The sequence below is a fragment of the Felis catus genome, chromosome A2 (genome assembly GCF_018350175.1).
Source record: "Felis catus isolate Fca126 chromosome A2, F.catus_Fca126_mat1.0, whole genome shotgun sequence".
NCBI classification, from domain to species: domain Eukaryota; kingdom Metazoa; phylum Chordata; class Mammalia; order Carnivora; family Felidae; genus Felis; species Felis catus.
The window spans coordinates 18,136,253-19,213,442 of record NC_058369.1 but is presented as its reverse complement, the minus strand read 5'-3'; the positions used below and the strand labels follow the sequence as shown (position 1 = coordinate 19,213,442).

Genomic DNA, 1,077,190 nt, shown 5'->3' with positions numbered 1-1,077,190 from the left:
CCTGGAGCTTAAGCGAGACGGGCTAGCTGGATGAAGGAGGCGTGTCTTCTCTCTTGTTAAAGTTATTGAACCCAATAAACTTGTTTCAGGATCTACGGAGCCCCGGAGCCTCTCTAAACTTCGGCTTTCTCTGTCTTATGGCGAGTTTGGCCCCTTCTCTCTCGAGTTGCAGTTTAAAAAATGTCTACTGCCACCTCTACACCTTTGCCCAAGCTATCTCCCTCAGCCAGGGTGCCTCCTCTTGTCACACAAGGCTTTATCCATCCTTCTCTGATCTAGGAGGCCTTCTCCTGCATGTAGGCATCCTGGACTTCAGCCTGGGACATGGCAACCAGACCGAGAGACAGGGAGAGAGAGAGAGGCAGCGGGCAAGAAGGAGAGGTCCACCTGACTTATGGAAAGATAAGTGGCCCTGACCCTATGACCTGTCCCTACTGGACAGTGGCTGCAACCCTATGGCTGGGCAAAGGTGGAGTGGAGGCAGCATTGTTTCTAGCAGAACATTGCAGTCTTTCTAATACTGTTCAAGAAGAGCCCACAGCCCTGACCTCCAATGGACTATCAGTGAAAGAGTCTGCCAAGGGTTACCCACGAAGATTCTTGTGTGGCCCCAATGCTGTGAGTCGAGGAGGCCCCGCCCAAAGACAAGGTCCACAAAGCCAGGAAGGGAGCTGGCCACCCACAGACCCCCTGTTCAGCATAGACTCCTTCCTTACCACCCTGCCACACATCTTGTTTCAGCTCCAAATCCTCAGCTGTCTGCTCTCCGTGGACTGTCTGTGGATCCCTATCTGAATGGCTCCCTTGTTGAGGAGCAATCATTGGACTATAGGTCTTCCAATGGTTCTCCGAGGATCCTCTCCTGCCTAGAGCCAAAGCTCAGGCAGGCTCTGCCACAAACATGCAGCAAACATGGTGAAAACATATAATGGCCATCCAGGAACACAGACACTCAGAGATATGCACTATTCATTAAGTCATAGGACCAACCTCCAACATGTCTCAAATCCATAGAACCCACTATAAAATGGGTGCACACAGTCAAAAACACAGCCTGTCCACACATAGGCTACAAACCCAGCTCCAAGGCAGGCCTCTTTCCCCCATCAGCCCCGCCCCACATTTGAGAGCTGATCCTACCTCCTTGGGCCTCCCCAGCTGGCTCCTAGCAACAGCCAACAGCTCTTGCAGTTGCTGAGCAACGGGGAGAACCTGTCAGCCCCTTGGAGGCCAGGCTCACCAGAGGTGGGCAGACACAGACCCCAATCGATGGAGGCAGGGCAGGACAGGGCCACAGGGAGGCATGTCCTCCTCCAGCCTCAGGCCAGGCTGTGTCGTCCTTGCACACTTCCACCTGATAGTCACTCCCTCTAATTATTCGTTCTTCCTAAAGTGTCCAGCAACCCTATTCCACCCCTCCCAGCTTCCCCCTCTCCATCTCCATGGGGGCCCCAAGGGTAGGGCTAGGCCTCTGCTTGCCACTCCATTCACATGCCTCCCTTCCATTCCTGGGGCTCTGAATCCTATTCTGTCATCTCCAGCCCAGCTTCTCCCCTAATCACCAGCCCCATGTCCATCACTGCTCTGAAACCTCCCCTAGACACTTTAGGCACCTCCAGTCCCCCCTGCTCCTGGTCTCTCCACTTTGTGGTCTCTCACCAGCCAGAGCAAGCCCCCCCCCCACCCCTCCACCCTGTCAGTTTCTTCCCCTCCTCAACCCCCACCTCACATGTGTCTCTGTTCTCTGTCTCTTCTCATGGGCCTCCAGCCTCCTCCCTGGCTCTCATCTTTCTTCTACAATCCATCCTCTACATGGCAGCCAAGGGATCCTGCTGAAAGAAATCACATCACTCTCTTGCTCATAAACCTTCTGTGGCTTCACAGTGCCCTGAGGATAAAACCCAGACATTCTGGTTTGGATTGCGTAGGAAGTAGACGTGGTAGAGGGACAACTGACAGCAAGAACTCTGAGGAGCAGTCTACAAACTTACTAGCTGCATGTTACTTTGGAGAAATACCAGAAACTCCCTGTTTCTCCGTTTTCTTATCAGTAAATGAGCCTAACAGTAACATCAACCCACTGCAGTGGCTAAGGTCAGGACTAAGGGAGGAAATGAAAGTAAAATGTAAAATGTTTCCATGTGAGTGGCACATGGAAAACTCTAAGTAGGGATGAGTCCTATGATAGTAATCTCTGCAAGGCCCTGTCCCCACCCAAGGTCCACCTGATCTCCCCCCACTTAACATATCCACACTCAAGCCATCTGACTGACCTTGTTCACTCCATCCTCTTGCTCCTCTCCTTGATCCCTCTCCACTCATTCCTCCTCCCTATCTCTCATTCCACGGCTGTGAGTTGGGCCTCTAGGACTCCACTGTCCTGGAGCTTTCCCCACCCCAGGCCCAGATCCCACTGTCTTGGTGGTGAGTCTCTTCCATCTGGGTCTCTGTTTCCAGGCCCAGAATAATCCTTGAGGGTACAGGTAAATATCTGTCAAATGAAATGAATGAATCACACAAACTCTCCCCCAACCTTTCCAGGGGTTCTCCCCCTTCCCCCCTCCCCCCACCTCCTGGAACTGGGAAAGCTGTAAACAACTAATCCTGCTGCCACTATAACAGTATTTGCCATTATTGTATGTGCAGAGAAGGCAGGAACTAATTGTGCCTGGGAAGGAGGCTTCTTAGTGGAAGTGATGTGGGGAGTGGCAGAGGGAGGAGAGAGCTGAGGAAGAATGTGGCAGGAACAGGGAATCTGGAGGTGAAACTGTGAGACCAGGTTTGGGGAGGGGCCAGGGAGAAAATCAAGGGTCAGAGCTGGAGAAACCCCATTGCTTTACAGCTGAGGCAACTGAGAATCAGAAGGGGCTGGGACCCATCCATGGTCATCCAGAGACAACACGGACAGCTTGCTTCCCTCCCGTTTGGGAACCCAGGAGTCCTTTTGAGAGATGTCATTTTGGGAGCAGAGGATAGCTGCCTAGCCAGGGCCTCATGGGCCCCAAAGGAGGCAGGACTTGTCTCTGTGCACACTGGTCCAGCACCACCTGGACTAGACCATAAAGACAGTGAAATGACAGCCAGCAGAACTGAGGACAGCACTCTGGCCAGAATGGAGAAGTGGCAGCTGCCGGCTCACTCAACTCCCTTGCTCACTCTGACAGCTAGAATAGTCCTGGGGCTCACCACACTCCACAGAGCAGGTGCAGCTTGTACTGAGTTCCTACCATGCACCAGGCTGAGCAGGGTGAGGAATGGAGACCCCCTCAGTGGGCCATGACACCCCAGCCCACAGGCTCCAGGAAGGGGAAGCTATGAGTACTTCCTCAAAGACAGTTTCGGGGTGGGTGTGTCTGCCCTCATTCAGAGTCCAGGAACAGGCAGGACCCTACAGGGATACCCAAAGTCCAGGGTCCTGACCACCCCACTTCCATAGCTCCCAGGTGGCAGTCCCCAGCAACTCTGATCACCAAATCACAGGCCTTGCAGATAGGGCTTCAGCAGCTTCTGCTTGTAGATCTCAGTGGCCAGAGCTGGCTCCCTCCCTGCAGCCCTGAGCCAGGCTCCACCTCTTGGGTACATCCCCTGCACTTCCCCCTTCCTGCTTCTTAGCCCAGAAGCAGTTTTGAGATTGGAGTCAGGTACCCTTCCCTCTCTGCCCCTTCCTTTCAAACCTCTCTTCCCAGGCTTCTCTTCCCTCCAGAGAAACAGTTCCAAGCCTGGGAGGTCTTGGAGTCCAGGGTCCCCCTTCCTGGTCATCTGCCTCCTTCAAAGATAATTGGCTTTGGCATGAAGAACTCAGGCCAGAAGTTTCTGGATGGGGTAGGGGGCTCCACCTAACATGGGGACAGGAGGGTCTGAGAAGATGAGTCATCTACTCACCCATTGTCTACTGTGCCACTGTGCTGAGAACCCTAGGGAGAGAGAGGCAGCTGGGACCCTGCCCTTCAGGAGCACATGCCAAACAAGTAAACAGGGAAACAAAAACAGTTTCAGAGGAAATCAACAGGGTGACAAGAGAGCCACTGGGAGTGTACACAGGAGTAACAGTCTGAGAAGAAGATCTTCAAATGATAAGAGACCAACAGTGTGATAAGCCAAGAGAGTAATAGGTGGAGGTAACAGCAAGTGCAAAGACCCTGGGGTAGAAAGACACAGGGTGTTCCTAGAACAGAAAGGAGGTCAGCTTGGCCAGAATAGCAAGAGCAAGAGGTACATATTGTGATGTGAGAGAAGACTGCCATGGGGCTTCACTGAGTAGGGCAGTCAAGGAGTTCCCAAGTCCCTAAGAGATGCTGAGGTAAGGGTACATCTGAGCCTGCAGCAGGCATCAGCATCTCTAGGCCAGTGACCCATGCCTGGCCTTGCAAATACAACTGGTCCTGGCACTCAAGCTGCTACTGAGTAGGGGAGAACTGTCCAGGGAGCCCTTGGGGCTTGGTGGCCAAGTCTGAGCTCAGCCCCCCTCCTTCCCCTTGAAGAGCTCATGGTCCAACTCGCTACTGTGTCTGCCACATACACAGCCTCTAAAGGCCAGCTCCCCAAGAAACCCAGGGTCCTCAGAGGGCCTGGGAAATGATAATCAGCCTATCCCCAGGAGCCACTCTTCTGTTCACCTTGTTGCAGCCCTCCGTGTCATGCTGTCCAAAGGCTGGGGCTGGTAGCCTCTCCCGCGACTTGTTAGGGCCTTCATTAGCAATGCTTCCTGGAATTTAATTTAATGAAGGAGCAAAAACAGCCTAATGAAGGTGATGCAAAAGCAAGCAGCCCATGAGGTGCCTCCAAGGCCCAGCCACCTGGGCTCAGGGGCTTCCTGCTGATGGTAACTGGGAGTAGAGGGGCAAGAGAAAGGGGACTTGTCCTGGGAGGGATGCTGGCCACTGAGTCCTGGGAGTAGGGGACATTGCTCTGCCACACTGCATGGAGCAGATGCTACTACTGAAGCTAACTACGCAGAGGAATGAGCCTGGCTGGGGCCTGCTTCAGGCTGCTGGAAGAAAGTTTTTAGGACGCTATCAGCCAGAGCAAAGGTTCTAGGCCACCATGGGATGTCAGATGTCCAGGCTGTGGGCTAGCACCAGGGGGTGGCAGCAGGCGCCAGATCATCAAGGCCGAGTTTAGATTTTATTCCAAATTTAATTGTGATGGAAACAACTAACGTTTTGTTTTAACAGCTAGGGTTTTTGTTTTTTTTTTTAATTAATTAATTTATTTTGAGAGAGAGATCACGTGAGCAGGGCAGGAGCAGAGAAAGAGGGAGAGAGAGGCAATCTCCCCACTGTCAGTGTAGAGCTTGATGTGGGGCTCAAACTCACAAACCATGAGATCACACCCTGAGCCTAAGTTAAATGCTTAACCGACTGAGCCACCCAGGCACCCCACAACTAGCGGGTTTTTAAGGGAGGGTGACATGACCTGCTATTTTAAAGTTCCCTTTGGCAGTTATGAGGAGTAATACCCCTGTGGAGAAGGGAGAAGGTAGGGAGACAGAGGGGGACCACTCACTATATGGTGCAGAAGGTTAAGGTGATGGAGGAAAGCTTAAGGAGACACGGTTGTCCCTTGTCGCCTAGAAGGTAGCTCCGGGGACATGGAGTGGGGTGTATGTATACCTGGGCTGAACTGTTTCTTCTAGCAAGTTTGGGCTGGTTGGTCCCCTTTCAGCCTTCTCCACAGACTTGGCCTCTCCTCCAAATAGACATTTAAAGAATATTAGTTTAAAAGATTCTTCGCGCCTCACACCTGCTTTCCCACCTTTGTAGGGGAAAGCACTCCCCACTTTCCCTGCTGGAGTTCCCTTCGCATCTCCCCACGGCTCGAAGCACTCTACGCCCTGCCCCCAGGGCTCGCGCAGCGCTAAGGCTCCCCAGGAGCCCCAGGACTGTATTTCACGACGGAAAAGGCCCAGAGCTCAGGCACAGGGCAGAGAGCTGCGAGGGTGCAGCCTCGCAGACCAGCGCCTGTCCCGCCCCCCGCGGCCTCCGGCCACCGTCCGCCACCCCGCGCAGCGCAGCCCCCTCACACCTCCCCATTTCTTAACCCAGCTCCTCAAGTTCTCGGGCCCACGCCCCGCCCTGGCGCCCTCCGCCCTCCAGGCCGGGCTGAAGCCGGAAGCGGCTTCTGAGCTCGCGCCCCGCCTCTTCCGGGTCCTCTCTAGGCGGGAGTGCTGGACTTCTGTGGCCGCCGGAGGCCCGGCAAGGTTTCGCGGGGCAGCGGCGCCCTCTGGCGTGCCTCAGGCGCAGCGCGGGAGCCGAGGCCGACCCAGCACTTCCTCCGCCTCCGCGCAGCCTTTGCCTCTCCTGCCGCTGCTGTCTTCCGGCTGCCACTCGAGGTTATATCCCCACCAGGCTTGCTTTCTCGCCTTGTTTAGTCTCCGACCCTGGCCCCGGCCTCCGCCCATCTGCCTGCCACTTGGGGCGCCCGTGGCCCTCACCTGATCCCCGCCTGCCTGGCCTTCCTAGCCATAGAGGAAGACCGTTCTCTCGGACCATCCCCAGGACGTGCCCTAACAGCCGCCTTCCACTCCCTCTGGTCGTGGCACCTTCCCACCCTCTGTTCCAAGATGCTCTCCCGCCTCCCCAAATTCACAGCGGAGATCAGGCGCCAATTTGGGGGACCATCCCGGGCAGCCACTTCCTGGCTTCCTCGGGGTCGGATGGCCCCGTGTCTTTCCCTCGTGCCCAGCCTGGGGACGGTTGTGTTTGACCCCAGGGTGGACTTGGTCAGGATAAGGAGAGGGGTTCGGGCATGTGGGGAGGGGGTCTCAGAAGGCTAGGTCAAGAGTGGCTCTAGGAGTTCAGCCCCTTCCTTCCTTCCAGATCAGGCAACCCTGTAGAGGTCCCTGCCTGGCCTTCTGAGGACCTGCCCACGTGTGGGACTGGCAGCTCCTCGCTCACCTACCCAGGATGCCAAACGTTGAGGTCCTGGCCCCTTTTTGACCACCTTTCCCTTCACGTCCCGCCTGGAGCCTTCCTGCCTGCCTTCCTCCCACACACCAGGCTGGAGGACTTTTTGGACTGCCTTGGAGCCTCAGGGCCTGGCTGCACTGCCATAGCTGACCATTCCAGCCACCCAGCCCCACAAGGTGTCTGGCGGGTCACAGCACAGCCCAGACTCCCGCCATTGGCCACCAGGGGACAGCAGAGGCCGCCTTCTGCAGAACTCGGGTTGGGGGTGGGGGTATGGGGGATCAAGTCGCAGTCTAATACTGTCCAGGTCCTGCTGTGCGTGGCAGGGCAGGTTTACAGCCTTATGTGGTTTTGAAAGCAGTTTTATTCTTTCAGATTTTTTCCAGGGCTGCACTTTCTAAGTAACTTCCAGTCAATTATTCCTGTTCCAAGTTGTTTGAAAATCAGTTGCAGGATGACTTTAAACTGAGATCAAGGCAGACATCTGGATGAGTCCTCTGGGTCCCTCCATGTGCTCCTTCATGTCCCTGGCTACCAGGGCTTGGCCAGGCCAGGCAGTGTCCACCCTGTATACCCTGATGCCAACTGTCCAACCTCCAGCTACTGTCTTCTAGCCCACTATCTCTAGAGCCCTGGCCTTCACCAACCTGCCACCCATGGTCCAATCTCTCCTCCTCAGTACCTTCTTCTCAGTCTTCCTAAAAGCCTCTGTTGGTCCTGCTCCCCTCACTTCACACAGATCTTACCAGTCTGTAGTCTTACCAGTCCTGGGGCGCCTGGGTGGTTCAATCTAAGTGCCCAGCTTCAGCTCAGGTCACGATCTCAGGGTCATGAGTTGGAGCCCCACATCAGGCTTGCTGCTGTCAGCCTGTCAGCAGAGATCCCGCTTTGGATCCTTTGTTCCCCTCTCCCCGCCCCTCCCCCACTCATTCTCCCTCTCTCTCTCTCTCTCTCTCTCTCTCTCTCTCTCTCTCTCTCTCTCAAAAACAAAACAAAAACATTATAGTTTTACCAGTCCTACCTCTTCCTCCTCTACCCACTCCAGTCAGGCTTGCCCTTCCCTCCACAAAACAGCCGTGACCCACACATTGCCGAACCCAGCTAAAGCTCCATGCTCACCTCCTTGAGCATTTGACTCCCTTCTGGCTCCCACATGCCCTCTTCCCCCTTTGTTTCCTCCTGGCTCCCCTGCTTAGCTCTTTCTCTGATTCCACCTTGGCTCTCCTATCTCCTAATAGGAGCGCTCCAGGGCTCCATCCTGACTGCTGCCCTTCGCTCTTCACTCACCACCCTCATCTCATCCAGGCCCCTGACCTTAACTACTGTCCACTGGCTTTGCCTCCCAGACTCTGGTCCAGTTCTGGCCACTCTACTGAACTTGAGTCACATACCCAGTGGCCGACTTGGCATCCCCACTTTGATATCTAGTCGATTTTTAAGACTTTTCATGGGCAAAACTGATCTCCCTCCCAAGAACTGCCTCCTTCAGTGGATGCAGTGGCAGTTTGGACCCTAGACAGCCTTGGAGTCACCCCAGACTTGTTTCTGCCCCACTCCACCCCCACGTCCAAATAATCAGGGAACTTTGCTGCCTTTACCTCCAGCACATGTCCAGCATCTCACCCCAACTGTGCCACTACCTGGGCTGAGCTACCTGACATGTCTGTCTGAAATTGCAATAGCCTGTGTGTCATTGTCACCCTTGGCTCCCCATCCCACACCCCAGAGTCTAAGCTCCATGTAGCAGCTGGAATAATCCAGAGTTGCTGTTGAATCAGATCCTGCCCCCTTCTCTGTTCAAGAATTGGCGTTGGGTCTCACCTTTCCCAGAGAAAAAATCCAAAGCCCTTATGGTGGCTGGCAAGGCCCCACATCTTCCCCCCTCAAAAGCCCCCACTTGTCCCTCCTTCCCTCTACTGCCTCACTCAACAGCAGCCACAACGACTTCCTGGTTGCTCCTCTCACAGGTATGTTCTGCTTCTGAACTTTGCACCAGCTGATCCCTCTGGCTGGAATGTTCCCTGCAGGCATCCACATGACTTCCTCCCTCTCCAAATCTCTGATAAAGCATATTTTTTCTCAGTGAAGGCCACCTTGACCCACCTCCAGACCCCCTGTTCTCTATTGCTCCTACCTTGCCATTTTAGTACCTATGGTATGACCATCTTCTAACAAATAATGTAACTTACTAATTATGTTTCATGTTTCTGGTCTGAATTCAGTCCCACACCTAGAATGTAAGCTCAAGGAAGGCAAGGGCCTTCACTTTGTTTACTGCTGTGTGTACAGGTGCTGGAAGGATGCCTAGCACGTGGGAAATCTTGATAAATATTTGTTGGACGAGTGAATTCCTCTTCCATCAATAGGTGAATGTACACATGTGCACACAGGTGAGGAGGGTGTGGGCAGGGGGAAGCTGCTGGTCAGAAGAGACCAAGGCTGACTCTGGCCCCTTTTCCTGGCCTATATCATCTTGTCTTGCTGTTACAAGTGGTCATAAGAAAAGCAGTGAGAATAAATATAGAAGACCTTTGTGCTGGAGTTTCTGGCTGCTTTCACTTGTTCATTTCCAAAGAGAGCAAATTTTAAAAAGCAAGAAAGAAGGAAAAAAAAGACCTAGGAAATTCTTCAAAACATACAAAAATGACTATGACCAAGGGCCTGCAGACCCATCCTTATGGAGGCTGAGTGACTGGACCTTGACAGCCAGGAACAAGAGATATTCATTTTCAAACAGTCATGTGGACACTTGGTATAGTCTAGTGGCCACATTGCCTGCCCCTTCCCCCCTAGAGAATGCTGCTCATGGTCCATGTTAGAGGAGACCTTGCTGAGCAGGCAGAGAAGACCTCTTGGGGGCCAGAGTCCTTCCTCCACCCCGTGTGTGTGTGTGCGTGTGCGTGTGTGTGTGTGTGTGTGTGTGTGTGTGTGTGTGAAGCAGGTGGACCTACTGTCAACACATCCTCTTGGTCTGAGAGGTCTAAAGCCAGGCCTGGGGTTTTTAGGGAATCCAGGCAGTCTTGCTGCTGCTCTGACCTGCAGCCTTCTTTGGACAGAGTATGAGAAAAGACCCCCAAGGTCTCTCAGCAGGATGAACCCTGTCCTCCACTGCCTCCCACTCTCTAGGAGCCAAAGGCTCCATGCAGGCCTATGACCTAATCTGATGAGGAGGAAGCCAGAGACCCCCAGAGGGCAGCCCCTCACATCAGGACACTCTGGGCTGCAGCCACCTCTCGGCCAGCGTCCGGCTCTTTTCTGGGGCTGCAGGGCTCCTGGGTAAGTCCCCAGGCTGGAGTCAGGCGCCTGGGGCTGAAGGGAACTAGACTCAGGAAGCCCCCCTCTGATCAGTTGGCACAGCCATGGGCCTACCAGCCACCAGCTTGAGGAAATTCTTTCTTGAGGGGTTTCCCAAGCTGGCAGCTGCCTTGCCAGTTCAAACTGGATTTTTCCTGTTGCCCTTTCCCTGGCGGCCTAGCCGGGTGCAGGGTCTCTCCTAATGAGGGTTTGGTGCCAAGGCCCAGGCGGCTCCGTCTTGCTGGGTACCAGCTGGTTGAGGCCTGCCCCAGGAAATGAGCAGCTTCCTAGTTTCATCGGGGCCAGGGCACTTGGGACTACCCTGCATCTTTAGGCCAGTCCTGCCCTGCCTTGGACCCCCTACTCAAAACTCAGGGCTCCAAACACGGGAACTCATTAACCCACCTTTATTCACGGTGGGTTTTACCATTAATAGAAGATCAGCCTGACAACTCACAGAATTCCTGGATTTTTGTCCTCAGACTCAAGGCATTAGCGGAGGATTGACATGGCAGCCAGGGAGGGCAGGGGGCCCTTCAGCAGGGTTTCTGCAGGGCTCAGCTGCCCCCTTGCTCAGACCCTCCCTGGAGCTACTGGGGATGCACCTCACGTTGCCTCCTTCCGGAGCCTCTCTCTGTCCCATTTCCTGGGGCCTCATTAATTCCTCCCCACCTCACCCCGTGAGAAAGCAGGTCTGTGCTGAGCCTGGCCCGGGTCCAGAGCTGGGCCTGAGCATGCCACTGGCTGGTTTGGAAGGGGCCCTATCCCCACCCTCATCCCAGGGAAGGGGGCAGGAGAGGCTCCCGTGTCCATCCATGTCCCGACTTCTACCCACTTGCCAGGAGCTCAGGGACCATGGGGAACAAGAATACACAACATAGCTGGTATTATGTATAATATTTATAAAAGGGAGCTGACAGCTTCTCCACTCCTACCCCGGATCAGCCCCTGGGGTCTTTGGCTCCCAGGGGCAGAGACGCTCTGGGCCCCAGCCTCTTTCTTCTCCCAGAAATGGAATGTGAGCTACGGCCCAGACTTGGGGTGGGGGGAGTCCCAGCCTCCCCAGGACTGGTGAAGGAGCAGGTCCCTGGGGGTGCCCACACCAGCCTCACATTTAAAAGAACTTGATGGCTTCCGGTATGGGGGGTGGTCTGCTTCTGGTGGTGGGGATGGGAGAAGGAGACGAGAGTATCCAAGCGCTTGAGTCCAAGTGACTGAAAGGGGCCTCCGGGACAGAAGTGGAGGAAGGCAAGTGCATTGAGGGAGATGAGGCCCCAGAGTGCAGACCAAGGTCCAGCAGCAAGGTGGGGAGATGGCTGCAGGCTTGGGCTCCAACTCTATGTGCCCTACAGACTGTGTAGGCAGCTGTTGGACCTCAGTGTTTGCATCTGTGCAAGGAGGGCAGGGGCCTGAGTGGGATCTGAGGCAACAGGAAGGGAGAAAGGGCACAGCCCCACCCTGCTCCCAACTCCGGAAGCCCCTGTAGCCCGGGAGCCCAGCAAGGTAGTGGTCCAAGGGCCTTGGTCCCGGCTGTAACAAAAACCTTCCACAGAGAAGACGTGAGGCAGGGGACAAATGCCATAGTGTTAACCACATCTTTCTTCTCCCCGCTGACTGGCCACTGGATGGGAGCAGGGGCTGAAGACTCTGGGCAGGGGTACTTGGACGAGTAGACAGAACAGGCCGGGGGTCTTCCTAGTGGCTTCCTCCATGCCGGCCGGTCCCTGACACCCAATCAATGATGATGAAGCTCAAGCTCATGGTCATCAGCAAGAGGCCAAGCACAGCGAAACAAAGGGCCTATGGGGTCAGGGAGTCAAGAGTCAGGTGTGAGGTCAGGGCAGCTCCCTGAGCCCCACACCAGCCCACCAACCTCCAGGATCCTCGCACCAAGATTTTGGGGGTAGACTTTGCAGGTTCCTTCTCGGTGGGTATGATGCGAAAGTAGAAGATGGCGGGGAAGATGAAGATGAGGCATGGGGCAGATGTGGCACCTGCAAAGAATGAGATATATCCAGCTATTGGCTAAGGTCCAGGGGTGAACCCTTCAGTGAGATCAGAGATTCCTTGCTGGGGAAGTCTCATCTTGAGACTCTACTTGAGAGCTCTGCCTGATTCCGGAGAGCCCATCAGTCCCCCTGCCCCCCATTCTCTGTCCAACTGGATAGAAAGCTAGTGCTGTTGGCAGTAGAAGAATCTGTCAGTGAATGAAGCTCGCAAAGAGGAAAGGTAAGCCAAAAGATAAAGACAAAGCCTCGAAGATATCGGGCTCCTAGATATAGCTATTCCTGAAGGCTTTTCCATTATTTAAGCCAATACTTTCCTCTTTGCTTAACTCATTTTGAGTCAGATTTTGGCCACAGAGAACCTATAGTCATGTCTATGCTATCCATGACAATCAGCCCCCAGGTCTGTGTTTTGGTCCCTGCAGAGTTGGGCTGAGGAGTCAGTCTTGTGAGTTGGGCCACTCCAAAGACGTCTCAGAATTGTCTGATTTTCTACCTTAGAGCCCCAACTGGGATGAGACAGTGGACAGAGCACTGAACCTATAGTTCCATGATCCTAGAGCTAAATCAAGGCCCCCCACTTACCAGCCGTATGGCTCTGCTACTCCCTTAATCACTATGGACTTCAGTTTCCTCATATGTGAAATGGGGACAAGACCCAATGAGACCCTTTGTGGAGGTCCCTGGCATCCGGGCTCCACCCCATCCCTCAGCAAGGGGGAACAGATTCTGGTTTTGAGCCCTCAGAAGGGATTAGAATAGCCTTCAGGACAAAAATCTCAGACAGGAAGCCAAGCTGTGCACATGGCCAGCAGCTGTCACTAAAGGTAGGGTATGATCTCAGGAATCTGCCAGGATTTAGATAGGAAATTCTCTGGCCAATGCCCTGCCTCTATACACAGCTGGGCCAGACCCTCACCAATGACCCCGAAGATGCCCAGGATGTTGGGAGCGAAGATAACCAGCAAGTTGATACAAGTGAGCAGGCCGATGGCAATGAGTATGTGCCGCAGCCAGCTGAACTCCTGGTTCTTAAACAGCATCTGCTGGATGGCACGGCGCACCTGGGGGATGGGGGTGGGAAGAGTCACCAGTCTGTCAGCTCCGTAAGTCCCACCCTGCGTCGGTCCACCTGCCCACCGGCTCACCGGAAACAGAACGATGGGCACTGTGAGTGTGACTGCCGTCAGCACGGCCACACGCACACAGAGGATCAGCACGTCAAATGGGTCCACCTTGCTGTAGGTGTGCAGTAGCTCCGACTCCACCCCGTCTGCGGCAGGCAGGGAGGATGATCAGCAGGTGGCCCAGGGAGGGGGATGGGCTCTGAGCCTGGGTTGACCCTGACACTGTGGGAAGTGGCAACAGACTCACCTCCACAGCTGTAGGGCACAGTTAGGCATCACGCACCTAGTTAGCACCTCCAGTATGCAGGGTGCCATGGCCACTGGCCAGCCCCTTGCCCCCCAGCCTGGCCTCTGCCTCTGCCCCCACGGTCCAGCCATACCGTAGAAGGTGAGGTAGCCGAAGAGGGCAGCCAGGAAGTACATGACATACATGACGGCGATGGACAGGTTGGAGATGTGCTGCATCTTCCTCTTGGAGGGGCTTTGGGGAAGCAGGGGAGGGGATGGGTGCCAAGCTGGGCCACACCGGAGATCCCCGTATGCCCTGGGGCCTCTCTGGCACCACACCCTCACCATTTGGCAGCTGAGGACGTCTCCTCCTTGCCCCCAGTCGCCCCTCATGGAAGCCATGGAGATCTTTGATAAAGTGACTTGGCTCCTGTCACTCCCCACCCCGCCCTGCCCCCACCCTATCAGGACCACATTCCTTCTCCCCAAACCAGTTTAAGGCAGCCACCCCCCTTGCAACCATAGACACCTACTCCTTGAGCTCCGTATAGATGGGCAGCACCTCGGGATGGCAGACGAAGGCGAAGGCCATGATAGGGATGGTATATGCTGTCTAGATAGACATGGTGACTGCGTCAGGGCAGCCCTTCACTCTCACCCGGCCCATAGCCCCTGCCCCGGCCTGTTGGAACCTGTGAGTTGAGTGTGAAGTAACTCGGGGTGCAGAAGGCTGCGGCCTCTGTTTCAGCCTGCAGCTGCGCCTCCTCCTTGGTGACCTCCATGAGGCTGACGTTGCCCGTGATGTTGGCGAGGTTGAGGGGCAGAGGGCAGGGCACATGGAACTTTTTGTAGATGACCTGAGTTGCAGGGAAGATGGGGGTATCAGGGCCAGACAAGGCTTGCCTGGGAGTCACTATGAAAACACGTCTAGATCAGGACAGAAGGAGCTGCCTTCTGAACCCAGGCTTCCCAGAAAGACCTGCCCCCTGCCCCTGACAGAGGAGCCCCCCAAGAGACTTGTCCCCTCGCTCCACCAGCACGGAAAGTGACTCACTGCAATTAGGAAGAACACCATGCAGCTGAGAGAGAAGCCGCTGGAGTAACCCAGGTAGCCTGCAACGTGGGGGAAGGGCTGTGAGACTGGGGTCCCTTCCCAGGCATTTCTCCAACATTCCCCTCCAAGGCCCTAGCCCTGCCACACTCACCAAGCTGCCGCATCAGTGCCAGGGGCAGAATGACGATGACAGAAACAAGGATCACCAGGTAGTTCCCATTCATGTACCAGTCCCTGCAGGAATAGGAGTGGGGAGCCAACATCAGAGTCCACTCAGCCTTGGGTGAGGCCACCTGCCTCCACACCTAATCGGGGCCACCTGAAAAATACTTGTTCATAGCTCGGAGTCTGCAAAATGGACATTCTCTCAGCACCGGCCTAGGCGAGGGGAGAACTAAGGAGCTCAGCTCCTGCTTGGCAGCCGTTAGGGCTATAGTCACTGCTGCTGTTTTTCTCAAGACACACAGGTCTGGGTCCAGCTTCCCCAGGGGGTGGCCCCAAGGGGCCCAGGGAGGTGGGTGGGACGAAAGACCCTGGCTCTGGGGAGGTGGAGCATTTTCCATGGGGGTGTCAGGGACTTTCCAACATCCTGTACCCCTTGTGGTCCCTCCTGGCATCTGCATCCTGCACCATCCTGCACCCCCCACCACCAATGGCGCAGAGAACTCAAGGGACAAGGAAGGAGACCCTCCTTCCCAGGGAAGCCCAAAGGCCAACTCCTTGGGAAAGGCACCCAGGATCCAGGGGGAAGAATCCTGGCTGTTTCCCTCCTCCCAGAGCTGCTCTCAACTTCAAACCCCCTCTGCTTGCCTGGGCTGTGTGGCCAAGGGCAGGGCATGGCTGTCTTCTCTGTCCCCACCCACAAAACATGGTTGATTCCATCAGTGCTGGCTAAACTGATGAGAGCAACTGGGACACCACGGGCTTAATTTCTTGGTTGGGCAGGGGGGGGGGGGGAGGCGGGGAGGGGGGAGGGGGCGGCAGGTGCTAAAGCCCAAGCCCTGGTCAGGAATAGCAGGTGCTTAGAGCTAAGCCCGAAGCTCTCAGGTCCTCCTTTTCTCATAGGCTGTGTCCTGGCCCAGGTGGGGCCCAGGTTCCTCAGCCTCACCCCACCTCTCACCTCATCTGGCCCTCCTAGGGGGTTCCCCTAGGTGCTAAAGGAGTGTAGACTGAATGTTAGCTCTGTTGGCAGCTCTCTGCCCCTCCACCAGTCACTTGCAGGCACTGTCTCATCTCTCCCACTAGCCCAGCCTGGGTTCCCAGGGCCAGTGGTGCATGTGGAGGGGTAGACCAAGGCCTTCCTCCTACCCTCACCCAGCCCCGCCCCACCCTGGGGCTCACGAAGTTTGCTCCTCCAGGTTCAGGAAGGTCTGTATGACAAGGGGCAGCTCGGACTTGATGATGTACAGGTAGCTGGACATGGCTGTGGGGAGAGAGGTGGGCAGGTGCTGGGGTCAGCCAAACCAACCAGTCTTCAGCCCGCCCACCTGCCCACCACCTGTCTGGGTCTGCCTGCCAGGCTCACCTCCAATATTCTGCAGTGTGATGGCCAGGGCCGCTGCCAGCTTTCCTGGGGTCCCAAAGGCACGGTAGCCTAGCTGCTCATAGGCACGGATACCTGTGGGGACAGGAGTCAAAATAGTCAGGAGTGCTCTCCCCAGCCCAGCCCTCCCCTGCTCCAGGCTGGGTTGGGGGCTCACCCACGATCCCTGAGGACTTGAGTAGCAGGTGGATGGAGTAGCTGGAGAGCAGGGCGACGGCTGTCAACAGGAACCTGGGGAAGACGGGCGAAAAGGAGCCACTGAGGGCTTCACTGGCTGGCAGGGGTGGTGAGCTCTGGGAGGCCTGGGTGTGTGGGTCTGTGACCCAGGTGTCTGGAGCCCCCAACAGGTGTGGATGCAAGCTCAACTGGCCCCGGCAGGGGCGAACACCACTCAGTTTGACCCAGGGTAAGCCATGACCTAGAAGGGGCCCTCTGAGCACTACCTCCTTGAGTTCTTGGAACAAACATGCTTTCCATTTAGACTGCAGGGCAGAGCTCCCAAGTAAGGACACGTGTGTCCACACAAGGCCTGGCCATGGGGCTTCGTTCATCACATGTAAACGGTGGTAGAAGTATAGATTCAGGTCTGTTAGGCTTGCCTGTGTCATAATCTCAGCGGGTTTACCAGGAAATGAGGGATATTTGTCTGGCCATGGCTGGTTTTTTTAGCCATGGTTTGGGTTGAGCCCACCCACGGCCTGGGTCCTGGGAGGTCATGGTTGGTGGACTGTTTAGAGCTCCTGTCTTTAGAGGGTTCACTGAAGGCACTCACAGGAAAAGGACGATGCCCGTGTTGGCCATGGCATAGGCGAGTCCCAGGATGCCACTGCCCATGATGGCGTTGCTGAGGTTGAACACTGACATCCCAAATGAAGTCTTCCCCACAAACTGCAGGCACCAGAGTGAGATGGGGGCGGGGGGGAGAGACAGCGACGCATGGAGGGTATCCCAACATTCCCCCTCACTGTCCCTTAACCTCCCGTCGCTGCCCCAGAGCTCTTTGCTACTGCGTGAAATCTCCCAAGCCCCCCACCCCACTGTGCCCTCCGGCTCACGTCTGTGAAGTGTGGCTCCTTGCTGGGGTTTTTCTGTAGGAAGCCCTCGCCCTCAACACAGCTCCGTCTGGGGCCTTCGACCCTGTAGGCACAGGCCAGAGCAGTCAGCTCAGCTCCGGCCCTTGCTCTGCACCCTGCCCTGCCCTGACCACGACTGGGTCCCTCTGCTCACCTCTGGTTGACAGCCGTGGGGGTGGTGACTGGGAGCAGCCCCTCTGAGTGTTTGCCGTTGGGCACCAGCTCCACCATTTCCGTCTGCAGAGGTGCCTCCATGGTCAGGGTCTGCCACCCGGAGCACTGACTCTCACACCAACACAAGTCAAAGGTCTGCAGAGCAATGGTCCCTCTGGTTATCCCTTCTCCCAGGACCCATGGCCCAGCCTCCCATGGGGAGTCTACAGCCTATCACACCTCCCAGAAGCTCACTCAGGATTTATGTGCACATGCAGCTGTGCTTGCTGCCTCCCCGGGACCTGCTTTTGGGGGAGTAGAGCTCAGATACCTGAGTTCTCCAAGACATCCTGATGGGACACCTTGGCCAGTACGTAGCACTCCCCCCACCACTCACATACCAGTCAAGGCAAGCCCTTGGGACCTCAGTTTCTCCATCTGTGAAGTGAGGATCAGCTGGATGACCTGAGTTCAGAGTCCAGTGGTGTCTGGACCCCAGGATGCTGAGTCCCAGGAATCCAGACCCCGCGCTGGTGGTGGGCCCTGGATTGACACCCCCTCCCTGACATTAACACCAGGAGACGGTTTCCTGTGCCGGCCCTGTGTGCCAGGGGCCTCCTAGCCAACCTAGAATGGCACTGCCCGACGGCTGGAGGCCTTGGGAGAGGGTGAGGGCTGTGGGCCCTGTTCCCAGCCGCCCGGCGGGCACTGCTGGCAGCCAGAACAAAGGGCCTTCTGTGGTCTGAGAGCTGGCGCTGGGAACGGCAGGCGCAAAGGCTACCCCCCCGGAGCCAGGAGGCCTGAGGCGGTGCTGGGTGGCTGGACACCTGGGCCCTGCCCGCCTGGCTGCAAAGGGCCCTCAGGGGGCCATCCAGGAAATGAGCGTCCCAGGGCCGAATTCTCTGAGCCACACAGGCCTCACTTTCCACACAGCCATGACCTCAGGGCCATGTTCTCCTTCAAGCCTCTCTTCCCCTGCTAGGGGAATACCCCTATCCCTTAGGTGACCACCCTCCAGTAGTGGACCATTGGAGCAGATTCTCCATTTCCTAGAACCCCAGGCCAGGAACTCAGGGTCTTAGGCAGCTGTAGAGGAGTCTAGGTCACTGGATCAGTCCTCCCTTCCCTGCCCTCAGGGCATGGTTCTGCTGGGCCTCTAAGGAGCCAGCTCCCCCCCCCCCGGCCCCCCACTCATCACTGGGGCTGGAAGCCACCTACCCCATGCCCAGAAGGTACCTGGCACAGTGCCCCAGGATCTATAAGAACATCCTGAAGGCCAGAGAGGCCAGAAGGAAAGCTAAGACTCTAGTCGAGACCAGGGAGGGGGCAGCACTGCCATGCAGGTCAGCCACAGCCTAGCCTGTTTTTTGTTTTGTTTTTTTAAGATTTTAATTTTAAGTAATCACTACACTCAACATGGGGCTCAAACATACAACTCTGAGATCAAGAGTGATCTGCTCTACTGACTGAGCCAGCCAGGTGTCCCTATCGGAGCCTAGGCTTGGTGCCATGACAAGCCCTCTGCTTGGGAATCCTGAATCCCGCCCTGAACCCCCCATCCCCACTCCGGATCCTGATGGTCTCAGGTCTACTTAGAACCCAGAACACCAGTGTTCTTAGCACTTGGGGCTTTGTGTGGGGACAGAAGGCTGGGTTCAGGCCTCAGGCCCCAGTGTCCTAGAGGCAGCAGCCACACAGAACTGACTAGAGGACCAGCCCACCATTGCCCCAGGCAGCCCCAGGCCAGAGTTCAGATCCCAGGAACCTCGGTCCTGGAGACTCCACACTTGGAACCCTCGGGCCCCCTCGGCCTGCCTCTCTTTCTTCTGATGCTGGCATCTGAACCCATCTCACCTCCAGTCCTGTCCATTCAGGTCCATGACAATGTGAACATCTCTCGTGCCCTCTTCCCCTGGATGAGTCTCTGCCCTAAGCCTCACTATCAGCACCTCTCCAAGGATCCCAGCTGGATGTGGAGATGCCAGCACCTCATCTCCAGAGTCACTCCAGAGTGCCCCCTGGCTCTCAGCTAGGGTTGCCCTTTTCGGGCCTCCCACCCTGGGCAGGCTGGGACAGGCCCTCAGAGTGTGCTGAGTTGGCAGCTTGGACAAAGCACCCTTCTCTGCCTTAATATCCTTCCCTAGCAGCCAGCACTACCTCCAGGGAGACCACAGCCCATGGCATGGTCATGGCCAAAGTGCCCGAGTTCCTGTCTCCAGGTTCCCCATCCCCCCAGCAGGACCTACGCCTAGACCTTCACAGCCTGTCTGATACTCACAACCAGTCACTGCTGGATCTTGGGCTGGTTTGAGGTCCCAGAGAGGACATGGAATATCCTTCCCTAAATGGCTTCTGGTCTGGAAGGGACAAAATCCCCAAACATAGCCCCCACCTTATAGTTCCTGCAACAACTAAATATGAGCCACATAGTGCTGGGACTCCAAAAAGGGGGGAGAGAGGCATCAAGGAAGGCTTCCTGGCAGAGGAGGTGATGGAGCCATTTCTGAAATTCCAGGAGTCCCAAAAGTGTGGAATAGCAAAGAATGCCTTAAGCAGAGGGCACAGCATGGGCAAAGGCTCTAAGGTGTGGTATGAGGCAGAATGAAGGTTCCATGGCTATAGACAAACCTGACAAAGCCTTGAAGGCCAGGTCAATGAGTCTGTACTTCAGTGTAGGGCAGGGCTAAGGGCTAAGCAGCCAGAGTGGAGTGCTAGCCTGGCATGTGGACTCTCAGCCATTCCCTGAGGCTGGCAGCCCATTTCTGACAGCTCCCATCCCTCAGGCCTACCACCTCCCAGGCTCCTTTGTATCAGGGAGTCAGGGTGGACTCAGGGAAATCTGCCAGCAGAATCTGACCCACTGTTGAGAAAGTCCACAGTGGACATTCGGAGTCTGAGTCCTGGCCTGGCCCTGCCTTACTGTGTGACCACGGGTAGAGTATTCCCCACTCAGGACCTCGTGTCCTCCTGCCCTGCAGAGGTCCCCAGAAGTTTGGCAAAGCTGGGGACAGAGTGAGGATCCTCTCCAAGGCCTTTGTCCCAGACCATGCCATGGGCTTCCAGAGAGGGGTCAGGCTCTAGTGTGGGGCTGTCACTGCGACCTTGGGCAGATCATCAGAATAGCATCGGTCATGGGTGCAGAATGGACTTGGGCAGGAAATCGATGGCCTGGGCCACTGCCCTGGGCCCTGTTTGCTCTGCTGGGAGATAAGGGCTAGGAGAGGCCAGGAGCCACAGGGATAGTGCAGTAGGTAACGCTCGCCCACGCGGGCATCACAGGGTGAGAACTTGTCAGGCACACCTTGGCAGGTGTTGAGTTTGGCTAATTAAAGATTTCGAGGCCCAGGAATCCAGGCCACCACAGGCCCAGTGCTTGCATCAGCTGCTGTAGGACACATACCTCTCTGTCCCAGGATTGAGGTCCTTGGAACCACCAGGGACTTGAGCCCTGCTTTCCTCCCTAATGCTCAGGGACATAAATGGGTCTGCAGTGGCAGGCTGGCTACAGGGAGGCATCCACACTGTTCTTCCCTCAGTCCTTCCTGGCCGTCTGTGCTGATCGAGGCACAGACCCCATAGAACTTGTTGCCATGGTCCCCAGGCTTCTGGTGCATGGGAAGTCCTAGCCTCAGCCCAGATCTCAGGGGAGAGGCAGCTGGTCTGGCCTGAGGGTCTGTTGTGGTTATCCCTGGAGGCTCAGGGATGAAGGCTGCTCTCAGTTCCAGCTCAGCCATCCTTAGTCCCCTCCTGGCTGAGACAAGGTGCCCCTCCTATCTTGGCACTCCCTGCCCACCTTCTTCTCCAGGCTTCAGAAGGAGAACATCATCTTAGGACAAGCTGTCAGTCAACAAGGAAACTAGATTCAATGGACATGTCTGAATTGTATGTTCTCAAGGCACAGCCCCAGGGATTGGTGAGGAGATGATTGCTGAGGTCAGGGGGCTAGGGCTAGGGCATATGGAAGGGTGTTCTGAACAGGGGAGAATACTACAGCCCTGTGCACCCCCAGCCCTTCCTCCAGACGCACAACTCCAGATTTTGACCTCGGTAGATCCAGTACCCCTTCCACTGCTCCTTCATCGTCAACAACACTGGGCAAATGGCCACTGCAAGGTCAACACCTGGCTGGTACTGAGGGGGGTGGTATGGAGGAGAGGGCACATCCAAGGAAAGGAAGATGGCCCAGAACATTGATGTGTTGGCAACACCGATCCCTCATAGTTTAGCTCCTTGGCCCTGGTGTGTGGGGTCTGTGCTTCTGTGTTCTGGGCATCCGGAAGTGTCTAGGAGGATCTGAGGGGCCCAGCTGGGGCCGGAAGTTGGACTTTCCTGTGACAGGGTACATTTGCTAGACACCCAACAGATGCCTGGAGTTGGACCTTGCCCCAGACCCCTAGGCCTCCCCTCCCACCCAGCCCAGGACCCTCCTTGCTCCCCCAGTGGAGGCTGCAGCTGGAACCTCTTGGTCAAGACTGGGCCGGAGCCAGCAGCAGCCCCCTCCCCCCATTGCCAGCCCGCTGAGAGGGACGTGCAGCTGGAGGCCCAGCCAAGGCAAAGGACAGGACATCACGTGCCTGTGGCCCCCCAGGGGCAGGGGAGACCCCGAGCCAGCCAGCCCATCCTCCTCCCTGCTGACCCGGAATCCCCTGGAGGCGGCCAAATATTTGGACAGCCGGACTTCTGGCCCCAAGGAAAGCTGGAGCAGGGGCCTGGGGCAGCTCAGGACTCATTGGAGACCCCAGTGGAAGGGGGGAGGGGCTAAAGGCAAGGTTGGCCTGGAGGAGAGGCACCATTCAATGTCAGGCAGAAGCAGAGCGGCAGAGGGAGGGAAGAGAGGGGCAAGGAAAGAGGAAGGGCAGAAAACACATACATGCAGTGCATGAATACGGATCTGGACAGAAAAAGAGAGAGGCACAGGGAGACAGAGAAATGCAGATGGATATAAAGGTACACCAACAGGAAAATACACACAGAGGAAGGTGGATACACATTCAGACAGGGAGACAGAGAGAGACAGACAACCAGAGAGCTGAGAGACAGCGATGGCCAACCAGCCAGAGACAGCTAAATGGAAAAAGAGACAGAGAGACAGGGAGACAGCCAACGAAAGACAGAGAGGACCCCAGAAGGAGTGAGAGGGAAGAGGGAGACAGAGGCCCAGGCGAGTGGGCTGCAGGCCCAGTGGGCACTTCAGGGATGGCCAGGCAGAACCCTGGAGGACCCCACAAGAAGGCTGCCCAGCATCTGCAGGTTCCTACAAGAGCAGGTTATGCCTCCATTAGCTAGGTGCAGGGACATCCAGACAGCGGGTCTGAGCCCACTAGGGCTGCAGGTCCAGGCCCAGCTGGAAAGCTCACCACTCCCCAGTCCAGCACTGTCTACCCACACAATGGAAAAGATACACAGAGGTGATGGTGACCCCCATTCTCAGCAGTCATGCACGTGTGCAGACGTGCCGGCTGAGAGGCTGTGTACAGGACGTGGCCCGCAGAGCGGAAATTCAAAACCAAGCCACCCCAGGCCGCTGACCGGAAAGCCCCTCCTGCCCCAGCAGCTGGTCCTTCCCTTTGGCCCCCAGAAGCCCCGCCTGGTCTTCTAGAGTCCTCCCCACCCCACCACCGCATCTGTCTTCTTATCCAGAGTCAAAGGCCAGCCCTCCACTCACCAGACTGAATGTTTGCAGGGCACATAGTAGGTGCTCAGCAAATGTTGTGAAAGGAATAGAATGGGTTCAAGGCCCTTGGCAAGCCCCCAACCCATCTCAACCCAGCTCCAAGTGGCCCCTGGACCCTGGTCATGTCTGAACTAGATCATGTGCCTGCAGAACTCCTATCTTACTACAGCATAGTATACACATCCCACACAGGCTTTCTGTGCACACAGATACCAAACTGTACCTCCCTTGCAGCCAACCACTCCCCTAAAACATGCTTTCCCCTTAGAATGAGTGCCTGTTTGTTCCGCACCCAGCCTGGACTTTCAGGGTACACTTAGTTTAGCTCAAAAACCTTCCCCGACACTACCCAGAGACCTGTTCTGCCTCATTTTCTCTATTTGCCCAAGGTTCCATGGCTACTTGCTAGGGCAGCAGGCACCAGGACAGGAGCAACTGATTCTCATGGTCTGGCCACCTCGAGCCCTGGACTGGGTGTGTGTGGTGAGGTTGTGATGAGGGCCAAAAGAACCAGTACTGAAGAAAGAGTGGTTTGAGAAGCCAGTGAGGACATGGCCTCTATGAGCGCAGGCAGAGTGAGGTTCTGAGACATATACCCCTCCCCTCCCCAGAGAACCAGTCCCCTGTCCCCAACCCCAAAGGGTCAGAGACTCTCATGGAATGATTCCAGTCATTCCAGCCTTCTTGGAGATGTGCCACGCCTGGCCTCACCCACCCTGATTCCTCCTACATCTAGTGCTTCCTGCAGGAAGACTTCCATGGTTGTGCAGAACTTCCCCATCTCAAAATGGAACTGTCCCCAGATCTCTTCAGCTTTCTAGGCTCCAGACTGAAAAGCTCTGAGGAGTTTTCTTCCTTTCTTGAAGGAACTGAACTCCCATGCAACTGTTTACTGAAGAGGAAGGGGTGGAAGGTCCAAAGGCCTCTTCCAGAACAGTGGCCCAAGGAAGTCATGGAAGAAAGGACAGGACTGGGCGACTGAAGGAAGGATGGGCCTGGGTCGAGGAGTCCCCCCGGGTGCAAGGTGCAAGGACCTTTGACTTAGTCCCCTTCAGACTTGTCCTAGAGCTTACACCTGAGCTCAGCGCTCAGGTCACCCTGGGGGGAGAGGGAGGATTCCCACAGGCCCCGCCCCTGGCCTCCCCCTCCCCGGGTGTAAACAAACGCACGCATTCGCTGTGGCCAATCGAAGGGGCCAATGGAACGGGGGCGGGCTCCTGCAAACCCGGTTTTGGTCCTTTCCCTCCGCCCGCGTGCGCGGCGCCAGCTCTTATACCCCCACCGGGGAATGAGGCAGCAAGGAGAGCACACAGAGCCCCGCCCTCAGGCCAGGGAGCCACACGCGCCCTGTTCCTGCCGTGCCCGCTGGCCCGGCTGCAAATGGCACGGACTCTGGGACCAACATGTGCCCCACGGCCCCTCAGGCAGCCTGGCCCGATCTGCCCTCAAGCCCCTGCCCAACGCAGCCGGGATAAATATACCCAGACACCCGGTGTGCCAGCCGGGCAGATTTGCCTGTCAGGCGCCCGTCGGGGCAGCGCTCCAGAGCCCGCTCCCGGGCCCTTTTAGGCCCCCCTCCGGGACCCTCTCTAGCTAGTCCCCGTGGGCCCTGCCTCGGGAAGCCTATCGCTCACCGCCCGAGCCCCCAACAAGGCGTCCTGTGGCCCCAGCCCCGAGTGCTGCTGACCTCCTGCTGTCCCTCCTGGCCCTGCCGACAGGCCCTGAGGCGGCGAAATGCCTTTCCCAGGATACCGGTTCAAGCTCAGAACTGACCCCTGAGTGGCGAGTCCCCGGACTGAGCCCAGAGCGCGCGGGGTTCTGGCTCGCGGGAGGCTGGGGTGTCTGCCCGGGACGGGACGGGTAACAGGCGCTGCCCAGAGCCCAGCTACGGACGGGAGGGTGCACAGTAGAGCTCTGCCCGCCCGGTGCCCTGGACTGGGGGTCGGCGCCCCCAGCGGTACCTGGCCCGGCGGGTGGGGACGCACGGTGCTCCGCTCAGGCTGGCGCTGTCCGCTCTGCTCCCGGCTGAGCACAGCGACGGGGGATGAAGGGCGCCCGGCCCCGCCCCTGGCCCGCCCCCGGCCCGCCAATCCCAGGCGGCGGGCAGGAGGAGGGGCTGGCCTGGGGAGAGGCGGGGGCCCCGGCCCGCCAGGAGCAAAGGGGCAGCCCGAACGCTAAAGAGCCCCTAGGTAGGAGAGCAGCGGCTCCTGGAGGGGCTCAGTTGAGTCCTGTGGGCGAACGCTTCAATCTAGAGCAGATTCTCTCTGAGGTCTCCGAGTGTTCCCTTAACCCTTGAAATGCTCTCCTCTCACCTTCCGGAGGCCAGAAGCGAACAGAGCAGTGCTTAACCTCGGTGAAGGGTGCTTTCAGTGGGGAACTTTCAGACATCAGTCAGACACAAAATGTCTTTTCTGCTTGCCTCACTCTTCCAAGCAGAGACGGGATGAGGGGTGAGGACGGGGGCTTTTCCTGCATCGATTCTTCTATCTTCATCCCAGATATTCAGAAGAGATTGAGACTGGAACAGACAGGGGTAGGGTCAGTGAGGACAGGAGGGGAGCAACGCTGGGCTTGTGCTTCGCCTTGTTGGGCTCTCCCTTGGCCATGCCTCCCATTTCCGTATTTCTAAGGAATAATTGACAGCTATGTCTGCCCGTGGGAAGTAGGGCCTGGGACTCAGTGCCCTGGGAGGAGGGGTTTTAGGGCGTGCTGTTATTGGCTAGGGGCTCCTATCCCACCCCTGCCTGCTTCCCACCCAAGACCTTGGTGCTCAGGGTGGTAGGTGTTAAGGGCCCCCAGGCCTACCCAGCAGGGAGCTGGGAGAGGCCTGACCTTGGGGGTGAGCTGGGGGGGGGGTTCCCAGAACAGCTGTGTCCCTTGCTTCTCAGCCACTGGCTCTGATCCGATTAATCCCATGGCCTCTGCTGTTCTTAGCCAAGCTGGACGTCTCTGTGTCATGTCTGCCCCCCTCCTGGTAGGGGGGAATGCCCTCAGGGGACAGGCCTAACTTCTCCCCTGTCCTGGGCTGGGAGTCAGGCAGGACTCCTGGATTCTCTTCCTACTGACTCACAGCACCATCACAGCCAAGCCCTAGCCTATCTCAGTTTCCCTCTGTGTTACAGGGAAATGGCTGTGGCCTGAGGGGAGTGAATGAAGGGGAAGATGTGAGTTAAGGGCAGGGGATTCAGCTTTGGCTGGGAGTGCCAGGGAGCTGGGAGGACTAAAGGGAAAGGCACCGGGATGGTGGCAATCCCTCAGAGCATCCAAGCCCCTGCACTTCTGATGACTGAAAAATAAGAAGGCACTGGTTTTCCCTCCCGATCTGGGGCTGGTGTAATTCCTAGATGAGAGCTCACCTTGTCATGAGGGACCCTAAGTCTCTCATCCTCCAAAGGGGCTTGAGGACTGCCCATTGGACAGTCAGTAGGAGAGGTACTGACCAGGGTCTGCCTCCCCCACCTTCTGGCCACATACATCCTGGATGCTCACAGAAGTCATTTGCAAAGGGCTGAGTGCTCCCATTGGTAGTTCCTGAGGGGCCAGGCCTGGCATCAAGGTCACCCAGCATGTGGGTGTTGGGGTCCTCTATCCTGACTGGAGGGAGCAGGGGCCGGCTGGGCTGAGCTGCTGTGGGTGGCCCGAAGGCAGCATGATGTGGGGTCCCTGGACCAGACTAGTTGTGGCCAGGAGGGGGGAGGGGCTGCCTGTTTGTTGATGCTAGGTCTGGGCCCCAGCCAGGGCAAACACAGCCCTGAGGCCTTTCCCGCCACCTGCCGAGTCTCCCAGCCCAGCCTGTGGTGACAGGACAGCTGGAAGCCAGGATGGGACTCTGAGAGCTGCCGGGGTGCCTTCTTCCAGAGATTGGAGGGAATGTCCATCCGTGAAGTACAGTGTGTGTGTGGGGGGGCAGCCACCTGGAGTGGAGGGTCGAGGGGAGCTTTAGCTCAGCTTTCAGCCCAGCCCCCACATCTACTCCCCCATCTCCAGAAACTGAGACACAGGCCCAAGAGACTGCCAGACACATGAAACAGAACTTAGGGTCCCAGGATGGCTCAGACTCTCCTTCCAGGGTACTGGCAGCCCTTTGCTCTCCTCCTCCCTCTTCAATCATGTCCTCTCGGCCTCCAGCCAGGTTGCCTCCTATCACCATGTCACCACTTCCCCTGACGCATCATTCACACGGTGCCCCAAGAGCCCTCTCCAAGAATGAGGCCTGTATTCACCTCCAACCCAGTCCTCCCCAGAGCCCAGCATCTGTACCCACTGACTCCTCAGATACTGTGCAGAGTCCTCCCTCACACACCCAGCTGGCCTCCCTGACATCCTCCCAAAGTGATCCTTGTCCCAGTTGCCACGCCCCCCCACCCCCCCACCCCCAAAGCACCTGGCTGGCCACATGTGTTCCTGTTGTTCTGAGAACACACCAGCCTTCCCTTCCCTGGCCCTCTGCCCTCCTAGTTCCTGACCCTGTCCCTCCTTCTCAGCAGTCTCTTACTTCTCCTTCAACACCCAAATAGAAGATGGCCTCTGAGGGGCACCTGGGTGGCTCAATTGGTTAAGTGTCCGACTTCGACTCAGGTCATAATCTCAAGGTTCGTGAGTTCGAGCCCCGCGTCGGGCTCTGTGCTGACAGCTCAGAGCCTGGAGCCTGCTTCGGATTCTGTGTCTCCCTCTCTCTCCCTCCTCCACTTGAGCTCTCTCTTTCTCTCTTTCTCAAAAGTAAATGGATAAACATTAAAAAGAAGGAGGAGGAGAAGGCCTCTGAATACCCTGGCCAGCTCTTTCTGTACTTAATGTCGCCACTCTTGCCATCCTATCACACAGCCTCAATGTCTCTAAGTGCCCTCTCTGGGTTGTCTAGACAGGAAAGCTCCAGCCAGGTTGGAGGGCATGAATCAGGAAAAGTCTGATGGAGAAGCAACCCGTGGGCTTGGCTCTGCCAAGGGGAAGGGCACATGCCAGGGTGGGGAAGAGAAAGGGCATCTGGATGGAGGAAAGAGCCTGGCTACAGAGAAATGCAAGTATGATTGTGGGATTAGCACCGATGGGTGGAGGGTTGTGTACAGGGGCAGGACACTTGGCCTGGAGTCATGTGGGGGGCTTCAAGGCCTCATAGGAGAGGATGGTTCTCACCTCCACAACCCAGGATTGAGGGCCCACACCCATAGCTCCTCACTATGCCCTGCCCAGTTTGGTGTCTGGGAGGCTCCTCTTTGGGCACAAGCAGGGGTTTAGTTGGTGTAATACAGGGTGTGGAATTATAGAGGGACCCACAGGCAGACAGTCCTGTCTAGCCCTCCCCCGGCTTGGGTCCTCAGAGCCGATGACCTCTTGGCTGAGGCCCGCTCCCACAGTCCTGCCGTGCCCTCTCCCTCTCCCTTGAGATCTGGCCCCCAGCTTCTCTGGCCACTGAAGCGGCTTAATGAGCCCAGGTCACATGGGCTATGCTACTGCTTGTGGGGAGGGCCCAAGCCCCCGTGGCCACCCGACCAGGCCCTGACGTCAGCGGCATTAACCGTGCACTAGGCTTGTCTAATCTCTGGTCAGTGGACGGGCCAGGTTAGTCCCGCCAGAGCCAGAGTTGAAGACCGTGAAGGCCCTCAGGGGCACCTTGAGGTTGCAGGTCAGGCAGGGATGGTGATGACTGAAGGAGCCCAGGGTAAATGACCCCTACCTACAAGACTAGGGAGTGGCCACTGTGCTGGCTTTGGGCCAGCTCTGATCCTCTGCCCTCAACTGTGAATCAGGCATGGGCTCCCATTGATCCTACTCTGTAAGGTGTAATTACACTGGTGTGGTGAGTGGGGCCGAGGAGGCTTTGAGCTGAGAGACTCAGCTCCCCCTCCCCCAGCATACTTGTGGCCATGGGCAGGGCAACGTGAGGCCAGGCAGTGTCCCCAGTCCATGGGATCCAGGAATGCCAGTCCTGAATCCCAGACCCTGGGGTCAGAGTTACATGTGGAGGGGACCCCCTAGAAGGTGGGGTCCAGCCCCTGCCTGGTGTTCGGGCTTTTCTCTGCCCCTTGCCCAAGAAGGCTGGGAGCTCGTTGTTTTTCTTCCAAGACAAGGTGACTATGTGGAAGACCCCATTAGCCCACCTCTCCTGACAGCTTCCTCCCTCCCAAGCCTACCACTTCCACTTCCAGCTCCTCAAAGCCTCCTGTCTTCTGCCTTGCTTCTCCCCACTAAATCCCGGGGTTACTCCCCTGCCCCACCTCACTCCAGTCAACTGCTCAATCAAAGTGTCCTTAGTGCAAATGAGCAGCCAGGGTTCATCCAGGCCTAAGACCACCCAGTGAGGGCCATAAACCACTGGCCCAAGCCCCATCCTCCTCTCAAACCTCCAAACAGCACCAGCGTGGCTGAACTCCTTAATCCATCCAGTGTCCCCCACCACCACCACCCTGTGCTCAGGCCTAGGCACCCTTACTTCCCCTGTCCCCAGCTCACTTCCGGATCACAGCATCCTCCACCTGGACATTGAAGATGCTGCCCACATCTTCTGCCCAGCCCCAGGTATGTCTGCCTCCTGGACATCTCCTCCCCCAGGTGGCCACAGGTCTGGAAAACTCAGTCCATTCAACACTCCTGCAGTCCCACCAGCTTGCTGGGGGCATCACATGCACTTGGTCAAATAGCACAGATCCAGACCATTGTGGCTGAGCCCCATCTGCAGATCCTGGCCCCATGGAGTGATGAGGACATGTCTCTTCCTCACAGATCCTCCAGCCCCACTGCTGTCCTCCCCATGTCCTCTCATACTGGCCTCCAGGAAAAATGTGTGTCCCTACATACCTGCTTTCCCGAAAAATTTTAATGATTATTTTTTCCAGAAATAGAGTTGTAAAATATTATTGATGATTTATTTCCATTAAATCCAGGAAAATAAGATTATAAATTGTCTTAGATATAGATAAAATAGTTAAGCTTAAAATAATGTGGAGTTTTAATGTACCTACTTTCAATTTTTTTCAACTATTTTAATGTTCCATAAAAATTTTACCATTAAAAACACACAAAAACATACATAGGAGTGGACATTTTCCTTTTGCTTCAGGTTCCAATATGGCTCGGCAGAGGTCTCTTGAGTCTTGTCTTTATTTAAAATTTTGATGTTTTGTTTATCATGAGGGTTTTTTTTTTTTTTGCAGTGATTTTGAATTTAAAACGTATTGCATCAAAATATTACTTATCTTGATCACTGAACTTTTTGGCACCACCTTAAATTTTGCACCCAAAGGTGAGTACCTCTTTTGCCTCACCCCAATCCCAGCCCTGCTATTATGTCCTAGCTTCAAGGGCTTCCAAGACCCATCATCTTCTGGAGGAAGCCTAGGCCCTCAGGCTGGCACTTGGCACCTGCCTATTGTCTCCCCACCCCGTGTCCCCTTTGCCTATTCCTGCCCTATTGAACTATGGCCCCCAAGCCCCTCTTTCTGGGCCTTATACACCCTACTCTCCCTGCCAGAATAAGCTTCTACCCCAGAACTTCTTGATCCAAGATTGTTCCTGTGAACAGTTCCCAGGGCTCCTTTTTCCTTCAGCCCCTCTCAAGAGGCACAGGTTAGTCCCATGCCCCCAAGAGTGCTCCTGCCACGTCCGGCCAGGTGCTTCTCCCTGGAAGGGATGATCTTCCCATTCATGTCCAGCCCAACACTGGACACTTAGTAAGTGCCCGTAACTCATGATAATTAATGCTCTTCCCTTCCCCACAAGAAAGGACAGCTGGGGCCTGATGCAAAGGTTTATTGCTGAGTCTGTGCATCTATCTGAGGGGAGTGTGGATCGTGCTCTGGCCTTGCGAGACAGAAACCCCCCATCCCCCACTGCAGCATAGGTCCTGGCCCACAGGCATCAGCAAGGACTCGAGGCTTGATGAGGAAGTAGGGGGCAGGGATATAGGGACTTGGGCCTTTGTCCCTAACAAAATTCAGGCATGGCCCTCAGTTTTTCCTGCCAGCAAATGGACCCTGAATGGAAAGGGTGAGAGGGACAAGAGGGTTACCTGGGTTTACTTATGACCCCACCTGAGGTAGACCCCTCTTGGGCCCAACCTGGGCCTCAGTCATGTCCCAGCCTGGGGCTGATCGATAGGAGCCGGACTCTGCCCCCAGCCACCCCTCAGGACAGTTTGACCATTGGCCACAGCTGGTGTCAACAGTACCCTCCCTCAAAACACCGTCCCCTTGGCCGGCTGGCCTGGAGTACTGTGGGCGGGGTGGTGGTGAGGTAGGACATGGATCTGGTGTCCAAGGACAAGGACAAAGGGGGCAGAGCCTGTGGGTGGAGGGTCTAGGGGGTACTCTGAGCCTGCTGTATGGGGAAGGGTACAGCTTGAGTCTCTTCCTGGCGCCCATGGTCTCCCAGGCCTGCCTCCACTCATTAATTCATCTATGCAGGAGCTGCACAGGCCAGACTGACTTGGACTTTGGACTCCTGAAGCTACTGAGAGGGACAGTCACTGGCCACCGGGTAGAGACAGGTGTCAGATTTGTCACATGGAGGTGGTAAGGCTGGAATGGGCTGATGGTCAGCAGCAGGCCTGCTTGGAGGAGGGATCCCTGCCTGCCCCCCCTGCTCTTCAGGAAACTGGGAGGGAGGGCTGTTTGCCGAGCCCAGACCCACCAGGTGAGTCATGGGCCCCCTGCGGAGAGACCTGTAAGAGATTGGTCAGTTGGGCATGCTGAGTCACTGTGAGCTCTAGCTGCCCCAAGTCCTGCCTGCTCCTAGCTGGGGCTGGCTGGGATGGGTCCTGGAGGCCAGCGCAGCCAGGCCGTGAAGGGCAGCAGTCGGGTTGGGGGTACCTGGCTCTGGGAGACCTGGGAACCACGGGGGAGGGCTGGGGCCTCAAGGCTGGTGGGGCTCGGGGCTTTGGATCTGTGGCGTGGCTGGTGGGGCCTCACGCTGGGGCCCAGGAGTCCTGGGGGGCTGAGAGGCTCTTGTGTGCTAGGGCTACGAGGTGGCTAGGGCTACCGGGTGTCAGGGACACACGTGAGTTCAAGCACCTGTGAACAGAAAAAGGATGCCAGTCAACATCCCAGAGCTCCAAAATAATTGGTCTTAGGCTGAGAGGCACTGTGGAGGTGGGCTTGTAAGCAGTGACCCCTGGGGGATTGGGGTCGGGTCAAAAGAGATTAGGTGGGTGGGACTTATGCACCAGGGGCACGGGCTGTGGGCAGTGGGGTGGAACCTGAGGGGCCTGGATGGGGCCTGGGAATTGGGGGCCAGAAGCAGGCAGTGGAATGGGTCTGGAGAGATGGGGCAGGACCTGATGGCCTGCAGTGGGACCTGTTGTAGTGAGGTGGGGTGAGGAGCTGGGGAGGCCATGTAATAAGGTATTGAGACCAAGGGGCAAGACAGGGGAGCATCCCAGACCGCCAGGAACCCACCTCAAAAGAGGCCGCAATCTTTGAGGTTCTCCTTGATGATGATATCGGTGACAGCATCGAAGACAAACTTGACGTTCTGTGTGTCGGTAGCGCAAGTCATGTGGGAATAGATCTCCTTCACGTCGCGTCGCATGTTGAGCTCCAGGAACTGCACCTTGATGTAGTTGCCCGCGTCCTCGTACGTGTTGGGCCCTGGAAGGGAAGAGGAATGTGCTCACTCCATGTCCGCAGTCCTTCCTGCGACGGCAGAAGCTCAGGCCCACATCATGGGGTTGGGGCGCCGCCTGGCGGCCAGGCGAGGGGGTGCGGCTCTCACCGTCGTAATCAGGGAAGCAGATGCTGAGATGCGCCTTTTTTATCTTCTCTGAGAAAACGTCTTTCTTGTTGAGGAAGAGCACAATGGACGTGGTAGCGAAATAGCGGTGGTTGCAGATGCTGTTGAACAGGTGCAGGCTCTCGTGCATGCGGTTCTGAGGAGGGCAGAAGCTGTCGGGCACCGGTAGTGGGGCACGGGCAGCTGCCCTGCGCGGCCGCGGCCCACAGGCTCCGGGCCACCCGGAGCCATCCAGCTCAGACAGCTCCAAGTCACCTCCCCTCCACTACCCCCCTCAGCGGGGCTGCTAGCTGTCTTGAGTCCTCACTCAGACTGTTCTGGAACGAATGTCCCCTCTCAGACGCTCCCCGCTCCTGCAGCGCCGTCTCTGGCTTTCTGTCTCAGGCCTTGCTTGGCACTCACCACTTCGTCGTCCTCCACCAGCACCATGTCGTAGGCGCTCAGTGCCGCGATGAAGATGATACAGGTTACACCCTCGAAGCAATGGATCCACTTCTTGCGCTCAGAGCGCTGCCCGCCCACATCGAACATCCTATGGGACAATTGGGACCTGAACCCGTGCGCATCGAGCCCCCTGAACGCGCCCACAGGTATCCCCTGGCCTCCTAATGCTGACTGGGCGGCATTCGGATGGGACTGGCATGTGGAGGGCCCGAGCCTTTCTGCGGGCAGGGTATCATAGAAGGAACAAGGGCTCTCGTAGGGATGGGGTCTCCGGGACCTGTCGGGGCCTCGGGGAGCTGCACTCGGGGCCAGACCCCTAGAGCGAGAGCAAGGGTGAGGGCTCGCCGGGTCGTACCGGAAGTGGAGGTCCTTGAAGGAGAACTGAGTCTCAATGATACCCGTGGTCTTGACACGCGAGCGCAGCACGTCCTGCTCAGTGGGCACGTAGCCCGGGGTTACCAGGCGCTCCAGGTCGGAGAGGTAGCTGCGGGAGACCGCGGAGTGTGGGTGGGTTGGGTGAAGGGGTGTGGTAGGGCCCTGCCCGCACCCCCAGAGCCCCGCCTGCGCTCTCACTAGCCCGCCGAGTCGTTGAGCTGGTACTCAGAGGCGCGTTCAAAACAGGCCTGGATACCCGAGTCCTTCCACAGCCGCTGGATGATGTCTGACATCTCCTTGGGCATCGTGCCCTCCTCGATGGTGTCCGCCATGTGCATCAGCTTCCGGGCGTCGTCCTGAGGGCAGGGTGGAAGTAGTTGGAGATGACTGTGGACTTGAGCCCAGTCTTGAGCCCCCGGTGGACTTGAGCCCAGTCTTGAGCCCCCGGACGCCCCGCTCAGCCAGTCTCCCTGCACACCTGGCGCGCAGAGTCTCCATACTGGATGTTGAGCGTGGTCATGGCACGCACGATGGCGAGGATGGACTGCAGTGTGTTGCCGTAGATGATGGCAATGAACTCGAGGCACTCTTCCAGAGAGTACCCATCCTGGTGGATAATCCTATGGCCAGGGCAAGCCAAGTCAGGGCCAGGTGGACTGGTGGGAAAGGACAGGCCCCGTGGACACGCCCACCCCCAGAGGCCTCAGAAAGGGCAAAGGCACTCACTTCATCTGCTTGACAATGGTGCTCTTCCCGGACTCACCGGCACCTGGAAGGGAAGCCCCGCCTCAGAGCTGCACTGGCCACACCTCCCCACATCACTCCCCTGGCAACCAAGGGCAGAAGGTGGGACCAGGCATACTCAAGGCACCAGTCCAACCCCCCCCCCCCCCAGTTCTACCTGTTTCTCCCCCACCCCCCAAAGTAAGGTCCTGACACCTTTGAGGAAAAACATTTGTAAATGTCAGGAGTGACAGACGGGGGCAAAGACCTCAGTTGTGCGTTGAAACCTCCAAGACCCCTGGTATTCACTTTCTTGAGGAGTCTGAGACCAAAATAAAGAAAACCTGGAGCGCCACTTTTTGGAGAGTTCTGGTACTGTATGCAGGGGATTATTTGAGCCAGGTCAACCCCTGCTTTTCACCCGATGTGGGGAGGGGAGTGTCTCAGAGGCTCAGAGAGAATTAGCGCCTTTGAGTGGGGGAGAAGACAGAGCTGACAGCCCCTCTGAGCCTGCTCTCGCCAGGGCTTTGGGCACAGTTAATGAGATTTCTGGCTTAGCCTTTATGTCTTCCCTAGGGTGCTCTGGCCTGGTCCCTTTGCCCACATCCAGCTGCCTGACAGGACCCTGGAGAGCCTGGGTGGAATGTACACTGCCTTTTCAAAGCAGCTCCTTCTTCCACATGTGAGGAGGTAGTGGCCTGGAGGCACCGCATCCCCCCACCTCTCCTCACTATCCATGAAACCATGGACATGATTTTATCTATTCTTCACTGGGCCTTAGTACGTCTGCACCCTCTTTAGGTCTGCCAACAACAAAGCTCTGGAATCTGAGGACCATTGTCTGTGGACTTGGGCAGTCCTAGGGGATGCCCACTCCCAGGTGGACTGGTTACTGTCTTCCCAAGGGAGCAGCCCTATTTCGGCGCTCCCAAGAAAGCCCCTGGTTTCTGATGCCTGCCTAACAGGACTTCTCCAGAGGGGAGGGAGCTGAGGGAGGGCCCTCTGGAGAGGGGTTCCAAGGGATACCCAGCCTTGGGGAGTTGGGGTATCACCTATTAGACCCAGCCTTGCCTGGCCAGGGCTCCCATTCTGTTTCCTGACCTGTCTCAAGGTCATTCTGCTTCCCAAGTCACCCCTATTTCACAGAAGGGCTATCTGCTGACCCCCCAGGCCTCTGACCTGGTGGCAGTGGCCCCACCTGGGCCCACACCCGTACCCAGAAGCAGCAGTTTCACGGTTCGAGCATCCTTCTCGGCATCTTCTTTTAGCTTCTTTTCCAGCTCCCTTGAGTGCTTCTCCTCGGCGCTGGCCCCAGCCCCCATGGTCCCGGCAGCAGGTGAACAGGGTGGTTAGTTGGTTCCTCTAGATGGAGGGGATCCCCAGAGCCAGGCTCAGGCCAGCCTCAGGCCTCCTCAGACACCCTTCTGGCCCCAAGACTGGCAATCAACTGGCCCCCCCACAGACCTGTGCAGGCCCTGGTGGGGCTGCTTAGTGGGATTTAGGGGCCAGGGGTTCCCAAGAGCCAATGAGAGACAAGGACAGGTGAATCCAGCTCAGCCCCCAGCCCTTCTAATCAGGATGGCATGGCCCCAATCTCTCAACTGCTGACTCTGCACCCCTCTCTTCCTGCCCCAACCCTCTAAGAGAGATCCTGGGGACAGTCCAGCCCGTGAGCCAGAGCAGGGAGTTGTGTTCCATAGGGTGCAAGCTTAGAAGGGGGAGAATAGGACCTTGAGTCCCTAGGGTGGGGACAGTTGGGGTGGGGCTGGCAACAGGGAGTAGAGGGAGAAGCAAGCATGGAGCACCTGCCCCTGCCCAGCCCTGGACTCAGTGCTGCTCCTTATTTTGTAAGCTCACATGGTCCCCGGTGAATGGGTACCTACATCATCAGCCCCATTTTACTGATGACGAAGTAGAGGCTCAGACGGTCACATAGAAGGAAGTGGTTGAGAAGGGCTGGGTGACTCCAGACCAGGGTTCCATGCTCTGCAGAGAGTCAAGAAGGAAAGCAGGGAATTGCATTTGCCTGGTACTGACGGCTGGATCTCACCTGGGCAGGGCCTCTACATAACTCCATGATTCCAACAGACTTGGGGTGGGGGCGTACATGTCCACCGTGTGTGCCTGGGTGTGTGTGCGGCTATCCTTTGCTGGCATCAACCAAAGCAATGACATGACACATTTGTCCGTATGTATACTTGTGTGTACACGTGCCTGTTTGTGCCATTGAGTACATGTCTGCCTACGCATGCCTTTGTACGTGTGTGCATGTGTGTAGACATGGTTTTATTTGTGTTTCCTTATGTGCACATGTGCTTCTATGTGTACTTTGCTGTGCTTACGTGGATTAACATGTGCATTTGTGTATTTGTGTATGGATGTATGGATGCTTTTACATGAGCAGTGCATGCATTAGCATGCACATGCCTATTTTTGCCTGTGCTTATGTAAGCACGTGCCTGTGCACATGTGCATTTCTACATGTGTATGTGTGCATACTTGCATGTGCCTGTGCCTATGTGTACATGTGTATTTGACTGCAACAAGATCCCTGACTTGTAGAGATGGCCGGGCTCTTCCAGAGAATGTTTTGCAGGCCTATTGTCACATGTCTGCTATTCCCAGAGCAGGTCTGGTGCTCCCAGGGGCAAGGAGGAGTGGAACTCATCTCCCATCCTTCTCCTGATCTGTTCCTTGTGTGTGTTCTAGGATTTGCCTAAGGGCATCTGTAGGGCATGCCTGCCTCAGCTTAGGGGGCCTAGATTCTGTATTCAGGTTCAGATGGCACAAGAAGTACTGCTAGGTGGAAGAGGTTCAACTGAGCCTAACGTGTTGAGTTCCCAGGCTCTGGAGATTTCCCACCTCCTATATAAAGACCCAAACCGGGGCGCCTGGGTGGCGCAGTCGGTTAAGCGTCCGACTTCAGCCAGGTCACGATCTCGCGGTCCGTGAGTTTGAGCCCCGCGTCAGGCTCTGGGCTGATGGCTCGGAGCCTGGAGCCTGTTTCCAATTCTGTGTCTCCCTCTCTCTCTGCCCCTCCCCTGTTCATGCTCTGTCTCTCTCTGTCCCAAAAATAAATTAAAAAAAAAAAAAAAAAAAAAAAAAGACCCAAACCCTGGGCTCTCAAGGCTCCCTCCAGAGACCCTGAGCCTCCTGGCTGGACTCCTCTGGGACACCTAGCTGCCTTTCAGTACTCAACTCTGCTGCAGACCCAAGAGACCACGAGGGGGTGCCAGGGCCTCAGATCCTGAGTGTTAGAGACTGTCCCTAAACATGTGGGAAATGGATACTGGCTCCTACCAGAGGCTGATGGCTTCACATCTACTCTATGGGGTGGGTGGGTGGGGTCTGTCCAGGAACAACCGATTATCTGTGCCACTTTCAGCTTCCAGCTTCTACCCATCTCCTACCCGCCACATTGTAAGTGGGCTCTGGCAGGGATTTGGGGCAGTGCAGGAGCCCAGGTTTGTTGAACCAGCACAAATCTGGTTTCTGCCTATTGGGTTTATTTAAAGTGGGGCCATTCGCTGCCTCCCAGTCCCCACCTGACTCCCCTTGCCTGCCAGGTATGCCTGTAAGCCCTGCTGGACCCATGGGCCTTCCCAGCTCTTAGCTTCCCCTGCCAGGTCTTGACTCATTCAATTTGGCCCAGGGCCCCTGGCCCCACTTCCTCCTCTCCAGAGGCACCCCACCTGTCCTGGTCTTCACCACCTCTGGACATTTGCTCATGCCAGGCCCTCTGCTGAGAGCTGGCTGGAAGGAAGCAGGAAGGATGGGAATTTTGTCAATTCTCAGGGCAGGGGCAGCCAGACTGTGAGGGCTGTGGCTTTGTCTTGCCAATTCTTAGCCCTTAGAGCCTGGCACAAAGCCCACCTCAAAGGCAGGTAAGAAAGCAGTGTTGAACAAACGGTCAAACCTGTGAACAAACGAATGGAAGCTGAGCTTGCAAGAGAGGTGTGGGAATGATGGTCAGACCACATAAAGGGGGGCAGGAAGGACAGGATCTGGGCATGGGCTGAACCCCCATCCTCCCTCCCCCGCCAAGGAGAAAAGCCAAAGTCCAGTCCCAGAGCCAGTGTTTATTAGCAAGATGGAACGCAAAGGCGGCTGTGGCCTGGGCAGCCGAGGGCCACCAGGAGCCCCTACCCACCTACCCCGAAGCCCCCCAGAGCTATTTACACCCATCATCTGAAGTGGTGGGCAGAAGGGAGCCCTGGGGAGCCCCTGAAGGCCCCAGGCCTCCACCATAGCCCCCTCTCCCCTTGACCCTACCTGAACCTGCCCCTCTGCTATTCTCCCAGCCCCCAAGTCACAGTGGCCCAGAAAAAGGGAAGAGGAGGTAGAGTGGTCAGGCAGGGAGGGAAGGAGGGGCTGGAAGCGCACCCCACCCAGGCAGGGCTCCTCTGCTCCTGTCCCCAATAAATAGAGAATAAATACCCGGGAAGGGGCTGGCCTTGACTGAGTGCTCCCTCCCAGGCAGGGGCCGGCCTCCTGTGTCGGCCCCTTCTTCCCTTCTCTGAGTGCATCTGAGCCCCCCACCCCCGCTCCCAGTCTCCAAAGCAGTCCTCGAATCCACGTCTATGCCAGTGGCACAGGCTGATAGCACACACTGGCAAAGGTGTGCAGTCTGTTCCCTGTCCGGGTAGAGCTTGCTCCCTCCTTGTGTCCTGTAGATCCCGGCGATGGCTGTTGAGCATGTAGACTCCCAGCTGAGTCTGGGGACTGTGTGGTCCTGGCCTGGCCCTGCCAACTGGCTGGGCCTGGTTAAGTGGGCTCTGTTTCCTGCCGTCTGTGACCAGCATGGGTCTAAGTTTTGGACGGTGCTGCCGCTGAGGCAGGCTATATACAACCCACCAATAAATACTGTCTTTGCAGGGGCAGGGTGTGTATAGAATATAGATATTTTATATATATATATATATATCTTTTATATTAAAAGGGACAAGGCCTAGGCTGGCCCATTTCAGGGCTCAGACAGCTGGCCTCATGTGTCTGGAGGGTGGTGACGGCGGTTCCGGGGCTTTTTCTGGTCCTGGGGTTCAGGAGGCCTGGGTGCCCCTGGGGCCTCCCTGGGGCTTGGGGGCACATGGCGCCAGTAGCCCTGGCAGTACTGGTGGATGAGGCCCACTTCCGGCTGGGCCAGCAGTTGGGCCAGCTCCTGGTAAGGGGGTGTGGGGGGGCCGGCGCCTGGCAGTGGTGGGGCGCTCACAGCTGGCGGTGGGAAGAGGGCAGCATGGACGGCATCCCGACCCAGGACGTGCAGCTGTACCCGTGTGACGACATGCTTGAAGTTGTTCTCGGTGGCAGTGCAGGAGTAGAGGCCACGGTCACTGAGCTGCAGGGCGCGAAGCAGCAAGCCCTGCTCTGTGCGCAGGAAGCGGTCCTCCGCACGAATCTGCAGGGGCAGGGAGTGGGGGCTCAGGGGTTGTGTGACCACTCGGCTGCCTAGCCAGCTCCCAGAGCAGACCCCTTCTGTGCCCATTCCATGGAGGGGCTCTCATGTGGAATTTCCATATACCAAGAAAATGCCACAGTAGTTTTCCACATAACATCTGAATAGGCATCCACACACATTTCCATTTCAGGATCATAAGGGGATTTCTGTACAACAAGAGAATTTTGGAGCAATCACAAAGAATTTCTTTCTAATGGGAACTGGCGTATCCATATAGAATTTCCACGTAAGGAGAGATGCATGGAAGGCATTTCCATAAAATGAGGGCTACCCCACAGAATTCCCATATACTAGAGTTCAACCACATGACATTTCCATATAATGAGGTATACCTCCAATGGAGCACACACATGGAATTTTCATGTAAATAGGCATTAAGCGGTTTCCATATAATGCGGAAATCCCACAGTTTCCATATAACTAGATTCACCTGAATGATTCCCACATAGGGAAGGGAACTTGGAAGGGCTTTCTTAGAATGGGGGCTGCTCTGGGTCAGCTCCTATATCACATTTCACCCACAGGGACTTTCTACTGCACAGGGGACTCCCACATCCGCGGTGGGGGCTGTGGGGTACAAGAAATCACCTCACGGCGCCGGTCACTGGGATCTCGCTGGAAGAGCCACTTAACTGTGGCCTGGGGCGAGCGAGGCTGGCATTCGAGGAAGGCTGCACTCCCAGCCACACCGTACTGCACGGACTCCACAGTATTCTTGTTGGCTGTGGAACAAGGGGGCGCTGCATGAAAGCAGCATTGCCTCTGGGCAGACTGTAGGGTGGCCAGAGGCAGGTGCCAAGGGGCATATACAGGGACATCCACCCTGTATAAAGGCAGGGCTGCACTATCGGGCACCCACTTCTTGAGGGAGTGGCTAGGGACATCCCATCTCTAAAATCCCAAGCCCCCTTACGCCCATGGACCACGTGAGAATCCTTCCCTGGGAGCAGCTCCATGGGCCTCACAGGGTTCCACACTGTGAGGAGTGCCCAGTGGTGAGTCACAGCACACTCACCGTTGGAGTTGAACCCGCGACACTGCCTGATGGGGTTCCCATGCCGGACATCCTGCCGGCGGCTCCGCCTAGATGAGGATAGCGCCTCAGCAAGTATTCTCAAGCAAGTTTGCCACCCCCCCCCAGGCCCCTGTACCCCCAAGACTCCAGGCAGGAATCCCATCCATAAACTCCCCTAGGGTAATATATCCACCACCAAACCCCCAGGACAGGGCCCTGGGTCCGGTGGCTAAAATTCCAAGGGCCTGGGGGTCCACACCTCTTGGAAGACGCTGTGTAGCGGGAACAGGCCTGGCCATCCCAGGCACAGTAGGGGTCCCGGGCGAGGCAGCAGTCGGCACAGGCAGCCCCATATGCCTGGCAGCGGTGCAGGCTCAGGTGTGTGACACCCACAGCTGAGGCCACGTACAGTTGTTGCTGAGAGCAGGGGTAGGGGCTTGTCAGTTGCCTTCCCACAGCCAGCCCCCATCACGTTCCATGCCTCAGTTTCCCCATCCCTATGCCAAGGGCAGGACCCCAAGGGAGAACAGGCTCTGTCCCTACCCCCAGCCCACCTCACCAAAACTCACCCTTTTGGAAGAGATGGTCATGGTCTTAACAGGTGCTGGGTCCTGAAAAAAGATAGGGATTAGTTTGGGGCCCTGGGGATGCCCTCCTTGCCCTGACCTAGAGGTCTGAAGTCTGAAGTCAGAAGCTGATACCAAGGAGGGCCAGGGTGAGACGAACAGTTCTGGGTGTCATACCCACCTTGAAGACCTCCACCTCCTCCAGCATTAGCTCCTCCATCTCCTGGTCATCCTTGGGCAACACGATGACCTTCTGCACTGTCCCGCGGTCTGGAACGGGCCGGGCAGGGCCTCAGTGGGGCTGAGGACACTGGGGAAGGGGTACCAGCCTCAGCCCCTTCCCCCACCAGGGCCCCAACCCCCCAAGGGCAGTGGAGCAGGAGCTCTGTGCCAAGGTTGAAGAAGTTCCCCTGGATGTCAGGGGCCCAAGATAATGGGGGAGGGGGTCACGGCCAGGGTCTGCCCCTCCCACCCCAGACCCTCAATTTGGGCACTACTGAGCATAGGATGCTGGAGGCATTTCCGTGTTGAGGGACTGGAACTGTGATGGGCACACCTGCGCATGTGCACACGAGAGCATGTATGTCAGTATCTGGACCCACATATCCTAGAGGTGTCTGCCACCTGTCCCCTCTTTCCTGACCATTCACGGGTCCCCAGATGCCCAGTTTCCCTGCTCTCCCAGCCCCTGGGGGGTTGGGGATGGTGATGGGGTTTCTTTTCTCAGTTATCTAGGCTCCAAAGGATGAAGGTAGCAGAGTTGACCTTGGCAAGCTTGTGGCAACCCCTAGCAGGGTAGGTCCCAGCCCCATAGATCAGCACCCTCCACCCACCGGGCCCAGCGTGGGAGGGACCGGGAGCAGCAGTGGGTACCTGTGCCCAGGAAAAGCACCTCATAGCGCCCATCGGCTGCATCCACCTGGTCCACGGCGACAGTGGTGAGCCGATAGGGAGCGCCTGTGCGGACGACCAGGGGCCGCCGCTGCAGAGGGTACACAGCCTGGTACATGAGCGGGTGGCTGCGCATGAAGTTGATCACTTCATCAGGGTAGTCCTTGGTGGACTTCATGGATGGTGTGAAGGTTCCGCCAGGGCACTGCAGGCAGGTGATGAGCGTCAGGCCCGGGTGGGGCTTGCTGGAGCCCTTAACTTCAGGAGAGGCCTCTCCTTTGTCTGTCCCCATCACATCCACCTGCTCTGCTCCTCAGAGCTCCCATCCAGGATTTTCCCCCTCACCCAGCCCCTCTGCAGATCCTGCTCTAGCAGAGGTCCCAAGGTCCCACACAACCAAATTCCACAGCCACCTCCCTGGCCTCATGCACCAGGACCTTGTGGCATTAGGCAGAGCTGACCACTCCTTTTCCACATCCTCACTCCCCACCCTGTTGTCTCCTTCCTCCAATCTGCCCCTCACCCCAACCCACCCCTCCTCAAGGGACTACAGCTCCCAGTTCCTTTAACACCCTACGCATGCTCTGCCCTTCGTTGGTACTTTTCCCTCGGCCTGCCCTGCACCCCTGCTCAACTCCAGCCCATCCTTCTGGCCTCCCAAGTTCACCATTGGGGGAAGCCTTCCCTGGCCTCTGCTCAGACCAGCTCCCCCATCCCAGCCCTGCCCCCACAGAGCCACAACAGATCATGCGGTTCTCCTGCTTAGACTCCTGCAGAGGCCCACATCACACCAAGATTAAGTGAGTCACCTCCCACCGCCTCAGAGGCCCTGCAGGCTGGACCTTGCCCACCCTCATCTCCCTGGCTACAATTAGCCACCTACGCCAACTCCAGCCTGCCCTCCAGCTTTGTCTTGGCTCCCAAACAGCACCCCCTCCAAGCAGCCTGCCACACCCGGCTGTCATCTTTGTTTCAGGGTCCTGGCTGGGTTCTTCACAGCCTGACACTGTGTAAGTGGTATTTCGTTTCATTTTATTTATTTTTTTAAGTAAGCTCTATGCCCAACATGAGGCTCAAACTCATGACCTCAAAATTAAGAGTCGCATGCTCTACTAACTGAGCCAGCCAGGCGCCTGTTTTGTTTTGTTTTAAATGTCAGCTTTATTTGAATGGATACATGGTAGATTGATTTGTTTGTATGCTCTGCCTCTCCCACCTGGCCAGGAGCTCCATGATTGTGGGGCCCATGTCTACAAAGGGGCTAACCCAAAGCAGGCCTCATAGAAAAGGGAAAGGTGGAATGACTGGGGTCCTCACCGTGCCAGGCCGTGGGTAGGGCATCTTCCCTGAGAATGGCATCCACTGGTAGTTGGGGCCCTCTTTGTGGGCAAAGGGCCCGTTGAAGACCATGCGGATATCAGCCATGGAGTAGACACACACAGCAGAGCCTCGGAACACGGAGCTGCGGGCAGGGCAGGCGGCTGCTGTGGGCAGGGCAGACCCTCGGCCCAGGGCCCCTTCCCAGCCTGCCCCCACCCCACAGCCTGCCACCAGGCAGGGGTCCTCCACAAGTCATATAATCCCCCAGTCCAGCCACACCCTGCCACAGCCAGCCCCGGCCCCAGCCTCACCCCGAGGAGGTAAAGACAGCATAAATGACCGGGTTCCTCACATCCTGTGTCTGCTGGACAAACACATCCTCTGCAGGCAGAGGGAGAAGACACTGGGAGGGTGCATTAGCCAGGAGTCCCAGGGCCTTGCCCACTCCTGCCCAGGGGGCCCACCAAAGGTGCCCTGACCACCCATCCAGCCCCCACCCCTCCCACAGCAGCCACAGGACCCAGCCTGCCCGCTGGTTACTCACGGAGCTCATCGAAGTGAGTCTCAATGCCATCCTCGCCGGGTACAGAGCACACCAGTCGTGCCTTCAGGAACGTGCTCCACTTATTGACCAGGCAGCAATGGCCACCGTCATCATTCTGGGGACAGACAGGGAGCAGGGTCAGATCAGCTCTCACCCCCTGCTGGAGTAGGGCTGCTGGAGCTGGCACTGGGTTGGGAGGCGGGGAGATGGGGCCCTGCCAGCGCATACCAGGCAGATGCGCCCAATGCGGGCATACACGGCGGGGCTCTGTGGCGCCTCTGCCGATCGCTCGCGGAAGAAGAAGTAGAGCTTGTCATCGTTGCGCTCGGCGCTGTCAGGGATGAGCTCAGCGTGGATGAATGAAGGGTCTGTAGGTAGGCAGTGGTCAGCTGGGCAAGTGCTCCTCCAACAAGGCCTCTTTCCCCAACAGAATCCCAGGACAAGTACAGGAATAGCCCCCGCTCTTCCCCATCCCAGGCAGTCACAGGGCCAGATCCCCCATGAGTGCCTCTTGAAGATCTTGCCCCATCCTAGATGTGCTGCCCACCCAGGGTCTTGTAAGCTGCCCTCACCATTCAGCCACCGAGAGTTGTACTGATCTGTGCGCATGGCCGTCTGCTTTCCCAGCGTGCGGAAGATGGCTGCATCGGTGCCCATGAAGTCGATGTACACACCAGCATAGAGCTCCTCATCTGTGGGCGGGCAGGTGGGTCAGTTAGGGGATCCCTTTGTTAGGACCAGGGTACAGCGCAAATGACCTTCAGAGCACGGTCCGATCTTCCCCTCAGGCTCCCCTGGGCATGACTGTCTCATCAGCGGGGTCCTGGTAAATGTTTAACAACTGGCTCTGAGGATTGCCTGGGTGGCTCAGTCAATTGAGTGGCTGGGCAATTAAGCATCCAACTTCGGCTCAGGTAATGATCTCACTGTGAGTTCGAGCCCCGCTTCAGGCTCACTGCTGTCAGCGCAGAGCTGGCTTCAGGTCCACTGTCCCCCTCTCTCTCAAAAAAAATAAATAAATAAACATACATACATTTATTTATTTATTTAAAAAATGTTTATTTATTTTTGAGAGAGAGAGAGAGAGAGAGAGAGAGAGAGAGAGAGAGTACGAGCTGGGAAGTGGCAGAGAAAGGGAGACAGAGGATCCAAAGCAGGTTCTGCACTGATAGCAGGGAGCCCAACGTGGGTCTTGAACTCAAGAACCATGAGATCATGACTTGAGCCAAAGTTGGACGCTTAACCAGCTGAGCCACCCAAGCGCCTCCAAAATAAATAAACATTAAAAAAAACACAAAAAACCTGGCTCTGCGAGGGTTGGGATTAGCAGCAATTAGCTCTGATTAGTAGTGAGAGCCAATTTCTGTAGTGTAAATACTCCCACCATGGCTGATTTCAAGCTACTAACTTGGGGTCACTGACAGTGGAGCCGGGGAGAGCTGCCAACACTATGATATAGTATTTCTACCCCACAAATACAACAGATGCAAATAACCTCAAGAACAAAGATAATGATAAAATGTAGTAAAATAATTTGGAAGTAATGAGTTTTGAGTATTTTTACCTTTGTTTCAAGGTAATTTATTTGTAAATTATATAATTTAATTTTTAGTAATAACTGTGTTTAATAAGAGCTGGCTCACAAAATACCTGAAAATTTGCAGATTTAGTAACCATGCTGGCTCTAGACTTGCCCAGGGCAGGCCCTGCCTTCCCCCATCAGACTCCCTGGTCAGGGCTCTGCCATCAGGCCGACCTTTTCACTCACCAAGATGGGGAGGACAATGTCTCCCACCCCCACCCCAAGACCCTTCCCAAGCTTGGAGGTGGCACAGTGCTCAGCAGTTGCTCTGAGAGGCAGACTGGGTCGGGCAGCCAGAAAACAGGCAGAGTACAGGGACCAGGGGCCTGGTGGGCTCACCCAACCTGGCGGTAGGGGCAGCAGCTACTCATGAGGTCCCAGGCAGGACCCCTCCTCAGAGAACACTCTCCCAACTCTCCTGGGCCAGACCTGACACAAACCTGCCCCCCCCCCCCCCCCCCCCGCTGGTCAGAGGGCCACGACTCTCCATCCGCGCTTCCTTGTGGGGCTCTCCCAGCCTCCCAGACAAACCAAGAATGTATAGGGAACCACTCCCCTCATACCTCTCCCAGTACAGACCGAGCTTCTCTTCTCTCTTAGGTGGCCTGTGGCTGGGAGGGGTCTGGCCTTTGCATGGACACTATTTTAGGGTAGGATCTGGCCCCCCTTGTGCCCCCTTCTGGGGGTACCCACTCTGGAGAGAGGCTCACACCACTAGTCTCTACCCCTCAGCTCACACTGGGGTCTGGTCTATAACCCTCCCCCTGACAGGTGGGGCCCCATGGGAGGGTTCAGGGATGGCATGGTCATGGTCTCTGCCCTGAGGTAAGTGTTGGTGCCATGACCCCCATTCCAGAGGCAGAGGCCACGCACTTAGGCTGTAGAACCAGGGTGGGGTGGAGGCACTCACTGATGAGGGCTGAGGCCGTGTCCAGCTTGGGGTCGTACGGACACTTGCCCTTCCCTGACTCGAGTCTCTCGGGCTCCAGGTAGAAGATGTAATCCTGCAGGGCAGAGGGGAGCTCAGCATGGTCCAAGCTGGTCCCACAGCTGGGGAGGGCAAGGGTCATCAGGCTCCCAGGGTGAGAGCAGGCCCCGAGGGACACCCTGAAGCCACCCCTTCACTCCCCAGATATCCTTGTGTTTTAACTGTCCAGCCAGATCTCCCAGGGCAGGGCCACGCTGCACGTTCCAAGGGAGCTACTTCCTGGTCTCAGATAAGACCTGGGAATCAGGGGCTGAAGCCCCTCCATGCCAACTGGTTCAGGATGACTCTGGTCAGGGCCCCCTTGGGCTTGACCTGAGCTGTGGCTGCCTGTCCTCGGCCAAGATGAGGCTGACCGCCTGACCAGGGCAGGAGGTACTGACCAAAGGCCTTTGGTCCTGACCTTTGTTGCCAGGTCTCACCAGGCCAGAAGGCTTTGAGGGTACCGTGTCACCAGGCTTTATGTCCTACCTGTGGTCCTCAGGACAGAATAATAGGCCATAGCCTTTCCTCTGCCCCTCAACAGAGCCCCCAGTTCCCCATGTCTCCACAGTGGGCAAGGAGTTGAGGGGTCCAGCCCAGACCACATGGGATTCACAAAGCCCCCCATGGCTCCCAGCCCAGCCCTGAAGATGCTAGGAGAAAGGCTGTTGAAGGCACTGGGACCAGGATGAGCTCGTGGGACGAAGGGAGGGAAAAGAGAGAGGCACAGAGGCAGGAAGGAGGTGGCAGCAGGTGGCAGGGATGGTGATGGGAAGGTGTACACAGGCCCGCTTCCAGTTACACTCTGCACACATGACTTTCTGCACGCATGGGGCTGCACACACAGCTTGGCACACATCACTGTCAGCACACGGAACCCACCGCTCACACCCTGGGCACACGTGCAGTCTGAACGGCCCCACTTTTCAGCACTCCCCGTCACAGACACACCTGCTCAAGTGACCACTTGCTCTATCATTCACTGGCAGCCCCTGCCCCCCTGCCCGCCCCTGCCCAGCCCCAGGCCCCCCAGCCCAGTCCTGAGTTGTGACTAGTGGACAGACAGTTCTGTCCCTTCCACCCCAAGGGAGCAGAGTCCCAAGCATGGGAGTATGTGGGACACCTGTGTCAACCCACGACCCACGGAGGCATGGGGCATGGACACCTGAGAGTAATATGGCAGACTGCATACACGTGGCATGTTCTGACTCTGGATGCTACCTAAGGTGTGAGTTTGAGAATGCACAACACGTGCCCAAGCGTATGTTGGCAGATGCTCATGTACGTCTACACACATATGTTGAGGGCTGAGGCATTGCTGTCCTCAGGCTGTCTTCCCTACCTGGTCCTTCATGATCTCTTGCCTGTAGGGGCTCACTGAGGCTGACATGAATCCAGCTGGGAATGCCTTCAGAGCCTGAGGGCACTGCCAGGGAAGGAGTGGGATGGGGTTCCCAGAGTACAGGGAAGACCCTGGGGAGACTGGCCTGGGGTGCAGGTTCCTGGCTGGAAGGCCAGGCCCAGGGTGAGTTCAGTTCAGAGGCAGTGCTGCCCGGCAAGGGCCTGGAGGGATGAGTCCCACCTGGCGTGGGGCTGTGGGCGTCGGGCGGAGGGCACCATCCGTGGCTCTGCTGCCTCGGCCTTTGACCACCTGCATCTGGGTCCAGGGCGTGGCCTGAGAAGATGAGGAACAGGGGTTAGAGCCAGGGGTGGCAGGGGCTGGGGGAGCGGGCCCGGGCTGCCAGCCTCTCACACCACACGTGCCAGGAACACACGCGAGCACCCGGACCCCCAGAGTACACATATGTGCCTGTGCGTGCACACATACACACAGCTTGTCGAGCACCTGCACACACGTGTCCCTAAGTCCAATCACTCTCACAATTGTCCTACAAGGTCACACCAGCTTACATACATGCCCACATGGAAATGGAAAAAGGCAGAAGCGGGCAGGGTGGGGCAGAGCTGGGGAAGGGGCAGCTCTCCCCCGGGCCGTGTGGCAGAAGCTGACCCAGGTGTCCAGCCTCCTGATGCCGAGGCCCTGCCAGGCCCTCTGGCTTGGCTGCAGGGGCACGGTCCACAGGCACAGCCAGGAGAACTGTTGCACGTATGGAGCGAGCGCTTACTATATGCCAGGCACAGTGCTAAGAGCCTTGGGAGCGTTAGCTCACTGCCTCCTCCTCACACCGATCTGTGAGAAAGGCAGCTATTAGCCCCATCTTCAGGTGAGGAAACCGAGGCTCTGAGAAGTGAAAGAAGTCACTCACCCAAGGTCACAGGGCTGGAAAGTAGTAGGGCTGGGGCTCAAGCTCATCCTCCCATCAGAACCCTGGCACATGGCCACTAATGGGGCAGCACAGGGCCAGGGTGGGCACGGCTTACCTGGGCACGGCGGCCACGGTTTACATAGGTGCACATGGGGTTGTAGGCGCCGGTCCCACACACATACAGGTGTGTTCGGTTCCAGGGCTGGATGAGCCTGACGAAGTTCCCGCACTCACCCTGGGGCCAGAGGGAAAGCCAAGGAGGTGCCCAGATGCCTTCCTGGCCCCACTACCTCCCTGAGGTCACCTGCCCCCACGCCCCCCCATGCCACCTGTAGACCTCTCTGCACTCACATTGCCATCCTTGCCTGAGAGCACGCACTCCTCAATGCGCTGTGGGGAAGCCGCCCAGTGGATCTGCCAGAGACAGGGATCAGAGGGTGCAGCCCTGGGGCCCCATGTTCCTCATCCCCCCAACCTGGCACCGGGGCTGGCCCTTACAATGAGGGGCTCGCGGTTGATGTCATGGAGGTCCAGGGACAGCACATAGTCTTTGCTGCCCACGTACATGCGGTCATGGTCCTCGTCTTTGAGCAGGATTCGGTAGTCGGTTGTGTTGAGCAGGAAGTTGAAGAAGTGGGCAGTGCCTGTGGCCTTAAGTTCTGTGGGTGGAGGTCAGGGCAGCAGTTAGGATCCTTGGGGACCAGCCAGACATGTCCCCTTTGATGGGGGGGGGACCCCTACCACACAATCGTCTTAAACCCCTAGCTTCCCCTCTAGAGCTTACGGAGCTCCCTCTCTAGTCCCTGAGATGCTGAGAGGAGAAAGTGGGACAGGTGGGCAGGCCAGCGAAAGAGCCACACCCAGAGCTAAAGCCCTGACTCATGGGCAGTCCCAGCCAGTCTCTGGGTCCCAATGAAAGCCAGTGGGCGTGGACCAGGGCACGTGATAGCATCAAAGAGTCTTTGCTCAGCTGGGGGTTAATGCTCCCACACTCAGGGTGGGGCCTGCTTTCCACAGGGGCCTAAAAGGGTTAACGAGCTGGGGGCGTTGGGGGTGGGGGGCAGGTGCATCCAGGACAGCCTGCAGACTCTGGCACAGATTGGGATGCCCTGTCCTCACCCCAGCTGCCCACCAGACAGAAGGCCAAGCTGACACACACCATGGTCCCCACCTTGTCTGAAGCTGGTTAGCCAGGACACTGAAAAGCCCTGCTGGAGCTATACTGTCCAACAGAACTTGGGCTTCCCCCAGATCCCACTGGGCTGCTGCAGGTGGAATTTTCAGGCCACTTTGAACCAGCCAGGAATAGTCTTTCCTGGGAAAGAAGCCCTCCCCCTAGCACTAGTGTCCCAAGCCTGGGGGCAGGGTCCCGTTGAGTCCTTCATTTCTCTTCTGCATGAGTCTGGCAGCCGTGGCCCTCCCATCCCCAGACTGCTGGGGGAAAGTCCTCATTTCTAGGGATGAAGGACAGGAAGGAACTTGGCCAGTGACAGGCCAATGACAAACACAGGACTCTAGAAAACTTGGGAACCTTCCTCTGGGATGGGGAGAGCCAAGGGGTCTTCTTGTCAAGCCCCTCCTCCACCCACTCCCAGCTATTTTTAGCTCAGCAGGAGAGGAAAGATTATAGTGAAGGTGACGAATATTCACCAGCACAGGAGGCTTGAGATGGCGGCACACAGAAAGAGCACATGCATGTGTGCACGTGGCCCAGGCACGCACGTGTGCACACACATGTCCTGCACCAGATGAGGCACTCATGAAGGCGATCATACATATACTATCTTCTCACATCACAGCTGGTAACCCATTTCCTAGGTGAGGCAATCAAGGGGGAGTTCTGGAAAGGGAGAACAGCTGAGATCCGAGGCCCTAGATGCCATCTGAAGATGGGACCAGCAGGTGGCCTCATCCCATCAGTCAAAGTCGACCTTGACTCAGGCAGCTGTCTCTGACTGGCTGGCTGACCATGACCCTTGCTGTGTGCTAGGACCCTGAAGTGGAGCTGGAGGGGCTGTGCCTGAGAGCAGCTTCAGACGGGAGCTCCAGGATGTGCTGAGATGGGCGTGGGAAGTGGGCTGGGAGCCAGGGGACTCCCACAGCAGACCCAGAATTACATCTGAGGGACTGGGGGGGGGGGGCAAGCAAAGGCCTTGCCCTGCCCGGCTCTATGTGGCAATGAGAGAATACAGGTGATGACCTTGGCCAACCGCTGGGACGCAGGGACGCCAAGGGATCAAAGGGCCGATCCCTGCCTGGCTACGGCTTCACCCGCCTGTCCGGCGGTGCCTCTGAAGTCCTAGGCAGGGCAGCCTGGGCACCTGTCCTGCACCTGTTGTTGGGCCACTTGGAGTCCCCTGCCTGGCCACCCAGCCATAGTGACAACAGGAAAGTAAACACTCCCCCACCCCCAGGGCCAGGAAGCAGCCAGAGAGGAAGTGGGGCTGCCAGCGGAGCCCCCCCAGGCTGGGACAGCCCGCCAGGGGTTATTTATACCCTGGCTGGGGGCACGGTCTTTGTTGTACCCTTACCCGTTCTACTGGGTTAGGGGGCATTTGGGGGGCAATGGAGGAGAGGGAGGCAGGGGTTCAAGTGTGTACCTACTTTTCCCTACCTAGGGTAGAGTAAGCTCCAAATACCTAGCCCCAGGGACATCTACCCTCCATCCCTGCCCAGTCTTGGGTCTCTGTAATTTGGAACCCCCTTCTGTGATCCAGTACCCAAGCCCCAAGTCCAAGTAACCCTCCACAACTCAGAGCCCCAGCACTCCAGGCTCCATCCCCTTCTGTGAAAAAGGCAGGGGAGAGACCATTCATTCAGCAGACCTACATGGGGAGCAGGAGACTCCCTGTGATCTGACATCCTTCCTCCTAAACCTGCAGTCCCTGCTCCCTAACCCCTGGGTGGAGGTGGGGCTGGAGGGAGCCTCCCATTTACTCATCAAGCACCTATTATGTGCAAAACCCTGAGCTGACAACATCTGATTTACAGATGAGCACAGCAAGGGACAGAGAAGAGAAGTGACAGGACCAAGCGCATAGGGATAGGATTCCCACCCAGGTCCATGGTCCTTGGGGCTAAAGGAGATGCAGGCCCAGGCAAAGCCAGTCCTGGTGGTGAGCACTACCCACTGGGAGGGCAAGGCCTGAAGGTAACTCTCCCTCCGTCAACAGAGCATGTGACTCAGGACCCCAGGGACCCCTCCCAGTGGCCATGGGATATGACGTCAATGGCTCTGTTGTCACAGGACATGATGTTTTGGTCACTGTGGAAACTTTGAGGGGGAGCCCCCATGAGGCCATGTGGGGTGGGAAAGAGGTGGGACCAAAGGTCAGGAATCTTTGACTTTGGCGTGGGCTTCATGACCCCAGTCAAGGCACTCTGTCCTCATTTTCCTATCTAGACCATCTCTTGAGCCCTCCTAATACTGACACTCAAGGTGATCCCTGAAGGTAAGGGTCTTGCTTCGAATTCCGGGAAATGCTGACAGCAGAGTATTTCTTGGGACTTCCCCCCCACCATCTTTCATGGGGTGTCTCTGCCTTGGTGGGGACAGGAGAATGGGATGTGGTCCCAAGTTCTTTCCCCATGCAAGCTGGCTCCCAGATGTCACCATCTCTTGGAGGACATCCCGGCTATACCATTTCCTAGTGCTGGGTGAGGAGCAGAGAAGGCCATGGGGCAGGAAGGGGCTTCCTGTTGACTCAGCCCCAGCCTTCCCCTAACTCTAGCCTGTCTCCACCCCACCCCCAACTCAGGAGCAGAGTTAAACCCTGAATCATCCATCTAAACCCAGCTTACAGAAAGGAAAACTGAGGTGGAGAAGGATGACTTTTCCAGGTCCCCGGAGTAAACTGGGTATAGGGCTGTGGACATAGCAGTCCATGGCTGCAGTGCTCATCTCACTCATGTCAGATTGTAGGAAAGAATTAAAACAAAAGTCCCCATGACAGCCCTGTACCCCAACTCCAGATGGGAAGACTGAGGCCCAGAGGAGAGTGGTGCTCACCTCAAGACATAGGGTGAGAAGTGAAACTAGTATCCTGTCCCCCTTCTCTAACCTGCCATAGGGCAAAGGAGCTGGAGGCCTTCATTCTTCCAAGAAGCCTGGGACAGAGCAGGAAGTGGGCCAGTAGTCCTGGGTTTCCTGCTCTGACACCTGTAGCATCAGCAGGGCTAGATCCTCCTGGCCCCCAGCCCCACTAAGGAGCAGAGACTTGGGCCAAGGGGAACTGGGGGTCCAAGGGGGCATCTGTTGTGGGGGTCGGTGTTGACCTGGCCTTGCCATGTCCTCAGGCCTGTCCTCCCCTCTGCTCCACTTATCCCAGGCCCAGCTCTGATAGCAGGAGTGTCACCTCTCCCCCATCTCCATGGCACTACTGAGGGAGGGCTGGGGCACAATCAAAGGTTCTGTGGATGTCAGAACTCAAGTCTGGATAAGCTTTGACCTTGGGGAGAGAGTATGGTGTGCCCAGATAATGCCTCCTGGGAAGGGCACCCCACCCCCATACCCTCACCCAGGCTGGGCACAGGTCGGGTGGGGCGACATCCGGGAAGGCTTTTCCCGTCATTGGGAAGGAAGAGCCTTTTCTGGCATCAGACACCTCATTTCCGCAGTCGTTCCCAGCCTCTAGAACTTCCCCATGGCCATTAGACACTCAAGGTCCTGGCCCAGAATGGCCTGGCAAACGTCCAGAGGCAGGAACATTCTTAGTCCATAGGGGTTTAGCCTTGGGGGTCTCTGTTTCCTCCCTGCTGGAAGCAGCCGATGCCTCACTTTAAAGGATGTGGTGGGTGTGGACAGCACTAAGGAGGTGTGTCTGCAGCCCTCACCCGAAGACCCCAAGTGGGCGGCCCTGACCCCTGCTGCCGACCCCTGCTGCCCGTCTCTAGGACACGGGCTCTGTTGTCAGTGAGGCAGGGGCTGCTGTAAAAAGGGGGTCCTGGAGTGGAGGTGGTACCCCGCCCCCTTGGTTACAGCCTCACAAAGCAGCAGGTCCTGACTGACAGTGTCACCTCCCCTGGCTGTGCTTGAGTACTGGGGGTGATAGAGGGTTCCTGAAGCCCAGCCCTGACCTCTGACCTCATGTGGGCCAGAGCAGCCCTAATCCCTGAGCTAAAGAAAAATGAGGTTGGGGGTGAGAGGTGGGGGTGCTGGCCAGGGTCTCTGTCAGTGCTTTATCCTCCTGCCCTTCCAAGGAACGAAACTGAGGTGGACGAGATGTCAGCACTGGCGGCAGGAGTGGCAGGGCCTAGACAGTCCCTACTGGATGCCCCAGGGGGCTCTAGGGAGGGGTGGCCCCTAGCCCCTTATGACCCCCCCAAAGCTGTGAGGGGCCCCAGAGGAAGGCCTGGGGGCTGGGCTGGCCCCCTGGCTCCCAGCCTAATCCTCTTTTAATGAGCGGCCAGCCGGAAGGCCTCAGTCCCTGGCCGCAGCCTTACAACCCTGGGAGCCCCAGCCAGACTGAGCTGGGGGCAGGGCAGCCCCTGAAGCCTTTCCATGCACCTTCCCTCCTCCTCACTACCCCCCCGCCCCCCCCCCCCCCCCCCCCCCCCCCGCTTAGCACACCCACCTCATTAATACCCCAAAGCCAAAACCTAAACACTGGCCAGGCCAACTCAGGGCCCCAGCATCTGCAGGGATATATACCAGGATGACATCTGTCTTGTGCTCCCATGGACTCTCTTGGGCATTTACCATTAGTTCAGGGTCAGGTCCCACATGGAGCTGGACAGGGGAGACTGTCACAGCTGATCCAGGGGATTGCTGTCTCAGTCCCTTTTCTATCCGGGGAATGTTCTGAATGGGAATCCCTAGAAACCAGACCCAGGGTTTAAGCTGCCTCTTCCCTGGGGGGTAGGTTCCAGTTCCTCTGGCCCCAAACCCCTTAATATCTGTCCCCTCCAACCCAATCCTGAGCCAGGCTTTCCATATTGGACACCCAGAGGCCTCCCCAGGAGCCATCCACACTCGCCCCCCCTTCCCCCCAGGCAGGTGAGCCAGGTCGGTGCCAACAAAACCAATTACAGCCGCTCTCACCCAATTAGCAACTAATTATGGCCTTGTAGTCCATTCAACATAATTAACATGTAAATGACTCGGTGTGTTTATATTCAATAACTGCTCTGATTGAATTTAATTTAAAAGTCTGAACTAGGGACCCAGTTACCGTATTTCACCATTTAGAGCAGCCACTTCCTGGGAATGTCGGCTCCTCCAGGGGAAAGGGACACAAGACCAGGGTGGAGGGCAGAGGGACAGGTGCTGTGACACTGGCCCAGTCCTGGTGAGGGTAGGGATGGCTGCAGTCCCTATACTCTGAAATGCTACCCCAGGGGTGTGGGAAGGTGGTGAAGTCTGAAGAGCCCCAGTGGGACCCTCAAGTTGGGAAATCCTCTGGAACTAGGGGGCCCCTCTTAAGGGCTACTGTAAACATCCCAGCTCTTCAGTAAACACCAAGCCAGAGCCAAGCTGGAGCCACTCAGCTGGGCTAAAGCTCCACTGTAGGCTTCCCTCCCATTTTGGGGGCTGGGGGCTGGGGGCTGAGGGCTGGAGCCTGGGGCCAGCAGGCTCAGCCATGCTATTCCCACGCCCGTTCCGCCCCAGTGCCCGCCTACTCCGCCCAGGAGAGGACAGGCTGGGGGCACAGCTCAACCTGACCCAGGAAAAGCCAGGAGGGAAGACGCAGCAGGGTCATACCCTGGCACACACGCTGGCTGGAAACCCAGGGTTCTACACCTCTCTCCCACGAGGATGTCCAATAACTTTCGACTGTTTTGTCCCAGCAGGTAGGGAGCTCTCTAGCCTAGGTGCTCCAGTGATCCCTGCCCACCCCCATGGCACCTGATCATCTGGGTCTGGGCTGGTGACGGAGCCAGGAGGACCCTTAACAGCATGTGCAGATGCCTACGAGGACACCTTCGGGCATTTACCAGCCAGGCAGAGCTCAGAGCTCTACCCTGTTTGGAAAGGACACAGTGCAGGGGCAAAGCTGGCCTGCAGGGACCAGGCAGCCCCTGTGCACGGGGTAGGAGACAGCAGCCTGGGCCAGGCAAGCAGCTCACACAGGAATGTGCCCCAAGAAGCATGAAGGGGGTTGGGAAGACAGTTGGCCCTGTGGGGAGGGGTCGCACTGATCCATTTCTCAGGTGGGGAGAGTGGATCGGGCCTCCAGCTCCACTGGCCTCAGGGGCCCACCCCGCCTCCCACATTCCAGACCTAGCCCGGAAACCCCCCACTCCTTCCCCCCCTCCCCCGCCACCTCCTCCCTGTGACTGCAAAAGACAACAAACTCTCCATGGCTCATTTACTCCGATAAATCAACCAGACGGACAGGCCAGGATGGGACTGACAGGCTAGTGGGTGTCAAGACCCTCCCCCTGCCCTGCACCCAGCCCCCACCTCTGTTGCCCTCCTTGGACTCCTGGGTTCCCTACAAGCCCTTCATGTCACCCACCCAGAGAGTCCCAGGATGTCCGGACAGTCTCAGTCTCCTTCCCAACATTCAGATGGGGAAACTGAGGCATTGAACAGACAGATGTGTACTTAGGGTCAGCCTTAGGGGATGCAATAGGACAGAATTGGGAGACCAAACAGGACTCAGCTGGTCACCAGTCCAGGAAGGCAGTGAGTTCTCCACACAAGCCTGGTGCTGGGACAGGAGGGTGTTAAACAAAACAAACGACAGCGACAGCGATAGCACAGGCCGCCCTGGGCAGAGGCCCCCTGGGTGTTGCAGGAGCCCACAGGGCCCCTGAGTTCTAGTTGTTCCTCAGCCAGTTGTAGCGTCTGACCCAAAGGGACCCACCATGCTGGCCGACCGGCAAGTCCACAGGCAGTGGACGCTGCCCTTGGAGGGAAATGAGAGCATCAGCACCAAGCCCTAAGTGGAAAGAAACATGGCTCTTGGCTGGGTGCAGAGACCTCAGAGGAAAGAGCACGTCCGGGTAGGAAGCCAAGGAGGGGGTCAGGGTGGGGATGGGAGGGGTGGAGGCAAGGGGGGGGACGGGGGGAGGGAGGAAGGAAGGAAGAAGAGTGGGGGAAGGGGGATCTGGAGCTGAGGCCTCACACCCCAAAGACTTCCTGGTCCCTGGAGGGGCCTGTTGCTTTGGGGCTGTCCCTGCCCTACAGAGATGCAGCAGATACCCGTACTTGCCAGCAGCCCCGGTGAGAACGCCACAAGTCAGCCTAGCTGAGGCCTCCCTCCCCCACAGGCAGGCCTCCTGGATCCTAGGCCAGCAGCCACCACCCAGGCCCATTCGCTGCTGGGTCAGGACCAGTGGTCAGGGTCTGGAACCCAGGAGGCCTCCACCCTCCCTGAGACTGCTAAACAGCCTGGGGTATGTTGAGGGGGGAGAGCCGTAGTGGGGGAGGGGTGGAGCGGTGGCTGGGTGGGAAGTGGTGGCTACAGGCCTGCCAAGCTCAGGCACCCACGTGAGCTGAGCTTTGGATTCAGACCGGAGCCTTCTGGCATCCAGGCCTCTGGCAAAGGCCCTCTTGCTATTTCTAAGAAAAATGCAGCAGGAATCTTCTCTGCTTCTCCAAAACTCCAAGGGCTCCCTTGAGACGGGGCTCAAATTCCCAGGACAGTACCAGGCCAGGCCAGGCAACCACGCTCTCAGCCCAGTGGTACAGATGCCCAAGTGAGCAAGGGGTCCAGTCACCCCTAACACAAGCTGTAGGAGCCATAACAGTGCTCAGAGAGGGGTCACTGTGGCTGCTCATGGGTCCCAAACAGAGTGGGGAGCTCATCTCAGTGTGGGGAGCTCCCTCCAAGGCATGCCCTACCCAGTGCACCTCTCTCATTGGATTTTCCTCACCATATGTATTTGGTGCCTTTGCCATGAGGAACAAAGAGCTTAAAAACCACAAGGAACAAGTACAAACACTATGTCAAAGCAGCAAGAGCAGGACTCCATCCAGTATCTTGCCCTTCCCCCACACCTCACCTCTGCTTCCTGCTCTTCCCTCCCACAGTCTCCCTGACCCTGTTGAGATGCAGCCTCCTCCGGGAAGCCTGACCAGATGCCCATGATAGTGGCATCCTATTTCTGCCTGACCCCACTCCCAGAACAGGGCTCAGGGTACCTTCTGCAGTCCTTTCCAAACACTGTCACCTTCACTGAAGGTTAGAAATCTCGAGGGAGAGGTGAAGTAGTGCAGAACTCCTTGGGCCTCCCCCAGGACCAGCCCTCACCCCTCTGCCACCCTCAGCATAGCTCCTAGTTAGGAAGTCCCGAGACTTCCTTCACAGGAGCCATAACTGCATTCACAAAGTTAATCCTCCCACGTGAGGCCTCCCAGTGAGGCCAAAACCATTCTTATCCCCACTTTACAGACAATGCAGCAGGGACACAGAGAGGCTCACTACTCAAGATCTATCCACGGCCAGGATGCAAGCAAAGCAGCCTAAGCCTTCAGGATGCTGCCTGCACTGAGCCACTGTGGTCCCCACCTTACACAGGGGGAGCCACGTCCTGGAGAGGCTAAGCCACCTGCCGGAGGTCACACAGCTGACAAAGGTAGAAGGCAGGCTTGTCTGCCTTCAGGGACAGCCCTCTCAACCACCACCACCTTCAAATTCTACCAAATTTAAGTCCCATGGAAGGAGCTGGAGGTCTCCCAGGGGTCAGGGGCCAAGTACCCATGGCTCTGAAGACAACCTCTGGGCCCCCCGCCACCCCTGGAGGGGTCACAGGGTTGGAGGTGCATACATACGGTGCAGACAACCAGGAGCCCACTCTAAGGCCACTGCCTCCAAAGCCACAGAGTGAAAGATACCTTTATGGGCCAGAATGAGATTTTTATCTTGGCGGTTTCTCTTTAAATTCTTTACGATTACGAAGCAGCGGGGGCTGCCAAGGAACATGATTTACTCCTTGAGCATGCACCAGCTCCTCACTCAGTGCCAAGGGAAGCTGGAGCCAGAGAGGGAGGGGCGGGCGTCATGCCAGGGAACCAGAGACAAGGCCTGTGCTGCTGAGGCCCAGCTAGTGACGGTCCCGTTTGAGGCTTGGCTGGACCTGGAAGGACCACAGCTGAAGGCCCCCAGCCCTGAACTGGCTGACTCAGGCTGGGCCTGAGACAGGTTCTCAGCAAGTACCAGGACCTGCTCCATTGTCTCCACGCGCCAATTGCTGGCCAGCTGAGGGGCAGCCAGCCTCCAGGACCTCCCAACTCCCGAAGTGGCCACTTCCAAGTCCCCTCTCAGGAGTAAGGCAGTTCCCATTTCCTGGAAAACTGAGATCCTAAATGCAGGAATCTGGGCTCAAGTTCACGCTTTGGGTCTTCCTACCTCCCTCCTCCTGGCTCATCTGGAATACCGGCCCCTCCCCAGTTTGCTAGCTCCAAATCCCACTGTAGCTATCAGAAACACCTGACCTCTACCCAGTTCCCTGGTGCCACCTCTGGCCTCTCCCCAACACCTCCTCTTCTGTGTTCTGAATCTCCTAGCCTCCTTTGGCTGGCCAGGGAGCCCCTGGGGAGGCAAGGGCACATCCCCCACTCCTCACTGTGCAGTCAGGCCTGGGGGTGGGGCAATGCTCCATCAGGGCTAAAGGCACTTCCACCTGAACCCATATTCACCCACTCTTCATCCCCCCCTTGGGTGAAGTAAACGGGCTATGACCTCTCCTAACCTCCAATCTCATCATTTCCTAACAAGGAGACCTGGCCACTCTGGTTCTCTGATGCCACATGCAGATGACGTAAGTAGTGGCACTATTCTGGGCCATTAGCCCCAGAGGCTCAGAGGCTGGGCTGGGGTGGGTGCATAGGCAGTGACCAGCACCTACCCACTCACCCTCCACCTACAGAGTGTCGTTCCCCACAGAGCAAGCCAGTTATGCCTGGAATTAGAGAAGATCCAAACTCCAGGGCTACTCTGAACACAGGAGCCCTTTCCTCTCCTGGACCCTTGTTTTCCTTCTCCAAAAGGAGACAGCTTCCTAGGGGACTCTGATCAGTAGTGGACTGGGATGACGGAGGGCTGGATTTACAGGAAATAAGCAAACCCAAGTGCTGTTGCTTCTGTAAGCAGAGGGTATGAGAAGCCTGCCCAGTGCAACCTCAACCCTCTCCTTAGGAAATGAGGCTGGGAAGGCTAAGGCCAGCACTGCAGGATCCTGGAGCCCTGTCCCTAGCTCATGGAAGAGGGCTATACCTGCTTCCCCCAATCCACCCTTCACTCTCTCGGTCCTGAGACAAGCTCAGACATCAGACAGAGCCAGGCTCTGCTGTTGCTGAGTGACAGGAAACCTCACAGAAAACCCATGGAGACCCCTCTCAGGCCTTGGAGACACCACCACATGGTTATCATCATGGGTACCTACTGTTACTTCTATTATTTTCATCTTTCCTGACTCTTCTGCTCTATCTCCCTACTCCTGCCTTGGTTTCCCCAGTAGCCCAGCCACCTCATGTCATCACAGGAAGGACCCTTTTCCTCCACCAAACACCTCTTGGCCCCCGTGTCCTGGCCAAAGCCAGCCCAGGCAGTAGGCAGCTGCATATTGTGGGGGTGGCTTCCTGGGATAAAGTAAACATTCCCCAAGCTGAACAAAGGACCTGGCAGGGCACTCACACCTCCCTGCTGCAGAGGGAGGTGGTGCCCCCTGGCTTGGGTCATCTCAGGATGGGGGAAGGGAAAGCTTTTTCTCCTAGGCTTGGCCAGGGACTCTGGGGTTAAGGGGACTCCAGACAAGGATGGGTGGAGGAAAGGGTCCTGCTGTCCAGGCTCTCTGGTCCCAAGCATCCATGAGCTCTCAGAGGACACCTCATCTCTCCTGGAAATCTTCCCCACTTGACCCCTCACTTCTGCCTGACCTTGGCTGTGTTGCTAATGGAAGCTCAGGAGATGGGCCATAGGAGCCCCCCCTACCTGGACTCTAACTGAACCTTGGGCCCCTTCTCCCTTACACTTTCTCAGCTTTTGGCCTGGCTGGGGTGCCCAGGCAAATGCACAGGCAGCAAGCACAAGCCTGGTCCAGTTCCTGCCTTTGTTCCTTTAGCTGCCCTGGGCAGTGTGGCCCCTCGTGCCAGCACCTCCGGCTCAGGAGGGTCTGGCCCAACCAGGCCGGAACTAGCACCTCCCAACTGCAGCAAGACCAAGGGCGGGGGTCGGGGGGTGGGGGGAGGGCCTAGGTTGAGTCCCTGGGGCCTGGTATGCCAACTGCTATATCCAGGCAAGGCACAGAAGGAGAAACTGAGGCACAGAGCCAAAGTGACCACCAGCGCTTCTGAGAGCAACCCTCTCTATGAACCTCAGGTATGCCTGGGAGAAGAAGCCCTCACCCACCCCCCCACCCCTTTTCTAGTCCCTGGCCTGGCTGTGAGATCCCAGTTTCTATGGCCGATGGTATCCATTCTCTGTAAATGCTTAGTGAGGACCTACTCTTCACCAAGGGCCACTTTGTGTACATGACTGTGCTGAGACGGTCCAGCATGGGGGGTGGATACATAGGGCCTGGTGCACAGTAAGCGCTGGCTTCCCAGGTGGCACTGACCAACTGGATGTCCATTATCTTTTCAGCCACTCTGATTGAGACTTGTTCACTGTAGACCCCTTGGTACTCAGCATGGGGGCCTGGCACAGAGTAGGGACTCAAGTATCTGCTAAATTAAGTGATTTCTAAGCATACAACTAGGACATGAGGTAAGTGGGGAATGGGGAAAGTCATCCAGGGCCGGGAAGCCTGTGTGCGTGAGGGCACAGAGACCTGGGATAGGGTGGCCCCAGGCACCCTATGGCCCCACCCCAGGCTGCCACAGCAGTCAGCACCATAGGCTGGCTGCCAGCAAGCTGGGCTTTTAGTCACTGCGGGTGTCGGCTTCAGAGCTAATTGAGAAGGAATCGACCTGACCAATGTGGGCGTCAGCAACGCCAGGACACCAGGGTTCTATTTCTGGCCTCGCCTCTGCCTCCTGCCCGACCTTGGCCCTGCCCTTGCCTGAGCCTCGGTTTCTCTCTCTGGAAAACAGGAACAAAAGTCTTTGGCCCTTTGTCTCTGGAGGTCTAAGAAGGTTTAAAAGGAGCATATAGAGGAACTCCCTAAGTCTTATCTCTCTTGCTTCCCCTCATAGGTCTCCAGGGTGATGACAAAAATACTACCCAGGGTGTATGTCTGGGTTCTAGGGTCCCAGAGGTATGAAGACAAGCCCCCACCCCCCTTGCCCTGGTGGGGGGAGGGGATGCTCTGCTCCCCCTGCCGGCACCCTGGGCTGGGAAGGGAGTGAGGGGGGGGCCAGGCCCCTTCAAGATTTATTAATCTGCTCTAAGGAAATCCACCAGGGAAGCATGGAGGTAACGGCAGAATAAATCTCTCCCCTTCCCAGGCCTGGGGGCAAGGGGTCCTCTTACAACCAAAAGCATCACCCTCAGCCCATTCCACAGGCCCCACACTGGACTTCTTCCAGGTGCATCTTCAGAAATGCACTCCTCATTCCCCCCATCGACTCACATGGTGGGATAAGGACAAGGGAGGGGCTCTGATGGGGACATGGGGACGTGGGAACATGGTGAGGTGGAGGCTGGATCTCGGCCAAACCTGAGGAAGGAAAAGTCAGCCCAGCCTTTCACCCCAATATGTGTGCCCGGAAATCTGGCCAGCCAGGGCTGAGTGGGCCCCACCCAGGGCAGCCCACTGGACACAGTGACCTTGGGCCAGAGGAGAACTCAGCAGTGACCCCAGATCCCCCAGATCCCAGCATGGCTGCCACCCCTTTTCCCAGGCGGAGGGGAGAATCTTCTGATCACACAGACCTTTGAGGAAGTGGCTCGTGAGTGAGCCATTTGGACACCCTGAGTGTGTGCCATGTGTATTCACTGCCAGTGGGTGAGGTACAAAGGCAATGAAGCTGGGGAACCTCTCACTCTGCAGACCCCAACCCATCATTAAAACCTTCCAGTGACTTCCAAAGCAACGTGTTCATTGGGGATCTCAGGAGCTCAGACCTGTCTCTTATCATGTGTTCTCCTTGAACTCGCCAGGTAGCCTGCCCTCCCCTCACAGCCAACAGCACCCTCCCTGATTCCTGGGAACCTCTCCCATCTAGAGATCCACACCCCAGCAGAGTAGGTCCTGCCTCTGCAGCTTCCTGAGGCCTCAGTGTCCGCCTGACTATCTGCCCTTCCACCCCAGGGACCATCCAGGGCAGGACCAGACACAGAGCTGTGGCAAGGAAGGGCTTCCACAAGTTTGGAGGAAGTGGCATCTCTCTCTCCCCAATTATCTATCACACAGAGGAAGGCACTCTGCAGACCCTAGGCCACCCAGCCTGAGACCCCACATTCTGCCTCCAGAAGGGGCCCAGACTCGAGAGACTTCTCTGAAATGTCTACGTGGCCCGTTCTCCAGCCTTTCCTGGCAAGTTACCATTGTCCTTCCCCTCCCCACCCACACAACCAGGGTGACCCATGTGGCTGCACAATATGTCTTTTTTGCCTTGTCTTCCCTGTCTCCTCAGCATCGGGCCAAGCTCTGTGGACAGAGGATGAGGATGCCAGGGCAAGGCAGCCTCTTACCTTTGAATGAGAGCCGGACCCGGGGCGTGGCTGGGAGGTGGTCCTGGGTGGGGGTGGCTGGCCAGGCCCCAGTCAGTAGGGAAGCCCAAAGGAGAAGACCAGCAACAGGCATTGTGGGAGGGGCCTAGGGCCCAGGAAGCAGGCTCGGCTGTCTGGACACCTGGGAAGGGGGAACCAAGATCAAAATGTATAAGGCAGATAGGGGCATCCTCCCCTACCAACTCTCCTTGCTCACACCCTCAGCCTGGGACCATGAAAGCCCCAGTGTGCAAACTTGAGATACTTTTTTGTACCTGCCTTTGTCTGGGAAGGTGTAGCCAATGGGCCTGAAGACCAAACAACCAGGTGCAGCCTGGGGTCACCAGAGCTAACAGGGGCCACTGGAGACTCAAACAATGCCCCCCGCCCCAGCATCCTGAATTCCATTCACAGGGTCCTGCTGAAACAGGCAATCTTACAGTCCCCTCCAGTTCCCAGCAGGCTCTCTCTTTTGTGCCCACCCCCAACCAAATGGGCTGCTCCTTCCCTCGCCCACCTCAAGGATTGGAGGAAGAGATGGATCCAGTCCTGCCTGCTCCAGCCAAACCTATCCTCCCAGTACAGGGAAATTGAACCTGATTACTGGGGTAGAGGCACGGGAGAGAGTGGAGGATAAGTGAGACACACACAGACAGCCCAAAGTGGGAGAGACAGCAGCTAGAAAAGGGGAGGCAAAATCTGAAATCACAGCAGGAGGGATCCAGGTAAGATGTACAGAAGGACTTGCTGCCAGGTGAGTTCCAGCTCTGCCTCTAGAGAGCAAAGAAAGTGGAGCTGGGATGGCCAACAGGCCTGGGGCGGGGTCTGAGCCAACCTCGGTGTCCTCAGAACCCCCATATCCCAGCAGGTCCAAGTTTTGATACTATGTTTTTCAAATATTGTCTCCCCAGGCAGGCTGGCTGTTGGGTAAACGCAGCCCAGCACCAGTTGTCAGAACATATTGCTCCCTCCCGGCAAAACCCAGCGCCAATTCCCAACCCCCCCTACCCAGATACACTGGGGGTGGGGGCACCAAGAATGACAGTGTGAGCCCCATCCTCCAGGTCTGCCCTGTCTATTCTCTTTTCCCATGGGAGGCAAGACCCTAGGCCCATTTCTAGGACCCTGGAGTAGGGTGACAGGTATTGTGGCCTGTTAATCCCCTGCACTGGCTGCCATATGCTGAGGCAAGGCCCAGGATCCACATCTGTCAGGCTCCACTCAACAGACCCTGAGGCCTCCCTAGACCCACCTCCCCCGGAGCCCCGGAGCCCTTGCCTCTCCTACCAGGGCAAACCACTGGTGGTTCTTCAGACAGGAAGTGCAGCTTCAGGCCTCCTGGCCCATTCCCCAGGTGGTGCCCTCTGTGGGAACACCCTCTCCAGAGTGCCTGACACACCTCTCAAGTTGCTTCAAGATCCCCCACCCATCACAGAAGCTCCCTCCTGGGGAGACTGGCTGGGGGAGGGGAGAACAGAACCAGCCCCTCCCCCAGTCTGTTGGGGCACAAAGCTGGTGCTGACTGAATAGCAGGCTCTGGTGAGAGGGGGCAGGTAGGAGAAAGGGCTGTACAGCCACCATCACCTTCCGATACACCTGGGAGGCCCCCACTAACAGTTGTGGATATACACACGTCCACACTTGCATGCCCACACATGTCCTCACAAGCATGTGTTTGCTCAAGAACTTGACCTGCTAGTGGGGTGGGGCTCAAGGAAGCTGGGGAACACTGTCCTGGCTTGGGGAGGGCAAGATACAGTCTGGGTCCCTCAGAAACCTTTGATCCTATGTATCAGGGGGCTCAGGTTAACTCACATCCCCCACCCCCACCCCAATAACCTCATTTCTTCTGCATCCGTTGTGGTGGTAACAAGGGCAGGGTCACCAAGGACAGCATTAGAGCCCCCAAGGTATCCAGGACGGTGGAGGGGTTTGCCCCACTGGGCCCCTACAGGGACCTCTCACAATGCCCTGGCCCTTTAAAGGAGTGAATGGGGGATGATCAAGTCTGCTGGGGCTTCAGACCCAAGTCCAGGCTCCCTCTTTGGCCGCATGAGGGATGGAAAAGAGAAGAGAAGAGGGAAGGAAGAAGAGGAAGACAGGGACAGAGAGAAGGAAGGGGAGGGCACTTCCACAGCTGCTTCCCCTCTGCCAGCCCCTAGATGTATTCCACTTAGCCTCGGCCTCAGAGAAGCCCCCAGTCAGGCGAACCAGGTGGGTGGACAGAGAAGGAACAGCCACCGCCACCTGGGAGCCCACCAGGAGGAGAGCAGAGAAAGAAGGAAAGAAGCCTGGCGGGAGGGAGCAAGGGAGGGAGGCAGGCGGGAGGGAGGAGGAGAGAGGGAGGAGAGAGGGAGGGACGGAGGAGAGACGTTCGAACAAAGAACCGAGGAGCTGGGGCTGGCAAGGGGTGCAGAGAAGGGGCGGCCAGACAAGGGGGTCTGGAGGCACTTGGGGGTAGTGCAGGGGGCTAGGTGGTCGAACCGTCTGGCCTGATCCAGACCTCTCAGGCTTAGAGTGAGGTGGGGGGTGGGGGGCAGTGAGCAGCTTGCCTCAGAGAAGGGAGGTTAGCTCCTCAGAGCTGAGAACTGCCTGGATGGAAGGGAGGCAGGAGCAGGGGCTGCGGGGGAACACGGGATGGAATTATTAACAGCACCCCAGCCCTAAGATATCCCCTCTACCCCCAAGCAGGCCACAGATCCTTTCTGGCTCCTTGGCTTCCCCCTCCCCCAACACCCATGGACCAGGAAGCAGAGCTACACCACCACAGCTGGGATTGAAACCCCCCTTTCATGGTCAGGGGTTTCCCAGTCAAGGTCACCTGGGCTCAGTTTCATCCTCCCCCTCAAGGTATGCCTGACAGAGCATGGGGGGCACTGAGGCTAGGCTGCTGGCCTTCTCTCCCCCAACCCTAGCACTTCCGGGCTTGGCTCCTTCAGAACTGAGGGGCAGCAGCAGGGGTAGGCTTGCCTGGTGCCCTTGCCTTCCAGCACACCTTACCCTATGGGTTTAGGCACACTTCCTGTGCAGCCTCAGAAAAGGCCCCAGCTCTATCCGACTCCCTGGGCTGGGATGAGCCTCCCAACCCCTGAATACAGTTTCCCCGGTCTCTGCAACTAGGACAGGGGCTTCTGGGAAACAACCTGGGTGAATTCAGGAGAACTGTAACCCACAACCTGGCCCAGCTCCAGGGTGGACACACCAGTGCCTTCAGGTAATCCCCCTCCCCGAGGTGTTCATGGGCTGGTGTTCTCAACACAGTTATCTCAAGAACTGTAAGTTATTTAAGCAGCCAGCCCCTCAGCCTTAGCTCCAGCTGACCCATCCTGCCAGCCCTGCCTCACTCCTGGGCTACCTTGACACTCTCTGGTCCCACTTGCTCTAGGTGAGCCCACCAAGCTCCTAGTGTCCCCTGCCCATTTCACCACTGGGGCCCCAGCCTGCCCAAAGGGGAGGGCTTAACAGGCTCTCCTACCTCACCTACAGCCCACAACCAGGTCCCTAATTCAAGCAAGATTCCCTGCTGGAAAAGCAAACCCAAGCTGGCAGCTGGGGGTCAAGGGGCTAGCACAGGGTTCGGAGAAAAGCTTCAGGGCTGGAGGTCCTCCTGCCTTGCTGATCTGGGGGACCCTCCACGTGGGGTCTGCCAGTACAGCGCTTCCCTTACAGCAGATGATCTGGATCAGGACACTGAGGCAGAACAGGCACACCTAAGGGGAAGAACGCTGCCTGAGGCGTTAGTGGGAAAGAGCTGACCCAGGAGAAGGGGTATCCGCTCCAGGAACGTGGGGGGGTGCTTGGGAGCACCCACCCACTCAGAATCTTATGATTAAAAAGTTGCTTTGCACACTGGTGACCCCGCAGGACACACCAACCATACATCTCTATGTCGCACCGATGATAAGGGAACAGGCAGCCCGGACAGGTACGGCGCCCACTCCAGTCCTATCTCCCCTGCATCCTCGGGAAGCCCGCAGCCTCTCCGATCCCCGCGCCCCGGACACTTCCGCAGAGTTGCAATGCCCCAGGTCCCAGAGGGATCGCGGGGTGGCCCGACACCCTGCCCGCTCCCTCCCGGTTCCCGCCGCACTCACCTCCTCCGCGGCGGCGGGGCCTGGGCTCCCGGGCGGCGGGGGCGGCGGCAGAGCGGCTCCCGGTTGGGCCGGCCGGCGCTAGCGGCCCCCCGGGGCCATGGCCCTGCCCGCGCCCTCTCGCCGCTGTGCCTGAGCCGGGGTCGACGCCGCGGCCCGGGTTTTAACGGGTTCTGTGGGCTTCGGGCGCGTCAGCAGCCGAGGCCCCGGGCCCCAGCCCGGGCCATGGGAAGGCTCAGGGGCGCTCGGGGCCGCCTCCCCCCGGGTGGGCTGCGGGCGCCCCCTGGCCGGCGCGCCGAGGGCGCATTCCCCGGCGCGGGGCGCGGGCGACGGCGCGCGCTAGGCTTAGGGGAGCTGCGCTTGGCTCGGCCCGGTGGTGCTCGCCTGCTTGCTGAACTGGGGCCGGGCGGCCGCGCTGGGCTGCGCCGCTCCTCGCGACGCGCCCTGGCCCTGTGCTGCACTCGGGGCTCGCCGGACCGCGGCCGTTCGCTCGCTCGCTCGCTCGCTCTGGTCTCGCGGCCGCCGGCGGGACGGGGCGCTCGGAGCCGCGCGGGGAGCGCCGGCAATTGGCCGCCCGTGGGCGACATTTGCATAGCGCGGCCCCGCCCCGCCCGCCCCGCCCGGCCCCACCCCCGGGGCGGGACCCGCCCGGCCGCCGCCCCGCCCCCGCTCCACCTGTCCGCGGGCTGGGCCCGGGGCTCCCGGGCTGTGGGGCAGCCCGCGCCAGGGGAGACTAATCTGCACCCCGCGCCCCCGCCCTGGCTTCGCGGGCGGCGCCCCCGCCCCGCCCTGGCTTTGTCTCTCCGTGGATACACCGTGCACACCGCGTCTGGTGTTTACTCGGGCACTCAACTCCCTGGCGGGAAGGGCGGGCGCGCCTGGGAGCAAGGAGCCTGTGCTCACCTGCTCACCCCCTGCCGTGTCACTCCTTCCCACTTGCTGCGGGCCGCGCCTGGCCCCGCGCGTGAGTCCCGCAGCTTAGGACCCAGGACTGCCCCAGCCGCTCAGCAGGTGGCGGTGCAGCCCCTGGGACGACTGGCATCGCTGGACCTGCTCGCTGCCTCCAGCCCAGGCCAGGTCAGCAACCCAGCCTCACGGCTCTGTCCACTCACTCAAGGGCTCCCTGTGATTCCCCAACGTCCAGCCCTATTTCAAGCCAGCAGCCCGATGCATCCATCCCTTATAGTTCCATACTCCTAGAGAAGCCAGATAGGCTGGGTGGGCCTCCTCTTCTAAAAGGGACATTTGCTTTCAAATGGCCTCGTGATGACCCCAGGACCCAGCAACTGAGCCAGAGGCCTACCCTGATCCCAGGAAGGGACCAGACACCCAACCCAACCCCCAAGGCCATGGCCTCACCAGCCAGGACCACAGTCTGAGCCCTACCCCATGCACTTTGCTGAGGTCCCAAGGGGCATGGGCCCTCTTTGTCCTCTCCTCCCTTCTTTCCCTTCTCCCTCTTCTATTCCCTCCTCTTCCTCTTCTCTCCTCTCTCCTTTTCTCCCTCTTCCCTCTCCTGTTCTTTCTCTTGCCCCCCCTCCTTTCCCTTCCCCTCTCTCCTGTCTCTGCCTTCCCCTCCTCTTCACCCTCTTCCCTTTCCCCTATTTTTCCTTCTTTTCTTCCTCTTTTCTCTTCCCCTCCTTCTTCTTCCTCCCCTTCTCCCTCTTCCTCCTCCCCCCTTCTCTTCCTGGCTAATAAGACCCCTTGGAGAAGGCATCTCTCTCTCTGATCTACTGACTGGTTGACTGTGAATGTAGAGTGGAGTGGGATGATAAGAACCCAAGTGAGGGTCTCCTGTCCCCAATTTGGAGTGCTGGCTCACATATTTCAGGCAGAGACCATTTGAAGCAAGGAAACACCAGCCTGGAGTTATGGTGGCTGCAGTGACAGTGTCTGCACCCCTACTGTCTGTTACGTCTCATTTAAAATACTGTGATAATTGTCCCTCCTCACCCCTACTCCTCTGTACCAGGGTCATCCCAAGGCCACCACCACTCTGCACCACCATCACTGTGGTTTCCAACACCATCCCTTACACACTCCCCCACCCCCATGCCCAGCTTCCCTGGTGTTCTCATAGCCTGGCCATCGCTGTCACCACCCCCAGCATCAGCATCATTATGGTCACTAAAGCAGAACTGTTAGGACTTGCCAAAGATTCCAGGGTGCTGGGTTGGGAAGAAAAGAAACTCAATCGACTTGTCCATGGAGCTCCACTTAGACCCACAGAATGGACATAGTACATGGAGTCCTTCTGAGGGGGGGGGCACACAAGGAGAGGGAAGAGACCTATAGCTGAGCCCACCTCACACAATGGAATGCCAGTTCTCTCCTAACAATCTGAGAAGGCTGAGTAATAGATATAAATAAAAGCAATCATTGCAGCAGTGAATCCACACAGCACCCCTGCCTGGTTCCATGCTGGGTTGGCCATCTTGTGTCATGATATATATTATTATACATATAAAATATGCATTATTGGAAGGAATACAGTAGACCCTCCTACAATTTACCTTCAATTTAGGGGTCTAAAGATGCCTTGAGCCCAGCCCCAGATGCCACATTGGGAGGCCCTGCACGCTGCCAGCAGAGTTTATGATTATTTACCCCCAGGCACTTCACAATCCCTCTGAGAAGCAGGTTCTGCCATCAGTCCATCCCCATTGTAGAGATGAGGAAGAGGACCCTGGGAGAAGCAGGATAAGGTGTGTAACCACTATGCTGTGGTGTCAGAAAAAGGTGGCCTTTTCAGGAGTTATTGGAAGGCTCCAAGACGGAAGGACCAGGCCCCGGGGCCCACATGGAGCCAAGGGCCTGCAGCCCAGACAGGCGCTCGGGGGCTGGCAATAAGTGCTGGAGCCCGGCGCAACACTAACGGAGCTTAATAAATCTTTATTGAATGAATAAGAGAGCAAATCCCTGCAACACCAGATCCAAGAGTGAACAGGAGCCAAGAGCCAAGAGACCGGGAGCCAACTCCTGGTCCTACCACCTAGCTCCTCTAGACTAGCTGCCCCCACCAAACACTTTCCCTGCCACTCACAGTCCTTCTGTCTTCCTCTCCAAAAGCTACTCAGCTTCTAGCTCTACCTGAGAGCCACCTTGGATGCTCTGTGGGGTCACCTGAAGTGAGACAGCCAGGCCAGGCTGACTTCCCCCTGCTGGGCCTCCCTCCCTCTTCTGTGGGACACTCAGATCTCAGGTATGCTTCTTCTCCAGCTCCCCCATGGCCCATCCTCGTGTATGGATACACGAGGTAAGGGCAGACATAGAGACATAGAGACCCCTCTAGGGTCCCCCTCCCGGAGTAGCCCCCTCTCCCTTTCAAATGGGCTCTGAGTACCTACAAGATAGACCCTTGGGGTGACATCCTGAATGTGTAGCCTTGGGCTCATGGCTCAGTCTCCCAGGGCTTCTGAGATGCTACAGAGCCCACCAACAGGGGTTACAACTGGGAAGGAACTGGCCCCCTTTGTCCCAGTCCCCACCCGGGGTGATGGTGCTGGCAGCAGGCAGGAGCACTTTGGAGTTTTTCCCCCAAACACTCCCAGCTTTTCAACCTGGCCCAGCCTTTGTTTCTGCTCACACTCATGCCTGTTTCTTTTCCTTCTGGCTCTTCCAGACTGTGCTGTGGGGGACTGAAAGGCAGCCGTGGGCCTCCTGCTGCCTGTCCATCCTCTATCTGTCTATCCTGTCTGCCTTTGTCCAATCTACCTCAAGTGGGGTGAGAGAAGCCTGCTATACTGGGTAACCTTGAGAGATTTTCTGCCCTTCCAGCCTCAGCATCCGGAAGGGGAGATGTGAGAGGCCTGGGCCTCAGGGACCCACCATGCCCCCTGGATGAAGGTGGCAACTAACCCAGCACCCCCTCCTCTGGCCCAGTCTCAGGGGAACCTGTTTCCCGGGCCTAGCAGGCTGAGCAAGCCCTGGCCCGCCCAGCCCCAGCGTTGCTGGCTCAGGTTTCCCCACTTTCTGGTTTTCTCATCTCTCCTGCCCCAGGCGCAGCCTGATCTCTGGCCCAGCCCTCACCGCCTCCCGGAACTGGATCTCAGAGACAGGGAGTGTTGGAAAGGGGGCCCCCAGGAGGGGGGTGCAGGGCGTTGCTTAGGCAGCACTGGGAGGGGGGCAGTGAGGAGTCCCTGCAGCCCAGGCTCAGGATGGGGTTCAGCTCAGCCTCCTCCTGCCCAGCCGATCTCAGGGGCTGGCTCAGAGCCCATCAAAACCTGGAACAACCCACCTCCCTGGCTGCTTCCCAAAGCCTCCTCTAGGCTTTTTCTGCTGCTGTCCCCTCTACCAGGAATGTTCTTCCCAGATTTCAGCACCACTGTCGACTGAGTTTCCTCTAGACCAGAGCCCTTGGCCACCTCCTTCACCCTCAAACACTGTCCCCTTCTGCACAAGGTGCCAGCCTACTTTCTGGAGGCTGCCTCATCCTCCCCTGCCCTGCAGGCAGAAGCTCTACACTATCGCATCTCTAGTTCTTTGCACATGCTGTTCCCCTATACCTGGCATTGCTTTCTTATTTCCTTCTAGAGCCATCAGGCCTCCCAGGAAGTCAATCCCCATGGCTGAGTCAGGAATTTCCTTGGGCCTCTGTGGGTCCTGCATCCCCAGTCAGCCCCTAGGAGATGCTGCCTGGGACCCAGGTCTCTCTGAGTTCAGAGTGAACAAGAGAGGGGGACACAGGGCTCCAAGATCCCCATATGTTACTTTACTACCTTCATCCAGTGTATGTATTTGTGTGTGTGTGTGTGTGTGTGTGTGTGTGTGTGTGTGTGGTGAGGGAGGTGGGGGTTGGGTGGGCCCAGGCTCGGCTGGCTGCCAAGTGACCCATGACCATCGGTCAGCCTGAGCGTATCCTGTTTAGACAGAAGCCAGACAGTCATCCCTCACCCACTCTCGGGCCTGCCCAGCCCCTGCCGGAGAGTCCAGGTCTTGGGCCTAGAGCTCAATCCTTATCTGGCTCCAGAGAGGCCTCCTCTCTAAGAATTGCGTTGGGAATTCAGTGTTTCCTCTGCCCTCATAGCAGAGGCCTTTACTGAGAGTGCTGAACGCTGAGTCAGTAACTGTCGGGTAGCCCCAGCCACTGGGTGGGGGTGGGGGGAGTGGAGCCTGGCTTAAGAGATAGGGTCTGTGTGGAAAAGACCTTGGATCTGGAGTCCACCTGTGAGCACCCACCAACCACTCCTTGGCTTCGCCCAACTCGTTTGGGGCAGCGCCATCTTTCCAGCTACACAGGCCAAGAAGCCATAGAACCAGCCTGGGCTCCCTGTCACATCCACATTCAAACCATCGGCAAATACTTGCAACATCATCTTAAAATATCAGATGAACGCTGCCCACCTTCTCCCTGGTCACCAGCTCTGCAGCCATTGCCTATGCAGCCACCACCTCCATGGCCAAACTTGTCCCTTTCCTGACAAGTACACGTGTCTCCTTCCTGGGCTCCTGTCTTCTGCTCTTGACTCCTACAATCTAGTCAACCAGGATCCACAGAGACTCTGTCAAAATGGAAGCCGGGTCAGGTCTCTCTTTTGCCTAAAGCTCTCAAAGGCTCCTACTTTGTCGCGAGTCAAAGCCATGTCCTTACAGTGGCCAGCCCCCTCAGCCCCTTCCCGACTTCTGACTCCTGTTCCCCTGCTCTTGGCCACAGTCTCTTCATGCCTCCTCTCACACCACTCCAGACTCAGGGCTCCAACAGTGACTTTTCCCTATGCCTGGGTGCCCTGCCAACAGACTTTCATGGCTTACCTCCTTCAGGTCTCTGCTCAGGTAATAGCTGACCACCACCACCCCTGAATGGGAAAGAGCTGAGCCCAGGGCCCTCTGATCAGAGACTGGGAGCTGCTTTTTACCCTCATCTGGGGCTGTCTTCTCACACTCACCTGGAGCTGAGGATGGGGCAGGGATGGGTGCCCATTTGCTGTTTCCTCCTTTACTGAAGAGCTGAGCTGGGAAGAGAATATCTCAGGCAGCAGCAGCAGGGACTCAGGGTAGACTCTGCCTTGACTTAAAAGTCAGTGAAGCTCCAGCTGTGAGACTCCAGAGGGTCAGGTATAGCCCCTTAGGCTGAGCTATGCCTCAGAGCTAGGGGGGACCCGGGCAGCCCCCGACAAAGATGATGGAGATGGGCTCTGATCTGTGGGGTTTCTGGCTGCCTCTCAGGCTCACATCTGCTGCACACATCCCATCCATGTGTCTGTGTGGCCACAGTCCTGGGGGAGGGAGGCCCAAGGAGGGTCCTGCAGCAAGGCCTGCAAGCTGGGATCTGGACTTACTTAGTTCCAAATGACTGGGGAATGTCCCTTCCGTGACAGTCACCGTGTGGCCTCCCCTAGTCCCTCATTCTCTGCAGGGAAGTGGGGCCCAGATGAAGGCAGCCCCCCCACCTCGAAGGGGGAGGGGTTGGTGGGCAGACACTGGGCACCCTGCCGTCCTGGCCTTCTTCCCTAAGCCTGGCTCCAAGTTTTCCCTGAGGAAGGGCTGCGATGTGAGGTCACTGTCCGGACCCTCAGACCAGAGATCTAAGGACAGAACACCAGGAAATGGAGGACCTTGACCAGCACTGTTCTGCACGGCAAGGCGTTGGGATTGGCCAAGAAGTTTACTACTTGTGGACTATTTCCCTTTCACAGCACATGGCCTCTGTGCCTTGGAGGAGGGTCGGGCAGCAGGGCTAATGTAAGTGGAGGGGAGCCTGGTCTTCCCTGGTCAGCCCAGTGCTTGCTAAGTACTCCATCCACAACGATGAGTTTCTCTGCTCTCTGTGTGTGGTTGGCAGGGTGACAAAGCTGAGCTCATGCTCCCTACCCCAGGATAGGGTGCTTTCCTGTCCCGTGAGGGTTTGATTTCCAAACATAATTAGAGTGGACACCTTGGCTATACCTGACCTCTGGACCTGCACCTAAAAACTGGGGGCTCCACCTGTGCTACCCGCGGAGTCTTAGGAAGGATCAGGCCCCTGACTCACCTTGGCCAGAACATCATTGTGTACCCATTTAATAGAAGAGAATACTGAGACTTTGAGGAGCAGGGGGCGGGGGCAAGCTTGTCTGGGGACTCCAGACTAACGCCCCCTTGAATGTTGAGGTGCAGTCTCAGATTGAGGAAAGAGTAGGACTGGCCTGAGGGTTATGAGGCATGGCATTTTAAAGGATTTAAAATTTTAAAGGATTCCTTTGGCTCCTGGGAAGCCAAAAAAAAAGCAAGCTGAGGGCATCTTGGAGGGAGGGCAGGAGCCTGGCTGGATCACTGGGCGTGCTGCTGGCTGTCCTCAAACTCAGCCAGAGTTCCCTCATCTTTCCCTTGGAGCTCATCCATAGGGTATGACCTGGGATTTTGAGGTGGGGAGAGAGGCCTCCTTCCCTGCCTGTATACTCTCCACGTGTGGCCCGGCTGGCCAGCCTCCCTGCACCCCTCTCCCGAGACAGTGGTTGAAGTTTTAACTCGAGGACAAGTTTCTGCAAAGCTCCTGTTTGCTGCCAGAAGGAAGGAGCAGGCACCAGCCTAGTTGGAGAGGTAAAGGGGGTGATATATGGAGGAAGGGAGGGAGCAGGGCCTGTGCGGGGAGAGATCAGAAATCCACACTCCACCCTCTGCCCTGCCTGTCTCTAGCTCCTCCAGACTAGCTTCAGGGACCTTGTTCTTGCCTCCTGATGCATTCTTGCGTCCACAGCCTATCTGAGGACCTATTGTGTGCCCCTCTACCTCAGTCATGGCCCCAGGGCTCAGAGAGAAGAGTCTCTGGGGCTTAAGCCATATCCCCAGTCAGCCTAGCCCTGACAGGCTCTGACTCCTGAGGATGTTGGTCAGGAGCACAGAGGGACACTGCCTTCCCAAAAGGAGGCAGTTGCCCTCCCCCTCCCTACCGATTTCTGGGTACCTTGCAATCCCTGAGAGGAAACTGAGGCCCACAGCATGCCCAAGCCCTTGTCCTCTCCTGAAGTGCCCCCATTCCTGTCTTCTAGCCTAAGGTACCCCAACTTCTTCCACCAACTCCTCACTGTGGTCTTCCCACACCACCCTCAGCCACAGGCTGCCTTCTCACTCTTCCCTCTGTGCATCCAACTCCTGCCTATAGGGGAGAGGAGGCACCTAGAGAGCTGGGTGGCTGGAGCCAAAAGGAAACTCCAAGTCTTTTCTGCTAGCTCCTTCTGCCTCAGGGCACTTATTCTGGGGGCAGAGCCAGGCATGTGGGGAGGGCTGATCTATGGCTCCCAGACCTAGCCTGCATCTGATTCCCCTGAGGGCCGAGTTCCACAGACCATCCGTCTTCACTTCCCTCCCTGAACTGAGGGCCATCTCAGGTATCCCTCTACCCTCTCTGCAGCTGCCACAACACTTGAGTACCCCCCAAAATTGGTCTCTCCCAGCCAAGAACATCTGTACCCCAGCCTGAGAGGGGTCTTGTCGCTTGGGGTGGCCCAAAGATGGGATCTGAGGCAACAACCCAAAACCCTGGGTCAACACAGAGCCTCAGGAAGCCCCTGTGTTCCAGTCAGGAGTCTGGTTGGGCCCAGGCTAGGCTATGAGGGGCCCTATTCCCCGGGCTGGGTCAAGCAAGGTTGGCCGGGGCCCATTCTCTGGATAACACTGGTGTTTCTTTTTCTTTTTTAAGTTTATTTATTTATTTTGAGAGAGAGAAAGAGAGTACAAGAGTGTGCATGTGAGTAGGGGAGGAGCAGAGAGAGGCGGAGAGAGACAATCCCAAGCAGGATCCACACTGTCAGCCCAGAGCCCAACACAGGGCTCAATCCCATGAACTGTGAGATCATGACCTGAGCGGAAATCAAGAGTCGCTTAACCAACTAAGCCACCCAGGCGCCCCAACACCAGTGTTTCTTCCCGCTATTTTAGTCACCCAGAGAGGGGACCCAGTCCTGGATTCTTGGCTTACTCAGATGTCAAGTTCTGCAGCCTTGTGGACACAAGGTGGTCCAGGCTAGGTCCCCATCGTCCTGGGATCTTCAGTTGGGGAAGGGGCCCGGAAGAGGAGATAAGGGCTGAGCTGGTGGGGGCACAAGGCACGACAGTCCCCCAACGAGATTTGGGAGAAATTCTGATTGCTGGGGTACCTGGCTGGCTCAGTTGGTAGAGCATGCAACTCTGGGTCATGAGTTTGAGCCCCACATTGGGGGTATAGTTTACTTAAAAATAAATAAATAAGAAATTCTGATTGCTGAATGCTCCTGAGTACCATCCCCTCCTCATCTGCTCCCCTGGACCCAGTGTTTTCTCACGATGGGGTTTGTTGTGGGGGGCTCCCAGCTCTCCTGGGAAGTACCAGTGCCTACTCCCTCTGTCACTTGTTAACCAAGGGCACTGCCTCCCATCCTGTAGGTCTTGGGTTCTAGAGAACACATCTGTACCCTCATATTCTCCCCACAGGGCTCCAGGATGGTGTCTTTATACCTTCCCATGTCAGGAACCCCTCACCCTCTACTAGGCCAGATCTCAGGCAAAGGCATCACTTGACAAATGGGAGAGAATGAGGGCCCTGAAAGGGTCCCACGGAAATTCTGAGGCAGAACCAGCAGGGCCCAGTTTGCCTGTTGGTTAGAGGTGTCTCCTTCTTGGTGCCTGGAAGCCAGGTCCCCACGGGCCATACTGTTCCTCAGGTCACTGCAGGGTTCCTGGAGGGTCATCAGCTCATCACACATAGTACCATGTTGCTCCCGAGCCCTTGTCCAGGCTACATTCCCACGAGGAATGTCTTTTCTGTCTCCCTGAGGAGGCTCTCCTAGTCCTTCTGGCCTGGTTCAAATTCTGTCTCCCCAAAGAAGCCTCCCCTGTTTGCCCAGCTAGTCTGTCTTCTGAGCTTCTAGGAGAGAGCCTCTCACTCTGCTTGTGTCTCGGTCAAATGTTATTCATTCATTCATTCATTCATTCTGCAGACATCATGTGTGCCCAAGCCTGTGCCAAGTACTAGGCCACAGAGGCTGACATCTCTACACATCTCATCCTCGTTCTGGGACATGAACTCCAGAGGGTCTGGTGGAGTCTTCACTGGCCTAAAGGTGCAGGGCTAGTTCTGAGAAGATGGCCAAATGGGCCAGATTGCCACTGAGTTCCTGCTCACTGGGTAAGGAAGCCACCAAATTCCCATCCCCTACTGCTAGTTCTCTACTCTGGTGTGACCTGAAATTTCAACAAAAGTGTCTCCAAGGCTTGTAGCCTAGGCTTATAGGCCTGGGACTGAGGGGTGGGGGCCACCTTGGGAAACCTTAAAGCACACTGTTGGGGGGGCTCAAGTCCCTGCAGGGCCCAGGCCTCACCCAGACCCTACATCTTGGAAAGGCCCCATAAGGTCTGGGAGATGGACTCCAGGAGGTAAAGGAGTCCTTGTCCTGTCATCTAGACAAGCTTGGGTCCCACAGAAGCATGGAAACCAGGGTGCAGCCTGGGCTGTGGCAGAAGCCGTGCGGCTCCGGCCTTGCTGTCTGTGCAGCCCTGAGAGCTTCTGTGGAGGTGGGAACGTGGACAGATGCAGTCAGGGCCACTGAGCTCTGATTTCACCGTGCCTCCTCCTACCTACTCAAACATTAGGGCAGCGAGACTGCGATGCGATATGTATGCATACACATGCATGCATGGGAAGGTGCCCACTGGCCCCACCAAGGACCCCTTGAGTCCGAGCCTGGCTGCATGCATGCGGCTCTGACCTACCCATGTGCATTTAGCCACCCATTCTCTGAGACCAAGTTTCCTCATCTGGGACATGAGAGCAAGTCCCTCCCCCTACCACCCTCTCAACCCCGCCTGGGTGCTGCTACCAACAGCAGATTGCTGGGAGCGATATCTAATATGTAGGACACACTCTGCTCGTGTCATCTTTGTTATGACTCATCGTCTCTCCCCAGTGGATGACAGAGAGACCCAGGCGCCATCACTGGGAGCACGAGGGCTCACCTGAACTGCTCTGCGTGGGAGACAGTGGGTAGGTGTTTGCTCTCTCAGCCAGCATAAGGGTCTGCTCAGGATGGGGCACCTTGACCCCGTATCCTGCCGCTGCCCCTGCTTGTCAGACACCCAGAACCCACTGGAGCCTTCACCACAAAGATGGCCTCGCTGTCCTCCCTGGAAGAGGACCTACATGCAGGTTGCCGTGGGAATGCAGTGCTGGCAGAGCAGCCGCCTGGAACTCGTGGACCACGCACCTGCCTTCTCCTTAAACAGGCCTGCTCCACCTCAGCCATGACCCCAGCGTCCAGCCCACAATTCCTCCAAACATTTAAAAACTAGAAGTTGGCATGGTGATGAAGCCCCAGGTCAGCGGGGGTCTCCTGGTGGATACGTGTAGGGTACCCAGAGGGTTGGAGGGTGACTCAAGGAAGGCTGTGTAGAGGAGGTGACGCTGCCACCGACCTTCAAAGGACCCGTTAGAAATCTCCCAGCTTGAAGGATGAGAGAACAACATGGGCAAGAGCCTGGAGGTGTGACCTGCCAGACTGCGTCCTAGAGGCCAGATTGTGGAGCTGTCTGGAGTGGGACTCACACACTGTCAGAATCTACTAGAGATGGGCGTGGGGCAGGGGTGGGGGCAGGGGGAGGAGCAGTGGCCTAGGAGCTCTATTTTGACCAATGCTTACAAGAGCCAGGAGGGCCTGGGGCTGAGATCAACAAAGATGCAGAGGAAGGGGAGATGTGGGCCCTGGCATAGTCCTTGGGGAGGTCTCAGCCAGATGAAAAGTGGTGAGTGAAAGCTGGTCCCAGGGAACCGGCAGGCTAGTCAGAAGGGGAAGCAGGGGAGCAAGGAGCTAAGGCAACCCTACACAAGGGGCTGGGGCAGGGGGCTCCTGGAGACGCCCAGCCTGTGGGGCCTTCGCTGGCTCTGAGCACAGTCTATTGGCAGATTATGAGTTATCTTCCCCAAAGGGACAGGACACCTCCTCTGGAGAACATACTGCTGTCATGAGGGTTGGGGGGTTGGGAGGGCCTCGAGGCTTCCAGAAGGGCACAAGACCACAGGATGTGTCCCTCACACGCCTCTACCCTCCCCAGCATCCTGGTGTCCTCTCCACCACCGGGCTGCCATTCAAGCACACCTGCAATGGAGGCTGGGGTGAGGCCCATCTGCTTCCAAGGAGCCATGGGCTACTCCTCAGAGACCCTATTCCAGCGCCCTTGTTCACAAATGGTGAAACTGAGGCCCAGAAGAAGAGGGCCTTGCCCAGCTTCAGCCCTCCGTTGTCTCTATGGGCCTTCCTCCCAGGCCCCCATAAATAAGAAATCCCAGCACAAACTGCAGGGTGGCTTAGAGGTGCCTCTGGCAGTCTTAGCCCTGCCTTCCGGAGCCCTGAAACCTGCTCCATACTCCCTCCTTGGCTCCCCAAAGGCCCTTAGAGCTTCCCCATGTGGGGCACTGCACCTGGAGGATGCCAGCTGCCTGCTTTTCCCTGAGAGACCCTCTACCCATCCCCTTGCCTGCTTCCTGTGGGCTGAGGAAGGGTCCTGTGCTACCCACCCCCCACCCCCGCCCCCAGCCCTGCCTGGGGACTCCCTGTCTGATGGCTTGTGGCTCCTCCAAGGGCTTCTCCAGGAGGCAGATCTGCTGAACCAGGTCAGGGGAAATGGAGAGGATGGGGAGAAGAGACCAAATGGGGTTGCAGGGCAGGGGCGCTCAGAAGATGCCCAGCTTGGGTCTCTCCCGGGCGTTGTCTTTCTGGGTGTCAGGCAGGCCTCTTGGCTGCCCTGCCCCCACCAGGTGTGGGGCTTCCGGCTGCTGAGAGGCCCCTTTGTGCCTTATCTTCTCTGCCTTGGTGGTGGCTGTATCCAGATAAGCATCCTATTGGGGACTGAAATTCCAGACTGGCTGCCCACTCCCCCACCTGGGGGTCTGGGACCTGCCAGCTGCACTTTCCACAGGACACAACCAGAGTGTACAATCCACTTAGAATTCCTCCCAGCTGCACATTTTCCCCGGGACACCCCTCCCATCTGCACACTTGGACCTGCACCCCCACCACCGCGTTGGCCAAGCAGATAGGTGCCTCACGAACAGAGCGCGCGCGCGCGCACACACACCCGACCCTCCCCATTTTGATGACGGCAGGCCACTTTGAGGCCCCTCCCCTCCCCCCATTTCCACCCCACCTAGCTGGGGGTGGGGTGGTTTACAAAAAGGCCTCTGACCTATCAGTGGGAGCCTGAAGCTGAAGAGCTGACCTCTGTGTGATCCCAAAGACCCCCCAGGCAACCCCCAGACACACACATCCCCAGGCTTCCTGGACCACCCCTCTCAGGGACTCTGTCTCCATCTCCTAGCCCGGCTCAGCCTCCTTCTTCCCCATCTCCCCCCTCCCCCCTCATTAAGCCTCCTAAACCCGCCAGCTCCCTGAAGCAGGAAATTGCATTCTGCCAAGATTAAATGGACTTGAACGCCCTGCCTCTGCCCGCGAGGGAGGGGAGCTGAAAGGAGCCAAGTTTGCTGAGGGTGGGGGCCTGGGACACCGAATCCCAGGTTGGGGAGGAGGGAACAGAAGGGCGGGGTATTTCAGGATGGGGTGGGGGCTTCCTGAAGGGTGGAGGGGAGAGAGGACAGAGACTGTGGGGAGGCAGGGGGCAGGGGTGATGGCCTCCCCTTCTCGCTGCTGCGGTGGAAATGAGACGCAGTGAGGGAAGCCAATCTGTGGGGGTAGGGGCATTCTGATTAGGTAGGGGGGAGGGGGAAGGAATAGAAAGTGGGGAGAGGGGAGGGGAAGGGGCGGGAGGAACGGTGATTGGGAGGTGAGAGGGGACGCCTGTCAGGTTGAGAGCCAACCTACAGGAAATGGGAAATGAACTTTGGGGGGATGCACTTACTGCTTTTTTAGAGTCCCCAGAGGAAGGGGCTGGCACACCTCATACTCCCCATTGGCTCAAGGTCTCATCACAAGGGTATAGTATGGCCATTGGGAACTCCTGTGGGCCCTTGGGTCCTTGCAGAGCCCAGGACCCACAGCCCCACCCCTGCACTATCTGGAAGTCCCCATCAGGAGACAGAGAGCACGACAGTCCCTCTGGGGAGAAAGATGCATTAAGGGTCGATACAAACCACCCCCCTACCCCCACCCTTACCCCGCCCCCAGCCCCAGCCCCAGGCAGCAGGCAAAGTGGAGGCTGAAGCCTTCTGAGGTGTGCCCGACAGGGTTCGCCCAGATCCTGTGTCCATAGCAGCCCCACACCCCACAGTTGGGGGGATTATCATCTGCTGAGCTCTGCGAACCAGAGAGTCTGCTCTTTCTCCACAGGCCAGTGCCAGATGTGAGGGGGATGGGGAGTGGTCATAGCAGTTCCTCCTTTCCCCAGGTGAGCAGGGACAGGGACAGCTAGGCTGAGTGTGGGCCTCAGAGGGACAATTCCTGCCCAGGGGCCCAGCTCTGAGTCCAGGTCAATCCTCCAGGGCCTGGTAAAGCCACATGGACTGGAGGAACAGGAAGAACAGTTAGTCCAAATTGGTCAGGGATCATCCCTGGAAGCACCCACCCCAGAGTCATGACTATGGGGCAACAATGCTTCCCAAGCACCCACTATGTGTCAGCTTGTCCTTGGCCTTGGGGCAGTGGTAGGGGCTGGGAAGGACAGCCCAGCTCTACTGGCCCAGTGGCCAGGAGTGGAGGGTTATGGGAGGAGTTCTCCAGGAGGGAAGCAGAGGCCACTCCTTTGCCAGGAAGAGAAGACAGGTTGTCTGGGGAGGGTCTGGGAGAGCTCAGCCTGGCAGGATATGGGCAAGCAGTGGGCAGCCATGGGGCTGAGGAGTTGGAGGTCCATGTGGCCATGGTCAGGCAAGCTTGGGGCAATGGACAGCGGTGGGAATTCATGTGAGCTCCAGAGCTGGGCTGGGTGGGCTGCCTGCCTCCCACCACCACCCCGCAACCTGCTTCCAGCGCTGTTTGTTCATATGTTGATGCCCATTTCAGGTGACTTGAGCTGGACAGATGGTTTCCCAGGAAGAAGGCTAGCTCTGTTTTGGAGGCTGATGGAAATCGGCTTCACCCGTCCAGATGTGGTAAACCGGACCCCTGTGTCTGTGGGAGGGGGGCAGATATATGCCTGGCTAGTGCATCAGGGGTCACCCTGGCAGGCCCTGGGGGAGGCAGACCCATCTCTGGGGAATGAGGTGCCGGCTACAATAGCTGTGCTGTGCCTCCTGGGAAGGAGCACAGCTGATTCCAGACAAAGCCAAGGTTGCAAGTATCCCCACAGTGTGCTCCCCAGTGTTCCAGGCCTGAATGTTCCCTGGTCACTTCCGGGTTGGGTTATCAGTCTCCAGTCTGATCGATCAGTGGAGCTGGCTGCCAGGAGATCCGAGTTGGCCTGTCCTTCAGGTAACTGACAGGCAGTGACTTGTCCTAGCTCCATGTCTCCCAGGCTCTCCATGTGGACAAGAGGTGCTCTCTGCACTCCCTTCTGACCTCCCCTCTCATATCCCTCCCCTGAGACCTATCTGAGGGAAGGCCTGTCAAGACAGCTCCAGCCATGAAGGGTTCTGCCTGGGTCCTGACATACCTCCCGCCTTGGGCTCTAGACTGGAGAGAGACACTGGGCCTGGCCAGCTCAGTTCAGATACTTCTCCTCCAAGAAGATACCCTAGTCCCTCTTCCTTGGCATCCCATGTCTCCTGTGGCCCTCATCACAGGCTGAACCACTCTGCTTTGTCCTCCTTACCCATGAGACTTTGAACTCTGGGAGGATGGAGACCACATTTGTCTCAGTCACACAGGGTCCCCAGTTCCTGGCAGCATTGGGTAACAGCTCAGTCAACTGACTGACTGACCACAGGGTACAGTACATTTCTAAGACTTTAAGGCAAAATCATTTACTGCCTCGGGTCACCTGGGTGGCTCAGTCAGTTATGGGTCCAACTCTTGGTTTTGGCTCAGGTCATGATCTCAGGCTGATAGCACAGAGCCTGCCTGGGATTCTCTTTCTCCCTCTCTCTCTCCCCCTCCTGTGCTCTCAAAATAAATAAACTTAAAAAAAATTTTTTTAAACCATTCATTGCCTTGAGTATGGAATAGCCTGTGTGCCCCTCTCTTTCTCAGCCCTAGTGGTGGGCGGACATTAGCCAGATATGGTTTCTGCCTGCCCAGAGCTCAGAATCTTCCTAAAAGAAGTCAGGCATGGGATTAAGGAAGTAAGTGCCATGCCCCTGGGCCCCAGAGAAGCCAAGGATGGGTTGTCACAGCATCAGAAGAGGATGGTCTGTTGGGGTCAGGGGTCAAGGGTGCTTCCTGAAGGGACTCCATGGAGAGTACTGTCATCAGGTAGGTGGGTGGGAGGTCTTCTTTTTTTTCTAAATAATTTTTTTCTTATGTTTATTTTTGTGAGAGAGAGAGAGTGTGCAAACAGGTGGTGGAGCAGAGAGGGAGACACAATCTGAAGCAGGCTCCAGGCTCTGAGCTGTCAGCACAGAGCCCGATGCGGGGCTTGAACTCACAAACCGCAAGATCATGACCTGAGTTGAAGTTGGACACTCAACCAACTGAGTCACCCAGGTGCCCCGGGCGGGAGGGCTTCTTAAGCTTCCAATCTCCAGTCTGCTTACCCAGCTGTGGGGATGAGCCTCAATGATACCCAGTGCCCCCCGTACTCCAGGCTCTAATCTGCTCCCTGCCTTGTGGCTGAGTCGCCTACACAGCTGACAAGTCAATTTGTTTCCTCTACTCCTTAGCAACCACCCTTACACCCACCCCTACAGACCGTCAGACACCTTAGCTCCATGCAGGGGAACTGGACTCTTCATTGCCCTACCAGGAGGCCTGTTTAACCACCCTTTCCTGTTGACCAGGCCTGTCCACCCTTGTCCTGGGCTGAGAGCCCTGCTCTGGCGATCAAGTGTTCCCATCCCAGTGGCCCTGCCCCACGACGTTGTGCCCTGGGTTAGGAGGTATTGTCCCTTCCCCCACCATTTGGCTTCCAGGTCAATGCGACTCATGAGCTGTGGGACTTCAGACAAGTCTCCTGCTCTCTCTGGACCTTTGGGGTCTCCCAGCTCTAGAGCAGGATGCCTACCCTTTGGCTGGCAGGTGGCTGGCAAGAGAATGAGGGCATGCCTTCCGGGTTCGGGCTGGCATATCACACAGGCTATAAACAGTCGCTGGCATTTCCCCAACTTCTCTTTTAAATGCCCTCTGGGGAGGCAGGCTTCTGGGCCCTGATTCCTGGTCCTGGACCCCCAGGGATCCCCTCTCCACTGAGGCAGAACAACTTGGTGTTTCTTGATGTTCATGTATCAGGCTGGTCCAGGGATACCAGCAGCGCAATAGGAGGCCTGTTCACTGCATGACGTGTGCACACAGGGTGTGAGAGACAGGGTGCTGGCTCTGGCCCTAGAGGAGAGAAGGTGCCAGGAGTCTCCATGGTGCCCAGAATCTAGGCTCTCAGGTGTCCCAGAATGAGGTGGTCTATGTTCCCATCCTGCTGACACTAGTCCTGCCCCTGCAGAAGGCTTGCATCAGCTTTGCATTGCCCTGCTGGCCCGCCTCTATCCTGCACCCTCCTCTGACTCCAGATGGGACCCCAGTGATATACAAGCCCACCAGAGCCAGCAGACCCTCCTGGAGGGTCTACCCAGCTGGAAAGTGCCCAGATGCCAAGCCCCCATCAGTGAGGCCTGCCAGCCAGCCACCTGCTGCCCACATGAGAAACCTCTGGCAGCCCTGCTCCCCAGTAGTTCAGCCTCGGGGTCTTAAGTGTGGAGGCCCTGATGGAGCTGAAGTATGGTTCAGAGCCACAGATTGCTATGGGGAGAGAAGAGGTCTGTCCTTCCCTGGGTTTCATAACCCTGGGAAGGGTCGTGCCAGTAGAGAAGAGGTGACTGGGAGATAAACAGGGATACTCACAGGTGCCTACCAGCTGAGCACGGGGAAGGCTCAGAGGACAGGGTGTGCCCACCTAGGACATCCCTGGTCTCACCTAGGGCTTGGTCTGGTCTCCCTCTTTCCCAGACTGGCCTGGGGCTTCCCTGGTCTGGGAGCCTAGGAGTAGTAGGGATTAAAGAAACTTTGGGCAGATGGGTGGGGGGTGGCCATAACCCCTTCCCAGAAGTCTCTGGTTTAACCTCTCCCTCGCCCCCCCCAGCCCTCCCACCAGCTGGCAGAACAGAAAAGAGATAACCATACCTGCCATGGAGAACTCTGTGACTTTGTCTGGGCCAATGGAGCCTACAGGGCTGGTGGGAATAATAACTCATGAAAAGTTTCAAATACAGACTTTATTATCCTGCACATGAGGGGCCACAGACCCAGGTGTTCAGTACTTGAGGACTCTGTGAGCATCTTATGGGTCCTTGGTGGGAAGGGCATCAGGAGCCCCTCCCTCAAGTGGAGTGGACTCAGGCTGGGACGGCTATTTTTTTTTTTTTTTTAAATAATCTCTATGTTCAACGTGGGGCTCAAACTCACAACCCTGAGAACAAGAATCACAAGCTCTACAGACTGAGCCAGGCAGGTGCCCCTGGAACTGCTATTTAATAAAGGAAATTGCTGAGTGGGGCGCCTGGGTGGCTCAGTTAAGCGTCAGACTCTTAGTTTTGATCAAGTCATGATCTCACGATTCGTGAGTTCAAGTGCCACATCGAGCTCAGTGCTGACAGCATGGGGCCTGCTTGGGATTCTCTCTTTCCCTCTCTCTTTGCCCATCCCCTGCTCGGTTGCTCTCTCTCAAAATAAATAAATAAACTTAAAAAAACTAAAAAAAAAAAAAAAAAAAAGGAGTTTGGTGAGGGCAATCCTTACCCGAACAAACCTTCTTGTCTCTGGGAGTTTCCTGCCTTGAGTGAGGGAGGAGCAGGAGTGGGCAGGGCCTCAGACAGCCTGGGCCTCAATCTGGGGGTTCTTTGTAGGCCCCTGAGGTCAGTTTGCCCATTTGTGCCCCCAGGAGGGCTGCTGCTATGGGATCTTGGCCCTTGAGCCCTAGGGACTGGGAAACCAGAAGTGACTTCCCTTCTGCCTTAGCACCAACCTGATGGCCCTGGAAGTCCCTGGCTTTGAGAACCAAGCCCCAGGCTGATGGAGTTATGGTGTCACTTTGCATCAATCCTCGGGGGGGGGGAGTCTCCCCCAAACTGACTGATGGGGTGGAAGAACAGGCTTACGGAGAGAACAGGGGAGGTGGGGGTACCCCTGTTGCAGGGCTCTCCCCAACTTCTTCCTCCTTGAAAACTCTTCTTTTGGGGGGCCCACCTGTGGGAGCACAAGCCTGCTGCAGACACAAGTCAAGGTGTGAAAGAGTTACATGAAGATGAGGCAAGGTCACACAGTGCATGGGACTTGGAGCCCTATTATCCCTTAGACCCAGTCTACTCTGCTCAGTCCATCCTGGAGCCCAGTAGGGCTTCTCTTTTCCCAGCCAGTAGGCAGGTGGAGATAGGAAGCGGATGTTGGGCCTCATGGATTTACAGTGACCAGACTAATGAAGCAGGTGCCTAGAGAGAGAGGACACTAGTAGGGAGGGGGAGAGGCAGGTACTGGACAGTATCTGCATCCCCTTCGCTCCATCCTTCTCAGATGTCCTCTGCGCAAATCCGGCCCAGGGTTCCACTAAGCTAAGCTCCTTAGCACCAGGATACAGTATAAACAACATCTGCCCCTATTGTCCTGGGGTCTGGGCCCTGGTGCCTTGAGATTCTCAGATGAGCCTTAGGGACACAGGTCCAGGAGGGTCTCTGCTGACTCTCCCTGCTCCTGCATAGGCACATGGCCACACAGGCTGCATCCTCACCCAGGCTTTCCAGGTGAGCTGGCCTTTGCCCGTCCAATCATGCAAAACCCTGTTCTTCTCACCACAGACCTGGGCCTGGAGAGGGAAGGCGGAAGAGGCTGCCCTGTTCTCCGGGGTCCAGTCTGGGTGGGGTAGTCAGGGAGGAATGGGGCCTGAGTCTTCCCACCAGCCCCTCTAACCCTCCACCTCTGGCTGGTGGCTGTGTCCCCTCCCCCCCCCCCCCCCGCAACCTTCTAAGATTCAGAGAAGAAAAAAGAAGAATGAGGTGTCTGAGGATGAGGATTGAGGGGTGGAAATTACCTCAACTGAATTTTAAAAACCCCTGGCTGGTTGCCATGGTAACAGAAAGGTGCATCCCATTGTCATGGCAACAGGCAAACACCAAGGTCTGCTGCTGGGATTGGGGATTTGGGATGTGGCCGGAGGGGGTAGGCAAAGGAGGCTGGGCCTGAGTTAGAGCAGTTGGGGGTGATATCCAGCCTGGGATCACCCCCCACCCCTACCCCATTCCAGGGGCCAGAAAGCTAGTCATGGGATCAGAGAACAGATTGTTGGGAGAAATCTCCTAGCCCCCACCACCCACCCCCTATCTCACATGGCTCCAGCCTAGGAGCCCCCGGTGGGACCCCGAGCCTGCTTAACTGGGCACCAAACTGGGCAGGGCCTGGGGCTTGGAGATCATCCAAGTCAGCCCCTAACCTCAGGAAATGGAAGTCTGAGAGTCACCATTATAGTTACTGGTCCTGAGAAAGAGAAGCACACAGACAGGAATCAGCTCTGTGAGGCCTGAAGGACAACTGTGTGATACCCGGAGGACAGTTACACACACCTGGAATATGACCGCACATAGCTGGATGATGGCTCCTCAAGGTGGTAGTCCTGTCCTCCAGGAGCCTACAGCCTCTGGGCCTCTAGACTTATCACTGGGACCCTGGTTGAGTGTGAAGATCCAGGGTGGGACAGAAAGACTTCTGTTCAGTCACCACCGAGGACACTGTCAGGAGGCCCAGGAGAGCCTGGCAGCCAGAAGCCCAGTCGGTCATATGCAACAGGTCCTGGTAAAGACTCAGGACTGACTTGTGCAGCCACTGGGCCCCCTAACTGACCCTCTCACACTCACAGGCTCCATGCAAGGGGCTGGACATTCAGGCTCACGGCCCCCCTGGCCTGATATCCTACCATCAGAGTCAGTCTCTGGGGATCCCAGTGACGCCATAAGATGCATGTTAGACACACCTGGGAGCATCTCGGCTTTTCCATTAATGCATTAGTGTAGCCAAGAGATTATGTGAGCCGCCTGTGGCCTTGGAGATGTGGCTCTGTGAGCAGGTGTGTCTGTGTGTGTCTGTGTGTGTGCACATGCGAGGGACAGTCAGCAAAGGAGGTGGGGGGTATCTACCTTTCCAGCCTGCTAGCCTCAAGCAGGCTTGTCACAATCTAGATTTCCAGACCCTTCCTCAAGAGCATGGCCTGGGCACAAGAGTTCAGAGTCACTGGAGCACCAGGGAGGCTGTGGCACCCCTGGGACTCCCTGGGGTGGGTGGAGAATGGAGGAGAAAGCAGCCCTCAGGCAGGTAAGAGATGCCTCCTGACTCTGGAGAAGTAGGAAAGAACCCAGGGCACTCTGAGGCCTCCTGCCCTCCCTCAAGGCTGCCTTGGCCTGCTCTTCTGGGTGGCTGCTCAGCACTGGTGAAAAGGAAGCATTCTTTCACCAGCTCTGCCAGGGCAAGGGCAAGTTAGTGCTTCAGACAGGGGCCCCAATCCAATTGCCCCTCTCACAGGTAGGAGGGCTGAGCCAGAGGGGCCTCCATGGAGCCCTGGGAGGGGAGATCCAGCCCAGGGCAGCGCCCACAGGATCCTGCCTTCCCACTAGCGCAAGTTACTCTAGGTTAACAAATTTCGAGGTATGGCAATAGCAATCCCGCTAAACACAAAAAACCATCCTGGTGAAGTCCCCGTGCACCCCAACTTGGCCAGGCTGTGGGGAGGAAGCTCATTCATCACAGGGGGCAAAGGTAGCTCTGACGCTTAGCTGGAGTGATGGCTGGGAGGGTAGGGGCACCGACCCTGATGGGGGGGGGGTGCCCCCAGGCCACGCCTCTCACTCACACACATGGGCACACACCAGGACTGATGTAACAGTGGAGCTGGCCCAGGGAGACTCAGGACCTCTGACTTCCTGGCACTTGCCCCAAAGTGGCTGAGCCCTCTTCAGAGCAGGGACCCTCAACTGCCTCCAGGCCAAGACTGCATCAGTCTCCATCCCCACCCTCACCCTGGGTCATGCGAAATAGGGCACAGTTGCCACTGCCCCAGGCATCTCAGGCCATGTGCAAGAGGCCAGTCCAGGATCTGAGGACCCCAGCCTGGGCCAGTCCACCTCGGCCTCTGCCTCACAGCAAAAGAAGCCTGGCCTTTCTCCCAGCGGGCTCGGCCCATGGCAGCTAGGCTCTCAGCACCAGTGAGCCAGAAGGACAAAGATCTAGGGCCCACTAGGCAGCACCTAGAGACTGAGAGGTGTGGGGACTGCTATCTCGGGTCCCCCACCCCTTCATCACCAGGGCTTAGCTCAGCTTGGCAGAACTGAGTGGGTGGCCTTGTGGAACTGCACCCTGTGGGCACATTTAGAATCTATGGGTGACCCCGCTCCCTGAGTCAGAGTCTCACTGGATTCACCATTATTGACGTTCCCTTATTATTATTATTATTATTTATTTTTTGAGAGAGAGAGAGAACCAGCTGAGGAGGGCCAGAGAGAGAGACAGAGGATCCAAGAACCCAATGTGGGGCTCAAACTCATGAACAGTGAGATAATGACCTGAACCAAAGTTGGATGCTTAACTGACTGAGCCACCCAGGTGCCCCTGAAGTTTCCTTTTTTTTTTTTTTTTTTTTTTTTTAAGGGGTGCCTGGTTGGCTCAGTCTGTTGAGCATCTGACTTCAGTTCAGGTCATGATCTTAAGGTTTGTGAGTTTGAGCCCTGTGCTGACAGCTCAGAGCCTGGAGCCTGCTTTGGATTCTGTGTCTCCCTCCCTCTGTGCCCCTCTGCCACTCACTCTCTGTCTCTCTCTCAAAAATAAATAAACATTAAAAAAATTATTTAGAGAGAGAGTGCGCACGTGAAGGAAGGGCAGAGAGGGACGAAGAGAGAATTCCAAGCAGGTTCCGCACTGTGGATGTGGGGCTCCGACCCATGAAACGTGAGATCATGACCTGAGTTGAAATCAAGAATCAGACGCCCAACCAAGCCTCCCAGGTGTCCCTGATGTTTCTTTTTTAATTTCAGGGCTGCTGAATTTCAGGCTGAGCTAAGGACTGACCCTAAATGTGGATTCAACCCAGCCCTGGGTACAGTGCTGGACAGGGAACCATCCTGTCCACTCCAGATCAGGAATTCAATGTGTCTCAAGAATGTACCCATGCCCTCATACAAGACCTGCCAGGGCTGGGGGGACTGTCCTTGGCCAGTATGGCACCTTGGAAGAAACTTCCTCACTCACCTCTGAATTCTGAGCAAGGTCTTATCCCAGCCCCCTCACTGGTATAGAGTCTGGGAGCCTATCCTTCAGACCTGCCCCTACCCAGAACCTGGAGACCCAGCTCTGCCCCGAGAAACTCAAGTTTTGACCCTGCCTCCCCTCTCTAGTTCCCAGGACAATGGTTTGGGCTGGGACCTGGCAGATCCTGCTTATCTTGTCATAAATATTTATCAGGCTCTAGGGGCCAGAGCCTGCAGCTGGCTTGGAGGGGGAGGTGGGGGGGCAGATGCTTCAGAAGGATCTCAAAGCCCTTTCCTAATGAGGGTGCCATGAGGGGAGTGTGCCACCTGGGCCTTGGAATCCTTGGGGAGGGGAGGACAGATGGACAGCGGGACAGAGTCAGGGGGAGTCTGGGGGGACTTGGGCATGCTCCAGCAACCAGACCTCCTCATGCACCCCAGGAATGTGGGGGAGGAGTCAGAAGAGGCCAAGACCAGGGGAGACCTGGCAGCCTCCTCCCTAGACTGTAGTCTGAGTGTTCTTGAGAACTGTACTCCCCGCCCCCCACGCCGCCACATCAGCCCCCTGACTGTGCTCTTGCTCTCTGAATTCTCCCCACAATCCTCCAGATCCGTGCTTCTGAACCACATCCTTTGAAGTGATGCTCCCACCATCATCCTCCCAGATTCGTGCTCCTACACATTCTCACACCTGCAGAACTGTGCTCCCTGAATACTGTCCATCCGCATGGAGCTGTGCCCCATACAGACCTCTCCCCCACCATCTCTCCTGACCCCACACCTGCCTCCTGGAACTCAGTTTTCCCAGAAGTGTGACCCCAAAAGGCTACTCCCGCCTCTCCATCCTCCAGAGCTGTGTTCTCCACACATTTGGGAGCCCCCCATGTCCCCATTATGTGCCCCTCTCCTTGCCAAGTGGGACTCTGGCCACAGGGGCTCTGGTGAGCAGAGCGGACTCCCCATCCTAGGGGTGGAGCCCGCACTCAGTCCCCGATAGCCTGATAGCCTGTGTGCTGCGCAGCCACCCCCCTGCCTCCCTCATTGGCATGCTAGTGGGACCCACAGGTGGAATCAAAGCCCTCTGCTCGGAGCTGGAGCCGAGCTGCACAGCAGGGAGCTGGGAGCCTTTGTCTCCCCAGCCCTGGGGGTGTAGGGAGCCAGGGGCAGAGAGGGCATATTTTGGGGCCCGGAGTCTTCTCCTCGCTGCTGCAGGCAGACACAGCTGCAGATAAGGGGGGCAGACTGAACCAGTGAGCACCCCCAGTAGATAATGAGGGGCTGTGGGGGAAGGGACAGCCTCAGGCGCAGCCTGGGGGGGGAAGGCTGCCTCCCAAAGCCCAGAGCGCTCATTAGTGGAAGCCTGGGAGGGGAGGCAGCTAAGTGGGTCAGTCTCCCTCCCCCAGCCTGCCTGACAGGTGTGGGTGGGAGGGAGGATTGCCAGCCTATTGTCCCCCGTTGAAGCCGGTCCCACTCTGAATTCCCCCCCTTCCTGAGTCCCCACCCTTCCAATCCGCTCCCCCTTGGAGCCCCCATTCCCTCTCTGAGACCCCCTCTGTGGCCTCCTCCCCTTCCAGAAACCCCTCCTGAGCCCCTACCCACCCCCCCCACAACCACCCCCTCCCCCAGGTGCTGGCCCCTCAGCCAGCCTCCCCAAGGCATCCTCCAGACTGAGCCACACCTGGGAGAAATTGAAATCTTAGACTCTTCCCCTACCCCCGCCAGTGAAACAGACATCCCTGTCCTGGCCACGAAAGGCAGTAAAACACAGCTCCACTGGGGACGGCTGAGGGCTGTGCCAGAACAAGCATCCAGATTTGGGGGCGGGAGCCGGGCAGGGCGCGTTGTGGGCTCCAGGCCAGGGCTTCTCTGTGCCCCCAACCTCACAAGCAACCGTTCCTGGGTGCCCACTCTGAGTTCTCCAACTCCCCTTTGCCCCCCACCCCCAGTTGGGAAGATATCTAGCTCAGGACCAAGAAGCGGAGAAGGGATGGGGGGCAACAAAGAGGTGAAGTCTCCCTGCAGGGTGGGAAGGTTCAAAGAGAAGGGGTCTTGTTGCATGGGTCCAGGCTCCCAACTCAGGAAGAGAGCCAGATGAGGGCAGGATGGGCTTTGGAAATGTCAGCCGCTCACCTTCTCAGCCTCCTTGTCCCTCCAGTCTCTTTGGCTGGACCCCTCCCTGATCAAAGACCCCGTTTCCTGTCAAGGCCACCTTCCTCGGGCTCTGAGAAACCTCTGGACCTGCCCAGCTGTCCCAGGGCCAAGGGTAGAATACATAAGGTGCTCTGCCACCCTTGATGTTGTGGGGATGCATTTCTGGGAGGAACTGAGTGACTATCCCAGTTCCCCCAAGCCCCACCCCAGCCTGAGGCCAGAGGGTCACTGCAGCCTCATGCATCTCCGTCTGGCTGCACAAGAGTTAATCTCAGGGTGCACCCCCCCCCCCTCCACCACGTGTGCACAAATTCCAGGAACGCTTTCCATTAAGGACGCTTGCTCGGAGCAGATTTCATTTACATTAATAAGAACCAGAAAAATCTGGGTTGGGGGGGCGACAGCGGCGTGTGGTAGCTGCTCACGTTTTGCATCGGAGTCTGGTAGAGCCTGAGGGGCTCAAGCTGGGGGCTCCTAGAGGAGAGGCCTCACCATGCTAGTGCTGGGGTGCCTAGTCCAAGGGGAGAAGGCAGTCTATCCAGTCCTTCGAGATCCTTGTCTGAGGGAGGAGGCAGGGCCCAGTGGATTCTGGGGACCCAAAGCCTGAAGGGGTGCTGGTGGGGAGTAGCAGAGCCAACCTGGTTCTAGGGTCTCCCTGTCTGAGAGGATAGCAGAGCCCAGTCTTCGGTGGGATAGGACACCAAATCATGGGAATGACTAGGGGCATGACTAGGGGCAGGAGCCCTGGGTTTCCACGAGCTGTTAATGAACTCTATTAGCCAGGGTTTGCTGCTGCCCATCTCTGAGCCCCAGTTAACCAGTTTGTTTGAGAAGGCTGCTTCCTCCCCTTCCCACTAGGTGTGGCTGCAGGTATTAGGAGGGAAGGTTCTGAGCTTTGAGCCAATCTATTTCAGGAGCACTATGCCACCTTCATCAGCCTCTCCTTCCACTTCAGCTCTACCTCTCAACCTTAGAGCTGAGCAGTGGACTCTGCTAAGTGAACTCAAGAGCCTGTTCAGGGTGAAAACCCCCAAATCCTCCCACCTGGGGAGGAGGGAGCCAGAGTGAGTGCATTCATGCACAAGGGTGTGCCTGTGCTCTGACAGCCTGCTCCCACCTGGCTGCCACCCCAGGCATCCTTCCTTCAGGGGTAGGCAGTTTGATTTCCACCCCCTTGGACCAGAACAGGCTGTAAGGGTGTGCAGGGATGAGTTTCCCGACTGGACCTGGCCTGCCCACGTACGGGTGGTCAGGGAGAGAGGTACGTGTGAGCTTGTATGAAGGTACGCTTCATACACGTGTGTGGGGGGTGTTGGGGTCTGCAGGCATCTGAGTGTCCTACCCCACACGCATCATAGAGGCTTGCTGCTGAACGCCTGCTGCTGCTGGATGACTGTCTGGGCCTGTGTGAGCATGTGCATACGCACTCTTGCTGAATGCTTGTGAGTACAGAGGCTGACTCTTGGCCCAAGGAGTCGAGCAGAAAGAAAAAGAGGAAGCCCCCCACCCTGGTGCCCCCAGGATTTGGGCCCAGCCCTGCCTTGCTCTAGGCTCCACAGATGGGCATCCTGGGGCGCTCTGTACTGAACACAACCCTTGCACAGCAGGCTGGGCTCCCACATCTGCACCACCCCCATCAGGGCCTGAGCTGAGGGATTATGGGGGGACACTTAATTACATCCATGAATCATTCTCAAATAGCTCCTGTCCAGCCGGACTCAGGGGTGGTGCTGCCTGCTTGGAGCTGGGAGCCAGCCTGGGTGCGCCAGGCTCTCGGGGGCCTTTCAGTCTGGCAAGAAAGTGGGGGTCTGGGCCAGGCCTCCAGGCCCCTCCTCTCTGCCTGCTGTGGCCTCACCTCCCCCATGCAGCATGTAGAATTCACCACTGCTGCTCAGCTGTCTTATCTGGGCGGCTGAGACCAGGGCGTGGAGCGGAACTGACTCCCCCAGACCCAGCCACCCCTACCCCACGTTATCTTGCCCCCGCAGGTTCCTCCCGCCCTTTGCAACAGCGCAGACCTTTCCTGCTCCTCTTCCCAGCATCCTCTAGGCCTTGCTTTGTCTGCAGTTGTCTTTTTTTCTCTGTGTCTCTCTGTCTTCTCTCTCCCCAGGGTGTTGTGGTGGTGGTGGGGGAGTCCCAAGGCCCAGCTCCTCTGATAATCCTGCCCAAACCTGAGCCTGACCGTGTCTGCAGCCAAGGACCCATCTTTGCTAAGTTCCTTCTGCCCTGGGGCTGGGGCACCTAGCTTGTAACTCAGGCTCAGCACTTGCCAGTTTGGTAACCTCCAGCAGCTGTTCTGCTTTGAGCCTGTTTTTTCTTTAAACCAGATGAAAGCAGTGCAGGGGACTAAGCGAGATGGGAGAGCCCTACCCTTGATTTGTGCCTCCTGCTAGAAAGCTCCCCTCCCATTCATCTTTGGGAGGCTGGGTGAGGGTGCGTGGGTACCCCCTGCCTTCAGCCAAGATCCCTGGGCAAGCTTGCCCCAATTTCCCCTGGCTGTGGATCTGTTTTGGGCTCTGCCAAGAGAGTATTTCTGAGTCAATAATCAGGCTGATGGGTAAAGGGAGTGTGAGAGGCAGAAATGCATTTTATCGACCGCAGAAATTATTTACCTGGGTTGGAAAGAATTGCTGAGACTGAAGCACTCATTGTGCATGGGACCAGCCTGGCCCGTTTCCCACGTCTGGGCAACAATTCTAACTGGTGGGAACAGGGGGGTAGGGGGACCTTCAAGAACCTGCAGGGTCTGAAAACTTGTTGCCTGCCTAGCTCCACACAGTTTCAAGGCCAGAGTTCTAGTCAGGTCTTCCCTGAATCTCAAAGACCTGGAAGAGGCCCTGGATCCTCTGACACCTCAGAACTTGGGGAGAACCCCCCCCAAACCAGCCTGGAACGATAGATGATGGAGTGCTGCCACCTGGTGGCCGTCAGCAGCAAAGTGCCCTTCTCCAGGGCCTTCTCCCCCTCACACCCCACCTGTCCCTGAGAACTCATCCCTCGGCATCAGGTTGGTAAGTGGCTGGGCTCTGGGTGCCCTTGAGACGCCCCGGGCAGACTGTGCATGCCTGGGGAGCTTAGCTCAGGCCTGGCTGCTCATCTGGGCTTTGAAACTTGTTTGATGCATGGCCATGACAGCTGCTCCTGGATGGTCCTCAAAGCCTGAATATTGTAGCAGTTGTCCCAGCCAAGGGCAGGCTAGACTTGGGATCCCTGGAGGATCCCTCCAGTTCAGTAAGAGACCCTGCCAAATTTGGAATTTGGGTTTCCCTGATTAGGATATTTGCACTGCCCTCCCAGCACCCCATCAGGAACGGGGAGGGGCAGCAACTCTGTGGGCAGGGCAGCGCAGCACAAAGATCTCTTGGCTTGGGGTTGGAGCAGACCATGATGGGCTGATGCGGGTGTGTGTGTGTGTGTGGGGGGGGGATACCTAGGCCCTTGGGGTTTCAGTCTCAGGTCCTTGGGGATGAAAGCCATTCAGTCCCCAGGAGCTCTCAAATTTGGCCGTGCATGAGACCAGAGCCAAAGGTATGTACGGCCTGTCAAACTTCAAGAAATGGGCTCATGGGTTCAGAAGCAAGGTGAAGGCTGTCATCACCTGGATGGGTATGCCTGTATGGCAGGCTAGAAGTGGGAGAGGGGGGGCCTCCACCTTCTTTGAGGGGCTGCCTCCAGCTGTTAAGGACACAGATTTCACTTTTGTGGGAAAGTCCACACAAAGCTGAAAGATGCCATGGTCCAGAGCAGTCTTTGTGGGAACCCAGAGCAGCTGAAAATGGTACCCGCACCAAGTAGTATGCAGTAGTATGGGACAGTGCCCTTCTTGATGTGGGGCAGCCAATATGGGCTCAAGATGGCTTACCCAGGATAGAGGCTTCCATTCAAACTTTGAGGAGTTGGTGTGTGTAATTAAGAGCTTCTCTATCTCAGGATGTGTGTGTTCACCTGGAAGAACCTTCCAGGCTGGCTGTCAGGATGTGCCTAACTAGGTTGCTTGTGACTGCTTCCCAGGTGCAAAGAGCAGCAGCAGCAGCACGTCCATGACGCATGAGGGCTCTGGAGGTGGGGCTGGTCTCCGCTCCCCAAGGCTGACCCTGGAAGGCAGGAATCTGTAGGCTGGACCCATTTTTGTGAGGTTCCCAAGCGCTACCCTGAAGCCCAAGTGTGCGGCTTCTGTATTTGCCTCAATTTCTTCCAAAGCATCCCTGGGGAGGCTAGGCTGAGGGCCCATATACCTTCAAGTGCCACCTGAGCACTTTTCATCCTTTTACAAGGGCCAGACCTGCCTGAAAAGAAAACGTGACCGCCCACAAAAGCAATGGTACTCTAGCTTTGCGAAGTCCTCCCCCAACAACATGCGAAACATGGAGCCCGTGTGCTCAGTTCAGCCAGCCTGGCAGCGTGGATCCCCCATCACCACATCAGGTCCTGGAGCAGCCTCTCAGACAGAGGCATGCTTCCTGCCCTCATCAGGCGCGGTCTTTGCTGGGCAAGATGACAAGGATGGGATGACCCATTCAGATAGTGGTAAACCCTGCAACACACTGAACACAGATCCCCAGCACCTGACGTGAGGACAGAAGGCAAGTGGAGTGCAGTAGGGGGCGGGGGACAGGGCCTCCTCCTCAGCCCCTGTACCCCAGTAGAGCAGTAACAGCCCAATGCTGCATGCTGGAATACAATCTGTGGCAACTGGGGAAACACAAGTGCTCATACTCACTTTGGTCTTTAGAAACTGCAAGTGGAAAAGCTGACTCAGATATGACTGAGTTTCCATGAAGAATTTTAAAGCATGTTAGCAAACTCCTGAACTTAAGAATCTGAGCAAGGTTGGGGAAAGGAAAACAGCATAAAATACTATTTATAAATAACTTTTAACACACTTACCTCACCAACAGGCTTGACTGGCTTAGACACGCTCTGCACACCTGGTCACCCAAGAATAAAGAGACGCAGACACTCATTTTTCAAGGTATTTCTTTTGTAAAGGAGCCAGATTTGGCAACTAGACTGAAAATCTTCCAAAATTCTGTACAAATGTGTAATATACAAATATACACAAGGCTTTTGCCAAGAAAAGACAGCACAACAAATGACAGAGGCGGCTTTGGTGTCACATACCACCTAGGGCATCTCAACACCCCCTAGCAATGAGAGGGGCTGACGGACCACGACATGGGCTACACATGTAAAACACACTACATTACACTATGTACACTGAAGTATAAAAGACTCACTGTCCCCTTGGCCAGCTCACAAGCCCTCTGGCAGGAAGGAAGGCCATTCACCAGACAGCCCATATAAGGGGAACTCCTTTAAGTGGGAGAACCTTGTAGAATGGAGTGGTTCGCCCTAAAAACTATTAACAGCACAAGGCATGCCCTTAAAGAGACAGGCGCTAAGAGTGAATTCAGGAGATGGACCACTCCTTGTGCTCCGAGGAGCTCATCATCTTTCTTGCCCTCCCTCTCTCTCTGAACCTCACTCCATCTCCGTGAACCGAGCAAACATGGCCTTCCGGACAGCATCTTTGTAGGAATCCGCACCCGACAGTCCGTATGCACTGCCTTTGGCTCCTAGGCCAGCTCCTTTTAGCCGGACTTGAGCCTAGGGGAACAGAATTTCTGTCAGCAGAGGGCAGGTAGGGTGTGGACCGCTTCAACCCCTGCTCATCCAGCAGACTCCCAACTGAAAAGGACCACCCACCAGGGGACAGAAGAGAGGAAGTTTTGGAGACCTGGAGTAGGGTTAAGGACTGAAGGAATAAAATGTGCTAAGGAAGACAGGCAGATGGAGACACATCCCCCAACCCTGTCTCCCAGTGCCTGCTCAGCAGGCTTCTGTACCTATTAAGGGCCCCAAAATACTCCACTAAAGCCTAGGAAGGTCTGGTAATCATGGGCAGATTGTAGCAGGACAGCCCGATGGCAGAACTGGCTTGCACAAGATAAACATGGCCTGTAGGAGTCTGACCTAAGCTGGGCTGCCAGGTTAGAGAAGGAACAGTCCCTGGTGGCGCTCTTGTCTAGAAGGCCAGTGGGTGGGGGACTCCTGACCCTGAGATTACATCTCAATCTGAGCTTTGAGCAACTAAAAAAATTTCTTATCATGGATAAAAATCCTACTAAATTGTAACTTGTTTTATACATAACCAAGATCACCTACATGGTGATTAAGAAATTAAAGCACAGTGTACCTTGAAAAAAACCTAATCTAAGCTATCTGGATGAATTAGTGTTCAGTAAGGGGCTGTTTCTAACAGGACATAGGAATATACAGTTCTCAAGATAGCTTTTACCCAAGAAAACCAAAGACCAGAAAAATCAAGTAGGGTACCACACCCATTCCTCTCAAATGACATCTTAAAAGAAGAGTGACATAAAGGAGGGCGGCCGGGAACCAGACTCCATTGGGCTTGCCAGAGGAGATGGCCCTTTATGGTAAAGGTAAAGCTGGCCCCTGGGTCCCAGGCTGTCTGGGTGCTTTGACCTCATCTCATCACCAAAATAAACCTGCAAACCACAGAAGCCCAATCTCACTGCTTACCTCGATGGGAGCTGTGATGCCTTGACACTTTCTTCCCAAACCTGAACCTTCCCGCCAACCCATGGCTTGCAGCATCTTGTTGCCAATGTTACTGTGGTCAATGCCATCTTTGGTGGGCTGCTCGTAATTCCTGCCAGTGGCAAACACACAGTTACTTAACACAGCCACAGCCCCTGCTAATGAAGTGGAAAAGGTACACAACACATACACAGTGCCAGCATCAAATTGCTTCTTGCGCTTGGGCTCTGGAGGTTCTGGAATGCCGTATTTCTCCCGTCTTTCTGCGGCTCGATCTCGGTATTTCATCTACGTGCGAGAAAAAACGCTGTTAAAGACATTCAGACTTGAAGCTGCAACAACCTAATGCACCTAGACTTTGTGATTACCACCCTCAGACACTTCCTTAGTCTGGAGTTTGGCCTTTTTGAGTGGTCTGAAACACTTCACACCTTTGTTTTTTTCCCCTTACTGCACTTAATACCGAAAATGGTACATTTGGGGACCCCTGGGTGGCTCAGTTGGTTGAGCGTCTGATTCTTCATTTTGGCTCATGTCATGATCTCACGGGTTCATGGGATCAAGCCTGGCGTCGTGCTCTGTGCTGACGGCGTGGAGCCATGGAGACTGCTTGGGATTCTCTCTCTCTCTGCTCGTGTACACACACCCTCTCTCAAAAAAATGAATAAACTTAAAAAAAAACGTATTGAAAAAATGGTCGGTTTGTAGGGATTAACTGTGTGTGGAACCTGGGGCCCACCTACATCTCCAACAAGAAATTTTATTTAATTAGCCGTCACCTGTCAAGCTCTTCAACAGACCTGCTAGGCCGTGGGTACAGCCTCCCAGGGTCCTAGAGGCAGAGCAGGGCAAAGATGCCATTCCTCTTACCACTTGGGACAGGCCCATCTCCAGGGACAGATGGCACCACAAACAGTGGAAAATAACAGAAAAGCAAAAGCCCTAATTACAGATAGTCGAACTACAAAATTATCACGTGGTGAAAAATTTCAAGTAACTTGCCCAGTGGCTGATTTCTAACCAACGGCCCTCAATTTCTTTTTCTTTTTTTTTTTTTTTAACTATTATTTATTTTTGAGACGGAGAGAGACAGAGCATGAACAGGGGAGGCGCAGAGAGAGAGGGAGACACAGAATCTGAAACAGGCTCCAGGCTCTGAGCTGTCAGCACAGAGCCCGATGTGGGGCTCGAACTCACAGACTGTGAGATCATGACCTGAGCTGAAGTCAGACGCTTAACCGACCAAGCCACCCAGGCGCCCCCCTCAATTTCTTTTTAAAGCCTGGCTGGCCCTCAACTTGCCTCATGAATCATTAAATGCCTGTCCATTATTGGCCTCACCTGCTTTTGCTGCCTTCACCCCAAACCCAGTCCTGCCCACTACTTCCTTCTGTATCACTGCGTCTGTCTTATGCCCTGATATCCTCTGGGCCTAATTTGAAGCCTCCCTCGTTGCAGGCCGGAAGAGATCACCTTCTCTTTACTAAAATCCAGTATACTTCACCAGTAAGTATTTGGCATTCACAAGTTGTGAGCAACCCTGAGGATGTGCTTCTGTCCATCCTCATAAAGAGAGGGTGCAGAGTGCTCACAAAGCACCTATAACCTGACATGAGCCACAATGGCCGGGTGACATGTGGTATAACAAATCCTACCTTGCCCCTGGGACCTGGAATTAAGTGCTACAAATAAATGCTAAAAGCAAATACAAGATACTCCTTCTAGTGGCACAGTGACCCTCAATCACCTCTCTCTCCCTTAGCTCCAAGGCTTCCAGCTCCTGCTCACTCAGTCTGGATCGTCGGTAGATATCCATGTTTTGCTGTACAAGAGATTTGACAGACGTAGTAAGAATTCGGACCATCCTAATTTGAAATAACATTATCAACACCTATTTAGTCTAAGAGTCAAAGCCCAATCGACACACTACAGCATGAAAACCAGAGCCTGGTGTATATGGAGCTGCCATGCTCTTTGCCACTCTATGATGTAGAACAGACTACCATCAGAACAGTCTTCTGAAAGGCATTCACTCAACATCAGGGCACCCATATTGCCTCATTGCCTCCCCTCCCTGCCTCTTATCAGCTCAGAGAATCATGGCCACCTTGTGAAGGTCTGAGAGCTGCTGGTGCCTGACCAGGGCGTCTCTGTTAGGGAACTGGCGCCGGCAAAGCAGGCAGGCCATCTTCTTCCAGTCGGCCAGCTTTTCTTCCTCACTCTCAAGTCTCTCTACGAGCTCCTCTTCATTGTCACTGTCACCACTGTAGGCAGCAACCAGACCCCTCTGGGGACAAAAGGGTGGGTCATTGGAAATGTACAGCAGGAAGCAGTGATGACTATGTATCTGGATAAAGCAACGTGTAATCCAAGATGTGTGAGAACTCCCAATGCCCCATGCCATACTTCAACAGTGAAATTGCATTTATCCGGCTGTACAGAACAGTCAGGTCCTCAAGTGCTGGGCCTGACAGCCTGCTGGCACCAAACTCCTGGGGCCCAGGAAAAGTTCCTGGATGGTTGTTTTCAAACTACTCATTATAGATGAAAACCCCAAATACGACAGATCAGGATAATGGCCCACCCAGACCTATCAAGTAAAACACTATCTATCTATCAAGTAAAACACTTTTTATTGTCTTAATTTTCTCTTTCCAAACTGTTAAAACCCTCTATTTACAAATGCAATAAAACTCAACTGAGCTTAGGAATTCAAATTCAGGCTTCATTCAATGCTCCATCTCACTGGCTTTCACCCAGAAAATAAAGCTCTAGACATGGATTCTATGTGCAGAAGCTTTTCAATACCCACCAACAGTGACCACATCCAGTTTTAAGTAGGAATCACATTAGCCAAGATGAAGCTGAGAATCACAGGAAGACACAAACCACAAAAATGGCCTTAAAACACTGGTGGTCCTTCCTTACTTTGAGGGGATTCTCCTCGTCTCCATTTCGCACCAATTCTGGAATGAGCTGCTGCCTTTCAGCTAAGGCTCCCTGGGAAACAGAGAAACAAGTCATAAGCCTCAAGTTTTACTTAAGTTCCCATGAAGAAGTATGGTCATTCCTGCTACTGTTACCTTTTTCTCAAAAAGAGCAAAGCCAGCATCTGCTGCAGCAGACTCTCTCCTCTCTTCTTCCCTCAAGGAATTAACAGGTTGAAAACTGTTTTTAAAATTTTCTTTCTGCTTGTTTAAACTCTTAGCCCAGCGTTCCATGTCTTTAGCGATCTAATGACAAATAACCATGAAAAAAAACCATTTAGATATGTGAGTTTAGACAACAGTCAGCCCCTGTGCCACAGTAAGAAGCCATTAAGGATCTCACCTCAATCACGTGCTCTGGAACAAAACCCCCTTTGCCCTTACTTCTACCTACAAATATCTTCATGACACACTATTGCATACAATCAAAACGATTGCATACAATCAAAATCATTAACGATTGAAAGCCTGTGCAGTGTTCCAAAATATACTTCCTTCTAAGTATGTATATGGGCAACTGACAAACAACTAAAAAATTAAAAATGCTTTATGAACTTAATGTAAATTAAACGTGTGGCCCAGCTTTTGAGAATCCAAATAAAGCTGACAGAGAGGCCACAACTCAAAAAGAAAAGAAAAGAAAAGAAAAGAAAAGAAAAGAAAAGAAAAGAAAAGAAAAGAAAAGAAAAGAAAAGAAAAAAGAAAAAGAAACTAAGCCCAATACCCCAGAAAGACCTCGAAGTCCCCTGGCTGGGTCATTATTTCACCTGCTGGGCTGTTTTGCTCTTGGGTTTCTCCTTCTTCTCCTTCCCTTCTTTTGCAGGAGGTAGGCCTGTCTGCTGGTGGGAGGTGGACTCCGCAGCTGGCACGTACGTCTCTTTCTCTCCATCCCAGTAAAGGTACTGCTGGGTCAAGGAATTGTAGTAGTACTAGAAACAAAGCACAATTAATGCAGACTTTCTGCTTTGTCAAACCATTAAAGGATCATTTTGTCAAAAAGGCACACAAAATTGTTTTGTCAAAAAAAATTCAACATATAAACATAAAACATGTTGCAGAGCAGTAGTATCTCCTGCTCAGAGAGAAGCTGCTGTATGTGTTGGTGTGGTGAGGATGATGAACTGGCCAGTGAAGAGGTACAGAACTTCTTAGACAAAAGTAGAATATGGTTTCTCAACAGTGTAATACCATTAATCTAATCCGTGGGCCTGGAGGGCACCCGAAGAGCAATGTGTCTCACTCCTTTCCATAGACTGTTTATACAAACCAGGAGGCCAGAACAAGTGGTTCAGCAGGAGGTTTTTTTTTTTCAAGATTTTATTTTTTAAGTAATCTCTATACCCAACGTGAGGCTCAAACTCACAACCCTGAGATCAAGAGTCGCATGCTCTGGCGAATGAGCCAGCCAGACTCCCCTTGTTCAGAAGGAGTTTTTAAATCACAAATCCTCTGTGACAACCAGTTAACAGCTCATTACTGGGTCCAACCATCAAAACCCTTTGGAAACCCAGGTAACCAAACACAGGGTTGTAAAAAGCCAGTTTGGGAGCCTGGAAGACCAGATCTGATGTATGTTGGATGAACTGCAATGGGAGATAGGTAGCACCTCTCTCCACTTCTTTCTTCCTTAGTCATTCGCTCTACTCACTCAGCAGGGACCCAGGAGAGACATCTGTCATGTCTCTTCTAGGGAAGGTGGTATGGGTCAGACGCAGAAGTCACAACAAAAACATGGCCACTAAGAAGAACTGCTTGGATAATGGTCAGACTTCACCTCTTCACCAAGCAAGAGGAGCGGAAGAACCACGCAAGGCTTGGCTTGCTCAGGTGGGTCCCTCATTGCTTCACACCTCTTTCTCAGAAACCACAAGCTCTCAATACCAAGTACCTGTTAAAAGCACTTATTTTCCTATTCTATATATACAGCTTCTGGTCATAAGTAATTGTTTATTTATGGAGTGTTAGTGTTGCCTTCCCTCTTCAAAATAATCTACCACTACTAAAAATAAAACATCACCCACAGATCTGCTAATTTCTACCCTCAAGAAAACATCAGGATGTTAAGTAAAAGAGGCTGGACACCAAGAGGTCACATGTCATCTGACTTCATTTATATGAAATGCTTGGAAGAGACAAATTTGTAGAGACAGAAAGAAAATAGTGGTCACTGGGGTAAGGAGGGACAAAGGAGTGATTGTTAATGGGTACACAGTTTCTTTTTGGGGCAATGAAAGTATTTTGGATTACCAAAATAAATACACAAACACACAAACAAATAAACTTTAAGGGGTGCCTGGCTCAGTCAGTAGCAGCATGCAACTCTTCATCTCAAGGTCATGAGTTTGAGCCCTATGTTGGGTACAGAGATTACTAAAAATAAATTTAAAAAATGTTTTGGAGTTAGTGGTGATGGTAGCACAACATTGCCAGTATATTCAAATTACACATTCTAAATGGTTAAAATGGGTAAATTTTAAGGGTATTTGGCTAGCTCAGTCAGTAGAGCATGAGACTCTTGATTTCATGGGTTGTGAATTCGAGCCCCATGCTGGGTTTATGCAAAAATAAATTTTTTTGAAAAAAATTATGTTTTAATGCTTATTTATTTTTGAGAGACAGAGCACAAGCGGGGGAGGGGCAGAGAGGGAGGGAGACACAGAATCCCAAGCAGGCTCCAGGCTCCAAGCTGTCAGCACAGAGCCTTATGTGGGGCTCAAACTCACAAACTGCGAGATCATGACCTGAGCCAAAGTCGGATGCTTACCGACTGAGCCACCCAGGCGCCCCTATGCAAAAATAAAATCTTAAAAAAAAAAAAGTGAATTTTATGTCATGTGAATTTCATCTCAGTTTTAAAAAATACATAGGAAGAGAAACCACAATTTGAAACTTCAATCTAGGTCTTTACATAATGACTAACAACCACCTATAATAACTTGACAACCTAATCCACAGTAGTACTAGAAGTCTGACTAGTGATTACTGAAGGGGATGGGTACTAACTGACAAGGGGCATAAGGGAACCTTCAGCATGCCAGGAATGTTTTCTCCTCTCAGTGCTGATATATATTGATGTGTATACATATGAACATTCAAATAAAAGTACACTTCAGCTCTGTATATTTTTCTTCTATTGTTTGAAGTTTATTTATTTTTGAGAGAGAGGGAGGGAGAGAGAGAGGGACAGAGAGAGTGAGTGCACATGAATGGGGGAGGGGCAGAGAGAGGGAGAGGATCCCAAGAAGGCTGGGGCTTGAACTCACGAACTGTGAAATCATGAGCTGAAATCAAGAATTGGATGCTTAACTGAGCCACCCAGGTGACCCTCGTGTATTTTTCTGTATGTACGTTGTACCTGAAAACATCTTTTTTTAACCTTTAAAAATTAAAATCCCAAAATAGAAATTACATCTTGGTGGTTCTGAAGAACTTAAAACTAATCTGGGTCACTTGCTCCTTTGCAGAAGGTATTTCATTTCATGCCTCATAGACAGACTAAGTGAAACAAAGATATTTCTAGTGACGCTGGGGAGGAAAACTGCATTTACCTGCGAGTTGGGGTCATAGTACAGCCCTGTTGTCGGATCATAATAATATCCCGAAGATTCATCATACTGGTAAGTGGATGTGTCAGGCACTGCTGCAAAAACAAAATCCAGCACACGGTCATTCCAGATAAAGAAACTGGCTTTACTTCAAATTCTAAGCCACGGAGATGCAGCAGGCCTTAATGGTCGTCTTCTCTCATATCCCCAAGTGTCCCTCTGACACCCACAAAGGGAGAGGAACTCTTACTAGACACAGACAACAACTAGGACCTTCCAACTGTTAACAGCCCCATGAGGTTTGGCTTACCATATTTGGTACCAGGAACTACACCAGTGGGGGAAGCGGCTGGGGCCTGTGTACTTGTGCTAGTGCTAGGCTGTGCTTCCTCAGTCTGGAAAGAACAGCAGCTTCAATATAATTTCAACTGTAAAGCCTCTTAAGAGAACTAAATCACTGCAATCATCCATCCAGGAGGAAGGGCTCCCCTGACAGACACATTGTAGCAATGATCTAAGGCAATCCTTCAGCAAAACACATGCTGACAACTTTCTTCCTAAAGGTCAAGTCGAAGCATGCAGAATGTATAAATACCCCTTGTTTGGAATCTTATGTTTTAAATACACACTCCAAATTATTTCATTATCTAATACTACCAAACAGAGAGAAGTAAGGTCGGAATGTCTGTGTATTATTCAATCCTGGCTCATACAGCAGGAAAGGATAATACGTGTACAACAAAATAAAGTTTCCCCAACAGTCACCAGTTCTGTATTTAGGATGACAGGATTACCGGAGAGCCAGGCGGATTGGAGGTCTGATTATACAGCTGGGGACTCTGGGACACTACAGCCGCTGAGGTGGTGGTCACTGCTGTGCCTGATGATAAATGATGCATGCAGGGTTAGAAAGGGCCAAGGCAATGAACTCAAAGCCAAATATCTTTATCTGTAATACCCAAACTAGCCTTCTGTCGTGAGGTCAGTTACTTATTTATCATCATTATTATTATATACCTTTTTGGAGAGATAAAGACAGAGAATGAGTGGGGGAGGGGCAAAGAGCGAGGGAGACACAGAATCCAAAGCAGTCTCCTGGCTCTGAGCTGTTAGCACACAGCCTGATGTGGGGCTTGAACCCATGAACCACAAGATTATGCCCTGAGCCAAAGTCGGATGCTTAAGTGACCGAGACACCCAGGTGCCCCTATTTTGTAATTTTTAGAGAGAACAAGTGAGAATGTATGTGCACATATGAGCGGGGGTGGGGACAATGGCAGAAAGAATCAAGCAGATTCCACGCTCAGTGCAGAGCCTGATGTAGAGCTTTATCTCATGACTGTGGGATCATGACCTGAACCAAAATGAAGAGTCTGACGGTCAACCAACTGAGCCTCAGGTGCCCTGATGTATCAGTTCTTAATTCCTACTAAGCATCCTGGAACCTATGACATTTTCATTTTTATAATCCTACTAGAATGTCACAAAGTTAAATATTCTGTATGACAACTAAAAAAAAGGAAGAGGAATCCATATCTGGGGTTGAGAAAAGATTTAACCATATGACTTTTAGAATTCTACAACAAAAAGTAAAGCAAGGCCTTCTTATAATGACCCTTGCGATTGATTTCTGGTCACCAGAATCTAGGGCCACACCCTTCCTGCTCATTTGAACCTATGTGGGCACCCATGATTCCAAACAACACAGAGAGGGGAGATACAAAGCTGAATTCCAAGAACGAATACTCATCACAACATGGGTTTCACACTCTCAGCGACTCAAGTACTTCTAATCTTCCCCAGAACCTTACGCACATGGAGACAGCACTGAATGTACACCCCCCCCCACCCCCACCTTGCAGGGAAATGGACTCCTGGCTTGGGGTCTAGTTAAAACATCTAATTATTATTTTTTTACATTTATTTGTTTTGAGAGAGAGAGAGAGAGAGAGAGAGAGAGAGCGCGCGCGCGCACGCGGGTGAGCAAGTACACACAGGGGAGGGGCAAAGAGAGAGAATCCCAAGTAGGATCTGTGCTAACAGCACAGAGCCCATTGCAGGACTCAATCTAACGACCGGAAAATCAAGAGTCAGACGCTTAAGCAACTGAGCCCTCCAAGCGCCAAGGACATCTAGTTCTATCTCCTCAACCACAGCTACTTAAACAAAAGGTAAAACAGATGAAGTTTACTACCTGATGCAGATGACGCATCAGATTCCAATCCTCCAGTTTGTTGTTGATAAAACTGTTGGTAATCCTGTGAGTACTGAAGAAAAGTGCACTGTTAAAAGCTGCTGTTCTCAGACATGCTCTGGAGAGAAGGTGGATGTTGGTCAAATCTACCTACCTGAGCGTATTGGGCATAGCCATCTTGGCCTGGCTGCAGGTAACTGTAGTCAACACTGCCTCCTTCACCACTCTGAGACTACAGCATGTCAAAAGAAGAGGACACACAGGTGAGTTTAGTAGACACCAAGGAAAGAAGCCAGGAAGTACTCCCTAAAACTGTCCTTAGAGAGCTTCTAAGACTACTTCTGTGAATTTGGGCACCAACACACTACTTTGACAAAAAATATCTATCTTACCTGGGTGGATGACCACTGAGCTGCAGCAATGGCTGTACTAGCCACAGAGAAGGCGCTGACCCGGTTACCATCTGGGAGGACCAAGTCTCTGAAACCACAAAAATCCAAGCATGTGATTCTATCTCAGTATGCTTCCTATCCATGCTCCCATACTGTCAAGGAAACATCAATTCACTCTAGCCCTTGTCAGGAACTCTCAAATGCTAGCAAGGCCTCATTTCAGAGCAGAAAGGGGTCTCCATGGGCCAATTCCTCAGTGGGCAAATGTCTCTGTAGTGTCACCATTTTACTCTGTATCCTGCCATCTAGTAAGGTATCTGCTGGATGAGTAATGACCCTTCAAATGGGACATTTATATCTCTAGACTAAAGCTTTCTCTATACGAAGCTTCTGGAAGGAAAAGATTAATTCCAGATGGGTTTGCACCACCTTGAAGCTGTTTGCATAGCACATATTCTCAACCCATCTGCCATGTCTGCCTCTGTCCTGCTTTGTAGTTTTCCAGCAACTGGTTCCTCAGGACAGGAAAGAATATGTTTTAAGAAAGACAGCTGACTCCCTCCTGACCTTGGCAACCAGGGAGGATTGTGTCTCAGGGAGGAGAACATGGGCTTAGGGTACAGTCAGCAAAGCATCCCTGGGCAAGTGTGCAAGTACAGCAGTTTGAAATAAGGACAATGAAGTTACTCACTTTCTGGCACTTTTCGCAAAATCAACCCCAATAGTTTTGCCGTCAATTTTCAAAGGAGGATGGAGACTCTGTAATATCTGAAGAAGCTGAGAGGCATCCTGAAGAAGGTCAAGAAAGACGATTTTGTCCTATAATTTAAAATCTCTCCCTACCACCTACCCCATTCAAAGAAATACAGCTTTCTATTAAAAAAGAACAGTAATTCATAATTGTTTGTACACACGAAACCTCAAGGAAAAAATACAGCCCTCTTTCCTCCAGCACATGAAGGCATTCCATATTATTAAAGGAGTAAATGTTAAATCAATCTAAAACAAAGCAAGAAGGAAAAATTAAAGTGTGGCTCAAAACTTCAGTTCTGCCAATCATTCACAGGTATACGCATTATTTTTACCACTTATCAAAGTAACTGATCCTCTAATTTAGCACTACAATAACTATCATTACGTAGTCTTGAACTTTGGGTTCCAGGAGCCTTACAGAGAGTACTACTTTTAGATGAACCACATTTGTCTCTTAAAGCCCAGTTTATTTAATGATTATTCTAGAGAGAACATGAACAGAGGAGAGAGGCAGAGGGAGAGACAATCTTGAGCAGGCTCCATGCTCAGTGTCGGCTGCCTAACTGACTGAGCCACCCAGGTGCTCCAAGCCCAGTTTCTTTTAAAAGAGAAGATTCAGTGAGCTCACCATTGCAGAGGACAGCTGCACAAATGCGAAGCCTCTGTTCTGCTGGGTCTGTTTATCTTTTATGAGGCGAATGTTATTGACAGCTAAGGATGCATAGGGAGACAGCGCTGTCATGATGGAATCCACCACAGTGTGCGGGGCTATGTTTCGAAGTATGATTGCTGGAGGTGAAAGAGACAAATAACATGTATGTGCATTACCACCACCAATGCTTTTGAAGGCAGGCTCAAGTACAAACACATAAATCCATTTGGGAGGTTCCTAGTATATCTTGCACTTTGACATGGAGAAGATTCTAAAAACCAATCTTTCATGGGTTAAACTAAAGCTAATGTTGGTCATTAAAAAAGTGTAAGAGCACAAAAACTCCCAACTGAGGTCAAGTAATACCATAAAGGCCAAGAATATACTGGAACTTACTATCACAGTAGTAATCCACAGACTGAACAGATTCTGTGGTTCCAGGGGGCACTTCCTGTTCAGAGTCTACAAGAAGGGGAGGAGACAGGGGGAGTCAGTTACTGAAGACAAACAAATAATAAACCAGTATTTTTTTTTAGTAAAGAAATACATTCAAACCCCGAAGTTTTAATTGTAAGCAAACGTAGTAGCCATTTTTTCCTTTTTAAACCATCTGTGGCTATAATAAAACATCATTAATTTTGACACGATACATGTGGAATGCAGAAACTGGGCCGGAGAGGACTGACATTACCTCGGTACTACAGAAAAACAGACTCAAAATGCAAACCAGGTGAGCAGACTTAATTTTGGAAAATAAAGGAACTCTCTGCACACACAGTCATCAGAAGCATCTCCCTAACACAAGGTAAGCAAAGTTTACAGAAGATACATGACTTCCTGAAATGCTTTACAATCTATACCACAGACAACCTAATTAGTCAGGTTTTTGGTTTGTTTTTTTAAGTTTATTTTTGAGAAATAGTGTGCATGCAGGGGTGCGCTATCATCATGGAGCCTAACTTGGGGCTCAAACCCATGAACTATGAGATCATGACCTGAGCCCAAACCAAGAGTTGGACACTCAATCAACTAAGCCACCCAGGTGCCCCCTAATTAGTCAGGTTTTCAATGCATATTCCAAATAGCTGAGTTTGGGCTTACCAAACTTGTCTGCTCCACACCGGAAGCATTTCAGTCTTTTCCTGAAATTGTTAAGGCAGCACTGGAAGAAAAAAAGTTTTCTCTGTAATTATTTCTCACAGTAGGCCAGGCTTACTAGTGATGAGGTGGGTTAGGGGCTACAGGGCCATGGACAAGTCCCAGTAAGCAAATAAAAAAGCAGAGAGTGATAACATGTAACCAAGACAAAAGGGCATTCACCTAAAAATTTTAAATGTAAAATGTTTCAGTATGTGAATTCTAACAAGAAAAACAAATCTTGACATAGTTTGAAGTGGAATTCCCTTTTTATCAAGTTGAGGGAAAGTTTAAGTTCACCCAAAACCCTACAGCAAACAGTGGCAAAATTTGTTCTTCAATCAGAAGAGCACTCACTATATGGACCACTCTATACACACAAGCAAGATGTGAATGGAATACTGTCAAGCCCCCTTCTGGAAACAGCAGACGTGAAGAACAATGAATCGGAATACTCTCAGAATGGCAAGCTCAAATGGTGCAATGCTGACAGGACTACAATATCTCTGCTTTTAAATTTCTTTTTAGTATTATTATTTTTTCTTTAAGTATGCTGTATGCCCAATGTGGGGCTTGAACTTACGACTCTGAGATCAGGAGGTGCATGCTCTATCGAATGAGCCAGCCAGGTGCCCTGACAGAACCATAACGGATCTTACATAACTTGAGCAGAGTCAGAAGGATTTTGTTAATGTAATTAAGGACTATGCCACAAGTTGAGAGCTCTAGAAATCAAGAAACAGTAAAGTGGAACAAACCTAAAATCCTAATTGAAACACTGAGCTTAGAACCTGGATCTCCCCCAACCCCCCAAATATTTATTTACTTATTCTGAAGTCAGAGCAAGCGAGCATGAGTGAAGAAGAGGCAGAGAGAGAATCCCAACCAGGCTCCACGCTGTCAGCACAGAGGCTGATGCAGGGCTCGAACCCATGAACTGTGAGATCATGACCTGGGCTGAAATCAAGAGTCAGACGCTCAACCAACTGAGCCACCGAGGCAACCCCAAACCTGGATCTTTTTTTTTTTCAACGTTTATTTTTGAAAGAGAGAGACAGACAGTGTGAGCAGGGGAGGGGAAGAGAGAGAGAAGACACAGAATCTGAGCTGTCAGTAGGAGCCCAATTGGGTCTCAAACTTGTGAACCTTGAGATTATGATCTGAGCTGAAGCCGGAGGCTTAACCAACGGACCCACCCAGGTGTCCAAGAACCTGGATCTTAAAAAAATCTCTAATGTTCTAGGGATTCTAGTACCTGAACAGGAGGATGAAAAGAAAGTCATGAACCAGGAAAATCACCCTATGATAAAAGCTGGTGATTGTATACTTTCTAGCTTCCTTGTTCAGACAGAGAGAAAACAAAACTTGAAGGAGTTTGGTCTATCTGGGAAGAACACATGCTTACCTTGTTACAAAGCCAATCTTCAAACTTAGGTCTGGGATTGCTATAATGCATCGCAATGTGCTTTCCTTGAATCACTAGCTTTTTCTGTAAAAAAAGAAGTAACTAGTTATTCCCATTGTGAGGAACATGTGTCCATTTTCCCAGGGCAGAGCACACTTCGGAAAAATCAGTGCTCTGGAATTAAATGGACAACATACGGGGAGGACCAACCACCGCCACCTATACTCTGCCCATCCAATCCTTCAGATAGGCAGTAAGAGAATGGGATGCGGAGTAAAGGTAAACGGAGTCAGGGAGTGCTGAGAAAGCTGCCAAACTCTAACCGCTGACATGCACCAGGCCGTGTCTCCAGCAGAGACAGAAGTCCTAACATTCAGCATTGCCAGGCTGCCCGAGAGTGACAGTCTATTTCAAAAAGCAGAAGACACAACTCTCCCAGTTCTGAGATTGCCTACTTTAGCCTCAGCATGGTGTCCTTGGGCTTCGCTTCACTTTTCCCCCAGTCCCCCGTCCTTATGTAAAGTAAAAGCCTTTCTATTTTCCCTTTCCCCAAACTCCTGCTTCAGCATGTGTCTGTCCTCTGGGGGACGAGGGGAGGGGAGCTCATTTTCAAAGGGAATCTGGTTACAACTTTTTCTTAGGAGGACCTATCCTGAATGCCATCCACTCTAAAGCAGCTAAATGAGATTTCTTCCTGCCAACTGAAACCATGTCACGTCCTAAGTGATGGATGTGTTTTTCACTGAAATACATGGTACTCTCTTCAGGATGAGTAACCAGGAGGCCAATGAAGTTTCTTCAGGGGGGTCGGAAGAGTTTATAAATGCATACACCACCTTACCCTTCAGGTCAACCATGTGACTAAAAGGGAATCAACTTTGAAGGTCAAAACTCCAAGCTCAGTCTAGCCAAGAGTATGTATATCCAGCACCTGCCCCCAAAGAGCCTTCATTTAACAGGAGCATCTTTTCTTCTTCTTCTTCTTTTTTTTTTATTGGGGGGGGGGGGCAGGAGGGGGGAGGGAATGGGATGTTCTGACAATATCAGAACAGAATTAGTAGGAGGTTAGATATCCAAATTTTTAAAAGGAGTCTAACCCCTCTAAATATACATACTGTTGAGCAATTTGGTTCTTGCAAATCCTGGAAGAGTTAAGACATGCTGTGAATGTTGTCTCTGCATTATCTAAAGGCAAGACTGCATGTCTGGCCAAGAAGGAAAAAGCTGAAGGGCCATCCACTCACTGTGTTGTACAGAAACAAAAATGAAGCTGGGAGATATGTCAACAGATCATCCCAGTAGGAGGGGTGTGTGCTGGGGGAGACTCCAAACTATCACTGAGTCCCTAATCCTATTAGCCTTTTATTTCTGGAGTGAATTTGAACTGTAATGAAATATTACACAGTAACTTAGCTTTGTATACATTAAAATTGTGGAGATCTTTTTAAATGTCTTGTGGGTTTTAATTTCTTTGGAGTTTTAAACTCCCAGGCAAGTCATTCTGATACTTCCACTGCATCAAAAGATGCTGTCACATCAAGAAAGCAGACTCACATGAAGCTTGTGTTTATATTCTATATTTACTAGTATGATGTCCATGGTATGAAATGAATGAAGCTTCACTTTTAAGATCAGGCTGTCACCTCTGGGTTAAGAAAATGAGAGGCTTAAAAATCTAACAAATCAATCAAAATGATACCCTCATTAGTGAGTCTTGTTATATTACTAAAGAATGTAACTCTTATTTATGGGTGACAAATAAAATGCTGCAGAAAAGCAACATAATGAGTTAAGCAAACTTCTCAGAACGCATTTGGTTAAGGCATTCAACACTGTGCTATGGAGTTCTGGCAAAAAATGTTACTGAAGTGCCAAGTACTGAACGTTTTCTTGACAAACTGTAGAACACTTCAGTTAATGCTACATCAAAGAACCATCAATGATTTGCTTTCAACGGACTTTAAAAGGCATTCTCAGGGAGATTAGAACGTTAATGCCAGTTTAACTAGATTAGACAGCAGCAGGACACTAGCTCCCAGGCTAATCTCATCAGACTTATTGTTCATAAATTCCACGGAGGTCCTTAAATAGTCCTGAAGACCCATACGAACAGTTATGCCTCCAGGAGGCTTATGGTCTCCAAGTAGAAATAAGGAATCACTTACAAAATGCCAGTAGCAGACTTCTACTATATTCTCTTTACTGTCCAATCGAGAGTTGGGTACTTTAAGATTACTCTCAATGGACATAATGAATAGGAACATAATCAGTAGGGGAAAAGGGAACATTAAGATGTTTTGGTAATCACCAGACAGGTATTCAGTGATTAACAAAGTCCTGCCAGGCAGCCATGTTTAAAGGCAGAGCACATTCTGCAATGCAGTCCTTGCTGCTGTTATTTATTCTAATAATATCAATTTTAATATATACAAAGCTTTTCTTTAAAAAAAAAAATCACTCCTTTGGAACAAACCACTCCTTCAACCTTTTTTTTTTTTAAATTGTACAGACTTGTTCCATTTTCATGAATATCTAGACTTGGTGAGTGAAGCAACCTGATTGGCTTCCATCCAGCTGGTAGCATCTTGCAAGTGATAAAACTCCACGAAGGCGAAACCACGGCTTACACCTAGAGACAGCATTCAGATATAGACGGGATACTCGTGTTAGTCAGTTCCTTTATAACAGGTGAATCTCTCTCCCACTGCTTCAACACTGCGTGACAAAGCCAATTGGGAAGCAGCTTTACAAATGTGACTTGACTTGGGGATCTTCTTGATACTTTGCCATGGCAAGGAACCAAGCCGCCTGAACTAAGTGCCACTCGATTTGATTCCACGCTTAAAAAGTAACCATGCAACCGACTACAAACAGTCAAACAAGGAGTTTATAAATCACTACTTACCGAAGGAAAAAAAAAAGCCCCTAAAAACAAAGTTTTTAAAAAGGTCCTCAGGTGCTCTCTAATATCGTTTTCAAAGAGTCACATTCCTTAGCCATGGCAAACCTTTCATTCTGAATTCATGTGCTTGAAGACTGGGGGAATCAGGATGGTCTTTGGGGGCTGAGGTGGGAATGGGGAAGAGAGCCAGAACCGCCGGAACTAAGCAAGCTCTCACCTGTTTTCCTCTTCATCAGCCTCACATCCGCAGGCTGAGGGCCTTCAAAGGACTCCATCATTTCCCGAATCTGCAGAGTTTTACACGTTTATAGTTAAAGCTTCAGCCACAAACTATTCCACATCAAAGAAAATTCAAGGACCAAGAACTGCATCAACTGCTTTAATCAGCCAAGTTTTTAACTTCTATCACCAAAATGCAATTATTCTAAACATGGAAAAAAGGGAACGCTTCTCACAGAAATGAAATGCATTAGAACAGCCTCAAATGCATTCTTTTTTTTTTTTTTTTCCTCAAACGCATTCTTTATATGCTGCCTGGGGATTTCCCTGAGGTACAAGTATTTATGTTATAAACAGCCTTGCCCACGGCATGCTGTCCTGCAAGCTTCTCTCCTCTAGTCTCACTTTGCTGTCCTTTGTTTAAAGGACCAGAAAGAAAATGAAATTTAGAAGAGGCAAAGAATGTGCTATTGTCCTCTGAAGTATATGATCAAGAATCAATAGCCAAAAACACAAGGAACTCTCTCAAACATTTTTTGCACAATACGAAAGAAATAATTTTCTTATATTTACATTAGTGGTGAAAACTAACAAAGCTCATAACATTCCTAGGCTCCTAATAGGTCAAGCAATAACTGGGCCTAGAAAAATGAATTTGGGCTAGAAGGTTTGTTACTGATGTCAGACCAAGCCCTTACTACAAAAGGCAATGAAATACCCTAATCTCTTTATCAATCATGCCAGGTAGCAATACTCCTAGGAAAAAAAAAACAGGGCCAAATTTGTGAGACAAAGTCTCCAACTTTCCATAATTACGTGCAAAGGCTATGGGATTATACACTATCGATCCTCATTATTTGTGCATTCTGTGTTTGCAAATTTGCCCATTCACTGAAATTTGTTAACTCCAAATCAATACTTTTGGCACTTCCAAGTCATCTGTGGACATATGCAGGAGAAGGAAAGGTTTGAGTCACTTGATGCACCTGTCCCAGGCCAGGGTGATGTTTTGCCTGGTTTCAGCTTTCATAATGTAAGCAAGTATCTTTTTCACTATCTATTTAGTGCCAAGTGTATCACATTTTTGTACCTTTGGTTGATTTCACTATCCATATATCTACCTAGTTGTTTTGTTTTGAAGTAACCTCTGTACCCAACATGAGGCTTGAACTCACAACCCCTGATATTAAGAGTCACATGTTCTACCAACTGAGCCAGCCAGGCGCTCTGGTGATTTCACTATCTAAAATGGTGCTCCAGGGGCACCTGGGTGACTCAGTCAGTTGAGCATCAACCCTTAATTTTGGGTCAGGTCATGATCTTAGGGTCATGGGACCAAGCGCTGTGTTGGGCTCTGAGCTGACAGTGAAGCCTGCTTAAAATTCTCCCTCTCTCTCTCTGCCATCTCCCCACTTGTGCTTTAAAATAAAACAATAAAAAAATTTAAAATAAAGAATAAAATGGCTCTCCAAATGTAGTGCTGGAGTTTCTGTCTAGTGTTCCTGAATGCAAGAAGGCTATGATGTCCCTTACAGAAAAAATATGTATGTAAGACAAGCTTCATTCAGGCACAAGTTATAGTGTGGCTAGATGTGAGTTCAAGGTTTATGAATCAACAATATATATTAAATAAGGTATCTCTAAACCAAAATGCACCTAAAACAAGGTTATGTATTGATCTGTTGATGAAAATGTTGTGACCAGAGGCTCACAGGAACCTAACTTTGTATCTTCTCTAGGAGTGATAGTTCAGTATTCAGTATTCTATTTGCAATGACTTTATAAACCGACCATAACCACCCCAAAGAAAGAGAATTGACTATGTCTATTTTTTCCACAGAGTAGAAGTTCTACACAGAGCCAGACCCCACCATGTGACTCAGGTCCATGCTTAGTAATAACTAACTGGTCATCAGAATAACTAAAGATAGTTACCACAAAAGCAGTGGTAACAGTAACATATAGTAACATAGTAACTAAAGATAGTTATTGTAAGAGTTCATGTCAGTCAGTGGGAGGGAGGGCTAAACAAAAAAAGATAAACAATAATGAAAATGATAAACTGAAGTCCAGGCGATTAAATACTATAATTTTAAAATGTTTTAAAACCTCAACAAATGAATCTGCTAAGATATACTACATAATTTGGGGGCCTGAGAAATTCTACTTTGAAAACCAGCCTTCTTATGGTAGGCGATTCTATTTCCCTGAAGAAGCCTGAAATACAAAAGCATTACAATCTTGTTTCACTGCCAGCAGGGAGGTTCCCCAAGTCAGCTAGAGCACTGCTTCTCCATGCTACTCACTTCCCCTGCAGACTCCCAGGATCACAGGTCAGCAGACTACTCAAGGGAACAACCTGCTTAACAAGCAAACTTTCCTAAATGGACTCCTCCTGCATTTCCTGCATCTTATTCTACATGCCCACCGTTGCCCCTACCTGTGCTCATCTCTGCCTTCCCTGTCTACCCACTACCATTCTTTCCTCCAACATTCTAACTTGCATAGCTTTTGCTACTAGGAAAAGCCCTTAGTACCTTTTTTTTTTTTTTAAATTTTATTAGAGAGAGAGAGAGAGACTGTGCGTGCACAAGCGGGCAAGAGGAACAGAGGAAGAAAGAATCTCAACTTTTATTTATTTTTGGGACAGAGAGAGACAGAGCATGAATGGGGGAGGGGCAGAGAGAGAGGGAGACACAGAATCGGAAACAGGCTCCAGGCTCCGAGCCATCAGCCCAGAGCCCGACGCGGGGCTCGAACTCACGGACTGCGAGATCGTGACCTGGCTGAAGTCGGACGCTTAACCGACTGCGCCACCCAGGCGCCCCAAAGGAAGAAAGAATCTCAAGCAGGCTCCATGCTGAGCATGAAATCATGACCTGAGCTGAAATCAAGAGTCAGAAGCTCTAGTGTTTACACCAACTGAGCTACCCAGGTGTCCCAGTAACTTTATACTTAGCTGGGCTTTTAAAGATTCCAGAGCCTGGCCTCAACAGCACCTTCCCACATCCCTCACCCCTGCCAAAAGCCTTTAACATCAGCCAAATCAACCTGGTTCAATGCCTTGACTAAATTCAGAATCTATTTCCAGGTGTGCTTATGTTACCCTACTGCCTAGAAGTGCAGTCTACACCTTTCCCCCAGTTCTCCACCAAACCCAAACATTTCTTTCTATCCCTCAAGAATCAGTTCAACTAAGATCTCCCTGGAACCCTTCTTTACCCTCCACTAATAAAACCTCCCTTAAACCCCCAGAGACATTAAGAAAAAAGGGGGGGGGCACCTGGATGGCTCAGATCTGGTGGCTCAGATCTGTCCGACTTCAGATCAGGTCATGATCTCACGGTTCATGGGTTCGAGCCCCACCTTGGGCTCAGTGCTGACAGACTGGAGCCTGGAGCCTGCTTCGGATTCTGTCTCCCTCTCTGGCTCGCACTCTGTCTTTGTCTCTTTCTCAAAAATTAACAAACATTAAAAAAAAAAACAATTCTACTCCAGGGACACCTGGGTGGCTCAGTTGGTTAAGAGTCTGACTCTTGGTTTCAGCTCATGTCATGATCTCAGGGTTAGGAGTTCCAGCCCCGAGTCAGGCTCCAAGCTGACAGTACAGAGTCTGCTTGGGATTCTCTCTCTCCTCTCTTTGCCCCTCCTCTGCTTATGCCTGCTCTCGCTCTCAAAATAAGTAAGTAAACTTTAAGTAATAATAACCTCTACTCCCAACATGGGGCTTGAACTCACAACCCCAAGTTCAGTAGTAGCATGCCCTACCAAGTGAGCCAGCCAGCCAGGCAGCCCTTTTTCTTTCTTTCTTTTTCCCCCCACCAGGACATTCTGCAGAACCTCTTTCAACAGGACCTCTTCTAACACCAGTCTGCCTAGTAGATCAGGGAAGGCTTCACATAATGGAGACTTCAAGCAGAAAAAGGCACACTGGTAGAACAATGAACATATTTGAAGTGGCCTGCAGGGGAGGCAGGTGGTGGATGTGGCTAGAAGGAATGGGTGAGGGCCAGAGATGCCAGTGAAAATCAGATAGCGCCCAGTATACCAAGGCCCTTGTTGGCCAGTTCTAGGAGTGGGGAGCCAAGTAATGGCCTTCCTTTTCAACAGGGTTCTTAGGTCTCAAATGGATAGTATAATTTTCATCAAATCAAAGGTGGCCAGATCATGAAGAAAATGTTTTTGCTGATACATCCTGAGTAAGTAACCAATTCAATAAAAATAAAAATAAAAAACTACCTTCTAAGGGCTACTGAAGGAATAAGACCTCCTCTACGTTGAGCTTCAAAGTCTAAATATAAATGGTAATTAACTTCTGAACCAAGTTGAAAGAACTCCATCTTAAAGACAGAAATATACTTCACTAGCTGAGATGTTAGTTTGAGATAAAACAATAGCACAAAAAATGGCAGAAGTTCCAAATTGGTTGTGCCTACTGGACTGCTCATTATAACTGCTGTCTCCCCTTACATCGCTCTCTGTGATGGTGATGGGAAGCCCGCGCAGCATGATGGTCTTGCTCTCCCTCTCATCACTGATGTCATGCCTGTAGTCATGCTCGCCATAGTCACCATCTGAATGGTAGCCATCTTCGGATCGGTCACTGTTCCTTCTTTCGCGTTCTCTCTGATTTATAATAAATAAAATTACAATTAAAATCACACTGGGTTTATATTCTTTGATCCAGGCCCTAGGAATTTATCTTTAGGAACAACAGAGAGGATACTGGAACTCTATGATGATGTTCACTGTAGTGTTTCTAAAACAAACACAAAAAACAAAACAAACAAAAAAAACAACAAAAAAAGAAGGGCCATAACCATTAGTTCAGGAAGAACGGTTTAACAACTCACTGTACAGTACACTAACACACAGTGAAATACTACATGACCTGTCACAATATGAAGATTGTATGCATGAAAAAAAAGCCCTGCATAATTATATGGGCAACACAATTACTTCTAAACAAAGCTCTATTTACATATAGAAATGAGAAAAAACTATGGTGACTGAAACTACAACTTTCAGAAGTAGCATCTGAGGCACAGTATTGGTATATTATTACGCTCCAATTGCCTCATCTTTAAAATGGGAAGACATGTACCGTAAGTTGTAATGAGACCTACACGAGTTCATGTAAGTCAAGTGCTCAAAAGAGTGCCTGGTGCACGGTGAGCCCTATGTAAATCCTGGCCAGTAATTTCTATCACCAGAGGCTCAGCTGTCTTTGAGGGTTAGAGTTATCTCAACAGATTTCAGAATAATAGAATTTGAATATAATACTCAACAGAGAGTTCTACACTTGGTATACTTATTTCATTTCCAGAATCTTAAAGGCTTTGTGCATACAATTCATAATCTAACTATTTCACACCAATTACTGACCACTCACCTCTGGGCTATCATAGTCTCGGTAGTCGTCGTATCTGTCGCCCCTCCGATCATCACTAGATCTTTTGTAATCTGAGTCCCTCCGCCTGCTTCTGGATTCACGCTCATCCCGGTCATCCCTGTCTATGATGGAACCGTACCTTCCACTACGCTCTGTTCTACTCACTCTGCCAGGGAAAATAATTTTCATTTACTCTAAAGTAAATCACATTTTATACCTTTAGAAAACATGGTAGAAAACACATACCCCTATAGCTCAGTTTATAAGATACGAAAATAGTTTAAAGTATCCCTCAAAATGTGATCACCAAATTCTAGTTTATAAAGACAACTACTAGGAAAAACATCTAAATTCCTTAAAGGAAAAAATAACTTTCAGGAGATAATGCTAAATCTGAAAATATGGGTATCAAATGTCTGGGTTTAATATTTTTTTACAAAGGTCAGGTTGTCCAAGTTTATCCTGCATATTCCCAAGCCTGTAGTCTACACACATATCACCCCTTCCATCCCTGATTCAGATCTTAGTGATCAAAAATAGGAAGAAAGCAATTTTTAGCATTTCACCCAATTTCAAAGGAGAGAGTGTTCTGACTCATCCACTCTCCAGGGTATCACACTACTGGGAAATGGACCAACAACCTGGATGAATTAAATTAGTTTTTGTTTTTTGTTTTTTTTTCCTTATCAGGCAGTTAACCAAGTTCATTTGTTACTAACTAGCACCAGCAGAGAACATCATTTCCTAGAACATCTGGTTTATTTTTGGTTACTTGGCAGCGTTAGGTCTCACAGGAAAATCTAATAACAAGAGGCTTAATCCCATTTGACCAAAGATCTAGTTTTTTCATAAACTGTTTATCAGGTTCATAAAACCGTGTAAGGATAAGACAAAGGAAAGGCTTAGAAGTGCCTCATTTAGAGAATACAAATTTACTAAAAAGAAACCAACAGAACAAGTAATCTAGGACTACTTCATGATGTGAACTATAGGGACTGGAAACCCTAAAAGGGTAAATGTTAGTTTAGTAAGTTATTTGGAATCACAGACTGCTAACACAGCATTAGAACAATGACATCATGTGACAAGAACTTTTCCTGAGTCTCTTTGGGCTGTTAATTTGATTTGATCTACCACTGGGACCAGCCTGAATACTGAGGAGGAATGAATAAGTAAAAGTCGAGTATTCAAATCAAATGGTCTGGGTGGGAGAATCCCCAGATGACAGAGCAGCCAAATGCTGTCATCTTAATTTTCTACTAATTCTTTAGCAATTTTTCAATTCATTTATTTTTCATGTAGTCCATAGTCCAGAGCTTCCATAAATCTGGATCATCTTGCTATGGAGTGGACAGTAACAAGAACTGGCATTCACTGATTGCTTGCTACAGCCGGGTACTATGTAAAGTGGCAGACTGTATGATCTCTCCTGGCTTTTGCACAGGCTGTTTTCCACACTGGGAACTCTCAGTGAACCACTCCACCCTGCCCTCCTTTATTCTTACTTATCCTCAGGCTTCACCTTAAAGATTACTTTCTCCAGGAAGCTTTCCTAGATGTCTCCAGGAAAACACATGCTTCCTATGTGTTCTAGCAGCACCCTCGACTTCTTTTATATAGCAGAGTTCACACAGTACTTCAATTCTTTCACTAAGCCACCTGCTTGTGAGAGCAAGGCTCATGAAGGGGCTAACAGCAATGCCTGGCACAAGATAGTCCCTTACATTTGTTTGATAAACAATCAACTTTTAACAAGTAGTTCAGTTTCCCAATGAAATGTTGTGAACAAAGACAGGTAGGCTAGTAACTTACCGTTTGTCTGAACCCATTGTCCTACTGAAGATGTAGCACTCTGCTCCAAAAGGTTCAAATTTTGTTTTTTTCTAGGAAATAAGAGAGACTGATCACTGAAAATTTGAGAGATCACTTAAGGCCATCATTCCATAAGCTAGGACACTGCTGAGGTTGGAATTTCATCAAATTATTAACAGTGATTATACAAGGTGGCGGCGGGGAGGTAGGAGAGGAGGGAGGTGGGAATCAACTGTCAATATTAAAATCACACTAAGGTTTTACTGAAATGAGCACAGCAGGAAGATGAGGCATACTTTAAAATATTAGATTTTCTATTTGATAACAAACTCATAAAAGAATACAGGAAAAAAACTCCTTCCCTTCCCCTACTTTAGGATTACAAAGCAAAAAAGGCAGAGATGCAATCAGCTCCCTGTGTTCTAATCAAAGCAACTCCAACGGGGTAGTTGACCTTTTCAAAACATTAATCAAAGTGTCTTTATTAATACAAGCAGCAACATGAAATTCAGTATTTTCTGATGAAAAGTTGAAACATTTTAGAAGCCAGAATGCCGTGCTGATTGAAATCTACTCCATTTATAACGTAACGGCTGATCCAAAGCTATTTCATATTTCAGTAAGACAAGAGCAAACCTCGACTCGACTTAATTCCTCAGCAACAATAACCACCACAAGCCCTTGAGGCGACCAACTAGGCCCCGCAGCGCCCTGGTGGTAATAAAACATCACACAGCTAGACCGCGTTCGATGCGTGCGAGGTCTGAGAAACTAGTTACAGCCGTCCCTGGCGCCTGTTCCGGAGCAGGCGCTCAACGAACATTTGCTGAATTAATAAATGGAAGAGAACCACCTGGGAGAAATAAGGTCCTGAGCAGAATCTCAGATGCCGCCCCTTGTGTCTCGGGCAGCGCCTGGACCCACCTCCGTGGGGTGTTGCAGCCGAGATGGCGGCGCCACTGCCTGCGCGACCCACTCCGGCGTCCGGCTTTCCCTTTCTGCCTGCACATGCCCCTCCCGAACCCCAAGAGGCTCCCAGCCCGCAGATCAGCCTTCACCGAACCTCCTCCTGGATAGGCGGATTCAACTGCAGCTGCGGGGCGATGGCGGCTAAAAACTGCCGGACACCCCCGAGAAGTACCCGAAGGACAGGCGATGGCTCCACATTCAGCTGGGTTGGGGAGTTGGAAATGCGTTCCGGCAGGGGTACAGTCAAGCGCCCGAAAAAAAGTGGGCCTCAGGTTGGGCGGGAGGACGCCCTCCGAGAGCTGACAGCGCAGGCGGCGAGCAGGGGCGCGGCCCTCCAATGCTTCGGGTAGCTACTCTAGAGATGCGGCTGGGACTGATCGGCCGCCGCCCGCGGCTGTCAGGGAAGCTGCACGAGGCTTGCCTCAAAAGCATGAACTGCTGGTCTTTACGGGTGGCTGCCGCACTTACCCCCAGGAGAGACCGAAGTGGCAGAAGTAGCGGTTTTGTGCCCCAGAATCTCCAACAGGGTACGGCTGCCTCACAAAATGGCGCCTCGGCCGACGGCCGTCTCCTACCCACAGTACCTCGCGCCTGTCCCCTCCCCCGCACCACCAGCCTCTTGAGGTGGCGTCCAATCCGCGACGGTGTCTGACTGCGCGTAGACTGCTGGGAAGTGTGGTCGCTAAGGCATCCTGTCACTCACGCCCTGTGTTAATTTCCTGCGCATTTCGTTGTTGTTGTTGTTGTTTTTCAAAACCAAGGGCGGAGTTGCCAATCTGCCATTTGCAGACCCAGATTAGAACTCTTACCTTTATTGGTAATTCTTTGCCTTTGTTACAAAGGCCTTAAAAGAGTACAGTTTGTGTTCACTGACACGATGTAAAACGTCACGTGTAACCCAGTTTTAAGAGAACTAAGGTTAGTTGACCGACTATTGCATTATTGGACTCTAGATTGTTTGGGCTAAGTGCTTTAGAAATACCTATTTTCATTTTTATAATCTATGAGATGGTTATTAAACCCAGTTTGCAGGTGAGGAAAATGAGGTTTGTGGAAGTTAAAAGAATTCTTTAAAAAATTTTTTTTTCTTTAGAAGTAATCTCTATATCCAACACATGGGGCTGAACTCACAACCCTGAGGTCAAGAGTCATATGCTCTTCTGACTGAGCCAGCCAGGCACTCTGAAATTAAGAGAATTCTTGAAGGCAGATCTTCAGAGTGTCATTTGATTGATATTCTCCAATCCAAGGCACAGGCTCCTGAAAGTCATTTTCCAGGGTTAATTTAAGTTAGTAGTTGGGATGTCTAATGGCATCTCAAAATTACAGTCAAAACTCACCATCATCCCCTTCACAGCCCTTCTCAACTTATAAATGGCAACTCCTTACTTCCAGTTACTCAGGACAAAAACCCTGGAGTCAGTCATCTATGTCTTTTCTCCCTTGCACCCAATCTATTAGTAAATCCTGTTGACTATCTTCAAAATGTAAATTTAGCATCTGACCACTTCTAGACTGCTTCAACTGCTGTTCACCTAGTCAAAGCCATCATCAGTAACCTTGTCTGAGAGAGTAGGTTACACAGAGTTAATAGTAGTGGAACTGGGATTTGAATTAATAAGCTTGATTTCAGAGTCCATGCCCTCAGCTACCAAAGCTCCAGAAGGTCAGGGACTTGTGTCTGTTTAGTTCATTCACTACTGTACCTATCCCCAGTGTCTCTACTGATACCTGGTACATGGTATGTACACAATAGATATTTGTTGAGTGAACAAATAAATCCACTACCAAAGCCAAATGTGTAATATTTGGGGTGGAATAAGGCAAGGGTTCTTGGGTAATTAAAAGAGGTATTTTGGCCTGGGACTGGTCAGAAAGACGGTGGTGTTCCAGTGCCATTTAGTTAGCATAATTTGCCCTTTGGCATTATTTATAGAGATATTTTAGTGGAACTGTTTTTTTCAGGTCACATATACACACATGAAAAATTAGGGGCACCTGGCTGACTCAGTCAGTGGAGAATGTGATTCTTAATTTCTGGTTTGTAGGTTTGAGTTCCACATTGGGTGTGGAGATTACTTTTAAAAAAGTATTAAAAGTTAGACCATGACAAGGCAGATATCGGTTATAGAAAACTGCACCCATGTTCTTTGGATAAGAGATCTTCAAAGAGTAAGTAAAAGGATGTTGGTGAGTAGATTCCAAGCCAGAAGCTTCAAATATACTGTAAAATCTTTTTCGTGGGAAAGCATCTAGGAAACATGTTCTTTTTTTATTTTTATTTTTTAACGTTTATTTATTTTTGAGAGAGAGAGAGACAGAGCATGAACGGGGGAGGGTCAGAGAGAGGGAGACACAGAATCTGAAAACAGGCTCCATCTAGGCGCTGAGCTGTCAGCACAGAGCCCGACGCGGGGCTCGAACTCACGGACCGCGAGATCATGACCTGAGCTGAAATCAGCCGCTTAACCGACTGAGCCACCCAGGCGCCCCGGAAACATGTTCTTTAAACATGTTTTAACTATGGGTTATCTGGAAACTCTGGGTAATCAAAAAACCTAACAACAGATGGAAAGGTAGAAATTTCTGATTTTGGAACAATGGGTAACATAGCTTTCTTCTTCCTCTCTCCTCTTTATCTATCTATCTATCTATCTATCTATCTATCTATCTATCTATCTATCTATCTATCTATCTATCTGTCTGTCTGTCTTGGTTCAGGCTGCTATAAATACCACAGACTGGGTAGCTTATAAACAACAAAAAATTATTTTTCAACAGTTCTGGAGGCTGGGAAGTCAAAGCAGGGGCCAGCATGGTCAAATGAAGGTCCTTTTCTGGGTCGCAGACTTCTTGTTGTATCCTCACATGGTAGAAGGTACTAGGAAGCTCTGTGGGATCTCTTTTACAAGAGCACTAATCCCATATATAATGACTCCATCTTCATGAACTTAATCATTTTGCAAAGTCCTCACCTACTAATACCATTACCTTTGGGGGTTAGGATTTCAATGTATGAATTTGGTGAGGGGAGGGGACACATGCAGATCATCACAGTATCCACACACACACACACACACACACACCTTTTCACACGTATGTACGTATTTATATATAGTGTCAAAGTCACAGGGGAAGAGTAGATGTATGTAAAACTTCCATCACCAGATAAAAGTAAAAGTATGTGACCACGGGACTCAAATATGTGTTCAATGAAATTTAAAAGTTAAACATAGGGGCACTTGGGTGGCTCAGTAGGTTAAGTGCCTGATTTTTGATCTCAGCTCAGGTCTCTATCTCAGGGTTGTGGGTTCAAGCCCTGCATTAGGCTCCACGCTGGGTGTGGAGCCTGCTTAAAAAAAAGAAGATATAAAAGTTAAACATAGAGAAAGGTAAACCCCAAAATGGATGATGTAGATGCCAAGATTCCAGAACCTGCTAGACTTAATGGCCACTAGCACTTGACTGCCTCGTTCCCAAAGCAGTTCAACAAGCACTTCTGAGTATCCCTGAGGTGCTTGCTGGATTGGGCTCATTACCTGCCATAAAAGCTGTATGGCTGTTCATAAATGGCACATAATCATCCTTAAACTTGAAGAAGTTGCCTAGAAAAAAAAGATGCCCTCCATCCAGAAGGAAGTGCCACCCTCCCAAATTCTCTGGTAGCTGATCTTTTTTGTGGACACTGCCCATTTGAGCTCCAGAGCAGTGCCCCCAACGGCCTGTCTGGCAGCTGATGTGGGTCTGGAAAAGTTTAACAAGATCCCAGCTAATAAAGAAACAAAGACAATAGTTATTGTTTAAGATTTTATTCTTAAATAATCTCCATACCCAACATGGGGCTCAAACCCACAACCTGAGATCAAGTTGCATGCTCCAAATGAGCCAGCCAGGCACCCGTTTCTTGTTTTAAATAAAGCCACATATGTTCAATATAGAGCAAAGTCCTTTAAGACTGCTTTTCCTAATGTTCTGAAGTAAAAAACAAAACAAAACAAAACAACAGTTCTCAGGGTACTTGGGTGGCTCAGTCAGCTGAGCGTCTGACTCCTGGTTTCTGCTCAGGTCATGATCTTACAGTTTGTGGGATTGAGCCCTGTGTCAGGCTCTGCGCTGACAACATGGGGCCTGCTTGGGATTCTCTCTCTCTGCTCCTCCTCTGTTCAAACACATGCACACTCCCTCCCTCTCTCAAAATAAATTAAGTAAATATGAAAAACAAAGTTACCTTAATGAAATAATGATCTTATCTTTTTTTCCTTAATTCTCCACAACTTGGCAAAAGAAAAAAACTAGTTAACATATTTTGATCTCAGGCTACTCCAGAATAAGTAGACTTATGTGAGAACTCTTGCCTAGACCAAGAAACTGATTTCTTTTGTCAAGAGATGGGCTTTGATAAACTGACAGAGATATGCAATCAAAACTGGATTCAACTAGTATTATTCATGAGGCATTATTCTCTCATCTATTGGGTGCCTACTGTTGTTAGACCCTAGGAATAGAGTAGTAAAGAAAATTACCCAAGATCTTGCCCTTATGTAGCTGGCATCCTGATCAAAGGCTCAGGGAACTGCCCAGAGACATTGTAGGGTGACAGACACACCTTTCACACCCATTACTACTTTTGAACAATACCCAAAGTACTGCCTTAAAAATATATGGAATACTTTACACCTTATTTCCAATAGCAGTATTTCCCTTAAAGTGGCAAAATAAAGCTAGAAAACAAAACCAGGAGAAGTCTGAGGTCTGAGCTTAAACACTTTCTTCAGGGAAGATGCTATCAATAGCTTGCTGTACTCATTCTCTCATCATGTCAGTAATCGCTCAGTGTCAATCTTCCTCAGTACACTGATTCCCACGGGCACAAAGACCAACACTGACCTTGCTATAAGCCCCAGTGACAAGCAGAGTAGGCTATTAAAACATTCTTAGGGGCACCTGGGTGGCTCAGTCAGGTGAGCGTCCTATTTTGGCTCAGGTCATGATCTCATGGTTTATGAGTTTGAATCCTGCATCGGGCTCTGTGCTGACGGCTCAGAGCCTCGAGGCTGCTTTGGATTCTGTCTCCCCCTCTCTCTGCCCCTCCCATGCTCATGCTCTGTCTCTTAATAATAAACGTTAAAAAAAAAAAAAAAAAAAAAAAAAAAGAGGTGTCCAAAGATACCTCTTTGGAGAGTTTTAGCCATGGAGGGAAAGAAAATCTGGGATAGCGGTTGGAGGGTAGTGACAATTCTTTTTCCTGGCTGTTATTTTCCAGCCTCCACATCCTTTTGTCTGTTCAAAAACCAGTCTGGGATCTTATACTGGTGTGGATTCTGCATAATGGTGATTACACATTTCACTGATCTTCAGTGAGCTCTCCAACCCTCTTGGTGAGATCGATGTCTGCTTTCCTCAACACCACATGAGAATATCATGAGCCCCACACCCTTAACTGCAGGGATGGCAAAGGCTATTTTCTGCCACCCATCGATATTGGTGTTGAGTACTCACAAAATGTGCTGGAACTTCTCAGGGATCACTAGAGACACGGTGGTGGCTCCAACGGCACCATGTAGGCCTCCCGTAGAAGAGTTTTTTTTTTTTTTTTTTTTTTAAAGTTTATTTATTTATTTTCAGAGAGAGAGTGAGCAGGGGAGGGGTAGAGAGAAAGGGAGAGAATCTCCTAGCATACAGCCAGATGTAGGGCTTGATCTCAAGAACTATGAGATCGTTACCTGAACTGAAATCAAGAGACAGAGGTTTAATTGACTGAGCCACCCAGGCGTCCCAGTGATAATTCTTACTATGCCAACTCATTGTGGTCATCGTACCTGTGATGCACTGAGCACCCAGCAGGTCCCCAGAAAAAGAACTGTCACACTGCCCCTATCCCAAAAATAGGGAAGTCAGAAGAGGACTTAATGAGGTGCTATTTCCACTAAATAGATACACAAAGTAACTTTAAAAACCTGACAGTACTCACACAAGTTAAAGTTCAAAGGTCACAGCAATGCCTCCACTCACACTGACAGCAGGCCGTGTCCCAGGGCTCATGGTAGTACTTGCTGCCATTTAAATGTCACCTCAAATGGGCTGCACCAAGGCACACTCTCTCTCCTACCATAAGCCCCACCCCCACCCATCTATGGGAGAAAAATGTAACAACCAAAAAAATCACATTGAAAAAAAGTTTATTTAAAAAAGTTCTAGCAGCAAGAACAGTAACAAAACAAAAGGAGACGGACAAACAAAACAAGAAGGAGGTTGTGTCCTATGGGACTTGCCTCTCCTCCATTCTTTAATCTAGTTCTTTATACCGAGCAAACATGACTCTTCGCACAGCGTCTCGGTAAGTCTCGTTGGACTGTCTCTTGCTGGTTCTTCCTGGAGCCCCTACACTGGGCCCCCTCATCCGGCCTTCAGTCTGTAACACAAAGACAAACAATGAAGTGAGCTCTATGAATTAATTAGCCTCAGGGCTGGCCTTTGATCACAAGCATTTCTGGACCAGTAAAGAACAGGATATAGGAGAATTTTTTAGAATGTTTAATTAATTAAAAAAAACAGAAACAAAAACACCCAAGATGAATAAGGAGGGCAGTGGAGCTATGGCCTCAGGATACAGGATTCAATACCAGACATAGGGGAAACCAGTCTCCTATCTCCTATAGCTGGTGTTTCAGAGGGGAACCAAACCAACACAAAATGGGCAATGTTCCCTCCTATCACCTTTTCTCTCTTCTCTTTCTGAAATATGAGGGGCAAAGCCCTTCATGGGAACAGAACTAACTTCATGCTCCTTAAATTGTAGCCATTTTAACTCCTCTGATGACAATGCCTCTCAGAGATGCTTCTGTACTTTTTATTATGGGTTCCCTGGTTCTTTTCACCACACGATCTGTCAGTCTCAAACTGCCTGATTCCCATACTTTCCATCTTACTCCATGTAAGAGTAAGATGAGCCCCATTCCCACTCCCAACCAAACTACAAAGGGCCCAGAATGCCTAGTTAGAATCCAGTAATCAAGACTGATGGGCTCCTTCAGCTCTTGTGTCCTTCACCAGCAGTGGAGAAAGCCTAGCTAAAAGGCAAAGACAGCTCCAAGCCAAAGTGAGAGAAAGTATATTCCAGGTTCACACCACCCCCAACAAGATGGAAACCATTTCACCTCCTCTGCTGAAGCCAATCCAGGATGGCCATATCCAAGGCCTGCCCCCTTCCTCCAGCCAGTGGTCTGTTGGACACAGCCTCCTTTGTTGCTACTGTCAATACCTTCTTTACCAACAGGTTTACGATCACTGTAAAAGCAGCAGAAATACTTAAGACACCAACACTTTCAAAGTGACCATTTGTGAGCTTAATAGAAACCTCTGTCCTCTTGATTCAGATTTGCTTCCTCTTAAGTATTTTAAACAATATTTTTGTGCCTACTGTCTATGCAACAGGGTTTGTCCTGGGGATGTACAGAGATGACCAAGACCTGACCCTGTTCATGGGGAAGGATATGAGGATAATATGTCCACAGATGCTTATAACACATTGAAGAGCTCAGCCATGGATGTGGCACCAGGAGATATCTCCTATGGAAACAGCAGAGAAAACACAAACTCTGAAGGTGTATCACCAAAAACGATGAATTTCAACAAGAAGGCACATCTGAATGGACCAAAAGCATGAGAGGAAAGGAGGCCACAAGTAAGAAGTGAAAGAATACAATTTGTCCAGGAGAGGAGAAGTAGCCTTGAACGTCACGCTCAATCATGACTCTGGACTGCATCCTTCAGGTAAAAACAAAAAACAAAACAAAACAAAACAACACAACACCTGAACTCTAGGCCTCCCTCTAAGCAAGGTATACCTTCACAAAAAAAGTGTGTTTTAGAGATTTCTGTTCATAAAGATGGTTTTGGTGGCAGGGTAGAGAGTACACTGAGGATTGAAGAACAGAGATTGAGAGTAAGGAGTCTAGTTTGGAGGTGAGCTAGAAAGGGGGACAAAGCTTAATTAGGGATGTGGCCAGTAACAACATAGGGGATAAAGGAGTAAGACTGGGTCAGACCAGGTAGACCAGGATGCAGTGACGTTACTACTCCGAAAAAGGAACACAGCAGGTTTAGCAGGGCTGGAGTATGATATATGATACAATACTGAGTAATTGTTTAATGTGAAGACCCTAAGAGGTCTCTAAAAGAACATGCCCAGGAGGTAAATACAAAGGGTAATTTTGCACCCAGAAACCTGAATGGCCTTGGGATGGAGTCACAGGACCTGTTAGCCTGTTAGTGATGGCTGAGGTTTTGGGTACCTCAGACAGTCCAGGTCAAGAGGGTGGAGCAGCAAGAATAAAAGTATTGAGGGCAGAGTCCTGGAGAAGATCTGGAATTTCCCAGAAAACCAAGAGAAGCAGGAGAGAAGACTAAGAAGGAAGAGAACCTGTAGAATGTGGTATGATTGGTGCCAGAATACAAAAGGGTGTCCTCCTGCACCCAGCCCAACTAACTCAGAGCTAAGGTGCTCTTCCTTCTCCTAATGGACCCCTTTACCATTTCCTTAGTCCAGTATATTTCAAATTGTGGAGAATAACCTAATAGGGGGTTACATTGATTAAGTGGTCCTTCCTTAGCATTTCCTAAGAACGCAAACAGAAAAAACTAGAATAAAAATATCAGAGTTTTATTACATAAAGAAATATTTTTTAAATAAAGTTTATTTAAAATTTATTTTGAGGGGGGGGGGGAGGGTCGGTCAGGGAGGGAGGGAGAAAGAGAATCCCAAGCAGGCTCCACAGTGTCAGCATGGAGCCTGACGCGGGGGCTCGAATTCATGAACCATGAGACCATGACCTGAGCCAAAATCAAGAGTAGGCCACTTGACTGAGCCACCCAGGTGCCCCTAGGAAGTATTTTCCATGAAGATTTCTTTTTCAGGTACTTACACACACATGATTATTGGGCCATGATTAAATAAATCTCTTACTGTGGGTGGTCAGCAAATAAGTGGAATGCCAGAGCCCCAGACCACATCAACTCTTCTCTGGGGCCTTTCTCCATCAGTGATCTTCCCCATTCCCATGTTCATAACCTACCCTGGCTATTAGCTCTTTCACCTACCAACACATATACCTGTTCAAGTCTCACCAGAACAATGCCCTGCTTAAAATCATTTCATAACCTCCCACAGCCCTAAGGCAAAGTCTTAGCATGGTGTTCAAGGAGTATGAACTTCATGAACTGGCCTCTGTCTACTGAGCCAGCCTCATCTCCTGTCACTCAGCCATATATCCCCAGTGTCCAGTTCCATCAAGCTACTTTCTTTTTTTTTTTTTTTTTAATTTTTAAAATGTTTATTTACTTTTGAGAGGTGGAGAGACAGAGCAGGAGTGGAGGTGGGGAGCAGAGAGAGAGGGAGATAAAGAATCCGAAGAGGCTCCAGGCTCTGAGCTGTCAGCACAGAGCCCGATGCATGGCTCGAACCCACAAACTGCGAGATCATGACCTGAGCTGAAGTTGGCCACTTAACCAACTAAGGCACTCAGGCGCCCCTCCGTCAAGCTACTTTCATCCACAGTGTATGCAGTTTCCTCCAACTGAAATGCCCGTTCCTTCTCCACTGGATTTCTATGTCTGCTGTACAAGACACAGCATCACCTAAACCTTCCTTGTCCTATGTTCAGTTGGTCAAGGATAATATATGTCTTGTCCACCTGTGTATTCCTGGTGCTTAGTGCAGTACCTGTACACAATGGGTTATCAACAAATTCTACATAACTCTGGGCTCACGACTCAGGACTATCTGACTAGAAACAAGCACATGAATCTAGAGATCATGTACATTTATCAGCAGCCGACTATCCATTCAGTGCCTATGTGTGAGAATGGAGGTTCCCTAGAGAAAAAGCCCGAGACAGTGACATTCTTATCAGGTCCATAGGAGGCATAGCATTACTGATGAGGAGAGAAAGAGTTACCAGCCATGGCCACTCCAGCCCTGGCTTCAAGCAGCTAAGCAGCCAGGCATCTTCCATGCAAACATACATATTTCCCGAGTAAAGCCAGGTGGTCAGAGGCTGGAGTGAACCTTATGCTCAAGGAGTTCAGACAGAACCTGCTCCCACTAACCTCAGTTACCCCTAAAAGAAAAAGAGCAGCACAGCTGGAGAAAGATGGTTTCACCATTAGGCCTTGTGGCCTAGGCTGAGTGAAAAGTTCCCGGCTTACCTGTCAGTTTCCCTGGAGTATTTAATTCGCTTCCTTTCTGGAGAGTCAAAAGATTGGAGCTTTTCCCTGCGATCATTTCCTCTTTCTTTAAATCTTCCCTGTTGGTAAGCAGAATAAAAGATCTGAGATTTCCATCTAAGGGGGTTGGGTAGTGGGGAAGCTTCACTTTACTCCTGATATTCCTTCTTTTTTAAAAAATTTTTTTTTTAATGTTTATTTATTTTTGAGACAGAGAGAGACAGAGCATGAACGGAGGAGGGACAGAGAGAGGGAGACACAGAATCTGAAACAGGATCCAGGCTCTGAGCTGTCAGCACAGAGCCCGACGTGGGGCTCGAACCCACGGAACGTGAGATCATGACCTGAGCCGAAGTCGGCCGCTTAACTGACTGAGCCACCCAGGCGCCCCTCCTGATATTCCTTCTAATGTGAAGGGAGTTCAACTGGTAACTCCTGGAATCTCTTGCTACTTCAAATACTCTTCTTGAGAAGCAGTGGCTTCTCCAACTGGTAAATTTGAGAAGAAATGAGCTACTGTGCTTGACTCACAGCTGTGTTTTCCTCTTCTGAGGAGGAGGTACTCTCCAGTAGAACTCCAAAGGAGGATTCCTAATGGTCACATAAGACCTGGCTCAGTCAGTGAAGCCTGCGGCTGTGTAGGTGAGTCTGCCTAATTATGTGATCTAGGCAGCAAGTCCATTTAGCTCTAAACTAAACTACTTCCTCCAACCTAGCCTCTAATAGTAAAAGATGTCATTTCAGCAGCCCTATCCAACACTTCTTCATTGATTTTAAAAGCTGTGCAGGAAAGAAATGCTATTTATTTGACCTATCTGGAGACCCTAAACTAACACCACTTTTAAAAAATAGATTAAGATATAATTTATAAACAATGAACTGCACCCATTTTAATGTAGTTTGAGGAGTTTTTTTTTTTTTTTTTAGTATTTATTTTTGGGGGGGGGAGAGAGAGAGACTGAGAGAGAGAGACAGAGCGTGAGTGGGGGAGGGGCAGAGAGAGAGGGAGACAGAATCTGAAACAGGCTCCAGGCTCAGAGCTGTTAGCACAGAGCCTGATGCGGGGCTCAAGCCCACAGATCACGACATCATGACCTGAGCCAAAACGAAGAGCTGACATTCAAGCGACTGAGCCACTCCCAGTTTGAGGAGTTCTGATAAATGTATATACCATCTTTTAGGGCCTCTTCATTCTGTGTCTTCAGCACAGCCTACAAATTCCACACCAGAAAGTATAAAGGGTTGGGGTCAAGGGAGTAACAGGTCACCAAAGCTTACCTCCTGTTCCCTCCTTTCTAGATAGGCTAGTTCCTGCTCAGACTGTTTTATCTTCCGATGGATTTCCAGGTTTTGCTGAGAAGAGAAAAAGTTCTAGGAGTACAGGTCTAGAAAAAGTGGCCCTAGAAAGTGTTTCTAGGCCTTTCCCAATAGCTGCTTTAGGACTGTGGCTCCTTTCACTGACCAACTCTCCTGAATGATCAGTCTACCCTGCAAGCAACAATTCTTAGCTAGACTGGCTTTAGGCTCACCAATGAGACCCCAAGTTCAACTGCTGGCTTGTCACACAGATTAGTTATGTGGTGTGGCACAAGAGACCTTATTCTACTACTCTCCAAAACATAGAAAACACAAATCTGGGTTATATGGTAAAAATTATGACAGAGGGGAATCTGAGCACACCAGTAAAGAAAATGAAATGCCAACAAATGCTCTGCCTAATACCACCTGCCCCCCACCACCATTCTCAGGCACTATTCACTTTTTCAAACCCTCAGAGAAATATGAAAAGGAGAACCCAAGCTCCTAAAAGAACAAACAGACTGCTCTGAGAGTCCTGTATTCCTTGAGGGTCCCCCAGGTCTTAAGCATGACTCTACTACACAATATCCTCAGGCACATATAAGAAACTTGAGGTGTCCAGAGCATCTCTTGTATGGACAGGGGATTCTTTGCACTGGATCACTGCAAGGAAAGGAAAAAGTACTACAGTCCACTTTCCATGGTCCCAGGGTCAGTTCACCAGACTTCTGGCTCCTCTTTCCTAACATTAGACATTTAATATCATTTTCATTAGACAGCTTAAATTTATTTTTATTTAAAAAAAAATTATTTATCCTTTTATTTTTTAAAAAATTATGCCCAATATGGCTTGGACTCACGACCCCAAGATCAAAAGTCACATGCTCTACCCAACTGAGCCAGCCAAGAACCCCCAGAGAGCTGGAATTTAAATGTGTCAGTCTCATGACTCAGAATTCTAGAAGGGCAAAGGGACTTGGGAAGTAATCTGTTGCAGGGAGTGTCAGGAGCCTCTCACCCCCATAGAAACTCTGCAGAGCCTCCACTGAGGCAGCTGGGAGAAGAGGTGTGCCTATTACCAAAAGCAAAGTTTCTCAGCTTTTAGCTACATAAGACTTTGGGTTTTATACTAAGGGAAAGTTGAAATCCAATCTCCTCACTGGCTCTAGCAAATCTGCTAGAGAAGGAGTGTGAAATAAATCACCCTATACTGAAAACACGGATCTGCCTATGGGCTTTCTTTGTCCAGAATTTGGCTCCTTGGTCAGTACATCTAAATGGGAAGACTGCAGGGGAGGGCCAGTGTATGTCAGTTTAGCACCCCAACAACAGATGTCGTGCCATGATTTATAGGTGTTTTACCACATGAAGAGGTGGCAGAATGTGACCCACCTTTGGGGAAAATTGCACAATATCAGAGCTAGACAGAACCAGGTGAAGGCACCAAGTATCACAGAAGAGAAGGGGCTTATCTGAGGTCCAATTGTTAGCTTAATGGAAGAGCTAAGATGAGAAACTCAGCCAGTTAGTTTCCTACTCCACGACCCCCTCTCCTCCTGTCTTCAGTGCAGCCTCCGTGTTTGGTGTCCCAGTCCCAGCCATGCTGCTTGCCTTGGGTCTACAAAGTGAGGTTTTGGAAGGTGAGCACAGCCTTAATGCAGAGCAACTCGTAACAAAAGGTGGAGGAACAATTCATTTTGAAATTGGGCTGTGATGCTCATTGATAGTAAGAGTCCAAAGTCTGAAAGGTCAGAGTCCCTTCCCCATACCTTGTGCAGGTCTGAGAGCTGCTGGTGTTTGATCAGAACTTCTTTGTTGGGAAACTGCCTTCTGCAGAGCAGACAAGCCAGTTTATTCCAGTCAGTGAGTTTGTCTTCTTCGTTCTCCTTCTTGGTCAGTTCCTCCCTTTGTGGGGGCTGTGCTGTGCGGGGCTGTGGAGGAGGCGTCTGTTCCTCCTCCTCTTCCTCCTCATAGTCACTGTCTCCTCCATATTCACCCAGGAGGCCAATGAGTGGGTTTATCACCTTAGGCTGGAAAGAGAAGGCCAGAGATTAAGACTAACTTCAATCTATATTGTGGGGCCTGTTTTCTGAATATTCCAATATGGGTATATCTCATTTCTTCTGAATATTCTGTCTGAATAATGAACAGTGGGCTCAAAATAGGCCCACTGACCGCACTGCTCCTTCCCAGATGGAAGGCAACATGGTTTAAGCTTGACTTTTCTCCTTGATCACTGAGATAAAACCAGAAAGGTTCTGTTAGAGGTGACTCTAGCAACAAACAGTGAAGAGAAAGAAGGGAAAGGGGAACTGACATAAACATGGAAGTTACGAGTTACAAAGAGGAAGAGATAGCAACAACCCCCAAGTCACTGTAACCCATGCAGAAAAGGAAAGATAAACTTTATTAAGGCTATAGTAAGGCTATAGCAAAAGGGATTTAGGAGGAGGATTAAAAAAGTAAATGAAGGATAAGCTCTCAGGTAGACAGCTCCTGAGTGACTCAAAGGCAAAGGCAAAGGCAAAGGCATGGATAGGACTGATGCTACAATGAACTGTACTAGTAATACGGTGCAGGCAAAGAATATTTACCAGTAGTTTATAGGAACTATGAAATAATGATGCATGGTCAGTGGCCTATGATCAATCAAAATAAAAATAAAGCATGGCCACTATTGTTATATATTTACATTTAACCAGAATCATCTGCAATTGGAGGAGACCATCACTTTAATGCATCTAAAAAAATGGGTACCAAGTTTAGAACTGTTTACTTTGGCCAGGCAGGCAAACTGTCAAAATGACCATGCATGCATTCCCCATCTGCGATTCTTATGCAGCACCAAAAAGGCAGGAAAAAATGGAGCCAGGGAAATGGGTTTCCTGGGTCATTTAGAAAAGAAGAATTAACAAGACCAAGATTATAACTTAAAAAGGGCCAGGTCCTCCCTTGGTCTGGTGGGAATGGCACAGGGTACAGATAACTGCCTCTGATTCTCCAGTTATATCCCTATTAGCAGATAGGAACATTTATCTCATGCTCATATTCAAGAAAAGTCCTTGTTTGTGAGACAGAGAGAACAAAAGGACCAACACCAAAGTGAGGCATCAGCCTCTAAACTTCCTTTCTCATATGGAACCAGCCCCAGCCTCTCAGCCCAGAGCCTTGGCTTAGTCTTACTGGTGGAGGACTCTCTTCTTTCTTCACAGTGGGAGGCAGGGGCTTCTTAAAGACGTCCTCTGGGGGGGCTGTCCCCTCACTGGCATTTTCCTGAAACTGATCAAACCCATGATAATTCTTATGATACTCATAAAAGCTGGTTAAGAGTTAACCCTGTTGAAATTAGTCAGATTTTCCAAACCTCCTAATTTGTGAAGTATCTGTAATGTTGCTATAATGCTTTCAAAATAAAAAAGCCTTTAAAAACATAACATTCAGTGTATATGGAGTGGTCACTATATGTCAGGAACCAGATGAGGCATTTTTATGCACTGTCATCCTTAGCCTTTACTACAACCCTCCAGGATAGGCATTAATATCCTCATTTTACAAATGATTGGGAATACTGTTAGAAAGAATAAGTGGCAAAGCAGAAGTCTAGGTTCTCAGAAACACACACATACTTTCTCTCTCTGCCTGTATCTCTAGATAAACAACCAGCAGTATTAGAAGGGGAAAAAAAAAGGTAAGTTATGAATTAAACCACAAGCAAATTCATCATTTTCACTAATGCTTAACTGGTGCCAGGGCAAATCAATAGAATTCTTTTGAAACTAATCTGGCTCTATGTTAGGAGACACAAAAATGTTCAACATCTTCCATTTTGAAAATTTATCCTAAGGAAGTAATTTAGAAGGAGAAATAAAATACTAACTAAATGATGCATATTACAACAGAATAAGACTAAAAAGAAGAGACAAATTATGCAGGAACGATGAAGAAAATGATGGTACAGTTTTACTGTGAGTTTTTTTACCATACAGGCATTAAAATAATAAAGAGTATTATAGAACCAGGGAAAAGCTACTTACGATCAAATATAAACTGAGCAGAGAACACAAACTGATAGCCTTACCACAATTACACCTACAGAAACATCAAGCACTGAAGAGGGGGAACAGGAGAGTGAAACTGTGCGGAGCCCAGGTGTTAGGATTTGAACTCAGCCACTTTGTTCTACCAGCCATGATTTTTATGATTGTGAAAGAGTTACCCACTGCCTATAAAAAGACAAGCGGATTACTGGCATTTTTTTGGTCACTTGTCTCTTCAACCCCAGATTTCCTCTAGGACTCCTTTATTTGAATCTGTAATTATCTGGTAAAGAGCAGATTCAAAAGCCCTCTTACCCTTGTCACTCCTCGGTCTTTTTTCTCCTTGCCATCTCTTTTAGATGCTTCCTTCTTGCTACTTGACTTTCCTTGAATGGTGGATTTCTTTTCCTTGATCTCCTCTTCTTCAGGTGACCCAGGGTCCTGGGGCACATAGACTTCTTGCTGCGATACGGTTACAAACTGTTAAGTCTGCAGAATGTCTCACTTTCTCAGTTAATTCTAGGTCTAAGGAGCAAGTTTCCTTCTAGGGGAAAGAATGGCTCTCTTCCTCACAAGCCTAAGAAGAGACCACATCAAACAATCTAGAAACTCTCTCCAGGGGCCAGGAAACATCCAGACCACTCACTGTCCATTTTTCCAAGAGCAGCACTGTTCTTACCTATAATGCCACAAAGCATTGCTTTTCCATATAGGCAACAGTTAACAGAAAGGTCACCATCTTTAAATCCTGAATGAACACAACTCAATAAACACAACATGATATAACAGGTGGACTCTAAAAGACACTCGACTAGACATGAGGTACAGACAATATAACAGAGCAGCTGCCAGGAATGGAGAAATAGTGAAACTTCTATAAATTTCAATATTGTCACTTTTCATTTAATGAGCAACCAGAAAATCCAGGGAATAAAATCTTCACAGTAACAAATTACAGATACTTTTCTCCAAAGAATCAGTGACCAAGTAAACCAACCAAAAACTCACCTGAGTGTTGGGGTCATAATAAGTGCCTGCCAAAGGGTCATAATAGTAGCCAGTAGCAGAATCATATATGTAGCAGTCAGATGATGCTAGTGGGAACAAAACCAAGCCAATGTTAGTTAGTCCTTGCCCAGTGAAGCCGTTGCTGGGAACTTACCAAGAACAACCCAAGAATGGGGTTGGCCAACCCAAACAGGTGCAGAACCCACAGATGGTGCTCTCTCTGAAGGAGCACCCCAGTCAACAGTATCTCTTGCTAACTTTGTGACTACAAAGATTTCAGTTAATGAGTAGTCAAGCCAAAAAGACCAAAAGAAATAAAACAAGTCACTTACACTGTTGTCCTTGTCGATTTGTATCTGAAGACCAGTCTGAATTTCTGCCTGCTCCTCTCCTATCTCGGAAATACTTTTTACCCTATCACAGAAAGGCAAGTTAAAATTATGGAACTTCTGATAGCTCTCAGAGTACTCCCCAACTGCTGACACCTACCTGATAGTAGTGCATGTGGTCAGAATGGTCCCCAGAATCATTTCTGTAACAAATAATACAACAGGTCTTGAGTCTGCTACCAAAAAAATCCCTGAGGACTGCCTACAGATTTGCCAAGAAACGTTCTTTCCCCCATTTTGCAGGGAGAGCTACCAACCCAGACAGCAAGCAGGCCTGGCAGTATGGAGGCTCCTACAAAGCCACTGCTGAAGCAAAAGAGCAAAGGAAGTGAGGGTGCTAGAGCAAGATCTGCTCCATCCCTGTAAGCCTGCCTCTCCAACGCAGCCACTTCCCAGTTACCGCTCCTGGGGCAAGATAAATATAGGAGTAAAGAGGAATTACGTTTCCTAGTACTGTGGGAGTATATGAACAGGGCCAGGGAAGTGGGGCGTCAGGACATCATTTTCTTAGGATTCCAAGGGGCAAGGATATATCAAGATTTTTCTGCACATCCAAGACAGTATCATCATTTGAGACCCAAAGATACCAGGAAGTGAAGAGGAAAGGGACTAAAGTATCTAGTAGTGCTATTTAAGGGGGAGAAAAAAAAAATCTAGAGTCAGAATAAGGCAAGCTTCAGAAAAAGAAAACACGCATACGTATCTGAAGCAACCCATATCAGAAGATACCATGTCTTACTATCTCTGCCTTTTATCAGTTTCCTCCCAAAAACCTGAGTAGGGGAATCACAAAGGAGGCCCACTCCTCTGCCTTACCTTCGTTTTCCAGTGGCCAAGTTTACAGCTACCATCTTCCCATCGATACTAAATGGCGGATCAAGGTTCTGTAAGATCTTCACTACACGAAGAGCTTCCTGGGGAACCAAAGATACATTTCAGCACAGGGAGAGAGGAAAGGCCATGTCCTTTGAAAGAGAACTGAACATGGATTTTCCTTCTCAAAAGAAAAATGTACTGAACATTATGTTCTGGTCATAACTGTAATAGTAAGAGCACACTGGCAAAAACAGGCAAGTCTTGATGAAGTGTTGATCAGAATAGTGGTCACAGTAGACACCAGTTTCTCTGGTATTGATATCAGAAATTCAAATTCAAATTCTCTTCTGCAATTGTCATTGCATCAGATCCAGTTTACAAAGTCCCTTATGATTTCTGACCATGAAATCTAAGAAATACCAATGATTTTCATTACTACCTTCACAATATTAGATAGAAAGCCCAACAACTAAAAATTCAAGCCACAAGAATCTATTAAAGCAACATTTTGAGGAAAAGAGCGAACTGTCCTATTACCATCAAATATAAGACCATCTATGGCTAAGCAAAACAAATTTCAGAAACAAGAAAATTCACTAAATCTTGAAAGGTTCAGCACATAGGTAATATAAGAACGTAGTTACTTGTGAGGAATCTATCTATCTATCTATCTATCCATCCATCCATCCATCCAGAGTGCGCCAGTGGGCGCACGTGAACAGGGAAGGGGCAGAGAGCGAGAGAGAGACTCCCAAGCAGGCTTTGTGCTGATGCAGGGCTTGAACTTACAATTCTGGGAGATCATGACCTGAGCCAAAATCAAGAGTCAGATGCTTAACTGACTGAGCCACCCAGGCACCCCAGTTCTCATGTTATTTTAATTGGACATTGTAAATGCCATAAAACAAAACCAGATTTGGAAAAACACTCAAGAATTCTAACTTTAAAAGGATAGTCCCTTCATCTGAGTGAGCATTAAACCCAAAGGAAAGAACAAGGGGGGTTGTGATGCCAGATAGCACATGAGTATTCCAACGATAAGGAAGCCCCTCAAATATCCTTAAGGATTCTATAGCCAGCTGTCCCTTGGCTATTCCAAAGCAGAGGAAACTTACCGCATGGGAGTCAAGGTCAATAAAGCCGTAAGTGTGGCCCATGGGGCCAGTTCTGTTCTTGATGATACGGACATTGGCAGTAGTAAGGCGGACGTAGGGCTCTAGCACTTCCACTATGACCTCAGGTGGAGTAGACCGATAGATGCGTTTTAGCATGATTGCTGAACGAACCATGCACAAATGGGAAAGGAGCAAAGAAAGAGAAAGGTTAATTTTCAAAGCCCTCAAAGCCTGATTGTCTTTTTAAAAAAATGTTTGTTTCATTTCATTTTTTGAGAGAGAGAGAGCATGAGCAGAAGAGGGACAGAGAGAGAGAGAGAGAGACACCCACACACACAGAATCCGAAGCAGGTTCCAGGTTCTGAGCTGTCAGCACAGAGCCTGATGCAGGGCTCAAACCCATGAACTTGATCACGACTGAGCCGAAGTTGGACACTTAACTGATTGAGCCATCCAGGTGCCCCTAAAAATGTTGGTTTCTGAGAGACAGAGCGCGCATGTGCATGCATGCACACACACGTGAGCAGGGGAGGGGCAGAGAGAAAGGGGGACAAAGGATCTGAAGTGGGCTCCGTCCTGACAGCAGAAAGCCAGATGCGAGGCTCTGACTCCTGAACTGTGAGATCACGACCTGAGCTGAGGTCGAAAGCTTTAATTGACTGAGCCACCCAGGTGCCCTTGATTGTTCTTTTTATACTACAGATGCCATTCTGCTCTAGCAAGGCTGATTCTATAAAACAACGTTGGTCATATACTTCAAACATTTCTTCACCAATACTCAGAAATTTGAATAGCAACTTGCTATTTGGAGGATATAGATTCCTTTGACTGGTATGGCAAGGCCTGCAGAAAGCAAGAGCCTCCACCATAAGATGAGCAGTTTTAATAGGGTGTGGGAAAGAGCTGGTCCCCAACCACAAAACAGACCATCTAAATTCCAACTGAGGTAGTCAAAATCTAGTACACCCCCTGACAAACCACTTACTTTTGCTCTCCCCATCCTGGCGTGTCTCCCCAGACCATGGCTCCTTCTCTCGGTCTCTTCGGAAGGTAAGCCCTTCCCTTCGAGAAGGAGGCAGGTATCTTTCTGCTTCTCTCTTTTGATGTCCCAAGCGTGGTTCTTGTCCTTCTTCCCGCTTTTTAGGTTCAGATTCTTTATCACCTGACCTTGGAGACTGGTTGGGTTGTTTTTCTGATGCTGCTGGTATGGATGTTTTCTGAGGCTGAGGATAGGTTACTAATTCTTGCTTGGTCTCTGTCACTAGAGGAACAGAAACAGAAAGAGAATCTCCAGCAGGTTTCATCCAAAAAACACTACTGCTGTGATTCCTCCTTACCTGCCACCAAATACTCATATTGGAATGCTTTTAACAGTCTTAGAAATACCTATAAAAAAGCCCTCTAACAGATTTTAAACAAGGCTAATGAGTCCGCATATGTTATACTTCAAAGAAACCACTCAATTATTGAAAAAATTTCATCTTATGAGTTCTCTATTACTTTCCAAACATTTAAATATAAGAAATCCTTCATGAGACTCCAGGCCTGAATACTAAAACCAATGATAAGAATACATTTGGCAACAAAATTACCAAAGATATGATTATTGCCAGAAGTTTGGTAGAAACATATTTTCCAAATGTTTATGTCTAGGAGCCTTGCTTCTTCCAGTGTTATGATACTATGACAGCTGCTTCAAATTCTCCAAGACCATGGGTGGGCCCCCTCTTCTCTAGGAAGTTAACAGACCTACCTAAATATGGCTCATTCACATGCAAATAATTATAATGAGCAAATGTCCTTCAAAATATAACTGATTCACTTCAAATCTCTTTCTATAGCAGGACAATTAGTCCAATTAACTAGGAGCATAGTTTTGCAATTAATTCAGTCTTGGAGGGTTCACAGAAAGTCATGTGGCTCAAAAAAAGACATTCTATAGGAGCAATATAGACTGCTTAATAGCAGTGACAGGCAATTAGCGAATACCTGCTTTACATGTTTCCATGTTAAAGTCGTCTCAGCCCTCTTGGTGGTATGGTACCCAAGGATTTTTATAAACCGTCCTTTCATTTGTTAGAATATATGGAGAAAGAAATCTTTCTTGAGGGAAAAAACACAATTTTGCCTAATCTGAAGTAATACAAGTTTAAAAATCTCAGTTATTTACTCACCTTCTCAGAGATTGGTTTGGTCTCTACAGCATGTAGGGCCTTCCTTAAAAGATTTTCAGAACAGCTGATTCACAGTCCTTACTAGGGAGCAAACTCTCCACTACAGCTCAAAATCCCAGCTAAGAAACTCTTTGAGGCATTTAAGTTCTAAACTTGGAACCAACAGGTCCTTCAGAAGGCTACCTGGATCCATACACTGAACTGTATTTTATGGTCACGCCCTAGCTCTCCTGAAGGGGTAATATCAGAAACAGGCACATAACAGTCACCACTCTAGGACTGTTGTTACAGATGCCCTTGACAGACTCCTGGAGGTTGTCTAACTAAAGGTTCTCTGCAGAGATTTACTTTAAAGTTCAGGGACTGAGAAGCTATTAGGTTTATCCTTCTATAAAAACAACCTATACTCTCAATCCTATTTTCTCTTGTTCATATTTTTACTGTTATCTTAACAAATATTTTTGTTGAAGATTCTGAAATGTTTAGGTAGAGTGTAAATAAGAACAGCATTTCGATAAAAATGATTCGCAATAACTTCAAAGCAGTGGGGGTAAGGGTCACATGGACTAATGCTGCATGGACTCTTTCTCAACTTAACATCCTTAACTGTACTCTAAACAGCACTACTACTGATCTCTAGTCAGCTGCTCACTTAGCCCCCTCAGTGTGAGGATCCTGCAAACCCAGCTCTTTCCCCTGGCAGAACTCTGACATCCAGTACCATTCAGAAACAGGTCACATGAGGGCAGAGATCACAATGCACTTTGAAGAGCTTTACAGATCAACTTGTATTTAGGGATGACCACTCTTTAAAGTCAAAGAGAACATGAAGTTTGTTTTGCTCAGTACACAAAACAGAAGCTACCACCACCACCTCTGCCACCACTCACCTTCCCTTGGGCACTTGCAGAGTGAACATGAAGATCGGTACCCAGCTACGCTGGCCTTACACTGCATGGGAAAGGGAAAGACTTTAAATTTGACCCAAGGCATTTTTAAAAATCTTATGTATATTGAACACAACAGTACCTGCCAAACATGAAAGAAATAAACCATATCCCAGGTCACCATAAAGCCTAACAAATCTGATGTCCCCCCCATTCACCAGAGCAGGCAGACAGAATCTGGCGAGCTGCTGTTTGAGAGCTGCGTTCCAACAGGGCACCTAGCTCTGGAGCAGTCCCAAATGCTTTTGCCCAGAACAAAGACTTCTATAGGAAATAAATTTAACTAAGAAAATTGGACGGTTAGGGACGCCTGGGTGGCTCAGTCGGTTAAGCATCCGACTCTTGGTTTCGGCTCAGGTCCTGATCTCACACAGTTCATGAGTTCGAGCACCGCATCAGGCTCTGTGCTGACAGCATGGAACCTGCTTGGGATTTCTCTATCCCTCTCTGTCTCTGCCCATCCTCAGCTTCCTCTCTGTCAAAAAACTAAATAAATAAACATTAAGACAATTTTTAAAAATTAAAAAAACAAAAGAAAAGAAAACTGGTTGTTAAGTGGTTTATAGGATACTACTGCCTCAAAGCCATTGCCATTCACAGTCTGCATCCAACATTTCATTCTGAACTGCTTATGACAGCCCCAACCAGGCTTGGCTGGAACTGAGAATTCATTTATCAATTCCCCTTAGTCAAACACTGATTTTAAAAAGGGGCAACAAAACAGGAGGAACGTACTGAAGCAATGTGAATGTAGTTCTTCTTGTCTGAACCTATGAATAAAAAGTTAAGCACATTGCCCAACCCCAAAGACCCTGAACTTTTGCCAATGAGCTTCTAAGTAGTATGAGGACAGAGAGTTGACTGGCAGGAAACCAAAGAGCAGGAACCATGAAGAAAATGCTGCTATTTGAGCAGGGCCTTGTGGGGCAAGTAAGGAATGCCAGATGGAGGAGAGAACAATAATCACAGAAGCAGAAACTAGTGAGTAAACAGCACACACCAGGTACCAGGCCTGTTTCACACATCGTCACTTAAATGATTTGGACAACTATTATCTCCTCATTTTGTAGAAGATGAAACAGGCTTGGAGAGGGTAAGTAACTCGAGTAAAGTCATTATAATTGATTATTTTGTTGTTCCCGTCTCTGTGTCAGAGCCCCTGTCTACTGTCAAGTGACTGTGGTACCTCTCTGCAACATGACTGCCCTCCCCTCTCTATTGTCACCTTTGGCCAACAGTGTGAGTGGGCCTGGCAGAAGCTCTAAGAGTCATCGCTTTGTGAGAACGAGCCTCTCATTCTCTCCCTCAGCCACGGGGAGAGCAATACCACATTGAGACTGTTCCATCCACCTGCATCCCAGAAAGAGAGGCTGTGGAGAACTGAAATAATGACCCATAGCTCCAAACATGTAATTCAAAGTAAGAATATGTGGGGCGCCTGGGTGGCTCAGTCAGTTAAGCGTCTGACTTCAGCTGAGATCATGATCTCGCAGTTGATGAGTTCGAGCCCCACATTGGGCTCTGTGCGGACAGCTCAGAGCCTGGAGCCTGTTTCAGATTCTGTGTCTCTGTCTCTGCCTCTCTCCTGTTCACGCTCAGTCTCTCTCAAAAATAAAACAAACATTAAAAAAATTTAAAAAAGAATATGTATATCAATTTAAGTCACTAGGATTTGGAGGCTGCTTGTTATTACAGAAGAGATGTCAGTGGTAGGTCAGAAGCCTAACCTTGGTTTTTGTCCACCTTCCCACCCACCCCCCCAGTCACCTTGGTTTTTTTTAAGTACCATAACCTTCACCTGTTTCACATGTCCAGTAATTTCCAGTATATGTGGGAGTGCAACCATCACTACAGTCTAACTTTAGAATGTCTTCATTGGCCCCATACTCACCAGTCCCATGGAATAGTACAATATAATGTCTTTTGTGTCTGGCATAGTGTTTCCAAAGTTCATCCATGTTGTAACATGTTTCAGTACTTCATTCAATTGCCAAATAGCATTCCACTATATGGCTGTACCACACGTTGTCTGTCTATCCATTCATCAGTTATGGACATTCAGTTGTTTCCACTCCTGGGCCATTATAAATCATACTGCTATAAATATTGTTTTTATTTTTTTTAATTTTTTTTTTAACGTTTTATTTTTAAAACTTTTTTTTTTTCAACGTTTTTTATTTATTTTTGGGACAGAGAGAGACACAGCATGAACGGGGGAGGGGCAGAGAGAGAGGGAGACACAGAATCGGAAACAGGCTCCAGGCTCTGAGCCATCAGCCCAGAGCCTGATGCGGGGCTCGAACCCACGGACCGCGAGATGGTGACCTGGCTGAAGTCGGATGCTTAACCGACTGCGCCACCCAGGCGCCCCTAACGTTTTATTTTTGAGACAGAGAGAGACAGAGCATGAACGGGGGAGGGGCAGAGAGAGAGGGAGACACAGAATCGGAAGCAGGCTCCAGGCTCTGAGCCATCAGCCCAGAGCCCGACGCAGGGCTCGAACTCACGGACCGTGAGATCGTGACCTGAGCTGAAGCCGGACGCTTAACTGACTGAACCACCCAGGCGCCCCTAAATATTGTTTTTAAAGTTGGTGCACTCCACATAAAGACAAAGGTCACATATGCAGGGTTGATCCCTCAACCATTCCAAAACAGCACAGAAATTACAAAGTACTCCTGAAACAGCTAAGCAAGTGGCTTGTCATCTTAGGGGACAATGTAACCAAGCCACTCTGCTCTTTCAAGCAATAGTTTTGGCAACAGCTATACAATTTTGACATCAGATATCAACATCTGTTTTCTGCTAGTTAACAGAAAATAGAGTTCAAAATTGCCCCTTTAATGCTAGCTTCCTCCAACTCTGATTATAAAAGAAATAATACTTGTGCATTATAGCTGATTAAGAAAGTATAAAAGAGGGAGGAATCACCCATAATATCAAAATGTAGAGGTAATCACTATTAAAATGTTAAATGTTATCAATATCCTAATGGTCTTTTTTTTTTTTTTTTTTTTTGCAGAAATGGAAAAGTTTTTCTTTAAATTTATGTGGAATTACAAAAGATCCTGAATAGCCAAAACAATTTTACTTAATTTTTTTAATGTTTATTTATTTGAGACAGAGAGAGGGAGAGAGAGTGAGAAAAATCATGAGTGGGAGAGGGGCAGAGAGAGGAGATAGAGAATTCCAGCAGGTGCCGCACTGTCAGCGCAGAGCCCGACACAGGGCTCAAATTCACAAACTGTGAGATCATGACCTGAGCTGAAATTAAGAGTTGGCTGCTTAACTGAGCCACCCAGGTGCCCCTAGCCAAAACAATTTTAAGAAAGAACAAAGATCGGGTGCCTGGGTGGCTCAACTGGTTAAGCGTCCAGCTTTGGCCCCGGTCATGATCTCATGGCTCATGAGTTCAAGTGCTACATCGGGCTCTCTGTCAGAGTAGGGTCTGCTTCAGATCCTCTGTCCACCCCGCCTGCTCTGCCCCTTCCCTGCTCATGTGCTTTCTCTAACTCTAAAAAAAAAAAAAAAAAGAAAAAAAGGAACAAAGCTGAAGGACATACTTATCAATTCCAAAATTTACTACAGAACTACAATAATCAAAACAGCATGGTACTAGCATAAGGAAAAAAATATAGATCAAAAGAATAAAATTGAGTGTCGATAGAAATCAACCTATAGACCCCTGTCGATTGATTTCCAATAAGAGTGCAAGACCACTCAATAGGTAAAGAATTGTGATTAAATAAATGCTGCTGGGACGACTGGATACCCACATGCCAAAGAATGAAGCTGCACAGCATGAACAAAAATTAACTCAAAACAGATGAAACATCTAAATATAAAAGCCAAAACTATAAAATTCTCAGAAGAAAACAGGGGTAAATCTTCATCACCTTGGATTTGACAATGGTTTCATGATACCAAAAGACAAACAACAAAAGAAAAAACAGCTGAACTAGACTTTATCACAATTTTTATGCAAAAAACACTATAAGAAAGTGAAAGACAGGGGCGTCTGGGTGGCTCAGTCAGTTGAGCATCCAACTCTTAACTTCAGCTTCCCAGGACACCCATGATCAAGCCACGCATCAGGCTCTGTGCTGAGTGTGGAGCCTGCTTAAGATTCTCTCTCTCCCTCTGTCCCTCTCCCTTGCTCCTGCTTGTCTGCACTCTCTCTCATGAATAAATAAATAAAAAAATAATAAATAATAAAAAAATAAAAAAAATAAAATAGAAAGTCAAAGACAACACACAGGATGGGAGAACATATTTGCAAATCACATATCTGATAAGGGTTTTATATCCAAAATATATAAATAACTTTCACAACTTAATTACAAAAAGACAACTCATTAAAAATGGGCAAAGGACTTGAATAAACATTTCTCCAAAGAATATATATAAGTGGCAATAAGCACATAAAAAAGATGCTCAACATCATTAGTCACAGGGAAATGCAAGTTAAAATCATGAGATATTATTTCACACCCACCAGGATGGCTATTTATCAAATAAGGGTTGGGGTGCCTGGCAGGCTCAGTTGGTAGAGTGTCTGACTCTTGATCTTGGGGTTGTGATTTAGAGCCCCACTTTGGGTGTAGAAATTACTTAAAAATCTTTTTTTAAAAGGGGGTTAAAATTTACAAATGTTGGCAAGAACTGTGCAGAAATTGGAACTCTCATTTATTGAGGGTGGGCATGTAAAATGGTGCAGATGCCGTCTATAGAAAACAGTTTGTTGATTCCTCAAAGAGTTAAAACATAAAAGTAACATATGACCTGACAATTCCTGGGTATATACCCAAAAGAACTGAAAATGTGTGTTCAAGCAAAAACCTGTACATGAATGAATATTCACAGCAGTCTTATTCACAATAGACAAGATGTGGAAACAACCCAAATGTCCATAAACTGATGAATGGATAAACAAAATGTGGTATAGCCAGATAATAATTATTCGGCCTAGAAATGAATGAGGTACTGATCCACAGCGTGGATAAACCTTGACAACATGCTGAGTTTGAAGGCAGACACAAAAGACCACATATTATATGATTCCACTTAGATGAAATATCTGGAATAGGCAAATCCACAGAGCTAGAAAGTAGATTAGTGGTTTCCTAGGAAGTGAGGAAAAAGAGAATGAGGAGTGACTGCTAATAGATACAGGGTTTCTTTCTGAGGTTATGGAAAAAGTTCTAGAACTAGATAGTATTGACGGTTGTACGACACTGTGAATGTACTTAATGCCACCGAATTATATGTTTTAAAATGGTTAAAATGATAAATTTAATGTGTATTTTATCACAATTTTTAAAAAAGTTAAATGTTTTCATAAAATGACACCATAAAGTAGTACATCATGAAATATGATACTTTGGTCGATGACAACCACAGCTATTCAAATTATATTTCACTGAGATTAACAAAATGTCAAACTAAAGTTTTTACTGAATTTTACCAAGTTCTATAATGAACTTTTTAATGAATCCTGGTTCAGGAACTTTGTAACTTTTTTAAAAAGTTTATTCATTTTGAGAAAGAGAGAGAGAAAGAGAGAGTGCACATGCACATGAGAGCAGGAGAGAGAGAGAATCCCAAGCCGGCTCTGCACTGTTAGCACAGAGCCTGATGTAGGGCTCCAACTCACAAACCGTGAGATTGTGATCTGAGCCAAAATCAAGAGTTGGCTGCTTAACTGACTGAGGCACCCAGACACCCTGAAACTTTGTAAATTTTTCACAATTATTTTTGAAACTAAGCAGCAATGAAAAATGACAAATTTTATTTTCATGCTCATTTACAATCTGGCTAGACTTCTAAGAAGAGTATGGCCTAAAATCTTTAAATCTGCCTTTTGAGAAGAATATTAGAGTTTAACAGAGGTATGATGCCACAGTACCTAAAGTTCCATATCCTTGGAAACCTTTTAATATCCAAAAAATATATAACTCCCACAGAACCAGCCTTTCAAAACACTAATTCCCCTGTAACCACCCCCAGAAAGGGTAACCAAGGAGAGGTTTAAGTCAAGGCACTGCTTTCAGTTCATCATCAATAGAAAAGCATGGCATATGTCCCTTGAGAAGGTGCCTCCAACAGGCCAATAGACCCAGAACCCTCTATGGCCACAGACAGCAGCCTGGGAAGCAGGAATGGTGGCTGACCTTGCTCTGACCCTCAGTTCATCTGAACTAAGGAAGAAGAGCTCAGTGCTCAGCAATGCATACTACCAGATAGCACTCCTGGAGACACGGAGGAGCTATGATGCTGGATCTTTACTTCTAAGGAACAGAATTCCAGGCACTTACCCGTTTGCAGTACCAAAAGTCCGGGCCTGATATATACTCAAGGATGACCTCTTTGTCATGGATCATTAGAGTTCCCTGTGAAGACAAAGACAGAAGCCATCAACGTCAACCCTCAGAGAAACAGACAGGAAGGCACAGACTGCCTTTCCAGTCCCCAAGCTGAAACATTTTACAAAGAGTGGCCTATTCATCAACAAAAGGAAATGGCTGTTTTAAGCCACAGACTTGGGGCAGTGTGGCAGAGCAAGCTTAAGCTTAAGCTTAAGGAAAGGGCGTGGCAGAAGGTGATATCAGTCTTCGGCCTTGGCTCCTGTGGGTCAGGGTGCTGTCCTTGGGCAGGATAGGCCCAGTCTACTTCTCCAGAGGTCACGTAGTGCACTTTCACATGAGTCCCAGCAAGTCTCCCCCACCTGGCTTGGCGCTAGCACACTATCAAGAAGCAAACTCTTCCTTCTGTAGCACAGAGGCACAGGAGCCCTCTCAATTGTCTTCTTTTCCATGGCTAACTCAAAAATCTCCTTGGGAGAGGTAGGTAGGGCTCTTAACTTTGGTGCCTGAAAACTTTCTTTGGAACACTGGCCGCATGGCAAAAGCACCAGGAAAAGAGGCACAACCCCAATGACAGGCAGAAAGGAGAAAGGTGAAAGCTTCACGGCAGGTCACATCCTTATGGCAGGAACCTGAATGGCTGGTGGTGGCAGCAGAGGTGTTGGCGGCAGTGGTGGCAGCAGCATCACTCTGGCTTGGAGCCTATGGAGTGAGCTAGCCATGAGATCTGAGGAGCAACCATTGGCAAATAAGCACTCTGGGGAAGTCTGGCACAGGAACAGGTGGGGAAAGGGGATCAGTAAGCCTGCAGTTAACAGAGTTCCTTTGCCTCTGCATTTTAGAAAAGTCACAAATTCTATTTCATATTAAGAAAAAGTTAAGTTTTAATAAACACTAGCCAGCAGACACGTGTTAGAGTAGAGGAAAAAAATCTCTGCCTACTGACAAGAGACCCTCACCCACACTGGTAAGTGAACTAACCGAGAATGCGACTCTGGAACTAGCCCCTGCGCTGTGTTCATTCTCCGCCCTCTAGGGTCCTCTGTGTCTCCTCAGACAGGGCTCTGAGTTCTACAAGGCATTTCTTTGCAAATGGACCTCAGTTTCTTGCTTGAATCCATACATCTGTCAAATAATGCTTTACCTCTCTGCTTTTCACACCAAAAGAGTCAAGAGAAATACATAGAATAAAATTATTGTCTTGTCAAAACCAAAGGAAATCTGCCCACCTACCTAGGTCCTAGAATCTGGTCTCTGAGAAATTGTTTCTTGGCTCGTTCTCAAGGTTAGAGGATGATGGCAATAAAAATTTGCTAACGTTTATTAGGCACTTACTCAGAGCCAGGAACTGTTAAGTATGTTATTTTATTTAATCCCCTAAATGATCCCATAAAATAACATTATCTCCACTTCACAGATGAGGAAACATGCTCAGAGTCAAGGTCATCCAGATGGTGAAAGGTAGAGCCAGATTCACATGTGGGGCTGTAGATAAGGGACCTCCTGCAGCATTCATCAACTCTTGTTCTGTATTAGGCACAAGCAATCTGCTCTCAGAAACCAATCCAGGAAAGAGCAAAACTCTGCAGGCACAGAGGGTCAGGGAACTATCACTCTGCCAAGCTCTACCCATACAGGAGGTTGGTCAAGATGGTACCCTTCCACCCAGAGGCAGTGTATCACATCATTTAAGAATATGGACTCTGGATCAGGTTCCCTAAATCTGAATCCTGCCTCTACCTCATGACCTTTAACAAGGACCTTAATTTCCATGTTCTTTTGTTTCCTCATTTGTAAAGTAGGGATAACAGTACCTATTTCATAAGGTGGTTATGAAGATTAAGTAAATTAATACATGTAAAGAGCTTAGAATGGAATACAGTGAGGGCTCAATAAATGTATTTCAACTCCTAAGTGCTAAAAAAGGACTAGAATCAGCAGGTGAGACTAGACAAGGTCAAAATGCCACTCGCTTCACCTCATTTGCTTGACAGGTTAATATAATATTTCACAACCCATTTCAATCTACTAAAAGACTAAAGCTTTCACAGGAAATGGTCACCACACATCAGAACCTATATCTTCATGATAGCACTTAATGTTAGTTGTCAATTGCTGGGCCAGATCTTAGTGTCCAGGCTAAATCCTGCTGGCCTTTTATTATCGTACCAAGTGCAGTACTTGGTATAGAAAAGGAACTTAAGCACTTGGGGAATGAACAAAAGACTAAATGGATCCAACCATCCCTGGAAGACTGAAGTGCTTAGCACACAGTGGCTCCGGAGGGAGGTACTGCTGTCGTAGTGTGCATCTGTACACCCAGTCCACAAAATGCGTGGGTTGCCATTCGAAGAGTGAACGGTGCTGCAGAACAAGGCACTACTGTGAATACAGTCAATTGCAAATTTTGATTTTACCACTTGAGGCATCAGTAGATTCAGGAATTTCTAAGGCAAAGAGCCTTTATACTTCCAGGGTAACAAACTTGTGACTCCAGGAATCACGGATGACTTTCCGTCCAGGGTAGGAAACTCCTCCTGCCAGGAGCACTATTAGCATATCAACTTTAGGAAGACTGCCTTCACCTCATGTGTTACAAAGGCAATGATTCCCAATTCCTCAGAGTCCTCTACAGCTAGGACGACTCTTTCTTTTCAACCTGTACACGGCAAGACATAAAGCTGCCAGAGGAGACCACTGCTAAAGAATATGAAATGGTTTTAACATCACTATTGAAGAACAGCCAATTGTTTTAATAAGAATAAACAGACACAGAAATCATGTGAATGAGAACAATCAGGTTTATCTAGGATTGATTCCCCAGCTGCTATCACACTTAGTCTGCCCAAATATACCAAGCACAGGTGTGATATACACTATACCCCTCCCTATCCTGTGGCCAGGCCCTTTCTTCAGACTGCGTATAAATCTGCCAGTGTCTCCTAAGGAAGCAAACTGTGGGGAGTTGAGTTAGTAAAAATTTAGATAAATATTAATAAGTAAAAAATAATAAGTCATTAAAAATGATTTCATCACTTTTTGGTTGTCTACTTTTGTCTATCATCTACCATCTTCACACATTAGGGCTTTTATTCATCATTTGAATTACTGAGTTTTAATTATTAAGCTACTAAGGCAAAGGTACCATGAAGACCACGAGTCTAACTAACCACGTCTGGCTCCCAAAGAAGAGGAAATGTCAAATTTTACATTTGAAAGTAAAACCAAAGACACCTCCTTTCTCAGTAGTGTTAGACTGGGCTTAAATTAGATTAAAACCTGCTAAAATTCTCTAAGACCAAAGCCCTCACTTGACAAAGTCATCTAGAGATGTTCTTAACTATATAATCTCAAGGGGTTTTAACGTGAAGCTGCAGGAAGCTAGAGACAACTGCACTCCTGGAGAGTAAAGCAAGTCCTTATTCTCCACCTCGGGGACACTAGACAAGAGCACACTCTGGGTCTGAGGGCTGCTGAACTCAACACAATCATTTCCATTTCCTTTTTCAGCTGCTGCTCCCAGAGACTTCATTCATAACTTCATTTTGTGACTGTCAACCTGTGGAAAGGACTTGGGTCAGAGAATTAAATAAGAATCTACCACATGGTTCACCTGGCTTATAACCAAGCCCCAAGAATTCTTAAGGTACTGGGGAGGTACAAGAGCACATGGGAAGGGGAAGAACATTTCTGGCCAGCAGCTCAGCATGTGTGTTAAAGATCTCCAACACAAGTGCAGTCCCAGTCACACTGTACTGACAGCATGGCAGCTGTGCGGGAGAACTGGTATCCCGTTAAAGTGTGGAGTGAGACAGGATCAAAAGGCAGGGAGAAAGTATGTGAGCCTTGTGTACAACTCACACTGAAACATCAGCAATCCCTCCTCGTAGATTTGTGCTTCTTCCAAACACAGGATGAGAAAATCAGGTTACTGGTGGCTGAGAACTGGTACTGTTTATCAGAGATAGTAATCTTTATTCACAAGGCAATTACAGTTTACAAAGGCATTCTTCATAAATGTCACCTTGCTCAATCCTCACAAGTAGGGCATATATAGAATTTATTTCCACATGGGAAAGAATGGCTGGGATACATGGAACAGCTTGCCCAAGGTTACAGAGCTAGTTAGCAACACATATAGAACCAAAAGTCGGGTTTTCTTTTTGCCACACTGTTTTTCTTTGTTTTCAAGCTTCCAGGGAGTCAGCCATCTTATAATAGTTGACACATGAAAGGTGGCTTCTGATGAAAAGATGCATAAAGTCTAAAGAAATTTGCAGGCAATGGCCCCGTAGGGACTTTTTAGAGAGACTGTCGTAAAGACCCTGCTTCCTGACTGTGTTGCCAACCCCCCCCCCCCAAATGGCCTGCTCAAGTGGTCTTTACGTTCTTAAAGCACTACAATTACTTTAGGCACAAGCCTAAGACAAAGACAGTTGGTAGTAAGTAGCTGCTACCAGCAGTTTCAACCACCTAGCAATCAAATGGTCCCACAGAAAGAATACAGCAAGAGGAACAAAACGGTTTAAAAACAGATGTATGTCATTCCCCTTAGTATAAAAGTGTAGTTTTTATAGAAATCTTTTGCAAAGCAGACAGGATCAATTTTTCTAGTGCAAGGATATGCTCTAGTTCAAACATTTTATAAAACTTAGTATTTCCAAAGGCCAAAACCAAAATGAGACAGAAGGAGGAAAGGGAGGAAGGAGGTAAGTAGAGGTAGAAATTCAAAGAAGAAATGCTCTGTGACAACTCTGTAGGAGTTCTGTCCAGTGATCTCCATACCCTCTGTTAGACTGGCTTTTCAAAGAACAGGGTCTAAGTGCCCCACTGAGCAGCCAGGAGATGAGGCCCTGATGGATCTCCACTGGAAACAGAATCCCACTTCAGGGTCCAATTTAAAGTTGAGGGACAAGATTGGGGTGCCTGGCTGGCACAGTAAGTAGGGCATGTGACTCTTGATCTCAGGGGCGTTAGTCTGAAGCCCACATTGTGTGCAGAGATTATTTAAACAAAAATAAAATCTTTAAAAATTAAAAGTTTTTCTAAAAAGTTGAGGGGCAAGAAGACATTGCAGTCTCAGCTGCTACTTCATCTTGATATCTTTTCTTGTCTAGATGTAAGCACAATTGTTTTTTCTAAAACGCTTCCTAAAATATACATTTCATTACCAGACCAGTTTATCATTTCCTAAGAGGACACAACCAGCATCTTGCTAAAACCTTATTTGTGCTCTCTGAAGCAATATGGCTGGCCTGTGTTTCACTCAGCCCAATCCACCAGGCTCAGCAAAGTCAGGGTCTCAAGATGAACTCTGTACCAGGAATACAATACACTCTCGACCAGGCCCTGACATAGAGCAACTTGATTATTGCAAAAGTATCTGGTGCTAAAAACATATTCCACCCCCTTCATCACCATTCCCTGATAGTCTTTGGTGCATTTTTTTTTTAAATAAAGAGAAAGAGAGAGAGCATGGGTGGGGAACAGGGGCATGGGGCGGGGGGAGAGGGAGACAGAGAAAGAGAGAGAGAGAGGGAAGGGGGGGAGAGAGAGAGAGAGAGAGAGAGAGAGAGAGAGAGAGAGGGAAGGGGGGGGAGAGAGAGGGGGAGAGAGAGAGAGAGAGAGAGAGAGAGAGAGAGAGAGAGAGAGAGAGAATATGAATTTCAAGCAGGCTCCATGCTCCACAAGGAGCCCAACACGGGGCTCGATCCCATGACCCTTGGATCATGACCCGAGCCGAAATCAAGAATCAGGCTGGGCCACCCAGGCACCCCCCAGTCTTTGGTGTATTTTTAAGATCCCAGTTCTTCTAGAAAATGCCTCTTGTAATTATGAAAGAAAACCAGTAATCTACAGTCTTGGAGGTAATTCAACAACTTAGCTCCTCAGAAGACTTAAGGAAGACTTGCTTACCAAGGGATCCACAAAACTCTCCTATCCTAAGAGTCATCTGGGTCAAAAACAAAGATGCAAAATAAAAACAAATACATGAGTAAGCAAATAAGTAAATAATCAAAACAGCCAAAAGTCTTTTCTTTCCTTGGGAGAAGGTGAGGCTCCTGGCAGAGGCTGAGACCAGGTAGATGGATGGGGCACTCAGCAAACTCCTTCACCACAAACATATTGCTCTAAAGAAATTATTACTAGATCCAGCAACTGGTACTTACAATAACTGAATAATTGTGAACCACTAAACTGCAAACATTTTTGAAAATTTCATTTTGTTAGAATTGTGTATGTTTTAAAGTAATTATTTCATTCAAGGTTGATAAGGACCTTAGTCTAGTTAAACAATTTCCCTGGTTAATCAATAACTTATTTCCAAAAAATTCTTAATGGAAGTAGAAGATCACATTGGAACAGATCTTATTGATAATCCTCAGAATTCCCTTCAGAATTCAGGTTTCTATAACCTCCACTTTTTTTTCTCACTTGGTTTCAATTGCATTGTGATGAAATCAAAGTACTCAAAAGCAGAACAGATACAGAAACAAGATACAGATTGTTCCTTCCTAACGATTTTCTCAATTAACCCTAAAAAAATTGTGAGGTATGCAGAGCAGAGGTTTTAGTCCCAAATAAAAGAGGGGCTCTCTGCCTACTGCAGTTAGGGACATTTTCTCCCCACACTGCTGAATAACAGAACACTATATATATAAACACTCTTTCATATCCTGAGATGACTATTGCTCTAGCTCCCCCTGCTCATGTCTCTGCAAAAAGTGGACCCTAAATTAAACATATAGTTATGCTTCAATGTCTAGGGCTCTAAATCAAGTCACTGTAGGGGAAGTAAAAGGGAGTTTCTAAAATCATTGTGGTAAATGTAAAGTTTCTTATTTTGTTTATTGAGTAACATAATCAAAACATTTCTCATTTCTTTTTCTGTATGCAGAGCTCATGCTGGGAGGTGGGAGGAAAAGCCAAGAGAGGCCCACAAGTCTTAAGACACTGCAGATCACACCCTGAGGTGACCACGAAGGCTACAGTGTTCCCCAGGTATCCCCCAAAGAGCCAGCAGCTCTTCTTCCGGCCTCCCATTGAAAACATTATTTCTACTGCTACCTCCCACCCAAGAACCTTAGCTTCTTGAAGACTGTCTCTATTAGTCTCTTTGCTTTCAGTGTCCTTGCTCAGACATTTCAGAAAGCCCTGCTGACATGCTTTCTGCAGAAACAATGTCCTGAAAAGATGAATAAAATACAGTGCCAGACTTGTGAATACACAATGTTCAATTGCCACCTTAGTTCGGTAAACACCCACCATTCTTTTTTTCTTAGGCAAAAAGCTACAGATCCAAGGTACAGAATCAGGCTGGCTCAGCTGGAATAATATGCGACTCCTGATCTTGGGGCTGTGAGTTTGAGCCAGACCCATGTTGGGTATAGAGATTACTAAAGAAAACAACAACAACAACAAACAAACAAACAAACAATAAAAAAAAAAAAAAGGGGCGCCTGGGTGGCGCAGTCGGTTAAGTGTCTGACTTCAGCCAGGTCACGATCTCGCGGTCCGGGAGTTCGAGCCCCGCGTCGGGCTCTGGGCTGATGGCTCAGAGCCTGGAGCCTGTTTCTGATTCTGTGTCTCCCTCTCTCTCTGCCCCTCCCCCGTTCATGCTCTGTCTCTCTCTGTCCCCAAAATAAAAAAATAAACGTTGAAAAAAAAAAAAAAGCGCTACAGACCCAATGCCACTCTTGACAGCTGCTATAAGACTAAGAATGGAAGCTCTGAGTCAGAAAAGGTCCAACGGGACAAATGATTAAGTGCCTAATCCTTTTCGGTCTATTATCAAACTTCACTTCAGTTCGTAATAAAAACGAGGGGTGGCTTTTCACATGTAAGGCAAGCTCAAGTCAAATTAGACCACTGAGTTTGGGGCGCCTGGGTGGCTCAGTCGGTTAAGCGTCTGACTTCGGCTCAGGTCACGATCTCACAGCTTGTGAGTTCGAGCCCCGCATCGGGCTGTGCTGGCAGCTCAGAGCCTGGAGCCTGCTTCAGATTTTATGTCTCCCTCTCTCTCTGGCCCTCCCCCGTTCATGCTCTGTCTCTCTCTGTCTCAAAAATAAATAAACATAAAAAAAAAAAAAAACAAAAAAAACCAAGTTAGACCACTGAGGAAGCAACATTTACTGAGCTATATAATAGCTGCTACTGCAGCAGGTACACACTGAGAATGAGGGAATGATCTCTGCACAGGGCAGAAATCTCAGGTAATCTATGAATTTGAGAGAACACAAACCCAAGAAGTCGCTAACAATGTCTCAGCTAGAGTTGCTGCCAAGTGCTACAAAGGCAGAGCCCTCAGCAATCAAGAAACTCTCTGTGATCAGACTTGTATGCTCTGAGAATCTAATACAGCCTTAACCCTTGAATACCTTTAAACACCCTCAGAGCTAAGATATACTATCCAGTGTATTAAAAGGCATCATGGGGAGCTTGGGTGGCTCAGTCAGTTAAGCGTCCAACTCTGTACTGATAGTTCAGAGCCTGAAGCCTTCTTCAGATTCTGTGTCTCCCTCTCTCTCTGCCCCTCTCCCACTCATGCACTCTCTCTCAAGAATAAATAAACATTAAAAAAATAAATAAATAAAAGGCATCCTTTATACCTGTTTAAAGGAGATCAAAATTGGGGCGCCTGGGTGGCTCAGTAGGTTGGGCTTCTGACTCTTGGTTTTGGCTCAGGTCATGATCTCATGGGTGTGGGAAAGAACCTCACATCGGCTCTGAGTTGAATATGAAGCCTGCTTGGGATTCTCTCTCTTCCTCTCTTTCTGGCCCTCTCACGCTTACATGCTCTCTCTCTCTCAAAATAAACATTTAAAAATAAATAAAGGTTGTCAAAATTAACCAAGTGATCATATAATTGAAAATTTCTCTTTTTTATAAGAAAAACTGGGAAGAGGGGCCCCTGGGTGGTTCAGCTGGTTAAGTGTCTGACTCTTGATTTCAACTCAGGTCAGTTGTGAGACTGAGCCCCATGTCAGACTCTGCACTGAACATGGAGCCTGCTTGCGATTCTCTCTCAATCTCTCCGTCCCTCCCCTGCTTGCATGCATGCTTTCTCTCTCAACTTTATTTTTTATTTTTTATTTTTTTTTATTTTTTTATTTTTGGGACAGAGCGAGATAGAGCATGAATGGGGGAGGGGCAGAGAGAGAGGGAGACACAGAATCGGAAACAGGCTCCATGCTCTGAGCCATCAGCCCAGAGCCCGACGCAGGGCTTGAACCCACGGACCGTGAGATCGTGACCTGGCTGAAGTCGGACACTTAACCGACTGCGCCACTCAGGCGCCCCACATGCTTTCTCTCTCAAAAGAAATAAACGTTAAAACAAAAAAAAGCGGGGGGGTGGAGGGGGGCGGCGCCTGGGCAGCTCAGTCAGTTAAGCGTCTGACTTCAGCTCAGGTCATGATCTCACAGTTCATGAGTTCGAGCCCCATATCGGCTCTGTGCTGACAGCTCAGAGCCTGGAGACTGCTTTGGATTCTGTGTCTCCCTCTCTCTGCCCTTCCCCTGCTCGTGCACTCTCTCTCTCAAAAATAAACATTAAAAAAGAAAAAAAGAAAAAATAAATAAAAACTGGGAAAGAAATATTTAAAAAGGGCCATCCTTGAGCAGTGTTAGGAGGCCTCTTTAGTCAGGAACCTACTTTAATGTCTTTGTAGGTGGGGAATTATTATTTTTTTTAAATTATTTTTTTAACGTTTATTTATTTTTTGAGACAGAGACAGAGCATAAACAGGTGAGGGGCAGAGAGAGAGGGAAACACAGAATCGGAAGCAGGCTCCAGGCTCCGAGCCATCAGCCCAGAGCCTGACGCAGGGCTCGAAATCACGGACCGCGAGATCATGACCTGAGCTGAAGTCGGACGCTTAACCGACTGAGCCACCCAGGTGCCCCGGGAATTATTATTGTTTTGGGTGGGGTGTATTCTTGTCACGATGAAGCCTTTACCTAGATTAGCCATTCAGCTGAGTTGAAGTTTATTTGAATTAAAGACTGAAATGTTTTAAATAGGTCTCAGTAAAAGATCTTCTTTAGGAAAAGAAAAAAAAAAACAAAAAACGGAAGCATCTTGAGGTTTCTATTACACACAATAGCCTGCACACCTAGATTTTCTTTTTTTTTTTTTTTTTTCCAACGTTTATTTATTTTTTTTGGGACAGAGAGAGACAGAGCATGAACGGGGGAGGGGCAGAGAGAGAGGGAGACACAGAATCGGAAACAGGCTCCAGGCTCTGAGCCATCAGCCCAGAGCCTGACGCGGGGCTCGAACTCACAGACCGCGAGATCGTGACCTGGCTGAAGTCGGACGCTTAACCGACTGCGCCACCCAGGCGCCCCTAGATTTTCTAAGATAGTTCCAACTTCATGTTCTGGCCTGTTGAAAAGTGATGTGTTAAGCAATACAAACCAATCTGAGGTTCAAGAAGATGGTCAACATTATAACATGTGGCTGGCTCCTCTCCAAAAGACTTCAACTCAATGTACTGAGATTATTTCTTCTTGTGGGAAGACTTCTAGAGGTTTGTAGATTTAAAAAATGCCTTTATCCTTTCCCTACCACCTCCTCATCCCCAAAAAACATTAACCAGAATAGGATATGTATTCTTAATCCACAAAAATATTTTCTCACAGCTGACTAGGCATGGTGGTGACTAGACTAGTTCAGTAGTGAACAAAACCTAATGATGCTCTCGTGGAGATTATGTTTTAAAGCACAAAGACAATAAACAAATGGGAAACCATATCTCTATTTGAAATTCTTAGAGGAAAATTACAGAATGGAAAGAGTTCTTCGACACTGTTGGAAGTGAAGACAGACAGAAGGAAATGAGAAAGTTTATGCTCAGAGGTCAACTGTGCTGATGGTTCACCAGGTATAAGTGCACTGTGAGCAGCACATATAATAGGCAAAGTTGGATGTGACCCAGAGAGGACTACACTTAAGAAAAGTAAAAAAGCCCAGAAATAAGTTAAGATCAACATATACTCTTCTTCTTGCTAAGAAAGGCCTGGCAGAAATGCTGGTGCTTTCAGAGGCATTCTGCTTCTATCCTCTTTAATCCTGTATATTTATAATAAATCTAAGACTCAGAAGAACTCATGTAGAAAAACTACATCCAAAGCTGCCAAGGTAAAACATGGTTTTTATCACACTGCAACTTTTCTAGCTTCTGGATCTATCGATCTTACATTCAAACTTTTTTTTCCCCAATATATGAAGTTTATTGTCAAATTGGTTTCCATACAACACCTGTGCTCATCCCAAAAGGTGCCCTCAATACCCATCACCCACCCTCCCCTCCCTCCCACCCCTCAAACTCTTTTTTTTTTTAATTCAAACTTTAGACATTGATTCCAACAATGGTCTATTCCGTAGCATATGCTATAGCTACTAGCTATCAGTCTATGTGGGTTTTTAAAAAAAATTTTAAAGATTATTTATTTAGTTTGAGAGAGAGAGAGAGCGTGAGCTTGAGCAGGGAAGGGGTAGAGATGGAGAGAGAGAATCCCAAGCAGGCTCTGCACTGTCAGCACAGAGCCCAATGTGGGGCTTGAACTCGCAAACGGTGAGATCATGACCTGAACCAAAACCAAGAGTCAGACACTTAACTGACTGAGCACATAGACTAGGTGCCCCAAGTCTACATGTTTTTTAAAGAGTACAAGAACAGAGTGGCGCCTGGGTGGCTTAGTTGGTTAAGTGTGTGGCTCAGGTCATGATCTCACGGTTTGTTGAGTTCCAGCCCCGTGTTGGGCTCTGTGCTAACAGCTCGGTACCTGGAGTCTGCTTTGGATTCTGTCTCCCTCTCGCTCTGTCTCCCTCTCAAAGATGAATAAACATTAAAAAAAAAAAAAAAAAAAAAAAAAGAATACAAGAACAGAAATGTACATTTTAAATTAAATTTATTAAATATATTTTATTATTTAATATATTTTTTATTATTATAAGGATAATTAAGGTTTGGAGAAACAAAATTCTATAACCTGGAAGAATTTGGAATTTGGTTCTTACTCTGGATAATTAAGAGACTTCAAGGAGTCTCCCAATGCCTATTTGCTTCCTTTTCCTTGGAAGCAAACCCTTGATTTTCAACTGAGCACATGGTTACCTGAAATAAAGAAGTCTCCCAGAGCTCCCTTCAGTTAAGTGTGGCCATGACTAAATTCTAATCACCTGGACATAAATAATAGTGTGTGCAAAGTCCAGGCAGTATTCTTAAAGGGGGGGGGGGGGGCATGTCCACTTTCATTCCTGCTTCTTTCCTATTGGTTGGCAAGTCAAAGTGGTGGCTAGCACTCAAGCAGCCATCTTGAAGCCATCACTTTGGCTTAACAAATCTATGAACAAGATATAAAACAGTCTTCAGAGTTAAAGAATTTCTTCTTGTTCTCAAAAGTGCTCAGTGCAATAAGTATTGTAATAAGTACTTAGTAGATACCTTCTTCTTGCTTATAAGAGTTTCTCATACAGACCGAGGTGCAAAAAAACAATTATTAAGTGATTTTGCACTTTCTTCGGTAGTTTTCAATTAATTTCTATGGCATGTAGATATTTAATAAAAAACTATACTAAAAAGAAAAAAACCATCTTAAAGTGGTCATATGTTGAGGATAATAGGGCTACATGACTGAAGGAGTCTGGGTCTCTGAGGACCATGAAACCACAGAAGAAAGCCTGGATAGCTTAGACTTTATTTACATTAGAAAGAAAGAAACTCATTTAAGCCAATCTAATCCTAATTGGTACAGATGCTTTTAGAAATTACTGGTGATAGGGTGACAGGGTGCCTGGGTGGCTCAGTTGGTTGAGCATCTGACTCTTGATTTTGGCTCCATCATGATCCCAGGGTTGTGGGATCGAGCCCTGCGTCAGGCTCCATATTGAGCATGGTGCCTACTCAAGACTCATGTTCCCTCCCTTCCTCCCTCTCTCTCTCCCCCACTCCACCCCGTGTCCCCCTCCAGCACTTGTGCGCACATGTGCACGCACACGCACACACACACACACACACACACACACACACGGGATAAAAATTTAAAAAATAAAGAAATTACCTGGGATAGACAGAGGTAGGTATTTTGCTCAAAAAACATAAGATTATGAAATAAAGAGAAAGCTGTAGAATAAACTAGTTACGTAGTGGAACAAAACGTGGCAATGGAAAAACCTCACGATTTTTCTGCTACGCTTCAGTCTTATAAGGTTCTGATGTCACCTCACGCCCAATGTATCTAAAACACTCATCTTCATCCCTGTCTCCCAAATGCCTTCCTTTTCCACATGCTTTATTTCTGTTTAAGGTACTACCATTCTTCTAACCTGAGTGGCCCTTTGAATCTGCCCTCTTTTTGCCTTTCTGTCCAATACTCAGTGTTAACAGACATTAGAGATTCTTTGTGCAAAAGGCCTTTCAAACCTAACTTTTCCCTTACATAGCTGCTGTCAGCCCTTAGTGCAAACCATCACCTCTTCACATTTCAACTGCTGCCCTAGATCCTATGGCCTTCTCTGCAGTTTCTCCTGTCTAGTCAAGACCATATACTACCCAAGAAGAGTTTCCCTATAGCGTAATCTTGATTTTGTTGCATTTTTGTGGCTCTCCCATGTCTTCAAATTAAAGATTAAATGCAAGGCTCTTGATAACCTACCTTGCACTTTCTAAGTTGTTTCTTTCACTACTCCCCAGAGTATAAGGACAAGAATCAGACAGGAGATTGGAAGCTGTAACAAACAAGATGTGGCTACCTCTGGCAAAAACAGAAACAGCATATTACTATCTGCTATCAAAGATTATAGGGCAGAAAGCTAATAGAAGTACCAGAATCTGGCAAGTCAAGAGGCTGCTCATGTTGGAAGGACAAGAGCCTTCTACATTATGCAGGAACTAAAAAGATTGCTAAGAGCTTATAAAGAAGGAATATGGAGTCAGAAACTATTGAAAATTTATTAATCCAGTTAACAAATATTTATTTAACACATCATATGTTGCCAGGTATAGCTCCAAACCATTTGGGTAGTGAAGGAAAAAGAAGGTGAAAAAAAGAAAAGAAACGGTCCCTGCCCTCACGAACCTTTCAATCTAGAGATGTCCAATTATATCTGGTGGCATTTGCTTTATTGTACATAGATCTTTGCCAGTCATTATCTGGGTACTTTGTCTGGTTTAGCGGTTTACTTCTTTATTCCATATTTCTCAGGGGTCTGGTACTATCTTTAAAATACCTAAGCAAATCCCTGACAATGGAGAGCCTCTTCATTTAAGCACTTAGAAGAGCCACAGAAGCATTCTTCTAGGCAAGGTGGCCAATATAATGTTCCCTGATCTTAAAGAGATCTCCTGACCCTGGAACCTTGATAAGAACAAACAGAAATATGTCTCTGAGTTGGCGCTCCTCCAGATTGTAGGGAGCCAAACATATCCTGTATTGGTGTAGATTCACATTACCCAAGAATCAAGTCAAAGAAAAAAGAGACCTTTACCCTATAACTTTAAAATAAATATCTCAGGAGCTAGACAACATAAGCATTATTAGATACATACGCAGAAACAATAAATGTGCAATTTAATAGTTGCAGGAGAATCTATAAGGAATGGAAAGAAGAAAATTAGCTCTTAAAGTGTCAACTGCAAATCCTGGATATGCTCAAAACCTAAATAACAAAGACAGACCCACATCCAGGGCAGCAAGTACCCTGAGACATCCAGTAAAAAACAAACAAACAAACAAACAAACAAACAAAACAGCCCAAAGGAGAATTCAAAATGACAATATGAATGTACAAAATAAAAATGAAACCTGGCCACTGGAACTGTGAGTGTTCCATGTTTTCAATACTACACCACTCTAATACAGGATCTAATGAGCTATTCATTTGGAGAAAGCTCCTGAAAAAAACAAACAAAAGCTTTAGCATTTCTAGTCCTAGATACATATACAAGAGACTTGAAAAACCCATGCCCAGACAAAAGCGTGTACATGAATGTTCATAGTAGCATTTTATATATGTGTGTGTGTGTGTGTGTGTGTGTGTGTGTGTGTGTGTGTGTGTGTGTGTATCCCAAAGTGGAAATAACCTAATGTCCATCAATGAATTAACAGATAAAGAAAATGTGTTACATCCATACAATGGAATATACTCAACCATAAAAAGAGATGAGGTACTAATTCATACAGCAAAATGGATGAACTTTGAAAACATGATGCTAAGTGAAAGAAGACAGTCAAAAAAGTGTATGATCCCACCTATATGAAACATCTTGAGTAGGCAAATGTATAGAACAGAAAGTAGACTCATGGACATTTAGATCATGGGTAGGGGAGAGTGGAAAGAAAAGGAAAGTGACTGATAATGGGTACAGGGTTTCTTTTTGAAATAAATAAAAATGTTCAGAAATTACATAGTGGTTACGGTTGCATAACCTTGTGAATGTACTAAAAACTCCTAAGTAGTATACTTTAAAAGGGCTAATTTTATAGTATGTAGATTAAACCTCAATTAAAAAACAAACAAAAAAAGCTTTCAGGGCCACAAGACTATTGCCAGAACAAAGCCATTCAGTTATTTCGTTCCTCCCTCTCTGCCATACCCTGGCCCACTTAACCTGCCCCCACCCCACAGCCTCTCAGGGAGCATCTGCCTCCAGCTAGCCTCCTCTAACCATGCACATCACTGACACACGCATCCTCCTTACTGTGCCCCTATTTCTGCCCAAAGCTCTGGTTCCTAATAACCACATAACTGAAAATTAGAGAAAACTAGAAAGGAACACTTATTTTCCAACAGACGGCCAAAAAGCAATCTGACTAACCTTGAATGAACGAACTTTCAGGGATATGAATGAAATAGACAAACATCCACTTACACTTAATTTCTTAACTTAGTTTTATACATTTAAATTATAAAATATAGTCATAATTATGACTATACCCCCAATACCTACACAATGGCAGACATATAAACATAGTGGGGGATCAATAGCTACTGAATGATTATATCTAGGCAGCAATCAATGGAAGTTTATTACTATTATTTTTAATGTTTACTTATTATTTTGAGAGAGGGAGATAGAGTGCAAGCAGGGGACGGGCAGAGAGAGAGGGAGACACAGAATCTGAAGCAGGCTCCAGGCTCTGAGCTGTCAGCACAGAACCCGATGCAGTGCTCGAACCTACGAACCATGAGATCATGACCTGAGCTTAAGTCGGACACTTAACTGACTGAGATACCCAGGTGCCCCAATCAATGAAAATTTAAACTACCGGGTTATGGATTGGAGATAACACACAAAATCTAGCAAGTCTACTCACGGGTTTATATTAAGAGAAATGAGTATACCTATTCACCAAGAGAATTAATTTTGAAATAATAACGCCTCCAACCTTACATGTCCTTTAACAGAAGTAATGAATAAACTGTAATATACTTTCTCCCTCTCTCTCTTTTTTTTTAAGTAGGCTTCATGCCCAGCAAAGAGCCCAACATGGGGCTTGAACTAATGATCCTAAGATCAAGACCTGAGATGAGATCAAGAGATGGATGCTTAAATGACTGAGCCACCCAGGGGTCCTGTGATATACTCTTACACTGTAATACTGTATAACAAAAATGAACCCAGCTATACAGAAGATGAATTTAAAAATAATACTAAACAAAAAAGTCAGGTAGAAGAATAGGTCCTGTGTGATTCCATATACATAAGGCTCAAAACCAAGTAAAAGGACTCTTCAGTATTATAACTTACAACGGCGACTACCTCTGGTAGGGGTAGAAAGGAAAACAGCCAGGAGAGGCAGGAGGGACTTCTACATATAACACAACATTTTGTTTATTAACCTGGGCGGTAGTAACAGATGTTATGGATAGAATGTTTGTGAACCACCCTCCCCCATCGTTTCAATTTATATACTGAAGTCCTAACCCCCTATCTGATGGTATCTGGAAGTGGCACCTTTGGGAGGTAATTGGGTCATGAAGGTGGAGTCTTCATGAATGGAATTATTACTCTAAGAGATAAGAGACAGAGATCATCTTTCTCTACCATGTGAGGATACACCAAGAAGACATCCATCTGCAAGCCAGGAAGAGGGCCTTCACAGGGAAATGAATTGGCTGGCACCTTGATCTTGGACTTTCCAGCCTCGAGAACAACGAAAAACAAATTTCTACTGTATAAACCACCACGTCTATGGTTATTTTGTAACAGCAGCCCAAACTGAAACAATAGGTATATACAATTTGTGATTATTCACTGAACAGTAATGCTTATGATCTATGTTCTTTTCTGTATGTATGTAATACAGAAAGAGAGAGAGACAAAGAAAGAAAAGGAATAATGATTTCAAGACATTGGCCTTTCCATGTGTACCCTTCTATTTTATTCAAGCTCCTTATATGCTGCAGTTCCCTCACTGATAGTGCCATTTTAGGTCATCTAGCAATTTCCTAGAGCACATCATTTTTAAATTATTTATTTATTTTTGAGAGAGAGAGAGAGAGAGAGAGAGAGAGAGAGAGAGAGAGAGAGAGAATGAATGAATATGAGTAAATCTTAAGCAGGCTCCATGCCTAGTGCAGAACTCGAAACAGGGTTTGATCTCATAACCGTGAGATCATGACCTGAGCTGAAATCAGAAGTCAGACACTTAACCCACTGAGCCACTTAGGTGCCACTAGAGCACATCATTTTAATTGCCATCGAACATGCTTAAGGTGTACCACTTGGAATCTGAGAATAATGTCATTGTAAGAAAGTTTATCCTAAGCCACAGTACCTTTTGGCATAAAATTATGATAGCAATAGTCAATTCTTTTGTTGGCCCTGTAAGTAAATTTGAATACTTCATTTTTTTTTCAAAAAATTTTTTGGTGTTTATTTATTTTTGAGATCAAACGCGAGCAAGGGAAGGGCAGAGAGAGAGAGAGAGAGAGAGAGAGAGAGAGAGAAAGAAAGAATCTGAAGCAGGATCCAGGCTCTGAGCTGTCAGCACAGAGCCCGACGTCGGGCTCGAACTCACAAGCTGTGAGATCATGACCTGAGCCGAAATCAGATGCCCAACCAACTAAGCCACCCAGGCACCCCCTGAATACTTCTTTTATTAAAAATGTTATCCAAGGGGCGCCTGGGTGCCTAAGCCGGCTAAGTGTCTGACTTCAGCTCAGGTCATGATCTTGTGGTTCTTGAGTTTGAGCCCCACATATGGCTTTCTGCTGTCAGCATACAGCCTGCTTCAGATATGCTGCTCCCTCTTTCTCTGCCTCTCCCCCACTCACATTCTCTCTCAAAACAAATAAACTTAAAAAAAAAGTTATCCAACATTCTGTGTGATTATAACCTCAGAATCATCACTGAAATTTTAAAATTTCTTTACTTCTTTAAAACATCAGAATCTAAAATTAGAATGGGCTTAAGTGGGTGATTAATATATCGTCCTCAAATAATACTTTGTGACTCGAAAGAATTGGGAAGACTCCAGAACAGCAAAGACTTTGTAAGATCTTAAAAAAAAAAAAAAAAAAAATCTTTTCTGAGGGGTAAGTTCTTAGGTAACCCTATCTCATATTCAGGTAATATACTAATTTTCAGCATTTCAAAAAAGTCTAGCAGATGTTCCCTACGTATTTACCTTAAGACTAGACACAGTAACTAAGATGTTCTGCCTTTTCTCTTTTAGCTGAATATGTATCAAGAACCAACAACTTATAAAAGAAATACAAATAACTAGTAATCAAATGTAAAAATGTTCTATCTCACTAACAACCTAAGACAGGAAAATCAAATCATTCCCTTTGCTACACTGGCAACATTCTTTTTTTTACTTTTTTTAAAAGTTTACTTATTTACCCGCGTCGGGCTCTGGGCTGATGGCTCAGAGCCTGGAGCCTGTTTCCGATTCTGTGTCTCCCTCTCCCTCTGCCCCTCCCCCATTCATGCTCTGTCTCTCTCTGTCCCAAAAATAAATAAATGTTGAAAAAAAAAAATTAAAAGGGGCGCCTGGGTGGCGCAGTCGGTTAAGCGTCCGACTTCAGCCAGGTCACGATCTCGCGGTCCGTGAGTTCGAGCCCCGCGTCAGGCTCTGGGCTGATGGCTCAGAGCCTGGAGCCTGTTTCTGATTCTGTGTCTCCCTCTCCCTCTGCCCCTCCCCCATTCATGCTCTGTCTCTCTCTGTCCCAAAAATAAATAAATGTTGAAAAAAAAAAAAAAGTTTACTTATTTGAGAGAAACAGAGAGAAAGAGAGGGAGGGATGGAGGGATGGAGGGAAGGAGGGAGGGAGAGAGGGGGGGGGGAGAGAGAGAGAGAGAGAGAGAGAGAGAGAGAGAGAGAGGGAGGGAGGGAGGGAGGGAGGGAGGGAGGGAGGGAGGGTGTACGTGCAGGGGAGGGGCAGATATAGAGGGAGAGAGAGAATCCCAAGCAGGCTCCATGCTGTCAATGCAGAGCCTGATGCAGGGCTCAAACTCACAAACTGTGAGATCATGACCTGAGCTGAAACCAAGAGCTGGACACTTAACTGACTGAGCTACCCAGGTACCCCAACACTGGCAACATTTTTAAAAGATATGAAATGTTCTTTTTTTAATTTGTTGTCAAATTGGTTTCCATATAACACCCAGGGCTCATCCCAACAGGTGCCCTCCTCAATACCCATCACCCACTTTCCCTTCTCCCCCACCCCCCATCAACCCTCAGTTTGTTCTCAGTATTTTTTTTTTAAGATTTTTATTAACGTTTATTCATTTTTGAGAGACAGAGAGAGACAGAGCATGAGCAGGGGAGGGGCAGAGAGGGAGACACAGAATCTGAAACGGGCTCCAGGCTCTGAGCTGTCAGCACAGAGCCCGACACGGGGCTCGAACTCACAAACTGCGAGATCATGACCTGAGCCGAAGTCAGACGCTCAACTGACTGAGCCACCCGGGCGCCCCTGTTCTCAGTTATTTAAGAGTCTCTTATGGTTTGCCTCCTTCCCTCTCTGTTAACTTTTTTCTCTGCTCCCCCCGTACCCTCCCCCATGGTCTTCTGTTAAGTTTCTCAGGATCCACATATGAGTGAAAACATATGGTATCTGTCTTTCTCTGCCTGACTTATTTCACTTAGCATAATACCCTCCAGTTCCATACGCGTTGCTGCAAATGGCCAGATATGAAATGTTTCTAACACACACACACACACAAAATCAGAGAATACAATAACAAATACCCATGTACCACTAAGCAGTATAAATACTGTTATTAATGCCTGGCACTGGTTGGGATGCAGGGAGGACAGGTACAATCAAACATTGCTGATAGAAGAATAAATCAGGAAACTTCTAGATGGCAGTCTGACTACATTGAACAAGTCATAAAACATGTTTACCGCTTAATCTGACAAGTTTACCTAGAGGAAATTCACTTAAGTAATGAAGGATGTGTGACTATTTAGCTATGGGGGTATTCATGACAGGATTATTTAATAAAAAGAAAGTCCTCAAAATGTCAAATGAAGAACTAGTTAAATCATGGTGATCTAAACCATGGAGCATTATATCACCAACAAAAATGATGTGATAAAAATGTATTTAATGACAAGGAAATATGTTCACAATACTTGAAATAAAAAGATTATAAATCATATGCACAAGACTATCCTACTTTGTAAATATAGTGATCACAGATGATATGTGCACAGAAAAATCGGGAAAGGCAAACATCAAAATAACGGCAGTAGTCTAATCAGTATTTACAGGTCATCTAATAAGAGAAGGTACACATTCTTCTCAAGCTCATATGGAACATTCTGGGCCCTAAAGCACACCTTAACAAATTTAAAATAGAAAATTATACAATGTATGCTCTCAGACCACAAAAGAATTAAAATAAAAATCAATAACAAACACAGGTATAAATCTCCCAATACTTGGAGATTAAACAACACATTTCTAAGTAACACAGGGGGAAAGAGGTAATCTCTCAAGAATTTTTTTTTTTAAACTAACTGAAATTGTAAACACAACCAAATTTGTGGGATGCAGTGAAAGTTGTGCTTAGAGGGAAATGTAAAGCACTGAATGCACATAATAGAAAAAAGGGAATATCTAAAATGAATAACCTAAGCTTCCACTTCAGGAAACTAGATAAAGAAAAACAAATTAAATCCAAAGTAAGCAGAAGAAAAGAAATGATAAAAATTAGAGCAGAGGGGCACCTGGCTGGATATGTAGGAAGAGCATGTGACTCTTGATCTCAGGGTTAAGTTCAAGCCCCACACTGGGTATAGAGATCACTTAAATAAAACTTTTAACGTTTATTTATTTTTGAGACAGAGAGAGACAAAGCGTGAATGGGGGAGGTCCAGAGAGAGAGGGAGACACAGAATCTGAAGCAGGCTCCAGGCTCTGAGCTGTCAGCACAGAGCCCGATGCGGGGCTGGAACTCAAAGAGCGGGAGGTCATGACCTGAGCCAAAGTCAGTCGCTCAACCAACTGAGCCACCCAGGTGCCCCAGTTAAATAAAACTTTAAAAATGAAATAGGGGCCATCACTGCTGACTTCCTGAACATTAAAATAATAAAGGAATGTTATGAATAATTGTATGCCCAACAAAATTGATAACCTAGATGAAAAAGTAATTCTCAAAAAAAAACCCAATCTGCCAAAACTCATACAAAAAGGAAAAGACAGGCAGCTCAGTAGGTTAAGCATCTGACTCTTGATTCGGCTCAGATCATGATCTCACGGTTGGTGGGTTCGAGCACCCTGTCAGGCTCCGCACTGACTACGCAGAACCTGGGACTCTCTCTTGCCTCTCCCCACTCATGCTCATGCACACGCACTCCTGCTCAAAATAAGTAAGTAAATAAATAAATAAATAAACATTAAAAGAAAAGAAAAAAAGGAAAAGACAATCTGGATAGACCTATATCTATTAAAGAAATTGGTTAATTAATAATCTTCCAAAATTGAAAGCACCAAGCCCAGATGGGTTCACTGATGAAGCCAACCAAACATTTAAGAAAGAAATTACACTAACTTTCTACAATCTCTTCCAGAAGATAGAAGTAGAAAGAATACTTGCTAACTCATTCTATGTAGCAGGCAACACCCATTACCAAAATCAGACAAAGACACTACAAGAAAAGAACCACGGATCAATTATCTCCATGATAATGCAAAATCCTCAACAGAGTAACATCAAATCAAAACAAACTACGCATAAAAAGAATTATACTGGGGCACCTGGGTGGCTCAGTCAGTTAAGTGTCTCTCTCTCTTTTTTTTTTTTTAAGTTTATTTTTGAGAGAGAGAGAGAGAGAGAGAGAGAGAGAGAGAGAGAGAGAGGGAGGGAGGGAGAGAACGCACACAAGCAGGGAGCAGGCTCCAAGCTCCAAGCTGTCAGCACAGAGCCAGACACCGGGCTCAAACCCACAAACCTCGGGATCATGACCTGAGCCGAAGTCAGATGCTTAACTGACTGAGCCAGCTAGATGCCCCAAGCGACCAACTCTTGATTTGGGTTCAAGTCATGATCTCACAGTTTGTGAGATCCAGCCCTGCGTGGAGCTCTGAGCTGACAGTGCAGAGCCTGCGTGGGATTCTCTCTCTGCCCATCTCCCGCTACACACACACTCTCATTCACTGTCTCAAAATAAATCAATAAACATGAAAAAAAAAATTATGCACCGTAACCAATTGGGCTTTATTCCAGGTATGCAGGCCAGGTTCAACTTTCAAAAACCATTTATGTACTCCATGACATCAACAGGCTAAAGAAGAAAAAAAATCACATAGTCCTATCATTAGATGCAGAAAAAACACTGGACAAAATCCAACACATGTTTATGATAAAAACTCTCAGCAAAGTAGGAATAAATGGAACCTCTTCAACTTGATAAAGAACACTGAGAAAAAGAATAACAGCAGGACAGAGTTTATTGGAAATGTTAACTCTTTTCTTGTGTTCTCCACTTTTTCTACAGAGCGAATAACAACATACTCAAGAGTCGATGAGGTGGTGAAGAACTAACCTAGGTAACTCTGGAACACAGAATTTTGATTACATACTCACAGGCTGATAACAAAAAGAACTGTCCTGAAGTACTGTACTCTAGTTTTTCACAGGGGTATGAACAAACAATTCTGAAACTATTTTATGTATACTCTAGGACTGAGCAAATAAGTAAATACATTGCAGATAATGAGACCTAAGATTTTCACTGTTAGGGAAAGGAATTATAATTCAGATTGGGGTAAAGCTGGAGAACTGTGATACTGAACCGGAATTGGAATTATCGTTATGAAATCAGAGTTTTATAAGGGAGAAGGGATGGTTCTTTTTTTTTTTTTTTTTTTTAAATTTTTTTTTTTCAACGTTTATTTATTTTTGGGACAGAGAGAGACAGAGCATGAATGGGGGAGGGGCAGAGAGAGAGGGAGACACAGAATCGGAAACAGGCTCCAGGCTCTGAGCCATCAGCCCAGAGCCTGACGCGGGGCTCGAACTCACGGACCGTGAGATCGTGACCTGGCTGAAGTCGGACGCTTAACCGACTGCGCCACCCAGGCGCCCCGGGATGGTTCTTTCTCATAAAAGAATTCTAAGAAATACGTAAAGAATGACAGAAATAGAGAATTACCATTACACAAACCCCACAGTAGTAACTGTTACAAGAATCATCAGTGAATGCTATAATTAAGTGAAAAGGGTATACTGAGAAGCAGAACATTTATATAATCTCAAAGTATGCCCTATAAGACACTTACTAATTAGTTAATTATTAAGTTAATTATACCTAAAATAGCAACTTTATAGTAGAGAAACACCACCTTACCCAAATGGTCTAAGTTAACATCAGTAGTAATGGAAAGACCCCACATCACCTGTGGTTTTCTTTTTTAAGTTTATTTATTTTGAGAGAGAGAGAGAGCAAGTAGAGTAGGGGCAGAGAGAGGGAGAGAGAGAGAATCTCAAGCCAAGATTCTCAGCGCAGAGCCCAATGCAGGGCTTGAACTCACAAATGATGAGATCATGACCTGAGCCAAAGTCAGACACTTAACCGACTAAGCCACCCAGGTGCCCCAACACCTGTGGTATTCTTGCTAAAAATGTATTAACTTGAATTTCATAAGAAAATAGACAAATCCAAACTGAGAGATGTCCTACAATGTAACTCTTCAGAATTGTTAAGGTCATGAAAGACAAAGACTGAGAAAATGTCACAGAGAAAAAAAGGAAAGGATAACATGTAATCCTGGATTGCATACTAAACCAGAAAAAAGACAGCGGAACAACTGGCAAAATCCGACAAAATTCTGCAGATAATATTATACCTATGTTAACTTCCTGGTTGTGATGACTGTACTATGAAATGTAGGAGTAAAGAGTATCTGGTATTCCTTTTTTTTTTTCCTTTTTAAAATATATGTATTTATTCATTTACTTATTTGTTTATTGTCTGGAATTATTCCAAAATGGAAGTTCTAAAAAATTAAAAACTTTTTAAAACTGTTTATTTTTGAGAGAGAGAGAGAGAGAGAGAGAGAGAGCGTGCACGAGTGGGGAAGGGTCATAGAAAGGGGGACAGAGGATCTGAAGCAGGCTCTGTGTTGACAGCGGGCACCCAGATGCCCACCAAAATTAAAAACTTTGAAATAGCCTCATCCCACTAGAACCTAAGGAGACGTGCCCATTTTATTCATTATTAAATATATACCACCTAGCCTAGGACCTTGCGTATGGTGGGTGCTCAAAATTCACCACGTTAACAAAAGTCATCATGAGTTGCTTCTGATATTTCCAATGTGATTCCAGACAGATCAGTCAGTATTACCCAGCAAAGCAGGTGCCGTTTACAGCAAAGTGCTATCATATTAAGATAAAATATATGCATCTTTTATTTTGAGTTTAGTCTGTATAACTAGTTCAGTACACTGGCCCCAGTTATATGGCTCTGTGAAAGCTTCTTCTAATTAAAAAAAAAAAAACAAAAACAAAATTTTTTTAATGTTTATTTACTTTTGAGAGAGAGAGAGCATGAGCAGGGGAGGGGCAGAGAGAGAGGGAGACACAGAATCCGAATCAGGCTCCAGGCTCTGAGTTGTCAGCACAGAGCCCAACATGGGGCTTGAACTCATGAACTCTGAGATCATGACCTGAGCCGAAGTTGGATACTTAACCGACCGAGCCACCCAGGTGCCCCCAACAGGTCTTACTCTAAAGTTCCTCTCCCAAGGGCACAAGCTAGGCTTGGGAATGCAAGTCTGGAGGGAGAACAGGAGCAGTGTCTGCATTCTTGCTACATTTCTAACCCCGCCAATCACTCCCCACTCTGTTAGGATCAGGAGGAAGGCAAGGAGAAAGGATCAGGAGGAAGGCAAGGAGAAAGACTCATTAAGAGACAATCCATGGCAAGATGGATCGTTTTCTCTTTGGCTAACCACAATTCCTATCCCTTTAAATCGGGGTTACTCAACCTCAGCACTATTGTTGACAGTTGGAGGCAGATTAAGTCATATGGGAGCTGTCCTGTGCGTTTTAGGATATTTAGCAGCATTCCCGGCCTCTACCCTATAGATGTCAGTAGCAACAACAAAAATGTCTCCAGAATTGCCAACTGTCCAATGGTTGGGGAGGGGTGGAAAGGGAGTCAACACTGTTTCCCCCACCATTCCCCCACTGTTAAGAACCACTGTCTTGCAAAAACATTATCAAGCCAGTGCAGGTAACTTTGTGTCCCCTTTTCCCTGGCTGCTATTGCCTCTTGGTTTAATGCTGATTAGCATGTAGTCTCTCTTTGAGTATCAGGCATCCAAATGCCAGCTCTTACATGGGGGAAACACATTTGTTGGTTTACTGAAAAGCTCCACAAAAACCTCATGAGAGTACAAAGCATAAAGCAAGTCTTTGCATTGTTTTTGTAACATTTCAATGAGTCTGAAATCATTAAAAAAAATGAACCTCAAACAGTGATCTTATTGGAGATGTTCTAACACTAGGCTATGATGATAGAGGCACACTGGGTGAACTTACTAAAAATTATTGAATTGTACACTTAAAATGAGTGAATTCTATGGTATCTAAATTATCACAGTAATTCTTTTTCTAAAAAACAAAAACAAAAAAAGACCCCTGTAATTCCCCTCGTACTAGAGATCAAAGATGACAATCACAATATCAGTGCTGCTGGAAAGAAACCTCTAAGAAAGATATACAGGAAAGGAACCTATTCCAGCTGCGATCTGGTCCTCTGCCCCCAACCCTCACCCTCACTTTGAGCTCTGGTTAAAAATTCCAGGAAAATAGTAAAGATCCACATTGGTACCTACTAATCATCCGGTTACAGGAATACCACCTCTAAAAAGTAGCCCAAGGATTTTCTAAATGACATTTTTAAAAAATGCATATTTATCTTTGAGAGAGAGAGAGAGACAGACAGACAGACAGCAAGTGCGAGGGAGGAGCTGAGAGAGAGGGAGACACAGAATCCAAAGCAGGTTCCAGGCTCTGAGCTGTCTGCACAGAGCCCAACATGGGGCTCAGACCCACAAACCGTGAGATCGTGACCTGAGTCAAAGTCAAATGCTTAACCAAGTGACCCACCCAGGTGCCTCCTAAATGGCATTTTTATTTCAAATCTACTTCAAACAGTCCTTTCATGAATTTCTAACTGTATGCATACTAAAGCAGAAAGCCCACTCAACTCTACTGAACAACTACTGTGCACAAGCCATGTGGCCACTTCAAATGGGGTTTGTTATCAATTCCAACCGTCAGCTTTCAGATTTTCAGCCTAAGTGTTCTTCTGTGGTAAGCTGATACCATTAGCAAAGAAATTCTTTTACATTTTAAGAATGAAATTCTAAGTCTCTAGCTTTCACACAAAATTATATACACTCTTCTTTTTTGGTAAATGAATCTAATCTGTATTTTATTTTTAGAGCTGCACTCATTCCCATTGGACTGGGACCCTGAACTAATTCCCATGCTAAGTTTAAATACTTTTTTTTTTAATTGAGAGACAGTTCACATACCATAAAATTCACTCTTTTAAAAAAAATGTTTAATGTTTACTTATTTATTTTTGAGAGAGACAGAGAGTGAGTGGGGGAGGGGCAAAAAGAGAGGGAGACACTGAATCTGATGCAGAATCCAGGCTCTGAGCCTTCAGCAGAGTCCAATGTGGGGCTTGATCATGACCTGAGCCAAAGCTGGATGCTTAACCAACTAAGCCACCTGGGCACCCCAAATTCACTCTTTTATTGTGCTTTATACAATGCAATGGGTTTCGTATATCCACAAGGTTGGTCAACAATTACTACTAATTCTAGAACATTTCATCACCCTATTACCCATTAGCAGTCACTCACCATTCCTTTGTTTTTTTAAATGCTTATTTTTGAGAGAGAGAGAGAAAGCATGAGCAGGGGAGAGGCAGAGAGAGAAGGAGACAAAGGATCCAAAGTGGGCACCATGCTGACAGTGGAGAGGCTGATGTGGGGCTCAAACTCACAAACCGTGAGATCATGACCTGAGCTAAAGTCTGATACTTAACTAAGCCACCCAGGCATCCCAACTCACTATTCCCTCTTGAGAGCACTTCCCCCTAAGTGGCTGGTAAAACCAATCATCTACTTTCTGTGATAAGCTTCTTCCTCTATTGATTTTCCTTCGAAAATAGCATTTATGCAGATTAAACACAAATTTCACATAGTCATAGAATTTGGAAAAATACACATCATTAGTATACAATGTTAGCATTGCTAATCTCACATTGTGAGATTAAAAATTATTTATCTAGATAAGCTTATCCATGATTATCAGTCATACCATCAATGTTCTCAATAAGAAATACGTATTATATAGAATATATATTTATCTCATATGTAAATAAGTTAGAAGGTGGAATGACAGCATCCGAACACTTGGCCTAGGGAGAATGAGACACAAAGACTCTTTGTAACCTTCAGGTTCATCAAGATGGACAAGATGCCTACTAACATTGAATGTTACCTGTAGCCTAAGAGAATTCTGTAATGGGAGAACTAGCAGTAATGCTAGCTAGCCTCAGAAACAAGGCTCCCCACCCATGGGAGTGGTGGTGTGGCCATGGTCCTCTTCCCTCACATACCTGGACACCTGTGCAATCATCCCGCAGATGCTTTCAGTCTATGCATCCTAGTCTCAACCACCATCAGAACTGGTTGCCAAAGATCTAGGTGCCACCCAAAGCAGCAATACCACTTCTCAGGCATCCCTGAGTCCCAAGAGGTGGATAAGTAGCCAAGGAAAAGGAGGACAACCAAGCAGGGTCTAGTGTTATAGAATCACTCTCTTCAGTACCTCTTCTGGTAGTAAGCACGCACCACACACTGGCCACTATACCAAGCACTTCACACGCAATTAATCTCACAACTGCTCTGAGGTGGGTACTGTGATTATCCCTCCATCTTACAGATGAGACACTAAGATTATGAAGTTACAAATGAACTAGGAAGTGACAAAGCTGGAATTCTAAATCTCTCAGTGCTCCTAACCCTATACTCTCTGGAGGTATACAAAATCATAAACCAAAGTTATAATCAAGATCACAAACTGAACTGTGCTTTTGTATAACCCCTGAGCTAGTTATTTAGAATATAAATATTGTTTTTTTTTTCAATAACTGTAATCAAGTTCCAAAGGCCACAAGGCTGAAAATCAGCACTTTGCACAACCCCGTTTTTATAAAAAGTACAAACATTAACTAAAAATATCAGCTGAAAGAGATGACAAGATCAAAGAACAAAGTTGAAATCTATAGGTACATTCCCAATTTAGAACAAATTAAGAACTAAATTACCTCAAGAAATGAACAGAAATTACCACAGAAATGAGCCATGATATATATATTTATGACAAAAATTATTATAAACCTCATCACAGGAGACACACTGAAAGTTCCCCCTTAACACTGCCAAAAGATTCAGGAAAATTAAACTGAATCCACTTCAAAACACCCTTTACAATTATTGTAGAAAGTCTGAGATATGGCAAAGCCAGGGGCTGGTCATCAGAGCTTAGGGTTTTAAAGCCACAGGCTGGATTTCTAGGGTGGTCTAACTATACTCTATGTCCCTCATATGGTGCATCTCTGGCTCTTTCTCTTGAGAGAATTTAAGATTTGAAGGCTAATGCAGCAGAAGCTCCTCAAAAGACCTGGAGGCAGTCCCGATAATCGGTCCCAGTCAACAGGCTAAATGGGAAGTACTGTTGATGTAAAAATAATTCTCCTGCGCACTGCCACCAAATCCCTTTTTAGCTAGCTACTCCACAAAGCCCAGATGGACTGAGGCTACTGTAACTTAAGACTTTCTTGTTCCACTCAGATGTGAAGTTGCTGTGATAATAAATACACACTCAATATTCACTGTGTGCCAGGCCCAGTTCTAATCATGCATTAACTCATTTAATTCCTAGAAGTGTGAGAGGACACGGAGACACAGGGACATTAAGCTACTTGTCCAAATCAAATCACACAGAAGGTGACGGAGCTGGGATGCAACCCTAGGCAGTCAGTCGGGCCTTCATGTATGTGACTACTAGGATATACTGTCTCATGCCAGCCAAGACTCAATTACTAGATAGGTAATTCTTCTAAATACCCTGACAGCAAGAATCTTCAGTAACTAATGATTTACACTCATTTTAGAGTGCATTTTCTTTTCTGTTTCCCACCAATAACCTCTGCTGAGGGCAATCAGGAGAAGGCAATGAAATTGATATTTCTAGGAAGATGGCATGATTCAACCACAAGTTATAAAGCTGAGCTCTGGCTGGGGTGCCACATTCTCTTCAGTGAAGTAGATTTGGGGAGTGGGTTTAGACAACACCACAATCTTGCAGGAATTTATAAGATTATACTTTTTTGTTATTTGGAATGCACACAACTTCAATACCGGAGTATTTCATACAATATTGCTATCGACTTGAATAAAATTCCAACAAATGGTGTTTTCACCCATTTTTCCCCATCGGCCCCACAGTCTTCCTATCCCCCTAAACAAGCTTTCCCCATTGATCTCATTTTAATCATAAAGACAGATACCATTTAAGATTTGGCTTCCTTCACATTACCTTCAGGAACACCTTGGACATCCTGGTATCTTCTAAAACCCAAATTCTCTTAACTTTGTTGACACAAAAAACAGTATCTCATAAACCTTCACGTATTCTATAGCCTCCATCCACCCCCCCCACCCATGCCAGTCTGAAGGAATTTTCATGTTAGGTGATAATGGCATCTTTTCTGTGCATTTTATAAAGTCAGGCTAATTCTGTCATACAGCCATGTCATCTTCAGCTAAAGAAGGCCAATGATGCTACAAAAGTTGAGTAAAAATTCCAGAGAAATGAATTCTTCCAAAGCTATCTTTTATAAGGGCATTTTAGTAAACATTTGGCTGAATGGGAACAGGCAACAAACACCACACCTACTAACTGAAGAAAATGAAATGCTAATTCCTTTAGACCAACTGACAACAGTTTGAAAGAGCTAGTATACTCACAACTGGGTTAACTGATGAAAAGGTTCGATATGCTAACACATGCTCTTACACCTTTCCTTAAGTCCCAGTGAAATGGCACACACAGCAAGAGGAGGTAATATTCACCCTCAACCTGCAGGGACTTGGACAACAGAGAAAGCCCAGGGTAAGTGACACTGCTAGAAATAACTTTCCCAGTAGGGGTGGAATAAAAAACCCTGCCTCACAGTGTTTCGGGCTTTCTACATCTCCTAGACAGAGAGAGGTGAAGGTATGAGCTGACAGACCTCTGCTGGAAATTACTTCCCCAGACAGCTGCTGGCTAAATGATGCCCTGAGGAGTCCTCTTGACCACAATGCTCAGTACTGCTGCAGAGTGTCCTACTGTCTGATGCCTCCACGAAGGCGCTGGGAAAGGGCTAGTGGGGCCTTGGTTATCATCCTGCTTCTCTAAGGCACACTTACTCCACAATATTTGACAAAGCAAGCTGGCAGAAGCCTCCTTTACTCCCTTACCCTAGACTTGCAAGTATCAGTCACTGATAAATAAAAGACATTTCACATCAAGAATCAGGATAAAAAGAATTATAAAACAATAAGAAAAACCAAAAAATACCAACCCAAAACATTTGACAGAAACCTCTTCGGAAGCATATACACAGATTCTACTTAGAGGTGCCCAGCAGATGGTGACTCAGAATCTGTACCAATTTTATCTAAAGTAAAACCTGGAGGGTAGGAGAATGAATGAATAGACAGAGACATTCATCTTCCATAAACACTTGGTTTATCCACTCTGAGGACTTCTCTCACATACTTATGTCTCTCATAAGATTTTGTACTGTGTTACTGGGAGTTTGAACCACATCCATTTTCTTAAAGAATATCCAGATATTTAAGAAATAAATTTATTTTCCTAGAATTATGATTGAAAATTACTTGACACGAAGAAGGGAGAGGGAGTAGGAGGAGGAGATGATCATCTAATTTCAAATGCTTATTAGGTACCAGATTCTATGCTAAGTGTTCTGTATACATTATTCACCAAATGTAATGTCACTCCTCAAGAAGCTTCCCTGACTACCCCTTCTAAAATTGCCCCCATCATGCATTCTTTAATACCCTGCTCTGTTATCTTTACAGCACTCAGGACTATCATATTATTTTAAATTTGTCTAGTTGCTTATGCTCTGTCTTCAAACACTAAGACAGAGGTTATATAATCTATCTTGTTTACTGCAGCATCTCCAGCGTTGAGAAAAGTGCCTGGCACACAGCAGGCATTCATGAATGTATGATCTCACTGAGTCCACACCAGAGCCCCATGAGGTACTGGTTACAGAGGGAACTGAGGCTGAGGGAGGTAAAGAAACTTGCCAGAGACAACCCACCTAAGAAGTAACATCTGAATGCAGAACCTATACTCCTCTTTGCTGTGCTATACTATATAGGTACAAAAAAATCCCCTGGAGATCCGACTCTTAAAAATCTTTCTATCAGGGGCGCCTGGGTAGCTCAGTTCGTTAAGCATCCAACTTCAGCTCAGGTCACGATCTCGTGGTTCATGGGTTTGAGCCCCATGTCGGGCTCTGTGCTGACAGCTCAGGGCCTGGAGCCTGCTTCGGATCCTGTGTCTCCCTCTCTCTCTGCCCCTCCCCCACTCATGCTGTCTGCCTCTCTCTCAAAAGTAAACAAACATTAAAAAATTAAAAAAAAAATATTTCCACCAAAATGACCTGCATATACCCTGAGTTGTGCTAAAGATCATTAGGAGGATGCTGAGTGGATCGTGAAACCTATGCAGTTCAGCGAGAGGATTCTGTTGTGTGGCGGTGCTAAGCAGGATGCCCTCTGTCCCATGACTAGGGGAAGAATAAAAAGCTAGGAAAGGAAGTTGACTGAATAAGGATATGGTGCTACTTTATTAAGGAGTAACTCCAGTGAATATTAAAAACGAGATCACACAAAAAATTGGTATTTGAGAGAATACCCTATGGGATCTATGAATACCAAAATGCCTGTCACCTTTCTTAGTCTGTTACAAGTTCCTGGAAGATAGAGGCTGTCTCTTATTTGTACTGCGGCAGAGAGTACCTCATGATACCATATGCATAAAGATGGCTGTCAAAACATCCTATTTCACCCCAAAAGAATTTTGGCACTCCTCTTCCTTTGTTCTGGTATCTCATTCACTAGGCAAGGGTTGGTCATCAGGGATCTAATCTAGGAGCCCTAAGCATGTTCACAGAATGTGTGGGGAGGCTGGGAGTAGAGATGTCTAAAGGCCGCTCTCCCTCCATACTGCTTGTGTAAATGCACATTTTGCCAGATATGGCTCCAAAAGAAACCCTGCCTCAGGATAAACCCTGTTTTTAAAGAAGGCTGTCTTAATTCTATTTGACATTTCTCTTCAAGGGGCTAGAAATTTCAGACAGGATTTTTTGTTGGGATAGAGGGAAAAGGCAATTAAGACACAATATTGTTATTTTTTAAGATCAAAGATTAAATAACTCTGATAAAAAGTAACACTCTTCTAGGAAACACATACAGTTGGGAGAATGGTACAAAAGAATAGCATCTGCCACGGCTCCCCCGTTTATGTTTCCACCACTCAGTATTATTTAACACAGTGGCAAAGGACTTAATGATTAGTCACTGAGAACAAGATGTTCATAAACTAAATGAGTGTTCTCAAATTAGGACAGACAATTAGAATGGACTTGACCATAAGCAGAAAGATTGGGATCTTCATTCTCTCAAAATATCATTAGGTAGCACAGTTTCTAACATATAATTAGCATCTATTAAATGACTGGCTTATTGATGGGCAATGAACAAATCAGTCAACAAGAACTCTGTCAAGGGGATACGGTCCTAATCCGGTCATTTTCTGAGGATCTAACAGTATTTATACTACTAACAATAGGTATGGATACATGAAGTTTCCCCTAATTAGTGCTTGTTCCCAAAGGGTTACAGCATGTCATCTCCATACCCATAAGGGGAGAACATGGCCAAAGAAGGGAAAACGTTAAGTGTCATGAGCCATGATGAATGGAACAAAGCTGATGAAAGGCCATCAAGCTATAAGAGAAGAAGAGTTCTCATGCACTACTACTCTTCTCTGGCAGAGCCTTAAGATCTTGGGCATACAGCCGTGATTCACACTGTTAAGTACAGGCAGTGGGTACATAAAAATAAAACAGTATCATTAAGCTTCTTTCTCCCAGACAGAGGAACTAAGACACCACAAAGAAAATAACTTTCTCCAAGGGAACACCATGACAAGAAGGACTCTATCCATTTCATAATTCCTTCCAAAACTATTAAAGATCCAGATTACAGCTCTAGGTGGCAAGCTGCCTACATCTAGATATTTCAAACATAAGGTAAGTCCAGATTCAGATTCACCAGCTCAGTCTATATGCAGCCAAGAACTTGAGTATGAAACTCCAATTTGTAAAGAACCATGATGAATGCAATACACAGGAATAATCTACTCCTCTCTCCTCCCCGATGGCCCTCTTGAGAAAGCAGCACATGCAGGCAGGACCTGAGTGTCCCAGGAGTTGCCATCAGTGGTCTTCACCCTAGGTCTGGGTGTAAGTACTGACCTAGAATTCCTGTGCCAGGCAAATCCTTGAGATGACACACAGTCAAGGATTATTCTTTGCATTAGGTTCTCCATATCAGTCACACTCCAAAGGGAGGCACTCCAGACCTGTCATTTTTGCCCATCTACTGTCTTTGGCATCTAGTCCAACTGCAACTAGGCTCCAGTTTTTAAAATATACTTGTGCCCATTAACTCTTCTAAAGAAACCTTCCCAGACTCTTCTAGAGTTTCTCCTTACAACCATTTTCTAGTTGGAATGTGGTATGCTCCAAATACAGATTTCTGGTACCTTTCCAAAGTTCAATCATGTGAAACCCTCCCTCCCCATATAGAAAAAATATATCCTTCCAGCATCATTTGACCGAAGTATAAAGCAACCTGGTTGGCCTCCATGCATCCGATGGCATCTTCCAAGAGTGAAAACTCCACGCAGACATAGCCATAGTCGTAACCTGGGGACAGCATTTAAATACAGACGGGAGTGGTGTTAGTGCCTTGCAAACACAAAAGACACACTTAAATCCCCTGTTTCTGAACCCCTTAATACAAGCCCTCCCAACTAGCCCCTCCCACCCCTATACTAGGCAAAGCTGCTATTCCAAACAGAAAAAAGTACTGAAAGAAAATCTGGATGTTTCTGGACTTTGAGAGTCATTCCACAGTGGCTTTTTCTATTAACCAAGAAGATCCTTTGTGCTCTTTAGCACTGATGGTCTGGTGAAGGTGCCCCAGAATTAGGTAATCCCACAGTTAAGTTCAAGTGGGCACCCAAAACATATTAATCACAGGGTGAATCTTCTGGAAAAACAAAGTCAAGAAGAACAGGGAAGTATCTGGAAAAAAAAAAAAATGTATCCCAAGAGAGGAAGGAGAAGCAATTATCCCAAAGCTATGCTAATAGTCACCACTTTTCAAGCAGAAACCACCTTCAAAGACAGAAGTGCTGACAGACTGAGGCAACTATTCTGTTTGGATACCACAGGAGGCTTCTGGTTGGCAGGGGACAGACCATTTCAGGTCTCCTCTTTTTTTCTTTGTTTCAACTCAAGTCATAAACCAGCTTAAATCTTTATGAAAGGAAGAAGGTGTAAAAGCATAAATAAATTCAAATAGCTGGGTCCAAAATTGTGCTTGTGCACAAAGATTGGCGGTGGGGTAGGCTGAGGGAGAGACAGCAGTTGTTAGCAATCAGTACATGTTCAAGAACTGTATGAACCATTAGAGTTACAGAATACCCTTCACCTTTCTCCTAAGTAAGTGTCATTTGCAACTCTCATGACCCATGAGACTGGGAGCTCATGGGATTTACAGGCTGCCAAGCTCTAATACTAACCCATCCTATAATTTCCCAGATACTGGCACCACATGACTACAAAACACACTTGGCAATGCAATGCTCCACAAGGGCTTCCATGCTTCCTCCACTGCCTCTCAGGATAAAGGCACTCATGTTTAGAAGCAACGCTGTGCAAATGAACAGCAAGAAAAAGATGTGACTTGTTCAGATGAGAAAAAAACTCAGGGAAAGAGAAAGAGAAACAACACAAACCCAGGCCAATTTTGAGCAGTAAGTATATATAATAGGAAACTAAGTATCATTACATTAAGGTATCAAAGACCAAAAAGTAAAAAAATCAAAATCAAAACAGACAAAAATTAGAGCAACAGAAAATGTAACTTAAAAAAAAAAAAAAGACCAAACTTGGTGACATGGGTTGGATTCTTTGTCACTTGGATTGAATGGCCTGTGTTTTATTATGATAAGAATAAAACTGACTTCAGACTTGTTAAATACTCCAAGTTCATTATGAAATATGACAATGGTATAGGCTGATTCTTGCTTAGAATTTTAGGAGTTAACCAGGAAGGAAAAAACAAATCTATTAGAAATCTCAGCATCACTTTAGGCTGAGAGAGATTTTCTATTTGATTTCACAGCTTTGACCAACACTAACCCCTGCAACCTCTACCTAAATTTACCAAAAATCAGCCTCCTGTGATTAGTAACTATTTGAAAAAATGAAACTACTCTAAAGAAATGGTATATATATTTACATATGCCCTGTTAACAATGGAAATTGTTTTGTTACTTAATTCCTTTTGAGTGGATTTTCTTGATCAAACTTGGTGAACATCTACAGAAAACACTGGAAATTTTGTAAAGGGCTCTGATTGTTCCTGGGAAACACTGGAGAGTAACAGAAGCAACTAAGGTCCCTTTTATCACCAAATATCTACTGCAAACATTGAAATGCATATCCACAATCAGAAGGGGGTACCCAAGGAATAAGCAGATATATTCTCAAGTGTGGGGATCACCTCTACAAAGCATATCAAAGTTCAGATGTGTGGAAAGCAACTCTCTCTATAGCTGCCAAAATGGACAACACAGCGAACTAACACCAAATGGGAAAGCCTTGAGCTTCTTTTCTGTACTTAAAGAAGTAACTATTGTGGCCCAGAAGGGCACACCACAGAATCTACAGACAGAGAAAGAAAGAAGATTCATGACAACCTTCATACTTTGCTAAAGGACACACAAGACTTTGATACTACACTCACTGGAAAGGGAAAAGATATGTCTGCAAGCAACATTATGAGCATCTTTATACATCAACACTGTAATACTTTATGTTTACAATGTGCTTCAGATTTAATATTAGAATCACAAGCCCAACATTCCATTTCTTTGCCTGAAACTTTAGCTATTACACAGTAACAAAAACTTAAAGTTTAATTATAATGCCTAAAACAAAAAAAAAAAAAGTACCTAATCTTGATCCTAAGCATTTTTTGTGTCTCACAGCTGTATAAGGATTTTTCAGAAACTGCCAAAATGGACAATACTAATACTTACGTAGCACTTGTTGGTGCAAGGCTGCACTCGAAACACTTTACATACACTAATTTAATCCTCACAAGACTACCCTATGAGGTAAGTACTATTAAGTTCATGGGGTTATAGGCATAGGGAAATAGGCAAAGAAATAAGTAATTTGCTTAAAATCACCTCAATGGTAAGTAGCAATATGGGCTCAGAGCCAGGCAGTACAAATTCAAATCGATGCTGTTAACTGCTACACTGAATAGCCTCTCACCTTTTAATAAAATCCAAGAGTGATACAGATAATCTGAATTCTGAATTTTACAGAGCCCAATCACAGAAAGGGTACAGACAGATAAGACCGTGTCTATCGTTAAGAAATACTGAGATCTGGGGGCGCCTGGGTGGCTCAGTCGGTTAAGCGTCCGACTTCAGCTCAGGTCACGATCTCGCAGTCCGTGGGTTCAAGCCCCGCGTCGGGCTCTGGGCTGATGGCTCAGAGCCTGGAGCCTGCTTCCGATTCTGTGTCTCCCTCTCTCTCTGCCCCTCCCCCGTTCATGCTCTGTCTCAAAAATAAATAAACGTTAAAAAAAAAAAAAGAAAGAAAGAAAAAAAGAAATACTGAGATCTGGGTGCTTGAGTGGCTCAGTCAGTTAAGCATCTGACTTCAGCTCAAGTCATGATCTCATTTTGTGAGTTCAAGCCCCCTATCAGGCTCCATGCTGTCAGTGTGGAGCCTGCTTGGGATTCTCTCCTTCTCTCCCCCTCCCTCCCTCCCTCTCTCCCATTCTCTCTCTCTCTCCCTCCCTCCCTCTCTAAAATAAAATAAAATTTGGGTGCTTGGGTGGCTCAGTCAATTAAGTGTCCAACTCTTGATTTCAGCTCAGGTCATGATCTCTCAGTTTATGAATTCGAGTCCCACATCAGGCTCAGCACTGACAGTGTGGAGCCTGCTTGGGATTCTCTCTGTCTCTCTGTCTCTGTCTCTCTCTCGAAAATAAATAAATAAATAAACTTAAAATAACATAAAATGAAATAAAGAAATACTGAAATCAGCATACCAGTTATCCTTACTCTAAAATACCTATAGCAAAACCTTTTGAGTGGGCCTGAGTATGCAAGTTAGAAAGCATTCGCACTCATGGACTGCTATACTGGCTACCAAAAGTCTTCTGCAAAGACAAAAACCTGAAACTCTTGTAATGATGGTTACAAAAATTACAATACAGTAAGACACTTGATATAGGAAACTTAATATAACATATTTTAAAGGTTTCAAAAATGAGGACAGTTATATAAAACGTGTATAGGAAAAAGAACCAGAATTAAACACAATGAAGTTGCATCTAACTCCTAGGTTAGACATAAAGTCCGCATATGAGATGAAAACCATGCATTGTCAAAATCATACTCGAACACCCCAACGTGAAGAACAACATACCATCTCTCAATATAGGTTAAGTCCAACACTGCCAGTTTTTCCTCCAGCGTTGCAACAGATCGCTTTTCTTTTGGTTGACACCAGATGAAGAGGCTGGCTTGCATTTAAGGGCCATAATGTATGAAAAACATATCACTTTAAATAACAGAATCACAGCTAGCACAGTGAATGCTCACACTTAGAGAAACTTGGATACAGAGACCAACTGAAGCCACGACCGAGTCACATCCCACCTCTCATGCTCACTTCATGAGAGGGAAGATGGGGTTGTAGAGAGGGGTTGAGCAAGCACAGGTGAAATTTGAAAATGATGTAATGCAACACAACTGTACATGAACATGATTACAATGGTTGTATTGTTATAGTGGGATAATTGGGGATTTTTTTATAATTCACAGAAAAAGTTCTAGTAGACCTGTTCCACCACAGACCTAAACATTCTGAAAACAACCAACAAACTTTGCATTCAGAATTGCTAGGAACCATTTGGAATCATTAAGATGATAAACTCAGTGTTAACAGTCCCACAAAAAGATTCTTACCTAAAGTGTAAAAAATTCTTTTATTACGTTTTTCTTCTACCACCACATGCTGGAAGAAGCCTGGTGGCCTGATGGGTCTTTGCACTTATTTATAGGACTATTAAAAAGTGTATTTTACTCCATTTTCTATTCCAAATGTGTAGATTTCTAAAAGAAATATGAGTGCTCCTTACAGGTTTGGTTTTTTAGTTTAGTTTTGTTTTTTGGGCAGCTGAGGAGGATGAGAACAGGGAAAGAGAAGGAAATTTATAAAGGCAACATTAAAATTTCAATTCTTGGGGCACCTGGGTGGGTTAGTTGGTTAAGCATCCGACTTCAGCTCAGATCATGATCTCATGGTTTGTGGGTTCGAGCCCTGCATTGGGCTCTGTACTGGCAGCTCAGAGCCTGAAGTCTGCTTCAGATTCTGTGTCTTCCTCTCTCTCAAAAATAAACATTAAAAAATAACTTTTTAATAAAAAAAATAAATAAAATTTCAATTCTTCTTCATATTCACTAATCACGTGGTTGTCTATTCTCCAAAAAAGTACCTGTGATAAAAACTAACCAGGTGCTTAATAAGTGCTTATTAATAAGGTGCTTAAAAAGTACAGAAAACAAAGCCCTGACAAATAATATACAGTATCTTTTAGTCTCTACTCCTAAAAAAGCTGACTCAGAGACACTGACAAAGATGGCCCTCAATTGTTCAAGTCAACTGTAATGTCTATACCAAACCATGCTTTTGTAACAATTACACAGCAATACTTATTTAAGCAAATGAGATGAGCAGCCCTACATTCAAACTAGTCTAGAAAAACTCAACTAACATAAACAATTCTGGCTCAATTCCCCATTAGGAGGACTAAGTGACTTTGATAAAGCCTGGAATATACATACCAACTATGAAATGTAAAAAGAATTTTAAAGGATTTTAAAGGACATAGGCAGCGGGGAATCATGATGAACACTGAGTACAACGTATAGAATTGTTGAATCACTATATTCTACACTTGAATCTATACTGGAATAATAATTAAAAAACAAAAAGAAGACATAGAGGGGCAAAGAGGTTTCTTTATTTTATTGGGTATCTCTGAGGAAAAGAAAACACATTTTTTTTTCTCTAAACAAGGATTATTATTTCTGTGAGAACAAAGCATTATGAATATAAAAAACACCATGACAAATCTTAATAGAGATTCAAGAGGGCTAAAGGTCCTATTTTCGTAATTCCATTTCATTGGGGCTACAGGTTTTTAGAAGTAAAATATTATCAAGTTAGAGATTTTAACAAAAACCAAAACAGAACTGATCCAGGTATTTGAATTCCTATCAATGGGAATAATATACCAAAAGAGGCCGGTGTGCAAGATTTCTAAGAGGTACTTTGCCCTGCTAAACCCTCAGGTGAATATGCACCTGCAGCTTGCATTATAAAAATTAGGAAAATATCTGATTTATATGTCAACCTATCATGTGGGAAGAATAGAATTGGACCCAGGAGGGGCCCCTGGGTGGCTTGGTAGGTTAAGCGTCTAACTCTGGATTTTGGCTCAGGTCACGATCTCCTGTTCCTGAGATCAAGCCCCGCCTCAGGTTCTGTGCTGAGCAAGGAGGCTGCTTGGGATTCTCTCCACCCCCCCCCCCCCCCGCCGTCTCTGTCCCTCCCCCAATCATGTTCTTTCAAAATAAACAAACATTAAAAAAAAAAAAAAAAAAAAAAAAAAGAACTGGACCTATGAAATTCATTACATTGACATCTTATAAGCACTTTCAATCCTCTCCCCCTCAACTATGCACATAAGGGTTGCTGGTTTCTAACAGAAAAAGATGAAACAAGGAAGATACCCACTCATGATTACTTGCTAAATTTTTTAAAACTGCATATGGTTCTATTTTATTTAGTGCTCCATCCGTGCCAACTGATTATAAAAGAAAAAAAAATGGGGGTGGGTTTCATTTTCAAGTAGTTTTCAAAGTTCAAAATTAATCTTAGGGTCACTTCATCCTTATGATGGTTCTCTGGCCCCGGGATACCATTTGTTAGGAAATTCTCACCCTTATTTAATTCATTTCAATTCCAATGACATTAATAATGCTATGTAAGCATGGAGGAAGAGGAGGGTCCTTGCCCTCAGAGAGTCTGGTCTAAAGGAAGACTTATAAAACAGACAGGCATAGACTACCTCAAGATGCTATATAAGTCAGAAAAGGAAACAATTATTATTTTTTATTGAGACAGAATTACATAACATTGTGTTGGTTTTAGGTACACAACATAATGGTTCAATATATGTGTATACTGCAAAATGATTACTACAATAAGTTTATAATTAATACCCATCACCACATACAGTTACCAATTTTTTTTTCTTGAGAACTTTTAAGATCTATTCTCTTAGCAACTTTCAAATATACAAAACAGTACTGTTAACTACAGTCATCATGATATACATTACATCCTCAGGACTTACTTATCTGGGCACAATTTTTTTTTTTTAACTTTATTTATTTACGTAATCTCTACACTCAATATGGGGCTAAAACTCAAAATCCCAAGATCAAGAGTCACATGCTCTTCCAACTGAGCCAGCCAGGAGCCCCTGGGAACAATTATTCTTTACAAAGCCAATGATCTAGTTCAATTTTTGTTCACTTGAAAACAAACAATCTACAGAGCGAACAGCTGGAGTAAAAGAGGAACCTCTGCAGATCTACTTTTTTCCCCAGCCAGTAACACTCTATCCTGGCAGGAAAGATCGTGTAAGTGTGGCTAAAGGATCACTGAAGAGAGGAGCAGCACCACTGAATGCTGTAGCAAACTGCCCATGTAGAGATAATCCCAGAACAAGAGAAGTCCCAGATTAGGGGTGACGTCTTTTCATTCCTACATCCCCAACACTAGCATAATACCTGGTACATGGTGCTGCTCAGTCAACACCACATCAATTGTAATGAGTATCTTCACTGGAGCAAGACACAAGAAAAGTAACTTCTACAGTGTGTATATATGCAGAAGCTAACTCACCACAAGCTCCCAGTCAAGCCACTTCTCTCTGGGCTTGGGTTATCCATACACCAAGTTGCAATGATGGTAACTTCTTTGCAGAGTGGTTTCAGGAGTGCATTTCAGTACCCCTGTGCTTCTATTACAAAGCATTAGGGGGACGCCGGGGTGGCTCAGTTGGTTAAGTGTCTGACCTCAGCTCAGGTCATGAGCTCACAGTTCATGGGTTTGAGCCCCACATGGGGCTCTGTGCTGACAGCTCAGAGCCTGGAGCCTGCTTCAAATTCTGTCTCCCTCTCTGCCCCTTCCCTGCTCGCACTCGGTGTGTCTCTCTCTCTCTCTCTCTCTCTCTCTCTCTCTCTCTCTCTCTCAAAAATAAACAAACATTAAAAAAATTAAAAAAGAAAAATAAAGAACAAAGCATTATTAGAGACTAAAGATCAAACAGTACCTGTGTTGCTGTTCCTCATATGTGCCCCAATATTAACATTTTAGCACTGATTTCTAGTTGATGCTAAGAATATACCTGCTTCTCCCACAGATCACAAAGCTGTTTTCATTTCAAGTGGGAGGAAAATATGTCCCAATCAGCTTTTTTCCCATTGCCTTGGCCCTAGTGCCAAATTAGAGGACAACTCAACACTGTTCTAATGGGCTCTGGGAAGTTCCACAAAGATAATGGCTTCTGAGCTAGAAGTTGCTCAAATTAACAGATCACACGGGCCCAGCCTCTCACCTATTCCAGAAGTAAAATAGCATCCAGAGAAGGGTCAAACAACTGGCATTCTGTGAGACTCACATTTTGACCAGATCATAAGCCTAGGTCACCTATGCCTTATAACAGAAAACTGATGCCCAACTAAATTTACTGGATACCAGCCAGATCCACCTTTGAGAGCCCCATCTGTGGTAATATAGAAAGATATTGGGTCTCTGTTCCAGTTTCCTGGCATGGAGTTTCTAAAACCCTTGGAATTTTCTGAGTAATAGGGTGATATGATGTCTTTTGTTCTAATGAGGTGACTCTTGGCAGGCTCCTAGACAGCATCAGGATGGGGCCTGGTGATCAAACTGTCCAAGCTTTGATTACAAGCTTGGAACCTTTGGGGGCGCCTGGGTGGTTCAGTTGGTTGAGTGTCCAACTTTGGTGCAGGTCATGACCTTGCAGTTTGTGGGTTCAAGCCCTGCATCAGGCTCACTGCTGTCAGCGGGGAGCCTGCTGCAGATCCTCTGTTCCCCCTCTCTTTCTGCCCCTCCCCCCACCCACACTCTCTCAAAAATAAATAAACAAATAAATAAATAAAAGCAAGCTTAGAACTTTTGGCCTCACCACTCCCACCCCTCAATTTGTAGGGAGGGGAAAGGAGCTGGAATTTAAGCTAATCACCAGCAGGTCAAAGATTTAAACAATGCCTGCATAATGGAACCTCCATAAAAACCCCTCAATGGTAAGATCTGGAAAGTTTCCAGGTAAGTGAAAGCATCCACATGCATCTGTGTACAATTGTCTCTACTTTTTGTCTGATCACTTCCTGTAACATCCATGCAGAGTCCTATTTTATTTTACCTCCTCTGAAAATTAGGGAAGGTTGTTAACAATTATTTACTGACCTCTCTGACCAATAATTACCTCCAAACATTCATTTAGGTGTTATTCTTTTTTATATATTTTTTAACGTTTTTATTTATTTTTGAAGGAGAGAGAGAGAGAGAGACAGAGCATGAGCAGGGGAGGAGCAGAGAGAGGGAGACACAGAATCCGAAGCAGGCTCCAGGCTCCGAGCTGTCAGTACAGAGCCCAATGTGGGGATCAAACTCACGAACCACGAGATCATGACCTGAGCCGAAGTTGAACGCTTAACTGACTGAGCCACCCAGGCACCCCTAGGTGTTACTCTTTTTTAAAGCCTATTGCCTCTAAAAGTCCTATGTTTGCCATCCTCTAACAACTTTAGGATTAAAATAACTGAACATTTTTTCATCAAGTTACCCAGAGTAGTAAACTTCAAACTTAAAGCCAAAAGAACCCATGATGCATGAGAACTCCCAGATTCCTTTGATTGATTATCCCAGATCCCTTAATTGATTTACAAGATTCTGTGGCCTAGTCAGAAGAGGAATACAGAACACTCATCCCATATACCCATTTTCCACAGAAACTGAAGTCTCTAAAGTCAAAGATTACAATACTCATGACGGCCAGCATATCCTCTGCACCACAACATGCTATAGGTATTACTTGGATAAATAAATCAATAAACAATAACACTGAACACTGTCCAGTATTTTCAAAGGTAGAGCCATATACTAACCAGAATGGCACAGAGGCGCCTGGCTGGCTCATTCAGTAGTGTGTGACTCTTGATTAAAAAGGGGGTGGCTCTCTGCTGGGTGTCTGACTCTTGATTTCAGCTCAGATCAAGCCCTGCATCAGCATCTGCACAGAGTGTGGAGCCTGCTTAAGATTCTCTCTCTCTCCCTCTGCCCCTCCCCTGCTTGCACTCACTCTTGGTAGGTAACACCAAAGAATGAATCATAAGCTTTTCTAGGTTATAGGGTGTTGTTTTATTTAAAAAAAAAAATTTTTTTTTTAAGTTTATTTATTTTTGAGACAGAGAGAGACAGAGCATGAACGGGGGAGGGTTAGAGAGAGAGGGAGACACAGAATCGGAAGCAGGCTCCAGGCTCTGAGCCATCAGCCCAGAGCCCAACGCGGGGCTCGAACTCACGGACCGTGAGATCGTGACCTGAGCTGAAGTCGGACGCTGAACCGACTGAGCCACCCAGGCACCCCAATTTTTAAATGATTAAAAAAAGAGAGGGAGATGAAAATATAACATTTTCTTTTTTTTCAACTTTTTTTTTTTTTTTTTTTTGGGACAGAGAGAGACAGAGCATGAACGGGGGAGGGGCAGAGAGAGAGGGAGACACAGAATCGGAAACAGGCTCCAGGCTCCGAGCCATCAGCCCAGAGCCCGACGCGGGGCTCGAACTCACGGACCGCGAGATCGTGACCTGGCTGAAGTCGGACGCTTAACCAACTGCGCCACCCAGGCGCCCCTATAACAACATTTTCTAAGCACAGCATAATGAACTGAACTGAGACTAGGAACAATTAATTATGAACTCTACAAGTACCAGTCAGTAGGCCATTAACATCTGTGCTGAAACTTGGTAAATATTCTATATACTCATGAAAATGCTTTTAAGAAATCAATCTTTATATGACTTGTCAACTGATTTTTAAGAAGGTTTAGCTTCTAAAACTGAGATGTAATTCATACCATAAAATACAACCTTTTAAAGTATACAATTCAGGGGCTCCCTGGACAGCTTAATTGGTGGAGCATGCAACTCTTGGTCTCGAGGCTGTGGGTTCAAGCCCCGCATTGGCTGTCGAGATTACTTAAAAATAAAATCTTAAAGGGGCACCTGGGTGGCTCAGTCGGTTGAGTATCCGACTTCGGCTCGGGTCATGATCTCACAGTCCGTGGGTTCGAGCCCCACTTTGGGCTCTGTGCTGGCAGCTCGGAGACTGGAGCCTGCTTCAGATTCTGTGTCTCCTCCTCTCTGCCCCTCCCATGCTCATGCTCTGTTTCTGTCTCTCAATAATAAATAAATGTTAAAATTTTTAAAATAGTAAAAATAAAACAAGGGTGCCTGGGTAGCTCAGTCAGTTAAGCATCTGACTTCAGCTCAGGTCATGATCTCATAGTTCCTGAATTTAAGCCCCACCTCCGGCTCTTCGCTGACAGTGTGGAGTCTGCTTGGGATTCTCTCTCTGCCTCTCCCCCACTGGCACACTCTGCCTGAAAATAAATAAACTTAAAATAAAGTGTACAATTCAGTGGTATGTATATTCAGAAAGTAGTGCCACTATGTAATTCCAAGAAAGCTTACGTGTAAATTAGAAGTGAAAAAATAAGAAACATGGAAGCAGGTAAATACTGCTTTAATTTACATTCTGAGGGTAGAGAATTTAAGCTAGGAAAGGTGAACACAGAAGAGATGTTCTTGTGCAAGGGGAAAGTTAAAGGAAGAAGCCAATATATATATTTTTAATTTTATATGCACAGAGCCTGACACAGGGCTCGAACTCCAGAACCGCAAGATCACGACCTGAGCCAAAGTCGGATGCTCAACAGATTAAGCCACCCAGGTGCCCCACCAATGTACTTTTATACCCTGTAAACAGTTTGTATGGATGGCCTCTATCTTCTGCCTATTGAAGGTAACTGTATAAATGACTTTTCCTACCTGGACTGAAGCTGGGAGTCAACCAGGCTGCTGCGCTATTCAGGCTGATTAATGACCCTTTTATTCTTGCTACTCCAGCAGAAGAAACTCTTCCATGAGTTTCTACTAACCAACCAAAGGCACAGGAAGTGCTATCTCTCATATGACAGGTAACCCCCTCAAATGAGGGTAAGGGTCACAAACCACCCACGCTCTCTAACAGAACCTTCCATTCAGTCTTTAGGGCAGGAAACTTAAAAAAATGAAGGCAGGGCAACCTGGGTGGCTCAGTCAATTGAGTGTCCAACTCTCGATTTCAGCTCAGGTCATGATCCCAGGGTCAAGGAATTGAGCCCCACGTGTCTCCATGCTGAGCGTGGAGCCTGGTTAAGATTCTCTCTCTGAGGGCACCTGGGTGGCTCAGTTGATTAAGCATCTGTCTCTTGGTTTTGGCTCAAGTCATGATCTCACGGTTCATGAGTTCAAGCCTCACATCGAGCTCTGCACTGACAGCACAGAGTCTGCTTAGGATTCTCTCTCTTCCTCTCTCTCTCTGCCCCTCCCCTGTTCGCGCTGTCTCTCAAAATAAATTTAAAAAACTCAACAAAAAAAAAGAAATCCTCTCTCTCCTCCTCTCACACATTCTCTCTCCCTCAAATAAAAATAAGGCAAATCCCAGGTAATTCCAAACAAGACTAAAATTAATTCTAGTTGCATTCACCTCTCCCCACACTTACCTGACCCCTCCAGCATCACATGGGATTCTCCTCTAGGTGTGTTGTCTGCACTTGGCCACAGGGTCTATCGACTACCTCCACAAGACTCATCCAGCCCTAAAAGGTGTCCCTTGGCTTCCTAGGCATTCCTGTTTTTAAAGATCTGCCACCTTTGCCTAAGGCTTCTCAGTAAACATCTTTCCCAAATGTGGAACCAAACCTAATTAAGATTCCTGGTTGAAAACAACACCTTCTTCAGTTTCACAAATTGACAAGTAAATGTGATATTTTCCAATTAGCCTATGGTATTTCCTTAAAAACTAAAACTATTTACTTGTCTATTCTATAAATGCCAAAAATAATGTAAAAAAATGTTCATTTGCACTTTCCAACTCACTTTTTCTAAATGATGTTAAGCTATTGCGTCTTTAGGTACCCCATTTGAATTACCATAAACTATACATGTTTTGTATCAGTGTCAATTCATTTCATAATGGACTTCTGCCCCTGAAGTGACAGATTGTCTCTGGGTTTTTCTTTTCTTAAAACTTCTATTTTATCAACATGGTCATAATGGGGTGCCTGGGTGGCGCAGTCGGTTAAGCGTCCGACTTCAGCCAGGTCACGATCTCGCGGTCCGTGAGTTCGAGCCCAGCGTCGGGCTCTGGGCTGATGGCTCGGAGCCTGGAGCCTGTTTCCGATTCTGTGTCTCCCTCTCTCTCTGCCCCTCCCCCGTTCATGCTCTGTCTCTCTCTGTCGCAAAAATAAATAAACGTTGAAAAAAAAATTAAAAAAAAAAAAAAAACTCAAACCATTTTAGGGGCGCCTGGGTGGCTCAGTCAGTTAAGCGTCCGACTTCAGTTTAGGTTTAGGTTGTGATCTCACAGATCTTGAAATCGAGCCCTGCATCGGGCTTTATGCTGACAGCTCAGAGCCTGGAGCCTGCTTAGATTCTGTGTCTCCCTCTCTCTCCACCCCAGCCCTGCTTGCGCTCTGTCTCTCTCTTGTCTCTCAAAAATGAATAAATGTTAAAAAAAAAAAAAAAAGAACAAAAACCCTCAAACCGTTTCAATTGTGCAAAATGAAAGGACAGGATATGAGCCTGTTACAGAAATTGGACCCATTCATTATATGAATGAACACTGAAAGATTCAAAGCAAGATACTCCTTCTTCCTAACACCACTTCCATCAGCCTTCTATCTTTGCTATACTGATTAATAAAACAGTACTACAATAATTCTATTGTGCCTGGCTGGCTCAGTCAGAAGAGCGTGTGACTCTTGGTCTCAGGGTCATGAATTCGAGCCCCACATTGGGTGTAGAGATTACATAAATAAATAAATAACAATTTTTAAATAATAATTCTGTAACACTTCAGTGAATTGAAGAATTCACTTCTATGAAGAAATGAATTACTTTCTATGTCTCAAACATAGAAACATTGGGAAACATAATCCAAAAACTATGTCATCTGTTGCTTAAATAATACAAATTCCTTTGGAAAAAGTATCACAGCAAGTTTGTATATAATATAGTATGTAGTAAGTCCATCTAAAAACCAAGAGCAATTCTCTCTATATTCATAGGTCACAGAAACACTTTGAGAATGAGAACATCTACAACCATTCCAAGATCTCTGGAGGAGATATGCTACATAAACAGAAAGTACAATTAAGGTCATAAAACAGCATCAACCCTACTCTAGCTCCCACCCCAGCTCAGTACAGCAGAACTGGCATGAGGCAGACAAGGCAAGTGTTTGCCATAGGCTCCAAAAGCACAAAAGCATTAGTCTTTTTGACTTAAAGAAAGTGTACCTGCTTACTAAGTCTCTTTTAAATAGTGCCAAAAAGTTCTAGAATAAAGAATATAAACATAGTCAATCTAATGCAGTGGTTCTCACAATTCAGGGCACATCAAAATCAAGTGGAACACCTGTTAAAGCAGAGATAGCTGGGCCTCACCCCCAGTTTATCATCTGGCAGGTCTAAAGTGAGGCCTGAGAATTTGTATTTCAACAAGGTCTGAAGTAGTGCTGACACTGCTGGTCCAGCACCCACTCGGAGAACCACTGCTCTATTGTTCACAGAAGCTGTTCGCTGTAGTCTTTATCTTGCAAGATTTCTAATCATTTAACAATAAAATATATCAGTTGCATGTCGGTTTTTAAAATTTTTTAACGTTTTATTTTTGAGAGAGACAGAATATGAGTGAGGGGAGGGGTAGAGAGAGAGGAAGACAAAGAATCCAAAGCAGGCTCCAGGATCTGAGCTGTCAGCACAGAGCCTGACAGGGGGCTCAAAATCTCGAACTGTGAGATCATGACCTGAGCCGAAGTAGGATGCTTAATTGACTAAGCCACCCAAGGCACCCCAGTTGCATATCAGTTTTTCAACTTTTTACTGAAAATAATTTCCAAGTTACAAAAAAGTTGCAAGAATAATAGCACAAACACATGCATACACCTGTTACCCAAACTCAGCTACTGACATATCCTGTTGTGTCTATTTAATCATTATTCTCTTCCTCCCTTCTCCATATGCATATTTTTCCCTAAACCACATGAGAGAAAAAAGTATACACCATGGTCCTTCACTCCTAAAAACTTCAGCGAGTTATTTCTTAATAAGGATATTCTCTTATTACTCTTATTTAAATTCTCTTAGATACAGTAGTTAACCAATTTCGGTGAATTTAACATTGATACACTACCACAACCTATATACAGAACAGTTCCATTGTGCCCCAAAATTGCCATGTTTCTACTTTCCAAATCCTCCCCCAACACCCTGGCAACCACGATTTTCTATTCCTATCATTTTGCTTTTATCCAGAATGTCACAGAAATAGAATCATATTGTATACAGTCTTTTTAAAAATTAGATCAAATACATATAACATAATATTTACCATTTAACCATTTTAAAGTATGCGATTCAGTGGTATTAAGTACATTCACGTTATATAACCATCCCCACTATCTATTTTCAGAACATTTTTATCACCCCAAAAGGAAACCTTATACCCATTAAGCAGTCACTCTCCATTTCCCCTCCTCCAGCCCTTGGTAACAACTAAATTACCCACTCTGCTTTCTTTTTCTACAGATATGTCTATTTTGGATATAAATGGGATCATATCAGGGGTGCCTGGGTGGCTCAGTCGGTTAGGCCTCCGGCTCTTGATTTAGACTCAGGCCATGATCTCACGGTTTGTGGGATTGAGCTCCACATCATGTTCTGCACTGACAGTGCCAAGCTTGCTTGGCATGCTCTCTCTCCCTCTCTCTGGCCCTTCCCCGCTCCTGTGTGCTCTCTCTCAAAATAAATAAACACTTTAAAAAACGGGATCATGTGATAGTATGTGCTCTTTTGTGCCCAGCTTCTTTCACTCAGCACAATATTTTCAAGATTCATCCAAGTTATAGCATGTATCAGTATTTCATTCCTTTTTATGCAGCATGTAGCCTTTGGAATCCGATTTCTTTTACTTAGTATAATACCTGAAATTCATCCATTTTTAATGTTGAATAGTATTCCATTGTATGTACATACCAAAGTTTATTCATCCAGTCACCAAAACACATGTCACTCCTGATACTTTTTCCAGGAGTGTAATGTTACTCAAGGTAATTTACAACTAATGGGGTTATAACATATTTACAAATGGCAAAAAACCTCAGATATACACAACATTATGTAGGTTCACAATTCGTATCTGCAATTCTAAAAGCCCAAAATCTCTTAAATATCAAGGTTTTTGGTAAATTTTCAGGTCATGTGAAGTCATTTGGAAACAAATCCTGACCAGAACTATACTGAGTCCTTTACTGTCTTTAGTCAGTCCCCTTAGTGAGAATATTCATATATTTTGAAGTATTAGTATGCTTGATATACATCCCACTGGGGGATAGAATTCATATATGATCTACGTACCACATTATCTTTCTATATTCAGAAAAAGTTATAATTTTGACTTTTGATCCCACAGATTTTGGATAAAACTTGTAGCCCTGTACTTACACAGCTCTAAATGAAACAAAAGTTAAATTGATAATTACTAAAGTCAGTGAGCAGGCATTAATCTTTTTTTCTGTTACAGACTGCCCCCCCGCCCCCGCCCCATTACACCAGTGAAAAGGACCAACTCTACCCTACAGTCCCCTTATGAGCAATGTCCATCCCACAAGATCATTGCAGGTTATCACACAACCTAAAAAAACTAACTGCCATTCATAAAAGTCACCTTTTCTGCTAAAATACACATACAGTCTTTTAACAAGCAACTGTTAAAGTTCTTAAAACATCTGATTGCTCCAAGGCATATTCTTCAGCAGATATAAGACTGCATTGCTATGGAACCTAAATGACCCTTTACTGTTGATCACCTGAGAGGAGATCATAGCTGCTCTCTATATACTTCACAGATACTCACTCATTCCATGCATACTGAGAACGCATCAGTGCCAGACACAGTGGGCAAGTGTAACAGGAGGGAACAAGACAGACAAGGCTCCTGCTGTCATGGAACTTTCTAGTGGGAGGAATAAGACACACAAAACCACTGGAAAATAAAAGTGATAGATCCTATGACAACAAACCAGGATATGATGAAAATAACTAAGGAGTGATTTTGGAGTAGACAGTGAGGCAAGCCCCTGAGAGGTGAAACTGAAGCCATGAACTAAATCCCAGAAGACAAGTGAGGATCAGAGGGGAGAACAGTGCAAGGGCCCTGACAGAGAAAGAAGTCTGTATTTGGTCAAGCCTAGAGAAAGGCTGTGTGGCTAGAGCATAATAAGAAAGGTGGAGAGCAGTACGGGATGAGGTCAAACAGCTAAGGGCCAGCTCATGCAGGATTCTATAAGTCAGAACAAGGAGTTGCAAATTTCTTGCAAGTGAGATGGAAAACCTTTAGACGATTTCTGGCATGGTAATAACATGATCTGACAGGTATTTTCAAAATTTCATTCTACTTGCCATGAAGAAGTGGATAACATGGGACTAATAATCCAATTACCTCATTTAAAAAAAAAAAAGAACCATGTATCTACTTTTAATACATCATTACTTCATATAATAAAATGCCAAGAAGAGAGTGTATTTCCTGAAAGGTGACTTTTTTTAACCACTGTCTTAAATCATTTTACATGAGTATTAATTAATGTCTTACATCTGCCAATTATTACTCTAACAGCTACTACAGTAAGCAAATTTAAGAACTTCTATAGATCTTATACATTAATATAAGCATTACTCTGCTAACAAATCTGACAATATATAAATTCAGTCAGTACTAAAGAAATGAAGAGTTTAAATTGCTATTTAAACATCAAGACATCTCCTTTCCAAATATACCAATGCTTAACGAAAACACAATTAAGGAAACAAGACCAAAGCTGAGGTTACTGCTGTCAGTTGAAAAATAACTGCAGCCTATAAATTCTTTTAGTTCCTAAAGATAATAGTGAATGAATAAAGTGTGTATGAGACATGCGCATGCGCACACACACACAAAGACGTGAATGTGTGAATGTGTAAGAACATAACTACTCTTCTGTCTCCACAAATTCAGAATTGATGCTTTTAAAAAAAAAAAATAATTAGCTTTCTAAAAAATAATGTTTCTGAGTTTATTCTCAATTTACAGACCAACTATTTCTAGACATGACACAAATATCAAATTATTTCAAGCACAAAAATTTATTTTTATGGATAGTTTCCCTCTGCGGAACCAAACTGAAAAAGCAGCTACCTAGTTAACATGAAAAATTTATTGCATGTAAATTGTTTAGAAGTAAACTATAGGGGCGCCTGGGTGGCGCAGTCAGTTAAGCGTCCGACTTCAGCCAGGTCACGATCTCGCGGTCCGTGAGTTCGAGCCCCGCGTCAGGCTCTGGGCTGATGGCTCAGAGCCTGGAGCCTGTTTCCGATTCTGTGTCTCCCTCTCTCTCTGCCCCTCCCCCGTTCATGCTCTGTCTCTCTCTGTCCCAAAAATAAATAAACGTTGAAAAAAAAAAAAAAAAAAAAGGTAAACTATATCCTCAAAACACAGCATACTCTTTCTTGAAGAGTTCTTAAATTTGGATTACTAAAATTCTGTAAATAGATTAATGGTCTACTTTCTTCAATTGAAAATTCTGCAAAAGACATCACTTAAAGATTACTTTCATATTTAAATCATTTCATATTATGTAACCTAAAAATATCAGTCGATACCTTGAATGCCTAACATTTCACTTCCACTTTTTCTGTAATGTATTAAGATTTGAAGGAACTGACCAAACTTGGCACTCTAAGACACTAGGAGGATATTATGAAAAGTTTAATCTGCAGTTCAGACCACAGAGCAGAGGTCAAAGAGAAAGCTCTTCTGGATCTATCCATGAATTTCAACAAAACAGCTGTTGCAGGACTTCATTCTCAGAGCAAGACTGAAAATTCAAGAAACCACTAATTTGTACAATTTCTCTGGAAAGTTGTAAATGTCATGCTGAAGCAATGAAATATAAATTTTTAAATACAGTAAGTTTATTAAATCCTATGGGCTCATACATAAAAACACCACCACCATGAAGAACATAAATAGCAAGTTTAATGATTATATAAAATATATTCAGGGGTAAATGCTACAACACTCACTTTAGATCTCATAGGCACCCAGAAGAACTGGAACAATGCATCCTCATCGCCCATGTGTGGACAAACAGCCACAAAGAACCACAGCTAAGACTAAAGCTGGCTGTTATTTGAAGACATCAACAGGAGGCTTCTGGAAATCTTAACTGTGGTTTCTTAAAAAAATTTTGAGTAGCACATGATGCAGAGATCTGACAAATACCCTTCCTAACCCAAGGCCACATGCATGTCCAGAAACTCACCTGTGTTATACTCCTTCAACTGCAAGTCCTTTACAGGCGTGCCATCAGGAGTCCGAAAGGCATTAAGAATCTGCAAGAATACGGTGTTTACACTAATGACACAAATCATTATCTAACACTGAATATTTAACTTTCCCTTTTTGTTTTTATTCTATATAATTTAAAGCAATCATTACTTTATAAAGGCAAAATTAACCCATGCATACTCTAGGCACTCAAAACTGTTAATGAGTAGAACATAATTATTAAAAAATTCCTTGGGGCGCCTGGGTGGCGCAGTCGGTTAAGCGTCCGACTTCAGCCAGGTCACGATCTCGCGGTACGGGAGTTCGAGCCCCGCGTTGGGCTCTGGGCTGATGGCTCAGAGCCTGGAGCCTGTTTCTGATTCTGTGTCTCCCTCTCTCTCTGCCCCTCCCCCGTTCATGCTCTGTCTCTCTCTGTCCCAAAAATAAATAAACGTTGAAAAAAAAATTTTTTTTAATTCCTGGGGCGCCTGGGTGGCTCAGTCGGTTGGGCGGCCGACTTCAGCTCAGGTCACGATCTCGTGGTCTGTGAGTTCGAGCCCCACGTTGGGCTCTGGGCTGATGGCTCAGAGCCTGGAGCCTGCTTCCGATTCTGTGTCTCCCTCTCTCTCTGCCCCTCCCCCATTCATGCTCTGTCTCTCTCTGTCTCAAAAATAAATAAACGTTAAAAAAAAAAATTAAAAAAAAATTCCTAAAAAGGCAGAAAGAGCATAACTGTCAAGAACTTGAGCTTTGAAATCAGATTGCCTACATTTGAAGCCTCTCCTGCTCTCTTGCTGTGTAACTTTTCAGTGCCAAGTTTCTCATCTGTTAAAGAGAAGATGATGCCCTGGGCTCAAGTCAGTAGAGGGCCATGGCACTTAACTCCCTCACACCTAGTCAGTTCTTTTCCTCATCTTCAAATGGATTGTTCTCTCCCAGCAGTCAGGCTTGGCTCAAATGTCATTTTCTTAGTGATGTCTTCCCCAAATACCCGATCGAAAACAGCCCCTACCCCAGTTACGCACTACACCTTTATTTATCTTCAGAGCATTTATCACTACCTGAAATTATGGGGTTTTGTTTACTTTTTTATTATCCATGGAGGCAGTGACTTTACAATATCCACTGCTATATTATTCAGTGCCCAGCATATGCTTAATATTTGGAGGGAATGAATAAAGAGTACCTATTCATAAGGTACTGTGATAATTAAAGAACTAATGCGTGTAGACGTCACGTGATGCCTGGCGCAGAGTAAGCAGTTTGCTCTTCTTATTGTAATATTCTGACCAGATTTCCCTGTAAATTCAGCTATAATTTAGTCAGCCAGTCCTTTAACAATGACGAGTTAGGCAGCTCCCAGTTCTTACTGTTGTAAATAAACTGCCTCTTTATGTATGCGATCCAATCCTCCCTCTTAGATTATGCCCTAAAGGATGATTATCAGGTCCGAGGACAGCAATTATTTGTCAAAATTTTTTGTTTGTTTGTTTGTTTTTAACAAACCCCACCTCAGTGAGTGAATGTATAACTGCTGAAACCTAAATAAGTTCTATGGATTGTACCAAAGCCAATTTCCTGGTTTAGCTATTGTCCTGTAGTTATACAAGACGTTAACCCTGCAGGAAGGACATCCAAAACTTCCATGTACATTTCTTTGCACCTTCCTGTGAATCTATTAACTTTTCAAAATACAAAGTCAAAAAACATTTTTTTAATTGACAGAAAAAAAAAAGGAAAAAGAAGAAAGAGGCTTACCTCTTCTTTTGTGGCATTTTCAGGCACCCCGCTTAATCGAATAAGCTTGCTTGGTTTCTCCTCACTTGGGCCAGTCCTATAATCTTGATCCTTGAATCCACAATAAAAGATTATTTCAGAAATGAGTATATGTTAGTATGCAAATGAAAGTGAAGGTAAAATACAGGTTCTTAGGAGCAAAAATCAAAATGACTTGCATCATATAAGGTATGAAAAACTAATTTTCTCTATTTTTTTGAGTTCCAAAATTTAATTTCAAATCATTAGTATATAAGTGTGCTAAAACCAAGGCTCACTGAAGAGTCTTGAAATATAAAGCAGAGCATTAAGAGAAACAACACTGAACAGGACTTATAATTAAGGAAAAAAAATATACTCTCAAAAACATAATTTTCTTTTCCTGAATGAGAAAATAGAAAAAATTCTTAAACCAGATGCCATTTGTCAAAGATGTCAACTATAAACAAATTTCAGAACAAGACCAAAAGGTGTCATCTGACCATACAACTTAACAGTGCAATTCAGAGAAATACGCGTTTTCCATATTCACAAAAGCCTTAACTCCAATGTCTTCTACTCTTGAAAATATCGTGAACGATAAATTATATAGTCAATCAGCTCTAACATTCTCAAAATCCATTTGGTTAGCATGTCTTAGGATTACTGTCCAAAATAACAGTAACCTGAGTACAGATGAGCAAAGTCTATTTCAAAGATAATATTTGCATTAACCAACTGCAAACATAACTCTCTTCTCTTAGATTATATACGTTAAATTATATATTATATATACTGAAATTCAACAATTAAGTTAATTAAGTTAATTGTAAGAATATACCTGCAATATTACCATCACTTCCTTACGACTAGGAAGACTCCTAGGTATTCTGTATATCCTAAATGAGTTTAAACAAAAAAATGGACCCTACGGTGCCTAGGTGGCTCACTCGGTTGACTGTCCGACTCTTGGTTCTGGCTCAAGTCATGACCTCCAGGTTTGTGGCTTCAAGCCCTAGGTAGGGTTCTGAGCTGATGGCACGGAGCCTGCTTGGGATTCTCTCTCTCTATCCCTCTCTATGCCCCTCCTCTGCTTGCTTGCACAGATGAGCTCTCTCTTTCAAAATAAATAAATAAACTTTAAAAAAAAAAAAAAGAAAAAAAAAGAAAATGTTCCCTAAATAGCCACAAGGCCTGACTAGCAAGAATTTAGAGAACCAACTCCCAAAGACATACTTTCTAACTAAATTATCCCAATGCATTTCAATCAGCACCATAAAGCAAAATAAGAGATACATGAGCTGCTCTAGAGATGTACATTCTATTCTTGAATATACATTTTGGGTTTATTTTTTTTAAGGATTTTATTTTTAAATAATCTCTACATCCAACCTGGGCTCTAATTTACAACCCTGAGATCAAGATTCACATGCTCTACTGACTGAGCAAGCCAGGAGCCCCCCAGGACCAAGGATCCTGGACTCTACACTTCATCCAGCAGAAAAGCAATCTACTCCATTAACATACCTGAAGGTCCCGTTGGGCATCTCGGGAAGTTTTGCCCTCTGGAAAAGACTTGCTCTGGCCATAGCCAAATATTTGGCTTCCTGGCAGCCTGTGATCCACATCACGGTACTCCATGCTTCTGTAATCAGTGTCTTCCCGGCCAAGAAAGTCCAGACCACCTTCTTCTTTAAACACACCAGCATCTGAACTCTGTTGCTCACCTCCAGAAAGCTGTGACTTGTCTTGGTCTTGAAGTGGACTTTCGCTGTTCTGAAAGTCTGATGAAGACTCATGTTCAAAGGCTACATCTTGTTTTTCTCCTTCTCTTGTTTCTGAATGTTCAAATTCTCCTTTCTGAATGCCAAAAGCAGGCCTTTCTGTTGTATGGTCATGTGTGGATTCTTCTCTCTTGTTCACGTTCATACCAGAATGTTCTCTATCTTGTGTAGAGGGTTGTATGTAATCCAAAATATTTGGATCCACAGAGGGCATCTCCCTATCTTTAAACTCCATACAAGGTCCCACCTCTCTGCTCCTAAAATCCTGATCAGTCCTGGACCGGTGTCTACCTCTGAAATCTGAATGTGGCGTATCCCTGTCCCTAAAGTCTAGATCACTAGTACCTGAACCTCGGCCTCTAAAGTCCACCTGTGTTCCGTCTTTGTCCCTGAAGTCCAAATCAGATACATCTCTATTCCTAAAATCAGAACGGGACTGATCTCTGGCCCTGAAATCCAAATCCGACAAATCTCTTCCCCTAAAATCTGCATGGGATCCATCCCGGCCTCTAAAATCTAAATCATAAGTGCCCCGGCCCCTGAAGTCAGATGAAGGAGCATCCCTACCTCTGAAGTCAACAGTGTGAGCATCCCTGTCTCTGTAGTTCATGTGAGATGTCTCCCTACCTCTATAATCCATAGAAGTACCATCTCCACCCCTATAGTCCATAGGTGGTCCTTCTCTATCCCGAAAATCCCCAGAATGTATGTCCCTACCCCTGAAGTCCAACTGTGATGAATCTCTGTTCTGGAAATCAGAAGATGAAAAATCTCCCCCCCTGAAATCATGTCCAGGTCCCTCCCCTCCTCGATAGTCACCATGCGGTCCGTCTCTAGCGCCATAGCTGAAAGAATGCTCCTCTACATTTGCAAAGGGAGGCCCCGAATGCCCCTGGAAATCAAAGGGAAGTGAATCTCTGCCAGGAAAGTTGCCAGAGTGTCTCTCTTGAGCATGACTCTTAAGGGGAGGAGGAGGATAATCCCTGTTCCACCCGGGAGCAAACCTTTCTTCTTGGCTCCCACTGTAGAAACAAAGACAGTGTTATTCATATTGTCCAGAGAGTTTGAAATCTACACACCAGCATATTCTTCTCTAATCACAGCACATTCTTCTGCAAACATTTTTTTTTTGGCAGAGTTCTGTAACAAGGTCCTAGATCTGCAGAAAACAGCAATGTTTTGCTATTTTAAGACGAAGTGGCGGAGTAAACTTTTATGCTCCCATTTCAGAACACGAGGAAAGTCAACACAAGGTTTTCAACATGACTGCTGCAGAAAAAGCTTTCACCCAGTCCTGCAACAGGGAAAATCCGCAACACCAGATAAGCTAGCAATGGTGACACACTACAAAAATTTCCATTTCCTACAGCCAGGGAACTTAGAATTCCAAGATCAACATGATGATTCCTATACATCAAATAAATCAATGCACCATAAATGTATGACAGTAAATTTTAGGCAGTGTCTTTCTCATTTCAGCATACAGGGATAACATTCCAAAATATTTGATTACAGCTACAGCATGGACACTACCTAGATCAGAATGAATGCAGGTCCAAAATGAAAGAACACTGGCTGTATATCACCAGCAGGAGAACACAAGTGTATACCAGCTGAGCATCAGCCCTGGCTGTATCTAAAATCCAGTTCTACAGTGGCTCCACCTAGAAGCGCTCTCACCTGGGTCCTAATATTAATACTATCCAAGAGTATCAACAAAAGGCAGCATGAAATCATGCCACGAAGCGTTCATACATCAACCTAGCCAAGCAACAGCATCCAGAAGCTTAATGCTGAAAGGGACTTAGAGCATTAGGCCTTCAAGTATTATCTCCAAGTCCCAAAAGCTGATATTCCAGAATCTAATGCCTCATGCTATTTTTTAATAGTAATAAAATATATTTAAAAAATAAGCAAAGTAAATATTAAATTCATTCTCAGTTTACAAAACTCAAGAGATAAATGAGAACTGCTCTAGTCTTTCATTCTACCCAAATCTTCCCTAACCATCAGACCATTTTACATGCTTTGGCTTTGGTAAAAGGGAATTTAAATCTGCAATTAGATATCTGAAGGGTTATCTGCTATTTTGCAGTAAAACAAAAGTATTATATTAGGAAATCAAGTCCAAATCAGTTATCTTCTTCCAGAATATATAGGTTCTATTATATGACCCTTCTGAGCACAGACTACACCACCAGAGAAAGACTTGAAGGACACTCAGTTCAGGAGAAACAGTTACAAGGCCAAATCCTTTCTTAAAATAATAGGACTTCAACAACAGTAACCTGAACATTAGAATGATATATATTTAATGGATTTCCAGAACATGATGATTTCTATTAGCTCCCATTAACATTAATTATGTCTATGTGGTTCATCATAAGAGGAGCAAGTTTAAATGTTCTTCATAATACAGTATTGCACTAAAACTGATGCATTACCACTAACTCTAGTGTTTTATTTAAAATCATCAAATCCCAATAATTACCTTACAGTAAGCCTCAGTAGACACTTATGGGTGCTGAGGCATCTAAATCTACATGTTTTCTGACCAGAATGCATCTAACACTGTCTTTGAATACTGCCCTAAGATTATCTTACTCTCTTAAGTTGGGAAGATCAAATTCATCTAGAGTAACCTACCCCTACCGTACTTTAGGGTTCTTAGAACTGTATTTGATGCAAGATACAGTTCTATTAACGTAAAATAGCAGCGACTACAAAAGCCATTTTCAACCAAATAAGATAAAACGTAAGAAGTTAAAATGAAAGAATCATTTTCCTACAAGATTATCTTTTTTAAAATCCAGAGCATAAGTCTTCCAAAAACTTATGCTATATAAACTATGTCTCCCTTTTAGTCAAAGATCTTAAAAATAGCATGTAATAACTTATTTAAAATGAAGGTGGGGAAATATGACAATACATGCCATATTTTAAAAAAAAGTAACTAGTAAAACTGATTTCTGGTTACAGAAGGAAAAAAAATGAAGGTGGGGAAATAGAATTTTAAATAATAAATTGGTGAAAAGAAAAATGTTCTGAAAACTCTTTTTTTTTTTTAAGTTGTGCAATAGAGCTAAGGTTACCCAACATTTCTTGAGGCTTATCTAAACAATCTAAATTAGGTTAATTTGTATAAGAAACAGCCTTATTTACAAAACAGTCATCCATAAATATGGGTAGAAAAGGATAAATTACAATCTAAATATTTAAAAATGTTAAAGTATAAGCCCACTGATCTAGATTAGGGATTGGTGAAGTTTCCACAAAGAGCCAGACAGTATTGATATTAGGCTTTGCAGTCTTGATCACAACTATTCAACTTTGCCATTGTGGCATGGAAGCAATCATAGACAATTCAGAAACAAATGGCTGTGTTCCAATAAAACAAAAGTGAGCTGCAGTCTATAATTTACTGACCACTGACACACACCTTAAATTTTAAAAGGAAAAACATACCCAGCATCACCACCATTGCTTTAATTTAAAGACCGCTGAGCAGAAAGACCCCTATCATTTAGTACGTATGAAACACTAGCTTTACTAAATATCATATGGATTTAAGAAACCCAGTTCTCAACCTAAATTTTTCATTGGAATCCCAAGCTTCAGAATAGTGAGAACACTTTTTGAATTTGCATGATACATTTTGCAGATTGCCAATCCAAAAGAAAATTTACTAGTAACAGAAGTTTCAAGGGAACATCAATATTTTTTAATGTGTAATTTTAAAGGTTGGATTTCTTTGCCATACACAAAGTAAAACCATAAAAATCACATTCCTTTGGCACCTTATCGTCAGCACAATGCAAAGGTTTTAAAAATACAATCATCAGTATTTATTATATTGGCTATAAAAAAATTAACTCCCTGCAAATCTAAAATATAATCTACTACTAACTGAATGGTACTACTTTCTCAACTTCTCTTTGTACCCAGTAATCCCTAAAATTGAAATGTACCTCAGAAAATTGCATTAAGTAATTTTTTTTTTCCTGGTAACTATTTTGGTAACTGAAACACAATGTGCTGTGGGCAAAACATAGCTCTGGATTCTAGACATAAATTAGTGAAATTAATAAAATGTTTATGTACATATATAAATGTTTACGTATGTTTTTGCTAGCTTTCCTTTTTAGCCACATTATGTATTACTTTATTAAAAGAAACAGAAAAATAATGATCAGGGGATAATTTTTTAATATTTAAAAAAAGTGCTAAGGGGCACGTGGGTGGCTCATCCAATTAAGCGTCTGACTTCAACTCAAGTCACAATCTCACAGTTCATGGGTTCAAGCCCCAAGTTGGGCTCTGTGCTGACAGCTCAGAACCTGGAGCCTGCTTTGGATTCTGTGTCTCCCTCTGTCTCTGCTCTCCCCTGCCTATACTCACTCTTTCTCTCAAAAATAAATAAACATTAAAAAAAAAAGAAAAAGAAAAAGGCACTAAAACACAAAACACTTGGTAAGCTTGGTATTCAACCTCACAGTCACTTTGGAAAGGACCAGAAATTTTTTTTAAGTTTGTTTGTTTGTTTATTTATTTATTTATTTGTTTATTTAATTATTTATTCAGAGAGAAAGAGAGAGACAGAGAGAGCCAGCATGAGTGGAGGAGGGACAGAGAGAGAATCCTAGGTAGGCTCTGTTCTGTCAGCAAGGGGGCATGAACTCACAGCCCTGAGATCATGACCTGAGCTGCTCTGGTTGTTTAAAAATAACAGAAACTATTTAAAAAATTTCTAGGGGTTCCTGGGTGGCTGAGTCAGTTAAATGTCTGACTCTTGGTTTCAGCTCAGGTCATGATCTCATGGTTGTGAGATGAAGCCCCGAGTCAGGCTCTGCACTGGGCATGAATGAAGCCTGACTGAGAGCTCTCTTCTGCTCTCTCGTGTGTGTGTGTGTGTGTGTGTGTGTGTGTGCGCGCGCGCACGTGCTCTCTGTAAATAAATATACAAACAAACAAGAGCTGTTTTTGTACAAAGAAAATATTCCCCTTTATGGCAGACCAAAAAATGTCATCATTACAAAATTTCAATGTTCAAATTTCAAGACTTACCGAAAAGGTCCTGTTCTGTTAGCAGATCGAGAATCCCCCCACATCTCTATGTCAAGAGGGCCCAGTAAATAGATCCTTTTGCTACCAAACTGTGTGGTTATAGTAGTACCTGTATATAACAAACCACAAAAAACAAACACATTAGAACATGAAGTAAAGGCTAAACTAATTTCTGCCACCTGGCTTATCAGGAACAACAGCAGGGATATTTTTAGAAGTCACTTGTAAACATTTACTCATTACTTTATAACAAGAGAAATACATTAAAAATATTTTTTTAGAGCAAGAGAGAGAATGCACAAGAGTAGGGAAGAGAAAGAAGCAAAGAGAGAGAGAGAAAGAGAGAGAGAGAGAGAGAGAGAGAGAGAGAGAGAGAAAGAGAGAGAGAGAGAGAGAGAGAGAGAGAAAGAGAGAGAGAGAGAGAGAGAGAGAGAGAGAGAGAGAGAGAGAGAGAATCTCAAGCAGGCTCCACACTCAGTGCATAGTCCAATGCAGGGCTCAATCTCATGACCCTGGAATCATGACCTGAGCCAAAATCAAGAGGCAGACACTCAACCAGACTAAACCACTAAGTGCCCCAAGAAATTCACTTTTAAATATGTGTACCCTGGGGCATTACAAATTTCTCAATGTACTAAGAATGCTTTACACTTACTAAATACTTACTAATTTTTCCAGCATCCATTCACCTTCCTTTTTGGAAACAGCATCTCAACATTGACACCATTCTCAGTCTGTGGTTGAGCCCACACAATCCAGCCTGGCCAATTAGAACAGTCTACCGCCCTCATCACAGTGATTGCTCAAAATATGGCCATGTACTGGGGGTCCGGGTGGCTCAGTCGGTTAAGCATCAGATTCTTGATTTTGGCTCAGGTCATGATCTCACAGTTGTGAGATCAGCCCCAAGTCAGGGCCCACACTAGGCATGGAGCCTGCTCCCTCTCCCTATGCTCCTCCCTGCTCCTGCTCCCGCTTTCAAGCTAGCTTGCAAGCTTGCTCTCTCTCAAAAAAAAAAGGGGGGGTGGGGGCATGTACTAAGATGTACCACTATGGTATAAACATTATTTTGAATTAAAAGAAATCAAAACCTAGCAGGAAAAACTTTTTATCTCCTTCTTAACTGCCTGATTGTACAGGAAGAGAGCAATTAAGAGAGATTCCTCTTTACCAAAAAACTTATCTGCATAATAAGGCAAACTTTGTTTCTCTTCTCACCTTTCTGCTAATGGTCTTCCTCCCCTTTGTACCTTAAGACCACTACCCTTCTCCTTATTCAGTATGTCTTACAAACCTCTTGTTGCCATACTGCTTTGAGAATTTCATGTCTGTATGGATTCCTCATATGTATGACACTAAATTTAATTTTCTCCTGTTAAAAAATAAAAAAAAAAAAATTAAAATGGGCATGTAACCCAAGGCAAGCTTAGAAGCCATCTCCAGGATTTTTGCTGCAGCTACTAAAAAAGATTAAGGGACACCTGGGTGGCTGATTCAGTTAAGGCTCCAACTCTTGATCTCTGCTCAGGTCACTGACCTCGCAGTTCCTGAGTTCAGGCCCCACATTGGACTCTGTGCCAACAGCACAGAGCCTGCTAGGAATTCTCTCTCCCTCTCTCTGCCCCGCACACATGTGTGTATGCTCTCTCTCTCTCAAATAAACGTCAAATAAATACATACATACATACATACATACATACGATGCAAACTTTCATTACATTGGATTTAGCAATGGCTTTTTAAAATGACACCAAAAGCATAAGGAAAAAATTAAAAATAAAGTGGACTTCATCAAAATCCAAACTTTTACACAAAGTACACTACCAAGAGTGAAAAAACAATCCACATTTCAACAAAATGGCAGATGAGGAAGTTCCAAACCCTCATTCTTCCACAGAAACATCAAAAAACAGCAGCAAATGGCTGAACCAGCTGTGATGGAGCTTGGAAAACAGCCAAAGGTGTACAACAACCAAGAGACTGTTCAATCAAGAAAAATCTCTTCAAAATAATAGGCAACTTTTGTGGTGTTTTTACTCATCCCTATCCCACTCACCCTTGCATGGCAGTGGTTCTGGTCTTGAAAAAGTGGCAGCCCAGGGATACCTGGGAGACTCAGTCGGTTGAGCATCCGACTCTTGATTTCACCTCAGGTCATGATCTCAGCATTTTTGAGCTCCATGTCGGGCTCTGGGCTGAAAACTCAGAGCCTGCTTGGGATTCTCTCTTCCTCTCTCTCTGCCCCTCCCCCGTGCACGCTCCCTCACTCGGACCCCCTCCCTCCCTCCCTCCCTCCCTCCCTCCCTCCCTCCCTCCCTCTCTCTCTCTCTCAAAATAAATAAATAAACATTAAAAAAGAAGAAGAAGAAGAAAAAGTGGCAGCCCAGTTCCCTCCCTCAAATCAGAGGGAAACCTGATTTGCAAATTACTGAGTATATCTGTTCTAATCTATTTGGGAGATACCTGATATTAGCAAGCACTGCTAATAAAAGCTGCAAAGCCTACTCAAAGATAATGAGGAAGTTGGGGTGAAAACACTTTGAGAAATTACAACATTTCAAAGCAACAGGTATATGCGAAAATTTAGAAAACTACACACACACCCAGGCAACACACATAATGAGACAAGACCTGAAAAGACCTTTAACCTTTCACCTCAGATTGATCCCAATGCCCAGAGGAAGGCTACTAAATGTTGAAGGAGTGCCCCAGCACAGAGCCACTCTGCAAAAACACAGGTGGTTATACATTTTTCTGCTTTTCTCTTTTTTTGTTTTTGTTAGTGTGTTTTTTGTTTTTCATTTGTTTGAGCTTCTGGCATACACAGAAATCTTGGTCTAAATATTAGATGAGCATGAGCTAAAGGAACACAGACATCAGTGATCACATAGTGAGGACAAGGAATAGTCTTGGCAAAATAGTTTAGAAAAAGCCTCGAAACAGACTACCACAGCCTTCAACAATCAAAAAAAAAAAAAAAAAAATCCGTAAACCCCAACAAAAGGGGAGAATGTGATTTTCAGAGTTATCAAATTATGATGCCCAATTTTCAATAACAAGGAAAAAAATCACAAGACAAAGAAATAAGAAAATATGGCCCATTCAAAGAAACGAAATAAATCAACAGAAACTATCTCTTAATAAACCTAGACATCAGATTTACTAGACAAAGACTTTATGACAACTATGTTAATTATGCTTAAAGAACTAAAGGAAACCAGGAAAACCATGTATAAACAAAATCAGAATATTTATGAAGAGACAGAAATTTATACAGTGGAATAAAAAAATAAATTAAAAACCCTGGAGCTGTAATTACAACAAGTGCAATGAAAAGTTCACTAGAAGGGTTCAAGAGATTTGAGCAGGCAGAAAAATTAGCGAATTTGAAGACCAGCCGGTTGAAATTATAAAGTCTGAAGAACAGAAAGAAAAATTAATGAACAAAGGTGAACAAAACCCAGGGGGCCTGGAAATACCATCAAATGGACAATGATTATGGGAGTCTCAGGAGAAGAGAGAGAGAAAGGGCAGAAAGATTATTTGAAGAATGGTCAAAAAACAAAAAACAAAAAACAAAAACAACAAAAAATCCACCAAATGTTATGAAAGATATGAATATATAAATCCAGGAAGCTAAATGAAGTACAAGTAGGATAAACTCACATTAAGACACAATATGATCAAACTGTCAAAAGACAAAGAATTTTGGGGGCACCTGGGTGGCTCAGTCAGTTAAGCTTCCAACCTCGACTCAGGTCATGATCTGTTTGTGAGTTCGAGCCCTGCATCAGGCTCTGTGCTAACAGCTTAGAGCCGGGAGCCTGCTTCAGATTCTGTCTGTCTATCTGTCTGTCTGTCTGTCTCTCTCTCTCTGCCCCTCCCCAGCTTGTTCTGTCTCTCTCTCTCAAAAAATAAAGAAAAAAAACCAATAAAAATAAATTTAAAAATAATTTTAAAAAGACAAAGAATTTTCAACACAGAAGTGACAAGACCCTCAATAAGATTATCAGCCAAAAAAAAAAAAAAAAAAAAAAAAGATTATCAGCTAATTCCTCATTAGAAACCTTAGAGACCACAGAGCAGTAGACAATTTATTAAAATACTAAGGGTATAAGTGAAGAATCAGTAAATTCTACTTCTGAAACCAGTATTACACTATACGTTAACTAGAATTTAAATAAAACTTGAAAAAAATATTTAAGTAAGTAAAATACTAAGGAAACATAAACTGTCAAGAATTTTTTTTTTTCATTTTTAGAGAGAGAGAGTGCATGCGCACAAGTGGGGGAGAGGGATAGCGAGCGAGAAAGAGGAAGCGAGAGAATCTTAAGCAGGCTCCACCCACGACCCTGGGATCATGACCTGAGCTGAAATCAAGAGTTGGACACTCAACCAAGACACTCAGTCACTCTGTCAATCAAGAATTCTATATTTGAGAAAACTGTCCTCCAAGAAATGACACATTCCCAGATAAACAAAAGCTGAGGGAGTTCATTACCATTAGATGAGCCCTGCAAGACATGTTAAAAGGAGTTCTTCCAGTTGAAATTGAAAAAGAAGCTAAATAGTAATCAAAGCTATATAAAGAAATGAAGATCTCTGGTAAAGATAAATACAGGGGCAATTACAAAAGCTAGTATTATTATAACTTTGGTTTGTAACTCCACTTTTTACTTTCCACATTATTTTAAAACAATCTCTCAAAAATAAACAAACATTAAAAAAATTTTTTTTGACCCAGCAATTGCACTATTAGGTATTTATCCAAAGGATACAGGTATGCTGTTCCAAAGGGGCACATGCACCCCAATGTTTATAGCAGCACTATCAACAACAGCCAAAGTATGGAAAGAGCCCAAATGTCAATCGATGGATGAATGGATAAAGAAGATGTGGTATACATATACAATGGAGTATTACTTGGCAATCAAAAAGAATGAAATCTTGCCATTTGCAACTATGTGGATGGAACTGGAGGCTATTAATTATGCTAAGCGAAATTAGTCAGAGGAAGACAAATATACAACTTCACTCATATGAGGACTTTAAGACAGAACAGATGAACACAAGGGAAGGGAAGAAAAAATTATATAAAAACAAGGAGGGGGACAAAACATGAGACCTCTAAATATGGAGAACAAACAGAGGGTTACTGGAAGGGTTGTGGGAAGGGGGATGGGCTAAATGGTTAAGGGGCATTAAGGAATCTACTCCTGAAATCACTGTTGCACTATATGCTAACTTGGATGTAAATTAAAATAAAATAAAACTTCAAAAAAATATACAGTACAAAAATTTTTTTAAACATTTTTTTTTAATAAAAAAAAAAAGTCAAGACAATGGAAGAAGCAGCTTCTGCCAACCAGGAAGCAGCAGGTAAGTTCTCAGAATCACTAATAAAATCACTGAGGGAAAAAGAATGTCTGGTTTATAATAACCCAGATGAATGGGTCCTACTCCAGAAAGAAAAAAAAAAAAAAATGCCACAAGGGACATCTATCATTAAGAGAAGAGAGCACCAAGATATAAGGCAGGGAAATATAGGCTAACTCTACTGTTTTGAGTCAAGCTCATGAGCTGTAAAGCTGCTAACCCCTGAGCCAGTCTTCTGGTTATACAACAAGAAAGCCTGAACAAGAACACTTTTTCTGGATTGGTTCCACTGATGCTGAGTTCCTGAAGTCTGGAAGTACCTTGCTGGTAAGAACTGACTTTTAAAGTCCTTTTCATATTGGACAATGCCCTTGACCACCCAGAACCCCATGAGTTCAAAGCCAAAGGTGCCAAAGTAGTCTACCTGCCCCCAAACACATCTCTAATTCAGCTTTTAGATCAGGGAATTATAAGGACCTTTAATGTTTATTAAACATGGTACTCTATGGAAAGGACTGTCAATGCTATGAAAGAGAACCCTGACAGAATATCATGAAAGTCTGGAAGGATTACACCACTGAAGATGCCATTGTTATAGAAAAAGCCATAAAAGGAGGCACCTGGAAGGCTCAGTCAGTTAATGGTCTGACTTCAGGTCAGGTCATGATCTTGTAGTTCCTGAGTTTGAGCCCTGCATCAGGCTCTGCACTGACAGTGTGGAGCTTGTTTGGGATTCTCTCTCTTTCCCTCTCTGCCCTTCCCCAACTTACACTTTCTCTAAATAAAACAAACTTTAAAAATATAAATAAATAAATAAGCCTGTTGTATGTGTGTCTTTGTATGAAAATATAATAACTGTATGGCCAAGAGCCATATGAGATGTTCTGTGTTGTCACCCAAGTATTCATGGTGTAGAACATCATGTGCAAGACTTGTATGAAGTGGACAGTCTATCCTTACATAGGCATAATGTGAGTGACATTTAACAGAAAATTAATAATATGTTAGTTTTCTTGCTATCTTATAACATTTTTTTCAAAGAATTACATTACCATACAGTATGCCTCTCTCTCCCATAACTGGAGAAACTGCATTATCAGCCTATCATCACAGGTAAATATTTTAAAAATCTAACAGTGTTTCCAATACTGTATTATGAATATGACTGTAATACTGTATGCCACAAAAATTTTATAATGATTTGTTCATTAGTGTACAGGCTAGGCTACCATAAAGCAATCATATTGCTGCTTCCTTGGTGCCACTGCATGAATCATCAGTACCTGTAAATAAATATGAATTTCTTATATATTCTTTTTTTAAATGTTTATTTTTTGAGAGAGACAGAGCGCATATAGACAAGGGGCAGAGACAGAGAGAGACACAGAATCCAAAACAGGCTCCAGGCTCTGAGCTGTCAGCACAGAGCCCAACAGGGGGCTTGAACTCACAAACAGTGAGATCATGATCTGACCCGAAGTTGGACATTTAACCGACTGAACCAACCAGGCACCCCATTATCTTTTTGTTTTTGATATCTACTGTTAGTAATATGTATAAACATCTATACTGTTTTTATCATATAAGTTATGATAATACTGATAAGGTTACTATTGATAAAAACACAATATTGATATAGGTACTAACAATTCATTTTTGTAAACAATTAAATAGATGGTATTGATTAAAAAAACAGTACTATGTGTATTTTCTCTTCCTTGAGATTTTAATAGTATTTTCTCTCTAGCTTACCTCATCCTTAAGAATACAGTATATACTGGAGTGCCTGGGTAGTTCAGTTGGTTAAGCAGCCTGTTTCAGCTCAGGTCATGATCGTCCCACATCAGGCTCTGCAACGACCACACGGGGCCTGCTTTAGATTTGCTGTCTCCCTCTTCTCTCTGCCCCTCACCTGCTCGCACTCTCTTTCAAAAATGAACATTAAAGGGGCGCCTGGGTGGCGCAGTCGGTTAAGCGTCCGACTTCAGCCAGGTCACGATCTCGCGGTCCGGGAGTTCGAGCCCCGCGTCGGGCTCTGGGCTGATGGCTCGGAGCCTGGAGCCTGTTTCTGATTCTGTGTCTCCCTCTCTCTCTGCCCCTCCCCCGTTCATGCTCTGTCTCTCTCTGTCCCAAAAAAAAAAAAAAAAAAAAAAGAACATTAAAAAAAAAGAATACAGCAGCATATAATACATATAACATACAAAATATGTGCTGACTTTTTCAGTTGTCAGTAAGGCTTCCAGTCAACAATAGGCTATTAGTAGTTAAGTTTTGGGGATTTAAAAATTATACATGGATTTTCATCAGTGCATGGAGTTGGTGCCCCAACCCACCATGCCATTCAAGTATCAACTCTATATGCTGTGAATATGTTGTATAACTGTATAAGCTGTATATGGTTAAAGAGACTCACTTTAGATCCAAAGACACAAATAGGTTGAAAGTGAAAAGACAGAAAAGATATTCCATGCAAATAGTAACCAAATGAAAGCTGAGGTGCTAGATTAATATCTGACAAAATAGACTTTTTTTTTTTAATGTTTATTTTTGAGAGAGAATGACTGCACGCACACGCGTGTGGGGAAGGGGCAGACAAAGAGGGAGAGAGTGAGAATCTCAAGCAGGTTCTGCAGTCAGTGCAGACCCAATGTGGGACTCGAACTCATGAATCGTGAGATCATGACCTGAGCCGAAATTCAGAGTCGGATGCTTAACCAACTGAATCACCCAGGCACCCCTCAGACAAAACAGACTTTGAGTCCAAAGTTTATGAAAGACAAAGGATGACATCAGATATTAACTAAAGGTTCAAAATATACAGCAAGAAGATAAATCATAAATATTAAGCACCTAATAACAGATTCTCAAAATATATGAAGCAAAAACTGAAAATGTGAAGAGAAAAATCAACAGTTCTCTTTTTTTTTTTTTAATTTTTTTTTTCAACGTTTATTTATTTTTGGGACAGAGAGACACAGAGCATGAACGGGGGAGGGGCAGAGAGAGAGGGAGACACAGAATCAGAAACAGGCTCCCGTCTCTGAGCCATCAGCCCAGAGCCTGACGCGGGGCTCGAACTCACAGACCGCGAGATCGTGACCTGGCTGAAGTCGGACGCTCAACCGACTGCGCCACCCAGGCGCCCCAACAGTTCTCTAATAACTGGAAATTTCAAACTGCACTTTCAAGAATCGGTCAACCAGACAGAATAAAAGGAAATAGCTTAACACAATTAGAGATCTAATAGACACAAACAGAACAATCTATGCAAAAGTAGCAGAATCACATTTTCTCAAGTGCACCCGGACTAGTCTCCAGGATGGACCATTTGTTAAACCACAAATAGGTCTCAATAGATATAAAAAGATACCGGGGCACCTGGGTGGCTGTCGGTTAAACATCAGACTCTTGGTTTTGTCTCAGGTCATGCATGATCTTGCGGTTTCATGAGTTCAAGTCCCGCATCCAGCTCTGCAGAGTGCAGAGCCTGCTTGGGATTCTCTCTCCACCCCACCCCTTCCCCACTCACGCTGTCTCCGTCCCTCACGACATAAATAAATAAACTTAAAAAAAAAAGATACCATTTAAGTATCTTCTCTGACCAATGGGGATGAAGTTAAAAGTCAGTAACATAAGGAAAACTACAATTCACAAACTTAAAAAAATTTTTTTTTAAATGTTTATTCATTTTTGAAAGAGAGAGAGCACAAGCAGGGGTGGGGTGGAGAGAGAGAGGGACACAGAATCCGAAGCAGGCTCCAGGATCTGAGCTGTCAGCACAGAACCCCACGCGGCTCAAACTCACACCACGAGATCATCACCTGAGCCAAAGTCAGATGCTCAACCAACGAGCCACCCAGACACTCCCCCCCTTTTTAAATTTTTTTAATGTTTATTCATTTTGAAAGAGAGAGACAGAGTGCAAGCAGGGGTGGGGCAGAGAGAGAGAGGGGTACAATTCACAAACTTTTAAATACATATTGCCCCTGACTTTCCAGTTCCTCTTCTAGGAATGCATTCCCTAGAAACTTACAGTGTGAGGTGACATATTTACAAATGTACATATTGCAGCACTGTTTATAATAGCAAAAGATTATAAAATCTAAACGTACATCAATTGAGTATACTACACTATTAAAATACCACGCAACTCTCAAAAAATAAGGTAGCTATGCTAGTTGATCTAGGATGTTATTATACATTAAGTCTTAAAATATGTGCAAAATAACTATTTGTAACATCATATCATTTGTGCAAAACAGAAAAGAATACAGGCAAACTTTGGAGATAGTGCAGATCTGGTTCCAGGTTACTGCAATAAAGTGAATATTGCAGTAAAGTGATTGAAATGAATTTTGTGGTTTCCCAGGGCATATAAAAGTTATGTTTACACTGTACTGCCATCTATTAAGTGTGCAATAGCATTATGTCTAAAAAAAACAATGTACATACCTTAGTTAAAAATACTTTATTGCTAAAAAATGCTAACCATCATCTGAGCTTTTAGCAAACTATAATCACTGATCACCATGACAAATAATAGTGAAAAGTATGAAATACTGTATCACCAGAATATGATACAGAGACAAAATGAGCAAATACTGGTGGAAAAATGGTGCTGATAGACCTACTCCACTCAGGGTTCCCACAAACCTTCAATCTGTATAAGATGCAGTATCTGTAAAATGCAACAAAACAAGATATGCCTGTATATATAACAAAGTTTGAGGACTCAAACTTGCAGATTATAAAACTTAATACAAAGTTACACTAATCAAGACAGTGTGGCACTGGCACAAGGATGGCAGTAAGATCAGTGGGACAGAATTCAGAGTTCAGAAATAAATCCTCACATTTAGGATCAAGTATTTAATTTATTTTATTTTTTTTTTTAATTTTTTTTTCAACGTTTATTTATTTTTGGGACAGAGAGAGACAGAGCACGAACGGGGAAGGGGCAGAGAGAGAGGGAGACACAGAATCGGAAACAGGCTCCAGGCTCCGAGCCATCAGCCCAGAGCCTGACGCGGGGCTCGAACTCACGGACTGCGAGATCGTGACCTGGCTGAAGTCGGACGCTTAACCGACTGTGCCACCCAGGCGCCCCTAGGATCAAGTATTTTAGACAAGAGTGCCAAAGACCATTCAACAAAGGACAGTCTTTTTAACAAATGGTACTAAGACAACATGTCACCAAACACAAGAATGAAGTTGGACCCCTGTATCATGCCATTTATAAAAATTAACTCAATGGGGCACCTGGGTGGTTTAGTCCTTTAAGTGTCCAACTCTTGATTTCAACTCAGGTCATGATTTCATGGTTCATGGGATTGAGCCCCACCTTGGGCTCTGTGCAGACAGCACAGAGCCTGCTTGGGATTCTTTCTCTCTCTGCCCCTCCCTTCCCTGTGCTCCCCCACCTTAAAATAAATAAACATATTTAAAAAATTAACATAAAAGGGGGGCACCTGGGTGGCCCAGTTGGCTGAGCGTCCGACTTCAGTTCAGGTCATGATCTCACTGTTCATGGGTTCAAGCCTCGCATAGGGCTCTGTGCTGACAGCTCAGAGCCTGGAGCCTGCTTCGGATTGTGTCTCCCTCTCTCTCTCTGCCCCTCCCCTGCTCATACTCCCTCTCCCTCCCTCCCTCTCTCTAAAAAACAAATGAACAGTTAAAAAAAACATAAAAAAAATTAAAAAAAAAAAAAACTGGCATAAATCTTTATGACCTCAGAGTAGGCAATGGTTTCATAGATAAGACAGATATGAAAAATAACAAAAGGAAAAATAAATTGGCAATCATCAAAATTTAAAACTTTAGTGCTTTAAAAGATACCAAGAAAGTAAAAAGGCAGCTCACAGAATGGAAAAAAATGTGTGCAAATCATATACTCAATAAGGGATTTACATCTACAATATATAAATAACTTTTAAAATAAGTGTTTATTTAGAGAGACAGAGAGAGAGAGAGAGAACGCACATCAGCGGAGAAGAGGCGGAGAGAGGGACAAAGATAAGAATCCCAAGTAGGCTCCACACTGTCAGCACAGAGCCTCACACAGGGCTCGATCTCAACTGTGAGATCATGACCTGAGCAGAAATCAAGAGTCGGGTGCTTAACCCACTGAGCCATCCAGGCATCCCTATATAAATAACTTCCATAACTCAATAAGAAAAGACAACCCAATAAACAAAATGGGAGAAGGGCATGAGTAGACATTCCCCTAAAGATGACACACAAATGGTCAACAAGCATAGGAAAAATGTTCAACATTACCCATAAAGGAAATGCACATCAAAACCACAATGAGATACCACTTCACATCCACTAGAGTGGCTATGAAAAAAAGGTAAGTTGATGAGGATGTGGAAAAATTAGAATGCCCATACACTGCTGGTGGGAATAGGGCGAAAGATTTGTGAAACCATCTAGTAGTAGTTCCCTCCAAAGTTTTACTCAGGATGGATGGAGTTCTTACAGACAGGCAGTTAATTCAGCATAGCAAGTGGTTATGGGTCTTGGGCTGTAAAGATCTCAAACTGTTCTCAAACTTTAAATAGGCAAAAACTGTTGAGCTGCAGGCATGAAGCCAGGGCCACTTCCGGTAAGCAGAACTGGCAGTGGAGAGTGAACCCAATGCCAAGTCAAAGCTTTAAACGCTCAAGCTTATCAGATCCCAGCAAAAACACTGGTTGATATATGCATAAAGACAGGAGCCAAGAAAGTCAAAATCTACTAAGGAGTGATAACAAGTTACCTACCATGTCATTTAACCCTGAAAATAAATGATATTACAACATCAATTCCATACAAACTGTGGCTGGCCATGAACCATCAAGTGGGATTGAGAAGGGCCTACCACCTCAACTGCCTAGATCCCACTCCAACACATGCTACTCACCAGTCAGTAATAGGTCCCTTTGGTGAATTCTGAAGACTAGCATATGAAACCAATGCAGTTACAGATCTGGATAAGTAGTAAATAGTCAAATGAGAGTTTTGGAAGACTGAAGTGAAAAATGGTTCCATATGAATAGCGGTTGAACAGGGTCGCCTGTTCTGGAGATGGTGAGCATTATACTAAGCTTTAGGCTATACTCCTAGTGATACTCTTCCCTCAAATCCTTTAAGTTCAACTTTGCAATCACACTCCCCTAGAACCTAAAGACTGGTTTCCTGGAAGCTGTTTGGCAGAAAAGCCTCCCCAAGGTAGGTCAGCATTCTTTATGGTTGGAACTGTGATGGTAGCTGATTATTTTCAAGCTTCCTCCGCCTGTAATAAAAATATTCTTGGCAAATGCTTCCACTCTGGTCCGTCTTGCAAAGGTCCACGAATTTCACCTCTAGCAACTTAATTCCGATACCCAGGACCATCCTTTTTAATCATGACTTCAGTTCCAAAAGCCAACAAAGCAGAACCAGAAGTCCTATTCTATTAGTGTATCTGCCGAATGCAGCAGCTTGATCCTGCATCAAACACTCTAATTTTTCCAAAGTAAATGCTTTGAGTCTCAGTTAAGAACATTAAGGGGGCATCAACAGTCAACGGTTGGTCTAAGCACCTACCCAAGTAAGACCCAACCAGAGTTGTTAAACAGTAGCAACTTTAATATGCACTATGGGAGATGGAATTAGTGACTGGTGGCAGCACCCATGTCCCTCACAAATTTTCCATTTAAAGATTTAAATGTATTGGGGCACCTGAGTGGCTCAGTTGGTTGAGCGTCCGACTTCAGCTCAGGTCATGATCTCACGGTTTGTGAATTCAAGCCCCACATCGGGCTCTGGGCTGACAGCTCGGAGCCTGGAGCCTGCTTCTGATTCTGTGTCTCCCTCTCTCTGTCACTCTCCCCCTCACGCTCTCTTTCTCTCAAAAATAAATAAACATTTTTAAAAAATTATTTTTTTAAATAGGACTAAGCTTTAAAAAAAAAAAGATTTAAATGTATTAATTCCAATTATAAGGCCTCTAAAGAGTCCTCAGATTTGGAATGGGGAATTTACATGCCTGCTGCCATCCCTAGATGTGACATCTGTTTCTCAGTCTCCTTCTCCAGAACCATATCCTGATTCCCCTTTGATGGCACTTGCTTTGCCTACCATTACACTACACTTACAAGCTAATTAAAAATGGATCAGACATAAATGTAGAAACTCCACTATGAAGCTTCTAAAAGAAAACACACGAGAAAAAAAAATTTTTTTGAGAGAGAGAGAGAGAGAGAGTAAACGAACACACCCTGATGGCGAGACGGGCAGAGGAGACAGAATCTCAAGCAGGCTCCATGCCCAGCACAAAGCCCAAAGCAGGGCTCAATCTCATGACCCTGAGATCATGACTTGAGCTGAAATCAAGAGTTGGATGCTTAACCAAATGAGCCACCCAGGTGCCCCAAGATAAAATCTTTTTGAGCTTGGTATCAACAGAAAGGATCCAGAAAGCATTTATAAAAGAAAAAGATTAAAATTAAAACCTGTTCCTCAAAAGACACTGCTTAAAAATAAATAGGCAAACTAGGGAAAAGGAGTAAATATTTATAACACATATCTGACAAATGCTTACTATTATTAGTCATAAGGAAAACAGAATAAAACCACGAGATACTAGTACACACCCACCAGAACTGCTAAAATTAAAAAGACTTACAAAAGGAAATAAACAAGGATTTTCAGCTATCAGAACTCTTATACATTACTGGAAAGAATGTAAGATGGTACAACCACTTTAGAAATTGGTCTGACAAACACTACCCTATGACACAGCAATTTCACTTCTAAGTACAGTATTTACATAAGTGAAAACAAAAAACTTGTACAAAAATGTTCACAAAAGCTTTATTCATAATAGCTTAAAAATGAAGTCAACCCAAACATCCTTCAAAAGATGAAATAAACACATACAGATTGATGTTCTGAGGGTTTCCATCCCTGGGGTAGTGTACTTTATATAGTTAGATTTCAAAATAGAGAGATGCCTTTTTGGTAAACTGGAGAGAAGGATTAGTAGAAAGGGGAGGTGGAAAAGGAGAATCAGTAAGATCCTTCTTTTATAAAAGTTATTTTTACAGGGGTGCCTGGGTGGCTTCAGTTGGTTAAGCATCCAACTTCAGCTCAGGTCATGATCTCACGGTTACTGAGTTCAAGCCCCACATGGGGCTCTGCGCTGACAATGTAGAGCCTGCTTGGGGTTCTCTCCTCCCATCCCAGCTCCTCCCCTACTCACGCTTTCTCTGTCAAAATAAACTTTAAAAAACTATTTTTACAAATTGTTATACATATAAAATTTACCATTTTAACCATATTTACGTGTACAATTCAGTGGCATTATGTATCTTCACACTGTTGTGTAACCATCATCCCCATCCATCCACAGAACTTTTTTCATCTTCAAAACTGAAAATCTGTATTCGTTAAACAGTAACTCCTCATTCCCCTCTCAAACCAGCCCCTGGAAACCACCATTCTATTTTTTGTCTCTGATTCTGACTACTCTAAGTAACTCATAATATTAGTGGAACCATACAATATTTGTCCTTTCGTGAGACTGGCTTTCTTCACTTAGCATATCTTCAAGTTCAGCCACACTGCAACATCTATTAGAATTTCATTACTTATTAAGGCCAAGTAATATTGCAATGTATGTATATACCACATTTTGTTTATCCATTCATCCACTGATGGACACTTGGGTTACTTCCATCTTTTGGCTACTGTGAATAATGAACCTGGGTGTACAAATATCTCTTTGAGACCCTGCTTTCAATTATTTTCGACATATACCCAGAAGTGGAATTGCTGGATCATATGGTAATGTTTTTAATTTATGAGGAATCACCATACTGTTTTCCACACCAGTTACATCATTCTACATTCCCACCAACAGAGTACCTTCAGTCATGGACTGAACTGTGTCTCGCCCCCCCCATTCATATGCTTAACTCTCAGCTTCAGGTGGCCCAGTATGTGAAGAGAAGGCCTTTATGGACATAAGATTAAATGAGGTCTTAAGAGTGGGACCCTAATCCAATAGGTCTGATGTCAGAGGAAGAGATACTACGAATGTATGCACAGAGGAATGTTTGTGTGACAACACAGCAAGAAGGCAGCCTTCTGCAAGCCTCACCAAAACCCAACCCTGCTGGCACCTTGATCTTAGAATGGGAGAAAATACACTTCTGTTGTTTAATTCACCTCATCTGTGGTATCGTGGTATAGCAGCCCTACCAGAATAATACAAGCTTCAATTTCTCCACATCATCACCAACACTTGTTATTTTCTGTTTTGGAGGTGTTTTTGTTTTGACAATGTAGAGCCTACTTGGGATTCTAACAATCAAAATGGTTATTTTGATAATCACCATCCTAATGGGTGTGAAGTGGCATCTGTCATTTTGATTTGCATTTCCCCTAATCATTCATAATGTAGAGAGTCTTTCCATGGGCTTATTGGCCATCTATATATCCTTCTTTGGAGAAATGTCTATTCAAGTCTTTTGCTCATTTTTAAATCAGGCCGTATTTTTGTTGTTGTTGAGTTTAGAAGCTTTCTGTATACTCCAGATGTTAATTCCTTATCAGATATGTGATTTACAAATATTTTCTCCCATTCTGTGGGTTGCCTTTTGACTCTGTTGCCAGTGTTCTCTGATGAAAGGTTTTTCATTTTGATAAAGTTCAATTTGTCTACTTTTCATTTTGTTGACTATGCCTTTGGTGCCATTATCGAGGAGATTATTTCCAAATCCAACTTAAACATGTTCAAGGTGGTAATAGGTTTTTCAGCATTTTAAGGGGGTAAATTAAAAAAAAATTTTTTTTTAATGTTTATTTATTTTTGAGAGAGACAGAGGCAGAATGCGAGTGGGTTAGGGGCAGAGAGAGAGGGAGACACAGAATCCGAAGCAGGCTCCAGGCTCTGGGCTGTCAGCACAGAGCCCGACGCAGGGCTCGAACTCACAGACCGTGAGATCGTGATCTGAGCCGAAGTCAGACACGCAACTGACTGAGCCATCCAGGCACCCCAAATTTTTAAAATTTTAAGTGGTCCAAGAATAAAAGGGTTTCAAGACCACTGGCCTAGTGTATGTATTTTAGAGTCAGAATGCCTGGGTTTCGATCAAAACTCCAGTTTTCTGGTGCTCAGTCAGTTAAGCAAGCGTCCAACTTCAGCTCAGGTCATGGTCTCATGGTTCACGAGTTCAAGTCCCATGTCAGGCTCTGTCCTGACAGCTCAGAGCCTGGAGCCTGCTTCAGATTCTGTGTCTCCCTCTCTCTCTGCCCCTCCTCTGCTCATACTCTGTCTCTCTCTCTCAAAAATAAATAAACGTTAAAAAAAAAATTAAAAAAAAACCTCCAGTTTTCTAACTATTGCACCCGTGATAAGTTATTTAATTTCTATATGCTTCAAAGCTCTCCTATACAATAAGAATAATGGTACCTACCTCATATGATTACTATCAGGAGTAAATGAGATCATTGCATAAGAAGCAATCATATTCATAGCCCCATTGTTCACAATAGCCTCAAACTGGAACAGTTCAAATGTCCCTCAACAGGTGAATGGATAAACACAACGAGATACAACCATAAAAAGGAATGCAACAAAATGGATGAACCACAAAAAACAATGCAAGTGAAAGAAACCAGGCATAAAAGACTGAGAACTGTATAACTCCAATTACATGCAATTTCTAGAAAACATAAAACTACAGAGACAGAAAGCACATCAGTGGATGCTAGAACTCGCAGTTGGAGTGAAATGAAAAGTGGAGATAAACAACAAACAGGAACTAAAGATTATTTTGAGGTGTTAGAAATATTCTAATTCTGAACAGCAGTGATGACTATATCAAACTGAACACATACTGTGGAGGAATTTCATGATATGTAAACTACATCCCCAAAAAAAGAGTTTTGAAGAATTCTAAAACAATGTTTTAAATATTATTACTGCTACTATGCTCTGGTATTTAAAATCATAATAACATTGGGGCACCTGGGTGGTTGAGTCAGTTAAGTGCCTGACTCTTGATTTCAGCTCAGGTCATGATCTCAGGGTCGTGAGATCAAGCCCCATGTTGCACTGGGCTTGGAGCCTGCTTAAGATAGTCTCCCTCCCCGCCCCCGCCCCCCCCCCCCCATGCACATGCTATCTCTCTTTAAAAAACAGGTTTTTTTATAAACTAAATCATAGTAACATCAAGCTGGAAAGGACCTTCCTGAGTATGTTTATTCCTACTCCCGGAAATGAGAGAGAGAAAGATAAGCATAGCTGAGTGTTGTGTCACAGTTAAGCATTTTACATGGATACTCTCCTTTAATCACAAATCCTCTATGGGGTAAACTGTTACTATTCCCACTTTATAGACCATGAAGCTGAGACTCAAATAGGTTGAGAGACTTGCCCCCAAACAATGTAACTGATATGAGGAAAATATACAAACTCAAGATCACTTGATTCCAAAGTCAATGCTTAGAAAAAACCATCCTGGGGCATCTGGTGGCTCAGTCTAAGTGTCTGACTTCAGCTCAGGTCATGATCTTGCGGTTCATGGGTTTGAGCCCCATGTCAGGCTCTCTGCTGTCAGCGCAGAGCCCACTTCAGATGCTCTGTCCCCTTCTCTCTCTGCCTCTCCCCTACTCTCTCTCTCAAAAATAAGTAAACTTAAAAAGAAAAGAAAGAAAAAAGAAAGACCCATTCTGGAATTCATATGGAATTTCAAAGGACTCTAAATAGCCCAAACAATTTTTAAAAAGAATATACTTGGAGAACTTACACTTCCCAATTTCAAAACTTACTACAAAGTTACAGTTATCAAAACAGTGTGGTACTGTTATAAGGACAAACAGAGATCAATGAAATAGAGAACCAAAAAATAAATCCTCACGTATAGGTCAGGGTATTTTCAACAAGGGTACCAAGATTTTTCAAGGGAAAAAGACAGTCTTTTCAACAAATGGTCATAGAAAAATGAATATCCAACTGCAAAAAAATGAAGTGGGACCTTTACCTAACACCATATACCAAAATTATCTCAAAATGGATCAAAGACCTAAATGTAAGTGCTAAAACTATGAAACTCTTACAATAAAACACAGGGGAAACGCTTCATGCATTGGATTTGGCAATGATCCCTTGGCTGTAATATCAAAGGCATAGTCAACAACAAAAAAAGACAAATTGGACTTCATCAAAATGAAAAACTCCTCTGCATCAAAGAACACTATCAATAAAGTAAAAAGGCACCCCCACAGAATGGGAGAAAATATTTGCAAATCACATATCTGATAAAAGAGTAATATTCAGAATATGTATATATCAATGTTCATAGCAGCATGATTCTCAATAGCCAAAAGGTAGAAACAACAGTTGTCTACCAACAAATCAAGAGATAAACAAATGTGGTCTATACGCACCAACAGAATATTATTCATCCATAAAAAAGAATGAAGATGTTGATTATATCTCAATTAAAAAAACTGTTTTTAATTTGTAAAAAAAGAATGAAGTTTGGATACATGCTAGGACATGAATGGATTGTGAAAACACTATGGTAAGTGAAAGAAGTCAGACAAGAAAGGACAAATATTGTATGATTTCACTTATATGGGGTACCTAGAACAGGCAAAATCACAGTGACAGAATATAGATTAGAGGTCACCAAGGGTTGGAGGGAGGGGACAACGAGAGTTACTTAATGGACAGAATTTCTGTTTGGGGTAATGAACAAATTTTGGAAATAGAGAGTGGTGATGGTTGCACTACAGTGTATGTAATTAACGCACTGAATTTTACAGTTAAAAACGGTTTAAGGGAACCTGGGTCGCTCAATTGGAAGAGTGTGCGCCTCTAGATCTTGGGGTCATTAGTCCAAGTCCCATGTTGGGTGTACAGATCCCTTAAATAAATAAAATTAAAAAAAAATTGTTTTAATGTTTGTTTATTTTTGAGATTTTTGTAACTAAGTTTTTGTGTGTATACCTGATTATTATTGTTTTTTAATGTTTATTTACTTTTGAGAGAGAGAGCAGGGGAGGGGCAGAGAGAGAGAGGGAGACAGAATCCCAAGCAGGCTCCACACTGTTAGCACAGAGCCCAACACAAAGCTTGAACCCACAAACTGTGAGATCATGACCTGAGCCAAAATCAAGAGTCAGTCGCTCAATCAACTGAGACACCTAGGCGCCCCTTTTTTTAATGATTTAGATAGCAAATTTTGTTCCAACATACATAACAAAATATATTTACCGCAACTCTGTAAAAAATTAGCAATATGTTGGGGCGCCTGGGTGGCGCAGTCGGTTAAGCATCCGACTTCAGCCAGGTCACGATCTCGCGGTCCGTGAGTTCGAGCCCCGCATCGGGCTCTGGGCTGATGGCTCAGAGCCTGGAGCCTGTTTCCGATTCTGTGTCTCCCTCTCTCTCTGCCCCTCCCCCGTTCATGCTCTGTCTCTCTCTGTCCCAAAAATAAATAAACGTTGAAAAAAAAAATTAAAAAAAAAAATTAGCAATATGTAAAAAGCATTGAATTATACACTTTAAATGGTTAACTGCATGATGTATGAATTATGAATTATATCTGAACAAATCTGTTTTAAAAAAAGAAACTAACATTTAGTAACCACTTTCTGCACACGAGGCACTGTTCTAATAGCATTACATAAACCTCACAAAAACCTCATTTCACATATGAAGTCAAGTAATTCACAATTTGAAGTAAGGTAATTTATCCAATGTCACTGGGTTAGTGAAGGAGTCAGGGATTCAAACCCTATCAGATTCCAGAGCTCCTCTAGTCATTCGCTCTGCTATTCTGAGTCCCATAGTGTGATAGGAGGGTTATAAAATACGTTCAACGGATGCCCATTAACTAAGTGAATGAGATGAAGAAGGTATTGTGGGAGTGTAACAGAAAAATTAATTCTAAGCTCTTGGTATATACAGCTAAAAAAAAAAAAATCCATCAAGGAATGATTTATGATCTTTAAAATTTCAGAACTTTCTGGGGCACCTGGGAGGCTCAGTTGCTTAAGCATCTGACTTCGGCTCAGGTCATGATCTTATGATTCTGAAGTTCAAGCCCCACATGTAGCTCTGTGCTAAAGGCTCGGGATGCTCTCTCCCTCTCTCTCTGCCCCTCCCTGACCGGCGCTTTCTCTCACTCAAAATAAATAAACTTAAAAAAAATTTTTTTCCAGAACTTTCTGATAGTTTCAATCTTTTTTTTAATTAATGTTTTTTGTCTTTTTTTAAGAGAGACAGAGAGTGAGTGGGAAAGCTCAGTAGAGAAAGAGAGGGAGACACAGAATCTTAAGCAGGCTCCAGGCTCTGAGCTGTCAGCACAGGGCCCGACGGGGCCCAAACCCATGAACTGGGAGATCATGACCTGAGCTCAAGTCTTCCAGGTAACCGAATGAGCCACCCAGGCTCCCCGCTGATAGTTTCAAATCTTAATACAACCCCGAATCAGATGAGTAACAGCAGTTTATACATTTAAACATTGGCGGAAGAGTATAACCTTGCTCAAGTACCCACAATAAGAGTTCATTTAGTAACACACATTCACCTCCCCCACCCAGGCCTTGACAAGTCTCCTCTGAAAGGCTTCAAGAACCTAGGATCCTAAAGGCAACAAAAATAAACCCAAGTCTGGTAAGAGAATTCTATAAAGAAGGGTGTTACAGATGTCCAGACCTAGTACCTATCCTATAGGTTAAGTACCTAGTTAGGTGCTAATTAAATGAGACAAGGTTCAGGTCCAACTTGTCTGTTTCACCTAACATGCCATTAGTTACTGTAGACATTGCCAGTCCTACCGTCACCCCTCATCAGTTCTTCAGATCTCTCTCTACAATCCTCACAAGTTTGCTGATGTTGACATTATTAAACTATTCACACTGGTGGCATTACTCAACAGGAAGTTGAAAACTAACAAACCTAGGACACAATCCAGAGTTCAGAAAATGAGCCAGGTGACCAGGCACATCAGAGTCTACTGAACTCCTTCACTTAGATCCAGCAACTGTGACCTTCACAAGCAAACCTGAAATATGTAAAAAATACAATTACCCTTAAAGTTTATGTACCTTACAAAACAAGGCCTTTTCTATTTATTAAAAAATGCACCCCTAGAGTTGAATCCAGTAGCACATCGATAATAAAGTTAGAAGAAAAACAGAATTACAACGCCAAAAGGACTCTGAAGAGTAAATACTAGGAAACATCCCTCCTCCCACATTCTCCCAACGGGCGCAGAACCCACCAGACCACTCCCCCCCGCCACCAAGTTCTACCACCGCGCGTGCCGGGCTCGGAGATCTCTTGCCCTGCGGTTGGGCTGAGCCCACCCACCCGTGTCTGGCCAGGTCTAAAACGGGGCTACGTGCTAGGCACAAGAAGGCCTCCTTCTCGAGCGATGCCTTAGAACTGGATCAGGTTCCCGCAAAAGCAGGAAAACAGGCGGAAGAAAGGGCCCGCCTGAGGCTCCGCAGACCAGAAGCACCAAACCGTAACCACGCGCTAGCCCGGGACCCCGCAGCTAACAGCCCCGAGGCTGGACCGGTAATTCTACGGCCGCCGCCGGGCCCCGCCCCGGGCCCGCGACCGTTCCGGGGCGTTCCTCCCGAGGGCGGCGCCTCCCTCACCACACCGCCACTTGGCTCTCTTCCTCCCAAGCGAGGCCGCGGCCGCCGCGCGACACCGAAGCCACAGCTTCCAGGCCGCGAGGACCCGCGACTTCCATAGCGGCTTGGCAGGCCGGCTCCTTCCCCGCAGGGTCCGGCACGCCCTCTCTACCGCCCCAGGCCCTTACCGAGGCAGCGCGGCCTCCGCGGCCCGCTCCTCCTAATCCTCAGCCGCCGCCACCGACCCTGCGTCGCGGAGACCGGAACTTCCTCCGCGCCGGGCCGCTGCTCCACAAAGGCGCCGCGCTGCCGCTTTCAGCGCTCGGCCCGCCGGGAGATGGAGTACAGCTGCAGGTTGCGCCGACTCCACTCCCGCCGTGCCCCGCGCGTGGGGGGGGGGGGGGGGGCGGGGCTGCCTACGGGAGCGAAGCGTGAGGGCACGCCGCTCGCCGTCGTCCAATGGGAGGGCGCTCTTCCCCAGGTCTGCGGGGTCTGCAGGGGGTTGTGGTTTAGGCCCTGACTGGTCTTCGGGCGCTGTTTCTGGAGTAGAGCAAGGCGCGCATTCCCCTGTTGATTTGGCGTCCGCGAGGTTTGTTCTTCTCTGCCCCAGGGGCGTGGGTAAGGCCCTAGTCCGCCTGGTTCGAGGCCGCCGTATTTTCCGTCATTGCGAAGGCAGTAGAAGGGAAACTTCTCCGGTCGAAGCTTTCCGGGAAAGTGACTGGTGGCCCACCCAAACGCCTAACTCCTGACCCCCTCAGTCCAGGGGTTTAGCCCTTTTTGCCCAAGACCCGAGGATAGGTGCAAGAGAAGCCCTTGAATTAGAGGCTCGTCCCCTTTTCTTCTAATGGATTTCCAAGTTAGGCATTCTTCAGGTATTTCAGGCAAATACCATCTGTTAAAGGTTCAGTAGTCCTACTTATGAGGGAAATTCCACCTAGCTTCCCCAGGGCCTTTCTAGATCTCAGGCAATAAATCCAGCCAAGAGTGACTTGTGCGAGGTCTCAGAACTGGAAAGTTCTCTGCAAATCTCCCAATCTAGCAGGAAAGCTTTCAGTTTGCAGCTCATTTCCAGAATCTCCTTAACAGCTAATGTTCAAATGGCAAGCTCTAAGCTTCCAGGTGGATTGTCTACACTGTTGATATGCTTTCTGGTTACCGGCACCTGGTGTCTCTATCAGTGGACCTTTAAAAAAGGTAACCTGATTGTATAGCCCAAACCCAACATCATGGTGTCAAATCTGCCAGAAAAGCCAATAAAGCGTTCTAAAATAAAGCAATCTTTATCTGCAGTGAAAGGAGGTTGTTGGGTTAAGTAGTCTTAAAAATTACCTTTCCACTTTTCAGGCATCTTGTCCGGAAGTCATTCCTTCATTCAAGAACTGTATGAAGGGCCTGTGTGGGACAGGCACTGCATCAGGTGCTGGTGATCCAGGAACAAACAAAGCTGATAAAATTTGCTGCTCAAATGGAGATGGGTGTGGGGTAATTATTGGAGATGGACAACAAATTAAACAAGATATGCACTCTTTGTGAAATGAGTTTGGTTTCTGTAAGGAGGGAGATGGAAAGCCATTGGAAGGCTCTAAATAGAATAATATAACTTGGCATCCATGTTTAAATGATCCCTCTGGCTGCTATGTGGAAATAGGCCAAAGGTAGGAAGGGCAGAAGCAGTGCAGCTGGTTAGGAGTGTTACAGTAATGCAGCCACAGAAGGATGGTACTGGTACCTGTGTGGCCACAGTGGAAACAGGAGACATGGACTGGGATGAGGGCAGAGAGGGAAGAATGTGGGAGAAGCAGTTTTGGTAGGAAGAACAAGACCTCAGTTTGGGGTAGGTTGAGTTTTTGATGCCTCACATTCAAGTGAAACGTGGAATTGACAGTTGGATACATCAGTCTGGAATTCAGGGTCAAAGGTCAGGGTTAGAGCTACAGATCTGGGAAGTATCAGCATATTGTTGGTGTTGGTGTCTGAAGCCATAGGCTTGAATGAAATGACCAAGGGAATGAGGGAGGGAGTGTAGACAGAACAGAGTTCCAGCCCTGAGCCCTGGGGCACGCCAACACGGGTTACAAGGAAGAGGAGGAACTGCTACACGGAACTGTGGGTACTTTGACTTTACCTTCCAAACTGGACCATTGTTGGTGGGTCTCTCTTTTATCAGGTAGTACTTTATTCTCTGGAGAGGTAAGCCATATTAAGGCTAATTATTCCTGCCTTCTACCCAATTTCATTGGGTAATAATAATTGCCACTCTTTATCAAACTATAGGGCTGGCACTTTATTATCTCACTTAGTTTTCACAATAACCAGATGAGAAAACCGCTTTTATAGGTAAGGAAACCAAAGACCTGTTAAAGTAAGGACAGTAATTGCCACAGCTGGAAAGTAGAGGGTGGGGCCATTCCAACCCCAGTCTTATTCCAACGTTTTTGCTCCTGACTATTTTCCCCTTTTCCTTAAGGTGATTATTGAGGGTTTTCAGAGAAAGCATCTGGAATTTTCTTTTTTTAAACTTACAAGGGCTCATTGTATTAGTAAGGTTTTTGCCCCCACCGCCCCCCCCCCCCCGGCCTAATAACAGGAAGTATGAGCTATTTAGAAGAGCTGATCTGAGCAGCATCCTCACCTGGAATGGGGAATACAAGGCCTAGTCAGGGAGGTGTGCCCACTTTCAAGCCCCTAAATGCTCACAGGGGAGGACCCAGCAAAGAGAAAGACCATGTCCTGTATGTTGTTCCTTGTTGCCTTGGTGTCATTTGGGGCCATGGTTCCTGGCATGGAAAGTAGGGTTTGATCAAATGTTAAAATGAGAGACAGGAACCAGGAGAGACACAGATGATACAAGCCCACAGATGAAATTTTCCAGCAGAGCAAAAAAACCATCTGCCTTACCAGGACCTGCAAAGTAATAAAGGCAGGAAGGAAAACTTCAGACTTTCCAGGAAGGGACTGAGTGTTCTCATTATTAGCTCAGAGTATTTCACATTAGATATCTTGTAGGAGGGGGAAAGTGCTGAAAGGGTCATTAAGGGATTTTCCCCTAGTCACACAAGTAAGATAGCAACAGGGCAGGGAACAGATCCCAGCCTCCGGGCACAATTAGGCATTTTCACTTTAGCAGCACCTCAAGTTCTGAAATGTCCCCTAAAACTATGAAAGAAAAGAGATCTGGGGAAGAACAAGAGGTTTTATTTTACCATTGCTCCAGTCCCCACTAGTCCTTGCTGCTACTGTTATGGAGAGGACATGCTGAGTCCATGAAAATCATGCACCCAGACAAAATAGAAAGCTGAGGTTTAGAGGAGCCCCAGACCTAGAGGGTGACAGAAGGTGCAGGGTAGTGTGTGGTTTATGGCAACGCCCAAGGTTTGAAGCATTGTCCTGCAGGGCAGCAGAGCCATCGTGGGACTGGCATTTGTTATTCCAAAAGACTAAGATTTATTTCTTGGTAATTCTATAAGCAAAAAGGTGACATATTGGAAAGGATTGTCCCAATATTCAAATATAAGTCAGTAAGTGGATTAAAAAAGAGTTTGGAATGATAACCTTAAAATGTTTTACTAAGTAGCCACAATGGTTTGCTCTGTGAGTGTCCTAGGCACAAGGCTTAGCCAGAATCACATGGATGTAATCACTTGCTTGGCTAAGTAGATGCAATACAGTTGACCCCTGAACAGCGTAGGGGTTGGGGCACCAATTCCACTCCCACCCCCTACCTGTGGAGTTGAAAATCCACGTAAAACTTTGGACTCCCCCAAAACTTAACTACTTAATGGTGAGGACCATGAGAGGTCAGTCACTTTTTACTGTGATAAGCAATTTACCAGAGACTAACTGCTCACAAGGAGATGATTAGCATCGCATGGGGTTTTAAGTGGATACTAGCAACACAAGCTCACCACAAAAGCAGCAGGAGTTGGCTAACTAATTATCACAGTAGAACAGTATGTTCTATAGTAAATTGTATGCAGTTAAGATTTAATACTACATCTTTATTCTTGTTTACATTTCTGACTGCAAATGGCACCATGTACATACAGTCTGTAAGTATTTGTGTGGGAGGGAGTTAATAAATTTTGACTTTTTATAATTTGTATATTTTTATGGTAATAAATGGCAAGATGGATTAGTATGTATATATATTTTATGCATTCATGACATACCTAACTTCTTAATTTTTTTATACTTCTAGGCCACATGGTTCATTTGCAAGTTTTTTCGAATTGTCACAAATCCCCCCAAAATTTTCCAATATACTTATTGAAAAACATCTGCATATAAATGGATTTGCATATAATAAAACACCTGTTGTTCAAGGGTCAGCTGTACTTCCTAATGACAGTGGTGCTGTCTGGTGGAGCTGATGTTCTTGAAAGCAAGAGTGAGACTCTAGAAAAAAACCTGAGGTCACCCTACAGACTATTGAAGAGACTGGGTAGGTATGTTAGGAAACTTTAAATCTGTCTTCTATGAAGATCAATTCTATGGAGGACAGTTTCTAGTTAATGGGATATAGCCAGGATACTTCTGCACCAATGAGAGAATATGACATCTTCTTGGCTTTAACTCTCTTTCTTTAAATTAAATTTAAAAAATTTTAAAGTAGACTCTACACGCAATGTGGGGCTTGAACTCACAACCCTGAGATCAAGAGTCGCATGTTCTACCAGCTGAGGCAGCAAGGCACCCCATGGCTTGAACTCTTACAAGTTCACACAATTTGTTCTCACAACTCATCACAACTAATGTGATGGGATTCATGACAGCCAAACTGTATAAATGGTATTTATTCTAAGTGAGGGAGCCTGAACTCCTGAGGTAGTGAGGACTGAAAATACTGAGTGACCAGTGATGACCTGGAGAAATTCCTCTTTCCTCTTCCACTCTCCTTTCCAGGGGGAATAGATAGTGAAGGAATTGGACATTTTCTCACATTTTCTTAACCTAAAAGGGAGGAGAAGTCTTCCCTTAAATTATATGCGAGGGTCTCAGCCCTGTGCAAAGCCATCTCCAGTAAAAGGCTACAGCTTTGTCACCATTTCAGTCATAGACCACTGTTGTGGAGGTAGGCTCCAGGTAACAGCCATCTGAGACCACAAGAGAAGCTCAGGGGCAGAGCTTTCCCAATTCCAGTGTAGGGCTGAGATGGAGACAGGATACTGCATTGGGGTGCTCCAAGCAGCAGAGAGAATCAAAGGAGTGATTTCAGACTTTTTCCTTCATCCTAAAACTATTGGGGAAATTAACCAGAAAAGCTATAAAGTGATTTCTCTTCAGAGAAAACATGAGCAGTATTTTTGTTAATCTCTGATTTTACTTCCTTAAACTGATCTTTAAGAATAAAATTGTTTTGGGGTGCCTGGCTGGCTCAGTCCGGTTGAGCCTCCAACTTCAGCTCCTCATGACCTCACAGTTTGTGGGTTCAAGCCCCACATCGAGCTCTGTGCTGACAGCTCAGAGCCTGGAGCCTGCTTCAGATTGTGTCTCCCTCTTTCTCTGCTCCTCCCCCATTCATGCTCTGTTTGTGTCTCTCAAAAATAAATTTAAAGAAGTTAAAAAAAAAAAAGAATAAAATTGTTTGGGGGGGGCACCTGGGTGCCTCAGTCGGTTAAGCAACTGACTCTTGACATCGGCTCAGGTCATGATCTCACAGTTCCTGATTTCAAGGTGTGGAGCCTGCTTGGGATTCTGCCTCCCTCTCTCTCTGCCCCTCCCCAGCTTGCTCTCTCAAAATAAATAAAAATAAACTTAAAAAAAAATTGTTTGGAAAAGCTTTATGTTTTCCTGTCGTTTGTATTGTTTTGTGTCTAGGACATTACAAATGCCCATAGCAATCGTTCCTTGCCCTGGCACATCACCTGGGAAGCTTGTAAAAAGATACCAATGCCTGAGTCCCATCCCAGTTCAATTAAATCGAATTCTCTGGGAGTAATCAAAATCTCTAAGCATTAGTGATTTTTTAAATTTCCCCAGGTCATTCTATGTGCAAAGCTGAGAACTGTTTTAGAGCCTCATACTGATAATATTAAAACGTGGCTAAAAGGACGTCTTCAGCAACAATTGGTGTGCCTACATCCTTTGCAACCAGCGTAGCTAGAGTCACTAATAACATTTATCCAGTTCCCAAACTTGCACTGCCCTTCCACAATCAATAGAGGAAACAATCCCAAAGTGTCTTACTCTGCCTTGAAATAAACCTCTAGATGGCCAGGGCGGACGGGCCAGGGAGTCTGGGCCTACGGTCCACCCTGGCCTTTGGGCTCCAAGGAGGCATTTGGACCAGGCTCGACGCTGGAGAAGGTGGTTCCGGATGAGACAAATCCTGCTCCGGGTGACGCCCCGCCCTCGACTTTGCCGGGACCGGGCGCCCAGCCCCGCCTCAGAGTGCCGCAGGCAGCGGTGAGCGCCGACTACATTTCCCACAATGCACCCCGGGGCGGGTAGGGCCAGAGGCAGAGCGGCTGGAGTCAGGCCTCCGCCACGAGAGGCCGGAGAGGGCTGTCTTCCTGGGTCGGCTGCTGGGCGAGGGGCGGTGGGAGGGGCGGTGGCCTGCGCTGTGGCCATGTCTGCGTCCGCAGGGGTCCGAGGGTCTGACCTGCGCCCTCCGGCCGGACTCGGCCGGACACCCGTGCCCTCCTGGGGGTCCGGCAGAGAGCAGTGACCGGCAGTCTCTGTGCGTCCTGGGCCCCCCCGGAGAAACAGGTGAGTACGACTGCCAACCCACGTGGCCAGGGGGTACCGAGAAACTGGAGAGCTGTCATCCTTGGAGCCAGGGGCTTGAAGACTGGGGGCCCCTGCCACCTACGCTTCACTTGCGATAGGAGGATTTAGTCTCTTTGGGGTGCCTTAGCCGGTTGTCCCCCAGCTGAAGAATACAAAAGGCGAAGACCAGAACCCTTCCTTTGGCTGGGAGAGCAAAGTCCTGTAGGAGGCAGTGGCCTGGTAGGACCCGCCCCTCAAGGCACACATATTCCGCTCCCCTCTTCCCCCTCCCCCGGGCAGAATCCTTTCAAAGATCTGCAGAGGTGACTGTGGGGTGAGCGGGCAACTCCTGGAAGTGTCCTGGGGCTTTGGACTTTGCTCTCAAGGGTGCCCTGGCTCAGATAACCTGTCTGCCTGTACTGGGTGAGCCACCGTTTCTGGATTCCAGTTTGCTGGGGGAGGGTGAGCAGCCTTTGTCAGAGAGGGGAGTGGCCACCAGCAGTGACAAGTACCAGGCGATGCTCACGGAGTAGGCATCCTGCTGAACCAGCTACAGCATAGCCTCACCAGGGCCCTGTCTGCCAGAGACCCGTGCATTCTGGCACCACCCTCCCAGATAGCCCACTCCAAAAGGGTCAGGGCAGGATGGAGCACTATCCAAGCAGGAAGAGGGAACAACAGTGGTAGGAGTCAGTAGGGAGGGGCTCTTAAAGGTTCTGCCTGCTCCAGGGTGGGCACCTGAGGGAGGGAAGCACACAAGAAGGGCTGACTGAGACAACCTGTTTGGAGACATTGCTTGTAGGCACAGCAGAGCACATCTAGGGAAAGTAGCATGCCCTGGGGTCTTCTAGAGAGGCTGCCTGACAAGGGACCCTGAGGGCACATATGGGACTGGTTCCAAGAGACCTCTCTCGCTTAACTGCTTCAGGCCCAGCCTCCCAGGAGCTTCTGTCATGAAGGTTTATGGCTCCAGTGGGGGCTAGGGTGGGGTTTGCTGCCTAGTTTCCAGAGTAAGTGTCTAGAGAACTGTTTGCTTCATCAGGACTTCTGGCTGGATCCCCCGATTGGCCTTGGAGATGTTGAGATGCTACATGATGTCAGGTAGCTGGGAAACTATTGTGAAGGAAGCGTCCACTAGCCCCAGCCAGCTGACCCTGCCCTCATTCCATATAGTTACCATGCTGAGTACCACTCAGCCATACTGGGTTCAGTCACCTAAGTCCACAAGGGATCGGTGGGTAGTGGGCCCCCAGGACCTTGGGTAAGTTGCCGTAGACCGTGTTTGGGTCTTTGACCAGAGGTACAAGGCCACAGAGCAGGGGCATGTGGCAGACCAAGGATTCAACTTGGGAGAAACTTCCAGGAGCAGCAGAGAACCAATGGTCTGTTCCTGCAATGTCAGGCCCAACGAATAGCCAGTAAGCCTGGAGGAACCCCCAGCCCAAGGCACACAGACATCTCTTTGGCTGGACATCACAGGTGGGTCACTTCAGGCCAGAAGCTACCTGGCTTCATGAGGTCATAATCATGTTTGCTCAGGGTGAGCCAACTTTCAAAGGACTGATTTACATGGCAGAGACCACTTTTTGTGTGTAAGTGCAGCTACATATGGTTTGAATGCTAAGTAAAAATAATCATGATATATTAATGGCAGTAGCCATTAAGTGTGCAAGTGCTTACTGTGTGCCAGGGTAAACAAATTACATGAACATCTCATTTAATCCTTCCACAACCCAGTGAATTGGTATTATCATTATCCCCACTTTATAGATGAGAAAACTAAGACTTATGGAACCAAACCAGGTCCATCCAAGTCCCTCTGATTCTAGGACCATTGTTCTTGAACACTTGACTACTACCAAAAACAAGTCTTCTCCACAGGCAGGGGTCTCCAGAGACTGCATTATAACTGGATATTCTTTGAGGATCTTTCACCTTTTCCCTTCCAAAGTTATTTATCTGGCAAATGTTGATTAAACTCCTCCTGCATGTGGAGCTGACATACTGAAACTTGAAATGCTTCATAGAAAAATGAAGCAGGGCAAGACAGGGAAGATCAGGGATATTGTAGGAAGGCCTCTCTGATAGGTAACACTTGAGCAGCAACCGGAAGGAAGTGAGAGAGTAGGTCATGTCAATATCTAGCCCCATCAGTGGAACAGGTGAATGAGGGACAAAGTGAAAAGCAGAGAGATGTGGTCTGTGCAGAAAGTTCAGCAAGGGCAAAATTCTGAAATGCAGAAGTACTTAGGATTCACATTTATATTATCCTAAAGGAAAGCCATGAGGTCAGTGTGGCTGGGCTGAGGTGAAGGGAGCAGGGGAAAGGGAAGGAGATCAAGTCAAAGAAATAAAAGGAAGGGGTAGAGTGGGGCTTTGTGTGCTGTTCTGAGGAAATTGGCTGTCTCACTGAATGAGTGAGAACCATTATAGAGTTTTGAGCAGGGGAATTACACGGCCTGACTTCCTTTTTCAAGAGGATCTCTTTGAGTCCTGTGGGAGGGATATATTGCGCAAGGACAAAGGTAGATGTGGGGAGACTGGTTAAAAGGCTGGTGCATCACTCCCCTAGAGAGGTAATGGTGGCCTGGACCAATGTGGTAGTGGTGGTGGTGGTGGTGATGAGCAGTGGTCAGATTCTGGATATGGGCTTTTCCCATTTAACATTAGTAATCTGTTCCACAAAAGTTGGACATTATCTGGAATCACTAACTGAGTATCTGTTTCCCATTATTTCACATATCTTTTTATTATCTATCTATTTATTTATTTATTTAATTTTGAGAGAGAGACAACATGAGTGGGGAAGGGGCAAAGAAAGGGAGAGAGAGAATTCTGCCAGCACAGACCCTGACATGGGGCTCAAACACACGAAACCATGAGATCATGCATGACCTGAGCTGAAACAAAGAGTCGGACATTAACTGACTAAGCCACCCAGGTGCCCCTGTTTCCACTATTTAAAATTTTTTAAAATGTTTTTATTTTTGAGAGAGAGAGAGAGAGTGTGTGAGCAGGGGGAGGGGCAGAGAGAGAGAGGGAGACACAGAATCTGAAGCTGGCTCCAGGCTCCGACTTGTCAGCACAGAGCCTGACGCAGGGCCCAAACCCACAAACCATGAGATCATGATCTAAGCTGAAGTCGGACACCCAACCAACTGAGCCACCCAGGCGCCTCCCCCCACCATTATTTTAAATGGGAAAACGTATAATGCTTCCCTCATCGACCACAAACCCCCAATTTTCTAAAATGGTACTAAAACACAGGAAAATATATACCTAATACATGCCCAGTAGGTTATAGCGTTAGGATACAAAATGCTGAAAAACATACCCTCCTGACCACCAAAGTTTGCTGCTTTGATGCAGTATCATGGCCTCTTTCAGTACCTTCAACAGCCATGATGCAAGTAAGCCCATTTTGTTGCCACTTAGTGAGTGATATTCTATCCAACTTGGAATGTAATTTGAGGACTTAAATGTACATCACTTGTTTAAAATATAGATCAAGTTTTTGGGGCACCTGGGTGGCGCAGTCGGTTAAGCGTCCGACTTCAGCTAGGTCACGATCTCGCGGTCCGTGAGTTCGAGCCCCGCGTCGGGCTCTGGGCTGATGGCTCAGAGCCTGGAGCCTGTTTCCGATTCTGTGTCTCCCTCTCTCTCTGCCCCTCCCCCATTCATGCTCTGTCTCTCTCTGTCCCAAAAATAAATAAACGTTGAAAAAAAAAATTAAAAAAAAATATAGATCAAGTTTTGATGAAGTAAATAGCATTTTTCTATATAAACATAGGCCAAAACAATACAAGTTTGTTGTATTAGTTATTTATTGCAGTGTAACAAATTACTCCAAAACTTAGCAGCTTAAAACAACAATAAATATTTATTATCTCATGCAGTTCCTTTGGTATTTGGGAGAAATCTGGGAGCAGTTTAGCTGGATGGTCCAGGCTCAGTTTCTCTTGTGAGGTTGAAGTCATCTGAAGGCTTGACAGGGGCTAGAAGATTACTCACATGACTGGCACATTTGGTACTGGCTATTTGCATGTCTCAAAGTTTGCTGAGGTTCTCTCTGTAGACAGCTGCTCGAGTGTCCTCACAACATGACTGATGGCTCCAACTAGGGTGATCCAAGACAGCAAGGCAGAAGCCACAGTATCTTTTATGACCTAGCCTCAGAAATCACATGTTGTCATTTTCACGTTATCCTATTGGTTACATAACTGCTCAGTGTGGGAGGGGAGTACACAAAGGCATATACACTGTAAGTTGAGGATCATTGGGGACTGGCTTGAAGGCTGGCTACCACAGTTGGGTATTAAAAACCAAGAGGAATTCTATAGGGAAAATATTAACTAGAGAGACATTTTGCTGGGTATTCAGAAGTACAGGTGACAGGATTTGCTAGTGGTTCGATATATGGGGTGTGAGGAAAAGAGATGACTCCAGGATTTGCTGAAAATCATTGTCTTTCACTGAGATGGAGAAAACTCTGGGAGGAATATGTTTTTAAGAGGACAATCAGGAACTCAGTTTTGGACATATAACTTTGAGATACTGTAAGACATGAAGTAGACAGTTAAATGTGTGTGACTCTAGAAGTCAGAAGAGACATTGGGGCTAGAAATAAAAATTGGAATCACAACGTATCACTAATCACTAATGTATCAATGGAGTTGAGACTGGGGGCACCTGGGTGGCTTAGTCGGTTAAGCATCCAACTCTTGATATTGGCCCAAGTCGTAATCTCACAGTCATGAGTTTGAGCCCCACATTGGGCTCTGCACTGGTAGTGTGGAGCCTGCTTGGGATTCTCACTCTCTCTGTCTCTCTGTCTCTCTGCATCTTCTCCCCTCTAAAAATAAACATTAAAAAATTAAAAACAAAAACAAAAACATGAGACTGAATGAGATCACCAGTGGTTTGAATGAAGACAGAAAAGAGATCCAAGGGCTGAAATCTGGGTCCCCTAACTGTAAGAGGAACTGCATAAAGGACTTAGCAGGCATGGTCTATGAGGTAGGAGGAGAACCAAGAAAGGAGAGTGGTGTACCAGAAGCCAAGAAGAAAAAGTGTTTTAAGAGAGGAAATCACCAAGTGTGTATCCATTACTGCTACTGAGTGAGGTGAGGATCCTGAGGTCAACTAGCAACCTTGATGAGAGCAGTGTTGCTGGAATGATGGAGGCGCAAGTCTAGTTGGAGTGGCTTCAAGAATGAATGGGAAAGGGGCACCTTGCTGGCTCAGTCAGTAGAACATGCATCTCTTGATTTTGAAGTTGTGAGTTCGAGCTCTACATTGGGTGTAGAGCTTACCTAAAAATAAAATCTTAAAAAAAACCCAAGTGAGTGAAGTGGAGAGGCTGCGGCAGATGTATTTCTTGATTACCAGATACCCGTGAGCTCCCCACACTTCCCAGTCCCTCTGGCCATGTGACTACTTCTGGCCAATCTGGGCTTTGAAGTATTTAAGAGCTGGTACATGACCTTCCAGCCCTGTCTTCCACTGCCCAGTGATGTGGAAAAGGCATGTATTCCAGATGGCAGAGCTATGGGATGCTAGTAACCTGGATTCCTGAATCACTGCTTGGAAGGGAGCTGAATTACTACCAGATCCAAGGTAAATTTTGTGTAAGCAAAAAATAAGCCTTTATGTGTGAAGCCTCTACCATTTTGACATTCATTTGTTACACAGCATAGCCTAGCCAACTAATTATATTCCAAGTATTATTTACTGTTTTGAGGTCTGTTTTATAAAGGGCAGCAAAAAAATGGGGTGGAACCTAGAGGGGAATGTAGAGTTAAGGGGGTGGGGGGTTGTTTTAACTCTTTAATTGAAATAAGACAAACATGAAGTTCACAAATCATAAGTACAGCTCAGTGAATTATAACGAGTGAACACACCCAAAGTAAGGTGGTGTTTTTTTTAATTTTTTTTTTTTTAACATTTATTCATCTTTGAGAGAGAGAGAGACAGAGCGTGAGTGGGGGAGGAGCCGAGAGAGAGGGAGACACAGAATCCAAAGCAGGCTCCAGGCTCTGAGCTGTCAGCACAGAGCCCGATGTGGGACTCAAACTCACTGACTGTGAGATCAGGACCCGAGCCGAAGTCAGACGCTTAACCGACTGAGCCACCCAGGTGCCCCGGAAGGTGTTTTGAAAATGGAGGAAGCATCAGCATATTGGTGCTGGATGGGGGAGAAGGGGAAACCAATGATCTGGGAGAGAGAGGGACAGCTGCTGAAGCCATGTGCTTGTGCTTGTGCTTGTGCGGGTGAAAGGGACTGCAGTGGGGGCGTTTGCTCCGAGTGGAGCAAGGACAGCTCATCTTCAGTGAGAAGAAGGAAAGCAGAGCCTGGCAGGTGAGCGAGGTGGTGGTGGGAATCTTGGAAGTTCTCTTTTGCTGACTTCTGTTTCCTCGGTGAGATCATGGATCATGCTGAGTGAGCGTGGGAGAAGGAAGTGATGGAAGTTTGAGAAGAGAGGTGTGAACTTATTGACTAAGGGAGCAGGAAAGTGAGTCTCCATAGAAATATAGTAATTTGAATCAATGGTTCTGGACCTACTTCCCGGAAAGAAACACATAGCAATCCAGGTCTCCGTCCAGGGAGCCACGTCCAGAAGCCTTGGCCACAACCCTGGGACTGTCAGTAGCAGCTTTCTCTCTGCCTGGACACAGACTCATCTCTCTGGAGTCACTCCATCTTCACATAGCAGTGCAGACCCCACTCTCACTTTCAGGTTAGCTTGTGAAATAATGCTCTATGAGGTTCTCATGTGGCCTGTGTCTTCCTGCTAAAGACCTAGGCATGCCCTAGTTACTGTAGCACCCACTGCCCCAGCCTCTGTGGTGTTACAGTGCTTGTTTTGGCCTGTCTGGGATTACTCCTCTTGGTCTCGGTCTCTGTCTCTGAGCAGACCTTTCTGAACAACCTAGCTGTTGAGGGCAAGTAGCCTTTTAGTTACTCTGGCCCTCTGTCAGACAAGGTGGCCCATGCCTTGGTCCTCTGGGCTCTGACTCATGCTAGGATCCATCACTCTTGACTGTCCTAATGGATGGGATTAGTGGCCTAGAAAATCCCCAGAGGTCGATGTTCTCCCAGATGATCTTTTTTTGGTCCTACTCTAGTGGGGTGACGCTGTTGGCCAATGGTGCCCAACCTTCACTTGTTCTGTGATGCTCCAGGTTCAGTGCACGAGTGGCTACCAGGCTTCCCTGTCTGTTTTGCCCGTTGAACTTCTGCAAACGATGCATTTGAAAAAGGATTCCATAGCTTAGAACAAAGATGACCAAAAAACAAAAACAAAAAAAAAAAACAAAAAAAAGAGCTTGAAAGTCAGTTCTTTGGGTGCATACAGGAGCTGCCTGGTAGGAGCTCTGGTGGGATGAGGATAAGGAGTCTGAGAGGGTGTTCTTGGACATGGACAACCTGGGACCACACAAATGAGAGTGATGGGGATGCTCTCTCTTTGAGGTCACTCTTCATGAACATTTTGGAGCACCTACTTCATGCTAGGCTCGGGGAAGAGTCATTTGCCCAAGGTTGCGGAGCTACTGAGAAACAAGGCCTCAGTTATTTCCTATGACTCTGTCCTAGAAGGGCAGGGACAGGGTCTACTTTGCTCACACTAACACCAGTCCCTCCCAGGCCCCTGGCCTGCCCGCATGACCTCTTCATGAGTCTCTGACTAGTCTTTGCAGTCCTTCTCGCCTGTCTACCCAGATTTCTCTTCATGAAAGGATCAGTGCCTCAATGGAACCCCTCCCCTATGAATGTATTTTGCTTGCCAAATGAAGGCTCCTTCAGCCTGCCATTCAGGGGCCCTTAGGGGTGACTCCAGGTGAGCCATCCAACTTTGTTATCCTTGCCATCCACGCATCGCCACCTCCACCTGGCTCTGAGGCTGCAGAAGGACTGGGAGATGAAACTGAGTCTGTCCTGGCATTCAGATGGGCATTGAGAACTGTTATGTCTATAGTTGTACAGCTGTATAGTTGTAAGGCAAGCCCTGGTGCCAAATTCAGAAAGTACAAAAGTGTACTCAGAAAAAAGCAAGCCTGAAGACAAGCTTGTTTGCTCTTTCTTTGCAAATGCCTAAGTATTCAGAAAGAACTATTGGTCAATTCAGTTTTGAATGAGGAAGTGTTTGTGGTAGGATGTGCAGTGAAAGATACCAGGATACAGAATTGTTTCAATTGCCAGCTCCCAAAGCTTCCACCCTGTTGTGACATTGGGCAGGCATTTACTCTTTCAGCCTCAGTCCCTTTATCTGTAGAGCCAGCCTGAGACAGGAGCACCTGCCACAGAGTGTAGTGATCAGGCTTAGATAACTGTGTCCACTTATACTTCCTAGCACACTACCTTGGTGCTCAGTAAGTGTTAGCTGCTGTTATCAGTTTGTTAAAAAAAAAAAAATTCCATTTTATGTGCATTCAAAAAAAAAAAAAAAAAAACTGGAAAGAAATACACCAAAATGTGAACAGTGAAAGATCCTGAATGGTGGGGAAATGGTGACATTTTTCTTTATCCTTTTTTATTTTCCAAGTTTTCTACAATGAATAGGTACAATGAATTTTTCCTTTTCTACTTAGAAAAAGAACAACATACTTCATTTTTTACAGGGGAATACTCAGAACCCATTTCCCAGAGGTTTGAGCTAGCTGGGTCCTGGTGCTTTCCTGTACTAACTAACCACTGTTACTGTACTAGCAGTGACCCCTGCCAACAGCACCTCCCTCCTTACCCTCGATGATGTCTTTGTTTGCCCACAGGAGAGTCCAAGGGATGGCTGCTGACATGCAGAGGAAGAGGAGCAGCGAATGCCCCGATGGCACCCTGGCTCCTTCTGATGGGCAGAGTATGGAGAGAGCTGAGAGCCCCACACCAGGACTGGCTCAGGGAATGGAGCCAGGTACGGGCAGGGTGTGCAGCTCCAGGCAGCTGACAGCGAGAGCAGCCTCCAGGGCAACTGGGATTCCCACCAAGTCTTTCACTCCCACTCATTCATGCACTCGTTCAGTCACTCGTGGGCTACTTGTTAGGTGCTGGGGATACCGCAGGAAACGGGCTCGGTCTGTGTCCAGCCTTCCTCTCCACTTCATGTTGGGCTACTCACCCCTGTGCTGTCTGGCTGCCAGCATGGGTTCTCCTCCCGTTCCCTGGGTCTACATTGCGCCTTCCTGACTCCTTTTCCCTCCCTCAGCTCTCAGCTTAAACGTCACCTCTGCACGAGTTAGGCCTGCCTGCTCTGACCATGCTCTGTACAGGACAGTAGTTATTTTGTAATTTTATTTGTTTATGTATATATTGCCCATCTCTTGTCCACAAAATTGTGAGCTCTCTGAGCACAGAGTGGTTGTATCCCAAATGCCTAGTATGGTACCAAACTCATCATAGAGACTCAAAATACATCTGTTGAATTATTCTGTAAAAAAAAAAAAAAAAAAATCAGTAGAGAAAGACTGACATGTCCCCTGCCTTAGGGGAGCCATAGGCTAGTGGGGTCATTACAGTGGAGTGGGTTAGGAACTATGGCCTGAACTGGGTCAGGGAGACTTCTCACAGGGATAGAGAGTCACTGAACAAAGGTATTCCAGGCACAGGGCAAGGTGCTCGGCACACAGCAGCGAACAACCACCTTGCTGCCCCTCAGGAGGAACCCCACTGTAGTTGGGGAGAAGGATAATAACTGACAAGTGGCACAAGAGAAATCAAAGAGAGAGAGATGATAGAGTGCCCAGGCTCAGAGGTCAGGTGAGGAGGTAACTTATGTCTTTGCTGAGAGCTGAAGTGTGACAAGGAGCTGGCCATGCAAGGAGGTGGGAGTGCATTCCAGGCAGAGGGAACAGTAGGTACAGAGGCCCTGAGGTAGGTGAGGGCATGTTGAGGGTGTCCAAAGAGCAGGTGGATGAAGGTCAGTGTGACTGGAATGGGTAAGGGCTGTAAGATGAGATTGAGAGAAGCAAGTAGAAGCAAGTCATTCCCGCAGCCATGAGGGGTTTGGGTTTTATTCCCAGTGTGATGGGAGGAAACTGGTGGGCTGTAAGCCGCAGGGAGGCATAACTTGTAGTAGGCAGTAGCAGGAGGGAACAGTGGCTTGTCTCTGCAGTAAAGCTAGAGTGCCATATTACGCATCTTGCTGGTAAGGTGGTCTGCCAGTGGCTATTGCTCTAAGCACCAGTGCTTTTGGCTGGCAGGTGCTGGGCAGGAGGGTGCCATGTTCGTCCATGCCCGTTCCTATGAGGACCTGACTGAATCGGAGGATGGGGCAGCTTCTGGGGACAGCCCCAAGGAGGGTGTTGGGGGTCCTCCACCACTGCCTGCAGACATGCGACAGATCAGCCAGGACTTCAGCGAGCTGAGCACCCAACTGACAGGTGTGGCCCGAGACCTGCAGGAGGAGATGCTGCCAGGAAGCTCTGAGGACTGGCCAGAGCCTTCAGGGGCAGCTGGGCGGCCAGCCACAGAACCCCCCAGGGAGGGCACAGGCGAGGGGGATGAGGAGGAGGCTGCTGAGGCATGGCGACTGCACCAGAAGCACGTCTTTGTGCTGAGCGAGGCGGGGAAGCCTGTGTACTCCCGCTATGGGTCAGAGGAGGCACTTTCCAGCACCATGGGTGTCATGGTGGCCCTGGTGTCCTTCCTGGAGGCAGACAAGAACGCCATTCGTTCTATCCACGCAGGTGAGCCACCTGAAAAGGGGGGCAGGGAGGGCTCCCCTGACCAGGGTTAATTCATAGTCCCCGAGGGACTAGAGGGCTGGGATGTGCTGTGTGACCAAGGGCAGCCCCTCCACCTCACTGGGCTTCAATATTGTCATCTGAACACAGATAGCAACAATGACTGCCTTACGGGGTATTGTGAGGGCCAGAGGTGGCTCTGACATGGGCTTTGCCCTTGGAGAGAACTAGAAGTCCCAGGCCCTGAGCCCCGCCCAGCTCTTGACATTTAACACAAGAATGTTTTTTTTTATTGCTCACTGCATTTTGGCTGGTGCCACTCTGTGAAGCAAGTGGCAGGGACAGCCTGGAATCCTCAGGGAAAGGGAACCGTGGGCTGCTGTTTTTATCTTCATCATCCTTAAGCCCCTACTGTGTGCAGAGATCTGAGGGAGGGTGGAGAGGATGTAGAAAGCGGCAAGCTGTGTAAGAAGCTGGGGCTCCGAGGGAGCTGGGCAAGGCCAATCCCGGAGGGCTCCCCGGAGAAGCTGACATCCCCTCCCTCCACCTTCAGATGGCTACAAGGTAGTATTCGTGCGCCGGAGCCCACTGGTGTTGGTGGCAGTGGCGCGCACGCGGCAATCGGCGCAGGAACTGGCGCAGGAGCTGCTCTACATCTACTACCAGATCCTGAGCCTTCTTACCGGTGCCCAGCTGAGCCACATCTTCCAGCAGAAGCAGAACTACGACCTGCGGCGCCTGCTCTCGGGCTCGGAGCGCATCACCGACAACCTGCTGCAGCTCATGGCGCGAGACCCCAGCTTCCTCATGGGGGCAGCGCGCTGCTTGCCCCTGGCTGCGGCCGTGCGCGACGCGGTGAGTGCCAGCCTGCAGCAGGCGCGAGCGCGCAGCCTTGTCTTCTCCATCCTGCTGGCACGCAACCAGCTGGTGGCGCTCGTGCGCCGCAAGGACCAATTCCTGCACCCTATCGACCTGCACCTGCTCTTCAATCTCATAAGTTCCTCTTCATCCTTCCGTGAGGGAGAAGCCTGGACGCCTGTGTGCCTACCCAAATTTAATGCAGCCGGCTTCTTCCATGCACACATCTCTTACCTGGAGCCTGACACCGACCTCTGCTTGTTGCTCGTCTCCACCGACCGGGAGGACTTCTTTGCAGTCTCTGACTGCCGCCGCCGCTTTCAGGAGCGCCTGCGGAAGCGTGGAGCCCACCTGGCGCTGCGAGAGGCACTGCGCACGCCCTACTACAGTGTTGCCCAAGTGGGCATCCCGGACCTGCGCCACTTCCTCTATAAATCAAAGAGCTCCGGACTCTTCACCAGGTGAGGGAGGACCTTGGGAGCACAACTTGAGGGAGACAGGGGCGAGGGAGGGGAGGCGGTTGGCCCTCAGCCCTGATGCAGTCCTGGAGCTGATGACCCGTCTGTGAATGGACTGACATGTTGGGTCTGTTTTACTCTGACATCAGGGACCCAGACTCCCTATCACTCCACCCCCTATGGGCATGTACCTCTCTACTTTGTTACCCACAAAGCCTTGAAATGCCCAGTACACCCAGGGAAGGAAGCTGGAACAGAGGTCTCCTGGATCTCCTGCCCTGGAGCAGGTCTGCCTTAGGGGTCATTTTGGTCCCATCTAGGATGCAGAATTCCTCCTCCAACAGAGGGGCTGTGGCCAGATGTGGCATCTTCTGTCCTCCCATTACCCCTTCTTGGGTTCCCAGATCACTTTTCCTCCACTTCAGACCTGTCACTTTGTTTCGGACACCTAAACTCAGATTGGCCTCTCCAAGGGAAGTCACCAAAGATGCCATGAACTTGGGGGAGGGGGAAAGAACAGGGCTCCATTCTGGGTGGGCCCAGCCCTGTCCTGGGAAGTCTTCTGTGGTAGGGAGGCCATGCCCTGTCCTGGGAAAACATTTGGAGGGTAAGACACATGTCAGAGTCTCCCTGGCTAGGAAGAGTTGTTTTTAGATCTCCAGAGAAGGCAATGAAAGTTATTTCTTTGCCAACCCACTCCCCCATCTCCAGCCCTGAGATTGAGGCCCCGTACACCAGTGAAGAGGAGCAGGAGCGGCTGCTGGGCCTCTACCAATACCTGCACAGCCGGGCCCACAATGCCTCCCGCCCACTCAAGACCATCTACTACACGGGCCCCAATGAGAACCTCCTGGCCTGGGTAAGGCAGCCCTGGGATGGGCTCAGCTTCATCGGGATCCCGGGCAGGGGCCACACGAGATGTCTAACCTCGATGACTACCCTGTGCCCCCTCCTCCAGGTGACAGGTGCCTTTGAGCTCTACATGTGCTACAGCCCCCTGGGGACCAAGGCATCTGCTGTCAGTGCCATCCATAAGCTGATGCGCTGGATCCGCAAAGAAGAAGATCGCCTCTTCATCCTCACACCCCTCACCTACTGATGGGAACGTGTGTGGGTTCAGCCCTCTTAGGCACCCTGGGCAACGGAAGCTATGGGAGCCTCCACATAGGCTGGCCTCTCTTGCCCAGGCAGCAAGCAGGCAGGGACTGTGGGTTGGTGCGTGCATTAAAGTACTCTGGAGAAGACACTCATTGGGCCTTGTCACTGGTCCCTTCACTCATGCATTCTCACTCCTACAGATACTGGATCCTCCTCCTTAGTCCTTACCTGTGTTTCCCCATGTCCTGGAGCACAAGCACTCAGAATCGAACCTTGGGCTGGGTCTCTTCATTCAGCTAAAGTCTTGCCATACATAAAATGTTCTCTAGCATTCCACTGGCCTTGCCCCCCACAGCCCCACCCCAATACTCAGTCTGAGTCCCTGGTGCCTCCTAGAAGGGCACAGCCCCTCTCTCTCACTCCTAGGAGGGGCCCCCAGCTTTGTGCCCCAAAGGACCACTCATATACCCTGGGAGCTGTGGCTCTGCTTAAAGGGCTGCTGTAGCTCAGCAGTGACAAGGCTGAGTAAGAGAAGGAAAGCCAACTAGGGAGAGTCTGAGGCTTGGTACAGGTGGGTAAGATCCCTTGGTGAGGTGGTCTGGTTTTCAGCACAGAAAAATTCAGAGACCAGCCTCAGTGTATGTAGCCCTAGACCTCTGGGGAAATTGTCCCAGCTTGGTCTTCCTCATGAAGGGCTATTCACCTCGGCATCTGTGCTTTTGGCCAGTGCATTCCTCAGAACGTCCCCAGGAGTGAGCTGGAGGGCCTGCAGGAAGAGCCAGCTGACTTCTGGGGCAGGGGTGGACCCTGCCCTAGAAGGGCAGATGCTGCTAGGCACACCGGGCCCTCTTCCACCACCCTGGCATTTTCCAGCCCACAGGGGTCACTGTGGACCTCTCAGGAGGCTCAGCAGTGAAGGCCCAGACCCCTCCACTCTGTCCTGAGACCCTCTTTGGACAGAGCCCAAGGCACAGTACAGAAAGCCTCTATCTTGCTGCTGGGGGGCTTTCCCAGTTCTGCCACAGCTTAACCATCTCATTGGCTAGGAGAGCAAAAGACCTAGGAAATGTTTATGGGAGAGAAGTGTCCACTGAATGTGGTCTTCAGACTGTAGAGTAAATCACCCTTATGCAGTCTCTGAGAGCTGGGCTAAGATACTCTGCCACTAAAACCAACCCATGTTGGAAAATACATTTGGTGGGTAGCATAGGGTACACTGGAATGGTTCTACTTACTGTCCCAGGAAATGGGATAACCCCTGCCCTTGGCCCTATCCTGGATCATATTAGAATGGATATGGCAGCAAACCACCTGCCTAGACCCCAAGGCGCGTAGGGAACAGCCACAGGCTTGGCGGTGCTGCTCGCCCTGCACATGTGCCCTGGGTCTCTTTTCTGCCTGTTCCTGCTGCTGTTTCTCCCCTTGATCCTGGCCAGTGCACCAAATCACTGCCTCTGGGGTCAGGGTGATGCCAGGCCAGCAGTCCATGGCTGCTATTGGCATTCCTCTGGTCAGTGGTCAGCCCCCTAGATACTCCTGTTGGCTACTGTGATTCTTGTAGGACTCTCAGCACCTCTGCAGTTTAGCACCTATTCTGGGTAGGTGTGGAAATGGGTGGTCACAATTAGGTGAGTGTGTGTACCTAGGACAGTAGGCACCTGGAGTGTGGGCTTATCTGTCTGGGGATCAAGGAAGGAATAACAGGCCAAACAGGGAAGGTGTTCCTAGTGGAGGAACCAGCATGTGCAAAGCGAAGGACCTGGTAAAGAGCCTGGTATTACTGGTTTAAGTGAAGCTGGAGGAGTTTTCAAGGCCTAGGTTTCTTGAACTCCAGGTAAAAGTCTGGCAGTGGGGAGCCATTGAATTTGTTTTAAAGCTGCAGAGTGATATGGTCATATTGTAGTTAGAGACTGCTGCCACTCAGATGATCTCTTTGGGTTGGAGAAAAAGGCTGGCGTTAGTTCTCGTTTTTGTTTTTGTTTTGGAGTAGTGTTCAGAGGGATGTGAGAGCCAAAAAGGGAAAAGAGGGCACTCCTTCAAGGTGATAGATACTGGGGCAGTTGGGCAGGTCCTAAACCAAATATAGGCCAGGCCTTGTGAGTTCAGCTTGGAGGGAGCACTTATATTTAACACTCCAAGGCCCCACTTCCCCCACATGGTTTGCCTGCCCTGCTCCTGCAGAGTGGGCAGAGGGGGAAGGAGGAAGGGGGTGCTCCCGTGGATGCCGGTTCTCAAGGACCGGGGTTGTCCACCAGGGGACGCTGTTCTGGGGCTAGCCAACATCTTGGCCACATGGTGGCAGCAGAGAATCAACTGTTGACTGCTGCACCCCAATCCTCAAAACGAGTGGACAGGGTGATCAAGGAGGGCCCTTGAAGTCTCCTCCCAACCTACAGAAGTCTCTCCGAATGTAGTACCGGGACCCAAGAAACTGTCTCAGTGCCAGCAGAGAATGTTTCATTTCAGTTTTACCCAGCATGAGTGTCTTTAATCATGTTGACTGTGGAACACATGATTTTTTTTATGGGTATTTATTCATTTCCGGGCCAATTCTAGTTAGAGAAGGGAGTGCCATTTATGATGCCTGAGGCTCTGAATCCTCCCAGCACTGGGTGTGGCTGCCCAATCCTGTTTCCTCTCTCTCCCAGGTGCTCACTGAGCTCCAGCCCCAAGGGGGAGGGGAGTTCAGCACTAGGAATGGGGAAAGTGGGGAGTCAGGTATTCAGAGTCAGCTGTGCTAGAGTGGGTATAGCATATGATCTGTGGGACCCACAAAATGGACCAGGCATTGACTGGATCAGGAGGGCTTCCTGGAGGTGGTGCCATCTAAGCTGCAAGAGAAGGAAAGGAAAAAGGTGCTCCTGGAAGGAGGAACAAGGAATATTGTCTGGATAGGGGAGTAGAGGAGATACAGCTCCAAAAATCAGGCTGAATGAATCCTGCTGGGCTGAAAACTCCTCTCTCCCCCACCCCTCTTATGCTCCAAAGCCCTGGGACCCACAGTTCACAGGTCCCTCAGACCTCAGTGTAGGGCCACCCTATGAAGCTTCCCCTCCCTCCAGGGTTAAGGCCCACCTGGCTAAGGGGGCTGTCAGGCTGACAAGGTCCCCCAGAGCCCCCTTTAAATGTTAGGAAGAACCAGTTATCAAGGAGCAACCGCTGAAGTCCATGTACAAGAGGCAAGGTTGCCTCTCCTCCCCCCAACCCCATATGCCTCACTCAGACTGAAGAGAGAACTGTGGGCAGTCATCTAGTTAGAACTATATCCTCATTTCAGGGATGGAGAGACTCAGGCCCAGCATAGCTTACAGAGCAGGTTAGAGGTGCCCTGTCAAAGCCCATGTTTCCCCCATATCAGGGGGGCACTGCAGCACAGCCAGCAAAGGCAGCCAGCACTGTGTGTTTTGTTAGTCCCATCCTGCAGCTTCTGCCTACTGAGGCAGTGGTGGAGGGACCATAGCTAGGCTTGGGCCTCCCCATAAGCTGCCTCTCCTCTGACTCTAATGTCCAGCCAGCAGGGTAGGTCCTAACTCATAACCTCTACCGCCTTGGGCAGGCAGGGGACAATGCATCTTCCTGTGATACCATCCAGTCATTGACATCCCAGGGCAGGCCCAGAAAAGGATGGCCCCTGCCCTGAGAGGGTTTCACTACTCCCGGGGGCCCCCACCTCTCCCCTCCGGTCCTCCACACATTCTTGGTCTCTCAGGGGCCTCCAGGCCCTGTTCTGGAACCAGCGTCTGAGTGTGTTGACTGTATACTGGTGCCAAGGGCAAAAATAAGCCAGGTGGTCCTCAAACCCTCACTGGTGCTGGGGTGACTTCCGACCCCTCCTTCACTTCAGCCCAGTCGGTCGTGAGCGGCGGGAAGGGAAGGCTCAGACTTTCCTACCTCTCTCTGGGCCACTCCAGGCACACTCACCACATGCCACTGAGAAAAACGCCCCCAAGAGAAGGTGTAGGTAACAGGCTTTCGAAGGCCTGGAGAGTCGGGTGGGAGGAGGGGCTGGCTGGGCCGAGCCTTCAACGGGCCCCGCCCACAGTTCCGCCCACGCACCCTGGCCCCGCCAGCCCCGCCAGCCCCGCCTTGCGCCCTCCTGCCGACTTTGCTCAGAGTGCCTGCTTGGAGCAGCAGCTGGGGCAGGCAGGTGAGGGGGCCTCTTCGTTCACTGGCGGTGTGTATGTCCACCTGGTGCCAGGTGCTCAGACCCGAGGGCAGGGGAGGGCGCTGGACATCACGCTGGAGGTGGGTCAGCTGCCCGAGGGCTTTCAGGACCGGCTGCGGACTCAGGTCCCAACCAGGACCTTGAGTCTGCTCCCAGCCAGGCCCAGGCCTCCAAGAGTCCCTGCAGGGGCCCAGGTGGGCCTCGATGGAGCTTCTCTCGCCGCCGTCACAGCCTTCACTGTTATTGCTGCTGCTACTGCTGCCACCACTGCTGGCCAGAGAGTCCTGGCAGTGTCCGCGCACCCCCTACGCCGCCTTGCGCGATTTTGACGTCGAGTACAAGGTGCCCAGCTTCTCGGCCGGAGGTCCGGTACAGGCCATAGCGACCTACGAGGGCGGCAGGGACGGGAGTGCCGTGTTCGTGGCTACACGCAATCGCCTGCACGTGCTTGGGCCTGGCCTGCAGCCAGTAGAGAGCCTGGCCACAGGTCCTGTTGGAGACCCGGGCTGTCAGACGTGTGCGGCCTGTGGCCCGGGCCCCCACAGCCCGCAGGGAGACACAGATGCACAGGTGCTGGTGCTGGAGCCAGCTCTGCCCGCACTAGTCAGCTGTGGCTCGAGCCTGCATGGGCGCTGCTTCCTGCACGAGCTAGAGCCCCAAGGGACAGCCCTGCACCTGGCACCGCCAGCCTGCCTCTTCTCCGCCAACCACAACCAGCCCGAGGACTGCCCTGACTGTGTGGCCAGTCCTCTGGGCACCCTCGTGACCGTGGTTGAGCAGGGCCATGCCTCCTACTTCTACGTGGCATCCTCACTGGATGAGACGGTGGCCTCGAGCTTCAGCCCCCGCTCAGTGTCCATCCGGCGCCTCAAGGCCGATGCCTCAGGATTCGCACCGGGGTTTGCCGCGCTGTCCGTGCTGCCGGAGCACCTCGCTTCCTATCCTATCCAGTACGTGTACAGTTTCCGCGCCAGAGGCTTTGTCTATTTCCTGAAGGTGCAGCGGGCCAGCGTGGCAGCTGCCCCGGAAGCCTTGCACACACGCCTGGCACGGCTCAGCGCTGCTGAGCCCGAGCTGGGCGACTACCGCGAGCTCGTTCTCGACTGCCGATTCGCACCCAAACGCCGGCGCCGCGGGGCCACTGAGGGAGGACAGCCCTACCCAGTGCTGAGGGCGGCCCACACAGCTCCAGTGGGCAGCAAGCTAGCTGCTGAGCTGAGCATCGCTGAGGGCCAAGAAGTGCTATTTGGCGTCTTCGTGGCTAGCAGAGACAGCAGTCCCGGTGTGAATCCCAACTCTGTCGTCTGTGCCTTTCCCATCGACCTAGTGGACACTCTCATCGAGCATGGTGTGGAGCGCTGTTGTGAGCCTCCTGTCCCCCCTGGCATCCGGCGAGGCCTCGACTTCTTCCAGTCGCCTAGTTTTTGCCCCAACCCGGTGAGCAGAAAGAAGGGGCCCTCACCTGTGAGCAGGTGGTAGAATCCAGTAAGAGGGTCTGGGAGGGAGGGAGAAGGGCAGGAGGGAAGACGTTTTCTCTTCCACCCAGTTCCTTAGTGCTGGGGGCAGGTGGGGGTGTGGAGGGCGTGAGGGAATCAGCCAAGCACAGGCTATACTGGAGGCTCACCTACTAGCCAGACTAGTCTCTGTTTCTCCTCCATTTTGCTCTTTCACTCTCTTAGGTACTATGGCCTCTGATTTTTTTAGGTAGTTTCCTAGATTGTGTGAGAAGGAGATTGCATCACAACTGTCTGGCAGAGACACTGCCTAACTCCAGTACAATGACCCCCTCCTACCTGCCCACCGCACATACCCTCAAGGACATACACAGAGAAATAGCCCCCCACACAAGCAGATGCTAACAGATTCACACAGATACGGCTGCTCACCAACACAGTTTCTCTTTCCCTTTGGAAGCACTGTTCTGTTCCGCTTTCCAAAGAGGGTGGGGCAGGAGCTGTCAGAGGATGCCCCCACCCCATTCCAGGGAGCCTCCTGGGCCTTGGAAGTTTGGGGGCTTGTCAGAGAGCCTGCATGGCTTCGGCTTCACAGACACACTCGTCCCTGATTGTCCTCTGTGGAGTGACTGGGGGAGGACCAAGGACATGGTGGGAAGGCAACTTGGCTCTAGTAGATTCCAGGAAGCTCACCCCAGTCTTGTGCAAACAACTGTAAACATCTGGGGATGAGTAAAGGCTTAGGAGGGGCTGGTTGGAAGTGGTTCACCATGAAGGAGTCCCAGACTTTCTTTCACTATGGTTGGGGCCCTGCTCTAGTTCCCCATCTCACCCCAAGTAAGAGGTCTCCCGGCCATCGCTGAATTGGGGGCTTTTCCCAGCAGACCCTACCCAGGTTCTCTCCAGCCATGGTGTCAGGGAGCTGGAACAGAGACAAACAGGACATTCCTTAAAATGCTAAGGACAAAACCCAAACTGAGAGCCATGGAAACAGTCCTACCCTAGCTTGTAAGAGGTAAAACCAAGACAATGGAGTGAACAGCACTGGATAAGTGGTCTTTCAGTGAGCTCGCTCACAGTCACTGCTCTGAGTCTTTGGCTGCCCTGTGGCTCTGCTACTTCTGTGATGTTCCCCACTGACTCCTTTCTGGCTCTTACTAATGCCTCAGAGGTGGAAGGAGAATGTACGAACAGCGAGGAGTAGGGCATCTCCAGCCTCCCTCCCTCAGCTGAGTCCATCTGGGTTGAGGAGGCCCTACGGGGGGAGAGCCCTCGTCAGGGCCTGGGCAGCCCTGCCTGCCCTCCTCTCTTCCTTCTGGGGGAGTCTGAACCTCTCACGGACTTGGCTGGTGGTCAGTGGGTCAGAAGACATCCAGCATGAGTTGGCAGTGCTAGGTTTGAGGAGGACTGATCTCAAGATGGCCCACAGGCTGGCCAGGGAGGTGTGTGAACCAGCCTGTACAGTGTTTGTCCAGTGACTGGGCATGTAGCCTCCAGGGCAACACCCACTGTGTGCTGATTGTGGCTGGCCTCAGGAAGCCTGTGGGACTCTGAGCTGGCACCTGCCTTCCATGGGTTCAGGTGGGATTTGACTCTGGAGCAGTCACCCTCCTTTGTGGGGCACTGGACACTTGAGTCATGCTCTTAGGAGCCACAGGCTGGCTTATAGACACACCTGAAACCCAGAGCTAAGTCCTAGGACCCAGGGGCAAGCAGACAGGGGTGTGGTCCTGATCAGGGTAGGGCCTCTTTGCCACCCCTCAGCCCCACCTGTTCCTGAGTCATGCTAAAAACACCCGCTGGCTTCCGGCTAAGGTCAGGCCCCTTTCCTGCCTCAAGTGAGGACAGAGTCCCAGTTCCCACCCATCCAGGCTACAGACCTAGAGTGTGTGGAATTTCTGTGCCCAGCTCTGCACCCCCAGGGCTCCTGATCAGCACTGAGGTCTCAGGACTAGGTTAAGCACACTTGGTTTGATGGGAGCCCCAGGGCTGGCAAGGGAATGTCGCAAGCCCCAAGGCTACTGAGCCCTGCCTGTGCTTTGCACCCAGCTCCAATGCCTTGCATCATACCCTGATATGATTTCCCAGAAGCTTCCACAGTCCTGCCTTGGTGCCTTGAGGGCAGTCCCCCAAAACACCTTCCTATTAAGAACAGGTGACAGGTGTTTCCCAATCCCTGGGGCCTAGCCTTCAGGCCTTGGTTTTTCCCTTTTATATCTGAAGGGGATTCAGGTTGCAGCTGGAGGTACAGGAAGATCTTTGGAGTCTCAGGGAGAAGAACCATGTTACCAGCCCCATGCTGGCCAATTAACTTCAGAGTTCAGCCACCTTAGGCTGGAGAGAAACTGAAGCCCCCAAAGGGGACAGGGTTTGCTGAAGTACAGGGAATAACCAGCAGGGGGCAGAAGAGGACTCTGCTCAAGAGCTCAGACTTCTTGCCTGGCTCCTCTCCTGAGGGCCTATAAGGCCTTGGACAAGTGACCAAACGGTTTCTGAGCTCATTTCCTTATCTGCAAAATAGGGGTGTTGAAAGCACCCACTTTACACAGTGGTTGTGAGGCAAGAATGAGGTTGGGTCTGTGAGACTCTAAGTCATTATCAGAATGGACATGGCAGGTCAGGGCAAGGCATAGCAGACGCTGCCCTTCCAGCCTGGGCCTTCCTTCCTGGACTTACTACCTCTGAGAGCCCCATAGGTGGGAGGGGGTGGGTAAGTGGCAGACCTGGAGTCTTATCCAGCCAAGTCAGGTAAGGGATGGGGGTTTGGGCTGCTGTGGTCACTGACAGAGATCCCAAGGGGCCAATGTGTGAGGATGAGCCCTGACTCCTTACCCGACTCTCCTCAGCCTGGCCTGGAGGCCCCCAGCCCCAACACCAGCTGCCATCACTTTCCTCTGCTGGTTAGCAGCAGCCTATCACGTGTGGACCTCTTCAACGGGCTATTAGGACCAGTACAGGTCACTGCACTGCATGTGACACGCCTTGACAATGTCACAGTGGCCCACATGGGCACAACTGATGGGCGCATCCTGCAGGTAGGACCCCCATCTCCACAGCTCCTTGTTCCTGGGTCCCCTTCCCCATTTCCATTTTGCTCACAGCTAACCTATCCCAGGTGGAGCTGGCCAGATCTCTCAACTACTTGCTGTATGTGTCCAACTTCTCACTGGGCAGCAACAGGCAGCCCATACAACGAGATGTCAGTCGCCTTGGAGACCACCTGTTCTTTTCCTCCGGGGAGCAGGTAAGGTGGGACTAGGGTAGGGCCTGGGGCCAGGGCTGTGGAAACAAAGCCTCCCCATCTAATCCAGGGAGGCACTGACATACAGGTCTCACCACCCTGACCTACAATGGGACCAGGCAGTCTCTGGGTCTAGTTCTCCCTCCAGCCACCCATGAACCACCCCTCTGCCACTCCAAGGTCTTCCAGGTACCTATCCAGGGCCCTGGCTGCCACCACTTCCTCACCTGTGGGAGTTGTCTGCGGGCACAGCGTTTCATGGGTTGTGGCTGGTGTGGGGGCATGTGTGGCCGGCAGAAGGAGTGTCCTGGCTCCTGGCAACAGGATCATTGTCCACCTGAGCTTACTGAGGTATGACTTGCTTGGCAGGGCCCAGGTAAGGGTGGGACAAGCTGGGCCTGGAGTGGGGGTCAGCATGTGTTAACCATGATCCTCAGGCCTGGAATGTCCCCAATATCAACAAGGAGGGTATTCTTGTCAGAGGGGATGGCACATGCAAAGACTTAGAGGCAGAAAAGTGCCTGAGTGAGGACTACAAGTGACCTAGGAGACTTGGAGGGAGGGCAGGCAAGGGGCATAGCAGAAAACTCTGGGAAAAGCAGACAGCTGAGAGCCCGGATGCACACAGGGACTCAGGCTCTCTCCCTCTCTTCAGTTCTACCCCCAGAGTGGACCCCTAAGGGGCAGCACAAGGCTGACCCTGTGTGGCTCCAACTTCTACCTGCGCCCTGCTGATCTGGTGCCTGAGGGCACCCATCAGGTCACCGTGGGCCAAAGTCCCTGCCGACTGCTGCCCAAGGACAGCCCAAACCTCAGGTACAAGCTGGTCTCTGCGCTTCCTGTCCCTGACAGGGGTGACCAAGCAGCCCCTTCCCTGTGAGACCCTGTCTTCTGCTTACTGGGGGCAAGGAGATATCAGGCAAACTGCAGTGACTCTGGTTGCTTGGTGTCTAAGGAGACCTCTCTGTCCCTGCTTGAGCCTGCATATGCCCTACCTGTCTGTTGAGTCATGGAACTGGGCAAGGTTAGTCCCTGCCTCACCAGATCCTGCTTACCTTGGAGGAAGGCATGAGTAAAGAGATACCATCCTCAGGCTCAGAGGAGACCTGTGGTATGTAGCAGGCATACAGCCAGGCCTGTGTGACCCCTGGCTGACCTTGGGTTCCCCTGGTACCCTAGCCCAGTACCCCGGAAAGACTTTGTAGAGGAGCTTGAGTGTGAGCTGGAGCCCTTGGGCATGCAGCCAGCCGGGCCCGCCAACATCAGCCTCACTGTGACCAACATGCCACCAGGCAAGCACTTCCAAGTGGATGGCACCTCCATGCTGCAAGGCTTCTCTTTCATGGTGAGGCCACCTTGCCTTGTCTGTACCCTTGGCCAGCCAGGCAATGTGGGCAAGGAAGGGCTTGGAGTGGAAGGCCTTTTATGCCAAGCTAAGCCACCTCTATGTCTTCTTAGGAGCCAGTGCTGACAGCAGTAAAACCCCTCTTTGGCCCACGGGCAGGGGGCACCCGCCTCACCTTTGAAGGCCAAGGCCTGTCTTTAGGCACCAGTCAGATGGTGCTGGTCAATGGGACTGAGTGCCCACTGGAACAGTAAGTGCCAACATGCAAGGGGAGGGGAGGCCACAGGGCTCCCCATTCAGGGAGCCCTTACCAGGTGGGCCTTGGATCCTACCAGGGCAGAGAGAGCAGAGCTCAAATGGTCAGTGTAGGGAGCAGGTCCGGGAGGAAGGGTCTGTTGCCCCCTCCAGCCCACGGGTGGTTTGGGGATGGTGAGAGAGCCCATCACAGAGTTAACTGGCTCTAGCCAAGGCTTTGGGGAACCTTTTCTGCCCTGCCTTCTTCTTGGAAGCCTTAAAGACCCTGTCTTCAAACAGACTCATTGATAATGGGCAGGGTGGGAAAATGACCAACAGAAGAACTGAGAGGGATTGGCAGACCTTAAAGGAGGTGGGTCTGGCCATCACCTGGAGGGTGATCCTGAGACCAATCCTCCCACCCCTACCCCCACCCCGTTCTGCAGGGTCAGCGAGGGGCAGCTCTTATGTACTACGCCCCCTGGGGCTGCTATGGCCAGGGTTCCCATTCACCTGCAGGTGGGGGGCGCTGTGGTGCCAGGCTCCTGGACCTTCCACTACCTGGAAGACCCCATTGTGCTGGGCATCAGCCCCAACTGTGGCTACATGTAAGTGCCACCCCCTTGCCCACTCTGGTCTCCTAAGGAATGAGGGAGGCAGCCTCAGAGAGCACCCCAAGCCCACCACATTGCTTTCCTCCACAGTGGCTCCCATGTCACCATCCATGGCCAGCATCTGACTTCAGCGTGGCACCTAGTGCTGTCATTCCATGATGGGCTTATGGCAGTGGAAAACAGGGTGAGCTGTCACTGGCAGCTGCCAAATGGACACTAGCCAGGAGGGAGGAAGGCTGGATCAATCCTCTGAGGTCTAGCTCTACCCCGTGCTGGGCTGAGGAGACTGGGGTGGCCGTAGGTGGGATGCCTGGCTAACCACTCTCGCATGGGCCCTAGCAGTGTACAGGGCACCTCCCGGAGCAGCATCGGTGCCGCCTGCCCGAATATGTCGTCCGAAGCCCCCAGGGGTGGGTAACAGGGAACCTGAGTGCCTGGTGGGATGGAGCTGCTGGCTTCACGCAGCCCGGCTTTCGCTTCCTGCCCCCACCCCATCCACCCACCACTGACTTTGCCCCACTGAAGCCCGAGGAGCACGCTGTTAAGTTTGAGGTAAGTGTGGGGGATGGAGGGCAGGGACGGTGAAGGGTTAGGGCTGAAGCCTTGCCCAGAGGAGATGGGGGCACTGGCCAGTCCTTATGACTCTCTGCAGTATATTGGGCTGGGCGCTGTGGCTGATTGTGTGGACGTGAATGTGACCGTGGGTGGTAAGAGCTGCCAGCATGAGCTCCGGGGGGATGTGGTCATCTGCCCTCTGCCTTCCTCCCTGCAACTTGACAAGGATGGCGCCCCACTGCAGGTAGGCAGCTCAGCTGGCTCTCCACATGAGACATGGGCCAGGGCTTGCAGGCTGGGCCTGAGCTGCCACCTGCCCCCAGGTCTGTGTGGATGATGGATGTCACATCCTGGGCAGGGTGATACGGCCAGGCCCAGAGGGGGTCCCACAGAGGCTACTCCTTGGTGTCCTGCTGGCCCTGCTCCTGCTCGTGGCTGCACTGGCCGCTGCGCTGTTCTTCAACTACTGGCGGAGGAAACAACTGGGTGAGCTCTCCACTCCCCTCCTGACTTGGCCTATACCAAACCATGGCATCTCCAAGTCCTCTTTCTGCCCAGGCCTTGGAGGTCTGCCCATACCTCCTGGGGACTGAGTTTGGAGAGGCTGGCCACCAGGGGCTGTCTTTCCACAGTCCTTTCTCCAAACCTAGATGACCTGGCATCCTTGGACCGGACCACTGGAGCCATCCCCTTGCCTGCACTCCGCTCAGGTTCTGACTACAGAAATGGCCTTGGTGAGACGGGGGAGGTGCTGAAAGCTGGGGCCACACCCTCTGTTCCACAGACCCCTCACTTCCTCTCCTCCACAGCAGCCCCTGCCACTCATGGTCTGGATTCCACCACACAGAGCCACAAAGCATCCGTCTCAGACAGTGGGGACGGCTCCTGTGTCCCACTGTTGCAGACAGAGTCCATCCAGCTTGGGGACTTAGACTCTGCACTCCTGACCGAGGTCAAGGATGTGCTGATCTCACATGAGCAGGTGGTCACCCACAGGGACAGAATCATTGGCAAAGGTATGGGGGCCAAGCCAGGTGGGGCTGGGGCAGAGATGGAGTCCTGAGATGACATGGACTCAAGGGGCATTTGGGCAGGACTCTGCTCTGGCCTTTCCACCAACCTTTGTGACCTTGGGAATACCACGTAACCTCTCTGAGCCTCCATTTGCTCATCTGTGAAATAGTAATTAGTTCTGTCTTCAGTGGATTCTGGTGCAGATTAAGTAGGCATGGGAGGGGTGCAGGCTCTGTCATTATGTAGCTGCTATTTGTTTTTAATGTCACATCGGCCAGTTGGTGCTCTGAGGTTTGGTTGCCAATGAGAGGGTGTGGTGTGCACCCTGAGCATTGGGGCCCTCTCACCATCTCCCCCTCACCAGGCCACTTTGGAGTTGTCTACCATGGAGAATACACAGACAAGGACCAGAATCGAATCCATTGTGCCATAAAGTCGCTGAGTCGTAAGTAGGGAAGAGGCTAGGAAGATCCCCGTCCCTGCTGTGCTACCACCTTGCTGAGTAACCCTGAACAGGAGAACTTTCTTCTCCATTCCTCCATCTGACCCTGGCAAAGGGTCTTCCTGCCCTGAGTCTGACTCAAGCCACTCCACAGGCATCACAGAGGTGCAGGAGGTGGAGGCCTTCCTGCGCGAGGGGCTGCTCATGCGTGGTCTGCACCACCCAAATGTGCTGGCTCTCATCGGTATTGTGCTGCCCCCTGAAGGGCTGCCCCAGGTGCTGCTACCCTATATGCATCATGGAGACCTGCTTCAGTTCATCCGCTCACCCCAGCGGGTCAGTGTTCGGGTCAGGAGACTTGGGCAGCAGCTGGGGATGAGTTGCTATGCCCTTGCCTACCGACCCACCTGTGCCCCTAGAACCCCACGGTGAAGGACCTCATCAGCTTCGGCCTTCAGGTAGCCCGTGGCATGGAGTACCTGGCAGAGCAGAAGTTTGTGCACAGGGACCTGGCTGCTCGGAACTGCATGTGAGGGGCCGGAGCATTTGGGGTGAAGGAAGGGAACAGGGCACCAGGGTGCACAGCTGCCCAAAGGCATCTCAGGGAAGGGCCCACGCTCCAGCCCTTGCTGTGCAGCCCTGGGCATGTCCTCCCCTCTCTGGGCCTCAGTTCTCCTATCTGCCCAGTGCAGGCTTAGATTGGACACGGTGGCTCTGAAACCCTGTGAAGGCCTGGAGTAAATGGGTTTAGGGCCAGGTGGGGGCCAGTCCTGAGTATGATCCCCTGCTCTCAGGCTGGATGAGTCATTCACAGTCAAGGTGGCTGACTTTGGCCTGGCCCGTGGTATCCTGGACAAGGAGTACTACAGTGTTCGACAGCATCGCCATGCTCGCCTCCCTGTCAAATGGATGGCACTGGAGAGCCTGCAGACCTACAGATTCACCACCAAGTCTGATGTGGTGAGGCCCCACCTGCCCCAGAGTCCACATGGCCTCAGTGTCCTGGGAGAGCACTTGGCCTTGCCCTTTTAGGTCCAGATGATGATCTAAGCCCAGGGAATCCCTAAGCTGAGCAGCCCCCGCAGCCCATTTGCCCACCTCTTGAGCAGGTCTAAGATAGAGCCCTCTTGCCCCGGCAAGAGGGGGCTCTGAACTCATTGGCTCCTTGCAGACAATACAGGGCCTACAGGCCCAACTCTGGGCAGGGTCTGGTGATGAGAGGAGACTGAGGAAAGATGCGTATGAGATACTGAGGAGCGGGCTCTGATTGATTTCCAGCTGGAGGACTCTAGGAGATAGAGGACCTGGGGGGCCCACCTGTCCCCAAATTTGGGGTAAGAGTTGAGTCTCCTTTCTCCTTCCCACAGTGGTCATTTGGTGTGCTGCTGTGGGAGCTGCTGACACGGGGCGCCCCACCATACCCCCACATTGACCCTTTTGACCTCACTCACTTCCTGGCCCAGGGCCGACGCCTGCCCCAGCCTGAATATTGTCCTGATTCTCTGTGAGTATGTGGAGGTGGTAGTGGGAGGGAGCTGGGCCCCAGAGACAAGGAAGGGACAGGAGACAGTGTTCTTGCCTGGCTCTCGGACTGATCCTCTGGTTGACCTGGAAAGGGACCCTCTCTGGACCTCAGTTTCCTCATCTGTGGACTGGTTCCACCAGCATTTGGGGCTGAGTGCTGGGAGGAGATCATGGTTGCCATGGTAACAGTACTCCCCACTCAGAGTCTGGGTTGAGGCCAGTGATTTGATTTCTCAGCACTCCTCACCCCACCCCCGCTAAGGGGGGCCTGTTTTCCATCTTTTCCATTCATTTAACCTCAAAGAGAGGTTCCATTAGCTCCCACACTAGCCCCCACCCCCAACATCTCCCTACTGGATATAGTTTCAGATTCCCTGATCCCAAGGCATGGTGACAACTATGAAACAGTCACTGTGCCTGCCCAGTGGGTCTGTGCCGGGGTTCAGCTTCAGAAGCAGTACACGTGCCTTGTCTGTGCCCAGATCTTTGTGGTTAGAACAGGAAGAACCAGGTCACAGGTAAAGGTAGTTGATGATTCCAATCTCAGACTGTGCTCTAGAAGGGTACGAGTAACCCTTCTTCCCAGCCCCTGCCTGCCTTGGGTTTGATCTTTATTATTCATTTCACTAATGCCTCTGGTTTGAAGTAAGTGAAATCATCTTTACTACCCATCTGCCCCTGGGTCACGTTCCCTGAAACAGACTCTCACCTGGAGCTATATATACAGGGAGTTTATTGATAGACTGGGGGAACCTGAGTCCTCTGAGTGGGGAGTACTATTACCATGGCAACTGTGATCTCCTCCCAGCCCCAAATGCTGGTGGAACCAGTCCACAGATGAGGAAACTGAGGCCCAGAGAGGGTCCCTTTCCAGGTCAACCAAAGGATCAGTCAGAGCCAGGCAAGCAGAGAGCCCAGGGAAGCAGGACTGGGCAGGTGGAGAAGTTGGGCTGCCATGCAGATGCCGCAGAGGCTATAGCCCATCCTTGGGCTATAGCCCAGGGGGCTGCTTGATCTGGGGTGGCTCTTTGGAGTTTTAAGAAATATATATATATATGTATTTTTTTATTTTATATTTTTTAATTAAAAAAATCTTTTTAATGTTTATTTATTTTGGGGAGAAAGAGACAGAGCATGAGCAGGGGAGGGGCAGAGAGAGGGGACACAGAATCTGAAGCAGGCTCCAGGCTCTGAGCTGTCAGCACAGAGCCTGACGTGGGGCTTGAACTCACAAACTGCAAGATCATGACCTGAGCTGAAGTCGGTTGCTTAACCGACTGACCACCGACTGGGCACCCAGGTGCCCCTTTTAATGTTTTTTGAGAGAGAGAGAGAGAGAGAGATAGTGTGTGAGCAGGGGAGGGGCAGAGAGAAGGGAGACACAGAATCTGAAGCAGGCTCCAGGCTCTGAGCTGTCAGCACAGAGCCCAGTGTAGGGCTGGAACCCACAAACTGCGGGATTGTGACTTGAGCTGAAGTCAAACGCTTAACCAACTGAGCCATCCAGGAGCCCCAGAGTTTTACAAAATTTAGATCAAGGGGCCAGGTCCTTGTACTGGACATTAATAAGTCACTGGTCATAGTGTGAGCTTGGGGGAGGCAGTTACTTTCTGCCTGGGGTGATTCCTAGGGAGGGCTTTAGCCAAGGGTCAGCAGCACCCACTGGGAGGATGAAGGGGGGATCTGGGTGGACCATCACAGCATCCACTAGACCAGACCAAGTCTCTTTTCCACTTGAGGCCTCAGTGTCCTTATCTGTAAAGTTTGGATGATGACAGCACCACCCTCAGAGTCTGAGAATTATGAGATTATTGTGTGTAGGGCACTTAGTGTCATTTAAGGCAGAGGCAGCATTTCCAAGATGAAGAGGCATGTATTGGGGCCCACCAGGTAAACCCACAGAAACAATGGCTGGGCATCCCACATGTCCATGTCTCAGGACTTTTAATCTCCATTTCACTGGACATGGGCTTCCTTCCTAGAAGACCTAAGATGATAACTGATAGCCTGTGAGCTGCGCCTTAAGCTAAGTAAGCGCTTCACAGGCATCCTCCCACCCTATGCCGCCACAGCTCTGTGATCAGAGGAGGATCCAGAGACACAGAGAGGTTAAGAATCTTGCCCAAGATCACATTGCTCAGGTCACACCGGGGCTCAGGAGTCCAAGCTCTTAATCCCTGGGGCAATTCAACCTCTGCCACGGTGGGGAGGCAAGACTGGAACAGCAATCACAACGCTGAGAAGAGCTGCCTCTGACTGGGCAATGCTCTGCACTAGGCCCTGTTGCCTGTTCTCGTTCCTGTGTGGCCTGCCAGAGGATTAAGAGCAGGTGGGCAGCCTGGAATCTCTGGGTGGCGATGTGCCCTGCCTCTGACATGCCCCCCTCCCCACAGGTACGCAGTGATGCAGCGCTGCTGGGCTGCGGACCCTGCAGGGAGACCCACATTCTCAGCGCTGGTGGAGGAAGTGGAGCACGTGGCGGCCAGACTGCTTGGGGACCACTACGTGCAGCTGCCTGCAGCCTATGTGAACCTGGGTCCTGGTGCCTCGGATGAGGCCAACATGCACCCAGAACAGTCGCAGACCCCACCTGTGCACAGGATCGCACGTCGGCCCTGGCCTTCCTCAGAGCCACCACAGCCCACGTGACCTCTGCCCTAGGCAGGCCCCAGGGATTGGACCTGCCTAACAGCCAGGGAGTTAATCCCAAACTGTCTCTAGGCCATGCCAGGCCAGGGGCAGCCTGAGCTGGCTTCTGCCCTGTCCCTGCCCCCTTAACTTTCAGGGGTGACAGGAGGGAGCAAGGCACTTGTCCCTTCACTCCAGAGAGGGAGCAGTGAGGATGATCCTTGATGCGAGGAGTATTTACGGCATACCTGGTGTGTGCTTGACCTTCTGGGCACAGGGGACTTAACAGTGACCGCACAGACACTGGCCCTTGAATTAGTAAATGAACCAACGAATCATCAAGTGCAAATTGTGGTCAATGCTATGAAAGAAAGACAGGCTGCTTTGAGGGAATGGAGGTCAGCTTTAGAGAGAGAATAGAGGTGAAAGAAGCCTCCCCAGGAGGTGACATTTCTGCTATAACCCTGTCAGGTAGGAACTGTGCCAGAAGCAGAGGTGGGGGAAGACAGTTTTGGGCAAAGTGAGCAGCACATGCAAAGACTCTGAGGCTGGAAAGGGGTTGGATCAGTAAGAAGGCTCCAGAGAACAGGAAGGGTAGGGCAAGGTGCTAATTCAGGTTACGGGGCCCTGGGGACTTCTTGATGGAACCAAGAGGGGTGGGTTGAGTACCCAGGCATGCAGTAGTCAGAATGGCTTCTTCCACTGCCCAGCCCATGTCTGTCCCTTTCCCCAGGCCCCGGCTGCTCTCAGTGCTCCCTGCCCTGCCTGCAGCTCCCCCCCCCCCACCCCCCGCCGCCACACACTGTCAGGACATAGAGACCGGCTCCCCTACCTCAAAGCCTACCAGCATTGCCCTTATAGCCTTGAGAGAGATGAGCCAACAGCAAGGCCTCACCACACTTTTAAGGCACCAGCTTCAAGATGCTAGACTGCCCAGGCTATTTATACTCATCAAGACCACTGCACAATAGCCACTAGAGGGGCAGACTCCACTGGAGAGCGAGAACACTTTCCTCCTTGTACCACTCTTCTCCCACACCCTTGATGCTAAGGGCACAGCTTGGATGTCAGTGACTGGGCCCAGGGCATGCATCATGGTGGTTCTTCTCTCTTACACAGGACCCCTGTAACCTCCCTCCCACCAGTTGGGGGACCCCAGCTCATCCTAAGGGGAGCAAGCTCCCTCTCCTGTGAGGTGCCAACTTTTTGCCCTGTCACACATGTAACACTGGGTTTGAAGCAAGAGCTCCCTGGTAAATAGAGTGGGGGTTTCCTTGGGACTGGAGCTTCCCAACTGTTCTCTACCCATAGGAGGCCCTGCCATGGGGAGACTAAGGATCCTGAGGACATGTGGGTAAAGCTTAAAAGGGGATCTTCTGCTCAAGTGGAGGGTTCCAAAGATCAGGGGTCTATGATCTGGAGAGATGGACTCTATCTGCCTGTTTACCACTGTATCTCTGATCCCTACTCAGTCATAGAGGATGTCTTATAGCCCTGCATGTTCAGCCAGAGACCCCTGGTCCCTGTGTGTGCGTGTTGTGTGTGTGTGGTGGGGGGAATCAATTGTGTCACCCTGAGGCTACAAGAGAGATGAGTGAAATGTCCTAGAGTACCCCTGACAGCCATAGTCGCCATACTAGTTGGAAAGGGCCGTCTCCATCCCTCCAACTTGCAGTCCTCCTGCTCTGACCTCATGCTGGGGATCTGAAGGTCATCCAGAGCTCCCCGCCCTGGGTGGAGAGTGAGGAGAAGGCCCAGGGGCCTCTCTGAAGCTGGACTGAGGCTCCTTCTCCACTGAGCCCTTGAAACTCATGGACCACTGTCTCATCTGCTCATAAGAGAGGGGCTTGGAGAAGAAGGGGTCTCTGCTTGGGAGGGGAGCTTAGCAGGAGAGGACTCTCAGAGAAGGCAGATGGAGGATAGCTCCAGGTATCAGCTCTCCTGTGCAGCCAGAATGTGGGGCTTTGGACATATTTCTGAGCCAAGGGCCTCTGGGCCTCTGGGCTTCCCAGGATTCTCCAGGGAAGGGGCCTAGTTAAGCAGGTGCTTGGGCTCCTGGATCATGGCACAGCTGCACCCCCTCCCAGTGCTGCAGCCCCCAAGCTCTGAGCTCCATTCTCAGAGCCACCCGAATAGTCACAATTTCAGCTGGAGTGTCAGAAACTGGAACTGTTTCAGGGTTTCAAATTCCTGACTGGGCCACCAGGGAGAAGAAGAAGGGGGGGTTAGTTCTAGGCCCCAGATGGGCTGGGGGAACTAGAACGTTTCTGAGTGGCTTCCAAGCCAGTGAAGGCTGAGCTGCCTTTCCCCTGGGGGAGGCCTGACTAGTATCTCAGGCATGGTGGGTGGCTGGTGCAAGGGGAAGTTTACTGGTGGCCATGGTGGGCCTAGGCCCGCCACTAGGATGGGATGGGGCGAGCAGAGGCTTCTTCTGGGGCTTTGGGAGTCCAGTCTTTCCACCATGAGTTGTGGAAAGAAGGTACCAGCTCCCCTGCCTCATCTCCCCCTATCACAGCCCAGGGGGGGCTGGGGGCAACAGGTGCCAGTAAAGGCTGGAGGGAGGCTAGGATGGGAGCTGGGGCTGAGGAAGCTGCAGATGACTCACAGCCTCTTGACTGCCCATTGGTGTCACTGTTGCCTGGCACCTGGAGAGCATGCATGGGGTAGACCGACCCGCTTTGATGGGGGACCATGAGTCTAGTCTGAGATCCTCCTTATGCCTCAGTCCCAGCCTTTCAGAGAATTTTCCCAGGGACCCAAAGGCCCTCTGGGGTCACACACAAGGGCCCCAGATATTGCCCCATTCCAAACTTTGGGATCTTCCTGGGACACTGGCCTCACCAGTCACTCCCTCAATGCAGCTCATGAGGCCAGAGCTCCACCTACTTCAGAAATTAACTCCCTTTACCTGTAGAGTGGGTCGGGGGAAACATGGGCACTCCTGGGAGTGTCTGAGGCTCCAAGAGGCCCAGGCTGCATCTTACACTCACTGCCTCTGCCTGGGGAGAAGCAGTCCCAGGAATCAGTAGCTGAGCACTGAGCCTTATCTACCAGGCCCTAACGAGAAACACCTTTTACTCCATTCGGCGTTGGAAAACTCCCCTCTGTGAAGTCCCCAGGAACTGAGCGTCTCTTCACTCAGAGCCTCTGCTCTGCCCAGATGAGGGTCCTAGCCGAGAGGTGGGGCTACGCCAGCCCAGAGGAGTGGGGATGACTCTGTGAAGGGCCCCCGGTGTTCCCCATCTGGCACAGGGGCCTGCTGAGCCTCGTTCTCTCCTGCTACTCCTTTGGGGTTTGCTCTAGCTAGAGTTTCTAACCCAATGAGTGTAGATGCCAGGAGATCCTGGGCAGCTGTGACATTCACATCTGACTGAGGTGGCCTCCTGGCTGGGCTTGGGTTCTTCAGGTTTGAGGATGGTGACCTGGAGCATGAGCATGGCCTTCACAGTTGGTACTCCCCTGGTGGGAGTCCTTGGCCCAAAACTTGGCAGGTGGTGCCCAGCAGCTGGCAGAGCTTGCCTGACCCAGCTCAGAACATAGGTGTGGCACCTGGATCCCAGCCACCTCACACTGATATCCTCAGACCCCCTTAAAAATGACTGTTTCTCCTGAATCCTGCTCCCCACCCACCCAATCAGTCCGTCTCTGATAGGAACTCTCGGCTCCTGAGCCTCCCCGACAGCCTCTGCATCTTGTTCTCTATCCCCTCAGTGCCCCGAACATCTTCTGCCTCCAGTTCCAGGATATTCATGCTAGGTCTAGCAGGGATGGCAGTGCTGCCTGGAGAGGGAGGCAACACCACCACACTCTCCTCTTGTGGGATGAGGATCCCAGCACCTGCGTCTGCCCTACCATTGCTACTCATTCCCCTGCAACTTCTGCTCCTCCCATCTGGCAGCCCTGACCTTGTCAGGAAAGCAGAGGTACTTGTGGCCCTGACAGCCCAGACAGAGGGTCCTGACAGGAGGCCCTTATATTTAGCCCTCACCAGTCTCACTGTCGCTCAGTGGAAGCTCAGAGGCAAGGCCCGCGGTAGTGCCTATTTTGAACTCAGGTGGTGGGAGCTGAGGGAAGTTGCTCAGGAGAGGGAGCACCAGAGGCTCTCAATGCCGGGGGCATCCTTGCCTTTTCTCCTCTCTATTCCTTTTTAGGTTGGTTTAGCCACCTGCACACTTGTGGAATGTCTTGGACTGGGCACTTGGGATCTGGGAACATATCAGGAAAGGCAGGGGACTCAAAGCAGCCGGCAGCCAAGAGCACAGGATTCGGTCTGCTTGGAAGCCAGTGCTCGCTTTCTCATGTCACAAGTCCCACCAGTGCAGCCTGGTCCCAAAGGTCCCAAAGGAGTCAGCTTCACTCCTGGACTCTGTGCTAGTGCCAGCTCCAGCCAGGCATCGATTATGCTGACATTTCCTCCAAGCTGGGGAGCTCCCTCTTCAAAGGGGGAAAGGAATCCTTTGGGCAGCCCCAGTCACCCTTCCCACATGGCTCCTTGCCCATGGGCTCTGACCCAGCCATCTGTTCTTTAAGTTGCCCCCCACCCTCCACTGGGCCCGGGTTCTCCAAGGACGCTGAGGGAGGGCAGATCTCACCTCCCCTCTGCAGATGTGGTTGGAGGTCTCTTCTCAATAGTCACGAAGTTATGCATGCTTCTGGCAGCACTTCCTCTGCCCCCACCTATGCTGGCTCCTGGCTGGGGAGCTGCTCCCAGGGACGGTGAGGAGCTTGCCCTGGCCCCGAAGCAGTCAGGGTGTCTCTGCCGTTGCCCTCCCTCCAGGCTGGTGCGGCTGGCCATCTTTCACGCAGAGTTACGTAAGCTTGAGTCAATTGGAGCTCAAGCAGTTCATTGTGGGCTATTTTTAAACTGTAACACATTACAGCAGAGGGGTCACTGCACCGAGGCTTGCAGGGAAGGTTGTTTAAACATCTGTTATTTAAATTTCCCTGTGCCTTAGAGCTCAAAAGCCACATCCTCCCGGCACTCTTGGATCTGCATTCCACATCCCAGATTAGGAGTAGATTATCACCCCTCACCCCACCATTGGTTCCCCTAGGGCTGTTCTCTGAACCCTTGGCTGTCTCCCTTTGGGGTCAGGCATGGGGACCAGGGAGGAGGAGGGGTCGGCTCTCTCTAGGGAATGGGTGAATTCTGGCCAGGAGAGACTTCAGGGAAGCCGGAAGTTAGTGCTCATGGGTCATTCGGACAGGCCCAGAGTAGAGAGTCAGGAGAGGAAAATACAGAGAAAGCACTGTGGAGCTGTTTGTGGAGCCAGGAGACCAAGAATGCCTCCTTCCTTTGTGGGGGTCTCGGTTTCCCATCACTACCCAGAGAGGGTTGGGTCAAAACATCCTTTTAGGTCTTTTCTGAAGCCTTCCTGTACCTGGGCTGTGCTCCTATGTGGAATGCCCTCCCTTCACAGGTCTAAATGCTACCTAGCTGCACCCTCTGGGGCAGAAGGGCTGGAGTATGAGACCCTGGACAGTGGGCATAAATCTCTCAGGAAACACGCCTTGCTTTTTACTCTATTTACCAAGTGGTTGCCTCCACTGGGAGCTCTCTAAGGTTCCTTCTGATCCTAGATTTTCTGGCGATATCCAGAGTCTTCCCTGGGCACATGGAGGGGGAAGACAGGTAGACTGGAGGAGAGCAGGGCCAAGGATTTGACAGAGCTGTTTCCTGAGAGTACAAAGAAGCCAAAAATACATCTGCATTGGAGAATCAGGTCTGGGAGACCTGGCTAGTCCTGAAACCCTCCCTCTCCCCTTGGTGCCCTTTCTGCCTTCCACCCTCAAGACCTCCTAGGTGGGAGGGTTCTAGCCTGATCCACAAGAAAGAATGGTTTCTCAGAGCGTCCTGACTCCATCTCCTGAAATCTGACCCTGTCCATGGGAGTTGGGGCCTTTTCCCCAAAGTCTGCCCAGAGGGGGGTCAGGTGAGGTGTGAGAAGAGGTAATGTCAGGACCTGCCCTCCAGAGGAGACTCGTTATGGCCTTGCCCTCAGACTAGGCTCCTTTCAGTTCTTTCTTGGCCCCTCCATCCTAGAGAGCCTTCAGCCTGGGGAATGGGCTCAGCCTCGAAGAGGGGCTCTCTAGTTTGCCATGGCAACATGTTGGCCCTCCTCACTTTCCAGAATCAGAAATAGAATTGGATGCCCTTCTTCGTGGGGAGAGACTGTTTAAAAACATGTAGGGGGGAGGGGTACAGTGGCAATGTCCCTGCCTGAACCCTGGGGGCTGGGCAGAAGGGGTCCAGCCTGGGAGCCTCTCTGGCTGCCCTGCTGCCCCTCCCTTTACCTGGATGAAATGCACTGGGCTTTGACCAGCCCAGAATTCTGAGTACAAAGGACTCAGCCTGCTTCAGCAGGGTGTGTAGCTGGCCCCTCTTCAGCACTGCCAGGCTCCTGGGAGGCTACTGGCTTAGAGGTGCCATTAGGGAAAATGGTCCTCCCAGGCTTAAGCCACCTGCTAAGCTATTGGGAGGAGGAGAAGGTTCATGTGGGACACAGCTTAGGTGGGGGCTTGGGGCTGCTGCACTCAGAAGGGAGGCATGTTGACTGCTTTCCAGCAGGGTCCATGCGTACAAGTCCTAGGCGTGGTAACCAGCGGTGGTACATAGATTTCTGAAGTGGGCCAGAGCCTGGTGGTCTGGCTTCAGATTCTGGCTCTACTACTAATTAGCTAAGACCTCTGTGAATTCTTTCTCCTCTCTGTGCCTTGATTTCTTCATTCGTAAAATAGGGATGGTAGTGCCCGGCTCATCAAATTATCATGAGGCTGGGTTACATGCATTCAGCACCGCCTGGCTCGGAGGAAGAGCCCAATCGGTATCAGTCGTCGTTATTGTTGCTATAAGGGGGTGTTTGCTTCCCAGGAGGGGAAGAGCTTTCTCCTCTCTCAGGACTGCTTTCTTTGGGCCTTCCTTCATGGGCCCACATCCTTCAGCTGGCTCTGCTCCCTTCCCCAGGTTACCTCAGGAGAACAACCCCAGGTCAGTTGTTCACAAAGCTCCCAGCCCTGGAAAGGAGGATTATGCCTCACTTCTGCAGGAGAAGAGGGATGGCTCTCAGGGCCTCCCTCCATGCCTCCCCAGCCCTCCCAGGTTCAGCCCAGCTCAAGGCCTGCGCATGCGCCAGAGGCTGCTACCAGCATCTCTGTTGTTGGGGAAAAAGCAGTTTGCTCAGGGCAAGAGATGAATGAAGTTGATAGTGTTCAGCATGTATGTGCGTGTGCATGTATACACACGCAGGCCACAGACCCTTCGGCTCTGCCACCTTCCTGGGCCACAGTGTGTGGTGACACAGTAGTGTTCAGAGAAATCTGTCCCCATTCTTAACTGAAGGCAGCATCTGGGGAGAGGGGAGGGGACCTGGGGGGCCTGAACGTGGCTGAGTCAGGCTTTGCCCCATGCTGCGTCAAGAAGGTGCGGATGCAGCACAGTGCTAGCCTTAGTCCCCGGTCACATCGTTTCACACCCCACTGCCAACTGTAAGTACTATTTTTAACCTTTGTGAAAACACTGCTTCAGAGGACGAGCCTACAGCTGCATTCTCCACAAACCTGTTTCCTGGGCAGAAAGACTGAGGCCTGAAAGGACATAGCCCTGGGGACCAGACGGAAGAGGTTCAGAGCTGACAGCTGGCAGGAGGCAGGAGAACTGACGCGGCCTCAGGTCAGAACCTCCAGACTAGGCCTGTGGTTAACAGGTGGTTCCCCAAACTGCTGCCTAGGCCTGTCTTGTGTCGCAGTAGGTCACGTCTGGTGCTGGTGGTCCTGGCAGGTCCCACCCCTCCCGGCCTTATGTTTGCCCATTTAAGAAATGAAGGGTGAAAGTGCCCACCCAGTCTAATAGCTTACATTTCCTATGTGCCTACCCTATGTCCAGTCCTTTATCCAGCTTGTCCTCATTGTATATACAGCTGTGCCCACTGCATGCCCAGTCCTGCACCAACCACACCTCCACTCTGTAGCCAGCCCTGTGTCCCCTGTATCCCTACTGTGCCCCCTCTGTAATTGCCACTTGGCTGGCCTTGTGTCCACTGTGGCCTAGCCCTATGCCAAGTGCCCTGCCCCCCTCATGGCCAAGAAGAAGTTGACACAATGTGACAAGAGCTAGAACATTCTGACTTGAGGATTCTGAACAAAGGCCCCACCCCACCTCTGTGGCTCCCATAGTCACCTCTGTGGGATACTGACTGGTTCTAGGCTTCAAAGACATGTGGCTCTGGGGAGGGGGCTCTGTGAGGCACAGGCAGAGGAGAACCATCTGGAGCAGAAAGACTGCCAAGGAGCTGCTGTCCCTGGAGTGGGAGCCAGGGAACATGGGGGAGAGGAGCATGGGCCTGAGCTGGGCCCCTCACCCTCTTCTGTCTCCCAGGACTGAGTGGTAAAGGGGCTTTGATCCACCAAAGGCCCTTGAGTCACATACTTGGAACTCATCCCTGGGTCAGGCATTAAGCCTCAAGTTGACACCTGAGAAGTGAGGAGAAAGAACCAAGTCTGGCATCTGAAGTACACTAGGAATCCAGAGTCTCCCCTGCCTATCTTTCTCTGTTGGCTTTACACTGCCACTCCTAGGCCCTGCCGCAAGGGGCACTGTCCTCACTCTATGGCAGGCCTGGGTAGAGTAGTCACCTGGCTGGTAAGGGGAGAGGAGGCTGGCCTAGGGTTGGTGAACTTCACTAAGGTTCCTGAGCCTTTCTGTTTCCCAAGGTTCCCTGGGCAGGCCGCATTCCTCAGGGGGGTGGGGCCCCTGGTTTCCCACACTTTGTCACCGCCCCCCCCCCACTGGGGGCTGTGATGTGTGGGGTCGCCATGACAACGAAGTGGGGGCAGGGCACCTAGGGCATGGAGCAGGACTATGGAAGTCACCAAGGAGGTGGGGGGCCCTGATACATCCGGCCCCCAAGACCACTCCTTGGCCAGCAGCCAGCAGCCGGGGGGTGGCCTCAGAGGGTCCCAGGGACCATGGATAAACTCGGGATCTGCATACTTCAGGCAGGGGTTGTCATTGTCCACCGAGGCCATCATTGATGGGACCTGTGGCCCTGCCTCCCAGGCCCATGCCCCTGAGCCCATTCACCAGCTACACCGGGACCCTGCTGAGGTTAGCTCCCAGTATGGCTGTGAGCAGGCCTCCCAAGATACTCTGAGGCTCCCTTCTACTAGTCCGTTTCCAAGCTCCATCGTGGGAACCCAAACGCATCTCATCGTGGAGAACAGGACCCTGGCCCTACCCGTGTGCACACGCAGTGACAGCACCAGTGACATGGCCCAGGATGGATTCTGCCGCTCCCGGCTTCAGGTGCAGGTTGCAGGGCAGGGCAAGGCTCCAGCTAAAGTCCTGGTAGGCTGGGGCAAAGGCCCTTGCAGTCCTGACCAGAGAGCCCCCGTGGGCAGCAGAAAGAGCCGGTGGCTACCCTATTTCCTGTCAGGGGAGGATGGCTCAGTTGTAGCCCAAGATCCTCCTCTGGCTCCAACTCAAGGTCAGGGCCAGGGCAAGTGCCCGTGTCCAGCCCAGGCTCCTCCAACTCCATCTCAGGCAAATACTTCAGCTGTGGATACAGCCCTAATGCCAGCAGTATCTGAACCTTACACCTCCAACCCTGACCACTCGACAGATACCCTTGCCATCACCAATGGCCTGTCCCAAGACCTCCTGCTCAGGGAGTGTGGCAATCGATGGCCAGTTGTCTTGGAGTCTTCCAAAGTGGTCACACCCTGCCAGGACAAAGTGGATTTTCATTTTCGGGAGGAGACTTCTGCCCCAGCGCCCACTCCAGAGGAGTCCTCAGACCATGTCCAGGAGCTTGAGGTTGCCAGAATGCAGGTGTTACCCAACCAGCCCGAGAACCCAGCAGAGAAGCCCCTGGTCTACACCTCCAGGCCAGGCAGCCCAACACCAGGCTCAGGACTCCCAGGGCCCCCCAAGTCCCAGAGGAGTAGCCATGAGATCTGCAGCTCTCAGCCAGACCAGCAGCCTCTCAATGTTTGCAACAATACCTGCTCCAATGTGCCAGCGTCTGCCTACCAAGTATCCTGCCACGAGCAGTCCCCAGTCCAGTCTCCCAGGGAAGCCATACAGATTCCCCCTTCCAGTGCCCCTACCTGCCAGCTCCCAGATGCTGTGGAAGACCGTGTGCTGGTGTTTGATATAGCCACAGGCAACACCAGGATGGGGCTACTGTGCCATGACCCCATGGGTTCACGGGCAGTGCTCGTGGGCCTCATGCCCAGCCACCCATCCATCTATGTCCCTGAAAATGTGTTGTCCACTCGACCATTACCCGTGCCAATCCTTTCCCCTGACAACAATCGTTCCAGATTCTGGTCCACTTCACCCGTACTGTCCAGCCCTGTGCCCTCTAGCCTCTCGTCGGGAAGCTATCGAGAGGTGGCCCTGGTTCCCAAGGAGGGGAGTATCAACTTGGAGTCATGGGACTCCCCTGGTACTGAGACACCCATCAGACTGTTCACTGGGCCCATTCCACTGGGGACGCCCCTCCAATTTGGTGAGAGGATATTGAGCCATGTTCATGAGCCTGGCTGGTCTAAACCTGATGCTGAAAAAAATGAAGCTAGTCACACCATCTGGATGCTGAATACAGCCAGGATGCAGGACACTTCCATGGTCCAGCCCAAGAAACTGCAGTGGATGAACTCAGAGCTGATCCCAGAGCCTACGCCACAAGCGAAACCCCAGGTGATGTCCAGATCCCTACTCCAGGTGGATACAGGCAACCACAACCAGAAAGCGGTCCTTACTGCTCACCCTGACAACCTTAGGGCAGAAGGTGCTGGGCAGGCCTCCCTCAGTGGTCAGCCGCCACTAGCTGAGCAGTGTCCCCTGGCTGGACAGCCCCCTCCAACTGCTCAGCCTCCCTCTGCCGACCAGTGCCCCCTCACCAGGCAGACCCCCCTTTCTGGTCAGCCACTCCTGGCTGAGCAAGCCCCTTCTACCAAGCAGCTCCCCCTTCCTGGTCAGCCCCCTCTCACTGGAACCCCTCTTGCCAGGCAGCTTTCTCTCACCGGGAAGCATCCCTTTTCTCAAGAACCCCCCATTTCCAAAGAGCCCATCATCTCAGGAGGGACCCCCATCCCCAGGGAACCTGGCCAGGCCTCCACCTTGCATCAGGAAGGAGAGCCCTTGGGCTTGCCGGCCCACGTAGGGCTACTTCAGGTGCCCCTGGCCCCTAAGGAGACCCGTGTCTACGTGAGTAGAGAAAAGGTCGGTGTCGGTGCCACTCAAAGCTCCAGCACACATCAGCTCTCATCCTGGCCACCTGGCAGCTCCCCTGGGACCCAAGAGGAACAGTTTTCCCTGGTCACATTATCTACACCTGGCACTGGCTGCAAGGTCTTGCCTGTGGCTATGGTGGGCAGTGACCCCCCGGGTCCCCAGTTCAAGCTGATGGCTGAGGACATTACGCTCTCACCAGTGGTTGCACACCTTGGCCTGCTCCGTGGGGCCTGCTACGAACTGGTGCCCACCACGGATGCTCTGCCAGTGCAGTCCCCGGTGCTCTGCCGCCACTCACTGGGTCCCTACCAGGACATGGTGGCTGTGGTGATTGACACAGGCACGGGCTTCACCAAATGTGGACTGGCTGGAGAGGACCACGTCCTCAGTGTGGTGTCCTCACGTGTCCAACTGCTACAGCACCCAGCCCAGGACGAGCCTCGGTATGTGGTGCCCGAGGACCAAGAGGGCTCCTGTTCGGTGCTGAATCGAGGAGTGGTCTCGGACTGGGATGCATTGGAGGTGCTGTGGCAGCACTTGTTTTATTGCAGGCTGGGCGTGCGGCCGGAGGAGCTGGCTGTCCTCGTGGCTGACTCACCCATTTCACCGCGCACCAACCGAGAAAAGGTGGCTGAAATACTCTTTGAGCGCTTCCACGTGCCAGCCATGCAGACGGCGCATCAGGCCCTCCTGGCACTCTATGCTTACGGGCGCACCACTGGGCTGGTGCTGGGCAGTGGCCATGGTACCTCCTATGTGGCGCCTATTCTTACGGGGGATCTGGCCCCCCTCGACACCTACCGGCTGGACGTGGCTGGTGCTGACCTCACTGAATACCTGGCTCAGCTATTGCTGGCAGGTGGCCACTCACCACCCAAGGCAGGGTTGGTCAACCAGATTAAAGAGGCCTGCTGCTATGTGGCCACGGACATGACAGCTGAGATGGCCCGTGCCCAGGCTCAGGCCCGAGTGGACTTCATGCTTCCAGACAAGCAGGTCATCACACTGGGCTCTGAGCGTTTCTGCTGCCCTGAGGCCCTCTTCCAGCCCGATCTGCTAGGCCTCAACCAGCCTGGCCTCCCACAACTAGCCCTCCTTAGCATTGGCCGGCTGGATGCCAAGCAGCAGGAGCAGCTGCTGGCCAATGTGGTGCTGGAAGGTGGCACCACCCTGGTGAATGGCTTTCCTGAGCGCCTAAGTCAGGAGCTGGGCCCCCGAGCCACTGTGCTGGGCTCTCCCCACCGTGCTGTTGCTGCTTGGCTTGGAGGCTCCATCATGGCATCCCGGGACTCCTTCCAGAGTCTGTGGCTCAGCCGCCGTGAGTACGAGGAGGAAGGCCCTTGGGCCATCTACAAGTACCATCTGTGAGCATATAAAAGTTCTGGTTCTGGTTACTTCGAGCATTGTGGCATGTTTTAGACACAGAGTGGTGTGGGGAAGGACAGAGGTCCAGGCATGGAGTTAGAGATGGGGACCCTGGCACTCCCAAGGCACACCCTGCCTCTGCACAATGGAACTCCATGGGCCCTGGCAATCCTATCCTTTCCAGAGAACCTCAGAGTCCCTTGGCTGGCATTGGCTCTGGTCTAGTCTGACCTTTACTGCACCCCAAGGGCAATCATAGACAGTGGCTGCTGTGGGTTTTGCCCCGTTGCCCTGGCGACAAGTGCAATTACCCTTGATTGCCAGCTGGTTGTCATGGCAATTTCAAACATAATGTAATAACCCACACAGCCTGGAGTGAGTCATGAAGGGGGGGGACAGCCCCCTCCCCTAGCTCCAGAGGAAAAGATGGCTTGCCCTCCTCCCTCCTCCATCTTGGGCCCTCTACGGGGGGCTAAGGACAGCAACATGGACAACAGCCTAACAGTTCCAAAGATGGCTGGGGACCTGGAACATTTGTTGCTTCCAAGAGAGGGTACCTATAAAAGTCTGGGCTTCTTGGGGTAGCTGGCCTGGTGAAAAGTCTGAACTTTGCCTAAAGCTCTATGCTTCTGTGGCTAGTCAGAGTATGAGGGTATGGGAGTGCTGGCCTTTGGTGCCCTGGGGCAGGAAGTCAGGGTCATGCAGGTGTCAGATAAGTCCTGGATCTTGGGTGGGAGATACAACCTGAACTGGGCAATGAGGATCTGACTCGCTTTGTGGGCTCTGTGGATAGGTAGGCTCACACTTTATCCTGCCTCTCTGACTGTCTATCTCTGGTGAGAGCCAGAACTGTCAACCTTGGGCTCCTTTCCCCTCCTCAGCCTCCCGACCTGGGCTTCCCTGCCCACTGGCCTAGGGTACTGGCTTCTTCAGGATATCTTCATAGAGGCTACTGGACAATGTCAATGCCAACTGCCCCTCCTCTTTTCCCAAACTCTGCCCTGTCCTAAAGGGCTTTCCACCATTCCTCTGGCCAGGGGGTTGGCTAGAAGCCATGGCCCCTGACCTTGTCTAGCTCTAAATAGTAGAGGTGGGAATAAAGTTCCACGTGGGCCCAGTCCATGGCCTGGAAGAGTTGAGAGGATGGCATCCAGTTGGTATTGCTACCTCCTGCCCGGAGGGTGGCTAGAGATTGAAGCCAAAACACTGAAGCCCTACCCTGCCTGTGTCTCCCTGGCTGGGGGCTGAGGGACAAGCGTGCTCCCATCCCAGCACTGTGTTCTCATCTTTAGGTTGCTCTATCCACAAAGCGCAAAGACCCGGCTACCCGCCCCCCCCGCTGCGCCCCCCACCAAATGCCTGACAGTGAGGGGCTGTCCTGGGTGGGGAGACTGGAAATAGCCTGTGATGTAGGGTCATCACAGCCCCTGCCAGCCCTCGGGCATGGCCCAGGCTCTTCCCACATCCTGCTCCCATATCCTGATTCAGCCTCCACAGTCCTGAGGCCTGTGTCAGGCAGGGAGGGGACCGGTGGCTCCAGGGACCAGTGGCTTCACAGACTAGCAACAGTGTCCATGTACATGTGCGAGCAAGCACGCCTGGGTGCACACAGAATGCAGATACACGTGCCACTGGGCACCACTGCACACACTGTGCTATTGCCGTCTCCTTCAGCAGAAGAGCTCACGCACACATACACTCACACGTGTACACACACACCCCACCACGTGCACTCACCCACAGGCACATGGAGTGTGCACACGACCAAGAAGAGGTGGAGCACTGCCAGCAGCAGGCAGGGCTCTAGCAAACCACCTCTTCCCCTGCCTCTAAATCCCCCATTCTAGTTTCTCCTTAGCCCAGCTTCTTCATACTCAGAGAGCTATGACCTTCAGGAAAGCCAGAAAATGTATGTCACATGTGTGGGGTCAGCAAGCCATGGCTCAGCTGTACTATACAACTCAGAAAACCATTGTTTCAAGGACAGTGGGCAGACAGCAGGAAGGACCGAATACCAGGCCATTCATTCATTCTGCAGACGTGAACTGAGCATACTGAAATGAAACACAGCCTCTGCCCTGCTGATGCCTAGCCTGCCAGGAGATTCCTACACAGTGGTGGGGTTGGTGCTGTGACTGAGACCACCCAGAGCACAGAGGGCCCAGAGGTGGCATCAGCCTGGCCTGGAAGAGGTGACCCAAAGCCAGGGAAGGATGTAAAGAGCTCCTTGACACCTTTGTCTGGAGGAAGATATTGAGGGGCCTTGTTTGAGTGGTCATTTCCCAGGCTAGCCTTCCCAACTCCAGCCCCAACTTCCTCACTTGAGCAGTCACTCCTGTCAGCAGCCATGGGGGGCCATACAGGGAAGACTCACTCAAATCCAAGGGTTTGGAAATGACCTTACCCAGGATGGGGTCAGAAGGCTCACTGGGAGGTTTGGGGTGGGGTGGAACCCAGCTCCAGGCACCAAGAAGCCTGTCTGGCCTTCCGACATGGGCCTCAGGATGGTTCTCAGTGCTTGTGAGGGGGAAGGGGCAAGCATTGGGTCTATGTGCCTCCCTGACAAAGGACAAAGAAATGGCCAAGGACTTCTTTCAAATCTTCCAGGCAGTTCTTAGCCTCTTCCCATCAGAGGACAGGACTGGTGGGACCCCTTGGTGCAATAGTTCTCCTTTATCCCCACATCCCAGCCTAGGCTGCTGGTGGTGATGCTGCTCATGAAGTGTTTGAGGGTGATTAAACTGGAAAGCACAATCCATACCATGTCATAGGTGATTTTTATAGGCTGGGAAATTCAGTGCTGCACAAGGAGGGGGGCCAGCCTTGTGGGCTGGGCTAGCCACCCTGGCTGGGACTTCGGAATGAGAAAGGCTGAATTGGGGTGGGGTGGGGGAATAGGAGGTTCTGCCACCATGGTCTGGAGCCCTCACTGACCACTTGCCCACATACCCAACCATGTGCTTACTATTCTTAGCTAGAGGATGCCAATCTGTAATGCAGCTTGCCCTAGCAACTGCACACTTTGTTCTTGTAAGTAGGTTCCACCCTTTGGGTCAGGTTTTGGGAGCTAGGCAGAGTGCTGGTCCCCTGGGGACTACTACCTGCCAAGAGATTCCTGTGCAGCTCCAGGACTCTGGCTTTCCCCACACCTCCTACTCCCCACTCCCTGCCATGTGTATAAGAAGGCCCCTCTGGCCCCTGTTGCCCAGTCAGTCCCAGGGCCTAAGGGAGTCTTTGAGAGCCAGGCCGGCGCCAGGCTGGCCAGTGCTCAACAACTCTTTACCGCTGGTCGTCCGCCCCCCTTCGAGTGGGTTTCTGGCCTCAAGCTCCTCAAGGGCCCGGGCGGAGCCGGTTGAGGGAGGCCCCGCCCCCAGCCCGCCCCCGGCCCGGGGTGCGAATCCGGTGCCGGCGAGCGGCGGGAGATGCTGGAGGTTTGCGAGCCCAAGCGGCTGCAGCTGGCGCCGCGTCTGCCCCGCGTGCCCGGAGCGGATTCTGCCCGCCGCCCCCGGAACCCTCGGCGCCCCACTGAACCCGAGATCGCTTCCTCCGTGTGACCGACCGGCGCTGCAGGTGCGGGGCGGGCCGCGAGGGGGGGGGCGCCCCCTGAACGCACGTTGTGGGGGTCTTGGGGGATTGGGTCTCTGGCTCAAGATTCGGGTCGCTCAGTGCGCGGGGGCTCCGCCAGGGCTTGGGGTCTCAGTGGGGGCAGAGCACGAGGGTTCTGGAGATCCGGGGGTCAGAGAGCGGGGTTGGGCTTAAAGTTCCCCGTCACCTCTCACGGCTCGGGGGTCCCAGGGGAAGCCTCTGAGACTCAAGTCAGGCGAATCTTTCTCCCCCCGACCCCCCTCCGCCCCTCTCGCCCCCCCCCCCCCTCCGTCTTGCTGGGCTCCTAATTGTGAAAACCTTAACCCTCCAAGGTTCGTGGTGCCCCTTGGGGGTAGGGGCCGAGGGCTAAGCCGACCCTCCTGACTCCCAGAGCCGCCTTCAACCCCTCCCAACTGCCCCCGGGTCCCCTTCCTCCAGCTAGGCAGTCACTAATTTCCATGACAACGGAGAGTTCTTTATAGGCGACAACCTGAAGGGGGCTGGGCGGGGCTGCCGCGAGGTGGGGGAGGAGGCCCCAAGCCCCTGGGGGCCCGCAGCCCCCTAGCCAAGATTCAGCTTCCAAGCCTTAACGTGGGGGCCAGTCGGGGGTTCAGGGCACCGACCCAGCGCTGCGCGGTGGGGGTAGGGGACGCACATGTTTCTGCTGGGAGGTGCGGGGCTTGGTGCTCACACGTGTGCCTCCCGCATGTGTGTTGCTGTGCCAGCGGGGGCGAGTCAGCAGCGCTGGGGAAGGGGGTCAGGGTGGCGCCACGTTGGGGAGCAGGGTCCCTGGCTGGTGTGTGTGGGGGGGGGGCAGTGGACAATGAACAAATGAATTTCTGCCTTACCCAGCTTGTAGTGTCTGTCAGAGACCCTAGGCTCTCCCAGCCCCCCATAGCTGTGCCAAACTGCTTTTGTCCGCACCCCGTAGACAGAGCCTGCTCCACCAGGTTCACTTCTGGGGGGCAGGGCCCTCTATCCTTCACCAAAAGCTTAGTCTGCAGCAGTCCAGCCCCTGTCCTGCTGCCCCCCTCCAAGGCCCAGACTCTGAGCCCCCCAGGACCACCTAGAGAGACCTGATTCTCCCCCTCCCCCCACTCCACACCTCCTCAGTTGAATTTTAGCCACCTGATGGACCCCAGTTTTCTCCACTGGGAAATTGGTGTCTCTCCTCCCCTCAGTGTCAGGCTGGGCTCAGGGTGCGGCAGAGGTCTCTGCCCTTCTTTCATAGCATTTGGTGTGAACCCCCAGGTGCCAAAGGCTGCCTTCCCCATATCTGCTGCTGGCCCTCCTCTCCAGCCCATGTCCTGGCCACCATTCCTTGCCCTGGAAGAAGGCCACAGACTTCATGATCTCCATCTAGGGAAATTGAGGCAGGGGGTTGGTGCTGTGCGGTTGTTATCCTGTTTCTGGGTTGTTTAGGGTGCTGTTTCTGGCCCCCCTGACGGGATCCACTGTTGGAAAGTGGGATGGCTGCAGCAGGGAATTAGGCTGAACTGCAAGAGGGGCCCTGGGGACCCAAGGCCTGGGGAGGATGGCAGGTAAAGGGGGCGTGGCTAGTCTAGGCTGGGCTGGGCCAGTTGAGAGAAGGGGCTACAAAGGGAAGCAGCCAGGTCTCTAAGCTTCTTTCCAGCCCCCTTCTCCAGGCATGCACCCTCCACCTGATGGACCTGCCTTACCTAAGCTGCCTAATGATTGGGAGAGGGGCCATGGAATTGTTCGGAGGGGACTGCAACAGCTGGCCTCTTCCCCCAGGCGTGGTTGTGCTTCCCACACCAAGTTCAGTGCATTTCTGAGGGACACAGGAGGGTTCGGTGTCAAAGGTCCAGGCACCATGGGCAGCTCATGGCCCAGGTGTTCAGAGCATATGGCTGTGGAGGCCTTAAGGCTCTGCTGGGTGCCCATAGACCCCTTCAGAACCCCTACCCACCTTTCTTGCCTGTGTCATTGTGCCTGTGTCCTTTTTATTGTCACCCTTCCATCACTTTTTGCCATTGTCCCTCACTGTTCCTGCCCCCCCCTCTCTTTTCTAAAGTCTCTCAATTCCCCCTCCTCCCCTTCCTTGATGGGGCCAGGTGCCAGAACCCATGGGGAAGGAGTTGGGCCAAAATCTCAAGGAATTCTTAGAAAAGGGGTTGGCCAACACCTCTCCCCTTCCCCTTCCCTTTGTTTCAAAACTTCCATCACCATAGCAATCCTTTACTCTGGGGCCTTCCCCTGCATTTCCCTCCTCCACCCACAGGGCAGCAGGGCCGCCCAGTGGATTTTCCTTCAGGGGTTCAAAGACTGGGACCCCAGGTGCCTGGGAGGGTCCAGTTGGTTCTTAGCCCTGTCATGCCAAGTTCAAGGCTGAACTTTCTGGAGGCACCACTGGACTATATGCCCACTGCTGAGGCTGGAGAGGCCCCCTGTCCTTACTCCGTCATTAGACAGGAGAGTCAGCAGCAGGAACTATGGACCGTGGTTTAGCTGGAGCCTGAGGCCCAGCCACAGCGGCCCCCTGCCCATGTCCCTGAAGCAGGTGGACAGTGGGCTAGAAGATTGGCTGTGCCTTCTGACACCAGACCCTGAGGATGAAGTCTCCATTTCCCCTGGTCCTTCTAGTGAGACCTCAGCTGTGAGAGCCAGGCAAGGCTTGGGCCTAGGCATGTCCTTTGCAGCAGGAAATGCAGCCCCAGTCCCTGAGAGAGGAGAGTAGGGGAGGGGAGGGGGTACCTGAAGGCTGGTGTTCACAGCTGCCACTAAATCGGGAGGTGTTGCCCACAGTTGTTGGGAGGTAACAGGAGGCCTCTTGGGCCCCTCCTGGCCTCCCAAGATTTACTGCAAGCTCTGGAACTCTATATGGGAGAGGTCCAGGGCAGCGGGAAACTTGTTTATTGCTGTGAAAGGTGGGGCCTGAACCAGGCTGACCCCAGTGGAGGAGGGAACAAGACTCCAATGCAGGACCACAGGACCTCTGGAGCCAGACTTGCTTAAGGCTGCAGCAGGGCCCCTATGGGACCCTTTATTACCAGGGCACCAACAGGCAGAGTCTCCCTCAGGTTTGCCTGAGGCTCGATTGCCCAAGCCCAGGGGTCAGACCTGAGGAGCAGGCAGTAACTGGGAGTGCTTGGCCATCAGGCATCCTTAGAGTCAGCTGGAGGGCACTGGCAGTGCCAGGCTCCGCGCTTCCCCTGAGCTCCCTTTGGACAGCCCCCTGTGCACACCGTTTCTCTGCAGGAAATGAAAAGAGCCATGTCTAGGCAAACGGGCGTTATGGGGCTTCTGTGTCCTCCCATGTCCCAGTGTGGACCTGGGCTCTGCCCCTGTGTCAGTGGGAGAATAGTTCTCCACTGTTGGGTATTGGGTCTGGGCTGACTGGGCCATGGGGGGTGAGAAATGCAAACCCCTTTCTGCCTGGCTTGTCACCGTTCTTGAAGCTGTCCCTTGACTGTTCCCCTAGCTTCAGGACCAGGGCCTCCCTTGTTGCAAGCAGGTGCCAGGGGCTTGGTGCGCACACCAGCAACCTCCCAGGCAGCAGCAGTGGGCAGCAGATGGTGGAGAGGGTGGGGGTAGAGGGGACCCCTTTTCTCCTTTCTTCGCCCTGGGGCTAGAAAAGGGGTAGAGGCAAATGGGTACAGTTTGGTGAGGGAAGCAGTAACCGACTGAGATCAGGGCACCCACAGTAGGGAGAGAGGCCCATCTGTCCCTGCCCCATTCATGAGGTTTTAGGATCTAGATCCAGGCTGATGTGACTGTGAGCAGAGGCCTGGATTTCTGTGGTGGAGGAGACCACAAGACTAACCCTGGATCCTTGCGAGCACAAGAGAATATGTATGGCTGAAAGCTGGGCCAATATCAGGGATGGGCATATACAGAATCTCCCACACCATGCAGCAGAGCAAGGAGCTGATAGGGTGGGGGAAGTGGAGGTTGTGGAAAGTATCTCAGAGAAGGGCCATTTTGAGCCTGGAACATCAGAATCATTTTAGACAATTGGTTGCACAAACAACCTTATAATGTCAGAAATCACAACAAACCAAGAAAGAGATTAAGCACCGGTCTTGACACCTAGCTCATGTGGAGGCTGCTTCACAGGGAGGCCAAGGTGGGCAGTACCCTTGTCAGTGTCCACACTTCCTGCCATTGAATGGACACAGTTGAGCTGGTTAGTCACCTGTTGTTGGATTTTAGGTAGTTGCTGATTTTTTTTTACGTTATAAATAACTCTGCCGTGACAAATAGGATACTGATGGGAAGCTTTGGGGGAAGGGCATTCCTGCCACAGGGAACGGTGTAAGCAAAGCAACAGAGCTGGGACACAGGTCCCTCCCACCTCTCCTGGGGGGCCCACAGGCTGAGGTACCACCCTCCTGCCCAGTACATGGCTCTTGGATTCCAGCCCGGAAAGGGAATCACAGTGCGTTAGAGCCATTGAGGGACTGATGCAGGCCCCCTCCCCCAGATTGTTAGGGCACAGAGATGAGTGGCCGGCAGTGGTGGGTGGCTGTGCCTCTGCTCTCAGCTGTGAGTGTGGGATTCCAGCCACATGCTCCTCTCCGGCAGACGCAGGAGCAGGGCTGTGACCATGGTGGCAAAGACACACAGTCGGGGACAATCTTCAAAGCTTCTCTTGTTTGCCTCTGCAGTGCCTCACAAGATGGCTTAAGCCCTGGCTTAAATCACGCCAGTGAAATGCATTTGTGTTTCCTGAGCCCAAATAACCCATATGAGGGAAGGATGAAATTTGTTTCCTAATGCTGAGGACAAATTTGAGGGAAAACTTACGGGACTATGACCCCTGGGGAGGGAGTGGCCTCTGCCTGGGAGGAATCAAGCAAAAGCCAGGGCTAGCCATGGGACTTGTGTGGGTCCTGGCCTTTGACCCTGGCTGGCAGAGTCCCTGTGACCCAAGCGGCTTCCTCTGGGGATGGCCTCTTTCCTTCTCTACTACCGTGTAGTTGCAGTGAGTCCAGATAGGGGAGCATCTAGGTGCACAGCAGGTGCTAATCGGCATGGAGGGACGGTATGCACAGCCAGCAGCAGCAGGGTCGTTTGCAGCCTCCATGCAGAGCTTTTGCCATGGCCTCAGTATCACATTAACCATGTGTTATGGAGGTCCAGACAGTCACTAACTCCCCTCCTGAAGTTTACCTGTAGCAAGAGCTGCGAGTGCATTTTCCTTTGGGTGCTGGAGCCAGTCCACCCAGCACCGCAGGTGAGGATTGGGTTGGCAAGGTTGCAGACCCATGGGTGCCATGTCCCAGGTGCCCAGAGTGCCTGGAACCCACTGTAGTCAGCTGCATGTGGTCACCTTTGTGACACCCACCCCTGGCCAGGATCTTATTCCCTGGACCTGACTGCCCAGGTCTCCTGTGGGCCCTGGCAGTGAGGCCCTGGCAGGCTTGTCTAGCTTTTCTGGACCGTTTACCCCTGCATGCCTCCTGGCAAATCCTTCTCCTCTAAGGCTCAGCCCTGCTGCTGCTTCTTCCTCAAAGCCTTTCCTCACTTCCACCCAAATGGGGTCTCTCTGAGGAAACTCTCCAAGGACTGTGCCTGAATGCAACATTTATTAAATCAATAAAGGTAATCATAGTAAAAATTCTAACAGAAAATAATACAAGATATAAATCTGCCCCTTTAACGCACAATTCTTTGCCCCAAAGAGCACTCTGATTTTCTTAGCTGTCTTTCCAGAATGGAGTTTGGAGTGTACACTGGAACATAAACTTTAAAAAATTTACCCAGGGGAGCCTGGGTGGCTCAGTTGGTTAAGCGTCTAACTTTGGCTGTGGCCACGATCTCATGGTCTATGAGTTTGAGTCCTGTGTCAGGTTCTGAGCTGAGAGCTCAGAGCCTGGAGCCTGCTTCAGATTCTGTCTCTCTCTCTCTCTCTCTCTCTCTCTCTCTCTCCCTCTCTCTCTCTCTCTCTCTCTCTCTCTCTCTCTCTGCCCCTCCCCCACTCATGCTCATGCTCTCTCTCTCTCAAAAAACAAACATTTAAAAAATTGTTTTTAAATAAAAAATTTACCCAAATAGCAGCACCCTTGACCCAGCATTCTGTCCCTTGCTTTTCTACTTAACATATCTCAGAAACCATCCAACAGCAGTGCATTTCCATACTTTATTCTTTGTAATAGCTACCCAGTATTCTTTTTTTTAAATTTTTTTTAACATTTATTTATTTTCGAGAGACAGAGAGAGACAGAGCATGAGCAGGGGAGGGGCAGAGAGAGAGGGAGACACAGAATCTGAAACAGGCTCCAGGCTCCAAGCTGTCAGCACAGAGCCCGATGTGGGGCTCGAACTTGCAAACCACAAGATCATGACCTGAGCCGAAGTTGGACGCTTAACCAACTGAGCCACTCAGGCGCCCCTACCAAGTGTTCTTCAGTATGGATGGCTATAATTTCTTTTTTGATTAAAAAATTTTTTGTGTTTATTTTATTTTTGAGAGAAAGAGAGAGAGAGAGAGACAGAGAGAGACAGAGAGAGAACGAGTGGGGGAGGGGCAGAGACAGCGGGAGATACAGAATCTGAAGCAGGCTCCAGACTCTAAGCTGTCAGCACAGAGCCTGATGTGGGGCTCGAACTTGCAAACCACAAGATCATGACCTGAGCCGAAGTCTGTGTTTAACCGAAAGAGCCACCCAGGCACCCCCACAGATAGCTATAATTTTTATCAACATTTTAAAATTGTGAAATATATGGAAAATCTAGAAATGTGCCCCAAACTTGTATGTACATTTTTACAAATTATTATAAAGCAAACACCTGTGAAAACCACCACTCAGGTTCAGAAATCAGCTCTCCAGAATCTGCCCGTGTCCTACTCAATCGCAACTACTCTCTTTCTTGTGGAAGGACTCATGGTACTTATTTCCTAGCTCTTTTTGAAAACAGTTTTACCAGAATGTTTGTATCCTTAGTACAAGTTAGTTCTGCATGTTTTGAACTCTGAATCAATAGGATTATGCCGTATGTATTCTTTTGTGTCTATTTCACTCAACACTGTATTGGTGAGATTCACCATGTGGTTGGCTATAGCTATAGCTCCTTCATTTCCATTGCTGTGTAATATGAGTGTCCTGCGGCAAAAATGTATGCATTTCTGCTCAAGTCTTTGCTAACACTTGGTATCTTCAGACTTTCAGAGATGGCTATCTGCTGGGTGGGTGGTTATATTCCCCATCATCTGTGCAATAGCTAAAATTTAGAGAAATTGGTAAAAAATTTTTTTAATGTACATAATAGAAAGTGATTCCCTGATATGTCAGTTTAATATGTTTTTCGTAAGTAGGGGCTGTTGTAGTTCAGGCAGCCAAGCTGAGTGGCAGGAGCTGTGGCCAGAAAAGCAGGGGTAGGAGGCTGACCACCCTCTAGCCCTTCCTAGTGCAGTCTCTGCCCCTTGCCTTGTCCTGAGCCATGCTGGGGTCTCCCAGAGCCAGCCTCCATACTGTGGGGAGAAGCCTCCATGTTGTGGTACAGCTGAGCCAGACTCCATCCTGTCTGCAGCTCAGAGACTGGCAATGCCGTTTGGGTGTGTGACTCTGGGCGATAAGAAGAACTATAACCAGCCGTCGGAGGTGACTGACAGATATGATTTGGGACAGGTCATCAAGACGTGAGTGTGGGGTCTTGTGGTCAAGGGTGGGTGGGCAAGGGCCCGGGAAAGGAGAGCAGAGGGCAGCCCACATTGAGGCCAGGGCTGAGTGGGGTGCTTGCTGGCTACAGTGAGGAGTTCTGTGAGATCTTCCGGGCCAAGGACAAGACGACGGGCAAGCTGCACACCTGCAAGAAGTTCCAGAAGCGGGACGGCCGCAAGGTGCGGAAGGCGGCCAAGAACGAAATAGGCATCCTCAAGATGTGAGTGTGAGGCCTCGGGGTGGGGTGGCATAGGAGGTAGCAGGGAATGGTTTCAAGGGCAGGTGACCTCAAGCAGTACCAGGCTCTGGCCAGTTAGTTTGCTGTGGCCCACGGTGGCAACCAGAGCCTCTCTTAGGGGTTTACCCAGCCCTAACTGTTGGCCCCTCTCTCCGCTGCCAGGGTGAAGCATCCCAACATCCTGCAACTGGTGGATGTGTTTGTGACCCGCAAGGAGTACTTCATCTTCCTGGAGCTGTGAGTGTGGGTCTGGGGTCCCCGGATTCCTCAGTCCCCAGGGCCTTTACCTGCTCTGCCCTCTGCAACCAGGGAAAGCCCCCTTTCTGGCCCCTTGGGGTGTTGGGTCCCCGTGCCTTGCCCAGCTAGCTGCCTGGTGTAGGCAGCCTGCCCAAATACTCCTGCCCCACCCCCGATCCTGCCCACGCGGGCTCAGGGGCTGGTGTCCCTCAGGGCCACGGGGAGGGAGGTGTTTGACTGGATCCTGGACCAGGGCTACTACTCGGAGCGAGATACAAGCAATGTGGTGCGGCAGGTCCTGGAGGCCGTGGCCTACCTGCACTCACTCAAGATCGTGCACAGGAACCTCAAGGTGAGGCCAGGAGCCAGGTCTGTTGGCACCCGGCCTGGGGCTGAGGTGGGCAGCACCTTGGGGTCTTGGTCTAGCCTCTGAGGTCCTCATGGAGTCTTTCTCTGCCCACCCACATGTCATTCCTGCCCGGAGCAGCTGGAGAACCTGGTTTACTATAATCGGTTGAAGAACTCAAAGATTGTCATCAGCGACTTCCACCTGGCTAAGCTAGAGAATGGCCTCATCAAGGAGCCCTGTGGGACTCCCGAGTACCTGGGCAAGCAGGGGGTGGGGCAGGGACAGGGTGGGGGACAACCTTCAAGGAGTGGCTCTGGGTAGGGGGAAGGAAGTCTTCAACCCAGGAAGTGGGTATGAGCGGTCCCAGGCTTGGCCAGGCCTGATATTGACCACCAGATGGACACTGTGTTTGCAGCCCCAGAGGTGGTAGGCCGGCAGCGGTATGGACGCCCCGTGGACTGCTGGGCCATTGGAGTCATCATGTACATCCTGTGAGTGAATGGGTTTGTAGCCAGGCCAGGTGGGGTTCTGTGTCCATGGCCTTCTTTAGTGACCCTGCCCTTTGGCCCCCGTGTAGGCTTTCAGGGAACCCACCTTTCTATGAGGAGGTGGAGGAAGATGACTATGAGAACCACGACAAGAACCTCTTCCGCAAGATCCTAGCTGGCGACTACGAGTTTGACTCTCCATACTGGGATGACATTTCCCAGGCAGGTGAGGAGGTGCCCAGTGTGTGGGTAGTGGGAGGGTTGGTATGGGGGACCTGCTCTCAGCCTTCTCTGCTGGACTCTACTCCTACCTCCCAGCCTATTCATCACCTCTAGACAGTGATATGAGGTGCCAATGCCTCACCTCTCCTTGGCTTTGTCCCCAGCCAAAGACCTGGTCACAAGGCTGATGGAGGTGGAGCAAGACCAGCGCATCACTGCAGAAGAGGCCATCTCCCATGAGTGGTGAGCAGGGCCAATGGAGGACAGAAGGAGAGGCCAGATTTCCCTTGGCCTCTGTCCTCCTCACATCTAGTAGCCCCCATCCTTGAGGCTTTGAGTAGGGGTTGGGGGTGCCCAGAGCTCAGGCCCAGCCCAGAGGCCTGCCTGGTAACTTCTGGATCTTAAGAGAAAAGGACTGGGCAGTCTCCCTGAAGGCCTATACACCCTCAGATCCAGTTGCATCTGTACCCTTTCTAGGATTTCTGGCAATGCTGCTTCTGATAAGAACATCAAGGATGGTGTCTGCGCCCAGATTGAAAAGAACTTTGCCAGGGCTAAGTGGAAGGTAAGGCTTGGATGACTCCCTTTCTTGGATTGATCCCAAGTGCTCCTTCTGGCACACACAGTTTCTTGCCTATATCATATCCCTGCAGCCACACACAGGCGTTTCTTCAGCTATCAGGTGTGATTGTAGCCACTGTCACTACCTTAAGTGGGTGTGTTGAACAGCTGGGTCCCTGGCCCTCGGGTGGTCAGAGGCAGCCAGGGACGCCATAGAATGGTCTGTGTTTGGCCTTTGCGAAGGAACGGATCCAGCTTCTGTGAGCCCCACTCTGAGCCTCTCTCCACTGCCCTCCTTTCAGAAGGCTGTCCGAGTGACCACCCTCATGAAACGGCTCCGGGCACCAGAGCAGTCCAGCACAGCTACAGCCCAGTCTGCCCCAGCCACAGACACTGCCACCGCTGGGGCTGCAGGTGGGGCCACAGCTGCAAGTGGAGCTGCCCCAGCCCTTGGGGGCAGTGCCACCTCAGCCACAGTGGGTGATGCTGCTTTTGCTGCAAAGAGTGATAACACAGCCCCCGCAGACCGTAGTGCCACCCCAGCCACAGATGGCAGTGTCACCCCAGCCACTGATGGCAGTGTCACCCCAGCCACCGATGGGAGCATCACCCCAGCCACCGATGGGAGCATCACCCCAGCTACCGACAGGAGTGTTACTCCAGCCACCGACGGGAGAGCCACACCAGCCACAGAAGAGAGCATCATGCCCACCACTCAAAGCAGTGTCACACCGGCCACCAAGGCAGCTGCCACCCCTGAGCCGGCTTTGGCCCAGCCGGACAGCACAGCCCCCGGGGGCACAACAGGCCAGGCTCCACCCTCTAGTAAAGGGGAAGAGGCTGCTGGCTATGCCCAGGAGTCTCGGAGGGAGGAGACCAGCTGAGTGGGCAGTCTGGTGTGGGGCAGGGGATGGGCAGGAGGGTGGGAGAGTGGATGAGGGGCTTCTCACTGTACATAGAGTCATTGGCCTGATGCCCTTGCTCCCCCTGCCCCTGCCTCCCAGTGTGGGGCATGTCTGGGGGCCACGGGAGAGCAGTCTCATCTCCTGTGTGTATGTGCGTGAGTGGTGGGCAGGCCAGAGGCAGGACCGGCCCCAGCCCCTGCATGGATTCCTTGTGGCTTTTCTGTCTTTCGCTAGCTTCACCAGTTTCTGTTCCTTGCGGGATGCTGCTCTAGGGATACTCAGGAGGTCCCTGCTCCCTTCCCCTTCCCTTTTTGCCTCACAATTTCCCCAGGCAGGCCCTGCAGGTCCCATCCTTTCCCAGGCCCTAATCTTGGGTGGCCTTGCCCTGAGAGCTGGTCCTCCAGCGAGGCCCTGTCAGCGGTCTTAGGCTCCTGCACATGAAGGTATGTGCCTGTGGTATGTGGGCTGCTCTAAGAATGGACACAGGCTTGTACAGAGAATTCAAAAATCTAGGGCAGTATGCTTTAAGACAAGACTGGTCGCATGGTTGGGGGCACTGCTTGGTAGCTTTAGGGGTCCTCAGAAGTGAAAGAGAATGAGTGGGGGAGGGGGGGTAGAAGCTTCCATCTTTGTCCCTGGAAAGTTCTCACCAACACCCTTATGCTATTTCCTGCCCTCCTGGGTTCTGCAGTGGGTTGCCCTGTGCCCTGAGCTTCATGAGCCTGTAAGGGGAAGGAGGAGCAGTTGGGATGTGGCAGTGAAAACTGGAAGGCAGAGTGCAGGCCCAGCACGTCATGCACCAGCCTAGCTTGGTCCTTACCCTGAGCCAAACAGGGAGGGCTGGTATCCCCTGGCTCTTTTCTGATGGAGTCCCTTAAGTTCAGTCTACAGTCCTCTCCATTGAAGGGGGCCTGCTGCATGGCAGTGTCCCATAGTCTGATTTAGGGGGTTGCCCTTCATAGGGGCAGATTTCTGCCCTCCTAATCCAACAACAAAATAGAGAGGAACCCCCTCTACGTCTGTGACCCACTTCCCCTTCTATCATGGCTGAAACAGAGGCCCAGGTGCCTCTGAGCCATGCTGAGTTGCTTTTTCTGGGATGAGGAAGTGGAATAAGGCTTCCCCGTTTCCTGATCGAGGCTCCTGGCAGGTGCCCTTTGTCAGACCCCACCACAGCTTGGGCAGGCAGCCACACTGGTCCCGGCCTTTGCTCGGCACTCCAGTGTCAGTCCTGCCCTTCTCCCTGCATGCCTGTGGGTCTGCTCTGGTGTATGAAGGTTGGTAGGCTAACTGTGTGCCTGCTGAACCTGGCAAATAAATGTCACCCTGCCAAAGCCTCTGGCCATCCTCTCGCCGTTGCTTCCTCTGTCTTACTGGGGAGGGGCCCCTGGAAGGCAATGGGGAGGGAAGAGGCTGGGAGCAGGTTCACAGGTATTGGTCTGTGCTCAGTGCCATGAGGATTGCTTGGGCTGAGAGTGCAGATCATCCTTTACCACTGTGTGTTCCTTGATTGTGGCGGGTCCTCCAGACTCTAGAAATCCTTATGGATGGGGAGTCCTTTCCTGGGCTTGTGCCAGAGAATAACCTCTGGGCTGCTGTTCTAACAAGTCCTGTTGAACAAGAGCCCTTGTCTTGACTTAGGCATACAACTGGAGGCCACCATGGGGCAACCACCGTAGGTAGAGACCTGGCCCATGGCCAAAGTGGGCTTCCCAGAGTTGGGGAGAGGGTGCAGGGTGGGCATTGCACAAAGATTCTATGCTACCCTTTGTGTCGATTCCTCCTCCCTGTGAACAACACCTGTGCTTTCCACATAGGCTCAAAGAACTTCACTCTGGGTCTACTTCAGGTGGAAAAATAAGCTTTATATCATGGGGCTTTACAGAAGGTTTCTTCTGGGGAGAGGGTATTAACACTGCTAAAAAAGAGTTAAGCATGAGAACTCATAGGAAGAATTGTTCCAGCCTTGACTTGCCCAGGTGAATTCACCAGGGATGCTGCTCTTACTCAGGGAGGACTCCAAAGATAACTTCTCTGATGTGGAAATCAGAAAAAGGGTTTGTTAGTCACTGTTCCGTGAAGCATCTGGGCTTCTAAAATTCCAACCCTAGTACAGTTCGGAGGCATGCTGATCCTCTTGGGAGCTAAGAGCTAAAGTCAGGGTACAGGCCTTGCCACCTCCAAACTGAGGGATCATCATAACTTGCTTGAATAAAGCCAAGAGTGAGCTTAGGGTGTCCTGAGTGGTTAGACCTGTGTCCATCTTTCTAAAATCACTCAGAGCTGAGGACTGAGAGGGCGGGAACTACGGGCTTCCGGTGTACGGCTGAGCACTGCCCAGAGCCCAGGGGACTGCTCTCCATCGTCCCATTCCCCTACAGCTTCGGTCTTGTCCACACTCCCGAAATGCAGAGAAGGCTGCCCTGAGAGAATAGCGCCGTGCCCGGCGTTCCTGGCACCAGATCTGGCTTAGGAGCATAATGCCGGGTCTTCCTCCAGAAAGGGGAACGGCTGGCGGCGTGGCTGCTGCCGCTACCTGCCAAATCCTTAAGGGAACCACTAGATAGTTATCGCTGACAGACCCAGGTTCGCGCTCAGCCCCAGGATTCTCTACGGCCGTTAAGCCCTGCCCCCTATGGTTCGTCCAATCGGGACGCAGCCTTCAGGCTCCGCCTCTACGTTGCTGCCACCACTTCCGGTCCACTCCCGGAAGTCCCGCAGTGGAGCCAAATTTGAAGCCTGCGGAGAGGCGGGGACGGGGGTGGGGGCGCGGTCGCAAAGCTGGACCCGTCGAGGTTTCCTTGGCTGCCTGACCCCCTTAGGACCAATCATCATGCCTATCCGTGCGCTGTGCACCATCTGCTCCGACTTCTTCGACCACTCCCGAGATGTGGCCGCCATCCACTGCGGCCATACCTTCCACCTACAGTGGTGAGTGACTGCTGTGTCGGGGCTGGGCGCTCGGCTTAGTATGGCTACAGTACTGTAGGGTGTCGGGTCTCTGGGCGGAGCCCAAACAGGTGATTAAGACGGAACTAGATGGAGCCCCAAGGTAGATTCCCCACCTGGGCAGAGGCAGGTCAGGGCAGGCTTCCCAGAGGAGGTAACAACTGAGCTGAGTCCAGGGTAACAGAGTTGGCTCAGTGCGGATAGAGTAGAGGATTTCTTGGTCAGCTTGCAAAGTGATGTGACCTCAAAACTATTAATCTGGTCGGAGGTGAATTTTTGCTGTTTTTTTATTAAAAAAAAAAAAGATTAAAAATTTTTTAATATATTTATTTATTTTGAGAGAGAGAAAGCAAGCAGGAGAGGGGTAGTAGAGAGAGAATCCCAAGCCGACTATACGCTGTCAGCACAGAGCTGGGTGCTGGGCTTTATCTCCTGAACCGTGAGGTCATGACCTGAGCGGAAATCAAGAGTGGGACACTTCACTAACTGAGTAACCTAGGTGCCCAACTTTTGCCAAATTAATGAGCCCTTTTATTTGTTTGAGATAACCTGGTAGGCCTCTGGCTATCCTATTTGTTATGGTTTGCTTGATGGTTTGGGATGATTCTATCCAGAGTCATCTCCTTGGTCAGACACTCCAGAGTATTCATTGATGCCAGGTAACCCAAGTTAACATGGAAGGGCAAGGAGGTGCTGCCTGGTCAAGTCCTGCTGTCCCTATAGGACCGTTCTGTTGAATGTACAGCTGGTGAGGAAAGATTCCTCCAGCAGCTGTGAACTGGCTGGTTCAGAGCTCCTATTTAAAAATTGAAATATAATTGACATACTATATTATATTAGTTTCGGGTGTACAACATTTGGATCCAATAGTTGTATACATTACTTGATGCTTACCACGATAATCGTAGTAACCATCTTTCACCATACAACAGTTATTACTGAGCATATTTCCTATGTTGTACTTTTCCATGCCTTATTTATCTTATGACTGGAAATTTGTACCTCTTAATTCCCTTTATTTCACCCATCCCCCTGCCCACCTTACCTCTGGCAACCACCAGTTTGTTCCTTGTATTTAAGAGTCTGGTTTTTTGTTTGTTTTGTTTTTTAGATTCCACATAAAAGTGAAATCTCTGACTTATTTCATTTAGCATAATACCCTCTAGGTCCATCCATGTTGTCACCAATGGCAAGATCTCATTCTTTTCTATGGCTGAGTAATATTCCAGTGTGTGCGCCTGTGCACGTGTGTGTGCATGTGCACGTGTGCACAGGTATGCTATGCCTTCTTTGTGTATCTATCAGTGGACACTTGGGTTGCTTCCATACCTTGGCTAGTGTAAAACCTTCTTTTTTTTTTAATTGTGGTAAATTATACATCACATAAGATTTGCCATGTCAACTGTTTTTGACTATCGCAAAAGTTTATTTAACAAAGAATTTCAATATGAAAATGTACATGACCCAGTTTTTCTATTATAGTAAAATGGACCCTTTGGAGAGGGGACAAGTGGAAGCAGTTGATTTCTCTGGTGAACACAGCCTTTGTTTATACTCGTTCCAAGACTTCTAATATGATTATACTGTTCCCTCCTATTACCACCATTCCAGTATTGTTCTGTTGCCTGCTAGTTATCATCTGCACACATTTATCTATTACAAGATTCTTATAGGGATCAAATCCCTGCAGCATTCCTTGGACATATCTGCCACCATTTAATTTCAACGTTTATTTATTTTTGGGACAGAGAGAGATAGAGCATGAACGGGGGAGGGGCAGAGAGAGAGGGAGACACAGAATCGGAAACAGGCTCCAGGCTCTGAGCCATCAGCCCAGAGCCTGACACGGGGCTCGAACTCACGGACCGCGAGATCGTGACCTGGCTGAAGTCGGACCCTTAACCGACTGCGCCACCCAGGCGCCCCATTTCAATGATAACTTCTTGTCCATAATTCTTTTTTTAATTTGGGAGGGTGAGCTTTGCTCATGATGTTTAATTGGTAAGCTCAAAGATGCCTTCCATTTTAACCATTTTTAAGCGTACAGTTCACTGATATTAAATACATTCACAATGCTGTGTAACCATTACCACTTTCTATTTCCAGAACTTTCCCATCATTCCAAACAGAAACACTGTACCAATTAAACAACAATTCTCCATTCCCTGCTCCCCACAGCTCCTGGAAACTTCTATTTCACCCTTTGTCTCTCTCTTTTTTTTTTTTTTTTTTTTTTTTTAGTTTATTTATTTGTTTGTTTATTTATTTAGGGATAGAGAGAGCAAGTGGGGGAGGGCAGAGAGAGAGAGAGAGAGAGAGAGAGCAAGCAAGAATCCCAAGCAGGCTCTATACTGTCAGCACAGAGCCCCATGTGGGGCTCCATCTTATGAACCATGAGATCATGACCTGAATTGATATCAAGTCAGAAGCTTAACCAGCTGAGCCACCCAAGTGCCCCTTTACACTGTTTCCTTGAATTTTCCTATTCTAGGTACCTCATATAAGTGGAATCATACAATATTTGTTCTTTTGAGTTTTGCTTACTTCACCAAGCATAATGTTTTTAAGGTTAATCCATGTTGTAGCATGCATCAGAATTTCATTCCTTTTATGACCAAATAATATTCAATTATATGGAAATACCACATTTTGTTTTTCTCTTCATCTGTTAATGGACCTTGGGTTGTTTACATGTTTTGGCTAGTATGAGTAACGCTACTATGAATTAGTGTAGAAGTATCTGTTCGAGTCCCTGCTTTCATTTATTTTGGGCTAAACCCAGAGGTGGAATAGCTGGATCAAATGGTAATTCTGTGTTTAATTTTTTGAGAAACTGCTTTACTGTTTTCCACATCAACTGCACCATTTTACATTCCCACCAACAATGCGCAAGGGCCCTATTTCTCCACATCCTGGTCAACTCTTGTATTTTCTGTTTTTGTTTTGTTTTTCATAATAGTTATCCTAATGGGTGTGTTTTTTGTTTGTTTGTTTTTGTTTTGTTTTGTTTAGTGTGTGTGTTTACAGCTGTCTCTTCCCTCTTAGTATGCTTTCACTGTATTCTATAAATTTTGGTATGTTGTGTTTTCATTTTCATTCATCTCAAGGTATTTTCTGATTTCCCTGTGGTTTCTTCTTTGACCCATTGGTTGTTTAATAGTGTGTTGTTTAACTTCCACATATTTTGTGAATTTTCCATTTTTTTTCCTGTTACTTATTTTCAGTTTTGTTCCATTGTGATCAGAAAAGATACTTTGTGTAATTTCAACCTTTTAAAATTTATTAATACTTGTTTTATGACCCAACATATGGTCTATACTGGAGAAATATTTCATGTGCACTTGAGAAAAATGTGTATTCTGCTATTATTGGGTGGAGTATTTGTCTGTTGGATCTAGTTGGTTTATAGTGTTGTCTAAGTCCTCTGTTTCCTTATTGATTATCTGATTGTCCTACCCATTATTAAAGGTGTGGGGTATTGACCTCCCCAAGTTTTATTGTAGAACTGTCTATTGTTCTCTTTAATTCTGTCCAGTTTTCTTTCCTATATTTTTGGTCTTTGTTGTTAGGTTCATATATGTTTATTATTTATTTATTTATTTTTGAAAGAGAGAGAGAGACAGAGAGAATGAATATGGGAGCAGGGGAGAAGGGCAGAGGCAGGGGGAAAGAGAGATCATTTATTTTGAGAGAAGGGAGGGCAGAGAGAGTGGGAGAGAGAGAATCCCAAGCAGCCTCTGCACTGCCAGTACCGAGACCAACACGGGGCTTTGTCTCACGAACCGTGATATCATGACTGGAGCTGCAATCAAGAGTTGGAGGCTTAACGAGCTGAGCCACCCAGGTGCCCCTTTTAATTAATTAATTTATTTTTGTTTTTGTTTTTTGTAACTTAAAAAAAATTTTTTTTTAATGTTTATTCATTTTTGAGACAGAGGGAGACAGAGCGCAAGTCGGGAAGGGGCAGAGAGAGAGGGAGACGCAGAATCTGAAACAGGCTCCAGGCTCTGAGCTGTGAGCACAGAGCCCAATTCAGGGCTCGAACCCATGAACCGTGAGATCGTGACCTGTGTAACTTTTTTTGATATAAAGTCTATTTTGCCTTACAGTAACATAGCCACTTCAGCTCTCTTTTTGTTACCATTTTTACTTATCCTGCTTGGGATTCATTATATTTCTTTAACTTATGGAATGGTTTCTTCAATTTTGGAAAGTTATCAGCCATTATTATTATCTTCATGTATTGCTTCTATCCCATTATCTTTTTTTTTTTTTCATATTAGTTTCTTATTTCTGTTATAACAAATTACTACTAACTTAGTGGTTTAAAACAGCACAAATTTATTATGTTGTAGTTCCAGGGGTCAGAAGTCCAAAATGGGTTTACTGGGTTATAGTCAGTGTGGGAATATACCTTTCTTGGCTTATGGCCCTGTTCTCCCCATCTTCAAAGCCAGCAGGGTTACATCTTCAAATCTCTCTGTATGACTCTGACACTTAACTTAAGGACTCTTGTGATTACATGGGGGCACACCTGGATAATCTCCCCATCTCAAGATCCTTAATCACATCTGTAAAATTACTCTTGTCATGTATGGTAACATATTCACAGGTTTGAGAAATTAGGACATAGACTTCTTGGGGAAAAGGCATAATTCTACCTAATACTTTCTTTTTGAAGCTCCTTATCATATGTATGCTAGATCTTCTCACAATATCTTCTATATCTTTTATAATCTCTTATATATTTTTCTATCTTGAGGCTCCATGCTCAACATGGAGCTTGAACTCATGACCCTGGGATCAAGAGTTGCACACTCTACTGACTGAACCAGCTTGGCACCCCCATTTTTCCATCTTTTTAATTCTCAATGTTTTCTCTAACCTATCTTTTTGTTTTACTAACTCTTCAACTATGCCTAAACTGCCATTAAACTGATCCATTTAATTATTGATTTTGGCCACCTTTTTGTTTTAGAATTTCTTTGGTTCTTATTAAATTCTGCCATGTCACCTTTTATTTTGTAGTTCTCTACTGATATTTTCTTTGTTTCCCATTGATTGATAGATTGACTGATTGATTTTTAATTTATTTATTCTTGGGAGAGAGAGAGAGAGAGAGCATGTATAAATGGGAGAGGGGCAGAAAGAGAGGAGGAGAGGGAGAATCCCAAACAGGCTCCACACTGTCAGCGAAGAGCCCAATATGGGGCTCGAACCCATGAACTGTGAGATCATGACCTGAGCTGAAATCAATAGTCAGGCACTTAACCAACTAAGCCAGGTGCCCTGTTTTTTTCTTTTTTTTCTTTTCTTAATGTTTATTTATTTTTGAGAGACAGAGAGAGCGCAAGCAGGGGAGGGGCAGAGAGAGAGGGAAACACAGAATCTGAAGCAGGCTCCAGGCTCTGAGCTGTAAGCACAGAGCCTAACGTGGGGCTCAAACTCATGAACCATGAGATCATGCCCTGAGCCAAAGTTGGATGCTTAACTGACTGAGCCACCAAGGCACCCCCTTTTTTTTTCCTTTTTTAAAGTAAACTCTACCCCCAACATGGGGCTCTAACTCACAACCCTAAGATCAAGAATCACATGCTCTACTGACTGAGCCAGACAGGTACTCCTCTAATGATATTTTCAGTTTTGATTTTTATTTCTTTAGTATAATGTGTTATGCTGTATGTGACAATTCCCATATCTGAAGTCTTGCTGGATATGTTCTGGTTTGCACTTGTAATGCTCTTTTCCTTGTATGACTTTACTTTAAGAAAACTAAAACATTTACTTTATGTAAATGGAGTCATATGCAGTATACCTTTTTTGTATCTGGTTTGTCTTCCTCAATGTTATGTATATGTGATTCATCTGTAATATTGTTCTTAGTTGTAGACTCATTCTTTGCCATATAGTATTCCATTGCGCATGGCTAGCTTTGATTATATCTTGTACATAGCATATGAATTTTTTTTTTTTTAAGAGAGAGTGAACGAGCAGGGGAGAGGGGCAGAGAGAGAGAATCTTAAGCGGGCTCCACATTCAGCATGGAACCTGACATGGGGCTCGATCCCATGACCCTGGGATCATGACCTGAGCCGAAGTCAAGAGTCAGATGCTCAACCAACTGAGCCACCCAGACACCCCTATGAAAAATTATTTGTAGAAAAACTTTGAGGCCTGGGATGATGGTATCCCAGAAACAGAAAGACCTCTGTTTCTCCCTGTTCCCTGGTGGGAGAGTCTACTAGTAGGAGACTAATTAAAGTTTACGGCTTGAGGTTTTGTTGGACCACTCAGATAGACGATGCAAAGCTGGACAGTATTTTACTTTTAGCACTACTTGCATTTACTTCTAGTTTACCCTTACTCTGAAAGTGTAGCCCTTGGGAATCCTAGCTTAAAGTGGGTGTGTTATTAGAATCCCTATCTCTGAGGGATCCTGTGCTTTGACTGCTGCTCTTTAGTCCAAGCCTAGAATGTTGACAAAAGAGCAGCTGAGGGGTAAGGAGGGCCACACCAACAGGGCCAAAAAAAAGGACTTGTCCCAGAGTGCTTGTCCCAGTCAGGCCTTATGGGATGTGCTGTACCACCTGTGGTAACTGCCCTCCTATGTGGGCAGGCTCTGGGTCAAGAAAGAACAAGTCAGACCCTGTTGTGGTTGGGGTGGCTACCTGCTCTATGTGTCTCTACCCAAGCAAAGGCTCACCAGTCTGCTTTTCTGCTTCTCATTCCAGCCTAATTCAGTGGTTTGAGACAGCACCAAGTCGGACCTGCCCACAGTGCCGAATCCAGGTGAGGGTGGTGGGGTGAAAACACTTCAGCTGAAGATATCTTTTACTTGCCAGGAAGCAGAAATAAGGAAAGATCTCTGAAACTGAGCAATGTCTTTGACCTTTTTGGACCCTCATGGTTTGAGGCTGATCAAACCTTACTTGTGCTTTTGAGTGGCTCAGGAGGCCTGCTTATGCCTATGTAACTAGCAGGTGGACTTATTGCCTGGGCTAGTCTTCACCTAGGTAAATCTGGCCTCCTTCTCTACCTTTCCCCATTTCCTCAAAGCACTTAGAGCTGGGGTATCTTTTGAGTAGTTACCACATGGGTTTGTGGTGACATGACTTTAGTAACCACCAAAGTGGTGGCGCCAGCTTAAGGAAACTATAGGGTTACAGAGTTCATCTGATTCCAAGGGAAGTGTTATGAAAAGTTGGGCCTGAGAATAGGCCTGGCTGTACGTTAGGTTGCATGTATATCCCTGTCCTTGCACGTGACCCAGCTATATACTCATACTCTATCTTGTCCTTCCATCCAGGTTGGCAAAAGAACCATTATCAATAAGCTCTTCTTTGACCTTGCCCAAGAGGAGGAGAGTGTCTTAGATGCAGAATTCTTAAAGGTACTTGGGATTTATGTCATTCTACTGAACTCCAAGCCCCTTGAGAATTTACTTTCTGCTCCCACCCAGGGTGGGTACCTAGAGTGTCACAATGGAGTCTGGAGGGAGATTTTGTAGAGGTTTCAAGGCAGAGGGGAGGAGAGCAGAGGAGAAGTGATGATAAGACCCAGTCATTGGAGAAATACACTGTTAGGGAAGAAGGAAGCCTGTTTTCTTTAAAAAAAAAAAATATTTTTTTTTAACGTTTATTCATTTTTGCGAGACAGAGAGTGAGTGGAGAAGGGGAGAGAGTGGGAGACACAGCATCTGAAGCAAGCTCTAGGCTCTGAGCTGTCAGCACAGAGCCTGACGCAGGGCTTGAACTCACAAACTGTGAGATCATGACCTGAGCCGAAGTCAGACACTTAACCAATTAAGCCACCCAGGCGCCCCTGAAGGAAGGGAGCCTCTTGACTGTGAACCTTCCCTTTGGGATTTTAGAGTAATTCCCAACAAAGGCCAAAATATCTCTCCTGAGTTTCTCTCACCTTGCAGAGGTTCTACAGCCATCCTTCCCAGCCCACTTTGCTGCTTGGACAGATTAGAAAACTCTTCTAGTCCACACAGAGAAGATGTGTGGACCCACTATTCACAAACATGGCTGTGCCTCAAAACTGTGAGAAAGCTTGGTGTATATCCAGGTGACTGAGTCTCAGATCAGGAATAGAGGGCAGAACCTCTGGAATCAGGATGTGAGCCCACACTGCTGGGGAGAATGGGTGGATTCCCTCCTACACTTATTCCCCCAAGTCCAAGATTTAGCTTTCTTTGTGTACCAGAGGGCTAGATTGGTAGAAACCTCTCAAGAAAGTGGGATTGGGGTTCACAATGAACCTGGACTCTGAGGGTTAACTTGCTGGGCATCTGTCAGTCCTGGGTTCATTTGGCTTTGGGCCGGGGTGGGGAGGGGGGTGGATACCATGATGTCCTTGGAACCTTACTGCTTCAAGAAGGTAGAGCTTTTGTGCTTAAAGCCAACATGTTCATTGTCATGGTAACTGCTCCGGGTTTTAAGCCGCATCCTCCCTGTGATAAAGACAACAAAGGCAGCTTCGTTTCTTTCTGGCTTTCAAAGCCAGATCTAGGAGAGGGAGAGGCAATGTCTTGAGTAGTTTGGAGCAAGGGCTTGGAAGGTACCCTGCCAGGTATTAAAAAAAAAAAAAAAAAAAAACCAGGGGACTTGGGGGAGCTTTGGGTTGGTGTCTGTCCTCTGCAGCCCGTGCATGCCTTTCTCTACCCACCACTTGCACTCTAGGATGTTCTTCCCACAGTGACCAGTCCAGCTACCAAAAGCTTTTGCCCCAGAGTCCTGGGTGGGGATTTTGACACTAGGGGGCTTATCCACCCACTGGGGCTGGGCTTTAGTATTGGTCACATGTAAAATCCTGAGTCTTGTATTGACCCGGGAAAGGTGATCTGGAGGAAGATTTGCCTGGATTCCATCCAGCTACCATCCTGAACCCTTGGCCAAGCCTTTCAGTTCTGCAGAGCCTGGTTTTCCTGCTTATGCAGTAGGTACTTCTCCTGCCTATGGGGGTGTTGAGTGCTTTGAATTCCTGAATGGAGTCTGGGCTCAGTTCTGCCCCAGCCTCTCAGTGGTTCTATGGCAGTGGCTGTGTAACTTATGCACAGGCTTTGAGAGGTTCATTTGACCCTCAGAATAGTCTGGTTAGAGCCTAGCACATGTGAGGTTTCATCCAGAGATACAAAGTTGTCCCAGCTCACCTACCTTATTAGGGTTGGGAGATTCATGGTATACAGAGCCAGCTTAGAGCTTGAAGAGAAGTAGATTGTGAAGCAAGGGTGGAGGGAAGGAGTGATGACCCAAGGTCCCTGGGCATCCCAACTCTGTGTCCCTGGTGAGTGCAGCTGAAGCCTGGAGAGGGGAAGGGCCAGGCCAACACAGGGCCAAGGAAATGATGGAATCCTTTGCTGTGAGACTGATCACACAGGTCCAACTTCACTTCTCTTGCCCCTCTTCTGCCTCTCTCCCTGTCCCAGGGTCTTCTACCAGAGATTATTTTTCTCCACCTCACCTACTTTTCAGAAAAGTACAGAGATAAAGCAAGATGTATCTCTACACTGTTGGCTTAGCTTGGCTGTGACATACAGCAGGGTCTGTGCCTCCCTGGACCTACAGACCTCATTGTCCCTTCCTGGATCTCCCTGCATGCCTTTTGGGGTGCTGTGTGGAAGCCAGCTATGATGCCTTTCTATTGCTTATTGTGGCTATTGCCTTACAGAATGAACTGGATAATATCAGAGCCCAGCTTTCCCAGAAAGGTGAGTTAGTAGGAGATAGGTGACCCTGGGAAGTCCCTGACCCAGGTCCTGAAGGGAGAGATCCTTGGGAGGAAGGCCTCCAGTCTTCTGGTGAAGCTAGGGGCTCTCCCTGCTTTGTATTTCCAAGAGTTTTGCCAGGTCTTGTGATTGGCAGGAAAGGAAAGGAAAAGGAGGTGCCTAAAGCTGTCCACCTAGATTAGGTGAGCTTCTTCTTTTTGTCTGAGGCTTCCTGCCCAGGACCCAGGCCGGGAGGGAGCTACCTAATGGGACAGAGTATTTGTAGGAGAGGGTTTGGCTGGAAACCTGATTGAGTTCTGAGATGATGAATTAACTCTACCCATGGGAGTGGGGAGCAGTGAAATCTTTACTCAAGTAGTTCCAAGCAGCAGAAAGAGGGTCTCATCCCCTGAATGAAGAAACTCTGGCTCAGATTCCCTGGTTTGGTGCATGCCAGAGAGAGAAGCGGGCCACCCAATTGCTGACCTGAGACGTTTCCTTACTTGGCTCTGGGGTGGGGGGCTGGAACCTAAGGTCTAAGGTTCTTATGCTGATGGGTGAATGGGCCTTCCCCTCCCCCACCCCCCACTCCAGAGAAGGAGAAAAGGGATAGCCAGGTCATCATCGACACTCTGCGGGACACCTTGGAAGAGCGCAACGCCACTGTGGAATCTCTGCAGAAGGCTTTAGACAAGGCCGAAATGCTATGCTCCACCCTCAAGGTTGGTCCCCAGGTTCTGTGGGCACAAGTTGGTTGGAAGATATAGCCTGGTCCTGAGCTCACCACTCTGGGCTTATCTTCTGGTTCTGCCTTTGTCATTACCTTCATTTATACAGTTGTAAAATGGAGGCAAATCCCTTTTCCCCCAGGCCTCCCATATTGTGCCCATCCAGCCTATAAACAAAGAGCCATATCGGCTACACTTCTGGATTTTGTACTAGGTAGTTCGGACAGGTGAGGACTTCCCAGGGCTTCTTGGAGGGGCTGCTCAGCCAAGACCTAGGTGAGGCTGGACCTTGTTTCCAAAAGTGGTTTGTACTCCACTGATGAAGCCAGACCAAAGAACCTTCCATTAGCACTCTAGTCCTTGGCTGGGTTGCTCTCTGGAGCCAGATCAAACAGCATCCCAGGGAGGAGCAGGGGCCCTTTGAAGTCGGCTGTGCTGAGCTGACCAGGCAGATCAAAGCCTGCAGAGCAAGCAGCTCTAGACCCAGATGAATTTTGTATCAGCCTGGGTTGGTGAGCCTCTTGCTCTCTAAGGGGCATGAGGCGATTGATCTGAACCCACAATTGATATGCTGGCCTCGTAGGAAGGAGCAGTCCTTGCTGGATGCCATTTGTAAGGGAAAGGGAGCCATCTTTGTGAACAGATAGGGCCCCAGGTGTTCGTTGTCTCTGTTCCTGCTTGGTGGCTGGGCTGGATCACATGGCCTGGCCAGTGGGAGGGAAGGAGTGAATCAGTACCTAGCTGCACAGCAGGAGTCTTTGATGGCATTCCCAGGTCAGAGATGGAGTGGTTTGTGCTGAGGACAGCCTGGCCAGCTGCCTCTGTCTCGGCTCTTCTATCCTGGTAACTGTCCATGGGTCTAGATGGTGGATAGCGAGGCCTGGATCTGTGTTTCTTCACCTTCCTATACAACATGCACCATGAGCCCTTAAGTCACAGGACCTTGGCAGCCCACAATGGGCCTGTAGATGGTTGCAGTGGGCTGTGCCTGTGATAATATATCTCAGGAGGAAGCAAGCAGAGAGCTAAGGAAACCGTTGGCCTAAGGCCTCGTAGCAGAAAAAGCACAAACAGAGGGGCCCAGGCGCCTTCCTCCCTGGGGGCTGGGGACACATGGTTATCAGTATTTTGAAAAGGAGACAGTTCTCCTGATGACTTTAGCCATCGTCCCTGGGATTGTCCAAGCAACAGGTATGTATGGATGTGTGTGCTCTTCAGAAACAGATGAAGTACTTGGAGCAGCAGCAGGATGAAACCAAACAAGCACAGGAGGAGGCCCGCCGGCTCAGGACCAAGATGAAGACCATGGAGAGGTGAGCTTGGAGCTAGGGACTGCCCTCTGCCCTTGCTCCTGTGGCTCCCAGGTGGCACAACTCTCAGGACTACAGGGGGATTGGGTCACCTCTGTGGTTCAAATCTCTCCATAGGCCACATGGGGCTCAGGCCAGCTGGGTATAGGCACAGGTCTCCTTGCTTGACCTCTGCTTCCCTTGGGGGCCCTTGCCTCACTCCTCCCTGTTCTGTTGCCTGTGGCCTGACAACCTGGCAGGTTTTTTGCTCCAAAAACCTTTCTCTACGGATTCCTGACCTTGAGGAGCTGTCAGCACCCATTCTTCCCCAGCAGCATCCCTACAGCTGTGTTCAGCTCTGCTGTGGGGCCTTTCTTTGGATAGACCCGCCTGCTAGAGCATGCTGGCAGCTCAGGCTGTTACCATAGCAACAGCAGCAAAGGGAAGCAGAGCTGTACTGGGTACCTACCCATCAGCCTCCAGATTTTAAATGCCGTGGGTTGGGTGTTTTTCAGGATTGAGCTCCTACTCCAGAGCCAGCGGCCCGAGGTGGAGGAGATGATCCGAGACATGGGTGTGGGACAGTCAGCGGTGGAGCAGCTGGCTGTGTACTGCGTGTCCCTCAAGAAGTGTGTACTCTGGCCCCTCTGACCCAGCCCAGGAGCTAAGCCATGGCACCCAATCCATCTGCTCTCCATCTCTTGCAAAGCAGAGCAGGCAGAGTTAAGGGGCAAGCTCAGGAGCTATGCTGCCTCAGTTTGCACCTTGACCCCACCTCTCTCTCACAATGTGGCCAGGAGCCAGTCTCTTAGCCTCTGACCCACAGCTTCCTGAATGGAGATAGTAATAATTTGCCTCATAGGGCTATTGAAAGAATGAGTGTGAATTATAAGTGTTATTTCTTTTTATTTATTTATTTTCTTAACGTTTATTTATTTTTGAGACAGAGAGAGACAGAGCATGAATGGGGGAGGGTCAGAGAGAGAGGGAGACACAGAATCCGAAACAGGCTCCAGGCTCTGAGCGGTCAGCACAGAGCCCAACGCGGGGCTCGAACCCACGGACCGCAAGATCATGACCTGAGCCGAAGTCGGACGCCTAACCAACTGAGCCACCCAGGCGCCCCTATAAGTGTTATTTCTAAGAGGGTCGGCACCAATCTCTGAGCTATATAAACCCCATCATGATAAATGGAGCCTATTTCCCGTCAGCATTTACTGACTCTGCCTGATTTGCATCAGAAATTTGGCTCAGATTCTCTACTATCATGGAGGTGAGACTGGGGGAAAAGGACAACTTGGCTGACAGGCATGGGATCCCAGATATCTCCTGTGAGACCCAGATGGGGTAGGGAGCCTCTTTGTGAGACCTTAACGAGGGCAGGGCTTGCTGCGCATCCTCTCAAATCACCGGTGCCTGCACGACAGGCAGGGGATAGAGACTCCCCAGCTCTCCTTGCAGGACCCCCCAAAACATTACCCTGTTGCACTCAGGTGTCAGAGTAGGAATGAGAACCGGCCTAGGGGACAGCCTGGGCTTTGTGTTTGCTTGGTGCTGTGGCTCATTCTGACCAGCAGCATGTCCTATTCTGACATCTCTTTTCCTGGCCCCCTTGTAGAGAGTATGAGAATCTAAAAGAGGCACGGAAGGCCTCAGGGGAGCTGGCTGACAAACTGAAGAAGGACTTATTTTCTTCCAAAAGCAAGGTAACAGTGGGGAGCAGAAGATGAGGGGAGAGGTGGCTGTCCTTTTGTCATGCTCGTTCCTGTCTCCTGAGCAAAGCCATGGGGCTGGATGGCACAACGGACTCCATGGGGCTATTGGGTGACTCACAGAGACTGGTTACTGGGCCTTACTGGGCTCTGGCTCTGGCTCTGTGGCTGGCCCACCAAGGCCGGCAGTTCACACAGGGCTCTCCCCCAGTATGCGCACGGTTACACTCCCCTCTATTCTTCCTGGTTCCTAGGCACCTCTTAGCTGGCTGGAGAGCACAGATCTCTAAGGTGCCAGTGTCCGAGGCCTATTTTTGTACCAGGCCCAAAGTAGGAGGAACCTACTTGGAACCTGGTTCAGTCAGCACAGCTGTTTTATTTCTGGGCCCAGTGCATCGGTGGACTATTGGGCATAGAACGAAGCCCTTGTTCCTGGGCAGCTCCAGATGGACATTGACGGATTAAAGCCCTGCCCCACAAGGCCAGAGTCTCTCCTTGTGTCCTCAGACTCTTCTGGACCCTGGGCTCCTATGAGCATGCACTAGGTAGCAGCAGGTGGAGGCAGAGCACAGGGCCACCTGTTGGCTTGTCCTTTACTCCCTACACTTTCTTACAGTTGCAGACAGTCTACTCTGAGCTAGACCAGACAAGGTTGGAGCTGAGGTCAGCGCAGAAGGACTTACAGAGTGCTGACAAGGAAATCACAGTAAGTGACATCCCTGGCCAGACGGGAATGAGGAGTATTTTGTGTGTGCTCCAAAAGCCTGGGAACCTGTGCCCCAGTCAGTGGCAGTGGTTGTGGGTTCCCTTTATCTTCCTGGGTCAGAGTGGGTCAGGATATGCACTTTGACCCTGATTTGGAGCCTGGGCCTTCTCAGTAGGGGACAGACAGCACCTGTCCTGTACCTATGTCCCCAGGGTCACCAGAGGGGAGGCTTCCCCAGAGAGGGGTTCTGAGGCTGGGTATTTCTGGCCTCTTGAGCCTGATGTTGGGGTTCAGATCTTGGTCTGTTCCCAGGATGCATGTTGCTCGTGTCCTTGGCAGTCTCTCCAGTCTTGCTGCCTCAGCCTCCCTTTCACACTCTTCTCTTTCCTTTCCCAAGAGCCTGAAAAAAAAGCTAACGATGCTGCAGGAAACCCTGAACCTGCCACCAGTGGACAGTGAGACTGTCAACCGCCTGGTTTTAGAGAGGTTTGTTGACCTTCTGGGGTGGTCATAAGCTGGAAGAACTCTTTGGTAAGGGTCTTCACTACTCCTGGCTTTGGTCGGGTGGGTGGTCCATGTGGGTCTGTAGGCTGTGGGCCTCCTGCCCTGGGACACAGCCAAGATTTGGTGGGAAAACAGCTTTGAGGCAAGTTCTGGGCTCTAACGAGAGGCCAGGGTAAGCCATAGGGGACTTAGGGATGGGCAGGGAAGGGGAAGGGGAAGGAGCATGGACTGTCTTCAGGAATCCTGTTTATGGAATGCTTATTGAATGCATCTGTCCACCCCAGATTCTGAAACAAACACGAAACCAGTCACCAAAATAATTCCCCTATGGTCTCAGGAATGTGTGCATTAAAGCTTCCAGCAGAGGGAGCCAAGAGGCAGGGGGATGGGTGTCCCTGCCAGGACTGGCTGCCCATTCCTCTCTGGGTGTTTCACAGAAGCCAACTAGGTGAGAGCATCAGGGATGTCCTACCTAGTTGCCCAGCTGATGGCCCAGACAGAAAGCATGTAACCCAGCGGCCCAGCCTTGTATTTGAGCCACTTTTCAATGTCCTTTGGAAAATCATTATGCTCCTTCCCCATATCTGATGAGTTGCTGGAGTCTGCCCATTTAACCTCCGGGGTACTTCCTGATCTTACCCCTTACCACCACCCCCATGTAAGGATTGTGACCCGTCTTCCTGCTCCTCTTGTCTGCCCAGCTTATCAGCCCCTGGGTATCACATCATTCCTCCCCCACCAAACACTCCCAGACCTTCTTGCACTATGCCAACGCGCTCTTAGAGCCAGCCTGGGAGCTATAGTAGATCTTTAGGCTTCAGCCAAATAATACTGTCAAACCAAGCAGAATATCCCTTGCCTTCCCATTTCTGGGCCTTTCTGTATGTCAGCTCCTGTCCACACTGATGGGTCAGTTGCCCTGCAGAGCCTTCCCTAGCCTCCTCAGCAGGAGTAAGCTCATCCTCCTCTGCACAGGTAGTATTTATGTAGATGTTGTGTCAGGTGCCATGGGCCACAGAGGTGCTCTAGAGTCTTGCTAGAGCCTGGACCACTCAATACATACACACCCAGCTATGAGTAGACTGGGAGCCACATCTTAATCTGTGTCCCTCACCACCAACCTCCTTACATGCACCATCTTTTCCCTACACCGTAGCATCTGCACGGAGGAGTAAGTGCCAACAAGCCAGCTTCTCATTCTCATTGGACCTTTAGTTCTTCAACCTTTGCTTTCTTTCTTACCTCAGACCTTCCATGTCTCTTTATGGAGCCAGAGCTGCCTGCCCACCCCAGCTTGGGTTGGACTGAGAAATGGCTGTGGGGATGTGATGGGCACATGACTGACTGTGAAGTCCAGTGTGTGGCTGATTTTGATGAACTAGCCTGTGTGTCTGGTCCTTCCTCTGCACTCCACCCTCAGAGCCCATTGGCCATACCAGCTTGGACTCCCAGGTAGCACAAGGGCCCTGTCAGAAGCTTGACAGTTAGGGAGCTGATAGTCTCAAAGACCATCTCATGTGTTCAAACATTTAGAATTTAAGCTTTCTCAGCAGGAAGTAAAAATTCTTTTGCTAGGATATCACTCAAGGCTGCTATCTACAAGCTCCACGGTGCTCCCTACACTTCCCATTTGATGGTCCTCAGGGTGTTTCCACATGCTTGTCCTCTGTATCCAGCATCCACAGTGAGGCACGCCTCCAGGCTCCCAGAGACTTTGCATACTTGCTTTTGCTTACTTTCTTTACCAGTCCAGGCTGGAGTGAGGCCTAAACTTCCATAACAGGTTCTTACTGAGTGCATGCTGCATGTATGGCCCTCTTGGTTCTCTTGGAGCTTGTGTTCTGGTGGGATAGGCAAGCTGGGGGCTTAGATGGCTAAGCCCCAAAACCCCCTGACCACATACTATGACAGGCCAAATCCCATGGCAAGAAAAGTGGCGCTTGTGCCATTTGTATCTAGAAGCTTCAGTGAGGGGTGAGCCCTGGCTCAGGGATGAGGCACGCAGGAGCCACCAGGGCATGCAGCTCGGGCTGGCAGGGGGTTGTCGCATGGCTGCGGAGAGCAGGGTGTGATGAGGTTTATTGACCCTCTGGGGTGGTAGACAGTAGCAGAGGACTTGCTGGGGTTGGTAGATATTGGCAGAATAACAGATACTACAAAAACGTTGTCATGAGTGCTCCTGGCTGCTGCTTTATGCTGTGGATCCCAGTGGGGGAAGCAAAACAACCAGCATGGCGTTGGTTTGAGGTGCATTTGTGCAACGTTTGTTTTCACTTGCAGGCAAGAGAGGGTAGAGCGTTCAGGGACCTGGCCAGGGAAAGGAAGAGAGAGTCTAATCTTCCCACATTGCTTACCCATCCAAATCAGTGTAGGTAATTCCCTTTTCTCCAATCTGCATGCCCCATTGGGCTCCTGGCCAGTGACTAATACCCTCACAGTGCATCTCCTTGTCCTTGAGCGATGGGCGTAGGGCTTTGGGCAGCCCTGAAAAGGTTCCTTCCTAAGGGAAGGAAATAGGGATGTTCTTGGGGCTGCCCTGCCATTCCCCAGAGTTTTCTGACCACAGGAGCTAGGGAACGCCACCAGGCCTGGATGGGCTAGAAAAATCCTATTGGCTGCAATTTTCTTTTTTTCTTTCTCTCTCTTTTTTATTTTATTTTATTTTTTTATTTGTTTTAATGTTTATTTATTTTTGAGAGAGACAGAGACAGAACGTGAGTGGGTTAGGGGCAGAGAAAGAGGGAGACACAGAATCTGAAGCAGGCTCCAGGCTCCAAGCCATCAACACAGAGCCCTTTGGGGGCTCAAACTCACAGAGCTGTGAGATCATGACCTGAGCCGATGCCAGACGCTCAACCAACTGAGCCACCCAGGCGCCCCTCTCTCTCTCTTTTTTTAAAGTTTATTTATTTAGAGAGCAAGCGTGGGAGGGGCAGAGAGAGAGAAGGGGAGAGACAGAATCCCACGTAGGTTCCACACTGTCAGCACAGAGCCTGATGTCGGGTTCGAACTCATGAACTGTGAGACCATGACCTGAGCCAACACCAAGAGTCACTTAACACTTAACTGACTGAGCCACCCAGGTGTCCCAGAGTTCTATATTACTTTTTATTATTTTATTACTATTATTTTTTTTTAGAGAGAGTGCATAAGTTGGGGAGAGCAGCAGAGGGAGAGGGAGAGGGAGAGGGAGAGGGAGAGGGAGAGGGAGAGGGAGAGGGAGAGGGAGAGGGAGAGGGAGAGGGAGAGAGAGAGAGAGAGAAAGAGAGAGAGAGAGAGAGAGAGAGAGAGAGAGAGAGAGAGAGAGACTCTGAAGCAGGCTCCACGCTCAGCACAGAGCCTGACACGGGGCTTGATCCCATACCCTAGGATCATGACTTGAGCCAAAATCAAGAGTTGGATGTTCAACAAACTGAACCACACAGGTACCCCTCATATTACTTTATAAATGCAACATGTGAGCATTTCCCCATGTTACTTAGTTTACTTTCCAGAAACACTACTATAATATCTGTATCATAGTCAAGCTATGAAAGTGCCAGCTCCCTAGGAGAGTCATTTTGACCATTTCCAATATTGGGCTATATGCCATCTACATCAATCTGTGGTCACATCTCTGGCCCCTTGTACTGCATTCTGAGAGATGAGGCTGTTTGGTCAAAAGGCAGTAACCTTTTGTTTGTACACTTGGGTTTTGTGTGTGGTTTTGCTTGCTTCCTTCCATGTCTTGAAGACTTTCACTGGTCCCACTATGGTGTGAAGCACTAAGCCAAGTGGTTTTTTTTCTGTAGAGATTCAGGCTTCCTTGCAAGGTGGCCCTGGGCCATGTGTGGGCTCCAGACCCCTGGAACCAAGCCATCTCTGATGCTGCAGAGACTGTTGTCCTTCTGAACTGCCGCGGTGGTCCAGAGTAACCAGGCCATCTCTGCTTATAGCCCAGCCCCTTTGGAAATGCTGAACCTGAAGCTTCGCCGACCAGCCTTTGGTGATGATATTGACCTCAATGCCACCTTTGATGTGGACACCCCTCCAGCCCAGCCTGCCAGCATCCAGCAGGGCCGTGCCAAGAAGCTCTGCCAAGAGATAGCACAGTAAGTGGTAGTGCCTGGCCATGTCCACAGCCTGGAGGCAGGATGACCAAGAGGTCTCTGTAGGCCCTGCCATAGTTGCTCTGAGTGGCTGACAGGGCAGTGAGGGTCACCTGGGGTTGACTATTACTTTGGTTCTAGCCACCTCTTCTTCCCTTTCCCGAGTACTCACTGTGGGCAAAGCCCTTCTCGCTTCTTTCAGTCATCACTATCACCCTTCAAGCAAAGGTGTTGGGATGTGAGTTGGAGAGAACACAGGGGTCCCAGTAGGGGCAGGTCTAGGTTGATGGTGTTGGGGTATGTGTGTACTCCCCATATCTTGAATGCCTGCCCACCAGAGTCCTGAGCCAGAGACTCTGAAGTTCTTCTTCCATTGTGTGCCTCTTGGGCTCATGCTTGAGGACCATCTCAGATCATGGTGCCCAGGGCCCCATCATCTAAGGGGGTAGCCCACAAGGGCAGGCTTGAGAAGCTGTGGGGAGCTGTAGTGGGATGGGCAGGACCTGCACAAGGGACCCAGTGGGACTGGGAATGGGGAGGTTGTCTCCTTGGCCACACAGGGCAAGTATAGTCCATCAGGAAGACAAGAACTACTCCCCTACGTACATGTAGGTATATGCTACTCAGGTGAGGGGGTCAAGGGCTGAGTGGTTTCCTCCCAATCAAAACCTTTGGACGTGAGAGAAAGAAATTGAGGTGTTAGGCAGTGAAAATGGAAGAGGCCCAGGGAGAGAGCCAAAGGGAGAGCCAGCTGAGCTCTTCACCTCTCCCCACCCTCAGGGGTGGAGGTACCCGTGCTGTACAGGGCCGGGCCTGGTAGCAGTGGGAAGCAAGCCTTGGGCATGTGGGCTGTAGTCACAGGGCCTGTTAGTGCCTGCTGCACACCCTGGCTTCTTCATGTTGTCTTTTCTCTAGCTGTAAAGGGTGAAAGTGGACACCTGGGGCCTGCAGACTGCCAGGCCTTTTAGAGACATTTTTATCATCTTGAGGGCCTGCAGTGAGTGTGAGGGAATCCAGGATGCTTCCCCCCTGGATCAGCCTCCCCAGAGCCAAACTTGCAGCAAGTGGAGAATCTTCCCATGGCTTTCATGTAGCCTCACCACAGGCTATAGGGACAGGAATGAAGGGATCCAGAGTTGACAAGACTGACCCTCCCCTTGTCCTCATGGCTATGAGAAACCACAGGGTCAGCCTTTAGGTCACCCTCCTGCTACCCCCTCTGGGAAAATACCAGGAGAGGGTATTCAGCTGTTAGTGTCCCCAGGGATTGGGTGGAAACACTGTGTCTAGCTCTGGAGCTATGAGTGAAGGGCCGGGGCTTGGGGCCATAATTCATTATACCCCAGACTGTGCCTGCACAGATTACCTAAGAAGATGGCCTAGCCCTGTGTTGTGAGAGTACTTGATAGACTATCTACTGAGGTTATTGTGGAGATGGTAGCCCCTCTCTGGGCAGACAAGGCTAAGTCTGAGATCACGAGGTGCCCTCTGCCTATATCAGAACATGACTGGCTTTCCCCCTGTGGTTGGTGAATCAGCTGGGCCTCCAGCCACACATAGAACCCAGGACATAGTGAGGCATTTGAGGCCTTGGGGAGGATTGGAATTGGCTTGGCCCCGAGTGGAAGCCACAAAATTGAAAAATGGTCCAACTTCCCATTCCTCCTCCACTCTGGCAGCTGTTCACAGACCTGCACTTGGGGTGGGGCTCACTGAGGTGCCTTGCCCAGCACAGCTATTACAGCAGCAATGCCACATGGTGGTTCCCCAAGGGCCATGTGCTGAGCCTGGCTCACCAGGCCCTGTATCTTGCTCACCTGCCTCTTGTCTTTGTGTCTTGCTCTCACAGCTCTCCTGTTCAGGACATCCCCAAGAAGATGCCCAATGACCCCAAGCAGGTAAGGTTTCCCTGAAGAAGTCAGGCAGTCACCATCCAACCCTTGCCAGAACTGAGTGTAAAGCGGGACTTCTGAAAGGGCAGGGTGTTGCCAGAGGCCTCTGACTCCTGGCCTGGCGCTAAGACACTATGGAGCCACCCTGGGAACTCTATTCATTATCCTATCTGCCTCCTGGTGAAGCATCAGAGATCCTGGTCCTGCTCCACCACTCCTACCCGCCCCCTCCTTTGCTGCCATCTCTCTCGTCAAGTCTGCCTTTGGGGACTCCCCCACCCCAGGAGTCCCAGCTCTCGCTGGGCGGCCAGCGCTGTATGGGAGAGCCAGATGAGGAGCTGGCTAGTGCCTTTCCTGTCTTCATCCGGAATGCTGTCCTAGGCCAGAAACAGCCCAAGAGGGCCAAAGCAGAGCCCCGTCGCAGCACAGATGCCGTGAGTATGGCTTCCCACAAGTGGCAAATGCCAGCCCTCTGGGGGGGGGGGAGGGGGACAGTGGGGGGCCAGCTTCCTAGCTTCTTAACCTGGCCCACTCACTTCTTCCTTCCGCCTTAGGTAAGGACTGGCTTCGATGGTCTTGGAGGTCGGACAAAATTCATCCAACCTGTATCCTTGTTCTGTGGCACTGGGCTGAGCTGAGCTACCCACACCATCCCTCACCTGTACCCTCAGACCCTAGCCTGGCAGTGGCTGCAGCCTCAGGTGTGCAGAGCCTGACCTCGCTCAGTATAGCAGAGCTTCCCCCCTCCAAGTCTGAGCCTTTGCTGCCCTGCATTCAGTCTCTTCTTTAGGCCTCTTCCTTGACATCTTCTTCAGACTGACACAACTATGATCCGCCCACTGCCTGTTAAGCCCAAGCCCAAGGCTAAGCAGAGAGTCAAGACAAGGACAGTGCTCCCTCCCTCCCAGGCCAAACTGGACACCTTCTTGTGGTAGTGAGAACAGTGAGTGAGTCTGATCAGTGGCCAGATATACGCCTCCAACTTATAGGCCTGGACTGGCTCAGCAGGAGGTTTTGGGGGCACGGCCCCTCCTCCGGGACCAGCCCTGAGGGCAAGGGTAGATGAAAAGATGGGGATGAGGGTGAGGCCCAGGAACTGTGCTTTTCCTGAACTTACCCTGCCCACCCCCACCATACTGGGTCTACCGTACTGGGCCTACATGTGGTTGCCGATGTGAGACCAGCAGGACCTGCTGTCTGTTAAAGGCTCTTGTGTATAGCCAGATGTAGCCGGGCTGCTTCTGGTTCTCCAGGTCTTTTGTTGACTGTATGGACCAAAGTGCTCGAGGCTTCTCAGGCAATTTCAGCCTGCCCATGCTTCTGCCAGCTTCTGACTTGCTGCTAGGCATGGCCGGAGCCAAGCAGGGTGGGGAACGAGGGGATGGTGGTGGGAGAGGATGGGGGGAAGATTTCTATGTAAAATAAAAAAGATAGAATACTTTCTTCCTGGCTCTGGGAGTGTAAATTTGCACCAACATTTTAGAAAACCATTTTGCATAAGTTTCTAAAGTGGGACCTTCACCTCGGCTCACACTGAGAAATCCTATCCTTAGGCATGTGTCCCCTCATAGGACACAGGGAGACTCCAGCAGGAATGCTATCACTGCAGTTTTGTTCACAGCCTCTAGCCTAGGCACAGCCCAAATGCCATAGGCAGGAAAGCAAATGGGTAAACAGGTATAGCCATACAGGGGGCTCACAGCAAGCAAGACAAATAATCAGCGACCTTTGGGTCTTAACTTCAAGAGCACTTTCTCCTAGAAGACTTCCTTTCTTGACCTCTAGCTTGGGTGAGGCCTCCTAAACTTCCCTCTCTGACTACTGCATGGGAGTTCATCTGCCTCTGCAGGGCCCACCATGGGCCTGGCACAGAGAATGAGGGTGAGTGCCCTCATGCTTCAGGCTGAGCATGCCCAGCTGCCCCCAGTACATCTGGAGGAGTGAGCCTCACAGGGAGGAAGTAATGCTCTTGGTTACGGGATCTGGACCCCTTTGCTGCTGCCTTGAACCAAGGAGGTTTGGTGAGGGGAAGTGCAGCACCAAGTTAAGGGTGCAGCCAGCGGCTGACCAATAGTGCTCCTTATCAGCTGAGTGATCTTAGGCAAATTACCCAGCCTTTCTGTGTCCAACTTCTTTAAAGTAGGGACAATAGCACTAAACTCCCAGTTGTGGGAACCTAATGAGTCAGCGTTACAGGTTAGGAACTTATGACCCCTGAGGGAAATAAGTCAGACACAAAAGACAAATATTGTATGATTCCACTCAAATGAGGTATCTAGAATAGACAAATTCGTAGAGACCGAAGTAGAATATAATATAAGTTGCCAGGGGCTAGAGTGAGGAGAAAATGGTAACCATTAAGCAACTATTTCAGAACTCTGGTATCCGATCAGACAACAAGGAAAGTACTTGATGAAGGAAGAGTGGGGCTTGAACCAGCCACCATCCCCCATTCCTCAGGGTTATGGGGATAGCAGCTCCCCAAAAGCGGCTGGCTGATTTCAAGGCAGGCAGTGGATCTGATGCTGTCTCCAGGTAGTTTCAGAATTGAGTTGAATTGTCAGACTCCCAGTTAATGTTGGAGAACTGCTTGGTGGTGTGGAATAAATACACACATTGGAATTGGTGTCAGAATCCTAAAAAACATAGAGAAAACCAAGAGCTGCTTCTCTGAAAAGGCCAACAACATTGGCAAACTTTAAATTGACTAAGAGAAAAAAGACAAATTATTAAAATCAGAAATGAAAATGGGGACGTTGTTACCAATTTTACAGAAATAGAAAGGATTGTGAACAATTGTACACCAACAAATTGGATAGCCTAATTAAAATGTACAAATTTCGGGGCGCCTGGGTGGCGCAGTCGGTTAAGCGTCTGACTTCAGCCAGGTCACAATCTCGCGGTCCGTGAGTTCGAGCCCCGCGTCAGGCTCTGGGCTGATGGCTCGGAGCCTGGAACCTGTCTCTGATTCTGTGTCTCCCTCTCTCTCTGCCCCTCCCCCGTTCATGCTCTGTCTCTCTCTGTCCCAAAAATAAATAAAAAATGTTAAAAAAAAATGTACAAATTTCTAGAAACACAGAAACCAACAACACTGACTGACTCAAAGAAGAGAAAGAAAACATGAATAGACCTACAACTAGTAAGGGGATTGAATCAGTATTCAAAAAACTCCCAGGGTGCCTGGTTGGCTCAGTTGGTTGAGTGTTGAGCTCCTGATTTCGGCTCAGGTCATGATCCCAGGGTTGTAGGATGGAGCCCCACATAAGGCTCTGCACTGAGCATGGAGCTTGCTTAAGATTCTCTTCCGGGGTGCCTGGGTGGCTTAGTCGGTTAAGTGTCTGACCGGCTCAGGTCATGATCTCATGGTCTGTGAGTTCGAGCCCCGCATCAGGCTCTGTGCTGACAGCTCGGAGCCTGGAGCCTGCTTCAGATTCTGTGTCTCCCTCTCTCTCTGACCCTCCCCCATTCACTCTCTGTCTCTCTCTGTCTCAAAAATAAACATTAAAAAAAAATTTAAAAAAAGATTCTCTCCCTCTGCCCTTCTTCCACTCACACCTTCTCTCTCTCTCTCTCTCTCTCTCAAAATAAATAAGTCTTAAAAGAAAGAAAAGCCCAGGACCACATAGCTTCACTGGTGTTTCTACAAAACATTTTAAAAAAGACTGGGATGCCTGGGTGGCTCAGTGGGTTAAGTGTCCCAATTTGTGACTTCAGCTCAGGTCGTGATATAACAATTTGTGAGATAGAGCCCAGCTCCCAGCGTGGAGCCTGCACACACACACACCAAACAAACATTTAAAAAAAATAAAACTTAAAGACTCACACCAAAAGACACTATCTGCATAGTAAAAAGGCAACCACAGAAGGGAGAAAGTATTTTCAAGCCATATATCTGATGAGGGATAATATCCAGAATACGTAGAGAACTTCTAAAACTCAACAACAAAAATCCAATTCAAAAATAGACAAAAGACTTGAACATACATTTCTCCAAAGAACATATCTGAGTGGCCAATAAGCCCATTAAAAGGTGCTCAATATCAGGGCGCTTGGGTGGCTCAGTCAGTTAAGCATCCAACTCTTGATATCAGCCCAGGTCATGATCTCTCAGTTTGTGGGATCAAGCCCCACATTGGGCTCTGTGCTGTCAGCACAGAGCCTGCTTGGGCTTCTCTCTCTCCCTTTCTCTCTTCCTCTCCTCCCCCTCCCCCAAAATAAGTAAACTGTAAAAAAAGGTGTTTTTTTTTTTTTTTTTTTTTAATTAAAGATGCTCAGTACCATAAATCATTGGGGAAGTGCAAATCAAAACTACCATGAGATACCACCTCACACCCACTGGGATGGCTACTATCTAAAAAACAAAACAAGGGCTAGGGAGGATTTGGACAAATAGGAACCCTTGTGTACTGTTGGTGGGAATGTAAAATGGTACATCCACTGTGTAAAACAATATGGTGGCTCCTCAAAAAATTAAAAATAGAATTACCATATGATCCAGCAATTCCACTTCTGTGTATATATCCAAAAGAAATGGAAGCAGGATCTCAAAGAGATATTTGTACACACCCATGTTCATAACACCAATATTCACAATAGCCCAAAAATGGAAGCCACCCAATAGCCATCCATTAATGAATGGATAAGCGAAATGTATATACATGTAAGGACTGTTATGTGGCCTTAAAAAGGAAGGAAATTCTGTAATATGTTACAATATGGATGGACCTTGGAGATAGTTGCTAAGTGAAATAAACCAGTCACAAAAAGACACTCTAGCCCTAATTTCTATACCTAGTACATATGACACACTCAGTAAATGCTTACTGAGTGAAAAGAAAATTGCATACTACTTCATATTCATTATGATGGGTATGTTTTTTTTTTTTTTTAAGTTTACTTATTTTGAGAGAGAGAGAGAGGAAGAGGAAGAGAGAGAATCCCAAGCAGGCTCTGCACTGGCAGTGCAGAGCCCAACTCAGGGCTTGAATCCATGAGTAGTGAGATCATGACCTGAGTTGAAGTCGGACACTTAACCAACTAAGCCACCCAGGCAGTCCAGGTATAAGGTTTTTTTTTTTAAAGGAAAAACCAGCGTTGAGTACAATGTGGAGAAATAGGAATTTTGTACGCTGCTGGTGGAAAACAGCTGTTGGTCTCTCAAAAAAAGTAAGCATTACTGTACAACCCAGCAATTCTACTCCTAGGTATTTCCCCAAAGAATTGAAAACAAATACTCAAATACATTTTCAAGAATGATCATAGCAGCCTATTCATAATATCCTAAAGGTGGAAACAACTCAAATGTCCATCAACAGGTGACTGGATAAACGATTCATGATATATGCATATGATGGAATATTATTCAGCCATAAAAAAGGAATGTAGTACCGGAGCGCCTGGGTGGCTCAGTTGGTTGAGCATCTGACTCTTGGTTTATGGCTCAGGTCATGATCTCACGGTTTGTGGGTTCAGCACCTGTGTTGGGCTCTGTGCTGACAATGTGGAGCCTGTTTGGGATTCTCTCTCTCTCTCTCTCTCTCTCTCTCTGCCCTTCCCTGACTCGTTCTCTCTGTCTCTCTCTCAAAAATAAATAAATTAAAAAAAAAAAAAAAGGAATGAAGTACCAATACATGCTACAGTCTGGATGAACCTCAAAAATACACTAAGTGAAAGCAGATATCAAAGGTCACATTTTGTATGATTCCTTTCAGAAATATCCAGAATATGCAAATCCCTAGAGACAAAAAGAATCTAAGTGTTTGCCAGGGGATTGGGGTAGGGGATAAGTAGTGATTATTTAATGTGGTGGGGGGTGTTCTTCAGTGGGTTGTGAAAAAGTTTTGCAGGGTGCCTGGGTGGCTCAGTTGGTTAAGCGTCTGACTTCGGCTCAGATGGTGATCTCACAGTTTGTGAGTTCGAGCCCTGCGTCCAGCTCTGTGCTGACAGCTCAGAGCCTGAAGCCTGCTTAGGATTCTGTGTCTCCCTCTCTCTCTGTTCCTCCCCTGCTCTGACTCTGTCTCTCTCAAAAATAAATAAAGATTAAAAAAAATTTTTTTTTTAATAAAAAGTTTTGAAACTAGAGAGAGGTGGTGGCTGTACAACATCGTGAGTACACTAAATGCCACTTTACAATGGTTATTTTAACATTATATGAATGTTACCTCAGTTTAAAAAATGAACTTATGGGGCGCCTGGGTGGGTCAGTTGGTTGAGCGTCCTGCTTCGGCTCAGGTCATGATCTCATGGTTTATGAATTTGAGCCCTGTATCAGGCTCTGTGCTGACAGCTCGGAGCCCACTTTGGATCCTCTGTCCCCCTCTCTCTCTTCACCTTCCCCTCTCACACTCTCTCTCTTTCTCAAAAATGAATAAACATTAAAAAAAAAAAAAGAACTGATGACCACATCTGGTTTAGCTACTGTGCAGTTTTGTGGGAAACTGTGGTCTGTCGTCTGGAGAACTGGCCCCTGGTTCCTAAAGAAGGCAGAAGGACACATCGTGGGTGAGGGGTACACAGGACCTCTACGTTTTTTGCAACTTCCTTGGAGTCTATAATTATTTCAAAATAAAAATTCAAATGAAAAGTAAGGACACACGTGATCATGGCTGCCACTCTTAGGTCTGGCACTCAGAGACTGACCACCCTCTTTGAGTCCTAAGACTCATCCCTGACTGGTCACCTAGGACTGCAATCTGTCCTAGGCTGGCAGCTGTGGGCAAGGGGGAATCCTTATCCTCTGAGGAGTTGGCCCAGGGCCAAGCAGGTGGGTATTCCCAAAGATGCCAGGCTCCACCTGGGTCTGTGGTTTGGGCCCCGGGGGCAGGACAATGTAATTTCATAAGCTCCCACAGCCTCTGGGATGGGACTGGCTCTACCCTGTGTGGTGGGCAAGGTGAGTCCTCAGGACACGGGGGTTCCTGCCAGCACTCTGGGCAGGAAGCCCATTCAGGCAGCCACACTGGGGGGGATGGGGCCTGAGGTTTGGGACATCTAGAGAGCCACAGGAGACCATGGCCTCCAGCCCACATGGATCCCTCCCGTGGCTTCCTTCCTCAAGAAAGATACCTGCTCTCACAGAGGCCAAATACACCCAGGAGTTCTGTCCCACTTTGCCTGTGACTTACAGCTGCCAGAACCGTTCAGGATGGTCTGGAGGCAGGACTAGCAGGACTAAGCCGGCTCAGTCTAGTTTTACTTTCACTTTCATTTCCCCTGAAATGACGGAGGAGCCAGGAAGAAAGCTGTGACTGGTATCGTCCTTCAGTCCCGTAGACAAAGTGCCTGTGTGCACTAGCCACAGTGAGGCACTGGCCTCTGCTAGCACAGCCTCCCACGCAGCGACCGCGTCTCTAAGCGCTGCAGCCTGTTGTCCAGCCGCAGGATGGCTGCCCCGGAGACCTCCAAGTTGCTGGATAAGGAGCGATACTCACGGCAGCTGTGAGGCCCGAGGCGGGGAAGGGAATGGGGTGGCTTTCTGACTTCTGGTCGCCGATCGCCTACCTTCTTTTTCCCCATCCGCAGGTATGTGCTGGACTTGCCGGCCATGCAGAAGATTCAGGGAGCGAAGGTCCTGCTGTCAGGCCTTCAGGGCCTGGGGGCTGAGGTGGCCAAAAACCTGGTCCTGATGGGTGTGGGCAGCCTCACTCTGCATGATCCCCACCCTACCTGTTGGTCTGACCTGGCTGCCCAGGTGAGGGTCAGCTGGGGTGGTGGGGTGGGTGGCTATGCTTCCCAGACCAAGGACCCGAGACAAATCTCCGTGCTCAAGCCAGACTACTGTGTCCCTCTCTAGTTTTTCCTCTCAGAGCAGGACTTGGAAAGAAGCAGGGCTGAGGCATCTCAAGAACTTGTGGCTAAGCTTAACAGAGCTGTCCAGGTATGCATCCACACAGGTGACATCACCGAGGAGCTGCTGCTGGACTTCCAGGTACCCTCCCTGCCCCCCTCTCCGTGTGAGCCCAGTCCCTTCCTCTAGCCCTGAGCTGAGCAGCGGTTCTGGCCCTGCTGATCACGGGGTCCATCCAGGTAGTGGTGCTGACCACCTCGAAGCTGGAGGAGCAGCTGAAGTTGGGCACTTTATGCCACAAGCTCGGAGTCTGCTTTCTGGTGGCCGATACCCGGGGCCTTGTGGGGTGAGCAAGGCTCCCTGCCTGGCCTACCACATCACAGGCAGTAACTGGTCCCAGTGCTATTCCTAGCTCCAGGCTTGCTCCAGTGCCCCTCCACCCAGCCCCAGGCCTGTCCCAGCATCCCCTTCTGGTTCTGGTCCCCAGTCCCACCCCTCTGCTTCTTCCACCCCAGCCTCCAGACCCGCTCAGTAAGTCCCTCAAACTCTAGCTTCCAAGCCTCTCCCAGTATCCCTTCCCAGTGCTGGCTCTCTGAGCTTGCCCTAGTGTCTCCCACGCTTCACCACAAGCATGGCGATTAACCACTGAGCCGTCTCAGTGACCCCTGCCACCACACCACAGGCAGTTGTTCTGTGACTTTGGTGAGGACTTCACTGTGCAGGATCCTACAGAGGCAGAACCCCTGACAGCTTCTATCCAGCACATCTCCCAGGTGGGTGTTGAAGTGTGGGTGCTCACCTGCTGACCCAGGAGGGCACCCCTGAACCAAGCCTCCTCTTCTCCAGGGCTCCCCTGGAATTCTTACTCTGAAAAAAGAGGCCCACAACTTCTGCGATGGGGATTTGGTGACTTTCTCGGGCATTAAGGGCATGGTGGAGCTCAATGGCTGTGATCCCCGGCCTATCCACGTGAACGGTAAGCCAACCCTCTCCACTTCCAGGCCCAGCACCCAAGCCCCAACAGGGGGCACACACAGCCTGGCTCTGGTCCTTGGGGGTAGGTTCTCTTCCACCTTCCTCAGCATGGAGCAAGGTCAAGGACACAGATGCAAGACAGGATAGAGTATAAAGAACTACTCCGGTTCAGAGATCATACTGACGAGGCTGGATCTCCCCTAGGGGACAGAACCTTGGAGATTGGGGACACAGCAAATTTCTCCTGTTACTTGAGTGGTGGGACTGTCACTGAGGTCAAGAGGCCCAAGACTGTGAACCATGTGAGTGCAAGTGCATCTGAAGTAGGGGAGCTTCAAGGGGCCCACAGTCTTCTGAACCTGACCCTGAGCTAAGTACCTGCTACAGAAGCCCCTGGATGTAGCTCTGCTCCAGCCCCGTGTGGTGGCCCAGAGTTCCCAGGAAGCTCGCCGCGCCCGCTGCCTACATCAGGCCTTCCGTGCCCTGCACCAGTTCCAGCACCTCAATGGCCGCCTGCCCCGGCCCTGGGATCCTGTGAGTGGCCCCTCTGCTCTTCCTTGAGCCTCTGTCTTATTGGGGTCTCACCTGCCAGGAGGCAACAATGATTATCTCACAGACCCAAGTTATAATCCCAGAGGCATTTTCCCACTTACATATAGGAAATGATAACACTGTCTCTAGGCCAGAGAGAGGGTCCCTGAAAGTACCAGGCACAAAGGCTGGGGACCCCGCCACCTCCTAACCATTCAGTTCTAAGGTGAAATCTCTACCCATGTTGGTGAAGCCCTTAAGGGCATTGTCTAGGCGTTCTCTGGCGGGGCTGCACAGTCTGGCAACTGGTTTGGGCCTTCACACTTAGGCTCTGCTTCCACTTCTCTGGAAATGGGGGGTGGCTGCATGAAGGGTTTGAGTAGGGAATGGAGCTCAGGCCAGGGCTGCCGTGCCCACAGAGTTCTACCCCACAGGTTGATGCAGAGATGGTGGTGGGCCTGGCCCAGTCCCTGGAACCACTGAAGGGGACAGAAGGAGAGCCGCTGGAAGAGCCTCTGGATGAGGCTCTCGTGCAGACAGTTGCCCTGAGTAGTGCTGGTGGCTTGAGCCCCATGGCAGCCATGTTGGGTGCGGTGGCCGCCCAGGAAGTGCTGAAAGTGAGCACAGGCACAGGCAGGGTGGGACTGGGAAGGGTGTGGAGGTAAGTGTGGGTGCCAGAGAGTGCCCAGTACCAGACAGTGGCCTTGGAGGCTTCGCCAATCTGGTGAAGCCCAGCCAGGATCCTAGTGGCTCTGGAGCTGGCAGGAGTCCCTACACTAAAATGCTGGCCTCTAGGCAATCTCCAGGAAGTTCATGCCCCTGGACCAGTGGCTTTACTTTGATGCCCTCGATTGCCTTCCAGAAGACGGGGAGCCCCATCCCAAACCAGAGGACTGTGCTCCGGTAAGAACCTGGGGTAGGGGTGCAAGCTTTCTCCAAATTCAGAACTAGAGAAGGAACAGGAAGAATGATCCAGAGATCCTGACCTGGAAAAGTTAGCGTAAGACGGAGACACAGCACAGGCCAGTGGCCATCACTGACCCCTGTCTGTGTCTTCTAGAGACATTGTCGCTATGATGGGCAAATTGCAGTGTTTGGGGCTGGTTTTCAGGAGAAGCTGAGCCGCCAGCACTACCTCCTGGTGAGCTTTGTGGTCCAGTTGGGAGATGCCTGTGGGAGGGCCAGTCCAGGCCCTCTGACTAAGGCTGCTCCTGCTGGCAGGTGGGTGCTGGAGCTATCGGTTGTGAGTTGCTCAAAGGTTTTGCCCTAGTGGGCCTCGGGGCTGGCGCCAGCGGGGGAGTGACTGTTGCCGACATGGACCACATAGAGCGCTCCAATCTCAGCCGTCAGTTCCTCTTCAGGACCCAGGACATTGGTGTGAGTGCCGGCCCCTACCCACACCTAGCATCCTGGACGGTCCTCCCACAGTGCCCCCCAACACCCCCAGCATCTTCCTGCTCTCTTTTCAGAGGCCTAAGGCAGAGGTAGCTGCAGAGGCTGCTCGCCGCCTGAACTCAGACTTGCAGGTGACCCCACTCATCTACCCACTGGATCCCACTACAGAGCACATCTATGGGAACAACTTCTTCTCCCGTGTGGACGGTGTGGCTGCTGCCCTGGACAGTTTCCAGGCCCGTAAGCACTTGCCCTTGAAACTCAGCCCCTTGGTCAAGGCAGTGCCAGCCCCACTCCTGACCCTCTGCCCCTCTTGCTAGGGCGCTATGTGGCTGCTCGCTGCACCCACTATCTGAAGCCACTGCTGGAGGCGGGGACACATGGTACCTTGGGACATGCTTCAGTGTTCATGCCGTGTGTGACTGAGACCTACAGAGCCCCTGCCTCAGCTATAGCTTCTGAGAATGCTACCTACCCTGTCTGTACCCTGCGGCACTTCCCCAGCACAGTCGAGCACACCGTGCAGGTAGGACGCACCCCAGAAAGGCCTAGCCCACCCAGCTCAGTCCTCAGCTGTAGACTGATTCCCCGTGTGACACCTCATGGTTCCTCTCTCCCCCACAGTGGGCCCGGGATGAGTTTGAGGGGCTCTTCCGTCTGTCTGCTGAGACCATCAACCGCCACCAACAGTAAGGCCACCAAGAGGGGTAGACGGGAGGGGCGCCTGGGTGGCTCAGTCGGTTAAGCATCTGACTCTTGGTTTTGCTCAGGTCATGATCTCATGGATCTTGAGTTGGGGCCCCTTGTTGGGCTCTGTGCTGACAGCATAGAACCCACTTGGTATCCTCTCTCTCCCTCTTTCTCTCTCTGCCCCTCCCGTGTACTCTCTCTCTCTCAAAATAAGTAACTTAAAAAAAATAAAAAAATAAAAAAAGAGGGGTGGACGGGAGCCCTCTAGCACCAGAGGGCTACCCCTAGCTAGCCCCTAGCACCAGAATCTTCAGGGCTTTAGCCTCGAAACCCTTCCTCTGTCCGCAGGGCACCCACTTCTCTGGCAGAACCAGATGGGCTAAAGGTGCTGACCCTGCTGCAGGAGGTGCTGGGTGTCCTAAGAGAGCGTCCACAGACCTGGCAAGACTGTGTGGTGTGGGCTCTTGGCCACTGGCAACTATGCTTCCATGATGGCATCATGCAGCTCCTGAATCGTTTCCCACCTGATAAAGTGGGTAGCTAGGGATTGGGAGGCTGAGGGCTCAGGGGAACCAGACCGAGCCCAGCAGCCTCCATTTCCTTAGGTGCTTGAGGATGGAACTCTTTTCTGGTCAGGTTCCAAACAGTGTCCGCAGCCCTTGCAGTTTGATGCCAGCCAAGTAAGTGGGGTCCCTTAGGAACCCCAAGATGGGGATGTGACCCCTCAGAGCAGAAGTGGGCCCCTGTTCTTCAGAGATAAGCAGATGCTGAGGGAGATTGCTGTGTTTGTGCGCATGTGGGTGTCCACGTGTGACACAGAGGCAGACACTCAAACAGATCCATAAATGGGTGGTGACCCCTACCCCATGTACCTGTACATGCTCGCTCTACCCATGCGTCTTCCCATGCTCTTGCTCTGACTGCAGGACACACACCTCCTCTATGTGCTGGCGGCCGCTAACTTGTATGCCCAGATGCATGGACTGCCTGGCTCACGGGACCAGACTGCACTCAGGGAACTACTGAAGTTGCTGCCACTGCCCGTCCCCCAGAACCTGGTCCCCATCTTTCCTAACGACCTGGAGCTAGCTCGGGCTTCTGCTGAGTTTGGTGAGGCTCCTGACCTCTAGCCCCCTATGCTGCCATCCAAAGGTATAGCCCTGTCCTCAGCTTATGCTGCAGAAGGAAGATGGGGCCTGGGGACCCTGCAGCCAAATCACTATCTCTCAGGCCCTCTGATTTTGCTTCTCTCAAGGCTTGGGCTCATCCTCTAGCCCCTCAGTAGGCACTCTCCCTGCTACCCATACCCCTGCACCTCTATTCCCATGGCAGATTCTCAGCAACCCCCCCCCCCCACAAACCTAGTTATGTTCCCCAGGTGAGGACGGAGATAATTGGTACACGTATGCAGGCACACACACACACAAGTAGGGCTGGGGCTGCTTGAGAGGAGACTGCACTATCATTCAGGGGGTCTCCCTGAAAGTGGCAAGTTTAGTCTTAGGAGAGACCAAGAATAGGCACCAGGCTCCAGGGAGAACACAGAAGGTAGGGGCTAAGAACTTCTAACCCCTTCCTCTGACAGGCCCTGAGCAATTGAAGAAACTGCACAAAGTCCTGGAAGTCTGGAGTGGGAGCCCTCCCCTCGAGCCCCTGAAGTTTGAGAAGGTGGGAGTCCAAGTAGGGGTGAAGGGACAAGTTGGGGAAGATTGTTGGGGAAGTTCAAGAGCTAGGAAAGTAGCTTTGAAGTCCCTTGGCCTGAATCCTCCTCCCAGCAGGACCCCCAAAAGCAGATCACCTTCCCTGAGCCTCAGCTTCCTTACCTGATAAGTGGGGAGATGTAAGCATCCATCCCACAGGATTATGGGAAGACCTGTACAGTGACACGTGGTCAGCCATGGCTAGGGACTCTGGGGCAGTGTTAACATGACTGTGACTTGGGCCTCACAGGACAATGATAGCAACTTCCATGTGGACTTTGTGGCAGCGGCAGCAAGCCTGCGAGCTCAGAACTATGGGATCCCCCCTGCCAACCACGCCCAGGTAACCCTGCCCTTTGGGGCTCAGGCCTAGAGGTGGAGGTCAAACCCTAGCCCTACACCTTGGGCCCAGACCAAATCTCTTGTCCTTGGCAGAGCAAGCGAATTGTGGGCCAGATTATTCCAGCCATTGTCACCACTACAGCAGCTGTGGCTGGCTTGGTGGGCCTGGAGCTGTATAAGGTGGTGAATGGGCCACGGCCCCTCAGTGCTTTTCGCCACAGCCACCTGCATCTGGCTGAAAACCGCTTTAGCCGCTGGGTGCCTTGCGCCCCAGCCATCCAGAAGGTGAGCCCTTGACACCCCCCCCCCCCCACTCACACACACACACACACACACACACACACACACACACACACACGAGGCCTGGGTTCTCCTTGCACCTACCAAAACAGGCTCTACTCTGGCTTTGGGTTTGTACCAGAACCCAGACTCTGGGGGAGTCCTTAAGACTCCCTCCAGCCCCCTTCCTGCTGTGAAGCCAGACTGGGACCTGTCAGACACAGGAAGCAGCCGTCAGCCACCCCCACCCCCATCCCTCCACAGCCCGGGTCTGGGGGAGCTGCAGCTTTAACTCATTAGTGGAGCCAGATATCCCTCACAGCCTCCACCAGCCCTAAGGGGGAGGTGGTAGGGAGGGAGGACTAGAGCCCTAGCCCCAAACAGAGCCTAACTTCAGCTTGCATGGCATGGGGATCCTGGCCCACACTCTCCAAGCTGAGTTAAAGGCCACTGAGCTCACCAGTTGCGGGGGGGGGGGGGGGGGGGAGGGTTGTGTGCGTCTAAGTGCACAGGGGTCTGGGCATCCCTGGCCCTGAGGTTTGTGGCCATGGAGGGAGGATGCTGGCACATCTGTGTGCCAGATGGGAGTACAGGACTCTTCTTCAATGTGGGCTTGCATGGGTGTGCATGTGAGTACACATGCAGGCATTCCCAGGCTTGTGTCCATGTGTGTTCCTTCGAGTGCAGGGCTGTGGATGCCCCTGGCTGTGTGCCCAGGCTAGGCAGTAGTTAGTTGGCATTTTCTTGGGGCACAGGAGAGGGGGTGGAGAGAATACCAAGGGAGAGGGGAGAGGTCATGGGCCAGCACTGGGCTTTTGCTGGGGTCCCTCAGGGCACAGTACACAGAGCCCCTTTGTGAAGGGCTTCTAGCACATAAGCTGCCTTTGTCTGCGGTAGAGGGGGAGGGAGCAAGGGAGGATCCCCCCCAACTCACCTCTGGCCTCATCTCAGCTTGACCCCACTGTGCTTTCTGGAGGCGGGGGTCTGTCCTGGCTGCCTTGCCACCCTCAGCTCCAGTCACCAGAATCCCAAGATTTTTGAAATGGGGAAGGAAAGGGGACAGGAAGAGGAGGCCCTTGCAGACTGGGTCCCTGCTGGGGTCTCAGCCAGTGGGGCCCTAGTGGTCATTGTGCCCCTTGATACTCTGTGCCCACATAGCCCAAGGCCCTGGCAATACAGGATGAGGGGGCAGGATGTACCCCCCAGCTTCCAGCCTTGCATTTGAGGATCAAGCTGCTTTATCGGAGACTGCAGCGGCCCTGCTCCTGTTTCCTCAGGAAGCAACGCCCCCCCTACACACACACACACATACAACCAGCCTGTGTGATGGATTGCCTGTTTCCCTGTGCGGGGGCCCCATAGCCCCATTTCCTGTGCTGGCCCCAGCATAGGCGGGGAGGGTACTGAGACTCTGGGCCCAGATCCCACCTTCCAACACCCCCCCCCCACCCCCCGCCCCGGGGCTTCTGCTTCCTGCCTCTAGTCCAGCTCCTCCCCTAGGAAAGGGGCCATCAGCTGCTGGTAATGGGTAGGGGGAGGGTGTGTGTGAGAAGCTTCTCATTCCTCCCCCCACCACCCCAAGTGCCATCACCTGACATGGACCTGGACCTGTTGGGACCGCCTGAAGGTGCCTGCTGGGCAGCCAGAAAGGACCCTAAAGTCGTTGCTGGCCCATCTCCAGGTGAGCCCCATTCCTCCTCCTCGCCTTCAGTCTTGGCCCAGCCTGGTCTAGCTGGCACTTGACCTGACTCTCTCTAGGAACGGTATGGGCTGAGGGTGAAGATGCTGCTGCACGGCAAGGCCCTACTCTACTCAGCAGGATGGTCACCTGAAAAGCAGGCCCAGCACCTGGCCCTTCGGTGAGCCCGCACCTGGCTTTAGCCAGGACTTGTTCTGTCCCTGGAGGTTGGAGGTGGGAGACATGATGAAGTCTTTCCTCCTCCCAACCCCATTTGGGCCTCTCACACCCTCCTGAAGCTTTCTTTTGCCAAATGGAGCCGGCAAATGGGCTGGGGGTGGGGTGAGGGCTGAAAGCCTGAGGAGGGGCCTCCAAGCTGCCTGCTTGGCCGGCCCCATTAGCTCCTCCACACCCCCCATTAGCTCCTCCACACCCTGTTAAGCCCCCCTTTCACGGCCCACTCCCAGGGGACTCACAGCTTCCTGCCTCCTGCCCGCCCTGCCTGCTGCTCCTAAAATAGTTTCAGATGTTTCCTGTCTTAAGCTGCTCCTGCCCCTGGCTTGGGCTCCTTATGGCCCATCAGCACCCCCTGGTCCATGTCAGGTCACTCTGCCTACCACTGCTCACCTACCCAATCTCTCCCAACCTCTTTCCCCCCACCCCACACTACCAGGGTGACCAAACTGGTGCAGCAGGTGACAAGCCGGATGCTTGAGCCTGGGCAGCGGATGCTGGTGCTAGAGCTCAGCTGTGAGGGTGAGGAGGAGGACACTACCTTCCCACCCTTGCACTACGAGCTGTGACAAGGCAGCAGCCCTATCACCTGGCTCTATCGAGCCCTGCATCCTGAGCCCACAGTAGGCACTCAATAAATGCTTGTTGAAGGAGGGTGTAAGTGGAGAGGATGGATGGCAAAACATGGGGCAGTAATGCACAGGGTGGGTGATGTGGGCATGACAGGGACCCCTGCAGGGAAGGAAAAGGCTCTTTAGCTTCACCTGCCTGGGCTGCGCCTCAAAGGGCTGGGGCCACCTCCTAGAGCCTCAGGGGTATGGAACCAGGATAGACCAGAGAAAGGCCTTTATTGTCCCAGGCTGGAGGGCAGGGTCAGAGGTAGCTGACATCATTGCAGATGATGGGTTGACGGCTTCGGCAGCTCATGAGGGCTGCAAATCGTGAGACATCTGCAGGCAGTTCAGGTTCCGGGCGAGGTGGGCATGACAGTCGCTTTCCTGCCATAGCAGCCCTGCGTGCCCTGGCCAGCTGGCGCCGCAGCTGCTCAGAGAGCCCAAGCAGGAACTGAGGGGGCCGAGCACGGGCACGGGGACCACCACTATCATCCCCCTCACCTGCTGCCTCTGGTAGCTCCATCCAGTTGTGCACCAAGTCAGCAAAGCAGTTGTCGCCCAGCACTAGGGGCTGGCGACTACGACCTCTGTTCAGCAGGGCTGCAGTCCAGTCTTCAGCTTCCAAGCCCCGCCAGTGCTCCAGGCAAGCGTCTGGTGTAGACTTGGGCCGTGGTCGACGGGCAGGTGGTGCACCGGCCACAGGGGCCCTGCTAGGCAGGGGAATGCCACTGGCCGAGAGGCGCTGTCTATGGGGGGGCCATGCTGGGGGTGTTGGGTGCTGGAGTACAGGCAGCTCATCCTCTCTCCATGTGCTGCCCGACACCTCAGAGAAGCCAGAGTCCCAGTCCAGGACATGTTCCCTTGGGCTCCCCAAGGCAATACCCTTGTCTCCTGTCACCATACCTTCTTCCTCTTCCACACAGCCGACTGAGTCCTCTTCCAAGGCATCTGAGGCCCTGAGTCCATGGCTAAGCCAAACACCTGGGCCAGGTTTGGGGGATGGTGGAAGGGGGCCAGACATGGGGGGTGAGCCAGTGTCCCGGCCACACAGCTGTGGAAGAAGAGAGGGCCCAAGTTGGAAGGGTAGTGCTTGTCACCCCTGCCTACCTAGCCAAACTAGTCCCAAAGCAGAAGGCCCAGGAGGACTGGATAGGCCTGCAGGCCTGTGCAGCAAGGCCTCTAGTGGGCACAGGGCCGGCATGGGGGCGCTGGCACACGTAGCTCGTGTGACTCGCGTCAGCCGACCTGGTGGCAGTCCGGCAGGCTGCAGCACGCAGAGCTGGGCAAGTCGGTACCCGCCACCAGGGAGGGAGGCAGGGTTGTGGGCCCGCCTGCATCGGGAAGTAAGTCCTGTTCAGGGCTGGGGGTGGGGGAGCATCCCCTGTTTCCTGAGGGATTCAGCTCCCCAAAGCTCACAGCGTCTTTCAGAGAAAGAGCACTTGCCAGGTGGGGGGTAGAAGAAGTACAGGTCAGCCTGGGGTAGAAGGCATCCATAGCAGCTCTAGCACCTCTTTAGTCCCTCGCAGCCCCCTGCTCAGCCCCAAAATAAATTTCTCCCCGCCACCATCCTCAGCCGCCCCAGCAGCTTGGCCAGCTGGGCGGCTGTTACTTGATGCCCAGGGCAGCCCCCAACAGTCCGAAACCCGATGCGGGCCATCTGGGCCATCTGCGCCTCCCCGCCCCCATCCCGCCTTGGATGGGCACTCGGGACGGCCCCCTACCCGTGTGTCGTTCGGGCCGGACGGCAGCTGGGCACCCCACACGCGTCCTCACAAGCCACACCCGCTCCCAAGTCTCACCAGTTCCCAGCGGAGCTGGCTCAGGAAGCTGTCAAGCCGAGCGCTATGCATGCCCGTGCCGGAGCCCCCGCCAGGCCTGCCAGTTCCTCTTCGAACTCCAGCGGGACCGGCGCGGAACGGGCCCAGCGGGCCGGCCAGCGGCACCCTGGCCCTCTGACTGGCGCCGCGGCTCCTCGCTCTCCGTAGCTCCCGCCGCCGCCACCGCCCCAACATCTGGCAGCCGCGCCCCGCCCCTGGTGCCGCAGCCAATGGGGCCGGGGAGGGACTGAAGTGGTCCCGCCCCTCGGGCACTGACGGGTGGATGTGCCTGACGCCCACTCCCCACTCCCCGCGAGCTCTGGGGGCGAGGGGCTGGGTTGTGTCTCGAACCCGGGCGGGTCTGGCCTGGGACTTCCCCGACCACCCTGGGCGGTTCAGCTCACTCCAGGTTCGCTGCTTCACCTAGGACAAGTCACTTCCCCGCAGTAGCCTCAGCTTCCCCGTTTTTCCCGGGATAGAACTGCAGTCCCTCCCGCAGGGGGCCTCAAGAGCTCGCGGATCCGGTGGCTACGCCCACGTGAGGACAGAGCGCCCCCAGCCGTCGATCTAGCAGTGTTGTGGCCCATTCCTGGCGCGACCTACTGTATTCGGTCCTGAAACCGGCCTCGACAGACCCTGGAAGTGATGGGAGGGTCCGGCCCCAATGAGGACTCCAGGAGCTCTGGACCTTGCGGCAGCACAGAGCAGGGGCTTCAGCCAAAGCCCAGCCCGCACCCTCTCGGTCCTGCATCTGGGCCAAGCAAGGCGGGGCCGCCCTCTAGTGGGGAGGGCTCGGTTAGCCGCGATTCCTGCCGCAACATCCGCATTCCCTCTGCCCGCACCACTAGCCTACGGAGAGTGAGAGCAGGAGGGTTAGGGCGGCGCTCTCTGCCCAGAATGGTCCGAGTCCGTTCCTGGAGACCACTCCAGGATCCAAGGCTAGGTTCGAGGATACAGTCTAACTTGAGACAAGACTAATCAGTAGACAGAAAAATACCGGAAATGGGGGGGCAGACGGGCTTGTTTGGGAGAGGGGACTCAGAGGAGGCAGCATTCTGTATGTGATCTGAGTGAGCCATCATGGGAGATAAAGAAGAGGGGTATTCTAGGGGAACCTGGGTGGCTCAGTCGGCTGAGGGTCTGACTCTTGACTTTGATTCAGGTCATGATCTCACGGTTTGGCCATGGGGCTCTGCGCTGACAGCGTACTGCTGCCTGCTTGGGATTCTGTCTCCCTCTCTCTTTGCCCCTCCCCCAATTGCTCTCTATATCTCTATTAAAATAAATAAAAATACACTTAAAAAAAAGAGGGGTATTCTAGGCAGATGGATCAGCCAGTTAAAGGCCCGGACAAGAGAGGATTTTGACAGGGCTTAAGACAAAGAAGGACCAAGTGTCTAGACAGTGGTAGTTGGGGGGATGAGGAGATCAGCAAAACCAGTCTCCTAGCGGCCTTAGAAATATAGGGATTTGTTTGTGGTGCGATGGGGGAGCACTGGGACTTTTGAGCAGGGAATGGCCTGGGCTGGCTCCTGTTTAAATAATCCCATCTGCTTTAGGAGAACCACTCTGTGATCAGAGTGGAGGCTCCTGCCCTCATCCACCAAGAGAAGGGAGGGCCTGGGTCTGCGTGGGGCTGGGGCACAGAAGGGGGTGAATTTGGGGTATGTTCTGGAGTTAATATCAAGTTTTGCTGATGTATGAATATGAGTAGGGAAAGAGGAGCATCTAGCATGACTCCTAGATTTCTGGCCTGAACAACTGGTTGGATGGAATTGCTGTGAATTGATCCAGGAAAGACTGGAGAAGAACGGGTTTGGGGAGGAAAACCAAATGATTATTTGTGGACATGTGACCCTTGAGATGCCTGTTAGACATCCTATATGAGATGCCAGGTCAGCCACTGGGTGACTCTGGAATGTGGGAGAGAAATCAGCACTGAAGCCTTAGATCTGGGAGGCAAAGTGAGTGGATGGTATTTAAGGCCATTGACTTGGAGATGGGAGAAGTGAGTATAGACAGAGGAGGGCAGCAGTCAGGACTGAGTCCTGGAACACTCCTCTGGGTGGTAGTAGGAAAGCAGAACCAGCAAAGGAGCTAAGCAGGAGCAGCTGGGGAGGTGGGAGGAAACAGAGTGTGGGCACTTTAGGAGCCAAGGGAGCAAGTGTCAAATGCTACCAAGGAGATAAGATTGGAGAATGAATTGCTGAAGCTGGCAGTATGCAGGTCTCTGAGGACTCCAACAGGGCAGTTTCATGAAGGGAGAGACGAACATGATGATAGTGGGGCAGAAGCAAGTGAGAGATGAAGAACTGGAAAGAGCAAGTGTAAACAACTTTTTAAAAATTGACATATAAATTTGGGGCATCTGGGTGGCTCAGTCTGTTAAATGTCTGACTCTTGATTTTGGCCTAGGTCATGATCTCACAGGTTTATGAGTTTGAGCCCCACATCAGGCTCTGGGCTGACAGTGCAGAGCCTGCTTGAGATGTTCTCTCTCTTCTCTTTCTGCCCCTCTTCTCTCTCTCTCTCTCTTTCTCTCTCTCAGAATAAATGAACTTTAAAAAATAAAAAAATTTAAAAATTGACATATAGCATAAATATAACAATTGGACAACTCTCAAAGGTACAGCTCAATAAATTAAAAAAAAAATTTACATGTATTTATTTTCGAGAGACAGAAAGAGGCAGAGCATAAGTGGGGAGGCAGAGAGAGAATGAGACATAGAATCTGAAGCAGGCTCCAGGCTCTGAGCTGTCAGCAGAGAGCCTGATGTGGGGCTCAAACTTACAAACCGTGAGATCATGACCTGAGCTGGAGTCAGATGCTTAACTGACTGAGTCACCCAGGCACCCCTCAATAAATGTTTTTTAAAGTTTATTTATTTTTTTTGAGAGACACAGAGACAGCACAAGTGGAGGGAGGGGCAGAGAGAGAGAGAGAGAGAGAGAGAGAGAGAGAGAGAGAGAGAGAATCCCAAGCAGGCTCCATGCTGGCAACACAGAGCCTGATGCACGGCTCAAACCCACAAAGCCATGAGATCATGACCTGAGCCTAACCAAGAGTTGGACACTTAACCGGCTAAGCCACCCAGGTGCCCCCAGCTCAATAAATGTTAAAGTCTGTAGACACTTATGCATCTGTCACCTAGATCAAGGTAGAAACTGTCCCCAGCTCCTCCAAGAGGCCACTTTGTGCCCCCTCCAGTTGATATCCCCCCCCCCACATAACCACTAATTTGATTTATATCACCAAGGATTCTTTTTGCTTCTTGAATGTAGACAACTTTTAAGAGATTTTGTTGATGGCTGGGCTCAGATTTTGTAGACAGATAATGTTTTAATGGTGAGGGGAAGTGGGCAACTGGGGCTTGGACTCTGTGGGGTAGCAAATCCTGAGCCCAGTTTTCCTGGGTGCTGTGCTTGTGCTGTCTCCAAGGACTGCATGACTGAGACTTACTTCCCTGAACCTCAGTTTCCCTACCTGAAATTTGATCCTTTTCCCCTAACATTTCCTTTGGGTTGTAGTAAGAACGGAGGGATTCATCAGAAGCAGTGAAACCTGGGGTTGTCCAGATCTCTTAATGCCTGCCTGGAGTCTAGAGCTCAAGTCACCAGGGATGGGCGGAGCTAGAATCTGGGAGGCTCAGGAGTGCAGCCTGCCCAGCTGTGTTTAAGCGACTCACCTGACAACGGGGTGAGCCTGACAACGGGGTGAGCTGGTCTTCTGGAGTCTCCTCTGCTGTCTGCGTCTTGAGGCCACTATGGCACTGCTCAGGATCCTGACGCTTCTGCTTGCTCTGACTGTCTCTGGTGAGGAGCTGGTGGGTGGGGGAACCCCAGTTCTCACGCCCAACCCCCCATTCCACACTGGAGTGGAATTGTGACCCTTCTTGGATAAGCTACCATGGAGTGCAGGGGCTGGGGGAGAGCAAGGGAAAAGGGCAAAGATCTAACTCCCTGACCCTCATTTCTTATCATGGCTGCTTCCTCAACCAAGTGCTCACGTCTGTGAAATGAGCTATGCCATTGTTGGATATGGGGGACAAGGAAGAGTTTTGGCTGCTTGGCCCCTAGATGTGACCAGGCCCTGAGGGAGAAGGTCAGGACTATGCTTGTGTGTGGGGGGACCTCCAGTCTGAATTGTCTCTTCTTCACAGAACTCCACTGCCTGCCCTGGTTCATAAATGTCTCTGAGAGCCAGGGACCCGGCACGATCCTTCAGTCCTTCTCCTTCAACTGCACTTCTCACATGCCCACCCTGCAGTTGGTCCATGTGCAGCCACCCACCACCTTCTTCAACCCACCCAGCCTGACCAGGTGGCAGGGGATCTATGTGGGCATGGTAGGGTCATGGGCACAGATGGGAGCCATGGGGGAACACGGGCAGTCCCTAAATTCACAAAGCCACAGGCAGTATAGGGGGGTGGAGAGCCTACAGTCCCACATGCACTGCCTACCTGCCACAGGTGACCTTAAGCAGCTCGGCCCGGCTGGATGCTCTATCGGTGAATCACTATAAGCTGCAGCTGCGGTTCACATGCGGCAACCATGTGATGGAGGGACCACTCTCTGTGGATGTGCGGCGGGACCCTGGTCATAGTGCATGTGCTGGCCGATTTGCCAGCCCAGGTGAGGCCAGGGGCAGCAGGCAGGGGGTGGGCAGGCATGGCCTGAACAAAGCCTCCCTGACCTCTCCTCTGGCTAGCTGGAGAAATCATTCAGGTTCTGGAAACAGTCACACCTGGGGCCAGACTGTACACTCTGCTGCTGCCAGGCCTGGAAGTCCAGCGTGCCCAGGTGAGCCCAGCACATAGGTAGTGGGGAACAGAATGAGGGAGGCACATGGGGAGACCAAACTGGGCCCCTTCTTGTCCCAGCCCCTCTCTAGCCACTCCCCCCCGCCCCCCCCCCCCCCCCCCCCCCCCCGCCCAGCAGAGGAACACTTTAGTGTCAGCTAAGCCTCTGCGTGATGTATGTTCTTGGAGAGAGCCGCTGTTGGCTGCCCATCCCCAAAGACCATGGCTGTTCCTATAAGGACATCTCAGGGGCTTGTGTTCTTTCATGTTCTCTGTGTGTACTGAATTCTCCCTGAAAATTGTGTTACTTTTGTAATCCCCAAAATAAATGCAGTTTAAAAAGCAAAATAATTGGTTTAAAACCAGAGAAGATTGAGGATCGGGGCCAGGGGTGGAGGTTGGGGACCCACCCTGTATCGGGGTATGGGAGGGTTTGGTGTGGACAGGTACTTGCTAGGTTGCTGGGGGATTTTGGCAAGGATGCTGTGGGGCACTGGGGGCTGAGGCTGGGGCTTCTAGCATCTCTGTCCCGTCAGATAAATATCATCAGTGCCCAGGACCCTCCATACTTTCCTGGACCTTTCTCCATCAATGGTCAAGGTTGGCTGCTGGTGCCATCCCAGGGCCTCAAAGGCCAGGCTGAAAAGGTGAGCATGACTTGGGACCTGGGGATACCCATGGATGGGGCACACAATGGACAGAGCCACCACTTCCTGGAGGTTTGTTTGTTCTTGGCCTCCTAGATTTTGCTGCCTCGTGTTCAGACATAGCCACCTGTACATGCTGCCACATGATGGCTATTCTCCCACATTTGCCTGGTTCTGTGATGGGTTCTGGAGTTCCAGAAAGAAAAGGGAGCCCCTCATGCCTCTAATAGAATTGAGAATGTTCAAAACATTCACACAGGAAGAGAAAGTTCTGGGTAAAGTGGCTAGTACAATCTGGAGAAGGCTAGAGAAATTCCTTCGTTGTTATTATTTTTTTAAACATTAAAAGTTTTGTCGGGGTGCCTGGGTGGCTCAGTCGGTTGAGCGTCCGACTTCAGCTCAGGTCATGAGCTTGTGAGTTCGGGCCCCGCGTCGGGCTCTGTGCTGACAGCTCGGAGCCTGGAGCCTGCTTCGGATTCTGTGTGTGTGTCTCTCTCTGCCCCTAACCCACTCGCATTCTGTCTCTGTCTCTCTCAAAAATAAATAAACATTAAAAAAATTAAACATTAAAAGTTTTGTTTTTGTTTTTTGCTTTTGAAGTTTATTTATTTATTTTGAGAAAGAGTGTGAGCAGGGGCGGAGCAGAGGGAGAGGGAGCGAGAAAGAATCCCAAGAAGGCTCTGCACTGTCAGAGCAGAGCCAGATGCGGGGCTTGAACTCACGAACCAACCCGTGAGATCATGACCTGAGCTGAAATCAAGAGTCAGATGCCTAACCAACTGATCCACCCAGGAGTCCTGAGAAATTCTTTCTTTAAAATTTCCATTCCTTTTTTTAAAAAAAGTTTATTTATTTGTTTTGAGAGAAAAAGTGCAAGTGGGAAAGGAGAAGAGAGAGAGGGAGAGAGAGAATCCCAAGCAGGCTCTGCACTGTCAGCACAGAGCCCTATGCAGGGCTCAAACTCATGAGTTGTGAGATCATAACTTGAGCCAAAATCAAGAGTCCAATGCTTAATCTACTGAGCCACCCAGGTGCCCTGAGAAGTTCCTTCTTTAAAATTCCATGTTTTAGTGACTGGCTCTTAGTAACTCTAAATGATGTTTCATTGTGAATAACTCAGATATCACACTTCTTTGAGCTGTTTGCATCCTAAAGGAAATATTTATGGCCCCAAGAATGGGACTTAAAGGAGTGCCTGTAAGCATAGAGATCATGGGGTGGGAGTGGGGGCTCCTTGTGGAGGGCCCCAGGTTGGGGGGGGGGGCGGTTGCTATTTGAAGGGACGACTGGGCATAGACATACAGGTATACACACACTGTAGTTCCCTTACTGTTCTGTGTGCACTGCAGGTCTTCCAGCTTCAGATTTTGGTGACTTTTGGACAAAATCGAAGCTGCCTTGGGATGCTCAAAGTGAAAGTTTTGCCTGTTCCCTCCAGCCTGATCTCTTTCCTGTAAGGCTCCCCTACCCTGAGTACAGTGAAGGAGACATGGCCTAGCCCCAGGGAATTGGGAGTGAGGTTAAGGGGTGGGGTTGCTGGGGTGTCCCCAGCTAGCTTGGGTATGAGGGAAGCCCCGGGGGAGGGGCACGCCGGCAGGGCCAGGGGTAGCGGGAAAGGGCATAGCTAGTTTCCCCCTTTTGGTCCAGGAAGCAAGCCTCGAATATCACCATCCTGGAGGACCTGCCCCCCGGGGGTAAGGTGGTTCAGGTCCGGGCCCGGGGCTTCGACGTGCGCTACGAAATCCTCTCCCCGGTGCCCTGCCCCCTCTTCTCCATCGGACGTGGTGAGGGGCATAGTGGGGAGCGGTGCGGGATGCCTCCCAGGCTGGTCCACAGTGATCCGCACTACCTCCTCGCCCTGCTGAGAAACGGGGCTGAAACCCAGGCAGACACGGGCGCGGTGCCGTTTGGGGGCCGGGCTAGAATTAGAGGCGAGCCTTGGAGGAGGCAGCTGGGGTGGCCAGACTCAGCCCCCTCCCGCTGAGGGTGGATTAGGTGTGAGGGTGGGGACCAAACCCACCTGGGGGCGGGTCTAAACTCAGCATTCCCCGCCCCTACCCCGCCCAGCCGACGGTGTGATTCGCACCACCGCGCCTCTGGAGTTAGCGCAGGCCGCGGGCGCGGCGGTCACTAGACTGCGAGTGAAGGCCTACGAACGGCTCAGGCCGTGGGCCAGCGTGGAGCTCGAGCTCACGGTGAACGTGCGCTCGGTCAACCGCTGGCCTCCGCGCTGCCTCCCAGCGATGCTGGTGTGAGTATACAGGAACCTTACGTAAGCTATAGGGATGAGAACCATGGTTCTCCTGGTCCAGACTGACTTTTGCCCTGCCGCCGGCATTCTGCTCCCAGGACTCAAATCCCCGAGACCACGCCGGTGGGCACCGTGCTGAACACCTTCACTTGTGCTGATCCAGACTCTCCCGGCTCCATCCTCGACTACCAGCTGCAGTTCCACAGCCCTCCTGGCTCAGCTAGCCTCTGCCTTCGAGACAGGGTCCTGGAGGTGCCCAGCCCCTGCCTCCTGACCCACATGCAGGGTGCTGGGGACTGTAAGGTGGAGGGGTCGGGGGGCAAAGGTCTGTGGGAGCTGAGACCATTGCCATGAGGGAGATGGTGGTGGAGCCAATCTGCACCCACAGAGCTGGAAAGCAGAGGCTCAGGGTTGACCATGTGTGGTTGCCCTGACCTGAGGTGGCCCAGTGTGGCTCTAGACTTTTCTAGGCCTTGACTCAGCCTCACTCTGTGGCCCCTCTGGCCAGGTGAATGCCACACTGGACTGTGATGCTCGTGGGGCCTGCTTTCAGCATGCAGCCTCCATCCTGGTGCTCGATGGTGGTCAGCCCCTGATGACCAGTGAGTAACCATGCCCAGGCCTGGACATCCAGGACAGGGCTGTTCTGTACCTCTCTCCCCATCCTTAAGATAGGGTCACCTCTCCTCCCACAGAAATCAATAGGGCACAGTTGTCTCCCTAGGGTGGGACATATGTCTCCTCTCCTAGACACCTCCCCACCCAGGGAGGAATGGCTATTGTTCGTCCTCCTTCCAGACCCTCTCCCTCCTTAAACCCCCAGGGCAGGGCCATGTCTCCCCCCTTAGACCCTAGAGAATGGCTGGGCACCCCATGCCAGCTCCTTGACTGTCAAATGGCCTCCAGCTGAAGTGCCAGTACTGGTGATGGTGACTCCTGTGAACGAGTTCTCCCCAGCCTGTGTCCCACACAAGTTCCGGATCCGGGAAGATGCAGGGCCCCACACTCTGCTGGGCTCTGTGGTGGGCATGGACAAGGATTACCCACACAACAACATTGAATACTACATCTCTGGCGGGCCTACCATCTTTTCTGTGGACCGTCTCAGTGGTACTCCCACCCCAGGGCTGGGATGGAGGGTTGGAACCAGAGTTGACTCTGCAGGCTGAGGCTGTGGGCATCTCTTTTAGGGGAGGTTCATCTCCTGGGATCTTTGGACTATGAGCTGCAGACATTATACAGGCTCAATGTCCTGCTGATTGACTATGGCCAAGACCAGGACCCCACTCACCACCGCTCTGGTTCCTGTACAATTACCATTGAGGTTGAGGTAATTGAGCCCCAAGGCCTTGGGAAAAATTGGAAAGTGTTCACATCTTCCTCTAGCATTCTGCTTTTCCACCCTGTGCCTAAGTTTCCTCCGTTAGTTGGTTGAAGAGGGATGGTGCCTCATTATGGAAACCTTTGGAGCCTGTTGCCTGATACCTAGGCTCTGGAGGAGACTGAGGGGCTGGCCTGAGGATTTGGGGTGACCTGGCTATATTCCTGCAGGATGTGAACGACCATGCCCCGGAATGTCAGCCTCCATTTCAGGAACTCACCATCTACGCTCTCCTGGGCCATAGTGTGGAGGTGACCAAGGTGTCATGTTGGGTTCCTCAGGAGCCACAGCGTCTGGCCTTCTCCTACAGCATTGTGGGAGGTGAGGATCATGGGGGCCACCAGGCTGTTGGGGAAGGAGCAGGCCAAGGCCAACAACGGTCCCCTTGTTCTGCTTTCAGGGAATAGTCAGAGCCGATTCAGCCTGCAAGGAGCCACCCTGGTGTACAACAACATCTTGTTGGGGCCTCTCTGGCCAGAGCAGTTCTATACTTATGAGCTGTTGATCCGTGTGGCCGATGCAGGTCCCTCCATCCCCCACCTCAGTACCACAGCCACCGTCAGTGTGCATCTAATTCCCTGGAGCGCCAGCACAGTGGCCACCCGCACCCACAGATCCACAGTGAGAGGGGGTCCTTGGGACCTTGGGGGGTAGGACGAAAGGATCTTGAAGGGCAAGGAGATCCAGTTTCCCCAAGTGGAACTATGGGGGAAGGCATTCCAGAGGGAACCGTTGAACATAAGGAGCCTGGCAATACAGAAGAGCAACTCTGGGGTGTGGGGTAGCCCAACCCTTGGAGTGATTTGAAGGCTGGATGATCACTTTGCCAGGTCTGTGGCCCCCATTTCAGGTGCCTTCAGTGATGACACCCCTGCTTGTGACCGACACAGAGGCTTTCTGGCAGCCGGAGCCCTGGTTTGTGGTGGTGCTGACAGTGACCAGCGCCCTCTTTGTCTTGGCTCTGGGCTGGCTCCTCCTCAGGCTCTTCCAGGGGTAGGGTTCTTATTCCTGGGCTCTTGCCCCAGCCCATTAATGGACCTCATCTGTGATAGGTGCTTTCACCAAGATTTGGTGACAATGCCCAAGTTGATGAGCAGGCAAACTGCTATTAATGGGGGCTGCTCTCCCTCCAGAGGTCATCAGGTTAGAGGCAGAGAGGCACTAGGGGGAAATTGTCTCCATTGTTGGCACAGCTTGGTCTTGGAATGGAGTGGGTGTGGATGAGACCCAGTGCTCGACACTCAGAGTCTATCATGCACTGGGCATTTGCCCCTATTCCTGACCCCTATCCTCCACTTGACACTTGTTCTGCCCCTAAGGGTGAGTTTTTTATGGGCGCAGGACTGACCCAGGGGAAGGTGGGGTAACAGTGTAGGCATTGCATGTGGACATTGGCTATCTCCAGTATACGGGGGCAGATGGATGGTGCTGGTTCCTGGAGTCAGCAGGTCTGCAGCCCTCACTGCTTGGTCCCTCCTCCTGTCATTTTAGGTTGGTCCAGATGCATCAGACACCAAGCAAACCAGCCCAGGCTTTGCTACTAAACGGGTTAGTTTCCTTTGCATACCTCTATGCCTGAGAGTCCATCTCTTAAATTCAGCCTGGGGCCAAGAGCCTTATCCTGTATTCGTGCTTTTACTTTGCCCCAGCATCCAGGGAACTGAGGAGTCCATTCAGGGGTTCATGGAGGCACCGAGAATGGAGATGTCCCAGGCACCCAGCAGTGTCGACCTGAGCTTGGTACGTCAACATACCATCCTGTATAGTGGGCACTGGACTGCTCTAGAGGACTCCCCTCCCAAGCCTGCCTCCTTCCTTGTGGCTGGCTACCTCTGTGGTAGAGCCCATGCCAGCACCATCAGAATGGAGGAGGGAGGTGGGATCCTGACCCCTATGGGAGCAGACCTCCACCTGCTCCTGGGGGCAGGGCTCAACTCATTACCCCCTCTCATTCTTCCCATCAGCAGCACTTTGATGGCAGAGCACAGGACTCCCGTGAGTCCCCCTTTTCCCAAACTACTCTTCACCTGGGTCCACTTTCTATCCTTACCCCATCTCAGCGTCTCCTCCTACCACCAGGCATCCACTATCTACTCTTTCCCTGAATGGGGTCTGTTCTCACTCCAATGTTTCTCAAACATCTGTTGGGCCAGAAGGTGACTCAGACCTGGTCTGGTTCCTGCCCATGGCAGAAGCGGTGGTGAGGGGAAAGGCCCCCAGATATTACATTGTCATCAGTGATTTATGGCAGATTAATCTGGCACTGGGCTTAGGGAAGCTGGTGTTCAGTTTGGGGAAATCAAGGATGCTTCCTGTGCATTTGAGCTAGACCTCACAGGATTGCTGAGAAAGGAGGGAAGGGACAAGTTGGATCAAGCAGAAGGAGGGTCTCACCAAGGGTTCTGGAATGTCTTCCCCTACCTTTAAGGGAAGGAGGCTGTTCTGCTGAGTCCAGCAGTGCCCTCTCTCCCTCCTGACCGTTTGAACTCAGGCACAGGCAGAGATTACCTGTTCAACACGCTCACAGGAGCCCGGCGCTGGCTCTGAAGCCAAGAAGCTGCTTCACTGTTTGTGGAATTTTTTCTTCCCATGATCATGCTGCTGAGTTTTTAAGTTGATTCAATAATAAACAAAATTACAAAAGAAGAGTCCCAGCCTTGAAAACCATCTGTGGGAGAGGCTCTGGGATCTGAGCTTCCTTGTTCTCACTTGGAGAGTGCCTTGCCTTCTGGGAAGGCTCTAGGGAGTAGTAAGTTTAGTTTAGTTTTGTTTTTTTAATTTTTTAAATGTTTATTTATTTTGGAGAGAGAGACAGAGTGTGAGTGGGGGAGGAGCAGAGAGAGAGACAGACACAGAATCTGAAGCAGGCTCCAGGCTCTGAGCTGTCAGCACAGAGCACAGAGCCTGATGCAGGGCTCGAACTCACAAACGGTGAGATCATGACCTGAGCTGAAGTTGGACGCTTACCGACTGAGCCACCCAGGCACCCCAAGATTAGTTTTCTTTTAAGAAGGCATTGTATGATGCTCTGACTGATCATGATTAATGCAGAGGTAAGAGGCTGTTATCCTTGTGACAGAGGCCTCCAATCAGCCTGTTCCTTCAAAGACCACCTGCTCTAGCAGATGGGGAGGGCCCAGGAACTTCCTTTTCCCACTGAAAGGAATACATTGTTGCTGTTTGAAGCCCCCCCCCCCCCAACCTCTAGGGCTCTGCCAACTGTGTGTGGTTTTCTTGGGAAGGATCTGAACTTTTGCACTGAGGTGAGGGTTGGTGCAGATTTGAGACCCTTGTGGCATGGATGGCTATGAGGGATTGATGGTAGCCCCCTTCAGACGGGATATTCCTATTTCTTCCTGATCTCTTTCTTCTGGTGTCTTGGCCCTTATCCCTCCCTATGCTGAGCTGAGTTGTTGCACTTAGCCAGGTGGCCTGCAATAACGTGCAGGAGGGCAGGTTCTGTTGGATGCAGTGCTAGCTCATTCCCCTTGCCCAGCCTCAAATCAGGTCTCAGGTTATTGCCAGCTCTCCAAGAGGACCTGCTGTCTGGGTAGAGACTACCTTTCCTGAGGTATCCGTAAGTTCTTTCAATCTTCTTCCCCGTGTCAAGTCTGTGGACCTGAACCCTCTCAGGGCAATGGAGGACCTCCTTTCCTGAGCCAGTTATGGTGTCCCAGTCAGGGAAAAAGCCAAGTGTCTTCTGTGGGAAAAGTATGCTTCATGGTGTTCCCCCAAAAGTGAGGGTGTTAGAGCTTGCCCAGGACAACCTGAGAGCAGGCTGTTGCTGGAAGTGTTATAGGCGGACTTTTCTGAGCACTTACCCTGCTCTAAGGGCTCATTTGTTATCTTTGTTTTACAGATGGGGCAACTAAGCCTCAAAAGTCACATAACTAGCTAGTTCTGGCACTTGATGTGGGTCCAGGCTGTGTGATTTCATTTGAGTTCCTAACCCTGAAACCAAGCCCAGGGTTAGGTGCTCTGAATGGGGGGCCAGGGATAACCATTTTCCTGGGACTCCTAGCCTCTGAGATAGATCATGACAGTCCAGGGCAAAAGCTGTGTCACAGGTACTCAAAGACAAGATGCTCTAGGGGAGGAAGAGACGAGTTTCTGTTGTGTGCCAGGGCTTGTGCTGGGCACCGAACTCAAGGCAAAAGGACAAACGTGGGCAACGGGCCAGGGACTGCTTGGAGGAGCACACAGGGCTGCACCTCGCCATTGATGAGGGGCAAAGGTGGAGAAACCACTGGGAATAGGGAATTCTACTCTGATGCCAGTAGGAGGAGGTATGAGATCCGGTGCCTCCATTTCCAGAAGGGGCGTGACCTTGGCCAGGCCTCCCCCTCTGCGCCTCAGTTTCCTCACCAGTGAACCTGGACAACAACCCCTCCCTTCCAGGATGGGTGACAAAAAAATATATATATATATATAGCACACAGCAGGCACTCCCTAAGTGTGTGCGCGCGTGTATGAGAAGACGCCGTGGGCTCCCGCAAAAAGGCTACACACGCAAAAAGGCCAAGGGCGCTAGAGCCTCAGAATCGCCAGCAAAAGCTCTGCCTCCAGCGACTCCAGGAACGAGGCGCATGCGCCAAGCGATGCCGTCACAGTCACGTCCTGAGGCGATCGGCAAGGGCCGTGAGAGGCAGGCTCTGATTGACAGGCCAGCCGACCTGTCAGCGAGAAGCACTCCCTTAGGCCTAGGACGAAGATGCTGTTGACTGGGGATGGCCTCAGCCGGGGGCGGGTTCTTTGCCGTCCTGGTTACTATGACGCCCGGCCCCCGCCCCCTCGGCTGGCCGCCATCTTGTTGTTGATCCGTACCCAGTGGGCAGCGCCGGGAGCTGGACCCAGCGGCCGGTGCGGGGCCGCTACTGCGGGGCTCATCCACCTGCGCTGCCTGCCAGGGGCGGGCCGAAACCTGGAGGCCCGGGGGGCCCAGCTCCCGTGGGGAGCCGTGGGCGCCCACTGCCCGGGCTGGGCCGGTGAGTGACAGGAGCCGGGCCGAAAAACCGGCCTGACGCCGGCGGGGCTGGCGGCGGCGGGCGCGGGGTTGGAGCCGGCACGCGCGGGGCTGAGGCATCCGCCAAGCATCGCTCGAACAGTGCTCGAGCGCCCTGACCCGCCTCCCGTGGCGCCTCCCGGATACCGGCGCTGAGGCGGGTGGACAGCCTCGGGGTTGAGGTCTGAGCCCCGCGCCCGAAGGCCGGCCGGCGGGGTAGTGGGAAATTAGCTCCGCTGACCGGTACCGCTGAAACGTGTCCATTGCCAGCTGATGCTCTCTGGGGTATTCTGTTGCTGCCAAGTGAGAAATACACTTACCTCTTTCTTAGATGTGGTTCCTGCAAGTGTTTTTCAGACTGCTTGGAAACTTAGACTAGACGAACCAGGCTAAAGCCCCCGCGAACCCAGGCAGGCCAGTGTCACGGCCCTGTGATTCTGGCAGGGCTAAGGCCCTCTGCCAGGCTCCTGCCTCCTGTGCTCCTGGGAGCTCACTGTTTGCTTCTTCCTGAAGAGCCTGCTTAAATGTTCATGATGCCCGAGTTTTATTTTGGAACATAATTTCTTTGGTTTGTGACCATTTTTTGGTCTTGTGGTAAAGTCTTCTTTTTGCTCTAGAAGAAAGTGAGTATTATGGTGATGACTTGGTTGATTTTATCTCCTGAAGAGATACTCTGCCAGTGAAATCAGGAGACAAAGGAAAAGTAGTACTGTGTTAGAATCAGAAAAAGAAATGAAACTTAATTTTTGTCGTTGTGATGGTATGGAACTGCCAAATTAACTTTTAAGAGGCTAAGTGTATCTTGCCCAATGAAAACAGACTGTCAGGCCTCCTTCCTGTGAGGGTGGAAGGGTTAGAGACCTTGGGCAAGGTGTTAGATCTAGGAAGAGTTCTGAGTGCTCCAAAACACATTGCTCTTTCCATGTGGTCCCTTGACTCCTCTGCAAAGGCTCTTTGTATGTGGTCATAGCAAAAGCCTGCATGAGTGAACTAAGAAGTGAGGCAACAATACTTTGTGCATTTGTGTCAGGATCTTGTCATCTTAGAATGTTTAATTTTGAAATAAACTAGCTCCTTTTTAAAAATTTTTAATTTATTTATTTTTTTTAATTTGTGAAAGAGACTAGCTCCTTAATCAGGAGATCCTTTTTGAGAAGATGCTGAAACCAGAAGAGGCCTGTTGCTGTGGCCTTACTTGTGAGAACACAAAGACTCTTCCTTGTATTTATGTAATTCACCTGTAAATGTCAGCACTTTTAACTATCATGAGCAACAGACACACTTTGTGACGCTCTGGAGATCCTACACTGAAGTCAGAAACTGCTTCAGGCTTGGGATGAGATCTGATGTCCTAACGTGGCATTCAAGCAGTCAAGGTGCTGCTGCCCAGCGGGCCCCAGCCCACCTCTCCAGGGCTTATCCTAATCCCCATTAACCAAATGATTTGCTAGACATTCCATACATGGAATTTCCCTACACAGTTCTCTTGCCAGCTGAGTACAGTGACTTTTGCTCCTCTTTGGAATATCCTTTTTCTTCATCTCCACTTCTCTTTTCTCCAGGGTCCAGCTCAGCGAAACACTTCCCAGATGTTCCAGTCCCAGAGGGTACTCTGACCTGCAGCAGCATTATTGCCCTTATTCAAAAAACAAAATAGTATTTGCTCTTTTAAGAATATTTTGTTTGTTTCCTCTAAGACCTAACCCATTTCCTACAGAGACTGTGTTTTTGTGTCTTCTTGTACCTGCATGTAGTAGATGAGAACTAAATGTTTATGAGAGTGTGTTAAATTTGTCTGAGTTCGTAACACCCTCTGTATTTAAACAGGGAGATGGAGAGAATAGGCACGTAGAAATGAGAATTTGGTGGCCATGGATCTCTACCTCCTGTCCTGCCTGAAGTGCTTGTACCTCAGTGCTGTAGAACAGAGGCAGAACTTGCTCAAAGTGCAGAACTGAATGAAGCCTGAAAACAAAGTAATTCTGCATCTCAGAAGAGGCTGTGTGGCCCATCCCCTCCCTGGCTAAGATGCCATATTGATTCTTGGAGAAAACATGTATAGGGTGAGCATAGGGCTGGGTGCTGAGATTCTTAGACCCCCTTCTTGGGTGGGTCTTGGTCTCACAGCCACCTTGGACTACTGTAAATGTGTCTATGATTTGCTGCTTGCCCTGGTCCCAGTGCTGCCCTGAGGCTATAAGGAGCAGTGAGGAGAGAGCTGGGGAAAGTCCGCACAGTGCTCTCCATCTCTGACTTCAGACAATGGAGCAGTCAGAGATTTTGTTTGTGCTACTGGATGTGTGCTTTTGCCTTGGTTTTAAATCAGATTTTATTTTCTCCCTCTATTACAGCAGAATGTGAGCAATGGATTCTGAGTGGGACAGCCTAAGACATGTTGGTTCTCTTATGAAAAGTGATAGATCAAGGCTGTCATATTTGCTGCTATGGTTTGAAGTTGCATTTATGTAGGAGGCATTACAAATGAGTTTTGATGGGAAAACCTGTTCGAGGGCTGGATCCCTGTTAGGGACATTGTTTTGTTGCTTACAAAATCTGCTAATCTCTTCTGTAAAAGTTTCACTTGTGGGTAGAGGTTTAGATCATTTATTCCTTTCCCTTCATTTTACAGAAGATGGGCAGTCTAGGTGAGTAGGTTAGGACTGGGCTCTTTTCAAGTCTAAAATTTGATGTCCACGAATCAGCTTGAAGTCCATAAAAATCTGGGTGTGTTAGGATTAAATGAACACTTATAAATGACTTATTCTGTAATTGAAAAGTCAGGTAATGACGAGTGGTGGTGAAGATGTGGAGAAATCGGAGCCTTCATACACAGAGAATGGTATGAATGTAAAATAATGCAGCCAGGGACAAATCAGGTATTTTTTATGTTTGTGCTAGTAGATCTGTGCTTTTGCCTGGATTTGGAAAATAGTCTGGCAGTTCTTGAACTGCTTAAACATAGAGTTACCATATGACCAAGCAATCCCACTCCTAGTTATCTACCCAAGAGAAATGAGAACATAATGTCCACACAAAAACCTGTATATGAATGTTTATAGCAGTGTTGTTTATAGTAGCCAAAGAGGAAAACAACTCAACCATCTTCTCAGTTGATAATAAAAACGTGGTGTATACATACAATGGAATATTGTTTAGCAATAAAAAAGAATGCGGTGCTGTTACATGCTACAACATGGATGAACCTGGACATGTGAAATGAAGGAAGCCAGACACAAAAGATCACATATTAAATGATTCCATTTGTATGAAATATCCAGAATAGAGATCAGAAGTAGATTAGTGATTGCTTAAGGCTTGGAGGTAGATGAGAGCATAGGGGAATGATAGCTAAAGGTTATTGGGTTTCTTTTTGAGGTGATGAATATGTTTAAAAATTGTAGTGGTAGCTGCACATGCCTATGAATATACTAAAAACCATTGAATTGTACGCATTAAGTGGGTGAATTGTATGGTGTGTGATTGTTAACTCAAAGCTGCTATAAAAAACAACTTATGTAAGTAATATATATTCACTAGTTTAAAAAAAAAGATAAATATGTGAGTAACAGGAAGAAATAAAAATAAAGGAACATCCATAACTTTCACTGTTTTAGTGTATAACCAGACTTTTTTTTCCCTTTGTCTTTAATTTTTACAAAAATGAGATGATGCCATACATCCTGACTTGTACCTTTTTGCAGTCAGCAATATATTATAAACATCTGTGTTGGTAAATGATACTTTTACATCATGGGCCAGTTGGCAACAAATTGAGGGAAGCAGAATGTAAGGGACTAGGGTGAACTAGCAAGCGCAGGCTTATCTGAAGGGTCACTGTTGCTGAGTTCCAGCCAGTTGTGTACCACTTCTTGTGATTTTTTTTTAAAGAAAACAAGAAATCTGAATTTTTATGTGAAATTTCATGATTATGTATTTATTAAAAAATGTTTTATTTATTTTTGAAAGAGAGAGAGAGAGACAGAGTACGAGAGAGAAGGAGACACAGAATCTGAAGCAGGCTCCAGGCTCTGAGCTGTCAGCACACAGCCTGATGTGAGGCTCGAACTCATGAACCGTGATATCGTGATCTGAGCCAAAGTCAGATGCTTAACTGAGCCATCCAGGCATCCGCCTGATTTTTTAATTTGGCAATGAATTAAGGAAATTTGAGCCACTTTGCTAGTGAAAAAAAAATCCCTTTGCAGACCAGAAATGGCAAAAAATTTGAATTGCCTGTTGTGTACATTCCCAGCTAAAGTGGAGCAAGGTGACAGTCTGCCTTCTTGTTTCAGCTCTAACACTGTAAACAAGTGTCCTTTTAGTGGTCTGCTTAGCACCATATTTTAAAAATATTTTTGTGCTTTTTGGGAATTGTGCTGCTTAAAATGGCTCTCAAGTGTATTGCTGAAGTGCTGTTAATCTTCCTAAGCACAAGAAAAGAATATGGAGAAAATCTGTGTATTAGATAAGTTTTATTCAGAAATGAATTATAGTACTGTTGACTGAGAGTTCAGTATTAATGAGTCAGTAATATCCAGTAGTTCCCCCTTATCCATAGGGTATACTTCCAGGACGCCGGGTGGATGCCTGAAACTGAAACTGGACCTTATATGTACTATGTTTTTTCCTATACATACACACCTAGAATAAAGTTTAATTTATAAATCAGGCACAGTCAGAGACTAACAACAACAATAATAAATTAGAACAGTTGTAACAATATACTGTAATAAAAGTTGTGTGGATGGAGTCTCTCACAATGTCTTGTATTGTACTCAGCCTTGTGATGATGTGAGATGGTAAAATGCCTACATGATAAGATGAAGTGAGCTACATGATGTAGGCATCATGACATAGCTGTTAAGCTACCAGTGACCTTCTGAACATACTTTGCTTCTGGACCATTTGCTTCTGGACCTTGATTGACTCTGGGTAACTGAAACCATGGAAAGCAAAAGCATGGATAAGTGGGGGGACTACTGTATTTTAAAGTGTCTTTAAATAGATATGTACAGGTTATATATTTTATGTATGTAGCTCTGGAAGGTTATGAATTGATTGGTTGACAAACATGTGACCAGAGGCTCACAGAAACCTAACCCTATTTTTCCCCTAGGATAGGGGCTTGATATTTGCTAATTTGGTGTTAGCAGTGACTTTATAAAATGTAGCTGAGAATAATGAGAAGTCTTATGTATCAGGCTACTTTTGTTCAATGTGATATTTTAGAGTTTCATCCATTTTGTTGTGTTACTTTTTATTCCTGAGTAGTATTCCTTTTTATGGCTATACCATTTGCTGATGGGCATTTGGGTTGTTTCTAATTTGGGGCTCTTATGAATAGAGAGAGATGCGATAGATGTTTTCATACAAGTCTGTGTGTATACATACCTTTATTTCTCTTCAGTAAGTATCTGAGAGTAGAATGGCTCTGACTTACAGACTATTTATTTATTTTTGAGAGAGGGAGAGACAGAGTGTGAGTGGGGGAGGGGCAGAGAGAGGAGACACAGAATCTTGAAACAGGCTCCAGACTCTGAGCTGTCAGCACATCAGAGGAACACTGTTTCAGGAAATGTTAAGAGTCCTTTGGACTCTGGGCCCAGTTTTGTTATTCATCCCTCATAGCTTTCAGCTCCAAGCTTCATTTTCTGCTTTTGTGGGATTTCTATACCTTCCCATCATGAGACAAGAACTAATGGACGCTCCATTGAGGTGGGAAGTTGAAGTAACCAGGAACAGTTTATTGCAGGTACACACAAGCTTCTAGATGGAGAGGGTCTGTTCGCTTTAGAACTTACATCAGTGCTTATCATCCTTCTGGATTTCTTTAAGTGATGCAGGCCAGGAGGCTTCTTGGTCATTCACAGGGTTCACAGAATTCATCCTTCATCTCTCTATGGAACTTGGCCTTGGTGATTTTTGTGTTTGTAAGTGTTCAGGCCTACTTACCACAGTGGACGCTGCCTCTTTATTTTTTATTTTATTTTTATTTTATTTTTTAATGTTTTTATTTATTTTTGAGACAGAGAGAGACAGAGCATGAGCAGGGGAGGGGCAGAGAGAGAGGGAGACACAGAATCTGAAGCAGGCTCCAGGCTCTGAGCTGTCAGCACAGCCGATGCGGGGCTCGAACTCATGGAGTGTGAGATCATGACCTGAGCTGAAGTCGGATGCTCAACGACTGAGCCACCCAGGTGCCCTGACACTGCCTCTTTAGACTGTTAGTCAAGTGGGGTGTATTTTGCTACTTTAAATTTTAATTTTGATACTGTGAATTTTAATTCACATGGAACTTTTTAAAGTTTGAGTCTTCTTTGTCTATGATCTTCCATGTGTAGTGTTAGAAAACTGGTACCAACCCAGAGGTCTTAGTTAAGTGTTCTAGATTTTAATTTCTGGGAGCAGCAAGCAGTGATTTTTGTGAGGAGTATTCATCCTTTAGGTCCACCCCCCCACCACCCATTAAAAGTCATTTCCACATTTTGCCTATTCATAGCATCTGCATTGTTTTACCATTGACTTCTTGGGCCAGTGGTCAGTGGCTAGTTTCTTGGTTATCAGAGTCCTCTTAAAAAAAATTTTTTTTAGGGGCACCTGGGTGGCTCAGTCGGTTAAGAGGCCGACTTCAGCTCAGGTCATGATCTTGCGGTCCGTGAATTCGAGCCCCGCGTCAGGCTCTGTGCTGACAGCTCAGAGCCTGGAGCCTGCTTTGGATTCTGTGTCTCCCTCTCTCTCTGCCCCTCCCCCGCTCATGCTCTGTCTCTCTCTCTGTCAAAAATAAATAAACATTAAAAAAAAAATTAAAAAAAAATTTTTTAATGTTTATTTTTGAGAGAGAGAGAGAGAGAGAAAATGAGAATGAGTGGGGGAGGGGCAGAGAGAGAGAGAGAGAGAGGGAGACACAAAATCTGAAACAGGCTCCAGGCTCTGAGCTGTCAGCACAGAGCCCGACGTGGGGCTTTAACCTATGAACTGTGCCGAAGTTGGATACTTCACTGACTAAGCCACCAAGGCACCCCTTAAAGTTAGATTTATAATGCAAGTAACTATTATAGGATTTAGATGTGTTTTTTTTCCTCTTATTTATTGATAAGGAAACATTTTCTTTTTCTTTTTTTAATGTTTTTGATCCCTTTGTTTTATTTTTTAAATTATTTTTTACTTTTTAATTTAATTTTTTTTTAACTTACATCCAAATTAGTTAGCATATAGTGCAACAATGATTTCAGGAGTAGATATCTTAATGCCCCTTACCCGTTTAGCCTCTTCCCCCCTCCCACACCCCCTGTAGTAACCCTCTGTTTGTTTTCCATATTTATGAGCCTCTTATGCTTTGTCCCCCTCCCTGTTTTTATATTATTTTTGTTTCCCTTCCCTTATGTTCATCTGTTTTGTATCTTAAAGTCCTAATATGAGTGAAGTCATGTGATAGTTGTCTTTTCTCTGACTAATTTCACTTAGCATAATACCCTCCAGTTCTGTCCATGTGGTTGCAGATGGCAAGATTTCATTCTTTTTGATTGCTGAGTAATACTCCATTGTATATAAATACCACATCTTTTTTTTTTTTAAATTTTTTTAACGTTTATTTATTTTTGAGACAGAAACAGAGCATGAATGGGGGAGGGTCAGAGAGAGAGGGAGACACAGAATCTGAAACAGGCTCCAGGCTCTGAGCGGTCAACACAGAGCCTGACGTGGGGCTCGAACTCACGGACCACGAGATCATGACCTGAGCCAAAGTCGGACGCTTAACCGACTGAGCCACCCAGGCGCCCCTATAAATACCACATCTTCTTTATCCATTCATCCATTGATGGACATTTGGGCTCTTTCCATACTTTGGCTATTGTTGATAGTGCTGCTATAAACATGGGGGTGCATGTGTCCCTTCAAAACAGCACACCTGTATCCCGTGGGTAAATACCTAGTAGTGCAATTGCTGGGTCGTAGGGTAGTTCTGTTTTTAATTTTTTGAGGAACCTCCATACTGTTTTCCAGAGTGGCTGCACCAGCTTGCATTCCCAGATAAGGAAACATTTTCAGATGCTGTTCTCAGAAAGGTTTCTCCTGACCATGGACATTGATGCCGGTTGTTAGCACCCAAAGTGCTTCTGGGAGAATTTGAAACCCTTCAAGATTATGTTCCCATTCTTGAAAATATTGTGAAGTTTTCCAGGATACCGTGCTTTCTTCAGGTGGGATAGCTATGGAATCTTAGACATTTTTTAGAGTGTGGAGACTTCGGGAATTATTGTATTCAATTTCTAGGTGGTGACTACAGTTGCAGAGAATAAGTGATTTTCTTAAGTGAACGTCTGATTCTGAAACTCGGTCTCTCTTCCTCACCCCCTTCGGCCTTGCTTCCCTGCCAGCATGACAAGGAACGGAAGGAATATTGTCTCACTAGTCTGAAAGTTTTGGGGTTCCCACATCATTTTGTAAAGGCAGTAAACTTTCTAAGCAAATGAACCTTCAGGTATACTGCTGACAGTGCTAATAAGTTCATGCAACAAGTGATGCCTACCTCAGCTCTCCTAGGAAGCAGTCAAGGAGAGTGAATGCTGGTATTTTTAAGTACTTTCTAGCTGTGGAACCTTACTTTGACAAGTCAGCTGACTGACTTCTCTGTTTACTACTATCCATGTAATACTGGTTAATCACACCTACTCCCCTTACCTCATGGAGTTGATCAGATAAAGGGAAAACTTGTCAAATGGTTAATGTATGACTTACTTTAATTTCTCAAAAACTATTTGGAAATAGTTTCCTTTGGCTCCCATAGTTTTGCCCGATCCAGTCCACTCTACACTGTGGGCTGTGCAAATCTGAGTCCTTGGCCTGTTTGAAGCTGTTCAGTGACCTCCCAGTAGGAAGTGGGTCAGGTCCCAGCTCCGGAATGTAGATGAGGAACTTCCTCACCTGGTTCTTAATGGTCTCTAACTGCATCTCTTGACCCTCTAGAGTCAGATGTTTCAGGTGACTCTCTTTCCTCCCTCTGGGCCATTGCCCATGCTTTTATTCCCCCACCCCACCTCCCCATCTCGCTTCCTGTCAGACTCTAGTTATCTTTCAGATTTCAGTTTAGATGCGGTATGTTCTACAAACCCTTTCCTGACCTGCACCTTCCATCTTTGTTAATGACCACTCTTGGTGTTACATTCCTCATTGTAACATTTACCATAGTCTTAAATTTGCTAATTTGTCTCTCCTTTCTACCTGTCCTGCATCCTCACTTTCAGTTTTCTGAGGACAAGAACTGTGTTTGTCTTAGTACAATATTTGTTCTATGGGGTCTCATTCATTGTAGCCACTCAACATATACTTAATTATATACTTTAAATTTTTTTTTGCAGATTTTACTTTAATGGTCCTGGATTGATTTGGAGACTTTATAGTTGCTATTTGGTCACAAACCTGATTTAGTGGAGAGTATTTTGAAACTTATTTATAAAGATTCTGCTCAACTGGAAGATGTGTGGGTCAGGGCCAAGTAGCACACTAGATACTTTAGGCAAGCACAAGATGTGCATAGGCTGTTTTATTTATTTATTTATTTATTTATTTATTTATTTATTTATTTATTTATTTAATATTCTGCATGAAGATTAAAATGATTTCTTTAGCATAAAACAGAATGAATGCTTAGAAGTTTCTTCTGTGTTTGGGAAAATGTATTATAAAATATGTGATTGTGTTAGCTATTTTATGAGTCTCTCTAAAGAAAGTGCCTAACTTTGGCCTCAGGGAGCTGAATATTAAGCTTGAGTAACTCCCCAAAGCAGAGTGTACCAGGCAGGGCTGCTTGGACCCTTAAGCATGTTAACTTGGCTGTTTACAGTGTTGTATTACTTTTGATTGGTAAATTGTGAATAAAGCAGAGCTGTGTGGGTTTTATTTAGGTAATAAAATTTCTCACTTTTGGTCTATACTACTTAACCTTTTCAACTCCTTCAAACAACTGTCAGTGACCCTTTGGGAGACAAAAACCACACAGGAATTTGAACAGGTAAAGTTTAATATAAAGAATTGTTAACTGTAATTGAGGATTGGAGTAATGAGAATTTGGCTAGTAAAAAGTAGAGTGAACTCTAAGTCATATAGAAATAGCATATGTAGGAGCAGCCATTACCCCTAGCATTGATACAGAGCACTCAAGGAAGATCCCTTCTGAGGGCTGAGATTCGTATCATGGAGATGGGGGTGGTCATACCTAACTGGATGGCAGAGAAAGTCATTGTGGTGCCACCTTGGCAGATCATGCTAGAAGTCTACCCTCTAAGATGTTGGAGAAAGCCACTTAATGGAGAGGCGTTTTGCTGGAAGCACTCTCTCTACTTCAGTGAGGTGTCAGAGGAAGCTGCTGGCCACTGTGTGCTGCTGACCGTGATACATTCTGGGAGTCAGGCAGCCACCAGTGGCTGGGCACTGAAAGGAGCTGACTGGGTGGCAGAGGCCTGGTGAGAGGAGCATATTTTTTTGCAGACTTTCCCTAGTGTCTTTCACTGACAAAACTTAACATCTGGCAAAGGAAAAATATTTAATGAGTCCAGCTCCGTTTTTGCAGAGCGGGTGGTGATGGTTGGGTTTGGAGCCAAGAGATAATACACTGATAACTGGTAAGCTGCTATTTGTCAGAGTTATATGAACAGGTTGTTAATAATTTAATAAGTATTTTCTTGACAGAATACTGTTGTTGCTACCATCTGTTTTTAAATTTGTGTTAATGTAGGAATTAAGTGCGTAAGTGCTGTTCTGTTCTAGCCAGAGACAACTTCTGTTCTGAATTTTTTCATCATAGGTTAGTCATCCAGTTTTAAAATTTCATATAAATGGAATAATACTATATGGAATAATACTTGTGTAATAAATAATACTAAATGGAATAATACTCTCATGTAGGGCTTCTTTCACACAGTATAATGTTTTGAGAATTCCCTGCTGTTTGTATCAGTAGTTCATTCCTTTTTATTGCATTGTGCAAACATTCCGGTTTGTCTGTTCTGTTGATGGACATCTGGGCAGTTTCCATTGTTTGACTTACGAGTAAAGCTTCTATGAACATTTTCGTACAAGTGTTTTTGGGGGATATACACATATATTCATTTCTCTTGGGGAATAGAGGGGAATAGAATTGCTGGGTTACAGGTAGATGTGTGTCTAGTTTTAAAAGAAACTTTTGGGTTGTCTGGGTGGCTCGGTCAGTTAAGTGTCCGACTTCGGCTCAGGTCATGATCCCATGGTTGGGGTTCATTTTTCTTCCTATATGGATGTCTTCTTGTTCTAATACCAGCACCATTTGCTAAAAAGATGTGTATCTGTTATCTCTTGACTCCAAAACTTAGTAGTTTAAATATTTTATTTTATTTTTGGGAGGGCGCAGAGAGAGAGAGAGAGGATCTGAAGCGGACTCCGTGCTGACAGCAGAGAGCCTGATGTGGGGCTTGACCTCATTAACTCATGAGATCATGACCTGAGCCCAAGTTGGACACTTAACTGAGCCACCAGGTGCCCCAAAACTTAAGCAATTTAAAATAGCAAACATTTATTGCCTCAGTTTATGAGGATGAAAAATTTGGAGTGGCTTAGCCAGGTGGCTCTGGCTCACAGTCTCTCATGAAGTTGCAGGTTAAGATGTCTTGTGGGACTGCAGTCATCTGAAGGTTTGCCTGGAACTGGAGGATCTGTTTCTAAGATGACTTAACTTGGCTTTTGGCAGGAGGCCACAGTTCTCTGACATGTGGGCTCTCTGAGTATCCTCATGGCATTCTATGATCCTCCTCCAGAATGAATGATCCAAGACAGAGTAAAGAAGAAGCTTCTTATGACCTAGTCACAGACTGTTACTTCTGCCATATTCTGTTCCTTAGAATTGAGTCACTAAGTCCAGCCCATACTTAAGGGGTGGACAGAAGAAGGCTCTACCTTTTGGAGGAAGAACTATCAAAAAATTTGACAGTTTAAAACTATCACAACTTTCACTTTCTATTTATTTGCTTTAGCACTTATGTAAAAAATGAATTGACTATAGGTATGGACCTATTTCTGGGATCTCTGTTCTGTCAATTGATCTATTTGTTTATATGCTAATACCCACTGATAAGTCTTGAAGTCAGTAGTATATAAGTCACCCAACTTTATTCTTCTTTATAAGATTGATTTGGGTATTTAGGGTTCTTTATATTTCCATACACATTTTAGAATTAGTTTTCCAATTTCTCTAAAAAAAGCCTGCCGATATTGTGGTTGGGATTCCATTGAATTTATTGGTTCATTTGAGGAGGATTGACATCCTAACCATATCAAGTCTTCTAATCCATACACCTGGTGTAAAACTCCATTTATTGATGTCTTCTTTAATTTTTCTGGATTGTTTGGTTGTTTTCACTGCAGAGATTTCACGTATCTTATAAATTTATCCCAAGATGTTTGATGTTATTTTAATGCTATTGTAAGTGAAATGTCTTTTTTTTAGATTTTACTTACTAATTTAATTTTTTTAATGTTTATTTACTTTTTTGAGAGAGAGACAGACAAAGCGTGAGCAGGGGAAGGGCAGAGAGAGAGGGAGACACCGAATCAGAAGCAGGCTGTAGGCTCCAGGTTCCAGGCTCTGAGCTGTCAGCACAGAGCCTGACGTGGGCTCAAACTCATGAACTGCAAGATCGTGGCCTGAGCCAAAGTTGGACACTTAACCTACTGAGCCACCTAGGCACCCCTATCTATCTATCTATCTATCTATCTATCTATCTATCTATCTATTCATTTTATTTATTTATTTATTTATTTATTTATTTAAGTAATCTCTGCACCCAACATGGGGCTTGAACCCACAACCCTGAGATCAAGAGTTGCATACTTCACTGACTGAGCCAGCCAGGTGCCTGATAAATGAATTGTCTTTTAAAAAGTTATAGTAAAATGTAGAAAACAAAATTTTACTATTTTAACTATTTTTAAGTGTGCAATACAGTAGTATTAAGTACATTCACAGTGTTGTGTTACCATATCACTATTCAAGAACTTTTTCCATCATCTCAAATACAAGCTCTGTATCTATTGTACAGTGTCCTATTTTCCCCTCCCCTCAGTCCATTGTAACCTCTAATATACTTTCTATCTCTAATATACTTTCTACCTCTATGAGTTTGTCTGTTTTAGATATTTGATATAAATGGAATCATATAATTTTTGTTCTTTGATGCCTGGCTTATTTCATTTAATGTTTTCAAGGTTCATCTATGTTATAGCATGTATCAGAATTTCATTTCTTTTTATAACTAAATAATATTCCATTGTATGTATATAACACATTTTATCTGTCCATTCATCTGTTAATGGACACAAGTTGTATCTACTTTTTGGTTATTGTGAATAATGCTGCTATGAACATTAGTGTATAAATAATTGGTTTGAGTCCCTGCTTTCAGTTCTTTTGGGTAGGAGTGGAATACCTAGGAGTGGAACTGCTGCACCACATGGAAATTCTGTGTTTAATTTTTTGGGGAACTACCATCCTGTCTTCCACAGTGACTGAAACATTTTACATGCCTACCAGCAGTGCGTAAGACCAGTTTCTCCACATCTTTGCTAACTTTTTTTTTTTTAATAATAGCCATTCCAATGGGTGTGAGGTAGTATCTCATTGTGGCTTTCATGTGGATTTTTCTAATAACTAAGGATGTCGAGCATCTTTTCGTGTACATATAGGTATTTGCATATCTTCCCTGGAGAAATGTCTAACCAAGCAAGTCCTTTGACCACTTTTGAATTGGATTGTTTATTTTTTTGTCTTTAAGTTGTGGGAGTTCTCTATATTGGATATTAATCCCTTATCAGATGGTATGATTTGTAGATATGTTCTCCCATTCTGTGAGTTGTCTTTTCATTCTCTTGACAGTGTCCTTTGATGTACAAAAGTATTTAATTTTGATGATACCCAGTTTACTTTTTCTTTTCTTGCCTGTGCTTTTGTTGTTATAGCTAAGAAATCATTGTCATATCTAAGGTCATGAAATACCCCCCTCATGTTTTCTTCTAAGAGTTTTATAATTTTAGCTTGTAAGTTTAGGTCTTTGATCCATTTTGAGTTAATTTTTGTATATGATGTGAAGGAATGCTCCAATTTCACTCTTGCATATGGCCGTTCAGTTTTCCCAGTACCACTTGTTGAAAAGACAAAGTCTCCTTTGCCCATTGATAGTCTTGGCACCCTTGTTGAAAATCATTTGACTGTGGGGTACCTGGGTGGCTCAGTTGGTTGAGTGTGCAACTTTGGCTCAGGTCATGATCTGACGGTTCCTGGGTTTGAGCCCTGCATTGGGCTTTGCACTGACAGTGGAGAGCTGCCTCCTTGCTCTCTCTTTCTCCAAAATAAATAAGTATAAAAAAACCCATAAAAATATAATTAATTTGGGGTACCTGGGTGGCTCAAGCAGTTAAATATCTGACATCGGCTCAGGTCATGATCTCCTGGTTTGTGGGTTTGAGCACCCCCACGTCAGGCTCTGCTCTGACAGTGTGGAGTCTGCTTGTGATTCTCTCCTTCCCTCTCTTTCTGCCCCTCCCTGACTCACACTTTCTCTCATAAATAAATGAACTTAGAAAAGACGGGGTGCCTGAGTGGTTCAGTGGGTTAAATGTCCGACTCCTGATTTCAGCTCAGGTCATGATCTTGCAGTTTGTGAATTCAAGCCTTGAGTCGGGCTTCATGCTGATAGACACAGTGTGGTTGGGATTCTCTCTTTCCCTTTCTCTCTCTGCCTCTCCCTTGCTCATGCATGTTGTCTATCTCTCTCTCTAAATAAATATAAAAAAAAAAGAAAATCATTTGACCAATATGTGCAAGGGTTTATGTCTGGGCTTCCTGTTGTGTTCTATTAGTCTGTATGACTGTGTTTATGCTAGTACCACACTGTTTTGATTATAGTGGTTTTGCAGTAAGTTTTGAAATCAGGAAATGTGATTCCTCCAATTTTGTTCTTCAGGAATTTTGGCTATACAGGGTCCCTTGAGATTCTCTATGAATTTCTGGATAGTTTTTTTTTTTTTTTCCCCTGCAATAATTGTCATTGGTATTTTGTTAGGGATTACATTTAGGCTGCACATCTCTTTGGGTAGTATTTGTCATCTTAACAATATTAAGTCTTCCAATTTGTCAACGTGGGATGTTTTCCCATTTATTTAGATGTTTCTTTCAGAAGTGTTTTGTAGTTTTCAGAATATAAATCTTTCAATTTCTTAGTTATATTCACTCTTCAGTATTTATTCTTTTTGATACTATTGGGTTTTTTTTATTAAAAAATTTTTTTTACATTTATTTCTTTTTGATACTATTGTAAATGGATTGTTTTCTTAATATTCCTTTCAGATTGTTAGCTGCTAAAGTATAGACATGCAGCCAATTTCGGAGCACCTGGGTGGCTCAGTTGGTTGGGCATCTGACTTCAGTTCAGGTCATGATCTTGCACTCTGTGAGTTCAAGCCCCGTGTTGGGCTCTGTGCTGACAGCTCAGAGCCTGGAGCCTGCTTCAGATTCTGTGTCTCCTTCCCTCTCTGCCCCTCCCCCACTCATACTCTGTCTCTGAAAAATGAGTAAATCTTTAAAAAAAAAAAAAAGAAATCAACCAATTTCTGTGTGGTGATTTTGTATCCTACGAATTTGCTCAATATGTTTATTAGTTCTAACAGTGGTTTTGTGTGTGTTTGGGTAATTTTAGGGTTTTCTGCATATAAGATCATGTCTTCTGCAGATGGTTACCTTCTTACTAATTTGGATGCCTTTTATTTTTTTTTCTTTTCTAATTGCTCTGGCAGAAACTTCCCTTGTAGTTTCTTCAACCTATTGGTTGTTTAAGGATATGTTGTGTAATTTCCACAGATTTGTGAATTTTCCAATTTTCTTCTTATTGACGTCTAGTTTCATTTTGTTATGATTAAAGAAGATATTTTGTATAATTTCAGTCTTTTAAATTTTATTCAGACTTGTTTTCTGCCTAATTTATAATCTATCCTAGAGAATGTTTCATGTGTATTTGAAAAAAGTATGTATTTTGCTTTTGTTGGGTTGACTATATATCTGTTAGGTCTAGTTGGGTTTTAGTGTTGTTCAAATTCTGTTTCCTTATTGATGTTATGTCTGGGTGTTCTATTCATTTCTGAATGTGGGATATTGAAGTCTCCAACTATTGTACAGTGGTCTTTTTCCCACTTCTGTCAACTTCACACATTTTGTGGCTCTGTTATGTGAACATATAATTGTTATTTCTTCTTGTTGTGTTTAACCTTTCATCATGGGGTGCCTGGGTTTAACCTTTCATAATATGGGGTGCCTGGGTGGCTCAGTTGGTTAAGTGTCTGACTTCGGCTTAGGTCATGATCTCATGGTTTACGAGTTCAAGCCCTGTGTCAGGCTTTGTGCTAACAGCTCAGAGCCTGGAGCCTGCTTCGGATTCTGTGTCTTCCTCTCTCTCTCTGCCCCTCTCCTGCTCACGTTCTGTCTCTCTCTCTCTCAAAAATAAATAAAAACATTAAAAAAAATGTTTAAAAACCCAATCCATCTATATGCAGTCTATAGGAGAGTCAAATTAGATATAAAGACACAAAAAGATTGAAAGTAAAGGATGAAAAAAGATATTTCCATGTAATAGTAACCAAAGGAGAGCTGGGATGACTATCCTAATACCAGATAAAATAGACCTTAAATCATTAAGGATTACAAGACCCAAAGGACATTATACTTTTTTAGAAAAAATTTTTAGGGGCGCCTGGGTGGCTCGGTTGAGCGTCCGACTTCAGCTCATGGCATGATCTCGCGGTCCGTGAGTTCGAGCCCCACGTCGGACTCTGGGCTGATGGCTCGGAGCCTGGAGCCTGCTTCCGATTCTGTGTCTCCCTCTCTCTCTGCCCCTCCCCATTCATGCTCTGTCTCTCTCTGTCTCAAAAATAAATAAATGTTAAAAAAAAATTTAGAAAAAAAAATTTTAATGTTTAATTTTTATATGTATATATGTATATCACATACATATATGTATTTGTGTTTTTATTGTCATTAGATTACATCCTTTTATATTGTATGCCTTTAACAAAGATTTTAAAATTTTATGCATTTGTCTGTTAAATCATGTAGAAAAAAAGTTATAAACAATACCAAATGTACAATAATACTAGATTTTATATTTATCTATATAGTCATGTTAACCAGTGTTGTATATTTTTCTTATGGCTTTAAGTTATCCTTTCATTTTAGCCTGAAAGATTCCCTTTAGCGTTTCTTATAGGACAGGTCTATTGGTAATGAGCTCCTTTAGTTTATGTTATTTGGAAATATCTTAATTTCTCTTTCATTCTTTTTTCTAAATTAAAAAAAAATTTTAATGTTTATTTATTTTTGAGAGACATAGCATCGGTCTCTCAAAGGAGGAAGAGGGGCAGAGAGAAAGGGAGACACAGAATCCAAAGTAGGCTCCAGGCTTTGAGCTGTTAGCATATAAACCCAATGCAGGACTCAAACTCACAGACCACAAGATCATGACCTGAGCCAAAGTTGGATGCTTAACTGACTGAGCCACCTAGGTGCCCCTCTCTTTCATTCTTGAAGGATAGTTTTGCAGGATCTAGAATTCTTGATTGACAGTTTTTTTCTTTCAGGGCTTTAAATATATCATCCCACTGCCTTTTAGAGGATTCTGGAGAGAAATCAGCTGTTAATCTTATTGAAGATCTCTTGTACACTATGAGCTGCTTCTCTCTTGCTGCAAATATTCTCCTCTTTGGGGTTTAACAGTTTAATAGTATGTTTTTGTTTTATAATGTGTCTTGGTTAATCCTCAAAGAGGGGTTGGTTCATTAGGCTTCTTGCACATGTATATTCATGTCTTTACTCGAGTTTGGAAAGTTTTTGGGCACTATTTTCAGATTATTTTTTTCTGCCCTTCTTTTCCTCTTTTCCTCTCTTCTCTTTCTATAACCATATATTGTTAGATTTGGTGGTGTCCCACAGGTCCCTCAGACTCTTTACTTTTACTCTTTTTTTGCCTCTCTGAATAATTTCAAGTATCTTACCTTCAGGTTCACTGATACTTCTTACATATGCTCAGATCTGCTGTTGAATCCCTCTAATGAGTTTTTCATATCAATTATTTTACTTTTCTGTTTTCAGATATTGTAGAATTTGTTTTCTCCTTTTTATAATTGCTGTCTCTTTATTGATACTATATTTTGTTCACACATTTTTCTGAATTCCTTTGACCATCATTTCCTTTAGTCTGTTGAATGTATTTAAGACTGTTAATTTAACATCTTTTTGTTTTGTTTTATTTATTTATTTTGAGAGAGAAGAGAGAGCATGCTGGGGAGGGGCAGCTGGGGAGGGGAGAGAGAGAGAGAAATCCCAAGTAAGCTGTCAGCACAGAACTGGACATGGGGCTCAAACCCATGAACCGTGAGATCATGACATGAGCTGAAACCAAGAGTCAGACACTTAACTGACTGAGCCACCCAACTGCCCCTAACATCTTTTTTTATTTTTTTTTAAGTTTATTTATTTTGAGAGAGAGAGAGAGTGTGAATGTGCAAGCAGGGGAGGGGCAGAGAGAGAGGGGGGAGAGAGAATCCCAAGCAGGCTTCACAGAGTCTGTGTAGAGCTGGATATGGGGCTTGAACTCATAAACTGTGAGATCATGACCTGAGCTGAAATCAAGAGTCAGATACTTAATTGACTGAGCCACCCATGTGCTCCATTAACGTCTTTGATTAATAATAATTCTAGTGTCTTTGCTTCCTCAGGATTTTTTTTCCATCATTTTCCTTTTCCTGTGAATAGTCATTAATTTTTTGTTTCTTTGTTGCCTAATTTTTTGTTAAAACTGGACATTTGAGTATTTGGTAATTTTGCAAATCTTGATTCTCCCACTTCCCAGGAATTGCTAGTTTTTGCTCATTGAGTGCTAGAGACTTCCATTTGTGGCTTTTTCAAACTAATATTGGAAATGTGTATCTAGTTCTGTTACCTCTGCAGTTAGTGACCTGGTAAAGATTTCCTTAAATGACTAGCTCCCTAAAGGGGAAAACAGTAAAAACGAGTACTGCCTTCTTAAATGCCCCTGGAAGCCGCTTCAGCCTATGAGTGTTGAAGCAGTGGTCACTGCCTCCTTCAGCTCCTCAGTGATCAAAAGCAGTTGTCATCAATCAAATTATCTTTATTGCCCATCTGAGCCTCCAGCAAGCTGCACCCAGGAATGAGGGCTGGAGGTTGGGTAGTTGCTACCCAAAAGGCTGAAATTTACCAAAATTCACTAGCCTCTTCATCAATCTATACCTTGGAAGCTTTATGTTTTCCATCTACACTCCAGAGTTCCAAAAGTTACTTCAGTTTTTCCAAATTCAGTAGCTGTTTTGGTGGAAGGATGATGGATTCTTAGAGCTTCCTACTGTGTCATTTTCCATTAATTTACTCCCAGTAAATTATTTTTTAATTTTTGTTTTTTGTTACTGCTAGCATATAAAAATATGATTGAATTTTGTATATTGGCTTTTTGTATCCTGTGACTTTGCTAAATTTACATATTAGTTTTGGAAGTTGTTGGGGCACCAACAAATAAGATTTTCTCAATCCACAGATAACATGATTGTTTACATAGAAAATACTTAGGAATCTACAAAACAACTAACTTCTTTTTTTTTCTTTTAAAGAATTCACCTTTGTTTATTTTTTTTGAGAGAGAGAGCAAAAGTGGGGGAAGGACAGAGAGAGAGAGACAGAATTGAAAGCAGGATCCAGGCTCCAAGTTATCAGTACAGAGCCTGACGCGGGGCTCGAACTCACGAATTGTGAGATCATGACCTGAGCTGAAGTTGAATGCTTAACTGATGGAGCCACCCAGGTGCCCCTAAAATTTTTTTTTAAAGTTTATTTATTTTGAGGGACAGAGTGAGAGAGCAGGGGAGGGGCAGAGAGAGAGGGAGAGAGAGAATCCCAAGTAGGGTCTGTGCTGTCAGTGCAGAGCCCAACTTGAGGCCAGATCTCACAAATTGTGAGATCATGACCTGAGCTGAAATCAAGAGTCAGATGCTTAACCAAACCACTTAGGTGCCCATTTTGCTAAAAAAATTTTAAAGGATTTTTGTTTTTGTTCATGACAGATTTTGGTTTATAATCTTTTTTCTTTTTTTATGTATGTATGTATGTTATATTTTTGGTAAGGTTCTGTTTTAGGTTTTGTTATCAGGGATAACCTCATAAAATAAGTTGGAAGATGTGGGGTTTTTTGTTTGTTTGGGTTTTTTTTTTTGTTTTTTTGTTTTTGTTTTTTGGTTTTTTTTTTTGCTCCCTGTTTTCTGAAAGAATTTGTGCAAGATTGATGCTATTTCTTCCTTGAATGTTTGATAGAATTCATTAGTGAAACTCTGTGTCTGGAATTTTCCTTGTGGAGGATTTTTGATAAATTCAGTTTTTTTGATAGACACAAGACCATTCAGATTTTATATTTTATCTTGTGTCAGTTTTGGTAAGTTGTATTTTTCAAGGAGCTTGTCCATTTTGTCTGAGTTATTGAGTTTATTGATACACAGTTGCTCATAGTATTACCCTTTTTTTTTTTAATGCTTGTAGCATCTGTAGTGATACCCCTTTTTTCATCCCTGATAGTAGTAATTAGCATATTCTTTTTTTACTGATCAGTTTCTCTAGAGGATCCATGAATATTACTGATTTTTTCTTTTTAATTTTTTTTTGATGTTTATTTATTTTTGAGAGAGACAGAGACAGAATGCAAGTGGGTTAGGGGAAGAAAGAGAGGGAGAGACAGAATCTGAAGCAGGCTCCAGGCTCTGAACTATCAGTGCAGAGCCTGATGGGGGCCTCAAACTCACGAGCTGTGAGATCATGACCTGAGCTGAAGTCAGACGCTCAACTGACTGAGCCACCCAGGCGCCCCTGATTTTTTCTTTTAAAGATCTACTTTTGGTTTCCTTAATTCTCTCTCCCCCATCCATTCTTTTGAGTCTGCATATATTTTTATTATTTGCTTTCTTCTGCTTACTTTGGTCTTTTACTGGCTTCCTAAGGAGAACCTAAAGTCGTTAGTTTTATATTTCTAATACCTTATTTTTATTTTACTTATTTATTTTGAGAGAACAAATAGGGCAGGGACAGAGAGAGAAGGGAGAGAAAGAGAATCCCAAGCAGGCTCTGCATTGTCAGCACAGAGCCCAGTGTGGGGCTGGAACTCACGAACTGTGAGATCATGACCTGAGCTGAAATCAAGAGTCAGATGCCCCACCAACTGAGCTACCCAGGCACCCCTATATTTCTGATACCTTAAAATATTAAAAATTTTAGCATTGGTTTTAGCTGCATCAATATTGTGTGTACTTCTAAAATGTTTTCTCGTATATTACCTCACCCTAAAAAATACCCAGGACAGATAGTCTTAAGTTCTTGACAGAGAAAATAGTTGAATTGGTACATTGTCAGGTGCACAACTTGTTAATCATGAGATTGATGCTTGCTTCCAGGTTGAGTTCCATTATCTTTTTTACATAGTCCCGATTCCCAGAATCTTGAGAGCTTCACACGTTCAGGCTCTTCAGTTCCTTATGTCACTTGAAGGTCAGGAAAAGAAGCTGAGAGAGTAGACAGATTTGGAACCCAGTCTTATGGAATGATCTTTCTTTCTCTTTCTCTTTTCTTTTCTTTTCTTTCTTTCTTTTTAAAGTTTATTTATTTTGAGGGAGAGCAAGCATGAGTGGGGGAGGGTCAGAGAGAGGGAGAGACAGAATCCCAAGCAGGGCTTGAACTCACAAACTATGAGATCAAGGCCTGAACTGAAATCAAGAGGCAGATGCTTAACCGACTGCGCCACCACCTGCCCCGGAATGGTGTCTCTTTGGAGGTTTCTCTACACTTGTTTAATTTGGGAGGTTATTGTTGGGCTTGTGTGGTTGAAAGTTGGTCCCCATCTATTTGGAACTATGGGTTGTCTGTGAGGTTGATAGAAGTATTTTCTAATGTTTAAAAGTGGGGCGCCTGGGTGGCTCAGTTGGTTGAGCATCTGACTTTGGCTCAGGTCATGATCTTGCGGTCTGTGAGTTTGAGCCCCATGCCGGGCTCTGTGCTGACAGCTCAGAGCCTAGAGCCTGCTTCAGATTCTGTGTCTCCCTCTCTCTCTGCCCCTCCCCCGCTCATGCTCTGTCTCTCTCTGTCAAAAATAAATAAACATTAAAAAAAAATTAAAAGTGTTTAAAAGTAGTAATTCTAGTGTTTCACTGGAGGGTAGGAGACAGAATGTAGTCTTCCTGAAGTCCGCTTGAAACTGTCAAACTCTTGCATTTTGTGAGGCATTAAACAGGTCATTTACCTCCTCTGTTCACAGGTTTTCCCCACACTCACTTTGCATGTTGCTCATCTGCTTCTAGGTACCTGCTAATAAAGTCTTTATATACCCGATGGATGTTGAGATATGTCATTGTGTTGCCCCCAGTGGTATGTGGCTTTAAATGGAGGGCTGTCTGTCAAGTTTGTGCCCTGAAATCTCCTTGTATTATTTTCTGACTGTGTGAGTGTATAAGGAATTACACTGTTGGCCTTGAGGAAGAAATGTCTCACCAGAGGCAGGAACATAGGATACCAAGAACATAGTCTTTGGAGGAGATAACTTGAGTTGGTCTCAACCCCTGTGTGGGACATATGTAGCAGCAGATTATTCCCAAAGAGCAAACAAAGCTCAGTGGAGTTCTGTTTTGTGGTGGACACTTCATCATATCCAATAGTAGCTGAATACAGCCCATTGTCCATGTCTGAGTGATCTGGTCTTGATTGTATTTTCCAATAATCTGCAGAGTAGTGTAGCATCAAAATGTTTAAGTGTGTGATGTCACGGCCAAATGAAGAGTCCTCTGAGGTGTAGCCATATCTGATGTTTAGGTGTATGTTGCTTCTTGGTGCATCTTTTAAAATAGTTCAGAATTCAGTGATTTAAAACTCCTTTGGAGTTGTAACAGTTTTGTGGTATCATGGAGACATCACAGGAAAGACAAGAGCTATTTCATGGTTGCATAATTCCTTACTCTGGAGACTATTTACTTGGGAGACTTTTCTTGTTTGAAGCTGGTAATCATTTTTAATGGCAGTGGTTCTAAATGAGGTCCCCAAGTAATCTCAAAAGCTCAATGTTGTAACTGGAGCTTTGGGTTCATTTCTCCTAGGTGTAGGAGATTTTATTTCTACTTTTTACCTCTTTAATAGCAGGACACGTGTGAATATCCCTAGTACAAGGTAGCAGAATTGTACTTGGAGTGACTTCCAGTTACAAACCCAGTTACAGCTAATTGAAATTCTGGTGAGTGACAAATATTGTTCTTTGGTTTCTGTTCTGCAACAGAGCAGATTTTGTTCAAAAGATGTTATAGTGAAGGGAAATCCCAAGTAGAGAGGTGTCTACATCAGTTTCCCAGTCACCTCAGATCACCTCTGCCTCAGTCTTGTCAGCTTGCCCCCACTGTGTTCAGCTTCTCTTTCAATTGAGCTACAGTAGGATGGAGGTGTGAAGAAAAGGAACTAGAGTTAGCAGCCCCATCCAAAACCTTGGTTGTGAGAACAAGCATGGTACTGTCCCTCTGCATCTTTTTTTCAGTTGTGCAGAAGCTGCTCTCTTTAGCTTTGGGTCTTCAGTGAGATCAGTAGTATGTGTCTAGGAAGCTCCTCATTTCATATTTTAGCGTTTCAGACAGTCTCATTTTCAGTGTTTTGTGGGTTTGTTTGTTTGAGAATCATTTCTCCTGTTGTCCTATATATGTGCCTTCTAGGCTTCACCATGGTTAGATTCACTTGTAAATGTGCCAGGCAGAGATTTACCTGGTTTAGGTATGGCTCACCTTAACTATTTAGTCACAGCAGAGGTATTTCTGTAATTTCTTGTTAAAGAATAACCCCATACAAATTGTGAACAGACAGGGTTTCAGGTAAGAAGTATGGGGCACCTTTCTTTCTCCTTTCTTTTAGTGTTTTCTCATTTTGATTTCCCCTTTGCCACTTCGGACCTGTATTCATAAAATTCTGTCCTCAAACCTCCTTTTCCCCTCTTTTTAGCACAGTTGAGACACTTTCAAAAGGATCTTTACTAAACTTACATATCTATATATCTCAGGAAGCATGGGTTTCTAATCTTTAAAATCCAGTAAAAACAGGAAAGGGGATTCTGTCTTTGTCCTACATTAATTCTGTTCTGGCTGTTTCTTGATGGGCTGGCACATTTTAGGCCTCCTGCCAAGTTTCCTTTTCTCCTTGCTCCCTGTTTGCTCTCAGCCTGGTGTCCTCAGGAGTATGCCACTGTGTCCCTTGCTCCTGGGATAGGACCCAAAAGTCTAAAGAATCATTCATCTCTTCTCTGAGGACAAACAACAAAACAGATACCTTCAAGCCTTTTTTCTTTCTTATTTCAAATCTCCCAGATTGCTCTAGGCCCCAGGCCCCTGTACAATTTCTGGTTTCTAGGTGATATGCCAGTCCCTGGTTAGATGGGTAGGGCAGGCTCAGATTGGCAGCCCTACATACCTTCATAGCATTCCTTGTTTTCTTCCTCCTCAAAGGAGAGGTTTGTGAGCATGTGCTTAAAACAATCCCGAGGGGGTCAGGGGAAGCAGAATTGTTGTCACTCTCTCACAAATGACCTAATCTGTATCAGTGCCCACTATCATATGTAAAAGCAAGAATGGACTTGAATTTAAGAAAACAGTAGGTTCCCTTGGTTATGTGCTTTAGAGAACAGATATGCTTTCACGTTAGTTTTCTGCTTTAGTTTTTTCATCTATGAATTTGAGGGTATTTTGGTATCTTTTCCTGTCACAGTCCATATCAATTTTTTTTTAATTTCTGAAATTGGTTAGAAATTAAAGTCCAGAGCTATGTAACCCAGGCTTTGTGTGTTTGTTTCTGTTGGAGTGAGTTCTCAGTGCACTGTGTTCTTTTCAATTAAGAATGATTTTGCTATTTTTTCATCACTTGGATTGTATCAGACAGTAAAAAGTAAACCAAAGGTACAGTATTGCCATAATTTTTTTAGCATTCCTGAGTTAACAAGTTTAATTGTTTTTTAAGTTTGCTTGTTTATTTTGACAGAGAGCATGCTCACATTTGTGTGAGCAGGGGAGGGGCAGACAGAGAGAGGGAGAGAGGAAATCCCAAGCAGGCTCCCTGCTGTCAGCACAGAGCCCCAGGGCTTGATCTCACAAACATGGAATCATGACCTTAGCCAAAATCAAGAGTTAGATGATCAACCAACTGAGCCACCCAGGTGCCTCTTAATAAGTTTAATTTTATTTTTTTTAATAAAAAATTTGTTTTTTAATTAAATTTTTAATTTTTTTTAAAATTTTTAACAGAGAGAGAGAGAGGGAGCACAAGCACAAGCAGGGGAGGGTCAGAGAGAGAGGGAGACAGAATCTGAAGCAGGCTCCAGGCTCTGAGCTGTCAGTGCAGAGCCCAACGTGGGGCTCAAACCCACAAACCACAAGATCATGACCTGAGCCGAAGTCAGACACTTAACTGACTAAACCACCCAGGTGCCCCACAAGTTTAATTTTTAAAAAACTAAACATTTCGTACTATTTTTTAAGGGCATCATATTTTGTCATCATCCTTTTAGTGCTTAAGTGGATCTGTTTAAATTTAGTTGTTTTTTTTTTTAAGTTTATATTTATTCTGAGAGAGAGCACGCAAGCGGGAGAGGACTCTTAACTGACTGAGCCACTCACCGCCCCTAGGGTTTTTTGTTGTTTGTTTTTTAATTTTACTTTTTAAAGTAGGCTCCATGCCCAATGTGGGGCTTGAACTCAATGACCCCAAGACCAAGAGTTGGATTCTCTACCAACTGAGCCAGCTAAGCACCCCAAATTTTAGAAGAGGTAGTAGAAATAATTGAATTTATAAACCAGTTTTGAGGAAATCTGCAAATACACCTATGCAGTCTGAAGGCATCAAGTATGCTTCTCCTTACAAAAAGATTACATATCAAACCCAAGTGCTTAATCTGAAGTTAGAAATATATGTTGTCCATAGAATTTGAAATTCTAACCAAGCTTCTTAGAGAGCATGTCTGCTGATCTGCATCTTTGAATGTGCTGGCCCAGCTAAGGGACTTGGTGACCAGGTACTGCTGTGCTGTGGAGACAGTGTCTTACTACTTCTTAAAATAGTCCTGACCTTGTTCACCACCGTATCTGATCGCAATTTCTCTTTCTTGGCCAGGGCTTTTTATTCATTGCCACTTTCTAGGGTTGCTGTGTTGTTGATTTAAAACAGAAATGGTGCTTATATTGTGTCTCTTAATTTTTAAGTCCTTCAGTAAAGCTTTATTACTGGTCTGACATAATTTTTAAAGGTTTGTAAGTAATTTATAGTTTTGGTTGCTGTTTTGAATGGGATGTATTTAAACAGTTTTTATTTTCTGATTTGTTTTTTGTTGGTACAGGGGAACACTATTGGTTTTTTTCCTTGTAATTAACCTCTAACATACAGTAAAGTTTACAAATCCAAGTACAGAGCTCACCTCAACAGTATTCAACAGTGTCACTTCATCTTTGTGCCCCTTTTCAATTAGTATTTTCCCAGAGTAACCACTATTGTGGTCTCCATTATCATTCTGAATTTTGTGGGAGTAGAATCACACCCCACAGTCTCTTTAGAGTCTAGACTTTTCTCTTGCTACATCACACCTGTGAGATTCATCTGTGTTGTATATGGCAGTAGTTGGTTCTTTTTCACTTCTATGTAGTAATCCATCAAATGAATATTCCACAGGGGCTCCTGGGTGGCTCAGTAGGTTAAGTGTCTGACTCTTGGTTTCTGCTCAGGTCATGATCTCACAGTTCCTGAGATCAAGCCCCGCATTAGGCTCTGCGCTGACAGTGTGGAGCCTGCTTGGAGTCTCTCTCTTCTCTCTCTCTCCCCCTCTTCTGCTCGCAGGCTCACGCACTCCCTCCCCCCACCCCCACAAAATAAATAAATTTAAGAAAAAATGAATATACCACAGTTTATCCATTTTAATTTTTTAATAAAATTAAGTATCCTATTTATTTATAAACTATAATAAATCTGACAGTCATTTCACATCACTAAGTGCTTTTGCTTTAAAAAAGGAAAACAACGTGCGCCTGGGTGGCTCAGTCGGTTAAGCGTCCGGCTTCGGCTCAGGTCATGATCTCACGATTCGTGGGTTCAAGCCCCGCGTTGGGCTCTATGCTGACAGCTCAGAGCCTGGAGTCTGTTTCGGATTCTGTGTCTCCCTCTCTCTCTGATCCTCCCTCGTTCATGCTCTGTCTCTCTCTGTCTCAAAAATAAACGTTAAAAAAAATTTTTTTTAAAGAAAAACAATAATTATACAAATTTTAGCAGCATTTATTGTACTTGAAGAGTACATTTACTTGTACTCTTGTAATTTATTTTACTTGAAGAGAGATGTAATTAATTTTGAAGTTCAATTATGTGTTTAAGGAGTTAGTTTCTATACCCAGAAGGTAGACCTAACTATTGTAATTAGTATCTTTGCAGTGTACATTTATTTCCGTTTGTTACTGTCCACAAGTGGAAAAAAAAAGTCAGTCTCAGCAAGTTCTTTTTAAAAATATCCTTAGGGGCGCCTGGGTGGCTCAGTCGGTTGAGCGTCCGACTTCGGCTCAGATCATGATCTCACAGTCTGTTGGTTCAGGCCCTGTGTCGGGCCCTGTGTCGGGCTCTGTGCTGATAGCTCACAGCCTAAAGCCTGCTTCAGATTCTGTGTCTCTTTCTCTCTTTGCCTCTTCCTCGCTCATGCTCTGTCTCTCTCTTAATCTCAAAAATAAATAAACATTACAAAAATTTTAAAAATAAATAAAAGAATATCCTCCTCCCCAGGGCGCCTGGGTGGCTCAGTTGGTTAAGTGTCCAACTTCGGCTCAGGTCATGATCATGTGGTTTGTGAGTTTGAGCTCCAGATTGGGCTCTCTGCTGTCAGTGCAGAGCCTGCTTGGGATCCTCTGTCCTCCTCTCTTGCTGCCCCTCCCCTGCTTACACACGCACTCTCTCTCTCTCAAAAATGAATAAACATTAAAAGAAGAATATGATCCTTCGTATTTTATGCAGTAAAATGTGAAACCAGGGTGTCTTTTTAAAAATTTTTTTAATTTAATTTTTTTATTTTTTAAAATTTACATCCAAATTAGTTAGCATATAGTGCAACAGTGATTTCAGGAGTAGATTCCTTAGTGCCCCTTACTCATTTAGCCCATCCCCCTCCCACAACCCCTCCAGTAACCCTCTGTTTGTTCTCCATATTCAAGAGTCTTTTCTGTTTTGTCCCCCTCCCTGTTTTTATATTATTTTTGTTTCCCTTCCCTTATGTTCATCTGTTTTGTCTCTTAAAATCCTCATATGAGTGAAGTCATATGATTTTTGTCTTTCTTTAATTTCACTTAAGCATAATACCCTCCAGTTCCATCCACGTAGTTGTAAATGGCGAGATTTCATTCTTGTTGATTGCCAAGTAATAACTCCATTGTATATATATACCACATCTTCTTTATCCATTCATCCATCGATGGACATTTGGGCTCTTTCCATACTTTGGCTATTGTTGATAGTGCTGCTATAAACATGGGGATGCATGTGTCCCTTCAAAACAGCACATCTGTATCCCGTGGATAAATGCCTAGTAGTGCAATTGTTGGGTCGTAGGGTAGTTCTATTTTTAGTTTTTTGAGGAACCTCCATACTGTTTTCCAGAGTGGCTGCACCAGCTTGCATTCCCAGAAACCAAAGTGTCTTAAAGCAAATGAAGGACAAACAAACAGACTGGTGCACAGTAGCTGGTGGTACACAAACTCATAGGTAGAGCAGTGGAACCCCTTGACCTCTGGGGGAGCAGTCCATTCATAAACTGACAAAATTTTAACCATTTTATTTTTTTTCAACGTTTTTTTTTATTTTATTTTTGGGACAGAGAGAGACAGAGCATGAACGGGGGAGGGGCAGAGAGAGAGGGAGACACAGAATCGGAAACAGGCTCCGGGCTCCAAGCCATCAGCCCAGAGCCTGACACGGGGCTCGAACTCACGGACCGCGAGATCGTGACCTGGCTGAAGTCGGACGCTTAACCGACTGCGCCACCCAGGCGCCCCCAAATCCTAATGTATTTCAGTGGATAGACCTCTGAGGTCTTTATAATGTTCAGATTATTATATCTAAACTTTTTCTCCTCCTAAATGAGTTCTGTGACATTTGCAAGGAAGGGATTATCTAGTTGTTCTTTTTTTAATTTTAATTTTTAAAAGATTTTATTTTTTTTAGGCAATCTCTACACCCAGTGTGGGGCTTGAACTCACAACCCCTAGATCAGTAGTCATATGCTCCACTGAATGAGCCAGCCGGATGCCCCTAGTTGTTCTTTTTTTTTTAAACAAATATTTTTTATTAGTTTCAATCTAAAGATCATTCCATAGGTATTTACCCAAAGAATATGAAAACACTAATTCGAAGAGATACGTGCACCCCTATGTTTACTGCAGCATATTTACAACACCAAATTATGGAAGCAGCCCAAGTGTCCATTGATAAATGAAGGAATAAAGATGTGGTATATACATAAGTTTTCACTCTTGTGTGGATCCTGAGAAACTTAACAGGAACCCATGGGGGAGGGGAAGGGGAAAAAAAAAAAAAGAGGTTAGAGTGGGAGAGAGCCAAAGCATAAGAGACTCTTAAAAAATGAGAACAAACTGAGGGCTGATGGGGGGTGGGAGGGAGGGGAGGGTGGGTGATGGGTATTGAAGAGGGCATCTTCTGGGATGAGCACTGGGTGTTGTATGGAAACCAATTTGACAATAAATTTCATATATTTAAAAAAAATAAGGAAAAGAGAAAAAAATAAAGATGTATATATACACAATGGAATATTATTGAGTCATAAACAAGAATGAAATCTTGACATTTGCAACAACATGGATGGATCTGGAGAGTATAATGCTATGTGAAATAAGCCAGTCAGAGGAAGACAAATACTGTATGATTTTACTCATACGTGGAATTTAATACATAAAACGAACAAACTCAGGGCACCTGGGTGGCTCAGTCAATGTAGCATCCAACTTCAGCTCAGGTTGTGATCTCATGGTTTGGAGTTGGAGCCTTGTGTCGGGCTCTGCTGATGGCTCATAGCTGGGAACCTGCTTCAGATTCTGTGTCTCCCTCTCTCTCTGTCCCTCCCCTGCTCACACTTTCTCTATCTCTCAAAAATAAATAAACATTAAAAAATAATAAAAAATAAATAAGATGAACACCAACAAAAAGGGACAAACCAAAACACTTTTAACTGTAGAGAACAAACAGATGTTTACCAGGGGGGAAATGGGTGAAATAGGTGAAGGGGATTAAGAATATACACTTATCATGGGGCGCCTTGGTGGCTTAGTTGGTTAAGCATCTGACTTCGGCTCAAGTCATGATCTCAGGTTCATGGGTTTGAGCCCCACATTGAGCTCTGCGCTGACAGTGCAGAGCTTGCTCAGCATATTTTCTTTCTCTCCCTCCCTCTCCCTCCCTCCCCCCCCTTCCCCCCATGCCCCCCACTAGCATGCGCATGCTCTCTCTCTCTCTCAAAATAAATAAACTTAAAAAAAAAAGTTAAAAAAACACCACAGTAAACACTGAATAATGTATGGAATTGTTGAATCGCTGTATTGGACACCTGAAACTAATATAACACTGTATATTAACCACTGGAATTAACATTTTATAAATCATTCTGAGGCACCTGGGTGGCTTAGTTGATTGAGCATCCAGCTCTTGATTTCACCTTAGGTAATGATCATGGGATCAAGCCCTGTGTCAGGCTCCATGCTGAGCATGGAACCTGCTTAAAATTCTCTCTCTCCCTCTGCCCCTCTCCTGTGTTCACATGTGTGTGCGTGCGGTCTCTCTCACATGATATGATGTGATATGATATATGATATAGTCATAGTCATTCTGTTCCCATTGTCATAGCCCCCAATTTTTTTGTGCATTGTATACTTGAATGATATTAATTTCAGATCAGGTGCATAGGAAACACTGTTGTATTATAAACCAAATAGAGAACCTCCATGTGTTGCCACATGGGAAAAAGCATATCATTTATAGTTTCCCCCAGGGAAACCTTTGGAGTTGTTTACAGAACAAAAAAAACAACACATATACTGATGGGTGTTTTTTTGTTTTTGTTTTTGTTTTGTTTTTTTGTTTTTGTTTTTTGTTGGTTGTTGTTAGTTTAACCCAGGGCAATGAAACCCTGATTTGGGCTTTATGACTTTTTTTTTTTTAGTAATTTTTTTTTAATGTTTATATTTAAGGGAGAGAGCGAGGCAGTTGAGGATGGAGAGAGAGCGAGCATCCAAAGCAGGCTCCATGCTGACAGCAGAGAGCCCAGTGTGGGGCTTGAACTCACAAACTGTGAGATCATGACCTGAGTGGAAGTCGGACATTTAATTGACTGAACCACACAGGAGCCCCATGACATGTTTTTGATATTTTGCAGCTTTTATTTTTTCCTTTATTATTATTTTTTTAATGTTTATTTATTTATATTGAGAGAAAGAGCACAAGCAGGGGAGGGGCAGAGAGAGAGAGAGAGAGTGAGAGAATACCAAGCAGGCTCCGCATTGTCGGGGCAGAGCCTGACATGGAACTTGATCATGAGATCATGGCCTGAGCCAAAATTGAGTCAGATGCTTAACTGAGTGAGCCACCCAGGCGCCCCAGATACTGTGTAGCTTTTAAGGAATTTACACATTTTTCTTCATACTAGTAGTTCCTTATTTAAGTCTAGAAAAGATAGAAGCTGTTGACACTTTGAATGGCATAAACTACTTGAAATCAGATCATTGATTTTGCAGAAGATGGCCTGGAAAATCTTTGAGGATTAATTATACTCTGAAAAATAGGATTTATTGGCTCCATTGTATTTAGATGTGTTTGTGAAAAATAATGATCAATTAAGGTCCTGACGTGGCAGGAATATAAATTTCTTTTATGGTTTGCCTGTTCTAAGCTAATTTTGGTTATTTGGGTAGATTCCTTACTACTTATGAGAGAATGGATTTTGTGTTTGGCAGATTCTCTTTTAATATTTTGGTGCCAGCCCTAATAGACCAGACATAATTCAGATTGTCTGCCTTTGGGGACAGTTTAAAGATTATAAAATATTTGTTTATTTTTGACAGAGAGAGAGAGAGAGAGAGCAAGCATGAGTTGGGGAGGGGCAGAGAGAGAGAGAGAGGGAGATACAGAATCCAAAGCAGGCTCCAGGCTCCTAGCTGTCAGCACAGAACCCGACGCGGGGCTCGAACCCACAGACCTGAGAGATCATGACCTGAGCCGAAGTCAGACACTCAACCGACTGAGCCACCCAGGCGCCCCTGACAGTTTAAAGATTATAAAGCTACATTTTTCCTTTTGGAGCTTGGGAAGATTGTCCTTTGTCATCACTGAAGGGCTTGTTCTTCAGTTGTTGGAAGTTTCCTTATCAGAAGACACTTCTTTAATGTGCAAAGTGTATTACCTGGAGATCTGGGGATTTTGATGCTTTTTTTTTTTGTCCCTTCATCTAGGATGGTTTTGACTACAAGTAGCAGAAAACCCTAATGAGATTGGCTAAAAGCATAAAGGGAAATTTATTTTTGTTACATAACAAGATATCCAGTACTTTAGCGACAACATCAGTGACCCTGATTTCTATTCTTCTGTGCTGCATGCTCAACATGTTGGCCTTGTCTTTAGGCTAGTATCTTTTAGGGTCACCAGGTGTCTTGGCTTCAGTAGTCTCAGATACACATCTAGACAGAATAATATCTTGAGGAAGTGAAGGGACATCTTCTTGTTCTTTAAGAGCAAGGTAACTTTTCCCAGAGGACCCCCTGGCCAACTTCCCCTCATGTCTCGTGGTTAGAAGACAAGTTACATGCCCTTTTCCTAAATCAGCCGTCTCTTAGGATCAGAAGGAAGTACTACTGTTCAAGATTCTCCCTTAACTAGAATGCAGTTTCACATTCCCGTGAAGGTGGACTACCTGATTGGGATTCTGTTAGTAAGGAAATAGTGGAGAAAGACGTCATCATCTACAGCATTCTCATTCCATGGTTTTCACAGTGGGCCTTCGTGGACACCAGACTTCAGGAGCAACCTCTGATTGTTTTTAGTCTGAGCTGTTTCTCTTTCTAGTACTTCCAAGGCTAGAAGTAGGCAGGGCTAGCCCAGGCCCCTTCACCTGCATCAGAATATCCCACAGGGTTAGCGGTGGGCATGTCTTCAAATTAGAGATGAGGAAATTTGCAGTTAAGGGACTCGCCCACAGCTCCACACTTTGTAAGCGAGGGCTGGAGAGTTCTGGGCACTTTAGTTTTTTAGGTTCTAGGTTTATTTAAAAAGAAATGCCAAACAAAGCCATAGAAATATGGAATGTTTTACATGTTTACTTCTAAGAAAATATTTGAAACACAAAAACAGTACTATAATTTTATGTGTCTATCATGTGGAAACAAAAGATCAAAAGTCTAGATCTGACTGGAGGTTGGCCTTGTGCTTCTCTGTCCTGTGGGGGTTGCAAAGCTGGGCACGCATCTCTGAGTCCAGCTCTTCCGGGGCATTTGGCACTGTCCTTCCCTCTCCTTTCCCAGACACCCACTGACCCAGAATAGAAAGTTCGGCACCTTCCTGGGTACCCTGTCCCCCACGGGGGCAATCCCAGTGAGCAACTGAGCCAGGGTAAGAGCTGATTGACAGTGCTAAGCTGTGTCCACTGCCACCGTAGGCACCTCCAGGAGCCTCGAGAAGAGGCCCTTCAAGCTGCTTCTCCACTTAACACCACCACTGTGTGACTCCTTCTGTTTTCATTTGGTGCTTTTACTCCCTGCAGCCATCTTCCTGGAATCACTTCATTCGTTCCAACAAACCTATCTTTGAGCATTTCCTGTGTGCCAGGTACTGCTTTGGACCCTAGTTAGAGATACAAGGGAATGGTTTGGTGGTGGTGACAGACAAGTAGATGAAGGTACAGTGATGTATGGCTGAGATAGTTGGCACAGGTACCTTAGGAGCCATAGAGGTGTGCACCCAACTCCTGTTTGGGAGAATGGAGTCTGGGGAAAACTCCATGGGGTAGGGAGGAGTGGAAAGTGGATAGCTAAGCAAAAAAGTGTGTGTTTATTGAAGTGGTGCTGATCAGTTAGGGGAATGGAAAATCATTTATTTTTATTGATAGCTGTGAAATAGAGCTTGTGGGCAGCTTTGAATTCAGAAACTTTTGCAGGGGTGCCTGGGTGGTTCAGTTGGTTGAGCGCCCCACTTCGGCTCAGGTCGTGGTCTCAGGATTTGTGAGTTCGAGCTCCGCGTTGGGCTCTCTGCTGTCAGCACAGAGCCCACTTCGAATCCTCTGTTCCCCTCTCTCTCTGTACCTCCCCCGCTAGCACTCTTTCTCTCAAAAATAAACATTAAAAAAAAAAAACTGCAGTTTTGCAGCAGTTTTCTTCAGTAGACTATTATGCCCATAAGTTATGAGGTTCAGAAGAAAATATTTCATCTCTTGCAGGTAAAGCCATATTCCTGCTTTCACAAATATTTGATTTTTCTTCTTTCGTCTTGATCTTTCAGATGTAGTCTTGCCTCCTACATTCCTAATCACAAAATATATTCAGTACTAGGGAAGTTGCCCATTACTTTAACTTTCTTGAGAGAAAATTGACATTACAGGGTAGGTATTTAAGTACAAAGGGCCTTTCCTTGTCCCACTGGTTGGTGTAGAGTCAGAAAGGCAAGCTCTGTGGTGCCAGACATGGCTATAAATTGATGGCCACAGATTTAAAGTAGAAGAAATCAGAAGCCTGAATTTCTTTGGGAAAAGCAAACCCTTTTTATGATTCTATAACTCAGCAAGGGATGACTTTCCCTGGCTGCTCCTTGGCACCTTCAACAGAAAAGTTGGAAAGTGTGACCTGATTTCCCAGACAAAAACCCTTCCTTGAGTCAGTGAGAGACCCGAGACCCTTACCATTACTGGATATGGTGAGAAGTCTGAACACAATGAATTTGTGTTGCCTTCTGTTTTTTTCCCTGAACACTTATCTTTGAATGTGGAATAAGCAGGGAGAGTTGCCTTTCTGACGGCTGTTAACATACGCAGCTCTAAAATCAAATCCTATAGGGAACATGGAGGGTATATGACAGCTAGGAAGGGAAGAGAATGTGGGCTTCTGTGCATAAAAAAAATGGATGAAGGAGACCAAAGTTGTATCATTCAGAATAACTTACCACCTGTCTCTCATGCACCAGGCAGCATTGTACATGCTTGGGGGAATATATAGCAGGAAACAAAACAATCCCTTTTTTTTTTTTTTTTGTATTTTTATTTTTTATTTTTTTAAAGTAATGTCTATGACCAATGTGGGGCTCAAACTCATAACCCCGAGATCAAGTCACATGCTCAACTGACTGAGCCAGCCAGGTGCCCCCAGAATCCCATTCTTTTCATAGAGCAGATATTCTTTGAACTGTAGGAAAATTGTGCTTGCCGGGTGTTTTGATTCCCTCTTTTCCTCTCTCCTTTCTGTTAGGAAAGAAGAATAAGCTGAACAGACTCTGACTGTTGGCTTTCAGTTCGCCAGGATCTTCTGCCTAGCTGTCCTTTTGTGGCCCATGTGCTGCATCCTCTGCCCTCAGTGTGCAGCTGGCCCCCAACGCAATGTGTGTTTGTCAAACCATGGAAGTGGGGCAGTATGGCAAGAATGCAAGTCGGGCCGGAGACCGGGGAGTCCTCCTGGAGCCCTTCATCCACCAGGTGGGCGGACACAGCAGCATGATGCGCTACGACGACCACACTGTGTGCAAGCCTCTCATCTCCCGGGAGCAGCGGTTCTATGAGTCCCTCCCTCCCGAAATGAAGGAGTTCACCCCTGAATACAAAGGTCAGTCACTGGCCAGTTTGGAGAGAGCAGTAGCCTTGGGCTTTTGCAGGTTTTCAGCTTAGTTTTCCTTGTGTTGTGGGCCAGGTGATATGATTGTAGGTCTCTTTTGTCTCAAACTAAATCACTTTGTTAAGCACAATTTGAGACTGAAAGCACCAGCACAGTCTTTAGATCTTGAAAATCTGAATTCACCAATAGGTAAACCTGGAAGAATTCACAGCATTAAATACTGTTGGTGAAGAGCATGCTCTTAGCAAGGTGGTTTCCCCTGTTTGCTGGGATGCTCTAGGAGAGGGGCAGTACTTCTCTGGTTCCGGAGGAGGAAGAGTTGGATGCTTCCCAGGCCAAGGCAGTGAGACAGCTGGCAAGGAGGCTGTGTGGAGCCTTTGTCTGTGCTGGGGGAATGAATTGATGATAAGGAGTTTACAGAAGGATTGAGAAGGTCTGAAAGTCCTAACTTTTGAAGGAAAAATAGTGTTTGAAAATGTAAATTAACTTTATAGAATAGAACCCCATGAATATATACCAGAATTAAGTCACTTTATTTTAAAATTTGATTTTTGTTACTCTGTTTATACATTTTCATTGCCCACCATGGATAAGTTATATTTTTGTGTTCTACTTTTTAAAAAATTTTTGGGGCGCCTGGGTGGCGCAGTCGGTTAAGCGTCCGACTTCAGCCAGGTCACGATCTCGCGGTCCGTGAGTTCGAGCCCCGCGTCAGGCTCTGGGCTGATGGCTCGGAGCCTGGAGTCTGTTTCCGATTCTGTGTCTCCCTCTCTCTCTGCCCCTCCCCCGTTCATGCTCTGTCTCTCTTCTGTCCCAAAAATAAATAAAAAACGTTGAAAAAAAAATTAAAAAAAATTTTTTATAATGTTTATTTATTTTTGAGAGAGAGAGAGAGAGAGAGAGCATGAGCAGGGGAGGGGCAGAGAGGGAGGGAGACACAGAATCTGAAGCATCCAGGCTCTGAGCTATCAGCACAGAGCCTGATACAGGGCTTGAACTCGCAAACTGCGAGATCATGACCTGAGTTGAAGTTGGATGCTTAGCCGACTGAGCCACCCAGGTGCTCCTTGTATTCTACTTTTTAATTTCCCAAAGCTGTTATGAATTTAGTCATGTTTACATCATTATTTACTTAAGGGATCCTCAATTTATTTTATTTAAAAAATTTTTTTAATGTTTAATTTTTTGAGAGAGAGAGTGCACGTGCGTGAGTTGGGAAGCGGCAGAGAGAGTGGGAGACAAGAATCCAAAGCAGTTTCCAGGCTCCGAGCTGTCAGCACAGAGCCTGAGGCGGGGCTCAAACCCATGAACTGCAAGATCATGACATCAGCTGAAGTTGGTTCTCAACTGACTGAGCCACCCAGGCTCCCCAAGAGATCCTCAGTTTAGAAAAATCAATTCAGGGGCTCCTTGGTGGCTCAGTCGGTTGGGCGTCTGGCTTTGGCTCAGGTCGTGATTTCATTGTTCGTGGGTTTGTGCCCCACATAGGTCTCTGTGCTGACAGCTCGGAACCCAGAGCCTGCTTTGGATTCTGTGTTTCCCTCTCTGCCCATCCCAACTCACACTCTGTCTCTGTCTCTCAAAAATGATAAATAAACATAAAAAAAAAAATTTAAAAATGTTACTAATGGTTAAAAAATGATTTAAAAAAATCCATAATTTTTTTTATTGTGGCAAAATATACATAACATAAAATTTAACCATTTTTAAATGTACAATTCAGTGGCATTAAGTACATTCACAATGTTGTCTACCATTATCATTACTTCCATAACTTTCTCATCACCTCAAACAACCACTGTGTATCCATTAAATAATAACTCTCCCTTTCCACCTCACCGAACCCAGGTAACCTCTAGTCTACTTTGTCTCTTTACACATTTGCCTATTGTAGATATTTCATAGAAGTGGAATCATGTAATTTTTTGTCCTTTTGTGTCTGGTTTATTTCACTTAGCATAATGTTTCCAAGACTCACCCATGTTGTAGCATGTATCAGAACTTCATGTCCTTTTATGGCTGTATACCCATTGTGAATATATATCACATTTTGTTTATCCACTTATCTGTTGACGGACACTTGGGTTGTTCCCACTTTGGACTATTGTGGATAATGCTTTTGTTAATATTAGCTTATAAGCATCTGTTTGAGTCTCTGCTTTCATTTCTTTTGGGTACATACCTAGGAGTGGAACCTGCTGGATCATATGGTAATTCTGTTTAACTTTTTGAAGAACTGCCAAACTGTTACAGGGCCTGGCATCTAGTAGATGCTTAATAAATACTTGACTAATGGATTAGGGAAAGTTTTGCATAAGGATATAGAAGCCTAGAACTTCATATTTGGTACTACATGTGGTAACCCCTGATGACTGCCGCTGGTAATACTAAATACATAAAAATCCCTCTTGAAACTTACCAAAACACAGAATATTATTGGCATTTTTCCTTAGCTTGGTTGAATTTTAAAAACACCTGTGTTCCTGGCAATAAAGAGATATATGTGTATGTGTGGGTTAGTATTTATACGTGTATTTCTCAGATCTGTCTGCTGAAAGGGCCTAAAAACAATGATACTCCAGTAGCAATCATAGGGCCAAGATCTTGGTCCTTCTAAATACCATTCCTACAGTAAAGGGAAGCAGAACTCCCTGGAGGAATGATTGGTTTCTGAATTGGGGCAGGAAAATAAAAGATGAGCCTGGAGCATCCCCTGGTAACTAAAAGTAAAGAAATGGTCAAAAATGATGGGAGTGTATGTTACAAGCACACAAGAGCCGATATCAGGGAATCCCAGTGGCCAAATCTAGAATATGAGAAATAAAATATCCCTAACTCCATACTGATAGATAAATGGGTGAGAAGGGACATTTCTTCCTTATAGAATTGTAATTCCTTTTAATTAAAAGATATAGTGGGGCGCCTGGGTGGCGCAGTCGGTTAAGCGTCCGACTTCAGCCAGGTCACGATCTCGCGGTCCGTGAGTTCGAGCCCCGCGTCAGGCTCTGGGCTGATGGCTCGGAGCCTGGAGCCTGTTTCCGATTCTGTGTCTCCCTCTCTCTCTGCCCCTCCCCCGTTCATGCTCTGTCTCTCTCTGTCCCAAAAATAAAGAAACGTTGAAAAAAAAAATTATAAATAATTAAAAGATATAGAAGGAATGATGGAAACAGAAGTCACCATTAGACACACAACACAGTAATAATTGTCCCTGGCAAGAACCATGATTGATTCTAAAATGAGTGGGCTAACATACTATAAGAAACAGAATATTTAGAAAGTCTCAAAGTATCTCCCTATAGGATATTCATTAATTACAATAGGAAAAATAATAACTTTACAAAGGAGAAACCTGGCAGACTTCACCTTAACCAAGTGATCAAAGTTAAATCACCAGTAACAAGACCTGTACCTTCTGACATAAGAACTGAGGAGGACACAAGATCATTTCTGTTGCCTAAAATGAGTGATATCAATCTAATCATGAGAAAATATAATGCAAATCCAAATTTAGGGACATGCTACAAAATAACTGTTAGTATTCTTCAAAAGTGTCAAAGTCATGAAAGAGAAAGACAGAAACTATATCAGATTGGAGGAGACTGAGGAGGACTAAATGCAATGTGAAGTGAAATCCTGAACCAGAAAAAGAATATAAGTGGGAAAACTGCCAACATTCTGTATATTAAGTATACAGATTACTTAATATTATTATGTCAGTGTTCATTTCTTGGTTTTGGTAATTATAAATTATGATTTCACTTTTAACAATTTTTTTTAATATGCTCTTATTGATGTTCAACAACTGGCTTAAATGAAGACAGTATTGATGATTTTAGAATAAGTCAGTTTATCAACAATATGCATGAAACAGCACTGTTCTTAAAATCTAAAATCAATTACTGAAATTCACGTAAGGAGCTTGGAGGCAGTGTTAAAAGGGGCCAGGTTTTCACAGGCCCTTATCCATCTCTGCATGTTGGCTGGCACCATCATATTGCAGCCTTCCATCTGCTGGAACACAGACCACAGCACAACATCTGCTGAAGCGAGTTCATTCCCAGCAAGCCAGGGGCTCTTCCCAAGAGTAGCCTTCATGGAGTGGAACATAGTGGCGGCTTCTTCTTTCTAAAAAACGTTCATCTATTTAGTTATTTTTGAGAAAGAGGGTGTGTGCATGTGAGCAGGGGAGGAGCAGAGAGAGAGGGAGAGAGAGTCTCAAGCAGGCTCTATGCTCAGCACAGAGCCTGACATGAGGCTTGATCTCACCACTGTGAGATCATGACCTGAGCCAAAATCAAAAGTTGGATTTTGACCGACTGAGCCACCCAGGTGCCCCCATATAGTGGCTTCTTCTTTACTGCTTCCTTCTTTTAGCTGAAAAATAGCTATTATCTACCCAGGTTTTTACAAGGGTTAAATTTATAGCATTATGCTTCTGGCCAAACAAAAGAAAAAATGTGCAATGTTTCTTTCTCCTTTGATAGGACACATCATTTGGATACTGAACTGCATTTTAATCTTCAGCACATTATTCCCAATTAGAATAAACCCCAGGTGATACTCATGAGGGGCTGGTTTTTTTGGTGTGCTTGCCAAAGCACTCGATAAGACATTGGGCTCGCTGTTGACTGCTGCATGCGTGAGAACAGTGAACAGGACCCTGCAGTACAGCACAAGGGGGGTGGGGGGAGGTGGGGTTTGTGTTAATCATGATCTTTCAGTGCCCTTGTCTTTCAGTGCTCCATAATCCTTTCCAAGCATGGAATTTAAGTCCAATGCATTGGTTAGTAAAGCAGTTGGCTCATCAGCTTGGATTGCGTTGGTTACATCCAAGTCCACATCTGACATGTCAGTCATCTTGGTGTGACCATTAACCATAGCTTTTCAGTTCAGACAGACATTTTAAAATACCTTGATGGGATTCAAGAGCTTGTAGAGTTGGGTCAGAGAGTCTTCCTGCACATGGCCTGCAACCAGAGAAGGAGAGATGTGTCACTTTGTGATAGGGCTTTACCTGATACACTGGCCTCACGGGAGCATTAGAGGAAGCTGAGTATATGGGAATTCTATATTTTTGGTAACTTTCTATAATATTAAATGTATTTCAAAAAAAAAAAACCCCTGTACTGTTGGGTTTTGATATATATTAATTGGACCAGTAATATCTTCCAATTTTCTTTCGATAAATTGGGCTTCATTTGACTTAATAAGAGAGGATCAATTTTTGGTTTAATTGTATATTTGAGAAAGTATATTTATTTTACCTAGTGAAAATGCAGCCCGAGTAAAGAAAATAGATACTAATGATTTGCTATGGCTTTTAAAGACTTCTGTTCCCCAGTCTGAGAAAAGTTGGGGAAAAACTGAACCACTACTGACAGTCCTTTCCTGGGAGCCACCTGGAGGTTTGAACTTGTCCCAGTTCTGTCGGTTGTGATTTAGAAAACATTTCTCTGGAGCCAGGATTTGACTCCCTTTTAAGATTTTTTTTTTTTTTTTCCTTAGCATCAGAAGGACTCTGAGCTAACAGGGCTTATAGTTCTCTATCTCATTTTGGCATATTTATAGCAGAAGGTTTGGCCATGGATGTGTTGAGTGTGGATGAGTTGGTGGCTGAAGCTGCATATAAAGCATTTGCAACTGTTCTTAGCCACTTAGAGACAGCAATGTGTTTGATTCTGGCTTCTCTCTTGTTTTGTAGTCCTAGAATATTCCTTCAAATGTAATATTCTTCTGGTTCTGTTTTGAAAACAGTAGCAGGGTTCCAAGGTGGCTCAGTCGGTTAAGTGTCCAACTCTTGTTTTTGGCTCAGGTCATAATCTCATAGTTTGTGGGTTCCAGCCCCGTGTCAGGTTCTGCACTGACAATGTAGAGCCTGCTTGAGATATTCTCTCTCTCTCTCTCTCTCTCTCTCTCTCTCTCTCTCTCTCTCCCCCCCCCCTTTTCTCTTTCCCTTTCTCTATCTCTTTCTATCTCTCTCTCTCTCTTCCTCCTCCCCCTCCCCTGCTGGCTCTCATGCACTCGCTTTCAAAATAAATAAACTTAAAAAAAAACAATAGCAAACCATTGGATTCAAAATTGCACAATGGACTTGGATACACATTTCTCCAGAAAAAGATACACAAATGACCAACAACACATCAATGTCATTAGTCATTAAGATAATGCAAATTGGTGGCACCCAGGTGGCTCAGTCAATTAAGCATCTGACTTCAGCTCAGGTCATGATTAGTGACTTTGTGAGTTAGTGAGTTTGAGCTCTGCATCAGGCTCTGCACTGGTAGTGAAGAGCCTGCTTGGGGTTCGCTCTTTCTCCCTCTCTGCCCCTTCCCCACTTGCGTGCGCTCTCTCAAAATAAATAAAATTTTTAAAAATGCAAATCAGAACCACAAATCAGATACCATTCGTGCACACTAGGATGGCTATAATAATTAAAAACAAGAAAAAGGAAAGTAAGAGTTGGCAAGAATGTGGAGAAATAGAACACTGCCGGTAAGAATGTCAAATGGTGCAACCATTACAGAAAACAGTTTGGTAGTTCCTCAAAAAGTTAAACAGAATTACCATATGATCAGCAGTTCCACTCCTGGGTGTGTACCCAAAAGAACTAAAATCAGGGACTCAAACTGATGCTCATAAAGCTAATATTCACAGAAGTATTATTCACAATATTCACAACCCATGTGTCAGCAGTAAGTGTATCAATAAACAAATTGGGATATATATTCACAATGGAATAGTATTCAGCTTTAGAAAGAAATGAAGTTCTGATACATGCTACAACATGGATGAATCTTGGAAACATTATGCTAAGTGAAATAAGCCAGACACAAAAGGACAGAAATTACATGATTCCACCTATATAGAATATCTACAATAGGCAAGTGTGTAAAGAGACAAAGTGGATTAGAGGTTACCTGGGTTTGGGTGAGGAGGAGAGAGGGAGTTATTATTTAATGGGTATAGAATTGTTTGAAGTGATGAGAAAGTTTGGGATTTAGATAATGATAATGATAGACAACATTGTGAATGCACTTAATGCCACTGAATTGTATGTTTAAAAATGGTTAAAATGAGGGGTACCTGGGTGGCTCAGTCAGATAAGCATCCGACTTCTGCTTAGGTCATGATCTCATGGTTTGTGGGTTCGAGCCCTGCGTCGGGCTCTGTGCTGGCAGCTCAGAGCCTGTTTCCCCTCGCTCTCTGCCCTTCCCCCACTCATGTTCTGTCTCTCTCTCTCAGAAATAAAACATTTAGAAAAAATGGTTACAATGATAAATTTATGTTATGTATTTTTTTACTATAATTTCTAAAAATATATTTTTTAAAAATACCAAAACCTCCACCAAATGTAATCTTTAGTGTCTATTGAAATTAGTCTTACAATTGCCAAGAAAATTGGGGCTTATATCAGACCATTGATTTTTCATTTGCCCATCTGCATTCTACCTAGGTGTGAGTACTGATGTAAAAAATAATGTCAGGATCAAAAATATTTTCTTCTTAAACTAGTAGTAGATTGCAGGATTCGTTTAATTGGCAAGTTTCATCTACTATTTGTAGAACTTCTTCCTGCCCTGTCCACAGCATAGCCATATCTCCCCGTATCAGGTATGATGCTCTGTGTCTGCCAGTGGTCTGTCAGGGTACTCAAAAGTATGTACCTGAAGAGAATGAAAGGTTTCCAGTATAGCTTTAGATGAGCCTTCAAGACAGAAAAGAGCTAATCGTAAAAGATCAAATGATATATTTGACTATATAAAATTTAAAACTTATGTTTATTAAAATTCACCTTTAGAGAAAATGAGTAAAGATATTTACCACATATATAACTGACCAAGGATTAGTTTCCAGAATATAGATCTATATCTAAATTAATGTGAATCAGTATGGAAAAGATAGTTCAGTATGAATATGAGCAAAAATTAAAAAAATAAATGAAAACCGAAGACCAAATTAAGAAAATAAATGAAAACCAAAGACAAAAGGCTGATTCTTTGAGAACAACATCTCTAGCCAGACTGGTCAGGAAAAGGAGATGACATAAATGTCCAATATCAGAAATGATATATGTGTCTTCACTAGGATCTACTGATATTTAAAGATAAAAGAATATTTTGAGAAACTTTATCCCAATAAATTCTACAACTTAGATGAAAGAGACAATTTCTTCAAAGATACAAGCTATGAAAATTTTCATGAAGAAATGGGGACTCTGAATAGTCCTATCAAATAAATTGAAATTGGAGTTCAACACATTCTAGCAGAGAAAACTCCAGGCCCACACAGCTTCACGGTGAATTCTACCAAACATTTAAGAAATAGTAGTTCTACAGAAACTCTTCCAAAAAAATTAGAGAGTATGTCCCAACTCATTCAGCAAGACCACTATGAGAAAATAAATGCCCCTCACCAACCTAGATGTAAAAAATTTGAATACAATTTTAGTCGATTGACTAGAACAGTGTATTAAAAGGACACTGCATCATAACCAGGTAAGGTTTATCTGAGTAATACAGGGTAGGTTTAACATTCAAAGGTTAAATGGAATTCGTCATATTAATAATCTAAAAAAAGAAAAACCATCTATATCTTAGCAGATGCAGAAAAAGCATTCAACAATATCCAACATCTGTTCTTGATAAAACAACAACAGCAGCAAACTGGGAATAGAAGGACAGTTCTTTAACCTGAGGGCATCTATGAAAAACCTCTAGCCAGCATCATAATGACAAAACAGTTGCCTTGCCCCACAAGATCAGGAATAAGACAAGGATGTTCATGCTGTCCACTTCTAGTTGACATTTTCCTGGAGGTTCTGGCTAGTGTGGTTAGGCAAGATAGAAATAATAAAAAGGCGTTCCAATTGGAAAGGAAGAAGTAAAACTCTTTATTTGCAGACAACATAGAATTTTGTCTTCAGTCAGTCAAGTGTAAGAGCAGAATAAAATCCTGCAAAGGACTCAAAAGTGACCTCCTGAACGCCCTTTCTTAGAAAGCTACTTTGAAGACATCTTCCACTCTAAAGAGTAAACCAAGAGTGGGAGAAGTAGAGGACCATAGAAGGAATGACCCTCAGCCCTCACCCTGGTCAGCGTGACAGCTGTGTGGCAGGCCTGGAGGACACTTTAGGTCAGAGCACAAGGGGAGCCCAGGAGACAGAGAAGATTGGCAGACCAGAGAGCATTCAAGCTGGAACAGTTGAGGTTCTAGTGAAGACAAGAAGTTGCAAAGGTGAAAACCTGCAGGAGAGGTAGCCATCTATGAAAGCAAGCCAGGGTACAGATGCGAGGCCCATGGAAGTGTGGCATACATTTGAGCAGTATAGTGGGAAGTATGAAAAAATAATTTCAAGTTTAAGGAATTTTTTCTAAAAGGGCCTAGGGAATGAGGATGAAATGGACCAAAGAGAAGGATATTCTTAGTCTGACATTGACTTATTCATAAATGCTTCTCATTTTTGTTCAGATTATGGAGCCAATTTTGTACACTGGGAGTGTAAAGGAGACATGTAGTGACAGAAGGTTAGATGTGGAAGTTAGACAAAGGGCAGCCTGGACTTTGTTTTTTTTTTTTGTTTTTTGTTTTAATCTCCTTGGGTTAGGTTTCTAGGTATTGTGTTTTAAATCCTTTGTTAACGATTCAGAAGAAATAACGGATAACCTGTTGGGTAAAAAATGGACACGGTAAGCTGTTTTGCCTGAGTACAGCATGGAGGGTAGAAAGTTGTCAACTTAGGAATGCTGGTGGTTTGGTGAGGCAGAAGTTCTGTCTGGTGAGGTTAGAATCGCCTGATGCTTAGTGTGGGCAGAAGACTTCTTTTTGGGACTGTTTTGCTGGAAGAAGTCTTGTCTCTAGGTGACTGCCAGGCAGAGAGAAACAGAGCAAGAAAATGACACAGGGAATGGCAGTATCACAGAGCAGTTGTATAAGTAGAGGGTTAAATCATGTTAGGTGTGGGTGTCTCCAGTGAACACAGTTCTTTTGAATGGTACAGGAGTCAGTCGTTGAAAATCAGAGGGCTGCAGAGGAGAGTGGGAAATAAACAGAGATTAACCCCCGATCAGAGGTTAAGTAGCAGACTTAGAACTGGGGTGAGTGGTCAGCTGTCTTCTGGAAAGAGGTCTGTTGGTCATTGTTCCTACATTGATCTTCAGTTGGTTCATGGCAGGTGATGTGCTGTGAGATGGCAAGTGCCAGCAGTCTGTGCTGCATAGACCCAGCCTGTGTAGACATTTGTTGACTGGCTGCCTTTTTTTCAACAGGCGTGGTGTCTGTCTGTTTTGAGGGAGACAGTGATGGTTACATCAACTTGGTGGCCTACCCTTATGTGGAAAGTGAGACTGTGGAGCAGGATGACACACCAGAGCGGGAGCAACCTCGGCGCAAACACTCCCGCCGGAGCCTGCACCGGTCAGGCAGTGGCAGTGACCACAAGGAAGAGAAAGCCAGCCTGTCCCTTGAAACCTCTGAGAGGTAAGGGGGTGGTGAGCAGGGTGAAGGTGCATGACTGGTCCTGGCATTACAAACACTCAAGACCTCTCTAGAGTCCTGACACATGGGGAAGTAGGGCCCAAGCTTGGGGAAAGATGGCTGGTATTCTTTGGCTACCACCTGAGTGTGTCACATCACCCCAGTGATGCTGCCTTCTGTGTATGGATGTAGCTGGTCAAGAGAGAGTGATGGTGAAGATCTCAGCCCTTCAGAAGCAAGGACTCCCCATGCTCTGTGCTCTCCAGCTTTGTTGTGTCTCACACATAAGGTCGAAATGCCTTGGTCCACGGTGAGGTTGCACCTGCTTTCAGACCTGTAGGACTGCCCAAGCGCAGTGAGAGGCCATCCAGACCAGTGTTCTTTAAGGGTTCTGTACAAGGTTCTTTGACCTCTATGAGGTCAGCTGTTAACCCTTTCCCTGCAACTAAAATTTAGTTTATTGCATTGGAAATTATTTTTCTTGTAGATTAGGAAAATAGTGTATAAAGCATTGTCTCTCTTGATATTTTATGCAAGAAATGTGAACTCTCATAGGGTAGCTCTCATCAAAAGGACAGACAATAAAAGTGTTGATGAAGATTTAGAGAAATTGGAACCCTCTTAACTTGCTGATGGGAATGTAAAATAGTGCAGCCACTCTGGAAAAATAATTATTCTTCAGAAAGCTAACCCCATCAATGCTACTCCTAGGAATAGGAGTATTTACCAAGAGAATTGGAAAAATACATTCAGACACAAAACTTGTAAACAGATGTTTATAGTTGAATTATTCCTAACAGCCAAAAAATGAAAACAACTGTGTCCATCAGCTAATGAATGGATAAATAAATGTGGTGTATCCATATAATAGAATATTATCCAGTGATAAAAAGGAATGGAATGCTCATATGAGCCACGACAGGGATGAACTTTAAAAACTAAAGTGCTGAGTGAAAGAAGTCAGTCACAAAAAAACACATGTTATTCCATATATAGAAAATGTTCAGAATAGGCAAGTGCATGAGACAGGAAGCCAAGTTAAGGTATACCAGGGGCTGAGGGGGAGAGGAGGATAGGAAGTGACTGCTAATGGTGATAGTGTTTGTTTTGGGGGTAATGAAAGTGTCCTAAAAATTAGACAGTGGTGAAGTTTTATAACCTTATAAATATACTAAAGAAACCACTGAGTTGTTTAAAAAAAAAAAATTTTTAGTAAAACTAACGTAAGCTAAAAATAATGTGAGCTTCCTGAAACAAGGTAAAATCAAAATTCTATGACTAAATTACTTTATATTTAATTTGGGGGCACCTGTCTGGCTGAGTGGGTGGAGCATGCGACTCTTGATCTCTGGATTGTGAGTTCGAGCCCCATGTTACTAGGTATAGAGATTACTTGAAAAAAAACCCTTTTTTTAAAGTATATTTAACTTCACTTAAAAATAAGTTTCAGTGAATAAGATCTGTGCCTCAACTTAGAAGTTAGATTTGGGACTTTTCTTATATGCATGTGGCAGCACATTAGTTTATCTCTGACATCAGGTCAGTTGAGCAACACGTGCTGTGCACCCTAGTTCCTGAAGCAGTAAGAGCCCAGAGTGTTCCGGCTCTCCTTACTCCCATTGATGGAAGAGGACACACTCACATCGAGGCGCACAGAACCCCACGAGACTCTGGCTGAGTGTGTGATGTTTCCTCTCTGGGCCAGATCTGCATTTCTGGAGAGGAGAGGCCTTCACTCTGAGTAAGCAGGGTCTCCAGGAGTTAAGCTTTTTTTTTTTTTAATTTAGATTTTAGTTATTTAACATACAGTGCAATATTGGTTTCAGGAGTAGACTTCAGTGATTCATCACTTACAACACCCAGTGCTCATCATAACAGGTGCCCTCACTCATCTAGCCCATGCCCCCGCCCATCAATCTTCAGTTTGTTCTCTATCATCAAGTTTCTCTTGTGGTTAGTTTCCCTCTCTTGTCTCCCCCCTCTTCCCTTACGTTCACCTGTTTTGTTTCTTAAATTCCACATGTGAGTGAAATCATATTGTATTTGTCTTTCTCTCATTGACTTATTTTACTTAGTATAATACATTCTAGCTCTATCCATGTCATCGCAAATGGCAGGATTTCATTCTTTTTGATAGAGTAATATTCGTGTGTGTGTGTGTGTGTGTGTGTGTGTGTGTGTGTGTGTGTGTGTGTGTGTGTGTAAAATAGACTGGTCTGCAGAAGCACTTCTTCAGGGCTTCTTGTTCATTCCCCAAGGGGCTTCCTCTTCACTGATGATTGTGGGACCTAAGCTTAGTCATTCATGTGACAAGGAATGTTCCCCAAGTCCTCAAGCCCATAGCTGGCATTGAAGCCTTTCTCTCAAAAGCTCTTTAGAGTGGGCTTTCTTTGGTCCGCCAAAGGTACAGAAATTGCTTCTCGAGTCATCTGGTGAAAAGCCAATGAACACAGAATAACATCAAAGTCTACCCATGTCCAGGTTCAAGGCTCTGCTCTGAAAGTGACAGCTCTGTGTGCAGTGACCAGACCTCTGGCCCGTTCTCAGAGGCACTAAGTCACTTCTAGGAATGCAGCTTATTCTTCACCAGGGCCAGAGCTACAATACCAAGGGTAATGCCAGGAGGAATGGGTGCCCCGTGCGGGCACAGAGGACTTATTTGGGTTTACTTGGCAGATGAGTAAGCCTTATTGTTTCCTTTTTTTTTTTTTTTTTTTAATTTTTTTTTTTTCAACGTTTATTTATTTTTGGGACAGAGAGAGACAGAGCTTAAACGGGGGAGGGTCAGAGAGAGAGGGAGATACAGAATCGGAAACAGGCTCCAGGCTCTGAGCCATCAGCCCAGAGCCCGACGCGGGGCTCAAACTCAAGGACCGCGAGATCGTGACCTGGCTGAAGTCGGGCGCTTAACCGACTGCGCCACCCAGGCGCCCCGCCTTATTGTTTCTTAAAGAGGATCACAAAGAAAGCATCCATGAATGGCCTTAGCCATGCCCTCACCAGAAGAAAATGAGAGTTTTCTGACGCTGAGAGGCATTGGTGGCTCCTATACGTTCAGTTAAAGGGGAAAGGGATCTCTGCCCATGTCTCTCAGCCATTTCACCCAGTCTGTCCAATCACCCTGCAGGGGAATGTCAGCAATTTCTGGTACACACCAGCCCTAGTGGCTGGCTCAACTCTGCATGACTTACTCCATCTACAGTTAAAGGAGAGGCCAGAAGTTCTGGGGAGGACGGTGGCATTTGATATTGCTGCAGTGCTCTGCCTCTGCTCGGAGCTGCAGGCTTGCTCTGCCGTTTGCAGCGCACATGGCTTCTCCAGTGCTTGGCTTGGCTTGGCTTGGCATGGTGAAGGAACATTGCAAGTTACTTCAAAGATTTTTGTGTTGGTGGTAGTAAAGTCCTAATATTTTCAGTTGGAGTCACCTTCTCAATAAAACCCCTTTGTGGTTTGACTTATTTTAGAAATAAAATCCCCTTACTGAAATGGCTTCATGACTTCCACAGGCACAAACTTTGTCCACTGAGAAAGTTTCTTTGGGGCCTATCCTGCCTTTTTTTCTTTGATGTTTTCCTCTTTCTTCCAGGTTGATACACAAGCAGACAGACATTCATAAGCGTATAATGTCAGCATATGCTTTCTTTAGATCTTATTAAAAATTTGGTTGTAGATGTGGACAGAAATATGATAGTTACTCGTGTTCTTGACAGTGGTGTCTCGTGCTCCACCCTATATTTGTTATGTGTGTGACTGCACGTTTGTCAATTTTTGTATTTTTTTAAATTGTAAAGTACATCTAACAACGTATCATTTTCACCTTTTTTTCAGTGTATAGTTCAGTAGTATTAAGTACATTCACACTGTTGTGCAGCGATCACTACTGTCCGTTCTCAGAACTCCTTTTTATCTCTGCCAGAAGCTCCACACCTGTTAAATAACTCTCCATTCCCCTTCCCCCCAGCCCCTGGCAACTGCCTTTCTATTTTCTGTTTCTGTGAATGTGCAGTTCCCTCAGATGAGTGGAATCATACAGCATTTCTCCTTTTGTGTATGGCTTATTTCACTTTAGCAGGATGTTTCAGGGTTCATCCAGGTTATACCATGCGTCAGAATTCCATTCCTTTTATTGCTGAATGACACTCCATTGTATGGGCACACCATGTTTTGTTTATCCATTTATCCGCTGATGGACACTTGGGTTGCTTCACCTCTTATTTATTGTAATGATGCTGCAAATATTTGTGTAGTTTCTATTTGAGTTCTGTTTTCAGTTCTTTCAGGTATATACCAAAGAGTGCAATTGCTGGGTCATATATGATAATTGTACGTTTAACTTTTTGAGGAACCGCCAGACTTTTTCATAGCGGTTATACTATTTTACATGCTCTCCAGCAATATTTGAGGGTTCCAGTTTCTCCACATCCTCTACAGCACTTGTTCTGGTTTATTTTTGTGATAGCCTTCCTAATGGATCCGGAGTGGTATCTTCATCACGTAATTTGGTGCAAAGAGTTATTTTTCAGACAGTTTTCAGAGACACAAGTATAAACACTACTTATTGCTCACTTTTATGCACTCTTGCATCTGGGGTCCCTGTGTCACCCGTCACCAGGGTCTGGTGCCACCAGGGTGGCAGATTAGGTCTGATCCAGGTCTCCTTCACCCTTTGCACTGAGACCCCAGAGGGTGACTCGTCTGAGCCCCTTCAGCAATGTGTTATGTTCTTCCTTCTTAGCTCCCAGGAGGCAAAGAGTCCGAAGGTGGAGCTCCACAGCCACTCAGACGTCCCTTTCCAGATGCTGGATGGCAACAGCGGTCTGAGTTCTGAGAAGATCAGCCATAACCCCTGGAGTCTGCGCTGTCACAAGCAGCAGCTGAGCCGCATGCGCTCGGAGTCCAAGGACCGAAAGCTGTACAGTATCCTTGTTACTACTTCAGCGGTGTTCCTTGCTGCGACCGTGGGTAGCTCCTGTGTCAGGATACCTTCTAGTACCATGGCCAGGGCCCTCTCTGTTCAGGAGCCCCACTTGTTCTCATCTCCCTTTTTCATAGGCTCTTTGTCGTTCTTTTTTTTTTTTTTTTTTTTTTTTTAAGTTTATTTATTCTGAGAGAGAGAGAGCAAGCACACGTTGGGGAGGGGCAGAGATGGAGAGAGAGTCCCAAGCAGGCTCTGCACTGCCAGTGAGAGCTGGACTCGGGGCTTGAATTCACAGACCGTGAGATCACGGCCTGAGCCAAAACCAAGAGTTGGATGCCCAACTGACTGAGCCACCCAGGCACCCCTGTCATTCTTTGTTTTATTGACATGTTTTTTTCTGCCTTTTGGGGCTGGTAAGCCTGAAGCTTCAACTTGGCAGTCTAGAAGAGTGCTGTTTGGTAGAACTTTCTGAGACCATGGAAGTATCTGTATCTGTGTTTAGTATGGCAGCCACTGGCCATACTGAGTAACCAAAATGTGGCTGCTGTGCCTGAGTTACAGAATTTTATACTCACTTAAATTCAAATTGCCAGATGTGGCTAGTGGCTACCAGATTTGTCAGTGCAGGTCTAGAATCAGGGATCTGCGTTTGTGTGCACACGTGCATATGCACACATACATTTCTCCACTCCCAAAAGATAATAATTACAAAGTGGTACTTTTTTTTTTGTCCAAAGAGAAACACCATACCTGAACAGCGTATGATAGTCTTTAAGATGGTAAACGCAAAGAAATATTACAAAATGGGAATTCTGCTGGTCAGTTACTATCTGAAGCAGTAGGCAGTAAATGACTAATACTTACTGAGAAACTGAGGGGAATGTGTTGAGGCCTGTTTACTCAGTTTTCGTAACAGTCATTTGAAGGAGAAAATGTTATGATGCTAGTTTAAAGATGAGGAGATGGCTGGGCGCCTGGGTGGCTCGGTCGGTTGAGCATCCGACTTCGGCTCAGGTCATGACCTCACGGTTTGTGAGTTCGAGCCCCGCATCTGTGCTGACGGTTCAGAGCCTGGAGCCTGCTTCGAATTCTGTGTTTCCCTCTCTCTCTGCCCCTCCCCTGCTCACACTCTGTGTCTCTCTCTCTCAAAAATAAACATTAAAATTTTTTTTTTAATAAATAAAGATAAGGAGATGGAAGCCCAAGGGGGTTAAGTGTTGTGCCCAGGCCCATGAGAGGCCAAAGCAAGATTCAAGAGCCCATGCTCTCGGGCACTGTGAGATATTTCTGCAGCCCTTTTTAAGTTTTATTGTCATTTGTTTATAAGTTATTGCAGATGATGAAATTAATAGCCAAATTTAATGGTTTTCTAGTAGATCTTCTTTAAAGAATTAGGAGATGTTAATATGTGCATCATCCAGCAATGCCAAGTATGTTATCATCCAAGACTGTGGTTGCTTCATGGTCCTCCAGTATGGAACTGAGGTCCAGGCTTGGGCCCTGATGACTTTTGGCAGCCTTGTGACTAGCCTGTGTACCTTTATCCAGGGTGGTTGCAGACCACAGATTTAAATGAGGACATGGGTATAAATACCAGCCGCCCAGGACCATAGAGGCATTTTGAGCAGAAGGTCCTAAAAGTACTAAGGGACAAGCTGAAGTATATAGTCCACTGGTTTGAAGTTTAGTCAGTAAATGGCAGGATAGAAATGTATTATTTATTTACTTATTTAAAGTTTTTTTTTTTTTTAATTTATTTTGAGATAGAAGAGTGTGGGAGGGTGCAGAGGGAGAGGGAGAGAATCCCAAGCAGGCTCCGCACTGTCAGTGCACAGCCTAATGTGGGGCTTGAACTCAAGAACTGTGAGATTGTGACCTGAGCCGAAGTCGGACGCTTATCTGAGCTACCCAAGTGCCCTGACAGGGTAGAAATTTAAATCCATCTTTTCCTAAGATTCCTGTTTGGAAGTGGTAAACCTGATTTCTCATGTTTGTGATAGTGCTGTGAAGATGTCTTCCCTATTTCTTTTAGGCCTGGATGTGGTATGGCTTGAGCAGGGCCTTGGTTTACTTACGGTGCCAGGAATGCATGTGAATCTGGCAGACCTTCTTTAGTTTGTGTATGCCTACCAGACAGAGTAAAGTAGAATAAAATAAATGTGATGGTATCAGCAGATTGTCATAGATCCATACCGTGGAAAATTATTCAGCCATAAAAAAGGAATGAAATTTTGTCACATGCTACAGCATGGTTAAAACTTGAAAACATTTTGCTCTGAAACAGCCAGACACAAAAAGACAAATATGAAGTATCTAGAGTAGGCATACTCATAGAGACAGAAACTGGAATGGCAGTTCCCAGACATGGGGATGTGAAGAGGAATGGGAGTGTGTGTAGTGGGTACAATTTCTGGTTTCTGTTTGGGAACATAAAAAAGTTCCAGAGATGAAGGGTGATGGTGGTTGCACAGTAATGTGAATGTACTTAATGCCACTGAACTGTGCAGTTAAAAGTAGTTAAAATGGCACGGGGGTGGGGGGGCGGGCAGTGCCTGGGCGGCTTAGTCGGTTAGGCGTTCAACTCCGGCTCAGGTCATGATCACACAGTTTGTGAGTTCGAGCCCTGAGTCGGGCTGTCTGCAATCAGTGCAGAGCCTGCTTCAGGTCCTGTCCCCATCTCTCTCTTCCTCTCCCCAGCTACTGCACGTGTGTGCTCTCTCTCTCTCTCAAAACTAAATAAACACTTTTAAAAAATAGTTAAAACGGTAAATTTTGTTATGTGTATTTTGCCACAGTAGAAACATTTTTGAAAATAATTGATAGGCCTGTGGTGCCTGTCAATAATTTGATAGGTCACAAATTGAGAATTTGTGAGGTGAATACAGATTACATTTAAAGAGAATGCCCCCTTTTATAGAAAAACTTGGTTGTGGTTTCATGGTTGGGGCTGATGGTGAGTGTGGCTGTTACTCTCCTTGACGTGGTCCAGAGTTCCTCTTGCTTGAGAACGTGGTGCACCACTTCAAGTACCCCTGTGTTCTGGACCTGAAGATGGGCACCCGGCAGCATGGTGATGATGCATCAGCTGAGAAGGCGGCCCGGCAGATGAGGAAGTGCGAGCAGAGTACGTCAGCTACACTGGGTGTCAGGGTCTGTGGCATGCAGGTGAGTTGCCCTGGTGAGAGCCTAGCTGCTGCCGCCCACGTGTTTGGGGTTGCACATGTGCCTGCCTGCTATCCATGCCAGGTGTCCTCCGGGCCCACAGTGGTCCAGAATCTCCTCCGAGAGGGTGAGTGCCCCACAGGATGCTGAGTGCATCCTTATAGGTATGTTCCCTGAGCCCTCTCGGCCTTACCTGATGACCTTTGGGCTCCAGACACAGAGCCACTGTGAGAGCCTGTTGCCTTGACATTGGGACGATTAAGGCTGGTCAGAAGTACTTTTGACAGTACCTGCCCAGGGCACTATACGGTCATCAGACCTTTCTGGTGCTCACCCCCTCTGTCTCCTGGGCTTTCAGGTATACCAGCTGGACACAGGACACTACCTCTGCAGGAACAAGTACTATGGCCGCGGGCTCTCCATTGAAGGCTTCCGCAACGCCCTCTATCAGTACCTGCACAATGGCCTGGACCTGAGGCGTGACCTTTTTGAGCCCATCCTGAGCAAACTGCGGGGCCTGAAAGCTGTGTTGGAGCGGCAGGCATCCTACCGCTTCTATTCCAGCTCCCTGCTTGTCATCTACGATGGCAGGGAGTGCCGGGCAGAGTCCTTCCTGGACCGCCGGGCCGAGATGCGTCTCAAGCACCTGGATACTGGGCTCCCTGAGGTGGCGCCACTCTGTGGCCCTAGCACCAGCCCCAGTAGCACCAGCCCTGAGGCCGGCCCCTCCTCTCCACCCAAGGTGGATGTCCGCATGATCGACTTTGCACATAGCACGTTCAAGGGCTTCCGGGATGACCCCACCGTGCATGATGGGCCAGACCGAGGCTATGTGTTCGGCCTGGAGAACCTCATCAGCATCATGGAACAGATGCGGGACGAGAACCAGTAGGCCCCGCCCTGGGCCCCTAGAACCCCTTCCTCTCCACCCGCAGGCAGGGACCATTGCTCTGACTGAACTCGCCGTGAGGACACACAGACTTGCTTTTAAAGGGTTATATTTCTCTTTGGTGTAAACTAAAAGAAATGTTTTTAGCTGTAGCCTGGAATCCATATATATAAAGTGAAGGAGGGCACAACACACATCCTCACAGCCAGGCTTCTTTAGCTCTACAGTTCTGACTGCTGTGTCCAGGCTGACTTAGGAAGGAAGAGGTGCCCTTGGTGGATGGGCTTGGCAGCAGGGACAGGGTGCCCTTGGACGTTGGTTTCTCTGGCCTAGGTCTTTGGGGTCTGTGGCTATAGGGCCCTGCAGGTTTTAGGGTGAAGCACTGGGCTGGTGCAGGGTCCCTCTGTGCTCACTCATCCTTTGTTCCTCAGAAGGAGAGGGTTGGGTGCCCAGCTCTTGGGGACTTTCTAGTCTGGTGGTGTGGGCATCAGCCAGTGCTTTAACAGATGCCCCCAGGATACCACAGGGCCAATTGCACTTAGCTGGACCCGTCCTTCTCAGTTCTGACCTTGGCGTGAGGCTAGATTCATGAAGCTGTGCTGAAGCCAGCTTTTGACAGAGAGTAGGCCATGGGATTCCCAGGCACTCTTTGGCACTTGAGCCTGCTCCTCTTCCTGCCTGCACACCCCAGCCAGCCTTTCTCACCAAGATCCCTTGCCTGAAGAGGCTACCCCTTCCTGCCCCACTGAAGGGGTCCCTGCTGTATTTGCCAAGGAGAGTTAATGTCCCAGCAGGCTCCAGGGCCTCTGGTGGCTCTGGCCCAGACAGTATTTGCAGTTCTTGGGCTATGGGTGGGAGTCCTCTTCCTCTAGCTTGGGCAGCTGTGCTGCCTCTGGATGGGCTGCCCGTCCCAGGGCTCAAGGGCTGTGGTCCGCTCAGGGTGTCACCTTTCCCCAGGCTAAGCTCAAGGCAGCAGCCCATTGTAAGGAGCTCCAGTCGTGGGAGGGAGAGCTTTTTTTAAGCTTGTCTTCTCATAGGGACATTGTTTGGGCCCTGGGTGCAGGTGCCCAGATTCTGCTAATGAGTTTTGTCTTATCATTCCTGGGATCCATCAGTCTGTCCATTTCTCCATCTGCCAGCCCTTGTTACTTGGGATCTTTCCCCTGGGCTGTAGCCTTGTTTATTAGTAAATATTGATTTCCATCATGCTTTCCTCAGCAAAATAGTCTTTTCCATTTCTGAGGTGAGCTTTGGCCCTTGTGCCTGTTGTCAGCAGGTGCTACCTTTTTACAAAGAACTGGTAGCAGATGAATTGTATGAGGTATTTCCCTGCTGGCCCAGCACCTTGTCTGTAGGCCTGGAGTGTGGCCCTGCTCAACAGTGTGGTACAGTGAAGGCCCAAGGGGCAACCCTTCTTGTGGTTTCAGTAATTTTTGCCGCCAGCCCTTAATGGCACAGAGACCTGCCACCTCTAACATGTGGCCAGGAGGTGACACGGCACTCAGCCATTGCCATGGTTAGTGCCCTCACCTCTGGGCCTAGGGCCGCTGTCATTGTCATTTTTGGCATGGCCCTTGTTTGGGCATTAAAGGTAAGCCTGCCAGTCTGTATATGAGAAGCCTTGATAACTGGTGGACTACTTTCCTAGTCCTTAGAGATGCAGCCTCACACATTTTAAACGGGCTCCTTGATGGATCCCATCTCTCTCGGCCCTCTGATCCTGGTGCCAGTGGTGGGCAGGTTCCCATTCCTTGGGGCTGGGAGGGACAGCTTGCCTGTTTCTGGTCAATAATGACCATCTTTCTTGTACCATTCTGTGGCTTCAGCCATAGGGGTAGTAGCTCTTCATTAGTGCAGACCGTCGTTTCCTGGCAGGGCAAAGGCCAAGACAGAGTCAGGGGCTGCTTGGGACTCCCTTCAGTTGAAACTCTCCAGCCTGGGGATGTGCTGTGCCGCCTCAGTTCCTGTATTTGGGGGAGCAGATGCTGCCCCGTTCTCTTCGTAGTGAGAGAGCTATACCCACTTATCTTCAGTGTTTTCCTGGCACTAAAAAGAGCAGAAGGGTCTGGGATTTGCTGCTTCTCCTTTAGGGCAGGACCCCTCTTTTCGGCACTTTTGACACTGGGGGGACCCAGCTCTGTTACCTGGTGGGTGTTGGGCTTGTGTGTGCACACATGCTCTCTCTCTGCCTCTACTCTCTCCCTGGTCCTTGCCAGAGAGCCCTGTCCCTGCCAGGCCCTGCCTTCCCAAACCCCAACTTGGGACCAAAGTACAACGCGGGATCATGGGTTGGGGCGCTCAAGTGACCCCCCTCTATAGTGCTTACTTGGGCCAAGTCAACACCAGCCCCCTGGGCTGGGGGGGGTGGGGTGGGACCGGTGGTGCTTAACGAGGAAGGGGACCAGTGTAGCAACTTGCAGGAGACCCCACCTCTCCCTCCCCTCACATTGGGGCCTGTGCAGTGGGTGTGGGGGTTTCCCCAGGGGCCAAAGCCCTGGGCTAATTCAGTAGCCGCTGCTCACTCGCGCACATCTGGCCACGTGCACGCCCCCTAGATGCAGATTGCTTGGAACTTTAAAGCTGTTCAATTTGGTTTTGTTTGTGCTGATTTAAAAACATGTTTTAATGAGAAAAATTGGAGCACCCTGGGAAGGACGTGGTTCCTTTGCTTCTCGGGGCACCGTAAGGCCTCGTCTCTAGGAATCGTTCTTTGCTCCACTTTCCTGGAAGCTGCCTAAACCTGCCCAAGCTGCCCCAGGTCTGCACCCTCTTCCACTCTCGCCTCCGCCCACGGCTGGGCCACTGCGTCTCCTTGGGACCTTGCGTGCGGGGGAAGGGTGCTCGGGGCCCGGCGGCCCCTTTCTGTACACCTAGCGCTGCCCGCCCCGCTTGTGTCTGAGGTCGTGTATGTCAAAATAAAGCCGCTAGAAACTGAGCTGTGTCCGCGTCTTTGCAGTCCCGCGGCTCCCGGGAGGCTGGTCCAACCCCGTTGCCCCGCGTCCCTCCGCCGAGTCCCACGAGCCGCTGCGCCGGGGCGGGGCCGGAAACGGCCGCGCGGCAGCGGACCCCGGCACCCGTGGGCGAGAAAGCCTCGCCCTTGGCGCCAGTTCCGCCTTTGGATCCGCCAATGGGCAGCTGACCCGCAGACCCCGTCCCGGTCCCCATGGCAGCTCGGCGTGCTCGGGCTCTCATTGGCTACGTCTGCCAGAACGCCGCGCCCCGGCGCTCCGACGTCGGCGTCCGTGCCACGTATACGGCAGCCGATTGGCCGGCTCGGGCCAACGTCACCCCCCGCCTAGGTCCGGCCTGAGTTCCGGGCCAGCAGCTATCCGTCTGGCGTCGCTTCTTCCTGTGTGCGGTCCCGGGTAGGCGTCAGGGCGGACTGGGCGGCCAAGGCAGAGCCAGAGTGGGTCAGTCTGGCAGGTGAAGGGCTCGGGCCGCGGCGGGAGTTCGCGGCAGGGCTCGGCCGGGCGGGCCGGGCCGCGGACGCTTCGGAGTCTGGGACTCACTCTCCGGCCGCCCGCAGGCGCGATGAAGGCACTGATCTTGGTGGGCGGCTATGGGACGCGTCTGCGGCCGCTGACGCTGAGCATCCCGAAGCCACTGGTGGATTTCTGCAATAAGCCCATCTTGCTGCACCAAGTGGAGGCGCTAGCCGCGGTAAGACCCGGGGTCGGTGTCGTGGTGGGACCTGGCAGGACGAGGGACTAGGTCGTGAATGCCCGTGCCTTCTGGCTGAGACCTTCTGTCGGCCGGCGCTGTTTTGTCCAACAGGCAGGCGTAGACCACGTGATTCTGGCGGTGAGCTACATGTCTCAGGTGCTGGAGAAGGAAATGAAGGCGCAGGAGCAGAGGGTGAGGCTCGGACTCTTGACCTTTTTCTTTGCTCCCCGCGCAACCACCCATCCTGTTGGGAGGAACCTGACAGGCGGCTTATCCCTTTCAGCTGGGAATCCGAATCTCCATGTCTCACGAAGAAGAGCCTTTAGGCACAGGTCAGTAAAGACAGGAAGGTTCCTTTGGGGTTTAGGGTCTGAGAAGGGGTGAGACTCAGCGTGGATGGGGTATGCTGAGCCTGGTTCCAAAGGTTCAAACCCCTAGAAAGATGGTGACCTGCACCTCTCTCCTAGCTGGGCCCTTGGCACTGGCCCGTGACTTGCTCTCTGAGACTGCAGATCCTTTCTTCGTTCTCAACAGTGATGTGATCTGCGATTTCCCCTTCCAAGCCATGGTGCAGTTCCACCGGCACCATGGCCAGGAGGGCTCCATCCTGGTAAGGGATCAGGTCTTTCTTCTCTGACACTCCTGCCCCGATGCCCAGCCTCTTCCAGTCTGCGGCCCTTAACTATCTGCTTGTGTTGTGGGTGCAGGGCTGTGCAGTATGTGTCTTTAAGCATTTGGGCACAGCCCTGGAGATTTAGAACAGTATGCATAGCATATCAAGGCTCAGGCACACTGGATTGGGCCTGAGGTCCCCCTCTACTCAGGTGACCAAAGTGGAGGAACCCTCTAAGTATGGTGTGGTGGTATGTGAGGCTGACACAGGCCGCATTCACCGGTTCGTGGAGAAGCCGCAGGTGTTTGTGTCCAACAAGATCAACGCAGGCATGTACATTCTGAACCCTGCAGTGCTGCGGCGCATCCAGGTGTGTAGAAGCCAGCTGCTGGGTGGGCTGGGGCAGGGCAGGCCCCTACCCCCCCGACCCTGCTCACGAGTTGCCCACTCCCACAGCTGCAACCTACATCCATTGAGAAGGAGATCTTTCCTGTCATGGCCACGGAGGGGCAGCTATATGCCATGGAGCTGCAGGGTGAGGCAGGGAGGCCACAGGCTGGGGGTGGGGTGTGGCTGGGCTGAGCCCCCTGATGCATTTCCTCCCAACAGGCTTCTGGATGGACATAGGGCAGCCCAAGGATTTTCTCACTGGCATGTGCCTCTTCCTACAGTCCCTGCGACAGAAGCAGCCTGAGCAACTGTGCTCAGGCCCTGGCATTGTGGGCAATGTGCTGGTGGTAAGGCCCCTGCCCAGCCCATCATAAACGCACGTCTTCCCCCCACTCCCCACCCTCCCCACCGCCCCCCCCCCCCCGACTTCATCTCGGGAGACAAGTGATTCACTTGTATTTCCTTCATTGTCCTTAGGACCCAAGTGCCCGCATTGGCCAGAACTGCAGCATCGGCCCCAACGTGAGTCTGGGTCCTGGCGTGGTAGTGGAGGATGGTGTGTGCATCCGGCGATGCACAGTGCTGCGAGACGCCCACATCCGATCCCACTCCTGGCTCGAGTCCTGCATTGTGGGCTGGCGCTGCCGCGTGGGCCAGTGGGTAAGCCTGTGGGCTGGGCCAGATGGGGAGAGGGGCAGGGAATGTGCCTGCCTTGCTGACCAGGCCTGCCCCCTCCTTCGAGGTGCGCATGGAGAACGTGACAGTGCTGGGTGAGGACGTCATAGTTAACGACGAGCTCTACCTCAACGGGGCCAGTGTGCTGCCCCACAAGTCTATTGGCGAGTCGGTGCCGGAACCACGCATCATCATGTGAGGGGATACCATGGGGCTGGCTGAATCTCCATTTCTCTACTGGCATGGGGAGCTCTGGCTTGACACATCAAAAGGCCCTGGACTCGCCGTTATCTCAGAGGACTAGACAAGGCTGAAGCTGTTGGACACCTGCCCTCTCTTGTGGACGTAATCTGGCAGGATCCTTGCTGGGCATCCTCTACAAAGCCTACTCCCTCAAGAAGGTCCGGGCCAGGGCTGTATGGAATAATAATTTAATGTTCACTGTGGCCCTGACTGAAAGTCAAGCTCAGGCACAATTAGGACACGGCTGGGTTCCCGCCAATGAGGTTACACTCAGACAAGGAGGTTGGACATGGCGGGGATGGGGGAGGACATGGGGAATAGGGCAAGAGGAGCTCATAAATAGGGCCCAGCCTGGGTCTGAGTTCAAGGGTGGAGGCTGCTGCTGTGTGGGCTAGGCTGCCGAGGAAGTGGTACTGGTACTGGCTGCCTTCTCCCAGTCCTCTACAGACACGATGGTGGCTTTGCAGAAGAAGCAATCCTTGTTGTTCATCAGATGCTGGTTGATGCAGGCTCTACAACGGGAGGAGGAGGAGGGTCTGTGTATCCCTGCTGCTTCCCCAGCCCCCTGCACCAATGGGGCCCACTTACTTGCAGGACTTGTGGCCACAGGGCTGGAACACGGCAGAAATGGGGTGAGCATAGCAGATGGGGCAGAGATCCTCCTCGCTGGTGGGCTGCAGGGAGCAGAGTGCAGGGTGGGCTGGGGTCAGATACCCAGACAAGGGCACATGCCACACGTGTGTGGTATGCACATTTGTGCTAACGTGTGTTTGGGTGGTGTGGACGTGTGTGCAGTGACTCCCACTCACCAGGGAGGCAGCTGCTGCCTGGGCCGACGCAGAAGTCAGGTGTGCCAGCATCTGTTCCACCTGGGCCAGCTCCTCAACGCTGATGTAATCTGTGTCTGGGGGTTGGTGGCAGTTGTCAGACCCAACGTGGCCCTAGAACCCAGTGCCTCTTAAATACCACAACTTGGGAATTTGCTCTTCTGGAGACTCCTCACCTAGGCCAGTCCCGGATCCCTCTTCCCTGACCCACCCCTGGCCCACTCACAGCTCTGTAGGGAGAAGCGCTTCCGGTCAGGGGCAGGCAGGACAGTGCCAGGGGCAGGAGGCTCTGGCTGCCCCAGGAGATAGCATATAGAGCGGAGCTGGAAGCAGGGATCAGCCAGGAGCACTGACGTGGCTCTTTCTGTCCTGGGTGGGAGAGGGTGCAAGGGTAGTCAGAAGGTTGGGCCTATCTGAAAACGATACCTATTGGAGGGGTGGGGGGGACAATTCAGCCCACCTGAATTGCCTCTGTCCCACCTCATCTCCCTGCTGCTCACACTGCCACACCCCCTACCCTCCCCGCCCAGTCCTGGGTCCCAGTAAGAACCATACAGCCCTTGTACCAGTTTAAATGGTGACTAGCAGATACTGAAACTCTACCTACCCCCTAATATACACTAACTCCAAAGAAAACAAATAAATAGCACTAGCAGCTTAAAGGCGTGCCTCCCAGGTTTCCCTGCTACTATTCCCGGGAAGACAGGCACCAGGGAAAGCCATAGGCTAAGAACAGGCTGGGATATCAGAGACGGACTCGCGCCCCCTCTGGCGGCCACCCTGGAACCTAGGTCGAGGTTGGGGGGGGGTGCCCCACCCCCTCCAGCCTGGGGCCAATGGGAGGCCGAGGCCCCGCCCTCCTCCAGGAGAGTATTTAGAAGCCGATCGGGGAAGCACCCGGAGAGCTGGGGAAGCCGGAGGAGGGAGTGCTGAGTGGAGCTCGGCCCCAAGTCCCGACCTGGACCCGGGAAGCAGGGGCGGTTGGCGTGTGGGGTGGAGCCCACATCCAGCAGAAGTGGGTGAGTCCTGGAGCCGCGCCCCACACAGAACTGCCCCATTCCACCCCCGGCAGTCACCACCATGGCCTGGCTGGTGCTGCTGGGCGCACTGCTGTGCATGCCGCGCGTCGGGGTGGGCAGTCTGGGCTCAGAGGGCTTTTTGCCCTCTGCACCCCATAACTGCCCCTACAGATGTGTGTGCGCCGCTGACCTGCTGAGCTGCGCGGGCCTGGGGTTGCAGGACGTGCCGGCTGCGTTGCCTGCCGCTGCTGCAGACCTCGACCTGAGCCACAACGCGCTCCAGCGCCTCCGCCCCGGCTGGCTGGCGCCACTCTCCCGGCTGCGCGCCCTGCGCCTAGGCCACAACGAACTGGACGTGCTAGGTCACGGAGTCTTCACCAACGCCAGCGGCCTGCGGCTACTCGATTTATCATCTAACGCGCTGCGGGCGCTTGGCCGCCACGACCTCGAAGGGTTGGGGGCGCTCGAGAGGCTGCTTCTGTTCAATAACCGCTTAGCGCACTTGGATGAGCACGCCTTCCATGGCCTGGGCGCACTCAGCCGCCTCTACCTGGGCTGCAACGAACTCTCCTCCTTCTCTTTTGACCACCTGCACGGTCTGGGCACGACCCACCTACGTACTCTGGATCTCTCCTCCAACCGCCTGGGACGCATCCCAGTACCTGACCTGGCTGCACTGCCAGCCTTTCTTAAGAACGGCCTTTACCTGCACAACAATCCATTACCCTGTGACTGCCGTCTCTACCACCTGCTGCAGCGCTGGCATCAGCGGGGCCTAAGCGCTGTGAGTGACTTTGCCCGAGAGTACATGTGCCTGGCCTTCAAGGTACCCACATCCCGTGTGCGCTTCTTTGAGCACAGCCGTGTCTTTGAGAATTGCTCAGCTTCCCTGGCTCAGGGCCTAGAGCAGCCCGAAGTGCAGCTGCACGTGCAGATGGGTCGGTCCCTGAGGCTGCACTGCAACACCAGTGCCCCAGCCGTGCGCATCGCCTGGGTGTCACCACAGCACGAGCTGCTGGTGGCACCAGGATCCCGAGATGGCAGCATCGCAGTGCTGGCTGATGGCAGCTTGGCCATCAGCAATGTGCAGCCACAGCACGAGGGGGTCTTTGTGTGCCTGGCAGCCGGGCCCCGCCTGCATCACAACCAGACGCACGAGTACAACGTGAGCGTGCATTTCCCACACCCTGAGCCCGAGGCTTTCAACACAGGCTTCACCACCCTGCTGGGCTGTGCTGTGGGCCTGGTGCTCGTGCTGCTCTACCTTTTTGCGCCACCCTGCCCAGGCTGCCGCCGCTGCTACCGTCGCACCTGCCACTGCCGCCGCTGGCCCCGGGCACCCAGCCCCCTCCAGGAGCTGAGCGCACAGTCCTCAGTGCTCAGCACACCACCGGATGTGCCCAGCCGCAAGGCCAGTGTCCACAAGCATGTGGTCTTTCTGGAGCCGGGCAGGAGGGGCCTCAATGGGCGTGTGCAGCTGGCAGTAGCCGAGGACTTTGATCTCTACAATCCTGTGGGCCTGCGGCTCAAGGCTGGCTCTGAGTCTGCTAGCTCCACGGGCTCTGAGGGTCTGGTGATGACCTAGGCTGCCCTGGGCCCAGAGCCAGGCCACTTGCCACCCGCTGCTCGCCCTGCTCCCTGCTGCCGCCCTGACAACTGCCAGATGCTGGTGGGAGCGCTGGGTTTGGTCCTCCAGCCTCCTGCACGGCCTTGACCTCAACCACAGCAGCCCCACTCACTAATGGAGGGGCTGGGCTCCCCACCCTCTCTCCTGCTCTGCTCTAACACAGGGCCCAAAGGCCCTAGACCCTAGCAGGACCTACTGGTGCCCACACGTCCCACGAGGACTGGAACTGGGGCCATCTGGAAGAGCCCTTGCCTGAGAGCCCTAGGTACACCACCTCAGAGGCCAAGGCAGCTACCAAGCCGTGGTGAAGTACTGAAGCATAACCATCTTCCCCTTCCCAAGGGGACAGGAAGAGAGTGGGCCCACAGGGGAAGAGGAGAAGGGCTCCAAAGGAAGACCTAGGCCTCCACCCAGGGTGGAAGGAGGAAACATGCACCAACATCCAACCTACTTCAAGCTCCACAACTCCATGCAGTCTGCTGGGCAGGAAGGAAGCAGGTGGGGCTCCTCAAGAGACCCCCCAGAGGGCCTGGCCTGAGCATCAGCCAGAGTGGCCCTGCTCCCTCTGGTCAGGGGCAGCCACAGACCACTCTGAGAGCACAGCCTCTCCTGTGGGCTCACAAGACAGCAGTAAGGGGCAACATGGCCTGTGCCCCCAGCTTTTTAGCAGTAAAAAGCCCGAGCATGGCCAAGATGGGAGGGCCTAGCCGGAACTTGCTGTCCCTCGAGGGTAGAAGCCTCTTAAGGTCTGGCACTGATCTTGGTCTAATGGCTGAGGCAGTGCCCTGGTCTCATATGCTCTTACCACCCACCACAGGGAGGCAGGGAAGGGGGCGGGGGGCCTGGGAACCCCTCCTGCGTGGGTGCTGAGCTGGGGGCTCCTACAAGTCCTGGATCCAGTTGTTCGTGGAGTTCCTTAATAAAGGTGGTACACGCTCGTCACCGGAGCCTTCGTGAACACAAGTATCAGTGTGTGCACTCAGCCCCCCTTCCCAGCAGTGCTGTGCTGGATGCTGCAGGAGAGCACCCCGCCCATGCCTGAGGTATAACCACAAGCCAGTGGCTATGCCCATGCGGCTCGGGCACCCTGTTCTGCTGGGGTCCCCGATTCTCCTACTCAGAACTACTGCTGCTACCACCTGTTTAGGCAGTTTGTACCTCATGACCTCCCCCTGGCCTCAACGCCTGATGCTGAGGTCCATTTTAGAGATGAAGAAACGGCGGGCGGCAGGGAGACCCTGCCTGGTGCACTCCCCATCAGCCATGCCAGCTCCCATGGGGCCCTGGTGCCTAACACTTACCCCGACGCCGGGCCATGCACCAGGAGCCGCACCAGGATGCCTGTCACAGCCACCAGAATGGGATAGTGGTCCACACTCTCCAGGCCTGAAGGGAAAGGAGGGATCCAAGGATCCTGGAGAGGGATCCAGGCCTCCTGGCTAGTGCGAGCCCCCCCGTCCTCCCCACAGAAGGGCGACCTAAGGCTGAGGGTACCAAGCCTGCCTGTCCCAATGCAGAATGGACAATCAGGCGTCACAACTCCTAGCAGAGGAACCAAGGCTTGTGCTATGTTGGGTTCAGGGCACTGGGTCCTCACCAGGCAGCCGCAGGGTGACCACACGGTCAAACAGGTTCCTCTCGGCCGTCACCCGGTTCAGCACCTGGTTCAGCAGCTGTGAGGGCAGGAGCCCATTGGTGGAGTGGATGGGTGGGCTCACCACCGGGGGGTCCCCAGGGGCCCCCCTCCCTGCCCAGATGGACACACCTGTGCGAGACGCCGCAGCAGCATCTCAGAGGTAGGCCGGGCCCAGTCCAGGAATATCTCAGGCACCAGCGTGATGGTCATCTCCAAGACACGCAGCAGGCTGACCGAGAGGTCAAAGCAGGTGGCACACACCTTGAGCTGCCGGCTGTCCACAAAATTCCGCTCTAGGCGCTCGGCAGCCTGTTGGATCTGAGCCACCAGCAGGTGGGCAGTCAGTGGCCTGGCCACACTGCAGTTCATGCCTGGTCCTCTGCAACACCACAGCCCACGCGACCCACTATGACCCACCTCCTGGATCATGCCGATGAACTCAGAGAAGGCCCAGTTGAGCTGGTTGAGGACACTGTTGAGGAAGCTGGGTGCCACATCAGGACCCTCCCGCAGTAGGTCTGCCATGTGCTGCTGAAGCAGGGTGGAGGGGCAGGGCTCTGCAGGGGCATTGACACGGTGGCATCACTGGGGACTCTGGTCTGTGGTTCCTGCCTGTCTACCTCTGTCCCGACTTGTTGGGCCATTGGTGTAAGGACAAAAAGATGACTCCCTGAGGATGCTCAGGTCATGAAGGCAGGGAAGACAGGGTACAGTGCTGCTTGGGGGTTAGGGCTAAATCTGTCCCTCCTCCTGCTGGCAAGCCACAGGCTGAAGTTATTCCTGGCCCCACAGCATCCCTTTGGCCTAGAGCAGCCCCCCAGCCATAGCCTGCCCCCAAAGAAGTCCTCAGCTGCATGCCCCTCAGAGAGGGCTAGACCCAGACAGGGTGACCTAGGCCTCTCCTCATTCATTTCAAGACCAGCATCCCCAAGACCTACTGTGTCAGAGCCCTGCCGTCCTCTACTCTCCTCTGCTGCCCTTGGCCTGGCCTTGGCATATGGCCGAGGTGGTGGGTGCCAAGTCTGGGCTGACGGGGAGCGGTAACCAGAGCCCTTAAGCCACAGCCGGGCTGGACACCACCCCCCACCCCGTGCAAATCAATAGTTCCTACAGCCAGCAGGATGAGTATCTAGTCCCACTGCCACTCTAACTGCAGCTCAGTTCCACCCGCTGGTGCATCCAAGAAAACCGGCAAGGACTTGATGAGTGACTTCACACAAGGCACCCAGTCTCTGGGGACCCTTTTGTGCAAAAACCCTGCCCATAAAGGCAGAAACACATCACATAGGCCTAGGAAAACCACCAAGTGGGGTGAGTGCACAGTATGGCAGGCAGACTGCAAGGCAGAAAACCCAGGACCCAGGAGGGGCCTAGGTGAAGGTCCTCAGGCTCACAGGGCTTTGCTGGGCCATCCATGGCCCCTGGAGAGACAGTACAACCTCTGCCCCCAACCAAATTCCCCTTCCTCTTGGGAACGCCATGGGCACCCTCTGGGGCCCTGACCAAGCCCCAGTCTGTGCCCCTGCCTTGACTCAAGTACACTGAAGTGGGAGGTGGACACGGTGCCAGGACGAGGCTGGAGGTCAGGGAGCTGGTTCGGAGTCCTCACTCTGAGTAAGCTGCCAGCACCCTGAGAAGATGCTGCCCCTTTTCACCATGACCCATGCACAGCATTCAGGCCCAAAGGACACACATGGGACAGGGGAGCAAGGGGGAGGTGTCCCAGAGTGTCCTTGGACTGGGAGGAAGCAGGGAAATGGAAATGCCGGGGGCCAGAGCTGGGGCCCAACAGGAGTCCGGGAGACAGGCCAGGAGAAGCGAGAAGAGTCCAAGAAGACCAACAGCAGTGGGCCAGAGCCATCGGGTCACCCAACCTGGACACTCACTCTGGAGGCTAGGCAAGTTGGCATCCTCTGGCTTGGTTTTCAGCAGGTGCGGCAGCCGTGTATAGCGGTACCCAAAGCCACAGCCCTGTGGGTAGGGTCAGTGGGGGTCAGGGAGGCAGGGAAACCCTCCCCTTCAGCCAGCCATAGCCACTTCCCATCCAACCACACTTACCCTCCAGAGTCGCACCAGGATCCAGTTGGTCTGGGCCCAGGGCCGCTGCTCATAGGGAGCCAGGAGGCTCCTTACCATGGCAATACGCCTGCAAGGGCAAGGGGTGGTGGGCACAGGGTGAGGCCAGACATGGTGCTGTGCAGGTCAGAGTGCCCGCCTCCCTGCTCCGACCCCCACTCACTGCTCCTCAGGGATCCGCTCCACAGCCCGCAGGGAGTGTGGGTAGCACACGTAGCTAGCCAGGGCCTGCATCAGCGAGTCACGGATGTCTGTTGGGACAGGCTGTGCCTCAGCAGGTAGCTGGCATGAGCCCCGGCCCCCATGCCTCAAGCCCACCTGGCCGGCATTCTGCAAAAAACGGCCAGCCAGAAGTGCCATCCCATCCCCATATCCCCAAGCCCTTTGTAGGGCACCTCACCAGTGCCCACGATGCGTGTATCGGCAAAGTGTTTGGCAAGGATGGCAGCCAGGCGTGTCAGAGTCTCTTCATAGCCTGCAGGATGGGGCAGTAGGAGTGCTTGGCCGGGAGCAGGGGTTCCAGAGGCAGGCACGTCCCTTGGCAGGGTGAGTGGGCTTGGGCAGCGGGCTCCAGAGCTGACTTCAAGGGCCAGTCTGGGCCCAAGCTGTCATCTAGGGACTTTGGGCATGGCATTCACTGACTGTGAGAGGCCATTGCACAGACTCACTGTGGGGGAGGACGGGTCCTGCAAGAGTCCTGACTGGGCTCAAACCCATCTCCGCACACACACTTGATGGCTCAGCAGTCAAAGCCCCTTGGGCACCCATGGCTCCGCCTCTGAGGACAAAGCCTGCACCTAGGCCTGGGGCGGGGCAGGGGACAGGCCAGGGGCCTGACAGCCCACAGCCTGATCCAGACATAAACCACCAAACCCAGCCTGAAATCAGTAGTCTGCAAGAAGCCCAAGCTCCTACGTATGGCCTCCAGCAGGGTACCACCACCCTTTACTGCGATCTGCAAACACAAGCCGCTCTGCCTTTGCATGGGCTGCCACATCCCATGTGCAGTGCCAGGGTGTCTGTGTGAGGCCAACCGGCTCCCGTACCACAGCAAGAAGGAAGTGAAAGCGGAGGGGCCCCCACTCCGGCACTCCATCCTGTCTCTTTCCTTCCTAGCATCCGGGAGAAGCTGTTGGCTCTGTGGCCGCTAATACCAGGGCAGGGCTCTCCACCATGTGGGGCTTTTGCAGATGCTTGTCTAACACAGGACCAAAGAGAACAGGGGCTACCTCCCCTCTTTCCTACACGGATGTGTGCTGCTGGGCCATGTGTGCAGAACAGGGTTGCTAAGGGTTTACAATAAAGGCCCTTTTCCTGCCCCCTCCCGGCCTGAATGGTTTTGTCACCTGGGAGCTCCTCCATGCTGTGCACGGGGCCAAAGTAATTCTTGAGAGCACTGTAGCTGTTGATGGCCACGCTCAAGTAGAACTCAGGCATGAAGGCAAAGAGAGAACCTGTGCGGTCGCCATGCTCGACGGTCCGCAGGCAGACGCGTAGTAGCCAGTAGATATCTAGCATCTTCTCCTATAGGAGGCACAAGGGGTGCTGCTAGGCTGTTCGTAGAAAGGGTTGCAAGGGGCAGGGCACAGTCTGGGGCTCGGGAAAGGCCTCCTCGTTAGTGGCTCAGGCAGGGCAGTCACATGCTTGATAGGCAAGGGGGTGCACCCTGTGCCTGGAGAGGCAACACCCCAGCCTAGATCAGAATTCTGGCTTGCATTAGTAAAGGTACACAAGGTTTTAAGTGAGAAGGTGTCATGTGACCATAAGTCTGAGTTGGAGCACTGCCCAGTGCAAAAGGAGATGCAGGGACGAGTGGGGGCAGGACAGTAAAGAAGCTACATGGCCTCATCTAGGCCCAAGACAGCAGACAAAGGACTGGAAGGCCAGGAATGGGGAAGCACCGATGGGCTGTGGGGGCAAGGGACCGGCTGCACCAAACAGGGCCCACATTTCTGGGGGTGATGGAACCTCCGTGGAGGTCAGAAGTACCGGAAGAGAAGCAGGCCTGGTGTCCAGGGCAGAGGGGATGTGGCTTAGGATATGTACAGCATATGGTGCCTAAAAATGTCCCCAAAGAGGTGGTGTTGAAGAGCATGATTACATGCAACAGAGGCCATAGAAAGCAAACCTGCCAAGGGCCTTGTTCCACATGGTCTGTGCCCAGGAGGGGTCACCGAGCAGAGCAGAGCAAAGTCCCAGGCCCCAGCCCAGACCACCCAAATCTCTCAGAGTCGGAGCATCTGGACTTGACACCAGCTCTGATGTGCCTCAAACTTGAAAACCCGAGAAGACACAAGCAGGGGTCAGAGGGTGGGCCTGAGCCAGAAGGCCTGCTGGAAGCATACTGCCACAGAAGGCCAGAGAAGACCAAGTCTAAAGAGGGGATGGAACTTATGCACCCAGGGAGCCACTGCATTGCGGGGGGGGGGGGGGGGGGGGGGGAGGGATGTGTCTGCAAAGGGGGCGGGGGGCTTGGGAGGGACCGTGCAAGACTATTCCAGAGAGGTGGAGGAACCTGTGTTGGACCAAGAGTGAAGGGAAGATGAAGAAGCTGTGATACAGACAAGGAAGAGGGGAATGATTGTTGGAAGGGAGTGGTTTCTGTAAGCAGATGTAGAGTCAAGGGAGGGGCATCACGGACTGTTCTCTTTACTAATGGGAGAAAGTGAATGAGCAGGAGGCAGGAGGGTGAGCACTGAAGATGGAGAAGAAAGCAGTTCAACATAGCAAGGGCTGTGTTATGAAAAGCCCACAGAGAACATCACACTCAATGGTGAAAAACTGAAAGCGTTTTCTCTAAGATCAGGAACAAGACAAAGATGCCCACTTTTACTACTTCTATTCAACACAGTACTGGAAGTCCTAGCCAGAGCAATTAGGAAAGAAAAAGAAGTAAAAGTCATCCAAATTGGAAATAAAGGAGTAAAATTATCCCCATTCGCAAATGACGTGATCTTATACGTAGAAAACCCTCAAGAATCTAGCAAAAAATTCGACAAAGCAGGAAAGAATATCCAGTGGAAAAAAGTCTCTTCAACAAATGGGGTTAGGAAAACTGGACAGCAACATGCAGAAGAATGAACCTGGGCCACTTTCTTACACCATACACAAAAATAAAACCAAAATGACGAAAGACCTAAATGTGAGACAGGAAACCACCAAAATCCTAGAGGAGAAAGCAGGCAAAAACCTCTTTGACCTCGGCCGCAGCTACTTCTTACTAGACACATCACTGGAGGCAAAGGAAACAAAAGCAAAAATGAACTATTGGGACCTCATCAAGATAAAAAGCTTCTGCACAGTGAAGGAAACAATCAGCAAAATAAAAGGCAGCCTACCGAAGAAGATATTTGAGAAAATATTTGCAAATGACATATCAGATAAAGGGCTAGTATTCAAAATCTATAAAAAACTTATCAAACTCAACACCCAAACAACAAATAACCCACTTAAAAAATGAGCTGAAGGCATGGATAGACACTTTGCCAAAGAAGACATCCAGATGGCTAACAGACACAAGAAAAAATGCTTGTCACTTGTCATCAGGGAAATACAAATCAAAACCATGATGAGATACCACCTCACACCTGTCAGAATGGCTAAAATTAACAACATAAGATGGGGCACCTGGGTGGTTCAGTCAGTTAAGTGTCCAACTTTGGTTTGGGTCATGATCTTGAAGTTTATGAGTTTGAGTCCCACATCGGGCTTTCTGCTATCAGCACAGAGCCCACTTCAGATCCTCTGTCTCCCTCTCTCTCTCTGCCCCTCTCCCCGCTCTCTCTCTCTCTCAAAAATAAGCATTAAATTGGGGCGCCTGGGTGGCGCAGTCGGTTGAGCGTCCGACTTCAGCCAGGTCACGATCTCGCACTCCGTGAGTTCGAGCCCCGTGTCAGGCTCTGGGCTGATGGCTCAGAGCCTGGAGCCTGTTTCCGATTCTGTGTCTCCCTCTCTCTCTGCCCCTCGCCCGTTCATACTCTGTCTCTCTCTGTCCCAAAAATAAATAAACGTTGAAAAAAAAAATTAAAAAAAAAAAAAATAAGCATTAAAAACAACAACAACAACAACAACAAAAACAATACAAGAAACAACAGGTGTTGGCAAGGATGTGCAGAAAGGGGAACGTTTTTGCACTGCTGGTTCCTCAAAAAAATAGAACTACCCTACGATCTAGCAATTGCACTGGTAGGTATTTACCCAAAGGATACAAGAATACAGATTCAAAGGTTTATAGCAGCATCATCAACAATAGCCAAAGTATGGAGAGAGCCTAAATGTTCATCGATTGATGAATGGATAAAGAAGATGTGGTATATATCTACAATGGAATATAACTCAGCCATCAAAAAGAATGAAATCTTGCCATTTGCAATGATGTAGATGGAGCTAGAATGTATTATGCTAAGCGAAATAAGTCAATCAGAGCAAGACAAATACCATATGATTTTACTTATATGTTGAACTTATGAAACAAAACAGATGAACATAAGGGAAGAGAGGGAAAAAAAGGAGAAGAGAGGGAAACAAACCACAAGAGACTCATAATAATAGAGAACAAACTGAGGGTTGATGGAGGGAGGTGGATGGGGGAATGGGTTAAATAGGTGATAGGTATTAAGGAAGGCACCTGCTGTGATGAGCACTGGGTGTTGTAGGTAAGTGATGAATCACTAAAGTCTACTGCTGAAACCAATATTGTACTGTATGTTAAAAAACTAAAATTAGGGCCACCTGGGTGGCTCAGTCAGTTAAGAAACTGACTTGGGCTCAGGTCATGATCTTGCGGTTCATGGGTTCAAGCCCCGCGTCAGGCTCTGTGCTGACAGCTCAGAGCCTGAAGCCTGCTTCAGATTCTGTGTCTCCCTCTCTGCTCCTCCCCCACTCGCGCCCTATTGCTCTCTCAAAAATAAGAAACATAAAAAAAAATTCTTAATAACTAAAATTAAAAAAAAGAATCCACATACACAAAAAATCTGTTAGAATAAATGAATTCAGGAAACATGCAGGATATAAAATTCATACACAAAAGTCAGTTGTTTTTCTACACACTAGCAATGAACAATCCAAAAAGGAAATCAGAAAAATAATCCCACTTACATTAGAATCAAAAAGAATGAAATAGGTATAAATATAACCAAGAAGGTGAAAAACTTGTACACTGAAAACTATATGATGTTGCTGACAGAAATTTTAAAACACACAAATAAATGGAAAAATATTCCATGTTCAAGGACTGGAAGATTTAATATTGTTAAGATGACAATACTAACCAAAGCAAAGTATAGATTTAATGCAATCCCTATCAAAATCCCAATGGCATTTTTTGCAGAAATAGAAAAATCTATCCTAAAATTCATATGGAGTCCCAAGGGACTCAAACAGGCAAAACAACCTCGAAATAGAACAAAGTTGGAGATCTTACACTTCCTGATTTCAAAACTTATTGCAAAGCTACAATAATCAAGATAGTGTGATACTGGCATAAAGATAGTCATACAGACCAGAGAGCCCAGAAATAAACTCACATATATATGGTCAAAGGATTTTTGACAAGGATTGTCAAGACCATTCATTGAGGAAAGGACAGTCTTTTCAATAAATGGTGCTGAGAAAATTGAATTTCCATATGCAAAAGAATAAAGTTGGACCACTGCCTTATAGCTTAAACAAAAATTAACTCAAAATGGATCAAATACCCAAACTTACAAGCTAAAACTATATAACTCTTAGAAGAAAGCATGGGGAGAGGACTTCATGACCTTGGATTTAACACCGACTTTTGGGCTGTGACAACAAAAACACAGGCAAAAAAAGAAAAAATAAATTGGACTTTATCAAAATGAACTGTGCAGCAAAGGACACCATCTACAGAGTGGAAGGACAACTCACAGAAGAAGAGAAAATACCTGTAAATCATAATCTGATAAGGAGTCAATATCCAATGTATATAAATAATTCCTACAAAACAACAAAAACCAAACAATCCTATTAAAAATGGGCAAATGCACTTGAATAGACCTTTCTCCAAAGAAGATATACATGTGTCCAATAAGCACATGAAAAGATACTCAACAGGGAAATTCAAATCAAAACCACAATGATCACCAAACTCCACACCCAAAAAACAAATAATCCAGTGAAGAAATGGGCAGAAAACATGAATAGACACTTCTCTAAAGAAGACATCCAGATGGCCAACAGGCACATGAAAAGATGCTCAATGTCACTCATCAGGGAAATACAAATCAAAACCACACTCAGATACCACCTCACGCCAGTCAGAGTGGCTAAAATGAACAAATCAGGAGACTATAGATGCTGGAGAGGATGTGGAGAAACGGGAACCCTCTTGCACTGTTGGTGGGAATGCAAACTGGTGCAGCCGCTCTGGAAAACAGTGTGGAGGTTCCTCAAAAAATTAAAAATAGAACTACCCTATGACCCAGCAATAGCACTGCTAGGAATTTACCCAAGGGATAAAGGAGTGCTGATGCATAGGGGCACTTGGACCCCAATGTTTATAGCAGCACTTTCAACAATAGCCAAATTATGGAAAGAGCCTAAATGTCCATCAACTGATAAATGGATAAAGAAATTGTGGTTTATATACACAATGGAGTACTACGTGGCAATGAGAAAGAATGAAATATGGCCCTTTGTAGCAACATGGATGGAACTGGAGAATGTGACGCTAAGTGAAATAAGTCATACAGAGAAAGATACCATGTTTTCACTCTTATATGGATCATGAGAAATTTAACAGAAGACCATGAGGGAGGGGAAGGAAAAAAAAACCCAAAAGGTTATAGAGGGAGGGAGCCAAAACATAAGAGACTCTTAAAAACTGAGGGTTGATGGGGGGTGGGAGGGAGGGGAGGGTGTGTGATGGGCATTGAGGAGGGCACCTGTTGGTATGAGCACTGGGTGTTGTATGGAAACCAACTTGACAATAAATTTCATATTAAAAAATAATAAAATAAATGTATACATACACACACACACACACATATATATATATATATAAATAAATACAATGAGATACCACTTCACATCGATTAAGATGGCCACTACCAAAAAAACAAAAAACATACATAGAGTAACAAGTGGCAACAAGGATGGGAAGAAATTGGAACTCTTGTGCCCTGCTGGCAGGAATGTAAAATGGTACAGCCACTGTATGGCAGTTCCTCAAAAAATGAGAAATAGAATTACCATGTAATCCAGCAATTCTACCTCTGCGTATATACGCAAAAGAATTGAAAACAGAATCTTCAACGTTTATTTATTTTTGAGACAGAGAGAGACAGAGCATGAACGGGGGAGGGGCAGAGAGAGAGGGAGACACAGAATCGGAAACAGACTCCAGGCTCCGAGCCATCAGCCCAGAGCCCGACGCGGGGCTCAAACTCCCGGACCGTGAGATCGTGACCTGGCTGAAGTCGGACGCTTAACCGACTGCGCCACCCAGGCGCCCCGAAAACAGAATCTTAAAGAGGTATTTGTACACACCATGAACACAGCAGCACCATTCACAATAGCCAAAAAGTGGAAACCCAAACGTCCACTGATGAATGAATGGACAAAATGTGGTATATACATACAATGGAATATACGGCCTCAAAGAGGAAGGAAATCCTGATACGTGCTACAACATGGGTGAAAAGCTGTGAGAACATTATGCCCAATGAAACAAACCAGTGACAAAGCAGGATACTATATGATCCCACTTATATGAGGTCCCCAGAACAGTCAAGTAGACAAAAAGTAGAATGGTGGGTGCCAGGAACTGAGGTGAGGAAGGAATGGGGAGTTGGGGGATAAGTTTCAGTTTGGGAAGATGAAAGGGTTCTGGAGACTGGCTGCACAACAATGTGAATATCCTTAACACCACTGAACTATACATTTAAAATGACTAAGTTAATAAGCAATATATTGTATGCATTTTACCACAATTAAAAAAAAATGGCTAAGGGGCACCTGGGTGGCTCGGTTGGTCAGTTAAGCATCTGACTCTTGATTTCAGCTCAGGTCATGATCTCATAGTTCACTGAGTTCGAGCCCTGAGTAGGGCTCTGTGCTGACAGCACGGAGCCTGCTTGGGATTCTCTCTTTCCCTCTCTCTCTGCCTCTCCCCTGCTCTAGTGCACGTGTGCATGCTTTCTTTCTCTCAAAAATAACAAACTTAAAAAAAAATGGTTAAGATGGCAAATTTTGTGTGATGCATATTTTATCACAATTTAAAAGGAAGGAAAAGAAGGTATAAAGATGGCAGGGCTAGGTTCCTCACAAGATGGTGCGGCAGGGGCAGCAAGACTGCGTAGGCCAGGGGAGCCTGGGTGGCTCAGTCAGGTAAGCATCTGACTCTTGATTTCAGCTGAGGTCATGCTCTCATGGTTTGTGGGTTTGAGCCCCATGTCGGGCTCTGCACTGACAGCGCAGAGCCTGCTTGGGATTCTCTGTCTCCTTCTCTTTGCCCCTCCCCCACTAACACTTCTGTTCTCTCTCAAAAATAAACAAACATTTAAAAAAAAGATTGCATAGGCCAGCGGACAGCCATGAAATCCCAGTCAAGGGAGGAGAGGAGCCTCCTGCATGGGGCTGGAGGCAAGGTGGTCTGCAGCAAGAGAGAAAGGAGGAGTAACAGGTGGAAGCGGTCTGGGCTCGGGAGGAGCCTGAGAAAAAGCAAGTGGGGATGGCGGGTAGAGGTAGGGACACCAAGGGCCTTGATCACCCAGTTATGAGGGAAGGGCATGTCTAAGAAGGTAGACGGATGTCCTGACATGGGCGCTCACTAGCTGGGGAGAGATGCTAGGACAGGCAGGGAGTGGAAGCAAGTCTGGAGGGCTCGGGACCTGAGGGTCAAAGCATGGTCACAGAGAGAGTGCACCATCTTTCAGTTTACTGCTCAAGGCTGACAGCCTTGGGAGGGCAGACGTGGCTCAGACATGCGTCAGGACTGAGTGTCCCTAGCATCAAGATGTACCTGGCATACTCCAGGCTCCGAGCACATGTTACTGAATCAACGAATGAGTGAATGACAAAACAGAAAACCAGGCTGTGGCTTCAAAGGAAGAAAGGGAGTCAGAGAGAAGCATGTGCAGAGTGAGGGAGACTGGGGCTCCTAAGAGGACACCTCCACCCCGGGAGAGAAGGAAGGGGAAGCGAAGAAGGGGAGACAGGCACAGACAGGCCCTGTTCCTGCAAGGGAGGAATTGTGAGCTGGAGGGGACCTGGGATGCCTACAATGACATCTAATCAAGCTCACAGGGCAGGAGAGGTTCAGGGGGCATAGCATGTGGTGGAGGTAGGGAGGATAGGGAGCGGAGAGGGGGCACGTGCATGGCAGAGGCCCAGGAGGGCAGGGAGCGTTGAGAGGCCGGCACAGCCTGGCCATCTGTGACTATAGTCAGTGAGCTCGGGGAGGGCAACAGTCACTGGCCAAGCCCACACCTACTCACCTGGGAGTAGACAGTGGCATGGACCCAGGCAAGACGGCGACTCAGGTGGTCCAGCTTTTCTGAGAAAACCTTCTGACTCTTGGTCAACTCTGCAAGGATGTCCTTTCTCTGCCACCCAAGGGGAAAGACAATCAGGCCATGGCACCATACCCACACCCACCCTGCTTGCCCCAGGCAGCCTGGTAGGAACCCCACTGGTGGCTGGAGCAGGCAAAAGGTTGGGCAGACTCAGCTCTACTCTTCAAAACCCTCTTCTGCCTAGGACCCACTGGCAAGCCCGAGCAGGCCTCAGAGAAGGGTCTTGGTCGTTTGTGCAGAGCGTGGAAATGAGACACAGCTGGGGTTCCATGAGCCCCTGGCCATGTCCCCTAGCTGGGCTGGGACCATGGCCCCGGTAGCTGCTCTCGCTTGGCTGCAAAGGCAAGCCTGGGCTCTGCAGACAGCAGGGAAAGGGCCCTGCTGGGGAAGTCCAGCCCAGGCACAGGACGCCCTACTCCCCAGGCCAGGAGAGCTACAGCAGAAGGGCTGCAGGAAAGTGTGAGAGTCAGGTCCTGCTTCCTGCTGACTCTGCAAGTGGCCGAGGAAGCACTCAGGGTCGAATTCATAATTGATGAGGAGAGTGGGTGTGCGTCAGCACTTAGCGGGCAGGGGGCAGGGGCACCTTGGCGCGGGCTGCAGCTAGTGATGGGGCTCAAGCCCTGCCCTGCCCTAATGCCAGCCCTGCTCTCACTGACGTGGCATAGTCAGGTGGGTGGGGACAGGAAAACTACCGGTGTAGCCCCCAGAAGCAGCGGCAGGACAGTCCCTCTGTGGCCTGCCCTGGGAAGCCTGAGCTGGCAAGCCTCCTCTCTGCAACAGGCCTCCCTCTCGAAAACCCCCCTGCCCATCTAGTTCTTACCCGCTTGGGGCACCGCCGGAGCTTGTCCTCTGTGTCCCTCAGAGCCACTGCATACTCATTGACATCATCAGACACACCCACCATCTAGAGCATCGGACACCACAGGTCCAGCGTGACTCCTCAGGCATGTCACTCAGGTTTCTCCAGACCCAGCCTGGCTCCCAGCCCTGCCAAGCTCCCAACCTTCGGTCCCAGACAACCCCCTCCCACAAAACCAGGTCAGGCCCACACATCACTGGCAGCAATCAGTCTTGCTGTGGCACACATTCACATGCAGTCATGAGTAGATATCCGCCCCTCCCCCCCAACACACACACACAAGCATCTGAACGTGTGGGACCACAGGACATGCTCATCGGCCACCAGTGGGAGACCTTGCCCAGCTGCTGGTGAACGCTGAGATTATACATCATGACGGCGCCATCCAGGACTTCCAGCAGGGAGTTCTCCGTGAGGGGCTGCTCAGGCTCCTCCGGGGGCCGCCCCAGCAGCAGGCCCTCATTCCAGTGACTGCCCTCAACTACGGAGTGGGGGAAGGGGAGGGTCAGGGCCGTAGGCCATTCCAGCTCTCTCCCAAGCTTGTGGTGCCAGGACGGGCCTCACAGTAGGAGAAGGGAGCCCTTTCTCCCTGCCTGGGCCCAAGGAGGGACTTGCAGGGGAGAACATGGGGGCAGGGGTAGGGCAAGGGCCTGCAGCTCCAGGACTATTTCTGTAGCATCGATTTCCTGCCCTTAGAGTGCACTTCCCATGCCCTTGAGATATTGCCAGGCCACAGGACTGGGAAGGAATGGGGGTGTAGCTTGGCTTTGCCCAGGGTGGGGAACTATGGATGTGCTTGGCCCTGCCTGGCACCTACTGTCCTCACGAGTCCTCTGTTCTGCGCTCAGCGTGCGGACCTTCACTTTCTCCGAGGTGGTCAGAGGCCGCCGTGGGGTCATCAGGCTCACAGCCGCTGTGCTGAGGAAGCGGTTAGCTCGGCCCAGGGTTGGAGAACTGAGCCAGCTGGGCCGGGGCAGGGGCAGTACGCCCCCCATGGCCAGAGCCTGCATGGGGCGCTGTGTAGGAGAGAGGAGGCCAGACGCCACTCAGCTCCCCAGGACCGGGGCCCATGTAGGACTCCCTTGATTTGTGGGGTTGGGAAATGGCAGGAAGGTTCGCGCCTCCACCTACAGCAAGGAAACCTGCCTGGTGAGAAGCTCCTTGCTGCCTGGAGAAGGAGGTGACCCCGTGTGACACCCCTGCCCTTATGATAGAGGGACAGCCCAATACCAAGCCCCCTGCCTGCCCCTACCGCGGCACCTGGGCCGCAGCTGGGGCTGGCTCCTCGTCCTCGTCCAGGTCATCCATGGTGGCTGCCTGGAGCTCCAGTGGGTCGATCAGGATGTTGGCCTTGGAGGCAAGGTCATCTGCAGGGAATGGCAGGAGGGTTCTCAGGCCAGTGGGGGGCTCAGGGGTCACACGGAACCGCCCACAATGGCGAGAGAGCACCACTGGCTGAGCGGGGGGCTTTGCAGGGCCCCACATTTACCACTGCACCTTTGCCTACGCACTCCACTTATTCCACGCCAGCCTTCACTGCGCCCCAAGGCCTTTTGTCTCAGGGACCTTAACAGCAGGAGGTGTTCCCCATCACACTCCTGTCGGTCCCTCTGTTTCCAGTGACTGCACGCTCTCCAGGGTCCCCTACTTCTCTCCCCAGCACTTTCTAACCTACAAACACAAGATCCAGGGCTGTCTAGGCCACTACTTGTCTCACTTTGCACACAGGGCTCACCGTAGGCTCATCCCCTCAGCTGTCAGTGAGAGGTGGAACAGCAACACCTCTGCCTCCAGCCCAGGCTGTGGTCCTCAAACATAGCGGACTTGCCACCTCAGCCTCCTCCTACAGCCCCCTTCCTGACGGTGCCCCATCCCCACAGCCTCGGGCAGGAAGCCTGGGGTCATCTTTGACTCCTCCCCTTCACTCCTGCCCTCCCTCTATCTCCTCTCTTGGCCCACGTACTGACTCCATTATCACACGCAGATCCCTGACCTCACTCCCCTGCCTCAGGACCTTCCAAAGCTGCCCCTATCCCTGGAATGAGCCCACACCTACTTCGTGCCCCACAAGGCCCTCAGACTCTACGCGTGCGACTCTGGCCTTATTTCCCACCACTCCCCACCTGGTGGTTTCCTCACCAGCACCCCAGCAGCCTTCCGTCTCCAGGCCCTACCAGGCTGTTGTGAGCATCCCTGCCTTTGCGTGCGCTGTGCTTGTAGTGCCCTGTGCGGTGGCCACGTGTGCTCATCCTTGAAAGCCACTCAGGCAGCACTTGTGCCTGCTCGCCTCTCACCCCTGTGACCTCACCAAGATCCCGTGGTCACTCCACATATGCTCCCTAGTTCCTTATAGGACCCCTAGGCTTCCCGTGGGGCGGGTGCTCAAGGGAAGGGAGCTCAAGGAAAGGGATGGCTGGACCCAAGACCTGAGGCAGAGGGCATCTCCCTGGAGGAGCAGGTCGAGATACTCGGGCGCCCTCTGGCGGGCAGAGGGTAACCCTGCACCCAGTGCAGAGCTGGCTGAGGATTGTACGGCCCACACTCGCCCGGTCCGGCCCTGCCCACTGCCCACAAGCCTACACGTACCTTTGAGGGTCTTCCGAAGGTGTGAGAGGAGGCCTCCCAGGCGCTGCAGGTCAAAGTAGTCCACCTTGCCATTATAGAAGACCTGAGGCGGTATGTAGGCCTCTGCAAGGAGGGGTTGGGAGGCCGGGCCAGCAGTGAGCCAGATAGGAAGACACACTGAGAAGCCACCCCTCTACGCTGCTTAGCCCAGAGGAGACCCCTGCCTTTGGCCACCTACCTGCCCTGCTCAGGCACACAGCATGGCTTCCCCCCCACCCCACCCCCGACCATTTGGGGTCAGTGTCAGTGACTGCACGAGTTGGGATGAAGGGAGCACTCTGTCTGCAGTCACATTCAGAGAGGGCCCTGACCCAGCCCCATGGACATCCCCAATCCAGGGCAGGCACGGCTCCCACTGGCCCTGAGGACCCTGTCCCACACAAACACAGCCCCCAACACCTCAGGGCCTGTCCCTGGTGTCCCCTACAAAGGACTGCAGAGGGTTGGACGGACTGGGACCGAGAAGAGGAGGCCGTAGTGGGCAGGAACTTGTGGGGACAGAGTGAATGTGGGTTTGGCACTCCTACAGAGTGGAGTTCCTGCTGCCCTGTGGGAAAGCCACCCATCAGGAGAGTACTCAACTTGTTAGGAAGCCTGGGACAGCTCCACCCCCACCCTGCCGCCAGCTCCACACTCTACACTATCACCGGGACAGCGCTGCCCAGCCTCTCTGATGAGGCCTGGCCCCACTCACCCTCACTGAAGGAGGCACGAGGGTTCGAAGCCTTGTATTCATCCCAGTAGTAGCGCAGGGCAGATATCAGCCGGTGCAAGAAGCAGACCATGTACTCAGGGGGACACAGCATGGGCATATTCTGCAGGGCACAGGACATGCATTTGTGCCAGCCTAGAGCCTGCTCACTCCTCATCCAAGGCCTGCCCCAGGACCCTGGGGTGAGCACAGAGGGCGGGGCAGCAGAGGAAGAGCAAGATTAGGCAGGGATGCAGCAGGCTGAGAGATGCCGGAAGCCTGGGGTGCAGACCCTGCAACACAGCCAAGTGTCCATGGTGGGCTGGCCGAGTGGACACTTACCCCCCGGCCACTGGCATTCTCCTGTAGAAACTTTCGGAACTTCGTCAGGAAGATGTACCTAGAAGCTTCCCCCTTTGAGGGAAGGAAAAATGAGGTTGTGAGGAGCTGGCCCTGGAGTGGACTGGCTCGGTGCTGTGCCTTAGCCTGGGCCCTGCTATGGGAACCCGAGCCAGTCCCTGCCCTGTGGGTCTCAGGGCCCCAGTACCAGCACCCATCCCTACCAGGGACCCACGCGGGGGTCTGGGAGTCACTTACCCCATTATCATCTTTATTGTTCAGCAGCAGCTTCAGGATCTGGACCTGTAGTTCTTCCACCACTGGAGGTGGGGTAGGGAACACAACACTGAGCTCTCCTCAGGCAGAGCCTTGCTCTCAGGCTCCCAGGGATGGGAAGGGGCGGCAGGTTTGGATCAGGGCTCCACTCTCAGGGTTCCACAAGCTGAATCTAGACATGGTCACTACCAAGAGCCCCTGATACACACACACACACACACACACACACACACACACACACACACACACACACACAAATCGTCCTCCCCCTACTCAGTGCCCTGGGCAGGGGGCTACCTTCGATGCGCTTCTTGAGCCTTTGGCAGCCACGTTCGTAGGCACGCCTCCGTCTGTGCTCCTCAGCGGTCTCATCCTTTACATCCTTACTGTCTTTGCCCTGGGCAGGAGCAGGGGATGGAAGACAGCAGAGCTCACTCAGGACTTAACCAGGCCTGCTTCAGACAGGAAACCCCTACTCCCACGCCAGAGACCAGGCTGGGGAAGGGGCCTCACATGCTCAAGGCCAGGTGGCTCAGATACCCTGGGTGAGCCCTCCCTGTGACCCTGCCTGCCCATCTCAGTCGGCCCACCTCCCTGCTGGAGCGGTGGGGCCACCAGGTAGTGGGAATGAGCTCCTGTAGGCCAGCCTCCTCCACTCGCAGAGGGCTCTTGATGTAAAAGAAGACAACAGACCGGAGCACGTCGAAGCTGGTGGTTGTCAAGGCAGAGCTCCACTCACCAAGGGGTGTACCCTACACCCTCACGAGTTCTCCCTGGGAAGCTCTTCCGAACTCACCTGTCTCCCCATATGCCCACCATATTCTCCTACCCTTAGAGGTACCATTGCTACTATAAGCCGGTCTCCCTCGGCCATGAGCCCTGAAAAATAGCTGTGGCCATCAAGTCCACTAAAGCCTGATTCCCAGCAAATGTACTAAAAAGGTTTGTCACAGGAACACATGAGGGTGGTGGGGGGAACAGGCTGAGAGAGGGCCTGGCGGCCTCTCCGTCTCCCAGCTGTTTCTAACTCTTGGAGGCTGAAGACCCCACACAAAGACAGCTACCAGCACAGTCTTCCCCACCAGCACCCTCCCTCCTGCAGCACAGTCCTCAACAGTGTTGGGAAGCAGGAAGAGCCAAGTCCCAAAAGAAGATCTCATGGGAACCCCTGCCGTGGGACTCAGATAAAAGTTCGGTGCTGCTTTGGCTACAGCAGTCAGGCCCTGGTGGCGTCTCCACACCTCCACGTAGCCCAAGAGTCGGCAGCCGTCTGGAAATCCCTGCTCAGGCTGGCCAGCTGGCCGGGGTCCTTTGCTTTACCCTCTCTGCTCTGTAGAGAGAGTGCTGGGAAGGCTGGGTCCTGGAACAAGGACTCACATACTGCACGGCTCTGGGCCTCTGAGCCTCCCTAGGGACCCCTGGCCAGAGGCACACTGCCCTCCTTGGCCCCTAATGACCCCAGAGGACACCACATGTCTGGCCTGTCTGGCAGCAAGGAAAGGATACAGGACATTGCTAAGCAGAAACTTGCGGGACTTCTCATGCCTCAGGATGGCGATGGTGAGCCGCAGGTAGTGGATCTGTGGGGATGGGGTGCTCAGAGAGGGCGGCTAGGGCCCAGGGGGCCCAGGGGCAGGGGCAGGAGCTCCCACCTGTAGGCTCAGGTCTGGGACGATGGGTGAGAACCGGTAAAGCCGCAGCAGGGACATCATCAATTGCTTGAGGCAATCCTGTACCTCGTAGTCCTGGGGGAGAGATGCCGGGCTGCACACCTAGCTGGCAGAGGGCAGGTGCCAGGACAGCCGTCTGTGGGTCCTTTCCCAAACCCTCCCTGTACCTCCCCTATCTCGGTGGAGCCTGACATCCTGGCCTGAGGCCTGAAGTCCGAAACCTCACCTCCATGAAGAGCCACAGGAGGTCGAGGATCTGACGCACCATGGACTGGGCCTGTGCAGGGGTGCCTGCCTCCACGACGCCCCGCAGGAAGCTCATGAGCACAGCCTCTACCAGGTATACCTTGCGCTGCACCAAGGGCGGGCACTGGTGAGGTGGTGGCCTTCTGCCCCTGCCCTGGCATGGGGCCAAGGCCACAGGTATAGTCTTGGGTTCCCTCAAGCAACCCCAAGACACAGATGAGCCCTTCCAGGGTCTCAGACACAAGAAGGGCCGCCGCCCCAGGGCTCCTCTGGCATTTCACACATGCAGTTCCCTTAGCCAGTGATGTCATTACCCCTCAATCTTTTCTCTAGGACATCCCCTGATATCCTCAGCTGGAAGCATCTCCTCCTTCCCTGAGTGACATCCTTGAGGTCTAAGGGCTCTGGTCACATGGGACCCCTGCCAGGTGACGGTGCTGAGCCTCATGCGCCTCAGCTTCCCAGCCCCTAGCACCGGCACTTGTGCCACAGCCCACTTCTTCCCCTCTCAAACATCCCCTCACCAGGAGCGGTGCGAAGCGATGGAAGATGTGGGCCAGCGTGAGGAGGACGGTGGGCTGGCCCTGCAACTGCCACTCGGAGCTGTCCTTCTCCACCAGCCGGCCTTCCTATGTGGGGAAGAAAGGACAGTGGGGGTCAAAGGCTGCAGAAGGCCCTCAGCTCACCCGGCCCAGTCCCTGGCTCACCACAGGGTCCAGCTCCACGCTGAGCACTGCCCGGAAGCAGCCCAGCAACTTCTGCGCCCGCACCAGGTCAGCACGGGGTGGGTCCTGCAGGGGCCGGTAACCTGCCACTGGGTAGGTGGCACAGAGTTAAGCCAGCAATACCTGGTCTGTGGCTCAGATGCACCCATCCCTCTCCACTGAGATCCCCAAGGAGGGGCCTAGGCTCCAGGGCAGGGCTGTGGAGTCACAAGGCCTGGTCTGCGGCACAGCTCTCTGTCTCTGTGGGGTGCAACTTCTGCCGCTTCACATTCTTATCTATTCCACACAGCACGGTACCCACCTAATAAGGTTGCCATAGGAATTGTGCCTCCCGGCACCCACCTAAGCTGTACTCGCCCCTCTCCCCTCGGCAACCATGGCCCACCACCAGCCCATAGAACTCCCAGGGCAGGGAGCCCCTCATCCCTGCTTCCTCAAGAGCTTCCAGGCAGTCCACAGACTTCTTCCCAAAAGGATATCGCAAGGGACGGCTGCCAAAGTTGAAGGCCACAGACTCCTTAAAGGAAAGGCTGATGGCTGGGAAGTAGGCCATGCCCAGGCCCCTGGACAAGTTCTCAAAAGCGGTGCCCAGTGACACGCCATTCCTGGAGCAGAAGGGAAGGCCTGTGAGCCCGTGCTAAGAAGGATGTAGCCGAAACAGGCCAGTAAGTAAGGCTCTGTTGCGGCTGTCCACCCTCAGGCTATTAAAGTGGGCCTGGCCCCCTCAAAGGGACTGGGAAGCTGAGGGCAGCTCAGGGAGGTCCCAGAGGCCAGGCCTGTGGGAAGAGGCAGGAGACTCACAGGCAGAAGGACAGAGTGCCATCGTCCAGGTCGATCAGGCAGCTCACGATGTCTCCCGCTGCCCATGCCTGCCAGGGGAGGAGGCCTTACAGACATACAGAAGCCCAGCAGCTTGCCCGCTCTGCCCCCTGGCTGGGTCTCCACTACCCCTCAGGGTAGGTGGCCATAAGTACAGAGCACCTGAATCTCTGCCCTCTCCCTTTGCCCTACAGTCTCTCGTGGCTATTTGGTGGCTCCCACCCAAGCTGTGAGGATGAACATGGGGCAAGCGGGTTCCAGGGGTCTTGGCCCTCACCTTGCCATAATTCGTTGTGGTCACATTCCACTTGCGTACCCGGTTGCCATCATAAGCATAGGAGTTGTGTGTATCTCCAACCCCCTCCTAGGGAAGAAGGGTCTGTGAGGTCCAGAGCCCACCAGCCGTCAACCTTGCACCCACAGAGTTCTAGAGAAAAGGGTTGATGCTCTGAGGGAAGGAGTGATTTCCTGGCCTGGGTTGCTGTTGTCCTAGGGCGGGGTGGGACGCATTCCTCCTCCAGAGGGCAGTCGGGTTACAGTTCCAAGCAGACCTCATGTGGTCTGGTGGGTTGCCCGAGCCCTGATGAGGCCTGCAGCAGCATGTCTCCCTAGGAGGGGGCCTCTCTCACACGTACCTCCTGATTAAAGCGGCAGTTGATAGTGCACCAGCCAATCTGCATGAGTCCCTGAGAGGAGATGAGCACCTCGTAGACCCATTTCCCTGGAATAAACCAAGTCAGGCCTAGCAGATAGAAAAAGACTGCCTCCTGCCTCAGACCTGGGCCCACAGATCCCCTCCCAACAACCTGGGCCACAGCATGGTGGCCAGAGCATGGTCTCACCTTTATACACACACGTGGTTGAGCGGATAGTACCAAAGTTGCTGTGTCCAATCACCTGGGTGAAGAGTAGAGATGGTGAGCCTCCTCTCGGGCACACAGAGTGCCTCCCCAAAGAGGAATGGCCCCATCCTCAACTCGGGTTGTATTGGTGGTGCCTGCCTGTTCCAGCCAATACCGCACTGAGCCTGAACAGGGTGGGAGGGGTGGCAGCATGAGAGGAGGGGTTCATGGCTGTGATGGGAACAGCTTGGGGCTGGAGTTGCACCGAGTAGGTTTTAGGGTTGTATCAGGAGGGTTTGGGGGCTGAGGACTCAATGAGCACATCAGGAGGGGTTTGTGGCTGCAGCCCCATAAAAAAGGATAGAGAGACCAAGGCCACATCAGGAGCAGCTTGGGGCTGTCAGGAGGGGCTTGGACCTGGGGCCCCGCCTTGCCCTCACTCACCCCTAGGAGGTCATCATCCACCAGAAGAAGCCCCTCGAAGCCACCTGTGTGGTCCAGGACCACAGTGGATGGGCCAAGCCGCCCTTCAACCTGTCCTGAAAGGGAGAGGTAGGTGTGGGGTCAGGCAGGGCACAGGGTCTGACAGAATGCATAGAGGATACTGTGTTCCCCAGGGCAGCCCCCAGGGCCTCCAGGGCCCAGCCTGGCTCCCCCAATCCCATTCCAGAAGCTGCCACATACCCTGGCTCTCCTCATCCTCATTGTCTACATGTAACAGCTGGTCCAGATGCTCTGGCAGGTTCTGGAAGTTCAGGGGTTTCCTGGGGAGAGCAAGAGGCTGCGAGGGGCCCAAAAGTCCTTGAAACCAGTCAGATGACACTAAACCCTTCTCCTACTCCCTTTCCTCTGAGCTTCGGACAGTGGCTGCCTAGATTCCAGAAAAAGGCTTGTGCCTAGTCCTATATTCTTGAATGCTGGGGGGGGGGGGGGGAGGGGGGGTCAGAAGGCTGGACTACCCACTAAACTAAAAAGTACTAGTCCAATGTGGTGTACCTCAGGACTTTAAAAAAAAAAAAAAAAAGAGCCCTCCCTCAACCTTAATTCCCTCATCTGTAAAAAGGGAACACAGCTGTATGTCAGAGATGCTATGAAGATTCCAAGGCATAATGTGTGCTCCCTGCATGGCCCATAACCTACCCACCCCTAAAGAAGGATCTGTTGCTTTGCCTGGGAGAGGAAGGCTGGGAGAAGTACCAATCCCCAAGGCAGCCTATACCAATGATAGCTAGGCCAGCCCTTGATCCCAGGCCTGTGGTCCCAGCCAGGGAAGTTTATATTGAACGAGACATGTCTTGGGAGGATGAAGGGCTGAGCCCTCTGAGTTGCTAGCTGGCTCTGTCCTGTACCCACCTGTATAGGAACTAGAGCACCTGGCCTGCCTGTCTGCCATCAGCCCCAGCCAGAGGGGCTGGGGAAATCTGAGTGGCCCCCTTACATACCCAGCACACATGCTCAGAGGAGAAAGGCCTCTGTCTGATGCTGGCCAGCCCTGTCCTGAGTACAGCTGCTAAGAATAGCAGGGAATGGGGTGGCAGTAATTAGCAGGGCTCGAGTAGAACAGAGACCAGTGCCCATCTGGACGCAGCCCACAGATTGCTGGCACCTCTCTGCCACCTCTGATCCCAGCACTTTCTCCTTTCAATGGTCCAGAGGGTAGGCTCTGGAAGGGACATAGATGGGCCAAAGCACCAACTCTCTGGCAAAGTAGCTTCAACTGGCTCAGGAACCACATGTTCCCCAGTTGTGAGCTACTACTCAGCTGCCAGAGGTAGAGAGGCGTGAATCCTCTTCCCCATTCCTACTAACCCCCAAGCCAAGGTCAAGTGGCAGCCATGCAATGGGGTGCCCCACCAGTAGCTTGGAAAGTTCCAGTCAACCTCCTCTCTAAACACCCCAACAGGCCCAGGGATAAAGGCTTCTGTCATGGCAGTGCTTACCGGCCCCCACTTGGGAGGCCTGCTCTAGTTTGCCCGCTCTCAAGAGCAGCTGGGGGCAGCTCAGCCTCAGCGAGTGCCTGCAGCACTGTCCTTTGGCCAACCCAGCACTTGCCTGCCCTTTTTGGATCGCCTACGTCCCAGCCCAGGGCTCTGCATCCACACAAGCACTGACGGATGGCCCTGCCACCTGCTCTCCCTCCTGGCAGCCACAGAAGCAGTGGCAGCAGGACCATTTCTGATATCACATGAGGTAGGGATCAGATGGCCTTGGAAACAGGCCAGGAATGGGGCTGGAGTGGAGGTGGGCAGTAGCTCTCCATAAGTAGGAATTCTATGGCCACCACAGACATTTAAATGGAAGAAGCAACAGCACTGCCCTTTGTGGCTGCCCAGAGAGCAGAGATTGTGGAAGGCAGGAGAGCCCAGCTGGTAGGAGGGCTGAGAGATAGGGACACCCATGCCTCACTGCAGGAAGGCAGAATCCACGTGACCCTCTGAAGAAGTAATGTAGCAAGAGTCTTAAAAGTGACTGCAGTTCAAATGCTCCAGCCCATGATTCCAACCCCGGGCATCCTCACAGCGGCACTGTTTACAAAAGAAAAGCCCCTCTAAACCAGGGCAGTGCTAAAGGCTACAACAGACCCCTGGCCCTAAAAGATGCCCACCAAGATTAATTTGTAATACAGAAAATAAACACTCAGGAGATAATGTTTAATGACAAAGATAGAATCTAAACTTCTATACACTTTTCGAGGTGTGGGATCGATCCACTATCTCGATGGCAATAATGGTTTAACAGGTTATCTGGATAAAAACTTACTGAATTTTACCCTTTAAATACATGTAGTTCATTATATGTCAATTATTTCTCAATAAAACTTTAAAAAGAACTGAAGGTGACAGAAAACTTTAAAAAAAAGTCTATACAGCATAATCCAAACTATACACATCACAAGATAAGAAAAACAGAAAAATTATGCTCAAATGGTCAAGTTAGAACAAGACACACAGACGTTTTTTCTTCTTCTAAGTTTCTGCTCAAGTGCACTTGTAACTTTTTTAGGAACAATAATGTACTCAACTTTCAAGGAAAAGGGGCTTGGTAGGGTCTGCACTTTATAGGTTCAGGTGGCAGCTACAGAGGACTGGGGTGGGACAGATGTGCAGGCAGGTGCATGTGGGGACCAGATGCTGATTGTGGAGGAGTGAGGTGCTCTCCTGAGGACTGAATGGGCACCACTTCCCTAACCTCCACAACACCCTCAGAAAGAAGGTACTAACACGGCCAGAGGAGATGAAGATGCAGAGTCCAGAAGGCAGACTCTCTGGCCAGAGGTCTCACAGCCAGGAGCAGTAGAGGGAGAACAGAACCCAAGCCAGCCTACCCAGAGGCTCTGGGCTGGTCCTTTGGAGTCAGGGGCTACCCACATGGCCATACCTGCTGGTGGCTGCGGTGGGCGCATGCTCAGGAGAGGAAAAGATGCGGTGCAGGTAGTCATTCAGTAGTTTCTCCTGCACAATACCTGTGCCACAGGGCAGAAGAAGAGAAGGGTCACACAGTCAGTGTAAGCTCCTAGACTGGGCTGGCTCTACAGGCTCCTGGTCCTAGGCTAGCCACAGGGGTCACAAGAGCAGTCATGTTGGGTGCACTGCTCCATCGCGGCTGATGGAGAAGAGCTGGCTCACAGGTACAAGGGGTGCAGCAAGGTTTGGAGCTCACCAGACCTGGGACTTTACCGCCTTTGTCTTTTCCTTCTCCTTCCCTCAACACAAGGAGCCTCCTCCCAGACACGTCAGCCCTTACCTGTGACCCTGGATTTCTCAGCATCTGATGTCAGCCGATAGCTCTTGCGGGAGAAAGACATGCTGGACCCCTTAGATGCCATCCTTCATTTCTTGTGGGCAGCCAGCGGTCCTGGGGGCTGAGCCGGAGGCAGAGCCTATCTATTTGAGGCCAGCCAAGGGCCCCCATACCCACCTCAGTTCTGGGGCAGCAAGAAAGCTTGGGAGCAGGTGAGACCAGGTACATGCACACTCACACACAAACCAACCAGGGGCAAGAAACCAGGGGTTCCCAGCTTCCTACACAGGGCTCCACCATGTTCCAGTGCTCAGCACAGGGCCCAACGGAGAGCAGTTGCCAGATACAGGTTTGTTAAACCAAACTAAATGTCTCAACCCCAGGAAAATCAGACCAAACTGTCCAAAGTGAGGTGGCCTAGAGACAGAGACCCTGTATCCTTCTCAGTTGTAAGCCACACTAGGTCTAGCTCATTCCCAGTAGAGAGAACCCTACACCACATTCCCCAAGTGTGGTCCACCATCCAAGGGCTTGGGGCCATCTCCACCTACAAGTCCTACTGATACCTAAGGCCAGGATCTTCCCTTCTCTTTTCCAAAGGGCTTGTTCCCACTCACACACACAGCCTCTCATCCATCATCTCAGCTCCATCAGAGCACCACCCAGCTATCATTGCAGACCCTGCTGGTCTTCCCAGTGCTGTCCATCCCTTACATGTCATGGTGTTGCTGCAGCTGCAGATGCACTAAGTCGCTGGTAACTGCCTCACTGATCTACAGCTGTGCTGTCCCCAATACAGTAGCCATTAGCCATATGTGACTATTTAAATTTGAATTAAAACATAAAAATTAAGAATTCAACTTCTCAGTTATATTAAGCACATTTCAAGGATTCAGCAGCCACATATGGTTAGTGGTTACTGTACGAGACACTAAAAACAGAACATTTCCATCATCACAGAAAGTTCTGTTAGACAGCGCTGGTCTACAGCCTGGCCTTCTAGCACTGCCTTAGACTGCACTCCCTTCTCCGCAGCCCAGTTCCTTATCTCACCTCAAACAGGTCCTCCGTTCCCACCACACACCCTTGCCCATTCACAGTCTGCACCACGCCCGCCCCTCGAGAAGGTGACTGTCCCGCCTTGCCGCCTACCACGGGCCCTCCGCTGGCATCCATGACCGCTGCGCCTCTCATACCAGAGTAGGTGCAGGGCAGATTAGACCTGATCACTCATTTGATCAGCAAACCTTCCAGACATCCACTCTGGGTGTCAGGTGCTGAGGACCCAGCTGATAGGCGGACCTTGACTTTGCTCGGGGATTCCCTGCCACGTCGATCCTGTCCAGCCCCGCCGAGGAATCCGGGCTCCGGACCGAACCGACCCCATCTCGGAGCCCAAGGACGCGAAGAGCAGCGCATGTCTCCCCCAAGTCGCCCCCGCCCGGCCCCAAGCTCCGGAGAAACCTTCAGGTCAACTCCAGCCCGGAGTCTCGCATCACAGGCTGTAAGCCCTGAGCTGTGAGCACCCTCGCCGGGCCGGCCGCAGGTGCGAGGGAAGCCGCGGGGACCCGCCGGACTCGGAACCCAGCCGCCCCTCACTCACCCCCAGCCTCGGCCGCGGCGCCCCGGCTCACAACATCCGCCCAGCCTCTTGTCTACGGCGCGCCTCCAGGGCCAAACCGCGCGCCTGCCGCGCAGGCGCACCAGTCAGCGCTGGGCGTCCTCGAGGGAGCCCCCTCGCGGCCTCCAGCCGGGTAGTTCAGGGCCTCTGCGTCGCCGGACAGCCCAACCGCCTCTGACCCCCGCCTGCGCAAGAGAAGCACCTAGCCTAGCCGGGTCGGAATGCTATGTACTAACTGGAGCCCCAGGCCGCCTATCGCAACTCCTACCCATACCTGGAGGCCCAGCCCAGAGGTTGCTAGGACATTTGAAAGGCTATCTGCCAAGGTCCTCGCAACCTGTCACCCCCACTTCCATTCAGGCCAAACAGGTCGCCTCGCTTACCTTTCCTGGGATGGCACCTGTGGCAAGGCGAGGAGAGCCTCTCTGGGCCCTGCTGCCAGGGGCGTGGGCTGACCTGCCTACAGCTGGGGCAGATAAGACAGCAAAAGGGGAAGGCTGCTTTGAGGCTGGGTCAGGGAACATTTGCCACTTTACGAGGAAAAGCTGAGGCTCAGAAAAGATTAATATCACACCACCCAGGGGCTCCCCAGCCTCTGGCAGCAATATGTCCACACTAACTTCCCCTTCAGAGCAATGTGAGCTTCAGGGTGTCTCCATCCCTACCCCAGGGCACATCAAGTGTCCCCACTGAAACTTTCCAGCACCTGCCCACTACATAGGCCAGAGTAAGGGGCCTGACATTTCACCCAGGGGGCCTGAGGCCTGGCTCCACCCCCATTCCTGCCACTGGGTCTCAGGTCAGGCTCTAGCAGGCCTGGGGTGGGGGTGTGGAGGCAGAGCCACCCAATCCCGTAGGGACAGGTTTCACAACTTCCCGGATGCGGCTGTGGTGGGTCACAGTGCAGCCTCCAGCCAGGAGAATGGGGTGGTTCCCACTGCTGCTGCTTCTGACACAGTGTTCAAGGGTCCCTGGTGAGTGCCCCGCTCCCTGATCCCCAATTGCCTTCAGGAAGGAGTCAGCGCTAGCTAGGCCCAGCCTGCCATTCAAGCCAGGAGCTCACTTTCCCACTAGGCATGGAGCAATGAGTGCTCTTGGCTTCTTGTGCGGAGCTGGGCAGCCCCTGCCTATTCAGGCCTGAGTTAGAACATCTGTTGTAGCACTGAGGCAGCATTGAAACGGCACAGATGCATGCACACGTGCAGGCAATTATCCCTCATGAGCCTGATCTAACCCTCTAACCTAACATATGCCCTAGAGCTGATGAGAGCTCAGACTTGGACTCAGAATGCCTGGGTTGAGTCTTTGCAGGGTAATTTAACAGCCCTGAGCCTTAGCATTCTCATCTGGGAGATGAAATGAGCTCCATAGGGCAGGCACCACCACCCACTGCTCTCGTAAAGTGTAGGTTTTAGACCTGAGCCTAGTACTTTGCCCACTGTTGATAACTACCATGTCTGGGCCTGCTTCTCCCACCCTGTACAGGGGTGTGACCTTTGAACGTACCCACAGGGTCCATCCCAGAGGCCTTGTAGCTTTGATCCCCTGAATGAACCAAGCATGGATGTGCTGATATAAATGCATTGACATGCATGCCCATCCCCGCAGGGCAGCGCTCGCCCTTGAATGACTTCCAGGTGCTCCGGGGTACAGAGCTGCAACACCTGCTACATGCAGCGGGGCCTGGGCCTTGGCAAGAACATGTGGCAGATGCTGAGGAGTGTGCAGGGCGTTGCGGGCCCCTTCTGGACTGCAGGTGAGTGGCCACAGGACTAGATAAGACTGGGTGGCAGGGGAACCTGGGTGACTCTGTGCCTTGTCCTCCCAGGGCCTTCCACTACAATGTGAGCAGCCACGGCTGCCAACTGCTGCCATGGACCCAATACTCACCCTATACACAGCTGCAACGTTCAGGGCGCTGTGATCTCTTCCAAAAGAAAGGTAAGTGGCTGTGGAGAAGGGTGGGCCATGGATAGGGCTGCTGAGGCCTCAGGACTTACTGACAATGGGTCTCTTGCTCCCAGACTATGTGCGGACCTGCGTCATGGACAATGGGGTCAAGTACCGTGGTACGGTGGCCATCACCACTGGCGGCCTACCCTGCCAGCGCTGGAACCATAGGTTCCCCAATGACCACAAGTAAGACACCTCCCCTCTGTCCTTGCCGGCTGGCTCCTGCCCCCACGCCAACACGCATTGAATTGCTGCTCTCTGCACCAGGTACACGCCCACACTCCGGAACGGCTTGGAGGAGAACTTCTGCCGAAACCCCGACGGGGACCCAGGAGGTCCCTGGTGCTACACGACAGACCCTGCAGTGCGCTTCCAGACCTGTGGCATCAAGTCCTGCCGGGAAGGTAAGCCGCTCTGGGTCCAAACTGGAGTGAGGAACATGCCCACGCCCGTCCACGAACCCACCGGCACTGTCTCTCCAGCCGCTTGCGTTTGGTGCAATGGCGAGGAGTATCGCGGGGCAGTGGACCGCACCGAGTCGGGACGCGAGTGTCAGCGCTGGGACCTGCAGCGGCCACACGCGCACCCCTTTGAGCCCGGCAAGTACGTGTGCGCGGGCTCGGCACCTAGGGGGCCAGGCTAGGGGAGGGGCCAGGACTCCAGGGGCTGGACCAGGTAAATAGCAGGGGACAGGCAGTGCCCGAGTCCCGGGGTTTTGTTCATGCCCTGCTACCGCCCTCAGATTCCTTGACAAAGATCTGGACGACAACTATTGCCGGAATCCGGACGGCTCCGAGCGGCCCTGGTGCTATACCACCGACCCGAAGGTGGAGCGAGAGTTCTGCGACCTCCCTCGCTGCGGTAGGGCACGGGGGCGGGTCCTGGGAGGGCACCCAGGGAACGTGGGGGCGTGGCCTGACTGCGGAAAGAGGAGCGACTGGGCGTGACCCGGAGGTGGACCCACTGGAGTTGGCCTCGGCCTCAGCCCCAGCCCGGGTCTCAGCTCCCGCTCAGGCTCCGACCAGCCTTGGTCCATCCAAGGGTCGGAGGCACAGCCGCGCCACGAGGCCACGACGCTCAGTTGCTTCCGCGGGAAGGGCGAGGGCTACAGGGGCACGGCCAACACCACCGCCGCAGGCGTACCCTGCCAGCGGTGGGACGCGCAGAACCCGCATCAGCATCGTTTTGCTCCGGAGAAATACGCATGCAAGTGAGGTGCGGGCCGCCGCTGGGGGCGTGCTCCTGCGGCGGGGACGTTAGGAGAGGGGTCCTGGGCGGCGCTTGAAGAAAGACGGGGGTCGGGGGGGGGCGGGGTTCCAGCCAAAGGCTGGCTGGCCCGCGGGATGGGCCCCACCAAGAGCTGAGGGAAGCGCCCGCCCAGGGACCTTCGGGAGAACTTCTGCCGGAACCCCGACGGCTCGGAAGCGCCTTGGTGCTTTACGTCACGGCCTGGCATGCGCGTGGCCTTCTGTTACCAGATCCGGCGCTGCGCCGACGACGTGCGGCCTGAGGGTAAGGCCCAAGCGGAAACTGGAGGCCTGGAGCGGGAGGGCTGGGGCGAGAACTCGCCAATAGCCATCCCCGCCCGTCACAGACTGCTACCACGGCGTGGGGGAGCAGTACCGCGGCTTGGTCAACAGGACCCGAAAAGGTGTCCCGTGCCAGCACTGGTCCACAGAGATGCCACACATGCCGCAGTGAGTCGGCCCGCGGGCCCGGCCCCTCCCCTGCCGAACCCTAAAGCGGTACGCCGTAGCCTCTCCAACTGGAGCCCGGCAGGGTCAGGATTACCTTGCTAGGATTTTACTCCCTTGCCCACTCAGGTTCACACCCACCTCTGCCCCCCACGCGCATCTGGAGGAGAACTTTTGCCGGAACCCGGACAGGGATAGCCATGGGCCCTGGTGCTACACTACGGACCCGGGCACTCCGTTCGACTACTGTGCACTGCGACGCTGCGGTAAGTGACCCTCCCTCGGGGCCCCGCCCCCAGCCTCCACCAATGAAGGCTGGCTCCCTCAACGCAGGTGAATTGGTTCTTTCAGATGACGACCAACCACCGTCCATCCTGGAGCCCCCAGGTATGCACTTGGACCAAGTGTGGGTTGGGGTCTCTTTGGGGCCTCCATCTAGTTGGGAGTTTCCCGCGGCCCATCCTGTCCCCCAGACCAGGTGGTGTTTGAGAAGTGTGGCAAGAGGGTGACCCGCCTGGACCAACAGCGCTCCAAGCTGCGTGTGGTGGGGGGCCAGCCTGGGAACTCGCCCTGGACAGTCAGCTTGCGCAATCGGTGAGGCACACTGCCTCTCCTCAAGAGAGGAGCTGAGGATATATCCTCCGTGCTAATGCCAGGGGAATGGGAACCTGTCCCTGGCCTCAGAGGTCCTGGCTAAGAGATGGCAGGTCCAGCCTGTGTCCCAGAACTCACGGTTTTCTCCTAATCTCTACTCCTCCAGGCAGGGCCAGCATTTCTGCGGGGGTTCCCTAGTGAAGGAGCAGTGGGTACTGACGGCCCGGCAGTGCTTCTCCTCCTGGTGAGCCTCCCTTGGATTTGGGGACCCAGTCCCACCCCCCTGCCTTCCTCTTCTCCTTAGCCACCTTTCCCAGGTGAGCCTTGGGGCAGCAGGCTGCGTGTCATGACTGATCTAGCAGAGCTTCTCCCCCAGCCATATGCCTCTCATGGGCTATGAGGTGTGGTTGGGCACCTTGTTCCAGAACCCACAGCCGGGAGAGCCAGGCCTGCAGCAGGTCCCAGTGGCCAAGATGGTGTGTGGGCCCTCCGGCTCCCAGCTTGTTCTGCTCAAGCTGGAGAGGTGTGTGACAAGTCAAGAAGGTGTGAGGTGGGGCTGACCCTTGGGGGCTCACATCCTGAGTGCCCTCATTTCCCATTAAAGACCTGTGACCCTGAACCAGCGAGTGGCACTCATCTGCCTGCCCCCCGAGAGGTATGTGGTGCCACCAGGTACCAAGTGTGAGATCGCAGGCTGGGGTGAGACCAAAGGTAAGAAAAAGCACAGCACAGAGGCATGGACTACCCCAGGCCAGGAGGCCTAGCCTCAAATTCTATCCAGAGGCCCTCTCCTTCCCATTCCTCTCACTATAGGTACAGGGAATAACAAAGTCCTAAATGTGGCCTCGCTGAATGTCATCTCCAACCAGGAATGTAACATCAAGCACCGAGGACGCATACGGGAGAGTGAGATGTGCACTGAGGGACTCTTGGCCCCTGTGGGAGCCTGTGAGGTCTGTACCAGGGTCCCATTCCCAGCTCAGGGAGGGTCTGGGAAGCTGAAAATGGGCTACTTTATCCACAAGGCGGCTAGTCTCTGCCTTGGCCTAGGGCTCTCTTACCAGTTCTTCCATCTACCAGGGTGACTACGGAGGCCCACTTGCCTGCTTTACCCACGACTGCTGGGTCCTGGAGGGAATTATAATCCCCAACCGAGTGTGCGCCCGGCCCCGCTGGCCAGCCATCTTCATGCGTGTCTCTGTGTTTACGGACTGGATTCACAAGGTCATGCGGCTGGGCTAGGCCCAGCCTTCAATCCCATTTACTTTGGAGAGAGAACAAAGGTTGTTGTCAGACATAAAGCTGCCTCTCCTCTTTACACCTGTGCAGGATGCTTCTTAGCCTCTGCTAGGAAATCAGTTGCTGTATGCACGTGGTTCAAGCCCAGCATAGCTGGGTTAGGAGACCTGGTTTTTAGGACTACCTTAGCCTGTGGCCACTGTGGAAGAGCAGGGCCTCACTAGTTCCCTAGACAAATTGGTGGTAAGAGAAGGGTGGTGTAGGGCAGTTTCTAACAGAAGGAGCTGCTGCAGAGACAGCTAGCCTGGGAGTATCCCAGTTGGCCCTGACAGGCAGCAGCTGAGCCTCTCACTGTCCCCTCCCTCTCACATTGGAGGTAGGTGAGGTCCTTAAGGTTACCACACCCAGAGCCTATGGTCTCTCAACCCCCAGGGTGAGGCTGGAGTTAGGGATGGCTTGGTACAAAGTACCAGCAGGAACCAGATTCTGTGTCCTCATTTATTATGACTGTATAGCCTACATTCCTCAGCTCACCCATCCATGGAGTCCAGAGCCCAGGAATCCTCTTGCCGATCTGCCAGACCCTGGGGCTCTCCAAGAGGAAAGTGTGGCTTATGCCAACCAGCTCATGCAGGGAGGCATGGCTTCAGCTGCCCAAGTGCGTGTGCAGCCAAAGCACAGCATTCATGAAGCTGTCTGACTCCACCTCCACTTCTGAAAGTGCATGGGTGCTTTTGGGATAGAGCAGGAGCCTGTAGTGGTCGGGCAGCAATGTTTGAGATTGGACGGCTCTCCCTGCTCACCTGCCCACCAGCTGCCAGGGCTGTCCTGATGCACTCACCGAACAGGCACGTTCCGGGCCTTGAGGGCACGGTAATACTCCATGCCTTGCTTGAAGGGCACACGCCGGTCCTCCTGGCCTAGCATCAGTAGTAGCGGTGTCTTCACCTGGGGATGTGGGGAGTGGTAGTGAGCAGGGCCCCAAGGCTCTGGACAGATTGGCCGCACACTGGGCAGAAGGAGGGATGTATACCTGAGGGGTATACTTGATGGGTGACTTGTCCAGCATCTCAGCCCACACGCTGACGTCTGGCAGGCAGTCACTGCTGTAGGGGAAGCCAGCCTCCACCACGCACCTGCAAGAGACTGCGCTGATACAGCCCCAGGAGCCCTGAAGCATGTAGGGGCTCCATGGGGGTATGAGGTGAGACAGAGAAGGGCAGGGACCTGTGGAGCACACTCACCAGTCAGGGATGTCAGTGGAGCCCATCATGGAGGCAATGTTGATCACAGGGTTCCTCACTACACAGGCACTGTAGGTCTCAGGATACTGACCAATCAAGTGGCAGGAGAGGAAGCCACCGTGGGAACCACCCATAAGAGCTACTCGGTCAGCATCAAAGTGTTCCTCCCGGAGCACCTGCTCTACTGCAAACTACAGGGTGGGGCAGAGTGTGCTGCAGCCAGCTGCCCACCCAGCTGAATGGAGCACACCCTAACGGTTTACCCCCCAGCCCCTGCTACCTGGACATCCTTCACATCCTGGTGGCCCACGTTGCCGGGAAGGGAGAGGATGCTGTCCTGGCCAAAACCCGTAGAGCCACGATAATTCACTGGAAGCCAGAGAGGAACCAGACAGGGTGATTAAGGGACATTCCCAGCCCTCTGGACACTCTTTTCACCCATCTGTGAAGTAGGCTTTGAGGCCAGCTGTACCACAGACTGTCAAGGCGAAGGGGCCAAGAGATTTGAGGCTGTTGCCCAGTGACCACAGCACTTTCCATGGAAGTCCCCATGGAGCCTGAGGCTGGGCCACACCAGTTCCTGGTGATGGTTGCCAGGTCCAGGCTGCAGAGAAGCCTGGAGACTAGGGTGGTACCTATGATGCTTGTACAAACCAGACCACTCCATCACCCTCCACAGCCTTACCACCGCCACAGCGCCCTGCTCACTCACCTAAGAGTACTGCAAAACCCATTTTGCAAAGCATGGCTGGGAACAGCATCCAGGCAGTGACAAAGGATGAATGGGGTCCCCCTGCAGACATGGAGCAGAGGGTGAAAGAGCCAGCTAGGACGAGTGATGAGAGGGCAGGGGCTCCTAGACCAGGTGCCTACCATGGGGCATGACGACCATGGGCACGTGGGTCTTATCTGGAGGGTTGCTGGGCTGTAGAAGGATTGCTTCAAAGTCAAGGCCAACTGCAGGGAAAAGACAGCAGTCAGCAGAGCCAGTCCTGCTGCCCAGGGGCTTCCTGAGCTGTAGCTGCAGCTACCTGAGCTGTAGCTGTAGCTGGGGCTGACCTCTGGAAGAGTGATCTGGCCAAGGTAGCCTGCGCTGAGACACTTGGACCCCAGGAGTCACACTCCTGCCCTAGTCAAGGACCCCAATCAGCTGGAACAGCATTTTGGATGAGGGGTGGCCAGAGACCTCAAATAAGGCCTGTCTTCTTTGAGCCTTGGTTTCCCTACCGCAGAGGATTTGGCCTGGTGATGCCCAGCCCTGATACCCAGAGTAGGTGTCCAGATACCCAGATGCTATTCCCCATAACCATGCCTAAGGGGAACAGAAAATCTCTTAGAGGTAATCCCAAGAAACCCCACAATGTGAGACCGGAGGCAAGAACGGTGACCACAGAAGCCGTGTGCTGGGGAACTTGGAGAAGGTGTCCCTCTGCCATGGCCCAGCTCACCATACTGCACATTCTCTTGCTCTGGCGGTGGCTGCAGTACCCGGATGGCCCAGGAGATGTCCGGAATAGGCTCAGCCTCCTCCAGGGACACCCACAATACTGCCTGCTCCTTCCCTGCAGGAGGCAGGAACCCAACTTTCTGCCAAGGGGAAAGAGTGTGTCATAGGTGGTCTGGCTGCCTCCCTGCCCTTCTACCTCTGCCCAGGGTGGGAGGTGGGCAGCTCTCACTATGCTTGGGCCTTCTACCCACCTCCAGAGGGTACATCCTCCAGAGAGACTCCTGTTGTGAGCTGGTATATACAGAGGCACAAACACGCACACACCTCCCTTCTGAGCCTTTAGGTTCTACTGTCTCCTTGTGCTCTGCTACGTCAGAGTATTGGCCACTTTCCCAGGCACCCTGTTCTTTATAGAGCAGACCTACACCTGGTAGTTCCAATGGGTGCCAGACCTTGTGGACCATCCTGGGCCTTCGTCTTGGTCTCTCAAATGCTAACCAGCCATAGTCAGACTCAGGCCAGTTCTCTGACCTAGGGAGCTCTGCCTACTCAGAACCCTCACCTCCTGGTCTGGGGCCCACCAACACTCACCAGGCTTGGGGGCAGGCTGGGCGTGGAGAACTGTGCCACCATGAGGTCCCGGTCAATTGCCAGCAGCTTCCAGCTTCCACCAGACCCCCCTGGGGAAGGCAGATGCTACCACCTTTCCCACCCACTCCCTGCATAACCAGAGTCCCAGGCTGGTGGCTGTATTCCAAGGTGTCCCTTTTACCTTGAGAAGCAAAGGGATACCCACAAAAGGACACCATACTGCACATAGCCATGGGCGACCCTCCTGCTTAGTCCCTTGTTCATCCAGCAGATGCTAACTAAGCCCAGGGACTGCCAGATCTGGGGACACAACAGACTTCCATGGCACGTCCACCCACCACTTAATGACTACAGTCTTCAAGGCTGGCAGCTAGGCCTGGGTGGTTGGAGTGCTGCTGATTCTGGGCAGTGGGGTCCAAGGAGATTCTTAAGCAGGGAGTGTATCATGCAATACAGTTTAGGAACAATACTTTGAAAGCTTTGTGGAGGAATGACTATTGTCAGGGCAGGCATAGAACTCAAAAGACATTTTAGTGGCAGCGTCACAGGCCCACATAAGAGGAAGATGAGGGAGCCAACACAGGGTTCCTCATGGGCCTTGGGATGGCAGAGCCGCCTCTGAGGTTTTGGAGGCCAGGGAAGGATGACTCTGGCAGATCTTGGCAAGAGAAAACTTTGTAGGTTTGAGGAGCAGGGGTGTGCGGAAGCAGGGCCGGGATGTGCAGAGCAGAGTGGAGAAGGGAGGCAGTCTGTTGGCTGGGAAGGTCCTGCATGGTCAGGGTCCTTGAGAGATGCAGTAAAGGCTGCAGAACAGTCAGCAGTGCAGAGTGGCCCAGAGTGCCACTACTGCCCCATGTGGTGCTGGAGTCCCAGTCCCACCCCTGGCCTGGCTGGCTTGCTCACCAGCCCTGCTCACCAGCTGTCAGGGAGGTCACAGTGCCCATCTGGGTGTCCACAACAAACAGGTCCTGAAGCAAAGGGGAGCCCACATGTGGCACCACATCCAAGAGCCCTATGAGTCCCTCTCCCACCTCCTCTCTTAGGGACCTGTGGGCCAGGGCAGGGCTGTAAGCAATTATGGCAACAGCTCCTCAGTGCAGTAAGTAGTGGCTTGAAGGCCTGGACTCAAATCCCAGCCCCATCACAACTTGCTGCCTGACTCTGGGCAAGGCAAGGAATGCCTCCGAGCCCCTGAAGTAGCACGAGGAACAAATGATATCACACTCAAAAGTCTGGCACACTATAGGTGTCTCCACCCAATTCCTGGGAGAAAGCTTCTGTCCCATCTCTGTCAGTTCCCTGTATAGTGTTTGGGGACCCACCCTAGTGGCAGCCCCCCTGTTCTCCAGCTGGAAATGCCTGGGAGAAGGGGAATCACACATTTGCCTCAGGAGGAAAGGCCAAGGGTTCTGTCGTGGGGCACCAGGGCAGGCAGCAGCCTCCTCAAGAAAAAGTAAGTCCAGGACAGGGGCAGGCAGGGAAGGGACTCGCAAGACCTTATGGCTAGGAATTCCAGCTAGCAGTGTGCATATGCTATGCCCCAGGCCCAGGGCTCCTGGAGGTTGGTCAGAGAGTCTGCCTCTCAACACAGGGCCCCTTACCTGCCGGCTACGCTGAGCTGAGTCAAAAACCACTCTCTGGTTGTCAGCTGACCAGCATCCCAAAGGCAGAAGGCTGCAGTAGATCCCAGAGAAGTCCTCTGCAAAGATGGGAGGGCTGAGGGCTATATCTGGCAGTGGAGGTATGGGAGGTCAAGACTATGAGGCAGGCTGGGCTGCTGAGGAATTCACAAGAGGCCCCTGCAGCTGTGACAGAATGGCAGTCTTACACATGGGGATACCCTAGGTGATGAGGGGGTGCCTGAAGAGGGGGCTGGGGGTGGACACCTCTGAGGACCCAGGAGAGGCAGAGTTCAAGAGCTTCTGAGAGAAACCATAGCTGCTTGGAAGAAAAGCACTGGCTCTCCTATGAACTGCTCTTATTGGGTCCCTGATAGGGACCAAGTGCTGTAACCAAGATGACACCTTTCTGTCCATTATGGTGTTTAGCAGAGTGCCTGGCAAAGGGGGCTGAATAAATTCCATACTTCAACATCACTCATTTAACCCTCACTACAATGCTATAAAGCAGCACAGGTCCATCCCCACACAGATAATAAATGAAGCTCAAAGAGGTGAGGACACCACCCAAGGACCCATAGCTAATAAGGAACAGAGCTGGGATTCAGACCAGATCCCCACCACTGTATCCCTGCAACCCCAAAAGAAGATAAAGACAACATATCTTGTTCACTGGACCCCTGGAACTGAGCAGGTGTCCTGAACAAAGAGACTATAACCCCTCAGGTCCTTGGGATGGTTCAGGATCCCAAACAAAGCAGTGAACACTTGAGACTGTGACCAGACCCTGTTGGCCAAGAGCCACCCACCCAGAGACCCCACTGACTCAAAGGCTTGGATGGGACAAACGCTAGGGTAGGGACTAGGAGTGGAACAATGCAGTACCCTTGAGCTTGGAGCATTTCAAGTAGGACATTCCAACCTAGTGTACTTTCTGAGACCCCACTGGAACAGAGGATTTAACCAGCCACTGGAAACATAAGGTCTACCGAGGAGCTGCAGCACGGGGATGAAACCATCTAAATCCCCTGCCAGCTTGGGCCACTCTGATCTCAGCTTTGGTCCAGCTGACTTCCTTCTATCAGAACCGCTCCCTATGGTGATGGCCCCACTCCCTGTGCAGGCTGGTCATGGGGCTGGCCCGACAGGGAGGGATACTTCAGACGGAACCCTGGAAAGAAGAGCTGAGGCAGCTGGCCCTGCATGCAAATGACAGATGGAGGGAAAACAGAACTGCAGGCTTCACTGCATCCACCCAAAGACACACTCCTTACCTCCCAGCTGCCGAGGCACGACGTCCACCACCACTGAAGTCACCTTGGTATACCAGTCGTACTGCAAGAGAACACCCTGGTCAGGCCCACCAAGGGACTGGCAGCGTCCTGAGGGCCCAGAGCTCTGTACCCATCTTCTTCTCTGATAACCCTGGGTAGCCTCAGGGGAGGGGAGGACCTGAGACAAGCCCAATGTATCTCCTTTCTGGTGACCTGGACAGACATCTGGAGGGGCCTCTGACTTTCACAGGGAGCCCAGAGCTCTTCTTGGGGAAGGACTAAGACTCTAACTGCACACTTTATCCTAGCCCCTTGCAGAGCCTGGCCGATGAGAAGAAAAAGGAGGAGCATTCTCGTAGACAGAGGGTGCTCCAAGGTGGTGAGTCCTGACAGCAAAGCCCCCCCCCCACCCCCCCCAGGCCAGCATGCTTAGCCTCCAGGGACTGGCCCTGGGAAGACAGGCAGAACTCACACCATCACGGCACCCAGGACAGAAGGGGGCCCGTGAGGGGCCCATGAGGAGATGAAGCTGACCCTTCTGCTCTCATCCACCATCCCTTCCTCTTGCTGACCACTCCCCGCCCACCTCCAGCTCACCAGACATAGCTGACTACATTGATGATGGGGGACCAGAGATGGGTACTGCAGGTAGATGACGCGACACTGGTCTGGGCTCAGCCGGGGAGAGGACACAGCCAAAGAGTCATCTGAGAGAAGCTCTAGACCAGATGAAAATGTGAGCATCATGCAGGCTGGCAAGGCCAGCGTGTGTCAACAAAGCACAGGTGGGCACCAGCACTTACCACACTGACCCCCGGTGAGGTCCACGTAGTAAAGGGCTGACCTGGAACCACCAGAGAGACACTCAGCTTCAGAACCAGCCTGAGCTGTGAGGCCCCCTGTCCTGCTCTGCTTCCTCACCTGCGATTGGTGCAGAAGCGGATGCCCAGCCTGAAGGGCTCATGCCACCAACCTACAAACACCACACCTGTGTCTCCAGGGGCCCAGAATGCCTGTAAACAAAACCCCAGGGCAAGTGTGAACAAGGAGCAGTGGCTCAAGCAGGGCCCCCCAGACTCCAGGAGTGGGGTAGGCCAAGTCAGTGCTAACCTGTCCAGGGGACACACTCTCAGGGACCCCCTCAAGCACAGAGATGTTGCCGCTCTCAACATCCAGCACGCAGAGCACAGGAGTGCTTTTGGAAACCATGTTTTCTCCCCAGTCTTCGTAAAACACAAACTGATCCCCCTAAGAACACAAGACACTCAATGCCCAGCCTGTCTTGCCTGCCCCCTAGAAGTCAGCGCCCCCCCACCCCCACCTCCCCCAGTTCTGGCAGGCACAATGTGGGCAGGGAGCACGCTGAGCCCTAGGCTGCCCAGAAGGACCTTCTTGGACTGGCCATGAACATGAGCACCTTGACAGCCTGGTCTGGCTTCTTCGGCCTGGCCATTTCATCATCGCTGCCACTGATGTCCAAGGCTTTTGTCTGAAAGAAGGACTCAGCCTTGGGGCGCTTCTTCTCTGCCACATACAACAAGTGTGTCTCCGAGTGCGACCAGGACAGGCAGCCAAAGCAGTCTGGGTGCAAGGAAGGCTGATCAGGGGGAGCCCTGGGCTATGGCTGCCCCTCCTGTCCACCCTGTCTGCTCACCAGCCAGCTGTCTCACCGTCCTCATACACAAGCCCATGTTTCTCCAGCAGCGACAGGTTGAAGCTCTTGAGCTTCCGGTTCTTCTCCCAGACCTGAGGACATCTGGGCATCAGGTTACCTGTCCCCCTCCCCACAACAGAACCTCATCTGTGGGACTGAGCCCCCAGTTGCCCACGACCTGGTCTCATGCAGACTCACCTCCAGGAACTGCTTCTCCTCCCCAGGGCTCGTGCCTCCAGCCTTGCGCAGCACAGCTTTCATGGCGCCTGAAGGAGAGTCTCTGCTCAGCAGCCTGAAGAGAACACAGGTAGCAGTTCGGGATTATACAGTGATAGCCCCATCCTGCCCCCTTATTGACCACAACCTCTTAGACAAGATTCTTGACACTTTGGTCCCACATCAGCCCCTGCAGCCCTTCTAGCTCCACCATGGCAGCTGGCCTTGCCTCTCCTGCCTGGTGCAGAGGCTGTACTCTCCCCAGCCTCCCTGAAGCTCCATGGGCTCTAGTCCGGGCCCAAATGTGGTCAAAGCCTCCAGTGCTTATGAGGCCAGGTTACTGAGCTTACAAGGGGCAAGAACCTGGCTCCTGGCCTCCCTTCAGGGCCCTACCTGCACCAAGACACATGGTACACAAGGCTTTCATAAAAGGTTTGCAGATGGCTATGGTTTTGCCCACAAGCTTCTTCCCTCAAACTTACTCCCCGCGGGTCTCCACACTGTTGCCTGCAGGCCCTGAGAACACCACTGAATCCCCGTCGTGGAACACCAGGTACTGGCGGCAAAATCGGATGTTCTCCATGCGTTCCAGGTCCCTCTGTGTCCACTCTGTGAGGACAGGCATGAGACTGCTAACAAGACTGACCAGTCCCAGTACAGGCTCCTCTCAACACTGCCCCCACCCTAGGAAGGCCCAGCCCACCTCCCCAGTCTGTCTCCAGATATACTGGATGCAGGATGGACAACACTTGGCCACAACTCAGGTGTAGGCCTGAGCCGATGGCATGTCAAGAGAGAAATCACTACTGCTCCCAGTAGCCACCACCTCCACTCTAGAACTTGACAGGAGCCTGGCACGTGTAAGGGATAGGTTGAGGGGGTGAGCCTACAAGGCCCACACCATGTATCCCGGTCTGAATTCTACTCCCACACGCTCGACTCATGCAATCAAGGGCACCATGCCAGAACACACCGAGCAGCGTCCCCCATACACCTGTATGTAGGGTCCTCTGAGGGGTGCACCCTCCCACCCCTAAGTCCACGTTCTCCAAGCCCTGTCTTCTTCTACACACTCGTGTGCACTGTCAAGCATAAAGCCCTCCACATCTCCCTTCTCTCCACGAGAGCGCACGGCCCCGGAATGGGCCTGCCACTCGATTCCCCTCCATACACACACCGGTGTGCACCGTCCGATAGCGGCCCCCGTACTGCGTGGTGACATCCGGGCCCAGGCAGGCGGCGCTCAGCGCGGGTTGGCGGCTAAGACCCCGGTACAGCGCCGCCGCCTCCTCGGGCTCGTTCAGCAGCACCTGCGCAGGGGACACACCAGGGTCAGGCCCGGCTCGGGCTGCAGGGGCCACGGGCACCGCGGGCCGAGCCCTCACCTGGCGCTCCATGATACCGCTCGGCCGCTGGGGCGGGACGGGGCGGCGCGTGCTGGCGCCCGGAAGTGAGGCTCCGGGGGGCGGAGCCAGGAACGGCCCCGCCTGTTGAGCCACCGAGCATAGTGGGAGGGGCGGGTGTTCTGACGAATGGGCGAGGACCCTAAGCAGAGGGGCGGAACCTCAAGGGTGAGGACGCGAGTTCTGTGAGTCGTCTAAGCTTTGGACCCGGGAGTCCGGGAGGGTGGGGGCAGGTATCTGGAGGAAAGGAACAGGCATTTCCGGGAGGGCGAACTGGTCTGAGGCCAAATCCCAGACCTGGTACTAGGAGAGGAGGAAATGAAGTCTCTGAGTAGAGGGGCTGGCTCTAGGAAACGGAATACAGGATCGATCTGTAGGCAGTGCGGGGCCTGTGAGCAGTTACGTGTGGCTCGAGCGAGGAGGTGAGGTCTGAGTCGGGAATAGCCAGTGAGGTGAAAGAAGTTAGGTCGGACGGGGGTGGGCCCTAAGAAGGACAGGGCCTTGGGGCGGGGGGGGTGGGGGGTGGGGACGCGGATCAACAGATCTTTAAAGATAAGGGCGGGGCGGGACGGGGCAGAGCCAAATAAGGGTCGGATCCACGAAAAGGCAAAGAGGGCGTGTCCAGGAGAGGCGAGGTAGGGGCTGAAGCTGGCCCCAGCAGGCATCTTCCGCGGCCCTGGGGCTGACTGTTCCTCCTGGTCCATTACGAAGCAAACATTCACCAGCAGGTACCAGTCCCTGTTCTGGAGGGGCTCCCAGGTAGATGCGGAGAGAAGGACCGAGGTGCACTCCTGTGGCGGAGCGCGCAGAGCCCTGGGGTGCGGGTTAAAGAAGGGCGGATGCTGAGCTCTCCGGGTGTCGCCTGGGCTTATCGGCCACCAGGCTTACTCTAAGAGCTATCTGTCCTTGCAGCCCTCAACCGCCCTGCTCAGTGGCACCTTACTGGGGATCATGAGAGGGTGGGTGGATCTTACCTCCCCAGGCCTCATCCAAAACTTTTGGGTGCAGAGGGCCTGATGGGGGTCAGGCCGCACCCAGAACCAGAAAACTTCCCGTGGACAGGAGAACCTGGGCAGGTAGGCTCCCTCAGTGCAGTGGCACAGGACTGGGTGGGTTATGATGGCAGAGGAGGGCGGGAGAGACTGGGCAGCAGTCAGGCTAGTAGGGATGTCCCCTACTCCATATGCCCTGAGCCTGGGTGGTCTTCCACACCTCAGGGACCAGGCTTCCTGCACTCTGCCTTGCCTCTGAGATCCCCACTTGCCTGGACTGCAGCTTCCCCTTCCCCATCAACCACATTGGACTAGTTAAGTAAGAACAGTCCCTACTTTCTGAGGCCACTTGCACTTGTGACCACCGAGTTTGTACAAGCCTGTCAAGGCCAGAACTGAGAGGAAAGAGTGACCGCAACCACCAAGCTGAGTGGAAAGGTTGAAAACTAAGACGCTCATCACAGTGTTATTTATTATTTTAAGGAAAATCGGGACTGTGGTGCCCAGCCTTCAGGGTGTGTACTGTAGACTGGCTATAAATTCATCATGCAACTCTCTGGAGGCTGGGCATTGGAGAATAAACGTCTAAGTACCTGGGATGAACATGTAGAAATAAACAGGAGGGTAGAAAACAGAAGGTACTGCACCTTCTGGCTTCTGTTTAAAATGAAAAAGAAAAACAGGAAGTAAGGACATATGTTAACATACTAACTCTGGAGGAAGGTCAGAGGTGAGGCTGATACTCTTTTCCTTTATCTGTATCTTAAGAATTTTCTAGCAGCTCTGGGTTACTCTAGTAAGGAGGTTCACCCATGCTGTTGGGAAAGAACTAAGTTCTGGCAGCCTGCAAGAGTTGAGGGGTTGGGAGTAGACATAGCAAGGTAGATAGGTGTGGTGCTTGTTGGCAGCACCAGGGGGCAGCACCTGCTCACCTGGCTAACGAGGAACCGGGGCCAGAAAGAGGCACAGCCTGGACACACCCGCCTTGGAGGCACCATCCCTCAACACCTGCACAGTGAACTAACTGCTCCCTCCAGGTCCAAACCTGGGACCTGCCCTGAGCATGTTTGTGGAGGACCCGTTGTTTTTGGCCAGCTTGGTGTAGACTTAGCTGTGGCCTTGCCAACACTTCTACAACATACCCCTTTTACTCTTCTCCCTTTAACTGTAAACAGGACTGTCACAAGTTTGAGGCTTTGTTCCTCTGGCTAAGCCTTGCCATTTCAGAAACCATCCCAGAGACAGTCTGTAGGTTGTTTATATCAAGTCCTTTTATTCTGATACCACAGAATTACCTTGTCACAATACAGGGGGAGGGACACTGAAGTACCACGAGTTCTCACAGAGCACAGGAGGACGGCACACAATTCACAAGGTCATGTGGAGGACTCGGGTCATTGCACTTACAACTGTAAACTTGTTTGTTTCACTTTGTACAGCACTCTTCCCCCCCTCCAAGGAGAGAAGGAAAGAAAGGGAGAGAGGCAAGAAGGGAGGGAGGGAAGGAGTGAGGGGAAAGCAAAAACAAGACATGGAAGCTAGCAGAGAAAAGGCTTTGGGCAGCCACCACTCTCCAGGGCACTGCGCTTGGAGAGCAGGAGCTGATTTGATCCCAGAGGCTGAGTGGGGCAGACACGCACACACATACACATTCACACGCTTGTTCACATGCATACACACACAGTTATCTCACGATTTCCATGGCTCTCCAGCGCCACCCCAGTGCACGTGGCAGCAGGGCTGCTGGTACCCAGGGAGACAGAGATGATATCTCTGAGGAGTTTCAGTTGGTCAGGCCTGTCCCTCTGACCCTGTCGGAGTCCACGATGACAAGTATTTACAGATGGGGGGAGGGTGGCATGAGGGCAGGGGAAGGGCCATGCTGCCATGGCAAAGGATCTGCCTAGAAAACTCCACACAGGTTCCACAAGACAGGCCATAGTTACTGCCACTGCTGCCCTCTCATCATGGGCCCTGAGACCACATTCTCTTCCCAAGGACTAAGTGGGTGGGTGGGAGGGGACTGTCACTGTGAAGTGAGTGCATTAGGCCCTGGAGTGGGCAGAGACAATGCCCTTGCTCATGACACTGGGGAAGCAGGTATGGAGAAGGCCTAGACCACATCCCAGAAACTCTGCCCATTTGGAGATGGGCTCGATGCTCCCCCACTGCCAAGGTACCAAATGCTGGTCCCTCCGTCTCTGGCTGCAGTGCCTCCAGAGTCACAGCTGCATCTACACAAGGGCTGGGACACTTGTGGCCCAGAGGGGCCTGCTCCAGCCACCTTCACAAGGGGTGATGGATACAGATGTGTCCTGGGGGTACAGTGGGGAGTGGCAGATGTCAGAAATTTCAAACTCAGAAGGCTTGGTCACAAAGGAAATTTGCTGAGAAGTCAACATTGTAGAGCCTAAGACTGGGCCCGATGGAGGCTGACCTGCTGTCCTCTCCCTGCTTGCTCCCTGTTCCTGGTCCCACCCCCTGGCCTTTAGTGGGAAGGATTACTGCCTTGGTCCCCCATATGTCCAGCCACAGGCACATCCCCACACGGACTTGGCCCTGGGTAGTCAAAGGTGATGAATAGTGGCCTCCCTTAGCCCTTGCTCAGATGGGGCTCTTACAGCCCAGGCCTGATCGCTGGGATGAGGCAGGTGTCCTGGGGGATGGGCGAAGCCCAAATCCAGGAGGACCAGGGTCACAGGCCCAAAACAGAGGGCAACAGCCTCCTGCCCCATCCACAGCTGCCAGAGGTAGGCCAGGATCCCCCTCTGAAGGGCTGTGTAGACCTTATAGGAAAGTATGAGAAATGTGGACCCCTGAGAAATGCATGGTGCAAACCAGAGCAAACTGGAGGAAGGCCAGGCCTCGAGGGGTTGGACAGCCACTGCCTGCTGCACTCCCGGCTCAGTCACAGAGAAGCTGACAAGCAGTGCGATACTTGGGCTTCAGAGATGAGGGGGGGCAGGGAGTTTAGGTCCTGGAGACAGATGGAAAGAGGGTCACAAAAGAACCTTCTGTGAATTTTGCTATTGAAAAGCTTTCCAAGAAACTCAGCGTGAAGCCACTGTCTATGTGAACACCTGCTCTGGTCCAAGATGACATTGTTAGCTGTCCTTGCCACAAGTGCCAGAGACCTAGCTCTTACTGAGCACTTGCTGATCCCCTTGTCCCAGCCTAGATCTCTTGGCTCACAGACCTTGGAGCCCCCACCGAGCTACAAAGAAGAGGCACGGAGCAGGTACAGTCAGGATCTGGGGTCCCTAGGGCATAGCCAGACCCTGCCTCTGTGTCTCTGGCCAAAGACACAGCCCAGCTCTGTGCCTGAGCCATGTCCCACTGAAAGGGGTGGCCAGACGCCTCTGGCTCAGGGATGGGATAAGAGGGGGAGTGACTTACAGATGGAAATCATACAGCAAACCTTCAGAATGTTCACCCACACACTCCTGTGTGGGCTCCAGCAGCATGTCTACTCCAAAGGCTTCTTTTCACCTGCTATCCTGGTCCGAGAAACCTGCAAGGTGTGCGAGGCCCTGCTCTGCCCGCCCCGCAGCCTGCACGCTCAGGCAACAATTCCAGCAGGTCCTCACTAGCTCGTGCAGAAGTCAGCTAGAAGCACTCCTGAAGGAGAGGTTCTGAGGCAAAAAGAACTCCCAAGCAAGAGGGTGGAGCAGTTAAAATGGATGAAATCGTGCAAAAAGGCTGCGAGCTGTGCATGCTCCACTGCAGGACAGGCGGTGACTCACCTGGCAGCAGCGAGTCCTGCCACAGGTCAAACATGCCACAGACTGAGAATTTCACACACACAGTGGGAGCAGGGGGCGGGGGGGGGGGGGGGCGGTGTTTGATATGAGCTTATCTATCCAGTTTCTCAATTGCATGTTTGCAATTAACTCCTTATACATAACATGGAATTTATTAAATATTAACAGTTGTCTTTGAGGGTTTATATTTCATTGCATAGAACGTTAGAGATGAGACTGGTGGGGGTGCCCAAGAGGAAGGGAGGCCCCCAAGGTAAGGGCCTTGGGGAGGAATGCCGCCCAGTACGCCAGGTGGGTGGACGGTGCCATACTCCCCAGCACAGGGCTGTGGGCCCTGCCCTCGCATGGCAGAAGCCCTGGCCCCTCTGCTCTGAGCATGCCCACTGGTGATGGCTTAAGAAGGACTGGATTGCACAGTAAACAGAGGCGGGCTGAGGGGCCTTCCTAGACCTCGCCCTGGGGTTGTGCTCTTGGTGGCCTGCTGCCCCCTATTGCTTCTGAGTCAACATTCTCCCTGTGCTGATCAGGGGCAGAGCAGAGAGGAAACCAAACCATCGGTCACAGGTGGTGGTGGAGGGGAGAGGCAAGGAGGCGAGCAAAGAAAAAGAAGGGAGAGAAAGAGAAACAAAAGAAAACTGCTTATGAGGTATACACGTAAATCAAACTGAAATGATTAAGGCTGTTCTTGAAATCAAAAGAAATCCCCAGGTGTATGAACAAGGAGCTGGCTGCTCAAGATGATGGCGGTGTCGCTGGGATGCTCACAATGGCTGGGGAGTTTGGGGGGAGGGGGCGGGGGGGGGGCGGATGGCTTTGAGATGGTGGCAGGCGTGCTAGCATGCTGCCACCCATGGGCTGGGAGAAGCCTCAGCCAGTGCCCACGCTGCTTTTCGGTGCTATGGCCTCTTATTTCAGCGATGAGACAGTGTTAGGTCCTAATATTTGTAAAGTTCTCCCAACCCCATGCTGGCCACATGGAAGTCTGCTCCGATGTCACCCAGAGGGCAGGGTGAGGGGAGCAGGGCCCTGTGGCCACAGAGGGATCCGGGCCAGCTGGAATGTGAAGGAAACGGAGCCCGGGGCCCCCAGCCCTCAGTCAAAGCCCCTCTCCAAGGCTGTGGAAAAACTTCTGGCATCGTGGAGGGAGGGCAGTGTCCGTCAAAAAGAGGCAGCCTGTGCCCAAACTCTGTGTATAACGCATAGGAAGCCTGGCTGGCCGGGCCGCAGAAAGGCGGCTGTGGGAAGAGCAGCAGGACTGCCGAGGTGGCAGGGTGTCCGGAGAGGGCTCCTCCCTCCCAGCGAAGGCTATTCCTTGAAGGTGGCGCCCTGAGGAGAGCAGTGTCTCTGGAAAGACAATCACGGGTCCCCCGGGGCCAGTGGTCTCAACGTGTCCAGCAGATGCTTCACCCAGACAGCTGCTGTTAGAAAACATCCCGTTCTCAACGGAGGCCTGCCTGCCACGTCCCACCTCGTGTGAGTCTTTGGGCCAAGGGTTTGCCAGATTGCAGATGCTTAGAGGAGAAAAAGAGGAAGGGGGAAAGAAGGAAAGAAAGAAGGATTTTGTCAAGAGCTGTGGACAGCTGCTTTCCATCCCTGCCCTCCTCTTGGTGATCTGCCCATGTGCTGATGGACCAACTTTTCCTCACCCAGGGGGTCCCTACCCATTGAGTCCTGGGGAGATGGGTGCTTGGGCAATTTTGGGGTCACGAAGACAAGGACAGGAAGCAAGGCGTATCCAGGTGGCCAGGAAGGGACATTTCTTGACTATAACATAAGTTGCTTGAGCGTGAGGGAGATGGGATTTTGTTTAAAATGGCCCACCTCTCCCAGCCCGCTTCTGAAATGGCTATAGAAGACACCAGGAGATGGGCACTCAGAGAAGTGCTGGCCATGTGGCCCAATCATTAGCCAGATATCAGAACCTGAGGGAGATTCCTTTAACTACAAAGTTAGTGGTGTCACTGGCCCACCCAGGCTGTGTGGCAGGACGCAGAATAGAACCACGCCCGTGGTTCCTTTCGCTCCTCAGTGACACAGCCCTAGCCCTAAACCCAAGGTAGGTTCTGCCGTGAACCCAGCCCATGGGCTGCCCTTCCTTCCCTTCAGCACAATTTCTGATTTCACATCTGTTCCCGGGCAACTCCAAGGAAACATCCGGCTGGGCGGGAAAGCAGGAGGGAGCCCGCTGTAGTGGGGTGAAGGCAGGAAGAACGCTGGGGTGCTGCACTGTGGCTACTGTAATTAAAACAAATTCCAGGCTCTTTACTTTGGCCTACAAAGCCCACCCGAGCTGGCTCTCACCCCCTCAGACTTCACCCTGACCGTCTCTCCCCTTGCTGTGGCTCTGGCTCTGCCGGCCGTTTGTCTGGCCTGAAGGCCCACCTGTCCCATCCCAACATCGTCCCGCCTCAAGCCTTACCTCACACTGACTACTTTCTTTAGAGCAGACCCCCTGCCCCACAACCCTGCTTCACTGGCTTCATAACACTTACCACCTTCAGAAATTACCTTTTAACCTTTAGTGTTTTTTTTTTTAACTTATTTTTTCTCTGTCCCCCTTAAATGGACTGTCCACTTCGGAGGGCAGGGACCTGGTTTTATCTCCTGCTGTATCCCTCGCACCTGGAACAGGGCCTGGCACCTGCCTAGGACTTGACAAACATTTGTGGAATAAACGGCTAAGTGGATGAGAGACCGGACGTTTCTAGGGCCCCCACCGTTCCTCCAGAGACAGGCAGCCCTTCTGCCACTACACCCAGCTCCTTCCTACAAGCAGCCCTGGCCTGGGCTCCCTTGTGATTTGTTCGCTGACTCTCTGGCCCTGCCACACACCTGCCTGCTCACCACGAGAAGCACACAAACCTCTAAACTCAACCTGAGAGGTGGCGAAGGAAGGGGAGGGAGAAGGCCCCAGGGTTATGGAATGGTAGAAGGTGGCCCTTGGCCGTGCACAGAGCAGCGCCACTAGCCAGGCTACCCTCCCTGCCATCCTGGATGATGCGCTACCTCCTCCTCTGCCACAGAGGCTGGGCTGGGACCAGAGAGGGTTCCAGGAGAAGGCTTCTCATCCCGTGTTGGCCACTGCAGCCCAGGCAGAGCCACGGCCCCTGCGCAGAGGCCCTTCCACTCTCTCCCTGGGCTGACCTGGCTAGGGGCTGAGACTGCCTGTCCAGTGACCTCCCTCTCCTCTCTGTCCTCTTCCTGTCTGCCTCACTTCTCATTTTGCTCTTCCATCTTGCAGGTCATGAGCTCAGCCTGTGAAAGCCAACAGTGTTTTAAGTTCATGCTCATGGCTACTACGGTCTGCAGCATTGGGGACTCAGGCCTCACCAGACTGTCTGGAGCAAAGTCACCAGCACGAGGCCTCAGGGAAAGGGCTTTGGAATCAGCGCCCAGAGCACAGACCCGAAGTTGTGGGAGACGGTTGGATTTGCTGGGTCCTTCCCTGAGGTTACTGCCTGAGTCATCTCAGCCAGCTTGGTGGTCTCTGGCCCTCGGGTAGCTGCGAGGCCCATCACAGCTGAAGGAAGTCCACCAGCCTCCTCCCAGCTCACATTTGTAGGAGCTACATGGGTCTGCTCAGCCAGGCCTTGGACCTTCACCCCTTCCTCTGCCCCGCCCTACCCTGGACCTGACACTCACTGTTATACGCAGAGTCCAGAGCTGTGCCCAGGCCTCTGACTCCAGAGATTTTTCCACAGCAATGATATCATCTCCTTTCGTCTCTTCAAGAGCCTGTGGAGCATTTACAGAGAAAGGTTGAGGAGGAGCTGTATCCCAGGGGGCCCTACCTACAAACTAAAGCCAGTTCAAAGTTGTGAGAGCCCCGGGAGGGGTGGTAGGGGTGGTGGAGAAGGACAAGGGAGTGTTGGCCCTAGCTTCCCTTTCCCAGGACCCCTGTGGAGTTGGCCCCACATTAAGGCCTCTATGCATTGGGTTCCTCCTTTTCCTCTTCCTCCTCCCACACTCACAGGAGAGAATACTGCAGCTCTGGCCACATCACCACTGCTAAAGACCAGACTCCTCCTAGAGGACTCCTCAGGACCCCCCATGCAAAGGGAGGCTGGGTACAGGCAGCCCATACTTACCCTGCAGGGCATGGTCACCAGAATGAGGAGAACTTTTTGCCAAAAGCAGAGACAGCTGTGACAAAGAAAAAGAGAGGCATCAGGAAATTGGACTAGACTCCTTCCTAGCTGGGACCATTTGGCACAGTGAAGCCAAGCCCACCCCAAGGGGCAAGGACCACCCAGAGAGCCACTGGGCAGCAGCAGGTGGATGTTCAGGCTGGCCTATGTCTGGCTGACCGAGCCTGGAATCATTTCCCAGACGTAACCTCTGCCAGAGTAGGGCCCTGGAGCTGCCGCCCACCATGGACCTGGCTGCAGGCAGTGCCTACCTTCTGTCAGCTTGCCAGCCTGCTCTGCTGCCCCACCAGGGAGGATTTTGGAGAGCACACTCTCACCATCGGCGCCTGGCTGGCCGGCAGGAGCCCCTGGGGTCCCTCCAGGCCTGGCTCCGGCCTTCATGCCTAGGGGGAAAGAAACCACCATCAGGAGACAGGCTTGAGTGGGAGAGCAGCCCCGAGGGAATCTGAATACAGGCAGTTGTGAGGTTGGAGAGTGAGGGGGAGGAGAGAGAAATGAAGAGAGAGAGAGAGAGAGAGAGAGAGAGAGAGAGAGAGAGAGAGAGAGAGAACATGAAGGAAAGGGGTTGGAGCAGGCAGAAAAAGGGAAGTTGAGGAAAGCAAGGAAGGAGAAGAGGAGGATGGAAAGACAGATGGGAGGAGAGAAGGGGAAGGAAAGAGACAGTAAGAAGCTGTGGTCCTGGCCCTGTACTCAGGTTCCCTGACCAGAGCTGCCTGGGCCCAAAGTCCCCAGTGCTGGTGACCCCAACTGGCTCATTCTAACCCCAAGCTTGTTTCCTACTGCAAAGGTCTGCAGCCCCCTGGGCACCTTCGCAGGGAGCAGTGCGGGTGGCAGTGCAGGGGAGCTCAGGACGCCCATGGGTGTAGGGAGAGGGCAGACCAGGAATTCTGGGCCGTGGCCGAGGGCACCAAAATACAGGCTCACCTGCAGGTCCAGGTCCTGGTGGTGGCTGGGCCTGAGGAGGCCTCCCCTGTTGGGGTGCTTTAGCTGTCCCTTTAGAGCCATTTGCCTGCTCTGCCCGTGGCTGCAACACAGAACCCATAGCTCAGATACTGTCCGTGGATTCTGCCCTTGCCCAGCCTGGAACCAAGGGCACGTCCAAGCTGCGGCCGCAGTATACACCCTGGGTAGGATCCATGCACTGGAGCCCTACTTACCGGTCCTGCTGGCTGGGAGCCTGTGACTGTTGGGGGGCCTGGCTGAGCCTTCCCTGCTGGCTGGCTGGCAGCAGAGGCTGGGCCCCGGGTAGCTTGCTGGCCCTGTTGCTGCAGCCGAGCCTGCGCTGGGGCCTGCTGAGGGGGCTGTAGCTGCTGCTGCTGCTGCTGCTGCTGCTGCTGCTGCGTCTGTGGCTGGCGTGATGCTGTTGCCGAGGGTGTCTGCCTTGATGGTGGCGGCTGTGATTGCTGTGGCCCAGGAGCTGCCTGCCGACCTTGTGACTGCAGCTGGGGTTCTGGCTTTGGCTGTGGTGCAGTGGGCCCCGAGTGGGCCTGCCGGGAGCCCTTCTTGCTGTCAGAGGCATGATGGTATGCTGACGGAGCACGGGATGGCTGTGAATATTCAGCAGAGCTGGGGTACCCAGGCTGACCCTTCTTCTGCATGGCCGGGGCAGGGCTGGGCTGAGGGTGAGGCCGGGCCTCATGGCGGCCCAGGTCCCGAGTGTGTGGTTTGGCAGCACGCCGGCCCGGCTCCTCACCAGTGTGGCGGCCTGAGTGCCGCCCGTGGTCACTGTGGTGCCGGTGTTCCTTGGCTGAGGTGTGGCGGCTCGGGCCACCCTCATCATGTGGCCACAGGCCCTCCTCGGGGGGCTCATCGTAGTCGTGGTAGCTGTGCCTGGCAGGGCCTCGCTTCTGGGAGGAGGAGGAGACTGCATGGCCCCCGTGGTGCCTGAACCGGTCAGAGCGGGCATCCCGGGGCTTATCAAACCAGTCTGTCTCCTCCTGGCCCAGGTGATACGCTTCAGAGACCAAAAACAGAACACCATCAACCCCTGGGCTGGCCGCAGGGGGAGGCCCAGCTGAAGCCATGCAAGGAAACCAGAGAGTGGGCACCACAGCCACAAGCAATTAACACTAGGCCCCCAGCCCGTCCCCCCCACAACCAGGGCCAGGGCGCAGGTGGAGCAGCCCACTGGATGAGGCGCCAAGCCAGGCCCCCCTGGGACATCTCAGGGCCCAGGGCCCCATGGGCGGGCAGGCCCCCCGGGTGCTGAGCGGCTGCAGAAATCACCCCTGGCTGCCATTACCTTCGCTGTCGGAAACTACGCAGTGGGAGTCATCCAGGATGTAGCCCTCCTCACGCTTATATGTGTGGGCCCGAGGCCCATCCTTGACGTGCTCCTGGACGTCAGGCATGGAGTGGCTGGAGCAGAACTGTGGGCAGGTGTCCCCAGGAGGGAGGGTGCCGCCGGCAGGGCGGGGCCGCCCCAAGGGGCTGACGGGGCTCTCCTCTTCAGAGGCCTGGCTCCGCATGGGGGGCCGGGACCGGCCATGGGCCATGCTCAGGGACGAGGGCTTGGGGCCCGCTTTTTGGAGTCTCTCCATGGCTTCCCGTTCCCGTTCATATCCCTTGCCCCGGCTGCTGAAGTCATGGCCAGACAGTTTCTCCCCACTATATGCAGATGCCACCCGGGACCGGCCACTCCCTCCATACATGCGGTCATCTTCCTCCACTGGGTCCCGGCTGGACACCCCATAGTACCTCTGCTGCTCATACACATTCTTCTTGAGCCCATAGGTGATTTCATCCTGGAACTTCCTGCCCCGAGAGGCTAGGCTGCTGCTGACTGCAGGGGAGGGGTAGGAGGCCAGGTCAGACTCCACATCCTTGGCCTCTTCGATAGGTGAGAATTTGGAGATCTTTTGCTCCATGCCCTGCTTCCGGTGCTTGCTACGTTTTGAGGAGATAGCAGCTGGTGCCAGGCTCTTGGAGGGATGCTTAGGCCCCATGGGACCTGGACCATACTTCTCTGCTCGAGTTCCATGTCTGTAGTCGCTGTCACTGTAGTAGTGGGCACTGGCTGGTCGGCCATTGCTCTCCAGATTCCGGTGATGGCCACTCTTCCCACGGGGATCATAAGAGTCCTCTTCAGATTCCTCCTCCCCTCTGGTGTAGCAGCAGGGCAATGCAGTCCCCTCAAGGATGCTGGGTTCTCCCGGCTCTTTCCCTGGACGCCCGCTGCTGCTTGGCCCCAGGGGCTCTAGTCGCTGGCTATCAGGGGTAGTGGAGATACTATCCTTGGTCAGCTCACTGATGTCATCAATCATCACGTAGTTCCGAGGGACATTCTGCTCCAGGCTGGTGTAGTGGGAGTCAGAGGGGTAGGTGGAGGCTGAGCTCAGGCTCACACCACTACGGTCCCCGGCCCGGGGCAGCTCAGCAGCCTTGCCTTGATCATAGCTGCTGCTTACTGCTGGGCCACTATAGCTGGTTTCAGGTGGGGCTGAAGACATGGCCACAACTGGGCTGGCAATCACCTCATAGTTAGTGGGCACCTTCTGTTCCAAGTCGGCTAGTGACGTCTGGCGTGGCTTCTGGTGGGGGGCACGGCTGTCAGCTGGGACTGGGAAAAGAGTGCTCTGTGTGGTTGGCATGGGTGTTTGGGCTGTATAGTGGCCTGTGGGACGGAAAGCCTGCTGGCTTGGCAGGCTAGGCTCAGCTGGGTAACTGGTGCCAGGAGGAAAGGCAGGTGCTGGGTATGTGCCGGGGCCAGGGTAGGTGGGTGGTTGATGGGCTGGGAATCCGTTCTGAGTTGGCCCACCACTGCCTGCAGTGTACTGTGGGGCTGGAGGTGGGAATCGGGGCTGTTGGAAGGCAGTAGGGCCAGAGGGGGTGGCAGGAGCAGCGGCAGTGACAGGGAAGTCAGCATACTGGCCGGCAGGAGTGGCACAGCCCTGGAGCCGCAGCTGGTTGAGCTCGCTGTCTGATAAGTAGTCACGATGCTCACCGAGACCACGCAAGGGCGGGTAGTCACGGCCACCCCGGTCTTTGGCCAAAGACTCTTTACGCTGTGTGATACCCAGCTCCAGGTACTTGAGCTTGGCGTCGATCTCCTTCTCCTCCTCGTCCAGCTCCGCTTGCTTCTTGCGCAGCTTGGTGGACTCATGCTCCACCAGCCGCAGGTCCCGGTCCAGCTCCCGGAGCAGGCTGGCCTTGGTGGCAGGGACAGCGGTGGGCCCCGCCAGCCCATGCTGCAGCAGGCTGGCCGCATACAGCTGTGGGGGGGCCTGGCCAGCCAGGGGCAGGTGAGCCTCCTCTGGAGGGGGGCTGGGCAGTGTCCGCTTCACCTTGCGGACCAGGCCGTTGGGTGGCAGCGCCGACACCTGAGACAGAGGGAAGGGCGGGCAGCACTGAGACCCAAGGTGTGGGTGACTTGGTGGGGCAAAGGTAGAAGAGCCCTGGCCTGGGTTGGGGCAGAGGCTGGGCTCCATATAGTTGGTGCTCTGATTCACCAGGCAGCCTTGAGGACTGCCTCCCCGCCCACCGCCCCCTCCCCCCCGCCCCCAGTGGACATCATCACTGGCCTGTGACCGTTTTACAGGCCTTCTCTCTCCCAGCACTCCAGGCAGCAGGGGAGGGGTGGAGCAGATGCCCCTCTGTGCTGGTCTCTAGGACTAGCCTGCCTCTGAGAACTTCTAGCATACAGTGGCCCTGAGGACCCTGCCCATGTCCAGTGGGCTTGCCACCCTCTCTCTCCCACTGAGGTGAGGACAGTACAGTCTGGCTCTGGTTTCAGGTCTAGAAGCTGGTGGGGACCAGGGTAATAGAGGGCCATGGACAGGAATGGAGTGGTCCCTGGGTGCCCACCAGGATCCCCAGAGGATCATGAGAAGGGGCACAGGCTGACTGTCAGTTACTGCAGGCTCTGGGTCTTTTCCTGCCCCGTCCTACAGCTGTTTTAAGTGACATGCAGCTCAGCCGCCTGGTCCACCCTCTTCTCCCAGCTGCCCTACACCACCCTCTGCCAAACTCTCTGGACTGTGCTCTTGGCCTGGCCCCCAGCTCCCTCCACATCCCTGTTGGCCCACCACTCTCTGAGACTACCAGCTACCCTGCAGGGCCTCTCCAACCTGTCTCTGGCTGTGTTGCTTCCTGGTCCAGACTCCCTAACCCTGCCCTCTCTGCAGTTCTCCTCACCTGCCGTTCACATTACCTGAAGGTCCACATCACTGGATGGTGATGGAAGGTCTACCTTGGGCCCTTTGTCTCTAGTTCCTAGCCTTCCCAGAGTGCCCTGGGACTCTGGGCTTTTATGGACCACCCAAATCCCCAAAATACACTAGGCCCGGACATTGGGCTTCTTGCGTTTTACCTTGCCAAGAAACTACATAAAAACCTCCCACCCACACTCACCATCTGTCACAAAGAAAATGATAGTGTGTCCCAGAGCCTCAGAACAATGGGTGGGCCTTTAACAATACATTTCGCTTTTTCAACTCCTCATTCTATTGTTCATCTTTTGTTATTTTGGCTGCACACCTTGAGGGCTCATCACGGCATGGCACCATACTGCCGGCCCATGGAACTTCTGTGCCCACCCTGGCCTGGAGCCAGGGCGGCCTGCCTCTCTGGCCTGCACTCCCTGCCAGCCTAGACTCCTGATCCCACCCCCACGCTCTCTGGACTGCACACCCCAGGGCTCTCCATTACCCAAGCTCATCACCTCCACCACCCCACCTTGAGGCCTCACCCTCTCCTCTCTGCATCACGCCCAGAAAATATACCTGGTTCCTACCCCTTTCCCCAGGGCCACTGTGCAGTCTTTCCCTTCAGCCTATCTACCCTCATTCTGCCCAGGAAGCTTTCTAAAATACCCATCTTGCCTGTCTCACCTGCCCCAAACCTCCAGAAGCTCCAAGGGCCTACAAGAAAAGCCCGTGCTCTTTAGCCTGGCACTCAAAATCCTTGGCAGAAGGCCCCTGCAACTCCTATCTTCCCTTGCATGGCAGCCCACAGCAGGCCACCTCGCCCAGTCCCAGGATATCGTTGGCAACTAAAGCCACAGGCAAGGGCACATTGATGTTCCAGGGTTCCCTGCCTAGGGGAGCAGACAGGGAGCAGATTTACTGAGGGCCAGATAGTGACAGGGGACAAGATGAGACCGAGAGATGCTGCAGCCCACTGGGATGGACCTTGAATGCTAGGCCAAGGGTCTTGGACTTCCTGTGGGGCCATGGAAGCCAGGCCAGGGATGGGGAGTAGGGAGCAGCCCAGCCAGGTTTATGTTACTGATTTTCTAAGGAAACATCCACGGTAGAGGTTTGGAATGGGAGAGGCCCAGACTGGCGGGGGGACACGGTAGGGACTGGACCAGATATGGGCTGTGAAGAGGCAGTGCTGAGGAGAGGCTGAAGTTTCTAGCAGTGTCTGGATGGGTGGCTGTGGGGGCCAGTGTGTGAGTCTGTATTTGCCCAGATGTCCTTGCCAGGCTGCTGGCTCCACCAGGTGTGCATCAAGGAAGATCCAGTCCTCATCCTCAACTCCTTCCTCTGGGCCTCTGGAGCTGGAGGTGACTCCACCCCCACCCCAGGAGAAACCCCTCCCTGTGGGGCCCCCAGGCTAGACAGAGACCCCTGTCCCACCCTGGACCAGCCCCTGTGCCCATACCTGGCTACCCAGTCCCCCCTGGTGCTGGTAGAGGGAGAACCTCTCTTTGGTAGACTCCTCGGCGGTGGGGCTGAGGGGCTTAGGGTCAGACAAGGACCGCTGCAGGGTCTTCATGGGGCGAGGCAGCGTCTGCTGGCGGAGAGCGCTGTCAGCCGTGAAGTGCTTCTGGGGACTCACGTGAGCCTTGTTCAGCCTCTCACTGGAAGCAAAGGAGGTGTCCAGGAGCCGGTGTGGGGACAGGGGCGAGACCGGTGAGTAGAGGACCTGGGGGGACTTGGGAGGCTGGCGGCTCACGAGCTGTGACAGGGACTCCGGGGGCAGCTGGGCCTGGTATCCAATCTCCAGGGGATCTGGCTTCTTTTTTTCGAATCTGCCGAGGGGCCCTGGGGTGACGATCTGGATGCCAGGCAGGTAGGGGCTGATGGCAGTTGGCCCTACAAGCTGCGGCCCAACCACACCCTGGGCCTGCCCCTCGGGCTCCGTCTGGCAGGCCAGGCTCTCCCCGCGTCCAGTCTTCTCTGGCGCCGAGATGTACCTGACGATCTCCACCTTGGGGTCAGTAGCGGCTGTGATGTGGATGGCTGGAGAGACTCTGGGCAGCTGGTCAGGCTCCGTCTGCACAGAGCAGTCACTGATGGTCTGGATGCCCACGCTGCTCGTGGCCCTCGCAGCAGCGGTTGCAGGGGACGATGAGGCGGCAGCATCATGCTTGCTGTCGGAGCCGGAATCCGAGTGGCGGGAAAGCCGGGACCGGCGGCGGCGCACCGGCTGCTCCCACTCGGCACTGTCCTCGTCATCAGTCTGCACGCTGCAGTCCGCACTCCGCCGCACCCGGCGCCGCCGGCTCAGGAGGTAGCGGCCCTCCCCATCCTCCTCGTCTGTCTGCACGCTGCTGTCTGCAATCCTCCTGACCGCGCAGGGCTCGGGCCCTGACTCTGGCTCGCAGGCGTCCCGCAGGCGAGGCATAGAGTGCCGCTTCTTGAGGCCGCTGCGGCCTGCCTCCCACGGCTCCTCTGTCTGCAGTGACATATCCGAGGCAGAGCTAGGGAGGCCCCGATGCAGCCCGGGCTCCCGAGGCTGCCCAGGCCCCTCCGGCCCTGCCACGGCGATGAAGGCTGTGTGGGTCAGGGGTGGCCAGTACTGGCCATTCTGAGCCAGCTCCGTGGCAGCTGGGGGAGGCCCTCGGCCAGGTGCCTCGCAGGCCACGGGGAAGGGGGTCTTCTGCCGCTGCTTCTGTTCCTCTAGCTGCTGCTGCAGCTGCTGCTGCAGCTGCTGGATCTGCTCCAACTGCAGACGCTGCTGTGCCAGCTGCTCCCTCTGCAGGGCGAACTGGGCCTGCCGTTCCTCCTGTTGCTGCTGCAGCACATGGTGCTTAATGGTCTGCAGCTCCTGCAGCTCCCGCTGCACCAGGAGCTGCTCTTCCTCACGGTGCCGCTGCAGCTCCACCCGCTCCCGCTCCAGCTCCTCCTGCAGCCGCAGTTGCCGCAGCTTCTCCAACTCCACCCGCTCCCGCTCCAGCTGCAGCAGCTGCTCCTGCTGTTTCCGCTGTCGCTCCTCCTGCGCAGCTTCCTCCTTCTCCAGCCCTGGCCGGCTGAGGGCCCCGCTGCCGCCCCCGGGAGCAGCATCTACCTGCGGCTTCTGGCTGGCCAGAGGGGCTGGGGCTGGGGGTGGGGCTGCTACAGCCTCTTTGGCGGCAGCAGGGGTGGCTGTGGAAAGAGGCTCTTCCCGAGCTGCCCCTGTTGGCAGCTCTGGCCTTGGTGGGCCCCCAGCCCCTGGGGCCTTAGCAGCAGCAGGTTTCCCCAGGTACACAGGACCCTCAGCAGGTGGAATGCTGGAAGCAGCGGGGAATCTACTTGGTGCAGGATATCGGTACAGCCCTGTGGGCCCAAGAGGTATCCGGGGGGCAATCACGGGCATGCGTGTCAGGCTGGTGAGCGGCACGGCTGTGACCCCACCCGACACGTAAGGCCTGTACATGCCACGGCGCACCATGGGCCGCAGTACTGAGGCGGGCTGGGTGGTTATGGGCAGTGTTGCAGCAATTGGAGTGTTGATAGTCGAGTAGATCATGCCGTCGGCTGCACGCACGGTGGCTGTGGATGGCAGCAGCTGTCTGACTGCTGTTCCCTGGCCTACCGTAGGCCTGTACTGGGCCAGGTTCCCAGGACTTGGGTGGCCCTCTGGGAAGGTGGGGTTCCCAAGGAGGCCAGGTCTGAGGGGAGCCAGACCCTGGGGAGCGCTGAGCCCAGGCCCGGGCTGGGGCTGATACTGCATGAGGTCAGGGCCACCACCACCACTGCCATGCCGCCCTCCATACTGGTCCATGGAGTTGAGGGCAGCACACATGCGGCTGATCTCACGGGCGGTGGTGGCACTGTACTGGGCCAGACTGGCCTCCTGGAAGCCAGCTGCATCTCCCCGTGGGCCATACCTGTGGTCTGAGTAGATGTTTGACACTGAACTGTAGCGCCTCATGGGAAGTGGGTGAGTCAAAACGTCTGTGGGATGACGCAGGTCTGTGTACGAGCCATACTGCAAGCCCTGCCCAAGGTAGCGTCCATCCACAAAGCCCAGGCTGTAGGAATGCTTCAGCGAGCTGAGATCCACAGCTGAGTCTCGTCCAGGGCCCTGGAAGAGCTGCCCAATCCTGTGGGCATGGTAGTTGAGGCTAGCCTCTGCTAAATTGGTGTCAGACATGGAGGAGTATAGCCTGCCATGGAGGCCCTGTGGGTAGGGCCTCTGTTCCTCGTGGGGCCCAGGCCCCACTACCCCCTGTGCCCGGTAGGTGGGGGGTTCAGGAGGCTCAGGGTCCCGGGGACTGTAGAAGGGGCCGCTGCTCTGGCCAGGTAGGGCAACGTCTGACACACTCTTCTCAGGAGCGCTGGGGGTGGGGTGGAAGGTGCCTGTGCAGCTACTGCCAAAGGGGAACTTGTAGACCATGTCACAGCATGCCATCTGGCTCTCAGGCCTCATCCCAGTGAGGTCCAGGGCACCTGCAGGTTCCTCTGGGAGCAGTGTGGTCACAGTGCCTGCTGTGCCCTCTCCCATCTGCACCACCACTGTGTGTGGCTTCCTGGCACCTGGAGCAGCGTGTGACCGCAGCTCTGCAGGGGCAGCCCGGTGGGGTTCGGCACCAGGCTCTGCCACTGGGCCCGATTTGAGGCCAACACTCTGGGCACTGCCCATCTGAGTGATTAAAACGTCCCTTCTGGCCAGAGGTGCTACCTGGTTGGGCAGGTTATACCTGGCAAACTTGGTCTCCCTAGGTCTTCCACGGGGCCCGCCTCGGTATGGGGCTGTCTGGACGGCCTGCTCTACCTGCTTGACCTGGGCCAGGCACACAGGGCTACCCGCACCCTGACCAAAGTCAAGCCGGCTCTGGAAGGGGTCTCCATAGACCACAGGCTGCTTTTGCTGAGCCATGAGCACAGATGAGGCCATGGTGATGCTCACGGTGGTGGCGGTGCTGAGGAAGGCATGGGTCTGCTCCTGGGCATTGAGGTTGATGACCAAAGGCTGTACAGCAGTCGACTGCCGTCCTGGGATTGGATCCAGGGCAAGGCCGTACTTCCTCGCTTCCACGGCAAGAGAGGTCAGGTCCATGCCCTGGTCAGTAAGGATGATAGGAGTAGGCTTGACAGCTGTGCGAAGGTCTACCACGGCACTGCCTGGAGGCCTAGGGCCTGGCTCCACCCTAGACGTTCCAGGGACAGAGGAGATCCGGCACAGGGAGATGTTCTCAGCAGGGAGGGCGCCCCAGCCATAGACTGCCAAGGGCCCATCCGCGCCAGCACTGGGTGCCCGCGGGAAGCCAGGTGGCCCAGGTGGCTCTGGGGGCAGCTGGGACATACTCGGAGGTGTTGTCTGGCTATAGCTGTGGGTGGTGGGCTGGGTGTCAGTGGGCGAACACACTGGGGAGGTGGAGGCACTGGCATGTACCATCCTGGTCTGGCTGGAGGCATCTGATGCCAGAGTGATGACCATGAAAGGGGCCTCCTGAGAGGGCTGCTGCCACACCAGGCGAGGTGTGCTGGGCCGGTGTGGCGTTTGTGTGCCCTGAGCCACCATGGGTGTTGGGGTCGGGGCACCAGGGCTCCGAGGCATGTCCGAGGCAGGGGTCGGGCTTGGCGTCTGTGTAGAGAACTCGGCTGTGGCCCTTGGGCCCAGCTTGCCAGGGGAGAATGTGGGACTCTCTGAAGGAGAAGATGGAGAGAGAGGTGGGCTGGAGCCTGCGAAGTAGGAATACCCCCGGGAGGCCTTGTGGGGGCCGCTCTCGCCATCACTCACACTCAGGGGCTTGTCTCTGGCAGCCCGTCCACTGGCAGTGGCGCCACTGAGGGCCTGGGGTATCTCCTCAGTTTGGGACCCGTAGTTCGCAGTGGCTGGGCTCTGTCCATAGCTGTGGCCTACAGCAGACGGTGAAGGGCTGCGCTCAGAGCCTGCTGGGGAGGTTGGAGTCATATAACCTCGTGACAGGCTGGCTGGACAAGGAGCCACAGCTGTGGTGGCTGGGGTGCCAGGGCCCTGGGAAAAGGATATGCCTACCTCCTTGGAGGCAGAGCTGGGGGAGGCAGGAGAGCTGTGAAGCTTGAGGGGGTCCTGAGGCTCCTTTGCAAAATGCTGAGTAACACGGACATCAGGAATGACTCGGCCACCACTGCTATCTGAGGAGGTGGAGGTGGAGAAGGACACAGGGGCAGCCAGCTGGGTGGGACTGGTACCAGGGGTGAGTGGGCCGCCATTTTGCTTCATTGGGTCCATGTACGCACTGTCGGCATTCAGAAACTGCTTCTCCTTCTTCTTGTCCTCCACAAAGGCCAAGTCCCGGGAGGAGGCCTGCCGCATGCGGGCAATGCTCTGTGATGTCTGAAGGATCTCCTCATACACGGCTGTCCCCAGGCTGGCCGGTGTGCCCTCAGGGGCAGGCTGTGCAGCCCTGCCATAGTCCTGGTCGGGGGTGTCCTGGTACTCAAAGGCACCCTGGCTCCGGGTACCAGTGGGCTGAGAGGGGCCACCTGCCACCTGGCCCTGTTGCCGCTGGAGCAGCTCGGCCTTGCGCATCATCTCCTCATAGGCCTCCTCTGCGCTCTTCAGGGGCCGGCTGGAGCTGGGAGTGGTGGAGCTGCCTGAGGGCGTCTCAGTTGGCGAGTAGAGGGACATGAAGGTGGGCAGGTTGTACTCACTGCCTGACTTGTAGAGCCGGGTGGGGCCGCCATCCAGGGCTTCAGCCTCCGAGTCAAGGGAAGGGGAGGGCGAGTACTCGGAGCAGGAGGAGCGATGGAGCTCCTCCATCTCAGCTGCCTGCCTCAGCTCCTCAGTCGGGGAGGCATCCTCGATGGGGGACAGGTTGCTCGGGGGGGTCTTGGAGCGCTCGCGCCGCCGCTGGGCCCGCAGTTCTTCCTTGTCTCGCCGTGTCTTGCGGGCCGTGCTGCGGATACGCTGCTGTTCCACCTCCCGCATCTTCTCCTGCTCCCGTAGCAGCTCCTCCTCCTCCCGCAGCTCCTCCTCCTCCGAGGAGTCCTCGATGGTGGGCAGCAGGGGCCCATGTGAGCGGTGCCGAGCCTTGCGCTGCTGCTTTGCTTCTTCTAGTCGCTGCCGGCGGCTGGGGCTGCTATCACTGTCCTCCTCCAGGGAGGACAGGGAGGTGGGAGAGGTGCCCGAAGTGTAGCTGGGTGTGGAGGCAGGCAGTGTGGAGGAGTGCTCCCCACGGGAGCGGTCCTCTGGCGAGCCTGTCAGGCTCTCCATTTCCAGCTCCGGCTCCCGCTCCAGGCTGGGGTCGGGACCTTGGCCCAGGTCCAGCTCATGGCCATAGCTGCCCGTGCTATTAAGCTCAATGGTCTTGAAGCGGCGGAGCCCCCCCTGTAGGGCCCCAGTGCCATCGCTGGCCTCGGCTGGGCCTCCCTCAGAGAGCAGCTCCTCGTAGCCTGTGGTGGCGTTATGCGGCAGACGTCTCTTGGGCAGCACTGCTGGGTCTTGGCTGGGCTCAGGCCGGGGCCTGGGGCCACCCTTCTGGGTGCCATGTTTGGCCAGGCCATGCCCAGAGGGGGCAACGTCATCCTCTTCCAGGTTGTCTTCTTCGGCGCTCATCTCCAGTATCTGTCGTCGCATGAACTCCTCGTCGGTCAGTTCTGCTGCCCGGGCTGGGGGCTGGGGTGGGAGAGGGGACAGGCCACCCTCACTGCTGTCCTCCACATAGTCGTGCCTCAACTGGCTGCCAAAGTCATCTGATGACTCGGCTGTGTCCTGCTGCTCCCTCTGGCGCCCCCACTCCAGAGAGTCTTCCTCCTCCTCCAAGATATCCTCCAGTTCCTCATCGGAGTCATAGGCCTCAGGCATGATGGACAAGGAGTGGGGCCTCCGTTTCTGCTCCTCACCACTGCTCCTGGGTGGCTTGCTCTGCTCGCCCCTGGGGGCTGGGCCCTGGGCCTCCAGCGAAGGCCGCAGGCTGCTCCCCACCTTGTGAAGCTCAGAGGGGCTGGGCGGGCGAGGCCCTGTCACCCCTGCGCTGTCCAGCTGCTCTACCTCCTGCTGTACAACGCCTGTGATCTCGCTCTGGGAGCTGGAGATGCCGTCGGACGAATAGCCTGTGTCACTGAGGCTCTGTGGGCTCCGAGACAGGTCCTGAGAATAAGTCTTGCCTGCCAGCTCCTGCAGCAGGGTGAGAAGCAGACACTGACTCCCCATGGCAGACAGCTCACTGGAGAAGCCCAGCCCTCTCTGTCAATCCCAGGGCCCTGAGGAAGGGGTCCTCCACCTCCCAGGGGAGGGCCCACCACCTTCCATTTCTCTGGCCTTAAAAACCCCCAAGCAGCCCTAGATTCTCAAAGAGAAGCTTTATTAGATCTAATGGTAGCAAAATCCACCCAAACATTCAACCAAGTGCCAGACATAGGACCAGCCTACAACTCATAGGCTCCAGGCCCACTAGGGTCTCATCCAGGCATCCCTTACCACCTCTGTGGCCCCAAGGGACCTGCTCCAGGAACCAAGCCCTTCTCTAGACCATCCCACCTGAGAGCTAAGGTCCCTGGGAAGTGAATGGGACTGACCTCTGCCTCCCCACCCTTGGGGGCTTCTGGAACAGCCTTGACGACAGGCGTGGCAGGTTCAGTCCTCCGGGTCCCCGTCTTTGCTTTAGGAGTCCCAGGGGGCAGGGTAGTCTCCGGAGGTGGTTTCGGCCCAGGCTCGGCTTTAGCTGGGATTCCTGTCTTCTTTTCCTGGGCACTGCTCAGGGTCCTGCTAGGTTCAGAAGCCTTGAGGGGCTTGGCCTGGGGGCTGGCCTTGGTGGGCAGGGGACTGGCCTTGGCAGGCAGGGGGCCCGATGGCTGGCCCAGCCCCTGTGGCCCTTTCTGCTTCAGAGGGGCTGCTCCAGCTGCACGGAGAGGGGCCCCCGAGGGGGGCTGCTGTGAGGTGGGCAGCGGCAGGGGGGTCGGCTCTCCCAGGCTGCCCTCTAGTAGCCGCTTAGTTTGGCAGTTGAGACAGAGCCACTCGGTTTTCTGTAAGGAAATGGGAGGGGAGGGGGTTGATGAAAATCACAAAGACACTGAAGTACTCAAAGAGTATTTCTATGACTATTTCTGTAAGTGTAAGCAGGAGAAAGTTTTCTAAAGCATGACCCCAAAGGCACAAGGAGAAAATGACTAATAGATTTGTTGCCCCCAAATGACAGACTTCCCCATCCTTCAGACTTCAAATGATAAACCAAAAAGAAGGATCTCTTCTTTACCCTGTAGAGAGCTTTTTCACCTGGCAAGAAAAGGAGGAGACCTGCAGGGGAGGGGAGGCTACAGGTAGCACATGAGTCTGGAGAAGAGGGGGAGTTGGTGTGGAGTCCATCAGTCCAGAGCCCATGCAAACCAGGAGTAGCCTCAGACAGGGAGCGCCTCCTAGGTGCCCAGCTCCTCCCTGGCCTCCTAACCCTCAGGCCTCAGACACCATCCTCCCCACACTCTTCCCAAGTAAGGGCTGTGCTGGGAGGCCACAGGCTCCTGGGGCCAGGGGAGGCATCTGAAAGAAGCCCTGCTGGGAGGATGGGGCCAAGCAGTCCCCTCTGCTTATACCCCCCAGCCCAAGTCACCTTGTCCAAGGCCAGCAAAGACCCTCAGGTGGAAGCCTCCTCCTGCCCCCAGGGCTCTGGACTGTTCCGATGGGGACTGTGTGTGATGGCACTTAGACCAAGGGCCCTGCTTCCTCCAGATCTGGGTGGGGAACAAACACTCAACCATCAGTCCACTACTCTCAGGGTAATCCCCTCTGTCAGGTTCAGTGCTGGGGACTGGAGACACAGCCATGATTAAGACAGACACAGGGGCTGGCATGTAGCCTTCCTGGAGACCACAGCCCCAAACTGGTCATCCAAGTATGACGTGGATATCAGCGGCAAAGTTCCTAGAACACTAGAAACCAAGTCTACTTCCCCAGCTCCAGCTGTCTGCACAGGAGTGAGGTCTGAACATCCCAGGCCCTGCATCGGTGATTCCTGCAGCAGGTCAGAGGCTGACAGGGGCGTGTCTCCCAGGAACTTCCTCCAGAGTCAGGGCTCTTCCTTGGCAAGACTGGAAGCCCCACCCTGGCCCACAGAGTGAGGTGGAAAAGAGGATAACCACACACTTATGTCTGCTCTCACCCTGGAGGAGGGGGAAGAGCCTTGGTACTCTGACCCTCCTGCTGCTGGTCCTCTCAGGTGCCCAGACACTCAGATTCCTACTAGCAGCTTGGTCACTAGGATGGGCCATTAGGAGAACCACAAGACCCAGAACCACAGGATCACAGAGCCAGAAGACAGGGCAAGGAGGTAGCCTGTAGCCCTCGCCAGCCTAAAGTGGGCTGGCAGCCTCAGCACCCTTACTTCACACACTGCCCTGTGACCATGTCAGACCCTAGCACATGTGGCAGATCCTTGGATCTGTACTCCCACAGTACCCCCAGAGTGCCTGCCCTCAGCCTGGTATCCTCAGGCCACCATGGCAGATGCCATATCAATGATTCTGCCCTGGTTTCCTGCCCGCAGGGCTACATACCACATCTCTGCCCTGGGCGCCAGCAGAGGCCAGACCAGGCAGGTGGCAGGCCCTTGGTGTGTGTTAAGGATAGGCCTGATCCACAGGCTTGTTACTCAGAGCCTTGAGATTGCTGAGACTGGAGCTCTGACTCTGCCCTGAGGCCCAATCCTACACACAGCCCCTAAGCAGAGGGGCCCAGCTATGGAGGGTGACCCTTCAGAGGTCCTACATCTACTCACCCTGTTCCCTGGCCCTAGCACCACGACTAACTCCCTTTGACCTTATCTGGTCCTCTATGCATTCCTGACACAAACCCCTATGAAGCAATGGGTACTGGCTACTTGTTGGGTCTTGGGCTCACTTGGCTTAGTCACCCCTAGAGGTGCCTGGGGAGAATGCTAGGCAGGCTGAGCTCAAGCCCTGAGATGGGGCACGGAAGAGCACAGATGCTCAGCCTGAGCCCAGAGCCCACAATGCCTCTAACATCACCTAGGGACACAGTGGAAATCCCCCCACCTCAAAGAGGATTATGACATGACAAAAAGACCCTGGAGACATAAGAGGGGTGTAGGCAGAGGCCAAGAGAGTTCTGGAAATGAGAAAAGCCCCCCAGGATCAGCATGATGGGGTTAGGATCTGGGCCCAGACCAGGGGCTGGCCTATGGCAACACTGTTCTGGCTCCACTTTGGGACCCTGCACACAGCCATTCCAGCTTAGGCCTCTCGAGGTCAGATCACCTTCCCTGGCTCACCTTAAGGGCTTGACCCCTGCCTCTGGCCTGCAGACCCCACCCCAGAAGCAACAGTCCCAGTGAAGCAGTGCCAGTGAAGGGCACCTTGGAAAGATGCTCTGGATGGAGGAGGCAGACCTAATGCCAAGTGTTCAAAGCCAGCCTGTGTGGCAGCCTGCTTACCTGAGCCCAGAGGCCCAGCCCTCAGCAGAGCATGTCACCTGTGGTCACATGCTCCACAGGGTTTTGTTCCTTCCCACGCTTATTCATAGAGACAGCCAGGCTGCAGAACGGGCTGCCCAGTTGGGCCTCTTGCTCCTGGCTCTGCTATAACAGGCGGCCAGGGAGGGAGGGAAGGCAGGCAGGGGGAGGCATGTGAGGTAAGGGCTAAAAATAAACACTGGACCTGGCTGCTGGAGGCCCTTTGCCAGCTCTCTGGGAGCGGGGAGAAGGGTGCAGGGCACTGGGGCCTGTTCGGGTGGAGTCTGAGGAGACTTGGCACAGACCTAAGTTTCTGGAGAATGGGGATGGGGTAGGAGGCTGGCCATGAGGAGGTTCTATGCCTGAGGGCTGGAACACAGGTCCTGATTTCTTTATTCACTCAGTTCTTTTTTTTTTTTTTTTTTTTAATTTAAAAAAAAATTTCTTCTTAAGAGAGGGAGACAGAGCACGAGCAGGAGAGGGGCAGAGAAAGAGAGGGAGTCACAGAATCTGAAGCAATTTCCAGGCTCTGAGCTGTCAGCACAGAGTCTGATGCAGGGTTCAAACCCACCAACCATAAGATCATGATCTAAGCTGGCTTAACTGACTGAGCCACCTAGGCGCCCTTTTATTCACTCAGTTCTCATCTCTGCCCCCTGACAGCATGCCCTCCCTCACCCCACCCCCTGCTCATTCATTCCATTTTTCCCCTTGTTCGTTCATTCACTCATCCATGTTTATTCCCTCATTCATTCATTTACCTGTACACCCTTTCTTGTACTCTCCCAACCCTGCCCCCAGCCAGCCCCAGGGAGCTACTACTTTCTCTTCCCCTTTGCCTGACCCCTTGGCAAGTGGGCAGGGGATGGTCTGGGACTTAGGAATGGACAGTGGGACACTTGATGACCACTTCTGCCTTGCCTCCCTCTGTCCAGTTCCTTTCTGGGGGCAGCTAGGAATGCCCCAGGGTAAGCACCACCTAATGGTGGGAGATGGGGTCAAGGTGAAGAAGGGGAAGTGAGTTGGTGGAGTACTCCACGGGTGGATGAGCCCTGCTGCCTTCCAGGATCACTGGCTACTGTGCCTCAAGGGCCAAGGTTGCCCAGTGAGGCTGCAATGCATGTTGGGCATCCTTCTTGCACTGCCTGCCATTGTCTGAATGACCCTGCAGAACACAATCTCTGTGTATGTGGAGCTGGCCTGTGTCAGTCTGATCACGTGACACCAGCCTGACCAACAGCCCATGGCCAGCTGCTGGGCCCAACATACCCCCAGCCTCACTGCAAGACCAGGGGCAGTAGATGAGAAATTCAGAGAAAGGATGCCTGGACATAAAGGGCCCAATAGGCATGGCCAGACCCTGGACTATAGGCATGGCTGTCACTGGTGCTGCCGTTCTCCTGATGCTATGACCCTGCCCCATCCTGTCTCTGGACATCCTTAAGCTTCTCCTTTTTGGGCCTCTGCCTCCAATAAGAGGAATCCTCTCTGATATCCCCAACATATTTCTTTCTGGCTGGGCTGTGCTCTCCTCACGCTCCAGTACCAAATGTGTCCATTCCCCATGGGGCATCCTTCATGAGACCAGGGTCTTACACTGGCCACAGGATTGATTCACACTCAGATAGTTGGGGGCCAGAGGAGACTCTTTCTTCCCTGCATAGAGACTCCCTGTTAGGACATGCTGGTTCCAATCTGGCTGTGTGTTGGACCTTGCCTAAGTATCTGAAGTATGGCATCTCAACTAGTTCTCCCAGAAACCTAAGAGGGAGTGCTATCACCCCCATTCCACACGGAGGAGACAGGGCTTCCTGAGACCACTATTGCCAGAGGCAGCTGCTGGCCTCTCACTTGGTGCCCCCGATGCAACCCCTTCCCCAAATAAGCCCAGCCCAGCCCCGCATATCACAGGTGCCGGGCCCTTTCCCCAGGGAGGCCCAACTTCTCAAGGGTATGGCTGGTATTTTGGCAATTCTAATAAGATCAGAAACTGGTGGTGTTACTGTAACATTTCCAATTCCACTAATTTCTTCACAAACTCTATTTTGAACTGAAAGCCAATTAAAAATTAAGCCAGAGGGTACTATTATCCTTCAAAAGATAAATAGGTAAAAAAAATTTGGAATCAACAACTCTTAATTATGAAATGACTCACTAAATAGCACTATGGTTATTTTTTCAGAGGGAATTTCAGAGCAAAAAGGGATCTAGTTTTACTGCTTCCTTCATTGTATGCTCTGGACTCCCTGTCTAGGAAGAAGGTAAAAGGTTTTATAGCTCCAAGATGTTGAGGAAAATCCCCAACCTAGCAGCCCAGACAGTTGACTCTCATCTTAGGTGGAGTCACAGCAGGTCTAACAGGCCTGTGGGGAAGTGGCAGTGGGACTGCCCTGGTCCATCCCTCCCTCAAGTTCCCGGCCTACATGTAGACAGGGTCCCTCTGGCTCACATTGTACACAGAGACACACAGTTATCCTGAGCCTGGCGGGCTGGACTCAGTTAGCAAGGTGTGGGAGAGACAGTAGGTCTCTCACACAAAGTAGGTCATAGGGAAGCACACAATTGCACCGAATGTCAAGTAGCCATTTGCTGAGGTGAGATCAAAGACGGTCCATGGCCTGGTTACAGTGAAGAAAAGCAACGGTGGTACCGGGAACCACAGGAGGGGGGCATCATGGCTGTCTACTCACACATTCCCCAGGACCCCTCTGGGGACAGCTGCATTAATAAGCAGAGCCATAAGGAGAAAGGAGTTGGAGAAGCTGGGCTACCCTCTGATTGTTATTAGGAGCAAGAGACCCCGGGGTGGGGAGGCACTAAACACCCAGAAGTTTGCTGTCAGGCCCATGGAACCCATCAGATCCTGTGGTGACAAGGGTGGTTCTGGCCAAGGAAGTGGCAGTGGGGCAGGACATGGAGACAGCAGGACATGGAGGAGGTAGGGCATGGGGGCAATGTTGGCTATCAAGAAGTTGGCCAAGGAAGTGGCAGTGGGGCAGGACATGGAGACAGCAGGACATGGAGGGGGTAGGGCAGGGGGCAATGTTGGCTATCAAGAAGCAGAAGCTCTGGAACCCAGGAAGGTGACAACCAAATGGCTAAGGAGAGGCTTGGATCAGAATCCAGATGCTCATCCAAGAGTCAGCACGTGACTGAGACATGTTTGGGCAGAATCAGCACTTCCTCTGGCCTGGCCCAGGGGCTGCTGGAAGGAGTTGTCAGGAACATTTACACTCTTGAACTGAGACAGTTTTCCCCTTCTCTCTGTGCATGTCTTGCTGAGTGAGGAAATGTGGGCCAGGAGGTCTCTCAGGGACAAGGGTCCCCAGGCTGCACCACCTCAGTAGTCCAACAGGGCTCACAGTCCCTCAGGATCAGGGTGCCCCACTCAACTGACAGCCAGTGTGTGCCTGGTAGTCTCTGGACTGGAGCTCCTCTGACTCTCTGGTGGCCCCTTAGTGGCCCCTCCCCACCCTAGTCAGTCAGGCCAACTGTCCTCCAGTGAGCCCTTGGATCTAAGGAGATAGGTGGCAGTATGGGGCCTCGAGGGCCACATGGGCATCATGTGAGGAGGTCACTTTTCTTGCTTAGCGCTGCCTCTTTCTGCATGTTGGAAAATATGGCCTGTGACAGCCAAAGCAGTCTTCTTTACCACAGTGGGCTGCTCCAGTGGAGGCCTGACTCAAAGCAAATCAGAACAAGGTGCCAGAGACTCCCTGCCCCACCACTGACCGTGCATGGCTCTGCCTAGAATCCCCAAGGGCTCAGGTGGCTGCCTGTGTCCAGGAGGAAGGGCTTTGGCTTGATCATCTCCTGATGTGACATAGCTGGGGGTGTATCTGTCTGTTAAGATGAGCCAATCATTCATCTTGACCCTAAGGGCATTTAAGGGAATGGGACACACCAGCTATGCCCAAGGCAGCCAAGGTAGGGTTCACATGGATGGCCCTGTGGGCAGGGCAGAGTGAGTAAGGGGAGGAGCAGAAGCAGCCTCCAGGCCCAGGCTCATCCAACTCTGCCCAGGTACCTCTGTATCTTCTGAGCCTGCCAGGTGGGCTCCAAGCTTTGAGAGAACACTGGGCCTCCTATTCTTTTCTATCCAGCTCTGCACAGCGCCCAGAACCCTTCCCTGGAGCAAGGATGCAGAGAGATAGGCCCTAACCCCAGAACTCTCTCAAACTTCCCTAGGGGTAAAAAGAACATCCCTGAGCATCCCCACATGCAGCCCCAGGAAGAACTAGGCCCAGCCAAAGGAAAATATGTGGCCCAAAGACTAGCTCTGACAAGTAGACGTCAATACCCATGACCTCAGAAGAGGGGATGGAGGGAGGATACCACCTGGCTGGAGCCTGGGGCAATGGGGCATAGCCCTGGGCCTAACAGCCCTTCAACCCCCTGTGTGGGTCATAGACGGAGGGCAGGGTGGGACCTCAGGTTCTTCCCACCTGAGCAGGGGAGGTTGGCATCTTCCATCCAGGCCATGCCCAGGATAGCTGGGAATGAGGAGGCCAGTTCAGGGTGCTCTGAGCCTAGCTACCTCTAGGACTGGCCTCAGGGCACCGGTTAGCCAGTCAGAGGCAGCGGGCACCATTACCCCATCCGCTGTGCCAGTTAGTTTTCTGAGAAGAACAACAAGCCTGGGGCAGGGATAGAAAAGGGAGTACAGCCCCTCGGTACCTGTGTAGGGGCCCCACAAGTGCTGAAGGCCTGGCTCTCTGTAGCCCTTTCTGGCTCCCATGCCTCCCAGGCCCCCCATTACTCCAGGTCTTGGTCCAGCTCTCTTACCTCTACCAGGTGGGGCGTTGGGTTGAAGCCACACAGGTTGCACACCTGGAGCTTGCAGGTGGTGCAGGTGTTATAGTTGGCTGGGCCCTTGCTGCCCACGTTGAGCTCAGCTTGGCACAGTGGGCAAGTGGCCCTTTCCTTCGGCGTGGTCTTTGGCTTGGCAGTAGCCTTGGTCGCTGCCTGGTGTTCCACTCTGCCATGTTTTGGACTGGTTGTTCCCCCAGTTCTTGCCAGGGCTCCAGGCCCCGATCCAGGACCTGGTCTGGCTCCAGGCTCAGTTTTGGCTCCAGGTGCTGGCCCAGGCCCAGGTCCTGAGCCTGGGGGTCTTGGGCCAGCCTCCTTGCTGGCATCACTGAAGACAATCTTAGGTGGCCCTTTGCTGGGAGCCACTTGGCCCTGGGGCTCAGCCTCGGGCTGCACAGACATGAGGGTACTCGCCTGGGTCAGCAGTGATGCTCCAAGGCCAAAGAGCTTCCCAGTGAGGCCCTCCTGGGTCTGCTCAGCAGCACCAGGCCCAGAGGGCACTGTGGTGGCACTTTTGGCCAGGGCCTCTCCTGCAGGTGGCCTGGGATCCGCTGTGGAAGGCTTGATGGGGAGAGGAGGCTGAGGAGACGCCCTCCCCACCTCTGGAGGGGCAGCTGCTTGGGCAGACCCCGGCACTGAGGTGGCCCTGGATGTCTCAGCCTGGCGGAGGCCTGGCTGTGGTGCCCCTGGGCCCTGCGATCTCTCTTGCTCCGGCTTCCCCAGGGGCTGTTTGGCTGGGGACTGGGCAGGAGACAGGGCCGGGGAGTGCAGTTGCTGCTGGCTCTTGGAGCGAGGCGCAGTGGTCATGTCCATCCCCAGAGCCCTCTGCATCTGGCAGTTCAGACAGAGCCACTCCTTCACCTGAGGAGGAAGTATCATGGTCATCGGGGTGGTCGGGACTGACAGTGCCCATAGCTCAGGTGGCTGCAGGCCCCCCAGCAGCCAGGGCCAGCTCCAAGCATAGGCAGGAGCAGCAAGCACCACTCAGGTGTTTCTGGGCTGCCAGGAGGCAAAGCTGAAGGGGCTGATGGCACCTGCCCTGACCTCTGGGAGCTGCCAGCTGCCTGGGGCAGAACAGGGGCAGTCACACACACTCCCCACCCCCCAACCACCAATCTGCTGCCTGCCAGACTCTCCTGCTCAAGAGTCTTCCCCGCCACCCACTGGCTGTACCTCTGATCTGTGTACATTATTCCATCTCCATGCCCTGCCTCACCAATGACCCCAAAAGCCTCCAATTGGTCACTCTCTTTCCCCTGCTGCCTGTTTTGGGCCATTTCCAGACAGCAGCCAGAGTGATCTTTTAAACCAGGAAGAAAAGGATGGCCTTAGTACAGTGCCTGGTATGCAACAGATATTCAATTAAAAACTTGCAGAATGAATTAATAAGTGAAAAGTAACAGGAGGGAGAGGGAGGCATAGAAAAGAAAAGAAACCGGGGCACCTGGGTGGCCCAGTCGGTTAAATGTCCAACTTCAGCTCAGGCCATGATCTCATAGCTCATGAGTTTGAGCCCCACATCAGGCTCTGCACTGACAGCTCAGAGCCTGGAACCTACTTCGGATTCTGGGTCTCCCTCTCTCTCTGCCCCTCCCCGGCTCATGCTTGGTCTCTCTCTCTCTCTCTCTCTCTCTCTCTCTCTCTCTCTCTCTTTCAGAAATAAACGTGTTTTTTTTTTTTTTTTTTTAATTTCCTCCCTGTCCTGGAGGAGCTTAGAGTCTAGCTGAGGACACAAGATATACATGAACAATCTTGAGAGCAAAATAATGCAATGTAAGTGATGATGTAAGTAGAATGAAAAAGTTTCCTTAAGCAAGACACATTTTTTAAGAAAATGGGATAATCTGTGCCTCCAAAACAAAAAATCGTGTGCTGCTATTTATGTGATGGACATGTAGTTTCTCTCTGCATCAACCCCTTCCCTGAATAAAGTGAGCGCATGACTCAGGTTGGGCCAATCACTGGTTTCAGCAAGGGGCGCAGGGACAGGTATGTGACCTTGCAAACAGGGCTGATCAGAGCCCTTGGTAAATGAACAATAGAAGAAAGAGGGGCTTTTTTCCTTTGGGATTACTCATAGAGAAAAGTAGCCTTAGAGTGGCCAGCAGCCCTCTTTCCCCACATGCAGCGAGATGCTAAGGATAACATCAATAGACAGTCAGAAGCGGACCAAGGTAAGGAGAGAGGAGCAGATCTGAAGAGTTCATTTAATTCCCTGGATTCAGCTATACCTTAAGTCTGCCCTTGGACTTCCAGGTGCATGAGCCAATAATATTTTTCTCTCAAAAAATCTACATACAAACCAGAGCCTATCAATTACAGGCTCAAATCCCTTAGTGGATTCCCATCATGTGTGCCATGGGAACACACCAGGGCCCATAAGATCCCACAATCTACTCCAGCGCATTCCTCTCTCTGGCCTCCTTCCTTGCCATCCCCCCTTAGTGGTCTTACCCCAGAGATTCTGGGCCTCCTGTTCTGCCAAGTAGTCCCCTAAGCTCACTTCTGTAACCAGGGCCTCGGCCCTCACAATTTTCTCTGCCCCCAGACCAGCTAGCTATATAGGCCTCAGATCTCCCCATCAGGGCCCTCTCTGGCCACACAATCTAACATACGCCTCCCCCACCAGGCACTCTATATCGAATCACCCACTTCATCTTCTTCACAGTGCTTACTCTTTCCCGAAGTATCTACCAATTTGTTTCCTTGGGTGTCTCCTTTCTCCCCACCTAGCTTGTGAGTTCTGGTTGAGGTGTTCTCAGGACTGTGCACAGTGTGTAGTACAGAACAGGGCTCATTCCAGAGAGACTTCTTGTGGGATTAATCCCAACAACCTATTAACAGGGGGCGGGGGGCACAGTTCCCACAAAGCCAGAGCCATGAGACTGGAGATTTGGTGCCCCGATGAAGAGGCTCCTCCTCTCCAACCAGAGCTGAGGCTGCAGGCCAAGGCTGCTCCATCTGTGCTTGTAGCCAGAGCCTTTGAAAGCACCATGGTGGCCCAGTCACCAGGGAAAGGTCCAATCCAGTTCCTGAGGCAAAAAGCCCTTTCTGTCCACCCTTAGGAGTACCTCCAGTCCTGCTCTCTTCCTTGAGGCCACAGGGCTATGCAGCTGCTGCTTTAGCTGACTTGCCACCTGGAGAGCTTGGGTTTGGCTGTCTTGCCTAGCAGGCCAAAAGCAGCATCCAAGGAGTGGGGAACACCGCACTTTGGTGAGCACCCCCTTGCGCCCAGGACCACACAGGGCATGTTCACAGTTCACATTGTCATTTAGTTTTCACAGTAGAGAAAATCAAGGTCTGATCTAATTTAACCACATACTCTTGTGGTTACCCAGCCAGGAAGTGGTGTTGTGGGTGAGACCAGCCCTGCCAGCCCAGCCCAGCTCCTGAGCTATGGCCTGGAGTCTGGTGCCTTCTGCATTCCTGCCTCTTCCAAAGGCCACTCAACCTCATGCAGGTCAAGTCATGGGTTTAGAAGTCCCCTCTGCAAAACACTGGCAGAGCCCTCAAAGGCCAAGCCCAGTTCCAGAAACCCTAAGAACAGTGATGCCACAGCACTGGGGTGTGAAGCCATCCCCCCCAGATGGGAACTGTCAACTCACCCTACATATTTTTGAAGACCCAAGGAAGCTTTGTCTACTTTTGGACAGAGAGCCTCAGAGGAAACAATTTGGGTCTCTGGGACTCAGTCCAAAGACACTTTAGAAAGTTACTCTTGGGGCGCCTGGGTGGCGCAGTCGGTTAAGCGTCCGACTTCAGCCAGGTCACGATCTCGCGGTCTGTGAGTTCGAGCCCCGCGTCGGGCTCTGGGCTGATGGCTCAGAGCCTGGAGCCTGTTTCCGATTCTGTGTCTCCCTCTCTCTCTGCCCCTCCCCCGTTCATGCTCTGTCTCTCTCTGTCCCAAAAATAAATAAACGTTGAAAAAAAAAAATTAAAAAAAAAAAAAGAAAGTTACTCTTGGGTGGGGAGGGCTCACTTCCCATCAAAATGGGAGCTCCCAGGGGCAGGCTATTTCTGCTCACCCTCAGATGGTCCCCCGGAGGGGATTAGCCTTCTGAGGGGAGCCCCAGGCCCTGGCCCAGGGCAGCTGTCACAGACCCACTTCCTGGGGTGGGTGCCCAGTGCACACCCCAGGCTCCATTTCCACTGTGCGCTTGCACAGGTATAGCATGCCCTGAGGTGGGACTTGTGACAAGAGGAGTCTGGAATGTAAAACTCCTTATCCTGGGACTTCAGAGTGACCCTCCTTCAGGTTCTGGACAGGGTTGAATAAGGGCATGTGCTAAAACTCCTGCACTCACCACCAGAACCTTCCCTTACCCAGCCTCCGTCACCCAGGCTGTCACAGGCATTCACCTAAAATAGAACCTCTCCAAGAAACAGCTAAAACGCCCCTCAGTGACTCATCGCCCAGATGGGCACAGCTATTTCTATCCAGCCTCTTCTAGATGGCAAGGAGCCTTGACCACGCCCTCTCCCAGCCCCACCCAGACTCAGGCCCAGGCAGAAAGGCCTCCCAGGGAGGACACTGGGAGGGGAGCACTCTGAGCCCAGCAAGACTTCCCTCTGCTTCCCCCACTGATCATCAGGAGCTTGATCGGAGGGGTTCAGCCTTAGCCTCTTCCTCCCTCCTCCAAGGTCCTCATCCCTGTGTTAGGGGGATGGATGCTGTCTACTGGACAGGGAGATAGATGGCCATGCACCCAGCTCACTTGCCCACCTAGGCTGGGCATACATGGCCAGGCCTGTGGCAGACTCGTCAGCCCTGGGACCAGAGCAGTGAGAGCCTTCCTCATCTAACTGTATTCGGTGTCTGTGGCTTCTTGGCAGCCTCCAATCCAGCTGCCCACCAGAATCACAATGAATGAATGGCCTTCTACTAGTGTGACGGGAAACCTGTCCTAGAGTCATGCTGTCCAGTACCTCCATGAGCCTGACCTGGCACATGGCCAGGAGATGAGCAGGCTATCCGCCACAGAACTCACGTCCCAAGAACCAGAGGTGAGCTAAGGGGACTGCCCAGGGCTGCACTGATGTGGATGGCTCTGTCAGACACTGGCTTTTGTCAGGCTGACCTTTCTTGCCAGCAAGGAAACCCATCCTGTCATCTCAGAGGCGGGACACCTGTGCATCCCAGCCCAGTGGGGCCCGAGCAGCAGTAGGAATGGGGAGGCTCAGTGTGGTGTGCAGGCCAAGAGCTGCTTTGGAAGTGGGGGAAGCAGAAGCTACAGGAAAGTGGCTTCCCTCAGGGAGCCGCTTCCTGCCCTGCCAGGAGCCTGCTGGGGATTCAGAAAAGCAGGGCCTTATGGGTTCTGGCTCCGAAGGGACTTTCATCCCAAGAAGAGCCTTTCTCAGCTGCTCCCTTACTTGAACTTACTTGCCCCGAGCTTCTGCTTTCTGTTCTTCCACAGGCTCTCTGCCTTCACGTGTCTTCCCGACCAGCTGAATCTATGGTCTGTCACGCAGTCACTCTGCTAAATGTCTGTGCTCTCTTGATCTATGTCTGCTTCAGAACTGGATCCAGCCAGATACCTTTTTTCCCCGGGCCTACACCCAAACAGATAAATGGGCACCAGGCGGACGGGCTCCGCTGTAAGTTAACTTGCGTCTAACTTCTCCTGGACCCCCATATCTGCCCGGTTAACTAATTCACTCCATCTCCCCAGGAGGCTTTTGTCCACAATGGCTTGTTCAATTTCTCGTGTCCCTCTCCCTGCCTGTCCCCCTCCCTTGCTTTCTGGCTCAAACCGCTGCCCTGTTTCCAATGTCGTCAAGAGGAGCCACACAATAGGCTTCTTCCTCCACACTGAGGATCTAGACCTGGCTCTTTGGGGGCTCCGCTCTTTCAACCACACTCCCCCCCCCACATTCCTGTGCAGCCCTTGCCTCTCAGAACTCCAGTGCCATTGTCTCTTGCTTTTCGGAGCCCTCCTCTGTCTGCGCACCTTTCCTGTGCACACCACTGTCTTGTGTTCTCTTCTTTCCTGCTCGGTCAGGCCTCTCAAGACTTGGCCACATAGACGGCCCTCAAAAAACGCTGTGCTGAGTAAAAGAGCGAAAAAGAGCACATTCTGTGCAATTCCATTTATACGGGGCTCTAGAATAGGCAAAACTTGTTTATGGTGGATAAAAATCAGAACAACTGTTGTGTCTGGAGGAAGGGTGGGGATGGACAGGAATGGGGCCTGAAGGGACTTTCTAGGGTGATGAGGACGTCTACCTTGATAGAGGGGTTTGGCTGACACAGCTCCATGCTTTTGTCAAAGCTCACTGAATGGTACACTTGGGCTCTAAACATTACAATACATGTACATTTTACCTAACCCCACCCCCCCATACTAAACTCAAGTTAATGATATGCTTACTGAAGTAAGTGGGAAGTATGCTGATGTCAATATGCCTGTGAATTTCAAAGTTCTCTGGCCCTGACTTGTCTGCTGCATGCCAGGGTCTTAGATTTGTCAGCCTACTGAACCCCACCTAGATGCTCACAGGCACCTCCAACCTGACGTGGCCCAAATGGAAAAATTCTCCATCTCTATCCCCTAACCCTCATGTGCAACACATTTCCAAAATCTGTCTATCTAGCTTCTGAAATCCACCAGGAGTCTTTCAAGGTTCTTCACTCCCACCACCCCAGCCCCAGCCTGCTCTGAGGATCCAGCCCCACCGCATGGGCTCTTCTCCACCCAGCAGTCAGAGGAGTGGGGTGTTGTTGTTGAGAGTTTTGTGATAAAATAAATATAACATAAAAATGGCCATTTAACCATTTTAAGTGTACAATTCAATGGCATTAATTACATTTATAATGTACAACCATCACCGTTATCTATTTCTAAAGAGGTGTTTTTAAATGCACATCTGACCTTCCCACTGCCACTTTTCAAAATCTTTGGAAGCCCATCTAGAGACCCCAGCAGGATCTGCCTGCCCTTTGGGCCTGCTCACGGCACTCCAGCCACCCAGCCCTGGCTTGTTCCCATGCACTTCCCCTCAGGCCTCCCTGGGCCCCACCTGTCCCTAGGCCAACTCCAGTCTAATGTCTCCTCCTTGTAGAAGCCCCCAAGAGTCTTGGTGCAGCAGCATATCAAACACCCCAGCCTCCCTCCTGGTCCTCCACACGCCTGACCCCCAGGTGTGACTGTGTGTTTGCTTGGGCGGTTACTGGCGGAAGGGCCGCCTCTCCCTCTGGCTTGCGGGCTCCACAGGGCTGAGCAACATACTTCAGCTCTGCCTGATTCTCCAGTGTCAAGGACAGTTCCTGGCTTAACATAAGGGCTCAAAAGTATTTGCAGGGGAAGGAAAGGATGGGAAGAAGGGAAAGGGCCACCATCTGACAGTGGGTACAGGCAGACCTGCCCAAGGTGACCAGCCAGCATCTGGTTACTTCACTGAGCTCTCCTGCCTCTTCCTGCCTCTGGCTTTCTCTGTCACCTCCCTTTCCTGTCTCTCCCCTCTGTTCCTTCTCCCTGTTCCCACTTTATTTATTTCTCTTTTTTTTCTCAATTTTTACTCAATTCTCTTCTCATTCTGTTTCTTTTGCCCACACATATAGGAGCAGGTGTTTTGAGAATAAAATCTCAGGTTTCTGCTCTGAATTAATTTCACATTCATTCTTAGATAACTGTACAGCCCTCTTTGTAGCTAAAAGTTGGAGTGCCATGCCTGACAGCTCCAGCTATGAAACAGCTCCCACTCCCACACAGCTGTATCTTCTGCATGTACGCAGTGGCTCTGGCCTCTGCCCCGCAGTGGTCCCAGCAAGGAGGCCAAGAGTCCTGCCTCCTGGGAGCACGGACTGGCAGCAGGGCTGGCTGTCCAGGACCGACTGAAGCTTGGCAGGTATTTCCCTATTGACTTGAAGACTGTTTGGCTTCTGGAAGGCAAGCTGCTCAAGGACTGGATGTACTGTGGGAGAAAGGTTTCCCAAAGGGCCTGCCCCCTGGAGACCAACTTCCATTTGGCTTAGCGGTGGAGAAGGGAAGCCTGGGCATGTGTGCAGACACCACCTCCTCCTAGGCCCAGGGAGGAGGGAGACAACTTTGCCTTTCCTCAGCCCACTGCTGATCTATGTCCTCCTAACACCTGCTCCTCATTCCCTACCGGCCCAGGAGGCAGCGTGGCCATGGAGGAGCAGAGGGAAGGGGGCAAGGCTGGTGGCTGCAGCGGAGGGATCCGGTGCGGCACTCACAGCACCTCCCCCGGGCCATCTGGTGCTCCGGCCCTTGCAGGAAAGGAGTGGGATGCAGGCAGTAGAGGAAAGGCTTATGGCCATTGCTTCATCTCCCTCCCTTCTCCACACCGCCCACCATGGGTAAGTGCCTAAGCCCTTACTTAGCCCATGGGTAAGTGCTGATGGAGCAGGTTAGGGGGGAGGCCAGTGCACAGTGGATTAAACATCCTTGGGTTGGTCTCGGCAAAGTCTAGACCTTAGGACAGGCAAAGAAAGACCATGATCATTCTTCTGTAGTTTTTCAGAGGGGCTTCTGAGCAATTCCGACTAGGGCGAGGGAGATGGGAGGCAGATGAGCTCAGATGAGCTGTCTGAACCTGGAAGGCTAGAGATGGGGTAGCAGCTCTATGGCTCCCCACTGGGGCAGAGGGTGGGCCTCCCAGGGGCAGGCTGCGGCTGCACTGTAGCTGGTGCTCTGGGACGCTTCTGCCAATCAGATCTGGAAGCACAGGCATGCAGCCAGCCCTGCGTCTGCACCAGCACGTGCTCTTGTGACGCTCTTCCCTGGGTGAGGCCAGATGCACATCTGGAGGAAGTCCAGGCCAGGACGTGCTGCTGGGCTGCCCCTGGCCATCACTCGTATTCTCTAGCAGCTCACTCCCAACCCCACTGCCCACCCAAACCTCACCTCCCAGATTCCACCCAGCAGGCTCACAACCATGCCTTGTCTCCCATCCCCCCATCAGAATAGAGCCTGATTTGTGCAACAAGGGCCTCCCTCCTGCAGGAGAAAGGGGTGGCAGGCCTGAAGGGCAGGCAGTCATTGAAGAGTACAGAGGTGGGCTAATAGGCCTGAGCTGGCATGAGGCATCAGCAAAGCCACCGAGGCTGGTCCCTGGCCCTCTGCCTCCCTTTTAGAGAAATCAGACATTTGGGAAGTTAAGGTACTTTTCTCAGGACCCACATCCAGGGAGAGAAGAGAACAATCTTCCTGTCTTTTCCCTATCACTGGTACTGAATGGGCTTACATCCTAATGCCTCTGGCCTCCTGATCAGTGCTCCTCCTCACAGGGACGGTCTCTTGTGGGTGGTGAGAGATGTTCAGACCCCACAAGGAAACCCTCAGTCTTTTGCCACAATTTCAAACAGGGTAAATTATTCACCTGCCCTGAGCTCCAGGACCACAAAACTCCAGAAAGAAATGGCCTCACCACAAAGAGTGGCTGAGATGGCCTTGTTTGTTCTGAACTCTCCTCAAGAAGAGGAGGAAGAGTGAACTGTGGACAGGGAAAATGGTGCTGAGAGTCCCTGAGGGAAAACTGGAGACCTAGCCACTGATTCTGGATCCCCAGGTCTATTGCTCCAAAATGACCCTGAATAAGCCAAGACTTCCCAAGACTTCGTCTCCTTGTCTATAAACAGAGAGTGCCCTGAGCTCCTTCCCTGACTTCCATGCAGCCTCAATGTTGACATGCCCTGATGAGCTTCGGTGAGCTTCAAGGCAGAATGTGGGACCCAGGCCTCCTCAGCCCGCCACCGCAGCATCACTGCACTAAGCAGTTTCAGACACACAGCCCCACCCTGCAGACAAGGTCCCCAGTATGCCCCCCAGTGGCCAGTGATTGCAGTGCATCTGGTGCTGGAACCAGCACCACCTCTTCTTGCATCGTAGCAGGGCCCCTGCTGAGAAGAGAGGACCTGGATGTCCTGGGAAAGGTCGCTTTGCCTGAACGCCCTGCCACCTAGACACACCCTACTTCAGAACCAGTCCCTGGCCCTGCCCAGCATCTCAGGCCAGGCAGGAGCCCAGCCCACAGACACCAGGGTAATCCCAGAAACGGCCTTCTTGGCTGGCAAAACATCAAGTTAGGAGGTGTGTCAGGACAGGTATGGTGTGACCAGGGCGGATCAGCAGGTGCGTGAACAAAACCTGCAAACTGGGTTTCTCTTTCTGTGCAAAAGGACCAGGAAGGTGAATCTGCTTTTAGCAGAGTGACAATGGACAACCGCTCTGACTCGAGAATTACGTTCTGCCAGCCTCTCAGGAAAATGTGCTGAGGGCTCTTTCTCCTTGACTGGAACACCACTGAAAGCCAGCTCTGGAGAAGAAAATGTTCTGCTTGGAGACCCTGTCAGAAAAGGGCATCCACCAGGTTCCGAGAACCTGGAGAATGGACTAGGTCAGCATTTCCCAAACTGATGCCATGGAACAGCGGCCCCTAATGTTCTGAGAAAGCAAGTCGGGGAAAGGCTGCTGGCTACAGCTCTGTCTTGGAGCTCCATGGTGCCGTTCAGGGTGCTGAAGGCCTGAGAAGCCTCCCAGCAAAGAACCAATGCATTTGTCTGGCTCAGATTTGCTTGAAGCACCTGGCTGAGAGGACTGCTCTTCACCAAACAGTGTGAATCTGCAGTTAAGTCTGAGGCCCCTTCCTTCCTGGCCCTGAGCCTCGGCTTCTTCCCGGCACAACGAGGCAGATGGACTGAGTGTGGCCAAGGTCCTCCCACTCTGCTGTTTTTCCTGGCACATTAAAGGCTGGCTCCCTTCCCACGTCACCCAAGGTCCTGGGCTTGGGGGAGCCTGTTGTGTGGCAAGGGCTGGGTGCCCACCAGGAAACCAGTGCCCCATATGTGGCTCTCCCTTGACCTCTGCCCTTCAGGTCCTATAGCTCAAGTGAGCATCTCAGGGAGGCTAAAACCCAGAGGGGCAACACCACACAGGGGCCACCGCAGCGTCTCACCCCTGCCTGTCAAACCTTACTCCTGGGGGGCCAGGGCTTCTGGCTTCTGGTTTGTGCTGGCACAAACACACAGGTGAGTTTCTTTGGTGTGGACCACACTGTTCTAAGTACTGAAGAGCAAACACTTACCTAACTGATCAGCTCAGGGATGGGCCTGTTTCTAATCACAGATGTAATAATCACGAGTGTGCACGCCTCCTCAAGGAAGCCCCCACACTCCAGGAGCAACTCCAAACGTACTGAGTCATCTCCCCACAACGGCAGCTCCTTCCTTGGAATCTCACACTTACCTCTCGCAAACCACACATCCCACACCCACAGCACCTCATGTCACAAATAGACCCCGACCTGTGAACAATTATTCTCACTCATCTCCCCCACCCACGAGGTCCAAATGGCTCCTGCTGCTGATAATCCCAGAGGCGGCCATGCCTGTGCCTACCGCCCGGCCATGCTCCATCCTGCCCAAGGGCAGAGCCCTGGAGGAGGAACTAGAGACTTCTATGGGTTACCCCAGAGGAGAGGGAGGAAGCTGGCAAGCCCACTCAGTTCATTTCAGAGGCATGGCCCCAGTTCCAGTAGTACACTGGGGCACCCAGCCTCCAGGTCCCCAAAAGGAGCCTTCAGGGTTTTGGCTGAGCATCCCACAGCAACTCAAAGCATCCTGAACAAAGCCAGGATGGGGCTGTGGACCCAGGGCACAAAGGAGGCCAATCTCGTGGAAATGGCCCTTCAGTAACTGCTCAGTGAGTGTAGGACACCATCACCCATTGTGAATGCTTGGCTCCCAGCCTGGGTCTCTACCCTGAGGTTGTTTCTCTGGGGATGGCTAGCTTTTCTGCCATCTCAGGCCCAGCTAACTGGAATGAAAGTCCAGAGGAGAAGCTTCCCAGAGCCCAACTGGAAGGCTGTTTCCTGCCTCTCCTAAAACCTTGCTTCCCTCACCAGCATCCCCCTCCAGTGCCCACTGTCAGGGAAAGAGGCTGGCCTAGAGCCAGGGAAATCTGCCTCCCCTCCAGCCTGTGGCTATTTATAGCCCTCTCCAAATGAGTATCCATTGAGAAAAGTTGCCCAGAAGCCTGTCTTTGGCCCTCTCTAAGGCCATTTTTCTGGGTCAAACTCACACCAGCTACAAAAGCATCTTCTACTCTGGGACTCTGCCCAAGCTTTCAGGAGGTGCAGGAATCCCTCGGGAGATCTGCGGCCAGGCCTGTTCTCTGCTACCACATCTTGAGCCAGGAAGACACAAATGCTGGTGGCTCAGGGAAACAACCAGGAAAAGAGAGTTGGTTAAAGAGGGGAAGGGAACCGAGGGAGGCATGGGAAGGTAGGTGGGGGAAGCCGGCGCAGAAAGTGGTTACCTGGGTGAGGTGAGGGTTGGGGTTGAACCCACACTGGTTGCAGACCTTGTTGTGACACTGGGTGCAGGTGTTGAAGTTTGGCTGGCTGGGGGTCGACGTGAGGTCCGAGGTCTTACATATGGGACACAGCGTGCTGCTGGGAAGGGGGGCGATCTGGGGGACGGAGTAGGGTGATGTGGGGGTGCTGCCTCTGTCCGGTGACACAGAGGGCGACCGCCCTGATCTCTGCGTCCTGCTGTCTACCTGCAGTGTCCTGCGCGGGCCATCAGCCTCCTGGCCTGCTGGGCCCTGTGCCCTCGTCTCCCGGGGGCTCTCGCGGCCGGGAGCAGTAGCAGAAGCCTGCTTCGGGGTTGGGGAAGCTGCTCTCTGGCTACCCGGGGGCTCCTTGGGGTCCAGTCTCCTGGAAACGCTGAAATGACATTGAAAATCACTATGTTAGAGACACTTCTCAGAGAAGCAGCCTGCAGGAGGCTCTATCAAGCTCGGTGACCCTGCCGAGCCCCATTCCGCTCTCCTCTTCCTGCCCAGTGGCATCATCACAGCTACCATTTGCTGAGTGCTGATTGTGTCCCGTGCTGAGCGCTGACAAGCGTCTCCCATTTGAACCCTGAGCACCAGGTCATGTGGTAGAATCTTGAGTTCCCCTCCTACATCCTGATGAAGTACAGATTCAGATTCAGCAAGTTTAGTGTGAGGTTTGCGTTTTTAAGAATCTCTAAGGTGATACCTATACTGTGGTCTGCAGACCACACTTTAAGAACCAAGGCTCTAAACCTATATGTTAGAAACACCTGGAGTTATTTTTAAATTTCTGATTCTCAGATTATACCCCAGACAAATTACATCAGAATCTGTGGGGGCAGGGGCACCTGAGGTGCTGGGTTGAGCGTCCAATTTCGGCTCAGGTCATGATCTCGCAGTTTGTGGGTTCGAGCCCTGCATCAGCTCTGTGCTGACAGCTCAGAGCCTGGAGCCTGCTTTGGATTCTGTGTCTCCCTCTCGTTCTGCCTCTCCCCACTCACACTTTGTCTTTCTCTGTCTCTCAAAAATAAAAGATAAATAAAAAAGAATCTGTGGGGGCAGGACCCTGGTATTAGTATTTTTCCCTCCCCAGGTGATCCCAACATACAGCACAAGTTCAGAGCTATTGCCCTGGCAGGTCTATTCTGGTTTGTTCCCTTCAAAGGCTGACCCCAGACAGTTGGAGATGGGTGGGGGAGGCATCCCAATGCCTACCTAGTTAATGCCATCTCCAGCAGTGACAAAGGAACCTACTTTCTGGCAGCTCACCAGCAGGCCTAATGCTAGACCAAGTCCATCGAGATGGGTGAAGTGTTACTCTTCCGCTAGTACCAGGCTGGGTGGGGTTGCGGTCCTAGGATCCAGCCGTTGAGGAACCACTGAGGAGAAATCCAATGTACCTGACCCCCATCTCCATTCTGACCTGGCGCAGCTGCAGGGAAGCCCGCAGAGTTGAGCAGTTCAGTAAGGTAGAAAGTTAAGCTAAACTCAATTTCCTTATTTTCCTTTTCCCCATTTTCCTTTTCCAATTTGAAAGAAGATGAGCACAAAAAGCCAAAGGCAATGTTTTATATGGCTTCCCTGAAATTCTATCCTTGTTCCAGTGTGTATTCATCTGGGTGGATACTGGCACCCAGGAGACAGGACAGACTGGCTGAGCGCCACTGTGGAGGCTGGACCACAGCTGCCTGCAGGGAGGCCACCCTGGCGCCATCTGCCCTAGTGCCCTGTGTCCTCCTAGGGTCTGACTGACGGACAGGAGGGGATTCTGAGTTTGCTGCCCCTAGATGAAAGCCATCTGCTTGCAAAAAAGATTCAGGGGCCAACTGGTAGGATGTCTTAAAACAAGCCATTTCAGACGGGGGTGGGGGGGGCGGGCAGGGGGCAAGGAGCCCACCTGGGGATGCCTCCTCCAAGACTGTCTGCAATTCTGAGGAACAGTGGGGGGAGAGCCACACCTTCGGTCTAATAAAGACTCTTCCAGAAAAAAGAAACACTATTACATGTCTATCAAACATTTCTTTCATCAACCAACAACAGCATATACCCACCCATCCATCCCATCTCACAGACCTGCCACTTTCGTCTTCAATAGGATCTCCAGAACCTGAGAGTCTAGCCCCCCTGGGCCATCTTGCCACCAGCTGTGAGGCCCAGTATGTAGTGGCCACAGCATCTCTGGGCCATACTTGGAACCTAGGCTCCACGGCCTTCCAGCAGACTAATTTCTAGGCATGGTAAAGAAAGATTCCCACTTGGTTAATTTATAATTTCATTTTTTATTTGAATGATTTGGGGCTGGAATTTAAAAGCAGCACCTGACTGTATGTTAGCTATACTGGAATTAAAATTAAAAGGAAAAAAAAAAAAAAAAAGGAGCCCCTGAAAGCTAATCAGAAGCTACTGAGAGCCCTTTATACCATGTGGAAGGAGAGGCTGCAGTCCCTTTCCCAGGCTGTGTAAGGTCTGAAGTTTTTTTCTGAGGAATGTAGCCATCTCTACTGTCTGTGAGTTGCCTGGTCTGTGACAGGCAATCTTGTGTGTACACAGTTGCATTTTAATTCAATGTTGTATCACCATGTAGTCTTTCTGGGGACAAAATTTGTGTGACAGAGATCCAGATTCAAGTTAACTTTCAGCTCAGCCAGAGTGACAATGACTAAGCAAACAATGCCTTCTGTGGCCCAGCAAAGTCTGTCCGGCAAGGGCTCCCTGCACCTGGGCCTGATGCGTGTGCACGCACCAACACGGTGGCTGTAGGAGACACCTGGCAATCGAGCTGCTTGTCCGCGATCCCTTCTCTTTTCCATCCTCCTGGATGATTCCTCACCCCTTCTCCATGATCTTCAAGCCTCCAGTATGTCTCTCCCTCTCTTAACTGTCACTGACAACCTGCATGCCATCTCACCAAGAAAGTGGGAGCTACTAGAGGATAATTTGCACATCCACAGCCGCTCGACGTCTGTCCCCCAATATTTGCCAGTCTCCTGTTCCCAAAGCCCACTTCTTACCTTCACAAACCACCTCCTCTCCTTCATCAACCATTTCCCCTCTCTATTGGATGATTTCAATAACCATGCAAACATGCTTCTCCCATCCGCAAAATTAATTAATTAATTAATTAATTAATTAACTTTGACCCACTTTCCCCTTTAGCTACTGCCCCATTTCTCTGCTCCTCCCCTCCCTTCCTCTCAACCCAGTCCAACCTGGCTTTTGCACAGCCTTCTACAGAAACCGCTATGGTCATAGTCACCAACGGCCTCCACATTATCAATCCAACAATCCCTTCTCAATCTCTCATCTCACTTCAGCAGCACCACAGGATACTGCTGAGTGCTCCCTCCTTCCTGAGATAAGTTTTCCACTTGCCTTCTGGAACACCTCCTTCTCCCAGGTTTCCTCCTCCCTCCTGGCCACACCTGTTTAAACTCTCTCCCATTTTCAGAACCCCACTCCTTACACTGGAGGAACCTGGTCTTCTCTGAGTACACACGATCCTGGGTCTCAAAGCCCACCCAGACTCAAGCTTGAAATCCCACTTCCCAGTGACAACTACCAAATATGTGTCTCTGGCCCAGTCCTCTTCCCTGAACCTGTCACTGGTCTAACTGCAGACTCTGCATCTTGACTGAGATGTCATATGCATAGGCATCCCAAACCTGAAGTGTCCAAGCTGAGCTCTTATCTTCCCCTATATGTGCGTTTCCCAGCCTCCCATTGGCGCCATCTCTGACCCCTTCTTCTCCCATCCACGTCAATCATCAGTAAATCTTGTTGGCTTCAGAGTCTGGCCACTCCCACTGCCTCCTCTCTCCCCACCATCCCCTCTTTTTTTCAGTTCTGCACAAGCCAGGCTGCTTTCACTCACCCCTCTGTGGTCTTCTCTGCATGGCAGCCAGGATACTCCTCTACCTACATAAATTAGCCACTTCCCTCCTCTGTCTAAACCCTCCAACACTTCTTTTCCCTCCCAGAAGAAAATCCAAAGGCTTTACAATGGCCCCTGCAAGCCCACGAGATACAGCCCCTTTCCCCCGGGCCCCATCCCCTACTATTCTCTCCCTCCCTCCTTCTACTTCCCTTAGGCCAGGCCACTCTCCTCTGGGCATCCACACCTGCAGGCATTTGCACTCCCTCAAGTCTTTGCACTGGTGGCATCCTTTCAGGGACACTCTCCCTGATCTATTTAAAATGAAGCTTCTGGGACACCTGGCTAGTTGGAAGAGCATGTGACTTTTGCTCTCTGGGCATGAGTTCGAGCCCCACGTTGGGTGTACAGATGCTAACAAATAAATAAATAAACTTAAAAAAAATAAAATGTAGCTTCTGTCCCTCCTGCCTCTTTGTTCTCCATGGCATTGAGTACCTTCCAACTCATCATATGTATTGCTTTTGTGTATCCTCTGTGATCCCCGCATTACACCGTCAGCTCTGTGGGCGGGGCCTCTGTGTGCTACCTCCATAGCTGCATCCCGGAGCCCAGCACAGTGCCTAGCACACACTGGACACACAACTGGTGTTTCCAGAATAGATTGGCTGTAGGCACATCATGACTCAGAAAAGCAAATGTGGCCCAAAAGTGTGTTAGAGCTGAGGAAACAAGGCATGGCACGTGACTAGCATGGCACTCGGCCCTTCCCTGGATCTGAGCTCATGCTGGAGAGAGCTGCAGATATGATAGTGGAGTCCTCTCTGGTTATTGGTTGCACCCCATTCCCACCATACAGAATACTCTGCTCACCATGGTGGTGGTGATGCCAACTGAGCCTTACTGCGAGCTCCACTGTGTGCCAGGCACCTATCACATATTAACTCCTTTATGCCTCATAGCAAATCCACAGGACAGGACCCATTTTGCCCATTTTACAGACAAGGAAACTGCTACACATAGGAGTTATATAACTTGCAAAGCCATCATGACTTGTGTCAAGGCCTGCAGTCCCTGTCCTTAACCACTGTCGCACATTGTCACTCTCGGGAGCGCAGTGAGGCTGTGGACAGGTAGGCAGCACTGCACTTTGGGCTCTTTGGATTATTTTTTTCTCTTCTGAAGAGGTGGTTAAGTGGAAGCTCCCTAGGAGAAGGTCTCTGACGTTTTGCTCCCCACTGCAGCCCAGTCCTCCCACCACTCTTGGTACTGAGCAAGCCCTCAATAAACATATGCAAAGTAAATGGAAAGATGTGTAAGTGGTTCAGCGAGCTCACAGGGTGGGACTGACCTCAGGCAGCAACACGATTCAGTTGGGACCACTTCACATGGAGTTTGCCCAGCAACGCTGAGAGACTCACAGAGAAAACTAACATTCATTCATTCATTCATTCAGGCATGTAGTCATTCACAAACACCTGCTGACCCCTGGAATAGTTCCAGGCCCCGTGATAGGTATTGACGGTATGAACAAACTATGTCTCTGACAATGGAAGGTGGGTCTACAGGTGTTCATTGTATTGTATTGTATCCTTTGCATCTTATACATATTTTATAAGTACTCTTACATTCTTTAGAAATACCTATTCAATATTTAATTGAAATACATTTTTAAAAAAGTGAATCAGACAGGGATCCAGTCCTCTGGGAGCCTACAGTCTAGAGGGGAGACGGATGTGCAAACAAATCACCGCACGACATGCCTCCACACGGTCCAGGGAAGGGACAGAAGTCTGATGAGGCTTCTCCTTGAGGTGAAAGAGCAAGGTAGGCAGAGGTGAGAGCACATGAAAAGGCTCAGAGACATGACAGAGCATGCTCAGGCTGGGTGGCTGTCGGGGGCAGGCACGGCAGGTTTAAGCCAGTGCTATCCCCTGCACCTAGAACAGCTCCCAGCAATCCTGTGGTCTGAACTTCCTGAACTATGGGCAAGCTTAGAGCTAAAAAGGGAAAGGCCAGGGGAATATTAGGGCCTCTAAGGTTTTCAAACAAGAGAGTGCTCTGGCTGTGTGTCAAGGAGACAGTAGAGGCAAGGAAACAGTGAAAAATCGGCAATAGCCCAAGAGACAGTCCATGGGGTGAGAGGGAGGGAAGTTTCAGCAGAGGTATTCTGGCTTGAGGTCTGAGGAGGAATGGTCCTTTTGATTGAGACTGGGGGTCAAGGGACAGAAGCCAGTCGGTGAGCAGAGAATGGGGAATAAAATGGCAAAATCATGAAGTTGGATCTGGTTTTGTTGAGGTGGGGAGGTAGGTACAAGAGGTATCAGGAGATGGGTTGGGGCTTGGATTCAATTCAGAAAAGTCTAGATATTTCTATTGGGGAGAGTTAAGGGTTCGATTCACAGGCAAGCCTCAGAGATCACACGGGAGCAGTGGTCTAGGAAAGATTTGTGGGGAGCACCAACGTTTATGGGAGCAGAAGAGATGCCAGAAATGGAGAAGTCAGAGAAAGAACAAAAAGACACAACCTCCTCCCAGGGTTTGAGAAGCTCCCAGAGGAGGAGCATTCAACAACCTGCTGTGAAGAATCTCTGTGCCTGAAGGCTGCAACACTGGAGAAGCCACAGAAGAAAAGTCTATGCCAATGAGGGCCGCACCCTGTGACTGCCCAGGCCCTCTCCCACCCAGACCGACCGGAGAAGGGCTGGCTCCCCATCCTGCTCAACACAGGACCCACCCGTCTCTTGCAGGAGATGCAGGAGCTCCATCTGTGACACATCCCTGGATGCAAGTCTCATAGAGACCAGGATGGCTGGGGTAGCCCTGGGCCTCTTCAGGCGGCCCTCCTTAATAAAAGTCTCCACTGGGTAGAGAAGGGAGAGAGGAAGGAAAGGGGGAGGGAAACGTCCACAGGTAGGACACAGCTCAGCCCCACAGAAGACCTGGTTTCATGGATCTGGACCATCAGCAGTGAGGCTCCACGAGGCCAATGGTCCTCCCAAAAGCCCCAGGGACCGCTCTTGCTTGGTGAGGGTTGGGATAAGCACAGGTGAGCAAGGAGGGAAGAAGGACACTGCCATAAAGCAGAGGAGACACAGGAGGACAAGTAGGTGAGAAGGAGGGAGAGAGCAGAGATATGAAGGAGTGGCTGGAAGCCAAGCAGGGAAGACTAAAAATGGCTTATCCAGGGATACATATTTTTAAAAGATAGCCAAGAAAGGTAGAGGGGGTAAAAATAGCTGGATTTCTACCAGCTTTCCTCCCTTTCAGCACTAAAGGCTATTGACTGATCAGAAACAAGTCTTGAAGCTGTTTAGCAGGGCTGGAAGGACCACCCCCCTGGCCACATGGGTGCTGTTGGGGAGGGGCACAGAGCCAATTCAGTTGGCATCCCCCTCGGCACTCCTCAGTACCCCAGTAGCCTCCTGTCCCATACCATGACCACCACTGGGAGAAATGATCCAGACTGTGCTGGTCAGACCTGGGCTCGCCGCTGTCAGATATCCCAGGAAAGGCATGAAGCCAAGAAGCTCCACTGACCAAAGATGCCCCAGCCACCAGGTACATCCGTAAGGTCAGGGCCAACAGGGAGAGATGTGGCTGCCCAGGTCCACAGTGGGGAGGAGCCTAGAGCCACTGCGGCAGCTGTGCTCAGAGAGGACCTGCTCAGGCTGAAGCAGACTAACAGAAGGAGAAGCAGGGAGGCAGGGAGACTGTGCGGGCTCCAGAGGGAAAACCAGGCTGGGTTCCACATGGCAGCATTCTAGAGCATGCCCCCACCGCCTCCAGTTGAATATTTAAAAAAGAAATACTTCACACCAATAAATGACTGTCTTTGTTCACCAGGAGGGGATTGAACTTAGGGAAACTGTTTTTCTTAAGTCAGAGCCGCCGGAAGAGGTCCCACAGCTTCAAACAAGGTTTTGATAAATTCATGGCTGACCTTTCTGTAATAGGCAATTATGACTGGGCAGATGCTGTGGGAGGATCCTCTCCTTTCAGGCCCATGCCAGGAAGGGCCACTGGGCCACCCACTGGTACCTGTGGATTCAGGCAGAGAAGCAAGGGTTGCAGAATCTTGGTTTGGGTTTTTCTGTGTATTTTTTTTTTTTTAAGTAATCTCCACACCCAACATGGGGCTTGAACTCACAACCCCAACCCAGATCAAGAGTTGTATGCACTGCTGACTGAGCCAGCTAGGCGCCTCAGGGTTGCAGAATCTTGGGAAGCACGATCAGGTTGTGGGTTCTGGAGCAATTCTCTCACGAATGGATGGGAGAACACAGAAAGTTTGACTTTAGAAAAAACATTCCAGTTTCCACACACAAAAAAAGCTTCTTGACCTACCCAGTTTCCAGGCCAGTGGCCTTCTGCCTTTCTGATCATGCATCCCTATCAATAAAGTATGTTTGATATGAACATATGAATACTTATCCCCCAACATATGAATACTTATCCACCGATTACGTACACATATATTACTGATAAAACACACCTCCCCAAATGGAAAAGTTTGAAAGGATGAGATAGGATATAAATGTTTTCACAGCTTTAGTTGGCTGCCTCATCTCCCTCCCCTTCTTGGCACGTGTGCCCCAGTTTGGAGGCTCTGCTGAGGAAATTCTTTTATTTTTAATTTTTTTTTTATTTTAGAGAGAGAGAGAGAGAGAGAGCACAAGTGGGGGAGAGGGGCAGAGGGAGAGAGATAGAATACCAAGCTGGCTCCATACTCAGCACAGAACCCGACACGGGGCTCGATCCCACGACCCTGGGATCACGACCTGAGACGAAATCAAGACTTGGACGCTGAACCGACTGAGCCACCCAGGCGCCCCCCCTGCTAAGGAAATTCTTAATCTCCCAATCTTAAAAGGAGTCTGTTGGTGGCCCAGACCAGATTCTCTCCTGCCCCCAGACCTGCCCCATTGAAGGTTGACTTAGGTCAGTGTCAGGAAGGCCCCTTCCTGACCACCTATCAACCAAAAAGAATTTGCTCTGCTGAGACCAACAGCACAGAGGTGAGGGTCTCCATAACACTCAGCTACAGCACTCAGAGCCTTTCATGGGACAGGAAACCTAGACCACAGGCTCAGAGCCTCTGAGTTGCTCTCTTGAAGCCAGGGGCTGCCCTGCTGGCTGGGGAGGGAAGGTACCACCCACAGGGTTCCTGGGTGGTGGTGGTAGGGTGTCATGCTACACGCAGAGCTCCCCAAGAGGCCCACATCCTCCCCTCCTAACTTCCAGCCCCTTGAAGCTCCTGCCCCACTATGAAGGTAAGGTTCCAAGACCCAAGAGACCCCAGAGAATTAGCTCCTCTCCTACAAGTGAGGACAAAGCACCTTGCCATCCTGGTGACAGCCCCCGCAGCAAGTATATACTTGTGCACTTGGGCATACACGTACTCACACCCCTGAGCAGACAAACCCATGTGAAGATCCCCACCACCTCCACTCATCGTTTCCACTTAGGAACATCTAGCAGTTGGAACTCTTCCTGGGACCAAACAACAAGCTTCAGCTGGTGCCAGGCCAGTCCATCTGGGCCAGCAGAGAACATGTTTAAGGCAGTGAGCTGTGACTGCTTTGCTGCTGCTGAGGGAGAGTTTGGGATGATTCGCCAGGTGGGTCAGGATGGCAGAGAGGGTGACGAGAGGGACCAGTAGGAGTGCAAGCTGCTGCCACCCAGCATGGGCCAGGGGAGCTGCCAGCATGAGAGGAGAGACCACCAGCACTGGCAGCAAGGTGGGGGCCGGTCCACAACTGTGAGGAAAGCAGGCCCTGGGGACCCCATTCCCCAGCCCTGGGGCCCACATGCTCTGAGCATCTCTCAGAACAATCCCATTTGGTCTTGGTTCCCTTTAGATCCAGCCCATCTCCAGAATCCAGAACAAGGATGGGAAATAAGGGTAACTTTCCTCTAACCCTGTTAAGTGATAGTGACTGCATAGAGCACTGGGCTTGGGAAAGATCTGTGGGAAAGACTGTTGCCATCACTTAGTAAGGTCTGTCATGAACCTGGGAGTAGGGCCATAGAACTGTCATCCGTGATGTAAAACAAAACCAGACCCTTAGAGCTGCCTAAAGTGACACCCAACATCCTGGAGTGTCTCACTGAGAGCTGGGCCAGGCCCAACTCAGGACAAATCCATCCCCGCAAGAAAGAGACCAGAGAATACATGTGGTGTTTACCTATGACCCTCCCTTCAGCCCCATTTTCACCTCCATCCCATGGCTTTCCCAGAGCCACGGCAGCTGTATGTAGGCATCAGTCGGCTAGGGCAGCGAATGCCAGAAGCTTGGTGTAACTGGGAATGTCTCTTGTACCATGGTGCTTGTGGCAGGGGGCATTGTGTGGCCGATGGCTTGCCTGAGGCACATGATGGCAGACACCATCCTCCTGCTCTAAGGACTCTATTGAGGGGTTACTAGTCCTTTCATCATACCTTCATCATTTTTAAGGTGTTTCTCTCTAGAAATTTTTGTTCATTCATTCATTTAAAAAGGGCTCATAGGAACCACATTCTCTAGCTCTTCAATATCTAAAAGTATCTTTGTGGTCATTAAACTTGAACAACAGTTTGTCTGGATATAAAATTCTAGGTTTAGGGGCACCTGGATGGCTTAGTCAGTTAAGCGTCTGGCTCTTGATTTTAGCTCAGGTCATGATCTCACAGTCTTGAGATCGAGCCCCGTGTCGGGCTCCACGTTCAGTGTGGAGATTCTCTCTCTCTCTCTGCCCCTCTCCCCCACTTGTGCTCCCTCTAAAATAAAAAAGATTTAAAAAATTTAAAAATTCTAGGTTTATGCTTTCTTTCCCTGAAGACTTTGCAGGTCCAGCCCCTCTGCTTTCTAGTATCAACTCTTATTGTGGTGAGTTCTGGGCCAGCCTGATCGGCTAGCTCCCCTTATAGGTATATTAACACTTTCCTCTGCAGTGCAATAGTTTTTCGTTAGTTCAATAAGGAGAATGAACAGGAGATTCTTTTAATTCATCATATTTAACTAGAAGACATTTTACAACCAAAAACAAATACCATTTTCCTCTGGCTTTCCACTGTGCAAGTTCTAACTTTTATAAAGCATGGGCCCCTTTATAAATCGAATTTAAAACCTTAGATTTAGGGCGTGCCTGGCTGGCTCAGTCAGTAAAGCATGCATGCAACTCTAAATCTTGGGGTTGTGAGTTCAAATCCCACACTGAGTGTAATACCTAAAAATGAAATCTTTAAAAAATAAAAAAATTAAAATAAAACAAAACCTTAGATTTCATCCCTAAGAAGAAAAAAAGTGCACATTCATGAGCATTTTTGTTTGATTTCAGAAGCTCCTAGGAACCAAATTCCTCAATGACTAACCTGGCCTGGGACCAGCAGGCCCAAGCCTATCACACTGGCCTGTCACGCACATGCCCCCAGTATAAGTGCCTGAGGCCTGGGAGCTCTTGACAAGCTAGCAGCAGCTTTCCTGTGTCCATGCCCACAGGCTTTCCAGAGGCACAACTGAACACCTCCTCAGTGCCATTCAAACCCAGCTTTAGATGTGGAGCATCCTGGGCCTCCCTCCCTATACATGTGCCCCCAAGACCAGTCCCAAGGCCACCCCCCTGCAAGGCACCGTTTACTATCTGTCTTTCAGTTCAGACTGAGCCCTCTCTGAGGGCAGGGGTGCCCAGAATCTAATGTGTTTGCCAAAGGACACAGAGGTTCCACAGGCTCTTTTAATCAATTGATGAAAAATAATTTGTAATTGGGCAAGGTTTGTAGGAAATGGCCCTGCTAAGGCTTGAAACAAGCAACTTCTTTTAGGTGAATTAATCAGTCATATTTACATCATTCACAGTTTACAAAGATCTGGTTTAGCCAATTATCACAAATTCCAAGAGGAAGAGATCCAAAGGTTGGGTTTTACTACAGTACATAAAGGAGCTGGCTTCTTGAGCTAGAAATCAGTAGGAGGGAAGTGTTACTGTTTTCAGTGCCCTGATGCCTTTTTTCCCACATATTTCACAGACCTGGGTAAGAGCTCATCAACAGGAGACTCCTGACAGAACCAGGGGAGGTGGGGGCCCATGCTGGGAGCTCAAAGGGCCAGAGAAAGGAAGAGGAGACAGGGAGAGGCCAGACCAGAGTCCCCACCCAGAGCTAAGCCCCAGGTCAGCAGCTCCTTGAAGGACTCTCCTCATCACCTCCCAGGCTTTCCCAGGGACCCTACCTGGGACACCAGAAGAAAAAAGGGGACCAACCTTAGGACCCGTCCCTTTGAGCACCATAAAGACTGAGCTCAGGACCCTGACACTTGTCTGGGCAAATCACAGTACACCCCTACACCAAGCCTTACATTATGCACAGCATTTGCACTTTAAGGAACTTCCTGGCTTTTCCAGCCCTCTTCAAGAGTGCCTCCAGGCCAGTCAGACACCCCCATGGACTCCCCTACCTGGCTCAGCTTCCTGAGGGGACACATGGCCACACAGGCAAATTCTTAGTCCTTTCTCCACAGCCTTCTCAAAAGCCTCAGCCCCAGTGCTGGTCCTCTGTTCACATTTACTGACCCTGTCTTCTGGCAGTGCCATGGCTCCCAAATGTGGCCTAGGAGTTCTGATCCAGCCAAAGCCACTGAGGCTCCTGCCCCCCACCCAGCTCCAGGCTTATAGACACCTGCATTAGGACCCTGCATGGGAACAATTTTGAGATGTGAAGTGCCCCAGTTTTCTGGCTCAGAGGGAGTACTCCTAAGGCTAGGAAGCTCTAATCAGGAGTCAGAAGTCATTACATAAAGCTGAGCCAGCTTTTCCCAGCTTCTAGCTCCTGCAAATTCTACTACTACAGCCTTTTACCAAGGGGATAGTGTTGTGCTTATTAGCTCTCTTCCAAAATCTGCTGAAACCAGAAAGTTGAGATAGTTAAGAGAAAACCACAAGTCTTTGCGATTGTGGAGGCCACAGGCCCAACTCTCCCATGCCAATCCCAGTAGGGCAGAAGCCAGAAAACTCCACAAATTCCTGCCCAGTCTTCAGACCTACGGCTGAGGACTTAGCACTCAGCCTGCCCTTGGGGGTTGCCAGGACACAGCCTCAGTCCACAAAGATGGCTAAGGGCCTACTTCACACCCAGCCCTGCTCCAAGCACAGGAAGACAAGGGCCAACAATGCAGTTAGCAAGATATCCCAGCGTCTGCATCATTAATACATGAATTGGGTGAACACCTGCTGGGTACGGTGCTCTCTGCTAGACCTGGAAACACCCCAAGGTATGAGGCTTCCCAGAGCTTATTCCTCCAGACTCCTAAGGAAACCCCACCTGGCTGAGACCTCTTGATTCCTTTCTCATGGGAAGCTGGTAGTATCCAAAAACTATGTCTATTGGGTATTTTGGGAGAGAAAGAAATACCAAAGTAATGTCTGCCCACTCCATGTTAAAAAAATCTCCCTGTCCAGAAATCAGAACTGCTATTTTTTTATTTAAAAATTTATAAACTTTTTTAAATGTTTTTTTAAAATTTATTTTTGAGAAAGAGAGAGCACGAGCAGGAGAAGGACAGAGAGAGAGGGGGACAGAAGATCCAAAACGGGATCTGGGCTGAAAGCAGCAAGCCCCACGCAGGGCTTAAACTCACGAACTGCAAGATCATGACCTGAGCCAAAATCGGGACGCTCAACAGACTGAGCCACCCAGGCGCCCCTAAAAACTTTTTTTTACTAGCAATACCTTTCTTGCTTTTTATGTTTCTATACAAGAAAAAGGGAAAACTTGTCAGTGACCTAAAAAGAGAATTATGATTGGGAATTATCCATGGCCCTTAGTTTCAGCTCTGAGTTAAAACATCACAAGGGGTCCCACCCCCACTCACCTCCCAGAGCCACCCTGTTGGCACTCATCCCTCTGTCAGTTGCCCCCATAGCCCAGGGCCCTGTGCTAGCTCTTGGCCAGGGCTATTCCAACAGCTAAAGAATCCTGCCCTTGGACAAAGGGCCAGCAGCCCTGGTGTGGGGCCAGGCAGTCTTGGCACTAGATGTGACAGGTTATAACATGAGAATGAAATCCTCGGAACAATACCTTTTACAATTTCAAATTTATTACAATTAAAAGAATTCAAAGCAAGTGTAAAACTCCACATACCATACACAAAATAATTAGAACTTAAATGTGCATGTGTGTGTGTGTGTGTGTGTGTGTGTGTGTGTGTGTGTGGTGGGGTGGGTGTAGGGTCCTCAGGGGGCCCCAGAGAAAGAAATGAATGTGGACTGGCAGAATCAGAGAAAACCATGGAGGAAGACAGGGGGGAGGAAAGAGGGTTCCAGAGAAAAGTGGTCATCTGTCTTTCCTCCACACACAGTCACCATGAGGGTCCTTGGAGCCCAGCACAGAGCCTGGAACAGAGCAGGGTTCAGTAAATGTTTGTGGACTGAAAGACCAATGAACTGAGGTAAATGATTAGGGAATGGGTGGTCCTCTGTGGCCGCAGTGGCTGACACACTGGCCGTGGAGGAGGGAGGATGTGTTGCCACAATCCTGGGGCCTATAGACTTCTCCAGCTGATGATAGACAGTCCGCATGGCGGGAGACAAAGGTGTCTGAGGTCTGGGACAGAGACACAGGGCAGGCCCAGCTCAGGAGTGTTGTTCAGAAAGCCCACTTGAAAGCAGCCTGGGAGCACCTGGGTGGCTCAGTCGGTTAAGCATCAGACTTCAGCTCAGGTCATGATCTAATAGTTCATGAGTTCGAGCTCTGCATCGGGCTCTGTGCTGATAGCTCAGAGCCTGGAGCCTGCTTCAGATTCTGTGTCTCTCTGCTCCTTCCCTGCTCGCGCTTTGTCTCTCTCTCTCTCAAAAATAAACATTAAAAAATTAAAATTAAAATTAAAAAAAAGAAAGCAGCCTGGCTTTTCTGTGGCAACTACACAATCACAGCCCCAGAGCCTCACACAAGCCACCTGTGCTAAGTGCTCACTCTTCCTGTCCAGAGAGAGGAAAATGCCACCAGCCCCACGCTGCGTCGCTGGGTCACCGCACAGCAGCCCTGCAGGCCGCTCTGCCCTCAAAGCACCCCACCCTTTGCCCTCAAAGCCCCTCTGCCCTCAAAGCACTCCACCACGGGGTCTCTCCTATCTCTGCCGCTTCCTTTTCTGGCGCTGCCTTCAGGCAGGGAGTCTGGAGGCTCCTCACCTGACCATCACTTCTCCTAGCTTGTGTTCTGCTCTCTTTCTAGAAGGTCCTTTCCTTAAAACCCATTCAACCTTCAAAACCCAGCTCAAGCACTCTGTCCTCGACAGGGCCTTCCCCAGAGCTCCCAACCCCGGAAATTCGCCATGCTTTCCTGCAGATTCCTCCAGCCCCAGGCAGGACAACTCCTGTGGGCGCCTCCCTGGTCCGGTCTCCCTCTCTCCCATCCTCTCTCCCCTCCAAGGCCAAATGCCCAGACCCAGAGGGGGCCAGTGCCGAGCAAGTGTCCATCTACAGAATGCAATTCTTTACAGGGCTTGTGTGAGAAAATCAGAACGACAAAGAATGGCATCTAGAGATGGTAAGTGAGACTCAAGATTCCAGCAGGAAAAACATACCCTCCTCTAAGTAATTCCCACTGTGACATTAAAGGATATTTAAAAAGAAAGCCACCCAGTACCCTCCCAGCCTTCAACATTATTGCATCCATTGTTCTACCTGCCCTGTTAGACCTGTTGCAGACAAATGTCCACGGACTGTGGCTCATTTTCTGTTTGCACCAACTCCGCAGTCTTTACCCTGCAGTTTTGCTCACCTCTCACTTCCTATGGGTCTAACTCAGAAGTCTGCTGTCTACCTGAAGCACTTGGGCTCCTGCCTCTCCTCCCTTACATTGTGAGGATCCAGAAGGTGCTGGGGGTTCCTTTCAAGATCCCTCTTGTGGGAGACTCACCTGTCAGCCCCTCGGGGAGCTTGCCTCCCACTATTAGAGATTCCCCAGCAAGGTGAGAGGCTGGAGGACTTCCTGCAGGAGGTATCCCCCTCACCACTCCTACTTCCCATCCTCCCCTCCTGGCTCAAGGGCTGATGCTCACTCCCCCCTCACTGCTCAGCCTGTTCGGGGGGAACTAACTCTCTCAGGAGGCCCCACAGCCTAGTCTAAGGCCCAAACCCATCCAAAAAGCATTAGTCCTTTTCAGGAGGCTAGAGCCACCTTTGGCCAGGAGAGGTCCCCCCTCTGGCCAACCATCAGCAGATTCCCTCTGCTATTCTCTTCCCCTTCCTCCCCTTTCCAGGGCTCTGTGTCTGGGCAACAGAAGGTCAGGGATGCCTGTGTTCCTACCTGACACATTTTCACATGCTGAGAGCATTAAACTCAGCTGCTCGGGCTTCAACACCATCAAGATAGATGTTCTCATAGGGAAAATACCTGCCTGTGGGTCTGAGAGTGGTGATTAAGAGCTGGGAAAAAAGCACGACAAGACACCGTGTGAATGTGGCGTGTGCACATGTGCTCACATGTGTGTACAGGGCTATGCACGCTCCGGTCTGTGCGTGTGCACATGCACACTCACATGAGCACATGTGAGCACCTGTGATCACACTCTTCACGGCACATGGCGAGCCATTGTGTAATGAGTAAGACACTGTCAAGGAGGCCAGCTCCCAAGGGGAAGGCCAAATGCCCTGAGGGACTAGTCCAGCCCTGAGTCACAATGCCTAGACTGCCTGGGCCAGACTGAGCCAACAGCGGGGCCAGGGTCACCCCAGCCTGACGGAGAGCGGTGCCAGGTGCACAGTAGGCACTGAGGAAAACATTAGCCCTTCCTTCCTCCCTTCCTTCCTTCCCTGGCTTGAAGCAAGGAGAGTGGGCAGGAAGCCTGGGATTTTGATGCCAAAGTCTTTAGGGAAGTGGGAAGTAATAGAAGCCCAGCATTGCTGAGGGAGAGACAGAGGTAGAACCATATGGCCTATGGCTGACAGGACAGCAAAGACCCAGGTCTGAGGGCCAGGCTTGTGTAGCAGACCCAAAGACCCCCTAGCTAGGGGGAGCAAGCAAGTGAATGTGAACCTGGACGCCTGTTGCAGGGTGAGGGCAATGCTGTACTCAGGCATAGCCAGGCTCTCACCTGGCAGAAGGTGGAAAGAACGTCCGGGGAAGGTGCTGGGGGTCCAGGGTAGTTTGGGGTTCCAGAGAACAGGGTGGGGTATCTGGGATAGAGGATGTGGTGAATACAGGTCCAAATACAAAAGGGAGTGACAGAAGGGATTAGGGCTCCAATGGCAGCCAGAATGGCACAAGTGGGAGGCTTCGGTGAACACCAGATCCTTATCAAGAGCTACAGGGTGCCTGGCACTGGACGCACTAGAGACCCTGGTTACTAGCAGTGAGCAAGGCAGACAAGGCCGGAACTTGCCTTATGGTACAGGAGACAGGCAAAGACCAAGATAAACAGGTAGGTCTGATTTATCCAGAGTATAATAAGAACAAGGAAGTATACTAAGAAATAAGGAAGGAGAAAGACGACGCTGGTGAGTTGGGGGGGGGGGCACTTCTGGAGGAGGGACACCTGAGCAGAGTCATGCAAACATCCTGGGAGGGGCCAAGCTGAGGCCCAGGGAGGGGCATCCCAGGGGAAGAAATGTCAGGGGCTTAGGCTTTGTAGCGAGTGTGTGTTGCAGGCAGGGAGCCGCCAGCAGGCCACTAAGCCTGGAGGGAGGGGGATGCGTAGAAGTCGGGCTGGGAAGCCTGGTACATGGGAGCAGACCCTGCTTCCAGACTCCTTCCCAAGCTTTGGCATCCCGTCTCAGTGCCCATCCATGTGTCTTCTCAGGCTGCTGAGATGCAAGAATCTCTGTATTCTATTCACAATAGCCAAAAGGTGGAAGGAACCCAAATGTCCAACAGATGAAATGTCAACAGATGACAAAACAAAATGTGGCATGTACACAGAATGGAATATCATTCAGCCTTCAAAAGAAATGCAATTCTGAGGCTCTTGGGTGACTCAGTTGGTTAAGCGTCTGACTTCCACTCAGGTCATGATCTCCCGGTTTGCGGGTTCAGGGCCCCACATGGAACTCTGTGCTGACAGCTCAGAGCCTGGAGCCTGCTTTGGACTCTGTCTCCCTCTCTCTCTCTCTGCCCCTCCCTGCTCACTCTCTCTCTAAGAATAAATAAACATTAAAAAAAAAAAAAAAAGAAATGCAATTCTGACCACATGCTACCACTGGATGAACCTTGAGAACATTATGCTAACTAAGATGTCAGATATAAAAGGACAAATATTATATGACTGCCCTGATATGAGGTATCTAGGATAATCAGATTCACAGAGACAGAAAGAAGAACAGTGGTTATCAGGGGGTGGGGAGGGGTCTGGGGAACTAGTTTAATGGGCACAGTTTCTGTTTCAGAAGAGGAAAGAGTTGTGGAGACGGATGGTGGTGGTGGTTACACAACACTGAATGCACTTCATGCTGACGAATTGTACACTTACTAATGATGAAAATGGTAAAAAAAATTTAAGGCTTATTTATTTTTGAGAAAGAGAGAGACAGAGTGCTAGAAGAGGAGGGGCAGAGAGAGAGAGAGATACACACACACAGAATCCGAAGCAGGCTCCAGGCTCCAAGCTGTCAGCACAGAGCCCAACGCGGGGCTCGAACTCAACGAACTCTGAGATCATGACCTGAGCCGAAGTCAGATGCTTAACCAACTGAGTCACCCAAGAGCCTCAGAATTGCATTTCTTTTGAAGGCTGAATGATATTCCATTGTGTGTACATGCCACATGTACCGAGCCACCCAGGAGCCCGTGAAAGTGGTAAATTTTATGTGATGTATAGTTTACCTCAATAAACAAAACAAAAGGAATGAAATACTACAATGCTACAATGTGGATGAGCCTTGAAAACATTATGCTAAGAGAAAGAGGCCAGACACAAAAGGACACATATTTTATGATTTCATTTATATGAAATATCCAGAAGAAGTAAATTGGTAGAGACAGAAAGCAGACTAGTGGTTGCCTGGAGCTGACGGCCAGAAGAGATGGGGAGCAGCTGCTTAATGGGTATGGGGTGATGAATGTATTCGAGAACTAGGTAGAAGTGGTGGTTGCACAACATTGTGAATGTACTAAATGCCACTGAGTGGTACACTTTAAAATAGTTCATTTTAGGGGCGCCTGGGTGGCTCAGTCGGTTAAGCGGCCGACTTCGGCTCAGGTCATGATCTCGCGGTCCGTGAGTTCAAGCCCCACGTCGGGCTCTGTGCTGACAGCTCAGAGCCTGGAGCCTCTTTCGGATTCTGTGTCTCCCTCTCTCTTTCTGACCCTCCCTCGTTCATGCTCTGTCTCTCTCTGTCTCAAAAATAAATAAACGTTAAAAAAAATTTAAATAGTTAATTTTAGGGGCACCTGGGTAGCTCAGTTGGTTAAGTGTCTGTCTTTGGCTCAGGTCATGATCTCACGGTTCATGGGTTCAAGCCCCACGTCAGGCTCTGTGCTGACAGCTCGGAGCCTGGAGCCTGCTTCGCATTCTGTGTCTCCCTCTCTCTCTGCCTCTACCCCACTAGCACTCTGTCTGTCTGTCTCCCTCTCAAAATATAAATAAACATTAAAAAAAATAGTTAATTTTATGTTATTGGAATTTCACTACAACAAAGAAAGAGATGGGGGAGGGGAAAAAAGACTCCCTGAGGAAAATCAGAGATCACCTCTACTGGGCTGCAGAGAGCCACCTCTGGCCACATTGTCCGCAGTGAGGCAGGTCCCAGCTAACCCACCACGGAACCTGTGGGTGCCTGTTCCCTCCCTGACCCAACACTGAGAAATGCCAGAAGTCTTCACAGTCCTGCTCTCCTCCCACCATCTGTCGGGCCTTCTAGTTACCCTGGACGCTTCCACCGCACCCGATGAGTATTTACCTAGCCTTTTCCCCCAAGTTAAATCACTTCCAATTTGTTTCCCTTCTAAATGAACTTCACTTATTGGTCTTTTAATTATCTGTAGCACAGTGGCTCGAAGATCCTAAATGCTAAAAAAAATATCATGCTTCCTCTCTGGAAGTTGTGACACAAACTGAACATGGACCCAAGCTTATAAGGTCCAGGTACAAAAATACAAACGACACATGCACACATGGCAGAACTATTTGTAAGGGTAAAACTCAGGAAACAACCACAATGTCTTTGGTGTGCATTAGTTGAATAAAACTGTGCTCCAGCCACAATAACGGAATTCTCCACTGTTGTGGAAAGGAAGGTGTCTGCAGACTGCCATAGGATGATCCCTAGGATCATCGTCAGGGAAACAAAGTCAGGGGCAGAATTGTTAAGCCTAATTCTTACTGAAGGAAGGAATTCCCTAATTCCTAATGAAGGAAGCTAGAGGATCCAGGAAGGCCAGTATAGGCCTACTCGGAGGCCAGTGATTCAAACCAACTCACAGGGTCAAAGCAAGCCGGTGCTGGTTGCTGGGAAGGAAAAGCTGCTTCATGGATATACCAGGAAAGGGAAAGACCCAACCCAAAATACAGCGCTGTCTGGGTGTGGGGGATTCTACGCTAGCTGGGAGCCGGCAAGGTCAGCCAATCGCCTATTTGGGCTGAGCTGGTTCTTGAGCTTAGGCACAGAGTGACAGCAGCCACGGCTCACCAAAGACCTGCTAAAAGAATGGTCACCAGGAAATCTGTTTCCTTGGACCTTCAGAGCTACTGGCATCATTGCAGGGAATAGCTTCTGGGCCATCTCCAGCAATGCAGCAGGCCACTCAGCACTACTCACACACAGGGGTCCCCTTGGACAAGGCTCTGGTCACTTGCTAAGTCAGTAATCATGGTGTAATCTGACAGGCCCGTGTCGCCTAGAGTGGCAACCTCAACAGGCAACTCCCGTGGTACACCCCGTGTAGTACGGAAACTGAAGGAGGAAACAGGCAAAGCTGGTGGCATCTGCTCCCAGGGCCACACAGCCTCTTCAACTGGCCCCACAGGAGGAGGAGTCCACTGAGGCCCCACACTGGCCAGGCAGCACACTACCTAGAGGTAGAGAGAGTGAGTCATGGAGGCAAGAGCACTTTCTGTGACAGCTCAGAGAACAATGTCTTGGGGACCGGAGCAGAACAGGAAAGCTGCAGAGCAGCGCCCCTGCCCCTCCAGAGTCCCCGACTGGTCGTCCTGGAGGAGTCAGCAGTGGAGGGGGCGTGACTTGATGGGCACAGCCCCTCCTATAGGTGTGGAAGGCCAGGCCCCAGCTGCCCAGTGAGAGGCAAGTACGTGAGCGGCCAAGTGGGTCAGGCCAATCTGCTGATTGAGCACGAGGCTCCTCCACCCGCAGCGCTACCGCCCCTCTGCAGGGAGCTGCGTGGGATGTCAGCATCTTCTGTGCTGTGCCCCTGACTCACAGCACACCTCTTCTTTCACTCTGCACACCAGAACGATCTGTCACTGATGAAAGAGGACAGTGCACAGAAGAGAGCAAGGTGGACCAGGGTGGGGGAGGGGCAAGAAAACTGGTCATTTCTAGCACGTGACAGACCCTTCACATTCATCGTTTCAGTTACCCTCCCAAGAGCTCTGCAGAGGAGGCTCAGGTGAGGGAGCCAAGATTTAAAGAGAGGAAATCACCGGCATAAAGCTAAGCCATGGTACCTAGGTCTCTTTCCTCAAATTGTGCCCCTTCCCCCATATAGTTTCATGCTCCCATAACCCCTCCAGACCTGAAGCATTGCCACCTGTCCTCAGAGAGCCAATTCAGTCAGAATGAGTTGTCTTGCTCTCTCACCAGGGACACGGAGGAGAGCATCAGGGCTCAGCAGGCCAGGAAGCTCTGAGGAAACCATCCCTGCAGTGGATGCTCCCCTTTCTGACATCTGAGAATAAACTCAAGGGCACTCTAACGTAAGAGCTGACAGAGGTCAGTGGACAAGGGTCCTTTGGCTGCTGGCCCCTACCCCCTCTCACCCAAACACAGTGCTAATTGCTGGGATCTCAAGTTGAAAAGCTCTCAGGAAACAGGGTCCACTTCCCCATATCTTTACTTGGTCAGGCTTGTGTCTGATAGGCAGGGCCAGTCGTGGTGAGCTCACGGAACACCACGTTCTCCTGCTTCCCTTATAGCTCAGTCACACAGAACAGAACTGGAGACCACGCAAAGGCAACAGATGGAGTCCTCTCTATTTCAGCCAAATGCTGTGACTCATTTAAACAAATCCCACAGTTTTCAGAAATCTAATAACTACCTCCTATTAAAAAATAAAAGAATAAATTCTTTAGAAGAAAACCGCACTAGTGATACATTAAAAAAAAAAAAACTTGAAAAACTGTTCTGGTATCATCCCGAGACTAGACATAAACCAGGTTAGATTGAGATTCAGCTTTCCCTCAGAAGGAGACACCACGAAGGGACTTCAGAGAGGAAAATGATATCAAGGGGAATCTGCTCCAGGCACTACCACCAGACCCTTGGGCTCTGTTTGCCAGCTCTAAACTTGGCTTCATCCTTAAGCTTCTTAGCCAAGACACAAAGTCACAAGGTAGCACTGGAAGAGGTGTTACAGAAGACCAACCTCCAAGAAACCTTGCTCTTATTAAAGATCTTTCTGGGATTCTGGTCACTCACACATTTCATGAGGACTTGGAAAGAAAAGCAGAGTTGAGCCCATTGGAGACTTCATGCCTATGAGTGCAAGTAAGGACTTCCTGAACTTCTGCACAACCTTTAGGAAGAAGGTCTCATGTGGATATTTAGGCAGCTAGTAATTGCTACCTGCACTGCAGACTACCTCCTCTGTTCCTCCAATTTTTCTGGCCATATTTCCAGGCCATCCACCCTCTGGCTTCCTTTTTCTGGAGCCCAGGGCCCTTACTACCTACTTTCCTCTTGGAGAACCCACTCTGTCTGAAGCCCAGAGGGGTTTCTCTGGTATAGCATTGGTGTCTGCCATTGGTCAATGACTATATCACTATATCACAAGGGCTAAGGGAAAAATGGACTGGGGCTTCTTGTCCTGCCTTGACCCAGTCTTGAAGATGGCTCCTCATCTACTCCTTCCTCATTCCCTGTGGGCCATTCTTCTGTCTTAGACCCATGTTCAACAATCTCTGTCACTGGCTCCAAGGTGGGGCTCTGGGCTGTGACTACAGACTCCACTTAATTCTCAGGACTCCAGGTTCCCCTCCTCCATGCATGTCACATAGAGTGGCCAAAGAATTTTCCTAACAAACCTCACCAACCTTCAACAGTTCCTCCGCCACCTTTAGGCTCAAGTCCAAACCCTGCCTGCCATTCCAAACCCTCTGGTCTCTGGCCCTCACCACCCCACATAACCTGGTGTCCAGAGATCCCTCAGCCCAATCCTCCCCTCCAGCCCCTCTCCTACTACTGATAGGCAACACAGAACTGTAAGTTCTAGCTGCTGCAATAAGGCAGGTCAAAGGAATAAAGGGTATACAAACTGGAAAGGAAGAAATAAAATTGTATATATTTGCAGACGACATGATTGTCTATATAGAAAATCTCAAAGAATCTACCAAAAAAAAAAAAATCACAGAACTTGAGTTCAGGAAGGTGACTGGATACAAAATAAACACATAAAAATCAATCATATTTCTATATACTAACAATGAACATGAAGAAATCAAAAGCAAGCATGCCTGGCTGGCTCAATCGGTAGAGCCTGTGACTCTTGATCTTGGAGTCGTGAGTTCAAGCCTTATGTTGGGCACAGAGCTTACTCTAAAAAAATCAAAACTAAACACACATTACCACACATAAACACACTCCAAAGAAAATTCAATACTCAGGTATACGGTCAAAACACATATATATTGGATCTGCATGTCAAAGATTACAAAATGCCGATGAAAGAAGTCAAAGAAGACCTAAATAAATGGAAAGGCATAGTATGTTCATGAACTAGAAGACTCAACATTGACCTATAGATTTAATGCAATTCCTATTAAAATCCCAGGAAGGTTTTTATAGACATACACAAATTTATTCTAAAATTTATATGGAAAAGCACTGGCTCTAGAACGCTAAAATAAACTTGTCAAAGAAGTGCAAGGAATTAATCTACCCAATATTAAGGCTTACTATATAGCTACAGTAATCAAGAGTATGATATTGGTAGAATTATAGACACATAAATCAATAGGATAGAATAGAGGATTCAGAAATAGATCCACACAAATTTGTTCAACTGATTTTTTACAAAGTTGCATGAAACTCAATGGAAGAAGGATAGCTTTTTCCACAAATGGTGTTGGAGCAATCAGACATCCATAGACAAGAAAGAAGAAAGAAAGAAAGAAAGAAAGAAAGAAAGAAAGAAAAGAAAGAAAGAAAGAAAGAAAGGAAGAAGAGAGAGAGAGAGAGAGATGGAAGAAGGAAGGAAGGGAGGGAGAGAGGGAGAGAGAGAAAGGGAAAAGAAGGAGAACCTTGGCCTAAGCCATGAATACAAAAATTCACTCACAATGGGTAACAGACTTATATGTCAGGAAAATCTTCAGGATCTAGGCTAGGCAAAGAGTTCTCAGACTTGATACTACAAGTATGATCCATTATAGGAAAAACTGATAAAAAGTTTTGCTTTGTTAAAGGCCATGTGAAGAGAATTAAAAAGACAAGATACAGAGTGGGAGAAAGTATATGAAATCACATACACCAGTAAAGGACTAGAGTCCAGAATATATAAAGAACTCTCAAAACTCAACAGAAGAGGGGCGCCTGGGTGGCTCAGTCGGTTGGACATCTGACATCTCACAGCTCATGAGTTCAAGCCCCACATTGGGCTCTGTGCTGACAGCTCAGAGCCTGAAGCCTGTTTTGGATTCTGTGTCTCCCTGTCTCTCTGCCCCTCCCCCACTCACACTCTGTATCTCTCCCCGTCAAGAATAAATAAACATTAAAGAAAAAAAATTTTTTTTTAAACTCAACATTAGAGGGGCGTCTGGGTGGCTCAGTCGGTTAAGCGGCCAACTTTGGCTCAGGTCATGATCTCGCGGTCCGTGAGTTCGAGCCCCGCGTCGGGCTCTGTGCTGACAGCTCAGAGCCTGGAGCCTGTTTCAGATTCTGTGTCTCCCTCTCTCTGACCTTCACCTGTTCATGCTCTGTCTCTCCCTGTCTCAAAAATAAATAAAACGTTAAAAAAAAAAACTCAACAGAAGAAAACAAATTAACCAGAAAGTAGGCAAAAGAGGGGTGCCTGGGTGGCTATTTGGTTGAGCATCTGACTTCAGCTCAGGTCATGATCCTGTAGTTGGTGAGTATGAGCTCCACAATGGGTTTGTCACTGTCAGCACAGAGCCCGCTTTGGATCCTCTGTCCCCCTCTCTCTGCCTCTTCCCCTCTTGTGCTCTTAAAAATAAATAAACATTTTAAAAAAAGAAAAGAAAACGAAAATGGGCAAAAGATCTGAATAGACTATATACCAAAGGGGATATACAAACAGGAAATAAGCACATGAAAAGATGTCCAGCATTACTACCCACTAGGGAAATGCAAATTAAAACCGCAATAAATATCAGAATAACTAAAATAAAAAATAATTCTGATACCATATGCTGGCGAGGATGCAAAGAAACTAGATCATTCATACATTGTTGGTGGAAATGTAAGTGGTGCAGCCACTCTGAAAAACAGTTTGGCAGTTTATTTAAAAATTAAGCATGCAACCAAAACATGACCCAGCAATTGCACTCCTGGGCATTTATCCCACGGAAATGAAGACTTATGCTCCCATAAAAACCTGAGCATGAATGTTCATAAAAGCTTTATTTGTAATACACCAAAACTGGAGTCAGCCCAGACGTCCTTCAACAGTGAATGGTTTGCATAAGCTGTGGTATACACAGACCACGAAATACTATTCAGCAATAAAAAGGAATGAACTATGAATAGGGATAACTTGGGTAAATCTCTAAAGAATTATGCTGAGTGAAAAAAGCCAACTCCAAAAGGTTACATACTGTATGATTCTGCTTATGTAACATTTTTGAAATGTCAAATCTTTGTAAATGAGGACAGATTGGTGGACAGGGAGTAGTGATGGAGTGAAGGAAAGAGGTGGGAAGGAGGTGGGTATAGTGGTAAAGGGACAATGCTAGAGAACCTTGTAGCTGGAACTGTTCAGGATCTTGACTGTGGTATGAGGCTCAATCTACACAGGTGATAAAATGGTACACAACTTGGGGCGCCTGGGTGGCGCAGTCGATTAAGCGTCCGACTTCAGCCAGGTCACGATCTCGCGGTCCTTGAGTTCGAGCCCCGCGTCAGGCTCTGGGCTGACGGCTCAGAGCCTGGAGCCTGCTTCCGATTCTGTGTCTCCCTCTCTCTCTGCCCCTCCCCCGTTCATGCTCTGTCTCTCTCTGTCCCAAAAATAAATAAACGTTGAAAAAAAAATTAAAAAAAAAAATGGTACACAATTTAATAAGCACACACACACACACACACACACACACACACACGAGTACAAGTAAACCTAGGGGAAACTGAATAGGATTGGTGTGGATTATAGAAATGTCAATATTTTGGTTGTGATATTATATTGTAGTTCTGCAAAATGTTACCACTGGGAGAAACCAGGGAAATTGTGAAAGGGCGGTCTCTGTATTACTTCTTACCAGTGCATGTGAATCTACAATAATCTTAATTTTTAAAAAAGTCAAATAGGTCTCAAATTATTCTACTCCATTGGCTCGCCATTTTTAAAAACTGTGAACAGGAACACCTGGGTGGCTACGTTGGTTAGGAATTCAACTCTATATTTCGGCTCAGGTCATCATCTCACAGTTCACAGGAATGAGCCCTGCATCTGGCTCTGCACTGTTAGTGCATGTTAGTGCAGAGCCTGCTTGGGATTCTCTCTCTCTCTCTCTCTCTCTCTCTCTCTCTCTCTCTCTCTCTCTCCTCTCCCCCCTCAAAATAAATAAAACTTAAAAAAATAAAAATAAAAATTATGAATAGGAAATGTGTTGCCATTTCATCATTTCATAATATTACTCTACGTCTTTGGTTCTCAACCTTATCAGAGCCAACAATCTTTTTGATAACAAACAGAAATGACCTTAAAAATCTCTGGAAAAAGTGGGGCACCCAGGTGACTCAGTTGGTTAAGCGTCTGACTCTTGACTTCGGCTCAGGTCATGATTTCACAGTTCATGAGTTTGAGCCCCGTGTCAAACTGTCTGCACTGTCAGTGCAAAACCTGCTTGGGATTCTCTCTCTCTCTCTCTCTCTCTCTCTCTCTGTCTCTCTCTCCTCTCCCTCTCTCTCTCTCCCTCAATAAATAAATAAACTTAAAAAAATCTCTGGAAAAATAAATTCTTAAAGGAGGTAAAAATAAAGACATTCTCAGATAAACAAAAGCCAAAAAAATTGTCAATAGCAAATTGCTTTACAAGAAATAATAAAGGTCAATTATACTTCAAAAAAGCTGGGTTGGGGGCTGGAAAGAAATAATAAAGGAAGTTCCTCAGGCAGACAGCAAGTGACACCACACAGTAATTTGAATCTACACAAAAAAACAAAGAGTGCTGGTGCAAGTAATTATGTAGGTAAGTATAAAAGAAAGTATAATTGCATACTTCTTTTCTTTTGCTCTCTTAACTGATTAAAAGGCAATTAGATAAACTCAGTGAGTCTGTGTGTGTGTGTGTGTGTGTGTGTGTACTGTTGAGCTCATCACATATAGGAATGTAGCATGTTTGACAAAAAGAGCACAAAGCAGGTGGGTGGGAACAAAGCTGTAATGGAATAAGGAAATGACATTAGATAGTAACTTGAATCCACAGGAAAAAACGAGGAGAATCAGAAATGGTAAATAGGAAAATTTATATAACAAACCCCACAAATATATACTTGCTCTCCTTTTTTCTCTCAGCTTCTTTAAAAGATCTTATTTAAGTTATATATAACATTAATAATATTTTATAGAATAATTATTAAGATTATAACAGTGTTTGTAACACATAGATGTAATATGTGTAACAATAACAGCACACAGAAAAAGGGAGGAAGTAATGGGACTGTATATGAATAAGGTTTCTGAATTTCAGTGGAATTAAGTCAGCATAAATCTGAAGTAGATTCTGACAGACTAAGAAGAATATTGTAACCTTTTTTATTATTTTTAAGTTTATTTATTATTATTTATTTTGAGAGAGAGAGAGAGCTAGTGGGGGACAGGCAGAGAGAGAGGGAGAGAGAGAATTCCAAGCAGGCTCCATGCTGTCAGTGCAGAGCCTGACGCGAGGCTTGATCCACAGACTGTGAGATCATGACCCGATCCAAAATCAAGAGTTGGACGCTTGGATATTGTAACCTTGGAGGGACTGCTAGGCAAATAATTTTAAAATATAGACAAAATCATCACAGGAATTAAAATGTTACACTAGAGAAAGTGTCCATTTAATACAAAAGAAGGCCGTAAAGGAGAAAGAGAAGAATAAAAAAGCAAGAGACAAACAAAACAAAAAGCAAATTAGCAGATGTAAATCCAACCATATCAATAACATTATTTAAATAAAAGTTGATTAAAGAATCTAACCAAAAGACAGAGATTCTCAGACTGGATTAAAAAATCCAACTAAATCCTATATATGAGACACATTTTAGATTCAAAGGTACAAATAGTTTAAAATTTTTTAAATCTTTTATTTATTTTTGAGAGCAAGAGAGACAGAGTAAGAGCAGGGGAAGAACAGAGAGTGAAGGAGACACAGAATCCAAAGCAGGCTCCAGGCTTTGAGCTGCTAGCACAGAGCCTGACAGGGGCTCAAACCCAAGAACCATGAGATCATGACCTGAACCAAAGTCAGATGCTTAACCAACTGAACCTCCCAGGTGCCCCAGTTTGAATTTTTTTTAATGGGAAAAGATTAAAAGATTACCATGCAAACAGCAACCATAAGAGGCTATATTAATATCACACAAAACTTTAGAACAAAAAGAAGTTACTGAAGATAAAGATTGAGAAAAAGGCCAATTCATTAGAAAGATTAAGTGTATATACAATTATTATAATTATCTATTATCAATATATAATATATATAGTTACATACAATTATAAATAAATAAATATATACCTAACAATGAAGCATCAAAATACATGAAGCATAAACTGACAGAATTAAAGGGAGAAATGGAAAATTCAACAACAATAATTGAAGACTTCAATACCAATACTTATTAATAATGGACAGAACAACTTGGCAAAGGATCAACAAGAAAATACAGGACTTGAACAACACTATAAAGCAACTCGATCTAACAAACATCTATCAAACACTCCACCCAACAACAGCAGAATGTACATTCTTCTCAAGTGCACATGGAACATTCTACAGGTTAGACCATAGGCAAGGCCATAAAACAAGTCTCAATAAATCCAAAAGAACTGAAATCATACAAAGTTTGTTCTCTGAACACAACATAATTAAGCTAGAAATCAATAACAGAAAGAAATGGGGGGAATTCACAAATAAATGTAAATTAAACAACACTTTCCTACATACAGGCATACCTCATTTCATTGTACTTCACAGGTATTGCCTTTTTTTTTTTTTTTTTAACAAATGAAGATTTGTAGCAACCCTGCATTGACCAATTCTACTGGCACAATTTTTGCACAGCCTTTGCTCACATTGTGCCTCTGTGTCACATTTTGGTAACTCTTGCGCTATTTCAAACTTTTCATTATTATATTTGTTATGGTGATCTGTGACCTTTGATGTTACTATTGTAATTGTTCTGAGACACCATAAACTGTGCCCATATAGGATGGCAAACTTACTTGATAAGTGTGTGTGTTCTTTTTTTTTAACTTTATTTATTTGAGAGAGAGAGACTGCCGCGTGCACTGCACATGTGGGGGAGGGGCAGAGAAAGAGAATCCCAAGCAGGCTCCCCAGTGTTAGTGCAGAACTGGATGTGGGGGGCGGTGAGATCATGACCTGAGCAGAAGTTGAGAATAGGATCCTCAATGGACTGAGCCACCCAGGCACTCCAGATAAGTGTGTGTGTTCTGACTGCTCCTCTGTCTTTCTTCCTCTCCTATTGATAAGGATGCCAAGAAAATACAATAGAAAAAAATAGAGAAAAAAATAGTCTTTTCAATAAATGGTGCTGGGACAACTGAATATCCACATGCAAAAAATGAAGTTGGACTCCTAGCTCACACCATACTTAAAAATTAACTCAAATGGATCATTGACCTAAATGTAAGTGTTAAAACTATGAAACTCTTAGAGGAAAACATGAGTAAATCTTCGTGACTTTGGGTTGGGCAATAGTTTCTTAGATATGAAACCAAAAGCACAAACAACAAAAAAGGTAAACTGGACTGTATAAATATTTAAAACTTTTGTACTGCAAATGTATCATTTGCAAGGTAAAAAGACAAACCACAGAACAGGAGAGGACATTTGCAAATCAATTATCTGATGAGAGTCTACTATTTAGAAAAGGTAAAGAACTTTCACAACTCAACAATTAAAAGGCAACTCGATTACAAAAATAGGCATAGGATTTGAATAGATGTTTCTCTAAAGAAGATCCAGAAATAGACAATAAGCACATGAAGATATGGTCAACTCATGAGGGAAGTGCAAATCAAAACTGTGGATACCACTTCACACTCAATAGGATGGCTAAAAGAAAAAAGAAAGATAATGACAAGTATTGACAAGGATGTGGGAAAAAAAATGGAACCATCGTTCATTGTTGGTTGGAACGTAAAATGATCCAGTTGCTTTGGAAAACAGTCCAGTTCTTCATGTGAAATGCAGAGTTACCATATGACCCAACAACTTTACTCCTAGGAACCTGTCCCAATGAAATTAAAACATGTCTACAGAAAAACTTGTACTAAAATATTCACAGTAGAATTATTTATAAGAGCTAAAGCCAAAAAGTAGAAATAACCCAAAAGTACAAGAACTGAAGAATAAAATGTCATTCACCCATACAATAGAACATTACTGGGCAACAAAAAGGAATGATTTCCTGATACACTCTACATTGTGAATGAGCCTTGAAAACATGCTAAATGAAAGAAACCAGACACACACAAAAATATTACACCGTTCCATTGCATGAAATGTTCACAACAGGCAAATTGACAGAGACAGATAATAGATTAGTCATGGCCTAAGCTGGGTGGGGGTGGGGTGGGGGTGGAGAATGAGAGTGGCTGCTAATAGATTTGAGGTTTCTTTTTGGTGTGATGAAAATATTGTGAACTTGGATTGTAGTTTTGTAGATTACACAACTCTGTACTAAAACCCAGGGAATGGGGCGCCTGGGTGGCTCAGTTGGGTAAGCGGCTGACTTCGGCTCAGGTCATGGTCTCGCAGTCCGTGAGTTCGAGCCCCGCATTGGGCTCTGTGCTGACAACTCAGAGCCTGGACCCTGTTTCAGATTCTGTGTCTCCCTCTCTCTCTGACCCTCCCTCGTTCATGCTCTGTCTCTCTCTGTCTCAAAAATAAATAAACATTAAAAAAATTAAAAAAAAAATAAAGCCCAGGGAATGATACACTTTAAATGGGTGAATTTTATAGTATGTGAATTATATCTCAAAAAAAAAAAAGTTTAAAAATTACATCTGGACCTGTACTCTCAAATATGCAATAACCATTTCTAAACTGTAAGCTTGTACTTCTGTGCTAATGTATTAAGCATTCATAAAATTAAAAAATAAAAAGTGGCATAAATATATATTAAAACTTTGGTTGAAGAAATAGTTAATGATTTCAATGCCTTTTGTTCCTGGGAGTCAAAACAGTAACACCATCACCCCCAGCAGCTACCTACTGTGTCCTCAGCTCACTCTATGTGCCAGGTTCCCTCTTCACATAATCAACCTCCTACCAACCATGCAGGGTAGGTGCTCTTATCATTTCCATTTTTTTCAAATTTGAAAACTAGAGATTAAAGAAACAAAGCCACTAAAAGGAGCTAGAAGAATGGGCAGTGAGTCTAGGAACTGACCTGGGCACTTATGAGTCCCAAGCCCTGCTCTCACACCCCTAACCCTATAAAACTAAGTGCCTCCTCAGAAACACACCAAAGCCAGTCCCTAGAAAACATGACTCCTAGGCATTTGGCATTTCATAGGAGATTAAAATGTTCCTACCTAGTAGGGTAGACCTTGAGTAAAAACCCAGGGGAAAATTCTTGTGATTTGATTGGTTGGAAATTCACAATCATGTACTTAGGGCAAATTTAGAGGCAAAAGTCTTCCACAAGCAGCGGGAAGACCTGTAAAACAAAAAAGAAATTTGGGAGCAGGACATGATCAGTAGCCAACAGTGAGGATTGCCTACAATAGTACTTGGCATGTGGTATGTGTTCAGTAAATATTCACTGAATGAATGAATGACTCCAAGCACTATCCTGCCCTGAAGTGGAGGTCTGATTCAAGGTGGAGCTGGGTCGCGCTAGAAAAAAACCTTCAAATTTCAAACACCAAACCCATAGTAAGGAAGAGGACAGAGAGATGGGGTCCACCCCCTTCAGATTTGGGGTTGAGCCTCTGGAGGGGCATATAGTCAGTGTGTTCTAATATAGGGCACCATCTGGAACCAAGAGGAAAGGTAAGATGCCAACCACAGATGATTCCTCATGCTGCAAGTGGCCACGCTATGCAGTCTTCTGCTCAGATGACTGGGAATCTAAGCAATGCAATCTGAAGAAGTTATAAATAAAGAAACGTGAATTCATACCACATACAGGGGAAGAAAAAGGAATTCTGCATAGACACCTGCATACAGGAGATGGCCCTGGCCAGAAAGACCAGAACCTTCAGAGGAAACTCTCTGAAGTTCAGAGGCAGAGCCTCGGGGACAAAGCCGGTATCCTACCCTGCAGGGTGCTGCTTCAGTTCAGTTCCCCTCAAAGGTTAAGCAAGTAGGTGTCCAGCTATGACAAAGGGTCTGGTAGCTTGCCTGGAGATATGCCTGAGACACAGGAGTGGACAACAGCCTCCAAAAGGCAGTATGGATTGCTCCAATTCAAGAAGTGACAAGGTGACAAAAAGTCATGGGGGACCCAAAACTGTTGATTCTTTGAGAAGTGGGAGAGTAGGGAGAAATGTTTCCCTATGTTGTTCTGTGAAAAAAGCTGGCTGTAAAACAATGTATTATTCAATGTGATCCCATTTCTTTAAAAAAAGTATGTGTCAGTCCTTCGGCAGCCAGTAGAGAGGATGGGCGGAGAGGATGGGCGGATTCACGATGGGGTCTAAGGCGGATGGTGGAGGAGCTATGAGTGCAGCTAAGGAAGGCACAAGTGCCCCAGCCAGTGCAGTGGGTGTAGCAGATGACACCAACAGATAGGGCAGGCCAGGTGGCCCTGGGGACCCCAGTGCCCCTGGTAGCCCAAGGGATACCAGAGACCCCAGCGTCACAAGAGAAGATGCCACAATCAGTGGTACTCCCCAGATCCAGCAGGCACCCCGTGCACCAGGGCCTGAAAGAGAAGCAGTGCCCATCAGCTAGAGGTCCGGGTAACCCCACTGCTCCAATCCACCCTCATCATGCCTTTCCTATTACCCATGAAGACAGAGATTGCTGTCCAGTCTCTGACCCTAAAGGCTGAACTCCAAGGGCCAGATAAGAAGGAGTTCAATGTAAAAAGAAGGAAAGGGAAAAAGGGAAGGGGAAGGACAAAGGGAAAGAGAAGGAGAAAGAGGAAGAGGAGGAGGAGGAGGAGGAGGAGGAGGAGGAGGAGGAGGAGAAGGAGAAGGAGAAGGAGAAGAAGAAGAAGAAGAAGAAGAAGAAGAAGAAGAAGAAGAAGAAAAAGGAGTAGAAGGAGAAGGAGGAGAGGGAGAAGGATAAGAAGGAGGAGAAGCAGGAGGAAGAGAAGGAGGAGGAGGAGAAGGAAGAGGAGGAGGAGAAGGAGGAAGAAGAGGAGAAGGAGGAGGAGAGGAGGAGGAGAGGAGGAGGAAGAGAGGAGGAGGAAGAGAGGAGGAGGAGAGGAGGAGGAGGAAGAGGAAGAAGGAGAAGAAGGAGGAGGAGGAAGAGGAGGAGGAGGAGGGGGAGGAGGAGGAGGAAGAAGAGGAGGAGGAATTGTTCAACTTGAACAGCAGTGTCCTGGCTATCTGACTGCTGAAGACCCTGGCTAACTCTGAATTTCCATCCCCTCCTGTTTTGGCCAGCTTCCTCTGGTGGTGCAGACCTAGCAGAATTTTGTGCCCCCATCTTTCATTAACCCTCAGCAGGGGAAAGGGGGCTAAGCCTAACTTTGTGTCCCCTCCTAGGCAGCACACTCCTCCCCAGAGCACTGGATTTCTGGAGTAGTTGCTACTTTATTATTGTGACCTAATATTTTGACTGTAATGGCCCTGGGGCACTCAGGGTCTACAAGTTTTGTTTGATGATTAAATTTTTGTTAATACAGAAAATAAAACTGAGCTACTAAAACAAAGTTTGTGTGTAAGTACACAATAGATTCAGGGATGTACATGGAGGAAGATCTTAGAAATATGCATAGAAAAGTAATAATGCAAGGAAAGATAGGGGAAAATAGAAGTTTTATTCAATGACTGGATTGTTTAAATATTCACATCAATAATATGCTTATGTCTTGGTGTATAATTTTTAAAAATTCCACAGGTGCCTGGCTGACTCAGTCAGAAGAGTATGAGACTCTTGATCCTGGGGGTCATGGGTTCAAGCCCCATGTTGAGTGTAGAAATTACTTAATAAGTAAATAAAAACTTTTAAAAAATTCCAGAAGGGGGGCACCTAGGTGGCTCAGTCGGTTGGTTGAGCATCCGACTTGGGCTCAGGTCATGATCTCACAATCTGTGAGTTCGAGCCCTGCATCGGGCTCTGTGCTGACAGCTCGGAGCCTGGAGCCTGCTTCAGATTCTGTGTCTGCCTCTCTCTCTGACCCTCCCCTACTCATGCTGTCTCTCTCTGTCTCAAAAATAAATAAAAAACATTTTTTAAAAAATTCCAGAAGGGTCTCATCAATATATTTAAAATTGAAAAGTGCCTAAACATATTAGAAGTCAGGAGAGTAATGTAAAAAACAACAATGCCAAGAGGGGCACCTGGGTGGCTCAGTTGGTTAAGCATCCAACTTCGGCTCGGGTCCTGATCTCATGGTTCATGGGTTTGAGCCCTGCATCAAGCTCTGTGCTGACAGCTCAGAGCCTGGAGCCTGCTTCGGATTCTGTGTCTCTCCCTCGCTCTCTGCCCCTCCCCCACTCACACTCTGTCTGTCTGTATCTCTCTTTCAAAAATGAATAAACAGGGGTGCCTGGGTGGCTCGGTCGGTTGGGCAGCCGACTTCGGCTCAGGTCATGATCTCGCGGTCCGTGAGTTCGAGCCCCGCGTCGGGCTCTGTGCTGACAGCTCAGAGCCTGGAGCCTGTTTCAGATTCTGTGTCTCCCTCTCTCTGACCCTCCCCCATTCATGCTCTGTTTCTCTCTGTCTCAAAAATAAATAAACGTTAAAAAAAAAATTTTTAAAAATGAATAAACAGTAAAAATTAATAAAAAAAAAAAACAATGCCAAGAAAAGAGCATGGGAACAAAGACAAAGAACAAGACTCAATGGCAATCAGAGTCCTGCTTGGGCAAGACCACTGAGAAGCACATGGTGTAACAGGACCCAAAGAGGGGTGGGGCCCCACCTCCAAGCAATACTCCTTCCCAAAGTCACACCTAAGTGTCCATCACCATTCGTGGGGTCCCCACTATGCCCCTCCCTGCTGGGTATTCAGTGGCCCAGGGCACCTCTGTGATCTAGTCTGGGATGAGAACATAGTAAACTTTCTCCCCTGTCATGCTAAGCAACAATGCAGTTAGCACTGTGATCAGGGTGTCATGGTCATCTGAGGGAAGCCACAACATGCAGGCTTTCCTGCTCCCACTCCCTAATTCACCTCCAGTATCTCCCCCACCCCATGATTCCCCTCCCTTGGTGAATTTAGCCAGACCAATGGGGTCTTTGAGCATCCACACCCTGCTCAGCTGCTCCCACTGGCCTCATGGCCCTAGGGACTCTAGGCCTGAGGCTGGGAAGAGGCTCCATTCCCAAAGAAAAGATTTTGAGATCTTTTGTGGACACCAAAGAAAATCATCAACATTCCTGTCTTCAAAAAAATACTTTATGACAGATTAATTCCATTTTTGTATGGGTTCAGGTTTTCCCAAAAAAAGAGAACCTACAAACCCAGCGTTGTCCTATTCCAGCCAAAGGGGAGAGGAGAGCAGGGAAGTGTGGTACCGTGCACAGGACATGGCTAGGGGTGCCCATATGGAGGCTCCCACTGGAAGGTGGACAAAATGAGCTGGAGAGGGTTTAGGGAGCTGTCAGCAGGCAGCACCTGTCATGCAGAAGCCCTGGGTGGGCCCTGTGAGAGGGAGAAGAAACATGGCTCAGGACTGAGTCCTGGGAACCTCAGGTAGGCAGCGCAAGGGAGGAGACCAACAAGTAAACAAGGAAGTGCTACAGAAACCAGGAAGGGAGTTTGCAGAAGAGAAGTGTGATGAGAAGTCCACAGGGAGGTGTAGGTAGCTCAAACAGGGAAATGTCCACTGGGGGCACCTGGCTGGCTCAGTCGGAAGAGCATGCAACTCTTGATCTCCAGGTTATGAGTTCGAGCCCCACACTGGGTGCAGAGATTACTTAAATAAATAAAACTTTAAAAATTAAAAAAAAAAAGGATTGGACCATTAGCTTGTCCCTGAAGCCCCAGAAGGAATCAGGGTGTCTGGGTGTGTGTATATGTGTGTGTGTGTGTGTGTGTGTGTGTGTGTGTGTGTGTGCATGTGTGTGCATGTGTGGACAAGCAGCCATCATCTGAGGTTCTGGGCAACTCCCTACAACATGAAGGGGTTGGGGATACCAGAGAAGTTTTGGTGCTCCTTTTGGTGGCTTTGGGTGAGCCCTTCCTGCTCACCTAGACTGCGGGATCCACTCAGGCCAGCGACTGCATTTCCTCTGTGAACTCAGCATCTGCACAGACCCTGCTCCACAGCAGGACTAGGGAGTGCTTGTTGAATGAACACGCTGTACAAAAATAAACAGTGAACAAAGATGCTGGACAAAGAAACAACACTCTCAAACAATGAGTCTGCATCTTTGGGAAGGAAATCCTTCTCTGGGGATAAAGCAGGGTCTTTGGAGAAATTAATTTGTTGGGGACAACCGCTCCCCAGCGGCAGCCCACTCTATCCAGGGGCAGGGATGGTGCCAAGTAGACCGGTCTTCACATCAGATGTCCAATCTTTTCACTGGATACATGAAAGTTTCCTCATCTCAAAGTGGCCAGGGTGATCCACCAAGCAGAGGCCAGGGCTGGGAAACCCAGATCCCTCCTCCTGGTCCTGCCAGGCCTTGCTATGAGGTTCTTAGAAAGAACCTCTCTGGCCTCAGTCTTTCTATCCCCCACCAGTGTTCCTGACCCTCTATTGGCCAGAGCTACACAGAGGGGAAATCATTGCATAAGCAAAATCAATTACTACTAATTACTATCAATTACTATCTTTTCAAAAGCAATGCTTGCCTTTATCGGAACGGCTTGTTTTTTCCGGAGCTACCAGCAGCAACTAAGGGAAAGGAAGCTGGAGGAACCTAACTAGGGCCCATGTCCCCTGAAAACTTTGCCAGGAGGTTTAGCCTTGATTACTTCTGGGGTCACTGCCCCTCCATTTCACAGGCCTGGGAATCCCAGAGTAAGTGCTCATAAGGAAGTACAGGGAACAAAAGATGTTTTCCCAAAGGGCAAAGCTTCTAGTTTCTTCTTTCTTCGTGCCTCTGAAAACAGGTTCTCGGCACCACTAGGCAGACCCAGAGCAATAAGCCAGGGTCTTGGTAATTGAAAGGGGGCAGTGTCACCCCCAAGAGTCCCCACCAGGCTTTCCCACTTGAGGACAGGGAGAACATTTTCCCTTTCCTCACTCAACATTCAGGAGACGGTTGTGTGACACCTGTCCCTGGAGTCCTAGATGGATTTCCCAGGGCTCATCATGCCTGACTGAGCGCCTGGGTAGGAACAGTGCAGAAACTGTGGCCAAGGAGATGTCAAGTACCAATGAGAGCAGGAACCCTTGGGTGGACTCCACTATATACCCTGACAAAGCAGGGGAGTTAGGGGAAGGGCAGGGGACAGTGTGGCAGACCCGCCTGTCGGGAGCACCTAGAGCAAGCTGCCCTTCTTCCATAGGCTTGGCCTGCATCACAGGCCCAAAAGCATCCTGGCAGGAAACCCCTCTGCCCCTGGCAGTCAGCGCTAAGCACTATCATTTGTAAAACTGCTTTCAGTACACGAGGGAAGCAGGGCCCCTGGACCCTGGGAAAGCCCTACTCCAGTCCACTGGCTTCTGAGCCAGCTCTGTGTGTCACAGCCTGCCTCCAGAGCCCTGGGCCCAAATAAATACACATCCCAGAGTCACACTGGTGGCTCTGCCCTGGGTGCCCACTGGCAGATCACCACTCAAGACCAGCAGCCTGAGACCTGAAGCTCCCTCCCTCCTGCCCTCTTCCCAATCCCCAAAATCTACCAAGAGAACCCTGTCCCACACCACTGCCCAAAATTCCTGGAGTTTCATGAACACAAATGCGGTTTAAGAGGCAAAATGACACTCCAATTGCAAGCAGGTGTTTTCTATGGCTCTGGTGGTGTGGGCTGAAACCCCTGGGCTGAAAACCTCTGGGATGGGCCAGCCCTTTCAAGTGAACTCTCCAGTTTCAGGCCCAAATTCCGTATGTTTTAGCAGCTATATGTGAAGGTGAGAAAGATGGACCACCATGGTTCCTCTGAGCCCCCCAGGCATCCCCATATTCAATCAGCGCTCCCAGAGCGCAGGGACCAAACCCTTAATCAAGTTTAATTCAAGTATGCTCTGAGTAGGAAATAGGGATGGTAATCTACCTGTTCACCTTTATATCTTCAGGGCCGGGCAGGGACCGGGCAACCAGTTGGTAATTAATACCAGGCCTCATGTTGAGGGCTCTCATTTCCGGCATTTCATTTGATAAAAATTTGTTAAATTCAATGTACTTGACTTGCCCTCTTGTAACCCCAGTATTGCCTCAATTTTTTCCTCCTCCTTATCTCTTTCTCAGCGTACTTGTAGAAACCAGTGGCATTAATATTAATGCATTTGCACGTGAGGTGCTGCTTTATTTTCCCAGCCCAGACTTGAATATTCAGCTGCCTACCTAATATCTCATTTGGGTGTCTCTAAAACACAACTTGTCCAGGAACGAACTCCTCCTCTTAGGCCCCATCCAGTTGTCCCCAGTGTACACCACATGCTCAGGCCAGAACTCAGGGGTCTTCCTGACTCCTCTTTCTCTAACTTGTCAAACCCAGCCGTTCAGCATGCCTCTGGCTCTACATTCAGCATATATTCAGAAGTTGAGCACTTTTTAGCTCTTTCTCCCTCTCCTTACTCCCTGCCACGCCCACCCCCCCCCCCATCCTGGTCCAGTGACCATCCTCTCATACCTGAACACTGTCCAAGCCCCTCACTAGCACCCCACCTCTACCCTTCCCCCTCAGGTTTGGCATACATAGCAAAATGTGCATTTACCATCTTGTTTCAGCATCTCATAGGAAACTAACCCAGAGATACCCTGGGAAAAATACAAAATATCCCATAAGATACACCGGGAAATCATCCCACGGATACATTACTCCACAGATACACCAGTAAAAATACAAAATGACACAAACACCAGGTCCCTCAATGTGGTGCTACTTGTAAGAGCAAAGTCTGGCCACAGGCCAATATCCATACATCAGCTATGGCACACTCACGTGATACAGCACTGTGCAGATGCAAAAGCAAAAAAAAAAGCAATCAGGAAGATTTCTCCATTCTGCTACAGGGTGATCTTCAGAATATATTATGTGGAAAAAAATTTTTCAGAACTGGGTTCAGAGTTTGCTACTATATATATATATATATATATATATATATATATATATATATATAGTATATACATACACACACACACACACACACACACAGAGAGGTAAATAAGTGTGTATTTTCCTTATATTTTCAAAAGGGAACAATGGAAAAATAACTGATAAAGGTGAATTTTTATCAGAGAAGGAAGAAAACAAGGTGGAAAAGAACAAGATAGAACTAGATACATTCGGTTTCTAGGTACATTTGGTTTATTTGAAATCACATGAAAGTTTTACACAATTAAAAAAAAATTAAATTAGAAAGAAAAAATATGGTAGATGGCACTGTTGTTCTCAGCCGATTTCTGCTCTTTGCCATGTGACTTTGCAATTCTGCCCACTGAGGGTGAAGTATATTTTTCCAGAATGTGACACACTCTATTTTCCAAAAATGGCCTTCACAAGATTTCCAGTCCCACAAGCTCTTTTAGAAACTGGAAATTCCCAGTCAAGAGCTGGAGCCGATATCTCCTCCTCTCAAAATTGGATAGGACTTGAGGCGTCTGGGTGGCTCAGTCGTTTGGGCATCCGACTTCGGCTCGGGACATGATCTCACGACTCGTGGGTTCAGGCCCCACATCAGGCTCTGTGCTGACAGCTCAGAGCCTGGAGCCTTCTTTGGATTCTGAGTCTCCCTCTCTCTCTGCCCCTCCCCTGCTCACACTTTGTGTCTCTCTCTCTCAAAAATGAATAAACATCAAAAACTTTTAAAAATTGGACAGGACTTTAGAACCATCTCAATGAATAGAATGTGGCAAAAATAACAATAAATGTCTCTTGAGACTAATCATAAAAGGCAGTACATCCTCCAGTTGGTTTCCTCTCTCTCTCTCTCTCTCTTTCTCTTAGGACAACCCTGAAACCCAGAAACCATGTTGAGAGGAAACTGAAACTAGCCCATGTGGAGAAGCACTGAGGCTCCCAGCTACTAGCAAGAATCAACTGTAAGACTGTAAGTGAGGAAGACAGTTCAGATGATTCCATTCCCCCAGCCTTTGAGTCTTCTTAGCTGAAGCTCCAGACACTGTAGAGCAGAAATAAGCCATCCTATGTGCCCTGCCTGAGTTCCTGACCTATAGAGTCTACGAACGCAATAGTGGTGTTTTGATGCCACTAAGCTTTAGGGTAATTTCTTATATAGTCATAGTAACTGCAAGACTACCCCCTTAACTCTGGGCTTAAATATGAATTGCTGTGGGGGTACATGGATGGCTCAGTCAACTCTTGGTTTTGCCTCAAGTCATTATCGCATGATTCCTGGGTTCAAGCCCCACTCTATCAGTGCAGAGCCTACTTGGGATTCTCTCTCTCTCTCTTTCTCTTTCTGCCCATCCCCTGCTCATGCTCTCTCTCTCTCTCTCAAAATAAATAAAGAACACTTAAAAAGAATGAGTTGCTTTGACTAAAGTAATATTAGCAGGTGTGTCATTTTAAGCAGAGGTCTGATGTGTGTGTGTGTGTGCATGTGCGTGTGTGTGTGTGTGTGTGTGTGTGTGTGTGTGGTTAGGCATGCCCTCTTGCATGTCTGTCATCACCACAGGAAGAAAATGTGGAGCAGACCTGGACTCAACTGCAGCCCAGAGCCCAGCCTAGATCAGTGAATTCTAGCCAGCATGCAGATGTACGAGTGAGAATAAAAAAATGCTGTTTGAAGCCACTGAGTGTTGGCTGATTTACTGTGCAGTATGATCATAGCAACAGATAAGTGATCAAAAAGCAACCCTTACAAACTGAACACAAACTGGAAAAAAAGAGCTTAACTGCATATCTTCTTAATGGCATAACCTCACTGAGAAGAGTTATTTCTACTAACTCTAAAACACAGAATTTGGACTACACATCCCTGGAAAGAAATAAACTAAGGACAAACGAAACCACAAGGAAATCTTAAATTACATTCACTAGTATTGTTGTTAGTTAAAATATATATATTATTATTTTGAAACCAATATACATATATACATTACATATACATGTGTGTATGTATATGTATAATATTCTATATATATGCAATGTTTGTTTGGATCTTGATTTGAACAAAACAACCCTAAAAAGCCATTTTTGAGATACTCAAGTAAAATGGAACATGGATTCAGTATTAAGTTATATAAGAAATTATACTCAACTTTGTTGGCTGTGATAATGTCATTGGATTAAAATAAAAACAGCTCTTAACTAGAGGTACATCCTAAAGTATTTATGAGTGAAATGATATTGTATTTTGATTGAAAATACTCCAGGGGTGCCTAGATGGCTCAGTCTGTTAAGCATCCAACTTTGGCTCAGGAAATGATCTCATGGGTCCTGAGTTTGAGCCCTGTATCAGGCTCTCTGTCGTCAATGCAAGGCCTGCTTCAGATTTTCTCTCTCTGCCCCTCCCCAGCTCTCTTGTGTGCACACGTGCACTTTCTTTCTCACTCTCTCTCAAATATAAATAAAAACATTAAAAAAAGAAAAAAGAAAATACTCCAGTCTAGAAAAGGGAACACTTTTGCACTGTTGGGTAGGAATACAAATTGCTGCAGCCACCCTGGAAAATTATGGAGGTTCTTCAAAAAATCAAAAATAGAGGGGCACCTGGGTGGCTCAGTCGGTTAAGTGTCTGACTCTTGACTTCAGCTCAGGTCATGATCTCACAGTTCAAGCCCCACGTCGGGCTCTGTGCTGACAGCTTGGAGTCTGGAGCCCGCTTCAGATTCTGCGTCTCCCTCCTTCTTTGTCCCTCCCCCATTCATTCTGTCTCTCACTTTCAAAAATAAATAAATATTTAAAATTTTTTTTAATTAAAAATAGAACTACCCTACAACCCAGAAACTGCACTATTAAGTATTTACCTAAAGGATACAAAAATGTTGGGGTGCCTGGATGGCTCAGTTGGTTAATTGTCCAACTTCATCTCAGGTCATAATCTCACAGTTCATGAGTTTGAGTCCTGCATCGGGCTCTGGGCTGATAGATTCTGTGTCTCCCTCTCTCTCTGCCCCTCTCCTGTTCATGCTCTGTCTCTCTCTGTCTCTGTCCCTCAAAAATAAATAAACATTAAAAAATTTCTGTTTAATTAAAGAGGGGCATCTGGGTGCCTCAGTCAGTTAAGTAGCTGACTTTGGCTCAGGTCATGATCTCACGATTCGTGAGTTCAAGCCCTGCATCGGGCTCTGTGCTGACAGCTCGGAGGCTGGAGCCTGCTTCAGATTCTGTGTCTACCTCTCCCTCTCTGCTCCTGCCCTGCTCACGCTCTGTTTCTCTTCCTCTCTCTCAAAAATAAACTCTCTCTCAAAAAAAAATGGATAAGAAAATGCTGATTTGAAGGGGCACCTGCACCCCAATGTTTATAGCAACACTATCAACAATAGCCAAATAATGGAAAGAGCCCAAATGTCCATTGACTGATGAATGGATAAAGAAGATGTGGTATATACATACAATGGACTATTACTCAGCAATCAAAAAGAATGAAATCTTGCCATTTATAACAACATGGATGGAATTACAGTCTATTATGCTAAGTGAAATAAGTCAGAGAAAGACAAATATATGATTTCACTTGTGTGGAATTTAAGAAACAAAACAGATGAACACAGGGGAAGGGAAGGAAAAATAAGATAAAAACAGAAAGGGAGGCAAACCATAAGAAAGACTTAAACACAGAACAAACTGAGGGTTGCTGGAGGGGAGGTGGGTAGGGGGATGGGCTAAATGGGTGATGGGCATTAAGGAGGGCACTTGCTGGGATGAGCACTGGGTGTTACATGCAAGTAATGAATCACTATATTCTGTTCCTGAAACCAATATTACACTATATGTTAACTAACTTGGATTTAAATAAATGAAAAAGGAAGGAAGGAAGGGAATAAAGTGAGGGAAGGAAGGAAGAGAGGGAACAAGGGAGGGAGAGGGAGGAAGGAAGGAAGGAAGGAAGGAAGGAAGGAAGGAAGAAAGAAAGAAAGAAAGAAAGAAAGAAAGAAAGAAAGAAAGAAAGAAAAAATAATCCAGTCTAAAAAAAGAAAGCTGGAGAAATATAGATGAAACAAGATAGCAAAACACTGATCATGGTTGAAGTTGGGTGATGGGTTTACAGGAAGAGGTTCACCATACATACCATCTTTTCTCCTTTTACATGTGTTTACAATTTTCATTTGCAGAGTGTTTACTGTTCCTAAGGACATCTACCCTAAAGAGCCAAAGGCCAATGTACCCCAAAAAGAGGCCAGAATGACATGGCTGACCAGAGAAGAACAGGCCCGCAAAAGAGTTTCTTCTGCAGTACACAGAGGATTCCATGGCTAGAGTGCAAGGGGTGGTTGCCTCTCCAGTCCAACCCAGCTCTACCACTACCTTCAGCTGACACCACCTCAAACCAGAGCTGGCAAGGTTTTGGCCTGGAGGGCTTAACACTGGCCACTCAAAGTTAGATACAGGGATTTGGAAAGTGGGCTCACAGGGCCATAAAAGGGGAGAAGTTCTCCCAGCAACATTCCTAAAACAAGTACACTGTCTTAGTTATTACCCTTATTTCAGGAGACAGAGTCAGGATCCAAAGAGTCTCACTAGGTTGGAAGGGATCTCCAAGTACAGTGAAAGAAGACATAGCAGGGACCCATGCAGGCCCCCACAGATTCACACTCAGGTTGCACAAGCCCAAGATGGAGGGAACCCAGCCTTCATGCTGAGATGCCCAGCATGAGGCTGGACCAAGTGTGGGGTGTAGTGCCAGAGAGCACTCAGGAAGGTGGATGATGGTGTTCTTAGGCTGGCAAGTGAAGGCTAGTCATCCTTCAGATGGTGTCACTCAGTCCATGTGACATACTGAGCCCTGGGTCCTGTTCTCTGAACCTCCCTGTCTTCAAGATATTGAGAGCCTTGGGCAGCACATCCCAGGTCGGCAAGGGTCCCAGAGTCACATCCCAGCACAGGAGCTAGAGAAGTCAAGTATAGAGAAGAACCTCAGAGTTGAGAAGATGAGAGCATAGTGAGCTCCTCCTAAATCTGCGAGCAGATAAGCTGGCTGTGCCAGAGGGCAGGGCCAGGCCAAGAGACAGGAGGTGTAAGGAAGCCCATTTCAGACAAACCAAAAGAACTTTCCAACAATGGAGTCATCTGCCTAGAAGGGACCAGAGGCCACTGATCACTGGGTGTTCACACCAAGGCAGAGCTCCTGCCTTCAGAGAACATGGAAGCAGACATGTTGGCATCCACTAGAGGTTGGATTAGATGCTCAAAATAAAAGGAGGGCAGAGCAAACATAACACCCGCTGAAGCTAAACCATGCTCCTGAAGGAAGTGGCCTCATATGTCAGACCTTGATGTTGGTGGAGACCTGGCCTGAGCCCACAGAACCTATAGAGCTGCAGGGGAAACCGCAGAGAGCACCACGTCCATCACCTCCAAATGGAGGACTCTATACAACTGCCCACTGGAGGAGGCAAACCAGGTGCCAGTGCACCTGAGGGATATGGATGGAACAACACTCAGGAGGCAAGCGGCCATGCACGGCTGGAAGCATGGAGCCTGCATCAGGCTCCGCAGGCCCCGGTAGGAGCCTGGCTGACTTGCCGGCCAACCCAGTAGAAGGAAGAGTAGCTTTTCAAGAGTCCCTTCCTGTGCAAGGCACCAGCCAGTCCCTCTTCTGGCTCCAGGCTTGATTGTGAGGTCATCTTGTCCACCCTGAAAGATCTTTGGAGCATGGAGGAAGAGCCAACCTCTTCATTTAAATCTCTTCTAATTAACCTAAAGGCTGCATGATGTACCTATTTTCTCTCCACAGTGGGGCTGAGGAACAGCAGGAAGCATCACCCTTCCTTCTTACTCATCTAACAAAAATAAGCTGTCAGAGATGGAGGGGACCTTGGAGAACATCTAGTTAAATCTCTCCTTTTACAGATGAGAAATAGTGAGGACCTACTATATGTACGGCCAGATTGGGGCAATGTCAGGATTGATTAAAACCTGAGTTTCTGACCCCTACCCAGGAGGCTTCCAGTATTCTTCATTCCCCACCCCACCCTATGCTGTCCTTTGTTCAAATGTCCTACTTCCTGATCCTCTTCTCATCCTCAAAGCCCTCCCCATCCTCTTGCTAAATTTTCCATCTTCTCGGAGCAGGAGGCAAGGAAGTGATGCAGTTCTCCAGCTGTGCTTGGTGTATGGCATTTCAGTTTGCTAAAGTCAGCTAGCTGGCTGTTCTTCTAAATCTCTCATATTAGGCCTCTGGAGTTCCCAACAGAATAAGTTAATGTTGTGAATGTGTTTTGTAAGCTGTAAAATACCATACAAATATATGCTCTACTATTTTAGAATATGAAATAATCCAACCCCTTCTAATCATGCGCTCATTTATCTTACCTCTGTGAGACAAAGAAAAAGCAGGAGCAAACTCTAATTTAAGGAAGTTCAGGGTAAAAATCGAAACAAGTGCCTCTTTCTCTCCCACCAGATTGGAAGCTCCTTGAGGGTACAGCCCATTTCGTGCTCCTTCCTTTGTTCCTCACATTTCACCCAGGGCTAAGCATCTAGTAGGTATTCAGCGAACAGTTTCCTGAATACATGGATAAAATTTCACTGTAAGGGGGGCCTGGCTGGCTCAGTTGGTAGAACATGAGACTATTAATCTCAGGGTCGTGAGTTCAAGCCCCATGTCGGGTGTGAAGTCTCCTTTAAAATATTTTTTTCACTTTATTTTTGTTAAATTTTTAAATGTTTATTTATTTATTTTTGAGAGAGAGAGACAGAGCATGAGTGGGGGAGGGACAGAGAGAGAGGGAGACACAGAATCCAAAGCAGGCTCCAGGTTCTGAGCTGTCAGCACAGAGCCCGACATGGGGCTTGAACTCACAAACCGCGAGATTGTGACATAAGCCAAAGTCGGACACTTAACTGACTGAGCCACCCAGGCACCCCACATTTTTCACTTTAAAATCCTCCTATTACTGGTGTCCCTGGGTGGCTCAGTTGGTTAAGCGTCCAACTCTTGATTTCCACTCAGGTCATGATCTCCCGGTCATGAGATCGAGCCCTGCGTCCACCTTCTCACTGAGTGTGGAGCCTGCTTAAGAGTCTCTCTCTCCCTCCCCCTCTGCCTCTTCCCTGCTTGCACTTGCTCCCTCTCTCTCTGAAAATAAATAAATAAATAAATAAATAAATAAATAAATAAATAAATAAAATCCTCCTATTGCTAAGTAGAACTTAATTGTAGAAACTCTCACAACTACCCCCATATACAAAAAAGGCAGACAACCCATATTACCTACCTAATACATTACAAATGTGTCAAATTTACAGGTGTGACTATCAGGGAATTTCCTTACCCCCTTTTCTTCCAAAGCACCCAAATGCCTTACTGATTCTTCCAGCATCCTGGGAAAGGATAGCTCCCTCCCTGAGCCAATGGCACTGGAGAGCAACTCTGGGTCCAGGGGCAGTCCACTGGACTGGGTCCTGGAAATCACCTCTGGGTGATCCTTGTCTGAGATGCTGCTGAGGCTTTTGATCTCCTCAATGGTTGGGGCCAAGACCCAGAAGCTAACCTTTCTACTTCCCCTCAGGGAAAATTCACCTTGGGCCCTAACAGCAGCCCCACACACTTCAGGGGCAGCCAGCCTGCCCAAACAGTTCTGGATTTGATCCCAGGGTGACCTAGAGTTCTCTAGAGGCTCCTAATATGCCTCCATGTGACTTTCTTGCTAGAAAGAAGTGGGGGTACCAGGTAAGGGGTCTCTTCTAAAGCAAAGCTCTCTTAAGAAGCCTAGATGCCCATAAGAGCAAAGAACAGATGGGGAGATCAGAGCAGGGCTGTGACCAGCCTGGAGCTCAAAGTACAGCACAGATGAATCAGGGTGCATGCTTACCAATTCCATCCCACAGGAACAGACGACCAGAACCTAATGTATATGACTTATGAGCTGAGGGCATGCCACGGGGCAAGAGACACCCACCAGAGGCCCCATCTGTAGGAAGGGAACCACAGAGAGTGGGACACCAGAATTCCATCTACCCTACCACAGGTGCAACCCCAGAGGCCATGGTTCCAAGTCATTCCCCAGCTATGACCAGCTTCCACCACTACGCTGGTGACTGGAGAAGGAGAGGGTCCTCAAGGCTGGAAAGGAGCCTAAGCAAGCAATGAAATATCAATGCCAGTGTGACATACCCCTGGCACCAACTGAGAGGCCCAGGCAGGAGTCCCCACATGGCTAGACTGTTCCAGCTCACCAGGAGGGCCTCAAGTCCTAAAGTGACACTTGGCCCTTGCTGTAGGCATGCAGGTCTCAGCTACCTTTTCACCATTGTAAAAAGTAAGTCCCCAGGCAGGAAGGATGAGTAAGACTTGGACAGACGGGGCCTACAGGAGCTGAATGGCCAGGCAAGTGGAGTGAGGAACAGGTGTGTGCAAAACACTGAGCAGAATGGCCATGGTGAAGCAGACATCCAGTACGAGTAGTTATAACCGTTGTGACAGTTTTGTCAGCCTACCTCCCCAGTCAGCCCCAGCCTGCTGCACATGGGCTACAGCTTCCAGGAACAGATTTCCCCTCAAATAGCCCACAATGGAAGGGCCTGTCTCTCCCCACTTCCATCACTAATGGGAACAAAGGGCACTATTGAGACATGCAGGACCTCTGAGAAGAGAGAGGGTTTATTGAAGCCCCAAACCCTATATCCTAGCAACCTACTACTTAAATATACAGTGAGGGCTCCCCATAGCTGGGTGTAAAGGCATGACCCACAGGCTCTGAAAGCTTTGCCTTCTTAAACTCAGAACCAAACTTACTAAGAGAAAGGAGAACTTTAGAAAAAAAGAACAGAAAAGTGACCCATTGCATCATTCTTTGGCTCCCAAACTAGTCCAAGGTCTGGCTCTAGACCCTTCATGTCTAAAGACCTCAACAAACTCTTTTTTAAAAAGCTAGGGGCACCTGGGTGGCTCAGTAAGTTAAGTGTCCAACTTCAACTCAGGTCATGATCTGATGGTTTGTGGGTTCAAGCCCCACGTTGGGCTCTGTGCTGACAGCTCAGAGCCTGGAGCCTGCTTCAGATTCTGTCTCCATCTCTCTCTGCCCCTCCCCTGCTCACACTCTGTCTCTGTCTCTCAAAAACAAATAAAAAACGTTAAAAAAATTTTTTTTGAAAGCTAGAATTTCTTGATGCCTGGGAGGCTCAGTCAGTTGAACATATGACTCTTGATTTCAGCTCAGGTCATGATCCCAGGATTGAGGGACTGAGCCGTGCATCAGGCTCAGAGCTGAGCATGGAGCCTGCTTAAGATACTCTCTTCCTCTTCCTATGCCCCTCTCCCTGACTTGTGCTGTCTCTCTCTCCCTCTCTCCCTCTCTCTCCCTCTCTTTCTCAAATAAAATAAAATTAAGTAAAAATAAAATTAAAAAGCTAGAATTTCTTGGCCAAAAGAATGAAATTAGAATCTGAATGGCTTCTAGATACAATCCCAGTTTACAGTAAAAATATGGGACAGAGGAATATCTCAAATGACACCACAGAGACACAATCAGCATAACCCAGAATGTGAGAAACAGAGGACAAATGACAGTTCTCCAATCATAAACTGCAAGGGGGAAAAAAGAAAATGGCATCTACAGATTTAAAGAAACTCAAGAAATGTATCAAACAAATGCAATGTGTAGACCCTATTTAGATCACAATTCAAACAAACCAACTGGAAAAATAAATTCATAAGATAATCAGAAAACCTGAACCCTGACTGGATATTTGCTGAGATTAAGAAGGGACTGTTATTGGGCATCTGACTGGCTCAGTTGGTAAAGCATATATCTCTTGATCTGGGGGTCATGAGTTAAAGCCCCACAAAGGGTGCAGAGATTACTTTAAAAAAATTAAAATTCAGGGGCGCCTGGGTGGCTTAGTCGGTTAAGTGCCTGACTCTTGACTTTGACTTGAGTCAAGAGCTCATGATTCGTGGGTTCAGGCCCCATGTCAGGCTTTGTGCTAACAGTGCAGAGCCTGCTGGGGATTCTCTCTCTCTCTCTCTCTCTCTCTCTCTCTCTCTCAAAATAAGTAAACTTTAAAAAATTTAAAAAATATTAAAATTCAAAAAAAGAAGAAATTGTTACCCTGTTTGGATGCAATCATGGTGTTGTGGTAATGTTCACACAAAGCCCTTATTTCTTAGAAATAGACACTGAAACATAGAAGATGAAACATTAAGATGTCTGGAAATGGCCTCCATGGGGGATGGCAGGTGAAGAAGATACAAACTTGACTAGCCATGAGTTGGTGATAACTGTGGCTGGGCAACGGGAACATGAGAGTTCATTAGCTTATTCTCTCAACTTTTATGTAGATTTGAAATTTTCCATAATAAAAAGTTAAAAAGAAAACAGATGGCCTTTCTTCCCCCAATTTTTTTTTTTTTTAGCAGCAATTTATTGGTCTTACTAATGCTGGGAAAAGCTATATTTTCAAAGCTGCTCCTTTCTGCCTGGCAAAAGATGAAAAATGGTTGCCCCTTTGGGTGAAATTTTGACATCATCACCATTCAGATGTTAGGTCACTTTAGTATAATCTCCATGGCATGCCTCCATGAGAATCCAGCCCTGGGGTCAAAGGTGATCTCTAAATGACAAAGGGCCATTATTTCTAAACCTGGCAATTATATCCTTTCATTTCATCCTTACAAATTAGTCCCAGATTTTACTAGAGACTCACTGTTAGCTGATATAGTATAACAAGTCTGGTTAATCCCAGACCAGATATACTGTACCTGACAAACTTTTTATTTTTATTTTCTTATTGAGATAGAATTATGACAAACCCATTTTGAGAAAGGAATTCAGGATGTGGTTCTCAGAGTAGCCTCACTCACCTTCCAGCCCACGGGCAAGTTCTGTGTGCCAGCTGCATTTGACTAAAGATGTCTCTACAATATTTGAGCTGGAAGTGAGTGAGAGGCAACCTGGGCATTGATCATGGATTTTGACGGGTAATGAGAGAAAAGGGCCTCACCTGCCTTACCCCAGGTCTCCTCCACACTCCTGCCCTTGGCCGCATTCTCACTGTTCCAGCCAATGTAGACCACACTCCTCGTGCTGTCTCCTTCTCTCCATCTCTCATAACCCCACCATTTTTCCAGCATGCCTTAGATTTCTCCTTTGAGACTTGGCTCTGCCTCTCCACTCTTCTCACCTGACAACCCTTCTATAAACACTGTCTATTTGGCATTTCTCAGACACTGAGCTGCTCGGACACCGAGCCTTCTCAGTCTGAGCTGCTCAGACTGAGACTCCATGATTTGGCTCTTCGAGAGCTGTCTGACCAACCAGACTGTGAGGTGCTAGAGGACAGGGGAGCATCATATATCCTTCCAGACCCTCCACAAAGCCCAGAACAGTGCTTGCTCTTGATACTAGTAAATACACCTTGGCTGTATTGAGTGAAGATCAATTTGCAAATGTCAGAACATGTAAAGTCCACAGGGCTGGTATAGATTACACAGGTTGCCACTGGTTTATGTGGCTCCTTTGTGCAATTTTTTTAAAAGATGCTTTCTGGGGGCGCCTGGGTGGCTCGGTCAGTTAAGCGGCCGACTTCGGCTCAGGTCATGATCTCGCAGTCCATGAGTTCGAGTCCCGCGTCAGGCTCTGTGCTGACAGCTCAGAGCCTGGAGCCTGTTTCAGATTCTGTGTCTCCCTCTCTCTGACCCTCCCCCATTCATGCTCTGTCTCTCTCTCTCAAAAATAAATAAACGTTAAAAAAAATTTTTTTTAAATAAAAAAATAAAAGATGCTTTCTGGGGGTATTGATAAAGTTTCATCTTGAACTGGTGGTGTCATGGGTGTGTATATATATATATATATATATATATATATATATATATATTAAATCCTATCAATCTGAGCACTTCACTGTACAACAGGCATAAAAATAAGTGAATGAATGAATGAGTGATAAGTGTCTTTTTCTCTAGGAGGATGCAGCCCACACCAGGGCATACAGCTCAGAGAGTAGAGTTTGAGACAGAATTCAGCCTTCCCTGATTTGGCACTTCTTGAGAAAGGCACAAGCTATATAACTGTACATGTGACCCTGAGACCAGAAACAGAGAGCCCCTGGCCTTGAGGAACTATCCGATGCCCAAAATGCCATATCATCGAAATGGGCTAAGAGGCAGCACTGTGGGTGTGGTGGTGCTGCTACTTACAGCATTCAAGTCAGGCTCTTCCATCATAATTGGTGGAACTGTGCCCTCACAGCGCCCAAGTCAGCTCAGTATGAGGATGAAAAGACTAATTCTGGGGTAGTAAGGGGTGATAACGCAACAGGAAAGAGCCAGGAATCAACTCCCCCAGAACCTCAGTTCCATTCCCCTGTGGGGTTAGCAAAATGATTTCCCCCTTATGTGACCCTCCACCTACCTCTCTGAAGCTTTCCACCCCTCAAATTCACAAGCTTGCTTGAAACTGTGCCGCTGCTCTTTCCTGAATGCCCAAAAGCCTATGCCACGGGGCTTTTTCTTCATCAATGGGCCAATCTATTCATCAGCATCTCTGAACAGAACATGCTAAATTTGGCATCAGGTACCTGAGATGCTCTAGTGAGAAGTAGAAGCCATTCTAATGCTGAAGGAGAGACATACCATGGAGGCGCCACTCATCTCAGATTCTGTAACAAGCTGAATATCAGCTGGAGCAATATATCCTGTCTCCTAAGGGGCTTTGGTCACCTGAGCTTTGGTGACAAGTAGCCAGCTTGCCCTGAGCTTGACAGCCATAGGACCTTAGCACCACAGGCCCATGGGTGAACCTTGCCCACAGCCAGGAGCAATATTATGTGACTGCTAAATGGAGCAGGAGCCCATGGTTCCCCAGAATGCACAGATGGGGTAGAAAATGAAAGGAATTAGAGGAGTAGACACCGGCCTCCTTCCTGTCCTTCTGAGCTGCCCAGATCTTTCCAAAATCTCATATGCTTGGCTCTGCAACATCAGATAAACTATAAACAGAGCATCCTGTTTGGTTACCAGAAGAGAAACGTCAAATCCCCCATACAGAGAACTACCAATAACAAGGTGTTTTTCCATTCATCTGGAGACGCCTTCCCTTGGACAGAGAGCTCTATAGCCTGGGTGAGGCTCCCTCAAGCTAAAACTCAAACAAGCAGCTCAACACGCAGCAAAATGGACAGTATTTGCAGTGCTAAGAACTGTATGCTAACCAACTGCATTACTGTAATAGCTAATGTAAAATGGGCAAATTTCCCCTTTAAAGGGGGTGCTCACAGGCTGGCCTGTCTGTGTCAGGTTTCAGGCTATTAAGAGCCTTTCATTACGATTAGTTGTCTAAGAAATGACTTCTGAGGAAATAAACACATGAGAGGCACAGCTGGGCAGCCAAAGAATCAAAAATTATGCTCCCTCACAGTTTATGTGTTCCCACACAGAAAAGCCAAGGCAAAATTATCAGCAGACTCTCATGGAGCCAGAAGCACGGCACCCCCCACCCCCTACCCCAGGTTTTTCTACTCCCTAGTCCCATTTGGTGGAAAGATAATGCCTTCCATTTTATCCTGTTGTCTCTTTGTATCTTTCCTGAGTTTTCAGTCTACTAATCAATCTATCATATATTGGCATTCCCTTCCACTGCATTCACTACCACTTGAGTGTTTTTGTAGGACTTCAGTTGGCATACATTTTAAACAAGCTGGTTTCACAGTATTTGATCAGATATGTTCTGTTGAAAGCATTCTATGTGGGTTTCTGTTTTTCCCTGGTTTTGAGGTGGTAATGGAAATCATAAGGCAACAGGAACATATTTGGTGATAGATGATTCAATAGCATTTTTGCCTCACCCCAGAGTGTTTCACTAAACCTTGGTGAAAGCACATGACCCTGTTTGTATTTTGAGCCTAAATAAGTACTTTTTGGTGTCTGGTGGCATTTTTCCTTCCTCCAAAGGTGATTATGGTGACTAAATGCCTGAGAAAAGCGCATGACCAAGTTCATGGTTCAACTATTTCCTTATCTCTCTGTTTCTCGCAGTGACACTTATCTTCCCTGACAGCCACTCCCATTGTGCTCTTTCCTTGGCCCAACACAATGGACACATGCAGACACCAGCAGACAAGGAGGACGTTTTCCATCCCACTGCTCGCAAGTGCAGAGGGACTAGGCTGAGGTTACATAAGCCCCTCCTGAGCCCAGCGTTGGGGGGAAGCAAATTTGGGGTTCGTGACGGAGTCATGGTCTGCAGGCCCCGACTGACCCTGCGCTCACTCACCATCCTGCCTTACCAAGGCAGGGCGGATTGAAAAGGAGGGCCACTTCCCGCGACCACCAGACTCACAACAATCTGACTGGGTTCAAAGTGTGGCCGGACGTCCGAACCTCGCTGTCCAGACTATATCGAGGGGTCGCGGGCTCCGGCCCCGAACTCAAGCTGCAGCTACCCCCCCCCCCACCACCACCACCACCACTACCACTCCGGGCGCCGCGACGCGCGCTTACCTTCCGGGACCTGGGCCAGGGCCCGGGCCGGGGCCTGGGCCAGGACTTGGGCCCGGTGGTCCTGCGGTCGCCCTCGCCGCACCAGCGGCGGGGAGCTGTCCGCCGCCAGCAGGTGCTGAAGGCGGCTTCCCTGCGCCGGGGCCGGGGCCGGGGCCGGGGCCGGGGCCGGGGCCGGGGCCAGGGCCCGGGCCTCCGGGCGGCAGTGGCCCGTCGCCAGCGCCGCCCTCCAGGCTGGCCTCGTTGCCCATGGCGGGCGGGCGGGGTCGGGGTCGTGCTGGGCCCGGGCCGGCGGCTCCCGGGCGGCTGCTCACACGCTCGGCGCCGCCGCCGCCGCCATCTCCCAGCTCGGCTCGCGCCGCCGCTTGCCGCTGCGCATGCGCATGCGCGGCCCGCGCTCCCCTTCCCTGCACACGCCTCCCCCCAACCCCCCGCCTCCCGAGGGCGCGCGCGCCACCCAGCCAGGCTGCGAGGACGCGTGTCCACAAGCCGGCGGCGGGGTCGCCGGGAAACAGCCACCGCGCCAGCGCATGCGCCCTCCGAAGCCGACACAGCCAGCGTGTGCTACCTGGAGCCTAGCGGGGGTTGGCGGTAGCGTCCCACACTGAGCCAGGATGGAGGGGCACCTGCCACAAGAAGCGGCCCTGAGGGCGTCACGCCGTGCCCTGCCCTCGTGCCAGGGGCACTTCCTGTCCCGGGAAACTTGGAAGTAGAGGCTCTCCTTTGGGTAACCTCGTTTACCAGCCAGCCAGCCGGCTTCGTGGGGACAGGCCTCAGAGACGGGCCACAGAGTGTGGCCTCAGAGAATGTTTAGGAGTTAGACAAGTGAACGAGGATGTTCAGAGGTCATGGAAGGACGGAGACAGGATGGTCGGCGATGGAGCCGGATGGTGAGGGTCCCAAAGGCCAGCTGGGGGAGTGGAGACTTTATCCAGATGGCGATGGGAACTATTTGGAATTCAAGCTGAGGGCCTGGTCCCATGGGACAGGAGTCTCAGGAAGTATCTCTGGGAAAGGTGGAGGGTGTGTCAGGACTGGCCTAAAGCCAGATGGAAGGCCTCCTCGGTAGGCCCTGGGACAGTGACCTTGAGGATGGGAAAGAGGAATTGATATTTCTCAGAGGCCTTGAGCTGTGGCTCCCGAGACTGTCTAGATGAGAGGCTGCAGTCTGCTTCTGCATTAACCTGAGAGCTCACCATATTACTTTTCTGTTACCTCACTTTTACAGATTTCAGTATTTGCATGCTACTCAGGATGCTCTGCCTCATAGCTTCTCACACAAACCTTTGCTTTCCCAAGGGTGAATATTTCCTAGAAGATGCAGACTAAATTCCAAACTATTCCTGGCTCCATAAATCATGACTGTGTAGAAGAACCCATTTAATTCTCCTAATGGTGAGGAATATGTCACATGGGATATCAGCAGTTCTAACCTCACCTGGAGTAATCTGAGGATCCCAGTGAACACTGATAGCCAGGCAGATGGACAGACCTTGGCCAGACCTTCCCCATGCACTCTTAGTTGCTCTTCCCAGGCCTTAGGATGGAACTTCCATGAAGCCTGGACTCCCCAACTGCCTGACGCTGACTGCCTGGAATGATGAGGACCTCTCTGCCTGTGTTATCATGGCCCTTACTGTGTTTCCTCCTGGGTTGATTCATCTTTATGAGTGTCTGATGACTATGTGTGCACATCTAGGCTCCCCAAGAATCCTCATCTCAGCTCTGCCACCTCCCAGGTAGGACTTAGACAACTAACTTAGGCTTGCCAACCTTCCATTTCCTAGCCTGCAAAGTCATGATAATATTAGCCTCTCACACAGGGATTGTGAGGGTGAAGTGGCTGATGTAGTTAAAACACAAAGTCAAGTGATTGGCATACACATAACCAATTTTATTATTAGTTGTCTCGGTGGTGGGTGGTCCGGGATTTGGGGGTTTTATGCCATACCTTCTCTCCTGGGGAAGAACACGAACACAAGCACTATGGGCAGGCCAGTGACCTCACCTTGGCTCAACCCAGGCTCTTCTGGCTTCACGGACACCAATCAGTGTGGTTTGGGCTACTTGGAAGTGGGGGAAAGAAGGATGTTTGTTTTCTATTTTTGTAGAAGCCAAAGGAGCTATGGCTTTCCAGATTTAAATCAACATGCCCCTGGTTCCAGTGGGGGTAATTAGCCCTACTCAGCCAGCAGGCCTAGGGAGTTGCTCTCCTCAGAGTGGATTCCTAGCTGTTAGCAGACCTCTAGGGTCTCTGCTACCTTAGTGACAAAGGACACGGTACAGTGGACCCAGGAGGACCTGGAAGTGTGGGTTAGCGGTGCCCCTACCTTGCATTCAAACTCTCAGTTCCACTTCCTCTGAAAAGCATACCCAGAAACATGCCTGTTCTGTCCACATCCAGCCCTGGCATTCAGCCCAGGGACTCCTGCTGGCTGTGGGATGGTGCTGGCCTCTGGTTGTCTGGACCTCTGATTCAGTCTCCCATTTTAATTCACTGTTCAGGGGCTGTTTTCTTCCCCTTGACCTAGAGCAGGGGCTCCTCAACAGAAGGACTTTGTCTGACTTGTCCTATCCCCTGCGCTGGGCTTCAGTGGGGCCTCAGGGGCTAATGTTTGGGCTGGGTTCTCCATATAACTCTGAGCATTTCCCTCACCTGAACTTCTAAGGGGTTCACCAGCCACCAGGCTTAAAAGCACCCCAGAGGGATCTTTGGCTGTAGCACTTGTATCACCACATTTAGGTTATTGATGTAATAAGTAACAGGGAGGGTGCTAAGACTGGGTCCAGACTTTCTCCTGGTGGAGGGGTCATAGATGAGCTGTCTACACTCACCTAGGAAAATTCCCTAGGCTTAACTTTATGACTAGTGAACAAACAAATCTCTCAGTTTGTGCAAACCAGCTGTGTGGTGTGTCTGGTACCATTCCTTCCTGGATCCAGTTGCTTCCCAGCCTGGAACAGGATGCACCTAGAGGCCCTGCAGAAATTTCCCAGCCCCCTAAACTTCACTTGCCAAAGGTATCTTCTTCCCACTTCACTGTGACATGTGACACATGGCAGTAATTTTGGAGAAAGGACAGATGGGAAAACAGTCATTTCTCATGCCACCACAGAACTGATGGATGGATACACGTCTACTTTCTTCTTCAGCCTGTGCTCTCAAATGCTTGTGAAAGACTAGAGGGAAAAGGGAATCCGAAAAATCCATCCAGGTAGGGAAAGGCCCAGTCAGAGCCAGCTCACTACTGGAATTTGCGGAGATGCTTAGTCATGGGAAGGCAAATCTTGGGAGAATGAAGAGAGGCACCTGGATGCCAGCTGGGCCACAGGCAAGGCAACATGCAGATGAGCCCCAGGAAGGTAAAGAGGGGCAGAGTGCAGACTCTGGGGCTTCTCTGCTTTCCCATACACGGTCCACTTCACCCCAGGTGGCTACTTTTAGTGTGGCAACCTCCACAGGGAGGCTCAGGATCCAAAGATGAAGATGCTGCCGAGGATGAAGAAGAAGGCAAACTATCGCAGGTTTCAGATTATTCCAGAGAGGCTGGGAGAGCTGGCTCCTATCTACAGAGCCCCCTTGGCTCTGCACTCTTCTTTTTGTTGTGCTGCTGCTGCTGCTGCTGCTGCTGCTGAGGCCTGTCTCCCCTCCCAAAGAGAGGCAACTCAGGAATGTGGCTCCCTGTCCCCAGTCTTCCTCTGGGATGGAGAAACAGCACTGAAGAGGAAGGAAAGAAGCCCAAGGAAACAGAGCGTTTCTCCACTGGCTGAGGCTTGTCAGCACTACTCACTACATGAGGAATAAGGCAGCTCCCAAGCAAGCCTCAGGCTGGTATAAAGCCACAAACAAGAGACCTGCTCTTCGCCCTGCTCAGCAGCCCACCTAGGCTGGCCTGGACAAACTTGTTTGTATACTAAGGTCTCCAGCTGGCTGTGGTAGAGTAGGAAAAGGGAACAAAGCTGGAAGGTATAGAATTTGCTTGGAGTATTGTCTGCATAATTCCTTTCCTATCATAATGTGCAAATCTTTATTTGCGTTATGTGCAAAAAGCCAGTAAAAAATCATCAGAAATGTTTACCACCAGCCTAACCCCACCGCCCATGCATTGCTCCCAAGAAAGCTAATTAAGCCCCATTGCTATTAGAGTTATGTGCTTCCAAAGGCTTGTTATGACAAGAAAAAATAACGAAGACACAGTTTCTCCAAGTTATAAGCGTCCAAGTCAAAACATGCTGCTTTCCTTGCCCCTCGGCACTCCCCCAGACAGGCCTCCAGGCTGGCTTTGCCTATCTCATTAATGCGTGCATGCACTCATCCCTCAGCCAGGGCATAAACAACTCCTTGGTGCCAGGTCCAGAGAAGACTGAGACCTGGCCTCAAGGAGGTCAGTTGATAGGAGAGAGACAGGCACACAAATAATTTCCCATAAAGGATACAAAATGCTGCCTTGATCCCTACTGCAATCCTTCCCACCAGGATCCCAGTTCCCATGTAGTTCCCTTCACCTACCTCTGTTCCGTGGATAGGAAGGTGGGTGCAGGGGTGGGGAACAGGCCCAAGTGGAGAGTCATGCTTATATGTCCTCTCCTAACCAGCTCACATGTCCTCCCACAGGCAACAGAGGTTCAGACTTCACCCCAGACATGACTGACAGTGCAGGGGAATGGGCAGCTTGCTCAGCCCCTCCATCAGACTCTGTTCCACATGCCTTCGGGGAAGTCTCTTAGACAGTACCCTACCTCCTGACCCCTGTGTGTCTCTACTATGACAAACCCAAACATATTACTGAGAATCACTCTTTACCACCAGAGACTTCAGTCTTCAGGACCCAGCCACTCTCTCCACTGAGCTTCGTCGTTGTCCCGATCAGAGTAGATTGTGATAGGGCTTTTCTGCCCTGTCATCTTTAAGGAGTACCCAGGAAGCTTCCAGGAACCACCAAAAGAGTTCCTGCCTTCCAGGAAAGATGGACAGAATGGGGCGGGGTCTCTGATGGTGAAGAAAAAGCTTGGTGACAAGTTAAAAGATCCATAGTCTCTTAGGCCTCTGCTAGAGTGGGTGATTTCAATTCCATTAAGTTTAAATTCCACTTAAACTTGGTACTTTTGAGCCCTAGGACAAGGATGGCATTATTCTAGCTTCAGGATACAGCAGAAAGCAGGAATGTTGAGCCTCCTCTACCCTCACTGAGCTTGCAGTCTCCAAATCTGATCTTTATCTGGCTGCTCCTCAAACCAGGCCCTGAACCTGGAGGTCATCACTGCTGACCCTCAGTTCAGGACCACTGTCCATCCTTATAGCAGTGGGCGTGGCCAAAGAACTGTGAGGAGTGAATCACACTCGGGCATCAGGGTTGCCTGAGGAGAGTCCTCCCTGACTCCCCCAGTTTTGGGAAGCAGCAAGTATCAGTTGGGCAACAACATCTGGGTTACCTCTGCTAGTTATGTATTAATAACTCTTCCAGCTGGGAGGCCTGGCATGGCCATTGCTTTCTGTGAAGGTGGTCTTTCTGACAGCTGACAGTGTAGACTGAGGAATTCCTAGTAAGCCTAGACAGAAGACATTGGTGTTTGCCACCAAAAGAGCAGAAAGGTCATGTGTTCAGCTGAGCCTTCCCCACCCTCCCATCTTTGCTTATTCCAACCAAGCCCACCCCTATGACTTGATCTGCTCCAGGGATCTTCTTGGGGCTCACAGGGTGGCTATGTCCCTCTCCTAGGCCTGGCTGGCCCAAGGCTTCACTGAGGAGGCTGGATGTCCAGAAGTAAGCTGATAGGCTGCCTTGAGCCAGGGCAGGGCTTAAGGGGCACGATGGTTGCTGAGTCAGGTCACAATGGATGCCTCCTCAGCCTCTCATTTGCACACTAATCGCTGTATGGGACACGAGAAGGCAGAGCTGCCCAACTCCTAACCAAACGCTTGTATACCATGTGCTCTTCAAACAAGAGGAGGACTCCATCCCCCTCAGTATCCCCCAAGCCCAGCTCCTTGCCCAACCCAACCAGGCCCATGTTCCCTGAGGGTGAGTTCGTCCAGGACAAAGCTGATCCTCCCCAAGCACATCCAGAGCCAGGCTGCTGCCACCTCCCAACAGGACATCCCCACCCCTGCCTCACTACCCAGGGCCTTTCTTCACCTTTTGCGACAGAAGTGCTGAGGGAAGTAGGCAGTGAAGTGAGACGTGATCCCTGGAAAAGGGGCTGGCCTGACCTAGCTCCCAGCCATCTCCAAAAGTCCCAAACTTGGGCTCCGCCCTCTACAGACTGAGGTTGTGACACCAGGAGGAAAGAAGACTCCAACCCTAGGAACCTTGGCCAGCTGCCAACTGGATGTTCCCAGCTGTCTTAGTGTGTGCCCAGGGCTGTGGAAGCACTTTGCCTAAGGTATTCCCTGGGGCTTCAGGGTGCTCCTACTCCAGGGTCAACCCAGAGAAAGTCAATCATCTCCTGCTCCATCCCTGTCTGCTTCTTATGTCAAGTGGCAAGTGGGGGACCCCCAAACACGCAACTGAAGATGCCCTACTTCCATTCAGGACCCTCTCAGACCCCATAGTACTTTAGGTTATGCGTTCAGTAGCTCTGAGGCTGGAGGAAGGGGTGACTTGGGAAGCACCCATTGAGCGCTGAGTCCTACTGTGTGCAGGCGCCACACACAAAACCTAAGGCAAGGGAGTGCGCAAAAAAAAAGTGTACCTTTTGGTTCCTGTCTACGTACATCTGAATTCAAGGGCCATCCCGAAGCCTGGGCCCCAGATTCGCACCTCCTATTCCCTGCCAGATTCCCTTTCCGAAGGAGAGCGGCACCGGCAAAGGACAGGCTCGGGACCCCGGCTATACTCGTCCCAGTGTCTTCAGGGGCTGTGCAGTGGTGGCTGAGTGAAAAAAGACCGGTTGTACCCCCGGTCCGGCCGCTTCCTTTCTGGCCTGGGCCCTGCCCATAGCCCCGCTCTGCCGTGCCCTCCAGTAGGCTTTAGTCCACTCTGGGGCCGCCTCAGCTCGGTTCGAGGCGGGGTTCTGCCGGGTGCCCCCCGGGAGGCCTGAGTCCCTCCTACGGCCGGCCAGGCTTACCCCGGCCTCTGGCGCCACCTGGTGGGAGCCCTTGGGCACCGTCCGCCTCCTGGGCCCAGAGCGACTGGCGACGACTCCTGCGACTCTGGTGGGCTCACATGAGGGTGAGGGAGCCTGGAAGCCACAACGAAGGTTGAGGGCAGCCCTCATCACGGCCCCGAACCAACTTAGGGGCACCTAGGGGCATCGTCCTGGTCACACGGAACCTTCCAAACGGACCAACTTCGCTCCATCCCAGCTGAGACTTCAGAGTCATCTTCACCAAAGCTGGGGGCAGTAGAACTAGTGAAAGCCCCAGTGGCCAAGTCTCATGCTGCCCTCACCCCAGGCTGCTCATAGGCGGGCCCACCGCAATCCCAGCAGATGGGAACCCCGGCTTCAAACGCCTTGCCCTATCTTCTCTGGGTTTTCTATAGGGTTCCCATAAGGGAAATGGTATCCAGCACCTTCCAGTGGGGTGGGAGGGGACTTCAAATAATTATTTGCTGCCCTACAACATTAACAAAATTTTACAATCAGAAAAAAAATTAAGTGTTTGAACCAGTGTTGAACCTGCCTTGCACTAGCCACAGGACCTGGATGCTTGTCCTCTTTGGGCCTTAATCACCTTACCTCATGATGGTGATCAAGAAGGTAAGCAAAGCAGGAAAAGAGTTAAGTCATTAGTCCACTATTATTATTAAGATATAGTGATCTATAGAGAGGCGTGATCCTCACCCTCAAAAGACTGGCACTAGAGGGGGGCCTTCCATGCTTTAGAGGAGCTGGGAAGGGCCTCTCCCAGGAGCTTGTTTAGCCTGGGAACAAGTGGGGGCCAGGCTGGGGGCTGCAATAGGATGAGTCATGTGGAGTCTTCCCACCATACTAATGGGTATTCTGGGCTGCCCAGGAACTCCTAGACATCCCAATATTTCCTGCCAACAGCCTTGGGCCAGGCCTTTACATTGGGAGAGAATGCAGATCTTTCTAGCCTCACTTAGATTCTGTCCCTTCTATAGGCAGACGTGTTTGGAGTGGCTCTTTATCCTAATTCCCAGGTGTCTCAGAACCCTTTGGAGATCAGCGCTGTCCCCCACCTTACAGATAAGGAAGCCAGGCCAGAGGGATCCCAGGAACTTGCCCTTGGTCAGAGGCAGGTGGGAAGGCAGATTCCTGTGGGTCTGTCCCCTCCCCAACTGTGTCCCCTCCTTCCTGCCCCTTTCTTCCACCACCCTCTCTCCAGTTCAGAAGACCTGAGTACAGTCCCACTCCTACCAAGGAGTTAGAGAGACTTTGCGGGAGTGCTGGGGAGCAGGGGTCTTCCAGTCCAAATATCAGATATTCCCGAAGAAGAGGCCAGAGGCCCTTGTGGCTGCTCTTCTTCCTGACCCTGCTGACCTTACCATTCTCTGTTGAAACCAGGGATCCCTTTGGTTGAATTCAAAGCAGTGAGTCCACTCATAACCCAGTGGCTTCAGGTTAAACATTAAACAGAACTTCCTGAGGCCAAGAGAGCAAGGGCAGGGTTATTTCCTGGGCCCCTGCTGCTAGGACTAGGGGGTGAAGCATGTGTCCCTGAACCAGGGACAGCCTTTTCTCGCACTTACCATTGTGGTATTCCACAAGTAGTTGTTGGAACTCAGCTCCACCTACAGTGAGACTGGTCTCAGCTCCAAGTCTTGAAGATTATGAGCAGAGAAACAGCCTGGGGGCTATAGGTGGAGATAGTGAAGACCCCGGCGGGGGGGGGGGGGGGGGGGGGGACGGACGAGCAAGCCCAGAAGAGGTACCAGCTGTTCTGTGACCAATGGCCCCTGATCCTGCTACTGGACACAGCTGCTATGTCCCCTGCTTCCCACACCCTGGGCAGTGTCCCAGGACAACCCAGCCTTTTCCTGGGCACTGAGTCATGCTAAGCCTACCCAGCTGGTCTGTCCATCCCGGGCAGGACACATAGGGGCAGGCCCCCAGTATCTCTGGGCCCCACCAGGGCATAACAGTGTGGCCAGAAACCATTCTCCCCTTCTTCCCACTAAAAAGCGAAGGCCAAACCTACCTTGAAACTACCTAGGAGACTGGCCAGCCCCAAGCCCACAAGACAGTTGGGGCAAGAGCTGGCGTGGCATTGCAGGGGGCTTACTCACTCAGGGGCAAACAGCCTATGACAGGCAGGACCTTTCCCACCATCCTGCCAGATGAGGAAGCTGAAGCTCTGCTCACTCAGGCATTAGAGGGGCTAAGGAGGGCTCATGTGTTAGCAGAGCTCTGGGGCACACTCTCATCCCTCCCAGGGGCACAAAAATGGTAAGGTTATGGAGGCTATCAGGTTAGCTGCTTGAAGACCACCTCCAAGTCCTCTGAATGGGCGTGGATGGGTCCTCTCTTCCCTCTGTCAAATGGACATCAGTCCCACACCCCATTCACATCCTAGAACAATGTAGGGGCCAGGGAAATAGATGCTTGGAGGCAATGGCATTGTAATAAAGACACTGCTTTTATTTAGTTTGATATGTTTCTATACAGAATGCAGAAAACACATCTTAAAATCATATAGAAGGAAATAAAAACATGTCAGTGGTTGGTGAACACTTGAATGCGAGATTGGCTCTCTGTCTCACAGAGTCCAACGGCCGTCGCCAGCCCGGCGCTCAGGGGAGGAGGCTGCCTGCAAGGGCATTGTTGCTGTTGTTATTCTGTTCACTGCCCCATCGCCTCCAGTTGCTATGGCAACAGGCCATTCTGGGCCAGCCACATCTCTGCGTGGCAGTGCCCGATGGTGGGGTTGCTAGGAGCAACGGAGCTGTTTGGAAGGCCTTTCAAAGCCCTCACCTGGAACACTGGGAATTGTTTATTTTTTGACGAGGTCATCAAAAATAATCTCACCAGGTCAGACCCTGCTTGTGCTCCTGACTCTGGGCAGTGGGGAAGAAACTCTGGCTTGGATCAGGGCTCAGAGGCACGAGACCCAGTCACCAGAGGTCCACTGAGCCCTCATCAACAGGCTCCCCCAACTGGGGCACTGCTCACTTGAGTACCCCACCAGGGGCTGAGCAGGGGAGAGAGGCTGGGCCCTGTGGGAAAAGGTGCAAAGGGAATGCCCTTCTGAGAAGGGCAGGCTGGAGACCCCTCCTCTCTGACCGGCCCTCCCCTCCTGAGGCAGCACACACAAATCCTCTGCAAAACTGTCGATATGGCTTAGAAGTGGCTGCTCGGTTTGCAAAGGGAGCCTGGGTCCACCCACCAGCCTTCGATCACGGAAGGGAAACATTATTGCAAAAGGCATTCCTCCCTAAAAGGTACCCAAAATAACCCTTAGACATCAAGAAAAGTCATGCTCAAAATGGTTTCTTCCAAAGGAGGAGAATCAAAGCAGAGTGGGCACCCCTGAGTCATGGGACAGAGATGCAGATGGACGGACGGACGTTCTGCTAAAAAAGGCAAAAGAAGCCCAGTGTAATTCCAGAATTTAAACTGTTACGAAAAGAAGGGGAAAAAAATCAAAATGAGCAAAGCCATCAGTTCCATGGAATCAACACTAAGAGCTTGTACAAACTGCTGTAAGCATCACCGTTTTTAATCTTTTTTTTTTAATAAAACAATTTGAGGCTGTATAAAAACTTTAGTAAAAAATTAGCTTTGAGAGCCCACAGATTTTTACTATGAACTATTGCTGGCACTCCTCCCCAGCCACCAGACCTCTCCCAGCCCAAGGCCCGGAACTGGAGTGCCAGAGAAGAGGGGTGGGGTGGGACAGGGTGGGGCTGTGGACTGTTGGGACAAAGCGGCCAAGGTCAAGTGAGGAAAGAGCATCACATGACATAAAAATATTGCATCTTCACCAAAATGTCCCCCACTGAGTGTTTCAGAAGCCATGATATTCCTTTTAGGAAGGGGAAAAAAACACACAGAAGAAGGGTAAAAGAAAATAGGTTGATGTGGTCGAGTCCCTCGACCTCCCCAGCCACCCCGCCACGAGCAGCTGGCCCACCCTGGAGCACCTAGGTTGGGGGCCACGGCCACCACTGCCTCTTAGGAGTCCTCTTTCCATGGAAATGAAGACCCCTTGGTGGGGGGCCACCAGCGTGCATGGGGTAGGGGTGTGGATGTCCACGGCCAGGAGGCCCCTCCGGCTTCCAGCCCCTGGCAACAGCGGGAGAGCAAGCCCAGCACCAGGACCCTGGCCCCAGAGCCAGGGCCAGGAGGCCCCCAGTCAGGCTCCGGGGTATCAGAGCAACCAAGTTTACATAGTGTGAAAAAATAGGATTCCTTTGATAAAAAATACTGTCCCTTGGTCTTCTCTAAGTTTGAAACACCCTGGGAGCTTATTTTTAGCAAAGCAATTTCCCATACCCACCCAAAAATTATACATACAAGTTTAGGTAAACAGCAGATTAAATGTAAAAACTTAACCTTAACTTCTGAAAGTCCTTTGAATTTAATCTTTAGCTACTGTTTTCCATGTTACATCCTGCAGCTAGACACACGTGAATAGAAAAAACAGTACAGTTAGTGTTAAAGGCAAAACGCAGAGAGCCAGGAAGCTGCCCGGCACTGCCTGCGAGTTCATTCACGGCTCCGCTCCATCTACCTCTACTCCAAACAGTGCTTTCAGAGCCAGCCATCAAAACCGCAGCGAAGAATTTTCTATGAACAAACAAAAAGCTGTTAGGCAAAAAATAAAAGTAAAAATGTCCCCAAAGCCTCTCCAGCTGCTTTGGGGTTTAGGAGGACCAGAGAGGGCGGGCTTGTCCAGGCCTCGCGTGTGTCAGTGTGTGCTAGGTCAGGTGTCGGCTCCCAGTGGGCGATGGTCTGCAGGCCACCGGTCTCCACAGACAACACCGTGTTGTCTCCAGGGCCCTGCCCTACCCCTGCCTCCACCCAGGCGCTTGTGGGTTAAGGGGGCACGTAGGGAGGGGGCGACCGGTATGGGGTCATGTTCTTGGGACGAGAGCCCTTGCCCTCCATGGGGGCCGTGAAGGGTGGGGGGGGCTGGTAAGGAGGCGCATTGGGATCCTCATCCCGCAGGGGCGTGTACTCTCCCACGGTGTCCTGGTTCAGAGGAGTGGTCTCGGGCACGCTCTGGTTGGGGTACTCAGGAGGGGGGAGAGGGGCTTTCTCCTCCTGCAGGATAAGTGGCATGCTGGAGGAGGGTGGCGGCTTGGAGTCATCCAGCTCGTCCGCAAAGATGATAGGCACCCCCTTCTTGATGAAGGTGGCCTGGTCCTCGAGGGTGAGCTTGCCCTTCCGCTTCTTTCGATAGCAGATCATGGCAATGATGCCGGCAATGAGCAGGATGGCTGCAACCACCACGGCTGGAATGACCGTGTGCAGGTAAACGTCATCCTCACTGCTCTTCTCAGGGTCCCTATCCGGCACGTCTGTGGGCGGTGCCTCTGAGGGCACCCTCTTGGGTGGTGCCACAGGGATAAACTGTAGATGCCGGCAGCTGCCTGAGCCTGTCACAGCAATGCTCGTGGCCTTGAAGTCAGGCTCCAAGGCGTTGGAGAAGGCAGCCCGAGGTTTCCCGTCATCTTCAGCAATCCTCCGGCTCAGCCCCATGATCCGCTCCTTGGGGCAGGGCTCCAGGGGCAATGTGTTGTTGGTCCACTCCACCACGATGGAGCCCCGGGTGATATTCTGCAGAGTGATGGTGCTACAGTTGCGGTCCCCAAAAGCAAAGGCTAGCTTCTTCACCAGGGCGATCTTCTTGTGGATGTCATTCACCACTGGTGCTGGGTCACCCATAAGCTTGGCCTTGAACCGTGCAGGAGCCCTGTCTCCTTGAGGGCGCTTGTGGACATGGATCTCAAAAGCATCCACAGCTGATAGGCCCCCTTTGTCTGTGGCGTGCATAAAGTACTCGTGCTTGCCCACGTGGCTGCTGTCAGGCAGGCCATACATGAGCTGGCTGTTGCTGTTGAACTGTACCCAAGACTTCTCACCTACCAGCTGCTGCTCCCGAAGCTTCAGAGTCAGTTTCAGCTTATCAGTGGTGGTGTCCTCATTGTCATAGAAGGTGTCTGATGGGATCTTCACCTCAAAGTAGGTGCCAACCCAGGCATCGACCCTGTCGATATGGTTCTTGAGCTCTGGCCGCTGGTTGGGTTCTGCTCCACGGGGAACCCCACTTGTGGTGGTGCGGATGCGAGTAGGCGGGGAGGCGGTTTCCAATCTGGTTATGGGAACTTTGGTGGTGACCCGTGGCACCGGGCGGGGCGTCCGTGGCTTTTTGGTAGGCTTTCGAGTTGTGGTGGTTGAGGAGTCAGTAGAAGGCGTGGCTGGTTTTGGTGTGGATATTCGTGGCTTCTTGGTGGTAGTCGTGGGAGGGGTGGCAACTGCTGTGGGCTCCACATAGCCAGGAATGGTCATCGTTGGGCGGATCTGGCCAGGAACTGTGGTGCCAGCTTCTGACACCCGAGTGGGCTGGATGGGGCCTAAGGTTGGGGTCTGAATAATGGCACCTCGAGTCCGAATGGTGACTGTGGGCTTTCCAGGAACAGGATCTCTGACTGGAGGAGCCATGGTCTCTGTTGGAGGAGCAATGGCTGGAGATGTGGGGGTAGGCACAATCCTGGATGGTGGCTCCTGGATGGCCGTGGTTGGAGGCCCAATGGCAGTGACAGGTGTGGGTGTGGCATGGATCTGCCTCCGGATGCGTTTGGGAAGAGGGGGCTTCTTGTTGGCTATATGCCAACCCACCACAGGGTAGCCAAGCTGGGCGGACATAGTGCCCTCTCTGGCAGGGGCCTCCACACCACGAATATCAGGCACATTGTTCTGGTTCAGGGAGCAGCCCAGCTTCCAAGAGAGGAGGGCCCCATTCTCTACCACCTTTTTCGCATTTCCTGGGCCAGCCATGAAGGCTGACATGTCAAACAGTCTATTATTCACCACTGGTACCAACTTCATGTTGTGAAGCTCCACTTCTGAGAAGCTCTGCATCCTGTGCAGGAGGTCAATCCTTTGCTTTGGGGTCATCTTGGTGAGGTCAGCATCCAGAATGACCGTCAGAACAGTCACAGGCTCATCGGCAGCACAGGCAGATGACACCACCTCAGCAGGGTCTGGTGATGCCGCCCGCACAGACTGCGGCTCACAGTGGTCTTCAGGGTATACCTCAATAGAGAACACACTGGAGGTCTGGGGAACATGGCTCCCATTGGCCCCCAGCCGTGCAGTGCTCACTGAAATGTAATGTACACCCTTATCGGTGTCAAGAGGGAGGCCCTCCAGGGTGTGGCTCTGTGGGTCCCAGTGCAGCCAGGATGGCAGGGCCTCCTTCCCTGCTGTGGACACCTAAAAGAGATACCAGCATGAGTTAAGTGGTACTGTCAATGAATAACCTGACAATGATCACAACAGTTCATCATGGACCCAGCCTGAATTGTGTGACAGGCTTAAGGTAGAATTGAGAATTTCTGCTGGGGGGGGGGGGGGGGAACCAATTCCTCTCCTGGAGCTCTCATTCACCTGTCACGAAAGACTGGGGCTGCCAGATAGGCTAGCTTGGAATGCAAATGATTTGCCCAAGGCCACACTGTGGGGAGACAGCAGTGGTGGCACTCAAACACGTGTCTCATCCCTGAGAGCAGATGCCATGGAGTTCAAGAAATGTTGCAGGTTTTTACAAAAGTGATATATACCCTGCCACCTACTTACCCACTTGGCTTGCAGAATCAGGTGCAAGTGTCTCATCCCTCAGCACTCCTTTCAACCTCATCTCAGCCTTCTCCCTGCCCTCTACAGACACAACTTTGCTCAAGTCGTATGCCCTTCCTGCCCAGGGTGGAAATGCATGTGGGCCTGGGTGCAAGAGACAGCTCAATGTCTCCAGATGCCTCAACTGTACAACCACGTCAGTGGGACGTGCGTTCAAGTAGAGTGGGATGCATTTGGGTAGCAAATACAGTTAGCGGTATCTAATGTTTGGTGTTTTTTTTTTTTTTTAAAGTAGGCTTCACGCCCAGCACAGAGCCCAACGCGGGGCCCAAACTCATGACTCTGAGATCCAGACCTGAGATGAAACCAAGAGTTGGACGCTTAACCAACTGAACCACCCAGGTGCCCCTGTATATAATGCCTTAATTAACCCTGCTTTTTAAAACTCAAGAAAAATTGCAACACCCAGGATTAGGTACTGGAAACAATTATTCTGGAAGTGTTTATCAAAGATTCCAAGGAGCTCTGGCCTAAGGGAGAGTTCTATAGTCAACTTAAGTTTGGGAAATCTACAGAACCCATGTCTGACCTTGGAGAGCCCAGTCACAAAGGCAGGCCTGAGGAGCTCACCCCTTACTCCACCCAACAGCACCTCCCAGGTGCTCCTATTTTAGGGTAGAAGTCCTTTTCTAAAGGGGCATGACTGGTAATAATCAAGGTACGCAAAGGAATGCTGCCAGAGAAATTTCAACCATCAGTTGACAAAGGGAAACAAGACTTGCCTCTTGCCCAGGCCCTATCCACAATTACTCTCACCTTTAGGAAACACCTATTCCTGCCCCCAATGCCAGAAAGGTGGCACCCACTCTCTGATCTAACCAAAGGCACTCTTAGCTCCACTATACCATTCCACTAAGCTCAGAGACAACACTGGCCAACAGACATGTCTTACTGCTAGCCTTGGCACCAGGAATTGTCCTTCATGGCCATTGCTTGTCAGCAGAGGGATAATAAAATGTTTCTCTTCCCACAGCAGGAAGACCAGAGTCATGCCTGCAGGGCTCCATAGGGGCTCTGGTTCCTCAGGCTTCCTCCCGCCAAGAGTCAGGTACCTGATTGGGAAGAGACCCAGAGCTCATACCTGATCTTCCCAGCCAGGACCCAGTGTTCAGGCAGCATGTCATTCCACCAATCTTATCAGTGACCAGATACTTACCTCCCTATAAACAGATTTCCTACTTCCAGCAAAAACCCATGAGAAGACATCAGACATTATCAGAAGTTACTATTATTGGGGTTGTCCTTTACTGACTGCTGTCTGAGCCACTGAGATTCCTGAGGGTATACGAACAGCTTTTTACCCCCCCCCCACCCATGTTTATTCATTTTTGAGAGAGAGAAACAGAGTGCGAGTGGAGGAGGGGCATAGAGAGAGAGAGCAGGACACAGAATCCGAAGCAGGCTCCAGGCTCTGAGCTGTCAGCACAGAGCCCGACGCAGGGCTTGAATCCAAGAACTGTGAGAACCTGAGCCAAAGTTGGACGCTTAACTGACTGAGCCACCCAGGCGCCCCTGTGAACAGCATTTCTTTTGTGACCACTATCTAATTAATGCACCACTAAGAACCCCCCTTCCTGTCCTTCACCATCCACTGCAAACACAGTGGTAAAATATCTGAAATGGTAAAATATCTGTAAATATGGGTATCTTGAAATCCATGAAAAATGCTAAATATATTTTTCCTTTAAAATCTTTTTTAGCTACAAAAATACTTACTTCAAATGTTTTGCTTAAAAGTCTATGCTTCACTTTTTTTTCAGTTATATTAAATATGAAAACTGTCACATCCATATATAAACATATAAAGCAAAGGCTAAATGTCTCATTTTGCAAAAAACAGGAAGCAAATCTTTAAGGCCTAAATAGAGTAGTCAGGGAACCATGAGATGTTTTACAAAGGTGGGGTATGACTTATGGCCCTGAGAGGCAGACAGTAGGTGAGCCAGAGTATAGCCTGGTTTCCAGCCACTCCATTATGTTTCCTAACCCCATTCCATCCCAATGGCCACCACTGGGATGAGAGCACACCTAGCAGAGGGAGGGCCTAGAAAAGAGCTCAAGGTGAAGTCATCCAAGGAGAAGTCACCTGTAGAGAAGACCAAACAGAGCCAGGAGAGACCAGGATAGGCTCTGGAAGTGGGTACCAACTGGCTGGCCAGGCTCCTGGGACATTCCTGAGTAGCCAGGCATCTGTGCCTGTGCCCAGCCCTATGTATTCCATCAGCACAGATGAGTACATAGCCCAGTGCTTTTCCAAGTCTCTCACTAGAGATACAAGGGCACTTTATAACAGAGAAAACAGAGAAGGGCCCCACCTCCTCAAGCTTCCCAGCCTGGCTCAATTCCTATTCTGCTGACCCCAAGGGCCACAGCTCTGCTGCCAGACATTTCCTAAGGAATAAGCCCCAAGCCACTCTTCGGCCAAGGTTCCCACACAGCCACCGTTGGAATACGTATACTTATTTAAACTATGCCAACTAACATTATCACACGTTAATAACATATAATAGCCTCTCCAACCCACATTCCTGCCTTCCTTTCTGCAGATTCTGGCTCCTCAGGATCCTGGGGTGCTAGCCATGCCCCGGCCACAGGACAGGTGTCCAATGTGGATCTCTAGCCCTACAGCAGGCAGTCCCCAGGGCCTTAGGTACTCCTCATACAGGAAGGAAAGGTACCAACCTGAATGGTCTAAAATCCATGCATCTCTGAGCATCCTGGTACTGGGAATGTCAGGCCCAGGCAGCACTTTGGGTGGCAATGATTTGCTTTAATAAAGGGCCACATGAAGCAAAACAAATGAACTCCACAAGGAACCTAGCCAAGTCACAGGCAAGCTGGCATCTCTGTATTCTCAAGGCTATTTGGGGAAAGCCCCTGAACTAGGAAGTCTGAACATGCCTCAAGGTCTGGCACTGTCCACAGACCCTGAAGGATTCCACTAACAGCCCCTTGCTCCTGAGGGCACCCAGTTCAGGGAATGCTCTGTAATGCAGCACCTGCTCTACGCTGACAAAGCAGGAGGCCTTCAGCCCATGGGAATTCCACATATCCTTCCAAGCTTTCAAAACTTCCAGGCTCTACACACTTTTTCTCTTAAGGCCTAAGGGCGAAGCAGGTTATAAAAGTCACTCCTGAGAGATGCTGCCCCTATGACAAGCCAGGACTCTTCCTATAACAGCAGATGATCTGACAAGAAGCCCCATCTCCAGGAGTCCTTGGCTGAACTCCAGCTCCAGCTAGGCTGAGGCTTGACCCAACCTCAGCCTCAGTTTTCTCATCTGCAAAAAGAAGAAAATGATGCCATCATTTGCCACAATCACAGGGCCAGGCACACATTGGATTCTCTGTGGGTGCTGGTTCCCCGCACATTCCTGGGCCGAGAGAGGACCCAGTATGTATTGTGAGGCATCTGCACTGACAGGTCCAGGGTCCACTCCCAGTCTTCCTTCTGGCCTTGGACCCAGCATACACTGTGGCCATTTCTCCCTGTTCATCCCCCAGAGCAGAAGCTCAAAGCATCAAAGGGAAGTGGGGAGGCTACAGGAAGGGGAAGCCAGGATCCTTCCTACAGGGGAACAAAGCCCAGGGACCCTCAGGGACTTGCTTGCCTCTTAAGACCTATCTGTCAGGAGTGGATGAAAACCCTGAGGGGTGTGGAGTAGAGGAGAACTTGCTGCAGGGACAACCCAAAGACCAGCATCCAGCTCTTCAGTCTCAAACAGGGGTGCGCCATCCTGATACATTTGCACATGAGATTCTCACTAACCTTAGAGATACTCATAGGAAGATTTCTGCCCTAGCTGTCTCCCATCCAAGTACTAACCAGGCCCGACCCTAAATAGCTTCTGAGATCAGACGAGATTGGGCACATTCAGGATGGTATGGCCATAGACTCTGCCCTAGCCGTACCACCTACAACTAACCCTTAATGGCTGCCATACTAGGAATGGCAGACAAGAGGCAGGAATCAGAGCTCTTGTGAGCTGCTCATCAGTGCCAGCACATATGTTTGGGTGACAGGCTGGTCCAGGCCATGGAACTCCCCCAGGGTTTCAGGTCACTCAGCCAAAATACCAACACTGTCTTTGAGTTGGGGGAGGCAAGGCCTGCTGGCCTTATGAAGCAGCCACCTTGGAAAGAAGTCTTCAGGCTGTTAGTGGGAACACCCACAGGAGGCAGAAACTGCAGGAGGAAGGCTGAAGATCACAGGCTCTAGCTTACAGGCTCACATAGAAATAGCCAGAAATCTTTCAGCAACCCTCAGAAAGGACACGCTTCTGAGATGGAAGGCAAGCCCACCAGTGAGGAAAACAAGATCTCCAATAGCCATACACGGAGTTTTAGAACTCTTGATCCAGGGGCGCCTAGGTGGCTCACTCAAACATCTGACTTCAGCTCACGTCATGATCTCACAATTCGTGAGTTCGAACCTGACATCATTGTTCCGCACTGGTAGCGTGGAGCCTGCTTGAGATTCTCACTCTCCCCTCTCTCTCTGCTCTTCCCCTGCTTGCACTTTCTCTTAAAATAAATAAATAAACTTAAAAAATAATAATAAAAAAAAGAAGTATTGATCCATAAAGTGCATCCAAAAACATTAAGAATCAAAACCACAAAACTTGGGCAGACCCATACGGAGTTCCAAAGGTTACCCAGCAATGCCCACAATGAACCACCACAACTAATGACTGGGGAACTGAAAAACATGAAGGTTCTGGCCACTCTTTAGTCTACACTAATAGATGACTAGTAACTGACTCCCTGTTCAGCTCTGGGACACTGTCTCCAACTGTTTTCGCTGGTGCCCTCTCTCACACAGAACGTCAAACATCAAGTTTGATAAAGATACAGCACCTGTTCTAAACACCATGCAACACAAGTAACATCTCTCACCCCAAATTAGTATCCTTCTAAACCTGGAGAGAGAGCAAAGGGCAGAGGAACTTCCAGTACTTAATCCCTCACTCAAAAAGCAAGTTTCTAATACCAAAACCAGATAGAGCCACCACACAAAAAAAGAGAACTATATAGGCCAATATCTCTGATAAACATAGATGCAAAAATCCCCAAGAAAATACTAGCAAACTGAATCCAACAATACATTAAAAAAATTCACCACAATCACCCAGGATGCAAAGGTGGTTCAATATTCTCAAATTAATCAATGTGATATGTCACATCAATAAAAGAAAAGATAAAAACCACATGATCATTTCAACATGCAGAAAAAGCATGTGACAAAACACAACATCCATTCATGATAAAAACCCTCAACATTCTATTTTTTTAATATGAAATTTACTGCCAAATTGCTTTCCATACAACACCCCAAAAACCCTCAACATTCTTGACAGAAACCCTCAACAAAGTAGGTCTAAATGGAACATAACCTCAGCATAATACAGGTCTTAATACGAAAAACCCACAGCAAACATCATATTCAATGGAGAAAAACTGAGAGCTTTTCTCCTAAAGTCAGGAACAAGACAAGGATGCCTACTCTCACAATTTTTATTCAACATTGTACTGGAAGTCCTACCCACAGCAATCAGACAACAAAAAGAGGGGGCATCTGGGTGGCTCAGTCGGTTAAGCATCTGACTTGGGTGCAGGTCATGATCTCACAGTCTGTGGGTTTGAGCCCCACACTGAGCTCTGTGCTGATAGCTCAGAGCCTGGAGCCTACTTTGGATTCTGTCTGTCTGTCTGTCTCTCTCTCTCTCTCTGCCCCTCCCCCACTCACACTCTGTCTCTCTCAAAAATAAACATTAAAAAATGTTTTTTAATTTTTTTTTAACGTTTATTTATTTTTGAGATAGAGAGAGACAGAGCATGAACGGGGGAGGGTCAGAGAGAGGGAGACACAGAATCTGAAACAGACTCCAGGCTCTGAGCTGTCAGCACAGAGCCCAACGCAGGGCTCGAACTCACAGACCACGAGATCATGACCTGAGCTGAAGTCGGCCGCTTAACTGACTGAGCCACCCAGGCGCCCCTAAAAAATATTTTTTTAAAAAGACAACAAAAAGAAAAAAAATTTTTCACTATTTGCAGATGACACGATAACTACAGAAAACCCTGAAGACTCCACCAAAAACTACTAGAACTGATAAATGAATTCAGTAAAGTCACAGGATACAAAATCAGTGTAGAGAAATCTGTTGCATTCCTTCCTGTACACTAATAATGAAGCAGAATGAAGAGAAATTAAGAAAACACAATCCCATTTGGGCACCTGGGCAGTTTAGTCGTTTGAGCGTCTGTCTTCAGCTCAGGTCACGATCTCATGGTTTGTGAGTTCAAGTCCCATATCGGGCTGGCTGCTGTCAGTGCAGAGCCCGCTTTGGATCTTTTGTCCCCCTTTTTATCTGCCCCTCCCCCACTTGTGCTCTCTCAAAAATAAGTAAAAAAATGTTAGTAAAAAAAAAAAACAATCCTATTTACAATTGTACCCAAAATAATAAAATATCTAGGAATAAACTTAACCAGAGATCAAAGACCTGTACTCTGAAAATTATAAAACATTGATGACAGAAACTGCGGACAACACAAAGAAATGGAAAGACATTCCATGCTCACAGATTAGAAGGACAAACATCATTAAAATGTCTGTACAACCCAAAGCAATCTACTGATTTAATGCAATTCCTTTCAAAAGACCAACAGCATTTTTCATGGAACTAGAACAAACAATCCTAAAATCTGTATGGAACCACATAAGACCCTGAACACCAAAGCAACCTTGAAAAAGAAAAGCATCACAATTCCTGAGTTACATTACAAAGCTGTAGTAATCAAACAGTGTAGTACTGGCATAAAGACAGACACACAGATCAATGGAACAGAACAGAAAACCCAGAAATAAACCCAAACTATATGGTCAATTAATCTTCGACAAGAAGAAGGAATATCCAATGGGAAAAAGACAGTCTCTTCAACAAATGGTATTAGGAAAAATGGTCATCTACATACAAAAAAATGAACCTAGACCACCTTCTTATACCACACACAAAAATAAACTCAAAATGGATTAAAGACCTAAATGTGAGACCTGAAACCATAAAAATCCTAGAAGTGAGCCCAGGTAGTAATTTATGACATTAGCTGTAGCAATATTTTTCTAGATATGTCTCCTGAGGCAAGGGAAACAAAGCAAAAATAAACTATTGGAACTACATCAAAATAAAAAGCTTCTACACAGTGAAGGAAATAATAAAACTAAAAGGCAACCTACTGAATGGGAGAAGATATACACAAATGACATATCTGATAAACGGTTAGCATCTAAAATGTAAAAAGAAACTTCTACAACTCAACACCCAAAAAACAAATAATCTAATTTAAAAAAGGGCAGAAGAGATGAACACACATTTCTTCAAAGAAGACATCCAGATGGCCATCAGACAAATGCTCAACATCACTCATCATCAGGGAAATACAAATCAAAACTAAATTGAGGTATCGCCTCATACCTGTTAGAATGGCTAAAATCAAAAACACAAAAAACAAGTATTGGCGAGGATGTGGAGAAAAAGGAAATCTCGTGCACTGTTGGTGGAAATGCAAACTGGTGCAGCCACTGTGAAAAACAGTATGGAGGTTCCTCAAAAAGTTAAAAATAGGGGCACCCGGGTGGCATAGTCAGTTAAGCATCCAACTCTTGACTTCGGCTCAGGTCATGATCTCACGGTTTGTGAGTTTGAGCCCCAAACTGGGCTCTGTGCTGATGGTGCAGAGCCTGCTTGGGATTCTGTCTCTCCTTCTCTCTGCCCCTCCCCTGCTTGTGCGCTTCCCACACCCCCTGCCTCACCTCAAAATAAATAAACATTAAAAAAAAAATTTTTTTAAGTTAAAAATAAAACTACTCTACAATCCAGTAATCGCACTACTTGGTATTTACCCAAAAAAATACAAAAACACTAATTCAAAGGGATATATGCACTCCTAGGTTTATTGCAGCATTATTTACAATAGCCAAATTATGGAAGCAGCCCAAGTGTCCATCAATAGAAGAACAGATAAAGAAGAAGTGGTGTATCTATACAATGGACCATCTTGGCATTTGCAACGACATGGAGGGAGCTAACGAGTATAATGCTAAGTGAAATAAGTCAGTCAGAGAAAGACAAAGACCATATGAAATCACATATGTGGCATTTAACCAACAAAACAAAGGAAAAAAGAGAGAGGCAAACCAAGACACAAACTCTTCACTGTGGAGAACTGATGGTTACCAGAGGGGAGGTGGGTGGGGGGGTGGGTAAAACCAGTGACAGGGATTAAAGAGTAACACTTTATGATGAGCTCTGAGTAATGTATAGAAGTGTTGAATCACTATGTCATACACCTGAAACTAATACAACACTGTATGATAACTATACCGGAAGAAAAATTAAAAACTTAAACAAACAAACAAGCAAGTTTCCACCCACAGTATGTGCCAGCCAGTTAGGCACAGTTGAAAGGCAAAACTAAAGAACTAGACTCTCACTAGAGCCTAATTAATTATGACCACTCGCTTCTGAAACCAAGAAAACCTAAGCTTTATCATTCAGAACCCACAAGGTGTACGTTACCTATGTAGGAGTTGTAGGACTTACATGGCAAAGACTTCAGAAAGATGGGTAAGCAATGTTACCACAGGGTGAGGTGATTCTGGCCAGCCAAGAGGGATCTAGGGAATTATGATTGAGAAACCTGCATCTGGAAAAAATTCCCTCACATTACAAACTTTTAGGAGGGTCCTTTGGGCCCTAAGTGGTGGCACCTTCCAACCAACACTTCTAGACAGGACAGCCCCAGAAGTTCAAGCTGGGACCTTCCCTGCATCCCCCACAGATGCCAGAGGGTCTTCTCAGTGGTCCATTTCAAAGTGGTACAGACTGCTGCCCTGGGACACCCCACTCCTTAGGCCTCTAGCAGCCTTTCCTGGCAAAGTCCCTGCTTCCCTCAGACCTGGTCACTGGCTCTTGACGTTTCAACTCCCCATTCCTCAGGCTAGTTGCAAGGCTGGGCCAACCCAGAGCCATCTGTGGCTGGGTACCGTATGCAATACCTTGGAGGCACTTGCACATAAGGTGGTCAAGGCATCTTTTGGGCAGGCCTACAGTGTGGGCTCCTCTGCTTAGGGAGATAGGAAATGGTCCCTCTGATGGAGTCTGAGCCTCCAGTTAAGTTTCAGAGGCCCCCATGGTGCTGATTCACATCAGAGTGATCCTGTGTCTAGGCCATGAACTATAACAAATCTACTCTGTGGCCAAGTTCAGCCACAGTCACATGTGGACAGTCACATGGATGGGCTGCAGGGAGATGGCACAGGTCAACAGGAAGAGCCTCTGGCTTGAGGTCAAAGAGCCAAAACTTTGTCCCCACATAAGGTGAGCAACCATAGTGGAAGTGGGTGCGAGGGGCCTTTGCTTTGCTGAGTAAAGCAGAGCCATACCCATGAAAGACAATCATTGATCCTGCTGCTAGACATGCAAGCCTCAAACCAACACATGGCTCTTGCCACAAAGGCCACAGGATCACATTCTGAACACAATCTGTTCAGCTCAGCCAGTACCCTTCAGGTCTGAATTATGAAGCATTTTATTTGACGTTAACTGTTCCCATCTAGAAACAAAAATTAATCTCTTTTCCCCAAAAGTAAGGAAGAGCTTAGCATAGTTACAGCCATTAATAAAATGCTCAGAATCAGTTCCTCAATCCCAATGTTATCTATTTTTACTTTGTCATGTTCTTTCAGCCCTTGTCAGTAAACTTTTTTTTTTAAACATAGAAGTCTACATTTCAGTAAGTATTTGAGTTGATGCATCTGGGCAAATGTCATTCTTCAACCCACCCCCAAAGATGCCTTCCCTCGCCAACCCGCATTTCCCGGTGTGCTGTGTTCACAAGAGGTCCATTCAGAGCCAGGGAACACCCACTCCAGGCAGGAAGAAACTGCAGTTCATCTCATGCAGGCGGGGTTGCCACAAAGCTCTCAAGCATCCAAAGAAACGGTCCTTTCATGAGTTCCCCTTCCTGGCCAAAAAAGAGTACCCATTGTTCTCAGGGGAACAATTGGGGGCCCATGCCAGCAGCTGAGAGCACAGTCCCAGGAAGGGCTGCTCCCAGTCTGCAGACATCTTGGGCTGAGGGAAAGTCCACATTGTCTCCAGGCAAGGAGGATAAGGGGAAGCAGGAATGAAAAGCCAACCTTGCAGGCTCTACCAAAATGAGACATCTGAGGGGGCTCTGAAGGGGCAGCCAATCATTCTGAGACACAAAAGATGTCTCTCCTGACCACCCCAGAAAGGAGTGTTAAGAGCATCTCTCGGCACATCATCAGCTTTCTCAGTCTGTCCCTCGCTCACTCAAGTCAGAGGAGAGGTACCTGCAGGGAGCTGGCACCAATCCTGAGGGAGGCAAGAGTCGAGACGGGTAACTTACACTGTGGCCAGCTCGGGACAGCCAATGATCTATCCAACAAAGGCCAAGCTGGCTTCTGTGGGGCCCATTCCCACAAACCCTGATGAAGAGGGAGGGTGCTCTAGGGTTCACAGGCAGCTGTGAGAGCAAAGGACAGTCAACCTGGGGTGAGCTTTGCATACAGGTGTCCAGAGTGGTCCAAGAGAGCACATGCAAAGACCACCTGCTTTAGAGTGTCCTAAGCCCACAGGAGAGAAGAGAGCTCCAAGGCACAAGTCTCTCCAGAAGGTCATGCTGGCCACTGGGCCTGGAGGCAGCTCAGAGCCCCTTCTTGCATCATCACGTCAATGGAATCGATCTGGGAATTAAGTTGAGGTCAATAGCAGCAAATCAATTCTTGAGGCAGAGCTACAGAACAGCAGGAGAAGCAATGGGTGCAGGCCAAGCTGAAACCGGACAAGGGCTGTCTGGACATTAAAAAGTATCAGATGTGGGGCAAAGCAGAGAGTCTAGGACCTCAAGGCTACCTCCTCCAGACAGGTGGGTCCCCTCTTCTTTTACCTTTCTGCCTGGTGTGTAAAGTACAGGGAAGCCCTTGCTTTGGGAAGCTGATGTCACCTGATTAGCACGCTTGGCTAATGTGAAGCAGTACAAACCTCTGCTGTGACTCCTAGAGTTGCCACAAACTTCTGAAATAGTCAACATACCCACACAGGTTTGACACACACAGGTCAAACAAGACTTGGGCAGGCGGCCAGGGCAGCTCACTTAGAATGTGACGGACTTTTCTATCCCTTCAATAGACTATTGCTTAATCTACTGCGAACACTGAATTAGTCCACCACCAATCCCCATGCATATCCCCTGACTAGTCACAGCAAATATGACAACCACACTATCAAATCTCATCAGATTGCAGGACAGGCCCCTGTTCTGCCTTTGAGTTCTCATTAGGCAATTTGACCACATCCAAAATGGCTGGAAGACCAACCCTCACCTGAGAACCCCACATGAGGCTTGGACAAGCTTAGTCTCATAGGCTTTGACAATCCAAAGGAGATTTACAGTCACTGAAGGGAAAGGAGAGAGAGAGAGGAGACCAGAGGCCAGATCATGTGGGGCTTGATCCTAAGTGCAGCTCAGTAATGGTTGGGGGAAGGGGAGGTGTTTGCAGATTCAAGCTTTACAAAGATAAGGACATCTCTCTTGCCTCAGTGTGGAAAACAGACGAAAGGGTCAAGATCAGAGGGAGACAGCCTGGGAAGAAATAAGTGGTAGCTTGGATGGTCACCCCAAGAACACTACTTGGGACCAAGATCTGAAATATTCCTCACATACATAAGAATACTGGGCAAGTCATGGTGCCTGGGTGGCTCAGTCGGTTGAGCATCCAACTTTGGCTCAGGTCATGATCTCATGGTTCGTAAGTTCAAGCTCCAAAGCCATTCCAATTCAAATCCTCTGTCCCCCTCTCTGTCTCTATCTCAAAGATAAATAAACATAAAAAAAAAAAAAATTAAAGGGGTGCCTGGGTGGCTCAGTCGGTGAAGCATCCGACTTCAACTCAGGTCATGATTTCACAGTTTGTGAGTTTGAGCCCCACATCAGGCTCTGTACTGACAGCTCAGAGCCTGAAGCCTGTTTTGGATTCTGTGTCTCCCTCTGTCTCTGCCCCTCCCCCGCTCATTCTCTCTCTCTCCCTCTCTCTCAAAAATGAATAAACATTAAACATTTTTTAATTAAAAATAAATAAAAGCCACATTCCCAAAGAATACATTTTTTAAAATCGCTTTTGTTTTGATTTTAGAGACAGAGTGCAAGCGCGGGGGGTGGGAGGGAGGCGGGGAGAGAAAGACAGAGAGAGAGAACTTAAGCAGGATTCACGCTGAGCGCCGAGCCCAACATGGGCTGGATTCCACCATCCTGGGATCATGACCTTAGCAGAAATCAAGCATTGGATGCTCAACTGAGCCACCCCCCCCCAGGTGCCCCTACAACACACATTTATAGATCATTGTTATAATAAGAAAAAAAACCTCAACTTTTTTTTTTTTCAATGTTTATTTATTTTTGAGAGACAGAGAGAGTGTGTGAGCAGGGAAGGGGCAGAGAGAGAGGGAGACACAGAATTCAAAGCAGGCTCCAGGCTCTAAGCTGTCAGCACAGAGCCTGATGCGGGGCTCAAACCCATGAACCGTGAGATCACGACCTCGGCCAAAGTCGGACACCCAAATGACTGAGCCACCCAGGCGCCCCTCAACTCTTTTTATATAAAGATTTATCAATCTTCCGGCGCGCCTGGGTGGCGCAGTCGGTTAAGCGTCCGACTTCAGCCAGGTCACGATCTCGCGGTCTGTGAGTTCGAGCCCCGCGTCAGGCTCTGGGCTGATGGCTCAGAGCCTGGAGCCTGTTTCCGATTCTGTGTCTCCCTCTCTCTCTGCCCCTCCCCCGTTCATGCTCTGTCTCTCTCTGTCCCAAAAATAAATAAACGTTGAAAAAAAAAAATTAAAAAAAAAAAAAAAAAGATTTATCAATCTTGTTTTACATACAGGGAAATGGAAGCTCCAGAGATGAAGTCAGGCTTTCTGATCTGATTTCCCACCCCACACAGCTCTGATGGTAGAAGAATCACACATTTTCATTTGTTCTTCCACAGGCTAATCAGCTACTAAATGGTCTGCTTTCTACAAATAAATGTGCTCAGATAAAATCCTGTTTTCCCAGTAAAATCTCTTTACTCCCCTGATGAATAAGCCTGTTAAATGTCTCTCTGCCAGATACAGCAAATACCCAGCTCACTATATTGACTCAAGGCACCTCTCGTCAAAACTAATGCATGTCAAACATTCTAATGGCCACTGAACAAGGGCAACCACTGCAGGGTTTGGATATTCAAAAGCTCAAACTTGAAGTTGGGCAAGGACTGTACTTCCAAAACTGCCACTCTTCTTTTTCTAATGGTCAAACTAGCTGTGGCTTCCAGAGGCATTACAAAGATTACATGGAAATCTTCTGCAAACTAGAAAGAGCTCTGTGCAAGTAAGCCAGGATCTTCAGAAATATGACCACCTTTGAGATCACAAGGCCCACCCTGGGAACAAGCCATGAACTAAAGAGAAGGGGGCCAACAGGGAAAAGGAAAGGAGCACAAAGAAGGTACAGGTAAGGAGTGAGTCTGCCCAGATTCAAGGGAAAGGGGCACAGACTCACCTCTCAATGGAAAGAGTGGCCATAGCATTTGTGACCATTTCTAATCTAGATGCCTGGGGCTTATGGGTCAGAGAGGGGAAAGAGGATAAGGACCCACCGAAGGCTGTGTGTGCTTTGACCAATGAGTACAATGGAAGTGTTGCTATGCAAGTTACCAAGCCAGGCCTTAAAAGACTGGCAGCTTCCACTTCCTGTTTCTTGGAATACCCAATCTTGGAACCCAGTTATTGTGCTGTAAGGAAATCCAAGCAGCTCATGAAAAGGTCTACATGGAGAGGAACCTAGGACCCTAACCAACAGCCCCAGCTAAGCTCCCTGTCAACAGGCAGCACCAACTTGCCAGCCATTAATAAACCATCTTAGGAGGCACTGGGTGGCTCAGTCAGTTAAGCGACTTCGGCTCAGGTCATGATCTCATGGTTTGTGAGTTTGAGCCCTGCATCGGGCTCTCTTGCTGTCAACACAGAGCCCTCTTTGGATCCTCTGTCTCCCTCTCTCTGCCCCTCCCCAGCTCTTGCACACACACTCTCTCTCAAAAATAAGTAAGCATTTAAAAAAAAAAACAAACAAACAAAAAAAAAACACAACATCTTGGAAATGGATCCTCCAGCCCCAGATGAGCCATTCTAGCTAGTGCCATGTGAAGCAGAAATGAGGTTCCCAGATGAGTTCTGAATCCCGGAATTCCTGGCCACAAAATTGTGAGCAAAACAAACTGGTTGAGCATCCAACTCTTGCTTTCGGCTCAGGTCATGATCCCAGGGTCATGGGATCGAGTCCCACACCGGGCTCCTGACTGAACATGGAGCCTGCTTAAGATTCCCTCTCTTCTTCTCCCTCTGCCCCTCCCCAGCACATGTGCTCGCTCTCTCTCAAATAAAAATAAAAACTTTAAAAAGAAAATAGGTTCAAATCATTTAACAGTTCTTATTTCTTGGGTTTAATCCCATGGTTAAAGACAGGAGACCTCTGCCTACACACAAAGCTCTTCCATCAAATCCTAACCTGATGACCAAGAATCTTCCAAACCACAGATGTAAAGGCTTTTTAATGGTAACACCTTCAAAATGAGAGCAAGAATAAAAGTTTAGGATGCTATTCTAGGATATCTGGGAACCCTCTTATAAACATCAGTGGTTGTCCCTCTCTTAAGGTAACTGCACAGGTCCTAGAAGAACTGAGCTCAGAGTTGCTGGAGCTTAGAATGGAAAACTAAAACTAAAAAAAACAAAAAACAACTAAAATGCAGATGAGAATTCTCCCTCATTTACGTAAGTTTTATATCCAATCTCACCTTGATGAGTTCTCCATTGGAAGCAATTAAATCCATTGGAATGGTCACTCGAAATGAGCGCCCAACGACAGCCGTGCCATCAGGAATGCCCACCACTGTGGGAACAGCCTCGTGAAGGTCTGAAAGCACTGAGTGCATGGACGCCTCAAGCTGGTTCTCCCAGTCCCTGCTGGCCTCCGAAGGCCAATGGGACTGAGCCACGGCCACAGTGAGCAGAAGAAGAAAGGTCCTCCCCCAGAGGGGGAGCAGCAACGAGAGGCCCGAAGACATCCTCATCCGAGCCTGAGACTACTCAAGCCGACAGTTTCACTAAGAAAGGAGGCAAGTGATGTGGTCCCAGAGCTGGGTCCTCACCGCCCTCTGCACACCGGCTCCATCCCAGGGCCTGAAAGAGAAGAAGAGTAGACTCAGACTTTAGCAAACCCCATGGTTTCAAAGTTGTACACAGGCAGTTACTACCCTTTAAGTGTTCTTGCCAAAAATATCTACCCTGACTGGGATCAAGTCTCACCCTGTGCTGTCCAGTTCAAAGGCATCAGCAACATGTGGCCACTGAGCACTAGAAATGTGGCTGGCCCAGTAAAATACATACTGGGTTTTTAAAAGTTAGCACAGCAGCACCTGGGTGGCTCAACTGGTTGAGCGTCTCTCGATTTCGGCTCAGGTAATAATCTCCCAGTTTTGTGAGTTCGAGCCCCATGTCGTGATAGCACAGAGCCTGCTTGGGATTCTCTCTCTCCCTCTCTGCCCCTCCCCCGCTGTGTGTGTGCTCGCTCTCTCAAAATAAGTAAACTTTAAAAAATAAAGAAAATAATGAATATTAATAAATGATAAATAATAAAGAAATGTGGGAAATGAAACACATTACTGAAATAAATCCCATCTTCTTTTATTTGAGAGAGACAGGGAGTGTGCACATGCACATGTGCAAGCAGGGAAGGGGAGAGAGAAAATGGAGAGAGAGAATCCCAAGTGGGCTCCATGCTGTCAGTGCAAAGCCCCACGCGGGGCTTGATCTCACAAACCATGAGATTAAGACCTGAGTCGAAAAAAAAAAAAAAAAAAAGACCTGAGTTAATACCCAGAGTGGGACGCTTAACAAACTGAGCCACCCAGGCATCCCCCAATTGCATCTTCTTATTTAAACATATTTTTTTCAGGGCACCTGGGTGGCTCAGTCGGTTAAGTGTCCAACTTCGGCTCAGGTCATGATCTCGAGGTTCATGAGTTCAAGCTCCACAATGGGCTCTGTGCTGACAGCTCAGAGCCTGGAGCCTGCTTCAAATTCTGTGTCTCCCTCTCTCTCTGACCCTCCCCCCCGTTCATGCTCTGTCTCTCTCTGTCTCAAAAATAAATAAACATTAAAAAAAATTTTTTTAAGAAATAAATAAACATTTTTTTCATGTGGCTACCAGAACATATTAAATCACGTGAGTGGTTCACATCGTGTATACTGCTGTTGGGCAATGCTGCTCTAGACCTAACTCCCTGTTTACAGCAAACACAGGAGTCATAAAGACACAATCAGACAAGTCTAGAATGTGGACCTTCTACAAGATAACTGGCCTGGTCTGTCCAAATGCTGACACCCCTAAACACAAGGGGGCTGTTCTAGATTTAGGAACAGAAACCAGATGTAGAGTGTGTATCTTGACTGGATGTGAATTTACTTAAAACAAAAAAAAATTTTTTAACCCCAAAAAACAGAAAACACATAAGCCCAGCTTCAAAAGGAGTAATTGGGAATTGCGTCGCTGGATTGGAGACTGGATTTATTGTTAATGTTCTTAGGTGAGACAATGGTGGGGTGGTTCTATAAAAGACTGTCCTCAATTTTGAAGGATTTACAGCTGAAGTATCAAAAATCTCTGCAATTTACTTTGAAATATTTCAAGGGGAAAAAAATGCTGTGTGTGTATGTGGAGATCAAACAATGTGGCAAATGTAACAATTATTACGTCTTAAAACAATGCTTTTGAAGAGACTAAAAAAACCAAAAAACAAAAAACAAGAATTTGCACAGACAAGTTCAGCAACTGCCCACTCCTCACACCCCAAACACTAATCATAGGATTTGTTTATCAAAAACATATTTGCAAACTCCGTGCCCCTAAACAAAACTTATTTGGCCTCTTGCCCCCCACCCCCAAAAGAGAAATTAGAACCCTGCACATTGTCCCTCAAACCCCTCACCCACTTCAGTGCAGGCAGCTCAGAACATTTGCTCCAAGGCTGACAGCCACATAGATGCACTGTGGGACTTGCTGGGTGTCCTCAAGGTGACCACAGCCATAACAAGCAATTTCCCATTCTAGAAAAGAATTAAGCCCTGCGGCCCAGGGGCTACATAATGTTTTCTGACCAGGATAATACAAAGTAAAAAGTATTACTTTAAAAAAAAAAAAAAAAAAAAAAAAAGGCCACTGAAATGGGCAGTGTGTACTGTGAGGTCAATCAAATCCAAACCAATTCCAATAGTTTGGGTTTTTTGTGTTTTGTTTGTGTTGTTACTGATTTTGCCATTCCCATTCTTACTTTGTTTTTGAACTAAAATTCATGAGACAGCCAAAACCCAAGTAAAACAATTTTGAAGGCTGGGAGTCCTAACCTACCAAAGACTTATCATAAAGCTACTGTATTTAAAGCAGTATTATAGTGGCAGAGTAGAAGTGGACTCTGAAACCAGAGGAAAAGCCCAAAATCAGCTTGCAAAGGAGCTATTCAAATGACCAGTGGTCATTTATGTAGAAAACCAAATACAGTTAGGTCCTCTCTCCCTTCTCCATCGTAAATAAGATAAATCCCAGGTGGATTACATACACAAATGTAAAAAAGGAGAACTTTAAAAATTTTACAATATAGTGAAATAAATGTCAGGATAAAGAATGATTACATTTAACAAGACATTAAAAAACAAAGCATAAAAGAAAAAAACTGTACTACCACTTCTAAGAATTATGAGATAGATGTATTTTTTCCCATTTCCCACTAAACACAACAAAAAATCCTAGACAGTATATATAAAATAAACATCAGACTCTAAAAAGTTAAGAGAAGAAGGCAGACCAATGAGGGACCCCAGGACTCAAGGAAAGACACAGTGGTGAGTTCCCTGGGTTTTCTTTTTGCCTCATATATCCCAGAATTGAAGCTGAAGAGGCTGGCAACCTAGAAATGCCAACAGATGACACAAAAAACAGTCCCAACAAAAGTCTGCTCTCTTCAGCCAAAGGAGCAGGAAGGGAGTAGCCTAGCAAGACAGAAAACATTTAGACAATAAAGGCTCTATTCTGGCCAAACACCACAGAAAAAAACTGTGGCCCCACTCCCACCCGTGCCAGTAAAGGCCAAGTGGGGAGCCTAAGACTTCCACCCTCATGATGCTGTAATAAGGCTCCCTAATATTCCCACTGGGGCAGTGTCAGAGCAGGCCAAGTAAGGAGCTGGGACTTTCATCCCCACTGGCCAGTTAACAATGCACCACCCCTCCTACTCCTCTAGTCCCTAGGTTTCAATGGAAACCAAACCAAGATTTCTATGCCCATCCAAGCAATATAACAGGAGTGTCTCCCCCTACCTGCAGGGATGGTGCCAGAACTTTCACCAGTGCGCAGTGATAAAGAGGCCTAAGGAACTAGAATTCCCACCCCCACCCAGCAGTTAAAAAGGACTTTACGAGTCCTCAGGTGTCGAAAAAGGCTGAGTGGGGCAAACAAACAAAAAGCAGACTCTTAAATATAGAGAACTGATAGTTGCCAGAGGGGAAGTAAGTGGGGGAATGGGGAAAATAGATAAAGGTGATTAAGAGGTACAAACTTCCAGTTATAAAATAAATAAGTCATGGAGATAAAAAGTACAGCATAGGGAATATAGTCAATAATACTGTAATAATATATGGTGACTACACTTATTGTGGTGAGCACTGAGGAAGGTATACAATTGTTGAATCACTATACTGTATGCCTGAAACTAACAGAACACTGTATGTTAGTTAATTATACTTCAGTTAAAAAAAAAAAAAAAGGTGACTGGGTGGCTCAGTCGGTTAAGCGTCCCGACTTCGGCTCAGGTCATGATCTCACAGCTCGTGAGTTCGAGCCCCGCGTCGGGCTCCGTGCTGACAGCTCAGAGCCTGCAGCCTGCTTCAGATTCTGTGTCTCCCTCTCTCTCTGCCCCTCCCCTGCTCACATCTTTCTCAAAAATAAATAAAAAGTTAAAAAAAAAAAAAAGGTGAGTAAGGAACCTGGACTTCTACCTCTACTTTCCAGTAATGAGGCAGTACACCTCCCTTACCCTCCCCTGTCAGCAGCAGAGTAGAAGTGGACTGAGGAACTAGAGGGAAAGCCCAAAATCAGCTTGCAAAGGAGCTGTTCAAAGGCACCCGGACCAGTGGTCATTCATGTAGAAAACCAAATACAATTAGGGTCCTCTCTCCCTTCTCCATCATAAATAAGATAAATCCTAGAGTATCCGAAAAAGCCAGGTTATGAGGTGTCTAGGTGGCTCAGTCAGTTAAGTATCCACCTCTTGATTTTGGCTCAGGTCATGATCCCAGGATCATGGGATTGAGCCCCTATCAGGCTCCACACTTAGTGTGGAGCCTGCTTAAGATTCTCTCTCTACCTCTGCCCCTCACCCCACTTGTGCTCTCTCTCTCTCTCAAAAAAAAAAAAAAAAAAAAAAAAAAGAAAACAACAACAACAACAAAAGGCCAGGCAAAACAGAACTAGAGTTGCAGAACAAAATACAAAATTGTGGGGTTCCTTACTCAGGTAATGGAACTGACTCAGGTAATGATCTCATAGTTTGTGGGACCAAGTCCCATGTCGGACTCTGCGCTGGCAGTGTGGAGCCTGCTTGGAATTCTCTCTCTCCCTCTCTGTCCTTCCTCTGTGTGTGAGCGTGCGCACGCACACACACACACACCCAGCCTCTCTCAAAAATAAACAAACATTGGGGCACCTGGGTGGCTCTGTCGGTTAAGCGTCCGACTTTGGCTCAGGTCACGATCTTGCGGTCCGTGAGTTCGAGCCCCGTGTTGGGCTCTGGGCTGATGGCTCGGAGCCTGGAGCCTGCTTCCGAATCTGTGTCTCCCTCTCTCTCTGCCCCTCCCCCGTTCATGCTCTGTCTCTCTCTGTCTCAAAAATAAACAAATGTTAAAAAAAAAATTAATAAATAAATAAATATTTAATTAAAAAAAAAAAAAAGGAGGGAGCCTGAGTAGCTTAAGTGTCTGACTTTGGCTCAGGTCATGATCTCACAGTTTGTGAATTACAGCCCCGCATCAGGCTCTGTGCTGACAGCTCCGAGCCTGGAGCCTGCTTCAGATTCTGTGTCTCCCTCTCTCTCTGCCCCTCCGCCACTTGCACTCTGTCTCTTGCGCTGTCTCAAAAATAAATAAACATTAAAAAAAATTTTTTTAAAAAGAATCTTGACCTAGGGAGATTACCCTGGTGGACCTTTTTTTTTTTTTTTTTTTTAATTTACTTTCTTTTGAGAGTGAGAGTGCGACCAGGGGAGGGGCAGACAGAGAAGGGAAGAGAGGATCCAAAGGGGGCTCTGCACTGACAACAGCAAGCCCAATGTGGGGCTCAAACTCACAAACTGAGATCAGGACCTGACCCAATGTGGGACGTTCAACCAACTGAGCCACCCAGGCGCCCGCCCAGGTGGACCTTAAATCCAACCACAACTGTCATTATAAGAGAGAGGCAGAGCAAGACTATACACACCACAGAGGGAGAAGGAGATGTGAAAATTGAGGAAGAGAATATTGGAGTGATGTGGCCACAAGCCAAGGAATACCAGCAGCTACCAGAAAATAGAATAGACAAGGAATAAACTCATCTCCAGATTCCGCAGACAGAGCACAGCCCTTGCCAACTCCTTGATTTTGGACTTCTGGTCTCCAGAGTTGTGAGAAAATAAATGTATATTACCTAAGCCACTAAGGTTGTGGTAATTGTTTACAGTAGCCCTAGGAAACTAATTTAAGGTTTAATGAAATCCCTATCAAAATTCTAGAAAGAAATTTTGTAGACATAGACAAGACTATTCTCAAATTTATATGGAGAGGCAAAGGAGCTATAACAGCCAAAAATAATTTTGAAAAAGAAGAAAAAAGAATTATTCTACCTAGTATCAAAACTTAGCTAGTTACAAAAATCAAGACTGCTATTAGTGGAGGGACTAACATAAATCAACGGAACAGAATTGAGAACCCAGAAATAGATTATTTTCTTATTTATTTTTTTATTTTAGATTGAGAGAGAGAGAAAGAGAGAGAATCCCAAGCAGACTCCATGCTCAGCACAGAGGCCGATGTGGGGCTCAATCCCACCACCCTGGGATCTTGACCTGAGTTGAAATCAAGAGTTGGATGCTCAACTGAGCCACCCAGGTGCCCCTCAACTGATTTTTGACAAAGATACAAAAGCAATTCAATGGGGAAAAACAGCTTTTTCAACCAATAGCGCAATCCAGATGTCTGTCCTTCAATGGAGGAATGGTTAAACAAGCTATGGCATATCCATATCATGGAATATTGAAGAACAATAAAAAAGGAATGAGCTATTGATTGATACACTCGACAACTTGGATGAATCTCAAGGGAATACATACTATATTTTTATACATACATTACATATACATATTATATACATTTTTATAATATTTTTTTTCTCCACCACAACCCCTATAATGTTCTTGAAGTAACAAAATTACAGAAATGGAGAACAGATTAGTGATTGCAGGGGTTTAAGAGGTGCTCAGGGCATGAAGGAAATAGGTATAGCTATAAAAGGGCCAAGTGAGGGATCCTGTGGTAATGAACACATTCTGTATTCTGATGTATTAATGTCAGTATCCTGGTTGTAATGTTGTACTATAGTTTTGCAAGAGGTTACCATGGGGGGAAGCTGGGTATAAAGCATACATAGGATCTCTGTATTATTTAACAACTGCCATGTAAATCCACAATTATCTCAAAAACTTTTTTTAATCTTAAAAAAAAAAGATAAATGAGAATTTGAATTTTAGGGGTGCCTGGGTGGGTCAGTCAGTAATGTGTCTGACTCTTGGTTTCAGCTCAGGTCATGATTTCATGGTTCGTGAGTTCGAACCCCACATCAGGCTGGGCCTGGGATTTTCTTTCTCTCTCTCTGCCCCTCCCCTCTCTTTCTCTCAATAAGTAAACTTAAAAAAATTTTTTTAAAGAAAGAACCAAAAGTTAGAACATTAAAAAAAAAATTTGAATTTTAAATTTCTATACAGTAAAGGACATCATAAAGAAAGTTAGAAGGACCAACCCCAGCCTGGGAGAGAGCTTTTCCAATGCATATGATGGCTAAAGGATCTCCATCAAAATACATCAAGTGCCCTAAAACAATAAAAATTGGTTGAAGGCAAAAGAAGTAAACTCACAGAAAAAACCTAAATAGCAGTCAACATACAAAAAGATGGTTCAACCTCACTAATAATCAGGGGGGAAAAAATTAAAGCAACATGAAAAACCATTCCATGCCAATGCGAATGGGTGAAAATGTTCAAATGTTGTATCATGGAGGGGATGAAACAGAGAACACACCACACAGCTGGGCCCTTCCACTCCTAGACACACACTGAGGAATATACAGGCAGAGATACATGTATGCACACATACATACAGAGACAGAGTGAACACTGAAATGCTAGAAACAATGCCAACGTCCATCAACTGAGAAAGCATCAACAGGCACTTCACGCCATGGGAACTCAGTAGGACAATTAAAATGAACTAAAATTTAAGAAACAAAATTGATAAACCTCAAAAAATGTTTAGCAGAAAATGCCCATTGCATAAAGATGTAAATACTATTTATGCAAAATGTTTATATATAGTTTATACATTCATATGTTTGTAATAAATAAAATCATGCACATCATCTTCAGGGCCAAGTTCAGAATCATGGTCACTCTAGAAAGAGAGGGCTAAGGGAAAAGGAGGGATTTACAAGGGTCTCCAAATTGATAACTGCTTTCCTTCCTAAAATAGGACCTTACAAAAAATACAACAAAGGGACACATGGGTGGCTCAGTCAGTCAAGCACCCGACTTCGGCTCAGGTCATGATCATGATCAGTTCATGAATTTGAGCGAGCCTGCTTTGGATCCTCAGTCTCTCTCTCTGCCCCTCCCCCACTTGCGCACATTCTCTCTCTCTCAAAAATAAACATTAAAAAAATACAATAGAACATTAAGGTATAAAAAAAAAAGCTCAGTGGCAGATATACTCAGGTTATGTGTAATGTTGATCTATGTTCTCTGCTAAGGACTTGAAAACATGTGAAGGTAAAGGTCTTGGCTCTTACCATCATTTCAAACTAATAAAAATTCTAAAACAGTAGAGCAGCACTACAAGAGAGCAGCAAACAACAGAGCAAACAATAGAGCAGCACTCCTGCTCCATTTCACCTCTCTGTGTCTTCTTCACCACCTTCTCAGGACTGAAAAGCCCTGTCCTCATTCATGTGTCTGGCATATTCTGAACAGCATCCAGATTGCAGCCCCTGGGGCTACTGCCCTGTCCCAACCTCATCACTGTCCACCTCTACCTCCCGGTGTACATGTCACTCAGGTTTACATATTCCTAGTTTCTAAGACAGCACTTGTTTCCTCAAGGCTCAGAAAAACACATAGAGCTGCTCTGCAAAGGTATGAAAAAGGATTTGAAATTCACCTACCTTAGAAAATTAAGGAAGATGTTTTATCATTTGGCATGATCCCACACTCTCATCAGTGCTAGATAAATAACAGATATAACACTGTCCTCCTTCCTGTTTCCACTACCTTGTTCTATCCCAAGGCCACAGGTGACCAGGCAGCTCTCATGGGATTTCAGACCCATTCCTCAATAGGGACTTCTCCTCCCAGCCACCACTAGATGGCTGGGTCACTTTTGCCCATTATAGACTTACCAACAGGGTTAAGTGCCACATTTCTTCAAGGGAACACCAAATGACCAGGGACTTAGAAGCTGGGGCCCTGTGGGCATCGGCTCCAAAAACCACTTAACTCCCAGTGACTGCTGCAGGGTCCTCTACCAGGAAAGGTAAAGAAGGAACCACTCTTGACTCGATACCCAGGTTTACCATACTCTGGGTAGAGGTCTTCTACTCAGATCCCTATCAAGTGCCCCAAGTTAAAGGTTTGTCTTTGAACTCTTTTCTGTGTTTTTGTGTCTCCCAGTTTCTTAACAGTCTGTGCCTTCATACCCCTTTAATAGCTTAGTTTATCACTTAACTTTTAAAAATGTCTGTCTTTTGTTTCATACTATTTTATTTTTTAATGTTTATTTATTTTTCAGAGAAAGAGACAGAGTGTGAGTGGGGAAGGGGCAGACAGAGAGGGACACAGAATCCGAAGCAGGCTCCAGACTCTGAGCTGTCATCACAGAGCCCGACACGGGGCTCGATCCCACAGGCTGAGAGATCATGACCTGAGCTGAAGTCAGATGCCCAACCGACTAAGCCATCCAGGAGTGCCTGTTTTGTACTATTTTAACATGTAATTTTGGAGTTTATTGTTGCATACTGCTTCTCTTAATGGCCTTTCCTTTATTACACATTTTAATTCTTATTGAGTAAATGGCTCAGCTTGACCAATACCCTACAAGACTGTAAGATGTGGAGGGGCAGGGACACATTTGTCACAGTCACTGACCCATGCTAATCACACATAGTTCCAGATACACACCTAACGAATGAATGGGGAGGCTACAAGAATGGTTTTTTTAGCTTCTTCCTATCTCTTTAATTTACTTATTTGTCTACTTCTTAGACCCAGTTGATCTTTTACTTTCCTAATCGGATTCTCCCTTTAAAAATTCTCAGCTTATTTGAAAACAGCAACAGAACGAGACACACCCTGTCCTACCCGGAACATAAGCTCAGTCTGCTATCTGCGGACACATGATGATGTGAAGTATCTGTTTCATGGGTATGACTAAGTGCCTCTGCATTTAGCAAGCAGACGATGTCCAGGGCACAACTCCAAAGGCTGTATGTTGGTTTTCCATGCTCTAGGGAGAAAAGATCTTTTTCAAACTTGGCAAAAAGCAGCCTTGTGTCTTTCTGATGCTGGATTCCTATAAGCAAGGGTCACATCTCCCTGTGCTAGGAACTTGGCAGGCTGCATTCAAACACCCAAACTAGGACATCCCACTGGAAGGTCTTTACATAGTCTCTTACTCACACACTTGGTCATTCAGAGATGGAGGCACTCCAGAGATCCTCCTCTTCATTTTTTTCAGGGAACAAGGCCCAAAGAGAGGTAACATTCAACCATGGTCACTCACACAGAGCCTGTGGCCAAAATATGGAGAAGGTGCTCTGGAACCAGAGAAAGACTACAGACAGAATCACCCAGTCTTCCTGACACAGCCACTCATTTTAATACTGCATACATGCACTCACATTATATCCTCTAGAACACAGGAAGTGCTCAGGGAAGCCCAAGAATATGTATGTCTCAGCTGAACTCACAACCTTCTGGCTAACAGAAGCTGCCCAAGATCTCCTACCAAAAAATGGGTAGTGGGTATGGGTAACTCATTCCTCTGTACCAGTACCCAGTGCAGTGTCTGCCACTAAGTCTGAGCTCAGTGCTGCCCTTGACCCCAGTGAAATACAACTCTGTGAAGAGGGACCTTCCCAGAGCTTAGTGGAAGCCCCTGCTCTCTGAACACATGCTCAACAGTCATAACATACAGTGTGAAAAATGGGCATAGCTGCCAGGCAGTTCCATCCCTTAGTCCCAGACAATTCACCCTAGGGAGCAGAAAAACCTTAAAAGTGTTATAACCTGCAAAGCCTGGACACAGCATAGCCCTTTGGGACACTGCTATCCCAGAGCAGCCAATGAGTCTGCCCTCTCCCTCTTCTCTTGGCAAAGGCCTATCCTCCTGCCCACTAGCACCAGGGAAGAGAGCCCCATGGTACCCTAGGTACCTATCACACCCCTCCCTGGGCCAGGTGAACATTCAGCACCAAACTGCACCACAGAGCTTGTTATGGGGTAGATGAAGAATATCTGAGCAGGGGATCTCCACCAGGCTCCTGGGGCATGGGTCCCCAACAGCAAAAGGACAGGCTGAGGTAGGAAGCCCAGGGGGCCCCAGACCCTGCGACCCATTTCAGATAAGTACCCTCACTCAGAGGAACCAAATCTAGTTGGGGTTGGAGCTGGTAATCCTCTGCATCTGCCAATGGCCACACCAACACTTCCTTTCTCCAACCATGACCTTGGGGACTCTCCAGTGATGCGCAGAAATAAAAAGTCAAGTTTTCAGCAATGCCTAAGAGGTGGTATCTTTTGTATACCAAAATACATAATATCTGCCCTGGAGCCAGGTGTATTTCAAGTTTACCAAATCAATCAGCAGGAACACAACTAGGGAATCAAAAGCATTATACAGTGACAGGTGAGGACCCCAAGCTTCCAAGGACCGAGTTTAGCAGGAAAGAATCCTTCTGGCCCTTTCTGTCACTGATACTAACCCCTATCTATATATGACTAAAGCACATGCCTTGTGTGAGGGTGGGACAGGGAAGGACATACATCCATGAGGAACAAGCTCTTATGACCCTACTCTGTCCAGACAGTCTTGGTCCCTGGAAACCCGGCTTCCAATGGAAGCCCGGCTCCAGGAAAGAAGCAACTCTCTTCTGCTCAGGCTGCCTCCCCAGAGCTAATGAATGTCCCATGCACACAGGAAGCTCAGTCAGTAAATGCTTTCCACTCAGTAAACACGAGGAACAAATGCGTATGTGGCACCAACTCAATTCATAGTAAACTTAAATGTTTCCTCATATGCAGAAAAGCCCACAGAGAATGAAACTAAGATATCTTAACTAAAATTCTGAAAGAACAGCTCCTTAGTAGTTTCTGCTCTCTAAGAATGAAGGAAAAGTTGTGAGATTCAACCCATTATTAACCACACAAGATGAGTCTGATGCAGAGGCAGCCCACCCCACCACTCCCAGGAACCACCACTCTCAAATAGCTAGGTTACCTAAAAATAGTACTTAAACTCTCAAACTGCTTCTTTTCACCATAGTAATTAAAACATTTAAGGAGGGGTGCCTGGGTGCCTTAGTCGGTTGAGCATCCGACTCTTGATTTCGGCTCAGGTCATGATCCCAGGGTTGTGGGACCGAGCCCCACAATGCGCTCTGCACTGAGCATGAGGCCTGCTTAAGATTCTCTCAGGGTGCCTGGATGGCTCAGTCAGTTAAGCATGACTCAGGTCATGATCTTGTGGTTCACAGGTTTGAGCCCCACGTCAGGCTCTCTGCTGTCAGCGTGGAGCCTGCTTCAGATTTTCTGTCCCCCTCTCTCTCAGCCCCACCCCCATGGTTTCTCTCTCTCAAAATGAATAAACTTAAAAAAAAAATTCTCTCTCTCTCTCTGCCCCTATCCTCCGCTCACACGCTCTCCCAAATAAATAAATAAATAATTTAAGGAAAATGAGACTTTCTTTTTAAACCAAACTGAGATAATAAAGTTCAAATGGTTTTGAAAAAGTCAAAAGCAAAACCTAACTGAAACAACCACTTTAGGGTTCAGACACTCAGAAATTAAAATGTCAAATGTCAGTCTAACGTTAATATAAAAATTCTACAGGGTTAACTAGTTTAAAACTGCTCAAACTGAGGGGTGCCTGGGTGGCTCAGTCAGTTAAGCATCTGACTTCAGCTCAGGTCATGATCTCACGGTTAATGGGTTCGAGCTCTGCGTTGGGCTCTGTGCTGACAGCTGGGAGCCTGGAGCCTGATTTGGATTCTGTGTCTGCTTCTTCCTCTACCCCTCCCCCACTCGTGCTCTGTCTCTGTCTCTGTCTCTCTCTCTCTCTCAAAATAAACATTAAAAAAAATTTTTTTTTTTAACTGCTCTGATGGCCAACAGGATGTACTCCACACAGTGGAAAACAATAGTGTGAATTGTTTATTTGGGATCCAAATACCAAAGACGGGCAGCTTTCTCTGCTTTCAGTTAAAAATGGGCCTTTTTCACTCCTTGGCACCAGATGAAGAAGGTGTTGAACCAAGTCAGAAGATTCAAGGTGTCACCTCAAAAGCACTGACAGTTCCAGAAGCAGATGAGGACTCCTAACATGAGGCAAGTTCCTGACTGACTTGTGCACTGCGGGAATATCACTAGAGGTATGGGGGCAGCCCCAGGGAGACACCATCAAGGAGCTGGAGAACCCACCAAAGGAGTCTAGGGTTACACACACAGCAAGAGACTTAAAGTAAAAATATGTGGGAGAAAAAACTTACCATCTCTGAAAGGCAAACACTATACAATCATCTATCAGAAAAGCTGCTTCGACACTGTTCTCACTTGGAAAACTCTTGCAAATTCTCACTTATCACAGATACCAAAAGTAGAGGGAGGTACAGGAAGGGCAATGGTTTCTGCTGATGGTGGTTTGGTTTTTTCAACAAAGGCAGGAAGGAAGCAAAGGTTTAATACCTGGGTACAAACTCACTCAGGTACAAACATGTCCTAGAGGAAGAGAAGAAGGACAAGGTTCAAAAATCCAGGGCTGCAGGCCATTTTCCACCGGACTGTGGTTTTTCATCTGGGTCAATTTTTCACATCTTCTGTGACAAAACTCACTGAGAAAACCGTTCATTCTACACTCTACTGACCTCAGTATGCCACTTGCTGTTAAACATTACTCACCATTGAACTTCACACTCAACAATGGTTAAGATGGTAAATCCTGTTAGATGTTTTTTATCACAATTAAAAAATACTTTAATGGGGCACCTGGGTGGCTCGGTCAGTTAAGCATCTGACTATTGATGTCGGCTCAGGTCATGATCTCATCATTTGTGGGATCAAGCCCCGCAATGGACTGCATGCTGAAAGCACGGCAGAGCCTGCTGGAGAGTCTCTTTCTCCCTCTCTCTCTACCCCTCCCCTGCTTGCATGTGTGCGTGCATGCTCTCTCTCTCAAAATAAATAAATAAACTTAAAAAAAAAAAAAGGCTTTAATGGGTCAGATGGTAAATTTTATGTATTTTTACCACAATTATAATCTTTTTTTAAAAAAACACATTATTCAGAGTCATACTAATTAGACTTCAGAAAAAACACTTATAAGGCTTAGGTCCCGTCTTAATCATTGATGCCCAGGTAGGGCACGGAAGACAGAAAAGGGTAAACTGATGGGGTGCCTGGATGGCTCTGTCAGTTGAGCGTCCGACTGCAGCTCAGGTCATGGCCTCGCAGTTTGTGAGTTTGAGCCCCACGTCGGGCTCTGTGCTGACAGCTCAGAGCCTGAAGCCTGCTTCAGATTCTGTGTCTCCCTCTTTCTGCCCCTCCCCAACTCATGCTCTCTCTCTCAAAAATAATAAGTAAATGTTTAAAAATTTTTTTTAAAAAAAGAAAAGGGTAAACTGAGCCCCAAAACAAGGATCATCTGGCTGCAGCAGCTGGACTGGGAAGTGGACAGTAAATGTGAGAGGAGGGCAGCCAGACTCAGCAATATCCAAGTGAGAATGAATTACCACATCCGCATACCCGTGTGGCATCCAAGAACCCAATTAAAGCAAATTACAATTATCTCAAGACAGCCCAACAATAATTACACTTCAGTGCATATTTACCGACTACCTACCCTGGGCTAGGTGTGAAGCTTCATTTGCTATGCATGCAGCCTTCCCAAATTTCATAGAAAAATATTCAATTAAACTTTACATATATTACTAAGTCATAAAACACAAGAGCTAATAAAATTAAGTACTTATGTATTATAAATAGGCAAATTTACAAACACCAAGTAAGTGCTTACTGGAAACTAAAAAGTTTCCTTCTGTCTCCCCAAACTTCCCCTGGCTATCCAAACCCCTCCCCATCTCAGCACAAAGGTAGAGTGGAACTATGCTGTGAGGGCAGCTGGTCAATGTCTGTCCAGGTCAAAGCTGGATACCGAGGGCTGCCCAGAGAGCAAAAGAGTCAGAAGGGGTCCACTGCTGGGGTCTCGGCAGCATGTCCTCTGCTGCCCTCTCTCACAGCAGATGCCTAGCACCAAGCAGGCACTCTGGCAGACATCAGAGCACAGGGAAATGGTTTCCATTAAATCCCTGAAATGACTCACAAAAGCAGTCATCACCTGATTTCACACTTTTAACTTAAAAACTGAGTTTTCTGATTTTTTTCCCATTATACAAGATTACAAATAAGTGCCATAGCTCACAACTAATATGCTAATCTGACTTCATGAATTAAGTTGAGAGAAAGTATGCCTTCTGACCTCACTGGCTAATCAAATTCCAAAACAGAGGAGTGAGATGAAATACCAGAGTGGTCCCAGCCATCCCCAGCTCCCTACTCAGATCCCTCCTTACCACAGCCCTTGGCCCTGCCAACAGCCTCCTCACAATACAGGTGCCTAAGAGGGGTGTCCTTGCCCTGGTGAACGGGAGTTCTTGCACCCTTCCTGTAAGGTTGCCATAGCACCAAGTGTTTAGGCAAATACTTCAAACTTCAGTGTTTAAAGTTGTGACCTGCTTTGGCTATATTCTTGTTTTGGGCCACATTCTTAAGGCTCAACCATCAAGAATATTTCAACCATGCCAGAAACTGCCAGACCAACAAATCTTGTTTATAAAAGGACAAGACACAACTAGCACCCACTCCATTTGCTCAGGCTTTTTTGCTAGCTGGATTCCTTCCCTCCCACATACGGCTCTAATTGGCTTTTCTACCCACCTCGCCTTACAACAGCTACAAAATCTAAATCATTACAAACTTCGCTGGTAGGCTTTAGAGGTGTGCTTCTGAAGGCTATAGGAAAACGGCCAAAAGATGGCCTTGCAGACTCTTGGAACCCCTCCTCTGCAAAGCCACGGCTACTCTCCCATCAGGCAGTGAGGCAAGGACAATGCCGAGCAGGACAGGGACGCCTGACACACTGACCTCGCAATCAGGCTTGCCTAGAGGGGCACCAGCTCCCAGTAAACTGGTGAAGGCAAAACTGGGCCAGGCCTTGTGAGCACCTGCATTGCTAGTGTCTCCCAGAAGAGGATGCTTGGGTTGCTCCTCAAGGAGATTCAGAGAATCTAAATCTCCTTTCTCCTTAGACTTAGAGAAATGTGTCTAGTTCAGGCACCTCCACACCAGGTATGATGGAGAAAACCTGTTACTCCCAAGTGCTTGCCTCTTCCTCCGAGCTCCAGGTGATCCCCAGCTGGCATCTGTCACATTGAATTTATACCCAGGCTAGCACAATTAAAGAAATCCTTGAAGATGCCCTTGTCCTCACCTCCCGAGGTCTCTACCTCCTCTTTTTACAGACTCTGATCATTCCCTTAGCACAAAGGCAAAAGTGCACTTTCACTCAGTAGTCATTATTTGAAAATTAATTCCTGTATTTTAGAACCTAAGGATTAAAAATTGAAAGCAAAAAGGGATAAGGTAAGGACAAATGCCAGAGATCTCCCATCTTATCACAAAAGTGCAACTATAATTTACATATCCCCAAGGACTGGGGAGAAAGTGGCAACTACAAAGCACTTTTCAGTGGAGCCCAGAATCTCCTGATGTATGAAAGGTGCTTTCTTCTTTCAGAGTTGGGATCTCCTTAATTTCCAAACTGGGCCATTATCAGGCACAGATGGATTCCTACAGCTCTGGAAGACAGAGATCCCACCAGCCCCAGCTTAATTTTTCAGACATTTTACCTTTATTTCCCATGAATCTTCAACTGGCTTCACTTCTAAAGTGAACATATACAGGGGTGCCTGGCTGGCTCAGATGGAAAAGCATGAGATTCTCAATCTTGGGGTCGTGAGTTGGAGGCCCCATGTTGGGCACAGAAATGACTGACTGACTGACTGACTGACTGACTAAATAAATAAATAAATAGGGATGTCTGGGTGGCTCATGGCTCAGTCAGTTAAGCATCCAACTCTTGATCTCGGCTCGGGTCATGATCTCTCAGCTTGCTGAGTTCCAGCCCCGTTGGGCTCTCTCTCTCTGCCCCTCCCATGCTCACACTCTCTCTCTCCCAAAATAAATAAACTTAATAAATAAATAAATATTTATAAAGTGAGCGCACAGGCACCCTACCCTTCCCAGGCTCTATGTAGTTATCTGGACTGGGAACTGACTACTTAAAAGGACTCATTTGTAAGCAGAAAATTTACCTTCTGTCTTCTCGTTGTACACCAGGCCAATGAATCTTAAATCAAAAGTTCTGTGGTCTTAAGAATAGACCTAATTGGGGCGCCTGGGTGGCTCAGTTAGCTAAGCGTCCGACTTCAGCTCTGGTCACGATCTCGCAGTTCATGGGTTCGAGCCCCGCGTTGGGCTCTGTGCTGACGGCTCAGAGCTTGGAGCCTGTTTCAGATTCTGTGTCTTCCTCTCTCTCTGACCCACCCCGTTCATGCTCTATCTCTCTCTGTGTCAAAAATAAATAAACGTTAAAAAAAAAAAAAAAAAAAAGAATAGACCTAATTAAGAGTCAGGAACCTCCTCTTTGTATTTGTTTCATGCAGGGATCAAAAGGACACTGTCAAGGATTTCATGGCAACATAGCCCCACTACCTGGCTGGCCCTTCAAAGAGCCCTATGGGAACAGCCACTGCCCTACATACTCAGAATTTGCTTTGTCAGGAGAAAAACAAAACAAAACAAAAAACAAAAACAAAACAAACAAACAAAAAACACCTGCTTGGTCAGTAAGAGGAAAGACCAGGAAGGGTCACAGGCAAGAGAGTATGAGTAAACTAGACAGAGCTGTGATGCTATCTTCTCAGACTAAGCTGCCCTGCAGAGCTTGACTGTTTTTGGAGGGACAGGATTTGTCCCTCCACCTAGTTATCCCTTGATAAGATTTCTATATGGGGGAGTAGGAAATGCAGAGACAAAAGAGTCAAAGCAGCAACCCTCCACACCCCTGCCAACCTGTTTATCCTGAGGCAGTAAGACCAGCTGGCCTTGAGACATTTCTTACCTGGTTGAGAAAAAGACCACAAAAACCTTAGCCCGCTCTCTCTCTCTCTCTCTCGCTCGCTCGCTCTCTCTCTCTCTGTCAATCCCTCTGCAGGAACCCTCTGGATCTCGCTGACTGTTACAAACCCAAGTAAATGTCCCACCCATCAACCTGCCCTTAGAACTGGAAAGGGAGCAAAGAGAATGCCACAGGTTCCTTAGAGATGATTTTCACCCCAAGGGAGAGAGCAGCCCTCCAGTCCTCTGATAGCCTTAGATCATTAACTGCTATGTTCAACAAATGCTTACAGGAAAATCTACATTTCTTTGGGACAAAGAACTAAAAATATAGCAAATTCACCAGTTACATTGATTTATCTAGAGAGCTAGAGTTCTGTCTTTGTTTTATTGTTTTTTTATAATAAAGCTCTCACAATCCACAGACACCTTGAAAAGCCACTCAAGCTCTCTACATGCACAAAGGCTAAGACACAGGAAGTCACACAGCATGCTCTTGACACCAAAGTTTCCACCTCTCAAACTCCAGGGGTTGGTAAAGCTGCAAATCAGAGCAGCAGCTTCTGGGACGGTCCACCCTATAAAGTAAACAACTATAGGTAATTCGCAGAAGGCTAATTTAATGTCTGCAAATCCATTTTTTAGATTACTTGTAATGCATCCAGGGATCTTGGCTATCATTTGCTTTTATAGACTACTAAGTATTGAATTTGTCACTGACATGGGGCCAAGGAAGTGACAAGGTTCAACCTCCACGACTCAATGAGCACCTCACACAGGACCAGTGTGCACCTGTCTGGTACTGTTACTTCCCCGTGACGCATGCCTTGCTAGAGGACTCCACAGCACTGAGTGCAGCACCTGGGGTACCAAGGCCTGCAAATGGTCAGTGTGCAGCACTTATAAGCCTGGACACAGCAGGCTTTGGTTGAGTTTTTAGTTTTTTGTTTGTATTTTAGATTTAATTTTAAGTAATCTCTATACCCAACGTGGGGTTTGAACTCACGACCCTGAAATCAGGAGTCACACACTCCTCTGACTGAGCCAATCAGGTACCCCCCCCTCTTTTTTATAAGTAGGCTCCACACCCAATATGGAGCCCAACGCAGGGCCTGAACTCACAACTCTGAGATCAATACCTGAGCTGAGATTGAGTCGGACACTTCAACAACTGTGCCACCCAGGCACCCCTGGACACAGTAGGCTTTAAAAAAATCATTTCCAAAACATTCTTAGGAGAGTGAACATGTTCTAACTTCATCTACGCCTCAACAGGAAAGCAGTGGTCCTGCCCAACAGAACCTGTCCTCTGGGTATTGGGACAGGCAAGAGACCAGTAACTATCAGAGGTCCCAATACTCCAGAGAGTAGAACCACAGTGGGTGCAATGGAGCAACAGCAAATTTTTTGGCCAAACGGGTTTTTTTTTAACTTTTTAATAAATCTAAGTCTGTCTCAGAAACCTTGTTTTTAGGCCAATCCAGAATGAAATAACACCAACAACAATCAACAGCATGGACGGATACAATTTGGGCAAATGGCAAATTGAATAATGATACTTGGTATTTGTTTTGCTCTCTAGATGAAAGACAACTGGATAAATATCACAGAAACAATACTGTTTGCTTCTGCAGTAATTACTTTTCCTTCTCCATAAGCACCTTGCTCTAATAAGAAAATACATGATACGAATTGTAGGTTCTTGATCATTTTTATTCAACAAATTTTGACCACCTACTTAGTATCAGATACTGTCCTACCTTCCTCCATCTGCTCTTTAATTCCAACTCCATTCCATTCGTGTTTCAATCTCTCCATAAATGAAGAACAATATAAAATGTAAATGCTTGCTCTTACTTAGAAGATTAAAGTCTCAAGAAAAAGTTATATGAGCCTCTCTTTTTTCCCAATAAACACTTGTCCCACTAGACTGAGTGTCCACTGGGGGCCAGATCAGGGCCTAATTTACCTGGGTCCTGAGCTCAGACTGGTTCAGTGGGAAACAAACAGCAAGGCCTGGCCAGGGTGGAGGAAAATGTAGGTCAGCACCAATCAAGGAAAGCCAAGGCCTCAGAGTATGGCCTCTATTTCCTAGACCACTCTCAGTCCTTCCAAGAAACCGGGAAGGACAGGGACAGGAGGATCCAGGCAGACACTTGCTTTTCGCTTGGCCTTCCCTGGGAGATGGGCTCACTGTTACCATCCAATGATGTGAGTCAAGACCAAGCCTTCCAGTCAAGTTCAAAAATAGGTCAAAGACCTGAAAGAGTTTGCACTAGATCCTTACCTCCTTCCCACCTTCTGGGTCCCTCCTGCCTCACCTGTCATCTCTTCACGCTCCCCGCCACTGGCTTTGGCTAATGCCTTGTCCAAGATTCCTGGTTCATACCTGACCTCTGGTCCTCTGCTCTGGGCTCCCCTCCTCCACAAGCCAGGACACTGCATCACTGCCCAGTGCTGAGATGTCTACTGAACCTTCTGGTTCCCTCATTATCTTCAGGACTGAGCTGCAAGTCGTCTTCTCCCAAGGACTGCTCTTCTTTCACCTCCCCAGGAGTGCTTTTCCTCCTATCCAAGCATGTCCAATCTCTGCCACTCATTTAATGATGAGTACACTCCACAGCACATGCTCCTGAACACAGAGCCACAGGCGTTCTGACAGCACAAGTGTGCTCCACTTAACCTGGACCGCTTACACCCATGGCATGCCACCCAACCCTTCAATGAGACAGGTGTTCAACAAATACAAATCAATTTTACCTCAAATGTGGCATTACACCAAAGTTCATTCTTTCCCTTTGCTTTACCACTTCAAAAATAGCTGGACATTTCCAGTGTCAAGCATAAGACTTATTCAGGAAGAAGGGAGAAGACATCCCTTTTTGATGCACTGGCCACCCAAGGCCAACTGAAGCTGGCTTCCTCAGTGACCATCTTCCTCAGATGAGCTTCGGTACATCTAACAGGCAGGTTTATCAACACCTTCTCAATGCCCAGTTCCACCTCCATGAGACAGGCTAAGTTTCTTACTTCAACCAAGGATACAAGCTCTGCTAAGCTCTGGAGCAGTGGCTCTAGACCTTGGCTGCACACTAAAATCACCTGGCCAGGAGACTTAGAAAACTAATGCCTGGGTCCCACTCCAAAGATTCTGATGTCACTGACTAGGGGTATAGATTCCAACCTACTGTAAACCTTGCTCTAAAGACACAGCAGCTCTGAAATAGAACAGAGGATGTGGACTGTATGGCTTGGGGCCCAAACCACAAGATACTGAAGGAACTAGAAACTGCTGCAGCTGAGGAAGAGGACGCGGAAACGTAGGAACTTACCCTCGACCCACCACATCTGAACAATCCTGATGAGGGCAAGGACTGCAGTACTGAAATTCTCACTGGGGCCTCAGACCTACAATTCCAGAACCTCTACAAAGTTTTTCCCATATGTCCTGGCCCCCTCACAAATCAATGCTGCTCAGAGGTAGTCCTAGTACCACAGTGAACACCCAGGAGTGGTACTGGAGTTGTTCTCTCTCCAGTCTCCTTGACCCCAGTCTTCCTCTAGCTCTCAGAGGCTGCAGCAGTGTCTGGCTCCACTCTGATTCTGTGGCATGAGCCCAAGCTTTTGAACGGACCTCCAGGTGCTACCTAGGCTTGTTTTCTCATCAGTGAAATGGGGACCATGCTGTCACTGACTTGCCACGGTCAGGATGAACTGAGGGCGATACATCAGGTCTCAGCCCAGTGCCTGCACAGACGAAGCACTCTATAAAGACTGCCTCTTTTAATTACTATGGTTTACCCTGCACTCAACTCCTCAATAATGAGGAGTGTTGTGTTCTGGATGCTGCAACACCTGAAGACTGACACGTGACCCTGGATCCTCATACCGACCCTACTGAACAGCTAACGTCTCCTTTGTGATATGAAAAAAATGGAAATCCACAGACAATAAGAGGCAAAGCCAGCACCCAAGACCCAGTTCATCAGATTAAAATGCCCAAGCCACAACTGCCATCACATGGCTCTGGTATTCCAGGCAGCTCATGACAGCTGCCCATGGATCAGGTCCACCCTCACTGCCTGGCACAAAAAGAAGTACTCATAAGTGTTCGCTTAGTGGAGTTTTTCCTAGCTTCCTCTCACCCTCCACCTCCTAGACCCCCAAATGTTACTTCCTCAGAAAACCTGCCAAACTCAGCCCTCATTAAATTCTCAGATTTGATTCGCCCACATAGTCCAATGATGGCATAGGGACGACACAGGTCAAACCCATGTCTTCCCATGACACTTGTACCTGCCTGGGAGAGAATTATGTCAAAGACCACAGGAAACACAAGGTACATGTGCTCTACCACTTCAAGAGACACTGCACCATCACTTCAGAGCTCTGACAACAGTCATGGGCACTGCCTGGGGAGCTGGATTCTAGGGTCCCTGGTATCGACACCCAGGTATATCCTTCCTCTTTAGAGATCAGTTCAATGGTTCTAACAATTTCCCTACCAATTAAGTAGTAATAAATTATTTTTGAGCAGAGAGGGCCTTCTCTTGTTGCTAAAGTCCATCTTACTCTTGTTCACTTACTCCACTTATAACAAAAATCAAAAACTGGACATTCATGAAACTCTTTTATTCAACTGCAACATGATAAGTAACTGAGTATTAAATTAGTTTTAGAAGACTTTCCGTAAATAAAAAGATGTACCATGCATCTATATTTTGGTTTCAACTAAAAGGCACCAAGGCTTCTAGTGGAAAGGGTTGATATGAAGCTAGGGTAAGGAGGCTGGAACATCTTGTTGCATCAGCAAGTCAGAGAGTACTCAAACAATGATGGAGACATGTCAAAAGAACACAAGAGGGGCACCTAGGTGTCTCAGTCGGTTACGTATCCAACTTTGGCTCAGGTCACGATCTCACAGTTTGTGAGTTCTAGCCCTGCATCCAGCTCTGCTGTCAGCGCAGGGCCTGCTTGGGATTCTCTGTCCCCCACTCTCTCTCTGCCCCTCCTCTGCTCTCTCTCTCTCATACATACATACATACATACATACATACATACATACATACATACATAAATAGAACATAAGAGCCAGCCTGAAGAGACTCCCATAACCAAACCTGGGACAATCTGGACATCAAAATAAATAATGAAAAGAATCACAGTAAGTTACCCATATGAACTAATAAACCAAATAACCAATGAATAAATATATGGCGGGGGGGAGCTCTTCTAGAATAAATGACACCAATACAGAAGGAATGACCTTAGAAGCATCAATGGATCCTGAAAGTAGGAGGTCAAAGTCCAATGAAGAAGAGAATATCTACACAGTCTCAAAGTGTCCCACCATAAATTACTTATTAATGGCAAAGGGAAAAACAGCAACTTTACAGTAGAGAAAACTGCCAGGTACATCCTTAACCAGAGGTGATCATCAAAACAAGCTGTATCTCAAACCACAATGAGATACCACCTCACACTGGTCAGAATGGTTAAAATTATAAATAAATTAAAAAAAAGGGAAACCAATTTGACAATAAATTATATTTTAAAAAAAAGAATGGTTAAAATTAACAACACAGGAAACAACAGATGTTGGTAAGGATGTGGAGAAAGGGGAACTTTATTGCACTGTTGGCAGGAATGCAAACTGGCATAGCCACTCTGGAAAACAGTGTGGAGGTTCCTCAAATAATTAAAAATAGAACTACCCTCCGACCCAAAAATCACACTACCAGGAATTTATCCAAAGGATAAATACAAAAATGCTGATTCAAAGGGGCACATGCACCCCAATGTTTATAGCAGCACTATCAACAAAAGCCAAATTATGGAAAGAGCCCAGATGTCCATCAACCAATGAATGGATTAAGAAGATGTGGTATAGGGGTGCCTGAGTGGCTCAGTCGGTTGAGCGTCCGACTTCGGCTCAGGTCATAATCTCACGGCTCGTGAGTTAGAGCCCCGCATCAGGCTCTGTGCTGACAGCTCAGAGCCTAGAGCCTGCTTCATATTCTGGGTCTCCCTCTCCGCCCTCTCCTGCTCATGCTCTGTCTCTCAAAAATAAATAAACATTAAAAAAAAAATTAAGAAAAAAAAAGAAGATGCGGGATAGGGGCGCCCAAGTGGCTCAGTCCGAATTCAACTCAAGTCATGATCTCACAGTTTGTGGGTTCAAGACCCATGTCAGCCTCTGTGCTGACAGCTCCAAGCCTGGAGCCTGCTCCAAATTCTTTGTCTCCCTCTTTCTCTGCCCCTCTCCCACTCACACTGTCTCTCTCAAAAATAAACATTAAAAAAATATTTTTTTTAAAAAGAGGTTAGAGGGGCGCCTGGGTGGCTCAGTCGGTTAAGCGGCCGACTTCGGCTCAGGTCATGATTTCACGGTCCGTGAGTTCGAGCCCCGCGTCGGGCTCTGTGCTGAAAGCTCAGAGCCTGGAGCCTGTTTCAGATTCTGTGTCTCCCTCTCTCTGACCCTCCCCCATTCATGCTCTCTCTCTGTCTCAAAAATAAACGTTAAAAAATAAATAAATAAAAAATAAAAATAAAATAAATAAATAAAAAGAGGTTAGAGTGGGAGAAAGCCAAAACATAAGAGACTCTTAAAAACTGAGAACAAACTGAAGGTTGATGGGGGGTGGGTGATGGGTATTGAGGAGGGCACCTTTTGGGATGAGCACTGGGTGTTGTATGGAAACCAATTTGACAATAAATTTCATATATTGAAAAAAATTTTTTTAAAGATATATATATATATATATATATATATGCAATGGAATACTACTTGGAGATGAAAAAGAATGAAATCTTGCCATCTGCAACAATATGGATGGAACTGGAGAATATTATGCTAAGCAAAATAAGTCAGAGAAAGACAGATGTCATATGATTTCACTCATATGTGGAATTTGAGAAACTTAAAGATGAACATAGGGGAAGGGAAGAAAAATAAGATAAAAACAGAGGGAGGCAAACCATAAGAGACTCTTAAATACAGAGAACAAACTGAGGGTTGATGGGGGTAGGTTAAATGGGTGATAGATACTAAGGAGGGCACCTTTTGGGATGAGCACTGGGTGTTATATGTAAGTGATGAATCACTGGGTTCTACTCCTGAAGCCAAGACTACACTGCATGTTAACTAACTTGAGAATCTAAAAAAAAAAAAAAACAAAAAACAAAAAAACCTAGCTGCATCTCATACCTACTCATATGGGACAATCAAAGGTACTACTAAAACAACTTTGGAAATCTGAATACGGACTATAAAATAGGTACACCAATGTTAAATGTCCTAATTTTTTTTTTAATCTTTTTTAGGTTTGTTTGTTTGTTTGTTTGTTTATTTATTTATTTAGAAAGAGGCAGAGAGAGACAGAGAAAGAGAGAACAAAGCAAGTGAGGGGCAGAGAGAGAGGGAGAGATAGAATCCCAAGCAGGTTCTATGCCATCAGAGCCCAAAACAGGGCTTGAACTCACAAACCATGAGATCATGACCTGAGCCAAGATCAAGAGTTGGGTGTTTAACCAAATGAGTCATCCAGGCGCCCCTTAAATGTCCTGATTTTTTCTTAATGTCTATCTAGTTTTGAGTGAGTGAGTGAGTGAGTGAGAAAGAGAGAGAGAGAGAGAGAGAGAGAGAGAGAGAGAGAGAGAGAGAGAGCGCGCGCGCATGAGCAAGGGAGGGGCTGAGAGAGGGAGACACAGAATCAGAAGCAGGCTTCAGACTCTGAGCTGTCAGCACAGAGCCCAAACCAGGGCTCGAACTCACAAGTCAGGAGATCATGACCCAAGCTGAAGTCAGACATGTAACCGACTGAACCATTCAGGTGCCCCTTACATGTGCTGATTTTGACAGATCATCTGTAGTAAGAGAATGTCCTTATTCCTAGGAAATACATAATTAAGAATTTCGGAGTGGGGCACCTGGGTGGCTCAGTCGGTTAAGCATCCGACTTTGGCTCAGGTCATGATCTCACAGTTTATGAGTTTGAGCCCTGCATCGGACTCTGTGCTGACAGTTCAGAGCCTGAAGCCTGTTTCGGATTCTGTGCCTCCTTCTATCTCTGCTCCTCCCCAACTTGTGCTCTCTGTCCCTGTCTCTCAAAAATAAATAAATGTAAAAAAAAAATAAAATAAAAAAATAAATTTCGGAGTAAAAAAAGAATTTTGGAGTAAAGGGATGTGACATTTGCCAATCATACAAATGGTTCAGGAAAAAAAATGTATAGATAGAAAACGGAGGGAACAACAATAAAGCTAACAAGGCAAAATATAAACAAATGGCGATTCAAAGGAAAGCGTTTTTAGGTGTTCCTAATACTATTCTTGCAATTTTTCTGTAAGTCTGAAATTATACCAAAATTTGAAAGTTAGGGGTACCTGGCTGGCTCACATCCAAAGAACATACGACTCGTGATCTCAGGGTTGTGAGCTCGAGTCCCATGCTGGATGTAGAGACTTAACTAAATAAACAAACGTACATACATACGTACATACATAAATGTTACAGAAATATATCCACGTGAAATGGATAGACAATAAGTGGTAAGAAAAAGGAATGTGGTGCATGTTCCACCTCCCCTCTCAAGACCTCAGTTCTTCCCTGGCAAAGCAGCAATATTCACCAACAGTTGTGGTGCAGAAGAGATGCAGAAGTCTGCAGATGAGCTCTATAAACTGTGACAACCTATGAAACCCTAACCCCACCACTTACTTTACACCCTAGCACCCTGCCCACTAGCATTCCAGAGTCCAGGCACCAAATGCCCAGACTGCATGATTCAAAACACATATCCCACCAGGTCCCCAAGCCGTCCACGTTTGTTAAGAGGAAATAAAGGTATCTTAAAAGCATTTTCTTCCAGAAACACTACAACACAAAATAACACAAAAAAGGACTTTGTTTTAAAAGCGACTTGGATCTTGCGGTCTGTGAGTTCGAGCCCCGCGTCGGGCTCTGGGCTGATGGCTCAGAGCCTGGAGCCTGTTTCCGATTCTGTGTCTCCCTCTCTCTCTGCCCCTCCCCCGTTCATGCTCTGTCTCTCTCTGTCCCAAAAATAAATAAACGTTGAAAAAAAAAAAAATTTAAAAGTGACTTGGGTTATAATGGAAGAAAATGTCACACTGGGGCCTGCAATTACTACACTGGGTTATGTTTGCTTAAGATTAAAAATAGTTTCATCTTTCCTTCCCAGGAGCCTTCCCTCCTGGAGGAAAAAAACCCCAACCAGACCATCACCAAGTTCAGAGGTCCCAGAGCTAAACGCAAGGTCTGGGCAGGCTTAACCCAGTGTTTCTCAGTCATATTCCCTACTAACAATTCCCGATCACAATCCAGAAGATACATGGCAAGCTCACAAAGATGCCATCAGCTGTCTGGTCCTTACCTTTGGGCTTAATGCAATACAAGTAATTCCTATGGGGGTAAAACAAATTCTAATAATACAACAGGACAAAAGTGAAAAGCAGGCTTCCTTCCCAGCCTCAGGTGAGCAGGCTGGGTTTCCTCAGCAGCTATCCACAAATGACACATCTAATTTGTCTCTAAACCCATACACAAGTACATCTCTCTTTAATTCATTCTTAAAGCTCAAATGGAATCACATATTTCATAATTGTTACTTTTCAAATTTACTAGAACTGGGAGACCTCAGCCCCAGTGGCTGGACCCACCTCACACTCACCCTTGCTGCTTGTGGCACATTTAAGTGTCTAAGTATCCTGCCTCTTTTGCTCTCAAGGGTGCTCTGACTCTCATAGTTGCATTCTTCTGGGAGGAAATCTGAGCATAAAATTCTAGATGTGAAATTACTGGGTCAAAAGTTACATACATTAGAACTGACAGATATTGGCAAAATGCCTTCAATTTACATTCCCACCTAAAGATAGAAGTGACTTTTCCCTCACTTTCCCTAAAACTAAGTTATTGGCAAACTCCTTCATTAACAACATAAGAAGGAAGAGGAAGGAGAATGGGACAGGTTGAAACAGCATGAGAAAGCAATTTGTCCCTCTCGTATTCCTTGACTATTGGGCACGGTGGGTAGCAGGTGTCATAAACTCAAACTGGGAGTAGTGGTACTTCACGGTCAGCCAGTGCAACAGTATGGGAGGGTGAGCATCTAGATGACTAATGAATCAAAACATGGTGCTATGTTTTTCTAGTCAAACTTGACTACCTCAGAGGAAAATTGCTATGGAGAATTTATGGGCGAATGACTCCAAATAATAAGGTATCTGTGGTGTTCTTTGCTCCCATTGTTTCTTCCCTGGACCAGCCCTCCAGACAAGGGTACCTCCTGAGCCCACCCCAGAACAACTCCAGGGTCAGAGCAGGGAAACACAGGCATAACTGCTGAACACAAGGAGAGGAGAGGGAAGCTAGAGAGTATTTTGGGGCTCCCGAGTCTAACCTTCATACTGTAGTTTCACTGTTCTGAAAAACACTAACTTTCTCTAATCGTTACTTCCAAATCTAAGTTTGATGCCTGCTGTCCTTCAACTGAAGGGCGGGGCCTGACAGGAATGCTGGAGACCAGCTGTCCTGGAGGTAGCACCCTCCTCTCTTGGGGCCCTGGGGAAAGAGCCATCTATCCCAGGCCAATGCAGCCATCTGGGACAGGCAGTCATGCGCCTAACTACAGAAGTACTCACTACTCCACTCTCCTCTTTCTCTCAGATCTGCCTAAGTTATACATGTGGATAATTAACCCAACAGAAAGTGGTACCCAGAACCGTGACTGACATTCCAAACTCCTAAGATGACCTTCCCAACTCTCTATCATGCTAGTTCTTGGTTCGAAGGCTGCCTGGAAAAACCAACTGACCTAGGCAACTTCACCAGGATGAGGAGTAACAGGAACTGGGAGCCACACCCCACCATGAGGACCATGATACAAACCCTGGAGAAAAACACCAGGACCAGAAAGAAGGAACACGAAGCCCTTTAGCAGATGCTATGGTTACGTTATCTTCTAGAGCCAGACACCAAACTACTGAGGGATGAAATGACCGGATATCTGAGACTTGCTTCAAAATTATGTGAGGTGGGGCAAAAGTTAGAAACGTGAATATTATGCTACGCTAGTCACTAAGCTAGTCATTAAGAGTGTACTTGAAATTCCCCATAATAAAAAGATCAAAAATAAAATACAACAAGAGGCATATAAACAAAATCCCCAGTTATTAAAACATCAAATATATCCACAACTCATTCTTAGTATATACCAACAGAAGACAGGAACAAGAACATTTACATCAGTATTATTCAGGATGTCAAAAACTAGACACAGCCCAAATGTTTACCAACAGGAAAAGCAGTAAACTGTGATATATTCGTGTGAAATACTATACGACAAAAGAGAACAAAATGCTGTATAGAACCACACAGACGCCACAGACCTAATGTTTAGCAAGAAAAAAAAACAAATGACAGTACGCACACGTTCTATCATTCCACTTACATGAAGATCAAGAGCAGGAAAACTAAGCTTAAGGACAGAGGTTAGAAGAGTGGTTACTTTAGGGAAGGGGCACCTGGGTGGCTCAATCTGTTGAGCATCTCTTGATTTCGGCTCAGATCATGATCTCCTGGTTCGCGGGTTGAGCCCCGTATGGAGCTATGCCCTGACAACGTGGAGCCTGCTTGGGATTCTCTGTCTCCCTCTCTGCCCCTCCCTTGCTTGCCTGCGCTCTCTCAAAATAAATAAACCTTAAAACAAAACAAAAGAAGAGTGGTTACTTTGGGGGAGATGCTGATTGGGGAAAGGCACGATGGAACCTTCTGGAAATGTTCTAGATCTTGATCTCAGTGGCGTATACAGTACGTAAAAATGTGTTGAGTTGTACATCTATGATTTATGCATTTTGCTACATGTATAAATAATGCTTCAATTTAAAAAAAATTGGTGACATCAAAAAAAATTAAATGCTACTAGTTACCAGGTGATTCAGTGAAACAGCTTTATCTATAAAAGAATGTATTTTCAAAGACTCAAGAATGAGAAAATTCAGCTCTGGCCTAGGATAAATTGGCCAGCGCCTGCTACCTGCTGACACCTCAGGGGAAAGCAGGGTCTCCTAACTACTTTTACTGCTAGCTGATCATAGATAGCAAACACCAACAGAGCAGCCAGCACTAGGAAACATGGCTTTAACTCCTGCTTTACCACCCTAAGCAAGTAGCCATAATTATGCCCTCACCAAAACATGAATAATTCCATTTTTAAATGTAATAGTAAAGATCACTCATACAGGAGATTCGGCATTCCCCTCACTGCCATGCCTGCTGCTGGCTGCCTGACACCCACTCCCATGGGCAGCTCCTGAGCACTGCTAGGCAGCCTCTGCGGCCCTTCCTCCAGCACAGCCCACACCTCCCTGACTGGAATTCCTTACGTTCTCCTCCCAAAAGGACAAACTCTCAGAAAACTTGGGATTCAAAACAAGAAAACAAAACCTGGTCTACTTCCTTAGGCCTAAGCAATCTTAGTGGACAGAACAACACAAAAATCTGAATTTATTTGGCTTTGAAATGCAGTATAACATAAACGAAATTTTAAATGTGTGAAATAGTAACACCACAAACAAAACACGACATGTACATGCTAAGTGTCTCAGCACTAGGGAAAGGCCAGATAAACCCCAGGACGGTACATGATACCTTTCCTCAGTAGCAATTCCCACTTGAAGGGCAATGAGCTCAGTATATACAAAGGTGTAGGCCAGCCACTAGTACAGCCCTTTACCTCCAGATCCTCACAGCAAAGGTGGATCAGGCAGCTGCTGTCTCTGAGGTGAGCACAGAGTCGCCCCCGCATCAAACATAGGCTTGGGCTGCCCATCAAATTCTGAGGGAAGCTGAGTGGGGCCTGCAAACGAGAAAGCCAGGGCCAGCTGACAAGTTCCTGGGCCTGGAGCTTACGCCTAGTCTCACAATGAAACAATCTCTGGCCCTCCACACGCCCACAGCTTTAGCCACCTACCGGCACAGTTGCAGCACTGGCAGCTGGCACACTTCCCTCTTCTGAAAGGCAGGTTTCTGTACCCAGAGCTTGATACCAGCATGTGAGGCCACGACCACAGCCCACAGAGCCTTCCACTGTTCCCCCGGCCCACTGGCCCAATGGCACAGATATGAGGAAAAGACGGGATTCTGGCTGCTCTCTATGCCCTACCCAGATTTTTCCATTTCCTTACCACTGGGGCTGTGCCCCACAAGAAGAAAATCCTCTGAAACAGCTTTCAAACACAGAGAAAATTTGTAAAACACAACACTCATGGGACAGAGTATGAGGCAACCATTTAAATCATCAGGATCAACACCTTCATTTTACAGATGAGTAAACAGAGGTTTCCACAGTCCCCCAGACGGTGAGCAAATAGTATGAGATTCCCTCTCCTCAGCTCAAACAGCTCTTTTCCCATCAGAACACCATATAAACAAAGGGGGAAAGGAAGGAAGGAAAGTTGAAAATAGGGGATAAAATGATGGACAGACAGGGAAAGGCAGGAACATTGGGAGTTAGAGGGAAGGGAGGGCCTGAGAGGTGGATGTTGCTGTGAGTCCACTTTGGTGAATTAAGCCAGAGGAGACATCAGGCTCTTCCTCTTGCAACACCTGTCACATGGGTTCTGGAGAGACTGGTTTGACAAGGACTACAGAGCCAGTGAGAGGCTGGGCTGGGCCTGGCCTCTCCTCAGGCCCTCGTCCTCCCACAGAAGTGGTGCTCTGGGTACCAGCAATGAGCAATGTGGAACAAGAGGAAAGCAGCCCTCCAGCCATGCCAAAGGTCCAAACCTGAGGCTGATCGGCCTTTGGATCCAGTCATCGATTCACAGGAAGTGCAAAGAAGAGCATGGGTGGCCTGCACCCTGAGACACCATCTGCTAAATTTGGACTGTGGGAGGGGCACCTAGGTGGCTCAGTCAGTTAAGCGTCCAACTTTGGCTCAGGTCATGATCTCACAGTTCATGAGTTTGGGCCCTGCATCGGGCTCTGTGCTGACAGCTGGGAGCCAGAGGCCTGGAGCCTGCTTTGGATTCTGTGTCTCCCTCTCTCTCTGCCCTTCCTCCACTTGTGCGTGCTCTCGCTCACACTCTCTCAAAAATAAATAAACATTAAAAACAAATTAAAAAAAAAAAACTTAAACAAAAATTTGGACTGTGGGAAGACTCCACAAATTTAAGTGTCCAGGGTTTTCAGCAGATAATTGCAAGGAAAGGGGATAGAGGGGGAATCTGTAGATTAAAGAAACTTAGAAGACATACCAAGTTTTAAAAATGGTCAAAACTGGGGCACCTGGCTGGCTCAGTCAGTTGAGCATGCAACTCTTGATCTCAGGGTTGTGAGTTCAAGCCCCATGCTGGGTGTGGAGCTTACTTAAAAAAAAAGAAAAGATAAAATTAAACTAAACTACAGTGCCTAAGGATACACATGTGGAAGATAAAACCAAAAATAAATGTAAGGAAATGGATACAAAAAAACAGGTTGGGGGTCACCTTTGGAAGGTAGGAAACGGAGGGCTGTAGCAGGGATGGGACCCACCAAGAGGTCTCTGGTAGGGCCAGCAAAGCTCTATTTCTTAACCTTATAATTCACTAAGCTATATTTTTTTTTCGGGGGGGAGAGGTTGTTTTCTCTATTTTTGTTTTATTTTACACTAGTAAAGTTTAAAAAAAAGGTTAATAGAATATTTTTAGGGGCACCTGGCTGACTCAGTTGGTAGAACTCTTGATGTCGAGGTCTTGAGTTCAAGCCCCACCTTGGGTGTGGAGCCTACTTTAAGTATACGTACGTATATTATACACATACACATATGTATACATATACATAAATATACATATATATATATATATACACACATACATATATAGTTTTAATAAGGTAAAGTGATACTGCAACAGAATGAATGCAGAAACAATATAAAAATCCAGCTGTCTTCTACAAGCCAGATATTAAAGAATTTGCAAAAATGCAAAAAAAAAAATAAATAACAATAAGATGAAGTAAACAGGTGCGCCTGGGTGGCTCAGTTAAGTATCTGACTCTTGATTTGGGCTCAGGTCATGAGCTTATCATGGTCGTTAAGACTGAGCCCCATGTCAAGCTCCCAGTCAAGCCCCGTGCTGAACATGGAGCCTGCTTAAGATATTCCCTCTCTCTCTCTCCAAACAAACAAACAAACAAAAGATGAAATAATCATAAAACCAAACCAACCCTGGAAGAGTTTGAAGACTGTGTAAAGCAGAACATGTAGAAAGAAAGACAGGAAGGGTGAACACAGAGGTTAGCCCCACAGCCAACTAGGTGGGTACCTCCAATTCTGGGGTTCGGCATGAGGAACCCCCAGTGGCCACTCCCCTGGTGCTATGCTCTCCAACAGTTGTTAGTTATTAAGCTGATGTTGCAGCCACCTGTGTGGCTCCTTTATCCATCTCTCAACCAGTTCTCAGAGATAAATTGTTTATTTTTAACTGGGGAACCAAAAATCCCCACGTCTCCTCCAGGCATTACTCCTTCCACTGCCGATTTTCCTGACTCTCACAGCCTGAAGGGTTTTAACTTGCTCCCCTGGTAAAGCACACCAACGCTGCCTTTCAGATTCCGCTATTCCTCAGCTCTGGCCTAGACCAACCTCACTGCCTTAGTTTCTGTTCAGAAGCTACCTCTATCTACACCATAAATCCATCATTTTAGGGCTGGTCAAAGTCTCCCATCCCTACTCCTAGCCGACTTGACCCCACAATGGTTTCTAGATCCCACCCTTGCTGTCCCCCTGGCCTCCCATCTCCTCCAACTTGGGAATTAACAGAGCAAACTTAACAAAGTTCCTCTGCTCACTGTTATCTTCTCCCTCCCCTCTCCTTTCCAGGGTTCATCTTCTCTAATCCCCCTCCCATTTGGTCCTGCAGCTTCCTCAATTAACCCCCAAATTCCCCCCACATCCTTATCCAAATCACTACCAAACCAAGAGGGCTTCCATGGTTCACTTCGGCCAATCTCTGAAACACCATTTTGCAGGCCCTACCAGGATCACCTAAGGCATGGCATCAGCGCCAGGAACTGGCTCAATAGGTCACAGACATATCTGTGTGTGCCCAAATGTCAGTCTGGCTTTGAAAATAATCTAGAACTGCAGTTATCCAATCACTGTGTTGTAAACAGTGATTAGTTTCCACAGAAACTAATGTAACACTGTGTGTCAACTACAGTAAAAATATCACCACTACCACCACCACCACCACCACCACCACCACCACCACCACCATCATCATCATCATCATCATCATCATCATCACTAGAACTGCCTCCCAGGCTCTCCAAAGTCCTCTTCCTGATGCCTCATATCACTCTCTGAGATGGGTCTAGCCCCCCCCTCCCCCCAAGATGAATCAGAGGCATACTGACTGCCTATGCTCACTTCGGGGGTGTGACCTTCAGCCTCTCCAAAACACACTTTCTTCTAAAAAATACCAACTGAGAAGAAATAATCTTCACTTCTCCTTCCTCTTTTGCCTCAGTAGGGCAGGGCCCATACCTGTCTCACCCATCACCAGATCCATCCCCAGAGCCTAGCACAGTGCCCAGGACATGACAGGAACTAAAAAACCACCTGCAAATGAAAGAACTGAAACCCAGCACCAACAGGGCCTGCCCACTGAATGCCAGCTGACAGTCTTTTCCACAGTCCATAGGCTAGCCTGTCTTACAAGGCTGCTTAATAGTATTTAATCTTAAACACTTCCTAAATCAAATTCCTTTTGTCTTTAACTTTTTCTAATTATAAGCATAGATTCCTTAGGTGTGCTAATGCAAGTAAAACACTTACAATGAGGACCTGACACAGAATAAACACTTTAAAATATATATATACAGGGGCGTCTGGGTGGCCCAGTCGGCTGACTGTCCAACTCATGATTTCAGCTCAGGTCACGATCTCAGCGTTCGTTAGATTGAGCCCCACAAAGGGCCCTGTGCTGACAGGGCAAAGCTTGACTGGGATTCTCTCTCCCTCTCTCTCTGCCCCTCCCCTGCTCTCTCACTCTCTCAAAATAAATAAATAAACATTTAAAAAATTTTTTTTAAATATATACACAAAATACAAATATTCCAGTCACCCATAATCTCATATGAGTGTAGTTTCTGTGCCTCAGACAACCTACATGAGCAGACCAGCTTAAGAACATGGGCATTGCTGGGGCGCCTGGGTGGCGCAGTCAGTTAAGCGTCCGACTTCAGCCAGGTCACGATCTCGCGGTCCGTGAGTTCGAGCCCCGCGTCAGGCTCTGGGCTGATGGCTCAGAGCCTGGAGCCTGTTTCCGATTCTGTGTCTTCCTCTCTCTCTGCCCCTCCCCCGTTCATGCTCTGTCTCTCTCTGTCCCAAAAATAAATAAACATTGAAAAAAAAATTAAAAAAAAAAAAAAAAGAACATGGGCATTGCTATGAACACTACTGGGTGTCCTGGTTTCTCCACCTCAGACCCAAATGTGAAATAAAACTGCCAAGGTCAGTAATCCTTCCAAAATGACAAGGAGTCTGGAGTGCCTGCAGTAGAAATGGACTTGCTTCAATACTGGGGTTTCTTCTATTCTATTGAGAATCAGCTCCTATACAGTGGCCTTCTCTGGACTGCCTGTTCAGCACCGTCCAGAACTACTCCCAGGCTGGGAGCAACCCTGTGGGCTCTGCTTCCCCTCTAGCCTATCAGAGGATTTAGAGTGAGCATTTAGAGCTTTATTTTCAACTCCCCTCTGGTGGTATCATGTCATTTTCTTATCTGATAACAGCCTACAGCTCTACCCTCATGTGCCTCTAACACAAAGGTCAGAAACCAGATGCCTCCAGTATCTGGAAATCATGTGGAGACTGCCCCACTGGGAACCCAGAGGCAGCTCCCACCCAACACAGAATCATAAAACACAGTGCCTACCTACATCACTTGGAGGCTGGAACCCGATTTTTACCTTTAGGAAAATTATTCTCTGCTTAGAAGTTCGGCACTGTTGGTTGTACCCTCGCCCCATCACACCCCAAAGAATTTGTACTCAATTTGTCCCTCTAGGAGTCAAGGAAGCCCAAAACAGTTCTGGTTTCCAGGGAGATGTTGACTTTACAGAGTAAGGTTCAAACATTCCATACTAAGTTGTTCCTATTAACCAAAACAATGATAATTATAATAACACCTCAAAATTCCTGTTCTAAAGAATTCCAACCCTACAGCTTACTGAATTACATGTTCCAGGTATAGAATCTGCTGCTGCCAACATATAACCAGGAGCACTCACTCACTCACTCCTGGTCTCTTAAAATGCAAGTTGGCTGCAAAGCCAAAGTTTAATAAGTTACCCAGTCAGGAGGTCATATGGTCATGAGGAGAAAAAATAAGTACACGTCTAGTCCTTTGAAAACCAAGGGCTTTCACTCTAAGGCATGCACTGCTGCTGATAGCTTGAAAAGATATAAACAGCGTACAGAAAAAGAAACAAAGCACTTCCAGTCACTCAACTCACATGCAACAACCTTGTCAGCCTATGCTCCTACTTCACTGGTAAGATTCAAGAAAACAAACCTGGGCACAAACAACCTCTGAAGAAACTTCTTAAAAATCTAAACAATGTTGGGACGCCTGGCTCGCTCAGCCAGTGGAGTATGCAACTCTTGATCTTGGGTCATGAGTTTGAGCCCCACACTGGGTGTGGAGGTTACTTTAAAAAAAAATCTAAACAAGGCTGTCTAGTTAACAGAGAGAGACCTTGGTCCTCAAAGCATTTTCATCCTCTTACTCATCTTGACAGAGGCCAACGCCTCCAAGGACCACCCGCCCCAACAAGACACCGTAGCACTCAAAACCCCACAGATGAGTGAGCAGTCAAGGTAGAGCTGCTTCCTGGGAGGTACCAATGGGCTTGTATCTAGGTTTGTTTGATTCTATCAAATGCTAGCTACATCTAAAATCACCTATTACACTTGTAATTGTGAAACATAATAAAAAAACACCCCTGAACCCGCAACTCAACCTAAGAAACATAACCAGCCTTTGTTAAATATCAGAGTCCTAATTTACACTGGAAAGGAAAAGGATAAATGTAATATTAACAAGTAGCCATTACAGAACAGTACAGGGAACATTACTAGTCAACCTTTATTTCCTTCTCAGCAGCCTATGGGAAGGATACTCTGTCCCAGTTTTACTGAAGCAGAGAGGTCAAGGGCCTTACTTAAGCCATATTAGGATGCAAGGGTCCCAGGGGACTCAGTACATCTGGTAGGTTCCTTCCTCAGGCCCCTGTTTCTACTGCTGAGAATACTCAGTTTTCTTTGTCCAACCTCATCACACTTGTGCCAAACTCTTGCTGGTTGTGCCAAACTCTTGCTGGTCTTGCCAAAGTGCAAGGACCTTCAGTGGGTAGACCTCACCTCTTGGGAACTCATGACCCAAAACACTATGTACGAGCAGGCACTATCTGAAAGAAGAGTTCTCCATTAGAACTCAATACCATCTTATAACAAGTGCTGGTATTGACAGTGTGATCTCAGCATGGTAAGTATGTTTTATTCTTTTATTTGATAAAAACAAAACGCCACTCCCAATCCTAAAACAGAGAAAAGAAACCTATCATTCTGCCCAATCAGAAGGATAAAATAGACTAGATTTTGTCCCCCTCTAATAAAAGAAAAAAAACAAAAGGTAGGAGGAAGGCAAACACCCAGGGTAGTGCCAGTGCCAGCTGCTCCTTCCAGAGGACACTTCCACAGAAGACGAAGAAATCAGACATACTGAAGCATCATGGAAAGAATGGAATTTTTTTACTCAAATGATCTTTCCAGTACCATTCCGAATAATCTCCCTATCTGGGTTTTAAAGGAACAAAATTAGCAGCCATCCATGCAATCATACAGACTTCATGTAGAAAAGCCCTCTGCCAACTCCAGGAGGGCCTGACCAGGGCTTTTCCATCCTCCTACCATCACCAGCTCACTCACCTGATCCTTACAGAACCTGCTAATGCACAACAGCTGACCATACATCTGGCTCCCCATCTGAAACTAACACCCCTGAAAAAGAAGCAGCCTCTATCTGTCCACTCACAAAAAACAGAAGTACCTCATACTTTTTTTTCCCCAAGGACACACTGGTCTAGGGTCAAAAGAACCGCCTGATGAGGGCACCTGGGCGGCTCAGTCAGTTAAGCACCCGACTTCGGCTCAGGTCATGATCCCGCGGTTTGTGAGTTCAAGCCCTGCACTGGGCTCTATGCTGACAGCTCAGAACCTGGAGCCTGCTTCAAGCTCTGTGTTTCCCTCTCTCTCTGCTCCTCCTCCACTCATGCTCTGTCTCTCTCTTTCAAAAAATAAACATTAAAAAAATAAAAAAGAACCGCCTGATGGGTAAGGCACTTTGGTATCAGGAGAGAGTATCCACGTCCAAAACAAACCTGTTTTTTAAAAAGCTGAGTCCCTCTGGCTTCCCCTACCTGGAGAATCATACTCTAGCATTTCACATCTTGAATAAGTTCTATAGTTGATTAAAGCTAAAACAAATTTTTTCCAGCCTTACTGAGATACAATTGAAGGCTAAAATAAATTTTTAAAAATTTAAAGCCTATTTCATTCACAAATAGATTAATCCTATGCTTCCCAGAGGATTCCAAACATAAGAAAGGCCTGGAGAGAGTGCCCAGCCTCTTGTGACCAGGCACTAAGCCACCCTTGGGAGCAGCAGGCCTGCCTCTCCAAATATGGCCTCAAATCTGTTGCAAGAGTGAGCTCAGGCCTGCAAAAGGGTCCACAAGAATGTTTATCAAGACGTGACAAAATCAGAGGACAGACCTAGGAGCAAACAAAACACATGCACCATGCCTCAGAACAGTCCTGAACAGCAGGGCAGCATGTGAGGAAATGACTACTTGCTGGGCCCTCAGCACCCAGAAACCACAGCAGACCAGAGAGAAGCCACAGCAGACCTGACACTGTGCCTGCAGGCACAGCCCACAATGAGCCCCATTCTCCCTGGAAGCTCATGGCAGGAGAGAAGAGGGGAGACAAGGATATTCCTTCACCCCCTCACACAGAGGAAAAGGGCAAAGGCAGCCCGGGGCACCATAGGCACATGAGCAGCCATTTTCCTTTCCACCTTTTTGATTCAAAAAGAAACCCCTCTTTAAAAAATCAGAAGGGAAACCTGAGGTCCCATCTGATTAAGGTAGCATTAGATGGGCAAATTAGATGCCTCATACAAGAGTCCCCTCTCTCATCATCAATGCCTAACCAGAAGGAAAAAAACTCAAGGCTTTGAGGGGAGAGGGGACCCCACAGGCCCTGTCAGCTCAGGGCGGGCATTCCAAGGAAAAGAATCAACTTTTCCTGCTAAGAATTTCTTCCCGGCGCCAAAGAATCCAGTCGCTTTTTAAAGTACTTTAAAACTGGAAAAAGCACATCTTCAGACTGGCAAACACAGTATTTTAAGTCTATACTGTTGACCCTTCTGACAAAATATTGTGATCTTTTCCAGGTAAGCAGAAGCAACAGCTGGTAGCACAAATCCAGAGGAGAGAGTAAGACAGGAATCCTACTGTTATCTATTTGAGACTTTAATGAATTCTATTTTTAGATCTTTAATAAAGAGCTTCTCTTCTAGTCTCCTCCCACCAAATTTCTCTACTCAGGCAATTCAATCTTCCCAACACTGCTCAGTCTAAAAATATAAGACACTTATTCAGGCATGCTTAACATAACAGGTAGAGCAAAGTTCTCTACATTTCCTAATTTTCCACAAGATGCAGAACCCACGCCTGCTCAAGGACCACTCATCAGGCTGGTCTCCACTATTAAAAAATCCAGTAAGCTGGCACAAAAACAGACACATAGACCAATGGAATAGAATAGAAACCCCAGAACTAGACCCACAAACGTATGGCCAACTCATCTTTGACAAAGCAGGAAAGAACATCCAATGGAAAAAAGACAGCCTCTTTAACAAATGGTGCTGGGAGAACTGGACAGCAACATGCAGAAGGTTGAAACTAGACCACTTTCTCACACCATTCACAAAAATAAACTCAAAATGGATAAAGGACCTAAATGTGAGACAGGAAACCATCAAAACCTTAGAGGAGAAAGCAGGAAAAGACCTCTCTGACCTCAGCCGTAGCAATCTCTTACTCGACACATCCCCAAAGGCAAGGGAATTAAAAGCAAAAGTGAATTACTGGGACCTTATGAAGATAAAAAGCTTCTGCACAGCAAAGGAAACAACCAACAAAACTAAAAGGCAACCAACGGAATGGGAAAAGATATTCGCAAATGACATATCGGACAAAGGGCTAGTATCCAAAATCTATAAAGAGCTCACCAAACTCCACACCCGAAAAACAAATAACCCAGTGAAGAAATGGGCAGAAAACATGAATAGACACTTCTCTAAAGAAGACATCCGGATGGCCAACAGGCACATGAAAAGATGTTCAGCGTCGCTCCTTATCAGGGAAATACAAATCAAAACCACGCTCAGGTATCACCTCACGCCAGTCAGAGTGGCCAAAATGAACAAATCAGGAGACTACAGATGCTGGAGAGGATGTGGAGAAACGGGAACCCTCTTGCACTGTTGGTGGGAATGCAAATTGGTGCAGCCGCTCTGGAAAGCAGTGTGGAGGTTCCTCAGAAAATTAAAAATAAACCTACCCTATGACCCAGCAATAGCACTGCTAGGAATTTATCCAAGGGATACAGGAGTACTGATGCATAGGGCCACTTGTACCCCAATGTTCATAGCAGCACTCTCAACAATAGCCAAATTATGGAAAGAGCCTAAATGTCCATCAACTGATGAATGGATAAAGAAATTGTGGTTTATATACACAATGGAGTACTACGTGGCAATGAGAAAAAATGAAATATGGCCTTTTGTAGCAACGTGGATGGAACTGGAGAGTGTGATGCTAAGTGAAATAAGTCATACAGAGAAAGACAGATACCATATGGTTTCACTCTTATGTGGACCCTGAGAAATTAACAGGAACCCATGGGGGAGGGGAAGGAAAAAAAAAAACAGGTTAGAGTGGGAGAGAGCCAAAGCATAAGAGACTCTTAAAAACTGAGAACAAACTGAGGGTTGATGGGGGGTGGGAGGGAGGAGAGGGTGGGTGATGGGTATTGAGGAGGGCACCCTTTGGGATGAGCACTGGGTGTTGTATGGAAACCAATTTGTCAATAAATTTCATATTAAAAAAAAAAAAAAAAACAAACAAAAAAACAAAAAAAAAAAAATTAAAAAAAAAAAAAAAAAAAATCCAGTAAGCAAGGCTCCCTGAGGTCAGGGCAGTTATGATGCAAAGATAACCTACCAGCCCAAACAGGAGTATACACGTGACATTTATAGTGATGAGAGATGCGTGTTTTATGGAAGCATTCCATAGTAAAATAAGGGCCCAGAAAATGGACGGTGTCCCAGGTTCTGATTAATAGCCAAATAAAAAGGAAATGCTATTTGGAATTCCATTATTCCCTGTATAATTTTTCTTGGCAAAAATTGGCTGAAGTATCAACCCAGTCCTAGAGAACTGAGCTAATTAAGAGAGGCATTTATGACAACCAAGGCAGAACTGGTTCACTTCTGCTATAGACAGCCTTGGGAATTTTAAGTAATCCCTTATCAATCCCTAGGATGCTTGGAGGGAAATGCTCCCAGCACAGAGAGAGGTAAAATAGAAACGACCATATCATTTGCAAAAACAAACATCTCCAAGTCCACTAACCTATTTCAGTAGATACCAACTATTATTACTTTTTTAATGTTTACTTATTTATTTTGAGAGAGAGAGAGAGAGAGAGAGAGAATGAATTCCAAGCAGGAATTCAAGAAATCCAAGCCCCAATGTGGGGCTTGATCCCACAACCATGAGATCACGACCTGAGCTAATACCAAGAGTTGGGTGCTTAATCAACTGAACCACCCAGGTGCTCCTAGATACCAACTATTAGAAAGAACTCTGGGGGCACCCGACTGGCTCAATCAGTAGAGCAAGTGACCCTTGATCTCAGGTCATGAGTTCAAGCCCCACGTTAGGTGTAGGGCTTACTTAAAAAATAATAATAATACGGGGTGCCTGGGTGGCTCAATTGGTTAAACACCCGACTCTGGCTCAGATGATGATCTCACGGTTTGTGGGTTCAAGCCCTATGTTGGGCTCTATGCTGACAGTTCTGAGCCTGGAGCCTGCTTCAGACTCTGCGTGTCTGTCTGTCTGTCTCTCTCTCTCTCTCTGCCCTTCCCCCACTTGTCCTGTCTCTCTCTCTCTCTCTCCCTCTCAAAAATAAATAAACATTAAAAATGTTATTAATAATAATAAATTAAAGAAAAAAGAAATAACTCTGTAAGAGATGCTTCTTGTTTGTAGATCCCCATACTCCACATACAAAAACTCAACATCCATAAAAATGAAGAGCAAGTGTCAAGCTGGGCACTGGTCATTGTTTCCCTGAATATGACACATCCTTCCAAGTGTCTCACTTGTCCTTGAGCTCCCCTTGATGGCACCCTCCCCTATACTTAGGGTATCTGAGAGCTGGGACCGCCTCAGGAAGACTGAATCTGTGGCTACACCTACGCCAATGGCAGAGAACATTGAGCCTGGGCCTCTGCATGGCTATAAAAATCACATATCCATACAAGTCACAGAAAAGGGACCAGGGAAAACATACACCATGCTTAAAAATAAAAACGAATACAAACCAGCCTCACGTGACATTACAGATGTGCTCCTACAATACAGATGTGCTCCTACAAAACTGTAAGTCATGTCTCACTTTTTTCAAAAGCTTTATATTTAATATGGTGATAAGAAAGATTCTAGGGGTGCTTGACTAGCTAAAGTCAGTGGGGCATGCAGCTCTTGGGTTGAATTTGAGCTCCACACTGAGTGTAGAGATTATTTTTTTTTAAATAATGAAATTCTTAAAAAAAAAAAAAAAAAAAAAAGATTCCAAAAAAGCTTAATGCCCAAAAATGTTAATAGCAACATTACATATTATAATCAAAGTAAGAAACAACTAAGAACTACGAACAGGTTAGCCATTACAAATGTTGTATATCTATAACACAGCTCATGCTATAATGCTAAGAAAAAAGCAGGATAAAAATGGAGTCTATGCTCTAACCTAAACTCCGTAAAAGTGCTGCCCAAGGTCTCTGGAGGACACCCAGGTCTCAGGGAATAATGGCTGCTCCTAGGGAGAACTGGGGACTAAAGGGATGGGTAGAAGCTTTCCCTTGCATAATCCTTTTGAACTTTCTGAGTTTGTACCATGGGTTGGCATTTCCTATTTAAAGAGAGACTAGTGGGTGCCTGGCTGGCTCAGTCAGTGGAGCAAGCAACTCCTGACCCTGAGGTTCTGAGTTCAAGCCCCAGATTGGGTGTGGAGATTAATTTAAAAATAATAAATTTTTAAAAATAAAATAAAGACTGACTACAGGTGTCTGGCTGGCTCAGTTGGAAGAGCATGAGACTCTTGATCTTGGGGTTGTGGGTTCAAGCTCCACGTGTGGTGCAAAGATTAAATAAAACTTAAAAAAAAAAAAAAAAGAAAGACTAAAATTGGGGGACAAAGGATTTTTCCTTTCTTTTCATTTTCAAAATTTCTTATTTTAAATATATGTATTACTTGATACAGCTTTTTCCCCACTATGGTGTCTTAAAATCCCATAATCATTTTGCCAAGAATGCAAGTACCAATCATCTTTCTTTTGCAGCAATCTCTTTTCAAGTACCTTACCTTGCCTTCTAGTGCTAGGCTGCTTTAAAAGTCTTTTATCTTCCTGAAGAGCAGAGGCCCTGCAGGAAAAGAAGGATCCAATATTGGTGAATGCCCACAACCAAAAAAGAATTACACCAAAGGAAGTGGGGAATGCCACTCAGTCTCCTGCCCACCCCACCAATCAGTCACCTTTCTTTGTCAAAGAGTGACAAACTAAATGTTTTCTGTAGAATTAAACCAGTACCAAAAACTGTAAACAATTTCAAAGACAGAAATAATTCCAATAGGGGCACCTGGCTAGCTCAATCGGTAGAGCATGCAACTCTTGATCTGAAGGTCATGAGTTTGAGTCCCGTGTTGTGCATGGAGATCACTTAATTAAAATAATTACAATAAACAATTCCAATATCTAAAATTTAGACAGTGGTATTTTAACCTCAGGGCTATTAAATGTACCCCATGATGTGTAGGACAAAGTCAGCCATAAAAGTGATTTTTTTATATTCAGTTGATTGTTCCCACTATGAGCCTGATTTTATTTTTTAATGTTAATTTATTTTTGAGAGAGAGCACGAGCGAGGAGGAGCAGAAAGAGACACATACACACAGAATCTGAGGCAGGCTCTAGGCCCTGAGCTGTCAGCACAGAGCCCAACACAGGGCTTGAACTCACCAACTGTGAGATCATGACCTGAACCCAAGTCAGATGTTTAACCAGCTGAGCCACCCAGGCACCCCTATGAGCCTGCTTTTAAAACAGAAGTAGAGGGGCACCTGGGTGGCTCAGATGGTTAAGTGTCCAACTTCGGCTCAGGTCGTGATCTCGTGGTTCATGGGTTCATGCCCCATGTCGGGCTCTGTGCTGACAGCCGGAGCCTGAAGCCTGCTTCAGATTCTGTGCCTCCCTCTCTCTCTTCCCCTCCTCCGCTCACACTGTCTCTCTCTCTCTCTCTCTCTCTCTCTCTCTCTCAAAATAATAAACATTAAAAAAAAATTTAAAAATTTAAATTAAAATTAAAAAAAATAAATAAAACAGAAGTAGAGGCACCTGGATGGTTCAGTCAGCTAAGCATTCAACTCCTGATTTCAGCTCAGGTCATGATCTCACAATTTGTGGGTTCAAGCCCCACACTGGGCTCCACGCTGATAGTGGGTAGCCTGCTTGGGATTCTCTTTCTCCCCCTCACTCTCTGCCTCTCCCCCACTCACTCACATGTGCACATGTGCACTTTCTCTCTCAAAAATAAACTTTAGAAAAAATAAAGCCAAAGTATAAACCCAGGCACCTGGCTGGCTCAGTCCGTAGAGCATGCAGCTCTTGATCTCAGGGTACTAATTTCGAGGCCCATGTTAGGTGCAGAGACTGCTTAAATAAATAAACTTATTGATTTTTGAGAGTCAGAGAGAGACAGAGAGCAAGTGGGGGAGGAGCAGAGAGAGGGAGACACAGAATCCGAAGCAGGCTCCAGGCTATCAGCACAGAACCTGATGTGGGGCTCAGACTCACAAACTGTGAGATCATGACCCGAGCCGAAGTCAGATGTCCACCCAACTGAGCCACCCAGTCGTCCCTTTAATTTTTTTTTTTTTAATGCTTATTTATTTTTGAGAGAGAGACAGAGGGCAAGTGGGGGAAGAGCAGAGGGAAGATAAAGAATCCGAAGCAGGCTCCAGGCTCTGAGATGTCTGCACAGAGCCCGAAGCAGGGCTCGAACTCAAGAACCGCAAGATCATGACCTGAGCCAAACTTGGACGCTTAACCGACTGAGCCACCCCAGGTGCCTCCAAAATTTTTAATTAAAATAAAATATAAGTATAAATTAAATCAGCATACTGCTAAAGTTTCTTTCAGATTTAATTTACTCCAACAGAGAACACAGAACAGCTTCATCAATTTAGACATCTTCAGTTTATGATATTGTACCACTGCATCCCATCCATCTTTCCAGCCTAGACCCAGAGCAAAGTTAAGAAAATGCTTAGCTATCAAACACAAGAAATAGGAAAATAGGAAAATAGGAAACCCTATTCATTAAAGCTAAATTAAGCCCTCTGGCTGGTGTAATTTTGTAAACTACTCTAAAATCCTATTTATAGAAATTGCTATCTGAGCAGTATTACTGACTAATGATCAGAGTGAAATAGAACGGTCAAAAGGCAAAGCAGGTTATGTGACTCGTAGGAAGACTGTTTTAAATTATTATCCAGAGGCATAGACACAAAAAGACCCAGTGGGAAATAACTAGATTAATCACTTGTGTATTCAAAACCACTATCATCTTACTCCAGGCCTAGAATGTCAACACAGAAAAAGCAGAAAAAGATGGAGGCTTACGAAGCAACAGCACAGAAACACTGGCAAAGGCACAGATACACTCTTTAATGGGGAGGAGACAGAAAACTCCAGAAAAGGACAGAGAAATCCTTAACCAATACACAGGACACACTGAAGAACAACACACTACCTGAATTTATTCTCACTTGAGTTCCCTTGGAGTTCAATACTCTATAGTCCCCATTTGGGCCCCCGCAATGAAACCAGCATTTCTTACTTCTCTGAATACTCTGGAAGCCTCTAGCCTCCAAGCAGTCACACTCTGTAGTGGCTCCAATCTAAACAACACACCCAGAGGACCTGCATATTGAACCAAACTTCTCATCACTGACTTCTTATACAGGCTAGGAAAAACCTCACAAGGCCTCACTCTTATTCTTACCCATCCACTAAATGGGTCTATCACCACTTGCCATTCCACTAGGCTAGTTGTACACCTCTTATCAAGAAGGCTATGACCAAAATAAACTCAACTCAAAAAGGCAAGCAAGGTAAAGGGGGATCAACTTCACACTATCACGGGCTACCTTTAGTTTGCCCTGCGCAGGTCAAGTCTGCAAGTCAATGACAATTTTTCAATGAATCCAGCCAAAAGCCACATCATCCCTGCTATGATTCTGAGTCTCCCAAACTGTAGACATTTTAAAACACACTAGTCCCCTACCCACCAAGTGGGTCAACAAATCATGGTTTCTCCTCCCTAAGTACATCCCTTCCTCGCCATTTCTTTTGACCACCCTTTCTACCTCCAGCAATTGCACCCCCTGCAACCCCTGGATTCTGTGTCAAAACTGGAACACAAGCACTATCCCACTCAGAACTTCCAGAGATACCCTACTGACCCACCTCAGCCTTCAGGTCAGTCTTTTGCCCCACTTTTCCCCAAGGGATACTTCATTTGGCTCCAGCCTATCTACTCCTTGGTCCTTAGGCACAGCCTGGTCTTTACCTCCTCCACCTTTTTCAGCTCACCCAAGAACAGCCCCTCATCTTGCCTGCCTGCCACAGACTCAATCCTTCTCCCCTTTTGGCAGTCTAAGGGCCCCTCTTTATTCCGATTCTCGCAAGTCCTCACCAGTACTTAGCTGATGCTGCCTTACTCCTCCATCTTTCCATTGCCACCTTCTGCCCCTTCTACTCAATGGTAAATCCCTGATGGTACCAGCACCATTCAGGTCCCTAATATCTGCTGAACTGACTCATCTTGAACCTTCTTTCTCCCCCTTCATTCCCCTGCTGACCACTATTCTTGTTCAGGCCCCCTATCTCCCTACTGGAACACAGCAGTAACCAACTTGCCTCCAGTCCAGTCTCCAAACTCATACTGGAAGCTAACTTTCTCTTCTTTAATATTTAAAAACTAAATTTTGGGGGGGAGCGCCTGAGTGGCTCAGTCAGTTAGGCATCTGACTTCAGCTCAGGTCATGGTCTCACGTTCATGAGCTCGAGCCCTACATCAGGCTCTCTGCTGACAGCTCAGAGCCCGGAGCCTGCTTTGGATTCTGTGTCTCCCTCTCTTTGCCCCTCCCCTGCTTGTGCTCTCTCAAAAAAATAAAATAAAATGTTAAAAAATTTTTTTAATTAAAAAAAAAAGAATTATTGAAAAATAAAATAAATTTCTTTAATGTTTATTTTAGAGAGAGACAGAGGGGGGGAGGGCAGAGAGAGAGTCACAATCCAAAGCAGGCCCCAGACTCTGAGCTGTCAGCACAGACCCCGACGTGGGGCTCAAATCCACAAACCGTGAGATCATGACCTGAGCCAAAGTCGGATGCCCAACTGACTGAGCCACCCAGGCGCCCTGATAAAATAAATTTTTTTAAAGTAAACTTATGCCCATCGAACTCACAACCCCAAGATCAAAAGTCGCATGTTCCACTAACTGAGCCAGCCAGGCATCCCGGGGCTCATTTCATAAAACCACCACAGCTGTGCTCCAAGACCTTCAAGGATCCCTGTTCCTACATAACTCTAAATTCCTCCATGTAGCATTCTGGTTCCAACCCAACCTTCCAGAACATACAGAAAAGGTGGCCAGTCTTCTCTCTCCCACGCCTTGCCTCTGTTCCACCTCTTTTCCTTCCAGAGTTGTGATCTTCCTGCCATCAACTCCTTCACCAATCAAACCACTAACCTTTCTTGAAGGTCCAGCTCAAATGAAGTCTTCCCCTAAAGTCTGCCCTTGCCAGCCTAAGACCCAAGATCCTTGGCTTACTTCAGCATGGTGCCCAGAGCAACCAGCACAGGCCCAGGAAGGCTCAGACAAACCCTGATTTCTAAGAATGGTCCCTCACAGTATGTTCCTGGAATTCTGTGTGGAGTCCCTGACCAACTCTCCCATATCACCCTGGCATTGTGCCTACCACCAGACACCTGGGCTTGGTCTTCGCCAGAGAAGCACCCAATCAAGGCTACCATTATCAGTTTGATACAACACAAATGCAGGTGGGCATAGCCACCTGTGACTCTACCACATGACAGCTGTATGACCTTGGGAACATTCCTTCATCTGTGACTCTGTTTCGACAGTCAATATAAAGGATTCTTATAACCATTAGCAATGGTGCACACAGAACAGAACCAGAACCTTTGACTATGGCTGATATAGTTCCATCATATCGCTAACCTAGAAAGCAAGAAAGGCTGAACAATTGTGAAGTAAAGGACTGAACATACTCTCCTCTGCATCAACAAGAATGAACACACCTCTACTCTAAAATCAATACAATAAGAACAGGAAATGCAATGCCCTAAGTTCAAGGGAGAGAGAAGGTTTTTAAAACAATCAAATGCCATGCCTCTTCTTTCCCAATCTCTGTCAAAGTGGCCCCAGGGTCCACCATACCCCATCATTCTCAATGTTTAATAGACACCAGCAAACTTGCAGAAGACATAGTTAAATCTTCGGTCATGCTTAGTTTTCTGACCCACACATTCCTGAATGCAGGTTCCTTCTCCTACCTGCTCCCCCACCCCAACCCCCACCAACCCCAGCTTGGCATTCCCTCTGCTCAACCTTTTCAGCCTCTCAGCTGGCTCCTCCTCCCTCCTCATCTCTCCTCTACTGGCTGACCTCACGACCAGAGTTCCTGAACCCCTCCCCTCCTTGCACCACCTATGTAGTCACCAGCCAAGATCTTTCAAAACATGGGTCTGAACCATGCCACTCCACTAATTTAAAAGCCTTCTCAGGCTTCTGCACCCAGAGTATAAAGTCTGAACTCCTGAGCACAAGAAAGGCCTATAGCTCCCACTTGCCAAGCTGGAGAACTCACAGGTGCTATTTTAGGAGCACATGTACATGTGGTTCCCTGTGTCCAGACCTTGCTGTCCCCCAGCTAATTCCTGCTGGCCCTGCAATGCTCAGCTTAGGAATTCCCTGTCTCCTCAGGCTCTCAAAGCACCATGTGAGCACACTTAGTGGGCAGATACTATCAATCATAGGTTCCCTAATCCTCACTGTCCCTGAAACTGAGTTCCCTCAGGGCAGAGCCAGCTGCTTTTACATGTGTCCCCTGAACCTACCACAAAACCAGGCAAGTAGTGAAGCCAAATATTAGTTAAATGAATGAATGTATTTTGTCAAATCAACTTTTCAAAACAGGGAAGACTTGCTTTCTTCCTCTTTCAACCGCAGCTCATATCTGCAAGAGCTTTCATGTTCCAACCAGGTGTTTGTTGCTTATATAGTACTGCTTACTCTTCCTTTCATACAGTATCCCACAGGCTTTGAATAGGTTCACACTATGCATCATACTCTCCTCAAATCTGATTTCTCCAAGAAATGGCTCCTCTGCCCCCTTTAAACATACAGGCCATGAACTCTTATGCCTTGGCTCCACAGCAAACAAAGTCCAATTCAACTCCACACTCCAACTAGAGACTTTTATGCCTCCAAGGTTGAATCCTTTGTAAAACAGGGACATTCCAAAAGTATCGTTATCTCTGAGCACTAAGCATAGAACAACCTGATAAAGTTACAATATTCCATCTACACAAACTCCAAAACACCTGGTAGCACATCTAACTCTTTATCTGGACTTCTGTCCTATAAACACCACCCTCCCTGCACTGAATCTGGGTTCCATGCCAGGAATCGTTTCTCCTTGCTTATTTAGGGAAATAGCAGGCCTGGCTCTTAAGTTAGAACTCTAGGCTATAAACGTGCTTGCTGTCCCAGGCTCTAGCTTTCACCAAGGCAAACTTCACGATCATCATTAAAACTAATCCAGAAGTCGGTTTACAAATCTAAAAGCTTCACATGTCATAGAGAACAAAATATCCATTTTTAATCAGTACTTGAGTTTGTACGAAATTAACTTGGAATTTATAGCAGGATTCTAAGCAGAGACAGCATTTTCTCTGGAGACACTTTACAAATACACCCAAGGGTGAATCTGGTTTTCCAAACACCAAGTAAAAAGGTGAAAAGACAGGCGGCTCCCAAAGAAGCTCAAGAGTGTGTGTGGAGGCGGGGGCAGGAGGGGGGACCCCAAAGCTCTGAGCTGCTCAGGTACCAGCGGCTGCAGCGCCCTTCCCCGCCTCCTGCGGGGGGTCAATGTCCCATCCTCTGGCTTCCACCCAACTGAGCCGCGCGACCCTCTTTGGAGGGCCAGGGGGCGGCCCGAAGGCCGCACACGCCTGCAGCCAACGCGCAGGCCCCGCGTTCCCCGGAGCGCGGGCCGGGCTGAGGCCTGGCCCATCGCCGCGGCAAGCAGCCCGGGCCCGGCCGCGGAACGCCCTGAGCCTTCGCCCGAGGGACCGAGAAGAGGGGGGCGGCTCTCTCCGTGCCGCGCCGCTGCCTCACCCGCAAGGACGTCCGCGACCGTGTCCCTATCCCGGGCCAAACCGCGAGCAGCAGCAGGTGTTCCTCGGAAGGCTCGGCCGGCCACGGGGATAGGGGCCTGGGCTGCTAAGCTCAGCAGCAGTGGACCGGCAGCGCACTCACCGAGCGCCGGCGGGCGGGCCGCGGCAGGTGCTTGCTCCTCCCGGCCGCAAGACGCCGCGCCGCCGCCGCCGCTCCCCGGGGACTCGGCGCCAAGCTGCCGTCGCCGCCGCTGCCGTAGCCGATCCCGAGGAGCGCGAGCGCCGCACCGCAGCCTCCGCGCGAGCACGTACCGGGCGGTGAGAGGGCGCCGAGCGCGAGGGCGGGGCGCGCGGCCGGAACCTAGCAACCGCCTGACACGCGAGTGCCGCAGCCAATCCCGCGGCCAGCTCCGCGCGGCGCCGACCGGCAGTCCGCGCGACGCCCGCTTCTGCCTGCGTCCGCCGCCCCGCAGCGCGCCGCACCCGCGCACAGGCCCCGCCTTCATCCGCGCCGCTCCGCTCATTGGTCTGCCACGCCCCTGTCCAAGAGGACACGCCCTATCCTGGAAGCCCTGCCCCCGGCCAGTAGCGTCCGTCCCCGGGACACGCCCCGGCCCGTCCGGATTGCCCCCAGCCCTCTGGGCTGGTAGTGGGGGAGGGGCGTCCCGCCAACCTCAGGCATTGGGGCCTCTGAGACGCTCCCAACCGACCCAGGGTGGTCAGGCTCGAGAACTGCCCTGCCACAACTGACCACCTATCGTTTGGCCCTCCGATTTCCCTGGAATGCAAATCGAGAGGTATTTCTAAGCCATGAAAACAATCAAAAAGCGTCCTCTAAATTGCTAAGGATGACTACCCTGTTGCGTGGCCCTTACACGGATGGGGAAACTGAGGCGAGGGCCGGAAGGGCGGGAAGCTGGCCGCTCTCCAAAGGCCTAACCCCCAGCAGGCGAGGACGTCCGGGAAACGCTTCAGGCCTGACCCCCGTCCCCTCCCCCCGCCCTGAACTCCGGAATCCGTTGCCTCTCCTGGTGCCAGGAATAGCTCCGACCCGCTGGCGCTGGTCACTCGCTACTTGCGGCCCGCATTCTTTCAGGGGGTGAGGGAATAAGGAGCGGAGGTTACTGATGAGGTCCTCCTCCCTTCAAGGGGAGGGTCCTAAAGGTGCTCTCCCCCCAGGGCTTACCTATGGCCTCCTACCCCCAAGTCCCCAGACCTGACAGTCACTGGACCTGAATAATTACTGGATGGGTTGAGATGGGACTCATGGTGAGTTCTGCTCCGTTTCGCTACCAAACCGTGGTCAGGATATGTCCATTCCCTCCTGGGCTTGTGTCCAGGCTGGAATTCCAAGCCTACACTTTTGTCAGAGAGCACATTCTGAACACAGAACTGGCTGCTGCCTGCCGGGGGGGTCCTCCCTGCATCCAGAAAAGTCTGGGTCTCCTCTGCTTTCTCCTCCTTAAGGAGTGTCTAGGAAAAATAAATCTCAGAGAGCTGAAAGGAAAGTCTCATTTCTGAAATACACATACCTGTCTGATTTTTTTTTAAGATTTTTTAAAAATAATATTTATTTCTGAGAGAGAGAGGGAGAGCAGGGCAGGGGCAGAGAGAGAGAGAGGGAGACACAGAATCTGAAGCAGAGGGCATCTGGGTGGCTCAGTCAGTTAAGTGTCCGACTTCAGCTGAGGTCATGATCTGTGGTTTGTGAGTTCGAGCCTCACATTGAGCTCTATGCTGACAGCTCAGAGCCTGGAACCTGCTTCATTTCTCTCTCTCTCTCTCTCTCTCTCTCTCTCTCTCTCTCTCTCTCTTAAAAATAAACATTTAAAAACATTAAATAAAAATAAAAATAAAAAATAAATAAAAGAATCTGAAGCTGGCTCCAGGCTCTGAGCTGTCAGCACAGAGCCCTACCCAGGGCTGGAACCCACAAACCACAAGATCATGACCTGAGCCAAAGTTGGATGGTCAACCCACTGAGCCACCCAGGCGCCCCAAGTTTTTGTGTTTTTTTTAAGTAATCTCTGTATTCAAAGTGGGGCTCGAACTCACAACCCCAGGATCAAGAGTCTCATGTTCTATCAACTGTGCCAGCCAAGCGCCCCTGTGATTCTTTATACTTAAATGCATAAGCTCCAAACCTCATTCACATAGATTAGAAAAGGAACTAAAACCCAGGGAAAAGGCCCCAAAACCATCCTTTACATGTTAAAACTAAAAAATTAGTGGCCTCTCAAATCCAAATTTAAAATTCTGCTGCTTTGAAAAGGCTAACAATGTGGTAAGTTATTGGGTTTCTAAATAAAATACATTCTTTCGTTCACTCCTTCATTGTACCAAGTCTCCACACTCACCCCTCCCCTCCAACATACACCAGGCACTGCTTTGTAGCCCTAGGTTCTGCTGGGTATTTTAGTGCCCACTGTATAGGTATATGTTATGTTTTCCAAAGCAAAAGACAGCAGTGAGTGCTGACCTCCTGAGGCACCGCCCTCCTACCATCTGCACAGAAGCTGCTGGCCATTCTAGTCCTCACTGATCATCCATGGCTGCCAGAGTAACTCCACTTCTTCCCTTTTGGCCCTGATCTTCCTAAATGAAACACCAGGCCTTATTCTGGCCTCCAGAGTGCCAGTGCCCCATGCCTAAGCACCCCCCAGATTTCTGACCAGGGAAGGGGCCTCAACCAATTGGTGCCAGAAGGTGGATTAAGACTTTCCTAGTCCTGGAAGGATGGCGCAACAACCAGAGTGTTCCTGAAGCCCTCACAACCAAATCCTTTCCAATCTTTGCCTCTCTAAGTTTGGGGTTCAGTTAGAGGCACTGACCCTAATGCTCTCTCCCTTCCGTAGCCCTTCAGTCCTGGCACATCTCACAGGTTTTCCTCCCTCTAGCCTCTAAACTCTGGGCCTCACCACTAGCTTTCTTCATTTTCGTCTAGAGTTGGGGTGCTCCCCAACCCCCTGTTCCTTCAGGCTCTAAAAGGCAGGCGTCCTGGCTGGCCAGAGTTGACCAGCCTTTTGGGGCCTAACTAGCCCCAGCTAGAGCCCAATCAGCATCCCCTCACCCCCAAAGGCCATAAGAAAGTAAAGAGGGAAGTAGACAGCTATCTTCATGAGCCCCTAGGTTAAGTGGGGGCTGTAAAGTCAAAGCCTGTTCCTCTCTGTAGTCCTGAGAGTCTCAAAGCCTTTCCCCTCCCAGGGAAAAGTGCATAACCCACCCTAGGGCTCAGCACAAGGTCCCCAGTGACTCACTCTTGGGCGCTATTCTGGAATCCCAGGAAGGCCTAGGCCACCCTAGGTCAGGCTTGGTGCTCGCAGCCAGTTTGAGGGCATGGCCAAAAGTGAGGCCCAGAGAACATCCAAGAACAGCTGTCCAAGAAGCCCATGTGGTATGGGCTGGGGGGGGGGGGGGGGGGATTGATCAAGATGCTGAGAATGGGGCTCTTCAGACCTGACAGCTCAACTCTCCTGGCCCTTTAGCCTCCAGTGCTTCCTCCACTTAGACCCTAAGCCAGAGGCTCCAGAAAAATTATCTGATTAAGGTTTGTCTCTCCCACTGGAGTATGAGCCCTTGAGGCCAGAGACCAACCTGCTTGGCCCTACATTGCAACCATTACCTAACAGCCCGCATTTACTAGAGACTCAATTTCTGGTTGGGAAGAAAATCCGGAGATGTTGCTTTCCTCACTTCCTGTCTGGTAGTCATCACCAAGGGTCCAAACCCTGTGTAAAGCCCAAGGAAGATGTCCCAGTGTTTACCTGGGGCCAATATGATCTTACCTAAAGCCTTGATTCTAGCTCAGACAAAACCCAATAGACACCAACACGGACCAAACTTTCTTTTGGTCCTAGGATTCCAGGACTTTTATTCTGGCTTGTTGCCAAGGAACTGAAGGCTAAGGGCTGGTGCCCAGCTTCAGACTCTTCCAGAGGGAGGGAGGCTTCTGCTCCTGATACTCCCCCAGACCCAGTGAAGAGGGGCAAGGGGCAGAGCTGGCTGAGGATGGAGGCTCCTGACCCAAATGCCCAAGCAGGGCCAGCCAAGTCAGGGCAAGGGAGGGATCCCTTTTGTCTGGATTTAACAGAAGGCAGATTGTCTAGCAGCTCTGGAAGAAAGAAAGGGCTGATAAGTTCATCCGGGAGAAAGTGCCAGTAGGAGTGTTTGCCGGCCACCACCAGCCTTCCCAGGAGCCAGTTCCTCTCTTGCAGGGCCCTCCACTCCAGCACTTCCACCAGACCCTTTTATACCTGACTGGCACGGGGCCTTCCTCCAGTCATCCAGGTGGCAGCTTCCACACCTGGCCTTCCACAAATAAACATCCTATGGGGACACAAACCCCACAGCAAGAATGTGTGTTGAGTGAATGAATAAAATCGCCTCTTCCTCCTGGGTGGACACACATGTCTCCGCTACATCCCACTCCCTGCTGGCTTTGAAATAAGACAATCCTCCAAGGCTGACTTTGGGCAACAGTTCCCAAAACACTGGGCTTATGGCCTTGAACACTGGGCTAACACCAGATTAGGTCCGGTCTGGCTAGGCAGCCAGTGGAAGCAAGCAAACTGAAGGTCTTATTTGTTAATTCTCTTCAGTCACTGATCAGCTAGCCCCCAGTTGTTGGGGAAGCTACCGATAAGATAAGATACTGTTCTGGTTCAGCCAGGTTGACATTCCCTTCTCTGCTCTCAGCCATGTGTCCAGATCTGGCTCAGGGCTCTGCCACTGGCTCCCCCAGGACAGGAACACCTCTTCCACTCAGAGCTGGCCTAAGATCTGGGCCTGTTTCTCTCATCAGCCTGGGCTCCCCTTAGTGGCCCCTATTCAAGAGACATTAATGGGCTACCCAACATCACTGATTCTCATTCTGGTATTATGGCTGTTAGGTATGCCCTTGAAACACTGGAAAGTGTTGGACCCAAGTAGACAGTCTTTGCTTTAGCCTGAGTTCTGACAGAGACAGCCAGGGCCTCTGGGAGCCCCAACTGTGGTCTGGGGAATCCCCAACATTTCTGGAAAGAATGAGAAGGATTCCTGTGGCCAATTTGAGGGAAGCTAATAAAAGGATAAAGAGTGAACATTAGCTCCTCAGCCAAACTTCGCATTGTGTCCATATGAAGCATAAGTTCTTGCTGGGCCCCAGAGCTAAGTTCACTGTGTGATCTTATATAAGTCACTTGCCTTTTCTGAGCCTTTTGGTCATCCCATCATCAAGTGACCCCATGTGTGGACTTTAGACCTGCTTGCTCACTGAAAGTGACAGAAGATCCCTTTATGTGGCTGAGTCAGGGCCAAGATGAAACACCCATCCATGTGTTGTCAGTCCACAGATATTTATGGAGTCTATTGTATGCTGAGAACACAACCAGGGTTGAGAGGAACAAGCACTGCTGTTGTGGAGCCCAAACTCTAGTGTAACAGGATGAAGATTAAATTAGTAAGTAAATGAAAATATAATAATCAGGGGATGGGAATGCCAGGATGGGCCAGAGTCTGCTCTGTGGTCCAGCGCACCAGGGAAGTGAATCCTGCAGGAGGTGAATGAGGGAGCCCTAGGGTTTTCTAGGGAAGGAATAGAACAAGCCTAGGGAATGGCCATGGTAAAGGCAGAGGAAGAAGTGGCCAGGCAGGTCTGAGAACCTTGGAGGTAGCCATGGTCTGAGCAGTGAATGGAACAGTGAACAAAGGACAAAGAACAAGTGGTGGGAGGGTAGGCGCCAGAGCTGGATTTAACCAGGTTGGGCTTTGCCAGTAGTATAGGATCCCAGGAGCAAGGGACATGGAAGCTGAAGGGTGGGAGCAAGAAGGAGGGGAGCGGGGATGGTGCCCTCAGGCCTCCTGGAAGGAATGTGGCAGGGTGAGGAATGGGGGGGCAATGGCTTGGCCCCAGCCCCCAGAGCCCCGCCTGTCCCTGGAAGGTGGGGAAAGAGAGGTGAGGGAGCAGGCAGGGGTAGGGGCAGAAAAGGGGACTTGTGGGGGAGGGGCACCAGGCGCCACAGAAGTCAAGTCTGAACAAGCATTTAGAGAGAACATTTCTCACTTTCCCTGCCTCCACCTTCTCGGGGAATGCAGAGAGGTGGCACTCCTCCTTCCAGCTTCAGAGAAGGAGGAGGGGGAGGGAACAATGTCCGCTCCCTTGGGTTTGGGCAGTTCCTGGTACATGCTGCAGGTCAGAGCTTTAGAGAGACCCTGCAGAGCCCCCCTGCAGAACAGAGCCTACTACCAACTCCTGGTTGGAGGGAAGTCCATGGGCTGGGCCAAGGTGGAGGTGGGAGAGAGTAGAAGAGGGGATGAGGGTGAGCAGGAAGTGAGGAGTATAGGGGGAAGGTCCCACCACACAGGACAGGTTCCAGGGCAGTTTCCCACCCAACTCCCCTGGGATGCTGCCAGACACAGGTACAAAGAAGGCACTGGGGACTGGTAGGGTATCATCTGGCAGGCAAGGGAGGCCCTGGTCAGCTGTCCCATCCATCTCCCTCCTGCTCTCTGCTCAAGGCCAGTGACCTTCAAAGGTCCATCTCTGCTGTTGCCATTTACCCAAACTGGACTGAGGTCCTGGCTGGGGTCACCCATGAATGCGCAGGAGAGGGTCTATGTCTATCAGCAGGGATCAGTAGGCTGAACCTGACAAGGGACCCCAGAGACCAGGAAGGCCTGCAGTGGGAAGCACTGGAGGCTGGGCTCAGCATGGGCCCTTGAGGTAAGAGATACCCCAGCTTAAAGTCAGAGCTCTGGGTATGGGCATGGCTTGTTGCAAGCATGGTGATGGCTCTCTTCAGAGGCATTGACATGTCCCATATAAAGACCCATTCATGACAGGTGGAGAGTTTCCTCAGAGGTGAAAAGAAACATTCATTAAAAAAAAAAAAGAAAGAAAACATTTCATCTGTCTCCCCCATCCCATCTCCATGCCCCCAGGCACATAAGTGATTGTGGCAGCTGGTATAATATAAAGGTGAGGACTTGAGGGTAGAGGGAGGGCTGCTCTGGACAGGGATATCCTGGGCCTCAGAGCCAGGGCCCAGCAGCTGCTCATGCCATGTTGGAGGGGCCCCAAAAAGAAGGCTGGCCTCAGCTGACCCCCTACCCTCCTTCTGCCTGAAACTTCCTGGTACTCTGCTGCCTGGGACCCTTGGTAATTAGTTCAATGTCAGTGGCCCTGGTGTTGAGGTGGGCCAAAAAGGGGGCCTCTTTACTGCACCCACAAACACTGGGATCAATCCCACCCCCCAGTGAGTCCCCTCAGCTCACAGGAGGCAGATAACTTCAGGCCTCCTTGCTTTTAAGGTGCGTGGGTACTAGTGGGCAGCCCAGAGTTGAGGCCCTGAGGGCTGGGTGCACCCAGGCAGGGGCACTGGGGCCTGCCTCTGACTGGCCACTTGGGCAAACCCCTTTCCCTCTCCAGACCTTTTCCCTTTCTGATCCTTGTGAACCAAAGTTTAACAAAAGGCCCATGGTTGTTTCCTTTCCTTCCTAGAAGGGCCCAGGATATGGGTGCATATGAGGAGCTGAGGCGGGGAGGAGAGGGAAAAAGCAACCAAGGGACTAGTGTGGGCTAGGGTTCCAGAGGGGTCCTGAGGAAGGCAATGCAACCTTGGAGGATGGTCTTGGGGGAAACCTATAGAAGGGGTAGGAGAGCACTTGGCACCCTCCCTAGCTCCCGTCCCTAACCCAGCATTTCCTTCCCTGTAGATTTCCAGTCTCATCTGAATGCAAAGGAGCAAGCAGATGCTCCCTTCCCCCAATCCCATCCCCATCCCCCATCTCTTCACTGGCTGCCATTCTCCATTCCCATGGCCCAGAAACCAGGGAGCTTCTTCACCTGCTGCTGCCCTGGCTCCCTCCCTCTTCTGGGCCTGCAGCTGTTCCCTGACAGCTGGACTACTGCAAGGCAATGCCACAGTCTGAATTGCCAGGATCACCTCCTCCTCCCCTGTCTTGATAGCCCTGCAGGCCCACCCACAGCCCTGTCTTTCAGATGTCAGTGACCTCTAGTCCTAGAGATCCACCACAGCTGTGGGCCACCTGCACCTTTGCAAGAAGCAACAGCTGCCATTTCTCCCAGGCTCCTCCAGAGCCAAGATCCCCTGGCCTCCTGTCAGCCTGAGGGTGAGGCGCCAGCACCTATCCCACACGTCCCCTTTGTCTTCTTGGGCCTTGGTCTTCCCATAGAACAATGGGAGGGGGCTGCAGGGAGGAAGGGCTGTGGAACTTTGTCCTCTGCTAGAGGCTGCTTTCAGCACCACCTGTTAACCCAGTCCTCATGTTGGAGCAGCCAGAGCAAACCTCAAAACCCAAATCTACCTGTCCTACTCAGGGCTCTCTGCCTGACTTTCTGCTGCTGGAGGATAGGGACTCCTCACTACCCTCTCACCTGCCCAGCTTTTGGCCCCTCCCTGTCAAAACTTTACCCACCCCCCCCCCCACCTCTCCACCCTACATCCTCCCCATATATCCCATCTCCACTTCCATTTCTCTTAATATCTATCCCCCCCATGTTTTTTTGTTACTCCAGGTTTGTTTGTTTGTTTTTAGTAGACTCTAGACCCAATGTGGGGCTTGAACTCAAGACCCACCTTGAGATCAAGAGTCACATGCTCTATCTACTGAGCCAGTCAGGCAGGCACCCCTACCCCAGTTTATTCTTTGCACATGACTCAGGTCACGTGGAGCCTCTTTCAGTTGCTACAAACATGCCAGGCATCTGTCAGCTCCTCTCAAGCCCTCCTACATGCACCACTTCTGCCCACAGCATTCTTTTCCCACTTGGCCTACCTCATTCCTGCTCATCCCCTGTCTCAGTGTCTAGCCTGGACAAGTGTCCTTGCTCTGGATACCTGCTGAGCCCACCATATTATTATATCAGATTTAAAGTTTATCACTAGCAGGGGTGCCTGGGTGGCTCAGTCCATTAAACATCCAATTCCTGGGCTCCTGAGGGGCTCTGTCAGATAGGCATCCGACTCTTGGTTTCAGCTCAGGTCATGATCTCACAACTCACGAATTCAAGCCCACATAGGGCTCTTGATGACAGCGCAGAGCCTACTTGCCATTCTCTGTCTCCCTCTCTCTCTCTCCCTTCTGGTGCTCTCTCTCTCTGTGTCTCTCTCAAAAATAAAAATAAATAAACTTCTAAAAGCATCCAACTCCTGATCTCAACTTAGGTCTTTTTTTTTTTTTTTAGTCACTCTTTTATTTCTTTATCTTTTTTTTTAATTTTTTTTTAACGTTTATTCATATTTGAGAGACAGAGAGAGACAGAGCATGGCGGGGAAGGGGCAGAGAGGGGGAGACACAGAATCTGAAACAGGCTCTAGGCTCTGAGCTGTCAGCACAGAGCCCGACGCAGGGCTCGAACTCACAGACTTGAGATCATGACCTGAGCTGAAGTCGGATGCTCAACCGACTGAGCCACCCAGGCGCCCCTCTTTATCTTAATTTTACAGAGAGCGAGCATGTGTGAGCACTGGTCTTGATCTCAGGGTCATGAGTTTGGGCCCTGCGTTGGGCCCCACGTTGGGCCCCACATTGGGCATGAAGCCTACTTAAAAGAATAAAATTTAAAAAAAATAAAGTTTATCCCTAGCACAGACTGCACAATCTGTGTCTGTCTACTCCCTCCCTCCATCATGGGAACTTCTATCATTTGAGACACGGCCGGGCACTTAGAATGTACCTAATAAAATTGGAATGAATGGACATTTGATTAAAAATGAGGCCTCCTGGAGCTTTCTGCAGAGACCTCCCAGAGAATCCAATTGGCATTTTGGAGTCCAAAATCCAGAGCCAGTATAACTTCAGGATTCCCAGCTACCTGCAGAATAAATTTAAGCCCCACTCTATACCACCCTGGGCAATAGGGACCTGCCTCATCCCCTTTCCTCAACTCCCTGCAGAGTACCACCTGTGAGGGCCCCTCCTCCTCCACCTACCCAAGTCCTGCTTATCCTACTCAAGAACAACACCCACAAGGCTTCCCAGCATCCGACTTCTCGTTGTCTCTATGAGACCCCAAGCTCCTAGAGGGTTAAGATGGACTTTGATAATAACATCTACCATCATTGAGCTCCGTCCTGCACCCTTGGACACACAAAATCTCTCTGTACCTCCTAATAACCGTCCATGGCAGTTTTTGGCCCCAGGTTGCAAATGAGGAAACTGAGGCCCAAGATTTAAGTCACTTACCAGAGGTTACACAGTAAGTGCCCAAGCTATGGATCTGTGTTCACCTTTATAGCCTTCACTGTGCCTGGCCCAGGGATGAGGACTCCACTGATGTTTGCCGAATGAGTGAACAAATGGATACAGCTGTATCCAAACTTCAACTAGCTGGACCCATTTACCTCTGGAGCCCAGGACCCAGAGGCCTTGGACTCAGGAGATGGGCCTACAGATTTGGGAGAAACATGGCCAGGCCCCTGTCTTCCTCCCTAGTGCACATGGCCAGTGGCCCCTTGGCCTCACCTTGGTGGGGTCTTGACACTGTTGAGCTATGAGAGTAAGGGGAGTGGGGGTGGTGAAGAGGTTGGAAGAAAAGGCAAAGGCCTCCGGATCAGCTAGCCCATTTCAAAGAGCAGTGAAAGGGCCTGGGGGCACAGTGATTGGACAGAGGTATTCTCAGGGTAGCCCGATTATAAATTTCTGCAGGATTATCGGGTTATGCAGCTCTGGCATTTATTTATTTATTTATTTATTTATTTATTTACGTTTATTTATTTTTGGGACAGAGAGAGACAGAGCATGAACGGGGGAGGGGCAGAGAGAGAGGGAGACACAGAATTGGAAACAGGCTCCAGGCTCCGAGCCATCAGCCCAGAGCCTGACGCGGGGCTCGAACTCACGGACCGCGAGATCGTGACCTGGCTGAAGTCGGACGCTTAACCGACTGCGCCACCCAGGTGCCCCTGCAGCTCTGGCATTTAAACTCACTTGAGTCCTTGATTGTAAAAGGGTAAGGACCTGGGTGGAGGGCAGGGAAGTAACCAAGTCAACTCACAAAGCCCTTTACTGAGCATCTACTCTGTCCCCAGAAATGCAATAGAAGACCAAAGGCAGAAAAGTTAGAAGTCACAGGCGGGACAACTAAGAAGTGTGTATTCCCACTCCTTAGTGGGGAAAGCTGCATGCAGGAAACAAGGTGCGTGGAGGGGAGTCAAGCAACCTGCCGGGTCTGAGAAGGCCACCTGGAGCAGGGGTCACTGCAGCTGACTCTTTGGGGAAGGGAGCAGCTGAGTTTCCTGCTGGCTTGGTAAATTCCTGGGAGGGGTTCAACAGTGGCAGAGCCTGTCTAGGCCTGGCCAGATGGACAAGAATGGGGCAAAGGTGACTGCCCAAGCAGGCCCTGACCAGGCATCCTAGACTTTGCTGGAACTTGCCTGGCTCTGAGCAGAATGCTCTGGAATGGGGGTCAAGTAGGGGGAGCTCAGGGAAGGAGATAGGGGAACTAACAAGATAGGCAGCTGGGCAGCCTCCTGCTGGACCTGCATTGCCCAACACTGGAGTCATCTGTCCCAGATTCCTTTCATAATGGGATAAAATGTACCCACAGTGAGGCCTGAAGTGGGGCCTGGTAGAGACCAGTGACTTCAGTGGCAGGACAGTTGGGTCCCAGGAAAGCCAGAGAAGCATACACATTCCTTGGCTTCCTGTCCCCAGCAGCTGCAGGAAGCTGCTCCAAGCTCCCAGCTGTGCCCAGCAACCCCTAAGGACAGGAAAAAGTCTTGTATCTTGCCATCCCTCTGATTGGACACAGAGAGAGTCCTGGATGGGGTGACTGAGTACTCAACGGCAGGCCCCAAGGGAGGAGGTGGGGCTGCATGTCAACGTTTGGGGAGGCAGCTTGGGTCTTGTATGGGACAGAGCCTGTGGCAAAGGTCCCCAACCTTCCTTAATTTCATAATCTGAAAAGGCTATTAACACTTTTCCCAGACAATCACTCCCTACACACACACAATCTTGCCTATAATTTAAAAGGATTCTGGGATGCCTGGGTGGCTCTGTTGGTTGAATATCCAACTCTTGATTTAGGCTCAGGTCATGATCCCAAGGTCACGAGATCTAGCCCAGTGTGGGGCTTCACACTGGACAAGGAGCCTGCTTGGGATTTTCTCTCTGCCTCTGCCCCTCTCATCTACTAACACATTCTCTCTCTTCAAAAATATAGATAGATGATAGATAGATAGATAGATAGATAGATCGATTGATCGATCCTAATCAGGCTTGGAGCTTCTGGAGTGTGCTTAATTAAGGTCAGTGAAATTCCAGTCTGTTTCTGCCTCTGCTGGCTGTGAGTCATGGGTCATCTCCAGGCCATCTTGACTTGCACTGCCCTCTAGAGCCTGAGAAGTTGGACTAGGGGAGCTTCTAGGGGCCCATCTGCTCTGCCATCTCCTTGGAGCTATTTCAAGTCATCCTACTGGAGACTATAAAAGAAAGAACATCTTTAAACCCAGCTGAGAATCTAGACCTGCACTCACCAGAGCTGGGCTGTCCCACTCACACTAGGCTTCCTCAGCTTCCCAACAGTATCTATTATCAGCCTACCTTCCTCCCACCCAGATGAGTCTGGCAGTCAATACATGGGCCTCTGGGAGCTTTTGAGGCCTCTCAGTCACACATACACTTATCAACACACCTTCTGTTTTTCTTTTCATTTATTGGTTCTAACAGTCATTTGACACATTTACTTAGCACTTGCTACATATCAGGCCTTGGGCTAAGTGTAGCATAAGTCCAAATCATGCCCATAGTTCTGGGTCCTGCCCGAGTCTCATGCCCTCCCAACCTTTGACTGCCCACCCAGCATAGCCCTCCCAATTGGTTCATCTTGAAACTAAATCCTTCTTCCAATAATTTGGAGCTTTTTGGTAAGCTGCCCAGTGTAGCCACCTCTAAGCAGAGCCTGCCCTTGTTAATCATTTCTTGTTACCTCCTGCTGTCAACCAGCAACTTTGGATGCATAGTAGGCAGGAAGGGAGGGAAACAACTTCTGTCTGCCCTAGGATCTGGGAGACCTTTAATAAAGTGCCCTGGCTGAATCCTGGAGAGAGTATGCTGGATGTGTTTCTTGCCATTTTGTTCAGAGTACTTACCACTACTAGACATTATATGTAAACTAATTGATTTGTCTTATCTCCTCTACTAGAATAAAAACTCCATGAGAACAGAGCCTTTGTTCACTGTGGTATGTCTATTTTAAAGATTCATTAAATAAAAAAAATCATAAGGTTGAGACCAGATTGTATACACAATGTGGTATCCTTCTGCCAGAATTGAACCCTGGTATGGTGACTCACTTGCTGTGTGGCCTTGGGCAAGTCATTCACCTTCCCACTCAGCTTTCTTACCTGTAATACGAGAGTAATGACTTCTACCTTGAAGAGAAGTGGATTGAGTGAAGAATACAAGCATCAAGAGAACAGTGTCTGGCACATAGTAAATGCTAGATAAGTGCTAGTGGTTATCACTGTTAGTATTCTTTTTTTTTAACTTTTAAAAATGTATTTATTTATTTTGAGAGAGAAAGAGACCACAAATCTCAACCAACTGAGCCACCCAGGTGCCCTATTGTTACCATTCTTATCCTGCTTTGTTCATTCAGTGTTGCCAGGAACATTCCCCACCTGGATCAGAAACTTGATTGCTATTGGAGACCCACTATGCCATTGGACTGAGATGCCATTCATTCAATACAAGTTTATACCTACTTACTCTTTCTGGATCCCCAAACATTACAAGCAAAAGCAACTTGTGTATGTGAGAAAGAGAAAGTAGATGTGTGTGTGTGTGTGTGTGTGTGTGTGTGTGTGTGTGTGTACGCATGCAGGTGCACACATATACACGGCACAATCTTGGAGGAGGTTGGCTTTCAGCAGGTTCTCAAAAGGCCTAAATCAAACAGAAGTTTAGAAGGACGGGGCAGAGAGTTGGCTTGTAAGAGACTCTTTCAGGCAGCTATTTCCAGAGTTCAGGTGTGGACCATGCAATGAGAAAACTGTCATAGTCTCCTTGTTTCTGATTATTGATGAGATTCTTAATACAATAGTTACCTTGGTAATGCTAAGACATAATGTCTGGAAAAGACCTTTGGCAAGTTGACGGTCCAAAGCTCAGGTGAAGAATACCATTCTGGACATCCAGAGCCCACCTCCAGCCTATGCCACCCACACCAGCCTTGAGTACAGAAGCCTGATTCTAATGGGGTGACTCTCCATTTCCCCAGTAGGTGGCGCTGCTGTCCTATGTCTAAGGATTGCCAGGGGCGCCTGGGTGGCTCAGTTGGTTAAGCATACACTCTTGGTTTTGGCTCAGGTCATGATCTCCCACTTGTGGGTTGGAGCCCCGCATAGGGCTCTGTGTTGACTGCGTGGAGCCTGTTTGGGATGCTCTCTCGCTCCCTATCTCTGCACCTCCCCTGCTCGTTCTCTTTCTCAAAATAAAAAAATAAATAAATATTTTTTAAAAAAGAAAGTAAAAGGATGGAAAAATATACTCCATGTAAACAGTAACCAAAAGCTGGGTGGCTATATTATTGTAAGACAAAATAGACTTAAGTCAAAACAAGTTACAAGAGACAAAGTGTGTGTATATATATATGTACCTATACATATATTTGTGTGTGTATATATGTGTGTGTGTATATATGTATATATATATATTTTAAACTTATTTAAGTAATCTCTGCACCCAACATAGGGTTCAAACTCATGACCCCAAGATCGAGAGTCCTATACTCTTCTGGGGCACTTGGTTGGCTCAGTCAGTTGAGCATCCGACTTTGACTCAGGTCATGATCTCACAGTTCATGAGTTCAAGCCCCACATGGGGCTCTGTGCTAATAGCTTGGAGCTTGGAGCCTGCTTCAGATTCTGTGTCTCCCTCTCTCTCTCTGCCCCTCCCCTGCTCATGCTCTGTCTCTCTCTCGCAAAAATAAATAAATATTAAAAAATAAAAAAAAAAAAGAGTCCTACACTCTTCTCACTGAACCAGCTAGGTTCCCCAAAGAAAGAAATATATTGATAAAAGGTACAATACAGAAAGAACATACAATAATTATAAACATACATGCATCCAACAGGGCCCCAAAATACATGAAACAAAAATTGACAGAATTGAGAGGGGAAATAGATAGCTCTACAGTAATAGCTAGAAACTCAATACTTCACTTTCTTTTTTTTTTTTTTAATTTTGTGTTTTTTTTCAACGTTTATTTATTTTTGGGACAGAGAGAGACAGAGCATGAACGGGGGAGGGGCAGAGAGAGAGGGAGACACAGAATCGGAAACAGGCTCCAGGCTCTGAGCCATCAGCCCAGAGTCTGACGTGGGGCTTGAACTCACGGACCGTGAGATCGTGACCTGGCTGAAGTCGGACGCTTAACCGACTGCGCCACCCAGGCGCCCCAAACATACTCTGTGATGGTTAATTTTATGTGTCGATTACACTATATCATGAAGTATCTAGATATTTAGCCAAACATTATTCAGCTGTGGGTGTGTTTGTCAGGGTGAGGTTAACATTTGAATAGACTGAGTAAAGCATATTTCTCTCCCTAATATGGGTGGGTCTCATCCTAACAATTGAAAACCTGAAAAGAACAAAAAAAAATTAGTAAGAGGAAACTCCTCCTGCCTGATTGCTTGAGCTGAAACATTGGTATTTTCCAGCCTTTGGACCTGGACCAGGACTGAAATATCAGCTCTTCTTGGGTCTCAAGCACGCTAGCTTTTGGACAGGAACTTATACAATCAACTCTCTTGGTTCTTAGACCTTCAGACTTGAACTAGAACTTCACATTGATTCTCTTGGGTTTCCAGCTTGCCAACTGCAGATCTTGGGAAGTTCTCTGCCTCCATAATTGCATGAGCCAATTATTTTAAGTTTATTTATTTATTTTAAAGAGAGAAAGAGAAAGTGAGCAGGGGAAGGGCAGGGAGAGAGGGAGAGAGAATGCTGAGCAGGCTCCCTGCTGTTAGCACAGAGCCCAATGCAGGGCTCAGTCCCACAAACCATGAGATCCTGACCCTGAGCCAAATCAAGAGTCGGATGTAACCTACTGTGCTGCCCAGGTCCCCTCCCTTTCTTTCGAGTTTATTTTTTTAAAGAATCTTAAGCAGGCTCCATGCTGTCAGTACAAAGCTCAATGTGGGGCTGATCTTGCCAACTGTGAGATCTGGACCTAAGCTAAAATCAAGAATTGGATGCTTAACTAAGTCACTGTTAGAAATAAGTCCATTGACCAAAAGAAGGACAAAGGAAGTTCAAAGGAAGGACAGGGACTCAGAGGCTCACAGAGCACAGGGAAGCAAGTCTTTAATCAACATTCTTGCAAGAGCAGGTGTCTGATGGATATGCACATTTGGGGCAATTACAGTGGACAGTTTATCTCCTAGCATGCAAGTCCCTCCTCTGGTTCCTCATTGGCTGAGTATTACAGAGGTAATAGTCTTACCCAGAGGTCACCTATGCCCACATAAGGCAAAAAGTAGTCTGATTGGAACAAATGTACATTCCCTGAGGTGACCCAGAGACCTTCAGTCTCTGTCTCTCTGTTCTTTAGTGCATGCTCATTGCAAAGCCCATGAACATAAGCCTATGAAATGGAGGGGAAGAAGAACCAGGAAGTGAAGTGTCTAAGGGTTTGGGATTCCATTGTTGAGGGGGAGGTTTGTACATATTTCCAATAGGTTGTAAATCTATTGCTAATTAGACAGTACAGCTTTTATTTGGTATTTCTGAAAATGAATCATCTCCCTTACTTCTCATAGTCACCCAGGAGCCCCTTGCATGAACCTTCTCTCTTTCTCTGCATCTGTGTATAATAAAACATGTTCAAAAAACAACAAAAAAAAACAACAAAAACAAACAAACCAAAAAAAAAAAAAAAAAAAAAACCCCATGAGGTGCCTGGCTGGCTCAGTCAGTAGAACATGGGACTAGATCTGGGGGCTGTGAGTTCAAGCCCCATGTTGGGTGTAGAAATTACTTAAAATATTTAAAAACCAATAAACATTGTCAACATTTCTTGTTTTTAACTTTAAATTTTTATATTATTTTTAAAGTTCTAATTACAGTGTAGTTTATACCCAGTGTTATATTCTACTTTCCTGAACACAGGGAATATTATAAGTTTTATATTTACATTTTTTTCCAGGTTCACAAAATTACACAAATTGAGTATCACATGATAAATTGATATTAGCTTCCCCAGGCATGGGAACTTAACAGATGAGATACAGTTTAATATCCATTTATGTTGCTTTTCATAGAAGGTGTTTTTTAGACCTTAACTTGAAGTGTAAGATCATCAAAGAAATGCCTCCATATGTGGCCAAAATACAATTCATTCTACCTGTGAGAGTATAAGAGTTGAAATATTTTTTGATACCAGTGAAATGGGATTGAGCATCAGTTTCTCAACCTGCTATGATTTCAGTCTTGCAAAAAGCATCAATTCCACATATCTATTATGTTCAAGTTTTAATGTCCTTGTCTACTAATTCTAGCATCTGTTATTTCTGGATCTGTTTCTCTTGTTTGATTTTTCTCTTTATTATAGGTCTTTTTGTTTTCCTGCTTTACATGATAGGTAATTTATACTTTTTTATTTTTTTTTTTTTACTTTTATTTATTTGAGAGAGAGAGAACCAGCAGGGGAAGAGCGGAGAGTGAGAAGGGGACAGAGGATCCGAGGCAGTCTCCATGCTGATATCAGAGAGCCCACTGCAGGGCTCAAACTCACCAACTCAGGAACCATGAGATTGTGACCTGAACTAAAGTTGGACACTTAACTGACTGAACCACCTAGGTGCCCCATGATTGGTAATTTTTAATTGAATGCCAGACATTGCAAGTTTTACCTTTTTAGGTACTGATACTATTATATTCCTATAAATATTTGTGACCTTTGTTCTGGGATACATTTAGTCATTTTGATAACTTTGAGGCTTGATTTTAAGCTTTGTTAGCTGGAGTTTGAACAGATTTTAGTCTAGTACAGATGTTTTGTTTTTTTTTAAGTTTATTTACTTATTTTGAGAGAGAGACAGAGAGAGAAAGAGAGGCTGAGAGAGAGAGAGAGAGAGAAAGAGAGAGAGAGAGAGAGAGAGAGAGAGAGAGAGAGAGAGAGAGAGAGAGAGAGAGAATCCAAAGTAAGCCCTGCACTGTCAGCCTGGATGCAGGGCTCGAACTCATGAACCATAAGATCATGACCTGAGCCAAAATCAAGAGTCAGATGTTTGACTGACTGAGCCACCCAGGTACGCCCCCCCCCCCCCGGTTTTGTTTTGTTTTTTTAAGAGAGAGAGAGATGGAGAGAGTGTGCACGAGGAGGAGGACATATGCTTTTTGCATTACAAGACATGTGTAGAGTGCGGTGAGGGTGCAGGTCCCAGCAAGAATATAAGTCAGAGCAAAGGGAAATAAATGGCTTTTTTTAGGGGGCCCTTAATAGTTTGCCTGTCTCATTTGCTTTTTGTTTTTGTTTGTTTGGGTTTTTTACTAATGGCTGATGGGAACACAAACTGCTTCTGGCTCTGAGTAAGATTTGGTGCTGTCACCTTTTAATTCTTTGGGGTAGTTCTTTCTTTGGCTTTGGACAGTCTGCTGACATGTATGTACTGATTATTACTAAGCTGAAGCCTCAAGGGGAGCCCCCTAGAGATTTCCGGAGTTATCTCTCTGAGCACTTTTGTCCTGTCTAGCTTCTAGGCATCTTTGTCTCCCCAAACTCCCAGTTTTGTCTCTTCAACTCAGGGAGTCTGACAGACTCTATCTGAGTTCCTCCTCATTATATTTGGAAACTCTCTTCAGACAGCAAACTGGACAATCATTGAGCTTATATTGTTTGTATCTCCTCTTTCAGGAATCACTGTCCTGTGTTGCCTGATGGACAACATCTGAAAATGATTATTTCATATATTTTGTCTGGTTCTTTGGTTGGGTCATGTGGGAGTGTAAATCTTTTCCCAGTTACTCCATCTTAGCTGGAAGTATGAGTTCCTAAAATCTAACAATAATTTGTTCCTTTGGTATGTATTTATTGAGCACCAACTTTGCCCAGCATGATGCTAAGAGATGTGAGATACAAGCTGACAGACTAATTCCTGCTCTCCTACCCCACTGTAGCCCAGTGAAGGAGACAGGTTTTGGGGAATGATTACAATAAAATGTGGAGGGTCTCTGACAGTGTACAGTGATCTAACTTAGTCCAGGAGATTAAAAAAGTACTCCCTGGGGTTCCTGGGTAACTCAGTCAGTGGAGCGTCTGACTTTGGCTCAGGTCATGATCTCATGGTTTGTGAGTTGGAGCCCTGCATCAGGCTTCCTGCTGGCAAGGTGGAGCCCTCTTCAGATCCTCTGTCCCCCTTTCTCTCTACACCCCTCCCCCACGCTCTTGCCCTCTCAAAAATAAAAAAGTTAAAAAATAAAAACCTTAAAGGGGTCCCTGGGTGGCTCAGTTGGTTAAGCGCTCAACTTTGGCTCAGGTCATGATCTTGCAGTTCATGAGTTCGGGCCCTGAGTCAGGCTCTGTGCTGACAGCTCAGAGCCTGGAGCCTGCTTCAGATTCTATGTCTCCCTCTCTCTCTGCCCCTCTCCCACTCATCCTCTGTCTCTCTCAAAAATAAATAAACATTAAAAAAACTTTTAATTAAAAAAAAAAGTACTCCTTGAAAAATCAAAGTCTATACCAAGAACTTAAGGGTAGATAGGTGGTCGGTGGTAGGGTAGGAGTGATCTAAAGAGTGTTCTGTGAGCAGGCTGGCAGGAGAGAAAGGACAACATGTGACAGAAACTGGAATGAAGGGTTGGGGAAGGGGACAGGATTTCTTTTTTAAGTTTTGTTTCATTTTTTATGTTTATTTATTTTTAGAGAGAGAGAGAGCATAAGCAGCGGAGGGGCAGAGACAGGGGGAGACACAGAATCCTAAATAGGCTCCAAGCCCCAAGCTGGCAGCACAGAGCCCGATGTGGGGCTTGAAGCCACGAACCACGAAATCATGACCTGAGTGGAAGTCAGATGCTTAACTGACTGAGCCACCCAGTGCCCCGTTTTGTTTTGTTTGAGTAATCTCTACACACCCAACGTGGGGCTCAAATTTACAACCCCAAGATCAAGAGTCACGTGGGCTTCTGACTGAGCTAGCCAGGTGCTCCTAGGGTGCAAGTTTTGAATAGACTGATGGGCAAGGGCCATTTATGTCTTGGACTCATGGATTTATCAAGAGCTTTTGGATTTGACCTTGAGGCAGAGGGATTCCATGAAGATTTCACATTGAAAACATGTCTTGCTACAGTGTGGGTAATGGATTGGAGGGGCTGGAGTGGAGATGAGAGATATGAGATGAGAATTATCTTCAGTGAGGGGCCACACAGGCCTACTGTCTGCTGTCTGCTCTTGTAACTGAACTAACATGAGTTCATTCCTTGGTGAGTCATAGATAGAAACTACACTAGGTGGAGTTGTCGCACAAAGTGTTATGCCCAGAATTCGAGATCCCCAAAGACCACCAGGGAGCAGAGTCCGATGCAAAAGCAGAGACTATTGGAGCTAGCTGGAGCTCAATCCCCTACCTGCACCGACGCAGTGGTGAGATGCTGGAGACAGAGCGAGTTTCAAAAGCGCAAAGGTTTTATAGGGATCTAGGGGCAGTTGGTAGAGTAATGGTCGTGGCCTTAGCCAATTGGCTGGGGAAGGATCAGAGTCCCCTTGCGCAGGTTGCTGGGCGTGATTTGAGCGGGTGAGAGGGAAGTTACTCAAGGGGAGGAGGCGTGGTCTGAGGTTTGAGCGGGAATTTCTTTCTGCGGTTTTCCCCGGAAAGGGGGCCATGTCAGAGACATAGTCACTCAAGATGGAGGACACAGAACAAAATGGAGTTGACTGGCCTAGGTCCACTCTTTCATTAGGACATTTTATTTGCAGCAAAGGGGATCACAGGAAATAACTTCCAACTTTGACTCCCAGAGCAAGGGTGGATGGGTTCCTTTTATTTAGGGTTAGGATGAATATATATGTATGTGTGTATGTATTTAAGTAGGCTTCATGCCCAGTGCAGGGCCCAGTACAGGGCCCAGTACTCAGGACCCTGAGATCAAGACTTGAGCTGAGATGAAGAGTTGGATGCTTAACCAAGTGAGCCACCCAGGCACTGCTACTTATTTTTTAAGATTTAAAAAATCTTAAAACCCACCCCACATGGGGCTTGAACTCATAACCTTGAGATCAAGAATCAGATGCTCTAGGAGCACTTGGGTGGCTCAGTTGGTTAAGTGTCCGATTTCGGCTCAGGTCATGATCTCACGGTTCGTGGGTTTCAGCCTTGCATCAGGCTCTGTGCTGACAGCTTGGAGCCTGAAGCCTGCTACTGATTCTGTGTCTCCCTCTCTCCCTGCCACTCCCTCACTCATGCTCGGTCTCTCTCTCTCTCTCTCTCTCTCTCTCTCTCTCAAAACTAAAGGTTAAAAAAAAAAAGTCACATCCTCTACTGATTGAGCCAGCCAGGCACCTCAAAATTGGGATAGTCGTGAGACAGTCAGTTGGTCACCCTTCTACCATTTCTCAGCAGTTTCCTTTCTTCTCTTTTTAAAGTAAGTTCTACATTCAACCTGGAGCTTGAACTCATGACCTTGAGATCAAGAGTCTCATGCTCAGAGTGCCTGGGTGACTCATTGGTTGGGCATCAGACTTTTGATGTCCACTTAGGTTTTGATCTCAGGTCCCTGGGTATGGAGTGTACTTCAAAAAAAAAAAAAAAAAAAAAAAGAGTCGCATGTGATGTGGTTTGAAGTGTTGGGGTTTGGAGCCAATGGCCAAGAAAGAATTCTTAAGATATCTTCAGTGCAGGGATGCCTGGGTGGCTCAGTCAGTTAAGTATCCGACTTCAACTCAGGTCACGATCTCACGGTCCCTGAGTTCGAGCCCCCATCGGGCTCTGTGCTGACAGCTCTGAGTCTGGAGCCTGCTTCAGATTCTGTGTCTCCCTCTCTCTCTGCCCCTCCCCCACTCGAGCTCTGTCTATCTCTGTCTCTCAAAAATAATAAATAAAAATGTTAAAGAATTTTAAAAAAGATATCTTCAGTGCAAAAACATGGTTTTATTAAAGCATGGGGACAGGACCCATGGGCAGAAAGAGCTGAACTGGGGTTGGATGGGTGACTGATTACATACCTTCAAATTGGGAGGTGGGTAGGGATAGCTTAAGTCTTAAACGTATTTTAGAAGCAAGGTTTCCAGGACCTTGAGGGACGAGCTGCTGTTAAGATAAGATTATTTACTATTGTCCAGTAAAATATTAGTCATGAGATCCTTCAGATGTGTATCAATGGGCCATACATTTAGAGGATGATTGCTAACACATATCTTGGGCAGGCAGAGATAAAGGAAGTTTCCAAAGGGATTTTTATATGTTAAAGAAGACTTACAGGATCCTGGAGGTAGGCTCCAGCCAAGTTAAGGTTACTTTTTGCCTCTAGCAAAGTATTAACATTGAGGCAGTTGAGTTCTTTGAGGAAGGTCATTCTGTCTGTCTCGATGTAAGTAGCAAGGAAATTTATTCTTTTGCCTTTGTTTCCCACATCAGCATGCTCTACTGACAAAGCCAACCAGGTGCCACCCTAGGGTTAGATGAATATTTAGAAATGGGAGCCTTGGAACACACACCTGCTTCACTTGGGAGAACACATGACTCTTGGTCTCAGGGTCATGAGTTTGAGCCCCATGTTGGGTATAGAGATTACTAAAACAAATAAATAAACTAAACAAAAAAAAAAAAAGGAAGAAGAAGAAATGGAAGCCTTGTCATTGTATGTGAAAGTGGGCATAAGTTTACAAATGTGTCTTAAGGAAACATACCTGAACATATGTTGTATGTTACGTAAATGAAGCTTGGACTTCTTCTTGGGCAGGGATTTTAGCATTCTAATGAGGTAAAGGTAACTGTCAGTTACTCCATGGGTCACTCCATGGTCCATCTTTGCAGGCCTGAGTCAGGGGTTAAACTCAAACTGGTCTGGGTGGTCTGGGTTGCCAGAGTTCCTCATTCAGGCAGTCCTTATTCCTTGAGTGGTTGTTCTGGTTTCCATCCAGGATTCTATGCCCATGGGGTCTTTTGCCTGAGTTAAGAGACAAACTGGAAAGAAGAGTTTAAGGGAAAATGTGGGACAAAAGTCGGTAAGTACAAGCAGGTGAGCATTTAAGTTCTCGTTTTGGGGTCTAGCTGGTGACACTGTGACTGTGCCCTCAGAGGTGAGTCCTGAAGACCAGAGACTGTGTGTACCCTCATGATTCCCAGGGAACCTATAATCTTTTGGGAGTTGGGGAAGCCTCTGCTCCAGGATAGAGTGGTCTTCATGAAGAGGAAAGTCTCAGAAACCTGGAGAGACCCAGGCAGTGAATCATTAGTCTGAGTCAAAATGGAGACAGCAATGGTCAGTCCAAGAGACCCAAGGACACAAGTTATTTTCCCTTGACAACAGTCAGTGAGAAGCCAGGGAATGTTTTCTGTCACTGTAAGTCTGGGTGCCTAGGCTAGGAAGGCACAACTCTTCCAGGCTGTTCCTTGGGCTGGCCTCAAATTCGAGTTTTGTTTCTGTCTGATACCCTACTATGAGAGCCCTAAAGGTTACACTGGGCCTGTGTCTTTGGGTTCCTCAACGCAGAGAAGACCCAGGTCACCAAAGCTGACCATTACCTGGAGGGTTCTGACTTGTGAGGAAGAAGCCCAAAAGAAGGCCTTGTTCCATCTCTACTCTATACTGTTTTATTGGTTCAGAAAATCAGTGGACCACTTCTGGCCTCAGCTTTGTTATCAATAAAATAGGCTTAATCAATGATCTCTGAGGCACAAGTGCCTGGAAGGATGGTGATGGTGACAAACATAATGGTTAATTTTTTTTTGCTTTCTTTTTTGTTCTTTCAAAATCATGTTTCCTGAGGTATAATTTAGATACAATAAAAATGCACATATCTTGGGACGTCTGGCTGGGTCAGTTGGTAGAGCATGTGACTCCTGATCTCAGTGTTGTTAGTTTGAGCCCTATGTTGGGTGTAGAGATTACTTAAAACTAAAACCTTTTCCTTTCTTTTTCTTTCTCTTTCTTTTTCTTTCTTTCTTTCTTTCTCTTTCCTTTCTTTCCTTTTTTTTTAATTTTTTTTTCAACATTTTTTATTTATTTTTGGGACAGAGAGAGACAGAGCATGAACGGGGGAGGGCCAGAGAGAGAGGGAGACACAGAATCAGAAACAGGCTCCAGGCTCCGAGCCATCAGCCCAGAGCCCGATGCGGGGCTCAAACTCACGGACCGTGAGATCGTGACCTGGCTGAAGTCGGACGCTTAACCGACTGCACCACCCAGGCGCCCCTCCTTTTTTTTTTTTTAAAGTAGCTTCAAATCCAGCGTAGAGCCCACCATCCTGAGACCAAGACCTGAGCTGAGATCAAGAGTCAGTCACTTAACCGACTGAGACACCCAGGCGCCCCAAATATTCAGTTTAATAAATTTTGATAAGTGTCTTGATGAATATTAACTACCACCACAATCAAGTTGTAGAACCTTTCGATCACCCCCGAAGTATTCCCTTGTACTTCTTCATAGTCAATCCTTTCCCTTCACTCCCAGTCCCAGAAAAAAAAAAATCTGATTTATATTACTGTAGATTAGTTTTGCCTTTTCTAGAATTTCATGTTAAGTGGAATCATACAGTATGTACTCTTTTGGATTTGACTTTTTTTGCTTAACATAGTACATTTGAGATCTACTGGTGGTGTTATGCATATGCATGTTCATTCCTTTTTAAAAATTTTGATAAAATATACATAATATTTACCATTTTACTTATTTTAAGTGTCTAAGTCAGTGGCATTAAGTACTTTCATGGTGTTGTATAATCATCACCACTATTTCCATAATTTTTTTCGTCATCCTAAAGAGAAACTTTGTACCTATTAAGCAGTAACTCTCTATTTCCCCTTACACCCAGTTCCTGGCCACCTACTTTTACTTTCTGTCTCTGAATTCACCTATTCTAAGTAACCCATGTAAGTGGAATCATACAATCAATATTTGTCCTTCATGTCTGTTTTTTTTTTTCGCTTAGCATAATATTTTCAATGTTCACACCTAAGCATTTATCAGTTTCATTCATCTTTAAGGCTGAGTAATTCCATTATATGTACATACCATGATTTGTTTACCCATTCATATGTTGATAGATACTTGGATTTGTTCATTACTTTTTATTTTTTAGCAGTATTCTGTTTTATGGATACACTGCAGTTAGTTTATCTGTTTATATATTGGACATTTACTTCCAATTTCTGGCTATTATGAATAAATTCCTTGAGCAGTCATATCCTTTCATTTCTATTGGGTAAATACTTAGGGATACAATAGCTAGATCATACTGTAGGTACAAACTTAGTTTTTATTTTTTAATTTTTTTAAGTTATTTATTTTTGAGAGAGAGAGAGAGCGCTAACAGGGGAGGGGATCTCAAGCAGGCTTACAAACTGTGAGATTATGACCTGAGCTGAAATCAAGAGTCAGAGGCTTGGGGGGCGGAAGGAAGGAAGGAAGGAAGGAAGGAAGGAAGGGAGGGAGGGAGGGAGGAAGGAAGGAAGGAAGGAAGGAAGGAAAGTCAGATGCTTAGCCGACTGAGCCACCCAGGCACCCTGAAATTCCGTTTTTAAAGAAATGCCAAACTTTTTAAAAATGGCTGGAAATTACCAGTGGATTAAGGTTCCAGGCATTCCACATCTTGGCGTCTTTAGTTTTAGCCTATTCGGTGGGTTTGTGGGAGTTGTGATTTGCACTTCCCTGATGAATAACCATGTTAAGCATCTTTTCATTGGTTTATTGGCTATTTATATTCTTTTGTAAATTATCTGTTCAAATCCTTTGTCCATTAAAAAAAAGGGGAGGCGTTCATACCTATTTTTGAAACTAATGTCGGCCGGGCACAAAGCTCAGTAGTGCTCGTGGCTTTACGAGTTTTAAGCAACGACTGCCCGGGACAGAACCAGTAACGGCGCAAGACTCGGAGCAGTGAAGGGTCAGGACAGCTCAGATATAGAATGGCTCGGACATTTCGGGGCAGGGCCCCACGACGCCTTCTAAATGCTCGCGCCGTGATTGGCTGAAGGGACACTTCCGCAGGCACTTCCGACTCCCTGCAGGCCCAGAGCATCTGTAATTGGCTGGGCTGGCCCAGCGCGAGTCTTTCCGGGAGTTGTAGTTCTTGGGACTCGGCTGGGAACGCCGGGAAAGCCAGTGGACCAAGGCCAGGAGCGGCGGTTGGGTTTGGTCGCGGCTGTTGACACCATGTCCCGCGTGTCGGTGCCTTGCCATGTGAAAGGCACCGTGGCCCTGCAGGTGGGCGACGTGCGAACCTCCCAAGGCCGGCCTGGTGTGCTGGTCATCGATGTCACCTTCCCCAGCGTCGCGCCCTTCGAGGTGAGCAAGCCCCGTGGGCGCGACCGGGGCTCCTGGGCGGGGCTGACCCGGGAACTAGGGCGTGTCCTGGGTATTTAATCTTTCACAGAAAGCCTCTGCAGTGTTCTTGCCCTTGTGAGCCAGTTAACCATTTACTTATTCCTTCAGTTAACACATATTTACTAGAATGCAGCGTTCTGACCTGTTCTCTTCAACATCTCTGCCCCGTATCCAGGACAGGGCTGGTGTAGAAGTGCCAAGATAGTAGGGTGATGCTGGTAATATAGTTGTGAGCCAAAGAGAGGTGTTCCTGGCCACTGGGCTAGGGATCATTAGGCAATGAGTTACCTCAAAACCTGCCTCCTGCCCATTCTTACAGTCCTTGCTTGCCAGGTCAGATTCAGCTCATTCCTCATCATGATCATCCTAATGGCCCCAGGTTCCAATCTCCAGTTGCCTGTCCAGTCCACATCTACTGACAGAGTGACTAACACGACAAGACCTCAGCACAGAGGACAAAGTCCACTTTCTAGTGGCCTGAGGGCCACCTGTGTCTGCACCCTGCCTGCCTCTTGACCCCATGCACTTTGTCCTATAGTGTGTGGTCATCTTTCAAGCTGTTTCTTGCTATAAGCTAGGAAACTTCACTAAATGGACCAACTCTGTAAATCTTGATTCAGTAGACCTAGGGTGGAGCCTATTCATCTATATTAAAACAAAAACAAAATAAACAAAAAACTTATTTGGGTGATTCTGATGAGTGTCCGATGATGAGAATTCCTGGTGCCGGGCTGAATCACTGCCATTTCAGAGGTAGGCCAGGTTTTCTCACCCCTTGGTGCCCCTTTGCATATGTTACTTTTACACTGTCTATCTTTCCTGGTTCACTTGATGAACTCCTTCAGGCCTCATCTTCAGGCCATGTTTTCTGCCTTCTCTAGAGTTAGGGTTCTGACCTGGCAGCATCTTAGACTTGTGAAAAGATCTGCAGTCATGGTTTATTTGTATGACCTGCTCATTTAGACTATGAGCTCTTCTAGGGAAGTGAAATTGGCTTTGGGCCCCAGCGGATGCTTGCTGAAGTTGTTAGATTGGTAGTAGAGTACATTCCTAAGGGGAGGAGATGGTATGTTTGAGCCTCTCAGGCCCTGGGTCTGATTTGTCATGGTGGGTTGTTTGTGCTCTAGTTACAGGAGATCATGTTTAAGAATTACTACACAGCCTTTTTGAGCATTCGTGTTCGCCAGCACACCTCACCGCACACACCGGCCAAGTGGGTGACCTGCCTGCGGGACTACTGCCTCATGCCTGACCCACACAGTGAGGAGGGAGCCCAAGAATATGTATCGCTGTTCAAGCACCAGGTCAGCTGGGACTCAGCATGACTAGGGGAGTCCAGATGAGGGCTCACAGCGGGTCTGGGGATTGGGCCAGGATACCAGGAAGGAAGAGGGGAGGCGAGGTTGGCCTGGGCCTGTGCCTTAGAGGGATTACTATTCTTTCCTTCTCAAAGGTCTGGGGAGGCAGCATCTTCATTCACTGCTGGTTGGGAGGCTCTTGGGCAGTGAGCTAGGGCCTTGCTGGGTCCTTTTGTGTGTGTGTGTGTGTATGTATGTCAGATGCTGTGTGACATGGCCAGAGTACTGGAGCTGCGCCTGATTCTGCGACAGCCATCACCACTGTGGCTGTCTTTCACAGTGGAAGAACTGCAGATTTACCAGCAGGGATCAAAGGTAAGTGACCAGCTCAGAGCTGTTGGGTTGGCCCTTTCCCAAGGAGGCTCTTAGCTATGGCTAGGGATGTTGGGTGTGGGGCTGGAAGTGGATGGTAAGACTCAGAAGGAGGCCTTCATGGAAATTAGTCAGGTGGGAATGCTGGAAGTTCATGGCGAGAGTTCAAGCCATGTTCTCATATCCTCTGACCTTTGAGGTCACCTGCCTCTCTCAGAGCTTGAGACTTTAGGGTCTGGGAGATACTTTTGTTCCTTGTGTTCCTGGGGCCTCCTGCATAGCAGAAGAACTTAGGTAGTCTGAATGCCCCCTTGGACTTCTGTGGACCCCTGAACAGGGTTTTCTCAGCGTCTGAGGCTTAGGTGCCCTTCTCTCTGTTCTGAGGACCTTGGAATATGGTCCTAGGGCTCTCCCACTCTGCCTCCTTCAGAGAAGTATGCCTTTGCTTTGCAGAGCCCCTCCATGACCTTCCCCAAGTGGCTCTCCCACCCAGTGCCTTGTGAGCAGCCTGCTCCCCTCATTGAGGTAAGCCCTCATCCTGGGTAAAAACCATGTGTGAATAGGCCCTGTGTCCAGCACAGGAGGCCCCACCTGGGCCTCTTTCTGAAAAAATCTGGGACTGGACCCAGGGCCCTTGGTTCACTCTGTGCCATCTTCCTCAGGGGTGGTCCATGGGATTTGAGGCATCTCTGAGTGGGGCTGGGCTGCCTACTGCAGATCAGGCCCTAACCTTATGTGTTACCAGTTATCTGGGAATGTTACTGGTCTTAGTTTGAGGGCCCTGTAGACCAACTTGGCCTCTCTGGAGCTTTAAGGGCAGTGCTGGGGACGGACCCATGGCCACTGACCCCTCCTTCTGGAGCAGGGTCTCCCAGACCCCAGCAGGGTATCCTCCGAGGTGCAGCAGATGTGGGCGCTGACAGAGATGATCCGGGCCAGTCACACCTCCACAAGGATCGGCCGCTTTGATGTGAGTGATCGCTTCCCCCTGCTTGGCTCCTGTTGCCCTGAGCCGGTCAGATTGACGGTGTTTTGTGTTTCAGGTGGATGGCTGTTATGACCTGAACTTGCTTTCCTACACTTGAACCATGGCTCTTAGCCAAGATGTTGGCCTTCCATGCCCACCCAGACCTGGTTTAGGCCACCAGAGGCTGAAGTGCTTTCCCTGTGCATTACAAGTGTTGCCTGCATGCCCACTGTGTCTGGGCCACGTTCACAGATTCAAGATTCTTGGGGGCTAAACTGAGTTGCTTCAGCATGAGTTCTCAGCAGGGATGTACTCTGTCCTCATCTGACTGCAACCTGAAACTCCTTTTCCTACCCTGAAAACATTCCAGTTCTGTTTACTAAGAATCCCCTTCTGCCAACATGCACACTCCAGTCTTCTGCCTGCTCCTTCACCCTGAATGCAGTGCACTGGGGTGACCTACTAAAACCTGCTCTATCATTGGAAGGCTGCTGTAGCCATGGCAGTCATGTAGTTTGGAAGCTCAAGGAAAAACCGGAGCCCACGTCTTCCTTCTGCGCCCCCTAGTGGTCTTCTTTCTTATGCCCAGAAGAAGAAATTTCCTGTCCTAACTCCTGCTGTCTGCCTAGGGAGTGAAGCTGGGGATTTGGGCAGCCTGAATCCCTTGGTCCCAGAGCTGGCTCCTGGATGTGTGTTCAAATGGGCCTGCCCATCCAGCCTGGGCAGTGTCTCTGGCAAGACTGGTGTCTAATGAGTTCTGGGACCTTTTTGCCTAAAGCACACCCTGTCCCTTCTCCCAGCTTCCCCCTTCAAGAATCATGCTAAGTGTGATGAAAGACCAACCTTGGTAGGGTGTGGGTCCAGGTGGGCATTTGCACTGGTGTCTTTCAGGAGGCTGAGGTCTGCCATAACCCCAGGCCTGCTGCTGAATAAGGCAGGCTACTCTTATGAGAAAATCTACCTTTTGTTTTTTCCTGGCTTTGCTCCAGGGCACTATGCTGCAGCAGCATATGTGTTAGACCTGGAAAATTGGAAGTTTGTGTGGCTCAACAGCTTTCTGGAGTCAGGTCAGCTACCTTTTGGTGGCTACCTTCTGCTCTTAACTATTACAGTTCTTGCAGGTGTTATCTTTGCCTGTGGGGTCATTTATTTAGCCTCATTTAGCTTTTGCTAAGAGGGTAATGACCACAGTCCTGTGCTCCGGGAGTAGCAGCCTTCAGAGAGAGAGAGAGGGGGGAGACAGAGAGAGAGTGAGAGTGTGTGTGTGTGTGTGTGAGAGAGAGAGAGAGAGAGAGAAAGAGAGAGAGAGAGAGAGAAAGTATAGGAGGAGGTCCTTGAGGGGGTGGCAGGGACTGTGCTTCATTCATGGCTGTGTCTCCAGTACCCAGCACAGGGCCTAGTGTGCAGCAAGATCAATAAAGACTTGTGAAATGCATGACTGCTGGCTGCCTGTGTCCTCCCAGTGGGAGAGCTGGAGACCCTCACTAGAGGCCAGTTTACTGATGTGCTCAGCCTGCCAGGCTGGCTCCACCTTCCTGCGTGCTCCCCCCCCCCCCTTCCCCTCCCCATGTGACCTTGCACTCCGGGTGTCCTGAATGTGCAGTTCAGGCCTTCCAGCCCTTTATGGAACTTTGGCCTTTTGGAGTCTGGGCTGTCATCAAGGGGAGGTCTAGCCCCTGGCTCTGACTCCGAGCAGCTTAACTGGTTTGGACTGCCTAATCTGCCCAGAAAGATCAGCTGGAAGCACCTGGGGCTGTTTCCCTACAGATAGGAGTCTCTGCACTCTGCTCTAAAGCCCCGCCTGCCCTTAGGGCTGCCTGCCTTTTGGGCTGCCCGCCCCTTCTGATCCCCTTTATGGGAGAGAGACCTGTCCAAGCAGAGCCTGGACTACATCTCCCAGCGTGCCTGGCAGAGTGGTGGCCTCTGTGTGCCGGCTGCACCATTTGCGGGCAACAATGCAGCGGGCAGTAAGCATGGTGGCCCATCTGGGCTTGCGTCTGCAGGCGCTCCCGTCGGCCCTGGGCCGTCCACTCAGTTGTGCACAGGTGGGATAGAGGGTACTGGGGCATGGTGCCAATTTTGGAGGGGCGGGAAGGGTGGGGGTTGAGGCTGGGACCCTGGTAGCCCTGAACCCAGCCACCCGCAGGACGTGCTCCGCAGGACACCACTCTATGATTTCCACCTGGCTCATGGCGGGAAGATGGTGGCGTTTGCAGGCTGGAGTCTGCCTGTGCAGTACCGGGACAGTCACGTTGCCTCACACCTGCACACACGCCGGCACTGCTCACTCTTTGACGTGTCCCACATGCTGCAGGTGAGCCAGGGAAGCATACTGGCTGCCAGGTCAGGGCTTCCTCCCCTTCCACAGGGGTGTAGCTTTTGGCTTTGTTGGGAGGTGGATTCCAAGGGCTGCCCTTGCAGAAGTGGAGGTCTCAGGTGTTGGAGACTATAGCCCAGGAAATTAACTCAGAGGATCTCTTGATGGTCTCCTCTTTAATCTCTTCAGCCTACTCCCTCTTAGTAGCATGACTTTATGTCCTGGGTTTCCCAGGGCTGGCGCCCATTCTCATCAACTGTCCTGGGTGTTGGTTTGGAAAAGAGGGTATTTCATGATGGTGCTGGGCCCTTTCAAGTTTCCTAAACACCTCCATTGCACCCCCTCCTGTGTTGGCGGATGTGGGGGAACCAGAAGGTGGGGATCTGCCATCCACAGAACCAAAAGACTGCTCAGGCACTTAGGCTGCATTGGGCTGTACTGTGGATGGCAGGGAGGATGCCTCCTTGTCCAGTGGCTTTCCTGATTGCAGCGATTACTGTGGTCTGAGGTTTTGGATCTTTTTCCCAGACCAAGATACTTGGTTGTGACCGGGTGAAGCTGATGGAGAGTCTAGTGGTTGGAGATATTGCAGAGCTAAGGCCAAACCAGGTGGGTCCCTCTTATTTTGCTAAATGGGTGTTCTTAGTCATGAGCCAGCAAATGGGGGGAGGGGTGGAAGGACAGCAATGTTCAGATACAGCTTCTCGGGGCTTGCAGTCTTGGGGCATGGGGTCCCTGTGTCATGTCTGGACATCTAGTTATCTGCAGGGGAGGGGGGGGCTATTCCATCCTTACCACATCAGGCTGGAAGGCTAGAAACCCAGGTTTATGTCCTGTTCTGTGATTTTCCATGCTGCCAAACCCTTGAAATTCAAAGGCAGTCCATTAAACCAACAGCCTCATTATCACCAAGAGCTTGTTAGGGAATACACTGTCAGGCGCTGCTGTAGACCCGCTGAATCGGAACTTGCATTTTAACATGATCCCCAGGTGATTCATATGACCTCTCAACCTCAGACTGTCCATCCAGTGGGGAGGCTGTGAGGCCAGCCTCACAGTATTTTGGAGTATTGCTGTGGAGCTCATGGGATCATCAAGATGCACTTTGAAGTTTCCATCTTGGGGTTTGGGGAATGGACTGAGTTGTCCCAGGTCTGGGTGGGATGAAGCAGCAAGTCCTAGGTGTCATGGATTAAGTGTGAGGTGGGGCTCTCAGTACTGAGTGGGGAGGGGTACAGAAGCCCCACCAGATCAGGGAGGTCTCCCAAGGTGGGAAGGGGTGAAAACTTTCTTAGTGCATGAGGATCAAAACCCTGGGATTGGGCAGGGTCCTGGGCTCACCTAGCTTTGTTCCTCCTCCCCTTCCAGCCCTGCGCATGAGGCTTCTTGTTCAGGAATTTGTGATGGCTGAGTGGCCCTAGGGGTGGGGGGCATTGTCTGACTCCTGGATCTGGAGGCAAAGATGCTCCGTTTTGGCACTAGGGGACGCTGTCACTGTTTACCAATGAGGCTGGAGGCATCTTAGATGACTTGATCGTGACCAGCACCTCTGAGGGGTACCTGTATGTGGTGTCCAACGCTGGCTGCTGGGACAAGGACTTGGCCCTCATGCAGGTACAGCCCTTCTGTGTTCTAGGTACCCTATGTTCCTTGTTCACAGAACAGGACAGACCCAGCAGGGACAAAGGGCTCAGACAATGGCTTTTTGAGTGAGTGAACAGCAGGCCAGAGTGGGTCCTGCCTGGAGAATGCCAGGTTTCAGTGATGGGGTAGTAGGGGAGGTAAAACTGACCCTGGCTCCCAAGTGAGCATCCTCTGGTTAAGGTAAAAGCTGGAGCCTGATGTTAGCACTGGCAGACCTGGCCTTGGGTCATCCATACCACTTAGTTATGTGACTTTGTCAGATGGGAACTGGCCTATTCTGCCCAGCTCTTCAGCCAGCTGTCAGCCCACAGTAAGTGCTCAGTAAGTGGTCCCAGAAGCTGATGTGGTGTTTCTGTCTTTCCTTTCAGGGCAAGGTCAGGGAGCTTCAGAACATGGGCAGTGATGTGAGTTTGGAAGTGGTGGATAATGGCTTGCTAGCCCTGCAAGGTGAGCAGGCCAGGCTAGGGTTGGAGCTGACCTTTGCCTCCTGGCTTTTCAACTACTAAGCACAGAAGGCCTATCAGGAGGAAAGTGTGCATGGTGTGACATTTGTGTGCCATAATTCTAAGTTTGGTATTAATGTCCTCCCTCTACCTGCCATAAGGCTCCATGGGCTGTGGGCAAGAGCACCTTCTCCCACCTGCAGAATAGCACTTGCTCAGGGCTCATTCTGGTCCCTGAGTAAGGGCTGTGGTCCAGCTTTGAGAGGAAACTAGGACCTGGACAATTGGTCACGGTCTCCCTGGGCCTAGGCCCCACTGCGGCCCAGGTATTGCAGGCCGGCGTGGCAGATGACCTAAGAAAACTGCCCTTCATGACCAGTGCTGTGATGGAAGTGTTTGGCGTGTCCGGCTGCCGTGTGACCCGCTGTGGCTACACAGGAGAGGATGGTGTGGAGGTATGTGAAAAAGTAGGTGTAGGATGGTGCAGGACACAGGATTCTGGAGCCAGCTGCCCACCTGCTCTCTGGTGTTCCATGCAGATCTCGGTGCCAGCTGCAGGGGCAGTCCACCTGGCAACAGCTCTGCTGGAAAACCCAGAGGTGAAGCTGGCAGGGCTGGCGGCCCGGGACAGCCTACGCCTGGAGGCAGGCCTCTGCCTCTATGGGAGTGACATTGATGAACACACCACACCTGTGGAAGGCAGCCTCAGTTGGACATTGGGTGAGCTGGGCCAGCACTCAGAATCCTGAAGGCTACAGTGGCCAGCCTATGACTGCTCCCAAGGCTGTGTAGCCACTGTGGCTTTGCCCATTAGATCCTCAGCAGGCTGAAGTGGGCAGCATAATCTTCAAGACCTGGGGACAAGAGGTGGGTGGCTGACTGCATTGCAGGGGAGGAATGGAGCTTGGGGGGCCCTGAGCAAAGGGACCTCACTGCTGGATGGATTTTACTTGGGGTCCTTGTAACTAGGACCTCCTATGGCCAAGGGTTTTATGGACTGTGGCTTAAGCCTGGTGTCATGCTTCAGGGAAGCGCCGCCGAACTGCCATGGACTTCCCTGGAGCGTCGGTCATTCTTCCTCAGCTGAAGGGCAAAGTGCAGCGGAGACGTGTAGGGTTAATGTGCGAGGGGGCACCTATGCGGGCACACAGCCCCATCCTGAATATGGAGGGCACCATGATTGGTAGGTGGACCAGGGAAGTTGGGAGAGCCCTTTTCCCTTCCCTAGGAGGGTGGGCATTGGACTGGTAAGGTGGTGCTGACATGGCTTCTTCTCACACAGGTACTGTTACCAGTGGCTGCCCCTCTCCCTGCCTGAAGAAGAATGTGGCCATGGGTTATGTGCCCTGTGAGTATAGTCGGCCAGGTACCCCGCTGTTGGTAGAGGTGCGGCGGAAGCAGCAAATGGCTGTGGTCAGCAAGATGCCCTTTGTGACTACAAATTACTATACCCTCAAGTGAGGATGGATTGGGTCAGGGCCCTTCCCATCCAAGAGCTTGGACCTGGAGGGCATTCTACAAGGGTTAGGAAGCTAAGGCTGAATACTCTGGGGTAGGTGGCTAGGGTGGAGGATGTTTCTGATTTTCTGGTATGTGTGGGGGGCAAACCACCTATTCTCTCTCTCATGTGCCTCTCCTCTTGGAGAGGTACACTTCTTGAAAGACCCCATTTCTGGGGTGCCTGGGTGGCTCAGTTGGTTAGGCGTCCAACTTCGGCTCAGGTCACGATCTCACTGTCTGTGAGTTCGAGCCCCGCGTCGGGCTCTGTGCTGACTGCTCAGAGCCTGGAGCCTGTTTCAGATTCTGTGTCTCCCTCTCTCTCTGACCCTCCCCCATTCATGCTCTGTCTCTCTCTGTCTCAAAAATAAATACATGTTAAAAAAATAATAATAATAATAAAAGACCCATTTCCGAGCAATAGACCAGCTCATGCAATGTCAGCTTGTGCTCCCAATGACCCCATTCTTGTCTGCTGGAGGGCTATGGGAAGCACTAGTTCTGGCATCTCTCCCTTCCACTCTGCCAGGTGCTGGCTGTGGAACAGAGGCTTACATTTAGGGAGGAGGTAAAGCCTGCCCAACCTACCTCATCATGGTTTCTCACACTGCAAAGGGGTTATTATTACCTTGGGTAGTGCTGCCTCTCCCTGGGCAGGAATGATTCCTGACTCACAAAGGCTTGGCCCTGTAGGGCCATTGTGCCTGTGTAAACTTGGGAAAGCTGAGGGGACACAGACTCACTCTTCCACATTCCCAAGTTATCCCAGCCTGCTGCTTAGTAGCAAACCATGCCAGGCTCACCATCTGTTCTGAGCCCCAGGGCTGTTGTAGAGCACACTGGGCCTCCTCCTGGACCTGCCTTACCCTGGGCTGACCTTTGCCCCTGGGGCCCATTACTGGACTCCACTGATTTCTAACAAAACATTAAGCAAGCTTCCTTTCTTCTTGCTTGCCAGAGTTTCTAGCTTCATTGTCCTTTGTCCACATGATTGCTGGCGTGCCAGCCTAATGCCTCCTTGCCTGGCCTCTGAGGCAGGCTTAGAGTGGATTCTCCTTGAGAGGGCCAGGTCTATAAAAACTAGTGAGGATAGTGCCCCCTCCCTATTGGGCACCCACCACTGCTCCTCCAGAGAGCTGGTGTCATTTCTCCACCTCTGCAAGTCATTGCATTCTGGGCGCTGAGGGGCAGTAGCCCCAAGTGTTCCCTTTCCAGTTTTCCCTGTGCATGCACACCCTCGTCCTGTCTGAATAACCACACAACTGATGCACTTCCAAGTTTAATAAGCCACATCCTCAGCTGAACCTGGGGTAAAATGTGAGACCCTGATTCTATGTGTGGTGGTGTCAGTGGGTAGGCCTGAGGCTGCAAAACCATCATCCTACCAGTCAGAAGATACCTCCAAAGTAGATACACGTACACAAGTTCAGTGTAGTCCTACTTCCAGTGTGTTTCTGCTGCAAAGGTGGCCTAGCCAAAGGCTGCCAGATGGATAGAGGAAGCAGGCAGCGGGATATTGAGGTAGCTGGTGGTCCAGCAGAAACAAGTATAGAAATACAGCCTTCAGGAAGGGAGGCAGTTCTAGGGTCATGCTGCTTTCAGAAACTGGCATGTGCCTCCCACACCTTTGGAAGCTCCCCTGGCCCACTGTGTAAGTGGCAGGCCTGCCCAGCCTGTGGTTCTTCCAGGCTGTTGAGGGAGGGTTCTTGGGGGCTGAGATGGTGCTAGTGGGGACGAGCTGAGCCTGTGGCCTCTTAGGATGAAGCTCTTGTGGTTCCGGGTCAAGATGGGAAGTGATGAAGTGGCAGAGCCACTCAGCGGTAACTGCTTAGTACCTCTCTGTGAGGGGACAGGGTACAACCCCATGGGTGGGGGTGGAAGGTCACCCTTGGGGCTTAGCTTCTTTCAGGCACCCAACCTCCCAACAAGGATTGAGAAGAGTATAAATGAGTTAATATTCAGGAAAGGACAATTTCCATAGCCTGACTCATACCTGAAAAGCTCTGGATGGGCTAGGGAAGTGGGTGTTTGGTGCCTCCACGTCCAGGTAGTGCCAGCGCCCCCTGCCTTACACTTGAATGGCCAGCTAAGTAACCATAGAGTATAAGGCCATGTCTAGGCCAGTCTTTCCTGGCTCCCTGCCAACAAAGCAAAAACAAATTCAAGAGCTTAGGAGAAAACAGACTTCCCTTACAAATCCCAGAGCTGGTCAACCTCAAGTTTCTTCTCAAGGAAATTTCTATGGGGTCACATCCCAGCGGATCGGAAGGGGGACAGGAAAAAGCCAAGGCAGAAAATGGACTGTTGGCCTCCCCAACCCAGAGGCTCCTCCTGAGCTGACCCCTGAGAGAGGAGGAACATGTCTTCTCTCCTTAAGGCACCCAGATCTGGGTAGAGGCAAACTTTACTGGCCCAATGCCTGGAGCTGCTGGAGGCAAGGCCAAGAGCAGTGGAGGGCCAGGTCTTCAAGCAATGGGGTACTCCCTGCCCCCAACCCCTCCCCCCATGCAGTCTCTGGGGTCTGGGCAGCAGCAGAACCCAGTGTGGGAACCAGCAGACCCGGTGATGTCCCTGGAGATCCCTCTGCTGCCTTCCCTTATTCTCTGTGGGTTTTGAGAGGTTCATTTGCTGTCGTTTCCCTAAAAGTGATGGAAAAGAGAAAAGGATTATTCCACAGGCAGCACAACAGTCCCTGAGATTGGTTCTCTCTAGCCCTGTAGGGGCTGAGGTGGGCTCAGTAAAGCCACACTACAATCTATATCTCTGTACTAAGTTCCCACAGCCCACACTGGGTCCCTCACCTTTCCCCTGAAGCCACGTTTTTCCTCCTGGTTCCTACCTTATGGTATTCCTATCCTTCCCCAAGTTGCTCAGGACCTGGACAGTGGCAGGCCTCCTAACTGGCCTCTTGCCTTCTCTATTGGACCCCTTTTCTTGCCATAAAACAGGCAGTTATAAAGACAAATTAGATCAGGCCATAGCCTTGCTGAGTCCTTCAATAGCTTCCTGAAATTTGGCATAGGGTATTGTGGGTCCCGCCAATGCCTTCATGTTTGAGCTCCAGTGTCACAGCTTTGTCTATCCTTCCAATATGACACCCTTGTTCTTGCCCTGGGCCTTATTCTATCAATTTTCTTTGCCTGGTACACTTACTCCCTAGCCTTTGCCATTAGCTTACGTGTCTGTTTTGCGAGAAAACTCTTGACTACCCTTGCCCCCACACCGCTGCCTTTTATTATTTTTTTGTTGCCCTCCCTTTTAAATCTCTGGCTCCCCCTATAAACAGGATAAAGGATAACCCCCCTGGGTTGTCCTTGTTCTCTGGACCTAGTTGCCCTCCTCTCCCCCCACCACATCACACCCCTCATATAGAAGGAGCTCAGAAATTAGTTGAATGAATGCTCTGATTAGTGAGTAGATGTTTTACAGATGAGGAGGCTGACCTGATGTGGCCAGTAAGTGCAGTAAGGACATAGGCCCCTGCCTTTCTAACTGAAGGGCTTGCAGTAGAGTGGAACCCAACAGACTTGCCAGCTCATCTCTGAAATTGTGACAATAGCCCCACAGGCAGCATGCTGAACAGCATATTGGTGGGCTGTTCAGAAATTAGAGTCTGAGCTCCAGTTGAAGACCTTGGGGCTTGCTGTAAAGACCACTAAACTAGTGGACTTCTACCCTGAGAACTTCCTGCCCCCATCCCTGTTATCAGCACAGGCCTATCCTCTGCCTGCCAAGCATGGGGTTGCGATGGGCACAGATTTACTCACCACGAAGTGAAATGCGTGGAGCCATCAGGTGTGGATCCGTTCTGGCCGCCCAGACCTGGGGGCAGGAACACATCCAGAGCTGCAGCAGGCTGGGGGTGGGGATCTGAGCAGGTATCAGCCCAGGTCAGGTTTGAGGCCAGTGGCGGTGTTTGGTGAAGAGTCTCGTGGGGGCCCTAAAGGGACTAGCGGTATTGTCTGATTGAGGTTCAAAGGAAGTTAAAATGTGATGGGTGGACCGGGGTTTCTGGCATGAAATGGTATGTTGGCATGGATTAGGGTGCAGAGTTAAGCTGTGATGTGGTCCTTAGGGGATCAGTGGTAGTCTAGGGGGTTCTGGGGAGCCCAATGATGGAGTCCAGTGGGGGGGGGGGTGGGGAGCCTCACCTGGGCGGTGATACAGCCCTGTCACCGTGCTCCCGTAGAACCCCCACGCCAGCTGGATGCCCAGGAGACTTAACACCAACCAGAGTAGCAGCAGCTTGAAGAGGGTCACGCGCATGTCCTGCGCCTCCCACTCCCGCAGGAACTCGCTGCCCAGGGTGCCCAGCGCGCCCAACACCGTGGTCGGAAGAGCCTGCAAGGACTGCCCAGACCAAGGCTCCGCCATGACTGGCCCATACCCCACCCGGGGGACTGTCACCGTAGTTCCGACTGCGCAGGCGTCTGGTCTTCCGGGGCCAGGGCCGTTAGTGCGCACGCGTAAAACTAGGCAAGCCTAGGCTACTTCGCTTGCGCGAAGAGTTGGCAGTTTAGGGAGGAGTATTAAAACCGCGCACGCGCACCCTGCCCCACCCTGCTTACTTAAAGGATGAGTGAGTCGTGAAGCATAAAATAGCAACCAGGTCTTTTATAGCCCTGGAGTTCCCGTGATGCCCCACGCGGCTGCAGTGATTGGTTAAGCGCCTTGCCTTTAGGGCGTGGACGCGCTCCTGAGCAATCGTAGCTGAGCTGTGAGTGCGCGCGCGTGCGCGGGGCCGAGACTGGTGCTGGCTCGAGCCCGCTGGCACACGGGAACGCGCACGTCGCTCCCCGCCCTCCCGCCGCCGACCGCCCTCGCTCGCTCGAGCTCCCCGCCCGCCGCCCGCCGTCCTCCGTCGGTTCTCTCGTTAGTCTGCCTCCGTCTCCTCAGCCACCCGCCCTAGTCTCCGAGCTTGCTACTCGCGGACAGGCGTCCTTGGCGTGGAGAGGTCGGATTGCGAGTCGTCGCCTGAGGTGAGCGAGAGGGTACCCTCCTGGCGCCGCGGCGCCCGGGGCCCGCCCGCCCGGCACTCTTCCGGCCGCCAGCCCGCCCGCCGCCCCTCCGCGGCCGCGCCCCACCTGCTGCTCTCGGCTGGCTGCCCCTGGGTCCCGGCCCCTGCCTCCCGGCCGGGGCCCCGCTCCCCAAAGAAGCGGCCCCGCCCGCGCAGTCCCCGGAAGCGCGCCCCGCGGCCTCCCGCGCCCCTTCCCCCGCCCGGCCAGGCCTGGTGGAGCCCCAGCCGCCCGCCCGCGGTCCCCGGCGCTTCCTCTCTCTCACGGCTGCGCCGGGCAGGGCGGGGGCTTCGAGCCGGGCCCGGCAACCGCGCGGTGCAGCCGGCCTCTGCGAAGTGCGCGTGGCTGTCGGAGTTGAAATGGGAAAGAAACTCTTTACAACTCCATCTTGGCTTTACATTGAATATGAAACATGAATCACCGTTTTATACTGGGTGAAGTCCAGTTATGTTTTGGGTACATTTTCTTTTTAAATGTAGTACTCTCGGAGATTGTGTAAGTGAAAAGGTAGTGTTGAAATCTTATGGGTTAGGATTCTTGGGTATTGAAAGGACGTTTTCCTGTTAGACATTTTTTTCATGACTTAAACTATGTTGTATCGAAATAAAGTATTAATTTGCAATTTTGCTTAGTCTCAGTTACTACCTTGATTAGGAATCACCTAAACATATCCTTAGTTACCGATTGACTCAGTTACGAGGCATCATTATTAAATAGCACTGTTGGCAGTTAAATCGATTTGGTCAAAAGCATGTTTAGTAGTCTGCGGTGGAAAACTGGCATCCTTTTTGCCTCAGAATTGGTTCCACTTGTGTTTTTTAATGGTCCTGATTTAAAATTTTTACCAGCGTTAGTGACTTGTTTGGTTCTTTCTGTGTTTAAGATTGTCTTTTGAAGTAAATGTTTCTTGCAGGTGTGTAATCAGATTATAGTCCTCCCTGCCAGATCTGAAGGGGAAAAATACTTTAAAAAATGTCTTAAAAATGTTATATGTGGTGAGAATTTTTCAACCATTCAGTGTCAAACACCCAAATGTGTAAGGTGTGTGTACTATTGCATGATTGTCGCTTTGAACATACCGGTTTGAGCTTTGGGCACGAGTGACATTGTTTGGACTGAAGGTACAAGACTAATTCCTAATTGCGAAGGATAACTTACTAAAGGATCTCTTTTGATAAATTATCTTAAGAATAGTACCATCTACTTTTGTAGAGCACTGGTGGCCCATGGGGACGTGACAAAATAGAAGACAACTTGCTTTAAGTCAGTCTAGTCCTAGAGTTATCACCTCTGTTCTCATAAAAGTCTGTACTAGAGAGAAGAAAATAGGGACCCACTGACTTTTTCATAGATCCAGAATTTTAGACCCGAAAGGAATCTTCAGGACTTCTGTAGTCCAACCCCATTTGCAGATGAGGAAACTGAGTTCCAGAGACTTTTGTAAATATACCAATGTTATATGTCTAGTCACGTACAGGCCCAAACTATTTTGTCTGTGTGGTATTTTCCTTGTACTCCTAAACAGCTTGCTTAGAGTTAAGTAAAAATTCAGGATTTAACAACTTGTTTCCAGTGCTTTCTCCATTTATGTATTACTGATATGTTGTGAGAATCTGAAAAATTCATTAAATTTTTTTTTTTTTAATGTTTATTTTTGAGAGAGAGAGAGAGAGAGGAGAGACACAGCCTGAGAGGGGGAGGGGCAAAGAGAGGGAGACACTGAACAAGAAGCAGGCTCCAGGCTCTGAGCTGTTAGCACAGAGCCCCATGCGGGGCTCGAACTCACAAACTGCCAGATCATTACCTGAGCTGAAGTTGGACGCTCAACCGACTGAGCCACCCTGGCACCCCGAAAAATTCATTTTCTAAACAAATTTCAGTTATTTAGCCTTAAACAACACTCTCCTCCCTGCAACTGGGTGGTCCTGCAGCAGTTGATTGAAATAGATAAATGAATATACAGGGTCCCCGCTTGGCCTAGTTTTGGCTTTCGGTGTTTGGGTCTTCTTAGGGACAAGCTTCTTCCACAGGGAGGCCCAGACTCCTCTGTTCCAAATCCCACATAATTAGGTCAGGCTAAGATGTTGTCATGTGACTGAGGGCTGTTTTGACTATTGATTTGAGGTGGGATGGAGAGAAACTGCACATATCAAGTAAATAGTTCCCTGTGTATTATGTGTGTGGTAGTGGTTTTGCTGGAGTATTCTCATAGTCTTCATTCATATTAGAGTGAAAACAGGTAGATCTTGAGGTGTTTCCTCAAGGAGTTAGTGGAGTTGAAGCAGTGACCAGAGAAGTTGCTACTTAGGGTTTTCTTAGTTGTCCTAGAGCTGAGATTTATGTTAACTCAGAAGAAAGACTGATATTTCAACTTCTGAGAGAGCTAATCTGGGCATGCTGAGCTTCTATAGACAGGACTTTGGGTTTTATTGCATTATGGCTACTAGTGATAACGCTAAATGGTACATACTCACTGGATTTTAATCACATATGTTTGTAGTAGTAAAAGGTAACTAAAAGTTACTTAACCTTCCTGTACCACTTTATCCCTTTATGCCCCTGGCCAGTGGAACTTAGTTTGCCTGCACCTACACATTAACGTAACTAAATTGTAAAATTGTGTTAATGTGTCTTAACTACACTCTTGATCTTTGGGTATATGCTCACTGTTAAGTACTTGTGAGATTACTAAATTAAAATTTCCAAGATAGTTTAAAGTTCGTAATTAATGTAAAATTCCTATTTCAAGTGTTTCTATTTCAAATGACTCATTTATAGTCTGTGGTACTGCAGTGTTAAGTGAAGACTTTGTATACTCATAATTATGGTAGTCATGTGACTAAAAATCAGGTAGGCATTGAAGCTGCTCATTCTGGGTGTTGGTCTGAATTTATTGGTGGTTCTTCCAGATGATTCTGAATAACATTTTATAGTTAACAATGGTCAGAATATGAGATACACTGTTACATCTTAGCCAGTTTGCAGTTTGTCTCGAACTGAGCTTGATTTTTTTTTTTTTTTTTTTTTTTGTGAAGAGGGTGGATAAAGTAAATACGTTTAATTAGGCATGTTTATAATAGTATCTTACTATTCAAGTGAAGGTAGAAAGAAGAACATAAGCAACTGAAATGTTTGGAGTGGTGTAAAGGGAGAAGAGGAAGGTAAAATGAAAGAGAGGTGACCAGAGACCAGATCATGTTGAGGCTTTTAGGATATAGGAAGTTCTTTGGGTTTGTCCTGAGATGAGAAATCATTAGATGTTTTTTAGCAGGGGAATGATATGATTTGATATTAAATAACTAGAATCCCTCACTAAGAATAGGGGTAGATCGGAGTCCATTCTGACTTTATGTTTTAAAAGTTTAAGGGGCGTCTGGGTGGCTCAGTCAGTTAAGCTTCTGACTTTGGCTTAGGTCATGATCTCGCAGTTCATGGGTTCGAGTCCTGTGTTGGGCTCTGTGCTGACAGCTGGAGCCTGGAGCTTGCTTCAGATCCTGTGTCTCCCTCTTTCTCTCTCTGCCCCTCCCCAACTTGTCGCACGCTCTATCTCCGTCTTTTTCTCTCACTCGAAACTAAATAAATAGACATTAAAAAACGTTTAGGGGCGCCTGGGTGCCTCAGTTGGCTCAGGTCATGACCTCACGGTTTGGGGGTTCGAGCCCTGCGTTGTGCTCTGCGCTGACAGCTCAGATCCTGGAGCCTGTTTTAGATTCTGTCTCCTTCTCTCTCTGCCCCTCCCCAACTTGTGCTCTTTCTCTGTCTCTCAATAATGAATAACAGTAAAAATAAAAAAAGAAAGAAAGAAAAAGAATTAAAAAATGTTTAGGGGCGCCTGGGTGGCTCAGTTGGTTAAATGTCCAACTGCAGCTCACTCAGGTCATGATCTTGTGGTCTGTGAGTTCGAGCCCCGCATCGGGTTCTGTGCTGACAGCTTAGAGCCTGGAACCTGCTTCAGATTCTGTGTCTCCCTCTCTCTGCCCTTCCTCCACTCATGCTCTGTCTCCATCTCTCAAAAATGAATAAACATTAAAAAATTTTTTTTAAAAAAGTTTAATCTCTACACCCAGTGTGGGGCTCAAACTCAACCTGAGATCAAGAGTCATATATTCTTCCAACTGAGCCAGCCAGGTGTCCCTCTTTTCTGACTTTAAATAGTAAAGTAATATTGATCATCTCTGACAAAAATATCAGGATTTCTGAATAATTACCTTCTTTGACCTAATGACTTCATCCTGTTTTTTTTTTTTTGAAACCATTGATTTTTCTGACAGTTGCCTTTCAGCCTGTAATTTCTCTAATACCTGTATTAAGAATATGTAAGTAGATAAAACAAGTTATTTAAATAAATGTTTGTGGTAGTGTAGGTGGTAGGGTTACAGGTGTTCATTGTAAGATTCAACTTCACTCTGGTTTGAAAATTTTTATAATAAAATGTTGGAAAATTAATTTATGTAGGATTCTTTTGCTTTTTGCTTTTAAAAGGGCAGTATTTGTAAGATAAGGTTGTGTACCTTTTAAGTAAAGGAGGCTAAAACTTGTATAAATGTGATATATTTGATGATATACCAATCAAAGATTAAATTCTATACTTCTTCCCCTCTCCTGAATTCTAAATTACAGGGAACTTTGGGCAAGCCTGTTTACATCCTGTGTTTTGATTTTTTTCATTGTAAAGTGAATAGACATAATTCCTGATATTTTTATATTTTTATAGTGCCTTTCATCTGAGAAGTTCAAGGCACTTGTAAAACTTCTGGCACACAGGCCGTGGGTCTTGCAGCACATTTGTAAGGTATGTACATAGAAACCTCTTCTTTTATTTCTCTTTTCCCATGAAAGAGAGATTATTATATATTAAAGTAAATTCTGGAGAAATGTCAGTGCATTACTGTTAATGATTCTCTTCACCAATCTTGAGTTCTTTATCTTACTCCATACCTTTTCTCTCTAGTCTTATTCTCCCACCTCTCCATAAGGTACTCCTCTAACTTTTTTACTTTTAAGTGGTATTTCTTTTTTAGATGAAGATAGATTTCCTAATCTCTCTCTTAAAGGAGATGAAACTCACTGTGTTGTACACATACCTCTTTTACATCTGGACCATTCCCATCTTATTCCTTCTGTTTTTCATCTTTAAAGTTTATTTTGAGAGAGAGAGAGAGAGAGAGAGAGAGAGAGAGCGCGCGCGCGCGCACATGTGCACAGATGGTCACTCTTGCAGGGGGGATGGTGGGCAGAGAGAGAAAGGGAGAGAGGGAATCCCAAGAAGGCTCCATGCTGTCAGCACAGAGCCCGATTTGGGGCTCGATCTCACGAACTGTGAGATGATGACCTGAGCTGAAATTAAGAATCGGGTGCTTAACTGAGCCAACCAGGCGCTCCTAGTTTTCATCTTTAAGTTTTCATTTTTAATTTTTTTTAATGTTTGTTTATTTTTGAGAGAGAGAGACAGAGCATGAGTGGGGGAGGAGCAGAGAGAGAGGGAGACACAGAATCCGAAGCAGGGTCCAGGCTGTGAGCTGTCAGCACAGAGCCTGGCGTGGGGCTCAAACCCACTAACTGTGAGATCATGACCTGAGCCGAAGTCGGATGCTTACCCGACTGAGCCACCCAGGCGCCCCAAGTTTTTGTTTTTTTCAGTAGTTTAGTTATACATTTATCCACAGCTTATGTTGTGGGTATATCTATCTAATTATCAGTGGCAAATGAGTCAGGTAGAGAATGAAGATCAGAGGACAATCTTCCCTCTTACCAGAGGGGTCAGAGTGATACTGGCTTAGGTGGGAACAACGTTAACAGCTGGTATAAGATCCGTCCAGGGGTTCTTTAGATATTTAAACTAATTACAAATAAAGGAAATTGTTAGAAATAATCTTAATTTGATTGATACCATGGTATATATCCTAGTCGGTACTGTTTTGATCGCCTTTTTCTGTTCTCTTTGGGTCTGAGGGAACTCTGTATATGGAGAAGTGAGCTGTGATGGGGATGAATATTGTTTATTTTTTTCCAACTTGTTTGTTTTATTTTTTTAATTTATATTTTAGTTAATATACAGTGCAGTATTGGTTCCAGGAGTAGAATTCTGTGATTCATCACTTACACACAATACATATAATACTCACTGCTCATCATAAGTGTCCTCCTTGGTATCATATCAGCCATCACCTATTTAACCCATCTCCCACCCCCCTGCTTCCATCAACCCATAGTTCTCTGTCATTAAGAATCTCTTGTGGTTTGTTTCTCTCTCTTCTCTCCACCCTCCCCCATCCCCATATGTTCATCTGTATTGTTTCTTAAATTCCACATAAGTGAAATAATATGGTATTTGTCTTTCTCTGATTGACTTATTTCGCTTAGTGTAATACATTCTAGCTTTATCCATGTCATTGCAAGTGGCAAGATTTCATTCTTTCTGATGGCTGAGTAATATTCCATTGTGTATGTGTGTGTGCATGTGTGTGTACACACACACATATCTCTTTTATCCATGGAGGTGAATATTCTTATTTGGTGAAATGGGGTACCTGGCAGTGAAGGCATACAGTGATAGTGGTTTTGGTTGGCTTTGAACTCCTCCTTGGCATGCTAAGAAGAATGAATAAGCTAGCTTGTGGTTTTGTCATTCATTCATTGAACAAATAATTATTGAATAGCTACTACATGTCAGATGCTGTTCTGGAACACATCTGAAGAAAACAAAGAAGGTCCCTGTCCTCAGGGCACCTGGATGGCTCAGTTGGTAGAGCATACAACTCTTTTTTTTTTTTTTTTTTTTTTTTTAAGTTTATTTTGAGAGAGTGAGCACATGCATGCGCACAGGGGAGGGGCAGAGAGAGAATCCCAAGCAGCCTCCATGCAAAACTTGACATGGGACTTGATCTCATGAACCACGAGATCATGACCTGAGCCAAAATTAAGAGGCAGACACCTAACCAACTGGGCCACCCAGGCACCCGTAGAGCATACAACTCTTGAACTTGGGATAATGAGTTCAAACCCTCTTTAGGCTTAGAAGTTACTTAAATAAATTAACTCTCACATTTAAAAAAAAAAAAGTCCCTGCCCTCAAACAGTTTTTGTTTGTTTTACAGTGTCTTTATTCCTAAAAATACGAGCACGTTTGATTTGGAACTGAAAAGTGTTAATTTTGAATCATACCATCCACTTTTCTCAGTGTTACAAAGTAGAAAGCATTTCAGGTGTAAATAGTCACAAAAATATGAATAGTCCTGCTTATGGAGTTATTGTTCTAGTAGGAGAGACTGATGATAGGTAAGGAATGGACTTGTCTTTTTTAGGGAACAGCAAAAGAAAAAAAAATTGAATGGCTGGAGCCTAAAGAGCAAGTGGAAAAGTGGAAGAAATAGTCTTATAGGTAGGCAAGGGCCAGATCTTTTAGGAACTGGGAATTTAGAGTTTATTCAGAATGCATTGGAAAGCTATTAAAGGGTTCGTATAACAGGAGTAATGTTATCTGATTTATTTAGATTTCTAGCTCACGTATGGAGAATAGACTACAGGGTGGCAAAAATGGAGGTAGGGAGATCTGTTGGAGGCTGCTTAAATTCAGTGACAGATGATTGGGGCTTGAACAAGAATGACAACGGTAGTAGAGGGATTCACAGTATGTTGTAAATGAGTGATCATAGGCTTTGCTGATAAATTGGAAGATATGGCTTCCTGAATCCCTGATCTATGGTAAGATTAGCTCAGTGCAACTGCTGGGCATAAGAAGACAACTAGCCTAGCACCACTGCATATATACTGTGTTGTCCACAAGGCTTGAAATTTCTCCTTTAAGGGGTGTTTGGGTGGCTCAGACAGTTGAGTGTCCACCTCAAGATTTCAGCTCAGGTCATGATCTCGCAGTTTGTGAGATCAAGCCCCACATTGGGCTCTGTGCTGACAGTGTAGAGCCTGCTTGGGATTCTCTGTCTCCCTCTCTCTGTGCCTCTCCCCTGCTCATTCTCCCTTCTGCTGCTGCTGCTGCTATTGCTGCTGCTGCTGCATTGTCTTCTTCTCTCTTTCAAAATAAATATTTTAAAAAATGTTTAAAAGTATTTTTCCTTTTAGTAAATTGAGTAATGCATTAGGGTGGTTTGATTGATGGCCTCCCTTGTAAGAGGGGAGACTGTTTCAAAGTTGTTTTCTCAATTATGTATTTCTACATTGTATTTAAAAACAGAGGTGCCTGGGTGGCTCAGTCGGTTAAGCATCCAGCTTCATGCCTCAGCTTGGGTCATGATCTCACAGTTGGTGGGTTCGAGCCCCACGTCAAGCTACTTCAGATTCTGTGTCTCCCTCTCTTTCTGCCCTTTCCTTGCTCATATTCTATCTCTCTCAAAAATAAACATTAAAAAAAATTTTTTTTTTAAATTTTTTAATGTTTATTCACTTTTGAGAGACAAAGAGTGAGAGTGGGGGAGGGACAGAGAGAGAGGGAAACACAGGATCTGAAGCAGGCTCCAGGCTCTGAGCTGTCAGCACAGAGCCCGCCCGATGTGGGGCTTGAACTTACAAGCTATGAGATCATGACCCGAGCTGAAGTTGGATGCCCAACTGACTGAGCCACCCAGGCACCCCTAAAAAATTTTTTTTAAAACAAAAGTGAAGCTATGCTTACCAGTTTCTTCACCAAAAATGCTGATGACCCTATAATGACAAAGAAGTTTTGCTATAGAAGAACTCTGTATGTATATACCTTTAACCAGGTTATTCCTTTGAGCCTCAGGACCTGTATCTGTGAAATGAAGATTACATTTATTTTATAGGAATTTTATTTTATTTTATTTTTATTTTTATTTCTATTTTATTTTATTTTATTTTATTTTTTTTAACGTTTATTTATTTTTGAGACAGAGAGAGACAGAGCATGAACAGGGGAGGGTCAGAGAGAAGGAGACACAGAATCGGAAGCAGGCTCCAGGCTCCGAGCTGTCAGCACAGAGCCCAACGCGGGGCTCGAACTCACGGACTGCAAGATCATGACCTGAGCCGAAGTCGGCCGCTTAACCGACTGAGCCACCCAGGCGCCCCTATTTTATAGGAATTTTAGATGAAATAATATATGAAGAGCATGATGCTCAATGCATGCTAGTTTTCTCCCTTAGTAGAAATACTTGTTCTAAGTCTGATAGATTCCTTTTGTTTTTTTTTTTTAAGTTTATTTTATTTTGAGAGAGAGAATGGGGGAGGGGGGCTGAGGGATGAGAGTACTAAGTGGGGTTGGTGCTTAGTGTGGAGCCCCATGCAGGACTGTCTCATGACTGTGAGATCATGGCCTGAGCCCATATCAAGTGTTGGAAACTTAACCCACAGAGCCACCCAGGCGCCCCCCCCCCTCCTTTTTTTTAAGAGAGAGGGTAGGTCGGGGAGAGGGGCAGAGAGAGAGAGAGAGAGGGAGGGAGAGAGAGAGAGGGAATCTTAAGCATGTTCAATGTTCAGTGCAGAGCCCAATATGGGGCTTGATCCCATGACTCTGGGATCATTACCTGTGCCAAAATCAAGAGTCAGGCACTCAACCTACTGAGCCATCCAGGTGCCCCTTAAGTTTTCTTTAAAATTTTTTTTTTTTAATTTTTTTTTTAACGTTTTATTTATTTTTGAGACAGGGAGAGACAGAGCATGAACAGGGGAGGGTCAGAGAGAGGGAGACACAGAATCTGAAACAGGCTCCAGGCTCTGAGCTGTCAGCACAGAGCCCGACGCGGGGCTCGAACTCAGGGACCGAGAGATCATGACCCGAGCCGAAGTCGGCCACCCAACCGACTGAGCCACCGAGGCGCCCCTAAAATTTTTTTTTAATGCTTTTATTTATTTTTGAGAGAGAGAGAGGGACGGAGAGAGAATAAGCGGGGGAGGGGCAGAGGCAGAGGGAGAGGGAGACACAGAATCTGAAGCAGGCTCCAGGCTCTGAGCTGTCGGCACAGAGGCCAATGTAGGGCTCGAACTCACGAAATACAAGATCATGACCTGAGCCGAAGTTGAGTGCTTAACTGACTGAGCCACCCAGGCGCCCCACCCCCTAAGTTTGCCTTTTTTTTTTAATTTCTTTTTTTCAACATTTATTTATTTTTGGGACAGAGAGAGACAGAGCATGAACAGGGGAGGGGCAGAGAGACAGAGGGAGACACAGAATCGGAAACAGGCTCCAGGCTCTGAGCCATCAGCCCAGAGCCTGACACAGGGCTCAAACTCACAGACCGCGAGATCGTGACCTGGCTGAAGTCGGACGCTTAACCGACTGCGCCACCCAGACGCCCCAAGTTTGCCTTTTTTAATTAGTATTTTTTTAAATAAATTTTTTTAATAGGGATAGATGGTGGTGATGGTTGCATGACAACATGAATATATTTAATACCACTGAAATGTATACTTAAAAATGTATACATTTTTAAGTAGATGGGGGGTACCTGGGTGGCTCAGTCAGTTAAGATGGTAAGTTTTATGTTATGTGTATTTAAAACAAATTTTTTTTTAATGTTTGTTTATTTTTGAGAGAGAGAGAGAGAGAGAGAGAGACAAGAGTACTAGCAGGGGAGGGGCAGAGAGAGAGGGAGACACAATATGAAGCAGGCTCCAGGCTCTAAGCTGTCAGCCCAGAGCCTGACGCTGGGCTCGAACTCATGGACAGTGAGATCATGACCTGAGCCAAAGTCACATGCTTAACTGAACCACCTAGGCACCCCTATGTTATGTGTATTTTACTTCAATAAGAAGAGAGGGAAAAATGCACCAGGTAAAAATAAAATCATACAAAAAAGTTTATACTAAAAAATGAGGGTGCCTGGCTGCTTCATTTGGAAGAGTATGTGACTCTTGATCTTGGGGTCATGAGTTCAAGACCCACATTGAGGGTAGAGTTTACTTAAAAAAATGCATCGTCTTCCTATTCCAGAGCATAATCCTCCTCTCATTGTATTACTTCCTTTGGGCTTTAAAAATATTTTATTTGGGCTCCTATCTGGCTCAGTTGTGAAAGCATTTCACTCTTGATCTCAGGGTTGTGAGTTTGAGCCCCATGTTGGGTGTAGAGATTACTTTCAAAAAATTTAAAAATATTAGAGCAAGGGGGTTGATGAAGCATGTGTATGAAACACTGTAGAAGGGGGTAGGTAGGCATGACGAGTAAAAGCCTTTCTCCCATCTCAGCCTCCAAGGTCCTTCTTTAGAGAAGACCATATAACTGTTTTCTATATATCCTTCTAGAGATACTGTGTCTATATGTATATATTACATATTTTTCTTTTTTTAGAAACATGCATTTGCACATCACATTGTTATGCATCTTATTCTTTCCCCTTAATAGGTCTGAGTGACTATTTCGCAAGATATTTAATAGCATACGCTGTGGAAAACAGTTTGGCAGTTCCTCGAATGGTTAAATATATAGAGTTAGCATACAACCCAGCAGTTCTACTCCTAGCTCTATACGCAAAAGAATTGAAAACAAGTAGTCGAATAAATGCTTGTACATAGATGTTCATAGCATCACCATTCTTATAGCCAAAAGGTGGAAATAATTCAAATGTTCATCAGCAGATAAGTCGGTAAACAAATGTGGTTGTATACATACAATGGAATATTTTTCAACTACTTAAAAAGATGAAGTATTAATATGTGGTATAACATGGATGAACCTTGAAAGTATTATGCTAGATGAAAGAAGCCAAACACAGGCCATATATTGTATGATTTAATTTATATGAAGTATCTAGTATAGTAAACCTGTAGAGACGCAAAGCGAATTGGTGGTTGCCAGATGCTAGGAGAAGGGGAACTGGAGATGGACTGCTTAATAAGCATGGGGTTTTCTTTTGTGGTAATGAAAATGTTTTGGAACTAGATAGGCTTGGTTGTTTTGCAGCATGGCGAATATGCTAAATATCACTGAAATGTACACTTTAAAAAGGTGAACTTTATATTGTGTATTTCACCTGAATTAAAAAAAAGTTTTAAATAGATGTTTAGGCCTTACAGAGTTTTCATCTTGCTAATTGTGGAACCTTGAAAGGAATAGAGATGTTTGCGCCAGAATGCAGGGTGTCTGGCTGTGCATTATCATTGCTGAAACACCTAGGCAACTCATTGGAGTTAGTTTATTCTTCTCTTTATGGTGGTTCTCCAGACAAGCATTGTCTTGTGAGCAATATATAAGTGGAGAATTAAACTGTACAAAATCAAATTCTGATTCTGCACATCTATTTAAGGTTAACCTTGGGATATTTACATTTTGAGGTGAATGATCTGATGTTCTTACTTAGAAAGCCAGAAGGGAGTATTTCTTTCCTTTAGCCTCAAAAGAGAATTTTAGTCTGGGGTTATTCTTTTTTTTTTTTTTTTTAATTTTTTTTTTTTTTAATGTTTATTTACTTTCGAGAGATAGGGAAGAGCATGAGCAGGGGAGGGGCAGAGAGAGAGACACACACAGAATCCACAGCAGGCTCCAGGCTCTGAGCTGTCAGCACAGGGCCCGACGTGGGGCTCGACGTGGGGTTCGAACTCACCAACCGTGAGATCATGACCTGAGCCGAAGCCGGATGCTCAACCGACTGAGCCACCCAGGCGCCCCTAGTCTGGGGTTATTCTTACTTGGCCATATATTGGAGGCTTTGTGGGGTTTTCCTCTGCTTGCCTTCATTTGCCTTAGGTTTGCTGCTCTCCATCTCTAAGAGCCCTTGAACTGACATCGACCCTTAACAACTGCTTGATCAAGATGGCAAAATAACAATAGTACCAGGCTCAAGTGCATTGTGAACAAATGGACAGTTGGTTTGAGCCTTTTTGCCAGGCGTTTTCCTATATTGTTTGCAAACCAAATAAATGGCTTTATGTTTTCAATTTAATTTCCCGAGTGTTTAATGGTGTTTCCTGTGTGTCAGGGACAGTCCTGGGTGTAGGTGAACCTGGGGTCGATAGGACAGTTCTGCCCATGGCACTGAAAGAGTTTCAATATAGTGATTTTTTTCCTCTTAATGAAGTAGTATGTATTCTATTCATTTTACTTTATTTATTACTAATATTAAATGTTTAATTTTGAAAGAGAGAGCTCTAGTGGGGGAGGTGCAGAGAGAGAGGGGACAGAGGATCCAAAGCAAGCTATGTGCTGACAGCAGAGAGCCTGATGCGGGGCTCGAACTCATGAACTGTGAGATCATGACCTGAGCCAAAGTCAGATGCTCAACTTCCTGAGCCACCCAGGCGCCCCTCTCTATTCGTTTTAAATGTGTACTTTAACAAAGGACAAAAGCAGTAGAATGGAAGGTATTTGAGAAGGGAGTGCGTATGAAAAGTCTATGCTTTTCAACCTGGCTTATTGTTTGAACAGAAATTTGATTCTGATTTGGTTGTTAAATTGAGGACTGGCTGGTTAAAAAGCTGTATTTTGACCTTTATTTTCACCTTCATAATACTGATAGTTTTGCTCCAAGAGAAGGCATTGTAAGGCATCTTTAAGCTTTTATGGAATTCATGTGTGTTTAGGTACAGTATGGCTCTTGGGAAAAAATCGAGATCTTAAACCACTGAAATAGTATCATTGTATTCTAGATAAATGAAGCTTTCTTTCTTAAGCTTTACAACTTTTTTGTTTTATTTCTGCAGTGGACGTCTTTTTCCCTGTCTTACGGTATCTAGGACTTAAGCTTCTCCATGTAATGAATGAGGTCTTTCCTCCTAAGGGAGAGTTTTTGAGTTCTATCCTTGGAGTCTGTCAGCCTGCTTTAGGACTGGCCAGAATGGCATTTCTCTCCCTCTCCATTTTATGTTTCTAACCTGATTTACAGGGTTTTCTGTGTCCTAAGTCTTGTCATAGGCTACACTGCTTTCTCACTCAAGCATGCATTTTTCTAAACTGTTGTGAACTCAGCTGCTTTCCATTTAGACTTACAGAATCGTTTATAAAATAAGAGCAAATAAGTTCATAGGGAGGATGTGAGTTTTAGCATTACTGTTACAGATAATTTGTTTCTTTTTTTTTTTTATGTTGATTTTTGAGAGACAGACGAGTGTGAGTGGGGAAGGGGCAGAGAGAGAGAATCCAAAGCAGGCTCCAGGCTCTGAGCTATCAGCACAGAGCCCAATGTGAGGCTCAAACCCACGGACCACAAGATCATGACTTGAGCTGAAGTCGGATGCTCAACCGACTGAGCCATCCAGGCGCCCCAGTTTAAGTTTCTGATTGTATGAGAGGTTTCTATAATTCTGTGAGGGTGAATTCTTTTTTTTTTTTAATTTTTTTTTTTAACGTTTATTTATTTTTGAGACAGAGATAGAGCATTAACGGGGGAGGGGCAGAGAGAGGGAGACACAGAATCTGAAACAGGCTCCAGGCTCTGAGCTGTCAGCACAGAGCCTGACGCGGGGCTTGAACTCAGGGACCGTGAGATCATGACCTGAGCCGAAGTCGGATGCTTAACCCACTGAGCCACCCAGGCGCCCCGAGGGTGAATTCTTGAACTACTAGACTCCTACCCTAGGAGGTAGCCTCACCACTAGTGTACACAGCCGAGGTTGTTGTAACTGTTTTCTTTTTAAAATCTGTGTTCGCCAAATTGGTTGTATAAAGCTTCTTTGCTCCTGGAAATTTATTTTTTTCAGGTTTATTATTTGAACACTTAACTATTATGTGCTTGCACCTATGCTTGTCTGACAGTGGTTAATAAGACAGATAATGATTCTTATACTAATGGAGTTTGGGAGGAAGAAACTTTGGAGCGGTGTGATGAGTGAGGCAGAGAGAGGTTTGGTGCTGTGGGAGTATCCAAAAGGCCTGATCTAAATTGGGAGCTCAGGGAACACCCTGAGAGACTGACTTAGCCTGAAGTATGAGTTATCTAAGTGGGGAAGGGTAGGTGGGGTGCATTAAGGGCAAAAGAAAGAAGGAAGATACCCTGGGTTAATAGCCTGAGTTATAGGATATTATATTGTTTTGGCTGAGGGTGGTTGTATGCTTTGGGTTTTATAATTTCATAAGATACTGTCCTGGGATTTAATATATTTTCTTATCTATAATATGACATTTTGTACCTAGATTTCATCCAGAATATTTTTTGCACAGCTTGCATTGACACTACACCGTGCTGCAGAAACATTGACAAAACCTGGATTGGGAGGAACTTTTTAATGTTCATTAGGATCATCATTCTTCTGAGTAAAATTCACAGGATTTTTATGATTTTTAAAATTTCTTAAAAAATTTTTTTAGTTTCTAAAAGACTAGACAACTTTTGCTTTTATAATAGTCATCTGTACAATACTGATTCATAACAACTTATGTGGAGAGAGAAATAAAACACACACTGGTTCTTATCCTGGTTTTCTGTCCTGGTCAACCATGGTCCGAAAGTAATGATCCTCCCTTTTGACATATGTCAGAAAGTCAGTAGCAGCCTAATGCTACATCACAGTGCTTACATCATTCACCTCATTTCATCTCATCACATAGGCATTTTATCATCTCACATCATTACAAGAAGGGTAAGTACAATGCAATAAGGTATTTTGAGGGGAGAGACTACATTCACATAACTCATTATAGCATATTATAATTGTTGTATTTCATTATTATTTAGTCTCTTGCTGTGTGTAATTTGTAAATTAAATTTTATCATAGGTATGTATGTACAGGAAAGACGTAGTGTATGTAGGGTTCGGTACCATCTGTGGTTTCAGGCATCCACTGGGGGTCTTGGAACATATCCTTTGTGGAGAAGGGGGTACTACAGGATGTAAAATTTCAAACTAGATTATATAATTGAGGCATATGGATGTCAAAAAGGTAAGTTTCATGAACTCAACCTTAAAAACTTTTTTTAAATGTTCATTTACTTTTGAGAGATGGAGAGAGACAGAGAGTGAGTGGGGGAGGGGCAGAGAGAGAGGGAGACATAATCCGAAGCAGGCTCCAGGCTCTGAGCTGGCAGCACGGAGCCCGACGCGAGGCTCGAACTCATGAACCGTGAGATCATAAACTGAGCTGAAGTCAATGCCTAACCAGCTGAGCCACCCAGGTGCCCCTCAACTTTTTAAATTTTATTTTATTTTTGAGAGAGCAAGAGTGGGGGAGGGGCAGAGAAAGGGGAACAAAGGATTTGAAGCTGGCTCTGCGCTGACAGCTGCAAGCCCGTTGTGGGGCTGGAACTCATAAAACTGCGAGATCATGACCCCAGCCAAAGTCAGACGCTCAACTGACTCTGCCTCCTAGGTACCCCTGAACTCAGCTTCTAATCTGTTTTTAAAGTAATGTGTTTAAAGTAATGAATACAGTAAAAAGTTAAAAAATTAAGCCATGTCTAAAGTTATGCTGTATTAAATGCTTTTATTTCTTCAGTGGTTGAGGAAAGCTTACTGTAATCATCACTATTTCTTTTGTGTAATTAGTCCCTTTGTAGAATCATGAGGTAAAATTATAATTATTTGAAGTATGCTATCATTTTAAAGCTGTGATTATTTTTTCTGCATAGGAATTTATTCATTATCTTTCCAAAATATTGTAAAGATCTTGATCCAGCAGAAGCAGCATAGTTATTCAGTTGAATTATTTCTACAACTGTTTCTCAGCTGGAGAACTGTTTTGTGCCTGCTTATAATGAATGTTTGGTTAATAAATGTCTAGATAATACATGCATTATAACCAAATAGCACCATCTGAAGCACCTTTGGTAGCTCCTTATCTGCTAAAAATTGTGCACAGAGGCAGATTTACTGTGAGTCTAAGAAAATAAGTATTGTAAAATGTATAGTCCCTGAACAAGTTATTGAAATCATTCAGCTAATTTAGGTTGTAGAATTCAAATTACTGTCAGCCCTGAAGTTTAGCTTAAATGCACACCACCCCCTGCCCCCAACTTACCTAATTTAAAGGCTATTTTGTTTTAATTTCCCAAGAGAAATAGCAGGAATGGCTCAGTCCACTTCTCTGAGATAATAGCATAGTTACCAGTCATGGGAAAAATCAGACCTGAGGGCATTAGAAAAAGTGCTTAAAAAGTATTCAGAAGAGGGGCGCCTGGGTGGCTCAGTCGGTTGAGCGGCCGACTTCAGCTCGGGTCATGATCTCGCAGTCCGTGAGTTCAAGCCCCGCGTTGGGCTCTGTGCTGACAGCTCAGAGCCTGGAGCCTGTTTCGGATTCTGTGTCTCCCTCTCTCTGACCCTCCCCTGTTCATGCTCTGTCTCTCTCCGTCTCAAAAATAAATAAATGTTAAAAAAAATTAAAAAAAAAAGTATTCAGAAGAATGTGATGGCGTGTGTATATTTTAAAGCAAATTGGCATTGGGTTAGGGATGGTCATAACTTTCTTTTGGAAAGTTCTGAAGATCACAAACCTATTTGATGGTAAAACCTGAACTGAACTGATGAGAGGTTGTTTAGTTTTTATCCTCCTTACATGTTCATTTATTTTACTGAAGAACTATTAACCCATTGGGTATATTACAGAGTATTTGGCATTTGTACCATACCATCTTTCTGAAATCTGAAAAATCCTGACTTTAGAAATACCTAGTCCCAAGACTTTTGGATGAAGTATTGTGGGCCTATAATTTCAGGCAGTGAGAGATAAGTAGTAATTTATTATTTTTTTCAACAGGAAAGAAGAGGGTGGGGTCAGGTATGGATGTGATACATACTTTGAAAAACTAATTACAGCTGACTCTTGAACAGTATGGGGGGTGGGGCACTGACCCCTGTGCAGCTGAAATTTTGAGTATAACTGGACTCCCCAAATATGTAACTAACAGCCTACTGTTGACTGGAAGCCTTACTGATGACATAAAGTCGATTAACATGTGTTTTGTATGTTAAATGTGTTATATACTGTATTTTTTTGGGGGGGGGGAGTTTTATTTATTTTTAAGAGAAAGAGCACCTGTGCACATGAGTGAGCAGGGATGGGGCAGGGAGGAAGAGAGAGAGAGAGAGAGAGAGAGAGAGAATATGAGAATCTGAAGCAGGCTCCACACTGTCAGCACAGACCCCAATATAAGGCTTGAACTCAGGAACTGTGAGATCATGATCTGAGTCGAAATCAAGAGTCAAACACTTAGGCGACTGAGCCATTCAGATGCCCCTGTATACTGTATTCTTAATTGTTTTTTTTTTTCAACGTTTATTTATTTTTGGGACAGAGAGAGACAGAGCATGAACGGGGGAGGGTCAGAGAGAGAGGGAGACACAGAATCGGAAACAGGCTCCAGGCTCTGAGCCATCAGCCCAGAGCCTGACGCGGGGCTCGAACTCACGGACTGCGAGATCCTGACCTGGCTGAAGTCGGACGCTTAACCGACTGCGCCACCCAGGCGCCCCTTTATTCTTAAAGTAAGCTAGAGGGACACCTGGGTGGCTCAGTCAGTTTAAGTGTCTGACTCTTGATTTCAGCTGAGGTCATGACCTCACAGTTCGTGAGTTCAAGCCTTGCATCGGGCTCCATGCTGACAGTGTGGAGCCTGCTTGGCATTCTCTCTCTCTCTCTCTCTCTCTCTCTCTCTCTCTCTCTCTCTCTCCCCCCCCCCACTCCCCTACTTGCGCTGTCTCTGTCTCTCTCAAAATAAAGAAAGAAAAAAAAAAGATACAGTACTAAAAATCATAAGAGGGGCACCTAGCTGGCTCAGTCAGAGAAGTATGTGACTTTTGATCTTAGGGTCATGAGTTCAAGGCCCACATTGAGCATGGAGCCTACTTAATAAGAAAAATAAAAAAGAATCATAAGAGAAAATATGTTTAGTAGTCTACTGCAAATCCACATATTAAGTAGACCAGTGCAGTTCAAACCGGTGTTGTTCAAGGGTCAGCTATATTTGCTAGACTGGTAAAATTTTCGTTTTAGGAGAAACAACATTCTTTCCAGGTCAGGCCATATTACAAACTGGTCCTCAAGTTCTGGACAATTGGAATTTGGAGGGAGTTACCATTTGTCCAAAATGAGACCTAAGTAGTAATGAGAAACCTTTATTGAACACGGACCTATTTTCAGTAAGTAAGCTCTTTTGGTCTTATTTAATCTTCATACCAACCATGTTTAGAAGATTTCATTCGCCACTTGACATGTAAGGAAACTGTAATGGAGCACAAAGCTAGTAAGCGATAGAGCATTGATGAACTCTTAAGTAGCATAGCTCCTTTACCATTACTGTCAACTACCTATAACTCAGTAACTATTGCTGCCTATAACTGAAATTAATTTCTAGTAGAATCTTTTACTTTGAGGGTGTCTGGACGGCTCACTCAGTTAAGCATCTGATTCTTAATTTCAGCTCAGGTTATGATCTCATGGTTCATGAGATCGAGCCCTGTGTTGGGCTCTGTGCTGACAGTGTGGAGCCTGCTTGGGATTCTCTCTCCCTGTCTCTCTGCCCCTCCCCCACTATTCTTTCTTGCTCTCTCCCAAAATAAACTAATTAAGTTAATTTACTTAAAAAAAGAAAAAAGAAAAAAACCTTGGGGCACTGAGTGGTTCAGTCAGTTAAGCGTCTGACTCTTGATTTCAGCTCAGGTCATGATCTCACGGTTTGTGGGATCGAGCCCCACATCAGGCTCTGTGCTGACAGTGCAGAGCCTGTGTGGGATTGATTCTCCTTTCCCTCTCTCTCTCTCCCCCCCACACAGTCTCTCAAAACAAAACAAACAAACAAAAAAAACCCAAAACTTTTACTTTGGTTAATCTACATGGGACTGAACATTTCTGATTTTACTGAGTAGTCTGTATGGTAGATGCTGTTTTCTTGTTAGACATATGCAGGATGGGATTCAGATTTTGAAACCCTAGCGTAATGTTTGGTCAGGTAAGGTTGTTGGTAGTGTTTTAGGTGGGAGGGGAAGTGGGTAAGAATCACCTGGAAATCTTTGAGAACATGTGTCAGGTGGCCCCTTCCAGCATGTGTGGATGGAATAGGGATTGGAGTGTATGTGATCATATCTTCCTCCAACTATAGTGAACAGTCAAGATTATTCATGAGGTAAGATACGGTAATGGTAGTGCACAATTTCTAGGCCCTTTATCTACTGTTCGGGAAACACTTACTAGAATACTATAGAATACTATAAGGAATCCTTATAGACCTTAAAAACACTTACTAGAATACTATAGAATACTATAAGGAATCCTTATAGGCCTTAAAAACACTTGGCCTTAAAAAACAATTATTTGCTAGATTGGGAAAAGCTTCAGTTTTGAAAAAACACCACTGTATTCAGGTATCCTTGAATTTGCTCTAATTTATGGAAAAAATAGTTTGCAATCTTCCGTGTTTTAGCTGTGAATAGATTATTTTTTAATCTCCCGTAATGAGTCTCTTCAGCAGTTGAAGTTGCTGCTTTAAAATATTCCAAGAATGGCGTGCTTGGCTGGCTCAGTCAGTAGTGCATATGACTCTTGATCTCGGGGTTGAGAGTTCAAGCCCCAAGATTTCCCAAGCACCTAAGCTTTCTTGGGTGTAGAAATTACTAAAAATAATAATAATAAACTTAAAGACTCCCAGGATTGCTTACTTCAAGGCTTTTTTGCCATATAGAAGATGATAAGATAGATGTTTAGTCTTTTTCCCCCCCTCTCCTTTATGATATTTCATACATAAATGTATGGACTAGGGAGTTTTATATATAATAGTTTGCTGCTTGTAAGTCTTCTTGGAAAAGAAGCAATTTCTTCTTAAGAATGAGACTTAAGGCCAACTTAGAAAAGAAGGGAAGTGCTTAAGAGGAAGTAAATTTGAAGGCTAATGTCTAATCTTAGTAACTTGAGCTTTTGAAAGTTTCCCTTCAAAAAGTTAAAAAATTAACTCTTTCTTACACCCATGCATTTTTTAAAGTTTATTTATTGATTTATTTTTAATAATTTCTACACCCAGCACAGGGCTCAAACTCATGACCCTGAGATCAAGAGTAGCAGGCTCTTTCTTTTGACTGAGACAGCCAGGTGCCCCTATACCAGTGCATTTTTATCTACTAACTTAGAAAGGCTAGGTTTCTTTTCTTTGATTCAATCAGCAAACACTTCTCTTCATTGCCATATTTGACCCTGTTGGGCATTATGGGGAATATAGAATTGAAGATACAGTCTTTTTTATTGAAATTTACAGGTAATAGTATCCAATAGTTAAACAGCTGTTACATGCTAGGTATTGTTTGTTCTAAGCCCTTTCCTCTGTTACGCATTTAATAATTACCACTATTCTGTGAGGATAGGAACCATTATTTTTCCCATTGTACAGATGAGGAAGTAGAGACACAGAGGGCTTAAGTAACTTGCCCAAAGATTCACAGCTGTTCTGAACACTAGTACCAGGGTACAGAGCCTCCTCACTACCAGTGCAAGCAGAATACCAAGTGATGTAGGCTTACGTAATTTGGGAAGCAGCACCTAGTAGACCAAGCACTATAGGAGTTAATAGATGAAGAAGAATATGTGTTTGAGTAGTCAGGGAGGCCCCTCTGGGGGAAGTTGTAACTTTTGGCCTAAAAGGAGATAAAGAGAAGTGTTAGGAGTGGTGGGAATCAGTTGTTGGCAGTGTTAAACTGTGCTTGATCACAGATACTCTTATTTTACTTCTTTGTAGGGAAGAGAGAGTAGTGAGTCAGTCTTGGCTAGCCTAGGGAAGTTGTAAGGGGGAGAGGGGACAGTATACTTCTATAAGCCTTTAGGACGTCAGATTCCAGGATGGATCTTTGTGTATGTTGTACTACTGCTTTGGTTTTTCTTTTTTTCTTTCTTTTTTTACCTCGTGTACTGACTTGGAAAGATCTATATGTCAGTGCTGTAATCTTTTAAAAAAAATACAGGAGTGCCTGGGTGGCTCAGTTGGTTAAATATCTGACTTTTTTTTTTTTTTAATGTTTGTTTATTTTTGAGAGAGAGAGAGAGAGAGAGAGAAAGAGCAGGGGAGGGGCAGAGAGAGAGGAAGACATAGAATCCTAAGCAGGCTTCAGGCTCTGAGCTGTCAGCACAAAGCCCAAGATGGGGCTCGAACCCACGAATCATGAGATCGTGACCTGAGCCAAAGTCGGACGCTCAACCGACTGAGCCACCCAGGCACCCCAGTATCCAATTCTTGATCTCTACTCAGGATTGTGAGTTCAAGCCCTGTATTAGGTTCCACTTTGGGTGTGGAGACTACTTTGAAGCAAAACAAAAAACATAATACATTTGGTAGATTCAATACAAAATGATATATGGTTTCTAGAGGCAGCCTTTGTTGAGAGAGTCTGTGATTACACTAGTGTCCATTGTTCTTCAGTGAATATTAATTGTGCATTTCTGCCAGGCCCTGTTCTGTATGTCTATACATCCCATCATTACACAGTGTTATGACAGTATACATATTCAGCACCTTAACTCTTCTCATTTAATAATCTATCTTGGAGATCACTTGTTAACATATCTTTTTATTTTTAAAGAGTCTAGCCTTTATTTTTATTTATATATTTTTTATTTTTATCTATCTATCTATCTGTCTATCTGTAATTAGCAAGACAGAAAGAGAGAGGTCGCAAGTGAGCAAGGGACAGAGAGAAAGGGAGAGAGAATCCCACGAGGGGCAGGGGAGGAGAAAAAAGCAGGGTTCACCTGATGTGGGGGCTCATGTTTATCCGAAGTGGGGTTCGAGCTCACCTGAAGGAGGGCCCAAGCTCATCCAAAGCAGGACTCAAACTCACAAATTGTGAGATCATGACCTAAGCTGAAGTCTGATGCTTAACCAACTGAGCTACCCAGGTGCCCCAAATCCTTTTTATTTTTAATGGTTGCATAATATGCCATTGTATGATTAAGATATTTAACCAATATCTTCTTCTGTGGAGAAGGAACATCTAGATTGTTTTTAGTCTTTTGGTATTATGAGTATTGCTGAAGTGAGCATTCTTGAACACAAATGATTGTATTTATGTGTGAATATATTTGTAGAATAAATTTTTGTAAGTGGAATTGCTGGTTCAATGGATATATGCAGTTTGAATTCTGATAGATGTTGCCAGTGACCCTACAAAGAAATTGCCCCCTACAACAATGGTAATATGCTAGTTTTATGACTTAATCCATCTAATACTCAGACACTGAAATTCTTCAGCCTCACTGGGGCTTACAGTCCATTGATCTTACTTCCCCTTTATTGCTCCTCATCTTCAGTTACCACTTTTCTCCTTACTCAACTTAGAGTTCATAGTTCATTACTGTAACCACTCCCTTGTATATGTTCTCAACCCTTTTTCTCCTGTCCCATTTCATCTTATCTGGCAAAACCTCAGCCCTGTTTATTTTTATTTATTTATTTTAAAGTTTTATTTATTTTGGGTTGCCTGGGTGGCTCAGTCAGTTGAGTGTCTGACTTGGGCTCAGGTCATGATCTCCTGGTTCCTGGGTTCAGGCCATGCATTGAGCTCTGACAGCTCAGAGGCTGCAGCCTGCCTTGGATTGTGTCTCCTTCTCTCTCTGCCCCTCCCCTTCTTGTGCTCTGTCTCTCAAAAAAATAAAATGTGTGTGTGTGTTTTTTTTTAATGTTTATTTATTTTTGAGACAGAGACAGAGTGCAAGTGGGGGAGGGGCAGAGAGAGAGGGAGACACAGAATCCGAAACAGGCTCCAGGCTCTGAGCTGTCAGCACAGAGCCCGATGCGGGGCTCGAACCCACGAACCATGAGATCATGACCTGAGCCGAAGTTGGATGCTTAACCGACTGAGCCACCCAGGTGCCCCAAAAATAAAATGTGTTTTAAAAAATTAAAGTTTTATTTATTTTGAGAGAGAGAGCACACAAGCACATGCTCACGAGTTGGGGAAGGGCAGAGAGAGAGAATCCCAAGCAGGCTCTGCACTGTCAGGGCAGAGCCTGATTCAGGGCTTGAACCCATGAACCGTGAGATCATGACCTGAGCCAGAACCAAGAGCTGGACACTTAGCCAACTGAGCCACTCAGGCTCAGGGCTGAAAACCTCAGCCCTGTTTTCAGTCCATCTTTTCACTCACTCTACACCTATAACTGCATGTAGCTGGAGAAGGAAGAAAACATGCTTACTGGTCTTGCTTTGAATTCATGACCCCTAACTTGAAAGGTGGCCTGTAGCACTGCCTAGCAGTTCCACTGCAGTTCCTTAGCCCATTTCTTCTCCTATTTTTAGACAGCACCACCTCTTTAGCTCACGCTTTCTTTTTTCCTTCCCTAGCCTTACTGTCAACTAACGATCTTGCTTCTTAATTGAGAACATGGAAGCAAATACAAGGGTCTGCCACCACCTCTATTCATTTGCCTGTGGTTTGGCTGTTGTGGTCTGCTTCCTCCTCTGTTAACAGTGGAGCAGTCCTGTAGGAGTCAATATTTCATATCCAGGGTCACGCCTTCCACTTCTGTACTAGATATACTCCCCTTAATCTCAAAACATTGCTCTAGCAAGTCTCCTCTATCCTGCATCAATTCTGCATATAGTCCACTGGCCAGACCTTAATGACTTCACCTAGGTGCAACAGAGTCCAGGAAATGTAGTCTTTATTATTGGCAGCTGTATGACCAGGAAAGGGAATGATAATGAGGCAGACAGACAATGGGTAGTCTACCACACATTCCAGACCTTTTTTTCTCTTAATTGGGGGGGGAGGGGGGACGACTTTTCCTGGTAACAGTTTTATGAGGTACAATTTATATACCATACAATTCGCCCATTTAAAGTGTACAAATAGTGGGTTTTAGTATATTTACAGAATTGTATAATCAATTTTAGAGTATTTTCATCACCTCAAAAAGAAACTCCTATACTCTTCAACTGTCATTCCCCAGTCTCCCATCACAACCCCCAGCCTTAGGCAACCATTAATCTGTCTCTGTAGATTTGTCTGTTCTGGACATTTCATATAACTGGAACCATATATTTGGTCTTTTGTGACTGGCTTCTTTTACTGAACATAAAGTTTTCAAGGTTCATCCATGTTGTAACATGTATTTCCTAACTTTTTGAAAGAACATTTTATATCACCGACCTCCATGCCCTCATCTTCTCAGTCTACCACAGTCTACTACTCTTCCCCTGTGGCCAACTGAAAGGGTTTTGATTGCTGTGCCCATGCCCTTTTTGCTAGCCATATAATATGAAGCCATTCCTTGAAGTACCCTCTTCCTTTCTCTTGGTGCTGGTTGTCATAGCTTTCTGACTGCTCTCTTCAAATACAAATATCTCTGGGTTTTTTGTGCCTACCTTTTCCATGTTACTGGCAGTCTCTGTGGATTGATCACTGCCTCTCCCCATTCTATACACTTGAGGGCTATGCTGTTTTTACCTGCAGTAACAATTTACCTGGGCACTAATCTTTTTCAACTGGTTCAGGGGGGTGGGGGTAGGACAGAAATGTGTGTAGTGTTAGGAAAAGCCTGTTAGATTGTGCTCCTTCCACCTCACCTTTTCATTAGGCTTCTCTCTTCTCCAGGGCACTCTCATACTCTCATCATGGTCTTCTCATCCTTGCCCAGTCCACCTTCTAGCTATTTCAAATGCTGCTGCCAAAGCTGTCTTTGTAAATCACAGATCTGATTGTGTTTTCCAGTGGCTTTCCCTCGCTTACAGAATAGAATACAGGTTGCTGTGTATTGACATTCCAGATCCTCCAGTGTAACCATTCATCTTTCTAGCTTCATTTTCCAACAGTCTCCTCTCTGAATTCCTTTTTTTTTTCTTTAAGATTTTATTTATTTATTTATTTATTTATTTATTTATTTATTTATTTATTTATTTATTTATTTTAAGTAATCTCTACACCCAACATGGGTGCACACTCTACAGATTGAGCCAGCCAGGCAGGTGTCCCTCCTCTCTGAATTTTTTTTTTGTGTGTGTGTATTTATTTTGAGAGAGAGTGTGCAAGCAGGGGAGGAGCAGAGAGGGAGAGGGAAAATCCCTTGCTGACAGCACAGAGCCCGATGGAGCCCTGTGTGGAACTTGCACCCACAAACCATAAGATCATGACCTGAACTAAAATCAAGAGTTGGACACTTAATCAACTGAGCCACCCAGACGCCCCTCTGAATTTTTATATTTAGGGTCATTGAGGTCATTTGCTCAGGCTGTTCCTCACATTAGGAAGTATTCCTAAGCCATTACCACTCTCAACTCCTCTCAGGTTACTTGTCCTCATGCTTCAAGGTCTAGGTCAGATGTTACCTTCTCTGAAGCCTCTAGCAGAATTGCTTACTTTCTCTTTGTTCGTACAGGAGAGGAAGAACTTGTGTTACAGCACTTAATTACATTGTATTGTTTTCTCTAAGACTTTCTTTCAGATAAGGCTGCTCTCTAGCAACAGGGAATGGCCCATTAAAAACTCTAGGTTTGTGTTAGGCTGATCAGATGTAAGGAGATAAGAATTTAGACAAGGCTGGACCTGTCAAGGAAGGAGGTGATTGTCATCCTTCTGAAGTAGTGGGTGGAAGAGTGGACTGACTTGGAGGAGGCATGAGGGATGAGTGGGAGTGCCTGCCAGAATTTATCTTTAAATGACCTGATGTTTGCTGTAAATGTTTTCTAGGAAACCTATAGCATGAAATTATGGGTATATTTTCTTTGGAAGATCTTTGTAGCATGCAAGAAAATGAGGAGAACATTGAATAAGAATCCTGCGTCTGCCAAACAGCCATGGCAGAATTGTTTAGAATTACACCTTTTGTGATAATGGATATGTTCTGTGTCTGTCTTGTCCACACAATAGTCCTGTGTGGCTGTTGAGCATTTGAAATGTGTCATTGGGACAAAGGAAGTGAATTTTTAAATTTCAATTAATTAAAATATTAATTAAGAAATAGACACGTGACTAGTGGCTACTGTGTTGGGCAGTAAAACTATGATAGTACCGTCTTTGGAAGAGAGTGCAGACTTTTTTTTTTAATGTTTTTATTTATTTTTTGAGACAGAGACAGAGCATGAGCAGGGGAGGGGCAGAGAGAGAGGGAGACACAGAATCTGAAGCAGGCTCCAGGCTCTGAGCTGTCAGCACAGAGCCCGACGTGGGGCTTGAACTCACAGACTGTGAGATCATGACCTGAGCTGAAGTTGGACGCTTAACTGACTGAGCCACCCAGGTGCCCGAGAATGCAGACTTAACATTCTCTTTCTTGCGTTCAAAGTGCTTCAAACAATAATTCTTCTCCCCCTATATACTTTTCCCACTATTTTTATATTCCAGTTTATAACTTGTAGAAGTTTTTGGCTTCCTCCCTGCTTATGTATGATTCAGATATGAGGGAAGTCTTTCTTCATGGTATTGAGTAGAGCTTCACATGTACTTCCTTTGAAAGGTGGATTGAAATTGAAATTTTTTTTCTGTATATAGCAGCCACTGGTAGATTACATAGTGTTTTTTGTGCGTTGTTTTTTTTTTTTTTTTTTTTCCCATTCAGGAAACACACATAGGTAGCCTAATGATGTCCATCATTGGTGGTACACTTTTCTTTTTTTTAATGTTTATTTATTTTTGAGAGAGAGCTGGCATATGAGCAGGGAAGGGAGGGAGGGACAGAGAGAGGGAGACAGAGAATCTGAAGCAGGTGCTGTCAGCGCCAAGCCCAACTCGGGGCTCAAACCCGCAAACCATGAGATCATGACCTGACCCAAAGTTGGACACTCAACAGACTGATCCATCCATGTGCCCCTGGCATTGGTGGTATAAAGATGAATAATACTACCCATGCCCTAAATTAGCTTTCAATTTAGTAAAGAGAATCTCCGTTAAATAAGAGTGGTAAATAAATGTGAAGATATTTATGAAGGAGGTTGTGTAGGGAGGGAAAAGGAAATGGCAGAGATCAGGAAAGAAGTGACTTTTGGGGTGCCTGGCTGGCTCAATTGGAAGATCGTGCCACTCTTGATCTTAGGGTCATGAGTTTGAGCCCCCACTGGGTGTAGAGATTACTTAAAAAAAACTTAAAAAATATGATTTTTGTTATTTTGGAAGGTGAATATTTACTAGATAGACAAGAGGTGGGGAGGATTCCTAGGCAGAAGGAAGATGTGTCTAGGACCAAATATGCCTTTACTTTGTATAAAATTATATTGTGATGCAGATGATAATGGAATACAGTGAATTGGACCCTTTACCTGGAGACTTAGAGGTGACTTTCAGTTTCAGAGAACTTTGTTGGAAAACATTGCTAATGCAGTGCAGTCCTTAATAGCCAGGAGGTATCTTTGTGATCCAGGATGGCTTTGTGATCCAGGCTTAAATTTCCTTTTTTTTTTTTTTTAAGTTTATTTATTTTATTTACTTTGAGAGAGAGAGAGCATGCAAGCGAGCACACGGGCATGCAAGCAGGGGAGGGGGACACAGACTCCCAAGCCGGCTCCACACTGTCAGCACAGGGTTTGAACCCATGAACCTACGATCATGACCTGATCCGAAATTAAGAATCAGATACTTAACCTACAGAACCACCCAGGTGCCCCTGACTTAAGTTTTTGATCTTTGATCCCTGAGCTGATTTCTCTATCCCAACATCTTTCTTACTTACCTCTCAGTGAAGTTCTTATTTGTTATATTGCTTAATTGCTTAATGAAGCCAGCTTTGTAGACAGTTACAGTTTTTTTTAAGATTTTTTTAAAGTTTTTATTTTATTTTTTTTTTTGGTTCCAACATTTCACCGCATGTATTTCTTCTCATGCAGTCTAAGCTGAGAATGCCATGTAAATGGGTCACTGCAAAATGCAGCAGTTTTTCTGCAATCAAGATAAGAAACAAACCAGTATGATCTCATTTCTATTAAATTTTGAAGGTATACAGCAGTTAAGTATTTTTGATACTATGTATGAAGGTTAAAAAAACCATTTTTTTTTCCCATAAAGTACAAGAACAACCAATGTCACTATTGAGTAAAAGTAAAAACTGGGATACTTTCTTAAATTAGTCCAAAGTGGCATTTTAGGAACTTAGTTGTAGGCTGCTGCGCTGACACCATGACAAACCAAAGTGTAGGGTTGGGTCTGGTTTTGTTTCGGTTTTCTTTTCAGTATCCAGTGCCCGTGGATTAAGTTCTGGAAGTGTTCCAATTGTAAGGCAGGGATCTGTTTGGATTCCATCATGGGTATGCTTCTTGGGTTGGATGCTAGAGGGTGAGGCATGTTTTGCCAGACCCATGTCGACTACCTAGTAGTCATCAAGGTCAAAAAATTCATCATCTCTTCCTTGGTATTCCATTCCTTGGAAATCTACTCGGTACCACAGAATACCTCCAGTTCCACCAAATCCTTTCACAAAGTGGGATCCTTCTTGTGACTTATGTGTGACAATTTCCAACATAGCTCCAAATTTTTTTATAGCTGTTAGCAAACCATTCCAGCAGGGGCATGCTTTTAGTCAGCTTGTGTTCTTGTCCTGTCTCTTTTGTGAAATGAGATTTATCCTTCTCTTGTTCTGGAGTTAGATAGAGAATTTTCTCCTCTTCTGTGGCTTGGCAATAAAGAACATATCTCATTATATCCAGATTTTCATAGGCTGTTAGAATCTCCTGGGGCGCCTGGGTGGCTCAGTCGGTTGGGCGTCCGACTTCGGCTCAGGTCATGATCTCACGGTCCATGAGTTCGAGCCCCGCGTCGGGCTCTGTGCTGACAGCTCAGAGCCTGGAGCCCGTTTCAGATTCTGTGTCTCCCTCTCTCTCTGCCCCTCCCCTGTTCATGCTCTGTCTCTCTCTGTCTCAAAAATAAATAAACGTCAAAAAAAAAAAAAAAAAAAAATCTCTACAGCTCCCATTTCTAAAGCCTTTAGTGTATCTTCAATTCCAAAACAGTAGTTCCCTGTGTCCTGACTGATTCATCGAACTATCATCCTATTTTCTTCTCTTGAAGAATGAATCACACGTTGGAGAGGACTTCAGTAGATAACTCAGTAGCTTGGTTGAATCCATTTTCACCACCATAGGATATATCAACTAATTTTAAAACTTGATTGCAACCTCTGATCAAACCTATCAGATTGACTTAGTTCACTTTTAAAGTCAGCTGATCCAGCTAAAAGAAGACCAGCCACATTCACTTTGTCTGCAGAAATAAACAGCTGTACAGCAGTCTTAGCTACTTTCCGAACATAGTTAATGTCACTTTTCTATTCTTAAATGAACAAAACGCAAGGCTGACTGATCTCCTCTATCATGTTTCTTTGGGAGATCCACAGTGAATTTGTGTAGGACTTCTCTTGTGTTTCCTTGGAGTGTGCCAAAAAGTGTACCACTACCGTCTATTACAATGAAGCCAAACTTGCTGTCATCCGAAGGTAGTGCTGTAAGAGCCTCTGTATGGAATTTGTTGTCACACAAGTACAACAATGTATTAATTGGTTTGAAAAGTTCAAAGTCAATGTTGACTTTCTTTTCCTTTCCTTCTTGTGTTACAATGGTACCACAGTAAACAATGAGGCCATTTGGAGGTACTTTGTTATAAAGTTTGAGTTTTTGTTGTATGGATGTAATTAATGGCTCCCAGGACTGAAAGGCGGTTTACTCATGACTTAATGTTAGATGCAGTTCCAAACTCATCTGCTAACACTTTTGCCACTTGGGAAATCTGATCTTTGGGAGAAATGATCAATGATACCATGCTTGTGTCATTGCCGCGGGCTGCCTCGAAGCTCTTGGTGAGCTTCTTGATCTTCCAGATCTCTACATTCCTGTCAGCACACTGGGGTCGTCTGCCATTTTCTTGTCTCCTCCTCCCTAACAGCCCAGTCCTGGGTGGCAGCGGCTGCTTCTCCCCACCAGCAGCTCTGACATAGGACACTGGCTCCCTCTCTCCAGGCAGTTGCATGTGTTGGAATCTGCTCACATGGGCCTGTCTAAAGTTTATTTTGAGGTGGAGACAGAATCCCAAGCAGGCTCTGCGCTGTCAGCACAGATCTCAACAAGATGCTCAAAACCATGAACTATGAGATCATGACCTGAGCCGAAGCCAAGAGTTGGATGCTTAACCAACTGAGCTACCTAGGTGTCCTGAGTCTAAATTCTTCTACATGTGAATATATGGTTTCCCCCAGCACTGTTTAGTGAAAAGACTGTCCTTTTTCATAGAATATTTTGGTACCATGTCAAAAATCAATTGGCCATATTTGTGAAGGTTTATTTCTGGTGTCTTTATCTTATCCCATTTGTTTATTATTATTTTCTTTTTAAAATTTAATTTATTTTTTTAATTTACATCCAAGTTAGTATATAGTACAACAGTGATTTCAGGAGTAGATTCCTTAATGCTCCTTACCCGTTAGCCTGTCCCCCCGTCCCACAACCCCTCCAGTAACCCTCTGTTTGTTCTCCATATTTAAGAGTCTCTTATGTTTTGTCCCCCTCCCTGTTTTTATATTATTTTTGCTTCCCTTATGTTCACCTATTTTGTATCTTAAAGTCCTCATAGGAGTGAAGTCATATTTGTCTTTCTCTAATTCCACTTAGCAGAATACCCTCCAGTTCCATCCATGTAGTTGCACATAGCAAGATTTCATTTCTTTTTGATTGCCAAGTAATACTCCATTTTGTGTTTGTATGTATATATATATGTGTGTGTGTGTGTATGTATATGTATACATACACACCACATATTCTTCATCCACTGGACATTTGGGCTTTTTCCATACTTTGGCTATTGTCGATAGTGCTACTATAAACATGGGGGTGCATGTGTCCTTTCGAAACAGCACACTTGTACCCCTTGGATAAATACTGAGTAGTGCAATTGCTGGGTCGTAGGGTAGTTCTGGTTTCAATTTTTTGAGGAACCTCCATACTGTTTTCCAGAGTAGCTGCACCAGTTTGCATTCCCACTAGCAATGCAAAAGAGATCCTCTCTTTCCGCATCCTTGCCGACATCTGTTGTTGCCTGAGTTGTTAATGTTAGCCATTCTGACAGGTGTGAGGTGATATCTCATTGTGGTTTTGATTTGTATTTCCCCGATGATGAGTGACGTGGAGCATTTTTTCATGTGTCGGTTGGCCATCTGGATGTCTTCTTTGGAGAAGTGTCTATTCATGTCTTTTGCCCATTTCTTCACTGGATTATTTGTTTTTTGGGTGTTGAGTATGATAAGTTCTTTATAGATTTTGGATACTAACCCTTTATCTGGTATGTCATTTGCAAATATCTTCTCCCATTCTGTCGGTTGCCTTTTAGTTTTGCTGATTGTTTCCTTCGCTGTGCAGAAGCTTTTTATTTTGGTCCCAGTAGTGCATTTTTGTTTTTGTTTCCCTTGCCTCTGGAGACGTGTTGAGTAAGAAGTTGCTGCAGCCAGGGTCAGAGAGGTTTTTGCCTGCTTTCTCCTCAAGGATTTTGATGGCTTCCTGTCTTACATTTAGGTCTTTCATCCATTTTGAGTTTATTTTTGTGTGTGGTGTAAGAAAGTGTTCCAGGTTCATTTTTCTGCATGTCTCCGTCCAGTTTTCCCAGCACCGCTTGCTGACGAGACTGTCTTTATTCCATTGGATAGTCTTTCCTGCTTTGTCAAAGATTAGTTGCCCATACATTTGTGGGCCCATTTCTGGGTTCTCTATTCTGTTTAATTGGTCTGAGTGTCTGTTTTTGTGCCATTATTATTATTTTTATTTTAAATATTTATTTTGAGAGAGAGAGAGGTGTACAAGCTTGCACCGAGCAGGGGTGGGGCAGGGAGAGATTTCTAAGCAGGCTCTGTGCTGTCCTTGCAGAGCCCGGCACCACGGCTCAATCCCATGTACCATGAGATCATGACCTGAGCCGAAATCAAGAGTCAGACACCTAACTGAGCCACCCAGGGGTCCCTGTGTATTTTTAAAATTTCTAAGTAATCTCTGCATCCAGTGTGGGGCTCAAACTCATGACCCTGAGATCAAGAGTCTTATGCCCCACTGACCCAGCCAGCCAGGCGCCCTTCTGTAGATCATTTTGTACAGTACTGTTATATTAAAAGTATCAAGTCCTTGGGGTGACTGGTAGCTCAGTCAGATGAACGTCCAACTCTTGGTTTAGGCTCAGGTCATGATCCCAGTGTCTCTCTCTTTCCCTCTCCCTTGCTCATGCTCACTCTCTCTTAAAGTCAAGTCCTTAAATTCATGAACATCGGATATCTTTTCACTCAACCTTTGAATACCTTTTCCTGTGTTTATTGGCCATTTTAGAAAGCTGCTTTTTTGAAAAAGGATTACTTTGGATTAAAATTCAATCTGATTGGAGAAATAAGATTCCTATGAAACATTCTAAAATGTAGATTGAGATTTTATAATAGAAGCCAAAAGAGTAGCTCAGACAATCACTAAGAAGCAGATAAAAAGATTTCAGAGAAATTATAAGACTCAGTAAAATTTAGCTCTGGATACGTGGTGGGTAGGTACTTCATTTTACCCATACAGTAAAGCTACACATACACTAACTCAGAGGTTCTTAAAGTTGAGCATGAGTCAGAAATACCTGGAGGGCTTGTTTAAACCCAGATTAATGGACTCACTCTTAGTTCTGATTCAGTAGGTTTGTAGTCAGAGCTGAGAATTTGCATTTCTTTCAGGTTGTCAGGTGAGGTTGATAGCACTAGTCTGAGGACCACTTTCAGAACCACTAACTAGAAACCCAGGATTCTTAAGGAAATAGCAGCTAGTTGAAGTGTTATGGCTAGATACTTGCCTTAACAAGTTATTTTGTTAATTGAAAAATAATGATTTTAGGATTAAAAATATAGGGCATTAGGTCAGTCATTAGTGTCTTACAGTATTTACTTTTTGTCCAGTGAGCAGTTATTATTAATTTCCAATTCAGTTAAACTAGGAAGGCTAGAATGTTGTATACTAAATTCTAGGCTAAATGAGCACTCCAGAAAGCCTTCAGGAAGCTATTTAGACATATATGCATCTACATCATGGTCACAGAAACATGAAGAAATTACCAGACTGCTATGTGAAATGGAGACAATTGAATGTTAATGTGTGATTGTGGTTTACCTGCCCCAAGTGCAGGAAGCAGCCACTCTTAACTGCTAAAAAATGTCTGATGGACAGACCACTTCCACACTGCAACTAGATGAGCAAGGCAGGCAGGAGTGCAAATAGGCTGTAGTTACCACAGGAAATCATCAGACTTGTAAAAACAAGTGTGAAAAGGGCTGGCTACCACTTATCAGTCTTACTGTAGCGGAGTTTCCTGTAGCTACGTAAGCCACAACCCTTGCTTGACATCCATCTGTCCCCCAGTGAGAGTAAGCAGACTTAAGACACACTAGAACCAAGAGTTGCTAACTTCATAGCAATTCAAACATACTTGATGTTTGGCAATTCTTTTCTTCCTTTTTTTATGTAAATGACATTCTAAAAAGAATGGGTGCCAAAAAAAATCATAAAAGGCTAGGAAACATGAAATAAATATAACATAGGTTTAGAACCACAAGACTTAAAAAAAAAAAAAGTAATCTCTACCCCCAACATAAGACTTGAACTCATAACCCCAGTATCAAGACTTGAATGCTCTGTCTAGTGAGCCAGCAAAGTGCCCCAAAACCATAGGACTTTGGATCAAAAAATCAAAAACTCAATGAGAAATAATTGAAGAGTAATCAATCCTCCTAAGTTACATTTTTTTTTTAATTTTTAATGTTTATTTTTGAGAGAGAGAACATGAGTCAGGGAGGGGCAGAGAGAGGGAGACACAGAATCTGAAGCAGGCTCCAGGCTCTGAGCTGTCAGCACAGAGCCCAACCTGGGCTCAAACCCACAAACCACGAGATCCTGACCTGAGCCGAAGTCAGACGCTAAACCAACTGAGCCACCCAGGCAACCCCTAAGTTACATATTGACTTAATTTTTAACAATGTCACTGACGCTTACTTGGGTAGGCAAAGGAGAAAAGGACACTACGAGCTATAGGATTGCTTCTTGACATTTGAGGGTGAGGAAGGAGGGCAAGAAAGTGGAGTGTTTAGAAATAGGGACTCTGGAACAGATTGCTTATTTGTTCAGTGTCCATTTCTGCCCCTTACTGGCTAGTAATCCAGTTAAGTTGAGCAAGTTAATCTTTCTGTATTTCAGTTTCCTTATCTATGAAATGAGAATACTAGGCTCTATCTCATAGGGCAGTTACGATGATTAAATGTGTAAATAAAAAGTAAAAAAGTTTGTAATAGCATTTTTAAGTGTTTACTATTTCTGGCATTTCCCTATTATTTCCTACAAAGTGGTGAGAGACCAGGCTTCTCCACCTTTAAATATATATGGGTTTAGGCATATGTAAAGAGAAGAAGGAAGCTGGGAAGGAGAGGACTGCAAAAAACAAAAGATGACCTAAATAAATGGAAAGACATCTTGTCTTCGTGGATTTGAAGACTTAATACTGTAAAGGTGGTAATAATTCTCAAATTGATCTATAGATTCAGTGCAGTCCTTATTAAAAACCTCAGCTACCTTCTTTGCAAAAATCAATAAGCTGCTCCTAAAATTCATTTGGAAATCCAGGGGACCCAGAATAGCCAAAACAATCTAGAAAACAGAACAGTTGGAGGACTCACACCTTCTGGTTTCAAAACTTATTACAAATCAACAGTATTCAAGACATAAGAATTAAAACTATACAACGCTTAGAAAAAAGCATTAGGGGGGTGCCTGGGTGGCTCAGTCAGTTGGGCGTCCAACTTCAGCTCAGATCCTGATCTCACTGTCCATGAGTTCGAGCCCTGCGTCGGGCTCTGTGCTGACCGCTCAGACCCTGGAGCCTGTTTCAGATTCTGTGTCTCCCTCTTTCTCTGCCCCTCCCCCACTCATGCTCTGTCTCTCTCTCTGCCAAAAATAAACATTAAACAAATTTTTTTTAAAGAAAAAAGCATTAGGTTTTTCATGACCTTGGATTTGGCAGTGATTTCCTAGATATGACACAAATTACAGTAAAACTTTGGTTTGTGAGCATAATACATTCCGGAAACATGCTTTGTAATCCAAAGCACTTGTATATCAAAGCGAATTTCAAGGGGCGCCTGGGTGGCTCAGTCGGTTGAGCGTCCGACTTCAGCTCAGGTCATGATCTCACGGTTTGTGAGTTCGAGCCCCGCATCGGGCTCTGTGCTGACAGCTCAGAGCCTGGAGCCTGCTTCTGCTTCTGTGTCTCCCTCCCTCTCTGCCCCTAACCCACTCGCATTCTGTCTCTGTCTCTCTCAAAAATAAATAAACATTAAAAAAAAAAAATTTTTTTTTAAAGCGAATTTCAAGAACTATTGGCTCAGTTGTGATCACGTGACATTTGGCATCACAAACCACCCATATTGCAAGACACCACTCACTTATCAAGTTAAAATTTATTAGAAATGTTTGCTTATCTTGTGGAACACTCGCAGAACAAGTTATTCGCAATTCAAGGTTGTAGTATCAGCAGTCAAGGAAAAAATTAGATATTGGACTTTATCAAAATTAAAAACTTATGTGTCTCAAAGGACACCGTCAAGAAAGTGGAAACAAACAAAATAGTGGAAACAATCCAGTTCAAAAATGGGCAATGGATTTGAATAGATGTTTTCCCAAAGAAGATTTACAAATGGCCAATAAGCATATGAAAAGATGCTCAACATTATTAGTCATTAGGGAAATGCAGATCAAAACCATATGAAATACAAGGGGCGCCTAGGTGGCTCAGTCAGTTAAGCATCCGACTTCAGCTCAGGTCACGATCTCTCAGCCATTCGTGAGTTCATGCCCCACATTGGGCTCTGTGCTGACAGCTCAGAGCCTGGAGCCTGCTTCGGATTCTGTGTGTATCTCTCTCTCTCTCTCTGCCCCTCCCCTGCTTGTTCTCTCTCTCTCTCACTCTCTCGCTCTCTCTCAAAAACCAAATAAAACATTAAAAAAAAAAAAACCCATATAAGATACCACTTCACACCCACTTAAATGGCAATAATTAAAAAAACAAAAAAGAAAATAACAAGTGTTGACAAGGATGTGGAGTAATTGGAATCTTTGTACATTGCCAATGGGAATGTAAAATGGTACAGCTATTGTAGGAAACATTTTGGCAGTTCTTAAAAAAGCTAAACATAGAATGCCTAACAGTTCCACTCCTAGGTGTATATTTGTTCGAAGGAGTTGAAAGCAGAGACTTGAGCAGATACTTACTTGTATACCAGTGTTCATTGCAGCATTATTACAGTAGCTAAAAGGTGAAAGTAATGTCAAGTATCCATCAGCAGGTGACTGGACAAATAAAATGTGATATATCCACACAATGGAAAATTAGTGCAGCCATAAAAAGGAATGAAATTTGATACATGCTACAACATCGATGAACATTAAACATTATGCTGTGTGAAGTAAGAACAAATGACAAATATTGTGTAATTTCATTTATATGACATATGTAGAACAGGCAAATTTATAGAGACAGTAGATTAGAGTAGTTTATCAAGGGCTAAGGGGAGAGAAGAATGGGGAGTTATTGCTTAATGGTGATGTTTCTCTTTGAGGTGATGAAAAAGCTTTGAAAATAAATAGTGGCAATGATTGCACAACATTGTAAATGTAATTATTGCTAATGAATTGTTGTAAAGGAAAAAACATCTCCTGTTTGTATCTTTATTCTCAGTACGCCACTATAACATCTTCCATTTCTCGTACTTCTGGTCACCAAATATGGAGGAGGGTCCCCCACCAAACATTTCTGCAACACTGACTGATGTCTTACAGTTCAGTTCAGTTCTGACACTATCTACCTGGAGTTAGCATCAGATCCCACAGGTTAAACATTCAGTCCCACAAGACTGCCCCACAGCTCCCCACTTCAGACCTCAGTAGCAAGTCCAGGTTGTTACCTGTATTTCTCACTGACTGAATATAAATTCCATGTTACCGTGATCTCTTCCTGGAAGCCAATTTTCCAGAACAGCTCACAGAACTCAAGAAAATATTTTGTTAGATTACCAGTTTATTATAAAAGGATATAACCCAAGAACAGCCAGATGCGTAGGGCAAGATATGTGGAAAGGGGCGCGTGGAGCTTGCTTGCCTGCCCACCCAAGATGTGCCACTCTCTCAATCCCTGCACATCTCCACCAACCTGGAAGCTCTCTGAATCCTGCCCTTTGGTTTTTTGGAGGCTTTAAGTAGGCACAATTGATTAAATCATTGGCTTTTGGTGATTGCTTCAACATCCAGCCCCTCTTCTCTACCCTAGGTTGGGGGGCAGGCACTCAAAGTTGCAACTCCCTAATCACAAGGTTGGTTTTCCTGGCAACCAGCCCCCATTTTTAGGGATTTTCCAAAGTCACTTCACTGACATAAGCTCAGGTGTGGTTGAGTAGAGTTTGTTATGAATCGTGAGACACTCCTTTCACTTTGATCGATCATCCCAGAGCTGTTTCAGGAACTGGAGCTATTTGAAGACAAAAGACCAAATATAACAAAAAATCCTCCCATTGTTCATGTAATTTAGGAAATTACAAGACTTTCAGGAGCCATATGCCAGGAACAGAGACTAAGACCAAATATATATAAATCACAGTATTACAGTTGTATACTTAAAAATAGTTAAAATGGGGGGTGCCTGGGTGGCTCAGTCAGTTAAGCTTCTGACTTCAGCTCAGGTCATGATCCCATGGTTTGTGGGTTTGAGCCCCGTGTCGGGCTTTGTGTTGACAGCTCAGAGCCTGGAGCCTGTTTCAGATTCTCTCTTTCTCCCTCTCTCTCTCTCTCCCTCCCTCCCTCCCCCCCCCTCTCACCCCCCTCTTCCCCCCCCCCACCGTGTCTCCAAAAAGGAAAAAAAAAAAAAAGGTAAAAAAAATTAGTTACAATGTCCTTGGGTGGCTCAGTCGGTTAAGCATCTCACTCATTTGGCTGAGGTCGTGATCGCGTTTGTGAGACCTAGCCCCATGTTGGGCTTTGCACTGACAGCACAGAGTATGCTTGGGATTCTTCCTTTCTGTCTCTTTCTCTCTTTCTCTTTTTCTCTCTCTGACTCACTCTCTGTGTCAAAAATGAATAAGTAAAACATGAAAAAAATAGTTAAAATGGCAAATTTTGTTATATATTATCACAACTTCTAAACATTAGTAACGTAATATACCAAAACCCATTGAATTGTATAGTTTTCTCCAGCTTTATTAAGATATAATTGACATAAAACATTGTGTACATTGAAGGTGTACAAAGTGGTTTTTTTTTTTATTCATTAGCTGACACCTGCATCATTTCATATAATCACCAAATTTTTTTGTGGTGAGATCATTTAAGATTTACTCCTTAGCAACTTCCAAGTGTGTAATACAGTATTAACTGTAATCACTATGCTGTACATTTGATCCCCAGAATTGTATACTTTAAATGTGTAAATTGTATGGTATATGAATTATATTTCAGTAAAGCTATTTTTAAGAAAGATTTTGTGTGTGTGTATACACACACTTTAATAGAATAGCTTCTTTTCACATGTGTCTATTCCCATCCACCCCCACACACCCTCCACCGTGTAACCAGTTAGGTGTCCTTCCACAACGTTTGCTTACGTTTGTAGATGTGTCCTAGTTTATCTGTTTGCTGGCAGAAATATAGGCTAATAGAGTTGGAGTATGATTGACTTGTAGGCCTCTTTGGCAAGGAGTAAATCCTTTGTTGTCTGTCCCTGTTGCACAGATTACATTTCAGCAGCCTCTCTAAAAGTACATGGGCAACTGTAGACCTTAGGCCAGAATGGTTTTTCAGTTTGAAAATTAATGTGTCTTAGTAACATACTGGCCTTACATTCAGTAAATTCAAATAACTCTTAAGCTTCTTTCTCCATTGATAAAATGGGAATGAATGACAATTATATCTGCCTTTGGAAGTTCAGGATCAAATAAGTTCCTGCCAAATGTATGAGAAGGGCATTGTGATATACCAGTGTAAGGTATCATGGTCACTCATGAAGGTCCACACAGTTTGTTAGGATTTGTTGCAGTATAGCAGATTTTGAAACTTCTGACACCATTTGTATTATTAAAAAGAAGTCCAGAAGAATGGTTAGTATAGTGTTTTGGTCTTTTTTTGAAGTTGTATGTTAGGTAATAGGCAGACATGTAGTTGAGAGCCACAACCAGCATGCGATTAGCACTATGAGATATGGCAGTGAAGTTTATCTTGTGGTTGTCCTCCAAAATCCTGGGCCTCTGATAGGGCCAGTGAGGTATATGCTTTGGAAAGTGCTTCATTAGCAGTCCCAGCCAAGGAGTCACCCTGAAAAGGAGCATTGCTCCAAGTACTTATGACCATGTTGGCCAGGATTTGCACATCACACACAAAAAAAACATTCTTACCTTCTGTCCTCACTGCTGTTCAGGGGAGAAAGTTTATGTCCCAACAGCCCGTTTCCTCTTGCGGAAGGAAGATGGTGGTTTCCACAAAGGTGTCATCTTGCCATTCATTCCCAGCACTGTGTTTCTAAGCAGCAAAGCCAGTCCCATCCTGTTTGTCTGTTTGTTTATTTGTTAGAGCAATCACTCACTTGAGGGGGTAGAGGCAGAGGTAGAGGAAGAGAGAGAATCTTAACCACGCTCCATGCCCAGTGTGGACCTTAAGATCACGACCTGAGCCAAAATCAACAGTTGGTTGCTTAACTTAACCACCCAGGCACCCCAAGTCCCATCCTCTTGAGTTCTGAGTAAGAGCCAGTCTTTGATAAGTTTTGAGTCTTCGGACAAGTAAAACAAAAGGTTCCTGCTCTTTTAGTAGAGACCATTAGCAGTTATAAAAGGGTTCTTTTTGTTTTGTTTTTTATGCTTCAACCACGAGATGATTGAATGCTACTGTAGACAGCCATCTATGTGTCATTGTTGAGTTCACCCTCTTGCTGTAACTTAAAGCTCTGTGTCCAAGCATTCTGGACACAGAAGGTCTTATTGACTTCTTGTGTGTATGGTCATCAGTAACTTTGTGAGTGAGACTATACCAGGAAGACTGAGGGGCTTTCATTTTGCCTATAGAATGAAACGGTCTATTATCAAAGCCAGGAACCAGGCAAGGCAGGCTCCATATCCAAGTCAGGGTCACCTTCTTCATTTTTCACTGTTGTAGGTGACTTTGAGTTGCAGCAGCCACTGATATTGTTAACTGCCTGTGTTGCCTTTCCAGGGAATTTTCTTGGCTTTGTAAGTCAAAGGGCAGAACCAGGCCCTATATACTTGGTACACTATCCTACTATGAACAGTAACCACTAAGAGCAGTCATCTTTGCTCAGGTGCTACCTGGCTTTCTAGCAGCATTTTACAGAGATGTTTTCAGGTGGGAAGTATATATTTAAAACTGGAGGCCATTGAGGGGCACCTGGGTAGCTCAGTCAGTTAAGTGTCCAATTCTTGATTTTGGCTTAGGTCATGATCTCACAGTCCTTGAGATCAAGCCTGCATAGGGCTCTGTGCTGACAGTGCAGAGCCTGTTTGGGATTCTCTATCTCCCTCTCTGTCTTTCTCCCACTAGTTTTCTCTCTCTCTCTTTCTCTCTCTCTCTTTTTCTCTCTCTAGATAATAGTCTGCTTTTCAAGAGAATATCATTGAAATTCTCTACTTAGTATAGCATATATCCAGGTCCAAATAGTATTCTACACTGAAGTCTTTTTCAGTATTTTTGTGCTTAGCCTATGGTAGTTTGATTAGAATTCCAGGTTTCCAGGCGGGGCTGGCTGGCTCAGTGAGAAGAGCATGTGACTCTTAATCTTTGGGTCATGGGTTCCAGCCCCTCATTGGGTGCAGAGATCACTTAAATAAATAAACTTAAAAGAATTTCAGTTGTCCGATCTTTTTTTTTTTTTTAAACTTTTTAATGTTTATTTATCTTTGAGAGAGAGAGAGACATAGCATGAGCAGGGGAGGGCAGAGAGAGAGGGAGACACAGAATCTGAAGTAGGCTGTAGGCTCTGAGCTGTCAGCACAGAGCCTAACACAGGCCTCGAATCCACAAACCATAAGATCCTGACCTGAGCCTAAGTCAGATGTTTAAATGACTGACTCACCCATGTGCCCCTCAGTCAACAAATTCTTAACTGTTTGTTGTTGTTGTTTTGCTTTTTCATTCTGCTGAGTCCTATAAAAAACTATGATTGATGCAAGAAAAGTGATCAGAGAGTGCCAGTGAGTCAAGTTTTTAGGAGTACTTTTGGGATACATGCTCCTTCTTTGAGTTTTTGTTTCTCTTTATAAGCATCCCATTCAGCATGTCCTTGCCCCATTAGTTATGCAACTCCAAGTGGGAAAGGCCAAGCAAGATGTGGTACCTGTTCTGAAGGAGCTTAAACTCCAGGAATGGATATGAGTCAAGTACACAAGAAATATAACTGCTATCTCTCTCTCATAGAGTAGGATGTGATTGAATGTAAGTACCAAGAGAGGACCAAAGCCCTGCTTAGAGGCAACATTTGATTTTCGGGGGTGGAAAATGTAGGACCAGAAATAAGAAATGGGCTTTGGGGAGCGCCTGGCTGGCTTAGTTCGTAGAGCATGTGACTCTTGATCATGAGTTCAAGCCCCACAGTGGGCGTAGAGATTATTTAAAAATAAAATTAAAAAAAAAATCTTAAAAAATAAAAGGCTTTGGAACAGAAGGCAATATTAGGATGGACAGGTAAGGTGTTATTTTCTGAAGAAAGGAAGAAAAAATTCAAATAAGGCATTACTTTGAGCTGAGGTGGGGGGGTGGTTTACCAGGTCAGTTAGTGGAATTAGGTATGTGATAAAGATGAGAGAGAAGATGAAAGGAGAAAATAGGCTGCTTTAGTATTTTAAAGGACCCTCATGGTAAGGCTGAGGAGTCTTGACCTGATTTTGGCATTGAGGACCTTCTGAAGGCCCTTGAGCAAAGGCAGAGTGGGCTGAAGCCCAGACATAGGAATGGAGAATTTGCTACAGCAAGCAGGATAGAAGGGAGGTGAGACCAGTTGGAATTTTGCCTTCTTCCCAGATAGGCAGTACTGAAGACTTGAATTGGAACAATGATTATGGGAACTCAAAGTGGGTGGTGGTAGTGGTGGAAGGGAGACCCATGAAGGGGCAGAATTCCTCAGAACTTGAAAGCAGTCTTGCTGTGAGGAGCAAAGAAAAGAAAGTAAGATAATTGTTTAACCACAAGGTTTCTACAATGAGTTGAGTACCTTAGGAATGTAATTTTGTTTTCATCACCAAGACTGAGGTAACTGGAAAGAAGATTTGACAGAGATTGGGATGATGTCTGGGAGATGTTGAATTTGAGATGCCAGTGGAGCATAGAGTGGAGGTGTATCAGGAGTTTTAGAACAGGGACTGGGTCAGAGAAAGATTTGGGAATGACATTTCATAAAAGTAGTTTTTGAAGAATTGAGATCCCCGGAGAATAAAGTATAAGGAGAATGAGGGAAAAGCCCAGTCTTGGGGGAGTGATTAGGCGTGGAGGCTGTAGCTAAGGAGACAGACAACAGGGATCATATTTTGTTAGGGAGGTAAGTTACAACAAAAAATATCAAGGAGAATGCAGACTGGATTTTGTGAAGGTAGGTCATTGGTGACTTCTGAGAAAGTTTCAGGAGAAGTTTGGGCAGAAAGCAGATGGGAGGAATTTTAAGCAAGCCAGTATGAAGCTGCAGAAATGTATACCTTTTCTTTGAACAGGCCAGAGAGAGAAAGGTAACCAGAAGTAAGCATGGATGTGGGAAGATTTATTATTTTAAAATAGGGGCATTCTGCACTTTATTGTAGACTGAGAGAAGGAAGCCATTAGAGAGGGAGAGATGAAGGAGGTGTGTGATACCACAAGTGGCAATACTATATAAATTAAAAAGAGGACATGAGGTTAAGGCTGGCAGCGGGGGAGACCTTAGTAGTAGGAGTTGTTATTCACTGAGTGCCTCTGGTGATGCCAGACCCCATAAGAGATGTTTGTTGAGATACCTCACCCCCTCGGGTGCTGCCCTGGAGGCCTCAGGTGTGGCTCCTGAGAGTGAGTGAGCTGTCTGCCCTTGTGTCTTTTGAGTATGAAGCATGGGATCACATGGGATACTGCATGTAGCCCTTCTCTTGCTTTTCTTGGACACCTGTTTCTATTTGCATATGGGTGAGAAATACGTTAAAATATTGGTTGTTTTTGTTAACAGTAACTGCTTAATTTGCCAAAATTTAGTCCACAACCAAAACACAGTTTTTTGAGATTGTGGGAGAGACTGGTCTTGTAATGGCAGATAACATAAATTGGAGTAGGTATTTTCTGTGCCCTCTCAGCACCATCAGAGATCTCCTTTTGTCATTTCTTTTTCCTTTCAACTTTTGTGAGGGCGGCACAGTAACCTACATAAAGATTTTGAACCAATGAAATAAATTTACAGTCCTTTACATATTGTTACAGGTGACTTAAATAGATATGTTATAGCTGATGGTTACTGAAAAAATAAACCTTTACTCAAAGCTCTTAAGAATTATTTCTGAGACTGTATTCAGCCTAGAAAATGACACATCTGGCAGAGAGACTACAGAGAGCTCAGCGTGATTTCCTTTCAAGCTGGCAAGCCATGTACTTGAAAAAGATGCTAGATTATAGCAAAGTTAAAGGAAAGACTAGAGTAAATTTTCCTGGGTCATTTCAGGAAATAACCTGATGTTTGTACTTTTCACTTCTTGTCAACAACTTTGGTTGAATGGCCAGACTCCCAGAAATCATCTTGTAATTCTAGGCTTTCATTTTCATTTTGTCCCGTAATCACTTGTAATTTCTGTCTTCCTCAGCAGTAGGGGCTGATTGGTTTTACACTTCTCCTGGGCCACATGTTCCGTAAGGAAAAAGTTCCAGAGCCTTTTTGATTGTCCCTGGCATTTTCATTTTGTGTGTCTTTAACCACATTAGATTGAGAGAGATTATTTCTTGAGAATTAAGTGCCTTCTAGGAAGGATGTATTCAAAGCTGGCAGCCTTTTTTTGAACCAGGGATTTCCTGATGAATTTTGTGTCCTGTGAGGCTCTGGTTGTTTGACTTTGGGCACAAACCGATACAAACTAGGCCTGAAGAAATGTATAGAGTATATAAAATCATGAAGTGATTTTGAGAGCATGAGAAAAACAGAAAATGATATATGAATCCTATCATGATGTTTGCAGTCAGACTAAACATAGAGGAACAATTTTTAAGAGAGAAACCCATTAATGTTTGTGCCCTGGATTCTGAAAATGAGGTAATCTATCTCCTTTCTCATTCAAAGAAATGTTTTTTGATTTTTTTATTTTCTTCTATTTAATACTTACTACATGCCCACTAAAGTACCAAACCACATGAAGCCGCAAAGAAATGTAAGATAGGTTATTTGCTCTGAGATGATTTGCAGTCTGGTTGGAAGACAAAACACACAGGAAACAAGTATAGGACCTTGAGACAGGTCCCATATCCATTAGGAATCCAAAGCAAAAAGGGAAAGAGGGAGCTGAATGGGGTGGCCATAGTGCCAGGTTGTAGTTTAAAGTCTGGTCTCAACACAAAACTGTTTTGATTCCATGCTCCGATTGTTTGTTTTTTAAATTAAGCTCCAAGCCCAATGTGGGGCTTGAATTTATGAACCTGAGGTAAGAATCACATGTTTTGGGGGCACCTGGGTGGCTCAGTCGTTTGAGCGTCCGACTTCGGCTCAGGTCATGATCTCATGGCTTGTGAGTTTGAGCCCTGCGTCAGGCCCTGGGCTGATAGCTCGGAGCCTGGAGCCTGTTTCGGATTCTGTGTCTCCCTCTCTTTGCCCCTCCCCTGTTCACACTCTGTCTCTGTCTCTCTCAAAAATAAATAAACATTAAAAAAAAAATTTTTTTTAAAGAATCACATTTTATGCTCTGCTGACTGAGTGAACCTGGTGCCCCTGCATACTCCTGTTACTTAAAGAATGATATTGAGCACATTTCCTGTTTACCTATATGCTTAGTGTCATGCTTTCATTATTAGTATTATCCTCTATCTAATGCTTTTGTGTAAAAAAAAAAAAAAGATCCTTTAAAATCACTAGGTCATTTTATGGGTTTGATTAAAACTTTGTATTGCCTTTGTACATACTTAGCCAGGCACATATTCATTGCAGTATGTTAAGCATACCATGATGTCACAAATCAGTGATGGCAGCACTGTGAGCCCTTTCCATTATGGAATCTTCTCCTAAGGAGTTTATGCAATTTAAATTTAAAAAAGTTTTTTTTAATGTGTATTCATTTTTTGAGAGACAGAGTGTGTGTGAGCAGGGGAGGGGCAGAGAGAGGGGGATAGAGGATCTGAAGCAGGCTCTGCGCTGACAGCAGGAAGCCCGATGTGGGGCTCAAACCCACAAACTGAGATCATGACCTGAGCCGAATTCGGATGCTCAAAATGACTGAGCCACCCAGGCACCCCTGCGATTTAAATTTTAAAGCTAAATTTCTTGTTTTCTGGACTTAGAAAATGTGTTTCTCTTGTTTCCCTCATGTATCCCAGTGGGTTGTTGAATCCACTCCAGTTTGGGAAACATTCGCTTTAGACAACCTGGTTTTGTGGGTTTGTATTGTTGAGGATTAGTTTGACTACAAGTAACAAAGACCTGAAAAATACCATTTTATTTTTTTTTATTTTTTTTTTAATGTTTATTTATTTTTGAGACAGAGAGAGACAGAGCATGAACAGGGGAGGGGCAGAGAGAGGGAGACACAGAATCAGAAACAGGCTCCAGGCTCTGAGTCATCAGCCCAGAGCCCGATGCGGGGCTCGAACTCCTGGACCGTGAGATCGTGACCTGAGCTGAAGTCGGACGCTTAACCGACTGAGCCACCCAGGCGCCCCTGAAAAATACCATTTTATTTTTTATTTTATTTTTTTTTCAACTTTATTTTTTCAACGTTTATTTATTTTGGGGACAGAGAGAGACAGCATGAACGGGGAAGGGGCAGAGAGAGAGGGAGACACAGAATCGGAAACAGGCTCCAGGCTCTGAGCTATCAGCCCAGAGCCCGACGCGGGGCTCGAACTCACGGAGCGGAGCGCGAGATCGTGACCTGGCTGAAGTCGGACGCTTAACCGACTGCGCCACCCAGGCGCCCCTGAAAAATACCATTTTAAACAAGACAATTATTTTTCACAGAAAAGAAGTGTAGAAGTAGGCAGTCTGGGGCTGAGATGGTGACTCCCAAGAACAACTGGGATCCAGGCTCTTTCTACCTGTTATGCCTCCAACTCCAGAATGTGGTATTCATGTTCTTCATCCATACTTCTACATCCTCACATTCCAGGATGGCTGTTCAGAAAGCATTCCTGGTTCCAGGTTTAAGCAGCAGAAAGAAGGAAGGGGATGAAGAAGGGCATGTGACTTCACTTTAGGAAAGACTTCGTGGAAATCCCACAGGCACTGCTGATTACATCTCATGGGCTAGAACTTTGTATATGGCCATATCTAATTAAGGGAAGCTAAGAAATGTAGTCTTTTAGCTAGGCAACAAAGCACCCAGCTAGAAATTAGAATGCTGTTCTAAGAGGCAATGGTGGGAATTTGAGTGGCTGACAGTTCGTCTCTGGCAAATGGAGGGATTCTGCAGGTTGTTTTGTTTTGTTTTGTTTTGTTTTGTTTTGTAACAATAGCTTTATTAAAATACAATCCGTATATGTTACAATTCAACCATTTAAAGTATACAATTCAGTGTCATATATTCATAGTATATAGTGTATTCATGGAGACGTGCTCCATCTCCTAACAATTTGATCATCCTAAAAAGAAACCCCACCATTCCCTTAGTAATCATTTCCTTTCCTTTCTTTTCCAACTCCCTTCCTTAAGCAAACACCAGTTGACTTTGTATTTTCCTATTCTGGACATTTTATATAAAGGGAGTCATTTAATATGTGGTTCTTTGTGGCCGCCTTCTTTCACATATGTAATGTTTTCAGATTTCATCCATATTGTAGCATGTATTAGTACTTTTCTCTTTTTATTGCCTAATATTCCATTGTTTGGATATATATACTACATTTTATCTGTTCATTAGTTGTTGGATGTTTGGTTTGTTTCCACTCTTTGAATATGATGAGTATTTTCAATGCTGCTGTGAACATTTGTCCACAAGTTTTTGTATGGACATACGTTTTTGTTTTTCTCCGATGGTATGTCTAGGAATGGAATTGCTGGGTCATGTCTATTCAGATCCCTTGCCCATTTTTAAAGTGGATTCTTTGATTTTTTTTTTAATGTTTATTTATTTTTGAGACAGAGACAGAGCATGAATGGGGGAGGGTCAGAGAGAGAGGGAGACACAGAATCTGAAGCAGGCTCCAGGCTCTGAGCTGTCAGCACAGAGCCAGACGCGGGGCTTGAACTCACGGATCATGAGATCATGACCTGAGCCAAAGTCAGACGCTTAACCAACTGAGCCACCCAGGCGCCCCGGATTCTTTGATTTTTTTGTTATTGAGTTTGTAGTTCTTTATATATTCTGGATCCAAATCAACACCCTGAGCCGGACCACCCACCTAAGCTGCTCTTCTGTTTTATTGTAAGGTTCTTTATGTATTCTAGATACAAGTCCCTTATTAGATATGTTATTTGTAAACATTTGCCAGTATTCTGTGGGTTGTCCTCTCATTTTTATTTACTTATTTATTTATTTTAAAGTAGGCCCTATACCCAACGTGGGGCTTGAACTCAGGACCCTGAGATCAAGAGTCATGTGCTCACTGGGGCGCCTAGGTGGCTCAGTCAGTTAAGCGTCTGACTTCAGCTCAGGACGTGATCTTGTGGTCCATGGGTTTGAGCCCCATGTCAGGCTCTGTGCGGACAGCTCAGTCCTGCTTCAGATTCTGTGTCTCCCTCTCTCTTTCTGCCCCTCTCCCACTCACACTCTGTCTCTCTCTCTCTCTCTCTCAAAAATAAATAAACATTAAAAAAAGAGAGAGAGAGAGTCATGTGCTCAGGGCACCTGGGTGGCTCAGTGGGTTAAGCATCTGACTCTTGATTTTGGTTCAGGTCATGATCTCACAGTTTGTGAGTTTGAGCCCCATGTCAGGCTCTGTGCACCGCCCCCAGCCCCTGACTCTCTGAAATAAACTTACAAAAAAAAAGAGTCACATGCCTTACCAGCTGAGCCAGCACATGCCTTACCAACTGAGCCAGCCAGGTGCCCCATGTCTTCTTGTTTTCTTTCTGTCTTTTTAAAGTTTATTTATTTTGAAAGCGAGAGTGCACATGCATGAGCAAGGCTTGTGGGCTCGAACCCACAAACTATGAGATCATGCCCTGAGATGATGATCAAGGGCTGACCATTAAACTGACAGAGCCACCCAGGCACCCCTTGATGGTATCTCTTGAAGCACAAAAGTTGGTTGCTAATGATGAATATATTCTTTGTGTGTGTGTGTGTGTGTGTGTGTGTGTGTGTGTGTGTGTGTGTGTGTGTCTGAGAGAGAGAGAAGAGGAGAGGGAGAGGAGAGGGAGAGGAGAAGAGAGGAGAAGAGAGAGACTTAAGCAGGCTCCACACTCAGCACAGAGCCTGACTCTGGGCTTCATCCCAAGATCCCAGGATCATGACCTGAGCTGAAATCAAGAGTCAGTGGCTCAGTCAGTTGAGCATCTAACTTCGGCTCAGGTCATCATCTCACAGTTCATGAGTTTGAGCCCCGTATCAGGCTCACTGCTATTAGTGCAGAGCCTGCTTCGGATCCTCTGACTCCCTCTCTCTCTGCCCTTCTCTCAGTTGCACGCTCTCTCAAAAATAAACAAACCATCAATCGATCAATCACAGTGGCCAGGAGCTGGAAGCTACCTGGTATCTATCCATGGATCAAAGGGCAGTGTAGTATATACATACAATGGAATGTTATTCAGCCTTAAAAGGAAGTAAATTCTGACACATGATACAACATGTATGAACCTTGAAGACATTATGTTGGGTAAAATAAGCCAGTCACAAAAGGACAAATAGTGCTGATTCCACTTCCAAATGAGGTAGCATGAGACAGAAAGTAGAATGGTGGTTGTCAGGGGTGAGTAGGGAGAAAAGGGAGATAGGGAGTTAAATATTTTATGGTGTTAACTCTTACATTTGGGCTTATCCATTTTGAGTTGATTTTTGTATATGATTTGAGGTGTAGCATTTTGACTTTATTCTTTTGTATGGATCTATTCAGTTGTCTCAACACTATCTGTTGAAAATAGAGTTTTTCCTCTAAAGACTGTCTTTCCTCCATCAAATTGTTTTGGCATCCTTGTTGAAAATCACTTTGACCTTAGGGGCACTTTGGTGGTTCAGCTGGTTAAGCATCAGACTCAGGTCCTGATCTCACAGTTTGAGTTTGAGCTCTGCATCATGCTCTCTGCTATCAGCTCCAAGCCTGCTTTGATCCTCTGCCTCCCTCTCTCTTTGCCCCTCCCCCTCACTTGCACACATTCTCTCCTCTCTCTCTCTCTCTCTCTCTCTCTCTCTCTCTCTCTCTCTCTCTCTCTCTCTCTCTCAAAAATGAATAAACATTAAAAAAAAAAACACTTGACTCTAAATGTGGGGGGTTATTTCTGGACTCTCAATTGATCACAGTGTCTGTCTTTATGACAGTGCAACACTATCTTGATTACTGTATCTTTGCAGTAAGTTTTGAAATCAGGAAGTGTGACTCTTGCAACTTTGTTCTTCTTTTTCACTATTGTTTTAGCCATTCTGGGTCCATTGAATTTCTGTGTGAATTTTCCGTTCAGTTAGTCGATTTCTGCAAAGAAGCCAACTGGTATTTTGATAAGGATTGTCTTAAATCTGTAGAATAATTTGGAGGATGTTGTCATTTAACAGTATTGTCTTCCAATCTGGAAACATGAATGTCTTTTCATTTATTTAGATCTTTTTCTCAACAGTGTTTCAGAGTTTTCAGAGTATGTTTAGTACTTTTGTTAAATTTATCCCTATTCATTTTGAAGCTATTATAAGTGAAATTGTCTTAATTTCATTTTCAGTTTGTTCATTGCAAGGTTATAGAAATACAATTGATTTTTTATATGTTCATCCTGTATCCTGCCACCTTTCTGAATTTGTTCTAATAATTTAATGGATTCCTTAGGATTTTCTGTATATAAGATCATGTCATCTGCAAATTAGGATAGTATTACTTATTCATTTCCAATCTGGATGTTTTATTTCATTTTCTTGCTTAATTACTCTGGATAGAATCTCCAGTATCATGTTGGATAGAAGTGGCAAGAGTGGCCATTCTTGTCTTGTTCCTGATTTGGGGGGAAAGCTTTCAGTCTTTTTACCATTAAGTATAACCTTAGTTGTGGGGTTTTGGTATGACCTTTTGGTGTCAAGTGGAAAGGGGTACTAACATTTTGTATTTGGGTGTGCTAATAGAGGCTTGTTCCCTATGGTCAGAACAGTGTGTGTCATAGCCTGAGGCTATTAATAGCTTCTTGTTCATTTTAGATAACACCTTTGTCTCCTGTTTCAGCATGGCTGCCATCCGGAAGAAACTGGTGATTGTTGGTGATGGAGCCTGTGGCAAGACTTGCTTGCTCATCGTCTTCAGCAAGGACCAGTTCCCAGAGGTGTATGTACCCACAGTGTTTGAGAACTATGTGGCAGATATTGAAGTTGATGGAAAGCAGGTGAGTACACTTTTCTTAACAACTAGTATTGTTTTGCCTGTTAGGCTATTCATAGAGCCTGTAGAGAATTAGGCCTTTTTGTCTCTTCAGTACACAATGTAATAACGAACATGTTTGAATGAGAAATTCATTCTGTTCTGGCATCTTAGCCCAACTTTATTCATTTTTAATTGCTATCATCTAGACTTTGCTCAATTCATATGTATTTTAGATGAAAAGCCTTAGTATATGTGGTCCTCGCAGCTTTATTTATATTTGAAATTTAGTTTGTTGCCAGACAGATAATGCTAAAATGAACCTCTTTGTATGGATGGACTTTTTTTTCCTCCCAGTCTGTCAATATTTCCTTAAGTGCTGAAGAATGAGATTACTACGTCAAGAGGTCCTTATTTTGTGTCTCAAGGCGGGTGTATTGATCTGTACCAGTATGACATTTAAACAACATACTCACATTTAAAATTTTTTTTAAATGTTCATCTATTTTTGAGAGACAGAGTATGAGCAGGGGAGGGACAGAGAGGGAGATACAGAATCCGAAGCAGGCTCTCCAGGCTCCGAGCTGTCAGCACAGAGCCATATGCAGGGCTTGAACCCACAAACCATGATGCGAAATCATGACCCAAGCTGAAGTTGGACACTCAACCAACTGAGCCACCCAGGCATCCCCTCACATTTAATTTTTTTAAATGTTTTTGACTTTAACATAAATAGGCTGCTACAGTTGCTTCAACTGCCTGTCATTGGCAATGAGGACAGTGTTTCTTCATGTCTATCTTGAAAGTCCACTGGCAAGACTGGAGCAAAACTCTTCTGGAATTACAGTATATGTTTTTTGGTTTTTTTTTTTTTTAAGATTTTTTTTTAAGTTTATTTATTTATTTTGAGAGACAGGGAGAGAAAGAAAGCATGAGCAGGGGAGTGGCAGAAAGAGAAAAGATCCCAGGCAGGATCTGCACTGTCACTGGGGAGCCTGACATGGGGTTCAAACTCACAAACCATGAGATCATGATCTGAGCTGAAGTCAGATGCTGAACTGACTGAGCCAGGCACCTCAGTATATGTTTGTGGTTTGTTTTTTTGTTTTGTTTTTTAAATCTTCTTCCTTTCATTGTCAGAATAATTTCTTACACAGCTCTCTGTGCATCTTTTGAAAAGGAATGAAATTCCCACTGCAGATAGGTCAGCTGAAAAGAAAACTAGAACAAAGGGCTCTTTGCCAACAGTTTGCGGCACATTAAGCCAGCTGCTCAGAATTCTTGGGTCCCCAAAATAAAAGTGCTTGATAGCAACTCGGTAACCTCCAAGTTGGGAGAGGGTGCTACCTAGGAATGTTCATGTAAGAGTATACAGTAATAGAACCTAGGAAACCATCCAAGATTCTAGGTGATTGTGGTTCCAGGAACAGACATACCAAAGACGGAAAGGCCCATTCTGATAAGAGACAAGGTCCAACACCTGAACCATTTATCAGGAGACAGTCATGGTTGGATGTATCTGACTAAATACACATGAGGCATGGAGGGGTCAAGGTAGTGTGATCTGGCAGAGAGTGAATGAGCTGTACCATTCTGAGGGCAGGTCTATTGTGATAATAGATATATTATCACAAAGATTATATTGATAATCAATATTGATTGATATTGATATCAATATATTATAAATATACATACCAGAGGTACCTGCATGGCTCATTTGGTTGAATGTGTTATTCTTGGTTTCAGCTCAGGTCATGCATGATGCCAGGGTTGTGGAATCAAGCCCCACATCGAGCTCTGCACTAAGCATGGAGCCTGCTTGGGATTCCCTCTCTTTCCCTCTGCATGTGCACGCGCTTGCGCTCTCTCTAATAAAAGATAAATGAGAAAAATTTTTTAATAAGTAAATACACATACCCAACTAATGGTGTATGTACATGACAAGTGCAATGGGCCTAGTGGAGGTTGTGAGTGATGCATCCTAGGGCAAAGATTGAGGGTGGAAGAGATAATTAGCCATCAACTTTAAGGAAAGAATGATATGTAGAAATTCTGAAATACAGGCAGAGTGGGACTTCTGGGTGGCTCAGTCGGTTAAGACTCTGACTTTGGCTTGGGTCGTGATCTCGTGGTTCATGAGTTAGGGCCCTGCATCGGGCTCTCTGCTGTCAGTGCAGAGCCCACTTCAGATCTTCTGTCTTCCTCTCTCTCTGCCCCTCCCCTGCACTCTCTCTCTCTCTCTCTCTCTCTCTCTTTGTCTCTCAAACAGAAAATAAACATTAAAAAATTTTTAAATACAGACTGTGAAGGTTCTAGGAGAAAAAGAGTATTCCACATATTAGAGGGAGAGCTCCTTGGGCCCCAACGTGTCCCTGAGCAGAAGATATTAAAATCCCACTCTGGTTGTGGGAAATCACAGGGCTGCCTGCAGTGCTGGACAACATGGAAAGGGACCTATGTCCAGAGCCCAATCATCAGTTTGCCCTCCTATCACGTGAAGGTGTGCAGGTTCCCAAGTGCGAAAGGAGTACTCTGCTACCTTAGTGATGCTTTCATTCAAACATTTTTTGAGGAGAAAACGCACAGCCAGAGACCTTTCCTGTCCGCTCAGACCTTGCCTAACAGCATGGTGTCTTTTCTTACCCATCAACTCAAATACAGTCTTCTCTCCGTGTTTCCACATTTGAGCAGAATGAGGAGACAAAACAAGGAAGTGGTTGAGTTAGAATGTATTAGCAAAAGTTACTCAGGTCTGGTGTTTCCCTGTCTTGCCGTATACACCTGGTGGAATATTATTTACAGTTTGATTTCCCTTCTTGTTCATCTGCTTTTCTATGTAGAATGTTGTTTATAATTAAATACTGTACTTCTCACAAAGTTATTTTTGACTTCACATTTTGAATTATGTAAGTATAGTATTTTGAGAAATTTCAGCCTAAAACTACTACTACTATTACTATTATTATTATTTAAATGTTTGTTTTGCGTGTACAAGCGGGGGAGGGACACAGAGAGAGGGAGGCAAAATCCCAAGCCGGCTCTGTGCCATCAGCACGGAGCCTGACGCCGGGCTCAAACTCACAAACTGTGAGATCATGACCTGAGCCAAAACCAGGAGTTGGACATTCAACTGACTAAGCCACTCAGGTGCCCCTCAACCTGAAACAATTTAATCATACCCTCCACCTCAGGCTTGATGCTTAATAAAAGTGAACATTCTTATGTTTTATTATTTGGGATAGTTTGCCATTTGAATGTACTTTGGTAAGTACCACTTCTGAAAATGGGTAGGATTAACCTTGCACTCATGTGTTTATTTTTCTTATCACAGGTAGAGTTGGCTTTGTGGGATACAGCTGGGCAGGAAGATTATGATCGCTTGAGGCCTCTCTCCTATCCGGACACTGATGTTATACTGATGTGTTTCTCCATTGACAGCCCTGATAGTTTAGGTGAGTAGCCCTGCAGCCTGATGTTTGTCACTGCCTGTGTGCCTGGCCAGCACCTGGTTTCTCAGGTCCTTTCTGGGCATCAAGTGGTTGAAAAGCAAACGTGATCTTCATAGAAGGAATCATCAGTGGCCAGAATCCTAGAGCCTTGGGACTATACAGCCTGGGCCTGGGTGGCTTTTCAGCCTAGTTCTCCCATAGCTGCCATGTGTCTACCTTGTAAAGTAGCTGGGTTCCAAATATAAACCCATCTTTTAGACTAAGATTTGGGGAAGTTTTTGTGGGTGCCCACACCTTTTTTCAATACTTCATATTGAGCTTGTTGCCTTCTAGTATCTTCTGATTTTCTCTTTCTTAGTAGTGTTTTCAAAGCTCCATTTTAGCTCTTTTCTAAAGTGTCTTAGCTAATAAAGAGAGACTTGAACTTCACTTTTCCACTAGCTCAGTTGGTGACTTGTCTCAGTAGCTACTTTCCTTCAGAAAAAGACTGAATAACACTGACCTCACACTCTGCTAAACAAGGCACCAAGGCCTGAAACAGAACTTACTTTCAGTTTGTACTTACTTGAAGACGACAAAATATCTCTCTTGATAATGCAGTGCTCTATATCGACAGAGTAGCATGTGGGCCAAGAATATTGTCATTAACAAACAACCTTGGAGAGCCTGTTGGTGGTGTGGGCTTATGCTGACCAGTTAGGGTTATGTGACTTTTTTTTTTTTTTGTCATGGATGTACTCATTTTAATGACAATATACTGGGTCCCTCCAAGATTTTGAACCACTTGATCAAAGTTATGCATCCCAAGGAGTCAACCTGAGATTGAGCCTCTGGGCAGTATCTCCTAGGACTGAAACAGAGCAAGTACTCTCTGCCATTGGTTCGCTTTGGTCATTTTCAATAGTTGTTTTAGTTTTGGTTTTTCAAACAAATCTGGCTTCCTTTGGGGGGGGCCGTTGGAAGGCCCTAGAGGGTGGGGCAGAGCTTTAGACCACAGAAAAATAGAGCCATATGAAACCCTCCCCTCATATACACATCATGGACTTTGTCTAAGTCCTATAGGAATGAAGAGGAATGTGTGCCCTGTAGCTCATCATCCAAGGTATAGTCCTCTAGGGACAAAAACACCTTCAGAGCAGAAAGTTACTCTTCAGTCTCACTTTTTAAAGAACCTGTCTCCTGTCTCAAAGGAGGTTCTTCAGCTTTTGACCTCTGTTTACTGGCCATGACTTATTTCCTACTGGCCCTTCCCCCCAGAGGGTAGGCTCTGGGGAGGAGAGCAGATGTAGAAAGTAAAGAGGCAGAGAGATGGATCTCTGAAGTACAGACACACCTGGGGAGAGGGTTTGATGTTGGAGGATAGATACTCTGCCTTCCCTGGAAGTCACTGCAGGAGTGTGGTAGGTAGGTGGAGCTCCTTTAAAAAAAAAAAAAAACACAAAAAATAAAGTGCCTGGGTAGCTCAGTCATTAAGCTTCTGACTTTGGCTCAGATGACTGAACTAGCTTCATTTTGCCAAAGCCCTTTATTTTATTTTATTTTTTTTAACGGTTTTTATTTATTTTTGAGACAGGGAGAGACAGAGCATGAACAGGGGAGGGTCAGAGAAAGGGAGACACAGAATCTGAAACAGGCTCCAAGCTCTGAGCTGTCAGCACAGAGCCCGACGCGGGGCTCGAACTCACGGACCGTGAGATCATGACCTGAGCCGAAGTCGGCCGCTTAACCGACTGAGCCACCCAGGCGCCCCTGCCAAAGCCCTTTAAAAATTTGTTTTGGCTTGGGTGTAGGGGAGAATCCCACCAGTAGTTTGCCTAAGTAAAATGTGTTAAGGGAACACAAAAGCCTGGATCAAGGGATGCCTGGCTGACTCAGTCTGTAGACCCTGTGACTTTTGATCTTGGGGTTGTGAGTTTGATCCCCACATTGGGCATAGAGATTACTTAATTAGAAAAAAAAAAGTCTGGGGCACCTGAATGTCTCAGTCAGTTAAGCGTCCGACTTCGGTTCAGGTCATGATCTCACGGTTCATGAGTTCGAGCCCCACATCGGGCTCTGGGCTGACAGCTTAGAGCCTGGAGCCCACTTCAGATTCTGTGTCTCCCTCTGTCTGCCCCTCCGCTGCTTGCACTCTGTTTCTCGCATTGTCTCAAAAATAAATACACATTTAAAAAAATGTTTTGTTTTGTTTTTTTAAGAAAAAAAAGTCTGGATCGAGAAAATGAAAAGCTAATGTCAACCTAATGCTGGACTTGATTTATTTGATTGGATGTTAGACCATGGCGCTGCATCTAGATGTAGGATGGCAAGTTTGATCAGGAATCAGAATTTCTGTGTGAGAGTTTCAGCCCTGCTGCCAGCCAGTCCTATGATAATTTACTTTTTAGAGCCTCTGCTATCTATGACCATGCCAGATCATGACTGGCAATTGGTCTCTAGTCTGTATTCTAGTTGAGAGCTGGGGTAGCAAACTTGTAAAAGACCAAATAGTAAAAACTTAATCTTGGCCATATGTTTTCTGTTGCAACTATTCAACTCTGTTGTTGTATCACAAAAGCAACCATAGAAAATATAGCAGCCATAGAAAATATATATAGAAAATATATAAATGAATGAACTTGGCTGTATTCCAGTAAAACTTTACTTATAAAAATAGACTCCAGGGGCACCTGGATGGCTTAGTTGGTTAAACATCTGACCTTGGCTCAGGTCATGATCTCACAGTTTATGGATTCAAGTCCCTCTTTCTCTGCCCCTCCCCTGCTCATGCGCTTTCTCTCAAAAATGAATAGAATTAAAAAATTAAAAAAGACTCCAGACAAGATTTTATTTGCTGATCTCTGTTGATGATAAGAATTCGTTCTCTTTATGAAAAGCGGCAAGGTAAGACAGAAGCAATTCATTTTAATTTTAATTTATGTTTCTTGAGTTCCAGGGGTAGGGAGACCATTGGAGTAATAATTTCTCTTTTTGTTTTGTTTTGTTTAAGAGAGAGAGAAGGTGCAAGTGAGTGAGGGGCAGAGAGAAAAAGAGAGAATCCCATAAGGGGCAGAGAGAGAGAGAAGCGGGACTCACCCAGGGCTCCTGTTTTTACCTGAAGCAGGGCTCATGCTCACCTGATGTGGAACTCGAACTCATGAACTGTGAGATCATGACCTGAACCAAAGTCAGATACTTAATGACTGAGCCACCCAAGCACCCCCCTCTTTTTTATGTCTATTATTTATTTTGAGAGAGAGAGCATGAGCAGGGGAGGAGCAGAGAGAAGGAATCCCAAGCTGGATCTGCTGTGTCACACAGTCCAACGTGGGGCTTGAACCCACGAACCATGAGATCATGACCTAGGCTGAAATCAAGAGTCGATGCTCAACTAGCTGAGCCACCCTGGTGCCCCTGGAGTAATAATTTCATATATTCACCAAATATTATTGACCACCTATTTGTAGAAGAAACTTCTTCTAGATTAAGGGAGACAAAAGCAAGAACAACTGTAAACCCAGAAAACTTAATGGTAAATCTGATAGCAAGAAATTTCACAAATAACTTTCATGGAGGGGTGCCTGGGTGGCTCAGTTGGTTAGGCAGCTGACTTGAGCTCAGGTCATGATCTCCCAGTTCATGGGTTTGGGCCCCGTCGGGCCCTGTGCTGACAGCTCAGAGCCTGGAGCCTGCTTCGGATTCTGTGTCCCCCTCTCTCTCTCTACCTCTCCCCTGCTCATGCTCTGTCTCTCTCTGTCTCAAAAATAAATAAACATTAAAATTTTTTTTTAATTTTTTTTTTATTGTTTATTTATTTTTGAGACAGAGACAGAGCATGAACAGGGGAGGGTCAGAGAGAGAGGGAGACACAGAATCCGAAGCAGGCTCCAGGCTCTGATCTGTCAGCACAGAGCCCGACGCAGGGCTCGAACTCAACGGACCATGAGATCATGACCTGAGCTGAAGTTGGACATTTAACCGACTGAGCCACCCAGGCGCCCCAAAAAAATTTTTTTTTAAAAAAGGAAAAATAACATTCGTGGAGGTGGTATGGAGTGGTCCATGGTAATATTCTGTTTCAGAGGATGACCATGGGATGGATGGTCAGCAACCCAACTAAAAAGGTGACTTCTGAGAGACACCTAAATTAACTGAGGGAAGCCAATACAGATATCCAACAAAACAGCCTTCCAGGTAGAGAGAACAGCAGGTGCAAAGTCACTGAGGCAAGAAGAGGAGGGAAGGAATCCAGTGTAGCAGCAGGGGTGGCAGTGAGGGTTGTAGAGCAATGTGGTTAATGGTGTGGACCTTTCCTTTTTCCTCATGAGATTGGAGCTCTTGGAAGGTTTGAACAAGGGAGTGATGTCTCACTTACCTTTTAAAGTGATCACTGTTGGGGCACCTGGGTGGCTCAGTTGGGTAAGCGGCCGACTTCAGCTCAGGTCACAATCTCGCGGTCCGTGAGTTCGAGCCCCGCGTCGGGCTCTGGGCTGATGGCTCAGAGCCTGGAGCCTGCTTCCGATTCTGTGTCTCCCTCTCTCTCTGCCCCTCCCCCGTTCATGCTCTGTCTCTCTCTGTCTCAAAAATAAATAAACATTAAAAAAAAAAATTTTTTTTTAAAAAAAAAGAGAAACTCTTTGTTTCAGAAGAAAGCTTTGAGTATCAAGTTACAACATTAGTGATACAGTCAACTCTGTGGCTGCTATAACAAAGGAAGAAGGAAGCATTCAAGTGTCAATCCTGTGTGCTGAAGAGTGGAGCATTGAATTACAGGAGTTTCCTGACCTCCCTCATGTAGTTTCTTTACCTGATTTGGTCTTTCAGCCAGAAGACAGAGCATCTTTCTGTATTCTAAGTAACTCTTGTCTTTTTGGTAATTTGTCTTGAAGTCATGGAGCAAACAGTTTACTTCTAAAATATAGACTCAAATTATAAGCAGACATTTAAATGATTGTCATACTAAGTACTTCGTATGTGTGGACTCAGAATAATCATATGTAAGGTAGGTATTACTGTTATCCCCCTTTTATAAAATCATGCCTGACACTGAGATGCCCAAGGCAGTGGTTATGGGAGGTTGAACCCAGGCCACTCACACTCCATGATGTATGTCCAACCTTTTTAAATTAGTAGAGTATTGGCAAGAAGCTACAGCTGGTTATCACTCATTTTCAGAAGTCATTCTTGAGCCATTTGAAATACCAATAACCTACACGATAGGGGTCATACTAAAGGTCCATAAGCTAGGTGTAGAGAGAACATGTAGACCCTGGCTGGGCCAGCTGCAACCGTAGAATGGAGACCTTTTCTGTAAGATGTGGTCAGAGTTACTAGCCAGCAGTGACAGAGATGGTCCATGGATAGCTTCCCTCCTTCAGTCAGGTTGTATCATTGTGGAGCCACCCTGTGTTCTGGAACCTTTCCTCCTCCAGAGACTTTAACTGGGTCCCACTTCCACAGGAGGTGAGCTCTTCAGTGGGAACTGAGAAAAAGCTGATGATTCTGTGCCTAAGGGAAGGGGGTTGGATTTTGCTTTTACTGTGGTTTTGAAACGAGTGAGATTCCATTAAATATCCAGCATGCTTGTTAAATAGTTTCTTTGCAGTTTAGCTAGGGCTCTTGGAGATTCTTCAAGATAGAATTACTTGTATCTTGTATGTCTTTTGCTTCTTTCAGAAAACATCCCAGAAAAATGGACTCCGGAAGTCAAGCACTTCTGTCCCAATGTGCCCATCATTCTGGTTGGAAACAAGAAGGATCTTCGGAATGATGAGCACACAAGGCGGGAGCTGGCCAAGATGAAGCAGGCATGATCTGGGGCAGGGCTCTGTTTTCCTATAGCATTCTTGAACCCAAGGTTGGATGTTCAGGAGGCCCAGTAGAAATAGCCATGCTGTTTCAAAGAGGGTCCCAGAAGTCTATCGTTCTCCATCTGTCCCTCATTCACTGGGGCCCGCACAGAGGGTCCCTAAGACTCCCTACTCATATGAGATAGGAACCTCTCCTGTGGGATAGCGCTGTGCCTCCAAGGATTGCCTGCCTGAGAAGGGACCATCAGCAGTAGTCAATGCTCCAAATGCAAAAACTCTATCAGACTCTTGATTTCCCTCTCCAGTTATTACCTTGGTATATGTGAGGCCAAAGATTAAATTGGTGGCAACCAAAGGGTTCGGAAATCCTGAGGACAGGGAGTCCAGACAGAGCCCTGATGCCTTTATAAAATGATGATGGAGTTGACATCTTGGCTTCTGAGAAGCCAGGTGGCCCAATGGCAGGGCTTCCACCACGCAGGACAAGAGCCTTGAGATCTTTAGTCTAGGTTTTCCCACTGAGGTTTCTCTGTCTGAATGTCAAGGTCAGGATCTGTTTACTTCCGTGGGCATTCAGTCCTCTGTGAAGCTAACTACAGGAACCCCAGTGCTTACCCTGGATCAATAGCTTGAATAATTTTTCCCTTGATTCCCTGCTTAACCCGGCAGGACTTCTCAGGCCTCTCCCTCCTTTCTCTCAACTTCTCAGAGAAGAGCTTGTTTAATAGGGATTTTATATTAGAGCTGGGGAGGGTCACTGCATATGAGTTTCATAAGACAGAATTCAAATCTGGGTTTGGCAGCACTTATTTTTTATTTTTTTATTATCATAATTATTACTGGCAGCTTTTAAAAGAAGCCTTTAAAGCTGAATTTGAGTACTCTACACTTCATATATGTGACGCTTAACTGAAACTGCTCTTTTCTCTTTGCTTAGGAGCCGGTGAAACCAGAAGAAGGCAGAGATATGGCAAACAGGATTGGTGCTTTTGGGTACATGGAGTGTTCAGCAAAGACCAAAGATGGAGTGAGGGAGGTTTTTGAAATGGCCACGAGAGCCGCTCTGCAAGCCAGACGTGGGAAGAAAAAATCTGGGTGCCTTGTCTTGTGAAACCCTGCTGCAAGCACAGCCCTCATGCGGTTAATTTTGAAGTGCTGTTTATTAATCTTAGTGTATGATTACTGGCCTTTTTCATTTATCTATAATTTACCTAAGATTACAAATCAGAAGTCATCTTGCTACCAGTATTTAGAAGCCAACCATGATTATTAATGATGTCCAACCCACCTGACCACCGGGGTCCTTCTGACACCGCTCTTTAACAGCCCTCCTCTGCACTCCCACCTGACACACCAGGCGCTAATTCAAGGAATTTCTTAACTTCTTGCTTCTTTCTAGAAAGAGAAACAGTTGGTAACTTTTGTGAATTAGGCTGTAACTACTTTATAACTAACATGTCCTGCCTGTCATCTGTCAGCTGCAAGGTACTCTGGTGAGTCACTACTTCAGAGCTTTACTCCTTAACAGATTATATTGGCATAACTCTGTGATGGGCATCCAATTTTTTTGAAAATGTGCTCATCCAGAAAGGTCCAAGTCCATGCAGCTGTGGCAGAGTTACAGTTCCGTGGTTTCATGTTAGTTACCTTATAGTTACTGTGTAATTAGTGCCACTTAATGTATGTTACCAAAAAATAAATATATCTACCCCAGACTAGATGTAGTATTTTTTGTATAATTGGATTTCCTAATACTGATATTTGTCATCCCTGCAGAAAGTGTATTGGTTTTTTAAAAAAGAAAGTGTATTTGAAAATAAAGTCAGATGGAAAATTCATTTTTAAAATTCCCGTTTTGTCAGTTTCTCTGATAAAAGATGGCCATATCACCTGTTTTCGGCCCCACATATCCTAGTACCCCCTCCCAAGAGCTGGGCTAAAGAAATAGGAATTTGGTTTCATGCCTGAGGCATTTAGACACTTCAGAAGGTGGCATAGCCTGTCTCACCTGGACTGCAGGCTCTGGCTCTAGTTCACAGGCTCCCTTTCCTCACTGTATCCAGGTTCCCTCCCAGAGGAGCCGCCAGTTCTCTTAGGCGGCACTCAGTTTCTCACTTCTCTCCAGCTGACTAAACTTTTTTTCTGTACCAGTTAATTTTTCCAACTACTAATAGAATAAAGGCAGTTTTCTAAACTTCCTGTATCCTCGTGTTTGTGTTGCTCTCTCCAGGGCTGGGAGTGGGAGGATATACCCAGCCTAGCTGTCCTTGGAAGGTTCCTTCAGACTGTGAAATATGCTACGTTTGCCCCCCCCCCCCACCCTACCCCCTAATCTGGCACTAACCTGGCTCCTCCTAAGAAGGTGGAAACAATTATTTTGTGTCATATTCAAGTTCGTAAGTGGCTTAGTGTGGGGAATGTAGTGTATTGAGGAGAGTGAGGGGCACTCCAAGCAGTCACTCCTCTGGACAAATCTTAGGAGTGTGACATTTTTCATTTCCTGCCCATTTTCAGTGTCTAATACTTACAGGCCTGAGTCTGGGGTTAAGGTTATTAGGTATGGAGGATGGCCTGAAGTCGATTGGGTCCACTCCAGAAGGCTGGTGCTGGGCCTAAGTGACTCCTTGGGAAAACCAGTGTTAAGGGCAGTGTCACACTGGAGGTGTGGACAAGAATATGCTCCAGGCAGCCCCAGAAAGCAGGGAAATGAGTTACAGCTGGAATTTGGAGCCGGAGCCTGAGCGAGTCCCGGGCGTTGACCACTTTCCTCCAACTTGACCTTATTAGAGCCACAGCGCCTCATTGCAGAGAGAACTTACCTTGGCAGCCACTGCCAACTGCACCAACACCGCAAGTTACAACTTGCTCTGTGCGCCTGGAGACAATAGGGCACAGACTGCAAGACGCGGCACTCACTGCTGTTGCTGGCCAGTCCCCTTGGGTTCTGCCCTAACCCTTTACTAAAAGCCTTTGAGAAATAATCGGAGTTCTCTTGGACGCGAGCCCTGGGCGGGGTAACTCGCGCGAATGCCGCAGCGTCGCTTAGACTTGACCTAGCCTGCCTGGGGCTCCGCACTGCCTGGGCGGTGCCCGCATCCGGCCTGGCCGCACCCTCCCGCCCGGCTGGAGAGGGAGGAGGCCGGATGAGGCGGGGCCGAGGGTGGAGGAGCTGCCGGAAAAGTGCCTTCGCCACGTGACCCCACAGTCAGCACTGTCCCAAGCCGAAGCTCGGCACTATTGTGCACTGCACTCTTGTCCGACAGTCCGCCATGTGCGCTGCTCCGCTCGCGGCCGCCGCCCTCGCCGCAGCGGCCCCGCGCTCCGTGTATTCCTTCTCTGCACGCCCGTTGGCCGGCGGGGAGCCCATGAGCCTGGGTTCCCTGCGGGGCAAGGTGCTGCTCATCGAGAATGTGGCGTCGCTCTGAGGCACAACGGTCCGGGACTACACCCAGATGAACGAGCTGCAGCGGCGCCTCGGGCCCCGGGGCCTGGTCGTGCTCGGCTTCCCATGCAACCAGTTCGGGCATCAGGTACGCCGCGCGGGGCAGAGCGGGGTAGGCGTGCAACCCGGGCTGGGAGCACCAGCGGGCGCGCGGGCCGCACAGCCGCAGGCCCTGGCAGCAGAGAGGCGGGCCACTTGCTTTTGTCCCGTCTGGGTTTTGAGTCCGCCTAGGGATTGTAACTCACCGAGGAACTTCTGGTTTGTGGTCCGAACGTTTCCCCTCCCCTCGCGGTCCCGGGTTCTAGCTGCTCTTCCCTCACGCAGGAGAACGCTAAAAACGAAGAGATCCTGAATTCCCTGAAGTACGTCCGACCTGGCGGCGGGTTCGAGCCCAACTTCACGCTTTTTGAGAAGTGCGAGGTAAATGGCGCGCAGGCGCACCCCCTCTTCGCCTTCCTGCGCCAAGCTCTGCCTGCCCCCAGTGACGACGCCACTGCGCTCATGACCGACCCGAAGTTCATCACCTGGTCTCCAGTGTGTCGCAACGACGTCGCCTGGAACTTTGAGAAGTTCCTGGTGGGCCCAGATGGTGTTCCTGTGCGCAGGTACAGCCGCCGCTTTCCAACCATCGACATTGAGCCTGACATCGAAGCCCTGCTGTCCCAGGGGCCCAGCTGTGCCTAGGGCAACCTTCCTATCCCTGCTGCTTGGCAGCCACAGCACTGCCCTCTGGGGATTTCATCCATGATGGCGTTTCCTCGAAATTTGCATAGAGGAACGCCTGATTTCCAGAAGAATCCCCTGAGTTGGGCGCTTATCCATCCCAGCACTCCCTCCCCAAACCAAGGCTTTTCACTAATAAAGTGTTAGATATGAGCAGAACTGAGTGTATGTCCTTTGTTAGTTGGGGACACCTTCCCTAGTAATCTCATTGTCATAGGGCTGTGAGCTTAAGCCTTCACTCCTTTGGCCTTTGTTTTAGCCAAGCCTGAATTTCCTATGCTTTTATTTGCAGTGTGTGTAATCCACTCTTTCCTGTGTAGGAAGCCTGACTCCTGTCCCAGTGTTTTTCCCTCTGCCAGGATATTCAGTAGGGCCTCTCCTTGTAAGTATTTGCTAGGCATGAAATGACATTTGCAAAAAAAAAAAAACAAAAAAAAAAAACACTGGATTCACACTCACATTCAGAATTTGTGGCCTGTCTCAAGTGTCAGGCCCACCCATTTTACACAGTTGTAAGCCCATGCACTTTTACACCGTTCTTTTCCATTACTTTGTCAGATCTTTGCATATTGCAACCCAGGCTTATTTATGTCTGCTTTGATGCTGCCTTTACTGGTTGTTACCTCTCCTGTATTCAGAGTGAGAAAAGAGTGTACAACTGGCCCTTCTGACCATGTGCTGCATGGTACTTAACAGTTGGAATTGTGTCCTTGGTCAGGCTCAGGGTAGGGGCTTATCTCACAGGCCAGCTGCTGCTTCTCAGGTGTGGTTTGGGTCTAATCTCTCCCATCTGTTGGCTCTGCTTGTCAATCTTTTGAGACCGATCTGGAGCACATCCTATCACCAGTACAGGGGATTCTGTAGGGCTTGGATGCAGGCTCTCCTTGGATAGACAAAGATGCAGAAACATGTTAGCAGGGTCACCCAGTCCAGAATGTGGGCTCATCATTCAGTCCTAGGCCATGTGTTCTGTTAGCTTTCAGGAATGCAGTCCTCAGGAAGTCAGAAAGAGACAGTATAGAATTACTAAAAGCTCTGAGGTAGTACAGGGTACTTTGAGAACAGGAGAGCCAGGCCCGTTAGGGGGGATCATGCTTCCCTCCTGGAGGAAATGAGTGTGAAGCTGAAAAGGTCAAGAAGCAGTCAGCTGAGGAATGAGCTGATGTAGGGTGGACAGGCAGGGAGGACGGTGTGCAAGAGTCTGAGGTGGAAAGGTGGCATCACTGACTAAGTTGGACAACACAAGGGCAAGGAAGTTTGGGGAGGAGAGTGTTCATATTCAGACATCTTGCATGAGACATGCAGATGGAGTATCTGGAGCAGGTGGTTACAAGAGGCTTAGAAAAGCAGTATGGCTTGGAAACAAAGGTCTAGCCAAGGGGACAGTAAATAGCCATCAGAGAGTATGAGATCACCTGGGGACAGTAGCAAGAAAAAAGTCAGGCAGTGGGGGCTAGGCCTGAGGTCTGGATTCAAAACCCTGGGTCAGGTAACAGGCAAGCTGGGAGAACAAGGATGGAGTCAAGGAGCCATGAGAAGGGATATTTCATGAAGAATGGTTACTGGGGCAAGTGATTATGGATTGACTATTCCTCATCAAGTACAGTTTCAGGGGGAGAGCAGGAGCTGAAGCCAGATAACCAAGTGCCCAAGATAGGCCAGGTCCTGTTCTAGGAGCTAAACATAGAGCCCCCCTTCCCCAAGAATCACCATGTTCCATGGCCCACATCCAGAGATAACTGCTTTGGAAAGTCTGGGGACTTAGGACCTTTAAGTCCTACTCAGCTACCTGTAAGTTGGATCTGAGCACAGACTTTCTGCTCCAACTCTCCCCTTTCCTGTAAAGGGTTGGTCAGTGTGGCCCAGGCCACGTTCTCTGGTTGGCTCCTAGATGAGAACCCAGGGCTTTCTGCCCTGACTTCAACCTCTTCCCCCCAAGCTGCCTGGTGACTCACTCCTACTTGCCCACTTTTTTTTCCCTCTCAGTTTATGCCTAGGGCTGCCAAGGATGGGAATTTATGAGCTCTCAGTGTGGCTGACCCTGGCTGGCATATCCTCCTAGGACTTCAAGCTGCCTGCCTCCCATAATTGAAAATCCTTTCCAACTCTCTCCTTCAGGAAGAATCAGAATAAAGCCAGTTAACACCACCTCTTCCTCCCCAAGAAACCAGACATCTTCCCCCCAACACACAGAAACACACACTCCTACACATACACATTCCTTATCATTCGACCATGAAACCGCTACTGGCTCTGACCTACACCCACCCCACCCTGTCATGAATCAGCAGCTTAAAAGAACAAGTAAAAGTAAGCGAAGGAATCCCAGTGAGCCTTCCTGAGGTCCTAGCCTTTAGTTAAAATGGCTGCAGAACATTGATCTGGGAGCAGGCAATAGCATTTAGGCCACAGACCTTTTGAGAAGGGAATGGACCCTGCTGTTACTCAAATTCAGAAGTTTCCATTTTAGCAGTTTTCCCAGAAATATTGGTTTGGTTTGGTTTTGTTTTTAAAGCATTAAATCTGATAAGCTTATATAGATGTACATCAAGCCACCATGATGTACACCTTAAATATTTTACAATTTTATTGGTCAATTAAACCTCAGTAAAACTGAGGGGTGGGGCACCTGGGTGGCTCAGTCTTTTAAGTGTCTGACTTCGGCTCAGGTCATGAGCTCACAGTTCCTGGGTTCAAGCCCCATGTTGGGCTCTGTGCTGACAATTCAGAGCCTGGAGCCTGCTTCAGATTCTATGAGTCCTTCTCTCTTTCTGCCCCTCCCCTGTTTGTGCACACCCTCTCTCTCTAAATAAACATTAAAAAAAAAAAAAACAATAAAATTGAAAAAAAATCTGATAAAATTCAGTTAGACACTTCTTGCATTTAGCCCTTTATGAGATGACTTCCTCATTCTGTCTCAATGTAGTTCCACAAACAACATTTAATACTAGCTTAATTTATTTTTAAGGCATTTTTTAAAAAATTATTTCTTGGAGTGGGGGACAGGGGCAGAGAGAGAGAGAAGAAAGAGAATTCCAAGCAAGCTCTGCATGGGGCTTGGGGCTCTAATATCAGTACATGGGGCTCTAATTCATGAATCGCAAGATCATGACCTGAGCTGAAGTCACTTAGCCGACTGAGCCACCCAGGCACCCAAAAACTAGCTTCTTTTTAAAAATTTAAAATATGGGCACCTGGGTGGCTCAGTTAGTTAAGCGTCTGACTTTGGCTCAGGTCATGATCTCATGGCTCGTGAGTTCAAGCCCTGCATCAGGCTCTGTGCTGACAGCTCAGAGCCTGGAGCCTGCTTCAGATTCTGAGTCTCCCTCTCTCTCTGCCCCTCCCCCACTTGCACTCTGTCTCTCTCTGTCTCAAAAATAAATATTAAAGAAAAATTTTTATTAAAAATAAAAAAAATGAGTAAGTAAAACAAGTTTATTTTCAGAGAAACATTCCTGTCCCTATCAGTTCAATAAATCTCTTAAGCTTAAATTTTTGGATAATACTAAGTAAAAACACTCCCTAAAGATTTCCCTAAGAGAACCCAGCATGGACCTATAAAGAATGGACAGTGATCCCTGCCAAAGAACCCTGAACTTGGCAAATTTTTATTATATTACAATCACCAAATAGGCTAGAAGAGCAAATAGACTAGCTCCAGCTAGTCACACAAGTTACCAGATACATGCTTTGCATCAGTAACTACTGAATTGGGAGCTGGGAGCACAAATAGGAGTTCTAGCCTAAGGAGTAAGGGCTCACGGGCCCAGCCCCTACCCCTGGGAGTAATAGAGAAGCAAACTCTGAGCCCCGAGATCCTTCAGCTTTGACCTCCCCAAGAACTGAACTCCAGATCTGTCATGTGAGAAAGCAAAACTAAGATCATCAACTAGGTAGGCAGCTTGCTGATGGGTATTCTAGCTGCATTCAGAGCTAAGACTGACATAACAGTGATGTGCTAAGCAGAAGCCCAGCAGCCTTTCCATTATTCATCTCACAGACAGACACCCCATCTCCAGTGCCCCCGCCCCCAGTCCTAGTATTAGTTGCAGCCACATAGGCCAGAGTATGAGACCACAAGACACTCCCACGTCATCCAAATGCCTAAAGTCCAAGCAGTAGCCAGGAGAATGTGTAGCCCACCTTGGGTGGTGCTGAAGAGTCCTACAGGCCACCTAGCTCCACAGGGAGGCAAATGGAAGCAATCCAAGTCTCCCTGCAGAGGAAGCACCTGTTACCCCAGCCTCCTCTGTCCCCAGAATGTAACTATGCCTGTGTACATATGTGGGTGAATCTAAAGGAACCCTGGTCCCCTGAGCATCCCTTGCAGACTCATCATACGTGCCCATAGGCCAAGGGAAATGTCAGCATGACTTGGTTCCCTATCTATACTAGTTGTTTAGTTTTCCTTCCCAGCAATGTGCCTGTACCATCACCCTCCATGTTCCTGGAGCACTTTGTCACACAACACACAAAGTGTAATTGCATGTGAAAACATCTTCCCCAACCATGCTGGCTGTGAACCCCTGGAGGGTAGGGGCTGTGAGTACTTGTATGTAATAGATTATTAGTGAAATGTAAAAAATGGCTGTATCTGATATTCTTCCATTCATTTCATCCAAGAAATGCCTATTGAGAATTTGCTCTGTATAAAGGGCAAACAACACAATTAACAGCTAAATACTTGTGTATGGCTAAGACATCAATGGTAATAGAGGAGGAAGAGGCAGGCCTGACTGGCTCAGTTGGTAGGGCATCTGACTCTTGATCTCAGGGTCCTCAATTCAAGCCCCACGTTGAGTGTGGAACCTACTTTAAAAAAAAAAAAAAGAATTAGAGGAGGAAGAGAGGACACTGGCCACACCTGGGCTCAGGGTGCCATACCCTCCATGCCCAATCAGGGCTGGTCACCAATAGTGGCACAACCAGAATGGAATCCATCCAATAGCATGAGTCTTCAATGTAGGAAAGGTGATTCCTAGTTCCTCTCTGAGATTCCTTCAGGTCTTTGCCTCTGTCACCTTCCCCAGTAATATAATCCTTCTATAACAGAGGTTATAATGTCACTAATAAGGTATTTAGTTCTTCTAAAATGTATTTGTAGAATCTTTTATTGTTTCACAGTCCTCTGGACAGGTTAAATAAACACAGACAAGAAGGAAACAAAAATATTTCTCCCAGGGCACGGGGGTGGCTCAGTGGGTTAAGTGTCCGACTTTGGCTCAGGTCATTATCTCACAGTTTGTTAGTTGGAGCCCCACATCGGGCTCTGTGCTGACAGCTCAGCCTGGAGCCTGCTTCAGATTCTGTCTCCCTCTCTCTCTCTGCCCCTGCCCTGCTTGTGCTCTGTCTCTCAAAAATAAGTAAACGGTAAATATCTACATATACTAACTTAGACAACACATATGTGTATATATATATAATATATGTGTGTGTGTGTGTGTGTATACATATACTAAGTTGAACAACACATATACATACATATATGTATGTATTTCTCCCCGAAGATACCTGTAACCAAAAGCTGCCCAATTTATTTGTGAATACTGCCACACGTCTCTGTCATTGCTGGCCAAGTGTGGACCAAGTCTAAGCTGGAAGGGCCAACTGCAGTGAGGTGTAGAGCAAGCCATACTGCCAGCCAAGGCAAGAACTTTTTGATTTGGAATCAGATAAAGCTTGAAGTTCGCACACTCAGACATTACAAACTCTCAGTTGGATCATCACAGTCCAATATAAGCCTGTTTGTTCCCTCTAGCTGACTTCCTGCTTGCCTTCCTATTCTTGTAGTCCAAGCTTCCATGGCAATGGGTGGGTTCTTCAGTTCTGGGATTTGGTTATGAGGCCAAGTGAGTGCCTTACTAGGCCTAAACCTCTCCCTAGGGTAAGAGACCCAACAGAGAACACGGCTCTGGTGCCTGGGTGTCTCCTGAGCTGAATCATGCACTTCCTACCAAATCCACAGGTCACCCACAACAGCAGGAGCACATGGGCAGATGTTGATAGTTTCCAGTTCACAATTTTTAACATTTTAATTAAAGAAAAAAATGTTTTAATTTTTTAAATGTTTATTTATTTATTTTTTAAACATTTATTTATTTTTCGGACAAAGAGAGGCAGAGCATGAACGGGGGAGGGGCAGAGAGAGAGGGAGACACAGAATCGGAAACAGGCTCCAGGCTCCGAGCCATCAGCCCAGAGCCTGACGCGGGGCTCGAACTCACGGACCGCGAGATCGTGACCTGGCTGAAGTCGGACGCTTAACCGACTGCGCCACCCAGGCACCCCAAATGTTTATTTATTTTTGAGAGAGAGGCAGAAAGAGAGGGAGACATAGAATCCAAAGCAGGCTCCAGGCTCCAAGCTGTCAGCACGGAGCCCGATGTAGGGCTTGAACCCACCAACCATGAGATCATGACCTGAGCTGAAGTTGGATGCTTAACCGACTGAACCACCCAGGTGCCCCTTCAATCTTTAACATTTTAATCAAACTCACTAAAAACATTTAATAACTTTGGAGATAATGATTTTCTGACTGTGAAGTTTCACTTTATTCCTTGCATTTTAACTATTAGCATTTTATAATCTTAGTATAAGGAACCATCCATAATTAGTGTGTGGTTTTTACAGCCATTTAATAGCACTGAAGAGATCCTGCCTTAAAAAGGTTTTCCAAAGTTTTCATATTTATAATTAGGTTTTGTCCCCTTTTCTAGTGGTGCTGAGGACTTATCCTACTTCCTTAAGACTCTGACCCAGACCATAAATGGTACAGGAGAAACTGCTAAAAAAAGAAGAGAGAAGCAGACACCCTCTAGTGTAGGTTCTGATAACCCAACTTTCTTTTTCCATAAATAACAGTTGTTCCAAAAACAACATTTTTAACAATTTCAAAGAACTTTCACAGGAGGGCACTCAAGGTTGTCAGGGTTGACTCCCAGATGTAGAATTATCATGTCGTGGTAACTCTTATCTGCAGGGGATTAACTGCTATGTGGTTATTCAAGGCGGTTTTAATTCCAAATTTACTTTCCCCTCCTATCTACCCAACTGCCAAGAGGCCTGTGTTACCAGATGATACGTGAAAGCTGTCCCAGCTAGTGCAAATTGAATTCATGCTAATTTCAATTAGCCAAAACCCAACATAAAAATACTATATCTGGGGGCGCCTGGGTGGCGCAGTCGGTTAAGCGTCCGACTTCAGCCAGGTCACGATCTCGCGGTCCGTGAGTTCGAGCCCCGCGTCGGGCTCTGGGCTGATGGCTCAGAGCCTGGAGCCTGTTTCCGATTCTGTGTCTCCCTCTCTCTCTGCCCCTCCCCCGTTCATGCTCTGTCTCTCTCTGTCCCAAAAATAAATAAAAAACGTTGAAAAAAAAAATTTTTTTTAAATAAAAAAAAAATACTATATCTGTTCAAAGGACTTACCACACCTTCACCAAGCCTGTGCTCCCTCCTCGATCCCCAACACTAAACAAGGCTCATCTGTTTCTCCTCTCCTCCCTCATTGCCATCTCTACAGTGAAAGGTTCTTAACAGTTCTCTGGGCTGCTATTTCGTCTCTGCTCTGAAACCTTTTATAATATCTGTGGGCCATTTAAGGCAGAGCATGTGGCCCTTCTGGCCTCTGTTTTAGCTTTAGATTGAAGGTTCTTTCCAGCTTCATTGGTCTAATCCTCACTCTTTGATACTGCCCTGCGTGTTCCAGAAATTGACTCCTGTAGTTTCACTTCCTGTAACATGCACCATCATTTCTATGCTTAAGACCACACTCAAATGTTACACAAGCCAAAGACTGCCTTTCACAGCTCAGGGTTCTACAGTCTTTGGTTCATATCCCCCCCCCCCCCTTTTTTTATTCATACTCCTTAATGGCACTTACCACACACATTGTGACGCTGGGTCTGTGTAAGATCTGTTCTCCAGTAGATTGTATGAAGTCAGGCACTGTGTCTTATTTTGGAGGACAGAACTGCTCGACACCAGCTGCCTGGCTTCCTCGCGGGCTTACTTCCCACTCTATGAGGAGGGCTGTACTTTTTGTATGCAGGGTCGAGTGGAAAACATAGTGTTCAGGACAATGCTTCTTGTTGCAGCAAAAAACTAAGAAACAGCTTGGGCACCTAATGTGGAGAACACATCTGGACCTCTGCTTCCCCCAGTTGCTATCGCCCCTCAGCGGCTGCTTGTCTCCCTGACTAGCTCAGTGAGGAGGGCTTGGGGAATTCCGTTGTGGGCCACGATTCTGGCATCTAGATTGTTTGAGACGAGTGTTCATGACTACACCACACCTTTGAGTCCTGGTCCCAAGGCGCTGGTGCACCCGGCACTCCCCAAATCCCTTTTGGGTCTCCAGGGCAGGGACCCCGATCCCAAGTCTGGGCGGCTAAGGACTGGCCTAAGGTGTCCAGCGGAAAGCAAGAAAAGCTAGGAGCAGGCTAACAGCGCAGGCCCTGGTGGTGTGCCCGGGGTGGGGGAGGGAGTGTCTTCCGTCAGTCAGCTAGAGATGGCCGGGCAAGACAGAGAAAGGGGTGCGGAACAGGCATCCCGCGGAGCTGCCCGCAGGGCGGAAGAAAAGCTCAGCTAGTTTCCCTCCGCCCGCCTCCTCTTCCGGCCTCCTCCCGGCTCCGCCGCGCTTCAGTGGGAGTGGAGCTGCGCGTGAGAGGCGGGCCGGAGAGGCGGGCCGAAGAGGCAAAGGCCAGCGGGTAGTCGAGGCCGCGGCCCGAGGTGGGGTTAGGCCGCGCGCGCGTGTGCGTGCGTGCGTGCATGCGTGCGTGGGCGCGGTCCACAGCACGCCGTGCGCGAGGCGGATGTCCGGGCCGGCTGGGCCGGGGCCGCGGACGAGATGGCGGAAGGTGGAGGCTGCCGTGAGCGACCGGATGCGGAGACCCAGAAATCGGAGCTCGGGGCCTTGATGAGGACCACGCTCCAACGAGGGGCGCAGTGGTGAGCGCCAGGCCCGCCGTGCCGCCCTCAAGGCCAGGGGCAGGGGCTCTGGCCCTAAGGCCGGACCCCTCTTTCCCGGCTTGGGTAGGGGCCGGGCGGGGGCGATGTTAGTGACCCTTGCAGGGTGTCCTGAGCCCTGTCCCTCAGGAGAGGAAAGTAGGATCACCTCTGGGAAAGAGTAAAGGTCGTCCCGGCCCATTCAGAGCCCCAGACAGTGGACCCGGTGGGGGCGAGGGCTGCAGGATGCGGGGAAGGGGGGGGGTGCTCACGGGGACCTTCAGGATGTGAAGAGCCCTTTACCTTCGAGGAATTGCAGTGTGACCTTGAGCGAAGGCGACCACACCTCCCAGACCCTGGTTCCTTACGGTTACAGCCAGGGTAACCAGTATTTGGCACCCCCGCCTTTTGGGTTGAGAAGATCAGAAGTAGATACTTTTGTAACTTGTAAACTGCCGTGCGGGTGCCAAGGTTAGAAGCTGAACAAATGTTTGAGAGCTCCAGGTTACTTTGGTAGCAAATGTCAAAAATAATTGTGGCGGCAGCATTTCGGAGTGGGAGAGGAGGATAGATTAGAGCCTAGATAAAAAGATTAAAAGTTCAGGGTTTAGAAGAGCAAGTCTGAGACCAGAGGTTTCTTAAATTGTTTAGTAGAAGAGAAGATACTTCGACTAGTTAGATTTCTTGGTAGTCTTATCGTGTGAGAGTAAAAAGCTAGGGCTTGGCTTTGCATTGAACTTGATTGAACGAACATCCCCCTTTAAGAAACTGTGGCTGTGTTGATAATGCCGTTTACAGTAACAGAGGAATTGAGCAGGGAAGGGAAACCTTGGGATTAGGAGGAGTTCAGATAGGGCTTTACAGTGTTCTTCAGCTGGCCAAGCTGTGAAATGCAGGGCAAGCAGAGGAAATTATCCTGCATAGGGGTGATATATGAAGGACACTCAGCAGAACCAGAGGAAATTTGAGATAGACTAAGAACACGCACTAAAAGTGTTTGGAGGATGCTGTTCAAGGGGTTTGGAGGGAAAAGAGCATTGTAGAGATTTGGATATATTTATGGATCTTTGTGGCCTCTGGGAAGCTGCCTGATCTCTGAGGTTTGTTGGCTATAAAACTTAAAGGACTCACCAATATAATTGTGCTCCCCCCCCCCCCCGAGATTTCCCCCTCCTTCTTAGTTGTAAAACAGCATAGTGATACTTTTTTTTTTTTTTAAGCTTATTTATTTTGAGAGAGAGGGAAAGAGAATATGAGCAGGGGAGAGGCAGAGAGAGAGGGAGAAAGAGGATCAATCCCAAGCAGGCTCCACAGTGTCAACACATAGCTGGACTTGGGGTTTGAACTCATGAACCGTGAGATCATGATAGCCTAAACCAAGAGTCAGATGCTTAACTGACAGCCACCCACACACCCCAACAGCATAGTGATACTTTTTAAATATAACCAGAGCAACTTAATAACTAGAGACTAGAAACTATTATATGTCACACCTAGACACTGTTGTATATGCATGTATATGTATACACACACTTGTTTTAAACACATAACTTTTATAAAAAAGTTATGAATTGATTTTTTTATTACAAAGTGCCATATTTACAGTTTTAAAATAAAGCCTTTTTCTTAGAAATGTTACAAACATTAATATGGTTTTACAAACTACAACAGTGTGGGGACATGAATTAGCCTGGTTGCTTGACTTAAAATGAAGTTTTTTTGAATCTTAAAAAGGCCTGAGTCTGGGAAAAAATGTATATGCCTATATTTGATAAGAGATTAGTATCCCTTTGTCAGATTACAAAACAGAAGACAGATTTTTACTGATTGGGATATTTTTCTTTTTATGTTTTAGTCTTAATCAAATATTTATCAAGTGCCTTCTATATGCAGGGAGCTAACTCTCTGTGCCTAGATGTCTATAGATACGAAACACATACATTTTTTAAATATTTTCTTTGGTACTCACAGGAAATCTGAAGTGTGTGGTGTTATTATCGCATTTTCAGAAAGAAAATTAACTTAATGCTCTACATGTCAAACAGTGTAACCAAACTGTCTTGGGCAAGGACCTCTATAAAGATCATTATGAAATTAATGACTTGCTTATTAGCAAACAAGATTTTACTCATAGGAGGACATTATTTATTTATTTATTTGTTTGTTAAATGAGTAGTAGATATTTTTCTTTTTAATGTTTGTTTATTTTTGAGACAGTGCAAGCAGGGGAGGGGCAGAGAGAGAGGGAGATACAGAATCTGAAGCAAGCTCCAGGCTCTGAGCTTTCAGCAGAGAGCTTGAAGTACGGCTTGAACCCACGAACCGTGAGATCATGACCTGAGCCTAAGTCGGACGCTTAACCAACTGAGCCACCCAGGCACCCCAGAAGGACATCATTTAAAAAAGCCTTTTGAGGTGTGCTTCGGTGGTTCAGTCAGTTAAGCATCCAACCCTTGATTTTGTCTCAGGTCATGATCTCATGGTTTGTGAGTTTGAGCCCTGCATCAGGCTCTGTGCTAACAGTGTGGAATCAGCTTGGGAATCTCTCAATCTCTCTCTTTTCCCTGCTCCTCCCCTGCTCACTCTCTCTTTCTCGCTCAAATAAATAAGTAAATAAATAAATAAACATTTATTAAAAAAGGCCTTTTGAAGCCAATCGTTTCCTTTTATTTATTCATTAGTTATTTATAAATTATAATATAAATATAAATTATTTGTATTTATTTATTTTTAAGTAAGCTCTACACTCAACGTGGGACTTGAACTCACGACCTGGAGATCAAGAGTCACACACTCCACTGACTGAGCCAGCCAGCTGCCCCTATTCATTTTTTCAAAAATCATTTCAGTTTATGGATTTTTTTACCTTTGCCAGACCATGTCTGCCATGTGGGGCCTATTCCGGCTTTTGTTCTTAAGAGTGTGTTTTTGAGTGGGGACTGTGTATTGCTCAGGTGGGAAAACCATAAAAAAAATAAATAAATAAGAGAGCAGTTGCAGAAACTTGCAACCTCAGCTTTTCTGGTATAGTAAATTTTTGTCTGTCTCTAGGTATCTTATTGACAGCCGGTGGTTCAAGCAGTGGAAGAAGTATGTGGGCTTCGACAGCTGGGATATGTACAATGTGGGTGAACACAATCTGTTTCCTGGCCCAATAGATAACTCTGGACTCTTTTCAGGTATAGTATCCCATTGCTTTTCTTTTGTTTAAAAAAATTTTTTTTAATTCTATTTATTTTGGAGAGAGAGAGAGACAGAGTGTGAGCAGGGGAGGGGCAGAGAGAGAAAGGGAGACACAGAATCCAAAACAGGCTGCAGGTTCTGAGCTGTCAGCACAGAGCCCGATGCAGGGCTCGAACCCACAAACCGTGAGATCATGACCTGAGCCAAAGTCAGACACTTAACTGACTGAGCCACCTAGGTGCCCCCCCCCCCCCCCCACCATTGCTTTTCTAACTGAAATATTCCAGGCACGCAGTGGTCTGAGGTGGTGTTTATCAGTAACATGGACATGACTAACCTAACTTTGCTACTATGAGGGGATAGAAACAAGTATCCTTGATTTGTATCTATCAAAGAAGGCTTTGTAGACACTCAGGGAGAAGTTAAGTTACTCTTTTCCTAAACTGCTTCTAAAGAGCAGCTTCCAGTATTTTTCTTTTTGCAAATTAGTTCTGCTAGAGATGTCAGATTTTAGATTAGCATGTGGAATGGAAAGAATAGGATATCATTTTGAAATTGCATCTGGAATCTGAAATTTGGGCACCAGAATGTTCTGTGTTAACCTTTGCAGTTGAACAAACTGTAGACCTGTCTCATCCATCAAACATTCCTGTGATGGTTGTTTGTCACAGAAGTGGTGTGAGGAGAAGTGGAAGGTAGAGCTACCATCACGATCAGCTCCCAGTGGAAGAAGTGACTGAAAAAGTGATGTGTGACCTACCAGAGCTGGGCTTGTACCTGTAGATGCATTGAGATGACAGTTGGGCTTTCTCAGGCTCTTTTCTGCCTAGCTTTAGACTCAACTTGCAAGCAGGACACAGGTGATCTGTTGATTTTGCCCCAAATCAGAGCAGTAGGAAGATAGACAATACATGAAGCTTGATCCAAGTACCTAACACCAAGCTGGGTGTTTTTAAAAATGAGTAGTGCTTCGGGCTCCTGGGTGGTTTAGTTGGTTGAGTGTCTCTTTTTCGACTCAGGTCATGATCCCAGGGTTGTGGGATCAAGCCCTACATTGGGGTCCATGCTCAGCATGGAGCCTGCTTGAGATTCTCCCTCCTCTTTCTCTCTCTCTCTCTCTCTCTCTCTCTCTCTCCTCCCTCTCCCCCCCCCCCCCCTCAAAAATGCTCAGACTTGTTTTAGTGGAGGTCTAATGACATAGTGAATAATTCATGTACTTTGTTTCCTGATGTAGGTCACATATGGTGGCATCATACCATGAAGTTGCCCTAAGGGAGCACAGCAGTGTATTTGCACTTTTCTTCCCCATGCCCCGCTCTTTTTTATTTTATTTTTTCCAGTAATCTCTAACCCCAACGTGGGACTCAATCTCATGACCCTGAGATCAGGAGTCGCATACTGTACTGACTGAGGGGGAGACAGAGGATCCAAAGCGGGCTCTGCACTGACAGCAGAGAACCCAACGCAGGGCTTAAAGTAGGACGCTCAACCGACTGAGTCACCCAGGTCCCCATTCTTTTTTTTTTTTTTTTTTTTTTTGAATAGATTTTTTTTTTTAATGTTTATTTTTGAGAGAGGGAGAAACAGCACAAGAGGGGGAGGGACAGAGACACAGAATCTGAAACAGGCTCCAGGCTCTGAGCTGTCAGCACAGAGTCTGACGTGGGGCTCAAACTCATGAATGGTGAGGTCATGACCTGAGCTGAAGTTGGACGATCAACCGACTAAGTCACCCAGGCGCCCTATGAATAGGAGATTTCTTAATGCTTTTAAAAGTACTAGTGATAAGAATCCTAGGGCTAGAGGGGCTCTCTGAAGTCATTTTGCATGATTTTCAGCTAAGGGCAGGCATTTCTTCCATGGTCCCCCAATTTGATGTCATCTGGCTTTGGCTTGAAACATTTGCTGTGTGCTTAGGAAGTGAGAAGTACATTCTGTTCAGACCCTGCTTCCTTGGAACATTGACAGTACAGGAATGACCTATCTCATGATTGAGGGTCACCCCTTAGTCCCCAGGCTTTCAGTCACCTGCCAGTCCCAGTCGGGCTGCCTTTCATCTAGGGTCACAGGAGTGGCTGGACGGGGCTCTTGAAAGTGGGGAGGGATGGGGTACAACATGTCCATGTTTATGTTGTCCACAGAGCACCCCTTTTCTCATTGCCACCTCTGCCCCTACTCTCTATCAGATGGAATTATCTGTGCTTAGGCCAACCAGTGCTCTCATTTCCCCCCTCTATTTGCCACTCTGTTGAAGAAATTTGCAGACTAAACCCCCAATTCAAAACCCCTGTGTGATTTTTTAGCATGATGCCAGTTTTAGGTGAAATTTGAAATTTCCAGTTAAGTGAAATTGAAATCCCAGTTGTGTCTAAGAATGACATGTTTGGGAAAATCATCACTGAGCCTTAGATGGGAAAATGCCCTGTGGAAATGATGGGCTTGGGGATGGTGCTGCTGAAAGCTGTGTGTTCTTTTCCCACATTTAAAGGTTTCTGGCTGTTGCTAGGCACAGTATGGATGGCCAGATCTGTGTAGTGCTTAGTGTTGGAAATGAAGAAGGGATATCTCCCCAAGTAAGACAATAAGCAAATAACTTCTGTGAGTTTTTTTTTTTTTAATTTTGTTTTTTTTTTAACGTTTATTTATTTTTGAGACAGAGAGAGACAGAGCATGAACAGGGGGGGAGGGTCAGAGAGAGAGGGAGACACAGAATCCGAAGCAGGCTCCAGGCTCTGAGCCATCAGCACAGAGCCCGACGCAGGGCTTGAACTCACGGACCGTGAGATCATGACCTGAGCCGAAGTCGGCCGCCCAACCGACTGAGCCACTCAGGCGCCCCACTTCTGTGAGTTTTAATTTATAAATCAGAGAAAAGTTTGGAATTTAGGTTGTCAGTTTTGGGGGGGAAGCATTTGTCTCAAGCAGGCTGATACCAGTGGGTCATCCTTCTGAACAGAAAAGGCCTGGTTTGTCATTGTTAATAATCATGCCAGAGCTGCTGTGGAAAGTGGGTGGCTCATCACGTAGAAGTGTCCACCTTTTTTTTTTTTTTTTTTTTTTTAATGTTTATTTATTTTTGAGAGAGAGAGAGACAGCATGAGCTGGGGAGGGGCAGAGAGAGAGGAAGACACAGAATCCAAAGCAGGCTTCAGGCTCTGAGCTGTCAGCACAGAACCCGACGCGGGGCTCAAACTCACGGCTGTGAGATCATGACCTGAGCCGAAGTCAGACGCCCAACCGACTGAGCCACCCAGGTGCCCCTTAATTATAGTAAAATACACATAACATAAAACTTATCACCTTGACCATTTTTAAGTGTACAGTTCAGTAGTATTAAGCACATTTACATTGTTTTGCAGCCTATCTCCAGAACTTTTTCACCTTGGAAAACTGAAACCCCATACCTATTAAGCAGTAACTCCTAGCCCCTTTTCCTCCAAGCCCCTGGAAACCCCCATTCTACTTTCTGTATCTGAATCTGGCTACTCTAGATACCTCATTTAAGTAGCATCATTCAGTATTTGTTTTTCTGTGACTGCCTTATTTTATTTAGTATATTAGTATAGTATTCTCGGGTTCATCCTCATAGCGAGGTCAGAATTTCCTTCCCTTTTAAAAGTTGAATAATATTCTGCTATAGGTATATACCACATCATGTTTATCCATTCATCCATCTCCCCTTGGTATTCTTGTCCTCCACCGCTGTTTAATTCCTTTCCTATTTCCTTGGAGATGAAATTTCAAGGCAGAGGTGGATCAGATCTGTATTTTGCTCTAAGGAAGGGCAGAAGAGCTGATTGGATAGGGTATAAACTGGTGTTGAGGGGGTGGGTGATGACAAGCCCTGGTCACCTTGTGAATGCTGCTTATGGTTTTAGTTTTTTGTTTTTAACATCGTCTGCCTTGAGTTACGGATGAGTTGCACCATTGTGGGTACTTCTGCTTTCCCAGTTTTGTGGCTTGCGCTACCACAGGAGTGGGTGTTGAAGAGCACAGAGGCTCCCTTCTTGGGAGGGGATCAGTCTTTCCTTGATCCAGTTCCTTGGTCCTCAACTGAGGGAGTAGGTTTCAGGTCATGAACTTCCACTTCTGACTCCCAATCATGTTGCCTGCCTGTGGTAGGTGCGAGGTGGACATTTAGCATGTTGGAGTATTACATATTTTCTTCCTCCACAGGGGGTTATCTAGCTAGGTTTTGACTTGGACTATTGAAAACTAAGAATACCAAATGACTCTTGGTAAAATAAAGTTGACTTCAATGACGTGTTTGTTGCTTTCTTAGTAAATCAGGAGAAGGGTTGCCTGGGTGGCTCAGTCGGTTGAGTGTCTGACTTCAGCTCAGGTCATGAACTCGTGGTTCATGAGCTCGAGCCCCGCATCGGCTCTGTGTTGACAGGTGGAGCCTGGAGCCTGCGTCAGATACTGTCTGTCTGTCTGTCTGTCTGTCTCTCTCTCTCTCTCTCTCTCTCTGCCCCTTGCCCACTCACACTCTGTCTCTTTCTCTCTGAAAAATAAACAAACATTAAAAAATTATTAGTATTTCAGGAGAAGACGATGTATATATTTTTAGGTGTTTGTTTTATGTATTTTGAGAGTGAGAGAGAACACGTGTGCACAGTGAGCAGGAGATGGGCAGAGAAAGAGGGAAAGAGGATCCAAAGCAGGCTTTGCAATGTTAGCATGCAGCCCAGTGTGGGGCACGAACTCATGAACTGTGAGATCATGACCTGAGCCGAAATCAAGAGTCAGGCTCAACCAACTGAGCCACACCCAGGCACCCCGAGGAGAAGATGGCATTTGACCTCAGTGAAATTTCACTAAGCAGAATGTTATGTTAAATATTCATAATTAACAATTTTAATTGTGGACTCTGGAAGCACTTTGAAAATGTAAATTGGAGATTTTCTCTTTTATTCTTCCTTCTCCATTCAATTACAGGAGAAGTACACATTCCTCATAAAATGTTCTGAAAGCATGGCTAAAGACAGCTTTCAGGTCTGTTCTGTGTTATGGCCAGAGACAGAATTTTGGAATTTTGTCCTGTTATTGTAAATAATTTTCTTGTTTCTGAAAACTACGTAAGAATCCTGTAAAACAAACATTTCTGAGAGAAGAGCAGTGAGTTATGAGCTGTTTTCTTTTTTCAGATCCGGAGAGTCAGACCTTGAAAGAACATTTAATTGATGAATTGGATTATGTATTGGTCCCAACCGAGGCCTGGAATAAATTACTCAACTGGTATGGCTGTGTAGAAGGCCAGCAGCCCATTGTCAGAAAAGTGAGTACATGAATTGTCACAGCTGTTGGTCAGTGTCTGTGAGTGCTCCCTGGGGGACACTGACTAGAGTTGGTTTCCTGGGGTACTGGATGTGCCTAAGTGGTCGAGTAGAGGTGTTTGAGGCCTTGTTTCTGGTTCTCTTTAGGGAATTGTGATCGTGAGTGGTGGTGAGTGAGGCTGCTCACTTGGGGTGTTATAGTGAGTGGCCTCCAAACATCAGAGCTGCCCAATGGCTTGGGGTGTGTCCAGCAGTGCCATGAGAGCACTTTCTGGAAGGCTGTATGAGAGAAAGTTTACTTGGGGTCATAGGGACCTACGGTAATGTACCGCTTCCTGTTTATCTTAAAACTTTTCTGAAACTGCTTTTGCCTCTGTGTTTAAGAGTCTTTGGCCACATTGTTGAATGTCTCAAAAAGCAGGTGTTTATAAGCCAGAGAATAGCCTCTTGAGGGAAACAGGCTATGGGATAGACACCTGGATTCCTAACCCCTCTGGTAGATGGGACTCGTGAAAAGACCAGACACTCTGACTCCCACAGTTGTTTGCTTGTCCTACCAGAGGGAGAATCACAAGATCCCACATGCCTGCTGATAGGTAGCCATTGAGTAAATTTCTCACTGTCTGGTTTGTAGTTCCCCTTCTTAGAGTAGGAAAGAGCTGCAGTCCTGAGGCCATGCTTCTCAGGATCACTGTTCGGGGCCAGAGCTACCTTCTTTTCCAGCTAGAAACCTGGGCCCCTGAGAGGGGTTAGGGATCAAAAAGTTGGGGGCATGCCAGTGTCCTGCAGATGTCTCCTAATGCCCACAGTGTTGCCATATGGTGAGTGTTCGGCTGCCTCAGGGATTTAACTATATTCTCTAGTCCTCTCATTTGACAAACCTTGAAAAGGAGACATCATGATCCTGATTTAGAGATGAACAGTGGCTTCCCTGTTGTGCAGTGTTGTTCCATCCGGACGCTTTTCCTCATGAGTGGGAAAAAGATTTTTAAACTCCTAGGATGGATGCCAGTGGCTTTAAAAATCTGATCACTTAGGGAAACTGATAACTGTGTGAATTCTGCCTTTTACCACTGACAAAACCTATTGCTTCCAAGACTGCCCGGTGTGGAACCCCTGCTCCTTCACCTGTGCCTCTTACTTGCAGGTTGTGGAGCACGGCCTGTTTGTCAAACACTGCAAAGTGGAGGTATATTTGCTGGAACTGAAGCTCTGTGAGAACAGTGACCCCACCAATGTGCTGAGTTGCCATTTCAGCAAGGCAGACACCATTGGTGAGTAGCTGGGCTGGGGTCCCAGGTATCCATTGGGAGAGTGCAGGGCATTGTGGCTAATGGGAGGGAAGCCAGGCCCCCTTCAGAATTGTTACCCACATAGTCTCAGGTTGTAGTTACCAGTCCTGACGTGGGAGCCTGCTCTCATAGAGAGCCAAGCCTGGGAATTGTGTTCTGTAGAACACCTGGCATGGCCCCTGCCCACTTGACATACGGTGGTAAAGGTGAGGAAATGCAGATTCAGAGAGGTCAAAGTAACTTAAAAAATCTTTGTGAGAAAGTGGCAGGGCTAGTATTTGAAACCACATGGGTCTTAACTTCAGAGATAAGTTTTCTCACCTTTCTGTATTGTTGATATGCTATGTAAATGGGACCCACATCCTCAAAGAAGGAGGAGCATAGAGAAAGTTTCTAGGTATGTGAGTGCGAGAAGATGCCAGTGGAAGATGTGTGGCCTTAGGAGTCACCATGGGGCTGAGGTCAGTCAGAACTTTTGGTCCAAAGCACCCTGTGACCCTCTGAACAGGAAGGAGGATGAGCAATTGCCCGGTATGGGTACCTTTAGCCTTGCATCTGGAGAAGGCCTTGAGTGATCTTTCTGCTCGTCCCTAGCAACCATCGAGAAGGAGATGCGGAAGCTGTTCAACATCCCTGCTGAGCGTGAAACACGGCTGTGGAACAAATACATGAGCAACACTTACGAGCAGCTGAGCAAGCTAGACAACACTGTCCAGGATGCGGGGCTGTACCAGGGTCAGGTAGGAGGGCTCAGGCCATGCCCCAGCAGGCAGCTCTGCCAGATACCTGCCAGACATCTGGTTCTGAGCACATTAGCAGTGAGGTGCTTTGCATATTCCTTATATGGTTTTCCCTTTCACTCAGGTGCTAGTAATTGAGCCCCAAAATGAAGATGGCACATGGCCGAGGCAGACCTTGCAGTCAAAGTAAGTGAACTCTTTCTCCCTGGTGGGTGGGCACACAGGTGTAAGAGAGACGCTGTTTCCTAAAGCAGTTATTGTGCTAAGAAAAATTTTTGGGGAGTCAGATGAAGAAACATGCTATTTCATATCCAGAGTCTGTAATCCTGGCCTTGGGTGAACAGTGTGCTGGGCAGCTGTCTGAGGAAAGCTGTCAAGGTGTGTGAACAAGATGGTGAGCCTCTCCTTGTTGAGAATGAGAGAAGGAAGAGAAGGGGCCCAGATCTGGGAATGCTTTTCTGCCAAGAGGTGGCTTTGTTTTTGTCAAGGCCATTCATTTTCTCCACCTGTGGTGAGAGGCTTGGATGGGAAAGAAGAGGGCTCAGGCATGGGATCTTGTATGACTTAAAGGTAGTAGTTTGATCCCACCCCGCTTTTTAACCATGGGCCTGTTAGTCATTGTTGCTTACTCGGGGAATGTTGCTAAACTGGGACCCCAGGAATCTCTGTCTCAGGAGAGGTTTGTGGGTGGTGTGGAATTATGCGTGTCCTGAGAAGGGAACAGAAAGGAAACATGAGTTTTTCTTTTTTTTTTTTTTTTTTTTAGTTATTTGTTTTGGTTTTTAAATTTTTTTTTAAAATTTTTTTTTTTAACGTTTATTCATTTTTGAGACAGAGAGAGAGCATGAACGGGGGAGGGTCAGAGAGAGGGAGACACAGAATCCGAAACAGGCTGCAGGCTCCGAGCTGTCAGCATAGAGCCCGACGTGGGGCTCGAACTCACGGACCGCGAGATCGTGACCTGAGCCAAAGTCGGCCGCTCAACCGACTGAGCCACCCAGGAGCCCCATATTTATTTATTTTGAGAAAGAGAGAGACAGTACGAGTTGGGGAGGGGCAGAGAGAGAGAGAGAGAGAGAGAGAAAGAGAGAGAATGAATCCCAGACAGGCTCCACACCTTCAGCATGGAGCCTGACGCAGGGCACAAACCCACAAGATCATGACCTGAGCCGAAACCAAAAGTCGGATGCTTGGGGCACCTGGGTGGCGCAGTCGGTTAAGCGTCCGACTTCAGCCAGGTCACGATCTCATGGTCCGTGAGTTCGAGCCCCGCGTCAGGCTCTGGGCTGATGGCTCAGAGCCTGGAGCCTGTTTCCGATTCTGTGTCTCCCTCTCTCTCTGCCCCTCCCCCGTTCATGCTCTGTCTCTCTCTGTCCCAAAAATAAATAAACGTTGAAAAAAAAAATTTAAAAAAAAAAAAAAAGTCGGATGCTTAACGGACTGAGCCACCCAGGTGCCCCATGTTTTTTTATGGTAGAAGGTGGGGGGATTGTGTCTGTGGTCTGATAGTTGTGGGGACAGTGTTGGTCTTTGCTCTCTTCCTTCAGTCAGGTCTTGGACAGGGACTATTTCATACTGATGGGCTCGTAGCTCCTTTGAGAGTCATGAAAGCTACCTGCTCTCTCTTGAGAAACACTCAAGAAGACACAGCGTTTTGCCAACAATCTCAAGGGTTTTAACAGATACTCTAGCCATGGACTCCAGTTTTAGAAACCCTGGTCACCAGTTCCTGACAAATTGACAAAATAGCTGTGGTAGGCAGGATAATACCACCCTCCATGTCCACGTCCTAATCCCCTAGAACCTTTGAATATGTTAGGTTACATGGCAAAAGTGATTAAGATGTGATTAAGGGTCTTGAGATGGGGAGATTATCCTGGATTATCTGGATGGGCCCCATGTAATCACAGGATGGACGAGGGAGATGAGAGTCAGAGAAGGAGATGTGGGGACAGAGCAGAGTCCAACTGATGAAATGGGAGAAAGACTTCACTGGCCATGAGCCAGGGAATGTGGGGCAGCCTTAAGAAGTCCCTAGAGCCTCCACAAAGGAATACAGCTCTTGATTTTAGCTCAGTGAGAGTCATTTTGGATTCCTGACCTGCAAAATTGTTAAGATAATAAATTTGCATTGCGTGTACGTTTTTTTTTTTTTTAATATAAATTCAGTTTATTCATAAATTTGTGTTGTTTTAAGCCAGTAAATTTTTGGTAATTTGGACAACAGTAATTGGAAGGCTAGCCTTGGCTGCTGACTCCCTTCTTGGAACTGGAAATGCCACAGAACTGAGAGAAAATAACATTAAAAACTGTGAGGAACCCCTAGGGAGACAGAAGGTGATTGAATTCCAGTCTATGAGGTAGGGTTGACAGTTTGGAGCAGAAGAGGCTGGATATACTGGTCAAGGGAGACTGTTAGAGTTCTGCCTTTTTCTCTTCCCAGTGCTGCTTCTCCCCATCCCTTCCACACCCTGGGGTCCCAGATTCCAGTCAAGGGAGATAGCTTTTAGAAAAGAACAGTGTCTCCTTATATTTGCCTAAAGGTTAGAGTTTCTCTGCAAAGTGTGGCCAGTGGCCAGTGGGCCCAGAGTGGGATTCCTGAGGTACACTCCCTTCCCCACTCCCCTAATGGCACCAGGTACTGTTCTAGATACTGAGGATGTAGCAGTAAATAAAGTCTCCATCCTCAAGGAGAAGCAAATGACAAATAAGAAAAATCCACATGGGGAAAAATCAGGGAAGAAAATCAGCAGGTGTAGGCTTTGGGAAGAGGCAGATTTAAATAGGATGATGGGGAGGCCCCACTGAGGTGCCATTTGAACACAGTTATGAAGGAGGTGAAGGAATCAGCAGTGAGTGGAGTGCTTATTAAGAATAACATTGTGAGGCAAAGGCGCCAACAGCAGTGGAAGTTCTGAGACAGAAGCAGGCTTTGTTGAAGACCAGCAGGAGTTTGTTGTGGCTGTGGTGCCAGGAGTGATGGCAGGAGCTTTTGGGGGAAGGTGGTAGGCCCCGTTGACGGTTCTAGCTGTGCCTCTGGGGGAGGTAAGGAGCTTCTTAGAGGAGGTGTGGTAAGGGGAGAGATCTCACCTGGTGGGATCTCACCTGGTGAACAGCTCAGAGGGAGCCATAATGAGAAGCTGACCAGTATAGTTGGAATGAAAGGAAAATGGCAGATTGACAGCCTGTGCTAGTGGGAGCATCATTCATGTTCCCAGCCTCATAGGAGGATGGAGTAAGCATAAAGAATACCATCAAGGAAAGGAGGAGGTGGGTACGTGAAACAGGAACAGGGTGGCATTCTTGGGAACAAAGAATTCAGGAGATGGGTTGAGTAGCAGAATGGATATAACTGAAGCTGAATGAACAAGTTGGAAGGTCAAGTTGAAGAATTCTAGAAAGCATTAGGAGGGATGAAGAGATGAAAGCTGGGAGAAGCAAAATGCTATAGGATGAGGGTAGAGGTGGCAGTATTCGTATCTCAGAAGCAGAGAGGAAATGACTGGAGCAAGGGGAAGAAAATGTTTGAGGATAAAATGACCAAGAGTTTCTCAGAGATCACAAAAGAGGAAAGATCTGAAATTTAAAGAATGCTAAACACGACAGATGGAAGGAAGAAAGCCCACGCCTAGACACACTAGAGTAAAAGTTTAACAACGGAGATGTAGAGAAAACTCCACATCTTATTGAAAGAAAAAGTCACAAAGGAATAAGAAGCAGATTAGTATCAAACTTCTCAGTAGCACCAGTAGACCTGAGAGCTACTTTGTCAGTGTCAAAATAACTTTCTTAAAATATATATGTGTGTGTGTGTGTACACATATACGTGTATGTATATATATGAATATATTTTTTATATACAAATATGTATATAATGCTTATAATATATATTATATATATATGTATAATATATATAAAATGCTTATTTGAGAGACAGAGAGTGTGCATGGGGTAGAGGGGGAGAGAGAGAGAGAGAGAGAGAGAGAGAGAAAGAAAGAATCTCAAGCAGGCTCCACACTGTCAGTGCAGAGCCTGACACGGCTGAAACCCACAGTGAGATCATGACCCAACCAAAATTAAGTCGGACGCTTAATCTACTGAGCCACACAGGTGCCCCAAAAGTAAAATTTTAAAAGCAGAATTTTATACCCTACAAAACTATTACTTAAATGTAAAGATGAAATAATTTTTTTCTTTAGCGTAGATGACCTTGGAAGATTTTCCACACAGAGCTCCTATGTGGAAGCTACTGTTAGAACTCAGGCGCTTGCAGTAAAATCCATAACGTGTGAGAGAGAGCACATACCTGGGAAAATATTCTGTTGGCCAGAAAAGCAAGGGCTTTGTGATTTTGGAGTAAGCAAAGATTTTTGACACAAGAGAGAAGACACGGCACCACAAACCACGGAGGAGGAAATGGATAAAGGGGGTGACTTTTAAGTTAAGAACTTCTGTTCATCAAAGCGTAAAAAGGCTAGCCACAGGGTGAGAAAAGATACCTGCAATACATATGTCTGACAAATTGCTTTTATCCAGAAGTTTGAAGAAATGCCTTAAGTCAGTAAGAAAAAGACAACTCCATTAGTAGAAGGGGCAAAAAATCTTTAACAGTTACTTTATAAAAGAGGATGTCCAATGGCTTGTGAGCTTATGGAGAGGTGTCAACCTCAGCAGTCATCCAGAGATGGCAAATTAAAGCCACAACACAGTGCTTCTGCACACCCACCAGAATGGCTTAGTGAAAAAGATGGACAGTACCAAGTGATGTTGAGGTGTGGAGCACCCCAAATTGTTGGACCCTGCCGATGGGGCATATAAATTGGTGTGATTTTAGAAGACTTGGCAACCCATGCTAAATGAAGAATTCTGTGTATTTATTCTGTAACTCAACGATCCACTCCTAGGCATACTGCCAACAGAAATACATCTCATGTTCACTTAAAGATAAGTTCAAAGATGTTCACAACAGCACTGCCTATCATACTCACTGGAGTTAACCCAGATGTCCATCCACCAAAATAGAGTGGATAGGTTAATTGAGGCATAGTCACACTGGAATTCTGTAGGGCCTCGACAACATTGAGTGTCGTGACCAATGCTGAATGAGAGAAGCCAGACATAAAACAGCATACTGTATTCTCTTGATAGGAAGTTTAAGAACAGGCAAAGCTCATCTAGGGGGCTCAAGGTCATGGTAGTGGTTAGCTGTGGGAAGAATCGTAACTAAAGGGAATATGAAGAGGACACTAGAGGTTTAGTGCTGTCCTGCTTCAGAGTCAGGGTTCTGGTTATATAGATGTATTCACTTGATGAAAATTTCTTGATTTTTTACTTAGTTGGTTTATGCATTCTCTATGTAATTCTTTGCTAAAAAGTTTAATAAGAAGAAAAATTTAAGAAAGCAATCCATAGCAAAAGCAGTCCAGAAGTAAATTCTGGGTAATCCCAACATGGAAGGCAAGTGAGGAAATGGGAGGCAGTAAAAAGCAGAGAGAGATGGGAATGTCATCCGCCCTTTCTCTTGTGGAGAAATGTAGATAGTTACAAGTTTAAGTAATTGATAGGGAAAAATAAAAATAGTTATAGGTCCTAATAAGTTAATGGAGTAACTGCCAGAAATCTAAAATAGAATGTATATCTTTGAAATACACTGTGTCGATTAGGAAAGGTTTGCTGGCAGTTAAGAAAGACTAGACGATCAGTTTGTGAAGAAAGATGCTGAGGTCTTTCCTAAAAGAACTTCTGAGATGGGTAGTCCAGTGCTGGTATCATTAGAAACCCAGCCGCTCTATTGTGTTGCCCTACCGTGTGCAGCTTCTACTTCAAAGGTAGTCCCCTGTGGGTCCAGGATCCTGGAGCTGCAGTGGTTACACCTGCATTCAAGTAGCAAGGAGGAAGAAGCAGGAGGGACATAACCCTTCCTTTTAAGGAAGTTTCCCAGAAGTCACACATCTCTTTTGCATCTCTTTGGTCAATAATAAGACCATAGCTGGCTTCAAGGGAGGCTGGAAAATGCTGTTTAGCAGAGGTGCAAGGTGTCTAACTAAAAATTGGGGATCAAAAACTAAGGAAGAAGGGCAGAATAGCTTATTGGGAGGCAAAAGGGGAAAATAAATCCCTCTTTTTCTTGTCTACCAATTCCTATGGTCACCAAATGTGTGTGGGTTGCATCCAGTTCTCTGACACCAGCTGGGTGTTCTGGAATTTCACTCAATTCTGACACTATCTACCTGGAGGTAGCATCAGATCCCACAGGTTAAGGGCTCAGTCCAATCAGACTGGCCCATTTTAGATCCCAGTTCTAAGTCCAGGTTGTTACCTGTGCTTGGGCCAACTGGCTATAAATCACAGGTTCCCATGATCCCTCCTTGGGCTCAGTAGTTTGCTAGAATAGTTTACAGAACTCAGGGAAACCGTTTATTCACTAGATGACCAGTTTGTTACAAAAGGCTATAACCTGGGAACGGTGAGATGGAAGAAGAACCCGGTGGTTATAGGGAAGGGGTGAAGAGCTGCTATGCCCTGTTCAGGCATGCCATCCTTCTAGCACCTCCACATGTTCACCAACCTGGAAGCTCTCCAAAATTCCCATACTTCAGGGATTTTTGTGGAGGTCTCAGTAAGTAGGCATGATTGATTAAATGATTTGGCCATTGGTAACTGAATTCAGATTGCCAACCCTTATTGCCTCCTCAAGGGTGGGGGTGTGTGGCTGTAAGTTCCAACCCTCTAACCACATGGTTAGATCTCCTGGCAACTGGCCCCCATTCTTTGTGATTTTTCCAAAAGTGATTAACAAAAACTGAGGTATGGTTGAAAAGTGCTTGTTGGAAATAACATGACAACTCCTTTCACTTTTATCACCTTGAAACTATTTCAGGAACCAAGGACAAAAAAACACAAATATAACAAAAGATGCTTCCATTGCTCTTATCACTGAGGAAATTACAAGTGTTTTAGGGGCTGTGTACCAGGAATTTTGAACAAGATCAAAAATATATTTATTATAAATCACAGCACCCTAGGATACAACTAGGAAACTGTCACACCTAAGAAGGGAAATTGAGGGCAAAAAAAGGAAAAGAAAGAATTGAAAAGTTTGGTAATTAGAAAACATGAGATAAGGCTGAATTAAGGCCATGTAGAATAGTGATTAAAACAACTATAAATGAGTTAAACTCACTAATCAAAACTCTCAGACCAGCCATATTAAGTAATACATCATCTGTCAAGCAGACCCAGGGTTAACCTGGAGAGAATGGGAAAATACATCAAGTGAATGTGTCATTCAGGGGAAGTCATTGATTGGCCTAATCCTTTTTTTTTTTTTAACCTACCTATAGAGTCAGCTTGACATGTATTGTGGCAGGAAAACTTCCTAAATTGTTTCTGTTCAGCTCTTTATTAGAGAGGGCCACCTAATAAATTTTGAACATTTTAAGACCATTTTCTCATGCTTCAAAGATTTTCTGTAGAGCTGGCCTCCTTTCTCTCTCTTTCTCTCTCTAATTCCCTCTGACTTAACTTGCCTGAGGTTGCTAAGGCCTGATTAGCTCTCCACCATGACCCCTTTTCAAGGCTGCCTGCCCAGAACTAGAAGAGGCCAGTGTTCCTGAAGTGAAGATGTGGGCGCACACAGATGAGAGTTAACAGCATTGGTGTGGGGTGAGCCCAGCTAAGGTTGTTGTGAAGGCAGTGAGGATTCTGCCTAAGAATTCATTGTTACCTTAATGATAATACCAGGTGCTAGACTCTGGCTACTTGAGGTCACCCCTAAAGGGTGGGCTCATCCCCAGAGCAGCCCTCAGCCTGGAGAACAACTGAGAAGCATGCAGAGCATGGTCGAGCAAGGAGGGCAGGCATGGGTGTGCTACAGGGCCTCAATCATGGGTTCAGAGCAGGTTCTAGTCATGATTGGTAAGGACTGGATGTGCCTAGGAGCAGGAACTATCTCAACAGAAAGGTACTGGGAGACCAGAGGCTTGGCCAGCATCTTTGAAAGGAGCAGAGGGATCCTTATTTGGAGCTGTAGTCTCTGTTTTCAGAGTGTTTGTGGCATGGGACCCAGTGGGGTCTTGCTTCACCTAATATGTACGCTTGAGAGTCAGGTGTTTCCCACCAGTTCCCTATTTGCCAGCCTTCAGTGCCCCAGGTTGTGCTCTAAAGCTGCCTAATGACAAGTGACAAGTGCCCAGGCAGTTCCCAGATAGTCACTCTTCAGAGGTCTTGCTTTTGTCTGTCAAGGGTAGAGTTTAAGAACAACTTTGTCATGTGTAAATTTTCAAGCATATAAAAAGAAATCTGGGGCGTCTGGGTGGCTCAGTCGACTGAGCTTCTGACTTCGCCTCACTTCGGCTCAGGTCATGATCTGAGTTTTGTGAGTTCGAGCACGGTTTGTGAGTTGGAGCCCTGCATAGGGCTCTGTGCTGAAAGCTCAGAGCTTGGAGCCTGCTTTGGATTCGGTGTTTCCCTCTCTCTCTGCCCCTCCCCTGCTCACGCTCTGTCTCTCCTTCTCTCTCAAAAGTAAATAAAAATTAAAAAAAAAGAAATCTTACATATTCATCATTAGATTTTTTTTTCCAACTGAATTTATTCTGAAAATACAGCATTTTCTAGAACATTTTAAATGTCAAATTTTTTTTTGTTTTCTTTCATTTTAAGGAGAAATGTTCTGTTTAAGGAATTGACAGGTCTTAGTTATGGCTTCTGTGGATTTTTGCCCTTTTGAGTTCAAAGAAATAGCATAAGTTACCAGTGAATAGTTACTAAAAAGGGAAGTGTGACACTATATGCCTTTAGGTTCTGCACATCAGATTTTGAATTTCACCATCCTGTAGTACCTGTCAACAGAACTGAGATAACAGTATGCCATATTAGACCAACCGTGGGTAGTGACTTTCCTCCCTACATAGTAGGCTGGGAATACCTGCATCACATTGGACAGGCTTCAGATATGTGCTAAAGTTACCTGTCTGGTGGAAGAGTGTGTCCTTGGCCCTGACCGTTCTCATTTAATGAGCTACCTGAGTTCTTGGACTTCTTGGCAGCATGAGCATGAGGATGGGGCTCTGTGAAGCAAATGCTCTTCAGCATTAGAGAAGGTACATTTCTCAATGGGAAGATGAGAGGCTGGGGAGTTCTCTTTCCCTCTCCCTCACTGTGACCTCAGTGTGGAGCAGAACTCAGTTCCTGATTCCCCTTTAGGCCCCTCGATAGTTTCCTAATGTCTGCACTGTAGGTGTGGGTACTCCTTATCTCTGCTGCCATTTTTCACTTTCTTCTTGCAGAGAACCCTGGTTGAGATCAGATCTCATGAGGTTGGGCTCTTTGCTGGGGCATATTATAATCATTTTCTGTAATGATTCTCTAAAATAACCCCAAGCCTAGAAGGAAATATCACATTTGTACATACTCAAAACGATTCAGGATGATTCACTTTCTTCTACAAGTTCTTATACAGATTTTAGTAGAAAATTGACAAAACTCATACCAATTTAATATTTGGGGCATTTAGCCCCTGAATTAATTATTCTGAAAGTTGGTATAAATCTAAAATAAGATGCTGTGAAAAATATTGAAACATATTAGGCCAGCCTTTGAAACAGAGAAATTACTCACATTTGATAAATTTGAGGAAGCAAAAGCAATTTTCCTTGAATAGCGTAGTGAAACCAAATTACCATTTTCCTGTTCATATTTGTTTATATATGTGTTTATATATATATTTACATTGTAAATTTACATATGTAAATTTTATTTGCGTATGTATTTTTAGCCAGCTGTTCATTTTGGGTCAGGTATTCTTGGATATTTATCTCTTATTGCCATTTTTCTGTGTCTTTCACTGGTAACTCTTAAAGTTCAGGGAAGCTTATGATTTATAAATCAAACCAGGATGCCCTAAAGATCAACCTTGTGGTTTATCCTCCCGAGAGATTCAGTGGGTGACCATGCAGATGAATGAGACCAGGAAGGCCAATTAATCTCTTGACTCTCACTTAAATAAAATTTATCTTGAAGTAGTATGAAAGTAGGCCTTTTGTAGTTTATTTTAAATAACTGAATGTGGAGAACATTTATTTCTTAAGAAGAGACCTAAAGCATTCATTGGGGCTTGCTTTTGCAGAAAGTCAGTAGCATTGTCTCTGCTTCTCTCTCCCAGATCAAGCACTGCACCTAGCAGAAATTTTCCTACCTCTCCAACATCATCAGCAAGTCCCTATTCCTCAGTGTCTGCCTCTTCCATTGCAAATGGTGATAGCACTAACACCTCTGGGATGCACAGTTCCGGTGTCAGCAGGGGGTAAGAGCAGGCCCTTTCACTTCACTTCCCTCCCTCTGGGTCCTTTCCCAGGCTGTACCTGGAGAGCTCTCTTGCCACACTAAGCATAGTGGGATTGGGGTTCCCAATGGGGACGTGGTGCATGTGGTTTCTTGCTCTGTTTCCTACCCGCCGTAGAGTGTGCCTCCTCATTCTCACTTACATTGCTTGTTCTATGAGCTGGTGTTTTGCCCACAGCCTAAGTCACTGGTGGTCCTGGGGAGTCACTGCTTTTGTCTATGAAGGCATGGGTTGGCCATATGGCAAAAGAGCTGTGAGGGAATGGTTCTCTGCTGTGGGAGAGCCCTGCCTGTATCCCCCTCTGGATGGCTGTGATTCTTTGTGCAAGCATCTCAGGAGTGCCTGCCACACAGCAGGGATAGAGTGGAGGAGGGTGAGGTGAGACAGTGTGCATGAATACTCAGGCACAGTCAGGACTTAGTGTGGCCTGGTGGCTGGTGGCAAGTGTGAGCCCTTGATCTTGGCAACCACATGTTCTTTCCTGGAGTCACATGGCAGTTAGCCTTCTAGAGGGATACACAGTTAGCATTCGCCAAAAGCCTAAGAAAACTCAGATAGCGTTTCTCCCCTTAAGGCTGTAGCAGGTGGTAACCTGCCATTATGTCACATCAAGGGCAGGGGTGGGCGAAGGGGTGTGGCCTGAGGGCTGGCGAGGGGAGTAGAAAGAACTTGTATCATGAGGTTATTTCCAGATAAGAATTCTAGAAGCCCTGGAGGAGCCCAAAAAGGCATCCTGAGGGCATGTGTACAGCACTCGCTTTTATTGCTATTGTGGATTGTGTTTTCCAGTGGATCTGCCTTCTCTGCTTCGTATAATTGTCAGGAGTCCCCATCGTCTCACATACAGCCTGGGCTCTGCGGACTTGGAAACCTGGGGAACACTTGCTTCATGAACTCTGCTTTACAGGTAGAGGGGAACTACCATCTAAATAACACTGCTTCTTCACAGGACTGTGGCTTGGTTAAGAAAGGCATGCTAAAATGTTGGGAGGATCCTTTCCCATGGGTCCCTGCCTACCCTTTGTTAATACTTCAAGGACCCCTGTCAGGGAACCTCCCACCTGTTAGTACAGAAGGGCCCCATCAGTGTTAATGACCCCAAAATGTCTTCCTAATCAGTTCTGGGTTTGGTTTTGCATTAAAATATTTTGACCATTAGGGAATGGTCAGAAAATATTGGAGTATTTGCCTGGTTGGTTTCTGATAGAATGAGAACTCCCAGCAGCTCATGCCATCTTTTCACCAAAGATAGCTTATATCACGCCCCTGATTGTGCAGAATCCCCATATCCTCCCTTTGATACTTCATTTGTTCATTGATCAAATATTTATTGGGACAGGGGTGCCTGGGGGGCTCAGTTGGTTAAGTGTCTGACTCTTGATCTCAGCTCAGATTTTGTTCCCAGGGTCATGAGTTCAAGCTCTGCCTTGGGCTCCATGCTGGGTAAAACCTACTTAGAGAAAAAAAAATTATTTGGGCATACTATGTGACAGTACTGTGGTGGACATGGGCTAGAGTTAGGGTCCAGTTAGAAAGTTAGGAGAGCACAGTTCCCAAGACTGCTTTCACTTCTGACACCAACTGCAAGTTTGGGAGTCCCCAAGACCACCTTCAGTTTCGATAATTTGCTAGGACTCACAGACTCACTTAAAACTATTATACTCACAGTTGGGGTTTATTATAGGAAAAGTATACAAGTTAAAATTAGCCATGGAAAGGAGCAAATAGGAGTCCTGGAGGGTTGGGGCGCCTGGGTGGCTCAGTCGGCTAAGCATCCGACTTCGGCTCAGGTCATGATCTCCCAGTTCGGGAGTTCGAGCCCCGCGTCGGGCTCTGGGCCGATGGCTCGGAGCCTGGAGCCTGCTTCAAATTCTATGTCTCCCTCTCTCTCTGCTCCTCCCCTGCTCACGCTCGGTCTCTCTCTCCTTCAAAAATAAATAAAAACATTAAAAAAAAAAAAAAAAAGGAGTCCTGGAGGGTCCCCAGTGCAGAGCTTCTGTTGTTGTCTGTTGAGTCAGAATGCATAACTCTTCTAGCATTGACTTGTAACATTAAGCATGGGGTGTTGTCGAATATGTAAACTCACCTGAGCTTTGGTGTCCAGAATTTTTATCAGTACTTTATTTTCATGGCTTGATTGATTGATTGATTGATGGAGTGCCCAGGTAGACTATTGATAGGATGTGACCCAAGCCTCCCCACCCCTGCCCCACCAAGTCACATTGTTGGTCTTTCCAGAGTGGCTGGCTCCCTACCCTAAGATGACCGTATAAGTGTGGCCACCACCACCCTAAATCACAGTGTTAGATTCTATATTACGACTAACTAAAGACCTCCAGGCAAACAAAGATACTCCTGTCAGGGATAACATTCCAAGGATCAACAGAGTACTTCCCAGAAGCCAAGGGCAAAAGCCAGACTTTCTCTTTGGACAAGGCCAGATTCTTTACTATACATAGAGACTCAGTGGTGAGCAAATCAGACATGGTTTTTATACCCACAGGACTTACAATCTAACTTGGAAGTTTCTTGGAGTATAAAGGAAAAGATTAAAAAATACGTTAAAAAGTAGGTGACTCTTGGGTTTTGAAGTTGTTTTTCTCCACTGTGATGAGATGGGAAGAGCTGAGTACTAAAGAAAAGAACCTTGAGATTTGGCCTTTCATGGGTAGGTTTTCTCAACTCTTTTGTATCCTCAATTTTCCTCGACTATTGGATGAAGATAACAACGAGGAGATTTATAGCTCCACATGTAAATATCAGGAAAAAGAAGAAAGGGTAAATTCTGTAATTTAAGTTTCTATCTCCTAATGCTAGGAAAAGAACGAATGAAACCCAGAGAAAGTGGGAAGAGGGAAATAATAGAAGAACAGAAATCAGTGAAATACAAAGCTGATTAAAAGTACAACTAAATGTGATTCTTTGGGGAAAAAACAAAAAAACAAAAACTTAAATTGACAGAAATGCTCAGAGAAACTGATCAGGAATAAAAGAATAGACATGACTAAAGCTGGGAATGAAAAAGGACTATCACTACAGATCCTATAGCCATTAAAAAGATGAGACGATAGTGGAACAACTTTATGCCATTAAATTAGACAATTTAGCTGACAAATTTAAGATTTTATTTATTTATTTATTTATTTATTTATTTATTTATTTAATTTATTTTAAAACATTTATTTTCAAGAGAGGGAATGCACGTGTGTGCGTGAGTGGGGAAGGGGCAGAGAGAGAAAGGGAATCTCAAGCAGTCTCCATACTGTCAGCACAGAGCCCCATGTGGGGCTTGAACTCATGAACCTAGAGATCATGACCTGAGCCAATATCTAGACTCAGACATTTAACTGACTGAGCCACCCAGATGTCCCTTAAAGATTTTTTTAAGTAGTCTCTATACCCAACATGGGACTCGAACTCACAACCCTGAGATCAAGAGGTGTGTGCTTCACCCACTAAGCCAGCCAGGCGCCCTGACTAGGAATTTTGAAAAAAAGGAAAATTTTAGATGATCATATCTCATAACTATAGACACAAATAATGTAAATGAGGGGCGCCTAGGTGGCGCAGTCGGTTAAGCGTCCGACTTCAGCTCAGGTCACGATCTCACGGTCCCTGAGTTCGAGCCCCGTGTCGGGCTCTGGGCTGATGGCTCAGAGCCTGGAGCCTGTTTCCGATTCTGTGTCTCCCTCTCTCTCTCTGCCCCTCCCCCGTTCATGCTCTGTCTCTCTCTGTCTCAAAAATAAATAAACGTTAAAAAAAAAAATTAAAAAAAAACAATGTAAATGAAATTTTAGCAAATCAAATTCAACAATATAGATGAAAGTGGTAGAACAAGTGGGGTTTGTAACGGCAGAACTAGGTTGGTTTGACACCTGAAAAATTAATTTCTCACATAAAGGAGAAAGCCCTATGATCATCTCAATAGATGTAGAAAAAAACCTTTGATCAAACTCAATTTTTGAGTTTGAAGAGTTATAGTTAGTATGTACACATGTACAGTGATAGTGTTTTTTGTTTTTTCTACTATCTCGTTATCCTGATCTTTCCTCTGTAATGTTTCAGCTCTAGTAAAACATTTTGCCTTCAGCTTATTTATATTTTATCTTCCCATGAGACAGTGGAATGTCCTAATCAATTCTTGTGGGTTTTTTAATGTTTATTTTTGAGGGAGGGAGAGAGAGAGAGCAAGCGAGTTGAGTGGGGGAGGGGCAGAGAGAGAGGGAGACACAGAACCCAGAGCAGGCTCCAGGCTCTGAGCTGTTAGCACAGAGCCTGATGCAGGGCTCAAACTCCTGAACCATGAGATCATGACCTGAGCTGAAGTTGGATGCTTAACTGACTGAGCCACCCAGGTGCCCTTCCAAATCAATTCTAATTTAAAAAATTATCATCTTAAAATTATTATGTAAAACTTATCATCCTTCATTGAATAGAAGGTTATTCTGTGTCAGGCACTTGGGTGCACAGCTTTTACCCTTGGGTAGTTATTTCAGAGAGAGTTCTTGGGCAGTGAGTGAGCTCCCAACTATATCCTTGGGAGGTTAGCTGCAAGGCAGGCCACCAGCAAGGATTCTGGAAGGCTGTGCCTTACTATTGTGAGCCTTGCAGAGAATCTACTGAGAACTTCATTTTGTTGGAGTTGACCCTCATTGGCCCTTGAGAACTTGGTTTATCTTTATCTCTGTGTTGTCCATAAGGGGTGTGAGCTCTGATTGTGTTCTCTTTCAGTGCTTGAGCAACACCGCACCACTGACTGACTACTTTCTCAAAGATGAGTATGAGGCTGAGATCAACAGAGACAATCCTCTGGGAATGAAAGGGGAAATTGCAGAAGCCTATGCAGAGCTCATTAAACAGATGTGGTCTGGAAGGGATGCTCACGTGGCACCTCGCATGTTCAAAGTAGGTTGCTGTATATGTTTCCTTTTTTCCATTTTGGGGAGAGTGATTTAGTTTTCAAATGAGGCATTCCAGTTGCATTTTGGGGTTAAGATGGGGTCTGGGACTAAAAGCCTCACACGTTGAGAGCCGCCTTTCCTGTTGTTGAGTCATTCAGCGCACGGATACGTTAAGTGACCTCAGCCCGCACCTCTGGGCAGGGGATACTTCAGAAGTCATTTGTGCTGTATTCTGTGGTGCCAGCCTTTAAATAGGCAACATCCTAATAAGCCAGACCGTAAAATTCAGTTTAATTTCCAGCACTATCTGAAGGGTATTCCCAGGTTCTCTGAGCTGAGAACCTATACCCGCTGTGAGTTGGGCCCCCTAAGTCAGGTTGATATTCGTGGAATGTGGTTGAGAGGCAGTTCTCACTTAGATCCCTCAGCAAGGGAGATCAGGTGAACTGTAGTGGGCTCTTGGATCATCTTGGGCCTTCCCTCACCTTAAATGTTTTTTCCTGTTGAGGGGAGGGCCCTTGCTTCATATTTTTAAATCTGAGAAATCCTACTTAGCCTGCACCACCAGGGTTCAAGGAGCCTTCATGAAGCACATGGTAGAAAAAGATAGGCATGTTTTTTATGCAAAGAGGGGAGCAAAGTAGCACCTTAGCTCAATGAGAAAATTTAAATCTTAGTTTATTGAAATGGAAAACTAATTCTTTTTACCCCCATAGTCACATTAATCTCTGGGAAATACATGTAAATTACTATTCACATGCCATAAAGTCATAAAGAGATGGAATCGGGTGACAACACATTAGGCTCAAGCTCTTATAAATAAACAATTGACAGATTGTATTTAGGGATATTAGAGGTAGTATAGAGTTTCCTTGATGATGGACATTTTCTCTGCACTGTCTGTTGTGGTAGCCACTAGCCACTTGAAATGTGGGTAGTGTGAACAAGAAATTGGATTTTTTTTTCTAATTTTTTTTTTCAACGTTTTTTATTTATTTTTGGGACAGAGAGAGACAGAGCATGAACGGGGGAGGGGCAGAGAGAGAGGGAGACACAGAATCCGAAACAGGCTCCAGGCTCCGAGCCATCAGCCCAGAGCCTGATGCGGGGCTCGAACTCACGGACCGCGAGATCGTGACCTGGCTGAAGTCGGACGCTTAACCGACTGCGCCACCCAGGCGCCCCAAGAAACTGGATTTTTTAATTGTGTTTAATTTTAATTTAAATAGTCACATGTACCCAGTGGCTATGGTATTGGGCAACACAGGTGGAGAGCATTGGTTCTCCAACTACAGGATTCATCGGAACCTCTGGAAAGGCTTGTTAAAATACAGAATACTGGGGTGCCTGAGTGACTCAGTTGGTTAAGTGTTAAGCATCTGACTCTTGGTTTTGGCTCAGGTCATGAGCTCATGGCTTTGTCGGTTTGAGCCCCACGTCAGGCTCTGTGCTGGCAGTGTGGAGCCTGCGTGGGACTCTCTCTCTCTTTCTCCGCCCCTCCCCACCAGCCCCCTCCCCACTTGCACTGTCTGTGTCTCTCTCAAAATAAATAAATAAACTTAAGTAAATAAATAAAAATAAATAAAATACAGACCACTGGACCTATCCTGAGAGTTTCTCATTCTGTAGATCTGGGTTGGGCCCAAGAATGTGCATTTTTTTTTTTTTTTTTTTTTCTTTTAAAAGTTAAAACTGATTTATTTAGTTTGTTCATTTCTTATATTTATTAGTGGTCTTGACATCAACAAAATTGGAATTATTATTAGGTTCTACCAGAAAAAATAATAAATGCAATAGAAAAGAGTTGTATTTCTAGGAATTTGAATTTTGAACCAAGAGGACCAAGAAATAAACTTTCAGGGTTATTCATTTCCTTTGCTAGCACTGTCAGATGTTCAGGTACTTTAGTCTGTAATGAACATAATAAGGTATAATTATGTATACTCAAAGAGCATCTTTTGCTGAGCTCATGTCCAGTGAACCAAAAATTAAATTTCAGTGTTTAGTTATTCTTTGAGATTACAATAGTTCCGGGTTACCAAAAGGTAGTTTAAAAGTTCACTGGAAACACTTAAGTTGTTTGCTAGAATAAATTACTATTGGCAGATTTTTGATGGAAGGAGTCCTGAATCTGATGTCCTCAGTTTTTTATTATTTTTGTTTTATTTATTTTTTTTAATTTTATTTTTTTTAATTTACATCCAAATTAGTTAGCATATAGTGCAGCAGTGATTTCAGGAGTAGATTCCTTAATGCCCCTTACCTATTTAGCCCATCCCCCCTCCCACAACCCCTCCAGTAACCCTCTGTTTGTTCTCCATATTTATGAGTCTCTTCTGTTCTGTCCCCTCCCTGTTTTTATATTATTTTCGTTTCCTTTCCCTTATGTTCATCTGTTTTGTCTCTTAAAGTCCTCATATGAGTGAAGTCATATGATTTTTGTCTTTCTCTAATTTCACTTAGCATAATGCCCTCCAGTTCCATCCACGTAGTTGCAAATGGCAAGGTTTCATTCTTTTTGATTGCCAAGTAATACTCCATTGTTTGTATGTGTGTATATAGATATATGTATATACATATATCTATGTACCGCGTCTTCTTTACCCATTCATCCATCGATGGACATTTGGACTCTTTCCATACTTTGGCTATTGTTGATCGTGCTGCTATGACCATTGGGATGTATGTGTCCCTTCGAAACAGCACCCCTGTATCCCTTGGATAAATACCTAGTAGTGCAATTGCTGGGTTGTAAGGTAGTTCTATTTTTAATTTTTTGAGGAACCTCCATACTGTTTTCCAGAGTGGCTGTACCAGCTTTCATTCCTAAGGAATGTGCATTTCTGACAAGCTCCCAGGTGATGCTGGTGGTGCTAGTTGGGGACCACACTCTTGAAGATCATGGGTGTAAAGCGATACAAGGCAGACAGTTTATTTAAGGATAGGAGGGCTGTTAGGTACAGGAGGCTTCCTCTGACTGATACAGATATTTATAAAGTTCTCATGGAGACTCTGAACCAAAGAAGCAAGTAAGAGGGGGATTCGTGTCAGTATTTAGGAGGTGTGGCTGCTCAGGATGCCACTCTTCACTTTTCTTTTAGGATAGTGCCCAGGTGTCAAGTCTGCTGTTCTCCTGGCTTTTGATCTGAGCCCTCTCTCTCTGGTGAGAACTACTGGCCTCCTTTAGGCTCCTGATGAATTAATTGGGCCACTCAACCAGATGGTATTCTCCCTTACTGTCCCAGGTGACCCTGCAAAGTTTTTTGTTTTTTTTTTCAAGTTTATTTATTTTGAGAACAAAGAGGGTGGGGCACACATGCAAGTCAGGGAGGGGCAAAGAGAGAGGGAGAGAGAATCCCAAGCTGTCTCTGCACATCAGCATGGAGCTGGATGTGGGGCTTAGCCTCATGAACCAGGAGATCGGTGACCCAAGCCGAAGTTGGATGCTCAACCACCCGAGCCATCCAGGTGCCCCTGCAGAGTTATTTTTGATGAAATTTCCCATCTGACTTCACTGGTTTAAATCTTATACTTTCTGATGTGATTGCTTTTGTTGTAGACCCAAGTGGGACGTTTCGCCCCTCAGTTTTCTGGCTACCAGCAACAAGACTCTCAGGAGTTGTTAGCCTTTCTTCTAGATGGATTGCATGAAGATCTGAACCGTGTAAAGAAGAAGCCCTACCTGGAGCTGAAGGATGCCAATGGGCGACCAGATGCGGTAGGATATTGAAGATTGAGGATTTTGAGCAGTAGTATTTCATAGAAGTTGCCTCCTTCTGAAAGTTGCAAGAAAATTCTTTTGGTCTTTGAGTATTGGCGCCAGGACCCTGGTTGCCTCTTGCTATTGATGATGTGGACACAGGTTGTGGTAGAGTAATGTGCTCCAGGTCAGGAAGAGACTACCCCTAGTTACTCCTAATTCTCTGGCTTGGGCTTCTTTAATTGAGAGTCAGTTTGTTAGTATAATTTCATTGCTGAACCAGAGACTAGGGCATTCTGTAAAGTGTCTGTAGTATGGGCCGTCATTAAAATGCATACATGATCATTAAAATAGTTTGTTACTAACATTATTAGGGCACTGACTTTTTGCCTCGATTTTCTGATCTATGAAAAGGGAATTTAGTATTTAAGTTACCCTATCACATTGGGATTCATTATACGAAAACTTTAAAGTAGCATTTATATCTTGAAGGAAAAACCATGAGTTAGCTGAACTGTAGTATGAATTAAAACCTCACTGAAGGGACTTTGGCTCATTGAAAACCTTATAGGAGGCAGTCCTTGCTCTGGTCAGGTCCATTTACCCACGGTGTTCTCAGGGTTGTCTATCTCCTATCAGAGGATACACAGATACTGGTGTGTCCATCGATCCTAAGTGAAGACTGTTAAATGTGGGATTGGGCATAAAGCTGGCATGTGGCTGTATGGTACACCAAGAGCAGTCCACACCCTGGCTGGCCTGGACCAAGTTCTTTGCTATAGAGACTGCCTCATGGTCCATCTCAGATTCTGCTGTAGATCATTCTGGATGATGGGATAAATGACTCAGGTGTGTTGAGAATGTCTTCTTTATCTTTCTCCTTCTAGGTGGTGGCAAAGGAAGCCTGGGAGAATCACAGGTTGAGGAATGACTCTGTGATTGTGGACACATTCCATGGCCTCTTCAAATCTACTTTGGTTTGCCCAGAATGTGCTAAGGTTTCTGTGACCTTTGACCCATTTTGCTATCTAACTCTCCCACTGCCCCTGAAGAAAGATAGAGTTATGGAGGTCTTCCTGGTTCCTGCTGACCCTTGCTGCAGACCTACTCAGGTGAGAGAATCTGCACCCTCACAGCGCCCCTCACCGTGGGACCCAGAGCAGGGCTTCTCCCACCGACTGCTTCTGAATCCCTGTGGCACTTGCCTGAGTGTGTCCCCCTAGCCTCCATCAGACCTCTGTAATCCTGTATCATTCAGAGAAGATGGTGAAGGTGCTCTGGGCTTCTCTGTCACTTTTCCCCCATACTTCATTCATGCAGCTAAGGTAGTACGAATGATCTGCTAAGTGGTCCTTGTATCAGAACGGTGGGAAGCAGCAGCAGGGTCTTCTTGGCCAGTCAGCCAAGAGAGCCTGGCTAGAACAGAAGGCTGTGTGAATGGAGTGACGAGCGGGTCTTCGCGTCCCACCCCGCTGATGGCTCACTGAGTGACTATACTGCTTAGTCTTCTGGCTCTGGTTTCTTCACCTCTTAAAGATGACGAGACATGGCAGTCTGTATAGTTTTTAACAATTCCTTAAAGGAAGCAAACTTTAGGAATGAAACAAAGTAGTATTTAGGAGGGAAAGAGATGGGTGGGCCCCTGGGCTGCCTCCTGAATAGAGAGGCAAGTGCTGAGGCAGAAGACTTGCCTGTTGGCTCTTCTGATGACTCATGTGGGCCCTGACCTCATGTACACTGTTTCTGGGAGGTCATCTCAGGTGACCTGTGTTGCCTGCTCCTCCCAGCTCATCTCCCACCCTTTGCTGAGCGCCTTTGTCACCCCTCCCATCTATCTTTTTGCAGTACCGCGTGGTTGTGCCGCTGATGGGGGCTGTGTCTGACCTGTGCGAGGCTCTCTCCAGGCTGTCTGGCATTGCTGCAGAAAACGTAAGGCAGGGTGGTCGGTGGCACTCACTACTTCATAGTCCTTTGGAGTGTATTTTCAAACTTGTAGCCATTTTTAGGGGGTAGTTTTTATTGGCCAGCACAAATGTGATTATATCTGGATGCCTCTGGCCTCCTGTCCCTCGCTCACTGTGCACACTGTGGCTGAGACTCCCTTCAGCCACGGGAACACTGTCCTTCCTCCAGTGAGGTCACACTAGCCACGGTCAGAGGGCCAGGAGTAGGGCTCTGCTCTCAGCTTTGCTGCCCTTGCCTACATGACCTCTTCTGTAGTATGAGAAGCTGCAATTTCTTTCCTACGCTAAACTCCGTGAGTCTGGAGTGACTTTGTGATGTTCTTAATAGAAATCTTTATTTAGAAGCAGCTGCCCATTCTGGGCTTTCTGCCGAGCCTGGCCCTGTGTGGTGGTGGGGAAAGTGAAAATCCCCTCCCCATCCTCCTGTATGCTCCAAGTACCTTTGTCCCAGCCCTGGTCACTGCTCTTGCTCAGCCCCACTTCCCTCGTAGCCCTGCTGGTTTTAGGCAGTTGCATAGTTGGGGTTTGGTATGTTCAGCTATGTGCTGAGGATGGTTTGGAGACTTCTGGCCCTGGCAGACACCCCAGAGACGTCTGGATGACCACCAGTCTCTGATCAACACTCACTCCCCACCATTCCTGCCACTTGAGGTCAAATCCCATCGTAACCCTCAGGACAAATGTTAACCAGCAGGTTTTCTGCTGGTGGCAGTCATGCTGTTCTTCTCCCTTGGGCATTGGCCCCTAAACTCTGGGGCTGGTTGAGTGATGGTCTCTCTGGAGGTAACACTCCAGCAGCACATTGTTTTCATTTGCTTCTGGGGTTTTATGTAGAGGCCCTTATCCATCCTGTAATCTTTCTGTTACTGTTGATTCTTAGATGGTGGTCACAGATGTATATAATCACCGGTTCCACAAAATTTTCCAAATGGATGAAGGTTTAAACCACATCATGCCTCGGGATGACATTTTTGTGTGAGTACTCAGTGGTTTCTGCTGCAGGCTCAAAGGAAACATTCTAGAGGCTTTGCCTTGTAGGTGTCTCCAAAGCAGAAGATCTGGTAGTCCGTGCTCATGTGGATTTGCCCTGACTCCTTGTGCCAGGGGATGGGGGTTCAGGGAATTCTGACAGCCATCAATGCTAAGCACTTCATGGCACTTCAGAGCTAGATATTCCAGATAACTCTCTTTAGCATGGACATAGTCTCTTGTCACCAGTTGCTACCTATTAAGAGGGCCTATTTAGTAGTCCTATAGATGGTCCTGATGTCAGAAATGCCTTTCTCAGGAAGAGTCACAGCTGTACAAGGGGCCGCAGGAAGATGAGGGAAGGGATGTGATGTAGGCCGTGGTTCCTTGGGCAGGCGCGATCTCAGAGTGACAGGAGGGTTGACAGAAACAACGTTTTTCTGCTCTGACATTCTGTAAGCTCTGAGACTGTTTTCTCATCCATGTGGGGACGGTACAATGCCAGCTCCAGTGATCTCTTTAGCCCCTCCCAGGTCCTCTTACTTGAAGGCTGCTCCCTGTAATTTTGTGTGTGTCCCTCTCCCCGGTGGGGTGGAGTAGAATATGAGCTTGTCTGCACTCCCTGACAGTCACTTACTTGCTCAGGGAAGCTTGAATGTGGACCACACCCGTGCTGTTTCTTCCTCATTCCCTCTTGCTTGGAAACTTGCCTCTGCTGAGAAAGGTTTTCAGGATTTGTTTTGGTTTTTGTTTTGGTTGAGGATTGCAGTACACGAAGGAATCATTTCCTTCCCTTTAAGTTTTTGGGCCTGTGACTTCCAGATCACTCTAAAAGAAGTAGTTCTTGACCACACCCAAGATCCTAGTTCTGTTCACTTGCACAGGCTGCCTCCCCACTCAGCCATCTTTGCTTACTTGACAAAGTCAGCTCAGCGTCAGGCTAAGGCTGTCCATTTCTGACCCCAAGTCCTTAACAGCAAACATCTCCCCTCAATTCTAGAAACTAGTGTTTGTACACACCCAAGCTCAGAGGAACTGGGGCATTGCCCTGTGGGAAGCTTAGCAAACCACCACCAACAAAGGAATTTGCAGAGGGCTTGAGTGCCAACCATCAGGAAGCAGATTGTTTTAAAGATTAATTGGTAATTATGAAAACACACTGGTGGCACTAATATTACTTGAGTGTGTGGCGCACTCTGCCGCTGAGTCCTTGAATTCTCACCGCCACACTAGAAGGTAGACTTGTTCACTGAGTAAGCAGACTCAGAAGGGAGCACTTGGCCCCGTTATAGTGGCCAGAAGGTGACAGTGACAGACTGGGCCAGCCTCACTCCAAGACCTCATTCTTGACACTAATGCTGGACCACAGGGCCCTTACCTAGAGCACACCTTAGACATTTTTGTGAGTTTTTCTTAGAACTCCTCTCGCACATATGTCATTTAGGACTATTTGCCAGGTATCTGGGGAGGGTTGTGTGTGTGTGTGTGTGTGTGTGTATGTTTGTGTTTATAGTTTTCAAAAATTGAATCAGTAAGTTTGTGTCTCCCCCTATAGGAAGAGGGAAAGACTACAGTCGGTTGCCAGCAATTTTGGTAACATCTGTTCCAGGATAAAACATCTATAAATCTCCTCAATCCCATGTATTCACTAAGTAAGACACATTTTTCAAAATCATTGATTTATATTTAGCATTTTCTTTGGTTATCTCTAATTTTTAAAAAATTAAATATGGTTCTTTTACTTCAATGTTTTTGAACAAAGATAGCAAACAATTAGTTTTATAAATTTGCTTCCTCATTTGAAAGAAAGCATCTTTGCGTAATATTCTAGGTATACATTCTTGTACAATATTTGATTTTATAGCACTTCAAAAGTTGAGCTCCTTGGTGACAGAAGATGAACTTGGTGGCCAGGCCTCCCCCTTCCTGCGCCTTTATGTCTGCAGTGATGGTCCCGATGACAGCTGTCATCTGTGTTGAGTCCCATTCAAAGGACCACAGAGTTGAGGCCATGGTTGGGGGAAGGAGAATCACATTATCCCCGAGTCCTGGGTTGCATAGATTCACATTTTGCTGATAGTGATCCTTGGGATTCCTGACCCAGCTTCCAGAATCTTCTTGGAAATGGCTTATCCACCTTTTATGCTAAAGTATGATTTGTCCCAGTAACCACAGTCCTGGCCACCATGTAGCTGCAGCTCAGATCTCCGTTGCTCATGATGGCCTGCTGCTGAAGGTGCCCTCTTGTGTGATTGACACAGGTACGAGGTCTGCAGCACCTCCGCTGATGGCTCTGAGTGTGTCACACTTCCAGTCTACTTCAGGGAAAGGAAGTCCAGGCCGTCGAGCACTTCTTCCGGGGCAGTGCTGTATGGACAGCCACTGCTGGTTTCTGTTCCCAAGCACAAGCTAACCCTTGAGTCTTTGTACCAGGCTGTTTGTGAGCGTATCAGGTTGGTGACAGAAATGCATTTTGCTTGTTATTTAAAATCAAGACGGGCCTGGTCGTAGTGGTGACTCCCCACAAGGACAGGTGCTGTTGGGAAGGGGCACCTGGCACATCTTTTTTTTTTTTTTTTTTTTTTAAGGGATCTTACATTGTTTTTTGGGTTGTTGTTTCCTTTTTTTTTACAGCTTATGTATTTTTGAGAGAGAGCGCATGCGTGCATACACACAAGTGGGGGAGGGGCGGAGAGAGAGAGACAGAATCGGAAGCAGGCTCCAGGCTCTGAGCTATTAGCACAGAGCCCAACGTGGGCTTGCACTCATGAACCTTGAGATCATGACCTGAGCTGAAGTCAGGCACTCAACCCACTGAGCCACCCAGGTGCCCCCCATCTGGCACATCTTAAGCATCATGATACTGTCACCTAAGCCTTCTCTGGGGTTCCTAGAATCATGTCTGTCACATTTGTCAGTCACTGGGTGCAGGCAGTCTAGTGTTTTGAGGGCAGTTTGTGTCAGAATACAATTTCTGAAGTAGCTTCACGATCATTCTGAAGCTGGTAATTAATGTTCCTGGGAAATATTTTTCTAATGGTGATGCCATGTGACATTCATAGAAGATTTGAAACAAGCATTCATGGAAGACTCGGAGTCTTCGGCGACTTGGTACTTAGACATCTTATCTTTTAGGTTCCCCTCAATATCTAAAGTGTTGACAATCACATGCTTTTAAAGCCCCTTTATTTACCTGAATTGCTTTGTGAATAGGTGGGAGTATATCAGTTGTGAACTACTTCTAGCTGAATAGTGGAGAAAAACAGGTAAATGTTATAGCTAACACATCGTTCTTTTTTTCCTTTTTTTCAAGCCGCTATATAAAACAGCCTTTGCCTGATGAGTCTGGCAGCTCGCCCTTGGAGCCGGGGGCCTGCAATGGCTCCAGGGGCAGCTGTGAAGGTGAGCGCTCGCCACGCTGTGGGGCTGTGACTGACCAAATCCCTCCTGACCTCCCTCTTCTTCCAAAGGTGTTGTACACACGGGAGAGGGAGGCTCTAAGGCTGGGTGGGGGCTCTGGCTAGAGAGCAGATCTGGGAGCCCCGATGCACCACTCCGTGCTGCCAGCGCATGTTGTCCAACTTCAGCGCCTCATGGAATCTTCTTAGACATGTAGGCTGTGTTTCACCTCAGGCAGAGTGAGACTGACAGGACTCGGTGACTTGCCCAGGATCATGAGGTGTGTTGGGATTGCAGTGGGTGCTTATCCGGCACTTGACTGCCTCCATGACTTGGCTTCTGTCTGCAGAGCTATTAGGTTGGCTCTTGCCCACCACTCTGATGTGGCACTGCCTCTGGGGAGGACAGGAGTCCTGGCCAGCCAATCAGAGGGCAGAGAGTTTCTCTTGAGTGTTTCTTTTCTTTTTTTTTTTTTTTTTAATTTTTTTTTTTTTTTTAACGTTTATTTATTTTTGGGACAGAGAGAGACAGAGCATGAACGGGGGAGGGGCAGAGAGAGAGGGAGACAGAATGGGAAACAGGCTCCAGGCTCTGAGCCATCAGCCCAGAGCCTGACACGGGGCTCGAACTCACGGACCGCGAGATCGTGACCTGAGCTGAAGTCGGACGCTTAACCGACTGCGCCACCCAGGCGCCCCTCTCTTGAGTGTTTCTTTCTGCCCAGGAAGCTACAGGTAATAGCTGACTCTAGAGAGCTCCATCTGTGGCAGCAAAGAGAGCCACAGTCTACAAAGCAGTAGGATAAGGCTCATTGCAGGAAACCCAGAGCCCTCGCCATTCTCTCATGTCCAAGTGCTCACAAGCTTATCCCTGACTGAGGAGCTGTGTCTGAACTGCATTGTGGTGGTTACCCTTTTGGGGGCCTAGGCGACTTAGTGGGTTTATCACTATATAACCGCAAATGTTCTCCAAATTAGTGCCATAAATTTTCAATTACAAATCCAAATGCCCAGATTTCTCCAAGATGTGCACAGTCTTCAAAAGTGAGACTTGACATTAAAAATAATGCTCACAAGACTCTGTCCTCACCAGATACTGCACATTGTGAGTATTTTAGGTTTACTGTTTATTCTAGTCATACTCTTTTTTTTTTTGCCATTTTTTTTTATTAACTTAATTTTTAAATTTACATCCAAATTAGTTAGCATACAGTGCAACAATGATTTCAGGAGTAGATTCCTTAATTCCCCTTTCTCATTTAGCCCATCCCCCCTCCCACAACCCCTCCAGTAACCCTCTGTTTGTTCTCCATATTTAAGAGAATATGACCCCCTCCCTGTTTTTATTTTTGTTTCCCTTCCCTTATGTTCATCTGTTTTGTCTCTTAAAGTCCTCATATGAGTGAAGTCATATGATTTTTGTCTTTCTGTGACTAATTTCACTTAGCATAATACCCTCCAGTTCCATCCACGTAGTTGCAAATGGCAAGATTTCATTCTTTTTGATTGCCGAGTAATACTCCGTTGTATATACATACCACATCTTCTTTATCCATTCATCCATCGATGGACATTTGGACTCTTTCCATACTTTGGCTGTTGTTGATAGTGCTGCTATAAACATGGGGGTGCATGTGTCCTTTCGAAACAGCACACTTGTACCCCTTGGATAAATGCCTAGTAGTGCAATTGCTGGGTCGTAGAGTAGTTCTAGTTTTAATTTTTTGAGGAACCTCCATACTGTTTTCCAGAGTAGCTGCACCAGTTTGCATTCCCACCAGCAGTGCAAAAGAGATCCTCTTTCTCCGCATCCTTGCCAACATCTGTTGTTGCCTGAGTTGTTAATGTTAGCCATTCTGACAGGTGTGAGGTGGTATCTCATTGTGGTTTTGATTTGTATTTCCCTGATGATGAGTGATGTTGAGTATTCTGATTCTTGCCCAGAATATCATGTTCTTCCACTAGGGATGAACAAGAGGGTGTTTTGTGTCCAGGTCCCGCAAGCAGAGATGTCAGGGTGGTCATGACAGTCTCGAGCAGACCCTGGGAGACCCATAGGTTTTTGGTGCTCTGGCAGTTAAAGCACTGTGATTTCTAGCTCAAAGTGTGGGGGGACAAGTCACCTCCTTCCTCTGAACCTTGGTTCACGCATCTGCAGAATGGGATGATGACGTCTGCTTCACAGATTTGAGGTTACAGGTTTTTTGGTGTTTTTTTGTTTGTTTGTTTTTTGTTTTTTTTGAAGAGTGGGGATTGGCAGAGGGAGAGAGAGAATTTCAAGCAGGCTCCCTGCCCAGCATAGAGCCTGATGTGGGGCTTCATTTCACAACTGTGAGATCATGACCTGAGCCAAATCAGGAGTTGGACACTTGACCAGCTGAGCCATCCAGGTGCCCCAAGGTTACAATTTATTAGGTAATGTGGGTTAAAGTACCTGGCACATAATAGATGCACGATTAATAATAACACCATGTCAGTATTTGCTGTTGTTATATTTAGCCTAGCTTTTTAGATATTGCATTTGTCAGTCTCCTGTTCAGGGAGAATTACTGCCTTCTTTTGACTCCTTTAACTGAGTCTTGGCAAATAGACTTCAAACCCTATTTAATGTTGTGAAATACTTCTAATGTTTTTACTGCCATGGCTTCTTGTCAGGCCTATGGTGGCTGTCTCCTGATTCTCCTGATCTTGGGCAGTTGCTTTCAGTGAACTCTGTTTTCTATTCTCATCCTGTTATATACACTCACTGTATTTAATTCTGACTGCATTAGCATAAGTTTCCTGAGATTTTCCAAGGAGCTGATAGCCAGTGGTACAACCAGGGATGGAGTTCTTACAGTTTTAGGGCTCTGTTTGTTTACTGAGTGGGGTGGACGCAGGCTTTTCTGTGTCCCTGTCAGACAGGTAGCAGGTAGGGTAGGGTCTCACCTGCTGGTCTGGGAGCGGGGCAGGTTCACCTAGGTGTAAAAGGGGCAGTGCCAGTGCCTCAGGAGCCAAGTGGGCTGATTGGAAAAGGAAAGTCCATGAGGGCTGGGCTTGTGGTCTTGTGCCAGCTGGCTGTTTCGGAAGGGTGCCAGTAGGGGTGCGTGGCCCGCCCTCATCCATGGCTGTGTTGTTCTTGTGGCCTGAGTGGAAACTGCTGCGTTGTCTTGGGCCTGACTTGTCTTTCCTTATGAACACTCCCACGGCAGACTGTCTAAGAAAAAGAGGATTTTTATGTACAACATCCTGTTTTCCTCAGAGTGTCCATGTCTACTATTTCCCCAGTATGTAAACTTCATATTTTATGTTATGTTATTTTCTTATTTTTTTTTTTTAATTTTTATTTATTTTTGACAGAAAGAGAGACAGAGCATGAGCGGGGGAGGGGCAGAGAGAGAGGGAGACACAGAATCCGAAACAGGCTCCAGGCTCCGAGCTGTCAGCACAGAACCTGACGCAGGGCTTGAACTCACGAACTGTGAGATCATGACCTGAGCCGAAGTCGGATGCTCAGCCGACTGAGCCACCCAGGCGCCCCGTTATTTTCTTATTTTTAATGTTTATTTATTTTTGAGAGAGAGAGAGACAGACAGAGCGTAAGTGGGGGAGGGACAGAATCTGAAACAGGCTCCAGGCTCTGAGCTGTCAGCACAGAGCCCGACGCGGGGCTCGAACTCACGGACCGCGAGATCGTGACCTGAGCCGAAGTCAGACGCCCAACCGACCGAGCCACCCAGGCGCCCCTACAATGAATATGTTTATGGATCTTTTTATTGCAGTCCCATATACCAGTTCTCTGGAAATGCCTGGGAAATTTACTCATCAGCGTATGTCTGTAGAATGCCTATTAAAACTCTTGAGAGGCACCTGGCTGGCTCAGTAAAGAGCATGCAACTCTTGATCTTGGAGTCTGAGTTCAAGCCCCACATTAGGTGTAAATATTACTAAAAAAAAAAAAAAAAAAAAAAAAAACTTAAAAAAAATTATTGAAGCTCAGCAATCTCCGATGAATAAAGAGAAAAAAAAAAAAAAAGTGGGCAGGATCCTGTCTGCTGTGTTCACTGGGACCCACCAGCATGGCACCTGTACCTGAGAGACATTCAATCTCTGACTACTTGTTGAAGGGACAGTCAGCCTGTTTCTTGTAGAGGAACTGAAGACTTTTGCTTAATATTTGTGATCATAATATTTTTTAATTGACTTTTATTTTGAGAGTGTGTGTGGGTGTGTGAGAGTGGGGGAGAGGTAGAGAAAGAGGGGGACAGAGGATCCAAAGCGGGCTCTTTGCTGACGGGCAGACAGCCTGATGCGGGGCTCAAACTCACAAACTGAAATCATGACCTGAGTCAAAGTTGGGCGCTTAACCAACTGAGCCACCCAGGTGCCCCTTAATTGTCTTTTAAATTGTGTTTCTCAACCAAACTGTCTTCTTGGCTTCTCATTTTTTCCCTTTTCTCTCTGTGGGTCAAGTGATGAAGTTGAAAGAGTCAGAGGATGTGGGTCGAAACCCAGTAAAGTACTCACGTGTTGAGGGGCCCAAATTTAGGACAGGTGGGCTTGCTGACCACATTGTGTACCTTTGGGAGTGTCACTGAGTCTTCCTAGGCCTATGCTTCCTCATCACAGATTAGCAGTGCCCACTTTGCCTGTCTTAACCAGCTTGTGAGGGTCACACAGGAATTTTGGTACCTTGTGAAGGGCTAGGTGTAGTTTCACACAAACAGGACAAAATCTGGAAGGAAGCACTGTAGTTAAACATGAAGTAAAATTTTCAACATCAAAATGGTGGCAATTTATATACACATTGGTTTTCATTGTATGTCAGGAGAAGATGAAGAAGAAATGGAGCATCAGGACGAAGGCAGAGAGCAACTTTCAGACACAGAAGGCAGTGGGGAGGACGAGCTGGGAAATGACTGCGGGGAGACCACCCAAAAGAAGGTCAAAGGCCAGTCCTGCCCGAAAAGGCTTTTTACCTTCAGCCTCGTGAACTCCTACGGAACAGCTGATATAAATTCCCTTGCAACTGATGGAAAACTACTTAAACTCAATTGTAAGCACTTTCTTTGACTTTTCAAACTGGGCATTTGGGGGCTTAGGATCCATTTGAAAATCCCGTTTGCGCTCAGCACTCACTGCACTGGGCTTTTGCCATCTTCCTGTAACTCCAGGAACAGATGTTTGTGTGGTCCTTGGCTTAAAGTTCCTTAGTTTCAGAGACCTCACCCCTCCTGCCCTGGCCATCTTGTCAGGCTTTTCTCTTTGGCCCTTGATGACTTTGGATGGAAGTGAGCTCTCCCTTCACTGCCACCACCCTCAGGACCTTCGCTCTGGGTTGCTAACACTTCTCGTACCTCTGGTAGCATTTTGCCAGAGCCATGTCACTTAATGAGGCTGGCTAAATGCTGATTTCTTTTGTTCCATAAGACTACTCATGAAATGTGACCCATGGTCATGGGTTGTGTAGGCTGTTTGTTAGCTGGAGCCTGTAATAGGGGCTGATGTGCAGACAGAAGAGGCACCTACACGGGATGTACGGAGAGCACAAGAGGACGGTGAAGACCCCTGCCTAGAAGCATCTCCGTGTCTCCTTCATTGGCAAAGAAATGAGCACACTGTCCTTTCGCTCTTTCTTTTTTGTTACATTTCTTTAAAAAATTGGTTTCAAGAACAGCTTTACCAATGTGTTTCTGGGTCTCTGTGTCTATCTCTCTCTCTGTGTCCCTGCAGCTCCTTCCTCTCTGTGTGGCCGCCTCCTCTTGTACAAGGCCTTGCATATTCTAGCCAGCTTCTTGAATTCTAGTCTTTGACTCTCCTCTTCAATCTTTCCGTCTCCTTCCCCCTCTCTCGCAAGCTGTGGCCTGGAAAGTGCGGGCAGTGAGCTGGGCAGTGTAGGGATCATCTTTTTCCTTTTTTTAAAATTTTTTCTCTAATGTTTGTTTATTTTTGAGAGAGAGAAAGAGAGAGAGAGAGAGCAACCAGGGGAGGGGCAGAGACAGGGAGACACAGAATCCGAAGCAGGCTCCAGGCTCTGAGCTGTCAGCAAAGGGCCCAACGTGGGGCTCGAACTCCCGAACCGTGAGATCATGACCTGAGCCGAAGTCGGACGCTTAACCAACTGAGCCACCCAGGGGCCCCTAGGCATCACCTTTTTTGTTTTTCTCCCCTTGGGGATAGCACGCTTGCTCCGCCTAATATCCCTCATTTCAAAACCACTTTATTATTTTGTCAGGTTTTCTCATGGGTTAAGGTGGGAGGGTAAATCTGGTTGCTGTAACTTCATCTTGATCTATGTTCTTTCAGTATCCTTATATAGTTAGAGCCTTTGGAACTTACTGTGACATTGAGGAAATCTTTGCCAAAGGTTTTGGGGGTCCCGGGGTTCAGAGTAGGCTGGCTCAAGGCAAAGCATTGCTCTTGGCAGTGGCTGGTGATAGGTGAGCAGGTGTTGATGATGAAGCCTGAGTGTTTTCTTGTCACTCCTGTCACCTGAAGAGCCTCTCCTGTTGCTGGCTATTCAGTTATAAGTGACACGTTGGTCCTCCTCCACAGCTCGATCCACACTGGCCATCGATTGGGACAGTGAGACCCGGAGCCTTTATTATGATGAGCAAGAATCTGAGGTAGGTGACTGGGGACTCCTGGTCAGTGGTACATGCTGGCTTTTGCTCTGGCTGTGTATTCAGGTCACTCACCCCGGTTCCCCAGCAATTTGACAAATTCTACTTCAGATGGAGAATGGAAAGCACTTAAAGATTTTGTCATTATATGTTCAGAGGCTCCAGAAAGTGCATTATATTCCAGGGATGAGAGCTTGGGAGGTTGTGGCTTAATGGGGTTAGGACTCTTATTTCCCAACAGAAGTCCACACGTTGTCCCCCACAGGCCTATGAGAAGCACGTGAGCATGTTGCAGCCTCAGAAGAAGAAGAAGACCGCGGTGGCGCTGAGAGACTGCATCGAGCTCTTCACCACCATGGAGACCCTTGGGGAGCATGACCCCTGGTACGTGGCACCCCAGTCTGGGCAGGGACACCCGTGCACCCTGGACTGAGATCTGCTGGGGCCATCTGTACACAAAAAACCCTTTTGGGAGGAGATGTGTCACTTCTTATCACATGGCTGTGACGTGGCTGTCCCTATGTCACAGTCTCTCTGTGCAAATTGTGTTTTCCAGACTGAGAAAGCCATCTTCCTATTTAGGAAGGTGGCTTAGACACACACACACACACACACACACACACACACACACACACGCTCACACGCTGCACTGAAGCAGCCCGTGCTGAGTGCAAGAAAAGACATTAGGGGATTGTGGCTGTGCCTCCATGCTTGGGTGCCCAGGTGGCCCTGGCTCCCTGGCTCCCCGGCTCCCCGCTAAGTGGAGATTTCTCTTTTCTCTGCAGGTACTGTCCCAACTGTAAGAAGCATCAACAGGCCACAAAGAAGTTTGACCTGTGGTCCTTGCCGAAGATCCTGGTGGTCCACCTCAAGCGTTTCTCCTACAATAGATACTGGAGGGATAAGCTCGACACCGTTGTGGAATTCCCCGTCAGGTGGGTCCTGAGTGTTCTTAGGAAAATTAAAAAGTAGGCGAGAAACCTAGGCACTGATTGGCTAAGGGTTTTGCCACCAAAGACTTTTCTGCATTAGGATGTTTGCTTGGGTCTGGGCCCTTAGACTTTGGCTCACCCCCTCTCCCCATCCTCCCGCGTTTGGGGAAAAGATTCTCCAACAAAAGCCCTTCCCAGGTTCAGGTTGATGCTGATCATTGCTGCCACCTGACTGAACTGGTCATCTCATCCGTCATTGGTCCCAGGGAGCCTGGGCTAAGCTGGACAGCACAAATGCAGGGCCGAGTCTCGTTAACAGGGCTACAAAGTAACTGGAGCATAGTCTGCTGAGGAGAATTGGGCTGCAGGTGGGGACGCAGAGCCTCCTGTCCTGTCCTGTCCCCGGGTAGAGAGTGGGACTGGCTGTGTACTAGTGTCCTCAGGTCCCAGGATGCAGAGCATAACTGACGCAGGAAAATAAGTCAACCAAATAAGAGTTTGTCCACAAAATGCAGATTTTAGAGTGTTTCCCAGGTAGTGGGACTAGAGGTAGATAGACAATGAAGTATAGACGTGTCAGTGGGAGAACCTAGGTGGTAGCTGCATGAGTATTTGTTGTAAAGTTCGTTCAACTTTTCTTTATGTTTGAAATTTTCAAAATAAAATATTGGGGGGAAAAGTTTTCTGGGACCTGTTTTGGCATTTAGCTTAAATTTTTATGGCACCAGCTAGAATTTGGATACTGACAGCCATTTCTACATAGTTGCTGCAGCCCTCCCGTCTGTGCATAGAGCCCTTCCTCGCCTGGTCTGGGGCCAGAGTTAGCCAGGCGACTTCTCTCCAGCCTGAACATCTTGGTGCTCAGAACAAGACCCTGGGTCCCCTGCCGCTGTGGCCTGTTGTTCACTTCCTTCCTTCTGCAGTTAGTTTTTGAGTGCTTTCCTATGTTTTAGCCTGTTGCATAAAAGGGATTGCTGGGTTACTCTGACTTCTTTCTCTGAGTTTAATGTATTAAAGGCCATTTTTGTGTTTTGTGCTCAGAGCTCTGAACATGTCCGAGTTTGTGTGTGACCTGTCAGCAAGGCCTTATGTGTACGACCTCATTGCCGTGTCTAATCATTATGGAGCCATGGGGGTTGGCCACTGTAAGTACTGGCATCTGCTTCCTCCGAGATGTTGAAATGCCCTCAGCCAGTCTCTCACCAGCCTCTTCCTGTGTGCCACGCACTGCCCTAAGTACTTTATTTACACAGCACCTCACGCCTCCAGTGTCAAGGTTTCAGGTTTGGTCCAAACTGCTGCTTCTCCATTCTGTCTTTTTTTTTCTTTTTCTTTTTTTGTCTTTGTATTCTTGAATCCGATAATCCCACCTCTGGGAATCTATCCTGAGGAAAGTACTTGACATTGGGAAAAAGCTTTATGCACAAAGATATTCACCTGTTTATAACAGTGAAAAATTCGTATCAGGATTGCTGACCCACAGTTGGCACTGCTGTCCACACACTTGATGGAAGAGTGTACAGCCGTTGCAAAATAAAATTAATGATCACGGGGAAATGCCTGTGATGTGTTCAGCCTGCGTCATTGCAGGAACTAGTGCCACAATTACGTTAAAGCAAAACGAGGAAACCTTCCCTTTGCTCTACTTTATTTTCCAAAATGTCTGGAATGTGTAGGTTTACTTTTATAATGAAAAGACTTATATTTTGTTGTTTGTGGAAGGGTGTTAGTGATGTTGAAGTCAAGAGCTGGGTTTCCTCCTGTTTCTGCTGCATCTGCACCATGCCAACTGCCACTACACCCAACGTTAGGACCCTAGAGATGACACCATGGGAGATATCAGTTCCTTTTATATTCACAGCAGATTACAGAACTGCCCTAAGCCCCAGTCTTCTCCCCTGTACGGGTAAGCTTTTTCTGTTGGTCCAACAGTCTGCTTTCCTGCCCCTCCTTTTTTACTGTATAACCTCATGGCTGGGACGGCTGCTCAGTGTCCAGCCCTCATGTCTACATTCCAGGCCATCAGAAGAAGAGGAAAAGGGGCACAACCTTCCCCTTTAAGCCAGCTTCCCAGAAATCTCCCTTAACTCCTCTACGTACATCTCATTGGCTATAACTGGGCACATGGCTACATCTAGCTGTAGGAGAGGCTGGGAAATAAAAACCGCGCCTGTTTGAAAATTGGGGTTGACTGGAATGGCTATCGGTGACCTCTGATCACATCATACCCTGCAACACTTCCTGCAACTTTTTTCCTCCCCAAACTAATTTTGGTATCTGTGTTCATAAATGTCAAATGAATTTACCTTAAAAAAATGATACTTTTAAGTGCTATTTTAGTATATAAACATACCACTTGAGCAACTTTCTTAGCCTCCGTATCCTTCAGTGTTCTCATCCATAAGCTCAGGCTGGTGGTGTGTGAACCCACATTGGGTCCACAGTTGGAACTCCAGGATCGAGAACCACCATTGTTGCTGTTACGCCAAGCATGGACAGTGGGAACAGGCCCTCGGCACCTTTTCCTTATGTTCTTTGCCCCCACTTTGTGCAGGCACTCTGATAAGGAGTAGCTAAACGGCTGGCCCAAAGTCACGCGGCAGTTGGAGACTAGTAACCAGTCCTCCGTTAGAGTCTGTCATTTCATAGAGTCTGGGAATTGGTCATTGCTGCTGGGATTGCTGTTGTAAACACATCCTGCTGGGGAATAGTATAAAATCAAGACAGGAAGTGTTGGCTGTGGTAAATGCTTAGATCACCGTGAGGCATTGTTATCCAGCCACCAACTTGGACTCAGATTGATCTTTCTCTGAAACTGTGAGTCATCTTGTCCACATCCCAGCTCTGCAAACCCAGTGTCCCTCACTGGGATTACCCCAGAGGCTCTAAGAGGCCGGAAGAGGCAGTAGTAGCCATCTCCCTGAACCAAGTGGGGGAGAGCGATTTTTGCTTAAATCTTAAAAGTATCAGCTTCTTTTATGGGTCCCTTGGCTATGGTTTAACAGCCATCCTGAAGATTAATACTGGGTTTCTCTATTTTTTTGGATTAGTTTCCCCAAATTACAGGTTTAAAAAAAAATTTTTTTTTTTTTTTTACATTTATTTATTTTTGAGAGACAAAGCATGAGGCGGAGAGGGGCAAAGAGAGAGGGAGACACAGAATCTAAAGCAGGCTCCAGGCTGTGAGCTGTCAGCAAAGGGCCCGACATGGGACTCAAACTCGTGAACCATGAGATCATGACCTGAGCCGAAGTCAGATGCTTAACTGACTGAGCCACCCAGGCACCCCTATTATTATTTTTTTTAATAAAAAATTGCTTAATGTTTTAATTTTGAGAGAGAGTACAAGTAGTGTGGGGAGGGGGCGGGGTGGAGGAGAGACAGATAGACAAACAGACAGAAGCAGGCTCTAGGCTCTTGAGCTGTCCACACTCAGCCTGATGCAGGGCTTGAACCCATCATGACCTGAGCTGAAGTCAGAAGCTTAACCAACTGAGCCACCCAGATACCCTCCAAAATTACAGTTTAAAGCCTTGGTCCCTGATGACTCCGTTTTTACCCTTTCAGAGCCTTTTTGAGAAAGAATAGATTTCAAAAAAAGTAGTTGACTTTTGGTTGTTACCTATAAATTTAATTTCAGGGTCTTTGTTTTGTTTTATTCATTTTTTTTAAATACAATTTATTGTCAAGTTAGCTAACATACAGAGTATACAGTGTGCTCTCGGTTTCGGGGATAGATTCCCATGATTCATCACTTACATACAACACCCAGTGCTCATCCCAACAAGTGCCCTCCTTGATGCCCATCACCCACTTTCCCTCCCTTCCCCCCCCCCCCCACACACCCCATCAACCCTCAGTTTGTTGTTTATATTTAAGAGTCTCTTACGGCTTGCCTCTCTCTGTAACTTATTTTTTCCTTCCCTTCCCCCATGGTCTTCTGTTAAGTTTCTTAAATTCCACATATGAGTGAGAACATTGTTTCATTTTTTTAGAGTTTTATTGTTCAGTGCAATAAACTAGCCAGATTAGTTCTCTGGTGATTGCTAGAGGTATTTTCTTGTTGACTTGGCAGACACCGCATACGCGAAGAACAAACTGAACGGGAAATGGTATTATTTTGATGATAGCAATGTGTCCCTGGCCTCCGAGGATCAGATAGTGGTGAGTAGGCTCTAATACTTGGTTCCTCATCTTACCTTTATGGGTAGAGTCTCCTGGGCTGGTTGGTTATTTGGTCATCCTGATGTGACAGTGGGAGCTGGGTGTGGTGGAGAAAGAATTGACTGCCATTCCTTCTGGGACGCTTCCTAAATGAGAAGCTGGACTCTCGTCTGGGTTCTATCATAGGGCACTGGCCTTTCCCCACTCTGGGCACAGTCACCTTCATGGTTGCCTCTGTGCATGGATGCATAGGGCACAATGGCAGATGCCTGAGAGTGGGTTTTGAACAGTGAGAGAAAAGCTGGGGAGAATGGGTGGTAATTCCAACCAGTGAATGAACTTTTCCCCTCTTGTGTTTTAGACAAAAGCAGCTTACGTGCTATTTTACCAACGTCGAGATGATGAATTTTATAAGACACCTTCACTCATCAGTTTTTCTGGATCCTCTGAGGGAGGGACGAGCCCAAGCAGCTCACAGCAGGGCATGGGGGACGATGAGGCTTGCAGCATGGACACCAACTGATGCTGTCTCCGTGACTCTGCCACCCCACAGCACCAGTGTAATCCCCCAGGAGAACAGCTTTGACACTCTGGAGACTTCTAGTCTAAAAACCAGATGAGGAAATTCCCTTTTATGAGCAGAAGGAAAAAAAAAAAGACCCTGTTTGCTCAGAAGGGTTATGTCAAGAGGCTGAATTATTTTTCTTTTTATGCAGGTGGTGAGAAATTTCTTGTAAGGCCTGTGGAGCTGCAAAGTAGGGGGTGGGGGGTGCACAGTGGAGTAAGTCCTGTGAATTCCAAAGAATGGAGAGGAACAGTAATGGAGTATGGTGGCCGTGAAGACAGACATGCAGGAGGCTGCCCTGAGCTCCTGGATTTCTTATTCTGGTGCTGATTAGTGGTCACCCCAGCAGTCTGCCCGCAGTAAACCAAGCCTCAAGTTCACTTGATACTGTCCCCTTCTCCCTTGCTGTGCACTGAGATGGGTTTGTAATTCCCTCAAAATTAGCCACTGAAGCCCGTTTCTGTGTCCCTTTGAGCCATCTTGGAATTTCCATCTTTCTTCCCCCTAATGAAATGAAAAGAATTGGTGTTGGGGTCTCCTGCCCTGCAATCTCGTGTGGAACCTAGCAGTTCTGTTATGTCCCTCACCATCCTTGATGAATTGAGACCGTTGGATACGGTGTGGAGCTTTTATTAGATCTCACTTAAAAGAAGTCGGTTCACAAAACTGCTGGGTACGGTGGCCCATCCGGTTTCTCTCCATGTCAGCTGGAGAACAGGAACCTTTCCCTTCTTGCCAACTTTGGTAAGAAATGAGATCGCCCCTGCAGCGGCTTCTGGGCGGTCCTTCCCCCCCCCCCGCCCCCCTCCACACCCCGCCCCCCAACCCCAGGCCATCCCGCCCGCAGTCCTCATTGGGCTCGCTGGGTGGGGGAGGGAGGCGGGGATCCCGCTAGCTCGCTTCCCCTCTGAGCCCCATGGGTTTAAAGAACTAGGTGGTCGTCCCGGCATTCTTGTCTGACCTTTAACCTTGGAGCGGGAGCGCCGTTCTCGTGCACGCGCGGCGACCGTTGGCCGGGGTGGCGGTGTGGCGGCGTTGCTGGGTGAGGACGTGGCTGCGGACCTTCGCCCAAGGGCCGGCTGCGGGCTGCTGGCGAGGGCCGAGGGGGCCGCGGAGATGACTGGACGGGCGGCAGGGGCGGGCGGGCCGGGAGCCGGGGGAGGCGGGTCCGGGCGTCCCTGGGGCTCCCGGCAGATTGCAGGTTCCTCCCGAGAACCAAGGGCCACACCCGCCGCACGGGAGGAAGGCCCCCCTCCCCCGGCCCCCCACACCTGGAGTGTGGGTTACTGTGGCCTCTGCCCTGTGGCGTGGATCAAGCTCCAGGAGATGCGCCTTTCAGGGGTGGTTTGCAACTTCATCTGTAACGTTATACTCATGATGCTCTGTGCATTTACAATGTATTACATAATAAAGACGTGGTCGCTTTTAGGGGAAATGTCTGAAAAACTGAGAAGATGCAGAAAGGAGCTGACTGCAGCCATTGACCGAGCCTTTGAAGGTGTCAGTCATTCCCAGGAGTGCTCAGACCAGCAGAGGCTGGAGCAGGATACCGCGCCGCCGCTCTCCTTCCCCCTCCCTGTGCACCGGCTCCTCTGCAGGAGGCACCCGCTGGCAGCCTGCTCCTCCTCCCCGGCTCCTTTTGCTCCAGTCCCTTGTGCTTCTGAGACAGAGAGCCCTGCCTTTGCTCCAAACCATGCCCCAATGAATGCAAAGCCACATGCTTTATGCGCGAAAAGAAAACCTCTGACCAGTAAGGAAAACGTATTGCTGCATTCCTCCGTTTGGGCACCCGAAAGACAGTTTTGGAGAGCTGCGGGAGATGGGGAGAACTGGAGAAAAGACAGCCTAAGGTGATTCCAGTTTGCCAGTGTAAAAAGTTACAGTTAGGGGGATCGCATTTCTGAAAATGTCTGAAGTCCCTAAATCGAATTTGTAGCACTGCCTTGCCTCCCCTCTAGGACCATCAGACTAGTCCTAGAAACTGCCTTGCAGGTCCCACAGGGATAGTGAATGTTAGAGAACCTGATTTCTAAAATGCTTTATTTTTTATGCTGCAGAAACAATGTCCATACTAGGGACAGGCTGAATGGATACTTCCTGCCTTCATCCTTGTTTTTGCTCCCTTCACCCACACCCCACCCCACCCCACCGGTTTTTTAGGCCATCACTGGGTTAAGATGTCCCCTAGACCTTTTTTTCTCCCTGGTAGTTTTAAAGTTTATTTATTTAAGTAATCTCTACACCCAACGTGGGGTTTGAACTCACCACCCTGAGACCAAGAGTCACATGCTCTTCTGACTGAGCCAGTCAGGCACCCTTCTCCCTGGTAGGTTTAAACTGCCTGGTTTTAGGTACCTTGCTTTGGAGAAAGGATGACCATATGGGATGAAACTTCAGGGTCCTGCCATCTTGGCTTCCATGGAGGCAGAGAAAGAAGAAGCCATTTAGTTGATTCAATTCTACAAATGTTATATGGGCATTCATACTCATTAATGCACTATCTGTGATGCCTGTGAGTCATTAGGATGTTGTTATTAGTCAACTTCACTGATTTAGCAGTTTCCAGTTGTCCTGTATACATAGCACAGGAGCTGATTTAAGGTTGCCAGTGTATTTTTGTTTTTAAGATTATCTAACACTGAGTTCCCCACGATATTTTCTTGAAAGAGGCTCTAATCCTCCACCTTTTCTTCTTCCTCCTCCTCCTCCTCCTCCTCTTCTTCTTCTTCTTCTTCTTCTTCTTCTTCTTCTTCTTCTTTTTTTTCCTACCTGGGGGTTGCAGGAAAGATATGGAGAAAGATTTGAAGGTTGACTCAAACATGCCACTCAGCAATTCTAGCCAAGAGGTCACAAAGGATCTGCTTGATATGATCGGTGAGTACAGAGGGCAGGTCTGTCCTCTCCTCAGGATAGGTCCTCCTTGCAGGCTCCTGAGTCAGCAGGTGTCTTTAAAACAAAACAAAACAGCAAAAAACCACTGTCTTAGTTCTCATTCATCTACATGGTAGATTTGTTTTGCCAGGGCAGGCTCTATGCATAGAGCCCTCATGGAGCCGATAGCCTGATGGGTCATTTCATAAATGTCTGGTTACAGTGAAACCCTGGACAGAAGGGACAGTGGCTCCCCAGGACTTGGTGGTTGAGCTTAGATCTGGAGACAAGAACATAGGCAAAGATGGGTCAGGGTGGAGTGGGTAGATAACATAAGATTAGAAGGAAAGATCTCCAAAGCTCCCCTGTAATTCCAGTACCCAAAGAAAGCTACTGTTAACATAGTGCTATACATCCGGTCAGAGGTTTTTTTTCTACACACACATCTGTACATTGTGTGAACTGTGCATGACCTAATTTATTTATTTTGGTATGTTCTATTTCTAAATGACTGACACTGCACAGTGGACCAACAGCCCCTAATTAAGGCATGCATAGCCTTGGGGGCTGCCTGAAGCTCTTGTCTCTGGAAGGGTCTCCAGGTTGTGGGGATGAAAGGGAGGCCCGGTGGGAGGATACCCACTTTAGGCCAAAGAGCAAGACCCCTGCCAGCCCACTATGTGAGAGGACAGAGTCTCCTCCAGTAGTCCCAGGAGGGGAGCTGAAGTCACCTGCCTCGGCTCCCCATCTTTCACACCCTTGCCAGCCCCGGGAAGCATTTGGATTCCCCAAAAGACTCGCATTTTTTTCACACTATGTCTGGTCATGCCTGCAGGTCAGGGAGTTCCCTGAGATCCAAGACAAGCCTGTGCATCTCTGTGTCCTCCCACTTACACCTTCCTTGGGGACTGGCAGGTAGTTGGGCTTAATAAATGTGGAGCTGGGAGGGAGGGCATCGAGACCATCTAAAAATTAGGCACCTACTGTAGCAGCCTGCCCACCTCAGGGCGGGAATGCCAGGCTTGGCACAGTCCCTGAAGAGTGAGTGCCCATTTGTGGCTTTTAACTTGTGCCTGAAATGGCTTTGGGAGCCTCTCACTGGAATTGTAATGCTGGATGTTCTTATTTTTAAGACCATGCAAGCATCCGAGCTATTGAAGAACTGGCTGGGAAGCTAGAATTTGAAAATGCGCTGAGCCGTGTGTGTGGCCACTGCGGAGGCTCGCCCTTCAGGGAGGAGGCCTGGGCTCTGCTCTCCGATGAGAGCCCTCAGAAGGCCTCAGATGCAGAGCCTGGCAGCCTCAAGCAGGCTTTTGATGATCACAGTATCGTCGAGACTGTGCTGGACTTGGAAGAGGACTACAATTTGATGGCCTCTTTTAAATACCAAATTGAGTAAGGACGGCTTTGGTTCTTTCCAGCAGGAGGCTGTCTCTCAGGCAGTGATCAGTGTCACTGTGGGCTGGCAGAATCTGGGTTACCACACCCTCTTTAACTTCTAGTTGTGTCCCTTTTTGATCTGAAAGCCCCCCTTTTTTTTTTCTGTTGCTTTGAAATGTTTCTTACTGTTGACTTGTTTTTCACTTTTCTTGACATCTCAAATGTGTCTTTGATTGACGTTGAATACATCCGGTACCCAAGGCGGGTATGGGTTGTGGGCCTCTGCTGTGTCTCCTGGTATTATTTTCCCATGGGCCCCTGAATAAGTAAGTACTGGGGCCACAACCAGGGTGAGCTTTGAGCATCCCCTGGGACCAGCCCTCAGGCCAGCACAGCCTACACAGACTTGTGGCCCCAGGCCCTCTGCCACCCTTGCACACTTTCCACACAGGGCTGCCTGTTCTCTGCATGGGCTCCATGCTCTCCTTCTGTCTAGACCAACCTCTCATCAGTGCCCCCCAGCCCTGCCCCTGTTCAGCTTGAAGGCCTCTACAGAGACCTCATGGTTATGTTGGAGAGGCTGGTCCCCTCCCGACAGGACATTCCCATGAGGCCTCCCCACCACACTCTGCACATCAGACCTCTGGGCCCTCAGCCAAGGGCAATGGGATGAAAAGGTAAGCATAGGTCCTGCCCATGGGCCAATGCCCCACCTTCATGCATCCCACTCCAGGCTTGGAGACCCTGGAGGCCACAGAGAATCCCTGTAGCAATGACCCTGCTAGGGCAAGATGGGCAGGGAGTGAAGGAGGAGCCAGCCCACTGCTCCTCTGAGGTCAGCATAGCAGCAAAAGCCTAACAGGGCTGGCACTAGCCACACTCCTGGAAAGAAAGGACAAGGACATCATCAGAAATTATTTTGGCAGATGTCTTAAAACCATGATGTTCTTTTGGGACACATAAGCTATTGGGCAAGATTTGATGCCCAGAAACTGAGTCTCAGGGAAGTGCCTGCCTTCTGGGCTCATATGGGAAGGATGGGGATGAGGAGGCTGGCACAGGGGCTGTTGTAAGACCCAAAGCCCAAACAACCCAGAGAACCGGGAAGGAAGGCCCGTGGCCAAGGGCCCCCCTCTGACAGGCCATCTTTTAGGCTAGAGACCTCAGCATAGGGCAGGCTGCAGAGCTGGTGACACAGGTCTGGTGATTCCTGCGAGCTCTCAGGTGGAGACTGCATGCCCACCCCTTAGCAGAGCAAATGGCACCACTAGCCTCTGGCCACTTCATGAGATGGGCCTCCCCTGCCAAGGCAGCCACCACCACTGCCCCGCGGGGGGCAGAGGGCAGGACAAGGTTAACCAGAGGACATTCAGTCCCTGTAGGGAATGGCACCCTCAATAAGCACTCACCGCTTGTGGAGTTAGGGACCAGTTTCTTCTCCCTTAGCCAAAAGGACAGGAGCAAATGAAAATAATGCTCACAGCATCCTCAGCTGTACTGCTCAGGTGAAGAACGGCTGTGTGCATGGAGAGAGGTCTACTTGGGATCCAAAAAAGCCAGGGCTCAACACAGTGTAGTTCAGATATGAAGTGTTGATGTGGATTGTCTCCCATAGAGAAGGCGGAGCTTAATCCACTCTGTTTCCCATCACTACCCCTTGAGGCCAGGCTAGACTCAGTGAGTCCCTTCCAAGGAACAGAGCAGGGAAAAAGAAAAACAGATTTCTATGCAGAAGCCTGACAGCACTTAAGCACGTGATGAAGGTGACACCACCAGTGACGTCATGTGGCTGACCCTTCCACCCCCACAGGGAGCAATGAGAAGGGTGCTCCACCTCTACCGTGTTCTTACCAAAGCCCCTCATCCCCAGTCTAATCATACACTAAATGTCAGACAAACCCAGACTGGGGCACGTTCTGCAGGATGCCTGGCCAGCACTCCAGATTGTCAAGGTCATGAAGAACAAGGAAAGACTTGAAACCTGTCACAGACCAGTGAAGACACTCTGACTACAACACAGTGTGGTATCCCGGATTACATCCTGGAACAGAAAGAAGACATTAATGGAAAAACTGGGGAAGTCTAAATAAAGGCTGGAGTTCATGTATTAGTTTCTTAGCTTTGACAAATATGCCTCAGTTATGTAAGGTGTTAACATTAGGGGAAACTGGGTGAAGGGTAGATAGAAACTGTCTTTGCAACTTTCCTGTAAATCTAAAGTTATTCCAAAACTTAAAATGTATTTATTTTTTGAAAGTGCAATTGATCCCAAGTTTGTATAAATGTGTGCGAGCACAGCATATACAGGACATTGTTATGGAAGGCAAGGGGTTTTTGTCTTGTTTTTTCTTGTCCATATTTTCTAATTTTTCTGCAGTGGACATGTATGTCTTCTTAAGACCCCCAACTCCACCAGCCAGCTGAGGGTATCCCTCACCAGCTAACTGCCCACAGCTGACCTTCACAGTTCCCAGAAACTGGAGCAGAAACCGGACCCACAGTGGGAGGACTTACAGGGCCTTGGCAGGAGAGTCGCCTGATCCCCGGTACCAGAAGCTCTAGGTCTCCATTCACGCTCCCCCAGTGTCTTTGTACAGGGAGTGGTTTCTGGGAATGGGGGCCTCGCTCCAACCTGAGAAGATTGCAGAGAGAGGACTTTCTGCCTGTGGAGGAGACTGTGGTCCTTGAGAACAAGGCTCAGCATGGGTGGGGGAGACCCAGCTCTCCATGCCCCCAGACAGATACACCACTGTTTTAGCTAAACCTTTCTGTAAAACTTCAAATTTGCCAGAGGGGTAATTCACCCTGAATCCTTGGATGAGGAGCTTTTCCTCACTATAGGAACACAGCTTGTTCAGTTAAAGCAGGTGAGCCCTGAGCCTCTGGCTCTCCAGTCCCAGATTAGCAGGAGCAGCCATATGGTCATTTCCCTTGTGACATGGACTCCTGTCTCTGCATCCCTGGCTTCCTGAGTGTCCTAAGGAGACCCTCCTGCCTTTGTCATCTGCTTTACTGGGCAGATGTGTGCTTATCTGCACACAGCAGGGGTTTGGGGAATGGGTCTCTAGAGACTTAGCTAGAAGGGGAAAAGGAGTCTAGAATATTTCCTTGGGTTTGCAGGGGGCTGGGACCAACAACTTCTTGAGACAATGATAGTCCTATTTGAGAAACTAAAAATGTTTTACGTCATTTGGTTCTCTCCCCCGCAGCTCATCTTGGCAAACTAAACAATCACTGAATTGTTTCCGTGGAAACACCAAACTGTGCTTTGGATTAGCAGAATCAAAATAGAAACAAGGCAACCTCAAGAATAAATAGGAGCTTTGGAACCTACTAGTTGCAAACTGCAAATTCAAGCCACAGCACAAGGCACGTGAGAAGCTGGGCCCATCCAGCCCTGTAAGAGGTTTTCAGGTCCCCTGGCTGCGTCCCACCAGTGTCCATGCCGAAGCCACTAGAAACCAGCTCTATATGCAGCTCTATTTGTAGACTTTGTAAGGCAGGAGCTGGTTCACAGAAGCTACTAGGACCTGTGGGAGGGCAGGCAGGGCAGGCTGAGGAAGAAGGGGTAGGAGAAAGGAGAGAGATGAGCCAATGGCTGAGTGAAGGTCAGCAGGGAGCAGAGAACCACAGCTGAGGCCTGAGAGCAGAGCAACGATTATTTCAAAAGGACAATTCAAGGGCTGGAAGTGTTGACCCTGCCCTCAGCCTCATCCAGACTGCCATGTTCTCCACATTACTGGGCATGGCTGTCTAGCCACATGGGTCTAGATCAGAGTCTGAAATCTTGCCAGGTTGAGTTCTGAGAGAACTTCCGGTTAGTATGCCTCTCCCTCTCTTGAGTTCCAGCCAGCTCAGTCAGGCACTGGGGCCTGCCTTCTCATTTGCGGGTCTCCAGGTCCCCCTCCCCCTGCCTCCTGCTCCCTTCACTCGGGGAATAGGGGAGCCGAGCCACCTCCTGGCCCACCTGCCCTGGCTCCTTGGACCCTCCACTTCTAATCCCAGGAGAGAACGCAAGGGGATCAGGAGACCAGGCAGAAGGCAACAAAACCTGGGGCCCTGTGTCTCTCACCTGTGTATCCAGGAATGTGCTGATAGGACAGCGACACCATCCTCCCACTAGAGAAGTTGTGAGCTGTCAGTGATCAAAGAAATTGAGGAAGAGGATTTGCAAAAGAGGCCTAATTCAGGCCAATCTTCCTCTTACTGAATGGCTCAGCTGGGGGCTCACCTGGTACCAGGATGCTACCTCCTCTAACTAAAGCACAGGGCATTTAATATGGCAGTAGCCAGTGAATAGCGCATGCGAACCAGGGAGGCCACTGCACCTGACCGTAGATAACAATTGACAAGACTTTCATCCCAAGACTATCTGAAGCTCTGGCAATTTGCTTTCTCCCTGGAGTATGTGGGAGAATGTTAATATTTTATATTCCGTTAAAATATTTATAGAGTGGACAAAGTTTTACTTAGGAAATCTACCTGACAATGGATCCTAGCCCTAGTGGGGAAGGACTTTCTGTGCTTGGCCAACTGGAGGATGCCTGATTTGATGAAGAGTTTTGGCCTAAGGCCTAGCATGAAAATTTTTTCAAAATTGCTCATCCGTTGTAGGAAGCAACTGTTTGGAAGGCAGAAAGCCTGTTGTTTTCTGGGCATTTCGGGTGGAGAGAGGTTGCTGGTACCTGGCCTGGGAGAGAAGAGAGCATATTGCAGGAGACCCCTCATCAGGAGACCTCTGGAGCTTCTGAGACAAAACACAAAAAAGGAAAGTTGCAAAGGAATGCTAGAGAGACCTGACTTTGGGACAGGCTGCAAAGAGCTCTTCAAATGTTAAGCAAGCAATCCCTGCCCTCACTATTTGTCAAGTGTCTACTAAGGTCAGACACTCTCCTGGATGCTGAAGATATAACTGGGATGAGGCAGATGCCGATCTTGCTTCTGGGATTTCTATTCCGCCCACCAAGGCAGGCAAATCAAGTATGCACATCAATATGCCATTTCAGATGGAGCTGTAGGAGAAAATTAAAACAGGGTAAGGGAATGGGCAGTGAGTAGGGTGAGCTCCTACAGAAGAGGTCAGGAAAAGGTCTGTCTGTAGGTGACATTATTTTTTTTAAGTTTATTTATTTTGAGAGAGAATCCCAAGCAGGCTCTGCACTGATGTGGGGCTCAAACTCACAAACCATGAGATCATGACCTGAGCCGAAATCAAGTTGAGCACTTGACTGACTGAGCCCCCCAGACACCTCTCTGTAGGGGACATTTAAATTGATACTTGAGGGGTGCCTGGGTGGCTCAGGCGGTTAAGCGTCTCTTGATTTCAGCTCAGGTCATGATCTCATGGTTGGTGACTTTGAGCCCTGCATTGGGCTCTGTGCTGATGGCTTGGAGCCTGCTTGGGATTTTGTCTCCTTCTCTCTGTCCTTCGCTTGCTGTTCTCTCTCTGAAAATTTATTGATTGATACTTGAATGTCAAGACAATTAGGTGCTGTGGTTGGCTTTATTTCCATCCTCAGATGTAGCTGGAGTGATTATCAGAGGGAGGAGCCCCTAGGTGGCTATCTGGGCCCTAGGTCCATAGACCTCCCACTATAGCTGCCCCTGTGTAGCCACATCTCTATCAGCATCCAAAGAGCAAAACATCGTGTGCTCTGGGGATGTGCCTGGGCTATGTCACGCTCACCAATTCTGGCAGGAACACAGTAGTTAAAAAAAAAAAAAAAAAAAAAAAGCCTTAGGAATAAAATAAGAAACAGAATATCCTTTCCTGATGATTACCAGAGACAGGCAGTGTAATTTTAATTAACCCAGCCTTGTTGGGAGATAAATTTACTGCTCATTCTACAAAAACACCCAGCTCATGGAACACTGAGTCACTCTGATCTTTGACTTCATAACACAAAATGAAATACTTCTGAAGAAATACAGGATTTCATAACTCACAGTAGAATCAAAAGAACAGAGGGTCCTGCTTTGGCATTTCTTTCTTTCTTCTTTTTTTTTTTTTTTTTTAATGTTTATTTTTTGAGAGAGAGAGAGAGACAGAGTGTGAGCGGGGGAGGGGCAGAGAGAGAGAGGGAGACACAGAATCCAAAGCAGGCTCCAGGCTCTGTGCTGACAGCACAGAGCCCGATGCAGGGCTTGAACTCACAAGCTGTGAGATCATGACCTGAGCCAAAGTCAGCCGCTTAACTGACTGAGCCACCCAGGCGCCCCCTGCTTTGGCATTTCAAAATTGGATAGACCCTTCGATGAGAAGGCCATAGTCATAAACATTAATGGAATTCTCTTAACAGGATCTCAACTTTGAGTTAAAATGACCAAACTTTTCAGCTTAGAGTAATAAAAGATTTCCAGATACAAACCCCTCTGGTCTACAAGCCTCATGCTAACCGCTCAACAGCCACCTGTAGTCAGTTTGAGACGGGTTGGAAGGAGCCCATTGCATGGCTGGGCCCATTCCTCCCATGTATAAGCAGAGAAAACTAGTATGGAAGGCAGTAGAGACTGGCAGAGGGCAGGGTGAACAGGCATGCAGCGAGGCTCACGGGGGAGAAAAGGCCAGGGCAGTCGTAGGCAGAGTCCAAGTCTGTACTTCCTGGGCTGCTGTCATTGCCTGAGGATCCCAGCCACAGGTCACAGGAGGCCCTTGGTCTGGAAACGGGAATAAGAGCAGCTTAGGTTGCCAAAGGTGTTGCGGGCAAATTAAACTCAAACTTTTGTGGGATACGTTCCCTTGAAAATAAAGAATGAAAATAAAAATCAAGAACCACTGCTTTCTATAATGGTCCACTCAGAGGTCCCAGTGTCATTTACTGCATTGCCTTGAAAATGGGCAAATTCTGGAAGCCAATCCATCCAGTGAGGAATTTTACTTTCAAATAATAAAGGAAAAGAAAAAGGAAACTAGTCTGAATAGGGTGGTGTTTATTCAAAATCATTTGGGCGAAGTCTATGGAATAAAAAGATGGTATATGTCTTATCCATTTTATTTTCTTTTTAAAAAATGTTCATTTTTGAGAGAGAAAGAGGGTGAGAGAGAACGAGTCAGGGAGGGGCAGAAAGGGGAACTGGGGAACAGAGAATCTGAAGCTGGATCTGGGCTCAGTACTGACAGCAGAGAGCCTGATGTGGGGCTCAAACTTACGAACTGTGAGATCATGACCTGAGCCAAAGTCGGAAGCTCAGCCGATTAGGCCACACAGGCACCCTATTTGATTTTCTTAAGTTGTTGGGAGATCAGTTCAATAAACATAATGAAAAAAATATGCTTTTAAAAATTTTTATTTTTTGTTATAAAACAAATATACATATATGTATAACAAAAATTCAAAACTTCTGCAAGATATGAATAGACAGCCAACGTCTCACATAAATAAGCCTATTGCTCTCTGGAAATAATACAGGGCCCTTAGATGCTCTCATTAGCTTGAAGGGTGGTTGCAAACAGCATAGGAAAAACAGCCAGGACGAAAAATGGGATTGTGTGGCTTGTATACAGTGGTGCTCTGGGAATTTATTGGGTGCCCGTCACCTCTTTTCATTGGCAGCTTAACATTCTCTGTTTCTCTGTTCACAAGAAGACAGTGTGTCCTGTAATATGTCCACTGATCAAAACATGCAAGTGCTCTGACAGTAAAACTGGATAAAAATAATTTTAAAAATCCCGAGGCCTGGATAGGTATTGGTCAGGTGTAGGAAATACCGTGAAGACCAAAAATGTTTGGGAGTCTTGCTGCCACAGCAACAGTTCTGTGAGAGCCCTTCTGCCACTCAGTATTCCACATGGAGGCCAGTCCTCCTTTCACCCAAATCAGCACCCTCCTCCTGATACCCTACACCCAGGCTGCTGCTCCAGCTCATCACTGTCGTCTCCACGTGCTTCACTCCAATAAATAAGGATGCAATTATCCCTTATGTTTGTCATGGGCAGCACCTGGTACCCAGAACACCAGAGCTACTCCCCTGCCCTGCACCTGTCCTACACTGACCACCACCCCCCCTAGCAGGCCCTCTGAGCCTGAGGGCTCCAATCAGGCTTCAGGGACTTTCTGCTGTTAGCCAGCCCCAGTGTTCTAGAATTTGTCTTTCCAGCTGAGACCAATAAACTATCAGCTGAAGTCAGATTGTGGGCTGGTCAAAAGCCATCATCACTGCTGTCAAAACCCAGATCATAGAGCATATTCTTCTCTGGATCCTTGCACAGAGGGGACTCTGAACTTCCAAGGTTGAGGTCACTGAACCAGCTCATCTGGTGGTCCCCCAGGGAACTTTTAGAAAGCAGGCTGTTGTCTTTGGAAGAATGCCCACTGAGCTGCAAGATGTTCTCCTGTGCTGCCCTCACTGTCTTACTGGGCATGACTGTTGCTCTCAGAACAGGGATGACTGGTTTTGTGGGAGTCCTGGAGCCCCACAGATGCAGGGACTGAGCAAAGGGTTCCTGCTGCTCCAGGGGGAGCCTTTGTGGGCCAGAAACTGGAAGCTGAGGATATTTAGAATTGAAAGCACAGGTTTTGCTAGGGGTTTGTTCTTGCTTCCTGGTTAGGAGCCTGCTTCTGCAGGCTTTCCTGGGCTGCTGCTTCTTGCCTTTCCCCCCTCTTTCCATAGTTCTGCCTTTCTGTGCAGTCACCAGCCTTTGTTCACAAGGGGCACACGAAAGCACACCTTCAGCTTGACTTTTTTGGCAAGTGTTCTTAATGCTGGATTCAAAGTCCAGGGGTATAAACCTTGAGGCTCCTTGGGAAACCCAGCTCCAGTCACAAGGAACTTTGTGGCCTGGGGAACCAGAGCCATGATTCTCAAGGCTGGTTTTATTAAGAGTCCAATTCTGGCAGTTGGTCTGCACTGCCTTGTCCTTTACTCGCCTGCTTCTTTTGCCGGTTCCAGCGGCCATCAGCACAGCCTCTCCTTGGAGAGCATCACTTTTTGCTCCCTCAGTATAGATAGCAAACTCCCCAGGCTGCAGGGAGCCCATACTAAGATTCCAGACAGCAGGGATGGCCTGAGTCTGCCACGTATCTGGTTCCTCAGAGGCATATCTGTCCTGCCTGGTGAAACTGAGGCTCTGGGCCAGAGGTAGTGAGGTCTGGGAAGTGCTGTCTTTCACATGCCCAGGTACCTGAGGGACTGAAATCAATCTCTTCAGCTCTGCTAGGACGCTGGCCACATTCAGCTGGCCTAGCTGCTCACACAGCTGCTGGAAGTCCTTACTCTGCTGGGCAACTAAAACTTCAAGGTGCTTCAGGTCGGACTTCATTTCTATAAATTCTGCTTGTCTCTAGGGAAAGACAGCGAGAAAGAAAAGAGTTATGGACACTGCAACTCTGAATGCACAGTGAAATGTGCAAACCAACCAAAGGATGTGTTGGCAGAACCACAGCTTGTCTTTTGCTGGGTGCTTTACAGAGGAAGCATGGTAACACTCTGGAGTAGGGCCCCTGGGCCCCACATCATGCCGGAGAACCTTTGAGGAGGAAGTTGGCCTCTACCTTGGTCCATTACAAGAAGTCCTGTCTGGCTTCTGTTCTTGGCTGAAAAAAATTGCAACTTTAAAGGTGTCTCTCTGGGACTTAGTGACAAAACCAAAAACATACTTGAGGTCTGAAATCATTGTTGCACTATATGCTAATTTGGATGTAAATTTAAAAAAATAAAAAATAAAACAGGTTCATAAAAAAATAATTAAAAATTTTTTAAAAACACAACATACTTGAGGAAAGAGGTTGGGATCCACACTTACAGCTTCAAATCTCTTCTGTATCTCGAGGATAACCTGCTCCATGTTGCCTTTGTCATGCACAGTTCCCAACAGCAGATCACTCTGGGCCTGCACAGTCTCTTGCACTAAATACAGAAAAATGACAATTACCTCACGAAGACTATGGCATGCCTCACCCTTCCCAGACCACAGTGTGGAGAGGGAGGAGCTAGAATCTGGCATGGGGCACCTGAGCCTGCTCTGCTAGTGCCCAGAACTCTACTAGATCAGCCTTGGTGAGGAGAGAAAGCAGAGTAGGGCAGTTCCTCCACTGTCTCTTCTTCCCTCCCTCCCTGAGAACATCCTGGCCAAGGCAGACTCAATCTCAGCACCTCCTAGGGACCCTGAAACCTGCTGCCTAGATGATGGCGCCAACCTCCTCCTTGGCCCACCTTCTTGGTCCCATCATCAGAGTATTCTCTCAAGAATGTAGATATGATCATGCATCCTCTGAAACCCTTGCTGAAACTTTCAATGGCACCACACTGGCCACTGGATGAAGTCCAAATCTTTAAATTGGCCATCAAGACCCAAGCTCACTTCCTCTTACCTTCTCTATCCACCTCCACATCTCTGAGCTCTGTTTCCCAAGCAATCTCCCTCTCGCCACTGGCCTTGTGCATGCCGTTCCCTTGGCTTGGAATCTATCCTTGCTTCTACCCAGGTCAACTTTACCCATTCCCCTCAGCCACCACCTCAGTGCAACTCATTCCCATTCTTCCTTCTCTCAGGAGTCCCCTCCTTGAAAAACAGCATTTCCTGGCTGGCTTGGGGGCTCCTTCTCTCTGCTGCTGGCACCATGTGTGTGCTCTACCATCACTTATCACCCTCCACTTATGTATCCCCTCTTTACACTTGGGCTGTAATGAACTTGGTGACCTGAGTGCTAACCACTCAGGACTGATACTGATTCTTCTCTCTGGCATAAAGAGATTTGAAACACACACACACACACACACACACACACACACACACACACACACAGTCTTAATAACACATTGTGTTGCAATCAATTATTGTCATCCTCTTCTAAATGGCAGTTCATGTGAAGATGCTCTTAAATTTATTCAACAAATACTTGATGGGTATCTACTATATGCTATAAACTGTTGTAAGTTCACATACATCTTAAATGCATAGCAAGTACAATTTACAAATAATCTGGAATAATACACCAGATATTCCTTTTATCTTCTTATATATATAAAGAGTGTTTCAAGATTCTTTATTTACTTTTGAGATAGAGAGAGACAGAGCATGAGCAGGGGAGGGATAGAGAGAGAGGGCGACACAGAATCCAAAGCAGGCTCCAGGCTCTGAGCTGTCAGCACAGAGCCCTACGCGGGGCTCGAACTCACAGAGTGTGAGATCATGACCTGAGCCAAAGGTGGACGCTCAACCGACTGAGCCACCCAGGCGCCCCAAGAGTGTTTCAAGATTCTTGACAAAATGTTTTTATTTTAGATGGGTGAAAAACAATTTGGTAACAAGAGAGTACTTAACTCTTCACAATAAATGTAAGGAAAACCAAAGTAACATCTGGTGCTTGAAAAGACAGGATAATAAACCCAAATTAGATCTTACTTGAAAACTTCCCTCACTCTGATAGGTGCTTTGTTAGTTCCCCATGTTTTAATTATTCTGTCTTTTGTCTTCTCTTATCAGCCAAAGACAGGAATTTACCACATGGTATCTCATAAAGTTTAAGTGATTTACTTAAGAGTTTCTCTTTAAAATAAAACATAATTACCTTCTTAAAAGGAGTCTTACATTTCAGATTTTTTTAAAATGCGTATTTATTTTTGAGAGAGAGAGAGAGCACGCATGAGCAGGGGAAGGGCAGAGACAGAGAGAGAGGATCCAAAGCGGGCTCTGCACTGACAGCAGAGAGCCTGATGCAGGGCTCAAACCCACAAACCATGAGATCATAACTTGAGCCAAAGTTGGACACTTAACCAACTGAGCCACCCAGGCATGTGTTCACTTTCTCTCTCTCTCAAAAATAAACATTTTAAAAAAAATTTTAAAAAGCATATCAAGGGAAAACATGAGGCTCAAGAAATGTCCATTAAAGGATAGTGGGGGGGGGGGTACGATAACATAAAGAATCAAGAAGAAGAATAGCATCAAACATCTCAATAACAAAACTAAAACTAGAAGACAATGGATCCATGCCTTAGAAATTTTAACGGCAAAGAATTTCTCACTTAGGATTCTAGACCCATGTGGAGATAGAAGAGATTTTCAAACATGCAATGTATAAAAAAAGTTATCTCCCATATACTTTCTCAGAAAGCTACTAGAAGATGTGTATCACCAAATACAAGTGTAAGCCAAAGTCCAGGAAACAAAGGAATCCAAGACTGGGGATGAAAAAATAATTTGATCCTCAAAATGATGGTGAAGAGAAGTCCTAAGACTGGGACCTCAGGAGTAATCTGCCCAGTCTAGAGCTGGAAGACTGAGCTCCAGCCAGGATGTCTCTAATGAGAAAATGAAACAATTCCTGATGTGTTTGAACACATTAATTGGAGATTTACAGTTTTATCTGAAACTTATTATCAGATACTGTGCTAGGAACATGGAAACAGTCTTGAACAAAACTATCTACTCCATATATGAATTCTGCAATTTTGAAAAGGAGAAAATGACAATAAACAAATAAACATGAACATAAGTGAAAAACTGTAATAAATGCTATGATAGGGATTATAATAAAAATAAGAGGGGGAGCATCTACTTCAGATAAGATCATCAGAGATGGAGATATTTAAGGTGAAACCAGAAGGATTAAATGGAGCTAGTCCTGCAAAGATTAGGGGAAGGTTGTTCAGACAGAGAAAACAGCAAGTGCAAAGTTCTGAGGCAAGAAAGAGCCTGTTATGACAGAAATAGACAAGCCAGTGTAGTCTTGCAAAGTAACAGTAAGAAATGGTAAATTTTATGTGTATTTTACCACAAGAAAAAAAGTAAGAAATTTTTAGAAAGCAAATGTTCTACTATTTCTCAATACAAAGTTAAATTCCCTATGTCAACCAATTAGAAAAAGGCTGTTTACTTATGTTTCAAGTACTGGATTCCTGTTCCTAAACTCAATCAGTCAAATATTCTTTCAGACATCATTGCAGATATTTGTAGTAGGAAGCAAATGTAATTATCCTATCCTAGATAAATTCCTAAATAGCAATGTTTCCTAGCAACAGTAAACATCACCAACCACAAAAGCAGAGAATGAGGAAGGCAAGCAAAGTGTTCAATTCCAGATTCAGTACTCAGAAAGCATCTATCTGTGGTCCCGTTCTTTCCTTGTCCCCTAAGAAACCTATGTTTGGGATCCTCTCTTTCACAGGATTTTTTGTATTGAGCTCATTACTTCCAAAGTCTGTCTATATATATATATATATTTTTTTTCCTTTTACAAAGTTAATTTGGGGCGCCTGGGTTGCTCAGTCAGTTAAACATCCAACTCTTGATTTCAGCTCAGGTCATGATCTCAGGGTTCGTGAATTTGAGCCTTGCATCGGGTTCTGTGTGGACAGTGTGGAGCCTACTTGGGATTTTCTCTCTCCCTCTCTCTTTGTTCCTCCCCTGCTCCCTCGCTCTCTCAAAATAAATAAACTTTTTTAAAAAATTGCTTTTTTTTTTTAAGTTTATTTAAGGGGCACCTGGGTGGCACTTGACTATTTATTTATTTTTAAAGCACCTGACTCTCAATTTTGGCTTAGGTCATGATCTCATAGTTTGTGGGATCAAGTTCCACGTTGGGCTCCCTGCTGACAGCATGGAGCCTGCTTGGAATTCTCTCTCTCCCTCTCTCTCTCTGCCCCCCCCCACTTGCTCACACACACACTCTCTCTCAAAATAAACATTAAAAAAAATTGTTTAGGAAAATAACTTAGTGGCCCCTGAGTGGCTCAGTTGGTTAAGCATCCGACTTCAACTTAGGTCACGATCTCATGGTTCCTGAGTTCGAACCCGCATCAGGCTCTCCACTATCATCAAAGAGCCCATTTTGGATCCTCTGTCCCCCCACCTCTCTCTGCCCCTCCCTTGCTTATACTCTCTCTCTCTCTCTAAAAATAAACATTAAAAAAACCCCTCAAACCTGTAACAGTATAAAAAGGCATACAATGAAAAATGACCCATTCTCTTCCATGCAGACCTCAGTTCCACTTCCTAGATTTTAACATTATGAGCACTTTCTGGGATTTTGCATGGATACATTGATACATGTGTATATCCATATATAGATTACAGATTGTGTTCGTGTGTGTATATGTGTGTGTATGAGTGGTCCTTTAGAAGGGGACTCATTTCATTTCTGCTTTCGCTGTAAACATCAGATATTTTTAGCTTTTTTATAACAATGCCATTTAAAATCCAGTTCCATATTCTGGACAATAACTGTTTTCTTAGAAAATGACTTTTTTATTCATTTCTATTTTAGTGTTCTGACAAGGGCTCTACTGACATCAGATGAGATTCTGATGCTTTTGCAATGATGGCCAGTAATTTTCCTTTTACACACTCCATAGTTTTGCTTTCCCTGCTGTGCCAGTGAAAGCCTGATGAAAGTCTGGGAGCCTCCATCTATAAGAAGAGATTCCTCAGTCTCTCATTTTTGGGGGGGATACCCTTCCCAATTTTCACTGACTGGTCACACTCCTCCACAAGATGTGTCCTGGAGTAAACTGTGTACATACGAGCAGTACCTTACTGTTATTATTTAACAATGAATAGATATTTCCATTTCAACATAGTTCACAAAGATAGACCTCATTCTTCTTAATGATTATATGTGCTTTGCTTAAGAAGACACTGCTGCACTCCAAAATTATAAAAATGTTGCCCATGCTTTCTTATAGTTTTTTTTTTTTTTTTAATTTGAGAGAGAGAGAGAGCGTGCATGTGCTTGAGGTGGGGAGAAGGGCAGAGGGAGAGAGAACCGTAAGCAGACTCCATGCTCAGCACAGAGGCCGACACAGGTGTCTATCCCACAACCCTGGGATCATGACCTGAGCCGAAAACAAGAGTTGGACACTCAACCAACTGAGCCACCCAGGAGCTCCTCTTATAGCTCTTTTTATGACTTAATAATTACACTTAATATATTGATTCATATGGAATTTATTTTTATGTAGAGTTATCTATTTTCCAAAAGAGACATTTTCTGATTTTCAGTACAGCCCCTCATTTTTATTTTCCTAATGATCGTATTTTTCAATAGAACCGATACCTATTAGATTGTACTGCTCTCTACTGAGGCTAACTAAACCTAAACTAAAGTAGGATGTGAATGGCCTTGGCAATTCATTCTATTACTCTGGTTCTTGGTCCTCAGCTAAAGAACAAGAGGAGTTAGATTAGATGCCTTTGAGTGATCCTTCTGGTTGAACAGGCAGACTGTGACTAGGGAAAGATTTCATGACCTCATTCTGTGAAGGCGCCCATTACATAATAGCACAAGAGAGTACTTTCACACAACATCTTTTCTCTTTCCCTTTCCCTTACAAGCCACAGTCAGTGCATACTGAGGGCTGCAGAATGTATTGACTGGCAAATTCAGGGCTTCAGGTCAGCTGGACTGGGCCAGACCAGATGATGATAGAGGATTTGTCTGGTTCCTCTTTCAATGACTAACTTCCTGATCCTCATCACTACCTACCAAGAAAGGGAATGACTCTGGACAGACTACTTGTGCTCATTTTCAAGAATGATCTGGCTTTCTAATTAATATGATGCTACACTGTCTGTTACTGTTTTCCCTATCAATGTGGCTCCTTCTCCTAAATCTTACCCTCTAAAAAGGAACCGTCAGGGGTGAAGGATTGGGACCCCTATGCCTACTATAAGCCAGACCCAGTTCTAGTCCTCACTCTGCCTTGACCTTGTATTGGGACTTAAGCACTTCCATTTCCCGTACTGGACTAAGAATGTCACATTTTTGCTGCAACCCTCCTTTTGCATTTCACCTAGTTTTAAATGTAGAAAGCGAGAAGAGTACTCTCCTTGGACACTTCCAAATGAGTTATTCTATCATGTTACACAAAGGAAGCATTCCTGATTTGCTTCTGCTCTTTGTCTTGTTACTTCTTGTGAGGATAATAGTCCCAGGCTTCCAGAACTGATTTCCAAACAGATGCACAGTTGCCCTGTGTGGGGGATACCCAGGTTGGAAGCCAGCAGACAGTACAGTGCTTTTTTTACAGACAGATGGAGATTAATTTCTAAGCCACACAAAGGCATTAATTTTTGTAAATCATGAGCAATCCATCCCAAAGCATTTAAATAAGTTGACTTCAATTTGTTTAAAATAAAAAATAAACACACAGAGAAATGCAAACAAGTGCAGATGCAGTCATCATCTTGCCATTTAGCTGAGAAGCTGTTGGTTCTACAGAGGTGTCCACCTAAGGAGAGCTGTGTTATGGCTCTCTTCTGTTTAGTAAGAGCCAGGACCATGGTTTTATCTAAACATAAATCACTACTTGGCAGAGCATGGGACTTTACAAACCACTAACTATAACTGAAATGGAGAAAGATGCTGTGATTCACTACGGAATAGCTCTCACTGAAACCAAGACAGAAAGAAGAAGAGGCGGTGACTGGAGTATTTCTAACTCCAAAGTGAGCAGAGTCTTTATTTCTAAGTCCTAAGGGAACAATGTCTTTACAGACAGCATAACCAGCAATTCATTTGGGACTCAGGGATGCTGCTGATTCACTTCAGGCAGTGAGATGAGAAATCTGGCAGAGCTAGCCTACCCAGAGGCAGTGGGGTTACTGGGTGGAGGATTAGTGGTTCACAGAGGGCATCTAAGGACCAGGAACATCCCCATACATAGGGGTTCCTACTATCCAGTTCAGCGTGCTCCACATCTCTTCAAGACTAACCTTATGTACCCATCCTCTCATCTGAAATACTGTGAAACCTCACCACTGGCAGAAACATGGCTAGGGTCAGAAAGTTCAGTTCTCTGCTCACTAGTGCCCTCTGCTGATAACCCCAAACACGAGATACTCACATGTCTTGGCCACAGTCTCCAAACAATCTAAAATAGATTGACTTCTTGAACTGAGATGTTCCTCAGACTTTTCCACAGATGCCTGCAACTAAGAAACCCGAAATTAAGAAAAAATTCAGACTGTTGCCTTATTTTACTAACTTGGAGTATTGTCATTTAATGATTAAAAAAAGAGTTAAAATCTTGCTATTCTATTTGAATTAAGGTCAATGCAATGTAATTATTAAACTTCTTAAAACGTAAAATGTTCTAATTTCTTGACATGTAGCTATACTTACCTTGTGAATGCTTTCTCTGATATGGGAAATGAAGTTGTATAGAGTCTCACTAGAATGAGCAAGAAAAAAAAGAAAATGAATCTTTGTGAAATACTGAAAATGTACCAGAATCAATTCCATGAACATGGCAGGCTGTAAAACAGTGCTTAGTTAGAGCTGGGAGACTCAACCCTGAAAAACCTTAGTGTCCAGCCATAAAAAAATTAGAACATAGACTTTTCATGACCATTGCCAAAGCAAACCACTTTTTTCTTTTTAAAATCTACTCTAGGGGCACCTGGGTTGCTCAGTTGGTTAAGCATCTGAATCCTGATATGGGATCAGGTCATGATCTCTCGGTTGTGAGACTGAGTCCCACATCAAGTCCCACGTCAAGCCCGGTGCCAGGCTCCGAGCTGATCATGGAGCCTACTTGGGATTCTCTCTCTCCCTCTCTCTCTGCCCCTCCCCCCTCATTCTCTCTCTCTCTCTCTCTCTCTCTCTCTCTCAATAAATAAATGAACATTTAAACCTGCCAGATACCAAAAAAAGAAGAAGAAGAAAATAAAATTTACTCTATATGTATCTTTAAAAAGGTTAAATATTAGGGGCACCTGGGTGGCTCAGTAGGTTAAGCATCCAACTCTTGGTTTTTAGCTCAGGTCATGATCTCAGTTTTGTAGATTCAAGACCCACATTGGGTTCTGTGCTCTACCCCTCCCCTACTCACACTGTCTCTGTCTCCCTCAAAATACATAAAACTTAAAAAAAAATTTTTTTTTTGCTAATTTTTATTTTTAGCAACTCAAGTAATTACTACAGTAAAACAGGCCAGCTTTTGTTTTTATAGCAACAATGGCTTCAGAAGATAGTGGTTTCTTTCTGGTAGTACAAAATTCCTGGATATATCTTAGTCTAAAGACTATTATTTTGACTGTAAGAATGGGTAGAGACAATTCTGGGAGCAATAGTAATTTCTAATGAAAAAGAAACTATTACAATTATTCCTCAAATGAATATCCCACTTTTGAAAAGATTCACACATGGATTATCATGAAAAATTTTACAGATTTTGTTTCTCTAATCTACACAATATAAACGCAAACATCAATTTTTAAGTCCAAATAGAACTACTATTCGTACCAAGTCTTTTGGATACTCAACCTACTGAGTCAGCCAGGTGCCCCTAACATTTTCCTTTTAAAGTCAGTCTAATTGTTCTATAAAATTTTCATTTTATTTTATTTACTTATCTTTTTTTTTTTTTTTTTTTTGAGAGAGAGAGAGCATGAAAGCAGGGGAGAGGGGCAGAGACAGAGTGAGAGAGAATCCTAATCAGGCTCCATGCCCAGCACAAAGTCCGACACAGGGATCCTTCCCACAATGCTAGGATCATGACCTGAGCAGAAATCAAGAGTTGGACACTTAACCAACGGAGTCACCCAGGCCCCCTCACCCCCTGCATCAAATCTCTTAAAAGCAACATATAAAGTGATATGGCAATAGGAGCAATGCTTTAGAAATTTTGAAGAAAAATAATGAACCAATCTAGAATTCTAATTTGCAATCAAGTGTGAGGGGAAAGTAAAGAATTTCAGATATGCAAGGTCTCAAAAAATTACTTAGGTGCCATGCATCTGTTGTCAGGAAGTTTCTGGAATATATGCTCCACCAAATCCAAGGAGTAAACTAAGAAAGAAAAGGATCCAAGTAGCAGAGAATCCAACATTGGAGAGAAGAGGTAGGAATGCCTAGGACAATGGTGAAGGGAAGATTCAGAATGACAGCTGCACTGCAGAGCAAGTTCAGATAAGAATTAGGAAGAATGACTCTGAGAAGAAAATGACACTGAAAGAATTTCTGATGTGTTTGAATATAAAACAAAGAGCTTTTTAAATTTAATTTTATTTTTTATTAAAAAAATTTTTTAATGTTTATTTATTTTTGAGAAAGAGAGAGAGACAGAGACAGAGCATGAGTGGGAAAGAGCAGAGAAAGAGGAGACACAGAATCTGAAGCAGGCTCCACACAGCTCGACGTGGGGCTTGAACTCACGGACCATGAGATCATGACCTGAGCCAAAGTTGGACACTTAACCAACTGAGCCACCCAGGAACCCCAAACAAGGAGCTTTTTAACTAAAAGTTCTGTGTAGAATTTGGGGAAAGACAGATTCCTACATAGAAAACTCAGCAAAAAAGAAAACAAGACAATTTTTAACATTAGGAAAATATAATCATAATACATATAATTTTTCTAGGCTATCCAGATAAGGATTTAAAGATTGAGAAGTGATTTAACTGAGGGGCACCCGGGTGGCTCAGTTGGTTAAGCGTCTAACTTCAGCTCAGGTCATGATCTCACGGTCTGTGAGTTCGAGCCCCGCGTCGGGCTCTGTGCTGACAGCCTAGAGCCTGTTTCTGATTCTGTGTCTCCCTCTTTCTCTGCCCCTCCCCTGCTCACACTCTGTCTCTCTGTCTCAAAAATAAATAAACATTAACAAAATTTTTTTTAAAAAAGAAAAGTAATTTAACTGAAAATGTCCATACAACTATATCGGGATGATGGAAGAGGAGAAGTTTATGATGGAGGAGGCAGAGAAGCAACTTTTTATTCCAGGGTAGCGAGTCATTCTCTGAAGCTGAAAAATCAATAAATGATAATATAAGTTATCTAACATATGCCATAAGATATATGGAGGTTAAGTACTGTCATAGCTAAAAAGGTTGCAATTTGGTTGCAAAAAGGAAAAGGGAATTAGAAGTGGAGAAAGAGGGGTGCCTGGGTGGCTCACATCTGACTCTTGATTTGGGCTCAGGTCATGATCTCATAAGTTCGTGGGTTTGAGCTCCATGTTGGGCTCTGCACTCTCAGTGGGGAGCCTGATTGGGATTTTCTCTCTCCCTTTCTCTCTACCTCTTCCCTGCTCCCTGCTCATTCTCTCTCTCTCAAAACAAATAAATAAACTTAAAAAAAAAAAAAAAAGAAATGGATAAAGATAGGCCTGGTGTTTTTCATTATAATCCTAATTATAGTTTTAAAAAAACTATGTACATGTAATAACTTGATTGAAAAAATACATAAAATTTTAAAGATGTCTAAAGTCTAATAATGCTACCAAAATGCTGCCCATGAAAGCCTCTATTAAATATAATATGTAACAACCTCACTCCTTATTAGTACAATTGGAAACCAATGTTCCCAACATGAAACTATATTATACAAATTAAATACTGTTTGTATATAATTTTATATTGAAATGTTTTATATATATCTGATAGCTCCCATTACCTTAACTGTTTTTTAATCCTTGATTACACCTTGTCTGAATTGAAATGTCAAGTTCTGATTTATCCAAAGTCCTTAAAAGATGCTTAGTAAAGAGAGTAAAAACATTGAGTGCTTGATAATTGAAACTTTCATTAAAAGCTACTGTTCATTTGGAAGCAATTATTATTCTTTACCAAAATAAAATAAAAAAGAATGCTCAAAAATAGAGATTTCCCATCTGCCCCAATATTATGTATAAGTTCATGGAAGTCAATTGTGACCTAATCTTTTCTCTAGAAAAAGTCAATTGGGAAATTCTGTTCATCTGAGCTAAAATGCACACGCACATGCACACACACACACACGCGCACGCACACACACACACACACACACACACACACACACACAAAACCTATTTTTAAGAATGGAAGGAAGTTCTTTAGTGCCCTATGTTGAATTATTTTGCTTTGAAAATCCACTCATTTATTCAACAACTATTTATTGAGCCCTCTTTTATGACAGGTCTTTGGTTATAAGTTTTAGTGATGTGGAGTGAAACTCAACTCCCTACCTTCAAGGAGCTTACCTAGCTGTTTTTAATGCAGTTTCCAAAATCCATTCAAATTGAATGATCTTTATTTAAAAAAATGATCGAAGCTTATTGAATCAAATATGCTTATTGAGATGTTCAATAACAATGTATTTAAGTAAATTATAGTACATGCAGAGCTGACAGCAACCTCGCATGAAGACATAGCTGTATCAATTGCTTACAGTCAGCATTTGTTCTGAATGGTGAGTGTTCAAGCTGTATTTTTTAAATGTTTATTATTTTTGAGAGAAAGACCTTGAAGGGGGAGGGGCAGAAACAGAGGGGGACAGAGGATCCAAACTGGGCTCCGCAGTGACAGCAGTGAGCCCAATGGGGACTCAAACCCATAAACTGCATGGGGGACTCGAACTCACGAACTGAGAGATTATGACCTGAGCAAAGTCAGACACTCAACTGACTGAGCCATACTGACTGAATAATACTATATTCTTACAATAAAGTAAGCTAAAGAAAAGAAAATGTTAAGAAAACCATAAGAAAAAATATTTACAATACTGTAATATAAAAATTTGCATATAAGCAGATCTGCACAGTTCACACCTGTGTTGTCCAAAGGTCAACTGTATTTGTCCTTCTGTGTCTGACTTATTTAACATAACATCCTTCAGGTTCATCCATATTGTCACAAGTGACAGAACTTTCTTTTTTAAGGCTGAAGACTATTCCATTATATGTATATACCACTTTTTCTTTATCTGTTCATTCACTGATTGACATTTAGGTTACTCCCATCTCTTGCATATTGTAAATAATGCTGAAATGAATATGGCAGTGCAGATATCTCTTTGAGATACTGATATAATTCCTTTGGACATATACTTAGAAATGGGGTTGCACCAATTTACATTCCCACCATCAATATATAAGGATTCCCTTTTCTCCACATCCTTGCCAACACTTATAAACAAACAAACAAACAAACAAACAAACAAATATTTTATAATAGTCATCCTGATTGATGTAAGATGATATTTCATTGTGGTTTTGATTTGCAATTCCCTGGTGACTAGTGATGTTGAGCACCTTTTCATACACCTGTTGGCCATTGTATGTCTTCTTTACATATGTGTATATTCAGTTCCTTTGGCCATCTTTTAACTGGGCTATTTGTTTTTACACTATTGAACTGTAGGCGTTCCTTATATATTTATTAACAGTTTATCATATATATGGTTTACAAATATTTTCTACCATTCCATAGGCTGCCTTTTCATTTTGCTGATTTTTCCTTTGCTGCATAGAAATGTTTTAATTTGATGTAATCCCACTTGTCTATTTTGGGTTTTGATGATTGTGCTTCTGGTATCATATTCAACAAATCATTCAGAAAGCTAATGTCAAGAAGCTTTTTACCTATGTTTTTCTTCTAGGATTTCTACAGCCTCAAGTCTTATGTTTAAGTCTTTAATCCATTTTGAGTTGATTTTTATGCATGGTATAGGATAAAAGTCCTTTTTCATTTTTTTGCATATGGATCCAGTTTTTCCAACACCATTTGTTGAAAAGATTAATATTTCCCCATCATGTATTCTTGGCACTCTCTCATGCTGTATTAAATATTTAAAACATAACCTTTGAAAGGTCTATATGATAGAATACAGTGAAATCATTAGAAATGATTTTGTAGATGAAACAGAAACATAATCGTTAAAGATTACTGAATTTAAAAAGCAGATTGAAAAACAGTCCATAGGAAATGATACCATTTTTTATTTTTTTAAATACATAAAAATAGAGCAGAGTTATATAAAACGTTGTTAATGGTGGTTCACAGAGTAAGCTGATTCAAAAGGCTCGATTGAGAATCTGACAGACGGCAAGATCTCTGCCCAAAATTCCCACTCAGCTTAGATGTGCTCCTTTGGATAGAGTCTTTCCTGACTCCCAGTCAGAGGTGGGAGCCAATCCTCATGCCTTCAAAGCATTTGGATGCAGGCTCTACTACACCATTTACAACTTTGTATTTAGAGTAGGAAGTCCAGAGTCTTCATTTTAGGCTGGTTTGTATCTGACTCTATTTTCTGTTTAAGTAGTTCCTCAGGTTAGGGATCCTGGGGAGAAGAGCCTCTTTTTTCCTCTAGAGGTTGAAGTGCCAGGGACTTGCTTTCTTAGCCTAGGTTCTTTTCTCACATATAACTTGCAGACCAGGAGTCAGGAGAAAAAGACCGTGAGTTCTCTCTCTAGTGGCTGTGGCTCCAGTAGAAGGAAGATAGAGCTCCAGGGTAATGGTAAAAGTGTACAGGATGACATTGGCTACTACACTGGACAGGAGTGGGCAGCAGAATCTGTACTGGCACAGCAGTTCATCTTTTCATTCTCTTAACAGTGATTGTTGCAGAGCAAGCATTTTAAATTTTGCTTAAAAACAAACAAACAGAGGGGCACCTGGGTGGCTCAGTGGGTTGAGCACCTGACTTCGGCTCAGGTCATGATCTCACGGTTTGTGAATTCAAGGTTCTGTGCTGACAGCTCAGAGCCTGGAGCCTGCTTCGGATTCTGTGTCTCCCTTTCTCTCTGCCCTTCCCCCACTCCTGCTCGCTCACTCTCTCTCTCTCTCCTCTCAAATAAATGTTAAAAAATTAAAACAACAACAACGACAACAACAACAACAAACAGAGGCGCTTGGGTGGCTCAGTCAGTTGAGTGTCCGACTCTTGATTTCTGCTCAGATCATGGTCTCGTGGTTCATGGGATCAAGCGTCGCATCAGGCTCCACACTGACAGTGTGAAGCCTACTTGGGATTCTCTCTCTCCCTTTCTCTCTCTGCCCCTCCCCTGCTCACATACACATATTCTCTCAAAGTAAAATAAATAAACATTTAAAAAACAAACAAACAAAACCCCAGGAAACTCAAAGCCAGAACTTTCATACTTTGAATTCAGGTTTCCTTCCCCAATCTACCTGCTACCATTTACTTTTCATAGTCCTCAAACGCCACATGAACTGTATTTAGGGCTTTTAGGTGCATTCAGTGGGAGAGATGGGATGGAGTATGCTTACTTTGTCATACCCAGAACCACAACCCATTCAAATATTCTCTTAAAAAATTCCTTTTCCATTGAAATGAACTTATTTCTATTGCTTACAAACAATAACTCTGGTCTAATTGTATAATTTATCCAACAAATGCCTGTTTTCCTAACCAGACTAACAACTTCAAAGACAAGTTTGTAGTACTGGGCCCAGCACAGTGTTTATTTAATGAATGAATGAAAGAATCTCACTATGGTAATCAACAATTATTGAAAGAACATGGTTATTTTTATAATCTATTTGTCATTCTTAGGTGATTCATTAGTTATGAGACTAATCTGTTTTCTCAAATATTACAGGCAAAAAACAATAATCCGGGTAATGGCCATCCACTGGTGTACCCAGAGTCCTCCTTTAATGGGGAACTGATTCTTTATGCATCCAAAAAGTGGTTCTGGTGAGGATTCCCAGTCACACCTCCCTCCTTTCACCCCTATGACCTAAGCAAGCCTACCAGAAGCCTCCACTAGGATTTTTCAAATTCAAACAATGGAAAAAGAATCCCATTCTTTGTGTTGGTAGGAAGCTGGTCTTTAACAGGAAAGAACAAAGAATAGATGGACAGAGAAGCACAGAAAAGAGATTCTGATTTGATTTCATTTCCTGTCCTTCCCAGATTGGTTAAAAGAGTTAATTAATATATCCTCTGTTTTGTCAAAGCTAGTTTGAGGTGAGTTTTTATTTGTCACCAAAAGAGTTGTAACAAACGCAATCTGAAAGCTTAGGCTTCTTTTGAGATTTCTAACCCTCCATAAGCCCTTTCTATAAGTTTGGGAAAATATGTATTTTCAAAACACAATATGTAAATCCATGTCCTATAAGTTTGTAGCATCTCTTATGTTTGAATCCTGCACCGTGTCTTATCACTTTCCTGTTTCCATATTTACAGCGGTATGCTTTCTCTCATTTAAAAATTTCTCAATCCTTTTCACCACATTTTTTTTTAAGTAGGCTCCACACCCAACATAGGGTTTGAACTCATGACCTTGACATCAAGAGTTGCATGTTCTACTGACTAAGTCAGCCAGGTACCCCATTCTTACCACATTTCTGACAAGCACTTATTGACAAAAAAAGTCTAAAATCTAGAATCTTGGGTCTTATTTTTGCCAGAATTTATTAAAATTATGATTTTTTTGCCTACATAATAGTCAATATCTTAAGCTTGATTTTTTTCATGGAGATTCTTCAGAGTCCTCATAATTTGTTCTCTCTGTATAAATGTTATATATATTTTTGCTATCTTGTAAATAATTGTTAACAGAAACTCATTTCACTACAAAAAAAAAGGAAATGTTATAGGGAGAGTGAGCAAGGAAGGAAGAAAATATCGAAATAAACTTCACATTTCAAAAAACCTTTTTTAGCTGCAGAAATCTTTTTTTTTTTTAAGTAATCTCTGTTGGGGAACCTGGGTGTCTCAGTTGGTTACGTGTCTGACTTCAGCTCAGGTCATGATCTCACGGTTCATGGGTTTGAGCCCCATGTCAGGCTCTGTGCTGACAGCTCAGTGCCTGGAGCCTGCTTCAGATTCTGTGTCTCCCTCTCTCTCTGCCCCTCCTCAGCTTGGATTCTGTCTGTTTGTCTCTCTCTCTTTCCAAAAATAAACATTTAAAAAAGTAATAAATTAAAAAAAAATCTCTGGGCCCAACATGGGGCTCAAACTCACAACCCCAGGATGAAGGGTCACATGCTCTACCAAATGAGTTGGCCAGCCTGCCCCTGCTGCAGAAATCTTAATCAAATAAGATATAATCCCATGCCCAGAGGGAAAAAAATTAACACTGATCTATTTGAAGAAGAAAGTGAGTATAGCTTCTCATCTGCAGTACCCTACCATAGCCAAAAGGGGCCTCTGAGAAACTGGTAGGGTCCTAGAGCCTGAATTCCTAGGGGAAAGAAGTCTCTCAATGTCTGGAAAATGTTTATTTACCAATAGAATCAAACACTCCAAATAGAGCATTTTGCTTTTCTCACTAAAGGAAGATAGGTATTCAAGAGAAAGGATACTTAGTCTAAGAATTCTTTAAGAGGGGCTCCTGGGTGGCTTGGTCTGTTAAGCACCTGACTTTGGCTTAGGTCATGATCTCAGGGTTCATGGGTTTGAGCCCTGCGTTGGGCTCTGTGCTGACAGCTCAGAGCCTAGAGTCTGCTTCAGATTCTGTCTCCCTCTCTCTGCCCCTCCCCCACTCATGCTATCTCTCAAAAAAAAAATGTTTAAAAAATTAAAAACAAAAGAACTTTTAAAGAAATTCTGGCTCTTTCAACATAAAAATACTAGTGGTGACACTAAGTGATACATCTTCACTGTCACAGAAATAATAAAGTATATCTGTGCTTGAAAGTTAGGATTTCATGATATGTAAAGATGTTGCCCTGATAACTTAGTACCCAAAAATGAACAAGTTAATATCCTCAGTGACTTCAACTTATTTATTTACAAATTAATATAGCAGCCCTAATTTATCTCATGTATTTGCTAAGGTAAATGAGTAAATATAAAACTAACAAATAAGGGGTGCCTGAGTAGCTCAGTCGGTTAAGCATCTGACTTCAGCTCAGGTCATCTCACAGTTTATGGGTTTGAGCTCTGCATGGGACTCTGCACTGACAGCTCAGAGCCTGCAGCCTGCTTCAGATTCAGTGTCTCCCTCTCTTTCTTCCCCTCCCCTGCTCCTGCTCTGTCTCCCTCTCTCTCTCAAAAATAAATAAACATTAAAAAAAAAAAAACTTAAGTTAAGACTATATGTAAAATTTAGGGTCTATCTTAAAAAATACCAACATGTTGCGGCACCTGGCTGGCTCAGTTGGTGGAGCATGTGACTCAATCTCAAGGTTGTGGGTTACAGCCCCATGTTGGGTATAGAGATTACTTAAAAATAAAATCTTTTTAAAAAATACCAACATTTCAAAGTGAGAAAATCAGCCTGAATAGCCTGCATCAGCTTTTTAAAGAATTCATGGGCTGTGCTCACTTCAGCAGTACATATACTAAAATTGAAATGATACAGAGATTAGCATGGTCCCTGAACAAGGATGACAGGCAAATTCGTGAAGCATTCCATATTTAAAAAAAAAAAAGAAAGAAAGAAAAAGGAAAAAAAAATTCATGTGCTACATTCTTGACCCTGAAACAACTTTTTTTTAAATTTAATTTAGTTTTTAAATTTATACCCAAGTTAGCTAGTTAGCATATAGTGCAACAACGATTTCAGGAGTAGATTCCTTAATGGCCCTTACCCATTTAGCCCATCCCCCCTCCCACAACCCCTCCAGTAACCCTCTGTTTGTTCTCCATATTCAAGAGTCTCTTATGCTTTGTCCCCCTCCCTGTTTTTATATTATTTTTGTTTCCCTTCCCTTATGTTCATCTGTTTTGTATCTTAAAGTCCTCATATGAGTGAAGTCATATATTTATCTTTCTCTGACTAATTTCACTTAGCATAATACCCTCCAGTTCCATCCACATAGTTGTAAATGGCAAGATTTCATTCTTTTTGATTGCCAAGTAATACCCTATTTTGTGTGTGTGTGTGTGTGTGTGTGTGTGTGTGTGTGTGTGTGTACATCTTCTTTATCCATTCATCCATCGATGGATATTTGGGCTCTTTCCATATTTTGGCTATTGTCGATAGTGCTGCTATAAACATTGGGGTGCATGTGTCCCTTCGAAACAGCATACCTGTATCCCTTGGATAAATACCTAGTAGTGCAGTTGCTGGGTCGTAGAGTAGTTCTAGTTTTAATTTTTTGAGGAACCTCCATACTGTTTTCCAGAGTAGCTGCACCGGTTTGCATTCCCATCAGCAGTGCAAAAGAGATTCTCTTTCTCCGCATCCTTGCCAACATCTGTTGTTGCCTGAGTTGTTAATGTTAGCCATTCTGACAGGTGTGAGGTGGTATCTCATTGTGGTTTTGATTTGTATTTCCCTGATGATGAATGATGTGGAGCATTTTTTCATGTGTCGGTTGGCCATCTGGATGTCTTCTTTGGAGAAGTGTCTATTCATGTCTTTTGCCCATTTCTTCACTGGATTATTTGTTTTTTGGGTGTTGAATTTGAGAAGTTCTTTATAGATTTTGGATATTAACCCTTTCTGATACATCATTTGTAAATATCTTCTTCCATTCTGTAGGTTGCCTTTTAGTTTTGCTGATTGTTTCCTTTGTTGTGCAGAAGCTTTTTATTTTGATGAGGTCCCAGTAGTTCATTTGTGCTTTTGTTTCCCTTGCTTCCGGAGAAGTGTTAAGTAAGAAGTTGCTGCGGCCAACGTCAAAGAGATTTTGCCTGTTTTCTCCTCAAGGATTTTGATGGCTTCCTGTCTTACATTTAGGTCTTTCATCCATTTTCAGTTTATCTTTATGTATGGTTAAGAAAGTGGTCCAGGTTCATTTTTCTGCATGTCACTGTCCAGTTTTCCCAGCACCAGTTGCTGAAGAGACTGTTTTTATTCCATTGGATATTCTTTCCTCTTTGTCATTAGTTAGCCATATGTTTGTGGGTCCATTTCTGGGTTTTCTATTCTGTTCCATTGATCTGAGTGTCTGTTTTTGTGCCAAAAACAACTTTTTAAATGTTTTTTTTTAACATTTATTTATTTTTGAGACAGAGAGAGAGAGAGAGCATGAACAGGGGAGGGTCAGAGAGAGAGGGAGACACAGAATCCGAAGCAAGCTCCAGGCTCTGAGCTGTCAGCACAGAGCCCGACGTGGGGCTCGAACCCACAGACAGTGAGATCATGACCTGAGCTGAAGTCGGACGCTTAACCGATTGAGCCACCCAGGCGCCCCCAAAAACAACTTTTTAAAAAAATATATTTTTTAATGTTTATTTATTTTTGAGAGTGAGTGAGACAGACTGCAAGTGAGGGTAGGGGCAGAGAGAGAGGGAGACACAGAATCTGAAGTAGGCTCTGAGCTGTCAGCAGAACCTGACATGGGGCTTGAAGTCACAAACCACAAGATCATGATGTGAGCAGAAGTTGGATGCTGAACTGACTGAGCCACCCAGGCACCCCTTAATACATTTTTTTTGTTTATTTATTTATTTTGAGAGAGAGAGAGAGAGAGAGAGAACAAGCAGAGGAGGGGCAGAGAGAAGGAAAGACAGAATCCCAAGCAGGCTCCATGCCATCAGCCACAGAGCCTGATGCAGGACTCAAACTCACCAACAGTGAGATCATGGTCTGAGCTAAAATCAAGAGTCAGATGCTTAACTGACTATACCACCCACGGTGCCCAACCATAAAACAACTTTTATCTAATTTCCCAACTGTGATGATCTGAAAAGATAAAAGGGCAGAATTTTAGGCAGAATAAACATCATTACTTGAATATTGTATTTCTCTAAGAAGTCCTTTTCAGGGGGGCCAGAACTGTGGCAGCCATATTCAAATCTGCCATAAGTCACATTGACAACTAAGCAAATAAAGAGTAATTATTAGCTGAGCTATAAAGGCAAGAGTGCTAATATGCTAAAATAGAATTACTTGACTGTTAATATTCCATTGTCTGTTTCCTTCAGAAAAGATGAGCTGTCACATCCACTTGAAAGGTTTGCATACCTGTCACATTTGTCTTTTGCCCTTTTCTTTTTCTCCTCAAATTGTTCCAAGAGGCCCTTTGATTTTCCAACTGACAAAGGAAGAGGAAATAAGCCTCTATCATTTGTATTTCCTCCAAAGAGCTGGGGTTTTGTCTGGTATTTTGTGAAAATACTTGGTTCACTCTGTTAAATGAAAAAAAAATCATAGCATTTCATACATGCAAATATTTATAGCATTCACTATTTTCTACATAATATAGTCACATTTAAGTGTAAACAATAACATTAAAAAACAACATGGCATGTAGTATTTCCTTTTTATTCCATATTCATCAGAAAATCATATTAAAGAAACTCTTTTTATTAATAAGGTTCATGCCTTACCAGCACAGAGATATTTAAAATATCAGCTAATTGGAGTGCCTGGCTGGCTCGGTCAGTAGAGCATGTGACTCTTACTCTCGGGGGTCATGAATTCAAGCCCAATGTCAGGTGTGGAGCCTACTTTAAAAAAAAAAATAAAGGGGTGCCTGGGTGGCGCAGTCGGTTAAGCGTCCGACTTCAGCCAGGTCACGATCTCGCGCTCCGCTCCGTGAGTTCGAGCCCCACGTCGGGCTCTGGGCTGATGGCTCAGAGCCTGGAGCCTGTTTCTGATTCTGTGTCTCCCTCTCTCTCTGCCCCTCCCCCGTTCATGCTCTGTCTCTCTCTGTCCCAAAAATAAATAAACGTTGAAAAAAAAAATTTTAAAAAAATAAAAAATAAAAAATAAAAAAAATAAAAAATAAAATAAAAATAAAATATCAGCTAAGATGGCTTAAAATCAGTTGCACAGGGGTGCCTGGGTGGCTCAGTCGGTTAAGCATCCAGCTCTTGATTTCGTCTCAGGTGATGATCTCACGGTTTGTGAGTCTGAGCCCCTCATCAGGCTCTGTGCTGATAGTGTGGAGCCTGCTTGGGATTCTCTCTCTCCCTCCCCCCCTTTCTCTGCCCGTCTTCCGCTTGCTCTCTCTTTTCTCTCTCTCTCTCTCTCTCTCTCTCTCTCTCTCTCTCTCTCTCACACGCACACAAAATAAACTTTGAATAACTTAAAAAAAATCAGTTGCACAAATTTGAAGGCAATAACTGAATTATTTATGCTGTCTCTGAGATATGTTAAAGTTTTCACATTAATAGGTTTAACTCAATTACTGTTGAACTAAACTTAATAAATTTCACATGGACTGGACAGTAGGCATGCTGGCATATGGTGAGCCATTTCCTGCATTTGAGGCAACACTTACTCTGAAACATTCAGGGAGTACATATACTCCTTCATATCACTGGGTACCAATTTTTGTATCAAAATACTTATCTGAGAGCATACTCTACTATCTTAAAGCACTGACTTAATCTTATCCATGGAGTCTCTGTTTGATGCAGGTTAAGTCTGTATATAAAGTTAAATCTAGTTTTAAACCAAAATAAATAAATATGTAAAAATATTTCTGACCCACTAAAGAAGACAGGCTGGGCTCAGAAAATCGAGGACTCATGAGACTCTATTCTTGATTCTGGCCCTTATTCACTAACCAAGTCTTCAGAATCCTCATGTCCTTCTTCAAGGAAATAATGTAGCATAGTAGACTAAAATCCACAAAGCATCTAAAGTTTCTTAGGAAAAAATGTCCATATAAAATAAAATTTATGTTACTTTATTCCTATTTTTCTAAAGCTCTTCTTTCTTATGAAATTTTCACAAACAATAGTATGTCTTCGAAAATGTCATGCAGGGGCACCTGGGTGGCTTAGTTGGTTAAGCATCTGACTTTGGCTCAGGTCAAGATCTCATAGTTTGTGAATTCGAGGCCCACATCAGGCTCCGTGCTGACAGCTCAGAGCCTGCAGCTTGCTTCAGATTGTGTGTCTCTGTCTCTTTCAGTCCCTACCCCACCCACCCCTGTCTGTGTGTGTCTCTCTCTCTCTCAAAAAATAAATAAGCATTAAAAAAAAATTTTTTTAAAGAAAATATCATGCAATATTTGGCTCCCTCTAAGAGGGTCAAGGTACTGGCAATATTCTATATTGCTTTAGTAATAGAAGAAACTCCAAATTAATATTTTTTTCCATTTCAGACTACCAAATCTGATCCCAAGACTACCGGAGTACTGAATCACCAAACAAGCACAAATCCATTTAGGAGAGTAATCCTTAGAGATGTATAAATCTAAAAAACAATCCAACAGAATAAGTCTTTATAGCTTATCTCCATAATGACTATGAAATGCATGCAGAGCAACTGTGGAAATGAGACTCACATCCAGAGAATTCTGTTGTGACTGTTTTGGGTGTCTCAAGTAGACACCAGAGTCCAAGGGTGCTGACAGAGTCTCTGAACTTTCTGGACAGAACTGTGATCCAAAGAGGAACTGGGAATCACTGAGACTGGAGTGATCAGTCTGATTATTATTCCAGCTAGAGGAATTAGTGGTCCTGAAATTAAGCAAGAAAAGAAAAGTATAGCAAGTAGACAAACATCCTGAACAAATGAAATCATAATTCACAACTATTCATTTCAGAATATCCTGGGCAGAGTACTAGTTTGTTCTGATCTAATCCCCTGCACACTGCCAGTACTACCCACAAAGAAACACAAAGAAATTCTGAATGTCAGACATTTTGATTATAGCAACTTAAGAACAATCTGATGGAAATTCAAACATTAAGGACTGACACTATTACTTGTGGTACAAGAGCACTGTGGGCTATGACACCATTTTGGAGATCAAAGTTCCTGAAATCTTTAGGGATTAAAAGAACATTATCTTTCAAAAAGTTGAATCTATTGGGGCGCCTGGGTGACTCAGTCGGTTAAGTATTGGATGCTTGATTTCAGCTTGGGTTATGATCTCACAGTTTGTGAGTTCAAGCCCCATGTTGGGCTCCGTGCTGATAGTGTCAGCCTGCTTGGGATATTCTCTCTCTCTCTCCCAAAATAAATAAATAATTAAACTTTAAATAAAGTTGAATTTGTTAATCACTAAGGGAATAAAGTAACTGATGCATTAGTCTGAAGTAATAAGCTAGATTTACATATAGCCACATGGATAAGTCTCAAAAATGTAATTTTGAGCACAGAGAGTAAAAATTGAATGAATTCACGTATCATTTATATAACCTTTTAAATATACATCATAGCACACCAAACAAGTATGTAACTAAGTGTATAGAAGTGTACAGAACTCTCATTAACTCTCTTAGAGTATGCCTACAGGGAAGGAAGGGACCAGAATTAGAGGGAGAGTGGGAATCATTACAGAAAAAACACAGGACAACTTAGTTATGGACTGAATATTTGTGTCCAAATTACTATGTTGAAGTTCTAATTCCTAAGGTGATAGTATTTGGAAATGGGGTCTTTGGGAGGTAATTAGGGTTAGACATGGTCATAAGGGCAGGCCTTCATGATGAAATTAAGGTCCTTACAATAAGAGAAGCCAGAGTTTGCCCTCTCTTTTAAAAAAAAAATTTTTTTTAATGTTCATTTATTTTTGAGAGACAGAGACAGAGCACAAGCAGGGAAGGGGAACATAGAGGAGACACAGAATATGAAGAAGGCTCCAGGCTTCAAGCTGCCAGCAGAGCCTGACGTGGGGCTCAAACCCATAAACCGTGAGATCATGACCTGAGCCAAAGTTGGATGCTTAACTGACTGAGCCACCCAGGCACCCCTCTTTTTTTTTTTAATTTTATGTTTTTATTTATTTTTGAGACAGAGAGAGAGAGAGCATGAGCAGGGGAGAGGCAGAGAGAGGGGGAGACACAGAATCTGAAGCAGACTCCAGGCTCTGAGCTGTCAGCACAGAGCCCAACGTGGGGCTCGAACTCGCAGAGTGTGAGATCATGACCTGAGCTGAAGTTGGACGCTTAACTGACTGAGCCACCCATGCACCCCCTTTTTTTTTTAAGTTTATATATTTATTCTTTGAGAGAGAGAAAGAGAGAGAGCAGGGGAAGAGCAGAGAGAATCCCAATCCCACTGACAGTGCAGAGCCCAATGCAGGGTGGAACCCACAAACTGTGAGATCATGACCTGAGCTGAAACCAAGAGTTGAATGCTTGACTAACTGAGCCACTCAGACACCTCTCTCTTTCTCCTTCATGTAAGGACACAGAGAGAAGACAGTTGTCTGGAAACCAGGAAGGGAGCCCTCATAAGAAATTATCTGCCTGGCATACGGTTCTAGGACTTCCAATCTCCAGAACTGAGGAAATAAATTTCTATTGTTGAAACCATCCTGTTTAGGGTACTTTGTTATGGCAGTCCATCAGACTAATAGGCCTCATCCAGACTGAAGAATATGATCAACTCAGATTTGTGCACAGGAGGATCCATTAAAAATTGTTTTTGAGGGGCACCTGGGTGGCGCAGTCTGTAAGCGTCCAACTTCAGCCAGGTCACGATCTCGCGGTCCGTGAGTTCGAGCCCCGCGTCAGGCTCTGGGCTGACGGCTCAGAGCCTGGAGCCTGTTTCCGATTCTGTGTCTCCCTCTCTCTCTGCCTCTCCCCCGTTCATGCTCTGTCTCTCTCTGTCCCAAAAATAAATAAAAAATGTTGAAAAAAATTTTTTTTTAAAAATTGTTTTTGAAACAAGGTGGTATTCCCTTTCACACCTTTAGTGTCTTATTCTTGCTTGCTCTAAGTACTTCCAGCTGTGGACTTCCAACTTGCTTCCCATAGATATATACATTTAAACCTCACATATGGGGGTACCTGGGTGGCTCAGTCAATTGAATGGCCAACTCATGATCTTGGCTCAGATCATAATCCCACAGTTTGTAGAATCATGCCCCAAGTCCGGTTCTGTGCTGGCAGCCCAGAGCCTGCTTGGGATTCTCTCTCTCCCTCTCTCTCTCTCTGTCCCTACCCTGCTTGTGCACATTTGCATGAGCTCTCTCTTCTTGTCAAAGTAAATAAATAAACATTAAAAAAAAAGAAACATCTCAATAACAACTTGGGTTACTTAATGCTGTTGTGTAACCTAAAAAAACATGCTTTTTATTAAAATGCACAAACACAAATCATTCCTTTTAATAAAGCTAAATTAAAGTAATTACATAGCATATAAGTACATAATCCAAGCCAACATATACTAATGCAAGACAAAAAGAAACTCTAATAATTCAGCACAGGAAAGAGCAATTATTTTCACTCATAGAACCATTTTCTAAGATTAGCTAAGGTAATGGGCTGCACACATATATTATAATATGGGTTGCATAATCGTTGCTCAAAATAGCTTAAATAGCTCTCTATGACTCCCCTCTTAGGTTAAAGAGAATAATTAGCTGTGCTGGATAAAAAAAAAAACAAACTGTGAGCTTCCAGAAACCACGTAGGATTTATATCTTAAAGCCAGGATCTGGAATTTAACAAAGATTTTCTCTGTATCAACTGAAAGCATTTTTTTTCTTTTTGAGAAATAAAAAGCACAATGCTCTAGGTTTTTGCTGAATTAATAACTGTCTTCAGGAAGGTATTAGGAAGAAAAGAAACTAATAATAAAAGCATACCAAAAGCAATTAAAAATCCCTTAAATATATACTAATTCTGGGGCACATCCACCAAGTTAGCAATGGCAAGTCCACTGCATGGCTGATGGACACCAATATAAGTACCTCAGTGGAGTAGTAGAAGGGGCAGTATTTCAGTGAGCCTTGTCAACAGCTGGAGTAGCTCTTGACTCCACAGTACCTACAAATGGTACCACACAAATGAATACGTATCTAAACATTGTCTTGATTTGATCCTTGCTGTTTCAATAGAAATCACTCCAACTGAGGTCAGTTTCTAGATTGTTAGGCCATTTCTAATTCTCACAGGCCTCATACTCCAGAGGCCTAGTTCTGGACACAGAGCCACTGCTCAATTAACACAAATAGCTAAATTGACATTGCTTTTATCATCAGAACATAGGCGGAGGGGCGCCTAGGTGGCTCAGTCGGTTAAGCATCCGACTCTGGATCTCAGCTCAGGTCTTGATCTCCGGGTTGTGAGTTCAAGCCCTGCACTGGGCTCCATGATGGGTGTGAAACCTACTTTAAAAAAAAGAAAAGAGGGGCGCCTGGGTGGCGCAGTCGGTTACGCGTCCGACTTCAGCTCAGGTCACGATCTCGCGGTCCATGAGTTCGAGCCCCGCGTCGGGATCTGTGCTGACCGCTCAGAGCCTGGAGCCTGTTTCAGATTCTGTGTCTCCCTCTCTCTCTGCCCCTCCCCCGTTCATGCTCTGTCTCTCTCTGTCCCAAAAATAAATAAACGTTGAAAAAAAAAATTAAAAAAAATAAAAAATAGAAAAGAAAAAAAAGAAAAGAAAATAGGCAAAAGGAAAAAGACAAATATGGGAGAGTGCAGCAGTGAAGGGAAAAGAAGGGAAAAAAGCTGTATGAAGTCACCCTATTACTAATAAACTAATGGGAAAGGTAGCCTTTTTCAATGAAATCAATACAACTATAAGACCTTCATTAAGTATCAGAGTATATAACTTACCCAGAACCTGAGGGAATACTGAGCATCTCTTTGATATTCCAGACGTTAAAATTCATTTCTTATGGTTAGCCCTATTGAAAAGAGAGGAATATTAATTTAAAAGGTTAAGTATAACTTTCCCCCCAAAGATGACTTTACTGGTGACTGTTATATATGGATGAAGACATTTCAGCAACTATATTCCCATTCAATTGGTGAAAATTCCCATTACCTATGTGTCAGAAACAGGTATTTTGGGGGCACCTGGCTGGGTCAGTCAGTGGAATGTGTGACTCTTGATCTCAGGATTGTGAGTTTGACCCCCCACACTGAGTGTAGAGATTACTTAAAAATAAAATCTTTAGGGGGTGCCTGGGTGGCTCAGTCGATTAAGCATCTGACTTCAGATCAAGTCATGATCTCCTGGTTCATGGTTTCGGGCCCCAAGTCAGGCTTTGTGCTGACAGCTCAGAGTCTGGAGCCTGCTTCAGATCTGTCTCTCCCTGTCTCTCTTTGCCCCTCCCCCGCTCACACTCTGTCTCTATCAAAAATGAATAAACTTTATGGGGTGCCTGGATGGCTCAACTGGTTAAGCATCCAACTTCAGCTCAGGTCATGATCTCACAGTCTGTGGGTTCAAGCCCCACGTCAGGCTCTGTGCTGACAGCTCAGAGCCTGGAGCCTGCTTCAGATTCTGTGTCTCCTTCTCTCTCTGCCCCTTCCCTGCTCGTGCACTCTCTCTCTCAATCAAAAATAAACATTAAAAAAATTTTTTTTAATGAATAAACGTTAAAACATTAAAAAAAAATCTTTAGGGGCACCTGGGTGGCTCAGTTCGTTAAGCATCCAACTCCTGATTTCAGCTCAGGTCATGATCTCAGTTTGTGGGATTCAGCCCTGCATCAGGCTCTGCACTGACAGCAAGTAACCTGCTTGGGATTCTCTCTCTCCCCCTCTCCCTGCCTTTTTTTCTCTCTCTCAAAATAAAGAAACCTAAAAAAAAAAAAGTAGAGTTGGGATAACTGAATAACTACATGAAAAAAGATTAAGATTGGATCTAGTCCTTTCACCATACACTACAAAATATCCAAATGGATCAGAGATAATATAAAAATGAAATCATAAAAGAACCAGAGGGAAAGCTGATGCAACTTCAGCTCAGGTCATGATCTCACAGTCTGTGGGTTCAAGCCCTACATCAGGCTCTGTGCTGACAACTCAGAGCCTGGAGCCTGTTTCAGATTCTGTGTCTCCCTCTTTCTCTGCCCCTCCCCTGCGCGCTTGCACACACTCTCTCTCTCTCAAAAATAAATAAACATTAAAAAATTTGTTAATCATAGAGACTGTTTTCTTTTGTATAAAGGTGGTAAAATGCAAGTATAATAATGTACTCTGTTACTGAGGCTGGAAGGAAAGAGGCACTTTCAAGCACTTCTGCTGGGAAGGCCTCTGTGGAGGAGAATTTGGCACTATCTAGAACATTTAAAAATGTATTTACTGTTTAATCCAGCAATCCTACTTCTAAGGATTGGGATCTATGCCAATAATACTTTGACAGAAATAGAAAATTATATATACACATGTCTCTTCAATACAATACCATTTGTAATAGCAAGACCATAAACAACTCAATACCCATCAGTTGGTGAATAGTTGAACAAACTATGGTATATTCATACAATGGAGTTTTATGGAACTGTTAAAAGGAATATATATTCTTGTGTATATAAGATATACTTCAATATACTCTGGGAGTGACCTCCCAGAATATTGCTAAGCACAAAGAAAAAAAAAAAAGGTAAGGTGAAGAATAGTGTATGTGGTATGCAGTATTTCATCCAAAAATGTCAAGGGAACATGAATATAAATAAATATACACACATAGCAATGTGCTTATTTTTTTTAAGTAAGGAAAGAAGAAAAGCAAGGAGGAAGAGAGAGATAAGAAAAATAGATAAACTGAAAACCAACAAAAACGTTTACCTTGGAGGGCAGAGATAGGGTGGAGAGGCTAGAAATGAAAACTAGACTTCTCCAGCTGTAGCAGTTTTTACAGTTTCAACTTTAGAATAAGTACATATAATCACATAGTTACAAAACAAAATTAAATAAAAAATGGGGAAAACCAAGCAATTCCTACAAAGGAGCAAAATGGAACATACAAGTTGGTTATTGAGCCCCACAAGGAGGGTCTATTTCCTGTGCCTCTAAATATGATAATTTGATACCACATCTCTAGTGAAGTGTAGCCTAAAGACAAAATGAACAGTAAAGGAATCTGTGTATTTGTTTTCAGTAATCATAGTTAGTAAAAAATATATATATATATACATATATATATGTATAATATACATGTATATAGACATACATGTAATATACATACATATATACATGTAGCATCTATCAGAATACAGCAAATCAATAATATATTAATGTAGTCATTGGGAATAAAAATTTTCAGTGTATGAGAAAAGAGATAGAAATACAAAATAAGGTTAAGCAAAAACCCTATAATCCTAGGTCTGAAATAAATAGAAAATTATTAGTGATTCTTGATGTACAATCTTAGCACCCAGCTTTTGGTCTTGAAATACCATTCACCACTAAAAGGAACCAGTTCTGGGGCAGAAAATGTACAACTTGAGTCTGGGATATCTAGTCCCAGAGAACAAGGAAGCTATCAAAGACTACCAGGGCCAAAGATTACTGGAGAGCTAGCTTAAAGGGCTTCCTCTGTTAAATTTATAGTTTTTAAAACCTTCATCAGTCACTTTGGAAGATACGCAACCACCTTATTATTTTGAAAGCTGGTAGGGTGGACAAAAGAATCATTTCTCTTACCTTTCTAGGAAGATGCACTTCAAAGTAACCAACATATAGATGTGAGAATGTTCTTTATAGGCGTATTTCAGCTAATAAACACAGAATGAATGGTACAATTAGATTATTACCATTTTGGAGGTGCAATGAAAATAATGGATCTAGACAATGATCATAAATGGCTGTTTAAACCATGAGGTGAAAGGTAATAGGAAACTTTATAATGAATAGATCAGGCTGAAAACACCTAAATCCTTCAGTTGATCTTTTATTTACAAAGACAGAACCAGCCCTAGTATGAGCCTCTTGATGAGGTTCAACAGGAGGTGCCAAGCATTACCAAAGAAGTAAGATACTTGCCAAAAATATTGATCCCTAATCTAATTAACCTTCTAGATGTAAGGACCAGTATACAGAAAATACAGTGGTTAAATAGAACCAGTGGAATGGAATCAGCAAAATCCAGAGGGGTTAATTCTACAGTTTAAATGATCATATTCTTTTAAAGCATAAGAGGCAAGAAAAAAAAGAGATGTGGGAGACTATAAATTAGAAGAGATTTATGAGCCACACCAACCAAATACAATGTGTTTGGATACTGAATTATAAGAAAGCAATTAAGAAAATTTAAACATTGACTAGCTACTTAATGATATCAATAAATTGTTACTTTAAGTGTGGTAATGATATTGTGGTTATGATAAAAACAGAGTCCTTATCTTTTATACATACATAAATTTTAAATGAATGAAATAATCTCCAAAACTTTTGTTTTGCTTTAAAATAATAGAGATGGATTAGGGGACCTGGAAAGGGGTACAGACTGCCCCTGGGTTGATAATTGTTGAAGCTAGGTGATGGGTACATTGGCATTCATTCATCCAATGATTTCTACTTGACATGTTTGAAATTTTCCACACAAAAAATTGATGTATGAATTGGTAAATGCCTGTATTAGCTGACAACACCCAACATTGTTACCTCCAGCCCAGACCCCTCTCCTGAACTTCAGACTCCTATATTCAAGTGCTGGCCTGACATCTCTACTTGGGTGACTAGTATGCACCACAAACCAACATGTCCAAAACTAAGATTGTCATTTTTTTCCCCAAAACATTCTCCACCTACAGTCGTCCTATTCCAGTTAACAGCAACTCCATCTTTCTAGTTGCTCAAGCCAAAATCTAAGAGTCCTCTTTGACTCTCTTCTCACATCCAGTCTGTCAGCAAATACTATGATTCCTTCAAACATATGCAGAATCTGTCCACTTTAAGTTCCTTCTTCTATAGGTTTACCAGATAAAATATAGGATGCTCAAATTTGAACTTCCCAAATATTGCCCAGGACACACTTGTACTAAAAAAAATATTGTTTACCTGAAATTCAAATTTAACTTGGTGTCCTGTGTTTTTATTTGCTAAATCTGACAACTTTAGATTCAGAGTTCCTCTAACCTTAAGTCAGATCATGTTATCCCTGCTCCTACCCTACTCCAATACAAGCCAGAATTCCCATGATTATCTCTGGTGTCTGCAATCTCCCCTTAGCCCTGCTTTTTTCCCATCTACACTCCATTCCACACTTCTAATGGGGCTTCTCACTGCTGCTTTCCCTTGCTGGGAACCAGCACCACAACCAGAACCACAACCAGCTTCAGGCCCCTTTCCCATACTGTTTTCTCCACTTGGATCACTCTTCCTTCAGATTATCAGCATAATAGGCCAAACCACATCCACCACCTCCAGGGGTTCTCTCAAATTATTCAAAACTGTAGCACCTCAATAATCAATGTTTCTTCTCTGCTTTTTCTCCAAAGCATACCATTATTCTAATACACTATATATTTTTAAATTTTACCTTGTTTTGTCTGTCTCAGCATGCACATCCAAGCCTACAAGAATGTAATGTTAAGCTCTTTGAGGATAGGAATTTTTGTGTTCGGTTCACTGCTATATCCTCAGACTCTAGAAATTGTGCCTGGCACATAATAGGTGCCCAGAAAACACTTACTGTTAAATCAGTTGTTGGTTTGTTTGTTTGTTTTTTTTTTTTAATGAGAACTAAATTAGGACAATAGAGCAAAACTTTCCAAGTATCCACAAATTTAAAAATACATATGATTTGGTTTTAATTATTACATTTCAAATCCCTAGATCTGCATAGACTTATTACATATTTAAAAAAAGAGGAAGAGGGGCGCCTGGGTGGCGTAGTCGGTTAAGCGTCCGACTTCAGCCAGGTCACGATCTTGCGGTCCGTGAGTTCGAGCCCCGCGTCAGGCTCTGGGCTGACGGCTCAGAGCCTGGAGCCTGCTTCCGATTCTGTGTCTCCCTCTCTCTGCCCCTCCCCCGTTCATGCTCTGTCTCTCTCTGTCCCAAAAATAAATAAACGTTGCAAAAAAAAAATAATAATAAAATAAAATAAAATAAAAATAAAAATAAAAAAAGAGGAAGAATTGAAGTAAATCTAGGATTCCTGACTCATGTTTACTTATTTCTTTGATAGTCTGAGCTTTTTTCTTCCATCAACACTTCAGAAATTCTTCCTTCTAGAGTCTTGATTTAGCATCTAGACAATTTTACATACATCACTACAAGACCATTATTACTACATCTAGATGTACATCCTTTATCATCTTCCATTTCTGTTTATGTTGAGAAAGGAGAATAATTTATGCAGTATGTGGCTTGGGGTTTAGAATAACTATGCTCCTGGTTCCAGACCAAACTTACTCCTAAGAGATTTCTTACATGTTGAGAAAATCCCATGGTTGCACCCTTGCCTATGTCTAAGGACCACATGGGGCTTGATGTGCTCAGCCTCAGGTTTATCTGTTCTCTATGCATTTACCTCTCACCATGCTACCTATTATAGGCTTTAAATCCCCAGAGGGCAGAAATCCCATCTGCCTATACCTATCCTTGTAGATGCTAGCACACTAGTAATGAAGTAGTAGTCATTCTTAGGTAGGACACTAGGTAAATGAAAACTGAAATGCACACATTACAAACTTCCAAGGGCAGGGTTCTCTCTCCCTCTCATCTCCCAATCCTATTAGAAGAAGCATAAAAGCAGAGGAAACGTTTAAGTGCACGCAAGGGGGGCGCCTGGGTGGCGCAGTCGGTTAAGCGTCCGACTTCAGCCAGGTCACGATCTCGCGCTCCGCTCTGTGAGTTCGAGCCCCGCGTCGGGCTCTGGGCTGATGGCTCAGAGCCTGGAGCCTGTTTCCGATTCTGTGTCTCCCTCTCTCTCTGCCCCTCCCCCGTTCATGCTCTGTCTCTCTCTGTCCCAAAAATAAATAAACGTTGAAAAAAAAATAAAAAAAAAAAAATAAGTGCACGCAAGGTATACAACTGTCTCCCTAGGAAGGGCGCTGGCAAGGAGTTAGGCAAGGGAGAAACATGTGTGAAGAGAATGCCCTAAGGGGAAGTACACCACCGCCACCATCTGACCCCGGTCTTCAACACTGAGACTCCTGAGGCCACAGTGAGGTCCTCCACATGCTCTTCTGGCTCCTCCACTCGGTCACAGAAAAAAACAGTTCTCTCTCTCAGACTTTGTGCCCCTTGGGCCTCGACCAGGCCCTCCTAAACCTCATACGACCGTTCACTCTCATCTTCAGTCTCTTTTCAATTAGGAGACACGCTCTGGGCTCCCAGACTAAATCATTCAGATGTCCTTTCCAGAGGCCTCCAAGGGATACTGCATAGTTATAAGGCAAATCCCAGTTTCCCGGGTTCCTGTTCACGCTTTCTGGGCCGATTCTCTTTCTTGCATCTCCTAATCCCAGACTCGGGATGAGAGGCTGTGGACACCCGGGAATCTAACGAAAACAACTCCAAAGATGAGCACAGAAAGTCTCCTTGAAGAGCCAGAGAGGTCTTCCGTCACAGAGAAAGAATGGCTAGGAATTCCAGGACAAGGATCAAGTTGGACAACCCTGCGTCCCGAGAAACTCCTCGACGTCGCCAGAAATCTCGAACCTGTACTCAAGGCCCCCGTATGGCTCCCCGACCTCTCCACCTTCACCCCCTCCCCCTCCCTGCCCTTCCTGGCCAAACCCCTCCCGCCTCCACCTCTGAGGGACAGCTCGCGCCCCACCTGGGGCGTCTCTGATCTTACCTCAAGGCTACTTAGTCCCACTGAAGTTGCCTGAGCATGCGTGGTCCCGCCCCTAAGGCCCTATCTGACCAATGAGGATTAAGTCCTGCCTTCTGGGCCCGCCCCCTCTGCCGCATTGCGTTAAAGGTTTTAACGGGCGTGCCGGTTTTACCAGCACTTTCATTGGCCAGGCCAGGCGGTCTACCTCGCGGCGAGTACTGCTGCATGCCTTACCTGTCCCACGTGTACCTCTCAAGAGGTACCTGCGTGTCTCCACATTCACACCCAGCTGCCACCCACACCCCACCCAGCATCCCCTCAGCAAGGCAGACTGCTCAGGAGTTACCTGACACACACCCTGCTGCATGCGGAGAGGACTGTGTGCCCAGCGGCTAGGACATGGCTAGGGCCCAAGTGGTCCTAACAAGAGCTGGGTAAGGGGAGCCGCTGGGAAGAGAGGAGCTGTGGTCAAAAGGGAACACAGAACTGGGGGCCTGGCCTGTTGGGGAAAGAAAGGCAAGAAATAGTCCAAGGTACCTTGCCTGCTAGGTACTGACTGGGGCAGCCTGAGGGCAGAGTGGACAGGGGCAAAGGGTATTGAGCGGTGGGGGTCTATGTAACTCTGCCTCTAATGGTTATAGATGGCCTTTAAAGTCGTGAAATAGAGAGTTCACCAATAAAGTTGCATGGATGGAAAACATTGTGTTGATTGAGCCCCAGGACACACACTTTAGAGGCCTAGATAAGGAAAAAGCAGTAAAGGACCCAAAGTAGGTGTGGTCAGGGACAGGGGAGGGACACCAGGAGAGTGAGGTGCTGTGGAAGCCTCCAGGACCATCCTTCAAAAAGGAGGAGGAGACCAGCTATTTTGTTAGGTGGGAGAATGGAGGTTTGATTGGAAGGCTGGTTCTTGGATTCCCCAGGAAAGATTTACATGAGGATCCCCACTGGAATAAAGACAGCCAGAGGAAGGTAGCAAGCACAAAGCAGTTTATTAGGTTTATTAAGATGGGAAAGTGGGCAGGCTCAGAGATGGCAACTGTCTTTAAGATGGGTGTCTTTTCTTTTCTTTTTTTTTTTTTTCAACGTTTTTTTATTTATTTTTGGGACAGAGAGAGACAGAGCATGAACGGGGGAGGGGCAGAGAGAGAGGGAGACACAGAATCGGAAACAGGCTCCAGGCTCCGAGCCATCAGCCCAGAGCCCGACGCGGGGCTCGAACTCACGGACCGTGAGATCGTGACCTGGCTGAAGTCGGACGCTTAACCGACTGCGCCACCCAGGCGCCCCAAGATGGGTGTCTTTTCTTTTTATGTTTGCATAGTTTATGGGTCATAGCTAGGGCCAGCTCTGACTGAGAAGGGAGGACTCCTACTGGTTGGGAGGGGGAATTTTTGGCCCTACAAGGTTCTTGCTGGAATTGTCTTGGCCATCTTGCCCATGGGGTTGGGGGTGTGAAACTCACAATGTAAATATATTATAATGAACCTAGGGAGTCACTTTGGGGCAGAGGTTGAAGTGAGAGTGCACATTCTGCACCTATGGCTCTTGGTCTGTCAGCCCCTGGGTTTTAGAAGCCATAAGACTAAGATTTTAAAAGCCACAAAGTGGGGCGCCTGGGTGGCTCCGTCGGTTAAGCGTCCGACTTCGGCTCAGGTCATGATCTCGCGGTCCGTGGGTTCGAGCACCGCATCGGGCTCTGTGCTGACCGCTCAGAGCCTGGAGCCTGTTTCGGATTCTGTGTCTCCCTCTCTCTCTGCCCCTCCCCCCATTCACGCTCTGTCTCTCTCTGTCTCAAAAATAAATAAACATTAAAAAAAAAATTAAAAAAAAATAAATAAAAGCCACAAAGTTAGACTTTGTGCCCTCAGGTTTCTAATATGTCACCTATTTATCACAGTCCTTGCCTCAAGCTCACGTCTAACTAACTGCCTACTTCATCAATGTCAGATGCTCCTGATGGGTCAAGGAAAATGAAAAGTAAGAATTAATTATGGGTGACCTTGACAGAAGCAGTTTTAATCATTGTAGTAGGGGCAAAAACCTGATTATAATTAAGTGTGTGGATTCAAGGCATCTGATAAAGGACTGTTATCCAAAATATATAAAGAATCCTTTGGGGCGCCTGGGTGGCGCAGTCGGTTAAGCGTCCGACTTCAGCCAGGTCACATCTCGCGGTCCGTGAGTTCGAGCCCCGCGTCGGGCTCTGGGCTGATGGCTCGGAGCCTGGAGCTTGTTTCCGATTCTGTGTCTCCCTCTCTCTCTGCCCCTCCCCCGTTCATGCTCTGTCTCTCTCTCTCCCAAAAATAAATAAACGTTGAAAAAAAAAATTAAAAAAAAAAAAAAAGAATCCTTAAAACCCAACAATAAGAATACAACCCGATTTTAAAATGGGCTAAAAAATCTAACATAATGCACCAAAAAAAAAAAAAAAAGATATATAGATGGCAAATAAGCATATGAAAAGATGCTCAATATTATATATCACTAGGAAAGTGCACATTAAAACAATAATGAGGGGCGCCTGGTTGGCTCAGTCAGTTAAGTGACTAGACTCTTGATTTCCCAACTCTTGATTTTGGCTCAGGCCATAATCTTATGATTCATGAGTTTTAGCCCCACATCAGGCTTCATGCTGGCATTGTGGAGCCTGCGTGGGATTCTCTCTTTCTCTCTGCCCTTCCCCTGCTCGTGTTCTCTCTCTGAAAATAAATAAACTTAAAAAAAATGAGCTAGTACTACACATCTGTTAGAATGGCCAAAATCCAGAACAAACACAAAAATGCAGGTGAGGATATGGAGCAACAGGAACTCTCACCACTAATGGAAATGCTAAATAGTACAACCACCTTGGAAGATTGTCAGTTTCTTACAAAACTAAACATAGTCTTGTTATATGATCTAGCAAATCATGCTCTTTGGTATTTACCCAAAGGACTTGAAAACTTATGTCCACACAAAAACCTGCACATGGATATTTATAGCAGCTTCATTACATAATTGCAAAACAAGCAAGCAAGATATCATTTTCAGTAAGTGAATGAATAAATAAACTGTGGTACATTCAGACAATGGGATATTATTAAGCACTAAAAAGAAATGAGCTATCATGCTAGGCAAAGACATAGAGGAAACTTAAATATATCTTCCTAAGTGAATATATATCAAAAAGATTCCAACCATTTGACATTGTGGAAAGGGCAAAATTATGGAGACAGTAAAAGGATCAGTGGTTACCATGGGTTAGGGGGTTGGGAGGTGGAGCACAGAGAGTTTTTAGGACAGTGAAACTATTCTGTATGATACTATAATGGTGCATACGTGTAATTGCATTCGTGTAATTGCAGTATACATTTGTCCAAACCCGTAGAATATACAACTCCAAGAGTGAACTATGGACTTTGGGGGATAATGACATGTCTATTTAAGTTCAGCAATTACAAGCGTGCTATTCTGGTGGGAGATATTGGTAATAGGAAAGGTTATGCATGTGTGGGGCAGGAGGTATATGAGAAATCTCTTCCACTCAATTTTGCTGTGAACCTAAAATTGCTCTAAAAGTCTATTTAAAATATACATATAGGAGCGCCCAGGTGGCTCAATCGGTTAAGCGTCTGACTTCGGCTCAGGTCATGATCTCATGGTTCTTGAATTCAAGCCCCGCGTCGGGCTCTGTGCTGACAGCTTGCAGTCTGGAGTCTACTTCAGATTCTGTGTCTCCCTCTCGCTGCCCCTGCCCTGCTCATGCTGCTCTGTCTCTCTCCCAAAAGTAAATAAAAACATTAAAAATTTAAAAAATATATATATGTACATATATATATATATATATATATATATATATATATGTACATATATTAGGGGCACCTGGGTGGCTCAGTCAGTTAAGTGTCTGACTTCAGCTCAAGCCATGATCTCATCTATCCTCTATCCTGAATTTGATGCTTATCATTTCTATGCATGTTTTATACTTTTAGTTCATATGTTTGTATCCATAAACAATACATAACATTGTTTTACATGACTGAATCATTTTATAAATGGTATAATTTGTGCATATTTCTACAATTTGACTTTTTGACTCACCGTTTTTAAGACATATCTTTGTGGATTCAAGTATCTTTCTTATTGCCCTGTTGGTAAAACATCCAGACTGCTTACAGTTTTTTTCTTTCCCTATGCAGATGCTGCAATGAACATTTCTGTACCTGTGAATACATGTGAGAAGGGATCTTAAGGGTAACTATAGTAGGGTGGGCTTTCTGGCTAGTACGGCTTACACCAGTGACACCAGCTGGGTCTAAATGTTTCCTCCTGCTAAACTCTTTTTTTTGGGGGGCGCCTGGGTGGCACAGTCGGTTAAGCGTCCGACTTCAGCCAGGTCACGATCTCGCGGTCCGTGAGTTCGAGCCCCGCGTCGGGCTCTGGGCTGATGGCTCGGAGCCTGGAGCCTGTTTCCGATTCTGTGTCTCCCTCTCTCTCTGCCCCTCCCCCGTTCATGCTCTGTCTCTCTCTGTCCCAAAAATAAATAAACGTTGAAAAAAAAAAATTAAACTCTTTTTTTTTAATGTTTATTTGGGGTGTCTGGGTGGCTCAGTCGATTGGGCATCTGACTTTGGCTCAGGTCATGATCTCACGGTTCATGAGTTTGAGCCCCTCATTGGTCTCTGTGCTGACAGCTTGGAGCCTGGAGCCTGCTTCAGATTCTTTGTCTCCCTCTCTCTCTGTCCCTCCCTGCTCATGCTCTGTCTCTCTTTCCTTTAAATATAAATAAACATTAAAAAAATTAAAGAAAAAAGTTTGTTTATTGAGAGAAAGAGAGCACACACGAGCAGGGAAGGGGAGGAGAGAGAGAGAGAGAAAATCCCAAGCAGGCTTCACACTTAGCATGGATCTCAACATGGGGCTCGATCTTGACTATGAGATCCTGACCCTTAAGATCATGACCTGAGCTGAAAGCAAGAGTCAGACACTTAACCGACTGAGCCACCCAGGCACCCCTGCTTTTTATTGGTACATTTTTAGAGGCTGATTGCCTCTTCTTTTGGTTAGTGAAAGGGCTGAACTCTTCATGTTCCTGTGTTACAAATGAGAAAGAGACAATAATCTGCCGAAGAGTAGCTTGGAATGGAACCACAATGTCAAAATTTTCATGCTCCTTCTTTTGCTGCTCTATTATGCTCTCTTTCTTCACTGGGGCCCTGGTAACAGTCACCTGCCCCAGTGTTCTCAGGCATCATAGACTCCTGAGAGAAAAGTTTACAGAGCCTTATTCTGAAGCAGCACTTTTATCCTAAGAGCCATAAACCCTTTTAACATTTCTTCTGAGTCCACGGAATGCTTTCTAAATTTATGTCCCTGGCAGTATGGGTGCACAATTCTAAAATGCAAGATTCACCTCTAAAATGTTCTTTGATATTTCGTTGACTGTATTCATCACACTCCACTGTGGACTATGTTTCTATATGTAAGGACTCTCCCAGAATGTTAATGATGAGGGGCATATTTCTCTCATAAAGAAGTAAAGAAGTAAAACCAAGCAGGAAGCACAAAGGGGTAGCAGACTGGGTACTGCCTCAACAACCAGCAGCATTGTGCAGTCACAACCTCTCTTTGTCACTAAGCAACAAGAGGTTAACCTCTGAGATTCTCTTTCCTCAGGCATAGCCTCAAAAAGACAAGAGGAAAGTTTGCCTTTTCTGCTTCCTTCCTGGAAAGATGCAAAGTGCTTTAGTAGGATCCTGGGTAAGAGTGCATTTTACAATTAATCCTGGCCCTTGGCTCTAGGGTAGTACCTGAAATTTGAATGAATCATGAGAATAAATTTAGCAAGACAGGTTTCATTGAGCACACAGGCTCATGAAGGACCTTGAACTTCCCACTCCCCCTCTGCCATTCTGAGGTCACCCCTGTAGCCTACCTAGTCTTTACAATGCCATGTCCTTTTCCATGTGTCCTGGTCTGATGCTAATCAGCTGAACCTCCTAGTCTAATAGCCACCCCATTTATTCCCAGTCCTTTGCTTGGTCCTCCCACACTTCTGAAATTTGACTGTTCTCTATACTGGGAACATCTTGCAGGCAAAGACTGTTTTCTTCCATGTGTATATCCCATGCCTGGAATGCAGTAAAGGCCCAGTAAATACTATTGAATTAAACTGAATATTGAGCAAGCAGCGTCCAACAGACAGTAGAAAGATGGACAGACAAGTTGGGCAACCTGAGCCCTCAGTGGGATGAAAAGATAAAGGCCTCTTAGTCATGTATAAGAACCCACAGTAATGGCCAGAGGACAAACTTGGGAGAGCTTCTTTCTGCTCAGGGCTATGATCATGGAGGACCAACCACACCGATCCTCTCCAGGGAGCTCTCAGGACAAAGAGCTGGGCCCTGGGAGTTCCCTGGCTAGACATGCTTATTGTCCATAGGGTGTCTACCTAATGACATCAACACAGTATGGCTCCTTCTTAGACCCCTGATAAATGCTCATTTCTGTCTTTTGCCAGTCCCTGTCTCTGAAATTCTCTCCAGAAGGTATCACTGTTAGTGAAGTACTTATTTTGAAAAGTTTATCCCTTGCTTAGGTGTCCCAGTTTCAGAGGGTGCCCTTCTTGTCCCAGAACATCAGGGTATGTGGCAAACAGGTGTTCATGACTTTGTCAATGGATGCCCAAGATGGATCCATTCAGTCCCCAGAGAAAGATCGTATCACTGGACAGTGGCCTGTTCTCAAAACTTTGCTCAGTGCTTTGAATCACCTCAGCTCAGAACCTGTTTGAGCCCCTCCCCTGATGAAAAGTCTCCCTTTGTTCTTAGAAGAGAATCCATATTCTTTTTTCTCTTATTAAAAAAAAATTTGTAATGTTTATTTATTTTTGAGAAAGAGCATGCATGGGGGAGGGACAGAGAGAGAAGGAAACACAGAATCCAAAGGAGGCCCCAGGCTCTGAGCTGTCAGCACAGAACTCAATGAGGGACTTGAACCCATGAGCCACAAGATCACGACCTGGGCTGAAGTCAAATGCCTAACCGACTGAGCCACCCAGGCAACCCAAAAAATGCAGGTGGCCCGAGAATGCATATTCTTAAACCAGTGTTTCCTTGACCTTACCTCACTTGTTTGCTCACAATCCTTTAGTCATAAAGCCTCTTGTTTATTCTAACATATCTCTCTTTTTCTGACCTCCAGTCCTTTTATTCTTTCAGTTCCCATCCCATAGAATATTCTTCTGCTGTTCTTCATACAGCTGACTCCTTCTCACGTTCAGGTCCCACCCTCAATGTCATGAGGGGCTATCCCTGTTCTCTATCACTATTGATCCTAGTCATCAGGTTATTTCTTCCCCGACCCTATTTGCTGTGTCTGACTCCTCCACTAGAAGGAAGATTCACAAGGGCCAGGATCTTTCAGTCCTTTCACTGCTGTCTCCCCAGCTTATATTAGGGCCTCAAGGGAAAGATAGTGAAGAAAGATGGAAGAAAGGAAAGAAGGGAAAGAAAAAAAAAAAAAAGGTAGCCTTTCCCTGCCCACACATAGCCCTCCCAGGTGAGCCAGCACAGCTAAAGCCAACTGTTCTAATGATGGATGGCAGACGGGTGTCTCTTGTTCTCAGATTCTTTTTATTCTGTCAGTAGCTCCCAAGAGAGGCTTCTAGCCGGGAGACCCTGAGGTCTGAGACTCAGGGTAAGGGTTTGTGAAGGATTCACCCTCATACTTGCCTTGTTATAGCACAACACTGGCTTTTATGGGCACTACAGAGGCCAATTCAAGAGTGAAAGTGCTCAAGAATACCGTCTTGCAGCCAAGCCCCAGCCTCCAGCAGTGTTCCTGCGGCGATGTCAGGTACAAGGTAGCCCTGGGGGAAGCTGGGGTGGCTGGGCCAGTTTCTACTTGTCTCAGACCCCAAGAGCATCATCCCTAGACCTACCACAGCTGGACTGACATCTTATGCCAGCCTATCCCCAGGAAATGCATGAGGCCTGGCTCCTCTTCCCTGAAGTGGCAGGTCTTCCCCTTACAGACAGGGTGGAGAAGAGCTAGTACCAGGCTAGATAGTCTTGCTCAATGTTCTTTCTAGATGTAGGGAGAGTCAGGGCCCAGGTTGGGTAAGTGGCCATGGAAAGGGAGCTTCCAGAATCCATAATGTAAGCCTTGAGTTTTGCCAACAACTGCTCTCAAGCCTAGATTCTTTGATGTCATAAAAGCCCATGGTCAAACACACAGTCAGCCTTATAGTCTGGGGGCCCCAGGAGGCCTTCTCTGGTGAGGGAAGCAGCATATAAAGTGACATGTGTAGCCAACGAGGACCAGAAAGGAGTGATGGCAGAGGTGGCTGGAAAAGGTTTCCAGAGAACAGGAGAGAGATGCAGGGCCCAGACCCTCCATTGCTTCTAGGCCTGGAGACAAGGAGAGGGCACTGAGCATCAGTTGGGGGTCCCAACAGTAAAAAGCTCACTCAATGCAGGAGAACTCAGCAGAGCGTACATGCAAAGGAATAGATGTAAGAGCCTCAGATAAAGGTGGTATCACAAGTTGGTAACAACCAGCTGGTCAGTACCTTTGGACCCAAAGGGACAAGGGGAAGGTATGGCTCCTAGAACCCAGAAAGAGAGGGTGGTGTGGAGAGAACCACACTGAGAGGAGTCATGATCTTGGGTGGAGAGACACAGACAGGCAAGGGCTAGCCTGGGAGGGAGTTAAGAGAAGAAACACCTCCTCCTTTCTTCTCTCTATCTCCTCCCAGGGCTTTCCAGTGGCCAGAGGGAAGGCAGCCTGGTGAGGAATGCACTCAGATCATCCCTGTGGGCAACAGCAGTGGGAAGACCTTGGAAAGGGACCTGGAGGAGTGTCTGGAACATGCTCTGCCCACTACAGCTTCTTGCTTCCCAGCTTCTAGACAGATCCTACTTGATCTGCCATCTGAATTCTCCAGCACTTGCTTTCCCAGGCCAAGAACAGGGTCCTGGAGGCTGCCATGCTATGGAGCCTGAATCTCCTTAGGATTCTCAGTTGGAAGCACTGGCTGGCAATGCCTACTGAGTGAGCCAGGCCCAAATGCAACTCCAGACCGCTCATCTGGGTCCACCTCCCCTTGAGAGTAATGGGACCGGGGTAGTGCAGGGATAGAGGCAAACCGGGGACTTCTGGCTAGGTTTTTGTAGTAGCCCAGTGGCAGTTGTAATCCTAAAAAACTGGAACATCCTCTCAATCTGGTCCCCAGGAAAGAAGTAGGGAACATGTTTTGGGGCATATTTTAATTGAAGACTTGCTACCTAAAGCATTTACTAGCATTACCACTGGCTCCAAACAGCATGATCTATGTATCTTGGACTCAGATTGTATAAATGCCAAGTATAGTGGCTCTTTCTAGGTCTAAAGCTCTTCTAATTAGTGGGACTGCTTGGCGAAGGTGCACATTTTATTTTCCTATTAGTTGAGAGATACCAGATTTCAGCCAGCTGATTACAGCTATTGTTGAAAACCTTTCTAAGATGTGACACCACTTTTCTTTAGTTTGGAGCAGGTAGAAATTTTGTTCATGTCATTTAGACGCAAGAAATTTCTCTTTTCTTCTTTTTATCTTCTAGATGAGATTAATTTATTGGTAGCTTTCACCTACCTAACTCTTGGGACATGTAATCCTGGTTCTGTTTGTTCTTAAGATCAGACAAGAGTCCCAGGGACCCATGATTTGGAGTAGGTCTTTCATTGGCGGTGCAACCCCTGCCATGCCTCAGTCTGTTACAGGGGCTCCTCACTCAGCACCCTACTGACTGCAAAATGCCCAGCCTCCACAGGGTCCCTTAACCTTCCCATACACAAATATTGCCCCCTCCCAAGAAATCTACTTCTCCTCCAAGGCCTCTTCAGCTGGAACCCCAGCCCAAGCTGCACCTGCTCAGAGACTATAGGCTTTACTACCTCAATGGAAAAGGAGCATTACATGGTTTAGAAGCAAAGAAGCAGGTGAAATTCTCTCCAGGTACAGGAATACTCAGAACTGCCTGGGTGGAAGGAAATGACCACACTTCTCACCAGGCTCTCACTATTGTGAGAACAAAACTTAAGTCAGTGGGAGTCACTAGATTATCCTGCCACTGTAAGAATAGTGAGTTTTGCTTTTCTGGGGATGGTGTCTAGAGGCATTCAGAATGATCCAAAGTTTGGCATAACATCATAGGCCATCCTACAATACAGTCTCTAACAAAACTAAGCTGTCCTGAATCCATGGTAATAGAGTTGTGTACTTTTATACCAACAAGACTGGAAAAGCCCCCAAATCTGCGTGTGGCACATGAGCAGGCTGACTTCAAGAAGTTTGTGCTGTGAGACCTAAAGTTCTTATGAGGTTGTCTAAAACAGAAAACCATGTCAGCGGGGTGGTACTTCACATATGCTAAGTGTGTCCATGACCAGATCAAGTGTGCTTTCCTTATTGAGGAGCAGAAAAACGCTGTTAAAGTGTTGAAGGCACAAACGCAGTCAGAAAGCTCATTTTTTTAATGAAACTTTTTTGAGTAATTTTTTTAAAAATCAAAAGACAAAAATATATATATAGTGAGTTTTCATAGTCAGGGCTGCCTCCAACAACAGAGGCATCCACATTCCAGGGCTGTGTACAATTCTTCAGCTGAGGATAGAAATGCAAAAGAAATTTGGGGATCAATTGGAACTTGCTGCAGATTCCCAGGGGTTTTTTTATTGAAATTTTTATTGAAACAATTATAAATTCATAAGCTGTTATGAGAAATAATAGAAATCCTTTCTACATTTTTCCCAGTTTCCCCCAATGATAACATTTTGCAAAACTATAGTATAATATCACAACCAGGACATTTTCATTAATGCAATCCACCTATCTCAGATTTCCAGTTTTACTTATTCTCATTTCTGTGTGTATATTAAGATCTATAAAATTTTATCACCAATGTAGGTTTGTGTATCCACCACCACAGTTAAGATACTGGCCAACCTCACAAGTATCCCTGGTTCTGGCCTTTTGTGACCACACCCACCAGCCTTCTGCTCCTCCACCCTTCTTCTGTCTCTTATCGCTGGCAACCACCACTCTCTTCTCCCTAAAATTTTGTCACTTCAAAATGTTATATAGGGGCACCTGAGTGGCTCAGTTGGTCAAGTGTCCAACTCTTGGTTTCAGCTCAGGTCATGATCTTATAGTTTCGTGAATTTGAGCCCCTGCATCGGGCTCCACGGATTCTCTCTCCCTGTCTCTCTGCCCCTCCCCCACTCACGCTCTCTCTGTCTCTCTCAAAATAAATCAACCTTAAAAAAGATTATATAAATAAAATGATACAGCATGAAACCTTTGGACATTGGTTTTTCTTTCTCAGCATAATTTCCTAGAGATTCATCTAAGTTGTTCATGGTTCATTCCTCTTCACTACTGAGTAGTATTCTATGGTACGTATATACCACTTTGTGTAACGATTCACCTATTAGAGGATATCTGGGCTGATTCTAGTTTTTGACTCTTATAAAAAAAGCTGCTATGAACATTTGTGTACAGGTTTTGGGGGGAACATAAATTTTCATTTCTTTAGAATAAATGTCCAGGAATGCAATTGCTGGGTCACATGGTAGTTGTATGTTTAGTTTTTAAAAGAAACTGCTGAACTGTTTCCTAGAGTGAATGACTGTACCACTTTACATCCCCACCAGCAATGTATCAATGATCTAGTTTCTCTGCATTCTCCCCAATATTCGGTGTTGTCTCTATGTTTTATTTTAGTCATTCTGATCAATATGTCATGATATCTCATTGTGATTTTAATTTGCATTTCCCTAACGTTTAATGATGGTGAACATCTTTTCCTGTGTTATTTGCCATCTGTATATCCTCTTTGGTGAAATGTCTTCGTGTTGTTTGCCCATTTTCTAATTGGATTTTTTTTTAATTTTACTTTTTATTTTTTTAAATTTACATCCAAATTAGTTAGCATATAGTGCAACAATGATTTCAGGAGTAGATTCCTTAGTGCCCCTTACCCATTTAGCCCATCCCCCCTCCCACAACCCCTCCAGTAACCCTCTGTTTGTTCTCCATATTTATGAGTCTCTTCTGTTTTGTCCCCCTCCCTGTTTTTATATTATTTTTGTTTCCCTTCCCTTCCCTTATGTTCATCTGTTTTGTCTCTTAACATCCTCATATGAGTGAAGTCATATGATTTTTGTCTTTCTCTGACTAATTTCACTTAGCATAATACCCTCCAGTTCCATCCACGTTGTTGCAAATGGCAAGATTTCATTCTTCTTGATTGCTGAGTAATACTCCATTGTATATATATATACCACATCTTCTTTATCCATTCATCCATCGATGGACATTTGGGCTCTTTCCATACTTTGGCTATTGTTGATAGTGCTGCTATAAACATGGGGATGCATGTGTCCCTTCGAAACAGCACACCTGTATCCTGGGGATAAATACCTAGTAGTGGTTGTAGAGTAGTTCTATTTTTAGTTTTTTGAGGAAACTTCATACTGTTTTCCGGAGTGGCTGCACCAGCTTGCATTCCCATAATTGGATTGTTATTTTACTGTTGAATTGTGAGAATTCTCTATATATTCTAGATATTATTCCTTCATTGGATATTTGGTTTGCAAATATTTTCTCCCAGTCTGTAGCTTGTCTTTTCATCCTCTTTACATAAACTTTCACAGAGCAAAGCTTGAAAAAATTTTTTGATGAGGTCCAATTTGTCAATTTTTTCTTTTATTGCTCTTGCTTTTGGTGTCAAGTCTAAGAACTCTTTCCCTAGTTCTAGATTCTGAAGATTTTTTCCTATTTTTTTTTCTAAAAGGGTCCTGGGTTTTTAATCTCTGTCGTGTCAGCTTGCTTTATGAGGAATGGAAGGTAAGGCTGGCTGGCTTCCCACCTTCATGGAGTTTTCAATCTACCTGGAAAACCGGCACCAGGTGTCTAAGGCAGGATCTCCTGTAGGGGAGCTTTTTAAAGACACACACCACAGGCTCCACCCTGAAGAATCTGGTTCAGGGATCTGGGATGGATCTAGCCCCAGCCTTTACTCTAGGAACCTGCTGTCAGCCACTGCTCATACCCCAACCCAGGAAAGCCTGAACTCATCAGATTAGACACTTCATTCAAGTCTACAGCAGGAGAAGCTGAATGACTGACTAGAGACTGGGGACTCTGGGGGCAGAGACCAGGCACAAAGGCAAGGTTGATGGTCTTGGGAGAGATTTCTATTGAGGTCTGGGGGTTTGGGAGGTGGTCTTTCTCTGCCTGGGGATAGGGCATGATTCTCTGGCTCCCAGCTGGGCCAAAGCAAATGCCCCAGGGACCTCTGTCCCTGTTCATGATTTAAACAGCAAACACATATTGAGCCCAGTGCCAGGCACTATGCTCAGTTTTGGAGTTACAGATGTGAGCAAAACAGACAATAACCTTTGCCCACAATGAGCTTATGTTCTAGTCAGGAGTATTAGCTAGTAAGCAACATCATACTATGTAGTCACATAGTATTCCAGAAAGTGAAAAATGCAGAGTTGGCATGATGGCACTGCTGGTGTAGTGCTTGAAGAAGCCCTCCCAAGAAGGAAGTGAGAGGGAGTCCTATGGCCAGTTGCAGGAAGAGTCCCAGACAGAAAGCACAGGTGGTGCAAAGGCCCAAGGTGGGAATAGCTGGTGTGTTTGAGGAGCAGTAAAGATGCCAGTGCGAGTTGCAGGTAATGGAGGGATCAATATAGTGTGGGTCTCATGGACCACTGTGAAGACTTTGGCTTTTACAAACATGAGGAACTGTCATGGGTTTTCAGCAAACAAGGAAGGTGATCTGATCTATGTATCATAAGAATTATTCTGCCTATTAAGAGGACAACAGACTGGAGGGAAAAGCTTGGAAGCAGGGACACCAGGTAGAAAGCTCTTTCAATAATTCAAGCAAGAGGGGCGCCTGGGTGGCGCAGTCGGTTAAGCGTCCGACTTCAGCCAGGTCACGATCTCGCGGTCCGTGAGTTCGAGCCCCGCGTCAGGCTCTGGGCTGATGGCTCAGAGCCTGGAGCCTGGTTCCGATTCTGTGTCTCCCTCTCTCTGCCTCTCCCCCGTTCATGCTCTGTCTCTCTCTGTCCCAAAAATAAATAAACGTTGAAAAAAAAATTTTTTTTAATAATTCAAGCAAGAGAAGGAGGTGGCCCTTGGATGAGAGAAAGCAGTGAACTTGCTGAGGAATGGTCCAATCCTAGGTTCATATTGAAGGAATGATCAACAGGATTTCTTGACACACTGGATGTAGGGTATGAAAGAAAAGAATCAAGGGGACTTCAAGGTGTTTGGTAGGACCTAGCTGCCATGACCTGAGCTGGGGGAGGCTCTGAGCGGTGGAGGGGTGGGGTTGGGGAATGATCCAGAGCTCAGTCATGTGTTTGGAGATACCTGGAAGACATTTACAAGGGGCTATGAAATAGGCTGTTGGCTATTGAGTCTAGAATTCAGGAGAGAGCTCAAGCTAGAGAGAGAATTGACAGTTTTCAGGTGGTACTTACTTAGGGCGAAGAGTTTGGGTTGCTGATGAGGGATTAAATGTGGACAGAAAGGAAGCCTCTGGTCCTGGTCCTGGGCAATCTAGAGATAAAGGGTCTGACACGAACCTTGAACCACTGCCCTCCTGATGGCAGTATGTCTTAGAAGATGCCTCAGCCCCATCCTCAATCAGCAGCCCTAGAGACTTTTGCTTTGGAGGCAAATGCCAGCATGAGATGTCCTGGGAGTAAGGCGGTGCTTTAATTTGTAACTGCCCTTTCAGGATTTTGGCAAGTTTAGCAGTTTAGGGGTAGTAGCTCCTGGCAGCTTCCCTCCATTATGGGTCCTGAGATAACATCTTAAGGGCAGGTAAGCATCATTTCCCCCCATTCACCTTCTTTCTCACTGTCTTTAAAGGAGTCAGCACAGCAACACTTCTTCTCCAAGCATGACAACCGTACTTCTTTCGACAAAGTGAGTGAAGAAAGGAAGGAGAGTGGGCAGACCCTCAGCCTAGGTTGAAGTTGAGGTAGGGTGGAGGGGATAAGACACTGTGGGGAGGGAGGGCTCCTGACAATCTCTCTTGTCTGGAAAATAGCCCATTCCCCAAACAGAGGTTTGGTTTCAGCCACTGGCTTGCCTGACAATGTGCAAGTATTCTGGGGCCCACTGACTTTCTAGAGGCTTCACCCTGGAATGGAAGGCATGGCTGGGGAGCAGGCCAAAGAGGCTGGGGTATGGGCCAGGGGAGCCAGGCATCACCAAGCAGGCTTGGGTTGAGGAGGACCTAAGGAGGGAGGTGTGTGGTGCCAGGACTGTGGGCCAACGGCCCATACCGTTGAGGAGGGCCCCTACTGCCTGCTGCAGGGAATCGGAAGGCGAAAAGACCTGGAGCACCTGTGGCAGCGGCACACCTTCCTGCGCTGGGCACCCTGTGAGCTGGAGTTGAGCCAGCAGCGGCCCCTTGAATCCTCCTACCAGGCCAATTTCCGGTCAGGCCCTGGACTCAGTGACCTCCCCCAGCGCCTTGTCCACTTTGTGCAGATCCAGCCTCCCCGTACCAGCACCACCTATCAGCAGAACTTCTGCCAACCATCCCAGGGTGGCCATTGTGGCAGCAACAACGTGGGGCCAGTCACCAACACACTGCCTGACCTCCCAGGGATCCCAAGACCCAAGCTGCTGCAGCACTACCTTCATGCTGGGGTCTCTGAGTGTCTAAACTGGTCCAGAGCATTAAACAAGGATGGCTAACACAGAGGCCTATCTGTGCTTACAGCCCAAGGGGTCTTAGAAGCTGGAGAGCAGTAAGGTCCATGGCGCCTGTGTGCTGGGCAGGGGAGGATGTGCCCTGGGAACCCTGCCACTAAGTGAGAAGGGGTAAAGTCTATAGGAAGTACCATGGCCAAAGCAAGTCAGTTCTGGGAGTACCTTGCACTCAGTGTGGCTGCAGGGAAAGCAGAGTCAGTGACCCCTACTTGTATCCAGCAAAGACTGGAGGAGGAGGCAAAGGATGGCAGCTTTGATTTCTCCAGGAGGCTATTATGTCTCTAGGGGTCTGGTGTGTGGCCACATAGTTATGCCTAAGCTGGGACAGGGGGAGACTGCCCTGGCCACAGCCTATGCTGGGCTACCCCTCCCTATAGAGGTGAGCAGACGAGGAGCTGCTGGGTGACATGGACCTTGAGGTCATCCTGACCCTGGGGTGCTTTGTTGTAGTTTTCTGAGCTTTTCTTTGACTATCGTGTGAGTATCTTCTAACACCAGCACAGTTGCGGGGGGTGGGGGTGGGGTAGACAGCAGTCATCCTATGTCACCAAAAGAGAAGCTGAGGCTTAGGTGGGGCTAAGACATCAGAGGCCAGATTCAAAAGGCTACTCTGAACCCTCATCCCTGGGAGAGTTGAGACCCCTGAAGGAGGGCCAAAGGTTGCAGGGGCAACACAGGAGTCCACACCAGGGCCACACACCAGATTTTAGCAGCACTTTTACTTTCATGTCTGAACTTCCTGGGTCCTCACAACAGCCCTGTGAGGTAGGTAGGGCAGGAAGGTTTCAGAGATCCCCATTTACGGATGAGGATGCTGAGGCACAGAGAGGTGAAATGACTTGCTCAAGATCACACAGTCAACAGTGTAAAGGGCCCAAAGCCTATATTTTTCCGGTCCTCTAAAGGTTCCTGTATCCACTCCTCCATCCCCTCTGTGTCCCCTGCCCTCTCTGAACCCTCCTGGGGCCACAGAGGCCTTCAAGGCAGGCTGGCAGCTAGGATTTTTCAGGAACTGCCATTGGGGTGAGACTGGTCAACTCTAGGTAGGCACTAATCCTGTGGGACATGAGGCCAGCTCTCCCAGCCTCCCACTTCCCAGTTAGACAGAGGGCCCAGTAGTTCCAGAGCAAGTGTGGAGCTAGGCGTGGTCCATGAATGAATGGGGATAAAAGTGGGTATAAGCATATATGTCCTGCACTAAAGACAAAGCCCCCCCCACCCTTTGAGACATTCGTCTCAATTGCCTGCCCCTGTGCCTCCCTCATCCCACAGAGCCACAGTGAGCTTCTTCAGCAGCAAAAGGAGCCACAGACATTTGTCTCTGGCACTGTGCTGCTCCAGTGGACCTGTCCCATCAGGCATTCAGACCCCATCACGCAGACACAGTGCCTCCACAGCTTGGCTAGGACCCTGGGCCACACCCCCAATGACAAACAGCCGGGGCCCAGCCTGCAGACTAGAACAGGAGCAGCGGGCTGTGGGCATGGCAGGCAGGGCCTCCCAGCGCCGCCGTGCAAGGCTGAAGCCCTCCACGGAGCCCAGAGGGCATGGCTGGTTTCCTGCAGGAAAGAGACAGAAGTTGTAAATGGCACAGACTGCAAGGACTCCAGCTCTTTTGCTTGGGTTACTAGGGCCTTGCTACTCATCGCTCCCATTCATCATTCGTTCATTTCTTCGTATTTCTATTTGTCCATTCATTCAGTGGTCACTTGACCTGTTTCTGTCTCCTAAACCTCTGCTGGTACAAAGCCCTCAGTCAGGTGCTGAGGGATACCCCAAGAGTTAGGCCGTGCAGACCACACCCTGCCTGCCTCACAGATTGGGAAAGGGAAGCTCACAAAGCCCTGATCCCTGGAGTACCTGGAGAAGGGCAGGAGGGAGTGCTCATGCTTGGGGTTACTCCCGCCTGTCTTGGACTCGCCTCCTATCCCTAGCCCCACAGATACTCACCAAGGCCCCCAATGGCCATGATGTGGCCCCCAAGGGAGCCAACCACAAAGTCGGCCCTCTTATCCCTCATGCGCAGGCTGCGGGGCAGCTTGGTCCAGGACCCTGCAGGAAAGGGGAGGTCAGATCAAGTCCCCCAACACACACTGTGCCCCTCCATCCCACGGAAAGTGGGAGGCCAGCCCAGGCCAGCCACTGCTCACCATGTTCCAGGTCGAACATCTCCACAGTGTTGACAAAATGTGGGCGGGAGTAGAAATTGTGGGGCCCAGGCTGCTGCAGGCCACCCAGGCTAAAGACGTTGCCTTCTGCCATGGCACAGCCGGCAAAGGCTCGGCGGCTGGGCAGGCTTGGGTGCCGGGTCCAGGTACAGGCCTCCAGATCAAAAGCCTCAAAAGCAGTCACTGGGAGCTTTCCCTGGCGGCCCCCTGCCAATGGAATTGGAGCACCTTGGAAGGAGCCTAGGAGGCCTGGCAGGCTCCTCCTTCACCAGGTTGCTAAGCTTTTACTGCTGCCCACCTTAGCTACCCATACCCAGCTGTGTGCACAACAGAGCATGAATCACCCACCCTGAAGATCCTCAGGCATTGGGGTTTGGTTTTCCAGCCTTACTAGGGCCACCAGAGGTCAGAGCCTCCAAGCAAGCCTGGTTCACCCAAAACTTCTCTTGTTCTGCCATCCCAGACTAAGCCTGATCCCAGCCAACCTATGAAGATAGGTGCTTCTGCACTTCAAGCCCCTTTCCCACATCCTTCCCCCACCCCCACCCCCAGGCCCTTACCCAGGACATAGATCTTGTTCCCGTGCAGGAAGGTGGAAGCCCCGTAGCAGGGTGTGGGCATGGAGGGTAGTGAAAGCCAGCAGTCCCGCCTGGGCTCATACACCCGAACTTGGGCCTGGGGGGCCGTGTCAGGACCCATTCCCCCCAGAGCATACACCATACCATCTGCATAGAAAAGAGCGATTCAGAGTGCACCTCAGCCTGGCCAGGGCACTCTACCCTGACAGCTGCACTGGTCAGGTCTGGGGGTGGGTCGGGACCCACTTCTGTGTAGTATGTCTCCCAAGCAGCAGAAACCCTCCTTACTTCCCAGAGTGGGGGCTGGGAGAGCTAGGATTCCTGCTCTGGCCAGGGCCCCTCCAAGTGAAGAGCAGGAGGCAGATGATCTAATTATAATCCATCTCTGTCTCCCTGGAGATGCTATGGCAACCAAATCTGGCATCTAAGCAGGACCGGTGGTCAGACCTGGAGGCCACAAGGTGGGGACTTCCCTAGGGGAAGGAAGGTGGAGGATGATTTAAGTCGGGGAGGGGCATATGGGGATCTGCTCAGCATAGAGCTCAGACTGGGGAGGGAACTCTGGAGATCAGCTGGGGGCTGGGAGAGGAGCTTAGGCTTGTAGGATGGAGGTGCTGGCTGCAAGCCTTCTGCCAAAGAGCCCTGCCAGCACCTCTATATCCTGCCCTTTTAGAGTAGGTTCTTGCCCTGTTACACCCTCAGGGTCAGCTGGGAGCATGTCTGGGGGGCCTTGGGGAACCGGGTCAGTCAGCTGAGGGCTTCCATGGCAACCATCCCCAGGCTAGCTTGGCCTTCCCATCTCAGGCTCCCTGGTAAGTGTGTATATGGGAGGAAGGTGGGGGGAATCTAAGCACTTACTGGGCTCTGAGCCAAGGCCCTGTTCCCATCCCCCTCCCCCAGACTATTTATAACCCTGAGAGTCATTGAACTACTCCTCCTTGTGTCTTAGAGAGGAGGAATGGTCAGGGATGTGGTTGGTGCCTCCCATCATTCTGAGGGCCAGCCTGGGCTCGTTCTCCCACTTCACAGCTGGAAAAGGCAGTTAAGGCTGCTGTTAGCTCAGCTCAGAGCTAGGTAGGAGAGGGTCTTTACAAGAATCAAATCTATGTCCAGGGTACTCAGACAAAATTTACATCTTTTTTCCAATCTCTAAGAGTAAGGGACCAAGGAAAGGATGGAGGGTGTTGGAGCACCTCAGGGACCTCCTTAAGGCCACTCACCTCTCTCCACAGTTGCAACCCCCATGGCTGCCTGAGGGAGGGTGGCCCGACGCTCCCAGCGGCCCTCATCAGCCAGGAAGGCCTCCACAGCAGCTACAGGGCTCTGGCCCTCATCCACACCGCCCACCACTAGCACCTGCTTGCCCAGCACCACAGCAGCCGCACCAGCCCGGGCCGTGGGCAGGGGTGCCAGTGTGAGCCATGTATGCGAGGCCATGTCCAGTGTCTCAGCAGTGTCCAGGGGCAGTCCAGCCCGGCCACAGCCCCCCAACACTAGCAGGTGCCCATCCTGGTATGCCACTGTGCCATACACCCGGCAGGTGGGCATGGGTGGGAACACCTGCCAAGCAAAGGCCCGGCCACCTCCTGTAGCCATGGTGTTCACCTCCAGTGGTAGGCCATACTATCTGCTCAGGCTGTAGGCCTCACTGAGGGGCATGATGCGGCCTCATCTTGACTCTATCAGGACTACAGGGAGTGTCTGACCAATCCAGGGACCTTGCCTTCACCTGGAGGAGAGAGGGAAAACAAAGGGTCAGGGCCATTGACCAGTCCCTCGGGGTACAGTTGAGCAGTCTGTAGGTAAGGGCAGGACTGGCTCAGAATCACTGGTGGGAAGGCATGGGGGAGGACATACCCCTGTTGGCTAGCACACCACTGCTGAGGTGCCTCTGGGGTGGGAAAGAAGGCAGATTACCAGATACTCAGGCAAATTCCCCTCTTCCTATGGGGCATGAAGGATTCTCCTCCCACCCCCTGCCTGCACCTAACACCTCCACCCCAGCCAAATCTAGGTCTAGGTGGTAGGTAAGTAATCTAGGTCTAGGTGGTAGGTAAGTTGACTAGGATAAGACACTCCACCCTGGCCCCCTTCCCTTCCTTTCAACAATCCTCATTCTGGTGCTTTGCATGAATGGAGTCCTACTGTACCCTCCCCTTATTGGCTTCCAGTGGGTCTCCCACATGCTGCCAGGGATCAGACTCCAGGGTATACTTACAACCCTTTTGGGGGCCATTCCATAGAGATCATCCATTCCCACCAGCAAAAGGCCAAGATCAGGGCGTTTGGGGCTAGGAGAGGAGGAGATGGACGCCAGGGCCCCACATTCCCCCTTCAGGTCTACTATCAGGGGGTTGTTCGTGCCAGGTTCCCAGAGGCCAGTCTCCTTGGTGTCCAGAAGTAGGGGAGGGGGGTTGATTTGGGGATCCCATGATCATAGGACTCTAGACTCCCATAGTCCAGGGCGTTTCCAGTAGGAATGAGCAGCTGGACTTCCACAGCAGATCCCCAAGTTCCTCAGCCTTTCCTTTCCCGTGGGGGCCACGCTCCTGGGACCCTTGGCGTGATGGCCTCCTGGCCCCAAACTTCCAGCTCGCGGGAGGCGGGGGGCGGGTCCAGGCGAGCGCGCTTGGGGCTCTGCGCCCAGCGCCCCAAACTTCCCCTGAGCGCGGCTCCTGCGGGACTCACCGGCCGGGGCTCCGGCGCCGCCGGGACGCGGGGTCCGCCGTTCCGGCTCCGTGCCGGCTCTGGCTGGGGCTGAGGCCAGCCTCCGCGGGGCTCCGGCGGGGCTCCGGCTCGGCTCGGCGCGGGGCGGGGCTGGACCGGGTCCGCCCCTCGTCCCCCCTCCCGACTGGGGAAAATCTCCCCCCGCCTTAACCCTGCACCTGCCGTGGCCAGAGCAGGGCGCGTCGACCCACAGTCACACGCAAACCGGTAAACAGACAAATGGACATGTGGACGCTGGGCCTGTCCAGGATTTAGGGTCCGACCTCGGGCAGGAGGAGAAATGAAGCAGCAGTGAGCAGCACAACACGTGTGTGGTGGGGAATCGTTCTGAGTGGGACCCAGCCTGGGGAACACCCGCGGGGGAAGGGGCGGAGGGCGGGCTAGCAGAACCAGCAGGCTTGGGGGACCGGCGCCCGCCCACCGGCACTAAGCTCAAAGAGCCCAAAGACCGGCTTCGCGGCGGCGCCCCCTGGAGGACGTTTGGGGCGTGGCCTGGGCCTTTGGTGGGGTCGGTGGCTGGGTCGCACTTCCCCAGGCACACAGCAGGGCGCTGAATAGGTCCTATGGTGGACAGTGAGGCTAGCAGGGGATGGAGGAGCACACAGTGCCGGCCTCAGTGCTTGACAGGCCCTTCCACAGGCCTGGGTGGGGAAAGTTCTTCTGGGGAGGGTAGCTCTGAGTAAGGGATGAACTTCAAGAATCAGAGGCCAGGCAGGTCTCTCTCTAGGGCCTGAGGCCTGGGCTACTCTGGGGCCCAAGACATTTTGTGACTGTTCATAGCAAGTTGGTATGACAGAGGCCTATTTATTTCAGACCCAGACCCTGGCCCAGCCTATCTTCTGAGCATGCAGAGTATTGGCTAAGTCTGTGAGCTGGGAGCCCATTCGTGCAGGTTGGTGGTCACCCAGAAGAAATCCTGTGGGTTTCTGTGCTTGCTACTATCTTGTCCCTCTTTCATGGACAGTGTGTGTCTCACTTTCCCCAGAAGCACATCTGGAGGTAAAGATAGCAGTATATATAGTTAATGTGGGAGATGAGGCCAAGAAGCACCAGCAGAGGAGTGGCAAAAAGAGAAAGCAGCCAATAAAGGGTGTGTCATCAAGCAAGTTACCACTGTTGGCAACTGGGACCAAATCTTGCTGGGTTCTCTCCCAGAGCAAAGGTTGCTTGAGGAATTCATTCTCAAATCTCCATCAGTCACGGGTTGAGAGCTGCTGGGGGGGGGGGGGGGGGAGAGGCACTGAGTCCTTGGTTTGCCAGACTTCTGAAGCCTGCCCTGAGTGTGGGCAGAGCCTTCTCCATGACTAGAGAGAGAGTCCAGTTCCTTTCACAGGCTGGCAGTTGGAGTTGGAAGGACTACATGGAAATGGTGGTATCAAGGCAGGTTTCAGAACCTGACTAGGTGGCTTCCATCCTCTCACTTCACTCTGCCTTTCACTTGCTCTTCACTTAGCGCACTTGTACCTTCCTCCACGGGGTGTTCACACTGCTCTGCAGAACCCTCACATTTCCCACTATTCCCTTTCCAGGCCCTTTCCCCCTCTCCATTCCAGCAATTAAGCGCTTAAAAGCCTCCTACTTTAAGACACATCCCAGTACCCCCAAGTCCCTCCAGCCTCCTCTTCCTCCCCTCCAATCACCAGCTACCTGCTACTTCATGTCCACTGCTCCCCCCAAATTGCTCTTGTCAAAGTCTCGATGGAACACCATATAGCTAAAACTACAGGTCCCTATGGTCTTCATCTCAACTGAAATCTTGCTGACATCTTCAGAGTTTCATTCCTTGTGACCTTGGCACCTCTGCTCCTGCTTGTGCTGCTTCTCAGAGTCTTTTACAGGCTCTGGTTCCTCTTCTCCCTTGGAAGTGGCTCCTGAAGATCCAGCCCTGGCTTTTCTCTTTGTCACATTGACTCCCTCCTTGAGTGATCCCTCCCAGGCCCACCGGCCTCGCCCACAACTAGATATCCACCAGATCTCTGATCAGGTGGAAATGGGTCTAGGTCCCATCACTCAGGGCTGTAAAAGATGCCAAATGGAGAGCAAGAGCTGGATCCTGGGACAACCTTGTGGTCTCTGCCAACCTCATCCTGTCTGATCCCAGTTATGCCTACAGGGTCAGCATCCACCAAATTCCAGGTCAGGTCACACTTTTCTCTGATGAATGCTCCCAGAGTTCCATCTGGAACATACTGAGCACCAAGAGGCAGAAGGGTCAGCTTCCCCTCAGAGTGCTAGGTACCCATAACCCTGACCCCTAACCCCTACTATCCCTCCAGTTCTAATGTCTGCAAGGGATACAGCCTGGGGATGGATCTACCCTGCTAAGTCCTCCATTTTTCACTGAACTCTGGGATGGACATCACCAGAGAGGGATTCCCCCTTCCAGGACACACCTAAGTCCATGCCATCCCTGATGGCTGAGCTCTACCTCTTCATGGGACTTGTTTTTTCTTACACAGTCCTGGAACCACCTACATACAGGGGGCCAACACTGCTGACTTTGGAGAAGCTGTGGAAGACAACTGGGGTAGAAGATGAGGCTGGATTGGTCCTGAGAGTAGCAGCTATTTCTCAACCATGGATGGGGCAGAGACAGGACTCACCCACAGTTGGAGACTGGGCATACCAAGGTGGGACTTCCTGATTGTACTAGGAGATCCTGGCCCTTGGGACCCCACCATTCTCCTCTTTCTAACAGAATGAAGAGTTAGAAGCACTGACCCCAAAGGAGCAGGAGTTTGCATTTACTGTTGCACACTTTGGCTATGCTTGAAGGCACTGAGGGCCTTACCATGAGTGCTGAGGCCTTAGGAAGCTCAGAGGTGCCAGCTGAGGCCTAGGGAGGGCGGGGGTGAGTGTTTCCCTTTAGGGGTGCCTAGACCCTTCTATGTCTAAGGATCCTGGGGTCATATGAGGAGGGAGAAAAGCTATTAACCAGTCCCTAAATGAAGCATCTTGTGACTGCCCACAGGCTTCCACCTACCCTCAGCTACTAAATTTGGCACCATTGTACATGTCAGGGTCCAAGAGTTGTGGCAGTATTTCTGCCTCATAGCTCAGGCTCTAACTGAAGTACGAATGTCCCCACTATCTCATCCATGAAACCAGAGTTTCCATGCTGGCTCCCATCCTGGACTTGGGGGACCCCTGACTAAGATAGGCCTTTGGTCAGAGACTGACCTCTTAGACTCCTAGAGTTAATTTTGACCTGTGTCCTCTCATCTGGTGCTGCTTGGGCAATGGGCCCTGTAACCACCATGCCTCTGCTGGCCCCAGCAGTACAGGTAGAGAGACTGAGGTCCCAGTCTCCTAGGCAAAGGACAGGAATTCTGGGAGGCAGGACTTCCTGCCATTGACAGGGCTGGGGTTGGGCAAGGGTTCTCCCACCACACCCATGTACATGCTCTTAGGCAAGTACCCTCAGGCCCACATTGGTATGCTAGGACTCTCAGATTGTACATGCCCAGTTTTGGGCTGTGTGCACGCCAGCACCATCCTTTCACGTGGGCTTCATTGTCAGGAAGAGAGGCAGGGCTACTGCCCTCAGAGGAGATACCCCTGCAACACTCCCAGCGAGGCAGGGGACATTCCTCTTTCCCTCAAGTCAGGAGCTTGGGACTGAGGCAGGCCTTGTCCACAGCCTCTGAGAGCACCTCTGCTCCTCAGACTCCTGCACAGGACTGGATGGATTTAGAGCGGTCCCCGCAGCCACCTCCTCCAGGAAGCCTTCCTAGGTACCCACCTACCCCGTTCCCAGACTTTGGGGGAAACGGGGTCTCGGGGGGTCAAGGGTCACTAGGGCGGGCCAGGTCCCGGAAGCGGAAGCGCGGCGCGCTTCCGGTGCGCAGCGGGCGGCCATGTTGGAGCAGCGGAGGCGGCGCAGAGGCGCGTCCTGGGTCCCCGCGGCGGCGCCGGTAGGTTGGGGCCATGGGCCTAGCCGCGCCGTGGAGGGGCCGTCCGCGAGGCGACAGGGCGGATGGGCCGGGCGGTCGGCCCTTTCGGGACCCGCGCCCTCCACTAGCCCGGCCAAGATCCTCCCCCACCCCCACCCCCTGCTCAGCGACCCCACCCTGGGGCTGCGCGACCGGGTCGGGCTCGCCCCGCCCGCCCCGCGCGTTTCGCTGCCTTCAAGATCCCCGCTCCTACCCGCGGCTCAGGCCCCAGGGACGCGGACTCCCAGGCCAGTGGCCCTGATCTGCCCCCCAACCTGGTCCCCTTTGGATGAGGCCTCTCCTGTCTCCCATCTTTCATCAACTTCCCTGTCGGCCCCGGGGGCACGTGTGAAGGGAAGTCGGGGACCAGACTGCAGCCTCTGTTTCCGGAGCCTCTTGGAAAACCCAGAAGACCCCTCCCAAGAGTCTAGACCGACCTGGGCGGAAGAGCCCTCGGTTCACCCCTAATATCTGTGCCTGCGGGGAAACAGGCTCCTCCCTATTCTACAGTTCACAGCCCTGAAAACTACATCCCCTGGAAAGAAAAAAATAAAAGAAGTAAAGTCATGTGCAAGGATTGTGTTTGGAGAATGGCCTCTGGAGAGAGGAAGTGCCAGAGACACCTGAGGATCCAAGAATGTTTCCAAACAAAGAGCCCCAGGGCACTTCCTCCAGGGGATTCTGAAAACTTCCTCTGCTCCATTAGGGCGGCGGGAAGAAGCTGCACAGACGCGCCTCCTGGCCCCAGGGACCTGCCTGATCCCAGCTGATCTTTTAATGCTGTGGTACAGCTGGGATCAGGCTCCCTCTGGGAGCCCTCAGTACCAGGTTAGGCATTAGACATTAGTCATGACTGATGGCCTGTGGCTTCTTCAGAGAAGCCTGGGACAACTTGAGTGTGCCCAGACAGCTCCATCTGGGCTGCACTGAGGTCTGCAGCCCTCCAGACCCTAGTTAGGACAGCTCAGATTTCTAGTGTCCACCTTATTAGCCATCCTGTTGGAGCCTTTGGCTGTCAGACCTTGAGCTCTTGGTCTGGCTGCTTGACCCATAGGCAGCCTGGTTGCCCAGACATGTGTCATGAGTATCTGCTACTTATCTTTTTAGTTTCTGTTGAAGGAGAGTCTGACTCTTGCCTTGAGGTTAGTCTCCATGATTTGAGTTCTGGGAGTCAGGCTTCTGAGCCTGTCTGGGGACTCCAAAAGCAGAACTTCTGGTGGACAGGGAGGTTCACCCCTGAGCACCTGGATAACAGCAGCTGGAGGAACAGAGGTGGGCATTGACATTGAGTGTAGGTCTGGGCTCTTTGACTAGACTTAAAGGCTCATGTTGCCCTGCTCTCAGCTGGTTTCACAGCTAGACCGCCCAGCCCTGACCACAGACTCCAGTCACACACATTAAATGTGCCTTACTGTTTCTCATTTCTAAGACATTGTATTGGTTGTTCCCCTTTTTGCTCCATTTCCATCTGGTCCTTCCTATTCATCACTCATGTCCCACCTAGGTGTTGCCTCTCCTAGGAATCCTTCCCTGACCCACTGGAAGGCTGAGCTGGGTGTCAGTGTGCACTCCCAAGAACTTTCATGGTCTCTGTCTTGCTTTCTGTACAGGACTCCTTGAAGACGGACATTCACCTCTATTCCCAGGGTTGAGTCTAATACCAGGTTTCTGGCCTCAGAAAATAGAGAATTGAGTTAAAATGGGCCAACCAAGCCCAAATCTTCCTAGGGACCCAATAGCATGTTAGATGGCTCTGATGAGCTTCTGGACATTTATCTCAAAACTGCCTTTGACCCATGTGGATCCCTCCTGCCACCCTGATCCTCACCCTGCCACTATAGTAAGTCAGGAAACCAGGGCTTTGCCCCAAGCAGTGGCTCACTATGGCAAGAGCCCTGTGTATCCATAGTTGTTATTAAGGAGAGCACAAGCCCTGATGGACTTATTATCTACATGCCTTGTCCCTTATCCCAGTGCTCATCTTTTTTTTTTTTTTAAGTTTAGTTAATTATTTTAAGAGAGGAAACCAGCGGGGGAGGGGCAGAGAGAGGAAGACAGAAGATCGAAGCTGACTCTACGCTGACAATAGCCCAATGTAGGGCTTAAACTCATGAACCATGAGATCATGACTTGAGCCAAAGTCAGATGCTCAACTTACTGAGCCACAGGTGCCCCAATCTTTTTTTTAAATTAATTAAATGATATATTTTCTTTTTTTTTTAATTTTTTTTTTTAACGTTTACTTATTTTTGAGACAGAGAGAGACAGAGCATGAATGGGGGAGGGTCAGAGAGAGAGGGAGACACAGAATCTGAAACAGGCTCCAGGCTCTGAGCGGTCAGCACAGATCCCGATGCGGGGCTCGAACTCATGGACCGCGAGATCATGACCTGAGCCGAAGTCGGCCGCTTAACTGACTGAGCCACCCAGGTGCCCCTAATGATATATCTTCTTTAAGTAATCTCTGCACTCAACATGGGGCTTGAACTCACAACCCCGAAATCAAGAGTAACATGCTGTACCATCCCAAACGCCCTTCAGTGCCATTCTTACTGATTCTTTTCTTCTTGTCTTGGAGGTGCCAAGCGCTGATTTGCGGATACCCAGGCAGATCTGCAGTGCCTAATGCCATGAGCGTGGTGGTGCAGCATGTGGAGGAGAAAGCTGTGCACTCCTGGTCGCGGATCTCCACGGCAGGGAAGAAGGCCCTGGAGGAGGCGCTGCTTGTCTTTAACCCCATGAGTCAGGATCTCAGTGCCACAGAGGCCCAGCTTGTAGCCTTCCTGCAGGGCCTGCGGGATGATGGCTTCCAACCTACCATCCTGCGCAGCGGTGATGTCTATGGCTATAGTTCATGCACAGCTAACCCCCCAAGCCAGACGAAGCTGCAAGCTCGTGCCCCCACCCCAGCTGCCACATCACCTCCAGCCAGTGCTCCCCGAACTGCCATGCGACTGCCTGCAGGCCGGGCCACGCTGCTCCCTATGCCACTATCTGGAAGGCTGGCCAAAGCATCCACACCAGCCCTTGCCAAGCACGCTACCACCAACCTGCTGCTGAGCTCCCTGAAGCAGTCAAGTGCCAGCCGTGCCCGGGGTGCAGCAGTGGGCTTCCCTGCCCACCTCTATCCAGGTGTCTACCCTGCCATGCGGCTCTCTGTTGTCCTTGAGGCCCTGGTTCCACTAAAGACTCCCATGCCCTGCTTGGGTGCCAAGCACAAGGCACAGTCACTGCAGCTCTCACTTGCAGACTCTCCCCTGAAGCTGCGCAAAGGTCCAGGGAAGAGACCAGGGAACTCTCGGCCCAAAGCTCCCAAAAGCACAAGCAAGGGCCCCAAATGTCTGACTCATAGAGGCCCCAGGGCCAGACCCCAACAAGGCACTATGCCCCGGAAAAAGACCTGCAAAGCTACTGGGTCCCTCAGTGGCCTACAAATGAAAAGTGGCTCTGCCCTGGGCACTAAAACATCCCAGGCCAAGGCAGCTCGAACACTGGCCAAAGCTGCCCAGGCCAAGGTGGCTCGAACACAGGCCAGAGCTGCCAAGGCCCGGGCGAAAGCCAAGGCAGCACAGATGAGGGCCAAGGCCAAGGCAGCACGGATCAGGGCCAAGGCCAAAGCAGCACGAATCAAGGCCAAAGCCAAGGCTATGCGGGCCAAGGCCAAGGCAGTGCGGGCTAAGGCCAAGGCAGTGGGATCTAAGGCCAAGGTAACTAAGACTCAGTCCAGGAGCAGAGGCAGGCCAAAAGGGTCTGTTCAGACCAGGACTGCAAGAAGGGGCCAGAAAAGCCACCCTGAGACTGTGGGGCAGAAGAGGAAAAGGGCTGAGGAGGCAAAGGATCTTCCTCCCCGGAAAAGAACACGACTTGGGTCCCGATCCCCTAAGGCATGGCTAGGGCCTGGAACAGCAAAGCTGCTGAAATTCCGGGCCATCAAGGTGGACAGGCGGTCCTCAGACGATGAGGTTCGGCAGCGGGCTCAGCGGATCCTCCGTGTGAACCTGTCCCCTGTAATACAGCTCCAGCCATTGCTGCCATACTCAGCACTCTGATTCCTTCATGTAGCAATGTTTGGGGAAACTGAGCCCAGTTGTCTGTGTGACCAGTGGCACAGTGTGCAATGCCCATGGATTCTACAACCCCAAGGACTCCGGGTGCCTCTCCAGGGCCCTGAGAGCCACCATTCTCCTTTCAGAGACTGGAGGATATGGGGTGGTATGGGCGGGTGGGAGGGGTGTTCTCATGGCGCGATGCACTGTGATTTGTTACTCTTCAAGTTGTACCTCCACTGTTCCATCTATCACGTTTTATACCTTTCCACCTTCCAGTCTCCCTGCCCACCCTTCATGGTCTTTTTTGTGTTTATAGCTGCTGGTAGGCCAGCTTGAGCATATAGGAGGAGTGGCCCCAGGAACAGGGCTGCCAAAGTGGGTCCTGGTAGCCCCGGACAAGTCCTGGGTGTGAGTGAAAAGAGTAGCTCCCAGGCTTCTCTAGAGGTGCTGGCCTTTGTAGATGTGTGAGAAGCTGCCCCTGAGGGCAGGGGCAGAGCCACTCTATGCCTCCCTCAGGTCTGCACTGACCAGGTAGGCCCCCTGCAGGAGGACAGTAGGTGGCTCTGTGGGGAACTTTGCAGCCAGCAGGTTTTTAGGCCAGGGAAAGGGGGTTTTGTGGTACTACTCCCCAGGGGCCATTGTCTCCTACCCTGCTCTGGCTGAAACTTTGGGGCTTTGCCTGAGCTTGTCTAGGGCAGGGCCAGGCCTAAATTAGCTATAGTATTTCTGCCTCTCCTTGTTCCAGCCTTATCTTCCCCAGTTGATAGCAAGGGGTTGGGAGTTGAGTCAGAGGCCAGGGCTCTGGGTCGTAGAGCCACAGAGTCTGTCCACTGACTGCAGAATTTTCACCTTGGATGAGTTGGGTACTCTTTTAACTGAACCAGGAGAGTTTCCACACTGCTTCACCCCATCAGCAGTGCTTTCTGCCTGGGTCCCAAGCATTCTGTTTCCAGGTCCAGCCTTATGCCTCCCAACAGGGGCCTGTGTATTTCAGACATTTCCGCTCTTCATGCTTTGGAGAGGGGGCTGGGCGCCAAGCAAAACTAGGTCTCTGCCCATTTGCCACTCCTTTCCTGATTGCCCAGCCCAAAGGCAGTGCCTGGGGCTGGCAGGGACAGGGACACATTCCCCAGAGGCTCCTAGAGACCTACAGCCTTTCAGGGATAGAGGTGGGAGCCTCATTTGAATGAGAATTGGATCTTTTCTGTCTCTATGGGTTAGTCTGAATCCTGGCCCCACTAGTGCCAGCCATATTGGATGGCAGACCTGTAGAGAAGTTCTGTTTGCTTCTTGGTACGCCCTCCCCACCTTTATTCTGCATCTGGTGGCTGCAATTAATAGGGTGTGACCTCCATTGGCTCCCAGGCTCTGGGGACCCCCTTTGCTCCCAGCCTCACCATGGCTTCACAGCCCTGCATGCTCCTTGTCTCTGGCAATCCTGCTTTTATCTACCATGTGAGTATGGGGCCACACCCAGCTCCTCAAGGGCAGCCCGCTGTTCATCCTCTCTCTCAGGTCTGATTTCAGCTCCCATGGCCCAGGACCCCCAGCCTGGCTAGGCCTCCTCTCCAGTCTGCAGCTCCTTTCAGTTCTGCTTCTGCCACCAGCGGGTGAGAGGTTGGCTTTCCCTGAGAGCCATCCAGAGCAGGAGAAAAAATCTCCAGGCCTCTTATGGGGCAGAATGAGGTGGGGGAACCCTTAGGATCTCTGTTCAGATGCTGTCCTTCCCAGTCCAGGCTTCCAGAACAATTGAGGAGGTGTCAGACACACTTCCCCTACCTGAATGCTTAAGTGGCAGCTGCTACCCACCTACTGGCAATTTGATTGTTGGCCATGGCCAGAACTTTGTCCTCCTGTGGTCTCTGAGCCCTACTGCATTGTCAGTCACCTCCAGGTGGGGAGGAGGGTGAGGGCTCTGGAGATGGTATCTCTGGGTTTTCCTGGGCAGGTTTGGCTTTGTGGGGGTTCAGATCATTGCTGGGAGGGGGAGGCCTGTGCTGTGAAATTTGGGGCTTGGGGGCCAACCACGTACCTCTTGCAGGAATCTGAGAATTCCTTCTTTTGTGACATTTGGGATCAGGGAGGCCATGGCACTGAGAATGTGATTTGGAGTGGTCGTGGAAGAAACAAGACCTGATGGCCGGCAGAGAGAGGTGATGGTACCCGTGTGCCCATGTGTGCAGGTCTAGGGTCAGGGCTCAGCCACTCTGATTGGCCCTTGTGGTTACAGGTGTTGAGAACGTCACCATCCAGCTGGACCTAGAGAGTGCCTTCTACATTACCCACCTCATCATGACGTTCATCATGCCCCAGCCTAAAGGCTTGCTCTGTGCCTCCTGACCTCACAGCCACCAGTGATGCTTCCCTCTGGTGACCCAAGGACCCCCTCTTGTCCTCAGACATTCTGCCTGGCAACTCTGCTTCTGGAGCATTCAGCGGACCATGGCCACTCGGCATGTATGCTGATACTTTGCCTACAGCTGCTCAGGCCTCTTTCCTGGGATCCCTCCCACCCCTGGCCACAGAAACAGGGCTGGTTTGTGACCAGCATTACTCCAACATTGAGCCTTCTGCTGAGGGCAAGGTCAACCTAGAGGAAGGGAGGTTGGGCCCTGGGGTGAAGCCAGAAGCTCAGGTTTGCTTCTTCCAGGTTATTTTCAAAGTTCTGGACCCAGCCATTTTAATGGAGAACCCAAACAATCCCAGGATTCAGGGTAATCCTCTCCACAGCCAATCCTGTGTTTCTTGCATGTCAGGACAGCCAGATAATGCAGGGAGGTGAGGTCCTGCTTGGGTGTGTACACCAGTGAGGTATGGTGGGAGGCAAGCCAGCTCCGTCCCCCAGCATTATTCCCTGGCTCTATCCCATCATGGTCCTCTATTATGGACCTAATATGGCCCCCCTTTCCTGTCCCATCATTGTTCCCCATACCTATGCCCAGTGTATAGGGACTGGCAGTTTCTATCTCTGCCCCATCACAAATTCTTTGTGGGACCCCTTTGTGGTTCCCATCACTACTTTCTATGCCAGCTATCAACAATGTACCCCATTTCTGCACCTGTCGCTGTACCTTATAACTGTCCCTTTTATGAGCCTCCATCACAGCCCCTATCCTGGTCCCCCTGACTCATCACCCTGATGAGTCCTCATCCTGATTCATCACCCTGGCCTTACTTGGTGTCTGGCGTCTCTGCAGCTGCCTCTAGGTGGCACCAGGGTGTCTCTGGGTTGTGACCTCTTTCTTGTAAAACAAGTCTTGAAAGACAAGACACATAACCATAACCCAGCAGGGCAACCCAGAGTCAGGCCAGGTGAGTACTAAAGCATGACATACCCCAACCTGGCTTTTTCTCTACTCTCCACCCACCTTAACTGATTATTACCAACTACTTGCCCTGAGCCCCCATGCTAGGTTCCCAAGCAGGTCTTGCTTGCTCTTCTGATCAGGAGAGAGACACTCAGCAAAGGGAGGTATAAGAGGAAGCTTGGTTCAGTAACTGACTTAAGCTGTGGAGCAGAAAGGAGCCATGGACCCATCTGTCCCATGTGTACATTGAACAAGTGCCCATTGAGCTCCACTGTGTGCCAGACATCTGTCTTCTGAGCAGTGTTCAGTGGGGAGCAGATAAAGTGTCTTGGATCTGACATGAAAATGAGAAAAACTTGATAAATAAGCAAACTAATACCATATATGGTTTGGCTGGATGGTAAACTGATTTCTAGTTTTGATGATAGACTGGGGAATGGGATGGTTAACTGCAATGGGGAAGCAGTTTTCAACTAGTAATGCCAGGATGGGGTATCCAGGAAGAGGTGGGATTGTGCAGGTCTCACCTCAGGAGTGATGTCATGGTTGGAGCAGTGCAGAGGTAGAATTATCACCATTAGGCTGTGGTCATCCTAAGATGGTATGCCTAGAGGAGCAGGTATGGGGGAGTCCCACAGCATGAATGCTGGGAGAGGTGGCTGCAATGATGCAGAGAGAGAAGAAACCCTACCCCTATTCCATCCCAGCCATAGAGGGATAATGATCAGTGCACCTGAGGTCCCCAGTCTGTGTCTCCAGAACTCTTTCATGTGACAAATCTCCATGTGAACTCCAAATTGCACACGCTGGGTGATAGGCTGCTGGAGGAGCCTAAAGAGACACCCCTTCTACTATGTCCTTTAGGAGCTTGTGGCCAGAGGCAGCTGCCTATGCCATGGCCATGCCTCTGAGTGCAGGCCCACAGCTAAGGCCCCAGCCAACATGAAAGGCATGGTGAGCGCCATGAAAGAGGCATCCTGTGGCTGCTGGGGTGGGCAAGCTGGGGGACTGGGGCAGACTCATCTTGCTCTCCTCCCTGCCAGGTGCGTGGCCTTTGCATCTGCCATCACCACACAGTTGGTACCCACTGTGAGCATTGGTAGGACCTATGTTAGTACCACCTATGGCATGCAGCAGAGCCTGGGCACCCCCACACCTGGCAGGATACGTGCCGTGTCCTCTGTGCCTGGCCATAATTGCCTAAGTCAGCCCGCTCCATATCCATCTTCCTTGTTCTGCCCCAGAATGCAAGTGTAATGGGCATGCCCACAGTTGTCATTTTGACATAGCCCTGTATCTGGCATCTGGCAATGTGACTGGAGGTGTGTGTGATACATGTCAGCACAACACAGCTGGGTGCCACTGTGAACTCTGCCAGCCCTTCCACTGAGATCCCCAGGAGGAACCCCATTCTCTTCACTCTTGCAAACGTGAGCCTTCCAATCCCCAATCCCACCTCTGACCCTGATCCTTCAGCTCCATGGTGACCTCTGACCTAACTCTGTCCTCACTTCTGACCCATGATTCAGCCTGTGACTGTGACTCTATGGCTACTTTGGAAGGGGGTTGTGTGATGCCCACACAGAAAGACCCGCAGTCTCCTCTCTGGGCAGTGTCACTGTAGAGTTCATGTCGGGCCAGTGCTGTGACCTCTGCCGGCCTGGTCACTGTGGCTTAAGCCCCACTCAGGCAGAAGGTTGTCAGTGTGAGTTATCCTGAGAGTAGACCCAACCCTCATGTCCTTGCTCTGCCCCCAGTCACTGCTCTAATGACACATGCATGCACCTATCCCTGCAGGAATCCCAATAGCACCCTGCGAGCCCTGTGCCCTAGCCCATAGACACTAACCCTGAGGCCAGGTCCCTGGCACTCATGCCTGTGATACCTCCAGCAGTGCCTGTCACTACAAACGCTTTGTCTCTGGATGGGACTGCAGACTTTATCTGGTAAGCCTTGCCCCACCTTCTGATTTGACCGTGATTTTGGGCACTAGGCTTCTAGCAGCTGACAAGTATAAGGCTGTATAATCAGTGTGACTCTAGACTGAGCCTTGCACATGGGTTGGTTCTACTCCTTGATCTGGTTACTAAGGTCAACACCACCTCAGCTAGCTGAACCAGCATATGCCCTCAGGTGGGAGCTTTGGAAACATAAAAGGAAAAGCAATGAAGCAAGTTACAACATATTGTGCACTGGGTTTAAAGATGTTTCGCAACAAACATATTTGGAGGAAGACTCAGTCCAAGAAAGAATTCCATCCACTTCTTGCCTCTCCTTGAACATAAATCCTTTAACTTTTACTTTAGCCTCTGCAGTATCCTCATCTTACCTCTTATGAAGCTGTGCAGGAGTATACTGAGGTCTCCTCACCCCCTCTCAGCTACAGCCAGAGGAGCATTGAAGCCCTGTGCTCACTCCCCTTCCTCTTGCAACAGGCAGTCCCAGCATATGACCTCCTAGGCCCCAGATCTTCCTGTCCTTTCTCCACCTACTTGCTCTCTCTTACAGTCCGAGTTCTGGAGTCTGAGCGGTGACTCTTTGGGCTACAGGCCTTGTGACTATGCCTACAGCAATGGGTACAAGGTAGGGCCTGGGAGTTGGGATCAAGTGATAAGAGTCAGGAGTTGACTCTCCTTCCCTGCCCCCACGTTAGTTCAGGTGTTCTGCTGGGGAGGGCCTCTGCCTGTGCCACCCCCACCTCAATGGCTGCCATGAATTCCCATCTGGGCACTTCTGTGTTGCCCTTGACCAAACCACTGCTGAAGCTGAACTTGGCCAGGGCTTCCAGCCAGCTGACCCCTTGTTGCCTATGAGTGTCCAGGAGGAGCAGGGGCAAGAGAAAACCAAAGCTTAGACTTGGTTTTCAGGGGAGGGAGGGAGTGTGTGGAGACGACTGGTTTAAACAAGAGGCTGGGCTGGGTTAGGAAGGTGAGGAAGTCGAGGTGGGAGCATCAGCATGGTCAGAGGTTTGGTGTCTTAGAGCCCATATTTTCAGGGCAGTGTGGGAGAGGAGAGAGCCAGAATGTTAGAGGACACTGACACTCAACTTGTCCCCAGAGAGCCCCCTAGCCTGCTCCTCCCCACTGTACAGTCTTGGGGGCCTCTCCTAGTTGGCTCTGGCCCCAACTTTGTAGACAGCATGACCCTCCGTGTGCCCACCATCCTGATGGCAAACCTATTACAGTAGCCAATTGCCCCAGGTGAGGAGTCTGAGAAATAGGTTGGGGTCATAGGACACTAGAGCCTTAGTAGGGATGGGATCCCTGGGATCTTCGGTTAATGGGAACCTAAGTCCTGGGGGTCCAGGTCTTGGGGTGGTCTGGCCCTGTGAGTTTGTGTCTTGTATCCAGGCCCTACCTGTTTCACCTCCTGGGACCAACGTCTAGCTCTGCTCCAGCTGCAGCTAGAAACTGTGGCCCAAGAGGTGGCCCCCCTACACAAGGGGATGCCTGGCTGGGGTGCCCAGGGCTAGGGTGGACACCTACAGGCCCTGGAGGCAGTACTCCACCAGGCACAGACTCTCCTGGAATCTTCTTCACCCATTGTGGGGACTCTGGAGCAACTAACAGAGTGGATAGCTGGATTCAGGCCAGGGGTCTTGGGTCAGTAAGGGGGAGGTCTCCAGCTAGCTTCTCAGGGTTGGGGATTCAGGGGGTCTCAGGTTGGCCTGTCTTGCGTCCTGGGTCTGGGAGTCAGGTGGGTTTTCCTGAGTGAGGAATCATAAAGGAGAGTACATCTTCCTGCAGGAAGAAAGTGACTGCTTTGGCTCAGACACTGTGGGCCACAGGACAGGTTGTGGCAGAAAGAGAGCCATGAGTTACGAGGCAGTGTGAACATCTGGAAGAATTATCCTGGGAGCTAAACTGTGTCAAGGGCTTGCCTGGCCCAAGAGGGCAACAGGAGCCCAAGATGAGGCCTAGTGAGCAGGTGAATGGGCAGCAGGTGAGGGTAGGGGCTAGGCTAGGGCAGAAGGAAGGGGCCAGGTGCTTTTGCTTATGTACCTGGGGAAACCCAGAAGGCTAATTGACCCTGCCTCAACTAGTGGAGTCCTGAGCCACCCCTCTATCCATCCCTGCCATCCCCTGCAGATGCTGAGGCCCAAGCCTCCTCAGCTGCCTGCTTTCCCAAGAGGCCCTGCTTGGAGCCCAGGTTGTGACCACATTTGGAGAATGAGACAGCATCCTAGGACAGGCCCAAGAGACCAGTGGTGGACAGAGCAGCTGCTGTGGGGGATGGGCCAGCCAGGGACAGGAGCAACTATGTGGGAGCTGAAACTGATGAAGCTGGTTGACAGGATCCAGATGTTGTGTCCATAGCTTCTGAGACTCCTAGTCAAAGTTGAAGTGGTGGGTGGAGAGATGGATCCCTATAGGGGGTTTCGCCAAGGCGAGGACTTTCTTCTAGCCAAAACCTGGGTGTAGGGCAATAGGGGATATCTGGGACATACAATTCTCACTGGATCACCTAGCTTGTTTACAGGAATGCAGGGGTTGGGGACCTGGACTGGCCTATGTTCCTGATACCCTGTGGTGTTGCCTCTTGCCCTGGGACCCTGCCACTACCCAGTGGGCTCTGGTTGCTTCCCATAACTCTTCCGATAGCCTTGATATAGCTGCCACAATCCTAGGGCAGCATTAACCAACTAGTACAGAGCCATTGGGGCCATGCATGGGAGCCAAGCGGGGAGTCATAGGGGTGCAGGAGATACATTCCACATCTGACTCACCCCTACGAGCTGCAGCAAATTCAGGCCACAGCAAGCTCCACAGGAATCCAGGCCTGGGAGACATCGTGTAAGGGGGTCCTGGGGTGTGGCCACCATAGCCCCTCTACAAGCAACTGTGCAGATCCTCCAGTGTTTCCTCTTGGGTACATGTCTGCTTGTTGTGTGTCTGTTCACAGCTGAGGGGAGGGGCAGGTGGGCATCTAGAACACTGCTGTGATACTCCTTCCAGAATGAGAAATGTTCATAAGGGCTAACCAGGGGTCAGATGGGAGCACTAGTATGCTCCTAAATGTTTAACAGCTGGTTGGAGGTCAGAGGGAACTGATTTGTAGTGTTTATCAATTTGCATGGTGTGAGCAAAGCCACCATGATTTTAGTCTACCTACCACTTATCAGCTAATTCACAAAATTCCTGAAAATTTAATACTTCGCTCTTATTAGCCCCCAGCACATGTAGTCATGTCAGAGGCAGGGTCAGTGAGAGGTTAGAGTCAGGGTTTGTTGGGTCAGGAATCGAGTTCATATCCAAGATTCCTACTCCAGTTCCTACATATGAAGGTGCAGATGCTGTGAGTGTGCAGCTGGTGCATGGCATGGGCTGGCAGTGCCCCTCCCCTAAGGTGGGACAGTGAGCATTGCCCTCTTGCTGAGTCAGATCCAGAGTGCCCTCCCTGCACCAGACACCATAGGCCAGGAACTGCCCAGAGCTGAAGGTGTCCTCCATCAGGCACAGCAGACCTGGTGAAGGGCCAGGAGACTGGAGGCAGAGGTCAGAGGATGGGGAGGACAGGGATGTCCAACTGATCATCTGTCCCCTTCAGGGGTTGGGGTGGGGGACAGCTAGGGCCCAGGACCAAGCACTGGATGTTCAGCTGGCTGAGGTGGGAAGTCATACAAGGGCTGCAGAACCAGGACTGCAGTCAGCAAAACAGACACTCCGAGGCCTGGAGGCCTCATTACCCCCAGCTCCTTCACACCTCTTGTTCAGTGTCTGCTGTTTTCTCCATTCTCCCCCTGAGATGCTTGAACCACTATGATACCCTGGCATTACTAAATACACAGACCATGTGCGCACCCTACTTAGTTGCTACCCTGCTGTGACCTCCCTGTGATCTTTGACCTTTGCCCCAGGTGGCAGGGCACCTGGCCTGGATGATACTGGCAGTGGCAGTGGATGTGACCCCAGTCCTGGGGCCTCTGTCCAGTGCAGCTGTGGCTTTCAAGACCTACTTGGCCTTGTCAGCAGCAGGCTGAGAGGGCAGAAGAGCAAGCAGTACATGCCATGGGCATGGCTGGGGGCCTGGGCAAGGTGATATGGGTACACTGGGCATTGAGGTGTCAGAGGTGGGATTTAGGCTGGGACTGGGCTATACTGGGCTAAGGCAGAGTCTCAGCCCCCTTCTGCCCCCGGGAACCTTGGGCAGCAATCTGTCTGAAATAGTAGGATCTAGGTGGGGTGGGTTTTCGGTTCAAGTCCTGCTCTAGGAGTTGCAGATGGCCCAGTTAGGCGTGGTAGAGTTGCAGAAGGGCACACATAGCCTGGTGGCCACAGGGCAAGATGCAGGAGAGTGGGTACAGCAGGCACAAGCTGAGCCCAAGAGCTGCTGAAGTGGGTGCCTAACAGCTAGAGTTGGCTAAAAGGTGCATGGCTGGTCCATGGTGGAGTGGGGTATGGAGTGGGATCAGGGTCAGATGAACAGGTCAGAGTCAGAACAGGGATGGTGTAGGAGGGTCAGGGCTGGGTCCAGGTCAGGTCCAGATTCTTGTAGGGATCAGGGCTGGGGTCAAAGTTCACAACAGGGCTCAAATGTTGATTAGGGTTAGAGCTCACTTAGGGCTGGGGTCAGAGTTAAGGTCATGACAGAATTGAGGACCAGGGTCAGAGATTAGGCCAAAGGTCAGAACCTGGTTCAGATGACCTGATCCTCAAGGTTGGAGCACCACCTCGTGCAGAATGAGCAGATACTGAGCAAGCAGGTGTCATCCTTGGGGCCCTGGAACAGAGTGCAGCAAAGCTGCTTGAACACATGTGGCTATGGGCAAACACATGTGCCATCTGCTGACTGTGGTGTATGGAGCTAGTAAGACAGACTCCTGAATGATCCCAGCTAGTAACTCAGACTACCTGAATGATCCCAGTTTGACCCAAGAATCTCCTGACCTTGAGGGACCAGGGACCCCACTGAGTGCCTACTGACCTCGAGTAACCCCCATGTGACTCCATGATATCCTCCAGTGATCTGTCCTTGAGAAACCAGAGATCACGTAAAACTCACAGAGGCCATCAAGTGCCTTTGACACTGATAGGTCCTTTTCTGAGTGATCTAAAATTGAGTCACCTCTAATACCCCTAGCCCCTCAGGTTGATTACATGACCCTCAGGGTAACTGGAGACCACTACTTCAGAAAACTGGAGTAACCTCCTGAGACCCTGTAAGTCCATCAGATTGACTGCCCCCCTGCTCAGACTCTCCTTGAGAAGCCTGGTGATGCCTGTGAAGAACCTGCAGCTTTTCCCCCAGTTCCACAGCTCTGGGTACCCTCCACTTGGCCCCAGACAGAGTGGGCACAGTTGTGGCAGCTCAGAGCCACAGGGGCCTGGCCTTATAGACCTGCGGAGTCCACGGTCCGCTTGTGGTCCCAGGGGCCTGGGTGGGGCACTCGCCGGCAGCTTGCATTCCAAGCCCGGGCTCTGGCCTCCTGGCAGGCCAGAAAGTGCGGAACGGATGAATAGCCATAAGATCTGGATTCACTCCCTGCCTCTGTTGTCAGCGGCCCAGCACCCATTTTCACACCGGGAAACTGAGACACCACTTCTTGTGCATACTTGCAGTAGTGACTAAGGGAGGTGGAGCCTCCTGGAACAGTGACTTGGGCAAGGGGATGGCTTTTCTCCATCTCTCGTCCTACCTCCATCTTGTCCTGTGGCTCTGGCCAGGCCAGCCTAAAGCTTCCCACATCCCTAAAGAGGGGAGCTTGATGCCTCCGTGTGTGCTCTCTCACTTACCTGCTGATGCTGGAACCCTGGAACTGAACAGCCTAGTTGATGGTGACTTCCACAGCACTCACAATGCTGGGGAGAAAGGCTGGGTTTTGTGGGCCTTTTGAAGTCTCAGAAGATCAGACTCCTTTTCTTTGCTCATGCCATGCCCCCTACTTGGTGCGCTCCCTAACTGTGGCGGCCTAAAACCAAACCCCCTGCCCCTTGGTCTGAACCAGACCAAGGGAGCACAATAAAGATTTGCAGGTGAGCTGGACTATGTCTGGTTTCTAGAATGAGGATCATTACTGGAGAGGTGGGAGAGGAAATTCTGCACAGTGTTGCACTCCTGCCCAAGATCCGTTCCACGCTTTCTTTCTTGCCGTACTTCTCAACTTTGCTCAAAGTCGCAGGACTGTGCTAGTGGAGGGACTGCCGGAGGGAGGATTGAGTGGGGAATCTGCCAGGGACTAACGAGGGCAGGGTCTGCACGGGACCCCAAGGGAGGGGTAGGGTGGGCCTGGGCTACAGACCTCTCATCCCCCCTCATCTGGATTCCCCTCTTCTTCAGGATGGAGCGGGCCTCATGGGTATCAGGGAGGGACCTGCGGGGACTGCCTGGGCCCTGGGAGCTTCGACTGGGCCTGCTGCTGAGTGGTGAGAGGGCCTAGTGAAGGCCTGGGGTTTGTGGGATGAGATGGTGGGTCCGGGGGGAGCTAGCCCTGGGGCTGCGGGGTGGGAGCGCAGCAGAACTGGCTGACCCACTGTTCCCAGCGCTGGCCACCGCCCTGGCCCAGGCCCTGGCCCCAGATGTGCCAGGCTGTTCGAGGGGAAGCTGCTACCCCGCCACAGGTGACCTGCTAGTGGGCCGTGCTGACAGACTGACTGCCTCATCCACCTGTGGCTTGCATGGCCCCCAGCCCTACTGCATCGTTAGTCACCTTCAGGTGAGGCTGGGGGTGGCTAGGCCAGGGGAGGGGATGCTGGCACTGGCTGAAGCACTGACCCTGACCTTGACTCTGACCCAACCCAGGATGAGAAGAAGTGCTTCCTGTGTGATTCCCGGCGCCCCTTCTCTGCTAGAGACAACCCAAACAGTCATCGCATCCAGAATGTAGTTACCAGCTTTGCACCACAGCGCCGGACAGCCTGGTGGCAGTCAGAGAATGGTGAGGCCGTGGGTAGGGCATGGGGTGAGTGGGGTTGCCCACCAGTAGTCTCAAGTCCCTGACTTCCGACTCCTGCCTCAGGTGTCCCCGTGGTCACCATCCAGCTGGACTTGGAGGCTGAGTTTCATTTCACACACCTCATTATGACCTTCAAGGTGCCCGCATGTCTGGGAGCCTGCTTGAATCACCCTGCTTGGCTCCCCATTACCCCTGAACAGATTCCCAGCAACTTAGCCCAGCCTCCCTGAGATCACATGCTGTACTCTGGCTGCATGGGAGGCTCCTTCATGGCCCACACCTTCTGTTGCCTTCTGCCTCCAGGCCTTTGCACGCGCTGCCTCCCTGGGCCCCATGACCCCTGAGCCTCCCCATTAGAAGGGGCTACCCTCCCTGACTATTGCTTGGCTTCCAGCAGTCACCCCCCACCTGTCCATGAACTGCTTGAGGGCAAGCCCCAGCTGGGCAGGGCTCTTGATAGGCCTGGGCCTGAGGCCCACTGATCAGCCATGCCCCCTACCCAGACATTTCGTCCTGCTGCCATGCTGGTGGAGCGCTCAGCAGACTTTGGACGCACCTGGCATGTGTACCGATATTTTTCCTATGACTGTGGGGCTGACTTTCCAGGAGTCCCACTGGCCCCCCCACGGCACTGGGATGACGTAGTCTGTGAGTCCCGCTACTCAGAGATTGAGCCATCCACTGAAGGCGAGGTGAGGGGTGGGATCTGACTTGGGGCAGGAAGAGGGGAGATGATGGGCCTGAGGCAGGGTCCAGTGCCTCTAATGACCCCATGTTCCTCCAGGTCATCTATCGTGTGCTGGATCCTGCCATCCCTATCCCAGACCCCTACAGCCCACGGATCCAGAGTGAGTGTTCTTCCCTTTGAGCCTGGCACAGTCCCAGCGTCCGGCCGGTGACTATTTGGGGCCTCAGTAGCTATTTTGGGTGCTTCTTAGGGCAGGTGCCAAGTCCAGTTTAGCTCACATAGTAATAGACAGGAGGTCTCCCAAGGTGACCTTAGCAGCTGCAGCCCCTGAGTGGGCATGGAGTAACAAGAGCCTGCCTGGCCAGCTGGCTCCCAATTCTTTCACTCAACTTAGACCTGCTGAAGATCACTAACCTACGGGTGAACCTGACACGGCTGCATACACTGGGGGACAACCTGCTTGACCCACGACGGGAGATCCGTGAGAAATACTATTATGCCCTCTACGAGCTGGTTGTGCGTGGCAACTGCTTCTGTTACGGACACGCCTCACAGTGTGCACCCGCCCCAGGAGCACCAGTGCATGCTGAGGGCATGGTGAGGGGCTTTAACTGGTTGGAATAGGGCTGGGGGCAGGGGTGGGCATGGCTGGACAGTGCTGACCACCTGCTTGCCCACCTTCTAGGTTCATGGGGCCTGCATCTGCAAACATAACACTCGTGGCCTCAACTGTGAGCGGTGTCAAGATTTCTATCATGACCTGCCCTGGCGTCCGGCTGAAGATGGCCACAGTCATGCCTGCAGGAGTGAGTGAGATCCTGGCCCACATAGCCCCAGAACTCTGTTGTCTGGCTGTGCCATGAGTAAAACCTAGAGCTGGTTGGTCAAGCCCCTAACACCCAGACTGTATCCAAAGAGTATGCAGGCCTTCATGCCCTTAGGGATTCCCTTAACTCTCCTTCACAATCTGCTCTGGGCAGGGGGTCAGTATAATGCTGAGACCTTAAAGTACCTGAGCCCACAGCCACAAATTCTGGCCTGTGGCAAGGACCTGCTGTGTCACTGGGACCCTTACACCCCTTATCTTCAGGACATCGGCCCTCAAGTGACCTTTGTCCTGCCTTCCCCTCCCCCAAGAGTGTGAGTGCCATGGGCATGCCCACAGCTGCCACTTCGACATGGCCATATATCTGGCATCTGGCAACGTAAGTGGAGGTGTGTGTGATGGATGTCAGCACAACACAGCTGGGCGCCACTGTGAGCTCTGCCGACCCTTCTTCTACCGTGACCCAACCAAGGACCTGCGGGACCCTGCTGTGTGCCGCTGTGAGGCTGGGATTGGGCATGGGAGAGGGAAGGCTGAGTCTGGGGTAGGAACTGGGAAGCCAGACTGCTGTCCAGGTTGCAGGGGTTTGGGGGTGGGTGGGAGGGGGCGTGGGGTGAGACCAGGCTGGGAATCCAGGGTAAAGAGGCTTGGGAGATAAGTGGTGCTGGGCTAGTTGGAATAGGGTGACCCTGCACCTCTTTTTGCCCTCAGCCTGTGATTGTGACCCCATGGGTTCTCAAGATGGTGGTCGCTGTGATCCCCATGATGATCCTGCTCTGGGGCTGGTCTCGGGCCAGTGTCGCTGCAAAGAACATGTGGTGGGCTCTCGCTGCCAGCAATGCCGTGATGGCTTCTTTGGGCTCAGTGCCAGCGACCCTGCAGGCTGTCGGCGTATGTGCTTCCTGCCCTACCTCCTGTGCTAACCTTAACCCTTGACTTCTTACTTTTTACCCAATGAACACCAGCACTACCATGTTCCCCAGAGTGCTGATGGGTCTCCTTCCTCACAGGATGTCAGTGTGATGCACGGGGCACAGTGCCTGGGATCACCTCTTGTGACCCCAACAGTGGAACCTGTTTCTGCAAGCGTCTAGTGACTGGACGTGGCTGCAACCGCTGCTTGGTGCGACTGCAGGGGGCTGGGGTTCTGGGGTCCTGCACTTATTCTCAGAGCACAGGGTGAGGGGGTGGTGTCTATACTCCACTGGGGAGAGCTTAGGGTCTATTCCTAGCTGGGAGGCCAAGGGTGGGAGCCATGGTCTAGGGACCATGTTTTCTCCAAGGGGTGGTAGAGGCTGAGAGCTGTCATTGGATTCCCTGATGGGTGGTGGTGGGGGGGTCTGTTTCTGGCCCCCAGCAACTTCCTCTCCCCTAGCCTGGCCATTGGGGCCTGAGCCACGACCTGCTTGGCTGCCGTCCATGTGATTGCGACGTGGGTGGTGCCTTGGATCCCCAGTGAGTGCCGTATAAGGGGTCCGGGGAGGGGGGAGATCCTGGGCAGGGTAAGGGATCCTTCTTGAGTAAACATGGGCTTCCCAGGTGCAATGAGGCCACAGGTCAGTGCCGCTGTCGCCAGCACATGGTGGGGCGACGCTGTGAGCAGGTGCAGCCTGGCTACTTCCGGCCTTTCCTTGACCACCTAACTTGGGAGGCTGAGGACACCCGAGGACAGGTAGGGAGCAATGTTGGAGGGCAGGGCTTGTGCAGAGTTATGGGTGGTACTTTGCCTGGGGAGGGTGTCCAGCCTTGGACAGGGCCTCAGCTGAAGAGCTGGGGTTTGGGGACAGGTTGTGGTAGAAGAAATAGTACCTTACCTAGGCACCCACCCTGAGCTGCATCCCTCACAGGTGCTGGATGTGGTGGAGCGCCTGGTGACCCCTGGTGGGACTGTATCCTGGACAGGCCGGGGCTTTGTTAGACTGCAGGAAGGTCAGGCACTGGAGTTCCTGGTGACATCTGTGCCAAGAGCCATGGATTATGATCTGCTGCTGCGCTTGGAGCCCCAGGTCAGACTCTGTGAAACCTGACCCAGAGCTGAACCTCCAGGTGTGGTAGCATTTCCTTCATCATCCCGTTCCACCAGGTCCCTGAGCAATGGGCAGAGATGGAAGTGGCTGTGCAGCGCCCAGGGCCTGTGTCTGCCCATGGCCCGTGTGGGCACATGCTGCCCAAGGATGACCACATTCCAGGGACTCTGCAACCAGAAACTAGGTGAGGGCACTAATGTAGCATCTATAACAGTGGAGGGGTGCAGGCCAGCCCTAATTCTCTGAAGGGCACTTGGAAGCGCACGCTGCTCATTCATCTGTCCCTTGCTTCAAGTGCCTCCTCCTGAGAGCTGTTTGCCAGGTGCTGTTAGGCATGGCAGAGGTCAGAGGAAGGAAGTAGAATAGGCCTGCTCTCTTAGGGGTCTAAATTCCAGAGGTCTGTGGCAAGAATTAATGGGAACTCATTTAGTGTCACTATAAGGAATGCCCACAGTGGGAAGGGATGGCATCAGAGCATTCTGAGCAGGGATGTGCCTGGTCTGATTATTGTTTTATTACATTCTGGGTAATATTTGTTTCATGTATCTGTTTTGTCACCTTCTTTTTTGATGCTTTTATTATGTAAATATTCAAACATACACAGAAGTAGAGAGAGCAGCATAAAAGGGGTCATACCCATTATAGACATTTTTACTAACTGCGACTTGTGTTTAACAAAGATCCCTCTACTTTCTGAGTGGAGAACAGACTGAAAGGGACCAAAGGGGAAGCTGGAAGATCTGCTGGAGACTATTGAGTTAGCTGAGTGACAGTGGTTTGGACAGAGGTTTAGCGGTTGATGTGGTGAGATGATGAAGGTTCCAGAGGGTTCTAGTGGCAGAGATGATGGGTTAGAAGTGTAGGAAAGGGAAAGTGGAAAGATGAGTCTAGAGTTTTGAGTTTGTTCATCTGGGTGGGTGTTGGGCTCTTTACTGAGATAGAGACATAGGGAGGAGCTGTTCTGAGTTGCTTAGACATGTGAGAGAAGGCCAGTGGATGGTTGGATTTCTATGTCTGCAATTACTGAGAGGCCTCAAGTTGGAAATATAAGTTTGGGACTTGTCACTAAAGAGATAGGTCTAGATGAAATCACCAGAGAAAGGAAGGAGGACCAGAAGAAAGCTCTGGGTGTTAGAGGCCAGTAGAGAAGGAAGAGTTGGCAGTGGGGGGAAATCAGGAGTGTGGACAGGGTTCCAGAAGTGGAGAGAAGAGTGTCTCAGGAAGGAGGGTGCACTGCTCTCATCGCATGCTGCTGAATGCTGGAGCAGACGGGAACAGAGAAGAGGCTGCTGGGTTTGGCTACATGGAGGTTTATGGTGAGCTTGATACAGGCCATCTTGATGGCACGTTGGCATAAAAACTCCATTGGAGTGCGAGGCTGGAGTAGAGGCAGTGACCACAGTTCAATTTATTGGGGAGGAGAGCAAAGATAAACCAACAGCTACGGGAGACTCAGGGATTAAGAGAAGATGTTTTCAAGGGGGAATAAAAGATGTTTGTAGGCTGATGGGAATGACCTAGGAAAGGCAGAGCCAGGTTGGAGGGAATGACATAGTCTTGGTGAAGAGGAGCAGAGGTTGGAGGTCAAGGTTGGAGGAAATGTGAGGAGGCCATTGAAGAAAAATTGGCAAGTATTTGTGCCAGGGAAATGCCATGGGGTTGCAAGACTGTAGGGAGCATTTTCAGAGATTGGTCTGCACAGGTATAGGAGTCCAGTGAGGCATGCTTGTGGAAATCTGTATACCAGCCCTAGCATCTTTCTTGGCCGATGGTTGGGTTGCTGTGTGCGGGGTGAGGAGGCCTAGGACGGTGGGTACAGGGACTCTGGGTGAACCCCATACCTGTCCTTGTCTCCCCCCAGGTATATGGTATTTCCAAGACCTGTCTGCCTTGAGCCTGGCATCTCCTATAAGCTGCATCTGAAGCTGGTGCGGACAGGGGGAAGTGCCCAGCCTGAGGCCCCCTACTCTAGACCCAGCCTGCTCATTGACTCGGTGAATAGCCCTCTCTCCCCACACTGACTAGGAAAGCAAGGTCTATGGGATGGGACCTGTAGTGGTGGTGGCTGGATAGGCGGGGCCTATGACAGAAGAGGCAGGTCCATGGTGGTGCTAAGTGCTCTGGCAGTGTCAATATGGTCTTGGGTCTGGACCTCATTCTTCCTTGCTCATCTTTTCAGTTGGTGCTGCTTCCCCGTGTCCTCGTGCTGGAGATGTTTAGTGGGGGTGATGCTGCTGCCCTGGAGCGCCGTGCCACCTTTGAACACTACCGTTGTCACGAGGAGGGTCTGGTGCCCAGTAAGACCCTTCCCTCTGAGGCCTGTGTCCCCCTCCTCATCAGCCTGTCTGCCCTACTCTACAATGGTGCCTTGCGTAAGTGTCTGTGATGTGGGTCGGTGGGGCAGAGGTGTGGGGCCCCAGCCTGACTTGGCCCTATCCACCTGCCCCACAGCCTGTCAGTGTGACCCCCAGGGCTCACTGAGTTCTGAGTGTAATCCCCATGGCGGTCAGTGCCTGTGTAAACCTGCAGTGGTTGGGCGCCGCTGTGATCGCTGTGCCCCTGGTTTCTACGGCTTTGGCCCCACAGGTTGTCAAGGTACTTGCCTGCCTTTCTTTCCTCCTTTCCTTCTCTCTCCTCCCCACTACTATTCTCCCTCCTCCCTCCGACTCTGCTTCTTCCTTCCTCTAACTCTGCATTGGACCCCATGCTCTCAGCACCAGGACACTGGAAGTTCTCTTCCATTCCCTGACTTTCCCACCCTGACCCCACCTAGATTCCCTCAAATCCCCTCCCTGGCTCAGCCTCTGCCTTGCCCCCAGCCTGCCAGTGCAGCCCCGAGGGGGCACTCAGTGGCCTATGTGAAGGGACCAGTGGGCAATGCCCCTGCCGAGCTGGTGCCTTTGGGCTTCGCTGCGATCGCTGCCAGCGTGGCCAGTGGGGATTCCCTAACTGCCAGCCATGTGTCTGCAATGGGCATGCAGATGAATGCGACACCCACACAGGCACTTGCCTGGGCTGCCGTGATCACACAGGGGGTGAGCACTGTGAAAGGTGAGCCTGGAGCAGCTGGGAGTGGGTTGGTGGGTGGGAATGCTGCTCAGGGATCACATATCTCTTCCTGCCCCTCCCTGAAGGTGCATTGCTGGCTTCCACGGGGACCCACGGCTACCACATGGGGGCCAGTGCCGGCCCTGTCCCTGCCCTGAAGGCCCTGGGAGCCGGCGGCACTTTGCTACTTCTTGCCATCGGGATGGGTACTCCCAGCAGATCATGTGCCACTGTAAGGCAGGCTACACAGGTAAGTAAGGTGCAGGCATGGGATCAGGGTGGGGCAGCTGAACTGAACACTCATGCCTTTCCCAACCGTGGGCAGGGCTGCGGTGCGAAGCTTGTGCCCCTGGGCACTTTGGGGACCCATCAAGGCCAGGTGGCCAGTGCCAGCCCTGTGAGTGCAGTGGGAACATTGACCCCACGGACCCTGATGCCTGTGACCCCCGCACGGGGCAATGCCTGCGCTGCTTATACCACACGGAGGGGCCACACTGTGCCCACTGCAAGCCTGGCTTCCATGGACAGGCCACCCGACAGAGCTGTCACCGTGAGTGTGGGATTGGGATGGCTAGGGCAGGGCTCTGCTGCTCAGGCTCTCCTTGATTAATGTGTTTGACTGGCACAGGCTGCACCTGCAACTTGCTGGGCACAGATCCCCAGCAGTGCCCGTCCACTGACCGGTGCCACTGTGACCCAAGCAGTGGGCAGTGCCCATGCCTCCCCAATGTCCAGGGCCCTAGCTGTGACCGCTGTGCCCCCAACTTCTGGAACCTTACCAGTGGCCATGGATGTCAGCCCTGTGCCTGCCACCCAAGCCGAGCCAGAGGCCCTACCTGCAATGAGGTATGGGATTCTCCTGTGGATCCCTGGGTGGATGGTGCCAGCTGTCTGTCTTAACTCTCAAGGGCTTAGCCTCTGATTGAGGCTCTGACCTCTGCCCTGTTCCCACTCTAGTTCACAGGGCAGTGCCACTGCCGTGCTGGCTTTGGTGGGCGAACCTGTTCTGAGTGCCAGGAGCTCCACTGGGGAGACCCTGGTTTGCAGTGCCGCGGTGAGAGCTGGCAGGGCTAGGGTAGATGGGGGACTTCTCAGGATGTCCCACTGCCACCCTAACTTTATGGTCTGCCCTTTTCTGCAGCCTGTGATTGTGACCCTCGTGGAATAGACACACCTCAGTGTCACCGCTCCACGGGCCACTGTAGCTGCCGCCCAGGCGTGTCTGGCGTGCGCTGTGACCAGTGTGCCCGTGGCTTCTCAGGGGTCTTTCCTGCTTGCCACCCATGCCACACATGCTTCGGGGACTGGGACCGTGTGGTACAGGACTTGGCTGCCCGTACGCGGCGCCTGGAGCAGCGGGCACAGGAGCTGCAGCAGACGGGTGTGCTGGGTGCCTTTGAGAGCCGCTTCTGGCACATGCAGGAGAAGCTGGGGACTGTGCAGGGGATTGTGGGTACCCGCAACACCTCAGCTGCCTCCACTGCGCAACTTGTGGAGGCCACAGAGGAGCTACGGTGCGGATGGGCCTGAGGATATGTGGTGGGATGGGGCAGAGGCCCAGTGGCCTGAAGCTTCTCTAAACACCACTACCTACTGGCACAGGCGTGAAATTGGGGAGGCCACTGAGCACCTGACCCAGCTGGAGGCAGAACTGACTGATGTGCAGGATGAGAACTTCAATGCCAACCATGCACTGAGCAGTCTGGAGCGAGATGGGCTTGCACTTAATCTCACACTGCGGCAGCTGGACCAGCATTTGGACCTGCTCAAGCATTCAAACTTCCTGGGTGGGTTGTTGGCCAACTAGGCAGGTGGACCAGGGTTGAGTGATCTTTAGCTGACTGCCAGCCTTTGCCCAATATAGGTGCCTATGACAGCATCCGCCATGCCCACAGTCTGTCTGCAGAGGCGGAACGTCGTGCCAACACATCAGCCCTGACAGTGCCCAGTCCTGTGAGCAACTCAGCAGATACCCGGCACAGGACAGAGGTGCTAATAGGTGCCAAGAAGGAGGACTTCAACCGCAAGCACATGGCCAACCAGCAGGCACTAGGCGAGCTCTCAGCCCGTACCCAGTCCCTGAGCCTGACAGGCATCAATGAACTGGTGAGGCACAAGTGTGGGGTGGGACATGTGGGTGTGGCTGTTCCTTCTACAGGTCCCTGACTTGTTCTGTGCCTGGCAGGTGTGTGGGCCCCCAGGGGATGCACCCTGTGCAACAAGCCCTTGCGGGGGTGCTGGCTGCCTGGACGAGGATGGGCAACCCCGCTGTGGGGGCCTCAGCTGCAATGGGGCAGTAGCCATGGCGGACCTGGCACTGGGTCGGGCCCGGCACACGCAGGCAGAGCTGCAGCGGGCACTGGCAGAAGGTGGCGGCATCCTCAGCCAGGTGGCTGAGACCCGTCGGCAGGCAGGAGAGGCACAGCAGCGGGCCCAGGCAGCCCTGGACAAGGCTAATGCTTCCAGGGGACAGGTGGAGAAGGCCAACCAAGAACTTCGGGAACTTATCCAGAGTGTGAAGGACTTCCTCAGCCGTGAGCCTCCCGTGTGGCCCAGGCCATGTGGTTGTGTCACCTGTGTCTATGTTCATACTTGTGTCCCTGGGTCCATACTTGGGTCAGAGCCTGCACTGGACCTGTGCTTATGACCCCATGTCTAGCCCCTCAACCCTTGCCTATATGTGGTCCCCAAGTCCACGACCCCAAGTCTGTGCCCACTTACAGTTCCTGTCCTTGTAGTTAATCACTATGCCTAGTAGCAAACCCATATTCTGTGTGGGGTCCCTGAGTCCATACCCCAAAATTGTGTTCGATGCCAATACTGGAGAATCTGTGTCCCTAAGCCCTTGCCTGTGTCCCCATAGAGGAGGGGGCTGATCCTGATAGCATTGAGATGGTGGCCACACGAGTGCTAGAGCTCTCCATCCCAGCATCACCTGAGCAAATCCAGCACCTGGCAGGCGCAATTGCAGAGAGGGTCCAGAGCCTGGCGGATGTGGACACAATCCTGGCACGCACCGTGGGAGATGTACGTCGGGCAGAACAGCTATTGCAAGATGCACGGCGGGCAAGGTCTGACTGTGACCCTGGCCCCAATCCTTGACACCTGGTCCTGATACTTGCAGGCTCTGATTCCCTCTCTTCTTCAGGAGCCGGGCTGAGGGTGAGAAACAGAAGGCAGAAACAGTACAAGCAGCACTGGAGGAAGCCCAGAGGGCACAGGGAGCTGCTCAGGGTGCCATCCAAGGGGCGGTAGTTGACACACAGGACACTGAGCGGACACTGCATCAGGTGTGGTTTCTCTGGGACATCAGTGGGGCAAGATTATGGGCATGCACCATAGACCTGTTTAACCCTGGGTCCACCCATGACAGGTTCAGGAGAAGATGGCAGGTGCAGAGCAGGCACTGAGCTCTGCAGGCGAGCGGGCTCAGCAATTGGATGGTCTTCTGGAGGCTCTGAAATTGAAACGAGCAGGGAATAGCCTGGCAGCCTCTAGTGCGGAAGAAACAGCGGGCAGTGCCCAGGGTCGTGCCCGAGAGGCTGAGCAGGTGGGTTGAGGCAGAGCCAGCTGGTGGGGGTTGAAGTAGAGTCTGGGCCTCCACTGAGACACCCAGCTGACTTTGCCTTCTATATCCCCAGCTGCTGCAGGGCCCACTAGGCGACCAGTACCAAACAGTGAAGGCCTTGGCTGAGCGCAAGGCCCAGGGTGTGTTGGCTGCACAGGCACGGGCAGAGCAACTTCGGGATGAAGCTCGAGGCTTGTTGCAGGCTGCTCAGGACAAGCTGCAACGGCTACAAGGTGATGATTGGGGTGGGTGGGCGCCAGAGGTGTGGGACTGTGGGAGTAGGACCCTTCAGCTGAGACCTTCCCCTCCTAGAGCTGGAGGGCACCTATGAAGAGAACGAGCGGGCACTGGAAGGCAAAGCAGCCCAGCTGGATGGGCTGGAGGCCAGGATGCGTAGCGTGCTTCAAGCCATCAACTTGCAGGTTCAGATCTACAACACCTGCCAGTGACCCCTGCGCGACGCCTACTCCAGTCCCCAACCCCGCCCGTTACTGCATCTGCCTGAAACAGTTCCCAGCCCGACCAGGCCCCCAATAAACCGCTGTGATTACCCACTGTGTAGTCTGGACTCTGATTTGGGGAGGGCGGGGTCTCTGGGCGGAACCTCAGGATGGCACCAGCAGGGCTAGGGCGAGGCCAAAGCACCGGAGCCCCGCCTCCTCCGTTCGGGCCCGCCCCGGAGCTGCCCGTCGCCGCATGCCCACTCCCACCGGAAGTGCGTCACCAGCTAGGCTCTCAGCCACCCGCGGCCGTAACTAGAAGTCGAAACAAAACAAGCGGCTGAGGCGGCGGCGACGGGACGGGGGAGGGGCGCGCCGGAACCGGAACCGACCAGACGCCGGAACCGGAACCGAGAGCGGGTTGCCAGGGCCCTAAGAGGGCTGGCGGCGGCGGCCTCGCTCGGTGAGTGGGACGGGCCGCAACTCGCCTGTCTGGCAGGAGCCAGGGAGGCCGCGACGCGGGCCCCGGGCTGCCTGTTCAAGGTCATGTGCCGTGCCAGTCTCGACTCCTCGAACCCCGCGGCGTACCGGGCCCACCGATGCGGGCGGGGCCGTTACTCTACGCCCATGGTCGGCTTCCTGCCTCCAAGAGGGCTGGCGGCGAGCGAGGGTGGCTTCCTGGAGGAGGTGGTGGAGGGCGCAGGATTTGGAGGCTGGAGCTGAGTCGCAGCCCGGCCAGGGCGCTGGTCTGTAGTCTTTAACCCCGCGCAGCCGTGTAGGCCGACATGGTCTCTAGACAGACTCTTGTCTCGGTGTCGCCGCGAGAATGGGGAGGGACGGGACCTTAAGCTGGGGCCTGGTGCAAAGAGGTGGAGGGTGTCCACCCCTCGGCTCTGGATCTGTCGTCATTGAAGATCCAGCCCACCAGCCCCCCATAGAAGAACGTTCCTCTACCCCCGCCACACATACACGCTGGGGAACACAGAGTAGTCACTGTTTGCTCTGCTCCCGTCTCAGGCCAGGCTTGAAGCTGCCAGGGGTCCTGGATTCATTGTTCATCCCTACCCTTATCTCAATTTTGAGAACTTTATTTTGGATGGAAAAACCGCCCAGAATCTACTGGCGGGTTTGTGGGAAACTGGGTAGGAGGTCGCTAGCCCACTTCTCATGAGTGAGTGGATCTAGGAAGGACGGGGATGCTGTCTGTTTCAGTCTCAAACTGGATACCCAGCCAGCTTTGGCTCTGGGGCAGGATTGCTGCTGAAAGGGTAGTGTGACAGCTGGATACCCTTTTCACCCCAGCTTTTGCAGTCCCCTCTCTGCTTGGGACAGCAGCTGGAGAGAAAAATCTCTTGGGATGTAGGAAGAAAACCCAAACAGCACATGGAAATAGTTTCAGAGGAAGGTGGGAGTTGGCAGGCAGCAGGTGGAGCCCCTTAACCCCAGGACCTTGCCTGTGCAGTGGTAGCACCTGAGTTGGGCCTGTCGTTAGCCACAGAGCCTGGTCCCTTTGCTGCTTGGTTGTCTTCTTTCTGCCTTCCTCCTTCACCTCCTACTTCTCGGGTGGTGACTAAGCAGCCAGCGAGAGTGAGGAAAAGTGAGCACCCTGCTCAGAGTGCCAGCCCTGTGGGCTGGAGCCATGGCTCCTTTCCAGATTGGTGGAGGAGCCTGGTTCCAGGCCATGGCTGCCTTGACCTGGCACCTTCTCAGTGAGGCTCCCATCTTTGTGGGTCTGTATAGCAGTCAACTAGGAGTCTCTGCCAGAAGTTGTCGTTGCCACTTGTATTGTTTATTTCCTTTTCAGAATAGTCCAAGAGTGTCCAGGGCCACATTAGGTGGTGAGATATTGCTCTGTAGGGTTAGTTGTATCCTGGGTTGCTGAGCTCTGGTTGTAACCAAGGGGCAAATTGTTGGGCCTTGGTAGTGATCACTGCTTCCTTCTCATTAGGCTGTCAGTTCCTTGTTGGAGAATTTGGCCACAAAGAGTTGCCAAGATAGCTGGGCCAGGAAGAAAGCGCCGTAGCCCTGACCCAGACGCCGTTGCCGACCCCGGGGCACTCTGGCTGTCGACCAAGCGGCTCAAGATGTCTGGTGGGGCCAGCACCACGGGCCCAAGGAGAGGTCCCCCAGGACTGGAGGAGGCCACCAGTAAGAAGAAGCAGAAGGATCGAGCAAACCAGGAGAGCAAGGATGGAGATCCTAGGAGAGGTGAAAGTGGCATTCCCAGAATGTTTGTGGTCTCCTCCTCCTGCCTTTTGAGCATACAGATTGGGGGTTGGGAGATGACAGTTCTTTCTGTGTTGGTCTGATACCAAGAGAAGAACCCACAGCAGGCTGGGTAGAGCCTCAGCTTTGAGGTCTGCATACTTGGCTGAGATACTGAAGATGGTGCTTGGTGGAGTGGTGGGGTCTTGGAGGCTGCCTCCCCATCATCATTTCCCTGTTCTTTTCTTTGTTGTCAGGGTCAGTGTCCTCTCGGGAGGAGCAGGCCAAAGAGGGTGAGTAATGAATTGGCCTTTTGGATGCTAGAGTGCTATGGGTGAGGAGGGCGCACTGGGGCTATAGCCTTCATCTGGAGCAGTCCTGTTAGGGCTGGGTCTGTGGCACCTGCTTGTCCCCATTGGGAGTTTATGGAGACCCTCACAGTCTTGTTGGTACTCCTCCTACAGAGTTGTTGCTTGATTGGAGGCAGAGTGCAGATGAGGTGATTGTCAAGCTGCGTGTGGGAGCGGGTCCCCTGCGGCTGGAGGAGGTGGATGCTGCTTTCACAGACACAGACTGCGTGGTGCGGCTTCCAGGTGTGCCCATCTGCCCTGAGCCCGGCAGTGTATTTGAATCCTCTGATATTCCCCACCACAGTTCACTGCCCTTATTCTATTTCCAGGTGGTCGGCAGTGGGGTGGTGTTTTCTATGCTGAGATAGAAAGTTCTTGCACCAAAGTACAAGCCCGCAAGGGTGGCCTCCTGCAGCTGGCACTGCCCAAGAAGGTGCCTCTGCTCACATGGCCCTCTCTTCTGGTAAGTTCCACAGCAGAGTAGGGTAGGGATACCCAGTGTGGTTGACAGGGCCTGACTGCTGTATCTTTGGTAGAAGAAACCTCTAGGGACCCAGGAGGCGTTGCCAGGGCTGCGGTGTCAGGAGAATGGGCAGGAGCCATCTCCCATTGCCCTGGAGCCAGGCCCTGAGCCCCGGCGGGGTAAACAGGAGGCCCGGAACCAGAAGAGGGCCCAGGGCCGTGGTGAGGTAGGCGCAGGGGCTGGCCCCGGGGCCCAGGCAGGGCCCAGCGCCAAGAGGGCTGTGCATCTCCGCAGAGGGCCAGATGGGGAAGGGTCCAGAGATGGGCCTGGACCCCGGGGCGATGCCCCCCCCTTCTTGGCTGAGACAGCCACCCAGGTGAGAGTGGGGTACCTGTGGGAGATGGGAGGGTAGGGAGATGGACTGCAGTGGGGGGCCACCTGCCAGACCTAGGGCTGATCCTGCCCACAATCTTGCCACAAATAGGCTGAGGCGGAGGAACAGCTCCGGGTACCACCGCTGAACCCCCAGACCTGCCTTTTGGGTTCAGAGGAGAATCTAGCACTCTTGGCAGGAGAGAAGACCGTGTCCCCCAGGAATGATCCAGTCTCCCCAGCCATGGCTCGGAGCAGAGATCCTGAGAAAGGTGACCGTTCCAAAGAGGAGATGGCAGAGGCAGCAGATGCTCTAACCTTGGTGGATGGTAAAGGTGGGGCTGGGGGTGGTAAGCAGAGCCCTAGGTTGGGTTGCAAGGTTGGTGGATGGATAGGGAATAGAACAGCCACGGGCTGGAACCTGTCCTGGGCGGTGCTGAGCTGTGGTTTCAATGTAGAGCCGGAGTCCATGGTGAACCTGGCATTTGTCAAGAATGACTCATATGAGAAGGGCCCGGATTCAGTGGTGGTGCATGTGTACGTGAAAGAAATCTGCAGGGACACTTCTCGAGTGCTTTTCCGCGAGCAAGATTTCACGCTTATCTTCCAGACCAGGTGGGTGGGGTGGCAGGAGACGGGGCAGACAGTGCACTTCAGGCAGGACATTGTATCTCATGCTTTTCTTCCCACCCTTCCTCCTGCCCTGCCCCTGCTCTGCTTCTGCAGGGATGGAAACTTCCTGAGACTACACCCAGGCTGTGGGCCCCATACCATCTTCCGTTGGCAGGTGAAGCTCAGGTGGGTGGTTCCTGGCCCCAGCACTATGCCTGTCCCACCCTGGGCTCTGTCTCCCTGGCCCATTTAGCCCAATATCCACTCCACCTAAGTCCCTGAGCTCAGCCTTTCCCCACAGGAACCTGATTGAGCCTGAGCAGTGCACCTTTTGCTTCACGGCCTCTCGAATTGACATCTGCCTCCGAAAGCGGCAAAGTCAGCGCTGGGGGGGCCTGGAGGCCCCAGCTGCACGAGGTCTGCACACGAGCTCCCTTCATCGTCCAGCCCACATAACTCGGACCCTCATCCCCACCACATGCTGCTAACCACCAGCCCCCTCATTCCCCCTTTTTAAGGTGCAGTGGGTGGTGCAAAGGTTGCCGTGCCGACAGGTCCAACCCCTCTGGATTCAACCCCACCGGGAGGTGCCCCCCACCCTCTCACAGGCCAGGAGGAAGCTCGGGCTGTGGAGAAGGAAAAACCCAAGGCTCGATCTGAGGACACGGGGCTGGATGGTGTGGTGGCCCGCACCCCCATGGAGCATGTAGCCCCAAAGCCAGAGCCACACCTAGCCTCGGTGAGAATCCTGGGTGGAGAGGGCCAAGGTTAGAGGCTGGAGAACCTCAGGGCTGCTCGCTCATGCCCCTCCTTGCTTCCACAGCCCAAGCCCACATGTATGGTGCCTCCAATGCCCCACAGCCCTGTGAGCGGAGATAGTGTGGAGGAAGAAGAGGAGGAAGAGAAGAAGGTGTGTTTGCCTGGCTTCACTGGCCTTGTCAACCTAGGCAACACCTGCTTCATGAACAGTGTCATTCAGTCTCTGTCCAATACTCGGGAGCTCCGGGACTTCTTCCACGGTGAGAGCAGGGCCTGGAGCCCAGGGCTGTGGCAGAGGGGAATCTTTTCCCTGCTCACACCTGTACTTGGCTGCTGTCCCTAGACCGCTCCTTTGAGGCTGAGATCAACTACAACAACCCACTGGGGACTGGTGGGCGTCTGGCCATTGGCTTTGCTGTGTTGCTCCGGGCACTGTGGAAGGGCACCCACCATGCCTTCCAGCCTTCCAAGTTGAAGGTGATCTGTGGCCATTCCTACCCCTGGCTAGAGTGGGTGGGGAAGGCTGACCAGCTGGGTACGGGGTGGGTGCTGGGTCTCCGTGCTCACACTTGGCCCCTGCATCCAGGCCATTGTGGCAAGCAAGGCCAGCCAGTTCACAGGCTATGCGCAGCATGATGCCCAGGAGTTCATGGCTTTCTTGCTGGATGGGCTGCATGAAGACTTGAATCGCATTCAGAACAAGCCCTACACGGAAACTGTGGATTCAGATGGGCGGCCCGATGAGGTCAGTCAGGGTTGGGGGCAGAGGTGGGCATATCTCATGCACATCCCAGTCCCCAGGGCTCCTTGATCCTCACCACTCTGCTCCTCAGGTGGTGGCTGAAGAAGCATGGCAGCGGCATAAGATGAGGAATGACTCTTTCATCGTAGACCTGTTTCAGGGCCAGTATAAGTCGAAGCTGGTGTGCCCTGTGTGTGCCAAGGTGTGAAGGGCTCCCCTGGAAAGAGGCTCCTAGCTTGGTCTAGCTAGCTTGGTCAAACTGGGGTTGGAGGCATGTGCATCTTTAGATGCTGTTTGGGCAAAGAAGCTGACGGAGGCCTTCGGCTGCTTTGTGGGCTGCAGAAATCAGGCTGGGTAGGTTTCCTGACTGAGGTTAAAGGGGTGTTTGGGCGCCAAGACAGCGATAAGGTGGGGCAGGGGTATGGGTAGTATTGGGAAGATGTGGGGTCCAAGTGAGGGGCAAATTGATAAGTGGTGAGGCTGAGCAGGGCCTCGATTGCCAGAAAGACCCTTCTAGTCTGTCTGGTGTTCTCAAACCTGAGAGTTTGCTGGTTGGCTCTGAGGCCCTGAGAGCCATCCGAGTGCCTGGATTGGGCTCCCTGGGTGTGAGCATCCTGTTCCTGACTCCCTGTGCAGCCACCTAGTGCCACTCGTGCATCCGCAGGTCTCCATCACTTTTGACCCATTCCTCTACCTGCCAGTACCCTTGCCACAGAAGCAGAAGGTTCTCCCCGTCTTCTATTTTGCCCGGGAGCCGCACAGCAAACCCATCAAGGTGAGAAGTAAGCTCCTATTTCTGGGCAATCCCGAAGACCCCGGTCCACCTCCCCCAGGGTCTCTACTCTTGTCACCACAGTTTCTGGTGAGCATCAGCAAGGAGAACTCCAGTGCAAGTGAAGTGTTGGAATCCCTCTCTCAGAGTGCCCACGTGAAGCCTGAGAACCTGCGTCTAGCTGAGGTATATCTGTCTTTCCTCAAGCTCTTACACACGTGGATCTGTGTATGTACTTAGGGTGTGCAGTCACATGTGGATGGTTGTTGGCATCCGTGTACATACACACAAATGTGCGTGTGGCTGCACAGTGGTGCACTAGGGGGTGAGGCATGGGTGAAACCAGGCTTTTGGGCTGTGTAACAGAAGTCTGTAAGTTCCCAAGGTTCCCATCATCAGTGTTTACTCCCCCTTTGGGTGAGGGCCCTCAACTGCTTTTCTGTCTTCCAACAAGAAGCTGGAGCTGGAGGGCTACCTTTCCCCCCAGCTGTTGTTCTCCCTCCATCCTGCTACTCCCTCGTATTATCCAAGATGTGTGTGCTAGTCTTTCCCTAAGTTTCCTAGCTTCCAGCCTGGAAGTGCTCTTTTCTTTGGGGATAGAAGTGGGAAGGAGCCTCCTCAAATGTGACCCCTCCACTGTAACAGCCATGTTGCAGTCTCAGCAGGACCCCACTAATTGATAGCAGGGTAGAGGCCTTCAGTGTGGTGAAGTGCTGGTTTCACCAGAGTACTGGTTGGGTTGATACTTTCCCTAGTCCTGACTTTCAGGCTCTCTGAAGCACCCGACTGCTTATTTTCTTAGGCACTGAGGCTGGTATCAGCAGAGGCATATGCTGCTTTGGGGCCACAATCCCCACTCTGCTGCCTAGACCCAGGTTCAGGTCCAAGCTTTCTTGTGCCCTGGGGCAGGGCTATAGAAAGGGCTTGTCCTCATATAGGATCTGTGTGTCCTCTGTCCCCAGGTGATTAAGAATCGTTTCCACCGTGTATTCCTGCCCTCCCACTCATTGGACACTGTGTCCCCATCTGACACGCTCCTCTGCTTTGAGCTGCTATCCCCAGAGTTGGCTAAGGAGCGGGTGGTGGTGCTAGAGGTGCAGCAGGTGAGTGAGGACCAACCTGATGGCACAAGGCCCTGTGGGAGGGGGCATTCTCAACCAGGCTGGCCTTGCTGAGCCAGACAACCCACCCTAGCGCCCCCAGGTGCCCAGCATCCCCATCTCCAAGTGTGCAGCCTGCCAGCGGAAGCAGCAGTCAGAGGACGAGAAGCTGAAGCGCTGTACCCGGTGCTACCGCGTGGGCTACTGCAACCAGTGAGGACCCCCGCGGTCCCCCCCCTTTCCCTCCTCTTCACATTTCATTTGCCACCCTATCTCCTCTCCTCTCATAGAGGCACATGTTTTAAGCCCTCCACCGATCACTCTACTCTGCCAGACTCTGGGGGAGGCGGGGCTGGCATACCCAGTTCCCAAGGCCAGAGGCTAGCCCCCGGTGGAGAGTTAAAAGAGGTGGGGCTAAGGCCCTATTCTTACTTCCTCCTTCTCTCCAGGCTCTGCCAGAAAACCCACTGGCCTGACCACAAGGGTCTCTGCCGCCCTGAGAACATTGGCTACCCATTTCTGGTCAGTGTACCTGCCTCACGTCTCACTTATGCTCGTCTTGCTCAGCTGCTAGAGGGCTATGCCCGGTAAGTGTCTAGTGGTTGGATGAGGGTGTGGTAGTTGGGGGAATAGAGACGCCAGGTAGGCTTGTCAGGATTCTTACTTGCCTTGCTGCCTGTTGCCAGGTATTCTGTGAGTGTATTCCAACCACCCTTCCAGCCTGGCCGCATGGCCTTGGAATCCCAGGGCACTGGCTGTACTACGTTGCTCTCTACTAGCTCCCTGGAGGCTGGGGACAGTGAGAGGGACCCGATTCAGCCGCCTGAGCTCCAGTTGGTGACCCCCGTGGCTGAGGGGGACACAGGGGTCCCTAGGACATGGGCGGCTCCTGATCGGGGCTCTGTGCCCAGCACCAGTGGAGTTTCTTCTGAGGTGCTGGCCACTGGGCCTGTTGAAGTTGGCTCCTTGCCTGCTGGTGAGAGGATGTCTCGGCCCGAAGGTAAGAGTCTGGTGAAAGGCTCCGCAGCTGGGTAGGGGAGTTTAGTGGGAGCTTGTTTAGGTCCTGGTAGGTAGGGGAGCTCTGATTATATGTTTTTTCACAGCTGCTGTGCCTGGATATCAGCACCCAAGTGAAGCCATAAATGCCCACACCCCTCAGTTCTTCATCTATAAAATTGACGCATCTAACCGAGAGCAGCGGCTGGAGGACAAAGGTGTCTGAGGCTATGGGTGGAAGCCGTGGGTAGGCTGGGCTGGCCGTTCTCTACAGCTACATGACGCCTCTCCCTGCCCATCTCTAGGAGACACCCCCCTGGAGCTGGGTGAGGACTGCAGCCTGGCTCTAGTGTGGCGGAACAATGAGCGCCTGCAGGAATTTGTGTTGGTAGCCTCCAAAGAGCTGGAGTGTGCTGAGGATCCAGGCTCTGCTGGTGAGGCTGCCCGTGCTGGGCACTTTACTCTGGACCAGTGCCTGAACCTCTTCACTCGGCCTGAGGTGCTGGCGCCTGAGGAGGCTTGGTGAGGATGGGGTGGCAGGCAGGTGGTTGGGCAGGGTGGGGTGGAGATCTGCTGGTCTTAACCTCACCTGTGTCTGCTGTCAGGTACTGCCCACAGTGTAAACAACACAGAGAGGCCTCCAAGCAGCTGCTGCTGTGGCGCTTGCCCAACGTACTCATTGTGCAGCTCAAGCGCTTCTCCTTTCGGAGTTTCATTTGGCGTGACAAGATCAACGACCTGGTGGAGTTTCCTGTTCGGTAAGTGATGAGCCCTGGTGATGGTAGTCAGGTTATAGGGGGTACCATCCTGGGCACCTGTTGACTCTTTGACCTTTCTCTGGCTGGGACCACAGGAACCTGGACCTGAGCAAGTTTTGCATTGGTCAGAAAGAGGAACAGCTGCCTAGCTACGACCTGTACGCTGTCATCAACCACTACGGAGGCATGATTGGCGGCCACTACACTGCCTGTGCCCGCCTGCCCAATGACCGCAGCAGTCAGCGCAGCGACGTGGGTGAGGGCACATGCAGCCAGCAGGATAGGTGGTAGGCGTGGGGGTGCAGGTTATGTTCACACTCTTCCCACTTCACTGTAGGGTGGCGCTTATTTGATGACAGCACGGTGACAACAGTAGACGAGAGCCAGGTCGTGACGCGTTATGCCTATGTACTCTTCTACCGCCGGCGGAACTCTCCTGTGGAGAGGCCCCCCAGGGCAGGTCACTCTGAGCACCACTCAGACCTAGGCCCTGCAGCCGAGGCTGCTGCCAGCCAGGTGAGGCGCTGGGGAGGCTTCATAGGCTAGTGAGCCCGATTCATAGACGGGAGGGGGTGGGGCACAGCCTCCTCTCTTCCAGCCATAGGCCCCTGGAGCTTTGGGATTTGTGATCTTCTTACATCAGAGTCCTAGTTAGAGGAATCCCCATGCTGTAGTGACACTTATAAAAGGTGCATGCACAGCAGCACATTGCTGTTGGCATTCATACAGGCACCCTCTTGGCACAGGCCTACGTAGCTGCTCTGAACCTCACTGGGTAGGATGCCATAAACAGACTGTACCCGACACTCACCCAGCTTTCCTCTGCACCCTCCTCACATGCCAGCCAGCCCACAGACTCTCATTTGTCATCACTCCCTTGTTCTGATGTGCACTCAGGACAGGGCCTGTCCAGACTGGCCATGGGCTAGGGTGGCCGCCACCCTCTGAGGTGAGCGTCAGTTCCTGCTGAACCCTAGGGGTCTTCCATCCCTTATTGACATGGGATGCCATAGGTCTGGTTGGTGGGCACTGCTGCATCTCTCTTTGGACTTGTTTCCTCCTTGCTGCCCTCTTCTCCCTTGAGCCCTCACTGCTCAGATGCAGAGGAATCCCAGTAGAGGACAGTGGTCACAGTCTATCGGGACATGGGTGGGAGGGAGCCAGATTACTCAGGTTCACAGCTCTATCCTCCATGAGCTCCTCTGTGGGAACCCTGGGCTGAAAAACTGACTAGCTAACCATCCCCCTCCAATCTCCACGAGAAGCTGCATGTCAATTGGGAAGCTTTTTGAGGGAGCCAAAATGCTGTCAAGATTCGCCTGCCCTGGTGCTCTGTCTAGACAACTCTGCAAATGGCCCATTTGGCTCCCACCTGCCCACCTCCCTGCTGCTTGACTTGGGATGTGTAAGGAGTTAGTGCCAGTAGTCTTGGGTGGGAGCATCATGGCCAGGGGACACTGGGTCCCTCCCTGCCCTCCTGCCCCAGATGCTGATGGCCATTTCCACACACTGTAGGCTTCCCGGATTTGGCAGGAGCTGGAGGCCGAGGAGGAACCAGTACCTGAGGGGCCTGTGCCCCTGGGTCCCTGGGGGCCCCAAGACTGGGTGGGCCCCCCACCACGTGGCCCTACCACACCAGATGAGGGCTGCCTCCGGTACTTTGTTCTGGGTACCGTGGCAGCTTTGGTGGCCCTCGTGCTCAACGTGTTCTATCCTCTGGTATCCCAGAGTCGCTGGAGATGAGCTCGACTGCAGGCAGCAGCTGTGAGCTGGCCCACCTGCCTGCCCGTCAGGCAATGCCTGCCTCTGTGGTGGGGACCAACTCTGGGCTTGGGCCTCAGTGTGTGCGTCTGGTGGGTGAGGGTGGGGACTGTGGCTCCTGCCGGGACAGAGCATCTAGGGTGGGTATCCGTCCAGCTGTTTGTCCATTCATCCTGCTGCTCTGACCTGTGGCATGGGGCTTAGTCCTGCCCAAGCAGCTTCCTGTATTTCAAGTGTTAATAAAGCGAGACTGTTCAGGCCCGATCTCGTCTCTCTGTCTCAACGCCGCTGCTGTCTGCGCCTGCCTTGGAGCCCTCCCTTGGGTGCCGGGGCTCTGAGCCAGCACCCCCGGGATGCCAGGCAGCATACTGGGCAGCCCCCAACCCCTGTCCTCATATTCTGTTGCAGGGACTAGGCCCTGGCCAGGCCCCCGAGGTGGCCCCCACGCGGACAGCCCCTGAACGCTTCGCCCCCCCTGTGGACCGCCCAGCCCCCACCTACAGCAACATGGAGGAGGTCGATTAGCAGGTCCCTGGCTGGTGGGGGAGGTGGGGACTGGGTTTGGGGAATCTCCCACAGAGGGCCAGCTCTTTGCCGCTTCTCCTTCGCTAACCCAGAGGACACTGGCTTCATCAGTGGGGGTTGGGGGTGTGATTGAGGTGGGAACCTCACAGGTTGGGCCCTTTTGTCAGTTTGACCCTCCCAACCAGTGGACCTTGGCTTCTCCAGCCACTCCCAGTGCCGCGTGATTTGATTCTCAGTTGTACCTTCAATTCTTTCTGACTCGCACCATAAACGTTATATAATTTTATTCTAAAAATTGTAATTTTTTTTTTTTGCATTTTGGAAGTGATTGCTGCTGTTTAAATATATTTTAAAAATAAATGATAAATAAGCAGACTTAGTGACTATGATGCACCAGGTGCTGTGGCCACCTCTCCCCATCGAGAGGGGAGGTTGTGTGTGTGTGTGTGTGTGTGTGTGTGTGTGTGTACACATGTATGTATATAGGTAGGTGTATTAAAGACCCTGAAAGTGCTCTGGTCTGAGTAGAGATGGTGGGGTCCCACTGTAGCCCCTGTGGGTCATGAAGCCCCGAGTGCCATCAGCTTTTTGGGGCCTACCTGCTGCCCTTTGATCCCACCAGTTCTGGGTCTCATATGGAGGCAGCTATAGTGGACATCACTGTCAATATCTTCTACCTAAAGGATGGGTGAATACCCCATGAGGCTCCAGAAGTTGAGGTAAAAGGTGCAGGCACTGGAGTAGCCTGGAGCTGACTGCCAGACACGTCAGGGAGGACTTGTTAGGGAACAGGAAGCACTGGGAGTATTGCCTTCCTTCTTTCCTAGTATCAGGTTTTTCTTTGCTGTAGCCTGAGCACCATCTGGATCTCTTAGTGGAGAACAGAGCAGGGGAAAAATGCTGTGGTGAGAGAGACCCTGCTCCACAAGGAGGATAGGCAGAGAGACCAGAGCTCATCTTGGCTGCTTTTATATGGAGGGAGGTTGCAGGGTCCTGGCGGGCCATTTCTTCCCTGGAGTCCCTGAGACCTTGGCTCCTGGCCATTGCCCCAGGCTGTTCACCCATAGTGGGTCTGCAGTCTTGTCCTAGTTTCAGAGCCCCTGTGACCTTGTGAGAAGCTTCCTTGACTCTCTTCATGGATAATGTTGCTTCTTCCTCTGTCCAATTGCTTGGAGGTAAGGATGGGTGTCTCCAGCTGGAGGAGATGGGGACCAGAGGTACTCATGAGGCGAGTGTTAAGATAAAGCCAGAAAGAGTATAAGGCAGGCAGCGGTGGTACAGGATCCTGGCAGCCCTGTAAGTCCATCCCTGTCCCAAGCCTCTGGGGCCAGTCATACAAGAAGGTTAGCATGTGGGCCTTGCTACTACCCTTTAGCCTTGGCTGGAGTTAGGGGGGGCAGTGAGCAGAGGGAGCTCTTGGAGAAAGCTACCCCCGTGACCAGTGTTGGCTTTTCTCTATGGGAACAACAGCACAAGGGCCGTAGTGGGGTTGCTGGCTGGGGGGTGGGGCTGGGGTTGGGAGCCTGGAGAGCGGGGTGTGAGAACCTGCAGAAATGGTGGAATTGCAAGATGACTGCCATTGGCTGGCATGCTGTGGGAGGGCCTGCTAGGTATGGGGTACAACAGGATTGTGCTGGGTCTTTACTGTGTGCAGCTCCAAGTGTCTAGCCACTGGGGGTCTGCCTGTACTGGATGCACTGATCAAGGGGCTCCGTCCATCCCTGACCTGCTGCTGTTGTGTCTGCCATATAACCTTTCTGTGGCATCTGCACTGTGGCTCTACTGCCTGTGTGCTGTCAGTTTATGCCCCGGGACCCTGCTTCTTCCCATGCCACAGCTGGGCCTTGCAGACTGTTGCCTGGCTTTTCTCCTTGTGATCATCTTTTTCTTGATTTTCTTTGAAGTGGTGCCAAGGGCTCATGCAAACTAGCCAGCCCCTGGGCTGGGCCATAAAATTTCATGATTCTGTCCTAAGTCCTAGGGCTCCAGAGGACTGGCTAGCCTGCCACTGCCTCTGGTGGCATTCTCGGTAGCACTGGTGGGGCTACATCTTCATCCTGTGACATGGAGCCACAAGGTCCACAGGGTAGGCACCATGAGAGAACCAGAAAAGGGGTTAGTCCCTGACTCCATTGAGGGGGCCATCACCAGACCTGCAGAACTCAGTGATGGTGGTGATGGTGCTGTAATCCTTTGGTGGCATCAGGTACAGAGGGGACAGTGGATGTGGCAGGCACTCTTCAGCATAGGCACCTTTGTAGTGGGCTAGGCACCTGTAGCTGTAGACTCAGCATAGGGCTGGTGTGGCTGAGGCTCCCCTTCTTGTTGCCTGTCTATGGCACCACTGTACTGCATCCCCTGCTCAATCCCCTACACCTAGTTGGCCTTGCCTGGGCTGAACATCAAGCTGGTGTCATGGGGAGCCAAGACACAGGACGAGACTTAGATATTGATAGAGTGTGTGGCACTGGGAAGAACCTGGATGTGGTCATCATGTGGGACCCAGATGTAGGCCCAGAAATGAAACTTGGTCTTTAGTGGGACATAGCCACAAAGCAGGACACAGAATATGGATAGAATGCAGTCAGGATCCTGCCCAGTTCTTGAAGGTACACGAGTATTAATGACACCAAAGCCTCAAAGAGCCTGAGTTCCAATCCCAAATTTGGGGATCTCTTCACCATGCTAGCAGCTCCAGTTCCACAAAGAAAACAGACTGTTCTGTTTTAGCCCCATTCTCAGCAGGTCCTAGAAGTCCAGTGAGAGACGGTGGCGAGACCCTCCCAAGCACAATAGGTATCCTCAAGACAGTATTTCATCTGCCCCACCCTATCCCAACTTCAGTAAAATGCCTTGTCAAACACTTGCAGATGGTTTTCAAGGTCTAACTTGCTGGTGGTTTTCGTGACATTTGCATGCTTTGATAGGGGAGGGTAATTGTGACAGAAGATTTTAAAACCAAATCATTACAGAACATCTACGAGGTGCTTCCTGGCCCAAACCCCTCTCTCTCCTGACCAGGTGTGTCTAGGTGGGCGCCTGAAAAGTGCCAGACTTACAGAGCCCGCGCTTTATCTTGACTGGATTTCCCGGGCTTCATTTAGCTCAGCTGTTTCCATGACAACTCCAAAGCTGTTAAGTCAGAAATGTGATAGGGACTCGCAATTGCTCCCAACAACGTAACTAGGATGGTCCCAAGGTTCCCAGGGCTGAAGGAAAAAAATGGAAAAGCAAAGGGCCATGCCTGCTTCTACCTCCTGCTTCTGTGCTGAGCACCTTCCCTCCAGGTCGGCGGCAAATCTCCCTTAAAGTCCTATCGCCCTCTACCCCTTAACCTCCGCAAGAGACCGCGAGCGCAACGACGGAAGTGAAGCGCCCGGAAAGGCGGGTTTGGGCAGGCTCTGCCTTTTAAAGGGCGCTGAAGACCCTGGCGAGCCCGCCCCCTCCCTTCAGGAAGGCTACCATTGGCTTTCCCTGGCGGCTTCGCTCTCTTATTGGTCAGTGGGCTAATGCCAACGTGCAGATTGGCCCCAAAGTTTTCTTTCGGTTTCCGGTGTGCCAGCGATGGCGGCCCTGGACTCCCTGTCGCTCTTCACCGGCCTTGGCCTGAGCGAGCACAAGGCCCGGGAGACGCTCAAGAACACGGCTCTGAGCGCGCAGCTGCGCGAGGCGGCGACCCAGGTGCGAGTCCCTCTGTCCTTGGCCCGGGCTGCCGACTGTGCCCCAAAGCTGGGCTGGGTCCCGATCCCGATCCTGACCTACCAAACTTGTCTAACTCAGGCTTTTCTTACTGGGCGTGGGGCTTCTCTCCTGAATCTCCTCGGACTCCCAGGCGCAGCAGACTCTGGGCTCCACCATCGACAAAGCCACCGGGACCCTGCTCTATGGCTTGGCATCCCGACTCAGGGATCCCCGGCGTCTCTCTTTCCTTGTGAGCTATGTAGCCAATAAGAAGATCCACACCGAGCTCCAGCTGAGCGGTGAGACCCCTGCTTGTCCTCCCACTTCCACCTCCAACTCCTCCCTTTAGCCAAGATCGCTGTCTGCCCTTTCTGTCAAGTGCCCCAGCATTCTCTAGATGCTTCATACTGCACTCCTCTCTAAACCCAGGCCCTGGCACTGAAGGATGGAGAGGGCCACCCCTGGTGAGACTGACTGGGGAATAGTGTAGGTCTGAGGGAAAGCCTCTTAACTGTGGTCTCAGGGCTTCTCTAGGGTGGTGGTGCAAGGCTTAACCTCTGAGGAGGCAAAACTGTGATTGGGGTTTCATCGGGGTAGGTAAGGCCTTGTCTACCTACTTCTTGGAGCTGTGATGTCACTCACTGATTCTTCTTTCTCAGCTGCCCTTGAGTATGTGCGAAGTCATCCCCTGGACCCCATCAACACCCAGGACTTTGAGCAGGAATGTGGTGTGGGTGTCATGGTGACCCCAGAGCAGATTGAGGAGGCTGTGAGTCTTTCCTTAGGCATTGGGTACCTCCTTAGTGCTGATCCTGGAAAGGAGCGGCTCATCTTCTTCACCCAGGCAGACCCAGGGTGAGACTGTGGGTGCCTAGTGCATTTCAGAAGAATGCTTTTCTGAACCACATTGGTTTGGCTTTCTTGCAGGTGGAGGCCGCCATAAATCGCCACCGGCCCCAACTCTTGGAGGAACGTTATCGTTTCAACATGGGACTGCTGATGGGTGAGTAGGGCCTGTGTCAGGGAACTATATTGTTCTCTCTGGTCATGCCTTCTTTTCTGGGTGTAAGTGAGAGAGAAGAGGGAGGAATAGAGCATCTTAAAAGTGGTCTGGTTGGGGGGGGGGGTGGTGTGCCTGGGTGGCTTAGTCAGTTGAGTGTCTGACTCTTGATTCCGGCTCTGGTCATGATGTCACAGTTTGTGAGCACAGAGCCTGCTTGGGATTCTCTCTCTCCTCTCTCTCTGCCCCTCTCCCCTCTCAAATAAACAAACATTAAAAACAAAACAAAAAAACAGTGGTCTGGCTGGTCCCAGGCTCTGGTTCTTGAGGTCAACCAGGACCTTTTCAAGGAAGGAGGGTGGAAAGTGTCCTTCTTGGCCTTTCTGCAGCTCTTTGTGCCCATGTTTCTAGGAGAGGCTCGGGCTGTGCTCAAGTGGGCAGATGGCAAAATGATCAAGCACGAAGTAGACATGCAGGTGGGCAACTCCTTGAGCTGAAGCAGGCAAAGACCCTGCCATGGACAGTGCCTAAAGTCCACTGAGGGGTAATTGGGAGTGGGAGGGGAAGAGACACTGTCCATATTCTGATGGTGGATAGTAGAGCCTGGTGTGGAGGGGCAGCACCTTGGTGGGCAGTGAGAGTCTTGGGCCTCTGGATTGTGCCTAATTTGGGGTGAGTTTCTTTTCTCTGGACTTAAGTTGCCTTATATTGTAAATAGGGGTGATAAATTGCCTTGTATTGTAATAGGGGTGCCTTCATCTCAGGATGATGGCATAGAATCACAAGAGGCTGATGGCTGAGGTAGATTGTTATCTTGATGCTGAGCCCACAGTTACTCTCTGTAAATGGCAGTTTTTGTTACCTGTTTTGCTACCAGTTTTTGGACTCTCAGGGGGGACAGAGCATTTGAGGCCAGCAAAACCATGTGAGGAGCAGAAGTGGGATGGGCTAGGTAGGTTTTTCAAGGCAGTGCTTGTAGGCAGGCCAGGAAGCCCTTAGGTGGGTGGGCAGGTTCCATCAGGTGCTTCTTGAAAGAGAACACTCCTGTTTCAGTCCTGACTCTGGTTTTTGCTCAGGTCCTTCACCTTCTGGGGCCCAAGACGGAGAATGATCTAGAGAAGAAGCCCAAGGTGGGGCTGAGTATGGTCCTGGGTCCCTGGGGATGAGGTGGGGTGGGCTGAGACTTTAGGCTGGGGAAGGGAGTATGTGACTCCAGTGATCCCAAGACCAGGAGAGACCCTGACCCAATTTCTGGGCTTCTTTCAGGTGTCAAAAGCTCGGCCAGAAGAAAAAGACCGGAGGACAGCAAAGGATGTGGTAGAGAATGGTGAGAGGCTTGAGGTTCCTGTCTGATTCAGCTCCCTGACTTCTGGGCTTTCACCTGATGGGTCCTTACAGCCCAGTCTCCTCAGGCCATTAGCATACTCATCACCCTGCCTTCTGCTGCCAGACTGGAATTCCTGGTGTTTCCTTTGTTCCCATTACCCAGAGACTAGTATGAGGAGAACTGAGAAGTCTGGCTCTGTATCTCTTATCTCTTATCTCTGTGGTTAGGGAAAGAGGGGCCCGCTTGGTTCTATTCTGGTTGCAGGATGTAGGTAGTACTGAGAGGCAACTCCCTGAGCTGAATGGGATAGTTAGCTGTGTTTAGAGGATCAGAGGATTAAGTTTTCCTTGTTCTATTCTTCACAGGTGAGGCTGCTGGTCAGACCCTGTCTCTGATGGAGCAGCTCCGAGGGGAGGCACTTAAGTTCCACAAGCCTGGTGAGCAGGCAAATCAAAACCCTGGGGAGGGTGAGCAACTCTTACATCCAGAGTATGGAGCATTGGGCTGCAGCCCAGTCCTCAGGCTTATTCTGGCCCTGGCAGGTGAGAACTACAAAACCCCAGGCTATGTGACCACTCCACATACCATGGATCTACTGAAGCAGCACCTAGAGATCACTGGAGGACAGGTGTGTGGAAGCACTGCAGGAAAGTTAGTGCCATCAACACTTGCCAGAGGGCCTGGGCTGCTTTCATGCTGCCCCATCCAACCTATCACCAGAGCCTCCCTGGCAAGGGGCATCTGTTGCTTTATAGTAGTCTTGAGTTCTGGTTTAATTTCTCTGTTCTCATTTTCTTTATCTCAGGTACGTACCCGGTTCCCACCAGAACCTAATGGAATCCTGCACATAGGACATGCCAAAGCCATCAATTTCAACTTTGGCTATGCCAAGGTGAGTGTGTGGGAATCTGGCAATCAGGGTGACCACTTGCTGCTCCCTTGATTGGATACCAGAAAAGTGTCCTTGCCTTTCCTCCTGCTCCTATAATGTTCCCAGAGCAGACAGAGGCCATGGAGGAGAATCACATATGTGATAGGTAGCTAGGAATCCATTGGGCTTATTGGGAAAAAGTTCTGGGTGAGACAGTGAGTTCAGCTTTGGGGAAATGCCCAGTGCAACCCCTCAGGCTTAGAAAGAGGCTGTTTGGAGTTGATGTAGGATTCCTTGTTTAAGGTATTTCAATACAGAGGATGAATGAAACTCCTGAAGGCATTTCAATTCTGACCTGGGAGAGCTCAGTTCAACGAGTTGGATTTTGGGAGCTGATGATGTGAGAATTCACATATTCTGTGACTCTCCTAGGCCAACAATGGGATCTGTTTTCTGCGCTTTGATGACACCAATCCTGAGAAGGAGGAAGCAAAGTTCTTCACTGCCATCTGCGACATGGTGGCCTGGCTGGGTATGGGCTGGGCAAGGCCTGGGAAGAAAGACCTGGTGGTCTTTCTTGGGCTATGGCTTGCCATTGGGTATCCCTGGTTGGATGTTCACATTGTGTCTTTTTCTGCCCCAGGTTATACACCTTACAAGGTGACATATGCCTCTGACTATTTTGACCAGCTGTATGCCTGGGCTGTGGAGCTCATCCATAGGTGAGGCCAGGTCCATGATGTAGAGCCAGGCAGGCTGCCCAGGACATAGCTATCTTGGGTGCTCACACCTTTTCCCCATAGGGGCCAGGCGTATGTGTGCCACCAGACAGGAGAGGAGCTCAAAGGCCACAACTCCCTGCCCTCACCCTGGAGGGACCGTCCTATAGAGGAGTCACTGCTGCTCTTTGAGGTGGGATTTGGGGGGTGGGGGAAGCAGCTGGATCTTTGTGGGTCAGGATGCTGAGAAAGAGATGCCTCTGTGCTGAGAGGCAGCCTGAGGCCTTGCTCCTGTCAGGCAATGCGCAAGGGCAAGTTTGCAGAGGGTGAGGCCACACTGCGGATGAAGCTGGTGATGGAGGATGGCAAGATGGACCCTGTGGCCTATCGAGTCAAGTACACACCACACCATCGCACGGGGGATACCTGGTGGGTGTGAGCATGGGGTGGGGCTGTGGAGTTGTAGAGTGGGGTGGTGGGCCACGGGTAGGGCAGAGTGGGGTTGGATGGTGGGGCCCATTGCCTATGCCCTGCAGGTGCATCTATCCCACCTATGACTACACACACTGCCTCTGTGACTCCATCGAGCACATCACCCACTCACTCTGCACCAAGGAATTCCAGGCCCGGTGAGGGAGCTGGGCCCGTGGGTGGGTAGGGCCAGTGGGATTCTAGTAGCCCTTCCTGTGGTCTCTGTCTGGTGTGAGGTGGCCAGACCTGACTCTACCTTCCCACCCCAGACGCTCTTCCTACTTCTGGCTGTGCAATGCATTGGATGTGTATTGCCCTGTTCAGTGGGAGTATGGCCGTCTCAACCTTCACTATGCTATTGTGTCTAAGAGGAAGATTCTCCAGCTTGTGGCAGCTGGTGCTGTGCGGTAGGTGTAATCGTTTGCCTCATTATACGTTGGCGGTACTAGTGGCATGTACTGCCAAAGGGCTTTTCACCACCTCCTTGCCCACAGGGATTGGGACGACCCACGGCTCTTCACGCTCACAGCTTTACGTCGGCGGGGCTTCCCGCCTGAGGCCATCAACAACTTTTGTGCTCGGGTATAGCCCAGTGGGTTTGGTGGGCAGGTAGGGATTGAGGACAGCATTTGCGGTGTTGCTGACTGATGCTGATCTTTCCTGCTAGGTGGGGGTGACAGTGGCACAGACCACAATGGAACCCCATCTGCTAGAAGCCTGTGTGCGTGATGTGTTGAATGACACAGCCCCACGGGCCATGGCTGTGCTGGAACCATTACAGGTCATCATTACCAACTTTCCTGCTGCCAAGGTAGGTATGCCTCAATGTGTGCGTGCGTGTGTGCGTGTATGTGTGTTGGGGGTGGTGCACCTGGGTCTGGGCACGGGGGGGGTCTCAGTGCCTAGTGTGACTCAGACACCTATCTCCTGCTATAGTCCTTAGACATCCAGGTGCCCAACTTCCCGGCTGATGAGACCAAGGGCTTCCATCAGGTTCCCTTTGGACCCATAGTCTTCATTGAAAGGACTGACTTCAAGGAGGTAAGTGGGTGCGGAGGGTACTGTTTGCTGCTAAGCCCCGTCCTGAGGTCCCTTTATCCTCCTCTGTCAGCCCACCTACTTCTTACTTCAGATGAGTCAGTCCCTGCCAGACATAGAGATGGGGGAGAAGCCTCTTGTACCTATTTGACCCATTCAGTCTCTTGTGTCTGCATCACTTCCTACCTCTAGGAGCCAGAACCAGGCTATAAGCGCCTGGCGTGGGGCCAACCTGTGGGCCTGAGGCATACAGGCTACGTCATCGAGCTGCAGCATGTTGTCAAGGTGAGAGCTGGCTGCAGTCTTCCTACCTCAGTGCTTGCTGCAGGGAGGATCTGGGTACGTGCAGCTTCCAGTCCTTTTAGTGGTTCCCAGGTCTAATTGCAGGCCCCTTGACTTCCAGGGTCCCAGTGGCTGTGTAGAGAGCCTGGAGGTAACCTGTAGACGGGCAGATGCTGGAGAAAAGCCCAAGGCCTTTATTCACTGGGTGTCACAGCCTCTGACATGTGAAATTCGCCTCTATGAGCGACTGTGAGTGAACAGAGCTGGGGTGCGGGCAGATACAAGATGGGCATTGCCTGCTGTGGCTACCCAGCTGGAGTCTGACCTTCATTCTGGCTGCAGATTTCAGCACAAGAACCCTGAAGATCCTGCTGAAGTGCCTGGTGGATTCTTAAGTGACCTGAACCCGGTAGGCTCCTGGGGTGTAAGGTGAGGGTGGTGGGTCTCCCTGGCTGGATGGCCACCTGAGTTCCCTGCCCACAGGCATCGCTACAAGTGGTGGAGGCAGCGTTAGTGGACTACTCTGTGGCCCTGGCAAAGCCCTTTGACAAGTTCCAGTTTGAGCGGCTTGGCTACTTCTCCGTGGATCCAGACAGCTGCCAGGGACAGGTGCTTTTTACCTGCTTGCCCTTTCTACAACAATGCACTTGTGGCAGCCATTTACTGTGGCATTTACTTTGCCAACATTCCCTTAGTTAACTGAGTTGGGGTTCATGTTTTACTGATGAGGAAATGGGTTCAGAGGTCCATGCACAAAATTTTGTATGGACCCTGGCTTTCTTACTCCTCAAGGTGTAGGGGTCAGCCATAGTGGTGGTTATAATCCTTATAAAATGGAGGCCCAGAGCCATCAGTCCCCTACTCACAATCATAAAGTTATTGAGAACCTGAGTGTTCTGACCCTCAGCTCCTCAGGGACGAGGTGAGGGTAGGGTCCAGTGAGGTCTGGGCCTTCTAGTCTGGTTCTGGCTTGGTTGTCATTCTTCCCCCTCTGCCATCCAGCTTGTCTTCAACCGGACTGTCACACTGAAGGAGGACCCAGGAAAGGTGTGAGCTGTAAGGAAGCCTCATGGACCTACCTCATCCTTCTGGAAGCTAGGGGTACCCAGACTCCATGTCAATAAAGAACAGCTAAATTCCCTGGAGTCTGTGTGTTATCTGTCTGCACTTCCAATCTCTGAGGACCTTAGAGATTTGCTGGGGGTAGGGAGGAGGTGCAATGCACACTGAGCAATACGGACAGCTCTGAAACCACTGTTGCATTTCTAGCGCTCAAGGGCAGGCGCCTGGGCCTGCCTGATTTGAAATCCTCTGCATCTGGTCTGAGGCACTGGCAGGATCTGGGTGTTGTTCCACTGTTAGGAACCTTGTGCTAGAAGGATCTGGAAGGTTTGTGTCTGCCTGTGTGCCTAGGCAGATGAAAACAGACTTGGTTCTCCATCCAGTCATTCAGCAAATAATTATCGAGTATCTACTATGTGCCAGGCACAATGAGACGAGGAAGACTTCTGTGGTTTGCCTTCTAAGATGACCACCTAGTTGGGGAGACAGAGGGTGGCTAGGCACTGTGCAAGAGAGATCTCCCTGGGGACTGCAAGGCTGGAGGAAATTCCTGACCCAAATCTGTGCTTCAGACTACTCTCAAGAAGTGACTCCTTAGGGAACCCCTAAGGACCAAGATGTTTGCCAGGGCAGGAGAAACAAGTGCAAGGGCCCTGAGGCCCTTTAAAGGAAGTCTACAGGAGAATGGTTGCCCTCTGGGGCAGTGTGGGCTACAAGTGAGGCCCACGTGTGCCTGCAGCTTTAACACCCTCCACATTTTCCCTGTATACAAACACAAGCCTACCCAAGGCCTGCTTTAAGGTGGACTGGGTTGCGGAAGGCTGGATTAGGATGACAGCAGATTGAAGAGGGGGTTCCCAAATGTTAAGGACTCCTGCTGGAGAGTGACTAAGGCCTTACCAGGTAGCATTATGGTATGGGGGCGCAGGGCCTAGATCTGGGGCTATGGGCGCTACCTTAAGCAAGAGACCGGGCCCCGCCCCACGTGGGGCTGCGCAACTGAAGGAGGCCTGGGATGGCTGCTGAAGGTTGGTCCAGAGAGCAAGCTTCAAGCCCCAACCAGCCCAGGCTCCAACTCCAGGCCAATCTCCGGCCCTGGCTCCGCCCAGCACGGAGGGGCGTCCGAGGGCGGGGCGCTCCGCCCTACACTCCAGGCTCTTCTTGCGGTTTCTGGGGCCCGAGGCCAGGCCTCTAGCCTCGGCAGTAGCGTTCCCTTTAAGTTTGGCCAGGAGGCAGCCTCAACTCTCGCGGGATCCGACGCTTCAGTTATCGCGAGAGGGGCATTCGGCACCCATTGGCTGTGAGGGTTGAATGTAAGATGGCGCCCAGGGAGCTGTGAGGGGAAAATCCTGTCGATCTTGGAGCGGCGACGGCGGAACCGGGGCCCCCAGCGGTGCGGTGGGGCCGGCGGGTAGAGCGGCGGCGGCGGCGGCGACGACGACGTCGCCGGGTGAGGGCTGCAGTGGGGGCAGGGATGCGGCGAACCTGCGGGCCTGAGACAGCGGGCCCACCCCACACAACGGCGGGCGGGGGCGGGCGGGCCGCTGCTTCTGGGCCCAAGAGACCTCGGGGCGGCTCCGGAGTGGAGAATGTCCCTGGGCTCGCGCGCCCCCGCCCCTTGTGGGGTGTAAGAGAGGCAGGTCGGGGACTCGGGTGGGCGCGGCGCGCGAACGCGCACTGGTGCTCGGGCGCGCTCGGCCCTGTTTATACACGGGCGCGCGCGCGCTGTGCGGCCCTCCCGGTGCGCGTGGCCGCCGACGTGCGCGTTCCCGGTCCGGATATCTCGGCTCCTGGAGCTGCGGCCCTTGGGCAAGAGCGGCTTTCTGTGGCGCGCGCCCGCCCGCGACCCCCGGCTTCGGGGCGCGCGCCCCGCTGTTGGGTGGCGGCTGCGCCGCCGCCGCGAGGACGCGCGGGACACCTCTGCTGCGTGGAGCGGCGGCGAGCTGGCGGGCGGCTCGCAGTGTGAGGAAGGTTGTGGGTTGGGCCCTTCCTGCTCTGGTGACGTCCCCGGACCGCCATGGCCTAGGCCTGGGGAGAAACCAACCGGCTTTGCAGTCTTGCGGTTCCGCTCCTCTAAGAGGCGGGCGAGATTGCTCGTTCTTCTGGAAGAATGCAGTGACTTGAGGCCAATGTGCGGGAAAGGTGCTGCCCTGTTTCTGAAACAGAGCCCTGTAGGTTTGTGAGGGCAGCGAGCCCCTTCGAGTTACCTCACCTTGTTCTGGTGCTTTGTGCAGGAGAGGGAAGGTTAATCCTTTAAGGCCTTTCGGCGGTGCTTGCTTTCTTGTCATTGGAAAGTAATTCTTCCATAAGCGCAATTCCTACACGTCACCTCTGTGCGCTCCGGAAGGGGATCCTCTTCTGTGGACGTGAAACTACCCGAGCTCTAAATGCCACTTTAAATCCTTAAATGCAACCTTTTCTTCTGTGTAGGTGGGAGGGGCTTACTTGTACTCTGTTAGACTAAGGGAGGGCCCCGCATTCGCGCAGCCAAAAAGTTGCCCAGGACAAAATTGGAACGACCTGAGAATCTGCTTTGCCTTCTTTTGTTATTACACAGTTCCCCAACAGAAATTTCTAAAATCTGTTCATGTATTACTACAAAAGTCACTTTTGATGTAGAATTTCAATCCTTTTCAGCTTTTTGTTTTGTTTTAGTTCCAGTGCTAGGGGAGTTCTAGGTTTGTTCTAGAGAAAAATGCACTTCTTTTTTCTAAAACAAGACATCAGTTTTACAGTCTTGCCTAATGAAGTTTAAGGAAAACGGAGCTAAGGGCAAGTAAAATTAGGAAATCTGATAATGATGGGGGTAGTTCTTTTTAATATACTGTATTTTAAGAACAAAGTTAAAATTTAAAAAGAGGCTGAGGATGGAAAGAACTTCTTTGTTCTATCTTCTTCAGAATGTTACAAGTCTTAAGAACTCAGGACAAGCAGCAGAAATACATGCAACATGGTGACTGGTGAGTTAAAATCATTCATATGCTGAAAATATGTGTGCAGTCTTTTTCCTAGTAATATTGAAACATTACAAGTCCTGCCAATCATTCTGGGTGCTGTCTGACAGAAACTGCTAAGTGCTGGAAAATTGAAGATGGGGGAGAACTGCATCTTTGAATCCAGTAACAGTTTACTGCTTGAACAGTTTTCTTCTCTTGAAGTGTAAGCCAGTGCAACTTTCAGGTTTTAGCATGAGGACACACCAGCTTTTCTAAGGAACTTAAATGATTGAAATAAAAGCAGTGAAGTTTAAGATGCACTTAAAATTTAAATATACCTTTTAGGCCTGCTTGTTCCGGAACATCTTTGTTTTTAACTATTAAATTTGAGATCTGTCTTTTAAGTTGGTATTTGTAGATAATATTTTTTTGTAAGCTCATTAACTTCAATTTGCCTATTAGGAGATGTCCTACTTCCAGCCTTCTGTGATGAATAGTTTGTGTACCTCTCAGGAACCTTTTGCCTTTCCACCTCCCCTTTCCAATTTTATGTTGCGATTTCACAGAAAAGATCAAATAATGGTTCATGTTTTTTGTGGATTTGAATTGCTCCAAAAAGGTAACCAAATGTCAGGGGCTCTAGGTGTCTATCATGACAGCTTCAGAATCAAGGATCTCTTCCCTCAAGCTTGCATGGTTTTAATTTAATCAATTGTGTTTTGTCCTCCGTGTGCCATGCTTGCTTGTCTACTTTTTAAATGGCGACCCTTTATTGGCAGAGGTCTTTTATTTCTCAAGCTTAGAATGAGATGTTACACAAACACCTGTTCTTTTGTGTTACTTTGTACTTAGTTGCCCTGATTTTGTTACAGATGTTTTAAGTCTTCTCCAGGCTTTGCTTAAATGCTTCATTTGTCACACTGGATTGTGATTTCTGGTTGTGGCTGCATGAAGAAATGATAGATTAACTTCTTGCTTTGCTGAAAAGGGGAAAAGAATGAACCTTTGATGTCACACTTGAGGCTAGAGCAAAATTGTAGGTAGAGCTTGTAGGCTGTATCAGAAAGCTTTTTTTGCTTTTTGAAATATCTATCAGTAAATTCAGATGATCTGTATAAAATTTAATGAAAAGTTATAAGGTGAACCACTGTGTAACTATCACCTCTTCAAGAAATAGAACAGTGCCAGCCCCCTGCACCCTTCATGAGTCCCTTCCTGGTCATAGCTTCTCAACCACTAGAGATAATTACAATTCTGACTTCTGTGATAATCACATTCTTTATTTTTCTTTTTATTTACCACCTTCATAGCCCTCAATGTAGTTTTATTTGCTTTTGAATTTTTGTAAGTGGAATCATGCTGTATTTTATGGTTTCCTTCTAGCATTGTGAAATTCATCCATGTTGTGTGCAGCTGTAGTTCGTTTATTCCTGTTTCTTTATAGTATTCAGCTGTGTGACTATACCATAATTTATTTATCGATTCTACTATTGGTAGACATCTAGATTCCTTCCAGTTTGCAACTGTTATAAACAATGAACATTCTTGTATACAAGTACCTTTGTATATGTGTGTATCATATACCTAGGGGTAGATTGCTGAGTTATGTGGAAAGGATATTGTCAGCTTTATTAGTTAATGCAAATGGTTGTGCCAGTTTACAGCCCATTGATCTTTGGTGGGAATGTAAATTTATGTTTCTGGTTGAAAGTGTGTTGTCCAAAAATAGAACCATGGCAAAAATGCCCCTAAATCAGGGTCTCCTCTGATAAAAGTATGGAACAGGTGAATGGCCCAATGAGATAATAGCTATCACAAACCCTGTATTGGGTTAGTATCTTTAAGAATAGAGGTGTATCTCCCAACTTGCTTCTTTGAAATGACTCTTTATGTTAATTGGAACAAATGTGACTGTAATTCCTTAAAGTAGAAATTGATTTCTTTTTTAATGTGAATGTGTTCTTCAAACCAGATTTAAAAAGCTATGAGGAGCTATTGCTAGAGTAGATGCGAACGAACCATAAGAGGGGCCCGAGAACCTGACTGGGTAAACAGGAAGAGGCAGGGCTCTGAGGCAGCTCAGAGTTTCTTCTCTTAGTCCGTCTCATATTCAAGACCCACTTTGTGGAGCTGCATGGGGAGCTGGGAAGAGGTATCAGAAATTTGAGGAGACCCAAGAAAGGATGATTCTGGTGAGTACTTAGGCCTTCCCTTAGAACATAAATTGAAAAAAATTCGCGAAGAGACTTATGAAAATGTAATAGATTGTTGCTTTGGAATAACCTTTGTTCATCATATCTTCTTGTGTTCTAGTGATAAAATAATAAAAGTAATGATCACTTTGATACATTGAGGGCCTAAATCTGTGTCAGGCACTGTACTAAGCTCCTACTAGAAGGTGGTGTAGGGGAACTACTAGTGATTAATGGGTGCATACAAGTGAAAATTTCCTAGGCCTGTTGGTATGGGATTTGCATATTGTTTTGCAAAGCAGCTATTCTTAAAAGTATTCAGAAGCAAATGCTTGTTTACAGACTCCCCTACACCAATGAGGTCCCAAGTGTTTTCCTCTCTTCCCTTTTCTAATGCCCAGAAATTGGGAGTACTCAACTCTCCCTCCAGCTTCGTGTTTTTCTGAAGTATTTTAATTATTCTGTTTATTTACTGCTCCCACCAAGCCTTTGACTTGGAGCTAATTAAGAATCTTGCTTCTTTGAAAGGAGTTTCATTAAGTTTATCCATTTCTGTATTACCAAGGCTCACCCTTGTGTTTCTTGTGAGCAGCATCTTGAAGAAGTTAACAGTTTTCATTATTATGCAAACTTATGGTGCTTGATGATTTTGTTTTTTGAGAGTTTCAGATTTTGAGGGGAAAAGCACGCCATGATCAGCCAGAATTGTTGTGTGTGTTACTGTTATTGTGGTAAATCACTGTGTAAAAGTATATTTTTTTAATTTTCTTTTGGTTTAATATAAATTGTGGAAAATACAGGAGAGTATTCAACAGGAAGAAATTTAAGTCCTCTGATTCTACCACCAAGGCATAACTACTGTTAGCATTTAGATGCAGTTTTTTTGTTTTTTTTTTCTCTCATATGGGTAAATAATTCTGGTATATGTAAATAAAATTGTGTTGGTTCCTTTTTCACACATAATGTGCTTCTGTGTTGTTAAATTTAAACAAGCAAACGTTATGTTCAGGGGGCAAGGAATCTTCCAGGTATTAACATCCTTTTTTTTTTTTTTTTTTTTTAAGCTACCATGTTAAAGAAAGATCTGTAGAATTACACTAAATCCTTAGGAGACTTTATATGAAATTTGGTATATAATAACAGTGGCATAGCAAGTCAGTGGGCAAAGGAATTTCAATAATTCAATAAATGATACAGGAGGGACAAGTTGTTTTTGGAAAAAATATAGTTGACTTTTACCTATACAAAATAAATTTTAAATGGATCAAAGCATTTTATTAAAAAATTACACTGGAAATTAAAAAATTGTAGGTGAATAATGACCTGATTTTAATGGTAGGGAGGACTTTTTTGGAGCATAAAAAAAAGAAGAAACCATCACCACTATTGAAATTGTGTTTAATTTCTCTCTCTCTCTCTCTCTCTCTTTTTTTTTTTTTTAACTCACTGATTAACCTAAAATATTTAAATATATTTCTGAAGCTTTCCCTCCACCGCGCCTTGTAAGCATCACTTTTGTGTCTGGTCTAATGCTGACTAAGTGTACTTTCATTATTGGGGTGTGTCAGTCTGGTGGATAGTGCCAAGTGAGCAGGTTAAAAGGACAAGAAATGAAGCCATGTGTGTTGTAGTCTGTATGAATGGGCAGTTTGGAATGTTCTTCCAAATTGACCTTTTCTATTAAATTTTTAAGTTCTCCAGGGTTTTCCTGGATGGCTCAAGTCAGTAAATCGTGCAACTCTTGATCTCTGGGTTGTTTGTTGAGTTCAAGCCCCGCATTGGGTGTAGAGATTACTGAAAATAAAATCTTAAAAAATTTTTTTTTAAGTTCTCCATTGAATCCGTTATTGGTTAATATTTTTTAGCTACCTCTGATTTCAGTGGCTCTCAAGTGATTATGTGGATTTGTACAGAGTTGGTGAAGAACCTTCTAGGGGCTTAGTGAAAGAAAAAAGCAATGGGAATTGGGAAGCAATGGCTGCTTCTGCTTGAAGCTCCACTGACAGGCTCTAAGCTTGGAACGCTGCAGAGTGTGTTATACTTTGTAGTTTGAACTGCTTAAAATACAGAAGGTGTTTTTATCATAAATTATTTCAAATATTTTCACAAGGATACAGAATAGAATGAATACCTGTTAATGAGCTTTTATCAACAGTTTCTAAGTTTTATAGAATTTTACCTACTTCAGGCTGTTGGTGTTCTGTGTGTGTGTGTGTGTTTAGTGAAAGCTTAAAGAATGAACTTTGAGGCTTTATAGAAGATACATTTCCAAGCTTTTATTCCATTTCTGGGAGCTGACTATTCATCTATTCATCTATCTTACTTGTCGTTACTGGAATAAATTTATAGCTAGATTAGATTTTGTTATAGTGACTTTTTTTTAAGGTAGTATTCTGGAAATACGGGATTTGTTTGGAGGAGAATGGTTTTATCATCTTTGGAACCTGGATTTTTTAAACAAATATGTCCTGAGTTTAATTTGGTATGAAATGCTGTGTTCTAAAAGATTGATTAATTACAAGCTGTATTCAACTTTGCTAAATGTTTGTCGAAAATAGAGGATGTGGTATGGGGGCGCCTGGGTGGCTCAGTCTGTTGAGCATTTGACTCTTGACTTTGGCTCAGGTTATGATCCCAGGGTTATGGAATCAAGCCCCGGGTCTGGCTGAGCATGAAGCCTGCTTTGGAGTCTCTCTCCCTTGCCCCTCTCTCCCGCTCGTGCTTGCTTTCTCAAATAAAATTTTCTTTAATTAAAAAATAGAGGACATGGCACTTTAATTTCTTAATCTTAGTGGGAGGTCTAGAGATACTCTAAAATTAGTAAGTCTACATATAAATAAAGGTTTAAAGGTATGAAAGTGAACATTGGCAAAAATAACAATGAGATTGGCAGGGGTTGGTGAGAGGAGGGTGATTTAAAAGCCCTAAACTTACCTTTCCTGAAGGACAGGTCAGTGTTTCAAATTGGTAGATCAACAAAGCATACTTAGGTGTTTTGTTTTTGTTTTTTTTTCCTATACTGTTTGAATATTTTTTCCTTAGAAAATGGATGTGTTACTTTTACTGCCCCCCACCCCCCCAAAGAAACAAAAATTAAAAAACTAGTTGTAATTCTACCCTGGAAACCGAAGAAAATTTGTTTCTAGGAAAAGAGTTAGTGTAGTCCTCCTTTATATTTAATATTAGACTTCAGATAAAGCTTAAGCATCCTCATTAGTGAAACTTGAAAGAGTGAAGGAAAATAAGTCACTAGGAAGTTTCTAGGGACTGCCTTTACCAAGCAATATTTGTGTGAAGGTTTTCTGATTCTATTAACTTATTTTGCAATTTTTTTGGTTCTTAAAATTGTGTGTATTTCTTATCTCCCAGATTTGAGACAAAAAAATGTTTTGCCCCATGGTTACCCATATTTTTTTAAAAAAATTGCTTTGACACAGTAGCGATGATTCCAGTGCAGACAGTCTTCAGAATTCGGTGTCAGTATTTTATGGGAATGTAATTGTTGAAAATAAATTTGGGGAAGTGTAAATTTCAATTGACCTCTGCCATTCTTCTGTAATGGAGGTAGAAAATTGAAATATGTACCAGCATGGTACAGAATCAGTTAATTGCTATTTATATAGCTCTTCTTTGTCCCTTTTTGAGCAGAAGGGTAGATGTGATGAGGTATTTAGAGTCACATGTGAATTTTGTGATGTTATTGGGTCTATATTATGAGAGATGCCTTCTTCAGAAGGAAATTCTAGTCATGATGCTCTTATCAGAAGGGAGATTTGACACATTCTGTGCCAGTGTGGTGAGTGATTGTGGGTCACCTACACTGGAATGGCCTGCTCTGAATAGGTAACAGAAGGATGGGGTGTTTGGCCTTGGTGATATTCTTATTCACTTGTATCATGGCCATTGTTGAGAGCTTAATTTTGAAGTCTTACAGCAGACCTCCTAATTTTCAACTCCCCTGCAGCAGAGAGAAAGAAGGGAGAACTGAGCAAGGCAAGTGGTCAAGAAGAGAAGTGGGAAAGGGACAAACGAGTTGTATTTCAGGAGATTAGAGGTCTTCAACAAAGATTTTAACTTTGCAGTCACCTGGCCTGTGCTTGCTTTTCTTTGCACTCTATTGCATTTGGGGTGTCCTGAGATGGAGAGGCTCTCCTCAGAGTAGTGGGTTAAGGTTTGATTTTAGGCAGGATAAGGTATATGTGCTCTTCTTTATTTATGGAGAAATATATTTGCAATGTATTATATGCATCGTTATGAAAGATTTACTGTTGTGTCAACTATGTAGGGAAAGCACCCAAATATAACTTGTATACTATACTTAGAGTGTCCCACAGAAATGTTGCCAGTGTTAGTAACTTAATAGCAGTAAGGATCATATGTTTTCTCTGGTCTCACGCTTGTCTTGGATATATAGGCCGTTTTCCCAGGGTGTATACTGACCATTTACCAGGAGAAGGCTTAACGTTTATAATTGTAACTTACAGATGTTACAGGAACAGCTTAACATTTATAATTGTAAGTTATAGATGTTACAGGAACAAAGAGCCATAATCCTTCTTGTTCTACATTGAATTGCAAATGTAACATATACATATACACGTACATATACATATGAAGCACCTACCATGTGTCAGCCATCTGAGAGGATCAGGACACAGTCTTGTGTGCCAGGAGTTTAGAGCCAGGTGGAAGAGATAAGATGATTACCCATATGCCTTATATCTGTAACATAAGGCAGAACATCTGGGCAGTGAAAGAGAGACTGATATTTCTAGTGTTGATGCCTTTCTAGTCTTCTAGCCTTTCTTTGATGGTTCAGGGAAACAAATAACTTTTCCATTTGCGATTGATAAGAGTCCTTTCTGGCAAAAACGTTCACTTGGTTTGTGTGACACTCATATCCTGCTGCTGCTTTTGTTCTGGAGGTGGTTCTGATCCAGAGGGGAGGGAATAATATGAAATCAGCAGTGGCAGGCAACTAATAGTCCGTAGATAGATTGCATGGTTGTCCCCCAGGTAGTTGAGAATTACTATTCACCCCTGCAGATTAATTCTTAGAGTAAATACCCTGATGAAAAATTTGCAGAATTGATTTCTGAGTTTTAGGAGTGACCTAGTTATTTAAAGCACTATTCAATTTTACCCACTAATTTTAATATTAGTTAGCACTTATATAGTACTGTCTGTGTCAGGTACTTTTCTCAGAGTTTTATATTTAATCTTCATGTCAACTCTGTAAGGTAAATACTATTTTATTTATCCCCATTTTATACACAAAACCAAGGTTAACTAACTCTAGTGTTTCAAAGCTAAAGAGAGATTGAGCTGAGATTTGAACCCAGGCAAGCTAGCTCCAAAATCCATGCTTCTGACAAGTAAGCTATGCTACAAAACAATGTGAGCAATATATGGCAAACTGGGATTTTTGGTGTTTCTGGTGGGAGATGAAGTATATATCCCCTTTTTCTCAGGTCTTGCTGTAGCTAAGTGGCATACATGTTTTTACTATAGGACATAGTTGGCGGTGGAAATTGAACATGTCACTAGGAATCCCTGCTCCTGGCTTCCTTGGTCGTCCTCTCTGTGATGATCACAATAGTTTTGCATGTGACTTTTATTGTCCAGTGCTTGGCTCTGCAGAGAAGATGGCATTGGCCTAGTGCTGGGTGGAGAGTGTGTTTTCAGCCTGTTTCATCCAGTACTGTGACGCATGCCTTTGTTTTTTGTTTTCAGTGTGATAGTTTAAGAAATGTTTATAGAAGCAATTTTTAAACATGGGTAACTTAAAAAAAATAATAAGGTGGTATAATAAATTACTGTATTTTGGATTCCTGTATACAGCTGCCCTGAATATTCTACTCTGATGCAAAAGTGATTGATTGCTGTGTGCGTTTCAAAATACGAAAACAATAGCATAATTTTGACTTCTGACCATTTATTTTTATTTCTAGGAACCCTAAGGACTCTGCAATATGAATAATTCTCTGGAGAACACCATTTCCTTTGAAGAGTACATCCGAGTAAAGGCGCGGTCTGTCCCGCAGCACAGGATGAAGGAATTTCTGGACTCACTAGCCTCTAAGGGGCCAGAAGCCCTTCAGGAGTTCCAGCAGACAGCTACCACTACCATGGTGTACCAACAGGGTGGGAACTGCATTTATACAGACAGCACCGAAGTGGCTGGGTCTTTACTTGAACTTGCCTGTCCAGTCACCACCAGTGTTCAGCCACAAACTCAACAGGAACAGCAGATTCAGGTTCAACAGCCACAGCAGGTTCAGGTAAAAGGGAGATGTTGAGGTGCATCCTATTTAGTAGATTTTATTTGCCATCAGGGTTTTGGTTAGTAGGAACATCACATCTATATACAGATATCTGAGGTTATTTTCACTAAGGGAATATTCTGTGTTTTTTTGAAACATTTTATTTAACACAATGGCTTTCATATATAGTACAGACTAAAAATATTTGCAGCTACCATAAACTGAAACGATCACAGATACTTGCCATTTGCTTTGGAGAATTAAACAGTACAGAAATTAGAGGTCTTCTGGGACTTGACTCGGATGTGACATAGCTGTATGTAACTGAAGCTTCCCTTTTGTCTGTGTCACCCTGGGTAGATCAAGAACATAGGAGGGGCTTATCTTTTCTCATTACTTACAAGCATGACATTTGGAACTTATTTTAAAATGGGTGTGATCTGTTTTAGTGATCTTCCTTTAGTTGTATGGTTCCATGACTCAGGTCACTTGTAGATTTCCAGGTCTTCATTTACTGTTTATAATCCTCAGGAAATAATGCTAATTGATAATGAGCTTACAGAAAGAGGAGGAACTAATAAATTTGCCAAGATTTTAAAAGTGCCTCTTTAGGGGTTCCTCATATGAAACTAACAGTATGCTTCATTTACAAATGCTCCTTTCTTGCTATTGTCTCTTGTGGTTCTATTTCATTTTGCCCTCGATGCTTTTTCCACTAAGAATTGGAAAGGGAGTAGAATGTGACGGAGGGGCAAGAGGGTGGAGAGGTGTATCTGGTGAGATAGAAGGCGCCTTTACTCCTTAGGGATGCAGACAGGTATATTGGAAGAACATGTGTCTGGAGTTGTATTCTTGGGTTTAGATCTGGCTTGACATGATGTAAATTTTTTCAGCCCTAGGTTTTTCATCTGTTAAATAGGGATAATACTGTATAGTGAGACTGAATGAGATAATAGACCAGAAAACATCTGGCACACAGAGGAATGCAGTCATTGTTTATTCCATTCTTTGTAAGGAAGGAGGGCAGGGTACAGGAAAGGTAGATAAGAGAAGGCTGGCTTTTTGGTTTAAGAAATTATTCTGCTGTTATTTACAGCTTGGACTTCTTTTTTCATAAGATTAAATGGTTTGGGATGGGGCATCTGGCAGGTTCAGTTGGTAGAGCATGTGGAGCATGTGACTCTCGATCTTGGGATCATGAGTTCAAGCCCCACATGGATGTAGAACTTACTTTAAAAAAAAAAAAAAAAAAGGAAGGGGGTACCTGGATGGCTCAGTTGGTTTAGTGTCTAACTCGATTTCAGCTCAAGTCACAATCTCACAGTTTGTGGGATCGAGCCCCAAATCAGGCTCTGCACTGACATCATGGAGCCTGCTTGGGATTCTCCCTTGCCTTCACTTTCTCTGCCCCTCCCCGGCTCGCTCGCTCGCTCGCTCTCTCTCTCTCTCTCTCTCTCTCTCACTCACTCACTCACTCACTCTCAAAATAAGTAAACATTTAAATAAAAAAAGGAGGGGGATAAAAATGGTTTGGGATTTGAGTTTAAAGTGTTTGAGACTTTGTTTTCAAGATGGCTGATTGAAGTCACCTGTTAACTTCATTGTCGTTCTCCAAAACCCTTGTAAATAAAAGAAGTGTAAATAATAATAAATCCATGAGATAGGTTTCAATATGTTGGACTCATAAGAACACATATTTTCTTCATTCTAAGTAACTTAAAAAATACTTTCAAAAAAGTAGTGCTGGAAAAAACAAGTGCCATCAAAAAACCACTAAATCCGGGGTACCCAGGTGGCTCAGTTGGTTGAACATCCAGCTCTTTTTTTTTTTTTTTTAATATGAAATTTATTGTCAAATTGATTTCCATACAACACCCAGTGCTCATCCCAACAGGTGCCCTCCTCCCATCCAAGTAGTAACCAGGCCCGACCCTGCTTAGCTTCCGAGATCAGACGAGATTGGGCGTGTTCAGGGTGGTATGGCCGTAGACCCAACAGGTGCCCTCCTCAATGCCCATCACCCACTTTCCCCTCCCTCCCACCCCCCAGCTTCCGACTCTTGATTTCAGCTCATAATCCTAGGGTTGTGGGATCAAGCCCTGTGTCAGCATAGAGTCTGTTTAAGATTATCTCTCTCCTCCTCTGCCTGTCTCCCCCGCTTGCACAAGCGCTGGCTCTCTCTCAAAAAAAAAAAAAATCACTAAATCTGAGAAATTGCTAAGAGAGAAAGCAAACGGAATCAGGCAACAGAAGAATTAATGTAAAAGAGAACTTTTAGGGAAGGTGGAATAGTTCTCAGGGTGCTCTAAGCCAAGAAGTTAAGGATACAAAGCAAAATTCTCCCCTGGGGCAACCTCAGTCTCCCACCAGTTGGGACTTGACCAAGGGTGTAGAACACACATTTACATATGTATGTGAGGCATAATAATTTTAATAATAACTATCAATGTTCTTTTGATATATTTTTTTGTGGATTTACATTTTGGCCAACTTATTAGGCTGTCTTTTCTTGGTGTGGTTCTCTTCCCCACATAGGTTATCAGATTTTTATTATTATTATTATTATTTTAATTTTATTTTTTATTTTTTAAAATTTACATCCAAAATAGTTAGCATATAGTGAAACAATGATTTCAGGAGTAGATTACTTATGTCCCTTATCCATTTAGCCCATCCCCCCTCCCATTTAAAAAAATTTTTTTAATGTTTATTTATCTTTGAGACAGAGACAGAGTGTGCGTGGGGTAGGGGCAGAGAGAGGGAGACACAGAATCTGAAACAGGCTGCAAGCTGTCATCAGCACAGAGCCCAACGTGGGGCTCAGACTCACAAACTGTGTATGAGATCATGACTAAGCCGAAGTTGGACACCCAACCAACTGAGCCACTCAGGTGCCCCTAGGTTATCAGATTTAATTCAAGTTATTAGCGTGTGTGTCTTTTTAAAAAAGTTTCCTCCTTGAACATTTTTTGCCTTTTTCAAGTAGTCCATTTCTACCATCTAAGTTGCTGAGATAAGGATTGTGGTATATGGTATGTATGTGCAAGAGTAGTTTTTTTCCCCTCTTTAAAATTAAAAATGACCTTTGAGCCAAGCATTCTTGGACCAAAGGGTAGTTAATCCTAGCTTACCTTTCTTGAGACTGATCTTTCTTTCCTTTTCATAAGTTTTAAATTAAAAACTCTTAAGGCAGTGGCATCTGGGTGGCTCAGTCGGTTAAGCAACTGACTTAGGCTCAGGTCATGATCTCACGGTTTGAGTTCAGGCCCCGCATAGGGCTCCATGCTGACAGCTCAGAGCCTGGAGCCTGCTTCAGATTCTGTGTCTCCCTCTCTCTGTCCCTCCCCCACCTCTCCAAAATAAATAAACTGAAAAAAAATTGTTTAAAAATAATATATTTTCATTAATAACTGGTTTAAGCCAAATGGGGTTTAGTTTTTCTAAAAGTTGGCTTTGTAGATTAAATAAAATTAAATTGTAATACCTAATGTTACTTACATGAAAATTGACATTGTTATTCTAAAGCGGCCAAAATCATAAGCCAGATAATATTAATAAAAATATGAATGGGGCGCCTAGGTGGCTCGGTTGGTTAAGCATCCGACTTCGGTTCAGGTCATGATCTCACGGTCCGTGAGTTCGAGCCCCGCGTCGGGCTCTGTGCTGACCGCTCAGAGCCTGGAGCCTGTTTCAGATTCTGTGTCTCCCTCTCTCTCTGCCCCTCCCCTGTTCATGCTCTGTCTCTCTCTGTCTCAAAAATAAATAAACGTTAAAATAAAAAAAAAATATATGACTGACAATACAACTTTATATAAAATTTTGTAAAAACATTTTTTTCTGAGTGATATCAGAATCAAATATACCTTGCAGTTACAAAATTATTATACACACATTGGTTTTTTGATATCTTATAGGTCTGTACTTAGTTTAAAAGCATAATTTTTGAAACTAAAAATAGCACATGAGGCATAAGGAGGTTAAGTCCTATTTCAGTAGCTAGTATTTGCACCCAAGCTGTTTTAACTTGAGACTGTGCTTCTTTCTAGTGTTTCTAACACACAAAGAACTCTTAGAAAGTAGAAAAAAATAATTAGTAAAAAAAATGAACAAAGGATATAAGACAATTCATAGAAGAAGAATACAAGTAGTGCTAATAAGCATATCAGAAGATGTTTCTTTAACGTTTATTTTTTTTGGGAGAGAAGGAGTGTGAGCCAGGGAGGGGCAGAGAGAAGGAGACACAGAATCCAAAGCAGGCCTAGGGCTCTGAACTGTCAGCACAGAACCCGATGTGGGACCTAAACTCCTGAACCGAGAGATCATGACCTGAGCTAAAGTCAGCCACTCAACCGACTGAGCCACCCAGGTGCTCCAGGAAGTACAAATTTTAAAAGTGAAATACCAGGGGTGCCTGGGTGGCTCAGTCAGTTGAGTGTCCAACTCTTGATTTCGATGTAGGTCATGACCTTGTGGTTCATGAGATGGAGCCCTGCCTTGGGCTCTGCGCTGACAGTGCAGAGCCTGCTTGGGATTCTCTGCTCCTTCCCTGCTCATGGTCTCTCCCTCTCAAAATAAAGCAGTAAACATTTTAAATAAATAATAAATGTGAAATGCCATATTTCATTTATTAGGTAGGGTAACATTTATAAAGATTGCACCCAGGGTGGCAAGGGTATGAGAGGATAAATTAGTGTAATTTTCTTGAAAGTGATTTTGGCAATACTTACAAAATTTTTTTTTAAGTATGCATACCATTGGCTTTGCATTTGTGTTCACAGATAACATGTGTATACAAGGATATTCACTGCTGCACTGCTTATAATAGTAGTAACACTAGAAACAAGTCACTAAATAAGGGAAATGGTGAATAATGGTACAATTGTAGTGTGTCCTGTGCAGTCAGAAGAATGAGGTAGATCTTTGCCTATTGACAGGGTAAGATGTGTAACAGATTGCTGAGTGTCAAAACCGGTTTAGTATCACTGATTTTTAACATGTAGAATGTCATGGTCCTTGAATAATAGTAGTAAAGTTCAAAACAGTAACTGGGCTGGGGAGTGGGTTGCTAAGGAGGATAACTTGAATTTTTTATTTTTTGTTTTTATTTTTTAGTTTATTTTTGAGAGAGAGAATGTGCTCATGTGTACAGCTGAGGGGCAGAGAGAGAGAGAGAGAGAATCCCAAGCCGCCCTGCACTGTCCGCACATAGCCCAATGTAGGGCTCGAACCTGCGAACTGTGAGATCATTACCCGGGCTGAAATCAAGAATCAGGTGCTTAACTGACTAAGCCACCCAGATGCCCTGAGAGCTTGAATTTTTCATTAAACATGAACTGCTTTTCTAATGAAAGAAAAGTGTTGTTTGAGAATATTTTGCTTTGAACTTGTATGTACAGAGCAATAGTTCTTAACCTTTTCTTCCCTATCCCAAACATCTTAATGTCTTTTTATTTGTAAAGTCCTTTACTCTAGATGCTTGGGTACAGTAGTGAGCCGACAGAAAGCTCCCTGTATACAGGAGCATATACATTATAGCTGGAAGGAGATAGATGGTACGTAAGATAAGAAAAATCTTGTTATATAGTGATAATGCAGAGGAGTGAAAAAAAAGCAGATGGAGGTAACCAGGGTAAGCCCCAATGTGCTCTTGACATTTGAGTTAAGACCAAGGAGAGTTGGCAGATGAGCCACGTGATTATCTTAGGAAAGAGCATTCCAAATCCGAAAGCCTGAAGCCTGCTTATTTAAAAAATGGCAAAAAAGCTGGTGTAACTAGAGTGCACTGAAAGAATGGATGAGGCTAGAGAGGTGACATGTGTATGTACTGAACAGACCTGCCTTTCTCAATTCACGGGTGAAAAGGCTCTTTGCTTCATAGTACAGTTGACTCATGAACAACATGGGGTTAGGGATGTTGATCCCTTGCACAGTTGAAAATCTTATAATTTTTGACTCCCCCAAAACTTAATTGTTTACTGTGGACCCAGAAGCCTTACCGATAACCTTAGTAGTCAATTAATATGTATTTTATATGGTGTATGTATTATATACTGTATTCTTAAAACAAGCTAGAGAAAGTGTTATAAAGAAAACCATAAGGAAGAAAAAATACATTTTCAGTACTATAGTGCATTTATTGAAAAAAATCTGCATATAAGTGGACCCATGCTGTTCAAACCCAAGTTGTTCAAGGGTCAACTATATTGTGTCTCAACCTAATCCTTTTGATAATAAAAAATTATGTCAGGTGCCTGGGTGGTTCAGTCAGTTAAGTATCCAACTCTTGATTTCGGCTCAGGTCATGATCTCACAGTTGTGAGATCGAGCCTCACCGACAGGCTCCATGCTTGGCATTCTTACTTGAGATTCTCTTTCCCTCTCTGTCCCTGCTCCACTCTCTCAAAATAAACAGTAAGAAAAATTAAAAATTAAGTATATATTAATGATATTTAAAACAATTTACTGTCTTGAGAGCTCAGGCTGTTTTCTAGATTGCTTTTTTTTAAATTATGGCAAAATTAGATTGCCTTTTAAAAAACATCTGTCATCACCTCAGAGAGTTGCCTTTATCCTCTGACTTAATCTGTGCAACACATACCTTGTTGTATGTATACAAAGTAATTACATTCTTGGGGCGCCTGGGTGGCTCAGTCGGTTGAGCGGCCGACTTCGGCTCAGGTCACGATCTCACAGTCCGTGAGTTCAAGCCCCACGTCGGGCTCTGTGCTGACAGCTCAGAGCCTGGAGCCTTCTTCGGATTCTGTGTCTCCCCCTCTCTCTGAACCTCCCCCGTTCATGCTCTGTCTCTCTCTGCCTCAAAAATAAATAAACATTAAAAAAAATAATAATAAAAAAATAAAAATAAAAAATAAAAAAACAAAGTAATTACATTCTTAAAACAGTTTTAGTGAATTGGTGGGAGACAGAGGTACATGTTAATTAGAAGAGTAGCTATCTGAATAAGTCTCACTGTGTTCCCTTACTACTAACACATTCACACTTCAGACTACCAAAAGTGTGGCTTTTCCCACATTTCCCAATTCTCTGACACCAGCTGGCTGTCCTGTAATTCAGTCTGATGCTGTCTACTTGGAATTAGCATCAGGTCCCACAAGTTAAGGGATCAATTCCACAAAACATCCCCCCAGCTCAGACACCAATCACATGTCCTAGGTTACTGTACTTCTGATTGATCATCTATCAGTTGGGGTTCTCCCTACCCCTCCTTAGGTTTCATAATTTGTTAGAACAACTGGCAGAACTCAGGGAAACATGTTTCCTGGAATATTATATAATAAATGATACAATAGAGGATACAAATGAACAGAATAAAGACATAGAGGGGCCTCTGTCCCTTTGGAGTTTGGGTGTACCACCCTCCTGGCATGTGAATGTATTCATTGACACACAGTTCCCTGAACCCCCCATACTTTTGGGATTTTTATGGAGCCTACAGCACATGGGTATGATCCATTAGAAAATCAATTTCTAGCCCCTCTTCTTTACAGAGTGGAGCATGGGCTGAAATACCAAGCTCTGTTTTTATTTATTTAAAAAAGTTTTTTTGGCGGGGGCACCTGGGTGGCTCAGGTCAAGATCTCACGGTCTGTGAGTTCGAGCCCTGCATCGGGCTCTGTGCTGACAAGCTCAGAGCCTGGAGCCTGTTTCAGATTCTGTGTCTCCCTCTCTCTCTGCCCCTCCCTAGCTATTGCTCTGTCTCTCTGTCAAAAATAAACATAAAAAATAATTAAAAAAAATTTTTTTTTCTTTAATGTTTTTATTTATTTTTGAGACAGAGGGAGACACAGAATCCAAAGCAGGCTCCAGGCTCTGAGCTGTCAGCACAGCTCTGAGCTGAAGTTGGACGCTTAACCGACTGAGCCACCCAGGCGCCCCAACCAAACTTTGTTTTGTTTTTGTTTTTGTTTTTTTTTGTTTTTTTAATTTTTTTTAACGTTTTATTTATTTTTGAGAGAGAGACAGACCATGAGTGGGCGAGGGGCAGAGAGAGGGAGACACAGAATCGAAAGTAGGCTCCAGGCTTTGAGCTGTCAGCACAGAGCCCAACATGGGGCTAGAACCATGAACCGCGGTATCATGACCTGAGCTGAAGTCCACCACTTAACCAACTGAGCCACCCAGGCGCCCCTGAAGGTACCAAACTTTAATCATGGTTTGGTCTTACCAGTGACCAGCCTCCATCCAGGAGCCCTCTAAGAGTTGAATGCATGAATACATCCTTAGAATACATGATGCTCCTGGCACTTTTATTATCACTTAGGAAATTAACGAAGGTTTTAGGAGTTCCAGCCAGGAACCAGAGAGACCAAAATATGTATTTCTTATTACATAACAGTACCCTACATCTATTTAAGTTAAGGAAGTACCTTCTGAAGGCAAAAACAAGAGCTCCCATGTAAGAGCCTTGACAGTGTGTACAATACTAGAAAAGACCCCAATTTTCCTGTTCCTGGTAGATTGGCCTGAGCTAGGTGACGGGGATTCATTTGGATCTTCCCTTTCAAGAGCCCTCTTGAGTTGGGTGCTTCCTAAAGCATCCACTTGAGGTTAAATGCATGTGCCAGAGAGAAGGCCTTCTGATGGTGAATCGCAGGTGTTGGGTTTCACTTAGCACCCATAGAACTGCTTGTTTCTTCTCTGCCCTTCTCAGTTCCTACAGGGCAGGAACTGAGGCTTCATACAAGTCTGGTTGGTCAAACTGGCCTCACAAGTGAAGGATACTCTGGGGAAAGAGACCTCTCATCACTTGCTTCTTCTGGTGTTAGAAGTCAAGATCTCAAGGCTTCAGTGGCTCAAAGTGCAACTCTTCCCCGTTTGTCATTTGAACTTTTGTCCCTCTTCCTCTTTTTCTTCTTGTTGCACATTTCCTCCATGCTGGATGGTCCCTAACCCCTCATCGTAGTGTGAGCTACTGAGAATGAGGAAAGTTAATTAAGAGCCAGACTTGACTCTGAGACAGAAGAATCTGGTCTGCCTCTGCTACTTTAGATGTGTGTCATCTTAGGCAAGTGATTTAACCACATAGAGTCCATTTCCTTATCTATATCTTGAAAATAAAAAGAATTCATATTGTAGTTACTTTGAGGATTACATAAAATACTAGGTTATAAGCACATTGGCACATAGTAATCCTCGGTAAATAAATAATAGTTGCTTTTGTTTTCTTCTTCCACTTCTCATTAATGCCATTCCTACCTATGGCCCCCGTTGCCTTTTAGAGTTTTGAAAAGTATCCAAACATTTATAAATAAGATTCCCACACTGTTGGTAATATGTCATTTTTATCCCTTTTTTCTTTTAATACGTAAACTGTTACAAATGCAGTTCAAATCTCTGATAACCTTCTAAACAACCCTCTTTCCCAAGGTAAAAATACTATTTTAAAGTTTTCAACTTGATGTGATATTTTCTGTATCCATCTGGGTATTGGTTTTTAGTTACAAATATCAGACAGCATTCCCCCTCATCCCCCTCATTTATTCAGAAAAAATTGATTAAAGGATAGCTGTTAACTCAGGGAATTTACGGGAGGGCCAGAGAATGGGTCTTGGAGGCTGTGCATCCAGGAATAGGACTCAGGTCACATTGCAGGCCTGTTCTGGCAGAGACCTTCTGCCATACCCCTGGGCCCAGGTCCTTGCCCTACCACAGTCTCTCATTGGGATCTATGCCATCCTGCTCCATTTCTGCCATATTCCTCCACTCTTACCAGAAAATGGAGGTTGTGGTTCCTGCTTCCTCATGTTGTTCCCCTCTGAGTCCAAATTTCATACAGTGTGTCTAATTTGGGAAGCTTTGGTCATATGCCTGCATTCTAGCTGCAGAAGAGGATGTTGGGACAGTGATTCTGGCTTCTGCCTTGAGAGGCAGTGCTCATAATATGATGTGTTCTCCAAACATGGTTTTGCAGCCAAAAACAAGACTACCATCAGCTATTCTCTCACAGGCACTTTGTGGGCTGATTGGGATCCTGATTGGATTGGTGACCCATTTATTGCTGCCTTTTCTGCCCCTTCATATCCAGCCTTTTGCCCACAGTTAAATCTCTTCCCTACCATATTTCTAAGTTCATTTATATCATAAGAGTTTGGCAGGAGCACCTGGGTGGCCCAGTTGGTTAAGTGTCCGACTTCGGCTCGGGTCCTGATCTCACAGTTTGTGATTTCAAGCCCCGCATCAGCCTCTGTGCTGACAGCTCAGAACCTGGAGCCTGCCTCGGATTCTGTGTCTCCCTCTCTCTGCCCCTCCTGCTCATACTCTGTCTGTCTCTCTCTCCCTCTCTCTCAAAAATGAACATTAAAAATTTTAAAACATTAAAAAACATTTAAAAAAACAGAGTTTAGCAAATGTTTAATACTTGGGTAAAGACTACTAGTTTTCAGAAGAGTGTTATTTGAACAGTGAAATTCTATCAAGGTCCCTAAAGTTTTGCTAGACTAGTTGTTAAAAGGTTTGGTCCTAGATGTACGATTCCTCACCTAGTCTGGTCTTCTGCCAGCACACTGAGCACTGTCCTTAACCATCCCTCCTCAGTAAGACTCAGAACATGAAATGGAATGTGAGCCACATACGTCGTTGTAAGTTTTCTAGTAGCCTCTCTCTTTTTTTTTTTTTTTTTTTTTTTTAAGTAATCCCTACACCCAGTGTGGGGTTTGAACTCGTAACCCTGCGATCAAGAGTAGCATGGTCTTCTGACTGCCAGGCACCCCTAGTAGCCTCTTTTCTAAAGGGAATACAAGAGGTGAAATTGATTTTTTTAATCACATTTTATTTAATCTAATATAGTTTTTCAATATGTGATCAGTATAATATTACTGATAAACTGTTTTGCCCTTCTTTGATACAAATCCTTGAAATCTGGTTATGTTTTGTACTTGTAGCACCTGATTTGTAGCACATCATAGTTTGAATATCTCAAGTGATTGGCAACTACATGTAACTAATGGGTATTGGACCAGTGGAGCTTCAGAGAAATGTAAGAGAAGAATTATTCTTTCTTGTGGAAATAAAATTGTTCATGAGGGGACACCTGGGGGGCTCAGTCAGTTAAGCGACGGGCTCTGTGCTGCCAATCTGCTGACAGGGCAGAGCCTCCTTGGGTTTATCTTCCTCTCTCTCTGCCCCTTCCCTGTTTGCTCTCTCAAAAATAAGTAAACTTAAAAAAAAAAAAAAAAGTTTAAAATCGTTTATAAGGTGGAATTTGGAAATTGACCTGACACACTCACTGAGTTTATTCTCCTTTAAATATTTTTTTAATGTTTATTTTTTAGAGAGCAAGAGCATGTACATGTGAGTGGGGTAGGGGCAAAGGGGGGGGGGGGGCGGGTTGGGCAGAGGACCTGAAGTGTGCTCTGTGCTGACAGCAGAGAGCCCCAGGTGGGGCTGGAACTCATGAACTGCAAGATCATGACCTGAGCTGAAGTTCGATGCTTAACTGACTGAGCTACACAGGTGCCCCAGTTTATTCTTCTTTTTTTTTCTTTTTTAAAGTATTTATTTTGAGAGAGCAAGCATGAGTGGGGGAGGAGCAGACAGAGAGGAAGAGAGAGAGAATCCTAAATATGTTCTGTGCTGTCAGCACAGAGCCTGATGCAGGGCTTGAACTCACAAACCGTGAGATCATGACCTGACCTGAAACCAAGACATGGACACTCAACCAATTTAGCCACCCAGGACCCCGATTCTCCTTTAAATGAAATCTTGGTTTTACATTTTAGCTGGAAAGAAAACAAAAAAAAATCAAGAAATGGTATTAGATGTTTGTTTGTTTAGTTTCAGTGATTGGAAGAAAAGATTCCTAATTGAGGTAATACATGCATTACTTCATGGTTTCTCGTTGTTTCTTGATTGGAATACTTAGTCTTAATGTTGGGTTGAGCTCTGGATTACTTAGGTTCTGAACACTGAGGAAAAGGAAGATTAACCATCTACAAACTAATAACATTGACAAATGAGGTCCAATAAAATTTCTAGACTAGTGGTTATCAAACTTCAGGGTGCATTAGAATCACCTGAAAAGTTTCTTAAAATGGAAATGGCTGTTTCCCCCACCCCTCCCAACCCCTGAATTCTGCTTGAGTGTAGGACTGGAGTCAGTTCTGAGAATTTGCACTTTCCCCCCAATTTTATTGAGATGTATTTGACATATAGCACTATATAAGTTTAAGTCTACAGTTTAATGATTTGACTTAAGTATATCACGAAATAAGTTTAGTTAACATCCATCATCTGATATAGATGAAAAGATAAATTTTTTTCTTTGTGATGAGAACTCTTAGGATTTACTCTGCTAACTTTCCTCTGTATCATACAGCATTGTTAGCTACAGTCATCCATCCAATTGTTTATTATATCCCTAGCATATCTTATAACTTGGAGTTTGTACCTTTTGACCACATTCATCCTGTTCTTCCTCCTTTCCCCACTCACTGCTTTTGGTAACCACAAATCTAATCTCTTTTTTTGCCCCCATGGGTTTGTTCCTTTTTTGTTTGGATTTTGAGATTGTGTAGTATTTGCCTTTCTCTGACTTATTTCACTTAGCATAAAGCCCTAGAAAGTCCATCTATGTTGTCACAAATGGCAGAATTTCCTTTCTTATGGCTTAGTAAAATCCCATTTTTTATATATTCCATAACTTTTTCATCCATCTGTTCAGACACTTCATTCATTTTCATGTCTTTGTTTATTGTAAATAATGCTCTAAACATGGGAGTGCAGATATCTCTTTGGCATAATGTTTTCATTTCCAGAGAATTTTCATTTCTAACAAATTTCCAGGTTGATGTTGAATGTGCTGCTCTGCAGACCACATTTAGACATACTTTCTGAAAAACTTAATTGATAGTATACTCAATGAAATAAAGAATCTAAGAAAAGTCACGAAAATAAAATAAATGGTAGAACCAACTCAGAATTGAGATCTGATTGCAGTGTGGTAGCCATACAGAAGAGCCAGAAAGCAGTCTGTCCAGGTTGAAATAGAAAGTCAGAATGCTCAAGAAGAAAGTAGTAGTGGGGTACATATTATGTGGTCAAGAGCTCAGAAGTATAGTTATTTTAAGTGTCTCTTCTGATCAACTGGAAAAAAAAAAAGGCAATTAGAAACTCTGGAGAAGGTAGGGAGCCAAATGAGAAGGTTGAATAATTTAAAAAAAAATTTAGGTTTATTTTTGAGAGAGAGAGAAAGAGAGAAGGAACATGAGAGGGGGAGGGCCAGAAAGAGGGGAGGCAGAGGATCTGAAGCAGGCTCCATACTGACACCAGAGAGCCCAATGTGGGGCTTGAACTCACACACCTTGAGTTCGTGACCTGAGCAGAGGATGGATGCTTAACCAACTGAGCCACCTAGGTGCCCCAATAAGGTTGAATAATTTAAATGTGCGGGGACCTAAAACATGGTGTGATTCATGAGGGATTGAGAGGTGAGAAACAGTGGTTTTTGAAACAATAAAACCAAATTCATGCCCCTAGTAATGTCCCCCCTCTCCTATTTGATATGTAACTTTTCTAGGATATGCTAGGCTTAGAGATGATAGTTTTCCTTTTTGTACCTCTTGTGAATCATCTTAAATCTAGGCTTAAGTTTAAAAATGCCTTCTTATTATATATATATATTTTTTCTGTAGTTATCTGTAATTTTTTCGAGACAATTGATCTAAATATAATCTTGAAAATTATAGGTAAACCTGTTAAGAAACATAGAGCAACTAGTGAATCACAATACCAACTTCTGAATGTCTTCCTTAGGTTTTTTTTCTTTTTCTCCTCCTCCTTCACTTCAGTTCTGTTTCCTCTTCTTTGAGTAAAATTTCATTTTTTTTATTAAAAAAATAAAGTTATGTTTTTATATGAATAAAAATTGGAAGGGAGGTAATAAAAATAACATTTAATTCTTATTGACCTTTGATAGTTATTGAAGGTTATAAACAAAATGTATGATTTCTTACTCAATATGTTGACATTGGTAAAGAAATGTCACAAAGTGCTATACCTCTTAGCTCTTACTCCTCTAATTTTAAATTCTAGCTACTTTGTATCTAAAATGGCATCAGATTACTTGGGCTGGTTTATTCTGGAGTGAGGAGTAGATCCTCCCCCCACCCCAGTTCTGATTCCATACTATTTCCATAGTAATTGTGATAACTTGTTTCTGATTCTTTTGGAAGTTTGAATGTTGATAAATGGTTTCTTAAAAAAATCCATTAAAAGAGATACAGTAAAATTATGAAGCATATGAGCTATAATTTAGTGATAACCAGATTAAAAATTTTTCATTTTTAAGGAGGTAATAACAATTATAAAGTGTACTATGTAATTAACTCTATAGTAGTGGGGGTTTTTTTGTTTGTTTGTTTTTGAGAGAGAGGGTGCAAGTGAGTGAGAGGCAGAGAGAATCAGAAGCAGGGCTCACCCACCAAAGTGGGCTCGAGCTCACCCGATGTGAGACTCGAACTCACAAACCATGAGATCATGACTTGAGTGAAAGTCAGATGCTTAACATCTGAATCATGCAGGCGCCCTTATAGTAGTTTTTTTTGTTTTTGTTTTTTAATGTTCATTTTTGAAAGAGCACTAGCAGGGAGGGGCGGGGGGGTGGAGACACAGAATCTGAAGCAGGCTCCAGGCTCTGAGCTGTCCACACAGAGCCCAACAATAGGGCTCAAACCCACAAACTGTGAGATCATGACCTGAGCTGAAGTCAGACACTTAACCCACTGAGCCTCCCAGGCACCCCTGTAGTAGTGGTTCTTAAAGGGTGGTTCAAGATTGGTCATCCCCAGTACCCTTGCAGGACTTCTTAAAATCAAAGCTGTTTTTATTAGAATACTGAGATATTACCTGCCTTTTTCATTCTCATTTTCTTATGAATGTACAGTGGAGTTTTTTAGATGCCACATGTGATGTATACACAACAGATGGAATGCAGAAGCAAATAGAATCCAGCTGTCTTCAATTAAGTCAGCCATTAAAGCAAGTTGCAAAAAATGTAAAAAATGCAACTCTTATAAAAAAAATTTTTGGCAAATACGTGCATACTTCAAAGATACTGCAAATTCAGTTCTAGACTACTGCAATAGAGTGAATATCGCACTAAAGTGAGTCAAATGACTTGGTTTCTCAGTGCATATAGAAGTTGTTCAGACTAAACTGTAGTCTGTTAAGTATGTAACAGCATTATGTCTTAAAAAAAAGAGTATACATATCTTAATTTAAAAATACTTTATTGCTGGGGCACCTGAATGGCTCAGTCAGTTAAGCATCCAACTCTTGGTTTCGACTCAGCTCGTGATCTCATGGTCTGAGTTTGAGCCCTGCGTCGGGCTCTGTGCTGACAGCTAGGAGCCTGGAGCCTGCTTTGGATTCTGCGTCTCCCTCTCTCTCTGCCCCTCCCCTGCTCATGCTCTGTCTCTCTCTCTCTCTCTCTCTCTCTCTCTCTCTCTCTCTCTGTCAAAAATAATAAACATTTTTTAAAAAAAATTTAAGAACTATTGAATGACCACATGCATTGTCAGGGAGCAGTAATATTTTGAAAAGAACCTTTTTTTTGTGAGCAGTAGGTCTCAACACTGGGCTTAGAATTATTCAGTAAGCCACGTTAAACAGATGTGCTATCATCCAGGCTTTGTTTTTCTATGTATAGAGTACAAACAAAGTAAACTTAGCATAAATCCTAAGGGCCTTAGCCCTAGGACCTTTGGAATAATAAGTGAACTTCAGTTTCACCATAAAGTTACCCAGCTGCATAAGCCCCTAACACAATGTCAGCCTATTCTTTGAGGCTTTGAAGCCAGGCATTGATTTCTCCTCTGCAGCTATGAAAGTCCTAGATGGCATCTTCAAATATAAGACTGTTTTATCTACATTGAAAATCTGTTGTTTCGTATAGCCACTTTCATTAATTACCTTAACTAGATCTTCTATATAATTTGCTGTAGCTTCTACATCAGCTGTTTCACCTTACACTGTTACATTATGGAGACAGCTTAAACGTCTCATGAGCCAACCTCCGCTAGCTTCAGACTTTTCTTCTGCAGGTTCCTCCCCTCTCTCTCAGCCTTTGTAGAATTGAAGAGAGTTGGGGTCTTGCTCTGAATTAGTCTTTGGCTGACTTAAACTTTCTCCTTTTAGCAATAAAGTTGGTGTTCTCATCATTCATGTGCTCCCTGGAGTAACACTTAATTTCCTTCAAGAAGTTTTCCTTTGCATTCACAGCTTCACTAACTGTTTGGCACAAGAGGCCTAGCTTTTGGCCTGCCTTGGCTTTTGACATACCTTTCTCACTAAGTTTAGTCATTTCTAGCTTTTGGAAATGACTCTTATTTTCACTTAAACACTTAGAAGCTGTTGTTTTTAATTGGCCTAATTTCAATATTTTGTCTCTGGAAATAAGGAGGCCTGTTGGTGGAGCTGTTAGAACATGCACATTTATCAATTAAGTTTGCTGTGGTCTTATATGAGCAAGGTTCATTGGTCCCCAATTATAACAAGTAACTTAGTAACATCAAAGATCTCAACAGATCACTATAAAAAATATAATGATAAAAGGGGCACCTGGGTGGCTCAGTTGGTTAAGTATCCAACTCTTGATTTCAGTCTGGGTCATGAGCTCATAGTTTGAGTTCAAACCCCAGGTCAGGGCTTCGATTCTTTCCCTCTCTCTCTGCCCCTTCCCTGCTGGTGCTCTCTCTGTCTCAAATAAATAAACATTAAAAAAAAAAAAAAAACCTATATTGTGTGGGGGGAGCACAATAAACCTAGGTATGTCTTTTCATAGGCATGTGTTATTTATGTTAACAAGATTGGTTTGTGTGATATCCTAGTTTTTTTTTTTTTAGTTTTTTTTTTTAAATGAGGTTTGCCACATCAAGGGACTTTTTTTTTAAGGTTTACTTATTAATTTTTGAGAGAGAGAGTGAGCCAGAGAGAGACAGACAGAATTCCAGGCAGGCTCCGCACTGTCAGCACAGAGCCCGATGTGGCACTCAAACCCATGAACCACAAGATCATGACCTCAGCCAAAACCAAGAGCCAGATGCTTAAGCACCTAAGCCACCCAGGTGCCCTAGTTTTAATTTCTAATACAGTAGATATCAACATCTATATCCATGTAATCAAAAGCTAGTGGGGGTCCTCAATAATTTTTTAAGAGGATCCCAGTACCAAAAAAGCTTCTATAGTAATTGGTTTCATAGTTTCCTTTATGTCCTTGATGTAAAGCACTGGTTCTAAACATGAGCCTTCATCAGTCAACTGGAAAACTTGTTAAGATAGATTGCTAGGCTTGTTCCCCAGAGTTTCTGATTCAGTAGTTCTGAGGTGGGACCTGAGAATTTGTATTTCTAAAAGTGCCTGGGTACTGATGCTGTTGGCCTGGAAGCTATATTTTGAGACTCACTGGTGTAAAGAAATAATGCTTATCAGACTCTTGATTTCACGGTTGTGGGATCAAGCCCCACATTGGGCTCCATGCTGATAGCATGGAGCCTGCTTGGGATTCTAACTCTGCCTCTCCTCTGCTCACACCCTCTCTCTCAAAACAAAGTCTACAAAGAAGAAATAATGCTTATAAGGAAGGAAACCTCCTTTTTGAGCACCTACTGTATATTGGTAAATATTATTTTATGCTCATTACAACTCTAGGGAGTTAGGTGTTCTCCCCCTTTATATTACATCTAAGGGGAATCACAGCTAGGAAAGTATACCAGCAATTCAAGTTCAAGTCTGACTTCAAGGTCTATTATGCCCTTTACATAACCTCCTTGCTTATCTTTTTAATTAGTAATGGCTTTACTGAAATCTAATTCTCATATAATTCACCTATTTAAAGTATATAATTCAGGGGCGTTTGGGTGGCTCAGTCAGTTGACCTTCCGACTTTGGCTTAGGTCATGATCTCACAGTTCGTGAGTTCGAGCCCCGCGTCAGGCTCTGTGCTGACAGCTCAGAGCCTGGGGCCTGCTTCAGATTGTGTGTCCCCCTCTGTCTCCGCCCCACCCCTGCTTGTGCTCTGTCTCTCTCTGTCTTTCAAAAATGAATAAACATAAAAATAATTAATTAAAAAAAATAAAGTATATAATTCAGCAGTTTTTAAATCTACCCACAGAGTTCTGCAACCAATTTTAGAACATTTTTATCAACCCCAAAAAGAAACCCTGTACCCATTACCCCTTTATATTTTCCCCAATCCTGTGCTCTTAGATAATCATTAGTCTTTGTGACTGACTTCCCTTAACATAATTTTTTTTTAATGTTTATTTGAGAGAGAGCAGGGGAGGGGCAGAGAGAGAGGGGGGTTGGGGAATCCCAAGCAGGCTTCACACTGTCAGCACAAAGCCTTACTCGGGTCTTGATTTCATGAACCATGAGATCATGACCTGAGCCAAAATCAAGAGTCGAATGCCTAACTGAGCCACCCAGGTGCCGCTAGCATAGTGTTTTCACTAGGTTTATCTAAGTTGTACCAAAGTTTCATTCATTCCTTTTTGTTGCTAAATAATACCCTGTTCTATGGAAATACCAAATATATTTTTAATTGATCAATTTATGAACATTTGGGTTGTTTCTGCTTTTAAGCTATTAGGAATAACGCTACTATAAACATTTGTATCTACATTTTTATGTGGACATAGTTTTCATTCCTCTTAGGTATATACCTAGGAGTGGAATTGCTGGGTCCTGTGGGTTTTTCATATCTTTGTCATAGGTATGTTTAACTTTTTGAGAAACTGCTAGACTGTTTTCCAAAGCAGCTGTACCAATTTTACGCTCCTCCTGGCAGTATATGAGGATTCCAATTTTTTTACATCCCTGTCAACCCTTGTTATTGTCAGTCTTTTTTTTTTAATCAAATATTTATTTATTGAGAATAAAAACTCTATGTATTATTTTCTTTTTTTATTATTTTTTAACTTTATCTTTTATTTTTTAAAATTTACATCCAAATTAGCATATAGTGCAACAATGATTGCAGGAGTAGATGCCTTAGTGCCCCTTACCCATTTAGGCCATTCCCCCTCCCACATCCCTTCCCATAACCCTCAGTTCTCCATATTTATGAGTCTCTTCTGTTTTGTCCCCCTCCCTGTTTTTATATTATTTTTGTTTCCCTTCCCTTATGTTCATCTGTTTTGTCTCTTAAAGTCCTCATATGGGTGAAGTCATGATTTTTGTCTTTCTGTGACTAATTTCACTCAGCACAGTACCCTCCAGTTCCATCCACGTAGTTGCAAATGGCAAGATTTCATTCTTTTTGATTGCTGAGTAATACTCCATTGTATATATATACCACATCTTCTTTATCCATTCATCCATCGATGGCCATTTGGGCTCCATACTTTGGCTGTTGTTGATTGTGCTGCTATAAAAATGAGGGTGCATGTGTCCCTTCAAAACAGCACACCTGTATCCCGTGGATAAAAACCTAGTAGTGCAATTGCTGGGTCGTAGGGTAGTTCTGTTTTTAGTTTTTTGAGGAACCTCCATACTGTTTTCCAGAGTGGCTGCGCCAGCTTGCATTCCCGCCAACAATGCAAAAGAGATCCTCTTTCTCCGCATCCTCGCCAACATCTGTTGTTGCCTGAGCTGTTAATGTTAGCCATTCTGACAGGTGTAGGTGGTATCTCATTGTGGTTTTGATTTGTATTTCCCTGATGATAAATGATGTTGAGCATTTTTTCATGTGCCATTTCCATGGCCATCTGGATGTCTTCTTTGGAGAAGTGTCTATTCATGTTTTTTGCCCATTTCTTCACTGGATTATTTGTTTTTTGGGTGTTGAGTTTGAGAAGTTCTTTATAGATTTTAGATACTAACCCTTTATCTGATATGTCATTTGCAAATATCTTCTCCCATTCTGTCGGTTGCCTTTTAGTTTTGCTGATTGTTTCCTAAGCTGTGCAGAAGCTTTTTATTTTGATGAGGTCCCAGTAGTTCGGTCTTTTTTTAATTATAGCCATCTTAATGGCTTTCAAGTGGCATCTTATTGTGGTTCTGATTTGCATTTCCTTGTAACTAATGATGTTGACCAACTTTTCATTGGCTTATTGTCCATTTGCATTTCTCTGGAGAAATGTTTGTTCAGATCCTTTTTAATTTTTTTGTGTATGAAATAATTAAGAGATGCAACTTCATTGTTTTCATATGGATAGCCAGTTGTCCTAGCACCATGCTTGATTATTTTTGTGATGTGTCTCCTTCTTTAAAAAAAATTTTTTTTAACATTTTATTTATTTTTGAGACAGGGAGGGACAGAGCATGAACAGGGGAGGGTCAGAGAGAGGGGGAGACACAGAATCTGAAACAGGCTCCAGGCTCTGAGCTGTCAGCACAGAGCCCAACGCGGGGCTTGAACTCACGAACTGCGAGATCATGACCTGAGCCGAAGTCTGCCGCTTAACCGACTGAGCCACCCAGGCACCCCAATGTGTCCCCTTCTTTTATTAGATAGATAAAATCTCTCATCTGCCTTCCTTTCTACCTTCCTACCAGTGTTTAGAGTTTAGATATGTGTGTCTGAAGGAAATATCTTTTTCTTTCTTTCTTCCTTCCTTCCTTTCTTTCTTTCTTTCTTTCTTTCTTTCTTTCTTTCTTTCTTTCTTTTTTAACTACAGGCTATACAAGGCATCTTTTCATGCTGCTTTGTATGCTGAGGTAACAGCAATAAGAAATGAACTGCATTATCAGAAATCAGAAGGAGGATATAGTAACCTTCCTTAGATTAAATTGTCAGGAATCTTGTGGGTTTGTTTAATGCTTCTTTTTTGAAGATACCTTACTTAACGGGTGCCTGGTTGGCTCAGCCGCTTAAGCGTCCAACTTAGGCTCAGGTCATGATCTCGCAGTTCGTGAGTTCAAACTCTGCATCAGGCTCTATGTGGACAGCTCAGAGCCTGGAGCCTACTTCGGATTCTGTGTATCCCTCTCTCTCTGCCCCTTCACCACTTGCACTCTCTCTCTCTCTTTCTCAGAAGTAAATAAACATTAAAAAAAAAAGATATCTTAAGAAATTATTTATCAGTGCCTACATTTTAATAGCAATATTGGGAGATCTCTCCAAATTCAAGAGTTTTGTCTCTACTGTGTTTTCCGCTAGTCTGTGGTGGGAGTAGTTTTGATCCTGGGTTGAGAATTGCATGCCTGTAAAATGTACTTGTCTTGCTGACCCTTTAGAACATTGGTCCCCACCAGACTATTTTTTTAGTATATATTTTTTTGTTGTTTACTTATTTTTGAGAGCGTGCTAGTGAGGGAAGGGCAGAGAGAGAAGGAGACACAGAATCCGAAGCAGGCTCCAGGCTCTGAGCTGTCAGCAAAGACTCCAATGCAGGGCTTGAACCCATGAACCACGAGGTCATGATCTGAGCCAAAGCCCAATGCTTAACTGACTGAGCCACCCAGGTGCCCCTGTCCCCACACTTTTTATTACTCACCCCATGGATAAACTGTTTTTGATCATACATCAAAATATATTTTTATAAACTATCTACTTGTACTATACCAATCTGCAAAAACAAAGGGGTGGGGTCACACCTTAAAACAATAATTAAAACATAAGCAGAAGTTCTGATATTTTCTTCAGAGATCCAAGTTGATAGTCTTACTTGCTCTGGTAGCTAATTGTTGCTCTGAATGCTGTGTGATGCTGGAGAATTATGCACATGGTTTTGGGGGTTATGGTCTCCAAAGAAGCCTTGGGTCTTCCAAAGAAGCCCCTTCTCCTCACATTACCTAGGGCCTCTCCCTGAGATCTCTTCCTTTTGGGGCTGAATTCTTAATGTTGCCTGGTTCACTCACTGGTGAATCTTGTCGCTGCAGGTACAGGTGCAGGTACAGCAGTCTCCGCAGCAGGTCTCGGCTCAGCAGCTCTCCCCGCAGCTCACCGTTCACCAGCCTGCTGAGCAGCCCATCCAGGTCCAGGTGCAGATCCAAGGCCAAGCACCACAGCCGGCAGCCCCCTCCATCCAGACCCCGTCTCTGCAGAGCCCCAGCCCCTCGCAGCTGCAGGCAGCCCAGATCCAGGTGCAGCACGTGCAGGCGGCCCAGCAGATCCAGGCTGCAGAGATCCCAGAGGAGCACATCCCACATCAGCAGATCCAGGCTCAGCTGGTGGCCGGCCAGTCTCTTGCTGGGGGTCAGCAGATCCAAATCCAGACCGTGGGTGCCCTTTCCCCACCACCGTCTCAGCAGGGCTCACCCCGGGAAGGGGAGCGACGGGTTGGCACAGCCAGTGTCCTCCAGCCAGTGAAGAAACGCAAAGTGGACATGCCCATCACTGTGTCCTATGCCATCTCAGGGCAGCCGGTGGCTACTGTGCTGGCCATTCCACAGGGCCAGCAACAGAGTTATGTTTCTTTGAGGCCAGACTTACTGACAGTAGACAGTGCCCACCTGTATAGTGCCACTGGGACCATTACTAGCCCTACAGGAGAAACCTGGACCATCCCTGTTTACTCTGCCCAGCCCCGTGGGGATCCTCAACAGCAGAGCATTACCCACATTGCCATTCCCCAGGAAGCCTACAATGCAGTTCACGTCAGTGGCTCACCCACGGCCCTGGCAGCTGTAAAGCTGGAGGATGACAAGGAGAAGATGGTGGGCACCACGTCTGTAGTGAAAAACTCACACGAAGAGGTAGTGCAGACCCTTGCAAACTCTCTCTTTCCAGCACAGTTCATGAATGGCAACATCCACATTCCAGTGGCTGTGCAGGCTGTGGCAGGCACATACCAGAATACAGCTCAGACTGTCCACATATGGGACCCCCAGCAGCAGCCACAACAACAAACCCCCCAGGAACAGACACCACCGCCACCACCGCAGCAGCAGCAGCAGCAGCTCCAGGTTACTTGTTCAGTAAGTGAGACTTCTCTGTAGGGCAGCCTGCTCCCCTGGGGCCCAGGGCAACACAGAACTTTCCTGGTAACCTCCAGCACCTCTGGCTTATTTACTGCAACGATGTTGGTCTTGCAGTAATATATAATATTTATATTTTGGTTGAGGTTGGGGAGGGGGAATAGAAGCAGGTGAAGCTATGCAGTGAGCAGGAGTTCTGTCCTGGTAACTGGAGGTAGATGAAACGATCAATAACTGCTTTGGGGGGTAGATGCTTCAGGTGCTTCTTTATAATCTCTTAAGAGTAAAGTTCAAGGTAAAGACTAAGGGGACACACTAAGTGTTAATCTGCATTTAATAAGCTACTTTCTGCATTACAAACGAATGGATCTAGACTTTCATCCACTAGATGAAAACTAGTTTTCACTAGACTGTATGCACTAGACTGTAAACTCATCACAGCAGAGAGGCTGTGAAATTATTCCTTTTTAGTTATCATCTGTGGACACAATGTAGGTGAATTAGATGATCAAAAACACTTTCCAGAGGGCCTGTTAAAAGTGATAACCTTTGGGAGTGTCAGATGAGCCACCACTGCAATGTGATTTCCCAAAGGTATTTAACAATAGTCAAGCTTTGGTTAATTTTGTTATGGAAACTATATTGAAAAAAAATTTTAACTTTTATTTTGAAATAATTTTAGACTTACAGAAAAGTTACAATAATAGAACCCTGTTGAAATTTCAACTTTAAAATTGCTTGATTCTTTTATGTTTTCTAATTGTTACATTTTTTTAAGGATACCACAGAGGTATGGATAAATTTATTCCTTAAGACTGTTAGTAAACTTTAGGGACTCTCGTCTCATGGGACTGCTGAAGGCAGTGTGTCTCACGGACTCCTGGGAATGTATGCAAGGGAGCTGGAACAAACAGCGCCCATACTCAGAAACTCAGGCCATATGTAATTGGTTAAGCAAAGGGCTGACCAAGTGGTTTCATAGATAATATATTAACTTAGGTGAGTTTGCTAAGGACCTATTAAATATCCAGCTGTCAGGCCTAGAAGTTGAGCAAGACAGAGTCATTGCTTCAGGTAGCTTCCAGTCCAGTTTTGGAGTAAGAATGTATGATTTCTATTTTTTGAATATAAGGCAGCATAATCAAGTGTGCTGTGTGCTCGACACACAAAAATAAACTTGGTATTCAGAAACTATCCTAGGTTAAAAAGTCAGCAGAGGCATCTTTGTGGAAAAAAGTGGTATTTGATCTCTAGTTTATAGGTTCAACTGACCAGAGTGAAGCAGCATGAATACAGAACCAGGGATGGACAGAAGGGACATGGCCTAGTGCAACATGAGAGGGGAACTATGGGAGAGGAGTTGGCATGGGAGGCAAAGGATTTATCTTCCCAAAGTGAAGAGTTGAGTTTGATCTGATCTTTGGTGGGAAATTTTTCCAGAATCCTAAAAGTTGTGATAACAAGAAGAGTCAAGTACAGATGTGTAGAATTAATTGCATGTAGAAGAGACCAGCCTGGAGTATTGTGATGTAGCTCTGCACTCAGCTATTGCTCACCAGTATGGAGGACATCAGGCTCTCAGCTTTCTTGGGCCTCATGGTCCAGTTCGCAAGCCAATCCTCTTTAATTTGTACTTTGGACTTCTGGACCCTGTATCGGAAGATCTTTTCTGGAGTTCATTTTAGTAGGCCTGTATTCTTCAGGGGCAATGTTTCCTTTGGGAAAGTCTTAACAGGAATGTATATCAGGTATTACCGGAAAAGGAAAAATTGAGAAGAATACCCATCATGCAGGAAAGATGAGTTCATCCATTTATACCACAGACATCCCTCTGCCTTCCTTATTAGGCTTAGTGCTATGTGCTGGGGAACAAATATGAATAGAGAGTCTCTGCCCTTGGAGTACTCACAGCCTGTGGGGAAGATAATTGTGATGTGAGTTGAACCCTAAGGAGAGCTGATGACAAAGTGTTGTGGTCCTTCACCTGCCATACCCTTTATGTAAGTTCTCTTATCAACCCACTTTAAAACCAGATTTATGGTGAAACCGCCCTCCCTTGAGCTCATATGCACCTCCATCTATTGCCCTGTTTCTCCACTGTGCTTTATTCCCAGAGTTCTCAAAAGCATTATCTGCGCAAGCCGACTCTCCCTTCTAAAAGGTTTTCTCTTCAGTTGAGTCTGCTCTTGTTAAGGTTATTAGTGACCTCTTTTTGGCCAGATTTAAGAGGCATGTCTGTTTTTATCTCACAGCAACATATTAAACAACAGATCATACCTGTCTTCCTGGAATTCTCTTCTGGTGTGGTTTTTCCTCCTACCCCTACTGGTTCTTTTTCCTTCTCAGAAGAGTTTGCTGGTGGCTCTGTCTAAACCATACATGTAGATGTTCCTCAGAGCTCAGTACTGGCCTTCTTTTCTCCCTAAGGGATTTCTGTCCATGGCCATGGTTTTCAGCACCCTCTAGATGGCTGGTGCCATGAAGAGGATAGTCACTGACACTGTCTGCCAGGCACTATTTCAGTGTTACACATATTAACTCATTTAATTCTCACATCAACTTCATGAGGTGTGTACCACTATTTTACAGAGGACGAAACTGAGACACAGATTAAACCAGTAAGACCAGAGCCAGGATTAGTATTTAGCAGAGTTGGGCTTTAGCCCTGGAAAGACTGGCTCTGGAGCCCAGAGCCTGTGCTGCATTGACGCAGATCTTTATCTCTAGACCATGCCTTTCCCCTTAGAACCTTTCGCACACATCCAGCAGCCTGTTTTTCATTTCCTTGGATTTACTGAGGATATCTCAGCTTTTCATTAGCATCACCTCTACCACTGTCAAAACTTCTCCTCTGGGCACCTGGCTGGCTCAGTCAGTAGAGCATGCAACTCTTGATCTTGAGGTTGAGTTTGAGCCCCACATTGGGTATAGAGTTTACTTAAAGATAGACACATACATACATACATACATACATACATACATACATGTACTGTTAAAAAAAAAAAAAAAACTTTCCCTCTCAGAAAGTGGTACCATCCTCCACCCATTTGTTTAAACCAGAAACCCAAGAATCATCCTTGAGTCTCCTTTCCCTTACTCTCACAGCCAGTTTCTCAAGAAGCCACTTTGGTTCTGCCACCACACTTTTCAGAATTTCTTAAATTCTCTCCACTGTCACCATCCTAGTCCAGGCCACCAGTACCTTCGCTCTTCAATCCATTCTCCATAAATCAGCAAGAATAATTTTCTTAAAATGTAAGATTGTGTCACTTCTCAGCTTAAAACTCTCCAAGGACTCCATTATAAATAGGAAAACTCTACACCACAGTATATAAGGCCCCACTTACATCAGTAGTTTTCATCCTGGTTGGGATCACTACCACCCCTACCCACTGACATTTAGACAGATGTAGAAGTTTACTGTCAAGATGCTTGGGAATGTTACATTAGTGGGTGAAGGGCACCTGTCTAAAAACCAGAAGCAAAGTACTGCCCCACATGCCCTGGCACCCACCTACTTACCTATTCAGACTCCTACTAGATTTTGCAGCTTGGGTAGATGGTGTTGCCGTTGAACAAGGTAGGGAGGGAACTCTGAGGAGAATAGTTTTGGATGGGGAAGATGCTGAGTTCTCTCTGTAGATATTAGTTTGAGGTGGTTGGTTGTAAGATGTTCACTTGGAAACATATATAGTACCCCGTGGGTATATTAAGGGGATGTTTAGCTTGGAGGTGCATAGTTAGCAATCATTTCCACAAACATGGAAATCCAAACTGGAAAAGTGGTTAAGACTCACCAAGGAGATTGGTAGTTGAACTGGGAAGCGTGTCTACAGTGGAGTTCCTGGGTTGACAAACATTTAAGAACTTTGCACTGATACTGTTTTATCTCCTTGTTTAATTGAGCAGAGACAGGAAGGAGAGTTTTTATTTTTATTCATTGACAAGCAGATTAATGTGTCGTATATAAATTATTTTGCCTTCAGTTTGAATAATTTGACATTGCTTAGCCCTTTGGGTAGGCCCTGGCATGATGAATGGCTCAAAGGAATTTGTTTAGAATATAGACAAGTGAGTGAGACTCAAGAATCTATGCTTGGTATCTATGATGCTATCTATCCTGTCCAAAATGAGGATTGTGATTGAGGCTCATGGACATTTCTCTGCCCCTTTGTGTGCATGGCTTGGCTGTTAGACCATTGAGGATGGGATGGGATGACTTCCTTTGGAGGCAGGAAGGTAGAGTAGTGCCTCTTGTCTTCAAAAATGTCCTTAGGAAATAGAGCAGTATTATTGAGAAGGAATATGGTGGGGAGAAAACCAACCTTATATATAGCTAGAGAAGCCATATAGATCCTTCAGTGTTAATCCTCTCATCTTACAGTTGCAGGGGAGAGAACATAACTTGTTTGTTGTACTTTCCTTTTTTTTAAAAAAGGATGATTTTCACCCATGACTGGATATGAGAATCACCTGGGAGCTTTTAAAAGTACTGGTGGCAGACCCCCCCCTCAGACCAATTAAATCATAATCTGCAAGGATAAGGCCCAGTCATGGGTATTTTCTAAAAACAGCCCAGAAGTTTTTAAAGTGCACCCAAAAGTTTAATGGTCACTACTCTGGACACTTGGTATTCAAAGTGTGTTCTGCAAACCAGCTCCCTCACTTGGGAACTTGTTAGAAATGCAGAATCTCAGGTCCCACCTGAGACCTTTCAAATCAGAATCTGCACTTTAATAAAATCCTTAAGTGATTTGTTTGCACTTTATAGTTTGACAAGCTGTGCTTTGGGCCAGTAGTTCTGAGAAATGACTGAACTTTAGAATGGCCTTTTTATGTGAGAAGGTTTTTGAAAGATTAATGTGTTTAAAAAGATTCTGGGGCCTCAAGGCTTGTATGCCTTGTCAACTGGTGCAGACCAATGGAAAAGCAGTTCGAGTGCCTTTACACTGGATTGGCTTTGGCAACGCAGCACTTGTTGCTTCTGGTAGGATCATTGGCTGTGCAAAAGCAGGTAGTGTCCCGTCACTGGCTGCTGGTCTTCTTTTCAGTAGTTTTGCAGGCCTGGGTGCTTATCATCTGTCTCAGGATCCAGGGAACATTTGGGTTTTCCTAGCCACCTCTGGAACCTTAGCTGACATTATGGGAATAAGATTCTGCCACTCTGGAAGACGTCTGTGGGCTTAATTGCAGGTCATTTTGCTGATGGTTGCCAAACTTGGAATTAGTGTGTTGAATAGACCCCAGAAGTATCCCCAGAAGTAGTAGTCATGACCCAGCTTGGACTCATGAAGAACTTAAAAACTTCCACCATTTTTAGCGTATTAAGAGAAGCAAGTGCAACATTTTCACATATTGTGACATTTTACTTAAAAAACAAAACAAAACAAAAAATGACATTGAACTTTCCAGAAGAAGAAATCCTTCATTATCATTACAGCCTTAAGAAGGTGGATGGTATGTAACCCAAGAGCTTCTTATTACAGTTTAATTCTTGTGTATTGATGTTCTCTTTTCTTTCTGTATCTATTGGTAAAATCTCAAGAGGTAAAATGTTAGGTATCAATCTACTCCTGAAATCATTGTTGCACTATTGCTAACTAACTTGGATATAAATTTAAAAAATAAATACATTCTTTAAAAAAATTGGGTGCCTGGGTGGCGCAGTCGGTTAAGCGTCCGACTTCAGCCAGGTCACGATCTCGCGGTCCGTGAGTTCGAGCCCCGCGTCGGGCTCTGGGCTGATGGCTCAGAGCCTGGAGCCTGTTTCCGATTCTGTCTCCCTCCCTCTCTGCCCCTCCCCCATTCATGCTCTGTCTCTCTCTGTCCCAAAAATAAATGTTGAAAAAAAAATTTTTTTTAAATAAAAAATAAAAAAATAATAAAAAATTTTAAAATGTTAAGTATCAACATTGGGGACCCCAAAACCTCATGTCCTACTCAGAACAGTGTGAAAAAAATCTCTTAGGAGCTTTAGGGTTTCTGTTGTTTGGCTCATCTTACAGCACAGATCTTCTTTGAAATTATGTTAAATGAAATATCAATGAAAACAAAGGTTACTGTAAATTAAAAAAAAAAAAAAGATCCTGGGTGGAGCCCAGATACTGTTTTTTGTAATTCAGAGATTCAAAAGTCCAGCCAGAGCTGAGAGGCACTGCAGTAGCCTTAGCTGTCCCTGGGGTAAGGAGTAGAACTCCACAAAATTTTTTGGAAGTAGGACAAGTAGAAGAAAGTTGTTTTTTGGTTTTTTTGTTGTTTTTAATAAAAAAACAAAAACCACAGGTAACATTTTTCTAACAGTATTGTGGAAGGGCCTGATGGAAAACAATATTGACACATTTTGATGGTTTCTCTCTCATAGGCTCAGACTGTCCAGGTTGCTGAAGTTGAACCACAGTCACAGCCACAGCCTTCCCCAGAACTTCTGCTTCCAAATTCTCTGAAACCAGAAGAAGGGCTTGAAGTATGGAAAAACTGGGCCCAGACCAAGAATGCTGAGTTAGAGAAGGATGCTCAGAACAGACTGGCACCCATTGGGAGTGAGTGTTTGTGAAGGAGAGAGGAGGGTGGACTCTGTCTAAAATGCAGTGGTATGAAAGCAGCTGGAGGACAAAATGGCAGAAAAGTGGTGTCGCTTGGCTCTGGGGGTTAGGGATCACCATCTGAAATAGTATGCTAAATTCAAGACCAGCAACAAGCTGGTAATGAGCAGGATTTATGGTGTTTGCCCAAAACCAGACATTTTTGTACACATGGATTTCTGGAGTCAACCTAGCAGATCTGGGCAGAGTAAATTCTGGAAGGAGATAGGACCAGTGAGTGTGCTCAAGGGCCTTCTTCCTTAGCAATATGTTCGTATTCTTCTTCTTAAAGTGTGGATTTTGGGGGGGTTTGTTTTTGCTTTCATGTCTTGGCCCTAATAACTTCGGGGGTATGTGTGGTGGGAAGGATTGTGGGAAGGAAAGCCTTGGTGTAAACAGGGCATACAGGATTACTATCTTAGTGGGCCAATTCTGACCTTAGATACAGGTGACCATTTCCGTCTTAGCACCCTGATGATCAGTGTCTTCTCTGAGCCCTCCTTCTGGGGATCTGAGCAACCTGTGAAGAGATTACTGTTATCAAGATCCCCTCCCATTCACCTTTGGGGGTTACCTTTGGCTTGTGTTGCAGGGCGCCAACTGCTTCGATTCCAGGAAGATCTCATCTCTTCTGCTGTGGCTGAGTTGAATTATGGGCTCTGTCTAATGACAAGAGAAGCTCGAAATGGAGAAGGTGAACCCTATGATCCAGATGTGCTCTACTATATTTTCCTGTGTATTCAAAAGGTAGGAAACAACTTCGCAGGAACATGTTTGAGCATTTGGTATTTGCTGGTTACTCAAATTAGTAAAATGATGAGCAAGTGATTATAGGGAAGTTTTCTTTCAACTATATAATAAGTTTTTAAATGTGCATCTTTTAAAATTGCAAAAGACCTAACGTGTTCACTTCAAAAAAATAAAATAGACATCATATGTAATTCTGTCATCTAGAGAAATTTTTGTTAAAATGTTTGGTATATTAAAACTTTTTAATCACAAAGGATTTGTATATAACACTTTTCATTGAAAGTAAACACATGGTTTGCATAAGAGTAATTTATCCAAAATAAAATCTGGTGCTAACATTCAGGCCATTTTCTCATTGTTCCCTGCATTAACACAGAATAATTATTCGAGAGTCTAGCTAGAATATACAGCTGTAGTTGGCCTTTCAGGACATCTAACGTGAAACATAACAGGGAAACTTGTCTTAGAACTGGCAGTTTAAGAGAACAAAGGCGGATTTCTTAGTGTGTGAATGCTCTTGTGGAGAAACCCACGGTATGATGCAAGCACTTGCTGGTTGGGACCACCCTGTTGCCTGGGCCTGAGAAAAGTCTGCCCCCCAGTTTGTTCCTCTTTCTTCCCAGTCACCCAGGGCACTGAGTGGATTGCTTTACATGCTCTGTTTCATTCCATGCTCTCCCTAGTCCTAGAAGGCTGGCACAGTCCTTTCCATTTACAAAGAAACTGAGCCCCAAAAGTTGAAATATTCAGATGAGTTATTTAACTTACACTATAGCTAATAAGAGGCTGGCCCCAGAGCCTGTATTGTTTTTTTGCTACCACAAGACAGTGCCTTATCTGGGAGAAATAGTATTCACAAAGTCTGCCCCTTTGACCCTACTCTCTAGAGTGTTGTGAGAGTCATTTCACATGATTTGAAGTGTGCTGTGGAAGCGTCACATGCTGGACATTTTTGACCTGTTGTGTTGGTTTGTTAAGGAAGTAGAAACAGGTAGGGAGAGGTAGTGATACAGTGTTTATTTACCCTGAAAGTTTTACTCAGGAGACTACCAACAACTTTTATTGTTTTTCTTTTAGTATCTTTTTGAAAATGGAAGGGTTGATGACATTTTCTCCGATCTTTATTATGTTCGATTCACGGAGTGGCTACATGAAGTTCTGAAAGATGTTCAGCCCCGAGTCACTCCACTTGGTAAGAGTCTTCCTAGTCCTTGGATGTCTTTCCCACCTGGGTTTATAAAAGATCAGCTGTCTTTGTGGCTGGCTATGACAGCATGTGGGTGAGGAGGCTATAAATCCTTGGCACCAGCATGAACTTCTGTACTGCTTGGCCAGATACTGAAGGGGCACTGCACATCAGACAGAGAAACCCCTGGTCCCAGTGTGGCCAGGACATGGGGGCATGCAGAGCCTTGGGTTGTTACTCTTCTCTTTGTTTTAATTAAAATTTATTGGGGTGCCTGGGTGGCTCAGTCAGTTAAGTGTCTGATTTCGGCTCAGGTCATGATCTTATGGTTCGTGAGTTCGAGCCCTGTGGTGGGCTCGGTGCTAACAGCTCAGCCTGGAGCCTGCTTTGGATTCTGTGTCTCCCTCTCTCTCTGCCCTTCCCCTTCTCACACATGCACTCACTCTCTCAAAAATAAATAAAACATTTAAAAAAATTTTATTGATTAAAATTAGAATCATTGCAAAACTTAAGAATTACGAACTCTTTCATATAGATTGCTCATGTTACATACTGGAGATTTTTTTCCCATATGTTTGAACATATGTTCTACATATATAGAGCATAATTTTTGCTTTACTCATAAAACTCCTGAAAGAACAAGAGTCTTAGAGTAGAATGTCTGAGGTATTTGGGGTTTTATTTTTTAATAAATTTTTATCTTTTTAGAGCACTTTTAGGTTTACAGAAAAAATTAGCAGGAGGTAGAGAATTCCCATATACTCCCTCACACACTCTTCCCTCTATTATTTAATATTTTGTATTCATATGATGTATTTGCTATAATTGATGAGCCATTATTGACACACTACAGAAGTCTGTAGTTTACATTAGGGTTCACTCCTCTTGTTCTACATTCTGTGGGTTTCAACAAATGTATAATGACATGTATCTACAGTTGCAGTATCATACAGAAGTTTCAGGGCCCTAAAATCCTCTGTGCTCCACCTATTTATCCCCTCCGTCCCCAAATCTCTGCAATCACTGATCTTTTCACTGTCTCCATAGTTTTGCCTTTTCCAGAATGTCATATAGTTGGAATAATTCAGTATGTAGCTATTTCAGATTTATTTCTTTGACTTAGCAATATGCACTTAATGTTCCTGTGTGTCTTTTCATGGCTTGATAGCTCATTTATTTTTACTTCTGAATAATATACCATTGTATGGATGTACCACACAATTTGTTTATCCATTCACCTATTGAAGGACATCTTTGTTGTTTCCAGATTTTGGCAATTATGAATAAAGCTGCTCTAAACATTGTGTGCAGGTTTTTGGTGAAAGAATAGAGAGCCCAGAGGTAGAGTCGCAGAAATATAACCAACTGATCTTTAACAAAAGAGTAAAGGCAGTTTAGTGGACAAAGAATAGTCTTTTCAACAAATGGTGCTGGAACAACGGGACATCCACATACCAAAAAATGAATCTAGATGGAGACCTTACACCTTTCATAAAATTAACTGAAAATGGGTCATAGACCTAAATGTAAAACACAAAACTATAAAACTCCTAGAAGATAACATAGGAGAAAATCTAGGTGACCTTGGGTTTGGTAGTAACTTTTTGGATATACCAGAAAAAAGTATAGTCCATGAAAGAAAATAATTGATAAGTTGGACTTCGTTAAAAGTAAAGGTTTATGCTCTGTTAAAGACACTGTTAAGAGAATGAAAAGACAAGCCACAAACTGGGAGAAAATATTTGCAAAACTCATACCTGATAAAGAACTGGTATCCAAAATATACAAAGAACTCTTAACGCTCAACAATAAAAAACAACCTGAACCAAAAAAAAAGGAAAAGATCTAAACAGATTCCTCACCAAAGAAGATAACACAGGTGGTAGATAAGTATATGAAGATGCTTATCATTAGATATCATCAGGAAACTGCAAATTAAAATGAGATACCACTATACACCCATTAGAATGGCTAAAATCACAAGCAGTGGCAGGCCCAATTGCTGGATAGGGAGGACAAGAATGCTCATTCGTTGCTGGTGGGAATGCAAAATGGTACAATCCCTTTATAAGCAGTTTGGCTTTTTTTTTTCTTTTTTTTTTTTAAGTAAACATTTCCGGAGTGCCTAGGTGGCTCAGTTGGTTAAGTGTCCAACTTCAGCTCAGGTCATGATCTCACGGTTCATGGGTTCAAGCCCTGCATCAGGCTGTTATTGGGATGGAGTCTGCTTCAGATCCTCTGTCCCCCTCTTCTCTGCCCTTCCTTTGCTCTCTGTCTCTGTCTCTCTCAGAAATAAACATGAGGGGTGCCTGGGTGGCTCAGTGGGTTAAGCATCTGACCTCATCCCAGGTCATGATCTCTCTGCTCATGGCTTCAAGTCCCGCATCAGGCTCTGTGCTGACAGCTCAGAGCCTGGAACCTGCTTCGGATTCCCTGTCTCCCTCCCTTTCTGCCCCTCCCCTATACTTACTCACTCTCTCTCTCTCAAAAGTAAAAAAAAAAAAAATTTTTAAATAAACATTAAAAATATTAAAAAAAAAAGTAAACATTTTCTTATGATCTAGTAGTTGTCCTCCTTATTAGTATTTACCCAGATGAGTTGAAAAGTTTATATTCACATGAATATCTGAGTTTTAATCCTGGCTTTGCCAATTGTTTTTTATTTATTTTTATTTATTTACTTTTTGCATTAATCTAACAGGAATTTTAAAATGAAAACAAAATTGAGATAATTGACATAAAGCATTATATTAGTTTTAGGTATACAACATAATGATTTGATATGTGTAGGTCTTGCAAAATGATCTAGTTAACATCCATCACCACACAGTTACACGCTTAACCTTTAAAAAATAGGTATTTTATTTAGTTAACTTATTTATTTTATTTAGAGAGAGAGAAAGCGCATGAACTGGGTAGGGGCAGAGAGAGAGTGAAGAGAGAGAGAATCCCAATCAGGCTCCGCGCTGACAGAGCAGAGCCAGACACAGGGCTCAAACTCACAAATCATGAGATCATGACCTGAGCTGAAATTAAGTGCCAGATGCTTAACTGACTGAGCCACCCAGACACCCCTAAAAGAAAAATTCCTTTTCAAGCAAATAGTTTTTGCTTGCCTGTTATGTGCCAAGTAGCATTTCAGGTGTAGATGATATAATATTATAATGAATAAAATGGAACCTATAGTCTAATAGGGGGAAGACAGTGTATATGATTAAGTGACTTGAACCAAGCACAGGGGAATGGAAAGTTTTAAGGGCATTAGGAAAGAGTCCTTTCTGAGGGACTATCATTAGAACAGAAACCAAATAAGTGAATCACTCTACATGATGTGCAAATTTTCAAGCCAAGTGTGGCTGTGCAAACTTTGCTTTTTTTTTATTTTTTATTTTTTTATTATTTTATTTTAAAAAAAATTTTTTTTTCAACGTTTATTTTTATTTTTGGGACAGAGAGAGACAGAGCATGAACGGGGGAGGGGCAGAGAGAGAGGGAGACACAGAATCGGAAACAGGCTCCAGGCTCTGAGCCATCAGCCCAGAGCCCGACGCGGGGCTCGAACTCACGGACCGCGAGATCGTGACCTGAGCTGAAGTCGGACGCGTAACCGACTGAGCCACCCAGGCGCCCCCAAACTTTGCTTTTTAAAAATTGCACTGTGGGGCGCCTGGGTGGCTCTGTCGGTTACGCGTCCGACTTCAGCTCAGGTCACGATCTCGCGGTCCGTGAGTTCGAGCCCCGCGTCGGGCTCTGGGCTGATGGCTCAGAGCCTGGAGCCTGTTTCCGATTCTGTGTCTCCCTCTCTCTCTGCCCCTCCCCCGTTCATGCTCTGTCTCTCTCTGTCCCAAAAATAAAAATAAACGTTGAAAAAAAAATTTTTTTTTAAATAAAAATTGCATTGTGGAAATTTTAAGCATATATAAAAGTAAACTTGAGATAAATGACACTCCCTTGTACCCATTGCCCATGGCAAATCTTGTGTCATAGGTACCCCATCTGTTTTTTCCTTTCCCATATTATTTTGAAGTAACTCCTAGACATTTTATTCATAAATATTTTAGTATGTTTGACACATGATGCCTTTATTATACTGTGGGGGGGGGGGATATAATTCCATAATGTCATAAAAATCTACCCTTTGTTCAAATTTCTAATGTCTCAAAAATGTCTTGACTTTGTTTTGAGCCAAGGTGCAAATAAGATCCGCACATTGAAATTGCTGGTATGTCTTTTAATATTTAGCTTTAATCTTTAGTTTTCCCCTTGATTCCTTAATTCTTTTTTTTTTTTTTGCAATTTATTTATAGAAGAAAGTAGCCTTTTAAATTGTTAGTCTGATTACATCCCCATATTGTAGTTTAGTATAGTTTTCCGTTCCTTGTATTCACATAACTGTAAATGTTGCAGATAGTTGCAGATAAAGACTTCATTGATGGGGTTTTGAATTTTGTGTTTCCTTTTTGGAAGGAGACATCATAGATGGGCTATATACTTCCATCTGATACCCATAATATCTAGATCCATTCATTCGTTAGGAGTTGCAAACAGTGGTATTCTGATGTTACTATTTCTTCGTTATTAGCTGAAATACAGAGCACAACTTTCTCCTGATCACTCTTTCAATGCCTAGCAGTATAGATTATGGATTTTATAGTAGAGGCAGGATAAGGGCTTGTTTCTTCTCCTTTGTTTAGCAGTTTTTACAGTAATGAGTTGGTTCACTGGTTTCATCCAGTGATGACCAATTCACTTTTTAAAGAATCCTTGTGAACTGATGGATTTAAACATATTTAATATGGTTTACTCCATTGCAGGTAATCTTTTTTGATGTGCAGATTGTTCTGTCTTTGGCCATTTGGAGCCTCTTTAAATTGGCTTTTAAGTTCTTTTGACATGGCCCTACTTCCTTGATTTCTGATTTTCCAGATATTCCATGCTCATCTTGGACATTTTCTGTTTTCTGCCTCAGTATAGAATTGGTCAGTTCAGCATAGAACCTGGTTCCTTTTAGTGGTAAATGGTATTTTAAGTAGCATAGGGGTGTTCATTGCTTCTGGGTTGGTCATTGTTTCTAGGCCTTTCAGGGGGGCAGAACTAAAAAAAAAAAAAAAAAATCATTTTGATACCTGCAGTTCAGATTCAGAACTACAAGGCTTTTTATATGATGTCTCTGCATCTCCCTTCTCCCATGCCAGGAATCCTGGTTTTTAGACACTAAAGTTCAGTTTAAGTTGTGTTAGGAAGTGGGTAAAGCTAGGGAAGAGACACTACCAGTTGGCAGAGTGAAGTGAACCCAAAGAAAATAGTGCATGCTAAGGTATGTGTGGGACCACTTTTAGCTCTGGCCTTCCCCAAACAGGGCTGTCTTGTGCCACTCATCTGCTTCAGATATTTTGAGGGCAGGGAATCTTATCGTATTGCCAGTGGGCCACAAAATAGAAGAGTAGAGATAGTGCTGCCAGAAAGAGATGGGAGTGCACTAATGGACTTAGAGGACCAGCTTTCGCAAGAGTAGAGAAGAGGAATGTGTTGGGCAGAATATTTCTTTCCCTGCTCCTAGGATGTGGCATCCTCACTGTCTGCTTGGAGAATTCCTGAAACTCCTGCAGGAGAATACTGTTTTACCAGGGCCTCAGTGCCTGGCACATAAACACTGGTACATTGACTGTTGAATGAACACATGATGGGGGCTTGGTGATCAACCTAAGTGTCATCTTCTGTTCACATAGACCTGGCTGCACAGGGCTTTTGATCAAACATTGGCCTTTGCCCCTGCCCAGCCCTCAGTTTGCTTATGAACCAGTGTCTTAAAGTTAGACCTTCCCTGTGGGAGAACCCTGTAATAGTTCTGAATATCATTCTCCCCTTTATCCAGACAGGGAATGAGAATGAGCTTGCTTTTTAGAGGTGGAAAACACAAGAGGTTTAACAAGGACACACATACTGGTTCTTTGGGCCTTTGACACCTTTGAAAAAATATGATGAAAGCTCTATACCCTCTTTCTAGAGAAGTATGCATATATGCAGAGTTTGATTTATAGTTTTGAGTGTTACACTATGTTCTTTTGCCCAATTGTAATCTTGGATTAGAGGAAGAATTAACATCAGGTAAGAATCATATACGGCACTGGTTCTCAGGAACTTGTTAGAAATGCACATTATCAGGTCCCATCCCAGAAACTTGGGCTGAAACCCAGGCATCTGTGTTTCAAGCTTCCAGGTGATTCTGCCATTCCCTAGGGAGATTTTTCTGGTAAACTTGTACTCCTGTGTGGTCCTTGTGCCTCCCACTTCCCATCCTGCACCTCTGAGGGCCCTTCTCCCATCGTCTTGTTGTAGCAGTACTCTATTCCTCCTAGGCTATGTCCTGCCCAGCCACGTGACTGAGGAGATGCTGTGGGAGTGCAAGCAGCTCGGGGCTCACTCCCCTTCCACCCTGCTGACCACCCTCATGTTCTTTAACACCAAGTAAGTGTTCTAGAAGCTCCATGCTTAGCCACTGCTGGCATCTGCCCAGTGAAGAGGGTGGAAACTATCCAGGTAGACTTAGGAATTCCTTTGACACATTTGAGAGCATCTGGGCTACTGAAAGCCTTCAGCCCCATTTGGCTACATTTGTGTGGTGACCAGTGAGGCAGACAGCCTTGCCAGACCCCTGCCATCAGTCTTGATGTGGTTCCTCCACTAGACAGTGTTTTTGGGTGTGGGCCTGCCCAGATCCTGGGAGTGTGTGCATCAGCTCCTCCGAGACACTGATGGCAGAGGCTGAGTCATGGTCTCCTCCTGGCACCCCTCCCTTTGCCTTGCTTTCACTTGTGGTGCAGATACTTCCTTTTGAAGACAGTGGACCAGCATATGAAGCTGGCCTTCTCCAAGGTTTTGCGACAGACAAAGAAGAACCCCTCTAATCCTAAGGATAAAAGCACGAGTATTCGGTACCTGAAGGCACTTGGGATACACCAGACTGGCCAGAAAGGTAGGGGCTACGGAAACAGGTGCAACTTGTCCTGCCCTGTCCTTGTGCCGGGGGACTAGTGATTAGTGTGAAGGTTGGGATTTGCTGGATAAGAATTCTCCATTCCCTTCTCCCCAGCCAGAAACTTCAAACTCTTCTAGAAGCAGAGATGCCCCAGAAATGATTGCTGCTTTTTCCTTTCATACTTTCCCTTCATGCCTCACACCATTTTTCCTCCCAATAAGTCTAGTTTGGGATGGCTAGAAGCCTAAGGTTCCTAATCTGGGCCTAAGCTAAAGCAGTCTGATGCCATGTCTCTGGTGTTGGGGGTGTGTTTTGTAGTTACAGATGACATGTATGCAGAACAGACGGAAAATCCAGAGAATCCACTGAGATGTCCCATCAAGCTCTACGATTTCTACCTCTTTAAATGGTGAGGAAGCTTTATGGTGGCTGGGGGACTGTGTGTGTGTGCATGCATGCACTGTACCTGTATACAAAGGCATTCTTTAGTCATGAACTGAGAGTAAATACACACTTCCCAAAAGCTAAATATAGAAGCAACCTTACTGGTTTCCCAAAAACATGTGGAATGACCAGCATTGTAATTTTATATGGTCCCCTGTCTTGGAGAGGGGAATGAAGGTAGAGGGAGGAAAGTATAGAGAAGTGGCTTCCATCACATAGCATAGCCTAACATCTTCCTGTCCTTGACCTTTGTCACTATCAACATCAATCTAGAGGGGATTCGTTTTCTTTGCTTTTGCTGTCTTGCCCTTTGTTTGACATGTCATCTCTACAGCAATGCCAAAATGATATTTCTGTGCTATAGTTCTTAACATGTTACTTAGACTAAAACCTTCGGTGGTTTTAGTTTATTATATAAAGAAGAGTAATCTTAATGTTGCCAACAAGGCCTTTCGTATACTTCCCTTGCTCATCTCATGTCCATGTAGCTCTTGGCTCTCTAGCCATGCTGGCTTCTCTCCACTCAGGGACCTCATGCTCTCCCTACCCGCAGGCCTCAGCATAGAAATTTTCCCTGTTGATGGGGCGCCTGGGTGGCTCAGTTGGTAAAGTGTCCAACTTTGGCTCAGGTCATGATCTCGTGGTTTGTGAGTTGCAGCCCTACGTCGGGCTCTGTACTGACAGGTCAGAGCCTGGAACCTGCTTCAAATTCTGTGTCTTCCCCTCTCTCTGCCCCTCCCATGCTTATGCTCTGTGTCGGTCTCTCAATAATAAATAAACATTAAAAACATTTTTCCCTGTTGGGCAGGCCTTCCCCACCCCCTACGGGCCCCCATATTTGGCTAGTTGGCTCCTATCAATCCTCTTCTCAGCTTTATTAGGGAAGCATTTCCAGATTCCCTACCTGTTCTTTTGGGCTCTTTCCTTTGTAGCATTTATCGCTGATTGTCATTTTTTGTGTATTTATCTAATTGTTGACTATCTCTCCTCTTACCTGTAAGCTCCATAAGGTGGGAAGTCTTGGATTTTGCTCATTTCTTGAACACCAGCTCCTAGTGCAGACCTGGCACACAGTGGCCCTTTGATAAATCTTGAGTGGATGGGTGAATGTCACTGTTTAGACAGTGACATGTGCTAATAAGTACAGCAAAACATTGAAGGGGTAGAGTGTGAGCCTAAGTAAGGGTCCCAGCATCTTAGCCAAGCTGGGAAGGCAGATAGAGTCCCTTAGGTAAAATTGAGGAATTGTCAGTGGATTGGGTAGAGGCAAACAACATGAGGAAAGACTTGGAGTTGACCTTGTAAGTGGTGAAATTGGTTCCAGGTGGGATATAGTTGGACTCAAGAAGATGAACCCCACATCCTTAGGTGTCACTCAGAGATATTCACAGCTGGCAGCATGTAAGGGAGGAGTGGAAGGGAGGTAGCCTATTACTGACATTTGCAGTAGTCCCAAAGGAGGTCCTAGTGGTAATATGTGTTGGCTGCATGGAATTCAGTAGCTATGATACCATACCTCCAAGAGCTGCTGTCTTCCCAACTTTTGCAGACAGCATCTGTCCAGTAGATTCCAATGTGGGAGGGTTGAGACTATTGTGGTTTTACCCAGCTTTTACTGATATATTTTTCAGCCCCCAGAGTGTGAAAGGCCGGAATGACACCTTTTATCTGACGCCCGAGCCAGTGGTGGCCCCCAATAGCCCAATCTGGTACTCGGTCCAGCCTATCAGCAGAGAACAGATGGGACAGATGCTGACTCGGATCCTGGTGATACGAGAAATTCAGGAGGCCATTGCAGTGGCCAACGCAAGCACCATGCACTGAGATGCCTAAGCCATGGTGCAAGGGAGATGATCCAGGAAAAAAAAATGGACAGACTTTCACACTAAAGAAGAGGCCTCCATTTTTTCTTTTTTTTATTGGTGTAGTTATGAAGCCTTTCAGACTGCTTCTGTTTAAAATGTAAAAGGAAACTTTGCCTCCTGTGCGTCTCCGTAAATCTGCGGCAGATTCCTCAGCCCGTGGGGGTGCTGGGTTTCCTGAAAAGCCAGATGTCCTAGAAAGTGGCTGGCTGGCTTTTTCTTTTTTTGTCTGGGGCCTGGGAAAAGGGCTTGGACTGTTAGGAGAAATGTGGCCCATTCCCTTACTCTAGAAAGATGGAATTAGTGATGGATGGACCCTCCAGGGAATCTCCCCAGCTGGCTTCCACTCTGACTGGCAGACGTCGCTGACCACAGGGGAGCCACCGTCTTTTTCTTTCTTCATGCTCAGACATAAACTTAGCATCTTAATGGAAGGAAAATGAGGGGAACTTCAATTATGATTTATTAAAGACAATTTCTATTACACCCTCCTTTATGACAAGTGACATTTTAGATGTTAAAGTAAAAACTTTACCATGCCTCTTTTTTTTTTTTTTTTTTTTTTTTTTGGCCTAGCATTGAGGCCTTAAACCTGAGGCTCCTGTGCCTGATGGAATTCTTGTAACATACACTTGTGTATCATATAAAGATACCACTCTGTTTCTCTTATGTATTCTTAATCTAGTTGTTTATTAAGAATGACAAGCACGTCTTTTCAACATGCTAGTGAACATCGCCTCTTTATTTGGGAGGATCCTGGCGGGCCAGTAGAAGCAAAGCCTTGCCTGCTAATTGAACGGGTCAAGGTCTTGTGGGAGGGAGCAGACACGGTAACACCCAATCGCAAGGCTACAAGCCCTAGTGCGTGTTGCGCGCATGCGCTCCTTCGGTAGTCCCGCCCCGAAGTCGCGTAGGCTCCGCCTGCTCGCACTGCGTCCTGACGTCGGTGACGCGCAGGGCGCAATGACGATATCGGCGGGTTTATATTGGCGCGGCCCAGACGGCTGAGGCCTCTGCGGCGCGGTCTTCGGACACACGCGGCTTTGCCTGGTGCTGGCTATGGCCGACTACCTGATTAGCGGGGGCACGTCCTACGTGCCAGACGACGGGCTTACGGCACAGCAGCTGTTCAACTGCGGGGACGGCCTCACCTACAAGTGCGGGCCTAGCGGGCTCACCTGGGCGAGGAGAGGGGCGGCGCGCTGCGGTGGGAGGCCGGGTGGGGTTTTCCACTGAGCCCTCTGGGACTCGGGCGTGGGGACAGGTTGCGGAAAATCCCACATCATCTCCGGCTCTATTTGGTAGATCTGAAGTGGGGCGGAATGGAGGAGGCATCTTGGCAGTGCTTGGGATTTCAGACTAGAAGCTCCATTCTGTCGGCACATGGAGTTGTCAGGATGCCAGGGTCGCTGTTGACAGCTAGGTGGCAGAAAAGGTCCCCTATCTGCATCTCCACCTTGTGATTTGTCTTCCCTTAATGTGACACGGGCTAGGGCAGTGCCCTCTAGGCCCAAATGCCTTTTGATGTGATCAGTGGGGATGGAATCTTAAGCCGCCCTAAACCTGAGCCTTACTCCCGATTCATTCCCCTTCCCCATAGTGACTTTCTCATTCTCCCTGGGTACATCGACTTCACTGCAGACCAGGTGGTGAGTATCGCCAGAAACTGGGTCCTGAACATCAGGTTAGGTAAGGTACTCCTTTGCCTTGTCCTCTCAGCTACCAAACCAAATTGGGCTTGGGGGTAGATTCTGTAGAATAGTCTGATTGGCATGCATGTCATGCAGGGCACCTGATTTATGGGGATCTGGCACCACCCTGAGGCATATGAGGTGCTTTCCCACATTACTTGGCTGTATCTCCTCAGGACCTGACTTCTGCTCTGACCAAAAAGATTACTCTGAAGACCCCACTGGTTTCCTCACCCATGGACACAGTCACAGAGGCTGGCATGGCCATAGCAATGGCGGTGAGCATGACGGGATGTAGGGACAGAAGGAGGGGCCCCACATTGTTCCCCAAAGGCATATAGAGTCATGCTGCTCTTACTCTTTACTTTTTTCTTCTTTTTAAAGTTTATTTTTGAGAGAAAAAGAATGAGTGGGGAAGGGGCAGAGACAGGGGTCAGAGGATCTGAAGTGGGCTCCGTGCTGACAGCAGAGAGCCCTACGTGGTGCTCAAACCCATGAACCTGTGAGATCATGACTTGAGCTGAAGTCAAGATGCTTAACCAACTGAGCCACCCAGGAGCACCTCTTTGTCACTTTTTCACTATCTTCTGTTTATCGTGCAGCTTACAGGTGGTATTGGTTTCATCCACCACAACTGTACACCGGAGTTCCAAGCCAACGAAGTTCGGAAAGTGAAGGTCAGAAGGGCAAGCATAGTGGTCAAGAGCTCCTGGGAACTGCATTGAGGTGGAGTGGGGGGTGGGAATGGGGGATATATTCTCCTGATCTTTTCCCCACTTTGGGGTTCAATTCTTGAGAAGACTATGAGGCCCTGTGTCCTTAGTCAACAGAAGAGGACCAGGTGGACAGTACCTACAGCCCACCCGTGTTTCCTATTCCTGGGTTTGAGTTGTGATTTGGTCCTGTGGCACTGCCAGAGGGGGGAGTTGGCACAGACCCCGGGCTTCAAACTGGTAAAGGCCGTTCAGAAATATTCTTGCCATCCCTTCCAGAAATATGAGCAGGGATTCATCACAGACCCTGTGGTCCTCAGCCCCAAGGATCGAGTGCGGGATGTGTTTGAAGCCAAAGCCCGGCATGGTTTCTGTGGTATCCCGATCACTGACACAGGACGGATGGGAAGCCGCCTGGTTGGCATCATTTCCTCAAGGGACATTGATTTTCTCAAGGAGGAGGAGCACGACCGGTTTTTGGAAGAGGTAGGTGCTACTGACAAAGCAAAGCCAAGCTCTAGCAGCCAAGGCTTAAGACAAGGTTTCTGTTGCCTGAATGGCATCTCTGGGGGCCTTTGCAGTCCAGAAAAGATGAGTGCCCAGCCAGGTTTCTGATCCCTTCACGGGGTTCATGCATCTCTTCCCCACCAGAGGCTCTGAATGGGCCCGAATGTTTGCCACCCCCAAGGTGCAGGCAGTACTCAAGGATCAATTTCGACCTCCTCTTCCAATTCTCTTGTCATTGCTCTGGCATGGCATTTCTTTCTCCGCTATGCAACAGGAGGCTCTGTGTACCATGTTGTCCTTTCTACTGAATTTTCACCCCTGCCACTATATTGCTGCACAGACTGTTGGGTTCACTTGAGGAGGGTGGTTTGGGTGCAGGTGTGTGATCGTGGTGGTCTTTGGAACCTCCCTCCTGTATTAGGGCAGGGTCTGTTGGGAAGTCTGGTCTCTGGCCTTTTCTCATAGCTCCCCTCACTGCTAGATCATGACGAAGAGGGAAGACTTGGTGGTAGCTCCTGCAGGCATCACATTGAAAGAAGCAAATGAAATTTTGCAGCGCAGCAAGAAAGGTGAGTCCTAGAGGTGGAAGGGTTCTGGAACCAAAGACCAGGGTTCTGATTTATGTATTTGCCCTACCTCCAGGAAAGTTACCCATTGTAAATGAAGATGATGAACTGGTAGCCATCATTGCCCGGACAGACCTGAAGAAGAACCGGGATTACCCACTGGCCTCCAAAGATGCCAAGAAGCAGCTGCTCTGTGGAGCAGCCATTGGCACTCATGAAGATGACAAGTATCGGCTGGACTTGCTAGCCCAGGCTGGTGTGGATGTAGTGGTTTTGGTGAGTTGTCACATAGGCAGGGTAGGGTGGTAGGGGCAGCTGTAATACCAGTCTCACTGGGACTTTCTTTCTGTCCCAGGACTCTTCCCAGGGAAACTCAATCTTCCAGATCAACATGATCAAGTACATCAAAGAGAAATACCCCAGTCTCCAAGTTATTGGAGGCAATGGTGAGGCAAGACTGGGCACTGAAGGACGTGGGGCAAGAGGAGGGAAGCTAAGCTCCCACTTAGACCTTCACACAAGCTTTTCCCTGTTGTAGTGGTCACAGCTGCTCAGGCCAAGAATCTCATTGATGCTGGCGTAGATGCCCTGCGGGTGGGCATGGGCAGTGGCTCCATCTGCATCACCCAGGAAGGTAGGAAATGCTTCAGCAGGCCCTCAGAGACTCTGGCTTCAACAGGGCCCTTAGTCCCAGATGGCCTGAGCCAAGCGCTCTTGTGGGAACAATACGGAGTCCTCCAATAGGGGCAACCCCAGGGCCAGATGGGCCCCTTGGATGGGTGACATGCTGGAAGACGAGCTCGTCATTCCTCACCTGCCACTCCCTCCCACCCCACCCCTCACCTAGCCTGGCCTCCTTGCTCCTGCTCTGCACCCTCTCTAAACTCTGGTCTGTTTGTTTTATTTAGTGGCTCCCAAGATCCCTCCAGACATAAAGTCCCACAGCCCCAAATGCCCTTCTACTGTCACGGGCTGCTATAGTAAGTCCAGCCCGGCCCACTGGCCCGGCCCAGCTGCCCACTGCCCGGCTGCTTGGTTGACTGTAGCTGTAGCTCCCGGGGTTTGTGGTGCTGATGGGTGGGCAGGGCAAATTGAATGACAGACCATGGTTTTGGGGGCTGCTGGAAAACACAGCTCCCTCCTCTTCCCGGGGTGCTCATAAGGCAGGATCTCCTTCCCAGGTAGGCCCTAGTCTGCCCACATTTCCTATAGTAGGCACAGCTCAAGAACCAACAAGCCACTCTTCCTTCTACACAACCACTCCCCTGATCTTGCCCGAGCTGCCAACTAGGCAGGAAGGGGTGGGCCTCTGGGTTACTAACTGCACGGTGACCCCCTACGTCCACTTGATACCAGGTGGGTGGGGCTTTTCCCGGCTGCTGACTGCATGTGCCTGAGGCTGCCCTGGGCCATGCACACATGCACGCGCACATGCAGGATTGAGTGGAGGCCATCACAGCTATTTGTACTGTTCAAGGCAGATGGGGCAGCAGCCATCCCAGACTTGACTCTCTCGGCCAAGCTGCAGTCTTGGTGCATCTGTAGCTGAGAGCTCCTGGGTGCTGAGTTATGGCCACAGGGCCCCTTGCCTGTCCCCATTAATTCCATCCACCCATATATTCCTCTCTCAATAGTGCTGGCCTGCGGGCGGCCCCAAGCAACAGCAGTATACAAGGTGTCAGAATATGCACGGCGCTTTGGTGTTCCTGTTATTGCTGATGGAGGAATCCAAAATGTGGGCCACATCGCTAAAGCCTTGGCCCTTGGGGCCTCCACAGGTGAGGCCCAGCACCCAGGGAGTTTGTTGGGATTCTTTCCCTAATGCCACTCAGAGTCTGCCCCCAGCACTCCCATCTGTCCATAGTTATGATGGGCTCCCTCCTGGCTGCTACTACTGAGGCCCCTGGCGAGTACTTCTTCTCTGATGGAATCCGGCTAAAGAAATATCGTGGTATGGGTTCTCTTGATGCCATGGACAAGCATCTCAGCAGCCAGAACCGATATTTCAGGTGGGACAGGAAAGTCAGTTATCCTGTGCTGACAGCCTTGTACTGGCAGCTTCATCTATGCTTTGACCTTGCTTGTGTTGTCCTGCCTCTCCCCACAGTGAAGCTGACAAAATCAAGGTGGCTCAGGGGGTGTCTGGGGCTGTGCAGGACAAAGGGTCCATCCACAAATTTGTCCCCTACCTGATCGCTGGCATCCAGCACTCCTGCCAAGACATTGGTGCCAAGAGTTTGACCCAAGTCCGGTAAGCTTGGGGAGTTGAACATGGGTAGAGGGGGTGGTTGAGGGCCAGCTACCCACATCCGACATCCGTCCCTCTTCAGAGCCATGATGTATTCTGGAGAACTCAAGTTTGAGAAGAGAACATCCTCAGCTCAGGTGGAAGGTGGTGTCCACAGCCTCCATTCGTAAGTGACCAGCCCTTTTGTACCCATCTACCTTCAGAGCAAAGGTTTTTGCTGTGCCTCCTTCCTCCTGCCGCACCTCACAGCTTGTTATTCTGCTTACAGGTATGAGAAGAGGCTTTTCTGAAAAGGGATACGGCATACCCCCTTGGTTTTTCAATAAAAGTTTGAGAAAAAAAAAAACGGTGCCTGATCTTTGAGGTCAACAAGCAGGTGTGGCTGTGCAGCTGCCACTATCACAGATGCACACAAACACAACACCCTCATTTGTGGGAAAAGCCTCAGACACTGAGGTCAGGATACTCCTTGGATCTGGAAGGAGGAACTAGTTCTTGATTCAAAAAGTCCCTCCTGAGGCAGCTCACAAGATGAGTCTGGCCAGCTCTGACTCACAAGAGTGCAGTCTCACATTACGGCTACTTAGGACAGGTCATGGAACAGTCCATGGGGGCTTTGGACTGGCACTCACGGGTGCCTGGCCACATGGGACCAGGTTGAGAGCCACATATGTATTCTCTAACTTGAATCTCCAAGGGACCTTGTGGAGAAAGCACTGAGGTCCCCTCAAATCTGCATGTAAGCAAGTAGTTACATTTGCAGTTTGAAACAGGTGCTTATGCTGCCTCCTGCCTCTGAGGAGGTAAGCAGCCTAGATAAAAAGGTGATCCCTTGGTTTCTTTGCAACCCCCACCAAGAGCCCACTGAGCCAAGTAGCTCCTCACCAGCAGTAAACTAGAACAAAATGGAAGATGTGGATTAAATTATTAACTTGCTGGCAAGAAAGACAAGTGTTACAGTGCCAAAGGGGAGGGACTAGAGAAAGCGCTGGAAACCCATGTGCACTGCAAAAGTGCCGCGGCCCTCCTGGACAGGGTAGGTCAGTTCCTGGCGGTTCATTCTGCAGCTTGTGCCAAAGTTGTGAGCACAGTTCCTCCAGGTGGAGGGATAAGGGCAGCTCCTGTCACTCGGCCTTCATGACACAGGAAGTTGAAAGTGGCACAGGCATTGGGCTGCAAAGAGAAAGCCTGCATCAGCTTGGCTAGAGATAGGACTGGGCCCTGCTCAGCACTCCCAAGTGGCAGGACTTACCGTGTCCTGCACTTCCACCGCGATGCCCCGCTGCCTCATGGCTTGCAGCACCCCGGGCTGCAGTCGTTCAGTCCGGTCTCCGGTGCCCACCACAATGATCTCTAGGGAAAGATGGCCATGATTAGCTTATGGCGGGTCAGTGGGGAGGCTGGGGCGGGGTGGTTTGCTGGGGCTGGAAGCACCTCAGCCCTCCCCTTCTCCAGTACCTATTCGCGGCTCCAGCAACCAGAAGAGAGAGAAGCTTTCTTCAGTGATGTCCTGGTGAGTTCCTACCTGGGTTGGGAGGAGGCAAGTTAAGTACAAGTTCGCGCAGCTTTCCCCACAGAGCCCTTACCTGCTCCACAAAGGGGTAACGGAAAAGCCAAGTTTGCCAGGGACAGAATCAGGGGACAGGCCTGGGGCTCTGGACCTCTACTTCCTCACTGCTCACGTTCCACTGCACGACCGAGTGCGGGAGCAACGCGCAGGGCCCAAGCACACGATTTCCGTTGACCATGAAGCCGAGGCTGCTGTAGCTGTCGATATACATGGATTGCGGGGACTCGCGTTGCAGCAGAGAGATGCGCGTCCGCTGATACAGCTCATCGTCCGCCGGCGTGAGCCGATGCCCTCGCCTTGGAACCCTGCGGGTGGGGTATGCTCAGGTTCTAGGGAGCCGTTGGGGGGGGGGGGGGGAGTCGCCGGTCGTGGGGGGCGAGAGAGTCAGGGACGCTGGGTCTGGACTCACCACAGCAGCTGTGCGAGGTCACAGCGCAAGGCGGCTCGAGCTCGGCACAGGCCGCGAAGAGCGAACGAGGTAACCATGGCGGACCCGCGTGCAGGGAACCCGGCGCTAGGTCAGCGGAGTCGTGGCGAAGTTCTCCGCAGCGCGCTGACAGCGCCCTCTGCGTCCCGGAGGGCACCGCGCGAGTCGGCTGCCCCAGCGCGGGATTGTGAAGGAGCCGGCCCGGGAAAACTGTCCCAGGAGGGCCCGTCCCCTACCGCGGCTCCGGTGTCTGCACCTGCCGCCCGCCCCGCCCCAGGCCCCCACAGACCGTCCTGGGGGAGCCGGACACCTGGTGGCGTGGCCGGCCTCAGAGCGCTGCCTGGGGCCCCGCTGCCGCTTGGTCCCCGGCCTTCAGCTATTAACGCAGGCTCCCGGAGCCTGGGGCGGGGCTGCCGCGCACCTGGTCGAGTCCCTCACACCTGGCCAGGGCGTGGGGCCAGCATCCAAGCCCCTAATCCCAGGCTTTGGGGCGTCGGGTTCCGAGGGCGGAGCGGCCAGCTCAGGTTTCCCCCGCACTTCTGCGAATCACGCCCCTCCTCAACCGTCACCAGTGCGACCGTTGGCGTCGTCGCCGCGCGTCTCCCGGGGCGTGGCCACGCGTGGATTGGCTTCTCAGGAGCGCGAGGGGGCGTGGCTGATTGGTTTCGCCTTAAAATGGCTCCAAATCTGCGGCCCCAGCAAGCGGAAGGGGACGCCGTGGTAGGGCGATTGTAGCTGTTCGGGTGGGAGCCACCGGGCCGAACGGAACCAGATATTGAACTAGACAGCTGCTGGAGCATCGCCCTGTCGTCGCTCACGCTGCTCGCGGCCCGGGAATTCCCCGACCCCCCGTCTTGAACCGAATCAGAGGGCCTACTGGCGCGAGAGTCGCTGGCGCCCGCGCGGGTTTCGGGCATCTTCGCGCCCCCACCGTGTCGTGGCCTCAAGGGAATGTTGACGCGTCTGCTACCCACGGGGCCGGGCGGGAGGGAGGTTCGGCATAGCGGAGGACGGTCGCAATGGCTTCCCGGGGGTCCTATCGCCGCCATTGGGTCCCCAGCGCTCCGGGCGCTGGCATAGTCACGGGACAAAGGGCCCGGGGTGCGGGGGTGTCCCTGAGGCGGGCGCGCGGCTTTACTTCCTCTCCGGCCCCACGGGTGAGCTTCCCTCTAGGCTGATCTCGAAGCCCTTCCCACCACCATCTCCGCACTGGTGGCCTGGCTTCATGGGACCAACAGGAGTAATCTTACCCTGCGGATCTAATCCGGATCTGGACCGGTCCCAGGGGAGACCCCCACCAACCTTCCTATTGTTTGGGGGCCCAGGTGAGCGCCTCGTTCCCACTACACTCGGTTTTACCGCCCACTCGTAGGTCCGTCTCCTGGTACTGGGAATGGGGGTCCTGATCTGGCCCCAGGACAAGGGAACTACCCCCCCGCCCCGGGGTCATTCCCACCCGCCACGGCTGGACAGCGGGCAACGGAATCCCAAAAGCAGCTGTTGTCTCCAGAGCATTCCAGCTGCGCTTGGATTTCGTTCCCTGCTCTCCTGCCAGAGCAGCGTCCTGGCCTAGGTGGGGTGGGCCAGCCTCTGACCCCCATACATACTTATTGGGTCGCTCTGGTCTCCGACCCTGTCTCAAGTGCGCCCTCAGCCTGGAAGTGGTGGGCGTAGACGTCGGAGAGCAGGTTTGTGGTCATGTCTGGAACCTGGAGTGGCATTGACAAGGGAGGGCGTTTCCAGGGCCTCTGGACAGGGCTGCGATCGCGGTGAGTCCCACAGGGCCACCGCAGCTTGCTAAAGATAGCCCTTCACTTCCTGGGGAAAACCCACCCCAACCGTCTTCGTGTACCGAGAGTAGCTGTAGCCCCCAGCTCCGCCTCCAGCCCCCAACCCTGTTAGTAGCTGCCCCAGGGTCATGCGCCTGCGGAATGGAAAGCGCTTTGGAATGACACGATCACTCCCGTTGAGTGGGCACCCAAGAAGCCATCGGGAATGTCGTGTCCGCCCAGTGCTCTTTCTGCGATCCCAGCAGGGCCTTGGAGCCCTGGCCCAGAAAGGGGTCTTGCCAAACTTTTGCTGCCCCTTTCTAGGGTTCTCTCCTTTCTGAGCCCTGGGCACTCTCACTGCTTCAGAGCAGAAATCATGGTTTTCCCAGCACTGTGTGCTGTGTCAGGTTCAATCTCCATTAAAGAAAATAGAAGAAAAGGGGATTTAAGTTACATTGAAGTGAAAACATTCAGGATCCCTGGTGGACAGAGGAAAGAGCTTTGTCTCTCTAGTGGAATGGGATGCTCCAACTGGGAGCAGTCCTTTAGCTGGGGCTTCTCATGATCACATTGTTTATTTGGCTCAGAATGGCTCCTTGCCTAAACCAGGAAGCCGGAGGATCCCTGTTAAAGTACACAAGGTTAAAAGGAAAGCATTAAAGGCTGGTCATTTTGGGGGAGCCTGGGTGGCTCAGTCGGTTGGGCATCCGCCTTCGGCTCAGGTCATGAGATCTCTCTCGTCCTGAGTTCGAGCCCTGCACTGGGTTCTGTGCTGACAGCTCAGAGCCTGGAGCCTGCTTCGGATTCTGTATCTCCCTCTCTCTCTGCCCCTCCCCCACTCACTCTCTTGTCTCTGCTTCTCAAAAATGAATAAACGTTTAAAAAGCTGGTAATTCTGGAAACTATCTTGATGGATCTAATTCCTGAAAAATCAAGAGAAGCAATTCTACGAGAGTAGGCATTTATCCGATGTAAAGACGACCCAAATCGCAAAGGAGGAAATACTTCTGAATAACCCGAAACCGCAGAACACGAATTCTTTTAAAAATGAATTTTTAGGTGGTCGTGAAATGTTAGCTGGCTGTAATGTTAGCTGCCCTATCCCACTAAACTCATTTGGAGCTCCTGACGTTTGATCATGTGTCAAATGTGGGGAATGAAACGTTATCACAAATACACAGAGGTAAGACTTCGAGGGGAGAAACAGCGATCTGGGCCCCACCCAGTAGGGAGGATCCTTTCCCTGGTTGCTAATGCAGGTGGCGAAGACAGAACCCTAGGTCTAAGATGGACCCGGAGATTTCGGAACCTAGGCCAGGCAGGGCAGACCGGCCACGCAGAGGGAGAGCTGGGGCCGAAGGTCGAAAGCGGCTATCACGGTTCCCTCTGGCGCACCTGTCAGCTCAGGGGCCGCCACCGGATACGCGCCCTGGCCTGTCGGTGCTCCCGGAAGTTCGGCCTCCCGGGGTTTTGCTTCCGGTTCTGCTGTTTCCTTCCGGTCGCCATGGCGACGGGGCGCCTGGGGGTCGAAGAGACACTAGGGGCCCTCAACACGGCCCTGGGGCCTGGCGACCCCGTGTGGTTCAAGGAGACGCGCGCCCGCCACCTGCGTGCCCGAGACTTCCTGGCGCCGCGGCCCGCATTACAAGCGCGCTTCGGGGACGGACAGGTGGGCGCGAGCGGCCGAGTGGGGACATGCGGCGGGGGGCAGCGTCGCAGCCCGCTCATCGCCCTTCCTCTCGCAGGTGCCCGAGCGTGTGGTCCGTGCAGTCGCCGGCCTGCAGGGCCCCGGCGTGGCCCCGGTGCTGCGCTGCGCGCCGACCCCCGCGGGTCTGGCGCTCCAGCTGCAGCGGCCCGCCGTCTTCGAGCGCGTGCTCGGCGCCGTGGCCGCCTATGTCGCGCCCGCCGCGCCCGCCGCGCCGGGCCCGCGCGTCCTCCTCCACTGCCCGGCGCTGCGCAGCGCCCCCGGCGCGCTCCGCCTGAGCCAGCTGCGCGCCGTGCTCGTGGCCGATCATTTGGCGCGAATTCTGCGCGCTCACGGGTGAGCGCGACGCGGGGCCAAAGAGGCGGGGGTAGGGAGCTGGGACGGAAGCAGCTGCGAGTGGGAAGTAGGGGGAGCTGCGCCGGGTGATAGGGCTGAGGCGGTCGCCCTCGCTTCGCAGGGAGAGTGTGCGCCTCGTCCCCGCCGTGCGAGACCCGCACATGCCGACCTTCCTGCAGCAACTGCGCGTGGACTGGCCCGCTGCTTCGGAGAGAGCCGCCACCGAAGCCCTGAGGAACCGCGCGCTTGCAGAGCTTAGCCCTGCCCAGGAGCGGGGAGCCCTGCCCCGCGGCGTCCTGGGCACAGTGTGCCTGAAGGAGCTGGTGCAAGAACGGGGACGCGCAGCTGGCTATGACCCCAACCTGGACAAGTGTCTGGGTAGGAGCTGGAGCCTCGCAGGGCTGGAGAGAAGGTGGGGACTCTGTGCTCCTGGCTAGCCTCAACGCCCTCGTGTTCTCTGCAGTGACTGAGGATCTGCTCTCGGTGCTAGCCGAGCTGCAGGAGGCTGCGCGCTGCTGGCCAGGGGACAGCCCTCCATCCCTGGTTAGTGACTGACCCGACTCCGTAGGCTGACACTGGCCAGCCGAGTGGCCTGTGTTCGCTCGGTGACCGTCTTCCTACACACCGTAGGCTGCGGTCCCAGATGCTAACGCAGACCGCTGCATGGTTGTGCACGTGGTGAGCTGTGAGGAGGAGTTCCAGCAACAAAAGGTGGACCTGCTTTGGCGGAAGCTGGATGACCAGGCTCCGCTCACACAGGTAGGTTTAGTGGCTTCCTCCCCGCCCCCACCAACCTGAGGGCCCTTGAAAACCCTCAAGCGTCCTGTTGGCCAGTGTGTCCATGCGTGACACCTGATCCTGAGGGGAAGGTCAGGCTTGGTGAGTGGGTATTTGCCGCAGCTTGTGAGCATCCTGAGAGAAGGTGGGGTCCGGGGGCGCATCCCAGAGAACACTGAAGAGACTGGACTGTGTCCTGGGGTGGGCCTGAAAGGGGGGGGGGGGGGGGAGTCCAGGCACCAGATTTAGGCTTCTCGAAGGATTTGGTGTTGGAGGGTATCGCTGCCTAGCTGAGTGCCTGTTTTCTTCCCGACAGAAGCACCTGGTCTGTGGCCCGGTGAAAGTGGCTGGTGCACCCGGCACCCTCACTGCCCCTGAGTACTACGAGTGAGTGAGACTGGAAGGGAGGCCCCTGAGTCAGGGTAGTCGAGGTGGAGGGGAACTCCTCACCACCCCACCTGCCCCGCTCACTCTTCTCCTCACGCAGGCTCCGGCACGCCCAGGTGTGCAAGGCGTCAGCAGCGAAGCACGGCAGGGACCTGGCACAAGGTGCGTGCGCCCAGGAACCCCTAGCTGTGCTTTGCAGGAGGGGCGGCTTGTCTGCTTCCCTGCCTGTGGAGACTGACCGACTGCACTCCCTCAGACCCAGCCTGGACAGAGGTCTTCAGCGTTCTCTCCGTGGCGACCATCAAGTTTGAGATGCTCAGCACAGCCCCGCACGGTCAGGTGAGCCTGGGTGACCTACAGGATCAGGGCTTGGACAGCACGTGTGGTGGCTGCAGCTGTGTCCCCATTCCTCAGCTTCTCCTGGCCCTGGCCGACAGCAGCATTTCCACAAAGGGCACCAAGAGCGGCACCTTCGTCATGTACAACTGTGCCCGTCTTGCCACACTGTTTGAAGGGTACAGGCACAGCATGGAACGAGGTCTGTACCCCACTTTTCCACCTGTGAGCAGTCTCGATTTCTCACTGCTACAGGATGAGGTGAGTGCCCTCCCCAGGTAGTTGGGCATCCACAGGAGGTTGGGCCCTCATCTCCCAGCGCCCTTCTTCCTCCCAGGGTGAGTGGCTCCTGCTCTTCAATGGCATCCTCCCCTTCCCAGACCTGCTGAGCCAGACAGCAGCCCTGGCGTGCACAGCCCCAGGGCTGCACACCACTGCACGCACAGAGACGGTGAGGCAGAGGAGACGGGGACAGACACTGCACACTCAATGCTTTATTCTGGGTTGGGCACAAGATCAGAGACCAGCCAGTGACTCAGTCTCTGTCTCTAGATGTGCAAGTTCCTGGTACAGCTCAGCATGGATTTCAGCTCCTACTATAACCGCATACACATCCTAGGAGTAAGTGCACAGCAAAACGGGGTGGGGGGTTGCGGGGGTGCAAGGGAAGCAAAGGACGAGACCAGCAGGCCCTTTCTCTCCAACAGGCGCCTCGACCACACCTGTTTGGTCAAATGTTTGCCCGTCTCCAGCTTCTGCGGGCCGTGCGTGAAGTGCTTCACACCGGCCTAGCCACGCTGGGCCTCCCTCCGCTGGACCATATCTAAGGCCACAGAGACCCCAATATCTAGGAATGTTTACAGAGTCATCACCTGAAAAGAAGATACAGATTTTGTTAGGGACCTGAAACCAAAAATAAATTACTTCTGTTATAAAGCCTGGTCCTATTATACGCAGTAGGGCATATTTTTGGTCTGCCCAGATGGCACCCTACTCACCTCCAGCTCCTGCTCTGACGTCAGGAACCCGCGGCTGCCGCCTCCTCCCCTCAAGGCACACTGGGCATGGGCACAGACAGTCACTCCTGTTCCACTCCGTCTGCGAGCAGGCCCCATACCCAGCATGCCGGCCACCGCGGGACACTTCAATCATACCAGTTGTAAACCTCAAGCCCCTGGCCCCCAAGAGCACAGCGGTGGCCAAACTCAGGGCTCACAGGCCAGCAGTCCATGTCAGCCACATCTGGGACATGGTACACGGTACTGTTCATGAAGGTGGGCTCACCATGCCCCAGACGCCAGAAGGTCAGCCGTTGGTCGATGGAGGCTGAGACCATAAGGCTTGGGCTTAGGATCTTGAGGCCTGTCACATGGGCAGCATGTGCACAGGGGACAGAGTATTCCTCTAGCACATGCAACCGGGGCACCAGCTCAGCACCCCCAGCGGCCTCTTCCAGCTCTGGTGCCTCCACAGCCAGCACAAAGACATGGAGGGAGCCATCCTCACTGCCACTGGCCACAAGGTGGCCCTCACGTGTGGGCAAGGTGTGCAGGCTGTTGACACCACAGCTATGAGCCTGGAGGGTCAGGCAGGGGGTGCCCAGTCCTGGAGGAAGAAGATGGTTATCAGGGCCTCGCTGCCACATGGGTGAAGGCAAAGTGTGAGGTGGGGAGGGACAGCCATGGTTGTACACTGGCTACTCACGGTAGGGAAGCCCGGGGTCCGTTGGAGGCTCCAGGGCAGTGGAACCATGGTCTAGCACAGTAGTGAGATCCCAGAAGGCCAAGCTGCCATCAGTAGCTGCACTGCACAGGAACAGCCTCCTGGGAGCCAGGGGAGGGCAGCTAGGTCAGTGAGGGGGATGGAAAGCAACAGGACCCCCCACCTGGCCCGTGCAGGACCACCATGCAGCCTCTCTCACCGCCGCTGGTTGGGTGCCTCATGTGTAAAGGAATGGACCTTAAGGACACACCGCTTGTGGTGGAAGGTTTCAGCCAGGAGCTGCAACCGCCGCCCAGAGTCCTGCAAAAGAAAGAGCCTGGGGGGCGGAGAGTGGCCCAGCTCAGAACCCATTCTGGACAACCTTCCAGGCTTTGTCTCTTGGCCCTACCACCCCCCCATGCCCATTCTCACCTCACTGCTCCATCACTGCAGGCTGCAGCCACAAGGGGGCCAAGGCCAGGCCTGTCGAGCTCGCAGATAGCTAGGGACATATACCTGCCGAGACCAGACACAGGTCAGGGCAAACCTGGGAGCAGCTGTAAGGGGCTTGCCCTGCGTGACACCACCCTACACTCCCACCTAGCAGTGCACATTACCTGGTCTCTGGATCCACCTTGATCATCCGGTGCCGATTGCGCTGCCGGTCCCAGTACTCGTCTAGCCGGTGGGACGAAAGGTGCATGACGTGGCAGGCGAGGCGGCTTGGGGTGCTGGGGTCTGGGGTGACCATGATGCTGAAGCAATGCATCTCAGCCCGGCCCCCCGCAGACACCACATGAGCAGTCAGGCCTGGCCGAGGATCCTGAGGGCCACCTGGGGTACCAACGCCCCACACAGCCAGCGCACGCACCGAGGAGATGTGATTACAGACAGCTGTAAGTGCATGGGCCGAGCCAGTGGCTGTGGGGAGCGCCAGGACACAGACAGTGGTGTCCTCGCTGCATGTGATCACAATGTCAGTCAGGCCAGGCCCCTCGCTGCCGGGCTCCAAGTAGTCAGGCTGCATGAAGCTGGGCATCTCAAATTCAGGTCCCAGAGTGATGGTGCCCACACGCTTTACACAAGTGATCTCACGGCCATGCAGGCTCTCCCGGAGGATCACGTGTGGCCTAGTACAGCCACCCAGAGCCCGGTACAGCATGACATCCCCATCCTTGAGGTAGGCAAAGGCCATAGCCGCCTCGGTATCAGAGAAGGCCCAGGAGCGATGCCCTCCACCACAGTTAACGATGTGCAGCTTTTCATGGGATCGGGGACTCCACACCACAAACTCATTGGCATGGAAACCCAGGATGACCATACTCCCATCAGCCATCATACGGAGCCCAGCCACCCAGTTCATGCCTCGACAGGACTTCTGCCTTAGGACTGGCTGGAGTTGGCCACCTCGCACAAAGAGCTGGTAATAGGCGCCATCACGCCCTGTGGTATACACGTAGCCACCATGGCAGGTGACCGAGGTCACACCCTGCTTCCCGTGCAGAGAAGGGAGGGTGGACACAGGGCCCCACTCAGTTTCATCCCCACCACTGCCACTACCTGCTTCAAGTGCTCCAGTGACAGCTCCGGCCTTGCCCCCAATCCCAAGATCCTTGAGCAGAGCTGGTCTGGAGGGGAACAGCAACACAGAGCCCCGACGGTCCCCGCACACCAGGAAGTCACCAGGGGGTAAGAAGGCACTGCATGTGTGCCATCTCTGCTTGCTTGGAGGCAGTAGGTACCGGCAACGTTCCTTTACAAAGATGGCTTTGCCAGAGGGTGCGGCTGAGATTTCCAGGCAAGCCACCACACCACCAGGGCCCGATGCCAGCAACAGGAGCTCCTCATAGCCACGCAAGGCCCAGCTCAGACTATGCACCTTCCCACGGAACAGGGTCAGGTCCACAGCTGCTGTTGGAGTGTTGATGGGGACAACCTTGACACGACCCTCCCCATTGGCCATGGCACACAGTCCAAAGCCCTCAGGACCAGGGGCTGCCTCCAGGAGGCAGTAGGACTGGAAGCGTTTATCCTCCAGCAGCTGCTCCCAGCACTTGACCTCAAAGTCATAGAGGTACAGGACCCCTGTGTCAGTCACTGCCAGTAGTCGCCATGAGCCAGCCAGCGTCACAGCCTTGAGGGTACCTGGCCTGCTACGGGACTTGAAGCAGAGAGCTGAGACCCCCGAACCTGGGTACCCACGCCCTACCAAGTGCCACAGCCGGATGCCTGAGTCATCACCCCCAGTAACCACCCAGGCCTGCCTCTCATGGGCAGCTAAAGCCCTGATGCCACGACCCTGGTGGCCCCGAAAGGCCTGAAGGATCTCACCTTCGTGGCTCCATACTAAGCAGACACAGTCCTCTCCAGCACTGATAAGGTAATTCTCTAGTAGCTTGACCTGCCACACACGGGCACTGTGCCCAAAGCAGTGCCCAATATTCTGTACCCGACCCCCAGGCACCCGCAGGTCACCCACCTTCCAGATGCGGACACTTCGGTCTTCTGAAGCTGTGGCCAACAAGCCTTTACTTTCCAGGTACGACATGCTGAAGATGACACCCACATGCCCACTGACCCGTCGGTCAGGGGCCACAGGCTTATTATCTATTAAGGCAGCTGCTGGGTACCAGACAAGGAGCTGATTGGAAACAGCACCTGCCACTATGGTCAGCTCCTTCCAGGTGTCTCCGATCAGACAGGCTGAGGAGAGGGTGCACCTGTCTGTGCAGGGCACCTCCTGCAGCATGCACCCTACCACAGGGTCGTATAGCACTACTGAGTTATGGCCCAGGGCCAAGGCTATGTTCCCCTCAAGCCAACGTGCATCCCAGATCCAGTCAGACATGTTCCATAGGCCAGAGCGCCAGAGCTCCCGGAAGCGGCCCTGTCCCCAGCTAACTTTCACAACTCGGAGTCCCTTGCTCCCAAACACAGCCACCATAGCCTCCGAGTCAAGGTCTCCGTTTGGTTCTGGTCGCACCCGGAACCCATGGATAAGATAGTGGCCAAGCAGGTTCTGCACGCGCTTCATCATCCGCAGATGGCCACCAAAATCGAGGCTGTACACCAGGACATCTGGCCCCTCACCTAGACAGAGGCAGAGAGCCACATCAGAACCTCACCTCTGATAAGTCATGAAGAGACGAGGGCAGGGAAAACTCAGGCATGTAGCCTGCGAATGCATTAGAACACACGATCCTGCAGGCTTGAACCCTGGACAATCCCCGGCCTCAGCTTCAGCTGGACTTTCAATGCTGACATTCAGATACTCAGTTCAACCTGACTTCCTCAAACACAGGCTCTTCCTCGCCCCACCTAACTTCTCATCCTTCCATTGGAAGCCTGTCAGCCTTTCTCCCAAATCCTCAGCCTCATCTGCCTCTACACGCCCTCTTCCGCCCCCCCCAACCCACCCCTCCCCCAGGGCAGAGGCTGTCCCTAAAGGTGATCCTCCCACCTTGGGGCCACAGCAGAACGCCTCTGGATTTCCAGAAGCTTCTTCCTTGAAGCTCAGATGTGAGCATGTTCAACACTGATGAGAAGAACCAGGAGAGGCAGCCCCTACTTTGACAGCCAAGGTTCCCATGACCCTAAGCCACCTCCTGCCTGCCTTGCAGGCACTTCCCCACTCTACTAGTTCACCTTCAAGTTCTCTCAACCATTGCCACCCTCTACTCAGCCCCAGCCCCAAAGCAGGAAGCTCACCACTTACTCCTCTAAACTTCCCACATCTTCTCATGTTCCGAGTGCTCATTTTCTAAAGATTTTGCAAATCCTCCCCACCACAGTGACTTTGGCCCAGGATATCACCTTAACCTGAGATGACATTAACAGTTCCTCATGATATTCTTAGCTTGCAATCTCCATTTTTCGACATTCAATAGACGTGCACTGAGCATCAATTATAAACCAGACAAGGAACTAACTACATGCTGGAGTAGTGAGTAAGACAAGCACAGACCCAGACTCCTGCCCATCAGGCAGACAATAAACAGTATCACCCAAGTAAACTACATTGTTGTAACTCTGGTAAGTTCCAGGAAAGAACTATACAGGTTGCTTTAAGAATATAAAAGAGGGTTGGGGCGCCTGGGTGGCGCAGTCGGTTAAGCGTCCGACTTCAGCCAGGTCACGATCTCGCGGTCCGCGAGTTCGAGCCCCGCGTCAGGCTCTGGGCTGATGGCTCGGAGCCTGGAGCCTGTTTCCGATTCTGTGTCTCCCTCTCTCTCTGCCCCTCCCCCGTTCATGTTCTGTCTCTCTCTGTCCCAAAAATAAATAAACGTTGAAAAAAAATTTAAAAAAATAAATAAATAAAATAAAAAAAGAATATAAAAGAGGGAAATCTATTCCAGAGGATTTTCCCTCCAGAAGACATCTGGCAATATCTGGAGACACATTGGTTGTCACAACTGGGAGCTATGCTAACTGGCAACTAGGAGTAGAAGCCAGGGATGCTCCTAAACGTCCTGCAAAGCACAGACAGCACCCCCCCCCACACACACACAAAGGATCTGGGCCAAAATGTCAAAAGTGCTGATACTGAGACTCGTCTAAACAGACTGGGTGAGGGGCACCTGGGTGGCTCAGTCGGTTGAGCATCTAACTTCGGCTCAGGTCATGATCACACAGTTGGTGAGTTTGAGCCCTGCATCAGGCTCTGTGCTGACAGCTCAGAGTATGGAGCCTGCTTCAGATCCTGTGTCTCCCTCTCTCTGCTCCTCCCCTGTGCTCTCTCTCAAACATAAAATTAAAAAAATAATAATTAAAAAATAAACAGACTGGGTGTCAGGAGAGGCCACCTTGCGAACAAACATATAGACGGAGAGGAATCAATAAGCAGTGGTAACCAAAGGAAGAGCAAGCATGGGGGAGATGGGTGAACCTTTCTTGGCAGACAGAATAGCAAGTCTGATGACCCTGAGGTGAGCATGGTCGTGTGGTTGGAATAAGAAACAAAGAGCTCAAGGATAGGCTGGGAGAATGCTCCTGAGGGGGTCTAGGAGACAAAGTTGCATGGCCTCAACTGATGGCAATATACAGACAGTGGCCACATGTATGAAGTCAAAATCAACCAGACTGGCTTGGGAGCTGAGGGAGATGCTCAGACTCAGGCACCTGACTGGCTGTTGTTCCCTCTGCTGAGCTGGAGCACCCAGTAGGAATATTTCAAATTGAAGGCATCTGTGCACTTGGGCCCGGAACTCATAAGCAAAGAGGGCTGGAAATTCAGATTATAGGTGCACATGGACAGAATTTGAGAATTGCAGCAATACAAAAGTCACTCTGGACGTCACTGGAGTAGAGGAATTCACTTGAAGAGCTTTCTAACCTGCATTTCCCAGGTCATTTTCTTGCCTAAAACCCTTCATGGGGCCTCTCTCCACCACCACTATGAAGTCAGATCTAGGCTTAAAACAGCCTGGCCTCTGCTCCTTTCTCCAGCACTTGTCCCACCCCACCCCTGCTCAGCCTCACAGGAATTCCCTCTTCCTCCCGAAGTAACAAATTCTCAGCCTCAAAGCCTTTGGCATGTTTACCCTCTGCCAGAAACTCACCGCTTCCCTTCTCCTAGCTCATTGTTGTGGTTCTTTGGGTTTCTGCCTACCTATCTCTTCCTGCAGAAGCCTTAGTTAGGACTCTAACCCATCGTAGGCACCTTGAACTCCCAGAGTCCCCACCCTTCACCAGATCACAACTGGGCCATCCCTCCCCACACACACATACCCACCCCCTTAGGATAGTAAGCAGCTCACTCAAGACTTGACAGAGCCCTGCCTCAGGACCCTTAAAAAACTCAGCAGCACCACCATCAATCACTAGTGTCCTCCAGTCAGTCCTCAATGCTCCCCAAGGGTCTGCTGCCTCAGGTCTCAGGGCTTTGATGGCCTATGCTTCTTGACCTGACCTTCCCCCAAGAAGCATCAACATCGGAATTCCTGGACGCAACCATCTCGGAAGGGGCCTTAGCGTCTGCCTCCCCAAGCATTGGGTCACTCAAAAAGGTCTCATCTCTAGTTTCCCGCCACTCAATCTGGTCCTCCCCACCTTCCACGGAGAAGCCTCACACAGCCCTGAGGCCACACCCCCGCCACCGGGTCCCGCCCTCAGGACCGCCCACCTTGGGGTCGGCTCATCCCAACCCCCCCCCCCCACTCCAGGAAGGGGCCACACACCGCTCGCCCTCCATGCTCCGCCTCCGAAATCACTGCGTTTCCCTGCACTTTCCCGCAGCCCCATCGCTCTTTCCACGTCGGCTGCAGACTATGAAGGGACTCAGTAGCCACATCGGTTTTTTTTTTTTTGTCTCCAGGGCTCCTCCGGCTGGGTCTCCTGCCCGCCATCTCCTGGGCTCCCGCCCCCCTCGGTCGGGCTTCATCCCGCCGCCCGTCCTCCTCCTTGGGGGTATCCCTTTGTTCTCACGGTCCCGCCCCACGCGAGCGCACGGTTTCTTCTCCACTAGCATGCGCTTCAACCCAAACCTCACCCGCCAACAGCCGATCCCCCACGCACTCCAGACCCGTGACCGGGAGGAGTATGAGCTCGGAGGTTGCCCGCGGCCAAACGTAGTCCTCGTGAGCGTCCATGTCCGTCCTCCTGCTGCTGCGGCTGCCCTGGCCAAGAAGGGAGCTGAGCTCTCGCGAGACGAGCCTTCCTCGCACGCAGCAGAGCCGATCTACAGCGGCCTTAGCAACAGGTAGCGGAGCCCAGGGTCCCCCGCTGCCGATGTCCAATCACGACCCTTCGCCTCACGCAATCCAGCCCGTCATTGGCGAGGCCGCCCTCGCCCCTCCCCCTGGCGTGACGCTCTCCAAGCGCAGCGGCGGGCTGGTACTGGCCCAATCTACCTCCCCCTCCCCCGGCCCGACCCGCTGCTTCGGGGGCCCAGCGGCTCAAAGCCGTGTGGTTTTATTTTAGGGGGCAGCATAGGTCTGTACACAATAAATAACACGAATGTAGGAACTGTGCCCTAGTCGCGGCTGGAGGCAGGAATGGGGCAAGACATCAGCCAGGCCTTTGGCCTGCATCTGGACAGGGGAAAGGCGGGTCTCACCCCCAACCCCCCGTCTGGGGCGGCGGGCAGCCTGTGGCTGGGGGCTGGGGCCAACACTCCCCTCAGAGCTCCACACGCGCGTCGCGGTAGGCCCGATCCAGGGCCCACTCTGGCTGCGCATCAGTGCCACCTTCGCGGGCCAGGCGCGCCATCTCCTGCTGGAATAGCGCCTGCCGCGCCCTGCTGGGGTCCACATTGATCCAGTTGTTGGCGATCCACTTAGTGCCACGTGTGACCAGGCAGCCCCCATGCAGCGAGTAGTCGTCCACGTCGCCCACCCAACCTAGGAGAGGTGGATGGTGTGAGCAAGGAAGGCGACCGAAGGGACTCTAGGCTGAGCTAACCTGAGCTTGACCTTATACAGGCCAAGGGCATGACAAGGGTGGGCCCAGCTGTACACATCTTAGGTGGTAAAATCTGGCCCCAAGGTGTCCTTGGGGACTCAGCATCTCTTTCCAACTAATACCTTGACAATACTCTTTCTTGACAATACCACTGGTCTTCTGAAACCAGCTTTCTTACTTCCAGGCCTGTCCACAGCCTGGGTTGGTGACAGACCTGTGTCCCCAGCCCCAGTGAGCCGGAAGGCTGGAGCATCAGGGAATCAATCACAGGGTTCAAGATAACCTAGGAGGCTGCACAGGTGCAGGCCACTGAAGTCACTAAGGATGATCTTTGGGAGGCACTAGGGGCAGAAAACCATTTGTAGGGGTGCTAGAAACATCCCACCAAGGTGGCAGTCTGGGCTGGATAAAGGGAAGTTTCCTTCAAGGCATGCTTGGCCTGGCCACAGGCCCTCACCTTGCCCATCAGGCAGGTAGTTGTACCAGAAGACTGCTGTGCCCTGCCGGGGCTTGACCCGCAGGTTCCCCTTGTCACAGTGCCTCCGAGTGTCACGGAGATCAACGTCATCTTGAATCAGACTCTGTGGACAGCAGGATGGTAAGGTTTTCAAACTTGCCCCCACTGCCAAAAGCCAAGGCCAGGCAGCCGAAAGTGGCCAGAGGGAAACCAGATGTGCCCAGGGGTTCACTTGGGCCCCTCATCCCAGGTCTGGAAGGTTATATACTATGATTGCCCAAGAACCTGCCATCCCACCAGAGTTAACAGCCTGGTTGGCCCTTACCATTTCATCGTAGGTTCTGTTGTCTGCTACAGGGAAGACAGTCTCGCCCCCACCGGTGACGTTGTTCAAATAAAACAGCACTGTCATGTAGCTGTAAGGCAGGGGGCCCGTTGAGCAGGTCCCCAGCTGTGGGCACTCCCAGGAGCTTACCTGTGGGCAGGATAAGCTGCCCAGGTTCCCAAGGGCCAGAGGGGCAGGCTGGGATCAGTGACAACACTGCAGGTCAGTGCCAAGACCCTAGCCTGTTACTCCTCCCACAAACCATCTCTTTCTGTGTGTCACAATGTTTTGTGTGGCCAAGATCACAGGTGCACTTAGCTAAATTACGTGGCTGGCTGGGAAAGGTAGGCTAGCAGAAGCAGCGTGACCATGCAGAAGGGCTGGTGGGGAGTACAAGGGGCTGACCCAGAGCAGCCACATGAAGAGAAGAGACCCGCCTCCCTGCCTTAGCAGAGGAGCGGGACAAAGCTTCAAAGGGAGAAGCTGAGGCCTCCAGCAATGGAGGCAGAATCAAGACCCAGGGGATAGGGGTTAAAAAAAAAAAAAAAGCCAGAAATCCAGCCTTTCCCCTTACCTCAGAGTTCTGGGGAAATTTTTCAGTGTCTGTGCATACCTTAGTCTGGCCACTGAGACAAGATGGCCACCCCTTTCCTGCCACTTGGTAAACAAACTAGGGCAAGAGATGGGGTATCCTCAACCAGGATGCTCCCATGTTCTCCTGGCCCTGGGGGCATGTCCATAGGGCAGAACTGTGTTTATGTCATGGGAGTGTCTGGTCTGGGAGTTGAAGGCCACCCCAGGTGGGAGGTACTTGCCGGCAGGAGGTCTCGAATGGTACAGACTCATTGGCTACCAACTTAGTATGGGAGCAGATGGTCTCTGGGTACACAGGTCCGCTGTCCACATGGGCATGGTAGTGGCCTCCCTCGCCATACCGTACAACCTGCAGCGGCTCGCTGAGCTCCACGATCTCAGGTGACAGGCGGGTGAGGCGTAGCACCCTGGTAGGCAGTAGGAATTCAGCTGGGTAATCTCATGCAAGGCAGCACCCTGAAGGAGCTGGACCCCCAGAATGCCACAAGCTCTGGCCCTGCCCACCTCCCCTGGAAGCCCCTTAGGCCACCCTAGACTGGCCCTGTAAGAGCAGGAAGGGGTTACCCATGAACCCTTCTCCCTGGATGCCAGAGACCTCGCTGGGTGAGAAAGATGAGATTTCCACTAAGTTGCAGGGTGGGGGTGTGTGTGTGTGGGGGGGGTCACTCCCTCCAGGAAGGAGGTTCCTTATCTAAAACCCCTGGCTGCTCAGGGGCAGGGGGTCCTGTAGACGGAGATAAGAAGTCATTTTTCTAATTAGCAAAAAACAAATATTCCAATCTATCTCTAATCCCAAATGTCTATTGTTTGCCCACAATTAGGGCTAATTTGCCTTTGTTAATTGCCTTTTTAATGCGTCCCAATCCTGGTCTAATGAATAGAACTTAATCCTGAGTTGGCTAATCAAGTCTGTCCTCTAGGCCCCAGCCAAGGACTTCTGTGAGGGCCCCACATGGCTTTCTCCTGCTCCAGGGCTCACCTCTGGCGGATGGAGCGCATGACGTGGTGGGCACCTTCACCCTGGTAGAGCCACGTGTGGTGGCTGTTCCGCACCAGCTCACTGGATGCTGCCTTGTGGCTCCTCATGTACTTGTGGAAGTCTCGAAGGTCCATGTCAGCGAACTCCTGCAGGCTCAGCACTCCTGCACAGGGCACCCACCATCATGCCCCCCAAGCCCATGTGAGGAAGCCACAGTGGCAGGCTTTACCATCCTACCTACCCCTGGCCTCAGGCACTGGGGGACCATGTGTACCTGTCCCCCAACCTGGACTCTTGGGTAAGATGAACCTTCTGTCACATCAGGCCCTATAGGAAGACCTAGGGAAATTCATTTCCTCAGTTTAAACCCTGATTTGGTCCCCCAAAGGACCTAACCCCTACTAGATTGGCCACAGCAGGGTGGTCAAAGGAAGCGTGAACCATATGGCCAGGACCTGAGGCCAAGCACTGCCCTTGGCTGGCCTCCAGCGTGGCTCTAAAGCACATGGTGGCTACCCTCTGGTCCTGTAGAGGGTGAAGAAAGACAGCAGTCAGTGCTGGGTTCTGTCCAGGGCCTTCCACGCTGTAGGGTTTAAGCTGGGGGCTGGTCCCCAGGAGTTCCCTTATGACCTCAGGTCCCATCCTGAGTGGAAGATATCTATCTGGCCAGTCCTGTCTGCTGGGTTACCAGTCTACCTCAACAAAGAAAGCCAGGCCACTCTCCCAAGTAAGAACACTCTTTCCCTGTTCCTGTCCAACCCACAAAACAGGAAATCCACCCTTTGGGGGTTCTGGAAGAGTAGCTGATGTCTGCTCCATGTAATCCTGGCTAACCCAAGAAAGAAACCTTCTACTGTTTGGCCCAGATATCTCTGAGGGTGAGGAACACTTAAGGCCTGTGGGCCTGTTACCGGCTCTGTACATAGGGATGGTAGCATCATGGTGCCCCTCCAGCCACAGGTCTTGGCCAGATCCTTCACTCTGGGTTCACCAGCCACAGGGCCATTCTTCCAAGTCATGTTTCACTGTTGTATCTTCCCCATTCTGTCCAGAACTTGGGCATGTGAATGATGACTACACCTCAGAAATATCCTGAGGATTATTACCAAAGAGGGGGTGGCGCACTTGTATGACAGCTCCCCTACCCAAACCACCCCCAGAAGTTAGCATGACTCTAGGCAGGCAAGAGGAAAGCAAGCAAGATCTCAGACCAGAGAGGGTGGCTTCTGGGGAAGACCTCATGCTTGGCTGAAAAGAGGAAGATGGAGCAGGGTGAACAGCCAAGCTCAAGCTGGTCTCACTGCCCTGTTCCTGCTGTGCCCACTCTGCCCTCTGCCAGCCAAGCAAGCCCCCTCCTGTACCCCAGTCTCTGCCTGTTGAGGTCAAAATGGCCTCCAAGAATGTCCCTCTAGACTGTCATCAAGAGGAGTGGGATGACCCAGCCCAGGAGTGAGGGCAAGGCTGGATCCTCGCCTCATCATCTCTGGCTACTCTAGAAGGTGGGTATAGAGGCCACCTGGCTGTGGGGGCAGGAGGCTCACAGAGACAGAACTGTGGCGAGGTATGGGCTCACCATCACCATCAGGGTCAGCCTTGATCGCAGAGTACATCTCCTGAATGTTCTCTGGAGTCATCCACCGTCCATTTCCCAGGCGAGTCTGGGCCAGGACCTAAAGCACAAGATGGTCCCTCAGTGGAGTGGCCCCAATGATGGGGCCCCCAGAGCATAGACAGTCACCCAGTTCTTGCTGTAAAGGTTAAGGGTTCAGGTGATGGGGTATGGGTGAGGACACAGGACAGAGCCTGAGGTCCCTGAGCTGAAGGGATGGTAGGCAGAAAGGCCCACAGGCATCTGGAGAGGAGGCCAGGGAGATAGTTAAGAGGCCTGCAGGCCATAGGCATTCCTGGCCCTGTTGGGACTGTGGCCTCCATGGGGAGCACCGTCAGCTGGTTGGGTGCAGAGTGAAGGACAGCACTGTATCCCACTCAGATACCCAAGGTGAGGTGGGGAGGCCAAAGCCTGAGTGCAAACAGAACAGACACCAAGGGGAGGGCTGGCCACAGCATGACCACTAAGCTCGTCAAAGAAGCCCAGGCTCAGTGAGGCATTCTCTGTATAGGCAAGGGACCACATACCCTGCCAAGACCTCTGTCAGAAGCCTGGTGTGAGTGAGGGGCATGTAAAAGAGAGATGCAGACTTCTGGCTACCTCAGAGCTGCCACCCCTCCACCATGGGTTTTGTGGGGACCCCAGCCGTGGCAGCAAGGAATCCAGATCACAGATGGTGCACCACCCAGGAACTGTGGCAATAAATGTCATCACCCCCGGGGGGGTTCTCCTGCCATCCTCTGGGGTTCCCAGGGCAGCCAGGGGCTCTCCAGGGAAGGAGGGGGCCTCTGGAACTGAGCATGCCCAAGCTGATCTGAGGTGGCACCTGACTCTCAGGGCCAGGGCTGAGCAGGCCACCAGAAAGACAATTCAGGGCGCTCCCACCCTGTGTCTATTCCAGACCCCAGGATCCCAACCTCGCGGAGCTGCAGGCGACCGTCATGGTTCTGGTCCAACAGCCGGAAGAGGTCCAGCTGGCTGACCTGCATTGTGCCCATTGCCTCCTCGTATTCTTCAGTGGGCAGAATCTGGCTGCGCTGTAGCCCCTTCATCTGGGCCAGGTGGATGATGAGCCGACACTCTTCATCACTCAGGAAGCCAGGGATTTCTGCCAGGAGAGGAGGTGGGTGAAGCCGAGGGCTGAGCCCAGGCAGTGATGCAACCAGTACCTTCTCTGCAGAGTTTCTAGGGTACTCTCTGTCCCCTGGTGATCACCATGTCAGGACCTCACACACCCCTTTACCTCTACTCTGGACTCCGACCCCAAGATTGAGTTGTCTTGCAAAGGTTGGCCAGCATTTGGAACGTGGGGCTTCTTTCTTTGATGCTGAGAGAACACACGTCCCAGAGGAGTCTTGGAAAGCTCGCCAGAGCTAAGCTGGATAGGGACTAACCCACCTTGCAGTGGGACTGAAGGCCAGAGGGTTGACCTCCACTTCTTATTTGGTATATATTTAAAAGTGGATGATGGTGGCTGGGTTTTGCTTTCAATTTTGCTTTTCAGAATTGTTCAAATAAAAACAAAGTGTAAAACATTCAGTGCTGTAGGCCAGTCCTTGCCCTCTATTCCGCACAAGTCTTCTGCCCAGGGCTGAGATGCCCAGTGCTGGCACATCAGTGGTGGTGGTGGGGGGCACTCAGGTCTTTGACAGATGCTCTGGGAAGACATTCTGGGTGTCCTTTGCTTTGGGAACAAGTGTACACTGAATGTCATGCCTCTAAGCCCGAGTAAAAGCCAGTCAGGCCTGGCTGGATGCCACCACACCAGCCTCACAAGCAGCTTCGATGAGCTGGAAAGTGAGCCTCACACCTGGGGGTCCCACACCCCAATGTCCCCACGCACTTTTAGGAGCTACATTCCCTCATTCCTGGGAAAGAAGAGTTCCTTAGATGGGGACCAAGAGGCCACCAAGAGGTGGAGGCAGGGCCACACCATCACAGTGACCCCTCAGGACTGCAGCGTGGTCTACCACTTCTTTGGGTTACACTCCCAGCATGAAGTTCCGGTCATTGCCAAGAGGAAGGAAAATGGCTGCTCAGAGCCAGGACTAAAATGATTTTTAGTGGTTATCACAGCAGATCACATTTAGGTGGTATAGACTCTGTACCCTGTCCTAATCACATCGTCAACTCCTTAATCCCTATACTCATCCTAGAAAAAAGGGCCCCATCAGTTTGCCTTCCTATTCATGACTCACGGCAAGTACAGAGACATCAGCAACTTGCTCAGGGCCACCCAGGCTGTTGCACTCCAAAGTCCATGCTCACAACCACATTCAGCTTCCATGGGTAGGTTACCCAGATGTGATGACGCTAAAGGCAGGACAAAGGCCCCCCACTCTGGCCTGCTTGACCCCTCAGCCCAGTAAACCCAGAAAGGGTATGAGCCATCCACTGGGGGAGGCAGGGGTAGCACTGGACAATGGATGACACCAAACTGCTAGTCAACAGTCACCTCCTGATAGTTTAAACAATAAACAAGAAAAGTAAACCAGAAAAAGAAAAGAAAACACAGGCCCAGGTTTCTTCAGTTTATTAAGTGCTGGTAATCCGTAGACCCAAAGGAGATGCCACCAACCTCTACAGTCCCCTGCAGTGTGCTAATCAAATGCAAATGGCTCAGGCCAGCACACTGGGGCCTAAGCAGATGGGTCCCAGCACCTAGGAGGCTGCACAAACACTGCCTCCTGGGGTGTGCGTGCAGCCCTATAAAGCCCTCAACCTCAACTCATTGAGACCAAGGCAGACAGAGCAGGTGATGGATCAAAGGCTGTGGCTGTTTGTGGCACTGGTGGTGCTGTGGGGTGACAGTGGGGTAGGGGCTCCCTGGGTCCCCACACGGTGCATGCCTATTCCCCAAGCCATGGCGCTGTGCCATGACATTGGCTACACAGAGATGCAGCTGCCCAACTTGCTGGATCATGACACGGCAACTGAGGCTGTCCAGCAGTCAGTCAGCTGGTTGCCCCTGCTGGCCAGGGAGTGCCACCCTGATGTCCGCCTCTTCCTCTGCTCCCTTTTTGCCCCTGTGTGCCTTGACAGGTAGGGCAGGGGCTCCTAGGTGAGGGTGGGTGGGGGGCCTTTCCTCTGCCAGGGTCTGTTCACTAACCACTGCTGTATACCTATCCATGCTAGGTGCTGGTAGGGGTGGGGTGGGAAATGAAGATGAAGAATTGTTTTGTCAGGGTGTTCCTGGCACAGGGGAGCAGGTGCCTATGGGACAGAGGAGACATAGGTAAGGGACCATCCATGGTGAGCACCTCTGGACCCATGAATCCTCAAGGGCTCTTGAACATCAACAAGGTATGACAAGTGGGTAGGCTGTTTTTGGCTGGGGGGCGGGGCAGAAGCCCCTCTCCAGTGGGCGTGGAAACTCTGCCCAAGAGATCCCAGCAAGAGACGGAGCCACATCTCATCTGGGGGCCTTTTCTCCCAGAGTCCAGAGATGGCAAGGCTGATTCCTCTTCCCCAGCCTAACCTATCCCGTGAACGGCTCCCTCAGTTCCTTCTCTGCAGAGTGAGGGACCTTCCCAGAGCCTCAGGGTGACCACGCCAGTAGCAGCAAGAATGAGCTCTTTCAGAATCCAATGATCAGGCCTCCGCTCTTTGCCAACCCCAGCCTCGACCAGAAGCGGCAGTCTCCTGCAGGCCTTTCAGGACAAGAGGGAGGGCTCTGCTTTCTCCCTCCGAAATGGGGGAGTGAAGGCCCCGAGTGCAGGGTCCTTCGCATACAATCCTCTCCCCGGCAGTGGACTTCCGCCATGGCTGGAGGGGGGCGGGGTGCGCTGGAAAGCGGGATAGTGGCCCGAGCCACGCGAGCACCACGCGAGGACGGTGGGGGATGTAAGACCTAAACGCTGGGAAGAGGTTGCGGGGCTGAGGGCTGTTGCCAGGTGACCATGTGTCGTTGCCCAGCAACCGTGGAGTCACTGGCTGTACCTCTGCACTGGGACGGGACAGGAGCTCCAGCCCAGGGGCCAGGAAGTCCTGAGCGCCCGGCCACCCGATACTTCCCCTCCCCCCACCTCCGCAGGCTCATCTACCCGTGCCGCAGCCTGTGTGAGGCCCTGCAGGCCAGCTGTGCGCCCATCATGGCCTGCTACGGCTACCCCTGGCCCGCCATCCTCCATTGCGGCCGCTTCCCCGCCGGGCACAGCCTCTGCGTCGCGGCTGTCTCCGTAGGCTCCCGCCTGGGCCGCCCACGTGAGTCCCCGCGCGGCCCCCAGGCCATGTCCACGGGTAGCGCCCCACCCTTCCAAGCCGCTCCCCGCAGGGCCAGGTACACGGGTCTCTCTGGTAGGGAAGACAGGGACTGGCCACAGCAGCAGGTCTCAGAAAGGGTGAAGATCGAGGGACCCATGGGAGGGCTCCCCCAGCCCGCGCTGACGGCCCTTCCCCCACTCTCGGCTGGCGGAGCCTCACTCGGCCCCTCCCCCCCTCCCCCCAGTGCCGCGCGCCAGCTGCAGGGACTGCGAGTTGCAGGACGCCCGCTCATCCAACGAGGTTCTGGAAGCGCTCTGTGCCAGCGACTTTGGTGAGCCCATCCCTAGCGTCCAGTACTCCTTACACCCACCTTACAAGTGCCTCCATCCCAGCTCCCAGCTTGGGTAAGACAGATGAAAAGAGGGGACACTTAAATGCTATACCTGGTTAAAGCTACAAAATAAATGCCTTTAATAAGCTTGGCATTGCTAAAACAACACACCAAACAAATCTGCCTAGGAGAGTGGCCGCCAGGACTTCAGCCCTTCCCTAGGATCCTGATTAAGGGTAGAGCATCACAAGAGGGTATGGGTCACCAGGCGGTGGGGGGTGGGGGGTTATTCTTAGAAGCCCTGCACATCACCCCACTCCTCTGGTCCCATTCAGCAGTGAAGGTCAGGCTCTCCCGATGCAACGGCTCGTCCTTTGGCCTCTCAGACTGCAACCTAGACTCCGGGCTAGAGGTGCTGAAGGCAGGCCCACTGCCTGCTGTGGAACTGGCACCTATTCTGCGTCGCTGGCTGCAGCTGGATGCCACATGCATGCACAACCTCTTGCGAGGAAGGCATGCTGAGACCTACGTGCTAAGCGGGGAGGTGCAGGGCCATCGATTGCTGGTAACCACAGCCTACGCCTGGAGCCAAGGTCACAGAAATCTGCAGTTGGCGGTGTGCAGGTGGCACCATCACCAGTGCCCAGAATAGGAGTTAATGCAGGAAGAGCCTGGGACTTTGTAGCCACAGCCTCAGCAGCAACCATACAAACCATGTCCCGCCCTGGCTGGACATACATAAAACCCTCTATCTGCTGCCCTTCATGGATACTTATAGACCAGCCCCAGGAACAGCCCAAGCAGGGCATAAACCCTTCTGTGATCAACGCTAAAGGGACCCTTCCTGAGCTATAGTGCTCTGCCCAGACATGAAGGAGGCTGGCTCCCTGGCAGCTGTGTGTGCTGGATAGGCAAGACCACCTTTCTGTCCCAGGCCTGGGATGACAGCCTGGCTAATGCCCACAAGCCCCAGCAGCCCAATCTATTTCAGGGCAGGTGCAAAGCCTCAGGCTTTGCTCATTCTGGGCAGGATGCTACTTGTCAAGCCACACACAGACTGCCTCAAGCTGTAGGCCCATGCAAAAGCACAGGGGGTGGAGAGAGGTCCATGCAGAAAATTGTCTTAAGCTGCTTACAAATCTGAACTTATATGCACACAAAAAGTTCTTCCCCTATTTCTGGGCCTCCAGTGTTTGTCAAGAACACAGTGGTCTTAAGTAACTGCCTAATTGTTTTCCTGAACTGACTTGGAAATCCTATGATAAAGCAGTCATGGTTTTAAGATAAATTGTTTTGTGTACTGGTGTTAAGTTACTCATTTACCTTAAATAGTAAGAAAATGGGCTAAAGCTCTTGTTGGCCTTCTGAAAGTGCCCCCTGCTGCTCTTGAAGGGAGTGCCGAATCAGGGGGCACCTGCCAGGGTGGTGGGAAGTCACTCCAAGCAAGCAGATAGGTGCTGGTCTGGCTGAGTGCCCAGTAAATCCCTCCAGCCAGCCAATAAGGACCAGCAATAGACACGACTCTGGCCCCTGGCTACACAGCCAGCACAAATCAGGCCTCCTCTGCATGCAGCTCATCTTTAGGGGCAGAGGCATGAAAATGACAAATAAATACAGAAAATAGTGTCCAATGATGCCAAGTGCTGAGAAGAAAACCAAGCAGGCTGATGTAAGAGCATCTCAAAACCTCTTAAGACCAGTTTGAGGTCAAGGGAGGTATCTGAGGAGGGGATGTATGTGTAGAGGCCCAATGGAGCTGAAGCCATCCTCTTTGTGGGAAGAGCTAGATGTGAGCCTTCTGGTAGTGAGCATAGCACAAAGGCCCCAAGGCAGCATGAGCTTGGGGACAGCAGTGAGTGAGTGAGGGGGCAGCAGAAGATGAGGGTACCAAATGAAACTTAGAAGTGAAGTGGGAATCTTGGAGACTTTTAAGGAAGGGGGTGGTAAGATCGATCTGTTCAAACACAGAATGAGGGTGGGGTGGGATGGAAGGAGAAGTGAGCCACATGAAAGAAAGCAGTGTCCCCAGAGAGATGACAATGACTCAAAACTGGGACACCTCCCTTCGGAACGGAACAGGATGAAGTCCTCAGCTGACTACCAGTGGTCCAAATCTTTGCAAAATGCCTACCACAGTCAAGTAGGTATTACGGCACGAACTCAGGGTGGGGCCTTTGTGGCCAGGTCCTGCTTGCCCCATGTCTCTAGGGATAAAGGTGGGAAACAGGAAATGTCTCCCAAAGGGAGAGACTGGTGGTTGCATGGGGTCTTCCCCATGAAATGGTGGGGCTCCCTCCCATGCAGGTGGAGGCACCCTGGGGCAGAACCCAACCCCCTTGCCCCAGCTTACATTATGAACACCCACCCCTTGAACCCTGGCATCTTGGGTCCCTGAGGTTGAAGGTCACAGGTCTGGAGCCAAGAGCAGCAGGGCAGAGGTGACAGAACCCACAGCAGGCCCATTCTCCTTAGGCCCTCCTGCCTTTTTAGGGTGACAGTAGATGACTAAACAGACACAGAAGACAGACACTCCTCCTTGAGATGAGGCTTCATTCTTTGGGTTCATCCAACACCACGCATTCAGGAACTCCCCCTCCTCTCACACCCTTTCCCCTGTGCTTTCCCTGCCTCACAAGTGGACTTCCTGTAATCACTAATCTCTTCTTCATGTGGCTCACCTCGTTTCACCAAGGAGCAAGCCTCAGGGTAAAACCTGGGACACCGTCCACCAGCGGACTCAAAGGCAATGTACGAGTTTGGGAGAAAATGGGGGCCACAGCCCTTTGTGATTTGCGGATACACAGACCCATCGGATGGCTTAACCCGAACCAGTTGACCTTTTGTCACCTCTCTCCTGCTTCCTGCAATTTATGGGGTTTGGGTTTCTCATTCTCAGCTTTGTAAGGCTTTGACGCAACAGCTGCATGTTAGGGGGTGAGGGGTACGGTTATGGCCTCATGGCTCATCTGAATTAAGTGTCTACATGTCCCAAGAAGGCTGACGGGAGACAGTACAACCCCTTCAGACGTGTCTGTTCATGGCAGTGTAGCAGTAAAAGGGTGAGTGTTGTTCCCTTTGCCCAGATCACCTTTTCCTGACAGCCACCTGCCTTGATCCCACAGCTCCTAGAAGTCTGCAGGGAAGCCTACCTTGGCCTCCTTGGCCTCTATTAAGAGTTTCATTCAACCCCAGTTGAAATTCTGCCTTATTTGTCTGCAGTCGTGTATCACCATCTGACACGCCATATATACTTGCTTGTTTATTTACTGTCTTCTTTTTCAAATGTCAGCTTCAGATGTGTGTTGTTGTTGTTGTTGTTGTTGTTGTTGTTTTCCTCCTATTTTGTTCAATGCTGTGTTCTCAGCCTTAAAATAGTGTTTGGCATAGACTTCATCGGTTATGCAGTAGTAATAATAACAGTAACAACCTTCTAGGGTCCTTCCCAGAACAGGACCGGCATTACCTATTTCCCCTCACACAGCATGCATGTGAAATCATTCTCATAGGCCTAAGTATAATTCTCAACCAGGGCCCTCTGCCCCAGGGGTAATGGCATGTGCTCAGATGCTCTGCTTTGGTCCCCAGCCCCCTTCTTAAAGCCCTTTACCCACACCATCCCACAGCAGGCAGGAATGGCCCCAAGTCTGCGGTAAGTGTGTCACTGAGACTGAGTACCTAGGGTTGGGTGGGCAAACCTATCCTGGGCAAGGTCATGGTTCTGGGGAACCCCACCTTGTTGACACTGGTGGTCTTTGAAGGACTTCTGAATCTTCTCAGCCAGAATGTTGGCTTTAGAGTACAGGCCCTGGAGACAGGCTGCCTCGGTTCTAATCCTAGCTTCATCCCTGAACTAGCTGTATGAGCCTGACCAAGCAACCACAGCTCTCTGTGCTTCACTTTCTCACCCAGTAACCTGAGGGTGGGATCCACACTCATCTCACGGAGGGGGTGTAAGAATGAAATGAAACGATCACATGAAGCCTAGCACATAACCAGAGATCAGAAAATGTGAGCTTATGATGCTGCTTCCAAATGAGGCCACCCTGGAAGGTTTTGCCTACAACTCCATCCTAAGAACCCCAAGGTGCTGGTAGCTAAGGCTGGTGGTCCAGGGGGGCAGGTTTGGGGGCACTGACATTCACATTGGACAGAGTGCTTTTCATCAGCCCACAGGGCCCACTTTGGGAGTGAGAGTCTTCCTCAGAGGCCCTGAGATCAGCTAGGACCTGGTTATTAGTCTCTCCCACGCTCCCCCATTCTAGAATATGACAGAATTAACGATGGCAGGGAGTGTCCAAAGACAGTTTCAATGAAATGTTTAGACAATGGCCTCAGGGTCACATTGCCCAGCCCTGTGATGGAAGGATCAGCTGTAGAGTAGGGGTCAGAGAGGGGAGTGTGGAAAGGTCACCCTGTACAACCCTATTATGGAGGTGGGGGCGGGTACTGCACTTTGGGAAACCTTTGGGTGGAAAAAGAGCTACTCTGAAGCAGCCATTTTCAAAACAGAAGTCACGTGGTCAAAACAAGCCTCCAGGCACCCCCAAACCGCAGCCCCTGGCCCTTCCCAGGAGCGCCCGGCGAACTTACCAAAGAGCAGCGGCTTGAGGCTGAGTGTTCGGATGAAGTGATCCCTGTCCGCGACCAGCTGGACTTTACGTTCGTGCCCCACCTAAGGGAAAGGGGCACTGCGGGCAGCTCGGGCCCCAGGCCGCAACGCCCGAGGAAAGTACAGGCGCCCGGGGCCCCGAGCGCGACGAGCGGGGTTCGCGCGGGGCAGACGCAGGGAGCAACGTGGAGGTCGTGGGCTGGGCGGCGGCTGTCACGGGCTCGGCCGTGCAGGGCCTGGAGCGTAGCGAGGCGGGGGTCCTCACCTTGATGCCCTCCAGCCGGGTGAGGGGACCCAGGGTTGGCGCGGGCCCGGGGCCCTGGGAGCGGCGCTGGGGCCCGGGGTCGCTGCTCTCGTCGCCGTTGCTGTAGTGCACGAAGAGCAGCAGCGCCAGCACGTTGCCCAGGTACAGGTGCACGAACACCATCAGCACCAGGAAGTAGGCGCGCGAGCAGATGCCGCGGGGCTTGCACAGCGGCCGGACCGGTGCGTCCTCGCAGTCGTCCAGCCCGGCCGCGGCCCCGGGCCGCTCGCGTTCAGGCGGTGCCCACTTCGGACTCGCGGCCTCTGGCCTCGGGGCCGCCGCCGCCGCCATGGCGCCCAGGTCGCGCGCACGTCCAGAGGAGGGGCCGCGGGGATGCCCGCGCCGTGCAGCGCCGTCGCCCGGACAACCGCCGCGGAGCCCGCGCGCGGCGCGGTCTCTAGGAGACGGTGCCCTGGGATGCTGCGCCAGCCATAACAGCCCCCGCCCGCCCCCGCGCCGCCCTATTTCTCCCTGAGCCGTGCTCGGTCTCCTTTGCGCCCTGGACCCGGCCCACCTGGGAGTTTCTCTTCCTGGGCTGGATTATCGTCAGGAGGAGATAATCACTTCCCAGGGTAGAAGCCGATCGCCCCCCACTCCCAATGGAGATGCGGACAAGAGCAGCACTGTTAAAGGAAACCCCATTAGAAGTTTCTCCGTCCCCTGGTTAAGATGCGCTTCCCTCTTTCTGGAAATGTATGGTCTGCGTTTTCTCATTCCGGGGAGTAGGGTGGCAGCGAGGAGACGGTGCCAAAAGATGACTCAATAATGCGGCGGTTTGGGGGCGCCAAGGAGGCCGATGACTGCGCATGTGATGGCGTAGGATCCACAGATTTAGGCACTGATGCTCGCCAGCGTAGGAGGCCAAGAACGCCTTGGAGGTCCACTCTGTCAGTCTGGACCTCACACAGAAACATAGCAGTAAGGGCTTAAGCTGCCTGATGATGGGGTGCCTAGGTGGCTCAGTGGGTTAAGCGGCTGACTCCCGATTTCGGCTCAGGTCATGATCTCATGATTGGTGGGATTGCGTGGAGCCCTGCATTGGGCTCTGCCCTGACAGGGAGGCTGCTTGGGATTCTCCCTGCCCCTCCCCCACGCGTGCACCCTCTTTCTGTAAATAAATTAACTTAAAAAAAAAAAAAAGAAGCTGCTTGATGCCACATACACGCGTAGACTGTGGCATCTGGTCTGGAGTAGTCAGAGAGGGCTTCTGAAGAAGTCCTGACACCAGGAAGCTCAAACCCTGAACAGTAAGTAACGTGCAGCAATGCAAGCAGGTACTCAGGTGCACAGGAACATTCCTTGCCTCAAACCTGGCACAGGTGAAGAGGGAGAAAGGGACTTTTGTATAATTGAGACATCATCACCTCAGAGGAAGATTAAACTCAGATTATCACCAGGTATGGAGGTGGGAGGACATACCAGTGCCCAAGTGCCAAAGCCTAGGCATTTTCATGTTCCCTGCTCTTCTAGGACTGGGTTATTCTCAGGCAGAGATGCACATGCCCCAGAACAGAAGCCGACATGCAGACAAGAGCAACACCACTGAGGCAAGTCCCACTAGTGGCTTCTCTCTACTCTGTTAATACACCCCCTCTCCCTATTTCCTTCTAGAAAAGTGGAGTCTGCATTTTCTGGTCTCTCCAGTAGAGCGGGCCGGGGGCTTGAATGGCCACCTCTTTCTCTCAGAGATTTTACGCACAACAGAAAGTTTCACCAGTGCTCAAGCACATGGGTGCATCTCGTCCAGCCACCCTCAGGGACCATTTTGTCAATCTCCTTAGGATACTACAGAGAAACACTGCTCAACCAAAGGAGACATTCTGGACATTTCTAAGAGGGGAAGAGGGCCAGGTGGTAATGGGAACTGTTACGGCTCAAAGGCTCAGCCAAAGTTGGGATGCTGACCAAACACCACCACTGGTCGAGCATCCCGTTCCAGACGGAGTGGGAACTGACAGTTCTGTGGGTAACCAGGTAAGCCTGGACTCCCTGTGCATGGAGGTGAAGACAGAGGCAGTGAGGGCCTGGCCCTGCTCCCTGAAACGAATTCTAAAAATAAGTAAATACATACTAGAATGGTCACAAAAGAAATGTTTTTGATTCAAAAGGAAGAAAACTCTATTACCAACTTCAAAGTGTCCAGATTTCCTGCAGCTTGTCTTTACTCCAGTTAGGTCAGAAGTCTCTCAACTTCCATGTACACAGAACAATTGTAAACAAAATTCCCCCCCAATTGTATTAATCTTCTAAATTCTTTAATGTGAAAAACAACAACTGAGTCACAGTTTAATCAAGGATGTCATTATTTTCTGGTACCCATGAATGAACGTTGAGACCATTTCCTCTTTAGCCTTTTAATATCTATAATTAGATCACTTCAAAATCTTCATACTGCTCATTTTTTCTGAACCATTCTCCTATATTCCTATCTCCTGTCTCCTGTATCCAAGTGAGTTATGCCCACTGCCATGCACAGCTCCTTCTTTAACTCATCACCAGACCACAGAAGGCAAGCAAGCCTGTTGGAGCTCAGTGGAAGGGGAAGGGGGATAGGAGAGGATGCTCATTGCTTATTTCTGCTCCACCTGCTGTTGGTTGTGGGAATTTCACAACCATGATATGAGCTAACTCCTTGGCCTTTTAAAACTCATGTTCCTTTTGGCACCTAAGGGCCATAAGGTCTCCCTCCCTCCCTTCCTTCCTCCTTTCTTTTTAATGTTATTTTCTGAGAGAGTGAGTGGGGGAGGGGCAGAGAGCGATGGAAACAGAATCCAAAGCAGGCTCCAGGCTCTGAGCTGCCAGCACTAAGCCTGATGTGGGGCTCAAACCCAAGAGCTGTGAGATCACGACCTGAGCCGAAGTTGGACGCTTAACAGACTGAACAACCCAGGTGCCCCTCTTTCTTTTTTTAAGTAGGTTCCAAACCCAACGTGAGGCCTGAACTCATGATCCTGAGATAAGCGTCGCATCCTCTACCGACTGAGCCAGCCGGGTGCCCCATTTTTAAATTTATTATTTTTAAAAGGACCATAAGGTTTCTCACTGCTCAGGCTGGCTCACCTTAAGAGGGTGGATGTCCTGGGGCGCCTAGGTGTCTCAGAGGACTAAATGGGCTATGTGCTCAGTAATCCTTAAGTGTGATTATCTTGTAGGGACAGAAACTGGCCTAACAAGCCAAAGCCAATAGCTGTGTCCTCAGTACCCAAAACAGGGCAGAGACAATGCTGATTGTTGCATGAACCCTGGAGACTTACCTGGAAAATCCCTCCTCTAGCCAGAATGTGTTATCTCTTGTTCTTTTAAGATCTCTAATGGTATAGTGATCAATTCCATCCGTGTCCCCCATGTTCTGGAGGCTCTGAGCAGGTAAAACCCATGGATCTTTTGCACACCACTGTATGCCCAGTGCCGTGCATGGGGTGTGGCGCATCCGAGGCCCAGGGATGAGCAGCTGTGGCGTTCAGATTGGCAGGGTCTAGGGCCTCTCTGGCCTTGCCTGCCCTCTGCATGCTGCCCACAGCTTTGGAGCCTTCACCCCTGAGCTATCACTGAAGTTGCTGCCACTATTCCCACCACAAGCGTGGACCCACTCGATCAGAACCCAAACTCCATTTCCTGTCCTCAATCCTTGGGATTAAACTCTGTGCACTCAGGTTTCTGTCTAGGGTCCTCTCTTTGTAACACCAGAGCCCCTGTGAAGCCACAACACCCCTGCCATACTGTATAACCCTAGGCTTCCACATCTGCTTTGCAGGGACCCAGGGGGTCTTCTGGATGAGGGGCTCAGGGCCTCAGCAGCAGCTGTGGGGCATTCCCACTGGTAGTCTGCTACAATCCCAGGATCTGTGTGTGGTGGGGGGAATGGTATGACTTGCAACCCAGGGAGGGGGAGGAGAGCAAAAACTGCCAGGATATTCCACTTACCTCTGGATGCCCTCTCGCCAGCAAGCCAGAGAAGGCAGAACAGAGGCCAGTGGGTTCTTCCCAGCTCTCTAGAGGATGGAACTGATCAGCAGGAAGACCCCCATTTGGTGCTCACTGGCCAGAATCCCCTGGGATATTGGCTCAGGTTACTTACATCCTTGGAAGAAAGACCCTACACAGTTTTATAATCAGAAACTTTCAGTTTATTTTGAATAAACCACTCAACATTGAGCAGATGACATTGCCTCAATTTTTTCTTTGAAGAAAACAAAGATATATGGTAAATTCATGAAAACACTGTGCCTTCCTTTATCTTCCATCCTTTGTAGGGCAGAAAAATTCTGCCTGATCTTTCTCATTTTCCTGATGATGTTAGCAAAGGACAGCTACTGGGGACACAAAAGGAAGCTCTCCACAGGTCAAGGGCTGCAGGCTACTGTCTGGGCACAGAACCTCCTACAGCTCTAGTGGTTGGGGGCCACAGCTGGGTACAAGTGCACTACGTGGCAGCCGTGCAGTCCAAACAATGCCCAGGGATGCCCACGGTGTGACTTAAGGCGCAGAGCTGCAACACCGGTCCTGTGCCACGGTGGTGACATGGAAAGGACTTGGTAAGAGAGGTAAAGGCTCCAGACGCCAGGATCTTCCACGTGTCAATGCAGCATTGACACCCACCCCGAGGTCCTGCAAGCAGGCATGTTCCTCCTTCAGTGAGCTCCCCACTGTTCCAATTCTGGGCTCATTTGCTGCCCTCCTAGCCTGTGTTCCCACTCCACCCCACAGTTCCTCCCTGTAGGTGACAGAAAGAGACAGGACCTGACAGGAAGAGAGGGAGCCTGTAGCCAGCTGTGTACCCCATGATCCCAAGAGTCACAGCTGTCTTCTATCTTCAAGAGTGATTCAGTTTACAGCTAACATGATACCTGGGAAATTGCTGACCAAGGTGAAAATGTTTGAATATCAAAGAACTTCCAAAATAATATTCACAGATCTCCCAAGCAACTCTTCTAAGAGGTTAAGGAGGCCCTGTCGAGTATGGACAGCCTCAGAGGGGAGGCAGTGAACAAAGTCACAGAAACCCCAGGAATCACAAAAGTAACTTTTAAAAGGCCCATAGGACCAGGCTCAGGACAGGCAGGACACCACACAAACCACCTGTTCCTTTGTACTCTACTGTGCAAAAGCTGGCCTTCTCCCCTGACCAGCCCTTCTAGCATCATAGCTGAGACTACAAACCAAGGACTCTCCTGGCCTCAAGACTCCCAGACCCCAGAGATGGTGTCCTCCAACAGCTAAACCCAGGCAAGTGGGAGAGCACCCAACCCTCCAGAGCAGCCACAGAACACACTCCAGATAACATAAAAACCACGTGTGCAAACAAGGCCCCTGAGGCAGGAATACCAGTGCCCTTGGGAGGGCCATGCTGAACTCTGACCCTGAAGTTCACCAGAGAACAGTGTAGCAGGACAGTGTCAGGTTATGAATGGCCATCTGTGAACCTGGTTAGTTACACCACCAGAACACTGGCACAAAAGAAGGGACCAAGGTAAAACAAATTTGTTTGGGGGAATAATTCCCTTTAAAAGTAGATCTCTATCTTTAGGAGACAAAATGAAACAACTGTGCTGAACTCACATCCCCTGGTCTGGAGGGCCACAAGCTCACCTATGCTTTGCTGTGGGCTGGTCTCAGTAGCCAGACCCAGGTAAACCTGGAAGAAAGATGAGCTCACAGACACATAGTGCCATCAGACAATGACACCCTGTGACAAGGCCCTTTTCTGTATTATCTCCTCACTGCAAGGTGAGGCAGGTGCATCCAACCACTAAAAGGCCTCTAAGGACCAGGCAGAAGGCATGATGTGATTCTCTGCGTTCCGTGCCCATTACACAGGCCAACTCCATTCCCCACCATCTGCCACCCACGTTCTTCCCTTGGGACACCAGCTGTGGCCAGACACATGAGAATCCAAAAACAGAGACCCCTGGGGCCCTCTTACAGTAGACATTCTGAGGCAGTGGGGGCAGGCAGCAAATGTTATATTCTAAGTAAAATAGCTAGAGGGTAAAACACTCCATTGCCAATTTATTTTTAAAAAGGGTTCTGTGTAATTCTATGGTTTGCTTTTTTTTGTATAATTATACAACTTTTGAAAATTACATAAGTTGTAATGATCTAATACTATTAATAGTCATTCAGAAAAAACTTTCCCTCCCTCCCAACAACCATCCAGGGGGAATTAAAAGTCCTGAAAAGAGGCCAATTCAACATGGCCTCTACCCTGGTAAAAACAAAAAGCAAAAAGATGAGAAGAAAACAGAAGTGGACTAAGAGGTGTGCGGCCAGTGTCTCTCAGGAGTGGGGCCCTGGCTGTTGCCTGGGGTCGTGAAAGGCAGAGCCTGCAGCATGCAGTACGGCAGCCAGGAGGCCTCGCAGCCACATCTTCCTCACTCCAGCACGCCCATGTCCCACCTAGGTGTCATGGAAATCCTTCAGCAGGGTTCTCCTCCGCTGCTCTGCTATGTGCATCTGGTTCTCTAAGTCCTGCAGCAGGAAAGCAAGATGGTGCTCACACGGCCGTCCCACGCAGGGAGCAGCCAAAGCCATGTCCACCATGTCAGGGGCTATGAGGAGTCAAAGGTTCTGCCCTCCCCACCCTTCTCAGCAGCAGCTTCTGGGCCGCATGCTAACAACCCTGTCACTTTTAACACGGCAGTCCTCCCTGGCCTGCAACAGAAGGGCCAACAAGAGGGCAGCACTTACCCCTCTGTCATAGCTGTCTGCGCGCTCCACTTTCCATGACAGGTTTTCAATCTCAGCCTCCAGCTGAGCCTGCTGGTATTCAAACTGTATGGGCAGAGCAGGAGGGTCAAAAGGAGAGGGGCTGCAGCCGGGGCGGGGCCTGCAGATGGAGGGGCAGACGCAGCACCTCAGGCTCGCAAGAGCTACCGACAACCCTGATACTGTCCTCAGCGAGCAGAGTTAGTTCCTGGAGCCAGAGCCAGAACCCGATCAAAAGGCTACCCGAGGAGCACAGCCAAGTGGCAAGGCTACACTCACCCTCTACCCCAAAAGACAGGGGGAAAATTTAAGCCATTGAAAAGAATGCTCCCAACATACAGGGAAACAGATGTTGCAGAAGCAAATCACAATGGATCTTCACAGACATGGCGTTCACAGAATCTTTCAGTTTTTCAGCTCTTCAAGTCTTAAAAATACTCAAACCATCTGACTTAGTAATTGTATACCCATTGTACAATTATACACAAAATGTTCCTCAATGTCTTATTTGTAATAATGAAAGTCAGAAACAATAAATGCCCAAATGATGGTATGACAATATAACAAGTCATTTATCCTATTATTAAAACCGGTATTTACCAGCCTGGTAAATAATGACAACTGCAACAATAAGCAGTTATAACAACTGAATGCGACATATATAATTAACATTAAATAGATAAAAATAATTCTAAAAGGCTGAAAAATGCTAACAGTGGCCATTTCCTTCTGGTGGGATTATGGATGATGCAAATGTTTTTCTATGTTTTCCAACATTTAAATAAATGTGAATTACTTTATAATTGGGGGAAATAACCCATATCTAAGATACAGAATTAAAGATGTAAAAGAGTCCACTATAATTCAGAGACATGCATGCTGGAGATCCTCCCAGGCATGGGCGCTGGCCTTCCAAGTGACCACAGAGCTTTTTAGCCAATTGCCCTATAAATATAGCTGTTCAGGGGCTTTGACATATCTACCTTACTATTACACAGAATGCCAGGGCATGCAGTCTATTTAAAGATGCCTAGAGGAGAAGTGAACTTCAAAAACTGACAGCTTTTAGGGGATGAATCACTGGAATCTACTCCTGAAATCATTATTGCACTATATGCTAACTAACTTGGATATAAATAAAATGAAATAAAATGAAATGAAATAAAATAAAATAAAATAAAATAAAATAAAATAAAATAAAATAAAATAAAATAAATATATATTTAAAAAAACTGACAGTTTTGTTCTGCCCTCCCAATAGCTAGAGTCTGGTCCCCACTCTCCTGGAAAGTGCTAGTAGACAAGGGCACCTGTGAAGCTAAGAGGGCAGAGCAGAGGACTGCCTGGCCTTACCAATTTCTTCCTGGGTCCAGACTCCATGTAGTACGCGTATGGGTAAGTGTACTGCAGGGTGTATCGGCACTGCAATAGGAGAGAGAGAAGGCACCTGTGCCTGTGAACCTAACCCGCATGCATCTCAGGCAGCTCCCACAATTCTTACCCTACCATGCGAGTTAGCCTGGCCCTGGCCCTGGCCCTGTAGGTGTGGGCCCAAAAGAAATGAGGCCAAGCTCAATCACGGATTAATTGGGAGATAACATGGGAAAAGCTGAAATAAAAATGGTCACAGAAGAACCCACAGTTCCTTTTTTAAACTCTGATTTATTACCAGCAGCTGCCTCAAAGGCTCCTCCCTCGAGTCGGACATCAGAGTCCACACACACAATCTCTTAGCTCCCTCTGAGTGATGAGTGGATGAGACAAAAGAAGAAAAGAGTTTGAGTTCTCCCTAAGGAGAACTAGAAAAGGGCTTGCAGTTCCTTCCCTGGAGTAGAGGCAGTGGAATCCTCTTCTTGGAAGTGCCCCCCACTGCCTGCAGCAGGCTGGGTCCTCAGGGGACACAGCCCAAGGAAACATGGGCCCATAAGCAGAAGTGTGCAGAGCTGTACACAGCGCTGCGTTCCCTTGCCCCATACAATGTTTCCCATCCTCAGAGGTTTGGGCCTAACAGGGACAGGCGCTGGACCAGGGATCAGAAGAGTGAGGTGGTACACACCTTAGCCAAGAGCTTGGCAGCATTCTGTAGGTACTGCCAGTCGATCCATGTCCCCAGATTATTCATGACCCTCTCCTGAATCTTTTCATGAATCCGCTGGTACGTCTGTGCCTCCAGCTGCAAGCTCTTGTTGTGGTTTTCCCACTACAGGGTACAGAGAAAGGAGAAAAGAGCAGAAGTCCACACAGAAGTTCAGAATGGCTGACACCTTGGTTGGCACAGGATGGCCACAGCTTCATCTAACTTATGGGGACTGTGTGTCCTTGAGAGTGCAGGAGGAGGACTTCTTCAGTCCACACTACTAACCCTGTCTGCCTGCCAGATCACCCTACTCTCTAGGGCAATAGGGCTCCAACCCTGAAGACTAAACAAGGCTAGGTACCCATTGGTCTACTGTGCTTAGAAACCAAATGTGCCATGCTTGTGGGCTTCTGAAGAGTCTTCCTGGGAAGAACTGCCCTCTAAATCTGATTAAGATGATAGCGGATGGAAAAGACTGATGGTCCCCTCATTGTCCTTCAGCCATCATTCAAAGAGCTTGTTGGTCTTGGCTGCTCTCTGGAACCTGAAAGCCACATTTATGGAGGTATCAATCAGGTCCACTGAAGGAGCTCCATTCCCTGACTTCCGTGTGCACATACCAGTACACCAGTCACTGGGAATTCTACCTCAGAAGGCCAACTGGAAGAAGCCCAACCCTGAAGAGCAGCTGCAGAAGATGCCTACCCTCTCAAAGTAAAACAAGTACTTCTTGAGGGCCTCCCTGGCCTGGGCTTGCTGGCTCTGGTTGACAATGTCGGGGTTCTCCTTGTACCGACTGCACTCATAGTACTCGCTGCCATGGGTCTTCCAATCTCCTAGACACATCCAGCAGAAGTCTGTGAAGGATGGAGAAAGAGGCATTTACACCCACAAGGTAAGACCACATTCCTCCAAAGGCACAGGCAAAGCAGTAGGACAGACAGATCCTGTGAGGGGAGTGGGGGTGGGGTTGTCACCTGACCAGAACTTCCCAAGGGTACCGTTTTCCAGATGGAATGTGCACATCTCCTCTCTGTCACATCCCACTGTCCCTGTAGCCTTTTCTTGTTGATATGAACAGTAGCCAGAGGAACCTCTCAGTTCCATGAGCACATAAGCTTGGTGCCTTTTTAACCCAACACAGGTAGATGCTGACTGTACAAGACCACTAGTAGGCTGTGTCAATGCCACTGAGAAGCAGAAACTTGTCCAATGAGGCCCATCTGTTCATCCAGAACACATTTCCCTCCTGACTACCTCCACCCTCGTAACACCCGTCCTAAGAAGATTTTGTACATGAAGCTGGGAATAAAGGCTTTCCCCTATTCTGTCATTATTTAAAAAAGAACATTTCTATAAAACCAACAGCTACCCAATAGTTCATATTCAGAATTATAAGTCTGCTTCTACACTAAGGAAGCAAAGAGTGAAAAATAAAGATCTACTATACATCCAACAATTACCATCTCACGGAGAGGAGCCAACCAGTCTGTCACATGGCCAAAACCTGATCTATAACCTATCTCTGCCAAAGACTCCGACAGTGGGTAAACTCTGTTTTACCAGGATTCAAGTGGGCTCACTGACTTACCAAAAAGGCCTCTTATAAAAACGTGGAGGAGCTAAAGCCAAACCCAGAGGCCTAGAGGTTGTTCGCTTCCCTTCTCCTGGAAGCCCTCGCCAAATAGCAGCAAAACCATGATCTCCTTAATCAGGTAGGTTGTGCTTGCTATGGTCGTAAATATTAGGGTTGCCCGTATAGGTGGTGGAACTATATAGCAAAGCAAAGGATGGTAGTAACTCTGGGTGGTAAGGGATGGGGAGACTATGGGAAGGGACACACAGGGAACTTCTTGAGTGTGAGGAATGTGATGGGGTGTTCACTTTGTCATTTCTCTTTAAACCGTATGCATGTCTTATGCACTGTTCTAAGTAGATGATACACGTCCCTCTCACTCAAATGCACAGGGTGGGATACCACTGAGGAAATATGCCACTACCAGCGGTCTATCTTCATTCTACACTTCAATCGCTATTTCCTTCTAATGCCTTGCCATGTTCACTCTGATTACAGTGGGCTCCTGGGAAAAACAGCATGAGATGAGACCCTTACAAAGAGAAACCCTCAGGGCCCCCTGGTCAGCATCAAAGCTGCTGTGTAGACTTGTCTGGACATACTTTCTACTTGGATTTTATTTCTTTATTTGATCTTGCAGGAAGGAAAGCAAAACCAACAGGTCCTTCTATGCAAGCTACTCCTGATGGATGAAGAAGATCTGAAAGGCCAAATCAAAAGACCCTGTGGAAACTTTATAAAACCTTGAAGGAAGACTATTATGTTACTCCTTCCAACAAAACAGCTGCTCTAAAAGATATCTGTAAAGTAGCACAGATAAGCCCCGAACTTACCTGCCTTGGCAAAAATAAAAAGAACACACTGAAATCTTCTTGGGTGACTGAGGATCATGAGGTTGTCAGAGTCATCCCAACCTTCACTTCTGACTATATGTGTGAGTGAGATGGCAGCAGGATTATAAGAGGCACCAGAAAGTAATAAGTCAAAAATCAAGAGCTGCTTTATGCTGGTGATTATAAGTGACCAAGGCTGCCCTTTGTTTTGTCACTTTACTACAAAGCACTCACTAAACAAGCACTGGAGACCCATGCACAAGACTGTGCTGCTGGGCCTTGTGCACCACACCTAGGACTCACCGTGTTTACACTTGGAGCATTGCTGTCAGAGGGAAACAGAAGAGAACATGTTAAGGGCACGCTGACCAAAGGCTCCATGGCACATATGCAAAGGGTACAGGCTTCTGCTCACCATGTGATTGCAGCCTCCGTTCTTCTCAATGCAGATGTTACACTTTGGACACTGAGGAGACAGAAGGGCGCCATTAGGCTCACACACCACCAGGCTGGTTCTAAGACAAATTACACAAAGCTCTTGGCACCCGTGCCCAGCAGCTCATCGTGCGAGCCCTTCTGGGGAGGAGCATCTCACTTAAATGTGGCGGGTCGCTGAGGCTGGAACAGCAATTCAAGGAAATGAGGTCAGCACGTTTGGCTCTGAAACACTCCAAGCACTGGCTGAGCCCCACTAAGTCTTCCACCATCTGTCTCTGCCACGAGGCTGCTCAGATTAAGCACAAGCTGAGTCAGCACAATGTCTTCCTGCTTGGAAAGAATGCCAAGCAGCACAAGAGCTGCCACACCAGACCACGTCCTGTTCAGCTTGCCTGGACTTCTGCCTCAACGAGAGAGCAAGGAAACAACCTCTAAAGCTCACCTGCTCTCATATGAGAGGTGCCACAACGTAGGCAGCAATGCAGAGACCAGTCTGACGCTCTGCTCTCCCATTGCCACGAAGTAGACTATGTTTAATGTCACAGTCACAGCTGTGTTGTGAGTGCAGCAACTCAGCGCATGACTGGCATAGGGTAGGTGCCAAGTCACCCAGGGTTCAAGGGGCTGAGGGCCATGTTTTCCCATGGGAAGTTTCAGAATGAGAACTGGGCATGCCCAGGCTTGCATGAAAGCCTCGCTCTTTATTATGTGTTGCTATCAACCACCTCCTGCCCAGGGCTATTAAAGGCTGGGAGGCATTAAAGCAAAATCTGGTTTTCTTCTAATTAGTTCTTCTACTGGTCAAACTTTTCCAGGTAGGTCAGCATTTTATTAAAATAAATGCATCCAACGCATACTATGATAATCCGCTGCCAACTCTGCCAAGTCTGGGAAAGGGTCTGCAGACTTCAGCAAGGGTCCTGGGGCCCTGGGTGTTCCGCACTCAAAAAGCCAGCCAGCCTCCCAGGCGAGGACCTAGGCAGCATTAAGGAGGGCAGATCCATGACAGGTAAGATACAGTCCTTACATCTTTAGTGTGAGCACTAATGTAGTTGGCTGTTTCGGAATCATCTGCACACTTCGTGAGCCATTTCCGGATTGTGGCGCAGTCTGTGGGGGCGTGATACATCTGACGACACTTGAAACTTAAAACCAGAAAAGAAAGACATTTAAATAATTGTTAGGCCAGGGTCCTATGTTTTCAATTTTCCTTCTGTCCAAGCCAAAAGATACTGAATTAGAGCTTTTCAAAGAAGTAAAGTTACCTCTCAAGGCCTTTGGGATCTTTACTTACCCAGAATTATACTTAAAATATTGTATGAATTTCTCTTCAATCTAAGCACTTCTAAGATATACTCTCAATACACCCAAATAAAACGTTTCTGTCTTAAATTATCTTGTGTGGTGTCAACCCTCTTTGAAAGGATGTCAAATTCAGAGTTTACTCAAAGTGCACGGTAAGGTGCTCTGAGACAGATAACTTAGCTCAGATCCCAGGCAAAACCGAGATCCACTTTCCGAGAGCTCTGACTTAGCTCCCAGCCAGATGCACACAGTATGCACATCTGTCAGAATGGGTGCTGCCTGCATGATACATCTGACGATGCCTGAAACTTAAAATCAGAAGAGAAAAACACTCCAACACTCACTGGGCTACAGTTCCGTGTTTTTAATTTCCTTTTATCCAAGCCAATACTATGTTGGGTAGTGAAGGCTCTCAGGCAAACAGTCTAACAAATGCCCCAGGGGAACAAGTTCATAACAAGTGACACAAATGATGGAGAGCAACTATGCTACTGGTTCTTAACCTTTGGTAAGCCACAGACTCCCTCAACAATGTCTTGAAAGGCAAGAACACATGCACACGCACACACACACACACACACACGCTTTCCATGTAGTTTCTCTGAAGCGCTACCATGAATCTTCTAGGGAGGCATGATTAGGGACAGACATAGATATGGACCTAAATTATGGCTCTGCCATCACCTTGTACACCTCCATTTCTTCCCCAAGAACATAAGGGTAACGGTATCAATTGTACAGAGCTGTGACAATGAAGTTGACGTGATGAGAATAGTGTCTTTCCCATGGTAAGCCTTCAGTACACGTTAGCTATTCCCATATCTATCGAATGGAATAAACTCCAAGTAGATGTAAACTACTTTTATGAATTACAGTGTTTTAAAATTAACCTACGCAGGCCAACATGGAGAAAGATTCAGATGCTGAAGATTGTTGCTTTCAAATACAGGGGTTTGGGATATGGGATTATCTGTGCAGGCAAATACACCCCCACATAGACACAATCTCTGTGCCATGAGTCTTAGCAGCATAAACCACAGCATAGTCTCCAAGAATCTGTGCCACTTTTTTGTCTCTGAGCACTGTCAAACATCCCATGGGACGTGAGATGCTGGGTACATACTTGGAGCACTGCCCAAGTGGAGCCCACTTGGAGCAGAGCTGCTGTTTAGGCTCTAAGACCCTGTCTTTCCCAGTCCCACCCTCACCCACAGCAACAGCAGTGGTGCTTTGGAGGAGGACAAGGCAGGAGCCCAGGGATGCTCAGCACTCACACTCACTCTTACCAGAAGACCTCGTTGCACCGATTGCACTGTACTCGGCGAGCTCTAGGCTCCTGTACCCGAATAACCATGGGGCAGTCTGCACCAGGGCACAGCTGGAGCTGGTAATGACTCTGTGAACACACCAAGGGGAAACAATGAGGACATCCCCTAGTCACTGCTTCCAAATCAGACCTCCCTGAGAGCTCAAACACCTTCTGTTCTTCCAGCTGATGACTTCCATCAAAGGGCTATAGGAATTCAGAAAGGATGCCACAAGGAACAGCATTAGGTAGATACTGAAGACCTCTAACGTTTAGCTAAAACTAGATAGCAAATCACTAGAATGACTTAAGGCTAGATTACAAAATGGAATTCAGAATTGTGTCTGTGAGATGAAAGTGCACAGGGACCAGGTCTGGAAAGGAACACAGCCCAATCAGCTGTGCATCTGAAGGTATTCTATTAAGTGAAGTAAGACGAAGAAAGACAAATACCACATGATTTCACTTATAGGCAGAATCTAAAAAACAAAATGAACAAACACAAAACAAAAAGGGGAAGGGAGTTATGGGATGGGTAAAATGGGTGAAGGGGGTCAATTATATGGTGATGGATGGTTAACTAGACTTACCGTGGTGATCACTTTATAACATATACAAATACTGAATTATTACATCACACACCAATTTTCCCTAAAAACAAAAACTCTGAAAGGCTCGATGACCCTCACACATGTACCAAAGGCAGCAAACAACACAAAGAACAAGGCACTGCTTATCCCACAGCACGTGCATAAGAAGACCGAGATGAGTCAATCCAGTAAGCTCAGGCACAAAAGACAAAGATGAAAACTGTGCTGCATGAAAGCAGCAAGTCTCAACTGGAAGCCCAATGGAGGGGATGGACTCCAAACGCTGGAATTCTGGACAGGTTTTTAAACTGCACAAGAAGCAATACCCCTTCTCTGTGCTAAATCACACAGGGAACCAAATGCAAGAGCAACTCCTGATATCTCCATGACTCATGTTCATCCCCTGACATACAACAGCTTGTTAAGCAGCTGGGTAGAAGGTGAGCACGCCTGACCATTCTATCAGAGAAAATCAAGGTTCAGAGAGGTAAAATAATGGGTCAAAGCCTACACAGTGAGGAAGTAAGAGACGTGGGATTCACGTTATTGTCAGTCTGACTCCAGGGCGTATGTTCTTTCACTACCACTCTAGTGGTTTCTAAACTTTTAAAAAGCTGTGCAGCTGTTTCTTCAAATTACAGCATGTAGGAACGCCTGGATGGCTCAGTCAGTTAAGCGTTCAACTTCAGCTCAGGTCATGATCTCTCATGGTGATTTTGAGCCCAGCGTCAGGCTCTGTGCTGACAACTCAGAGATGGAGCCCACTACGGATTCTGTGTCTCCCTCTCTCTCTGCTCCGTCCCCCACTCATATTCTGTGTCTCTCTCAAAAATAAATAAACATTAAAAAAAAAAAAATACAGCACCTAATGGCAGCTTAGTCTACAAAGTAACAGTGATGAGAATGGATGGGAAGTAGGTCCAGGAAGACAGAGGCACAACAGGGGCTGGGCATACCTCCACATAGTCCCTAAAGAGGTAGCGCCTGTATTTGTCTCTCAATTCTTCATTGGGCAGCAATGGAAACACGAAGTCCTCTGGTGTTCGTAGTGGGCAGTCCTGAGCCATGCAAGAGACTCCTGTTGAACAAAGGCAACACGATGGACAACTGCGTCGCAGAAGACACAACAAGAATATATTTCCCCACTGAGTTCAACCAACAAATTCAGATTCCATATAGGAAACCCTTGAAGCCGCAGAATGTATTAAAAAAAAAAAAGAGAGAAAAATTAATATATTTACAATGATGCAACTAAGATTTCTCTCAAATTACATATAAATCACAAATAAATATGGGGAGCCTGGGTGGCGCAGTTGGTTAAGCGTCCGACTTCAGCCAGGTCACGATCTCGCGGTCCGTGGGTTCGAGCCCCGCGTCAGGCTCTGGGCTGATGGCTCAGAGCCTGGAGCCTGTTTCCAATTCTGTGTCTCCCTCTCTCTCTGCCCCTCCCCCGTTCATGCTCTCTCTCTCTCTCTGTCCCAAAAATAAACGTTGAAAAAAAAAAAATTAAAAAAAAAAAAAAAAAACCCAAATAAATAGCACCACTAAAAAGGCAGTATCATCTAAAAAATCCTATACAGTACTTTGGGCACCTGGCTGACTCAGTTGGTAGAGCATGCCACTCTTGACCTCGAGGACGTGAGTTAAAGCCCCGACTGGGCACAGAACTTAATTAAAAAAAAAAAAAAAAAAAAAAAATCCTAGGGGCACCTGGGTGGCTCAGTTGGTTAAGCGTCTAACTTCAGATCATGACCTCATGGTTTGGGAGTTTGAACCCACTTTGGATCCTCTGTTTCCTCTCTCTGCCCAACTCCTCCCCTGCCCCTCCACTCATGTGCAAGTGCACGCTCTCTCAAAAATAAACATTAAAAAAAAATCCTATATGGTTCTTGGCTAACAATTTCATTTTGTGATGTTTAATATTATGTGCAAGTGATTTCTACCCAACACAATGAGATTCTGCAGACACCATTAATGTGATGCTAAGTTAGATCCAATATCAAGTCATACTCTAACAAATACTCCTAGAACCAATCACCAAATCTGAATTATGTTACCTAAATAGCAGCAATCTCTGAGTGTTTCTGAGTTATGGTTGCCACTTGGGCTATCAAGATAGGGTAGGCAGCTTAAGGACAGTTCTCCCAAAAAGTAGCCTTGCACTCACACTAATGTTTACATATATGCCCAAACAATAGCCTTAATTATCTCATTTTGTTCAGGACTGAGAAAAACCTTGCGACTGTTCAACCTGTGTTTGGAAATGGAAACCAATGGCTCTGACAATAAAAACCTCAATCAGGCTCAGAAGAAAACACGCAGCTGACCTGAGTACCTAAAGGGGCAGAGTTGAAGATAAATACTTCATGCTAGCCTTTTACAAATTCTGTGGCAAACTCACCTACACCCACACCGTCCTTGACAAGTACTGAGCAGTGCTGCTCCCAGCAGCTACGGCAAAACTGGTGCTGACAGGCCAGAGAAAGTAGGTTTTCCTTCCGCACAAACTGCATACACACTGCGCAGTGGTGAGGAGGGTGGGCTGTGGGAACCTGGGGAGAGGCGGAACAGAATGAGTAAAGAGGAGCCTCTAGAGTCTGGGAGCCACAGGGGTGCCTCACACAGCTAGGTCTTTGGGAAGTGATTCTGACCCTGAAACAAGTGTTAGAGCTCAACAAATGTGTGGGCTCTACGGGTCCCAAGAGTTCTGAACAGAAAGCATAGATGAGGAAGACTTCCTAAAGGAGATGGTGCCTGAGTGTTCGCCCTGGACAATCTCTCGGATTCAGAGAGGCAGAGGAAGGCTGAATGGAAAACTTACAGTAGTTTGTAATGTCAGGCTGAAAAGCTCAGGATTTCCAAATTGCCAAGGTCCTTAGAGGTCATTCAGTTCAACTTCTGCTTTTAGAGGCTACTGGGTTCTTTTATAAACTGCCTCATCTGATGAACAGAGCTGTCCCTCAACAAGTACTACAGAGGCTCTTAGAGGCTGAGCTGAGCGTGTAAAGCTTCTAATAGTCCCACTGCAGGTTTACTTGTCAAAGACAGTGCTTCCCCCATTATTAATGCCCAAAACACAAAATATTACAGCTTTTACTAAGTCACAACTCATCCTTAACATACTGCAGAGATGTCAAGTACAATTAATTTAGAGGATGAGGAAGGCTCCTACTAGGAAAGAAACCTTCTAGGATGTGGGCAAATAACCGCAAAGCTTGAACTCCAGTATCCATGCCATGCTACACAAACTGACAGACAAAGACAATGTGGGGACCCCTGGCCCAAGCCACAAATTGATGGAAAAGTCCACTACAGGTTTACATTAGGTTCTTGGTTAGCTCACTGGGAATACAAAAAAACAATTTGAAGAAAAAGACCGTATTCTCATGTTTATCTAGTATGCTCCTAGAAATGTTCTCCCAAGAACTACCGAAGTTAAGTGGCAATTTGAGCCCCAATTCTTCCTCCTAAAGAGTGTTTCCAACATGGCCTTATTTATTTGAAAATATTTGCTAACTCCTAAATACATAGGAAATTGCCATGCACACTGTAAGATATAGTTCCTATCCTTAAAGCACACACAGTGTGGTAGGGGAGCTGAAAGGATGAGTGAGTCGATACATCACACACGCAAAGACTTCAAGGCATAACTAGAGGATTTTGGAGAGGAGAGATCGCGGGAGACAGGCTTTGTGAGAGAAAGCTCAATTTGGGTCTTTAACAAATGAGTTCCACTCCCACAGACAAAGATGGGGACAGGGTCTGAACATTCCAAGCTGGGGATAGCATGAGAAGAGTCAAAGAGGCGTGCAGTAAGCTTGGGAACACCAAAGAACCCAGCAGGAATGGAACGCAGGCTGTGTGTAAGTGTAAAGAGCAAGGTGAGGCTGGAGAGGGCCCCAGGACTGGCAATGATTTATTCTCCATCCATGAGGAAACTCTTCCAACTATAATGGAAATGGAAGATTTAGGCCCGTGTTGGAACAAAAATCTCTGGCATGCTGTACCAGAAACAAAGCAAGATGGTTCTCAATAACACCTTAAGCCACAGCAAGAGCCATGTGTGTCAGGAGAAGCCTTGCTCAAGTGGGAGACACTCACATGTTTCGAGGGACTGGGCTGAACTCGAGCCTCAACAAGCAGCTGAGCAGAATTAGACTTGTATCTGCAAAATACAAGCAGAAATAAAGGGAATCAGAAATGAAGATAAGCATTTTAACCTGTGAACAAAATCAGACGACACCAACAAGTGCTGCAGTTGCACTAAAGTGCCTTTGTCTCTAATTACTGTCTGACAGAACCAAGCTTCCTTTTCCTTTGTATAAATACTTTTCCTCTTTCAACTTTTTAGTTCTCAATTCGTATGAGAATAACCCTGCTTCAAAGATACGAAACTATAAGAAAAATACTTATGAAATACCATATCTGTTTTCAATCCCTTTCATGAAATATAAGCAAACAGCTCTGTGTCTTCAGAACAGGGAATGATATCTTAAGACATAGAAAATGCAGAAGTGCCTGGCTGGCTCAGTCAGTAAAGTATGCAACTCTTGATCTTGTTGGTTGTGGGTTCGAGCCCTACGCTGTGCGTAGAGATTACTTAAAAATAAAATCTTCAAAAAATAAAATAAAAAAAGGGCACATGGGTGTCTCAGTTGGTTTAGCAGCCAGCTCTTGATTCCAGCTTAGGTTTCATAACACGGTTTGTGGGATCGAGCCCCAATTCAGGCTCTGCACTGACAGAGTGGAGCCTGCCTGGGATTCTCCCTCTCCCTCTCTTGGCCTCTCCCCTGCTCTTTCTTTCTCTTTCTAAAAAATAAACAAACATTGGGGCGCCTGGGTGGCGCAATCGGTTAAGCGTCCGACTTCAGCCAGGTCACGATCTCACGGTCCGTGAGTTCGAGCCCCGCGTCAGGCTCTGGGCTGATGGCTCAGAGCCTGGAGCCTGTTTCGGATTCTGTGTCTCCCTCTCTCTCTGCCCCTTGCCCGTTCATGCTCTGTCTCTCTCTGTCCCAAAAATAAATAAACGTTGAAAAAAAAAATTAAAAAAAAAAAATAAATAAACAAACATAAAAAAAAAAAAAAAGGGCACAGAAAAAAGTATACAGGGTTCCTGGCGGGCTCATCAGGGAGAAGCATGTGGCTCTTGATCTTGGGGACATGAGTTTGAGCCCCACATTGGGTGTAGAGATTACTTAAATAAATAAAAACTTAATTAAAAAAAAAGCATAAAGGAAAACTCTGAAATATTATGTTACATTTAAGAACGTCAGTTCAGGGTGCCTGGGTGGCTCAGTTGGTTAAGCATCTGACTTCGGCTCAGGTCATGATCTGGTGGTTCATGAGCTTGAGCCCCACATTGAGCTCTGAGCTGACAGTGCAGAGCCTGCTTGGGATTCTCAGCTCTCTGTCCCTGTCCCCACCCCTCTCTCTCAAAATAAATAAGTAAACTTAAAAAAAAAAGGATATCAGTTCATCAGAACACACCATAAAGTGAAAAACCCGGCTATATAAATAAATAGAAGGTAACTCAATACATACATAACAGGCAAAAGACTGATATTCAGAATAAATAAAAGCAAATTTCCTACAAATCCATTTGAAAAGACAAAATAACAATAAAAAACAAAGACAGAACAAGCATTTCATAGGAAAAAAAAAGCACAAACGGCCATGAACAAGAAAAGATGCTCAACCTCCATAATAATCTGGGATACTGAAATTAAAAACAATTAGATGCCATTTATACCCACCCACCAGATTGTAAAACTTCAAGGGTGACAGTATCAGGAACATTCGTACCACTGGTGGGCATATAACATGGTACAATCACTTTGGAAACATTTTGTCATTTAGCAAAGCTAAAGAAACACACACCCTATTGCCCAGTAACTCACTTCCTACACTCAACCCTAGAAAAATTATGACACTAGTGGTCATACACACGAGTTTTCAGAGCTGCATTATTTATAACAACAAAAAACTAAAATTCACAATCACAAATGTTGACAGGATTATGGATAGGATGTCTTAAGATGCAACCTTGTTAATTTATAAAGTTTAGGAATACAGACAGCATGATTCCATGTCTGTAAAGTTCTAAAAACATCCAAAACTAAAGGATATATAATTTAAAAATAAATAAGAGGGGCGCCTGGGTGGCTCAGTCGGTTGAGCATCCGACTTCGGCTCAGGTCATGATCTCACGGTGAGTTCGAGCCCCGCGTCGGGCTCTGTGCTGACAGCTCAGAGCCTGGAGCCTGCTTTGGATTCTGTGTTTCCCTCTCTCTCTGACCCTCCCCCGTTCATGCTCTGTCTCAAAAATGAACATTAAAAAAAAAGAAAAGAAAAAAAAAGAATAAATAAGAAAATGATCAATACTGAATTCAAGATACTGGTTGCTTTGGAGAAGGAAGGGGGTGTGGCTAAGCAGGAACTGCCACCAGAAGCTTCAGAATAAAATGTCCACTTCTTATTTGAATGGACACTTAAATGTGTTTGCTTAATCATTCTTTAAAACCTATACATTATCACGTGTGCACATACATTTTTGAAAAATTAATATTTCATAATCAAAATTTAATTATTTTCTGGAATGCGGTATGAAATATATACATTTAAAAATAAAAACAGGGGCACCTGGGAGGCTCAGTCGGTTAAGCATTTGACTTTGGTCATGATCTCACCATTCCTGAGTTCGAGCACCCGCATCAGGCTCTGTGCTGACAGCTCAGAGCCTGGAGTCTGCATCAGATTCTGTGTCCTTCTCTCTACCCCTCCCCTGTTCGTGCTCTCTCTCTCAAAAATAAACATAAAAAAATAAAAATAAATAAAATTTTTTATTTATTTATTTTTTTTCAACGTTTATTCATCTTTGGGACAGAGAGAGAGAGAGAGAGCATGAACGGGGGAGGAGCAGAGAGAGAGGGAGACACAGAATCGGAAACAGGCTCCAGGCTCTGAGCCATCAGCCCAGAGCCTGACGCGGGGCTCGAACTCACGGACCGCGAGATCGTGACCTGGCTGAAGTCGGACGCTTAACCGACTGTGCCACCCAGGCGCCCCAAATAAAAAATTTTTAAGAAAAGGGGCGCCTAGGTGGCTCAGTCAGTTAAGCATCAAACTTTGGCTTGGGTCGTGATCTCATGGCTCATGAGTTCGAGCCCTATACTGGGCTCTCTGCTGTCAAGGCAGAGCCCACTTTAGATCCTCTGTCTCCCTCTCTGTCTGACCCTCCCCAACTTGTTTTCACTCTCTCTAAAATAAATGTTAAAAAAATAAAAATAAAAACAGGTGCCTGGGTGGCTTAGTCAAGTGTCCGATTCTTGATTTTGGCTCAGGTCATGATCTCATGGTTGTGGGATCAAGCTCTGTGTCAGGTTCTGTGCTATCATCATAACATAAGAGAATCCCTGCTTGGAATTCTCTCTTTCCCTTTCTGCCCCTCCCTCACTCACACACACTCTCTCTCAAGATAAATAAATTTTAAAAAGTAAAAATAAAAACAATTATCCTGTGGCAATGAAAGTGCCACACAAAACCCAGGAAAATGCGTTACCCAAAAATCAGAAATCTGAGCAGGGAACAATGTCTCATGTAAGTGTGACTTCCTTATTTCACTTAGAATGCCTCCCTTCCACTGCTTTTATTCCTACTTCTCACACTAGTAATCTTAGTATCTGCAGCCATCTTGTCCTTTCCCAAGTTAGGCTACAGAGTCTGGGCAGTGAGAGGTACCCCACTGCTGGAACCTACATGGTTCCAGAATTATGAGTAGTAGAAACAGCACTGCAGACAATGGAAGTTCACACAGAAGTCCACCTAAATGTATTCAGCTCTTAAGGATAGAGAGTGAGAGTGAGAATGCAGTGGGTGGGATCAGGAGCACACTTGCTCCTTCCTGAGTGAGCTAAGCTGCTCCAGTGGGTACAGCCATCCCAGTTATGTTTAGCCTGGAAAAGGAAAGGTATGACCTTCCTTCCTCTGAAGATAAATGGATCACACCATTCAAAAAAAGACTCACTGTGGTGTGAAAGGGCAGGAGTGGCAACCAGTGATTCTCACCAGTGGCAGTTTTGTTCTCTAGGGTTATTTGGCAGTATCTGCCGATCTTTTTGATTTCACGGACTGGGGGTGCTAATTTCAGTGTGCCAGATTATTATGAAGGTTGAGTATCTTTTCATGTTAATGGTCATTTGAGCTTTCTTTTCTGTGAAATGCTTGTTTGGTATTTTGCCCATTTTTTTAAAGTTTATTATTTTTGGGGGGGAGGGGGAGGGACGGGGGGGGGGGGGGAGACAGAGAATCCCAAGCAGGCTCTGCACTGATAGGAGCAGTGGGGCTGAATGTGGGGCTCAGGTTCAAGCTCAAGAACTGTGAGATCCTGACCTAAGCCAAAACCAAGAGTTGGACACTTAACCAACTGAGCCACCTAGGCGCCCCTTGCACATTTTTTTATTGTTATTTTGTCTTTTCAAGTGGATTCTGCCAAACCTCCTACAACTCACAGAACAGTGTCCCCATGACAAAGAGTTATCTATCCCAAAATGGCAGGAGTGCTGAGGATAAGAAACCCTAAGCTAGAAAGAAGCACATGCCTATGAAGGTGGGACACAGGGACTCGTCCCAGAGGGTGCAGGAGGAGGAGAAACCCCTCCTCCTGAGAACTTCCAGGATACCTCAAGACTTGAAGATCAGAGCCAAGAGCTCTGGTTCTGATGGTAAGCTGGCCTATCTTTTCTCAAGGTAATATTCAAAAGTATGTTGCATTCCTCACTTGATATATCCAAAAGAAACAAATGGAGATGTTGGCAAGTGTTATCTAGAAGGGCACTGATTACAAATTTAAAAAGGCATAAAAAAACTGAACTAACTTCACTGTCTACAACAGGAGTTAGGAAAAAGCATGGAACATCTATGTGATAAAATACTAAGCCAGCAATAAAACTGAGGTAGAAAAAAATATAATGCAAACATGGAAAAATATTCACCATATACAGAGAGGAAAAAAGGATATACAATATGATCCAGTGTTTTAAATATATAATATGCACATTGCAAGGATATACTCCAAAACATAATCACCACTGGGTGGGTGGGCAGAGAAAGAAGCTATGGGCAATGCCATGTCTCTTCCTCCAAACACCTTACCTGTCCAGTATCTCTGCAACTTGCCAGTGGAAATTAACTAATATAAGTTTAGCAACTGAATGAGATACCTAAAAAGAAGAAAGAAAAAAAATCAAATTACAACTATAGTTTCTTTCACAGAGCTCCAAATTTTGAGAAGTGCATACACATTCATGTCTACAGCAGGCCCAGGCTTGACTTCCAAATTCTTCCTCTTGGTTCTCTGCTTCATCTTTTAAGTTCAGACTCTTATGATCTTAGTGATTTCCCAGATCTCTTTAACTTTTCTTTGTTTTCATTAATGACCCTTCCAAGAAATCAATCTGAATTGAATCTTAAGCAAAACCTCCCTGTCTACAGTTAACAATCCAGTGTTCAATTTAAGCAAAAAAGCTGTGTTCTCTAAAGTGGTCTATGTTCCCTCAAGCTGCTGTAGGAGGCCACACATGGGAAGTGCACCTCTAGTTAGGCCCATTACTTGCAGAAAATCTCTAGGCTTGGACTTCTTGTATAACTCCAGCAAAACAACACACACCTGTATAAAATCTCCAAATTCCTGCCAACCAATGAGCCCTGATTGCAGGAAGATTTAAAAGCCTTGGGGCACCTGGGCGGCTCAGTCAGTTAAGTGTCTGGCTCTTGATTTCAGCTCAGGTCATGATCTCACTATTCATGAGATTGAGCCCCACATCAAGCTCTGTGCTTACAAGTGCAGATTCTGCTTGGGATTCTCTCTCTCTACCTCTCTCTGTTCCTCCTGCATGTGCGCACGCGCGCGCTCTCTCTCTCTCTCTCACTCTCTCAAGATAATAAACTGGGGGAAAAAAAGTCTATGGGCAGTCTTTGTGGCCCCTACCTTTTAAAGCACACTTGTTATTTCCCAAAAATAAACAAACATTGAAAAAATAATAATTTAAAAAAAAAGGGTGCCTAGGTGGCTCAGTTGGTTAAGCGTCTGCCTTCGACTTAGGTCATGATCTCGCAGTTCATGAGTTTGAGCCCCACATCGGGCTCTGTGCTGACAGCTCAGAGCCTGGAGCCTTGTTTGGATTCTGTATCTCTCTCTCTGCCCCTCCCCTGCTCAGACTCTGTCTCTCCTTCAAAATAAACAAAAAAATTTAAAAAAAAAAATGTTTTTAAAGCACACTGGTTATGGCTGTTAAAGAGTCTCAGAAGGTGCTTTGAGCTAGCAATTCTACTTCTGTAAATTTTTCTGAAGAGATCATAGAGGACAGGTGTACCACAGTGTTTTACAAGAGTAAAAAATTAAAAATAACCTAAATGTCTAATAAAAAGGAACTAGGTAAATAATATATGACATATCCATGCAATGAACTATGCAGTCATTGAAAAGAATGTTACAGAAATAAGTTTGACATAGGAAGAAGTACATATTTTAATATTAAGCTAAATAAGCCAGTAGTAAGATAGCATGTACATGTTATAGCCACAATATCCTGTTAATAGGGGAAGCAGACTAGTTACAAAAAGGAACAGCCTGAGGTTGTCAAGAGAAGGGTAGGGCCACAGAAGATGGGGTTGTGTTTGGAGGTCTAGATGAGGCTTCCCAGAGAGAGCACTGCAGAGCAGGAGGGTGCCACTAAATCAAGGAGAAACGAGAAGCACACTTGAGGCCAGGGAGCTAAGAGAACACACAGAACCTTAGTACTCTGTTCACTGGACTGAGTCTTTAAACTGGAGCTACCAAGGAACCGTAAGGTAGTACATGCTTGGTCCACAGATAAGAACTGCAGAGAGGGGAGACACAGTGACCAACTTGCAACCCCTGCTCCTAGAGCTCAAGTTACTCCTGAAAGGAGACAGATGCAACTTACTAAGCAAGGGTATATCCCAGTGCATAATCAGTATCAAAGGTTGTGCACTGAGTGAATGCCTTTCTGTCTTGCAACCCAGGAACATCTGGAGAAAACCCAGGTCTCAAGACAGCACACTTCACTAAGGATGGGGGTCCCCACTTCTCTTCCATGCACGGGAAGAGGCATCAGACTCAGGCATGTTGCTGTAGTATTTTCTTGTTGAGAACCATGGAGACTTTAGGTCTAGGATTCCTGAATTATAACTGACATTTCTCCTCACTGTAGCCATAACAAAACTATTTATCCACAGCAAACCACTATCACAAAATGAAAACAGAGACAAAACATACAGTTTAAACTTAAATAATGGTTTTGAATGTAGCTCCTGGCTACAAACTTTCTTAAAAACCTGACTGTGATACTGTTTTTGATGACCTCCTCACAGCCTTTTCTATCATCTCTTACCTAATGGAGCCCAGTCAGACCTACACCATCGTCTGTCCTGACTTCTAAATGTCTTGCCATGCTGTGGTATGAAACCATCTGGGAAAGCCAGAGAAGTCCTGGCCATGTCTAACAGCCACCTCCCCTTTCACACCATTGATGGCTTAGATGAAGCCTTTAAGCTGAGACACGGGTCAGGCTGTCTCTCATCCACAGAATCCTGAACTTTACTGGACACAGGGGGACCACTCAATGACACCAATTATTAAATGATATCATGTCTGTAATCTGTGGATTTTCAAGATGGAATCCTTCAACGTTCCTTAAGAAACAGAATGTTAGGGGCGCCTGGGTGGCGCAGTCGGTTAAGCGTCCGACTTCAGCCAAGTCACGATCTCGCAGTCCGTGAGTTCGAGCCCCGCATCAGGCTCTGGGCTGATGGCTCGGAGCCTGGAGCCTGCTTCTGATTCTGTGTCTCCCTCTCTCTCTGCCCCGCCCCCATTCATGCTCTGTCTCTCTCTGTCCCAAAAATAAATAAAAAACGTTGAAAAAAAAAAAAAAAAAGAAACAGAATGTTAACACTCTACCTCATCTGATCCCTTGATTTGAATAGCACTAACAGCAACAACAAAAAACCTCAGAATTAGCACACCAGGTACAGCCCACCTATGGAAAATCTGGCCCTCTGTTGAAACAAATTTTATTAATGACTGCAAATCCACTAATGACCAACTCAGAATATCCCAGCAGATTTGAGTTTTGGTGAGAACAGATTATGTGAAGAGAAGATACATCTAGCACTTTATGGAACTGACAGTGGAGTGATAGGAATCTATTCTTTCAGTGCCAACAGCCAAGAATACGTCAATATATACGCGATAGTAGACACACACATGTCAGCTGTATGCACCCCCCACTAGCCTTCTGCAGGAAGTGCTACTGTGATCCCTAAGTCACAGATGGGGGTGTGAAAATGGCCCATATTGTGTCCACAGTGTATCATAGAAAATCAGGGATTCTTTCCCTCAATAATCCAATATAAACCTGAAGACACCCAGAGACAATTTAAGCAAAATGCAGTGTGACTGCACCTTGCCCTATAATGGACACCAGGGAATCTATAGGGAAGTCAGGTTCCAAAAGGCTCTCTGGCAAAAACAGCACAAGGGTAGAGGAAGAGGACCTAGAATTTATGCTAAAAAAAGGAGTCTCAGCAGTGAGGCTACTTCATTCCTGATTTGGGGTCACAAGAGAGAACTGACTGCATACACACCCCAGCAGTATCTCAGAGGAAGCAACCACAGGTGATTTGGGGGCAGAAAAGGATGTGTGTTGGGGGCAGGGGCACTACTTAAGCCATTTTCCACAAAAGGGCCAGGACAAACCGTGGGGAGGATATTAAAACATTAAAGAGTACAAACAGCTAAACTCTCGCAGGAAAGAACTCCCTGAGTTTTCATGCCATTACTGTCTAATGATCAAAGACTTATTCAGAATCTATCAGAGTCAATACTTCACAACTGGGGAGTCTTCCATTCTTCTCTATTATTTTCAATCGTGGAGAACAGAATCTTCCAGCAGAATCAAGATGAACCCTTGCTACACTGTTTTGATCAAGAAATTAGCAACCTATTAGTACTATTGTCTGGACCCCTCCACTCCATAACCTTTAGGATTACCTTCCTGAAACCCTGACTGAAAAGTATTAAGACAGCTCTTACAGAGCCGTTACATCTTGCCAAGATCAGTTCCCACACTGCTTAAAACCCATCACTGCTTTCCAGTACTGACAAGACAAACCTGAAGCCCTTAGTGGAAGTCATCAGAACCACTGTGCCCTGGAGTCCAGCAACAGACCAAGTGATTCTAGCATCCCCATGCACTTTGCTAACTGTTATCTGCCAAGAATGCCCTTTTCTGTAGCAAATATTTGGAAATTAAAGAACATACTTCTGAGCAGAACTGGTGTGTCAAATAAGAAATCACAAGAGAGGGGTGCCTGGGTGGCTCAGTAGGTTGAGCATCGACTTCTGCTCAGGTCACGATCTCGTGATTTACGAGTTTGAGCCCCGCGTCGGGCTCTGTGCTGACAGCTCAGAGGCTGGAGCCTGCTTCGGATTCTGTGTCTCCCTCTCTCTCTGCCCCTCCCCTGCACATGCTCTGTCTCTCTCTGTCTCAAAAATAAATACATATTAAAAAAAAAAAATTTTTAAAGAAAGAAAAAAAAATAAATCACAAGAGAAATTAGAAAATGTTTTGAGGGGCGCCTGGGTGGCTCAGTCAGTTAAGTGTCCAACTTCAGCTCAGGTCATGATCTTACAGTTTGTGGGTTGAAGCCCTGTGTCATGCTAGGCGCTGACAGCTCCCATCTTGGAGTCTGCTTCAGATTCTGTGTCTCCCTCTATCTCTGCCCCTCTCCTGCTTGTGTGTGCTCCTCTCTCTCTCAAAAATAAACAAACACTAAAAAAAGAAAGAAAGAAAGAAAGAAAGAAAGAAAGAAAGAAAGAAAGAAAGAAAGAAAGAAAGAAAGAAAATGAAAATGTCTTGAACTGAATAATGAAAATACCACAGAATTTGGTGAGATGCAGCTAACATGATGCCAGGGAGAAATTTACAACTGTAAATGTTTATACTAGGAAAAAAAATCCTTAAGTCCCTCTTGAGAAACTAGAAAAAGATGATAAAACTTAAAGCAAGTGAAAAGAAAAAAAATAATAAAGAAAAAAAAAGACAAGAAATAAATTAAATCCAAACCAAATAATATTGAAAATTAACAGGAGTGCCTGGGTGGCTCAGTCAGTTACGCACCCGACTCTTGATTTCAGCTCAGGTCACGATCTCACAGTTTTTGAGTTCAATCAAGCCCTGTGCCAAGCTCTGTGTTGCCAGCGTGGAGGCTGCTTGGGATTTCCTCTTTCTCTCTCCCTCTCTCTGCCCCTCCCTCGCTCTCACTCTCTCAAAATAAATATTAAAAAACTTAAAAAGAAAATTAACAAACCCCATTAGTTGATTCTTCAAAAAAATCAACAAGGGGTGCCTGGGTGGCTCAATGAGTTAAACACCCAATTCTTGATTTCAGCTCAGGTCATGATCTCACAGTTCATGAGTCCAAGCCTCACTCTGACAGGGCAGAGCCTGCTTGGGATTCCTTCCCCCCCCCCCCCCCCCCCCCCCCTCACTTGCATACTCTTTCTCTCAAAATAAATAAACTTAAAAAAATAGATCAAGGGGCGCCTGGGTGGCGCAGTCGGTTAAGCGTCCGACTTCAGCCAGGTCACGATCTTGCAGTCCGTGAGTTCGAGCCCCGCGTCAGGCTCTGGGCTGATGGCTCGGAGCCTGGAGCCTGTTTCCGATTCTGTGTCTCCCTCTCTCTCTGACCCTCCCCTGTTCATGCTCTGTCTCTCTCTGTCCCAAAAATAAATTAAAAAAAAGTTGAAAAAAAAATAGATCAATAAAATTGATAAAAACTTTAGCTAGATTAAGAAAAAGAGAATACAAATGACCAATAACAGGTGAAAAAGGGATAATAAATTTAAATCTTAGGTGAAATTGACAAGATTCTTGGAAAATACTTAGCAAAACTGACACAAAGTAGAGAAGATAAACAGAATAGCTCTTATATCTACTACAGACATTGACTTTATGATCAAAAATTTTCTCACAAAACTCCCATGCCCATAAGTTTTTACTGTTGAATTCTATCAACACCAATCTTACTTTTAGAAACTCAAGGAAGTTACACTTCTTCCAATTTATTTTATGAAGCTAACATAATAACCCTGATATAAAAATCTGACAAAAATATAACAGAAAGAAAATTACAGACCAGTATCCCTTATGAACATAAACACAAAAATCAATCCAAATATTTTAGCAAATTAAATCCAGCAATATAGAAAAAGGACAATATATGATAATGAAGTGAGGTTTATCCCAGGAATGGAAAGCTGATTGAACATGTGAAAACTATTGTAATTCATTAACAAAATAAAGGTGGAAAAATGATCATTTCAGACACAGAAACCCATTTGACAAAATTCATTCAAGATACAAATATGCAGCAAATCAGGACAAAAAGTGAATTATCCGAGAGGTGAGGGAGAAAAAGTGAACTGCCTGAATCTGATATAGGGCACCTATGAAAAACATTATACTGAATGCTAAGATCAAGAAAATGGCACAGATGACCATCCTGACCATTTAACATTATACTGGAGGCCCTAGCCAGGGCAATAAGGCAAAGAGAAAAGAAAAAAAAGACATTAAATAAAGATTGGAAAAAGAAGCAAATCTGTCTCTATTCTTAGATAAAATTGATTGTTTACTCAGAATATCCTAATATGCAAAAACTACTACTAGAATAAATGAATTATGAGATAACAAAACACAAAGTCAATATACAAAAATCAAATGTATTTCTATACAGCAGCAAACAAATGAAAACTAAAATTTTAAACAGGTGAAATGTATTTTAGTAATATATTTAGACCAATATATCTGAAATATTATTTCAACAGGTAATCCACAAAAATTATTCAAGAACTATTTTATTTTACATCTTTTTTCTTTAAGTTTATTTATTTTGAGAGAGAGCTAGCGTGTGAGCATGCACGTGGGGGGGGGGGGGGGGCAGAGAAAGACAGAGACAGAATCCCAATCAGGCTCCATGTTGTCAGCACAGAGTCTAATACGGGGCTTGATCTCATGAACCATTAGATTAAGACTTGAGCTGAAATCAAGAGTTGGCCACCCAACCAACTGAGCCACCCAGGCGCCCCTTACATCCTTTTTTTATATGAATCTTCAAAGTACACTTTTATTTTATTTTTAAATGTTTTATTTATTTATTCATTTTTTAGAAAGCATGAGCCGGGGAGGGGCAGAGAGAGAGGGGGGGACAGAGGATCTGAAGTGGACTCTGCACTGAGAGCGATGAACTCGATATGGGGTTCGAATTTACAAACCGCGAGATTATGACCTGAGCCGATGTCAGACACTCAACCGAGCCACATAGGTGCCCGAAAAGTACACTTATATTTTACAATCATAGCATATACCAATTCAAAATGGTCACATTTCAAATCTCAATGGCTACATGTGTTCATAGTCACCATACTGAACAACATAGCTACAGACTGAAGACAATCAAAATTAATCAAAATCAAAGCAGGGTTTTTTCGGGGGTGGGGGGCAAGAGGCACACATTAACAGTTGATCCTAAAATCCATGGACATGGAAATGACCCAGAATATCCAAAGCAATCTTGAAAGAGAAGAGCAAAGTTGGAGGACTTATGCCATCTGACTCTAACACTTACTATAAAGCTATAGTAATCAAGGCAGGAGGGTACATACAGGCTTAAAAACAGACATAAAGATCAATACAACAGAATAAAATTCAGAAGTAAACTCAGACATTTATGGTTAATTTTAAACAAAGGTGCTAAGGAATTCAAGAGAGGAAACATTCAACAGATGGTTCTGGAATAACTGAACATCATTATGCAAAAACAAAACAGAACTTGGACACTTCATATCACACAAAAATTAACTCAAAATAGTTCACAGATTTAAATGTAAAACTAAAAACTAAAAAACTTCTACAAGAAAATCTTTGCAACCTTGGCTTAGGCAAAGATTTCTTACATAAGACAATGAAAGCACATTGATAAACTGAACTTCATCAGAATTAAACTTTTACTCTTCAAAGACATTAAGAAAATGGAAGAGATAAGCCACAGAGGGAAAATAATTACAAATCATGTATCTGATAAAGGATTTAATTCAGAATCTATAAAGAACACATGCAACTCAAGAAGACAACCTAATTTTTAAAAATGGATGAAAGATTTGAACACTTCACCCCAAAAATGTATGAACAGTAAATAAGCAAAAGAAAAGATCTTCGATATCATTAGTCATAAGGGAAATGCAAATTGAAACCACAAGATACCACTTCACACTCACTAGAATGAATATAATCCAAATGACTGTCAATACCAAGAGCTAGCAAGAATGTGGAGAAACTGGAACCCCTACAGAATGCTGGCAGCAATGTAAAATAGCAGTCACCTCAGAAAACAGTTTGGCAGTTTCTTAAAACGTTAAACACACATATTACAACCTAACAATCCCACTCCCAGATATCTATCCGAGAAAAATGAAAGCATATGTCCATTTAAAGCCCTGGACATGAATGGTCATGGCAGCATATTTCAGAATAGCTTCAAACTGGAAACAACCCAATGTCCACAACTGATGAATGAATGGATAAAAAAAATGTAATATATCCATACAACCGAAAATTCAGCAATAAAAAGGAAAGCACTACTGACATGTAATATGACATGGGTGAACCTCAAAAACATTATGCTCAGTGAAAGAAGCTGGACACAAAAGACTACATATTGTATAATTCCTTTGATACGAAATTTCTAAAAAAAAAAAAGGTAAAACCATACATACAGAAAGATGATCACTAGTTGCCTGGGGCTGTGAGCAGGGACTGACTACTAACCAACACATGGGAACTTTCCAGATGATGAAAATAATTCTATAACTCAGATTGTGGTGATGGTTACATAGTTGTATAAATTTACTAAAATTCTTCTAATGGTACACTTTACAATGGGTGAATTTAATGGAATGTAAATAATCCTTCAATAAAGCTGTATAAAAATAAAATTGGTCAATGGCTAGATATATAACAAAACAAACGTAGCAAAAGGTTAGCAACTGTATAATCTTGATCACAGGTATATGGATGTCCACTATATAATTCCTTAAACTTCTTTGTATGTTTTAATTTTTCATAATAGAAGTCAGGACGGAAAAGTTTGCCCAATTTATTTAACATAATGGCAATAACTTGCATAAACAAATGTTACAATAAACAAAAGGCTGACCTTTAAGCTACTGCATTAGTCACTCTGACCTTTCGAAAAATCCTCCTTCAGAGTTTTAACATAGTTTTGACTAAAGGTTAACTGATCATACAATGTGAATTTCAGCATAAATAGATACAACTTCCATACAGGTCTATAATGCTAGTTAACTTTATAATGCTCTCTGGCTCTCTCTCGACCTCCCAGACCAAGCTTTCTTAGTGTTCCACTAGATGCTCTGCTCCTAGTCTTTTGGCTCCTTAAATGTTGCTGTTCCACAAAGCACAACTCTCAAGCCTGTCTTTGGGTTATCACAGTCATGTCTAAAAGCCTTGGTCAGTGTGAACATAAGCCCCAAAGATAAGAACTCTTATTTTTCCTGGGAGCTGGGGAAGGGATGTGACTGATCAAGGTGGGGAAGGGAGGGCAAGTAGTGGTATAAAGTTCATCAAAGACTGAAGGGTTCCCTAGAGTCTCTGGTGGCCCAGAGAAGGCTTTTACAGAGTTAAAGATAAGGTAAGAGCAGAAGCCAAGAGCAGCCTATCTTCCCTGCCCTTTTTCCCTCTTTCCCTGTATCCTCAAACCTGACCAGTTCCTAGGGTCAGGAGCCTCTAAGGAGCTTTCCTTCTAGATTGAAAAAAACTGTGGGATTGCCCTCTGTTGTCATTTACCCTAACCACTGCTCTGCACTGCCAATCCAATCTTGCTTGGTTTTGCATTCCATTTACAATCCTCAAACCCTCAAGTGGTTTCCATATCTTTATTCCAGAAAACCCTTAGCTACATGCATGCCAGAAAGGACTTTACTGCTGGTCATCAATATATCCCAAAGGTTGCAGACAAAAACCTTCTGTCATCTTCTATAATCTATGTTTGGGACAGACGCTTAAAAGATATTTCCCTGATACAGGTCCTCAAAACATGTCCAGTAGTTACCACTTGTGCATAGATATCCAAAGGAGTAGACAGCTGCTGGGAGTCAAGTTCTCCTTTCTGTCTCTTATAAACAATATAGTAAGTGTGCTACACAATTCTATCCCTACTTCATAAGGAGGACTTGGGGGGTAGGGAGTGGGAACCAGTGGGAAATCCAGAATTTGGGCAATGATGCTAAGATTTTCTCAGAGATGTAATAAAGTGTACAAGAATGCTTTAGCCTCTGTTGCCATCAAGGAGGTCCTCACTGGTTAACAGTAGTACACAAGTCCACAACCTCTGCATTTCAGTAGATATTCTGGAGACACTTTCTTCCATGTTCTAAGGGCTTCAGAGACTAGAGAAATGAAATAGTGTAAACATCAAACTGTCAGTTAGAGTGGAGAACACCTTGATAAAACCTCTGAATCTCGTGGCCTCCAACCCACTCATTACAAGGAGACAGCAGCAGGATTTCAAGACCTTAGATAAGGCAACAGCAGCAGCAATTTGGTTATCGGCTTATACTTCAGCAATTCTGACTTGCTGCCCCACCCTGTATTTCAAATTTACTGCTGTATATTTTCTCCGTTAGGTCCCTACGCAGAAAGCTGACTGTGGCAAAATGATTTTTTATATCACAGGTCCCTGAGCCTACCTCTTCTTAATCTCCTGACCACAAAGAACTTAAAATACCAGAGCTACTGAAGGAAATGGTAAGTACATACAACATTCTAGACCCTTTCTAACACAGCCAACATCCATCTTTGGGGAAAATGTTTTAAGACTTTCAGGAAATTTAACAGTTACTACTTGACATCCCAGAGCACTTGGATCGTATATGTTTATTATTCAAAAATAATGCATATGTTAATTTTATATAAGGATCAAGGCACATAGTGAATAGCCTCTGCTCTTGACAACAGTTCTCCAAGGAAACCCACGAACATGGTCAGTTGCTTCTTCCTCTTTTTAGTCTCCTACAGTTGATTCAAGCTGTCCAGCCCTCAGGGACGAGTTAATAACACAGCTCGCAAACAGATTTTTTTCCCCCAGAAAAAAGAAATCCAGCAGCCCACCAAAACTGTCACCATCCCTTCCCACACTTACCAGTGCCATAGGGAGGATGCAGCTGATGGCAGTGAGCATCAACGGCCTGAAAAAATACAGGTGGTAGTTTCAATTTTTATTTAGAATTCTTACTTGCCAACTGCCTGAAATTTTTTAAGGCTACACGAATGGGTCTCCATGCCTCAGCCTGTGTTAAGCCACTTCGTAGTCCAATCACATTTGTTAACAAACACTAGTGGTCATTCACTAAACAGCAGAGATGAAGGAAAGGAGTGAATTGTGGGTGAGCTTCTGGGCCAGGATAGAAAGGGACATGATAAAGGAAAGCTAGCCTAAGGAGATCAAGATGGATGAATTCAGGTCTTGGAGGGTGGGGGGTGAGGCGAGAAGGTACTAAAGGAATAAGAGGAAGAAACAAGGTTAAAGCACAGAGACAAAGGAGTAGGTGAACATCGGCCTACTAGAATGGGACAAAATCAGCAGCAGTGGTGGTGGCAGCGAGGTCCCAGCTACCTTAGGCGAGGCTCACCCCTACAATCAAATTTAAGTGGGTGGGCCTTCATTCTCCCAGACTTCACATCTACATATTCTCAGCTTCTAGAAGGTCAGCTCTCTGGCACCTGATCATAACTTGGCTTCCTTTCACTTTTTCTTTACAGGTCTCCACGGAGGGAGGGCACACTAGCAACTGAGGCACCCACATTATTCATGCTTTAAAAATCTGATTAAATGTGAAGATTTCTCTCCAGTCTAATCTTAACTCAGTGCTGTCTCTGATCATTAAAATACCAAAAAACCCAACAACCTCCCCAAATAAAGTTATTTACACAAAACACAATAAAGCAAAAATATGAAAGTCATCATCCTTGACCATAAGGATACTTTTTTATTATGAAAAATTTCAAGCATCTACAAAGTGAAGAACATGATGAGACCCATGCATCCATCACCCAGCTCCAACATCAACTCATGGCCAGGTCCACTCTATCTGTACCTCATCTATCCCCCACCAGCTACATTATCATGGAGTAAACCCAGCCAGACTATCTTTTAGGGTGTGCATTTTAATAGAAAACCTCTGGGAAGTACTTAGTACAAAAGGCTGGTTGAGCCCCTACCAGAATTCTGTGTTTTCCAGGGGGTTCCATATAAGCAGGATGATCACCATTTTTACAAACCAAGGTCATATCCAGTAACCAAAGCCAAAAAAAAAAAAAAAAAAAAAAAAAAAAAAAGGCAGACGGGAGCTGACATCCAATGAATTGCACCTAGTAGGATTAAAATCCAAATCTTTTACCATGTTTCTGCAGCCAAAGCCCATCTTATCCAAAAATGATTTCAAATAATGCTCTTCCTCTTGTAGCTACTGCTACTGTGAGGAGGCAAGTAAGAGGTAATACCAAATACTATCTGGGCAGTACCATTCAGATCCCCCCTCTTCTCTACAGGATACCTCAGAGGCTAGCATATCTTACTGACAAAGCCACAAAGTCCAAGAGCATATTTCAAAGACAGAGCTACAGATTGCTGGCCTTAGCTATGCTCAAAACATATAATGCTATTTTTATAACCCTTCTGTTTATATAAAACTCCATCAAGGAGTGCCTGGGTGGCTCAGTCTGTTAAGTGTCTGACTCTTGAATTCGGCTCAGGTTATGATCCCAGGGTCGTAGGACCTGCCATGTCAGGCTCCATGCAGTGTGCAAAGCCTGCTTAAGATTCTCTTTCTGCTCCTCCCCCATGCTTGCAGCCATACATGCTCTCTCTAGAAAGAAAAAAAGAAAAGAAGAAAGGAAGAAAGAACAACTCTGCCAGAAAGGAAGCTCCTTGAGGGCAGAGATTTATAACAATTTCCTTCTCTGCCATACCCAAGCACCTGGAACAACAGCAGTGCCAGTACTAGGTCCTACATGCTAACGCTTCCTTCTGTCACCTCATACCCATTCTCCTCCAGAAGCCAGAGAGGCACCAAGAGCTTTCAAGCCTTCATGGGCTTGAAAGAGGCAGGGAAAGGCCAAATATAGCTCCTCTGAGGAAGGTTAAAAACAAACAAACAAACAAACAAACAAACAAAATGTAAGAGGTCTTCTGAGAGTTGCAGAGGGTTCTGAAAGGCAGAGAGGCTCACAGGAGGTTTGAGAAGGCAAAAATCAAACATATGGGTTAGGGAGAGGGGCAACAGGAAGGAGTTCAGATTGGAGTCTGGAGAAGCTACTTTAAGTTTTTCAAAAGACCAAGATAATCAAAGTGGAACTTTTAGTGGATATACCAGAAAATATGAAACAAAAGTAGAAAAGGATTTATTTATATCTCCTCTCTCACCACTTTAAAAAAAGAGGTGGCAGGGGCGTCTGGGTGGCGCAGTCGGTTAAGCGTCCGACTTCAGCCAGGTCACGATCTCGCGGTCCGTGAGTTCGAGCCCCGCTTCGGGCTCTGGGCTGATGGCTCAGAGCCTGGAGCCTGTTTCCGATTCTGTGTCTCCCTCTCTCTCTGCCCCTCCCCCGTTCATGCTCTGTCTCTCTCTGTCCCACAAATAATTAAACGCTGAAAAAAAAATTAAAAAAAAAAAAAAGAGGTGGCAGAAACTAAAGGCAAAGAGATCTTAAAATTATTTTATGGTATAGGTCAAACTATTTTTTCCCCATCATTCAGCATCTAAAAGTTAAAACAACAGAAGACACTCAGAAAACACTTGTTTATTGGGAATCAACAAATTCTTAACCTACCCCAATCACCAATGAACAATGAACAAAATAAATCAAATGGTTCATAAAGAGCACTTTGATGAAAAGGATCAATACCCACCACCCCATCCCTCCCTAGCCTCCCAGTCTTCCAATACAGGAGAAATCTCTACCATTTCTTCTGGTTGTCACCAACCTCGCTAAGTGTGCCCACAATTCTCTAGCAGATTTAGTTTACTTATACCACTCCCTACCTTCCCCTTCCAAACCCCAACCTTTTTATATTTATATTACTATCAGTTCTATCAGTTACCTTTGTTAACTTTAAAATATTGTTTACAGGACCCGAATTGCATTTTCTTGTTTGTGCTTCCAATGTCACTGTCCTTGGGCCAAAGAAGGATATCCATACATTAGGCACAAATACATTATTTTTATTCAGTCACCACCATTTACTTATACTTGTGCCATATATGTGTTTGCTTTATATTTGGCTTATAATTTTTTGCATGTAGTTTTTCGGCTTTGCATAGGGATTCTAGTTCCCTTGTCCCTTGTAAAGAGCCCTATGGTCTCTTTACCATATTCCAACTATCTTCCAGCTTTTTCATTTTATCTATTGCTTGAAATCTACCCATTCCTATTCTCGAATAAATTTTTCTTGGATCCCACCAAAACTGTTCAAATTTGGGCTGACTGCTTTCCAGGGTTGTTGTATAAGTAACATGAAAATTTTCATTGGACAACTAGGTTATTAGTTCAACCATTTCTTGAATTCTTTACTTTCCTCTTTTTGATTTTCATCTGCAAGTAACTGCTTCAGAAAAGGTACAAGGAAAGGAAATTTTGGGAGTCCTCGCACTTCTGAAAACAAGCTTATTTTGCAATGACAGAACTCTAGGTTCAAAACGATTTTCCCTCAGGACTTGGAAGGAAGACTGCTGTTCCACTGTCTTCTGGTTGTCACTGTTGTTGATGACATATCTAATTCCCATTTTTTTCAGAAGACCCAGTGTACCTTCACGGAAACTTTCAGGTTTTCTATCTATTCTTCTCTGAAACTTCATAGTGACAATTGTAGCAGGTGGGCCTTTATCCTTCTGGGCAAAGGGTAGACCCTTTCAATAGGCTCCTCTCTGTAGATTCTGGATATTTTCTTCTTATACTTTGAAATATCCCTTCTTTTAATTTTTCGTCCTCATTTCCCAGAAATTCTGGTAGATGATAGATCTCTGGATTGATCCTCCATGTCTCTTTTTTTTCTGCATACAATTTTTGCCTGTATTTTGGCTTTATATTGAGATTTTTCTCTTGATTTTATCTTCTGATCTACGGAATATATTTTAACTTGGCAAACCCATAATTCATCTCCACAAGCTTTTTTATTTCGACAGTTTCTTCCAGATGGCATCTCTGATTGTTTCATGGATGCCACATCTTCTTGAATATCCTGGAGAATACTAAATAGTGCACTTTTATAAACAAGCAAAATCATCTAGTGGTCTGCTTCACCTAAGGTCAATTTTCCTGTTTCTCTTCTATTTTGCATGTTTTCCTCAAATGTCTGGTGATCCTTGGTTAGCTATTCACGGTAAAAAATGAAAGGTTCCCAGAAAAAGGAATGAAGTCGTGATACATGCTACAACTTGGATGAACCTCTAAAACATCATGCTAAGTGAAAGCAACCAGACACAAAAGGTCACATATTGCATGATCCCATTTATATGACACATACAGAATAGGTCAATCCACAGAAACAAAAAGCAGATTAGTGGTTGCTGAGGGCTGGGGGGAGCAGAAAATAACTACTTAATGGATACCAAGTTTCCTTCTGGGTAAGGAAAATGTTTCAGAAGTAGAGATTATGGTTGCACACTGTGAATGTACTAAAAGTCACTGAATTTGAATTTGAATGGTTAATTTTAGGGGTACCTGGGTGGTTCAGTTAAGCATCTGACTCTTGATTTCAGCTCAGATCACATCTGAGTTTGTGAGTTCAAGCCCCACTCTGTTAGTGCGGAACCTGCTTGGGATTCTCTCTCTCCCCCTCTCTGCCCCTCCCCCACTCATGTTTTCTTAAAATTAAAATAACGTAAGATAAAATGAAATGAAATATAAAATGGTTAATTTTATATGAATATTAAATTTAAAAAGGGGGGTGGTCAGGAAAGCAAATCCTAATTCTGTGTACACAGACAGAATGTGTCAACTGACAGGCTTTTCTTTAAGGGTGCTTAATCAGAGGCAGCTAATACACAAGACTCAAGAACCTCCAAACTGACCAATAAGGTCATCCAACCTCACACTCTAAGGGCCCTATTTCTCCCCAGGTTATTCTATTTCTTAAAAATAGGCAGATTATTTTGTCCTGAAACCAAGTGGGGGCAGGGCTGACTGTCCTACACAGAAACTTTTAATTAATTAATCCCCTCATTCCCAGCTCACTTATCTCTTCCAGCCTTTGTCAGTCAAATGAGAGCCCAGTCTCTTCAAAGATCTGCTGGACAAATTGGCTCCTGTGTGCAATGTCCCCACATACCACCCCTCAACCTGTTCTGTTATGAGTTTATAACTCATAACAAATGCCTTTGTTATGCATTTTCCATAACAAAATGCCTTTACTTTCATTTTCCTGATATTTCAAAAGAGAAAACCACCCCTAAATTTACATCATGCTCTTCATAATCCTTCTCCCTTCCCCCCCAACTCTATAGGCAACCACTGATTTACTTTCCTTCACAATGAGTTTGCATTTTCTAAAACTTTATATGATCAGAATCATAAAATATTTACTCTTTTTACCCCCTGGGTTTCCCTCATGCAGCATACTTTTTTGGGATTTATCAATGATGAACCATTCACTCTTTTTATACCACAGAGAAGAAGTATGTTGTTCTATGGGAATGCCACTATTTGTTCATTCATCTGTTTGTGGATATTTGAGTTGTTTCCAGTTTTTGGCTACTGCACATAAAACTGCTACAGACATTTGAATACCAAACAAACAAAAACAAACGGAGGGGGTACAAAGGTATGTGAGGGCAGTGAGCCATCTTGCAGCAGAAGCCAATGTTAAAATACTGGCAAAAAAGATGACATAGTCTACGTCATAAAATTGAAAACTTTTAAAACATTCACATTGTGTTTATGATTGCAGATATTATTAGTCATTTTTGTAGCTACTCGTTATCAACATGGAGATAAGAACACACTTTTATCTTGATAACTAATGGCATAAGAAGTACGTTTAGACATCAAAAATATTACAGGTAACCTATCCAACTTGCCAGTATAGTTGGGTGTCTTTACCCTACTCCCACTCTAGTTATGAAATCAGTACACTCTGAACACTGGACACATCCTTTCAGCAGCCAAAGAAAGGACACAACTCTTTCCTCATCACTTCAATAACCTGAATTGTTTCACAATTTTTTTGTACTTCCACATGAATTCTCCACATCAATATAATATGTAATACCTCACTTTGTGTCTGAAGATTCTGTTTTATTACACCTGCATGAAGTTCAGGCTTTTGAATCAGAACTGACAGAACTAATTCCGAGATGCACCCCAAGCTGGGAACCATACATCTACTAGGTATATATGATCTCTGCTTAGAATTCACCTGGCTTCATGGAAGTCCTCTAACAAGCATGCCTTCTATCTACCAATGGGAGCACACAGAAGTAGAGCTTTGGGGTTAAATCCTCAACTTTTGCATTTATTGACCTGCTTAGACAGTCAGATCAACAACAAGCAACTCTCAAAGAATTTAAGCCCTGGCTTACAATTTCTAATCACCATAAGTACATAGCAAGAAATGTGCACACAGTGGTAGAGAGACAGGATATCCAACTCTGCCTGGGGATCAAGGAGGGCTTCGTGGGAGAAGGGAGTCAAGGGTAAATTCTCAGCTTCCAGCTTGGTGGATGGTGGTATCATCAATTAAGACAGAGAATCCAGGAAGCTAAGTTTGATGGCATTAAAGTTATTTCTTGTAAAAGAAGGCAAGGCTATCTACCAACTCTGGAAAATGATGGTGAGAGCCTAAAATAACGGATAAAAGAAATGAGAGTGAGTAGAGTGTGTACCAGGAAAGAAACTGCTAGTGAAAAAGAGCAACTTTCCCAGATAGAGGCCACTCTTTGTTCATGATTATAAGAACAGCTCTGTTCTCTTAAAATCTCCAAACCAACTTTTGTTCATCCTCCCTGTATTTTTCTCTATTTATGGTTGATAGCTTGTGGTTTTCACAGTAAAACCATTTCATGTGTATACAGGTTTGTGACAGTTCAAAGAAAAGGGAACAAAACATAAGCTTCAAATCTGACAATTCATGTCAATTTGAGTAATCAAGCCACAGGGCAGACACATTTTAGGAAGAGCAAGATGAAAAGCTTCCTGTATCTCACTCTGTACCTTTCTCAAATCTTTCCTACAGGTCTTCCCTCTTTTGGACAGAGAAATCTAATCATTCAAATTTTTCCTAGAGCAGTAGGGGCAAAGACAAAATTTTTAAAGCTGGCAGGGGGCTGGGGGTGGGACAAAGCACAAATAAGGAGATACCCCAATAATAAGAACCCTAAATCAACTGAGCACTTCATTAAGTAGTGCTGTCAATGCAGGCCCAAGACCAAACACTGCAGTCAAACAGAAAGGTAGGAATAACAAGCTATATTCCCCTACATTCTTTTCCTGGTCCCAATTCAAAATTCATTTTGTGTTATTTTTACTTTTCTTATCAGTGGGCTCCTGGAGAAGAGAACCAGAGGTTCTGGATGAAGGCAAAAGAATCCAAAGTACATGATCTAACTACCACACGCATACTCAGAGGCATCATCAGCAATATGTCACCCAGAACCTTCCTCAATGTGGCTTTTACCCTATGACTCAAAACACACAATCCTAAGAATATGTTCTGAGGAACCATAGCAAATATGTGAAAGTAACATTCCCATTTTTCTGCGCTTGCCCTGCCTCCACCATGACATCTGTTTGAACATTCATGTTCGAATATTCACGTGCCCGGCACTTTATGTGCATTATCTCATTTAATACTGTGAAGGAGGTATTATCATTATTTTACAGATGAGAAAACTGAAGCTTAAAGATGTTGAGGAACTTACCCAAGGTCACATTATATTAAATGGCAGAAAAGGGAACAGAGCCCAACCATCTGACCACCAGCCCAGGCTCTTGCCAAGGCCCAACAGACACAAAGGCCACATTCACAAAAATGTTCACAGCAGTATAACCAGTTCACAAGAACTGTCACACATATAAGTATTCACCTAAATGCCCATCAGGAAAAGTCTGAGCAAATTATGGCTCAATATGATGGTGTGATATTTACCCGTTAAAAGTAATTTATGAGGATGAAGTAAAAACAAGGGGAAATACTTAAAATACAGGCATACCTCATTTTATTGTCCTTCGCAGATACTGCATTTTTTACAAATTGAAGGTTTGTGGCAACCATGGGTCAGGCAAGTCTGTCGGCACCATTTTTCCAACAGTATTTGCTCACTTCGTGTCTCTGTGTCACTTTTTGGTAACTCTTGCAGTATTTTAAACTTTTTCATTATTATTATACTTGTTATGGTGATCTGTGATTACAACTTGCTGAAAACTCAGGTAATAGCATTTTTTAGCCTTAAAATACTTAATTAAGGTTTTTACATTGTTTTATAGACACAACGCTATTGCACTTTATAGTACAGTGTACACATAACTTTTATATGCGCTGGGAAACCACAAAACTCATTTGACTTGCTTTGTTGTGATGTTTGCTTTATTGCAGCAGTCTGGAACCAAACCTGCAATATCTGAGGCATGCCTGTATACAAGAAAAGAGCAGAAGAATATCATTCCAGTGCCTGGCAGATAGTAAGTGCTCAATAAATATTGGTTGAATGAATGAACTAAAAGCACAGTAATATTACACACGAATACGGACAAGGTCTGAAGGATACTAAGCACGGAAGAAAACTTTTATTATAGGTTAATGGAATTACGAAGGATATTTTTTCTTAAATACTGTAGTAACACCTCAACAAAGAAGGTTAAATATAAATAAATAAATAGTTCAGGATTAGAACACAAGTGTGGTGTTAAAATCACCCCTTGATTACACATGGTTCCTATGACAGTGTGAAAGCACAAGAAAAAGACTAGAATGAAAGCTGGCCTTGAATCTGATTAAAGGCTTCTCTTCTGGGAGACGGTGAACCTGCTGTACGTGGTGCCAGGTGCACAGTGAGGACACAAAGTCAATGACGACAATAACCTTTCTAAACTGGCAAGACAGGGACAATTGTAGCACTAGTTGTCTTAGGCAATTCTCAATGTCACTCTGGACATTTCTCATCACCCTTTTAAAATAAATTTATACATCAGTAAAACACACATCAGACTTCCACACTAAAGCATCATGAAGTATGTCAACACGCCCACTAATAACCAACTATTTGAAACACAGGAATTGAATCTAGATTCTATTGAGATGCAGGCATGCAAAGAAACCTGACATCAGGTCATAAAAATAGAAATCAGACGGCTGCTCAGCACACACTCAGTGTTACCAAGCCCAGCTTGAGGATACTTTCCCCTGAGAAGTAATAAAAAAACAATTACCATTAACTAATATGTAAATAAAAATAAAATGGTCCAAAATCCAGCTATATCAGGATATTAAAAAGTTGGTTAAGTAAAATGAAAGTCTTTGTTTAGATATACAAAAACTTGATGCCACTTAAGAGAAAGGTTAAATATAAGGTATTTTGTGTTAAGAACATCAACTGCTCATGTTACAAGTGAGAAATGCGTAGAAACCAGGTTGTTTTGAACATGAGACTATAAAGACTTCTGCACTTGGGAGTCAGAAGCCCTGAAAACCAATTATGATTCATCCACAAAAGGGAAAAATGATCCAGAAGAATCATAAGAGATTTTCCAGCCACATTTTGCTGAATATCTAACACTAGATTTTAAAGCAAATTCAAGAGTGGCAGAATAAAGATTTCTACATAACATTTTCCCAGCTCCACTGCAGTTAATACAGCAATTCATAAAGCAAGAACTGTAGTAAAAACACTCACAACCAGCCTATTTCTCCAATCCTATCCGGGGAACAAACACCAGGCTTAAGAAGTAAATAGTGCAGTCCAGCACTGAAGAAGTTTAAAAATTCTGTTCCTTTCCTCCAAATAGTAAAGACACCTCAGGCTGCATTTATGATCCTCCATGTGTTATTCTCTTTTACCTATAGTTCTTAGTCTCCCACTCTAGCACAGAAGGTAACTTTTCCACCCAATTCATTGACCCATGGAGCTTGGACTTGTGTTACCTGCACTGCCCTTCTACTCCACTTTCAAGGTTCTCCAGTCACAAGTTCAGACAGCTCATTGTTGCTCCATAGACTAGATCTAGCCCAAAGTGACCATTTCTTCTCCCTTCTTATGCAATTGGGTGGGGTCTTGAACAACATAACAACACTTGTCTCCCGCCCACACCCCTAATGTGCTACTGAGAGAAGGAGCGCACCATGCAGGAGATTCCCCTGGCCCATCACCAATGCAAGCCAGCCTAGACTGTCTGGGGTTCTCCCATGGCTGAGCTCCTTCCTGAGCAGCCAACAGCAAATGCCTCAGGATTTTCACAGAACAGTACTAACAGGATTCACTGAATGACAAAATTCCTCTTGGCTAACTAGTGCACATTTTGCAATAAAAATGTCTGTTACTACTAGAAAAGACCTCTCTCATCTATAACAATAACAATCAAATAATCTTTGTGTGAGTTTCATATAAAAATAAATACAGTGTTTTAAAAAGTTAACTGTTTTCCTTAAAGACTCATACCTACGTAACTGACTACAAATATTTGTCAAAGATTTTTCCTCTCCTACAACATAGTACCTCACCTGGCAATCATCTAATCTCTAATGACTACAGTTGACACTTGAACATGGGCTTGAACTGGGCAAAACCACTTACATGCAAATTTTTTACACTACAGTACTATAAATGTCTTTTCCCTATGATTTTCTTAGTAACATTCTCTTTTCTCTAGCTTACTTTATTGTAAGAATACAGTACACAATACATATAACATACAAAACATGTGTTAATTGACTGTTTATGTCATTGGTAAGGCTTCCAGTCAACAGTAAACTATTAGTATTAAGATTGGGGGAGTCAAAGTTATATATATATCGATTTTTGGCAGTGTGGGGGTTGGCATCCCTAATCCCTGCATTGTTCAAGGGTCAACTGTATTCTATCTGTAAGATGACAGCTCATTCTAAAAACAATGCTTCTAGTTTTGCTATTATTTGAACACCAGTAGCTGCCCCCCCCACCCCATAACAGATAAGCATTTTCTCTGTTGTCTATCCTTAGCCCTTAATCTGATTTCCTGGGAAGTTTCCTTTCTCAATTAATGATCTTACTCATGGATCTGTCTCACAACACATATAGGAAGTTACCCTGACACCAGGGGCCCTCATGACACCAAAAGCCCAGACTGGAATTTTAATATTTAAGAGAGGTCAAATCTCAAAAGGCAATAATAAAGTTACTTTTATGCTGAAGAATGGCTCATCTATTGGCAACTAACAATACACAACAAAGTAAAATAAACACAAGTATCAGTGAAAAAGTCAAGCCAGTCCTCAAACTTAGCTTTCATTCATAGACAACTGTTCATATGGCAGAGTTTTAAACCACATACGTGTCATATTTTCTACTAGTCAAACACCTAAATCAATAAAATAATTAAGTATCTCAATATGTCATGGAGTTGTGCAAACACCATGATCAATGGGGAACACCAGCAGTGATTTGGATGATCACCACTGAGCTCCACTCTCTGATACACATGCAACAGGGGAGCTAGAACAGCCAAAGCAGCAATAAACACCATTCTGTAAACGCAGCACTTAAATTATCCCCTCCTGCCTCATGATATATTATATAGAAAAATAAAATATCACAAAAATAAAAACATTAGTTTTTAGCCAGTCTGAAAAAGAAAGATTGTGTGTGATTTCCTCTTTACTCTTAATTTAGCTGTTTTTGCCTAGCCTCTTTGGTCAAATTCCCAAACTACTTAAAACACCACTAAGTCCCTTTATATGTAGCCAAACCACCAAAAGAACCCAGACCCTTGCTGCCCAGCCCCAGAAAGAAAATGGGTTATTAACATGCTCCTCAGTGAGGTCTAGGGAGGGAGGAAAAAAAAATCTATCTTCTACCGAGATCTAAATTTTCATGGGCTATTTTCTTCTTTGCCCCATTTTCTCTTTAACCCTTTCCTTGTGTTTCAACATTCTTCCATCTTTTTTTACTCCTTCATCTCTACACCAAGTACTTTTTGCTTCTTCTTTTCACGATCTTTAACTTTGTTTTCCTTAAAGACTCATACCTACGTAATCGACTACAAATATTTGTCAGAGATTTTTCCTCTCCTATAATACCTTACCTGGCAATCTAATCTCTAATGACTATAGTTGACACTTGAACAACATGGCCATAATGCCTTTTCATGACAACAGAGAAGGATGTACAGTAGAGGGACTAGGGAATCTAGCTCATACCAACAGCATCAGCTATTGTCATCAACAGTTGACAAAACCCACAGTATCCAAGAAATCACGGTATCCAAGAAATTATTCAACACCTACTATGGATGAAACACTGAGACAGGAATGATGGGGGAAGAAAAGGAATAAAGCAGTTTCTGCCCTCTAAGAAGTGACAATCTAGTTGGAGAGATCATGCAAAAATATGCAAAAAGGTTAAACAAGATAAAGCAGTCAGAAGACTGCAGTATGTGCTCTAATATACATGGGTTGTGATGTTTGGGCCCTGAGACCAAAGGAGAGTACAACCACTATGTTGTAGGAGTCTCAAGAAGGCTTGCTCAGGAAAAGTATAAGCTAGACTGAAGGACCTCTGAGGGTATAAAAAGTGAAGAAGGAAAGGGAGGGCTTTCTATGGGAGGAAGACTTTCCAGGGGGCTGACCCTGTATCAGCTTAATAAGAAGAAAGAATGTAAAATCGTAAATGTTACATGTATTTTACCACAATTTAAAAAAAAGGAGGACACGTGCCTGGGTCCCTCACCTCTCTCCAAAAGGGTAGGAAAATCAGCACAGATTGCTTGACAAACAGAATTCTTATGCATAGATGGAACGTCCTGATGAACTTAGTCAACTGATAATCTCCAGCACATAGCCACACACCTGATGATACCTTTTCTATTTAAATGCCAACACTGTGTATAACCTAACAATATGGTTAAAGAAACGAGTTGATCAGATAGAGAGGTGTGCATTGTGAGGAAGAGACCTGATGCTTCTTTTTCTACCAGGGAAATGTCCTCTGGAAACAGAGGTCCCAGCAGCTTTGCTAAAGTTATGGTGTAGAAATCCCAAATCCAGATGTTCCAATGGGTCTCCATTCTTCAGAGCTTTCTGCTGAGCACAAGAATTCTCCAATCCTTCCAAAAGTGAGTCACAAAAAAAGTTTTAGATTTCAACTTCCAACTAGCTGGTAATAAAGCCCTGACTATCTAAATCCAAGATATTAGTTAGCCTTTGCTGACTACCTGGAAAAAAAAAAAAAAATCCCTAAACTAGTAGATAAAGCAGCTTTTACAAAAATAACACAGCACATCTTAGTTACTTCCATTTAAATACCAACAAGACAATTATTTGGTTGAAATCATGCCAATGTGTCCTTGACCTTCAATTTGAGCAGAAAACAAGATCCATATAACAGTTTCTGAAGGAAGGTCAGCGAAAACAATGAAATAAGAGAAATGTCCCCACTTTCACATAATGGCCAACATTAGAGGAGAAAGAAAACATGCTGGGAAATTGTCTAAATGACATAAAGATATTCATAGCACACAGTGTTCTATGTGAGTGTACTATGTACTAGTCTAATATTACATAGCACAAAATGTGCATGGTAAGAACAATAACTGGCCTGGGGCGCAAGATTGAAAAGCATGCTAGTTTAAGTGTTAAAAATAAGATTCTTGCTGGAATAATCAACTCTTTAAATTTTCCATATAAAACCCCAAAATCAGTGAAACAAGCTAAAATTTCTTTCAACATTAGACATTAGTTTATGATACAACAGAGCTCAATTAGCACAGAGGCACTGATTATTCAGGGCATACCCTGGGTACCTCTCAAGACATTTGCCAGTCATTCATACATGGTCATGTAGAGGATGACAATCCTGAGGCTAATCATATCTTACCTCATAAAGTTTCATAAAACACACTTTCTGAAACCAGTGTTAATGTATGCAATTCCGCTTCAATGTACTTCCAGTCTATCCTGAATCTACCCCACCCTTCCTTTTTAATTCTTAGTAATTTGGGAATTTGAGGACCTTAGATACACATATATTAGAAAACAAAGTGAAGCATCAAATGTGTCCAACTAATGCAGCATACACCTAAATTTGGTTTCACTACAGGGCCATTCATTTGATCAATACAGAGGAGACATCAGTTAGCAACAGCTCATATTTAGATTTAACTGGGGGCATTATACCTGGAATTGACAATACTGCTCACCTTTAGGACAGAGGCTAAGCTGGTCATGTGCTCATTGAGGGCACCCTCGGACTCCTTGTAGGTCAAGCAGGTGAACTGGTACTCCTCAGGATCAAAGGCATCGGCTCCCTGCTGCTCAACATCGCTGGCTACTCCCACGTAATAGTCCTCTATGTCCCCAGGGTCTTCATCCTCTTCTTCTTCCTCACAATTTGGGTCATAGTCCTCTTCATTGCTGTCAGACCCCTGGCTATTCATGTCCACAGACATCTTAGCATCCAGCCAAGTTGCAGATCAGGAAAGCAGTTTTTTTCCCCTCCCCCCAAACTTTACCACTTTCTCAAATGCATTAGTGTTTTTTGTCTTCTAAGGAAGGAAAAGAAAAAAATAAGTGTTACTTTCACTATAAGTTATAACAGTAACCATTCAAAAATCAAAATGTCATAGGCTGGCCCTACCCCCCATTATGGCCTATTCCAACTCTGATCTCATACAGGAAACTTCACCATCATCTCCCTGCCCAAGCTTATCGAAGGGAAACTCTTTCCTTGAAGGGCAGAAGCAGCTAATGATGGTAACTTCACAAGAAGGGCCTCACATGGAAAATAAGGAAGGCCATCTGCTCCATGTCAAGGGGTCAAATTCCCATGGATTTATCCTTCTTGTGGGAGTCCTTAAGAAAGAGGCACTGGGAGCCTAGATGGCTCAGTCAGTTGGGCATCTGACTCTTGATTTCAGCTCAGATCATGATCTCATGGTTTGTGAGATCGAGCCCCACACTGAGCTCTGCGCTGACAGCGAGGAGCCTGCTTGGGATTCCCTCTCTCCCTCGCTCTCTCTCAAAATAAACAAACTTAAAAAAAAAAAAAAAAAAAAAAGGCACATCTCCACAGGTGAAGCAACCTAAAGGCTGAACTACCAAAGTTTAAAATCTCTTTGCTAATTACACCGCACTAAGCGGTGACACATAAAGTACACAAATGACATAGTTCCTTCCCTCTGTAATGTCTAGGAAAAAAATACCACTGTTCCACAGACATTGCTCTCAGATATCTGAAAAACAGGTGCATAGTTAGTTAAGAAAAAATAAAAGGCACAAAGCTCTTCAACATCCTCCTCTAGTCTGCAGAGTTAACTGATTTTTCAGTTTTAAAGGATTCTACTGATTCTTTCTTTCTTTTCTTTTCTTTTCTTTCCTTTCTTTCTTTCTTTCTTTCTTTCTTTCTTTCTTTCTTTCTTTCTTTCTTTCTTTCTTTCTTTCTTTCTTTCTTTCTTTCTTTCTTTCTTTCTTTCTTTCTTTCTTTTTCTTTCTTTCTTTCTTTCTTTCTTTCTTTCTTTTTAAGTAATCTCTACACCCAGTGTGGGGCATGAACTCACAACCCCGAGATCAAGAGTCGCATGCTCCACTGACTAAGCCAGTGAGGCACCCCTCTGATTCTTTTTTTTTTTTTTAATTTTTTTTTTTAACGTTTATTTATTTTTGAGACAGAGAGAGACAGAGCATGAACAGGGGAGGGGCAGAGAGAGAGGGAGACACAGAATCTGAAACGGGCTCCAGGCTCTGAGAGGTCAGCACAGAGCCCGACGCGGGGCTCGAACTCACGGACCGTGAGATCATGACCCGAGCCGAAGTCGGACACTTAACCGACTGAGCCACCCAGGCGCCCCTCTACTGATTCTTTAAAAGGGGTACTTTGAGGCAAAGAAATTGATCCAATGGTGAAGGAAAACTACAAATTGAAGGAAAACTACGCATATTCTGCCTTGACCGAATGAAGGGTAGGAAAAACCAAAATCTATTTAAGATGAAGAAAAAGAGTTCAAATGGAACAAGTTATTAAAAAAAAACCTCAGAGGTCAAAATGTTACTCAATTACAAATGAAAAGAGAATACTAGTTGAGAAAGCAAAACAATCCCAAGTCCTAACTTCACCTCAGAGAAGATTTTGGTAAAAACCCATTAACTTTTCTGCATAAGTACCGTTCCAAGTGATCATCTGCAAGAAACAGTATTAAACAGTGATTTAAATCTAAAAACTAATAGGATTTTAAAATGCAAGAGCATCTGGATTGAATGGTATGTAAATAACTTCCATAACCAAATCTGGATTAAATGCAAAAGTATATATGAAGTCTATCTGACCATAAATAAGACAAAGATAAAAATTAAAACACATGAAAATGAACGTGTACTGACTCTGTAACCAGTCTAAAGGACTACAGAGCCACCTTTTAATGATATTATAAAAATAGCAGGGAATTGAAGTTTGACATGCTAACCATAAATGCCCAGTTTTTTTTTTTTTTAATCACATTAATCAAAGGGAATTTGCAGTTTGACTTCTAACAAACTGTTTGGTATAGAATGACCTAATTACAAATAAACTATGGTACTTTTCCTTTAGAAAAAAAAAGTTAATCTTTAAATTAAAAATACCTGTAATTCTTGAAGATCTTTCAAGATGTCACCCCAAATATTCTATGTCATATAACTTCCATCTAAAATGAAAAGACACAACTCTATTTAAATTTTTTAAGTTGGCACCCTGGTTTTGCAAATTTATTATTTTTTTTAAAAGCAAAGACATTTAAAAGGATATGCAGCAAGAGACCAGAGTAACTATGAAATTATTTTCTTGTAAGTCCCACAGAAACCTGTATGTCATTATACTGAAAAGAGTTACACGGCCTTCTAAAAAAGAAAGTATTCAAAGTAAACAGCTGATAATAATTTAACCTGGAGTACTGGCGATGTAAATAGATACCCAATCCCTCTCCTCAGTTTGGAAACCCACCACCTTGCTCCTATGGCTCAGATTTCCTAAATTACTAGCACAATTTCAATCCTAAAGGTTACACAGAAGTTAGCAAACTGCAACTGGCTTAAAATGAGACTTAGTATAAAGTCACTTCCATGGTGTCTAATACAGAATATTGCCAATATTTCAGACCTCCCTTTACTCATGAAAAAGTTATTGTGAAATAAAAAGTGTCCCCAATAGGATGTCAAGTAGGCTATATTAACATCCATTTGCTGCCTCTCTTCTGACATGCTCAAAGGCCATCCGACCTTCTCAGATACAGATCTCACTATACAAAACTAAGTACTATTACGTGCTTACTCAGTAAGAAATCTTATGTCTATTTCTTTATCCTTTAGGATTTCCTAGAAAACCAGAATTTATAACTTCAAAAAAATACTTCTAACACAGGTAAATATAAACTAAATGAAAATTAAAGTCCAATGATTATGTAAAATTATTTCTAAAATAGAAAACTGGGGCACCTGGGTGGCTCAGTCGGTTAAGTGCTGACTTGGGCTCAGATCATGGTCTCATGGTTCATGAGTTTGAGCCCGGTAAGGCTCTGTGCTGACAGCTCGGGGCTTGGAGCCTGTGTCAGGTTCTGTATCTCCCTCTCTCTCTGCCCCCCCCCCACTTGTGCTCTGCCTGTCTCCAAAAATTAATAAACGTTAAAAAAAATTTTTTTAAATAGAGAACTGATTTTTTAAATATCTTTTAACCTGTATTTTTATGCAAGATACTGCTTCTTGGGCGAATAAACTCTATAAATATTGTTCCCATCTACAAAATTTCACTACCAATATTAGTTCTCATTTAATGACAGCCAATTTCAGGTTTGACTCATTCTCATTAAATCTTCACAATCCTACAAGGTGACTATCATCCACTTCTTACAAATGAGGAAGCTACAGTTCAAAAAAGTTAAGTAACTTGTCCAGATCACAACTGCTGCAACCAGTATTACCCAGAGACAATACTTCCACAAGATTCATGACCTATGAGGATTCATAAATCTCCATCACCCTCCCAGAAAACCTAATACTATCTACCTGCAGAATCACAACAAAAGGCCATGCTTTCCACTTTCTCTGGATTTCTCCCCAGGATTGGAGCTTAGAGGTTTGCCCATAGGCTTCTCACCAATTAAATACTCAAGAAGCAGGGTAAACTTTCAGACTCCCCTCCAAAAAAGAGCCATTTCATACTTAGTAGGTGTTCTAGGTTTAGATTTAAACACTAATCTTTTCAAAGTTAAATATCCCTAATTCTACTTAAAAGAGTGCTGACATTGCTCAAAGGGTCCAGAATGTCTTATTAACAGAACTGATGACAACGCTTTAACTTCCTTTAGATGTTAGCTATTATCCCTACACCCTAGACAGAGGAGTAACAGAAATTACTTCTCCTCCAGAGCCAAAGTCACGTGTTCAAAAGACGTGACACCCTCCCTGGGCTAAAGGACCCAAACTGAAGACTTCTCTCTCAGTTTAAAGTTGACAAGAACAAAACACTTTTTGGCGAGTCCGACGATGTTTACTCCAGACATAATATTTGGCTCTGAATGGTCATTTACTAAGGTTACATCTCCAAAGAAAACTACTTAGCACTTTTAAAATATGAACCAGCAACTTAGTTTCAAAACTCCACACTACACCATCCTAAGATGGTTGGCACTAGCCCCATGTGGTTATTAAAATTTAACTTAAAAATTAAATAAAACCTAAAAGTTGGGTTTTCAGTAGCACTAGCCACAAGTCAAATGCTCAACAGCCACGTGTGGCTAGGGACTATCCTACTTAGCAGCAGAAGTATAGAATATGTCCATTGTGGCAGAAAGTTCTACGGGACAGAGCAACAATCAGTACAGAGGTGAAGTCATTCGAAAACACGGCTGCCTCTCCCGCGGCTAGCACAGCAGCGTCCGGCGAGACGGCAGCTCAGCTCTTGGGCCGAATGTCGGTACCGAGGCGCCGGGACAGCCTCGAGGACACGGAGCCCACGCGCTAGTGGACCCTTCGCAGGCGGGCGTTAACTAACCGTGCGAATGGCACTGCGAAGGCTCCGAAAGATGACTGGAGTTGGAAGCCCCAGAGGCGGCGCGTTTCCCCGGCGCGCCCGGTAGGGAGGGCCCAGATGCGCCGGCGCCAGTCGGTCAGAGGCGCTGGCCTCCGACCTCTCCACCAGCTGAGAAGACGGCGGGACGAGAAAAAACTGAGAGACGCCAGGCGCCCGCCCGCCCCGGCCGTAGCCTTCAGCCGCCCCTCCGCGGGAGGCTCTGGGAGCTGAGACGGTGAACCCGAGGCCGGGGGGCACGGGGGCCTCGCGGACGGCGACGAAGGCGGAGCCCCGGCCGGGCCAGGGAGGCGCGCGGGGAGCCCACCCCCCCTCCCCGGCGCGCCGGGGTAAACAAGGCCGCGACCTGCGCCGCACACTTACCGGGAGCCGCAGCCCGCGGCCGCTGAGCCCGGGCAGGCCAGACCGGGTCTGGCCGGGCCAGACGGATCGGACACTGTAGCAGAAGCGACAGCGGAGGCGACGGGCCGACGCCGGTCAAGGCCCGCGCTCCTTCCTCCCGCGGAGCCGTCTCCGCAGCTCCGGAAGTGCTCAGTACGGTTGCGTCACTTCCGGCCCGGGGTCGACCCGCGGTCGCTGAGGTCGCGACTGGCGCTGGGTATTAGCGTCCCTTGGCTGGCGCTTCGCTACACCCCGGCACTCAGATCCCGAGTGTGAGCGGGGTACGGCCGGCCCAGAAGGCTGAGGGAGGCCTCGGGGGAGAGGGGTCGGCTTATTGGAGAGTGGTCAAGGCATCTCTTCCGGCTTTCACCAGCGCCGCCCGCCAGGATATTTAACCAGCGTTTTTCTGATGGACTCCTCGCTTCACTGTTTGTATTCGAGTGTAGCGCACAGAAGACATAATGACGTCCGTGGAGTGGATAAAGGACTGTTGTTTCCCGGCCCCTATCTGGTGGAAAGAGAACTGGGCCTTCGGGTCAGCGCGCTGGGACGGCAATTTCTGCCTACACTCTCAGGCTGCCGCCTGGTGGCCCCCGAGCCGCAGAGACCATCCGGGCTCGGCTTTTTCTTTTTACTCTTTCGCCCAGTTCTCCAGCTTCCCATTCACCGTACAAGAGTGAATAGAAATTTTGTTTCTTAAATTCCACATTGCCTTGCTGCACGGTTTCTTCAAACAGTATAGGAAGTATGTGCTATCTTGTCTCCCCGTAACTTCTAGGACCTGTTGCCAAGTATTGTGGGTAGATAGAGCCACTGAGGCTCACTCAAATTGCTGCCGGACAAGTGGAAATGCGGGTGTGAAGCGGGTGATGTTAGGGAACATCCTGGCTGTTGAACTCCTCATAATCCAAACTATTTCCACCCATACACAAATCGTGTATATACTGATATTCAAGATAACTATGCGTAACGAGTTCTTTAGTTCTTGATTTTTTTTTTCTTAGTTCTTGCATGTATCCTTGTATCTTTTTTTTTTTTTTTTTTTTTTTTTTTTTGAGAGAGAGAGAGAGAGAGAGAGAGAGAGCGAGCTTGAGCAGGGAAGGGGGTAGAGGGAGAGAAAGAATGTCATGCAGGCTCCACACTCAAGGTGGAGCCCAACGCAGGGTTCGGTTTCATGACCTTGGGATCATGATCCTAGCTGAAATCAAGAGTCGGCTGCTCAACCGACTCAGCCACCCAGGCGCCCCTCCTGTATTTCTTATACATGGTTTTCAGCTTCCAGTTTAACTCAGAGCATGTACTTAAATAAGGTGCAGCCAAGTTCTAGAAAGCCTCACCCCCCCCCCCAAAGAAACAACTACTTGAAAGCCCAAATTAATTTGGAGTGAAAACTAGTAGCAATGAGTAACAATTGTAGGATTATGAATTTTATATGCATTAGCAACATAAAAGTCTACTAAAATCCACTTATTTCATTTGTTTTGACAAAACATGCCTTTAAATTAGCAAAGAAACTAAGATATATTTTGTGCAAATGAAATCTCAGTTTCCTAGCTGGGTTCTCACTTTGGGTTACTGGTAATAAATGCTCTCCAGCAATTAAAAGGAAACAGTCTTTCTGTAGCATTATTGGATTTACAAAATAGAATCTGTTCATGTGTCAAGTACATGGGTGCACATACAATATATTGGAATCCTATGTGTTACCCTTATTTGTTCACGTGTCTTTCCCCTGCTAAAAGTGAGTTTCTTAAGGGCACAGATCCAACCTTATTTTCAATATTACTCTATTAAGTAAACATTTATTGGGCTGATGATAATATTTTTAACTAGTGGAAATTTCTTTCCAGGAAATAGAGATTTAAGAATTAAGCCAAAACATAAAAACGGGGAGGGGGACAAAACCGAAAATACGGAGAACAAACTGAGGTTTACTGGAGGGGTAGTGGGAGGGGGGAATGGGATAAATGGGTAAGGGGCACTAAGGAATCTACTCCTGAAATCATTGTTCCACTATATGCTAACTAATTTGGATGTAAATTAAAAAAAAATAAAAAAACAAGTTAATAAAAATAAACATTTTTAAAAAAGAAGCCAAAACATTTAAGGATATGCATAAAAGTATGTGCACAGATATGTGCTTTGGAATGGTGATTCAAATAGAAAATGTTTGCAGGATCCAAAATGTCCCAAAGTAAGAGTTTGTTAAATTATGGTAAGATATATACAATAAAGAAAACCATTAACTATGATGCTGTACTAAGACGTCTATTGACAAGGAAAGGTATTTTTGATATACTCTTAAGTGATAATAAGAAATGAGATGTGTACAATATTACATTTTCAAAATATATATGCATGTAAAATGTATAAAGTCTCATGATTTCTGTGGTACAGGAATCCAGACAGGCCAAGGTGAGAGTGGATTATCTCTCCTCCTCAATATCTAGGGCCTTAGCTGGAATGTTTGAAGGCTAGGAGCTGGAATCATGGGAAGAATTATTTACTCATACATCCAATGGTTTTTGGTGGCTGTCAACTGGGGGCTTAGCTGGGGCTGTTAGCCAGAACACATATACACATGACCTTTCCATGTGGTCTGGTTTCCCTGGTAACATGATAGCTAGGTTCCAAAGACAAGTGTCTTAAGAAAAATAGAGCCAGGTGGAAGCTATATTTCTTTTTATGACTTTTCCTTTGAAGTCACACAGCTTTCCTTCTACCACATATTATTGGTCTAAGCAGTTACAAATGTTCTCTGAGGTTCAAGGGAAGAAAATGAAGCCCCACCCTTGAGGGAGGAATACCAACATTGTATCACATTGTAAGAAAAGCATGTGGAATAGGATATATGTTGGTGTGGCCATCTTTGGAAAATATAATCTATCACATCACATATTACATATATATACCTTACACATGTAGCTTTCATCTTTGCCTTTATTGATTTGAGTTCTGCAACTAATATATTGATACATTAAAGTTGTGTAAAATTAATACAAAAATGTTTATAGCAATGTGAATATTCCCATTAACTCTGTTCCACTCTCTTTACCCTATCTGGGGTTATTACCACTGTCCGAATCCTTTCTGTTCATCTACCCACATATCTATATTCACAGCTATACACACACATTTACCCCCCCCCCGCCCCACACCCCGTTGGTAACAGACTTTTATAAAATTCTTCTTTTTTCACTTAGTGGAAGGTGCTATTATTATCCGCAATTCCACAAATGAGCAAACTAAGACACAGAAAGTTGTGGTAGTTGCTCAAAATTATAAAGCTAGGAAGTCGCCAAGCTGAGATTCTAAACTGGGCCATGTGGCTCCAGAGCCTACCCTCTTTCCACAGTGCTGGACCCCTTCTCAGTATTTTCTAGTATAAATGTATTACCATCTGTTTGACCATGCCCCCTTTGCAGGGCATCAGTTTCCAATTTTTCACCATTACAAATAGTACTACATTGAACACCCTCGGATGTACTTTTTGCATAGATGTAAAAAGTTTGGAGTTGTATTTCTAGAAATGGAATTGGTGTTATCAACTGGTATCTTCATCTCACATTGTGATAGATACTGCCAAATCACCTTTAAAAAATGCCTTTGAAGGGCACCTGGGTGGCTCAGTTGGTTAAGCATCTGACTTCAGCTCACATCATGATCTCACAGTTTGTGAGTTTGAGCCCCACTTCGGGCCCTGTGCTGACAGCTCAGAGCCTGGAGCCTGCTTTAGATTCTGTGTCTCCCTCTCTCTCTGCCCCTCTCACGCTCTGTCTCTGTCTCTCTGTCTCTGTCTCTGTCTCTGTCTCTCTCTTAAAAAAAAAAAAAAACTTTTCTTTAATGCCTTTGATTCTTTGAGGCCAGCTGAAGGCCAGGCACCATGTTGTCAGATAAATGGTGAGGAAAGGAGATCACAGTTGCTGTAGTTTAGGAGCTTTGGTCTAGTAAGAGATGCAGAAATTAGAGGAATAGTAAAATAAGTATGAAATTGCTGTGAAGAGTACTGCACAGGAGATTCACTACATCTTCATCCTCTGTTCCATCTACACTCATTCTCTAGCAATCTCATCTAACCTCTGCCCAAGGACCTTCAGTACACTGATAACTTACAGATTTTTCTTTCTAGCTCTACCCAATTCCCTAACCTCCACGTTCAATATATTCAAGTGTCCATTCAATATGCCCATTTGGAGGTCATATTGGCAATGTCCCAAACAAAACTCAATTTTATCCCCAAACTGGTTATTCCTCCAATGTGTCCCAGCTCAATAACGCCACTATTTCTCACTGTTTACTCAGGCCAAAAATTCACAAGCCTTCTATGACTCTTCTTTCCCTTTCAAATACTGCATTCAGTCTGTAAATGTTGTATCTCCATAGTATGTCCTGATTTGGCATTTCTGCTGCTCTAGTACAAACCATCATGTGTCCCTAGATGTGAGCAATTAACTAGTCTCCATATTTCTACCCTTTTGCTATGATATCTGTTCTCTACATTATCTAAAAAGATCTTCTTAGGGGCACTTGGGTGGCTCAGTAGGTTGACTAGATTTTGACTCAGGTCATGAAATCACAGTTTGTGAGTCCGAGCCGTACGTCCAGCTCCACAATGGAAGTGCAGAGTCTGCCTGGAATCCTTTCTCTCTCCCTCTCTCCCTGCCCCTCCTGCGCTCTCTTTGTCAAGATTAATAAATAAACTTAAAAAAATTAAAAGTTTGAGAGAGAGCAGGGGAGGGGCAAAGAGAGAAGGAGAGAGAGGGGATCCCAAGCAGGCTCCTCACTGACAGCACAGAGCCTGATGAGACAGATGCTTCACTGACTGAGCCACCCAGGAACCCTTTTTTTTCAAAAATTTCTTAGCCAAGGAGCACCTTGATGGCTCGGTCAGTTAAGCGCCCGACTCTTGGTTTCAGCTCAGGTCATGATCTCATGGTTTGTGAGTTCAAAACCCACACCAGGCTCTGAGCTGACAACAGGGAGCCTGTTTGGGATCCTCTCTCTTCCTCTCTCTCTGTCCCTCCCCTGATTACTCTGTCTCTCAAAAATAAATAAATTAATTTAAAAAAAAATGTTAAGCAGTAATCATGACCAAAAGCATGTTTACCTTTGTTCCTGTCATTAATAGGAAAGGTTCCAATATTTTACCTTTAAATATTTTTAGTTACTAGGCTCCTGTTTTTAAGTATCTTTTTTTTTTTTTTTTAAGTAGACTCCACACCCAACATGGGGCTTGCACTCAGAACCCTGATATCAAGATTGTATGCTCTACCAACTGAACCAGCCAGGTACCCCTCTTTTATTATTTTTTAAGGTAGTTACTTTTTTATCTATTGCAAGAGAATTTACTTAAGATCTTAAGTTTATAGTCTTATGTGCTTTTCCTTTTTTTTTTTAAAGTTTATTTATTTATTTTTTAGGAATCTCTATCCCCACCATGGGGCTTGTACTCATGACCCCGAGATCAATAGTTGCACATTCCTCTGATTGAGCCAGCCAGGCACCCCACTTTTTATTTTGTTTTTGGTAAGGAATGATACTGAATACTACTATTGCTGGTCGGACTTTCTGGAAACAAATGCTGAGATGGAGTTGGGAGAGCAAGGTATTTATTAGGGACCAACATATGTGAAGGGAAGGGGCAGGAAGCAGAATTAGGCAGAGGCAAAAGTTAAACTGTGTTGCAGTCCCAGCGAAGCTGCCACCTATGTAGCAGAGATCACTGGAATGAACAGTGCCTATCAGAGTATCTCATACTAGGCCAGACTGGCCAGGCATTTATATGCTTTTACATACTTGGATTTATATGCTTGCTCAATCACTGCATATGGCCTGTCTTGGGAAGTGTATTACCAGAGAGGAGGCAGTTATCTGAAGCTAAGGTATATCCTGAAGGACTGAGAGCTAGAGACTATCTGCTACTCTATGTTCCACAGGTAGGCAGCCAGGCCTTCCTTGAAGAAGGTTCTAGGTGGTACAATTCCATGTCTACCACAAATATTACATGGTTCTTACCATTTATTGAGATGATCATAGGATTACCATCCTTACTGCGTTAGTGTTATGATCACATTATGAGGTTCACAGATGAAAAAAAAAATTAACTTTTTTTTTTTAAAGCAGGCTCCATAGGGGCGCCTGGGTGGCTCAGTCGGTTAAGCGGCTGACTTCAGCTCAGGTCATGATCTCGCCGTCCGTGGGTTCGAGCCCCACGTCGGGCTCTGGGCTGACGGCTCAGAGCCTGGAGCCCGTTTCAGATTCTGTGTCTCCCTCTCTCTCTGCCCCTCCCCCGTTCATGTTCTGTCTCTCTCTGTCTCAAGAATAAACATTAAAAAAAAAAAATTTAAAGCAGTCTCCATAGCCAACATGGAGCTTGAACCCATGGCCCTGAGATCAAGTGTTCATGCTCCACCCAATGAACCAGCCAGGTGCCCCATGATTCACTGATTTTAAACCATTTTTGGTCATAATACCTAATCCATTTAAAACCTTGTGGAATTGATTTGCTAATGTTTTACTTTTAATATTTTTGTTATTCATGCATTAAGCAATAGTAGTTTCTAGTTTCCTTTTTGTGTGTGAGTGCTTTGTCTGATTTTGGCAACCGGGTTATGTTAGCCTCTAAAATATAGAAATAAGTATCCATGAGAGCAACCATATACAGAAACCTGTTGGATATGGCCCAGGTACCACCTCACATGTGAATCTGTGGAAAATCAAATAGCCATATTCTGGGTTAGGAGATTATAGGGAATGCATTGCAAAGCAGAACACTGTTTTTTTAGCCTTGCTGAAAACCGCAGGCTTGGCTTCACTTATCTAGTTAATGTATATCTAGGGGGCACTCACTTAGCTTATCTAGTTAATGTATATCTAAGGGTTAGGTCCTGCCTATACTCATAAATTCCTTAGATTATGTTATATCATGGAATATTTTATCCTGTCTTGTTTTTCTGCATGCTTTATGTTCTTACTGGCACATAGCCCACTGATATATTGCACAATGTTTCCCTAAATGTATGCTCAATAAATACGGGAGCTTGCAAGCAGCTTGGGGAGACTTCTTTTAGCTTCCCTTTCACCTCTCTTGACTTGCATAGAGTCTTAAGTAATCCTTTCTGCCATCCTCGGCTTTGCTGGACAAAGCTGAAAGCCAAATGCACATGAATCTTCTGGCATTTTTGTATCAGATTCTTATTTTTAATTTAACATCAATGATTATTAAGATAACTATAAGTTTTGCAAGTGTTTTTGCTTACCATGTTTTCTTTCTTCGATTTATTTGTCTGGCTGTTGTATTTTCTTGAGTAATTCTTTCAGAGAAGGCATGTGGGTAGGAAACTGTCCCAAGTTTTTCTTTTCTTCATTGAAACATGCTTGTTGCTTCCTCTCACTTGAGTGTTAGTTTGGCTGGGTATAAGATTCTAGGTTCGGGGCGCCTGGGTGGCACAGTCGGTTAAGCGTCCGACTTCAGCCAGGTCACGATCTCGCGGTCCGTGAGTTCGAGCCCCGCGTCGGGCTCTGGGCTGATGGCTCAGAGCCTGGAGCCTGTTTCCGATTCTGTGTCTCCCTCTCTCTCTGACCCTCCCCCATTCATGTTCTGTCTCTCTCTGTCCCAAAAATAAATAAACGTTGAAAAAAAAATTAAAAAAAAAAAGATTCTAGGTTCAAAATTATTTTACCTCAGAAGTTGGAGCTTATTTTCTGCTGCTTGCAGTCAGCGTAGTGAATGAAGAACCTATGTTTTTATTCTTATTCCTTGCTTGATAACCTCTTTTTCCCACTCTGAAAGCTTTTAAGATTCTTTTCCCTTTTGTTCTAAAATTTTATTATTCATCTTGCTTGGTATTCATTGGCCCTTTTCAGTGGAAAGATGTGAGTTTCCAACTGAGATATTTTCTTCTTTATTCTTTGGTTATATATTTCTCCCCTTACTCAGTCCTTTCCTATTGTAACTACTATTAGAGAGGTGGGAACTTCTTTTGTTTTTATGTTTTTATTTATTTTTGAGAGAGAGAGAGAGAGACAGAGAGAGAGCGAGCTCAAGCCAGCGAGGGGCAGAGAGAGGGAGACACAGAATCCAAAGCAGGATCCAGGCTCTGAGCTGTCAGCACAGAGCTGATGTAGGGCTTGAACCCACAAACCATGGCAGCATGACCTGAGCTGAAATCAAGAGTTGGACGCTTAATCAACTGAGCCACCCAGGCTCTCTGTGAGGTGGGAACTTTGGAACTTGTCTTCTGTACCGCAATTTCCCTTATTTTTCAGTTTGTCTTTTTTTCCACCTTACTTTTTAAAGAGATTTATCAGTTTGATTATCCAACTAAGTGGCCATACTTTAATTCAACTCACCTGTGAAGTATTTTTTTTTGTTTTATTTATTTATTTTGAAAGAGAGAGAGAACATGAACATGAGTGGGGGAGTGGCAGAGAGAGAGGGAAAGAGAGAGAATCTCAAGCAGGCTCCACGCTGCCAGCACAGAGCCTGACACTGGGCCCAAACTCACAAACCACGAGATCATGACCTGAGCCAAAACCAAGAGTCAGACACTTAACCGATTGAGCCATCCAGGTGCCCCTGTGAAGTATCTTTAAATTCAAGATTTCTTTTTTTTTTTTTTTTAATTTTTTTTTTCAACGTTTATTTATTTTTGGGACAGAGAGAGACAGAGCATGAACGGGGGAGGGGCAGAGAGAGAGGGAGACACAGAATCGGAAACAGGCTCCAGGCTCTGAGCCATCAGCCCAGAGCCCGACGCGGGGCTCGAACTCACGGACCGCGAGATCGTGACCTGGCTGAAGTCGGACGCTTAACCGACTGCGCCACCCAGGCGCCCCTAAATTCAAGATTTCTTGTGGGTTCTTTTTTCCTAGATGCCATTTACCTTTTTTTTTTTTTTTCAATTTTTTGTTAACGTTTATTTACTTTTGAGACAGAGAAAGACAGAGCATGAATGGGGGAGGAGGGTCAAAGAGAGAGGGAGACACAGAATCTGAAACAGGCTCCAGGCTCTGAGCTGTCAGCACAGAGCCCGACGCAGGGCTCGAACTCACAGACCGCGAGATCATGACCTGAGCCGAAGTCGGAAGCTTAGCCCACTGAGCCACCCAGGTGCCCCAATGCCATTTACCTTTAAGTGTGTTCAGTTTGAGATCCCTGTGGGCAGTATGGTTGGAGCCCGTGATAAGAAGAGAGAAGGGAGAGGTTTCAGCCCAGACTTAGAATCTGAGGCCAAGAAAAAAGAAAGAAAAGAAAAAAGGACCAAAGAAGGGACATTAGGAAAATTAGTCCATATTTGATTTCCACAGTCTAGGATAGGAAAGGGCTTCTCATCTGAGGTCCAAGGATGGCTTCAAGTTCTCATGAAATTGAAAGCAAACCTGGAGGTGCATATGTATATGTACATTTTTCTGGGGAGAGGGCACCAGAGATTCTCCACTGTGAAAATGGCTAAAAACCACTGGTTGGATACTGTCTTGCATATGGAAGCGACTTGGTATACATCTCTTGCATTTGCTTGTTATTGAGGAGGAAGGGGAAGGACACTATGTGCTGAAGGGGAAAGTGTGTGTAAAGGCCTGGAGCGAGGGTGGGAGGCAGTTAAATAACAGGTTTCTGTGGTAAACCAGGAGACACTCAGTTTGCTCAGAGGTGAAGATACAATCTAGAGAAAAACAAGGTTGGGGAAGTAAGCTACCATGAGATCATGAAAAGCTTTGAGTGCCCAGAGAATACTACTTGTATTCTATTTTATTTTTTCATGTTTATTTGTTTTGAGAGAGAGAGAGAGAGAGCATGAACTGGGGGGTTGGAGGGCAGAGAGAGAGGGAGAGGGGATCCCAAGCAGGCTTCACACCACCATGCAGAGCCCAATGCAGGGCTCAAACTCATGAACCGTGAGATCCCGACCTGAGCCGAAGTTGGACGCTCAACCTACTGGGCCACCCAGGGGCCCTTACTTGTATTTTATTCTGATGCGTTGAGGATGGGGTGCCTGGGTGGCTCAGTGAGGAGCTCAGGATGATTTTTGGCCAGAAAATAACACAGATTAAATTTCATGTAAGTTTTCTAGTTGTGGGTAAGGCTGACCAGATGAGTAGGCAGGAAGACTATTTGTTTAGTGGATTATCAGTTACTCTTTGAGGATTTAATAGGACCTGGTGGGCTCGAGTAGTGTCCATTCTGAGGTCTGTCATGGAGGTGCTCAGGTTTACCAGGAGGGCTGTTCTATATCAAACACCATCTTTCCTAGAAGCTACTCTGAGTGCAGGTTAACTCTAATTTAGCTTCTCTTCTGTAGCCAGAATGATACAAACAGTAAATGAGAGAAACAACGCCCTATTACTAAACACTGAATCTTGGACCTTCTGCTCAGTAAAACTCCTGAGATCAATCTAGTGATTAGCACAGAGTTTTGCAAACCAGAGGGGCTCAGTAAACATGTGGCTTGGATCCTCTCCTGGTTAAAATTCCCTCACGATCTGTGGGAAACAAAGACAATGATGTTCCCTGGCGAAGAAAGTCAGGAAGAAATCTCAGGTCTCAGGAGCTGACAACCTGCTTTTCACTGGAGCTCTCTCCTACCTGCCCTTTCTTATTCTAATGTCTGAGAGTCTTCTCCTCAGCCATACTGAAGCCCTCTGAGGACATAAACCCACTTCTAACTTACTCAACAACATCATCCTTTTAGGTACCTACTGTATGTCAGGCATTATGCTACCTTACTTTACAATTGGCCTATAAGCTGTCTCCTTGCTTACTTTTAAGTTTTCTTCTATCTCGAAGATTCTTTAAAATATTTTTAGCATTTATTTATTTTTGAGAGACAGAGAGAGGCAGAGCATGAACGGGGAGGGGGAGAGAGAGAGATACAGAATCTGAAGCAGGTTCCAGGCTCTGAGCTGTTTGTTAGCACAGAGCCTGACGCGGGGCTTGAACTCACGAACTGCAAGACCATGACCTGAACTGAAGTTGGACACTCAATCGACAGAGCCACCCAGGTGCCCCTGTTTTAAAAAAAAAAAAAATTCTTTTTTAACACTATCTCGAAGATTCTTAACAATGGGTGCTTCTCCAACTCAGTCAAAAAGCTTTAAATATGTTTATGCCAGGACTTAATTCCAGACATTCAGAGTCGGAGCCCTGAAGATCCCAGGGATTTAGAAGAAGCTTGCTGGGTGATGCCACATACACCAGATAACCACACCTAGCACCTTAGGGACCATGTCTTATCAGCGGCACTTTCTTTCTCTTTTATTATTATTTAAAAAAAAATTTTTTTTTCAACGTTTATTTATTTTTGAGACAGAGAGAGACAGAGCATGAACAGGGGAGGGGAGAGAGAGAGGGAGACACAGAATCTGAAACAGGCTCCAGGCTCTGAGCTGTCAGCAGCACAGAGCCTGACACAGGGCTCGAACCCATGAACCGTGAGATCATGACCTGAGCCGAAGTCGGACGCTTAACTGACCGAGCCACCCAGGCGGCCCTTATT

At 48.0% G+C, this 1,077,190-nt stretch overlaps 44 protein-coding genes, 7 long non-coding RNA genes, 2 other non-coding genes and 3 pseudogenes across 192 annotated transcripts; 33 read left to right on the top strand and 23 right to left on the bottom strand.

Moving 5' to 3' along the window:
• Positions 1-11,084: 11,084 nt before the first annotated feature.
• SLC38A3 (solute carrier family 38 member 3) lies at positions 11,085-25,137 on the bottom strand. Of its 2 annotated transcripts, none has more exons than XM_003982254.6 (16): positions 25,022-25,137; positions 17,388-17,542; positions 17,216-17,297; positions 16,933-17,048; positions 16,318-16,391; positions 16,143-16,235; positions 15,959-16,040; positions 14,769-14,851; positions 14,618-14,676; positions 14,256-14,420; positions 14,097-14,176; positions 13,716-13,816; positions 13,357-13,481; positions 13,128-13,272; positions 12,093-12,196; positions 11,085-12,002 (listed from the first exon to the last, which is right to left on the bottom strand). In XM_003982254.6, exons 2-16 carry the CDS (start codon positions 17,486-17,488, stop codon positions 11,898-11,900), a joined length of 1,515 nt encoding a protein of 504 aa, XP_003982303.1. In that variant the 5' UTR covers positions 17,489-17,542; positions 25,022-25,137; the 3' UTR covers positions 11,085-11,897. The 2 variants fall into 2 exon arrangements, with proteins under 2 accessions (XP_003982303.1, XP_019677456.1); XM_019821897.3 differs by lacking the exon at positions 25,022-25,137 and adding an exon at positions 17,788-18,503.
• Positions 25,138-30,187: 5,050 nt separating this feature from the next.
• On the bottom strand, positions 30,188-35,788 carry GNAT1 (G protein subunit alpha transducin 1). 2 transcript variants are annotated; one of them, XM_003982253.5, is made up of 9 exons: positions 35,542-35,788; positions 34,329-34,371; positions 34,081-34,222; positions 33,801-33,958; positions 33,583-33,711; positions 33,186-33,315; positions 32,766-32,919; positions 32,450-32,641; positions 30,188-32,065 (listed from the first exon to the last, which is right to left on the bottom strand). In XM_003982253.5, the coding sequence occupies exons 1-8, from the start codon at positions 35,645-35,647 to the stop codon at positions 32,451-32,453; spliced, it is 1,053 nt and encodes a 350-aa protein (XP_003982302.1). In that variant the 5' UTR covers positions 35,648-35,788; the 3' UTR covers positions 30,188-32,065; position 32,450. The 2 variants fall into 2 exon arrangements, with proteins under 2 accessions (XP_003982302.1, XP_019677444.1); XM_019821885.3 differs by lacking the exon at positions 35,542-35,788 and adding an exon at positions 35,505-35,526.
• Positions 35,789-38,384: 2,596 nt separating this feature from the next.
• Positions 38,385-67,702, bottom strand: SEMA3F (semaphorin 3F). Of its 3 annotated transcripts, none has more exons than XM_003982251.5 (19): positions 67,567-67,702; positions 63,455-63,614; positions 49,431-49,591; positions 49,284-49,346; positions 49,048-49,167; positions 48,248-48,340; positions 46,609-46,702; positions 44,689-44,808; positions 44,345-44,484; positions 44,117-44,231; positions 43,884-43,953; positions 43,570-43,714; positions 42,235-42,457; positions 41,543-41,631; positions 41,365-41,406; positions 41,055-41,212; positions 40,796-40,863; positions 40,369-40,502; positions 38,385-39,720 (listed from the first exon to the last, which is right to left on the bottom strand). In XM_003982251.5, the coding sequence occupies exons 2-19, from the start codon at positions 63,564-63,566 to the stop codon at positions 39,310-39,312; spliced, it is 2,358 nt and encodes a 785-aa protein (XP_003982300.1). In that variant the 5' UTR covers positions 63,567-63,614; positions 67,567-67,702; the 3' UTR covers positions 38,385-39,309. The 3 variants fall into 3 exon arrangements, with proteins under 3 accessions (XP_003982300.1, XP_019677432.1, XP_006928854.1); XM_019821873.3 differs by lacking the exon at positions 67,567-67,702 and adding an exon at positions 63,990-64,011; XM_006928792.4 differs by lacking the exon at positions 48,248-48,340.
• A 30,172-nt stretch (positions 67,703-97,874) lies between these two features.
• RBM5 (RNA binding motif protein 5) lies at positions 97,875-124,449 on the bottom strand. Of its 3 annotated transcripts, none has more exons than XM_003982250.5 (25): positions 124,306-124,449; positions 122,869-122,939; positions 121,057-121,222; positions 120,135-120,290; positions 115,663-115,732; positions 115,099-115,172; positions 112,544-112,627; positions 111,103-111,163; positions 110,398-110,463; positions 109,978-110,138; positions 109,288-109,385; positions 108,597-108,684; positions 108,359-108,436; positions 108,205-108,277; positions 106,805-106,890; positions 106,321-106,405; positions 106,014-106,105; positions 103,233-103,394; positions 102,562-102,711; positions 102,407-102,478; positions 101,586-101,765; positions 101,226-101,300; positions 99,669-99,766; positions 99,461-99,590; positions 97,875-98,521 (listed from the first exon to the last, which is right to left on the bottom strand). In XM_003982250.5, the coding sequence occupies exons 2-25, from the start codon at positions 122,883-122,885 to the stop codon at positions 98,396-98,398; spliced, it is 2,448 nt and encodes an 815-aa protein (XP_003982299.1). In that variant the 5' UTR covers positions 122,886-122,939; positions 124,306-124,449; the 3' UTR covers positions 97,875-98,395. The 3 variants fall into 3 exon arrangements, with proteins under 3 accessions (XP_003982299.1, XP_044906351.1, XP_019677411.1); XM_045050416.1 differs by having other exon boundaries at positions 124,302-124,390; XM_019821852.1 differs by lacking the exons at positions 121,057-121,222; positions 124,306-124,449.
• A 5,550-nt stretch (positions 124,450-129,999) lies between these two features.
• RBM6 (RNA binding motif protein 6) lies at positions 130,000-236,908 on the bottom strand. Of its 10 annotated transcripts, XM_019821830.3 has the most exons (23): positions 236,758-236,902; positions 235,884-235,989; positions 215,865-215,942; positions 214,571-214,679; positions 209,250-210,528; positions 207,726-207,815; positions 205,963-206,032; positions 186,712-186,785; positions 152,161-152,235; positions 145,790-145,850; positions 143,711-143,986; positions 142,726-142,886; positions 141,611-141,708; positions 140,895-140,937; positions 140,738-140,819; positions 140,406-140,491; positions 139,713-139,859; positions 138,544-138,639; positions 137,130-137,390; positions 135,340-135,414; positions 134,044-134,141; positions 130,995-131,124; positions 130,000-130,249 (listed from the first exon to the last, which is right to left on the bottom strand). In XM_019821830.3, the coding sequence occupies exons 3-23, from the start codon at positions 215,875-215,877 to the stop codon at positions 130,124-130,126; spliced, it is 3,450 nt and encodes a 1,149-aa protein (XP_019677389.1). In that variant the 5' UTR covers positions 215,878-215,942; positions 235,884-235,989; positions 236,758-236,902; the 3' UTR covers positions 130,000-130,123. The 10 variants fall into 10 exon arrangements, with proteins under 10 accessions (XP_019677389.1, XP_006928849.1, XP_006928848.1 ...); XM_006928787.4 differs by lacking the exon at positions 215,865-215,942; XM_006928786.4 differs by lacking the exon at positions 235,884-235,989 and having other exon boundaries at positions 236,758-236,895.
• LOC123383299 lies at positions 131,124-159,520 on the top strand. The gene is made up of 3 exons (XR_006592854.1): positions 131,124-131,610; positions 155,719-155,854; positions 159,107-159,520. It is a non-coding gene; the product is annotated as an uncharacterized LOC123383299 (long non-coding RNA).
• Positions 236,909-237,019: 111 nt separating the features above from the next.
• On the top strand, positions 237,020-238,104 carry LOC109495654. Its single transcript, XR_002151228.2, has 2 exons — positions 237,020-237,158; positions 237,914-238,104. It is a non-coding gene; the product is annotated as an uncharacterized LOC109495654 (long non-coding RNA).
• A 4,898-nt stretch (positions 238,105-243,002) lies between these two features.
• On the top strand, positions 243,003-256,520 carry MON1A (MON1 homolog A, secretory trafficking associated). 3 transcript variants are annotated; one of them, XM_019821814.3, is made up of 6 exons: positions 243,003-243,277; positions 252,047-252,186; positions 253,472-253,957; positions 254,508-255,273; positions 255,982-256,129; positions 256,229-256,520. In XM_019821814.3, exons 2-6 carry the CDS (start codon positions 252,060-252,062, stop codon positions 256,367-256,369), a joined length of 1,668 nt encoding a protein of 555 aa, XP_019677373.1. In that variant the 5' UTR covers positions 243,003-243,277; positions 252,047-252,059; the 3' UTR covers positions 256,370-256,520. The 3 variants fall into 3 exon arrangements, with proteins under 3 accessions (XP_019677373.1, XP_044906316.1, XP_044906320.1); XM_045050381.1 differs by lacking the exon at positions 243,003-243,277 and adding an exon at positions 243,324-244,756; XM_045050385.1 differs by lacking the exons at positions 243,003-243,277; positions 253,472-253,957 and adding an exon at positions 244,605-244,756.
• A 3,789-nt stretch (positions 256,521-260,309) lies between these two features.
• MST1R (macrophage stimulating 1 receptor) lies at positions 260,310-273,926 on the top strand. Of its 12 annotated transcripts, none has more exons than XM_019821775.3 (20): positions 260,311-261,970; positions 264,834-265,022; positions 265,103-265,231; positions 265,409-265,579; positions 265,884-266,044; positions 266,408-266,573; positions 266,687-266,823; positions 267,254-267,415; positions 267,512-267,605; positions 267,761-267,973; positions 268,074-268,220; positions 268,300-268,462; positions 268,627-268,686; positions 268,786-268,992; positions 269,355-269,435; positions 269,587-269,768; positions 269,852-269,961; positions 270,227-270,392; positions 270,800-270,936; positions 273,350-273,926. In XM_019821775.3, exons 1-20 carry the CDS (start codon positions 260,738-260,740, stop codon positions 273,603-273,605), a joined length of 4,164 nt encoding a protein of 1,387 aa, XP_019677334.2. In that variant the 5' UTR covers positions 260,311-260,737; the 3' UTR covers positions 273,606-273,926. The 12 variants fall into 12 exon arrangements, with proteins under 12 accessions (XP_006928840.2, XP_019677334.2, XP_019677330.2 ...); XM_019821771.3 differs by having other exon boundaries at positions 268,609-268,686; positions 268,789-268,992; XM_006928783.5 differs by having other exon boundaries at positions 268,609-268,686.
• LOC109495637 lies at positions 261,887-264,947 on the bottom strand. 3 transcript variants are annotated; one of them, XR_006592848.1, is made up of 4 exons: positions 264,820-264,947; positions 262,420-262,909; positions 262,158-262,245; positions 261,887-262,028 (listed from the first exon to the last, which is right to left on the bottom strand). It is a non-coding gene; the product is annotated as an uncharacterized LOC109495637 (long non-coding RNA). The 3 variants fall into 3 exon arrangements; XR_006592847.1 differs by having other exon boundaries at positions 262,158-262,909; XR_002739770.2 differs by having other exon boundaries at positions 261,969-262,245.
• A 7,864-nt stretch (positions 273,927-281,790) lies between the features above and the next one.
• On the top strand, positions 281,791-301,747 carry CAMKV (CaM kinase like vesicle associated). 5 transcript variants are annotated; one of them, XM_023248857.2, is made up of 11 exons: positions 286,051-286,184; positions 297,265-297,373; positions 297,484-297,615; positions 297,796-297,870; positions 298,084-298,222; positions 298,358-298,478; positions 298,635-298,710; positions 298,797-298,933; positions 299,094-299,172; positions 299,407-299,494; positions 299,793-301,747. In XM_023248857.2, the coding sequence occupies exons 2-11, from the start codon at positions 297,279-297,281 to the stop codon at positions 300,372-300,374; spliced, it is 1,524 nt and encodes a 507-aa protein (XP_023104625.1). In that variant the 5' UTR covers positions 286,051-286,184; positions 297,265-297,278; the 3' UTR covers positions 300,375-301,747. The 5 variants fall into 5 exon arrangements, 3 of the variants coding, with proteins under 3 accessions (XP_023104625.1, XP_023104627.1, XP_023104624.1); XM_023248856.2 differs by lacking the exon at positions 286,051-286,184 and adding an exon at positions 289,573-289,755; XM_023248859.2 differs by lacking the exons at positions 286,051-286,184; positions 297,484-297,615 and adding an exon at positions 289,572-289,755.
• A 1,332-nt stretch (positions 301,748-303,079) lies between these two features.
• TRAIP (TRAF interacting protein) lies at positions 303,080-325,415 on the top strand. 2 transcript variants are annotated; one of them, XR_006592827.1, is made up of 15 exons: positions 303,080-303,326; positions 310,076-310,133; positions 310,651-310,734; positions 313,017-313,056; positions 313,648-313,775; positions 315,000-315,094; positions 315,586-315,699; positions 316,689-316,776; positions 317,399-317,488; positions 317,886-317,974; positions 321,928-322,083; positions 323,930-323,978; positions 324,159-324,406; positions 324,527-324,577; positions 324,788-324,879. XR_006592827.1 is itself a non-coding variant. In XM_003982241.6 (15 exons), exons 1-15 carry the CDS (start codon positions 303,229-303,231, stop codon positions 324,905-324,907), a joined length of 1,410 nt encoding a protein of 469 aa, XP_003982290.4. In that variant the 5' UTR covers positions 303,083-303,228; the 3' UTR covers positions 324,908-325,415. The 2 variants fall into 2 exon arrangements, 1 of the variants encoding a protein (XP_003982290.4); XM_003982241.6 differs by having other exon boundaries at positions 303,083-303,326; positions 324,257-324,406; positions 324,788-325,415.
• Positions 304,894-305,064, bottom strand: LOC123383265 (small nuclear ribonucleoprotein G-like; the record flags this gene model as incomplete). The annotated part of the gene is made up of 1 exon (XM_045050341.1): positions 304,894-305,064. A coding segment is annotated over one exon (171 nt), but the record flags the coding sequence as incomplete, so codon positions are not given.
• An 846-nt stretch (positions 325,416-326,261) lies between the features above and the next one.
• LOC109495607 lies at positions 326,262-331,136 on the bottom strand. Its single transcript, XR_002151122.3, has 2 exons — positions 331,038-331,136; positions 326,262-326,608 (listed from the first exon to the last, which is right to left on the bottom strand). It is a non-coding gene; the product is annotated as an uncharacterized LOC109495607 (long non-coding RNA).
• Positions 331,137-331,197: 61 nt separating this feature from the next.
• On the top strand, positions 331,198-340,236 carry UBA7 (ubiquitin like modifier activating enzyme 7). Of its 5 annotated transcripts, NM_001278841.1 has the most exon segments (24): positions 331,354-331,409; positions 331,494-331,662; positions 331,765-331,899; positions 331,998-332,104; positions 332,441-332,531; positions 332,605-332,734; positions 332,938-333,035; positions 333,121-333,267; positions 333,699-333,881; positions 334,060-334,167; positions 334,325-334,405; positions 334,486-334,641; positions 334,734-334,899; positions 334,980-335,185; positions 335,284-335,348; positions 335,698-335,881; positions 335,955-336,029; positions 336,276-336,459; positions 336,935-337,017; positions 337,300-337,392; positions 337,485-337,676; positions 339,253-339,351; positions 339,429-339,529; positions 340,022-340,151. In NM_001278841.1, coding segments are annotated over 24 exon segments (3,039 nt in total).
• Positions 340,237-340,413: 177 nt separating this feature from the next.
• Positions 340,414-343,192, bottom strand: INKA1 (inka box actin regulator 1). 3 transcript variants are annotated; one of them, XM_045050337.1, is made up of 2 exons: positions 342,617-343,192; positions 340,414-341,247 (listed from the first exon to the last, which is right to left on the bottom strand). In XM_045050337.1, the coding sequence occupies exon 2, from the start codon at positions 341,215-341,217 to the stop codon at positions 340,456-340,458; it is 762 nt and encodes a 253-aa protein (XP_044906272.1). In that variant the 5' UTR covers positions 341,218-341,247; positions 342,617-343,192; the 3' UTR covers positions 340,414-340,455. The 3 variants fall into 3 exon arrangements, with proteins under 3 accessions (XP_044906272.1, XP_003982288.2, XP_044906267.1); XM_003982239.6 differs by lacking the exon at positions 342,617-343,192 and adding an exon at positions 341,996-342,574; XM_045050332.1 differs by lacking the exon at positions 342,617-343,192 and adding an exon at positions 341,918-342,057.
• A 1,817-nt stretch (positions 343,193-345,009) lies between these two features.
• CDHR4 (cadherin related family member 4) lies at positions 345,010-353,737 on the top strand. 12 transcript variants are annotated; one of them, XM_003982238.6, is made up of 19 exons: positions 345,010-345,826; positions 346,174-346,358; positions 346,483-346,645; positions 346,722-346,813; positions 347,349-347,459; positions 348,809-348,912; positions 349,107-349,243; positions 349,527-349,710; positions 349,809-349,962; positions 350,219-350,312; positions 350,617-350,820; positions 350,901-351,040; positions 351,262-351,412; positions 351,492-351,712; positions 351,942-352,084; positions 352,583-352,639; positions 352,741-352,831; positions 353,059-353,086; positions 353,583-353,737. In XM_003982238.6, exons 1-19 carry the CDS (start codon positions 345,778-345,780, stop codon positions 353,636-353,638), a joined length of 2,364 nt encoding a protein of 787 aa, XP_003982287.1. In that variant the 5' UTR covers positions 345,010-345,777; the 3' UTR covers positions 353,639-353,737. The 12 variants fall into 12 exon arrangements, 9 of the variants coding, with proteins under 9 accessions (XP_003982287.1, XP_006928839.1, XP_019677230.2 ...); XM_006928777.5 differs by having other exon boundaries at positions 353,056-353,086; XM_019821671.3 differs by having other exon boundaries at positions 350,617-350,817; positions 353,056-353,737.
• Positions 353,738-355,943: 2,206 nt separating this feature from the next.
• IP6K1 (inositol hexakisphosphate kinase 1) lies at positions 355,944-414,443 on the top strand. 4 transcript variants are annotated; one of them, XM_011291603.4, is made up of 6 exons: positions 355,944-356,076; positions 391,707-392,057; positions 402,332-402,542; positions 407,275-407,456; positions 410,447-410,622; positions 410,978-414,443. In XM_011291603.4, the coding sequence occupies exons 2-6, from the start codon at positions 391,835-391,837 to the stop codon at positions 411,509-411,511; spliced, it is 1,326 nt and encodes a 441-aa protein (XP_011289905.1). In that variant the 5' UTR covers positions 355,944-356,076; positions 391,707-391,834; the 3' UTR covers positions 411,512-414,443. The 4 variants fall into 4 exon arrangements, with proteins under 4 accessions (XP_011289905.1, XP_044906225.1, XP_044906221.1 ...); XM_045050290.1 differs by lacking the exon at positions 355,944-356,076 and adding an exon at positions 356,275-356,396; XM_045050286.1 differs by lacking the exon at positions 355,944-356,076 and adding an exon at positions 364,137-364,294.
• On the bottom strand, positions 396,016-402,909 carry LOC109496995 (annotated as a pseudogene).
• A 350-nt stretch (positions 414,444-414,793) lies between the features above and the next one.
• GMPPB (GDP-mannose pyrophosphorylase B) lies at positions 414,794-417,295 on the top strand. Its single transcript, XM_003982233.6, has 9 exons — positions 414,794-415,168; positions 415,283-415,363; positions 415,455-415,503; positions 415,639-415,781; positions 415,996-416,154; positions 416,241-416,319; positions 416,394-416,521; positions 416,652-416,834; positions 416,917-417,295. The coding sequence occupies exons 1-9, from the start codon at positions 415,040-415,042 to the stop codon at positions 417,046-417,048; spliced, it is 1,083 nt and encodes a 360-aa protein (XP_003982282.1). The 5' UTR covers positions 414,794-415,039; the 3' UTR covers positions 417,049-417,295.
• Positions 417,265-449,156, bottom strand: RNF123 (ring finger protein 123). Of its 8 annotated transcripts, none has more exons than XM_045050208.1 (39): positions 448,651-449,156; positions 446,650-446,767; positions 446,284-446,368; positions 443,590-443,669; positions 443,350-443,444; positions 442,906-442,960; positions 442,699-442,784; positions 442,341-442,427; positions 442,046-442,113; positions 441,724-441,849; positions 441,227-441,341; positions 441,044-441,148; positions 440,500-440,673; positions 440,256-440,348; positions 440,110-440,183; positions 439,194-439,311; positions 438,901-439,000; positions 438,586-438,647; positions 438,331-438,402; positions 437,992-438,112; positions 437,259-437,360; positions 435,933-436,039; positions 435,490-435,688; positions 435,008-435,153; positions 434,634-434,717; positions 433,736-433,843; positions 425,624-425,801; positions 424,678-424,752; positions 424,441-424,528; positions 424,260-424,347; positions 424,088-424,172; positions 422,619-422,758; positions 422,331-422,519; positions 422,163-422,238; positions 421,867-421,951; positions 418,146-418,288; positions 417,902-417,996; positions 417,681-417,766; positions 417,265-417,604 (listed from the first exon to the last, which is right to left on the bottom strand). In XM_045050208.1, exons 2-39 carry the CDS (start codon positions 446,729-446,731, stop codon positions 417,484-417,486), a joined length of 3,993 nt encoding a protein of 1,330 aa, XP_044906143.1. In that variant the 5' UTR covers positions 446,732-446,767; positions 448,651-449,156; the 3' UTR covers positions 417,265-417,483. The 8 variants fall into 8 exon arrangements, with proteins under 8 accessions (XP_044906143.1, XP_044906160.1, XP_044906138.1 ...); XM_045050225.1 differs by lacking the exon at positions 448,651-449,156 and adding an exon at positions 448,250-448,385 and having other exon boundaries at positions 435,490-435,590; positions 435,925-436,039; XM_045050203.1 differs by lacking the exon at positions 448,651-449,156 and adding an exon at positions 448,250-448,385.
• On the top strand, positions 418,735-421,523 carry AMIGO3 (adhesion molecule with Ig like domain 3). The gene has a single exon (XM_006928770.4). It carries the CDS (start codon positions 419,000-419,002, stop codon positions 420,521-420,523), a length of 1,524 nt encoding a protein of 507 aa, XP_006928832.1. The 5' UTR covers positions 418,735-418,999; the 3' UTR covers positions 420,524-421,523.
• On the top strand, positions 449,109-453,826 carry MST1 (macrophage stimulating 1). 6 transcript variants are annotated; one of them, XM_045050276.1, is made up of 18 exons: positions 449,109-449,241; positions 449,876-450,023; positions 450,096-450,208; positions 450,292-450,406; positions 450,488-450,624; positions 450,703-450,819; positions 450,963-451,081; positions 451,262-451,430; positions 451,602-451,732; positions 451,796-451,917; positions 452,044-452,180; positions 452,266-452,301; positions 452,388-452,508; positions 452,675-452,752; positions 452,885-453,031; positions 453,113-453,219; positions 453,322-453,461; positions 453,589-453,826. In XM_045050276.1, exons 1-18 carry the CDS (start codon positions 449,148-449,150, stop codon positions 453,748-453,750), a joined length of 2,193 nt encoding a protein of 730 aa, XP_044906211.1. In that variant the 5' UTR covers positions 449,109-449,147; the 3' UTR covers positions 453,751-453,826. The 6 variants fall into 6 exon arrangements, with proteins under 6 accessions (XP_044906211.1, XP_044906207.1, XP_019677196.1 ...); XM_045050272.1 differs by having other exon boundaries at positions 451,246-451,430; positions 451,815-451,917; XM_019821637.3 differs by having other exon boundaries at positions 450,703-450,823; positions 451,699-451,732.
• Positions 453,827-454,231: 405 nt separating this feature from the next.
• APEH (acylaminoacyl-peptide hydrolase) lies at positions 454,232-463,306 on the bottom strand. Of its 2 annotated transcripts, XM_003982230.6 has the most exons (22): positions 463,178-463,306; positions 462,970-463,102; positions 462,275-462,401; positions 461,775-461,868; positions 461,593-461,668; positions 461,340-461,503; positions 461,033-461,170; positions 460,844-460,935; positions 460,726-460,766; positions 460,520-460,641; positions 459,923-459,983; positions 458,631-458,728; positions 457,946-457,997; positions 457,030-457,118; positions 456,440-456,578; positions 455,865-455,948; positions 455,704-455,784; positions 455,272-455,360; positions 454,992-455,182; positions 454,781-454,883; positions 454,589-454,695; positions 454,232-454,499 (listed from the first exon to the last, which is right to left on the bottom strand). In XM_003982230.6, the coding sequence occupies exons 1-22, from the start codon at positions 463,187-463,189 to the stop codon at positions 454,394-454,396; spliced, it is 2,199 nt and encodes a 732-aa protein (XP_003982279.3). In that variant the 5' UTR covers positions 463,190-463,306; the 3' UTR covers positions 454,232-454,393. The 2 variants fall into 2 exon arrangements, with proteins under 2 accessions (XP_003982279.3, XP_044906177.1); XM_045050242.1 differs by lacking the exon at positions 461,033-461,170.
• A 2,130-nt stretch (positions 463,307-465,436) lies between these two features.
• On the bottom strand, positions 465,437-560,219 carry BSN (bassoon presynaptic cytomatrix protein). 3 transcript variants are annotated; one of them, XM_003982229.6, is made up of 12 exons: positions 559,957-560,219; positions 505,718-506,126; positions 493,419-494,303; positions 485,749-486,195; positions 478,700-485,347; positions 474,339-476,415; positions 473,254-474,050; positions 473,021-473,120; positions 472,348-472,479; positions 472,037-472,091; positions 471,591-471,683; positions 465,437-469,459 (listed from the first exon to the last, which is right to left on the bottom strand). In XM_003982229.6, exons 1-10 carry the CDS (start codon positions 560,202-560,204, stop codon positions 472,051-472,053), a joined length of 11,784 nt encoding a protein of 3,927 aa, XP_003982278.2. In that variant the 5' UTR covers positions 560,205-560,219; the 3' UTR covers positions 465,437-469,459; positions 471,591-471,683; positions 472,037-472,050. The 3 variants fall into 3 exon arrangements, with proteins under 3 accessions (XP_003982278.2, XP_044906133.1, XP_044906129.1); XM_045050194.1 differs by lacking the exon at positions 465,437-469,459 and adding an exon at positions 469,482-470,183; XM_045050198.1 differs by lacking the exon at positions 493,419-494,303.
• On the top strand, positions 552,056-552,128 carry TRNAN-AUU. Its single transcript has one exon. It is a non-coding gene; the product is annotated as a tRNA-Asn (tRNA).
• A 142-nt stretch (positions 560,220-560,361) lies between the features above and the next one.
• On the top strand, positions 560,362-564,037 carry LOC123383230. Its single transcript, XR_006592772.1, has 2 exons — positions 560,362-560,843; positions 561,182-564,037. It is a non-coding gene; the product is annotated as an uncharacterized LOC123383230 (long non-coding RNA).
• A 5,438-nt stretch (positions 564,038-569,475) lies between these two features.
• DAG1 (dystroglycan 1) lies at positions 569,476-640,970 on the bottom strand. Of its 5 annotated transcripts, none has more exons than XM_023240658.2 (4): positions 640,853-640,970; positions 633,418-633,476; positions 589,637-590,021; positions 569,476-574,296 (listed from the first exon to the last, which is right to left on the bottom strand). In XM_023240658.2, the coding sequence occupies exons 3-4, from the start codon at positions 589,910-589,912 to the stop codon at positions 571,894-571,896; spliced, it is 2,679 nt and encodes an 892-aa protein (XP_023096426.1). In that variant the 5' UTR covers positions 589,913-590,021; positions 633,418-633,476; positions 640,853-640,970; the 3' UTR covers positions 569,476-571,893.
• Positions 628,500-664,406, top strand: LOC109495556 (translation initiation factor IF-2). The gene is made up of 5 exons (XM_045042226.1): positions 628,500-628,534; positions 640,171-641,337; positions 645,867-645,980; positions 651,574-651,680; positions 663,627-664,406. The coding sequence occupies exons 1-2, from the start codon at positions 628,500-628,502 to the stop codon at positions 641,288-641,290; spliced, it is 1,155 nt and encodes a 384-aa protein (XP_044898161.1). The 3' UTR covers positions 641,291-641,337; positions 645,867-645,980; positions 651,574-651,680; positions 663,627-664,406.
• A 2,364-nt stretch (positions 664,407-666,770) lies between these two features.
• On the top strand, positions 666,771-671,102 carry NICN1 (nicolin 1). 3 transcript variants are annotated; one of them, XM_023248802.2, is made up of 6 exons: positions 666,774-666,991; positions 668,158-668,334; positions 668,593-668,703; positions 669,154-669,225; positions 669,566-669,670; positions 669,744-671,102. In XM_023248802.2, exons 1-6 carry the CDS (start codon positions 666,860-666,862, stop codon positions 669,783-669,785), a joined length of 639 nt encoding a protein of 212 aa, XP_023104570.1. In that variant the 5' UTR covers positions 666,774-666,859; the 3' UTR covers positions 669,786-671,102. The 3 variants fall into 3 exon arrangements, with proteins under 3 accessions (XP_044906070.1, XP_023104570.1, XP_003982277.1); XM_003982228.6 differs by having other exon boundaries at positions 666,775-666,991; positions 668,590-668,703; XM_045050135.1 differs by lacking the exon at positions 669,566-669,670 and having other exon boundaries at positions 666,771-666,991; positions 668,590-668,703.
• A 145-nt stretch (positions 671,103-671,247) lies between these two features.
• On the top strand, positions 671,248-676,011 carry AMT (aminomethyltransferase). Its single transcript, XM_003982225.6, has 9 exons — positions 671,248-671,712; positions 671,814-671,981; positions 672,513-672,593; positions 673,467-673,598; positions 673,997-674,075; positions 674,381-674,526; positions 674,611-674,791; positions 675,099-675,254; positions 675,354-676,011. The coding sequence occupies exons 1-9, from the start codon at positions 671,623-671,625 to the stop codon at positions 675,530-675,532; spliced, it is 1,212 nt and encodes a 403-aa protein (XP_003982274.1). The 5' UTR covers positions 671,248-671,622; the 3' UTR covers positions 675,533-676,011.
• Positions 676,012-676,834: 823 nt separating this feature from the next.
• Positions 676,835-680,337, bottom strand: TCTA (T cell leukemia translocation altered). 2 transcript variants are annotated; one of them, XM_019821557.3, is made up of 4 exons: positions 679,720-680,337; positions 679,336-679,438; positions 677,562-678,207; positions 676,835-677,407 (listed from the first exon to the last, which is right to left on the bottom strand). In XM_019821557.3, exons 1-3 carry the CDS (start codon positions 679,940-679,942, stop codon positions 678,165-678,167), a joined length of 369 nt encoding a protein of 122 aa, XP_019677116.1. In that variant the 5' UTR covers positions 679,943-680,337; the 3' UTR covers positions 676,835-677,407; positions 677,562-678,164. The 2 variants fall into 2 exon arrangements, with proteins under 2 accessions (XP_019677116.1, XP_019677129.1); XM_019821570.3 differs by having other exon boundaries at positions 679,336-679,390; positions 679,720-680,297.
• Positions 680,338-680,363: 26 nt separating this feature from the next.
• On the top strand, positions 680,364-743,482 carry RHOA (ras homolog family member A). Of its 2 annotated transcripts, XM_023248787.2 has the most exons (6): positions 680,364-680,547; positions 685,298-685,375; positions 731,919-732,075; positions 735,382-735,502; positions 741,155-741,285; positions 742,226-743,482. In XM_023248787.2, the coding sequence occupies exons 3-6, from the start codon at positions 731,920-731,922 to the stop codon at positions 742,397-742,399; spliced, it is 582 nt and encodes a 193-aa protein (XP_023104555.1). In that variant the 5' UTR covers positions 680,364-680,547; positions 685,298-685,375; position 731,919; the 3' UTR covers positions 742,400-743,482. The 2 variants fall into 2 exon arrangements, with proteins under 2 accessions (XP_023104555.1, XP_023104556.1); XM_023248788.2 differs by lacking the exon at positions 685,298-685,375.
• LOC101084268 lies at positions 709,443-711,233 on the bottom strand (annotated as a pseudogene).
• A 1,006-nt stretch (positions 743,483-744,488) lies between the features above and the next one.
• GPX1 (glutathione peroxidase 1) lies at positions 744,489-745,612 on the top strand. The gene is made up of 2 exons (XM_004001361.6): positions 744,489-744,818; positions 745,055-745,612. The coding sequence occupies exons 1-2, from the start codon at positions 744,558-744,560 to the stop codon at positions 745,412-745,414; spliced, it is 621 nt and encodes a 206-aa protein (XP_004001410.2). The 5' UTR covers positions 744,489-744,557; the 3' UTR covers positions 745,415-745,612.
• Positions 745,613-749,040: 3,428 nt separating this feature from the next.
• LOC109495543 lies at positions 749,041-754,109 on the bottom strand. Its single transcript, XR_006592775.1, has 2 exons — positions 753,333-754,109; positions 749,041-750,265 (listed from the first exon to the last, which is right to left on the bottom strand). It is a non-coding gene; the product is annotated as an uncharacterized LOC109495543 (long non-coding RNA).
• Positions 754,110-754,219: 110 nt separating this feature from the next.
• Positions 754,220-802,970, top strand: USP4 (ubiquitin specific peptidase 4). Of its 4 annotated transcripts, none has more exons than XR_002150977.3 (22): positions 754,223-754,396; positions 757,445-757,572; positions 762,724-762,854; positions 764,000-764,126; positions 764,739-764,884; positions 765,009-765,070; positions 775,047-775,187; positions 776,016-776,133; positions 779,958-780,131; positions 783,687-783,845; positions 784,715-784,939; positions 785,673-785,756; positions 786,672-786,766; positions 789,022-789,213; positions 790,074-790,162; positions 794,966-795,193; positions 796,693-796,763; positions 797,026-797,144; positions 797,546-797,695; positions 798,734-798,837; positions 799,415-799,598; positions 801,768-801,856. XR_002150977.3 is itself a non-coding variant. In XM_003982221.6 (22 exons), exons 1-22 carry the CDS (start codon positions 754,296-754,298, stop codon positions 802,377-802,379), a joined length of 2,895 nt encoding a protein of 964 aa, XP_003982270.1. In that variant the 5' UTR covers positions 754,225-754,295; the 3' UTR covers positions 802,380-802,970. The 4 variants fall into 4 exon arrangements, 3 of the variants coding, with proteins under 3 accessions (XP_019677081.1, XP_003982271.1, XP_003982270.1); XM_003982221.6 differs by lacking the exon at positions 799,415-799,598 and adding an exon at positions 802,218-802,970 and having other exon boundaries at positions 754,225-754,396; XM_003982222.6 differs by lacking the exons at positions 775,047-775,187; positions 799,415-799,598 and adding an exon at positions 802,218-802,970 and having other exon boundaries at positions 754,224-754,396.
• Positions 802,971-803,218: 248 nt separating this feature from the next.
• Positions 803,219-808,994, top strand: CA2H3orf62 (chromosome A2 C3orf62 homolog). 3 transcript variants are annotated; one of them, XM_045050121.1, is made up of 4 exons: positions 803,219-803,463; positions 803,851-804,271; positions 805,204-805,295; positions 806,426-806,953. In XM_045050121.1, the coding sequence occupies exons 2-4, from the start codon at positions 803,856-803,858 to the stop codon at positions 806,689-806,691; spliced, it is 774 nt and encodes a 257-aa protein (XP_044906056.1). In that variant the 5' UTR covers positions 803,219-803,463; positions 803,851-803,855; the 3' UTR covers positions 806,692-806,953. The 3 variants fall into 3 exon arrangements, with proteins under 3 accessions (XP_044906056.1, XP_023104550.1, XP_003982269.3); XM_023248782.2 differs by lacking the exon at positions 806,426-806,953 and adding an exon at positions 808,595-808,994 and having other exon boundaries at positions 803,219-804,271; XM_003982220.6 differs by having other exon boundaries at positions 803,219-804,271; positions 806,426-808,994.
• Positions 808,995-813,941: 4,947 nt separating this feature from the next.
• On the bottom strand, positions 813,942-849,695 carry IHO1 (interactor of HORMAD1 1). Of its 3 annotated transcripts, none has more exons than XM_023248722.2 (9): positions 849,621-849,695; positions 845,519-845,589; positions 842,699-842,769; positions 838,471-838,645; positions 836,196-836,359; positions 823,736-823,784; positions 823,458-823,545; positions 816,415-816,518; positions 813,942-815,952 (listed from the first exon to the last, which is right to left on the bottom strand). In XM_023248722.2, the coding sequence occupies exons 3-9, from the start codon at positions 842,752-842,754 to the stop codon at positions 814,813-814,815; spliced, it is 1,776 nt and encodes a 591-aa protein (XP_023104490.1). In that variant the 5' UTR covers positions 842,755-842,769; positions 845,519-845,589; positions 849,621-849,695; the 3' UTR covers positions 813,942-814,812. The 3 variants fall into 3 exon arrangements, with proteins under 3 accessions (XP_023104490.1, XP_003982268.1, XP_044906035.1); XM_003982219.5 differs by lacking the exon at positions 849,621-849,695 and adding an exon at positions 847,356-847,769; XM_045050100.1 differs by lacking the exon at positions 849,621-849,695 and having other exon boundaries at positions 845,519-847,769.
• LOC111559586 lies at positions 833,599-833,702 on the top strand. Its single transcript, XR_002740715.1, has one exon. It is a non-coding gene; the product is annotated as a U6 spliceosomal RNA (small nuclear RNA).
• Positions 849,696-849,724: 29 nt separating the features above from the next.
• Positions 849,725-865,352, top strand: CA2H3orf84 (chromosome A2 C3orf84 homolog). 16 transcript variants are annotated; one of them, XM_019821455.3, is made up of 6 exons: positions 849,725-850,033; positions 853,781-853,816; positions 857,325-857,438; positions 858,340-858,371; positions 864,514-864,570; positions 864,940-865,352. In XM_019821455.3, exons 3-6 carry the CDS (start codon positions 857,432-857,434, stop codon positions 865,348-865,350), a joined length of 507 nt encoding a protein of 168 aa, XP_019677014.1. In that variant the 5' UTR covers positions 849,725-850,033; positions 853,781-853,816; positions 857,325-857,431; the 3' UTR covers positions 865,351-865,352. The 16 variants fall into 16 exon arrangements, with proteins under 16 accessions (XP_019677014.1, XP_044906090.1, XP_019676980.1 ...); XM_045050155.1 differs by having other exon boundaries at positions 853,781-853,835; XM_019821421.3 differs by lacking the exon at positions 858,340-858,371 and adding an exon at positions 855,258-855,341 and having other exon boundaries at positions 849,728-850,033.
• LOC109495525 lies at positions 859,588-860,775 on the top strand (annotated as a pseudogene).
• Positions 865,353-866,064: 712 nt separating the features above from the next.
• Positions 866,065-871,125, bottom strand: KLHDC8B (kelch domain containing 8B). Of its 3 annotated transcripts, none has more exons than XM_003982218.5 (6): positions 870,800-871,121; positions 869,332-869,840; positions 868,094-868,258; positions 867,516-867,740; positions 867,316-867,417; positions 866,065-866,924 (listed from the first exon to the last, which is right to left on the bottom strand). In XM_003982218.5, the coding sequence occupies exons 2-6, from the start codon at positions 869,705-869,707 to the stop codon at positions 866,728-866,730; spliced, it is 1,065 nt and encodes a 354-aa protein (XP_003982267.1). In that variant the 5' UTR covers positions 869,708-869,840; positions 870,800-871,121; the 3' UTR covers positions 866,065-866,727. The 3 variants fall into 3 exon arrangements, with proteins under 3 accessions (XP_003982267.1, XP_019676969.1, XP_019676974.1); XM_019821410.3 differs by lacking the exon at positions 870,800-871,121 and adding an exon at positions 870,330-870,766; XM_019821415.3 differs by lacking the exon at positions 868,094-868,258 and having other exon boundaries at positions 870,800-871,125.
• Positions 871,126-874,623: 3,498 nt separating this feature from the next.
• On the top strand, positions 874,624-879,097 carry CCDC71 (coiled-coil domain containing 71). The gene is made up of 2 exons (XM_023248702.2): positions 874,624-874,752; positions 877,349-879,097. The coding sequence occupies exon 2, from the start codon at positions 877,401-877,403 to the stop codon at positions 878,817-878,819; it is 1,419 nt and encodes a 472-aa protein (XP_023104470.1). The 5' UTR covers positions 874,624-874,752; positions 877,349-877,400; the 3' UTR covers positions 878,820-879,097.
• Positions 879,098-890,200: 11,103 nt separating this feature from the next.
• Positions 890,201-901,731, top strand: LAMB2 (laminin subunit beta 2). 2 transcript variants are annotated; one of them, XM_003982216.4, is made up of 33 exons: positions 890,201-890,317; positions 890,405-890,490; positions 890,608-890,780; positions 890,867-891,002; positions 891,084-891,157; positions 891,524-891,712; positions 891,805-891,868; positions 892,103-892,305; positions 892,394-892,514; positions 892,846-893,034; positions 893,246-893,425; positions 893,545-893,657; positions 893,910-893,989; positions 894,074-894,206; positions 894,382-894,540; positions 894,618-894,745; positions 896,423-896,555; positions 896,741-896,933; positions 897,013-897,156; positions 897,381-897,612; positions 897,696-897,859; positions 897,935-898,159; positions 898,238-898,455; positions 898,567-898,663; positions 898,751-899,123; positions 899,212-899,396; positions 899,474-899,715; positions 899,795-900,143; positions 900,473-900,680; positions 900,758-900,899; positions 900,983-901,159; positions 901,251-901,410; positions 901,490-901,731. In XM_003982216.4, the coding sequence occupies exons 2-33, from the start codon at positions 890,406-890,408 to the stop codon at positions 901,624-901,626; spliced, it is 5,406 nt and encodes a 1,801-aa protein (XP_003982265.1). In that variant the 5' UTR covers positions 890,201-890,317; position 890,405; the 3' UTR covers positions 901,627-901,731. The 2 variants fall into 2 exon arrangements, with proteins under 2 accessions (XP_003982265.1, XP_019676934.1); XM_019821375.2 differs by lacking the exons at positions 890,201-890,317; positions 890,405-890,490; positions 890,608-890,780; positions 891,084-891,157; positions 891,524-891,712 and having other exon boundaries at positions 890,870-891,002.
• Positions 901,732-901,913: 182 nt separating this feature from the next.
• USP19 (ubiquitin specific peptidase 19) lies at positions 901,914-913,407 on the top strand. Of its 15 annotated transcripts, none has more exons than XM_045049946.1 (27): positions 901,914-902,080; positions 903,566-903,825; positions 904,080-904,115; positions 904,287-904,415; positions 904,502-904,635; positions 904,712-905,011; positions 905,120-905,336; positions 905,466-905,622; positions 905,734-905,805; positions 905,921-906,036; positions 906,144-906,358; positions 906,443-906,638; positions 906,722-906,855; positions 906,965-907,123; positions 907,212-907,322; positions 907,785-907,895; positions 907,977-908,078; positions 908,855-908,995; positions 909,087-909,205; positions 909,442-909,579; positions 909,679-909,992; positions 910,096-910,206; positions 910,294-910,510; positions 910,594-910,746; positions 910,842-911,002; positions 911,084-911,262; positions 912,262-912,771. In XM_045049946.1, the coding sequence occupies exons 2-27, from the start codon at positions 903,702-903,704 to the stop codon at positions 912,487-912,489; spliced, it is 4,074 nt and encodes a 1,357-aa protein (XP_044905881.1). In that variant the 5' UTR covers positions 901,914-902,080; positions 903,566-903,701; the 3' UTR covers positions 912,490-912,771. The 15 variants fall into 15 exon arrangements, with proteins under 15 accessions (XP_044905881.1, XP_044905879.1, XP_044905872.1 ...); XM_045049944.1 differs by having other exon boundaries at positions 906,138-906,358; XM_045049937.1 differs by having other exon boundaries at positions 905,120-905,342; positions 906,138-906,358.
• A 3,145-nt stretch (positions 913,408-916,552) lies between these two features.
• QARS1 (glutaminyl-tRNA synthetase 1) lies at positions 916,553-923,566 on the top strand. Its single transcript, XM_003982213.5, has 24 exons — positions 916,553-916,713; positions 916,865-917,012; positions 917,373-917,482; positions 917,641-917,716; positions 918,125-918,189; positions 918,790-918,843; positions 918,980-919,040; positions 919,406-919,477; positions 919,583-919,668; positions 919,846-919,932; positions 920,344-920,443; positions 920,555-920,633; positions 920,715-920,823; positions 920,929-921,059; positions 921,167-921,259; positions 921,371-921,508; positions 921,596-921,683; positions 921,769-921,912; positions 922,038-922,142; positions 922,332-922,424; positions 922,543-922,670; positions 922,764-922,830; positions 922,905-923,030; positions 923,424-923,566. The coding sequence occupies exons 1-24, from the start codon at positions 916,597-916,599 to the stop codon at positions 923,472-923,474; spliced, it is 2,328 nt and encodes a 775-aa protein (XP_003982262.1). The 5' UTR covers positions 916,553-916,596; the 3' UTR covers positions 923,475-923,566.
• A 1,227-nt stretch (positions 923,567-924,793) lies between these two features.
• QRICH1 (glutamine rich 1) lies at positions 924,794-976,270 on the top strand. 7 transcript variants are annotated; one of them, XM_023248672.2, is made up of 12 exons: positions 924,794-924,933; positions 926,384-926,443; positions 928,392-928,611; positions 934,563-934,892; positions 956,712-957,749; positions 964,111-964,288; positions 964,923-965,077; positions 966,158-966,272; positions 972,626-972,734; positions 973,091-973,242; positions 973,564-973,654; positions 975,321-976,270. In XM_023248672.2, exons 4-12 carry the CDS (start codon positions 934,584-934,586, stop codon positions 975,511-975,513), a joined length of 2,340 nt encoding a protein of 779 aa, XP_023104440.1. In that variant the 5' UTR covers positions 924,794-924,933; positions 926,384-926,443; positions 928,392-928,611; positions 934,563-934,583; the 3' UTR covers positions 975,514-976,270. The 7 variants fall into 7 exon arrangements, with proteins under 7 accessions (XP_023104440.1, XP_023104447.1, XP_023104446.1 ...); XM_011291451.4 differs by lacking the exon at positions 924,794-924,933 and adding an exon at positions 925,515-925,654; XM_019821354.3 differs by lacking the exon at positions 924,794-924,933 and adding an exon at positions 925,521-925,658.
• Positions 976,271-976,504: 234 nt separating this feature from the next.
• Positions 976,505-981,610, top strand: IMPDH2 (inosine monophosphate dehydrogenase 2). 2 transcript variants are annotated; one of them, XM_011291449.3, is made up of 15 exons: positions 976,505-976,708; positions 977,152-977,200; positions 977,419-977,520; positions 977,845-977,919; positions 978,235-978,441; positions 978,944-979,031; positions 979,105-979,304; positions 979,384-979,474; positions 979,567-979,662; positions 979,937-980,008; positions 980,663-980,806; positions 980,893-981,037; positions 981,136-981,279; positions 981,359-981,442; positions 981,545-981,610. In XM_011291449.3, exons 1-15 carry the CDS (start codon positions 976,611-976,613, stop codon positions 981,564-981,566), a joined length of 1,617 nt encoding a protein of 538 aa, XP_011289751.1. In that variant the 5' UTR covers positions 976,505-976,610; the 3' UTR covers positions 981,567-981,610. The 2 variants fall into 2 exon arrangements, with proteins under 2 accessions (XP_011289751.1, XP_003982259.1); XM_003982210.5 differs by lacking the exon at positions 979,937-980,008 and having other exon boundaries at positions 976,506-976,708.
• A 574-nt stretch (positions 981,611-982,184) lies between these two features.
• On the bottom strand, positions 982,185-983,817 carry NDUFAF3 (NADH:ubiquinone oxidoreductase complex assembly factor 3). Of its 2 annotated transcripts, none has more exons than XM_006928753.5 (5): positions 983,256-983,817; positions 982,938-983,151; positions 982,735-982,801; positions 982,529-982,629; positions 982,185-982,449 (listed from the first exon to the last, which is right to left on the bottom strand). In XM_006928753.5, the coding sequence occupies exons 1-5, from the start codon at positions 983,330-983,332 to the stop codon at positions 982,333-982,335; spliced, it is 576 nt and encodes a 191-aa protein (XP_006928815.1). In that variant the 5' UTR covers positions 983,333-983,817; the 3' UTR covers positions 982,185-982,332. The 2 variants fall into 2 exon arrangements, with proteins under 2 accessions (XP_006928815.1, XP_003982258.1); XM_003982209.6 differs by having other exon boundaries at positions 982,959-983,151.
• A 167-nt stretch (positions 983,818-983,984) lies between these two features.
• DALRD3 (DALR anticodon binding domain containing 3) lies at positions 983,985-989,519 on the top strand. 10 transcript variants are annotated; one of them, XM_011291433.4, is made up of 12 exons: positions 985,865-986,711; positions 986,788-987,083; positions 987,263-987,461; positions 987,547-987,626; positions 987,714-987,842; positions 988,177-988,247; positions 988,348-988,409; positions 988,504-988,586; positions 988,662-988,844; positions 988,921-989,034; positions 989,136-989,204; positions 989,291-989,519. In XM_011291433.4, the coding sequence occupies exons 1-12, from the start codon at positions 986,330-986,332 to the stop codon at positions 989,408-989,410; spliced, it is 1,788 nt and encodes a 595-aa protein (XP_011289735.2). In that variant the 5' UTR covers positions 985,865-986,329; the 3' UTR covers positions 989,411-989,519. The 10 variants fall into 10 exon arrangements, 6 of the variants coding, with proteins under 6 accessions (XP_019676887.2, XP_044905959.1, XP_011289735.2 ...); XM_003982208.5 differs by having other exon boundaries at positions 986,547-986,711; positions 987,205-987,461; XR_006592640.1 differs by lacking the exon at positions 989,291-989,519 and having other exon boundaries at positions 983,985-986,711; positions 988,964-989,034; positions 989,136-989,205.
• WDR6 (WD repeat domain 6) lies at positions 989,063-997,039 on the bottom strand. Its single transcript, XM_006928752.4, has 7 exons — positions 996,772-997,039; positions 990,902-993,374; positions 990,717-990,800; positions 990,505-990,621; positions 990,288-990,406; positions 989,582-990,188; positions 989,063-989,455 (listed from the first exon to the last, which is right to left on the bottom strand). The coding sequence occupies exons 1-6, from the start codon at positions 996,869-996,871 to the stop codon at positions 989,728-989,730; spliced, it is 3,354 nt and encodes a 1,117-aa protein (XP_006928814.1). The 5' UTR covers positions 996,872-997,039; the 3' UTR covers positions 989,063-989,455; positions 989,582-989,727.
• A 138-nt stretch (positions 997,040-997,177) lies between these two features.
• P4HTM (prolyl 4-hydroxylase, transmembrane) lies at positions 997,178-1,011,419 on the bottom strand. The gene is made up of 9 exons (XM_023248612.2): positions 1,011,055-1,011,419; positions 1,010,771-1,010,852; positions 1,002,564-1,002,754; positions 1,001,611-1,001,707; positions 1,000,038-1,000,200; positions 999,280-999,465; positions 998,465-998,555; positions 998,140-998,263; positions 997,178-997,621 (listed from the first exon to the last, which is right to left on the bottom strand). The coding sequence occupies exons 1-9, from the start codon at positions 1,011,382-1,011,384 to the stop codon at positions 997,401-997,403; spliced, it is 1,485 nt and encodes a 494-aa protein (XP_023104380.1). The 5' UTR covers positions 1,011,385-1,011,419; the 3' UTR covers positions 997,178-997,400.
• Positions 1,004,510-1,007,667, top strand: LOC102902069 (secreted frizzled-related protein 5-like). Of its 2 annotated transcripts, XM_019821343.3 has the most exons (4): positions 1,004,510-1,004,688; positions 1,005,680-1,005,849; positions 1,006,094-1,006,180; positions 1,006,516-1,007,667. In XM_019821343.3, the coding sequence occupies exons 1-4, from the start codon at positions 1,004,510-1,004,512 to the stop codon at positions 1,006,830-1,006,832; spliced, it is 753 nt and encodes a 250-aa protein (XP_019676902.2). In that variant the 3' UTR covers positions 1,006,833-1,007,667. The 2 variants fall into 2 exon arrangements, with proteins under 2 accessions (XP_019676902.2, XP_044906023.1); XM_045050088.1 differs by lacking the exon at positions 1,004,510-1,004,688 and having other exon boundaries at positions 1,004,990-1,005,849; positions 1,006,519-1,007,667.
• Positions 1,011,420-1,015,197: 3,778 nt separating the features above from the next.
• Positions 1,015,198-1,065,854, bottom strand: ARIH2 (ariadne RBR E3 ubiquitin protein ligase 2). 5 transcript variants are annotated; one of them, XM_003982206.6, is made up of 16 exons: positions 1,065,678-1,065,853; positions 1,062,875-1,062,936; positions 1,060,459-1,060,803; positions 1,035,074-1,035,141; positions 1,030,025-1,030,088; positions 1,028,325-1,028,475; positions 1,026,880-1,027,001; positions 1,025,314-1,025,423; positions 1,023,750-1,023,867; positions 1,022,700-1,022,750; positions 1,022,588-1,022,609; positions 1,020,581-1,020,732; positions 1,019,855-1,019,998; positions 1,019,152-1,019,220; positions 1,017,781-1,017,864; positions 1,015,198-1,017,561 (listed from the first exon to the last, which is right to left on the bottom strand). In XM_003982206.6, the coding sequence occupies exons 3-16, from the start codon at positions 1,060,705-1,060,707 to the stop codon at positions 1,017,490-1,017,492; spliced, it is 1,476 nt and encodes a 491-aa protein (XP_003982255.1). In that variant the 5' UTR covers positions 1,060,708-1,060,803; positions 1,062,875-1,062,936; positions 1,065,678-1,065,853; the 3' UTR covers positions 1,015,198-1,017,489. The 5 variants fall into 5 exon arrangements, with proteins under 5 accessions (XP_003982255.1, XP_006928809.1, XP_019676870.1 ...); XM_006928747.5 differs by lacking the exon at positions 1,065,678-1,065,853 and adding an exon at positions 1,065,279-1,065,562; XM_019821311.3 differs by lacking the exon at positions 1,019,152-1,019,220 and having other exon boundaries at positions 1,065,678-1,065,854.
• LOC123383146 lies at positions 1,020,819-1,024,114 on the top strand. Its single transcript, XR_006592582.1, has 2 exons — positions 1,020,819-1,021,590; positions 1,022,092-1,024,114. It is a non-coding gene; the product is annotated as an uncharacterized LOC123383146 (long non-coding RNA).
• Positions 1,065,855-1,077,190: the final 11,336 nt, after the last annotated feature.

What these genes read in the sequence shown, in the direction of transcription:
- SLC38A3 (XM_003982254.6), bottom strand. Translation starts at nt 17,488, where the DNA reads ATGGAGGCACCTCTGCAGACGGAAATGGTGGAGCTGGTGCCCAACGGC. An exon ending in CACACTGCAGAATATTGGAG is followed by an intron (nt 16,041 to 16,142) that starts GTGAGCCTGGCA and finishes CTCTCCCCACAG; the next exon opens with CCATGTCCAGCTACCTGTAC. An exon ending in TGCCCATCGTTCTGTTTCCG is followed by an intron (nt 13,273 to 13,356) that starts GTGAGCCGGTGG and finishes CCCATCCCCCAG; the next exon opens with GTGCGCCGTGCCATCCAGCA.
- GNAT1 (XM_003982253.5), bottom strand. Translation starts at nt 35,647, where the DNA reads ATGGGGGCTGGGGCCAGCGCCGAGGAGAAGCACTCAAGGGAGCTGGAA. An exon ending in TTCAAGGACCTCCACTTCCG is followed by an intron (nt 33,316 to 33,582) that starts GTACGACCCGGC and finishes ATTGTCCCATAG; the next exon opens with GATGTTCGATGTGGGCGGGC. An exon ending in CTGCTTCCCTGATTACGACG is followed by an intron (nt 32,642 to 32,765) that starts GTGAGAGCCGCA and finishes CTTCCCTTCCAG; the next exon opens with GGCCCAACACGTACGAGGAC.
- SEMA3F (XM_003982251.5), bottom strand. Translation starts at nt 63,566, where the DNA reads ATGCCTGTTGCTGGTCTTCTCCTTTGGGCTTCCCTACTGACTGGGGCC. An exon ending in GCTGTCTTTACCTCCTCGGG is followed by an intron (nt 43,715 to 43,883) that starts GTGAGGCTGGGG and finishes CCCTGCCCGCAG; the next exon opens with CTCCGTGTTCCGAGGCTCTG. An exon ending in TGACCATCTCTTCCAAAAGG is followed by an intron (nt 41,213 to 41,364) that starts GTGAGTTTTGGT and finishes CCCTGCTCTCAG; the next exon opens with CAACAACTGTACGTGGCCTC.
- RBM5 (XM_003982250.5), bottom strand. An exon ending in GTGTGGAGCAGACAAGTTTG is followed by an intron (nt 110,464 to 111,102) that starts GTAAGCCCAAAC and finishes CCCTTCTTGTAG; the next exon opens with ACTCTGAACAGGAAGTGCCC. An exon ending in ACGAGGAGAATCCCCTCAAA is followed by an intron (nt 101,766 to 102,406) that starts GTAAGGAAGGAC and finishes TTTTGTCCCCAG; the next exon opens with AGGGGTCTGGTTGCTGCCTA.
- RBM6 (XM_019821830.3), bottom strand. An exon ending in ATTATGACCCCAACACTCAG is followed by an intron (nt 139,860 to 140,405) that starts GTGAGTTTTTGG and finishes ACCGTATCGCAG; the next exon opens with CAAGAAGTCTATGTGCCCCA. An exon ending in GATTGGCTTCAGCAGAGGAG is followed by an intron (nt 130,250 to 130,994) that starts GTGAAATGGTTT and finishes TTTGTGTTACAG; the next exon opens with ACTGAAGGCCGGATGAGGGG.
- MON1A (XM_019821814.3), top strand. Translation starts at nt 252,060, where the DNA reads ATGGCTGCTGACATGCAGAGGAAGAGGAGCAGCGAATGCCCCGATGGC. An exon ending in GGCTCAGGGAATGGAGCCAG is followed by an intron (nt 252,187 to 253,471) that starts GTACGGGCAGGG and finishes TTTGGCTGGCAG; the next exon opens with GTGCTGGGCAGGAGGGTGCC. An exon ending in CATTCGTTCTATCCACGCAG is followed by an intron (nt 253,958 to 254,507) that starts GTGAGCCACCTG and finishes CTCCACCTTCAG; the next exon opens with ATGGCTACAAGGTAGTATTC.
- MST1R (XM_006928778.5), top strand. Translation starts at nt 260,738, where the DNA reads ATGGAGCTTCTCTCGCCGCCGTCACAGCCTTCACTGTTATTGCTGCTG. An exon ending in AGGATGGCGCCCCACTGCAG is followed by an intron (nt 268,221 to 268,299) that starts GTAGGCAGCTCA and finishes ACCTGCCCCCAG; the next exon opens with GTCTGTGTGGATGATGGATG. An exon ending in GAATATTGTCCTGATTCTCT is followed by an intron (nt 270,937 to 273,349) that starts GTGAGTATGTGG and finishes CCCTCCCCACAG; the next exon opens with GTACGCAGTGATGCAGCGCT.
- CAMKV (XM_023248857.2), top strand. Translation starts at nt 297,279, where the DNA reads ATGCCGTTTGGGTGTGTGACTCTGGGCGATAAGAAGAACTATAACCAG. An exon ending in GGATGACATTTCCCAGGCAG is followed by an intron (nt 298,934 to 299,093) that starts GTGAGGAGGTGC and finishes CTTTGTCCCCAG; the next exon opens with CCAAAGACCTGGTCACAAGG. An exon ending in GAGGCCATCTCCCATGAGTG is followed by an intron (nt 299,173 to 299,406) that starts GTGAGCAGGGCC and finishes TACCCTTTCTAG; the next exon opens with GATTTCTGGCAATGCTGCTT.
- TRAIP (XM_003982241.6), top strand. Translation starts at nt 303,229, where the DNA reads ATGCCTATCCGTGCGCTGTGCACCATCTGCTCCGACTTCTTCGACCAC. An exon ending in TGCCCAATGACCCCAAGCAG is followed by an intron (nt 323,979 to 324,256) that starts GTAAGGTTTCCC and finishes CCCCCACCCCAG; the next exon opens with GAGTCCCAGCTCTCGCTGGG. An exon ending in CCCGTCGCAGCACAGATGCC is followed by an intron (nt 324,407 to 324,526) that starts GTGAGTATGGCT and finishes CTTCCGCCTTAG; the next exon opens with GTAAGGACTGGCTTCGATGG.
- UBA7 (XM_006928773.5), top strand. Translation starts at nt 331,354, where the DNA reads ATGGCTGCCCCGGAGACCTCCAAGTTGCTGGATAAGGAGCGATACTCA. An exon ending in CTATCCAGCACATCTCCCAG is followed by an intron (nt 332,532 to 332,604) that starts GTGGGTGTTGAA and finishes CCTCTTCTCCAG; the next exon opens with GGCTCCCCTGGAATTCTTAC. An exon ending in CAGTCGAGCACACCGTGCAG is followed by an intron (nt 335,186 to 335,283) that starts GTAGGACGCACC and finishes TCTCCCCCACAG; the next exon opens with TGGGCCCGGGATGAGTTTGA.
- INKA1 (XM_003982239.6), bottom strand. Translation starts at nt 342,208, where the DNA reads ATGTTGGGGCGGTGGCGGCGGCGGGAGCTACGGAGAGCGAGGAGCCGC. An exon ending in GCCAGCTCCGCTGGGAACTG is followed by an intron (nt 341,248 to 341,995) that starts GTGAGACTTGGG and finishes CTTCTTCCACAG; the next exon opens with CTGTGTGGCCGGGACACTGG.
- CDHR4 (XM_006928776.5), top strand. Translation starts at nt 345,778, where the DNA reads ATGGCACTGCTCAGGATCCTGACGCTTCTGCTTGCTCTGACTGTCTCT. An exon ending in TGCCTCCCAGCGATGCTGGT is followed by an intron (nt 349,711 to 349,808) that starts GTGAGTATACAG and finishes TTCTGCTCCCAG; the next exon opens with GACTCAAATCCCCGAGACCA. An exon ending in CCCGCACCCACAGATCCACA is followed by an intron (nt 351,713 to 351,941) that starts GTGAGAGGGGGT and finishes CCCCCATTTCAG; the next exon opens with GTGCCTTCAGTGATGACACC.
- IP6K1 (XM_011291603.4), top strand. Translation starts at nt 391,835, where the DNA reads ATGTGTGTTTGTCAAACCATGGAAGTGGGGCAGTATGGCAAGAATGCA. An exon ending in GTTCACCCCTGAATACAAAG is followed by an intron (nt 392,058 to 402,331) that starts GTCAGTCACTGG and finishes TTTTTTCAACAG; the next exon opens with GCGTGGTGTCTGTCTGTTTT. An exon ending in TCAGGGTCTGTGGCATGCAG is followed by an intron (nt 410,623 to 410,977) that starts GTGAGTTGCCCT and finishes CTGGGCTTTCAG; the next exon opens with GTATACCAGCTGGACACAGG.
- GMPPB (XM_003982233.6), top strand. Translation starts at nt 415,040, where the DNA reads ATGAAGGCACTGATCTTGGTGGGCGGCTATGGGACGCGTCTGCGGCCG. An exon ending in AAGTGGAGGCGCTAGCCGCG is followed by an intron (nt 415,169 to 415,282) that starts GTAAGACCCGGG and finishes TTTGTCCAACAG; the next exon opens with GCAGGCGTAGACCACGTGAT. An exon ending in AGAAGAGCCTTTAGGCACAG is followed by an intron (nt 415,504 to 415,638) that starts GTCAGTAAAGAC and finishes CCTCTCTCCTAG; the next exon opens with CTGGGCCCTTGGCACTGGCC.
- AMIGO3 (XM_006928770.4), top strand. Translation starts at nt 419,000, where the DNA reads ATGGCCTGGCTGGTGCTGCTGGGCGCACTGCTGTGCATGCCGCGCGTC.
- RNF123 (XM_045050208.1), bottom strand. Translation starts at nt 446,731, where the DNA reads ATGGCATCTAAGGGGTCCAGCATGTCTTTCTCCCGCAAGAGCTATCGG. An exon ending in GGCACTCTGTCCTTCTGCCT is followed by an intron (nt 441,850 to 442,045) that starts GTGAGTCTCCTG and finishes CTTCTGCTCCAG; the next exon opens with GAATGGCGTGTCACTGGGCA. An exon ending in ACAGAGGACTCGTGAGGACA is followed by an intron (nt 435,154 to 435,489) that starts GTAGGTGCCAGG and finishes CCCACTCCGTAG; the next exon opens with TTGAGGGCAGTCACTGGAAT.
- MST1 (XM_045050276.1), top strand. Translation starts at nt 449,148, where the DNA reads ATGCGGCTGTGGTGGGTCACAGTGCAGCCTCCAGCCAGGAGAATGGGG. An exon ending in CGACGACGTGCGGCCTGAGG is followed by an intron (nt 451,733 to 451,795) that starts GTAAGGCCCAAG and finishes ACTCGCCAATAG; the next exon opens with CCATCCCCGCCCGTCACAGA. An exon ending in GTTCTGCTCAAGCTGGAGAG is followed by an intron (nt 453,032 to 453,112) that starts GTGTGTGACAAG and finishes TTCCCATTAAAG; the next exon opens with ACCTGTGACCCTGAACCAGC.
- APEH (XM_003982230.6), bottom strand. An exon ending in CGTGCCTCGGCAGCTGGGAG is followed by an intron (nt 458,729 to 459,922) that starts GTAAGGAGTGTG and finishes CCATCTTTGCAG; the next exon opens with AGGACTTCTCTGGGATCTAC. An exon ending in GCCCGGAACGTGCCTGTTCG is followed by an intron (nt 454,500 to 454,588) that starts GTGAGTGCATCA and finishes CGACCACTACAG; the next exon opens with GCTCCTGCTCTATCCCAAAA.
- BSN (XM_003982229.6), bottom strand. Translation starts at nt 560,204, where the DNA reads ATGGGCAACGAGGCCAGCCTGGAGGGCGGCGCTGGCGACGGGCCACTG. An exon ending in CAACGCCCCACCTGGTAGAG is followed by an intron (nt 486,196 to 493,418) that starts GTAAGAGAGCTG and finishes ATTTCCTTACAG; the next exon opens with AAAACCGAGTGGCTCTGTCT. An exon ending in GGCTGGCAAGCTGACAGAAG is followed by an intron (nt 472,092 to 472,347) that starts GTAGGCACTGCC and finishes TCTTTGTCACAG; the next exon opens with CTGTCTCTGCTTTTGGCAAA.
- DAG1 (XM_023240658.2), bottom strand. Translation starts at nt 589,912, where the DNA reads ATGAGGATGTCTTCGGGCCTCTCGTTGCTGCTCCCCCTCTGGGGGAGG. An exon ending in CCAATGGAGAACTCATCAAG is followed by an intron (nt 574,297 to 589,636) that starts GTGAGATTGGAT and finishes TATCTCTTTTAG; the next exon opens with GTGTCCACAGCAGGGAAGGA.
- LOC109495556 (XM_045042226.1), top strand. Translation starts at nt 628,500, where the DNA reads ATGCCTCAGAACAGTCCTGAACAGCAGGGCAGCAT. An exon ending in CCTGAACAGCAGGGCAGCAT is followed by an intron (nt 628,535 to 640,170) that starts GTGAGGAAATGA and finishes GTGAAAAGACAG; the next exon opens with GCGGCTCCCAAAGAAGCTCA.
- NICN1 (XM_003982228.6), top strand. Translation starts at nt 666,860, where the DNA reads ATGTCCCGCGTGTCGGTGCCTTGCCATGTGAAAGGCACCGTGGCCCTG. An exon ending in AGCCTGCTCCCCTCATTGAG is followed by an intron (nt 669,226 to 669,565) that starts GTAAGCCCTCAT and finishes CTTCTGGAGCAG; the next exon opens with GGTCTCCCAGACCCCAGCAG. An exon ending in CAAGGATCGGCCGCTTTGAT is followed by an intron (nt 669,671 to 669,743) that starts GTGAGTGATCGC and finishes TTTGTGTTTCAG; the next exon opens with GTGGATGGCTGTTATGACCT.
- AMT (XM_003982225.6), top strand. Translation starts at nt 671,623, where the DNA reads ATGCAGCGGGCAGTAAGCATGGTGGCCCATCTGGGCTTGCGTCTGCAG. An exon ending in AGGACTTGGCCCTCATGCAG is followed by an intron (nt 673,599 to 673,996) that starts GTACAGCCCTTC and finishes CTTTCCTTTCAG; the next exon opens with GGCAAGGTCAGGGAGCTTCA. An exon ending in TATGGAGGGCACCATGATTG is followed by an intron (nt 675,255 to 675,353) that starts GTAGGTGGACCA and finishes CTTCTCACACAG; the next exon opens with GTACTGTTACCAGTGGCTGC.
- TCTA (XM_019821557.3), bottom strand. Translation starts at nt 679,942, where the DNA reads ATGGCGGAGCCTTGGTCTGGGCAGTCCTTGCAGGCTCTTCCGACCACG. An exon ending in AGGGCTGTATCACCGCCCAG is followed by an intron (nt 679,439 to 679,719) that starts GTGAGGCTCCCC and finishes ATACCTGCTCAG; the next exon opens with ATCCCCACCCCCAGCCTGCT. An exon ending in TCCACGCATTTCACTTCGTG is followed by an intron (nt 678,208 to 679,335) that starts GTGAGTAAATCT and finishes CATCACTTTTAG; the next exon opens with GGAAACGACAGCAAATGAAC.
- RHOA (XM_023248788.2), top strand. Translation starts at nt 731,920, where the DNA reads ATGGCTGCCATCCGGAAGAAACTGGTGATTGTTGGTGATGGAGCCTGT. An exon ending in TTGAAGTTGATGGAAAGCAG is followed by an intron (nt 732,076 to 735,381) that starts GTGAGTACACTT and finishes TTCTTATCACAG; the next exon opens with GTAGAGTTGGCTTTGTGGGA. An exon ending in AGCTGGCCAAGATGAAGCAG is followed by an intron (nt 741,286 to 742,225) that starts GCATGATCTGGG and finishes CTCTTTGCTTAG; the next exon opens with GAGCCGGTGAAACCAGAAGA.
- USP4 (XM_003982221.6), top strand. Translation starts at nt 754,296, where the DNA reads ATGGCGGAAGGTGGAGGCTGCCGTGAGCGACCGGATGCGGAGACCCAG. An exon ending in TAACTCTGGACTCTTTTCAG is followed by an intron (nt 757,573 to 762,723) that starts GTATAGTATCCC and finishes TTCTTTTTTCAG; the next exon opens with ATCCGGAGAGTCAGACCTTG. An exon ending in AGTTCCGGTGTCAGCAGGGG is followed by an intron (nt 775,188 to 776,015) that starts GTAAGAGCAGGC and finishes TGTGTTTTCCAG; the next exon opens with TGGATCTGCCTTCTCTGCTT.
- CA2H3orf62 (XM_003982220.6), top strand. Translation starts at nt 803,538, where the DNA reads ATGACTGGACGGGCGGCAGGGGCGGGCGGGCCGGGAGCCGGGGGAGGC. An exon ending in TGGAGAAAAGACAGCCTAAG is followed by an intron (nt 804,272 to 805,203) that starts GTGATTCCAGTT and finishes TGGGGGTTGCAG; the next exon opens with GAAAGATATGGAGAAAGATT. An exon ending in GGATCTGCTTGATATGATCG is followed by an intron (nt 805,296 to 806,425) that starts GTGAGTACAGAG and finishes CTTATTTTTAAG; the next exon opens with ACCATGCAAGCATCCGAGCT.
- IHO1 (XM_023248722.2), bottom strand. Translation starts at nt 842,754, where the DNA reads ATGAATTTTAACGTCTGGAATATCAAAGAGATGCTCAGTATTCCCTCA. An exon ending in CACAACAGAATTCTCTGGAT is followed by an intron (nt 836,360 to 838,470) that starts GTGAGTCTCATT and finishes TTCATTTAACAG; the next exon opens with AGTGAACCAAGTATTTTCAC. An exon ending in GCAAAAGACAAATGTGACAG is followed by an intron (nt 823,785 to 836,195) that starts GTATGCAAACCT and finishes TGCTCATTCTAG; the next exon opens with TGAGACTCTATACAACTTCA.
- CA2H3orf84 (XM_019821421.3), top strand. Translation starts at nt 855,315, where the DNA reads ATGCAAAGTGCTTTAGTAGGATCCTGG. An exon ending in TGTTCCTGCGGCGATGTCAG is followed by an intron (nt 857,439 to 864,513) that starts GTACAAGGTAGC and finishes CTGTCTTTAAAG; the next exon opens with GAGTCAGCACAGCAACACTT. An exon ending in ACCGTACTTCTTTCGACAAA is followed by an intron (nt 864,571 to 864,939) that starts GTGAGTGAAGAA and finishes CATACCGTTGAG; the next exon opens with GAGGGCCCCTACTGCCTGCT.
- KLHDC8B (XM_003982218.5), bottom strand. Translation starts at nt 869,707, where the DNA reads ATGGCTACAGGAGGTGGCCGGGCCTTTGCTTGGCAGGTGTTCCCACCC. An exon ending in GGTTGCAACTGTGGAGAGAG is followed by an intron (nt 868,259 to 869,331) that starts GTGAGTGGCCTT and finishes TTTTCTATGCAG; the next exon opens with ATGGTATGGTGTATGCTCTG. An exon ending in CATGGCCATTGGGGGCCTTG is followed by an intron (nt 866,925 to 867,315) that starts GTGAGTATCTGT and finishes TCTTTCCTGCAG; the next exon opens with GAAACCAGCCATGCCCTCTG.
- CCDC71 (XM_023248702.2), top strand. Translation starts at nt 877,401, where the DNA reads ATGAGCGTGGTGGTGCAGCATGTGGAGGAGAAAGCTGTGCACTCCTGG.
- LAMB2 (XM_003982216.4), top strand. Translation starts at nt 890,406, where the DNA reads ATGGAGCGGGCCTCATGGGTATCAGGGAGGGACCTGCGGGGACTGCCT. An exon ending in ACTCTACAATGGTGCCTTGC is followed by an intron (nt 896,934 to 897,012) that starts GTAAGTGTCTGT and finishes CCTGCCCCACAG; the next exon opens with CCTGTCAGTGTGACCCCCAG. An exon ending in CTGAGCGGACACTGCATCAG is followed by an intron (nt 900,900 to 900,982) that starts GTGTGGTTTCTC and finishes CACCCATGACAG; the next exon opens with GTTCAGGAGAAGATGGCAGG.
- USP19 (XM_006928767.3), top strand. Translation starts at nt 903,702, where the DNA reads ATGTCTGGTGGGGCCAGCACCACGGGCCCAAGGAGAGGTCCCCCAGGA. An exon ending in ACGCTTATCTTCCAGACCAG is followed by an intron (nt 905,623 to 905,733) that starts GTGGGTGGGGTG and finishes CTGCTTCTGCAG; the next exon opens with GGATGGAAACTTCCTGAGAC. An exon ending in GGAGGCCCCAGCTGCACGAG is followed by an intron (nt 906,037 to 906,137) that starts GTCTGCACACGA and finishes CCCCTTTTTAAG; the next exon opens with GTGCAGTGGGTGGTGCAAAG.
- QARS1 (XM_003982213.5), top strand. Translation starts at nt 916,597, where the DNA reads ATGGCGGCCCTGGACTCCCTGTCGCTCTTCACCGGCCTTGGCCTGAGC. An exon ending in TAGAGATCACTGGAGGACAG is followed by an intron (nt 919,669 to 919,845) that starts GTGTGTGGAAGC and finishes TCTTTATCTCAG; the next exon opens with GTACGTACCCGGTTCCCACC. An exon ending in ATTCGCCTCTATGAGCGACT is followed by an intron (nt 922,671 to 922,763) that starts GTGAGTGAACAG and finishes TTCTGGCTGCAG; the next exon opens with ATTTCAGCACAAGAACCCTG.
- QRICH1 (XM_023248679.2), top strand. Translation starts at nt 934,584, where the DNA reads ATGAATAATTCTCTGGAGAACACCATTTCCTTTGAAGAGTACATCCGA. An exon ending in GCCCCGAGTCACTCCACTTG is followed by an intron (nt 966,273 to 972,625) that starts GTAAGAGTCTTC and finishes TATTCCTCCTAG; the next exon opens with GCTATGTCCTGCCCAGCCAC. An exon ending in GATTTCTACCTCTTTAAATG is followed by an intron (nt 973,655 to 975,320) that starts GTGAGGAAGCTT and finishes TATATTTTTCAG; the next exon opens with CCCCCAGAGTGTGAAAGGCC.
- IMPDH2 (XM_011291449.3), top strand. Translation starts at nt 976,611, where the DNA reads ATGGCCGACTACCTGATTAGCGGGGGCACGTCCTACGTGCCAGACGAC. An exon ending in GGGGACGGCCTCACCTACAA is followed by an intron (nt 976,709 to 977,151) that starts GTGCGGGCCTAG and finishes CCTTCCCCATAG; the next exon opens with TGACTTTCTCATTCTCCCTG. An exon ending in ACGAAGTTCGGAAAGTGAAG is followed by an intron (nt 977,920 to 978,234) that starts GTCAGAAGGGCA and finishes CATCCCTTCCAG; the next exon opens with AAATATGAGCAGGGATTCAT.
- NDUFAF3 (XM_006928753.5), bottom strand. Translation starts at nt 983,332, where the DNA reads ATGGTTACCTCGTTCGCTCTTCGCGGCCTGTGCCGAGCTCGAGCCGCC. An exon ending in GACCTCGCACAGCTGCTGTG is followed by an intron (nt 983,152 to 983,255) that starts GTGAGTCCAGAC and finishes CCCCACCCGCAG; the next exon opens with GGTTCCAAGGCGAGGGCATC. An exon ending in CGGTGGAAGTGCAGGACACG is followed by an intron (nt 982,450 to 982,528) that starts GTAAGTCCTGCC and finishes TTCTCTTTGCAG; the next exon opens with CCCAATGCCTGTGCCACTTT.
- DALRD3 (XM_045050017.1), top strand. Translation starts at nt 986,330, where the DNA reads ATGGACCCGGAGATTTCGGAACCTAGGCCAGGCAGGGCAGACCGGCCA. An exon ending in CGAATTCTGCGCGCTCACGG is followed by an intron (nt 987,084 to 987,262) that starts GTGAGCGCGACG and finishes ACCTTCCTGCAG; the next exon opens with CAACTGCGCGTGGACTGGCC. An exon ending in ACTGCCCCTGAGTACTACGA is followed by an intron (nt 988,248 to 988,347) that starts GTGAGTGAGACT and finishes CTCCTCACGCAG; the next exon opens with GCTCCGGCACGCCCAGGTGT.
- WDR6 (XM_006928752.4), bottom strand. Translation starts at nt 996,871, where the DNA reads ATGGACGCTCACGAGGACTACGTTTGGCCGCGGGCAACCTCCGAGCTC. An exon ending in TGCAGTGATGGAGCAGTGAG is followed by an intron (nt 990,622 to 990,716) that starts GTGAGAATGGGC and finishes TCCGCCCCCCAG; the next exon opens with GCTCTTTCTTTTGCAGGACT. An exon ending in GGACCCCGGGCTTCCCTACC is followed by an intron (nt 990,189 to 990,287) that starts GTGAGTAGCCAG and finishes TTCTTCCTCCAG; the next exon opens with GACTGGGCACCCCCTGCCTG.
- LOC102902069 (XM_019821343.3), top strand. Translation starts at nt 1,004,510, where the DNA reads ATGGCGCTGTGCCATGACATTGGCTACACAGAGATGCAGCTGCCCAAC. An exon ending in GCCCCTGTGTGCCTTGACAG is followed by an intron (nt 1,004,689 to 1,005,679) that starts GTAGGGCAGGGG and finishes CCACCTCCGCAG; the next exon opens with GCTCATCTACCCGTGCCGCA. An exon ending in GCTCTGTGCCAGCGACTTTG is followed by an intron (nt 1,006,181 to 1,006,515) that starts GTGAGCCCATCC and finishes GGTCCCATTCAG; the next exon opens with CAGTGAAGGTCAGGCTCTCC.
- P4HTM (XM_023248612.2), bottom strand. Translation starts at nt 1,011,384, where the DNA reads ATGGCGGCGGCGGCGGCCCCGAGGCCAGAGGCCGCGAGTCCGAAGTGG. An exon ending in CCTCAAGCCGCTGCTCTTTG is followed by an intron (nt 1,002,755 to 1,010,770) that starts GTAAGTTCGCCG and finishes CTCTCCTGGCAG; the next exon opens with AAATCCCTGGCTTCCTGAGT. An exon ending in GTCGCCTGCAGCTCCGCGAG is followed by an intron (nt 1,001,708 to 1,002,563) that starts GTTGGGATCCTG and finishes CTTGTGCTTTAG; the next exon opens with GTCCTGGCCCAGACTCGCCT.
- ARIH2 (XM_003982206.6), bottom strand. Translation starts at nt 1,060,707, where the DNA reads ATGTCTGTGGACATGAATAGCCAGGGGTCTGACAGCAATGAAGAGGAC. An exon ending in TTAGTGCTCACACTAAAGAT is followed by an intron (nt 1,022,751 to 1,023,749) that starts GTAAGGACTGTA and finishes CTGTCTCCTCAG; the next exon opens with TGTCCAAAGTGTAACATCTG. An exon ending in CTGGACCCAGGAAGAAATTG is followed by an intron (nt 1,017,865 to 1,019,151) that starts GTAAGGCCAGGC and finishes CTGCCCATACAG; the next exon opens with TTTGAATACCAGCAGGCTCA.